Source organism: Microtus oregoni, unplaced genomic scaffold (genome assembly GCF_018167655.1).
Source record: "Microtus oregoni isolate MIOR12 unplaced genomic scaffold, Mior012 000002F_ref0000024, whole genome shotgun sequence".
In the NCBI taxonomy this organism is placed as follows: domain Eukaryota; kingdom Metazoa; phylum Chordata; class Mammalia; order Rodentia; family Cricetidae; genus Microtus; species Microtus oregoni.
In genome coordinates, this window is record NW_024543061.1 from 51371894 (window position 1) to 52525326 (window position 1153433).

Sequence of the window (1153433 nt, forward strand, 5' to 3'; positions counted from 1 at the left end):
CATTCTGGGAATACCTCTCAGAGAGCAAGTTAATTCCTGGGTTTTGTTGTAGCTTCTTCGTTAAGTTCTTCACTTGACACTGATGAGTCCTTACTTTTAGTAATTTAGGGACATGAAGATAAATGAAGAAGTTATTAAAATCCATCTGTAGAAACAGAATATGGGGCATATGAAGTAGTCCATGAAATAGTTCATGCAAAGAACAGACACGTACCTTTTCTGACTCAGTTGAGCTGCTGCTATTTGATTCTAGTTTATTGTTAGCAATGATTTCTAGAGTGTGCCATTCACCACACACCTAAAATAGCATGTGCTGATGGGAACTCATTTTAAATATTGTTATTTATTTTTGTGTGCATTGGTATTTTGCCTGTATGATGTTGTCAGATTCACTGGAACTGGAGTTACAAATGTGGACTAATTTTAATAAAAGTTTTGGAAATATTTCTCTTAATTGGAAAATAGCTTGAGTAAAGCAATGAACAAAAATGAGGGACAGTTAGGAACACTTGCTGCTTTTTACAAAGGTTCCCTAGTTTATCTCCAAGCATCCACTTGCCTTGCCTCACAACTGCATGCAACTCTAACACCGTCATCAGGGGATCCAATCACCTTGAGTATACACGCGCAAGCGCACGCGCGCACACACACACTCACATGTGCACGTGCACAACACACACACACACACACGAGAGAGAGAGAGAGAGAGAGAGAGAGAGAGAAGAGAGTAAGAGAGAGACTCTAATAAGAAAATAAATCTTTTTTAAAAATTAAACAAAACGAATATCTTGGGAAAGTGTCTTTATCAGCAGAAGTTATAGCTACTTCACTCATATTTTAGCGTTCTATAACCTCACAGTACAAAATAAAAAGTAAGTCATCCGTTGGGAGGTTGCTAAACTCCAGTAGTTATTAAGTATAAGTGCAGTTAATGAATAAATAGGATTTTCAAAGCACATTCGGTTTCACAATCATTTATAATGATAATAAAATAAAGATGTAATTCGTAGATGGTTGAAGTTCTGTTAATTTAAGATTTTATAGTTCTTGTCTTAGAGTATTGTTGCTTTCCTTAGAAATAGGTGGATGCCGCGTCTTACAAAAGCCCCTATGAATCATCACAGCCCTTTTTCCTGTCAGGATTCATATGTTTCTCAGAGATCACAGCCACTCACCACCCTTGGACTCTTAACACATTTGGGAAATATCTCTTTCCAGGAGATTTAAAATTGATCTCTGCCCCCAAATGGGATGACAGCAACAGATTAAAGAATAATTCACTCAAGTTCAGCTGATGACTAAAATGAGTTTGTGGGGTTTTTTATAGAAATATTCACAACCATGACAATTGCATTTCAGAGCTGATCACCTCTCTACTTCTAATGCTCTTACTTTGTGTGAGTGACTCAACAGAAGAACTCATATAAACCTTTTTCCAAAGTGCTGCCTCAGCATTCAAGCAGTGGAGAAGATTATAGGCTTATATAACATGAAGCAAAGATGGGTTTTTGGAAGACACTTTATGAATAGTCACAATTGCCCTTATCAAAAAGTCTTCTGACCTCAGTGATCACCATTCAGTCATGGGAAGGATGGCTGACACTACTGCAATGTGGAACATTGAACAGCTAAGTTATGGCAAGCTACAAGATGAGTTATACTGCTATGTCAAGGACAGATCTTACAATATGTTTTTGTTTTCTGTTCTTGGGAATAAATATCAATGCTCTAGAACAGAGACATTTGAGAAATAAAAATAGAAGAAAACTTGTTTACTCTGAAGGTCCATAGGAGATTGGACCATGGCTTGAAACTCACAGTAGATGAGGAAGATAAACATGGAAGCACCCATTATATCTGCAGAGCTAAAACATAGTGGTCAGGACCTATGACTTGTCTCTGGAAGGTTCAAAGATCTTTAGACAAAACATAGGTCCTGAAATAACTGTGTCATCCGGTTTGTGTAAGAATCTTGATTCTTAGTATGTCTTAACCATGTTGGAAAAAGGAATAGTACTGTCAAAACTAGAAAAGAAAATACACTGTATGTGGTTGTTTAGTGGGTCTCTTTGCACAACAATAAAGTTAATGGTAAGGATACTATGAGAGCCAGACACAAGATGGAGTTCTGATTGTGATAATATAGATTCTAAAGGTTTCAATGACACCTGACGTCACATAATTCTACAAACATTACAAGCAACACATCACTTTTCTTTTTTGTTTTTGGCGATGAAACCAGTTCTTATTAAAGTTATTATATACTAGCTGTGTCCTGACATTCTTCAGGGTGAAAATTCCAATCAAAGAAACCAAGCAATCACTGAGAACTAAATCTAGCACCCTGATCCTAAATCCAGAGCCAGTAAAAGAAACACCCTGGACCTGAGACTTGAGACGGTGAAAAAAAAAAAAACCACTTTATCCCTGAACTCAGAACCAAAAACATATGCCCTGTCCCTGAACCAGTGCCAAACACACTTTGTCCCTAGAATCAGAGTCAGTGAAAGGAATATGCCCTGACCCTAAGAATAGAGCCAAAAGGCTAAAAAGGACCAGTGTGTGTGGGGGAACAATAGCTTAGCTCTGAAATTATATTCACCTTTGACCCTTCAACAACTAAACTAACCAACTCCTGAGCAGGGAAAAGAAAGCAATCTTTGAGAAGAAAAACTTCTCCATGGGAAAGCTCCATCCCTAAGAAGTCTTATTTAAAGCCCTCTGCCTGTTCAGGGCTGTCCTTCACCACCTTGGCAGATACAATCACTCTCCTGGACTTTTCTTTCCCAAATAAATCTCTTTCTCAAAAGAGTCTTGGGTTAACATCATTTGCCAGTGCAGAATAGAAGAACCTTGCTGGCAAGTTCCTTAGAGGACTGAGATGGAAAGCCATGGTGAGATACTCCCTTAGGAGACCTGAGCAAGTTTGAGCAGAACAGAATAACGTTGCAGTAACATTCCTTTAGGGGGGCTAATCAAGGCTGAGCAGAAAAAGTAACAACTTTTCCACTGGAGCTTGAGGAGCTTGTTACATTTTTGCAAGGGTTTCCCCTTTAGCAGAGTGTCAGCAGAAGAAGTAACATCTTAAGCAGAAAAAGAAGTGGATAACTCTGCTAGGACCATCCCTTAAGGGAACAGACACTTGCATTCGTGCACATACCTACACATGAATTTTAAAAGGAAAAGTATTTCAAAGAATCCCTTATATTAAAATAATTGCAGAAATGTATTTGGAAATTCTCTCCTGACCCCAAGCCAAAATTGATGGAATGATTTTTTTTTTGTTAATAAACTCAAGTCAGCAACTCATGTGACAATTTTAAAAACCAAGCACTCCAACACAAAACAACCTACAAACATAAGACTTTAATCTTACACACTAAGGAATAATGGCTGGGAAATACTAAAGGCCTAGGTTTTCCATAATTAAGCTGTTATATTTCAATAAGGAGGGCAGGGGTCTCTATGCATATGATACAAAATGTGTAGCTTTATATAACCTCCCTTCTAAGCAAGGTGCAGGTGAAGCACATAGGCCTCGTGTGGCAGGACAGGATTCTCAGTTCGTAGGACCAAGTGATCTGTGCTCAGAATCAAAGCAGCAGTGAGGTCCCGTGATTCAGCTCGTGTAAGCAATTTCAGAAACACCTGGGGTTCATAATGTCTTTGATTTCAAAATATTTATTTTTATTGTTGCACTGTTAGAAGCCCCTCCATTGTCACTATTTTTTTCACAATCACACATTCAGTTACAAGAGTTTATAGATTGCACAACTTATTACAGTTTAAGTAGCTGTGATCTTTTTCTATTGTTGGCCAATACAAAAGGGATCCCATGTCTCTTGAATGCCTTTGGTTTTGTTTTGGTATTTATTTTTTGTATTATTGGGTTTTTTTTTTGTTTTTGTTATTTATGAGAAAGAGAGAGAAGGAAAGAACAAACATGAAGTTAGGAGGGTAGCAAAGTGGGTGTCTTTGTTAGGGATTTATTGCTGTGAGAACACCATGAGCGCAGCAACACTTACAAAGGGAAGTATTTAATTGAGGGTGGTTTACAGTTCAAAAGTTTAGTCTGTTATTATCATGGTGGAAAGCATGGCAGCACAGAGGCAGTCATGGTGCTGGAGAAGTAGCTTAGACTTCTGCATCAGCATATTCAGGCAGTAGAAAGAGAGAGTGACACTGAGCCTGGCTTGAGCTTCTGAAACTTCAACGCTCACACCCCAGTGACACACTTCCTCTAATAAGGATACAACTATGTCAAAAAGTCCATACCCCCTAGTAGTCCCACTCTCTCTGGGCATTCTAACCAGAAAATTCTGCTCCCTCGCTCCCATTGACTTGTAGCCATATCATAATGCAAAATGCATTTATTCCAACTTCTAAAGTCCTCATAGAGTTTCAGTACTGTTTAAAAGTACAAAATTCTTTATATATTTTGGAAATTAGCCCTCTGTCAGATGTGGGGCTGGTAAAGATTTTTTTCCCATTCTGTAGGCAGCTGTTTTGTCCTATTGATGGTATTCTTTGCTTTACAGAACTTTACAAATTTTTGAGGTCCCATTTATTATTGTCGATCTAAGTGCCTGCGCTATTGGTGTTCTGTTCAGGAAGTAAGTGTTCTACTGTGCAAACCCATTCATAATTATTTCCCACTTTCTTTTCTATCAGGTTCAGTGTATCTGGATTCATGTTAAGGTCTTTGATTTACTTGAACTTAAATTTTGTTCAGGGTGATATAGATATGAAGAAACTAGATATCAACAAATCAAATAATCCAAATTAAAATAGGGTACATATTTAAAGAAAGAAAAAAGAAGAATCTCAAATGGCTGAGAAGCAGTTAAGGAGGTGTTCAACATGCTCAACCGTCAGGGACATGCAAATCAAAAGGACTCTGACATTCCATCGTAAACCTGTCATAATGGCCAAGATCAAAAGCACAAGAAACATTTCATGATGGAGAGGATATGGAGCAAAAGGAACACTCCTCCATTGCTGGTGGGATTGCAAACTTGTATAGTCGCTTTAAAAGTGAGTGTGGCAATTTCTCAGAAAACTGGAAATCAATCTACCACCCTTGGACATATACTCTAAGGAAGATCAATCAAACAACAAGGACACTTGTACAACTGTGTTCATAGCAGCTTCATTTATAATCCTCAGAACCTGGAAACAAACTAGATGCCCCTCAAAAGACTGAATAAAGAAAGTCTGGTACATTTACATAATGGAGTATTACTCAACTGCTAAAAACAGTGATCCTAAATTTGAAGGCAAAGAATTAAACTAGAAAAAAAAATATTCTGGATTAGGTAACTGAGACCCAGAAAGATAAACATGCTGTGTACTCACTCATTAGTAGATATTAGCTCCAAAACAATAGAAAACTGTTCTACAATTGACAGACCCAGAGAGACTAGATAACAATGAGAATGCGTGGGAGGGCAGGTGGGATGGGAACATAAGGGATCAGGTTGCAGTAGTAGAGAAGGAGAATACTGAAAGAGACTACTGGAAAGAGGGATCATTTCGGAGTCAGGTAAAAACGCGGCACATGGGAATCTCCCAGGAATCTACAAGGGACCTGGCCATCTGTAACAAGATTGGTGCCTAGCATAATTGTCATATAAGAGGCTTCATCCACCAAGTGATAGAAACAAAAGAAGAACCACAATGAAACATTAGCCAGAGTTTGGGGAATCCCACAGAAGGAGAGAAAGGACTTTAAGAGCGAGAAGGGTCAAGGACACCACAAGAAAACTCACAGAATCAACTAGTTTGGGCTTATAGTGTTTCACATATGCTGAAAGTACAACCAGGGAGCCTTCATAGGTCTAATCTAGGCATCCTACATATATGTTACATTTGTGTAGCTTGACCCTCTTGTGGGGCTCAACAGTGATAGCAGGGTCTGTTTCCCACTCTTTTACTGGTGTTTGGGACCTTATTCCCCATAATGGGTTTCCTTGCCCACCCTTAATACATGAAGAAGTTTAGTAATTAGGGGCGGCGGGGCTGCATCCCCAGCACCACGGCAGCCTGGCTAGCTTATGCTCCGAAATAACAACACACAAAATGCATTCATTTAAACACTGCTTGGCCCTTTAGCTCTAGCCTTTACAGGCTAATTCTCACATCCCAATCAACCCATCTCTAATAATCTGTGAGCACCGGTCTTACCGGGAAAGGTTCAGCATGTCTAACCTGGCGGCTTGCTTCATCACATGCGTCTGCCCGGGAGAGCGGAGCATGGCATCTCTCTGAGGCGTCTGCTCCTGAGAAGAGAGCTGTGGAGTCTGAGCTCACTTCCTCTTCCTCCCAGCATTCTGTTCTGTTTACTACTCCCACCTATCTTCTAACCAATGAGGGCCAAGCAGTTTCCTTTTATTTAACCAATGACCTTCCTCCATCAAAGAAGTGCTTAGTCCTACTGTAACTTGATATGCCATGTTTTGCTGATATTCATAGGAGAGAGGTCCTTTTCTAAACAGAAACAGGGGAGGAGTGGTTTGGAGGTGTGAACAGAGGGATGGATTGGGAGAGGAGGAGGGAGAGAAAATGTGGCCAAGATGTATGATAAATGAGTAAATAAATAAACAAAAGATATAAAAGCTTATCATATCTACTATTTTTATAGTTAAAAGTTCAATTTGTCCTGTGTGCAAAATGTGTAGGGATAAAGGTAGTGAAGAACGTGTAGGCATGACCGGCAAATATCTGGTCCAACTCGAAATCAACACATGAGAGATTTCTTGTCTGACACTGCCTGAATGGCTTGGAACCAGAGGCTGGATAGCCCAGAGACATAGAATGGAACCAAACATGACTGGCAAAAAATATTCAATGTAATGGTTTCTAATGATATTCTGTCATACTTACAGATGAAACCCTAGCAAAATGATCATCAGAGAGACTTTATCCAGCAACTTATAAGACCAGTTGCAGAGATCCACAGAAAAACATTAGGTGGAGCTTAGGAAACCCCACAGAAAAGGGGGAGGAAGGATTATAAGAGCCAGAAGTGTCAAGAATACCACAAGAGCACGGCCTACAGAACCAACTAATCAGGGATCATAGGAACTCACAGAGACTAAAGTGACAGTCATGGAGATGGTATGGGTCCCACCTAGGTTTCCCTACATGTATGTCATGGTTTGTAGCTTTACATTCTTGTGGGACTCCTAAGAGTGTGAGCAGGGACTGTCTCTGAGTCTTTTGCCTGCTTTTGGTACCCTTTCCACCTGGTGAATTTCCCTGACCAACATTGATATGAGATATATACCTAGTCTTATTGTAACTTGTGCCTTGTTTGGTTTTATGTCTTTTGGAGTCCTGCTGTTTTCTGAAGGGAAACATAGAAGAAGTAGATTCAGGTGAGAGGGTGGGACTAGGAAGAGAAGAGGAAGGGAAAACTGGTCAGAATGTGAGAGAGAAGAAAAAACAAATTAGTTTTTAAAAGTCCAAAGTTCCAAGTTGCTACTGGGACTCATGGTAATATTTTAAATATAATTATCAATAAAATCAAAAAGCTGAAATTTAAAAACAGCATGTTTTTTTTTCTGCTACCACTGAATGAGAAAAACCTCTCTTAAAGGAGGCATGCCTCTGATTGCTTCTAGCAAACAAGCCCACCCAAGAAAATTCTGCTACCAAACCATGCTTAACTTTTGTGTCTAGGATTCCTTTTTAAGCTATCTCAGGATTTATGTGGATTTTGTCGACCATGTTGGAGTGCCAATTTGTTGTTGGAGGGTGCTTGTTTTGCTGCCACCCAAACTCCCAAAATAATCATAGAGAAACTATATTATTTAAATCACTGTTTGGCCCATTAGCTCAAGCTTCTTTTATTTTTTTTTATTTAAATTTATTTATTTATTAAGGATTTCTGCCTCGTCCCCACAACCGCTTCCCATTTCCCTCCCCCTCCCCCGATCAAGTCCCCCTCCCTCATCTGCTCGAAGAGCAATCAGGGTTCCCTGACCTGTGGGAAGCTCAAGGAATGCCCACCTCTATCCAGGTCTCGTAAGGTGAGCATCCAAACTGCCTAGGCTCCCACAAAGCCAGTACGTGCAGTAGGATCAAAAACCCACTGCAATTGTTCTTGAATTCTCAGTATTCCTCATTGTCCGCTATGTTCAGCTAGTCCGGATTTATCCCATGCTTTTTCAGACCCAGGCCAGCTGGCCCTGATGAGATCCCAATAGAAAATCCCCATTGTCTTAGTGTGTGGGTGCACCCCTCGTGGTCCTGAGTTCCTTGCTCGTGCTCCGTCTCCTTCTGCTCCTGATTTGGACCTTGAGATTTCTGTCCGGTGCTCCCATGTGGGTCTCTGTCTCTGTCTCCTTTCATCGCCTGATGAAGGTTAACATTCATGAGGATGCCTATGTGTTTGTCTTTGGATTCACCTTCTTATTTTGCTTCTCTAGGAACATGAATTATAAGCTCAATGTCCTTTATTTATGGCTAGAAACCAAATATGAGTGAGTACATCCCATGTTCCTCTTTTTGGGTCTGGCTTACCTCACTCAGGATAGTGTTTTCTATTTCAATCCATTTGTATGCAAAATTCAGGAAGTCCTTGTTTTTTACTGCTGAGTAATACTCTAATATGTATATATTCCATACTTTCTTCATTCATTCTTCCGTTGAAGGGCATCTAGGTTGTTTCCAGGTTCTGGCTATTACAAACAATGCTGCCATGAACATAGTTGAGCATATACTTTTGTTGTATGATAGGGCCTCTCTTGGGTATATTCCCAAGAGTGGTATTGCTGGATCCAGGGGTAGGTTGATCCCGAATTTCCTGAGAAACCGAAACACTGCTTTCCAGAGTGGTTGCACATGTTTGCATTCCCACCAGCAATGGGTGAGTGTACCCCTTTCTCCACAACCTCTCCAGCAAAGGCTATCATTGGTGTTTTTTATTTTAGCCATCCTGACAGGTGTAAGGTGGTATCTTAAGAAAAACATCTCCTCGCCATATAATAATCAAAACACAAAATATACAGGTTAAAGAAAGAATATTAAGAGCTGCAAAAGAAAAAGGGCAAGTAACTTATAAAGGTAAACCAATCAGATTTACACCTGACTTCTCGATGGAAACTATGAAAGCCAGAAGGTCCTGGATAGAGGTTCTGCAGAAGCTAAGAGACCATGGATGCAAACCCAAACTACTATACCCAGCCAAGCTATCGTTCATTATCAATGGAGAAAACAAGACATTCCAGGATAAGAACAAATTTAAACAATACGTAGCCACAAATCCAGCCCTACAGAAAGTAATAGAAGGAAAACCGCAACCCAAGGAATCCAACACAGCCAACACTGCCTACAATAACCCAGGCATCTAATGACCCTTCACGAGCACATCTCAAAGAAGGGAGACACACAATCTCTACTACCAAAAGCAATAAGAATAACCGGAGTAAACAACCACTGGTCATTAATATCACTTAATATTAATGGGCTCAATTCACCTATAAAAAGGCACAGGCTAAGAGATTGGATACGAAAACAGGATCCAACATTCTCTGTTTGCAAGAAACACATCTCAACCACAAAGACAGGCACCTACTCAGAGTAAAGGGTTGGGAAAAGGTGTTTCAAGCAAATGGTCCTAAGAAAAAAGCACGTGTGGCCATACTAATTTCTAACAAAACTGACTTCAAACTAAAATCAATCAGAAGAGACCGAGACAGTCACTTTATACCCATAACAGGAACAATTCATCAGGAGGACGTCTCAATCCTGAATATATACGCCGCCAATATAAAAGCACCTACTTATGTAAAAGAAATATTACTAGAACTCAAGGCAGACATCAAACCACACACACTAGTAGTAGGAGACTTCAACACACCTCTCTCTCCAAGGGACAGGTCAATCAGACAGAAACCTAATAGAGAATTAAGAGAATTATTGGAGGTAATGAAGCAAATGGACTTAACAGACATCTATAGAACATTCCACCCAAATAGGAAAGAATATACCTTCTTCTCTGCAGCTCATGGAACCTTCTCAAAAATTGACCACATACTCGGAAACAAAGGAAACCTCCACAGATACAAAAAAATATCAGTGTCCACCTGTGTCTTATCAGATCATCACGGATTAAAGTTAGAAGGCAACAACCACGCTGCCCCCAAAAAACCGACAAACTCATGGAAACTGAACAGTCAACTACTGAACCACACCTGGGTCAAGGAAGAAATCAAGAAAGAAATTAAAGTCTTCCTTGAATTTAATGAAAATAAAGGGACAACATACTCAAACCTATGGGACACAATGAAAGCAGTGCTAAGAGGAAAGTTCATAGCACTAAGTGCCCACTTAAAGAAAACGGAGAATGCATACATTGGGGACTTAAAAACACACCTGAAAGCCCTAGAAAAAAAAGAAGCAGACGCGCCCAGGAGAAGTAGAAGACTGGAAATAATCAAACTGAGGGCTGAAATCAACAAAATAGAAACACAGAAAACAGTCCAAAGAATCAATGAAACAAAAAGCTGGTTCTTGGAGAAAATCAACAAGATCGACAAACCCCTATCCAAACTAATTAAACGACAGAGAGAGAACACACAAATAAATAAGCTCAGAAATGAAAAGGGGGACATAACCACAGACACAGAGGAAATTCAGAGAATCATTAGATCTTACTACAAAAGCCTGTATGCCACAAAACTGGAAAATACAAAAGAAATGGACATTTTTTTTAAATAAGTATCATATACCAAAGCTAAACCAAGACCAGGTGAATGATCTAAATAGCTCTTGCTTCTTATTTGCTAACTCTTATGTCTTAATTTAACCCATCTCCATTAATCTGTGCATCACCACGAGGTCATAGCCTACCAGAAAAGTTTCAACATGTCTATCTCCAGCAGTGGGTTCATGGCTTCTCTCCTCACTCTCTACCTTCCTTCTCCCAGAATCCAGTTTGTTTTCCCTGCCTAGCTCTATTCTATCCTATCAGGCCAAGCCAGTTTATTTATTAATCAATGGCATTCACAGCATACAGAAGGGAATTCCACATCAATGTCATCTCATCACATCAACAGAAAAGTAAATAATATAATTAGACACCCAACTGTCTCAACAGATTTGAGAAAAGATCCCTGGTCTGTATGCTCATCTCTTTCTGGCTTCAAATAAACCCTGATGATCCATAGCCTGTTGGCCTCGATTCTAAGACAGGGTGTAAAAGTTGATACTGAGTATTTCAGTGTTGTCATCAGTGAACAATTGATGCAGTGGTTTCCTTCCTAATCACTTGGCTTCTCTGCTATATCAGTCTTTCAGGTCTCAGAAATATCTAACATTCATGCCTTTTCATACATCATCCATGCCTTGGTAGCACTTTCCTTTAACTTTGTCATGTCAGACTCAATAAGTTTGCCTTTCAATCCTGAGCATTTTGCCTGGAGACATACCATACTCTAGATCCCTCTCCCACTCTTGAGTTGGTACTGTCTCCTATTGACTCTACACAGCACTGCTTGCTCTGTTGTCAGCTGGAAATCTTTTACAGAAGGTAAACTGTTATAACAGTTCATCAGACAAACAACCGGTACAACATTCCTTGAAGGAATGCACACAGAGGTTTCCAGACAGCTTTGTTTCAAGAATCCAAGTGTTTAAAGATTATCTGTCAGTAGTTTTGAAATGATGAATAGAAAATGTGTGCTGCAGAACTCAAGTATAAAGTTCTCAAAAAGATGATTTCAATGCCTGAGTCATGGTCTACCATCAATATATACCTGTCCTATTCCTGTAATCATGAACCCAAAGATATTCCCTTCCTATCAGAATCTCGAATTGGCTAAGCATTAATTTGTACCTCATATCAAAGAGCTTTGGAAATGAATTTACATTCTGAGATGTTAGAGGGAACTTGAATTTTTTTAAATCTTTTCTTCCCCATGCCAGAGGGAGAAACTCTAAGCCATCATAGACATGAGCCTCATTCACCAAGGAAGCATGAGAACTGGTTGGCAGTTTCCTCAACCTTCACAGCTTCAATCAGATATTTTTATTATTGAAAATACTATTTTCTCATACAATATATCCTGGTTTTAGTTTCCCCTCCTTTCACTTCTGCTAGTTTTTCCCAACCTCCTTTCCCCTCCAGATCTGCTCTCTTTTTATCTCTCATTAGAAATGAAATGGCTTCTAAGAGATAACCAAGCATGACAAAATAAAATTTAATACAAAGCAAAAACTTCCACATTGAAGTAGGATAGAGCCACCCAATAGGAGGTAGATAAAAGAGTGAGAAATCTACTCTTTTGTTCTCATAATCAGTAGACCCATAAAAATACTAAAAGCTGTAATATTTATTGTTGTAGATCTACAGAGGCACTGTGATTGCTGTGTCAGTCAGTGGTCAGTCTCTGTGAGTATATAGGTACCTTGCTTATATGAGTCAGAGTGCCGTGTTCTCTTGGTGTGCTCCATCCACTCTGGCTCTTAAAGTCATTCCACCTCCTTTTCTGCAGGATTCACTGAGTCCTGAGAGAAGAGATTTGATGGAGATGTCCAATTTAGACTCCCTTTCTCTCTGTCACCATGTGGATCTCTGCATATGCTCTTGTCTTCTGCCAGAAGAAGCCTCTTTGAGGATGACTGAACAAGACAATGATCTATGAGTACAGCAGAATATCATTAGGAATCATTTCATTATTTTGTTGTTCTTGTTTGTTTTTGTTTTTCCTTGCATGTGTTTTGGTTGTTGTTGTTGTTTTATATTTTGCTTGTGTGATTGTTTGTTTTGACCAGTAGTATTTAGTTTTACCCTAGATCTTTGGGTTGTCTAGTCTCTGGTTCTTGCTTACTCAAGCAGTGTCACATATGGGTTTCTTCTCTAGGAGTGGACCTTAGCCAAATCAATCATTGACTGGCTAATTCTATACGTTCTGTGCCACTATTGCCTTAGTATATTTTGTAGGAATAAAAGACTGTAGGTCAAATGATTTATGACTAGTATGGGATCCACATTTCTCTTTCAGTAGCCTGTACTGTAACTTATATGGTATCATTGTTTATCTTACTAGAGAGAGGACCACTTAGCATGATGCATACCTTATGGTTCTGTGGGCATAAAGTATATGAAGATGACTTTCTTTTTCTATGGGTAAAAACAAGTCATCTGAATCTTGAAGACAATCAGGAACTAAGTTATTCTGAGTTCAATTCATTCTAATTTTATAAAGGGTAATGAGCTGCCCAGAAGTCATAATGATAAAGCAGGCATGTTTCTACAGGGGGGAAAGGAAAGAGAAGGAGGAAAGAAAGAAAGTTCCTGTAAATGATTGGCTCCTGAGGAAGCATTTTTAAAATAAACTTCTGGTACCACTAGAAGTCTTTTTAGAACTTCTTTTATATAAATGATCAATTCAAGGGACAGCCCATTTAAGGAGAGAATTTATTTCACCCTATATGGCTTTACTATTTCTGCAGTGCTAATGGAGCTAAAGTTTCTTATTTTTGTTTTGTTTTTATTTGGCTTCACATATTTTCTGTTTAAAAACTATATGTTCTCTTTTTTTACAAGTAAGCCAACAATTTATTATTTGTCTTCAATTTCATATTCCTTTTAAAGTAAAGTGAGAAATCACATAGATTGTAAAGCAATCAAAGGTTGGAATATTTATAGATTTTTGCATTTTTCTTTCCATTTTTTAATCTTTATTCCTCTATATAGTTCAAGAAGACTTTTTCACCAACTTCCCTTATGGTTATTATGAAAGCAATAAACAGTTTTCATAGAAACTGCTCTTTTTGTAAGCTCATAGTCCATTAAATTGTATAAATAATGAAAGAAGTAATAAAAAGTATACTTGCAAAAAAAGTAGATTTGGGAAGAGGCACAGATGATTCTTAGTGAGCATAGAGTTTCCTTAATGATGGGGAGAAATTACAAATAGTGGATCCTAATCAAGTAGCTTTGAGCAGTCCTTAGGCAATGAACATAACTTTCTGGCTTTGTGATAGAATTTGAGTTCTGAGTTAATTTGTACTGTTGATTAGATGGGGGCCATAGGGGAAAAAAATAAACATTTCATTGCATTTAAACATTTTTCTATGATTATTATCTATCATGCATATATTACATGCCCCTCTTTCATTTTCATCTAATTTAGAGTCGTTCAAAGACCTTCCAAGGTTTCCAGACCAAATGCTTCACTACTCATTAGCAATTCCAATTCAGGAAGGACTCCTCCCTAAGTACAATATGGTCCTAAAGAGATGATAATGAATGCTCACCTACAGTTCAATACATTTTTTCATGAGGAAAACAACTAAAAGTATACGGCTTCAACAATTAGAGATTATTTGGAGGTTCTAGCAGAGAAGCAGTTACTTATACACCCTTAACAGATGACTGGTCCTCCTCTATTTGGGGAAGATTGTCCTCTTAGACCCAGAGTGCAGCTTAGGGAGGGACGCCCACGGAGCAGTGATTGAGGAAGGGGACATCTGCCTAGTAAGCCAGTTTAGCCAAATCAACGTGGCAATTAGTGGGGTAACAGATAACTCAGCAAGATTGGCCTCAAATCAGGCTTTTACTATTAGAACCAACCTGTTCCACATATATATTAACTTCAACTTTCACTTCAAAATTTTATTGTGTAATTTGGATTGAAAACATAGAAAAACTGTGTGTCTTTGCCACTGATTGTTGATCTCAAGAAGTTTGAGAGTTACCCATTTCTTTTGTTATGGTCTTCAATCCTGTGTAATAAATAATATTAGTGGTAAATATTCCCTGGCTTCATTAAACTACTGATTTACAGGAATGTCTCTAAGATTTTGTGATAATCCACTGCAGGATTAAGTGCCAAAATGTTTTAAGTTGCTTTTCCTTTTGCCATTTAGAAGGTTTAGAACTACTCAGGCAATTCTAACAATGAGTTGAGATTTTATTTAAGATTCTACCATCTACCCTTCTACCTCTAGAAAGTTTTGATAACATTTGAAGCACTACTATTTCAATACTTTTATCAGAGACAGAAACAATATTTTCTTTGTACTGTCTGATGATCATAGCTAAGGTCATCATCAAAATTAGTCTTTGAGTAGACTCAGGGGTAAAGTTGCTTGTCACACAAGCCTGGTGACCCAAGTTTGATCCCCAGAGCCCACATGACGGTGGATGAAGAGAACCAAGTTCACAGTTGTCCTGTTTGCTGTCATGTAGGCATGTGTGCATGCACACACACACACACACACACACACACACACACACACACACACATCACATGAATTATCATCATCACTATATATTAATAAGAAGATTTTAAATATCTTCACATATGTTTTAAGACATGTGAATCTTCTGAAGATCTAAGAAAACATATAAACCTAACACAAGGTGTGGTGGAAATTACAGTAGGAAGGGGCATGAGGCAAAAGTGATACAAGGCGATAAACTGGAAATACCTAACAAGGCCTGTTCAATCAGTGCCTCTCCATCTTTGGAGATAAGGATAATCTAGACCTTTAGGTATTTGGAGGACTTTGTAACACAAGTGTCTTCTGACCTTCAGGATAATATTCCACAATTATTTCTGTACCATTTATCAAAGTCCATATATTTAGTTCATACTAAGACACCAGATTTGGGATTAATACATTCTAAGCCCTGGCACTCCCTTTCTGTTTGAAACTATCGCCAAGATATTTCCTGGCTGAGAAGTTGAAATAGAAGATGGTCCCATAACACAGTGTGGATCAACCTCGGTCTTGGGAATAGGTCAATTCACTTACAAAGTTTTGTTTTGCATCTGTAGATGGTTGGGTGGGTGAAAGTGTGCCTCTGCCAAAAGGAAGAGTATAAACAACTTGAGCAATGGTGCAATTAAGGGCTACTTCTATGGAGACACGAAAAGCCATACCCTAAGTGATGGAGCCAGCTGTTGACTTTGCTTTTGAGTCCTTGGTGCACTCAGAAAGGTCTGCAGCTGGTAAGCATGGAGGAGGTTCGGATGAGAGTGTGAAAACAGTTGGGAATGGGAAACAATTTTCCTGTTTTAGGACTGGATGCTCTGGTGATGGCTCTGTGGCAGATGCTTCAAATAGCAAATGTCCCCAATGCTCAGGTGTGGTTTATAATATTTTCTCATCATGTGTTATTTTATTATCATCTTCTTTCATCCTTTCTTTCTCTTCTTTTTCTCTTTCTCATTTTATCTATCAAGATCCCAAAAGATTGCGCAAGCTGGCCCTGATTTTAGAGTCTTCTTATCTCAATGTCTCAGTATGAGATCACAGACTCGCCATACATGCTTAGATGTTTCATTAAGGTTCTGAGCAGTTAGTTTTTACCTTCAGTGGAACCAAATGAGATGAGTGAAAGAATGATGCAAAAATAGAGGTTCTAATAGAACTGAGTTGACTGCTGTACAATTTTTACAGGTAGCTTATGGATCTTTAAATTTTTGAATACTTAACACAAACTCAACCCTCAAGATATGTCGGAGCTATCTCCAGGAATATACCTACCTTTTCTCCATCAATCATCCATTTCTACTAAAAATAGACAAAATAGAAATAATTCATCCGTAAGAGGAGTCTACCCTCAGCTAACTTGGATGTCACCTAATTATTCACATGTATATTAAGAACATTAATCTATCATAACCTCATTCTTTAGTTTGCTTACTAGAACTTGTTTTTGTTCGTTGAGAATTTCACACAGATTATGATGTTCATTCATTAAATACACCCTACTCCCTCACTTCAGTTCCATTCAAGCTTCCTATAACTTTCCCTCTCTATTTCATATATTCTTTCATAAAATGGGATGGGAAGGGTAGCCAGTTTTCTTATAGAATAGCTGTCCCTGCTCAAACCACATGAAGACAACACTAAGTGAACTCAGCAGGATCCTAAAAGATATTACTGGATATTTTCATGAGAATCTTCATTCTTGTCTTGACTTTTAAGAGATTTTTAAAGACTATGACACCAACCTAAGGATTTAAAATTAGGTTTTCCTGTACCAACAGGTTTGGGTGAATTCCTATTCCCTCAGTCTGAAGTGTATTCTAAGATTTGTAGGCAGGTTTGAAAGTGACTTACTCACCATAAAGTTAGCAAATGTGTAGATGAGTTAGCAGGCTAATCTAGGACATTTCATAGTTCCTAGGAACATCAACTTAATCTCAGTTTCATAAATGTGCCTGTCAATGCTTCTATTCACTCAATTATTAAATGTTAAGATAATCAATGTTTCTAGTTCTCTTTTTACAAGGAGAGAAGTATCTTGCTGAATTTACCAAAAAAGTACTAAATTTCCATGTAAACAGAAGTTTCTGAAAGCAAGAATGTAGAAGAATCAGGTAGTAAAAAAAATATTTCATTCCTGTTCCCAAACATACAACTTACAAAATAGTTGTAAGCTATAAATACCTTGAGTCAAAAGATTTCAAGGGCTTTTTGACTCTATGAGACAAACATTGAAGAATAAGCAAAGTTTTTGTTTTGTTTTATGTTTTTCTTAGAAGTTATATTAACTTTCATATTGTTGTGACCAAATATCTATCAAGGGGTAACTTGAGAAGGGAACACTTTTAAATATTATTTTATTTTTGATTATGTATTTGTGTAAATGTGTATAGGTATGTGAACATCCATGCAGGTGTACATAGAGACCAGAAGCAAGCATTAGACTCCCCTGGATCTAAAGTAAGGGGTAGCTATGAGTTGCCCTATGTGAGTGCTTGGGACAAGATCTAGGTCTTCTGTAAGGGCAGAACACACTTTTAAGTGTCTAACACTGAACTAGGAATATTTTAAAACAAAGATTCCTAGTTAACTCCCCAAGGGAGTGTTGGAAATGTTAACAGGTGATTGTATGTATGTATGTACGTATGTATAATGCATGTAGAAAAGAACCAGTGTGAAACACGACCCAATTGGCAGAGGTTTAAAATGATCCTAGTTGAAGATTTGATGAAAATCCCTGCATTCATGTAGTATAACATACTTACTAGGATTACTGAGCTTATGATGAGTTGTATGGACAATGAGAACAAAGGTCGATTTCTAGGAACTTATAGCTTCTGAAATGCATATAGCTAGCATATATCCTTAAACAATCACATGAAGGCTAATTATCACTGCTTAATTGATGCAACTTGCATATAAAATTATCTAAGTAGTTTAACATCTCTCCTACAAGGTGAAAGAACAAATTCTTTTGAGGTTTTCCTAGGGTCCTCTGGACACATTCAATGTGAGCTTGAAATTAGCACTTTAAAATTGATTTTAAATTTTTTTTAAAGATTTAAATCATTTGAATACCTGGTTAAATAGGATGACAACTTATTGTTAAACAATTGTCATCATCTAATCAATGTGAGAGTGAATTATTTTGATGGTAAGTATAAAAGTGCCATAATTGTAAAAACAAAACCCTTTTAGCTCTTTTACTATTCAGAAGATATGGCAACTTTCTTAAGTTATCAATAACTTGATAAAGACAACTTGAAGGGCAAGGTAAAATCTGTGGATAGAATTCAGGATCTTAGTTTCTTAAGTGAATTATTTAACAGGCAAATAAAAACGTATTTTAAAAGTACAACAAAACTGAATGTCTTAAGGGAGAAAGAAAATTAAGATCTAGTTTTGCATGGGTACACTATTGATCTTAGAGCTCATTTCAGATAAAATTAACCCATTTAAATTCAGCCCCCTAACAGTGTGGGATATGATCATTTCTCCATAAACCATCTACATCTTTGCATTCAGGATTTGTTCCCATTCTCATTTTGAAACAGCAAGCACCTTACTTCGCCTCTCTCTTCCCTCTCTTCTCTCTCCCTTTTTCTTCCTCTTCCTCTCTTTTTCCATCCTTTTGTCTTTTTCTTTCATTCTTGTTTATAGATAGATAGATAGATAGATAGATAGATAAACACAAAAGTCAACCAAGAAAAATACAACTATTCTTCACATCTTCTTATATGAAATGTTTGGAGGCAGGAGGATCAAGAGTTCAAGGGGAGCCTCTGCAATATCGTCAGATGAAGCCTGCCTGGTCTGTATCAACAACAGGAACAAAACAAGTATGGAAAGTAAAAGAAAACACCATAAAATAACCCACCAAACAAGAGCAAGAAAAACACATGAACTTGGATCCTTGCATGTGCTACATACATGCTATTTCTTAAGAAGCAGCGCTTTTATTTCATGTAGTATTTAGAGTTTTTAACCATTAGTCATTTTCTATAGAGAAAAATAGAAACCAGACAAGCATGAATTGTCTGTCACCAGCATTCTGTTGCAGACTAGCAAATTTTGTGCATATGTAAATCTCATGTTTTCCTACAGGCATATGCTTCCTCATAGTTTACTTTCTCACGTCTGTTAACAGCTCTACATATATTTAGCTTCCCTACATTGTGCAAAAGCAAGAAGGTAAATTGTCTACACTCAAACTTGGTGACTAATATTTTGGAAGTTCATGTTAGAAGTAACCCAGAAATCCAATTAATATCTAGTGTTTAATAATACATTACTTCTTATTGTTTCCTTCATTTTTATTTTATATGTATGCATGCATTGCGCATAGAAGTCAAAGTGGGGCCATTACATACTTAGGATTTAGAGTTACAAATTGTTGTGAACTGCCGTGTGAATGCTAGAATCAAGCTAGTGTTCTTTAGAAGATCAGCTATTGCTCTTAACCACTCAGCCATCTCTCCAACCCCAAAATAAGTTGCAAAGTCCATTCTAATGAATAGGTTCAGAAGCTGTATTGATGCTGATTTATTACAGCACCAGTTAAGCTATCCACTGCCCTTGCTTCTTTCTATTTTTAATGTTTTAATTTTACTAATAAATTTAAGAAAAATTACATATATATATATATATGGTACTCAGTATTGATAAACAGAATGTATTTTCTTTTAATTAAACTGATATTAATGAATACACTTACCACAGATATATCAAAGTCACATAAATTTTAAAATCATTTGCTGTACATTTTATATTTTTGAGATATTTAGTTAGATATTCAGTTATATGTTCTTATCTATTTAAATCTAGCCAACTTAAAAATGAATTTGATTGTACCATCCAGATATAGGAAATGTTCTGTATATATAACACACACAAACATAAAGGCAGATGTAGAGATCTTATATAACTTTAATCTAAATCCTAGCTGTGAGCTAAATATAAATAGGCAAAAATGATAGAGTTACTAGATAACATATTAATCCTCACTTCATCTTATATTTTGGCCCATAGGACAAATTTAAAACTAACTTCTCAACTGTGGGCATAACTTTTATTTTAGACTTTTAAAATTTATTCATGTGTTTGTCTTTGTGTATGTAGTCTACATATAAAGTTTAATTTAAAAATAATGTTGTGCATGTATGCGGTGCCAACATAGTCCAGAAGAGGGCGTGAGATCCCCTGAGCTGAATTTGCAGGAAGTTATGAACAGTAGAATGTCAGTCAGTGTTGGATACTGAACTCAAATTTTCAAGAACAGCAAGCATTGTAAATGGTTTAGATCACCAGCCCATATATAATAAATGGCCCATATTTATAATATATATATATATAATTATTTGCATATGTGTACTAAATTTTCCTAAGAATTTTTCTAAGCAAGAGTCCATGAAAGTATCATGTGTCACTAAAGGGTCTCCTTTCTCTCCTCTTTGTATTAGTAGAGGTGTCTCTTTGGACATTTGTACTTCAGAGAAAAGGTAGCATTTTTATCTCCAAGGAAAAAGTATATAGTTTGTCTATAAGGAGGAACTCCGTTACATATCTGCATATTACAGGAAATCTGAAATGATCATTCTTTTATTTTCTTTTCTGTGAGTATGCTATAGTATATTAAAAATTTTTTGAAGTTGAAAATACATCTGTAATATACTTTACATAGGAAGGTTTTTATCCAAAAGGGACAGATTGTAGTATCAAGAAATAAGTTATCTTACCTTGTGTGATACAATCTATGCCTTGCAAAATTTGAGAGAAAAGAATGCTGAGTTTGAGGCCTGCCTAGTAAATATAAAGAGAATGTATCTCTACTAAATAGTAGGATTTGCAAGAGGTATTCCAAGCTTCCTGATGTTCTCTGGATGTTGTCGATGGTACTTTCTGGCTTCAGTATTTACATGAGTCTGCATGAGGGCCTTTCTGAGAGCTTGTGTTCAGCTTGATCTTCACGTGTAGCTTGTAGGTAATTGTTTCTGATTTTCCTCATACCAGCTAAGAATCCTACAGTTTCATCTCTTTCTTCTTTGAATTTTATCTTGTCATAGATGCCAATAAAGTTTTCATTCAAGATGAAATCTCAAATACAAACAACAACATCAAAAGACCTCTTAAGTATAAAAGTTCAAATTTTAACAGGCATACATATTCTTTGGGGAAAGCCAGTCTAGAAACATAAGCTTTTAGAGCTTAGCCAGAGACACAAGCATCCTCAAAAGGGAGACAAGGAAAAAGCAACATCCTTATGACAAGGAGTCACTGCTTGATAGCAAAAGGACACATGCAGAACAGCAGGAATTGGCAGTAAGCAATAGAGCTGCAGTTGATGGGATATAACTCACATTTCTATACAGCCCTCAGAACATCTAAAAGTTTCCACCCAACATGGGCCCACACAGATGTGTACTGACACCCTGAATTCTCCAGGTGGCAGAAAGCAAACATATTAGAAAGGCAAGATAACAGGACACACAATTAGACAAATAGGAAAGCAATTGCTGTCACTTGGGGAGGCAGAATCAATAACTCATGAGTATTCAGAACCAGATTCAATGGAGACACAGTCCAACGAATTAATTCTAAAAACATTTCTTCCCTCCTCTATATCTAAACTTGTGGGGGGGGGAGTCTTTTATCAAACTCTTGAGTCAGAGTTTCTAGGGAGATCCAGGTGATTGAATTTAGTGAGGGGTTGCCTTTTTGCCTGGCTTTCTCCCAAGCCACATATAGCAGCTGAAGCTTCAGCATGAAATAACCCAGGCTCCCTCCTAGCAAGTGGATCCTGCTGTTATCACCAAACTTGCAGGAAGGTAAAGAACCACCTAGTCTGCTCTTTAATATTTTAACTGGGGACTGTAGCAAAGAAGAGTTAAGAGTAGAGCAGGAAAGTTAAGCAAATTATGTGATATGAGAGCCTTCTAAAGGCAGTGAAAACCCAGAGAATTTGACAGATTTGAGTTGGTTTTGTTTGTTGATTGTCTCGTGGTGGTGGTTTTTAATGAGTGTGTGTGTGTGTGTGTGTGTGTGTGTGTGTGTATGTTTGTACCTATATGTGTTCATGTCCATGTGTGGGTCTATAATTGTGGGCATGTATATGTGTGTCCATGTGTGTATGTGCACCTGGGAATAAGCCTTTAGAGATGAGGACAAGTGTCCTTCTCTCATTATCCATCTTATTATTAGAGAGGACTTCCTATTGAAGCAGAAGCTCTTAGTTCAGCAAGGCTAGCAGACCAACCAACCTGTAGTACTCAGTTATCTCTGCTACCAACTCTCATGACAGGGTTGACAAGCATGCCTGGCCATGCCAGGGTTCTACGGAGTTTTAGGAATTCAAACTGAGGTCTTTATGTTGTAGAGTAATTCTCTTACCCTCTGAGCCATCTCCCTAGCTCCTAAATCTGAGAACTTTCATAAAATTTTTAAAAGAAACCGAAAGTCATGAGAGTACAGTAGGACAAAAGGATAAAAAGCAAATTAAATAAGCTAAGGGAAACCTATCCAGAAACCACAGCAGAATGGTAGCTCATCAAGCTAGAGGAAGCAAGCCAGAAAATATGCTCTTCCATGAACTCTGCTTCAGTTCCTGCATCCAGCTTCCTGCCTTGCACTCCTGCCATTATCTCCTTCATGGGTGAACGTGGAGGTGTAAGACAAATCCAGGTCTCATTGAACTGCTTTTGCTCAGTGTTTTGTCACAGTAACAAAAAGCAAACTAAGACACTCCATGTATGAGAACAATCATTTTTAGGAAGATCTGAATAAGCCACTGTTTTCTAATAATCTGACAGTTGCAAAATGATATTGTCAACACCTAAAATGCCACCTGTGCTAAATAGGAGGATGGTTTGAGATGTTAAGATGTAAAAAGAATATCGAGTATTCTCTGTGATTACCTCAGAAATAGTCCGATATTGATGGTATCTAAGACCATGTGGTTATTTTATGAAGTTGAACTTAGGGTTTTTTTTTTGTTGTGTTTTATTGTTGTTGTTGTTGTTTTGTTTTTTGCTGTCAAATGCTTGAGAGAAAGAAGAAAGACTTATTTGAGCTTAGAATTTCAGAGATTCTAGGCAAAGTTTTCTTGAAGCTATTGTTTCTGAGCCTTTGGTGAAACAGAGCATCATAACAGAAAATCACTGGCCAAGAAAACCTGCTTGTTTCCAACAGCCAGCAAGCAGGAAGATACAAGAAGGGACCAGCAATTCAATAAACCCTTCAGAAACATACTCCTCTGACCTCATTCCTGCACCTTGTTCCTGCCTCCTTTGTCTAATACTTCTCCATATTTGCTATCAAACTTTAAACTCATCAATGAGTTAGGGTATCAATGAAAGAAGAGTACCCATGATCTATTCAGTTCTCCAAATGTACTGTTTGAATATTCTTGACTTAGAAACCAAGATTTCTTCATATTAGCCTCTGGGAAACTCTGCATATGGAAACCAGAACAAATTCAGTCCATATTAAAAAATAAAATATTATGAAACTGTACCTTGGATTGGTAGAGGAGGCCTTGCTCATCAAATATTAAAGCTGGGAAGAAAACACAGGTTGCTGAATTCAGCAAATCATGTAATGAATTGAGAAGAATTGCCTCTGGTGCTACTCAGGGGCAAGGAACCAAATTCATCTGGAGAATGCCTCTTTGCTTGATTTTCTTTCACCCAGTGTTTCTTCATGTTTCTTTTTGAATTTTAATCTTCATTGTTGGATTAAAAGAACACTTTAGAAGAATATTGTAAGGTATATACATTATATGTAAAAGATAGAAATAAGTTGCTAAGAGATTAGATACGATTCTTTTTTTTTCTTTTTTTTTTAATAATTTTTTTTATTAAGAAAAGAAGAAAAAAAACATAAACAAAAAACAAGTTTCCACCTCCTCCCAGCCTCCCATTTCCCTCCCCCTCCTCCCACCCTTCTCCCCCTCCTCCCACCCTTCTACCCCTCCCCCCACTCCTCTCCCCCTCCCTCTCCAGTCCACAGAGCAGTCCAGGTTCCCTGCCCTGTGGTAAGTCCTAGGTCCTCCCCCCTCCGTCCATATCTAGGAAGGTGAACATCCAAACTGGCTAGGCTTCCACAAAGCCAGCACATTAAGTAGGATCAAAACCCCGTGCCATTGTCCTTGGCGTCTCATCAGCCCTCATTGTTCGCCATGTTCAGAGAGTCCGGTTTTATCCCATGCTTTTTCGGTCACAGTCCAGCTGGCCTTGGTGAGCTCCCAGTAGATCAGCTCCACTGTCTCAGGGGGTGGGTGCACGCCTCGTGGTCCCGACTTCTTTGCTCATGTTCTCCCTCCTTCTGCTCCTCATTGGGACTTTGGGAGCTCAGTCCAGTGCTCCAGTGTGGGTCTCTGTCTCTGTCTCCATCCATCACCAGATGAAGGTTCTATGATGATATGCAAGATATTCGTCAGTATTGCACTCGGATAGGGTCATTTCAGGTTCCCAATCCTCAGCTACCCAAGGAACTAACTGGGAACCTCATGTTAGGCACTTGGGAGCCCCTCTAGGGTCAAATCTCTTGCTCACCCTAAAGTGGTTCCCTTAACTAAGAATTGTGGTTCCGTGCTCCCCTATCCACCTTTCCTTTATCCCAATTCTCCTGATTCCCCAAATCCCCCCTCCTTCCCTTCTACCTTTTCTCTCCTCATCTCCCCTTACCCCCATCCCACCCCACCCCCAAGATCCTAATTTTCTCCCCGGCAATTGGGTCTACTTCCCTTAGCCAAGAGGATAACTATATGTTTTTCCTTGGGTTCACCTTCTTACTTAGCTTCTTTAGGTTCACCTATTGTAGACTCCGTGGCCCTAATTTATGGCTAGAAACCAATTATGAGCGAGTACATCCCATGTTCATCTTTTTGGGTCTGGGACACCTCACTCAGGATAGTGTTTTCTATTTCCATCCATTTGCCTGCAAAATTCGAGAAGTCATTGTTTTTTACCGCAGCGTAGTACTCTAGCGTGTATATATTCCATACTTTCTTCATCCATTCTTCCATTGAAGGGCATCTAGGTTGTTTCCAGGTTCTGGCTATTACAAATAATACTGCTATGAACATAGTTGAACAAATGCTTTTGTCATATGATAGAGCATCTCTTGGGTATATTCCCAGGAGTGGTATTGCTGGGTCCAGGGGAAAGTTGATCCCGAATTTCCTGAGAAACCGAAACACTGACTTCCACAGTGGTTGCACAAGATGGCATTCCCACCAGCAATGGATGAGGGTACCCGTTCCTCCACAGCCTCTCCAGCAAAGGTTATCCTTGGTGTTTTTGACTTTAGCCATTCTGACAGGTGTAAGATGATATCTCAAAGTTGTTTTGATTTGCATTTCCCTGATTGCTAAGGAAGTTGAGTACGACTTTAAGTGTCTTTTGGCCATTTGAACTTCCTCTGCTGAGAATTCTCTGTTCAGTTCAGTGCCCCATTTTTTAATTGGGTTAATTAGCATTTTAAAGTCTAGTTTCTTGAGTTCTTTATATATTTTGGAGATCAGACCTTTGTCTGTTGTGGGGTTGGTGAAGATCTTCTACCAATCAGTAGGTTGCCTTTGTGTCTTATTGACTATGTCCTTTGCTTTACAGAAGCTTCTCAGTTTAAGTAGGTCCCATTTATTCAATGTTGCCCTTAATGTCTGTGCTTCTGGGGTTATACATAGGTAGCGATCTCCTGTGCCCAGCTCCTGTAGGGTACTTCCCACTTTCTCTTCTATCAGGTTCAGTGTGTTCGGGCTGATATTGAGGTCTTTAATCCATTTGGACTTGAGTTTTGTGCACGGTGATAGATAGGGGTCTATTTTCATTCTTCTACAAGATGACATCCAGTTGTGCCAGCACCATTTGTTGAAGATGCTTTCTTTCTTCCATTTTATACTTTTAGCTCCTTTATCGAAAATCAGGTGTTCATAGGTTTGTGGGATAAAATCCGGGTCTTCTATATGATTCCATTGGTCGACTTCTCTGTTTTTATGCCAGTACCACACTGTTTTCATTACTGTAGCTCTGTAATAGAGTTTGAAGTCAGGGATGGTAATGCCTCCAGAAGATCCTTTATTGTATAGGATTGTTTTGGCTATCCTGGGTTTTTTGTTTTTCCATATAAAGTTGATTATTGTCCTCTCCAGATCTGTGAAGAATTTTGATGGGATCTTGATGGGGATTGCATTGAATCTATAAATAGCCTTTGGTAGAATTGCCATTTTTACTATGTTGATCCTCCCAATCCAAGAGCAAGGGAGGTCCATCCATTTTTTGGTATCCTCTTCAATTTCTTTCTTCAATGCCTTAAAGTTCTTGTCAAATAGATCTTTCACTTCCTTGGTTAGATGTACCCCAAGATATTTTATGCTGTTTTTGGCTATTGTGAATGGTGAAGCTTCTCTGATTTCCCTCTCTGCTTCCATATCCTTTGTGTATAAGAGGGCGACTGATTTTTTGGAGTTGATCTTGAATCCTGCCACATTACTAAAGCTGTTTATCAGCTGTAGGAGTTCTTTGGTGGAGTTTTTGGGGTCGCTTATGTACACTATCATATCATCTGCAAATAACGAAAGTTTAACTTCTTCCTTTCCAATTCGAATCCCCTTGATTCCATTATGTTGTCTTATTGCTATTGCTAGAACTTCAAGCACTATATTGAAGAGGTATGGGGAGAGTGGACAGACTTGTCGTGTTCCTGAGTTAAGTGGGATGGCTTTGAGTTTCTCTCCGTTTAATTTGATGTTAGCTGTCGGCTTGCTGTATATAGCTTTTATTATATTTAGGTATAACCCTTGTATCCCTAATCTCTCCAAGACTTTTAACATAAATGGATGTTGAATTTTGTCAAATGCTTTTTCAGCATCTAATGAAATGATCATATGGTTTTTTTCTTTCAGTTTATTTATATGCTGGATTACATTGATAGATTTTCGTATGTTGAACCAGCCCTGCATGTCAGGAATGAAGCCTACTTGATCATAATGGATAATTTTTCGGATATGTTCTTGGATTCGATTTGCCAGTATTTTGTTGAGGATTTTTGCGTCGATATTCATGAGTGAGATTGGCCTGTAGTTCTCTTTCCTGGTTGAGTCTTTGAGTGGTTTTGGTATCAGAGTAATTGTGGCTTCATAAAAGGAGTTTGGTAATGACCCTTCTGTTTCTATCTTGTGGAATACATTAAGGAGTATAGGTATTAGATCTTCTTGGAAGAGCTGGTAGAATTCCGCATTGAAACCATCTGGTCCTGGGCTTTTTTTGGTAGGGAGGTTTTTGATAACCTCTTCTAATTCTTCGCGACTAACAGGTCTATTTAGATTGTTCACCAGGTCCTGATTTAACTTTGGTATATGATATTTATCTAAAAAAGTATCCATTTCCTTTACATTTTCCAATTTTGTGGCATATAGGCTTTTGTAGTAAGATCTAATGATTCTCTGAATTTCCTCTGTGTCTGTGGTTATGTCCCCCATTTCATTTCTGATCTTATTAATTTGCAAATTCTCTCTCTGCCGTTTGATTAGCTTGGATAGTGGTTTGTCAATCTTGTTGATTTTCTCCAGGAACCAGCTTTTTGTTTCATTGATTTTTTGTATTGTTTTCTGTGTTTCTATTTTGTTGATTTCAGCCCTCATTTTGATTATTTCCAGTCTTCTACTCCTCCTAGGTGAGTCTGCTTCTTTTTTTTCTAGAGCTTTCAGGTGGGCTGTTAAGTCTTCAATGTGAGCTTTCTCTGTTTTCTTTAAGTGGGCACTTAGTGCTATGAACTTTCCTCTTAGGACTGCTTTCATAGTGTCCCATAAGTTTGAGTATGTTGTTTCTTTATTTTCATTGAATTCCAGGAAGACTTTAATTTCTTTCTTTATTTCTTCCTTAATCCAGCTATGGTTCAATAGTTGACTGTTCAGTTTCCATGACTTTGTATGCTTTCTGGGGGTAGCATTATTGTTGAATTCTAACTTTAATCCATGGTGATCTGATAAGACACAGGTGGTTACTAATATTTTTTTGTAACTGTGGATGTTTGCTTTGTTACCGACTATGTGGTCGATTTTCGAGAAGGTTCCATGAGCTGCAGAGAAGAAGGTATATTCTTTCCTATTTGGATGGAATGTTCTATAGATGTCTGTTAAGTCCATTTGATTCATTACCTCCACTAATTCTCTTTTTTCTCTGTTAGGTTCCTGTCTGATTGACCTGTCCATTGGTGAGAGAGGAGTGTTGAAGTCTCCTACTATTAGTGTGTGCGGTTTGATGGCTGCCTTGAATTTTAGCAATGTTTCTTTTATGTACGTGGGTGCTTTTATATTAGGGGCATAGATGTTCAGGATTGAGACTTCATCCTGATGAACTGTTCCTGTTATGAGTATAAAATGCCCCTCTCCATCTCTTCTGATTGATTTAAGTTTAAAGTCTACTTTGTTAGAGATTAGTATGGCCACACCTGCCTGTTTCTTAGGTCCATTTGCTTGATAGGCCTTTTCCCAGCCCTTTACTCTGAGTAGGTGCCTGTCTTTGTGGTTGAGGTGTGTTTCTTGTAAACAGCAGAATGTTGGATCCTGTTTTCTTATCCAATCTCTTAGCCTGTGCCTTTTTATAGGTGAGTTGAGTCCATTGACATTAAGTGATATTAATGACCAGTGGTTGTTAACTCCGGTCATTTTTTTTTAGTCGTAGAGTTTGTGTGTTTCCCTTCTTTGTTTTGTGTTGGTGAAGGGTCTCTAGATGTCTGAGTTATTGTGGTCATTGTTGGACTCCTTGGTTAGTGATTTTCCTTCAATTACTTTCTGTAAGGCTGGATTTGTGGCTGCGTATTGTTTAAATTTGTTTTTATCCTGGAAAATTTTATTTTCTCCATTTATAGTGAATGAAAGCTTGGCTGGGTATAGTAATCTGGGCTTGCACCCATGGTCTCTCAGTTTCTGCAGTACATCTATCCAGGACCTTCTGGCTTTCATGGTTTCCATGGAGAAGTCAGGTGTAAGTCTGATAGGTTTACCTTTATAAGTAATTTGGCCTTTTTCCTTTGCAGCTCTTAATATTCTTTCCTTATTCTGTATGCTTTGTGTTTTGATAATTATATGGCGAGGGGATGTTTTTTTTTGATCCAGCCTATTCGGTGTTCTGTATGCTTCTTGCACCTTCATAGGAAAATCTTTCCTTAGGTTGGGAAAGTTTTCTTCTACAATTTTATTAAATAGATTTTCTGGACCATTGAGCTGCCCTTCTTCTCCTTCTTCTACTCCTATTATTCTTAGGTTTGGTCTTTTTATTGTGTCCCATATTTCCTGAATGTTTTGTGATGAGAGTTTGTTGGACTTGCTGTTTTCTTTGATCAGTGTGTTTATTTTCTCTATGGTATCTTCAGAATCCGAGAGTCTTTCTTCTATCTCTTGTATTCTGCTGGTTATGCTTGTTTCTGTAGTCTCTACTCGTTTACCTAGATTTTCCATGTCCAGATGGCCCTCTGTTTGTGTTTTCTTCTTTGCCTCCATTTCAGTTTTCAGGTCTTGAACTGTTTCCATTATCTGTTTGATTGTTTTTCCTTGGTTTTCTAGGGTATCATTCACTGATTTATTCAATTCTTCAAACTTTCTGTTATATTTCTCATCCATTTCTATAAGGGCGTTTTTTACATGCTGTTTAAGGGTGTCAATCACTTTCATGAAGTCAATCTTTTCTCCTTCCTCTTGATTAAGGGGTTCTTGTCCTCCCGTTGTGAGGTCGCTTGTTTCTGGTAGCTTCATGTTGCTTTTCAGCTTGTTGGGCGAATTCTTGCCTTGACGTCGGCCCATCTCTTCTTCCAAATGCTCCCTATGGATCTTCTTTTACCGGATTAGGTCTCCTTGCCTACCAAACGCTGTCTCTCCCCAATGTTGGCTCTCCCAATGCTGGGTCTCCCCAATGCTGGGTCTCCTGGCGCCGAAAGATCAGGCCTCCGTGCTGGTTGGGCAGCTCGCAGACAAAGCGCCTACCCCGCTTGGTGCAGGCAGGCCACAGAAACAAAGGAACTGCTGCCCGCCCGGGAGCCCCGGGTACTCGGACCCAGCGCCCAGATAGGCTGCGCTGGGCGATGCCACGCGCCAAAAGAGGGCAGTGGGGGCGAAGTGGGGAGGGCTCTGGATGGAAGCTGGGTGGGCCAGGAAGAAAGAGGCAGCAGAGAGCCCAAGCAGGACAGGGGGCCAAGAAACCCCCGAGCTCCCCGTCCCAGGCTGGCGCCGTGGGCCAGAAACTCACCCCAATGCTGGGTCTCCTGGTGCCGAAAGATCAGGCCTCCGTGCTGGTTGGGCAGCTCGCAGACAAAGCGCCTACCCCGCTTGGTGCAGGCAGGCCACAGAAACAAAGGAACTGCTGCCCCCCCGGGAGCCCCGAGTACTCGGACCCAGCGCCCAGATAGGCTGCGCTGGGCGATGCCACGCGCCAAAAGAGGGCAGTGGGGGCGAAGTGGGGAGGGCTCTGGACGGAAGCTGGGTGGGCCAGGAAGAAAGAGGCAGCACCCGGGGAGTAGAGGCCCTGCAGAGAGCCCAAGCAGGACAGGGGGCCAAGAGACCCCCGAGCTCCCCATCCCAGGCTAGCGCCGTGGGCCAGAAACTCACCCCAATGCTGGGTCTCCTGGCGCCGAAAGATCAGGCCTCCATGCTGGTTGGGCAGCTCGCAGACAAAGCGCCTACCCCGCTTGGTGCAGGCAGGCCACAGAAACAAAGGAACTGCTGCCCGCCCGGGAGCCCCAGGTACTCGGTAGATACGATTCTTTTGAAGTTATGACACTATAATGACAAATGCAGTTGGAATCAGAATCAGAGTTTCTTCAGTTTCCATCAGCTGGACTTCTAATTTCATATTTCTATTCTGTGAAATCTCCAGGAATCCAGATTCTAATGCCATAGCAGGGCATTAGACCTTTAACAATTAGGACAATAAAAGGGTCATGAAGAGAACCAAAATCATTCCCGACACTTCTCTATTGCATGGGTCTTTGTTAAAACCTTTCTCCAACCATCTGAGTTTACTGTGAAGTATGAAGGTAGTGATAAGTGCAACGTGGGAGGTTTTCTAAGGTTATTAATCTAGATACTCTCCAACAGCATTATACAACTTTGATTTGTTGTTATAGTCCTATGGACTGGAAGAATTTGTTTTAAGACTCTCTGATTTCAACCTACTGGGTTTTCCCAGTTTGGATGGTAATAATTACTCCATAGCATCCCAAATATCCACTGGAGGGCAATATTGACCCTGGTGGTGAACAACAAGTTTAGATGAAGTAGTTTCAGATCTAAAGTAAGAGATTTTTGCCGTGATATGTTGATTTTTATATTTTGACATGTTTCTTACATTTTAAGAAATACAAGGTGTTTTAGAAATTCTGAGAAAAATAATAGTAACTGATAGTTTTTTTTCTAGACACAAGAGATGTGTATGTGTATCTTTTCTGCAATGCATTCATAAGACCACAGAGAGAAGTTATCAAAGAGGTACGTTATACTGAACTAAAATATTCAACATTTTTGTTGACTTTCAAACCACAAAAGATGTAGCCAAATCATAGGTAGCCTGTTTCATTGCTTTGTAGTTTACCTTGGCTCTTCCACTTCTATCTCAGTCTGTATTCTGCAGCAGAAGGTGGAAATGCCATGGAGAATGGGTTGTTTGGCAGAGTTTGTTAGGGTATGCTATGTAGATTCTGTTTTGAACACTTTATTTTCCAACCCAAATCCTAAGAAGTGTACATGACCTTCACACACTGCAAATTAAAGTAAAGAGCTAATTGGGCTATCTGGTTATAATTGGTTGATTTTTACTTTATGCTGAGTAATCAACTGCCATTTATAAAAGAGCACAACTCCTCTTATACATAAGATTCTGGTTAGTGCATCAAACTCTGTGGCTGATGATGTCCTGAAACATAACTCCATTTATTCAATCCAATTATGTTTATGAGTCCTTTTGAAAATACCATTCTGTAGACATTAGCAAGGAAAATTCTATTGTATTTGGATGTTTTCCTTTTAAAAATGATTCAAAGCAGCTCCTATTGTGTGTGTCTTGCTTGTTTAGCAGTACTGAGAATTGAATCACAGAAGATGAAAAAGCCAAAGATCCTGAAGGACTCATTCTTATGGATTTTTTGAGACATATTCTGGTATACATAGGCTAACTTCTATGTAGTAGAAGATGATCTTGAACTTCTGATCCTTCAGCATCCACTTCCAAGATTCTAGAATTACATGCACACACTACCACCCTATTTTCCATGTTGCTATGTATCAAAACCAGGGATTGATACACCTGGTCAGGCAAAAAACCTACCACTTGAGGAACATCCCAGGCCCTCATAATTTATTTTTAAAAACTATGACTTATATGTCTATGAGCCCTCACAAGTAAGTGCCCTTGCAGATTGAGTTGAGAAGATGGTCTCTTCAAGCTGGACTTAGAGGCAATTGGGAGCTGCCTGACATAGGCAACAAAAACCAAACTTTGCTTTCTGTAAGAGCAGTGAGTAATAACTGCTGACCCATGACTGAAGTCTTCACTCATGGCCTCTCTAAACTCCTAGAGCTAACTTCCCTAGAAGTTTGTTTGTTTATCTTTATTATCCATCAACATTAGTCAGCAAAAATCATGTTTTGCTTGTTTGCATTGGAATTCTGCAATTTGTAGTTGAAGGTGTTCTACAGAATATAGACAATGTTTATCTTTTATGAAAACAGTCAGAGAAGTATGACATATGTAGATACTTTAAGAAGTCAGCAGTTAAAATACAGACTAGAAAGTCCTTGGAACTTCAAGCAGGAAAGACACACACATGAACAGAGAGTATATGTGTAATCATGCTCACTTTTTCTCAAGGACAAGAAAGGCATCAGAGAAAAATGACCAGAGTAGAGATAATATGAAATTATAGGAGAGAAGGAGAATACTCAAAATTAAGCCAAGGGCTTTGTCCTTCTACTTTTTACAGATCCTTATGATGGATTACATGATTCAACATAACCATGTAGAATCTATGTAATTTTTTTTCGGTAAATGTGTAGAAATCATTAGCCCAGAATGAATCAAACCAATTAAAAAAATGACTTAAAGACTAGTTAAGAGAAAAGTGATATGGTCAAGATTTCACACACTGTGTAAGAACTGAGACAGACACAGGATAAGGTTGATTGTATTTAGTGTTGGTTCATCAGTGATGTCACCTGCCCAAGTTCTTGTTCCCCCTAAAATGACTTAGAAGAACAAAGGATCTACATGCTTCTACTTAAGTTGGCTGTGTAAGTAACAAAAATAAGCAAAACCAGGCTAAGTGAAATGGCCCACCACCCAGCTTCCAAATAAAAAAAAAAAAACCAAATAAATGCATATGGAGGTTTATTCTTTTTTGTTTTTGTTTCTTAATTATTTTTCATATTTTTTTAAAAATTTTAATTTTCATTTTACATATTAATCCCACTTCCTCCTCCCTCACTTTCTTCTGTCTTCCTCCCTGTTCCCATTCACCATTCTCAGAGGTGTTAAGGCCTTCCTTGGGGAGTCAACAAGGATTGTCATACCAACTTGCCTTGTTATTGGATGTTCAACTCTTTATTAGATCATTCAGGTGTTTTAGAAAGGCAAAGTAACACAGTTTCACAGAGTTAAAGAACTGCCTCATAAAAGAATGCAACAACATTTTGCATTAATAAACAAATATCCTACAGCATAAATATAACAATCTGAAAATAATATTTCACAACAGTTCACTTGGCAAAGGCATCTCCTGCCTAACCTAATGTCCTGAGATCAAAACCCAGGAAATGCATGGTGAAAGGAAGTAGCCAACTCCCAAAATGTCTCCTGTGCCATCCATATACCAACAACACATAACCAAGCACACGAACACATACATACATGTGCGTGCACACACATACACAAAACATACATACACAAAACATACATACATACACACACACACACACTGAGACTGACAGAGAGAGAGAGAAAAAGACAGACAGAAATAGAATGAATAAATTAAATGTTAAAATAAAACACCTTTTATGACTGGTACATTCCTGAGCAGTTAGACCCCTGTCTACCTTCCAAGCCACTGGTTTCTGCATTGATTTTTTACCTCACATGTGGTTATCTGCCAAGGACGGAGTTCATTACCTCAAGTTCCCATCATCTGAGGCCCTGTATCCAGGTGAAAAGTTAAATATCTTCCTTAAATTACTCTATTAACTATTATAGGTACATATTTCAAGAAATATTTGCATCTAAGGAGACTTACTTAAGCACTATTTGTGGGCAGCATCTGCTGGTGGTTGCAGGGCAGCATGAACTGAGTAACCCACATCTTGGTAAGTGGTTAAGCGAGCTCCTCAAAGGAACAGAAGTCATGTAGTCAGGACCAAGTATTATTTTTTCTGTTTTCACTACTATTATCATTATATCTGATATGTCACCTTGAATGGAAATTGAAGTGCTTAGGTGATATAAATTGAGTGTTAATACAAAATATTAAAGAGCAAATATTCTTATGACCACCACTAAGTTGAAATGACATTCAAGAGGAATTCTGTATCCTTGTAAGAAATGGCTTGAATCTGAAATGTCTTTCACTGACTTTTCTTTTATATGCTTGGTCTCCAAGTTGTGACGATATTTCTAAAATTTTGACTTTTAATTTATTTTATATTTCCTTTATTATTAGTCTATTTAATTATGTTAATGTGTATGCCCCCAAAGATTAGAAGAAAGCATTGGGTCTTCTGGAACAGAGGTTACAGCCAGTTTTGAACCTCTTAATGTGAGTGATGGTAACTAAACTCCAGTCTTTTGCAAGAACAGAGAGTGTTCTTAACCACTGTGCAAACTTTCCAGTTCCAAATGTAATCTTTTATGCATGCTTAAATAGGTAATATAAATATAAATATATAATGATAACATATCCAGTCACCCAATTTTCATCCTCTTCGCCACTGTAATACATAATCTCCCCTCAGGTCTACTTCCCTTTTGAGTTCCAAATTATGCTAACTTGTGCATTTATTTTGTTGAGGAGATGGGTGCACATGTCACAGTACACAAGTGGAAGGCAGAGAACAACTTGCAGAAATCAGTTTTCTCCTTCTACCTCGTGGTTTCCCAGTGCTGAACTCAGGTCTTCAGAAATGTCAGCAAGCACCTTTGTCCATTGAGACATCCTCAATAGCCCTTATTGTGTTCTTATGTAGAGCTTTACAAGATGAGCCTTGACTTGCAGAAGTACTAGTCCACCAGAGGCAGGCCCTTGACAGCTGTTAGCTAGCCACACTTACAGTCAATCTGTGCATCCCAGCCCCCTTTAAGCAAACAAGTTGACAACAAGAGTTCCTGATTCTGCCACCACAAAGGCTCTTCTGATGCCAAGCCTTCTTGCCACAAATCACTAAAATCCCATGAAATCTCCAAATAGCCTGCCCTCTCCAAATTTTTTTCTGTCAGATTTTTTTTTTTTTTTTTTTTAGATTTTTTTTTTTTATTTTAATTTATTTATTTATTAAGAATTTCTGCCTCGTCCCCACAACCGCTTCCCATTTCCCTCCCCCTCCCCCGATCAAGTCGCCCCCCCCCCCTCATCTGCTCGAAGAGCAATCAGGGTTCCCTGACCTGTGGGAAGCCCAAGGACTGCCCTTTTGACATGCCAACAATAGAAACTGTTTTAGTGGAATTCTTTAAGGTTTCTGTGTTCATAAATTTTGTCCACTATTTGCAGACTATTCATTAAGCAAACATTAATTTTATTATTTCTTTATTTATTACTTCCTCTTAATACAGTAGTGTTAATATGATTATCCTCCCCAGACCACAGATGCTGTTTGGCAAATAAGTAACTAATCTAGCTTGAAATAGTGTATATTGTACTGAAATAGTGGAATAATAAAACCGTATTCTTTGTGTCCATATATCACAGTTCAGCCTCTTATTTTAACTGGTCTTCCTATAGCCCTAGTTGGCTTGGAACTCACTACTGAGACCAACCTGCCACTGTCACTGCTTCTACCATATTTCTCTACCAGGGAAGGGTTGCGATTAAAGGCATGGACTACCATATCCGTCCTTGATATAGTGACTAATGGCGAGGCCCTTTATTCCATCAATGTTTTGATTTAAACAATAAATGACATGAATGCCTTCACATTGCTTTCTACACACACACACACACACACACACACACACACACAGAGAGAGAGAGAGAGAGAGAGAGAGAGAGAGAGAGAGATTTAATTGATAAGTCATTTTAAACACATATATGTTCATAAAATTCTGTGTGATATTCTATGTGATTTTATCTTATGGTATTGGTGTGTGCCTGAGTGTATTGGTATGGACATATGTGCAGTGCCAATGGAGGTCAAAAGAGGGCATTGGTTCACCTAGAACTGGAATAACAGGGAGTTGTGAGCTCTCAGGTGAATATGAAGAACTGAACCCAGGTCTTGTGCAGGAGCAGTAAGTACTCTTAACCACTGATCCATCTACCCAGTCACAGGTATGGAATTTTACACATGCCTATTCTGTATAATCATCATACCAAATCATCCTCCTCACACCTTCATCCACCTGTAGTGGGCATTGCCTTTGGGTCTATACCTCTCTCAGTTTCTGTATAGTATGGCAAAGACACTTTTGGTACCTGGAATATTTTGCTTGATGTAATTTCCTACATAATCATTCTTTTCTTCTGCATCTTGCATTACTACATAACTCTTTATACCTAGGTAACACTTCCGTGGGTATGTATAATAATTAATGTGCTGGTGTGCTAAAAAAGTTCACCTAGGCTGACTCTTAGCAACTATGAAGAACACCATAATAAGCACAGCTGTCTGGGGCTTTGCATTATATGCTCTCTTCATTTCCTTTGGAAACACAGACAGGAATCAGACAGCCGCTTGATCATGTTGTAATTCTAGTTTCAGATCTCTGATGGAGCTGTGCATAGTTTTCCACAGTGGCCTTATGTTTTTATATCTCCACTGGTTGCATTATGAGGGCTTGTTGTTGTTCTTGTTGTTTATTCATTTATGCTGTCTAATCTGAGGATCTGTGTTTTTGTTTTGTCTGTTCAATTTTGCTTTGTGATTTATTTTTCTCCTTCAAAAATAACCAGTTTAACTACCATGAGATATCCATCATTTAGTTTTGATTTTTACTTCCCTCTTAAGTAGTGGTATTGAAGAGATTGTTTCATATACTTACTGGTCACTTGTATTGGTTCTTTTGAATTTTTCTTTGTAGGTAGACTTTTCTGTCCCACCAGCAAGTTTCCAAACAACCATACTGAGATTATTATTAATGATAAATGCTTGGCCAATAGCTCAGGCTTGTTACTAGCTATCTCTGACATTTTATGTTAACCCATATGTTTTATCTGTGCTCTGACATATGGCTCGGTACCTTTTCTCAGTATGGTAATTTCATCTCTTTCTTTCTGCATCTCCTTGCAGTGATTTGTTTCCATGGTCTTCACCTCAGCATTCTCTCTGCCCCCCAAATCCTGCCTAGGTATTGGCCAATCAATTCTTTATTAACAATAACAGGGATACATATTTACAGGTTACAAAAATATTATTCCACAGCATTTCCCCCTTTTGTCTAGTTAAAAAGAAAGATTTTAACTTTAACATAGTAAAATTACATACAACAAAAACAGGTATCAAATAAAAGTTACAGTTACAACATCCAGTCCATTTTTATTTGTCAAATTTAGACAAAATAATTTAATATTTATTTTATCTTTGTGACTATAAGGTTTTATACCTAATTTACCTTTTATCAGAACTAAAGAAAACTTTAAGTCTAATTATTTAGTCGTAAGCTCCTTCAAAGATCCCAGAAGAGTGTAATCTTGCTTATTGGAAAGGACATCTGGCTGCCTGAATAGATACCCAAAGTTCTTTTTCTTTTCTTTTTAATTATAAACTGGTTAGCCTATTAGCTCGCTTCCTATTGACTCTTATATCCTATATTAACCCATAATTCTTGCCTGTGTAAGCCACATGGCTTGATACCTTTTATCAGCAAGGCATTCTCATTTTGCTTCCTCTGCATTTGGGTTATGACTCCAGGGTGAATCTTTCCTCTTTGCAGATTTCTCCTGTTCTTGTTGCTCTGCCTGTACTTCTTGTCTGGCTACTGGCCAATCACCATTTTAATAAAGCAACATAAATAACAAATTTCTACAGGGTAACAAGATCATTGTCCTTCAGAAGAAACCATTTCTATAAAATTTACCCAGTTTATTTCCCATTCAGTCTTATGGTCCTGCATCTTTGTCTTCAATTATAATGATCTCTTCCTTATTATTTAAGGTATTTCTTAAATAGCAGTATTTCTATTACTATAAACCTGAGTCTCAACATTTTTATTCCTGTATTAATTCTGTCTTTGAATTTGCAGATTTTTTTTTATTTTCTTAAGATATCTATGGAAATTACAGAAAATTAATGTATAAAATGTGATGAATTTGGACATTATAATGCTCAGATGCTGCCATCACCACAATCACATACAGAATCAGCGTGTTTGACAGTGTCACTGCTCTCCCTCTGCAATATTTCCTTATGCACATTAGCTCTTTGGTTTTGGTTTGGTTTGTTTTTGTTTGATTGGTAAAGCAGTTAACATGAAGTGCAGTTAGAATGAAGTCTTCCCCCTGACAAATTTTTAAGTGCATAATTGTAGAAGGAGCTGTGGGCCGCTTACCACCTCCCAGCTCCCAGCCACAGGCTAGCTTTTGCCCCAAAATAACAACACACAAGTTGTATTCTTTTTTTGTGTGTGTGTATGTACACATTGGTTTTATTGTAACAAAGCAATTTGTACACTTCAACATTTAAAATGAGCATCTTTTTCTTCCAGTGAAACCAAAAAACTAAAATTAAAAAAAAATTAAAAATAAAGTTACAACAGAGAATGTGAACTCCAAATAAACTCCTATAGGCTCTGCTGATTCTCCCATTGAGTGTTAGGGCTCGAGTCATTGTTAGGAGAGAATTTTATTTTAAAAGTGTCATCTTAAACTGCAAGGACGTCTGTTAACATCAGAATTAAACATGCCAAAGGAGAAGCCATGTGGTCACAATGCCCACTTACCCCCCCCAGACACCTCAAACCTACCCTTGCTGACCTTCTAACCCCCCCTTTTTTCTTTTTTCTTTTTTTTATTAAACAAGAAAAAGTAGACAGATACATGTTGGTAAATGCTAACTGTCTGTATTCACATAGACAAAGTGTAATCTCTGAACCCAATACACAGAGAAAGGAAAAAAGCTAGAATTCTATGCACTACTACACAGGGGCCTAGCACCCCCCAGCCTCCAGCAGAGCCAAAGGGGCTGGAGGGCTTTTCTTTTTTCCCACAGAGCACGGTGGTGGTGGTGTTGAATCCACAGTTCAAGACAAGAAAAGATAAAAATGAATGTAGAACAGAGTAGTGGAGATTCTTTTCCCATTGTATTTTGCTCAAGACATTTCTCCAAAAATAAGTTGAGAACCACGGTATTGAGAAGCGAGACCTCAGAAACAAGGCGACTGAGCACAAGAGGGATTGAGGATGGGAGGGAAATGACTGCAACTTGCTCCCAGGTGCTGGAGAAATTTAAAAACTAAAAATAAAATAAAAAAGAGAGTTGGAATTCATCAGTCTTCTGTGCTAGTCATCCTTGCCTTCATCCTCCTCTCCTTCTTCCCCTTCATCATCATCTTCATCTTCTTCACCTTCATCTCCTTCTTCATCAATATCTTCCAAGCCTTCTTCTTCGTCATCATTATCATCATCATCTTCTGCCTCTCCCTCTTCATGGTCCATATCAGGAACCAAATAATACTGCAAGGGGTTTGGCCAAATGTCATCTTTGATGACTTCTCCTAACTAATCTGCACCTGCATCAGAGTGGTCAGTAAACCAGGTAAAGAAGCTCTCTGGCTCTTCATGTTGTCTCTTCCTGCTGGCCTTATTCTGTGTTTGACTCGAGCATTTTGTCAAATCCTTTCCAGATTTCCATTTGATTTCAGTGGACTTTGAGGATGGGTCACCACTCTCATTCAGATGAAATTCTTTGGAGAGAACTTTATTTTCGAAGTAGGGATTTTCATCAAAATAAAAATCTATTCTGTAACCTGATTTAATGTCTTCAAATTCTGTTACTTCAACTCTGGTTAAATAATGCAGAGCCTCTTTGTCTTCCTCCCCAAGCAGTGCAGACACTTGTGGATGGTTGACAAATGTGGTTACCCAAAAATGTGAAATTTTAGCGATCAATTCTGACCTCTTCTGAAAAAACAATTGGCGGAGTTTGTTATATTTTTGTTCTACTTTTAGTATTTCCTCACTTGCTAGTTCATTAAGTCTGTCTATTTCATTTTGTACTTCATCATTGTGTTCAATTTCTTTTTTTCTCCCTTCGGCAGGCCAGGAGAGGCAGACTTGTCCTCCAGTTTTGGGGAAGGAGCCAATTTGGGTTTCTTGGACTGAGGCAGAAGCGCAGATTGCTGTTTCAGGGCCATGACACGAGGGAAGTGGCTAGAGGCCAGAGGCCAGAGGCCAGATGCAGAGAGCAGGAAGAAACTCGCAGGAACTGACAAGTTGTATTCTTTTAAACATTGCCTGGTTCATTATATTTATCCTCTTCTTGGCTAACTTTCATATCTTGATGAACCCATTTCTAATAATCTGTGTAGCACCACAAAGTGGTGGCTTACAGGGAAAGATTCAGCATCTCTGACCTGGCGGCTGGCTCCATTGCGTCTGCCCCAGAAAGGAGAGGCATGGACATTGCCTCACTTCCCTCTTCCTCCCAACATTCTGTTCTGTCTACTCCACCCACCTAAGGGCTTGCCTATCAAATGGCCAAGGCAGTTTCTTTATTAACCAATGAAATCAACACAAAACAGGAGACCCTCCCACATCACATTATTCCTTTTGAACTCAAACCACTAGACTTTACAGTAGAGCTCTGCAACCAAAGTTCCTTTGTGTAGCATGATTAATAAAAACTCAAGAGTCAGAAATTGAGGTTCAACTTGAAGGTCAGAAAAGCAAAATGATTAGCCACTGGCTCTTAATGCTACCCCAGTCCTAAATGATGGTCCTGCCTCGAAGAACTATCTAGTCCTGTCTTATATTCCTCTCTAGTGCTGGGATTAATGGTGTGCACCACTACTGTCCGGTTTATATAGCAAACTAGCATGGCTACTGGGATTATGGTGTGTGTCACCATTGCCTTGTCTGTAAGGCTGACCAGTGGGGCTGTTTTACTCTCTGGTTTTCGGGCAAGCTTTACTTTTTAAAATACAAATGAAATATCACTACTTCTGTAATATTGAAGCAACCATCTTTGGCCTAAAGGCCTAGTATATTTGATAGACATTTCTGTGAAACAGGAATTTTGAAGGACTGTCCTTGTCTTGCAAAGTTCAGTTGTTTTCTTTTGTGCCTGCTTGACCAATTTGGATAGTACACTGTCACCAGTTGAGACAAGGATAGTTTTTAGCCCAGTGTCTAACTTTTGCCACAAGAATGTAAACTCCATGTGGAGTTTCTTTGATACTGATCATCTTTTTTGAAGTAGATTGGTGTTGCTAAGAACATTCATTTCTCATTTTTATAAAAAAAATTATATTATTAAAACATCTTAAATGTCATATTCGATAGATCTCTGAAGTGTTTGAAGACTGCCTGTCTATTTAAAATATACTCCTGTTTGATCTTGAAAATATACCTAACATGACTACAAGTTTGATGTTAATAGATGCTTAAATACTAATCTGAATTTCTTTATTATGCATTACATTTTTAAATGAACTTCATAAGCACAATACCCTAAACAATAGTAGAAACATACATGCAAAGTAACAAGATTAACTTCAATTTTGTACCAATAAACCAAAATCCATGCCAGTATAAAATATTTTGAGATTAAATGTTGTTTTTTGGATTAAAATAGATCCATTAACCTACCCCTGTATTTCATCATTTCTATATTGTTTCCCAGTTTTTTCTTCAGAAAGAGATCTTTGAATTTAACTCTTTTCTTGAGCTCTTTTTCTTACTATGACTAATAACAACTTTTAACAAACCCCCAAACCAATGACAAGCATCCGTGGTCCATTGAATAACCAAAACCTGCCAATACCCTTTCTCTTGCAAATGTGGGCATTGTTCTCAAGACTACTTACTGCTGTTTCTGGGCACTGATATCTTTGGGAGAACCCTGAGAAAATTGGGATAATTGTTTAGACTTGACTGGAGTAGTTTATGAGTTTGAACCATCTCAGCCAACAGTCTTGAAGCTGTTCTGAATGCAGAAGTCTGAAGAGACTTTTACAGAAAAGTTTTGAGATGCTTGATCACATGCCCCACCTATTTTTATTTTCATTCCCATTTTCTTGTTCCAAAAATGCATAAACTTTTAAAGGTAGCATACACATATACATTAATACAAGCATAGACTGTGTATTGTACACAAGTTAGCAAAGAGAATTTTTGTTTTATGTTTTAGCAGGTAAATATATATTTTTCAGTTTTACAGGTCTATTTCTTTATGTCTGTAGCCAGGATTTTTAGGGGATCTTCTCTGATCAAACCTGATCCATATCAACATGGAATTAATCCACAGCCTCTCATTTTCTGTGGAAATAGAAGCATAATCTTTTCCCCAAAGCAACCTATCACTTGACTTCCATTTTGAAGTCAAAACATTTATAAAATATGTAGATTGTTTTAATCCAGAAGTTTCCATAATCCAATGTGTCATTCTTTCATCAGCAATCAGAAAATTTAAAGACAAGACAGTAACATACAGATCCAAACTCCCATATATTTTCCATCTTTGTGCAGCTTTTTCCTTTACATTATTTTATTCTTTCTTTAAATACTTTATTTTATTATTTTAAACTTTTTTCTATGACTGTATGTACAATGCATACATTTCTCTTTTCTCGCCCAAGCCACTGTACCATTTTAAATATACTGTAACTTATTTACAGGTTTGTTCCATCTGGATCTGTCTTTACTGGATATCTGTAATCTTTCCTGACTTCATGAACAAAATTTGAACCCATTATGTGAATTACTGTGATAATGAGGCTCACTTTGGCAGAACTTGCTAGGAGATACATCTCTATACTGTGTTTGGCAAGAGAGACATGAGAGTAGAAATCTGCATTTGACTTTGTTTTGTGTGTTTAGAACCCTTTTGAAGTTTTCTCAGGTTTTACATGGATATGGGTGCCCCTTGATTGGTGCCATATGTAGACAGAATTTTTTGTTTCTCCAGCCAGTTCCCAAATAACCACAGTGAGAATTATTATTAATTATAAATGCTCAGTCAATAGCTCAGGCTTGTATAGCTAACTTTTATATTTTAAATTAACCTAAATTTTTTTAATCTATGCTCTGCTACAATGCTTGATACCTTTTTTCAGTATGGCAAGTTAACGTCTTTATCTCAACATTGCCTCACATTTGGCACTACCCTTCTTTCCAGTGTTTTCTCTGCACCAAAAATCCTGCCTAACTATTAAACAATCATTTCTTTATTACTAATGAGAGTAATACATATTGAGAGTTACAAAGAAATTATTTTGTAATATTTTTTATTTTTTTTTTATTTTATTTTATTTTTTTTTTACTTTTATCTGCATTTATTTCATATTGAATTTATTCCCGTGCCATAAGTTTTTGTTTCTTCAGTTTCTTCTGGGATATCTTTTTCTTCTGTGCAACCTCCTCTTCTGGCTTTGGAACAATCTGTTCCTTTTCAGTGAGGATCATTTCGATGTGGCAGGGGGAGCTCATGTATGGGTTAATCCGGCCATGAGCTCTGTAAGTTCGTCGGCGCATCTTAGGTGCTTTGTTCACCTGGATGTGCTCAATGACCAGAGAGTCCACATCTAAACCCTTCAGTTCAGCATTGCTCTCTGCATTTTTCAGCATGTGCAGCAAAAATTCTGCACTCTTTTTTGGCCACCGACCCTGTGTCCAGCCCCACTGTTTGGCCTGTAATATTTTTTTAATTCTGATATATGTGCTCATTTTAAAAAGTGTTACATTCTTTTGTATGTAGCTAGATTTCGAGTTCTTTAAACAGTTTGGATATTTAACTCCATATCAGATGAATTCCTTGATATATCAGAGTTCCTGGGTTGTACATAGTTACACTTTTCAAATTTTGTTTTGTATCTTAGATTTTTGGGATCCTCTCTAGAAAATCATTATATATATATATATATATATATATATATATATATATATATATATGAGAATCAGTTGATTGAAGAAGCATGGGTTTACATTGGGTACTCTATTCTGATGTGTTCAATGGTGTATCTGATTTGATACCAAGCACTGTGCTGGTTTTGTTGTTATATCTCTGTAGTATATCTTGGCATTAGTCATTATAGTGCCTCCAGCTTTGCTTTTTTGGATTCTGGTAAATTAATTGGACTGTGTTTTCTAGTTCTTTGAAAACAATCATTGATATTTTGATGACAACTGTATCATATAGATTCTGGGGTAGCAAAACCATTTTAACAATATTTTCCTATCTATGAACATGGAATATTTTCCATGTTAGAGGGTCTTTTTCATAATCTTTACTAATAGTCTTGTAATTTATATTTATGAGGTCTTTTACTTCTATAGTTCAGTTCATTCATACATATCAATCAATTCTAACAAGCACTTGGTAGTGTATTTAAATTTTGTTTGTACAGAATCATGCCATCTATGAATAAATAATTCAACTTCTTTCCCTGTTTGTGTGCCTTTCATTTCTTCTGATTGTCTAATTCGAGTATTATATTCAATAATTTTGGAGATAGTGGACACATTATTGTTCTGACTTTAGAGGAAATGCTTTCACTACCACCTCCATATATATATATATATATATATATATATATATATATATATATATACTGAACATTTTATATATTTAAACAAAATATATATTAAACATTTAAGTTTTGGAAAAAGAGTTGAAGTGTATAGAAAAACATAGAACACTGAAGCATTCTTACGTTTCCCGTATTCAGTTTTCTGTTGAAAGAATTTTCTGTCCCTCCTGATCCTGCAGTCATTCAGTCTCTAAGAAACACACTGAGGCCTACATTAATTATAAACTATTAGCTCAGGCTTCTTATTAACTCTTACATTTTAAATTAACTCATAATTCTTGTCTGTATTAGCCATGTGGCTTGGTACCTTTTATCAATGAGGCATTCTCATCTTGCTTCTTCTTCATCTGGGTGACAACTGCACACTGAGCCTTTCCTTTTCCCAGAATTCTTCTATTCTGGCCACCCTGCCTATACTTCCTGTGTGACTACTAGTCAATCAGCATTTTATTAAATCAATACAAGTGACAAATCTTTATAGGTACAAGGCCTTTGCCCCACAGCAGTTTTCCCTGTCACCATTATAAAATACAGCCAAATGAGTTGCCAATAAAAAAGTATATATTAAACATTTGAATAATATTTTTAAATTAATGTCCTTCTAATGAAGGAATCCACGTAGAAAGCCATGCTATATTTATTTATGCTGGATTCATAGGTTCTATTGAGCTATTTTATTAGACTTTCTTGTTTTTCAGAGACATGGACAACTTTGAAAAGTAGTGATCTGATATTTCATGGAATGTCCTTATATTGGGTTTCTCTTAGTTAAAATAAGGTTGGGTCTTTGGAAGGAAAACCACAGCAATGAAGTAATATTTTTGACAGAAGTGTCTCTATGTAGCTCAGGAGCATTTGTGCATGTCTGTATTGAGCCGGACAGGATCGCCATTACAAGATGGTGCCGACATCCTGTCTTGTTGCTTATTAACAACTCCATATTTGGCTATGCCTTTGAGAGCTGCATGTCCCCTGCTCCCCGCATGCACGGTGGATGAGGATCCTTGAGCCTATCCCGATGCGGTCTGGTGTCAGCTGTTGGTGTCAGCCAATCACAGGGCGACCCGTGTGCCAATTCCCTATTTAAGCTGCTGCCTAAGTGCCCCCTGGCCCCTTCGCTTCCTGCTGCCTCTCCCCTTCGCTCCCTGCCCCTTCGCTCCTTGTCCCTCGTTTTCCCACCCTCTCGTTCCCTGCTCCCCATCAATCAAGGGCACTCCAGTAAAGCATGATCTGAGTGGAATCCTGGTGTGGTAGTCATTCTTCGTCGCCTGTCGAGAAGTCCGCCACACATGTCAGAGGACAACTTTCAAGAATCTGTTTTCTATTTCCACTTTGTGTGTTCTGGGGAGTCAAACTCAGGTTGTCAGGATTCCCAGAAAGTGTTTTTACCTGCTGAGCCATCTTGACAGACAGAATAAATAAAATTCAGTAGAATTTTATATCTAAATTTTGATAAGGGCTATATTCAATGTGTATTTCAGGTTGTGTACTGTGTGCACATGCTCACATATAGTCATACACATGTATATTCAGGTGGATATGCATATGTCTATGTAGATTATATGTGGCAGCCAGAGTCTCTCATGGAACTTGGAGCTCACTGACTCAATTAAACTGGCTGCCCAGCATCAAGTATTCTTCAGGCTCAACACACTCAGTACTGGATTTACAGGTGCACACACCATTCTTGGATTTTTACAAGGATTTGGAAAATATGAACAGGTCCCCATGCCTCCACAACAGCTACTTTACTGAATAGACCTTGGTCCCAACCCTGTATCTGCTCATTTTGTTCAGATTCACCAAAGTTTGGAATATGATGTTATAATACAAAACCCCTCAGATATTTCTCTGTATTGATAGAGCTTTATAAGTCAGTTTTTTTTATCAATGATCTCTTAAAGGTGTCAGTTACAACATTAGTCACAGTAAAATTTATTAGAAAATACTGAATTTTACAAGAAGCAAAACAAATCTAAGTGTAAAAGTTCTTGAAGAAACATGATACAACTTCATACCTTTCCAGTGGTTATAAGAATCTTGACATGCAATTAGGACCAGAAAGTTATGCTAAGAATCAAAGGGAAAATATACTGTAAATGAGTGTGTGTGTGTGTGTGTGTGTGTGTGTGTGTGTTATTGTTGTTTTTTGTTTTTTTAAGTGAAAGGGCTGGAGAGGGTTCTTCTGAGTTTTGCTGTTCTGGCAGAAAAGATAATACAGTTCCCACCAACCACATTGGCAGCTCACATCCATGTACACCTCCATCACCAGGAGATCCACTTCCGGCCTTTGCGGGCATCCACAAGCATGTTCTCATACCCTCAGACACACATATCAACAACACAAAACAAAACTTTAAATAATGAGTTGACTCATTTATTAAGCTTTCATTTTCTAAATTTTTTAATTATGCTTTATTTTTTGAGGTACAATTTAATTATATAAAAATGCATTTAGGTTAAGTACATAGATTGATGGGTATGTAAGCTGGTAAATTAAACCTGAAACTTCACATACTAATACCACAGTCAAGATGTATAACATTTACATCACCATGAAAATGGTATATCACAAACCCCCTTTTTTTAGAGCCATAACCTCCATCCAGGTTGATCAGCTTTCCCTGTATGTTAATTTGCTACAGTATCGAATAGAAAATATTTGTGATACTTGCCGATGGCCTTCCATGTTGATTGGTGGCTTTTTCTTATTATTTTGAGCTATACATTTTTCCCACATGCCTTTCTTCCTCCCCTCTCTTCTTCCAACCTCTGCCTGCTACCCACACTCCCGATTTACTCAGGAGATCTTGATTTGATATGTTAGTGTCGTTGTTTTGCTGTTAACTCCTGATCTAATACTTCCCTCCTAGAAGGAAGAGGAATGCTTACCAGCTAAATGAAACTCACAACACTGGGGAGCTCATAAAATTGAGAAGACTCATAGGTCCCCTTCCCAGGTTTATAATCAGCTACTAAAAGGAGTATCCTCTTCTGTGATGTGATGGCCTGCCAGTTGTACAAGGAACTGCAGGGACACAGCTTTTGTGTGGAGTCACTTATGTCAAGATCGGCTATTATATCATATAGCTGCCTTTCAGTCACTCATGCCTCTGAAGATAACCCCAGTAAACATTGACTCATCAAGCTGAATATAAATGGAACTGTTCTTTGATTGCTGTTGCCCCCTTCATGTGGAAAGAATACAAACAGATTCTCCAGGGCTGAAGATGTGAACCATTAGAACAGTGGCTCCCTTTGCAAAGGACCAAAATTTATCTCTCAGAACTCACATGGTAACTCACAACTGCTTGTAAATTCAATCTTGAGAACATCCAATGCCTTCTTCTGACCTCTGAAGGAACACACATATGTATGCATGCATACATATGAACAGTATTTTATCTATCTATCTATCTATCTATCTATCTATCTATCTATCTATAACAATAAATCATGTTTAAAAAATAACAGATTATCCACGAAAATTTAACAGTAGAACCATTTGATCATTTTCATTTTTACATACTTCTTCCCAATTCCTCCCTGATCCATCTTCCCCTCCGTATCCTCTCCGTGTTGTGTCTTTTCTTTTTCATCTATCACATGCAATTTATATGTTCCATACATTTTTGGATGTGTGACCTTGTCCACTGGAGAGTGATGGTTGACTTAACTAGGGGCTATACTCTTTAAAGAAAACTGTTGCAACAATATCAATTAACAATAGCTCCTTAGGGGTGGAACTTTATTCCACTTCCGTACTCCATGTTGGGATTTGGCCTAGCTTAAACTGGAACAGATCTTGGGTGTGTTCCTACTTCTGTGCATTTATGTGCAGCTGCCTTGTTGCACCTAGGAGACATTATTTTTGTAGCCACCAAAAATGTCTGGTTCTTACATTCTTTCTGCCCCCTCTTCTGTGATGATTCCTGAGCCTAAGGAGTAGTGGGTATGGTATACACACCTCTTTTTATTGCTGAGCATTTTGTATTCTCTTATATTTTGCACATTGACTAATTGTAGGCATTTATTTGATTGTATGGCTAGATAAACCTATTTATACTATAGAATAGCATTGAGAGAATGCTATTGACAGATATCTATTGAATTGTATGGCAGGTGGATGAATATTTTTAAAATAAGGTGATAGAAATATCTACAGTGGTCATGCTATTTCATATTCTGTTGAGCAACATACAAAAGTTCTTGCAATACTGGCCAACACTTGCAGTGTTGAAGAGTTTTAATTTTAATAACTCTAAATGGTAGTAATATTTCACTGTAGCTTGAATTCAGTTATTCATGGTAAATAACAATATTTAGCATCTTCTGATATACCTGTTTTATGTGTATATCTTCTTTGGTAGGCCTATTTATTCTTATTCTCAATGTGTGTGGAATTATAATATGATTTTTATATAAGATCATCAGATTACATGTATTATTAATTTCTTCACATTGCTGTTCTTGTCTATTTCATGTTTTGAAAAGGCTTGTGAAAAATTGATGCTTCCCCATTAAATGTTTGATTATATCATCTGGATTTGGAATTTTCCTTCAGGGAAGTATTTTTAAAACATATTGTTTCATATATCTTATTTTAAACAGCTTTATTGAGATACATTTTAGTTATGAAAACCATCCATTTCAAGTGTACAATTTAATAATTTCTACTAACTTTACCAAGTTGTGCAGCCATTACTATAAATCAGTTTTAGAATGTTTCTGTACCTTTAATAAGATCTCTTGTGCCCTTTTCCAGTTAATTTCTACTCCTACCACCTGCCAGAGGCAACATTTTGAAAACTTATGGTCATAAAATAAACGTGAGAGACATAAATCTTCCTCAGAGTTTTCCTTTTCTCTTTGAGTCAGTTTTGGTAAAGTGGGACTTTCAGTAAATTTGAACATTTTCTTCTGTTACTCATTTTTGGATGTGAAATCATTCACATTATTTTTTAATGTCTAAGATCAAGACAAGGTCTCTCCGTTTATACTGAAAATCGCTGTACCACTCCCACCCATCTCTTGTTGCTCTCCATCTGTATAGTCACAGAGTCAATTGCACAGAACAGCTCCTGGCATTTCAGATTAAGTGTATTATGTCTTGTATTCTGCTTTATCATGTTCTTTATTCATTTTTTACCTCCCTGGAGTTTCACTCATTTTTTTTAAATCTTTCTATGTTTTAATGTACAGTTTTGATGATTGAATTTAAATTTTTTCCAATGTAAGTGTTTAGTTGTCTTTATCTCCCTCAGATCTGTTGGTCACATTTCACAAACAGAAAACATGTTTTGGTTTTCAGTATTATAAAATGTTTTCATCTTTTTGTTTGTTTGTTTTTTTGTATGGTTCATGTGTTTGGGGAGGGTTGTGTTGTTCTATTTCATTTTAAATATAGGTTCATTTTCGCTGCAACACTTTTTATTGATTTTATTTTAATTTCATTATTTTCAGAATTGGTTTCATCCTTTAAAACATATTAAAATATGTTTTAGAGAGTAATATGGTGGGAGGGGCTGGTCTATTTTTATTTGTGTTCTAAGAAAATTCTAGACCATTACCCTCACATTGTACACCTGCTGTGTATGGATTAAGGATACTGTATTTTCTCTTGTGTTTTTCATCTCTAGATATTCATTTGTTTTTTAAAGTATTGTTGATTATTTCACCATATGTATGTCTTTTTCAAGTTGTTGGACCTTTGATGACATTATTACAACATTTATGATAGAATCAAATGCATGGAATTCAGAGAACAACACGGATGACTCAACTTTCTCCCTCCACCAAGTGGTTCCAGGGGTGGAACCTAGGTACAGATGTTTGTGAGGCAAGTACATTAACCAGATGGGTAATCTCACTGCCCCGCAAAATGTTTAATGTTTTAAAATACGTTTTTTTTTAAATTTTTCCATTCAAAAAATTGCACTACTTCCCCTGCTCCCATTCCCCTCCCACTCCCCCACTCATCCTGCTCCCTCCCCCTTCCTTTTTAAGAGAAGACAGGGTACCCTGACTTGTGGGCAGTCCAAGGTCTTCACTCCTCCATCCAGGCCCAGGAAGGTGTACATCCAAATGGACTAGGGTCCCAAAAAGCCAGCACATGCAGTAGGAACAGGCCCTAGTGCTATTATCCATGGCTTCTCATTCTGCTGCCTTTGGCATCCACATTCAGAGATTCTGGTTTTCTCACATGCTTGTTCAGTCCTGGTCCACCTGGATTTGGTGAGCTCCCATTAGATCAGGCACGCTGTCTCAGTGGGTGGACCAACCCTCCTCAGGGTCCTGACTTCCTTGCTCTTCTTCTCCCTCCTTCTGCTCTTCAACTGGACCTTGGGAGCTCAGTCTGTTGCTCTGACGAGGGTCTCTGTCTCTATCTCCATCCATCGCTGGTCAAAGATTCTATTGTGATATTCGAGATAATCATCAGGGTGATAATGGGGCAAGGCCAGTTTAGACACCCTCTCCTCTGCTGCCCAAGGACCTAGCTGGGGACATCCCTGTAAAATTTGTTTTTTCAAAAATTATTTCTCTATTGCTGTATTTAAAACACAAAAAATTAATGGTATAAACCAACAATATTTTACCTCACTGTTCTTTATGCCAAGTGTAGTATAATCAGGTCCAGATTCCCTTCTTAGTATCACAAGGCTGCAGGTATCAGCTAGCAAGCTATTATCTGAAGGCTTTGGGGGAAATAATCCCCTTCCAGCCTTCTCTAGATTGTTAGTAGATGTTGGCTCCTTGAAACAGTAGGACTGATGTTCCTGCCACCTTTCTGGCCACTCTAAGGTCCTTGTATATGTCTCTTTCTGTTAAAAGGAAAGAGTCTCATTTGAGTGAAACTTCTGTCATACACAGTTTGCCTTTTCTTGAAAGAAAAAAAAAGGCTTTTATTTTGAGGAAATTTGTGGTTTCAGTAAACTCACTGGATAATATATCTTTGGGTTAATTGGTTAAATTTTCTTTAATTGCATCTTCAAAAGACTTTTCCCCATATAATTTCAGAAGTCATAGCAGAAACTTCAGTACTCCCTTTAACTTTCTATTTTATTGCACTTTTGGGCAAATTCCAAACTGACAATTCCAAAATCTGTTTTATTAACTAGGTATTTTCCTGCATTTTATAAGTGTTCTCATAAATATTTATGAGATCCTGAATGGCATCAATATATCATAGTGAAGGAGCTGCATTTGGTTGTCATCCACTAAGGGTCATTGAACTTGGGGCTAGTGGTGTAGATTTGACTACAGAGTGCTTTCTGAGATTCAAAAGCCCTGAGTTTTATCCCCAGCACTGTCAGAAACAAGGCATGGTAGATGACTGTAATGTCAGTACTTGGGAGATGGGAGACAGGGGTTTCAGAAGGTCAATAAGGCCATCTTCAGCTATGTAGAGAATTAAAGGACATTTTGGGTCACATAAGAAGTCAAAAAGAAAAAAAAATACAAGAACAAAAGCATCTTGTTGAACTTTTTTTCTTGACAGTAACGAAACTAGATCAACTTAGTCCTTCCTTGGTTGATTCTAAGAATTTTGATGGTTTTTAACCCTACTAATGGAGACAATTTTTCTGGGTTCACTTCTAGATGTTTTGAGAACTCAAGATCTGTTCTCTCTAGAGAGTCAGAATTTAATAGCTCCAAGACCTGCTTGAGCTGTGCAGCCATTTCCTAAAGTTGCCCTCCCACCCTGGGTTTCCAGCTCCTCAACCATTTTCACATAAAAGTGTTCAGCAGAAAATCAAATAAATTCCATGCAAACTTTGGCAAAGGAAGAGAGATGGAGAGAGTTGGGAAGAGAAAAATCTGGAATGACAGTGAAAGAGAACATGAGAGGGAGAAAGGGAGCATGGGAATGAGATAGTAAATGAGACCAAGAGAGAGCAAGAGAATTGTTGTCTCTCTCTCTCTCTCTCTCTCTCTCTCTCTCTCTCTCTCTCTCTGTGTGTGTGTGTGTGTGTGTGTGTGTGTGTAAGAGAGAGAGAGAGAGAGCGAGAGAGAGAGAGAGAGAGAGATTGACAGAAGGAAGGGAGAGAGGCTTCTTAGACTCACTGCAGGCTGATCTCTTGTCTTCTCAAATTAGTTAATATACCACATTTAGCATAGGTATAAAATGTGGCACCAGGCAGTAAGGCATGCCATTCACAGAACCCCTCTCACTTGTTCTTCTTCTGTGACAATCACAGTCCTCGGAAGCTCATTAGCAAATTTCTGAGAAGTGTCTTTTATTCTGATTTTCTAATTGGTAGAAAGGAGAGGGTAAGTCCATGGCCAATTAGTCTATCATGGCGGGAGCTGAGGTATTATGTCAAGTGTGATTGGATGAATTAAGGTTCAAGAAAGATTCTTGCTGGTTTCTCTCCTAGGAACTAGACTATACAAAGATAATTCCACATGCCCCTACCCCCTAGATGAAGATGGCCAATGACCACTGAGAAAAGGAAAATCAGATTTCTCCATAAATGAGCCACTTAGTAGGTTATTAAATGCTAAATGGTCTACCCTGGGCACTAGAGCACACAAGCAAGGCTAAATGGAGTCAATAGCCTATATATATATATATATATATGGTATGTATACACATATATGTATATGCTATCTATACCACACACATATATGCTATATATGCATGTATGTATTTGTATGCAATTAACTGGATATTCACACATACATATATAAATGTAACAATAATAATTAAAGAAGAGATGATGAATTTTGGAGAGGGACATGGAAGTCATTGCAAGAGGAGGAATATATATGGCAATAATAACAAGATCATAAATTTGGGATGGGAAGGAATGGAATGAGTTGGAATGGAGAGAGATAAGTGAAGGCAATATAGATGAAGTTCTGGTTTGTGGAATTCCAAAAATTATATAAAGTACATTTTTAATAAAAGGAATAAAATGGACTAGTACTCAGTTCTCTTGATTTACAAATATCATTTGGGGACAGAAGCTTTAGGGAATTGTCTGACTTGACTTAAGAATGAAATCATAGAAATACATAACTAATACTACTTCACTATGACTTTGGCATCGACTCTGCCTTCCAAGCTTCAACGCAGATAGGAAATGAAAGATCAGTGACACAGAGAAGAGAAGCAAAGTTCTAAAACTCATGCAAGACAAACTTCAACCTTAAAAATGGATATTAACCAATGTAGTGGACATTCTCCTTTAATCTAGCAAGAAATACTACATAGGGAAATGTCCAATGTTTTCTATATGCAAAAAGTAGGCCTATAATATCACATTAACTATTTTAAATGACCCAAAAACTAATTCAGGACAAGTTTTGAAACTGTGAAGAAAGGTATTATGTGGAATTTAAATGCTTTACTTTTTGATAATTTTATACTCGAGAACCATATTTGTATCATTTTAGCCCCCTTCACCCCTTCTTTTTCAATGCTCTCCTACTCATCTAAAGTTCATGACCCCTTTTTATATAATTATTGTTACATGTCAGAGACTTTGAGAATTGAAACAGGTGAAAACTAGTGTTTAGATGTCAAACCACATGAGAAATGATTTTGTGATGGAGGAGAATCCCATCTAGGCATGGTCTACAGGACCACCAACTCTGGAAACTGTTTCTCCTGTCTGTAACTTTACATTTGCTAAAGCAGGCATGGTGTTCCCCAATACCTGCACTGTAGTATGTAATTTCATATGATATATATGTATAATCTCATGATTGCATCTCAATCTTATGGGCACATATATTTGTGGATGGTCAGGAAAATGACTTCTCATTAACTATATAATTTGGGTATATAGAAAATATACTAGGATTTGCTTCATAACTAGATCTATTGTCCCACAAGGATTATTGAAATTTAAAGGCCTGCTTTGTTTCTTTTACTCAGATTAACAGTAATACAAGAAAACAACAATTTCTCCCCAGTCTAAGACAAACTACACAAAGTTAGATCATCTTTACCTCAGAGCAAATTCAAACTAGACTAAATGTTTTTGTAAACAGATCAGAAGTTAAAAACTTTACAGATATGCAAAAGGACAAAGTCACAGATGTCAGGTTATTAACACAAAGCAACCTAAAAAATGACAATTGCTTACATTCCAAGTCTGGCTGATAAAGGCTATGTCTCACAGCTTATTCCACTGATCACTGTGCCCCTGGCCTCAGTCTTACACCAGAATCCTTGAAAGCTTGTGCTTCCATGGTAAATGGCTCTGTTCTTATCATTTACTCAAGGAATGGGCTATGACCAATGGGATGTAGTTCTTGTAACTTTTTTCTTATTTTCTCAAGCCTCCTATAAAAAAAAAATGTATTTAAGCTAGGTGAAAAAGGAAGTGAAGAAGAACTGAAACAGAGAATTGGAGTTAACGAGAATTAGAGACAATTAGAACAAGGGAATTGAAACTGCAGTATAAAAAAAGAGAATGACCCTCAGAGTATGTGAGAAGTTACTACAGAAATCTTTTAATCTTCGTTCAGAAGTCTTCTCTGAGTTACCCTGGGTAGCGACTTTGAAGTTGGACTTTCAGAACACTAAAGTTGTGTGTGTGTGTGTGTGTGTGTGTGTGTAATTGTACAAGTACATATGTGTGTATATAGCCAGAAAGCCCATTTTTTATTGCTTGTATTTAGGGCTGACCACCTCGGGTTAGATAACATGTCAAGGGGCTCCTAAAACAGGGCTTTTGTAAAAATTCAGATAATATTAACTAAACCAATTCATAACAAAAAAGGGAAATACTCTTTTGGTTCATGACAGCTAAAATTTTACATATGAATTTCACGCTTCATGTAGGCAAATGTGGAGGTTTGAACTTTCAAGGCTTTGACAGTGGTTGGTTGAATCACATCATTAAACCATAACAGAATCTGGTGTGTATATAAGGAAGCCTGATAGGAACAAGCAGCTTGTTCAAAGGCCTTAGGTTCCAGGAGTACCTACCATCAAATAAAAACAGATAGGGAAGAGACATATCATTTATACCTTCCTTTCTTTCTTTCTTGAAAAGCTGTGTAGCCCTGGCTTGTCTGAAAATCACTAAATAGTCCAGACTGCCTTGGATACATCTACCTTATTCTGCTTCTAGGTTGCTGAGATTGAAGTAGAAAATCGCCATACATGTAATACAGGATTATTGGGATTTAAATGAGTGTATCATTTATATGATTCCTATAAGAGTTCTGCAAATACTCATTCCTATGGTCACCATTTTGTTGCTGTTGTTGTTAGTGGCTTTTGTTGTTGTTGTTGTTGTTATTTGCTTGTTTTTAAACAACGCCTCTCCATACACCTCTTGCTAGTTTTGAGCATTCTATGTAGAAAAGGCTAGCCTCAAACTTGCCATGCTTCATTTGGCTGTACCTCCAAACTATTGGGCATGCCATCATACCTGGGGCATAGTATCTGATAAAATCTATGTAAAACATAGAAATGCAACAGAAAGGTTGGAGATCACTCTGTCAATGAAGTGTGCCACAGAAGCAAAAAGACGTGAATTCTGATCCTAAGAACTCATGTAAAATCCTAGGCATTGCACTGAGGCACTTGAAATCTAGCCAGTGAAGGGCAGAACCAAGAGGATCCCTGGGATCCCTGGACCTCGCTGGCCAGTTAGTATAGCCAAATTGAAGTTCTCTGGGTTCACTGAGAGACTCTGTCTCAAAAAAAAAGAAAGAAAGAAAGAAAGAAAGAAAGAAAGAAAGAAAGAAAGAAAGAAAGTGAACAGTGTGAACAAAGGCACCTGGTGATGAAAACCTCTAGCCTCCACATACATATGTACACACACCGTGTATTTTACACACACACACACACACACACACACACACACACACACACACACACTTGATTTTGATAATTAAAAGCATGGCTATAGATAAATATGGAGCAGTTCTTCAAAAGAACAAGTCAATTCAATCACTGGTTTTCCAGGTTCAAGCAGAGTTCCAGCACAGGATTCAAGGAACATGAAGGCTTCTATTAGAATGCTCAAATGACTCATTACCCCTAAGCAAGCAGATCTCAAGCATTTAAGGGTAATATAATATGATTCTTTCAGTCCCTTCCCTCTCCTTCCCCTTCTTCTCCCTTCTACTCTTCTTCCTTTCCATTTTTCCTCTACTCTTCTCTATCCCCCTTCCACCCTTCCTTTCTAATTCTCTTACTACATTTTCTTTCTTCTCCTCTTTAGAATCTCTTCACCCACCTTTTTTTTTCTATCTTCTTCTTTGTCAGACAGGGCCTTTCTGTTTTACCCAGGCTGGAGTGTCCTGAATACCTAGGATCATAAGTATAGAAGACCATGCCTGGCATCGGGAGTGACTGTGACAATAACTGAACTTACAATATTTTAGAATTATTGATAGCCTTATATAAAAAACAACATCCTTTATTCCAGACACATATGTGCGTGCGCACACACACACATACACACACAACACGTGTACATACCCCTATTCTATTGCTATGCATCTATTCATGGATGAGCATAACACATTGCATTCTCCAGACAATTTAAAGACTTGTCACCTATCCTTAGTTCTCACTATGTTTTCATTTTATTTCTCCTGAAATGATCATTTGCTGCTTGCCATTATATTCTCAAGGTCAGTAGTCATATGGAGAGCTAACTTTCAGGCCACTGCTCTCTATTATCACCAAGTTATAGATTCAATAATTCATTCTTACAGAAATTTAATAAGCAGTATCTTCTTATACATTTAATTATCTGCTTATCTTTAAGCTCTAACTGTCTAAATTAACACCCTTGATACTGAGAGAGCCAACTCAAACTAGCTTTTTAAAAGAATGGGACAGCCAAAGGTGGTGAAGTGTGTCTGTAATTGCATTACTTAGAAGGCAAAAGGAGGAGAATCCGGAGTTTGATGTCATCGTCACCAACACAGCAAACTCAAGGCAACTCTGAGATTCATGAAGCCCTACATCCAAAACAAAATAAAATAAAACACCAAAAGAGATGGAAGTTAGTGAGTAGGGAGGTGGAAAACTCCGCAGTTAATGGAGCTGGAAGCATGGCTAGACTCAGCATCTCGGTTGGCCATGCTGGGGCTCTACTCTTTGCTCCATACCTAAATCCACTTCTTTCTATGGTTTCATTTAATTCTCTGACATCCTTTGTTCATCATGCTGAAGTGTCCACTCCTGGAAATCTCAGGTCTATATCTTCACATATAAATAGCTAAGACACCTTCCTATTTTGTGTTTCATTACATCAAAATCCAAGTTCTTCCCCTATCTCAACTTAAGAGTTTTACTCAGATAAGGGACTGAAAGAGATGCAAAGGAGTGGTTTACAATGTTGGAGAATGAATAGAAGTGATTTCCCACCCTCTTACAACTTAAGGGGACATGGAAAAGATTTGAGGGATAGGCTGGGGTATATATGCTTGCCAACTGGTTTGTATAGAAACTAATGCAAGAAAGAATTTTTGTCAGTAGCAGGGTTGGTGAAGATCTTCTCCCAGTCAGTGGGTTTTTGATCCTACTGCACGTACTGGCTTTGTGGGAGCCTAGGCAGTTTGGATGCTCACCTTACGAGACCTGGATAGAGGTGGGCAGTCCTTGGGCTTCCCACAGGTCAGGGAACCCTGATTGCTCTTCGAGCAGATGAGGGAGGGGGAATTGATCGGGGGAGGGGGAGGGAAATGGGAAGCGGTTGTGGGGACGAGGCAGAAATCCTTAATAAATAAATAAATTTAAAAAAAAAATAAAATAAAATAAAATATAAAAAAAAAAGTGCTTTAAGTATAAAAGTTTAGGCTCACCAAGATAGGATAGATAATAGAGAATTTCTCCAAAGTTGCCCAATATAAATGTACTAGACATTGTGAGTGTAATTTTACCTGATAATTGTTCTTATTGCTTATCGTTTTACTGTAATAAAGCTAAAACCTTTCTCTTAAAAAAAAAAAAAAAAAAAAAAAAAAAAGAATTTTTGCTTGGCAAGTAAAAAGTCATTTTGCTCTTTGATTCACATCAATGGAAGGGATACATGGTGTGGAAGGCCCTTCTGTCTAGTGTTGATTTTATTGGTTAATGAATAAAGAAAATTGGCTTGGCCTATAGCATGGGAAGAGGAAGGCAGAGTTAGGAGAAGCCATGGAACCACCTGATATAGACGCTGTGAGCTTTACCTGGTAAGCCACAGTCATGTGGCCATATACAGATTAATAGAAATGGGTAAAATTAATATAAGAGTTAGCTAATAAGAAGCTAGAGCTAATGAGCCAAGCAGTGATTTAATTGATACAATTTCTGTGTGATTATTTTGGGTCTAAGCTAGTCGGGCTGCTGGGAACCAACAAACGGCTTCTCCAACAGATACACTTTTAAAGGGCAACAAAATATAATAGGAAAGGGGAGGCTTACCCAAAGATTCACGTTTATATCTGATTTTCTCTAAATCCATCTCATGCTCTCATCCAAAAGGCAGGTGAAAAAATGTTCTCCCTCTTCAGTGAAAGCAGAAGTGAAACACATCACTGAGGTCTCCTTTAGTTCTGAAGTTAGATGCTGGTTTTGGTTTCAAAGCCTTTATACCCAGACTGATCTATAAGAGCTGAGAGATGTAACAGGTGAGATCCGTGAAATAAGCACCTTGGATAAGCGAGAGTGTGTGCTTGTGGAACATCTTAAGGTGAGAGAGAAAGCACAAAACTTGCATGGAGTGTAGATAAATCAAAAAGCAACCTAAAATAACCAAATAAATAAAACAATACCTATTCTCTATCCACTCTTTTGCATAGTCAATAAAAATGTTGATAATAGGATTGTAATATTTTAACTATACGTATCTTAAGGATTAAGTTGAGATCGTAGTCACTAGAGACATTTGGAAAATCAGAAGCTTGAGGTAATACTCATTCATAGAAAACATTCAACCTTAATGCAAATTTATTAAAATAATATGTATTAATATTGAAATGATTTTAATATATTTATTTATTTTTATTTTGTGAATCGGAGTGTTTTAGATTTATGTAGATATGTTCACCATGTGTCTGAATCTAAGGAAGTTCAGAGAAAGTAGCCTGGATTCATGGAACTGAGGCGACAGATGGTTGTGAGTCAGCACCTGGGTGGGTGCTTAGAACCTGACACAGACTCCCTGGAAGAGCAGGAAGTGCCTTTAATTTTGAGCCATGCCTTTGTGGACATTGCATGTACACAGTGCACATACATAGCCAATACTTAAATACACAGAATTTTTTTTTAATCTAAGAAAACGGAGCTGAGTTAGAAAACAAAATTTAACACCAAAAATTATAAATAATAATTAAACTCTTATATTTTGATGGGTGATTTTTGAGGCCATGAGTAAAGATGGGTGCTTAGACAGAATCAAGCCTGCAGACATGTTTTATAATGTATCATTTCAGAGGCCAAAACTATATTTTCCTCCTTTTGCTAAGCTTGTCTTTAGGATGGAATAACTATGTTATTCCATTTCTACCTGAACTATTTCTACAGTAATATATCAGTTTATAAACTCAAGGCATAAATAAAGCACCTAATATGAATGGTTGGATTCACCACTGCGGCTAAATAGAGGAAAATGAATGCGATGCTATGGATTCTAAATGTGTAGTGATTCTTTAGGCGCAGGATCATTTGTAGTTTCTCTGCTAACCGACTTCACTGTATTCTAGTGGCTAGCTACAGGAAGGACCTCAGTGTCTTGTCCCTCCTTCAGGCAGTCTATGGCAGTAGGCTCAGTGATTAGTGTGAGAATTAAAGGCCTTAACTCCAGAAGAACCAATCTAAATTTTCATGAAAGTTAATGAAGTGCCTTAAGTTTAGGTTAGGCTGTTTCAGACTTCCATTTTTATCTATTCAAGAATATTTCAAAGAAAAGAGAAAATTCCACATGTCTCTACCCTGAGATGAAGAGTTACAGGTGGTCAATGACCACCAAGAAAGGGAGAATCAGATTTCTCCAAAAATGAGCCCCTTAATAGGTTATCAAATACCAATGGTCAACCCTGGGCGGTAGAGTTCACAAGCAAGGCTAAATGAATATATATATATATATATATATATATATATATATATATATATATATATATATATGTGTGTGTGTGTGTGTGTGTATGTGTGTGTGTATTTGTATGCAATTAACTGGATATTCACATATATGTATATGAATATAACAATAAAAATTAAAGAAGAGATGATAAATTAGGGAGAAGGACATGAAAGGCTTTGGAAGAGGGAGGAATATATAATAATAACAAGATCATAAATTTGGGTAATAGATAATAAATTATGTTCCAGAAACCATGAATAGTGACTAAGAGCTGAGCAGTTTATGTGCCTGTATTTCTTCTCTCTTTTAGATTCTTGTCACTGGTAGGTAAAGGCAGAAGTGTAAAAGAACCAGTTTGATTCACTCAACACATGAGTGACTCTTAGACACAAACACCATTGAAAACATTGTCCTGAATGAAGTTATAATACCCCAGTTCATACCCTTAAGGATCTTACAGTTTGGCAGGGAAAATAAGACTCATGCACAAATAGCTGTACTACAAGGGATACTATGCTGCCTGCCAGATGTTTGGAGAGAATGAACAGAGAGAAGAGAGATGTCTTAGGGTTACTATGACTGTGAGGAAACACGATGATCAAAAGCAAGTTGGGAAAAAGCGGTTTGGCTTACAAAGTTGGCTCATGCTTCTACTTTATAGTCCATCACTGAAGGAAGTCAGTATTGAAATGGTGCAGGAAGCTGGAGGGAGGAACTGGTGCAGAGGACTTGGAGGGGTGCTGCTTACTAGCTTGTTCCATATGAATTGCTCAGCTTGCTTTCTAACAGAACCCAGGACCACATGATGGTGTAGTCCCGCCCACAATTGGCTTGGCCCTCCCATACCAATCGCTAATTAAGAAAATGTTTTACAGGTTTGCCCACAGCCCAATCTTTTAGGGGAAATTTCTTGGCTGAGGCTCTTTCCTCTTCAGTGACTTTGGCTAGTGTCGAGTTGATATAAATCTAACCAACAAGAGAACACCAAATGAGGCAATCTTTAACAAATGGCTAAAAGATGTTCATGGGGCTATCATGGGCTGTGAGAAGAGAATGGGAGAGAAGGACGTGGATGAATACCTGTGCAGACGAAAGCTGGTTATTACTTGTTATTCATCTCTCAGAGTACTGTTAGGTACCAACTTCCTAAAACAGGAATTTAAATTTTTTTTAAGAAAAGGCTTCTATCTCTGCCAAGGACAGTCCAAGCTACTGGTGTTTCGAATCAGGGATGCTTGTCCTTGTGCTCTCTACTATGCCTTTCATTTGTTCCATTGGCTTTTTTTTCCTTCCAATTTAGACGATAATATCTTAACAGAATACTTCTCCATCTTATCTCATTCAGTGGTTTGATCTAGAACATTACAGCCAAAGAGTAACTACAGACTGTTCTTTTATTTCAAACAATAGAAAGAAACTACCATGTAAATGGAAAGCAACAGAAGCAATCTTTCAAGAATGACTGGATCTGCAGCGCTCATGTACTTTAATGGAGTGCCTTTCTATTTGTCTGTCCCTCTATGTGTGTGTCTCTCTCTCTAATGTCTCTCTACTTTCCTTCTTATTCTTTTCCATTCATGTCATCACTGTCCATATTCATTTTGTCCATGTGTATCCCCATCTCTCTCTCTATAGTCCCTCCTTGCCCTTGTCATCATTGCTCATTATCTCTTAGCCTGGGATTCAAAAAAGTCCCTGTTCCATAGTGTATAGGACAGGGGCCATCCTCAAAAATACAGACCTGTAGCAAATAACAGTAGCCATCATGAAATAAAGTTATGTTGGGTATACATTTGTATATAGTAAGGCATCAAGCCTGAGAGTGACTGATTTGCAATTTCTGTGTAATTTGCATATGAATCATGCTATAGTTTTGTGGAAAATGACAGTAAAATATCTTGTACTTACAAAATCAGAAGAGCATAGTAGTTTTCGAGAAGAGACACGTGAATTCTGTTGAGCAGAGGTCCTAATTTTTTCTAATTCATAGAGATGTGTCTAGGTCCAATGATAGCCCCACTCCCACTCCCAACCTCAAGTCTCAATCCTGGCTGCTCCACCAGGATGAGTTCTGCAGGATTCTGGATGAGCTTTGTTGAACTTAGCACTATGGCAGAGGATCAGGTGAACTAATAAGACACACCTAGATTCAAAGAAGAAGGCTCAGTTCTCAAACTATATGCATTGAAAGAGAGGAATAAGTCGCAAAAGAAAGTGAGGGACTATCTCAGCTTAGGAGAGCAAGAATGCATACTTAGCAGAAGTGGCTGACCTAACCCATACAGTCTTCATTCACAGTAAATGTTACTGAAGGGGTTTGGAGTTCTCTGTGCTGGTTTCCTAAGCATAAAAAAATAGAGAATATTGGCCTAAAAAGAGCACAGTAGCCAAAGGGACATGGCCTATTTTAACAAAGGATTTCTGTTAACAGAAAACTTGGAAGGCATCCAACTCAATCTCATCATTTTCCAGATGGGAAAACTAAAACTCAGGCAGAAGGGCTGAAATGCCAAGGACACACAGGTAGTTGTTGGTGGAGGCAGTATAACAACATTGTATGGTATATCAAATGACAGTTTCCTCATCAACATCATAAAGCACAGTCTTGCTTTTGGGCTTTCTCTCCTCCCTCAAATCTGTATAATACAGCTTTTTAGACACTCCAGAGAAAGCATCACCAACAATAGAGTTAAGGTCCCAGAGAAATTTTAAATTTCCCTATAAGAAAGCTAATGCCACTTGTTGCTTTAAAGGGAGAAGTTTCAGCGGGGTAGCTTCCAGGAAGCAAGACAGTAAAACCTGCTTTAACATCCTGGCTTTGTTCCCCAAATTCCCAGCAGAGAAAGAGAAAGAAAAAGCATCCCTCATTTTTGAGGAGACTTCTGCAGCTCCCCTTTCTTCCTCCTACCCTCACCTCTTTCCTGCTCTTTCCTAAGGGGGAGAAAAAAACAACTGTCACCAGCCCAGAAGTATCTCTGGAAATAGGTAGGAGGGAGCCTTACACCTGTCAGCGCTAGAGAGGAAAGTGGTGGAGTTTTCAGAGTCTTGTTGCAAAGGAAAGACAAGACACTGACAGGATCTGAGGTTTATGTTGCAGACCTGCTGAGAAAAGGTGGTCCATTTCGCCAGCATTGGCACTTAGGAAGATCCAGGGTGCGATACCATCCCTTGGGCTTCCTCTGGGCTTCAGCTTTCCTCCAAGCTAGAGGGTTCCTGCCCCCGGAGAAGCTGATGGTTAAGTCATGAATCAGGCTACTGAATGTCCTGTATTTTTCTGAGCATAAGCTAGCACAAGAGGGCCAGTCACAGAGACTGGGGTCTCCCCTCCTCCTCCCGCCCTCTTTCACTGACTGCTCCACTTCTGGACTCCTTCTCTTTCCGCTAGAGCTGAGAGTCAAAGGCTCAAACTAAGGGGCTCCGGATCAGGATCAGTCAGTCCCGGTATCCCCACCTCATCCCAAGTGTATGTCTGCGGTTGCTAGAACATGGGCATGGGTGTTGGTGAACCAGAGGCTTCCATCCCAGAGTTGGGGACAAAAGCTTAGCTATCCTGAAATCCATAGATTCCCTAGGGATCACAAAACTCCCCTGGAGAGGCAACCTCCTTGCTCCCGAGCCACCCACCCATTCCTCCACCCCCCCCCCTTTACCTCAGCACGCAGCCCCTCCCTGCGTGATGATGCAAACCGGTGGGGAGGGCCGGCGCTGGGAAGGGTGGGGAGAGATGGATAGCAAGCAAGGGAGGGAGAGAGAGTGGGAGGAGGAGGAGGAGAGGGAGCCCAACGACCATTTAAAGCGATAGCAATCCCTGCCCTCTCCCCAGTGCTTGGCTGTTGGAGAGTGCGAGCCGCAAGCCAGGAGCGCAAGCTCGGCGCGAGAGCCAGCAGCCACAGCGCCAGGTGCCCAAGGCTGGCTGGCGCCCTGGGACCCCCCACCTTCTTCTGCTGCACCTCCTCCGGCTCCCCACCCTCTGTGCCTAGAGAAGTCCCCGGGCTTCCCCCAAAAGAGCTCACCTCGAGAAGCCCGGACCTGGGAGAGCCCACCAGCATTCCCTCCAGCGCCGCCGCCTCCACCGCAGCAGCATCCGGAGGAGCGGCATGGTCCAGCTGGGGAAGCTGCTCCGCGTCCTGACTTTGATGAAGTTCCCCTGCTGCGTGCTGGAGGTGCTCCTGTGCGTGCTGGCGGCGGCGGCGCGCGGCCAGGAGATGTACGCCCCGCACTCGATCCGGATCGAGGGGGATGTCACCCTTGGGGGGCTGTTCCCAGTGCATGCCAAGGGTCCCAGCGGAGTGCCCTGCGGTGATATCAAGAGGGAGAACGGGATCCACAGGCTGGAAGCTATGCTTTATGCCCTAGACCAAATCAACAGCGATCCCAACCTGCTGCCCAATGTAACGTTAGGCGCGCGGATCCTGGACACTTGTTCCAGGGACACTTATGCGCTCGAACAGTCGCTCACTTTCGTCCAGGCGCTCATCCAGAAGGACACCTCCGACGTGCGCTGCACCAACGGCGAGCCCCCGGTTTTCGTCAAGCCAGAGAAAGTAGTTGGAGTGATTGGGGCTTCGGGAAGCTCCGTCTCCATCATGGTAGCCAACATCTTGAGGCTTTTCCAGGTAGGGGGGCGCTCCCTTTGGGGAGGAGCATTCTGTGGCTCCCTGCGCTCTAACCTTAAAGGCTGGTTTGGACTTCGTGGGTTGCAGGGGTCAGGCCAGCACTCCGGCATTTCTTCCCTGGAGATCCTGCCGAATCCCTCCCACCCCACCCAAGGAGGTATCTTCCTTGTTTAGTTTACTCCTCTTTCATGTCTTCCCTTGTCCATGCTCCACTCCATCCGACCCGACGCCCCGGATTTATGGTCCCATTTACAAGAAGCAATCTTCGGATAAACAAGGTTTGCTTTAGAGTGAAATATGGTCGGAAACAGGCTTGTAAAAGTGTCTGGGCTCCTAGGAGAGCAGGTTAGGCACACGGAATATGAAAAATGAGAAGATGCTTTGAAAAAATGGCATTTCTCAACTCCCCTGCTTCCCATGCCCAAGCCACTTAGGAATCCTCGACTCCATGGAAATATTCACGAAGACCTCAAGAAGCCTCTTCTTCAACTAAGGGCTGGGGTTTACCCCCATGTTGATGTTAATTGCCCATCTCTTTGGGGATGAATTTCCGACCTGTAACCGGTCTCAATCAGAGGCATGGGGTACCCGCCCCACTGGGGAGACCCTGCCTGCTGACGTGATCCCCGCAGAGTTGGTTTCCTCCTGGCAAAATTTTGTACACCGCCTAAATTGCATTTGCAGTCCGGCCGGTGGCAGGAGATGGGTGATCAGCTAGCTTTCTGCTGCCACTTCAAACCTCAGCTGGGGATGAGCTCATGTTAACTGCGAAATAAAATCGCTTTCACAGACTGCTCCCTCTGCTCTAGTCCCCTCCCTCACTAATGCAGCCCTTCACCAGAATCCCAGGCTCTGAGCTTGGAGACTGAGCCTGCTTTGCTCAGGAACACCAGGGGTGTGCCAGGGGTAAGAGGGGGATGGTGTAGCTTTCTTGTCCTGGCCTCCCAAACCTGAGGAAGGCAGATCCAAGAGGATTGAGCAATGGGTCCAACCACCGCAGTGCTCTGGTCCCTGCAGCCTCTGTCCCTGTGTTTCCTCTGCTGCACTGAGTAGAAACGGATGGCTTTGAGGGTTAGCAATTGAGTTTGGGGAACTCTGTGACCAGGTCTTCCTTATGCTTGTTTCTTTCTGTTTCTTTGTTGGTGAACCTTTGTACCCTCTCCTCGTGGCCCCTTCTCAGTCTCTGTTTCCTTCACTCATTCCCAAGTTCTTACTTCAAGTCAGTCCTGGTATGACTTTCCTGATCCTGGGCTTGCTCCCTGTTTGGCGGTAGCCAAATCCCTTAGTTGTGCAAGATGATCCCTTGAGGATTGTGCTGTCCAAAGTCTAAACAGTGATTCCACTAAGGGTGGGAGTTTGATGAGGGGCCTGCTGATGACAGTCAGGCAAGCACAGAACCTGTCTTGTCCCCAGGAGTCCGAAGTTTGTGGTCAAGCAGCAGAGGGGCCCACCTGAAGCTAGTGAGGCCCCTCTGATCACTGGAGCATCCAGATACCTCCTGAGTGTGTCAGCATGGAGACTTCTTGCTGTGTGCACCTCCCTAAAGTGATCTGAAGGCAGACTTCACTCTAGATTGCTTGCATTCTGCAACAGCCCCAGGCTTTTGTCATGAAAACTCAAAAGAGTTTCCTTCACCTCTGAGTTTGAAGCTGAACACCTTGGGGACAGGGATGCTTGCAGCTGCAGAAAAGATCAAGAGATGAGCTGAGACAAAACCTTAGGATTTGTGCTGTGTGTGTGTGTGTGTGTGTGTGTGTGTGTGTGTGTAGGGGGTATCCTCCCAAGCCTTGGGGGGAGGGCTTCTCATTCTGGATTTAACATTTTACTATCATTTCTCTGCCTGCTTTTCTCCTCAATGGCATGGACATCATTCCAGTTGGGCCAGTGTGTCTGAAAAAGAGTGAAATATTCAAGTTAAGAAAGTCACTGCAGATGAAGCTAGGGATGCTGTACAAAGGACTCCAGGGGGAGCTGATTTCTCTTCAGTAGCATTTAAAACTGAGGCAACTTCCAAAGAAACAAATGGCTGGTGTTCTCCCCTCCTCCTTTCTCTGAGCTGGGGAGGGATGGAACTTAATGCCAGTGTGAGCAGTGTGGGTTGGTACTAAAACCATTCAGAGAATACACTGTCATTTTCCTCTAATTTGCAAATTGCAGCTATTCATGTTGGACTGTAGAGCTGAGGCAAAAGAGGCCCCGATTCTCACCTGCAGTTACTGAGACAAGGCTGGCAGTGACAGAGAGAGATGCTCCAACTTGTGGCTTGTACTGCAAGCTAGGCACAGCAGTTAGTGTGCACCCTATCTTTCTTCAGCCATTCCCCATGTTGAAGTAAGTGTGTGTGTGTGTGTGTGTGCATGTGTGTCTGTGTGTATCTGTGTGTGCCCATGCGTGCACACACACATATAAACATGTATCTTCATGTAGTTTTCTATCTCTATATTACACATAGATATCTTTTAGTGGCTTTTTTTTTTCATGTGGTTTGGAAACCTGTAAGTTCCACTAGTTTTCCAGTTTCTGCAGAATGATTGAAGAGAATAAAGGTAGCATAACGGTAGGCTCCTTCAAACAGAGGAAGAGGAAAAGATGAGGAGGTGAATCCCCTCTGGGACCACAGGGTTCTGTTCAATTAAAATTATCCTATATAAAATAAAATCCTTCCAATGATTGGATTCTGAGCTTTACAGTGATTTGAGTTTTTTTCTTTGCTCTGGTCCTTGTGTGTGGCTTTGGGGACCATAGCAAACTGATGGCTTGAGATATGAATTTATAGTGAGATGAGCCTGTAGCCTGGAGGAGGAGGTGCTTACAGACTAAATGAGGGGACATAGAGTGCTGGGGCGGGGGGGGGGGGGGGCAGGAGGAAGTAATGAGATAGAGATACAACAAATGCTGCTACTGCCTGCACCCAGGGTGGAAACTGTAAAATGCAGATCTGAGCAGGGATGACTACTCAGATGTAAATACTGCCTTTCACTGGGAATTCTCCTCTTACTGGTGTGCATGGCCAGAGATAGTCTCTCTCTCTCTCTATCTCTCTCTCTCTCTCTCTCTCTCTCTCTCTCTCTCTCTCTGTCTTTCTTCCTCCCCCTCCTGTATCTTTCCTGAATATGTTAGTAAATGACATGTCTGAGAGCAAGAATCAGCTCTAGTAGGTCTTTCAAATCCAGGAATTTGAGGCTAATGAAATTAGCTTGTGGCCAGGGCTCTGCCAAGTAGAATTAAATCACAGTAACTGCCCTGCCTTTTCAGCCCCAAAGAAACATTGGGGAGGAATTTCTGGAGATTTGTTTCTGAGCTTGGGCAGAATAATACTCTCTTAATGCTTAGAGAGATTAAACATAAATTATTACTGACGAGGAGTAACATATTTTTAAAAACTAATCACAGGATAGGGATGGCTTAAAGCGGGAAGGTTACATAATGTGGTGGCCGAAGGATGAATCTCCCCTGAGCAGTGTTTTATAGCCATAACTGAGAAACATTGCAGTGTTGAGAAAGATCATTGCTGATCAAGGATCCTCAGCTACTGACTTACATCCTGATTCTAACGAAATACTATTTTTTTTTTTTTTTTTTTTTTTTTGTGCAATGACATGATCTCGGCTGTGGGCCCAGCATTGCATGTCATTTGTTCTCTCCTCTCTCTCTCTCTCTCTCTCTCTCTCTCTCTCTCTCTCTCTCTCTCTCTCTCTGTGTGTGTGTGTGTGTAGTTTCTCCCACAAAAATAACTAGCTTGAGAAACTGTACCCTTACTGAGTGTAATAACACAAATCTAAGCCTAGGAACTTTGTACCATAAATGAGGTTTATTTGCAAGAGTGTCAAAGGTTTCCTTGCATTCATTAGAACTTGCATGTAACATTCAGACTTTAGGGCACTATTTTATACTTAGATTCCTACCTTCATTCTCTCTCTCAGATCAATTTATAGGGTGATGTTGTATTACTATAGGTGGTGGGGGCTTCTTTAAAAAAAAACAATTCTAATCTACTCTTTAAATCACGTAAGGATAGGTACCAGTGCCATTTGGAATCATCCCTGACACAGCCTCTGCCTCCACATTTACTGTGTTTTAGGAAATTTACCTAACAGATGGTGAGTGGGAAATTTTTAAAGGGGCATTTTTAAAAGAGCAGAGAGGGAAGAAATGAAGACGTCCACATGCTATATTTGAAGATACCTTCATGTATATTTTATGCCTAAACAATCCACTTCATTAAAATGTCTCTGGGCATTTTTCTCTGAACAAAATCGAAACAAAGGTGACATTTAGGTTAATTTCACAGAGAAGAAATTCCAAGTGTTCTGCTTTCAACATATGTACAGGATAAATATGATCTAAAAAGACATTAGGTGAATTACACTGTGTTTTCTAGTGCTACAAATGTCCTTCCTGGTACCTTAAATATGTCACTTAATTCTTCATCTTTGTTTTTTGAAATGTAGTTTCTAGGGGCTGAGAAGATGGCTCAGTGGGTACAGTGATGACTGTGCAAATATGTATACCTTAGTCTGGATTCACCAATCACAAGCCGGGCATCATGGTGTGTGTCAATGAACTCCAGGGTCAGTGGCCTGGATCCACCAAACACAAGCCAGGCATCTTGGTGTGTGTCAGTGAACACCAGGTCCAGTGAGATAACCTGTCTCAAAAAATTAGGTAGAGAGGTAATTAAAGGAGATACTTACCATCTACCGTTTGTCTCTACACACATGTGGTATATGCACACATTCTCACACATACATGAACATGTTCACATGCACACTCAAAAAAACATATCGACAGATATGCTCTAGTCTCTGGAAATGTCTAATCTTGTTTCGTTTGCATCAAACTGGCTTTTAGAAAACCCCCAATGAAATCATTTTTTTCCCAGTTCTACTTTGAACTTTTAGTGCCTTGGGAAAACTTTAAACTGCCACTTTTACAGTTTCCTCATTATTAGTCTAGTTCATTGGCCTTATCCAGAGCTTTTCTTATGTCCTTTCTCTTTGTTTGCTTTTTCCTTAAATCGGCTTACTGTACAGTGGGATATATCAAAGCTCTTCTTAGGGTAAAAGATCTTTTAGGTCAATTTTGCAAAGATCATAAGACATACAGCACTAGAAATATCCAGGATTATACAAGCAGTTAGCTCCTTGCCCAACATCCTATCCAATCTTGCCTTGCAATAACTCTAAAACTCTTTGTTGAGGAAGGTGTCAAATAGTGACACCTTCTTATGCCCCAGAGTTAAGTCACATGACTCAGGTTACATAAAGCACTAAGTTTAGTTGTGGGCATCTGGGGCTACACATATCAAGATTCTTCCAAAAAGGTTTCTGTCAGAAATAACGGGTACTATGCCATTGCTCCTTAGAAAGTAAAGACTGTGTCCCTCTTAGGGTCCTCCTTGTTACCTAGATTTTCTGGAGCTGTGGGTTTAGTCTGGTTTCCTTTGCTTTACATTCAGTACCCACATATAACTCAGTGCATACTCTGTTTGTCTTTTTGAGTCTAGGTTACCTCAGTCATCATAGAACCTTCATCCAGTAACTGATGGAACCAAATGCAGAGATCTACAGCCAAGCACCAGACTGAGCTCTGGAATCTTATTGAAGAGAGGGAGGAGGGAGGAGGAATTATATGAACAAGGAAGGTCAAGATCATGATGGGGAAATCTATAGAGACAGCTTAACCAAGTTCATGGGAACTCATAATTCTAGACCAACAGCTGCGGAGCCTGTATGGGACCAAACTAAGTCCTCTACATGCCGGAGACAGTTGTGTAGACCGGTCTATTTGATTGGCCCCTACCAGTGGGACCAGAATAAGCATGACCAGGACCTGGTGCATGAACTAACTTTCTGGAGCCTGTTCCCTAGAGTGGGATGCCTTGCTCAGGTTTGATACAGCAGGGACGGGCTTGGTCTTATCTGAACGTAATATGCCAGGCTTTATTGACTCCCCATGGGAGACCTTAGCCTTTGAGAGGAGTGGAGGGGGATAAGCTGGAGGGAAAAGAGGAGGTGGGAGGGAGAATTCTGGTTGGGATGCAAAATGAATAGTGAAATAAAAAAAGTTCCGGACAAGGGCATTGCGAGATGGAGTGCCCATTGGATGGGGTATCTACACACACACCAGGAGTTTTTCTAACACCGAGCCTCCAAAGTCAGCTGTATCTGAATCTAACTGAATTTCTGAATTTCTAGAATATGTAGAAAATGCCTTTTAAAAATGGGCTATCAACACATCTCAGCTAGTAAAAACCTTCCCCTTCAAGCCTGGTAACTTGAGTTTGAAAGCATGTAAAAGTGGAAAGAAAGAACAGCCTCCATAAAGTTGTTCTCTGTCCTCCACAAGGGCACTGTGGTACATAGATCCACATGCATCATGTACACACTCACACAGAGACAGACAGGCATTTTAAAAATAATTAGAAGAATGACAATTATTGTCCTTGAATTGAGTTTGATTTTTGCTACCTGTAGGGGAAGACAGCTATTTTCCTGTAGTGACTGGCATTCATTAAGCTAAAATTAGTGTGTGATGTTGCTTGTATGCCCATCTTTGAATTGTTCAAAAGCATTGTATTCTTCCTCACTCTTCCCAGCATGAGTGCTGGTTGCAGTTGGGACTAATGTTTGCAATTGCTTCTTCCCTGTCTCCATGCAGGTGAGAAAGAAGACAGATTCTTTGGATGCAAATGGTAACTGTAGGCCTCCTCTTGAGGAGCTGTGGAGCCACACTCGGTTCCTTTTATTAAAGCAAATCTTTTGTTGATCTCCCTAGGGCACAGAAGTATTTTCAATTTATAATGGAGTACAAAGCATATTAAACTACCAGGTCCCTGTGCAGTAAGCAACGAGGCTGACTCCACTCCTCAGCCTCTCTGACTTTAAATAGGTAATTAAGAGGAGTTTTGCAAACTCGTGTTCCCAGCATTAAAGTGCATGCATGATCAGTATTTAGCAGAACAATTGTGAAATTTAAAGTTAGATTAATTAATTATTGGGCCTTTGGTTGAACTGACATAACAGCATAGATGTTGCTGGGTTTTAAAAAAAATAAATCCTTCTAAAGAAAATATTTATCTGAGGAAAGTATCATTGCATGGTTCTTAAAAGTAGGAGATTTTCATGTCTAACCATTAGCTTAATCTCTATATTTACTATTAAATATTTCCTGAGTCAAGTTACTGTAACATAACTTCAAAAAATAATGTTTGTGACTTTACAATATTATGGGTTATGTATCACATTTTGTGAGAAATTTGAATTTACTTTCAATATTGGTAGTGATGGTAGTAATTGTTTGAGTTCTCAGTATGAGTCACTGTGCCATGTACTTCCAAGAATGTCATCTCATTTGGTTGTCACAGTAGTTCTGTATGCCCATATTGTTAGACTACTGTGCATTTGAAAAAAGGGATTCTTGCAGCCGAAAGTCACCTACCTCATATACAGGCAAAGTGTGTTCAGACTTAACATTTTTTCTGTTAAACCCTAGGTAATGAATCACTCTTACAGTGTTCAATTATTATGCAAATGCATAAAAGCCCAAAAATAAGTATGTACTTCTTTACCTTGAAATCATGATGGCTTAATAATATCAACATTGTCAATTTACCTGGATCTGTTTATAAATAATGGACACATTTATAGAGCAATATTGGGTAGACCCCTAGAAAGTTAACACACAACCTCTTGTCACCCAATCAAAGATATCTCTTCTCTAATATTCAACCAAGGACTAGGCATGTGGACATAAATACACAGTAAATGTCTCTTATTAAATAAATGAGAAAAGATGCTTCCTTTTCTTCCAATTCAGTGCCTATCATTATGGATTGTGACACCTTGTCCTAGACTTTATTTCATTCACTCCACTCTCTCAAGATTTCAAGTGAGGAAATCCATCATTCAGATACATGAGCAAAGTGAGGGGACTGTACTAATACAATCGCTGAAAGTCAGGTTGATGGAGCGCAGGAAGTACATTCTAATAAATGCAACACTAATGTTTGTGTGGGCCGTGGATGGAAGGGTAGGAATTTCCAGTTTAATGGATTGTTTTGCCTCTTGCTCAGAAAGTGCTGCAGCTTAATAGTTTTATAATTCGTCATTTGCAGAATTCTCCATCTCTGGTTGTTGTGCTTTCTTCATGGTGCAGCTGCTGCTGCTTGTTTTGGGTGCTGATAGAAGATGTCAGCTAAGTCATATAGAAAGGCTTAGCCCGTCAGCAATACTGCTTAGAGGAGGCTATTTCTGTTTGTTAAAATAGAGATCAAGCATTTTTATTGTGTTTTATACTGGACTTCTGTGAAGGCAACAGTTCAGGCAGACATCACAGGAAAGGTTCTCACTAGAAAGCTTTTCCTATCTCTGGCCGCTTGTACAAGAGTGGATACTCAAGTTGAGGAATTAGATATAAGTTTAAATGTATATATCCCACCCTTTTCCTCCTGATTTACTCAAACAAGAATTACTCTTACCATCAATGACTCTATCTTTCAAAGAAGCATAGTAAATATATTCCTGGGCCCCCAAGATGGCTTAGCAGATATATGAACTTGCCTCCATGGCTGATGACCCTAAAGATCCCTGTAATCCACAGGGCAAAAGGGTGGATTCATTCCAACAACTTGGTATCTTACATTTGCATAAATGCCGAGGCATGCAAACACCCCCGCACATACATGTGTCTATACATTATACATATAATAATAAATAATTTTAAACCAATAGCTATCTGATGATGTAATCATGAAAATTGCATGAAATGGGTATCTAAATGTACTGTGTTTAATATGCCTGGTGTGTTCAGTGAAATTTGTTATAGTAGTCCTGTAATTAAGTGTTACTTCTGCCAAATAATGATGATTGGTAAATTTGGTACAGAGTACCTATAATAACAATGACTTGTTTCAGTCTTTATTCTGTGTTTTACTGGAGTATCTCTATAACACCATTTATACTGTATTATGTATAGACACATATATGTGTATGTGTACACTTAAATATATATATACACATACATTCACATGCATACATACACACACATATAGAGAGATTTTAATAATTGATCGTGAGATACAATTCAATTCAATAAAACAATTTGGTACATTGATGAAAATTAATTATAAATTCTATGAAATTTTAAAATTTTTCTCTCCTTTCTCTCCATTTATTTCATACAGTTTTATCTTGAAGACAGTATCTCAATATGCTGTCCTAGATGACTTGAAGCTTACAATGAGCACCAGGCTGACCTTGAACTTTTTCAGCTGTCCTCTTGCCTCTACCCACAGAGTAGTGAAATTACAGGCATGTACACTCTCCTCCAAACAATTTCATTGTTTTAGGATTATAGAAGAGTTAATAGTGGCTATCATTCACGTTTAAGTTCAAATTCCATTGCAATAGTTAAGTGCTTTCAGATTTACTTCTGCTTTTTCTATCAGTAATTTTACTCCCAGATATTTACTAAGGCTCTACTGTGTGTACATCCCCAACTACTGGTCATTCCATTTAAAAAGTGTGAGGTCTCTCTCTTTGTCTATAAAATATCTCTCATAGAAACAGGTGAATGCTATAGCATATTAGCAATCCAGCAGTGTGCAAAAATAATGAAGAACAGGATAAATACTGCTTAATCAATACTGGGGTAGAGATATAAAGGAGGGTTCTAATTATAAATATGATATTCAGGATAGAATTAAAAGTTGATATTTGAGCAATGACTGGAAGTCAGACTTGAGCAAGCAGATATCTTTTAGAGGAACACAGCTGCCCAGAAGTTGGAATGACCATTGTCACAACTGCTAAGGCAGAAACATGGCACTGACATATTGAATTATGTCATGGGGCAGAAGAAACATAAGTCAGATTGGGGGGTCAAAGCTGTAATGAACAGATGTTAAAGGCCTTGACATTTGCATAGGAATTTTGTTTTCTCTGTAAACATAGGCAGGCAGTGGTGGGATTTTGAACAGAAGTGTGGAATGATCTGTTGTTGGCTTCATTAGGCTAACCATGTCTGTAGTGTTGAGGATGAGAGCTAAGAGCAGAGTCAAGAACAGGTAGGAAGAAGAAATAGGTGGCCTTGGGCTAGTAGTTTCACTCGGGATGCTACCACAAGAGGCTTCAAGAAGACTTGTGTTGAATTTTGAGATAAGATTTCCTAAAGAGTAAAAAGTTAGATATGAAGGCAAGAAAGGAGAAAAGGTTGAGCCCAAGATGTAGAACTCGAGCATCTAGAAAAGTGAGATTACCATGGAGCTGTAAACAGTGGATTAAGTAAAGCAGTATGAGGGATTCAGAATCAGCTTTGAAAAATAGAATATTTAAGGTGCTTGATCTCCAAGTGGAGATGTCTAATGCACAATTGGATATGTAAATCTGGGGTTTTGAAAAAGGATTGGGATTAGCGAAGCAACTGTCTAAACTGCAGTTACCCTATGTGCTCAGTGCTAGGACACTGTATGTTGTATGATCCCCAGGATATCAACAACGACAAAGGTACTATCACAGTGTGAATATTTAGAAGACACATTTTGCTTTTCCATCTCCCCTCCCCCGTATTAGTTGCTTTTCTCACTGTTGTGGTAAGATGCCTTAATAATGCAACTTAAAGGAGCAAGGATTTATTTCCTCTTACACTCCATTGTGGATTATAGTTCATTATGTCCTGATGACAACATCTGTCAGTGTTGTAGTTCAGTGATGATGAGATGAACACCCTTGTCCTGTTTGCTTACTTCTTTTCATTGGTTGAGAATCAAGCTTGGGAAATGGTGCCACCCTCCTTTAGAAATGGTATCAATATCTGTTACCTAATCAAGATAAACCCTCACAGGTATGCTCACAGGCTAAATGAATATCAGTAATCCCTTAGAGGTGTGCCTGGAGGCTTGACAATCAACACTATTATAGTCTCTGTTAATGTAATTATAATCATATTTTATAAGGCTTATTGTATTTGGGTTTCAGTCTAATTCATAAGTATTTTGTACTATAATATTTGTCATTATTATTTTATACCTCACCAAAGACAGTTGAAAAATTTCTGATGCACATGTTGAAGTTAAAAGAAAGTTACCTAAGCATTCAAAAGAATGCACTTGTAAAATATCCACATGAATACTTACTTTGTACAATTCTACAAGGAATTTCATGTCTTTGCATAAATTTAATTATTACATTCAATTTTATTTATGTTTTGGTGTAAGAGATGGACCCCAGGGCTTTGTGCATGGTAAGCACACACACTAACTACCCTTAAGCCATATCCACAGATTTCATTTAACAATCTAAAATTTTAGCTACTGATTTATTTTTATTTTATGTGTGTGAATGTTGGTCTGCATGTATGTATGTGTAACACATGTGTGGCTGATACACCTCCAGGCCAGAAGAGGGTGTTGCATCCAGTAGAACTGTAATTACAGAATGTTTGTAATGTTTGGATAGTGAGTGAACTCAGGTATTCTGCAATAGGAGTCGGTGTTCTTAAAGGAAAAGGCATCTCTCCAGTCCCCAAAATCACCTTTTAAATGGAAAATATAGTTCAGATAAATTTTATTTTATGTGTTTTAAACTTGCTTTAGATATTAGATACATGAAAGCTACCAAATGGCCTCTGGCTAAACCAAAATCATGTTTATTCATTCATTCACCTATCAGATTTTGCTGTGAGCATGCATTGTACTCAAAATGCATGACTGTGCTGTTGCTACACATCTATAATTTTATTTTAACACTATCATTATGTAAGGTATATTTCAATTGTAATTATAACACATTTCATATCAACACATCCATTTTTAGTGTTAGAGGAACAGCAGCATGTAGTGAATTTTATCAAAATACAGCATCTGAGGAACAGACAGAGGGTAATTGTATAATTCTCTATTCATTATAATTTAGTTGGATGGAGGTAGCATAATAGAATTAAGACAAAAAATTACAGCGACACATTGAAGCATTATGGTTCCCTCTCCCTCTCATGCCACCCTTTCACATTTGAGATTACCTATTTAACATATTTTATGCATAAATCCTGAAAAGGAATAGAAGACAAATGGCAGGATTCAGATAGAAAAGTTAATCTACAGAAATGTGATTTGGAGATTTTGTAGCTTAAACTGAAACCACTGTTTTCTAGAAGAGATAACTTTCAGTGCCAAGCCTGCTTTTCCACCAGCCTCCTCGGGGCACATGTTTACTACCTACCTTTTGCTTGCTGATTCTTGATAACTGATTAAGAAGTGTAACAGAAGATGGCATCACAAAGCAATTAATTTGTGTTGAAATGATCCCTATTCCCTCATCTGCCACTACTCAAGCCTTCTCTCCACACTTCCTTGAATTTGTTTGACACTGGAAGGCAGTAATGACTTTTGTTAATTGTGATTGTTATCTCAATGAGAAGCACTAGACCATGCAGTTAAGGTATAGGTGCTAGCTGGAGCTACTTTTGCATGTTTACAGCCCCAGCTCTATATAGCCTGAGATGGTAAGATGGTAAGTTCAGGGACAGCATGAACTACACAGTGGGACACTGTGTTAAAAGAGTTTAGTTGTTAAACATAGCTGATTTCGCTCTTTTGCTAATCATGTTAGCTTGGGTACTCACCTGAATATCTAGGACTCACTATCCCTACCATCTCTAGTAATATTAGTTCTATTCTTAGAAGATTTAAGTCTTATGTATGATTCATGTCAGACATTTAGTTCAATGCTCATAGCATATAATGTGTCATTGGTGGTGTTGGTATTACTCTGAAATTTTGGGGCCTTATTGAATTATCCTGTGCTCACCCTCACCATGTTTATGTACCAGGGTTGGGTTGACATTTTCTTTGATATATGTATTTTTAAGTATCACACTAACAGTAACAGGCTGCCACAGACACTGCTGTTTTTTGAAATAGTTCCTTGTTTGACAGGAGAATATGGGTGCAGAAGCAGAGCAGAATTCAAGACTTTCAAACATCCCACCTCTTCACCTAAAGAACTGAGTATAGTATCCAGGTCTCAGAATGAGAATAGAGCCAAGAGAGAATGTCTGATATTATTCTTTAGTCATTGAGCAGAAGCCAATGAGATAGTAGGGATGTGTTTTCATCATATTGACTATATAATCTTAGATGTTGTCACCTTTCTATGCCTGAGCCTATATCTAAAAGAAAATAATATTAGGATAAATTATATGCTGTTTCTATGAAGAAAAAAAGGCACAAATGGCTTGGCATAAGTAAAGACTCAGTAAATGTTCCGAATGCGACCACATCCACCGCTAGTATTTTCACTAAGTAGATGAATGCATCTAAAATCCTTCCCTTCTAAAGTTCCGCACAGTCATGGATAGTTAGCCTACCTTTCTAAAGCTGCATGAATTGAGAAATCCTTTAACCATGCCTCACTTGGAGCCAGGGCTTGTAGCCGTACCACCATTACTATCACCGTCACCTTCACCATCCTCACCTTCCTCTCATCATTCCCCTAGCCATACTCAGAGCTTCCTTTCTGTTAAAAAACAATCAAATCTATCTGCTTCATACCATTTTGTTCTCCCATTTGTGTTGGAGAAATCTCTGCTTTATATAGATAGAGACACTGAGGGATTGAGATAAGCAACATAAGTCACTGTAAGACAAACAGAACCAGGATGTTCCATCTCCTGCCTCTATGACCTCAAGAGGCTGTCACTCTTGTACTGCACCTGGTTAAGAAGTTAGTCTTTCAGCCACTCCTGTGGGGCTAGAGAAGATACTAGTCCCTGTATCTTTCTATTGGTTTTTGGATGCTAGCTTCAGTACCAGAGGTGAAGGGAACCACTTCTATGACTGAGAGGGGCCCAATCTCTTCATCCTATCCTCTATCAAGTAACGGTCATTCTGCTTCCTTCTTTGAAGTCCCTACATGTTCATTAGGCACTTAACCTTGATCTTTTAGGATGTTTAAATTCCAGGCACTGACTCATCTGCACTATTTAAAGTTAAATTTATCTGAGGTCAAGTGTGGGGTCTTCCTCATCCTAAGTTCTCTCATCTCTGGTGGCATCTGACTCCAGACGTTTCATCCTGCAGGGCTTCTGCAAACATTTATTTGGGTTTGGTTGAACTGTTCTCATCGAGGGCACAGGAAAAGTTTGATAGAAAGCACTTTTGCTGATTGGAAGCGTTCTAAATGAATTCATAGATTTAAAAAAAAAACAAAAAATAAAGCTGTTACTGGCTTCCTGATTCTAGAAACATTATTGTGTCCTTTTAGATCACACATAGGTTGAGCATACTTAACTGAAATAAATTATATCCGAACATGTTCTCAAACATGAAACTTTTAGTATGTATGTGTGCTTGTGCTTTTGCAATGTGTATGTGTGAGAGTATGTGTGTGAGTGTATGACTGTGAGCTTGCGTGTATCATGGGGCACCTGTATAAGTGTGAGGGCAAACTTGGGTACAGCTGGTTACTACTGCCTTTGTTGAAACAAGACCTCTTCTCTTTATTGTTTCCAGCCATACTAGGCTAGTTGGCCACCAAGTTTTTAGGGATTGTCGTGACTTACTTTCTTTCTTGACAAGGGAACACTGGGGTTGTAGATGTGTCCTACTGTGTTGGACTTTCACTTGAGTTCTGAAGGTTTGAATTCAGCTCCCCATGTCTGCACTGCAGGTCTTTTACTCCCTGAGGTATCTCTCGAACCTACGACCTGAAACTTTTTGAGTACCAATATATTGTCAGAAGTAGGAATTTCTATATGCCTTCATGTGTCCAGTCATAGTCAGATTGTTAGCACATTCAGAATACTTTGTGAAATCATCTTCAAGTTATTCATAAGGTACACATGAAACATAAGTGAATTCCATGTTTAGACTTGGGTCCCACTCAGCCAAATAATTTATTTTGTGTATGCAAACATTACAAAATATGAAAAACTAATTAAAAATATGAAAGGATTCATAAATGTTTCAGATGAGAGATTTTTATCCTGAATTCCTTCTTGCCTTGTGGAAGCCACCTAGTGATAAACACGAGTACTCTTTATCAATCCTAGGATCAGTCACCTTTGGCAGCTTAACTCATTGACTAAATCATTGACTAATCCATTTACAATGACATCATTTGATCATGGCAGAGGTAGAGTGTGTTTGGAAGGTGCATATTAAACAGGAAAATTGGTTTTCTGAAAAGGTTGCACAGTGAATTACAACTGTTCCAACTTCATTCACCTTCCCTCAGTTAGCATGCATTTATTTATTTGCTTTATATAACTTTTGATATATGTTTATTTTCTGTGCATGTCAATGTGTGATATATGGCATGCATATATATGTATATATGTGTCAGTACTCATGCCGCAATGTGTGTGGGAACATCACAGGACAAGTTTCAGAAGTCATTTCTCTTCTTCTAACATCTTGGTCCTGGGGCTCAAACTCAGGTTGTCAGCCTTGGTGGAAATTTCCTTTTCACCTGGACCATCTTGAAGGTCACACTCAGACACAGACACACACACATGCACACACACACACACATGTGATATGTATGCCATGAGCTGAAATCAGGGCCTCTGGAAGATCAGTGAACACAGTTAAACTATGAGACACCCCTCTGGCCCTAAATTTATTTATTTTTGATACATAACTTCAGTATGTATAATCCCAAATGTCTTGAACTTGTGGCAGTTTTCCTGCCTCTGCTTTCTGAAAGCTGGATCAGAGGGTGTATTATCATACTCGGCTCTCCCTTTGATTTTAATGGGCAAAAAAGGAGGGGGATCAATGAATGGAGAAAAATTGTTATCGCATGATGCAAGGAGATCTTCTGGGTTGGACTCAATGCCCTGGGCGTTTGCTGTTTCTCATGTCTGTCCCACGTTAATACCTGCTGCTGCCATAAGTACTTGCTAGTACAAGGTCTTTGACAGACTCCCGTGACTGGATTTTGTCACTTAATTCCCTGATATATAATGAAAACTGTGCTAGTGCAGAGTCTCAATCTGTACATGTGGGACTGAGTTTCATGCTAACATATGATGGAGGTGGACTTTGAACTTAGGTCTCTGTGATCAACAAATCAGAAGTTCTTCCTGAGTTAAAAATTGTATGGTTCGATGAGGGTAGATTAAATACCTAATATATGTTCTACAGGCCTTTTAATAATTTCGTCTTACTACAAGTGGTAAGAAGTGTAAAGAATTCCACTCTAATAAATATTATCGTCTTCGGGTATGAATAAGGCTTATTTTATAGGAGCATTTGATTCCTTCATGCTTTCATTAATTTAAAATGTGCAAAGGCTCTCTGATGAAATTGGTATAGTCATCAGTCTGATCACAGAAGATGGCCAGTTCAGGCCGTATTCATTACCATTAGGTCTTAGGAACCTATTCTTCATCCCGTATCACCTTAACCAGTCTTAATAAAATGGAAGGTGCTGGGAAGTAGAAAAAGAAAAGATCTGAGTAAATTGGGAGCATGCAGACCTTGGGAGAGGGTTGAAGGGGAAGGGAGAGGCAGGGAGAAGAGAAGACAAAAATGTAGAGCTTAATAAAAATCAATTAGAAAATGGAAGGTGCTTAGTCCTATGGCCAGTTGATATACCATGCTTTGTTGATAGCCGTGGAAGGCCTGTCCCTTCCTGAATAGAAAAGAGGAGGAGTGGATAAGGGGAATCTTGGGGAGGTTAGGGCAGGGAATGGGAGGAGAAGAGGGAAACAGCAGTTAGGCTGAAAATGAATAAATTAATAATATTTTTTTTTACAAAAAGAAATATGTGCATAGGCATTTTAGTACATTGGGACAGAGTGGTGTACTTCACTTCTCAACCTGATTCTCCCTCCACAGTTAGGTGTTCTTAGGCTAATTTACAGGCTATTTGGTGATCTTGATCCTGGGAGATTTGCTGGTCTCATACTGATCCCACTAAGATGCACACACAAGCACTGCATGCTATAGTTTTTCAGTAAACTTGGATCCTAGGACTTTTGATCAAATGAACATGATTTGAGTCTGAGAAGTAGTTGTATTCATGTATTCATTGTTCCTCTGTACAAAGACATCAAATATTATCAGTCTACATCTACCTGCCATTACCCACTACTTTTTTTTACTATTTATTTATTTATTTTACATACCAACCACATTTCCCCTTCCTCCTCTCCTCCTGTTCCCTTTACACCCCCTCTTTACTACTCCCTCCCATCCATTTCTCCTTCACTTTCATTCAAAAGTGCGTAGGCCTCCCATGGGAGTCTACAAATCATGGCATATCAAGTTGAGGCAGAACCAAGCTCCTCCCCCCTCGCAATGAGGTTGGGCTAGGCATTCCACCATAGGAATAGGTTCCAAAAAGCCAGCTCATGCATCAAGGACAGGTCGTGGACTCACTGCTAGGGGCCCCACAAAAGACCAAGCTACATAACTGTTATCCATATGCAGAGAGCCTAGGTCAGACCCATGTCAACTCCCTAGCTTGATCCCACTGCTAGGGGCCCCACAAAAGACCAAGCTACATAACTGTTATCCATATGCAGAAAGCCAAGGTCAGACCCATGTCAACTCCCTAGCTATCAGTCCAGAATCTATGAGTTCCTCTAAAATCAGGTCAGCTGTCTCTGTAGGTTTTCCTGTTGTGGTCTTAATCCCCCTTAGTCATATAATCCTGTCTTCTTCTCTTTAACTAAACTCCCAGACCTCAGGCCAGTGCTTGGCTGTGGATTTTTGCATCTGCTTTCATCAGTAACTGAATGAAGGTTCCATGATGACAATTAAGGGAGTCACCAATCTGATAACAGGGGAAGGCCAGTTCAGGCACCCTTTCCACTACTGTGAAGAGTCTTAGCTAGGATCATCCTTGTGGGTTCCTGGGAGTATTCATGGCACCAGGTTTCTCCCTAGCCCCATAATGCCCTCCTCTATGAAGATATGCCAACTACTGCCTCTTTCAACACAAGTGCCTCCCATCTCCACTGTGGCTAAGAACTTGTCAATGACCTGGTTGCCCAGTAACCCATAGTAATTCCCTTATTGGAAAAAGCAATGATTTTTTTTTAAATGTGCTTCTCAAAAACCCTACAAGGTGGACTTGACACTTCATTATTGAAATAGTGGAAAATTATAATTTTACAATTCATGGGGGGAAATCATAGGCAATAGGAAACCATAGGACAATTTCTTTCATCAAAAATAAGTTTCATGATATTAATGAAAGTACTATTTCCAGTTAAAACTATCTTCTCCTAGAAAATAGAAATGGACACATATATTTGTAGTAATAGTCAATTATATTAAATCCTGTAACTTAACTTTTTTTTTCAAGTTTATGGTTATATTTGAAGGATACATTTTTTTTCAATTTCTATATAGAATTACAGTTATTTAAGACCAACATTGTCTGTCCCAAGTGCCTTCAAGCAGTTTAATCTGTAATAGCCTCAGAAGGATATGATTACAAACTTACCCCCGTAAATACACTTGAAATTTTAATTATTTAAAATTATTTCATACTTATTTACATTAGCCAATTTTGAAAAGTAAATATTTAATTGTGTTTGTTTCTCTTTTTCTGACTGAAGATGGCAAACACTGACTGAGAAACAAGGCATTAAAATTAAAAATGCATTATTTGAAATGTTTAGAACTTGGTAAATGACAAAAATATTCATATTATTAAACTTCTGAAGCTGCTTTTTCATGAGTGGTGTTTCCCTCCCTGGAGTAATTCATCTTAAAGATCTGCTGAGGCTTTGGGAGGAGGTGTTATAGTGAGATGTTGCTATTCTGTGTCTGGAATTGTCCTCTGTACTAGAGATTCTGGATGTGAATATAAAAAGAAATGGTAATTCCAATCACAATGATAAATCCTCTTCCACAAGGGAGAAAACAGACCAGGAAATCACTTAATATGAATGTCAGAGATGGGGCTGGGAAGATAAGACAATTGCCATACAATCATGGGGCTGTGTGCTTAGATCAACAGATTCCTAGCACCCTCCCCTGTAAAGAGCTAGACAGTATAGTGCACATCTGTACTTCTGGTACTGTGAAAGAAGAGCCATGCAGTCCAGGGAGCTCAATGACCATCCAGACTAGCCTTATTGGAGAGCTCCCCCATTCAGTCAGAAATAATATTTCCAAACTAAAGTTTAAAATAGCCAAGGGAGCCATCTGAGACAGTGCTCTGCCCTCCACACACATGGGCATGCACATGTACACACTCACATAAACACACACACTCACAGCACAAACACATATGTACAAATAATTGGTTTTACTCTCAGAAATTCTTGGTCTTTAGTATAATAGAAAATCCCTTGGCAAACTTATCACATTCCACTCTCTCTTCTCCAGATATACAGATGTGATTATCTGGAGGAGATCTTCAGACTGTTATTTCAGTTTATACTTGCCCTCCAACTTTAGACTGAGTCCAGTGCATGTAAAATTCTTGTTAAGAACAAGTGTTGGGCTCTACCCTCAGAGGTGTGGGTCCAGTAGGTTTGAGTTTCTTAGCAGCGCATAGATGCCTTTGAACTAGTGACCACACTTTGAGAAAATGCAATTGACAATTTTTTCAGTGGAAGTTTAAGGGGGTTATGAATAAGTTGTTCACACAGAACCTCAGGGGAATAAAAGACCTTTATCCCAACCGCTTAAAAGTCACAATAACTGTTATAACTTATTATGCATTAAGATTATCACATTGTCTCCCATAGTACCCCACTTAATGTTATAAATATTTTAGGTAGTTATTCTTTACTGTACCCTTTACTGGATCCAGAGTTGATTTGCCTAAAACAACAAAGAAGTAAGAGATTAAGAATTCAAATATAGTATTCTGATAGCCAAGTCCATATTCAGTATTGCTTTCAATTGATAAATAATAATTGTCTTGCATTTATAGAGAAAATCATGTGGACAGTTAAAGTAGGGTAATTAGTGAACCTATGACCTCACTTACTTGATCCTTTGTGGAGATACTTTTGAGATTCAGTCTCTAAGTTATTCTGTTTTAGAGTCTTTCTCTATTCTTAACTGATTTGCTTTACTTACTATGTTTAACTATTCTCTATATAGACCCAGATCAAGTATTCTCCATGTGGGCTACAGACTGATAAATAAAGTTGGAAGGATAAATGCACATAAAATACTAGTAGTCTGAAAGTTTTATGGAAAGAATTTTTGCTTCTAGAGTAACAGGCCTCTTCTCCTACTCAATCTAAGCATTTCTGACTAAAGAGTAAAAAGAGGAATAGAAATGTGGGTTTCTGGTGGAGGAACCAGTGTTGCAATTTGGTGTCCATTTGTAGTGACTTTGCCTTAAATAGGAAGTTGAATACAAATGACTGTCATTAATTCCTTTTGTGATAAGTTTAGAGACAGTCCTCTTGTCTTAGCTCAGCTGCTGAGAGGACTGGATCCCTCTGTCCTATCTTCTTGCTCCTTAGTGTGGTTTGTTGTAATATAAGCAGCGGGGTTGCGTTCCTGGTACCCGGGCGCCTGCACGGCTAGTTTTACCCCTGAAATAATTACACAGAAACTGTATTCTTTTAAACATTGCCTGGCCCATTAATTTTAGCCTCTTAACCCATTTTTAATAATCTATGTAGCACCATGAGGTGCGCTTACCAAGAAAGATCTTAACCTGCATCTGTCTGGAGTGGGAGAACCATGGTGACTCCATGACTCAGCTTCTTTCTCCCAGCATTCTGTTCTGTTTACTCCACCCACCTAAGGGTTGGCCTATCAAATGGGCCTAGGCAGTTTCTTTATTAATTAACCAATGAAAGCAACAGATCAGAAGGAAATCACTCCCACATCAGTGGTTACTCTTTTACTGTTACCATAACTGGAAGACAACTTAGAATCACACCCGTTTCAGAAAGAAAAGAAAAAAAAAATTATAGAATAAAAAACAAATTGTAAGTTAAAGAGTTAGTTATCTGCCAGGCAGTGGTGGCACACACCTTTAATACCAGCACCTGGGAGGCAGAAACAGGTAGATCTCTGTGAGTTCAAGGCCAGCCTGGTCTACAAGAGCTAGTTCCAAGATAGGCTCTAAAGCTGCAGAGAAACCTTGTCTAGAAAAACCAAAAAAAAAAAGTCAGTTATCTGCTCAAAATGACCATCATACTTCAAGCTTTTAGCCCCACTATTCATAGTAAGGGTCTGGTTGTGTAAACCTTAGGAATGTGTGGGGGCTTTTAAACCCAAAGTGTGAGAGCAAGGGGTAAATTAGTTATATAAGACAGCTAGTGTGTCCTGTCTCCCAAGAATTACTCCCAGTTACAAAAGAAAATTCCACTGAACTGTTTTAATTCATATATTTAACTGTAAAGAATGATGAGAAAATCCTTATCTGTAAATAGTCTCTTAGGAAGGATACAATCATATAATTATACAACTCCCTAGGGAACCTCTTTCTTCTAAAATCTCTTAGAAAAATATTCAAGGTTAAGGGCAGTTTCATCTTAATTTAGCAACTTGTGGTTGCTTATCCCAGAATGACATCCTTTCTCTGCAGATGTTCTGTCATGATTAAGAAAGTTCTAGAAGTTACAATATTTTTAGTGTTCACAAGTAAACAATATGAACCTTTCAGAAATAAAATGCATTGCGAGTACAAAAACCACAAGACTGTTACATTTTCCCTTTCCACATTTTCTCAACTTCACTCTCTAGAATATCTTCTTGAACAAATCCGTTTGCTTTCATCTGTTTTTTTTTCTGCTTGATCTGTTTATTTGTAAGAATTCTTCAGTATTCTACCTTTCATTCTATTTTCTGGTTCTATGTACACTGTTTTATCTCTTATTTGAATTAATTTTTTAAACTGGGGAAATCCACTGTAGTCCCCTGCCTGCAACCCAGTACTCAGCAGAACTGTAACCCTAGTACTTAGGAGATTGACAGGTCCCAAAACTGAGTGGTTTTCACAATGAAATTCTTCCAAAATAAATAAAAAAAAGAGATCACACCTAAAAAGTAAGAACCACAATTTCTCTGGAAGTTTAAGAACTTTCCTGTGTGTGTGGGGGGGAAATAGAGAAAATAATCGTCCTAATATGCAAAGTAACCAATGACACGGTTCATTCATATATATATATATATATATATATATATATATATATATATATATATTCTATGAATGTAAGTGTCAGTGGTATGACACATTAGGAGCTTATTGCTTGTTTACTAGTATTTAGTGTGAACTTAGCTTCTCAGTTGTCTGCAAAATGACTGCAAAGTCTGCTGTCTTCAACATATGCATCTAAATTTGTCTCAGAAGTGAAAGGAGAGAAAGAATTCCAGGAACATGAATTGCTCGTATTATTTTCAGGGGAGGGGCAAAGAGTTACATGGTAACAATCTAATACAAATGGGGATGTGCTACTTGGTGCTAGAACTGTCACTATAATGTGGAGGGGATTCTAATGTATTCTACACATTTAGTGAACCCTGTTGCAGAAAGATATAAGCCCCATAGAGTAGAGCAATGTGTGTGTGTGTGTGTGTGTGTGTGTGTGTGTGTGTGTTCATAATAAGCACAGTATAACCTTACTCTTGCATGCTTCTATCTTATCAAAAAGCCACCGATCCAATTGCCTGTTATTCGAATCTTTCTTGGGTCACAGTGATTGCTATTTTCCTTCACTTGCCATGCACATACTTTACGGTCACTGGAATGAAAGTTTCAAGAAATTATCCAAAGTCTCTATCCATGTGGGGAAGGGTTCAGGCACTAATGTTTTTGCTCCAATTTTAATTTTAAATAATGAATTTATTGGAAATACACTTTTAAATAGTGCAAGAAAAGCACTAAATTTTTCTTTGTACCAATAGCTGGAACAAAGTTACTCAATTGGAAATAATTTCACCTACAATCTGATCCAGAGTATACAATAATTAGAGAAATAGAGAAATCTTTTTGCTCAAAATAATTATTTTTAAAATTATAAATGTAGTCTGGCAGTGGTGGCGCACACCTTTAATCTCAGCACTTGGGAGACAGAGGCAGGTGAATCTCTGTGAGTTTGAGGCCAGCCTGGTCTACAAGAGCTAGTTCCAAGATAGGCTCCAAAGCTACAGAGAAACTCTGTCTCAAAAAACCAAAATAAAGAAAGAGAGAAAGCAAGCAAGGAAGAAAATTATAAAAGTAACAAACTTTTGCTTGAAAGTCTAAAAGTTATGATTTTATAAAGAAAATAAATCAAAATAAAATTTCACTCTCAAAAATGACCATTTTATGTTTTCAGGTCTTTGACATACAGAAATCCAACAGAAACATATCATATCATTGTTAGATCAAACTAACAAAGAATTAGGTTAGGTAACTGTTGCCACTCAGTAATGCAGTAAGACACTTAGCAAAAACCCCAAATTCACTTAATAATTTAGTATTTTTCTGTTATTTGGGTGACCACCCTCCATATCCACTGCTCAGTAGCAGGCTTTCCTCTTTATTTGGCTCCCACATACAAAAATAGAGTTTTTCTTGTTTACTTATTCTTGGTCATCCTTTATTTTCTTCTTTTACAGTGAATATGCAGTAATAGAGTTACTTTATTCAGGTTTAGTAGGTATTGATTATGTACTCCAGAAAGGTGACTCAGCCTTAATTTGTTCAGTATCATCCATAGTAAGTAAATCACGCTCTTGCCAAAACCACCTTTTTTATTAATTTCATTCGTGTCATATCATTCTGATATGTAAAGCATGACACCTAAATCTTAATTATATTTCTTTGGCTAACAAGTATAAGGGTGGGATTGAACATGGTGTGACAAGCCTGTAATCAAAGCACTTTGAAGATGGAGGCAGAAGGATTCAAGATTTAGGGTATCTTTCTTTCCTTTATTGCAGTTCTGAGGTCTGTATAAAAACATTTTTAAAAGACTGAGTATATTTCCTATTATGTTTATATTTCTTTTTTATGAATTGATGACCTTTATTCATGTTCTACAATAGCTTACAACAACTTTTAATCTATTAACATATTTTAATGATAGTTGTCTGTGCTTTTCCATTTATCAATTATAATTTTATACTGTAGGATTATTTTTATACTTTACAACTCATTCAAAAGCATTAATGAGCATAGATATGAAGAGGATTATCAATAATTCTCATATTTTATAATCAATTTATTGCCTTTAAGGGAGCTTACAATAAATTCTCTTATTTTGTGATGCTCTAGAAAGAATCTATCATTTCTTAATAAATAAACTGAGTGTTTTTTTTTTAAAAAGAAGATGTAGTATGTGGTAGTTGAACTGAGGAAATTGAAGCTAGGGACATATTTCAATGGTCAGTGATGGAGAGTGTTTCTTTGTTTAGTATTTATTATCTGCATTCACACACACACACACAGACATACACACACACAGCACAACACTACACCACAGTGTATACGATTGTCTTATTTCTAAAGGTGAGAGTTTAGGCTGTACATAAAGTCTCAGATTAGAATAATTCAATATTAATACTAACAAAAACAGACTAAACTAACAGCATGAACCAAGGAGGAGGAGCAAAATGATCAAGGAGTACCAACTCTCTACTCCTATTTGAAGTCTGGATGTAACCAATCCTGTGTTGTCAGGTAGGGTGAGTTGCTTGATAGGCCCATGAAGTTGTTTGTGGGAGGTAAGCAGAGACTATTGTGTGTTTCACAGGAGCTTAGGTCACAGATGTGAGAATTAGAGCTCATCTGTGACCTTCAAAGCCAGTGTATGACAGAATGCCAATACAAATTGTATTGATGACGATATCCACACAGTGACATTTAGTCCTTTAAATTCCCCAACATGTTTCTTCAGTGTGCCATCCACTGGTAAATGGGCAAGGTCACTTGACAGATTTATTTGGCACAATGGATGAATCTGACACTCACATTTTGAAAAATTGAAATTGTATCCATTTGTCAAGAATACTGGCCACGAGTTCTGTTTCATCCCTCCAGGTAGAAAGAGATGATATTGCAGGTATCAAGATGTTATCCCTTGTGACCTCTGGAGGTGCCTCATCACCTAGCTAGCTCCTTGTCAACAACAATATTAAAGCTCATTTGCATGTTTAGTAGATTAAAGAACCTACCTATCCATTTTTAAACATTGTATTCATATAGGCACTCAAATTACTATGAAAAAGTCTACCATATATTATCTAATATATTCATTGTACAATATATAATATAGTCATTAATGTAATAAGTCAGTATTATATACAGTTAAGGCATGTCAAAAATGTGTGGGGTTTTTGTGGACTCCTAAAAGTGAGCTAGATATCCACTGTCAATTCCACCCCTAGGTGCCCGTGGAATTGATGACTTTCCTTTAACTAGTACACATAGCTCAGAACCAATCTGAAGATTTATTACCACACCCAGAAAGGGGAACAGCTCTGGATGCTGTCCTTAGTTCATGAAGAGACACCAAGACCACAGCAAATCTTACAAAGAAAACATTTAACTGATGTGGTGGCTTACAGTTTCAGAGGTTCAGTCTATTGTGATCACGAAAGGGAGCATCGTTAACATGCAGACAGAAGTGCTGCTGGAGCTGAGAATGCTACATCTTGCAGGCAACAGGAAGTTAACTGACAGTTACACCGAAGAAGGCTTGAGAAAAAGAGATCTCATAGCCCACACCCACAGTGACAAACTTCCTCCAACAAGGCCATATCTCCTAATAGTATCACTCCCTTTGAGGGTCATTTTCTTTCAAATCACCACAGATGCTCTCTGCAAATGCAGAATGTTTATTATTTTCACATTATAGAAGAAGTAGATGAGGGATAACAAACTCAATGAGGCCGGTTGTGGTGGCACACACCGGTAGAATTTGCGGAAGGAGGCAGAGGCAGGAGGATCACGAGTTCGAGGCCAGCCTGGGCTACACATTTGCCAGGCAGTGGTGGAGCATGCCTTTAATCCCAGCACTCGGGAGGCAGAGGCAGGCGGATCTCTGGGAGTTCGAGGCCAGCCTGATCTACAAGAGCTAGTTCTAGGACAGGCACCAAAGCTACAGAGAACTCTGTCTCGAAACCCTCCCCCCCCCCAAAAATAAAAAACAAACTCAATGAGATTTTAGGTCAGAAGCTAAGATTCTTTACCACCTGCTATGTTGATCTTATGGGGCATGAAGTCCTTGACAAGAAGAACATCTACCTCACACTTTCATAGAAGTAAATACCTCTCTCTCTCTCTTCTCTCTCTCTCTCTCTCTCTCTCTCTCTCTCACACACACACACACACACACACACACACACACACACACACTAAAAACTAGTGCTACTTGAAATTATTGTAGAGAACTCAAGTGCTTCATGAAAAATAAATACCCTTGATTTGTTTAGAGGTGTTTGGAAAACAGGAGTCCCTATTCAAATCAAGTTTGTAAATTCTGTCCTACTCTTAAATAAAAAGTACATGTGTTCTATTAAACAGCTAATATGAGCAATAGTTATAATGAAAACTGCTGATTTATTATTCTTAACATAAAAATGTTTTGTACTAATAACATAAAAACACAGTCAGTCATAGCATATTTGAAAGGGAGAAATTGTCAAGCTTTATTTAGGCATCATTGATAACTAATAATTGCATATATTTACAATAGGCAACATGGCTTGATATACATAATCAAATTACCATAACAACTAAATTACTTAGTATATCCACATATGATTGACATTGTGTGTGTTCATCTGAAAGTGTGTGTTTGTGTAGTGAGGACACTTATAATCTACTGTTGTAACAGATTTTAAGTAACCAATGAACATATGGCATGGTATTTTTTATTTTGGCATTATTATGGTTTTAAATTTAGTTAAATAATACTACGTTAGAACCTCATCTTTCCTTCCTCAAATCTGAAGGGATTTTAATTTATAGTTTATTCTTTATATTTCCTAGGTTATTTTTTCATTAAAGAAATATTGCTATTGTCTGATATGTGGAATGTATGTTGAAGCAACAGATGCTTAACTGAAATAATGATTATAACAGCAACATATTAACATTTATCCTCATTTTCCCTATGGATCCTTTAAGTATTCAGTGACAACAGTAATAATAATGATAAAGTCTCTTATGAACTCTTTGCAGTATGCCAAATACTTTACCCAAACTATCTCATTTAACAAGCACAACAATGACAGTCTGTTGATATTATCATCCCCTTCATTTTCCTTTGGAGAAAATGAAATAGCTCTTGCAAGACACAAACTCAGTTGTGAATCACTTTAAACATATGTTATAAACTATACCACATCTATAATTTTTCTTCTGAGCTTGTTTGCTATTCTTTTTAACTTCTGAGCATCTATTTGAAATTACTTGCTTGGGAAAGTTTTAAAGTGAGTCTTCTCATTATAAAAGTGGAGGATGTCACACATATCATAAGATAGTTGTCGACCTCACTGGTCTGTTTCATCTGTGTTTCTCTTAGGCTTTGAGTTAGAAATACATTAAATAAGGTGGCATGATTAGAGTTCCTTTTGTGTGGACAGTGTTAGGAGTTCTCTGTCCACCAGCATTGTCCTAGCATAGATCAACAATGGTGTACCTTTCCTCCTGGGTCAGTGGGGCAAACAGGGACATTACAATTTACTTTGGTATGACTATTTATTTTCAGACTTGCAGTTCTTCAGTCACTGCCTAGTTAAATTTCAACTTTGAAAATTTTCCTTTTCTCCCCCTAATAATTATGTCAGTTTCATGTGTCTTCCAAATAAGAATGTTCTTTATCAACTCAGTGACCCACCTAAGCAGCCAGATGTAACATATTCCTGTTCAGAGGCAAACAACAAGAATAATCCTAGAAACTCTAAAAGTAGAAAGAAGAAAAGAAAAACAACTGAAGTCAATTTTGTTTGCATTAAATCACTAATCTCCAGCCTGTTCATTCTGTTTTATACACCATGTCGTAAGCACCTCTTACATGTACACTACCACAACAGCGGAGATATCCCTCAGAAGCAAGTCAGAAGTCAGCTGAACTGTTTCAAAGGTATTCCTGAAACATGAAAACCTTTAGACAATGTCTTTCCTAATTGATGTTTTCCACCTCACTTTTCATGTGTCTGCTTTTTCTGTGTACAACAAGACTGTACTAAACCAAAAGGTTGATTGACAAAAGTGAAAGATGCCGGAATAAGGTGGAAAAAAAAGCATAATAATTTGCATTTTCAGTTTTCTGATGGTATTCGGGTAGACCTAGAATGATTCTTGAAGAGAAAGGTGTGCGTGGCTCAGGGGTTGTCCTCTTGTGTATTTCATCTGTTGGCGTTGTGAGATCAGTGATGATATGGTGATATTGGTGGTGATGTCTTTGATAATGATCAGTGAAACATGGATTTTTCCTGGATGAAAGGCACAGAATTACAATAATCATTTATCACTTCTAAAATCCCTTGAAATAGCAATAGTATTAATCCAGTTTTTTTACTCTTGAAAAATACTAAGTGATTTCCCTAACTCACAAATGGATGGTGCACAGCAAACACTAAACACTAGATCTGTATCAATTCTACTGCATGATGAATAACGATTTAATTGTAGGCAAAACAACAGAATATAAAACATGACATATTTTAACAGTGCAAAGAGTTATTGAAAAACAGTTGAGTGAGAATGAACTAAAATATCTTTCTAGTCAATGGAAACTCCAAGAGAAATAGCTTTGAAATATATTGTCCTCTTTTATTCTACTCTTGTGTCTTGATACTAAAAATGGTTACTATATAACTACTAACTAGTATCTAATCAGATCTTTAATTCATCTCTTGTGTACTGTTTTCTTTTACTGAGGAAGTTGCCTTTGTTATTTTCAAGAGATATAAACTGAATATGCAAATATATCCACCATACCCACCATATTTTATGTGTGTCCCCAGTTGTATAGGAGTTAAAAAAGCATGATAGAAAAAAAAAACACAAATTATTTCCCCTACGTAGGAACTCCATCAGCTTCTTTCCTGGTTTTGTATTGACTCTGTCACATTTGCTAACTTCCCATCCTGTGCATCTGAAATACAATAATTTCACGTGACAAAGAGTTGTCTGCCAGGCAGTTGTTTCTATTGTGTTATTTGAATAATAATAGTAATAGCAATTTCGGACCATTTAAAAACTCATTGGACTTTTAAATTCCAAATTCTGAAGAAGCTATATCATGTTTTCTATGCATGGGAAGAGAAGATAGACTTATATCACCTCCTATGATATCATATTTATATATCTCTTTCTTTGGGGCATATGCATAACCTCCATGAAAATACATGATGATCTTGAAGAAATGCCTACAAAGAAAATAAAAAAATATTTATACAAGAGTAAAACCAACACACACACTTACTCACTCACTTACAAACATACACATACACAAATGCACATATCTACCAATGTCCATATAAATGGTTGAATGATGCCTATCTATTATCTATCTATAATCTATCTATGAGACACATTTTCTCATGTTTTCCAAGCTGTTTTCAGCCTTAAATATATAGTAGAAGATTTACTTGAACTTCTGGTCCTCCTTTTCCTACCTCCTGAATGCTAGGATAACAGGCATCTTCCACTACACCCATTTGGTGCTGGTATCAAACCCAGAGCCTTGTACATGCTAGGCAATCAGTTTACCACATGAGCTTCACCACAGTTCTAAAGGTGCATATATTTTTGATAACAAGGAAATCTTTAAAATCTCAGTAACTGTAAGATCTATGGAAAAAAATTGTTTTAAATACAGATCCGACCCCTTGGTAACTACCAAAATTAGGGAAATTTTGCTAATAGGATTTGATGCTGGCCACTCTTTGTTTCTCTCTACATTTTTCTTACATTGACACATTGAGATTAAAGTCTAAAGTGGTGTCATATATTAAACAGTCTAGGAAATGGATATGACATTAGATCTGAATCTCTCAGGTAAATTTTGATGCAATGAAATTCACAGCACAAAAAAATAGTACCCTGCAATATTCTTGTTTCATCAAATATACTGTAATAGTGAAAGCTAATCTTATTTCCAGCTAATAAAAATAATTCCTCAGTGATATTATATTATGGTACAAAACAAATTTCTGTCATAAGCTCTGTGTAGCCAAGAAATATTGGAGAGCAAAAAACAGTGTAATAAACTTATCAATTGGGATTGAAGTTGTAAATTATACAGGCCCTCTTTTTACTGAATTTATAAAATAAATGGCCTCCCTTATTTTCCCCACTAAATTCATAATAGTGAGGTAATGTGTTTTGTATATTATTAAAATATTATATTAGTCTCCACATTTCTATCACAATCTATTCAGATAAAAATATAGAAAAACAATATTACATAAACAAGGTATACTGTGGACTATGATTTTCTGTTTGCCTGGCGGTGGTGGCACACGCCTTTAATCCCAGAACTTGGGAGGCAGAGGCAGGCAGATCTCTGTGAGTTCGAGACCAGCCTGGTCTACAAGGGCTAGTTCCAGGACAGGCTCCAAAACCACAAAGAAACCCTGTCTTGAAAAAACAAAAAAATGTTATAAATTCAGACTTATTTATGTGTGTATTGAGTAACTGCTATTAAGCTACTGTAGGAGACAATAGAAATACTGTATTGTTCAAGGAAAACTTCCTATCTTTGGGACCTGATTTATGTGTATATGTGAACACTAGGTTAAGAAAAGTCAAGCTTTCTATGAATCATTTTATATAATCATTATAAGTAGAATTATGAATCTCTACAAAGATATGGTGAACAGCATATCCCTAATTGGCTAGAATTTAAATCTTCTTTTTTTATGTACTAAATCATAAGACTCATTTTAGAGAGTCAGTAATATTCCACCATGACCAGTAAATAGATTTCCACTTATTAACTACATACTTAATATATGTTTTTATTCTGGATACTATGGCAGGTGTAGCTATGTATATGAACTCTGTGATTTAAAGGAATCAGTTTAGTTAGGAGGAAAGTGCATTAACACACACACACACACACACATATATACACACTCATATATATGAATGTATGTGTATATACCTATATATGCCTATAACCACGGCTTATACATACATACATACATACATACATACATAAAACAAGTTGTTTTCAATGCAGAAACTCAGTAGAGGCATCGAAGGAGGATGGCAGCTGTGGGGACTTCTAGTTTTGTTCTGACTTTAGATGAAATACACATTTCAATGAGTCATCTGGTCTGATCTTGAAAGGACAACATGGTAGAGGAAAATAGGTTGCCAGTCTGCAAATGATGATCATTGCAGTTGTAGGGATCATGTCTATTTTCATTTATAGGTTAGAGTAATGAAATTCTGAGATATTGTATTGGTTGTCAAAGACAATACAGCTAGAAAAAGATAAGTTTATATAGTTTTCATTGTGTCCCAAAGACCACAGAGTTAGGCCCTGGATAAAGAAGAAATTCCTTATAGTCAATTTCAATGGCTACATTAGTATATCCGATTCATCAGTGGGTTAAAGCCTGTTAAAAGAGTTATATAGCTAGTACAAGAATTTAGTTGCACACAGATAGTTATGTTTATCTAGTACTTTTAAGGTTACAGCTACTGTATGGAACTTGACATATTTCAATTATTGAAATAAGAATATTATTAATATCTTGATTCAAAATAAATATGATACCTAGGTGACATTGCGGTGCCACCATCTGATAGCATCCCTATATAGTTTACCATGCTATCCACAGTAATAATTTAGAAATGTTCAAAACCTATAATATATGAATCTATCAAGTGTATTTCATATTAGTGCAAATAATATTTTCAAACACTTAACTCGAACTTATAACAGGCAGACTAAGATTAGTTGGCCATTTTTTTCTTTAGCAGTTTGTTAAGTGACTGAGTTTGGAAACCATTCAGAACAATGTGGATTGAAGCTGAGCTGCCCATCTGGAATGAGATCCTATTTTCATGAGGGTATTGTCACCCCTGCTCTGTACATTTAGTTTACTGGGAAAGAAAAGAAATTTTCCTGGAAAGAAATTCAGCCATTTATCAGCTGGCTCTTTTTCAAGGTGTAATGGACTCAATCAAATATCTTCTCAGCATTATCTTCACACCGAAAATTACTGTAGGTTTTCCCTATTGCTTCTGAAAATGAGAACTGGGTCTAAGGTGAGGACTTGTCCTGTTTAGACTCCTGGATCTATTCTTTTAAAAATTATTATTGATTTTTTTAAAACTAAAATTGAAATGTTTGTACATGAGCACTGTAACTATATATCTCCCACCCCCTTCACCCCAACCTTCCCCATACCATCTCCCAAATTCCTGATCTCTTAATACTATCATTATGTGTAATAGATAATCTATGTGAGTGCTCATCCTGAAAAGGGAGAGATTCTGCCTCTCTCAGCAGCCATTGACCATATGCAGCATTATCCAGAAAAGGAACATGTGAAATTTTTCCTTTCCATGTTGGCCTTTTAACAGGTGTTATTATGTTGATCTTGTTCAGGTTCACTTCTGTGAATATGTTTTACGTGAAACTAAATGTGCAAACACTATATTTTCAAAATATACTACATTGAATTCTAACCAATAAACATAATGCAAGATGTGCAATCTGTAGGACTGGTACTAGAACCAAGTTCGTTAAACATCCTTGATACTGAATTAAACATCTAGTACTTAGGTAACGCTTAATATTTCTGCTAAATTGTGTGCAATATTATAAGTAAAGACTTACTTTCTATCATTACAGAAAACCAACACATCCATCCACACTCTCTTTATTTGCCTCTTGGAATCCAGGAACATGTTGTATTGTTTTCTACGTCCCTTTTTAGCATTAAGAAAGGGATGTTTACCAAGCATTTTGTCCATCCCAGTGTATCTCTTTTATCTGAGAATCTGAAAGAAAAAAATATTGGGCAACCAAGTTTTCTTAGTAGATTTTGACATTTTCTGCCAAATCTCACAACTTGAGTTCAATCTCTGTGCCCCATGGGGTCAAAGTAGAGAACTGACTCCTGCTACCTTTTTTTTTTTTTCACCTCTGTGCGTGTGCGCACGCACACAAGCACACACACTAAATACATGTTAAAATATTTTTAAAATGTAAGATTTTGGTCTTGTAGTCTTACAGCTATAAAGTCATACACTCTGAGACTGAAGGCAAGTGTCTGTTTTTTGTTTGGTTTTTGTTCTGTTTGTCTCATCATCAAGTTCAGGAACTCATGGTTATACATTATACAAACAAACTTCCCTCCTAAGCTCCTTTCAGTCACCATGGTGAGCTAGGGCAAGTTACTTCTAATTCCTTACAATTTTTATCCTCACCAACTCAACACATTCTTCAGAAATGAGAAAGTTTACAAGTATTCAGCAAGTACTATCTATTACCATCATCAACATTCTGAACACGCTGATTCACTCTAAATATACACATTCTAATAAATGTGTAATAATGCATTGTTAAACCAGCAGTCTATGGAAGTGTTAAAAAATTATTAGGTGGAGTATCAGCAAGAAGTCTCTGACACACTAAAATACATTTGAGTATGATAAACAAACTAAGAGCTGATGTCTAATTGTCATGGGAAAAGAGGGGAAGGGTATCATATTTGGAAAGGGGAGCCCTCACATCTGAACCTAGTCTTTGGCCAGACAGTGTAGATATCTGACAGCAACATACCTGGGAAAAAGGTAAAGGAGTTTACATCCCATCCAGTATTATTCCTCATCACTAATCTCCAGCCCTTGCTCTCCATTGGTGAACTCCAGCCTGAAGGCAAGATCTACCTTTCAAAGAAGATTCAGAAACTCAACAGCACAGAGCTGCCTGGAGATCAGCCAACAAAGGGCAAAGATGATAGACGTGAATGCACTTAACAACGGTATAACCATTAGAATCCCTCCTTTAAGACCAGTTTCAACATTTCACCCACTTTACCAAAATCAGGCTATGTGAGGAAAGTTCATTTGAAGGCACAGGGATAAGCAAAATAATAACAGATAGATAGCTTAATAATGTCTGGTGACACTGGATAGAAGATGATGGCCTACTGTTATCCTAGCAAGACATAGATAGACCAACGTTTTTGACAAATTTTGGCTCAGTCATTTGATTTCAGTTGAATTATTTGAACTTTCCACACTTCATTATCCCTATCTTAAAAATGTTGGAAACCGCAGTTTCTTTAACGGTTGCAAATGGAGATAAAACTAAGTTCAGTGGTGAGACTTAAAGTGACCACTGATAAGAATTACAGCCTCACCTCTTAAGCAGTTGACATGTGCCTTCTTTGCTGCTACTGCTTCATGTATCTTTCTTCATTTAACTTTATCTTCTTCTAGGAGCAGTGCCAATAAATGCCCTAGTTGCAAAGAAATTACCAAAGGGAAAATGCCACAACATCTGTCTGTAGAGAATCTGTCACCTTTGTAGCACACAGGATCCATGCAGTGATGTGGGATTCCCTTCCGTATGCTGTGAATACCATTGGTTAATAAAGACGCTGCTTTGGGACTATTGCAGCACAGAATAGGGCAAGGTAGGAATTCCAAGCAGATAGAGGAAGACAGATTAGGCAGACTCAGAGAGAAGCCAAGCAGGCACTGCAGAAGACAGACACTGGACAATACTTCACCAGTAGGCTACAACCATGTGATGATACACAAAATAATGGAAACGGGTTAATTTAAGATAAAATAGTTAGCCAGGAATATGTCTAAGGTGTTGACTAAGCAGTGTTGGAATTGATTTAGTTTCTGTGTAATTATTGGGGGTCTGGGCAGCTGAAAAATGAATGAGCGGCCTCCTGCATTCAGTGCAGTGTTTGGCATGCAGTTGTTTATGGTATTCTCTACTGTACAGGTTGGCAATAAAATCTTACTAAGATGGCAGTTATGGGTTGGGAAATTTGGGAATTGTACTAGGGTATACTAGGATTTGTGTGGTATCTTTTGACAGTCTCAGAGTCAAAAGCAATGCCAGAAAAGAGAAAAAAAAATTCTTTGAAACTTCTATGGAAAACCATTTGGGTATGATTTAGAATTGACAAATCCTGAGAACCCACAATACTCAAAAGTATTGATTATGAGTTGACAAATCAATTTTGCTGTGTTTGGGTTCCAGCAACAGAAAACCACTGACTTCAGAAATGGTAACATAGGGGTCTGGGTAGGTAACTTGATAGCTGAGGGCAGACTGCATTTATAGGTCCCAGTATTGATATTAGGTTACTCACAATTGCCTGGACCTCCAGCCCCAGTAGGATGCAAAGCCTTAAACCTCTATTTGCACCATGTACAGACCCATGTACAGACCCATGCACACAGTTAAAATTTAAATCTTTTTATGAAATGTTAATTTATTTTAGATAAACATACTAATTTCTAAAACTGAAGACAATGCAGGTACTTTTGAGCTTCAGTAACAAAAATTGTTAAAATATAATTACCAAGTTTTTATACATATAGTGGTGTGGTGTGTATGTGTGTGTTCATTTTCATGACTAAAGATGCATGGGTACATGTGAAAATCTAGAAATCCTAGTGTTTTGGTTTTCCCTTTCTACATTATCTGAGACAGGTTCTTTTGTGATCACTGCTGTGTATGACAGGTAGTTGGTACCTGAGGCAACAAACATTCTCCTCTCTATCTTCAATTTCTCTGTAGGAACATTGGGAACACATACTACTTGGTCTAGTTTAACAGTAGTTCTAGGGATTTGAACTCCTGTATTCACCCTTGTAGGGAAGCATTTTGCGCCTTGATCCATTTCTTCAGACTGGTGCTCACATTTTTAATCAGATTCCTTTTGGTGTGAATAGAATATCTGAAATCGAAAGGAACTTTTACCTTAGGCCAGGCAATTAAGAAAAGGTCTTTGTTAGATACAAACTTATTTTAAAGTCCTCAGGTCAATATGCTTTCAAAACCCAAGTTTTTGCCTGTCAAAACTAGGACTAAATGCATGACAAAATTTATTAAGCAATAAAGAATATTAAACTAACAGCTACTTTAAAAATCAAAAACTAGATCAAAAATGCAGTGATTATTTGGAAAGAGAATGTGTAAATAAAGAAAAGGAGGTCAGATAAGTCACTTTGGAGAGGAAGTTCCTCTTTGAGTAAACATTTAAATAACAGTAAACTGTGGACCCTAAGAAAAAGTTCATCATTTTACCAACAATTGAAGGATAAGATCATGGAGTGGTATAGATGTTCTCAAAACTGTCTTCCAGATAAATCAGAGCATTGTAAAGTGATGAATCTGAGTATTTGAATTGATTGGAAGCACAAAGGAAGCTGTTTTAAGATCACAGGTTTTAATTCAATCAACTGGTCAGGACTAGTTTTATGTTACATTAATTTATGCACATAGACAAAGCACAATACTATAAGTGGACAAAAGCATATTCACCGCTATTTTCAAGAGCAAAAAGAATTCCTTTGTTCTAAGTACGCAGGTTAATAATGAGGGTAGAGTAATTTAGGAAGACAGCATCATTGAAAAACTCATGCCGACATTTTTTTCTACCTGTAACAATTTTAATATGTGATGATATAAGAAAAGAAATAAGCTATTGATTTTTTCAAAGGTAATGTGTTGACCAAAAGAGAAGAGAACACTGGGGAGTTCTTTTACGGATATATTTGAATGTCATTTCAAAAAATAAACACATTTCCCATAACAATGCAAGGAGGTTAATGGAATAATGCAGGTGAAAGCTTTTTGGCTCAAAGGAGTTCCATCAGGGTAAGGTATTATTGTTTAACACACCACGACCCAGACCTATGATTGCCAGGGTGGTGGCTATTTTTACACAAGCCAGTGCAGCATTCACAGTGTTCCTGGCATAGAACCCAGCCACCAGCATTGTGTTTGTGCCTTCATGATGCCTGCTCTGCTCAAAATGATTAATCTCTGGTCTCCTGAATTAAAACCCTTTTTCCTTTTCTTCCCTTTTCTTCTTTACATAAACTAAAGTTTATGCTCAATATTAAACTTCCCTCTTAGATCTCTGGAATTAATAAATACAAATAATTATAAATACCTCCACGTGTTTTTGCTTACCCGTTAGACAAGGATGAATGAGGTAACTAACTATGAGCTAATAACAGATATCAATAATTGATCTATGAACTTGTTGGCTCTTACAGTCATACAGATTACTCAGTGCAGATAATAAGCTGGTAAAGTGCTCGCTGTAAAAGCAGGTGGACCTGAGTTTGATCCCGACAACTCACCTGAAAAAATCCAAACGTGATGGGTGTCTTTATAGTCCCAGTACTGGAAAGATAGAGATAGATGGAGGCCTGGAGCTCACTAAGAAGTTAAACTAGCCTATTGGGATCTTCATTACAGTGAGAAACCTCTCTAAAGAACAATGTACACAGATCCTGCAGAATGATATTTGAGGTTAATGTCCAGGCGCCATAGGGCAGGTGCACTTTCATTCCTCAGTGTATGAGAACTCACCCCCCCCCCACCACACACATGTTACATCGTATAACTTGTATTGACAAATCCATCTGAGAAGCAAAATAATTAATAGGTAGAATGCAGCTGTTTAAAAATAAGCTTTATTCCTATCATTTTAGAGACAATCAGATTTAAATAACAATGTGGGGGATTGCTTTTTTCTGTGTTTTCATTTGTGAGGTATGTGGTGGAATCTTTTTGAGATCATCGGTAATAGGCAAAAATAAATGGGCTTTTAACTTTATATTGATGAGCATTGTTGTTCTTAGTTTCTTCTGCCAGGATTTAATCTTCAATGCCCCATTTGTCTTTTCATTTAGAAATAATTTGTTTTTTCTCAGGATTGCATTCCCACTGCAGTTTCTAATACTTTGATTTGCCAAACTCTCTTAGATTATTGTGCTTTTTCTAATGTTTGTAATTTTCTACATGTTTGATAAGAACTTTTTGATCTCTTAATGTCGATTAATCAAATGCAGAATTTATAGTAATTTCCATGAGATTAAACTAGAAAGAGTAAATAATTTTTATATAAAAGGGCAAAGACTTTGTTACAAAATGAGTTGACATTCTTACAAACATTTGAACTGATTTATAAATCTCAATTAGATGGCATTTTCTTGACCTCCAGATTAATGTCAAACAAAAAATGTATGTCTAGTTCACAACAGTGCCTGCATTCCTACAATCCAGGGAATTATTTTTTAGTTTTTTGATAAAAATCTTGACATTTATAAATGCAATGTTTACTAATTCTTTGGGAAGTTTATATGACCTGTTTTATTGTAATTATCCTTCACTGTAATCTGTAACTCCTCCCAGATTCATCCCAACTTCCTATCCTTTCTCAATTTTATATCATTTATTTTTTAATAAACCAACAAGTTCAAGCTGAACTGTACATGTACTCTTGGGTGTAGGAGCATCCTCTGAATTTATAGGTCATCTATCAGGACCTACATCCTTAAAGAAATTTAATTCTTCTCCAAGATTGTAACAGCTGTCAGTAATTCCTCAATTAGGACTTAGTACTTGAGATTCCCTTCTTGCTCCATGCTAGAGTGTTGGCTGGCTTCATCCTGTGCAGGCCTTAGGAACAAAAGCATGGCTGCTGAGAATTTATGAGTGAGATTGGTGGCCTTGTCATGTCCGAGATGCTTTGCTCTTCCCTAACCTTTGGGTCTTAAAACTTTGCTGCCTCTTTAACAGTAGTCAGTGAGAGTCTAAGGGTTGTGGGAATGACGCACATACCAGAGTTGTGACTAAGCATAAGACACTGACTTTTCAAATTTTTAATTTTACTTTTATTTCTTTTGTGTGTTTCTGTGCGGGCTTGCATGTCCCACACTACATGTGTGTGCAGTTCTGGGAACAACTTGATGATGCTGGTTTTTCTCAGTTCACCTTGTGGGTCTCAATAATCACTCAGGTGGTTAGGCTTGGTGGCAATCACCTATACCCATGAAGTTATCTTGCTAGCTCAGAAACTATATTATTTTACTAAAAGCTATCCAATGATGGTGAAGAATTGTACATGAGTACAAAATGCAGAAAAATTAGGGTAAGCCTAAAGTCTTGGTTAAACAATTTAGAGAGGAATTTTGAACCCCCAAGCCCAAACATAGGATTTTGGTGTTTTCATCTAATGCGTTTCTACTAGCTAGAAATAATTTGAGATTTTGAATGTCTAAGTTACTTTATTTAAAGTTTAGAAGTAAAATCTTGGCCATTCTTACAAGTGTAAGAAGGAATCTCAGAGTTGTTTTGATTTGCATTTTTCTGATGACTAAGGATGTTGACTATTTTCTTAAGTGCCTTTCAACCGTTTTATATTCCTCTGTTGAGAGTTCTCTGATTAGATCAGTATTCCATTTTTTATTGGATTATTTGTTCTTTTGATGACCAATTTCTTGAGTTCTTTGCATATTTTGGAGATCAGACCTTTGTCTGATGTGGGGTTAGTGAAAATCTTTTCCCATTATGTAGGCTGTCATTTTGTCTTGTTGACTGTGTCCTTTGCTTTATAGAATCTTTTCAGTTTCAGGAGGTCCCATTTATTAATTGTTTCTTTTGCTGGAGAGGTTGTGGGGAAAAGGGAACATTTCTGCATTGCTAGTGGGAATGAAAGCTGATGTGGCCCCTTTGGATGTCAGTGGGACAATTTCTCAGAAAATTAGGAAACAACCTTCTTCAAGACCCAGTAATACCAATTTTAGGTATATATCTAAAGTATGCTCAATCATGCCACGAGGACATATGCTCAACTATGCTCATAGTAGCAGTGTTTATTATAGTCAGAACCTGGATACAACCTAAATGCCCCTCGACTGAAGAGTGGATAAGGAAAATGTGGTACATTTGCACAATGGAGTACAACACAGCAGAAAAAAAATAAAGACATCTTGAATTTTACAGGAAAATGGATGGAGCTAGGAAACATTATTTTGAGTGAGGCAACCCTGACACAGAAAGACAATTGTCATATGCTCTCTCTCATAAGTGGTTTTTAAACATGAAACAAAAATAACCAGCCCAAAAATCACTACTGCAAGGAACTTAGACAATATTTAGGATACTAAGTGAGACTTACATAGATCTAATCTACATGGGAAGTAGAAAAATACAAGACCTCCTAAGTAAATTGGGATAATGGGGACCTTGGGGGAGGATTGAAAGGAGGCGGGGAGCAGCAGGGAGGGGGCCAGAGAGAAAAATGTAGAGCTCAATAAAAATCAATTAAAAAAAAAGGAAAGAAAAAAAAGAAGTAAAATCTTACTCTTACATAAACTTGGCCATTCCATTAACTTGAGGTTTAACACTCTGGTGTCTAGCACATTAGCTACAAAATAAAGAGCCTCTCAGTTTCCCAGTAAGAAGTTAGACCTATGTCATGTTTAAAGGAACGTATTGTTGTCTACACTGATCTGGAGATTATCTACTGGTTTGGAGTATCACCCATGTGGGTTCTACCTGTTTGCTATTGACATTCAGCTTGATCTACTCAAGAACTGCCAGAAGATAGTATGATATACACTGTGTACTGGAGTTTATGGAACACACACACGCACACACACACACATGAAATCTAGAGATTTTAAATGTTGAGAGTTAAAACTGCTCTGAGCTATTGAATTAAAATGGACCATTATTTTTCTTGGTTGCATAACTAATATTTCTAAAAACAAAGGGTAGCTTAAAATTATATATTTAAAAGGGATGTGACTTTACAATGACGACAGCTTACTCTCACCAGCAACTTGACTTTTTATCTCTTGCAGGTGTAAAGTGTTGGAAATTTAGATGTTGAATCACTAATTCTAAAGTTCCTATCTTGAAAGCTGATTTTTATTTGCTTCTTTAGCAAATGTGGCAACTAGCAAAAGAATAAATGTAGTACTGCTCTTTTTTTCCTTCAATACATTTTTTTTTTTAGAATGGATATCAGTTAAACGTAAGCTAAAGACTACATACATGGAGTTGGGGTTGTAGCTTAGTTGGTAGAATGCTTGATTAATATGAAAGAATCCCTGGCTTGATCCTCCTTACTGCATAACAACTTTAATGGTGGGACATGCTTGTAATCCTAGTCTTTGAGAGTTAGAGGCAGGGAGATCACTATTTCAACATCATTATTACCTACATAAGGAGTTTAAGTTTAATGAAAGCCTTGTTAAGGGACTCTGTCTCAAAATGAGAGAAATGATGAAAATGTTTTATGAGCTTCTGATGTCTTTTTAAATCATAAAAAAACCCTAGAAAATGAAATCGAAGGATAAACGGAAAATTCTTTATCATTTCTGTCTCATGAAAGCTACCATACCATCCATCAATTTAAACATCATAATGAGAAGGTGATATATGGCTTAGTGATAAAGTATGTGCACCATAAAAATATATGCTATTAGATAAAAATTGTTCCAAAAACCCTCCACAGTGCATCAAAACACTAAAGGGTTATGCTAAAGAAAATGAGTAATAGTTTGATCTCAAATATAAAAAAATGGTAATTTGCAGCAAGAATAGTCCTGTGAAAATATGGTCTCAAATCAAATCAAAGGTGGGGAAGGGAGCAGAGAAAAAATGTATAGCTCAATAAAAATCAATAAAAAAGACCAGACACACACAAAAAAGAAAAACAAAGATTGATAGATACAAGAAAAAGAAAGAAAGAGAGAAAAAAGAAAGAAAGAAAGAGAGAGAGAGAGAGAAAGAAAGAGAGAGAGACAGAAAGAAAGAAAGAAAGAAAGAAAGAAAGAAAGAAAGAAAACTTGAAGAAATCACTGGGCCCGATCTCAAATTGTTCATATGAAGAATCTGAAATTTGTGAATGCTTGAATGATCTGTAATTACTTTTACATAATTCCAGAATGCTATTTCAGCTTAGTTTGACTATGATAAAGAGTGACATTACAGAAAGGATTAAGATTGAATAAGGACATTTTGGATTTAGGGAAATTTGTGGGGAGAAAGATAACTTATTTTTATCAATTTCTGGTTGACAAAACTTGATAAGACCATGTGTATCATTTTAAATACAATCATTCAATCAATTATTTGAAAATATTATGTTTTGTACAGTGTGTTTAATCGCATTTATCCCTTATTCCTTCCTTTAGCACCACTGGGATCCACTCTCCCTAATCTCCCTTCACTTCCACTTTCATGACCTTTATTTTATGTATAACCCACTGACTCTAGTTTGTGGTGCTCCTATACGGGTGGGGCAAGCCACTGGAGAATAGTTATACAACCAGGGACCACATAACTAAAGAAAGATGACTCTCTATCTCCACGGGCAGCATCAATGGACAATACCATCTCAGCTTGGGGTAGAGACAAATGAGCCTCACTTTTATGTTTGAATGTTGACTGACTTGATCTTGAGCAGACAACTGTAGCTTCTGTGAACTTTTGAGTTCAATGATTCAGTTATAACCAGAAGATTCTACTTTGTTCTGGTCCTCTTGGACTCTGGCTCTTACAATCTTTCTGCACACTTCTGGGATAGTCCCAGAGACTTGAGATGGGGTATGTGATTTAGATGTCCTTTTTTATGACTTAGCACTACACAGAAAATTCTTCTCTGCTCTCTGACCATTTGTGAGTCATTTTTAGTATTAATCTCCATCCAGTGAACAAAGAAGCTTCTCTGATGAGAACTGAGGAGTGCACTAATCTGTGTTTTTAAAAAAAATAGTATGTATTTATGTATCAGTTTGATACTGTGTTTAGCAAAATATCTCGTAGTGGGCTCACCTCGAGGTCTTATGTGCGCCCCAAACATGGGTCCATTACCAGATTTATAAATAAATATTGTATAAACATACCAGGCATGTTTCGTCCTATGAAGCAGGTCTCAAATACAATCAGAAAGTAGTTGGTTACCCCCATACTATCCACGCCACTGTAGTACCCAGGGACATATTTTGCCAGGACAGTTGTTACTGTGGCTGGCAAGGTTCATAGCTTGGTAGGACTATTTATGACTGTTCTCTCTCAGCATCCAAATAGTATCTTCCAGTACTTTGAAAGCTAGCCAGCACTAATAAATATTTCTGGTCAAGACTAGATTAATTTCTTCATGTTCTACAAGTCAAGTGTGTGGTGTTCTCAGCAGTAGACTAAGACTAGATATCTCTTCAAAGTAAATAAAATATAAGGCATTATCCAGAAAATTGCAAAATCGCCCTCACATTTAATTCTCTACAGGGCAAACATTTTGAGTTGCTTTGTCTTATATGGAACATTTTATTTATATCCTTACCAGCATATTTCTTCATTTATATATTTATTAAGTTTTATGATAGTAGCCATTCTAACTCTAATAACTTGAACTCCCACTTTGGATTTGCCTTGCATTTATTTCTCTGGTTGTAGTAATATCAAGCTTATATATGGCGAGAGAGAGAGAGAGCGAGCTGAAGAAATAGTTCAGTTGGTTGAATGCTTGTCATGCAAATATGAGGACCAGAATTATCTCATAGGAACCAGCCTAGTCTATAAGAGCTAGTTCCAGGAGAGGAACCAAAGCTACAGAGAAACCCTGTCTTGGGAAAAAAAAAAAAACTATACTTTAAGAAAAATCAGGCTGTGGTGGCAAACCTTTTGTCCATTTTGTTCTTTTGCCTATATGTAGGAACTCATTCTAATTTTATGAATTTAGGAAGAGATGGGAAATCCCTAGGGCTCACTGACCATTGAGCCTAGTACTACTATATGGACCAATGAGAGCTCCTGTCTCAAATAACAGAAGGTGATGAAGGAGAAGCTCTAAGGTTGCCATCTGGCCTCAGTGTGTGCCTGCATGCTGGCACATCTGCACATATACCAACATGCACACACATAGACACATAATCTCAGAACATTGAGTAGAAATTCTGGATTCTCTGGCCCTAACACTGATTCATAGGGCAATTTCCAAGGTGATAGTTCTTTTTTAAATTCAGCAAAGCTAAATGAGGCTTTGTTCCCAGAAGAACACTCAGCTTACGTGGGTCTCTCACAAGGTTGTCTTCACCTTTGGTAGAGAAGAACATTGAGAAGAACAAATGTAGCTAGATGACGTCCTTTTCTTTTTCATACTCTCAATGCCCTGCAGCCCACAGCTTTCACCTGTTTAATTCTCCAGCAGTGCTGAGAGGGAGCAGAGACGCAAATGTCCTTTCTCTCGTTTCACCAATGAGAAAACCAAGGTTCAAAGAGGTTAAATGGCTTAGCCAAGGTAATCCTTTGAGTTGATGCCAGCACCAGAATAGCACATCTGTCTGCTCATTCTCTCTCATGTGATTCACTGTCCAATGTTGTGGACTGATTGATAAAATGCATTGTTCTTCTCTCTGCCATAAGAGTCCTTTATCAGGACATGAAGACAGTGTCAGGACTGTCCAGATACAAAGAATGCTGTCTAAAGGAAGGAGTTCTTCTGTTGATTCTCTTCCATGAAATTTCACAGCCACAGTCAAATGAGAAACTTGAGACACCTATTGAGATCATATTTCCATTAGATCTAGCTAAAACTGTATTTTGCAGAAATTAGAGATAAATCTTGCGGTCTGAGAGCTCAGATGAGTGCCCCAGGAGTCAGAGATACATTGCTGCTTAGGTAAGTCAAAATGCCCTTTGCCAATTGTTTCTACCCCAGTTCTTAGGCAATTAGAATTCAGGATCAAAAGTATATATTATGATTCAGTACCATTCATCATTTGTCTTGCACATATTTGTGGGTAAAGAAAGTTTCCCAACTCATTAAATCCTCTCATAATTCTAGTCTTATGACCTTATGTGGCAGCCCAGCAGTTGGCTTACTAAGTATATTAAATTATTCTTCTTATGGACACAGGAGAACTTGACCTCCAACTTATCACACTTCCTTTCTTGAAATGGCAATGGGACTGAGAGACTAAAAAAACATTAGAGGCATCTAGCACCTATGCTTATTCAATGAGGTACATAATTTTAACTGCTGAGCTTGCATTTTGAGGCTAGGTTACTCCAGAAACAAAGCAAATAATCAAATTTTAAAATTCCATCAGTAATATTATCTCTGCTTTCTGTTTCTTAAGCACAGTATAAATAAAACCAACCATTTGACCATTGAATTAGTCTATGCCAATTACTCTTCATGAATAGCTCTAGTTTTTCTCTCTGAGGTTCTTTAGGACAAATCTGAGATCTTATTTACTCTGCCTTTCTAGTCAATAGTTTATGACTGATCCAGATTAAGGACTTAGAGATGGTAGACCAGTTTGGTGTAGAGATGGATTGTAAAGAGGTTTTCATTTTGTGTAATGAGGAAGGGCTATGGCAGGGATGTAAATGTCTGGTATATGTGCAACCACTCTTCCTTCTCCTGTTAATTGAAGCAGTTACTAATATGTCATGACACCACCCAGTCTGGGTGTGGGCATGACATCAAATATATTCCTCACAGTAGAAACCATCTATTACTTTCCATTTGAAGAAGAATATGAGAGATATAATATCACTTAGCATAAGATACCAGGAATAATACAGAATTTTATTGCTAGGAATGGAACCTAGGATTATACCATACAAGCATTCTGTTGTTGAGTGACATACCCTGCATAGAAATGCATATGAATACAATAGAAAAAGGAGCTTTTAGGAGACAGAAACAGAGACCCACATTGGAGCACAGGACTGAATTCTCAAGGTCCAAATCAGGATCAGAAGGAGAGAGAGCACGAGCAAGGAACTCAGGACCATGAGGGGTGCACCCACACACTGAGACAATGGGGATGTTCTACTGGGAACTCACCAAGACCAGCTGGCCTGGGTCTGGAAAAGCCTGGGATAAAACCGGACTCTCTGAACATAACAGACAATGAGGACTACTGAGAACTCAAGAACAATGGCACTGGGTTTCTGATCCTACTGCACGTACTGGCTTTGTGGGAGCCTAGGCAGTTTGGATGCTCAACTTACTAGACCTGGATGGAGGTGGGGGGTTCCTTGGACTTCCCACAGGACAGGGAACCCTGATTGCTTTTTGTGCTGATGGGGGGGACTTAATTAGGGGGGGGGAGGGAAATGGGAGGCGGTGGCTGGGAAGAGACAGAAATCTTTAATAAATAAATAAATTTAAAAAAAAAAGAAATCTATTTAGTACAGACTTCAGGAAGGAAATATATGTATAATTAAGTATGGAAATTTACTTAGTCAATTACTTTTCTACAAAAGTTTACTAATTTTGATTTTAACTCTGAAAGTGAGCCCACATAATTTATGAGACTTACAAACCACAAACCTTCTACTAATAAACTTAATTTCTATAGCATGAACTTTCAGAGGTTTGTCTGCTTAGTTGGATAATTCCAGCTTTCCTATTGAGCACTTGGAATGGAGAAAGAAATACAAAAAAAAAAAAAGGTATAAATGGTAGTTTTAGGCTGTTACAGCCTCAAGAAAGAAGGATATGAGGCTGTGGCGATAGTTGTCAGTACAGTGCTTGCCAAGTAACTGTGGAGACCTGAGTTTGAGCCTCAGAAAACCTGTGACAAAATCAGGCGTGGTAATGCCCATTGAAATCCCAGCACAGGGAGGCAGATACAGATGGGGCAGTGGGACACTGTGTAGCCAGTTTCACTATCCCGGTAAATTCTAGGCCAGTGAGAAACCCTGTCTCAAAAGACTAGTGAATGGCCCTCCTGAGGAATGATGCCCGAGGGACAGACACATGCACAGAAACACACACATATACACGCATGCACACAAAGTGTAAATGAGTCAGATATGTTGAACAAATGAACAACGAAAAGTAGAATAGGCTATCATTGAATATGGTCATCAGTATTCTATGACTATCACCTTGTCTCTTTAGCAATTAATTGCTCATGGTGATCAATAGGCATAAGAAATAATTTTCAAACTCAAGTGATATAAATCAGCAGATTCTTATTGCCCATGCCAGAAATCACTGTGGATCAGGAACTTCTTAGAAGATTATCATCAATTAGTGGTTAAGGAGTTCATGACTGTTCCTTCTTGGAATTCTTTTGGCTTAGACACATGAACTCAAAAATTATTACCCAACAGAATATGGTCAGTACTACATGTTATCCAAGCTAGGCTCTAGGAAGCAGATTTTCATCCTCTGGCCTCCATGCAGAAGCATGATCTCTAGCTTGTAAAGTGTAAAAGAGTCTGTAAAAAAGGTCATTCTTTGGATCTATGAAGAAGAAAGTATAATGTGTCTGCCTGATTTAGACATCACTACATTTGAGTAATCTCTAGCAAGATGTTTAAAGGATGGAGTTGAGAAAAGATTTAGGCATATGGATTTCTTTTTTTTAATTATTTATTTATTAAAGATTTCTGCCTCCTCCCCGCCATCGCCTCCCATTTCCCTCCCCCTCCCCCAATCAAGTTCCTCTGCCTTGTCAGCCGAAAGAGCAATCAGGGTTCCCTGCCCTGTGGGAAGTCCAAGGACCACCCACGTCAATCCAGGTCTAATAAGGTGAGCATCCAAACTGCCTAGGCTCCCAGGATAGTCAAAACAATCTTATACAGTAAAGGATTGTCTGGAGGCATTACCATCCCTGACTTCAAACTCTATTACAGAGTTACAGTATTGAAAAAAGCTTGGGATTAGCATAAAAACAGAGAAGTCGACCAATGGAATCGAATAGAAGACCCTGACTTTAACTGCTTTCTCTTTCAGAAATTGCCTCTTAAGATCTAATATTTGCGGCTGGGTGGTAGCGACACACATCTCTTCAGGAGTTAGAGGCAGGCAGATCTCTGTGAGTTTGAGGTCAGCCTGGTCTACAAGAGCTAGTTAAAGGACAGCTAGGGCTGTTATACAGAGAAAACCCTGTCTCCAAAAACAAATAAACAAACAAAAATCTTACATTTGCACTGCCACATTTAAGTACATTTTCTTTTCATATTTCTCAATCTACTTAACATTAAGACCATACTCATCATTATCTCAATCAAAACATACAATCAGAGCCACGTATGGCAGCTTACATCTGTGATCCCTGAACTTAGAAAACTGAGGAAGGTGAATTCCCATGAGTTCAAGATCAGGTTACATAACAGGTTCCAGGATAGCCATGCCTAGAGAGTGAGACTCTCTGTCTGATAAAATTAAACTGAACCCACATAAAACAAAACAAAACTAAGTCTACAAGTAGATATTCTTCAGCCTACTTCTGTATAGGATAAATTATGTGTTTGTTCATATTGGGAATTATTGATACAGTCCTTTGTTTAGTTATTACACAATATAAAAAGATAACCTATAGAGAGTCCTGGTTCGTTCACCCAATTGTCTTTAAGAGCCTTCACAGTTTTTATAATTTTCATAGTTTCTCTTATGTCTATTATGGGCTTTATAGACATATGTCCATGCATATATGTATTACAAAGGTTATTATGTCGTGAAACCACAGAAGTCAGACACAGAAGCAAGTCTTCTAGCTCATTGTTTCTATTTCTCATAAAATACAGTATTTGCTGCAGGAAGATGCCATGATAACTTATTCAAGTTATTTATTTTCAAAATCAGATGTAAAAAGATATTGGTTTTATGATATTAAAAAGTTATATTTGAACTTTTATTTTTTCCTACTAGCTTTCTTTTAATTTCTCTATTTTTAAGATTAAAAATGATTACTAATTTTATTTAGGATAGAACAAAAGTTTTCACAGTGGGGAAAACTGATACTCTAGAAGGAAGCTTATTGAAGATAGGAATATGAAGGCCATATTCATAGAACTATTTCAAATAGATTCCCTAACGTCGGCTACATTCCTGTTCATCAAATAAAAGCAAAGCAGACAATTAAAAGAAATTTACATATTGATAGAAGGGAGTTATTAAATAAAATTTTAGTTTCAAACCTAATTTTCTCCTTCTACATATGTTCTACAGAGCATACTAGCTTCTTCGCCATTCTAATTCATCATCTATTTAATTGTCTACTATCTTTCCCCTAATTAACATGGGTTAATACACAACTCATGTTTCCATGGCACATTAGTTGATATTCAGTTAGGGAAAAATGAAAGAGGAGTTCGTATTAAGATACATTCAAGTCATGTTGAATATAATAGAATTAATTTTTTTAAAAATTTAAGGCTTTAAGGGTTTGCAAAGAAGTATGCTATGCCTTGTTGGTTTCTTCATTAAGTAGGTTTTAGTTTGGATATATTTTCCTTCATTTGTAGAATATTTGACAGACTCATAGTTTTAGTCCTTTCAGAAAACTGGGCTCTCCTCAGTTGTGCTACTGAAGTCTTAGCACTAGAAGGGAAGCCCATGGATAAGCTCGACCAATTCTGAATACTGAGGTCTAACCTTTATCTCTACTACGGACTCATTTGTCTGTGAACAGATGCTCTACGAGCAGTGCATTCAATAAAAACCTCACAGACGTAGTTCAGATAGTAGAGTGCCTTGGATTCAGTCCCTAGCACTATGGAAAGTTAGTGTGGTAGCACATGCCTGGAATCCCAGCATATAGGAGATGGAGCGTACCTGGTCCAACCTTCAATGCCATCTTATATTTGAAATAGTCTTCTGTTGGGAGGTCTAAATCCAGACTTATAAAGCTGTAACTATTAAAATTTGTCTCTTGAATATAAAAATAATTGCTGAACTCAGGAAAACCTTACTGGAGTAAAAGAATAATTTTATTCAAGGACAGTTTGTTCCCAGAAAAAAAAAGTTCCTAAAATTAGCAATACTAAGATTAATTTAAGTAGATTTAAATAATAAAATATGTGTATGTTGAAATCAGTCATTTTCAAATAAATGAAACCAGTAATTTTTCTCATATATAATAGAATGTGAGCTAAATTATAATTTCATAGAGCTTTTACAATGAGAAAAATAATTACATAATATTCATGATAATTCTAAGAAAACTGGATTATGCAACAGAATCCTGTTCTTCCCTAATACTGAACAATACAATTATGACAAGCCATTATATCCATCTATCAACTTCTGTAAGTCATTTCAGTCATTTCATACTCAAATGCTTGAGCTAAATTCTGAAATATCCTTTACAGGTTCATGATTTTTTTATTCATTTTCCAGTTTTTAGTTCTGTTTTGAAGTGTGAGGGGCTTTGGAAAGTGGGACCCACCTGGTAGAACTAGGCCTCTTTTGGTCGGCTTTTGAAAGTTGTACCTGCCTTGGGTACCATCTATTGCATTTGCTTTCTGTCTGTTCCCACCATTTTCTTCCCACAGTGATGGGTAGCATCCTCAGAACCATGAGCCTATTCCATCAGATATGTGGTTCGCAGTATATGGTGTATCTTTTACATACTCCCATTTATCAAAACTTCTTGATATTTGGGATGTTTCTGATATGAGTTACATCGCATTCATGTGGTCCTATCTGTGTAGTTGAAGATTTTCTTATGCAACTGTTTGGTCTTTCATTTCTTGTATTGTAATGTGGTGTTTAAATCATGTATTCATTGATGAGAGATCAGCTCACAGGACAATGGATATTTTACCAGTTCTGAAGGGATGGGTGTTTTGAAGAAATTTTTCATGAGGTGATGGATAATTGATATTTGAATGACAAGAAAGCTTTTAAATGATAATCCATGTCAATGAACCCGATAAATGCCATGCATCTACTCTTTTTCCCTTCTACTGCTTGGTTAAGTAGTTCATTTTGTTTCATCTATATTTGGTATATCTGTGCATGGTTACTGTTGTTGTGATAAACACCATGACCCAAAGAAACCTTGGGGAATCATTTCATGTCATTTTCCAGGTTACAATCTGAATACGATTGCCTAGGCCCTCTGATACCAATTGTCAATTAATAAAATCCCCACAGACTGATATGATGGAGGAAATTCCTCAGCTGATGGTCACTCTTTCCAGATACATCAAATTGGCCACCAAGATTACCCATCATATCCTGGCATGAGGGACTACATGTATTTGTGTGTACGTGGAGGCAGGATTAGAGTCAGATATTTTTCCCCACCATCACCTACCTTGGATGTTGAGGTAGGGTCTCAGTTGATTCAAAACATCACCTATGAACTAGTTAAGCTAGCCAGTATGCCCTGACATTCCCCTGTCTCCACCTCTAAAATTATAAGGTACATATGGTCCACTATATTATTCTGGCATTTACACAAACACTGAGGATTTGAAGTCAGGCCTTTCTCTTTGGATAGCAAATGCTTCATCCCCTAAGCCACCTCACTAGTTATGAAGCCCATATTCGTTTCAGTTGGATTCCTGACTATTTGCAGGCTTCTTTATTTTTCCGTTCAGCTTTTGATTCATCCTTGACTTGTGAACTAGATTTCTACTCTATACCTGTGTTCTAGAGTATCCCCGATCTCCTCCCCAGAGTCCTTTCAAATGATTTGTAGATATAAATCCTACTTGGCTTATAAGGACTTTGAAAACTTCCCTTACTGAATTCACCAAGCCACTCAATCAATGAACTATTAATAGTCATGTCCATTACCTCAAAAAAGTTTCTGCTTTGTTCTGAATACAGTTGTTGATCATTAACAATTATAGTTGTATTGTTCTTGATAATACACTTTCCCTGTCTTTGACTGAGTGTTGAGATGATGTCAAAACATTCTCTCACAATGTAATTATTTGAATGTGTTGATATTTCTAAAACAATATTGGTTTATATAACTATAAATTATAATATTTCAAACTTCTACTCTTATATTCTTTTATGATTAATTGCTCCATAAATTTGAATTTGAGTTCTTAAAGAAGAAAGAAAACTTTTCCTACTTGTTTTTTCTATTTAGAACTGTTACAATCCTTTCTATGCTCAATATTATTTTTATTGTAGTAGCTATGTTTGTTAGGAATCCAGAAAAAAAGAAAAGTTTCTATGTTTTCCAAGACTGAAGCCTTTTTATACAGTTATATGCTATTTTTATTCAGAATAATGAGTATAAATTTTTGTGAGTATATGGATTTGTGTGTATGTATGTGGGTGTACTTGTGTGTATATGCTGTGTGTTGGTGAAATGCTGTGTTGTGACTAGGAATTTATGGGATACCTTTTATCAGCTTCTACTCTATTTCTACCTACATCACTTTCAAAATATTATGTATAAATACTGATTTTTGTAGAAGTGCAGTCATGGTTTTTCTACTCTAACAGTGATTATTTGTTTTAATGTTAGCCAGTGAACCAAAGTGCTATGGTTCTGAGTTGTTGCTCATAAATTATCTGAAAATATCTGTGAAATTTATGTGTATCAGTTGACATTTAATCACTTATCAAGGTAGTGTAAGTGAGCGAATGAGCTTACCGTAAAGGCATTTAATTTAAAATTTAAGTAATATACCAATGATAGGAAAAAATTAATTATCATAGCTAATGTGCATTATACTTCCATCTCATCCTTTACCAAAGTAGATGTAGATGATTCCAACAACATTTTGTTCTGCCTGAAGTTCAGCAAGTGAACTAACTCATCTAAATTTATCATTTTTTTCAACCAGTCTATAAGCTTTAGGCTTTATGTAAAAAGGTTCTAGGAGCAAATTTATAGTAGATTATTGACACTACACTATTGTTTATATCACAATCAACCAAAATCATTGATTCAGTCATACATTTATTTCTTGTCACAAAATACTTCACTGAACACTTCCTGGAGGCTCTCCATGTGCAGACACTAAAGATACAACTACAGATCAAAGTAGACACAGTCCGTCCATGTACATTTTGATAGTATTTTTTTTATATAAACAAGCTAGAAATTGAACTCATAGCTGTATGCTTGCTTTGACAAATATTTTACCATCAAAGTAGCCACATTTTGGAAAGTGTAGAAAATAAAGTTATTAAATGTTAAATAATCATATAAATGAATATAAAAGTGAAAGTTATTATTCTTATGTGACATTATGGGAGAATATATTAATTGTCACTAGAATGGTTTTCCTACACGCCATCTGAACTAGAGCTGGATAAATATGATGGCCAAGCAATAACAGTAATATAGGGAGTAATGGATACAGGGGAATTCCTAATGCTATTATATGTAGCATTATATTTTAGCTTACAAATACAGGACATAATTAAAACAGTATAATGTTAATTTGTTTCTTTTTAAATCCCCAGCCTATCACATGTCTTTTTCTTTTCTCAAAGAAATGTAAAACATGAAGTTATTACTTCAAAATTTGCCTGGTCCCTCGTCCTGGACAGGATACAATGCTACAAGTTGAAACTCTCAGAAAACAATCATTGTAAATAACTCTTAGGATAACCTGAAGTTCCTATGGAGATATCTTCTTGGTGCCAGTTACTAGCAAGGATTAAAGAACCTCCTAGTGATTGTAGGAAACCAATTTGTATCAGTCACTATGTTTATGACCTAGGCAAACTGTCCAGCCTTTCTTTGTTATTGTCCCTCAACTGTCAGTAAAGATTGCATTATTATCTACTTTATAAATTTGGTAAAATTTTCATTGTAATCTGGGATATTAGCTGCTTTTCTCACTTTTGTAGTCAAATACCTGACAAAAATCAACTTAAGGGAGGAGTTTTTATTTTTGACTTATTGGTTGAGGGAATACAATCCACCATGGCAGAAAACTGGTGGTTGCAAGAGGGTGACTCAGCTGGTTACACTGCCCACAAGCAAGGAAGCAGAGAGGTGAGAGAAAATGAGGTCAGACAACTCCACTCTCAGGAACCCTCTCCCTCTATCAAGGTGCCACCTCCCAAAGGGAATACAGCTTTCCATAATAGCACCCTGTTCTTGGGGACATCATGTTCAAACACATGAGCTTTTGGAGGACATTTCACATTCAAACTCAACATTGTGTCTTCATATAATAACAGACATTTTAGTTAAATGATATATTTGCTCAGAGTTACTAAATTAGACATTTTGTTATAAAATAAAGGTAATTAAATAATGGTGAGTGCTGAAAACAGATTTTTGTTCAAAGTAAATTGCAACTGATAAAACTTTTTATTAAAAAAGATCAGACATTGAAGGAGAGGAAAATGATACTGTGAAACTGATTAAAAACATGCTTGATAAAATGACACCTTGGAAAACTGGAAATCAATAAACTTTTGTTAATTACTAGGTTTTGGAAGGGAGAGGTGGGTGTTTGTAATAAATATAAATGAAAGATTTTAAAACAATATTTCCCTTGGAACAAGGAGGCAGACAAATGTTCATAATATTGTGTCTGGTTTAAGTATTTCTCAAATGTCCTTGAAAGTTCCCAAGGACAATCGTTCCTCAGGAAAGTATTTCTTCTGTGGGTAAATAATGTTCTTGACTGGAAATGAAATGCAGTAATGTATTACACTGCAATGAGATGATAGCAAGGCTAAAAGAAATTCAGGGAAAATGTCACATTGCAATCTTTAGCTAAAGTCTCTGTTTCTAAATTCCCATAACTTCTTAAGAGATGGCTTTCATATTCATTCAAAATAACCCAGAAAGGTGTTTGGATTGCTCTCTACTTCTCCATTACTGAGATTTATTTAAAATTATTATTGCAACAGGAATCTCTTACCTTAAATTTTGTATAGCTTAGCTACTCAATTGATAAGCTAAAGTTTCTTTTACCAGAAATGGTTCCTCTTAAGGAGTCTTAGAGTAATGATATTTAAGGTATTTACTAGCTTTTGAAGAGAGCTTTGTGTTTTCCAAACTTCTTTATATGCATTCCTGTGAGACAGCAACAGTAAGTTCTATTATAGGTACTTTAATAGGGGAATAAATGGAATCCAGAGTCAAGAGACTTAGGTTGAAAACTGACCACAAGCTTGAGGCCAGTCTGTACCACATAGTCTGTTCAAGGTCAACCAGGAATACATAGGGGGGACTTGTCAAAACAGTACCATCCACCATCACCAACAACAGCAACAACAGAAGAATCAGAAGTGGAAGCTGTAGAGAAAAAGTATTTGATCAAGGTCACTGTGCTAGTGAGGCATAGATTTCACCACAGACATGACTCTGTGTTCAGAAGGGAAACTAGCCAAGAAAACTTAAACTCTGGTTCATTTGTGCCTAAGAATTGTTGCCTACCACTTTGAAGCTACAATAGAAAATGAAGTAATTGATTTTCTAGTACCCCCTTCATGTCTTTTTTAGCTTCAAGGGAGCATTTTTAGGCTGTAGATATTCCACTTTGATAAAAACAACTGACTATAATGATGCTTTGCAGCATGAGATTTAGAATTTTAATTCAATCACTTACTGCTTATATAGTCTTATAAAAAGATACCTTTCAGAGCTTATATATTCTTCTATCAAGTGTCACCTTTAATACTGTCCAACATACTTATTGATGACAGATTTATTTATTTAAAAGTACTGTTTCAGTGCTTAATACCTGTCAGATATTGTCCTAAAAATTACTAAGTTTTCTAGATGGGCAGAAAGTATTTTCAACTGAATAAGAAATCACTGAGATAAAGCTTGAATTGACCCCAGAAGAAGATGTGAGTGTTCATTAGACATGTCTATGAATGTAAGAAAACAATTTATCAGAGTCAGTTTTCTTTTCCCTGCTCTATGGGTTCCAGGGATCAAATTCAGTTGTCAGACTTGGTGACAAATGAATTTACCCCCTGAGCAATCTTGCTGGTTTGGCTTCCATTGCCATTACCTGCTGAGTCATTTCCAAATCAAGAGGTATGTTTTAAATGTAATTAACAATATAATTCATTTTTATGGTCCCTACTCACACCCATTTATTCTGCCACTCTTTTTCTATCTGACTCTGGATATAGAAACATAATTTTATGTGGTCATTGTGTGATACAGTCCTCACCAATTCAACTGGTGTGAAATTCTGCCTTTTTAATCTAATGAACCTAAATGCTGGTTCCTTAGGAGTATGGGCATAAATGGGGAGATCTTAAAGAGAAGAGTAGTTTTATTTTTATATTACATTTTTATTATCTTTCAAAACATAGAAAAATAATGCTTTGTTATTTGTCATCCTACCTGTGGAGGCTCTAACCAACTATTTTACCCTCTAAATTCAGAAGAGAGAAAATGAAGAAATCGTCAAAATTTGTATTTCATATGTAAGATGAGAACCATTTAACATTTGATTTATATTTATGTTAATCATGAATTTTAGTACAGATACTATAGATAAAATATTTCCAGGTAGTTCAGAGTTATTGCATTCTACATAGTTTATTCTGTGATCTGACAGGACAATATAAGATGAGAAAAATATGTTTCTTTCATTTGAGATACCTAAATAGATGAGCTGTTAAATTCAGCAGTGAATATCTCTTTCTCCTTACTTTACCCAAATAATATGTTGGTTATTTAGAAAATAGGTGCTGTGTGGTTTATTTTTGTTGTTGTTGTTTTGTTTTGCTTTGCTTCTTTGGTTTTTGTTTTGTTTTGTTTTTAACGATGGGTAAATACCAGAATGGTGGCCTTTAATCTCAACATTAGGAGGTATTGGTAGGAGGACCAAGAGATCAGGGTCACACATAAAGTCCTATGTCTGACTAGACAATATGACACTCTTACTTTAGAAAAAATTAAAAAAAAATAGTGAAGTGTACCACAGAGCTAAAGTCAACTAGGGCCCAGTGGTTAGGAACACTTCTGTTTTCACATGAAGCCTGATGTAAGCTACTAGCATCCATGTGAGGCATCTCACAATCTCCTATAACTCCTATAAGGCATCGAACCCTCTCTTCTGGTCTCTATGATTACCCCACACATGTGTACACACACACACACACACACACACACACACACACACACACACACACGCGCGCGCGCGCGCACACACACACACACACATACACACAAATAAAATTCTTTTTAAAAGGTCAGACCAGGCTGTATTTTACCTCTTGACTCTGAAATGATTACTAAACTTTCTATCACTACTGAAAGAACAAAACAGATAAAGTGTAAGTCTTCTTCTCTCAGATGGATATTTGAGAGACGTGCGCTATAATTAGAAGCAAGGTAAAAATACATTTTTATCAAGCCATAAACCAATAAAAATAGATAGTTTTTCTCAAAATTCTATAGGGTACAAAGTTCTTTAGAGTATCTATTAAACAGTAGCTGGATTTCTCTCCTTCAGTCTCCCATGCATTGTTCACCTTGCTTTTGTTCACTAAAAACATGCTTAGTTCCCAAGTCCTGGGATGGAATCTGGTTTTCCCTTTGGAGATTTTGACTTGGTTTGTTTATGTCTCATGTGCTTTAGTCATGAGAGGATTGTGTATCTAAGAAATAATTTCTGTAACGTGACATGTGCCATTTCATTTTTCCTGAGTCGACAGAGACATTTTCTCAGAATCATTCAAGATCAATCATTTGATCATCATGACCTGGACCAGGAAGAAGATCATGATATAAAGATAGATGCTGGAAACTTTAGAGAAGTCCAAAGAGGCAGATAATTTAAAAGTATTTACAAAGGCCTCTATCACACTGGCTTAGAAGAATCTGCCCCTACATCACATGCAGTCTAATCTGTGTCCATTCTTTGGCTTATCTCTGCAATTTGCTTCTATCCTCCAGTGGGAACAAAAGCTGCGGAAAGAGGCAACTTGTTTGACTTGGGAGCATGCCCAGTGTGAAAAGTTTGCAGGCAGAATCAGAAAGAACAGCTGCAAGAGGAGAACTGGGAGGAGATGACAGCTAATGATTCAGAAAGCAATTTGCATTCAAAACCTGCTGCTGAAACAGGATGCAGTCATGCCTGGTTGATGGTTTACCATCGACTGCCAGGCTCGTTTAACACTCTGAGCCATTCAGTCATTACCTGGGTCTCAAGAGGCTGCCTAATCAACAGTTCCTCCTAACCTGAAGTAGCACAATCATCTCTTTGGAATTTCACAAAACTTTTGTCTGTGAAAATATGTGAAACTCTTTCATTCCAAGGCTGAGAACGCACCACCTTGAATAAACTGATGTAATAGCATAGTCCAAGTGGAAACCCACATCCAGATAATATTCCACGATAGCTGATGGTACCCCAGACACTATATCCTTTGTTTTACATGAAGTGCTTTATGTCGTAGCAGACCTTGAAGTGGCTATTAAAGTGTCCTGCTCAGGGATCTGCATATAAGAAATGACAGCTGAAGCTACCAAAGCATCTTTTATTAATCACAGCATGACCCTTTTTTCATCATATTTAAAATTCTATATAAAGTTCTCTGTGTCTCTTCTCTATCTCTTTATGAGGAGAGCATGAATTGGTCACCGACTGAGATCGAAATCATATGAGTTAGTTACTGGCTCACAGACTGAGACACATTTACTAATTTCTAGTGCAATAATTACACTAGGTGCTATTTCAGTCATTGACCAATAACATAGGTAGTTCTAGGATAAGAATGGACAGTGAATTCATTACTTTACTATGTTCATCATTAAAAGAGCATGAGCAAAAGCCACATAAGGAAGAAAGGATTTATTTTAATGTATAGTTATGGTGGAGAAAGGCACAGAATCAAGGCACAAAGCGGGGAGCAGTCTGATCATTATTTCCTCTGCACATAGAAAAGAAAGGAAGAGAACAGAAGGATGGAGAAGGTTTAAACCCTCAAATGTTGCCCCTACTTGCATATTTTGCTTCTGCAAGGCTACCCTAACAGTTCCACAACTCTACAAGCAGAGCCACCTATAAGAGACCAAGTGTAAATATTTTTACGTACTGGAGGCATTGCTCATTCAAGCCAAGACAGAAAATGGTGGAGTTAAATAATCACTATTTTCTCCCAAACTTGTGAAAACAAGAATGAAACTCTTTCTTAGATTTTTATTTTTCTCTCTCTTTCATAGATATTGAATGGGAAAGGTGATCTATACTTTTAACTTCTGTATTGTAATGCTTGTACCTGCTTGGCTTTCATTTTTGTTTTCCATCATTAAAGTCTAAGAAAGTGACTACAGTTCAAGGTAAAAATAAACAATTGGAAATAAGCCTGAGATATACTTACATTTCTTTTGCCTAAGAAAGATTCTTATGACTCCCAAGAAGGATTTTTACATCTAGTGGACATGAATAACTGGTCACGTGCTTTATTTGATTAATACAACTGAAAGTTCGATAGTTATCATATTCTACTGAAGCAATATATGTTTCTTTAAAACCTGACTGTGCTTGCAGAATTTGATTATTAATCAAATAGACTTCTGATTTTCATAAAGCAAACATATAGAAGACTTTATTGCAAACATACATTAACTCTTATTTTTTTTCTATAAGCAGTGGGCATTGTCACACACGGGGAGTATAAACATATTCTCCAGGAAATGACCTATTTTAGAAATTACAATCTGCAGTAGAAGCATTGAGCTTCATGAACAGACTAGGGAAAGAGTAACCTAAGAGAAAAATATATTCTAAATCGGTGTTGAAGAACACAGCTTAATATACAACAATTCATATGGAAAGAAGCTTGGATTATATCTGTCAGTTAATGTTCTCTCCAAAGGCAATAAAATCACTGTTGGAGGATAATGTGCTGACTGCCATTGTAATGTTCCAGGTCCAAACAGCAAGGTATTAGTTTTGCTTAAATGGATAAGAAGTGTTGAATAATTAAGTAAAGAGAGTGTAGGAAGCCTGCACTCTAGCCTTGTCCTGGCAAGACTATTGCACAAACATTTGTTAACTTTATTTCTTGCCAGTAAGGTCAGAGAATTTATTAGTTACTTTTCTCCTTCCAATTTAAGAAATAAAAAGCTTGCCAGGTTGTGGTGGCACACACCTTTAATCCCAGCACTTGGGCGGCAGAGGCAGGCAGGCAGATCTCAGTTTGAGGCCACCCTGGTCTCCAACACAAGTATCAGGCTATCCAGGACTGTTACACAGAGAAACCCTGTCTCAAACAACAACAATAACGAAAAGAACAACAACAACAACAAAAATAGATGAGAAGTTTGCTTTGATTCTGAATTTGGAGAGATATTGCCCATCATGTCAGGAAAGGCGTGGTAGAGGGTCATAAGGAAGCTGGTTGCAATGTGTTCACAGTCAGAAAGCAGAGATAAAGTAATACTGACTGGTACTTGGATCATTTTCTCTTTGTTTAAATATTTATTTAGCCCTTGGGATATCATCACATACTTTTGCGAAATGCCCTCATGGGTATATCCAGAAGTATAGCATTTAGGTGTTTGTAACTCACTCAAGTCAATACTGAAGATATATGATCACGAAAGAGACCATAGTTGTTTAGTAACACTTGTCCTCTATTTTTGTGGGTCTTAAAGCGTCTGAATTTTACTCTAGAAAGAAAAAAAAATTCTATTATTTTGAAAATGACCTTGGGAGTTGACAAACAGTAAACCAAAGTTTTCTATATATCTTTCATTCATTTTGTCTTTTTTGAGGATTGTTCAAAGAATCACTGCTTTCAGAATTTATCCTCAATGTTGGTTTTGTCATTTATTTCACCTTTCCTCCTATTATGGTTTTCTATTCCCCCCAGCACCTGGACTTGCAGAGGCAAAATGGGTGGAGAAACACAACCCCACTTATTTTAGACCCTTTGTTATGAGAGCCAGCTTGGTGACCTTTGCTCTATCTATGAATTATTTATTTCATTGCATGTGTTTCTCCCAGAATTCATAGCACTTCCCTTTGTTGTATTGTTTCTTCCCATTCATGGAACTGTAAATACAGCTGACTGAACCTTGCCAGTAGCCAAACCCATTGTGGCTTTTTTGTGAATTGCCACAGCTTGCAGTTCACAGACTTAATGATTTTCATTTATGGGTTGCTCTCTACCCAAAATGAAATGTCAGTGCTACTGGAAGATGAATGATACCAAAAATGTATCTACATTGGGTTAAGAAGACAGACAAGAGATCTTTTTTTTTCTTTCTGTTAATTTTCTCATTTGTGGCAATATATATTAACTTTATTTATTTTTTCTGAATCTTCCATAACATGGGAAAACTGGTGTTTATTGTAGTGCAATTAGAATAGAAATATAACATAAATTTTATACATCTGCTACCACTTTGGGGAAAAATGATAAAATTGACTTTTAACAATAAGGTTTGCTTTAAAATTGTCTGTTTGAAAATGTTGGCCACATAGAGTCCTATGTGAATTCTATGGAGGTGCCTCACGGATATGGATGCATAGTTCCAAGTATTTCATCAATGCAGAACAACTGAGAAGCCTTTTCATGCCTCCCAAAGACAGCATCTATGCTTTTTGTGCTGTTAAATTTGGCTAACCATTGGAATCTTCTGGAATTCTTTTTTTAAAAATCTTAAAGCTTGGTTAACAACTTATTTCCATTCAATAATAATTTCTCAGGAACTGGACCAAGAGCTTGGAATAGCTAAGGATTACAGGGGATTCCAATGTGGAGTAAAGACTAGAGCTATAGATGATGAGGAACTAGGCCGGAAGCATCACATGAGGGGATGCTCCTGCAAAGTAATGTTGCCTCTTCCGTGCAAACTGGGGAGAATGGAGACAATACGTATTTGCTTGTTTTCATTTTTGTTTTGATTTTGTTACATGGTGGCTAATCATACACGTGAAAAGAATTTTATGAGAGCAAAAGACACTAATTAAAGGTAATCATATGGTATTATATTTACATCTCCAACAATTGACTTCATACAAGAGGTTGAGTTAGGGACAGCTACAAAGTACTGAAAATTTCAGCACTTCCTCCTAAGGCATTGGAGGAATCATTATTTTTAGATTTATAGATTTTGGTTCTTATTGTACAACAAGGGACCCATATGTCAGTCACTTAATTTGTCTTAGAAATAGGAAAAGCAGCTTTTTTTTTGATGAAGTCAATCAAAACATAAGTAGAAAAGAGGTAAAGAAAAGAGAAGCAAACATACTCTGTAAAACTCAGTGTGGTAGCCAAGGACTGTGACCCTACCCCATGGGTGGTGGTGGTAGTAGAATCAACAGTTCAAAGCCATTGGTCTAAATGATAGACTCTACTTCCAAAACAAACAAAGAACAAGTTATTTATGTTACTTTTGGGGAAAGTAATAGTCTTATAATCACATTTGCATGTCCTCTTTCAGAACATGTTTCTTACAACATCCTGTGTGTTTCCTAGCTTAACTTTCACAAATTTACGTCCCATTAAGTAAATTCATTTCTACTGGAATTCTTTTCTGTCGGATGCCAGAAACTTCACACTGTCCCCCAGCAGGCAGTCACTGGCTAAATGAATCAAAGAACCAATCAATCATGCCTCCAAACTCCACACCCTTCTCAAACTAAATAACTGTTTTTTTTTTTTGTTTGTTTGTTTTTTTTTTTACTATAACTAAGCAGGCTGGACAGCCAAGTTATGTCGCAAAGGGAAATACGATCTTTGTTTCCCATGTAGAAGCATTTTTCTCTCCCCTCACAGAATGTACAAATTTACTGTAGAAAACCAGGTCATTACTAATCTTGTCTCGCTTTAACCTCTTCTAGTGACCTAGATGTTCTACTTGATATATGGATAGCTATAGCTACTATGAAGCACTTCCCTACAGCTGCCTCCTTAGAGAATTTTGCTCCCTGGACTTCCTTTGACGTGGTGCACTACAGTAATGACAGCTAGGAAAGTGTTTAGAACGTTGTCACATCCTGACACCTTCTCGGTGCACTTTCCTGTGGATCATGGATGATCACTCGATTTTGAGCCATATTCTTAACCTTTTTGTCCTTGCTCTTGTGTTCTAAAGTTGTTCCTAAACCGTGTACATATTAGTACCTAACACTCTGCTATGATGCACCCAAGATAAAAATGGCATAGTAATACTCATATATGTACATGGAAAAATATTTAGAAAAATGTTTAAACATAATGTGTGGTATAATATATGAGTATTTATTGAAAAATTAAGAACAATATAAATATAAAGAACAAAAAATTCAAAATTATTTATTCACCATGAGAAATTTATTTCCTATACTTTTAGATCCACTTATCTTTATTCCTTTCTTATTCATGTATAATTATTTATTTGTGGGACTATCAGAAAAGTTACAATATACCTGTGCCTAAATAAATATAAAGTATTTGAACATCATTTTTAAATCTTATTAAAACTGGGAGACGTTATTACCTGGCTATAATTTAAATTCTGTATCAATGTTCACAAATTTAGTTATAGGTAAAATACAGAATGCAGGTATTTAATTTCCTCAAGAACTGACTAACATGAAGGAAAAAGAATAGTTTGCAAGCTTTGCTTGAAACGTGGGTAACATGATGACCCCGACTCAGCCCTTGAATACCGAAAAGTTGAATGACAGATGTCTGTCTATACCAGGTGAGCATCCTCCCTCCAGAATGCCTGATCCATTTTTCCTATTTCTTACAGACATCAGGGAATAGATGTATATGGTTTATGGTCCATGCACACCATCATTTTAATTTCTATAGATTTATATGCAGTAAAGTTTCCAGACTCTTTTTATTGGTCCCTTTTAGATATAGGCCTTAATGTTGGTCTTATGTTTCTCTTAGTATGACAGGGCTGCAACACACAGTTTTATATGTCACATTCACTCAGACTTTAAAGGTTACTTGTGAGCAAACTCTAAACAGTGTGGAGAATTTCCAGGCCAAAGTATACTTGAATACTTTATTTTATTAGTATTTATTTTCTTATTATATTTATGTTTATAAGGATGTGTCTGTTTATGTGTGTATCTTGAGGAGGCCAGAATAGAGCTTTAGATACCCTGAAGCTTGAGCTACAGATAATTTTGAACAGCCATGATGGTTCAGGGAAAAAAGTTGGGTTATCTAAAAAAGTTACAAATGCTCTAGATTGCTGAGCCATCTTTCCAGCCAACTTAGAGATTTTAGTAACAAAACTTTTGTCTTTGAATGTTGACATTCAGGCCTCCAAAGACAGCCTGCATTCTCCACCTGACTGCATTAAACAATATCTGACCACTGTATACATGGAACTAAGTTTTAAAAATAAGATTATAGGTTTCATGGTGTATTTCTTAAATGCAGGCAATGAATATATACAAATATGTAGAATTTTAAGTAAAATATCTAGTAGTTCCTTACAGAAAAGTTTTAAGTATAGAAAAATGTATAAAAATATGTACTTTTAAAATAAATTCTATTATTTTTAGTTCTTAAGTTTTTCCACTTTTTATGTATGTATAATATGTAAGAATATATATGCATATTTGTTATCTATGTACGTACTATATAATGATATTCAAGTATACTATTAAAATATAACTTTTACCTATATTGCATTTTTACTTAAAATTGTAACATACCAATTTCCACATAGTCTAATAATCTCTATTTGGCTAATTTACAAGTTTATTAATATTCTGACACATAGGATTATTTCTGAAATAATTAGCCATTGGGGAGAAATTCAGTTGTTTCAGTTTTATTGACAGTTTTCTGATTAATACCATAGGAGATAGATTCCTTTGACCTTTTCCTGGTACATAGAACAGATTTCTAAATATGTTGTCATTACCAGTCCAATTTTTACCTCGCATGGGCAATTTAAAAGCAATCTAAATTCAGAGCTTTGTCTAATTATTACCCTAACAGTCATTTATGTGTTTACTCCTATGTCATACTCTAAAATAGATATTTTAAATTTCACATATTCATTTTCTATTATCTTTATTATTGCTTATTTTCAATGTTGTTTTCTATGGCCTAAGATCTGTCTAGCACTGATTTTTAGACTAATGTTGGTGCCAACTATTGGTATCTTCCTGTTGATTGAGCAATAAATCTAAACAGAAAGTGTTGGTTACTCCTGTGATGTCTGTGCCACTAATTCACCTCTGGACATGTATTGCCACACCAATCATTGCTGTAGTTCATAGGGTTCATATCAGATATTACTGATGTTTTTTTTTTCTCTTCCAATAGTCTGCATAGCATTTTTCAGCACTATGAAAATGTCCAGCATATTTTTTAAGTGTCTTTCTGTTTTCCATTCTTACCTGTTCCAAAATTTAGTACCAATTTAGGAATTAACTAAACCCTTGCAAAAAGTCCCTTGAATTTCCTTAAATGTAACTGCTCAGTATTTCTCCCATGACCAAGTACTGAAAATGTAGTTGTCATGATTCATTAACAATTAGATACAAGAGTGCCTACTTGCCCCAAGAAAGCTTACAAATTTCAGAATCCACAGGAACATTGAAAGATACCTGGGTAGTGAAGAAAGATAGTACTTCTGGCTGGTATGATAACTCACACCTCTCAACATGCATTGAGCATCCGCTCTTCTTTACTTCCATCATTAGACTTCCATGCTTTCTTTACCACTTCTCTCATCTTACCAGCTGCTCACCTTAAATATTTTTCAGAAATATATGCCGGAGAGAATTCTTAGAACACAAGTCCCCATCTCTGTTTAAGAAAGATCATTCAGGATCTGGAGAGCTGACCCAGTACTTAAACCACTGGCTAATCATCCAAAAGACACTGATTTGATTTCCAGCACCCACATGGTGGCTCACTAATACCCATAACAGCATTGCCAGGGGATATGATGATATCTTTGACCTCTGTGGGTACTTCACATGCACATGGTGCACATAATACATGCTAGACAACATCCCTGCACCTAAAATAAATAACTTTTAAAAATAAATAACAAATAGATCAATCTTTTACAAACTACAAAATGTAAAACAGTATGCAGAAAACAAATGATAACGGTGTGAGCAGAATTTGAGTATTTGTTCAGCAGTACCTTGTTTAGGAAAATTCAACACCAGATTTTGACTCACTACAGTTTTCTTTTCTTCCTTTCTCTTCAAGGAAAACAGACACTTTTTCCCCTCATGCCTAGGATTACAATGCAGTTTGTTGATGATTAAAAGCTAAAACTAAGAAGAGGGCATACACAGCATGTTTTTATACATGGAACATTTGACTGTCTATAGAATGATGTGGGCTTGTTTTTCATAGTATTTTTAAGATGAGGGCATCTATCAGAAAAATTGGTATTTGTTAGAAGCAAAGACATGAAGATGTATAGGGATAGTAGAGGTACTAATCCAATGCTGCTCAGAGAGTCTGAGGAACTTAGCACCTCAGACATGTACATGCAGTCAGTATCTCATGTCTTTTCACAGCTCTGTATTTTACACTTATCAACCCACCTACACCTTATACTGCATCATAGACAAATATGATGTCTGAAGTGATCCTCTTATTTTTCCACCCACATGTTGCTGTGGGAAGAAATACAGGCAAACAAAAAGCAGTGAACATGACCAAAAATAAAGAGTGAGGTAGAATCTTAACCCTATTATTCATCAGTCATATGAGTGGACCAAGTTCTTTAATGTATCTGAACTGTATTTGCTTTGTCTATAATAGAGAAATGGGGTCAGTCATTTCTGGGGAATGGTATACATTAGAAATGATATATGCAAAGACCCTGGCGGTGAACTAACAAAAATCAGATAGCACAGCAGGAGCTATTATCATCACCCATGAAGTACAATAAGCAATGTAGACAACCCTGAAATGAACAGGTACAAAATCTTATAGGAAAAAGTTAGAGCTAGCAAAGGTTGGACTGATTATGGTGTAGGCCATGGCAAGGTCTTACTATATTAATTTACATAGATAAAGATTCTCAGATGGAAGTACAGGCGACATGTTTCCAATATATGTCATTATAAGAACTGGGGCTTTGTTATTCTTTGATTCCTTAACTCTTTGATTTTTCAGTCTTAATAATGCATTAGAGTACTTCTGAGTTTAGCTCTCACTAAATTATAAATGTCACCATTTTATACCTAAGTATCAAATGAATTTTGTCCAGTGCTAATGGAAGAGAAAAAATAACCATTTTGAGCTTGTTCTGCCTGGGCAGCTGGAATCATTCTATCTACTACAGGATGATGTTGTCAGAGCCAATACCTAATCATTTTAAAGCATGATTATGTCATATATAGGTATTAATTTCCAGTCACTGTGTGCACTTAAGGTGTTTTTCATACATATATTTTTTTAGTGTTTTAACTAATAACACACACTTAACACTTTGTCAGTTTTCTAACCTTCAGGATTACTGTCAAGTGCAAACTTCCACCAATTACTGGTACCCTTACTCCCAAAATTGTTGTAATATCAACAATTCCAACCAAGCATCAATAATGAGCTGGACTTTACATGTATTTACACCATAAACCATTTTATCAATATTAGTTCTGTTTGCATTACCTCTTACCTCTCTCCACAGATGTAAATCCATCATTTATTTGCTATGACATATTGGATCCTTATATCAGTAAGGTCAAGGCAATATAATCCAGAGGGACCTTTTTGGTTAATTGGAAATGGCTACCAGAACCTGGAGTCAGACTTTCTTTATGGCTGACAACCTCTAAATAATTACACAGGAATTTATTATTAATAATGAAAGCTTTCTGTTTATCTTAGGCTTATTCCCTACTAGTTTTTAGAACTTAAATTAACCAGTTTTTGTTAATCTACATTCTACCATGTGGTTTTTCACTTTTCTTTCACTCTCTATGTCCAACTTCCTCAGTGTCTTGCTGGTGTCTCCTGACACAACCAATTCCAACTCTGAATTCCTCTTTATCTGGAGTCCTGCCTAAGCACTTGAGGTAGTTTGAATGTAATACCCAATAATCTCATAGGGATTGGCACTATTAGGAGATATGGCTTTGTTGGGATAGTTATGGCCTTGTTGGAGGAAGTGTGTTACTATTGGGTGGCCTTTGAAGTTTCCTATGCTCAAGATACCTCCCAGTGTCTCAGTCAAATTCCTGTTGCCTGCAAGATATAGTACTCTCAGCTACTATCTGCCTATATGCTGTCATGAACCCACCATGATAAAAATTGACTGAACCACTAAAACTGTTAATAGTCCATCCCAATTAAATGTTTTTCTTTTATAAGAATTTCTGTGGTTATGGAGTCTCTTTACAGCAATAAAAACTCTAAGACACCTCTGCTGCCTAATTATTAGCCATTCAGCATTTTTATTAAACCAGTCACAATAACATATCTTCACATAGTGTGCAATTATCAAACAACATTTTCCTCTAATGTCTAAATAAAAGGGAAAGGTTTTAATTCTAACATAGTAAAACTATATATAATTCAATCAATTATTAAGTAAGGGTTGTATTTGCAATGTCCAGTCCACTTGTATTTTCTTCGATCAATAACTTAAGCTTTTATGTCTCTTAACCTTACTTTTACTTTACATCTCTTTTGTGAGTTTCATTTTTGAATTTGGTAGCAAAGAAAACTGTAACATAGCTATCTAGTCTTCAACACCATCAAAGACCTAAGAAGGAAATAATATTACCTGAGTAAACAGGAAGTACAAAGCAACCAGCTTTCAAACCTATAGAAACGGACAGAGACATCTGGCAACCTGGGCAGTCACCTAGTGTTCCTCTGAAGTGTTGAGGGATCCATCTTCAAACTAAAGGTCTAGAATATATGACAGACTCTTCTGTGAAGCAGTAATTTTTGAAGTACTTTCCTACCTTGTCTTGGTAAAGTTCTTCAGTCACTTCCTTTGTGTCCTGTTTGTCCAATTTGGACAGCCTACAGTCACCAGTTGAGGCAAGAAAAGTTTCTTGCCCAGAGGCTCACTGAGCCATAATGAAAACAAACTTCATATGGAGGTTCTTTGATGCTCATCATCTTCTCTAAAGTAGATTAGTGCTGCCACAAGCAGACATATCTCATTGTCAAGAAAAGCTGTATGTTATTAAAATATCTTAAATGCCATATTTTGAAGTGTTTGGACACCACCTATCTATCTAAAATACATTTCTGTTTGACCTCGAAAGCACACCTAACATGACTACCACTTTGAATGTTATTGATGATGCTTCTTAATTATTTTAAGTAGTTTATAATAATAGCTTTCAAGGACTAGAACTTTACATTACATTTTAAATTAACTGCATAGATACAACAACTTAAGAGTAAAACATATATAAAGTACATTATAACAAAAGTAATCTTAAATTTGTATTAATTGTACAAAAATTCACACCAATGTAAAATTTGAGACTAGTAGTTGGTTTTTAGTTTAAAATAGTAGGTTCAATAATCTATCCTTTTTTCCTATCATTCCTATATCTCCCCTTTTTATTTTCAGAGAAAGATCTCTGAGTCTAACCTCCTTTCCTTAGATTTTCCTCTGACCATGACCAGTAATAATTTGCAACCAAAATCCCTAAATGATGACAAACATCCATAACACATAAAACAATAAAAACTCACCTATGCCACCTCTCAGGGATGTGGGTGTCATGTTCTTCAAATTTCTTCCTATTGTCTGGGAGCAATGGCATCTTTAGGGGACCTGGGATAATGGTAAAGTCCTGAAAGAGCTAGCCATTATTCAGTCTTAATGTGATAGGAAAGTGCAGAACTTATCTGAATTCCTGCCTGGAGTAGTTGGTGGGGCTACATCCTCTCAGCCAATCACTTTGAAGTTGTTCTAGATGTAGATTTTTGAGAAAACTGCAACAGAGTAATTCTGAGAGGCTGGATAACCTGGGCTATTTTTCTTCATTGGTAACTGGTTCTTCTGTTCTGAAAACATAAGACCATTAATACAAGTGTGGAATATGTGGTGTAAGCAAGTCAGGTAAAGATGTTTTGTTCTGTGAGCATGTAAAAGACAACTGTTAGCTTTAAAAGTCCATTTGGACAGCATAACTAACCTGTTAAATAAATTTCCACCACACCATAGGATTTCCTATAATAATAAATCATGAGGACTCTGTAATCAACAAGATTTATCACATCTCTTCCAGTCTTAGAGCTTCCCCCATGTCGAGGAATCAGCATACATGTCACCTGCCTTCTAGTTTTTCTTGGTTTCTTTCTTCATGTCTGCATCCAAGATTTCAGAACGTCTTCTGGAGGTCAGGTCTTATCTTTATTAACTTTGAAAGAATCTATAACTTTTTGTTCCCTGTGGAAACAATAACATAACCTCCCCTTAATACCACAAATTCTCTGATTTATATTCTAAAGTTAAGACATCCTTAGAATATATATATATATATATATATATATATATATATATATATATATATGGGTTTAATTCAGTTGTTTTTTTCAATAATATAATATCTCTCAGGTGCTGCCATTTTTTGTTAATTAGCATTTAAAATTTCAAAGTCAGCAAAGTACCCCACAGGATTCAGATGCCCTGCACAATGCCCATCTTTACATGGCTTATTCTTTTATATTATTTTACTCTTTCTTTAAAAGCTTTATTATTATATACTATTTTTATGACTGTCCATACCATTTTTTTTTCTTTAGCACCTAAGCACAGTTTTACACACACTTTACCTGTTTAGAGGTTTGCTCAGTCTGGATCTGGCTTTTTGTGCAACTGTACCATTTCTCTGACCATATGAGCCAAGTCTGAAATAACTAGACCACTTGCCTCACGGCCCAGCTTAGCACATGGTGCTCAGGACTGCCTCTGCCCCTCCTCAGTTCTGTGAGAACCTAGCTTCATGCCTGCTTCAGGTACTGGCCCTGGAACCACATTTACCTGCTCCAGCTCCGGAAATCTGCTGAGTTGCAGGCATTTCTGCCCCATAGATCATCCCCCCTTTTACTTGTTCTATGAAAACTGATCTGGGCCCTTTAAGGTTTTCTTTGTCAAATGCTATTATATCAAGCTTGATCAAGGGATGGCCATAGAGACACATTGCAGTAGCAGTATAAGGACAGGTTCTGCTTCTCTTTTCTGGAATGGGTGTGACTGATCCTGGTCTCCTCCTTAGTACTGAGCTCTGCAATGCAGTTAACTTTTAATTATCTCTTGGAAGCTTCTTCAGTTTCTTACCCAATGGTGATTATCACACTCCTAACAGGTTCATCTTTGATGCAGAGGTTCCGAGGGGATCTTCAGGGAGAAACTACCTAATGAATAGTTTTCTCTTGAATCTCAGAAGAAGAAATATTTCTAGAAAGTTCTACTAGTACCATGAAAATGATTTCCTCATCCAACAAGCAACAATTGTGCTGTCTCTAAACAGGCCTAGGTAGTTCAAACCAGGTATGGTTTTACCCCCTGGCTTGAAGAGTACTGACCATTAGAGATATTTTTACTTATCATTATTCATTTCATTGTGGTTATAGCTATTTGATACAATTAATAATCCATGTAATTTTTATGTTCCATGCCCAAAATATCTGAGCCAGAATCGTAATTTGTAAGTTTTCTAGTCTAATACTCGGGGACATATTATTGTTTTAGTTTTTTTAAAAAATAATGAACACCTCTCTTTTAATAGTATTCTTTCAGCTTATATCTTGTTTTAATATCTGCAAAGTAATAATAGTCCTAGGAGCTTATTCATTTATCCTTTCTATCCCTTATTCTTAGATATACTTCCTCATGTTTTTCAACAAACACATACTATCTTCAGATTGGTGAATATCCGCAATCATAAGCTTTTTCTTGCATCCATAGTGAGTTCTCTACAATTAACATGGTCATTTAGCACATTTTTGTCAGAGACAAAGGAAGCTCAGCACCATGTAAAGTGCTACCATAATATCAAGGTTATTTTGTGATTGTTATTGAGAGGTGTGATGAAATATCAGGAAAAGGAAAGGAAAATAATAGATAGAGCCAGGCATCTCTTTTTCCCTGTGAATGCTTCCTAGCAAGAATATTGAAAACTCTCCCCAGCACCACAAAAACTGACACCAATTTTAAGATGGAGCCATTAAATATCAATTATCCTAAACCACTTCTGGCTGCTTCTTTGATTAAATGTTTCTCCTGTGTTTTACCTTTGGGGAATCCACCTCATCAGAGGAATGGAGAATGGGAAAGATTAAACGATTCAGAGTCATTTGGTTGTTTTTGCAAAGAAGTACTTTGGGAAAGAAGGCAAAATGTTAACCTAAACATCATCTTACAAATTGAGTTTAACTGATTTTCCATGGTTACACACAAGTTCTCTTGTTGACTCAGATGGAAACCGTCACCTACTCTCCCAGTAGTAGTATTTTTTTTAGTTTGTGTGTGTGTGTGTGTGTGTGTGTGTGTGTGTGTGTGCATGCCTTTGTTTGGTATGTGTTGGAGTGAGTACATACTGTGTTGCAAATGTTAATGTAAGAAAATAACTTCTTCCAGCTTGACAAGGGTTCATGTAATCATATTCAGATCCCTCGGCTTGCATGATATGTGTGCGTTTTCATGCTGCACCCCACTCTACTGTGGTATTTCCCTGGCACAAGCTCATCTCAGGTATCGCCATCCTTAGATTTTGGTGTAAATAGAGCCCATCTCTCAGTTCCATTTGAACCAACCAGGTTGTGAGTTTGATTGGCAACCAGTGAAAATTCTCTGTCACCAGCATGGGCATGGAAGTTATTATGTCCATGCCTCAGAGCCTGCCTCTGGAAGTGCTCATCTTCTTCAAACAGTTGCTTCCAGTTTACTTTCTTTCTGAACACACTGGGGAAAACATCCCCATTCAGCTTTATCCTTGGAAGTATATCAGACCTGCTGTGTTAATCTGAGAATAAAGAGATGGAGCATGCATTATGCACTGTCCATCACAGGATAATCATAAAGCTATGCAGGCATGTGGTATCCTTGTTGTTGTTGTCATATCATTAACATCATCAACAAGCTGCTGTTACTTAGTGAGTGCTTGCTGTGCAGACAGTGTGCCTCTTGTTTGTTAATCTTTCCAAATACTTAGAAATCAAGTGCCCTATGAAAGTGATACTACAAGTCATTTTATAATAATAATAATAATAAATTTAATTGCTGTGTGCATGTGTGTGTATATTTGTTTGCCTGCCGCATCATATGTCAAAAACGTATGGACAAGACATGCCAAGTTTCAGGGGTTGGATTGCTACTTACACCATGTAGTTCCCCAGGAGACAACTAAGATTATAATGCATGACATCTCATTGGTCCCAGCATTCATGTTTTGTATAGAACTCCCTCGAGGGAGGGATTTTGGCTGTAATCATAGTTACCTATGTGTTCAGCCAGCATAAAACCTTAGGGACTGGACTCCAAAGTTAGCAGCCTAAGCATCATGCTACCCTCAATTATGTAAGAGCTCAAAAGAAAGTCTGGTGATATTGAAGACAAACTTCTTCTGCCTTCATTTCAATCTCTTTTGGCTTTTTGTTTAAGTGGAAAAACAATTGTAGGAAACTATTGTCAAGCTAAATGATTTTAGCTTCCCTTAGTAGACTCAGAAGTGGGCTTGCTTGTTTTTATTGTATGTGTTACAGTGCTGTGTAGTCTAGAAGAGTTATTACCAACCTCTGGCCTCTCGAATAAGTAAAATCCACACCTACGGGATCCTGCTATGGGCCTGTCCAAAAGTAACAAGTAGTAGAGGTTTTCCACATCATTTCTGTGTTCTCTGATATCTTGTCTCCCAGTAATCCTAGCATCTCTATTGGGACCGACAGTCTGGTAAAATGAGAGTGATGGGATGGTTTGACAAATATCTCCTGAGGATTCATGACAAGGAAAGGGCTTAATCAACAAGATGGGCTTGAAGGCGATTAAAAAATAATCAGACAGATGAAGAGAGACAGGCATTGTCACCATTGACAAAATCACTTCAATCACAAGTCAAGGAAGAATGGAAGGGAGTGAGGAGAGGGACATGCCAGCAGAAGATGAAGATCTCTCTGCCCAGCCTCCCAGATGTCTTAATTGGACTTCTGTTCTTTCCGGATGAACTGCTCCTGAGTAATTCTTTAATTTTTATTACATTCTCTTAGGTGGGGTGGGTAATGAAAGAAGGCATACATCATTGGTTTTGTGTGTAACTCAGAGGACAAATTTTAGGATTAAATCTTCCCCTTCTACCAGTTGGATTCCAAGGATGAAACTTAGATCATCAGCCTTGGTAGCAAGCACCCTGATTGACTGAGCTATCCCACCAATCCCCTAAATAATTCTTTAATATAAATAGTTTTTTCAGTCATTGCAAAATATTACAGAAAAGAAAGGGAGAAAGAAAGAGACTGGGTGGGGGGAGAAAAAGGTGGAGAAAGCATCTGATTGGTTCTCTGGAGTTCATATGACTAAGAGCAGGTAGCACACCATGAAACTGTCTCACAAAGAAGAAATATCATTTCTATCTCTCTCTCAAAACTGGAGATTTGTTAATGTCCAGTCATAGTATAGATTTTCTACTCGGGTCTATGCTATTTATTCGTTAGTAAGCAATGTAGCAAAAATTCCCCACAACTTAGGGTGTAACCCTTCTTCAATCTTTCTTTGGCTGTGTAGCTTGAATACTATGAGGATTTTGTGTATTTTAATAGTATTTTTGAGTAAGTTAAATGGGATTAGAAAAATCACAAGGCACCTCATGGGAATCAGTAAATACTAAATACAAGCTATTTTAGAGAAAAGACAAAATTGTAGTTTAGCTAAAATAAAACAACTACATTTAAAGAAGACACAGTCAGAAACACGCACTTATGCCCAACTATGCAATTTGTCTATCCTAATATTAATCAATAAATAGTTTTTAAAATAATATATTAATTTGACTTCACAGGATAACAAGTGTGCATGTGTATGTGTACACACATACACATAAAACTTGAGGAGGAAGTGGATCAGGTGAAGGAGAAGGAAGAGGAATGAGGATAAAAGAACAAGAAATAATGAAGTTGCAGGAAATAAGGAATATTTCCTCAGAGTTACGGTGACTGTTTCCTAGGTTCAGAGCAAGAGCTTCATGCCACAGTTAAAAGGAAAACATATCTCCTTGACCTTATCAGTCTTCAGATATTGCATGCTCCAGGAAATATGTAAGTTTTACAAAATTGAGATGTCTGAAATTAATTTCTATGTTGCGGTTCAAAGCCCCATGGTAGGCAGATAACGCGCAAGGCATCAGAGATCATTGCCCTCAGGGCTGCGTCACCAGATGAAATTGCACATCTCCCATCCCATCATCACCTGGTATTGGCTTTTTGTTTGTGTGGTCTAGGGAGAATCTAGTCTTACATTGAATATTATCTCATCAGCATCCTGAGGGCGTCTTCTAGTTTCTGTCCTCTTTCAATCTGACATACAGCATATAGATAGCTGTGAATATTAAAATATTGATGATTTAACAGGTCCCTATTGCTTGGTGTTTTCACTTCACAGAATGGATAGGAAACAATTTATGTCATCCAGTATATCTCCAGGGATAAACTGGAGACCTGAATGGAGCTTGGTGACAACTGCATTATATATCTTTAGAATAAACAGGTGAAATAAAACCAGCATGTAAAATATTTGCAGACATAAATACATGGCCCCTATAACATTTTAAATACTATCTTGAATTTTTATAAATATGTTCCTGCTTTTACCAACAAAGATTTCCCCCAACAGATCCTGTGTTGGCCTAATAACTCCAGTTCTAATCAATATGCATGATGTATATGCATGATGTCGCCTTCTAATTTTTGGATAATCGTATTCACTAACATTTCAGAATTTGTCAAGTTAATTTTTTTTGCCAAGGAATCTACACTTTCTCCTTTCACACATACACGTGGAGATGACATCTGATTTCACTTCAGATTTCTATTCCCTCAGTCAGGTCACATAACAGTGGTGCTTTGTACCCGAGACAGCATGAGCTATGTAATGCAACTTGAACCTCTTACACACACACACACACACACACACACACACACACACACACTATCTCTCCATAAAGTCAGAAAAAATGAGGCAGCCCCCTAGTTTCTCCACAGACTGCTGTTCTTGTACCTTGTCAGGATATCCCCTCCAGAATGTTCAACTGCAGTACACACCAGCAATTTCTGAAGCTGCCAGCTGTAAGGGGTGATGGCCGTGGACTTGAATGTTGGCTAAACTGTGGTGGGCTCACCGATGTGATTGCTTCTCATTTTGTTGCCCGTCTGTGACTCTCCATTGTCCACTGCCTTTCCTGGGTCATCTTACTGTGTGACCCTGAATGGGCTGCTTGTAACTGGATGCAAAGAGCTCCAGGAATCTGAACCACCCTTCCAGAATCCAGAAAGAGTGATAGGACCACTGTTCCTGAGCCACTTTACCCACCAGGTTCCCAACTGTGTCACTGAGCTGTCTGTTGGAACATTTTGCTTTAGGTTCTGCCTCTTATAGGTTCTGTGTCTGTGGATTCAACAACTTCTACATTGGGATATTTTTAAATAAAATTGCTTCTGTAATGAACAGGCACAGGCTGATTTTTTTCTAACATTATTTCCTAGCCAATAGAGTTCCCTATCTTACCCTGTTATTATCTAGCTAAATTTGTAATTTTTATAGAGGAGAGCATTGAGATTCTTAATTGAAAACAAATTTAATTTTTATTATGTGTATCTATCTATTTATTTATTTGTAGCGTGCATCTATGTGTCCATGTGAGCATCCACTGAACTACTTTAAAAAGCTCTAAAAACGAACTTATTATTTGTTTCTCTTTCATGCTCTTAGGCAGAAAGGGTATATGTTAAAAATAAAAAATAAAATCCAGTTTCTTCTGTGTTCGGTCTGAGAGGTTTGTGAAGGACAAAGAAAACAAAGCACAGCTTTTTTGCTAGATCCACAGCATATTTGATTGTTTTGATAATTATGATCTGATTTAGACACACACACATATGGAAATAAGAGCACAAGAAAGACAATCCAAAGAAAAATGGAAATCGTTGTAGGCCTGATGGGAAAATAATAGTGTCATTCTTTGTATAGTCCAGACTGAGTAGCTATTCATTATTCTTATTTCAGATCACACATTTCTCCACCACTGGCAGGGCATGAACTGCTGTGGGGACTGGTTTGATGTAGCACAGTGGATGAGATTAGTGAATATGTCTGTTTATTTATTTTGTAAGCTGTTTTTGTCTTTACATATGTTTACATGTCATCATCATAGGGTTGTATGAGTGTCATTGTGACCACACGGACAGAGTCTGGGGTGAAAACAACTCCACCCAGGGTTGTTATACATTTGACTCTTTACTTTTTTCAACAGGCAAAATGTCCTAGTGAAGGTGTAAATTTGAAAAGGCACAATCCATGTTTTATTGATATTTTCACTTGCTTTTTTTATTTGCATGAAACAGTGGAAAGTTTAGGTCACAAGTAATCATACTGTCTTACATACAACTTTGCCTGTTGCTAATTAACTCTCATTTTCTCTTTTCCAAGCATGGGTTTTACTTTTTCAAAATAGCAATATAATTACAATCACTAATAGTAATATTTTAAGGAGCAGAATATATATATATATATATATATGATTTTTAAAAACTTTGGGAATATAACAAACATAAAATTAGTTGCATGCTATTTAAATAAACAATGCAAATTTTGATTTATGGGTTAATCTACATAATCCCATTACCTTAATATCTAACACTCACTAAAATACCTTATTTTTCCATTAAAGGAGATTAATTCATGAGGTCTTTTTTCATACTTTCCTTGGTGTGTGTATGTATGCTGGTTATGCATGCAATGGTGTGTTTGTAAAGGTCGGGGTTGTCTGCTGAGCATCAGTTTCTCCCCTTCCATCATGCAGTACCCCACGATCATCTCAGATGGTTGGTAGTAAGTTCTTTACTCAAGAGCCATCCATGTGGCACTAGTGTAGAGTTATCTGAAAGGAAAAGCCTCACCTGAGGAATTACCTAGATCAGATTCGTCTGTGGGCATGCCTATGAAGGATTGTCTTGACTGCTATTTATAATGGTAAAGATCCAGCCCACTGTGAGCAGCATCATTCCTTAGGAAGTTAGGTCTGTGGATTTTACATAAGCTAGATAAGAGAACAAGTCAGCAATCAGATCTATTCCATGGTTCTTGCCTTAAGGTTCCTCCCTTGAGTCTCTGTACTGACTTTCCTCAATGATGGATTATTGCCTGACTGTGTAAGGAAAATAAATTCTTTTCTCCACTCTTGGTCACAGAGTTTTCTCACAGCAACAGAAATAAACCAAAGCGTATATATATATATATATATATATATATATATATATATACACACACACACACACACACACACACACACACACACACAAATGGTATGGGGTTTAAGAATTCTTTGCCTAGACCCAGGTCTCAAGCTTTTCAGCTCTGCCTTGCCTTAGATTATTCACAAAATGTACCATGGACTATGTTTTGTTCATTGATACACTGTATTAAATACAAAACATACAATTATTTTGTATATATAGAAATTTTGTTTTCCAACACTATTTGGGAAAGCCTTGTACTCTCCATTGGTCCTCTTGTTAAAAATCTATAGGCAGTGTATATGTCCATCAGTTTCAACTTTCCGCTTGGTGTGTGTATTACTTTAACTTTATGCCAGTTCCACCTTCTGTCAACTACTTGCTCTGTGTAATGAGTATGTCATCAGGTAACATAAATGCTCTAACTTTATTCTTTAAGGTATTTTTTTCAATTCTCAGTGTTTTGAATAGCTACATGAATTTTAAAACCAGCTGGTCAGTTTTGCCCCTGTTAATTGGTAATTTGGGATTACATTGAGTCTATTGATAAGAGTGAGGAAACTTGGCTTCTCAATGGTACTTAGCTTATTGACTCTTGAAAATGTCTCTTTCTAGTTGGGCATTTTCAGATTTTTTTCAGTGTTGATTATAGAATTTATTATACAGACCTTGCATATCTTTTGCCAATTTTACCACTAAATGTTTATTACCACTAAATAAATATTTCTATAGGAAATGATATTTTTGTGAACATATTTAAGATTTTTATTGTTTCTGGTAGGTAGAAATATCTTAACTCTGTATATTGATCTTATATTTCTTAACCCTTGTAAATGTGCTTTCTGTGTTGTAAATATTTTACTAGATTGTATTGGATTTTCTTTTTCTCTTTCTTTGCTTATTTGCTTAATTGTTAATTATTTATTCTCTTTGCTTAATAATGTTATATTGAATCCATAGTAGAATGTTGAAAAGGTATAGTCAAAGAGGACTTCATTGTCTTACTGATTTTAGGAGAGAATTCTCATCTTGCCATTATACTTTGCTTTGATTTTCATGTGTGAATGTTTGCAGCCTGTGTATATTTCCACATGCACGCAGTGCCTTCAGAGACTGACAGAAAGTGACAGATGCCCAGATAATGGAGTTAGGAAAGGTTATGGGCTGCCACGTTGGTGCAAAGAACCAAATCTGAGTCTCTACAAGAGCAGCAAGGGCTCTTAACTGATGAGGCCACCTCTCCAATCCCACAAGCTCTCATTGTTAGGTACAATGAGTCATCTGGTTTTTATAGTTGCTTTTTTGAGAGATTCAGGAAGTCCTCTTTCAATCCTATTTCCTCCATTATCAGGAATGGATGATGGCTTTCTTAACTGAAATTTTCTGCACTTGTGGAGATGATTGTACGATTTTTTTCTTGTTTAGATTGTTAATATGTTAAATTACATTGATTGCTTTTTGAATGGTAAATCAGCCTTACATTCTTAGGATAAATTAACTTGGTTCTGATCTAGGATCCTTTTTGTACATCTTTGAATTTAACTTCCTAAAATTTAATTAGAACTTCTTCATCTGTATTCATGAGAAATGTTGGATTATCAGTTTATTTTCTTAAAATGTTTTCCAAAAGAATTTTTATTCAAAGAATAAATTAGAGAAAAAAAACACTAAAAATAGTATCAGGGTAAGGTAGAATGAGGTGGAAGTATTCTCTCCTCTTAACTCGGGATGTTAGTTAGTGGGTAGGATCTGCCAGGGAACATGTATGAATTTGAATGTTTTTGCTATTCAAGCTTTTCCCTCATGAATCTGATTATTTTTAGTAGATACTGGTCTTTTCTGGTTTTGATCTAATATATTCCCTGGTAGCTTATCTTTAATGTATAACATCACTTTGTCAGTACTTCATTATTCTAGAAATGTCTATGCATTCAGTTATATTACCTCTTCTTTCCGACATTATTGGTGTTATCTTCTCCCCTTTCTGATCAATGTGTCTAGAAGGTTATTGATTTTATTGAGTTTTCAAAACACTATATTTTGCCTGATAGATTTTCAGAGCCATAGTTTTTAAAAAGATCTCTGCTATTTTCTACTTATTTAGCAATTTTCTAATTTACCCATAGCTTTCTCGTCTTAATTTAGTTTAGGTATAAATATTAAGAGCACTAAATTTTTACAAATATTTTCTAATATACACATTTTTGGTATAAATATACTTATTAAATCTTGTGTTAGTGCTATCTCAAAAATACCAATTATATTTTCAGTAGTATTTAATAAAAAAGTGATTTCTTGTTTCACAGATTAAGAATGTTCTAATTGGTTTATAAATATTAAGATTTTTCTCTTATTAATTTTTAATTTTCATAACCTTCTTTGCATCCTCTGGAGTCTATCAAGGCTTGTTTTAGGCTATATCTATAGCCTGTCTTTATAAATATTCCAGATAAACTTTCAGATAAGAAATATATGCATGTGTTTTTTATTACATGGTGGAGGATTCTATGAGGGTCTAGCTGGTTGGTAGCTTATGAATATCTACAGTATTCTCACTGACTTTCCTATCTTCTTTTTCCACATGGACAAATAGGATTATTATTTTTTTTAAAGCTGTTCACCCTACTATAAAATCATCTTTCTTACTCCTGGTGATATTGTACATTCTGAAGTCCACCTTTACCTGTTTATAGTGGAATCACTAAGCTTTTCCTTTTTATCAGTGATAATTGATACTGTCAATCTCTTAAAATCTTACTCAATCTGAACATTTTGTCTCCATTTTTTTTTTCTCTTGAGATTTATTCTGAGACACATGGATGCTTCCTAGAAACAGCTCCACTTTTTGGTTTAAGATTGGTTAGGAAGACCAGAGTCAATATGAAGGCCAATTATCTCCCACTACCGAGCAAGGCCCTCTGAGGTTTTTTTTCTAACACTAGAATGTGTGCTGTGCCAGGCTCATGTGTACTGGCTCAGTTACACTGAAACATTTTGCACTAGGTACTCTCTGCCTTTTGAGTTTCTTCCCAAATAGACATCATAAGAATTTTGCTAAATTCTTTTGGGATCCCTTCATGACTGATGTCAGTGCACAATTCTCTCCTTCCTAAGGTTGTATTCTATGAATTTTAGCACCCATAATCTTTCCTAACTCCTGGTGTCATGTGGATTCTTCTTTATTTAGCTTTCCTACTCTTGACCACAAACTTCTATCCATGCTATAAGCTGAGGCAATCTATTGTTCCCCATATCTCAAGATAAAGCTCACTTTCATTCACTAAGTCAGGATAGTATATTTCAAATATTTTTCTCTTATTTTCTCTGCCCTCCGTCCTTCTTACCCACGTCACTTCTTCCCTCCCTCTTTTTCTTCCTCCCTTTTTCCTTCTCCCCTTCTCTGTCCTCTCCTCTCTTTGTTTCTCTCTCCTAAGAGGGTAAATCCATCCCCTTATTTCCGTTTATCTAGACAGCTAGACTAGGGAATGCGTGGGCATGTAAAATTGAGTTAATGACACCATATGACTTTCCGTCTTCTACTGCTTTGTTATCACCATCCTTCTGGTTGAAATCACACTTTACATGTCCCCAGTGGGATTTCCTAACATAGTCGTGATGCAAAATTCCGACGACAATGGATAATTGACTGAGCAATGCAACATCTGTTCTTAATCAAAAAAGAAGATCCACAGTTCCACATGATGTCCATGAGGGTGATAGGCGCTGATAGGCGCTGACATAACATCAGTTCAAAAGTGATGGCTTACTGTGAAAGGGGTTCATTTCCTGTCTAGATAGCAATGGGACATGGTGTTGTTGATTTACTGAGGCCTGTAAGTCAGTCAGAGATGCTGCTTCTTTCATTTCCTGGCTTCTCTGTTATGTTAAAGCATTGAGTGAATTCTAATTCTTCTTCTCTTTCTCCTTCCTCCCCGTCCCTCTTCCCCCTCCCCCTCTCCCTCCTCCTCCTCTTCTTCTTCTTCTCTTTCTTCCTCTTCCTCTTCTTCTTCTTCTTCTTCTTCTTCTTCTTCTTCTTCTTCTTCTTCTTCATTGTTGTTTACTTGGTTGCTTTTAATCTGAAAGACAGAGGAACTGAATTGCGGAAATCACAACATTCCTAATTTCCTTAACCTGGAAGGGTAATTTATGATATCAGGTCAGCTTCCATTGGCTAGCTCTAGATGCAGGACATTTTGGAAAATGTAAATTTTGTAAACCATTCTCTAGCAGGAATTTTATGCAAATTCTTTCCTCAATTGCTCATATAACTTTTTAAAATTTATTATGCTTCATTTTCTGCCCTCTTTCTACTCTGACATTAAGTATTCATCTAAATGTTTCTTTTCCTCCCCTCTTGTTATCCTCTCTAGCCCCTTTCTTCTCTTCTTCCTTTTTAATATTTTTAATTATGTATATGTGTGTATGTATGTATATATGTACATAGGTGTCCAAGTGCCTGCAGAGCTAACGATGGCATCAGATCTCTTAGAGCAATTATAGGCACCTGTGAGCCACCAGTGTGGATGATGAACTCTGCAAGATTAATAAGTGCTTATTTTTGTTGTTTGAGAATTTCACACATGCGATTAATGTGTTTTGACCAAATCTGCCTCCCTATTCCTTCCCCTTTTGTTTCTTCCCATTCCCCTCACTCTGAGCCATCTCTCCAGCTTCTTCTTTTCCTCTTTGTTCTTTTTCTTCTTCTTTTCCTATAACCTTTTGTATAAAAAGCATAGCAAATAGATTTCTTATTACAGCTTGTACCCAACATTTTTTATTAAAACCATGTAATAAACTCCTTAGTGTATTTTAATAACCTTAAAATGGTGGCATCCAGACAAAATAAAAAACAAGAAAACATTTAATGTGTTTATAAGGCAGAGATGTTCATCTCCGTTTTCACCAGGGAAATAGGAACTGCTGGAATTCATTGGGATTTGCATTACTGCTCCCCTGATTGACAAAAAGACATTAACCACATAGGATGGCTATGAGGATTAAATGAGATAATATATATTAGGGGCCAGTCATGGTCCTGAGCATGTAATAAAAGCATGACAATTACTCATAGAATATTTTGTAACTTTTGATCCAAGGCTGGATGCTAATGAACCTTGTGAGATCATACTTATTTCATTTCCCTTTCTTCTACTTTATTTAATGTACATTACACACCCACAGTCTCTCTCCAGTCTCTCTCTCTCTCTCTCTCTCTCTCTCTCTCTCTCTCTCTCTCTCATACACACACACACACACACACACACACACACACACACACACACACACTCCGGACTGACCATTTGTATTGGAAAACCAATTGGTGCGATCTTAGTTACTTAGTTCTTTGGCTAGGGTCAAAGTCTTGTGAGCTTTTCTGCATCCATGTTAGCATGACTATTGGTATTGTTCTTATTCAGATCTTTTTTATATAACTATGTTGATTAGACTTTATGGGTATAGCCTCTCTGATATTTTTCGGAGACAAAAATCTTACACCAAACTCTCCATTCCTCTGGATCTTACAATCTTTCTGCCTCCTCCATAATGATCTCTAAGCCTTAAGTACAGTTGTATTGTAGATGTATAGGTTAAGAATGGGCTACACAACTCTGCATTTTGATTGCACAACAAACTTTTTCCAAGTCTTCACTGTGTGCAAGCTCTCTGATTCCCTATGGTAGTGGATTTCCTCCTCACCTAACCCACAATTGTCACCTGACACCACCTTAAGAATTCTAACATCCCATGAAAAGAGGCACTGCTATGAATCCTTGATTCTGAGCCTAGAGTTCAAAGAAATCCTAAACCCAGGTCTAGTTCAAGATCATCAATAAAGACAAATTTCATTATGAAATTTAGTAGCCCACTATTATATATTCCATTTCAAAAGTTTGAAAGGGATATAAGAGTAAACTCAGAAACAGATGATAGACCAAAAAAAATCAAAACAAAACAAAAAACTATGTCCCCAGCCATTCAAAAAGGAAAACAAATCCTGAAGGCTGAGATAGGAAATAGGTCTCACCTTTTGGATTAACTCACAAACACTAATTTTGCATGCAAATGGATGGAAATGGAAAACACTATCCTGAGTGAGGTAACCCAGACCAAAAAAGATGAATATGGTATGTACTCACTCATAAGTGGATTCTAGCCATTAATAAATGACATTGAGCCTATAATCCGTGATCCTAGAGAAGCTAAATAAGAAGGTGAACCCAAAGAAAAAACATATAATTATCCTCCTGGATGTTGGAAGGAGACAAGATTGCCAGGCAAAAATTGGGAACTTGGGGGTGGGGTGGGGTGGGGGTAAGGGGAGATAGGGAGAAAAAAGGGAGAAGGCGGGGATGGGGAGAGCTTGGGGAAATGGGACGGTTGGGATGGAGGAAGGGTGGATATGGGAGCAGTGAAGTATATATCTTAATTAAGGGAGCCATTTTAGGGTTGGCAAGAGACTTGACTCTAGAGGTGTACCCAGGTGTCCATGGAGATGTCCCCAGCTAGATCCTTGGGCAGCTGAGGAGATGGAGCCTGAAATGGCCCTATCCTATAGCCATCCATACTAATGAATATCTTGCATATCACCATAGAACCTTCATCTGGCAATGGATGAAGCTAGAGACAGAGACCCACATTGGAGCACTGGACTGAGATCCCAAGGTCCAAATGAGGAGCAGAAGGAGGGAGGATATGAGCAAGGAAGTCAGGACCACGAGGGGTGCGCCCACTCACTGAGATGGTGGGGCTGATCTAATGGGAGCTCACCAAAGCAAGCTGGACTGGGACTGATGGAGCATGTGATCAAACTGGACTCTCTGAATGTGGCTGACAAGGAAGGCTGACTGAGAAGCCAAGGACAATGGCCCTGGGTTTTGATCCTCCTGCATATACTGGCTTTGTGGGAGCCTAGTCTGTTTGGATGCTCACCTTCCTAGACCTGGATGGAGGGGGGAGGACCTTGGACTTCCCACAGGGCAGGGAACCCTGACTGGTCTTTGAACTGGAGAGGGATGGGGAGAGGGATAGAGGGAGGGGGACGGAAATGGGAGGAGGGGAGGAGGTGGAAAATTTTAAGTAAAAATAAAAAGAATGTAAAAAAATAAATAAAAAGAGAGAGAAACCCTGAGAACTCTCTATTACACCTCTATTCCACATTTTCTTATATCATATATGTGGGTGCCTTTCTCTCTCCTCTCTCATTGCTTCTGCCTTATATCTTTCAAGGAAAATATCCAAGCCTATCTCTTCTGTTCTATCCAGGTCACCTGAATCTTTCTCTCTGAACACCAGAAAATATACTCATTCCTTAACTCTAGCATTCCACTGCAAAATTCTTTTCATGTTCTTTTAGCATGCCTGGTTCTGGTAGCACAGAGTCAAGAGAAACATTTTGAAGAAAGATGATGATTCTTGAGTATAGACACAGATTATGTCTTAAATTTCATGATCATCATATAGTCTAAGTGAACGCAAATTCAATTTAAATGACATGCAATGAAGGTTTGTTGAGATTCTTCAGGGAATAACCTCAAGTTCACAACTCGCTGATTATTTAAAATTAGCCAGATAACTGTAATCTTTCACTTGCTCATTAGAATTTATTTTTCATAGCGTGACCACTCAGTGCCTTCAAAGAACTCTCTTTTAAGGTTATCCTTAGACCCTTGGGTGACATTTTGCTATAAACACTAAATACAATCTTAATCTTTTCCATAAATGATGATATTTGCATTTATTTTAGGAGCATTTTCAATTCGGTTATAATTAATCACTCTGATCTAGACATTGCTCCCAGGAATCAGAAGCTTCCATCTTCAATCAAGGTATCTAACCTACTAACCTGAAGAGGGCAGTGAGTTCAGAGTCCATCTCGACCAAAGGCATCAGAAGCCCAGAATGACTTGTGGCATTACTTTATTGCAGAAGGAATGCTCCTTGAGAGCTACATCCAGTATGCATCGAAATCTTTCTCTGCCATTGTTCTTGAGTTCTCAGCAGTCCTCATTGTCCACTATGTTCAGCGAGTCCGGTTTTATCCCAGGCTTTTTCAGACCCAGGCCAGCTGGCCTTGGTGAGTTCCCGATAGAACATCCCCATTGTCTCAGTGTGTGGGTGCACCCCTCGCGGTCCTGAGTTCCTTGCTCATGTTCTCTCTCCTTCTGCTCCTGATTTGGACCTTGAAATTTCTGTCCGGTGCTCCCATGTGGGTCTCTGTCTCTGTCTCCTTTCATCCCCTGATGAAGGTTAATATTCAGGAGGATGCCGGGACTTGATTGGGGGAGGGGGAGGGAAATGGGAGGCGGTGGCGGGGAAGAGACAGAAATCTTTAATAAATAAATACATTTAAAAAATAAATAAATTTTGATTATTAAAAAAATCTTTCTCTGCTCTTGAGTTTTCATGAATGGTAGAGAAATGTAATTTTTGTTCTTTTTTGTATCTAAGGCAGGATATAGGCATAGATTATTTTTTTTCCTGACTTCCTCCAATGATGGACCATGATCTGGACATGTAAGCCAAATAAACCCTTTCGGCATAGAATAATTTTTAAATTATAAAGCATCTCTGTACTCTGTATGTGCGTTCATGTGGGGGGTTGCTTGCCCTCGCATGTGTGCCAAATTAAAACATCACTAGAGGCCTACCTCATTCTAACATTCCTTAGTATAGTAAATAGACACATTTCCTAGCTCCACCATTAATCAATACTCAGCTGCCCTGTCCTTAAAGGAAGTGGCTTAACAAAGTGACAAATTCTCAGATGCTTCCTGGCTCAAGTGAGACATTCAGTATTTCAATAATTTATTTATTAGGCTAAAATTTAAGAAAACACAAAACCAAGAGGAAAAATACTCCCCATCTCTTCAGGGCTGACAGCTCAGAGGCAAAGAAGTATTTTGTAAAACGCGATTTTATTTACAATACAAAAGTAAAGCATGGGCTATCATGATGTAATGCAAATAAGGAGACATGAACTCACCTGGTTTAGAAGTTGGAATCAGGAAAAAATGTGAGGACATTTTAGCACAATGTTAACTAAACCTTATACATTATGCACAAATAGAGAGAAAAAATGGTTTTGTTTGGGATAATAGTCTTGTTCTGTAACCATTATCAAGTCCAGTAGGACTTCAAACCTTTCTGCTTCTGTAAATGACACAGACAACTTAAGGAAGAAAATCTTTAATTTGTTTCAGAAATCCAGAGGGAGAGAAAATCCATCATGGTGGGGAAGGCATGCCAACAGGCAAGCATAGAGGCAGGGGCAGGAAATTTAACGATCTGATTTCATTCACACAAAGGAACCAGAAAAAGAACAGGAATTGGGTCAAGGCTACCAAGCCTCAAAGCCCTTACAATGATGTACTTACTCCACAACCTCTCCAAACAGTACCATCAACTTGGACCAAATGTTCAAATATGTGAGCTGATAGAGACATTTCTCATTCAAACTACAACAGTTGGGGAAGTGCAACTATGCAAACATGAAGGACTGAGTTCAATCCCTACTTCATGTCCAAAAGAAAGTCTGGTGGAACAACTCATGACTGCAGTCTATGGGATGAAAAGACAGAGATAGGAAGATTCCTGAGGCTTTCTGGCAAGTGAATCTAACAAAAATGGAGACCATAATGTTCATTGAAATGTCTGACTTAAGAAATCAGGTAGGGGTTTGATCTGGAGTGATGGCTTTGTGGTCAAGAGCACTTGCTCACAGATGATTGGAGTTCAGTTTCACCCATCCATGTTATGCCTATCTTCAATTCTAGTGCTATAGGATCTTAAACCTTTCTCTGGTATTCATGAAGCCCCTGCATTCACATGTGCATACACATATACAAGCACATAGACACGCATATATATTCCCATTAATTATGTATGGGTGTTTTATGTGTTTATATGTATATGTGCCATGTGTGTGCCTGGTTTACTGACTTCCTAGAAATGTTGTTAAATTCCGTGGAACTTAAGTTACCTATGTTTGTGAGCCATTATGTTGGTTCTAGAAATCGAATTCATGTCCTCTGTAAGAGCATACTTTGCTAACAACTACCCAGTCATCTCTATATCCCACATTACAAGACACAAACAACAACAAAAATTCTTTAAAAAAAAATAATGTAGAGAGCAATTAAGAAAGACAGCCAGCATTGCTGCCTGCCATAAAAATCTATATACATGAAATAAAAATTAGTTAAACAAAAAAGCCTAGTGTCATAATCTAAACAGTAAGTTTATTATTACTTATGAAGTTTTCAAGTGACCCTATGCCATCCTTCATACTTCCTATATCTTACTTACCATATGTTAATTTGTATTTCATTGATATTTACAAAAACACTGTATTAGTACAGTTGTTGAGACAATCTATCCATATTTCTTGGCATCATGATCTTGAGGTCTATCTTGTGTCATGCTTCAATAGTTTGCTTACTTTTTGATGGATTGATTGATCACTTATTAATTGCTTAATAGTATTGTATACTGACGATATTTCCACCATTAGTTCACCTACTCATTTGTACATAGAAGTTTCTGTCCTGCCTAGTCTGTAGCATGGTCCTGCAGCCTGGTTCCACAGCAGCTCAGTCCCAAACAAACACACAGAGACACATTAATTTCAAACTGTTTGGCCTGATGTTCAGGCTTATGACTAACTACCTCTTACAACTTGAATTCACCTATAATTCTTATCTATGTTTAGCAATGTGGCTTGATACCTTTTCTCAGCTATTGCTCCTTTCTCAGTAGTAAAACAATTCAAAGACAACACAATAACATACAGTATCCAGAATCTGTGTATTTTTGATCTTTACATGGATTTTTCTATTGCTGTATTTCTTTTCTTTTTATTTTTAAATTTTTGGGTTTTTGAGGCAGGGTTTCTTTGTGCATTTATGGCTGTCCTGGAACTCACTCTGTAGGCCAGGCTGCCTTGAGCTCGCAGAGATCCACCTGCCTCTGCATCACAAGTACTGGGATTAAAGGTGTGCCCACCCCACTTAACTACTCTATTTCTTTTTTAAAGGACTTTCTCTTTTTTTTCCTTTTTCTCTCCCAAGCATATATATATATATATATATATATATATATATATATATATATATATTTAAACACACTGTAAACCATTTTCTCATCTGAATCTCTCTTTATATCTCTCTTTTTGTGACCACTTGAGTCTTTAATCTGCTAAGTGGTATGGCTACTATTAAAGCTCTGACATTGGAGCCTGGAACCACCCACTTGCTAAGGTTCCTGGGAGCCTAGATCAGGGCAGAAGTACTGGCAGGAGCCAGATTTATTGCCACAACTCTGTGGAGTTTCTAGATCCATGCCACCACCAAGAAACTTCATGCTGGTTGCTCATAAACACCATTTAAGTGTTTGATGTCAGAGCTTCTTAAAAGAGCTACAAGTTTTTTTGCGACTAACACTGAGAAACTGAGTCAGAAACCTCTCTTAAAGGATCCTCACCTTTGTTAGCCACCAGCAAACAGAGCCTACTGAAAAACAGACAGTTACCATGAAGCTGTGTTTGACTCTGTTCTTGTTTGTCTGGAATCGTTCCCCTCCCCCCAAGCTTTCTCAGGCTTTATGTGGAAAGTCTTGTCAAACGTTTGGACACCATTTGTACATGGAAGTTTCTGTCCTGTCCAGTCCTACAGGCTTGTCTTGCAAACACTCAGTCCCAAATAAAATCACAGAGATTCATATTAATTGTTAACTGCTTGGCCTATTTTTCACACTTATTGCTAATTATTTTATACAACTTAAATAGCCCATAATTTTTACCTATGTTTAGCCATGTGGCTTGGTACTTTTTCTCAGTGAGGCATTCTTATCTTGCTTTCTGTGCATCTGTCTGATGACTGACTCTCTGCTTTTCCTCTTCCAAGAATTCTAGTCTGGTTCCCCCACCTATACTTCCTGCCTGGCTACTGGCCAATCAGCATTTTATTAAGCCAGTATGAGTGACAAATCTTTACAGTGCACAAGAGCATTATCCCACAGCACGCATGGACATTGGTTCATTTTCCAACTTATCTATAACAAATAAAGCAGCCATGAACAAGTCTATATGGCTCTTGCACTATCATTTCCTGTGGACTAGAATTCTGAGGCCTTGATTTCCTTGCAGAACACATTTGGTCACTGAAAAGTAGTGATGACAGTGATCTGGGCCTCATAAAGTAGATGTCTGTCATATATTTGAGGAGTGCTGCTGAGTTCAACTGAATTCATGAAAGCTTTCCCAGTAACCAACATGGATGTCACCAATTTCATACTCCAAATTCCATGGCCTTGCTCATAAAAGAATCCCTCTGACTTTCATTCAAAATCTATCTTATACTCTTCACAGGTCTAGTAAATGTAGGAGTCAGGTTTCTTATATCAGAAAATATCAAAGGCATAAAGTCAGATGTTTGAAGAGAATTAATATAGTTGGGCAACAGCTCATGTCATAGTAAAATGTGTCCATAATTAAATACAGAGAACAAAAACTTGGACTGTCCGTAGTGCAGGACAAATGGGCACATGTGACTCTGAAGGTATCATTTCATTAAAGTTGAGGGAAATTTTTCAAATATTTTATTTCATTTGTGTGTGTGTCTGTGTGTGTGTGTGTGTGTTTGCCACAGTGCACATATACAGATCAGAAGACAATTTGGAGGAACAGTTCTCTCCTGCCAGAATTTGGGCTCAGGGGATTGAATTCATGCTGTCAAGCTTGGTGGCAAGTTCCTTTCCCTGTTGAGCCACTACACTAGCTACAAAACTGAAGGAAAGTTTGATAGCACTAATTACAATTCTGACCAGGTGATGCTGAAGATAAAAGACAGCTAGTTTAGGCTGTGTATTCTGCTTCAGAATCAATTCTAAACATTTATTAGGCATTATTTCTAGGCTTTATCTCATTTAATACACATAGATAGCTTATGGAGTGGCTAATGGCATGCTTGCTGGAGAAATGAACTGGCTTGGTCTTGTTTCAATAGCTCCTGCTAAAGACTACCCAGTCTCAGGAGCCAAAGAAATCTTTTTTTTTTTTTTTTTTCTTTTTTTTTTTTTTTTGGTTTTTCGAGACAGGGTTTCTCTGTGGCTTTGGAGCCTGTCCTGGAACTAGCTCTGTAGACCAGGCTGGTCTCGAACTCACAGAGATCCGCCTGCCTCTGCCTCCCGAGTGCTGGGATTAAAGGCGTGCGCCACCATCGCCCGGCTTGAGCCAAAGAAATCTTAAAGCATCTTTTTTAACTTGCGTAAGGAAATACTCCAGTTTGGAAAAAATCCTATCAAACACTATTTTCATTCAAGTTTGGCGTAAATAGGGATATAAAATACAGAGAATAGAATCAAAGGGAGAAATATTCATTCCCTGAGTATACACAATAGATAAAGTTATTTTTCTTTCCAATGACTACAATACTCTGTTCAATGAAACAGAGAGGCTATGAGATGAGTCTAGCAAACTGCTTCCTGTGAAATTAAAAGAGTGCATTGCTAACATAGACAATGTATTGTACCCTGTGGTTTCATTAAGGGGCCCAGTCATCATCTTTAATTACAAAGAACATATATCCCTCAAATGAGTCTGTAGACTTTTAAAATAGTAAATGCCAGAAGCATAAATAGTCCATCACCAGGACCATTTAGAATCTATTTATCTTTATAACTGCATGTTATATAGATCGTCAGCTCATGATCGCAGACCCCATCAGCACTCATGGCCCTTATGTGGTACTAAAAAGGTGCTGTCTTTGCTGGGAGATGAGTTTTCCTTCATGCTTGTGAATGATCTTCCACTGCAATCCTAAGCATACTCTTCTAGAAGCAGGTTATCCAGTGTCACACTAAGCAAACATCATTCCTGAGCTTCTCTTAAGGAATATTCTATGCTCAAAACGTACTCACATATTTTGAAATGAGCTACGTCATTCTTTTCCTCTATTTTCAAAGCTTCTTCATATATGTTGGCTTACAATATCCCTGAGATACTGACAATGGTTGTCTCAATCACTATGAAATCACTTCTGCATGCTGGAAGCCGTAAACTTGTATATATCCCACGCTTTCCAAGTATCTGAATCTGCATTTCCCTGCCCTCCCACTTTCATTTCTAATCCACTTGTCAACTTACCATAAACCTTAAAAGAAAAAACACATACTCCTTGTCTTATAAATACTAAATTTCCGTCACTTTAAGGTCTTTAAATACATAATTCATCCTTAGGATAAGAGAAGCTGTACTAATTATTAGCTGATAGATTTTGACATTACTTTTTAGGACTTCATTCTTCAGAAAAACATGATCTATCTATTAGGCTGTTTCCTGTCATCACAGATACATACTACATAATATTGTCTCTTTCCTCCTTCTTTTTATTCATAATGACCAAGTTTCTTCTGATGATTCATCTTCTTCAGTGTCTCCTGAGAAGCAGACAGAAAAATGCCTGCCTTTCCCACTCCGCTATTCAGAGGTCAGAGATTAGAGAGCCAAGCCTTTTGTACTGATCAGCACTCATAAGGCTGCAGAAAAACTATGTCTTTGGGTAGTGTAGGTGCCCATTATTTCTCATCCATTGTTTATCATTCTTTGATCTTTTCATTTGCAATCTTCTGTCTGTCACAATTTTGAACATGACTTTTCGTCATCTCAGAAATCACATGAGCCATCTGGTCTAAATCCCATTGTCTGCATCTGTTTTCTAAGCATATATAATGATCTTCCCGATTTCAATCATTCTTTGAACATACCCTAGAACTTGTCACATCTAAGAATGCAGTTTCCCAGCTCCCAATCTCATGCTTTCCCAACCATCCTCCACTTTTCCACACCACAGCAATCGCTCCTTTCTCATTGTGCTCCCTATCCGGTGTAATTACAAGTGTCCTTCTTGGACATCCCTGTTTGCATCTTCAAGTACAGTCTATTTTGTTTTCTCTATATCCCACTTAAACAAACTGCATCCTAACTCTTTCTCTCTAGGATTCCTGAGGCTAAGCAGCAGGATTTGTATTGAGAAAAGTTTACATGAGTGTTGAGTCAGCTAAGGCATTTCTTTCTTCATGGATATGCACAGTGCTGGAAGATGTTACTCCATGTCTTCTATCAATCAACCCTTCCCTCACACTTGAATAGCCATCCTGTCCTTCTTCCTCTCACCTCAGCAAATCTGCAGCCAAACCATCCATACCTGTACTACAGTCCATTAACTTTCCTCCCCTGAAAACTGTACTAAGGTAATCTCCTCTCTCCTGTGTGTGCAATGTGTAAGTCCTTACCAGAATAACCTTACTGTGAACGTACTGCACTAAGTCATCTCATCTAAGAAGCAAGCTAACCACAAAGTTCTGCAGTCAGGATTCTGTCTCACTTTTGCTTTGTAACAGAATGACTGGAAAACAAAAGTGTCCCAATTGTTTTCATCCCCAGTCTTTCCTTAATGCACTCCCTTAGAGCTTCAGTCTCCATGTCTTATATCTTATCACATTTGAATGTTACTTTGTATTTGACACTTTATACATGTTCTTAATGTCATTTGAATTCAACTTCCCTTAGTGTGTATTTCGCTGTATCAGCTAACTTTGTGTTTTTTCCTACTTAAACTTTTTGGAGCATAAAGCCTGCATAGTAATTTTCTCTGTGTCTGCATATCCTTGTAAAGCCCTGGTCTACAGTAGAAGCAGAACACATTTTCATTGAATAAGTGAATAAGAAAGTGAAAGGGGCTCTCCCATTGAGTAAGTATAGCTGTGAAAATGACAATTGCTTCTCAGTCTTTGGGTTAAGGTCAAGAGCAGTATCTGTTTTGTCAGTTTAATTTCTGGTGTGTCCTCCAATAAACTGAGGGACAAGTGGAACTAACAGAGGGGTTAAGAGGGAAAAGTTACAGTAAAGAGTTGGAGGGAGAGTAAACTCAAAATACAATATATACACAAAAAACCTTTTAGCCTTATACCTAACCACTAAAACTTCATCTCTATAAATATTTCATCTAAAAAGTTAGAGCATGGAAAAATGAAATCAGTGGGAAATGATATATTGGAATCAGTTAAAGTGATGACCAAAACTAATTCACACAAAATAAAAGGGAGAAATAGCTAGAAACTGCAAAGATGAAACCAGAGGAAGATCAATGTAATAAGAGTCTGCAACAGTTCACATGGACAAAGTGATATTGCAACAACATTGATAGCACGAATCCATTCCTTTTACAAAATTCAGTGTCCATGAAAAGGGTTAAATATGACAAGTCTCACCACCAGCAGTTTCACAAGGGTCCTACAAGAAACTGCAACAAAAGAGGGTTCAAAGCCAGTCATGAAGATACATGCTGATAATCTCTACAGTTGGGAGTCTGAGGAAGGAGACTGCCAGGAGTCCAAGACTAGCCTAGTAAGATATTTGTTTATACAATAAAGGTGGAACTCCAGAACTAATTATGCTGATTATTTATAACCACCAGCCCTCCTTCACCAGAACCTGCATTCCCAAAGCAAGGGAGAAGAGGATGACTATGTTTCATCAGGAAGTATAACGACCCAACTGGAAAAAAGCAAAGAGTATTTCATCCTTAAAAAAAAAAGTAAACATAAAAAAGTAGTGAATGCTGCAATCATACACTTGAAGTTTGAGCAGTTTTCTTGTCTCCAGCTATTATCAATCATGACGAAATTGTGAGGAAGTGTACTTCAAGGTTAAATGCAGGGGACACTGCTTTCCTCTCTGGAAACCTGCCAAACAACCAGTATGTGCTTCATTCCTCTGCAGCATAATTGCCGCTTTTATAAATAAGATTAAAAAGAGCCCATATCTTCTATGGGAGTACTTTTTTTCTGTGGGGCTGTTTTTCAGGTGGCCAGTGTTCTGCAAAGTGGGCATTGCTGCTGCTTCAGCACAAATGCAAACCCCTGCAATTTTGCCAGGAGAGAAGTAAATTATTTGCCAAAATGGAACGACATAGGGAACTCAGAAGTTGAAGGTGTCTCGAAACTTTTATTGGCTCACACTGCTGCTTCCTGGAGCTCACAGATTCCAAATACCTACTGTGCAATTAAAAACAGTATCTGTGTGTGAAAATTGTCAGAATCCAGATGTTCATGGAGCTGTTTCCTGGGTGGGTGTGTGAGGCCAAGAAGAATGTGTGTTTGCTAAGGATTTAAACCTACAAGAGAAGAAAAGCCATAATCCCAATACTAAATAACACCCATTCCCAAATGCATGCATACACACTTTATGATTTGAAGGGCTCGACAAAAGGCTCATATTGAATTTAATGTGAATTGTGAGGTATTAAAAAAGTGATGCCTTAATCGGGCTGTATCTAGAATATGCATTTGAAATACCTATCTTTTTGAAGTTAATCAACATTAAGCAGTGCCTGGAGGGATCTTGATCAAGTGAAACTGTAGCCTAGTGAGAGGAGGGAAGGAGAGAATGAAAGAGAGAGAGAAAGAGAGAGAGAGAAAGAGAGAGAGAGAGAGAGAGAGAGAGAGAGAAAGAGAGAGAGAGAGAGAACTGAGCTGGCCAAGTAGGAAACACCCTACAGAAGAAGAGGAATTGGTCAGTTTCTCTCCCCATGTGATTGTCTACACTTAACCAGGAACACCAGGATAGTCTCCACTGCCAAGGGACTTCCATTTGGGCAATGTTTAAACTTGTCTTGACTGAGCTTAGAATCACCTTCAAAATAGACCTTTCTCCACATCTTCATGAGAGCATTTCCAGGGAGGTTTAACTGGGAAAGCTAGAACCAACTGGAAAGTGGGTGGGGCCCTTCCATGGGTTAGAAGTCCAGGAAGTAAGGAAAAGTCAGCTAAGCAAAGGCATCCTTCGTTCTCTTCTTCCTGACCGTGGATGCAGTCTGTTCTGGCCACCTCATACCCCTGCTACCATCAGTCCCTGTCATGATGGAGTGTCATGCCATCCGACCTTTCTTAAATTGCTCTTGCCAGGTGTCTTGTCAAAGGAATAATAAAGGTAATAAATGCATTTGGTAGGGCTCCTATCACTGCTTCAAGAACTAGGACTCAGAAGTTTTGCTTCTTACTAAGAGCTCGTGATCTTTAGATACAGTTGAAGTAATAAGGGGCGGCGGCGGGGCTGCGTCCCCAACACCCCAGCCGCCTGCCCGGCTAGCTTATGCCCCGAAATAATTACACAGACACTGTATTCTTTTAAGCACTGCTTGGCCCTTTAGCTCTAGCACTTACAGGCTAATTCTCACATCCCGATCAACCCATCTCTAATAATCTGTGTGTAGCACCCCAAGGTGCGCTTACCAGGGAGATTCTAGCCTAGTCCATCCTGGGTTGGAGCTTCATCCCGGGAGCGGGGCATGGCGTCTCTCTCTGAGGCGTCTGCTCCCAAGAGAGCTGTGGAATCTCTGAGCTCACTTCCTCTTCCTCCCAGTATCCTGTTCTGTTTACTCCTCCCACCTATCCTCTAACCAATAAAATGGGCCAGGGCAGTTCCTTTATTAGCCAATGACCTTCCTCCATCATACAGTAACATAGAATGTGCTAACATACATTCACACACATTTTGAAATAACCAGGCACCTTGCAACCTAGGGGAGTTGTAGTTTGATAGGCAGCATTTTTCCCTTTCATATTTATAGTAATGGTATGATTTATGTGACTGCCATTATAGATGTGATTAAATAACCATAATATTAAGGTAACATTCTGTACTGATAAGAAAACAGCGATCCTTTTTTTTAAGGCTCCACTGTACATATCAGGTTTTGCTAAGAATAAGATATGTAATGCATTAGAGACCTTTTTTCTGTTTTAAAACATGTTTTTAACACCCCAATCTCTCATCTTAAAGTGGCTCATCTCATCAATTAAAACCTATGGTGGCGCACGCCTTTAATCCCAGCACTCGGGAGGCAGAGGCAGGCGGATCTCTGTGAGTTCGAGACCAGCCTGGTCTACAGAGCTAGTTCCAGGACAGGCTCCAAAGCCACAGAGAAACCCTGTCTCGAAAAACCAAAAAAAAACCAAAAAAAAAAAAAAAAAAAAAAAACTATGAAACCCCTCAGGTCATGTTTCCAGATTGCCTCTACTGATACTCCCACCCTCACTCCAGTTTCTGTATGCAATATTCAGCTCTATTAATCTTTAACAAATGTTTGCAGGGCCCCTTGAATCCCTCTCCACCTACAACTCAATGTTGACAGACTCAGTTTTATACAGGCTTATACATAAAGTCAGCCTTAGCAGCTGTGAGTTCATGAGTGCCTTGAGTCCCATGGCCAAATAATGGCCCTAAGACAATACTGCATGGCCACCTTTTCATTATCTGATCTCACCCCTTTCGATTCACTCTCTGAGCTTTGTAAGGGATATTATGGATGTCTTGTTTAGTGCTGATCACCCAACAGTGACTTGTCTTTAGCACTTTGATACAACAACAATCTCTAACTGCCATCTGTACAAAAAGGAACTTATTTGATCAAAGCTGAGGACAGCACTAGATTATGGGAGTAAATATACACATTCAGGAGGTATAGCATGAGTAATAAAATCCCAGAGACAGACATTGGGGTTCAACCTAAAGTTTGGAGAAGCAAAGCAGCCAACTACTAGAGAGCTTTTACCTTCAGGAAAGATTCAGGCTGAAATAGAGAGAGTTCCTGTCTCACCCCACCTTATATTCCTCTCCAGTGCTGGGATTAAAGGTGAGCACTACCACTTCCCAGTCTCTATAGCTAACTAGTGTGTCTGCTGGGATAAACGGTGTGTGCAACCACTGCCTAGCCTATATAGCTGACTAGTGTGGCTGCTTTGCACTGACCTTCAGGCAAGATTTATTTATCAAAACACAAATAATATACCACTATACTGAGGCAGTATGACCATGTGTCTATTCAACAAAACAGGAGTAATAGGTTTATACCTAGGGTTTACAGCATCCCCAGTCATTGACCACTAGCCAGGTCTATAATAACAGGCATTGCCTCCCTCTAACATGGACCCCAGACCCAACAAGAAATCAGTCAGCCACATAACTGTTGTCCAAGCATTTCCCAGTAAGTACCTCTTGATTGACAAGTTGGGATTTTCACATATAAGTTCCAAAGCTGGAGAAGTCACATATAAGTTCCAAAGCTGGAGAAGACATTGCAACTTTTTCCCAGCTGCTTACCAACCAGTTTCCTGTTCTCTGAAGGCTAGCCAACAGTGAGAAAGCTTACAGCTCAGTGTCAGCAAAAATGTTTTTTTTTTTTATTCTGTAACCAATGTGTATGACATCTTCAGAAAGAGAGTCTTATCATATAGTTCTGCTAGGCAATCAAGGTCAGCAACTATAACCTATATAGTTTCAGAGGCTCCTAGGGCCATCCTGACCAACACCTCCAAGTGTTCTACACCTTGAACTGGGATATTTGCTTAATAACCCATGGCTTCTGTGATCAGCTTTATTCACTCACGCATGGTACCTCTATTCAATCATTTTAAATTATGTTTTTAATTAGCTTATAAAATAATGTGTTCCCATGTGACTTCTTCATACAGCCTTAGTTTGAGTTAATCCTTCCAACACCCCATCTTCTCATCAAACATCCTCCCCAATTCCTGTTTAAACCCTAGTAGTCACTGGCTCTCTTTTATATCACAGCTATTTCACCATCCTTAAGGCCTCTTCTCTACCTTATTTTGTCTGTTTTTTGCTTCCAAATCTAAAAATGTAAAGTTATGAGCTGCACATATTTTTATTTTATCTTCCATTAATGCATAATTATTGTACACATTAATATGTGTAGCATATAATTTTATACATAAATACTATGTGTAGCAATCAAATCAAATCAAGATAACTAGTATTTCCAGTTATTTAAACACATTTCTTTATGTTTGGGACTTTCAAACTCTGTTCCTTTGTTTCTAAATAAAATTTTGAACAATTGTTCTAACCCATAGTTACCAATAGAGCGTATCCCTCCTCTCCAGCTCCACTCAGATAACAGTTCTCTAGTCCTTTTTAACTGCCCTCACTGATCCTCTTCTCTAAACTCTACTGACCAACTCTTAAAATCCTATTTCAGTTTTATCTGGAACCGTGTACATGAGGCAGAGATGCATCTAGGAGTGGTGAGATTCTGTACACCATTATAAGAAGATAAAGGGAATGGAAATTTGGAGAGATTCTGCCCATTTTTTCCATATTTCAGTAATTCAGTCAGATATCCAACTGATATTTGTTGTGTATCTCCTGTTTTATGGGAACATTGCTAACAACCAGAAGAAAATAATGGTCCTATTGTAATTACATAGACCCTCGTGTTTTATAGAGGAAATCATTATAGTCAGAGTGTGCATAGAGAAGTAAGCAAAAGTGTAAGGGGGCTTCTGCTTATGGCTCTGGTTTGTAGGGACTGCACCATGCTGAAGCAAAAGTTTGTTGGAAACTTGTCAGTTTAGCTGAAATCTAACGAGTAGGAGGAGAATTGGACTGGTAAACAGCTGAAAAAGATTGTTCTCAGCACTGTTAATATCCTGACCAAGTTTATCAGGTGGTAGGGTCCATGATCCTTGGCATTTGAGGGAAGCACACTGAAAGCCAGTTGTACAATAGCACAGAATCATACTGTTTCAGAATAGTCCTTGTGTTTGTCATGATCACTTCATTCATGGCTCTCTTTGTCTCTCTGTCTCTGTCTTCTCCACTCATTTTATTCTTAGAAATTTCAATTTAATTTCTTATTTGCACCTGACATCCCAGGTAAGAGTTATTTCTTTTCAAATTAAAATCTTTGATTACTCTTAATTTTCTCCCAATCAATTTTCACCTTTCAAAAATATTTATTTCTTTTCAATGTTTTCTCATTAATAATTAGCATTCTGCACTTGTCATCTGGACTGTGCTTCCATGCCTGGATCTCCTACCTATAGATGTAGTGATATTTCATTTGTATTTTAATAAATAAAACTTGCCTGACGTTCAGAGAGTAAAACACCCACACTGGTCAGCCTTACAGACCAGGCAGTGGTGACACACACCTTTAATCCCAGTAGCCACACTAGACCAGGTGGTAGTGGTGCCCATCTTTTTTTTTTTTTTTTTTTTTTTCGAGACAGGGTTTCTCCGTAGCTTTTGGTTCCTGTCCTGGAACTAGCTCTTGTAGACCAGGCTGGCCTCGAACTCACAGAGATCCGCCTGCCTCTGCCTCCCGAGTGCTGGGATTAAAGGCGTGCGCCACCACCGCCCGGCCATGGTGCCCATCTTTAATGCCAACCCTAAAGAGGAATATAAGAGGAGAGGAGACATCTCTCACACACAGTCTCATTCTGAGATTCCTGGAGGCTGAATCGTCATTTCAGAGTGAGCAGTGGCTGGCTGTTTTGCTTTTCTGATCTTCAGGTTGGTTGAATCCGAATATCTGTTTCTGAATTTTTATTAATGGTGCTACATATAGATGAGCAGGTACATTATTAGGGGAGACAAGCAACTTATCTCTATCTTCATAAAGAGAATTCATGATCAGATACATGACCACGCCAGTGAGATGTAGTCTTAATTATTACCAAGGCCACACCCTATGTATTCATTATGGAGATCTGAACAATATTTTTTTATGAGAAATACAAAATTACTTTCTAGGAATGTCTTACAGACATTACACATAAATATTATCAATGGCTGTGTTCAGGACCCTTTCAGATTCTCTCCCAAGTATGATAAATAACTTATGGTCACCCCACCAATGCTAGCTAGATGCAGGAAATTTTTTGGACTTGTGAAATAAGTTTTATGTGTTTTGAAGGCATGGTTTTAATCTCCTTTCTATCAGACCACATAATTAGAGTAGGCAGGAGGTAAAAGGCATTGTGACAATATAATCTTCCCTCACATTTGATTGTTCGCTTTTGCATATCAAAATCAAATCATGTTAAATAGGAAAACCAAGGTGTGAGTATGCAAGATTGGCCCAGAATATCTGAGGGAGTCCAAGAGGGGGGTTCTCTGGTGATCCAGCTAATAAAAAGGACTGTAATTCCACATTTGCCTTTTTTACAAAGAGAACAAAGGAAGATTTTACTAGCTGGTGAACCTTCAAAAATTCTTTACTAGTTCCAGTTCTTTCATGATTTTATAATCCTGTTTCCCTCTCTTCCAATGCAAAGACACTGTTTAAAAAATCTAAATCTGCAGCTGGGCACTGTGACTTAAGTTTACAGCCCTAGCACTGGGGAGTCTGAGTAAGGATGACCAACCACAAGATGGAATCTGTAGAAATAACCATTCTAGCTGAGGATAAAACAATATTTTATTTATTATAAGGGGAAAACTCACAAGACAGGAAATGAGAAAGCCAAGCAAAGCAATGTCCCATGGGAAAAGGTGTATAGAGGACACACATGGAAGTGCATACCATTTTACCCTAGATCCCTGTGAAGTCATGCCTTAACTAAGACCCACCTCTTAAAGATGGTTGGCTAACCAGGTTCCCCATTATCTCCCCCTTTTGTCTAAATAAGAGCCACTCAAACCCAATACAAAACTATATACAATAGGAACAGATATCAAGTATAAAATTATAAACAATATTAAGCAAAGAACACATGATAAATGTTTTTTTTCTTTTTTTAAATTTATTTATTTATTAAAGATTTCTGTCTCTTACCCGTCACTGCCTCCCATTTCCCTCCCCCTGCCCCAATCAAGCCCCCCTCCCTCGTCAGCCCAAAGAGCAATCAGAGTTCCTTGCCCTGTGGGAAGTCCAAGGAACCCCCACCTCCATCCTATTTATTTATTAAAGATTTCTGTCTCTTCCCCGCCATCGCCTCCCATTTCCCTCCCCCTCCCCCAATCAAGTCCCCCTCCCTCATCAGCCCAAAGAGCAATAAGGGTTCCCTGCCCTGTGGGAAGTCCAAGGACCACCCACCTCCATCCAGGTCTAGTAAGGTGAGCATCAAAACTGCCTAGGCTCCCACAAAGCCAGTACGTGCAGTGGGATCAAAAACCCATTGCCATTGATCTTGAGTTCTCAGTAGTCCTCATTGTCCGCTATGTTCAGCGAGTCCGGTTTTATCCCAGGCTTTTTCAGACTCAGGCCAGGTGGCCTTGGTGGGTTCCCGATAGAACACCCCCATTGTCTCAGTGTGTGGGTGCACCCCTCGCGGTCCTGAGTTCCTTGCTCGGGCTCTCTCTCCATCTGCTCCTGATTTGGACCTTGAGATTTCAGTCCTGTGCTCCAATGTGGGTCTCTGTCTCTGTCTCCTTTAATCGCCTGATGAAGGTTAATACTCAGGAGGATGCCTATATGTTTTTCTTTGGGTTCTCCTTATTTAGCTTCTCTAGGATCACTAATTATAGGCTCAATGTCCTTTGTTTATGGCTAGAAACCAAATATGATTGAGTACATCCCATGTTACTCTTTTTGGGTCTGGCTTTGCTGGAGTGGTTATGACAAATGTTTTAATAAACATTTTGTTTAAAGGAGTCTAAATTTTGCATTGGAAATAAGCTTGGCTAAATCATAAGAGGAAGGTAACTATGACTATTTAATCTTCAACCCCGTCAAAGGCTTGAGAAGGGAAATAAAATTACTTGAGCAGGCCAGAGGTGCAATTAAGCAGTTTCCAAAGCGAGCAATATATGACGGAGACAATTAGCTACCTGAGCCAGCACAGTGGCTGCCACCTGTAGAAATAACCAGGCTAGCTAAGGATAAAACAATTATATTTTATTTATTATAAGGGGAAAACTCACAAAACAGGAAACAAGAACTCAAAGCATAAAAATGTCCTATGGGAAAAGGCGCAGAGAGGGCACACATGGAGCTACATACCTTTTTACCCTGGATCCCAGTGGAGCCACACCTTAACAATGACCCACCTCTTAAGGATGGTTTTTCTAACGAGATTTTCCACCAGGAATCCAGACTGGACTACATTGATTCATAAATAAGATGTATATATATATATATATATATATCAAAATCCATATATTCATTCAACATAGATGATGAGATCTATGCAACACATAGAAAATTTTAGATTTTGCCATAACAAAAAGTCAGAGATGAAAGTGGGTTAAGGTAAGACGCTTAAAGTGAGATGTGGGAAACCAGAGCAGTCACTGATCAGAAATACTAGAGGTTTTCATTTCTGTACTTGTTAATAAATGAAGCAAATGGGAGTCAATATACGATGATAGAGTGTTGGAGGAGAGATTAGGAATTTGTAAATAATGTAACCATTGTCCAAGAGATTCAGACCATTTCATCAAACATACTGCCCCAAAAAGGGATAACATAAATACCTTACTAAACCAATGTGGGGATTCAAGTTAATTAAATGATTGCAGGCTTGAGAATGCATGGAGCCCAGTCAATGGATTACCTCGTTGGCTCTCGCCTAGTCCTAGTAATCGCCATAGGCATTGCTCTGTATTGCTAGGGTAAAAGCATCAAATAAGCCTTTCTTGATCTCCTTTAAGTAAGTGGATCTCTTGCCTAGTACAGATATCTTCTCTTACCACTCATAAGTCAGAAAGGGGAAATGTACCACACATTGTGTTAACATAGTCTCATCTTTCAAGGAAAGGATGTGATGTTTTAGTGGACTATTTTTTAATTTTATGTAACCAGAAAGGATGCACAGTATTATATGTTGAAATAAAATAAAAGTTTCATTCCAGGTATATTTGCAGTGTGGAACTTCAATGCATTGTTCTATAAAAGTCTGGGGCCAAGCAGACATGTTTGACATCTCCTGTCTGCTACTTCCTATAGTGGTTCTCAAACCTGAATGAACATTGGAACCCATGCCAGCATCCTATCCCAGATATTTGGGGTGGGGAATTGAGAAAGACAATAGGATTAGTGCAATGGTGTTTGTTAATAAGTAAAAGAGAAGATCTAAGCCTGCAGAGGTGATATTTTGATAAAGATATGAAATCTGACTATTAATTTAATATCTCTCTAGGACTCATTGAATTCATTTCCTAGGGTGCTGTTACAAAGCTCCACAGATCCATGACTTAGAACAATAGGAAATATATCCTCTTATATGCAGTTGTAGTAACTTGATCTTTGACAGCTCCAGAGAATATGCCTGTCTCATGTCTCTCGTAGCTTCTTTGTGTCTCTGAAATCCTGTACTTTTAGATGGCTACCTTTTCTCCTAATATTATCTACCTTACAGGCATATCTTGGCTGAAATTTCCTTCTTTATAAGAAAACCAATCATACTGGATTAGGATATAGCCTACTGAGCTCTTTTATTTTTTATTTTTTATTTAAATATCTTATTTCTTTCTAGGTTAAGTCTACATTTTGATATATGGAGTTGGTGAAGTAGAATTTCAAGTGTCTTTTACAATCTTTTTACACCTTTTTAAATTAATTATTTTTTCTTTAAAACTTTTTATGCGATAGATTACAACCATCTTCTTTTCCCTCTCCTACTTCTCTCAATTTTTCTTCACCTTCTTAACCTCCAATTTCATTGTTCATTCTCATACAGAGAAGAAAACATAATAACAGTGAGTGAAAATGAAAATAAACAAATTTAAACAAATTAGAAATACCAAAACAAAGCAAAAAGCAAATACACACACACAAACATGGAGTCAGTTTTGTACTGGCCAAATACTCCTAGGCATAAGGTTTGTCCAGAAGTGTTATTGATAACCGATTTGAGGAACACAGTTCAGTCTATAATAAAGTATATCACTATGAAAAAAAATACATCACTTTGGCATGTTATTTTTAAGAGTTTGTAAGGATGGAGACATATAGACTTTGATATATTTTCCTTCTCTTTTCCACTCAAGTAGACCCTAAAGTCTAAGGAAGGTTTGTTAACTTTCTTTGAAGTAGGCCACATGTATCCAGAGCTAAGGAACCTCATTCTTACCTCTGAGGTTGCAGAGATCACCTGAGTAAACATGCCGTGCCTCTGATGTATTAGCCTTACATCATATCATTTCTGCATCATAGTTCTGCATTGCCAGCAGCTGCTCATCAAATCTGCTGTTCCTAAAGAGGTGGAGGGGCAGGGCTAAACCAAGAAGCATGACTGAGGTGACTCATCCTATTCATCTATTAAAAAGCATGTGCTGTCACATAGGACAACCCAGGGTTGTCAAATTCTCTAATTTTTTTAAGGACACTTTCAATTCGTATTTGAAATTTATTCAAAATTAAGTGCTCAAACAAATTCCTACCTTTTTATCTCCAGGGTAGATGATGTCACTTTGTCGAATATGAATAACTTTTGAGTGTGTGTGTGTGTACATATACTTGTCTGTAGCCATAGGTAAACTTGTTAGCATAGCCCTGTATTTGCTTTTCTTTTGTTTCTAGCATGTGTACTATTTGAACCCAGGATAAGGAAGGATAGATGTATATATTAAATGCCATAAATATTTTCTACATCTTCCTAAGTAAAATAGGCCATACATATATATTGCTGTTCTGGCAGATATATTTTGCTACATTATCTATTTTAGTCTTCACATAGCAATAAGATATAGTTATCATTGTTTCCATTAGAGAAATGAAGACGCTACTGAGAGAGGTCAGTTCCACTTCCGAAGGACTTGCTTGGTGAATAATAAGAGGATGCAGTGTTGATCCCAAGCCTCCATGCCTCTCGGTCCCATGTTCTGCCCACAATGTTTCCTTTGATACTTAGGATATGTGCTAGAGCTTGGGAGAATCGGAAGCTGGGAGATATGTGCTCTTGTCATGCATGAGTAAATAGAGAATGCATGTGCCAGGATGAACTAACTGGATTAGTTCTTATGATGTGCACAGAAGTAATCCCAGCTGTATCATATGTCCCGGGGAACTTGGGAAATCCACTCATGCCAGCTTGAGACTTTGGATAATCATGAGTCATGGTTGTTTGCCTGAGGGGGTCCAAAGGACTTCCAGCCTCAAATCATATTGATTCTTTTATTTTCCTGGAACACAAGAGAGCTAGCAGAGATAGTGCAGTATTGGGTGTTAGTGATATTGTCACCTTTAGTTTCCTTCCTGCCACATCGAGAATGTGTAAAGCAGAAGTTCAGGTTTTCTGGTATAGAATTGGAACCAATCTTCTCCTGCCTTAGGTGTGAAGAAAAGTAAGCATTTCCTTCATATGCACTACACTCATTGCCCCTTGAACTAAAGTGAACTATTCCAAATGATACATTTTTTAAAATATGTACCTCTAGATACTTTGAGCCTGGGAGAAAGGGGAGGGGAATGGAGGAGGAAGGGAGAAAGATAGAGAAATGTATTTTAGGTTAAGCTTACTCCTAGACTCCTATGACTCGGGACATCTTCCAGCTCAGAGAAATAGCTTCCTTGATAAAGCTGGAGGTTTTCCCCTTTGATCTATATAGGTTGGAACTCATGCCTAGGATACTGTGGCATAATTAGGGGCTGTTAACCCATCAAACCAGCCCTCCCTAGGCCTCCCAGCTAAATCACTGTGTGCAAACTTGCTATTTTATGTTCAAGGCTAATTACTGTGTTTAAAGCAAATTAACATCAAAATAACAATAAAAGCCATTGCTAATAGATCCTGATAGGATATATACTTAAAAGCAAGCTACCTCACTAGTTTTAAGCAACAGTAAATGAAATGTCAATGACTGGATCACTTTTTCTATCACCATTACTATGTTTCTTATTACTTTGAAATAGATACTTGCTGCCTTGCAGAAAAGTTGTAAGCATGGTCTACACCTCTTAATGATGGGAGTAAGTTCTGAGGAGCATAGTTGGCCCATTCTTTCACTGCAGGAAAATCATAATGCTTTTATGCAAATAAAGATGTTTACAATGTCGCTTTATCGTTTTATAGAGCAGCCACTATGTCTTCAGTAATTGATCAAGCTGTCATTATGGTTAGATGACTAGGTCAAAGATATTTTCTTCCTGGGTTATTTGAGAGTAAGCTGCCTACCTCATCATAGTCACAAACTGTGGATCTTTTAGAGTGCAAACAAAGGAAGACATGCCTCCTGTAAAACCTCAGTATATCCACCAGACATAGCATGACACAGGGAACTGGTATCTCTCTAAACATCAGGCCTGATTCAAACTTCACCAAATTATCTCCATGGTGTTCTTTGCATTATAGGAATCCCATTTAGGGGTCTGTGTTGCTAACCAGTTGAGTTCAGAATACTAATATGATAGCTAATCTTGGCTGTCATCTCAACATACTTCATGAGAGGGACCATTGCTTCCATTATATTTGTATGTGGGCATGGCTGTGGAGACATCTTCTTGATTGCTAACTGTGGGAAGTGCCATCACTGGTCTGCTGCATGACAGCATGGGCTTTTCATTGCCAAGCCTTTTTCTGCATCCTTTCTACTTTATTATTTGAAATGGAATGTCTCACTGAGCCTAGAGTTCACTTATTATGCAGACTAATTGGCCAGCAAGCTGTAGGGCTTCTCCTGTGACCACCTCCTCTATAAGCATAAGCCACCATATCTGGCTTTTTGCATGGGTGCTGAGAATCCAATTTTGGAGTGTCTCTTTTATATAGCAATCACTTTACCAACTGAGCCATCTCAGCCCCTTACTGAGATTTGTATAATGTGTTATCTCATTTAATTCCCACACAAACCAACAGGGAGACATTACCATTGCTATTTCTGTTTTACAGTTGTGATAGCTGCATGTCTATCTGCAATCATTTCACGTAAGTATATAACAAGGTGATCTGAGGCATCAGTGAAATTTTCTGAGAGTTATGTTCATGGTATTAAGTGGTATTTCTCACTGCAAGGATGACAGAACATGAAATGCTATTCATTACCTTATAACGTACATGTGGTATTGCAGGGCAGGAAGGCACCCAAATTACAAGGCAGACCCCTGTGGTTTTTCTCTGAATTTGATTTTGAGCACATGGGCCTATCCTCAAACCTCTGCAACCCTGGGGTTTATAGTATTGAGAGGGTTCTGATTTTCCCCAGCTCAGAGACTTTTGTTAGAAAGCAGAATGTGGAAGTGAGAAAATACGTAATTCTTTCTTGCTGGACTTCCAAGAGATATACCATGAGTTGTGTGTGGAGCTGGTCCTTCCTGTCCCTTGCTTTCACCCAGTCTCATTCCTTCCAGTCCTCAAGTGTCATTTGATACTGGTTTCGATTCTCTTGAGAAGCAAAAGATGAAATAAAGCTTATTATACAAAACACTTACTGGGAACAAGCCTACAAAAGTATAATGAGGATACAGGACGGTAGTGTGACTTAGAGGTGACAGTCTTTGCCAGGATAATGGAGAAGTCTGAGACAAAGGAGTCACTGGGTAACAGAGAGAAACAACTCATCTTATCTAGCCACTGATCCCCAAAGCATCATGATCTCTACTCAAAAGCTGAAGGGATCCCTTCTACAGGTAAAGAAGAAGCCTTTAACAAACCATGTTTCTCACAGCTGGGCTACAAAATAAATACTTAAAGGGGAACCCCATAGGTGCATTAATAAGTATGTCACAGAGTAATAGGTGTAAAAATTATTCTGAAATTTAAATTAGAGTCAAATAATAATGGTTTCAGTTCTGGTATCTCTGTTTACTAATTGAGTATCTTGAAGTAATCTGAGTCTTAATTTCTTTCTCTGTGAAAATGGAATATAGTATATATCAGCTATAAGGAATAAAGGGAGGTAACCACAAGTCAGCACAAATACCACTGAAGGAGTATAGAAGTTTTATTGTTTTACCTTCATCATCATGATAATCATTGATCAATAATGGTCTTTCATTTAAATAATGCAGATCTCATTGACACAGTGAAGACATGGGTTGGAAAGAAAAGTAGTTAAACAGCCCATGAGGGTTACTGTGCAAGGAATGAGACAGAATGATCAACAGATACGGAAACTGGGGGGGGGGGGAATTGCCTAAAATGTTTAAGGACCAGCAAAGAGTTTTATGTGGTTAGAGTGAACAGAGACTTGTGAAAGGAGACAAACACAAGGATTACCAAGGTGCAGACCACGTAGAGCTTTAGTTGCTATGTTAAAGCCTTGTTTTATTGATAGAAGGTGCAGCCATTGTAGGTATATGTATAGGGTTGGACATGATCTGATTATCGTGTATATTAAGAACAAAATACAGGAAGGTGTAGATCTGTCAAAGAACCTAATTACACAGATATACAGTGATTCAGGAGGTACACACTGGTAGTTCCGACCAGGGCACATACTTTAAGTTTGAAATAAAATAACTGGATTCTATGATACATACACCTTAGGAGTGTTTTCTGAGGAAGAAGATGTGCATTATGAGATAAGAAACAGCTTCTTCAATTTGAGAGATTGGAAGGAGAGATGTTTACAGGGCAGGATAAGATGGTTTGCAGAGAAACATGCTTGTGGGTAGAAATATTGAGGGCTGGGTATGGGGAATTATTGTGGTCTTAACTGGAAGAAATACAATGGAATCTTTAATTCCTCATTCTAATTTATATATTGAGCACAAAGTATGTTAGAGGTTCCCCCGCTAACTCTCTATTTAGATGCTGTCAGTCTGAAGAAGGTATGGCATGGCTGGAGCATTTGTTGAGGCTATCCAGGAAATGTGTCTGGAGTGCACATAGATATGTGAGGATGGATCATAGGAATTCAGCATCAAGCTGCCCATAAAATGAAGTGGCATCAAGAAAGTCTTCTGAGAAAAAGAAAAGAGAATGGGATATCCTAGAATCGAGATAGAAGAGATGCTTTGAGACAGTTACTTTTCTGAGCTGGGAAGATGTCTTACCTTACAAATGAAGATCTGAGTTAGATTTCCAGATGTGCATAAAAGTTGTTCACACTTCTGTGTGTCTGTAATCTCAGCAACAGTTAGATAGCAGAGAGATAGAAGGATCCTGGAAGCTCATGATAAAGCTCTCCTAGCTGACAGTGGAGACTTTGTTGCAAAGAATAGATAGAGGTATTTGAGAACTTTAATCCAAGATTGTGTGCTAAACACATATGCATCATGTAACAGATGAAGAAGAGCCTGTTGGTAAGATGTGGGTGAGAATTATCTGTGTGGATAGATAAAATTTTGTGACCCATTTCAATTCTTCTAGATGGAGACAGAGGGAATAAGGTGATGGTGTTGGCAGGTGTAAATTTCATAGGCTGTGCTTTGGCAGCACATAGGATTTTTGATTATTAGTATATACTGATGCATTTGATTTAGTGGAGGTAGATGCCACAGGCAGGGGATAACAGTGACAGATTTTTAAGAGAATTACTGAACAAGCCCAAGCATGGGACCCTGTGCACAAATAGAACATGCATTAGGGACAAATGGTGTGGGACTTGAGGGTGTGTGGGTGCAATGTGAAAATGTGTGGAGTAGCTGATGGCTTTCTCTATGCTCAGAAAATGTTAATGAGCAGAGAACTGGGTGAAAGATAAAGAGTTTAAAACTAGTAAAACAAAAATAAATTATCTGATCCAAATCTATCAAAATCTCTTACATTATTCCCTGGAAGATCAAAAGCTGTGTGGTCATTTTCCTGTTACTGTAATACACACTTCCTAGGATAATTAACTGATAGAGAAGGCTTATTTTCCACCTTGCTTTCAGAGATTACATTGCATATTATATTGAGAGTGCTGATTTTGTGCGGCTGGCAAAGGAGCCATCAGGACAGACAGCATATAATAGGGAAAACCAGCTAACTTCCAAGTGGCTGGGATCATCACAGTGGGGTGGGGGGGATACCAGTGTTCCACCCTCCTTTTTGAGGGGACACTTTCAGGGACCAAGATATCTGAGGATCAAGTCACATGGATCTTTGGATGACTTTCTAGATGTTCTTTTCCAAAAGAAGGGTTTAATGAGAGATTGCTTCAAGAGTGGTTTAATAATAGCTTCACTTCTGTTCTTCTCATAGTCTCACAGCATGAGATTAGGGGAATCACTTCCACACTCAAGGTCTCTGTTTGCCTCTCCCTTGTGGGAATAAAACGAGGATTTATGGATTGGATCTGGGGTGTCCTCCCACAATTTCTTTTAAATCTCAGTCCCAAGCATGTAGGACGGCTTAGGAGGCTATGGCTGTCAGGGAGTGGCTCTATCTGGGGAAGCAGATCCATAGCAGTGTGATTTTGAATAGCACGGTCTAGCTTTCTGTGCTTTCTGGACTACCACATGAGGACTCTCTATGCCACACTACCTTCACCCTGCACGCCCATCACACCGTGAACCTATCTGACACCATGAACCACATAAGGCCTTCTTCCCATATGTTGTGTCTATTGGTTATTTTATCACAGCCATGGATGGCAACTAATGTAATGTTTATTTGTCCCAGACGCTCCTCATGACACTTCACAACCAAATGTGAAACAAATGTGAAAATGTGTATTACCACAAATTAGGTTTACATGTATATATAATGTTCTCTGGTATTTACCTTTATATTAACTTATTTATGGTAATGCATTTTATTTTCATTTTCCCAGTTCTATATATGTCATCTATTTAGTATTTGAGAGAGGAAGTCGGGGGAGTTAGTAGATAGAACAAACTGGCCTAGAACTCATAGCAATCATCCTGCTTCTTCCCCAGAGTATGAGGATTATAAGACTACACAATCACATCTTTTCTTTATAAACTTGATTTAAAGCTGACTTTGTGTGGATGTTAACCTAATCCTCAGAGCACTCAGAGTTTGAAAAGACACTCTCACATGTACCTCTCCATCTCTAATCATGAGGCTTTGAGGACTCTTCAGGAACACGGAGGGTAAAGTAACCTCCTCACAGCAGGCACATGGAGACCCTGTGATCAGAAACTAGCACAGAATCAGGTGTTTGTTTCGCTTTCAAAAGTGAACTACTGAGGGTGCTGAAATTTGGGAAGGGTGTCTGCAACTTGAGTTCTTATGCTTGTAGAAAATCAGAAGAATTGCAATGTGTGGTCTGGTGTCCCCTTGAGTTGTCTAGTTTGTTTTCCTTTTCTGTCCTTGCTCCCCTTCATTCCATTGTTCACTGGCTTTGTCCATCTGCTGTAACTTGAGCACTGTACCAACTGAAACATCACTCTGAACACCTTCCTGTTAGTCCATCCTTATTGTCCATGGAAAGAAGCACCAGGTATACCACAAGGTAAGGAAGAGAGGAATATTTAAATAAATCCCTTCATGGAAATTAAAATCCTCTCCAAAAATTTCACACCAATAAACAAGAACTTTGTCACCCAACTGAAAGATTTCAGAATAACCTGCCTAAGTGGGCAGTCAAACATCATAGTCTTCCCTCGACAGTCCTAGTTCCTATTGTTCAATTAAAATTATTAACCTTAACTCCCCTTTATTCTTCCCCAGCATTTCACATGTATTTTGCTCCCAAATAAAGATTAAACCTTTTATATTTTTGCTTGCTCTTTCCCTAATTCTGAAATTATCACTATAAGCACTGTTTCCTCTACTTAGCAGTAGGTTACAGGAAATAGTATTATTCTCAATGCCAATTCTCCAACTATGATTTCTTTTTTTAATTAACATTCTAATCTTCATATCCTGTTAGTATTCTGAAATGAAATCTATTTGTCCTAACACCACATCCTTAAGTAACATGTACTTTCTAGCACTATGTAAAATCATAGTAGTAACAGCAAGAGGTACTGCAGTCTTAGGCTATCAAGATCTGCTCACTTTAATTCAGGTTTTTCCCTTTGGTTGTTTTCAAAAGTCTACTTTGAAACCCTTTGAATGTTGTCGAGAGAAGCTGACCAGAGCCTGAGGCCATTATATGAAATAATTAGAATTCAGGGTCCCTAGACTACAGAGTTACTCCCCAGAATGGTTCCATCAATCTATTGAAGAAACATGATTCATACCTTCCTTCAGTTGTTGGTCATCCAGGAAGGAGTTATAGTGCAATTGCTGGCTAAATAGGAAGACACAGGAATTTAGAGGCAGCTGCTGGCACCAGCTTCTTTAGCATCATAGACTTGCAAGGAAGGCTGGAAGTGACTTTACCAGAAGCAATAGCTTAGCTACAGCTTACCCTCACTCAACGGTCTTGTACTGAGAGTGTGCTTTTATGTGTAATGGCTGATACTACACTTTTGTGTGAATTTTTTATCAGATAAATAATTGAAGTGGGTCCTGAAGTTATTCTGTTTTATAATACCTTATTGTGTTTCCTTCCACAAGTTCTCTGTGCCTAGAATCTCAAAAGAATAAAAAAATACAAAGTAGATTAGGCAGCGAGATGCTATTGTTTGGAGGGAAGCTACCACATTCTAACCATGGCATGAACAAGCAAGCCAAACAAGGAAGCAGAAATATGTTTTTAAATCAAACCACATTTTCCTCTATCAAATGCAAAAACAATGCAATATTTATTTAGTAGATTTTTCAAAAATGGATCAATGATTATCAAGTCAGAAAGAGGTGAATATAATACTAAATATATAAATGTTATCAAGTTCTAGCATACACTCAAATTTGGTGATTCAAGAGAATGATTTCTTACAAGTTTTTATGATTTTATTTTATGTGTTGGTTTTTTTTAAATCTGTTAAGTAAAAGACCATATACATGTAGTGCCTGTGGAGGTCAGAAGAAGGAATTAGGTCCTCTGGTATTGGGGTTATATTTAGTTTTGAACTACCATGTGGACACAGAATAGAACCAAGATCTTCTTTAAATGAAGCAAGTGCTCTTAACTGCTGAGCCATCTTTTTAACTCTCAAGATGCAGTTTTATTTCACTGTCTTATTTTGTTTCATATTATGAGTTCCATTAGTCCTATCTGAGAGTATTTTGGTCACTTCCAGAGTCATTGGGAGAATAAGAAACATTTTTAGAAAAATTTAAAAGGAAATTAAATCTCTATTTTAACTCAATATTAAGAACCATATCCGAATTTCTTTGACGGGGCCGAGATGGACAAACATAATGTTAAATGTCCAACCCCCAAGAAATGTCCATTATCTAACATTTACACTATGTGACAATACACTTAATTTTCACAGCAATGAAAGGAGTCATTCCAGATTAATTAAGGATCATCATGGGGTATACGAGTAGACTCTAAATTCAATGAGTCTTCTTTCAAGAAGACACTGACAGACATACACAGAGAAAAGAAGCTCATGAGAAGACTGAGGCAGAGATGAAACTGAAAAGGCTAAGGAATTTCTGCAGCCAGGCAAACGAGTGAAATTCCAGGAAACATCATTCAGAATCTTTGGAGGGTTTAAAGCATTGCCATTATTTTAGACCTGTAGTCTTGAGGACTAGAATAATATAATGAATGTATGAGCATATATGTGTGCGTGTGTGTATGCTCCAATGCCTACTACAGTAAGAAATTAATACAGTAGGATCACAGTGAGTTACTATTGTGGTCCTTCCTATTCATTTGACCCCAAAATTGCTTTTGGAACTGGTTGCGTACAGATCTTCATTCTTTTCTGGAATGCTTTTCTATCAACAGAGAAGTTATTTATTCAAATTAATTCTGGGTTAGACAAAATTATATTGTAAATTGAGAACCCATCTCTAACTTTCCTTTATGTGGAGAGAGGGTAACTTATCTACCTCGTTTCATTTCACAAATCCATAAGTAGAATGACAGGAAATTAAAAAGACCTCTTAGAACATTTTCCCTTATTGAAAATAACTGACAAGACTTTGTTAACAAGCAGAAGCATTAACCCTGAGTTCATGTGTCTGTTATTCATCCACTTGGCATTATTGTTCCAAGTTGGCAAGACAAGTTTAGAAGGCTCCAGACGGAAGACATATGAGCACCTCATCATTCCCCTATAATCCTTCTTACTTTAGTAAGAAACTCTTAGGAACATTCTCCTCTTTCAGCATCAGAACATCTGAAGAGTAGAGTGGATCAAATGCTTCCCATATACTCAACTGCATTGTTGAAAACGGTTTTCCATAGATTAGCAAAAGCATACACTAAATGTACCTAAGTAAAATCATTTAAAATTATGTACTATTTGATCTAAGAGTTTTGTAATAATTCCCTAGATCTCACATGAGGTAGTCTGGAAATGAATCTAAACAATAGTGAGGAAGCAATTTCTAGAACAACTTTTGATTTGGTAAGTTGGTACTACCCTATGACTCATCCAATATGAACTGGTAAACTATTAAACTTAGAAAATGATATATTAAGAGGGGATATTTTTATGCTCGGTGGATACTTTTAGAGACACTAAAGCTTGGCTTGCTTTGTAATTGAACCAAGCAAGTTGAAATGCATGGAAGAGTGAAAACAGAATTCTCACAAAACAATAAATAAGAATCGTGTAGCCCATGGAACAGAGTGTGAATAACGTTTAAAGAAGACCATGATGTATGGTGGAAACCAAATCACTTTTGAATGGTGTATTTTTGGTATTTATATTATAAATGTTTGAGTCATATATATATATATATGTGTGTGTGTGTGTGTGTCATATATATATATATACATATGTGTGTTCTTATAAAAATATGATGGGTTTCAGAATTCTAATATAGTCATACATATGACTTAAATTTAGACATGTTATAGAACTCACTACTTCTGAACTGTCTTTCATAAGAGTATTTTTCTATCCTGGGGGTAAATATAGCAAGACCTCAGCCCACTAACGATGAGTCCCAGGACCTCTGTGCTAAAAAATTTTCAGGAATTTGGTAGTCAGAAGGGGATCACTCTTCTTAATGTTTTTAGAAAGATAACCTTTAAAGGTCATAAAGGAATACCTAATTGTCATTCTAAATTAGACATCTGCTGTGCGTCTGACTATTAATTGTTGCAATTTTTATGCTTAAGATTAGCTAAAAATGTTATTTAGCATTAAACATAGTTTTGACAATTTAATGTAAATACAATATTTACATAATTTTTCTATGCCCCAGTATCCTCTTCCTCAAATTGTGTGTTATTATTTTTTTATTATTCACACATACATACACAGACACCATATGAATACAATGTGCTGCGATCATTTGGTATTGCCTGTGTGTGTCTAAGATTAATCTTTTTGCAATTGGCTAACCAACTAGAGGACTCATCCCTGGAGAAGACCAAGTCTTTTTCGTTTATCTATTAATGACATAAGAGTTTTTTGTTTCAGGGCGGAGCATTACTTCTATCTACATTGGCATACCAATTGGTAGTGCTATTTTTTATGTGAGATTTCCTGGGTGCATTTTCCCTGCTATAAATAGAAGACACTATGCTGAAGTAGATGTGCTTCCCTGTACCTCTGGTTCTTCAGATTGTTTTTTCTGCCCTTTCTTCCTAGATTATGCCTGAGACTTAGATATAAGGGCTGTATTCCGGATGCACCACTTGGTGTGGCTACTCAACAATCACTTGTTCTTTGTATTTTGACCAGATGTGGTTTTCCATCATTATCTTCATCTATGGCAAAAGAGCTTCACTTGTCTGCGGGTATAAAATTAAGCTCTTAGAATGCATTTAGAAATTCTACTGGCTTAGTGAAGTGACAGCAGCAGATGATCTTCTAGGGTCCATGACCTCTCCTGTCTTGGGTAGTAGTGAGGTTGACAGTATCATGCACCATTTCCTACTTACTAAGCTGACTTTACGTCCAATTAGAGAGCTTTTTGATACTGCCAGGATATAAATGTCACTGTTATCCATTGAGATATCGTGCCATTCTTGTCATTGTTGTTTGTAGGGAATACAGCTGGGTAGGTCTATCGATTGTTTCTCTCCCTTGGCAGTTTAAATAGTTCCTTGCAGCACTATGAGACCAGCTCCTTAAGGAGGGAGGATCCAGCTCAGTTTCAGCTCAATTCCACCTAGTGACCTGAAGATTTATTAAGATGAAAAGCTGTGGGAGACTAGCCTATTCAGATGCTCACCTTCCTAGACCTGGATGGAGGGGGAAGGACCTTGAACTTCCCACAGGGCAGGGAACCTTGACTGCTCTTCGGACTGGAGAGGGAGGGGGAGGGGAGTGGGAAGAGGGGGAGGGAAATGGGAGGTGGGGAGAAGGCGGAAATTTTTTCAATAAAAAATATATCAAAAAAATAAAAAGATGTAAAGCTCCTGTTTTGCCAGTCCATTCAAAGCTTTCAAGTTGACTTTGGGTATTCCCATCTTCTGGATGGGAAATGAATAAATGAATGAAGTTCCTCAACAAATTAAGCCTGATAACAGAACCCCATTTTTAACCAAAATCTTATTTATGGATTTAGCTGCATTATACACTTTCTAAACTTTACCCTCAGATGATCCTTGAGTAGTTTTCTGTTTATTCACTTTTAGTCTTCTATGTAACAGTGAATTTGATAGAGTTCTCAGGAGCCCTTCCTGTTTAACAACCATGATCTTTTTGCCAAGTAATCTGCCTATTGTAAGGAGAAAGGCACCCATCCAAATCATCATGGCCAAATTAAAGCAAGCAAATAAGGTTGTTAGTTGTTATTGTTGTTTTGTTTTGATTTTTGCTGCTGTTGTTTTGCATGTGTACATGGGCTTTCTTTCCTTAAGGCAAGGCTCAAGAATTCCGCATTGGATATAGGGATAATAAGGATTTTTGTAGTTCAAGAGTAGGAAGTTTTCAATTGGTAGGTTTGGCAGACAAATATGCTGGGTTACAGAAGCAGAGCATAAGCATAGCAAGTTGGTCATAACGTCCTCCTGAAACAAAGACATGATTGCAACGTGATCAGAATAACCTTTTCAAGCAAAGGCATGGAACAGACAGTGTAGAACCATTTGTAGTTAAGGCTGTAGGTGGGGAATAGTTCAATCCTTGAAAAACAGATTTAGTCATAAATGATGAATTAAGTTTATTTTTATTACAAGATAGTTTTCAGACATAAAATGGTGGCAGGCCGGTTCATCTCCTCTACCTGGTCTGAGTCATCTATGGGAAATTACTTGAAGACAGTACTTAAAAGTGTCTCTTTTACTTGTTATCTTCATTTGAATTTTAAGGTCTTTGGGGGGATTTTTAAGTACTGATATTTACTTGTAGTATTCCCCACAATTTACTGAAACATGTGTTGTTTTCCTTGGCATAATAACTTGTAGTTAGTAGTAGGTCCTTGTGATTGAGAAGGTTAAATGCATGGGGCTGATGAATACGGAAAGCTATTGCCTTCCTTACTGTTTTGCAAGTTTACATCAACCACATAAAAACAGACAGAGAACAAAAGAGTTGGGACTTTTCATTCATACAAGGCTTACTACTTCATCAATGCAATTAGTGTATCTTTAATTCATAATCCTTCAGGCTTATTTGTATCCCCCAACATACTGGAACGATAATCTCTTATATTAACAACCTTTAGGTATGATTGCATGATTTTCATTACATCAGTATTTACTGGACTAATGGGTAATTAATGATCCACAAGCCTAGAATAGTAATTATGACAAATTATACTATATAACTGCTAAAGAAATAAAGTATTGCCTTCTGTTTGTCCACCTCACAACAACTTTAAAAGTGTCTGTCATAATATGTCACATAGCTTTATATGACTTTTAGTGGTAATTGTAGTCACTTTGTGTGTTTGTATACTTTATTTGGAGGTAAATTGGCAGACTAACTTGTGGGTACATAAATATAACTGAATAATATGAGGGCAGTGTCTCAGAATATGAAGCACAGAAAAACCATTGTCTTAGACTGTTAATAGGTATTTCTGAAGAAAAGCAAAATCTCTTCACATTGGGACTGAGTCATGAGGTGACCAAATTAGACTGTTATTTAGAAGGATATGATTTGCCCAGTTGGTACCTGTATTTAGACATGTTGGAAAATCAGTCCACCTATCCCTTAGTCTTTTCTTCAGACAGAGCATAAAGACATGAGCTCTGCAATGAGCAAGGAATAAACTCCCAGCATTTATTTGCTCTTCACATTCTCAGTGTATGATTATCAGACCGTTTCTGCCAGCATCATTTTGCTAATAGGTGTGTCCAGTAAATCTCATGTTATTTTGGAAGAAATAGAGGAAGCTCAGTGGGAAGAAATGGCTTGCTTAAGAAGACATGAATGACATGAGTCAGAATCTGGGTATGAGTTTAGATTTTCTAATAAAAGGTCATTTTCCTTTCGATTGTTCCTTAGCTAATTGCATTCTGGTGAAACAGAGAATTCTAAGATTTGATGCAATATGAATAATGGTTGGGAAAGAGCATCAGATTCTGTGGAACTGGAATTAACGATGGTTTTGAGCCACCAACTGGGTATCCATTGCTCTTAACATTTGAATCATTTCTCTAGTCCAAAGAATTTTATTTCAACTGTCATTCTCTTTTTAGAGAATGGGATATTTTAATGGATATTTCTTTATTCTTCATTTTCATATTTACAGTTACAAGCATAGCCTTTGCATTTTCTACTTACTCTTAAATGCTAATTGAATGAAGGAGATAATAATGCATTTTCCAAAATGTTATCCTGATTCTTTCACACAGTATGATCTTAATGTTCAGTAATGGTTTTGCCTCTATTCTCTTTTGATCCTTTTCTCTTCTAGTTTCTTTCACATCAGTTTCTTTCCTTTGTCCTTTCTTTCTGTTTACCCTTTTTTTTTTCCTTTTCTTGCATTCATTCGGTCTTGCCAAAGGGTGTTTTTTGAGAGCTTATTGCATTCCGGGGACTACTGTGCATTCCAAGAGAAGTGATGAAAAATATAACTTTCTTCATGAGAACACGCGTGATAAATATACAGTAAATAACATAGTTGATAGTTTTGTAAAGGTGATAAAGTTTCAGAAAGCATCAATGTAGCACTAAACAAGGCAGTGTGAAAGAGTCCTGTTTCTATGTGAAGAGCATGTGGATTGAGATGCGCATGAGGAGACAAAGTAGTTTCTGGGTACAGAAAAGAGCAAGTATAAAAGTCTAGTCTGAAGTGATTTAGGGATGTTCAAGAAGGGCAGGAAAGCAAGATGGAGGGAATGAAGCCCAAGAACTAGTCCCACCTTGGTTGTACTAGTTTCTCAGAGGCTGTTATTTTCAAAGAATAATGCAACACAACAGAGAGGTTGACAAGAAACTGAAGAGATTATATTAGCCTATTTTTAAAAATCACAGATGTTTGTATATGTTGAGTAGAATATTGAGTCCTGAGAATTTTCGATATCATGGAGGTGGCTAGGGTTTGACCTGCGGAAACACAACTGTGATGTGGCAGGGCAGCAGAACGAAGTTAAACATGACTCTTTCATACTAGGACTGTTCTTATTTTCTGTTCTTTAATTGAAAATAGCTTTTTTAAATGCAATATAGTCTGAGGATGTTCTTCTATCCCCCAATTTTTCTGAGGTCCTCCCAATCTCCCTTCAATCCAAATTCATACCATTTCTGTCTCCCTATGGAAAACAGACAGGTATCTAAAAAATTAATGATAAAATAGGATTAAAAATAAACAAGCTCGAGGCAAAGCAAACAAACAAAAAGAAGAAAAGAGACAAAAAAAGCATGAGAAACACATATCGATGCAGAGATATATGTTCATACACACAGAATTCCATAAAACTACAAAACTGGAAGCCATGATACATACGCAAAGAACTTTACACAATGGTTATGACTCTCTACAAGGGGACTCGGAATCTGCCTTGCATCTTGAGAAGCTGAGTCTCTTCTTTTTCAGTTGCTCATAGCATAGACTTTCAGGATTTATTTGCTAGATCTTTGTCACAAACAGGTACTAGATATGCCTTTCAGTCACTTAAGCTATTGCCTTTTCCAAACCTCTGTGCTTATGTTTGTCCTGAGTTTCACAGTGACCTGTCTATATGTTTTCCTTATAAGTGCAAATACCATAGTTGTGGGAAATCAGCACTTTTTCACTATATCCCAGTAATATACATCACATGTTGTGAAAAATGCTTATCATTTGCTTTCCCATGTACCAAAATCTCATGGAATTTTATATCCCTTTGCTATTTCACTTGATATCAATGGAGATTAAGGTTGTAAACTTTTTCACTTGCTTATATCTCAAAGATCAATATCCATGCTGTGTTAAAATTTTCACTTGAAGTGTAAATTCGAAACTGTCTATATTTTATATATTTATCTTAAATCATAACCCTTCATTGACTTTTTGTTCTCTCAACACAAAAAAGCAGAATTATTCATAGGCCAGGAAAGCAAATGGTCCAAAGCCAGTATATCCCAAAGGACCAGGTGGATTCTTGAGATATTCATAGATATGAAAACACATCAAGCTCCCAATTTGCCTATCATTTTTTCTAATCATTTTATAGATGCAGTCAATTGTCTTTGGATGGAATTACTTAAATCCTTCCAAATGGATACATAGTTTGAAGCTTTCCAAAGTAGGAAGGTGGGGAGAATATCCTATGTTTTTCCAAGAAAGTTGAGAAGTCTTTTTAATACCCTGAATGTAAAGTAATATTCTACCAGGAGATTTCATCAGAAGGTATTCTTGTGTTCAAATAGGAGGCTGACAAATCGTCATTACAGAAGAAATTTTACTTTATTTCTACTCTTTGTTATTTTGACTAAGGATTTTTAAAATATATAGATGTATGAAATTTGAATTTTTAAGGCTCTGAATCTCTTGGAAATGAGCAATCTAGTCATTGTGATAGGTTAGGTTTTAGGCTACACAACAGGGGTGAGTACTAGCACTATAATCTTTACTCATATTTTTAACCACTACACTTTCAACTGCCATAGTTAAGGCAAAGAATCTGTTCTCATCCCAGACTTATTTTCTCACCTCAAATCCCAATTCCCCTTTACAAATTCCTGCTCCTGGTGATACAGCTTGTGAGTTACCATCATGAAAACACTTTAGACATCTGACTCTAGGCAAATGGTATTATAAGGAAAAAAAATGATGCATTCTAGGATGACTTCGCTAAATATAGATAAGAAAACAATCCAAACTTTAATTTTGAAAAAGAGTTGCATTACTCGAACAATGTAATGTAATCGATTAGAAGGATACAGTGTCTTCACTGATTACTCGCTGGGTACACAATAGCAAAATAACCTTGCCACCAAAGTGCTGAAATTTCTTTTGGATTCGTGAAGGGAGATAAAATTTCTAGTGAAGACAAGAGAGTGATCTCTCTTTATCCTACTGATGTAGGACTTTCAGGTATATTGCCTAAATTCTCAGAAATGAGGACAGCAGTGCTTCTTTTCATCTGTGTTATGGTTTTCTCTTTCTCTCTTACTGTCAGTAACACAGCATGATAGGGGCCTCTCTATTTCCTTTCTGAATTGCAGTTCGTCCTCTGTGCCTGCGGGGTTGTGTCTAAGGAGGCTGCTTACTTTTTGTACTGAATAGAAGTAGCCTGATGCTAGAAATAGCCTGCTTCCCCAACTACCTAGAAATTGCAATGAAAATGAAGACAGAAAATTCTACATCTGATTCTTTCCTCAAATCTCTGAAAAGTGCTGTTCTTTAGATATCTTCCTTCTCTCTTGCTTCACGAGTTCTATACTGAAAAAGAAAATAAGCTGGGCCGTGGTGGCACATGCCTTTAATCCCAGCACTCGGGAGTCAGAGGTGGATCTCTGTGAGTTCAAGGCCAGCCTGGTTTACAAGAGCTAGTTCCAGGACAGGCTCCTGGAACCCTGTCTTGGGAAACCACAAAAAAAAAAAAAAAAAAGAAAGAAAAGGAACTAAAATCGTTAGAGGTAGGCAAAGAAATGCTACTTCATAGACATTTGGAGGGGTGTTGGTAGAAAAGTTTTGTTGTATTGGGTTTGTTTACTTATTTGCTATTTGTTTTTTTATATATTCTATTTTTATTAATGTGTGTATGTGCCTGGTTTTGTGTGTGTATTGTTTGTGTGTGTATGTGTACATGTTTGCGTATGTGTGTGCACATGTATGGGTGTTTGCAATGGCCAGAAGAGGGCATGAGATCCCCTACACCTGGAGTTTCAGGTCGTTGTGAGCAGCCAGCATGTATCCTGGGAATGAACTGTGATTTTTTTTATTAAACCAAATATTATTAATCGCTAAGCCATCTCTCTCTAGTTCACTGTTTATTTTTCTTCTCCAGGCCTTCTAATCTTGGATTATGAGACTGCTGTTGGAAAATATATATAAACAAAACATGAAAGAAATTTTTGTTTATTTTTCCCTAGTGAAATTCCAGATATGCCAGCACTTAAATCTTGAAATATTATGTTTTTTCTCTTTTTCTAGATATATTAGTAAACATTTAGCTTTCATAATGGCCTTATTTAACGTGATAGTTCATAGGTGGATAACAATGAGGAAACATGGAGGTAAAGCAGAAGTTTTACTCCCACAAGGTAAAAACAGAAACAAGGTAATAAGAGAATACATACGTAATCACTATTTAGGGGGTGTGCTAATTTCCAAGATGAGACTTTGTCCAGAAAATTACTCTTAGCATCTTTCCTTTGGTCTGTTATTGTATTTTTGTCATGATTTAATGCTGTTTAGTTCACTGATACTCCTAAGTATTTATTGAATCTGTACATAATTCAAGTAGTACATTTACTTTCTGGAACCTCCAAAAATAAATATTCAGTCAGTGCTTGCTCACAGCCAAATAGAAGAGAGTACAAGTGCAGAATGTAACGCACAGTAGGACCCAGTCACAATTTCAAGAATAAATTGCCTTTGGGGAGTGCTAAGTGGATCATGTCACCCCTTCATTTCAGCAAGGTTGTCAGCAGGGGACAGAATCCAATTCTGATAGTTCCAGGATCCTTAATAAAGAAGCAACTCACTGAGAGAGGAGATGGTTTCAGGGCAACTCACTAGGGATTATGAAGGTGCAGAGAATAGCAACCATAGGAAGCTGTTAACCCACTAGCCCAAAAGGAGCCCGTTGAAGAAAATAGCACTGCTAAAGCTCAAGGAGGGATGGAGACATAGTAGAGTATCCTGCTAGGATACCTAGGGAGAAAACAAGTCAAACAATGATGGAAAAAAGGCCCAGAACATGAAGTGAGAAAGAAATACCCACGCCCACTCTCCCCACCTTCTGACCATCCCACTATGGTGCACCATTGACCAAACCAAACTTGAAGTCCACTGAGGTAGAAAGGCTGGATCGTGGGGTCACCGCAACTGTGCATATGGCCTTCTAGGACTTAGACCATGAAAAGCAAAGGATCAAAGAGTCTGAGGATGACAGAATAAACAGTGACTATTTTGATACAAAACGGAGCAGTCCACACACCAGTATTAGCCTTGGAACACAATATCAACGTTAATATCAGGATGGAAACTCTAGGCATTTGAAGAGACTGGGGAAAAGGGCAAAAGATGGAAAATGAAAGACACTTATTCAAATCAACTTGATGATACCAAATATGCCTCAGAAGTGATCTCAAATGATGGGGTACAAAAACTGAGTATATTCTTGCTTGGGTGGCTTTGGACTATGGTTAATAGTCAAATGACATTGACTTGGAAGCAGAAACATGTTGAAGCACCCTGATGCCAGAAGAAAGCATAGCCTGCAGACTTTGCAAAGAAAGTAGGGAAGAAAGAGTTTTCAGTAAATGAGATAAGTTTCTATGTTGATAAGAAAGCAGAAAGGCAAAACAGGATACAATGGTTCTAAAGCTAACGGGGTATAGCAGCAGATGGGACGTGAAAAGAAATATAAGAAGAAGGGCTGTTATCAGTGATATTTTTAATTAATTTGTGTTCTCTGTGTTAGAACAGGTATGCATTTGTCACATGATGCATATAGAGGCCCAGAGGACAACCACTCATTTTGTTTGCACAAGTGTTTCTTGCCTGCCACTGAGTACACCAGAGTAACTGGCCTGTGAGCTTCTGTGTCTCCACCTCCGTTCTTGTTGTTCTGAGATAAAAGACACATACAACCACATGCAGTTTTTGACATGGGTTCTGGGGTCTAAAACTCCTATTTTACACATTGAGCTAGCTCCTCCGCTTGTCATGTTTTCATGAAAAGGGTTGTCATGTCCATTGTTACCCAGCATGGAAAAGAAAGCATGCAATATGAGGGACTTAGACAGCAACTGCTGAGCTCATATTAATTGCTTGCTCTAGCTAGTAGGGGACACGACACTGGACCTTACTTCCAAGCCTGATAATGTGGACTTTCAGGAAGGACTCACTTTCCCAGTGATTGGAGAGGAGGGTTTAGAGTAAATTATGTTACTAAGAATAGAAAATAATAATGGATTTGTTATTAATAATAATGGCAATTTGGCAAATCACGACTCAGTAATGTGATTACATAAAGGGATCAATACAAGATGCAGGAAAGGTATATTTTGGGGTTGGAGAAGAAAGGGAGAAAATTCTGGTCCATTAGAGGGCAGGTAAAGAGGCATTTTCAAGCTGAAACATTTCTAAAAGGAAGCAGGGCTGAGAAAGACTACTGGGAGTGAATAATTACCAAATTACTTTTCCTGAGCTCTGACAGGGTAGGAGCAGTGTGAGACAGACACAGTGCTGCAACATGCCTGACCAACAAGCAAAGGTCTTTCCTGCCAGGTAGAGGAATCTCGGCTCTGTTACAGGGAGAGAGGGAACAAACCTCTTCCTTTTGAGTTCTCTGACTGTTTCTGTGATAATGAGAGCTGGCATGAGTTGTCTTTAATAAAATTTAATGACAATATACCAAGAGTCCACAGGAGGGAGACACAAGTTTCTAAAAGTGACCCAGTGAATAATTAAATTGCCAGAGTTCCTGATACTTAAAGCACAAAACTGCAGCTCTTAGTTTCCTTCAATTAGTATTTCTTCAGGATGAAAAATTTAAAAGACATGTTTTAAGAATACCAATGGAATATTTGTCCCAGGCAAGATGATTATTTTGCTATTGTGCTTTTTTTAAATATACTATATATAGCTTTTACTTTCGGATTCCTTGAGCACCAATAAATATAAAAATGGTTTCATTCGTTTTTTTTTTAGTAATTTTGATGAGTGTGCAATACTTTTCTATGAAGTTGTCTAAGGTCTATTTTCTCTGCCTCTCTTTCTCTAGGTTTATTTATCTTTACTTTTATAGGTATGAGTGTTCTGCTTGTGTGTGTGAATTATGTACTTGCCTGGTACCCCAGAAGGCCAGAAGAAGACATAGGATTTCCTAGAAATGGAGTTAGAGATCATTAAGAGCCATCATATGTACGTGTTGGAAATTGAGTTCAGATCCTCTACAAGTACACTGAATGAATGAATAACCATTCTAGCCTTTCTTCCCTGTTTTTTGTATGCTTCATGTAAGGGGTGGGTGCTGCCAGTGTGTGTGTGTGTGTGTGTGTGTGTGTGTGTGTGTTCATATGCTAGATGGCAATCTCAGATGTTGCTACTTAGGTAACACCCACTTTGTTATCTGAGATCTTTCCCTGCCATGAAAACTGCTAAGTAGCCTGGGATAGTTGAGTAATAAACCCCAATATCTGCCTGTCTCTACCTCAGTAGTGCTGTGGTTATAATCATGTTTACCATGTCCAACTTTCTTTACATGCGTCATGGATATCTTATTTAGATACTCCTGCTAACAGGGCAAGTGCTTGACTAACTGAACTGAGTCATCGCACTGGCCTATTTTGTTTGCTTTTATGAGGAAAAACATCTCATACTATAGCTCAGACCAGACTGGTACCCAGGTTGTAGTCTACACTGATCACTCACAAAGCTCTCCTGCCTCAACTTCCCAAATGCTGGCATGACAGGAATGAGTCACCATACCTGTAGGCAGACTTTTCTGTCCTGCTAGCCAGCTCCTAAATAAGCACAAAGAGATTTCTTTTTAATTATCAAAGTTCAACTGATAGTTTAGGCTTCTATTCTAAATAGCTTGTATCTTAATTAACCCATTTCTGTTCATTTACTTTCTGCCTCAAAGCTGTATTGCCTTTACTCTGTACTATCCGTGCTGCTCCCTCTGAGTCTTCTCCCAACTCTGCCTTTCTCCTTCCCAGCATTCTCTCTGCCCTAAATCCTGCCTAGCCATTGGCTGTTTAGCTTTTTATTAAGCAATCTAGTGACACATATTCCCAGTGTACAAAAGATTATTCCACAGCACAAAACTGACTGTTTTTCTGAACTCTTTCATAATGTTCTTCCAGATTTTTATAGCTGAGTTAAAGTGTGCTTTTTATTTCAATGCTGAAAACTAGATTTGTTTCAGAATGCAGCATTGCTGTTTCTTGTTCACTACAGACTACACACTTCTAAAATTCTGCATTTAAACAGGCACATGGTTTGCTTTCATAATGAGAACTAAGTAGGAAGGATTAACATAAAAATTTGTGTTCATCTCTCCGAGCTGTTTCCTGGCCTGTTGGCAAATCCCTTTTGTCAATCTGAGAGTGATAAGTCATTCATCCTAGATTCCTGGATGGCACAGGGAATATCATCTCTCAACCAGAATATGTTGAAAGATATGCATAATCAATACACATTGTAAGTATAAGCAAAGTTTTCCAGACTTCATGGGCTCTATATAATAATTTTATAACTCTTCTATAGAATTAGTTCTTCCATTACAAAAATCAGTCTTAGGTAGAAAGACAAAAAATGTACATGACTATGTTCCAATAAAACCTTATTTATAAAAGCAGGTGGTTTACATATACAACCTATGAACTATAGTTACATCTTCTGTAAACCCCTGATTTGCTGAAGATGTTCTAGCAGTATAACCTGGATTACACTGTATGATATTTCACATTGTAAAAGAGCCATATTTCCAAACTGAAGATGTGTAAAGATGATGTTTGTTTCTCTGTAAGAATCTCGGTTACAATAGCACAACATAAATATCAGTTTTGACTCAGAACTTCAATCAAACTGAGCCATACCAAGAATGAACAAAATAGGCTCACAATAGCTACTTGAGAGACTGAGGAGATGGTTCAGTTGGCGAACTATTTGCTGAACAAGCATAAAGACCTAAGTTTGACCCCCACAACCAACAATGAAAGATGGGTATCACAGCACTTGTTTATATCCCCAGCACTGAGGTAAGCAAATGATGCCTGAAGCATGCTGACTAGCCAACTCTACAGAACTCTATGCTAATGAGAAGAACTTGTCTCTAAAAACAAGATGGGTGGGTGCATCTGAGGAATAACACTTGGCATTGACATACCTCATACACATACACATGTGCATATATGTTCCTGCCCAAAGAGTCATACACATATAAATGATCATGCCAAAACTACTTGGGACAGTTACTTGAGTAAAAAATGGATCATATAGAAATTAAATGAATAACAATACAAAGGAAAGGAAAAGAATATCTACTCCTAGATATGGGGGAGGAGAAAGTTTATTGTAGATAAAAGGGAGACAGTAGGTAGAGGCAGAGACATCTAAGAGAGTCCAGAGTGGACATGACCAGATTGAGTTGGGTCATGTGAGGAAATGAGGGGAGAGAGAAGAGAGAGCGGAGAAAGGGGAAACAGGTGCAGCATCCAGAAAAGGATTGAGGAAAGCAGATCTAGAAGGGCATCCAGTCCCTGTGCTGGAGAGTTCAGGGTAGAGGGTGGGATATGCCAGCTATACCCACTAACAGGAGGGGATGGTGGGATGCTGGGAGCTCCTGGAGGCCAGGTCTGCTTTGATATGTTAAATAGGCACCTCAGTCTTTTGTCCTGAACTTGAACCTTAACAGAAATGTTCCTCAGTATTGAACACTCAGGAAAACAACAACAACAATAACAACAACAATCAAACAAACAGTATCAAACCTATAAGTAGTCCCTGAAAAGCTACAGTGAAGAATAACACCTGGATAAGAGGTTATATCTAAGCGGGGACAACGTGAAGATGATTCCTGACATTTTCTGTATCACTTGAATACTAACATAATATTTAATTATGTAATTATTTTTATAGAGGTTTAAAAAGAGACAAAAGTTAGACCAGAAATACTAGGAATTTTCTGTTCCTTATATTCGTTCATAACTGTGTAGATTTCCTAACTCTGTGACTGACTGTCTGCTTATTTCCAGTTCTTTATAGATATTCTACTTTGTCTAAAGAGTTAAACACACATACACACAATTATTTAGAGACTGAGAGTGAAACAATTTGAATATAACAAAATAATGCACAATGTAGACCTCAGAGTATCTTGTAAAGTGAGATTGGCCCATCAGTCAAAGGCAGATTTGTAGAGCATAGTCCATAGCTCTCCCGTTCATATATTGGAACTTTGTTGCCAAACACCTTTTCTTAAAATTTGCATCTTTTAGGATAAAACCTCACAATGTGTGTAAATGATGAGAAAATGTTCTTATTTCTGCTTTGCACTGCAACATGGAATGTCCAGTCAAATTCATTGAATTCCTGGGATTTTCTGTCACAAAAGCAGGGATCATCGCCCTTCCCTAAAGCCTTGCTTTCTTTCTTATCTCCCTCTGTCATTCATGTAGCTGATTTCCTGCTTCATGCAAATGAAAACCTGAGCCAAGCATTTCTGGGGGAACTGAGAAGCTCTTAGGCACCAGCATTAAATCCCTGGCATACAAATCCAGCAGCTCTCGGAAAAACCAGGGAATTAGCAAGAACATACCAGTAGTCCAATAAGAAAAAATATCCATCCTATTTCCTGACCTACGAGAAGACAGGATGCAGATGAAACTCTGAAGAATGGAAAGTTATTCGACCTGCAATGTAATATAAAGTGATTAAAAATCCACTTCTGATAGGGTAACAATTTTAGAATCCCTGTTTTTACTTGTCCTTTTCCCCCCATTCTGTATAGGGAAGTTAAAGTTTAATATGGATTATTAATGTGGTCTCCAAAACTATTTTGTCTTATTTCAATGCCTCTTTTCAGTTAATTTTAAGGCAAATTGTATTAATATTTTGGACAATTGTATTTTCTTGGTTGGTTGCCTTTACTGAGACTGTCTCTGCTGGTGATGATGATTTAAATACTGCTTAATAGAAACTCCAGCTAAATGCTTTTAAAGTGTATTTGAATGCAGCATTGATAGTTAAAGTAAAGGATATAAGGTTTTTGAATTAAACCTGAGACCATACTATATACTTCCAGAACTGAATTTATTAGATTCTTTTGCTATCTAACAATGGAAAGAACATTCTATGTTATAATTTTTAAAATTGTTCTCTTGTGCAAAAGTGTTTAGTTCCATTTTTTTTAAATCCACAAAAGAAACCCCAATAGTAATAATAATAGCAAGAGTTTGATTTTTTTTTACATTTTCTTATTTTCACTTAAAAATTTCCATCTCCACTCCTCCTCCCATTTCCTTCCCCCTCCCTTTCTCCCCACCCCCTCCAGGTCAAAGAGCAGTCAGGGTTCCCTGCCCTGTGGGAAGTCCAAGGTCCTCCCCCCTCCATCCAGGACTAGGCAGGTGAGCATCCAAACAGACTAGGCTCCCACAAAGCCAGTATATACAGTAGGATCAAAACCCAGTGCCATTGTCCTTGGTTTCTCAGTCAGACCTCCTTGTCCGCCATGTTCAGAAAGTCCGGTTTGATAACATGCTCCATCCGTCCCAGTCCAATTGCTTTGGTGAGCTCTCATTAGATCAGCCCCACCATCTCAGTGGGTGGGCACACCCCTCGTGGTCCTGACTTCCTTGCTCACATCCTCCCTCCTTCTGTTCCTCATTTGGACCTTGAGAGCTCAGTCCAGTGCACCAATATGGGTCTCTGTCTGTAGCTTCATCCATCTCCAGATGAAGGTTCTATGGTGATATGCAAGATATTCATCAGTATGGCTATAGGATAGGGCCATTTCAGGCTCCCTCTCCTCAGCTGCCCAAGGATCTAGCTGGAGACATTTCCATGGACACCTGGATACACCTCTAGAGTCAAGTCTCTTGCCAACCCTAAAATGGCTCCCTTAATTAAGATATATACTTCCCTGCTCCCATATCCACTCTTCCTCCATCCCAACCATCCCATTCTCCCAAGCTCTCCCCATCCCTGCTTCTCAAATTTTTTCTCCCCATCTCCCCTTACTCTCACCCCACCCCTACCCCCAAGTTTCCAATTTTTGCCTGGCAATATTGTCTTCTTCCAATATCCAGGAGGATAACTATATGTTTTTCTTTGGGTTCACCTTCTTATTTAGCTTCTCTAGGATCACGGATTATAGGCTCAATGTCATTTATTAATGGCTAGAATCCACTTGTGAGTAAGTACATACCATATTCATCTTTTTGGGTCTGGGTTACCTCACTCAGGATAGTGCTTTCTATTTCCATCCATTTGCATGCAAAATTCAAAATGTCATTGTTTTTTACCGCTGAGTAATGCTCTAATGCATATTCCATATTTTCTTTATCCATTCTTCCATTGAGGGGCATCTAGCTTGTTTCCAGGTCCTGGCTATTACAAATAATGCTGCTATGAATATAGTTGAACAAATACTTTTGTAGTATGATAGAGCATCTCTTGGGTATATTCCCAAGAGTGGTATTGCTGGAGTTTGATATTTTTAACTAAGAGACTTCTTTGAGTAGGGTCCATCAGAGCTAACTTAAATTTTTATTTGTCTATTTGCTTTGTGATGTGGGAGATTTAATAACCATGAACCTCAATTTCCTTATCTTTATAGTGGGGAGGCAAGAATCCAGCTCATATAGCTATTGTTTGTTTTAAATAGGATAGTAGGCAATTACTACTTAGTACTTGCTCTTCTCTTTCAAAACTGTTATTTTACTTCAATTTTATAAGTGACTTCTATTCCAGGGCTTAATGGAGTCCATTTTCTCTTCTGAAACATCTGAACATGGTCTCCATTGTCCTCTTGAGAGTCTATTCTTCTACATTCAAACCAGTATAGCCAATTGAGTACTGCTTACAGCCAGCATTCTAGAACTTCTCTAGACCAAGGTGAAGCTCTTCCATGTTCTCATCATAACTTAGCTTCCAAGGCTTATGAAACATGATCTGGTTTATCATAGACATGTTTCTTAGTTTCCTGCACCTGTTACCACTGCTCTGGCAAAAGCACCTGATATAAGTAACTAAAGGAAGATGGAGTGGCTTTGGGCTCACAGTTTGAAGATACCATCCATCATGTTAGGAAAGTCAGGAAAAGCACAAGGTAACTGATCATAGATGTCTGTAGTTACGAATCAGACATAAAAGCTGAATTTTGATGGTCACATCTCTTGACCATCACAATCAGTGATCTCTGACACTGACAGGGATTGTTCCAAAATGTGATAGCCAGTTTGGGTTGCCAACCTAACACCCTGAACTGTGGGAGCCTTGACTGAGCCACTTAGTTTGTCTGTGGGTATGACTTTGGGGCATTTCCTTGAGAGTTGATTCATGCAGGAGAGCTCAGTCCACTCTAGAAAGTACCATTCCTAGGTATTTTTGAGCTTTATAAAAAAAGGTAGCTGAACATGAGTCTGGAGGCAAAGCAGTAAGTAGCATTCGTCTGTGATTTCTGCTTCAAACCCCTCAACTTGACTTCTTTTGATAATAGATTTAACCTCTAGGATGAAGTAAACCATTTCCTACTCAAATTGCTTTTGATCATAGTGTTTACCCAAGCAACAGAGATCCAACTACAACAGACAGTTTACTCTAGTAGATAAGAATGAATGAAGAAAAACAGAAATGCTTCAGTGATATTGTTAACTATGAGGTCTTTTAGCAGATTCATGGTCTTTTTCTGAAAAGCATAATTAACCATCCAACATGACTCAAATGTTAAGGAGGAAAAAAATGGAAGTTTAAAATCAGGATAAACATTTTTAAAGGCTGCAGTTGTGTCTGCACAGGTGTGATACAGTTAGGAGAGGCAGCATCCAGGTTAACCTCACTTATATAGACAGCCTATGTAATTGTGAATTTATCTGTAGATCTGTTACTACCAACTCGAAAATATACCTATTTGTAAACTGGCAAATAGCTACTTCCCATCGATTAAGAACTGCCCGTTTTTCAGTGTTTTAAATATAATATGATTAAGTTTAAACTAAGTTGAAAAAAAATAGTAAGTTACACATGAATTGTGTTACTGGGGTGGTTTCACTTTTAAAAACTGAATTAAAGACTTTGAAATTAATTTAGTTTTGAACAGAATGTGTTCAGTGTAAGTTTTGTGTATTAATTTGCCTTTGCACTAACTCTTTGGAACAAAAAGAACAAACCAATTTCAACATTTTATTTTCCATATTTACAGCCAGCATCAAACTTTTCTCTGCAATAAACATGAATTATACACCACTTGCAGGTGGGAGTCCCATCTGTGCATGCATTTCTCTCCTGAAAACAATGGAAGTGCCCGTGGACTCCTCCTGCATCAATATTAAGTCCCCTCACCTCAGCTAATTATGTAGTAGAGATATTTAATTCATTTTCATCTTTAATTATATACTTATGATTAATGGTTGAAGCACTTCTAACCCATAGCCTCAAAATTCCATTTTAATTAGTGAGAAACATTCCAGACAATTTGAAAGACTCTTTATAGATATATTGTTTTACTTTAAAAAAAATTCAAAAGCAGTAAAAAGTCAATTCTTTTTGTAGATTGAATCATTAATAATTTGGAATGGAAGCTAATACCTTAAAGCTGCAGTGCTTAGAAAACCCAAGTTCAGACTCCAACAGGTTTGCCTCAGTTCTAATCTCACTTTGTGCTTTCCAGAGCTGTGACTGGAGAAATGTGTACAGACTTCATTATGTTCATATTCTTAATCCAAGGAACTAGATTAACCATGAATTCATTCTGATAATTAAATTAGAAATGGTTGCCTAGCAGATAGTGTTGCTCATTATAGCATGGTTTTTATATTATGCTCCATTTAACAGATTATATGAATTCAAAATTATTTATTATAATAAGAATCACTAATACATACTAATATATACATATACAATTTATGTACTTAAAATGATTTTTAATTCAGGAATGTAGAGATGGTGTGTTGGCTAAGAGCACTTGCTGCTCTTCTAGAGAAAAGGAGTTCAGTCCCCCAAAAGACACCACTGCTTGTCCTTCCAGCTCCAGGAGTTCCAATGTTTTTTTCTGATCTATGGGAGTACTTCCCACAGGTACACACACACACACACACACACACACACACACACACAAATAAATATTTTAAATATGTAAATGAAAGGATAGTATCATAAACCAGTTATACCCTGGGAACTTTGTCACTAGGCCTTGGGGGATATGGAACAGGGAAAGCCAATAATGAAGTTATTAGATTATAATGATTTGCAGTGAACACATGCAATACATGACTATGGTGTAGTAATTTAGAATCTGGTGCAATGGTGTTACAAAGATCATGCCAAACAAAACCTTTAGATGCTGATGATGGACAACAGACATCTGCTCTAAGATCGATAATGGAAACTGACTTCCCTGAACCTTTTTCTTGTTTACCATTATGCTTTGTTTTGGTTGTAGTCAGATTTTTTTTGGGGGGAGGGGCTGCTAGTTCACAAGTAATGACATGGAGACTTACTATTAATTATGAAAGCTTGACCTTAGGTTAGGCTTGTCCCACCAGCTCTTATAACTTAAATTTATCCACTTATTCAATCTACATTTGGTTGCATGGCTCATTACCTCATCTCTTCATTCTACCCATGCTACTTCCTCCACATCTGGTTAGTGATTCCGTCTTCTTCTTCCCAGGGATCTCTCCTGGCCCAGAAGTCCTGCACAGACCTCCTGCCTAGCTATTGATTGTTCAGCTTATTATTATAGCAATCACAGCAATACATTTTCACACACTGTACAAACATCCCACAACACTTGGTTGGTTTCTTTACAATCCTCTTGCTATGATAACATACTTAAGCAAAAGCAATTCCCCAAAAAAGAAGGACTGATTTTAGTTCACAATTCAAAGTATGGCCAAACATTGTAAGGAAATCAACACAAGAGCCTATGGATCACATTATTTTCTCAGTCAGAAGAGAGTAATGTAAACATGGTGGTCTTTTTCTTCCCAGAGATCTCTTTTTGCCCAGCAGTGTATCTCTAATACTTTCTGTCTGCATGAGCAAAACTGAAACTGCTATGCAACTGTGCTTAGCTCATGGCATGCTGGTGGCTCAAACCCCAAGGCAGTGGCCAGAGATGTGTCACTTGACCACAGCCCTTATGAAAGACTGCAGGACCAGGAAGCTGTGTTTGGCTCCTTTTTGTGTATGTTTGGAACCGTTTTTAAAGTTTTCTCAGGTCTTATGTGGAAATAAGTGCCCTGAAATTGGATGTCATTTGTAGGAAGTCTTTCTTTGTACCCCCAATTAGCTCCCAAATTAACAATGCTGGGACATAGTATTAATTATAAATGAGTGACCAATAGCTTAGTTTTGTTACTAACTAACTATTATAACTTCAATCAACCCATTTCTATTAATTTACATGGTGCCACATGGCTCATGACTTGTTACCTCCACATCCTACTTGTCGTGTTTTTCTCCTTATCTGACTGGTAATTCCGCCTGCTTCTCAATATTCTCTCTGCCACAAACGTCCTGCCTTGCTATTGCCATTTTAGCTCTATTAAACAAATCACAGTGATATATCTTCACACAATGTAAAGGAATGTGGCACAACATACATCACTGTAGCAGAGCTAAGGTAGAAACGTCAAAGACCTAGTCTTAAATTCTATCAAGAGCAGAGAGAATTGAATGCATAAATGCTTACTTGCTTGCTTGTGTGAAGCATTCTTTTACAGTTCAAGACCCCCATTTGCCTAGAAAATGGTGCCACCCACATTGAGCTGGCTTTTCTCACATGTTAACATGACCCTTATCCAACAGGCCCATGGAAACAGTTCAGTATAGACAACCCTTTATTAAGACTCTTGTAAATGAACTAAGTTGTGCCACATTGACAGTTAAAGACAACCATTGCATTGGATGTGAAAAATCAAGAATTATGAGTTATTTGACTATTTTAGAGACTGAGAACTATAAGAAAAATAAGTAATATATGCATATATTATTAAACTTAAATGAAACTATTTGGAAACATAGAAGTGACATTTAGTGAAACTGTCGCCATTATCATTTTTGTCTTTATAATTATAGTCTCTAAATATTAGGAAGATATGAAATATTAAATTAGGTAAAAGTTTAAAGTGTTTTAGTACATTTTGAGATACCTGTGATTTCTTTTAAAAACAAAAACACACTTTTAAATAACTTTCTTTGCTTGAAATAGTTACATGAAATTCTTGATCAAGACTTATCTTGACTATCTCTTCAAATTCTTGATACACATTTTCAACAAATACTTCATTTATGCAAGTAGATATTAAACTAATGAAAATCACTTTATAACCATTTAAAATTTGTATTGAATTATGTTAAAAAATTCTAATAGCTCTTTCTTTTCCTTGTGTTGTGATAATGTGAATGAATTTAAAATCCAATCCATCTTTTCTCCATCAAGTGTTTCAAAATAATGATGAAACTCTAAATTACAAAATAAAATTTATTGTTGGATTAGAAACCCCAATTTTGCTTCAAAATACCTTAGCAGAGAAAAACCTATAAAGCTCATATCAGACAATGAATAGATAGATCAGTGTATGAAGAGGTTAAAATTTTAGATTACTGTTGTTGTTTTATTTTTATGATTTTTATCTTTATTTTGTGTATATGAGTATTTTATCTGCATGTATGTATGTGTACCATGCTCATGCAGTGCCCATGGAGGTCAGAAGAGGACTTCAGAGCCCTTTGGAGCTGGAGCTACGAACAGTAAGTAGCTGCCATGTGGGTGCCGGAAACAAACCTGGCTCTCTGAAAACCCTTTTGGAATTGGGAGAAGGGAGAGGGAGAGAGATAGAGAGATAAAGTTGGGTGGATAGGGAGGTGGTAGACTCTGAAAGAAGTTGGAAGAGGGGTGAATATGAACAAAATACCTTGTATGAAATTCCCAAAGAATCAATAAAATCATTATAAAAATATATTAAAAAAATTTAGATTACTGGTTGTAATCAGTGTTTAAGTCCCTGATTGGTATCCCACTGCACAGCCCCTTTATTTGTGGAACTTAAGATTTGAAACAAACTTTGTAAGACACTTCATAGTAAACCATAGGTAGGTACCACTGGAAGGCCCATATTCATCAGCAGCCTCTTGAGATGCATGGGAACTCATTTGTTTCGGCCACATTAGTACACCTAGATAGAGCAAAAGACACTGGATATTGGTTATCATTTTTATGGCTGGGGAAGATCCTACTCTTACTTGATAATTCCTTTTCAGACCACCTTGTATGGAAGCCTGAGGCCTCTTTCTGCCCACATCTAGACATTATTATAATCAAGGAGGAATTGAACTCTTTCTCCTACCACTTTGTTGGATCCTGAGCTGTCATAAATCTGTAGCTCAGGCATATCCTGTAAAACAGGAAACTTCCTTTTGCTGTGTGACACAGTCATGGTGAAGTCATCACACAAAGCATTACTCAGGAGGTTTTACTCTTGGTCCACACAAACCTCCTTTGATGCCATATGCATGAAACCATAACAATCCAAATGTATGTCGTGTGGCACTTAATATCAAATAGTGTTAATAAATGTCTAGGTGGGTGCTTTATATATTTACTGTGTTGTACCTTTTACTATTATTTTAGAGTACACTCATAATTGCAAGAAAATAACATAAAACAGTAGCTGTGATACTACTCATGGACCTCATTTATTAAGTCTATGGGTTGCACAAAGATCCTATATGGCCATGACCCATACCATCTAGGTTTTCTATAAGTACGCCCTAGGATGTTCACACAATGATGGAATTGCCTGGTAAGACAGTAGTAAAAAAAAAAAAAAAAAAAAAAAAAAAAGACAGTAGTAAAACAAATGTTCATCCTCAGCTGAGGGGTAATTATTAATTTTGAGTGTGTCACAAAAATTTCACCCTGATATCTTTATCTTGTATGAATATTTTCAGACTTTAAAATGTCTGAAATATCTGTCTGTATATTATGCATGACTTATATTCAGTTGTGATGTGTGCCATTTGGTGAGGTTTCTGCATATATCTTAGGGTACATTTCAGGAGAATGTTTCATTCATTTTTCTTAGTTGTCATATTATGAAATATGAATGTGAAAGTTTCTTTGGCTTGTTTCTAGATATTACTGATCTGCTATGTTAAGAGTCTTAGGCCAAGTCAACATTCAGAATTTCTTCAGAAACTCCAGAATTTCTTCAGATATGAGAGAATCCAGAAACACTGAAAGTCATGTCAGCTTATTCACAGGCACTAGGTATTTCTATTTATTTCTGTATTTATAGGCAACCCCCAGGCGAACTTGCCGTCTTCACAGTGCATTTAGCATGGTGGGGTATCACTTTCCTCCTGGCTCCAATATAGTACTCTATGCAGAGCCTCTTTGCTGTTGAGCCAGGAAACATGGCCAGGGAAAAAGGAACTGAATTATGTAGCTACTCATGAAATGAAGAGTAAATCTCATTCAGGCCAAAAGAACAAGTTTGAAAAGATGCAGAATTCCTCTAAAGGGAGAAAAAGAATTTGTAATCAGAAAAAAATATGTGTGTGTTGTATTTGTATGAATGTATATATGCTAATATACATATTAATACACACAAACAAAACGCACAACTTTTATCCTCATGCCGAAATCCATTACATGTACTAATATGAATTTCAAATCACCAGGGTTTAGGATATATATTATATCTGAAAGAATTTTCTAGAATGTAATGGTCAGGGATGTTATGCTGTTCTCATTTTATTTTATATGCAAGTGTGCATGTGTATGTATGTGTGTGTGTCATTATATGCATATAGGAGCAGATCATGTGTGAAGAAATCTGTGGAGAAAAGAAAATGCTCAATCCTTCTGGAGCTGTACTTCTAGACAATTGTAATCTACCTGATATGGGTTCTAGGAGAAAAATTTATGTTCTCTGCAAGAAGCAAGTACTCTTAACTGATGAACCATATGTCTTCCTCTACTTTTATCATTTCTTAATAGAATACTTGATAGGAAGCTCTTCAACTCATTTATATCTACTGAACTCAGCAGAGGGCTTGAATTTTCCAGTCACAGCTAGAGCACAAGAAATTTTGAAAAGAACATGTGTCTATGAACAATTTTATCAAAATTACAGAGTGTTTCTCAGCGGGAATGCCCACAGGATCAATTACAGCTAAGATTTCTTGATGCATTAATATGCTTTCTTTTGTTATATCAAAAGATTGTTTACCTAATTCTGTTTCTCTTTTGTACACCTGACTTCAAGCAAGCATGAAAGAAAAGTTATTGTTTTATCACAGAAGTAGTAATCTTAGTGGTTCTCATGTCCTTTCTCCCCTTTATGTGGTTTTGTTGTTCAGTGTATAATTTTAGAATAGTAGCAGAAGTCATACTAAGTAATATTGGGAGAAGTCAGAAAATGTTTATTAACCTTTATTTTAGGAAAATAATTCCTGTAACCACTGCATATAATCATTTGTGTGCATTATTGATATGTAGAATATGTAAACATGTTTTACGTATGATGTGCATATATTTACCTATGCATATATGGTAAAATGGACATTCCATTTTTATATTTTTGTCTGTGAGCCTAGCCTTTAATTACTGAACCATCTATCTAACCCAGACATTCCATTTTTAAATCTGAAGTATTTATAATGAACTTAATACAATTTTTTTCTGAGTACCTACTATGGTTAGGCTCTGAAGAATAGTGAGGCTGGGTAATAAATGGCCTTTCTATGTAAGAGTTAAAATTAATGATGAGAAGATATGTTTAAGAGACTTCGGTGCAGAAATGTTAGGAAGCACAAAAACTGTATGAGAGACTACTTGAATGACTTAATGTAGCAATTATTTCTGGATAATGACACCCATGGATAGTCATTCCACACAGTTACACAGAAGTGTCTACATTCAAACCTGATGTTTCAAATGATCAGGGAAGGTATAGCTAAAGGAAATCTGAGTCAGCCAACCTGCTCTTGACTTTGACTGTGCCATTTAAGCCCTGCTCTATGTCCCTCAGTAAATTCCTCTGGGCCTTTGAACCCCAAGAATCAAAAGTGGATCAATGCAAACTCTAGGGTGATTGTCAAGAATAAATGGAAGAGTTTCTCTAGAAGAGTAATTGATTCTGTTTATCTGTAAAGTTTTCTAGAGTCCTACCCCTCTTTTCAACAGTTTTCACATTCCTCAAACAGAAATTATTTTTATCACCTTGAGTAATCTCAGTCATGCACATATCTGCATCACTACAAGCAATTGTCTCTTGGTATCTGAAGTAGTTCAAGTTGTCAAAGCAGAAACTTATCTTATGTTTGCTTTTCTTCCAGCATATATGCATTGTCTCATGCCTAAAATGGAAATTTGGAATTACTATTTCCTGTTTGAGTTTACACTGCCCAGGAAATCCTGGCCTGTGTTTTCCAATTACTATGAATTTGGGTAGCAGTACTGAGAGTTGTTAATGATCTGGTGCATCCCAAAGTATTTACATTCATCTAAAGGTTCTTTCTCAAGAAAGAAGACACTCAACATGTGACATACAACAGTTAAAAAGAGTTTCGAAGTAAAGTCAAATTTAAATGCTAGTGCAAGATTGAGTGGTTTTAATATAGAAATACCAGCCACCAATTGGTGTGCCGTTCAATTGTGTCTGAAAAACTATGAACACAGGCATGTTTCACACACTCATTATGATCATAGCATGAGTTGCTTAGCAAGACTTAGCATCTAATGAACAGATGCAAGATGGTACATAGTCATCTGCATCTATAGTTTCTAAAACTAAATTTATGATGACTAGATTTTTTTCATTTTCATGAGTTACCATTCTGGCCAAGAATTTCTTACAGATTTCATTGAGTTTTGAGTATCTACATCATAACCGAGCACATCAGAAGAATTTCTCTTCTTAACTATTTGTTACCTCTGTAAGATTGGCCTACTTGGATCGGTGTTGAAGATTCAATTTTCATCCTGTGTATTGGGCTCAGTCCTTAACGAAATCACTTGATATTCAAACCAAACATTTGTGACTGATGGGAAACTCTGATGGCAGCTCCCTCCATCCATCATGGGAGGCACTAGATCCTTACTGCACTACTTTGCTAAATGTGTTTACATTTAATTAAGACAAGTCTCCTCAACCAGGAGAAAGTTGTTGTGAAACTAGGTTGTTTGGAGATTTGCTGTCGTTTAGTACATGCACAGAGAAGGAAAGCAATTTAAAATACCATCTTGTGGAAGCAAAATGGTTTGCCAAAAGACAAACAAGAACACGCCACCTAATTCATGATGATTTCATATCTGCTTTTAATTACAAATTCATGGTTCCAATTTTCTATGAAGTGGTCTATTGGGTTCACCTCATTTTAGGGCTAGAAGTGGCCTTCAGAGCTGCAGTGAGACTCTTTTCCAGCTTCTGTCATGATAAAAAAAATGTCTTCCTATTCATCACAACTTCTTCATTTTTTCACCTTTCTGCCTTGGAATCAGAGCCATATTATTAGAAGTATGTTCCTTCTGCTTTGCATATTAATAATTCAAGTTTATCCCAAACACCTCACTGTTCTCAGACTCACTGCTCTCTATTGTCCCATCTGGAAAGAAGTGCAGGTGATAATATTGACTATTTCATAAATTAATGAGAGAATTAGATGAAATAAAGAATGACGAGATGCTTTCTACAAAATTGTATATCTTTACCATGAGGTCCTGCTGACTACTGCCAAGAAAATTTCAAAACTTTAATTCTTGCTGTCATGGAGACATTTGTATTTTAAGGAAGAAAATTAATTCTGTCTTATACATATGAGACAATTTCCTGACATTCTGTCCTCAGCTCTAAATCTGGTGCTCGCTCCCCTTTTATAACAGTATCTATACGATCACATCTTTTTTATTTTTATATAGCTTATACTGAATATGTATGCTAACTATTGAGTTATTTAAGAAAATTAACTATGATGCAGGGACTACAAAAGAGAAATGATGACCTTGGGTTTGTGAGAAGTTACTCCAGGTCACCCAGCTTGCAGGAGCAGAGCTCAGGTCTGCGTTGAGTTTCTTATGTCTTATTCTAAGTATGCCATCTGTTTCAGTTCTTAGAAAGGATTGCCGCATTTGGGATAAGGTCTGTAGAGTGATCTAAAGAAAGAGTTCTTAAATGAAAGAACTCCAGAAGACCTTTGGATTGGTTGGGGGAAATCCTAGGGATCCCTATATTTAAACAAATGAGTTGGAGTATTTGAATCACTTTAGAGATTCTTGCAGTGGAAATGTTAAGATTTCATAAATTACTTTAAGAGCATCGAGATCTTCTGGTCTCTATCAAGCACAGTGTGGCCATCTGTAACCCATTTTTATGTTGCAGAGGATATAATTTTGTGGCCCTTGCTAAGAAACAGTAAGGGAGACTTTATTAATGTCTATAGTATTAGATGTAGGGACCATAGCAATGGGATTTATGGTTTCAGTGGGAGACAAAGGTGTGGTCAATTTTTATTACAAGGAGAAATAGAAATGTAATAACAAAGGAACAGGCGTAGATCAACCTGTAGAAACTCACTAAAAGGAAGCACCATGCATGAGAGAAGAGAATCTAGTTCTAGATTCTAGAGGGCTCCAATTGAAGAGTGACCTGGGTGATCCAACATGACTAGGTCTGAGATGATGAGGCCTGATACCATGGCAAGGATTACCACATTTTGGTGAGGAGAGTTCTTGCTACATGATGTAGCAATCTTAGTGCTGATAGCCCCAAAGGAAGGACCTACTTTGGAGAAAGTTCACAGAAGCCCTAGTACGGTTTAGTAAGAGGTATTTGACACTTGCAAAATGTAGAGAGAGAGGGGTGGGGGTAGCAGCACCTTCTGAAATTCATCTTTCTTTGCAAGGAACATCCTAAGCAAACATGGATAACTTGAGATCGGGTCAATATCAAAAAATGAATACTCACTTTCATAAACATACCCCCACACACTAAAGCATATATATATATGTATATATGTATATACATATATATGTATATATATGTGTATATATATATGCCATTTTTTTCATTTTTTCCTTATGACATTAGGAAGTCAGGAAATGATAACAGAGACACAGTCATTAAGAGAAGAGTCACCCAATTCCTCATGCCCTATTGTCACTGAGATCTCACTCTGTACTGTGATGAGATCCCCAGTCTTTGTGCTTTTTCTTCTACCTGACAAAAGCATTAGGGACAGAGGATAAAGCTTTTAAGTACTGGGGAACTGTTATGTGAATTAGTTGAGCTGATCCATACATACACTTAGAATTTATATGACACAAACACATTTAATTTTCTAATAACAATGATGACAATAATAATAAATAACATTTAAAGTCTGAGTACATTTGAAAGTCTTTATATAAAAGAATATCCACAAAGAAAAGGAAATAACTAAAATGGGGAGTGGGCTGCATCTGTACAATGATTAGAAAATATTTTAGTTCTATCCCCAGAATCGATGTAAAAACATAATAAAATAAAAAAAAAATCCAGTAATGGTGCTGCTGAGTTACCTCAGCAAGCACAGGCACTTGCCACTAACTCCAAGAATCTGAGTTCTATCCCCAGGACCCACACATAAGTGGAGAAAATACTCCCACAAACTGTCTTCTGACTTCACAAGCAAGTTTCTTTCTTTCTTTCTTTCTTTCCTTCCTTCCTTCCTTCCTTCCCTCCCTCCCTCCCTCCCTCTCTCTCTCTCTCTTTCTTTCTTTCTTTCTTTCTTCTCTCTCCCCTCTCTCTACTCTCTCTTTCTTTCTCCCTTATCCCCCCCCCCCCCCCGCCAAACAAAACAAACACATAGAGGTAAAACAACAAAAGCCACACATGCTCAACACACTTATAATCCCAGGCCCTGGGACAGTAAATACTAGATGGTTCTCAAATTTATTTTCAGTCATGCTAGACGCTGTCATAGGAGAAATTGAAACAGAGTAGATAGATAGATAGATAGATAGATAGATAGATAGATGGATAGATAGATAGATAGAAGGATGGATAGATAGATCAATAGACAGATAGAAGAAACATGAAAAATGACACCCTAGATTTTCCCTGTCATCCACATGTGCATGCACACACAATATTCACCCATACACCTATTCATAAATATGAACACATGCCCACATACTCAAAAAAGAAAAGGAAATAACCTTTATTAGCATTAGTTAATAAATATACTTGATGATTTAGTGGCACACTTTATTTTTAAACCATTTATCAAATTGATCTGCTTATGTCCCACTAAATAAAGGTCTGAACTTTTAGGTGAGCATTTTGTGTCTTTGATGGAAGTGGACCACCAAAGGGTGCATTTCTTCTTTTATTTTTTTTTTTTCATTTTCTTCTTGTGATAATAGTATTTGTATGCATTTTTAAACCAAAGCTTAAAGCAGAGAATAGCCTGGGTAATTACCTTCTATTTTTCATTTACATAGCTATCACTCAATGCCAGTGGATTTAGCAGTATAGGATCTGCTTTATCTAAAATAGAATCCATTTAATAACACCAAGAACTTTTTCCTATAATCGACTAACAATTGAAAGCAAACCTAGGAACAGAGAAAGACAGAGCTACCTAAACCAAGAGCCCTGTGTGATAACGGGGGGGGGGGGGGGATTTCTGTCCTTGAGTCTTGAGGGATTAAAAAATCATTTTAAGATGTTAAGTGAATTTGTAATGGAAACAGTAGAGAAAGTATCATTTTAGAGCTGAGCTTCCACAAAAGGCCTAGAAAATGGCAAATCAGTCATTTGGGTGCAAGGGCTCATTTTTATTCTGTCCTTTGTCTTGCAAATGAAGGCTCTTAGGAGAAAGCTTTCCTCTAAACTAAAGCTGTGAATTAACCCGAGGGAAGAGGTTAAACTGTGGAATCAGAGCCTCTTGTCTCTGGCTTCTGTTTCTTGGGTTGCATTTCATTTCTTGTTGCCAGACTCCTCCAGAAGCTGGGTTTCTGGAGGTGTTGCAAAAGATTCTTTCCGCCAAAATCACCTGCACTGAGTAGTGTCAGAAAATAGTTTTATCAAGGACACTCAAGGAACATGGTCCTCTGAAACAAGCTTGTTTTAGATGAGGAGATTCATCAGTCAGTAAAGTGCTGCTCTTGCAAGTCTGAGTTCAAAACCCAGAACCTATATAAATATAGCCTGGTGTGGACATAGATACTAGTAATTCCAGATCTGTGATGCTCAACATGCTCCAAGATTAGATTATTTTTAGAATTTATGTTATTCATTCGTAATTAAATTTTTAATTATAAATTTTAATTAATTTTTTACAGGAATATTTGAAAATTTAGAAATTTTTCTTTATGGGGATGTTTGAGCTCGTGACTGAGTCAAATTAGTCAAATCTCCTAATTAAATAACAAGTGATAAGGACTGGCGAGGTGGCTCAGGTTCAAGAGTGCTTACTGCTCTCTCTCCCAAAAGACCCAGGTTCAGGTCCTAGAACCCATATCAAACAGATCACAACCCCCTGTAAGTCCAGTTCCAGCGGATCTGACATTCACTAGCCTTTCTATGCACCCACGCACATGTGGGGCACATGAACTGACACAAGCACGTATAAACACACACACACATATACATACATACATACATATATATACACATATATATGTTTATATATTAGAATTTCAACCACATAAAATGAAAACTTTTTAGTGAAACACCATATCCTCAGTGTTTCACTACATATTACCCCAAAATACATCACTTTGGCATGTTATTTGTAAGATTTTGTAAGGATGGAGACATATAGACTTTGTGATATTTTCCTTCTCTTTTCCACTCAAGTAGACCCTAAAGTCTAAGGAAGGTTTGTTAACTTTCTCTGAAGTAGGCCACTTGTATCCAGAGCTAAGGAACCTCATTCTTACCTCTGAGGTTGCAGAGATCACCTGAGTAAACATGCCGTGCCCCTGATGTATTAGCCTTACATCATATCATTTCTGCATTATAGTTCTGCATTGCCAGCAGCTGCTCATCAAATCTACTGTTCCCAAAGAGGTGGAAGGGCAGGGCTCAGCCTGAAGAGATGGCTAAGAGATTAGGAGTTCATACTCTCCTTATAGACAGCCTGAGTTCTTTTCCTAGTACCCATGTTAAAGAGATTCATGACAGTTACTCCAGAGGGGAGCCAGACCTCCAAGGCTACCTGCACACATTCACATAAACACACACACACTCTCTCTCACACACACACACGTGTATACACATACACACATACTTAAAAATAATAAAAAATAAATCTAAACGAAAGAGAAACAAAACAAAAATCTTAAAATTTTTCCATTTATGAATTTATTTCAATTGAGCATTAAATAAAACCAATACATACAGGTGATTTCTGTCTCAGGAATATTTTTCTTAATCTATTAGTATAGTCTTTCTTATCTCACTGATTTCATTTTAATTAATTTAATTTAAATTAAATTAATAATTTAATTGTTAAACAGCATTACTTTATTTGCATGTTTTTCCCAAATTTGGAAGCCCATGGTACTATCTGACATATTTGCCTCTCCCTTGAAATTTCAGTACATTGACAAGAGTTAAAACAGCTTAATGTATATTTGTTGGGCAATTTTGATTTTTGTTTACTTTCTTATGGGTAGTTGCTGCAAACATACATGTACAACCACCTATAATTTTATATTTCCTTGTGCATACATAAGGTGCATGTATGCATCTGATAGTGATGTTACATCAATCAATGCCATTGTACAAATCTCCTTTTTTACTGCAAAATTAAAAACGAAAAACAAACCATCATATATTGTTGTCTTGGGCTGTCCTGCTTGCAGTAAACTCGAAACGTATGTAAGCAATATTTGGCTCCTTGGGATTACATCAGCAAAATCAGCACATTTTTGAAGTATTTAACAATAGCTAAGGCTTCACTTTATTTACTTTGTGTTGTTTTCACTTATTTAACAGTTACTTACTAAACACTAATCTCTGTCTTTGACTGATTAGTGCATTCTTTAAGGGTAGTTATGTGCCATGTTTAATCATTGTATTGCCAATATCTCAAAGAATCACTCGAGAACTTGTAGATTCTCAGCAGATCCTGGATGGATAAGAGAGTGGAGAGGTAATCTGATACGTAAATAGATTAATATATGCTTTGCTAGGTACTAGACTTTCAGTCTATTAGAGCACACAGACAGGCAAATGATACATTGATTATTTTTGCATGTCAAACTACTTGCTTAAAACAAGGAACGTTTGTTACCCATTTTTTTTTTAGGTTTAGATTAAGATTAGCAGGGTCCCTCTAATGGAGAACACAGGAGATGGTACTGCAGATGCACTGTTTGGCTGTGCTGCTTTTCAGGCTTGGACACTACAAAAAAAAAAAAAAAATCCTCCCTTGGATGGTAGTTGACAGGAAGTCTCATTTCTCTACAACTGTTGGAAGGAGGACACATTCCCTGATGAGACATGTGACCGTCCAGAAGGCCACTTGAATGTCTCTCTAAGATGGTGGCTCACTTCTGAGAAGTGTGGGTCAAGGGAGAGGAAAGAGAGCAGAGTGTTTTCCATGATCTGGTCTCAAGAATCCTGCATTACTCTTCTGTCTCATGTACTCCATGGAGACCAATTGCTAACTTGCAGCCCAGACTCCATGGGAGGGCAAAGGTATTCCACTTTTGAAGGGGATGCTAAGAGATTTTTGGTAAAATTTCAAATCACTATAAGCAATTGTTACTACTGAGATCAACGTTCTCTCCAGCAACAGCATGGTGGAGATAAGCCCAAAGTAACATAACAGTAAACGGCACACTGCTACATAGCTATGGGAGTCAATGGAAGGTCCGAACATCTAGATTAAAATTCCAGTTAGACATATTACTAGCAAAACAGTGACCTTTGGTAAACTAGTTTTCCTTTCAGTTACACTCTGAACCTTGAAAACTAGAGTGTACTTCTCTCCATGAAGAAGGTAATGATAAAAATGTAACTGACATGAGGTGCCTACTATGGAGGGAATCCTCTAAGTGCTGCCCGTGAAGTGCTCATTCAAGTCCTCATGGCAGCTTGTTGGGGTTATTTTAGAGCCCCGGAAATGGAGAGCTGAGAATCTGAGCAACTGTTCCAAGGACACTCACTGGTAAGGTGGAACCCACTTGGGCAATTTCCATTTCCATGGCTGCTCTTGGCTTGCAACCTCTATTTACTAGTGTCTTTGATATCTGGAAAGCAGCAGCCTTCATATCACCTGGGAGCCTACAGGGAAGGCAGAATCCCATGTTTCATTCTGGACCAGATGAAGAGGAATATTGTATTATTTTGTCATTTATTAATGATGTGTGAGTGTGTATGTGTGGGAAATTGTGTGTGTGCAACAGGCTGTGTACATTAGAGGCTGAAGAAGGACTTGAGGGTCTTCCTTTATTACATTTTGCCAAATTACTCTAAGGTAGTTTCTCACTTAACTGAAGACAACATTTTGCTCTGGTCTGACTTGGGTAGTGAACTCTATGGATCCAACTGTTTCTACTCTCTAATTCTGGTAGAAGAAGTACCCATAACTTTTTTTTTTTTTGGTTTTTTTGAGACAGGGTTTCTCTGTGGCTTTGGAGCCTGTCCTGGAACTAGCTCTGTAGACCAGGCTGGTCTCGAACTCACAGAGATCCTCCTGCCTCTGCCTCCCGAGTGCTGGGATTAAAGGCGTGCGCCACCATCGCCCGGCTACCCATAACTTTTTACATGGTTGCTCTGAATTCAAATTTGTATCATCATTGGGGCAAAGGCAATGGTCTTACCCATTGAGTATCTCTCAATTCCAGAATATATACATTTTGGTAGGTGGCCCATGTAATTCACAAATACTTTAAAATTGGAGAATCACTTCTGAAAGGAAGTATGTTCTAGATGTTTCTAGTCATAAAGTAATTCTAAAGTCTGCACATATAATCACCAGATTATGGCTATATATGTAAAACAGAATTCTGACCTAGTTGTTACAGTGTTGGTGATTCTTTAACTTACGCCTTTAACCAATTAAGTACTATTCCAATTTTTAAAAGTAATACACTTGTATGTAAATGTGAATCTGATACCGGTGTGTTAGTACCTGTGTAGGCAAGAAGAAAGTGTCAGGACCCGTAGAGATGTTACAGGAGGTTGGTTATAGGCCTTACAACTTGGATGCTTGGAAGTGGACTTCAGTCCTGTGAAAAATTAGTAAGTGCTCTTAGCCTCAGAGTCATCTCGGTGTCACAGAGGGGATACTTTTTATTGAACTGGAAGTTATTGTTATGATACTTAGCTAGGGTGGACAACAAAGAAAGAGAAAGCGCTCTTTACATCCAGGAAGAGATAGATAATATCAGCAAGCTGTGAGCAAGGCAAAGATGTTGATTTTGGAAATCCTTGTTAACTGGTTGTGAATGAGTATGATTTTTTTTTCATACGCATACTTCCCATATGTGGTTATGAGTTGTGCTCACAATTTTCTACCTCTTGTAAATAATATTCACCTGCTACATTCCTATTTAATATTTCTTCCTGTCTCCCAGAGACATTGATTCCTTTCTGTGTAAAGTTCTACCATCAAATGTTTTTTAAAACGCTCAAATAATTTTAATCTGCTGTCATATTTGAGGACCACTGACTGGAAAGATTACTGTGAGCTATGATTTAGCCTTATACTTCTTGATTTCTTAGTTAACTTATTGAGCATAATGGAGATACAATGAATGATAAACTATCACACTTATCCATTGTCCTAATGGATTTACTGTTTAAGATACTGATTCTGCCGGGCTAAAATTCTGGAGGCAAAAGCCTTTAAACTCAGTACTCCAGAGGCAGAGGTCAATGGATTTCTGTGAGTTTGAGGCCAACGTGGTCTACAAAGGGAGTTCCAGGACAGCCATGGCTATTATAAAGAGAAAACTTGTCTTTGAAAAACAAAAGGGGGGCATACTAAAATACTATTATCAAAAGCCACATTTTACCTAAGGTTTAACGCTTATTTATTTATTATTATTTTGAGACAGGGTTTCCCAGTAGTTATGGAGCCAGTCCTGGCACTCACTCTGTAGACTAGGCTGGCTTTGAACTCTTAGAGATCTGCTTGCCTCTGCCTCCCTAGTGCTGGGATTTGAGGAGTGCACCACCACCACCCCATGAGGTCAATACTATTATACACTCTATGCACCTTATGGGATGAACAATATAAAATCTATACCCAACATTATAGCATCCTACAGAGTAGATTAATTATCCTGAAAATCATCTGTTCCCCACCTACTCATACCTTCCTCTCTCTCAAGTCCTGATTTTGACTTCTTTTATGGTTTTCATATTTTACCTTTCTCAGAATGTTACAGGTTTAGAATTACAGCATATAGCCTTTCAAATAATCTCTGTCTCTTAGAATAATAAGTGTTGGTGACAACTTTTCATATAATATAGTGTAGTAAGGTAATGATGTGCAGGATAAAGTTTTATAGGACCAAGGGGCCCTTTTGATGAAACATGCTGAGACATCTGTGTTATGTGTCACAGTTTGTAAAGTGATTCAGTGTATTCTTGAGGAAAATGTGTTCTGTACCATGGAAGCATCAGCCTCAGTATGGAATTCTAGGTCTAGCACAGCGGCAGGGCATTAGAGATAGAATTTTCACAGGACCTCCAGTGATTCATACGTATGTGAATGGAACCGAAACACAGCACTGACTGATTTACTGCTTTAAAACATTCATTTGGGATTCTCCGGTGATCATTATAAGATGGCACAGTAAGCATCTAAAAATAAAATCTGTATATTTTAAATAAAACATATAAAGTATAATGTAAAATTTCTTTAAAGTAAATACATTTCTGAAAAATAAAACATGACTTGGATGTTCAACCATATGCATCAAAGGAGAATATGTTGTTATAACACTGAATGTCATTATTCAACTATATATTACTCCCATTAATCCCATACCTGCTGACATCATGATTTTGTAGTCAGGAGTCTTAAAGTTCATAAAAGCTGCCTAAATAATTAACATACCCAACAATTTTTTTAAATTTATTTATTTATTAAAGATTTCTGTCTCTTCCCCGCCACCGCCTCCCATTTCCCTCCCCCTCCCACAATTAAGTCCCCCCCCCCTCAGCCCGCAAAAGCAATCAGGGTTCCCTGTCCTGTGGGAAGTCCAAGGAACCCCCACCTCCATCCAGGTTTAGTAAGTTGAGCATCCAAACTGCCTAGGCTCTCACAAAGCCAGTGCGTGCAGTAGGATCAGAAACTCATTGCCATTGTTCTTGAGTTCTCAGTAGTCCTCATTGTCCGCTATGTTCAGAGAGTCCGGTTAATACCCAACAATTTTTAAGAACTTCAAGTTAAAGAAATTTCATAAAGCTTTCAGTAACAACTTTGTCTCCTTCCCCCTCCTTTATTTTTCTCCTTGAAACCACTCCTCTTCTTTCTTCTCCTTCTTTTCCTCCTTTTGCTTTTATGTAGGGTCTCACTATGTAGCACAGGCTGATGAATTCTGGTGAATTATCTAATTGAGCCTAGTTAGGAAATCTGAGAGCAAACCCTGGGTACATTTCAATCGTGCAGTCTTTCCTATATGTTTCCTCTTTTCCGTGATTGGTAAATGTCTTAGTTACATCAGTTACTGTGATAAAATACCCTGACACAAACAATTTAAGAAAGACAGATTTACTTGGTGCACAGTTTAAAGGTACAGCCTGTTGCAGCTAGAAGGCAGGATAGCAAGAGCATGAAGCAGCCAGTCAGAAGGCAATTATAAACAAGACACAGAGATAAATGTTCAGGCTTAGCTGGCTTTTATTTTTATGTTCAGTCCTGGAGCCTAGCCATGGTATGATGCCACCTACAGTCATGGCAGGTCTTCCACTTCAATTAATCTGATCTAGATAATCCCTGGCAGGCATGCCCAGAGACTTGGCTGCTAGTGACTCTAAATCCCATCAAATTGACAAGATTAACTATCACAGTCAATATTCCTTGAACGTCTGCCATGTACCATAGATTCTTTTCCCCTATAGTCTTTGCAGTGCTTTTCATTCCGTATGCTAGTGTTGCTCAGTGTGTTACTACTCTAAGGAGCTTCTTCATGCAGAAATAAATAACACACTACATTATCTAGACTACCATACATGGCATGATATCCAAGAAAAACAGGAGAGGGCTGCGCATTTAAAACATACATTACAACAATGTATTTATTAGTTATTCCAACTCCAAGAGCTGCAGCCTTCCTACTTTTACTGTAGCAGGAGTGAGTAACTGATTAGTAACAGAAGGTAGGAGGTACCTTGAGAACAGTATTGTATTGCATTCAGAGGGCTACTGTTTTTTCTTCTTGACCGTGTCCTTTGCTTTACAGAAGTTTTTCAGTTTCAGGAGGTCCCATTTATTAACTATTGCTCTCAGTGTCTATGCTACTGGGGTTATATTTAGGAAGTGGTCTCCTGTGTCAGTGCGTTCAAGTGTACTTCCCACTTTCTTTTCTATGAGGTTTAGTGTTATTGGTTTTATGTTGAGGTCTTTGATCCATTTGGACTTGAGTTTTGTGCATGATGACAGATATGGGTATATTTGCATTCTTCTACATAATAATATCAAGTTATGCCAGCAACATTTGTTGAGCATGCTTTCGTTTTACCATTTTATATTTTTAGCTTCTTTGTCAAAACTCAGGTATTCATAGTTGTGTGTATTAATATCCAAGCCTTCAATTTTGATTCCATTGGTCCTCTTGTCTGCTTTTATGACAACAGTAGGCTGTTTTCAGTACTATAACTTTATAGTAGATTTTTCAAGTCAGAGATGGTGATACCACCAGAAGTTTCTTTATTATACAGGATTGCTTTGGCTATTCTTGCCTTTGGTTTGTTTGTTTCTTTTTCCTTATGGAGTTGAGTATTGTTCTTTCAAGATCTGTGAAGAATTTTGCTGGGCATTGTATTGAATTTGTACATAGCTTTTGGTAAGATTACCATTTTTACTATGTTTATTTTACCTACCCAAGAGCATAGGAGATCTTTCCATTTTCTGGCGTCTTCTTCAATTTCTTTCTTAAAGGCCTTAAAAAGATCTTCACCAACCTCATATGACAAGGAAGACCAATCTCCAAAGTGTATAAAAAAATGCAAGAAATTTGAAATCAAAAGAACAAATAATTCAATAAAAAATGGAATACTCAATAGACCTAAACAGCAAACTCTCAACAAATGAATCTCAAATGGCTGAAAGACACCTAAGGAAATGCTCAACATCCTTAGCCTTCAGAAAAATGCAAATCAAAACAATGAGATTCCATCTTACATCTGTCAGATTGTCCAAGATGAAAAACACTGATGACAGCTTATACTGGAGGGGATGTGGGTATAGGGAATGCTCCTCCATTTCTGGTGGGAGTGCAAACTTGTATAGCTGCTTTGGAAACAAATATGGTGATTTCTCAGAAAACCACCTACCTCAAGACCCAGCAATACTACTTTTGGATATATAACCAAAGGAAGCTCAATCATACAACAAATAAATGTGCTCAAATATGTTTATAGCAGCATTATTTGTAATAACCAGAACCTGGAAATAACCTAGATGCCCCCAAACCAAAGAATGGCTAAAAAAATGTGGTACATTTACACAATGGAGTACTACAAAACAGTAAAAAAAAAAAATGACATCCTGAAATTTGCAGGCAAATAAATGGATCTAGAAAAAAAAAACATTTTAGTGAGGTAATCCTGACCCAGATAGACAAATATAATATGTACTCACTCATAAGTGGCTTTTAGTCATAGAACAAGGAAAAACCAGCCTACAATCCAACACTCCAGAGAACATAGACAACAAAGTGGACCCTAAGAGAGACATAAATGGATCTAAATAGGAAAGAGAAAAAGACAAGGTCTCCTGAGTAAATTTGGAGTGTGGGGGTTATCAAAGAAGATAGCAGAGGAGAAAGGAGGAAGGGAGTGGAGAAGAAAAAATGTATGGCACAATAAAAATAATAAAAGTATCACATAAAAAGGAACAGTGTTTTCTTTTTAAATTTATTTATTTATTAAGGATTTCTGCCTTGTCCCCGCAACTGCTTCCCATTTCCCTCCCTCTCCCCCAATCAAGTCCCCCTTTCTCATCTGCTCGAAGAGCAATCAGGGTTCCCTGACCTGTGGGAAGCCCAAGGACTGCCCACCTCTATCCAGGTCTCGTAAGGTGAGCATCCAAACTGCCTAGGCTCCCACAAAGCCAGTACGTGCAGTAGGATCAAAAACCCACTGCGATTGTTCTTGAATTCTCAGTATTCCTCATTGTCCGCTATGTTCAGCACGAGCAAGGAACTCAGGACCACGAGGGGTGCACCCCCACACTAAGACAATGGGGATGTTCTATTGGGAACTCACCAAGGCCAGCTGGCCTAGGTCTGAAAAAGCATGGGATAAATCCGGACTAGCTGAACATAGCGGACAATGAGGTACAGTGTTTTAATTCTATTTTAAATGAGATTGAGGTTGAAATACTTGAACACAGACTATGAACACAATCATCTCTATATCTAGGCGGTTACAAATGTGACACGAAATCATTTGAGGGACTATTGCCTTTCATCTTTTTATAGGTACTTGAAACTAACCTGGAGCTCCGTAGTTGACAGGTAAGAAGCCATAAGACTTCAACAGTTCTTAGGATTGTTGCTAGTAGAACTGGTCCATGAATGCAAAAGTGCCTGGAGCCCTCAGAGGTCACCATATAACCATGGCAGCAGAAAAGGTTCTCCTTTTCCTTGTGCTTCTGTGGGTAGATGTCCTGGGTATCTCCTTGGTCAAGAAGATTCCTCTTGAAGACTGGATGTTAGTTTCCTAAGGCTGCTGTCACTCCGTCCTGTGACATGCTTATATACAACATTGCCCTTACAGTTGTAGATATTGGAAATACAAAATTGAGGAACCTGCAATGTCTATCTTTTTTGAAGGAGACTCGGTATCTTGTGGTGTTCCCGACTTAAAGCTGCATGACTTTGGTTTCTCTGGCTGTCATCATAGACCTTCTTTGCGTTTCCCCCCAATTTCCTTCTTGTTTAAGACCAGTCATGTTGGACTAGGGCTCATCCTAAAAACTGTATATCAACATAGTTTCTTTAACAAAGACCTTAATTCTAAATAAAATCACATTCATAGACCCGAGGCTTAGTAACTAAACTTATCTTTTGAAGGAGGCCATATGATCCATATCAGAGTGTTTATATGAAGTTTGGCAAAAAGTGACCAACTATAATCTGGTGGCCATTATGTCATTATTCCTGGGCAACAGTATCTGAATGAGCTAACAAAAGTCTCCACAGTAGTTAGCAGTGATAAAGGCCATCTTATAACTGCTAGACAATGTTATGGGACATCCTACCCATGAAGAAAGAAAGCAGGGAAGCATGCCCACTCCTTTATGAAATGGCACTTCAAGTGTCTGTGATAGCTTCTTCCCAGCATCTTTTTCAATTGTGGAGAAGTCATGCTTCCTCCTTATTTCTATCAAGGAGTGGCCCCTCTTCAAATCCTCTTTTTGTTTATTTACAGCAGATTTATTTAAGTCAAAGCCTGAATCTTTAGTAATGAAAAAAAATGAGTTTCCTCTCATCTAGGTCAGGGAAGGCTTAACGCTTAAATCTTCCTCAGTAGAGAGGGATCCATCCCTCTTCTCTGCTAAGTAGCAAAGCAAAGAAAATCAACTAGTCAGGCAAATCTAATACAGTGAATGTGTTTCCATGGCAAATAAAACTGATTATGTATACTGATCATATGAACTAGGTTTACGTCACAGAGAAAAGTTAATTTTTGACAAGGTATATGTCATGATAGTGATTATATAGATTTAATATAGTTCCTCTTGTTGTAGTGACTCCCAACAATAAAATTATTTTTGTTGCTACTTCATCACTACTTTTGCTGCTGTTGTGAATTATAATGTCTATACCTGATATGCAGAGTATTTGGTATGTGACCCCTGTGGTAGGGTCATTTGAGAACTGTTGGTATAGGTAGTAGAGAAGGACTAAGGCGCTCAATGATAAAAGATTTCTGGGCACAGTAGATTAACTGTTGGGACAGAACATCTAAATGAAAACCTCGGCATGGCTAAAGATTCAGAGGACAACAACCCATGACACTGTCCACAAACAGCAGTTTGTTATAACCATGGGACTCATTTAGAAAAAGCTATGAGTATATGAAAGGTTTATTGGTGACAGGATACAGGGTTACACTAATATCTTACCTTTTCCAAAATTTAGAGGCCTTTTGCATTATTGTTCAAAGCCAGCAATGATTGGTTCATTCTTCACATTCTGTCTGTCTGTCTCTATTTTACCTTACTTCTCCACTTAAAGAGGTATTTATGGTTACATTGGTCCCTTGTGGAGCATCAGAATAATGCCCCATCTCAAAGTGGCCACATTAGCAGTCATAATTCTACCTACGACCTTAATTCTCTCTTGTCAAATGAGTGACAAGTTCATATATTCTAAGAATTAGGTTGTGGACATACTTATACACACTATGAAAACAGTGAGAAGAGACTTGAGTTCAATACACCTCTGCTATTAGAAGAACTTGGGTGCTTTATTTTTGAATTTTACTTGGTGTCTGAGTAGACGACTGAAGATGTGCCTTGTTTATATATTGCTGCGAGCATGTCCTGAAAAGTATTTTCAACAAAGAACATCAAATATTTCCCAGAACTCTTCTCCATCACTTCTGTAAATCTGAGCCACCCAATCCATGAATCTCACACAGGACCATGTGCAAATGTTGTTTTTGAACAGACTCTGCTATCATCCTATGCCATACCTTCTTCTCTCATTCTCTCCCTAGGTATTTTCTATTAATGGTTTTCCTAAATGCATGATTTACTCAGCCTGTATTTTATTCTAGCATTGACTTCCTGTAGATTCAGAGATCCTTCCTTATCTAAAGATCAAGTCAGAGGAGCTTAGTTAATGATCATGACTGAGTTAATGGCATCTTCAATACTTTTATTTGAAAAGCAAACTCTAGTGTGCCAACCATTTAGTTACAGGTAGTAGGAGTCTCTAATATCAGAGTATAATGTGTTGATGTATTTATATCCTTCCTGGCTCATGACACCTACCTTGTATAGCCTTACATGGTTAAAAGAATGCAGCTAGGTGACTACCTGTGACTATTGATCATCCCAATACACCCCCGGAAAATGACTAAATAACAGTTTCTCAAAGTTGATCACCTACTTTACACTCTAAGAAGAAGAGGGTGGTGGGAGAAAGTGTGGATTATGACAGCACCCTGTCAGTCATTTGTCAAAGAACATGATGGCAGTTGATACAACTCAGTGATCTGGGGACTATGACTCATGCATCCTTTGTCTAATTCAAGCTGCATAGGTTTGCAGATGGGAGTTAAAGTCATTAACTCCTAGAATCACTGATAATTTGCCAGGCACCCTGTGTCCAGTGGGTATAGCAGTAACACTCTTTACTGTTAAGGATTTTTCCTGTGTAGTTGGAGGCCTGACACTCAGTAAAACATGGCCATGTCCTGGGTAACACATTTCTTTTGGGTGCCTGTCACTTATTCCTTCTTCTAAATACTTCTGGGAAAAAGATGATTTGTAGAGGCCACGATTTAAGGGCTATTATCTATCTAGCTATATTAGGACTTATTATAGCTAGAAACTTATCCCTCCACTATTTCAAACCCCTCATCTTTCAGGTTTTCTTAGAGGAATTGCATATTCATTTCAATATCTTCCCTCACTGAGACCTTTTTCCAGGTATTGATCATGCTTCAGCTGCAGGTCTGTGCTCTAACAAGCCACATGCCAGATTTGAACTCTCTATTAATGAACAGTCCTTAAGTCCAATTAAACAGATGTTCTTTTGCAGAAGTCAAAATGTAAGTGCCACTACTGCACCTTGTGGATACCTTGCCATTTTGGTGATTGTTGTGGTTATTAGGTACTGCAGCTGGGTAAGAAGACTATTAATCGCCTTTCTTTCTTGGCGGCTTGCATGTCACCTTCTAGCACTATGAAAGCTAATCCTCAGGGAGGTGGCCTCCAGGTCAGATATAATTGGATTTCTCCAAACCATGTGTCCAGAGTACTGGATGTCTTTAGCAACATTCATATTTTTGGAGGAAACCAGTAGCAAGAGAAATAAAATAGCCTGTGTTGCTTTGGATGTCTCTTGGGTTTCCTTCAACAACTCGGAGATTTTGTATGCCTGGTACTGATATTTTTATTAAGATCAAATATCATCTTCTTAAGTTACATTATATATATACATATATAATATATGTGTGCACACATACATAATATATGCATTTATATATATTATATACATATGTAATATATATACTGTATTTATAAGCACAAGAGGCAAATGTTCGTTCTTTCTTTCTTTCTTTCTTTCTTTCCATTTTACATGCCAACCCAAGTTCCTTCTCCCTCCATTTCTCCTGCACCACCACCTCTCCCTGACCTGTTCCACACCCTCATCCAATCTTCAGAGGGGGTAAGGCCTCCCATGGGGAGTCAACAAAGTCTGGCATACCAAGTTGAGGCAGGACAAAGACCCTCCCCCTGTTACGAGGCTAAGCAAGGCATCCCACCATAGGGAATGGGCTCATGGACCTGGGGTAAGCAAATTCGCACTGCCCCTTATCAGATCAAACCACATAACTGTCACCTACATTCAGAGGGTATAGTTTGGGCCTATGCAGGTCCCCCTGCTGTCAGTCGAGGGCACTACTTAAATAAAGTTATGCCACTGACTGGCGTGAAAAATAAAAAATCATTTTTAGTGTGTGTGTGTGTGTGTGTGTGTGTGTGTGTGTGTGTGATACGATGTATATATATATGTATACATTTACCTTTATAGGGGGTTCCAGGAATCTAAGTCAGGATGCTAGTCTTTTGTTTCAGGTGCTTTCTTCACTGAGACATCCCTCAGGACCCATGAAAGCTGTGAAGTTCATTACATTATAGTTATAACAATAAAAAATCCTCAAAATAATATATATAGTATAATAATAACTAAAAATATCTATATACACAGGTTGTTCTTCTGATGTATGAAGGGCAGTAGCCAGGACTTGGCTCACACTCACAGTAATCCGATCAGACAAATATTGGAAATCACTAGCTTTAGAAGATTGAATGTATTTGGTGTCCATGTATCTTAATGAAAATTAATGATAATGATTTGAGATTTAATGGATTCCTTACAGTCTTTTTGAAACTTAATAGAAAATGATATAGTATAATTTGAAATCAATTTAAATTATCCAAATGAATAATTAATATATCTGACATATAATTGCCTAGCATCTATTATTTAGAAGCAAATGGTTCAGAGTCAGGTATACCGAAGCTGTGTCTCTGGGAGTCTATTGCTAAATTACCTGCCTCTCTGTACTGTATGTATACCATTCTTGACACAAGAATGAAAAAACAGTAAAGCCATGGTCCTGTGTTGTCCTTACTGAAAGAAGAACTAGGAAATAATTCTAGTTAAAGGTTGTAAATAGAACCTCACGATTCTTTTATATAAATTTATGAGAGTTGTAGCGCCAAGTCATAGTAGATATGTCTACGAAATAGCCCTGCACCTAAGGCTCAGGAGACTTTTTGGAAGACAGGGTGGTAAGATTTTAACAAACAGGTATCAGGGAGTATACTGTGAGATTGCATCTCCTATAATAATAAGAAACTCAACCCATAAAGTTTCACCAACATGACTGCCTAAACATGAGCTAAGTAAGAACGACAAAAATGGAAATGCCAAAGAGAATGACGAATTCCAAGAAGCCTCAATTCTACACATAGAGCTATAAGCAATGATGGAATACTGGAGTGGGGGAAATAGTTTTCCTTAGTAGAGAGAGCACCAACTGGCTGTCTAAACCCAATAGTCAGTCCTGGAAACATACATCACAAATAGCATTATACAGACTGATCAACCTGACTTTATTTATTTAGGAATATAGATATTCATGTATATGCTTTTATGTAAGTAACAATTAGTAAAAAAAGGAGAAAAGGAGGTCATGGATTTGAAAGAGAGCAAAGAGAGTGTTTGGGTGTTTGTGTATGTTTTTTTTTTTTTTTGTGTGTGTGTGTGTGTGTGTGTGTGTGTAAAGGAGAGTTTGAAGAAAGGAGAGGGAAAGGGTAAATGATATAATTATAAAATTAAAAATAAAAGAAAAATTTCAAAAATCATTTATGTGTATTTTTGTTTCATACATATGTATGTTTATGGACCACATGAATGAAGTGTCTGTTGTGGCCAGCAGAAGGTGCCAGGTCCCTCAGAACTGGAGATCGAGGTGGTTGTCAGCTGTCATGGAGGTGTTGGGAATCAAATCTGGGGCTTCTAAAAGAATAGCCAGTGTTCTTAATTGCTCAGTTATTTCTCCGGGCCACTAATTTTTCTTTTAAATGTCCATAATTTTTTATGTTTTTGTTTTTTGAGAATTTAGTATATCTTGACAATGTATTTGTTTTCCCCTCCTCCAACTCTTTCCAGATCCTTCTTTCATTTAACAAAATTAAAAAAAAAAATCAACCCACAAAACAGCACACTACAAAACAAACAAACCGAAAACCAAAACAAAAAACAAAACTAAGGCAAAACAACCCAAACCATGGAGTCTTCTGGGTGTTGGCAACTGTTTCTGAACATGAATGTGGTTGATAGACCCAGTGCCACTTTACTGGAAAAACCTGATTTTCCCTCTCTCCGCAGGCTAGGGGTAGGACTTTGGGCCCAGGTCCCTTCCTCCATGCTGAGATTTTGTCTGGCTTGTACCTGTGCAGGTCTTGTGTGCATTATCACAGTCTCTTGGGATTTCATATGTGTATCAGCCCTGTTCTGTCTAGAAAAAGCTGTTCCCTTGAAACCATCTACCACGTCCAGTACTTATATATTTTTCCAGTTCTGGCTCATTATCCTTAAGATTAAAAAAAGTTGTGAAATAAATATACAACTGTCCTGTTTTCACAGATGCGAAAACTACAGGGTCTGGTAGCCACACGTGATTACATTGATTTCTTCTTGGCGTGACTATCCCCTCCTTTTTAATATATTTTCTTTGTTTGTCTAATTTTACAACCTTCCATCAACTTACCAGTTTCTCTCACACCTAGTAATGCTTATCAATGCTCTCTTATTTTCTGCCTATAATGCATTTCTTTTCCTTAACTTTATTTGGATATTCCCTGACTATTCTCACAGTGTTCATACTTAAAATCTATTGCAATTTTCATTCCAAATAGCTTTCCAATAATGTTCCCCTAAAGCCTTCAGCTTTCTAGGTCTTTTCCTTGATTAGCATTGCATTTGCTAATACTGGGTGTTCATTAAATTTTAATGTTCTAAGAGTAAGGTGTTACTATAATTTATAAGTAACAAAAATATATAATTACATGTGACTCAATTTTGTGTCCCTTAGGTAACTTATGTCCTGGCTCCATTTTGTTTAACTACTTTTTCTCTAGTGTGTAGCACAGAGCATAGCATAACTATTTATATTCTAAAGAAAAACAAATCAATCAAACACAGATGAGATTTAGTGACCTAGCCAAAGAAACTCAACTAAGAATTAAGTGTCTTCTAACCTGTGCCCTACCCATTAACCTACCATTGATCACAGAAATTCAGGGAAGTGGTAATCAATATTTCTGTGTCTCAGGGAAAGATCTGCAGATGAATGTTACATATGAAGTGCTTGGTTTCCTAAACTATGTAAAGGACATCTCACATAGATGTCAGCAGCAGTGGGCGTTAATTCTGCAAGTCAGTTTGTGGAACAATGTGCTCTTAAACTTAGAATAATGATTCTTCTGTAGAAAATATATGTTGGGCTTTTGCTGGAGAAGAGTATGTAAATCTATACTTCACCCGCCAATGCATAACTGATTAAGAAGCTTCGGGAAAATATGGTTTTCAGCCCAAACTGCCTGAAGTTGCTCTGAAATGTATGTTATGTGTTATTTGGCTAGACATGAGAACAGGAACAGGCTCCATATTGTGATATTTCAAGGTTATGTGAAGACAAAAGGGGGTAATAGATTAAAGGCATCAAAAGACATAGAATCTAATATACATTTAGCAGTATTAATTCTAATTTTTGCTCGTGAAAAAATGAAGGAAATTCTCCTTCCACCCACTGAAGGTTTGCAGCATCAAATGGATCAAGATCAGTAAGGAGGGTGGGAGACAGATTCATAGAAAGGAAGGAAGATTCCAGTATGGGACAAACCCCAGGAGACTGATTACCCAGTAGGTAAATGTTATTAGAACTTCCACTCCCCTGCTTCATTGGTGGTGTGGGGAGAATGGGCAATGGCGAAACTTAACACATGAGGAGTAACAGATTTTAAGGGAGGTCAATGTATTTACTGAATACACCAGAAACACACCAGATTATAAACTGAATAAGGTTGCTCTTAGTATATATTTGGATGGGAAATCATACAGTAACAGAAGACAAAGACTGTCTTCAGAACAAACAATGATGTGTTGTTGATTACCCGTGGAACTGAGATAGAGGACAGCGGTGTGAGGCAAGTCTGTCCAGGTGTGTTTATGGTCTTTTGTCTTTCCTGCTGTGATATGTGCTTCCTCAATAACAACTCAGGAAAGGGATGTGCTTAATTTCCTCCTACTTGGCAGGTTCAGACCTTAAGCAGATAATGGAATTTTGGAGAAAGTTTCTCACTGCCCTAGAAGGAGAAATAAACAAGGGTTAAAGGGATTTTGACTCTAGCTTGCTTTGAAGGCCTTTTAATTTTCCTTTGATCATGTTGCTCAGAAAATGAGGGGACAGTTTTAAGGAGTATCATCCCGTGAAGCCCAATTTAGAAGTTTGGGAGAAATTAGCAACAAACCCAGATTGAAAATATGCCCTTTCCTCCACGTCTAATGTCACCTATTTTACAACTAAGACTTAGAGCTGGGGAGATGGGTTCATCTGTAAAGTGTCTGCCTCACTGCATGAAGACCTGAGTTTGAAGTCCCAGCACCCAAAGTAGAAGTTGTCTATCTGAAACTCCAATGCAGATTTCCTCTAAAAGTAGCTTCATGTGAAATATTTCTGAGGTCACTCTTCAATCTGCATGTGTTCTCCTCATGTCACCCTCATGTTTGTATGTATTTCCTCACATTTTAAATTTCTTCCTATATGCATAAGAGGCCAATCATGATACTTTTCTCAGTGTCTGGAGTTTAGCACACCATACCTGGCAACCTAGGGCACCCTTCAACTTCAGGCTAAGCAGGCACGCAGACGCTCTCAAAGGTAAGTGATTTTAGAAGATGAAAGTGATGGCACAAAAACAAATTCTATTCAGCCATGACTTTATTATGTTTCTAAGATTTCAGCTTTCCAGAAATTGCTTTAAATCTTAGGTATAAAAGATCATTACCTGAAATAGCAATGAGCAATTGTCCATACTATCCATAAGAATCTGCACACACCCTTTATAGAGTTGGGAAGTTTCAGCTAACGTTCATCATGGATCTGATTATCCAAGCCTTGTTGTCTCTTGTGCACCACAGTCATACAATGAAGTAAAGGAAGTTGTCAAGGGTAGACCAAGGGAAAATTTGTCCTGTAGATGAAATTACACCAGGTTTCTCCCATGATCTCATTCCATCATTGAACATTAGTTTCCAAAGTAGTCTCATTATCCAAATTATGTGGGCACCCTAATTTTTTTATGAGCCCATCTCTTGAAGTCTAATAGTTTCTGGTGAAGAGTAGAAGCTTGTGTTTATCACAAGCTGCCCCAGGTGATTTTGAAAGTCTACCAACTTAGAAAATATTGCTTTTAAACTATTAAAGATTTTGACCTTCATTTGAATCACTACAGCAGAACCACCCCACATGTATTGTCTGGGCCTTCAAAATGATGAATTTCATTTTAGTTGTGAAATTATCAAAGAATAGAGGTGACTTGCTTCCCTGTGACAATATAGACATGGCAGACATGTAAAATATATTGAGGATTGGGGCCACTGGAGAAAAATCTGAGAACCACTTTTTCAGTGTCGTGGGCAACATGTCCAGTCAGTTGGCACTGGCAGACATAAAATGCAGCTCAATTTTGAGCAGCTGTTCCTGTTTGCCAATGTACAGAGTATGCATTGGACACTGAACATATGCCAGGCCTTGTTGTTAAAGTTATGGATGTGTCAATCATTCTGTTTTGTTTTACACAAGAAATGCTGGTAACTGTGTCACTATTTAACAAGTAAGAAAACAGGCTGAGAGAAATGATTTAACATGTATGAGGTCAGGGAGTATGGACAGAATGGACAGAATAGGTCTGGGACCTAAACCTAGACTTCCCTGACTCCAGATTTTTTTTTGTTTGTTTATGACCTGTAATTTAGCAGCTGCCATGCTATAACTTATAAATGCTATAATAAATATTCCTGAAAATAAGATAAGATAAGGCTGACCATGGTATCTTGGTCAGTGGTTTGGAGTAGGCTTGAAGAGAAGGGGAAATAACAACAGAAAAAAAGAACTATGTTAAAATGTAATTTCTACAGCTATATATATTTATGGGAAGGAGTGACATGGTGACTTTCTTGGGTGAGGATGTTTCTTGTGTGCCTTGACTGTGATATAAAAGATTTTTTTTCAGAGTGGATATTTTATTTTATTTTTTTTTACAGAAGCCAAAAAGATGAACATGGGATATAAAAGATTTTTGAAAGTAGGAAGAGATCTTAGGGGTCCTAATCCCCAGGAGATGATTATAGAATCCAGTGATCATAGACTCTCCACCTTTTACATTGAGATCATCATGAATATCAGCTGAGAGAGGGCAGACAGCCGAGTACCATTCAATTTTAACTAGGTGAAGAACTAATTGAATATAAAGTGGACATTTTATAACCAAGATCTATATACTTTAATTTCTCTGAGTGGATGGAAAGGGTTCCCAATTTAATAAGGAAATAGTACAAGTCTTCAATTTCTTTCTTAGTGCTCCACAATTTTGTGATGTTAATCACTACTCATCTGAATACTTGGGAAAGTTGGCATCACTTGCTATTACGCTAAATAGCAGTTACAGACTCAGCCCCAAAGTGTGAATTACATTCAGGCAAAGCATGAGCTCATCCATGTTTCAAATGGATCTGACCACAATCATTCCTGACATTTATATAAAGAAGAGCTCAGAACTAGATGACTGCTTATTCGAGGAATGGACTGCCTTGAGTCTCTGATTTTCCATTCACGCAGCCATCTCACACTGTGGCCCCTGAATAATGTTAATCGAGTTGCCATGGAAGCAGAGGTAATCAGGAGCCAACTATCTTTGAGGATTAAGGTGTGTATTAATATTTGTAGTATTGGTCAACTAAATACTTAGCTGCATCATTTGTCTCCAGTAAATAACTAGAAATATTTAAGAGGCAATATTAAATAATGTATAATATATTAAATATAAGTAGATAAATTTGTTTTCCCATGTGTATATGTGCATGTAGAAGCCTGTTATCAACCTCAGGAATCATTTTTCAGTCACCGCTTTATTTTTTGAGACAGTTTCTGTCACTGGTCTAGGGCTGGCTGATTTGATGAAGGTGGATAGCTAGAGAACCTTAGGAATCCTCCTAACCTTTGCCTCCCCAGCACTGGGGTTGTGGGTGTGTGCCATCATCTTGGCTTCCTCACCTGAGGTTTGGAGATCAAACTCAGGTATTCATTCTTGTGCAGCAAGCATGTATGTATCTTTCCCAGTGTAGCTACATGTGTTTCTATAAATTAATGAGCTTTAATAAGTGGCTGACTAAATGCTTATTGGAAGAAAAGGTGATGGAAGACTCAAGATGTTAGACTACACTGGCTAAGAACATAGCTGGGTAATCTACAAGAAATGTGTGTGTGCGTGTGTGTGTGTGTGTGTGTGTGTGTGTGTGTACAAATGAATTTGCTGTGGTTTCCTCATCAACACAGAAATCCTGCTTCTACCTACTGAAATTCTTAAATTTAATAAGCTTGTGTATTAAAGAATTTCAAATGGCGCCTGTAGCCTGATGCTTAGCCATGCTTAGTTGGCATCACCTGAAACTGTTCCTGTCTTAGAACTGAGATACTCTTTGTCGAAACTTGAAATAGCTCTCCACATCTTTTGAGAAAGTGAAAAGAACGTTAAACATACCACGTCTGGATGATAGAAGAAACTCAAATCAACCAAGAAGTTTCCCAGTACCTGTAAGAATAGGGAACATGCGTTTGGTACAAATATTTTTAATTTTTCCAGAAGTGGGACCTGTTACTGGAGCAACAGCCACATATCTGATTTTAATGTGTTTTAAAATAAAGGGGAGAGTCGTCATAGAAACCACAAAGGAGAGATTGTACTCAGAGTAGGCAGCGGATTTCCAAGTCTCTAGTTATTAAATAATAAACCAAGACCTCATAAGCATGGAAATGCATTCTAAGCATCAAGTACTCCAGTTCAGCTACACTAATTTAGATGAAGCCTAATTGCTTTCTATATTAAAGAGGTAGCCACTTTCCCTTCTGCTGGTGAATGAGAATAAATAGCATCACTTCAGTCAGTAAATTGGAATGCATAGTAATAAAAGTTTTCTCTGCTCTTATAGAAGCCCCCCTGGTGACTAATGATGGATTATCCATAGCAACGGCAGCATCTTAGCTCTATGCTCATGGGATGCTAGGACCTGAGTAAGTTAACAGAGGATATTCATTTTTTTATTGAATTGTACTTAGGAATGATCTTGGTTTGCCTGTTTTCCACTCTCTAGCTCTCTGAGCAAGAAAGCTCAGAGGTCTTCATTACTCACACAGCCTTATCGATAAGTCTTCTTAAGAATCTAGATGTTCCCTCTCCACTCCCCAACCCTTGCTTATCTGGGAAGCATCAGCAGCTTTCCCACCCCCCTTGATCTTTCCCTTGACAAAATTCTCCAACAGATTTTTACCAGTAGATGAGAGACAGGAAAAGTAGAACTCAATTTTGTAGCTGCTGCTGGAAAAAAAATAGCTACTAGGTCAAGGTTTGTAAATGGTTGGGGAGGAACTTTATAGGTTGAGATGCTTCCAAATTAGGTGTGTGGTCTTAGAATCTGACCTGTATCACCTATATGACACCATTACTGTAACTGCTTTTCATAGGATGGCATTGGCTACTGTTTTTCTTTCTAAGCATTTTTTTCTAATTTTTTCAAAAGTAAAAAGAAAAATTAATTGTTAAATTGTTTCACTGATTAAAAAAATGAGGCTTTGAAAATTTTAGAATTTATTCAAAAGACCTTGTACATGACTCACCGAAAGAGATTTATCTTAGTTCCTGGTGTGGGGCTGAAAGTCTGAGCTTAGACAGCCACAGGTGTTTGACATCTGGTAAGGGTCTATTCCCTGTATTGTGTCATGTGACTGGCATGGGACAAACATAAGCAATTGAAATAGAAAAGATAGATAGATTATGCACTGTCACTTAGTTTTCTGGTTTGAATTATTTATTTTGTGTGTCTGAGTGTGTGCTTGATTGTATGTATGAGGGACACATTCATGTAGGTGTCTGCAGAGGCCAGAAGAGGGTATAGTATCCCCAGTGAAACTAGTGTTTCAGATATTTCTGATACTCCTAATGTGGGGAGATGGAACCAAAACCTGGGTGCTTTGCAAGTGGTGCAAGTGCATTTAGTCTCTGAGCATGTCTTCTGTAGCCTAGCCTGCCTCTGTAGCACTGTACTCTAGTATCCAGTTAAACTCTTCGGTAATTAGTCTGCATCTCAGCGACATTAAAGGAGTAAGTAGTCACTTCATTAGTTCTGTAGTGACTTTCTTTTGTGCTCCACCTCTTCAAGATTCCACCAACTCAGTGACCTCACACTGCACAGCAGGCATCCAGCACACAATCTTTTGTAGGACCTATCACATTCAAACCATAGCAGCCCCCCAAAACCCTGTTGTTATTACTGATCCTAACACCTGTATTAACCTTTATGACAGTGGAGCTTCCAAAATGGATATCAGGAGAGGCCAATTATCTCATCTTCTCCTGGGAGCTGGAAATATATCCTCATAAATTCAGGCTGCAGCTGCAGCAACAGCTCGGTGATTGGACACCAGCACATATGAGCTCCTGGTCTACCTTCCAAAGCATCAAAGAGAAGTAAAACAAATGAAATTTCTGAGGCTGCATCCGGGACCCACTGAGTTAGGGAATCTCAGTGGTATGGCCCCGTGACTTGGAGCTCACTGCATTCTCCAGGTCTCTCTGATAGATCTTAAGTTCAAGGACCTCATGTTTCAGTGCCTCTGATTTTAAAATCACTGTCCTCTGAAAGGATGGAAGAGTGACTATACAAACCTAGTATCACATTCTGGATTTCTTTCAAAAAAAAACTGTGACAAGGGAGTTGTCAGAAAGAACTTTAACTAAACCTAAGACTTCTTTATTCCTGTCACATTGTAGCATGAGCCACACAACGCTAACCGTATAGGAAGGCAGATGACATGGAGGAAATTGGTTTGGTGTTAAATGAACATGTAAAGGTTCTTCTTTTTATGTTCTGTGACAGGTATTATATGGATTAAGAAATTCTATTTATGTCTTTATGTCTCTAATGAAGAGCACTGAAGTACAAAGCAGCCTTCTCATCCTGAGCATCTGTGACAGCCTATTCCCTGACGAGGGGCTACTGAGGTGCATTTGCTAAGAAGTCTGTAGTAGCAGTTTTTTGCTTGTGACAATGGCAGTACAGAAAGTACAAAATGTGTATGTAATGTTGAATATGGCCTGATAAGAGGAGATGGAAGACACAGACTTCTCAACTAGGAAGTGTCACTCACCCCAAAGCTGAAACTGAGTCCAGAAGAAATGTTATAGGTGCAGAAAAAGGATCTTTCAGAATCCTAGACAAAGCATAGTCCAGTCTGTTCTTCTGGCTCTGATCTTACTTGCTCATCTGTCTTTTGGAGCTCGGATGCCCCTGAAGGTATAGCTTGGCGACTTGTCATTTAATTCAACGTTTTGAAATGTTTATTAGTGGGAGTGAATAGTGAGTTCCTTAGAGACATCTACAATACTGGCATTATGTGCAGTGTCTATGTGTTCATGCAGGGTATGCCTACAAGTGTGCAGGTACACATGCAAATGCATGAACCTGTATAGAGGATGATGCTCCATGTGGAATATGTTGCACCATCACTCTTTATATCATGTTCAGAGACAAGGTGTCTCCTTGAATTGGGAGCTTGTTAATTGGCTGGATAGGGAGCTTCAGTGGTCCATCCTCCTCCATTCATCTCCCACCAGCACTGGATCCATCTGCCTCTGCTCATCTCCCACCAGCACTGAGGTTGCAGATGTACACTGCCTCACTGAGCTTTCACTTGGGTGCTTGGAATCAACTCAGATCTTTGTACTCGTGCAACAAACACTTTATCTACTTATTTGTCTCTATGGCCTTTAAGGTGATGATTTTCAGTGAATCACATAACGCAAGCATACAGCAAATATTCCATATAAGTATCTGCTGATGAATAAATAGCTGATGTTTCTCTCATTAGTTCAGAATTCTCCCCACCACTGGCCCATGTTGTTTTTACTAATTCAGTAACTTTCTAGAGCCACATTCCAAACATGCCAGTTTATCAAACTCACTTGGTTGAAGTTTGATTTATCATCAAATTTTTGCCTTAAAAATGCTCTAGTCTTAAACCTTTTAGACACACTCAAGGAGTTTTGAGTGACCAGTGAGCTTCAGTATTTCTTGTAGCAGAAAATATGATATTTCACAGTGGGTATGTTTCTTGATTCTGCCTATATAATCTTCACCTAGTTGCCTATCTCTTTTATCTAAGGACCCAAGAATTAATCTAGTTCATTGTTACTTAAAGGGAGATTTTTGTGGATTCCATAAGACTCATCGGGCTAGAAATGCTGACACATAAATCCCACTGGGACCCTGATCTTTAGAAGGAGACTTCAAACCAAGATCTCCCATGAGTTTCCCATCAGAAAGTATCAAACAACTTTATCCAGTGTGCACAGAAGCAAGCACACTAACACAAAGTGTGGATTTGCCCACACCATGCTCACAACAATAATAATCCCGCTATTCTCCTTGTCATTCTATGCTACTCTTTATCCCCAGCTTTTGTTCTTTCAATACCTTAGTTGACTTACTCTTAACTTTCAGAGCTCATAGTGCTTCATTGCTTATGGTGCAGAATTCAAATAATATTTTGTATGATTCTTTCTACTTTTGAATACTTTCACATGAAAATAGAAACAACATCTTATCTCACCTTGGGCAAGAGCAGAGATAACACACAGAAGAAACAACATGCTTCCATCCTCCTGACCACCCTGGCCATCATGAGAATGGATGAGGCCACTGATACTAAGGCACATTCCTTCTCTCTTTCTTCTTCCCTTCCTTCCTCCCTCATTCCCATTTCCTCATATTTCTCTATATATGGTGTGTGTGTGTGTGTGTGTGTGTGTGTGTGTGTGTGTATAAAATCTTACCATGTAACCTCATACTAGAATTTCATATAGTTCCTTTCAGATCAGCCTCAGTAGTAGCTGGAACTAGAGGCACATGCCTTCACCTGCCCATCTTCAGAATTCATTTTCATCACTCAGACATCTCCCTGTTGTCTTATTTGCTTTAGTTCATCATTCCAAGCACTCAAATACATTTTTGGAAAATGTGCTGTCATAATATTGTCAGAATGACTGACATCAATATCATCATAAAACACACGTTGCCAAGTTATAGTATCAGCAAGTCACAGATAAAAATATTGATTGAGATAGTTCAGAGAAGATTCTCATGAGACCTGAGTTCAGACTAGCACTGATTCACTAATCAATATTTTGCATCTACTCAGTTAACCAATCACGAACTTGCTAATGTATGGCCATTCAATTTGTATTTTCAGATAACTCCTTTGATCAGACAGCTGAAATATGTTTAGAAATTCTCCACATTTTGAATGCATATAAACATGGACAGAATAGAATGTAAATGGAAGTTCTCTTCTGGTAGGAAGACAAAGGTGATCTTTACTATGTAAATATTTCTGTCACTGGGATGTTCCTCATGACAGAATTTATATTTTAGTGAGAAAACACACTTAAAATTATTTCTCTAATTTTGCCATTCTATAATTCATCAGAAGTATGATTCTTTGAAATTAATGCAGGAAAAAGTTCACAGTGACTTTTTATTACCCAATATTGACTAATTCACTATGATCATATTTTCAATTTAAAGGGCTTACAACCTATCCCTTTAATCATCCACTTCAGAATTTTTGCTGCAGTGCATCTGTTTCTCTTTTTCAGATGTGGAAAATTATTGATATCATCTCCAATTTAATATAACTTTTTATGTTTTTCCTAGACTGAACACTTTCACATTCAAGTTCTCAAGGCAAACTTAATCTGGCTCAAGTACTTCCAGGACCCAATTTTCTCCCATCTCTTCATTCTATTCTCAATTATATCCACTTGTTGATTGATTTTGTTTAACCCATCAGAGGCTACAGATTGGTCTCGAAAATAATGTTTGTTGACAGACAGTCTTGAGGTGGAATCAACTGAGGAACTCTCTTCTTATCCTGTTAATGCTGAATGTCAAATAACGATCACAAAGGACCACTTGTCTTCTTCTTTTATTATAGAAGTTCATGTGTACACAGGTGACATTTCCTGAAGAGTGTGCTTACTAACTGTAAGTGTTGATAGGGGAGGAAGCAGTGTACTTTTGATTTGTTGTTGGCATTGTTCATGACCATGAAATATTTAAAGCCGATTTTCATAATTTGATATATATATATCAGTGCTGTTGACGCTTTCTTTGAAGAAGTGCAAAATCTGTATGGCATAGTACCAAAATGTCTATAGGCTAATCAGATGCTTCATAGGTAGTTGTCCATGGAAAGGACAATCTTAGAGTATCTCTTTCTGAATGCTATATATTTGCCTGTGTGAAAATCAGTCAAATTTATATAACCTGGCTCACACCTGTCATTGTAGCCCCCAAGAAGTTGAAGCCACAGGATTGACATAAGTTTGAGATCACCCTGGGATATATAGTGAATTCTAAGCCAGTCTGGGCTACACAATGAGGCTCAATCTCAGGATACAAAAACAGCAACAACACACACACATACAAACAAATTTCAAACAAACAAATAAAATGAATTTAACCAAAAAAGGCTTCCACCTCTAATGGAGGGAAATATGCATTCCTTTCATATGTAGAGACTCTTGGACAACTTGCCATATATTCACTCAGATTTTAGGGATTATTTTAAGATGGCTCTTACTGCTTTATACTTATTCTTACATATTGCTCTGAATTTCTAACATGAAATAATCGCTATTTTTTCACTGCTCTGAGAAAAGTCTTGACAGAAGCAACTTAAAGGATGAAAGATTTATTCCAGTTTACAGTTTCTGCAGCTAATAAAGCAGGGCAGAATTCCAGACTTCTCATATTTCAGTGGCTCAGACAACAGAAGATATGGTTCCAAATGAGAGCTAGGTGTAACTGTCAAGGTACATTCCCAGCCATTTACTTTTGGTAGCTAGATCACATAACACAGAGGTTCTCCACTCACCCAAACCATCACCGTCAGCAGCTAATAACAGCCAGTAGCTTCTCTACAAGTGATGCAAACTTCATAACCATGCTGGGATTTGGTCTGGCTTGAATCTTTAGATCTGTGCATACTGTCATGGTTACTATGAACGCATTTATACAGCTGGCTTCATGTGTTCATAGGACACTTTTTCCTTCTTCTTTCCACTGCTCTGCATTTTATACTCCCCTACACCTTGCTTCTTCAATTGTCTCTGAGTTTTGAGACAAAAAGAGAGAGAGAGAGAGAACAGCATGCATATTCTGTTTAGACTGAGTATTCCATGCTCTCTCACTTTCTGTGACTTAGCTGTCTTATAGTAGAGATAGAAGCTTCTATGATGCAGAGTGAGAGATTCATTAATCAGTAGTTAAAATGATAAGTCACTAGTAGTTGAATTAACACTATATCCATGTAGCACGAATAATAAAAAGCCAGAGAAAGAAACTGGGGTACAACTCAAAAACCAGAATAGCAAGTGATCTCAGTTACTGGAAAAGTTTTAACTCTACCAAGGCTGGATGACTGCAAATTAAGCAGATTAGGCCTCTTTCTCCTCCCATTTTATATCCCCCCTAGTGCTGGGATTAAAGGTTTGTGACTCCCTAGGACTGAATTAAAGGTGTGAGCCACCACTACTTGAAATTGTTGCTGCACTGATCTTGTATAGCCCAGGGTAGTCTTGGGCTCAGAGAGATCCATCTGGTTCTGTCTCCCAAATTCTGGGATTAAAGGTGTGTGTCACCATTGCCTGACCTCTAGTGTCTTTAGCTTTACCTCTGGTCTTCAGGCAAGATTTTTTTTTTATGAAAATACAAATAACGTACCACCACATATCCACATTAGTAGAATAATAGTATTGGGTTCTTTCCTGAAACTTGTGATGTGTTTAGTGTTAAGGTCTTGTCCTTGATAATGGTGCCAGTTATGGGGATGGAGAAGAGTGGAGGATGCACCAAGCAGAGAAAACTGACTGTGTTTCCAAGGTTCTATCACAGAGGGATAATACCCATCATTTATTAAAAAAATGGCCCATCACCACTTGAATTCATAGAAGGAGGGCATGGCGCAGTGGTTAAGAGCACTGTCTGCTCTTCCAAAGTTCCTGAGTTCAATTCTCAGCAACCACATGATGGCTCACAACCATTTGTAATGATATCTGATGCCCTCTTGAGGAAGAGACGTGGTCAGTCCTCATCAACTTAGACCAAGAAGCCCAGTATGAACAAGGTCAACAAAACTATCATATACGGGCTGCCCATGTGTATTTCAACATTGTCAGAGCATAAATTTCATTTTTTTCATTCATTACTCTAAGTAGAGACTATATTATCCTAAGGAGTCTTGAACTTCTTGTGTAAATATCAGACAACCATTTTAAGTATTTTTATACCAACTAGATTTGACATTTGAAAATACTGCTCTTGTAGCTTGTGTTGTAGTGAATGGAAACACTGATCAGAATAGGATGCTGTTGTACAGATCCTTGTTTGTGAATGACTCACTCTTCTACTGCATACGATATCTGCTACAGATGGGATGAGATAACTTCTTTCATATTTGTGGTACTTCCATGGACTCCACTCGAGTGACCTTCTGTGACTTAGAAAACATCTACTTTTAGTGAAAAATTAAGAACATAACTAATATGAGATATAAAATATAACTAAAGATAAGACAATTCCATTTAAATCTAAAGTAGTCCAACTTGGATCTCAAAATAAAAGCTTGATAGCATGGAAATAAAGGTTATCCAGCAGAGTCATTAGGGGATAAAGAACTTTATCTATCTATCTATCTATCTATCTATCTATCTATCTATTTATCTATCTATCTGCCAACCTGCTGCCTACTATATGCCTATCATTTCTCTATCTCTATCATCTATCTATTAATATAATCTATCTATCTATCTATCTATCTATCTATCTATCTATCTATCTGTCTGTCTGTCTGTGTATCTATCTAACCTGTGTGTCTTATTATTTTGTTAAGATGTGGTCCTACTATGTAGCTAAGACTTGCCTAGAACTAAAGATTGCTTTTGTTTGTGTGTTTGGGAGTGTTGGGCATGCCACAGTAAATGTGTGGCAATCAGAGGCCGACTTGCCGTGGTCAGTTTCCTTCTTCCATCTTGTAAGATCTGCAGTTGAATTCAGGTCCCTCAGGATTGGCAACTAGCAGTTTTACTCCATGAGGCATCTTTTGTCAGCCCTACAATCCTTTTCTTTTTCTTTTTTTTTTTCATTCTCTTAGAGTTTATAATCTTTTTCCAATGATTTTAAGAGCACATATATTTTCCGGTTATTTTAACAATTCTATTCTTTCCAGTTCCTTCTACTTCCTTATTTCAAATTCCACTCATACGATATATTTCTTCTGTCTCAGTTTGGTTCTTTTTTTTTTTAAATTTATTTATTTATTAAAGATTTCAGTCTCTTCCCCGCCAACGCCTACCATTTCCCTCCCCCGCCCTCAACTAAGTCCACCCCCTCAGCCCGAAAAGCAATCAGGGTTCCCTGTCCGGTGGGAAGTCCAAGGAACCCCCACCTCCATCCAGGTCTCGTAAGTTGAGCATCCAAACTACCTAGGCTCCCACAAAGCCAGTGCGTGCAGTAGGATCAGAAACCCATTGCCATTGTTCTTGAGTTCTCAGTAGTCCTCATTGTTCGCTATGTTCAGAGAGTCCGGTTTTATCCCAGGCTTTTCCAGACCCAGGCCAGCTGGCCTTGGTGAGTTCCCAGTAGAACATCCCCATTGTCTCAGTGTGTGGGTGCACCACTTGCGGTCCTGAGTTCCTTGCTCGTGCTCTCTCTCCTTCTGCTCCTGATTTGGACCTTGAGATTTATGTCCGGTGCTCCAATGTGGGTCTCTGTCTCTGTCTCCTTTCATTGCCTACTGAAGGTTAATATTAAGGAGGATGCCTATATGTTTTTCTTTGGGTTCTCCTTATTTAGCTTCTCTAGGATCACTAATTATAGGCTCAATGTCCTTGGTTTATGGCTAGAAACCAAATATGAGTGAGTACATCCCATGTTCCTCTTTTTGGGTCTGGCTTACCTCACTCAGGATAGTGTTTTCTATTTCCATCCATTTGCATGCAAAATTCAAGAAGCCCTTGTTTTTTACTGCTGAGTAGTACTCTAATATGTATATATTCCATACTTTCTTCATCCATTCTTCCATTGAAGAACATCTAGGTTGTTTCCAGGTTCTGGCTATCACAAAAAATGCTGCTATGAACATCGTAGAGCATATACTTTTGTTGTATGATAAGGCCTCTCGTGGGTATATTCCCAAGAGTGGTATTGCTGGGTCGAGGGGTAAGTTGATCCCGAATTTCCTGAGAAACAGCCACACTGCTTTCCAAAGTGGTTGCACAAGTTTGCATTCCCACCAGCAATGGATGAGTGTACCCCTCTCTCCACAACCTCTCCAACAAAGGCTATCATTGGTGTTTTTTATTTTAGCCATTCTGACAGGTGTAAGATGGTATCTTAAAGTTGTCTTGATTTGCATTTCCCTGATCGCTAATGAAGTTGAGCATGACCTTAAGTGTCTTTTGGCCATTTGAACTTCTTCTGTTGAGAATTCTCTGTTCAGCTCAATGCCCCATTTTATAATTGGGTTATGGATTAAAGACCTCAATATCAGTCCGAACACACTGAACCTGATAGAAGAGAAAGTGGGAAGTACTCTACAACACATGGGCACAGGAGACCACTTCCTACGTATAACCCCAGCAGCACAGACATTAAGGACCTCATTGAATAAATGGGACCTCCTGAGACCGAGAAGCTTCTGTAAAGCAAAGGACACTTTCGCTAAGACACAAAGACAACCCACTGACTGGGAGAAGATCTTCACCAACCCCGCAACTGACAAAGGTCTGATCTCCAAAATGTATAAAGATCTCAAGAAACTAGACCGTAAAAGCCTACAATCCTTTTCTTTTTTTTTCCATTTTTTTATTGAGAAAAGGAGAAAAAAAGAAAAACAAGTTTCCACCTCCTCCCAGCCTCCTATTTCCCTTCCCCTCCTCCCACCATTCTCCCCCTCCTCCCACCCTTCTCCCTCTCCGCCCACTCCTCTCCCTCTCCCTCTCCAGTCCAAAGAGCAGTCAGGGTTCCCTGCCCTGTGGTAAGTCCTAGGTCCTCCCCTCTCCGTCCATTTCTAGGAAGGTGAACATCCAAACTGGCTAGGCTCCCACAAAGCCAGCACATTACATAGGTTAAAAACCCCGTGCCATTGTCCTTGGCTTCTCATCAGCCCTCATTGTTTGCCATGCTCAGAGAGTCCAGTTTTATCCCATGCTTTTACAGTCACAGTCCAGCTGGCCTTGGTGAGCTCCCAATAGATCAGCTCCACTGTCTCAGTGGGTGGGTGCACCCCTCGTGGTCCGGACTTCTTTGCTCATGTTCTCCCTCCTTCTGCTCCTCATTGGGACCTTGGGAGCTCAGTCCAGTGCTCCAGTGTGGGTCTCTGTCTCTATCTCCATCCATCACCAGATGAAGGTTCTATGATGATATGCAAGATATTCGTCAGTATTGCTATGGGATAGGGTCATTTCAGGTTCCCTATCCTCAGCTGCCCAAGGAACTAACTGGGGACCTTGGCTTGGGCATCTGGGAGCCACTCTAGGTTCAAATCTCTTGCCAACTCTAAGGTGGCTCCCTTCACTAAGAATTGTGCTTCCGTGCTCCCCTATCCAACCTTCCTTTATCCCAATCCTCCTTTTTCCCCAAGTAGGCTTCATCCCAGGGATGCAGGGCTGGTTCAACATACGAAAATCTATCAATGTAATCCATCATATAAATAAACTGAAAGAAAAAAACCATATGATCATTTCATTAGATGCTGAAAAAGCATTTGACAAAATTCAACATCCCTTTATGATAAAAGTATTGGAGAGATTAGGGATACAAGGGTCATACCTAAATATAATAAAAGCTATATACAGCAAGCCGACAGCTAACATCAAATTAAATGGAGAGAAACTTAAAGCCATCCCACTAAACTCAGGAACACGACAAGGCTGTCCACTCTCGCCATACCTCTTCAATATAGTGCTTGAAGTTCTAGCAATAGCAATAAGACAACATAAGGGGATCAAGGGGATTCGAATTGGAAAGGAAGAAGTTAAACTACAATCCTTTTCTAATGTAAATTTAGGAGATGATAAATTCTAAAGCACCACTTGTCTTAGTTATTTACTATGTCACTGGAACAAAATGCCTGGCAAGAGAAATGTAAATGACAAATTGTTTATCCTAACTCTTGGCTTAAAAACTATAGAGTCCCTAATGGTGGGGAAATACTGACTTTAGGATAGGTTCCTACCTGTGACAGCAAGAGCATGGTTTGGCTAGTGATACAACATTGGGATAGTCAGGGAGCAGAAAAGTCTAGAGTAGGATTCGCCCTTAGTAGTCTTTGTCCAACATCTGGTTCCTGCAACATTCTATATCCATTCCTTCAAAGAGCACTTCCAGCTAGGAACCATGAGCCTGTTTAGGAAACTTAACATTTCTCATACTGGGAGACATATTAATTCATAACTTATGATATGTAGTGCTAAAACTTAAGAAGCAAGTTAAGCCATACCTGTGCACACAGAGGGGGAGCCTCAAAAGCCTGCTTTCACAGACCATTCTAGTTTTTGTATAAGGGTATGTATGAACATCACTGTGCAGTGTGCTGCTTAGTTAGTACTTGGGAATGTATGTACCAATAGTATCACAAAGGTCTCAGTGAAGTCAGATGACTCACCTTATAAATGCTTTATTCTTTTTATCAATACCGATTAGATACCAGAGGGAAGGTTTCAGTTGTCTTGAAATAGATTTCAAATGGTGTTCTAGCTCATTATATCTGCCCTCATTGTATAAATTCACTGCTGTATAGATAAAATTACCAAAACTTATTTTTTATCATTATTTTAATTCATTGATATATTTATTATAGTGTGTTTAAAATATACCTGCTTGCATAAACACTTTTCTTAGAGACTGGAAATCATTATTAATTCAAGGCTAAGTAATTGCAGAATAAAGGACTCTCTTTCTGTTTCCTACGAGGATTCTTTCTGAAAATTACTCCATTTCCTCCTAATTCTTGCCATCACCTTTTGACACTGACAGATCTGTGAAAATAGAGGTTGCTCTGACTTGTAGGGTAGATTGTGTTCAGTTTTTGTATAGCTGTTTTTTCCACATTGAAATATTTTCATGCTTGGAGGAGGAAGACTCAGAAGGGTCAGGAAACTAACCAGTGCTCAAGAAGCCCCTCGAGATGTGGAGGAAGAGCCACCTGGAAGATGGACGCGAGCCATAAGCTGCACTGTGAACCTGGGCACCCCGTGCCGATGCCATCTGCCCGCGGGTCTCTGAAGGGGGACCCCCACCCCCACTAATCGTTGCCAAATCTCACCGATTTGCCCTGGGATATTATAGAAAATTATTTGTATGATTGATGAAAAAAAAAAACACCTCGTGGCAAAAAAAAAAAAAAAAAAGAAGCCCAGAAAATGACCGGTCACAAACCCCTACCCCAGACTTATAAAAGCACTGAATAATTCCTGGAGAGTGAGGAAGATGTTTGGTGAAGTTGGTTGCAAACTGCTCAGAAAACTACCGGGATACAGCTTCATGAGTTGCCACCATGTTGGAGAGAGGGATTTGAGTGACTGACACAAGAGCTGCCTTGAGTCACCTTTTTGTTTTCTACAAGTAACACATCACTTACCTCCAGTCAGCAGCGCAATAAACTCATTGGCTCCCCAGGCTGGACATGGGATGAGTAAATAGCCTCTTTGGTCTGTCCTTGGTGCTCTATCTAGAGAGAAAAGAAACCATTCTTGTCTCCATGGGAAAAGTCACACAAGACCAGAGAAGAAAAAAATAAAAGCTCCCACTCAAATTTACAGAAGAGTATCATTCCTCACAGAATTTGGGGCACATTATTATGAGGAAGAATGGCAGTCTCCATGTTCCTTTGTTTATCTGTCACTTTCTTTGATATCATTTCTTTAGTCTGAAGAGACTCTAGAGAAGAACTCCTGTCACTCACAGGGCCTCAACAACTGTTTTTTTTTTCTTTTTATTTAATGGAAACTGTTGGAAAAGACATAATTAGTAAAAGTAAATCTGATCTCATCTAACTATCACTGTCTGATGGACCTAGGTAACCAAAGTACTTCTTCCTTTTCTCTACTTCAGTGTCTGTTAATGTAAAACATTTTGGTATTTATGTTTAGAAATATAATGAGGTTAACAATTTGAAATGTCTTTAACATTCTATGTTCTCATATTCTGTAGTAGTCCTTACTAATTTCAACCAGAGCAATAGTTTTAGATTATTTCTACATAGACAATGAAAACAGTAAGTGTGGTTGACCTTGGGGCTTCAAAGAATTGTCTCAACAGTTAAGAGCACTGATTGCTCTTGCAGAGCACTTAGGATTGGTTGTTAAGTACCCATATGGTGCACTACCATCAGTAACTCTAATTCCATTCACTCTAATACCTTCTTATCTCTGAGGACAATAAATATGTATATGTTGCAGATATCTGCCTACTGATAAACACACAAAAAATTAAAATCCAAGAAAACTATGATAAGAATGAATATGCCTAACTAGATGGTGAGGCCTTAACCCTACACAAAGAACTACAGGCAAATGAAGAAAGCTCTGAGACAGACGGGTGACCTTCCTCAGGAAAGAACACATCAGCAAGTTATCCAGTGCCAGTCAACCATGAGAACACATATACAGGTATGCAGGCAGCACTACATGTTCTGAACAGGTTCTATTCAGGAGAATATAGACATATGCATATAGGCATTGTAATAACAATGAGAAAAGAGGCTATGGATTTGAAGGAGACCAGAAGATATATATGCAAGTATTTGGAGGAGGAAATGGGAGAGACAAATATTATAATTGAATTATAATATCAAAAAATAAAAGAAAGTTAAAAAGAGAGGTTGACCTGCTAAAGTAGCATATAAAGTCTACACCAATAGGAAATCATATTTAATAATTTAGAAACAACATAAAAGAAATTTAATTAACTCATTTAGGTGTGAAATACATTCATATGAATCCTTTTATGAGGAGAGGATTGTTCCATCTTCACAGAGCCAGTGTTTTCTTCTGTAAATTTCACTGCAACAAAAATTGGAATCTTAACATTAATAATAATAAATCATATTAGGGAAAGTCACCTTAAGGCTATAGAATTTTTTACCTTGTATTTTATCTCAGATGTCAAATTTTGAATGATTCCAAATAACAGGGAAGTAATACTTGATACTTGAAGTATCAAATATGCTTATTATGATGGGTTATTCTTTGAGCTTGAGATATTCTTGATTTTTAATACTTCGTAGTATTAGTAGTAGTAGTAGTAGTAGTAGTAGTAGTAGTAGTAGTAGTAGTAGTAGTAGTAATTCTTATTAGAAGCTGTTTCTGGCAAGAAAAATTTGTCCATGCTTCTCAAGACTGAGTTTCATGCTAGTATTAAAATACTACCTTGTCATCCTTTATCCATTCCTCCCTTTAAGAATGTTCCAGACATGAACATTTCTTGTGTATTTTGTGTGAGGGAGTTCACGTGTCTACGCATGCCTGTAAGCTTCCAGTATTGCTCCTGAGATTCTGTAGACCTTGATCTTTGAGAAAGGGACTCAACGAGTAGTCTGGGTAGTCTGACCAGTGAGCCTCAGTGGTCTACTTAACTCCTAACACTGGAATTATGGGTGTTTACTAAGCTAAGCATTGGTATGTCATTTCTGGGGACCAAGCTCAGGTCTTCTTGCTAGTGCTTTAATGACTAAATCTAAAATGTAAGCATTTAAGAACAGTTATTTTATTTTTAATTATTTTAAAAATTTTTATTGGATAAGTATGTGTGTGTGTGTCTGTACAACTTGACTGAGTCTGTTTTCACCTTTCACCATAAGGGACCTGAAGTGAACTTTTACATGTCCTACTGCAAGAACCTTTTTGCTACTGAGTCATCTCACTGGTTCAAGAACAATTAAGTTTAAAGAATTGAATTTTCCTATTTTTATTTGTTTAGTTGGGCCATAATTTATATAAAAATTCACTAATTTAAGTATATAGCCATCATTTTGGAAAATCTGAGTCATTAATACAGCCAGAAAGTACAACTTTCCTGCCCTTCCTCAAATTGATTTGTCTTGTGCCCCTTTTTTTTTTGTCTTATACACACAAAATGACCACAGCCGATCAGCTTGCAGATATGGTTTTGACTTCTCTTCTTTCATGAACGAAGTCAAAGAGTGATTTTTAATAGCCCATTTGCTGGTTAGATATCCATCTAGGTTTCGGCACATTTTTTTTTTATTGATGATGCATTTTTTTATAATGTTGCTGTGTGTAGATCCATCATAATTTGTATAGTCCCTAACTGGCAGACATTTGGGTTCCTTCCAATTTGGGGATATTAAGAGTGAAACTGTTACAAACCATTTGTGAACAAGTCTTTCTGTTAACACATGTCTTACATCCTCTTGAGTGAACATAGCAGCATATTGTTAGATTTTATGATAAGAGTATATTTAACCTCATGAAAAGTCATTAAGATATTGTCCAAAGTAATTATATAGATGTATGTCAATAAGCATTGTTGTGTAAGAGTGCCTATTGGTACTAAAACCTCAATGACATTTGCTTTTTACCCTCCTTTTAATCTTCCTACTTGGTATTGATTAGTGGTTCATTTTAGTTTAAATTTGCATTTTGGCCAGGCATTGGTGGTGCACAACTTTAATCTTAGCACTTCGAAAGCAGAGACAGGCAAATTTCTGTGAGTTCGAGGTCAGCCTGGTCTACAAGAGCTAGTTCCAGGACAGCCAGGGCTATTATACAGAGAAACCCTGTCTCAAAAAAAAATCCAAATGATAATAATAATAAATAATAATTGCATATTGTTATAAGGATGGCAAGAATCATCTCATGCACTTAATACTCATATATCCTTCATAATCAAACATTCAGATTCCTCAATCAAATTTTAAAAATATGATTTAATAAAGGTACATTTGAAAAATATTGATAGTTCTGAAGAGATGGCTCAACAGGAGTATTTGATACTTTTACAGAGAACCGAGATTCAATTCCCAGCATTTACATGGATGCTCGAAATGTACTAACTTCAACTTCAGGGACATCAAAACCCTGTTCTGGCCTCTGCAGACACTGCAGCACATTGTGCACATAAAATACACAGGAACCTTAGAGTAAAGCATTGCTGAAGTTCATTTTATCCCTAGTTTTTCCTGTTGAGATGGTTTCCCTTTCTGTCCTAACTTGATATCCTCATGTGTTCCTCTCAATGTTTTGTAGTTGTAACTCTTACATCTACAATTTATGTTGAGCCAGCTCTCTCTCATGCTGCACAGAGAAGACCAGACTTAATTTAAGATGAATGGGATGGTAGGTTTTGTCTTGTTTGGGTTTGAGTTAGTTTGCTTTGGACAGGGCCTCACTATGTAGAAAGGAATGATTTTTAAGTCACAGCGATTGTCTGCCTCTGGCTTCTGAGTGGTGAAATTCAGGATGTGTGCCACTGTGCCCAGCTAATTTTCTTCTTGGTGGTGCGTGGTTGTTTCAGCGCCGTTTGTTGTCACACATTTTCTCAACAGTCAAAAGGCAGTGCAAGAAAAATGCTGAGGGTCAGTTATTTTTCCTGGAGTAGTTATTGCTTTTCCTTTTTATTCACGCTGGTACCCCAACCCATTGGACAGTGCTACCCACATTCAGGGTGGTCCTTCCCTCTTCTGTCAAACCTGTCTGGAAACACCCATACGGACATACCTCCTAGGGTATTTCAAATCCAGGAATTGACTGTCTCATGGCTTAAGTAAACTTCATTTTGAATAGTTTATATTAAGATCTTTTGCTTTCATTAATCTCCTTACAACCTTTAATTTTATCACCTATTTGTATCCCACTCATAGTTTTACTGTACATATTCCATTTGATTTTATCTTTTATCTTCTATCTCTGCCTACATTCTGTCATCCTGAATATATGGAGAATATTTGTGAGGACCTAGAGCCATAATTTCTGAGACTGATTCTTCTGCCCCCTTTATTTCTTAATTTTGGATTATGTAACTTGATTGTTTCTCTCTGCCACTCTTCTGAGTATTGAACATGTTGTGACTGGATGATCTGTAGTTTGCATTGTTGGTGAGTAGAATTATTGTACTCCTTGAGTTAACTGTAATATTATGTTCTGGTATTGACATCTGCATGTTAGATCATACCTGGTTGAGCTATTAGCCCAGGCCTGAAAGGCTTTCCTTCTGAGGTAGTATGTTCCTGATGGTGCTTACCCGTACCCTGTGCATCAGAGAACCAAAGCATCCTCAGTTCTGCTGTGAGCTTAAACATCGCTCATCTTCTTATGTCTTATGGCACTTACCACTACCTTGCTAGTTTTCTCAGACATAGTTTTAGGTTATAGCTAGGTCAAAGCTTCAAGTTGACTTCTTTGTGTTCCTCTCTCTCTCTCTCTCTCTCTCTCTCTCTCTCTCTCTCTCTCTCGTGTGTGTGTGTGTGTGTGTGTGTGTGTGTGTGTCTGTCTTTCTGTCTTCCCCTCCTTTATTCCTTAATGGGAGTGACTTCCCTTTTCTCTCTCTTTTAATACTGTGAATCTTGGCCTCTCTGAATTATAAACTCTGAATTTTTATCCCAGTTAAATTCTTGGGTTCTGTTTAGGTTCCTCTTCACTATACTATGTTCTGTAACGTGCCTTCAGTCAGTAGGGAAGCATAACTGTAAGACTCGCTGAATTTGTTTTTTATTATTTCACTGCAAATCAGATCTCTTACTCCTATAATGATACCAAAGGAAATGCTAAATTATTGAAGGAAGGAAAAACACAAATTTTCTTTGCTATCTCAAGCATGTAACTGAGACAAATTTCTGTAACACAAAACTGACTGAAAAAAGAACAGGCAGGAGTATCAGGTCATGTGTTAAGCATCATGTGCAAGAAAAACAACTCAATAAGGTGATTTGATGGTCTTTATTTCCATGCTTTATTGTAATAAATATGCTGCAGGGAAATTATGGAACAAGAGAAAAGGAATTTGTGACTTCAGAGATGGGAAAAGAATGTGACGGCAAAATTATTGTGGGGAAAGTCTGCTCACAAATCTATGTAAAATTTCCAGCTTTGAACTGGTGAGTAGACATTGTAAAGATAATTTAGAACAGGAAAGGAGACCTTTTGCTTTTGTGACTATCCTAATTTTAGGAAAAAAGAGATAAGAAATCCACATTTAATTCAATTTTGATTGTTTTCTTCTAGACACTCCTTTGTGCTTTGGATGAATTATTTTAATATCCTTCAAAAGAAATTGTATTTTATATTATTTATCTACTGTCTATCCACCCATCTATAAATCTGTATATCTATTTGTCTGTCTGTCTTTCTATCTATCTATCATCTATCATCTATACCCATCTCTAGACGAAATACAAATATGTTGTCTTTGGGTGAGGTTTTAGCTTATTATTAGGGCTCTATTTCAGGAACTTAGATACCTCTTTCCTCCTGAAATGGGGGAAGACTAATCTTTTTCATGATTAATTTTTTAGGCTTATTATATTATCAGTCCGTATATAGTCTTAAGATTTCAACATGCTACATGAAAAGAAGCAATGTCACATACCTTTTACATTGGGCTGTCTTATGAGTATAAGACTATGCCATCGAACCATTCCTTGTCCATCTCTTTCTTGGATATTGAAGTCAAGAACTAGAATATTTATCAGGGTGGGAGATAGAGCATGGCACTTAGGAGCACTTGTTCTTGTAGATAACCTAATAATAATTCCAAACACACACATTGGACAGATCATAGAGACCCACAGCTCAAGCTCCAAGGAGATCCAACACTTCCTCTGAGCTCAGAGGCCATCTGTGTACATGTGGTATGTACACACACTTACTTAAAAACACATATACATGAACATGCACATGTATACAGAAACATGTGCATTTAAATACATATAAATACATATGCGCAAAGCACATATACATACACGTATATACATACACACATAGGCACATACTCTTGTGTGTGTGCACACACATTAAGTAAACTGGAATACATGTGGTTTGCCTATGAACATAAGCACTCCCTCCAACAGCTGACTGGGAGAATCATTGGGGCTTGATAAATAGATTTATGGTGCTAGACTTGGAATAAATCACATCTAGTAAGTTAGCTGAGTTGCAGCTCAATGGTACATAAGAATCTATAGCTGCATATAAATGTGTTAAACTTTTTAAATCTACTCACCCCCTCATCTCTATGTATGCAGTATTCAACCAAAATTTCTGTATGAGTGTGGTAGTGTTAAACTTATCTAACATCCAAATTTGTATAAATTATTGCTTATATTTTCATACAGTAACATAATAAAGAGTGAAAACTGTCAAGTAGTTTCCTTTTGAAAATAATATATCATTTGCTTATACCAGTAACTTGCATTGAGCACCTATATTACATTACTATCAAAACTGAGTGCTTGGTATGCCATAAAACTCACTCATGTCCTTATTAGATATAAGGTCTTAGAAATGTGTTTCTTTTTCCCTAATTTAATTTCTAAATTATTTCTCAGTACAATTAAATGATCTAAATTGGACTTTCTCAGGACTTTTATTCATGCAGTGAAAATTAATAAAAATATGAAGAGGAATTCAATTAGGTTTATGTCAAGATTATTTGATGTGGAAAGCTGGGCTAGCCTACCATTGACATGATGTATCCTCAGAAAACTTGTTGGAATCAGTAGATTAGAAAGATTTCCAGTGAACAAATGAGGTGTTTGCTCTGAAAATAGGGCTTCTTAGGCAATTGAGGAGCTCTACAAAAAGGCTATCTAATTGCAATGCTTGTGAGAATTGCCTCAGAAATCTAGTCACCTGCATCTGTGTGCATATGTTTTATTTTGTGACAGAGCCCCCATCTCAAAGTGAGCTTGAGGATCATTGACAGGACTAGGATTATAGGTGCATGCCAGCATGCCCGACTTTTTGCGTGAGTGCACAAAATCTGAACTCAGGTTCTCATGCTTGCGGGACAAGCTTTTTCCATTTGAGCAATTTTTCCCAGCAAGTAGGAAGTGTCTTTAAGTTCTCTGACTTTCAATTATTCTTTGGTCAGTTTTTCTGCTCTGACTTAATTAAATATCACAGCGAAATTTTGATGGCTTCATTTGAATTGGAGTGAGTTAACCTTTGTATGCACAGTCTGTGTTATCTTTTGCTAATCTGTGTCTTTTATAGAAGTGCAGAAGTGGACATTTGGGCCTTTTGTAAAATGGCTGATCACTAAAACAATCGCTTGGGTTTATTTCTGTTGGGTTAAGGTTTGGTTTTGAGCAGCAGTTCTCTAAAGTGCTATAAACTAACTCTGGAAAATATCAAACCTTCAATCTGTAGATTTACTATAAGTCTTTCAAAATTGGTATTATTTGAATGAAGATGCAATGATTTCCTCTTATATGCTCTTTGCTTGCTTTGAACTGATTGGTATTCGATGCATAGGTGTGAAGAGTATTTTGTGTTGGTGTTCTAGGCAGACAACCTTAAGGTAAGATGCTTCAAGATTCTATGGCATTTTTAGATAGCTTGAGAAATTGTCATTTATTTAATTGGAGATTATCTTTACGTTTTTGTATTGTTCTACTCAGATAGTTTTTCAGAACCTGGAGAGTTGACTTGGTGGTTAAGAGCTCTGACTGTTCTTCCAGAGAACAATGGTTCTATTCCCAGTACTCATATGGCATCACACAACGTTCTGTAATTCCATTCCCAAGGGATCTGACACTTTCTTCTGACCTGACCACTATAAGCACCAAGTATGTGGGTTGTGCATAGACATAAATACAGGCAAAACACCAATACACATAAAGCATAAAAAAATACATTTTAAAAATGTTTTCAGTAGAACATAGTGAATTCACAGAAGAACATGTTGAAATTTTCTTTACATTTTATGAAGTTTTTTTCCCTTTAATGTGTATGTGTTTTGCCTTCATGTATATCCGTGTAACAACTCTTCTCAAGTACAGAGTTATTTATCCAACCTCTAGATTTATGTTTCTAAATATTATAAAACACAAACTTTCTTTCTATAACAGTGAAACATGTCCAAATAGACCTGCCTGTGTTGACCACTGCCTTTTCTAACTCACCCTCTCCTTTCTTTCTCAATGTATAATTCGGAAGGTTTTGCTAATTGGAAATGTTTCTACAACAACTCCACTCAGTGTGAAGTCAGAAAAATGATATCTGAGAAGATGAAAAGGTTTGCACACTATTGTTTACTTTGTTGATCAGAGCAAGTGCTAATTCCTCTACAGAAGATCCTACATATTGTAAACAGCAACTAAAATCTGCTCCATACAATTTCTTTTTTTATCTACAATGGTCTACTTGCTTAATGTCCCTCCCCAAATTGATGGGTTAAAATGCTAACACAATTCTTAAGGTAATGAAGGTATTGGGGGGAAATTTGTTGAACATAGTAGGCATAAGGGTGGTACCCTTTAGAATAGAATTCATATTCCTTTGAAACAGACCAGAGTTCATCTTTTCTTTTTTCTTTTTTTTATATGGTTCTGGGTGTCAAAATTTGGGTCTAATGGTCATATGGCAAGTGCTTTACTGATGAACTACACTCTTAGCACCAAGTTAACCATTCCTGTTTTGTGAGGACTCAGCAAAAAGGTGCCTACTATGAAGCTGGAAATTTGCCATTATCAGGCACCAAATATTCTGGTAATGTGACCTTGGATATCCCCATTTCCAGAGCTACAGCAGATGCATTTCTGTTGTTATAAACTATCCAGCCTTTTGGTATTTTGTTATTGTGGTCTAGATGGATTCGGATACCATAATTAGAAAAACATAGTGTGCTCATTTTCTCGAGGAAGCCCAGAACTGACTGCTCCTCTCCCACCACATATGTTTTGTCAGTGACTTAGAATTGTGGGAGTGTTGGGAGAGAATGTGAAATTCTATGCAGACATTTCCTCATAGACACCTTCCTCCTAGAATTTTCTTTTTGTCTTTTAGTAGTTTTATATACTGACCAGGGCTTTTGTTCTCACTTTCCAATTCTATCCTTCATTATATTCTCACATTTGATACAAAGAGTCCAGCATCTACCATGTCTCAAGCTCCCTTTGCTTTGGAGCAAAATATTGAAGATGACTTGTTGATATTGTATGACTGCATTTTTCTGAACTGGGACTATTTAACTAATATTTGCTGGTCTTTTAGAAGAAGAAAGGCTGCCATAACTAGGGTAAAATAATGACAAAGATGTTTCTTTTCTAATTGTCCATGTGTTCCATTCTGCCTTCATTCATTGAGTAGGAAATTGTGTCCTTAGGTATCACTTCTACAAAGTAAAAGGGATTGTTTGGAGAGCTATGCAAGAAGCACAAACATCTGTAATAAACTACAACAAAAGTTAAGAATTAGAGTAATTTTATATTAAACCACTCTGGGTGTTCATTTGATAGACTGGCCCAAATCATTTTTGGATTGATCATATCTAATAAAAATAATAAGCTTATTCCTCTTACCACATGGATGTGTTCCTGTGCCTATAAATGAATAATAATAGGCTTATGATGAAGTAACTAGGAACATTTTAAAAATAGGAAAAGATAATGGCAGTGCTTTAGAAGCATATGCCAGTATTTATATAATATATCGCTGCTCTTATCTCAAGCAATTTTTCCACCTCACAGGAGATTCCTCAATTCTTCTGATAGTGTCGATTGCAATACTGGGTGACTGATTTACATGACACATCACCCTTGGATCCATAAGCTTCTCCCCAAGTGCATGCAGTTTAATGCCATTTTAATTTTATTTAGAACTTACTGTCATGTTAGTACAGGCATTTTATGATGCTTTTAAATAAGCGTGTAAAGAATGGTAGGTGGTCAGACTCCTAAAAACACCCCATGTGTTAGGATTTTGGATGGAAGTACCAGCAAGGTGCTGCATAAAAGCACAGCACAATATTTAGGCATTCCTACTATATGGATTTCTGATTCTTGCATAATAACAAAGTAATTGATAGTTATAAATGTGACTAATATATATTATATATTAATAACTGATACCATGACTAATAGTAATGAAAATGAAACACAGCACTATTTGAGACTTTCCTATGTCACAGATATACAACCTTCAGACTTGATTGAGTCTTTATAAGAAACATATGGAGCAATATATTGTCACTGCTCTCACATGCTAAAAAGTAAAAGAGAGGAGCCTATGTTTTTAGGGCATGCTGGTCTTTAAACTTATGGTTTAAAGATTTGTCATATGTGGTTATGATTTTTAACATACCATTTTACCTCACAATTAAGACATGACAGTTGTGATAGAGAAGAAGGAACTATTGATACCTCACTTTCCTAAACTGAAATATCAGCAAAAAAATTTAAAACTTAAAATTAATGGGTAATGCAAAAAAATCACATACTAGATAATATATGATAATTCAGCTTACACATTCTTCAAGTTTAATTTGTGTGTACATGCGTGTATGTGTGTATACATGTGTGTATGTGTGTGTATGTGTGTATGTACGTATGTGTGTACATGTGTGTGTTTGTGTTTGTATGTATTATTCATGTGCTCAGAATTTAAATCAGAACTCTCTGTGTGTTAGTGTTAAACATGCTCACTATAACTGACTGGGTGCTTATTGTAGAGGGTTTTTTTTTTGGCATTGGCTTGTCAGTATGCTGTAAGACACTCTCTAGCAATAATGGCAAGAATCACTGATTCCCTCCCTCAAGTTGGCTTCTTGACCTTATGGATAAATGTAGGAGGAGGCCATTAGTTAGTTCCCAGCCATCTAGCCCTGAAATAATCACACAGAAACTATATTATTTAATCACTGCTTTGCCCATTATCTCTAGCTTCTTTTCTGGCTAACTCTTACATATTATTTTAACCCATCTCCATTAATCTGTGTATTGCCACATGGCTGTGGCTTACCGGCTAATGTTCTGGAGTCTATCTCCAGAGGGACTACATGGCTTCTCTCTAATTCCTCCTCCATTTTCCCAGCATTCTGTTTAGTTTTCCCCACCAAGCTCTGTTCCCCCATAGCTCTGCTATAGGCCCAAAGCAGTTCCTTTATTAACCAATGATATTCACAGCGTAAAGAAGGGAATCTCACATCAGATAAATAACTGATTCTCTTTAGTATTGTTTTTTTTTCGTTATGTTATGATGTCTGTAAAGTAAGGGCTACTGTATACATTTATAACTTTTACTTTCAGTTTTTGATGGTTTGATGAAGTGTCAACCGGAGATACTAACACATCTGTAGTGACGTACAGTCTGGAAATCATAAAATGTGAGCAAGGATTAACATACGAGAACATATCAACCATTCTGCATACTTAAATTTGGCCATCTACGGATTAGCTAGCAAAATAGACTTCATTATGGACTTCCAAAGGAAGGCAGATCATGGAGTTTAAATAACTTGTTTATGTTCCAAGGACATAAAGGGGACATTATGTCATTTAAAAAGACATTGATGATGATCGAACTATTGAACTTAGTTTAACCCTTCTGCAAATAAAGGAAGAAACCAAAATCCAATCTACAGGATGAGTTTCATTCTAAGAGGAAGTAAAATATATATATATGGTATATTTTTTCATTTATTTCATATATTTATATATATATATATATATATATATAGAGAGAGAGAGAGAGAGAGAGAGAGAAAGAGAGAGAGAGAGAGAGAGAGAGAGAGAGAGAGAGAGCAAAGATAAGGAACATAAGACACAAAACATGGTCCCTCTTATCAAATATCTACAGTTTTATTTGTGGACCCAGGAATTTTGACAAAATATCATCCAGGAAAAATATCCAAAGCAGTATAACTCAGAGTTATTGCTGACTTCTATAGTCTCTCTCTTCTCACACAAAAGCTATTAAAGTCTCAATTATGTAAAAAGAAGACAACCCATATAATAATTATTAATAAGCATCTATCATAAAAACTTCAACATTGTAGGTTTTTGGGACATTAATAATGAGTAAGTGATTGAATTTCACGAAGCATTACATAGCTATGTTTCTTCACAGTAAAATAATTCAATAAAAGGAACTATGTTACTAGACCATTGCATCGAATCTTCTAGTGGAAATGAACAGTGATGGCTCAGGAATGTTATGGAGAACCATTGGAGACACAAGATTCCTCTGCCGAGAATGAAGCTACCTGCATGATACCTCGACAGCATGACTTCTGTGTCATTTCTGGGAGACACCATCTCACCACAGATTCCCTGGTCCTGTGGCTCCTATGAGCTTTCCTCCCTCACTTTCCATCTTGATGGTCCCTGAACAGAGGAGTTGTAGTGTATATGTACCAGGTAGAACTAGGTTTCCCACAACTCACTGATCTTTGTATTATAACTGGTTATGGTTTTCTATAATGATCTTCATTTGATAAAGTATGAGGTATACCTTTATCTATGAGTATAAAGATAAAGTTTAGAATGGGTTAAGTAGTTATGCTGATCTAGTGAAACGGCTGTAGTAGATTCTCTTCTATGTCCTCACAATCCAGGGTTGTTGTCTAGGTTTCCAGCACCAGGAACGATTTCCCTTATTTAATAGGTCTTATTTCCAAATAGACATACTTTGCCACCAAGATATAAATGCCACAACTGTAATATTAAGGATATCCTGCTAAGTTTGTCATTGTTATAGTTAATAGGCATTAAGATGGCTAGAACTATTGGTTACTTCTTTCTGTTGGCAGCTTGCATAGTATTATCTGGCACTATGAAAGCTATGCCATTGGAAGGGGGCTTTCTGGTTAGAGTCAACTTGAATGTGCTGAGTCCTGTGTCTGAAGTGTGCAGTGTGTCAGCAATAAGAACTTGCATTCATCATTGTACAGGCAACCAAAGACAGCAGCAATAACTATATGGTTTGGGGAGTCAGCTGGGCTACCCTGCACAACAACCTTGAATGAGGTTTTCTTCTGACTAGTGCTGGCGTTTTCATAGACGCTTCTGCTAAAGTCAATCTCTATGTGGATCATGTGACCAAGCTGAGAGAAATTCATCTAAAGGAGAACTCATCACTAATTCTAGGGCACTAGACACAATTAAGATGTGGCTTATGAGGCTCTGCTGACTCGGAGATTACCTTAATTTTGTTTGACCCATCCAAATTTGTTCATGCTGACGTGTCTAGAACTGAACTCAGAAAATGCTGTTCCATGATAACTGTTCTTGTTGTATTGGTGACCACGTTCAGGTGAGCCTGAAGAGTGAGTAAGTAGATGTATCTTGCTCATTAGTGGCAGGACAGATGATATGAGTGAACAGCTCAAGTGGGAAAAAAGCTGCCACTCAAGATATACTAGATTTCTCAGATGCTGACAGGACCTAATTTATTTGTACAAGACTCATGATCTGTTCCTGAACTCAATAAAATCCTATTTACCTTTATAATCCTCTTTTTATTTGAAATACGTTGGGTGGGTTTATGTTTCTAGAAACAAAAAGGATCTTATCTAAAGCTCACGTGCAAAAATAAAGGTAGATGCCATGTAGGGGGGATTCTCTCTTCTGTCATTCCCGATGTCAGTTCCAGTTCCATTTGACTGCTGAGTAATGGGGGGAGGAGGGGTTTACAGTAAAAGGACAAAAAACAGTGCTCCCTGCCCCCATCTAGACTCTACTTTTTCAGAGTCTATGGCAAAGATTCGATATGGGTTAAATCAGCACAAGCTTCATAATAAATAATTCTAGAAATCTCTGGCTTAAAAGAGCAGAATTTTATTTCCGGTCAACATAGAACAATTCATTGTGGACTTGAAGAGTGGCAACCTCTGTTCCACACAGTCATCCCGGAAATCAAGCTCTTAGAGGAACCACCATTTGTAATGCATGACTCTCAATGTTAGCCAGTAGCCATTGGAAAGAGAAAGACAGAAGCAAGGCCACAAGGGTTACAACTGAGAAGATCATATAGTACTAATATCTGAAGTCTGCTGGCCAAAGTAACTGTAAGGATGTGCAAGATTGTAAATATCATTGTAACACAACAAAGGTATGTGTCCAGTGTGATGGAAAAGTCAAGTAAAAAACAAAAAGCCTGTATGTATCATGCTATCTCTCAACTTGCAGTACTGAATTACCCCAAAGTACACTCTCTGTTAAGCTGAAATATAATACATATAAACAGGTTCTGTGTATATTATCCTCTAATAAAACCATATTCAGCCTATACCCCAGCCAACTATTCAGCACAATTGCTGTCCTAAGATGTAGTTATTACAAAAAAATAGGTATTCGTTTCACATTACACATGATATATAAAGTCCCTACATCTGGTGATGCTGAAGCAAGGAGTTTCTACAACTAATCATCTCAGTCAAGGCATTTGTACAGAGTTTGACATTTTAAAAAGCACTTAGAGGTAACTACTGGTTAAAATAAATATGACATGTGTCACCTTCTCTGTCCCCAGTAGAACAGCTAAACAGAGGTTTAAAAAATAGCTGTATAGGAGTGCAGTCTACCCTGGTAGAACACACGCTTCCTCTGTGAGAATTACTTGTAAATAAGGCAATGATGGCAGTGTAATGTGGGAGTAACATTCATTCATGCCTTTTTTCTCAGTCCATTAAGGTCGTAGGCTATCAAGTAATAGCTAAACACAATGTACACTTACTTTACAGCTGATGATAGCAGGGTGGCTTTTTTTCTACTGTCCCAGATATTTGTGCTTGTATTGCCTATCACCTTCTCTAAGAACAAGTTTTCATCATAAACATTGTCTTGGTCATGCTCTGTGTAACGTTACTTAATGTGGCTTATTTTTTGTTGAAAATACATCTTTTCTGCTCAGCCAAAATAATATTAGGATTGTTTTCTCTAGTGAGTGAGACAAAGAGTAGCAGTTGTACGGATTTTAGATGTTTTGCCCTCAATCCTATTTTTCTCATAAACTTTATTATTTTTATTGATGTTGCAGAATTCATAGTTCTCAGCACTGCATATATTTCATTACAGCTGCTAGACCTCTCTTTTCAGATTCAAATGTCAAAAACCCAATCTAAACTATATCAGAGAAAATGAAAATATATTAAATCATACACCAAGAAGGCCCAGGGGTTTCACTGACTTCATGCATTGCTGTACCCACAACTGAAAAATAGGTTGTTTGGTAACAATCTTTTGCTTTATCATTTAGCTCTGTTTTTATCAATGAGCTTTAAATCAAATGTATAATATCTCTACAAGGTACATGAATGGTTATTATTATACTAAAACTTATTCTCATGGTGTTCTGATACACATTAGCCTGAAGTACCTGGTAGGAAGCAATGGCTCGATCAGAAAATTAATTATAAATCTATTTATAATTTTTTTTTTATTGAGAAAAGGAAAAAAAAAAGTTTCCGCCTCCTCCCAGCCTCCCATTTCCCTCCCCTCCTCCCACACTTCTCCCCCTCTCCCCACTCCTCCCACCCTCCCTCTCCAGTCCGAAGAGCAGTCAGGGTTCCCTGCCCTGTGGAAAGTCCAAGGTTCTCCCCCCTCCATCCATGTCTAGGAAGGTGAACATCCAAAGGGGCTAGGCTTCCACAAAGCCAGAACATGAAGTAGGATCAAAACCACGTGCCATTGTCCTTGGCTCCTCATCAGCCCTCATTGTTCGCCATGTTCAGAGAGTCCGGTTTTGTCCCATGCTTTTTCAGTCACAGTCCAGCTGGCCTTGGTGAGCTCCCAATAGATCAGCTCCACTGTCTCAGTGGGTGGGTGCACCCCTCGTGGTCCCGACTTCTTTGCTCATGTTCTCCCTCCTTCTGCTCCTCATTGGGACTTTGGGAGCTCAGTCCAGTGCTCCAGTGTGGGTCTCTGTCTCTATCTCCATCCATCACAGACGAAGGTTCTATGGTGATATGCAAGATATTCGTCAGTATTGCTCTAGGGTAGGGTCATTTCAGGTTCCCTATCCTCATCTGCCCAAGGAACTAACTGGGGACGTCGCCTTGGGCTCTTGGGAGCCACTCTGGGTTCAAGTCTCTTGCCAACCCTAAGGTGGCTCCTTTAACTAAGAATTGTGCTTCCGTGCTCCCCTATTCAACCTTCCTTTATCCCAATCATCCTGTTTCCCCAAGTTCCCCCCATCCCTTCTTCTCACATGTCTCTCATCATCTCCCCTTACCCCCATCCCACCCCACCCCCAAGATCCCAATTTTCTCCCTGGCAATTTTGTCAACTTCCCTTGGCCAAGAGGATAACTATATGTTTTTCCTTGGGTTCACCTTCTTATTTAGCTTCTTTAGGTTCACCAATTGTAGACTCCGTGACCCTTATTTATGACTAGAAACCAATTATGAGTGAGTACATCCCATTTTCATCTATTTGGGTCTGGGTTACCTCACTCAGTATAGTGTTTTCTATTTCCATCCATTTGCATGCAAAATTTGAGAAGTCATTGTTTTTTATTGCAGCATAGTACTCTAATGTGTAGATATTCCACACTTTCTTCATCCATTCTTCTATTGAAGGGCATCTAGGTTGTTTCCAGGTTCTGGCTATTACAAATAATACTGCTATGAACATAGTTGAACAAATGCTTTTGTCATATGATAGGGCATCTCTTGGGTATATTCCCAAGAGTGGTATTGCTGGGTCCAGGGGTAGGTTGATCCCGAATTTTCTGAGAAACCGAAACACTGATTTCCAAAGTGGTTGCACAAGATTGCATTCCAACCAGCAATTGATGAGGGTACCCCTTACTCCACATCTGCTCCAGCAAAGGCTATCATTGGTGTTTTTTATTTTAGCCATTCTGACAGGTGTAAGATGATATCTCAAAGTGGTTTTGATTTGCGTTTCCCTGATCACTAAGGAAGTTGAGCATGACCTTAAGTGTCTTTGGGCTATTTGAACTTCTTCTGTTGAGAATTCTCTGTTCAGTTCAGTGCCCCATTTTTTTTTTTTTTTTTTTTTTTTGATTTTTCGAGACAGGGTTTCTCTGTAGCTTTTGGTTCCTGTCCTGGAACTAGCTCTTGTAGACCAGGCTGGCCTCGTTTTTAATTGGGTTAACTAGCATTTTAAAGTCTAGTTTCTTGAGTTCTCTATATATTTTGGAGATCAGTCCCTTGTCTGTTGCGGGGTTGGTGAAGAGCTTCTCCCAGTCAGTAGGTTGCCTTTGTGTCTTAGTGACAGTGTCTTTTGCTTTACAGAAGCTTCTCAGTTTTAGTAGGTCCCATTTATTCAATGTTGCCCTTAATGTCTGTGCTGCTGAGGTTATACATAGGAAGTGATCTCCTGTGCCCATCTGTTGTAGGGTACTTCCCACTTTCTCTTCTATTAGGTTCAATGTGTTCAGACTGATATTGAGGTCTTTGATCCATTTGGACTTGAGTTTGGTGCATGGTGATAGATATGGGTCTATTTTCATTCTTCTACAAGTCGACATCCAGTTATGCCAGCACCATTTGTTGAAGATGCTTTCTTTCTTCCATTGTATACTTTTAGCTCCTTTATCGAAAATGAGGTGATCATAGGTTTATGGGTTAAAATTCGTGTCTTTTATATGATTCCATTGGTCGACTTCTCTGTGTTTATGCCAGTACCACACTGTTTTCATTACTGTAGCTCTGTAATAGAGTTGGAAGTCAGGTATAGTATTGCCTCCAGAAGATCCTTTATTGTATAGGATTGTTTTGGCTATCCTGGGTTTTTGTTTTGTTTTGTTTTGTTTTTCCACATAAAGTTGATTATTGTCCTCTCAAGATCTGTGAAGAATTTTGATGGGACCTTGATGGGGATTGCATTGAATCTATATATTGCCTTTGGTAGAATTGCCATTTTTACTATGTTGATCCTCTCAATACAAGAGCAAGGGAGGTCCTTCCATTTTCTGGTATCCTCTTCAATTTCTTTCTTCAATGCCCTAAAGTTCTTGTCAAATAGATCTTTCACTTCATTGGTTTGAGTTACCCCAAGATATTTTATGCTGTTTGTGGCTATCGTGAAAGGTGAAGCTTCTCTGATTTCCCTCTCTGCTGCCATATCCTTTGTGTATAGGAGGGCGACTGATTTTTTGGAGTTGATCTTGTATCCTGCCACATTATTAAAGGTGTTTATCAGCTATAAAATTTCTTTGGTGGAGTTTTTATGGTCGGTTATGTACACTATCATATCATCTGCAAATAATGAAAGTTTAACTTCTTCCTTTCCAATTCGAATCCCCTTGATCCCCTCATGTTGTCTTATTGCTATTGCTAGAACTTCAAGAACTATATTGAAGAGGTATTGGGAGAGTGACAGCCTTGTCGTGTTCCTGAGTTTAGTGGGATGGCTTTGAGTTTTGCTCCATTTAATTTGATGTTAGCTGTCAGCTTGCTGTATATAGCTTTTATTATATTTAGGTATGACCCTTGTATCCCTAATCTTTCCAATACTTTTATCAGAAGGGGTGTTGAATTTTGTCAAATGCTTTTCAGCATCTAATGAAATGATTATATGTTTTTTTCTTTCAGTTTATTTATATGATGGATTACATTGATAGACTTTCGTATATTGAACCAGCCCTGCATCTCTGGGATGAAGCCTACTTGATCACAATGGATTATTTTTCTAATGTGTTCTTGGATTCCGTTTGCCTATATTTTGTTGAGGAACTTTGTGTCAATGTTCATGAGTGAGATTGGCCTGTAATTCTCTTTCCTGGTTGAGTCTTTGTGTGGTTTTGGTATCAGAGTAACGGTAGCTTCATAAAAGGAATTTGGCAATGATTCTTCTGTTTCTATATTGTGTAATACATTAAGGAGTATAGTTATTAGGTCTTCTTGGAACTTCTGGTAGAATCCGCATTGAAACCATCTGGTCCTGGGCTTTTTTTGGTAGGGAGGTTTTTGAATACAGCTTCTAATTCTTCCTGACTAACAGGTCTATTTAGATTGTTCACCGGTTCCTGGTTTAACTTTGGTAAATCGTATTTATCTAAAAAATTGTCCATTTCTTTTACATTTTCCAGTTTTGTGGCATACAGGCTTTTGTAGTAAGATCTAATGATTCTATGAATTTCCTCTGTGTCTGTGGTTATGTCCCCCTTTTCATTTCTGATCTTATTAATGTGCATATTCACTCTCTGCCATTTGATTAGTTTGGATAGGGGTTTATCAATCTTGTTGATTTTCTCCAGGAACCAGGTTTTTGTTTCATTGATTCCTTGGATAGTTTTCTGTATTTCTATTTTGTCGATTTCAGCCCTCAATTTGATTATTTCCAGTCTTCTACTCTTCCTAGGTGAGTCTGCTTTTTTTTTTCTAGAGCTTTCAGGTGGGCTGTTTAGTCTCCAATATGTGCTTTCTCTGTTTTCTTTAAGTGGGCACTTAGTGCTATCAACTTTCCTCTTAGGACTGCTTTCATAGTGTCCCATAAGTTTGAGTATTTTGTTTCTTTATTTTCATTGAATTCAAGGAAGACTTTAATTTTTTTCTTTATTTCTTCCTTAATCCAGGTATGGTTCAGTAGTTGACTGTTCAGTTTCCATGAGTTTGTAGGCTTTCTGGGGGTAGCATTTTTGTTGAATTCTAACTTTAATCCATGGTGATCTGATAAGACACAGGTGGTTACTAATATGTTTTTGTAACTGTGGAAGTTTACTTTGTAACCAAGTATGTGTTCAATTTTCAAGAAGGTTCCATGAGCTGCAGAGAAGAAGGTATATTCTTTCCTATTTGGGTGGAATGATCTATAGATGTCTGTTAAGTACATTTGATTCATTACCTCCATTAATTCTCTTATTTCTCTGTTAGGTTTCTGTCTGATTGACCTGTCCATTGGTGAGAGAGGAGTGTTGAAGTCTCCTACTATTAGTGTGTGCGGTTTGATGACTGGCTTGAGTTTTAGCAATATTTCTTTTACATATATGGATGCTTTTATATTAGGGGCATAGATATTCAGGATTGAGGCTTCATCCTGATGAATTGTTCCTGTTATGAGTATAAAATGTCCCTGTCCATCTCTTCTGGTTGATTTAAGTTTGAAGTCAACTTTGTTAGAAATTAGTATGGCCACACCTGCTTTTTCTTAGGTCCATTTGCTTGATAAGCCTTTTCCCTGCCCTTTACTCTGAGTAGGTGCCTTTCTTTGTGATTGAGGTGTGTTTCTTGTAAACAGCAGAATGTTGGATCCTCTTTTCGTATCCAATCTCTTTGCCTGTGCCTTTTTATAGGTGAGTTGAGCCCATTGACATTAAGTGACATTAATGACCAGTGGTTGTTAACTCCGATGACTTTTTTAGTAGTAGACTTTGTGTGTTTCCCTTCTTTGAGTTGCGCTGGTGAAGGGTCTTGATATCTGAGTTATTGTGGTCATTGTTGGGCTGCTTGGTTAGTGATTTTCCTTCTATTACTTTCTGTAAGGCTGGATTTGTGGCTACATATTGTTTAAATTTGTTTTTATCCTGGAAAATTTTGATTTCTCCATTTATAGTGAATGAAAGCTTGGCTGGGTATAGCAGTCTGGGCTTGCATCCATGATATCTTACTTTTTGCAGTATATCTATCCAGTACCTTCTGGCTTTCATGTTTTCCATAGAGAAGTCAGGTGTAAGTCTGATAGGTTTACCTTTATAAGTAATTTGGCCTTTTTCCTTTGTAGTTCTTAATATTCTTTCTTTATTCTGTATGTTTTGTGTTTTGATTATTATATGGCGAGGGGATTTTTTTTTTCATCCTGCCTATTCAGTGTTCTGTATGCTTCTTGAACCTTCATAGGTACATCTTTCTTTAGGGTGGGAAAGTTTTCTTCTATAATTTTATTAAATATATTTTCTGGACCGTTGAGCTGCATTTCTTCTCCTTCTTCTACTCCAATTATTCTTAGGTTTGGTCTTTTTATTGTGTCCCATATTTCCTGAATATTTTGTGATGAGAGTTTGTTGGACTTGCTGTTTTCTTTGATCAGTGCGTTTATTTTCTCTATGTTATTTTCAGAATCTGAGTTTCTTTCTTCTATCTCTTGAATTCTGCTGGTTATGCTTGTTTCTGTAGTCTCTATTAGTTTACCTAGATTTTCCATGTACAGCCGGCCCTCTGTTTGTGTGTTTTCTTTGCCTCCATTTCAGTTTTCACGTCTTGAACTGTTTCCATTATCTGCTTGATTGTTTTTCCTTGGTTTCCTAGGGTATCATTCACTGACTTACTCAATTCTTCGTACTTTCTGTTATACTTTTCATCCGTTTCTATAAGGGCGTTTTTTTTTAACATTCTGTTTAAGGGCCTCTATCACTTTCATAAAATCAATTTTTTTCTACTTCTTCTTGATTAAGGTGTTCATGTCTTCCTGTTGTGAGGTCACTGGGTTCTGGTGGTTTCATGTTGTTTTTCAGATTGTTGGGTGAATTCTTGCATTGGCGCCTGCCCATCTCTTCCTCCAAATGTTCCCCTATGGATCTTCTTTTACAGGATTGGGTCTCCTTGCCCACTGATGTACCTTCCCAGTGATGTCACTCCCCAGTGATGGCTCTCCAGGTGCCTAGATCAGATCTCTGTGCTGCTTGGGTAGCTCGTAAGCAAAGGGCCTACCTTGCTTGCTGCAGGCAGGCTATTGAAATAAAGGAACTTCCACCCTCCCGGTTGCCTTCCAGATTCGGATTCAGTCCCAGCGACCGAACAGGCTGAGCTGGGAGATGTTATGTGGCCAAAGAGGGGTGGGAGGCAGACGGGGGGGGGGTTCTGGATGCAAGCTGAGTGGGATAGGAAGAGAGAGGAGGTATCGGGCAGAATAGCCCCTGTAGGATGAATCTATTTATAATTTAAAACAAGTATTAAGATTATAATTTAATTACATTTCTTCTTGCCTATTCTCCTTCCTAACCCTCCCATATAACAGTAATGTCTTTCCTTCAACTTCACTAATTTTTACTGCATGCATATATGTGTATGTATATATTACATGAAATTTGAAAATTATATATATGTATATATTATCTTTTAATATAACCATATAACCTGTTCAGTCCATATGATTATATGTGTGTGTGTCTGTTTGTGTTATGTGTGTGTGTGTGTGTGTTTTCAGGTTTACCATTTGGCATTAGATAAACAATTGCTATGTTCTTCCCTGGGGAAAGACACCACTTCTTCCATTTCTACCTTACCTCAATTGGTTTTAGTTCTTTGTGTAGAATTGAGGCCCTATGGGCTTTCTTCCACCCAGTTTGCATATTCATTAGTGTCATTCTTACTGAGCTCATGTTTGGGTGGTCATGTTGGTGAGATTTATGGGTGGAGCATTTGATACCAAAAGTGTTTGGAAGGTTTAGGCAATTTGATTGACATCTAGGGATAGTTGGAAAGAAGTACATGCTCACAGAGTGGGCATTCTTAGACTTCCCAAGGTTGCTTGAGAATTAAGTGGAAGGACTAGTTATGAGGACCAGTGAACGAGTCCCCTCAGTTTTAAGAGCAGACTGGTAAGTTGGAGCCGCAAACTTAAAATGAAAAGAACCTCTGCACTCCAGGTAAGGGAGAAGTAAGGAAATGAATCCTCCACCTTTTTCCTCCTCACACCACTCATCCTCTCCTTCATGCCTCCTCCTCCACTTTTGTTTGTTTGTTCTAATCTTCTATGGTCTCTTTTTACTAGTAGGTTTTCTCTCTGCTGTAATGAAAATAACCAACTAAGGCAACTTAATGGAGGAAATGATAATTTGGCTCATGACTTACACAAATACACTCAGTCCATCATTGGGAAATGTATGGAAGCAGGTATGGCTCAGAGTTCTGGCCACAGGAGCAAGCTCACATTTTAGCAGAACATGAAATATAGAGAAAGAAATGCTGATGCTCACTTAACCCTCTCCTTTTTTTCTTTCTACTCAGTCTAGGACCCCAGAACATGGAATGGAATGGTCATATTTAGAGTAGGTCTTACCCTCTTAATTAAACATCTCTATGTCAGTCGTCAACTATAAACCCCAATGTGTCCCTAGGTACTTATTAACTCAATTGATTTGGCACTTGGAATTTACTACCACACTTTCATACTCAAATCTGGCTGTGTATAAGAGCTAGCAGCTGGAACACTCCATATCTGGGGTCTTCACCTTGTACAGAGCAAGGTGAGAATAAAGCACAGAGGAGAGAAAGGAGAAATTCAAAGTTCCTATAAGTCCATTTCAGTAAATACGTTGATTTTCTCTAGGACTCTTCTGGAAGTTTTAGTGAAAGTTATTATTGACCATGCTTATATCATATGTGTATACCTGATAGACAGAAGCAGTCAGTTGTCCTAGTTGTCTGACTACCACTGTAGCCAAGAGGAAACAGATGAGGGAGAAATCATCAGTCAAGACTTTTCTTGATCCAAGACATTGAGGTGGTTTGAAGCCAACAGCATTTTGTAATCTGATTCTAAGATATGAAAATTCATTTGCTGGTGATTTAGTATAATATTTTGCACTTATGCTTTCCATAGGCACCAATAAAGAATTAACCCCCACAGAAAAAGAGGAAGACATACTCAAAATAAAATATTACATATTTACTACAGTGTTTTATCTAGGTCACCGGAGCCAAGTATTTGCTGAATATATGAAAGATGGAGGAAAAAAATACCTTTGACTCCTACCCCACAAACACATTCTGGAAGCTTAATTCTAGATCTAGAAAGAACAGGTGGTCAGTGCATGTTTCACAAAATTACCACAGAAAGCATATCTATGCTCTAAATTGTTTAGAATTTCCTCAGGTAGGTGATGAAAATGGAAAATAAGCTACCTGCAAGGGTGTGGTATCAAAACCCATCTTCCACTATCCAAATACCTTTTTGCAAGAGTTGGTTTGTGCTAGCTCCAAATAAAATTAAGTGTCGAAATAATATGCTGCTAGTAAATTTAATTTATTGGATGGTACTTGCAGCAGAAAATTGTGGCAGTGGCAACAGATGCTCTACCAAGAGTACAGACAACACGACACATTGTTTCTCATGGAGGATCATTGCCCTTGGTTTGATGAAAATTGTCAGCCATATGACAAGGGGCTGTTTTTGAAAAGTCACCCTGGGGATATACTGAACGCCAAGCTGATTTTACCCCTATTGTCCCTGTTCCTTCATTGGTTTCTATAAGAACTTCTACCTAAAATAAGTTGCTTATAATTTTTGTTTGTTTGTCTACTTTTACAGGAATGCAGGTTAGAACAATGGCATGTGGGAGAGCAGTGCATATGTAGAACTTGAACTATATATATATATATATATATATATATATATATATATATATGGACAGGCAGAGACATACACAGAAAGAATCCTGTAGCAGCTATCTCACAAATGGGGAACTGGCTCAACTTGACTCAATGGGATTTTATTTCTCATACTTTCCAAAACTCCAAAAGTTTTTCTATTTCAGATTTCTGGTAAGAAAGAGTGTTCACTGCCCATGAAATTGAAGGAGTCACATTATACTCTCTTAAGAAACAGGGGCCTTTTTCTGAAGTGAACAGGAATGAGTTGGCAGGCCTGACCTGAGACAATACTGCCTCCTGTTTGTTTTGAATTTCTGCATAAATTTTCTTGTAACTCATTTTATTTTGAAGTGGAATATTTCCATTATTAAATAGGGTTGAAAAGACTTAATGGGGATGGAATAATTAGCTTACATCTGTCACTGTTATAATCACTTTTGACCTTCCTATAAAAACATCCTTTAGCCTGAGGGCTGAGATACTTATGTTTGAACAGGACGGTTCCCATTACTATAAAGGAAAAAAAAAAACCCAGTAGCCTTTTGCTATGATTGATATGTTAGTTCCTTTGCTTGAAGCTTATATTTGTATCAAAAGGAGCACAGAATATGTTACCATGTCATGGTATCATACAAAATTAATATGTATATGCTTTGACAACCTACAAGTCACTGGTTGGATAGCCTGGATTTAATTTGTGTTCTTAGACAGTTCTTTATCCATTGTATCCCAGAGAAACCAAGAGGTTAGACACCGTTGGTCATGCAAGGATAGTGGGTAGCTAGTAAGGATGAAGGCTGATCTTCTTGAGTGGGTTAGGTCCCACAGAGTATACTATTTACCATGACAGTTATGCATAATCAAAAAGTGATCTTGGGGCCTCCTGGTGTCCTGCTTCTCTTTCAAACATGCACTACTTATTCATGCTCATTCTTCTACAATAAGGTCTCTGCCATGCTGTGGCTGCCAAATGATCTTACCAAAGGCCAAAGACACAGGGATGCCTGCTTGCATGCTTTTAGCCTTCAAAACTGTCACTCAAATACATTTGTTTTCATTCTCAAAAGAGTTCTACCTCATTGTTTTGTTTCGGAACACAGAATAGACTAAAGCACCATACTAGAGCTTGAAGAATCACTTCTGCCTTTTGCTCAATATTTTCAGAATATTTCTATACACGTGCCTACAGAATAGACTAACCTCTGCTGTTTCTTACACTTAGGGCAGAAAGAAGTATCTTACAAGAACTAGAGTATGAGAATCATTCAGTAAGGCTAAGTTCCTTGCATTGAGTTTGGTATGTAAAATAGTTTCTACCCGGTAGTCACACCAAATCAAATTATTGTTGACAGTTATTGTATTAGGTATTTTTTGTATCAGTCTATTAGTAAATTGGGTGTCTGTGATAAGCTAATTGACAAGGTTAGCATTGAATTATTATGGAAATGAATTTCATATCAACCTATTAAGACATTAGTAACCTTTTCATTAATATATAATATTTCCTATGTGTCTTTTATTTTCTTTTTTCTTTTAGTTTTTAGATTATAATATGATTACATCATTTCTCCCTTCTATCTATATAATGATAAATATTTAGAGCAGTAAGGTATTATGCCATTTTTAATAAAGTGGTTGTTATAGGTTTTCCTCCAAGATTCAAAACTACACTCCGCTAGTCCCAGGCAATGGACCAATATCTATTCTGTATTTCTTAATCTCAAATAACTTTCTACTAAAAACAGTTTGAGTAAAATATTAAATTCAGTTTCCACGTTACCATGACAACTGCAAAGAAGGGAAGAAATCACTCTTTTCATAGATGGATTCACATTATGTCTTAGTATTGGTCTCCTTGGTGGTTGTGGGTCACTCCAGGTGGCAGTAATAGGTTCAGTTCTACAGAGGTGAGTATTTGAGAGCCTACAGCATCTTAAGCAAGTAACGATGGTGCAGGTATACTAATCCTCCCTCTTATGTTCTGTTACTTATACAACACAGCAGAATAAGAAAGGACATTTTTCACAGGGTTAATTCTCAGAGTATCTTGAGTACTCAGATAATTTGGGTAAATGGTGACCACTGTGATGCTTAGTTTGCCGTTTATCCTCATGGTGCTCATTTCACTGCTGGGTTTGTCCTATCTAAAGTCCTTACTTCAAGTTACTAAAGTTGTCAAACTGTTTCTCAATTCTTTTTATCCATGAAAAGATACTGCGGGAAAGTTTCTCCATGCTTGACCCTCAGAGTTTTACATGCATGGTGTGGTTGTCACTGTTTCCTTGAGCCATCCTGTCATCAGAGCAAACAAATTTTCAGTCTTGATACTAAGCACTCCTTAAGATGCATGTTGTCTTGTCAGTTTTATAGATGATCTAAGAAAAGGACTTATTTTAAACAGAGAGAGTCAGGAGGAATCCCAAGAAAGTTTTAAAAGAAATTTGTTTATTTTTATTTTATGTGATTGGGTGTTTCACCTGCATTTATTTATATACCTACCTGTTACATACATGTATACACCACATGGGTGTAGGTGCCTGAGGAGGAAAAATAAAGTGTCTGATTCCCTGGAACTGAAGTTAATGATGCTTGAACAACCATATGCTTGCTAGGAACTGATCCCAAGTCCTGTGCAAGAACAGGAGTGCTCTTGACAACTAAGCAACTTCTCCAGCCCCCAGATCATCACATCAGAATTATATTTTCAGGTTATATTATGTGGATGACCAGTGTTATAAGTGTTTTTTTTCTGAATTATGTAGTGCCCAAATATTTAAATGCACTCAAAATGAGAAGAAAACACTTTGAATATCTCACTCCTTATATTTCAAAATAACTCAACTGTGTGTGACATCTGTTATCTTGTCAAAATGTGTGTTTGTTATTCAATGTCAAGATAGTTTCATAATAATGGCTCATAAAATCCATGTGATCTTTGAAGCTGAGAGAATCTGTCTAATTAATCCCCTTGTTTCTGAAAGGTATCTTAGGCACTTAGCATTGCAAGCATGTGGACAGTTTTCTTTTTATTCAAAGACAAACAACCATAATAATCTTTTCCTAATCACTGATTGTCAAAGTAGAGTTCAACAATAATTTGATTTCCATTTTAGAAAATTCAACATAGAACTAAGATACTGCCTGCCAAATAAAAATATTTAGGTAAAATGTTAGATTGAGTTTTTCTTTAACTTTGAAAACTGCTGTTGATAGATTCTGTCATACAATTCATTAGGTTAGTGTCCAGTTGGGACTATGTTTGGAGTTTACATTATTAAATATGATGTTGAACATAGCTAATTTATTTAGGACACAAGTAGTACTTTCAGTTAAGATGAAGATGAACCATACGTACATGATTTACCATACTGGATGAAAACTGGAGAACTACATGATGCATATTATCTTAGAATAGAATCGTGCACGTCTCCAAGGTAGATCAAAAGAAATGTTGTAACATCAACAAAGGGATTATTCATTAAATTATAAGATAAATGTAGGGTTTTCCAAAAAAAACATGGGAAATTCAGACCTCAACTAGAAAATTATTAGCAATAGATGTAGATACATAACATTTAATGTGTGTATATGTATGATAATATGGAACAGATAAAGATGTTTTTATTTTATTAGTAATTTTAAGACCAACAAAACCACAGAGCTTCTTTTTAAAAATTTTATTCTTATTTTTGAAATTGATTTTTCTCAAATAATATACACTGATTACAGTTTTCCCTACCTCTACTTCTCCCAGCTCCTCCTCAAAGACTCCTCTCATCCAGATCAACCTGCTTTCTGTGTCTTGTTAGAAAATAAACAGAATTCTAAGAGATAATAATATAATATAATAAGATTAAAATGAAAAATAAGACATCATAATCATACATAAACACAAATGGAAGAGTCCAAGGAAAGGCACAAGGAACAGATATATATATATATATATATATATATATATATATATATATACTGAAAGTCATAATCTTTACACAAAGGACATGTATATTAAAAGAACAGAAAATAAATAAAAAAAATAAAATAATAAGATTAAAATTAATAGTCCTGACATAATTTTATGAGATAAGGAACCCTTAAGAGTAGCTTGCTTTCATAGTGAGAGTCCCTCGGAGAAAATCAATTTTCATTTGTAAGTGGTTATCATTTGAAGATGGCTTCTGGCTTAGGGATGGGGGAGCCTCTCTATTTTTCCTTGCAGCTCTAGGTTGTCATATGGTGCAGATGCATGCAGGTCCTATTCAGGTTGCTACAATCTCAATGAGTTCATATATGAATTTATTCTATTGTTGTAGAGAGCCTGGTTTCTATAGTGTATTCCATCCCCCTGCTTCTATTTATTTATTTATTTATTTATTTATATATTTATTTATTTATTTAAGATTTCTGCCTCCTCCACTCCACCGCCACCCGTATCCCTCCCCCTCCTCCAATCAAGTCCCCCTCCCTCATCAGCCCTAAGAGCAGTCCGGGTTACCTGCCTTGTGGGAAGTCCAAGGACCTCCCACCTCCTTCCAGGTCTAGTAAGGTGAGCATCCAAACTTCCTAGACTCCTACAAAGCCAGTACGTGCAGTAGGATCAAAACCCAGTGTCCTTGTTCTTGACTTCTCAGCAATCCTCATTGTCCTCTATGTTCAGCAAGTCCGGTTTTATCCCATGCTTTTTCAGACCCAGTCCAGCTGGCCTTGTTGAGCTCCTAATAGAATATCCCCAATGTCTCAGTATGTGGGTGCACTCCTCGCGGTTCTGAGTTCCTTGATCGTGCTCTTTCTCCTTCTGTTCCTGATTTGGATCTTGGGATTTCAGTCTGGTGCTCCAATTTGGGTCTCTGTCTTTGTCTTGAAAGCAGACAACTTTCACACGATGAAAGTTAATCTCCAGGAGGATGACTATATGTCTTTCTTTGGGTTCACCTTCTTATTTAGCTTCTCTAGGATAATGAATTATAGGCTCAATGTCCTTTACTTATGGCTAGAAACCAAATATGAGTGAGTACATCCCATGTTCCTCTTTTTGGGTCTGGCTTACCTCACTCAGAATAGTGTTTTCTATTTCCATCCATTAGCATGCAAAATTCAAGAAGTCATTGTTTTTTACTGCTGAGTAATACTCTAATATGTATATATTCCATACTTTCTTCATTCATTCTTCCGTTGAAGGGCATCTAGGTTGTTTCCAGGTTCTGGCTACTACAAACAATGCTGCTATGAACATAGTTGAGCATATACTTTTGTTGTATGATAGGGCATCTTTTGGGTATATTCCCAAGAGTGGTATTGCTGGGTCCAGAGGTAGGTTGATCCCGAACTTCCTGAGAAACCGACACACTGCTTTCCAAAGTGGTTGCACAAGTTTGCATTCCCAGCAGCAATGGATGAGTGTACCCCTTACTCCACAACCTCTCCAGCAAAGACTATCATTGGTGTTTTTGATTTTAGCCATTCTGACAGGTGTAAGATGTTATTTTAAAGTTGTCTTTATTTGCATTTCCCTGATCGCTAAGGAGGTTGAGCATGACCTTAAGTGTCTTTTGGCCATTTGAACTTCTTCTGTTGAGAATTCTCTGTTCAGCTCAGTGCCCCATTTTATAATTGAGCTGATTAGTTTTTTACAGTCTAGTTTGTTGAGTTCTCTCTATATTTTGGAGATCAGACCTTTGTCAGTTGCGGGATTGGTGAAGATCTTCTCTTAGTCAGTGGGTTGCGTTTTTGTCTTAGTGACAGTGTCCTTTGCTTTACAGGAGCTTCTCAGTTTCAGGAGGTCCCATTTATTCAATGTTGCCCTTAATGTCTGTGCTGCTGGGGTTATACGTAGGAAGTGGTCTCCTGTGCCCATGTGTTGTAGAGTACTTCCCACTTTCTTTTCTATCTGGTTCAGTGTGTTCAGACTGATATTGAGCTTTTTAATCCATTTGGACTTGAGTTTTGTGCATGGTGATAGATACGGATCTATTTTCATTCTTCTACAGATTAACATCCAGTTATGCCAGCACACTTTGTTGAAGATGCTCCCTATTTTCCATTATATATTTTAGCTCCTTTATTGAAAATCAGGTGTTCATAGGTTTGAGGGTTAAAGTCAGGGTCTTCTATATGATTCCATTGGTCGACATCTCTGTTTTTATGCTAATACCAAGCTGTTTTCAGTACTGTAGCTCTGTAATAGAGTTTGAAGTCAGGGATGGTAATGTCTCCAGACAATCCTTTATTGTATAAGATTGCTTTAGCTATCCTGGTTTTTTTTGTTTTTCCATAAAAAGTTGATTATTGTGTTCTCCAAGACTGTGAAGAATTTTGATGGGGAATGCATTGAATCTATAGATTGCTTTTGGTAGAATTGCCATTTTTACTATGTTGATCCTCCCAATCCAAATGCAAGGGAGATCGTTCTATTTTCTGGTGTCCTCTTCAATTTCTTTCTTCAAAGACTTAAAGTTCTTGTCAAATAGATCTTTCACTTCCTTGGTTAGATTTACCCCAAGATATTTTATGCTGTTTGTGGCTATCGTGAAAGGTCAAGCTTCTCTGATTTCCCTCTCTGTTTCCTTGTCCTTAGTGTAAAGGAAGGCAACTGATTTTTTGGAGTTGTTCTTGTATCCTGCCACATTACTAAAGGTGTTTATCAGCTGTAGTAGTTCTTTGATGGAGTTTTAGGGGTCGCTTATGTATACTATCATATCATCTGCAAATAACGAGAGCTTAACTTCTTCCTTTCCAATACGAATCCCCTTGATCCCCTTATGTTGTCTTATTGCTATTGCTAGAACTTCAAGCACTATGGTGTGCCTCCTATTCCAGAGGGATCCGTGATCCCTGAGGGGGGATTTGTTAAAGACATCTCATCTGGTGCTGACTGTTCCAAGGTGACTCATTTTCTTCATACTGTCTGGCTATGATATCTATTTGTGCTCATCCACTTCAGGAGGAAGCTTCTCTGATGATAACTGAGCAAGTTATTGATCTATGAGTATAGCAGATTGTCATCAGGAGTCATTGTTTTATTGTGTTCTCTTAGTAGAATAGTATATTTCGGTTCTTGACGACACAAGTATGATTGGATTATGGTTCTGTCTCCTGTATGGGCCGTAAATCTAATCAGATATTAGTTGAGTAGTCCCACGAGCTTTGTACCACCACTGCACTTACATATCTTGCAGGAAGGAGACCACTGTGAATCAAAAGATTTGTAGCTTGTTTATTACACTTCTCCTTTGGTACTGTACAGAGTGCTTTTTGTACCAAAGACACTAGCCACTGGAGTTTAGTCAAGGGGACTCTATGAAATCTAGTTTGTCAGGTATTAAAATGTCAAAGGGCAGTTTGCTTTTTAGATCTATATTTGGATCTATTCTGTCTTTTGGAATATCTTATTCTGTCCTTTTATCGTGAGGTGATGTCTATCCTCGATGGCAACGTGTGTTTCTTGGATTCGGCAGATGAGTGGATCCTGTTTTTGAATCCCTTCTATGAGTCGGTGTCGTTTTATTGCATAACTGAGACCACAGATGTTGAAAGGTATCAATGTGTCATTTGTGTTGATTAAGGCTATTTCGTTGTGGTGATGTGTGTATGTGCAGTTCCCTTATTTTGAATTGATGGATTGGTTATTCCTTGTATTCAACTGGGTTTGGCTACTCTATTTAAGTTCTGCTTTTCCTTGTAGTGTCTTCTGTAGGTTGGATTTGTGCATAGATATTGCTTAATTTTTTTTAATCATAAAATTTCTTATTTTATCCATCTATTGTGATGAAAGTTTTGCAGAGTATAGTAGTCTAGGTTGGCATCTGTGGTCTCTTGGAATCTGTGTCATCTATCCAGGACCTACAAGTTTCTCTGTCCCCATTGGGAAGTCAGGTGTGATTCTACTATGTCTACCTTTACATATTACTTGGTCTTTTCCCCTAAGTGCTTTTAATATTCTTTCTTTTCTCTGTATGTTTAGTGCTTTGATTATTTTGTGTTGATGGGAATTCCTTTTCTGGTACAATCTATTAGGTGTTCTGTATGCTTCTTGTGCCTTGATAGGCATCACGTTCTTTTATTTATTTATTTATTTATTTATTTATTTATTTTTTCTTGGAAAAAAAATTTCTGCCTCCTCCCATCCTCTCATTTCCCTCCCCTTCCTCCCACTCCACTCCCCTTCCCCCCACTCCTTTCCTCCTCCCTCTCCAGACTGAAGACCAGTCAGGTGGAAAGTCCAAGGTCCTCCCCTTCCATCTAGGTCTAGGAAGGTGAGCATCCAAACTGGCTAGGCTCCCACAAAGCCAGAACATGAAGTAGGATCAAACCCCAGTGCCATTGTCTTTGGCTTCTCATCAGTCCTCATTGTTCAGAGATTCCGGTTTTATCCCATGCTTTTTCAGTTCCAGTCCAGCTGGCCTTGGTGAGCTCCCAATAGATCAGTCCCTCTGGCTCAGTGGGTGGGTGCACCCCTCACGGTACTGACTTCCTTGCTCCTGTTCTCCTTCCTTCTGCTCCTCATTGGGACCTTGGGAGCTTATTCCGGTGCTCCAATATGGGTCTCTGTCTCTATCTCCATCCATTGCCCGATGAAGGTTCTATGGTGATATGCAAGATATTCATCAGTGTGGTTATAGGATAGGGCCATTTCAGGTTCCTTATCCTCAGCTGCCCAAAGCACTAACTGGGGACATGCCCCTGGGCACCTGGGAGCCCCTCTAGATTCAGGTCTCTTGCCCACCCTAAGCTGAATCCCTTAATTAAGATATATGCTTCCCTGCTCCCATATCCATCCTTCCTTTATCCCAACCATCCCAATTCCCCAAGTTCCTCCCATCCTCCCCTTCTCACATTTCTCTCTCCATCTCCCCTTACCCCTATCCCACCCCACCCAAAAGATCCCAATTTTTGCTTGGCAGTCTTGTCTAATTCCCATATCCAGGAGGATAAACATATGTTTTTCTTTGGGTTCACCTTATTATTTAGTTTCTCTAGGATCACAAATTTTAGACTCAATGTCGTTTATTTATGGCTAGAAACCAATTATGAGTGAGAACATCCCATGTTCATTTTTTGGGTCTGGGACACCTCACTCAGGATAGTGTTTTTTATTTCCATCCATTTGCATGCAAAATTCGAGAAGTCATTGTTTTTTACTGCTGAGTAGTACTCTAATGTGTATATATTCCACACTTTCTTCATCCATTCTTCCATTGAAGGATATGTAGGTTGTTTCCAGGTTCTGGCAATAACAAATAATGCTGCTATGAACATAGTTGAACAAATGCTTTTGTCATATGATAGGGCATCTCTTGGGTATATTCCCAGGAGTGGTATTGCTGGGTCCACGGGTAGGTTGATCCCGAATTTCCTGAGAAACCGACACACTGCTTTCCAAAGTGGTTGCACAAGATTGCATTCCCACCAGCAATGGATGAGTATACCCCTTCCTCCACAGCCTCTCCAGCAAAGGCTATCATTGTTGTTTTTGATTTTAGCCATTCTGACAGGTGTAAGATGATATCTCAAAGTTGTTTTGATTTGCATTTCCCTGATTGCTAAGGAGGTTGAGCATGACTTTAAGTGTCTTTTGGCCATTTGAACTTCTTCTGTTGAGAATTCTCTGTTCAGTTAAGTGCCCCATTTTTAATTGGGTTAATTAGCATATTAAAGTCTAGTTTCATGAGTTCTTTATATATTTTGGAGATCAGACCTTTGTCTGTTGTGGGGTTGGTGAAGATCTTCTCCTATTCAGTGGGTTGCCTTTTTGTCTTAGTGACAGTGTCCTTTGCTTTACAGAAGCTTCTCAGTTTCAATAGGATCCATTTATTCAATGTTGCCCTTAATGTCTGTGCTGCTGGGGTTATACATAGGAAGCGTTCTCCTGTGCCCATATGTTTTAGGGTACTTCCCACTTTCTCTTCTATTAGGTAGAGTGTTTTCAGACTGATATTGAGGTCTTTGATCCATTTGGACTTGAGTTTTGTGCATGGTGATAGATTTTCATTCTTCTACAGGTTGACACGCAAGTTGTGCCAGCACCATTTGTTGAAGATGCTTTCTTTCTTCCATTGTATACTAAATGAGTTGTTCATAGGTTTGTGGGTTATAATCTGGGTTTTCTATACGATTCCATTGGTGACTTCTCTATTATTATGCCAGTACCACACTGTTTTCATTACTGTAGCTCTGTAATAGAGTTTGAAGTCAGGGATGATAATGCCTCCAGAAGTTCCTGTATTGTATAAGATTGTTTTGGCTATCCTGTTTTTTTTTGTTTTTCCATATAAAGTTGAATATTATCCTCTCAAGATCTGTGAAAAATTTTGATGCGACCTTGATGGGGATTGCATTGAATCTATAAATTGCCTTTGTTAGAATTGCCATTTTTACTATGTTGATCCTCCCAATCCAAGAGCAAAGGAGGTCCTTCCATTTTCTGGTATGCTCTTCAATTTCTTTCTTCAAAGACTTAAAATTCTTGTCAAATAGATCTTTCACTTCCTTGGTTAGATTTACCCCAAGATATTTTATGCTGTTTGTGGCTATCGTGAAAGGTCAAGCTTCTCTGATTTCCCTCTCTGCTTCCATATCCTTTGTGTATAGGAGGGCAACTGATTTTTTGGAGTTGATTTTGTATCCTGCCACATTACTAAAGCTGTTTATCAGCTGTAAAAGTTCTTTGGTGGAGTTTTAGGGGTCGCTTATGTACACTATCATATCATCTACAAATAATGAAAGTTTAACTTCTTCCTTTCCAATTCGAATCCCCTTGATCCCCTTATGTTGTCTTATTGCTATTGCTAGAACTTCAAGCACTATATTGAAGAGGTATGGAGAGAGTTGACAGCCTTGTCATGTTCCTAATTTTAGTGGGATGGCTTTGAGTTTTGCTCCGTTTAATTTGATGTTAGCTGTTGGCTTGCTGTATATAGCTTTTATTATGTTTGGTATGACCCTGGTATCCCTAATCTCTCCAATACTTTTGTCATAAGGGGTGTTGAATTTTGTCAAATGCTTTTTCAGCATCTAATGAAATGATCATATGTTTTTTTTTTCTTTCAGCTTATTTATATTATGGATTACATTGATAGGTTTTCGTATGTTGAACCAGCCCTGCATCTCTGGGATAAAGCCTACTTGATCACACTGGATAATTTTTCTAATGTGTTCTTGGATTCAGTTTGCCAGTATTTTATTGAGGATTTTTGTGTTGATGTTCATGAGTAAGATTGGCCTGTAATTCTCTTTCCTGGTTGAGTCTTTGTGTGGTTTTGGTATCAGAGTAATTGTAGCTTCATAAAAGCAATTTGGCAATGACTCTTCTGTTTCTATATTGTGAAATACATTAAGGAATATAGGTATTAGGTCTTCTTGGAAGTTCTGGTAGAATTCTGCATTGAAACAATCTGGTCCTTGGCATTTTTTGGTAGGGAGGTTTTGGATAACAGCTTCTAATTCTAATTCACGACTAACAGGTCTATTTAGATTGTTCACATGGTCCTGGTTTAACTTTGGTATATGGTATTTATCTAAAAAAAGTGTCCATTTCTTTTACATTTTCCAGTTTTGTGAAATACAGGCTTTTGTAGTAAGATCTAATGACTCTCTGAATTTCCTCTATGTCTGTGGTTATGCCCCCCTTTTCATTTCTGATCTTATTAATTTGCATATTCACTCTCTGCCATTTGATTAGTTTGGATAGGGGTTTATCAATCTTGTTGATTTTCTCCAGGAACCAGGTTTTTTTTTCAATAATTCTTTGGATTGTTTTCTGTGATTCTATTTTGTTGATTTCAGCCCTCAGTTTGATTATTTCCAGTCTTCTACTCCTCCTAGGTGAGTCTGCTTCTTTTTTGTTCTAGAGCTTTCAGGTGGGCTGTTAAGTCTCCAGTGTGTGATTTCTCTGTTTTCTTTAAGTGGCCACTTAGTGCTATGAACTTTCCTCTTAGGACTGCTTTCATAGTGTCCCAAAAGTTTGAGAATGTTGTTTCTTTATTTTCATTGAATTCAAGGAAGACTTTAATTTCTTTCTTTATTTCTTCCTTGATCCAGGTATGGTTCAGTAGTTGACTGTTTAGTTTCTATGTTTTTGTAGGCTTTCTGAGGGTAGCATTGTTGTTGATTTCTAAATTTAATCCATGGTGATCTGATAACACACAGGTGGTTACTAATTTTTTTTTTTTGTAACTCTGGAAGTTTGCTTTCCGAGTATGTGTTCAATTTTCAAGAAGGTTCCATGAGCTGCAGAGAAGAAAGTATATTCTTTCTTATTTGGGTGGAATTTTCTATAGATGTCTGTTAAGTCCATTTGATTCATTACCTCCATTAATTCTCTTATTTCTCTGTTAGGTTTCTGCTGATTGCCCTGTCCATTGGTGAGAGAGGAGTGTTGAAGTCTCCTAATATTAGTGTGTGTGGTTTGATGACTGGCTTGAGTTTTATCAATATTTCTTTTACATATGTGGGTGCTTTCATATTAGGGGCATAGGTATTCAGGATTGAGACTTCATCCTGATGAATTGTTCCTGATATGAGTATAAAATGTCCCTCTCCATCTCTTCTGGTTGATTTAAGTTTGAAGTCAACTTTGTTAGAAATTAGTATGGCCACACCTGCTTGTTTCTTAGGTCCATTTGTTTGATAAGCCTTTTGCCAGCCCTTTACTCTGAGTAGGTGCCTGTCTTTGTAGTTGAGGTGTGTTTCTTGTAAACAGCAGAATGTTGGATCCTGTTTTGTTATCCAATCTCTTAGCCTGTGCCTTTTTATAGGTGAGTTGAATACATTGATATTAAGTGATATTAATGACCAGTGGTTGTTAACTCCGGTCACTTTTTTGGTAGTAGAGTTTATGTGTTTCCCTTCTTCGCGTTGAGTTGGTGAAGGGTCTCTAGATGTCTGAGTTATTGTGGTCATTGTTGGTCTCCTTGGTTAGTGATTTTCCTTCTATTACTTTCTGTAAGGCTGGATTTGTGGCTACGTATTGTTTAAATTTGTTTTTATCCTGGAAAATTTTGTTTTCTCCATTCATAGTGAATGGGTTTAGTAGTCTGGGCTTGCATCCATGGTCTCTTTAGGTTAGTGAAATTTTCTTCTTTAATCTTATTGATTATTGATTTAATCTTATTGTGTGCCTTTGAACTGGATTTCTTTTCCTTCCTCTATTTCTTTTTAAACTAACTAAATAATTTATCTTACTTAGCAACCACAGTTTCCCTTCCCTCCTCTCCTCCTGTACCCTCCCCCATCTTCCTTTTACTCATCATCTGTTCCTGTTCCATCTACATTTAGAAGGGGTAAGGCCTCCCAAGCAGTCAACAAAACATGGCATATCATATTGAGGCAGTATCAAGCTTGAATCAAGACTGGACAAGGCATCCCACCATAGGGAACAGGAATAGTTTCCAAAGAGACAGGTCATGGATTGGAACAGGTCCCAGTCGGGCGGTGGTGGTGCACACCTTTAATCCCAGCACTCGGGAGGCAGAGGCGGGTGGATCTCTGTGAGTTTGAGGTCAGCCTGGTCTACAAGAGCTAGTTCCAGGACAGGAACCAAAAGCTATGGAGAAACCCTGTCTTGAAAATCAAAAAAAAAAAAAAAAAAAAAAAAGCAAAACAAATCAACAACAACAACAAAAAAAAAAAATACGTCCTGGACTCACTGCTAAGAATCCCACAAAGACCAAGTTACACAAGTCTCATGTACATGGAAAGGGCTTCATTTGGTCCCATCTTGACTCCCTAGCTCCAGAGTCTCTTAGGTCAGCTGTCTCTGTAGATTTCTCCATCATGATCTTGAAAGCCCTTGTGATGGGGGAGTGTCATATATCAATCTGTTGATTTCATTGGTTAAGCAATAAAGAAAATGCTAGGCCCATTTGATAGGCCCACCCTTAGGTGGGTGGAGTAAACAGAATGGAAGGCTGGGAGAAAGAAGCTGAGTCGGAGAGTCGCCATGATTCTTCCACTCCAGACAGACGTAGGCTAGAATCTCCCTTGTAAGCGCACCTCGTGGTGCTACATAGATTGATAGAAATGGGTTAAGAGGCTGAAACTAAGAGGCCAAGCGGTGTTTAAAGAATACAGTTTCTGTGTAATTATTTTGGTGCATAAGCTAAAGCTAGCCGTGCAGGCGGCGGGGGTGCCGGGGATGCAGCTCTGCTGCTCCAATTATTACAACACCATTGCTCATATAATCTCTCCTCCTTTTCTTCGAATGTACTTCCAGATCTCAGTCAGTGGGACTGTGGATATAAACAGCTGCTTTCATTGGTTAATGGATGAAGTTTATATCACCACAAATAGGGTATTCACCAATCTAATTACAGGCAAAGGTCAGTTCAGGCACCATTTCCACTATTGCTAGAAGTCTTATCTGGCATTATCCTTATGTATTACTGGGAGTTTCCCTGGTACCAGGTTTCTCCCTAACCCCATAATGGTCCCCTCTATAAAGATATCTCTTTCATCAGTCTCCCTCCCCATCCCTTCCCCAACTGGACCATCTTGCTCCCTTATGTTCACATCCCCCATTCATTCCCCTCCACCCCTTTGCTCACTGTTTAGACAGGATATCTCATCTATTTTCTCTTCCCAGGGAGATCCATGCATCCCCCTTAGGATCCTGCTTTTTACGTAGCTTCTCTGGGTCTAAGTACTGTAGCCTAATTATTTTTTCCTTTCATCTAATATCCACTTACGAGTGAGTACATACAGTTGTAAGGAGGCTGCTTGGTTGTTCTGGCTGTTCAGCAACTCAGACCCAAAATAATCACACAGAAAGTATGTTATTTAAACCACTGCATGGTCCATTATCTCTAGCTTCTTATTTGCTAACATGTACATATTAATTTAACCCATTTCTATTAATCTGTGTATTGCCACGAGGCTGTGGCTTACTGGGTAAAGCTCTAGCGTCTGTCTCCAGCAAGGCTTCATGGCTTCTCTCTCACCCTGCCTCCTTTCTCCCAAGATTTTTGTTTTTCCCGCCTAGCAATGTTCTGCCCTGCTGTGGGCAGTCCTTTATTAACCAATGGCATTCACAGCATACAGAGGGGAATCCCACATCACACATACTGTGTTTATCATTGTGGGTCTGGATTATGTCACTCAGGATTATTTCTAGTTCCATTTATTTGCCTACAAATTTCATGTTAATTTTTTCTTTGCGAGGATTATGCCATTGTGTTAATGTACCACATTTTTTTAAATACATTCTTCGGCTGAGGGGCACCTGAGTTGTTTCCAGGTTCTGGTTATTAGGAAAAATGCTGCTATGGACATAGTTGAACAAGTGTCCTTGTAGTCTGATTGTTCATCCTTTGGGTATGCACCCAAGAGTGGGTTTGTTGGGTCTTGAGGTAGATTGGTTCCCAACTTTCTGAGAAACCACCATCATGATTTCCAAAGTAGCTGTACAAATTTACACTCCCACCAGCAGCGGAGGAATTTTCTTCTTATTCCACATCCTCTCAAGTACAGGCTGTCATTAACATTTTTTATCTTAACCATTCTGACAGGTGTAAGATGGTATCTCAGGGTCATTTGATTTGCATTTTCCTTATGGCTAAGGATTTTGAATAATTATTTAATTGTATCTTGGCCATTCAAGATTCTTCTGTTGAGAATTCTCTTTTTAAATCTGTTACTTTTAAAACTTGGATTATTTGGTATTTTGATATCTAGTTTCTTGAGTTCTTTATATCTTTTGAATATCAGTCCTCTGTCTGATGTGGGGTTAGTGAAGATCTTTCCCCATTCTGTAGGCTGTTGTTTTGTCTTATTGACAGTATTCTTTGCCTTACAGAGGCTTTTCAGTTTTAGGCAGTCCCATTTATTAGTTGTTGATCTCAGAGTCTGTGCTGCTTGTGTTATATTCAGTACGTAGTCTCCTGTGCCAATGAGTTCAAGGCTACATCCTACTTTCTCTTCTACCAGAGTTTTTCTTATAGGTTTAGGGGTGTGCTACACATTCTGCATGCATTGTCTAACTCTGTTCACAAAATAATGCTGTTGAGTTGATTATGATTTTAACAGTTTAATCAAGGAAAATAAGGCTTTGTCATGCAAGCAATTACCTGAGATTACACCAATCCTGCTCTACAGTGTAGACTTTGACTGAGTGATCTCCATGAACCTGGATGTGGAGTTGACCTCATTTAGGGTGTATGCTGTAAAGCTTGGTGAGTGTGCCCATAAGAAATCACAATGAGATTTTTAAAAAGATTTATTTACTTTTATGTATATGAGGTTTTGTCTGTATGCATGCATGTGTACCGTGTGTGTTCCTGCTACCTTCAGAGGCTAGAAGAGGGCATTAGATCCCCTGAAACTGGAATTAAGATATGTATATGAGCTGGCATGTATGTGCTAAAAAGAAAACCTAGGTCTTCTGGTAGAGGAGTAAGTGCTCTAAAGCACCTATCTCTTAAACCAACAGAGTGGGCTTTTGTTTTTAAGGGTTGTGCTGTGTTAAATTGTTAAATACTACTCTCAAAGACCTTTTCTGATATTAGGGACTTTCTCATAATGTGGAACATGGATTTTCTGTCAGTCTGTGGATTTTTTTTTTTTTTGGTTGGGATAAACCTTTAAAACTTGGGCACACACCACAAAACTTCCATAAGACTTCAAAGGCACATGTACTTCTATTTGAGCTAATAACACAATGATATCTTGAGTGGTTTTCATTTACTGCTTGTAGAATTTTTTATGGTATGTCATTGTACTTTAGTGGCCATGGACAGATTGAAAAATTTAAAGCAAAGCCACAATTTTTCTTCTGCAGACACCTGAAAGCATACTGATGTCAAACCCACCCTGGTTTTGTTAACTTCTATTACTTTTGCAATGAGTTGAATGTCATACCCAAAGATATGGTTGCCAAGTTTGCAAGCAAGAACATACTAGCTAGCATCTCCTGCTGTGCTCTCAGTAATGGTAGATTTTCAATCAACACTAACTGAACATGCTACTGTAAAAATAAAAGCTCAGAGCTTCAAAACAACCCCTCTACCGCCTCTCACTCCACTGCACATTTAATTACCAGGAAAAGGACTGAACTGGAAATTTTTTCTTTTTCCATTCTTTTTCTCAAGAACAGTCTCTTTATGTACTTCACTTCCAGGAAGAAAGAGGCAAATGCAATAGAAATATCCAATGTCACAGGACTTATACATAAAAGGAATTTCAAAGAAGATCTTGGAATCTCCACAAAGTCAGATTTTTTTCTGTAGTAGCTCACAGTGAACATGGAATACTTGGACTGATGGTTCAAGATCTAAAAGGAAAGAGGAACTTTGTGGTTTAACACCCGGGACTTCCTACCAAGCGGAATACAGACAGCTAAGAACAACAGTAACAGCAGCCTTCATATCGAGTTGTTCCTTGCTTTCTCCAGATGAATTCTCCTTGGAATCCATTCCTTTCCTCACTGGCCTCAGTTAGCTCCCTACAATCAAGGTACTTCCTCTTCTTTGTTGTTTATGAGAGAAAGCTTCACTATGCACACCAGGCAGAACTTACACTTGTGGTGACCCTCTTGCACATGCTCAAACTTGTTTCTAAACATTTTGTACCATGTAGTTTTCAGAGAATGTCCTAAACAAGTATTTAGTAGAGTATTCTGATTCTGGTCCAAATGCCAAACTTTTGAACAGTGCTCTGTACCACAAGCTTACGCAGTAGATGGACTTTTCCGATGTTGCTTTCAAATTTTTATCTTTTATTTCTTTCTTTACATTTTGAAATCTTAATGAAAGTTATCTTTTCTAGTTTTAAAGGAAAATTGTGAGAAAATTATTTACTAAATTAGTATTTTGTAAAAAATCATTTCAGGCATATAAAGTATTTGATTTAGCTTGGGGAAAATGCAAATATGGCTTATTTACTTATTTGATAATTATTGGGAGCACATTGTTGGGACACATTTTTAGTACACATTGACATTTGAAAGCATTGAAAATTCCACTTTAAAAAGAACAATTTAATAGAAAGTACCAATAGAAGATTTCTTCTTTTCTATACCCAGTTAAACATCTTGAATATGCCATAGGCAAGTGAACCCCTTTATCAACAAAATTGTTGGGTCAAAAAACTAACATGGCTCATCAGAACTCACAGAGTCTGAAGAAAAAAACAGAGAACCTGCATGGGCCTAATTTAGGCCCTCTACATATATGTCAATGTTGTGTAGCTTGGTCTACTTGTGGGATTGCTAACTATGGGAGGAGGGGTTGCCCCTTATGCTTTGGCTAGATCTTGGGAACATAATCATTATATTGGATTACCTTGCCCAACTGTAACACAAGGGGATGTGCTTAGTCTTTACTGTAACTTGATATGGCATGCTTTATTGATTCCCAAGGAAAGCTTGTCCCTTCATGAACAGAAACAGAGGAATTGATTGAGTTAGGGCAGTGTTGGGGAAGCAGGAAAAGAATGGGAGGAGAAGAATGAGGGAAAATAGTGGTTTGAATGTAAAATAAATAAATTAATTTAATTTTAAAAATACCATACACATAAAATAAAATAAATAAATCTTTAAAAAAATTGTGGAGCAGAAGTTAGGTAATATAGCATGATGAAGTGAAAAAGAACTATTACTTTGGCCTAGCAGCTCTTAAACATTCATTTATTAGCACTGTCCATGTCCTTTAGACTTCAGATGATTGATGTGATGTAGCACAATAGCTAAGAGCAAAGAACAGTAAAAATTTTGGTAAGGACCAGGCATTGAACACTTTAGTCTTTTTAGGCCAAATTGGATGAATACAGCAGAGACAATAGGTAAAATGTCAGGATATTATGCACACTACGGACAGATAGCACCAAGATTTTTGTTGATGATAACAATTGAACCTACTATCTAGCATAATAGTGTTGTCTGATTAATTGAAATGATGGATCTATATGGAATTAAAGTGCCTCCTCATTTTTCCTATTTTAAATATGTGTATATGGTGTATAATATATGTGTCTGTGGATTTGTTTTGCTGTGACAGTTCATATGTTTTTGGCAGTGTGCATGTGTGTATATGTATGTTCACATGTTTTTACATGCCAGAGGACAACATGGGTGTCATACCTCAGGAAGACTGTTCACCTTACTTTGTGTGTGTTTACAAGTGAGCACATTCAAGAGTGTGGACATGCATATTCCCCTATAATGGCACACATATGTGGTATGTGCATATGGAAGCTAAAGTTGACACTGGTTATCTTCCTTAAACAACCTTCCCTTATATATTGACACAAAGGGTCACTTGAAGCAAATCTTGTGGTTTTGCTAGTTTAACCAGTGAAATTTCCCCCATAATTCCAGCTCTTCCCACTGAGAACTGGTGTTACAGGCATGTTGCCACACTGCCTGATATTTCATGAGTGATGGAGATCCAAAGCCAGGTCTTAACAGTTACAGAGCAAACACTTTATTCCCTTTGCCATCTTCACAGTCTTCATCTACATTATTTTGAGATGATGTCTACATTGGCCTGTAGCTTCTGAACTATGCTATGCTTAGTTTAGACAATAAACTCTGGCAATATGCCTATTACTGCCTCCACAGCTCAGAGATATGCCACAAAAACTGTTCTTCATTTTATTTTTTGTTATTTAGGTAGTAGGAGGTGCTTGTTTGTCCCGTCTGCCCGGCTAGATTAGCCCCAAAATCACCACACAAAAACTGTATTATTTAAATCAGTTCATGGCTCATTAGCTCTAGCTTCTTATTGGCTAACTATTATATTAATTTAACCCATCTCCATTAATTACCATGTGACAGTGCCTTACCAGCAAAGATTCTAACCGGCATCTCTGAGGTGGAGGATCCATTGCATCTCTCTGACTCTTTCTTTCTCCCAGCATTCAGTTCTGTCTTCCACGCCGACCTAAGTTCTGCCCTATCAACAGGCCAAGGCAGTTTCTTTATTCATTAACCAAGAAAAGCAACACATAGAGAGGACTCCCATATCAGATTTCTCTATATATTATATGTATCTCTATTTATAAATTTTATACTCAAGTTTATCTACAGAATACCATGTGTGGGGATGCTCCAGAACAGGGTAGCTGTTCCTAAAGAACTGGACTTATATGCTGCTGTGAGCCTCCTCATGTGGATGAGGGGAACTAAAGTGGCTACTCAGAAAGAGCAGCAACACTCTTACTCTTATCCAATGAGTCATCTTTCCCACTCCATGAGATTACACATAGATGTCTACCACCACATCCAGGCTTTTTAAGAAAATAAGTGTGCTGGGATCCAAACTTAAGTTCTAAGGCTTGCACAGTATGCATGCTACCCACTAAGCCATCTGCTGCCTTCCTGATTTTTATGTTCAGTAGATAGCTTGGGAGATTGAGCCCAGTTTCTCACACTTTCAAAGGCAAGCAATTGATCAACAGAGCCTTTTCTGCCTCCCAGTCATTTCTCTATTATTTTTTGCGCATCCATGTTCAGAATTAAATGGAAGTTAGGAAGGTATTATATAAAACTAGCTTTTAATAGTAAATAAGATGTCCTTATGGAGGTTAGGGGCGATAGCATCCTGGAGGAACCACAATCATTTAGTTTATAAGCCACTGTCATACTGTAATTAATTAATGAGAACATGGTTTATATGGTCAAATAGAAGAGAAACACGGATCACTTTCTGTTGATATTATTCTCATCTTGGAATGTGAAAAGTAGCCCTGTTGATTTGCTGTGATATGTAGAATTAGTAAATGTCATTAGAGTGAATGAATTTTGCTTTAGTTTTGAGTGAAAGTGGTCTAAAGTTGTGGTATCCTATTTAATTTTTTAAACACACCAATAGTACCAAATAATCAGAAGTTTAAATTGAGATAGATAATAAGTTCTAGTCATATGTTGCATAATCTGTAACATAACTAATGATGTTATTCATAACTTGCTTGATTGTGCTAAAGCAATGCCCTATGCCTTTCTGTTAGGAGAGCTAGCCACAGTTTGAGCATGTCTTTTCATAAGAAGTACTTGTACCTTAAGAATTCCATAGTGGAAGGTCACTGCTAACAAGGGTGTAAAGAAACATCATCTGAGAGAGTTACTTCACCTTCTGTGACTGTTTTGTCAGCTGTTAAGTGAGAATAATGTCTGCTCTTCAGCAGGTGCTGTGGGGACAGATGATAAAGGTCACCGTGCTCTTTGAAAGAATGATTCCTTACAAACTCTGCTACCTTATTTCAACCTTTGAGCAAGCAGCAATGACAATTAGAAGTAGAAGGGGAGACCTGCATAGGTGCCTATGGGATTCAAACAGTTCACATAATTCATATTTTCTCTTGAAAGCAACGATTGTTTGGAAAGTGTTTTCCAATCATACCTGGACAGTTTCCCATTATGATTGCAATTGCTTTAATCAGAGATGTATGAGAACACTGACGAAAACACTAGAAGTTGGTGAGTGTAGGGCTTACGTGGTCCAGAGACATTTCCCAACAACATAAAACTGCCTTGTTAACTGTCTTACAGGTTTTTTTTTTTTATTTTTGTCACTTCCAACTCATTCCACAAATTCCTTAAAATTATCTCTATGCACACATACAAAAGTACTCGAGATAATGTGAGCTCCAATTACTTCAGCATTTTTGAGGTTAGTGGGCATTTTGTGAGGTACTAATCTCACTAAGTTGCTCAAAACTTCTGACACAAGATTTTTTTCTTTTTTCCTTTTTATTTATTTATTTATTTATTTTTGCTTTTTTATTAAAGATTTTAATACACTCTTTTCTCATTTGACATAGCTATCCCCGTTCCCACTTCCACCCCTCTTCCCAGCCCACCCTTCTCCCTCACTCCCTATACACTCTTCAGAAAGGGTAAGACTGCCTATGGGAAGTCAACAAAGTCTGACACCTCATTTTAAAGCAAGACCAAGATCCTCCCCTTTATATCTAGGATGTGTAGATATCTTGCATCATTTTTTTATAGTAAAGCACAAATGTTCACTCTTTTAGGACTGTATTCACTTACTTCTCCACAGGTTGATCTAATAAAATGTGAATATCAACTCTGAGCTACATTTCTATGTCCTAGAATCTAGTGAGGAAGAACCTGGGCCAATTCTAGCCTTTTGCAATTACCTAGATTTTAATGGAGAGAACCGGACAAGAAGTGAACAAACGGACAAGTAGAACTAGGTGTTTGCAATCATAAAAGTGGATAAAATCCTGTGTTATAAGGTAGCATGAAGAGAGAACATATCATGTCAAAGTGACTGCAGGTGTAATCTTTACCTGAGACACATGAAGGAGGGACTGAATATAGATTCAATGAAGCATTTTTTTTTAGGTTATTTGGAGAAAATTTCTAAGTATAGATAGGTAACAAGCAAAATTGAAGGAGGGACTGAATATAGATTCAATGAAGCATTTTTTTAGGTTATTTGGAGAATATTTCTAAGTATAGATAGGTAACAGGCAAAATTGATGTTTTGGTCATTTAAGTAACATGAGGGGCTAGGCCGGCTTGCTTGTTGGGTTTCTGTCCTGCCCGGTACCCCCAGCTGTTTAGCCCCAAAGAAAATCACACATAGGTCTCCATAAATTATAAGCTGATTGACCCATTAGCTCTAGCTTCTCACTAGCTAACTCTCACATCTTGATTAACCCATTTTTCTGACCTATGTTAGCCATGTGGCTCAGTACTTTTTTTCAGTGGGGCAGATCACATCCTGATGCTTCAGTGATCTGGGCAGGAGAGGGAGTCATCAACTTCCTCCTTCCCAGTATTCTCCTGTTCTCATTATATCATTTCTACTTCCTATCTGGTTTTCCCACCTATACTTCCTACCTGGCCAGTCAGCATTTATTCATAATATGATTGACAGAATACAGACAATTCTCCTGCACCAATATAAACCATCGAAGAGACATGGGTTGCTCTCTGAATAAGATGGCAAAAGTGACTAGGGGAAATTTATATGGGGGAATAAAAGCATTTGACTTGGAATTCAAGCAAATCATTTTGGTTGTGTTCTGGGGAACAATGGTTCAAAAGCGCAAAGCAAAAGAAGTTCACAACTAGCCTAGGAAAGAATTAATGGTGACTTAACATGGGCCAGTGGTCCCTGGACTAGTCAGGTCAACATACCCTGGGTCTTCCTCTAGCTTTGTGTACTGGATATTGGTTATTGTAACAAGGCACAAAAATCCAACTCAGATTAAGTCTTCAGGGAAATGCTAGAATTCTACATTGTTCTACAGCAATAACTCCAAGACCGTCTCAAATTTCAGTGTACTAAAAAATGGCATCTTATTACTATGTATTAAAGACAGAGATAGTGCATTGGCAGAGAGTCATATGAGCCAAGTATGAACAAAGCATAGTTGTTAAATATCTTGGTATTGTTTAGTTATTATTGATAATTTAACAAGTTTAATCCAATTGGTGTGCACTGAGATTTCTGGGAGGAAACATTAGGACAGGAATCATTTGAATTCTAGGTGTGTGCATTTGCATGTGTTTTAAATAGAGTGGTCAGTTTAATTGGATACTGAAGTCTCATGTCTCCCTGTAATACATCTCCTTAAATTCTTGTATCTACAATGATATATTGCCCTCCTGGATTTCTGTACCACAAAATAAAATTAGGAGATGATCAGTAGAGAATAAGAAACTATCCAGGGCAGCATTTTTAAAATTAGCTCAAGAAGAAAAGTGAATCCCTTCCATTTTCCCAAGACAAATTCCTCCAGCCTGTCATATGCTGTGGATCATCTAATAGAATATCTTAAGTGACTAAGTATATTTTAATGAGCCTAGAAATGAAAATCATGCCCTTATTACTTGGAAAGGCAAAGATGTTACAAGCATCTCCTATCCTTAGATAGTACTTGGTATCCGATTTAATAGCTCACTAAGGTCCTGGGTTTCTTTAGAATAGCAGATATGGCTTTTTAATGGAAAAAGAACTAAAGACACTGAAGAGTTTGTCTCACATCAACACTGTCAAAATTGCCTCTGATTAGCTGCTTATATGTCACCTCTTTCATAAAATTCAGATACTCGTATCATATGCTATGCTGTTTATTTTCTCCTTTGTTTGAAATATACAAGTATTTCTATTTAAAGTTCCAAACTTAACTTACTTTCTCGACCAATAATATTCCACTCTCTATATAAAGGAAATAAGTAGTTTTATTTTAAATTAATACTTAATGAAGAGTAGATGTTTAATTTGTTCCTCAGCTTTGTAGTTGTTATGTTTAGAAGGTATGACAGTAGTGTTCAACATTTTTGAACACTTAAATGAAATTCATGCTAGAGAAGTGCACAGGTGATGGAGGAGGGTCATTTGTCTATTGGGCTCTTGGGGGTGGGGTGGGATGGGGTAAGGGGAGATGGGGAAAGAAAAGTTAGAAGGGAAGGAGGGGGGCCTTGGGGAAACAGGAGGATTGGGAAAAAGGAAGGTTGGACAGGGGAGCACGGAACCACAATTCTTAGTTAAGGGAGCCACTTTAGGGTTGGCAAGAGACCTGACCCTAGAGGGGCTCCCAGGTGCCCAAGCCGAGGTCCCCAGTTAGTTCCTTGGGCAGCTTAGGATAGGGAACCTGAAATGACCCTGTCCTAGAGCAATAATGACGAACATCTTGCATATCATCATAGAACCTTCATCTGGTGATGGAAGGAGATAGAGACAGAGACCCACACTGGAGCACTGGATTGAGCTCCCAAGGTCCCAATGAGGAGCAGAAGGAGGGAGAACATGAGCAAAGAAGTTGGGACCACGAGGGATGCACCCACGCACTGAGACAGTGGAGGGATCTATTGGGAGCTCACCAAGGCCAGCAGGACTGTGACTGAAAAAGCATGGGATAAAACTGGACTCTCTGAACATGGTGAACAATGAGGGCTGATGAGAAGCAAAGGACAATGGCACGGGGTTTTGATCCTGCTTAATGTGCTGGCTTTGTGGGAGCCTAGCCAGTTTGGATGTTCACCTTCCTAGATATGGACGGAGGGGGGAGGACCTAGGACTTACCACAGGGCAGAAAACCCTGACTGCTCTTTGGACTGGAGAGGGAGGGGGAAAGGAGTGGGGGGAGGGGGAGAAGGGTGGGAGGAGGGGGAGAAGGGTGGGAGGAGGGGGAGGGAAATGGGAGGCTGGGAGGAGGTGGAAACTTGTTTTTTTTTCTCCTTTTCTCAATAAAAAAATAATTAAAATATGAAAAAAAATAAAGTAAACTGCTTGGCCTGATAGGTCAGGAACATAGGTAGGTGGGGTAGACAGAACAGAATGCTGGGAAGAAGGCAATCAGTCAGATGCCTCAGGCAGAAGCCATGCCTCTCCTCTCTGAGATGGAAGCAGGTTAAGAATATTCCTGGTAAGCTACCACCTCGTGGTGCTACACACATTAATAGAAATGGGTTAATCAAGATGTGAGAGTTAGCCAGTAAGGGGCTAGAGCTAATGGGCCAAGCAGTGTTTAAAAGAATACAGATTCTGTGTAATTATTTTGGGTAAAGCTAGCCGGGTGGTGGGAAGTGGCCCGCCGCTCCTTCTACACACAGGTGAGTTACTCATAAAATCACTGTGATGTTTTAAGTTTATGGTTTTGTATAGATCTGCATTTGTAGCTGTGCTAGGGTGTATACTTTCCATATGCTGAAGGCTAGATTCTTCTGTAAGAGTTTCAAGCATACTAAACCCAGAAGAGTTGGAAAGTACAGTAAGTTAAATGTTAATTATTCTAAGTGTGTTGCAGAGTGATTAAAACCCTGCAGTTTTAAGGAAGCATTTTCCTCAGTCTAAGAATGAGTTAAGTAGCTGGCATATTAGGAGCTGAACTGAGTGTTTCTTTGACTATTAAGACCAAATATTTAACAGTAACTTAAAGAAAGGAGATTGATATTTTGTTTCAAGATTTGCCAGCATTTGGTTCATGTTCACTTCTGAGCCTACAGAAAATCTTGAGTATATATGTGGAGGAGGAATCACTATACCTCATGGTGAACAACAAGCAGAACAGATAGACTACAGGAAGGCACCCTAGGCAAGATATAAGCAACAAGGACATTCTTAATGACCTGCTTCACTTAAGTAGAATTATTTCCAAAGCTCCATCCCATCTTAGAAGTGTCATTGTATTATGAATCCATTCAGAGATTGACCTATGCATTAGTCCTGTTCTTAGGAATTAATCATGTTTTTTTTTAAACTTTATTTTATTTACTTAGTATACAGTATTCTTCCTGCATGTATGCCTGCAGGCCAGAAGAGGGCACCAGCTCTTATTACAGATGGTTGTGAGCAACCAAGTGTTTTCTGGGAATTGAACTCAGGACCTTTGGAAGAGCAGTCAGTGCTCTTAACCACTCTTAACCACTCTACTATCTCTCCAGCCCTGGGAATTAATTATGTTTTTAAGATACACTACGAGTGTCACACAGTACTCTGGTTTACTAATCCATGAAGCATTTCACAGTCCAGTTAAGTTAGCAATGAAAATTGACCATCACAGAGACCTATTTCATTTTACGAAATGAATCAAGATACTTCATTTAGACGTGAAAACTAATCAACTCATTAAACATGTATTTTAGTTGTCTGAATTCATAAGGGTCATTTAAATCCAATAGAAATGTCATCATACTTTTAATATAAAAATTTATGTATCAGATATGAGCAACAATATATGGTTGTGTAACTAATAAAGCATGTGGATAAAATCAAAATTATGGCAAATATTGAGCTTTTCCGAAGTAGTTTTGAGATAGAAATGAGTCAATGTCTCATTAGCATAAGTCTGATTTCAAGTTTAAATAGAAATACACCAAAGGTCCAAATCAGGAACAGAAGGAGAGAGAGCACTAGCAAGGAACTCAGGACCGCAAGGGGTGCACACACACACTGAGACAATGGGGATGTTCTATCGGGAACTCACCAAGACAAGCTGGAGTGGGTCTGAAAAAGCCTGGGATAAAACCGGACTCGCTGAAAATAGTGGACAATGAGGACTGCTGAGAAGTCAAGAACAATGGCACTGGGTTTTGATCCTACTGTACGCACTGGCTTTGTGGGAGCCTAGGCAGTTTGGATGTTCACCTTACTGGACCTGGATGGAGGTGGGAGGTCCTTGGACTTCCCACAGGGCAGGGAACCTGTTCTGCTCTTCATGCTGATGAGAGAGGGGAAGTTGATTGGGGGAGGGGGAGGGAAATGGGAGGCAGTGGCGGGGAAGAGACAGAAATCTTTAATAAATTAATTAAATAATTAAAAAGAAGAAATACACCCAAGTGTGATGGTGTCAGTGTTTTGTTTCTAATGTGTACTTGGTAACCTGTACTATGAGCTGTGAAGACAGACACATGCACTGGGTGGGTTTATGGAGGCTATATAACAAAAACAATATATTGGGGGTCAGAATGAATTTTTTAAAATGGAAGATTTTTCTTAGGTTTAGGAATTTACTTAGGAAAACACATGTGTTTTTTTCATCTATATGTATATGTAACAAAAATTGTTAAAGAAAAAGAGGCTGTCAATTTGAGAGGAGTCAGAGGTAATATGAGCCTAGGAGAGCTGGAAAAGAGGGATAGGAAGGAAGAAGGATACAATTACAATTTAATTAAAAATAATCCCCAATTACTTGATTGGTAGATGTAGTAGTTTGGATGAGAATGGCCCCACTAGACTCATGTGTGTGAATCCCTGGTCCCCAGGAGGTGGACTGTTTAGGGAGGATTACCAAGTGCGGCTTTCTGGAGGCAGTGTGTCAGTAGAGGAGGGCTGTAAGATCTGGAACCTGATAAGACCCACGGAAGGAACAGAAAGCCAGAGTTTTATCTTTATGCCCTCATGATTTTGTTCATAAAACAGAACATCAGAAGCACTGCCATGCATCCAAACTACTCTGTTTTCTAAATACTTGAGGAGGAGGATGAAAGAGGAGAAGGGATGTCACTCATTCTAAACTATCCAGAACAGGGATTCTTTGGATGAATCATCAAGATCTGTAGTGTTAGGTTTATTCAAGTAATTTTTTTTTTGTCTATAATGTACAAATGAGACCTTGCCTACATATTTGAAGATAGTGATAATAAAATGACTCTGTAAGTGCAAAATGGTTGTACTAACACTGGTGTGAAATGACTCTATCTGTTGTTTAGCAATGCCTAATGCATGTAAAAGCAAGAAGTATTTACTCAGGAAAACAGTGGAATAAATAAAGTAATTTTATTGCTACACAGGTATACAGCTTCCTCTAATCATAACTGTATCCTTGAGTGAAATTATAATAGTTCGCATCCTTTTTCTAAAGAGTAAAAAACAAAAACCCTAGTTATCAGCTAAACTGAATATAGAATATTTAGCAGTTATCCTGTGGATGAACCCTAAAAAGAATTTTCTTTGTCAGTGCCTCAGGCTTCAACACATTTTCTCCACTACTATGACACAGTATGTGTGGCTTCATTGATGGCGTGTGTGCTGAAATAGAAGTTTGCTAAATGTTTGGCAAATTTAGGAAAATACACGGAACTATTTGTCAGGGGCACTTGGCTCAAGCATAAACTTGAATTGGAAACTAAGAGAATCTTCAAGACATAGCATCTGCTGGAAAGACATTGAAATATGCTGAGATCTTAAGAATTTGACAATTAAATGGAATTTTAATATGACAGCAATGGTACATTCATTATTCCTGGTAATATGGTTCAGCATGCTAAGGCACTTGTTGCCAACCCTGATGACTTCAGCTTGATAACCTGTTTCTATCTGGTAGAAACAGAAAACCAATGTCCTCAAATTTTCCCCTTACCTCCACCTCTACACATGTGCCCTGGTATGCTCTTCTGCACCCGTGCCTGAATGAATATTCACACACACACACACACACACACACACACACACACACACACTAAATAGATTTCCTTCAGGGAAAATTTTAATTGTTTATTCTTTGTGCCTATAAAAATTCCACAAAGCCACAGAGTAGTCCATACGGTTGCTGACTGCATAGTTGCACCAGTAAAGCCAATAGGAACAGTCAAATCTCCTGGATCAGGTAACAACACCCATCGGCATACGCATCTTTTGGAGTCCAATATGTTAGGCATCGGAGACTGTTTCTTATGGTGACTGGTAGAACATAAGAAACAGGTTTGTAAAAGTAATTTAATTGACATTATAGATGGTGTATACTCACTGTTTGGCTAAAGGTGACATCCCAGGCAAGTATCCTTCAGTGCCCACACATAGCTATCCTTTTAAAAGTCAAGTCCCTTCAGTTACCAGTTTAGCTAGCTCAGGAGACAAAGGGTAACTTTTCACAACCAAATGAAGATTCTAGTTATGAAAATTGTTTGTGTACTTTCCATCACTTTTGGTTTACCCCTTCGGCTTACTAATGCCTTTGGTAAAAAGCCCATCTATGGGGAAATTCCAATTTCATTTGGTGGAGTGATTTTATTTCAACCAGGGAGCAAGCAGTTCTTCACAAAATCCAATTGTACCATGGATAGCATAAAATCTATGGGAGAGAAAATAAGATAAATAAATATTATAAATAAAACATCAAGTCATAAAATCAATGAAGAAGGTATAAAAGTATAGACTTACAGTATTATCCAGTTTTCATGCACTGGCTGCAGGGGATCTATAATGAATTCTTTTCTAGCTCTAGTTTCTTTGCCTTTATTTTCCAAACAGACAGTGAAGAGATTTTCTCTCTCATCTAATTGTGTTCATTCAACCTGAATGCTGACTGGGATCAGAGAGGCATCTGGAAGACTCTCTCTCTTCTCTCTTGCTCTCTGTCTATGTCTCTGTCTCTCTCTCTCTCTTCTTTACACACACACAAACACACACACACACACACACACACACGGATAAGCCCAGCCCATTAGGGGGCGTGTTCTCCTCAGGCTAATGTTTACTTATAAATCTAGTGAGTTTGAGCCCAGTACTCTCTCTGCTTCCCTGTTCTCCACGGGAACCGGTGGTTCTGTAAGTCTATTTCCTCATTAAAGCTGTATATATTATTACAATCTGTCTGAATTCATTTACGGCGACACACACACACACACACACACACACACATATCATACTATATATACAGTATATATGTATATATAGTGTGTGTATTACTTTTGCGCAACTCATGCACAAAATGTTAAAGTTGAAGACAGTGACTTGCTTGCTATAAGAATTGGGTGACATGTTCAAGAAAAGAGAACCATTATGGGTTGTCTTGAAAAGGTTATTCCTAGCTACATCTTTGAAGATCTTGCATTTGTGTTAGACAGATACCAGTGCTTTATGGCATTTGGGAAATGGGTGCTTTTCTGGGACTTTTATGAGTTTGCTCTGACTAAAGTGATGCTAGAACCAAGGCTAACCCCTCAAATGTTGAATTAAATCCAGGTTGTAAGGACTCTTCATTTTCTTCAAAAGGAATGTGATGAATAACATTTTTGAGTGATGAATTAAGCATGTGTTTTTCTGTAGTTTAAGTCTATTTTCCTGGATAGTGAGCAGCCATTCAGGAGAGAGTGAGTTGAAGAATAATGTAACTTCAGGATGGAGTTGTCTGTAAATCTTTACCTGCTAGGAAATTATGAAAAGATCCTGGGCATGCATGAGTGACCTTGAGAATCATACACTGGAGTGGATGCAAGAATAAGAATAAATTTCTAGAACATGATATTCATTCAAAAACAAGAACATTCCCAATATCAGTGCCATTAGAGACCTCCTAACCTCCCAAACTAAAGATTTTGACCAACACACTCGTGGCTGATAGCTCCTAAATCTTTAATATTGACAAACTTATCACATTGTACACATATAGAACAATTTCATTAATGTGGCATGAGGAGTTGGTGTTTTCTCCCCAAAGGCCAAGGAGAAAGGATATGATTTCATCAGCTTGCAGGCACAAAACCTTATTTCTTCCATTTCGATATTCTCCAAGAAGCTCAGACTAGAAGCCAATGATAAGTACTCAAATTAAAGAGAGAAGAAACTCTGGGAATTAGAAAATGATCCTTCCTCTCTGTGGGCTATTAAGGAAGGCAGTGTCAGCAATGAGACTTTGATATACTGAAGAATTTGAGATTAGGTTCTTAGAACGATGTCTTAAGCTATTTGGGGATCTGATCCTACACCACAGCCTTTTCAAATAATTGCTGAAGAAAATGGTGTGATGGCTCAGGAATAGAATAGATAAGAAACGGTGGCTGAATGTTGAACCTTTGATTTTATAGTGAGCGTATCTATGGTCTATTGCTCCAAGACTTTCAAGATATGCATTTCATCTGTAGTGGTCTGCTGGCCTCAAGGTATTCACTATGAGTATTTCCTGATTTAGAACATTACCTAAATTTGTAAAATTTAATATGCATAAAAATGTTAAAAGAGAGACAAAACAATTTTACACATCAATATTTGAAGAAATAATTTTTTAGGCCCACAATGGTATACCTCAAAAACTTAAGATACAGTGACATAACTGTTTAATTTTTAATTTGAAGACCTACTCTTGAGATTTTAAAATTCTCTGTGTTTCTCTGATGGTGTGAATTATTACAGAAGATACCAGAAGCATAAGACAGCATTTCCACTATTATATTTGTGATTTTAGTCAAACACATCATATAAAATGACTTTGTTACTGATTTCAAGTAACTCCTGGTGTGTTCATGCTAGTCCATTTGGAACACTCTTCTTTGCTGCAGGCATCACGAAATGACCTTTTTGGCAGCATCAGCTCCCTTTTGAATTTGTGTGCCTTTCCCAAGTGCCATTATCTCATTAAGTCATTTACGTACAGAAAGAGAAAGGGTGCACTAAACACCAAAGCCTCTCAATTTGTTTTTGATATACTCTGCCTTTTTCAACAAATGCATTCAGAGAAAAACCTATATAAATAACTTAATTCTGGCCAGCATTTAATGTTAGGGATGAGTGTTTTTAACAGGGCACATAGATGGAGTATAAAAGCTGAACAATTTTGAAGTTCTCAATGACAAGAAGCTGGTTTCCGACACTTTTAGCTTCCTATGAAGGAAAGGTGCAAGGACAAAGAGTGGAGACAAAGGAATGAGTTGATGAATGGGATCGAGATGCATGATGTAAAAGCCACAAATAATAATACTACTAATAAAGATTGTATGTTGCTTTATGATAGTGTAGGAAAACCTTTTCTGACACCTGTTTTCATTGTCAAATTCTTGTAGGTCACATGGCATTACTTTGCTGATTACTTTGACATCAATATTTTATGTGTAGAATAGACGGTGCATTGAGTGTTTATCCTGTAGATTTCCTTTAAGATGAAAGGTAAAAGATTGGATGGAATATGAAATCGAAATCAAGACACAAACCTAGGAATTAGCTTCATCACTGATTCATTAGCTACCTTTACGGCAAAACTTCCCAATAGGCACAGTGGCTTTTTTGATCTTATGTATGGCGTAGTCAATGTTCCACCTATAAAATTCATACCAGAAGTTTGAGTTACAAATTTTTAGCTTAATCCTGGACCCATTACTTAATACTTTTGTGATGTCAGGCAATTAAGCTTTCTATCCTTTTTTTCTTGTCTATAAAATGATTTATTGGAATGTTTAATGAGACAATCAATGTTAAATGATCAAACACTTGGTGTCAGCGAACTTTTCCAATTAGGGTTTCTTGTTTGTTTTTTGTTGCTGGTTTCAGTTGTAATAATCACTGAATGTGCGTCTTCAATGAAATGATGAGTCACTTGGGACCCTGAAGTAGTTTACAGGGCTCAGAAAATGGTTTACTCATCACAGCTCTTGTCATTTGTAATACATGACAAAAGTGACAGTATAAGAATCCTCAGAATGTTTGTGGTTAACTGGTAAAGAGGACCCTCTCCTCCTGTCTTTTAATACTTGGCATGTAATAAATAAGTGCCTCATTTATATCTGATTTTAAAGGTATACACAGAACATGGCCAGTCACTTTGTTCCAATTAGAGACCTCAGATATTCAAATAATTTAAATATTCAGGATCAATTTAGTAATCGAGTTTCCAGTTTCCTGTTCAGGATCAGTTGAGGGTCGGTTTTTTAATTGACTTTCCAAAGTCACATTCCCAAGCAACAGGAGAGAGAGAGTATTTATTACCGGTTTGATGGTGTGGAAATGTGTGTATACAGAAGTTTGTGTTGTTGTAGCCATGTGTGTATATGCAAGTTAGTGTATGTATGCACACACATATACAAGTATATTTACTGACAAACAAGGAATATTGCAACTTGGTAAAATCATTTTTAGTTATTAAGATTAAGATTTTGAAATGCAGAGAGCTTCATAATGAGTTTTAAGAAACCCATGTTGAACACCTGTCAAGCACATGGTGCTAGTTTGGTTATCATATTTAAAGTACCTTGAGTAGTAAAAACTAACCAGCTAGCACAGTATCAGCCCAATCATAATAGTTAGGACATTTACAGAATGAAGTCTTATGTATATTTTTTCTGGATACACACTAATTAGATGATTTAAATCAATACCCTTTTACCTTGTTATTAATTCCTTAAATGTTATTTATTTAATTATTTTCAAACTGATTTTGAATGGGTACTATGGAATTATTGAAGGAGTTAGAGTGAAGAGATATTAAATGATATCTGGGTAATAGGGTACTAATAGTAGGATGCTAGGGGTGCAGCAGGAAAGTACATAATTTTTTGCTCTCAAGGAGATAATAGTCTAGTAAAGAGACAACCAACCCCCAAAATACACACTTAAGGTAACATCAAGGAACAGGAATATATATCCTATTATAGAAATCCCCAACTGGCAAAAATGCAGAGACCAACTAACCACATTGTATCGACCCCTACTGATACAACTATAGTACACTTAAGTCTCAGGAAACATAACAAGCAGAAGTGGATAGACTATAAAAGTCAGGACATCTACTGCAAGGTAGTATTTCCACGTAAGATAGGTAAACTGCACCCATAAAATCTGAACAACATGGTACCTTAAACACCACCTTTATAAAGGCTGCACAAATAGACAAACCAATGTGTATGAGTAACTCTCATTTGATCCCACCACTAGATGAAGAGCTACAGGCAAGTAATGACTGCTGAGAGATGGAGGGCCAGACTTTCCAAGGCATGAGCCCCTGATAGCTCATTCAGTCCCATGTGGTCAGTTCTAAGTACATAGACATGCAAACAACACTACATGAATCCAGGAAATGCACTACTGTACTTTAATTGATCAAAACCAGAAATATAATCAATAATCTAACAGGGTGAACACATGTCTCTTGTCTGTTCTATGGGAGATACTCCTAACCCTCACCCCTAAATGGACCTCCACCTTGGCTATTGTTTGGCCCTAAATGCAATTAACGGGAGCAGTTAAATTACATAATATTTGTATACAATATAACTATAATCATTGTCTGTGGAGTTTGTATTTCGATTTTACTACCTCTGAGTGGTATAATTTGGAACAAAATAACTGAACATGCTGAGCTTCCATCTCCTAATTTACAAAAGGGAAATAGTTTTAAAAAATCCAGTAATTGTAATTTTGGAGAAAACAATCAATGCATTTCAGTCACTTAGCACAGTTTTAGAATGTAAGCATCATAAAATTATAAGATTTTTATTTTATCAAGGAGGCTTCATCAGCACAGTGGCGTCCTTAGTGAACAGGAGGCATTCATTAATTTTTGATGAGTAAGTGTTACAAAGTGGGACTTCCTCTGGATATCAGGAAGGCTTATTCTTTTTAATGCCATGAGTTTGCTCACCAACATCTACAGCCATTGCATTAGTCTGTGCCATGCCAAGTGTGTATTCTTGGTCTCCTATGGGGAAACCATAGGGGCTATGGGAAAATGTTTTGTTCTGTCGTGCGGATTCCTGGGAATGCCTAACCTAATAAACTCACAGAACAGATTTGCTGAAAGTAATCAGGTGAGTTCTCATTTTTAACACACTTTAGCAAATTAGCCATTCTTTCCTAAACTTCTCAAAAGTAGGTAACTGGCTTTAATCATCGAACAGCTGGAGAAAAAGGGAAGCAATGAGTCCCTAGATAACCCCATGAAGATTATTAAGTGACTTGACTTAATCTCTACACTCACTTACTTACGACTTACTGCTTTATTTTCAAAACATTTTCCCTTGGAAAGTCTCGAGAATAAAGATATCTTCATGTAGGGTGGCACGTATACAGGTGTAGGTGTGGGTATGGGTAATGGCATTTGAGTCTAGGTGTTTTCCAAGGCCAGAAGATAGTGTTGGATGTCCTGGAGATAAAGTTACAGACAGGTCTGAGTCACCATACTTAGGTGCTGGGAACTAAACTCAGATTCCCCAAGACAGCATCAAATACTCTTAACTGCTGTGCCATTTCTTCAGCACTCTCTGAGGAATGTCGTATTGGGCAACTCAAAAATGGGCTTTAATGCCTGCCACTTTGCCTTTTCTTGCATTACTTTCAACATTTATTTTGTAGAAATGGGCCAGTTGACACAGACATTAAACATGCTCGGGGGCCTCCCATTCTGGGGGAGGAGGTTTGTCCTCTGATTTCTTAAACATATGCTGATGTTCTCTACCTTACTAGAAATAGATATTTTAATATCTCATTACTATCTATATTTTCCTAATTGAATACATATGAGTTAAATATAAAATGTCACTATAAAGTAAGATTGACTAACTTTCTGGGCTGAGAAGATATGTCTTTCCTGCCATATATATCTGGGGGTGGGACACAACCAAAATCACTTGCCATTTCAGGCAAGATACTCTAATTTGACACATCAGCCATACTTCAATACTTCCCAGACCACTTGTACTCCTGATGAACTGACTCTGCTTAGAGGTTCCCATAATCCTACTAGGTTCAGTAATTCTGACTAATTCGCATAATTCAAGAACGTACTGTACTTGGACACTAGTGGCAGTAGTAAGGGAGCCAAAAAAAGCCCTTTCCTCCTCCTCCCCATTTAGACTGACAGTCAAGCAGAGCACTGCATGTGTGTGAAGATAGTGGATGCTCGGGAAAAGGGTAATACTGTTTCCAAAGTGGTGACAACACAGAATTGCAGAACACCAGATGGTAATGAGTTGTATCTCTCAGGTCCATTGCTTTTATGTTTCATCCTAGACTTAGTCTCAGGGGACCCAAAAGTAACCTCTATTGCATTTTCTTCTCCTGTAGAGGATAGTCTACAGGACTCTCCTCTGAATACTTGGAGACATTATGAAACTCATCCACTAATGAGTGCTAGTTTAGCTTACATTCTAAAATAGAAAAATATTAGTTTAGTATTCTAAAAGATTAAAGTTGTCACTGTAAGAAGAAGTCTGCCATTCATTTTATGAAGCTTAACTCTTGACCACAGTCCTCATCCCTCACATATCCTTGTTGGTTTGGTTTCTCCACTCTTGGCTGTACTGAAAACTCTGTGATGTTATCACCAGTTCCCAGAAGGAAGATGCTATGGCCAGATTTTGCATATTAAAATCCATCCTTTTTTTTTTTTTGCCTCATTTGCCAAATGTAACCACTCTCCTCATCTGGAGATTTTCTCTGAAGCTATTGCCCAACATAATCTGAATTTGTAGAAACCAACTGGGAGCCATCCCACCAAAGAGATGAGTGGTGACAAACCAGTGTTTCATGTCATCTCAGCTGCTGTTTACCGTATGGTGAACATTAAGATAGTGACGGGACATAAGTATGAATAAAGCCTGAATTATATAGTGTCTGTGTTCTTGGTAACTGTTCATTTCAGAACAGCACACCCAAAATGAAATCAGACATGTTTACGGAGTTCTTTTATTTCCAGTAACTACTGTTTTCTTGTGATTCAAATTTGTGTGTCATGAATAGTGGAATGAAGTGTCAAAACCTGAAATCCATGGCATTTTAGATCCCTGATGACTGAATTAACAATTTTGATTTTTTGCAGACAGGTATTTGTTAGGTTCCTTGCTTGTTAAATTCTTCTTAATTAATGTGGAAATACTAGCTCACCAGTCGTAACCCTAGCAGTCAGGAATTGGATGCAGGAGGATTATCACGCTTTCAAGAACTCCTTTGTATACTGAATTAGATTAACTCTATCTCAAACAAACAAACGTTCTTTTATTTAAATCTATATATATTAACTTGGAAATATGAGCAGGGCTAGCTTTAAAATCTGATTTATTTACTTGAAATGTCATAACATTCTTGTAAGTCCTTTTGTTCCTAGGGTCACTTTTTATCATGGAAGAATGAATGTTGCTGCTGCCTAGAAATGCCCATTATGATGGTGACTGCTAAACATTAACTTGGCAGAATCTAGAATCACTTGGGAAACAAGCCTCTAGAGGGCAATGCCTGTGGGGATTATTTTGATTGCATTAAATGAAGTGTGAAAATAATCTTGTCATTCAACAGGACTCTTCCCTAGACAGTGGATACTGGTCTGTGTATCAGAGAAAGCTCTTTAACTATAGGGGAAGGTAATGTGACCAGCTGCTTTAAGCACCTGCTGCCCTGCTGCCTTGACTTCCTTACCGTGATGGACTGTACCTAAAATATGAACCAGAATAAACCCTTTCTCCCTTAAGTTGCTTCCGTTAGGTTGCTTTATCACAGCAACAGAAAAGAAGGTAAGACATCCGTCAGTACAGAAATTTAAAATCAGCTTTGACTTTTTTTCCCACCTGAGGGTTAATTGAAAACGTTTTCTCAGCACGTATTTATACAGCTACGAAAACAGCCAGGGCAGGTCGCTGAAAGAACTTCAAGGTGAAAGTAGCTTTTCTTTTTATTTTGTTTTCATCTCTGGTACGATAAAAAACTATAATTATGGTTTGAATGGAGAAAGAAGCTGTTAGGGAATATTTTTATGTGTCATTTATTTAAAAAAAAAGACATCTAAGATTGGTACCAGCCATATGAAAGCATCCATTTGTTTGTTGAACAAGGGGGTGTCACAATCTGTTGTGGCTCCTCAGAGTGTTGAGTTATGCATAGCACACATTTCCTAATGCAAGAGAAGATGAAACCTGGTGTGCATATACATCAGATAAACAATGGCTTATTTCTTCCATTGACAAATGTGCACATGCATAGCTATATTTAAGTAACTGACACACATGATTCATGCTGGCCATGGATCTTTCCTTCTTCTAGAACTTGTCATGAACCTCCAGCATTACATTTCTACTCAACTTCAACTGCTTTAGGTTAATGTTCTTTTATTTCTGCCTTCCTTCCTTCCTTTCTTTTTTTTTTCCCCAACATTCACGGCTTTTCTTTTTTTTATCACCAAGTCATTTGTCTCATTTGTACTTCAACCTGTTTAATGATTACTGTTACCTTATAGTAGTAGCTCAGTGTTGTTATTTGAGTAGATGATGCCTCCAACATGTCTGGGGATCATACATCTTGAAACAGTGGAAATTTTAGGATGCGGAGCTTGTTTAAAGGTGGTAAGTCATTGACTACACAGGCCCTTGACAGAGTATCTTGCCTTGATCATTTTCATAATTTTCTGTTTCCTGGCTACCATAAGACAAGCAGTTACACATGCCCGCATACCATTCTGGATTGGTGTTCTGCTTCACCACAGCTAAAACAACAATGCCAGGTCCCCATGGACTAAAAACATGAACCAAAATGAATCTTCCATTGTGTGACTTATTACTGCCAGATATGGTATTATAAAAGAAAATTTCTGACATGCTTAGTAATTCAATGGATTGTTAAATCTAGACAGAATATTGGCCTGATAGACATTAAAATACTTAATTCCATAGATATCTGTAGCTGCATATGTATATATTTATGTATGCATAACCATATAGATATTGACATATATCTCTCTGTGTGAGAAATAAATTACTATGATCTGTTTTCAATATGAGGTATATTTAGAATTCATCATAGTTAAAGGTAAGTGGAGGTCTGAGTTCTGAGGCAGGTGGTCCCTTTATCCCCTGGATGGAAGCTGCCCCTGTTTTCTCAAAATTCTTGAAACTGGAAGATTTTGGAGTCTGCTAAGCAACTGAGACCACAATCAGAGGGTAGTCTCAAGCTCCAAATTTTTTATTCAATAAGGTTTAGAAACCTAAAACAATAAGATGGATAATAGTGGAAGGGGACAAGAACCCGCCTATGAAAGAAAAAGACAGGAACATTCAGAGATCAGAGGACTTTTTAAAAAACTGCTTTCTTGAGCCAAATTAGTATACTGACCATTAATGCTGGCCTGCCTTTCTGTAGAATTGTGTCTTACAAACTACTTTGTAACCTACCACTAGTCTCCTGAGCTTGCTGTTATTTTCAACATCTGTATAAATGTATACTAAAACATATCTATATATTCTTTACCTAAACTACAGAAGGTGATAGGCGCAAACTCACCTCTTCAGTCTTTAATATAGAGATAAAAATGCTGATGTAACACAGGGCTACAATTATTATTCATATTCCATGAACTTTAGGATTTTTGTATGCTTCTCCTCTCTTTGAAACGACTGTTAGAGTAGGAGCTTAAGGAAACAGAATGTGTTTTCTGGGCAGTATGCATGCTGTGTTGGAAAAGCTCTAGCTCACTGAGATGAGTTCAGCATACCCTGATACTGTGTTAACTGGCACCCCCACGGGGCTTAAACAGCTTTATGCTGCTTCTCAGGGGGGCCACTACCTTTTCCCTCCACGGAAGGCAAATTGTACAAAGGGAAGATGTTGTCATGAGGCAACAAAAACGAGGTAGTTTTTCATAGTCAGAAATACCGAGTGATAGATAGTACAAAACCATGTCAGAGGCTAACCTTGAGGAATGTAGTGTGGAGCGAGGAAAAAGACATAGGGCTTGAAACTAAATGAGAGCGAACATTCTAGAATTTTTGGAAATATGATTTTTCCAAATAAAGAAATACCCTTTTGGGGTGAAAATAGGTCTTAAATGAATAACTGTGTGAATTTTGAAGGCAGTTGACTCATCTAGCCAGAGGTCTATCAATTTACAGAAACTTCCTATCAACATAAAGCTTCTTTCTGTTTTCTCTGTCAATCATCCCTTGTAACAAGGCTAATCACCCAGTTTTCAATATACTAGATTCAACTCAGCTGCTCTTGACATGTTAACAAAGAAAGGATATTAGACACCTTTCTAATTGCTGCAATAAAATAGTTTACAAAAAGCCACTTACTGGAAGAAAAAAGGGTTGGTTTGGGCTAAAAGCACCAATGGATACCATCCATCATGTGAGGGAAGTCAGCAAGCAGGAGGCAACAGGTAACACTGCATCTATACTCAGGGAGCAGAGAGTGATGGATGGGTGGACTCTGCCTGATTTCTTCCTTTGGATTCACTTCAGAACACTAGCTCATGGAATGGTGCCACCCATAATTATAATGTGTCCTCACACTTCAATTTACCTAACCTCGAAAAGCCCTCACAGACACGCCTACACATTTGTTTCCATGGTGATTCTAAATCTTGTCAAGTTGGCAACCAAGATTAACTTTCACAGGGAGCGACATGTTATATCCTTTCGTTTCTGGGTTTTTCTGCTTACAATATATTTTTGAGACTCATCTCTATAGTTTCATGATTACCGGTTTGTTCTTTGCCATTGTTAAGTGACAGTATGTCTTATAATATATCCCAGTTTGTTTACACCCACTCCTCAACTGTTGGAAATGCATGAAATTTTCAATTTTTGTTCACTGTGAATACATATATTTTAAATATACTTTTACAAGTCTTTTTATAAACATGTTTTCTCTTCTTCCTCCTCTCCTCTTCTTTCTACCCTCCTCCTCCTCCTCTTCCTCTTCTTTCTCATTTACTGTTTCTTGCATCCCCTCCTCTTCCTGCTTCTCCATGTCTGCCCTCTCTCTCTGTGGTATATGCACCTGTGTATATACACCTATGTATACATATGCAGATGCTAGAGGAGAATATTGAGTGATTTTATATCAATCTGTAGAGTATTTATTCCCTTGAAATATTGTCTCTCCCCAAACCTGAAGCTATTCAATGAGATCCTGGCATTTCCTTGTCTCTGCCTTCTCTGCCTTCTCTGCCTTCTCTGCCTGTTGGATACTGGTATTATATGACACATATGCTTTTGCCTGCTTTTATGTCTGGTTACTTGAAATTCAAACTCAGATTCTTGGACTTGAATCCTTAAACAATGGACCATCTCCTCAAGCCCAGCATATATTGTGTTTTTCCTTTGCAATCACTTAGGCATCAAATTGCAGGGACTCAGGGCAACTTTATACTTAAGTCTATTAAAACCTTCTAAATTGTTACAAAAAATAGTCATATCATTCCCCAAAGAATTCCAGAGAGTTCTTTCTCATAGCTTCTTCAGTGTTTGATGTTGTCAGCCTTTTTAATTTGTATCTTATTCATGATTGAACATTTACATCTCATTTGAATTTAACTTGAAAGTTTGAAGATATCATATTAATATACTGCTCCCACTACTGTTAACATTCTATTTGCATGATGGACATATTTCCATTTTCTCTACATGTCTTCAAATTGTAGGGACACATCTTGTAGTTGAGATGAACTTGTGTCTTTGTATTGTTCTTAGTTCATTCGAGGTTACAGTAGGTTCCCATTTTCATAAAGAGGTCTGTCATTTTTATTAATATAGTCCATCAAAGCTTTTAATATTTTTACTACCTTTCTGTCATGTCTTCTATTATTTAATTAAGTATTCTTTAGATTGATTTCAAGTTTCTTGGCTAAAATGTTTTTAAGACTTTTATTTCATTATCCAATGTAAATTTATCGGTCTTTCTAAGGATAGTCATCTGCTTGTTAATTCATCACAGTTCAATCAGAGCTGATGTATTATTTAGATCATATGAGAATTGGAAAGAATACTTCATTTAGCTTATCTCTACCCTATCAAATATGTAATCAACTATTTTTATTCATATTATACATCTCATAATAAGTTGAGATTTTTCCACCCAGCATCCAGTTATATTTTTCTGTAATTAACAAAAAAACATGTTTTTCTTCTTCTTTTCTTTATCAATTTACTTTATGATTCTTTGAGCCAGAATAAAACTTACCTTAGTGTTTCATATAGGGAACTCTGTTGCCAGAAAACTATTCTGGCCTTAATTTTGTCTGATAATTTAGTAGTTCTGTACTTTTTGTATGCATTTGTACTGATTTCCCCCAATAACCTAGGTCTAAAACACTGGGGAAAGATTCATCCTCTATGAATTGGAACAATGTGACCCCATTACGGGATGATGGCCATTTGGTGGTAATGAGAAGTCTTTTTACTGCAATGCTATAAGGTTTTAAATATCAGCACAACATGAGCCTTTGCCTTTGCATTATTCCTCAAGTTCTCTCATTGTCTTGCTATGAACTATCTTGTCTATCTTGTGTGCTCTCTGTTATAATCATATGCTATAATCCTAACTTTTAGGAGTCTTTAGAGAACAATTATTCTTTAAAAAAAATTAATTCTTCATGAGAAGAGGTATCTAATAATTGTTCCCTCTCTTCTCCTTCCTTTTTCCACTGTGCCTTCCATGTAGGGACACAATGGGGAAGAGTCACACTGGGAAAGGGACACATTGGGAGGGGACACACTGTGGATGGGACACACTTGGGAAGGAACACACTGGGGAGGGGACACTGGAGAAGGAACACATTGGGAGGGGACACACTGGGGAGGGGGACACACTGGAGAAGGGACACACTGGAGAAGGGACACACTGTAGATAGTGCACATTGGGGAGGGGACACACTAGGGAAGGGACAAACTAGGAAGAGGACACACTGTGGAGGAGACACACTGGGGAGAGGACATACTGTGGAGGAGACACACTGGGGAGAAGACACACTGGGGAGGACACACACTGGGGAGGAGACACACTGGGGAAGGGACACACTGGGGCAGTAGCCTACTACAAAGAGGGAAGGAGATCCCTCCCTAGAAACTGAAAAAGACAAACAACTACAAAAATAACAACTCGCAGAGGAAACAAATCCACTACACACAGAAAAGAACAAAGCAAGAAAAATTCTACTTTCTAATGTTACAATATCAAAACGTCTATAAAATTTGAAGGAGTATAGTCCTGATATGATAGCAAACAGAGAGGAACTAGAACCCACATAGTTGTAGTCCCTGAATTTTCAGAAAGGTGCTAAGAACACACAATAGGGAAAGGACAGCCTTCAATGAAGGAAGTTGTTAAGATTAATTCTATACATGCAGAAAAATGAAACTAGACACCTCATCTCCCAACAGATAGGAAGATTAAAACATGAGGTACAAAATTAACAGAGAAAAGCCTAGGGGCAAATACATCAGAACTTTAAAGTGGGCATGCATTTTCAGCACATGATATCCAATACACAGGAAATAAGACAAATAAATAAATAATAAATCTGTATCAGTCTAAAGGGCTTCTGTGTAACAATGGAGATGGCAACAAATTAAAAGGACAACCTATAGGATGCTGTAAAATACTTGTTAACAGCTCAGCCCACAAACAGTTAACAATCCAGAGCAAACCAGGGACTCCAAAAACTCAGTTCGAAGTAGCAAACAATCAAAGAACAAACTGAAGCCAGCATTCATGTTAAAAGGGGGCAATGACTCAAAATAGACAAAGGCACAGACGTGGCCACCAGGGACACACAAAGATGATAAACATAATTAGTTATCAGAGAAATAAATACCTTCTAGTCTCTAACAACATTGGCTTAATTTGCATTGTTTTTCCAATATTCCAATTTGAATTCATGTGGGTATTTATTGTTACATTTCTTTATTATTCAAGTTGTTAAAAAGTTCCACATTAAAGATTATAAATATCAAGCACTTGGAAGACAGAGGCAAGCAGATATCTATGAGTTCTATGTGAGCCTGATCTACAAAGCGAGTTCCAGGACAGCCAGAGCTACACAGAGAAACCCTGTCTCAAACAAACAAACAAACAAAATAAAACAAATAAAAAATGAAGTTCTCAATAACTCTGTTTGAAAAATATATATTAGGTTTATATTACCCATCCAAAGGATTTCAAGTAAATCTACTTTTCTATTTACCCATTTGTCTAACTAATATTTACATAGTATAAATCTTTTAAGTGACTAAAATGTATCATTTTATATCTCTAACATAACTATAAATTGAAAATTTCTTTAAAAGTTAAATTGGAGGTCTAGCAACTGTAATGAGGCTTATTTTCTATTTTCTAGATATTTAATGTGCCAGTTCTGCTTTTGTATTGATCATAATTATATTCTAATTCTTTTTTTCATCAAATGCCTGGGTTTCCAAACTTCTTGGACATCACTATGTTAGGCAGCTACCAAAAAATGTGAATGATAATTTCTGAGAAAACAAAGCTGTGAATGAATGGAGTGCCTATGCACTAGGAAAAATGGGGCAGCAATCAGCGCATGAATAAGGACCACAGCTGAGCTGGAACAAATACGGAAGATCCAGCTGAGGTATGGCTACAATTGGACTGATTTGGCATTAGGTCCATTTTTGTAATGGCATTTGGACCCCATTTCACTTCTTCTGGTACCCCGCTTCCACCTGCATTTGTCATCCCTGTTGCAGACTCCTGACAAACTCTTCATAAGAGTAACTTGTCATAGTGATCTGAATGGAAGCAAGCAGATAATATGTCCTCTAGTCACAGTGGTTACAAGGGAACAGATTTTGTGTGTGACAACAGAGGTGAGGACAACCTACCTGATATTGTATATCCAAGATAATACCCAACAAATTAGAAGAGAAAATTAAGCATTTCTAGGATCAAATGGATTTGATTTTAAGTCAATATCAGGTGGGATACTAGTGATAGCTTGGTGACCACAGCAAGTCATTGTGAAGGAAACCGGTTAAAGAGTTAAACACACATGAGCTCCTTCAGTCTGTGCTGCAAGTTCTAAGACAAGATGACCAGATTTAAATCTCACAGGAAAGGGCAGGGTCCCAACACAGAACATTTGTTCTCTTCTGCACAGCCAGTCATTGCTGAGTCAGTGTGAGAACAGAGATGCTCTCAGGTGATGAGCAAACACAAGAGAACAAAGCAGGGCCACATGTTTCCATTTTACTCCTAGAGAACACAGTGAGTGTGTGTGTGTTTCCAGTTGAAGGCACTGAATGAATACTTATTTCACAGATTCTACAGACATGACTAAGCCACTTTTCTGAGTTAGGCCTGCCCCATCAATCCATCTTCTAATGGGGGCTTCTCAAGACAACCAACTTGAAATTGATCTTGTACTTTGTGATGAGTGATATTCCAAAAATGTGTTCCAAGTAGGGCGTTGACACCAGCGGAGTCCCATCCAGGTAAAACCAGCAATGGTCACAAGCAAACATTATGTGATAAGCTGCAATGTTCCAAAAGAACCTGTGGCTTATGACCCAAGCATGAGTTGCTTTGGAGCTCTGTTCCAGATTTGTTTTCAAGAGTCTACCCTTAGGCTGGTGAGATGGTTCAGTGGGTAATGGCATTTGCTTCCTAGCCTGAGGACCTGGATTTGATCCCTAGAACCTGTATGCTAAAAGGAAAGAGCTGAATCTTCCAAGTTGTTTCCTGACCAGACCTATCTATGTGCACATATAGACACAAATAAATATAGCAATTTTTATTATTAAAAAGGAAATTAACATTCATGTAATAAATCTCAGGGTAGAGCAGGCTAACTCTTGCAATTCTGTACAACTGGAAACTGAAGAGATAAAAAATATTTCTCACCCAGTGACAAATTGTCCATTAGCTATGATTATTCCAGTTTGGGGATACTCTTTTATATATGATTTCAGAAAACTGGAATAAAAGAAAAGGAAAGAGACAAGATCGGCATTCATGTGTCGATGAGATATTAGTAGGTGACAACAAGATAGGGTGATTGCAAGGTAATTTGAGTGTTTGCATGAAATGAAACAAGAGTATGTACGGGACAGTCACTCTCTATTTGGCATCTATGATAGCAAGCAGTAGTCGTACTTGCCTGACTCTTTATTAAGAGAAAGGGTACCTGCGCTATGACTGGAGTCAGATGAACTCTATTAGCAACTGCTGCTTCAGAGCGCTCATCATGCCCTGGAGTCTTCCCTTGTGCTCTAATTTTACATCAAAACCACAATGGAGAGGAACTGTGTTAGAGTCGGACTGACTGAAAAAGTCACGTGTTTAGGTGGTTGGGGACGAGATTGGAGTCTGGAAATACGTACCAGACGGCGTTTAGAAAATTATAAACCTCTGTCATTTGTATGGACTCTGATGACATGACTCTTGAGTCATTTCCTGTTGCTGAGGTAGAATTCCTGACACGGAATGATACATAGAAAAGTTTGTTTAGCTCATTTGGAAATGTATTGTATGGAACTGGTAGGTACTTGTATCTAATAAGGGCCCCGTGTGTGCTTGTAGCATGGTAAGAGAGTACAGGTAAGACAGAGAAATTTCCTTTTTATAACAAGTCACTCAGTTGGTGAGAACCTATTAATTCATGGACTCATTTATTTGGCCACAAATTGACTCCTGTAAGCCAGTCATAAAGACAAAGTCCTTACAAACCAGTTGCCACTTAAAAAAATCCCTTTTATCTGTACGTATCAGTACCCCATCATGGAAATTAACTTTTAACCTGAATTTTGGTGGATATGCTCAAGGCTTAGCAGAATCCTTTGCTGTTAGTAAGATGTGTAGCAACTTGGACACAACCCTTTCTAATACATTTTTTCTTTTGGTATCTTTTCCCCCTGAAATATCTGTTCACTTGCCATTCTATTTTTTTTCCCTATGACCGCTCTTCAAGGCCAAAAAGATTGGAACAGTCACTCCTCATCCATTGTATCAGCTCCTTTGATTTATTCCATGATACCCAAATAGAAGCTTCAAGACTCTGAAAGAAACTACTTGCAGCTAAGTAGCTTCTTGATTCATTCCTGATGATGAACACAATAAGGTTGATAAAACATGCACAAAAGCCTCATATGTAGAAGGCACAGCCAAAATCTTTTCCATAGAATGAGGTTCAGTCACCTTAGATACCTATTTTTAGATCAGTAAAGGTTTCAAAGGGTCCTTCAGGCTGTTAAGATTCTTTATGTTAAGATTCACACTGAGATTTTCTTGAAAGACACCATGCTCTTGGAAACACATTGATGCTTTTTCTTCCAGAATCATGTCCAGATTTTCTTGTTGACATTTAGAACTTTTTCTCAGAGACCAGTAAATTACAAAAGCCTAAGCATCCAGCAAACTTTGAATATGTTTATCACCATATATGAGCAGGACACGTGCTGGAATGAGAATCTATTCATCTTTGATCTTCTTGGCTTTGTCTTTTGCTGAGGTACAGTTTTGTGCAACTAGAATAAATCAGAACAAGAATTGGAATAAGAACTCAACACCACATTTAAGTTCAAAGAAAAGGACACATTGAAATTTGATTAGTCAGAAAAATCTCCAAAAACAGAAGGCAAAAAATTATTCTTTGTTTTAGCTTTGTTTAGCTTGTGATTTTTTAATCTTTTCACATAACCATTTATATGTTTTGCAAAGTTCAGTGACAAGCCTAAGAAATACATTGCACCCTTCTTCCACAATACAGAGTCACTTTCTCTAATGTAGAATTATGTTCTTTCTCAACTGTTTTTATACATGGCTAGTTGGCTAATTATTTTGTTCTGTGTGATGGAAGAGCTGCAGAGGGGATTTTCAGTGTCAGTAAACCACAGCCTAGGATACATCCAAAGATGGCCCTGTGCACACAGAACTCTTGAAATTTCATATGCTAATGACATTATATTGCTAAATCTAAATGATAGAAAGTGAACTACGAATCCTCTCACTAGTTAAAGGAAATTTTTTTCTGTAAGCTTGTTTTTGCTGTAGTTTTAAATTGCTTGCAGACGGTGCCAACTTAGAGACAGGCAGTATCATGGCAAGTAGTTTTAACAGTTTCCCTATTACTGCTCACTGCTATATGGAGATAATCAAGAGTGCCTTAGAAACACAACTTTTGCATCTAAAATTTTTTTTATCTTTTAATGATATTTGTCTTGCACTTCTAAATTAAATCTGTTTATCTTTCCTTGAATTGCAAGATCAAAAATTAAAGCTAAGCATTTCTGTCTGAAGATGTATTTCTGTGTCTAACTGTAAATAGAAATATTTTCAAAAATATTATGTGGGATATGAAGTTTCCCCCTTCAGAAAATAAATCTTATTATTTCTTTTAAGCACTGAAGCCATAAAACTTCATTCTATTGACTAGAAAGTTATTTAATAGGCAACTAATTTAACACACTGCCTAAATCTCCTACAGATTTTGATTACTGTAAAATTTTTTAACATACTATAATGCCAATATCAAACCATCTTACTTATTGTATATATTGATATATCATTCATTATAGGAATTTGCCACATAAAATACAATGCTGATTTATATAAGTAAATAAGAATTATGCCAAAAGTCTCATAAAATGTACTTAATAACATTATCTTACTAATCTTAGGTTAAATAATGCTCTTGCTAGAGAGACATTCTCATAGCAACAAACATTTTGATGTTAATTTCCATTCACAGAATATTAATAGATTCCCCTTTATAAATGCCATATACTTAGCAATGTCAGGAGAAATAAAGCATATGAAAATATTTAGTGAATAGAATTGAAGAGGAGAAGAAGCAGTTTAAAACCAAATCTACACAGGAAGTGTCCTCAAGTCAGCATAGGTGAGGGTATCTCTCCAATGGTGTATGATAGTGGGAGTCCCGGAAAGATTGTTCCTTGATATGAAGCCTGGGATTGCCACTGAAATGCAAACACGGAATCAGAAGAACCAGATAGTGGGGAACGTGGAGAGATTAAGGACAATGGGTTGTATTCAGAGGACTATTTCTTAAGTCAATCTAGAAACACAAGATGATGTTTTCCTTTAGAACAATCCAAGGCCTTTGGGTTGTCTTTTTAACAGAATTATAGAGGATGTGTGGTAACATACAGTTTTATCATGGCTACATAAGTATCTTCAATTTGGAGAAAGTATTCAACTATAAATTTATTTGCATACAACTCCTAGTTTGTCTTCCAAAGTGAGCATAACTATGTCACCAACTCTTGACCCAAGCTGTAGAAATAATTACCCATCGTTGAAGGGGCGTGGTCGACCAGTAGTCAGAATTAACCAGACCAGCTCAAAAACAAGAAATATAATTTTAATAATTGGGATAAAGGGAGACTCACAAGACAGGGGTCCATCGAGAATCGTGGGCAGCAGAAAAAGGGACAAAACAAGGGGCGGGAACCCAGTACCCAGGTGGTTTTTTTCTACTTCTCATGTAGATTAGATCTTTCTTAAAGTATCATTGAAATATTTCTTTAAATTAGTATGAAATAGACCAAGCAAAAATGATAACAGATTGTCATAGCTTCATTGCATTGCCTTTTATTTCTAACTGCAGACTTTAAATCTTCAGTAGTTTTACAGCAATATTGAGCAGAAAACAGAGGTTTAGATATTTGTCCCCACATACACAGTGTCTTTTATAACAGTGCCTCACACCAAAGTGTTACATTTTCACAGTGGATGATCCTGCATAGTTCAGTTACTCAAAGTCTATTTTACTATCCACTCTCAAAATTTTCCAGTCATTGAATTTGGGTAAATCTATTTGTGAAATATTAGATTATTATGTTATTGTTGTATTTGAGTGTATAGGAATAGTGACGTACACTATAATACTTTGTGTCAGAAATAATGAAACTAAATATCCCATGGCTGCTGTGGGACCATTCTGTATGCTGTGAATACCATTGGTTAATAAAGGAACTGCTTTGGGCCTATAGCAGAGCTATAGGGGAATAGAACTAGGTGGGGAAAGCTAAACTGAATGCTGGAAGAAAGGAGATGGAGTCAGAGAGAAACCTTGTAGCCCTGCCAGAGACAGATGCTGGAACTTTATCGGTAAACCATAGCTTCTTGGAGATACACAGAATACTAGAAATGGGTTAAATTAAGATATAAGAGTTAGTCTATAAGAAGTTAGAGCTAATGAGCTAAGCAGTGATTTAATTAATACAGTTTCTGTGTGTTTATTTCAGAGCTAAGCAGCCAGGAACTAACTAGCAGCCTCCTCCTACACATGACCACGTTCTTAACTACTAAGGTACCATTGGAATTATGGGCTCTCTTTTCACCATATGTTATTCTGTGAAAACACTTAAAGAGACAAACAGAAATTTGTGTATATGTACTCATTACACATTGAATATCCTGATAAATTATTTGCTAATATTATATTAAACCTGATATTGTTTTCTTTTGGAAGATTTTATTAGTGATTATATGTATACATGTACATCTATGTGAGATACACACACATATGTGTGTGTATGTATCTGTATACAAGAATGGTATGTTCTGCAGAAGCATAAGAGTGTGTTTGATTCCTTAGATATGACCAATGTAAGTGCAGACAATCAGACTTGTGTGCACTGTGTGTGCACTGTGCACACTTAATTGTTGATCTCTAGCACCTAATGCTAACAATTCTATAAATTAAATTGTCATAATTTTGTATTTCAAATCATGTCACAAACTCTCCGGTGACAGGGTTTCAAATACATGCCCCAACCTGAGCAACATATTGCCTCTTAGGTCAGAATATGGGTAGAAGCATATCTTTTTTTAATGTGAACCTCGTGTCAAATATAAATATCCAGTTTAATGAAAAGAACATGTTCTAGAACGTTTTCAGAAGTTCATTGACATCCTGTTTCAATTCTGTAGTATAGATGTGAATAAGAAACCCTAAGTAGAGCTGACTCTCTGCACTCTGACACTTTGATATCCTAATCACCAACAAGATTATCAAAGTGATGCTAGTCAATCTGGAAAATACTCTATGTCATCACATACTTCAAAGCTGCCTGGTAATGAAGATAAGTACACAATATATGACTAAAACCTCTGTTTTAACTGTGGTTTACATGTTTGCATCTAGTGATCCCTGCCAAAATTAGAAGCTGTGCTTTAAAACCCACAGGAATAAAGCCTAAAAATGTGTTTACTAAGAACTTGATGTTCACATTTAGGAAACATAGTCTCTGGGGCTGAGTGGGTTGATTATTGGCAGAGTATCTACAGAGTCTAAAAGCAGCTCCAGGTTTGATTCCAAGCAGAAATAGAGAGAAAGATAGAAAACAGAGGGATGGAGAATACAGGATACTCCCACAAAGATATTTCTCCTTCTTATCTCCAAGTTCACAAGCTGATCAAACTCATTAATGGAAGGAAGGACTGAATATAAACATAAAGAATCTATTGCTAAGGGCATCACTGCTTTACCTGCCTCTTTTGGAATTTACACAGGTCTACATTTTTGGCAATATTTAAACCATTCTGTTTGTCAAGCAGGGAATTTGTCAATTTTGGTTACAAAATTGTGAGTCTAATGGAAAAGTAATAATCAGACCTGAACCAAATTCTGCATCAGGGTCATGTTGTTTTTGGCTGTTTCATTCCAGTGTGATCCTTGTCATCATGTTCCCTTATTTTATTCTTATGGGACTCCTGTGTGCTATGTGGCCAGTAACTGTGTCTTATGATTTTCATATCTTTATAGGTAGTTTTATACTATGAGTAAGGGATTCACAAAAGTTGTATAAGTAATATGGAAAGAAATAGATTCCTAACAGCTGCATCAGCATTGGAAATGTCCTTAGTGATGAAGACCTGTTCTTTTCTCTCTGAGGTTCCTCTACTCAGATAAAGAGCTTCTGCCCTTGTGTCAGTAGTGAAATTACACATGAATGCTAGGGTATTTATAAGAGAATTTCATTTCCAAGATCTATGAACATGATCATGTCTGCATGGTAAGGGAATGACTAATTTTAAAAAGTTAATCTTTTTGGAGATAGATACAGACTCTAATAGTACCAGTGATTGAAACAATGTTACTCAGGGCCATCTGATGCCCACTTTGGTGACTAACGGAAAGAACCCAAATGAAAGCACAAACCATTTTATTCCATATTAATATGATGATTTCAAAAATGGAAGGTACATTCAAATATACTATGGATTGATAACTGTGTGTGAATCTGAGGAGTGATGTGAATATTCTCCTAGAACAGGTTAGCCCCCACTAAATAAATTGACATTTATAATAAACATGGTCTTTCAAAAGTCTCATCACTGACCCTGTGAGTACTTAGATTATTCCAAGAGTCTATAATGCAATTTTTTGAAAATAAATCTACCCTAAAAGTTGTTCTCCTAGATTCATGACCAGGAAATTCCAAGGATAAATGCCTCTTCATTCAATTAAGGAATTTTAAGGCAATTCCAGATAAATGTGGAATCACTATCAAAAGTAACTTCTTCCTTTTAAAACCAGAAGGTGTTTTCTTGGGTAATTATATGATGGACTACTTCTCTGTATAGGTTAGCAGATTTAATATGAGTTGGGAGCCAAGAATGACAAAAATACCTGAGATACAGCCAATGAGATTGGAAGCCATGACTGACAGACTGTTATGGACACCTGACTAGTATGTGACAATTGGATGTATCACAACCTGATTTGTGCAGATGAGAAAACTGAGACTCAGTGTGATGTTGTTGAAAATGGAAAAGCCTGCAGGTGTGGTTCTAGTAAATGACTATCTAATCCATACCCCTCACCTTCTATCTTTATTTATGTCCCTGTTTTTAAGGTGTACTGTCAGTTGTATTCTTAAGGAAGCAATATTGATATTTACATCCCTATTACAAAAAGACTATAGCTTTGAAAGTAAATAGGAAAGAAATTACTTGAACCAATGCCAAGGAAAAATAATTCTCTCAGTTATTGTATATTGTAAATTTTGATCATTGGAGATAACATCTAAGCCTTCTTTATTCAGAGGATTCTCTGTTTTATTTCTTAATTTGCAAAAAAAGGCAGTTTATTTTGCTGTAAAATAACTTCACCACCAAAATATAATGTTCCAACATTAATAACTTTATAATGTAATCAGTTACAATCTAAGTGATCTCTTACTGTCAAATTTTTGGTTGCTTTAGGAATATATCATGTTTTCTATCCATTGGGATTTAGTTAATTAATGTACAAAATAGAGGTTTTTTTTAACACAAATTGCATTTTACAAAAGCAAAACACAGCGTAGACTCAGGCAATTTAAGTGTTAGCTGCAGTAGTGAACTTCCTGGTGGAACTGGAAAGAAATGGAAGAACATGGGAACTGACCACTGCAAGGGAACCTCCTTAGTTCAGGAGTCACAGAGAACACTAAGCACTGTCCTTTCAGGGTTGAGGAAATAGCACATGGGAGCAGGGCAGAAAAAAAGAACCAAAGCACTCATCTTGCTGCTAAATTGGGCATGGCTAGTGGAGGTTCCACCAAAATGATACTCAAAGAGCACATGCAGATGAGACTACTTCCTCACTTCCTTTCCCTTTGATTTTATAGAAGTACCTGAAAATAGGAAATAACAATGGAGGTCTTACCTCTATAAACCCTTGGGCTCCATAACGCTCTCAAGACTTTGACCTTCTGTTCCTTTCTCTACAACTGTGTAATAACCCACTCATAACATTGACACTGTGGGGAATTCAAGAAAACCTTTCTTTTCAACAAGTGCATCAGCTGGACAGTGACTTTTGATTCCATTCTTGGGTGGGTTAAGCTGTCCCATAACCCTGTCATCCTCTGAGGTATTGGAAGACTTGAAATTGAGTCCAGCGCTTACCACCAAATACCCATAGTGGCACCTATTGCTCTTCCATCACCCCTGTGACAAAGACAAGACATTATAGTTCAGCTAAAATGTCTAGTTTAGAAATGAATATTTCATACTCCAACTGTGTGTGAAGCTGACCATATTCTTAGTGTATGCTTTAAGGATACCTTTGTTCAAGACTCTCTTAGTTAGTGGTAGAATGATTATTAAATTGTAGAGCAGATTTCTCAAATTTTCAGAGATCCATTCCTTGGATATAAATATTTTCCTTATATTCCTACACTAAACTAAAGCTCTAGAATTCTTTCCAAAATTGTTATATTTACTTTTTATCTAAAGACATAACAGATAATTTTAAATTCATCTTGAGTCATCTTAAGGTAGAGGGTGTTGTAAAAGTTATTTTGATTATAACAGACAAAACCGCATCATTGTTACTAAGGATTATAAAGTTTTAAAGAGAAAAACAGAGTAGGGTGTCTTAGGAGATGCCATAGTCACTCAGGTACTTGCCTTTCAAGCCTATGGGCCTGAGTTTGATCCTCAAAGTACAAATAAAAAAGCTAGATGGTTACATGCACTTGTAATTCTATTGCTGGGGAGGCAGACACACATCACCAACCAGCAAGGCCTACTCCAAGAACTCTAGGCCAGGAGAACTGTCTCAAGAAACAAGTTGGATGTTTACTGAAGAACAGTAACTAAGCTTTTCCTCTGGCTTTCTGTCCATGTGTATTCACATGAAGACACACCACATAAATACATTATATCTATCTATCTATCTATCTATCTATCTATCTATCTATCTATATGCATATATACACACAAAATTAAAAACAGCATGTGGAAAAGAAATTATTTTCTTTAAGCACAATTATCCAGAAAAATGTATAATGAATGCTATTATAATAATCAACAATTTGAGATTAGTAATGAATTTTAATCTAGTATATTTATTAGCTTCCTCCCAACAAAATATTGCATGAAAGAGAAGTTTGTTTTTGATATAACATAAATGGCATTATCTGTAATTAATTTGTGTGGTAGACTAATTTTATACTTCTAATTTCTGAAAAACTTGGAGGGATTTATTTTTAAAGCAGACTCCTCTTTCTAATAGGTGATAAAACTGCCTTCTCCATACATTTTCCACTGATAGTTTTTCCTTTTCATACCTCAAAACATAGAAAATAAAAATCTAAATGAATCTCTTTTCTTAAACTTGGGAGACTATGGATATCTCTTTCTCCTCAAGTCTCTTTAATTCATAGATCTTTCTAGTTGCAATTGCTTTACATATGTGAATATATGGTGTCTTACCTTGGCTTGACTAAAATCAATCAGTCTCTCTTTCTTTTACACAGATTTGAAGTCTAGCAACAGATTTCCAATGGTAATGTCATTTTTAAAAAACTCAGCTAGTGTCTTAGTTACAGTTTCTATTGCTGTGAAGAGACACCATGACCACAGAAACTCTTATAAAGTAAAAGATTTCATCAGATGGCTTACAGTTTCCTAGGTTTAGGCCATTATCATCATGGAGAAGCATCGTAGCATGCAGTCAGGCATGGTGCTGGAGAAAAAGCCAAGAGTGAAGAGGGAGATGTATCTCAGACCTCAGGCAAAAACGAAGTGAGGCAATGGGCATATCTTGAGCGTAAGAGACCTCAAGCCCACCCCAGAAGTGACAGGCTTCCTCCAAAAAAGACCCTACCTACTCCAACAAAGCCACAATTCTAATAGTGTCACTATGGGGGCCAATTACTTTCAAACTACTACAGCTACATTTCCTCTTTTAACTTTACTCTTTATACCTTTTAATCTGAGTTTAGAAATTGTGAGGCCAGTCCCATTATTCTGGCTTCCCAAAGCCATGCTTGCTTTTCTATAATATCCACATTGTCCTCGCATTTGTCCAGTATTGCTTTTGTGTGTCAAAGATACACATTTTCACTAGGTGAGGTTTGAGTCAGAATGGATTTTATTGCCCTTGAGCTTTTCTACGCAGATTCTTGAAAAGGAAATTACTTACTGATCTTGCTTTATTAAAGCATATGTTTGCTAGGTTTCTTTAAATGGCCTTTGTCTGGTGGGTGCAGTTCACATATTGAAATTTCCTATAAAGATTAGATGGGCAATCCATTTACCTTGAAAAGTTTGCTGTGCTAGTGATGGTTGTATATCAAACAAGAAAGTTCCTTAATGTGTATGCCACAGACAACACTGTCGGTAGATAGGTCAGATACAAAGTGAGCGTTTTTGAATGTGTTATTTTAATGTATTCTGAAATCTGATAATCAGAGACTGGGTATTTGCTGTACCTGTCACTCATGCCTCAGGAAATCCTGTGTATTAAAGGATTAGCCTAATTGTTTCTCTGAGCCCTCCTCTGCCCTGGTAAGAATCAGGAGTTAGGCGCCTCATCAAGGCTAAGTTTTCTTACTTTTTAAAGATTTACGTTTTAAAGTTTTGCAGGTACCACTGTTTTGCTTATATACATTTGTATATGCACCCCATGAATGCAATACTCTCAGAGGTAAGAAGAGGGCATCAGATGTCCCTGGACCTGGAGTTATAGGTGGTTTTTGAGCCACCCTGCTGATGCTGAAAATGGAACCTGGTCTTCTGCAAGAGTAGAAAGTTTTCTTGGCAATTGAACAACCAATCTAACCCCAATTTTCCTATTTTGTAAATAAACTCACTTTACCCTTATTCAAAATCAAATCAGTGACTCAGGAGGTGGCTGGAGAGCACATTTCAAGGTGACAGGTACTTCAGATTTTCATAGCTTATTTCCTCCTATAGTTAATCTGTGTTCACATGGCCTTTGCCATGCTTTGATTTAATAAAAATTTTCCTTGTATGATTTCTAAAGATAATAATCTTTCATTAACTTAGCATGATGATGACTTCTCTCCCCCATAGTCTCACAAATAAGTCTCAAGGGACAAATTGATAAAATAAACAAAAGGTTCCTGGTAATATTAAAAAGAGTCTGAATACCTAATAAATACTGAGTCTCAGAGAGAAGAAGTTACCATTAGTGGTATAAAAAGTTGTTTCACATAAGAATTGAAATGAGTGTGTTGAAAAGCCCAAAACAAAATGACAGCTGTTATGATAAAATACAGAATTTTGAGATTTTGTATAGAACTAAAATTCTTTATATGCAAAATATCAAGCCTCTAAATCCACAATTAAAACACTTACAGTTATGGAAAAATATAATTTGAATAATATTTTAAGGAGTCAGAACACTGAAAGACATAGTGTGCCCATTTTCTATGAAAATTATAGCAATATTAATTTTAGTGTTTCTTAGGAAATTAAACACTGCAATGTTAGAGGTAGTTAATAGCCTTAGGTAATACTTTCTATCTGAAAATTAATAGTGTTGTGAACATGATGAGATCTATATAATAATTAAATCATTGAACAACTTGAAACAAGATTATGCCAAGATTCTACTGCATGCATTTTCATATGTTCTAAAAATATATGTTCCACATTAAATATGCAACGATTTTGAACATGTGTGGACAAAAGACTATTTTGCATTTCTAAAATGCAACCAAAATCCAAAATCATAGCTCCTTGTCAAACTTATTAAATATGTGACTATACAACATTATGAATGTTCTCTATAGCTGTGGTTAATTTATTGCATGTCAGAATAAGGTTGCATGCATAAACTCCTGGAAAGCAGTATTTATTTACTGGAACAGTTCAAACTATGAAAACTAAGCACAGGGAAATCTTAAGCTGTCACCAAGCCCTGTCATAGTTCATATACTTTCTACCCTGCTGCCATTAGCATCCTGAATTACCCAAATAACAGCAGACCAATGATATGTCATTAGCATGACTTTGACCCAGTTCTTCTCTTCCAAACTCATATATTAAGCCCTTTATCCCTCATAGTGCCTCAAACCCTGCCAGGATTACCCATATATGAAAATGTAAATAAATATTGAATTGACATATAGGTGAAAGTGTCAATCGGCTACTGTTAATAGCAGTTTCTAGGACTTGGTTCAAGAACTCAGTTTCCTCGTAAACCTGATTACATGTAAAACTAGTGACTGACTGTGGCTGTCAACTGCCCCATTAGAAAACAGGACAATTTACCCTTGCTGGAATTCTATAATATGCTTTTGCTTTTTCATCTGTAGATTCATTTCAAAGAATTGCAGTTATGGCTCTATTTTGTCTGCCATATGGTATGGATAATGAATTATATATAAAAGCATCTGCAGAGTCCCTCTCAATTACCTCTTTTTCACCCAAACCCAGGCCAATGTATTTAATTACAAAAGTCACATCTGAATTCAGCTACTTAAAGATCCTTACGGTTAAGTATCAAATACACTCAGCTCTCCTATGGTTTCTCACCTAAAATCTAACTTGCTGAATTAGCTCATATTTAAAGAATGACTAAATTGCATCACTAAAATATGCAGACATCAGACATGAAGACCTTTGCAACAACGATAATGCAAAGACTAGCGTGAAAGATTATCTTATGGCTAACTTGATTGGATTTAAAGATCTATTTCTTGTGTACATGAATATTTGCCTACCTATTCTTTTTAAATATTTACTTGTTTTTTATTTATTTTATTGAGCTATAAATTTTTCTATGCTCTCCTCCCTTCCTTTCCCTTCCCTTTTACCTTTTCTATGGTTTTTATGCTCCCAATTTAATCAGAAGATCTTGTATTTTTCTACTTCCCATGTAGATCCATGTATGTCTCTCTTAGGGCCCTTATTATTGTCTAAGTTCTCTGGGATTGTGAATGGTAGGCTAGTTTTCTTTGCTTTATGTCTAAAAAGCCACCTTTGAGTAAGTACATATGATATTTGTCTTTCTGGATCTGTGTTACCTCACTCAAAATGATGTTTTCAAGCTCCATCCCTTTGCCTGCAAATTTCAAAATGTCATTTTTTTTCTGCTATGTAGTACTCCATTGTGTAAATGTACCACATTTTCCTTATCCATTTTTCAGTCAGGGGCATTTAGTTTGTTTCCAGGTTCTGGTTATGGCAAACAATGCTGCCATGAACATAGTTGAGCACATGTCCTTGTGGTATGATTGATTGGTATATACCCCAAAGTGCTTGCTATTGCTGTGTCTGGAGGCAGATTGTTTCCTAATTTTCTGAGAAATCACCATACTGATATCCAAAAGGGGTGTCACAGCTTTCATTCCCACCAGCAATGCAGGAGTTTTCCCTTTACCCCACAACATCTACAGAATAAGTTGCTATCAGTGTGTTTGATCTTGGACATTCTTATAAGTGTAAGATGGAATCTCAGAGTTGTTTTGATTTGCATTTTTCTGATGGCTAATGATGTTGAGCATTTCCTTAAGTGTCTTTCAACCAGTTTAGATTCCTTTGTTGAGAGTTCTCTGTTTAGGTCTCTACTCCATATTTATTGAATTATTTGTTCTTTTGATGATCAATTTCTCAAGTTCTTTGTATATTTTGGAGATCATTCCTCTGTCTGATGTGGCGTTAGTGAAGATCTTTTCCCATTCTATAGGCTACCGTTTTGTTTTGTTGATTGTGTCCTTTGCTTTATAGCTTTTAAGTTTCAGGAAGTCTCATTTACTGTTACTCTCAATGTCTGTGCTACTGAGGTTATATTTAGGAAGTGCTCTCCTGTGCCGATGTGTTCAAGTGCACTTCCCACTTTCTCTTCTTTGAGGTTCAGTGTGGTTGGCTTTATATTGAGGTCTTTGATTCATTTAGACTTGAGTTTTGTGCATGGTGAAAAATATGGATCTGTTTTCATTCTTCTACATGTTAATATCCAGCCATGTCTGCACCATTTGTTAAATATTCTTTCTTTTTTCCATTTTATATTTTTTGCTTCTTTGTCAAAAATCAGGTGTTCATAGGTGTGTTAATCAATATCCGGATCTTTGATTTGGTTCCAATGGTCCTCCTGTTTGTTTTTATGACAATACCATGCTGTTTTCAGTACTGAAGCTCTGTAGTAAAGTTTGAAGTCAGGAATTGTGATGCCTCCAGAAGTTCCTTTATTGTACAGGATTGTTTTTTGCTTACAGGTTTTTATAAGCACCTTGTGCATGCAGTGACTGTAGTGGTCAGAAGAGGACATTAGATCTGTTGGACGTTCTGTACAAGAACAACTAGTAGACTTACTCACTGAGCCATCTCTCCAGCTTCAACTTAATTGAGAACATATTTCACAGCGTATCTAGGAAGGTGTTTCCAGAAAATTTAACTGAGGAAAAAACAGTCCTTTATATGCATGACTTCATGCAGTGATTTAGGGTTCAGTGTTGAATACAAAGGAGAAAGAGAGCTGAACACCACAATTCATCTCTATCTGCTTCCTAACTCTAGATGCAGTGTAAACAACTGCCTTCTTCCCTCCCCTGCCATGATGGGTAAAGCACAGGTACTATGAGCTGAAAGAGACTCTTTTTTTCCTTAAGTGACGTTGTCTGGTATTCTGCCACAGTCCATAGAAAATTAATACAGTCAGTCTGGGACTTAAGTAAAATAAAAGATAGCAGCAATGCCTGAAGATCAAACCTAAGCTTAGAAAAAATTGGTTCACAAGTGGCATTAGGCACCCATAGCAGGAAAAGCACTGTTTAGTGTCCTGTTTTATGATGTCTCTGCACCTCTTCAGTTCTTCTATTGTGTTTATTATAGTTTGTCCATATCTTATTCCTTTGCCATGACTAAACAAAGAAAAATAATGATGAATACATGACCTAATATTTAAAGATTAATTACTTAAAATGTGATTAAAAGTATATATAATAAATGTGTAGATTTACAAAGCAAAGATTAAAAACAAATCATTAATTCTGAGGAATAAAATGACTAAACTTTTGAAAATGGATAATTAATAATGAATTGGTTGTGCACACATGAACTCACACAGGATTGCTCTTATTATTTCCATTCATATGAGCAGTAAGTGGAAGCAATCCAGTTATCAACGAGCAAATGTATAAGCAATTTATCATATATCATTAATGGAATAATACTCAACAACATAAAGAAATAACATGGATAAATCTTACTAATGTAATACTGAGGGAAGGAAGATATGGGGAGTTCATATTGCTCAGTTTTGTTTGCATGAAGCTATAAAGGCAATTATAATCTAGACTAATATAGACAGGTTCTGTTATTGGAGTGGCTGGGATGAAGGTGTACTGACCGATAAGTTCAATGAAAAGCCAGGCTGTAAAAAAGTCCTTTGTGTTGACTATAGTGGTATGTGTGATTGCTAGCATATAGTCAAAACACATGGAATATTATATACTTGAAGTATACATTAGGCTGCCATGAACTACAATTTAATTAACTTATTTTTTTAAAGATATAGTTTAGTTTCATTTTATGTGAATGAATATTTTGCATGCATGAACAGATGCCCAACATGTGTATGAAGAGTCCCCAGAAAACCAGAAAAGGGTGACAGAACCCCAGAAATTGGGGTTATAGGTGATTCTGTTTTGCTATTTGGGTGCTAGGCACCAAAACCAGATTTCTGGAAGAGCAACCAATGCTCTTAACTACTGAGCCATCACTTAAATTCTGCTTACTAATACTTTTTAATGAGGGTCTGGAGAAGGAATTCAGTAGTAGATTGTTTGTCTAGGATGCTTGTAGCCTTGAAATCAATCCTTAGGAACTCAAAAGAAAACATATTTTAAATCAGTGCATTACCTACATTTTATTTTTAATCATAACATTATTATTTTTATATTTGTGTGTGCATGTGCATGTGTGTGTGAGATAGATAGATAGATAGATAGATAGATAGATAGATAGATAGATAGATTGTGCACAAGCACCTCAGTACATATATGGAAACTAAGGACCACCTTTTGGAGTATATTTTCTCCTTCTGTCTTTACATGAATTGTGCAAATCGAACTCAGGTCTTCAGTATTTCACAATAGCCAATTTGCCCATTGGACCATCTATACGCTCCTTAGTTTTTTTTTTTTTTTGAATAAGATTATTTCTTCAAGTTTCAGAAACTAAGAATTTTTGGCATGTATATGCTTTGTGTTGAATTGTTTACTGGGAAAGCATACATAGCTGAGTTTTATCTTTGGAACCCACATAAAAATCATCCAGACTCACTAAAAGATCTTGTGAGCTCCCTAAATAGTTATCCAATATCACGTGGTTAGTTCGAAAATCATGCAAATACAACAACACTAAATTTACTTAGAAGGTTCTATCTATGCATATATAGTATATACTCAGATGTTAAGCTAATAATTCAGTGGTTGAGGATTCTGGCTACTCTTTTAGATGGTTGAGGTTTGATTCTTAGCACTCATATGACACTCTAAACTCCTGTCTCAGGAAGATTCAATGTCTGATTTTGGTCTTTTCTGGCCCTGAGTACATGTGTTACCCATGCAAACGTGTGTGTGTGTGTGTGTGTGTGTGTGTGTGTGATAATAAGAACTAGACAAAAAGAGGCCAGAGGGAGTATAAGGGGTGGGGACAAGGGAGAAGTTGTAGGGAGTAAAGGGAAAAAAAAACAATGTAATTATATTTTAATCTGAAAATAAATTAAAATTTTAAAAACAGGGTTGATAAAGATCGAGAAAAACAACCAAAAATGACTTTTTGACTCCAAATACATTTTCTGCCCAGAAAACACAAATAACACACACCCTAAACATTTTAAGCTATCTTTCATATATTGTTCACAGAAAGCATATTTTTGCAAGAAATGACAACATAATACACTATCAAATGCAGTTGCCTTACCTTTACAGTAATTGCCTAACTCTTATTCTACTGTGAAAGTCATTATTAGCAAAGGATATTTTGGTGCTAACATCATTCTAATTTGTGGAAAACAGAAAGAGAACATTTTCTGCATCTAGCACATATTATTTAGTAAACATCTATCAGGGAAGCTTCCTGCCTCTAGATAATGAATTTTTTCTAAAAGTTATAGTTAGCTTTCCAGTTCAGGATAAATCCGACAGGGAAGCTGCTAAAAAGCCCTTTGCAAACACTCCTGTTTGGGGAGGATATGTTTAATCCTGAATGTGAGCTTGAGGGCAGGCAGGAAGCCATGGAAAATTTTACTTGCCTAGAATTTTGGAATGTCCCATTTTCTGTTGGGATGCATTAGGAAATCCTGTACCTCAGTTCAGTGAAACTGGTCAGTTACTGTGAGTGGAATTATCTGAACTTGATAAAGGAACATTTTATAGATAGGCAGAAATGACTGCTCTGTTTTATACTTCCTTTCCCTAAATCTGTCTGTTTTATTTATTTATTTATTTAAGAATTCTGCCTCCTCCCCGCCATCGCCTCCCATTTCCCTCCACCTCCCCCGATCAAGTCCCCCTCCCTCCTCAGCCCAAAGAGCAATCAGGGTTCCCTGCCCTGTGGGAAGTCCAAGGACCACCTGCACCCACACACTGAGACAATGGGGATGTTTTAACGGGAACCCACCAAGGCCAGCTGGCCTGGGTCTGAAAAATCATGGGATAAAACCAGACTCGCTGAACATAGTGGACAATGAGGACTACTGAAAACTCAAGAACAATGGCAATGGGTTTTTCATCCTACTGCACGTACTGGCTTTGTGGGAGCCTAGGCAGTTTGGATGCTCACCATGCTCACCTCTGTCTGTTTTATTTGTTTGTTTATTTATTTATTTATTTATTTATTTATTTAAGATTTCTGTCTCTTCCCCTCCGCCGACTCCCATTTCCCTCCCCCTTCCCCAATCAAGTCCCCCTCCCTCGTCAGCCCAAAGAGCAATCAGGGTTCCCTGCCCTGTGTGTGTCTGTTTTTAAATTCACTTCAAGTCATCATCACCAGGACCTCTTCTGAGACTGGTGAGGATGGTATATTGGAATGTTAGGTGACTGCCGATTGACTGTTGTCTGTTGTGTATTCTCCTTAAGAAGGTGAGGGATGTACTGAATTAAATTGTCAGAGATCATCTCTATGACTATCAGTGTCCCACTTATATATACAATCAAGACTCCCCCTTTTTTTAATTTTTCCTATCTCCACTCAATGGTCCTCCTTTGTTGTCACTGCTACTTAGTCCAACTGGGACTTCTCTGCAACATCTGTCATTAGACTTGGTGGTCAACACCTCTTAACTCTCAGTGCTTCTAAAAGAACAGCATACTTTCCCTTGTGTTGACATTCAAACCCACAGAAAACACCCATCTCAACTCTAGTCTGTTGATAGCTAGCTTAGTTATCTCCTGAAGAGGATTCACCTGCTCTGCCTCCCACCTTGAGTTTTTAGTCCCCTTTATGCTCAGGTCTACTTTACATATAATCTGATCCTTTCTTAATGAATCACATCCTAGGATTTTATCTTTTCCAGATGTAAGTGATTATTTCACTTTTTCTATATACATACATGCATATGTGGTATGTATAGATGTGTGTGTACAACTGTGGAAAACAGAGCCTTGGAGTTAGAGTTACCTTGCAGTTTGTTGTGAGAAGCCCAATGTGGATTTTGGAATTTGGAACTGAACTCGAGTCCCCTGGCAGAAAAGGAAGCTCTCTAAACCACTGAGCTTTGTCTTAACCTTCTACCCCAGGCTTACCCTCCTTATCATTCTTTTTACCTATGTCTTGACCTGTTTCATTAACCAATTTCTTGTTTGGGCTTCTTTATGCTATCCTCATACCGGTAGTGCTTTGGTGTAATGGAGTCGACATCTATGATAAAGATGCCATAAATACAATTGTTTTTGTGGTTGTCCAATGCAAAAGACAGTGCTAAATGAGAAGTTGAGGCTTGGACCAATAGCCACAGTCTCTAATACTAACAGCACTTTTGTTGAGGAAGTATTCCAGTTTGAGGGAAATTAAAACTGGAGCCAAACATTCTTAGATCCAAGAGACAGAGCCAGCCCTTTCGAGAAAAGGACAACTACAGATAACACAGAATTTAAGGAATAAAGTCAAGGAATGAAGATTAGTGTGCTCTGAATCAAAATTGTGGGACTAGGAAGGCGGGTGGGTGAATCTACAAAGATCCTGCTGTGTCTAAGATCTTTAGCTCAGATCCCCAGCACCCAGCATTCAGATAAAAATTTCCACCTTTTGTTGCTCACATCCATAAGCCCAGTGCTAGGAACAGAGGCAGGAGAATACCTGGAGCTCTCTAACAAGGAGCCTGGCTGACTGCTGAGCTCTAGGATCAATGAAAAACTGTCTAAAAAAACACATGTACATGGGATTTATTTTGGTATTGTCACATCTTATGACAAAAATGTCTTCAAAATTTTGACAAAGTCCTTAAAATGTTTATTCCTTTTCAATATTTGGTATAGTTTTTCAATAAAACTGTATGGACATAGTAAACTTAATAAGGTGAAGAATGATAGTAGAAGCCACCCAATGTCTAACTTTGACCTTCACACACAGGTACACAGCTCTATACACGCATACACCTGCATGCACTACATACATATTCTCACATACAAATTTGAATCCTTGTTATCTCACAACACCTGTGATTAAGGCTCTCTAATAATTTATTAAGAGAAAATAAGTAAGTGTTTGTCAGGATAGATACAAGAAAATCTAGTCCTTTTTATTTTCCCATATTATAATGACTACACATTTCTTTAATTATGGAGAAGGCCTTAGCTACTTATTAATAGATTCACTTATATGTGAGCTCTTTACTCAAAAAATGACTAACATTTTGTGAAAAAAATGAAAAGAGATGGAAGAGTGAAATCATATTTTCAAACAATGAAATATATATGTAATATATTCTATATAAGGATATGTATGTGCATATATATGTATGTATATATGTATTGTATGTATATATATATATGTGTGTATATATACACTTATATTGTGCATTTAAATAAGTCAATCAGACTGAACTAATCTTGCCTTTTGTATCTAACACCCAAATATGCTAGTGTTAGTTTATTTTTTAGCTTTACTATTTTCTGTAATTTTTTGCTTCATTCTGCTTCTCTACTTGCTGTAGTCCATACATAGAATAAAGATGGCCCGAGGTGGAAAAAAATAATCTGAAATTTAAAAATAGCCTCTTGGGCAACAGATTTTTAGAGCTTTCCTCCAAAGGACTAAAGATAAGACGGCTATAATATGTTTTTGATCCACCCTGAGCTGAACTCTCCAGCCGGGCTGGCCTTTATAAATACTCCTATCACAAGCTGCCTATTTGCTTATTTTCTGCTTTTTGAACACTTATTCTCATTTAGCACTGAGAACCCTGTTGAGCTACATTCGATTTGCTGACATTGCTGCTTAGTAGGCCTTTGGAGGGATACGTGAAAAACAGCAAAACGGCTGTTTACGTATCATATCACTCCCTACCAGAATTAGAGGCTTGTTGGCCATGACGATATTTACAGGGCTCACATTTTCTGCTACTGTGGTCGCTGTCATCTTACCAATTGCATTCTTCTCAGGGCAGTGAACCAGCTAACTACAGCATCTCCTCAGTATCTATTTTGAGAGTGAATCATTTGTGATGGTAGAAAATGGGATTTATCTATAAAAATGGACAACTGAATTGTCACCTTCCCCTTGGGTGTTTTTCTAATTATAATTTGTTCTGTGCAGTGTCAGGAAATGAGAGAATAAAAAAAATCAGACTCTCTTGTGTTTCTCTGAAGCAAGCAGGTTCAGCACATCCTGGGAACATAGGAAAACTGGCCTAGGAATAGCTCAGAAATAGCAACCAGCCTCTTGTGAAGATGTGCCATTTGAACCCATGAGGTTGAGACTGCCTTTAGACTTTGAGTAATGATGAGTCCAGTGATTTCTATCTCCAAATAGGCTGGTTCTGGTACTTGCAGATTTGAAAGGATCTCTCTATGCTGTCCCTTACCATAACTACACAAAGTTCTTACTGTGAGTAGCCAAAGGGAATCAGTCACAGAACACTGAAACAGAGTAAGATGGAAATTAGGGACCACTGATCAAAGAGGAAACTTGGCATTTGTGGTCAGGTGACAAAGACTTCTGAGACATTTGACATGCCTAGACATTGTCATACCATCTTGTTTGTCAATGTGTTCTTTCACATATACTCTTTCACTGGCACTTAGACTAGGGAGGAAGGAGATAGACTGGCTTTGTTAGCATTAACATTATATGAAACTTTAAATTACCCATGATAGACACAGACACAAACATCCCAGGAAACTGTTTGGGATATCTTATTTTTTCTGACTGTCCTTTCTGTTTCTTTTCATCTATGCTTCTTTTTTATCTTTCTCCACTGTCAATATTTTCGTTTTCTACTGTCATTTATTATTCTCTATTTGTCACAATTCTTACTCATTGCTGCACACATACACATACTTTCATCACGACAAATAAACTAAGTTTGCTAAGAAATGGATTTGTTTAAAGACTAAACTTATTTGTCAATAAAGACAAATGTTTAGTGGTTTGGGGCATTGTGCTATTTGTAAAATCGGTGTGATGTGGGATTCCCCTCTGCATGCTGTGAATAAAGAAACTGCCTTGGCCTGTTGAGAGGGCAGAACGTAGGTATTCGGCTCTTCATACAACATCAGTGGTTTCCGGTTCTCTTCCAAGATCCATAGCTTACTGATCATTGACTAAGTTTCTGGGACAAGTCATAATGTCCCTGTTGTTGACTGGATTCTAAATCCAATTAAAGAGGTATTGGTTACTGACAAGGTATGTACGACACTACTTCATTGTTATTATGCATTATTGTTATTATGCCATGACGGTCATTGTTGTGGTTCATTGGCATCATAGCTAGATAGGACAGTTGCTGTTTTCCTCCATTGGACGCTTGCATGGAAACATCTAGTATCATAAAATCTAGTTCTTAGGTACAAGGCTCATCCTCTGGGTTCTCTAAAATGTGTAGATTTTTAGCACCCAGAGGGTTTGTCATGGGTTTTAGAACTAATGTCCTATCTTTCTTGTAGGCTTTGGGTAGCAAACCTGGAGTTCTGTGGATGCTAAAGTTTCTGGTATGGGCATGTGCTGGTGGAGGCTGCAAATTAGTCCACAGCCACTTAGCTCTAAAATAATCACACAGAAACTGCATTAATTAAATCACTGCTTGGCCCATTAGCTCAAACTTCTTATTGTCTAACTCTTACGTATTAATTTAACCTATTTCTATTAATCTGTGTATCCCCATGTGGCAGTGGCTTACTGGCTAAAGTTCTGCCTGGTCCAGTGGGGCTACATGGCTTCTCTCTGGCTCCACCTCCTTTCTCCCAGCATTCAATTTAGTCTACCCTACCTACCTAAGTTCTTCCCTATCAAGAGGCCACAACAGTTTCTTTATTCATCAGTGGTAATCACAGCATACAGAGGGAAATCCCACATCAGCCATAGGAAGTTGGGAGCCTTTCTTTGGTAACTGTTATCAGACTGTCTTCCTGGTGGCTCTAAGCATCAGGATTGCCTCAGCATTTGCCAGCAGCCAGTGTTGTATCTCCTGATCACACAGGCTTGGCAGATCTCTGGAAATCTTCCAGCAATGAGAGATTGCATTTTTTTCTCTTTTTGTCTCCTTACTGTCTTTTATCCTTCTTGAGTGCCATTTTCTCTGCTTACATCTAGACTCCTGTAAGCCCCCTTATTCTTGTCACTGCAACTCTGCTGCTCATCTTCCTCTTTTGCTGTAGCTATTGCTGCTGCTGTTCCTTTCTGTAGTGCTACCCACCAGCCCAGCAGCCTCTTCTGCAGCTGACTCTGTAGAACACTGCTCTGCCCCTTGCACAGCTTGTGAGGCTGTTCTGTTGCTCATCCTGCTTCGCTGTCTCTATTGCCACTGCCCTCCCACGGTCTCTGTTGCTCCTTTCTTCATGGTAAAAGATCAGAAAAGTACAAGCGAAGCCTTTTTATGGGGCCTAATGTTGTCATACTTGAAAAGGCAGCATAGGAGATGGTCTCTCAACTACTTCAGAAACTGAGCTGAACAGGCTGCTTATACAGCCATAGAAACGGTGTTTGCACCAATCACAGCAAGCCTCTTATGCAAACGAAAGTTTACATTTACAACTATAGAGATGTGTTTACTGGCATGGGTTAACTGATGTGTTTAGAGAGCCAACTGAGCCTAGACAGGATCTGGCTAATTCGTTTGGATCTACTTAACACCACTGCAGAGGAAAGTAATTGACAATGTGGATCTAACCCTAAAGGCTTTGCTACTTTGCCAATGCATGCTGACATATTCCTACAAATAAATTAATATTTCATCACACTGTTTTCTGTACTCATGTTATTTGTTAAATTCCAGGTAGCTGATTTCTGTAACAGTGTTATTTCCCTCAACTCATATGTGTATGTGTGTGAATTCTGTGTGTGAGTGTGTGTGTGTGTGTGTGTGTGTGTGTGTGTGTGTGTGTGTGCATATTTCCCATGTGTGGGCATAGACACATGTATTTATGTATATGTAGAGTCAAGGGTATTGAATGCCTAGAACTGGAGTTACAAGCACTTAAAAGTTGCCATATGGTGTAGGTGGATTTTTCATTGGGCCACAACCTCACAAAAAGGAGACTGATTATTAATTACAAAACTGAGCTTATAGCTTAGGCTTGTACCACTAACTCTTCTAACTTAAGTTAACCCATTTAATCTATTTGTTGCCATGTGGCTCATGGGCTTTACCTCTCCTCCTGCATGTTCTGAGTCCTCTTTGGCTGGCTGGTGACCTTTGCTTTTTTCTTTCCAGAGCCTCTCTGTCCTCAGAAGTCCCACCTGACCTCTTCCTGCCTAGCTAATGGCCATTCATCTTTTTACTAAGCCAATGCAGTGACACATTTGCATACAGTGTAAAGGAGTATTTCACAATAGTGTGAGATGAGAACTGAACCATGGTCCTCTGTAAGAGCAGCAAGTGCTCATAAACAATAATATTTCTCCAAACTTTGAATTATGGTGTTTTAATTGCTGATAAAGAAAAATAAGTGATCTAACTTTTCAATAAATAGAGGACTATTACGAGAGGAGGAATGAAGTTCAATAACTTCATTATGTTTCCTTTAAACTAAAGTTAGAAGTAAATGGTGTTTGCATTATTCATTTAGTTACTTACTGACCGGGTCTTGCAGTAGAGATAAAAATGGCCTATGTTCACCATACCCTCATTTCTGCCACCTGTGTGGTGGGTTTGTAGGTGTGGATCATGATAGCCAGCTCCATGGATGCATCTTAAACTTACTCAGTACAAAGCCTTTTATTTTATTTTTTTTAACTTTTTTTTATTGAGAAAAGAGAAAAAAAAAAAAACAAATTTCCTCCTCCTCCCAGCCTCCCATTTCCCTCTCCCTCCTCCCACCCTTCTCCCCCTCCCCCCACTCCTCTCCTCCTCCCTCTCCAGCCCAAAGAGCAGTCAGATTTCCCTGCCCTGTGGTAAGTCCTAGGTCCTCCCCCCTCCGTGCATTTCTAGGAAGGTGAACATCCAAACTGGCTAGGCTCCCACAAAGCCAGCACATTACGTAGGTTCAAAACCCCGTGCCATTGTCCTTGGATTCTGGAGAGATGGCTCAGCTGTTAAGAGCATTGCCTGCTCTTCCAAAGGTCCTGAGTTCAATTCCCAGCAACCACATGGTGGCTCACAACCATCTGTAATGAGGTCTGGTGCCCTCTTCTGGCCTTCAGGCATACATGCAGGAATATTGTATACATAATAAATAAATAATTTTAAAAAAAAACTTACAAAGCCTTTTAGAATTATTTTTGACACAAGGTCGAATTCTTTTGGTGACCTGTTACAGATACTAATAGAAAAGATCCTGGCAAGCCGGGTGGTGGTGGCACATGCCTTTAATCCCAGCACTCCAGAGGCAGAGGCAGGCGGATCTCTGTGAGTTCAAGGCCAGCCTGGTCTACAAGAGCTAGTTCCAAAATAGGAACCAAAAGCTACGGAGAAACCCGTCTCCCGTCTTGGAAATTCAAAAAAAAAAAAAAAAAAGTAAAGATCCTGGCACCATAAGGGTAATGTCACTATGCCCCTGGCTTTCATTCCTAGAATTTATTCATTGAAATAACAGCATTGTTCCGTATTCATGGCATTAGCATCATCTGTTTCTTGTTATACACTTGGAGCTCAATAAGAATAGACTGGTAGCTTTTTACTTCCATGCAGACATTTTGCTTATTGGTTTAGCCGCCCTCAAACATCAACTTTATCTGCTTGGCAGTTCCTAGCCTACAGCTGCATTCTTCCAGTACTTGCCCACCTTCTGGGACTCTACCAAAAGATGGCTGCTTTCTCCTTTTAAGTATTTTTTAATTTGTTTTCTTTATTTTAAAAATGTATTCCCGGGAAGTTATGTATACAATGAAATGTGATCCTGTCTACACATCCCATTTCTCCTTTCCATCTCCCCAAAATGTCCTTATCCAACATGTCTCATCCTAAAATTCATGTTCTCTTTGCTTTTCATTATTTTCATTGTTAGAACCCACTAAGCCCAGTCAGCATTGTCCACCTGTGCACAAGTGTGTTATCTTTTCCTTCCTGTTATTTCTCTATTTGATATTTTTAGTTCCCAAGAGATTAACAAAATGTCAAAACATTAGGCTTTTCAAAAATCTCTCTTTGCAACTATGTATGAATCAAGAGGCTATGTTGGAAAATGACACATAGGTCAAACACTGTGTGGGAGATGGACGGTGTCTGAGAATAAATAACAGCTCTATAGGGGTACAATTCTGTCTTTTCCACATCCCCAGTTTCATTGCCTATAATATCCATAGTCACTGGTGCATCAACCGACGTTTAGGACTTTGAATGACACTGATGGTAAAATGCCTGGATCAGGATGACAAAGTAGAAATGCAGAACATGATTACTTAAGAGCCAGTGTTGCCCTGCCAGCTATGAACTGTGACCTTATCTACTATGTGAGAGCAAATATACAGCTGATCTTTGTTCAACCAAACTAGTTCATAATCCTATTTCAATATTCCTAAAGAGCCATTAAAATGGGGCAAACTACTACAGAAACGGGATAATAGCTTGACAGAACATTCTGTGGTTTGGGGAGTTAAGTGTCAATGATATAAACCATGAGCATTAATTGTTTCTTGGAAACTCCACGATGTTGTGAGTTTAGATAAATTGTTTTTCCTCTCTAAGGATAATTTATCTCTACAAAGAAACATATCTGAATCAGTTAGCAGAAGGATCCCATCCTTGGTCCTTCCGAATGTCTTAATCTTTTAGCTTGCCCCTTGCAACATCAGGTCTAAAAGACAAGGTCAGAAAGAGGACAGAGCACCAAAATCTGGCCAAGACCTCCCTTTAATCAGAACCTGTGCATCATAAAGGAGGTTGCAGATCTTTTCCAAATTTTTTGCAAATACAGCTAGTCTCGTTGTGATGGAGAACATTCCCTGTCTCCCTCACACTCTAAGGGGAGCAGTCAAGCAGAAATGCAATTACATGTTTAAAAAAAGTAGCAATCACAGTCATTGGAAGATTATTTGGTGGCAGGAGATATGATAGCCAAAGTTGATACTGCAGGATCTGGGGAAAAAGTGTTGAAAGGGAGAAATTTGAGAGCAAATTAACATTTTCAAAAGAGAGAACATACTGGATTATTCTAGCTTAAAAATTTGCAATGGAGCTTTGTGCTCCTCTCTCTCTCTCTCTCTCTCTCTCTCTCTCTCTCTCTCTCTCTCTCTCTGTGATCTGTCTGTCTGTCTGTCTTTCTCTCCCTCCCTTTTTGTGATCTTCTGTCTCTTTCTGCCTGTCTCTTTCTCTCTTTCTGTTCTCTCTCCTACACACACACACACACACACACACACACACACACACACTCACACTATGATCTGAATTTTTTTGCTAATAGTGTGTGTTTCTTTGGCTAAGACTTTGCATAGCCAAAAGTGCTACCACTTGGACTTTATACCCTTTAAATGCTTATCTTTGCAGCTAGGAGCTAAGGAGTAAGACAACGAGAAAAAATAGCTGGACATATGCTAAACTTTGTTTTAATCACCAGTACCTGTGATCTGCAGATGACAAAGATCTTTTCATCAAAGTGATCGAATTCTCTGTTGCTAAGAGCAGTAGGGAGTGGCCTACTTTGGGCCTGTAAAGAGACAGTGAGAACCCTTTGCTGCAGACCTTGGTGGCACAATCAATGATTCCCTTTCTAATTGAATTCTTGCTGAATGATGTCTGTAGTTAGTGAAGGCATTTCTTAGGGAGTTATTACACCAGAGGTATTTGAGATCTAGTAGCTCTTGAGCTCGCTGTTTTTCCAGGAGTATAATAATGTATGTTAGATAGATTGTGTTTATTTATTAGGAAGAGTAGTTATCATAACATAAGAATCCAAATGAAATTAGATGAGAATTTTATTCTACTGTGTTGCCACATACTCTTTTCTGGATATTAATAAAATGGAATCATAGATTCCACTCTCAAGCCAGACAAGTTTGTCTAATTTTTTTTCAAGCGAATCCCAGGTCCTCATTACTCTACATAGGCATTTTCGTCTTTTTTCTTCACTGAGAGAGACATGTCATTTGCTCTGTGGCTGGAGGAAATCTGACTTCTATATCAAGATCAGCTTAAATAATAGCTGTCCCTTGTATCCTACATACTCTCAACCTTCATTCATTCATTATTCCAGTCTCAGTGATTCTTTCTATTCTGTAAAACTGTACTTCCTACTGAGAGGTTTCTGGACAGCAGCAACCATAATATTAACATAAACATTCTTGTGGGAAGAAGAAATTCAGTCAAATATTGCATTGAAAGCTATATTTCTCTCCACATACAGAATAACAGCAGCACATTCTCTCAAGGAGCTACTGATACATCTTTTAAGTCCTAGGAGCCCATGAGCTTGTCTAGACCTTACTACTGGTGAGCTGTAGTGTTCAAGATTTGCAAGCTAAAACAGAACAGGCCACTAAACTGATATGATATGATATGATATGATATGATATGATATGATGGGAACTAAATGACAAGGGGCTATACCCCATGAAGTCTTAAGACTTACCTCTTCTGCATTAAGAAATGCCCAATTGTTTGCCTATGTTATAATTATCACAAAGTAAAAATAAATGCAGCCAGAGAGTAATTTATTTTATAAGGGAGAAATTAATGAATAAGTAACTCTAACAAGTAAATCTTTTTGTCTGCTAATATATGGGTCAGTGCATACTACTCTTTCCCTTCTGGAATACCACTTGTTTTATTTGAAATGAACCAACTTTAACCTGGTTCTTCCTGACCCCAAACTGGCTTCTGAAACATTACAGTGTAAAGTTTCAAACCCGGGACCAAAAAAATGCTGGGGTACCTATTTAATATATCAAAGCTGGACCTGGCTGTCCTTTTCTCCCAGTATTCTTCAGCCCCTACTTGTTACAAGGTAAGGCTGGCATAACCCATCCTCTACCCTTAACTCACCAGCTCAAGGGCTGAACTCACCAGCTCAAAGGCTGGGCTGCCCTTCCCCCAGAGGCTCTTTTCTACAAAATCCAGGCATTGTGGTTATCAGGCCCACTTGTAGGTTTGGCCTCCTGGCTGGTGTGCACGGTTCCCCTTACTCCCTTAATCTGTCCCCTTCCCTATCCCTATATGACCCAGCTTATTCTGGTCATGTTCACTCTGAACTCTTCCAGATGTTGCTGCCTCTGGCAATGCTATCCATTTTATCTACAATAAACTTTTTTTTCCCCACCATACCTAGGAGTATTCCTTTCCTTTCCATTTATTTACTTTTTATTTATACAGAAAGGTTACATGGCAGCCATAATTGATCAAGATTTTTTTTCCTTGACACTAGATCAAACATAAGAAGCTGCTGAATGGTCCTCAGAAAATCATTTGGGCTTAATTCCATTCTCTTTAAAGTATCATCTCTTCCATTTAAAATATTCCCAGATAGGTACCTACATGGGACTAAGCATTTCAATGTGTTGTTGTGGTCCATTCCTCTGTGGGATCAGATGACAAGGGGAGTGAGCTGTGAGTACGAAGAGCTGATAGTTGGGAAGTAATCACAGTAGAAAGCAAAAAGTAAAGAGCAGTCTATAAAACATCAAAAATAACTTATTTTGCATTTATGCTTTGTGACTTTGGTGTCATAATTAAAATTGTGTCATTATCCTGGCAGGTGACCATCAAATGAGGTCATGCTGCTCACCATTCCTCTCATCTTCTACCCACAATGGAGTATTTTATATTTTCCTGTGATTGCCTCCCCAACCTCCTGGAGTATCGGGATCAAACTCAGGCATGGTATGCATAGCCTTAACCAGTGACCTGCCCCCTCAGTCTCTAGACACATTTCAGTTGTGGCAACTGGTGAACATGTTACTAGCATCTGGAAAATGCAGGACAGAGGATACCATACTTGACAGTTGGGAGTTCTTCTGTCTGCCACACGAGAGAGTAGAACTGAGATTGAGAAATGTTGATTGCTTGACATTGACATTGCTAGTGACAGTCTCAAAACTCAACTTTCAGTGTCTATTATACCAAATATCTTTTCAGGGGACTTTTGTCTTGAAGCCTGAATGGGATCTAAGGTTCAGTCATAGCTAATAAAATTAGAGAGCATAAAAATAAACCCTTTCTTTGAATGGTTTTCTTTCTTTGTATTATAGTTGGCTAAAGACAGTTCCTAGACTATTAGGAACATTCTTTTCAAAAATATAATGTTCTGCCTTTTCTTTCCATATCTCCAGAGTGCCCATGACATTGGTAGTGCCACACTGAGAGAGAAAGGACCTCAAGGGACTTATACTGAACAGTATATGAGTCATAGACACATTGTGTGGTATGTCTATAACATGCAGAAGTACTCATAAAGCCCATTTCATACCACAAAGACAGCCCCTACAGAAGTGGAACTACAGAGCTTATCTCAGCAAGTAACACAGTGGGATGTGTGAGTAGGGGATGTGTAATTTCCAGTTTGTAGCTTTTTATCCTGGGATGAATCTTGAGATCATATAGTTGACCTCTTTTCATGGGTGGGAATGTGGTTTTGGGTAGTATGTTTAGCTTGATGGCCCCATAACTGCTATTCCTTTTAAAATTTGTGTTCATCATCAATGTGTGTGTGTGTGCATGTGTGCACATGTGAGGGTGTCTGAAAGTCTGCCTGCCTACCTGCCTGCCTGCCAGTGCATATAGGCTACATGTATACAGTATCTTCAGGGGACAGAGAATAGTTTCAGGTTCTCTGAAGCCAGAGTTACACATGATTGTAAGGCACACAGCATGGGTGCCAGAAATATAACTTGAAAAAGTTCTACCTTCTGGAAACATAACTTCTGGAAAAGTTGGAAGCATCTGAACGATTAAGCTTTCTGTCTAGTTTCTGATCTGGATGCTATTTTACCTTTGGCCTTTGTGCCTCACATTCCCCAGCTCTGAGCTGCCACTTATGTTTGTTTCCCTTACTCTGGAAAACAATCCTGTTATACCTTTATCATTCACTATAGCCTTGTTCCAATTCTCCCCAGTCATTTCAGGAAGAACAAACATAATTTGCATTTGTTCAGGTATTATGATTTCACAGTCCCCCATTGTTCCCAAGGTCCAGGTTAGGCTGCATGGTTCTCCTGTTTTATAGGCTGACCTGAGTTACCTTTGTCAACAATAAAATTCTGAGTATTCTGAATATGGTAGAAACAGGATGTAGAAAGGTTGGGAGGTTGGAGGTGGTCTCCATTGCATTAGAGAGATATCAATAAAAGGAAATGGGTGTTGTGTAGGCAAAAAGTGAATTTGTTATTAATGTTTTAACTTAACAAAGTTGATGAAAAATCCATACATATGTAAATATATATGTATATATGTGAATATATATGTATTCATATCCCAGTGATCCATCTAAGGACATTGAAAAATCATAGAAGTAACAATTATCATATTTTCCACATGTTCTGTGGACAATGAAGCACAGCCCCTACTCCTGAAAAAACTTCTTGGGTCTCAAAAGAATAAATACCAGTTAAACAAATATTGGTGGCCATTAATGATTTATAGTTGAAGAAGTAAACATTGTGTGGGAAAGGAGTCAGAAGAACTGGCAAGGATCTCTTTCACAAGTGAAGTTGTGTAAAATTACAGAGTAAAAGCTTAGTGAAAAGTTGCAGTCATCTCTCAGTACTTGGGCATCCACACTGTTGAAACTCAGAACGGATGCCTAGCTCTCCTAATAGGAGAGGAGATGGTATCTGTGGAGGATATTATTATAAGTTGAAAGGAGTGATGCTTCAAGGAATAAGCCTGAAAGGATTATTCAACCATTTTCCCTTTTGGGCGGATCCATATCAATAAAGCTTAATAAGAAATAAGAGCAAAATTACTGCTGACTGTGAACTTAATAATGCCCCACTGGGAGTTCATTAATATCTCTACAGGTACACAGGAGCATTATCTTAATTGCACATGATACTTCCAAAAATTGCCTTTTACAACGTTTGTAGAAATTGCCCTCTGGAACAAGTATTCTTACATTTTGTATTGCCTTCCCTGACTATGTAGAGTCCGCAGGAACAAAGAGACTTTATTCAAATTCCCAGAAACTCGATGACTGACCTTGTTAAAGGTGCTGTCCATATTATGTTAAGAGGAAGGATAGACTGTCCAAGAGCAAACGTTGATGCGCAGAAATCACAATCCAAAACTGTCTCCCTCCCTTGTGTTTTGGATAAGTGAACCTGTATTTTTCTTGATATAAATGCTTTGGAATATGTTTTGTTGAGAATTACATTTGTCCTGGAGTAATGGCACCCATTTTGACTTTCCAAACCTGTGCAGTAATGTTGGCAGAAGCACATCTGGACACAGACTTGGGCTATCTTAACAGATGTTGACAATAAGCTATTGTCTGTAGGAGTATTTTTCCAAGCTGACATCAGTTTGCCTAGTTGTTGATTATGTAAAAATTAAGGGATAGAATTAGATTTTAAATGGCTCAGTCTTCCCCACATTTAGATAATGGAGCTATATCACACACTCATAATATTTGATTTTGTATATTTTATATATGAAAGTTATTTTCTCTAGATTTCTTAGTATCTTTGACTTTTTTTAGCTTTAGAGTAAATGGTAACAAGAAGTAAAGAAATTTAGCTAGAACTAAGACTGCAAGATCCAACATATCTTGCTTTCTGTCTATGTCTGAATACATTGTTTCTTAGGTGTTAAGGAAAAGTCAGGATAGGACCAACCTTTTTATAAAACAAACTCTAGACTGACACTAGACTGAGTGATGATGGGGGAGGCTGCAGGTACCATAATACATGCTCTTTAGGAATAAGACAAAGACCTAATAGGGAAATCAGAGGGAGGAGGCTGTGAGATGCCTCACTTCAACTCTTTATTCTTTAGAACATTAATATGCCAGCCTTGTTGTTTTATATTCTAATGAGAAGGAAAGAAATCCCAAGAAAAATCTCCAGGAGTAAGAAAGGGAGGGAAAAAGTATTGTTCGTAGTGCCTGTCACTGGCCTGTCCTCCATCGCCTGTCCTCCAGGAAGTAGCAACTCTTGGAGCTTTACAGCCCTCTGACCACAGGAACCATGTGCACGGAGTGTGTTCTCAGCATTATCCTATTCATTGATTTTCTGTCTAACTCATTCAAAAAGACCGATCCTGTTCCAATTCTTCCAGTGATGAAGGGGTGATACATAAAGACCTTGCACTCCATAAAGTTAAGTACACTGGAGGAAGAGGAAGAATAATAAAAAGACTGTAACAAGCTTAGTTGTTTAATTGGAATTGAGAAGCTCAATGCCACAAAATAGAACAGTTCCAGACAAAAGGAAAAAAATAGCCTTATATAAACCTTCCAGTAAACCATTATTTTTCAGAGCAAATAATAGACTTGGACAAAAATTTAGAGCACCTCCTAGTGGTGATGTGTGACACTAACTGTGGTTACTTTATCTCTTTATTATTATTATTCAATATCAAAATCATTCATATGCTCCAATTCCTTGTTTTGTGAGCTAAGAATACTGGTATTTATAAAGTGTTTCCTAACACTTGTGTGATGTGATTTATTTTAATGTTCAGTTTTAGGGTTAGAGCAATGGCTCATCATGTAAGTACCCAGCTTCTTTAAGAGAGAGCTTTGGTTCCCAGACACACATGCTGGCTGACAACTTTCCATGAATTCAGATCTGGAATTTCAGGGGATCTGATAGATACCCCCTGGGGGCATCGGGGACACATGTGTTACATGCATACACACGGTGAGGGGCAAAATATTTATACATTTAAAAGAAATAAAGCTAAAATAATTTTTAAATGCAACAATAAAAAATAAGTGTCTCAGAGTCATTTTGATTTGCCCTGATAGCTAAAGATGTTGAACATTTCCTTAAGCGTGTTTTGGCCATTTGAGATTCTTCTGTTAGAATTCTCTGTTTAGATTTGTACCCTATTTTCCAATTGGATTAGTTGATATTTTGATGTCTAATTTCTTGAGTTCTATATATTTTGGAGATCAGCCCTCTGTCTGATGTGTGGTTGAAAAAAAAAAGTCCAATTTAATTATTCTAAAAGTTGATTTCTGGTGGTTTTGTTTTTCCCTTAAATGGTATTTGTTGCACCATACATGGCTTTGAAAGATGAGAATGATGGAATTAACGAAAATACTAATTTGACATTTGCTCTTAAGCATAAGGTATGGATTTGAGCAATGTTGCCCCGGAAACATTTTCTTGCTGCATTTGTGATCTGTTTGTTTCAGTATTGTTTAGGAATCATCACAAATGTTTAGTTCAACATAAATTTCATATGTGATAATTTTGAAGCATGAGAAAAATTTGTTCTCAAAACTTAATTATGTGAAACTAGATTTTCATTTTATCATCAGTGTCAGGTAAGCTGCGTCCTAGAAGACATAATTAAAGTTATGACAGAATTTTATTTTATGGTTGTTTTTATGAAGACAGTTGAAAGACAGAGAGAGAGAGAGAATATGCATTGGTTTGGAGATCCCACCTTAGGGATAGAATTTAATCTTCCACTAAATGTGAAATGTTGTAATGGAAGAACAAGCCTAGAGGACCATGGGTGTGAGTGTGAACTGCACAAAGGTGGACAGTGGTTATTTGTGGAGGAAAAGGAAAAGCAGTGAGTCTATCTTTTACATTTTTAAAGTCTGTTCTGCTGACTAAGCTTTATAAACTAAGGAATTCTTTTATACTTAATTCTTTGGGAGTTTTATACAACATGACTTTATCATACTCACCCCTAACTCTCCTCAGGTCTACCCATTCCATTACTGGCCCAGTTTTGTTGTTGTTTTTTTGTTCTGTTTGTTTGTTTGATTTTGACCCTTCAAGACCAATTTGTGCTCCTCAAAATACTTAGATGTGTGGTCTTACAATGGAGCATGGATGACTTATCAGAAACTACACTCTTAAAGAAAACTATACTCTTCCTTTCTCAGTACCTAATTATACTCTTAGAGGAACTATATTCTTCCACTCTCATAACCTAATAGTTCTCAATAACTCTGCAGCTAGTGGTAAAACATAAAGCCCAACTCCCCTCTCCAAGATGAAATTTGGTTTGGCATAGGCATACACTGTGGTACTGTGAGTTCTAATACACACCTGTCTTTCTGTGTCCAAAATATAATATCTTCTTGGAGTTATCGACCTGTTCAGGTTTGTACATTCTTGCTGGCAATAATGACTGAGCGTAGGCAGGTTGCATACTTGCAGTTTATAAGGAATTCTTAAGAGTCCAGAATATCTTTGCTCCACTGTATAAGTGAAAATCTACTCAGTTATTTTTTCCAAGACTTTTCAGATTGTGTTTTATAATATAGTATGGATTAATATGAAGCAGTAAACAAGATGAGTCAGCTTCAAGCTTCATGTAAATTAAGAAGTAGTTCTAATCTCCAGAGAGAAAACCAAAACTCCTTGTAAAGTCTTGAAGCACATGTAAGACACATAGGCTCACGTGGAAACAAACTTATACCATCTTTCCTAAATCAGCTTATTACCAGTTTATCAGCCTGAGAATTAACATCTCCAGTAACCTGGTGATATCTCAGCAGAGAAGACTGAGCTTCTTTTAAAACAGAACTTGGGCATCATTTACATAAGCATAGTGAATTTAATAAACCATCTGAGGAGTTATCTTTACTCCCATATTGAGCACTCACAGCCCCGGGAACTGCCCTTCTGGATAACACCATAGGTCCTTGCATTCATGTTCAAATGCTCCCAAGCAGATAAATACCTATACAATTGACGGTTATTACAAATAATTCTGCAATGAGATAGTTGAGCAAATGTCCTTGTGGTATGAGTGTGCATCCTTTGTGTATATGCCCAAGAGTGATATCACCGGGGCTTGAGATAGATTGATTTTCAATTTTCTGATAAACCACCATACTGATTTCCAAAACAGCTGTAACAATTTGCAACTTACCAGCAATGGATGAGTGTCCCCCTTACTCCACATCCTCTCTAGCATAAACTGTTATTAATGTTTTTGATCTTAGTCATTCTGACAGGTGTAACATGGTATCTCAGAAATGTTTTGATTTGTATTTCCCTGATGGCTAAGGACACTGAGCAATCCCTTAAGTGCTTTTTGGCCATTTGCAAGTCTTCTGTTGAGAATTCTGTATTTAGATCTGTACTCTCTTTTTAAAATAGATTATTTGGTATATTGATGTCTAGTTTCTTGAGTTCTTTGTATATATTAGAGATCAGCCTAAAAAAAACCCACATATACAACTTACCAAAAGACAGAGAGAGAGAGAGAGAGAGAGAGAGAGAGAGAGAGAGAGAGAATATCCAAACAAACAGAATCAGAAATGAAAGGAGAGACACAACAAAAGACACTGAGAAAATCTAGGGAATTATCAGATCAAATTTCAAAAACCTATACTCCACAAAATTGGAATATCTAAAAAAAAACAAACAGATTTCTGGATAAGTATCTCATACTAAAATTAAATAAATACAAAGATAAATAATGTAAATAGACTTATAACCCCTAAGGAAATAGAAGCAGTCAGCCAAAGTCTCCAAACTTAAAAAGAGCCCAAGATATGGTTTCAGCAAAGAATTCTAGCAGAATTTCAAAGAAGAGCTAATACCAATTGACCACATTATTGATTTTAGATCCAGTCAATTTAGCAGCCAAAATTTAATGTACCAATGTCCTGTATTAATAGTATAAAGTAAGTGCTTCCATGAAACTTGGAAAAGCATAGTGGCAGAAACTGGGAAAGGTACCATTGAGTTTTGTTGAAAAAGTGATAAATTTATATATAAGGGAAAGACTGTAGGTTAGATGACTTAGAAATTCTTCTGATTTCTAGTTGAAAGTCTTTTTTTAATACATAAGGAACATATTTAGCTTTAGATAATGAGAAGAGGAATATCAATTTGCCCCATTCACTATGTCTTATATTTTCTAAGACTTTTAGGTGATGTACTTAATTAAGGAAGCAAAATAGGAGCAGAGATATTGTTCAGCAATTAGGAACACATACTGTCCTTTCAAAATATCTGAACTCAGCTTCTCAAAACCTGTGCAAGACAGCCCACAACCACCTGTAACTTCAGCTCCAGGGCATCCAATGCCCTCATCAGGACTTGTTGGATACCTGAATACTTGTATGCTCATATGCACATGGTCAAACATATTTATACGTAATCCAAAAAATGACTTAATGTAAAGTTAAACATTATTATAATATGACTTGTTTACTTGGAAATCCCAGGAAAATAAATCGAAACCTTCTCAAATTAATAATAGTTTTAACAAGGATCCAAGTTAAAAAATAAATAAGCAAAATTAATATATTTGTGCTTACAAGCAAGATAAATGAGAATATCAATTTTACCTCATACATAATTCAATAAAAATAAAATTATTTTGAAAGAAAGTTAATAAGCAATGTGCAAACCGTAGATCGAAACAATTATTTGACATTACTAGGAATAAATAATGGAAATGAGTGAATGAAATTTTTGCAATATATTTTTATTAATTCTTTGAGAAGTTCACATGAATATATAATGTTTTAAATCATATGCAGTATGGATTCTTCCTCCTAACTTCTCCCATTTCCAACCTCAATATCCCTATCCCACCTCAATTTTTTATTTTTTATATTATACCAACTCCAGTATTTGTTTTCAATTACTTATGACCATTTTACCATTTAACTAGAGCTTGATTGATCTACTTGGAGCATTAGTTTTAAAGAAAAGCTAATTTTCCTTCAATCAAAAGCTATCAATTATGAGTAGCTACTCAGCTACTCTCATAAGTCCCTCACTTTCTCATTTGGAATGTTGAATGGTTTGATCTTGGGCAGGTCCTGTATAGACAACCACTACTTTATGAGTTTATACAGAAGACATTGTTTCAGTTTGGTCTTCCCAGACCGTTGGAAATAATCTAATCTTTCCTGTCCCTCTTTCACAATGGTGTATAAGCCTTAGTAGGACAGGTATAATATTTGTAAGAAGGATCCTTTTATGTTTAAAAACTTGATGGATACTTATTATTTGCACACTGACCATTTATGAGTTTCTGCCTTAACTACCAATCCCTGCACAAAGAAACTTCTTTGATGATATCTGAAACCTGCAAAAATCTATGGGTAGAGATAAATGAATTTGGAGGGCACTTTGATATTATGCTTCTTATTAAAATAATGGTTCCTCCCTGGAACCTCTGAGCTCACCAATCATGGCTCGGTGGTCAGGTGTAAAACGCACAGGTTTTCACAGAAAGTAAATGTTTATCCCCATTAAAGTCTGTTTCACTATTACACCTATGGACACATCTAGCCATACCAGTCCTTATTGTAACTGACAGGTCATAGCTAGGTAAGATTGCTGATGATTTTTTCCCCCTCAGCAGCCTTACTAGTGCTATAATGTATCTGAAAGTTAGGCAGCACAGAAGAAGCTCCTGTTTCAGCACCAGCTTTTTTTCATGCCCTCTGATCAAAGCAAGTGGTACCTTCAGTACCAAGATCTTATCATTAAGTTCCTGTGGACCACTAAAGCACTGGTAATAGGTTGTATTGTTTAGAGGATTTCAGGGCATGTCTGACAAACAACTCAAGAGGGTGTCTTTGTTACTTTTCTATTGCCATAACCAAAACAAACAAATAAAAAAACTATGATAAAGGCAACTTATAGAAGCAAGTGTTTTTAATAGGGGCACCACAGTTTCAGAGGATGAATACATGACCAACATGAGAGTCAGCAAGGCAGGAGGCTAGCTAACATGGTACTGCTGCAGTAGCTGAGAGAGCTCATATCTGACCCACAAACAAGAGGCAGTGAAAAGCAGCTAACTAGGAATGACATGGGCTTTTGAAACCTCAAAGCTAACCCATCCCTAATGACACACCTTCTCCAACAATTCTACCCTCCTAATCCTTTCCAAAATATTTCACCATTCGCACAAGTGAAGATACAGCATTATACAATCTAAGTTCTAACCTAATATATGGCTATAATGCAATTCTCATCAAATCTTAATGGGTAATTTGGGCAAGTTTTTAGAACTTATTCTAAGTTATTCTGAAGTTTATATCAAAAATACACATATAGGATTGCTCATAATATTTGTTAAAGGTCAGTTAAAAAGAAGGCACATGTAAGAATTAATAGAGTTTTAACACACTCTGATCCCTTAAAGGGTAATATAGTTAAGCGCTGGCCCCAGATTTGAGAACTAACAACTTTACTTAGAAGTCACATTTCAAATATCAAAAGATTACCTCAGTATTTAATATATGTAGATAAGTGAGATGGCTCTGAATGACACCTGACTTTAGGGCCTACCGGCCTAAATTCAGTCTCTGGAACCCACAAGAGGTGGAAGACCAATTCCACATAGTTGTCTCCCGGACTCAAGAAATGTTCACTGGCATGTGTGGCTATCCCCACACCCCAACAGTAATGAATTAAAAAGAAAAATTTAGTGTACAGCAAGAATGAGCAGTCTTTAGGGAAGCAAAGCATGATCAGCAGTACAGTGGTTCCCAACCTTCCTAAGGCTGTGACTCTTTAGTACAGTTCCTCATGTTGTGCTAACCCCCAACCATAAAATTATCTTCGTTGTTACTTCAGAGCTGTAATTTTGCTACTGTTATGAAACATAATAGAAATAGCTGATATGTGCCCCTATAGAGGTCTCGAACCACAGGTTGAGAATCATTGCTTTAAGGGAAAGTGTTGGTACATCAAGGAAAGCATTTGAGTTGGTTTTCTATCTCATTGATCAACGTAAAATAATGCGAAGAGATTTCATTGAAAAACCATGAATATTCTGATACTTGGAATGTACAACCTTGAAATTTCTATGAAACCTGATGGATGGACACAATGACTCAATTAGTTCTGAGGATTTCTCTTTTAGTTTGAATGGTGTGAAGATTTAAAGATTTAGCAATGTGAGCTGAGACTAAATGTCTATGTTACAGAAAATTATGTGTACACACACATACACACAGGAAGAGGAGGGGGGAGGGATGGAGAGAGGGAGAGGTAGGTGAGGAAGGTGCATCGAAAGGAGGTGGAAATGAAATTCATGTTTTTGTCACACATGTGTGTATGCAAATGCAAAGGTACAAAAACGATTTAACAAAACATTATCAGAAAGCCAGAGATTAAAATTATCTTGTATTTTTAGTTTTCACTCTCCGCATTTTTCAATAATAATAATATATCATTAATTTTCTAAAACAAAGCAAAAACGTATTCCAAATTTTATTCCACACAGAGTAGGTTGCAGTTGCTTCTAATCCTATTTTATACACATCATTAACAGAATCGTTCTTCTGTGATAGGTGAATTTTTATCAGGATGAATAAATAATGCAATAAGAGACTTTTTTAGCTCTATGATTAAATATTATAATTATTCTCAAAACAATGACTACATAAACTTGAAAATCTGCTTGAAAGCAAGAAGCTAAGCACAAGACCTCCTTGTTGTGTAAATATGCAGCAACATGTATCACAGTTGTAGATATTCCTCCATTCTTTGATCTCTATTGCGAGAAGGATTATTTTTGTGTAATGCATTTTGATCTCAGAAGTTAAATCCATTTGATCTTTAATTCCTTATTCTAGGATCGTTATATGCCAGGTGTTGATGTAAGTAAAATATTGAAGAGGAGGTGTGCGTGGTCCTGAATAGAAATTTGGGTCTTAGACTGGGGACTCTTTTTTATGTATCCTGAAAGGGATAGACCTCAAATAGTAATCATTGTCTAAAGATAGATGATAGTGAAGAAAGGAATCTATTTTACGAAGATTTTTATACCTGTAATTGGTGCATAGTTTAGAAGGTGATTTTCTGTGGTATTATTCTATAATTCTGATGTTTCTCTCCAGCAATGTAACTGAAAATTTGAGTAGTAGTAGACTATATATTTATTACCCCACTTTCAGAGCTAGGGAGGATTTGGGAAGGGACAACATCTGTGCGTCATCACAAGGCTCCTTCATTTCATCAAGTGAAAATTAATGGCAATGTCTTGACATGCTTTGTCTTGTACCTTTTCATTTCTTGTAAGGAAAACTCTATCAAATTCCACTCCTCTCTCCACCATGTTTCTACCTGAAGCACTATCAATGAAGATTTTCTTTCTCTAATAGTTAAAGTCTCCAAACTATAAACACACACATAGCCCAAACTGCTAACGTATTTGTATGAACTTCACCAAGGTGTTTAAACAAATTGATTAAACAGTTGTCTCAGAATGAGTCATAAATTGACTTTCAGTGATGATATACTTAATGCTGTGAGCAGATACCCACTTCTTAGACTCTAATAATCCATCGGCTTTCCTGTTATGCATATTACTAAATATTTTAGTGAAATTAGCATAATTAAGAGTTCAGCTGTTTTCATAGTCCATTTTCAAGCTTGAGCGAGATTATTAATTTTAAAGCTCTGTACTGTGAGTTCATGGTTGAACTCTGTGGCTCAGGGCCTGCTCCTTCTATAAAACAAGCTAATAAAAATATAGTACCATGTAGCATAATCTAGTATATGATGATGTAGTACACTGAAGAATAATTCCTGGTGACCAAATGATGGATTCCCTATGAAACTCATAGCACATGTTGTGTATACGATAAAGAGTTCAGGATATAATAGATGCTATTTCTAACATAGTCATTATTGCAATAAATGTAAAACTGTTACCTTGCCTTAGTACACAGATGAGAAGGCTAACCTGTGCCATAGAGAATTTTGGAAATTATATTAATTACTTTTCTGTTCCTTTGATAGTATACTCTGATAAAAAGAAACTTTGGAAAATAAGGTTTAATTTGGGATTGGAGTTCTAGAGGGGAACAGAGTCCACCATGGTGGAAAAGCCAAGTGACCTGTCAGGCACTCATGCAGTCAGAAAAGGGAGAAAACAGGATGTGGGGCAAGGCTATAAGACTTCAAAGCACACCTCTGGTGATGGACTTCCTCCCCCAAGGATCAGTGTCCTAAAGGTCCCAGAACCTCCCCGACGAGTTGCATCAACTAGAGACCAAGTAGTGAAAATACATGAGTCTGTATGGGACATATCACACTCCCAAAACCATAAAAGTTAAATACGGAGAATGGATAATCTTAGTTAGCGTAATATACTCTCTTGTACTCTCATAATTATCCCCCAGGGTATGGACTACCCACTCTGCATTGCCATCACGATGAACAATGCACATTTCTGCCTTGTGGGAACAGTTGATGATGCAACAGATTCACTGCCTAGAAGTGCTAGCTAACAAGTGATTCCAGCTCTGATCCCAGCACTTGGTGATCTTTCATTTTACTCCCAGTGCCCCTCTATAGCCCTGCAATTGAGTTAGTTACTCAGGTAAAGACCTCAGCAGGAGACTAGGGATGCCTAGCATTGGTTTGTGCTTTAAGTTCAAGGCAGAGAGCTTTCTCATCAATGGTGGGGCCAACCAGAACTATGGGTTGGGGAGCAGGGCAAATCTGACCTTTCTCAGTCTGTATGAGGCTAATGTTGAACCTTAAAGGTGGGGTAAGAAGTGATCTTTATAGCAGTAATAGCCATGCTTCAAAAGAAGAAAATAACTTGGAAAAACAGAAATAGCTAATATTGAATAGAATTTTCTAAACTTAGAAAGTCAAAGTGAGTTTGTCTTTGGCATGTTTGTGGCAAAAAAGATGAGTTATTGGATCAGTTTAAGCAAAGATAAAAATTCTATTTAGATACCTGAGAAAATATAATAAAGGGAGAATTTTCATGTCAATATTTTCAGTTTATTATTCTTGCACATAATTACTTGTACTGCTAATTATAGATTACAATCTTCTAGAAATTAGAAGAGAGAACAAGTTGGTCACATTGGAAGAGGGGTAGAATACATTGTAGAGGTAACTACCACAGTGAACCCCCCTAATGCCAAGTCCCAAGCCATGTTTGTTATCAATAGTGACATTTTAACTTCCCTTAGGGTATTTCTTAGGGTATTTGAGATGGTGTGTGTGTGTGTGTACATGTTCATATGTTTATGTACTAGTCAGACATAAACACTACACTACACTATATATGTTACACATCCTCTCTTTGTAGGTTTTGATTTAACTTAAAATCAATTCATCAGAGTCACCAAGTAATTAAATATAAAATAGTTCCCAAAATTAATTCCACACCCTAAAAGAGAAGAGGAGAATTTGATATCTAATTCTGCCTGTGGTTCCCTAGTTTGGTGTTCATAGGTACAAGCACTATAAAACAATATAACAACTAAATAGATTCCTGTCATGTAAGAGGAACTGATATTGCACTAATGGGAAAATAAGCGAATCCCAAATCCTTGTGAGTTGCATACAACAGGAATGCCAGTTGCCTTCTAGCACTCCAAAAGAATGTGCGAAGCTTTGGAGATGACCTTCCAAGTGTGAGAACCTCTAGAGTAGGAGTTTTCAACCTTCCTAATACTTTGGTCTTTTAATATGGTTCCTTATGTTCTGCTGAATCCCAATCATAAAATTATTTCATTGATACTTCATAACTTTAATTTCATTACTGTTATAAATTGTAATGTAAATATCTGGTATGGAGGATATGTGATATGTGACATCCAAATGGGGTCTCAACCCACTATTTGAGAACCATTGTACCAGAGTGAAATGTTTGTACCAGGGAATGCCCTTACCTGGGCTGAGAGCACTACTAAGACATATTATTTAATGTTATTTGGGGAATGAATCACCACATAGAACTCACGTTGATATACTCTTACAAGTCCTCAAGACTCTGTGCTAATGTCTCATGATATTCATGAGGAACGATAGCCTCTGTTGACTACACTGGCTTCTAGATACAAGGCAGTTGGGCTGCTTTTGGTTTTGTACCTGTTACAATACTTAGTAGATGTATGAAGCCACTGATTTTAACTCTCCACGATGGTTACCATACTGATACTCTGCTATCCTCACTTCCTTTTCTTAAGGAGGGAATGCAGAACAGGAAGACACAAGAGAAAGTGCCCTTTACTTTTAAGAAGGGTCTGGGTGCCTCTAGGTGGTATGGACTTGTAAAATGATAACTGAGAAGAATACTCATCCAGCAGTACACTGTTCTAGTACAGTCTTCTGAGTGGCTTGTCCTAAGTGTGCATGAGTCTGTACACCCTGCTGGTGTGTTCTCACATGGTATTTTCTTGTCATTTCAGATCCCTCAGATTAGTTACGCGTCCACGGCTCCCGAGCTCAGTGACGATCGGCGCTATGACTTCTTCTCTCGAGTGGTCCCACCTGATTCCTTTCAAGCTCAGGCCATGGTTGACATTGTAAAGGCTTTGGGCTGGAATTATGTGTCTACTCTTGCATCTGAAGGAAGCTATGGAGAGAAAGGTGTGGAGTCCTTCACACAGATTTCCAAAGAGGCAGGTAGGACGTGATTGCATTGCCAAACTCACACTCTTCAATCATCTGTCTCTTGCAGTGTTTCTTGAGCTATTTTTAAGTAAATGGTACACATCATAATGACCATGCCCTTGATCTCATATCCCCTGAGTCATGCAATTGCGACTTTGAGGCTTTCAACTATACCATATTGTTATTGTTGAGGAGGTTTTCAAAGATGTGGAACTGCAGCGCCTTGATATCAACAGGCTATGTGATCAGAATGAACACTACAATGGGAACTTAGCTTCTGCCTAAGAGATATAGAGCTGACCTCCAATCTATTTATAGTTAGTTAGAAAATGTGACTGTCTGTGTCCATCCATGATTCAATTTCCACTTGGTCTCTCTCCTAAGTGGGGAGAACTGTTTAGAATTATATGAACACCTTCACAGGGCCACCCTGATTTTGTAAGAGTGTCTGGTGCTTCTGAATGACTTAGACGAAACAAGTAAAACTAACCAGGAGGTAGAATGTATTTAGGCAAGTAGAGCTTGAACTTGAGATTGTTTTCAGGAAGTCAATTCTATTTGGCACCACTTACTAAGAATAGGTTTGCTTAAATTTGTTAATTCAGCTCAAATTAAAGTCGAAGGGCTTTGGTGGTTTGCCAGCTGTCTTAATTTTATGTATATAATGAATTTGAGAATTTCTTTGTGTTTCTTTTTATGATATCCTTTTGATGGGGGTCTCTTTAACCTAGCCTATCCTTGAACTCACCATTTAGTTAACGATGAACTTTTGACCTTCCTATTTCTGTCTTCTAGGTGCTAGAATTTTAGTTACCCACACCCTGCCTGGTTCTATGAAGTTATGCTAAGGCAAAATAATCAGTTTTGTTTATGAGAATTTTATTCAATAATCAAATTGGTAACTGGCCAGTGTAGTTAGCCGGCAGTGAATGAGCAGAAGATCCATTTCAAGAGGAAATACTTCATTCATCTTGATGACAGTGACTTGAACAACACCCTTCACTATAGACATATTTAGTAAATGTGGCTGATAAACCTGCACATGACTGCAGAGAGAAGTTTCTTTGAGAATCTCTTATTTTCAACTCACAGCATAAACACTTGATGCAATTTTAAGTGTCACTGGCCGTCTGGGTCCTTCTTACTTTCTGCCTTCTGACTGAGATAGTCATAAATCACCAACAACAGTCATCTGAATTATCAGTTCTAGGTTCAAATGGATATGTAAACCCCCCTTGTTGTTTTGGATTTGCCTGGTGTTTCTGGTTGATCATCCTATGGCTCTGAACACATCTTTAGGACTCTCACTGGAGGACATGTGTCTCTCATTCAACAGCTGTAGCTGCTGTGGTCCTAATAGAAAATATCTACCATAATTCAGTTAGAAACCTTCTGCTCTGGCAGGAAATATTAACTCTGTCCTTGTGACAGGCTGTGATATGCAGAATTCATTAGGAGTAGATTTCTTGAGTCCTCAAAGAGATACTTAATCACTGTAATGGCTATTTTTATTCCTTTCTCTGTCTCTTCCAAACTTGCTTTGATCAAAATAAGGTTGACATAGAGAAATGTCTGAGATATCTTAATGGAAATAAGTAAGTTAGGCAAGGTCAAGAGAAATTGCATGTAAAACAGTAGCTCAGAAATAAAACCCATCCACCATCCTGAAATGTTTAATTACTAAAAATGATCCCAATTTTAACACTAAATTTTGTATTGGACACGCAAAAAAATGCTCATTATTCTCCCACAAAAAACTCAGTGTTTTCATGGGTCACTATTATGTTGAATATTCAGTAAAAAACGCTTTTCTTGCTTTGGGATCAAGATAAATGCTGATTATAGGACATTATAAGATACTGTGTTCTATAGAGAGGTCTCAGGGAGACAGTTATATGGTTGCAATTTCTGGTGTCATTGGTTGGAAGCATAAGATATGGTATTAGAGTTCCTTAATATAATGCAAAGAGGAATGACTTGTAATATTGTATGCATGTTCCAGACTATGCATTTAACTAGCAATATATTGAAGTGTTCAGCTCAAAAACAAGATCGTGTCAGGGACAGTCATTTCAAATAAAATATTTCAACCTGAGAAAATGCTCCTTGGGGATGATATTTAAAAAATAGCTACCTGCTGCAGCAGACAGAGAGGGAAACATGGGAGATTTGGTGACATGTCATGATTAGTTCTAAATATTGTAGTATTCAGAGCATTGTTATAAGCCATCTGTGCCATGTTGCAGGTGCAATTAATAACAGTAAGTTTGGTTTGTGCTTCATAAATACCCTTCTCTGATAAACAAGGAGAAAGAAGAGACAGGGAGAATTTACAGTTTACATGGTATGGACTGAGCTCATCCACTGTGACTTAGAGGAAAACATGAGGTTAAAAGTTCATTTAATTGCTGTGGGATTCCTTTGTTTCTTTGTATGTATATAAATTCACTTATGTGTAGTGTGCAAGCCTGAATGTAGAGTTCCAGATGTAAGCACACATGTGGAAATGTCTGTTCCACTTTCTTTGTGTGTGTGTGTGTGTGTGTGTGTGTGTGTGTGTGTGTGTGTGTAAGTTAACATCAAGCTCCTTCCTTGATCACTTTGTATTTATTCATCAAGGAAAGAGGAAAGATCTCTTGCTGAACCCAGAGCTTGGCAGTCCCTGAAAGTCTAGTTAGGCCACTAGCCTTGAAGATTTCTTTCCCTATCTTATAAATGCCGGGATTACATGAAACCACCGCACCTGCCCAGTTTTTACAAGAACCTGGGATGTTCACATTCCTCACATACAAGTGAAGTGTTATGTCATAGAAATAAGCAATCCACTTATATAGTGTCAGAATGACCTGGATTTGAGTGATGGACTCTCTTACTTCTGTACTGTAAACATCTGATACATGATTTACCACTCCAGTCCACAGATTCCACACAGAGGGAATGGGATTTGTGAAGGTTGCTTCATTGCAGTGGTATAATGAATTAGATGCTGTACTGGGGAGCAGTTAATACCCAGACACACCTGGATATTAGTGCACCACTCTAAGACCCTATAAATATTTCTTTAAACTTGAAAAATTTTAAAATGACTGAAATTGATAGTCCGCTTTCAGACATAATTACAAATTATTTTGGTAGTAGAGTTATTTTTCTCAGTTGGTTTTCACCATATAAGTAAGAAGAAGAGAAATGAGCTAGAATCTCTCTCTCTCTCTCTCTCTCTCTCTCTCTCTCTCTCTCACACACACACACACACACACACACACACACAATTGGATATATTTTATATGTATGGGTTTCATTCTCAAAGATTTAACTTCCATTGCTTTTAAGGAGTTTGATTCTGAGAATTACTATTCATGTATGTATATTGATTTTAGAATGCTTTCACCACAAAGCTTAAGAGATTCTTAAGCCTAAGGCAGAGACTACTTTAGGAGGGAAGCATGTCCCAAGTGCTCATAGCGACAAAACAGGGTTGAGCTCTTTGGTATCACTGCCAGATAAACACATGAAGATACTTTCATCAGAGGGGAAAATCCACACTTTAACTCGGTCCTTTAAACTATTTACTTATATGTGTATGGGGCTTTTGCCAGTGTGCATGTATGCACAACACACATGTCTGATTCCCTAGGAGGCTACAAGATGGTATCAGATCCCCTCAGACTAGAGCTACACACAATTATAAGTTGCTGTGTGGATGCTGGAAATCAAATATGGGTCCTTTGGAAGAGAGGACAGTGTTATCAAGCACAAACCCATTTTTCACTTGTCAACAGGGACTTTTTCACGTGGAAGACTAGGCATCTTTTCTTCTGGCAACAACCTTCCCCTCAGGCTTTGTTCTGGGAGACTTACCTGAGTGCAGACACTACATCATGCTGAGATTTTAAAGAAGACTTTAACAGGATTTTCTCCAATAATGTCATTCCTATCAAAGAGCCACATTTGCATAAGTGGCCCTGCAATGGATACTCATGCAACGCCAACCAAAGCTGTTTTTTCCCTAATTTTTCAGGGAACAAAATAATATTTGCTTCCATTATGAAAAAAAAAACTAAAACAAACGAACAAAAAACAATCCAGGCCATATAAAAATACTTAGCTTTGGTTAGAAAATAATTATTATAATACCAAATAAAGAAACAGTTTCCAGTGAATACTGTGACATATCAAAAGGGTAGTCCAAGCATTCTTTTAGGTTTCAAAAAGTAGACAAGTAGGTTAAAACTGTGTCATTAACAACATGTTAATGCTGGTGTGCTATATGAAAATAATATCATAAAGAAGATATATTTGAATTCTCCAAGAAACTAATTACATCAAACATTAACAGCTTTTTTTTATATATGGAAGGAAGGAATTTCTTGTGGCCTGACCACTAAAGCAAGAACTATAGGCAACCGCTGATTGCTGAAAGAGGATAATTACTTTTCCCGGGGAGGCACTTTCTAATTGTAATCCAGTACAAACTGTTCACCCCTGAAGTCTAAGTTACAAAACAGCAACACTAAGAAGATGCAGCCAGTCATGTTTCACATATCTATGCATTTATATATGTATATATATAACCATAATAATGAAAAAGAGGCAATGAATTTGAGAGGCAGTGATGGGAAAACAGGAGCTTCTACAGCAATCACTTTACATCAGAGCGTTCTCACTCTTACCCTCATCATGGAAATTTATAGCACTGCCTACCTGTTTCTGCCCTGGATGCAGCACTTGGTCTTATAACGTGCATTTCGGATCAACAAGGCCAAATCAAGTGTGTGCTCCTGTCATCTAGCTCAGGTCCTAGAATGCAGAAGTTATGCAACCAGTACTTATTAGGAAGAGACGGAAGGATTATACTTCTTCATCTTGCTTTTAGGGGAAAACAAAGGAATCACCAAGTTGCATTTTTTCTTCTATGTCCCCTAAATTTATACCTAAATCTCTTTGCTCTGGCTTGTTGTAGGCTATTTATTGACATTTCCATTAAAAACTAAATGTTATGGTGTAAAAATGTTACAAAAGTCATAATTGTGAAACTTTTAGTCTTAAATATTTAATATCTACATTTTATATTTTATTTAGACATAGTCTCCTATATAGCCCTGACTGGTCTTAAACATCTTATGATGATCGGGCCGTTCTCAAACTCATAGACTTTGTCTTCAGAGTGCTGGAATTAAAAGTTTGTACCACAATACCTATCCTAATATCTACATTTAATATAGAATCACTAAATACCTCACAAGGTAGGTAATTTGTGTTACTATTTAAAATACAGTTACTATTTAAAATATGGTACGCCTTTTGCATACACTATTGTAGAAAAGAAACAATAAAACAAATTAATTCTAGGTGGTAGGACTAAGATACAAAGATTCTTGCTTTTTTATGTGTGAAAAGGGAATTCGAACTTAGATCCTCAGACTTGTACAGTATACACTCTTGTACAACATACACCTGCTAAGCTACCTGCTCAGCTGTTGTATACAACAATGTATGTATTTGTCTCTTTAATAATATGCCATGTTCCAGTCTATGTGGTATGCTCATAGCAAATGACAGCAGAAGTTCTCAGAAGGGAGTTTCCCTGTGTATCATGATAAAGCTAACAACACCCAATATTCATGTTGCTAGCCTCACAGGAATATGCTCTGCTAATTGGGTATAACCACTGTAAATGAATCATGGAAACATCTAGCAAAAATAACAGGAAGCCCATTTTCTTGACACCAGCACTGACCACAAGAGCAGTATCCATTTCTACCAGTAGACATGGAATCCAGCATCAGTTGGCTGTAGTTATTCAACCTCTGAATTTTTATGTCCAACAGAGCCTATAGTAGCATTGAGGCATCCTGCTGAAGACTCTGATTCCAGCAGCCTGACTTCTCTCCCTGTCTAACCACACTTCCACACTATGATGTGGGTTCTCTAATCTCTCCAGTGGCTGAATGAATTGACCAACATCATTTAAATAATGTCTTTACTTAATTTAGGCATGTTCATATTTCTTTGTCTCCAACCTTCATTACTACAGGTAATAAGGGGTTGCCTCTCTTTTCGGTTTTTTAATATCCCATGTGTATACTGTCACAGAATTTTGCTTGTCTTTCTTCTTTCATATTTCCATAACTTTCCTCTCTTATTAGAGACAAGTTTATAGATGACAAGTCACATTGCATCTGACTTGCAATATTGTTTATTCAGAATAGTGCCCAGTACAAAATAGGATCTTTTACATTTCTATTTTATTATTTTTTATTTACTGGAGAGGGGGCAATTTTCAGCAGTCAGTTCTCTCCTTTCACCATGAGTTCCAGGGATTTAACTCAGGTAGCCAGGAACATGGCAAGCACTCTTACCCTCTGAGAAATATTTTGGGACCTAGACTATTTTTTAACATGTTATCAATATCCTTACGAACACAAGATTATAAATGATGCAATGAGATTATTTCTAATTCTGATTTTTTAAAGTGACAATTACTATGTTGTGGCGAAATGATTTCCTAAGAAGACAGTCCTGGAACAGGAAGCTACCCCAGATGTATTGTGATCTCACAGTATATATCTGAATACCTTCATTGTAGCAAACACTGCTTGTGAATTATATTCATGACAAAACGATTCTTGGCTTTCAAAGAAAATGTATAAAGAAGGAAAACAATTAACATAAACTGAGAGATGTTCCAACACAGGTGGCTAGGCAAAGGTAGATACTTATCTAACCCCAAAATTAAAGTAGAAATTGGACAGAAAATGCTGTCCAAAGGAAAGCAATGGAGGATAATCTAGGAAGAGGGAAGCTTGATTAAAAACCAGACAATACTGACAGTGATTGAAATGCTCATTGTTGTAAGAGAAAAACTGTGTCTTGAAAACATTAAGACTCCTGATGAATGCAATTCAAGATCTCTTACATGTACCATGTTTAACCATTTCTGAAAATGAGCAGATATTTGAGGCCTAAGCTTCAGGTTCTTGCCCTAACTCCATAAGTAAGCCACCTAACCAGCATAAAGCTCCTCTGAATTTTGAAGGCATCAGTATTTATTGAGAAAATTCATGTCTATTGGTTTAGAAAATCCTAGATATAAATCATTCTAATTGCTAAGGATGAGCTCCTCCAAATAGTCAGACTGTCACTGTTAGCACAGGGTCTAGAAATAGATGATGCCAGACTGCTACTGTGACATGAAAGAAACAGACAGTGGGCACACATATCTCACCAACCCCATCTCACACACTTCACAGCACCTGAAAGATATGTGGTGGTAGTGGGGGGTAGGGGACTGAAAAGATCTAAAGGTAACAGGAAGTCATCCTCTCCTGCCTGCTTGCCTCTGATGACCACCTGATGTGTGTACTGAGGAAGAAACGAATGTGAGATTTTTATATGGAGAGAAAAACACAGAGGGAAAGAAGTATCCTTGGTTTTAAATAGAGAAGTAGAGACTCAAATATGGAAAATTCTGTCGAGTGGCAGAATTTCTTGGTCAGTTGAGCAGGGAAGGAAGATCCCTGTCTAACTTTTTGAGAAAGTGATTACACTTTTGTTGTAACTTCAAAGCCAATAAATTTAGAAAAAAAAAGTGTTTCTTTGCTCTTTTCTTTCTGTCTAATGAGGCTGTGTGCAATCTTCAAGATCTTGAAGTCTCTACTCCCAATATTTACAAAAAAAAAAAATCATTGTGAGAAAGTCCCAGTTCTGAATTTCTGAAGGCTTGACAGAATAGATGCTAGCAAAAGATACATTTCAACAAGAAAAAAAAATCATATTGGAATACTAGTTTTCTTATATACTAGAGAGAAGCATGTAGAACAATTTGTACTGTTAACCAGATTTTCAACTAAAAGCTTTAGAGTTGTAAGAATTACTTAAATGTATAGTACCATTAGAGAAGTACAGGGCTAGCAAAATGTCCTCCCCTTTGGCTTGGATTTAAGAATCTCGTCGGGAAAGTGAGTTAGCTACAATAGCATTCACCAACATTAGTGTTAAGGGAGAGTAGAGCCTACTCAAGGAAGACAGACTTAACTTAGGTGCTCTGATGTTCAAAGTCTAGCACAGATTGTTATTTTGGTTTCTGCTTTCGGGAGCTTCCCAGAATGCTATTCAACTGCAGTGGACAAGTGAAATGGAGGAAGTCTGAACTCTACCTCACAGAAAATGCAGTAACCACTAAAGCAGACACAAGAAAACAGGCAGTGGAATTAGCCAACTGGCCAGTTCTATCATTTAGAGAGCCCAGTCCAAGAAGCATTGAATAACATTGCTTACCACCTATCTGTTTAGTGGCTTCATTGCCTTTATAATTTATTTTATATTTTGAACAACTTAATGCATGTAAATGAAGACTATTTAAGATTTACACAAAGCAATCTGTTTTCTTTTAATTTGGCCAATAGATCCTTGCTGTTAAATCTTTCAGGAGATTATGGGAAATTCTTCAAAGCCCCATGTGGGCTGTATTAGTACTCTCAAGCAAGTCCAATATAGTCAAGACAGCAACAATGACAGTAGCTGTCCTGAAGACACACCACATGGGCTTACTTGGAAAGATTTTGACCCCACACCCTATTGCTGTTTATTCTCATTTGTTACTCTTAGTTGAGTGAAGTAACAACTTTGTACTTCATTTTGATCACCATTAGATAGTACTTTACCATTACAATAATGACTTAGAGTTAGTATTAATTGAAGCACAATTTCCATGGATCCTCTTGAGACAGCATCACACTCTTTGTTCTATGGTATTAAGATCATGCCCTGACCATTAAAAATTCAGGTATACATCACAAGATAGCAATTTACATATGAGAAGAAATATTAATGTTAGATTCATCATAGAACTCTTATCTTGTGGTAGAAAGGGTATATGTTAGGCTCAAGTGCAAGAACAACATTATTAAAATGCTCTTTCCATGACATGTCAGTGGTCTTTTTAGATGTAACTAAGATATTCAAATCATGGCTAGGGTGGAGTTCAGTTCTTTCCCCCACAAAAAAAATATATATATTTTTTAAAGAGAAAACAAACTATCTTTTTAAATTTTATATGCCAATCCCAATTTCCACTCCCTCCCCCTCTTCCTTTCTCTAACTACTCCCCTCAACCACTCCTCAGACAGGATAAGGCACATTGCTTTAGGGAAGGTCCAAGGCCCTCCCTCCTATATCTAGACTGAGAAAAGTTTCCATCCAAAGAAAATTGGTTCCAAAAAACCCAATATAAACAGTAGGGATAAATTTTGGTGCTACTTCTGGTGGTCCGGCAGTCTACCTCAGCCATACAACTGTCACCTACATCTAGAGGGACTAGTTTGGACCTATGGTGTTACCTTCCCTGTCTGACTGATGTTGGTGACCTCCCATTAGCTCAGGTAAACTATTTCAGTGGGTGAAGCCATCATGCTTTTGACCTCTTTGCTCATATCCTCACCCCTCCTACTCTTCAACTGGACTTTGGGAGCTCAGCCCAGTGCTTTGCTGCGGGTCTCTGTCTCTGTTTCCATCAGTTGCTGGATGAAGTTTCTATGTTGATATTTAAGATACTCATCAGTCTGACACCAGGGCAAGGCCAGTCTGGGCACTCTCTCCTCTGTTGTAATACAGAGCAGAGCGGCGGGCTACGTTCCTGGCACCCAGCTACCTGCATGGCTTATGCCCCGAAATAATTACAAGGAAACTGTATTATTTTAAACATTGCCTGGCCCATTAGTTCCAGGCTCTTATTGGCTAGCTCTTACATATTGATCTACCCATTTTTAATAATCTGTGCGGCCCTTGAGGTGGCTTACCAGGGAAGATCTTAACCTGCGTCTGTCTGGAGTGGGAGAATCATGGTGACTCACTGATTCAGCTTCTTTCTCCCAGCATTCTGTTCTGTTTACTCCGCCTACCTAAAGGTTGTCCTATCAAATGGGCCTAGGCAGTTTCTTTATTAATAAGAAATCACTCCCACATCATTTCCCTTTTTCTGTTTAAACAAAAAAGAAAGGCTTTAACTTTAACATAGTAAAATTACATATAACAAAACAGTTATCAAGCAAGAATTACAGTTACAATATTTATATCTATTTTTTCTTTTATCATAACTAAAAAAACTATAACTATAACTAACCATTCTTTAACTCCATCAAAGACTCCAGAAGGATATAATATTATTTAAGCAAACAAGAAATCCAAAACTCTAGAAACGAGAGAGATATCTTGCTGCCTGGACAGTCATCCAAAGTTCCTCTGTACCATTGGGGCATCCATCTTTGGCCTTCAGGCCCATAGTATCCAGAGACATTTTCATGAAGCAGGAAAATTTAAAGACAGTTCAGTCACTTTCTGCTGTGTCCTGCAGAATGTCTCACAATTTTTTTTTATGAAGCAGGAACCCTGAAAGACCATCTCACCTTTAGGCAAGTTTAGCAGTCCTCTCTCTGCGGGTTTTTGTGTCCAGTTTATGCATCAGTCCAGGCAAGAGCAGTTTCTTGCCCAAATGGCTAACCAACTCCATAAGGAGCCTCTTCGATGCCCATCTTCCTTTTGAAGTAGATTGGTGCTTCCAGGAGCAGACATGTCTCATTGTCATGAAAAGCCCTAAGTTATTAAAATATTTTAAATGCCATATTCTGTAGTCTTTGAAAGATATGAAGAATGCCTAACTAACTGTAGTATATCTCTATATATCTAGAAAATCTAACTCACATGACTAAAAGCTTTACTATCATCAATGATTATCCATTAACAACCTATATTTACTAATTATACATTACATTTTAAAAATGAACTACACAATCACAATACCTCAATCAAGATCAGAAATACATATACATATAGCAAAATTGACCTTAAAATCCACACCAATGCAAATTATTCATACCTATATCATTTCCCCCTTTAAATGTAAAAGAACATTTATAAACAATATTTTGGGAACATGGGCACAGTTTTTTCTATCCAAACTGCTTCCTGCTGAATGGGGGCATTGTTAATTAGGTCTTTCATGGTATAACCTGTGTGCCAGTTTTATCTCAGGCGGCAGTTGAGTGAAATAATGTTTTGAGGGTGTTCACAGCAACTTTTCGGGAGGTGGTGGTCTATCATACCATATTGGGATAGAATCAATCCATAGGGTCTCATCCTCTGTGAAAACAAAAGAAGACCCTCTCCAAAACATCATATCCGTAGACCCAAATTTTGAAACCGTAATACCCTTATATCCATTTTGGTTTAGCTTGGCAGCCCATGTAATGAAATGTCTCTCTGTACTTAGCCTTTTCATAGTTAAAAATTTTAAAGAAAGCTGGGCGGTGGTGGCGCACGCCTTTAGTCCCAGCACTCGGGAGGCAGAGGCAGGCGGATCTCTGGGAGTTCCAGGCCAGCCTGGTCTACAAGAGCTAGTTCCAGGACAGGAACCAAAAGCTATGGAGAAACCCTGTCTCGAAAAATCAAAAAAAAAAAAAAAATTAAAGAAAACACAATGTACATAATCCAGACTCTCTGTGAATTTTCCATTTTTTTTTTTTTTTTTTTTTTTTTTTTTTTTTGGTTTTTTTCGAGACAGGGTTTCTCTGTGGTTTATTTTTCTTTATTTCTTTTAATCTATAACTATCTGTACTCTGTCTCTTTAAAGACTTTGCCCTTTTTAAAAAGGCATTAACTTTATTCTCTATATTCTTTTTCGTTTGTTTGTTTTGTTTTTTGATTTTTCGAGACAGGGTTTCTCTGTGGCTTTGGAGCCTGTCCTGGAACTAGCTCTGTAGACCAGGCTGGTCTCGAACTCACAGAGATCCGCCTGCCTCTGCCTCCCGAGTGCTGGGATTAAAGGCGTGCGCCATATTCTTTTTCTTCTCTCTCTCAAGGCTACGTACATTCATCCAACAATGTGATCCATTTATAGGTCTTCAATGTCTGAAATCTGTTTTATTGTGAATCTGTAATTTTTTTACTATCCAGGAGCATTTCTTAAAATATTAAGCAGTTCTTCACCATGTACAGGTAATATGGTACCGCCTGTGTCCTGCCCAGTCGAAACCTTAACTGTGCTATTATTTCAGTCATTATGGTAGTTCCTGCCTGAGGTCAGCACAGTTTAGCATGGAGCAGCTGCTCCTGCCTCAGAGCCATTTGGTGCCCCTGAGCCACACACAGTTCCAGGCACACAGCAGTCCACATTTGAGCCACACTCAGCAGTTTAATTCTGAGACTGAGCGTGCAGCACAGAAACTCTTTTTATCCAAGTTACAGCCAAATCTGACCAGCGGAGCACTGTGCAGTCTGAAAACACGTCTCTGTATGGCAGCAGGAATCCGCCATTCTCTTCTGCCTGCCTAAGCCTGATTCTGCCGGCTGCCCAGGTGTAGGCGGGGCGTGCTGAGCCATTTGGCATGGTCTCAAAGCACTCTCCTTCCGATCCCAAGTGGGAACAGAAACATCCAGTCCCATAAAATTGAAATTCCTTAAAGCCAGAGCTTGTACTGGCGGCACTGCCCCAGGAAGCCCTGCTTTAAAATGATAAATGATGCAGCTCTTTTTTTTTTTTTTTTTTTTTTTTTTTTTGTTGCTGCTGCCGAATCAGGACATCTCTCTATGGCATGCTACCAACAAACAGCAAAATTTTGTGCTAAACGCTATTGCTTAGGGTCTTACCTGGGGTCATCCTTGTGGATACCTGGGAAATTCTCTAGAGCCAGGTGTTTTGTTAGCCCCATAATGACTCCTTCAATCAAAATATCTTTCCTTGCTCTCATATCTGTCCTTTCACCATTTCCTTTTGGAAGCAGATACCAATGCCTAGTTCCATAAACAGATCCTGAATGATATTTCCCACAAGCTGATATATGATAATGGAACTTGTATACATTCCTCTCTCAACACTTTGGGATTGTCACAGTATATTTTGTCAGTAGTGTGTTTTCCTTGGGTGCTATATTCAGCATCTGTCAATGAATATTTCACATAGACCCTAAAATGGTGGCCAGCTATAGATGGTACAGTAAATTTACAAATGGGCCACTGCTCTGATGTCTCAATGTAATGTTTTACATTTTAATTTCAATATAATTATTTTTTTAATTAAAATTTACTGAAGATATCTTTCATTCAATGTTTTCTGATCATGGTTTCCCTTCCCACTTCCATCCAAATCCTTGGCACTGGGCATCTTCACATCCATCCATGCAACCCCACCTCTTTTTTATATATCTCTTTAGCAAACAAACAGGCAAAAAAAAACCCGAAAATTAAGAATAAAAAAAAATAAAATGGACAACCATCTATTTTTTGAAACTTCATACAATTGTATAATGTATCTAAATTATATCCATCCACAACTACTTATCTCCATCTTTCCCCAGCCCCCCAGTCGTCTTTGTTCCATCTCCCTTCCAAATTCATCTTCTCTTTTTATTTATATAAGTAGTTCACTAAATGCAGTTAGTGTTTTCCATATTCCTATGGGTGTATTGCCACCCATGCAGTGTAAGCAAACTCGTAACCTGAGGGCCGGGATTATTAGGGTTTCTGTCCCGCCCTGTACCCCACAGATGGCAAAACCCAAAGAAAATCACACAGAGATCTCTATAAGTTATGAAGCTGATTGGCCCATCAGCTCCGGCTTCTAATTAGTTTTTATGATTTATATTAACCCATTAATCTGATCTATGTTTGTCATGTAGCTCAGTACATTTTTCAGTGGGGCAGATCACATCCTGCTGCTTCGGTGGTCTGGGCAGGAGTGTGGGAGTAATCAACTTCCTCCTTCCCAGAATTCTTCTCTTCTCATTGCATCATTTCTACTTCCTGTCTGGTTTTCCCACCTATACTTCCTGCCTGGCCAATCAGCATTTATTTAAAGCATGATTGACAGAATACAAACAATTCTCCAGCACCACAAACCAATAGCTTCCAAGCCATAAAGAAGAGTGAATCTACCTCCCTTAGCAGTTGTTAATGGCAACAACTCCCCTGATGGGGGTGGAATCATAAGGGCTCCACTCATATCCATGCTGCAACTTTTCTTGTCTTTAGAAGTTTTTCTAAATTAAAAACAAAACTAGAAAAAACTATAGTAATATTATTAGAAAACATATATGGAAATATTAACAACCTGCTAGCTGAAAAATGGGAAAAATCCCACCTTGCTTTGTTGCCAACTCACCAAGGAGGATTATTTCAGCAAAGGCCCTCCTTATAGTTTTGGGGTTTTTATTTCATGAAGTAATAGCCACAGGGAATGGTGACAACTGAGTACTTAAATAATGATAGATGCAAGGGTTTGCCTAAAGAATTGAAATGTGTAAGCACCAAGGAAGGACAGTGTTGTTTCCAGGTATGGAAGTAAAATGAAGAATGGGAAGTGTGCAAGACAAGAAGGACAGTGTCTCACCATTTACACTGAAATTCCATGATTCCTAGTTCCTTCAAAGAAGCTTTTCTCTTTCTGCAAGTAGGGTTCCTTGGAGCCACAGTCCTGACCTCACACTTTCCTATTCCTCTATCGCTCCTGCCATACTGGAATTCTGACTAGCTTGTTTTGTCAGTAATAAGTTGCATTAAACTTATCAGTACAATAACCATGTCCTATTCATAAGGCTATTTATGACAACTCTCTTCTCCCATTCACCTGACCTTATATTCTTTCCTTCCTCTCTTTGTTGATATTCCCTGAGCCTTGGATGACAAAAAAAAATGGTATACAATGGAGCACACAATGTTATTTATATTCATTTCATTTTAAAAACTAGGAATCTGATATTATTTTATTTATCTTTTAAAAATTGAATATCACTGAACTAAGTGTTAATATTCTCACCCCAAAATTTGTGTGTGTGTGTGTGTTTGTGTATCTGTGTGGATGTAGGTTGAAAACAGTACCTAGTATAATACTAGGCAGTCACTATACCTCTAAGCTACACTTACTCTGTGTAAATATAATATTTCTATTTATAAATAAAATGTGTTGTTGAGAAGTTCAACAGAAGATACTGGTGGGAGGCTGTTATTGATGGTAAAATACTATAGTTAAATTGTATTATAAGATACGATCATGAAAGGAAGGGCCATTGGCATAGTGTAACTAGGAAATGAGGCACTGCAATACACATCTTTGCCAATTTTCTTTAGATTTCAGTATTTTCCAAACTGCACTCTTCATGTTGTTTAAAAATAATGTCCATTTCCACATACAGTGAAGGAAAGGTTTATATTGAGCTTATTTTCTCTGTACAAATTCACTCAACCTTAGGTTACTGCATTCGCATTAGATAAATGGCTGTGGGCGGCATCTGGATCAATAGCCGGGATGTCTCTACTGAACCATCTGAGGTCAAATTTGACTAGTTCTTGATTGGTGATTATTATTTGCTACTTGGCTGGTGTCCACTCCCTTAAAATAGAAAATACATTCCTATACCTATCATATGAAAACATAAAAATTTCTTTACAGCTCAGTGTGTACAAAGAAACAGTTTCAACCTTGAAGCTGGCCATCTAGGTGGAACATGCACTAGCCAGTTCAAAGGGAAATAACAATTATATTCCTTTCTATCATGACCTTATCAGGCCCTAGAAGGGCAGACAGTTACCATGCATTACTATAGTAGAAGTGTTAAGGTACTTCGATCCTTTTATTTAATTTACTATTATTTTGCATGTAAATGTATATCTGTGTACATTCCTGTGGTGTGTGTGTGTGTGTGTGTGTGTGTGTGTATGCATGTGTGTGTACATCAAAGGAAGGCATCTAGTGTCAGTGCTTGCCTTGCTTGCATTCCATCTTTTCTGAGACTGGTTCTCTGTGTTGTTCACAGCTGTGCATGCCAAGATAACTGATCTGAAGGCTTCTAAGATTTCTCCTGTTTTTGCTGCCCATATCCCTCTAACAGCCAAGATGATTATATCATGTAAACTGCTATTCTTGGATTTGCTTGGGTAATAGGAGTTCAAACTCACATCCTCATATTTACACATCAAGTAAATATTTACACATATTTACCCACTGAGCAATCTCTACAGTCCCACATGATACCTTCCTTCTATTTTTATTATTTTTGTTAAATATTTATTGATGATTTATGTCAATTGTTCAAAAATGTTTTAACATTATAAATAATGCAAACTATATCTATGAATTTCACATTCTTTACCAAAATGATCAATGTGTTACATAGAAAGAAATTCTTAGAAATATTATGTGTTTACTAAAGGAATTATGGAAAGACTTAATATCCAAAGTTGATGAGGTGGCTATAGGGTGCTTTAATGAAGCCAGGCTGTAACAGAAGAAGGGCTACATGGGGGACAAGTCACATCCAACTCCATCCATTCCTTCAATTCTACACTCTAACGTCAGCTACTCTACAGAAAGCATGCTGATGATGCTAGCCATCAATTTTGTGCTCCTTGGCCAATGGAGTTTGAGACAAGTGATTGACCATTTTATAAGGGAAGTTTTTGAACTAATGAGCAATATAAGATTAATCTTGGATCTTAATTAGTAAAGACAAATGATAGGATGGAAAGAATGAAGGTGTTTGACAAAATGTGATGGATATTTCTCTGTCACTCTGGTGTGTATTTGGAGCACAAAGGGTGATTAATGCTTTTGAAATGTTCGAGGTGATGAGAAAATTTAAAAAAATAGAAGTTTTTTCTCCTTTTCTTTTCCTTTAAAGAATGGTCGAGAAAAATTATGCAACTTACGTATTTATAGAAGATTACTCAAACCACAAACTTTGTAAGCAGACAGAAAATGTGGTTTTCTTTCCACCTTTACATCAATGACTACATTCATTAAGAGTCTGATTTCAATCAGATGATCTAATTAGCTCTACCATATCATGTGATTTCAGATATGAGAATGAAGTAATGAAAAAATACATTATTTTTTCTATTTTTTTGCTTTCTTATACTAGGATTTACCCAAATTGTCTTCTATGTCTACAAGTTCTTTGTACTGAGTGTTAAACAAACCTACTGAACATTTTTTTGTAGACACTCAGAAGAAAGGGGACTGGTAGAGAAAGAAAAATTGCAGAGGCACCTTGCATGCTAGAAAGGAATGAGAGTCTCCTCATGATGCTATCTGTGAAGGATAATTGTGTTAAGGATGAAAGGGAGAGGGTTTTTATCTGAACTGGCTTTGTATACCTTGTCATTAATTGTTCTGTTGGAAGAAACACTAAATGTGGAGAGTGGAGTGCTTAACACAATGCTTGCTTATCCATAATTTAAATCACCAAAAAGACTGGAAATATAGAATCGAGGCACAGCTACTCAGATAACAGTAAGTGGTCTATGACAGGCAGAGTTCTTAATCAAGTAGGCAAGCACAGAAGAGACTAAAGGCCTATCACTGAATTTAATGTTTCCTTTCTACCTTGCCATTATTTGAATCATTTAGTTTCTTGCTCTTGCCCTGGATTTTCCTTTAACAAGGCAGTGTCTAGGAACCAAATGTCACTACCCTCTGGGCTTTTACTCAAGCAGTGCCCTCTGCATGGGAACAAGCCCTTCCCAGCTCAGTGGCCTAAAAACTTCTTGCCTTCATGATGTTTCTCTAATTTGTTTCATCCCCTCCATCTCAGTGTTATGTTCTTCACACTGACCCATATTATCTAAAGCAAAATATGAATCTTATCATTGCAATGATAGAAAACTTATTAATTCTTCAGTGTAGTCAGAGATTAAAATCAGTGATGGTGGTAAAGCAAAGATTTTGTGTGTCTTTTTCAGTTCAAATACTTGCCAGGACTTATAAATCCAATGGCAATGTTTGTTACCAAATATGCATTTGTTCATAGAGTAAAAATTTTTATACCCAAATCCTTGAATTACTCGGTATGGTAGTATACACCTGCAATTTTAGCATGTGGGAGGTTGAGATATGAAAATATTAGGTTTTAGACCATTTGGGGCAGCTTAGTAAAATGCTATGCAGACTAAAAATGTCTGGTCATGTAGAGTCGTGGTAGAGTACTTGCTTAGTCCACACAAGGTCTTGTGTTCAACATCTTGGAGCATACATAATAAATTAATACATAAGTATTCCATGGATGTAATTGGCCTTTTTTCAAACCCTGCCATGAATCTCACTCTTTCACCAGGCTTTTTGATTCATCTCATGTTGTATTAGGATCCAGAGGCTATGGCATCTTACAGAAAGACACATTTTTCCTATGTTTTTAAAGCTGTTTTAGCTATAAAGTTATAATAGATTAGAATGTTTATATAATTTTAACCCAGGCAGTGGTGGCACATGCCTTTAATCCTAACACTTGGGAGGCAGAGGAAGTAAGGTCAATATGAGTTCGACGCCATCCTGGTCTACAAGAGCTAATTCTGTGACAGGCCCCAAAGCTACAGAGAAACACTGTCTCAAAAAATAGGAACGTAGTAGTAGTGATTTTCTTATTGTTGGTGTTTGTTAAAGTAAAACCTAATGTAATTATATTTTTAAAAATAAAGCTTAAATTAATTCTGCTCATAGAATAGAAAGTTTGTTTTATATTTTAATTTTCAATACACAAAGGAGATTTTCCTTTTAAATGTGAAGGTGAGAAAGATAAAGATTAAAATAGAAAGGCAACTGATAAGTACTTTGAACCATAAAATTAGGAGGAAGTTGGCTCTCTTGAGATGGGAGACCAAGAGGGAATATTTTTTACTTGATTCTAAGGGTTATATGTTAACCTCAGGAACCAAAAAACACCCACTAAGATCTGGTGAAATATATTTTCTCAGCAAGATGATCTGGCTCAACATCAATTAGCTTTTAGCTTTCGTACTGTTTAAGGTCTACAAATATAGAGCAGAGATGGCAAGGATGACTCTAACTTCATTTTCACTTTTTTTGCACTTTTTTTTTCTTTGATTTAATAAATGGTTGACTTTATTAAGAGAAGACAAGATAGGTATTTACCTCAAACTATCCATGAAAACAAAGCACACAGATTTACTCATATAATACTTTTGTCTAACAATTAGTTATAATACCAATGTTAACCTGATGTTCAGGTGTAAAATACAAAACACACACACACACACACACACACACACACACACACACACACAAAATCCCACAAGCTTGCAGGACTGAATTGATACAGATATCCAAGTAGTATTGAAGGAAGACTTAGGCACTGGACAGTCCCTTAGTGATGTGAAGGGAGCAATGATGACCAATGATGTCAGCCTCCCCAGACACATGAAAGTTTCCAATACCATATTTTTCCCACTCCTCAACAAGGTTTTAGACAGGCTGTATGATGATGTATTGAAATAGATTACACTCTGCAGTCTAATTCAGATGGGTGCATACATGCCCATCAGTACCAACAGAAGTCACTTTAAGAAGTAGATATAAAACAGATGCAATGGTCAGTATATAGTCATGCTGGCAGGGACAGTAACAACTGTAAAGGACATAATTCATGGAGCTAAACAGAATCTCAATATAATAATTTTCTTCTCTGAAAAAAGGGACCACTTCAAACCACATGCCTATCTAGACATTGTGTAAAACGATGAGGGATGCTGTATGAAAGTCTATCTTCATTTTCTTATTCTCCCCACTCCAAGTGAATGAGATTAGACTGGAAGGTAAAAATGATCAAGCTTCATTTTACTTTTTTTCTAACTCAGGAATTCATACAAGAAGATGGGCAAATATTTAAAGCTCATTAATCAGTTTCCCTACCATCTTTCTAATTCTTGCTTTCAAGACCAAGAATCAACAGACAACACATTGATTATTTTTTCCTATGGGTGAAAAGGGTAATTGGGAACCAGATGTAGCTAAGTTGCAATCAAAGCTCTAAGCATATTAAATATGTAAATCTTGGCATGTCTGAAATATATCCAGATGCTATAACTGAACTGGCAGTTGGACATAAAATATAGTGTAAGAAGCATCATCTATCTAGAATGGAGATCAGAATTTGAGGTTTGTCAGTATGTCAGTGCTATATAATTCTGGGCAATGGTATGCAATCACTTCAGTCTGGAGAATGCTCAGGGACATAGCCAACAAAAATATTTCAAATTACAGAACTATTGACATATACAGAAACATTAATTAAGAAGCGCCTAATGATAGAGTGTAGTTAAGAGGCCAATTGTTATTCCCACCACCCAGAACCAAAATAATCACCCAGAAACTGTATTAATTAAATCACTGCTTAGCCTTTCAGTTCTAGCTTCTTATTTGCTAATGCTTACATATTAATTTAACTCATCTCCGTTAATCTGTGAATCACCATGAGGTCATTCATCATTGATTCATCAAGGTTTCGGCATGTCTGTGTCCAGCAGCAGCTCCATGTCTTCACTATAACTTCTCCTTCTTCCTCCCAGCATTCAGTTTCATTTTATCACCTAACTAAGTTCAGCCCTGCTATAGGTCCAATAATAATAATATTGATTATTATTATCCAATAATCATATTCACAACATACAGAGGGGATCCCACATTAACTCATTCTGTTGACTGAGTTTTCTGTCCTTCCTGGTTTCTGCAGTTGTGTAATCCCAAAGAAATCACACATAGGTCTAGATTAATTATAAATTCATTGGCCTAGTATCTCAGGCTTCTTATTAACTCTTATAACTTATAGTAGTCTTCTCTGTGTTAGTTATGTGGCCTGGTACCTTTATCAGTGAGGTGGTCACATCTTGCTTGCTCTGTGTCTGGCTTCTTTTGCAGTTGTTTGAAGACTGAACTTCCCTCTTCCCAGAATTCTCATTGCCCCACCTCTACTTCTGGCCTGGTTGCCCCACCTATACTTCCTAGCTTGTTACTGGACAATCAGTGGCTTATTTAAAATCTAAGTGACAGGGTACAGAAAATTGTCCCACAGCAATAAAGTGTTTTTACAGCTCACATATTAAAAGCTAAAGATAAAACATTAGCAAGTATAAGGATGGATCATAGTGTTTTGTGGTCTGGAGGTCACCATTGGCCTTGAAAAAGACCCTTGAGTGAAAGGACATGGTTGAAGAGTAAATGGAATAAGTTTATAAAGAATGGGATGTAGAAAATTAAATGAATACACTAAGAGGCGGTTGTACCAGAAATGAGAAAAGTGGTGTCCTCAGAGTGGTATGTGTTAGCTGTCATGATTAAGTTGGGAATGTTTTTTCATATATTTAAAATATTGCATATAGTAATATGATCCCTTTATGTTATTTACCTTTTCCGCACACTACAAATTATTTTCTTTTGAAATTTTAAATTATGTGTATACCTGTATCCTTGTACACATAAGTGTAGTGCCCACAATGGCCAATACAGTGTATCAGATCTTCTGGAGTTGGTATTTGTGAGCCACCAGATGTGGATGGTGGGAATTTAACCTGGGTTCCTTGAAAGAGCAGTTTTTTGTCCATATCCTCTGAACCAGCCAGCCAGTCTTCCTTCCTTCATCTATTAATTCTTCTTATTCTTTTCTCCATTGTCTTTCCAATTCTCATATTTGTTCTTCTTCCAAATGACTGATACTCTGTACTATACTAAGAAAAGATGAATTATATAAGTATTTGAAAAGATAGAGATGAAGGAAATGAGTGTGTAGACTCCTCACAACTCTGAAGACCTGTGGAAGTTGGCAAGCAATATGAAGACATCTCAAGGTTGCATTTCTGAGAAGTCATGATCCACATTCTAAAACATCTATCCTATAGGACATCTCTGTTTTCTGTTCAGCACCATCATTCACTCTGGGTCTGTTTTTCATGTTCTAAATTTAATTGTTTTGTCAGGCCATCTCCTCTTTATTCTGCTTGTGTTGCCATTACAGCCAGGCAACCGTTATTGTCTACCAGCACCAAAAACTAAATAAATATGGAGAAATGCATCACAATTAACAAGAGTGATATAGCTGAGAAGAATCAGAAGGTTCCAGAAAGTTCTAGTAGAAGGTATTAAATCAAACATGCATTTAATCATTGTTAAGCTTGTGAAGGTTCAGCATAAGAAAGAGAAGCCAACATATGTTTTTATAAAAACAATGGAACATTTTTCAGCTTCGAAGACTGAAGTTACATTGTTTGCAGGAAATTGGTTTTGGTTGCTGATAATCATGGTAAGTGAATTAATCAGCCTAGGGAAGATCAATAGTGCATGCTTTCTCTCATTTGTGAGTCCTAAACTTTATAGATGTATAAGATTCGATTTGTGCATACAACATGAAAGTAGAAAGAAATGTCCCTGGGGCATGAAGAGGAAAGGAGAGGCTGAAAGTAGGGAGTGGATAGGCATAAGAATGAATATCCTCAAGTACAAATTTTCTTACAGAAGGCGTACTTCTGACTCCCTGGATGTCAAATAGCTGGTAGGAGATCAAAAATTAACCTATAATGCGTATGTAAAGAAATGTTTTTTTATCCTAGTTCTCATTTTTTTTTTTTTTTGGTTTTTCGAGACATGGTTTGGTGCTTTGGTGCACATCCTGGAACTAGCTCTTGTAGACAAGGCTGGCCTCGAACTCCCAGAGATCCGCCTGCCTCTGCCTCCCGAGTGCTGGGATTAAAGGCGTGCACCACCACCGCCCGGCTCATTTTCTTAATAGAGAACTATAAAAGAAATTTATTTTGAAATATATTTTAGTTGGATAAGAATGAGTTTAATTATTTTTAAAATTCTATGTATAGAGCCTGAAAAGTTGGCTTGGGGTTTAAGGGTATAAGCTACTCTATCAGAGGACCTAAGTTCAGACCCCAATATACACATTGGATGGTTCTCACAACTGCCTATAACTCCAGCTTCAGAGGAGCCACTGTCGTATTCTGGCCTCTGTGGATACACTCACACACACACACACACACACACACACACACACACACACACACCTAACAAAAACAAAAAATAAACCCTTAAAATAATTCTATGTTTTTGTTAATAATGATGTTCTCTAGAGAAACTGGTGGAGAAAACAGTCTTCTTGAAGCAGCAGAGTTTCTAAATAGATTAAATAGCTGCAGTGCACTATAGCCAGCAAGCATGTGTTCTCTACAACTTGTTAAATTACGAGGAATTCAGTACAGAGCTAACCTGACATTGGATGAGAAAATACTAGTTATTATAATTATCATTAGAAAACTTTACTTAAAAACATTTATCAATTTATTGGCATTTCTTACTAGTAAATTCTTTGTGGAACACTATTTAAATAATCAAATTTCGGCTGTACCATCTGGCTTTGAAATTTATATTCCAGTATGAATTTATTTGTTTTATTAATTAATTTTTATTATTATTGTTTTATCTGAGTATCGAAAAATTAACTTTCTTTAAAAAGTAATTTCAAATTCTCTCTCATGTGGAAATATTTCCTTACTTTAGTGTTCAGTGTCAGAGACCAAAACTAAACACACTAAACAAATTTTTTATTTAATCTTTCAAAATATGGCATATTGAATGTTCACTGATTTTTTTTTTTAAATTGTCATTGCCAATTTCATAATGAGAAAACCTGGGGTGGGGAAAGAATATTATGCAACTTTATAATTAGTGCAGTCTTCATATTTAGAGCAAAGAACTTGAGTATGTATTTCAGAACACGGAATTTCTTTTATGCAGATCTGACACATCTGAGCATTAGTGGTGGTGCAGGTGCCTGGAATTTGTAAGATTGACACCTGAACACTTTGACCTTAATCTCTTACTTATAACCTTTTCATAGTCTTGGGATGAAAGAATTACATAGCAAAGTTAGATAGAAGCTATTAATTAGAATTTTGGATAGTGGATCATGATCTATTTCATAAACCACAGAATTCCTTCTTTACGCGTAGTAGGCTAGTGAATAACTCAGGACTGAACGATAGATCTTTCTTGGTGTCATGCCACACTGGTTGAACGTATTTGTCCCCTTTCACTACCACCTGCATCTACATCAGGAGGTTGTTTGGGTCTCACATAAACTCACATCCATTCCAGGGTAGCTTGAAGTATCAGAGACAAACCTGGGACTCCAGCCCAGAAATGTGGACTCTCAGTCTGCTCTTCCCAACCTCTGGACTATGTTCACCCAAATCCCTGCAATATCTAAGCCAATTGCAGAGCAGCTGCTTATTAACAAACAGATGTCACTTGATGGCAGTGACATCCATCAGAGAAAATGATTCGGCTGGAATCAGTCCCTGGGCAGTACAGAAGTCATCACGATAACATATTGTCCCAGAATTTCTGTTTGCTGATTTATTAATAATAAAAGTCCATGTTGCCCTGGCACTTATCTGATTTTAGGAAATGAGTAAAATTTGAACTATTTGTGTCGGACTGAAATGTCTTGTAAATCAGGGTACCTTTGTACATTTCAGTTATTATGAAATGAGCAAAGCTCTGCCTAGATGAATAGGATGTAAGCTCATTGTATTGTGAATGAAAGGATAAGAGATAGAATGCTGTTTTAATATCACAGACAGCATGACTGCTTGTAGTTTAATACTCACATTAGTTTATAATGGAATGCTAAGAAACTGATTTTGTTTCCAGTCAATCAAATATTTTCTCATTGAGTTCTCTACACAAAACAATTCTAGCAAATCCTCTTTTTATTATCGCTACATAAGAAACAGTTTCTGATAAATTTAATTTGCTTTGCCCACACTAGCTAAAAATTTGATTTTGAAACTGATCTATCTCTCTGCTTTCTATGATAGGCTATTCTAATCATTAGCATATTGTAAAGGTGGACTGAACTTCTCCTAGTCATGTAACTCATATTAGTTTCCACACTTCCTTATTACTTATGTTGTGAGCAGTTAGTTATCATTTTGGTTTTTTTCTTTATTTATTGCCCTATATATTTTTCTCCAGTCCTCTGCCTTCTCTACCCTTCTCCCCTCTCCTGTGACCCCCACTCTCCCAATTTACTCAGGAGATTTTGTCTTTTTCTCCTTCCTATTTAGATCCATGTATGTCTCTCTTAGGGTTCTCTTTGTTGTCTCGGTTTTATGGATTGTAGGCTGGTTTTTATTTGCTTTATGTCCAAAAGCCACTTATGAGTGGGTACATATTATATTTGTCTTTCTGGGTCTGGGTTATCTCACTCAATATGCTCTTTACTAGATCTATCCATTTGACCACAAATTTCAAGATGTCATTATTTTATTGCTGAGGAGTACTCCATTGGGTAAATGTATCACATTTTCATTGGTCATTTCTCGGTTGAGGGACATCTAGGTTGTTTCCAAGATCTGGCTCTTACAAATAATGTTGCTATGAACATAGTTGAGATCATGTCCTTGTGGTATGGATGAGCTTCTTTTGGGCATATACCCAAAAGTGGTATTGCTGGGTCTGAGGACATACCTAAACAAAGAACTCCCAACAGATGAATATCAAATGGCTGAAAGACACCTAAGGAAATGCTCAACATTCTTAGCCATCAGAAAAATGCATATTAAAACATCTCTCAGATTCCTTCTTACACCTGTCAGAACAGACAAAATCAAAAACACTGATAACAGCTTATACTGGTGATGGGTAAGAAGAACATTCCTCCATTGCTGGTGGGTTAGAAGTCATTTTGTAAGAAATTAGTACAACTAGGTTCTTGGTCACTTTCCTATTGCTATAAAGAAACATCACAACCATGACAACTTAGAAAGACAGAATTTTTTGTCTCTTGCATACAGTTGCAAAATTAAGCCCATGACCATCATGATAGAGAACTTGGCAGCAGACAAGGAGACAGCAGAGAACGATAATTGCAAATGCCACAGATTTTTTGAAACCTTCTAATTATTCTCAAACCATCTTACCAACTGGTTACCAATCAGTCAAACTTATGAGTCTGTGGAGGCCTTTTCATTCAAACCCCCATACCAGGTTACAGAAAGCATTGATTTTATTTAGAGAAATTGATGTGAGTCAAAAAAAGGCAGAGATCAAAACTGATTAGGAGAAGAAATGAAACCAAATACATTGACATAGTAAAGCTGCTGTGATTAAATCTATTACTTTGTATGCTAACCCCGCCAAAAAAGTAAAGACAGGAATGAACTATCTTCAAACCAAAATTTCTAGAAGAGATTGTATATATGCTGGGATCTTGATTTGGGGGTTTTTAATCTCTAAAGCTCAAAAAATGGTACATGTGGTTTAAATCACCTTTAGTGGTGGGCCCTTGTAAATATTTCTAGTTACTTTAAAAAAAATATTGATTTTATGGAGCTATACATTTTTCTTTGCTCCCTTCACTTTTGCTCCCCTCCCCCTCAACCCTCTTCCATGGTCCCCATGCTCCCAATTTACTCAAGAGATCTTGTCTTTGTCTACTTCCCATGTAGATTAGATCCATGTATGTCTCTTAGGGTCCTCTTTGCTGTCTAGGTTCTCTAGTTACTTTTGAGAATTTAAGATTTACTTTGTTTCATAAAATAAAATGAGGCTGAGGGATGACTCAGCAATTAAGGACTAGGCTCACAACCAAATAATAAAATAAGATAGAAGCCCCAAATCCCAAGGTAATTTGATTTGTTTGAACTGGAATCACCATTGGGAATGGGAGATGGCTCCGTAGTTAAGAGCACTCTTTCACAAGACTTGGGTTCATTTCCCAGCACCCATATGGTGACTAACAATGGTTTATAACTCCAGTTCCAAGGATCTAATGCTCTCTTCTGGCCTTTAAGGACACCAGCCAATCACATGTTACACATGCATACAGGAAAGCAAACCATTCATATTCATGAAGATTTTGAAAAAGATAAATAAAATCTTTAAAGACCATACGGTTGAGTACTTGTTTTACATGATAGTCAGGATGGTTTTTCTAGACGTAGGGGCATGGTTGTTTTAGTTTGGCAGTCGAATAGATATCTATACCATTACCCCTTTGATATCCTTGTATTTATAGCCACTATTTTTTCTTATGAACACCTAGCATAGTGTTCAGTGTCTTATCAATATGGAGTTAAATTCTCACTTTTGTTTTGGTGTTTCTTATGTTATTTCTATGGTGAGATTGAATCACACCTCCTGTGAATTGAAATGTGTCCATCCAAAATCCAGTTGAAATGTTTCACCGCTGTGTGTTGGCAGAGGCTATTTGTTTGTTTCCCGGCTGACCAGACATGAAATAATTGCACAGAAACTGTATTAATTAAACCACTGCTTGGCCTATTAGCTTTAGCTTCTTATTGGCTAGCTGTTACATCTTAACTTCATCCATTTCTATTATTTTATATGTTACCCCAAGGTTCATGCTTTACCAATAGTGCTGCATGGATATCCCCAGTGGATGCATGGCATCTCTTTGACTCTGCCTACTTTCTCCTCCTCTATCAAGTTTGAATTTCTGCCTTGCCATATTCTACACTGCAATAGGCTCAAAGCAGCTTCTTTATTAACAACTGGTATTCACAACATACAGAGGGGACTCCCACATCACCTGTGCATTTAGTAGTTGAGACTTTGGCAAAAGAGTAGGTTTAGAGGACAACATGAGGGTGGAACCTTCATGATAGAATTGATTAGCATTTAGGAATAGATTAACATGAACTCTCTCTTTACTGTAGGAAAATAAGGCAGAAGAAGCCATCTGCCAAACATAAAGATAGCCCTCAACAAATCCTAAATATGCTGGCACCTCAATTTTAAATTTTCCAGTCTCCAGAATGGAGAGAAATATCATTTTCTGCTTAATACATAGAAGTTAGGTATAACAGCCCAAGTTAAGCAACAATATTGCCCGAGCATATTGTTTTAAATATGATCCAAAAAGCTCATGCAGTGAGTATGTAGTTATGCGTAAAGAAGAAGCTGAATTCAAACAAGAGGCTAAGGAGTACTCTCCATACTTAGGTCTTTCCTAAGTAGTGGCCAAACTCTTCATGGTGGGATTACTATACTGTGGGCACAGGCTTAGTTTATATACCTATATAAATTGCTTAGAGGCTACAAAACTGGTCAATAATGAGGACAGAAATGTAACAGTAGCCCATATATGTGTGTATATGTGTATATATGCTGTGTATGTGTTATTTAAATGTGTATATACTTGCATAGAATTTATAAATTCATCGTAAAGGCAGTGTCTAACTTGTACCCAGCATCTTTAGCCTATGTGTAGGACACATTCCACACACCAATTATCTGATTAGCCATCTGACTGGTCCAATGCTTGTAATTGCTCATTTTCTAGTTGCTGTGACAAAACATCCAGCCATAGCAGGAGGGGAGGGTTTATTTCAGTTAGAGGGTAAAGTCTATGAACGTGGAGATAGCATGGCATTGGGGCTCTGGGCAGCTGTGACTTCGCATCTGTAGTAAGGAAGTGAAAAGAGAGGAAGGCTGGTGCTCAGTTTATTTTCGTTTTCTTCAGTCTGGAAGCCCATTAAATAGTTTCCTCCCCATTAGAGTGAATCAATTGATTCAATCTGAAAAATATCTCACAGACCTTCTCTGGCTTATCTTTTAGATGAGTTTAGATTCTTTCATCCTGTCTTTATTAACTACAAAAATATCTTTACCTGAGGTTTAATTCAACCAAATCTCTCTGTCCAATGAGAATCTTTTCTGACTCCTTACCTCATTATGAGCAGGAAAGTAAAGCAATATCACAAGTTTCTCCTGACTTCTCTCCTCTGATACAGGGGATACTGTGTTTGCAAACCCTCTATACCTTTATTAATAATGGCTACTTATCCATTCACTGAGGACAATGGTCCCTACTACTTGCCATCCTAATCTCCATGCTGTGAGGAACTATGCGGTAAAGTTGTGCTCCCCAGGATCAGTTCAGGGGTCCAATCATAGAGTTGCCTTGTAGGAACGTTAATCAAATTAATTCTCTATCTATAAGATGAGGAGAAGAACGTGTGATGCTATGGAGGAGGGACATTAGAGAAGGTATGGAGAAGATCATTCCATGAAGTGAGACATATAGAGTAATGTCTGCACGTTAAAACTGGGATGGGATAGCCATGGTAAGTAATAAAGATAGCACGAAATCAACATGAAATTCTAAATTAGTTTTATCACATGTATTGCTTATAGAGAGGACAAAACTTCCATCCACTTCTGACATCACTTTGATAGATAACAGTTTCGAGTCAGTGGTCAGGATAGAAAAGTAGTCATATGAATATATTACTTTGCTAATAAGTAAGAAATTATGACAACCTTGTCTGATCACTGATATCCTAAATGAGTAAGACATAGTTGTTCCTCTAAGGCCATGAAAGTCTGATAGAGAGACAACCATTGTTAATATCAAATTTTAATAGGAACTTTAATCTACCTCAGAATCACCTAGAGAACCTGTTCAAACACAAGATTGTATTTCATTCACTAGACATGTGGTTCTGACAAAGAGCCTGACATTGTGCTCTGGATTTATTTCTTGGTGGAATCCTGAAGACCACACTGTGGGAATTACTACACAGACACCTGTGTGAGGGCACTACAGGCGTCACCGACGAGGCCACCTTCATTGTTCACAGAGAAATCAGAGGATCTTTTCCTGGGATGCTTCACCAAGCCCTGCTGTTAAAATGTCTTGATGACTATGTGACATTGAAGACTGAAGTATACAACAAGTGTCACTTGTTTAGAGTTACTGGGAACTGAAATACAGTGCAGCCTTTGCTGGAATTGTGCCCACATTGATGTGACTTCTAAAAATCACTATGGTTAGACTTTATATAGAACCTCCTTTATTAAGTTCTTGAGTTTTGAAGTAAATGGACATTGGAAGGAAACTGATTGGCAGGACATTTTCCATTCCCATGAAGTGGGAAGAAAGCTGGGGAAGTGTTTCAGATGGACTTTGAAACATCTTGATCCATAGTGTTTAGTAAGGAAGGGGTCACTTGTTAGTTCTTGACCACTTAGCCCCAAAATAATCACACAGAAACTGTATTAATTAAATCACTGGTTGGCCTATTAGCTCTAGCTTCTCATTGGTTAATTCTTACATCTTATTTTAACCCATTTATAATAATCTGTCTATCGCCACATAGCTGTGGCTGTTGTAGAAGGAATGGGTTGTGACCTGGCTAGCTTAACCAGTAAAGGATGAAGGTTAACTATCAGACTCGGAGAAGACTAAGGCAAAGGTTCAGATGTAAGAGGAAAGCTTTCAAAATGCCCATGTGGCTTCTTGTGACAATTCTCGTGTCACCTACTCACACTACTTTGTTTTTTCTTTAATTATTATTGTTATATGTGTAAAGACTTATAAATATATAAATACAAGCTATATATATATTATAAGATAAAGCACACACAGATATATATATTTTTTTAGAGCCGACCATCTGGTATGATGATAACCATTTAGAGGACTTTACCCTGACGAAGACTGGCTTTTCACTCTCTCAGCAGTCAATTGTCTATAGCTCTTCATTTAGAGGTGCGGTCCTCTGAGATTTCCTCTATCCGCATTGACATGCCAAATCTTGTTATTATGCTCAGGTCTTGTTTAGGCTATTATAGTGTTTTAATTTAATGGGTATAGCTTCCCTTTCCTATATAAAAGATTCAGTTGTTGTCCCTTATAATCTTTCTGCCCCACTCTGATATTTACATGTGACTGGTATTATAGCTGGGCTGGGAACCAAATGCTAATGACCTAATTTTAACATAACATAGTGACCTGTAATGACTCTGTTTTAAAATTAGGTCATATTCTAATGTTCAGGGTATTTAGTCTCCAGCTTATATTTATTTAGAGATACAATTTATTATATAGAACTGATTTCATAGAGCTATACATTTCTACTTTAGAATATATTATACTTATAACTTCTCTGTTATTTATTCAGATTTTCAATTATTTGTCCTCCTGGTGGGATTATACTTCTTAAGAAATCAAGGTCAGTTCTTTAGAAGCACTAGATATGCAGCCTGTATGGCAGGCTAAACTGCGAGCCACTGTGACAGGAGCTGATGAGAATTCTGATTTATAAAATAGGAACAACATTTCCTTACTAAACACCAGCAAGGAGGAAATGCCAAGTGCATCACATGCTGTTGGGACAGGGTTATGTGCAGTCAAGCAAGCTTCACCGTTTAAAACATTCTCTCCCCAGCTTCCCTGAGGAAAATAATGCATTAGCAATGGAATGAAAACAGCTTGCTGATTCCTGGTGCCCTAACTCCCCCTGTGAAGGAGCCAGCTTAAAGTACTTTTAAAGTAGAAGCTTCTGTATCTTGCAGTAGTTCTGTGAGGAAAAGATTTCCATGTTGGTATTTGAAACTGTCAGTGTGTTTAGTTTCTTCATACATTTGTTTTTCAGCAATAGGACATCCAAATAATATACTAGTAATAAGAGTTATTAAATACACAATGGATTTGCTTAAGGTACACAAGTAATGCCCTCTGGGATTTTAAATGGTAGGTCTCTGCTATTTCATTTTTCAATAACAGTCTAAGAGCTAAATGGGAGAGGGTTAGCAACATGATCCTCATCTCCTCTAGTTCTCAAAGGTTAGCTTTATTCCTTCTAAAGGAAAATTGCTGAACTAGATGATTCTTTAAAGCTCTTTATCTCTATCCTGACCTTATCATCTTACCTTTTTTTTTTATAGCAGGAGTAGTCTGTTCTCATGAGAAGTATTCAAACAATGATTGCATCTGGTGTGTTCACAGTCCCATGACTTGCATGAAAGTTGACAGGTAGTCTTCATACATTGCACAATAAAACAGTACATGTTTGTTCAAAATGGCATCACTGAGTACTATGTCAATGGCTATAAACTTCATTTTTGAGAGTTTATTATTGATTCTGAGTCTCATGTAGCCCAGACTAGCCTTGAACTTGCTGTCTTATCCAGATCGCCTTTCGTTCCTGATCTTCCTGCCTCTCCCTTCTGAGTAATAGAATTATTATATCTAGTTTATGGGTTGCAGTGAATTAAAACTTAGGCTTCATGTAGGTTAGGAAAGTACTTTATATAATTAAGCCTTTCTCCAAGTTCCTTAATTGAAATTTCTGTGTTTGTATTTTGATAAAACATATTAATTGTAGATGTTTGCTAAGAACACAATTAGTGTTTTGAGTTCTAATATAAAATTGATAGTTCTTTGAAGGAAGACATAGAGGAATAAATTATAACTATCATGCTTAAGGTACAAAATTGCTAAGAGAAGATAAAGATACCCAGAGCTAGGCTGTAATAATAGTAACAAACAACATGAAACACATACATAGGTACATGTGTATTCATATGAATAATAATGTTTATGTTATATTAAAATATTTGTATAGTCTCATGGGTTTAGATAAATGATACTTCTCCCTTTGTCCATCTGAGGACACTGAGGCTCAGGACATTATCTCGGGTTGTAGGACTAGGAAGTGATAGACCCAGTGTTTAAATGCTGGAATTTCGCTTTTCTTTAGATAATATCTAATCATTATGTCCTCTTAATGAATGATTACATCCTCTAAAAATGGAATAACATAGAAAATGGGAATCACCATCTCCTTTACCCTGATTTGCAGTCTTCTTGGATGGAACCATTTTTTCTACTTCTAATGGCAACATCTTGATTCAGATCAGGGTCATATTTCACCTGTACTAAAACATGTCGTGTTTCCTCCTGCTCTTCCCAGGCCATCTTCTATACCTATTGACCACCTTTTGTGATACTCATGACTATATAAAAGGAATTTCACTGACAAACTCACTCCTAATCATTCTTCAAAGTTTAGTCATGGGGAAGGAACAGTATTCACACCTGATAATGGCTACAGATTTGTTTGGGTTCAAAATAAAAAAGAAAGGAGAATCACAAAATAATTTTGGAAAATATATTGAATGAAGTATAATTAAAGAGATAAAAGCATTCTTTTAATCATATAAGTATTCTTTAAGGAAAATAATCTTGAAAATTGTTAGGAACAAGAATGAAACTACCATGATTTAGTAAGCAATACTTGACAATAATATAGCAAAAAGTTAGATGCTTCAGAATCTGAGGTACTTTTCAGCTTTGCTTTCTGATTGGTCAATCAGTCTTTAGGAAGTTTAGTTCAGTTTTATTTAGACTAAAGTTCAGTTTTATTTAGAACAATACTTGTATAACAAACAAATCCTCAAACCTTATAGCCCAATAAAATAAAATTTTATTTTAGTGTGATGTCTAATATTGGAATACTTGGTGAATCATATTTAGTCTTCCTAAAGGTCATAGTCCACAGTGCTGGGAAGCTTAGAAAGAAGTATGGATGAAGTTCTATTTGGTCTCAGAATCTCTTCTCTAATTTATGAATGTAAAACATGCCATGCCATGGCCTGCTGCTAGGTAGGAGTGCCTTAAAATACAAATGTTGGGTATGAGGCATCTTGCAGGAAACATTTACAATTTGGAAAGCATGAGTTTAGGCAACTGATTTTGCTTTATACACTAAAATAACATTTTTTTATCAAATAAATAAGACGATCACGGTTAATACATAGATTTGTAATGAAGAATTTAGAAAGTGTTCAAGGACAATATTAACAGTGCACTAATTTTAAAGGAAAAGAAAGAGTAAAACTCAAGCACCGTGGAAGGCAACGGAAAAGAGAAAGAGAGGAAGAAAGAAAGATAAAGAAAAGTATGTGTTGTGCTTGATTCTTAATTAATGTTTTCAATATTGCTTTTAGAGCATGTGTTGAAACTCTAGATTACTTAAATGGAAATGGTAACTTCCCTATATTCAGCTCCAGACAATTCCCAATGCATCTAGCAGCTGCTCCCATGCTCTTCCTTTATGCAAGTTCCATTATCGTGCATTCACATTATGTGAGGGATTGAGGTTGGCACAGCCATTCTAATTTGATCATCTCCACCAATTCTACATTCTGGGTTGTTCATTGTATTGTAGGACTAGCTGACATAATTGTTGTGTGTTGTATCTACAAATAAATAAAATGTAGGACTTTGCTGAAATTTCTATAAAGAAATTATTATATCTCTTCTTGATTGGGTGCTTTGCACACACTGCCTAGCAAACGTAACAACTCTAATGTTGCAAAAAAACCTCAAATCTACTTGAAATGAAATTTATATCCCTAAATAGTTTCAAAGTCACTTCAAATCAACAATGACAAAAACAAAGCATGAAGTGATGCTTCCTTTGTTGACTTATTCTGTATGGTACAGTATGGTACATGTGTGCATGCATGTGTGTGCTTTTTTGTAAATTCATACCTGTATATATGTACATGTGCATTTTGTTTGTATATGTGTGATTTCCTTTTTTTCCCCATTGGCATGACTGAGTTGATATATGTCACACAGAAATGTTAAGGAGCAGTAGATTTATGTTTTTGGATTTGGATGAGAAAATGAAGCCCAAACTTGAAAATTTATGCTATACTTTGGCAAACTTATCTTTAAAATACTTATAATGAAAAGTTTACAATTGTGACAATAGTTTGATCTGTTAAATACCTTTGCCCAAATTAAATAGTCTCTTTGAATGCAGAAGTGGCTCAGTGGCAGTGTTCTTATCTTTACCTGCTCAAGGCCCTGAGTTAGATCCCTACCAAAGGAAAAACAAAAAACAAAACAAAAAAAAATCAAAACCAACAAACAAAATAAAACTATTCTTCTATAGAATTTTTAAACATTTGATAATTTTGAGTTATATTTTTTTTTTGCTTTTTTGTTTGTGCATGTGTATGCCTGAACTTATGTAAGTTTGTGCATGTGAGCATTGTACCCATGAGGTCAGAAAGAGCCACTGAATCCTGTGAGCTAGAGTTGCGGGGAGTTGGGATCAGCCTGTTGTAGATGCTGAGGATGCAACTCCGGTTCTCTTCAATAGCAATTTACATTCTTTTCTGTTTTATTTTTTCATTCATCAACATATATATTATTATATATATATCTGTAATCCTTTCTTCTTTGCATGGGTCATTTCACGGGATACATAGGATTTTACTTCTATGCTTGTGCAGAGGGTTAAGACAGTAAATAGGGACTTCTCCCCTAATGTTCATTCACAGAACACAGTTTGACTCGCTGCATGCGAGCTTAAAAACAATTTAGGGTGACATGCCATTTGACTCTAGTTCCCAGAAATACGCTAGAGTGTGTTGGGATGGAAACAAAGAATAAAAGAGAATTAGTAAGATGTTACTAAAGAGAGGTCATTTACTCCACTGTTTAAAGTGAGGTGTGTGAGCAACTTGATACAAATGCGGCTCCTGGGTTATCTGTGCATTGTCAAGAAAGCCCAAGACAAGCAAATTTTCAGATAACTAAGGTCATCCTAGGCTTGTCTGCCTCAGAAGAATTGAAGAACTATAAAATACAGGGTCAAAGCTCCATATCAGTCTTTTCAACTGATAGTCTCTTTGGAATATAAATCCTCATAGTCACTAATGCTTGTATAAGTGTGGACCAGAAAATTTACTTAATCCTTCTCTGGGCTTGTTCACTTTCCTTGGTCTTTCACTTCTCAATATCCACAAGTCAAAGTCAAATTCTTTGAGTATTTAGAATTAATATTGAAAGATCATGAATATGTAAGCTAAACTTCCTGAATTCTGATCTAGCTGTATTTGGTTTTGGTATTTAGTGATGGGAAGGGCAGTGTTTTACGCACATGGGGTACCTTGTTGCTATATTATTCATACGTGCTTAAATGAATAAAGAAATTTATGAAAAGAAGGATGGGGAAGGAAGAAAGGTGAGACAGAGGGAAGAAATAATGTTTTTTTTTTGTTTTTGAATCTTGAATATCATGACATACTGCATTTTTAATACTAGTACTTACTAAACCACTTGTCTTAATGTATGCCCTTAGGACTCATGAGTGACACTTTCTTGTCATTACCTATAATTGGCTCTTACTTAATGAAGAGCTCAAGTTTGATTAAATCCCACAGAAGAGGAAAATACGTTAAGCAGATGTTTTCATTCAAGGGTAATGTTCTTGGTCCACTACAAAATACTCCTCTTACATCTTGCTCAAAGTACCCAAGTTGTGTTAGGTGTGAAAACAGTTTCATTTGATCATCTTATTCCTGATTTTGCTCTTTTTGTTGATTAATTAGCAAACTGGCAAATCACTCTTTAGTGGATTTAATAGTTTGATTAAAAATATATGTAAATGAATGTGGATGCCGCCCTTCTATCTGCTCTATCAAGGCTAAAGTCCTATCATGGCATCAGAAAGTCTAGACAGAACTCATATATTAACTGCAGTAGTTCTAATGGCAAAGCACGAGACACTTTACATTTTGTGAGATAACAATCAAGTGAAATATCTTACTTGGTCCTCAGTGGCTTCTTTCTCCAAGTCTCTTCATGACCCATTGCATTTTCATTTTGTTTGATATTACATTGCATTAGCAGATACCTCCACATTAAATTTTTTATTTGATATGATCCAATGCCGTAGGTCAAAAGACCAAACAATTCCTTCTATATTGAATATAATTCAGATCATAAAACCAAGTCTCCCTCTTTTGCTAAGCATATAGCAACACATAGCTCATTATCAAAGCTGTATGATTAGCACAGTGAACTTCTTAGCCTTTTCACATAGAACTGGAGTTAGAAGCAAAGTTTCAGGGTCCTGACTATGCTGAGTCAACCCTGGATTAATTAATATATTTTTTCTGTCTCAATATTTTACTTAAAGAGAAGAGTAGTTGTGAAAAGTAAAAAGATTATACCACATTCCCAAAGTGGTCACACTGGAAACTGTAAAATTTAGGGGTCTAGTGACATATATGGGATATTGTTGTAGGTCTTAGGTATAAATACAGGCAGAAATGGACTAAGGACCAATATGTATGCATAGGTCATCAAGTCTTCTTTTCAATAAAAAATCAATTCTTATTCTATAGAACTAGGAGACAGTTTATTTAAGGTCCAAATATAAGTGGTCATAATGGGTTCAGGATGCCTCAAATACAATGTTCCAATGTGCAAAGAGTTTAATGGATATGTTTTATAATTACTGAAGAAAGAAAGTCACAAATTAAGGCATTCCTAAAATGCCTTGGTGGAAACATTGGTTTACAAAAAAAGTACGGAATTGATTTTGGACATATATTATGATATTTCTTAGTTTGTGGATTTGTAGATATTAGTATTCTTTGACATTTATATATTACTAAATGATTCATACCATAGTCAAAAAGATGTTAAGTCAATCACAGGGATGGGTGAAAAATAGCTGCTAAGTCTCAAGTTCAGCAAATCTCCAGCTCTCTGTAATCATGAAGGTCTAATCTATCAAGCAGTTATTCAGAATTCTGAACATGAATGTAAGTGTTTTGTGGAAACTTTAACTCACTGTTCCTCCTCATGTTTGTTCATGTAGAAGGCAAGTAGAATATTATGTCACTAGGATGCTAGGAAAATTCATTCCTAGGATCTGATAAATACAAAGTTGAATATGCAGGAAAACAATCTTCAAGAGGAAGAAAATGTTCGCAGAGCCTTCAAGAAATTTATCCCCCAATTGTATCCACTTTATCAGTCATTTAATCTGAGAATAATTTTATTCTTCTCTCTGTATCTGACATAACATTTAAATATGAGATATAAGAGGAGCATTAAAACAAAAGCTAAAACAAACAACAATAAAGAATGATCTAAAGAAAAACATTCCCCAGATGAAGTGTCTTAATCAACCAAAACCACAGTTCTTAACCAGATTGAAAAAAATTCATCTTTGTTTTCACAGTTATTTCTACTTTGTGAAAGAAATGCTTGATATATGAACTGTTTGAAATAATTCATCATTGTCTATTGATTTCTGTAGCTCTTACCTCATGTGCAGTGACTAGTTTTAATTTTCAAAGTATTAGTATTCAATATATAATTTTTTACAAAATTTGTAGCTAATATTTTATTTGCACTGTTAATATATACCATCAGATTTCAATTTGATGAAATAAGTGGATAGTCACATTATGGAAGAAATCACATAGTGATATAGTAACATTCTGAAATTCTGTCTAGCAAATATGTCATTTCTGTATATGTCAAATATTTTACAAGGATAGAAGAAAGAGGCTAGAATTGTGAAAACCCAGGTTTCCATAGAGGGTTAACTTGTTTGTTTATTTGTTATTGTTGCTTTTGAGGAGGCATAGCTAAATCACATTTTGTATTTCATATTCAGAGAGATAAGTGGGACTGTAATATAAGACATTATTTAAAATTACCCATATTCATATTCTCTTCTTCAGCAGAATGTAAATATTATTTGGTATAATCCTTGTTAATCAAATTTTAGGACATTCAAAGACTAGTTTAATATGGCAACTTAAGCTCATGTGGTGTAACCACCATGAATGTTGTTGTCATATGGAACTGATTACTTTGTACAGTTTAGATAAAAATGTCAGTGAAGTCATAGTTATTGGAAAGTATGAAGATATCAATAAGTTCTGGGGTTTCCCAGAGCTGTGAGTTAGTTGTAGCTGAGCACTTTAATCTCAGTAACAATGTGGTAATATAGTTGGTTGACTCAGTCGTCTTCCATTTATAGTAGCTGGATAACGTTGTATTGTTTTGAACTCTGAATAGTGGATTTAAAACAAAATTACAAGCTCCAGTGAGATATCTCAGAGGCTAAAGCATATGCCACTCTACCAGATAACCCAACTTCATTTCCAAACACACTGATGGCCCATTAATGCCTTTAGCACCAGCTTTAGGGGATCCAACTCATCATTCTGGACACCTAGGACAACTTCATTCACATGTTTTCCTTCCTACAGATACACACCTATACAAATAATTAAAAATTAAATTAATATTACAAAAATCAATTATAAATAAAATAGTTGCCTTAACATGGAGTTCTTCTGAGTAATTTAAAATAAATATTTGTCTCTTTTTCATTGGGATTTATAATCTGAAATATATCATATAATGAGAGAATTATTTTATGATAATAGTAAAAAGTTCACATATTTAAAATATGAGGGATTAAGGTAGGAATGCTGGGAAAGTATACAGCTTTCAAAGAAATGTGATCAGTAAGAAGACAAAATAACATCAGCCCCATTTGTAGTGTCATTAAAACCAATATTATCATCATTTTTATAATTTAGGAAAATTTGCCAAAGAGGAATCCAAATACCTTAGACAGTATAAAACATTCCTAAATGTAAGATAGCTTAATAAATATAGAAGAGAGCTTCAATGTCATTAAAAGTGTTTCCTTACTTTGAGTGAACAACTGTGAATGATGTGGAAAATGAGTATCACTCAGCTTTTATGAGTCCAGGTTATGAATATGTCCTCTGAAGTCAGTACAAGTTTGTGATGAGACAAAGAAATCCAAACATTTCTCTCTCAAAATTTCACAGCACAGACAAAGATAAGAAGTAACTCACAGAGTCATTTCCAACTATATTGAAGCCAGTTTTGGATGTGGGTGTCTTTTCTATTAAACAAAATCACATAAATTCTCTTCATTTTCTTAACTCTTCATTACCAAAGAGCATACTGGGGAAATACTATTTGGTTCAGAAGTATTAGCTACCACTATAATGTCTTCTAATATGTGCAAGACTTACTTTTAGTAAATGGCTCATAAATTCTTTGTCTATTATTTTTTGTTTTTTTTTAAATTTATTTATTTATTAAGGATTTCTGCCTTGTCCCCGCAACCGCTTCCCATTTCCCTCCCCCTCCCCCGATCAAGTCCCCCTCCCTCATCTGCTCGAAGAGCAATCAGGGTTCCCTGACCTGTGGGAAGCCCAAGGGCTGCCCACCTCTATCCAGGTCTCATAAGGTGAGCATCCAAACTGCCTAGGCTCCCACAAAGCCAGTACGTGCAGTAGGATCAAAAACCCACTGAGATTGTTCTTGAATTCTCAGTATTCCTCATTGTCTGCTATGTTCAACTAGTCTGGATTTATCCCATGCTTTTTCAGACCTAGGCCAGCTGGCCTTGGTGAGTTCCCAATAGAACATCCCCATTGTCTTAGTGTGTGGGTGCACCCCTCGTGGTCCTGAGTTCCTTGCTCGTGCTCCGTCTCCTTCTGCTCCTGATTTGGACCTTGAGATTTCTGTCCGGTGCTCCCATGTGGGTCTCTGTCTCTGTCTCTTTGTCTATTTTTATACAATTCCCAGTAACCATCTATAAGTCTATAATGGATGTTTTCTAAAAGGGGTCAGTGTTAAATTAGTAATATTTAGGATTGCTTTTGGCTAAGGAAGCCAAAGGATCTTGTCTGTATTGACCCTTTTTAAAGAATTATTTGTCTGTCTACATATTTAAATAATGGGTACTCGTTTGGTTTATGAGTTGACTGACCTGTTTAAACCTCCACACAATCCTGTAACTTGCATTCATTTTTTTGTTTAGAAGATTTATTTATTATTTTTATGCATATATGTCTGAGCATATTTTTTAGAGTATATGGGTGTAAGTATCCTCTGAAGCCAGAAAAAGACATTGGATTCACAGGCATTGGAGTGACAAGCAGTCTTCCGCAGCCTAATGCAGGTGCTGAAACTCAACTCTGGTTCGCTGTAAGGTCAGCAAGTTCTCTTAAGTGCTGAGCCATCTCTCCAGCTTTCTACATAGGCTACCTTAGTAACTGGATAACTGTAATATACCTATTTCTAGGAAAGGAATATTTTCTGCGGATGCCATTGGTTATGCCATACTTAAGAGGGCAAATGCTAAGGAGTATGGATAACAAGAATGACTAACAAGACAGTACATTCAATTTAGCTCTAATTATGAAATTTTACATAGAGATAAGCTTTCTAGAAATTTTGGAGTTTGAATTTCCTTTCTGTATTTTCTCTGTCTATTAAAACATCAACAGTCTTAAAAAGTTCAGAATAGAAACTGCTTAAATTTCTAAACAGGGAATTAATTAGCCTAGGAACCCTATCTTTTTCAACTTTAAGTATTATCTGATAATGCTAAAACACATTTTGAAAACTGATAGTCATAAAGCTGGTCATGTAGAAATTGTTAAAGAATAAATAACTTTCCATGCTATTTCATTCAAACTTTGCCAGTAATAAGTCATTCTGGAGTCTAATAAGCCCCAAAATCCTTTCTAATACAAGCAATCATTCTTCACTAATTTCTGTTGGAATCATAGCAACTTGATGTCGAGTAGCTCCTTCAAAATCTGTAGGTTTTATAGATGGCCTGGTGTAGTAATAGGAGAGGCGGGGCTGCATCCCCAGCACCCAGGCCGCCCGCACGGCTAGCTTTACCCGAAATAATTACATGGACACTATTCTTTTAAACACTGATTGGCCCATTTCTATCTAGCCTCTTCTAGGATAATTCTCACATAATTATTTAGCCCATTTCTAATCATCTGTGTTGCACCCCAAGGTGCGCACACCGGGAAGATTCTAGCCTATGTCCATCCTGGGTCGGAGCTGAATCGCGTGTGTCTGCCCAGGAGTGGGGCATGGCATCTCTGTCTGAGGCATCTGCTCCCCAGAGGAGAGCTGTTGAGTCTGAGCTCACTTCCTCTTCCTCCCAGCATTCTGTTCTGTTTACTCCACCCACCTATGTTCTAAGCTATGAGCCCAAGCAGTGTGTTTATTACTTAGCCAATGAAATCAACAGATTGATATATGACACTCCCACATCAGCCTGGGACATGCCCTGATAGATGACAGCATATACTTCATCTTCTATTTTCATAGCAATAGAATTCATCATACACATTCATTTGGGACCTGTAGTGAGTGGCTGCAAAAGATTATAGGCTACCATAGCCATCAGTGGAAACCATGTGCCAATGTCTCCTAGAGATTACAACCCAGTTAATTCTACAGGGCACAGTATCCTCTGCAGGTGGCACTTACTCCGATTAAAGCTTTAACTTGAAGAGGTGAGTTCAAGACCATGATGTTCTTAATCCAGAGTTGAAAGTAATTTTTGACACATGCCAACTTAAGCCAAGGATGTACCAAGCACTTTTGTTAAGCAGTGATATAATTTACAGAAAATTGATAGCTATCTATTTCTCTTTAGAATCTAAACTATTGTAGCACTTGGGATGACTTTTGTATCTAAAATGCAGGGAATAAATTTTCCATTTGGTGTAGACATTCAGACATCATTCTGACACTGCCTAGTCATTTGTTAGTTTTATATATTACAATATGTTTTTTAAAAAAAATATCCTTTCTAGAAGTCTTCAGCTAATTATTGTTTCATCTGGTGCAATGTTTTGCTAGTGAATTCTTTTATCATATTTTTATATTCTTAGCCTTTATGTTTTCAACCACTGTTTTGTACACAATGTTCTTATATTTCATTACTTTTTTCTATTGAATTTTCTTTTTCAAAAACATTTAGAGCTGGGAGGGTCTCTTATTATTGCTCAGGCTTCTTTCAAATTGCCATAGTTCTCCTGCTTAATTTTTAAGATCTTAGAGGTACTTAAGATTTTAACTTTGAGTAGCAACCTGTGATCGTTTTTAGAACAATGTGTTCCACTCTGTTGAGTTTTGTGATTAACTGTGACTGTAACATCTCTAAGGTGCTTTCTCATTGCTACACTCTCACTGTCTACTTCTGTTCCATTACTATTATTAATATATAGTCAGAGAAGTTCTTACACTCATTTCCAACTCTTTCACAGATGCATATCATGAAGCTTATACTGCATCCATTTTTTTTTTGGTGCCATTCTTACTTGACTTTTACATGACAGGACGTATGATGGCTTCATTTATCAAGCTGTATTTCTTGATAAATTTATTTTTCAAAGTTATTTTAGTCTTTCAATTATACCACTGTTCCATTCTTGCAAAATTCACTTTGAAAAATCTTAAATGATATTTGTCTATTTATAGTAATCTGTTACTCCAAAACTCATTCTTCAACATTTACATATCTCGACACCATTTTGGGTCCTTCGCTTCCTGGTTATCTGGTAGAATTATAGATTCTCACATTATTAAAATTGAACTTTGTCTAAGAAAATATTACAGCTCAATTCTCTGTTGTTGGGGTAGAACATCACAACCAAAATGGGCTTGTGGTGGCAATGTATGCCTTTAATCCCAGACTTGGGAGACAGGGGCAGGTGAATCTCTGTGAGTTCAAGGCCAACCTGGACTACAGAGCAAGTTCCAGCACAGGTTCTAAAGGTAGAGAAAGAAAAACTAGACTTGTGGAAGGAAGGTTTATTTTATACTATAGGTTATAGGTCATCATCAAGGAAAGCCAAGGCAAAAACTCTAGGCAGGAACTGAAGTTGATATTTTGGAGGATTGCTGCTTATTGGCTTCCTCTAGCCTATTTTTAAGTCTTTCTTGTATTCCTCAGGCTAATGTGCACAATTATGGCATTACCCACAATGGATTATACCCTCCTGTGTCAATAAGTAATCAAAAAAAAAATGTTAAACCAACATCCCCACATTGGTGGACGCAATTTCTGAGCTAAGAGTCCATCTTCACTGGTGTGTCTAATTGACAACAAATATTAGTTATTCCAGCAAGCAGAACTCTGTATTTTCTAGTTTTACTACAGCATTCCTAAGATAGGAAATGTCTTTTCTCCTGGCTCTTAAAATCATATTTTCTAAATATTATTGAAATAATATTAAATCATGCAAAATTTGAAATTCTGTATTTTATCTTAATACATATAAGTGCATGAAAATAGAAATGACGTTGAATATTCTTTGTTGTTCAAGTTCGGGGATAAAGAATACTAAAAGCCAAAAGTGGTGAGGATTTGTCTTCTCATATCCACTCTGTGTATTGGATGCTGTTTCATATTCATTTGTCTTTGTTCTTACACACTTCAGGCATTGCCATTCATTGGTCTATGTAAGTAATAAAAACTATTTTTTTTCTCAGAATTTCCCGATAATGAAAAATATAACAATTTCAATTAAAGAGCATGATAATATATTTTAACCTTGAGGTAGCCTCTAGCCAATTGTTCCTTAATGTGCCAGTATCCCAGCAGTGTGTGACATCAACTGCCCTGCAATTAGCTACTTTGAAGAGTTGGCAAATTTTTCTCCATCTAGTATTTTTTGAACATTTTAGAATCTTCATTACTTGAACAGAAACCTTTTTGGTATAAGATTATTTTCTTTATTTCTCTGTTTTACATTTATTTAATTTTACCTTTTTTCACTGTTTCTAAAAGAAGAAAGGACTTGGGGAAACATTTAGCAAAACAATACACCTAGCAGTTTATTGCTCTTATTGTTGTGTTTGAAGATGTAAAGTTCTGAAATAGTATTCAGTCCTACAAAGTGATTTTGTATGATCAATTTCTCATAACAATTTTTTAAGTAAGAAAGATTAAATTTATATTCAAAAATCTTTTCTGAGGAATAAAAACACTCCATTAATTTTCCTAGTAATGGGGAGCATGTAATCATGTTGCTCTTTAGAGGTCCATACAGTTATGATTTCTACCAATCATGAACTCCACAGGGGAGACAGACCATTTTGTGACTCTATGGACAATTTAATGTAGTAGATCTTGTTGCGACTCTATGTCCATTAGACCTTAGATGCAGGGTAAAGGGAAGATGTTAGAAAGATGAACATAATGGCTTAGGTCTTTCCATGGGTTTTGGTAAAGTGTAAAATGCACGCTGCTGTGGTATGGCAAACACAGATAGGAAAGGTGGATGACAGATATAGTCTTGCCACTAAAATGAACTGCTAACCTCTTATGACCTGCAAAAGTCTCCATTGGAGACTACTGAGGGCTTTGATCCCAGGTCATGGGGATGGTATGAGAAGTCCTTTTGTATATGTTTGGCTTTTGTTGGTTAATAAAGAAGCTGATTTCAGCCAATCGCTTAACAGAATATAGCCAGGAGAGAGAGTAGTCAGAGTCAGTGAGAAGCCATGTAGCCCCTCTGGAGACAGACGCCGAATGCAACCTTGCCAATAAGCCACAGCCACGTGGTGATACACAGATTAATGGAGATGGGTTAGTTGAGGATGTAAGAACTATTCAATAAGAAGCTAGAGCTAACAGACAAAGCAGTGATTTAATTAACACAGTTTCTGAGTGGTTATTTTGAGACAGGGTCATTGTGAAACAAACCAGCAGTCTCTGCCAACATGGGGAAACTTTTGGAGAAAAGGCCTTGTAAATGGAGTAGTTACATCATTGTTAATACACCTTTGAAGAGAAGTGGTACCCAAGAAGCTCCTTGTTCTTTCTTTTGTCTTCTGGCTTTCATAAAATGAGACAGTACCTTCACCCCGTTCTTCGACCATGTGTACTTCCTAAGTATAGGCCCTAAAACAATACTGTCAACTAATATAGACTGAGTCCTTTCAAACTGTGAACCATAAATATTTCCTCTTTTTATGTCGGCATATCTCAAGTATTTGGTATAGCATCTGAAAGCTGCCCAATACAAGTCACATTAAACACGCTTAATATTGGCCCTGGTTTGTTCCAAGAGATTTTGTTTCTCTCATTCTTGACTATGTTTCATCACACATAAATACTTCCCATAATACCTTATATAGATTTGCAGGCACATGTCAGCATCATAGTTCCTGGCATCAAAGACTTCAAGTTGGGAAAGATTCATAATTAAGACATAAGTATTCTCTACTTGTGCATAAAATTCAAACATTTAACTTAATACTTAGGGCCATCTATTTAATGGAGATAAGAAAACAGTTGGTACATGGGAGACTTTTGTCAGAGTACATAGGTATGGCAAAAAGTAAGTGTTCAGTAAATGTTAATTTCTGCTTGAAAATATTTATAATGTGGGTCTAAGAGAGAATGTAACCTAAATTAAGTAACATCAAATTGTGTTTTCGGGTAATTATTCTTGTGACATGGGAGGGAAATCAAAGACAAAAGCAGGAACTCATGGGTAGGAGAGAGCAAGAAAAGAAGAAAGTAAAGAAAGTGAAGTATGTAGCATAGTTCTATCAGAGAAAAGGAAGCCTATGTACAGAAGAAGGAAGTGTTTGCTCTGAAAATGTAAAATTTGCCAAAGTGTTAGCTCTTTAGTTGGTCCCTGCTTGGATCTCTGTTTGTAATAGAGCTTCTTGGATAGAATATTTTAATTAAATTGGTTTAAAATTCCTTAAAATTGGATCAGTTTCTCCAGGTATGGTAGCATACCTGGTAGATAGCTATATTTATAATAATCATAGGAAGAACAGAGATAACAAAATCTTTTATTGAATAATTTTGATATTGAATATTGTTACACATTGCCATATAAACTTAAAAAATATTTTTATTTATTCCAAACATGTACAGAATACATTATGATTTTATGCATTCCTACATCTCCACTTCCAATTTCATGTCTGCTTTTTATATACATCTCACTGAGTTATATTAGTGATATATGAACATTCATTAATAAATAGGCAGCCTATTAAGAGTCACAATCCCAGTTGAAAATGGCTATCTTTCCTGCCACCACCATTAATTCCCAATAGCTCCTCAGTTGGTGGTGAGACTCCATGAGCCCCTCCCCCATATGTACATTCATATAACATTTTATTTTCTTGGTGGGATTTCCAGCTAATTATAGGTAAGGAAGCAGATACAGGAAGTCAAAAGGGTCTGGCAAGCATAAAAGTTCAGTAAGATCTGAAGCTGAGTTGTAAACGGTGTTCTCTGTGCATGCTGGTACCACTAGCTTAATTGCTATGCGGTGTCACATGAGGAACAAGAAGGAAGTTTATCTTTTACAGCGTGATCTTCACCTCTCCTGAAATAGATCTCTTTGCCTTCAGAGTGGGTTTGAAGGAACTGGAGCTGTTCCCTGGTGTCACTGCCAAGAGGAATTCAGAAGGAACATTGGTCTCTGACCTTAGTTGTAACACTTATCTGGTCAGAAGTCATGACCATAATCTGTTTACAGAGTCCAAAGAAGAACCTCAACTAATCTACAACCAAGCCAACAGTATCATTATAGCCTAGTTATTTTAATTTTCAAGTGGACCCTACTATAAAACCACTTAGGCATTTTAATTAGATTTTTAAGGCTATTTAGCAGATAGCCCCTTTAATAGCAGATTTTAAAATGCAATCTTATGTTCTACTTTTGAAGTAATTTTCCAAGGTGGTGGTCTTAGAATGTAAGTATATTCTGAGATCCTTTCAGAGTTGCTGGACTTGAGTCATCATGTGTCACCTGCTAAGTCAGGAACTCTAAATGGTCTTACAAACCTTTTTGAATGACCATCATCTACCCTGCCTGTCACCAGTTTCCTGGTACTTGTAAGTACACAAGGAAATGGGTATCAGATTTGTATGCCTAGATGCGGATGGCTCACTTCACAGCTGTCAAATCATGCCCAAGTGTATGTACTAAAAAGAAAATTTTAAAACCTTTCCTGAAAATCGATCCAACTGTATTTGTTAGGCTAATGTTAGTTCTGTCTGCTCTAACCCATTTTTGATCAGAAAAGTTAGGCCTTTCTACATTTAACCAAAAACACCTTCTGTGAACCAAAAAGGAAAGGTCTTTAAGTCTTCACAGAAGCACATGCGTTTCTACTTCTGTATGTCATAAAAGAAGTCTTTAGTAAGGGTATTGCTCAGCCAACCAACAATTTTCAAAACAAATTGTGTGTGTGTGTGTGAGTGTGTGTGTGTGTGTGTGTGAGAGAGAGAGAGAGAGAGAGAGAGAGAGAGAGAGAAGCACATGTGTTTCTACTTCTGTACGTCATAAAAGAAGTCTTTAGTAAGGGTATTGCTCAGTCAACTAACAATTTTCAAAACAAATTGTGTGTGTGTGTGAGAGAGATAGAGATAGAGATAGAGAGAGAGAGAGAGAGAGAGAGAGAGAGAGAGAGAGAGGAGAAAGAGTGAAGGAGAAAGATATCACACATGGAAATCAGGCAGCCGCTTCTGGGGTCCATATTCACCTATCACCTAATTGGAGACATTATTTCTGTTACTTTGTATGAGTAAGATTCCCAGAATTACAATGTCCCCACCTTCCATCTGGTAGAAGCACTGACATAACAAAGAGATACTTATTACCCTGTCTGGTTTTCCATGGATTTGGGTAGACTGAACTCAGATCCTCATGCTTGCAAAACAAGCACTTTGCCCTCTAACCCAACTCAGACCTGAGCAAAACCTTTTACTAAACTTATTTTTATTATTTTTTAAAATATGTAGGTGTGTGTATTTGTGTGTGTGTGTGTGTGTGTGTGTGTGTGTGTTGATTTGGTGGTATGTGCTTGTGAATGTAGTGACTGCAGACACCAAAAGAGGGCAGTGGGTCCCCTGGGAAAGCAGTTACAGGCAATTGTTAGCTACCTGGAGTGGATACTGGAAATCAATGTGGGGATGCTATAGAAGAGCAGCAAGTGCTCTTAACATTGAGTTGTCTCTTCATCCACACTGGGCTGAATCTTAAAACTTTAGTACCCCTTCAAAGTTTCCTATAACCAGGGATATTTTAAAGACTCCATGCAGCAGACTCCATATTCACCCACATTGCAAGTGTATTTTGCTTTTTGTTTTGTTTTTTTTGTGTGTACTACTCTGTACCAATAAAAGTCATCAAATCTGAACTTTAAGCAGATGCAGTTATTTTTTTCTTGTTTCCCTTTAAGACATTCAAGCACAGGCCACACTTTGAAGCTTTGCTTTTTCTAGAGTAGATTTAAAAATTGCCACACATGAATATTTCATTTTCCCTTGTGTAATAATCCAGGTAGTGCATCCTGTTTAAAGTTTAGTGCCAGGAAAAATTTGCCTGTACTGATTACCCTGGTGTCAATCTTATTTGTTTATTAAAACCAGGAAGCCCAGGCATAGTTATAGATAAAAATAAACATCTCCTCAGAGACTCAAAATTTTCTGGCTAACTAATTCCTTTTCATGTATCCAAGGGTGATATGAGTCTTTTTCTTCATTGGTCCAACTTTCAATCTGTTATATATCTTTACTGACTACTGTGTACTTCGGTGACTTCATTTGATACTGTGGTCGCCATCCTTAACTCAATTGACACAGGATCCCTTCTTCTGTATGACTTTCTACTTTTATTCCTCTATTGATTTTGCAATTCCAAACTTCAGGTTAATAATTGACATGATCTAAATTCTACGGAGTCATCAAGATGAAGCATTTATAAAATAAGTCCAGAAGAGAACACGTTAATGCATACACTCACACACATAAACACAAAAACACTCTTATTTCTCTGTATATAATAACAAGATGTACCTTTAAAACAAAGAAACAAAAAGTTTGGCATATGCAGAGTACTTTCGATATGAACACGGTACTTGCAACAATCCCCAGTCAGTACTGAAAGCATGCACCTTCCATGTTTCTTAAACCTTTACCTGTGATAACATTTAACTTATAAACCTCAATAGCAAGATAATAACAGTAAATAAATATCAAGTAGAATAATGGTTCCCTTGCCGTCAGGTTTGTCCTTTGGAGTCCATGGTAAATAAGGTGTATTCATATGTAAGTGTCAGAACAGCACCCTAGTCAATATGACAGCCAAGATGGCCACTAAATGACTGATTGTGCACGGCAATGAACTGGTTGCTTTGTTGGTGGCTATGGCCTGTTACCTTCAAATAGCAACGTCATGAGTTAATTTTGGCAAACTGAAGAAATAGTCAGACATGGTGGCTAAGCTTGACACAGCTAGTCACGTTGTGTCCACACTCATAGACAGAGAGGGTTGAGGGATAGTGTTAAGGCCTCTATTGTGGTTTGTTTACCTGTGGGCATGTGGTATATTCATATGTGTGCACATCTGTGTGTGAGTGAGCTTACCCATGCCTATGTGTGCACAAGCCAAAGGTTGACGTAAGGTATCTTCCTTCATCACTCTTTTTGTTATTTTTCAAAAATCGTTCTCTTATTGAACTTGAAACTCCCTGCTTTTGTTTCTTTGCTTGCTTGCCTTCATTTTCTAGCCAACTGTCTGGCTAGACAGATCCATCAGAATCTGTCTGACTCCAAATTTGCACTACAGTACTAAGGTTACAGAAGCGCTAGGAATCCTGGCCTACATATTGGTGCTGAAAATCCCAACTCAATCCTCATGCTTGAGCAGCCATCACTTTACTCATGGTGTCATCTCTTCTGCTCTCAGCATTTCACACATTCTGGGTGGGTATCCACCACAAGTAGTGGTGCTAACGACATTTACAATGGTTCCTCTAACTCCAGTTGATCTACGGCAGGAACTTCCTCCCAAACCTGCTCAGAAGTTTATTCTCATGATGTTTCTAAATTCCATCAGTTTTACCCATCCTTATCAACCATTCCTACAGATGTGTACAGTCTGGAAACCACAGGTAGAAGAGTCATTATGTCCTGGGTGGGATGAGTGTGATAATGTGGGAGTTCATTAGACTCCTCAGAATAATATATGATCTTGAGCATGTGGTGTATTTGGGAATTTTCCACTTTAGATTGCCATGATCAAAAATGGAAAACTAAATTTTGCATAAGGAATGACTAATGTTTGCTCAAATAGGCTTTTTATCTTTCCACTCTGATTCCCATTAGAACTTTGCATTGACATTAGCTGTTTGTCTTCCTGGAATTTGTAAGCTTATTTGAGAGCAGGTCTACAGTATATGCGTTGTGAGTGCCTTAATATGTAGGAATTAGTGAGGCCAGATACTGAAGGATATCAATAAGCACCAAGAATGAAACTAAAGAGTCCTTCTAGATTACAAAACAAAGATGATGCTAGAAAGGTTAAATTATTCATGAGGCTTTGCAGAGGAAGTAGGATGTGGAATGGACATGAGTTGACTTCTCTTGACCTTAGTGTTACACTTGGATAGAAGAACTCTACAGAACAGGGAAGAAGGATGTGGAATGGGTATGTGTAGACTTCTCCTGACCTTAGTGTTACGCTTGGGCAGAAAGACTGTACAGAACAGGAATGATGTGTGAGGTGAGAGTAAGAGATGGAGTACAGAAGAAGAGAACCATAAGTAGAGGGTATTTGTAACAGGCAAATTACAAAGTGCAGATCTGATGAGCTTTATGAGTATGTAAGTGATTGATGGTGGTGCATAATTCAAAGTCTCCTCTAACAATATTCTTGATCAAGAACTGACAAATTGTGGGTTGAGGAATTGGCCTGCTTTGTAAGAATGAAGATCTGATTTGGAAAGTCAGGTATGTGGGAGAGCATGCATCTGGAACTCCATTACTGATGGTTGGAGATAGGCAGATCCTGGGCTTTGTTGACAGTCATTTTAGCAGCAATAGTCAGTTCCATGTTCATTCAGAAATTCAGTCTCAATAAAAGGGTTGCTAGGCCTGTGAGATGGATCAGTGGTTAAAGGCGATGCCTCCTAACCTGATGGCCTGAGTTCAATCCCTAGGATCCACATGATGAAAGCAGATAATTAACTTCAGCAAGTTTGTCTCTGGCCTTTACACATGTGCTATGGCAGCTAATAACCCACTTAACCACGTGACAACAATCAAGTAAACAGAGCTGAGATAGAGGAAGGCATACAACATATACTTCTATCCTTGACTATTGTATGCTATTGTATACATATCCATACACATATAAAAACAGACACATATACATGCAATAAAATATACAATACTAGTCTGTTATAAATTACCACTCAGTATAGGCTTCAGGTAAAAACAACTCATAACTTATTTTTATAACATTTGAGAAAATATTCTATTTAAAAATTTTAAAGGCTTACTCAAATCAAGTGGAATGTATAAAAGAGATTTTTGTTTCTCAAAGCCCAAAATACACACTCACTAGCTATCCATTTCCAAAAACATCAGTTCTCCATCACTTCATGTGGAAGTGTTGGGGAATGATGGGGAAGGAAAGCAGAATAAAGACTTGTTTGAGTGTAGAGAGGGGCCACAGGGAACAAGGTGATTTCTTAGTTTTGGCAGCTAGCACAGACTTTCTTACTAAGGGGGTTCCAAGTGTTTTTCCTGGAGAAGTTTTCTCCCACCTGGCCATGAAAAGACCAGGCCTCCTCTCCTTCTGTGGCTCTGACACTCAGCAGTAGTAGCTCATCATTGCTGCACCCAGCAGTGACCCACCTGCTGCTTAACAGCCTTGACTTTGATGTGCTGCATATCACTCCACAGCTTACTGTTTGTACTTGATGGTCATTTGCTCTTATGTGGAAACAAGGGCATCAGAAAGATGTACTTCTTGGCTGAGTACTCCCTTCCCAGGAAGCAATTTTTAACCCAGTCATTTCTGCTCCAGAAAGCGTTGCCTTTGCCTCCTGACTCCAAAGAGAAGGGCTCAATGTCGCTTCCCACAGCACAAAATGGAAGCCATAATAAATAACTCCTGGAAGTGTATTTGTTTGCATGCATATTTATTAATATATAACTTTCCTTATACTACATATACCTACAAGAACACCTATATGCATTATAAGCATATAAACATATTCCAAAAACGATTTTGAACTTAAATGTATTAACCTTTTCTAGATGGTTGTTGGGCAACCTTACTTATATTGATTGTATCCCTTCTGCCTTCATATCTTCTTCCTTTCTTCCTTTTTTCCCCTTTCTTCTCTCTTCTTTTCTTTTCACTCTTGCCCCACCCTTTTGATCTTGAGACAGTTAATGTAGATTAGGCTGACTTGGAACTCATTATGTAGCCCGAGCTGATCTCAGACTTCCAGCATTCCTTCTGCCTCTGCTTCCTAAGTATTAGGACCACAAGTAAAATAAATTATACCTGGAATTGCTCTGTGTATGTGTGTCTGTCTGCCTGCCTGCCTGTCTTTTCATACATGTGTTCACTTGCATATGGAGGCAGAGTTTATACTCATGTCCTCTGCAATCAGTCTGCCTTTTTTTTTTGAGAGAGAGAGAGAGAGAGAGAGAGAGAGAGAGAGAGAGAGAGAGAGGAGAGACAGGGTCTCTTACTAAACCTGGAGTTCACTGATCACTTAGGCTATCTTGCCAGTAATCTCCAGGTTTCTGGTTGTTTCCACCCCTCTTAACTCCCAGAGCTAGAACTTTAGATGTCCCACTCTGCTTGTCTGTTGTATGAATTATGGGGATCTGAACTTAGATTCTCTTTCTCATAAGAAAGATAGTTTTGCAGCTGAGTCATTTCCTTCTGCCAGATCTCTATGTTTTCTCAATGATCTTGCTTAGAATGTCCACTTTTAGAATCAACAGTGACATTCATTTCATATTAGTAAGGCTTCTTATTCCTTGACAAACTTAAAGCCATTCAACATTTATTTTCAGCATGCCTTGTTTCTTCTGGTGCTGGGCCAAAAGGATATTGTTTTAGTCAAAAATAAAAAGATTCAGAAACAGATTTTGAAACAGATGTGCTTGATTTTAGATACAACTTCCTGGGTTTGTTTCCTATTTTTAAAGCTAGGGAGACTGTGAGGTCCCTTGTTTGACCCAGTTTGGAAATGAGTTCATATAGTTGTCTGTGCCTTCCACTGCACTTTCAAAACAACTTTATTCTGTTGTCTGTGGGAACTACAACTCAACTAACAAGCTTATTTGATTGTGCAAGTTCAACTTTCTGGTGTGGGACACAGCTCTAGGGACCATCATTTTCAGGATGGTTACCATTTTGTAACTCCCCTTTCTACTAGTCACTCAGGGCTATTTTTGATTGTCTGGGTTTTTCCCTATGGTCACCAATCAGAGAACAGACAGTATGGATGGAACCTCAATTAGCATATGGCACTCTGTTCAGAGATTCCCATGGGGACCTGTGCCATTGCCAATTCCACCTGCCAGGAACAAGGAAGTATCATACAGATGCTGTCTAAGGGGAAAAATTGGTTTCTTGTTATTCTGACACCATAATTTCACTAGTCAAAACTGGCTTGAACCCGACCTCATTTTTTGTAGAATAGCATCTTAGATTAGTCCCCTCTAGCCTGTATTCCATTGTAATATATATCCATGAGTCTCCCTTTATGTTTTCACGGTGTGTTTGCTAGCTGCATAGGATATATTTATCTTTGGAAACAGTTTGTGAAAAGATATTTGTAAGGTTTTGGTTTTTCGTTTCTTGACTTGATTTGTCATTTCTTTGTCATCTATGGGTTCATATTGAACTCAGCAAGTCAAACTTTAGAAATAAGTGCTATTAGCCACTGAGCCATCACACTAGCCAGATTCTGCAGGTTTCCACAGTGCTGGCTATGAACCAAACAAAAATCGCTAAAGATGAATTATACTTTAATTCCCAAGGATGTTTTCCTGGGTGATGGGACTATTTTGATTGTGATGGTATGTGTTAACATGCATGGGCACAGTCAGTATTTCCCTGTGACTGCCTTCTCATTTCCAGATCCTCCACTCTTCTCCAACCACAGGGAGTGGTGTGCCCCTCCCTTCTCCATCCTCAATTCTAATCCACATCTTACTCAGTCTTGTGATTATTTCTATTCCGAGAGAGTCAATGATCACTAAACACACAGTAGGACCATCATAACTATTTGGCAATTAATAAAACATCTTTTGTAGAAATTTCTTCAGTTCTGGTTCTGGCCATCTAAGGTCACTAGAAAACTTATCTTTGAATGTAATCATAATTTATCATGTTCTGTCACATCTGTATTCCAGGTCCATATTTTAAATTTTTTCTCATCTTCACAAACTTTTAGACTTCTCATGTACCATTGTAAAAAGCAGTACCCTACTTTGTGGCCCAGGTTAATCTTTATGTTTTTACAATTTTACTTTAAAGCTCATCTTATCTTTAAATTTGTGATCCTCCTGCCTCAGGTTCCTGAGTGCTGGAATCTGCTTTAGATGCCTGGAATTCTAAAATGACAATACTAATTTAATCACCTCGGTAGACTTGGGTGAAACTAGACATTTGTATAAGAGCCTAGGTGATTCTGGAAATGAGGAAGCTAAAGAAACCGTTATAGGACAGTAGTTCCCAAGTGTATTAGTGCAGCATTCAGTTAGAAAGTCTGGTAAGGAGAGTACTGGTGTCATAGAAGTAGCTTTCTCACCATGTCACCATAAATGTCACAGTAAATATATTCAAGGGGCACATGAAAGTCCTTTGGAAAGTATTTATGGAGTTCCACACTATCCCTTGGATGTCAGACCCAGTGTGGTTTTTTATGTATAGTAAATAATTATAAAAGGACTCAATGTGCCTCCTCTCCCATCCCTCAAATGCACTTGCTTCTTGAATTCAGTAAACACCTCCTAGGAGAAAGTTGACACCATGATTTACTGTCACCTAGAAAACTGCTGCTTTATAGATGATCTGCTGAAGCTCCCAGCTCTTAAATGTAGAAATACTAATATAAATATCCATAAAACATTGTACACATCCTTGCATTGCCTTCCTCCTTTCCCTGTGCCAGTGGCAGAGTTGCCCATTGCCTCTGAGGACTCTCATCTGCTTCTATTTTCTTGATCTGAGTGGGAGGTAACCCTGACGTCTGTCTCCTGCAATTCCAGTTCCTCCCTCTATACTGGCTTTTCCCACAGTTTGTGGGTGTGCTCCATCCACATCTGCTATTAAGTGCCTTTAACATGGACCATTTCTTTATCAATCACCCTTTCTGACTTCGCAACCACAATCTATGCTTGATAGTCTCAGATGACATATTGTGTCCCTCCCTCTTCACCTTGCAGAAATTAGTCCACTTTCAGTATCGCTCTGAGATGCCAGTGGTGAAATCTGCATTAGCTGCTTTTCTGTTGGTGTGATAAAATGCCATGACCAAGATAACTCACAGAAGGGTTTGCTCGGGCTTACAGCCCCAGAGGGTTAAGAGCCCATCATTACTATGCCAGAAAAACATGGTTGCTGGAACAGATGAGACCTCGTATATAGAACAACAGGCACGATGCAGAGACAGCAAACTGGGAATGGTGTGTGCCTTTGGAACCTTAAAGCTTTTTCCTTAAAGAACCATACTTCCTTATCCAAAAACTATGTTTTTCCACCTCTTCTAAGTTTGTAATTGCTTCTTGGATTCTTTCTCCCCCAACTTGTATTTCTAATGCTTTAATGTTCTGTTTCCTATGATTTAGTCCTGATATCAGACCAAACCCACATAGTTATTCTCTCAGGCAGTCAGTCTCCTGAGTAGTATGTTTTGCAGTTGTTTTTAACTCAGTTTTCTTCCAGAACAGTGGTCCTCAATACATCAGACGTTTCCACTCCCACCAGGGACATTTGGGAATATCTGGAAACATTTATAATTGTCATATGGAGCAGTGTTTATTGGTGTTTGGTGAGGATGGGCCAAGGAAGTTGGTAAATACCCTACATGCTGCATAGAACAGCTTCTTGCTGGAAATTCTTGGAAAATACCATCCTAGCAAAGGACTTCTCTGATTGTAATGTACAAAAGTATTGTAAACATCTTGTTAAAACGTGGAATGTTTCATTTGGAACAGGATGAAATTCAAAGTTGTGGTTCCTAGCAGGTACCCAGTTGAAGCCTGAACTGTGTTACTTGATCTTCATTTGCCGAACAAGGTCCTGGAGCAATGGCAATGCTGCTCAAACCTGGGCACACATCACAGTCTCCGACAAGGCTCAGAGAGCCGAAACTCCCATTGATTTCAGTTTTTCTGATCTAAGATGAGGCCTGGGAATTTGCATTTCCTGCAGATTCCCAGATGACACGAATGGTATTTAGTAGTCTGGAGATCAATGTATGAAAACGACAGGCCTGGATTGTTTGTTTTTATTTTCCAGTGTCCACAAAAACTGAGCTCAGAATTTTGTAAAGCTCTCTTGAATTTCACCACATTAATGGGTGGGAAGCCTAGCAATCTGTATTTGCATCCCTAATGAGGTGATTCATGTGTTAATAGCCTAGGATGATATTTATAAAATACTATCCAAGGGGAAAGTGTGATTAAAAACTAGATAGGGAAGAACAATGTGTTTTAGTTAACCACAGTCAGTTATATTGAAGCATAATTAATAAAATCTCAAGGACAAATATTGGATTCAACCTAAAGATCTGAGAAGCAAAGCAGCCAGCCACTGGCTCTTACTTCCACCTCTCTCCAAAATGGTGATCTTGCCTCCAGGAATCTGTGAATGAAATTGTGTATGAGAACTGTCTCTTCCTGTTTTATAGTTCTCTCAAGGGCTGGGATTAAATGTGTGTGTTACCACTGCCTGGTCTGTAAGACTGACCAGTGGGTTTGTTTTACTCTCCGATCTTCATGAAAGCTTTATTTATTAAAATACAAATGAAATACCACTATATTATATAGTTGATTATATTATCATTATATGCATCTAATTATTATCTTCCTATCATTCTGAATTTCATATAAGATGAAAATAGCAGAGGAAATATTTTATTCTGTTCAAAGGAAACAAAAGGTTAAAACTAGGATCAGATATATTGCTGTGAAGGGTGGTATTGTTTTTCCCTTGGTCAGTCACCCAGATCTTTCTGAATCTGTGTAATCACATTCTCTGTAGGGGATACAAGTTGAATGTTATTGCTGACTTAGAGACAAGACATTATAGTAACGGCCACTGCTTCAAATTCCTAAATTGTTGGGATAGAGCAAGCATTGTGTAAATATATTGCCAATGCAATTTTATGTAATACAGCAAAACATCCATTCTTTGAGAAGCAGACAGTATTTATACTCCTGCATGTATAGGGAACATTATGCCCACGAGCTCAATATATTTCCTTAAGATCATGAAGATAGTTAGCATCATGGCAAGAATTTGTAAGCTATCTGGCCAGTGCACATCTGATTTCTTAGAAATAGGAAGCAGGGATTTAAATGTGCCTTGATAGGCCTGCAGAGATGTCTTGGAGGATAAGAGTTCAAGATGCTCTTGCAGCTAACCCATGGTCAGATTCCAGCACAGATATTGGACAGCTCATAGGTGCCTAGAACCCCTGTTTCAGAGGCTCCTACACCCTCATCTAGTCTGCAAGGATACCTATGTAAACATAGGGCGCATAAACTCATGCACACATATATACATAGATATAAATAATATCTGAACTAAATTAGAAAAATACTTTGTGACTTTTTAGTTGATACTGTAGTTCAAATACAAAGTTATGATGCATATTTAAGAACTAAAGGAAATGTTATGGTAAAATTGGTTTTCTTGATAAGAGAGCCTATTAGACACTGCTTTTAATCTCTTATTAATTTTATAATGAGTTCTTTTTAAATCTGCAGAATTTTAAATGTTTTTGTTCCCTCTCAGAGGATGTGGGACTCTTGGTACTCTATACTCTCTAGTAGTATTTTCTGACTAGTTAAGAAAGTTGGCAGTTATGACTGAAATAAAGATAATTTTCAGGGTCTCTTGTTTCCTAAGATACATATACAGGATAATTTTTTCTCCTGTCTCCTGTCATCTTCTTTCACTAAATGCTGCATTTAGGGAAAATTTCACATAGATTTTGTTATTTCAATCTTCAGTTTCCTGTACCACAGAAAACACAACATAGTTTAAAGAAACATCTAATAGAGAAAGTTTATTTTGCTGCATTCCTTATTTTTACTTCATCAAAGATACAATTACCTCTTGAGATGAGTCCCTAAACCTTCTGAAGAGGTACAGGAAATTATCTTGTCACCTGTGTGTGAAGCTGAGCTTTGGAATTAATTGCCATTTTCATAATCTGGACTTGAGCCATGGTTGCTTGGAGGCCCATTGGCAACTTAAATGCTGACTCACACTGACGTCTTTCACAAGGTATTTGATTTTCTGTCTAAATTCTCCCTCACTCCTTCCCTTCTATTCTCTCTCTAGTCAGTCTTTCCTCTCTTCCCTCCCTTCCTTCTTTTTTTGATTGTTTCTATTTGTTGGGATCTAATTTCATTGTTTTACCTAGGATGATGCTAACTCCCATGCTCATTTGAAGGTAAACTTCAAATCAAATTACTAATATTCTTAATATGGTGGATATCTTATGATGTAACATGAAGGGGGTCCTGTTTGTTTGTGTTTCTGTCCTGCCCGGTATCCCCACAACTGTTTACCCCAAAGAAAATCACACATAGGTCTCCATAAAGTATAAGCTGATTGGCCCATTAGCTCTAGCCTCTCACTGGCTAACTCTCACATCTTAATTAACCCATTTTTCTGATCTACGTTAGCTATGTGGCTCAATACCTTTTTCAGTGGTTGCAGATCACATCCTGCTACTTCGGTGGTCTGGGCAGGAGTGGGAGGAATCAACTTCCTCCTTCTCAGAATTCTCCTGTTCTCATTACACCATTTCTACTTCCTGTCTGGTTTTCCTGCCTATATTTCCTGCCTGGCCAATCAGTGTTTATTTGAAACATGATTGACAGAATACAGACAATTCTCCCACACCATATGCTATGCTCAGTTTTAACTTTGATGCATAGCAAGTGCATACTCCCATATATTTACAGTCTTACTATCACCATGAGTTTAGGTTCTGGATGCTACATCTCTCCAAATCAAGCATGAAAGCCTTGCTGTATTAGGCAATACAATTCTGTGTTAAGAGCAAACTTTATGAGAGGGAAAAAAGTTTTTAATATCTAGAGGAATCTAAGATAATATTTACACGAGGAGACTATTCTGAAGTGCTTAAGGATTTTTTTTTTATTTTTTCCATTCAAAAATTTTCACTTCCTCCCCACTTACCCTACTTCCTCCCTCCCCCCTCCTTAAGATAGGGCAGGGTACCCTGCCCTGTGGGAAGTCCAAGGCCCACCTCCCTACATCCAGGTCTAAGAAGCTTTGCATCCAAATAGACTAGGGTCCCAAAAAGCCAGTACATGCAGTATAAACAAGTCCTAGTGCCTTTATCAATGGCTTCTCAGTCAGCCCCCATTGTCAGCCACATTCAGAGATTTCAGTTTGATCACAAGCTCATTCAGTCCCAGTCCAGCTTGATTTGGTGAGCTCCCATTAGAACAGGCACACTGTCTCAGTGGGTGAACCAACCCCTCATGGTCTACACTTCCTTGCTCATCTTCTCCCCCTTCTGCTCTTCAACTAGGCCATGGGAACTCAGTACATTGCTCTGATGAGGGTCTCTGTCTCTATCTCCATCCATAGCCAGACAAAGATTCTATGGTGATATTTGAGATATGGTATGTACTCATTCATTAGTGGACTCTAGCCATAAACAAAGGACATTAAACCTATAGTTTGCAAGCCTAGAGAAGCCAAGTAATAAGGTGAACCCAAAGAAAAACATATATAGATCCTCCTAGAAGTTGGAAGGAAACAAGATTGCAGGGCAAAATTTGGGAGCATGGTATTAGGGGTAGATTTGGGTTGGGAGAAGGGGAGAAAGGAAAGACTGGAGAGCCCTTGGGGGCATGGGAGGGTGGAGATGGAGGAAGAGTGGATATAGGAGCAGGGAAGAAGATAGCTACATTAAGGGAGCCATTTTAGAGTTGACAAGAGACTTGGTTCTTGAGGGGATCCCAGGTGTCCATGGGGATGTCCCCAGCTAGGTCCTTGGGCAGCAGAGGAGAGGATGCCTGAACTGGTCTTGCCTAACTATCACACTGATGTGCTTAAGGTTTTAAACAAAATAAAAGACATCTTAAATTTAATCAACTAAGAAACATATGGCTTCAGATTCTGAAGCAAGGTCAGGAATGGACAGAGGCCAGCCTGGTGGCCAGATATAGGACCCTGTGCCACTTGCTGTGACTTCACCATGTGACATCTTGATCCTTGGATAAGAAGACAATGATTGTGACAAGTATAGGCATGATCAAAGTTCACAATATATGTGATTCTTCTCTCCATGTCTCTTTATTAGGAGCAAAGTTATCTTTGCAAGCTATAGATAAATGTCTGATACTAGCTCATGTTCCATGAGAATTATTTAATGAACCCCTTCAGTCAAGAAAATTTTATGGAACTAGTAGGCTAATCCCAGCATGCCCCTGGTCATCTTTAGCAAAGGACAGAAAGATGCTCTTGTGCAATCAGGTCTGCAGATTAAGTCAACACTTGCCATGATATCAAAGCTATCTCACTGGACAGGATAGGAGTCATTCAGAAAACAGCAGAAACGGGTTATGGAGCTGAATTACAACTGCAGAGACCAAAAGAAGGGCTTGACAGAGTATTAGAATTCTTCTACATATTCTTTCTTGGATCAAGACTTTTTTCCCTCAGGACTGCCAGTCACAATATTGTTTCTTAACAGAATAGAAAAAACACTGGAGCCAGGGTTGCATTTGTTATAGAGAAAACCTTTTAAACATAAATATTTGTGATCATCAAAATTAAAAATACGTTTGTAAGAAAATATGTGAAATTTATGTTCTTGGTTAATGTGTTGTGGGTTTCTGAGCTGTTTTTATTTGTGGATAAGTAATTAAGTAAAAACCCAAAGTGCTTGATCTCAAAGAAGTAAATAATTAATAACCATCTCGCTTTATGGGTGATTTACTTGTGTATCATCTCAAAAATAAGTACAGATGGCAGATATAGATGGCAGACTATAGAAGAGTGACTGTTAAAACACATTGAAGGTGTGAAGACATAAATATTAGCATGTAGATGACTAATGACTTTAGCTTCTCTTGGTTCAGTTATAGTTCAAGATCACTGTTCCAAATGACAGCTCTAGAAGTTAACATCACATTATTATGAATTGCACACATCAGTCGTGGTTTTAAGAGTCTCACTAAATGTAACAATCCCAAATCAAAACAAAGACCTGGAGTGTCATGAATTGTGATTGGTGCCTTGGAACTGTCACATGCTTGTACAGTTCATGCCTTGAATTTATAACCTGGGAAAGATCTTTAGGTGGGATTGTACTTCAGCTTCCTAAATAACATATAATTCTAGCAGCAAGAGTCAAGCGGAAGTCAGTCTTCAACAGTATCCTTGGTTCAAACATTGATTCATTCAGAATCATTCTCAGAGTGTGGTGATTAAGCTGTGTCATTTGTATTTAATGAACTTACAAAACATTTCCTTTGGAAATTGTCCTCCAGTATTAAAAGTGACTAACTCTGAATAATCTTTCTGTGAGATGTCACCTCTTTGAAGTATTTCTCACCATTGAGAAATGTACCACTGCTTCAGCATTGTATCTGGCTCATATGAATATGTTGACACATTGTTTGGAAGAACAGAAGACAAATCCAGCACATGAATAAACACAAGGTTATCAAAGAATTTTCATTAGGATTTCAGAAAAGGAGTGTATATCAATACTCTTTTAAATTGAATGAAATTGAGGGAAAAATCACTTTGCATTGAGTCTTTAGTTTTTAAGTTTATTAAATAGGTATTAATGAGAATTTCCTGTGTGTCATTCGTTTACTTCAGAAAGTATCCTCAGGTACTTCAGTGTGTTAGAAAGTATTTTATTTTATTTTTTTGACCTTATTTGAGTTTCCTGGTTACAACTCCATCTTCAGTAAAGTCTTCAAGATGGAGAGGAGCTCCCAGCACAGTGCATGTTGGCATGCGTGGTGACAAAGGAGAAAGACGATGATAATTTATCTTCTGTCCCCATCTTTCCTTTCTTTATCCATAGCCTTGTACACAGATACTTCATTTGAAGTTGGATAGAGAAACCAAGAGGTAAGGAAACTTAAATATGCTAATTTTATCACCTGCATATTAATATTTAAGTTTCCTTACCTCTTGGTTTCTCTACCCAGCTTCTAATAAACTATTGGATGTAAAAGTGGAAATGTTTAGATGGAGGCGGGGAGGATGACTCAGTACTTAAGAGTGCTTGCTTTGAGAAAATTGGAATTCTATTTTCAGCACCCCTATTCAACATCTCACAGGCACTTGTAGCTCCAGTTTCAGGGGATTTGATACCATTTAGTAGCCTCCACGGTAGGCCATGCATAAGTGCACATACAAACAGACATGTATCTACATAACTAAAGTAAGCTATTGAACTGTTTAAAGAGAGATGAAATCGCTGCTCTGAGGTAAAGTAATAATGATCCCTAAACTGTGGTTTATCAGTTTCCAATTTAATGGCTCAGTAGTTAGGAACACTGCCTAGTCTTCTGAATGTCCTAAGTACAATCCTCAGCAACCACATGGTGGCTCACAAGCATATGTAATGAGATCTGGTGCTGTCTTGAGGGGCAGACCTGGTCAGTCATCCTGATCAACTTAGATCATGAAACATAATATGGACAAGTTCAACAGAACCTCCATATATAGGCTGCCTATGCATGCTTTAGCATTGCCAGGGCATCAATTTTGTAAAATTTTTAAAATTATAAATTAAATGAGTTTAAAGACTTGTATGATAAAACAATACACCTAGGATAGCTAAAGCAATTCTAAACAATAAAAAGAACTGCTAGAGGTATCACCATCCCTGATTTGAAGTTGTAATATAGAGCTATACTAATAAAACCCACATGCCATTGGCCTAAAAACATGTATGGTGATCAATAGGATTGAACAGAAGACCCAGACTTAAAGCTAAAAGCATATAGGCACTTAATTTTTGACAAAGAAACCAGAAATGCACTGGAAAAAAAGACAGCATTTTCAACAAATGGACCTATCAAACTGGATGTCTGTATGTAGAAGAATGCAAATAAATGTATATTTTTTGCCCTGTATAAAACTCAAGTTCAAATAGATCACAGATCTCAACCTGAAACCAGATACACTTAACCTGATATAAAAGAACATCGAAAATAGCCTTGAAGACAATGGCACAGGAGATGACTTTCTGAGTAGAACATTGTTAGTCAGCCACTGAGATCAAAATTAATAAATGGGACATCATGAAAATAAACTCTTCTGATAATAAAAGGACACTGACAATAGGACAAAGCAGCAGCCTACAAAAATGGGAAAATATTTTTACCAGCTCCACATCTGATAGAGCACTGGTATCCAAAGTATGTAAAGAACTCAAGAAACTAGGTATCAAAAAATCCAAATAATCCAATTTAAAAATGGGACACAGATCTAAACCGAGAATTCTCAATAGAGGAATCTTAAAGAGCTGAGAAACAGTCAAAGAAAATTTCAACATTCTTAGCTATTGGGGAAATACAAACCAAAACTACTTTGAGATTCTGTCTTACAATTGTCAGAATGGCCATATCAATAACACAAGTATCAGCTTATGGTGCCAAGGATGTAGAAGAAGGGAACATCCCTCCATTGCTTGTGGGAATACAAACGTGTACAGCAACTACAGAAATCAATGTAGTGGGTCCTCAGAGAGCCAGGAATTGATCTAACTCAAGATCCATTAGTATCATGCTTGGGCAAATATTCTAAGGATGTTCCACCCCACCACAAAAACACTCAGCCAAACAACTACTTCTATTGAAGCATAATTCATAATAGCCAGTCTAGATGTCCCTCAGTGGAAAAATGGATAAGAAAACTGTAGATTTATAGAATGGAATGCTACTCAGATTTAAAAAAAAATGACATTCTGAAATTTGCAAGCAAATTTATGGAACTAGAAAAAAATCATCCCGAGTTAACTCAGATCCAGGAAGACAAATACGATGTGTATTCACTTAAATGTGCATAGTAACTGTTAAGTAAATGTTAACCAAGCTACAATCCATAGACAGGGAGAGGTTAGGTAGAGGAGGGCTCTTGGGGTGGGGATGCATGGTTCTCCCTGGGAAGGGGAAGTAGAACAGATTTTATAGGTGGAATGTGAGGGATCAGTTTATGGAAGATGGGAAGGAGCAACGGAGTGTGGGAAGAGATTACTGGAATTGGGGAACATTTGGAAAATAATGTGGAAATCTAGAGCAATGAATGATTCCTGGAATCAATGAAGGTGATCCGAATGAGGACTCCTAGCAAGGAGGTATATGGAATCTCAATGGGCTGTCTCTAGTAGCCAAGCAAGGCATCTAGAAGAAGGACTGGGTTGCATCCTATTGAGTTGTTGGCCAATGGGGTAACATGAAAATTTCCGGATAACACAGAATGCTAAGACAAAGGGTCAGTCCCCACAAACTAACAGCAAGGCCCAACTGCTTAAGAAAATATCCACACAATGCACTGAATATAGTCTAGCTGATGTCTGCATGGAACCCTCACCCTACCTTCTAGAATCTTTGGTGTGGGAGAATACTCTACAGGCTGCTGGAAGAGGAACATGGATACCAACCCGACCACAAAACATTTTAACCAACAATCTATCCTGCCTGCAAAATATTCTAGGTCAATAGTGACACCAAACTTGTGGAAGTAATCAACCAATATCTGATTTGACATAGGCCCACTCCATGAGAAGGAAGCCATACCCAACACTGATTGGATAAGAAGTACCAGAGATGCCGGGCGGTGGTGGTGCACGCCTTTACAGCACTCGGGAGGCAGAGGCAGGCAGATCTCTGTGAGTTCGAGACCAGCCTGGTCTACAGAGCTAGTTCCAGGACAGGCTCCAAAGCCACAGAGAAACCCTGTCTAGAAAAAAACAAAACAAAACAAAAAAAAAAAAAAAAGAAGAAGAAGAAGTACCAGAGACCTAGGGTAAAACCAAACAGAATGGGCAAAAATGAATAAAATAATTCCCAATGATATTTTGCTGTTTATAGGCCACTGCTTTGTCTACTCATTGTCAGAGAGGCTTCTTCTAGCAGCTGATGGGAACAGATGCAGAGACCCACAGCCAGTGGGAGAGAGAGTAAAATTTGCTAGAGAGAGTATAATTTGGAGGTCTATATTAAATCCCTACCATCAGAACTCAGGGAATCCTGGGGAAGAGGAGACAGAAAGAGTTTGAGTCAGAAGGGACAAAGAGAGACCAGGAGAACACAGCCCTCTGAATCAATTAAACAAGGTGCATATGAGTTCACAAAGGCTAATACAGCAAGCACAGGCCCTATATGGGTCTACAATAGGCCCCCTGCATATATATTATACTTATTAGCGTAATTATTTTTATGGGACTTCTGACTATGAGACAGAGTATGTCTATGCTTGTTTTGGCTGCTCCTAAAATTATTTTCCTCCTGTTGGGTTTTTGTGTCCAACTTGGATATGAACGTTTTTACTTCATTGTATTTTATTTTGTCATGTTTGGTTATTATCTCTTAGAAGCCTGTCCTTTTCCAATGAGACAGAAAGGGAATGAAGCTAGAGGGGAGAAGAAATAGGGAATGGATGGGAGGAATGGAGGGAGGAGAAACTATAATCAGGATATTGTGTGAGGAAATAATCTACATTCAATAAAGAAAGAAAAAAAATGAAAACTTTTGCTGGGAAGGAAATCAAACTTACTCTACATAATAATTCTCAAATTTAATAATGTAAAGGTGCTGGCCTTACAACTTTAGCTTCCTTTGTTCTCTGGGACTCAAGATAGTGCCAACAATAGAGACAAGAAAAAATAACCCTGCTGTTCCTGGGGTGCAAGACAGAAGAGGCTATCTTTATATCTGATGAGCCTTTGTGAGGACAGCAACAGGAAAGATAGCATCTGAGAAAATTCAGAGGTGTTGGTAGCTTTCGGGACCCCTCGTGACAATGCAATTATCAATGTTTTAAAGCACAAGGTGATGAAAAACAAAAAAGGAAAGACAGCTCTCTTTTCTTTCCCATGCTCTCATAAACTCTTGCTGCTCAGAAGGAGGCTTTGAGGATGTTTCAGTTAAAGAGAAATTAGAAAAGATATTCATTTTAAAATAGGGACATGACACATATATGTTTAAAGAAGAGGACATGTTCGGTTTTATCTCATAATTAGTCATAAGATGCTTATATAGAAGACAAGAAATCATGCATGAGAAAATAAAATGAAATAAAAAGATAAACAATGCAAGGAAAACTTTTTACCTAGAGAGATTTTTAAATTATTATTATTATTGCTATTTATCATTACTATTATTACTATTACTACTATTATTTGCCTGGAATGAAAGACCTATGAGCTTTTGAGAGCCTGCTTCTAATAGCTGTAAGTATTACTGAAGTGATTCTTGACATTATATGAGTGTTAGAAACACATCAGATATTTAAAAATGTTCAGATGTCTGAGACTGATTTCTAGAATTTATAAATTAACTGATCTAGAGCAAGTCCTGTGTATTTGTACTTTTTCATGCTTTTCAAGTGATTTTTATGTATAGCCAACCACTCCTCTGAAACACAAAGATTTCATCAATGCCCTTTCTCTTGTCCTACCTTTCTGTCCGTAGTCTTGTTTTTCCTTTGCTGCTTCTTACACTATCTATTCCTATAGTCACTGTCTCAGCTGCAATAGAAAGCTTAATCAGCTGATAACCTCAAGACTTCATATGTATTTGGAGTTGATATTTAATATGATAAAGCTTAGATGAGTGGAGATCTCAAATTAAATTCCACCCAGCAGTGTCTTCCTAAATTAAGATGACGGGATTAAGTGGAGGATTTTTTTTTTCTCACTCACTTCAGCCATTATGAAAGACATGTATAAAGTTAAACTCTATAACAAAGATGTGATAGTCGAGCCTCATTGTCAGCTTGACAGGGTTTAGAATAAGCATAGAAACAAACAGCGGGGTTATCAATGAAGGGATGTCTAGGTTTGGTGATCAGAGGAAGGAAGAGCTACTCTAAATGTGGTTGCATCATCCTCGGGGCCAGAACCCGAGGCTGAATAAAATGGAGAAAGCGAATTAGCACCAGCATTCGTTATTCTTTTTTTTTTTCATTTTTTTATTGAGAAAAAAAAATTCCCGCCTCCTCCCAGCCTCCCACTCCTCCCCCCTCCCTCCACTCCTCTCCCCCTCCCCCCACTCCTCTCCTCCTTCCTCTCAAGTCTGAAGAGCAGTTAGGGTTCCCTGCCTGTGGAAAGTCCAAAGTCCTCCCCCATCCGTCCTGGTCAGGGAAGGTGAACATCCAAACTGGCTAGGCTCCCACAAAGCCAGAACATGTAGTAGGATCAAAACCCAGTGCCATTGTCCTTGGCTTCTCAGCAGCCCTCATTGTCCGCCATATTCAGAGAGTCCGGTTTTATCCCATGCTTTTTCAATCCCAGTCCAGCTGGCCTTGGTGAGCTCCCAATAGATCAGCTCCACTGTCTCAGTGGGTGGGTGCACCCCTCTTGGTCCTGACTTCCTTGCTCATCTTCTCCCTCCTTCTGTTCCTCATTGGGACTTTGGGACCTCAGTCCAGTGCTCCAGTGTGGGTCTCTGTCTCTATCTCCATCCATCGCCAGATGAAGGTTCTATGGTGATATGCAAAATATTCATCAGTATGGCTATAGGATAGGATCATTTCAGGTTCCCTATCTTCAGCTGCCCCAGGAACCTACTGGGGACCTCGCCTTGGGCACCTGGAAGCCCCTCTAGGTCCAAGTTATTCTGATCATGGATGAATGCACTGTAACCAGCTACACAAAGCTCCCACCACCGTTCTGTCCCATCATGATGGGCTGCATCTCCAAACTGTGAGAAGAAATACAGCTCTATCCTTAAATTGAATTTTTTAGGTATTTTGTCAAAGCAGCACAATACGTGACTTCATGGAAAGAACAGATGTGCAGGAGATATTTAAATGTTTGAAAATGCAAAGAGGCAAAGCTGTCTTTCTAAGTCATATGGGCTTTGCTCCATCTACTAAAAAGTGCATTGAAGATGACCCATGCTGTGTTTAATATGTATCAGGAGTTAGGGCTATGAAGAAGAACATAGTTATTCAAACTGGTATCTTTATAAAAGAAATGTCGGAAGCACAAAGGGGAAATGTTATTAAGTAGGTCATTGAGATTTGCTGGGCATTCTATATTTAGTACAGCTTCTTTAAAAGCAAGCATGGCAAGGTGAAATAAGAAGGCAGTTACAAAAAAAGGCATTGGTGTTCTTGATGCATCTATGAACATTACTAATAACGGAGGGTGGGGAAGAAGGTCTCAGCCCCTGTCTGACACATCTTCAGAAGGTTCATTCATGCATTTACGTACGCTTTTAAACTATTCTTTTGAATTGAAATTATTCTGAAACAGGGAAAAATACATCCAACTTCAGACATTTCTAAGTCAGCATAGTTCTTAGTAATTGCAGGTGATGAGAACACACAGGCTGTGAGCTCAGGACATTAAAACAGAGGCAGGATGGAATTCATTGGTCTTAATTATAGTTAGTTATAATGTGTGCTGATGGTTTGACCAATACCTAGTGGCACTTTGAGAGGTGCTGAGAATCATGAGGGTGCTTGTTTTCTTCCACAGATGGATTCACAACAGGATGGGTTAATAGGAAGCTGGGTCTTGTTGGAAGAAGTGGATCTTTGAGAATGGCCCTTAATGGGTGTGTCTGTTTCTTGACTGCTGTGAGGTGAACAGCTTTGTTCAGTATGGGTTCTGCCCTATGTGTTCTGTCATACCAGAGGCCTATAAGCAATGGAATCATATAGCCATGGTTTCATCTTTGAAACAGTGTCTCAAAGTTGAATGGAAATATGTCCAAACCAGTATTGCTCTTCTTCTTGGATATCATATGACCTCAACCAAATTGCTTGCCTTTCTACAGCTTTATATTTTCTCATCTATTGAAGAAATGTATCTGGAGGAATTTTCCTATATCCAGGGCTAGGACAGAAGGTAGAGGCATAAAAATAGAGACAAAAAGGAAGCTCACTCATTAACAATCCTTTTACCATAAATTCTGTCAGTGTGTTATTTTGGATTCTAGACACAAACAATTATTAGGGATGCATCTGATGCTTTAAAAATTAATTTATAAAACTGTGGAGCCACTAGGCACCTCCATGCTTTCTTTTATAAGATACAGGATGCTGGAATTAGAACAAAGTTTGTGAAACTCAACATGTATCTGGATGGAGTTTCTTTTGGAGGGTAAGACAGATAAAGTGAATTGAGGGCTAGAAGAAAATCTTTGAGTGTATGGTCTCCAAATTCAAGATCTTCATTCAGTTAGTTTGTCAGGGATGAGTAAAGGAAAACACTAGAAAATCAAGCTGCATTGCAATGAACAGTGGGTAAGAGAAGGAAGCCACAGAAGAAGATCCAGTATGGGTACAGTGTGCTCTGTTTGTGCAGAAGCTAATTTCCAGAGGTACAGACACTGATGGAAAGCTATGAACTGGTGTCGCAGTTCAGAAATCCAAAACCAGCTTAAGCTTGCACTGTAGCAGTTTAGCTAACAGGGAAGGCAGAAAGGGAGAAGTTGGGGAGGAGCTACGTATTGACCATGTAGCCACCTGGAAGACAAGCAGAGTAAGGGTTTAAAATTAAAGAGGACAGAGAACTGGAGGGATGTCTCCGTGTTTAAAAGCATACACTGCTCCTTTGGAAGACATGAGTTTAATTCCCAGTACCCATATCAGACACCTCACAGCTGCTTGTAACTACAACTCCAGGGAATTGAAATCTGACCCCCATGGGTACTGTACTCATGAACACAAATCAACATATATACATAATTAAAATAAAAACCTAGTCATCTTTTTAAAATATTAAAGAGAAATGTGGAGGAGCAGGAGGGGAAAGAGTAGGAAGTGGTCTTGGTATATCAAATGAGAAAAGATTATTTTAAAAATTTATTGATTAATAAAATTCTAATTACTTTTAACAAAAAAGATTAAAGTGGAGACTAAGTGCCATGGTACATATCTGCACATGTAGGTATTCAGAAGCTGAGGCAGGATGATCAATTGAATCTAAGAATCTGGGACCTGTGTAGACGCCATAACCACACTCCATCTCAAAATTAAAAAAAAAAATTAAGAAAAAATTATGAATAAGACAGAGGAGAAACATGAGCTGAGCTGTGTAGAAGCACCTAAAAGTCTATCTGGCAGGTATACATTTTAGATGGCAATGTTCGCATTTGTTTATTGCAGGAGGATAGAGGGGCATTGGTATGAAGGATGGCTGCAGAATCTACCATTTCAATTACCAAAGGAGAATAAATGTAGAAATGAAATGATGCAAATGAGATAAGTAGTCTAGTTTAATTAGTCTGGAATAATAAAAATGTTTGTGTGTGTGTATGTGTGTGTGTTTGTCTGCGTATGTTTGTGTGTGTGTATTTCTGTATAGAAGCCAGAGAACAACCTTGCATTACCCTCAGGAATGCTATGCACCTCTTCTGATTCCATCTCTCATTATCTAGAACTCTGTATTAGGCCATGTTGGTCTGCCTGAAAGCTCCAGAGATTCTCATGTCTTATTTTCCCTTATACTAAGAGTACAAATGCCCACTGGATTTTTGTTTGGGCACTGGGATTGAAGTCAGATCCTCATGCTTACATGTATGTTATAAGTATGAATGTGAATTAAGCTATCTTCCTAGCCCCAGAATGAGTATTTTAAACATGTCCAGAAATACTTTAAAACACTGCTTTTCCATCTACCCAGAAGCCTGGCCTTAGGCTATTAACACACCTTACCTTCAACTGTTGTCAAGTTCTTTTAATTGATGGTAGTCTGGGTGCTTAGTCAAAGAATCCTAGCTGAGGCACTTCACATAGAGCCTTTGCTGGCAGAGTATGTGTTTGAAAGAATGAGGGAGTTACTCAGTTCCAACGTAGTAGATGCCATGGTTCCATAGTCATTAGTGATGGACTCTCAAAGGCTTGCCTGACTGTTTTCTTAATAAAGTCTTGTGCTACCTAGACCACTCAAATAAGGTTGAAGTATCATTGAGACATTTGTTATTCTTAAAGCAGAGCCTCATATTATTTTTTTTATTGTGATAAACCCTATAAAGTAGAGAGATATGGAAGAATAAGACCAGGTGTTCCTGAAAGAATGTGTTTTAAGAATCCAGTCAAGAACAGAAATGCCACCAACAGCACAGATGGGGGTTTAATGGAAGTTTTCTGCTAATTTAAGTTCCTGCTCACTCACAAATAAAGGCGGTATTCAAAAACGTGGAATAAAATGAAATAGCTGAATATCTCAACCTCCAAGATGAACTTAAGGGTGGGAGTCACTATTTGAAGCCTTCCATGGCTTCTCCTTGAGGATCCCAGGCCTGTAATTGGACAAACAGAACAAAACAGTCATGGAGACAATTCTCCATGTGTGCGATTCAGCTTTAGGGGGGATTAGTCTTCTGTTTTGTGCTGCAAGGCACACATATGAAATTTCTTTCCACCAGTTTAAACTGATGGGGTCTTTGATGGAAGGCTAGCTTCATGAATAATTCACACTATGGGTGCTTCCCAGGATTATGAAAATCCCTTATTAGATGAGGCAGTTTCTATTCTGGGTGGTGCTGTATCATGGATGAAATATTATTTACTAGTTTGATTACCAAAAGGAAAGAAAGCTCTGCAAATAAATAATGAATCACCCAAATATTTATTGGGGAAACATTCTCGACATATTCAACTATTTCACCTAGGGTTGTTCAGCAGACAGTTCATTTTTGCATTTTGATTTGGTTATGTGTGGTTTAACCGAGTCTTCAAAATACAGAAAGACAAATTCTCTGTGACCTTTGATAATGTGCCACAAGGTATACAGTAATAGACATTCAGAATTCTCAAACAACTTGCAAAGTCTGTGTACACTGTTCTCAGGATTTCAAATCAGATTCTTTCCAATTAAGGATACCAAATATGTACCTGTAATAAGCACTCTGTATGGTTCTGATGCAGACCAGATGAGAACTAGAGGTAAAGGGAAGATTAGTTTGGTATTGGCTTATCCAGTGTTCCAGAGTAGGAATATCATTGTCTTAAAGACTCTAAGATCAAGACTGTACTCTGGGTCTTAACAGATACATAGCAAAGACACTATCAATTAGCTGTCTTTGGATAAGATGTATCTGGGAGATTGAAATTTTAAAAAGAATTCTCATATTCAAAAGTAGCTTTCTCTATTCTCAGAAAGAAAAAAAAAATCGGGACACCAAAGGAAAAATTCTTTCTTGTGGATGTCAACAGAAATAACTGTAAAAGGGAAGTATAAGAACTTCATTTCTCACTTCAGACATCTCATCGAATTTAATAGCACAGATTGTTAATAAGGAATGCAGAGGAGCCAGGTCATTCCTGACCCCTCTGCTCTATTTGACACCACTAATAGTGTCTATTATAATTAAAACCTGCCTACCTTTCACATCTCTTATTTCATATTCTGTGGTCTTTATAGCTTTGTGACCATTTGTGTGTGGGGATTGTATGTGTGGGGGCGTATGTGCTTCTGTGTGTTCTTTTCCAGTTGATTGGTACACTGTCCTCTAGCTCAGCAATTAAAGTTTTATGTTATATATATGTATGTGTGTATAGCACATATATACATAGAAGCCAGAAGAGGGTGTCATCCTTGGAACCGTCATAATGTAGATGCTGGGAACTAAGCTTGGATCCTTTACAAGAACAGCAAGTGCCCTGATCACTGAGCTATCTATCCAGTCTGCTCAGCATTTCAAACGTTAGATAAATTGTTACAGACCTCCTAGAACTAAATCCCCCCAGTCTTGCTTTGGCAAGGAACAAAACTCTAAAATCTCCGATGCATCTGTCAGGTTCACTCATTACATGTAGAATCCCCGACTCCTTCTATGCGAGGCATAGTTTTCCAAGCATCTTTCTGCTTCCATTGTTCTCCTGGGTCTTCATTAATGCTTTCTTTCTTGGCTACTAAAATTTAGACCCTCTTCTATATTCTGTGTTTCTTTTCTGATTAATGGTGCAGAAAGGGATATTTCTGGCTAGTGTCTCATAGTCATGCTGCCAATTTATATTCCTTTTCAGTTTCTCTTCTCCCTTCACTTCCCTCTCATGCCCTCCCCCTACTTCCTTCCCTCTCTCCCTCTACTCCTTTCATGATTTTTTAACTCCCTTTCTAGTCACTTTCACAGTCTTTCTCTAAGCATTCATTTCCTATTTATCTACTTGTCAATCTACTAAATATTTTAGTATTATGAGTTAGGCATTTTATTGTTTTGAATGACAGTTTTGAAAGGCAAAACCAAACTAGAAACAGTCCTGCATTTTCGGGCTTAAGAAATGAACATCAGTGGAGTGACCACAAAAAAAAAAAAAAAAAAAAGCAAAACCACATAATTACAGTTTTGGTAAACATTGAGGAAAATTCTCCCAGTTTACTTTGGAATGCTGATCTTTAGAGAGAAAGGATGAAGAAAAACGGTTCAGGGACAGTTGGTATCTAGGAAAAGACAAAAAAAAAAAAAAAAAAAAAACAATTTGCTAGTCCTGAGAGGATTGAAAGCAAACCATTCTAAGCTTTCAATTAAGGTTTTATTTACTGATATGTCTGTCACCAGTGATCACCTCCTGAGTAGTTATGTTGTGTCAGACAGTATAGCAAAAAGAGTTGACTCAATGGTAAACAACACTTCTTTTAATCCATGCTCACTGTGTGTCATTCTCTGGCATGTGCTATACTGAGAGTTTCCATTGCGCTAGTATGTAGGTACAGCCTGCACAGCCATGCATGCCTTTATCTGATATTCATTTGATGGAGAATTCATACGTTAACTTTCTCCAAGAAACACTTTGGCTTATCCAGTATACCTAATTTGATGACAGAAATACAAGTATTTTCTTCAGTGAAGCTGATCAATCTACAACATACGTTAATTCAACCTGTGCTTTTTGTGTAAACAACTACATCTCCGTACCCAGATAACTCTAAGTAGCTAAATGAAAACAACAAGGGCGGTAGAGGCTGTTTCTTTGCCTTAATTCTCACTCATTTCTAGACACTGACATTGAAGTCATAACTGAATCTCTCTGATTTTAGTTTTTGCCATATTTAAAACTGGAGAAAGGAGTAGGCTTGCCAAGTAATCAATAATGCTAACTACTGCTATGAACTGTGTCTGGTATATAGCATATGCCCAGTGAATAGTGGTTAGAGGTAAGAGGGCTGTTAGTGGCACTCTAGTATCTGTGACTGCTGCTGGAACATTGTGCCGCAATTATATAACTCGGTTCACAACCAATCACTCTGAGGCTTTTTAGATTTTTACTGCCGGGATTCAATTCCACTAAGTTTTCCCCCAATCAAGCACCAAGTCAAATGCTAGCTAGTTCTTCCCTCATAAGTTAGCACAGACTCCTTCAGATCAATGATGAGAGGGCTAGGAACAACATTGTTAGAGTTCATTAGAAGACAGCAAAGAAGGTATTATTCTAATCATCCAGGTAGGGGAATTGTATTTAGGAACCTTTTCTGCAAATTCCTCTAATGTTAAGGCATTGGTGATATTCATGCTGTTCTTCTTTTCCAGATTCTTAGAGAGTTCCCTCCCAACTATATCATTATCACATTGCAACTTCAGAAGTAGTAAGGCTGTGTGAAACCATACACTTCAATTCTTTAATATTTCAAAGAAGATAAAAAGTGAAACCTATCCATCGTCATATATATTGGTCATTCTACAAATACAGGTATAATTATTGATGTCAGATGCTGATACTGGTCCAGACTCTGAAAAACAAAAAGAATACTCAGAGCATGTTGTGGAGAAAAGTCTGAGAATGTGCACAAAGGAGTAGAGATTCCCAAAGTAGGAAAGAAGGGGTCATGTTTCTGTGCATTTACAACAGGGACCTTGAATGATCACATAGGTCACTCTGTATTGACCTGGTAGAATTGCTAAGATAACTTGAAGTATATACAGACAAATCACAGTAATTGAACTTCCCCTAGGAAAGAAACAAAGATCATAGGCAAAGATTAACTTGGAGGACAATTACGAACCAGAACCCACAGCAACAAGAGTAATGAAGACCTCGGTATAAAAGATGATCTGTGCTCTTCCACATTTATTCCCATAACTTCAAATAAGAATGGCCTAATTAAAAATGTGTCTTTCAGTAAAGACTGACAAAGAACCTTCTCCATATTACTGGATGCCACTTAATTCCCTTATTCTAAATATAAAGGACTGCTAAAAGGATATACATTCCCCTTAAATCCTTCATTCATTGTTAATGTTAGTGTTGAATGTCTTTGAGTTCATCAGAACTAATTAGCAAAGAAAGAGAGAAGAAAGACCAACATACTTGGGATGTATGGGGACAAGACTTCATAATAAAAGATCATCTACTTTGGACTTGGGAAGTTACTATTTAGGCATAAAATGGATGTCCAGGACACTAATATCTACCTACAGAAAATAAAAATAGAGTCATTCTAGTTAGTGATGAGCTGGACTGAAATTCTTTATGGCTCAGATTCAGCCTTCCACACATGCCAATTGAGTCTCTTGTTTACTATCCAGTAATAGTCTTGCTGTAGAAGATTTGGCAATAAATAAAACAATATCCTCCCTTTTCTGTCCTTGCCTCTTGGAAAGTGTTACTTTCTTTTACTCTTTTCTTCTCCCCTGTAGTGTGTGTCTCTAGGGGACAGGATTATGAATCTGTTTCTCTGTATCTGCAGGGCCTTTCTCAATCCCTGCCTCTGAATGTCCATGGAAGGAAAACAGTAACAGTTTGCTTTGCATTTCACTAGTCATACCTAATCATTTCATCCTTAGCCAGGTTTCATAGGTCTCATAAATGCTCCTGAGCTGGATCATAAAGGAAGGCCACCGGGTCTGAAAAACACATGCAAAAGAAAGCATGCCTGACTAGTTACTAGAAGAATCAATGCTGGGGTGGGCATAGACAGGCCAATGCCCTTATGTTTTTTCTAGGAATATTGTAGAGCTCATAACTATGGTTTCTTTATTCACTCTAGGATTATGATGAGATTGAGCCTCAGAAAGACTTAAGGGCTTAATTTACAAATGATAAAACCCAGTTTAACCTCTTTTAAGGTGACAGCACTAAATTTTCAAAGTATTATGAAATAAGGTGTTTATTTGGCAACTTTAAAAATTACCTACAAAACTATGTAAAAGGCTTAAAAATGCTAAAAATCTAACTATGTGTGTGTGTGTGTGTGTGTGTGTTTAAATTTTCTCCTAAAAATTGACTCTTAAAAACCTGATTTAGAAAATTTAGGACAAGTTGCAGTAATACAGCATTATTGGGGCTGCAATGTTTCTAAATACAGTGTGAAGAGTGGCTGTCTCCATATTCTAATTTAAGTTTTTGTCTTTATTCTGACATTTACTTCACGATATGGGGAGAATACTATAGCTTACCTGTGGCTGTGTTTGTTCATATGTCAGAACTGATATTGAAAATAATTGTCTTTGTTTCTCAACAGAATCACTCATGTGTATTACAAAGTAACTATGCACCAAATGACTTCTGAGGTCTCCTGACAAGACAGTTTCCTAGTGAGTAATAACTTTAAAAAAACAGACATTCTAGCTTCCTGTTAACAGTTTCTCACTTTTGGAAAATTGGACAAAACTCAAGTTTCTCATCAAGGGAATGCTTGATTTCTTTTGGGGATTCCCCATCCAGCTGTCTCTCTTTGGAAACGTCTTGCTGGCAAGGATAGCTCGTGCCAGAACATGGAGTAGGAATTGTCAAATATTCATCATTTAAGTAAGGAGATGTTATTCTCTTGGTCTCTATGGGAAGGCTTTGACATTTTTAGATTCTTTTTAACATAATGAGGCTAATTTATTTCCCAACTCTGGTCCTATTTTTACTTTTGAAAATGCCTTTGGAACTCATCTCCTTCTGCCATGCCTGTCTTTTTGCTAAGAATGTGAGGGACTGAACAGGTGGTTTCATGACTGCAGTTTCTGATTTTAGTGGTAGATAGGAAAGCTTAAAAATGTGAATATCCCATGGAAAAGACATCTTTACATGGTTACCATATGTGGGCATAGATACAGATCTAAAACCAACCAATGGCTGAGAAATTGAGAATTCTTCTTTTCCAAATTTGGGCCTCCTTATAGATTTTCCTGATTCCAATCAGTGAGTTATAAGCACGTGTTCATAGAAACAGTACTAAATGATCTCAGAAGACTGTGTGCATTTGTGTATGCCTACGTGCGTGCATGTGTGTATATGTGTGTCTCTGTGTGTGTAAGAGAGAGAGAGAGAGAGAGAGAGAGAGAGAGAGAGCAAGAGAAGTAACAGAAGTCATGAGTTTGAGGGGGAGTGGAGTAACATAGGAAGAGTTGAAGAAAGCAAAGAGCACTGTGGAAATGGTGTGAATACAGTATTTGTGTATAAATCTCTCAAAATATGTGAATAAAATAAGCCAAGTAGTACACGTGAAAACTGGATATTGGATATGTAATATTCTTTTGTCATAAAGTGAAGGATTCACAGAGGATTTGAGTTTGCCACACACCTTTTTCTGATCGCATTCTTAAACATGGAAGACACTGTTCCTAATACTTCCTTTTTTTGTGAATATCCCAAATAAGTTACTGTCTATTATTCCTTTTCTATTATTTCAAGCATTTCTAGTGCTCAGTTTTCTAGGATTTCCTATGCATATAAGGCCAGTTTAGAGTTTGAGATTTTCTTTGTGAATTCTTTTTTTTTTTTTTTTGGTGTTGCTGTTATTTTAAACCCAAGTGACTAGAAGCTTTATTTCTTGTTGGTACTGAATGTGTCTGTGTGAAATCTAGCTGTACTGGAACATAACAGAATAATTTGTATAACTGCAGCCATCTTTTATTTGTGTGAGGTGATCAGGATTTCCAGTGAATGACCTGTACTCTGGTAATTTGTTTAATCACATCAATTAGTTTTTGCATCCTAAGGAAACAGTTTCCTTTCCTGAGGTATATGAGTCTACCAATGAGAGTCATTCCTCAGATTAACTGTTAGAGAGACTGAGGATGGAGAAAAACAAAAGGACAAAACTGCTTTCCCTAAGGAAAGGGAACAAATCTCAAGTTGGAATGTGAGATTGAGATATCTATACTGAGAGAAAAGAGATGAGACAATGCAGAATTAGAAATGGCTTCTGGAGAATCTTTTGATACTATTCAGACAAATTATAATTTCATGGGCAGTGATGTGCTTACTAGAGTGTGTTCAGTCGAACCGAATTCCCAGTCAACAGGCAGGACACAATGTGGTTTGTCTCTCCAAGTGACTTCCTGCCTATTTCCTCCAACTTTGTCAACTGAAATCTGATTTCCACTCTGGTTCAGATTCTAAGTCCCCGACTTTCAAAAAATTAATTATTTTCAAATCTAAGTCTACAGAAAATAAATCACTAAGGCTGCTGTGCTCTAGATTTTACTAAATTTTTTTTACAAAATAAACTTATCCAAGAAGGGAATTTCCCACAGTCCTGAGTCTACATTTTCCTGCTTTCTATGCATACATGTGCTCATTACAAAGGAACACATGAGTGTTATGGAAGCTTTCAAATTTCATGAGAAAGTTCCATATAAGTTAAAATATTTAATAATTATGATTAATAATTATACCTTATATATGCTAAAATGCCAGTCTCATAGATATGAAAGGATGATAATAGGCTGGGTGCTGGTGACACACACCTTTAATCTCAGCACTACAGAGGCAGAGGCAGGAAAATCTCTGAGTTCAAGAATAGCCTGGTCTACAGAGCGAGTTCCAGCACAGTCAATGCTACTTACTACATAGAAACCCTGTCTCAAACAGACAAACAAACAAGCAAGATAACAGACTGTGAAATGGGACACAAAGATATATGTGTACACACACATACACACATACACACATAAAAGCAATCATGTATTTTATAACTCTGTTATTGTCCTTATGACTTGCTATAATACACCTATCTTCCATATCCTTATTATTCAACAGTTTTTGTTTCTTTTGATGAATTTACATGACTATGCTTAGATCAGATTTGGTAAATAACAAGATTTCACTCTGTTGTGTATTTGCAATAATTGGAATATGATTAATACTAACTAACAGTTCTAAAGCTAAATCTCCAGACTCCCACATGAATTCTTTAGTTTTACTTTCTAAAAGTTCTATTGTGTCAGGGGCCACTTGTTTGTCCTGATCGCCCAGAACTGAAATAACCATACAGAAACTATATTCATTAAATCACTTCTTGAACCATTAGCACTAACTTCTATTGGCTAACTCTTTCATCTTAATTTAATACATTTCCACTAATCTGTGTATCACCACGAGGTCATGGCCTACCAGCAAAGATTCATCACTTCTCGGTGGCAGATCCATGCCATTTCTCTGACCCTGCCCTTCTTTCTCCCAGCATTCAGTTCTGCCTCTTTGCCTATCTAAGATCTACCCTATCAAGAGGCCAAGGCAGTTTCTTTATTCATTAACCAAGAATAGCAACACACAGACAGAAGGACTTCCCACACCATTCTATTGAAATTAAAATATGTGCATGTTTAAAGATATATATAACATAGCTTTAATTTTCCATGATCAAATTCACTAGCTTGATGCTAAATAACCTAAGCAATACAAACTATCTTTGTGATATTAATTACATGTTTGCATATAACTTTGAGAATTTATTTTAATTTACATTTTGTTAATATTAGTGACCATATTTTATTAAATTCTGTTTTAAAACACAATTTTCCTTATCTCACTTCATACAAATACACACAAACATAAACACACAAACATGTCTTGTGAAGTATGATCAGGCAATAGATAAAATTTTACGGAAAAAGTAGATTATCCAGTAAAAATATATTCTTTCAGTACACTTTGATGTAGTGATTTATCAATGTTCCCAGAACCGTGCAAAATCTGAACATACTTTCAGATGTATACTGAGCATCTGAAATTGTTTCTTTCCTAAATGGTCCTCATACACTCTGCTTTGTTAAAGTTAATTTTAATACTTGCTCATAATTTTATAATAATATAACTTTATATGAGTAAGTTACATGGCAAACCTTGTTTTTTTATAACTACCTTTGATCTATGAATGTACATTTGTTACTTTGACCACTAAAAAATTAATGGTGTTTATGCTATTGATTAAGTTGTGTTTGATCATTAGTGGCATGAGTTATGTCTTGTTTTAATCATTAGGCATCTGTACAAGGTCACATTTGTTTTACTCCTTCCTTTTAAAGTCTTTAATCTTCCTGAGATTAATTATGCCATACAGTTTGAAGAGAACTATTTTTCTTCCCACTAGCTACTGAGTGACCTACATTAGTTATAAAATTTTTCTATATGTATATTTCCTATAGTATTCTGCATTTTCATTTTTATTTCTGTTGTAATCATTCATCCATATACCTACCTATTCATTTATTTATCAAACATTTTAACTGGGAAACCTTTCCCAGTTACGATATATGGAACTAATAAGATGGCAATGTCAAATAAATATACTTTCATTTCATGTATGTAGGGTTGCTAAGGTCTTTAAGTATCAAGCTTTTAAGTATTTATTCAGTGAATAGAAGAGTCATTGTCTTTGTATATGAATTGATGTGCACATAGATATGAGGAAATTATTATGACTAGCTATTTTTTTCTAAGTCTCCACAACTTTATATGGTAGTGAATTCCTTTGATAGCATCAATCAGGGTGCTGAGGTAGAAGGATTATAAACTTGAGGCTACCCTGTGATACACAGGGAGACCTTGACACAAAGCAAAACAAAACAAACCTTTCCCTTCCTGTTAGATCTCTTGAAATAATAGACTACAGAGAAGCTGTAGGAAGGCACTATTGGATCTCTATTGTAATGAGTGAAGGACATATTAAATGTTCATACTTGGTTTAATATAGCTACAGATGATTTCACTTAAGAATACTTACAGATGCTGTATGTCCACTTCTCATATTATTTTTTTCTTGCTCTGCTAGTGTCATCTAAGACAGTCGAGATGAACTTATAGCTTGTTAACCACAAACACACATAACAAAGGCATGTTTTCTGATGCCATTATCTATCTAAGGAAACCACTGGTCCAAAGAGAAATGGCAAATGTCATGATTGAGACAGGACCTAGAAAAAATAAGCCTGGAACAATGTCCAAGGCTTAAAGAAAAGAAGTTCTGAAAATAAATACTAATAAAACAAAACAAAACCTCTCACAATAGCAGGAGTAGTTTTAAAAAACACAGCAATCAACTTGAAGAGGGATGGGTGTCCAAAGCTGCAATAACTAGAAGGAAAGAAGTGAAGTTGTACTGGAGTGTAACCTGAAACAGATGAGAATGTATAATAATGTAAATACATAACTATAAAGAAAGAAAGAAATATGAGCGAATAGATGAATTTTCCATGAATAAAAGTTCTAAAAAGATTTATATAAATATTCTGGCATCCAAATCTTATATATAAATACATATGTACATGCCATAGCAATTGATGAGAAAAGAGACCATGAAATTGAAAGAGAGCAGGGAGGAATATATAAAATGGTCTTCAGGGATGAATGGGAATGGAGAAATATTATAATTTCAAAAATAAACAAAAGAAGATAAAAAAAGGTACCATACCATACGTAATTTTGTTCCTTGAAAGATAATATTTTATTGATTCTTTGAACAATTTGTATATTTATGCAACATATTTTGGTCATATCTATCCACAGCTCCCTCCCTCTAACTCCCCTGAGTGGCACACACACTTTGTTGTGGTCTCAATTTCACATCCACAATTTTGTTTTGTTTTGAACAACCCCTGACTCCAGTTACAGCTGCCATATAAACATGGGTATAGAGACATCCACTGGGGTATTGGCAAACTATCAGAGGCCTGTAAAAAAAAAATAATGAGAGTGATTTCCTTCAGAAGCACTGTCTGTCAATATCTCTTCCAATAATGATTGAGTTTGGGAATCCCTCTCTAATTAATGGTACAACTTTTACTGGCTTACTTTTGTGCAGTTAAATACAACAACTGAGTTGATCTATTAAACCACCAGGCTATGTCCCCAAATCAGCATATTACTACATTCCTACCCATTCACCAACTCTTACATCTTATTTCCCCTTCTATAGCAAAGCTAGTTGAATCTTGGTCGGATAAAGTTAATATGCCTGATTCATTCACAGTTACTTATAATCAGCTATAACCAACACCAAGTACAAATAGACACTCAGATTTTATGTGTGCTCTACAGCCGGTGTTTTTCCATCAGAGAGTGCAGTATAGATTAAGGTGACAACTGAAATGAAGCAGTAAGGTAACTGAACTCAAGTAAACAGTGGCAACTGGCATTCACAGTTCAGATTCTTGGTTTGTTCTAAAGAGAATGGCATTTACTCCAGAGATTGGATTGTTTTTCTAAAAACACACAATTATGCTAATCATCATATAACCATGAGACACACACTAATTTATGGTTGTCTGAGTTTGAACTCTTCTTGCTGTGAAGAGACACCATGACCACACTAACTCTTCTGAAGAAAGTGTTTAATTGAGGTATTGTGGGATACTTGTACACTGTGTGAATGCGTATTGCTGTGATTTGTGTAATAAAAAGCTGAACAGCAAGTAGTTAGGCAGGTGATAGAGGCAAGAATTCGCAGGAGAGAAAGGTAGAAGAGGAAAAAAATGCAAGTGGGGGAGAAACAAGGAGACACGGAAGAAGCAGAATGTGCAAGAGAGGTAACAGTCATGAGCTACACGGAAGAACGTAGGTTACTAAAATATGGGTAAGCTTAAGTTATAGAAGTTATTAGAGTGGGACAAGCCTAAACTAAAACCGACCTTTCATAATTAATAGTGTTTCTCCATATCATTATTTTGAAACTGACTGGCAGGACAAAGAAAGTGCATCACATATGGCGACAAATGTGAGTCCACACATATCCATGTAAAGCCTGAGAGAGATAAACCAACAAAAAGTTAAAAACAGGGACTCATTGGCAGCTTCCTGGCATGGCTTCCTAATGACCACTGTCTCTTGGTTCTTTTGGGTCTTGCAGTCTTTTGGGTAGGCGTGGCATACAGGGATATGGGTCTTTAAGAGGCTCTGATATGCAGCAGAAGTTTTGAGCAGCAAGCATGCTAGCTAAAAATGCTTGCCACATCTCAGACTCAGCAGTTTCCCAGAAAGAGGACACTTAGGCCTGGCTGGGATGGTTAGGCTTAGGTGCAGCTCCTGTGGCTGTGGACCCTAGAGGGTTGGAGCCAGCTGCCAGCATGCTATGTGCTAATGCACTAGCAGAGCTGCAAAACAATAAGTATCCTAAGAGTTTAATATTTGGCTCATGCCATCAGAGGAGGCTGAAGGCATGAAAAAAATAAAGCCCAGACCAAAACTAAAAACAAACAGACCTAAAAAGATGAACATGGGATGTACTCATTCATAATTGGTTTTTATCCTAAATAAAGGACATTGAGTCTATAATTTGTGATCCTAAAGAAGCTAAATAAGAAGGTGAACCCAAAGAAAAACATATAGTTAGCCTCCTGGCTATGGGAAGTAGACAAGATTGCTGGGCAAAAAATTGGGATCTTGGGGGTGGGGTGGGATGGGGGTAAGGGGAGATGGGGAGAGAAAAGTGAGAAGGGGAGGATGGGGGGAACTTGGGGAAATGGGATGGTTGGGATAAAGGAAGGGTGGATATGGGAGCAGGGAAGTATATATCTTAATTAAAGGAACCATCTTAGTTAGGGTTGGCAAGAGACTTGAACCTAGAGGGGCTCCCAGGTGTTCAGGGCGATGTCACCAGTTAGTTCCTTGGGCAGCTGAGGACAGGGAACCTGAAATGGCCCTATCCTATAGCAATACTGATGAATATCTTGCATATCACCATAGAACCTTCATCTGGTGATGTCTGGAGATAGAGACAGAGACCCACATTGGGGCACCAGAATGAGCTCCCAAGTTCCCAATGAGGTGCAGAAGGAGGGAGAACATGAGCAAGGACGTCAGGACCGCAAGGGGTGCACCCACCCACTGAGACAGTGGGGCTGATCTATTGGGAGCTCACCAAGGCCAGCTGGACTGTGACTGAAAAAGCATGGGATAAAACCGGACTCTCTGAACATGGCGGACAATGAGGGCTGATGAGAAGCCAAGGACAATGGCACTGGGTTTTGATCCTACTTCATGTTCTGGCTTTGTGGGAGCCTAGCCAGTTTGGATGCTCACCTTCCTAGACCTGGATGGAGTGGGGAGGACCTTGGACTTTCCACAGGGCCGGGAACCCTGACTGCTCTTCGGACTGGAGAGGGAGGGGAAGATGAGTGGGAGGAGGGGGAGGGAAATGGAAGCGGCAGAAATTTTTTTTCAATAAAAAAATAAATATAAAAAAAGGAAAAAAAGATTTCATGTTCCAAAATAAATAAATAAATAAATAAATAAATAAATAAATCAGAAAATGTTTAAATTGGGAGCCTAGTCTGTTTGTATGCTCACCTTCCAAGACCTGGAAGCACGGGGAGGACCTTGGACTTTCCACAGGACAGTGGAACCCTGACTGCTCTTTGGACTGGAGAGGGAGGGGGAAGGGGATGAGAGATGGATGGGGGAGGAAATGGAAATTATTAAGTAAAAATAAAAAAAAATAAAAAAAAACAAAAAGAATATGTTTAAATAGACTTATATATCTATAAGGAAAAGAGAGAGAGAGAGACAGAGACAGAGAGAGAGAGAACGGGTATAGTCAGAGTCAGTCATATAAAAATAGTTTAAAATAATAAAGTGAAGTCTTTAAAGAGAGAGTAAATTAATATAAAAGGAAGAAGCCACATAAAGATGGGACTTATACGCGGTGTCTGATTCCTGTATAGTGTTTTGTTGACTTTCAATTTTTTAAATGCTAATGCACAAAAACAAAGACTCTGTGCAAATATACTTGCTGTGACTGGTGTAATAAAATGCTGAACGTTCAATAGATAGAAAGAAAGAAGTTAGGCAGGACTTCTCAGGACAGAGAGGAGTCTGAGAACAAGAGAGGTAGATTCACCCACCAGAAATGGAGGAAACAGGATGGGCAGTATAGAGATGAGGTAATGTCATATGGCAGAACATATTTTAATATAAGTTTAAGTTATAAATAGGTAGTGAGACCAGCCTAAGTTGATGGCCAAGATTTCACAATTAAGAAGTCTCCATGCCTTTATTTGTGACATTGGAGTGGCTCCCTTACAATTTTAGAGGTTCTGTCCGTTATTGTGACAAGGAGCATGGTGTGCAGGAAGACATAGTACTGGAGAAATAGCTAAGTTCTACATCTTGCAGGTAACAGGAAGTCTACTGGAACTCACACTGAGTGAACCTTGAACAAAATGGACCATAAAGCCCACCCAAACAGTGGCAAACTTCGTGTACCTCTGAATAGTGCCAATCCCTTTTGGGGTCATTTTCTTACAAAATATCATATTCCACTCCCAGGCCCCTAAAGATGTATAGCCATATCATAAAGCAAAATATGTATTAAGTTCAACTTCAAAAGTTTCCATAGTACATCACAGTCTCAAAACTCAGTCTCAGCAATGTTTTAAAATATTTTATATTTTAGCTGGGCAGTGGTGGCGCATGCCTTTAATCCCAGCACTTGGGAGGCAGAGACAGGCAGATCTCTGTGAGTTCGAGACCAGCCTGGTCTACAAGAGCTAGTTCCAGGACAGGTTCCAAAACCACAGAGAAACCCTGTCTCGAAGAAAAACCAAAAAAAAAAAAAAAAAAAAAAAACCAGAAGAAATAAATTTATATTTTAAGTGAATTGACCATCAGTGTCTATCTCTGAGTGACGAAAGCAATTGTTTTTACACGGTGTTACATATTTTCTAATACATTGAGTAGATATAGGATTAGTTTCAAGAAGTAATGTATTTCCTGTTTTAAATAATTACAACTTGCTGATTCTCCATCAAATGATTCCAGGAGTGATTCAGGAATCTTTGAAATTCAAACCATGGTCTGCAAATTGGGTTCAAGCTCATGTGCTGATCCACTTCTAGTCACTGATTCTTTGACTTACTGTGACATTAATCAGATCTGCGGGGTACAACTTAGAACTTTTGTATCATTCCCTTTGAGATCTTCTTTCCAAATTCTGTTTTAAAAGAACATTCTCTGATTGAGTAGACCTTCCCTATATATCTACAATATAATGGGTCCTGAGATACAGAAGAACACAAATCTTAGAGCAAAAGATGTTTCCTTTTTAGTTAATAATTCATGAACTATTTTGCATTTTTCCTTTTTACTGAAAAAAGATATTTTAATTTATTAAATCATGATTACAGTATCCCCTCCCTCTACTTCTCTCAGTTTCTTCCCACTTCTCTTCCCTTATGGATCGCCTCCCTTTCCATCTCTCATTAGAAAACGAATGGCTTCAAAGGAATAACAATAAAATAAAATAAAATAAGATAAAACAAAAACTAACACTTTGGAATCAGACAAAACAAACAGAAGCCCAAGGAATGGCAAAAGAAACAGACAGAGATTTAGAGATCCACTTATTTGTGTACTTAGAAATCACAAAATATTTTCTTTTTAAAATTTGTCATTTAATTTAAAGTTTTAAGTTATCAGAAAATGTGTGTGATGTATGCAAAGTGTGTGCAGGCACACACACACACACACACACACACACACACCTGTTTTATCAATATGCAGTCAGAGGCCAATATCCAGTGTCTTTATTGCTCTCCACTTACCTTTTGAGACAGGTTCTCTCACCAAGCCTGGAGCTCACCTTTTCAACCAGACTAGCTGGTGCATAATAACCTGGGATTTGTGTTTCTTTTTCCTCTGTCCACTGAGCTAGTATGTATGCTATTGTATCTAATTTTTACAGGTGATCTGGGGAATTAAATTCAGATCAAACACTTTACTGACTGAACTATTCCCCAAGCATCCTGAATTTTATTCCTACATAACAAGTCTCTACTCATGCAACAACTGTAAAACACAGGTATTTATCATATCTTAATATAATAGCTTCGAACTCTACACCAAGATACACATTCAAGCCTCTTACAATAAGAAATCTCACACCACATTCACTTTTCTTTACTGTCGAAATCTTATTTTATGTCATATTAATTGTGTCTTACACTATGTTTAATCTGGGGGGGGTGTTACATTTTGGCATATGTAATTTCATCATGTAGGTTTTGATGGGAAAATTCAAGCTTTGTGGCTATTCAGGTTTTTGCAGATTTTCTTTCCTTGTGTCACTGAGGCTGTGGCTTCTTCCTGCCTTTGGACAAGAATACTAGACCCTAGACATAACCAGGATTCTCCATCATTGTTGGCTTTTTCAGGTTGAACAGAATTCTTGTTTCAGTAAACTCAGATGAAGTTCTCTGTATTAAAACATAAACCTAGCAATGACATTGGATGGGCCTTGCTATATCTGCCTTGAAGTAATTCACAAAATCGTTCTCCATAGGAAATGAAGGGCATCATGCAACTGTGGGACTCACCAAATAATCATCCAGTGTTTCCACCACTGTGGGTAACAAGAATTTCTACTTGAAGTTGTGTAAACCTCAAGAAGCTTTCTCCTCTCTTCTTCATTATGTTCCATTGGTTTCTGCCCATTTATCTTCTTTATGATTCTAAAAGCCACCATGCTGTGCTGTACTCCCTAGTCTGCTCTTAGGAGATTTGCATCACAATACAATTCTATTTTGAGGATTTTTATTATTTTATTGAAAACATTTGCTTCAAGATCAGTCTGTACAAAGCCTAAGAAGGGCATTGCTCTAATTTGGTCCCATAAATAAACTTCACTTACTATTAAGTGCATTTGAAAGTCAAAATGAAGGATGTTCTGATTTTGTTGACTTGCTAACTAAGCTATAACTAAAGTTTAGAAGAAAGCAGCTTTCAACTGAAATATCTGGCTATGAATTTATTTAAATTATTCAAATACTAATTAAAATACTTCTGGCACTATTCACTTACCTCAACTGTATTAGCCTTTCTTTAATGCCACATTAATTATGCTTTTTACTAGATGTTATTTCTTTTGTGTCACCTTTGGCAGAGTAATTTCATTGTGAATAGAAATTCATGGGAAATTACAAGGGGTTTGTGGTTCACATACTGAGAAAATGAAGAGTAATACATTAGTTCTAGAATAATTTGATATCTTTAACATTGTTTTTAGAATTATGCCAGATAGTAATGTTCCTCTCTGAAACAGACTCAACTCTGTTATCAAGGCAGTTTTCAAGTTCATTTATCATGTTATTCTCTAGATAGATAGGTTGAGTTCACAGAGAACAAGAATTTTGACTTATACTAATTTCCTTCAATATAATGTTGGGTAGAATTCCCTCTCCTTCCTGTAAGTTTTCATCTGAAAAATAAAAATAATACTATTCCATGTAGAAGCTGTTAATTTACTGTTATAAAGTAACAAATGCAAAATACCAGCATAGAAAAGATGTAAAACACTCAAAAACATGAGTTAGTTTTGTTTTTTGCTGCACGCATTTTAGAGACCACAAAGGGGCTGTATTAATTGCTGTTACCCAATGCATAGCATCAGAAGCAAATTATGAGTGGAATATTTGTTGCTGGTTACAGAACATAGGGCCACTGTGTTTGCAATAACAGGAATCTCTAACTGGAGGAATGGGAAGAAGGGAAGGAGAGAGAAGTGATGGGGAGGAAAATGGGCAGCATAATAATTTAGCTGATTCCGAAGTCTAGGAGTGATGCAAGCCTAAAATGTTGGGATGCTCTGAATGTTCTTCTCAAGAATAATCAGTCAAGGGAAGAAGGGAAGGGGAAAGGAGAACATGAGGGAAAGGGATGGCCAAGATGAGGGAAGAACAGAGAAGAGCCACGAAGCAAGAAATATCTTGATTGAGGAAGACATTATCAATAACTGATCAATAAACCTCGCACTAAGGCAATTTCCAGGAATCCACAAGAATTACAGGTAACACCCTAAGCAATGGTGGAGAGGGTGCCTGAATTGGCCTTCTCCTGTAATCAAATTGTCATCCTAGAAGCTTCATCAGAAATTGATGAAAACAGATGCAGAGATCCACAGCTAGCACTCTCCCAAGCTCCTAGAATCCAGTTGAAGAGAGGGAGAGGCAACAATATGAGCAAAGGGATCAAGACCATGATGGACATACCTATAGAAAGAGCTGACTTGAGCTAGTGGGAACACATTGACTCTGGAATGACAGGGGGAACCTGCATAGGCCCAAACTAGGCAGTGTTTTACCCTGTGAATGTGGATGACAGTTGTGTGGCTGAGGCATTCTGTAGGGGTACTGGCAGTGAGAACAGGATGTATCCCTACTGCTTGAACTGACTTTTTGGAGCCAATTCTCTTTGGAAGGATACCTTGCTCAGCTTAGATAAAGTTGAGAGTGCCTTGGTCCTGACTCAAAATGATTTTGCCAGATTTTGTTGACTCCCCATGGGAAGCTTTACCCTTTGGGAAGAGTGGGTAGGGGGTAGGGTGGGTGAAAAGTGGGGGAAGCAGGAGGAAGGCAGGGAGATGGAACTGGGATTTGAATGTAAAATGAGACAAAATTGTTTTAAAAATAAATAAAAACCTTAAAAAAGAGTAATCAATGGATTTCGATGGGACATACTCGAGACAAATGGTAATAGCAATTTTAATGGGAGAAAAGCTATAGAGAACTGTCTCTTTCTAGCTCGGCTCACACTACCCATAGTTACTGTTTTTGTTTTTGTTTTTTGTCCTGATAAGCAGATGTTTATAGCATTTTGTGTTTACAGACATTAAGGATCAGTAATCTCTCATCTTCCACTTGAACTCTTCTGTCGAAAGGAAATTAACTTCTCAAATTGATTTAATTAATTGCAAAATAAATAACATCCAATATCATTCTAGAAGAGAAACAAGCAAAACATCATAGACAAGAGTTGAAAAGAGTTAAAAATAAAATAGAATGGCATTGAGATGCTTAGTGTTCGGTAGCATTGATCTAGAAAGAAAACAAGGCCACGGAGAGCTAGGTTTCAAAGTCATCTGTTGTGCCTTGCTTGATGGTTTTTCTGGTTGTTATTTTGCTTTATTTTGTTTTTCTTTCCACTGCCACACACCTTCAAGAGAGGATCAACTCAAAAGAGAAAAGAGTTATTTTGATTCTCTGTTTCAGCCCAGGGCTGAACGCATTGTTTTCGGGACTGAGGGTAAGGTAGGGACATCACAGAAAAGGATGTGATACTAAGAAGAGATGGAATCTAAGAGAGGGCATCCTTGCAGTCTTTGGACAGCATCTACTTTCAAAGGCTGGCCACCGGTGACCTGTTTCTTCCCATTAGTTCCTCTCTCTTTCATATTGTTTTATTTTTAATTATGTTTGTGTGTATGTGCACATTAGAATCAAAGTTCTTTGAACTCTCATGATCTGGACTTTACAGCTCTCTTTACAGTGTTCAGTTCTGAGTGGGGATTCATTCTTTAGTAACCGAGAAGCATCTGATAGAAGGTTCATTCTTTTCTAGCACATGTCTAACATTCCTCTGAAGTCAACGAAAGCCATGCAGAAGTGAAGTAGAATCAGACATAGATTAGAAGCTAGATATGGGCAGTGGTTTAAAGAAGGCTTGAAAGGAGTTTATTTGTATGAGAATGGGTTTTCTCTGAGTGGCATTTGTGAAGTGACAATGATCTGGAAAGACTTAAAATCTGATGTGTTAGGCTTTTTTTTTTTTTTTTTTTTTTTTTTTTTTTTTTTTTTTTTTTTGCAGACAGCATTAAGCATGCCTCAAGGAAGAAATAATGGAGCGAACCAGGGTTGCAAATGTGGGAGTAATTTTGAGAAGCAGCTACTGCATTAAAAGCCTTTCAGTATATTTATGAATCTGGGGGAAGGGAGAGAATAGTGACATAGGCCGTTACCACCTCAATTGGGCTGAGACAAACAGCACACGCGAGTGCACACACACACACACACACACACACACACACACATCCATTCCCTTACTCAAAGAAATGATAAAAAGCTATCCATACAATATGCTTAGAGTTGAACCATGTGTATGTGTGTTTGTTGGTATGGAGATAAGAGACATATGTAGAAAGAGAGAATTCTGTTTTGCATAACTCTCAAAAAAAAGTTTATCTGTCATACATCCAATTCAGATATTTCTAGTAGTAAGCTCTGAACACTAAATTAGTCCTTTACTGAAATGGAATTTGAAATGAAGATTCCTAAATTGAGGGGCTTTATTGTTGTCCATTTGATGAGCATAAAAATTGTTTGAATAAGCAATACCCAGAATCAAACAACGTATTTAATTATGAGATCATGTATTTATCTTAGTTTGTTTTCTGTTTTCTGTTGCTTTAAGAGAAAACCCTGATGAGTGGTCATTTAAAAAGAAGAGAACTTTATGTAGGCTGTGCACCCCCCTGTATATATATATATATATATATATATATATATATATATATATATATACACACACACACATATACACACATATACACACACACACATGCATGCTGTGAAGCCCAAGGCAGAAGAGCAATGTATTATGTTGGAAGAGGAAATCAGGTTGTGCAGAGGAACAGATATATGGGATAGCACTATTTTAAAACCACCCCGCTGTCCTACTAAGATATCTAGTCCATACATACAGAATGTGAGGCAGAGGAGGAGGCCTTCTCCAGTTCACAATGAATGGCTATTTATTGTTTAGGACATTGAAATATTCAAAGTACTGTGTGGTGCTCCTAGAGAGTGCATTCATGACTCCACTCATGTGACACAACAGATGCCTTGACCACCAAATGATGGCTACAGGTCTGGCAAGAAAAGACAGTTCTTCTACCTTCGACTCTGCTTTAAAAAATGCCCTTTACACATCCATTTTAAGCACTTCATTCTGTGAATCCTGAGATGATCCCAAAGGAGAGGAACTTACTGACTATGGACAGGAATATGTAACTGATCCACTTTGCAATACAGATATTTTTATTTTATTTTCAAAATCACAAGAAGAGTCACATTAAAATAGTTCGTTGTGTTGAATAAATTTAAAGCTATTACCAAATTTGGTTTTGGACTACTCTCTGAAAGAATTTTTTTTTATCTTCAAAAACTGATTATGTATTCTTAAAATAGAGAGCAGAATATATATGTGTCCTAGTTTAGAACTCTGAGAAACTTTATAATTGAACTTACAACATTATATTTTGAAGAAAGAAAGGCCAATTTATTTAATCTGCTTATTTCAGCTTTCCAAGATAAGGTTTGCGAGAAGCCTAAAAGGCTCCTTGATCAGTGGCAAGTTCCACTGAGTGGGCATTTGGGTTAATTACGATCTTTTCAGTGATTAAATATCACTGACTAATTCTTTGGTAGACATTAAGAAGAAAAAAAATGATGTAATTGTATAGAAGTTTGAGAATATGGCTATAGAAAGGCCTTTGAGTAATATAGTTATGGTTATATAAAGATGGTATCTGATCGTATCAGCTATTATAACATCAAGGTTTCATGAGCTCCACATCTTGTTCAGTCTGTGCAGGGAAAAGAACAAAAATCTGTTGGAGCTATTTTGACAGACTGCAGGGCCCTTTTGTAATTATTCTCACTAGGAGCAATATTGCTAGGGGTGGTTTCGTTGAATGTTTATTTACGTAAAACAGGCTGGCGCCTGGTGAATGACTGGGGAACCCTGCTCTAGAGTCTGGCTTCCTTGTTCTTTATGACGTGTTCCTCATGTTGAAGCAGAAACCGGACCTTCTTAGATTGACACATTCATCTCTAGAGTTTTCTTTCTTCCTTCTGCCGGCTGATCTGACATGTCTCTCCCAACTGTCCTCAAGCTACCTCAGCTGTGTCTCTGAAGCATATTTTCAGGGGCTGGGTTCCAGGGAAGGGGAAGACATCTTCAGTTTGGGGAAATTCCAGCATAGTCTCAAAATACATTGCTTGTTTAACCAGTTTTTTTCATAACTGATGAGCGACTAGAAGCATGAGGGCTAAGGCTTCATGCTCCTGTTACCTTCATGGTTGTTCTCTTGAGACTTCAATGCATGCCATCACTTCTGTGCTTCTGGAATCAGAGCATCTTACACTACACCAAATAATCTGGCTGCACATTTTGGCCACGTTTTCAATTTCTTTCAGCTGCAATCATCCCACTGGATTTTAACCAAGCATTGCAAGAGTGAAGGCATCCTGTCATTTTATCATTTAATTCTCCATATCCTACTAGAGATAAAGCCCAACACTAGCAGATAGGCACTCTCCCCAGTGGATTCCCATCAAACATAAATTAATAATTGCAACAGCAACCTTTTAGCTTTTTCCTCCTCCTTCTCTCCCTCTCTTCTCCCCCTCTATCTTTATAATCTCTCTAACTCCTCCTCTCTCTCTTTCTTTCGTGTGTGTGTGTGTGTGTGTGTGTGTGTGTGTGTGTGTGTGTGCGCGCGCTCGTGTACGCACGCGCTGCTGGTTTAATTTCATTCTGGTTTTGCAAATCTCTGTACTGGGGACTTGAAACATAGGTGCTCAGACAGTGAGGCCTCTAGAAAGAAGGGGGATAATATCTGAAAACCGTTGTGCTGCTGAGGGACTAGATCCTAAGGAACATCATCTTTTCCACACCTCCTGGTTGTGTTGAGATGCAGCAGAAAAAAAAAAACCCATGAGTTTAGGGCAGAAGTCCTAAGAACCAAGGATGGAGAAGCTAAGTGAAAGAGGAAGGAATGTCAAGAATGCACAGTGCTACTGGACCTTCCACCTGGGAGTAGATGACCTTGAAAGCTCAAGTGGGTCAAGGCTTTCCTACACAGGACAGAAACTCTTTCAGTCCAGCTAATTATGGCCCTGTAGACAAGAAACGTCCTGGATGAACAGAGTTTGCATTATCTTAAACTATGTAGCTATATGAAATTTTATGTTCCTTTTCCTGTTTTAAAATCTAAATTCTTCTTGTTTTAAAATGTACCAAATAAGCAAGTCTGTTGGGAGTAATTCAGTCTACTAACTTACAGCTTGTGGCCTCTAAAATCGGTTTTATGTTTATGAGATGTTCAGAATTATTTACACAGGAAAGGATTTTATAACTAATAAGATGTGGATAAATATAGGTTTATATAGACAATCTGGCTGGTCAGAACTTTATGTCTCATTCATACCTCAATCTTTAACTAATTCACTAAGTCTCTCTCTCTCTCTCTCTCTCTCTCTCTCTCTCTCTCTCTCGTGTTTGTGTGTGTGTTGTATACCTATGGAAGTTGAGAACAACTTGTGGGAATTGCTTTTCTACATCTAACTTGTAAATTCTTGTGAGGCAGCTCACCAACTCTCTCTATTTCCCCCATCATTTTTATCCTTTTTTTTTTGTTTCTTTTTTTTTTTTTTTTTTGATTTTTCGAGACAGGGTTTCTCTGAGGCTTTGGAGCCTGTCCTGGAACTAGCTCTGTAGACCAGGCTTGTCTCTCACTCACAGAGATCCGCCTGCCTCTGCCTCCCAAGTGCTGGGATTAAAGGCGTGTGCCACCATGGCCCGGCCCCCCCATCATTTTTAAAGGAAGATTTCAGTTGCTCTCCTGATTATATGTTCATTTCTTCCCTCTCTCCCATGAAGGCCAGAGAGTTTGAACTCCAGTACCTGGCTTATAAATAAACAAACAGTATAGTATTGAATTAATTAAACATAGTTTCATTGGTCTAAAGTTTGCCTTAAAATTAATATCTTCTTGTTTGTAGCTAAGTTTGAGATTATTTAGCATACAATATATTACATGACTTTATTCTATACACAGTGCTTTATTTTCAACACAATAATGGTTATGCATAATGGTATCTATAGGAACTATTAAAAGAGGAATCATTATTTTCCATTGTCATTATCACCCCCACCACCACTATCAAAACCATCAACACCATGGTTGTCAGCATCAATGTTCCTCTTGCTCATCATAGTTAATTCTCATGTGGGTTCATATGCTGCTTAAGCATTTTGTACATCTGCATTTAATATTTACCATTTCCATGTCTTATTATCTCTAGAGGAATTTATCTTTAAAGCTTAAATTGGGGATTATTTTGTAGTATGTTATAACAAAGGATAACAATGTCGGGGTGGAAGTATAGCTTAGCTGGTTTAGCGCTAGTCTAGCATACACTAATCTTGAGTTCCATCCTCAGCACCACATGGACCAGGAGTAATGGTGCACCCCTGCATTCAGATGAAGGATGGAGGATTCAAACTTTACAAACATATTTAGCTATAACGTCGGTTGAGGCCAGACTGGAATACCTGAGGTCATGACTGTAAAGAAAGAAGTTTTATAAACATCGACCTTGGTTTAGATAGGCAAAATCCAACTGAAACAAAAGAGCAGTTTCTATGCATTACATAAATTCATTCCAAGTTTGTCAGTTACATCCCCATCCCGAATGGGATGAATACTCTGCTAATCACCAGACTATAAACCTTGCATGATCTAGAGAGTTGGAAAATAGGGAGGAGAGATTGACTGTGAATTTCAAAAATGGCTCCAATCTTCCCTCACCATGAAATGTGGCCACTGGTTGGGTACTCGAGGTTTGCAAACCAAGATATGTGAGCTTTCCAAACCGCTTTTGAGGGAATTACTTTAGGTTTCTATGCACAGGTGTACATGTTGGTTAATTTTTGAAAACTGCTGACCTGCAGAAAGTTTCACAGCAATTCAGGCATTCTGGGACCATATACACACCTGATTCTCCAATACCCCATAGTGAAATTCATGCATTTTATTCATGTGGGCTGTGCTGGCTTGAAGGAGAATGGCCCCCATAGGCTCACATGTTTGAATACTTGGTAGGCAATTGGTTGAGCAGTTAGGGAAGGATTCGGAGGAAAACCTTTGTTAGGAGGGATGGCATTGGAGATGAGCTTAGAGTTTTCAAAATCATGCATCATTCCCAGTTAGTCTTGTGCCTGTGGATCAAGATGTAGGGTCTCAGCTAACTCTCTAGTACCATGGCTCCCTGCCTTCTGCCACGCTTCAAGACAAGATAAAATGGTCATTGACTCTAACCCTCTCAAACTGTAATCCTGAAATTAAATGTTTTTTTTTTTTAAAGAAAAGTTTCCTAGGTCATTATGTCTTAACACAACAATTGAAAAATTACTAAGATATGGAGTTTTTTTTAATAGTTTTGATGAGCAGGATGGAAATATTTCTTTCTTAGCAAAGTGAAAAGTTTTGGTTCCTATAACTAATTCATTAATATGTACACACTCTTTTTTCCCCAAAATTTCTTGCCTGAATCCCTGCAGGTTGAATCATAGCACTTGGGTAAGAGTTAACAAAAATGTCAGGTTATATCATGGCTGCCTTACTGATAAACAGTCCAGAGATAGTGTGCATGCCATGTGTTTTACAGGGTGCAAAGGGCTCAGACTAAGGCGTCTGTAATGATTAGCTCTAATTATCATCTTAACACAACTTAGAATCATTTGAGAAGCTATAATTAGTGGGGGATTGTTTCGATCTAATTGACCTTGAATATGACTATGGGCAACTGTTTTGATTGCTTTAATTTATGTGAGAAGACCTTTCCAATGTGTGTGACACCATTCCTTTGCTTTGGGTCTTTGACTAAATCAATGTAGAGGGCACAATGAGCACAAGTAACCACATATATTTTCATTCTCTCTCTGTTCTTGTTTGTCTGTATCTCTTATAGCTTTATGTTTCTGCTTTGACTTCCTTGCAGCAATACACTATAACCTAGAATTATGACCTAATGTAACCCTTCATACCCCAAGTTTCTTTTCTGTGAGGATATTTTATCACATCAACAGAAGAGAAAGTAGAACATAATTTTGCTATGGGGTATGCACCTTAAATTTGATGACCATGGTTAAGTGTACTTTGGAAACAAACAAACAAAAAACTATTTCATCAGTATACAATATATTCATTATGGTTATTTTCATTATTAAAACAAAGAGCTTTGCTTGAGTTTATATAAGATCTATTATACTAAAACTAGTTCACAATGGAGTGTTGTTTCATTTCGCCTCAGCTCTCATTACAGATGAGAGATAATACCTGAATAGCTATTAGATCTCTGGACTACTTCAGCTGAGCAAGAACACTTGACGATTCCTGTTGAAAAGTTCACAGAGACCTAATTCCCTCTGAGTACTTAGGCTGGCATTGGGTATTGCCTATTTGAGCCTTGTGGGCCTGAATGAAATATGAATGCATCTAAAACAGCTCCTGGTAGAACTTGCTATGGAAACAATAGCAAAATTGATCTGTAGATTTAATGCAGTTCTTAAACTCCCTGTAGGACTTTCTTGGGTAAATGTTGCAAAGCTGATTCTGAAGTTTATATGAAAATATACATGACTTAGAAGAGCTAATAACCAAGTCTCGGAAACAATCAGCAGTATAGGATTTAGAAAGAGGGAGTTTAAGACTTACAAAGTTAGAATGATCCAGAGTGTCACATTGACATAAAAGTAGAAATATTGATAAGTTCAAAAGAATCAGTAACCAGAAATGGACCCATAAACACAAATACATTTTCTACAAAGGCATCAAGATAGTTTAATAAAAGCTCTTATCATGTTATACTGCTTGCAAAATTGCATGTTCTTATTTTGTAAAACAGAATTTTATCTTTGTATCCTGACATGTGATCGGAATCAAAACAATAAATTTTAAAAGAATTATGCTTTGGGGCAAATAGATGAAACTGTCATTTCAAACCCTTGATGTGAATGAAGTTCTTCAAGAACACAAGAACACTGTGTTCTGTGTAGTATTTTGTAGGATCAGGAAACTGATGCACAAAATAGAAAAATCATGTCCCTTGGAACACTGGCACATTTTATGATCTAGAATTTTGTAGGATTACTCTGTGATGATCAGACATTTATGACATTGCTCAGCCTCATATTTCTCAGAAGATGTTTTGGTCCTTTAACGATACATGTCTGTGGTAATATAAACAATGCTGTGGCTTTATTTCAGACACATTTCAAGTAAAGTCAGCTTCCACAAGATAAGGAGAAAAAATAGTTTTATTTCAGTGGCATTTTTGGACTGTCAATGATAATAAACTTGAACAATGTTTACATGGGTTGAGTTAATGACAGAATAGACATTTTAGCATTATGGATATGATTCTAGCTTCATATTAGTAGTAATACATGTGTCAAAGCTTATTGAACCTCATTAGAAAAATTATTTAGTTAATAACATGTAAAATATTCCTCAAATTAATGAAAAAGAAGAGGAAAAGTATTTATCTCTATGAGGCTTTTAATTTATGATTATATTCTGTTTATTTCTTTATAATTTATTTTTTTGGTGAGGCACGTGAGCCTTGAGGCACATGTGCACACCAGATGCCAGCTTGCAGGAGGCAGTTATTTGCTTCCACGATGTGGGTCATGGGAACTGAACTCAGGCTGCCAGCTTTGGGTTCAAGCTCCTTTACCAGAAGACTCATCTTTTCAGTTCAAATAATATACAACACAATAGAGTGTGGTTTAGTTCTGGTTCCATATTAAAAATATTAGCTTTAAATCATGATTCTTGTACTTTCTATAGAGGCCTTTGTCCAGGGTAAATCCCCAGTTTGTTGTTGTTTTTCCATAGGTGTAGTTACTGCTCCCTGAACCTACTGATACTTTAATTACCATCTGTGGCTCCAACCAGTCAACATGCTGCTGTTAGGTTACAACCATGAAGGTCTTTCCAGTTCTCTTGGCCCTGCCACTGCCATGAAATGTAGTTTTTAACTAAGTTACTATTGTTCTATTTACGAATAAATACTCAGCAGTTGGGATGAAAACCTTTTAGCTCAGAAAGCCAAGAAACAACCAGCTTATCTTTCCCTTTGGGTCAGAGACCTAGCAAGAGAGCTTCTCTACAGCCATTCCAAATCAAAATACCTCAAACACCCAGTCCCTCCCTATTCCTTACAAAGCACCTCTCTATCTCTCTTTCTGACTTCCTCCATACATTCTATGGGTAATTCCTGCCAACTTATTGCTAAGTCCTCCCCTGATCTTAGGTTGATTTTATCCAGTATCGGGGTTCACAAGTGTGATAGATACTCTACACCACTGTGTGCTTCCAATGCCCATTGATAAGCCCCTCTAGAAGAGACTGTAAATAGCCACTGTGGTTTCTGTTTCTCCCATTATCTTTGTCATGAGTTGTTAAATAAGGATTGGGTATTTACTAAACCAGGTGTACTGAGAATCTAGGCAAAAACAGGTAAATTATATTGTCAGCGATTTGGATATAGGTATTTATAGTGGTATCAAATCAAATACTTTCATTCTAATTGTGAAGTTCAGAAAACTCCATTCATTCTGAGTTGTTCCAGAGAGTGTCTCATGTTCAGTGCTAAGTATGATGTCACACTGGGCTTCAGCTGTGTTCACCTCATCTGCCTTCATTCATATCTCACGCTGTTCTCCTCTTGTGCCCAAAGTGTTAGGTGACTGTAGGACATTCTGAGGAACAGGACACTGGAATGACAGACCTCGTAGAAGTAAGAGCTGTGTGTGGCAACACAATCATGTCTTGTTTCTCACACCAGAAGACCATTTGCAAGTCTAGCTTTGTATTATGGGATTCACACATGGTCTGTGAAAATGGTCAAACTGAACTAAATGTTGCATTTGTATGTACCGGGGAGATGTCTGCCTATGTGTGTGTGTTCATGTTTATCCTCATGTGTGCATTATTTTGATTGAAGCTTCTATATTTTCTGGACATTGTAAAAGAGATTCTGTGATTCCACGCAAAAGATTAACCAACTCTTCACTTCTGGAATTATGTCTCATAATGCACTTCTTCCAAATAGTTCCCCATCTTTGAAAACTACTAAAAGACACTATATCATATGTGTAAATGTCTGTGAGCCAACTATAAATCTCTTTGCCTATTTTCTTGTGCTTTACTTAGCTTTCATAATTTCTTCTTTATTTTTTGTCTGTATGTAGTTAGGGGAAAAAGGTAATGGGAGATGTCAAAATACTATTTGGGGCAGGATAATTTCATGAGTTGGCACTTACCTTGTGACTGGAAATGGAGCAGAGATCATTTCGAAAAGCCTTTCTTCGACACCCTAAAGTATCAATCAAACACAGTGAATATGATTTTGTAACATAGAATCAAATTCTTATCATAAAAATGAAGCTGGGCGAGGAAGCACATAGGGCTTGACTGAAGAACAGACTTAATCACCAAATGAAAACTGTTGGCATAGATAAATCACCACATTAAAATGGAGTTGCTTCCTGAATTTTATTTTTTCAAATCTACGGAAATTAAAAAGGAATTTATCATTTGTAGTGTGACAATATAGATATAGTCACATATAATAGTAAAACTGGAAATAGTTCAAAATCTTGAGATCAATTATTCTCTGTCCCACTAATGGCTGAGTGGGTTTGTATACATCTCCCCAAAAAGTCACGGTGACTCTGTCTTTACCACCTCAAGGGCATTGCTCTTACTAACAAGAACATTAAGATGGAGAAATTGGAAGATAAGAGGGTGCTACTTCATATTTTAAAAGGCACAGCATGGCTAGATATTATCAGTATCCTTTGCTATATCTCTTGACATCAGTTGAGTCTCCAGGTATGGTTGGGAAGTATAGTCTTTACTCTTCATAATTTAATGTTTAGTTATATATTCTGCAAAAGAAGCAGTGAACAGATGTTGTTGGAATCACATATTTGGAGCAAGATATTGCTGAATAATGAAAGCTGTAACAAAAGCATAAATAAAAAAAAATAAAGTTAACTAAACATATGTGTGTACACCAAGAAAATACCAAAAACACAGAAGATTCTGCCTTGCTTGGGATTTATTTCTGAAGGATGACGCCATTTTTTATAACTCTCAATGACCATTATGGGTAAACAAAGATTTTCTTTTTCATTTCTCTGTAGGTTGGAAGCATATACATATTAGTTAAAAACTGTATGTTATGCATGTTAGTTTGATGTTTTTGTAAGACTCTTTACCGTGGAAGCAGGTGTATGTCTGACTCTTTTACATGCTCTTGAGATTCTTTCCTTCCTATTGGTTTGCATTGTCCAGCTTGATATGAGGGATTTTGTCTTGTCTTATTTTATTTTGTTTGGCTATTGCCCCTTGGAGGCCTGTTATTGTGCATCTGGAGGAGAGGGAGGTGGTAGCAGCTAGGAGGAGTGAGGGAGTAGAAACCGTGGTTGGGATATATTGTACGTGTGAAGAATCCATTTTCAATTAAAGAAGCTAGAAAGTTTTTATGATTATAGAGCAGAAAGAATGCATTAGTGAGTAGCATTCATATAAAAATATAAACATTTACATGTGTTTATTTTAAAATAAAGCTGTAATATTTCTAGTTTGTTTAAGAATGAATTGTGTAAGGCACGTAGTTATAAGTGCTAGAAACCAAAGAGAGTAGCTTAAAAAGATGGAGGGATGGTCAGGGTGACTAACACTTGCATCATGAGTGAGAGACAAGGGTTATCAGAGCTAGCTTCCCAGCGGATATGCAGAGAGAAATGCATGGAGCACTACTGTTGGTCACAGAGTGGTGATTGAAGTGTGAATAATTAGGAGGACATTCAATGCTTCCAATCAAAAAAAAAGCAAAAGCAAATGTAAAAAAGAAACACAGAGAACAGAAACAAACATGAAAACACAAGAGTGCTTTATTGACTGAGCAAAGTACATTAGACTACAAGTCAAGATAATTATTCTCTCAGATGACTGACTTTAAATTACTTATTACTTATTTTCAGATTTTCAGTATCACTGTGACATTATCTTTTTATAGCAATAGCACGAGAATATAATGAAAATCACATAAAAATACATGGAAAGATACTAAATGCCACTCCAATCCCATATGCTAGTTGTTTGAATCAGGGCTTCTACAATTATAATAAAGTAGATAGCAGATAATTGCATTCATGCCTTATATTGGGCCATTATAATCATTGCATTTTTATTGTGTAGTTGTTAGAGAAAGCTCTTAGGCCACTGAATGTCTGAGTCAAATGGTGACCTTAATAAAAAAAAATCATAGTATGCTTGCCATTGTCTGATTCATTTTGAATATATTCAATATACTTAGTGAATTCAGCTCCTATGCCTCACCCTGTGACCATTCATAGGGATACAATGCTTCCCCAATATTCCCTGTTCACCAGAATTTAATGTGTTTACATGGTTGCAACCATTAAAATATTATGTCTAACCTGCTTCAGAGAGCACATTATCAGTTATTACTATTCTACATGTGTTCCTTGAAGCACAGCACCAAAGTGATGAATCAACTCCATTTATCAGAGAACAAGGCCTTTTGTTTGAATTATTAGAAGTGATGTTTAGTTAGAGAATTAGGATATAGGAAATCTACTCTCTGCTTCTTCAATCTCTTCAACAAATAAATAAGTAAATAAAGAAATGCGTTTTGGACACCATTTCAGACTAGGTCGGCGAGCAAAAGGAAGAGGTTGACAGACATTTTGTTCAAGGTCTCTCAAGAACTATTTTCAAAATTCTTGCTTCATTTTCATTCTAAAATAGTTATTTGTTGAGTTAAAACTGAGGTATTGCATTACCCTTTGTGGAATGCTTGCTTGAATCAGAATTCCAAAACTTGATTTGGTCAGCATTTACACAATATAGCTACTGATGACTTATAGGTAGTCTTCAAACTGATGCAGGGGGCTAAGAAGTGACTTTGCAGTTCAGGGTGCTTACTGCTCTTGCAGAGGAACTTACTTAAGTTCCTAGCATCCACACCAAGTGGCACACAATCATGCAGTCACATAACTGAAACAAGCAAACAAAGACCTTATAAATGATGCAAGGAGAGTTAGAGTGGCTGGCTGAATGTGAAGAACAAGGCTCTGCATGTTATAAACACCTCCTAGGTGGTTGCATTGCCTTATTTCTACCTTAGAAGATTACCTATGATTGGAAGTATGAGGTTCAGTGACATGTTCCTCCTTATGGCACAGAGAGTCTATGTTAAGAGTAGGAACATCTCCATGGTTTTGTGACCTGTACAACAGCTAAAACATATCCGATTCTTGACAATCTGCTCTTCTGCTGCCACCTATAAAAATCGTGTTATACCAAAGATTGCCAATTTCATTTTGTGCTGGACTTCACAAATTGTATGCCAAATCTGAAGAAAATGAGTGTTTCTTGGATATTGTTGCAGAAAGGCAGGGAGCTTTAACTGCTACATATAATAAAATAGCATAAAATAGCTAAAACTACAAGTCACTCTTGCTAATGAGGTTCAGGATTCAGGCACTAGAATAGCCACTATCCTTCCTTCCCTCCTCTCTCACATCTTGTGTGTATGTGTGTAAAATCATACCTTGTCCTTTTTCTATTACTCTAGCAGAATACTTGAGACTGGGAAGTTTACAAAGAATAGAAGTTTATCTGGCTCGGTTATAGAAAGTACACAGACACGTTGGCAACATCTGTTCAATATCTGTTAAACACCTTCCTGCTATCTCACTCAAAAACAGCATCCTGTGCACTTGCAGACCAAGCATGCTATCCCAGGTCTCTTCTTTTAGTAAAGATACCAGTTCCATCTTGGGGACCGCAGCTTCAGGACCTCATCAAACCTCAATTACCTTCCCAATGTGTGGCCTCTTGTTACAATTAATATATTCTTTCCACAATTAAATTTCAAACACAGAAACTTTGGTGAGGACACATTCAAATGTAGTGGGAAAGACAGTAAATATTTTGGGTTGTGCTAACCATATGAGTTCCATCACCACTGAAACTCAAAAGTACATGCACCAACAAGGAAAAGAGTGACCATAGTTGTGATTCAGTTCAGCTTACTTAGTAGGCTACATTAGGCTCTGTAGTTGTCCCATCTTTGCTTCAGTTACACTTGCCAGATCACCCTTGATTTTGTTATTTATTCTCAGACTTTATATAAATGGCTTAACCTTTCTGTAATTCAGGATTTTTGTTTTTGATGTTCTTTTATATTTTTCTGCACTGCAAAAGAGAACTTTTCTCACAGAGTGGTTTTGAGTATTATCCAAGATAACGCTTCAAGGACACAATGCCACTTGGCGTATGCCTTTGAAAAGCTGCTTCTATTATTTGCCTGGTCATTTCTGCAAATGATTTGACTTTCAAAGCTGGTTGTGTACTGTAGATGATAAACTCATGCAAGATTATTTTATAAACCCTGGGCTAGATCAGTTTTGAGGGAAGAGTAAATAACCTGCTTAATACACCAAACAACTGACCTTTCCCCGCTTGCCTTTACAAACATTCCATAGTTAAGTAGTAATAGATTTGGTCTCCCCTGAAGACCTGTGTAGAGCATAATTCCTCAATAGAAGGGCAGAGAATTCCCTCTATTGTCATATTAGATTACTCATATTTTAATTTTAGTTTCTTATCTGTAAAATGAAGGCTGCACAGTGACATCGTACAAAACCCTTTTTGAATACGAGGGGCTGAGTGCTGTCCTGCCAACTGTTTACATTCTGTAGGAAGACTTAGTTTACACTCCATCTCTGTTCTCTTGACTTGTGATGCTCTCTTGAGTCTCAGAAACCTTCATGTGTTGAATCAACATGCTGCCTTAATCAGGCTGTATGACTGTGACAGAAAGCTGACAGATAACAAAGGCTTGCCCGGAGATGTTTCCTGTTTGATAATATGTTTTAGGAAAACTATTTATTTGCTTCTAAGTTTTTCAGATGAAAGCAAATCCCAAAATGCCCACAGAATACTCCTGCTTATTCATGGTGTGTAAGTCACATACAGGCTTATTAGATAGGTGACAGAGAGGAGCTAGCAGAAAGATATTGCTAGCAGTAATAGAATATTTTTTTCTGAAAGACAATATTCATGAGACGTGTTAGATTACCTACTATTATCTTGGGGATTGCCTGGATTCTACGGTGCATACCAACTGATAATAAAAGGCATGGGTTTTATTTTATTCTCCCTTAGGGGTATTCCTGTCAATCTAGTCCAGTGATATCCATAATTGTGGTTTATTTTTGGACAAAACCACACCAGCCATCTCATGAAGCTTCATACCACACCAGGTTACTCCTGCATTCAGCCCACCTTTCTCATAGAAATTCCAGCTCCAGGAATTTATCTGTTTTATTCATGACTTTATAGTTTCCCTTGATGGAAGGAAATGGGGTATTTTCTTATTGATCTTGGTATCTAAAATATGTCCCCATACATGAGGTAATGAATGAATAAGGAAGACAAAGACTTCCCTTTGTAGTTTTTTGCAAAAAAAAAAATTAAAAAGCAATGTAGCATGCTAATCTTATAATTAAATTTCAGGAAAAGTTGGATGTCGATCAGAATATCCTTGTGGTTTTGTGGTGGTATCCTCTGGCCAGTAAATTGAGGACATTTTATGGCAAAGAAACAACAACTGTTCCAGCTGTAAAACTGTGGACAACCCAGCAACACACAGTACCCATGTGCGCATACACACCAAGGAAAATTCAGGACAGTGCATAAGATACTATGCAATAGGACCTACTATTTCCCAGTGAAAATTCCAGTAAATGCAGATGTGAAAATGAGTATGGTATGGTGGTGCTTGTTGCGGATTTTATGGTAGAGATTGTTCTGTAAGAGAGATGCAATATGGTACATTTTCTTATTAGTAACTTCAGAGAATAGAAGATGGAGCATGAGCATCCTTGGGGATAACTGAGAAGTCTTGAGTCAGTAGCTGGCTTGCACAGGGTGGATGTGACAGGATGAAGAAGAGAAAGCTCCTTAAGCTGGAGAGAAACTGCTTCAGCAGGGACTCAGAAGTAGGAACATGTGGGTGCTTTGCTGGAATCTTTTCCCTCTGTCTATTCTCTAAAGTTCATACTACAGAATAAGGTAAGGAGACTCATAGTTCCCCTTAAAATTTCCCCTTTGGGGAATCCTAGCAAGGGAACCTTTCAAGTAAGAAGGGCAAATCAGGTGAGAGACTCTACAGCAATTGTGCTTTTGAGGGAGGACATGAGCTAAAAAGAGTATTCCTAGAATGCAAACTCTTTATTACTCTTTTGTCAATATAAATCAATTACATCACCCAGCAGCATCCATAAAGATATTCATATTCCATGGGGGTACATTTTCATTATTCATTTTAATAAAAAGCAAAGCAATATTTTCAGAAGCTGAGTTGATCTTTCTGAATATCCACTAAAACAAGCTTACCCCACACCCAATAACTTCAGGTGCTTAGTGCCCACAGGAATGAGCCTCTAGACACTGGTTCTCCTCAAACATGGCTTCCCTTTTCTGTCTCCCACAAATATAAAGACAAGAGTGGGTAGAAAGGCTCACATCTACTACATACAGTGATATGTTTAGATCCAGCTGATCATGGATAGTAACCTAGCAATAGCAAGTAAATATTATCTGTAATATATGACAAATATGAAGCATTATTAATAAAAAAACTCAAAGAGAGATATTGGGGTTCAGCCTGGAGGTCAGGAAAGCAAATAAATCAGCCATTGGCTGTTACCTCGACCTCAGTCCAAAGTGGCAATCTTGCCTCCAGGAATCTCAGAATGAGACTGTGTCTGAGAATTGCCCCTAAACCCCATTTTATAATCTTCTAGGGCCGGTATTAAAGGCATTCACCACCCTGTTTCTATGGCAACTAGTGTGGGTACTGGAAATAAAGGTGCAAGTCATGGTGGCTACTGGGATTAAAGATGTCTGTTACCATTACCTGCTCTGTAAGACTGGCCAGTGGGAATGTTTTACGATCAGATCTTCAGGCAGGCATTATTTATGAAATACAATTGAAATGTTACCACACTGGAAACAACTGCTGCAGTGTACTTGTGAGTATGGATCGGGTCATCAGAGTGCTGTTGCTGAGGGATGCTTGTGCGCAACAGGCCTTCAGCTTCTTGTCCACAGGTGTACAGTTCCCATCACTCTTCTATGAAGAGAATTAGCTTTGTGAGAGATTCTAATTCTGAATAGCTAACATTTGCAATTTTCTAATGTTTTTCCTCCTTGTTCTTTTTCTCTTTTGTTAGTGTTCTTTTTTGTTGTTTTTATTGAGTCATTCGTTTTTTCCACTCCTCTTTCTCTAATTGAGTGACTGGCCTTTAGAAAGTTCAGAGGAACATCTTTCTTTTCACTTAGAAGTTCAACAGGATGAATACTCCTCATTGTATATTATGCCAGGCATTTTTATCTTATCTTCTTATCTTTCTTCCAATCCTTTAAAATGAGCATCTGGCGATGGAGTGCTGACTGAGCTGTGAAGAGCACTTGTTACTCTTGGAGAGGACTAGAGTTTTGTTCCCAGTAGACAATGAATGAATGATTCACAGTCACCTCTAACTCAAGCTCCAGAGTGGATCCTACCCTGGAGCTCTGAGAGCTAAACACATACACGTATACACACACACACACACACACATACACATACACACACACACACACACACATGTACACACACACAGACAAGCACATGCACACAGTTTTTTAAAATAAATGGATATTTGTTTCATACACTATTTTAATTTTTCAGTTGAACCCACCCAGGTGGAGAAGAATAACATTTAGTCATTTACACTCTATGAGTGACATAGTTTAACTCACAATCCGAAAAGCATACAATGTAAACCCTGTAATACAATGTTTCCTTGGTAGCTTTCTTTTTCTTTGAAGTTTAATCCTTATATAAACAATACTTTATTCATTCTTTGAGAATTCCATATATTCACGCCCTGTATTTCAATGATAAGAAAACCCTGCACCCCCTATTTTATCTCCTCCAAAATCCTCACCCAACATCTCTTCCCTTTTTTCTTTATGTCCTTCTCTACTTAATAACCTATTGAGTCCTTTCAAGGCAACCCACATGAGCATAGATGTAGGGCTAGAAACAAATTTAAATTTAGGGTAAGAGGATCATGGCGTGCTGGTCAAGTTAAGAAATTAAGCTTTATGCTAAGCTTCCAAAGCCATCATCTTCTGAATAATTGGAAGGAAATCCACATTGCCAGTAGAATACATTATTGTCTCCCTGAAAATGAAGTGTCTGGAAGAAAACAGACAGATGCTAAGGGACACAAAGGAAGGGGGTGAGAATGTGGCCACCCAATCAAAGCATGGAAAACTCTGGATCCTTAAGACCTTGCTGCAACCACAACTGAAGCTCTTTATGGAGAAAAGTGTGTGCATCCTGTAGGATGTTCCAAGTGAACACACTGGCCTAGGCCTGCTGGTGGTCGGGAGCCAGATGGAGCGATTACAGAACAAATGAGCTGCTTGTGGCCACAGCCTCTCAGATACTCATTTTAAATCTCTTTGCAAAGTGGATTTTAAAACATACTGTTTGCTAGAGCATCTGGCCTCCAAGCCACACAGTAGATTATTGGCATTCTAAATCTTATTTTGGCTCTGTGAAGAATTTTGCAATTCTGGAGAATGTTAGCTTTTCATGTAGCAAATTTGAAGACAGTCACATCACAGGGAGGAGCAGCAGGTGTCATCTGATGGTTAGAATGGCATTGCTGTCTGTTGGTGGAGGTGTCATTGCACCATAGCAAGACCTCTCTGGACAACCACTGGTTTGCAAAAGTCACAGAATGTGAGCCCCACAAATGTGAATACCCCTAGAGATTCTTCATAGTCTATAAAGCTGGGACGACTATGAAGCTGGGGAGATGGCTCAGTCAGGAAAATGCTTGTTGTTGCAAGAAAGTGGACCTGAGTTTAAATCCTGGAATCTACATTTTAAAACCCAGAGCTTATGTAAGTAATTGGTCAGTTGGATAGTTGTGAAGTTTTCCTCAGAGATTAAATTTATATTCAGATTCACCATATGTAAGCATAATATAAGAGGTGATACCCACTGCAAGGTTCCTTAATTGATTCCAGCAATCTAGCTCTCTATGGATGTACTCCAAAGGGAAATCTGGTAGACTCAGACTTACGGTATGACTCAAGTTTATGTGAAAAAAAGTGTCTATGTGTGCAATTTAGTAGCCCAAAACAAGCAGGCAGAGTTTATGGTATAGCAGGCTCTTTCCTCAGTTTCCATAAATAGAATTCACAAACAACTATTCATTAGAAAGTGTTAGCATGTACCACTTGCCAGTGTGTATCAGTGGCAAAGAGAGGATTAATACATTTTTTTCTGTCTTTCCTAAAGGCAAACAGGTCTACTCTGTCACTTTTAGAGAGTGCTATAAATAAGGTTACTATTTCCCACTTCTAGAGACGTTCTATCCCAAGAAAGAAATGTGATGCTTAACTTAAAAGTTATACCTAAAATGTGAATAGAGGCACAAGATAGCACATTCTAGGAAAGAGAATCTGTGTTCTGTGCTGTGCACATTGCTTTCTGGCTGAGAATTGAGTGGGTAGGGCTTAGCAGGCCACGGGGACGTGATCTATGGTGTGTTTTGTCTTGTTAGATCTGCCCTTTACTGTATAATAGAAAGTGCACCCGATGGCCTTGCTATCTTCCGCTCTGGGCTATGTCAGCACCCTCCTTTTTATATCTTCCAAAGATGCTCCAGCTGAGAAGGAGCAAGCCCTTTGAAAGCATTATATCCTTAATCTACCTACCTGCCCAGAAAGTAAAGAGTTGCAGGAAGGGCGTCCAGTCATCAGATGCCCCTTTAGTCAAAGTTGGACTTGGAGTGATGTGCTAATCCTGACTCCAGGAGAGTTTATGAGTCTGCGTGCATTTCTATGATAAGAAATCGGTAAAATGGTTGATAAAAATAAGAGAAAGGGCTGGGAGGTGGCACAGTGGGGAAATTGCTTGGTAAATAAACCTGGGGAGTTAAAGTCTATCCTTAGCTCCCACTTTAAAGGCAGATTTGGTAGCTTGTCTTGGTAACTCCTGTGCTAAGATGTACACACAGGAAGATTCAGGGGCCTTGCTAGCCACACAGTGTAGTAGAAATGTTAGGCTTTAAGCTCCATGAGAAACTGTCTTTCAAAAGAGTGAAATGGAGGAGGGCGCGGTAAAGGCAAATGAATTTGAACCTCATCCATTCCAATGCCTGTTGTTATATGTATGTGCACACATACATATAACACACACAACAACATACTCCTCTGATATTCCTGAGCATGATCAGATGACCAAATGAATATATAAGATATATAGTATTGCAGTAAGATAAAGAACAAATAGGATCCCACACTCAAGGAAAAACACAATCCAAAAGAGAAAAGGAACCAGAACTATTAACACTCACTTTTTCTGACTAGAAGTAGAAAGATTGGGGAAAGTATTAGTTGGCAAAAGAAAGCCTTCTGTTTCAATACAACACACTGGACAATCACCTAAGTAGCTTCAAAAAGTTACAAGAGCTGAGAAATAAAACCAACTCAGGGAATGGTATGTTTGCTGATATAGGCAGAGGCTAATGGAAGTTGCTTTCTGCAATGCAGTCTAGGTGAGACGAGAGCTGATTGTTTGTATATAACCCAAGATATACCCACAAATTGTATGCTGAAAGCAAATATTTGTGAGTTATGAAAGCTTAAACACTGTTATTCTTCACCCCACACAGCCTTACCTAGGGAGAACTAAGTGCCTGCTCTGTTTATGTTAACTGAATGAAATGTATGAAATTGTGTTTTCAACTCAGCAGCAGCTTTCAGCTCATAATTTGGGATATACATTAAATATAACCTCCCCAAACAGATTTATTCTAGGGATAATTCACACAGAAGCTGGGCATTGGGTAACTTACAAAATCATGTTTTTAAAAATGCGAGCAATTCCTATTTTAAAATGGGCTCTTGGTTTTCTTCCAAGTATTATAAAATAAGTGTGATTCTAAATGTAACCGCAACTAACTAACTTTACATACACTGCACTGGAACTTTTACTTTGGTTTCAGGGGAGACACCCTTTGTTACACAAAGTGTCCTTTGTTTTCATTTGTAATGGCATTTGGTAATTGCTCATACAGAATGGTGATGCTTTCTGATATTTCTCTCTGATGACAGTGTTGTTTCAAAGAATTGGATCCTAACCAATACTGTGCATTTGGGATTTGTAATTAGCTGTCTTTCAGAAATAAGTTTTGACGGGCTTGGTGAGATGGCTCAATGGTTAAGAGATCTTACTGTCTTTGAAGAGGACCAGTGTCCATTACCCAGCATTCATGACAAGCAGCTCAAAACAACCTATAACTCCAGTTCTGATGTCTCTGACCTCTGTGGGTACTACACTCAATGCATATATTCATGCAGATAAAAATGCAAACACGTAATTAAACATAAAAATAAAACATTTAAAATATTTTTGAGTTAAAATTCAGCATAAGTTGGAATGTGTTTCCCTGTAAAATAGCTCAATCAATCAATCAATCAACCAATCAATTTTTGAGTATAGATTATTTGTTATACCCAACCCCAAAAGAAATTCATAGTAAAGTTAAATGGCCCCTAGTATTATTTAAGGAGGAGGAAACAGTCTGGTATTTGTGGTTTGGATAGAGCCTTTAGCAGGTGATCAGGGTTATATGAGCAAATCTCCATGATTGAATTGAATGTGTTTTTTTTTTACATTTCATTTCTTTTTATTGATTTTATTGAGCTCTACATTTTTCTTTGCTCCCCTCCCTTCTCTCCCCTCCCCTTCAACCCTTTCCCATGGTTCCCATGCTCCTAATTTACTCGGGAGATCTTGTCTTTTTCTACATCCCATGTGGATTAGTTCCATGCACATCTCTCTTAGAGTCATCATTATTGTCTAGGGTCTCTGGGATTGTGGTTTGTATTATAAGAACAGTGAAAGAGCTTGAAGGTATAGCTCCATAGTAGATTTCTTGGATAATGGGTGGTTAGTACTGTTTTGTCAGCTTGGCAGGAACTAGATTCTGAAGAGACAACCCCTTGGCATATTCGTGATTTACAACAGGTTAATTGAAGGAGGCAGAAGTACCCTAATCCAGGGACATTAGACTAGATTAGATGCAGAGGAGATGCTAGCTGAGAACAGCATTCGTTGCTCTGTGGTTGCAGTGTGATCAGTAAACTGCCTTAAGCTCCTCCAGGCATAACTTTATGTTCAGGATTGACTATCTCACTTCAAACTGTAAGCTGCACTGAATCTTTCTTCCCTAAAGTTGCTTTGTTTGTTATTTGAGAGCAAGGAATGGAACTAATAGGCCTAACATGTTTAAACAATTGCAACAAAAGAGGCAAAAGGGCGAGAGGGCACAACATAAACATGATTCTTCCTGGCACCCACTATGTGAAGATGGCTTCCACCACCTTGGGATTCTTCCAGGAGGAAGGCCATCATCAGATCCTTGACCTTGGACTTCTTGGATCTCTCACACAACATGAACTTTTTGTTTATGACTTATATAATTTTGGTGTTATGCTATTTTGCAACAGAAAATGTATAAGTCACACACAGAAGTGGTGGACGTTAGGGCAGGTGCTGGCTAGACCTTGGTGGGTGAGAACAAAAACTAAGGAAGCATGTACTGAGAAGCTCCAATCTGCTAACTGCCATCGAGGGAAAAGTTGTGAAGTTTCTCTAATGAAACCCAACTGATGTTCCCACAGGTCATCCTTGAAACTGGTTATTTTCTTTTTCCTGGAGTGACTTTGAAAATGACTTAGGAGTCAGGGGCTTAGAGTTATATTTATATGGTAGCTTACTTGTGTAGACCCTGGCAAAGGGAAGAAAATGGTTTCGACTCTTCTTCATAATCACAGTAGTGACTCTGTGTGCTGTGTCTCCATCTCACAATGACCCTTAGCACTAATTTAGAGTGAAGGTTGAGTTAAAACTTAAATTTCAAAAATAAAATCATAACTACCAAGCAGGTGTGAAATCAGCAAATTACAATTTTTCATTTAATTGTTAATGAGGTGCTGGGAAAATGCGTTTAATGGAGACTCCGAAGAGTCTATTTTAGTAGCTCAGGATATTATAAATTAACTTTCTATAAACATGAAATTGGCTTGCGGAGGGTGGCACAACTACTTTCCACAGGGCAAAATTGATTTTTGTGCCTTTAGACAAGAATCATTTTCCCTTGCTGTCATTCATCCAGAACTTGGAGAGTTTTGAAATACCCCAAAACTAATAAAAGGGAAGATTCAGGAAATCTGCAAGTGTGCTAACTCACAAAGTTTTCCAAGTAAATAAAATTTGCAATCTCAATCACTGCTCCATGTTGGACTTTGTAACTCCTTCTGTACCTGGATGATTATAAAATGGAAGAGTAAAACCTTGCACTCTGAAAAGGTTTAGACAATAAAGCTGGGTGTTGCCCTCCTTCACCATCAGCAAATACTGACCTTACCATAAATTCACTCTCTCTGATTTCTCAAACCAGATAGGATTCAGCTACTTCCTCTTGTAAACACCAAGAGCCATTTAGCAGAACCTGCCCCTCTCTCACAGCTTAATTGTTTTGGGTTTCCTTCCTGCATCTTATTACCATATAGCTCCCAAATGACTCTAAAATGCAACCCTGGCTGAGTGCTATTGCTCCAAAGCACTACACACATCTTGCCAACCCCTCATCTGATTCTGCAAGAGTTGCAAAAAAAGAAGCCTTTGGGGTGTCAGGCTGGTGACGTATATGCACAGAGAGCCTCCTTCTTCTATGTACACAGATTGAAGTTGACTTTTCTGCTGGCTCAGGCAGACAGGTCCGAGGAGCAAATCTGGTCTCCGGGCTGCCATTTGCCTACTCTTAATTTTGAAAACTATGGGCGATTATTTGTTTCTGCCCTTATCTACCTCAGTCTCTCTATCTCTTAGGTGTCTGAAGATCTCGCTACTGGGGTTTTCATCTTCATTGTGTTTAGTCGGAAAACCTTCCCACCTTTCTATCCTACTCCATCCTCCATTATATTCTATTTTTATGATTACTTCTAAAATATAGCCTACATTAGGATCACATGTATCCTTGAGAATGTATTCCCAAGACACACTCCAAAATTTCTGCCACTAATGTGGGAGGAGGATACAGAAATAACTTTTATTTTAAAAGTTGGACTGTTTGTATAGCCCAGGTTACAGAGGAACTTAATCTCTGCCTCCAAACGCCAGCATTCCATGATCCTTGCAACCATATCTGTTGATATGATCGACATTTCTAGGAAATCCTTTTGTGATTTTTACATTGCTGTCCCCGGGGAATTATACTTTGAGAGCTAGTGCTTTGTGGAAAGGCCTGCTTAGTCTTCTTAAGGATTTTCATAGCACCGTGCCACTCAGCTCTGGGCATGTTTCAAAATGATGCCTTTCCCATTTAATTTTTAGATGGTTTGAGCAAATAAAGAACCAGAGGCTAATGCATTGAAACTTCACTGAGGAAAGAGGATGTCTGTACTTAGCTCACCGCAGTATCATTAGCATGATGTATCAGGGATAGACATATTCGGATTTCTAGGTGAGATTTCTCACTTAACACTGTGTTAAAATGAAACTTTTTTCAGCACCTTTATATTATATTTGAAAAAAATTTCCAGTTGGTGCCTAGTCATCCTGGTATCTTCCTGGTGGTGCCTCATCTTGGATTAAGAAGGATGCTGTCAGGTTAGTGAGATGCTTCAATTGAGGAAAGGTGTTTGTTGCCAAGGCTGACACCTTGAGCTCAATCCAAAGGATACACATGGTAGAATGGAAGAAAGGACACCTGCAGATTTTCCTCTGACCTACACAGCCCCACAGCCACGCATCCCCACACCCAAAAGAGTATAATAAAAATGTGACGCTCTTATCCTGCTGCATATTCTTTTTTTTCCTCCATTTATTTTGAGAAAAGGAGAAAAAAATACAAGTTTCCACCTCCTCCCAGCCTCCCATTTCCCTCCCCCTCCTCCCACCCTTCTCCCCCTCCTCCCACCCTTCTCCCCCTCCCCCCACTCCTCTCCCCGTCCCTCTCCAGTCCAAAGAGCAGTCAGGGTTCCCTGAGGAACCTGCTGCATATTCTTAGCCCTCAAAGTAAGATTAGGACCATCAACATGGTGTTATGATGGTGAGAAAGAAAAAAAAAACACATTTTACTCTACATTAAACAAATCATAGCTTAATTTTTAATACAGTCCTTCGCTAATTTCTATGCATATTGAAGTCCCCATGTATTTCACCTCTATAGACCAAATATGTCTTCTGTCCTCCCCATCTCCCTGTTAACAAGAAGACAAACCAAAGTCCCTGGAAGAGCTGCTTCTGTGTTCTGTTTTCTTCAGGGCTTCTCAGATGAATGACTCTGGGAATCATGTTCACACATCTGAATTCTACTCTTGACAGCTGCTAACAGCTGAGAGGCCCCTTCTTCTCAGACCAATGTCTCTGTGTTAACAGGGTCTCACTCCTTCCCATCTGAAAGAGTTAAGGAAAGCATCACCTTAAACACCGTGACACATGCATGGAGAAGAAAGACCTACTTGGCCAGGCATCTTGATTCATACCCCTATTTTCTTGATAAGTCCATTTCTGTGCAGTTAGGGTACAGTTATCAATGTGTTCATGCACCCTGAATCTATTTCCCAGTCTTGGTGTCCTTGTAAGAGTGCTTTCCTTTCCCTGAGATTTTAGCCTCTCGCATTTACTTGCATAATCTTCATGCTGCAAACAATTATATATTGGGCATACATACCATCAGGTGGTGTTAGATCACACAGAGGGTGGAGGGGCTGAAAAGAGAGCTCCAGCTATTTAGCTTTTCAGAAATTTTTGACCAGTCCTGTGTGAGTCATTTCCATGATGCAACTGTTTGTGGCTCCTCCAGGTTCCTTGAAGGACCAGATTAAGATAGAATTATCTGAAGTTGGTTCCCTACCTGAGGTAAGCAGTAGTTTCCCATGTCTCCCAGGACAAGTTAGCACCTTCTTCTGCACATGACTGTTTCTTTTCCTGCCTCTGATTATATTCCTAGATTTTTTTTTTAATTTATCTCATGAAATACATCATGTAGACTCCTATCTGTTGCATGATTCAGGTCAAAGAATATGCATTCTTAGGGACTGCATCTAGGGTACCTAACACCCAATCCACTGTTGTAATGTGTTGTGACCTTCATTTGTTATTTTTCTTTTTGCCCCGAAGAAGAGCTTGAGCTTGTTATGACCTAGTATAGTAGAGGAGGCACAAGTTAGCACTGTTCAACAGCAATTATGGAAAATGATGGTTTGCAAATTACCACCACTCTGAGTTAGAGAAATCCTTCTCGCTTGACTAACAATCATTTCAATGGTTTACTATGGGAGCAATTTTTGATTCATAACTATACTGACTGAATCTCAGTTTGATGAATTTCCCAACTTTCTACCTACTTCTATTCATAAGCATGTGCTAGTTAAAAATATACCCCAGTTATGGGACAAGGACAGTTCAGGAACCCGCTTATTTGCTGCCCAAAGACCTATGCATATTCTTTGACCTGAATCATGCAACAGATAGGAGTCTACATGATGTATTTCATGAGATAAATTAAAAAAAAACATCTAGAAATATAATCAGAACTTTCACACTGTTTTTTCCCCTCTGTCTTAGTTAAACCTACATGGGAGTCACTCTTCTTGCCCCTCTGTATCATTATTTTCATGATGTATTTGAGTGTACAAACATGTTGATTTGGTACAATGTACTTTAAACTTTATTTTTATGTCATATCCTCATGTTTTCACACAACACCATTGCCTCTTATTCATTAGGTTTCATCAAAATTCTCATTTAGAACCATGAGTCTACATTCTGATGTTCAGAGTCTTTCGCTGTTTCTGGGCATACGAAGAAATGGCTCTTTTCTTGTACCTTAAAAGTTTTTTTTTTTTTTTTTGAGACAGGGTTTCCTGTAGCTTTGGTGCCTGTCCTGGAACTAGCTCTTGTAGACCAGGCTGGCCTCGAACTCCCAGAGATCCTCCTGCCTCTGCCTCCCGAGTGCTGGGATTAAAGGCGTGCGTCACCACCACCGGGCCCTTAAATGTTTTAATTGTGTTGGCTTTGTTACAATAGGATTCTTTCTATCAAAATATGAAAAAGAACGCTGAATAAGTTGAGCAAAACACAAAATAAGCAGGCCAGTATAGTATATTGCCTATGTTAAATTTTTCATAACAACCAACTAAGAGACACAGCTATAGGTCATATTTTTTATGTCTTGATGCCCTCATTTTGGGTTAGGGTTTTAGAAAAATTGATGATTTCCCCAAGATGTGAAGGATTTCAATCAAAATATTATGGCTGAGGATACTATTTGTCCTTAATTTACATGAAAAATATTAAATACCACATCCTTATATTAAATCAACAATGGAATAATTACTTTTTGGGAGGTTTGTTTACTTATCATAAGAAGAATATCTTGAAATGTGATAAAATGCTATAAAACTATAATTAAGAAATATTCAAAATGTAAGACTTCTGAAGTCAGAACTTATTAAATTTGAGTAATAAATTTTAGCTTCTATTTTAATCCTCCAGCTTAATTCTATTAATTTGAACTAAATATAAAATAAAATTGTAAAAATATATATGTCCTGAAATCTATGACCTACCTAGTTTTAACAAGTAAATGCACACATAAATGAAAATACATTTTAACATATTTTAATTTTCAAAATAATTTATAACTTCTGCAATTTCAATAAGAAAATGTCCATATAAATGAAATAATGTATGATTATTAATAACTATTTGCATAGCATCCTACATTTTAAGAAGTAATATAATTTATCATTTTTCTTTTCTTTTTACAATGCGTTTTAGAAACCATCTAATTTCTTGATTTTGATGCTGAGAAATAATAGTACCATCTGCAAAGTTTACACATAAGAAATATGCAATCAAATTGCCAAAAAAAAAGCGCAAAACAAATCTTTCTGTTTTAATTGATTTGTGATCTTTGTGTTCGGTCACATTCATGGCTATCCTCAGCCAAATGAAGCCAGATGCTGCCGGTTGGACACCTTTTTGCCTTATTCATATGTTAATCTTAAAAATGTTTATTTAGTGTCTATTTATACTAGTCCTTAGACATTGTTGGAGACATAAGCACACATATGATGACGTTATCGCTTCTTTCATTACCCTTACTTTGAACATCAAAGACATGAGCCAGTTTATGAATTATGAAGTTTTTGAGTACAAGGCTGAATCTAAAGACACACTTGAAAATCAGCAATGCCTCTGTGTTGCAGGGAATTCTAAGTGCTTCCCTGAATGAGTTTGACAAACTGAATAACTGGATCTCAAAAAGCAAGCAAGCAAACAAACAAACAAATAAACAAACAACATGACCTATAGAAAGGAAGCATCATTTGCCCATGTGGCAGACTGATGACTGTAAATTTCAGTGAAATCTTACACTTTGGCCTCAATAGAAATGCAGTAGCAGATCCAGTAGAGATGATTTCTGTAGTTTCTTTTTGACTATGAGAACATCCATTTCCAGTTCCGTATGAATATTAAGTAGACCCCAGGAAATGCTTTAATTTTCCAATGTAAATGAAAAATTGTGGTACAGATTTACTCACAACTGAGTTATCAGGGAGGTGTTGAGGCTTACCAAATACTACAATGATTTGGCAAAGAAAAAGAAAATCAATTCCCCAAAAACCTAAAATCTAATGAAACAGCGTTTATTTTCAATATTGTCAGACCCAGGTGCCTTTTCCCACACCATTAGTGCTTTCCATGACTGTCTGAGTGTGTATGTGTGTGTGTGTGTGTGTGTGACTGTGTGTGTGTCTGTGTGTGTGACAAAGGGGGGGGGAGAAAAGGAGAGAGAGAGCAGAGGGGAGAGAGGGAGAGAATGAGAAAGAAAGAGTGGGGAAATACCAGACAGTTTACAGTCATGGCATCTGAAGGAATTGGCATTCTGAAGCATCAGTTCAGCTCCAGTCCAGTTAAAGTCTTTCCTATGGGATATAACTATACCAAGCAAGTAATCATGTTGAGTTGCCTCTTGATCCTAAAAGCCAGAGCTGATGCCATTCTCTGTAAAACCCTAACTGAAGATGTAATTTGGATGAAAAGAGACACAACAAGTACCTACAAGTGTGCTGTGGCATTGTGTCAAGTCCACATTCTGGTCAGAAAAGACACATGTATGTTTTGTCAGGACACTAGTTAATGAATTTTAATGAGAAACAAATCAAAAGTCATCTTTTTAAATTTTCATTAAGTTTGTAAGAAATAGACTTTAACTCTATCCTTGTGAGTTAAGTTCAGTCTGTGTACACTAGAAAAGCTCAAAGGTGCCATGGGAAGCCAGTATCCCAAGACAAGATTGAAAGTCATTAGTCTCAGAAGACAGTCTAGCTAAATTCCAATATGAGTATCTACCATCATGGTTTCTGTGGATAGCTGCTGTACCCTGCTCCTTGGATGTGAGTTTCTTCATTTCACAAACAGAGTTTCCTACTTTGAAGGGAAGTGTTGAGAATTTGTCCCATGAATATTGTAGTAAGCCCTGGAACCAGGGCCCACATTCATATTGACTCACCTGCATATCAAGCAGGTGTATGATGACAAAAAATGTAGCAAGTATGAGCATTCTGTATTGCATATTTGCAAATCCAATACCTAATAATCTGCCTAGAGCCCTAAATATCACTAATCATATACAATGATTGATCAACAATCCAGAAGTACTTGGCTTGTAATGCAAGCTAAGAAAATTTTAACATAGATATTTAGAAGTATAAGAGTGGAGTTCTCGTTGTGTACAAATGATAATGTTTGAACAAAGTATTTAGGGGCTCAAGTTATCTGTCTATTGGAGCTAGTCCACAAGGTTTCAGAAATTAATGAAATGCCAATGGTGTCATATGTAATTTGTATCTCTTTCTACCCTAGATAGGTTTCTCTGTTGCTGTCATAAGTCACTGACCCAAACCAAGTTGAAGAAGAAATTATTTGTTTGATTTCCATGTCCAGGTCACACTCCATTACAGACAGGGTAGGAAATCTCAAGCAGAAAACAGTACGCAGGAACTGAGGCAGAGCTGGGCAGTGGTGGCACAAGCCAGAGGCAGGCAGATCTCTGAGTGTTTGAAATCAGCCTGGACTTCAGAACGAGTTACAGACCAGGCTCCAAAGCTACAGAGAAACCCTGTCTCATGGGGACAAAAAGAACTTCAGCAGATCACATGGAGAAATACTAGTTACAGGTTTACATCCCATGGCTCAGTTGGATTAGCTTGATTTCTTTGATTTCTTGCACAATCCAGGACCATCTGCCCAGGGGTGTCACAAAACACAGTGGCGTTCCCAGTCTCATGCGTGCTCACGGAGGCTGCTCTTTCATTCTCCACAGTCCAGTATGGAAATAATCATCCAGAAATCATATTATTTGCTATAATGTTTGGTCAATAGCTTAAGCATATTGCCAGCTAGCTCTTATATCCTAAACTAACCCATTTCCATTACTCTATGCATCACCATAAGGTCGTGGCCTATGGACAATGTTTTAGTGGCTCCAAAAGAGGCTTCTGTCTCCTGTGGTGGCCACATGGCTTCTCTCTGACTACACCTACTCTCTATATAAATCTTTTCCAGCCTGACCATATTCTGCTAAGCCATTGGCCCAAAGCAGCTTCTTTATTCATTAACCAATAAAAGCTACATATATACAAAAGGACTTCCCATACAACATGTGAATCACTAATCGAGAACAACCAACTTGTGTCACATTGATACAAAACAAAACATAACCTGCACCAAACTTTGTACAGGCCAAGTAGTTTAGAATAGGCTAGGTTTACGCTGTCCTGTGAGATAATGCAGGCTTATGAGAAAGCTTTTATCTCTGTGGCCAGAATTTCAGGTCAGGAGAATATAAACTTTGTTATGGATTTTAATTTGACAACTTTCAAATACCAAATTTTCTTTGAACAGAAAAATGAGAAGTGCCTATGATTTATTTTATATTCCTTTCTCATACATTTCCCCTTTCTTTCTTCCTTCTGTCCTTCCTATTTCTCTTTTTCTTTCTGCCTTTTTTCTTTCTTCTTTCTTTCTTTCTTTCTTTCTTCCTTTCATTCTGTCGGACTGTCTGTCTGTCTGTCTGTTTTCTGTCTTTCTCCCTTTCCTGGCTGAGGTAGAAAGGGATGGTTCTCTTTGGTACTCTCAAATATGCATGAACACTTTCCCCATTCTTGGCAGGTAACAGGTAATATAATTGATGAGGTTTTATTTTTCTCTGCACTTGGGCATTTGTAAAAGAATTCTGAAATGCTGGAAATAACATTGGCTTGGCTTTAAAATGGTGTCTGAAAAGAGAACACAGCAGAACTCTCCAGATTCTACCACTTAAATTTAGCATTGTAGTCTATGTAAAATGAATTTTTTTAACCAGTGACAAAATATGTGTTTTATAGAACATTTTGAGGAATATCTCGCAAGCTTCTTCTGTGCTTTATGCCTCTCCTGTCTCACTAAATGGTTTGTACCCACACTTCTCTGAGTGGGGGTCCTCAGGGAACTGGGACCTTTACACCTATACTTTTCTTTGAAAATATGTTTCTTTTATGTCTTGTGTTTGCCTTGTTTAGTTTTCAAAATGGACTTTCATATAGCTAGAATAGCTTCATTTGCGTTCACTATGTAGTGGAAAATAACAATGAACTCCTGATCTTCATGTATCAAACTTCCTAGTGCTGGTATTTACAGGAGGTACTCTCATAACCTGTTTATACAGAGCCAGAAATCAAGCCCTAATCTTCATGACTCCTAGACATCTACTGGAAGAAATGTACCCCCAGCCCTCGTTTGAAAATTTTCTCTGTAACAAACACTGAACAATTGGATGTTTCTTATAAATTTATTTTTATAATCATTCATTTGTAACGAAACATTGTCATTAGTTTACAGGATTGTCCTTACTAAAGTTTTTTTTTTTTCAACAGGGAACAGTTCTTTATGTATTCTTTAAAATTCGTTTTGCTGAAAATAACCATCAGCACTAATCACATTACCTGAGAATTCCCTGAGACCTCGCTGCAAGCAGCATGCCAGTTCCTATCCCAAACCTACTATGACAGAGTTCCTACTTTGGAAACATATTCAGCCATCCGTGAATACAGTACACATTTATAAAATGTTAAAGCATCGGGTTCACTTCTTTCCAGCATTCAGGAGATACTGCTGCAAGCCAAAACAAGGAATCAGAACATCATTTCTTAAATGGAAGTAGGTGGTACATGAGGATCGTGTTCCTATTTGAGGCTGTGTTATATCACTGTAAGCTTAGGAGCTTAAAACAATAAAGCACATCATCCTACTGCCCTAAATATGTCAAGGTGTTGTCTTATGGCCTTATATATCTTCAAGTACAGCTTGGTAAACGAGCATGTTTTCCCTGCTTTCTTTCCTAGATTTACAATGCCTTTCCCTAACTGTGAACCCATGGGGGTTTCTCAAACTCTTAGTAAAATCACATTGTGAAATATCAAGTCTGACAGTCGCTAATGGCCTTGTTGTAATGTATCTGACCAGAATACCTGATACTATAATATCTGACTATAATTTTAGACTATAAAAATAAAACATATAAAAATTCAGACTATAATTTCCTTAACATCTCTAAGAAGTTTGAAATGGTAAAATTTGAATTCACTCTATTCTATGTGAAGTTTAGTCAATTCATCATGGTGCAGGTCTCTCATGTTTAGCTCTGAGATTTTATTATTTATCCTTAAGTTAATGTAGGATTGTTTTGTATTCTGGAGCTGATTGGTTAGAATTCAATTGCTTTAGAAAACCCCACTCATCTTACTGTTCCTAATGGCATGGCTTTGGTTTAAATCACTCTCATTATTTTTTCTAAATGATAAATGGAGTGTAATGGTTGAAAATATGGATCCTAGAGTCATAAACTCTGACTGAAGATGCCAGTACCAATGACTACATATCCATGTGGCCAATAGAAAGTTGTTTATTTTCTTTAAACTTAGGGTTACAGTCCCGTGAAGAGAAAAGTAGTTTAAATATCATATTTTTAAAGTGAATTTAAATTAAATTAGATAGTGCACATAATTAAATTGTTGCAGAACTTTGATATCATAAGCCTTCAGCAAGATTTTTAATTGATTATTGTTGTTTACAGTATTTGAAACTGATTGGAGAGCCAGACCTATCTCTAATCCCAGCACTGAAGAAGTTAAGGCTCAAAGATTATAAATTTGAGGCTAGATTGAGCTCTATAGTAAGTTAGACACTACCCTAAGTCAGAAAGTGAGACCTTCTCTCAAAAACAATCAACAACAACAAACAGATAAATATTGAAAAAACAACCAACATGGTTGGAAGAGATGGCTATGAAGTTAAGTATAATTGCTACTCTTTGAAGAACCAGAGATCAGTTCTCAGCACCCATATCGGGTGACTTGTAAGCACCTATAACTCCAGTTTCAGGGCATCTAAAGGCCTCTTCTGGTCTCCATGGGCACCTGCACACACACACACACACACACACACACACACACACAAACGCACACACAGAGGCATTTGAATACACACACATATACACATACATCATACCTATACACAAACACACACACACAAAGGAACCTGCACACAGATCATATACAATAAACACCACACAAACACATAGGTACCTACATACATACACACTCACACCTCCACACCACACACACACATGCACAGGCACTTGCACACACACACATATACCATACGTACCACACACACACACACACACACACACACACACACACACACGAGGGAGGTCATTATTTTTTTTGAGAAAAAAAAAGAGGGATTCTGAAGACTGAAGAGATGATATTATGTGGCATAAATACTTTTACAGGAGTGTCATTTTAGAAAACAAGTTGGCCAATATAGCCAAAACAAAATCACTAACAGGTTCTTTAAATATTGGCAGGTGAATTTCACTGGCAGTGAAATGTTCCACAAAGAATTAGCAACATATGTAAAATATTTCAGCAGTTTCGTTTAGAGAAAATAAATTGGAGATACCGACCCAACACTTTATTTTGAAATTCTAAGAAGTTTAATGTAATATAAAAGCTGATTGAGCAATATATTAATCAAAACACTTTGGAAAATTATTACATCTAATTACAAGTGCTCTCTATACTTTTGTAAAGTGATAGTTCAAACACATGGGAACATCAGTGTCACTATCTTTCCAAAGATGGGAAAACATTATTGGGATCCTTAATGTGCCCCCAGTGCAATATAATAACTCAATTATAAAGTGATAGAAAAATGAGTGTTGAGGGGAAGTGAGAAAACACACTGATTTACCCAGGTTTAATTAGCTAGGTTGAAATCACAATACTCCTAATCACAGCTACATGTAGTTACGAGATGCTGATTACCAAACTGCTAAAGTGCTGAGCTTTGAAGATGATGTGCGCGGGACGCATAGCGTTGTGTATGTGTGCATGCAGATGTGCAGGTGAATTCTCCCTTAGAGCTGTTAAGTATGACAGAGAGCCGAGCAACCAGTCTAAATGGAACAATCAGTTTTAATTAATACAATATCGTCTATCATTTGAATTCAATGAAGGGATTTGGTTTGGAAAATTGTACATCATTAGGAAGTTTTGCTTTTATTTATGTGACTATCAGTACATGAGTGTACTGCCCCTAGATATCAGAAGGAGGCATTAATTCACAAGAGTTGGAGATACAGACAGTAGCAAGCCTCCTGATGTTAGTGCTGGGATCCAAACTCAAGTCATCTGCAGGAGCAGCAAGTGTTCTTAGCCATTAAGGCATTTCCAGCAAACCCTTTGATCTCCTTTCTGCTGTCTAGACTTGACCAACTCTCAGTAGAGCTCTGGATAGGCAATAAAGTCTGACTTTTCTCCCTCTAAAATTCCTTTTTATGTGGTACTCTCATAGCTTCCTGTTTCTTAGAAGGGACTCATATAACTCGTTGAATAATTCTGGCTTATCTGTTGGATTTTATGTATACACACACACACACACAGACAGACACACTCAGGATTCGCAAATGAGGAAAAAAAAATCCAGCATCTGTCTTTCTATATATCTCTAATTTAATATGATGATCCCCAACTCCATCCATATTCCTGCAAACGACACAATTTCATTTTGCTTTACAGAGAACTGAAACTCCGTAATAATGACTTGTGAACCTTCTATTTCACAATATTTTCCTAAAATTTCTAACATGCCATGTTGTTGTTTCTCTGCAAATGATATTTTCAAACTTTTACATGAAGCATATTTGTCAAAAAGTTCACATTGAACATCACAGTATATGTGTAATTTTTCTGTTGCTGAGATAAAATATCATATAGGGAAGAAAGGTTTTATCTTGACTTCTGATTGCAGAGCAATGGACACCATCACTGCAGGGAAGGCAAGCCATTAGCAGGAGCAGGAAGCTATCTGGTCACATTTTCATCGGCACATAGGAAGCACAGAGAACACACAGGAATTAGGGAGATAATGAATGCCATCAAAACCTACCACATGTCATGCACTTTCTTCACCAAGGCTATACTTTCTAAACGTAACATAATCTCCCAAATGGGGCCAGCAACTGAGACCAAGTACTCATATTTCTGAGCCTGTAAGGGACATTTATTATTCAAAATCATATACACTTTCTTACATTTTCCTTTTATGCAAAATTAGATAATGTGGTGTCTGCTACTAAACACTAAAATTAATATATTGCTTTGAAATACTTGACAAGACACAAATGTATTTTGCCCCATTACAAACACTGTATTGTCGTGGATGGCTTCAAATTAAAATGAAAGTTTAATTCCATAGGGGTTGAAAGCAAGCCTTATGTTTGATTTAAGCTTAAAAGTTATACTATTTGAACACACCTGAACTCCTATAATTGAACAAGCATCAGTCAAATGTCAGGCTTACAAACTAGTCTTCAGTTCAATTCCATGTCATTTATATGGAATTCTATGTCCTCTAGGTCTTTGGTCCTACAAGACAAGGTTCTTATCTACTTTTGCCTCCCCTCTTTTCCACTTACCGTGCTATTTACAGAAATTTTCTGCTTTCTATTTTTCTTGCAGTGGCAAACAAAGTCCACTTAGTTTCAGTTACGCTGTAGGTTTTGGAGCTGAGGCTATGGACAGGAGAAAAATGCATCAAATGAATGTGAATGATCATGTAGACTTTTTGTATATGAGTTACAATGCTGCCAAAATGTAGCAACATGGACATTTAAAGGTTTTTGGTGAGAAGTATAATGTACCTTTTTGTCTTAGGAGGAAATATTCCGGGACTAGGTCAGAAGGCTCATAATTGGTAAAGTCCCTGATTAGTGTAACCTAAACTAAAATCTATATTTGTTGGAAAAGATTATGTGCATTTTTCTTAGTATCTTGCAGTCAATGTTCCAATGAAGTAGGTAGTGGTTTTCTCTTTTCTGTCCAATTGGTTCCTGTAGTTTTAACTTCTAATATTCTCATGGAAGCAATTCTGTGACATCTATTCACCTTCCTTATCTCTCACCCTTTCATCCCTCTGATGCTAACTGCCAACTCTGTTCATTAGAAGCAATTAATTTATAGGTCTAGTGGCTTCAAAAGCATTGACTTCATTTTTATTCATGAACCATGGTCTCCTTTCCATTTACTTCTTTACTGGGCTTAGAGAACCTTTAAATATTCAATGACAAAGGAAAACAGAGAAAAACAGAATACCGCGCTGTCTCTCATTCTTTAGAAAAAAATGTATAATTGAAAATATATTGCCTTAACAACGGTCCATGCTTTGATTTAGTCACTTACATCTCTTTCTGGGTTTTGAGGATCTATTTGTATGTGTTCATCTTCTCCCTTCCTTTTACAATTGCTGTTAGCAATTGTTAAAGTTTGCATTGAGGTAATCAAGTTAAGGTTATTCCTCCTGACAATGCACACATATGTTTCATTTCTGCTATAAAAACCTGAGAAACATGAACATGTCATAAAATGACTATATTTGTAAGTTCTTTGTGGAAGAAAATAATTTAATGTAATTCAGTACAACCAGCACACTGTGTTGTTTTCTTTGGTTTTTATTTTTGAGATATTCTCTTACCACATAACTAAGGCTGGCCTTCAGGTTGCTATGTAACAGAGCATGCATGCTCATGCTGCCCTTGAATTCACAGACTTTCAGAGTCTGTTTCTGCAATTTTGAGACTCTAGAACTGCACTTTTATGGCAAGGCTGAACAATTCCCTTTTTGAATGGGAGACTTCTAAAGCTGTATTTTTGTCCTGATTCCTAGACACAGCGTGCTTTTGCATTACTGCAATGTGGTTGTGCTGCTTGAAGTTTGTGAATAATTCCTGTTAAAGTTTTTTTGTTGTTGGTAATTGTTGTTGTATTGTTTGTTTTTAATCAATATTGTTACTAAGCCAAAACCTTCTCTGCAAATGAGAAAGTTACTTCAGGAAACCTGTCAGTCTATCCAGTGAATCAATCCCTAAGCTGGATGAATCCTGTGTGGAAATTCTCCAGAGATAGCCAGAAGACAAATGAGATATCTCTAAGAGCCAATCTGTAAATCAAGAGATAGAGAAACCTGCTTGAAACTCTTTTCTTTTTTATTAAGTTTATATGCTTATTTCACATCTCCCACACTAGTTTCCCCTCTCTCTTCTCCTCCCATTTCTTTCCCCACATCCCCTCTTCTTCCTCCTATCCACTCCTCCTCTGTTTCTGTTCAGAAAGGGGCAGAACTTCTATGGGTGTCAACAAAGTCTGAAACATCAAGTTGAAGTAGAACTAAGCTTCCCACCTGTTGAAATAGGAGCAGTGGGGCTGCGTCCCCGGCACCCGGCCACCCACATGGCTAGCTTATGCCCCGAAATAATTACATGGAAACTGTATTCTTTTAAACACTGCCTGGCCCATTAGTTCCAGCCTCTTATTGGCTAACTCTTACATATCAATCTAACCCATTTCTAATATCCCTGTAACACCACGAGGTGTCTTACCGGGGAAGATCTTAACCTGCGATTGTGTCTGGTAGGAGAATCATGGCGACTCCTTGACTCAGCTTCTTTATCCCAGCATTCTGTTCTGTTTACTCCACCTACCTAATTTTATGTCCTATTAAAGGGCCAAGGCAGTCTCTTTATTTAACCAATGAAATTAACACAAGCCAGAAGACTCTCCCCCATCACCCACCCCTTGTATTAAGGCTGGACAAAGCAATTCAGTATGAGGAATAGGTTCCCCAAAACCTAGCTAAAACATTAGGAACAGCCCATACTCTTATCACTAGGAGTTCCACAAATAGACTAAACACTACAATTGTCACACATATTTAGAGGGCAAAGGTCAGTTTCATGTGGGCTCCTTGGCTGTTGGTTCAGACTTTGTGAGCACCTATAAGCTCATATTAGTTGTTTCTGTGGATTCCCTTGTGATGCCCTTGACCCTCCTGGCTCCTACAAACCTTCCATCCTCTCTTTTATATGATTCTTCTAGCTCAGCTCAATGTTTAGCTGTGGGTCTCAGTAGTTGTAGCAAAGAGTACCAAACTAGCCTGGAATGGAGTATAATAAACATTTATTTATTTGGGGATAAACTGACAGTAAGGGTAAGGATCCACAGTTCCTGCATGCACTGGGAACTGGAGCCAAATCTAGCAGGAACAAGGGGTCACACATTCTTTTCATCTACATTTATAGTACAGGAGACCATGCCCAAAATGGGTTGGTATCATAAAGCCTATTGGCTGAAGGAGTTCCCACAACACTTTCCCCTTTTGTCTAAATACAAGAGGTCTTAGCCTAATGCAAAATGACACAGAAAAGTAACAAATATCAAGTATTGTCCAGGGAAAAGAAGAAGCAAAAACATTCAGAAAAATTAGAATTACAACCAGCATAAACAACATCAGACAAGAAACATGTTAAATGTCTCAAGAGTTATTCTATTTTAAGGAATCTCAGTCTTATATTGAAAATGGCTTGGCTAAGTCATGAGAAGAAACTATGAGTATCTAGTCGTCAACTCCATCAAAGACCTGAGGAGGGAAATAATATTACCTGATTAAACAGGAAGTGGAATCAAGCAACTTTCAAACAGTACAAGAAATGACAGGGACCACTGGCTACATGGGCAATCACCTAAATTCTTTGGTGCCCAACATTCTCTCGGGAATAGATCAGTGCTTCTGGGAGCAATCATGTCTTGTGTCAACAGAATCCTAAGTTATTTAAATGTCATATTCTACAGTTCTTTGAAGTCTTTGAAGATTATCTGCCTATGCAAAATACAATCTCTAAGCATATAAAGAAACAGACTAGTCTAACTATAAGTATTACAAACATAAGTGACTATTGACCTGTAATTCTTAATACCTTCATAGCTTAAAGACAAAGGCTTCATATTAAAAAAAAATTAAACAATCTTTAAACAAATGTGCAGCAAATGAGGAGAAAGATCTCAACATGTTAACAATATATACGTGTGTGTGTATGTGTGTATATATCTTGATCAGAGGTAGAAATACATAGTTCAATATGAGAGATATATCTTAAAATTGCATCAATTTTTAAAATATCTTAAGCAGAGGTAGAAATATATATGAATACAGTATGACAACTGTATAACTTTGCATAGGTAAACAAATATTATAAACAGAAATCAGAGCATATTCAATATAACAAATATAATTTGAATTTGTATCAATATACAAAAATCTATACCAATATACAAAAATCTATATCAATATAAATTGTTTATAACTAATAGTTCACAAGTAGATACAATAATCTACCTATAATCCCTTCCTAGCCATTCCTATTTTATTCTTTTAAAATATATCCGTGAGCATATTTGATTTCCATCCCCAACCCTATACCACTGATAACCTACCCCTAAGAGATGTCATGGATGTGTCATGAGGTTTGGTTTCAAGTCGTTCTACATTTCATCAAGTTGACCACTAAAACTGCCCATCACATTAGGGAAGCATTTATGCAAAATTGTGATTTTGGATCCAAAGATGACGGGTATGATGCTAACTGGCTTCCTTTCTGGTTAGAGAAGCATAGACTGGCCGGGGCTTTAAATAATGCATGCTTACCTGGAGAAAAGAAGCACTCTCTCTAAGCTCTGTGACAGTGAGGAAGATGATACATTGCTAAAGCCATTGGAGGCAGGATTCATCTGTTTCCACTTCTTTGGTTTGAGACATTCACATTGATAAAGAGTGATATTCCTTTAACAATGATAAATGTTCAAATCCTGTGAAGATGGTTCTTTTTGATATGTGCAGTCTGTTAAATCTTAACTGTAGCAATAGTTGGCTGCAATGTGGATAGATCATCACAGAAACAATAAGTAGAAAAGAGAGTTGCAGCAAAAGATTCAGAAAAGATAGAATCCTTAAGAATCAGTTTCATTTATCTTGAACCAAATAGAGGTCACTAGTTCCATGACGATTATTCACATTGTCTTTTTAATTTTTATATTGAACAAATATACCTGTACTGCTAACACAACTGCATGTGAGTAGTACATTGCATATTTCTGTATAGGGTTATATCCAGGTGATCAGACATTTCATCAACCACATACAACTAACTTAAAGCTGTGAGTATAAATTGTTCCTCAATTACTACTGAAAAGATGAGGATGCTTCTATTTTCCTTCTATAAAGACATGCATAGGAAAACATTGGAGGGGTTAAAATAATATATCTAGCTCAGAATAAATATAGAAAAAAAATAGATTTTTCTGAAAGAGTTATCAGAAAGGTTACCTACTCAGAAGAGCTTGGTAGCCTAGAAGAACATACAGGAACTGTAACTCCTTTTGTTGTATTAATGAGCACAACTGTGCTAGCTAGAAAGAGAGGTTCAGAAGAAGAGGGCTATCTAACTAGAGTTTCCAAGTCAGTAGCTCTGGGCTGAAGGTGAAAATTTCTCAGTTTCTGAATAGGGAGGACTGAAAAAATCTGCTTCATTTCTAAAAGGAAGATGAGTGTCTGAACTTCTGCCCAGTGCTTGATATACATGGTAGTGTTTGAGTCAAAATACAGACGGGGTTGAGGAGTTAATTCAGTAGGTAGTGGAAGGAGTGTTTGGTATGTTTGCAATCCTGGCTTCAACACCCAAACCACAAAAAACAAACAAAACAAATTAAATTAAAACTGTGAAAATCCTTTGGAATCAATGGAAAGTTGGTACAGAAGTTGAACATAGGGAGAGAACCAATGAAAAATGGTCAGGATATCCCCATAACCTTGAGAAAGGTTAAGTGATAAGAGAATGGCATCTTGTCTACAGCTGAGCACCTATAACCCCTGACTATCTATACTTTCAATAGAAATAGAAATGTGTCTTTGGATTAACAGCATGAGAATAAGAATCTTTACAGAGAAAGGTTGGTAGCAGCACAGATTTATGGATATAAATCTATAGATATAATCTCAGATATTTAGAAGACAATTTGACAACAAGAGCATTTAGAAAATCAACATAAATAGGTTCTTTGGTTGGGCCTATAACAATACTACAGTGCTAGAATAAATATACATGCACATTACTGAAAATTCACAAATAAAAATTCTAACTTGAAATTAGAAATATAATAAAATTGTATACACACACAAGTGAGAACTGACTGAAAAGAAGCAGTAAATTGGAAATGTCAGCCAAGCCTGAACTTTATAAATTGAGCCCTTTCTAATTGTCCTGGGACACATAGACATCTTTCCATAGGAGCTTCCTTGGAAAGAAATGCCAAATGGTTTTGAATGGTGAGAATATTCCAGTCACAGGAAAGACCAGTGACTGTGAAAAATCAGCCAATTTCTCATTTCTTATTCAAGGAAAGGAACAGCTTGCCTTCCCAAGGCTTCCTGAATGGGAGCATATTCTTCATTAACCCACTCACGACCTGCCAGGATACCAGCTGTTCAGGAGAACGAGATGTTCTGTGCTGGAATTGCAGCTGTAAACTAGTGCATAGCAATTGTATAGGGCATCACTTTCTTGAAAGAAAATATTTAAAAAGGGGAGTTGCCCTGTTGGTACAAATTCCCGTGTAAGTCAAGGGGAAGTCTGTCTTTCATGTTGATTGTTACACACGCAGCAACACAGTGTATTGAAACTTAGCAGTTGTTTAGCAAATATGTTTTGAACAAATGCATGAATCAGTAGGTAAAATGTGGATGCAAAAACAGCAAGAGAAATGATTCAGAGTACAACAAACCGCAGGAGAAAGTTGTAAGTTCTTCTGAGATTAATGACTAAAAGGAAGTTGCCTGACCCGAGCATGGGTGGCAACTCAGGAAAGGTGTCACTTTGTTGGAGCACCCTACAAGATCTGTAGGCACCCCTGTTGCTCAGACTCTCCTTCCCCAACAGTTATCACTGCTTCAAATTTCTGCAAGTGTTTAGGAGGCCAAACAGTGACATAGAACTTCCTTAGCATCTTTGATGTTATCTTACTTTCCAATGTTCCTTGGCTTGAAGATATGGCCTTACCTGTAACTAACATGCAGAAATAGTGCTTTGAATGTGAAGTGTGGTTTTCCTGGCAGAGCATCAACTAGAAGACTCTCATAGATTTGTCATGTAAAACTTCATGTAGTTCAACCCTGATTATACAAGTTTAGTAGCACTAGTCCTTATTTGGTTTCAGAAGTATCAAACCTACCTTTCCATGTTGTGTGCAATGTTCTCTATGCTTTGGCGATGAGAATATTCTTGGCAAATTAAGTTGTTATTGTTTTACTCTTTTCTTCTCTCTTCAACCTAGGATGGGAAACTGCCATGTCAAAGATTATTCAGAGTTCACATCTCATAACAATTAGCAACACTGTCAGATCTCCCCAGAAATGAGTTTCAGTTGCTATTCTTAATTTCTTAATATTATTTCTAGTTTCTCCATGTCCTTTCCTCATGTTTTCTGCTACTACCTAATGATCTTATTCCCAAACCCATGAAGGAGACTTTGTTTTCATTTCTTATTGTCTTCATTGCATTACACGATTCCCAGCTGCCTCATTTTCTCTGTGATCTACTTGAAATTTTTCACAGTTAAGGATTTTCTGTCCCTTTATATTCAGATAAGAATTCACTGTCCTCAAAGGTCACATCTGACTTTATTTGGTAAGCATAAAAAACTGACTAGAAGACATTTTACACAAGAAGGTACTCCATCAGCTCCCATATGAGGAAATGGGGAGCACCTGACCTGTGTCTAAGCAATGACTTATCAAGGTCCCTGGTTCTCTTGCCTTTTTCTGACATGCAAGTCTAATGGGAGTTGGGTTAGCATTGTTGTTTTCATTTATGCCTTGTTGGTGTCAAGAGAATAGTAAGGGCTCCATGAACATAATGTAGACACAGGGAGGAAAAGGCCCTGACAGAGGTGCTCTCTCCAATCCTTTCCCACTTCAAAAAACAACCTCACCCTCTGAAGTGTTATATGTGGTCATTCTTATTCAAAATGAGAATAAGTTCCTCCTCTCCAAAGATGTAAACTATCAGTCTCAAATAAACTCTTTCATACAGTCTTTGATTGCTCTAACTAGATACCATTTCTACTTTTAACCCATTGTTGCAGGAATTTTCTGAGGAAACATGAAGAAATATTTTTTTTTATCCAGATATAACACTGATGCCAGACCAAATTAATGATTACACCCAAACTGAGCCAGTGAGCCAATGAGTTTATTGACTTACTTATGGAATTACTATAAGGGGTTGCCTAGAGAAGCATGAGTGCCTCAAATCAAACTCTATGCTAGCTGGGTGACAAGTCAGGAAAGGTGTATCTCGGTAGCTCCCTCTACCATTTGCAAGCAGATCACTTGATCTGAGAGCATCCTTTTTCTAGAAAATGGTACAGGTTATTTAAGTTCATTAGGAGGGCTCTAGTGAATCTTTTGTGTTTCATGATATTCTGAGATTTCTATCTTTTCTTCACGTTCAGAGTTGTATAATTCCCACCTACTTCCTGAGTCTCAAAAAACCTCCTTCTATTGACTGAATATTTAAATTCTGAGAAAATAGATATGCCATGACCTTATATTCAATTATCTTCCTCTCCATATGTGACATTCTATATATGAGAACAAGACAATATTTGGTCTTTTAGCATAAATCATTGAAAGATGAAAATCCTAATACTAGCCTGCAGTCTAAAGATGCATTTGACTTCAAAATACCTTCGCCTCATTGGAGAAAATGGTGGCTATTGAATATATTAGTAAATAAGAGGCATATGGAATGACAACTGATTTTGAAAATTATCATCCATCCTCTCACTTCAGATCAATGATGATCTTCATCTGCCTGGATCAGTATTCCCTGGTTAATCAGATGATCCTTTTACTAACATATTTTGTTTCTGTTGAAACGACATCATCTCAGTGTTTGCTAAGTTGAATTGGCATAGCTAAGTAGGACTCTTCCTTTCCTGAGCTGTTAGTTCAGACTTTGTGAGCACTGCAAATTGTTTCTGCTTTCAGAAAAAAAAAATAATCTATAATCAGTTAGAAGAGCAGTAGAGTTTATTGAAAGAAGTCTGGGCTCTGGCCCCTGATGTCTCTTGCTGTTACAAATTACTCCCTACCAGAGAAAGACAAAACCTACCAGCTTTCAGCTCCAAATGAAGAAAAGATTGATTTCCAAGAGTGCAACTTCCCTTATTATCTCAGTAGTTTGTCTCCTCAAGTCAGAAAAGATTGTCCTCTCAGTCAAGGCTGAGGTGGCAAGAATGGAGTTGCCCTGTCAGTGACATAACTACTTTTAAACTGTCTGCTTTTGAACTTTATTTTCATTTTATGTATATGAGTATATTTTAATGTGTATGTGTATCACATGTATGCAGTACCCATGGCAACTAAAGGGGGCAGCAGAGATCCTGAGGCTGGTGTTAGAGTTGTAGGCCATCATGTGAATGCTAGGATTTGAATCCAGGTCCTCAGGAAGAGCAGCCAGAGCTCTTAACTACTGAACCATCTCTCCAACCCCAGTGACATAATTTTTCATTTGCGTATTTTGCCCAGCTCTACTGTTTGTGGACACTCCTACCCACAGCCCTGGGAACTAACTGGGAAACTGTAAAATTCTTTGGTAAAAAGTTGGCTAGATAGAGGAAATACTTTTCAAATGCTACAGTCTCTGGGATAGAGATGTAGTTAAGCTACTAGCAATTGATGATCTTTAAATTTTTATTGTTCGTGAATTTTAGCATGCATGGGTGTTTCTCCGATATGCATGTCTGTGCACCATATGCATGCAATGTCCATGAAGGGCAGAAGAAGGGATCACAACCTCTGTAACTGGTGTTATAGACAATTATGCACTGATATTGAGCATGCTGGGAATTGAAACCAGGAACTTTGCAATATAAGCAAGTGCGTTTATTGGCTGTAACATTTCTGCTGGCCACATGTCATTCTTGTAGTAGATCCATGATAAATTTCCAGAAACCAAATAAGACTGTTTACAACCACCTGTAACTCCAGATCAAAGGGATCCGATTCCCTTCTTCTGGCCTCCATGGCACATGCATGCATGTCATACACATACAAACACTATGCCTAATAACATGTATATAAAATTTTCTAAAAAGGTAATTTTTTAAAGTTAGATTCTTAAGCTCTAGTTGCCAAATAACTAGTTTTTCGACTTTAGTTTGCATTTGTGCAGTAGTAACATCACATACAGTAGGCAAGAGCAGTCCTATTATGAAGACTTAGCTGAAAGAAACACCAAATGTGGAGCTGTAGGGAATTACATTCTGTAGGATATCAGTGTAGGGGTGAAAGTATGATCATACGTGATCATTTTGGAGAGGTAGTCTAGCTGATAAATGAACATCAAGAGTGTATGAGGTGGGACATTCCAGATCCTTTCTTTGTTTGTAGAAAACTCCCAGGACACAGATTTCTCCCTTCATGTTGCCAAATCTCTGACATAGCATATTTCATCTGAATGCTTGAGTTGAAGTCATCTATTCACAATCTAAGCGAAATTTTTAGCCTTTCCTATGGATCAGATGCAAATGAGGTGCTTTTCCTTCCAGCAGGCATAATGGATGCCTTCTGAGACAGATGAAAACAGCATGCTCACCTCTCTTCCTTCATGTTCCAATCTTCTTTCTTTGTTCAACTTTTAGCTTTATGTACTTGCTCATCTCCATTACCATGATAATAGAAGATTTTTCTGTTCTGTTAAGGTATTTGATCTGGCTCACCTGTGGGCAGTTTTCAGTTAAAAGGGGATGAGCTTCTCCATGCTGTAGTCATGAAACCCTACTTACCAATTGCCCCAGTGTATACTCCAGGAGCAGCAATTGAGAGTGTGGACTGCCCTTCTGCTAATCACATAGCCAAATGGAGTTTGCTCTCATTTGCTTAATCATTCAGCTGTAATTGAATCCTGATGGGGAGCCAGCTTTCTATCCAAAAGTTTCTGCTTCTCCTGCAAAGAGAGTGGTAAAGTAGCCATGACTTCTCCCCAGCAACCCCAGGACACTTTACAGATCATTTCATTCCCTACCTTTGCAAAATGCTTGCCAGACATGGAAGAATTACAGCATTGAGATACTATTGACCACTACCCAAAGACACCTTCCCCATTGTTCTTTCTCTGCACCATTGTGCACTTTATAACAATGTTGCAGGGTGCTTGTTGGTTCTCTGCTGCTCAGCTCAAAAACAATCACACAGAAAGTATATTAATTAAATCACTGCTTGGCCCATTCGCTCTAGCTTCTTATTGGCTAACTCTTACATATTAACTTAACCCATTTCTATTAATCTGTGCATCACCACGAGGTCATCGCCAACCAGCAAAGTTTCAGCATGTCCATCTCCGGCAGAGGCTCCATGGCTTCTCACTGACTCTACCTCCTTTCTTCCAGCATTCAGTTTAATTTTCCCAGCCTACCTAAGTTCTGTCCTAACAACAGGACAAGGCAGTTTCTTTTTTCACTAGTAGTATTCACATTATACAGAGGGAAATCCTACATCATAACAAAACATAATGATCCATTCTCTTCCCTCTCCCAAGGCCACCATCCTCTGAGCTTCCAGTTCCAAGGCCACCATACTCTGAGCATCCTTGTACTGGAATATCAGTATATAGTACCACTGCCACCTCCCATAGCTAGTTATAACTCGTATGGAGGTATACAAGTGATTATTTCTGAGCATCTATTTACATATTTCTTGGAGAGGCTTCACCCAGTGCTGCTTCCAGACCAGTAACATCAGTATCATCTTGGACCTGAATGCTGTGACACTGGCCATAAGGTTCCAATATAAGACATTTGGACAGAGGCATACATACAAGCAATAGAACCTGTTTCAAAATTCCGAAGCTGGGAATAGTTTATACCCACCTCCGCAAAGGAAGAGCATCAAAGATATTGAAGGAATATGTTACAGTTACTAAGGTAGTTAATATGCATTTTGGAGTAGATGTTTTTAGGTAAACATAAATGTTTCAAGCCAAATACAGAAGGAAGCTTCAGATTGAAAATTGCATTGCAACGAATCTTAATACCATTTCCCAAGCAATTCACAGCATTTCTAATAAAAACATTGCTATTCAGAGTTGGCATAGGTCATGGCCTTTCCACATGTCGTCAGGTTCTTTATACATTCATAATGTGGTGAGGCTCATTGTCACTGTTGGCAGGGATTCTTCTACATTGTGGGTTTAGGACTGTATGCATTAAGTTTAGTTACTATGGTATATTGTTCAGAAGGAGTAGATGCCTCTCTCACCCTATACTCACCATGTCATATTCCATACCACAGAGCTCTGCCCGTCACCATGCAGTTTTTTTTTTGGTATGGCTGTTTCAGTGAAATTCTCATTTTCTGATAACCCCTGTATCTGACCCTCCCTACTTCATCTTCAGTTTTGAATTTTTACATGTTATTCTATCTATAGAAAGACACCAAGTACAGCCTTTAGAGTTCATTATTTTACACATAGTGAAGTTTATATCAGGTTTATTCCTCTTGCATAAAGGAATGGTTCCCTATAGCTGGTTAAAAAGCATTCTGACCTGTATATTAGCCACAGCTATCCACTTACCTGTTAAATCTGACATATTTTCATTGGTAATGGTTACAAATAAAGTTATATATATATATATATATATATATATATATATATATATGTGTGTGTGTGTGTGTGTGTTTATATGTGTATATATGTTCATATGCATAAATATGTTTATATTTATATATATAATAATCCATATTTCTATTAAAATAAAATTTTAGTTCAATTCTGCAAAAGCACAGGGTGAGATCTGCTTCCTTAGGGGGTAAGTGTGCTAGCCCTGCAACACATCAAGCCACCTTCTGAAGGCTGCACCATTGCACAATGTATTGAACCAATAATGATGAGACATTTTTGCATTCTGAATGATTTCCAGCATTTGGTCTTGGTAGAAAGCTGTTGTTATTAAGCAGATCTGTTGACTGTGTGTTGGTATCTGTTCCTACTTCACCACTTCTCTCATGTCTGCTGTTACCTATCTCTTCAGGTTTCTAAGTGTGAATTTGGACCCTTTTGTCCCATCTCTTGTGTGTCTTAGTACATTGTTTACTTTAAGCATTATTCTATATAGAAGGCTATTATCAGATATATGACTTCATCCTAATCTCTAGCTTTTGTTGTGTTTTTCTCATTGATAGTCACAGAACAAATGTTCTAAATTTTCATAAAATGAAATTCATCAATTCCTTTTCCTTTGTTCATTCTGGATCTTTTTTTTCCTTTTTTTTTCTTTTTTAGGTCTAAAAACTGAAAAACTGACAAATAAACAGCAAGTTATACAGTACTCACTTATTTTTTTTAAGTTTTCTGACACAGGTTATATATGCTGGTCCAACTTCCATGCAGAGTAAATTATTATGAAGAATATTAGTTAATTGTTGACATTTGTTCTATAAATGCATAGCCAATATTTGCACCAATTGTAGAAGACTGACCTTTATTCTTTGTTAGCCATTTGCATCTTTGCTGATGGTTTGTTAATGTGATGTACACACACATAAAATGTTCCTCAGTCACATATCTATCATTTTATAATTTCTTCCCTCTCTTGATGTTGTAACTTCATGGTAAGTCATAAGATTGGGCATCATGAGTCTAATTTTGTTTTTGCTCTTAGAACTGTTTGCCTCTTCTATTTCTTTTACCTTTCTGTGTGATTGCAAAATGAGTTTTTGATTGACATTTCATTACACCTGTAGATGAAAATATAGAAGACTTACCCAAATTTGAAAGTCCGTTCTATTCTCCCTTCATAGTTTTTTTGGTACAGATTCTGAACACATTTCATGGTGTCAGTGCTATAATTTTGTTTTGTTAATGACTGTATTTATAACTTAGTAATAATGTGTTTCTTACTGAAGTACATGAATGATTGATTTTATATATGGAGTTTATACCTTTAATTTGCTTCAGCTATTTAAAAGTTTTGGTGAAGTTTAGCAGTTCTTTAGGGTCACACGTGTCCTATATATACTATCATATCATATACAAATAGACATCTTTACTGCTCCTTGCACATATTTTTTTCTTTGTCTTCTTTATTCTTTTTGTCAGGTCAAGGACTCCAATGCATTGTTGCAGAACAGAAAGCAACTTCTCCTGGTTGTGGTCTCTTGCTTTCCAGAACTTTCTGTAGGTGCCTGTCCTTAAGCTAATAAGCTAATATAGTCCTCTTCTAATTCTAGTGCATGGTTTTTGATCAAGAATATCTATTGAATTTTGTTATACACATTCTGTGCATGTCTTGCACAGGCTGCTTGAATTTTTTAAATTTAACAATTCTCAGATAATAAAATATATATTCATTCCTTGGAAGAAATCCACTCAATAGAGATACAAAATAGATCTTCCTTTCTTTCTTGAAATTCAATCATTGTCACTTATTAGATACCACTTAAGAATTCTTAAGTTGTTGTGTTATGTTAGTGTCGTAAGTGCTGTTTTTATTCTTTGAAAATACAATGCATGGAAACAGTGTATTTTCTCATTTCTCCTCCCCAGTTCCTGCCTCTCCCCAGCTTCCTGGTCATTTCCTCATCTCCACCCTCCTGGGTTATTAACATTTTAGTGTATATTCAAGAAATCAAACTGAAATATAGGATCTGAAAACCCCATTTAAAAAAAAAAAGAAAAGAAAACTTGATTACTGTGACTCTTTTCAGTTTTCCCTCTTCTTTTGGCAAGTTGAAGATCTCAACCAATTTCAAATATCAATCAACATACCTTATCTTACCTCATGTCCAATTAATTGATCTAGCAAAGAGGACTAACTAGTGTGATATTTATAAGCTTTCTTTATAAGTATTTTTTTTCAGACACTCAAATTTAAGGAAAATCAGAGTCTTCGTCTAGCACAATTTATATTAGTTGACCTGTTAGGGTTAATCAACCTCTTCAACAATTTGCAACCAATTCTAGCTCTTAAATTAAAGACAATTTTATAATTCATTTTATACCCCTGGTTGGTTGTAGAGACCATGAGGTGAATCAGTTACTTGAATGGATCCTGTCCCTGTCTATGCTTAATGAAGTAAATCAAGTTCAAATGTTTACCCCAGAGAGAAATCTAACCTAGCCTATCAGTTTATCTTGCTTCACGTTCTGTATTAATCTTGGCATTTGTCTTCAAATTTTAGCACAAACTTATTGAGACTTCAGCAAACAGTTGAATGGCAGAACTTAACTTGAAATCAAGTGAGTGATGATGGGGCAAAAGTAGAAGACCAAATAGCACTGTGTTCTCATTGAAACCTTGTGATATTTCCTGTTTTAAGGTGGAATCTGGTTGTAGTCATTCATACTGGCCAAGTCTTTTTTCCTTTTTATTTATCTTTTTTAAAAAGAAAACAAACTATCTTTTATTTTTATATATATTTGTAGAGAAAGAGAGCTGCTTGCTGGTTCCAAGCTGCCTGGCTAGCTTAGATTCAAAACAATCACACAGAAACTGTATTAAATCACTGCGTGGCCCATTAGCTTTTAACTGGATAACACTTACATATTAATTTAATACATTTCTAATAATCTGTGTATCACCATGTGGCAGTGGCTTACTGGCAAGATTTTGGCATGTATGATTCTGGTGGAAGTTCCATAGCTTCTCACTGACTCTGCCCTCCTTCTTTCTCCCAGCATACAGCATAGATGTTCCCACCTAATTCTGTCCTTCCCTGCCATAGGCTCAAAGAAGACTTTATTCATTATCCAATAAAAGCAATACATAGACAGAATTCCTCCTATACCATTTCCCCTTTTCTGTTTAAACAAAAAAAGCTTTAATTTTAACATAATAAAATTACATATGACCAGTTATCAAGCAAGAATTAGTTACAATTTTTATCATAACTAAGGAAAACTATATTTATTCTTCAACTCCATCACAAACTCTAGCAGGATATACTATTACCTAAGTAAACAGGAAGTACAATGTAAGCAACTTTCAAAATTCTGCAACTGACAGAGACATATCACTTCTGGGGCAATCACCCAAAGTTTTTCTGTACTATTGGGGCATCCATCTTTAGCCAACTGACACATAGTATCCAGCAAACTTTTTCATGAAGGAGGAATTTCAAAGACAGTTCCACCTATATTGGCAGTTTGTCACTCTCTTTTTTCTGTGTCCAGTAGAATGTCTAGCAAACTCTTCCATGAAGCAGGAACCCCAAGAGGTTGTCTTACCCTTCAGTCATTTCTCTGCAGGTCCCACATGTCCAGTTCATTAAGCAGTCCAAGCGAGAGCAGGTTTGTTTTTTTTTTTTCCCCAAATGGCCAATCAACTCTATAAGGGGCCTCATTGATGCCCATCTTCCTCTTGAAGTAATTGGTGCTGCTGGGAGTGGACATGTCCCATTGTCATGAAAAGTCCTAAGTTATTAAAACCTTTTTAATGCCATATTCTGTAGTCTTTGAAAGGTTTGAAAAATACCTAACTAACTGAAATATATCTCTATATATCTAGAAAACCTAAGTAATATGATTATTATAGATGATTATCTATTAACCTATATTTATTAATTATACATTACATTTTTAAATGAACTGCACAAACACAATACCTTAATCAAGAACAAAAATATATGTAGTTGGCATAATAACCAGGCTAGCTTAATATGAAACAGCAAATTTTAATGAAGGAATAGCTTACAACACCAGGGATCCAGTGATGAGCAGGAGATACAAAAAGAGAGAGCAGCTGGGCTCATGCTGCCAGATTTATATGTAAACATTAGCCCGAGGCAAACACGCACCCCATTGGGAGGAGTTTCCCCTACATCTCCCCTTTTTGTCTAAATAAGACAGAACTAAACCAAATACAACTATATACAATATAACAAATAAATATAACAATCAATATTGAGCAAGAAACATAAAACAAAAGTTTTGCTAAACATTCTATCTCAAGGAGTCTAAATAAGGTAGAGGGTAACTACAATTATCTAATCTGCAACTCCGTCAAAGATCTGAGAAGGGAATTAATATTACTTAACAAACGAGAGATATCCAAAATGTGCAACAAATGACAGAGACAACTGACTACCTGGGCAATCACCCAAAATCTCGTTTGCAAAGTTGAGTCAACCAACTTTGGCTAAGGCCTAACATAACTGACATACCACTATTAAAGGCAAGGAACTTTCTAAGAATTATCCTACCCTGTCTTGGCAAGATAAGACAATTCTGTTTCATCCACTTATGAACATTCTGTATCTTTGTTAGTAGTTGAGGTATGGGCTTTTCTTAACCCAAAGGCCAGTTTTGCCAAGAAGACAAGCTCCCAGTGGAGTGGCCTTGGTGCTCAATGTTCTCTCAGGAGTAGAGTGGTGTCGCCAGGAGTGATTGTGTCTCGTTGGCACAGAATTCTAGGTTAGATTAAAGGCCATTTTCTACAGCTCTTCGAAGAGGCTGAAGATTATACTACCTATACTAAATATAATCTCTATGTATCTAAAAGACCTGATTAATTCTCAATACCTATCTAACTTGACGACTAAGAGAATCAACAACTGTGCAATATATGAAGACAATGATCTTCAACTGTAAACAATGTCATTACATATCAAATGTAAACAATGTTATTATATAAATAATATCAAAGGTAGAAATGTACATTGTAATCTGGTAGATGTATCAATACAATATAGACAACGTTATAAGCATACTCTTATACAAAAATAGATGTAGGAACACTCACATTCAATATTCAATATATCAATATACAAGATACAGTACCAATACAATTTTCTAAAAACAGTAAATCACAAATACCAATCATCCCATCAAACCAGTTAATGCCCCCCCTTTTTTAATTACCCCCAATTCCATAAAATATCTCCCCATCCCGTCAACCCTAAACCAACCACTAAATGATGTCCCTAACCCTGAGGGCAAACTCTGTTGGGAGAGGGGACATTGTCCTCTAACATTCCTTCTAGCTGACATGGGGGCAACGTTCTTCTTAGGGGGTCCTGTGAAAGCAAATGATGGTAAAATTCCCAAATTAACCTTTGACCTAAGAAAATTGTAACTAGTCTCTGAGCATAAAGAAACATTTTCAAACAATATATGGGAATATGGGTATAGTTCTGTCCAAACATCTTTCTGCTGTTTACTGGGTGAAATAATTTTTTGAGGTTGTTCACAGTGACATCTCAGGGAAGGGGGGATCATGTTCTATGAAACCATATTAGCCTGGAAAGAATCCACAGGTTCTCATCCTCTGTGGAAACAAAAGAATACCCTCTTTTCCAAAGCAACATATCAACAGACACAAATTTTGAAGTCAAGACACCTTTATAATATACATGATGGATTAGTTTAGCAGCCCATACAATGAAATGTCTCTCTGTCCTTAGTTCCTTCACAGTCAAAATATTCAAAGACAAAATACATAATCTGTTCATATACATAATCCAGACTCTCTGTGTATATTCCATCTTTATGTGGCTTATTTATATTTTCTCTTTTGTTGTAATATTTATTTTGTTATCTTTATTCCTTTAACCGAGGACTGTCTGTATTCTGTCCATTTAAAGGCTTTTATTTTTTTAAACCATTTATTTCTCTTTTGTAACTCTCTACACTTTTTTCCCTTTATCTCTCAAGCCTACATACATTTATCCAATCCTGGGATTCATTTAGAGGTCTTTTATGTCTGAAACTGTCCTTATTGTCTTATCTCTAATTCTTTACTGTCTTGAAGAGCTTTTATAGTAGTAGGCAGCTTAGTTGCAGCTGCTCTGGATGCTGGATCTACCTCTTTCCACTTCCAAAATGGTAGAGGTACATTACTGCCAGCTCTGGTGCTGTCAGGTTAGAGTCATGCTCAGTACCTTAACACTGAGAATGAGCGTGCAGCACATAAACCCATTTTATCTTAGTAATAGCTAAATTTGCCATGCAGAGCATTGCACAGCTTGAAAATATCCCTGTGCATGGTGGCAGAAATTCACCATACTCTCCTGCTTGTGCATGCCTAGCAGTCCTGATCCAACCACCTGCCCAAGTGGAGGGGCTCTGAGCTGGTCTCAACTACTTTCCTCCTGACCCTGAGTAGGCACACAAACACCTGTGCCCACAAATGCTCCAAAGCTGGAGTTTTAGCTGGCAGCATGGTCCAGGAAGCAGACTTTTTAAACTTTTTTTTTGCTACCAGTGAATCAGGAAAACCTCCCTTAAGAGAGCTGCCGCACGCTGCCAGCTGAAGAAAACATGAGGCTAAGCTTTGTTTTTCTGTGTCTAGAGTTCCTTTTCAAGCTTTTTTAGGTTGTACATGGATTTAGTACACCACATTGGTGTGCCAAATGTAACGGGAGAGAGCTGCTTGTTGGTTCCCAGACTTCTGGCTAGCTTATACTCAAAATAATCACACAGAAACTGTATTAATTAAATCACTGCTTGGTCCATTAGCTCTAGCTTCTTATTGGCTAACACTTACAAATTAATTTAACCCATTTCTATTAATCTGTGTATCACCATGTGTCAGTGACTTACCAGCAAAGTTTTGGCATGTCTGACTCTGGCGGTGGCTCTATAGCTTCTTCCTTACTCCACCCTTCTTTCTCCTATCATACAGCCTAGGTTTCCCTGTCAAGTTCTGTTCTTCCCTGCCATAGGCTTCAAGCAGTTCTTTATTCATTAACCAATAAAAGCAATATATAGACAAAAGAACCTCCCACACTATATAACAATCCAAGTTTCCACTCCCTTCCCTCCTCCTATTTCTTCCACATACTCTCCCACACCACCCCCATCAATCCTCAGAGAGGCTAAGGAACATTGTTTTGGGCAAGGGCCAAGGCCCTCCCTACTATATCTAGCCTGAGCAAGGTAGTCATCCAAAAAGAATAGTTTTCCAAAAAGCCAGTACATGTAGTAGGGATAAATCCTGGTGCCACTATCAGTGGCCTTTCAGTCTGCCCCAGCCATGAAACTATCACCCACAATCAGAGGGACTAGTTTGGTCCTGTGCTTCTTCCTTCTCAGTCCAGCTGAAGTTTGTAAGGTCCCATTAGCTCAGGTAGACTGTTTAGTAGGTGTATCCATCATGATCTTGACCTCTTTGCTCATATTCTCATCCCCCCCACTCTTTAACTGGACTTTGGGAACTCAGTCCAATGCTCCAATGTAGGTCTTTGCCTCTGTTTCCATCAGTTGTTGAATGAAAATTCTATGATGATATTTAAGATATTCATCAATCTGACTACAGGGCAATTCAAGATACTCTATTGCTTAAGGTCTTAGCTGGGGTCATCCTCGTGGATTCCTGAAAATTTCTCTAGAGCCAGGTTTCTTGCTAAACCTATAATGGCTCCCTCAATCAAGATATCTCTTTCCTTGATCTCATCTCTGTCTTTCCTTAGTCTCAATTATCCCATTTCTTCAAATTGGCCAGATTTTTAGAGGCTGGATCAAGATATTCTGGTCACTGATAAAATATGAAATGTTTGCCTTCCCACTAGATCTGCTTTGCCTTGGAACATTGCTCTTATTCTCTCTCTCTCTCTCTCTCTCTCTCTCTCTCTTTCTCTTTCACTTTTTTGTGGCTCATGGTGATCAAGTTTTCATGTCATAGAACTAGTATTATAGCTAGCTTTTTCTTCTCAAGATTAGAATAACATGAGACCCCATTGTATTTTACTGATTGGCTCCATGGTACTTCCTGAGGTGGGAATTGAAGTTTAATGACACCTGAAATAGTGTCAATATTTCAGATTGACTGCTTAGGTTATATAACAGTCCAAATCAGTCTGCAACCTACTTAAAATGAGATTCTCTTCTTGAGCTTTTGAACATCTGCATGTTTTGTTTTTTGTTTGTTTGTTCTTCAACTGATTCTGGTAATATCATATGATACTAACCTTATGCAATGAGTTGAACCTTAACCTCCTTGCTCTTGAAACATTTTATGTAGATGGCTTTATATCTGGATTTAATAAAACCATTTGAGCCTATACTTTTTATGGTATTATTTCTAAAACATAAAATTGTAATTTATATGGAATCTCAAAGATGATTTGGGAGTATTCAGATAATCATTTTTTCTTTCAACTTTTTTTAATTTGTGTATCTTAAGGAAATATTCTATTTTCTTGATGTTTCCTTGATGAGTTTAAAAACATAAAAGTTCATCACATTCTTAAATAGGAGGTATATGTTATTTATAGTTTATCCCTCATATAGTCTGAGATATCTCTCCTTGGTCATTCTTGCTCAAGATTTGTAGATTTTTATTGATCATATGTATGATGATATTTTGACTCTATTTTCTCTGTTGTTTCTCTATTTCAAATCTATTGATTTTTGTTTTAATTTTTATCATATGTCTGCTTTCTTGGTATTTACTCACCCATTCTCTCTTTGGGAGTTGATTTTGTCTATATCAGTTCTTTCCTATTTTCTAGTATAAATATGTTTTCTATATAACTACCATTTCATCTATTATCCATTAATTGCAATGTACTATAGTTTTATTTTAAGTCTTCTCAAAGTATGTAATTTCTATTTGATACAGGGATAACTTCAACAAGTTTTTTTGTTAAAATTTTAAATATTTTGATTTTTCTATGACTTTTGCTATTAATTTCCACATTTTTAAGATATGAGAATATACTTTGTATAATTTCTGTGGACTTTTATTTCCATTTTTCTTAAGCCAAGATATGGTTTGTCTTAATGATCCTTCCAGTTGCACTTGAAAGGAATGTCTACTCCTGTTGCATGTATGATTTTAGGAATTTCAGCCAGGTTAATTATCCTAATTGCAGTGTTGTAGGGCATCTGTATATTGAAGAGTGACACAGATGTTTTCTGGAGGGCTGAAGTTGGGAAACTGCTTAGCATAATACTAATACTAACTGAGCATAAAGTTCAATGGAGTCTTAGTTTGGGATCAGAGCCTTCTGTATTTATGGAAGCCTATGTACATTCATGTTCTAAGTGTAAGAAAATCCACTTTGATGTTCCATGGTACATAATAGTAAGAGTGAGGTGTTTTACTCATTCACACTTAAATGTTCTACACCTGGGATGATTTTCATAACTTTTCTTCTTCTTTTCTCTTTTCTCACATGTCTGAAAGTGTGTCTTGTAAAATACTATTTTCAGGAGTGATGACTAAGCAAGAGTTGAAATAATATGAAATCCATCATATATTCAGTAAACTGTCCCCGGCTCTATTTCTCCTCCAGACATCCATTAAAATCAATTGGGATCCTGAAGACTTTGAGAAACATGGAGTCAAAAATCTATTTAATCCTCCTGTTCCCTAATACAAATCAGGAAACACTAGTTATTGTAATACATTACATGATTTCTGGGGATATAGCATGAAATATTTGAAACATATTTCCAGTGACCAACAATATGTGATCAACAAAGTTTTATTTGTGACAGCCAATGATCTTGTTGGTTCCTATGTCTCATTGTATTTCTTTGGAGCTGATCTTTAAAAGTTTAGAGGCATGTGTTGTCAGGGAAAAGAACCATCTGCGAATTCAAAGTTAAGAAAACTCCCAGGGATAAAGATGGAAACTTGTTGCTTCAGTGTCTGTAACTTTAACATAACACATAACATGCATTGCAAAGACTTCCACCCAATCATTTTATCTGCCCCCCTTTAACTACTTCCTCAGTATTAATGCAACTAGCTTTCCTGGAAAGTATTAGTTTTAGAAAGGCATTACAAAGACTGAGGCTCTGTTTGCTGCATGGTTTGGGGGAATAGTTCAAGAACAACCTTGATGTCTTATGCCTTCCTGGACCACAGGCATCACTTGGAAAGTACTACAGACTCAGTATCAGTCCCTTCCCCCATTATCTTTCTGTACTTTGTTACTTCCGTTGGGACTTTATTGACACTTTGCTTTCTTTTCTTGAACAGGTGGGCTCTGCATTGCCCAGTCCGTGAGAATCCCCCAAGAGCGCAAAGACAGGACCATTGACTTTGATAAAATTATCAAACAGCTCTTGGACACCCCCAACTCCAGGGCCGTCGTGATTTTTGCCAACGATGAGGATATAAAGTAAGGATGACTGGTGAACCTCGTTCCTATGCATGTTACAGCTTTAGGAGGCAGAGGGATGAGGATGCTGGCAAGGAGAGGAGAAATAAAAGTCAGACTAAAGGTGTAATTACAAGGTGGTAAATTCTTTCCTGCTTGCTGTCTCCACAGTTTGTCAGTTGTAGAAGCAGTCGCTCATTGCTCTCCTGTATTGAATTACTGGCAGAAAGTAAAAGTATTTAGCCTTTGAAAAGTTGTATTATGAAAAATAGATCTAAGTATTGCAGGCTTTTTTCTCAAGAGTGGTGTTTGTTAGTGTAAAAGACAAAGGGCTTATAGTTCTGCCTTCGTTGCTCAGAACTGAAACCCAGGGCACCAACTCTTAGATGTCCACATTCTCCATCCCTCTATTATTTATTTCTTTCTTCATTGATTTCCTGCACTCCAAACTTGTCATTTTAACTTTCTTTGTCACTGAGTTCCTTCACTTGCAGCCACAACACACCCTGTGAATCTCCTCCAGAATGCAAGTGCCCCCTGATTCCTTTTCTGAAAGCAGTAACCCAGTCCAGAATCTTTAATTTTGTCTTTTAAGAAATAAATAGTAACTTGTGCTTGATTGAAAAGGCTAAAACTTTTTCTAGTAGTGTCCAAGTAAAATGTCTTGCACCCTGTATGCTAACTAACAAGTTCTCCCTTGTGGGTAGCAGGTTTCCTGGCTTGCCAGTCTCTGATGTGTCATTCTAGAAATATTCTGTACCATGCTCCTGATCCATTTTTAAGTACCCTGTAGGTGTACTGTATGTGCCTCCTCTTTACCTAAGCTTACTTTAACATTTCATTACAGAGGACCTTGTTTATCAGTACTCATGGATCTCTGCAGTTTTTAATCTACACACATAATTTTATTTTACATATATACTACAGTTTATCTAGCTTCTCCCTCATATATTGACAATTACATTTTTCAACACAGAATTGCACAGTTTAAAAAAAAATAGTCCAGTAAACTTCCTGAATTGAAATGTGTGCTGAATTATAAGTATAAAATATACACTTACAATACATAATATACTATATGATATATACATATATCAGACTGATGTATCACATTCACTGTGCACATAGAATTTTATGTGTAATCTTTTGAAATTTAATCACAGATTCATTATTTTGCATGCTCTAAGTGTGTTTAGATTGTAATGTTTTCTAAAAAGATTCTAAAAAGATCTGCCCTTTCCTTTAAAAGGCCATCAATACAATCATCTGGAAATGTGCTATTTTATGCTTCCCTGGTGTGGAAAATTTATGTGTTAAATCTTTCCCTTTTATCTTACAATTCTTTGTCATTGAATTTGAAAGTATGTTATTTTTACTGGGTAAAACTGAATGGTTCAGCCCATGATAATTTCTTCCATAGCATCTCCCATTTTCAACATCCTTTCTTCCTTCTCCCTGCTCCACGTGTCCCAAAAAACAGCCCAGAATCTCTCCAGCATCCCTCTATGAAGGCCGTGACCACCAGTGAGGTTACATGACCATTACAAGGAAAAAAGAACCTAAGAATCACTCTCTGTTCTTGAAAAGGTTTCTTCCCCCAGTTCCCCTTTCCTTTGCCTCCAAGTTCTCCCATCAGTGAAATGAAAGTCTTCTGAAGCTGTCCTGTGAGACAGCTTCCTAGACTAAATCCCCTCTAAACACTCTATGCTGTACGCACTGCCAGCCAGAAGGCTGTTACTCTTCCCTCTTCCTTGATCTTTCCATTGTTTCTGGTATGTTTCAAGGAAGAATTCTCTGGCCAGAGTATGTCTGAAAAATTATTCTCATAACACTTTAATGTTTTAACATATGCCGGTGGCACTTTGCATTGTTGTTGTTCCTGAATGGTTCATATTAGTTGGCATTTTCCATTGTCTCTAGCCTTCCTTACACCAGATGACTTTTGAATGGTATTTTTATCTTTACTTCCAGTCTTGATAATAAGGGAATAGGTGGTGCTCAATAAATACCATTAAATGAATGATTGAAATTCTGAATCTGGAGTTCAGTGTTTAATGGTATATGAAAGTCTTATCTCCCTGGACTTTATGGTTGGTATTTTTGTTCATTTGCTTGTGCTCCCTCCCTCCCCCTTCCTCCCCATCTCCAGAGTTTTACTCGATAACCTACATTGACATCTTACTCATAATCCTCTTGCCTCATTCTCTGATTGCTGGGACTGCAGGTATGGGATTGAAATAGGATTAAATCTTGATTCAAGTTTTACCATTTTAGACCTCACATACACCACATATGTAGTTGTCGACCTAAATGCTTGATCCAGTTCTACCAGCATGTCTTTTGCTCGTGGCATTGTCTTACTGAATTCAGTCTTTGTCTTTATCTCTAGTTATTTTTCATGTATGCTACTCCCTGGGAAATGTTTTGGATGACCATGAAATGCATTGTTTCTGTCCTGTTTGTGTCACTTGGGGGTTGTCTTATTGAACTATGTGTTTTAGTTACTTGTGATGTTTTGTTTTTCTTATATTGGTTTTTGAGCTCCAACCTCCTCCCTCCCTGATGCTATTAACATCCTTGTCAAACATTTTATTAGCCTTTTATTGTCTGCTTCATGCATTTACTAATGTGTGATACATTAGTAATGTATATCTATGTTCAGTTTTTAAAATGATAGTTTTGTGGTTAAGATTATAACACTTTTGTTCTGCAGTGTGTGGCTTATATTTTGGGTGGAAACTGTACATAATCCCCTGATAAATTATTTTATAATGCAGCTACTTTCTATATTGAATGTGTATTGCAATTTATGTATTAGCATCTTGGTTTCTGAGCACAGAGATAAAACGTCTGGTGCATATGCTTCTTCTAGAATGTGATATTAAAGGCAGAACCATCTGAAGATTACAGAATCCCCATAATGTTGATACTTTTTCAAAACTGTACACTGGATATGGAAAATTTTGACATTTCCTGCAACATTAACTTCAAACACTCTGAGACCAGGAATAAGATGGCATTAATATCTCAATTTTGAAGGAAGCTAAATGCTGAATCAGTCATGGGTGTTGATAATTTGGATTTTAAGGAAGAACAAAATCTGTCTTCAAAATATAACTCTGCAGTTATAAAAGTAACATGTGTGCATTGTAAATCCCTTAGGAAATAAGAGAGTTTCTTCTTATTCTTTTATAAAAAGAATACTATAAATTTTACTCCACCCAACACTGCAGAAAAGTTAGATGTCAAAGCAAATGATTACAAGTAATAATTAAAATTATATTTTATAAAACCTATAACCTCTGTCTTCAGACTGTTTAGTATTTGAAAGCGGCTTGCATGTGCTCTCTGGCTTTCTCCTGCAGTATGGATGTTGCACAAACTCTGCATGGATCTTTGGTGACTCACATTAGAATTTAGTCATCATCTGAACACTGAATATGTGCTCATGTATTTATTTGTATCTTGTCTTACCCTGTTTTCTTGACTTCCCTTTAACTTTTCATCGCTGTCAGATGTCATCACCTCTCGAAATGTTTTATTAACCAATTATTATCTCCTTTCTGTGATTTAATATGAGTCTGTATTTGAACCGTATGTGTATGCTCACATACACATACAAATGCATGCATGTACATAAATTTATGTTGGCCAGTTTTTGTCAGATAGGAATTGGAAAATCACAGTTTTAAAAACTATTTCTTTTATGTTTTTAACTATAGCCTTTGGCATTCAAACAAGGTGCATTTTATTGACAGCCCCAGTATTTTCTTTCAGGAAAAATATATGTACACATATGTAATTATTTTTAACATTATTTATTGTGTGTATGCATATATACATTCATGAGATCAACGGACAACCTCTGTGGGAGTCAGTTGTCTTCTTACATTTTGTGGGCCTCAAGAATTGAATTCAGGTCCTCAGGTTTAATGCCAAGTACTTTTGTCCTTGAGCCGTCTCACCAGCCCTAAATATTTAATTACAAACCATGACAATACACTCTAATGCAAAATATCTTCTTCCTGCCCTATCCTCCATAATAGCTGGCTCTGTTCTCTTGGGCAGCTATTCCAACTCTTTAAACACTTCTGGTTTCATCTGCATAATAGACAGACAGGCAAGTTTAAAATTACTGATTTCCTGATCTGTCTACTCATTTACATCTGAAATGTTTTAAATTATATAAATCACATTGAAGGTCCCAACATCCTCATACAACATTTCTAGTGAATTAAAATTAGTGTTTACACTATTATGAGCATTCAAATGACGCTCTATAGAATTAAGCATGTTTTTTTTTCATTTGGTGCTATGACATATTTGTGGATGTTTTCCCTAAAGAAAGTATAATAACGTCTAGTTTTTTATTATTTAGTTAGCTTTAGTATTTTCCTATTATTGCTGGCATTACAGATACATCTCTTTTCTTCCAGGTTCATAAATCAATATTCTCAGTCTTAGATGCTTTTGGACACACTCTCCTGAGAACTCCATCATCCATTCCTAATCTGGAGCCAGCCACTATGTTGCTAACAACTCGCCCTCTTGTTTTCTCTCGCCTTCCCTGACCTTACCTTTTTCTTCCCAAAATATTTTTAGTCTGCTTTTTTCCTTCACATTGTTGGACCACATTCTTGAATAACTTCTTTGAAAGAATAATCTATAGGAATATATATTTCAGGGCTGGAGAGATGTCTCAGTGTTTAAGAGCACTTATTGCTCTTACAGAGGCCCTGGTGTATACATCACACAGTTCACAAATGCCAGTAACTGCAGCTCCAGGAGATCTGACACATTCTTCTGGCCTCTGAGGGCATCTGCAAGCATGTAGTACACTTAAACTCATAAAGGTATACACATCAGTAAAAATGAGTATATCATTTTTATTAAAAACTGCTTTGTGTATTTGATGCCCAAAACTTTTATTCTGACTCCACAATTAATAGTTGATTTGTTGACGTTATGTCTCAATAATTTTAAAACAATATTTTCCCAGAAATGATTTAGTAAATAGTGTTGATTACTTATGAGTTGGGGAATTATTGATTTGTATGGCATAGTACAGTCTAACTTACAGTGGAAAAAAGAGCAAGTACTTCTGAGCACATATGAAAATTCTTTTTGCACTGGGATTCATTGTGTGTTAAATATCATAATTCTGAATCAAAACATTTTCTCAGACTTTTGTTATAGTATTATTATTCTCATATTTTTCCCTTTGTCTCTTAAGAAATTAATCTGATTTTTTCTAAGTTCTTCTCAGTTTTATAAGATATTTTCATTATTTCCAAAGTTAGCACTTTTGTGACGTTTTGTTTCTCTATTTTTATAACAGTTTACATTTTTTAATTCACAAATTCAGCTTCTCAATTTATCAATTGATTGGTAAATAATTAATAAATTATAGAAACTATCTCTTGAAATGTCTTATTGGCAATAGTTTAAAGCCATTGTTTAAAATAATCTTATTTTTCTATACATTTGTTTAGGAAATGTTGACTATATGTAGTCTTATACTTATTTTAAAATTCTTATTTTTTTAGTATTTAGTCTTATTTTCTTAATTTTATTTTCTTAAAAGTGGCTACAATATTTTATTTTCAATATACATTTTCTTATCTATGTTCTTAATTTTGTCCATATCTTGCTATTGGCTATCTTCATACACCTTAACTAAGTGAATTTGTTATTTTGTACTTTCTCCTGTATTATCTTTCCATGTTAAATTTTGTCTTTTTCACTTGGGCCTTCTGTACCTTTGGGGTAGGCATTAGCTTACTGTAGATATAGGTTTATCAACCAATCCAAGTCACAGTAGGTATAGAATTGACTGTTGTATTAAGGGTTTCTTTACTGTTTTTGTGAAAGTGGTAGATTTTTTAAAAAAAGCAGATTATTTTTTTTTCTTTTGCCTTTTGTTTTTTAAGCAAATGTTATTCCCTTTACTAATTTTTTTTTCTTTTTTGTTTTTTTTTTTGAGACAGTTTTCTCTGTGTAATAGGCTTAGCTGTCCTGGAACTAGCTCTTGTAGACCAGACTAGCATCAAATCCACAAAGATCCACCTGTCTCTGCTTCCCAAATACTGGGATTAAAGGCGTGTACCACCATTGCCTGGCTATGTTATTCCCTTTAAATAGCCTCACCATTCAGTATGTAATACATTAGGTATATACTCATTCTCTCTTATTCCTTTCCTTGCTTCACACAGTAATTTCTCCTTGGCCTTTTGTTGCTTGGATAATCACACTATGATGGAACAATATCTTATTATTTTATTAGAAAATTCCCAGTTCATTTTTTGGTCGAGAAGAAAGAAAATGTGATCAGAGTTTTTATTGTCTCTTGTGTTGTCTTTAAAGACATTCTTATTGATTTATTGCTGAACCTATGTGATACCTGAAAATTGAAAATCCAGAGTGATGAGATATTGTGTCTGTGTGTGTGTATGTGTTTTATATGTGGGTATAGTTTTATGTGTATGTATGCAAGTATATATGTGTATTTATATTTGTGCACAAGTGCATGTGTCTCTCATTTTCACCTCTTTTCCAAATTTCAATATGAAACCTTTCTAATATCACTTTTTCCTTTTCTTACTTTTTCTCTTGTTGCCTTTGATATTTGCAAGCTATACTCATCTAAATATGGAAAATGAACTTTCATGTTGAAAGTAGAATTCTGTTTATTTTTATAAATGACTGCAGATTTATATTGACATAGTACTTTCTGGAAATGATATTTACCACTATCTCAACTCTCCACCTGAAGCCCAATGTCAAAAAAATGAAGTAAAACATGATTTTATTTGGCCATTATGGGAAAGGCATTTAGTATCTTTTTCTAAGTTGTTCTTTCACAATTTCTAATAATGTGAATATGTATCTTTAGCTTATTATATGTTTATCTCTCCTTTTACCTTTGATTTATAACATTTTCATTTGTTTTATTCAAAGGACTTTGACAAATTTATGAATTTCTTTACATATGCTGTATACAAATTCTTATCATAGTCCTTTGCTATTGCTTGCATATGTTCTGAGACTGGAGAGCTTCTTTTGCCTGAACTTAAGCATAAAGCGGTTCGTGTTCAGCTTTTACACCTATATGCTCTCTTGTGTTCACTTTCATAGGCAGATCCTTGCAGCAGCGAAAAGAGCTGACCAAGTGGGCCATTTTCTCTGGGTGGGGTCAGACAGCTGGGGATCCAAAATCAACCCACTGCATCAGCATGAAGATATTGCAGAAGGAGCCATCACCATCCAGCCTAAGAGAGCAACCGTGGAAGGTATGTCCTTTGTCAGCAGTGGAGTGTGTAAAAAGGGGGACTACATGCTGTTTGGTGACCCAAACTGAGGTCTTTGGGGAGTTTCATGTTTGTACAGGATTTATAACGTGTGTTTTCCAGAGTGGAGTGATGGGGTGCAAATGAAGCTGTACACCTGGTCTGTTCCCTTTGCTGACAACTCTCTTTTGTAGAGATTATATTATTTCATGGTAATGTTGCAATTAGCATAGATTCTTTTCTCACTCTGAAGAGCATTCTGAGAAGAGATCATCATCATTACTAAGAACTGAAACAATAACATATCCAAGTGTGTGTACAACAAGACTGCATTTTTAGGGAGAAGGTTTTCCCTTTGTAATTTATCCTTTGCTTTTTAGCACGACAATCATGAGGACATTTCCTGTTACCTCTTGTGATCTCTCCAGAGGCTGTGAGCATAGGAACATGACATTCTGCAGACACCAGTGTTGCCTCCTTGTCTCACTATTCCCTTGCTTTCCTACATTGCTGACACCTCCCTTTTCTCTTTTACCTTCTTTGATATTAAAAAATTCTTTTCGGGGTGACATTAGTAGGAAATGATATTACTTGTTGTTCCTGCACACCAACTGAATATATCAGTTACAATTAACTTTTTCTTTAATGTGCAAAGAAAGGGTCTGTCTAAATGGAAACACTATCTGAAGAAAAATTAACTCCTCTGCTGATAGCCTGCTTTTTGTTTCCTTTTTGGTGAATCATGTCTTTAAAGATTTCCTCAAGTATTATTTGCACATCACAATGTACCCCATCCTCTTACTCAACAAAATCAAATATTTGCACTTCTTTATATTTTCTCTCTGTTCCAATAAAATTAATTATTCTCTCCAGAAGGCTACAGGGTCTGGGTAGATTTTCTGAAACAAATCAGATTGTTCTTTTATCTGTCACAGGTCTTTTTCTGTTATCTTGAGGAGATAACAATCCCATGAGTCTGTGTTTCTTTGAGAAATTTTGAATTAATTTATTCCCTTCATACATGCCCAGAGCTGAATACATATCTAACAAAACAGGTCACTGAATTTACAGATGGACTGCTCTTGTAGGAGGTCGTTAGTTAGTTCCTGGCTGCTCAGCCCTGAAATAATCACACAGAAACCTTATTATTTTCAATGCTGTTTGGTCAATATCTTAAGCATATTTCTGGCTAACTCATATCTTAAATTAACCCATCTCAATTAATGTGTGTATCGCTACAAGGCTGTCGCTTACTTGGTAAAGTTCTAGCATCTGTATCCAGCGGGGCTACATGGCTTCTCGATGACTGTGCTCTCCCTTCTTTCTCCCAGAATTCAGTTTAGTTTTCCTTGCCTATCCAAGTTCTGCCCTGCTATAGGTCTAATGCAGTCCGTTATTAACAAATGGTATTCACAGAATACAAAGGGGGAATCCCACATCACCTCCCCTTTTCTGTTTAAATAAAAAGAAAAGTTTTTAAGTTTAACATAGTAAATTACATATAACAAAACAGCTATCAAACAAGAATTACAGTTACAATATTTATATCTACTTTATCTCTGTACATCTAGAAAATCTTTTATCAGAACTTTAGCATAGAACAATTACATATCTATTTTAACTTTTATCATATCTAAGGAAAATTGTCATTATAATTATCTGTTCTTCAACTACATCAAAGACTCCAGAAGGATATATTACCTAAGTAAGCAGGAAGTACACTGTAAGCAACTTCCAAATCTCTAGAAATGACAGAGATGTCTTGATTCCCTGGATAGTCACCCAAAGTTCTTCTATACCATTGGGGCAATTTTTTTGTATCTGTGGAGGTTTCCTTTGTTTCCGAGTATGTGGTCAATTTTGAGAAGGTTCCATGAGCTGCAGAGAAGAAGGTATATTCTTTCCTATTTGGGTGGAGTGTTCTATAGATGTCTGTTAAGTCCATTTGCTTCATTACCTCCAACAATTCTCTTAATTCTCTATTAGGTTTCTGTCTGATTGACCTGTCCATTGGTGAGAGAGGATTTCTTACATGAGATTGTGCAGTAAGTGATGCCTGAGAGCCAACTGAATGGACAGTGAGGAGTAAGAGATGTGAACTGAAGAGCAAAGGGGCAGATGTAGCAAAACAGTTGCCTAATGAATACTGAAGCAATTCTGTACTTGCAACTTCTTGAACTCATCGTATGCCGCTCAACATTTTGCTGTTTGCAAGACACTAGGAGGACTATCTGCTCCCTCAGAGTATAGTCATAATCACACTGTTTGGTTGACTAACTTCTATTGACCCTTAGGTATTTCCTTGAATATTAATTTGGCATGGAAGCTTGCTATACTCATTGCTTCACCTTTTCTGTAAGAAATACCTGAGATAGCATAGGGAGTGGGTTTGTTCCATTTTATGGGTTTGGAGGTTTTAATCAGGGCTTGATTATTCCATTTCTTCAAGATCTGGGATGAGAACACTGTGGTGAAAGGATGTGGCAAAAACCAATGCCAAAAAAATGAACAAAAGCACCTGCTGGTAGGCAAATGAAAGATAGGGGTTCCTGGTGTCCTAAAGTTTTCTTGTGGCACACTTACAGTGACCTTCAAGACTCCCAGTAGGCATTACTTATTAAAGGTTCTTTTGTTTATTTTTGTTACTTTCAAGAGTATCACCCCTGAGGACCAAAGATTTACTATCTAGACCTTTAGGGGTTTGGTTGTTTAAATGGAAATGCTTCCCCTGGAGCTCATATAAATACTTGTCCCCCAGTTGGTGGAAATGTTTAGTAAGTATTACCTTGTGGGAAACTGTTTGTCATTAGAAGTAGGTTTTGAGGTTTCAAAACCCCAGGCCTTTACCATTTGGCGCTCTGCCTTCTACCTGTGAATCAAGATGTAAGCTTTCAGCTACTGCTCCAACACCATACTTGCCTGCCTGCTGTCATGTTTCCCATCATGGTGGTCATGGACTCACCCTCTGACTGGAAGCCTTACAGAAACTCTTTTTTCTAAAAGTTTTCTTGGTCATGGTGTCTTAGGATGACAATAGGAAGGAGGCTAGAATGGGGGAACACTGAAGACACAAATGACAGCACGGTCTTTGGTTATTATTACACCTGATGAAGTCAGAGTTGTTTTGCTATGGTGGTTGGTCTTGACTGTCAACATGCATAGATTTGGAGTCACAATGAAAACACACCTCTGTATATGTCTATGAGGGATTTTTATAGGTTTATTTAAAGGGTGATGACTATAAGTAGCTCCATCTACCCTGTATCTGGGGTCCCAAAGCATATTTAAAAAAAAAGAAAGGGAGGAAGCTGAGCAACTGCAAGCATCTTCCTTTGCTTCTAACTGTGGATATTTTGTAACTATGGTTCTCCTAACTTGCCTTCCCTGCTATGATGAAATTCAGGCCTTCATATAGTGAGAAAACTTACATGTACACCATCTCTAGTACCTCTCAAGTTTACTCATCTCTGACTAATAGTATCTGATAGGTACCTTTGGACCTCTAGCATATAGATCTTTCCCTGGGAACTGTGGGGAATTAATAAAATTTTAAATTATTATCTGTCTTTGTGGAAGAGGAATCACAGGCCACATAAGGGGCTGGCATAAAGTATGGCTGAAAGGAAAGTTGGGGTTACTTCATAAAATGTCCTGTCTACAAAAGAGACTGTGTTAGATGTTAAAAGTGAAAGTGGCATCAGAGAATGAAGTCAGTTATCAACAGGGTGGGTTAGAACACTCACAATGTGATTATGTGGAACAGTAAATGGGGTGTGGGCTATGGGGTGAGAAGATGTAAGAGATTCGAGAGCCTTAGTTGGGGCCTCTCTTACTAATCACTAGATGTCACATAGATATGATGTCTATATTTCATGGCTACAAGCCATATGGGCATTATATTTTAGAAAATTACTAATTATTAATGATGTTCTTTAAATACTGGAAAGAAAATGTTATTTTGTATATATGGAGGGATATAAAAAATTATTATGTCAAACCAAAAACAGCCTTATGAACTTCTTAAATCAGAAAGGAAAATATCAACTAAAACTTTATAAGGGCTGGGGAGATTGCTCAGTGGATAAAACACTTGTAGAACCCCATAAAGCGTAGATATGTATGGCCACCTCCTGTAATCTCAGAATTTGGGAGGTGCTAGAGCAAGGCGCTGGAGATTCACTGAGAAGTCCTGATTCAATAATTAACAAAAGAGTATCTGACATCAGCTTCGGGACTCCACACATACTGTACATGTGTGTATACCCAACCACCAGTCCATAAGCATGCAGACCGCCCACACATACACATGCAAAAAAAAATTCCTCAAGACAATATAACAGAGAAAATGTTGCTAGATATGACATTCCAACATGAAGGAACAGTTGCAGTTTCTAAAAATCTCTGTGCCTCTCTCCAAATAAATGTGAAGATTTTCACTGTGCTGTGAGGAAAGCACCATATCTTCTATCTAGGGATACTTTCATTGTGCATTCTCACACACAAAAAAAGAGCTAAACTGCTTCATCTTCACAGCAGATGGAACAATAAAATTGAGAATATGCACTCAAAATGCCATTCCTAAGAAACTGTGTGGAAGGGGGTGAATTCAGCAACACTGCTGAACTTGACTACTGTCATGAAGGATCTAAACTCAAAAGACAAGTGGAACACATTTTAAAAAGACAAATAAGGATTTCACTCTCTAGCCTCTTACACATGTTTGTTTTGTCCCCGATACCAGCCCCATGCTTGGTAAATTCTCCATACCAGATTATATTGAGCAAAAAAATCTTGAAACCATTCATAGTATACCCCAGTATATTTGACTAAGATATAGGTGAAGTTGCGAAGAAGTGAATCAATCACCCACATGTTTACCTTTTTATTTAAATAATATTTCTTCATCATTTTACATACCAACTAGTTTCCCTTCCCTCCTCTCCTCTGGTCCCTACCTTTCCCATCTACTGCCATCCCTATCCACTCTTCCTCTATCTCCATTCATGAAGTACATATTTACCTTTTAGGATCATATTTTCAATGTGTTTTCCTAACATGTGAGCCTTTGGCCGCTGCTGCTGCTGCTGCTACTGATGATGAGGATGATGATGATGATGTGTGTGTGTGTGTGTGTGTGTGTGTGTGTGTGCTCGTGCGCACGCACGAGACGCACTCAACATGCATATATATATATATATATATATATATATATATATGGCATAGAATGTAGTAATAGGAGCATCGGGGCTGCATCCCCAGCACCCCAGCCGCCTGCCTAGCTTATGCCCGAAATAACAACACACAAACTGTATTCTTTTAAACACTGCTTGGCCCATTTCTATCTAGCCTCTTCTAGGCTAATTCTCACATATTAATTTAGCCCATTTCTAATCATCTGTGTTACACCCCAAGGTGCGCTTACCGGGAAGATTCTAGCCTAGGTCCATCCTGGGTTGGAGCTGAATCGAGTCTGCTGGGAGAGCGGAGCATGGTTTCTCTGTCTAAGGCGTCTTACCTCACTTCCTCTTCCTCCCAGCATTCTGTTCTGTTTACTCCACCCACCTATGTTCTAAGCTATGAGCCCAAGCAGTTTGTTTATTACTTAACCAATGAAATGAACAGATTGATAAATGACACTCCCACATCAATAGAACTCTATGAATGTCTTCTTCTTAAATCACTTCTTTACCTTATTCTTGAGAAAGTGTCTCTTGCTAAAGCTGGAGTTCTTAGTTTCAGCTGGGCTGATGATCCAGAGAACTCCAGGAAGTCTTGAGATTAGAGACAATGCATCTGTCACTTTTGACTTTCTCTTGGGTGTTGGAGATCTAACCTCAGGTCCTTGTGCTTGTATCGAGGTGCTTTACCCACCTCATGCAACCATCTCCCAAGCTATGTATAATGTATATATCAACATCAAAACTTCTTTTGTATCAACATGCCTTCCTCTGTGATATCAGCTTCTGATCCCCTCTTCTCCTTTTGTATTTATTCTTCATTTACTGAGAAGGAGGCCTTGGTGTTTTTTAGCTAAGGATACCATTTCTCTTCTTTTGAATTTAATGCTGGCAGAATCTGAGCCACAGAAGGATCAGCTACGGATGGGCAGCCTGCCCAGCATTCCTGACAAATTTCAATAGTATTTGGCAGTAGTCCTCTAGCTCTTGAGAAAAGTTATTTCTATAATTTTTGGTTTCTATGTGTTTTCAGAAGAGCCCAGGCACGTGTTCATTTTGCTTATATGTATGTTGTTCTATTAACTAAAATGTGCAGCCGTCCTCTCATGCCCCAATAGTCTTCCAAGGGAAGTACGTTCACACTGCCTTCAGCTCTTTACCTCCAAAATGCAAAATTGCCCTGTTGCTTGGAAGCAGGCTGGTCTGGGTATCCTCATATAATAGACAAAATGGGTCATGAATCAGTGTCCTTTTTGCTTCTAATATAGACAATAGCCCTGACAAGTGAGTGTTAGAAGGTCTCATTTCAAATTGACTTTTTTAGCCCCTACAAGTGTTGATACTACTTCCAATGAAATTTACACCTGAGATAGGTGAAGGAACAGACAATAAACAGACAGGCAAACAAATAAAAACCCAAGGAATTCACCCACTCTCTGGGCTCAACATAGAAATATCTGCCTTTTGGGAAAAAAAGGATCTCGTGATTTTTAATCAGGGTTAAATGGAATTTTGCTTTTCACAAAACCTTAAGTTAAAGCTATGACAATCTAAACAAAATAGACTTGACTCCTGATTCCAGTTTAGTTTTGATGACTTTGTCCATCTTTAATTGACTGGACCTTTGCTCAAAGAGAAGATATAAAAAGCATCAGCAACCACAAGTATTTTGACATAATCACAATCCAGAGTGCTTGTTTTCTTTTGCTTGGATTTCTTTGAGAATTTTATACAATGTGTTTTGACTGTATTCGCTTACCTTCTCCCTAACTCTTCCTGATCCACTTTACTTCCTTACTCACTGTATTTTGTGACATCCCGCCTCCCATGAAGTCTAATCAATTTGTGTGGACTTTCATTGGAGTATAATTAATCTACCAGGGGTTTCCACACTTGAAGAAAACTGACTCTCCTTCTCCTGAAAGCTATCAGTTGCCAACAACTGCTTGACTGCTGGTGGGTCGATGTACCTAACTCTCCTATCCTTGTTAGGGTTTGGTCTGCCCTGAGATCTCGTGCATGCTCATAACCACTAAGAGTACATACATGCAACTGTTCTTTTATATGCAGCAGACACTCTTTTCCCTTGTAATCATCCACCATCTCTGGCTCTTACACTCTTTTGTCCCTTATTCTGCAATGATCCCTGCTGTTTTTAAACAATGTGGTTATTGACCTATAACCTCATTTAATAGGAGAACAATGAAATTCTGCAAATTCATTGACATGGCCACTGTTTTTTTGTTAAAATCTTCTGTAAACACTAATGTTACAAGCGCAAAATGTATATAAACGAGGAACATAAATATTTAGATATGGCATGCAACAAACCAGATGCAGTCACACATCTAATATGATGACCATAGATGACAGAGAAGACTACAAATGAGAAAATATTTTAAATACAAATGAAGAAATATTTTAGCAGAAAAACTACTCCAATGTTACTCCTTAAAGATGAATATACTTAGTCCAGACTCTCTAAAGAAAGAGGACAAAGGGAATGAATACACATCATAAAGATTTATTAGTTCATATTAAATGATAATTTTGGATTGGTTCAGCAATGATTGTGTATACACTAGTGAGGCTGAGAATCCGATAGCAGCACAGTCCTGGAGGTTGAATACCTTAGTAGTTCCGGCCTTATGCAGAAACCCCAGAAGATTCCCGGAGAGCATCTAGTTTCCATTTTGCCTTTGAAAGCCTAAGAAACTGAACTCAGATGGCAGTTGAGGGTGGCAATAGCTTCAGGAACAACACAAAAGGGTAGATACATTCCAGTGAGGGACAAAGGTAGACTGAACAGAACAAAATCAACAAGTCTGCTTTGGACATCCTCTTATCTGGGTTGCAGTAGAGATGTATAACCTGCTGTGAGGGAGGGTCTTCAACCTCAGTTCATCCTTCCAGGAAATGCTCTTACAGACCCAGCATGCTCTCTCTAAGCTGATTCCAGATCCAGTCAAATCGACAAGAAAGATGAATATCACAAACTATCATGTAAGTTGAGGAATATGCTGCTTTACATGGAAAATTACACAGGTGTGCACAAGAAGCAGCAGCACTATTCTCTATAACATCAGGCTGATTTTAGATCTGGAGTCATACCAGTATGTACAGATGTTGCAAAAGCCTGAGAGCCTAAGAGAACTATGCAATTGCTTTAATTTACTAGCAGACATTTTATTTACTCATTATTTGAAATGTACATATTACAAATTATATATAGTATTAATATATGGGAAAGAAAGAGAATATTGTCTACTGTAGATATATAGGAGCACTTTATGTCAACAAAATAAGGAAAAGGAAAAAAAATCACAGGGATAGTGAAGTTCTAAGAACATAGGTAATACATTAGATGGAAAAAATGAGAATACTCATCTTGGTTTCATTCAAATAGAGTTTTAGTAGAAAAGTGACAAAATGTAAGTTTAAAATTAAGAGATTGGTTGGAGGACAATGAAGTTGAAATTTTAAAACTGATTCTAGTGCTGGGGAGGTTGAGGCAGAAGGACAGCTAATTTGAATTCAGACTGAGTTAAATAGTAAAATACAGTCTTTTTTTTTTTTTTTGTTTTTCGAGACAGGGTTTCTCTGTGGTTTTGGAGCCTGTCCTGGAACTAGCTCTTGTAGACCAGTCTTAATAAAAAACAGTAACAGTAACAAAAACTGAAGGTAAAAAGAAGAACTATTCAAACTTAATAAGGGTATCCTGGAAGCAAAAGCATCCCTGTATATTGAAATTCTTCAGTTTCATAGTCACCCATCAATTTTCCAGCTCAAGACATCGGTCATGTGATCTCTAGTGGATAAAGCAATGGATTTTAAGTAAATATTTCATCTGTTCTTCATGCATTCTGTCCAATGTATTTTGAACATATTTGCTCCCATCTCTTTGCCTCAACTCCTCATCCATCTTCTGCTTCTCCCTACTCTCCCAACTTTATGTCCTCTTTTTAAAAAGGAAGTTTAACAATCCATTGAATCCACTTTGTTCAGACCGTATAGTCATGCATGTGGGCCATCCTCTGTGGTATGAGAGACCTATCAGGACCCAAACCTTTAGAGAAAACTGACTCTTTCCCTGCAACGTCAACTGTCTAATGCTCATCATTTACTGTTAGGCCCAGGAACCATTTCCCACTTTTTTCTCAAATGTTGACTGTTTTGGCTTTATGCAGGCAAACACAGCTGCTGTGATGTCATGAGTTCAGTGTTCTTGATATATCCAGAAGACACTGCTTCACTCTGGTCCTCCCTGACTTCTTGGATCTTATGGTCTTTCTATTTCTCTTCTGCGATGGTCCCTGAACCTTGGGGAGAGTATGATATACATGTCCCTCTTGCAGTTGATCATCTTTGACACTTATGCTCTGTGCTTTGGTTATTGTGAGTGTCTTCCCCACCATGTATGTCACTAGAGAAACTTCTCTGTTGAGGTCTGGAAGTTTTACTAACCTAAGCATAGAGAGTTAAGAGCACAGTTTGAAACTACATCCAATTAGCTAAACAGCAGTAGCATCCTTTTGGAGAGTATTAGCTAGTTCATTGCCTGAAATAAAAAAAAAAAGATTGAAAGTATAGAATATAGCCCTTACTTTTGAAGCATTGGGTCTATCCAAGAGGTGAAAAACTTCCCTGTAAGCCATCAAGATGTTTGGGGATGCAGACCAGCAAGTAGATTGCTTTCCTATCACAATGAATGAGACATGGTGGCTCATACCTGAAATCCCAGAACATGAGAAATAGAGATAGTAGACTCAAGAGTTTAAGGACACCCTTGGCAACACAAAGACTTCAAAGAAAGCTTGAGCTACATGAGACCCTACCTCACATTTAAAGAATAAATAAATAAATAAATAAATACATAAGGATTGTTCTTTTGAGACAAGACTGAACAAAAAATGTGAATACTAAATTTTATCAAAACCAAATGCAAAAATAAAAGTAAAGGATATCTGAGAATTTTTTTTTGTTTTTTTTTGTTTTGTTTTTCAAAACAGGGTTTCTCTGTGGCTTTTGAGCCTGTCCTGGAACTAGCTCTGTAGACCAGGCTGGTCTCGAACTCACAGAGATCCGCCTGCCTCTGCCTCCCGAGTGCTGGGATTAAAGGCATGCGCCACCATCGCCCAGCTCTGAGAATTTAAAGAAGCATAAAATTCTCCAAGTGGATAGCAGGGAGAAAAGCCATTTGTAAACTTCAGGAGGTTAAAAGGCCTTCTTTAATGTTCTTTAACACAAATTGATTGCTTCTTAATCTCTCTTTATTTAGAAAAGGAAGGAAAAATCTTTATAAATTAAGAAATGGGTGTTTTTCAAGCTCACTGTGTTAACGATATTAGGTATGTTCTGTAGGTTAATTGGAATGTTGAAGTTAAAGTCACCCTTGCTGTGATTCTAAAGGCACTGTTCAGGAGTTTCAAAAGTCTGACTTTACTGTATTATTTGTTGCTTAGTACAGAACATGATTGTGCCTTGAGTCTATGCCTTAATTTCCCTTTCTCAAATTCTGGGACTACAGGCAAACACTGCTGTAACCCTGGCTCCCCAGTGAGCCTCTATAAGCTATGACATCATTCTATATCAGAGTCAGTATTTTCTGAGATATATGACTCAGCTTTCTCTTAAATGAATCAGCTTGTCTGTAATACAGCAAAAGAGGGCCAAAGATTGACTAACGACTTAAATGAATGTAGTTAGTGACACTTGCCTGAAGCTACTACTACATGTTACTTCAAAGTCAGGAGATTCATTAACTTATCATGGCTAAAACAAGCACTGACGCCATCCACACTAGATTCAATGTGGCACAGAGATGAACTTTGATTGAACACCCGATGCTTCAATTTTTAAATAATATTTTATCATGTGTGTGTGTGTGAGAGAGAGAGAGAGAGAAAGAGAAAGAGAGAGAGAGAGAGAGAGAGAGAGAGAGAGGGAGAGAGAGCGAGAGAGAGAGAGAGAGAGAGAGAGAGAGAGAGAGAGAGAGAGACTGTGACATGAATGTGATAGAGATGAGATATGGTGACTAGAGGACACTGAGTGGATTATTCTTTCCTTCGAATATGCAGGATCTGAGAATAGAACTCAAGTAATCAGACCATATGTTTTATTTCTTATTGGCTTTGGTTACTACTGATTTTTTAAAACTAGAGTTGTAATTTGAATAGACGTGGCTGTGTACATCTTAAATATGATAGCCTATAAATTTTATTATCTCTCTATATTAAGGTAGCTGTTGCATAAATTGAGATAATATAGTTGCATCACACCACATGAAAACCTTTACTCTTTCCCCTAGCACCAATCCTATTATCTTCAAGATCATGCTGCCTCCCTCACTGAACTTTCATACTATTATTTTTGTGTTTTTTTGTTTGTTTGTTTCTTGAGACAGGGTTACACTATGCATCTCAGACTAGCCTAGAATACACTACATGTATATTGCAGGTTGATCTTAGATTCAATGTGAACCTCCTATTTACCCTTTATGTGCTGAGATCACAAGCATATATCAGTGATCCATGCTATGTGGAATCATGTCTATATCTCATACTACCAGAATATTGCCTTTTGCTAAATGCCATAGAATCATTTTGTACGCAATCATGTATATCTTTGAAAAAAGAGTTTTATTTTTATCAGTATCATATTTAGGAAGTGAATGTTCATTCTTGTGTACTGGAGTGATTTAGTCCATTGAGCAATACTCTACAATACATCTATCCCTTGATAAATCATAATTTGTTAGCTTGTGAATAGTCTGCAAATATACTTCCTGATACATCTCATTTCAAGCCAAAAGATATTATCAATGCATACATATCTTGGTTATTTTTGTATTACTCTTGTGCAGGGCAGGGGAGGTTCTACTGGGTAAATTCACAATCTCCCACATATTCCAGTAAATGTCCGATTTGACAAACTGTAAACAAATGCTTTTCTCCATCTTCTTAGTAGAGGCCTCTGTGAGCTTTGAGTACAAACATAAAGGAAAATGGTAGGAACAGATGGAAGGCAATCAGAATTCCAGATTATGAATAAAGGTGGAGCTAAAGAAGACGAACAAGGGAAAAACCAAAAAAAAAAAAATCATGATCAGTATAAAATGTAGGAGTCCAGGGCTGGCATGCTGGCTCAACAGTTAAGAGCTCTCATTGTTCTTGAAGATAAGCCAGGTTCAGTTCCTAGCACTCCCATGGTGTCTCACAACAATCTGTAACTCTAGTTCAACCATGTCGAATGCCCTTTTCCAGCTCCATGGACATCAGGCTGACACATAGTAGGCATACAAACATGTATGCAAAAACTCAGGTAAAAAAAATTAAAATGCTCATAGAATTCTTATATTGGTAATACTAATAACCTTTATATCTAGATGAGGTCTCTGTTTACAGTTCTATCTATATACTTGAAAGTATCCTGTCTGTTATATATTCATAATGATATACATTCACTAAAAATCTCAGTTACTTGATGAGCCTAACAGCTTTTAAAATCATCCTGTGACCAATCCTCCCAAATAATTAATCACATAATTTTCCTCCTTAAGAAACAGATAATCCCTTAATTACTTATAATCTCTGTTGTTTTTCTCAGTTCTTATACAACAAATCGGAGCAAAACAAAATTCCCCATTATCTATTTCAAGGTATGATTTAACACTCTTGGGTTTCCAGTCGTTACACTTTTAAATCAAATACAATTTTGCCAAAAGCCCATCACGTTGACACTGACATTTGGAGAAATAATCTGCTCAAACTTTACTTTCAAAAATTGAATTGCAAATTTCTGTCTAGTTTGAAGTACTGAAACTGACAAGCAAGATAAAGTCATTCAAGTCCCATGAAGCACAGCATTCTTGGGACTGACATTGGGGTACATGGGATGTTCCCTAAGATGTTCTTATTCTGCACTGATTAATTAGGCATCAGCTTCATCACTATCGGTGCTGCTATCTTGTGCTGTGGCTCAGTTATATGCAGACCCCATAAAGCAGTGTTAACATGAATGACTTTAGCAAATTATTACATGACTTCAAGAAAAGTCCAAACATATTCAGAAATAGTCAATAGTAAAAGGACAGAATTCCTTAGAGTAGCTGTGTGAATGTTTCTTATAGGGAGTTAGTACAAGGTTTTCTTTCTTTCCTCACCAACAGAGGAATTAGAGAATCGCTGTTTCCAGAGGGGCAGTTAGCAGTGAGCTTCTCTTAGTCACATAAAAGGAATTGGATGGTGCATATCAGAAGCAGACTCTTTTTTGATCCAGTTCACAAGTTAAAAGAGTAAATGTTTGTGTTAGATTACTGGCTGAAATTTACATAAGTGCTATCTGTTGAGACCGAGATTTATCCCAGAATACCTGTTTCCTAATCTGTTTACATCACTACTGCCCACAGTCTACTTAGGGGATGGACAATTTAGTCTATAAAATTTATCTTATAAAAACATAAAGCCATATATCTTGGTGAGGTGACAGGATGTCAGTCCAGAGAGGTCCCAAAAGGCACCCTTTTCAGTGATCTCCATTTCTCATGGAGTCCTTCAGAAGCAAAAACACAGGTTTCCACATGTATTTTAAGAAGGAAAGGATCATGAGAACAAAACGAATAAATAGAGAAGAACATTTGAAGATGATCCATGAGTAATGCTCCCGTTGGAGTCCAGTTTCTGGCTGCACTTATGAAAATGGGTGGGAAAGGAGCCACTTCGGAGACTCAGTACCTAGAAAATCAGGAGGAGTGACCTTCAGTCAGTCAGGTGCAGGCTATGTGTAAAGCTGGGCTGTGAGTAATGTCTGAGCTAGAGAACAGACTGTGAGAGGAAAGGGGGGAATGCTGAGCCAAGGGATGCTATGCTTCTGCCTGAGTGGAGAGGCATCCCGGCTGCTTTTCTTTTATACTGAGGGGTTCATCTCCCAGCCTCCAAGCAACCAAATTCTCAAGAACACTGATAAATTATCAGGATCTTAAATCTTTGTGTCTTTCCTCCTGTATGGTACACTTTTCCAAACAAAGACATATGCAGAATTTAGCACTGATTGGCCAGTACATCTCATTAACATGTCATCAGGGAGCTATAAGTTGACTCATATAGGTTAAGAAATGCATAGTACAAGCCTGGTGACCTGATGACAAGTTTGAGCCCTAGAAGCCATGTAAAAGTAGAAGGAGAAGCCTGCCCATAAAAAGTGGCTGTCTAACCTTCACAAATTAGGGGCAGTGCTAATACATACTGGTCCCGATATGTGGAAACAAACTTCTTTTATAATGCTTTCTTCCTGATATTTTAGGAGACAAACCTACTTTACCAGATTAAATTATCTCTACTCCATGTATAGCGACATATTATAGTCTGCACCATAGAAGATATCCACTGGGATCAGTAGCTAGAATTTTAGCTTCAATTTGGTTGAATCTGCAGCTGCCCAATTTCATATGTATGAATAAGCCGATTTTGTAAGGACCAAGTTAGTAAAATAAAAACGTGTGTATGATGATGTCTTTGCTTCAGTCTTCAAAGGTAGCATTGTGGTATAGTTGGGCTATTTTTCCTCAAGTTTTTGTTTTCCGGGGTTGGGGATCTATGTGTTTAGTTTGTTTATTAATCTATCTTGTTAATAAACAAGCACTCATCTAAGGTCTTGAGTAAGAAACACCAGCAAGAGCCATACCTGAGTGTGCATTCTGTCACAGTAACTCATCACTCCCTGGAATATTGACTGCAAAACTAAAGTCAATTTTCCTGAGAAAACTGGCCACCTCCCCGAAGGAAGAAGGCTCCCCAATTCTTGGATAAGTGAAAATAAACTTCTGAAATGAATTCTGTGACTCCCACAGTAGCTAAAGGGGGTAGCATCTGGTGAACAATAGTAAATCCACGAGAAAAATATAGCATGAGTTTGAGAGGAAAACAAGAGCCTCTTGTCATACAGAGTCATAGGAGGAAGCTTATTAAGAAGTTCAGGGGTGGCACTGAATGAGGGCCACATTTCTGTCACCATTGAGCTAATGTCATTTTCAGATATGTCTCTAAGTACTGTGGTGTTCTTTTAAACCATAGATGGTAAGGGATTGTAGTGTTTTCTGTTTAACAGACTCAAATTTAAAGATATTTCTGAGCAATTTGTCTATGATCAAAGGCCATAATATTAATTATATTTCCAAGAGAAAAAAAGAATATTATGGAGTGAAAAACAGGGACTGGAGTTGTGATTGGGTGACAGAGAACTCTCTTTAATGCACAAAGTCTTGTGTTCAACCCTGGGGCCAAATATCAACCAAACCATCACTAGCAACTGGAAAGTTTAGATCTGATATTTGGAATTTTGGGGCTTACCTTTATTTGAGAGAAACAAGGCAAAGGGGTGGAATCTGGCAATGGGATCAGAGGGGATAGTTACAAGACGGGCAGATGGCAAGAGAAAGAAATGCAAAGCAGAAAAATTGCATTTCTTCTCTTAATATGTGAACTTCACACATCTTTGTTATCATGAGACTTGCTGTGATGCATGGAGACACCATGGGACACCTTTACTGGAATATTCCTTTAACCTTCCACAGAGCACTTGATAGACAATAAGGGTTTGCTTTATTTCCTTACAGTACAGGGGATGGAACCCTGTGCACTGTGCATGCTAGGCAAGTGCTCTGTCTCAAAGCTGCACCCCCAATGCTTGGAAGCAGTCTCTTGAGCTTTGTCCTGCTGGTCCCTCATGATCTCTAGAGACGGCAAACTTCTCTCTAGCCTAGGAGTCCTGCTTCTTAGTACACACTGAGATGGTTTTCTGCAAGAAGCTTTGCTCAAGTCATACTGGGTTAAACTGTGCTTGCAAGATGGGACTTGGAAGATATTGCTACTGAGTTTTCTTTAATGCTTATAAAAATAATCTGCTCTGCAGTTTTCAGTTTACTATTAATGATATGGATTTACACCATGCATAGTGTTTAGAAAAATGCATAGCACATAATCAGTACTTATTTTTCGATTTGAATGTTGCAGTCCCCGTCATTATCAAAACAGATTCCTCACTGTAACCACCCACCTACAGATCCAGGCACGCATAGTCCAATTCTTCCCACAGGTCCTGTTTTCCCTGTATGACTGTATATCCTTTCAAAAACTCTTTCTGCTGCTGTTCTCTTCTGTCTGCCTTTCTACAACATTACCACATGGACTTCAGTATCCTGCAGCGTCGGAACCACACTTTGGATATTTAGTATTGAAAATCTTTGCAGTTGTTTTGGTTTCTACAAAGAGGAACTCTATTTTCTTTTCAATTCTATATACATGCCATTACACACATGCTAAAGAAGTCACTTCAAGTTGTCAGAATTTGGATCTGTTTTACCAGAGGTTTTAAGAGCTCTACATGATGTCTCAGTCTCCATCTTCCCATCCCTCCCCACCTCTTTTTCTATCCTTCCTTCTCTTGCTAGCTCCCCATCTCTATCTTTCCAATTCTCCCTTCCTTCCTCGCTTCTTTCTCCCTCTTTCCATTCCTCCCTCTGCCTATCTCTCCCTCCCCCTATATCCACCTTTCCCTTCATCCCTCCCTCTTCCCTCTGTGTCTCTCCCCTAAACTAATAACTCTCCATTTTACATTTACTTTTCACCCTTTTCTCATTGTGCTTCTTTTGCCTGGAGTGCTTCTCCAAAGTATTTTCTATTTGGCCCATGACTCCCTGACCACTATAATTTCTCAAAAACATTTGTATCCTTCCTAGTGTAATTACTAATTCTATGGCAGTACCTCTTTATAAAATGTATATATATACACATATATAAAATGTATATATATATATATATATACATATTATATATATATATATATATATATATATAGAGAGAGAGAGAGAGAGAGGGCAGAGTACTCTAAATTGTTTACCTCACTTTGAGAATAATTCAATGACGTAGAATTTAAGATGAGTCTATTAGTAAAAAAGAATGCTACCTCGGAATTAACATGTGTTGATTTTTATACCTAAGTATTTGAATTATTATATCCTCAAAGTACAGAATTTTCTTTCTTCATTGCCTCCATATGGTATACTGCCACTGTGTTCCTAAGTCTTTCTCTATTGGAATGGCTGTTGGACCTCTTGATTTCTCCTATGAATTTTTGCATTTTAATATTCAGTAGTGCATATTTAAAATAAAAAAAAATTCTTCAGTCCTGATAGCTGATGCCACAACTATACATATTAAACAGAAATTTCATGATTCTTGAGGTCTTATTTTGACTCACAGTTCTGAATTACAATTCATACTAGCAAAGAAGTCACAGTGACGGGAGTTTAGGGAATTGGTCATGTAGCATTTGTAGTCAGGAGGAGAGAGTATTGGATCCATTCATTTAGTCCTCAGCTCACTTTTTCTACTTTTACATACTTCAGAATCCCCTGCCTAAGGAAAGGTGCTATGCTCACCTGATTAAGGTAGATCAACTTAATCCTTCACAGATATGCCACAGGCAAACCTGATCTAGATTATTCCTCACTGAGATTTCCTTCCCAAGAGATTCGACACCATAACAAGTTGGTGAGAAAGCAAGCTATTTCAGAGAGTAAGCCAGAAATTCCCAGTATATGTGACACATATTATCTTGTCTGCAACGCTTTAAAAAAATCAAATTTGACTTTTTATCAAATACATCAGCAACCTAGATATAAAACCAATGAGTAAACTTCCCTAATTGAAAAAGCAGTGCTTTACTGAGTATCTTCCTTGAACTGGGCACTTTTCTAACTAGCATGCAAGTCCAATTAAGAAACCTATGAAAATAAAATATAATTGCTATTTACTGCTCTTTTTAGCACATACTAAAATCACATAGTAAAAATAACTGACAGTGTTTTATCTAAACTCTATATGCCCCAAGTATCTGCCTATAAAAAGGCATATTCTACATTACTGATCTACCAAAAATGAGGTATTAGGGTAAATTTTTCTAATTCTGTCACAACTTCTGGGGCTGTATCAACTGATAACTAAGTTTTGACACTGGTATAAACTATGATAATGTGTTCTAGCTACAGAGTCTTTGAAGAATGATTTCATGTAGAAGAAGTAAAAAATTTGAAGGCTTCAAAACCATCCACACACACATAGTTATGTATATGTGTCTGTGCCTAGTGGTGGCCAATTGCCTTATATCTGGCTCCCATGAGAGGAGAGGAGAAACAGCATAGAATTTCAACACCTTGTCAGAGTGCATGTCCTATGAATAGATACAATGCCTTCACTGAACTTTGTCTGAGTCCCTAGCCACCCACATGCAAAGCATCCATCCCACATTTCTCCACTCCGCCTCTGTTTCTGTTCTGAAAGGGGCCAACCTCCCATGGGTGTCAGCAAAGTACTGCATATGCAGTTGCTGTAAGTCTACAGTTGCTGTAAGTCTACTTTACACAATTAGAATATTTGTTTTTTTTTTTTTTTTTTTTTTTTTTTTTTTTTTTCAGAGTATTAAAACCTATTTTTATTAAAAAAAATTTCAAAGCATTTATTTGAGATTTCTTTTTTTTTTTTTTTTTTTTTTTTTTTAAATTTATTTATTTATTAAGGATTTCTGCCTCGTCCCCACAACCGCTTCCCATTTCCCTCCCCCTCCCCCGATCAATTAGAATATTTGTAATGAAAAAAATTCACCCTTCTCAATGTGAAAGTCCATGAGTAATTCATCCTACTTTACAGTACATGTGTTACTCTATAGCTAATGAGGCCGACGAGCCCCACTCACTCTGCCACATCTGCTTTGATGTGCATTCTTTACAATTCTAGGAAGAGACTTTGCAGTTGAAGATGCAGGTGAGTATTCTTGGGGTGTGTGTAATGCGCCATTAATGCTTTATGGGGCCCTTAGTCTTTTTGCAGGTCTTCTTCCTTCCCTACATAAGTTAAAGCTCTGTGAGCCTGAGATTTGATAAAGAACACAAAATAAAAGCAGAACTCAAGCTCCCTCATTTTTATCACCTGCCCTGCATTAGGGATGTTACTTTGTGACATTGGTATTAATCATAGCCTGCTTTCTGCCATGAAAGACATCACCAAAGCATTTGAACCAAGGCTACAGAGTCACTGGAGGAACATTCCGGTGATAAATTTCTCCTTTCGACTTTGTTGCAGTGCTGCCACCTCCAGCAGGAAACAGACAGGTCCCCAATGTGCTCATTGAAGTAAGGCAACAAGATGGGACAGTGCCCCATCCCTCACTCACCAAGCAGAATCCCTTTACCCATGACTCAGTGGCAGCTCTCCACCCTCTCACATTAGACCTTGGAGAAGCTACTTAACCTATGGGAGGAATACTGCTCTGCCTCTCATTGAGAGATGCTGCCAGATTTACCCTGTCCACATGTGCCCCCCACCTGTGTGTACATGTGCCCACAACAACAGCAGCTGTTGTCTGTGCACGACTCTGATGAGATGACAGACTCAGAGTGTTTTGAGTAAAGCAGACAAAGTGATTAGACCGTCCTTTCTGAATTTCTGATACTTATCAATGAAGTGATTTTAAGAGTACATTAAAAAATTTAAATATAAGGCCTGATTCAGTGCAGATTGCCACAGCTGCTTTGAGTTGGTAATGTGATCAGAGACTGCATTTCATAGCATTTCTGCCTACACTTCACTAAAAATGCATAAAGTTGGGAAAGAGATACTTTGATGGAACAAAGAGAAACTTAGATGAGTGAAATAGAAGATAGATACATTTTAATGTATAGCTGCATAAAATTATTAGGAATAAATAAATAAAATATATGCCATATGTTACACACTTATAAAATATAAGCATATCTAGTATATTTCACTTGTCATTTCATAGATATTTAGAAGTATATATATACTTATCTATACTTACATGTATTATTTTAACATATACTTCTATCTTTATAAATATGTATATGTATGGATGTACAAACATTTTATAATGTATTATCTCTTGAAATATACTTATTTGAAGAATGTTTAAAAGGAATTATGTTAATTCTCTAGTTGTTGAGAAATAAATGAATTTGGAAAAAAATTTGAAGGTTAATATGAATGGCTAATATTGTTGACAACATTAACAGTACCATTTGATGACTTCAAATAATTTTGCATACATGGAGAGAGACAATTACATATCACTAATACTGTATTTTGTTCCTGCAACCTAATCCCAGAGTGTGAGAAGAGTGTCCACCGAGATAGAACACATCTTCTGAATCTCAATGTTTACATTAAAATACTTTTCACTGTCTTTTACCAAATGCATATCTAATTCCTGGCATTTTCAAAACATCAGTCTTATCCTTGTGTGAGGAAGATACATCAATGATGATGGATACTTTCAAGGACTGAATACTTTCTAACGAAAGAGCTTCTCATAAAAACCTTTAGTCTAGAGTACTTGCCCCCACCTGAAAGACAGCATGTATTTTTATCTTGATGAAACTGAGTTTCAAGCGGAGCTCTGTCCCACCTCCTTGACATTTAACTGTCATACCCTGACAATGGCCAGATGAGCATAATATTTCATGCTCCGGGACTCAGTGCCCATTCTCATGTGTGCACCTGGAAGCCAGATGGTTCTTCTACCTAGAATCTTCTATTGTTCTGTTTCCTGGCTTTATACAGATTTCCCTGGCACATCTGCAAAAACTGTCAGCCCTATCCCCTATAAAAGGGTCATTATGTATTATTTTCATCATGCTGATTTTCAACAGAATTTTCCTTCTATGAAACTTATCTTTCATATTTACTTGTAGAGTCCTTACAAACTCAAGGATCAAGGAGTTCATAGATAAATGTATATTCTTATTTTTTTTTAATTTTTTTTTTATTGAGAAAAGGAGAAAAAAAGTTTCCGCCTCCTCCCAGCCTCCCATTTTCCTCCCCCTCCTCCCACCCTTCTCCCCCTCCCCCCCATTCTTCTCCCCCTCCCTCTCCAGTCCAAAGAGCAGTCAGGGTTCCCTGCCCTGTGGAAAGTCCAAGGTCGTCCCCCCTCCGTCCATGTCTAGGAAGGTGAACATCCAAACTGGCTAGGCTCCCACAAAGCCAGAACATGAAGTAGGATCAAAACCCCGTGCCATTGTCCTTGGCTTCTCATCACCCCTCATTGTTCGCCATGTTCAGAGAGTCCGGTTTTATCCCATGCTTTTTCAGTCACAGTCCAGCTCACCAAGGCCAGCTGGACTGTATATTCTTATTTTACTAAGCTTTTTAAAATTAGCCTGCGATGTATTAGATATTTTGTAATTATTTTTAAATGAGTAAATACAAAGCTAGCATGGTGTCCCATGGTCAAGCTACAGGAGCATTAGGAAATAGAATGAACATGTTTATAGGTCAGTCAGATGATGGGAAGGGACTTAGAAGAATATTGACAGGCAGGATTAGAAAAAAGTGATTTTTTATTGACAAAAACAATTAATCAAATTATTAAAACTTTAAAATTTCAAATAGATTAGCAATATTCAGAAAGTGCAGCAGAAGCAGGGCCCCAAAGTGATATACCATCCTTTAGACTGACCTGTTAAGGGTAAAAATACCCAATTCTGAAAGTGGCATCTTTTGTTCTATGTGTTGTCAAAGAAAGAGTGCTTTGAGATAATAGTTCAGGATCACCAGCAAGAGCACAGCAGTTTAGAAGCTTGAGTTATCAGTGTGCTAGAGGATTTGGAGAAGATGATGCTGCAGTGTTCCATTCTTCGCATACAAAAGCATCTCACAATTGTATTATATTGTGTACAATTTCATTTCACTTTTCCATGATTCCCTTGTGAGTAAAAACAATAGTGGGGGCCTCAAATGGTTCTAAGAGCTCTAAATCCAATTTTTACAGAAAATTGAGGAATTAAACTAAAAAAAATTTTTTAAAGATGCCCTTGGATATTATAATTGACAAGTAGACTAGGCTGAAGCAATGCAATTGGGCATATCTGAAAAGACTGTTATAATTTTAATCTGATAGATGATGGTTCCTCAGACTAGTATAACGGTAGAGGCAATAGTGAAGGATTGCAGTCTTATTTTAAAGGTGTATTTGCCATTGTTTCTCTGAGAAATGTACCTCCATAGGCTCATGTATTTGAACCATTTGTTCCCTTTAGTTGGAACTGTTTGAGAAGATTATGAAATCTTTAGCAGGTGTAGCATTGCTGGAAGAAGGTTACCATTGGACATGAGCTTTGAGAGTTTATAGTCTCATTCCACTTCCAGTTTGCTGTCTCTGTTCCTTTAGTGAAATTGAGATGTGATATTTCAGAATACTGCTCCAACCACCTACTGTCATGCCTCCCCTGCAATTATGGGCTGTCATTCTGGAGCCATAAGCCCAAATAAACTCCTTTTTCTGAAGTGCCTTTTAGACTTGATTGTTTATCATAGCAACAAAACATAACTGATACAGTAGTTGGTTCATATTTTTCTATGCCTAGAGTAGATACCACAATTTTGTAGTGATAAGTAAAATAACAGTTCCTGAGGGATAATGCTCTTGTACCCTGGAGATTTGTCAGTTGTATTGGTCTCATAAAATGCTGACTGACCAGTAGTCAGTATAGGTGGGGCAAGCTGAATAGGAGAATTCTGGAAAGAGGAAAGGCTCAGTCTGCGGTTGCCAGCCAGACACAGAGGAAGCAAGATGAAAACCCTGCACAGAGAAAAGTTACCAAGCCACGCAGCTAAACATAGATTAGAATTATAGGTTAATCTAAGTTATAAGAGCTAGTTAATAAAAAACATGAGCTAATAGGCCAAACAGTTTATAATTAATATAAGCCTCTGTGTGTTTCTTTGTGACTGACTGGCTGAGGGAACAGGCAGGACAAAAACTTCCATCTACAAACAGTACTATGATGTCTGAAAATGTTTGATGGTTATATTGAGGGTTATCCAGGACCCTATTTGTAAATTAACTGTTTCTTTTATTTTCTTCCAATATTTGGAACTTACCTAATACCTTTCCAAACATTTTTAAATATGCTCATCCCTTTTCTGTAGAGAAAGGCGTTGGTAATATCATTTAGCTCATCTAGTATATAATGAAATGAATAGAATTACAACAATCTATCTTATTAACAATAATGGTTAAAATATGTCACTTTCTAATCTTGTATTGCCTCTTGGGACAGAAGGGCACAAGGTATGATCCTAGACAATTTATTTAAGATAGATGTGGATGGACACTTAAAAGAAATCCCACACTAGCTCAGAATTGAGAAATAGATGGTTATTTATTTAGGGGCAGACTCACACATCAGAATCCACTGTTTGAATAGAGATCAGAAAATAAATCCTGAAACCTGAACAGAGAGGCCAGAAAAGATGCCAGATGCATGCTCTACATCAGCATATGTAGTATAAGAGGCCATGCCCCAGTGGGCAGGTAACCACTAGCTGTAAGACTTCCTTCCTATGGCAGATAGACAATAAACTATCTTTACTATATCCACATAGCACAAGTAAACATTGAAACCAAGTACTCTTAACTATAGCTTATTATCCTCTAGATGGTAGAGTAATTGAAAATAGAATCTCAAGAGTCAAATCTTAAGAGATACTTTCCTTCCTTTTAGATATATTTGTCTCAGCTTATCTCCACATATGATAAGAAGCTATGCCAGGTGGTCAGGGAATAGGAACATAATTTTACAGATACATGACCAGCATTTTTATCACTGATGTTCTGTCTCGTGAATGCTTTGAGAAATATTCCTATTGCCTGGAATTACTACCATTCTCTGTGGCTGACATCTTGATTCTAGAACTCAATGCAGGTGGCTGTTTCCTGGAGAAATCTATAATTCAGGAATTTACTGGTATTGAAACAAACGCACTCTTTACACTTCATTGTATTATTCTAGAATTAACTCAGGATGAAAAATTAGGCATGCAGGATTTGAATGCTACATTTTCTATAATTCTACAGAGACTCCTCTGCAGGCTAGAAAAAAAAATCTGCTGCATGGGCTCAGTACTCTTCAGTTCATCTTTTTAACCTCTATCCCGTTGAGGTAATGCCTCTACACCCGGGGTTTACAATATAATGTTATAAAAGACACAGAAAACCTCAAGCCACAGTGAGTTGTATTGAGCAATAATCTAATAATACAAATTGGATTATAAGAGTCATATCCCAAATGTGAGCTAGGCAGAGACGTGGGCTACATATTTGGACTCTCTCTGAAGAAATCCTTTTAGTCTTTATGAATTGGCAAAGTGGCATTTGACAGCCTGCTTCGTTGGCATGTACACTTGTAAGAGATTGGAAGGCAGTCAAAAAGACAAAAGCACAAAATTCTAGGCAGTAGCAGGTGCCAAAGCCTTGGCTCCATTTCCAGCTGGCCACCTTCCCCCTTCTTAAGCAGACCTGCACCTCCACGTCTCTGCAAATTCATCTGTGTGATTAGTATAGCAGTTATCCATGGGGTTTGCACATACAGCTAAAATGGGCATCACATTGAAATGCAGTACCTTTTCGTGTTTTCCTGATCTTCATTACTCCTCTTCTTAAGAGTCCGTTAAGGATTTTGTCGATTCTCCTTCACTCGGGCTGTTAGCATAGGATTGGAGCATGTATCAGTCAAGGTACTGGGTAGACAGCATGCTTAGAGTAGGGCATGTTCTCTGTTTTGAGGGAAATAATTCCAGTCCAAAATAATCCCAGGTCTTCTTCACAAAATGGAGTGTCAGTTATCTCAGTAAGAATTGGGGAAATGAGCCGGGTGGTGGTGGCACATGCCTTTAATCTCAGCACTCGGGAGGCAGAGGCAGGCGGATCTCTGTGAGTTCAAGGCCAGCCTGGTCTACAAGAGCTAGTTCCAGGACAGGAACCAAAAAGCTACGGAAAAACCCTGTCTCAAAAATCAAAAAAAAAAAAAAAGAAGAATTGGGGAAATGAATTAAAGAAAATTGTTGACTACTTGCTGGATGTAGGAAATACAGACATACTGAACTGTTTACTCCTGAAGAAATATAAAGTCATATTTGTTCAGTTATCTCAGTTATCTTTGTGAATACATCTTACAAAATATGAAAGGACTCCAGTAACCTGTGCCTATTCATAGTAATGGGAACCCAGGGCTAGTTGTGACCCCAAAAAATCTTCATCATTACAAAGTTTAAAAATACCTTTCATAACACAAATTTAAAACATTCAATGCTAGTTTATATGATCATTTTTCATATAACTCTGTGTGTTGAATATATGATCATATGCTAAATTCACTAATGTAATTCATTATATTTATATTAAATAATAAAGTCTCTCTGCAAAACAATGTTGTCACATTAATTTGGGTGGTATTTTGCAGCAACCCAAGCCAGTCACTCCCTGAATATGTTATTTTTTAGATTAAAAAAAAGTAATTTTTTTCCATTATGTTTATTCCTGGTTAGAGGGACATAGGTTGTTGGCCTCCTCCATGATACTTTGATTAGTATAACAGTTAGTACATCAGCCTCATGTTTATAATAATCATGGATGCAGATTTCCCCCAGAGCAGCCACCATGATAGTGCTGGGAACTGAATCTTAGTCTTCTGAAAAAGCAGCAAGCTGCTAAGCCATCTTTCAAGGCCCAACACATATATTTTTAATTTCATGAAATTGCTGAAATCAGAACCCATCCTACTCAAGCTTGCCCTAAAAGTGTGTTTGCTGAAGCTCCTTCAACATTATCCACTGAACACAGCGGACAATGAGGAATACTGAGAGCTCAAGAACAATCGCAGTGGGGTTCTTGGTCCTACTGCACGTACTGGCTTTGTGGGAGCCTAGGCAGTTTGGATGCTCACCTTACTAGACCTGGATAGAGGTGGGCAGTCCTTGGGCTTCCCACAGGTCAGGGAACCCTGATTGCTCTTCGAGCAGATGAGGGAGGGGGACTTGATGGGGGAGGGGGAGGGAAATGGGAAGCGGGTGTGGGGAGGAGGCAGAAATCCTAAATAAATAAATAAATAAATAAATAAATAAATAAAAAATTTATCCATTGAATATTCTTAAATTTTATCTCCAGAATGCCCATCGAGGTATTTCTGAGATTGGGGCTAAGGTGGTTGGTTGTGTTTTTGAAAGTTTTTCTTCTGGGCCATGCCTCCCTTTTGAAATCTACTGCTGTGAAATTATCAGTACTATAGTAGAGTTCATGGACCCCTGAAACATAGCATCTGCTTAAATGTCATCTCTGCCGCCTGTGATGTCTGAGGCTTTGAACAAGACATTGGATTACTTCACTGGTACATAAAACCTTCTGTCCTCAAAATCTAGATTAGTAAATCTTGTTCATGGGCTCCTTGTAAGGTTTAAGTGAATTTTTATTTATTAAACATTTTTTAAAAGAGCTATAACTTAGAAAGCTCATCAGAAAGATGTTATATGATATTATTGATTCATCTTGGCTATTGGCCCAGTTCAGAATTCTGTAAATGGAAGTCTTCCAAAAGTTCAATGTATTGGATTTCAGTGTCTAGGTATGGTAATATACAGTAATGTCTTTGCCATGTGGCTCTGCCATGCAGCAGAACAATGTAAGGCAGAGGAAGTGATAGCAGTTTTAACCTTTTCTAGGAAGCTTTTGCTGCAGATATTGCAATAAGACTATAAGAATTGTGTTAGACATTTCTATTATAAAATTGGTGCACAAAAGGAACTGACTATTGCTTAGTTACTAAGGTTTGATTGGAGAAGCAAATCTCATCCCAAAAAAAAAAAGAAAGGTAGACAGCTGAACTGTCTACAGCACTACTCCTGAGAAATGATTCTTCTCCAAGGTACTAGAAAGTTCTGGAAATCAGTGTGTTAGCACCAGACTGGCTGACTTTTTTGACTGCTGTTCCTCCAGATAATTAGTAATCTCTGTTATCTGAACTATTTTTTGTTTATATTGTACCTTAATGAGTCCAAGTTTTTGCAATTGAGTGTCTTGTTCCTCCTCACCTGATAAGTACGCAGTAGAGAATCATGTGCTAGAACGTTGGTACTCCATGTGGGAAAAAGTCTATCTTCTTCTCTGATCCTAAAGCCAACACTCTTAACATCAATAAGGAGTCTTGACAACCAGTGTGATTATATGTATAAGCAAATACGTTTATCTGATTGCATTTGCTTCCTGTTATTATAACAAAAATCCTTGGCACAAGTTTATTGGACCAAATAATTTACCTAGGCTCATAGCTGTAATTCTTTTGGTTCTCTGTTAAGAGCATGGTTCAAAGAAAGTAGTCAGGGAAACAGAAAAAGGAATAAAAGCAGGGTTTTAAAGAGCTAGGACCCCGTACTTGTTCTACCATATAGTAGGTCTACCACCTCCTAATCCTATCATCCTGAGGACAGTGTTTACATATGTTCCTTTGGGGTATGCTTACCTAAGCCACAGCAGTTTTATGGTTGTTCAATATTAGTAAAAGCAGACAGTATATTTTAACAGAATCATGAAAAACTATAATATACAGAAGAAAACCTATGTGCCTAGAGAGATATATTTGATTTTTTTAGTGGTGGTGATGCTCACATTGAACCCAGGACCGTGGATATGCAATGTGAGCAGAAAAGCACTCTACCATTCTGCTACATCCCTAACCTTTGAATTTTCTATTACAGAAATACCAGTGTGTTGGGGCTGAAGAGAGTCAGATGTTGAGAATACCTGCTGCTCTTCTATAGAACCTGAGTTCAGTTAGTGCCCAGTATTCATATCCAGTGGTTCATAATTTGGGGTACCTCCAGTTCCAAGTGACCCAATGCCAATTTCTATGCCAGTGTCTTTACACATGTGCCAAACACACAAAGTCACACACTCATAAATGAAAATTTAATTGAAAGTAAAATAAATTTTGGTATTAACTTGACCTCAACCCATATCATGGAGTCACCTATAAAGTAATGGTAATAATTTCCATATGGACTTTGCTCTGTGTCTTAATATTATTCTGACTCTGTGAAGAGTGTAGTCTATTCTAGGCATATGTCTACCATCATGAGTACTTGAATGAATGTCAACTATTTGAACATAATATATGTATATATATATATATATATATATATATTATATATATATATATATATAGCTAGTCACAATATTGGTAGAGATTAATTCTGCTTGCATGATCTTTCTGGTTTCCAGCCCTGCTGCATTGATTGAATGCAGGTAGCTGAAAGAAGTTGTATTCATACAAAGCATCAAAAATGAATAATAATTTTAAACATAGAAACAAAATTTGAGGGGGATGGAGAGATGGCTCAGTGGTGAAGATCATTGCCTGCTCTTCCAAAGGTCCTGAGTTCAATTCCTGGAAACCACATGGTGGCTCACAACCATCTGTAATGAGATCTGGTGCCTTCTTCTGTACTGCAGACACACACACACAGACAGAATATTGTATACATAATAAATAAATAAATATTTAAAAAATTGACATAAAAGCCAGATATACTACAACTTAGCATTCTCAGAAGGACTTGAAGTCAACATGCCATTGATATTTTTGTATATTAATGTTTATTAAAGAACAGTTCCTAATAACTAAGATATAGGTCATCCTAGGCTTTCACTGAGATGGAAAGATTTTAAAATATATGTGAGTGTTTGTATGTAGTGACTATATTTATATCAAATATATATTTATATATATACACACAATTATATTATCATTATATATGCTTAATAACAAATTTATACTGCTACAAGGAAGAAAGAAATTCTGTCATTTGATGTTAATGGATACAACTAGAGGTTATCATACTAAACAACTTCAGTCAGACTATGAAAAAAATATTATATGAATCCTCTCATCTAGGGATCCTAGGTTTTATAGAAATATATAAAATCAAGGGCACACATATCATGAGAGTAGTGTGCAGTTGCCTAGGGTAGGAGAACAAAGAACAATAACAAGATGAAAAAAGGCAGAGAAGATACAGGAGAGAAACATGGTCAAAGCACACAAACACATGTACTTACAGGAAAATGTCTTATGGCAGGCATTTCAATGATTACATATTAATAATTATTTCTAAATATTGTCATATTGCTATAATGGCACAGCTGTGACTTTTAAGCAGAGAACACACCAGATAAGCAATATTATTACAAAAAAGAAATTATATATTAACAACCACCATTCCTTTCCCTTCCACAATCTTAGAACAAATTTTCAAAACTATGAAGAAAAAGCAGGACGCTAACAGCCTTTTATGAACCTGTCAGAGAGATGGTGAAGACTCACACTGCACTTCCTTTAGTTAGCCACTGGTGACCAGACAAGGGAAACAGTGCTTATAAAGTGAACTTATAGAGTCACCTGTGTGGCCAGCCAAGAGATTTCCGCATTGAATAGGCATCACATTCTGGCAACATGCTCATGTTTAGGGGAGTCTATATGGTGTCAGTTCCAGTAAGCACTCAGAAATTTGGTACCACAACTTGGGCTCCCAAATGCTGAATTTTGTGAATGTTAGGAGTTATCTGAGGATAGCCGAAGATGTGTATTCTGCCACAGAAAGGAGATAATATTGTCTGACTCTTATCCCATCTCCCTACCTCTTCCTCTTAAGCTAAGGACTGAAATTCTTTGCACCAGGGTCACTTCTTGGAGTTCACCTCTGAAGACTATTCTTGTAAAAACAATAACGGTACAGGGAGATGCTAAGAAAACTGTTATTCCTGAAATGTCTAGGTAGAAAGGCACAGTTGTTGTGGGGGAAAGAAAGAAGCTAGTTTTAATTTATTTTTCCAATGGAGGTAGGTAATAATAACTCATGTGTCCTTCAGTATTCCTATCTCTGTGTTGATTTTTAATTACTAATTTAATTAATTAAAGTTTTGCCTGCATACTGACAGATTGGGTATGGAGAGAAAACACTATTAAAATCATAGAGCACTCACCCTCCTAGAGAAAAATCTCCTTGAGGAACTGTGAGTGTTTTAAATGTCTCCAAATGTTCAGTCAATGATTCTTAAGACATCTGCATTCCTGGTACCAATGGAAGCCAGAAAAGAAGATTGGTTCTCCTAGAAGTGTTATGAGTTGCCATCTGGGTTCTGGGAAGCAAACCCACAGCCTCTGGAAAGCCAGACATTGCTCTTAACCCCTGAAAAGCCTTCTCTCCATTGCTGTGCATAATTAAGAAGCAGGAATAGCATCTACCACCAACTGTATTGTTAGTAAGTTCAGACCACAGGCTGTATTTCCTTCCTAGAAACATCTGTTCCAATTCTGTGAATTCACATCTTCATGATATGCATGCAGTGTTTTCGATTCTAATGATCTCTTGTAAGCTGAGAATGTAGATTAGATCTGATACCCAGGAAGACTCTGAGCATAGAATAGGTCTTGAACCTTCAAGACAGCTCTTGGACCTAGTTGAGTACTTTGGACAAGTTTATATAAAATGAGATCTCTTTGCTGCACTGTCTGAAAAGAAATTAGAAGCTGACAAAACACTCTGGAAAATTGACTATAGAGGAAAGACACTATTAAAAATCAACAGATATTAAAAATCAACAGAGCACCCACCTGGAGAAGATGCCCTTGAGGAACTTGGAGTGTTTTAAGTACACCCAAGTTTTCAATCAATCCAGGTCACTTAGTGAAATCAAGAAAATATCGCTGCAGTCCCAACAAGTGTCTTTAGAGAAAAGGATACTGTATGATTTAAATGGAGTGTGGTGGTTGTTGAACTATTATAATAAGTTTGGAAATGTTTCACACAAGCTTCTTAGGACCCTTACCGTTTAAGACTCCAGGTCTAGACTTCCACTACACTCTTTGTTTTCTTGTGCAATTGGATGCTTGGAGAATACTACGTACCTTAGCTGACTCCTACATGATATATTTAGTAAACTCTCTGGGGTCTCTTGGGATATTTTCAGGTGTTGCAGATTGGTTTCAGAGTCAGCTTGACTAGGGAAATATTCCACATGAATTAAATTTGGAAGAACTGTGTCTATCACATGGGTTGTATTCATTTTACCAGCCTAAATTTTGATTCAAGGCCACTACGCCAACCATATTGGTTTTAATTATTGTTGCTGCCATAATTAGAATACTGTAGTTTCCGAATGTCTCAGCAGCCCAATTATCTAAGGCTTCTTTATATCTACCAGACTCAAGGTAACCAGAAAAAAATAAGAAAATAGCTGCAGTGATTTTTCTCATTCATCCCATCTTCAGTTGTTCTGTATCCTACTGTATTCTCATCACAGATAAACCATGGTCAGTTCTGTTGGTCTCATCTCCAGCACACACAGTAGGTAATGTAGTTTTCACAGTGTGACTTAGACATTGCTTTCATGACTTCTTTCATTCCCTTCTCCTGAATGCTTGCTTGTAACCCTTGTAAGGCCAGAAATTGTACAGAGGCAATAATAATAATAGATCCTAACGAATTAAGAATCTTCTACAATGGTCACCCTGGTGGTGAATATTATGTATCATAATTAAGTTCTATGACGCTATTTAAAAACTTACTTTTAGGTAAACAAGATGGTGATCAGGTCTAAAGACACTACTGAGCCTGATGTCCTGAGTTTAATCCTAAAACCTACATGGTAGAAGAAGAGAACTGATTCCCACAAGTTTTCCTCTGACTTCCACATGAATGTTGTTGAAAGTTTGAACACACACACACACACACACACACACACAATCAATCAATCAATCAATGAGGGTTATGTATTAAAAGTCCTAGATATTAGTACATCTTAATGTAAGACGTTTTATCCAATACATCCATTTCTTTATGACTTACCCCAACAACTCTGGGATCCTCAGCTCCAACTCCTGACTAACCCATCCTTTCAGCTCATGTTTAGTCATTGGTTTTATTTCTTGCTCCTTATTCTAAAAACAACTAATATTTCTATAAAATCCCCATTCAAATCTCATTCCATATGAGAATATCCTTTATACATTTATTTTGGGAGATTCTAGATATACCAGAATTTATAAAATTAAACATATAGGGCCTATGGTATATACTTATAATCAGAAGGTCGTCTACACTGGATTCAGGGTCCTAGACTCTTTACCATATGACTTGCCTATCATGCAAAAGCAGCTCTGCCAGCATCGATGTTACCTGGGAACGTGGTAGATATGTTAAGGAACTTCATCCCAAGTATACTATTGAGAGATGATTGTAGTTCAGAATCTATGTACCCCTGACTAGTTGATTCTGATTCCCAGTACATTTGAGAATCATTTCCCTGCCCTGTAATAGCCCTCCTCATTCAGCCTGTGGAAATGAAAAGGGAATTCAGGCAAGATAAATATGTTTTCTAAAGACTCTCAGGAAAAGAAAAAAAAATAATCCCAACTTCTATCTGTTTCTCATTGATACCTTTAATTAAATCGACTTGTCCTCACATAAGTGTGTGTGGCTTATGGTCTCAGTGATCCATCCAGTGTTTATAAGACAACTTGAACCCTTTCTTTTAAGAAACTGTCTTCTATCAGATACTTTTATATTCTCCAGGTTCAGGATGTCGTCTGACAAGCTCATACAGTCCATTTTGTGCTTCTGTCACTTCATTCCTTGGACTGAACATTTTTATTGTTCTTTTTCTTGCTATAGTTTGATTTTCCTGTTCATGTTACTTGGTTGTAACTTGACATAAATTTCTTTCTCTATTCATTAAGGGACCAGCCATTGCAAACTTGGAGTTTCAGGTTGCTATAATATGTCAGCTTATTTTACATCAGCATAAAGTGGCCCAGAGGATGGATGTATCATGTGGAATTGAAAACCTAAAGGTGAGCCGAGCACAGAGGGAGAGTTCTCGTTTGGAATTCCTCTCCTGCACATATGTTCTGCACTGGTGATCCTTGTTGCTGAAGTCCTAAAGTTGTCCATGGAGAAGACAGCTTCTTTTTAACTCACAATGGTTAAGGGAATGAAAGAGAACAGCTCTGTTTTATTTAGCAAGTGTGGGGTGGTTAAGAGTGCTCTTGCTCTCACAGAGGATCTGAGCTTTATATCCAATACCCATATCCAGAGACATCTACTTGTATCTCCAGCACAGGGAATATGATGCTTTCTTTTGGCCTCTGTGGGCACTGTACTCTCATGAACACACACACACACACACACACACACACACACACACACACACAAAATAATTAAACAAAACTTTAAATCTAATTATTTTGTCTCTGGCACTACCTATTGAAAATACAGCATTTACTCACTCTGTGAATGAGGCTGTTTAGAACTGTTGATCCTTGTATGAGTTTCTCATTACAAGGTAAATGCTGCTTTGCATTGTTTTAAGGTTTCCCTGTATACTTTGTGTGTAAACTGTTTTCCCTAGAGTTATCGTGTCCTCGGTTATTTCTGAAATGATTTAAATAAGGTTAATTTTGAGTCTTCTTAATTATAGAATTTAGGTCATGCCACTAAGAGAAATGCATAGCCATGTGCTCTGTTCCTCTACCTGTATTCCTCTAGCTGTCTGCTTTCTTTTAAATAGGATTTGAAATACACCAAACTCATGTGAATTGAGATTGTTGTGGAATACAGACTTCCCCTTTAATGTTTTCTCTTTCACAAAACAAAGCCAGAGAGCCCCAGTTACTTAAACAGTAATGTGTGAATTAAATCATAAGAAATCTCATTTTGTTAAGAGGCATAATAGTATAAGACAAGATAGAGGCACGTGATAAAATTTGAGAGCCTTATAGCATCTGTATGAGCTCAGAATAATGTCCTATCTGAAGATTCATGGATTTATTTATTATTTTAGAAGTCGTTTCATTAGAATATGGTTTACAAAATAGTAGGTTTCATACATGTATAAATGTAATATTTTAGATTTATTTTATTTTGTGTGCACCAGTGTTTTATCTGCATGTGTATAGGTATTTCGTGTGCATGGTTGATGTTGCTGAAGGTCAGAAGAGGGCTTCATATTTCCTGGAACTTGAGTTATGGGTGGTTGTGAGATAAGATGAGAGTGTTGGGAACCAAATCACGATCTTCTGCAAAAGCAAGTGCTCTTCACCACTCCACTCATCATTTTTTTAAAATTTATTTATTTATTAAAGATTTCTGCCTCCTCCCCGCCACCACCTCCCGTTTCCCTACCCCTCCCCCGATCAACTCCCCCTCCCTCATCAGCTCGAAGAGCAATCAGGGTTCCCTGACCTGTGGGAAGTCCAAGGACCACCCACCTCCATCCAGTTCTAGTAAGGTGAGCATCCAAACTACCTAGGCTTCCCCAAAGCCAGTACGTTCAGTAGGATCAAAAACCCATTGCCATTGTTCTTGAGTTCTCAGTAGTCCTCATTGTCTGCTATGTTCAGCAAGTCCGGTTTTATCCCATGCTTTTTCAGACCCAGGCCAGCTGGCCTTAGTGGGTTCTTGAAAGAACATCCCCATTGTCTCAGTGTGTGGGTGCACCCCTCGTGGTCCTGAGTTCCTTGTTCGTGCTCTCTCTCCTTCTGTTCCTGATTTGGACCTTGAGATTTCAGTCCGGTGCTCCAATGTGGGTCTCTGACTCTGTCTCCTTTCATCGCCTGATGAAGGTTAATATTCAGTAGGATGCCTATATGTTGAACACACTGAACCTGATAGAAGAGAAAGTGGGAAGCACTCATCATTTTTATAATGAATTTTTATCCTATTCACCCACTTCTATTCTTTTTGGTGTTGTTGTTGCTTTGTGGAGCATAATTAGAGTTGCTCCTTAAGAGGAACCTTAGACAGTTTTATGTGCAGGATCATGAGCGATTTACCAATGGGTGTACCACTAAAGAAATGCCGTTTGCCATCTCTACAAGATTCAAGTTTATCTTTGTAGTTAGCATAAGGGCAACCAATCTCGGAATCTTAAGTGATTGCAAGGTTCTCCTTTAATAAAAGAAGCCAAACTTTAGAGCTCAATTTTTGAGCAAAAAATAGAGCTAAAGGAATTTCTTTATTTTTTATGAAAAGAGAATCTTACTGCATTTGGCATGATTAGAGAAAGGTGGTGTTTCTTCCAGTTGTCACTGGCTGACAGAATAAGCTCAACACATGATAATCATTCTATAGCCACTTCCCCAAACACAGGCTCTGGAATCTGAAGTTAATCAAGCATCTCATTCATGAAGAAAAAAAGAAAAAAGAAACCAAATCAATTCACTTAAATTCCCAAATCAACCCAAGTCATCACATGCATGTTCTTACAACCCTATTTTTTAAATTAAACCCACTTGAGCTAAACTATCAAAACACAAATGTCTACATAAATTGGATACCTTGTACATTTCTATACACATATACTTTATAAAATGTATGATTCAGACAACATACCCGTCTCCTTACACATCTATCATGTCTCTTTCAAATTAATTTCTTTCCTTTCCCCCTTTTTAAATGTACACTACATTTGTCTTTTATGGTCGTGTTACCTTGTAAAGAAAGCATACCAAAATGTTCTAGTGAAAACTAACTTTCTATGGATTGGTCAAACCAACTCCATCCTCACAACCTCTCTTTTAGTAAACTATTATTTCTTGTAGTTCCTATCTTCCTATGCCTGTCTAAGTTCAATTAATATTATCATTTCTTGTTCTATCCATGTTATTATAAAAAGACAGAAACTTTCTGATATTTAAAATGGGTAAAAAGTCTCTCTCTCTCTCTCTCTCTCTCTCTCTTTCTCTACCTCTCTCCCTCTCCTTTTCCCTCTCCCCCTCTCTGTCTCTGTCTCTTTCTCTCTCTTTCTGTGTGTGTGTGTGTGTGTGTGGTTTGCACACTATTTTCTTAATGTTTCCCTCTGTTATGGATGTTTATATTGTTTCCATTTCTTGGCTATTGTATATAACACCACCTTGAGCATAGGAGTTCAGATGCCTCGCCCCCACATTGATTTCCGTCCCTTTGGAAACATGTACAACAGTGTGATTATCAGATCAAACAGAAGTTTTTATTGATCTTTAACATATGTTTGTATTTGTACTCCTCCACGGCTGAGACATAGGGCTTGTTGACCAATCTTTTTCCATACCTCCCTACTTCTTATAAACTCGTTTCTTACTTTTACAACACTTGTTATTTTTAATATTTTGAGTGGTCTTTTTTGTTTACATGTTACATCTCAATATGATTATGATTAGCAGTTCCCTGGTGATTCATAAAATTTTTATGCTTGTAGGGTAAATTTGTGTATCATATTTTGAGAATTTTTTATTTATATATCTTATTTTTTATCTTTATTTTATTTTTAAAACAATCTTATCTTACATAACAATCCCAGTTCCCTCTCCCTTTAGTCTTCCCACTCTCTTTTTTCTTCCCATTCTACCACCCATCCGTTAAACAGAGAGGGTGAGGCCTCCCATGGGGAGTCAACAAAGTCTGTCATATCATTTAGGGCAAGACCAAAGTCTGGGGTCATGGACTAAAGGCTGGTTAGCTTTTGCTTTACATCTAATATCCACTTATGAGTGAGTATATTTTGTGTTTGTCGTTCTGGGTCTGTGTTACCACAGGCAGGATATTTTTCTAGTTCTATCCATTTGCATGCAAATTTCAAAATGTCATTGATTTTTATCACTGAGTGTAAATGTGCCACATTTTCTTTTTCCTTTTTTTTTTTTTTTTTTTTTTTTTTTTTTTTTTTGCTTTTGCTTTTTTGAGACATGGTTTCTCTGTGGTTTTGGAGCCTGTCCTGGAACTAGCTCTTGTAGACCAGGCTGGTCTCGAACTCACAGAGATCTGCCTGCCTCTGCCTCCCAAGTGCTGGGATTAAAGGCGTGCGCCACCATCCCCACATTTTCTTTATCCGATCTTTGATTGAGGGGCATCTAGGTTGTTTCCAGATTCTGGCTGTTATAAATAATGCTGCTATGGACATTGTTGAACAAATGTCTTTGTAGCATGATTGTTCATCTTTTGGGTATATGCCCAAGAGTGGTATTGCTGGATCTTAAGGTAGGTTTCCTCCCAATTTTCTGAGAAACCACCAGCAATGGAGGAGAGTTCCCCTTACTCCACATCTTCTCTAGGATAAGCTATCATCGGTGTTTTTTATCATAGCCATTCTGACTAGTTTAATATGGTATCTCAGAGTCATTTGCATTTGCATTTGCCTAATGGATAATAATGTTGAGTAGTTCCTTAACTGTTTTTCAGCCATTTGAGATTCTTCTCTTGAGAATTCTCTATTTAGATCTTTTCGCCATTCTTAATTGGATTATTTAGTATTTTGGTGTCTCGTTTCTTGAGTTCTTTATTTATTTTGGAGATCAGTACTCTGTCTGCTGTGAGTTTGGTGAAGATCTTTTCCTATTCTGTAGACTGCTATTATGTCTTATTGACTTTGTCCTTTAAGGCAGAACACCTTAATTACAAAACATTTCTAAATAATTCCTGTGTCCCCAACTCCACGATTTCATTTTTCTCCTCTTCTTCTAGGGACCTACTTGTCTCAGATATATGCTCACTATTGGCATTTTTCTTTGCCATATAATTCCAAAGCATTGGGATGGTACTTAAAAACCAAAACCTTTCCTTAAACTCTGAGTTGCTGGGATTATTTTAAATGCAAGTGAGATCTACCATTGCACTTTTTTGTCTTCCAAGTTGAAGACAAGAGAGCTGAGAAGCTTCTTTAATGAGGAATGCCCTCTTTACACAGAGTGAGGATATCCCAGCTTTTCATGTTCTAGTCCCTTAGGGATGTCTATGATGCTGACAGGGCCCTGTGTACGCTTCATACTCTGATAGTTTCTATGATAAGAAAATGTTATAATATGTTCATGTTCTTACCAATAATAGGAGTTGGAAAGGTTGATTGAGGACATTATGATTAATAAGTTTTATTTTGGCTTGTATAAAGAAAAATCACTGTGACACTAACAAATCAATGCTCATACTTAAAATGACAAATGTTAGTTACATGCCTTGTACCTATCAATGTATAAAATTATGGCATACATAGATCTACTCTGAGTAAATTGCGAGTATGGGGACCTTGAGAGAGGGTTGAAGGGGAGCAGAGAGGCAGGGAGGGGAGCAGAGAAAAATGTAGAGCTCAATAAAAATCAGTAAAAACAAACCCAGAGAAATTAATGTATGCCAACACATTATTTTAAAATAAAATTCTTTAAGATTTAAAAGAAATATGACCTTTAATATGCACTCACATCATGTTTTCCCACCTCCTTCTCCTCCACTCTTGCCTCCTTTGTTCCATCTTACCTCTATTCAGTCTACCACTCCATTTTTCTCTGGACCTGGAAACTGAAGACCATGTTAGTCATTTAGTGATGTAGATAAAGAGAACTCTAGGAAAAAAGGAAATCCAGGAAGTCTTGCAAAGTGACATGAAGAGAATGTTAAGATGTTTGATGTTTGTAGTGTCTAATAATTATAGTCTATGAATATTGCATAGTCTGTGATGACTATAGAAATCTAGTTAAGTATATATATAGCTCATAGTTAATGGATTTGTGTCATTAACTCAGAATGTTTAGTTATTTGGCTAATACAATCATTAACACATGCTTCGGGAATTCAATGGTTATATAGAACACTTCCCTAAGCACATCTCACAAAACACTATGAATAATCTTCTCTTGGGAAGTTTATTTTACTATATTTCTGAAAGATTTGTGGTACATTAAAAATTTTTTTTTAATTCTTCTCTCGCATATCATATCCCAACTAGTTTTCCTTCCCTGATCTCCCCCTAGTCTCTTCCACAGATGTTCCTTCCACTCAGAAAATAACAGGCCTTCCAGGGACATCAACCAAATACAGCAGGCATAAAAAGTTACAGTAAGACCAGTCACATAACATCATATCAAGACTGGATGAAGCAAAACAGTAGTAGAAAAAGGGTCCCAAAAGCATGAAAAATAGAGAGAGTACCCTCCGACTCCCACTGTTAGGAATCCCACAAGAATACCAAGCTACTCAGCCATAACATATATGCAGAGGACCTACATCAGACTCCTACAGGTTTCCTAATCTCTGTGAGTTCCCATAAAACCTAGGTGAATTGGTTTTGTGGGCCATGTTCTCTTAGTGTCCCTGACCCTTTTAGTTGCTTTGATCCTTTCTCCAACTCCTCAACAGGGCTCTCCAAGGTTTGTCTAATGTTTTGTTGTGGGACTCTGCATCTGCTCCCAGTGGTTGCTAGATGAAGTCTCTCTAGTCTCTTTGATGAGGACTCTGCTAGTCTAAGGTCAAAGGTTTTGTGACTATAGTATGAGGCAAGCGGGCTGCATCCAGCCACCTGGCTAGCGTAACCCTAAAATAACCACACAGAAATTTTATTAATTAATTTACTACTTGGCTCATAAGCTCTAGCCTCTTATTGCCTAACTCTCACATCTTGATTCAACCCATTTCTAATAATCTGTATGTCACCACAAGGTCATGGCTTACTGGGAAAGATTCAGCATGTCTGACCTGGTGGCTTCATGATGGCTCTCTCTGACTCTGCTTCCTTCCTCCCAGAATTCAGTTCTGTCCTCCCTGCCTACCTCAGTTCTGCCTTACCAAAAGGCCAAGGCAGTTTCTTTATTCAACCAATGAAAGCAACACAAATACAAATGCCTCCTACACCACGTAACTGTGTTGGTGTCTCAATTCCTCCATTTTAGGCCTTGCCTGGTTACAGAAGATGCAGGATAGTTTTATCTATCTTAACTATCTTTGGTGTGTGTGTGTGTGTGTGTGTGTGTGTGTGTGTGTGTGGTTGAGTATTGTTCCTTTAGAGTCTGTAAATATTTGTGTTATAATTTTGACATTTTTGTGATGTAATTTTGATATTTTATGTCTGTAGACATCTTTGGTAAGATGGTCATTTTAACTAGGTTAATCCTACCAATTCATAATCATGGGTGATCTTTCCATCTTCTAATATCAGCCTCAATTTCCTACCACAAACAGTTGAAGTTTTTATTATATAGGTCTTTCACTTGCTTGTTTAGAGTTACCCCAAGATATTACTTGTGAATATTGTGAGGGGTACAGTTTCCTGATTCATTTTTCAGTCTATTTGTCATTTTTATATAGGAGGGCTACTGATTTTTTTTTTTTTTTAGTTACTATTCTATCCAGTTACTTCGCTGAATGTATTTATCATCTGTAGCAGTTCCTGGGTAGAAATCTTAGAGTCATGTCACTGACAAGAAAAAAAGTGCCTCTGTTTTCGTGTATGTTTCTGGAAGTAAGTGTGTACCCAAGTTTGAAACAGGATTTATTAGTGACTAAATTGTTTTTGAATGAAACTAAAGATTTCAGAATACATCAGTAAACAAAGAATTGAATAATATCATCAGCTGACTTAGAAATAAAACTTGGATGTATTTTATGATTTAGTTATTCATTTGTTTCATTGCCTATTTTATGAAAAAATTAGATTGCTAAATTAGGAAAGGTCATAAAATATATAACTCCCCACTTTCCCAGATTGAAATATGGCATGGGTTGGACACCTCAAACTCTAAGGCATCAAGTAAAAAATAACATTTTGAATTATTGATAAATTAAAAGTCATGGAAATTATTTCCAAAGTTCACGTGAACATGGATTTGGGGCACAGATATGAAATAATATCTTTACACCATCCCAATCAATAGCTTTATACATAGATCTCAACTTGACTTTCTTGTCCCTCTGTGACCACTAATATTCTAGCTAGATAAATGGGCTTTATTGAATTATTTATCCACATAATGAATAAATGAATAAGGATATAACAATATTTCAGGATGGTTTTCTGAGATGATGAAATTTTATGTTTGATCCGAGTCATGATCACTTTATGGCTGTAAAGATATCACCTAGTGATGAGTAAATAAGAATTGAAATGTAGTCATGGAAATACAAGCAGGGTATGCAAGGTTGAAGTGAGCTGTAGTCTCCAGCTATTGCTCTTATTATTACTTTATCTCCTACTCCCCTCTCCCAGACTCTTCCTGCACCCCTCTCATGGGACCGTCTATTTTAAAGATCGTACATTGTCTTCATTCACGTTTAATGACTTTGCCTAATATGTTTACAAGTTATTCTAATACTGTGTTTATCCTCTGTATCTAGTGATTAATCTCACCGTCTATTTCTAAAATATCCTTTTGGATAATTTCAGCCATAATTTAGAAATCACATGTACTAGGGTAAAAATCTATCATTCAAACATTTTTTTTTTTTGGTCTGATTATTTGTAGTACTTTACTCTCTTTTGACTTACAAATACACGTGATATTTTAAATAGGAAATTCAAGATTACATGGAATAAATTTACACTCTAGGTATTAAGTTTTAATTTTTAACACTGTTTTATAATGTCTGACATGGACATAATTTGTTTTGATCAAGTTATCCCTCGTTACCTCCTGATTCATCCTTCTATGTCTGCTTTTATTTTCCCTGATTTTGTATGTTTTTTTTCCCCACTGAGTTCACTTAACTGCCAGTATATTGCTGGGTAAAGGACCATTTTCTAGAACATAGGAGCCACTCAGGGGCCATGTCTTTAAAGAAAAGTGACAGTCTTTATCCAGCCACCATCAACAGGCAACAGTTCTTCATCTAGGAGTGGAGCCATGTTACTGCCTCTCTCTTTTATGCTGAGGTTTTGACTGGCTTGATCTTGGACAAGACTTTCACACCAAGGTTCTTACACAGATTAGACAAGTGACCCAAGCCTGATCTATAATCCCTAACTTTACATTAATTCATAAAAAATAGTCTTAGAGGACAATGAGAAGACTTGGTGTGCAAAAGTATTTGGTGCACAAATCTGGTAGTATGACTTCAACCCTAAGAACCCATGAAAGGTGAAAGCAAATAATTGATTCCACAAAGTGGGAACTGTATTATTCTTTACATGGGGACCTGGAAGAATAAATGCTGAAACTGTAAAGCAAAAGAAGCCACGAGGATTGAATATTTTAAAAAGACCCGGAATTAGGTTTCTAATCCTAAACCTGTGTTCTAGTTGTGAAAGCTATTCTTGATGGTCAACTTGACTACATCTAGAATTAACTAAAACACAAGTGGCTGTATACAGCTTTGAGTAATTTTTATCTTAAATTATTCAAAATGGGAAGACCTACTTTTGATCTGGATCTTTGGAGGTGGAAAGATCTGTCTTTTTTTCTGGATAATACCTTCTGCAGTCAACCTATAGGATAGGAGAGAAAGATACTTGTAGTAGTAAGGCTGCTTGCTTGTTCCTGGCTGCCCAGACTCCCAAGATAACTGCATAGAAACTGTATTAATTAAATCACTTCTTGGCCTATTAGCTCTAAATTCTTATCAGATAGTTCTTACATATTAATTTAACTCATTTCTATTAATCTGTGCATTGCCACGAGGCTGTGGATTTCTGGGAAACGTTCCTGTGTCTGCCTCCAGCAGGGGTACATGGCTTCTCTCTAACTCTGCTTCCTTTTTCCCAGAATTTAGTTCAGTTTTCTCCACCTAGCTCTGTAGTAGGGAGGAGGGGCGGCAGGCCCCATCCTACTGCCTGGCTAGTTTAAACCCCTGAAATAACCACATGAAAATTTTATTAATTTAAACACTGCCTGGCCCATTATATCTAGCCTCTTATTGGCTAACTCTCACATTTAATAATCTTGATTCAACCCATTTCTAATAATCTGTATGTCACCACGAGGTCATGGCTTACCAGGAAAGATTCAGCATGTCTGACCTGGTGGCTTGCTCCATGGCGGCTATCCTTGCCTGCCCTCTTTCTCCCAGCATTCTCTTCTGTCTACTCTGCCCACCTAAGAGCTGCCCTATCAAAAGGTCAAGGCAGTTTTCTTTATTCAACCAATGAAAGGAACACATAGAAAGAAGATCCTCCTACACCACAGCTCTATTCTACCCTATCACAGGCTCGAGACAGTTTCCACATTAACCAATGACATTCAGAGCATACAGAGGAAATCCCACATAACCTCCCCTTTTCTGTCAAAATAAAAAAGAAGGTTTTAACTTTAACATAGGAAAATTACATATAACAAAAGAGGTATCAAGCAAGAATTATAGTTATAATACTTATATCTGTTTTATCTTTTATGATATCTAAGGAAAACTATAACTATTTATTCTTCAACTTCATCAAAGACTCCAGAAGGATATAATATTACCTAAGTAAACAGGAAGTACATTTTATTTTTTTTAGTTGTTTCAAAAATAATTTCCCATTTTCCTCCCCTCCTCGCACACATCGCCCCCTCCCCCCACTCCTCCTCCCTCCCGCCCTCTCCATTCTCCCTCCCTCTCGAGAATGTAGAGCAATCCAGATTCCCTGCCCTGCATGAAGTCCAAGGTACTCCCACTTCTATCCAGGATCAGGAAGGTGAGCATCCAAAGAGGCTAGGTTGCCATAAAACCAGTTCATGAATTAGGATCGAAACCTAGTGCCATTGTCCTTGGCTTCTCATCAGCCTTCATTATCTGCCACGTTCAGAAAATCCGGTTTCATCCCATGCTTATTCAGTCCCAGTCCCGCTGGCCTTGGTGAGCTCCCAATAAATCAGTTCCACTGTCACAGTGGGTGGGTACACCCCTCGTGGTCCTGACTTCGTTGCTCATGTTCTTCCTCCTTCTGCTCCTCATCTGGATCTTAAGAGCTCAGTCCGGTGCTCCAATTTGGGTCTCTGTCTCTATCTCGATCAATCGCCAGATGAAGGTTCTATGGTGATATGCAAGATATTCATCAGTATGGCTATCGGATAGGGTCATTTCAGGTTCCCTCTCCTCAGTTGCTCAAAGTACTATCTGGGGACATCTCTCTGAATACCTGCGAGCCCCTCTAGAGTCCAGTCTCTTGCCAACCCAAAGATGGCTCCCTTAATTAGGCTATGTATTTCTCTGCTCCCGTGCCCACCCATCCTTTATCCCAAACATCCCATTCCCCCAAGCTCCCCCCATTCTCCCCTTCTCACATTCCTCACCCCATTTCCTCTTAGCCCCATGCCACCTCATTCCCAAGTTCCCAGGTTTTGCCCTGTAATCTTATCTACTTTCCATATCCAGGCAGAAGACTATATGTTTTTCTTTGGGTTCACCTTCTTATTTAGCTTCTCTAGGATCACAAATTATATGCTCAATGTCCTTTATTTATGGCTAGAAAACAATTATGAGTGAGTACATCCCATGTTCATCTTTTTGGGACTGGGTTACCTCACTCAGGATAGTGTTTTCCATTTCCATCCATTTGCATGCAAAATTTGCTAAGTCACTGTTTTTTACTGCTGACTAGTACTATAATATGTATATATTCCACACTTTCTTCATCCGTTCTTTTATTGAAGGGCATCTAGGTTGTTTCCAGGTTCTGGCTATTACAAATAATGCTGCTATGAACATAGTTGAACAAATGATTTGTCATATGATAGGGCATCTCTTGGGTATATATTCCCAAGAGTGGTATTGCTGGGTCCAGGGGTAGGTTGATCCCAAATTCCCTGAGAAACCGCCACACTGATTTCCAAAGTGGTTGCACAAGTTTGCATTCCCACCAGCAATGGATGAGGGTACCCCTACTCCACATCCTCTCCAGCAAAGGCTATCATTGGTGTTTTTGATTTTAGCCATTCTGACATTCACTTCCTCTACCTTTTTGTTTGTAATCTCTAATTGTTTTTTTTTATTGTGCCAAAATTCTTTTTTTTAATTTATTTATTTATTAAAGATTTCTGTCTCTTCCCCGCCACCGCCTCCCATTTCCCTCCCCCTCCCCCAATTAAGTCCCCCCCCTCAGCGCAAAAAACAATTAGGGTTCCCTGTCCTGTGGAAAGTCCAAGGACCCCCCACCTCCATCCAGGTCTAGTAACTTGAGCATCCAAACTGCCTAGGTTCCCACAAAGCCAGTGCGTGCAATAGGATCAAAAACCCATTGCCATTGTTCTTGAGTTCTCAGTAGTCCTCATTGTTCGCTATGTTCAGAGAGTCCGGTTTTATCCCAGGCTTTTCCAGACCCAGGCCAGCTGGTCTTGGTGAGTTCCCAGTAGAACATCCCCATTGTCTCAGTGTGTGAGTGCACCCCTCGCGGTCCTGAGTTCCTTGCTCGTGCTCTCTCTCCTTCTGCTCCTGATTTGGACCTTGAGATTTCAGTCCTGTGCTCCAATGTGGGTTTCTGTCTCTGTCTCCTTTCATCACTTGCTGAAGGTTAATATTCAGGAGGATGCCTATATGTTTTTCTCTGTACTACTCAGCAGTAAGAAACAAGGACTTCTTGAATTTTGCATACAAATGGATGGAAATAGAAAACACTATCCTAAGTGAGGTAAGCCAGACCCAAAAAGAGGAACATGGGATGTACTCACTCATATTTGGTTTCTAGCCATAAACCAAGGACATTGAGCCTATAATTAGTGGTCCTAGAGAAGCTAAATAAGGAGAACCCAGAGAAACACATATAGGCATCCTCCTGAATGTAATCTCTAATTGTTTATGGCAGTTTTTCACCTCTTGTTTAAGGTCCTCTATTAATTTCATATAATTCACTTTTGAGTCAATTTCATCTAATTCTTCTGGAGTAAGGTTACAATTCTTATTGTTTCGGGATCCCTGGATTTTGGTGATGTCGTGTTGCCTTTCAGATTGTTGGAGGAATTCTTGCATTGGCGCCTTCCCATCTCTTCCTTCAAATGGAGCCATGAGAGGCCTTGTGTCTTGGTCCAGACTTTGCTGTAACTGACTCTCTGGGTGTATCTCCTCAGTGAATAAGCAGGAATCATTCCTGTCCAGATGAAACTTGTCAGAACAGAAACATGGACGCCTGGTAATCCAATGACCCATGGACAAAGGGGCGAACTTGGAGGGCAGGGCAGGGTCGAGTAGAAGACAGGAGACACTGCTGGTAAGCTGAAGGTGCCCGCGCTCCCTTCGGGGGTCTTGATGCCTGCCCGGTAGGCAGGCACTCACCTCTCTGGGTGGGTAGCGTTAGTGTAGGAGCAAAAAACTGTTCCTGACAAGGACCTTGCAGATCACACAGGCTTGGGGGCGGTGGGTCGTGTGTAAGAAAGACAGCCCTGCAGAAGGAGCTGGGGGTGGGGGGTTTGTGCTCTCTTCAGAGACAATCTGCCCCTGAAGTACATTGTAAGCAACTACTCAAACTCTAGAAATGATGGTGACATCTCACTGCCTGGACAGTCACCCAAAGTTCTTCTGTATCTTTGGAGCATCCATCTTAAGCCTACAGACCCATAATATCCCAGACTTTTCCATGAAGAAAAAAATTCCAAAGACAGTTCTGCCTATATTAGCAGTTTGTCAGTCACTTTCTTCTGTATCCTGCAGAATGTCTTTCAGTCTCTTTCATGAAGCAGAAATTCTGAAGAACCATCTCACCTTTAGGCAAGTTCAGAAGTCATTTCTCTGTGGGTCCTGCATATCCAGTTTATACAGCAAAGCATCAAGCAGTTCAGGCAAGAGCAGTTTTTTACCCAAATGGCTAACCAATGCCATAAGGAGCCCCTTCGGTACCCACCTTCCACTTAAAGCAGCCTGGTGCTGCCAGGATCAGATGTCATGAAAAGTCCTTAAAATATTTTAAATGCCATAATCTGTAGTCATTGAAAGGTGTGAAGAATGCCTATCCATATAAAATATATATCTGTCCATCTAGAAAAATCTAACTAATATGACTACAAGCTTGATTATAATAGATAATTATCTACTAACCTATATTTCTTAATTATATGTTACATTTTGAAATGAGTTCACAAACACAATACCTTAATTAATAGCAGAAATACATATACACCATATAACAAAATTGACCAAAAATCTGTATTAATAAATCAAGATCCCTATCAATGCAAATCTCTTAGCCTATCCCCCTTTAAATGTAGATAAATATTCATAAACAATATTTAGAAATTTGGGCATCATTTTCTCCAAAGTGCTTCTTGCTTTTTGTTGGGCAAAGTTATTTTTTGGCGGGAGGGTGTTCATAGCAACCTTTCAGGGGCTCTTGGTCCATTAAACCACATTAGTCTGGAATTAATCCATAGGCTCTCATCTTCTGTGGAAATGAAAGCAGAACCTCTTTTCCAAAGTAGCATATCCCTTAGACTCAAATTCTGAAGTCAAGATATCTTTGTGTTGGTTTAACATCACAGTCCATACAATAAAATGTCTGTCATTAAGTAGTTCTTTAACAATCAAAAATTTCAAAGAAAACACAATAATCTACATAATCCAGACTCTCTGTGTATATTTCATGTTTGTGTGGCTTATTTGTTTTCACTCTATTACTCTTTAATATTTATTTTATCTTTACTCCTTTAATCTATGAATGTCTGTACTCTGTCTCTTTAAAGACTGTGATTTATTTATTTTATAAACCATTTACTTATTTTTAACTCTCTATACTCTTTTTCTTTTTCTCCCAAGCCTACATACATTTTGTAAACACATTGTATCCCAATTAGAGATCTTTTATGTCTAAATATGTCCTATTGTATATCTGTAATACTTTTCTGTCCTAGAGAGCTTTTAAAATGGTAAGCAGCTTGGTTGCAGTGGTCCTGGGTGCTGGCCTCACCTCTCTCTCCTTTTCAAAATGGCAGAAGTACCATTACCACAAGCTTTGGGATTGCCCAGTCAGAGCCGTGCTCACAACTTTAACTCTGAGAAGAAGCGAGCAGCATATAAACCCTTTTTATCTGAGCAATAGCTAAATATGCCATGCAGGCCAATGAACATTCTGGAAATATCTCTGTGTATGGTAGCAGGAATCCACCATGCTCTTCTGCCTGTGCACACCTAGTACATCTGATTCCACTGCCTTACCAGGCAGGGAGCACTGAACAATGGGCATGGTCTTAGCTACTTTGCTCCCAACCCAAAGTGGTCACATAAGCACCCAGGTCCACAAACACCATTCAAGTGTTCGGCCTCCTGAAAGGGACAGAATTTGCATTGGCAGCGTGGCCCAGGAAGTCACCCTTTGAAACTCATGCATTTTGTCTTTTTGCTACTACCACTGAATCTGGAAGACCTCTCTTAAAGGAGCTGCAGTATGCTATCAGCTGAGAAAAAAAAAAGTGTGGCTAAACTTTGTCTTTTTTGTATGTCTAGAGTTCCTTTTCAAACTTTCTCAGGTTTTATGTGGATAAAGCTAGTACACATTGGAGAGCCTATTTATAGTGGGAAAGCCTCTTGTTTAGTCTCAGCCACCCATACTCCCAAAATAGCTACATAGAAACTGTATTTATTTGTTGTATTAGCTCTAACTTCTTATTGGTGGCTAGCTCTTACATATTAATTTAACCCATTTCTATTAATCTGTGTATCACCATGAGGCTGTGGTTTACCCGGTAAATTTCCACTGTCTGTCTCTGATGGAGCTACATTGCTTCTCTCTGACTCTGCCTCCTTTCTCCCAGCATTCAGTTCAGTTTTCCCCACCTAGCTCTATTCTACCCTATCATGTGCTCAAGACAGTTTGTTTATTAACCAATGGTATTCACAGCACACAGTGGGGAATCCCTCATCAGACACTTGCACTCTTTATCCTCTCTCTGTGTCTCTCTGTCTCTCTCCCTCCCTCCCTCCCTCCCTCCCTCCTTTTCTCTCTCCTAAGTCCTTTCTTCACTAGAAAGCCTACTTCTTCAGAATTCTGGCATATACTGAAGATCAGCCGAGACATCCAGCTTCATGGGCTGAGCAATTGCTGGACTCTTGGAACTTCTATTGTTGGACTAGCTGGACCACAGACTATAGACTCTTTTTCTATGTACACATAGATTTAGTCTGTAAGTACTGTTCCTCTAGAGAACCCTGGCCAACAAAATTGTTTTTACAAGTTTACTGTTAGTGAAGAAATATGTGTCAAAAATTCAAAATGATATCAAATGGTCATGATTGAAGATAATTATTTTTTGATCACTATGTCAGCAGAATATGAAAGTAATGCTGATATAGTACAACCATTTTAAAAACATTTATTTTTCCTCAGCAGGCAATTATTTAAAATTCAATATGTTCCATACTTGTCTACATTTCATCTACTTCTGTCCCCATTCTTCTTCACAATATTTGTGACATCTATCTCTACAGATGGACTGCCACTGTCTCACAGTCTCATTGGTAAATTAATGTCTTTTTCTGTTGTCTGTCAAAAGTATTCTTGTTTCCTCAAGATTTTGTGTGTAGTTGTGGAAGGACCAATTACTTCACACAAAAAATTGCATTGCTTGAATGTGAGGCAATATAAAATTATTTTATGTTTTATATTTCATTCCAATATGGAAATTGCCAATTATGGTAAATTTAACTCCAAAATTCATTGTGATATTAAATGATAGTCTGTATTAATCTTGGAGTAATTGCTGTTGTGTCACCACAATATCATAATTTTTAGGGGGTTATACAATCTTACCAGGAATTACATCTAGAAATGAAGAAGCAATATAGGAAGAGACACTATGAGCAGTTCATCAGTTAAGTATCTCCACAAAGGGTGCCATGTGTACAATATACCAAACGTTATTCAATTAAAAAAAAATCCTAGTTCGCTTTGGGAAACCCATAGGTTTAAGACTTAGCTCTGTTTCTGTGATGAACTTTTCATTTCTCCTTTAAGTTTGACCATCAGTTGTATGCCATAATAGCAATAAATAAAAGTGTTTTTATTCTGGATAAAATTATTAGGAGTATAATTTATCATTCTAAATACACATTACCCCTTTCTACAGAAATGGAACCTAATTATTTTTTAGAATAATTTCTACAAGTAACCTATAAGAAAGGATGATATTGACCAAGGTGATGGAGGAAGGTCATTGGCTAATAAAGGAACTGCCCTGGCCCATTTTATTGGTTAGAAGATAGGTGGGAGGAGTAAAAAGAACAGAATACTGGGAGGAAGAGGAAGTGAGGTCAGAGTCTCGACAGCTCTGCTCCTGGGAGCAGACGCCTGAGAGAGACGCCATGCCCCGCTCCCGGGATGAAGCTCCGACCCAGGATGGACTAGGCTAGAATCTCCCCGGTAAGCGCACCTTGGGGTGCTACACACAGATGATTAGAAATGGGCTAAATTAATATGTGAGAATTAGCCAAGAAGAGAATGGGCCAAGCAGTGTTTAAATGAATACAGTTTGTGTGTTGTTATTTCGGGGCATAAGCTAGCCGGGCAGGCGGCTGGGGTGTTGGGGACGCAGCCCCGCCGCCCTTATTACTACACCAAGGGAAGAGTAGAATTACACATTAGTCTACAGCAAAATCTATGGTTTTAAATATTTAGGTATCTTCTGTACTGCCATGTGATCATCACACATTTTCTTATCCTTCATTGTCTGTCAGAATACATTATGCATTTGACTCATTTGTTTGTGGTTTGTTCAGCTTAATTTTTATTCAGGATCCTAACACAATTTGTTTATTCTTGTGCACTGGAAGGAAGCTGTATGTCCCTCATTTTTTGCCTCTTTACTACTTAGTTTCTGTACAATACATGAGAACACTTAAGTGTAATTCACACAAAAGAGGTACTCCCATCCAATGTAAATGCACAGGATGACTGAGTCTGCCAACAATCAACAAGAATTACACAATTCTGCCTTATTACCAATATTTGAGCTCTTAGATTTTGATATTTTAAAACCATTCTCATAGGTTCAATGGTATCTTTCAAGGTCCTTTGCAATTCTTGTGCCTTATACCTCAATGTGGCCTTATAGTCTCTTCTGTAAATGTATTAGCTGCTCATTAATAATCAAAAGAGTTGCTTCTTTGCACAATATTGGAGAAGTCTCTTGTCTTTCAAATACTTTTTATCCTTAATAAAAATGCCACTCTATATTTTTTCAGGAATATATGTTAAAATGTTTACACATTTATTTTAGTCTTTATGTTTAAGCCTCTGTTTCAGTTTCACATCATATGAATTTTGCATTTAATTTCTCTTATTGATTTTCCAACTTTGCAATGCTTTTTTCCAATAAAGCTCTCACAGGTGTTTTTTGAATTACTTTATTTATGTACACATGCATATTCATATATTTGTATGTGTATTTGTGTAAGATAATCTATGTAGGGAAAGTGTATGTGTGTGTATGCTGTTTTGCTCTTGTATTTGTGGGTACACAGAGAAACCAAAAGAATTTGCTGGGCATTGTCTGTTGTTTCCTTATTGTTTTAAGGCAGATTTTTTTTTCTGTGAAAATGGTGTTCACCTTTATCAGGTAGCTTGGCATCCAGAAAGTCCCAGCTATCCTCATGCCTCTGCCTCCCTCTGTGTTGAAATTACAAGCATGTGTACCACCCCAGCTTTTACATAGGTACTGTGATCAGAAATCTGGTGTTCCTGCTTGCCACAATAAGCACTTATAATCACTGACACAACTCTCAGTGTTTCAATAGCGTATTCATCTCTCTTATGGACTTTAACCTCAATTTCTGTTCCCTCTAATGCACAAGCATGTTCAATTTTGGTTAACATATTTCTCAACATTTTTATTGTTATATATACCTCCTATAAACAATATCTGTCTGCATTCATAAAAATTCATTTGAAAATTTCTGTTTACTTACTATGAGTTTAATGATGATCTGCCAGTTGTGGTTATAGATACATTTGTATTTCTTTTTACTGCTTTTTTGCCTCACATGTTTTGTGGTTTTTAGTTGTCTTTGTATTTCTCTATACTGTTGACCTTTTAAAATTTGGTTATTTTTCTTTATTTAAATAAGATATTTTGTTTTTATTTCTATATTTGTGAATAAGTAGTCCTGTTTTGCTTCATTTAAAATTTACTTGCTGTGCTTTTTCTTTTAGGGAAGTCTGGATTTTTATATAGATGTAAGCCCTGTTCATGCAGCTCTGTATAGTTACACTTGATTTTTAAATGCCTGCCTTTATAAAGGACAGACAGTGCTTAATATTTGGATGTATTGAGTTTAGAACCTTAATGGCATGACCTTTCAGTTTGGTATATGGTGATGGCCTTGTCTAATGCTGCCCTTATTTTGTTCTGAATATTTTAACAATGCTCTCAGGCATACAGATATGTTTTGAAATCAGAGTCCCCACCTCTTGGTACTTTGTGAAACACTGTTGTGTGTTTTCTTCATCTGTCTAGCTCCTCATTTCATCTTTAAAATTCTTCCTTATAACCTGTTGTACCAGCTATCTGGTTCTTCTTCATTGTGCTCCCACCCTGTTGAATTTCTTTTCAGTGAATGCTCTAGCATAAGAACACATGTGGTTTATAACTATGTTTTATTGTGATATTTTAAATTCAAAGCATGGCATTATATCCATTCAAAAATTGTCAAGCATTTTCTCCTAGAATGAGAGCTAATAGTTCTCTCTAGTATCTTTTAATATTCTTCCCCAGGCTCTACTTCTCCATGTCCCCTAGCATAATTTTCATTTTCTTCCCTGTACATGTATTTGTGAGACATTACATAATTTTTCCTTATCCTGTTCTCCAGTTCACTCATGATGTCTTTGGCAGAGTATAATCTGATATTTAAAACTATTTTTGGTTCCTCCAGAAAAATGTAGCTTTCACTTTTTGCCATTTCAAGTACACATTTCCTGTAATCTCCTTTTGAACTCCATAGTATTTTGATAGCATAAAAATTATTATACCTATATTTTCATTTATCACTTTAATTACCTAAGTGTGGGATTTGACACCGGCAGAAAGAAAGGGTCTGTGGGATGCTCAGTCTCCAATGTGCATCTGCATCACATTACTTCCCTTAAGACCAGTGATAAATAAACATAAAATTTTTTAAGAGTTAGCTATCAAGGATGACGCAACTAAAACAGTATCTTTTGTACATGATATGACTGATGCCCTCAAAAATTTGTAGAAGCTATGGTTGTCTGCAAAATCTTTCAGGAGATCAAACCTATTAATATTAATCTCTGTCATGAACAGCATAGATATTCAGACTCCCACTTCTAGCTGAGGCACTATTGACAGCTGATGATTCTGTGGACAAGAATTTCTGCCATTTTGTATAGGCCATGCTTTTTCAGTGGGTTGTCCACAACCAAGAGTATGTGGGCAGCACAAATTAAACTTGATTGGGAAGAAGAAGAAGAAGAAGAAGAAGAAGAAGAAGAAGAAGAAGAAGAACTTGAGAGGGAGTAGAGAGGATTTAAAAGGTGTTGAAAAAGGACTGAATATCATCACAATATATTTTCTATATATATAAATACTCAAAGATTTAAATATTATACATTATGCACAATAGAGTATTGCTGAACCATTCAAAGCAATGATGTAATAAAATTTAAAGACAAATGAATGGAACTAGAAAAATACATCCTGAGTGAGGTAACCCAGACCCAGAAAAACAAACCTGGTATGTATTCACTCATAAGTGTGAATCATGATTAATAAAAGCTCAGGGACAAATGTTGGGGCTCAACCTGTAGACCAGAAAAGCAAAGCAGCCAGCCACTGACTCTTACCTTGACTTCAGATCCTGCCTCCCATTTTATATTCCACCCTAGGGCTGGGATTAAAGGTATGCACCACTGGGATTAAAGGAGTGCACCTCCACTGCCTGGTTTCTATGACAACTAGTGTGGTTACTGTGATTAAAGCCTGGTCTGTAATACTGGCAATTTTACTTTTGGTGGCTGCTTTACTTTTTAATTTTTAGGCAAGCTTTATTTATTAAAATACAAAGAAAATGCCGCTACAATTCAATTTGGAAAAAATAAACTATTTTGGAAACATAGTATATACCCACTAAGTGTGCCATGTCTATTCTACCAAAATTATCTATGTATCTAATGAGCCATAAATGTAATAACTAAATGCTCAAAGTTTCTTATTTTTTAACTAATTTTTTACAACTACATTTTCTCATTTTACATACCAATCCCAGTTCTAACTCCCCCCCTCCTCCTGCTTTCTCCACATTCCCCTGTATCCCATCCCCCATCCACTCTTCAGAGTGGGTAAGCCTTCCCATGGGGAGTCAATAAACTCTAGCACATTGCCTTGAGGCCGGAACAAGGCCCTGTACACCATCAATGAAGAAAACAAGATATTTCATGACAAAACCAAATAAAACATTACCAATTTGCAAACCTAGGCTTACAAAAAGTACCAGAAGGAAAACTCCAACCCAAAGTATCTTTATTTAAATCAGTGATTTGAAAATATATATCCCGCAGTCCTTCATGCTTCTGGAATTTAAAAAAAAAAAATGGTTCTACTCAATGATTTTTTCAGAATCATTATAAGTTTTCATAAAGAACATCTTTAAATAGTAATTATAAGATTTGGACAATAGTATTTTCTCATTGATTTCTAAAGCCAATTCTGTGTAGAAGTTGTGAAAAAGAGTCTTTAATTTGAAATAACTATAGCCCAAATTATATATTCAATTACTCCAAATCTTTCTCTGGCATGGACGGTTCTTTTTTTTTTTTTTTTGAAAAAAAATCCACCTCCTCCCTGCCTCCCATTTCCCTCCAACTCCTCTCTGCCTCCCCCCATTCCTTTCCCCCTTCTTCTCCAGTCCAAGTCTCTTCCTGTGGGAAGTCCAAGGTCTTCTCCCCTCCATCCAGGTCTAGGAAGGTGAGTACCCAAACAGGCTAGGTTCCCACAAAGCCAGTTCATGCAGTAGGATCAAAACCCAGTGCCATTGTCTTTGGCTTCTCATCAGCCCTCATTGTCCACCATGTTCAGAGAGTCCGGTTTTATCCCATGCTTTTTCAGTCACAGTCCAGCTGGCCTTGGTGAGTTCCCAATAGATCAGCTCCACTTGTCTCAGTGGGTGGGTGCACCCCCGGCAGTCCTGACTTCCTTACTCATGTTCTCCCTCCTTCTGCTCCTCATTTGGACCTTGGGAGCTCAGTCCAGTGCTCCAATATGGGTCTCTGCCTCTATCTCCATCCATCGCCAGATGAAGTTTCTATGGTGATATGTAAGATATTCATCGGTAAGGCTATAGGATAGGGCTATTTCAGGTTCCCTCTCCTCAACTGCCCAAGGAACTAACTGGGGACATCTACCTGGTTCTTATAATGATTTCAGGTAAATCATTTAAAGCATTATTTTTGGCTATATAGTGAATGAATAAAAGACTGAGGCAGATTTAATTCTGAATCATACCAACAATATCTGTATAACATATGAAATGATCTCATTCATATCATGTGAGAATTTCTTTTAAAGGTGTTATAATAAGAAATGGCAGGGGTTATTCAGATTTGCATACAATCAAAAATAATTTAATTAGTATTTTTTGTATACATTGTAATGTCTTATTATAGTATACCATTAAATGTTGGGCAGAAGAATACGGTACAAGGACACTAGAGCCTGCCATAGAGCAATGCACTGTGGTGGGAAAATCATTATTGTGAAGGAATATTAGAATATTAAGTTTGGATATTAGTGCATCATGATGTGTAGAGTGAGGCATTAGTGGTTAAACTATTAAATCTTATAATAGAACAGTGGGCCATTGCAATAGGATAGTGGAACAATGCAAAGGGAAAATAGGCCATTGTGATGGATGACTTGACAGCGGACCATTGTGATATGATAGACACCATTGTGATAGGACAGTAGACAATAATGAAGGGACAGGGTAATATTATAATGGTACAGTAGAGCATTGTGATGGGATAGTTGACCATTGGGATGAGAGAGTGAATAATTGTTGTATAACAGTGAATCAATGTGATGGGAAATGGATCACTGGTTTGGGACAGTAAACTACTGTTATGGGAAAGTAAATAACTGTAATGGCAGAGGACATCATTATGATGAGGAATAAGAGAGTGGAATGTTATTATGGCACAATAAACCATTGTGATAGGACACTGCATTATATGATGGGGCAGCGAACAACAGTGTTAAGAGAACATTAGATAATTATTAAGAGACAATATTGGAATAGGACAATGGACTATTTAACAAGACAGGGAATTATTGTTACGAAACAGTCAATGCCTGACATGGGATAGCGAACAACTCTGGTAAGTGAATCATTATGAATGGGAAGCAAACAGGTTGATAAAGGATCAGAAAGTGGAACATTTTGATTGGAGAAATATTTGTGATAGATGAATATATTGTTGCGAAGGGAAAGGAGACAAATGTGATTGAATAGTAAATCTTTGTGAAAGGAGACTGGGTCATTGTGAAAGTAGAGTGACCCACTATTAGAGGGAATTGGACAGTTGAACACAAGAAGGTCAGAGTAAAACTTTGTGATATGACAATGGATTATTGTTAAGGAACTATGGATATTAGTTAAAAGACTATTGTGATGGATAGTAGAACATTGTGATAGGATGCTGGACATTTTTGATAGGAAATAGAACACTTGTCAATTATAAGACAATGGAGCATTGTGATGGCAAAGGGAGTCATTGTGATGAAGCAGTGAACCAAGTGAAAGTGGCCACTTGTTATGAGAGAATATACCATTGAGACAGGACAGTGAAATGTTGGGGTGAACCAGTGAAACATAACGATAGGTTGAGGCAGTGGATTTTTGTGATCTAAGAGTTTGATCATTTTGAGGGAAGAGTAGATAATTATGAAAGAAAATAAAAATAGTTGATGACTATGAAATGACAGTGGATCATACAAAGTACTGGGCTAGTGAATCATGGTTATGACACAGTGGATCAACATTACAGAACAGAGAATCTTTGTGTACAACAGAGGACTAATGTGATGAATAATAAACTAGTGTGATGAGACAGTTGAACATGATGAGAGGAAACAGAGAAATATAACCATTGTGATGGGATTATGAAACATTGTTGTGTAACAACAGAACATGTGATAGGAAATAAGAGAGTTGAGCATTATTAAGGTAAAGTGAATCATTGCAATAGGATAGAGGAGCTTCATGATGGGGTAGTGAAGTATCATGAAGGGACAATGTATTATTATAATAGTGACCATTAGGTTGAGAAAGTGAACCACTGTGTCGTAAGAGTAGGCCAATATAAAAGGGCAACTGGATAATTACAGGAGTGGATAGAACAGTGGGCCACAGTGAAGTGAAAATGAAATATTTTGATGGCACAATGAATCATTGTTAGGTATCTGGGACCCTATAGTAATGAGACAGTAGAATATTGTGATAGAGGATAGATGATCATATTGATGGAAAAGTAAATTAAGGTGACAAAGCAGTGAAGAAATAAGTGATAGAAGAGTGTATAGTAGTTATAGATTCTAATAGTGATTGCAAAATGTCCCATTATGATAGGGACAATTACTATTATCAATAGATAGTGAAACATTGTGATATGAAAATGAATTATTCTGATGGAACTGATGGAACAGTGGATCTTTGTGCTTGAAATGTGAGTCATTATGATGGGAAAGTGATCATTGTGATGGAACTGTGAATTTTTATAATTTAAATACTATAAACCATTTTGATGAGGAAGTAGAACATTGTGATGGAATGGTAGACCATCTTGATAGGAGATAGGAGATTGATCTGTAATGCAAAAGAGCATTATGATAACAGTAAAACATTGTGGCAAGACAGTGGACTATTATGATAAGAGAGTGGATTATTGAGAAGGGAAAATGGACTCTGGTGATTAGACAGTGAATCACTGTGATGTGATGGTATACCATTGTAAAGAGAAAATGGATGATTATGAGAGTGAATAGGATAATGAATGACAATGAAGTAACAGAGTAACTTTGTGATTGGACAGCAAGTTGTTGTTAAGGGTTCATGGACCCTTGTGATGGAACAGTGGACCATTGTAATGGGGGATAGCACAGTATTCAATAATTATAGAACACTGGAGCACTATGAAGGAGCAGTGAAATATTGTAACGGAAGAATGGAACAATGTGAAAAGATAATTATCTAATTTCGGAGGGACTACAACACTGGACCATGGTGAAATGGTAGTAGAACATTTTGATAGGACATTGAATAATTATAATGAGACAATCACATAGATTCAATGATTTTTATGGAACAATAGGTTGTCGTGTGAGGGAACCTCACAGTGGGCCCCTGTGATGAAACAGAGAAAAAAGTGATGGGAGAGTAAATAATTGTTACGGGACAAGGGGTCATTACAATGGGACAGTATATCTTTGTGATGGGAATGTGAACCATTGTAATAGGATAGTGAATCATTGTGATTGGAAAGTAAATCATTGTGATGGGACAGTGGGTTATTGCTGTGTAAGAATGCATTATTGTAATAGAGAGTGAGCCATTGTGATTAGCCAGTGAATCATGCTAATGGAATAGTGAACCATTGTTACGGAAGAGTTGATCTTTGTAATGGGACAGTAAACCACTGTAATTTAACTGGGTCACTGTTATGTAAGAGTAGTACACTGTGAATGGACAGTCAGTTGTGAGGGGAATTGGGACCATGAACCACAAAGAAGTTACAGTAGAATATTACAATGGCGCAGTGGATTGTAATGGTCTGTGGACCATTGTGGTGGAACAATAGATTGTTGTGGTAGGAGATAAAACATTGCTCAGTTATTATGGAATAGTAGAGCACTGTCAAGAGAGAAAATAATTTTGATGGGAAAATAATTGTGATAAGGGACAGGACAATGAAGTATACTTATGGGAGAGTGGACTACTGTCATGGAGAAAGAACAGTAAGTAGCTAATTCTGATGGAACAATAGACCATTATTATGGGACAGTGAAATTTTGTGATAGGACAGCATGTTATTATGATGGGTGAGTGAATCATTCTAATGGGATAGTGGATTATTGTGAATGAATGGTGTACCAATAATGGAAGGGAATAGGACAGTGTACCATTGTAAAGTGATAGAATATAATTATGATTAGGGAGTTAATCATTGATTAGTGAATGTGGATTATTTTACAGAATACTGAGACATTTCAGTGGGACAATAGACCATGGTGATGGGACAGTGGACCATTGTGATAGAGAATAAGGTATTGTTTCATAATTATTAGACTGTGGAGCATTATTAAAGGAGAGCAATTCATTGAGACAGGACAGTGAATCATTATATGGGAGAACGGGTCATTATGATGGGAAGGTGGGCCATTGTGATGGTACAGTGGACCACACTGAAGTGGAATAAGATATTACACCATAGTGATGGGACATGGAAATACTGTATTGCAACTGTGAATAATTTTGATGGAACAGTGGACCATTGAGATAGATGGATCTTTGCAATAAAACAGTATGTAATTGTAATAACACAGTGAATACTTGTGATTTTACATTGGACTATTTTAATGTTAGAGTGGAATACTGTGATAGGTCCATGGATCATTGTTATAGGAAACTGGATAATTGTAATGGAACAATGGGTCATTTTTAAGGGATAATGGAAAGCTGTGGTGTGCGAGTGGATCATTTTGATGGAATAGTGGAACATTATGAAGGAAAGTGGACCTTTGTGATGGGAAAGTAGATCATTATGATCAGACAGAAGATCTTTTTAAGTAAATATATTTTTTAAACTATCTTTTCATAGGTGGAAGCTATTTGTTCATTTCTTGGATGGCCAGACCCAAAATATCACTTAGAAACTATAGTATTTATAATACTGTTTGACCAATAGCTTAAGCATAGTTTTACCTCCTTCTTATATTCTAAACTAACCCATCTCCATTAATTTGTGCATCACCATGAGGTCATGGCCTACTGGCAAAGTTCCAGCAGACTCCAGTGGGGGCTTATGTTTCCTATAGCAGCTACATGGCTTCTCCCTGACTCTGTCTACATACTCTCTCTCTTTCTCTATATATCTGTTTAGACTTCCTGCCTGACTTTTGGCCAGAAGCAGCTTTGTTCATTAACCAATAAAAGCAACACATATACAGAAGGACTTCCCACAGCATCTTTTCTCATTTTACATACCAATCCCACTTCCTACCCCTCCCCTTCTACTTCAACTTCCCCCCACCCCACCACCCATCTACTTCTCAGAGAGCGTAAGACTTCCCTTGGGAAGTCAACAAAGTCTAGCACATTTGAACCAGGATCAAGGCCCTCACCCCGATATCTAGGCTGAGCAAGGTATCCCTTCAAAAAGAATGTGTTCCAAAAAGTCAGAAAAAGCAGTAGGGATAAATTCTGGTCTCACTTTCAGTGGTCCCACAGTCTGCCCCAGCCATAAAACTGTCACCTACATTCAGATGGCCTAGTTTGGCCCTATGTTGGTTCCCCCTCTGTCAGGCTAACTAGACAGAGGATCTTGATGATGAAACAAAAAACACTATAAGAGGGGACAGGAAAGTGGACCAGTGTGAGGTGATTATAGAATATTGTTATCAGATAGTGAAATACTGTTAAGATATAGTAGATATTTTTTGGGAATAGTGGGATATTGTGATATGGGATAAGACAGTGGATCTTATAATGGACTATGAGCCATTGTGATGAGACAGTGAGTCACTGTTATAAGAAAAGTGAGCATTGTGATGGAATGGTGAACATTGGTCCATAGTGAAGGAACAGTGGATCAATGTGATAGCACTATTGAACATAGTGAGAGGGAATGAGAAAACAAATCACTAGGAAGTGTAGTTAATTATTGTGATAAGATTATTGTACACTGTAATGTGAGATTGCACCATTGTCATGAGACTGAAAAATTCTATGAAACAATGTCAGTGAATTGACAATGGATCACAATTACTTGACAATCTGAAATTACATTGAGACAATGGACAACTGATATGATACAATAGAGAATTGTGATGTAAAAGTGAACTATTTTGATGCAGAGGTGAACTACTTTGGGAGGGAATAGTACAGTTGACTACTATAAAAGTGGAGAATTATGATGGAACAGTAAATCTTTGTCTTATGTCCACAGAATTTTGTTTTTGAGACAGTTGGCTATTTTTATAGAGGATAGCACTGAAACATTGTGAAGAGTGGACTCTGAGATAGAATAATGAAACATTTTGATGGAAAATTTAATCATGGTGAGACAATAGTTCAGGTCATAAAATATCATAGTGAAATGGCAACAGAACATTATCATGAGACAGTGAATCACTTTGATATGACAGTAGACCATTGTGATAGTAGATAAGAAGGTGAAACATAATGATGATAAAATCATTATAACTGGATGGTGAAGCATTATTACAGAACAGTAAACATTTGCTAGATCAGTGGGGCATAGTGATGCAAGGGTGTAGCAGTATGACGGTACAGTGTGCCATTACAAAAGGAAATAGAAGATTATACCACAAAGACTGTGTCAGTAAACCACTGAAATTAAATATTGGAACATTTTGATGGGATGCTAGACCATTACAATGAGAAGTAGGACAATGAGTAATTGTTATGTTTCAGTGGAATATTGTGGTGTTCCAGCAGAGCATTATTATGTGATTATGAGTCACTGTAGAGGAACAGTACAACACTGTGATTGGCAATAGGACATTGGTCAATTTTTATAAAAGAATGGAGCATCATCATGAGACATCGGATCTCTATGACAGGAAAATAAACAATTGATATGGGAAAGTAAATTATTTAGATGGGCCATTTAACATTTTATAACAGATGAAAAGAAGAAAAATTGGGATGAGTTTGTGAATTTTTTTGATGGGATTTTGAACCATTCTGATGGCATACTGGATCACTATAAAGGGACAGTGGATGATTATGACTAGAAAGTGAACACTGTGGCAGGAAAATGGGTCACTGAAATCAGAATTGGATTAGTTTAATTGGACAATGGATCATTGTGATAAGGGATAGTGGAACATTGTTTGGAGACAATGGACAAATGTGGCTGGCAGGAGATGAGTATGGACTATAATTGAGAAGTGGAACATTGTGATGCGAAAGAGGACCATTGTTTTGGCTAGCAGATTATTTTATGAGACTGTGGACCATTGTGACAGGAGAATGAACATGTCAAAAGAACAGTAGATTAATTAGATGATAGAGTAGATCACTGAAGTGGGACTTCCAGCCATTGTGATGAAATAGTAATTGTTGAGATGAGAGAGCATATCATTTTGCTGGAACAGTGAATTGTTGTCATGGAAGACTGGACCTTTGTGATAGGATAGTAGATAATGGTGAGAGAGAAAAAGACAGAAAATAGTGGAGGAGTTCCTTCTGTTTATGTGTTGCTCTTATTGGTTAATGACTAAAGAAACTGCCTTTGCCTTTTGATAGAGCAGAACTTAGGTAGAAGGGGAAATGGAACTGAATGCTGGGAAGAAGAAGGGCAGAGTCAGAGAAGCCATGAATCCTCTGCCTGAGGCAGATGTCAGTTAGATTCTTGCCAGTCAGCCACTGTCATATGACAATACACAGATTAATGGAGATAGGTTAAACTAATATGTAAGAGTTAGCCAATAAGAAGTCAGAGCTAATGGCCAAGAAGTGTTTTAATTAATACAGGTTCTGTGTGGCTATTTTGGGTGTAAGCCAGCCAGGCAGCCGGGATGAACAAGGAGCTCCTTCTCACTACAACAAGAAAACACTACAATGTGATGGTGGAACTTTATGTTGGAACAGTTAACCATTGTGATTATATAGGTGAACATTATTATGGGACAGTGGACCACTGTGAAAGGAAATGGACATTGAATAATTATTAATGAAAAGTGGCACAATGGGATGTTACACTGAATCACTCTAATATGACCATGCATGTTTAGGATAGGACAATCCTATCCTCATCATTATAATATCATTATAAGTGAATAAGACTTTGGACTATTCTGATAAAACAGTGGATCACTGGAATGGTACAAAATATCATTGTGAGTGATCAGTAGATTGTTGAGAGAGAACAGTGGGATATTATAATAGGATATTGAATCTTTATAATGAGACAGTGGAAGATTCTGATGCATCAGTGGCATGTGATAGAACAGATGAACATTGTGAGAGAGAACGGGAGATTGGTTATTCATATGATGCCCATTTTGAAGGAGTGTACCATAGTGATTATATCATGGAACATTGTTTAGTAAGAATGAACCATTGTGATTGAACAGTATCCCATTGGGGTTAGGGCAATTACTGTCATGATAAATACGTGATCTTTGTGATGGAACAATGAGTCACTGTAATGGAAAAGTGAGTTTTGATGAAGATGAAGTAGATAATTGTGATAGAGGATAGTACAATGTAGTATTGTTCTGTGACAGTAGATAGTTGTGATAGGACAGTGGACCATTGTGATAGGATAATAGACTATTATGATAGTACAATTAATCATTGTTATAGAACAGTGAATCATTTTGATTGTATAGTGGAAAATTATGATGTGACAGTGGACAACAATGATGGGACAGCAGACCATTATGATGGGATCAGTTGTACTAGGATAGTAGAGAATTATTTGCAGACAATTGGTCATTATGATAGAAGATAATACTGTAATCCATAGGTAAGGGAAGGTGGAACCTTTCATAGGAAAGTGGATCATTGTGATGGGACAGTGGATAATGTTATGGGACAGTAGATAATTGTGAAAGAGAATAAATAGCACAGTGGACCAATGTAATGAGAAAAGGAAATGTAGTGATAGGAGAATGAGTCATTTTAAAAGGAGAGTGGATAATAAAGAAATAACAGTAAACCACTGTAATAGGATAGTAGAACCATGTGAGATGAGAATTGACCATTGTGATTAGACAGCAAACTGCAGTGATGTGAGAGTAGAGCATTTTTAAGGGAGAATGGACCATTATAAGGAGAATAAGAGAGTCGATCATAGGTCATGTGATTGTCAATCATTTTTAAGCATCTCTGGATCATTTTGATAGGTAGACCATTGTGATAGTTGATGAGACAATGGTCAATTATTATGGTACAGTATACCATTGTGATGGGAAAGTAAAGTATTGGAATAGGACAGAGAACTAATTGATAAAGGTAAGAGCCAAAGGAATGTTGTAATATGTGATAGACCATGGTTACTTGTTGTGGGAGAGCAGCCTATTGTAAAAGGGGAATGATCCATGGTAATGAAAAAATGAACTCTTACAATAAAACAATGAAACAAGTTAATAGGACCATGAATCATTGTGGTGGGATATTAATATTCTGAGGGTCCAGGTGACCGTTCAGATAAAAGAGTGGATCAGTGCATTGGGACAGTGGACCATTGTGACAGGACAATGGGACATTCTGATGGTAGAGAGTGTATTTTTGTGATAGGACAGGAGACCATTATTTTGGGAGTGAAACATTTGATAGGACTGTGAATCATTGTGATGCAAGAGTGGACCAATGTTATGAAAGAGAGGATTTTTCTGTTCAGACAGTGAACCAATTTAAGAGGGACTAGTACAGTGGACCACTGCAATGTAACAATGGAAAATTATGATGGAAACATGAATATTTGTCAGGTAATCATGGACCATTGTAATAGCAAAGTTAACCATTGTTACAAGGGATATGACTTTGTACCATTATGATGAAACAGAAGGTCTTTGACATGGTAGAATAAGGTATTATTGTGTTGTGAGAAAGTTAGTATTTTTGATGGGGCAGTAGACTCTTGTGATAGTGAATAAGACAGTAGACCATTATGATTGGGCAATGTATGACTGTGTGGATCATTGTAATCAGAAAGTGTATATCTGTGATAGGACAGTGAATCAGTGTATTGGGAATATGAAATATTGAAAAGGATAGTAGAAGATCATGATGTAACAGTGGGTCTTTGTAAAGTGAGAGTGATTCATTGTGATAGGAGAGTGAACCATTTTGAAGGGACTGTTCACCAATGAGATGGTGACTAAGACAGTTGTTCACTGTTACAGGGTTATTGGTCATTGCAAGGGAAAAGTAAATCATTATCATGTGACCTTGGACCATTGTCATGGGAAAATAGACCATTATCATTTGAATGAGGTTATCAATTTGATGAGACAAGGGATTATCATAATAAAACTGTAGACCATTATGAATGTACAGGATTCACTGTGGGTGAATAATGGACCATTGTGATGGCAGAGTATAACACTGTAGTGAGAGATAGGGCCATTATGATGTGATAGGAGATTATTGTGACTAGAACTTGAGTCATTGTGGCAGAAAATAGAACACTAACAGGATAATGAATCATTGTGATTAGACAGTGGACCTTTGTGAAGGAACAATGGATCATTTGATGGGACAGTGAACCACTGTTATTAGAGAATGAATCATTGATATGGACAATATCCCATCATGGTGATGGGATAGTGGACTATTTATTGTGATGTGACAGTGGACTGGATCACAGTGGTCCACTCTCTCATCAAAGTGGTCTTCTGTCCCACCACACTATTCTACTGTCTCTTTAAAATAGCCTATAGACATATCACTATGGATTTGGACCATTGTGATCAAACATTGGAACATCACTTCGATGAGAAAGAATCATTCTGATGAGACAGTGGGTCATTGTGATAGGGAATGAGATAGTAGACCCAATCAGACAAGAGTTAATTGTAATTGGAAAGTCTATTACTGTGATAGGCCAGTAGACCATTTTGTTGGGACTATGGCAATTGTTATTAGTGTAAGAATTTTGCTAAGATAATGAATTACAGTGATGATGGGAGAGTGAATCATTGTTATAGAAAGTTGAGCAGCTAGAAAGGCATATTGGCCATTCTGGTAGGACAATAGATCACAGTGGTTGAATACTGCATTGTTGTGATGGAATAGGACACTACTATGGTTTAACAGTAGACCATTATGATGGGACAATGGAACACTGTTTAGGGCAGTGGAACCTTGAATGATGAAGTGGACCACTGTTATTGGACATTGAATGCTGTGATGAAACTATGGATCCTTGTTTTGGGGCAATGGGTCATTATTATGGTAAGGTGAGCTTTTATGATGAGACAGTAGACAAGTGTTGAGTACTGCAGAGCATTTTTTCAGGGAATGATCTTCTGTGGAAGAGAAAATAAGAAAGTGGGCAGTGGTCATGGCACAGTGGATCATTATAGTGGATCACCTTATGATGGCTAGGTGAATCATTGTGATATTAAAGTGGATTATTTTTTGAGACAGTGGATCATTGTGAGAAGGAGTGGTACCATTAACCACAATGATGAGACAGAGGAATGTAGTGGTGTCATTGTAAATTATTACTATGGGACAGTGAAACATTTATATGGGGTCATTAGACCATTGTTATTAGATAATAAACACTGTGATAAGACTGTGAGTAATTATTTTGGAACAGTGAATCATTGTAATGGAAAGATGGACACTTGTAATGTGATAATAGACAAGTGTAAAAATACAGTGGGCCATCTTTTGGTGAGAATTGGTGGATGGGGCCTCTGAGAAGGGGCAGTGTAATATTGTTCTAGGATAGTGGAAAGTTTCATTGAGACTGAGGATCACTGTGATGGTGACAGGTTTTTGGGACTTTTGAGCATTGTGATGATATGACTGATTTTTATGATGGGATAGTGAATCATTGTGATGGGGCAGTGGATAATTGAGATAGAGGATAATAGGACCATTATTATGTGACAATGGAGCATTGTACTGAGACAGTAAATTATTTATCATTATTATTATTATTATTATTATTATTATTATTATTATTATTATTTAAAAAAATACCAATCCAACCAATCCAAATTCCCACTCCCTCTCCTCCTCCCACTTTCCTCCCACTCCCTCCACACACCCTTCCTCCACACCCTTCATATTAAGAGAGTGCAAGGCACCCTGCCCCATGGGAAGTCCAAGGCTCTCCCCACTACATCCAGGTTGAGCAAGGTATATATCAAAAAAAAAATAGAATCCCCAAAAGCCAGTACATGCAGTAGAGTCAAGTCCCAGTGGCATTGTCATTGGCCCCTCAGTCTGCCCCACCTATCAACCACATCCCATGCTCATTCATTCCCAGACCAGTTAGAGTTGGAGAGCTCCATTAGCTCAAGCACATTGTCTCAGTGGGCAAACCCCTTATGGTCTGGACTTCCATGATAATATTCTCCCTCCTCCCACTCTTCAACTGGACCTTTGGAGCTCAGTCTAGTGCTCCAATGTGGGTCTCTGTCTCTGTTTCCATCTGTTGTCATATGAAGGTTCTATGGTGATATTCAAAAGAATTATCAGTCTGACTATAGTACAAGGCCAGTACAGGCACTCTCACTATTGCTTAGGGTCTTAGCTGGCATCATCCTTGTGAATTCCTGGCAATTTTTCTAGAAAACTGAGAAAGATCACATTAGCAACTTAACAGGACACCTGAAAGCTCTAGAAAAAAAAAAACAAGCAGACTCATTCAGGAGGAGTAGAAGACTAAAAACAATCAAACTGAGGCTGAAATCAACAACATAAAAACCCAGAAAACAATACAAAGAATCAAGGAAACAAAAATCTGGTTCTTTGAGAAAATCAACAAGATTGACAAACCCTTATCCAAACTAATCAAAGGTGGAGAGAGAACATCCAAATTAACAAAATAAGAAATGAAAAGGAGGACATAACAACAGATACTGATGAAATTCAGAGAATCATTAGGTCTTACTACAAAAGTCTGTACTCCGCAAAATTGGAAAGTGTAAAAGAAATGGACAATTTTTAAAATAGATACCATATGCCAAAATTAAATTAAGACCTGGTGAGCAATTTAAATAGACCCTTAAGTCACAAGGAAATAGAAGCTGTATTAAAAAACCTCCCAACCAAAAAAAAACCCAGGGTCAAATGGTTTTAATGCAGAATTTTATCAGTACTTCCAAGACTAGCTAATACCTATACTCCTCACTGTGTTCCATATAATAGAAACAGAAGGGTCATTGCCAAATTCTTTTTATGAAGCTACAGTTACCCTGATAACAAAACTGCACAAAGACTCAACCAAGAAGAAGAAATACAAGCCAATCTCACACATGAACATCAATGCAAAAATTCTCAATAAAATACTGGCAAACCAAATCCAAGGAAACATCAAAAAATCATCCATTATGATCAAGTAGGCTTCATTCCAGAGATGCAGGACTGGCTGAACATACAAAAATCTATCAATGTAATCTATAATATAAATAAACTGAAAGAAAAAATCATATGATCATTTCATTAGATGCAAAAAAAAAAAACATTTGACACAATTCAACACTCTTTCAATTTAAAGGTATTGGAGAGATTAAGAATACAAGGATCATATCTAAATATAATAAAAGCAATATATAGAAAGCCAACAGCTATCATCAAATTAAATGGAGAGAAACTCAAAGAGAGTCCGCTAAGATCAGGAATAAGAAAGGCTGTCCACTCTGTTCATATTTCTTCAACATAGTGCTTGAAGTTCTAGCAATATAAATAATTCAACATAAGGCGATCAAGGGGATTCAAATTGAAAAGGAGGAAGTCAAATTTTCATTATTTGAAGTAAATCATTCTTGGAGAAGTGGGCCATTCTAATTGGACAGTGGATCATTGTGTTATCTTAGTGAACCTTTGTGATAGTGCTTGTCTTAGGTTTTTATTGCTCTGAAGAGATGCCAACTCTCAAAATGTGGCAACTCTCAAAAATGAAAACATTTGAATGAAGGAGCTCACTTCCAGTTTCATATGTTCAGTCTATTATCATCATGATAGGGAGCATGGTAGCTTTCAGGCTGATGTGGTACTGGAACCGAGAGTCCCACATCTTGACTCAAAGACAATAGGAAGTTGACTAACTGTCACACTGAGGGAAGCTTGAGTAAAAGAGTCCTCAGAGCTCACCCTCACAATGACAAAATTCCTCCAGTAAGACCACACCTCCTAATAGTGCCACTTTAAAAACATTTTCTTTCAAACCATCAGAGGACTGTAGAATATTTACATGAGAACATGGGTTATTCTTATGAGACATTGGACCATTGTGGAGGTATATGACAGAGGACCACTGTATGTGAGTGACCGTGGAATATTGTAATAAGACAGTGAGGCCACTGTGATATGAGAGAGAAACATTATATAAGACAGTGAATCATTGCTATTGGGCAGTTGAATATTTTGAAAAGAAAGTCGACAATTGTTATTGGAAAAATACAAGATTTTCATAAGGGATAGAATATTGGACCATTATAATTGAATAGTTGATTATTGTGTTGGGACCACTGAGATGAGACAGTGAATCAATGTGATAGTGAATAGCATGAGTGAACACTGTGATGCAGCAGAGAATCATTATTATGAGATAATTTTTGTGGTGGGACGGGTGACAATTTTTATGGGGCAGTTGACTATTGTGATGGATAGAAAACCATCTGTGATAACAAGTGGATCCCACTGATGGAATAATGTTGCCTTCTGACAGTACAGTCAAGCACTCCAAGAGTAGATGTAATCTTTGTGATGGTACAGGGGATAACTGTAATGTAACATTTGATGGTTATGATAGGACAGATAATTTATCTTTGTGATGGGAATTTGGAAGACTGAATCATAGGAGAGCAGATCACTGTAATTTGGTACAGTGGAACACTCAGGGAGTAAGTAGTATGGGCATGGTAATTGTACTCAGTCACTTATGATAAAACAGAAGATCATTTTGTTGGATATTTGAGTATTATGGTAGTATGGTAGATCATCGTGAGGTACACTGAGCCACTATGAATAAAGAATGGCTGATTGTAATGTGAGATATAATCATTGTGATTGTGTAGCTTCCCACTGGGAGGGAAAATTATAATATTGTCGTGAGACAATTGAGCACTGTGATGAAAGAGTGAAGTGTTGGGAGGGTATATGGATCATTCTGATGAAATAGTGGATTACTGGGACTGGATCTACATTCGCTGTGATAGAATTGGATAGTAGGTCATTTTGATGGGAGATATGGTTATTGTAATTGGCCAGTAAACTCATACATATTGTAGAATGATGGACTATTGTGACTTGTTACACCATCATTGTGTTGGATAATGGACTACTGTGATGGAATATTAGACTATTATGATAGCACAGGGGGCTCATTCTGTTTGGAGAGTGCACTTTCATGATGGGATAGTAGATAGTTGTGATAGAGTACATCATTGTGATAGAGCAGCAGACCATTGTTAAGGAAGAGTATGGGGCAGTAAAACATTGTGATTAAATGGTGAATTATTGTTAAGAGGCAGTAGAATATTGTGATGCAATATTGGACTGCTGTTATAGGATACTGGCAAATTTTAATAGGTGACTGAATTGTTTTAACAACAGATACAAGTATTGTGAAGGTACAGTGGATCACTGTAATGGGAGAAACCATCAGTGTAATAGGACAGTAGATAGTTATAATAGGATGGTGTGTCATTGTATTCTTACAGTGGGTCATAATAATGAAACAGTGAAACATTGTGATTGAATTGTGGATTTTTGTGATGAAAAACAGGTATATTGTGATATTAGAATGGATCATTTTGACCGGAACTACAACATTGTGATATAGTGAAACAGTGTGTTGGTACATAAAGCATTGAAATGGGAAAGAGAGACAATCGCTGCAAAAGCTTGATAGATTATTGTGATTGAGAAGCATTGGAATAGGAAAAGAGAACACTGTGGTGATACAGTGGGGGTACTGCAAGATCATTGTGATGGCCCAGTATCATATTATGATGACACATGAGTTATTTTGATAAAACAGAAAAAAATGTAATGAAAGAGTATAACATTGTGGAGGAATGGTAACTGGCATTGTTAAATGATGGTAGATCGTTGTGATATGTTGGTTTATCAATGTAGTGAAATACTGAAAATATTAATTATTATAATATAAACACTGTAAGTTTTCCCCTCTTTAGGCTCTTCTTAATTTTTTTTGTGGGTGTGTTAGTTTTCAATATAAATGTTTTCACTTTCTTGATTTGGTTCAAGTTATTTTGTGGCAATTGTGATGGGGATTGATTTTTTTTTTACTGGTGTATATGAATTTTCCTGGCCTTTGAATTTTGATTTTCTGTCACTTTGATGAAAGCATTCATAAGTTCCAAAATTTTTCTGGTAAAGTCTTAAGGTTTTATTTTTGTTTATTAATTTTGGGGGTTCTTGTTGTTGTTAATGTCATGATTTATACTATCTACAAATTCTAAAACATTGATAATCTTCCTTTACTATTTGAATTCTTCTATTCATATCTTTTGCCTTAGGGCTCTATAACAACCAGTACCTGATTGAAGAAGAGTGGTAAATGTTACCTTTTCTTGTTCCTGATTTCAGTGCTAATACTTTGAATTTTAAGACATTTAGTATAATGCTGGCTACAGGTCTGTTACATATAGTTTTATGTGTATATGTTCAGTTATGTTCCTTCTACTCTCAGTTTCTTTAGGATTTTTATCATGAAAGAATGTTGCATGTTGTCAAAACCTTTTTCAGCATCTATGAAAATCATGTAATCTCTCCCCTTAGGTCCACTTATATGTTACATTACATTTATAAATTTGTGTATGATAAACTACCTGTGCAATGGTAGAAACTAGCTAAATTGATCATGATGTGCTATGGGACAATGGTCTTTTGTCCTGTCACTTGTGATTTATTTATTTGTTTGTTTGTTTATTTATTTATTTATTTTGGATTTTCAAGACAGGGTTTCTCCATAGCTTTTGGTTCCTGTCCTGGAACTAGCTCTTGTAGACCAGGCTGGCCTCGAACTCACAGAGATCTGCCTGCCTCTACCTCCCGAGTGCTGGGATTAAAGGCATGCGCCACCACCGCCTGGCTCCACTTGTGTTATTTTTAATAAATGCTGATTGGCCAGTAGCCAGGCAGGAAGTATAGGTGGGGCGACCAGGCATGAAGTAGAGTTTGGTTGACAAGAACAGGAGAATTTGGGGAAAAAGAAAGACACAGTCTACAGTTGTCACCCAGACAGAGAGGAATTACGATGAGAATGCCTCACTGATGAAAGATACCAAGCCACGTGGCTAACACAGAAAAGAATAATGGCCTAATATAAGATGTAATAAAGAGTTAATAAGATGCCTGAGCTAATAGGCCAATAAGTTTATGATTAATGTAGATTTCTGTGTGTTTCTTCGGGACTGAATGGATGTGGGACTGGGCGAGACAGAAACCTCGGTCAATAATGGTGGATGATCTTTTTGATGTGACCCTCTACTTAATTAGTTTACAAGTGCTTTATTGAGAATTTTTGCATCCATATTCATGAGAAAGTTTGTCCTATAATTTCGTTTTCTTGTTTTTTCCTTTCTTGCTTTGGTATCTGTTAGTGGTGAACTTATAAAATGAATTTGGTAGTGCTGTTTAATTTCCTATTGTACAGAACTTTTTGAAAAGTATTGGCTTAATTCTATGGAGTTGTTAAAATTCACAACATGCCTGAACTCTTATACTAAGGAGATTCATTTTTAATTACAATTTCAATCTTACTGCTTTCTGTAGGAAACCACAAATTGTTTAATTTTATTGTTTTCATTTTCTTAGTATGTATATTTCTAAAAATTCTTCATTTTTCCACAGATTTTTGATATAATGGTATAGACATTTTATGGTTTACCATAATTTTCTGAATTGCATTAGTAATATGGCATGTATCTTAATTCTAATTTGATTGATTTTGGCATTTTCTTCATTTTTATTAGTTTTAAAATGTATATTAACATTGTTTATACTTTCAAATACTTAATTGTTTGTTTCATTGGTTCTTCATATTTTTTATTTCTATTTTGTTAATTTCAGCCCTAATCATATCTTTCACCCATTTACTGATTGTGGTTTTGGATTGTTCTTATTTTTCTAAGCTCTAAGATTTATCATTAAGTTATTTACTTGAGACTTTTTTGATTTCTAATGTAGGCACTTAAATCTATGACCTTTCATTTTAGGAGCACTTTCACTATTTCTCACGGGCTTTGGTATGCTGTATTTTCACTATCATTCAATTTCAGGAATTTCTTTTACTTCCTTAATGTCTTCAATGATCCATTCATTACTTAATATGTTTTGCAGTCTCAATAAGCTTTCTATATTTTATAGTTACCCTTATTGTTATATGGTTTTATTCCATCGTGATTGGATACACTACAAATAATTATTTCAGATTTTCTACATTACCTTAAAAATGAGTCCTAATGTATAATCCATTTTAGACATAATAGGCTTCTGTAAAGAATAATATGCTGTGAAGAATGTATATCTCAAAGTTTTTTGATGTAATGTTCTATGAACAATTGTGAAGTCCATTTGGTATACACTGTTACTTAATCCGATGTTTCTCTATTCATATATTAATTATGATAACATGTTCGCTGGTCACAGTGAAATACTGAAGCTATGGATTGTCCTAGTTAGCGTTTTTATTGCTGTGAAGTAATACTATGACCAAAAACAAGTTGGGGAGAAAAGGGTTTATTTCAAATCACAATCATACATGAAGGAAACTCAGGGAAGAAACTCAAGGCAGAAACCCCGAGCCAGAGCATTTAGCAGAAATCATGGAGAAATCTTTCTCCATGCACTGTGTTCAGTGTCTATATTTGTAGAATTGTAATGTCTTCTTGACATTGCAGAGCTTACTGCTTTTTCGAAGAACCTGAGATCAGTTCCCAGCATCCTCATAAGACAGCTCACCACTGCTTGTGACTCTAGCTCCATGGGAATCTGACTTTGTTGGCTCAATGAGCACAGCAGTCATCTGCATGACACACAGGTGGTGCACGTGCACACACACACACACACACACACACATTAAAAATAAAATGAAATATATCTTAAAATCATTAAATGTAATAATAACCCCAGAACCCCTCTAAATAATTTCAAGATATATTACAAACTACTTCTTTTAATTTTTACCTTAGTTTTAGAATAGTTTGTGCTATGGATTTATTTCTTTTTTCCCCTGTCTCCTACTTTTCATGTTCAAAAATAAAATTTTCCAATTAAACTTCTCAGATTAGTAAATTTGTTTTTTTTGTTTTTGTTTTTGTTCAAGTCTGAGATTTAAATAGATGATACTAAATTGTACACAAATTTGTCAATTAAGAGTTTTCTTAAAATTTAATTTTCTTGATTAATGTAGTAGGAGGAGCTGGCTGCATCCCACCACCTGGCTAGCTTAATCCCTGAAAGTTAATTTATTTAATTTTATGTGTATAAGAATTTTTTGTCTTTACTTGTGTATGCATTCCCATCAGGATCAGAAGAGCATGGTGGATGCCTTGGAAATGTAGGTATTGATGGTTTTAAACCTTCTTGGGATGTTAAGACTCTAAACCTTGGTCATTTTCAAAAACAGCCGGTGCTTATCACCACTGAGAAATCTCACCAAATTTAAGAATTAATAAAGAATTAATAATCTTTTAATAATTTTCTTAGCAACCACGAGTAAGAAATGTTGCTATGATGTCTCTCTAGAACCATATCTCATATGCACAAGCCACAGAGGCTTGGATGCTGTGTTTAGGTCACAAGATTTTTTTTTTTTTAAAAAAAAACGAACATGTCTCTAGAAAGATCCAACTCCTGAAGAACAACCAAAAACTCTCTGTTAAGTATGACCAGGGATCAAATGCTACCTCTCCTAATTTTCCTTCATAAACCCCCTTCCTGCATAAAATAAGTCTTGTATATCAATATTAGTACTAGCATTTCCGTATTTCAGTGTTGCAGAAACTAAAGCCAGAACTCTCATTTCTTCTTCTGCCTCTGAGTTGTGTGATTGCAGACATGAAATGACACACTGAATGTTGTAAAATTAATTTTGTCAGACTATCTGAAATTCAAAACTTGATGAAGTATGCTAAAATTTTTCAAGTCTTGAATTTACCATCAGAAGCCTAGTGTGATATGCTGTACATGCTGATAAGTTAGTCAAACACTGGTCTCCACAGGAAAAAACAGTTAAGCATTCAGAGAGTGTCTATTGCAGATCACTTGCCGAAGTACACATTCTAAATCTGTAGAACTTAAAATCAGTGTGGAATGAGTATTTAAAAAAAGACAGATGCACTGCAGTGAAAAAAAATGGAATTACAATACTGCATCTATGACACACTGTAGTGGGAACTTCTGCAAACTGACCTCAATTCTGATTACCATACTGTGGACATCCGCGGTGTGAAATTCTAAGAGCAACCATGCTTAAAGATTCCCATCTAGAAGATCCAAGAAGGAAAAAAGTTTGTCCTCTCAAGTAAGTCAAAACTTAATGACAGATTCAAACATGTGAATTAATAACTACAATAGTAATAAAATGTTTAGAACACAAGAGGAAATGATAAAAATAATATGATACACCTAATTAATAGTAACAGTTATTTATGTTTAAATAAACATAAATCTTTATTTAAAGCATATTTTATAGTAAGTCCTTTTTACCTCTACAACATTACTTACTTTTCCTTACTATGTAGTGATGATAGATCAGGTACACAATGTTATTGAGACAAAACTTAAGGGCTGCATTGGCCACATATTTGTTTCCATTACCAAACTACAAAGAGAAAAAAATGAAGGGGAAAAATGTATGTAGGTTCATGTTTTACCATAAATGGTGCTGTAGGTGACACAAGTATGGTAAAGAAGCTAACTGCATAGCTTCAAGAGTGTATGTTGGATATTGCTCACATCCCAGTGGAGTCAAAGACCAAGTATGTTCTTTAAAGAACCGCCTCTAGTGACCTAATTCTACCTGTTAGTCCTTATGTCCTTAAGTTTCAAACAAACCCACCAACTGAGGAGAATAAGATTTTTTAAAGTTTAACTTGAATCTGTGGTGGACATTTCTAACTCAAATGCAAAAAGAAAAAAAAAACCTCATGTTCATTGATTCTCTTCTCTTTGTCTGTCTTTCTGACTTTATTTGCCTCTACCTTCCTCCAAATGCACAACAGAAAATAATTCACCTGGGGTCTGAATGTAGGTTTGTTGGAATCAACTCATGGACTTGAACTCTTTCTTTGATACAGTGCTTTGAAAGAATACCCATAAGTAGAGAAGTCACAGGAGAGAGAGAGAAAGGTAGATAGGACCCTCAGCAGCATGGAAGGAAACTACTGCTTGCCTGTTAATGTCACTAGACAAAGAAGAATAGTTTTAGGCAGAAGAGAGTATTCATGTTGTAATTCGTTCATTCCATTTGTCAGCAAGCCCATCAAGGCAATATGTGTATATGAGTTTGCCCAAACTAGATATTGTTTATTCTAACCCTAACTCTAACCCTAACCAACATTGGGAAATTGAAGTGTCCACTCAGGAGAAAACTTTTTTGTTTATTTATTATGATTTTTGGAATTTGGTTTATTGAGACAGTGTTTCTTTGTGAAGCCTTCCCTGTCCTGGACCTATCTCTGTAGATCAGGTTGGTCTTAAACTCAGGGATCTGCCTGCGTCTGCCTCCTGAGTGTTCGGATTAAAAGCATGCGTTACTACTGCCCAGCTGCAAACTCTTATCTAGGAGAGAAACTGGTCTTTATAAAGAGTATTATGGAAAGTGACTTGCATGTATAAACTACTGCCCAAATTAATCTTAGGATCATGAGGACTTTGTGGCCTTTAGTTATATTGGCTTTGGTCATGATTTAGACTCTTCAGTGTTTCAAGACAAATCACCATTCTGGTATTACCAGGAGAATTAAGTATGTGGCTTCTCTCTGCCAGCAGCTGTTTTGAAATTTTATAGTTTTCTGTGGAACAAGTAAAAGATTGCTACTTGACTTCTTTGCAAATGACCCGGAGACTTTCCACATTTTATTAAAAATTGTGTTATACCTTACATTAGGAATTTTGACCTGCATTGAATGTGTAAAAAAAGAAAAAGTGGATCTGTTAAAGGAAGAAGAGGCAAAAAGAAAATCAAATGTCGGAAATCAAAGTACTTTTCATTAGAAATAAACAAACCTTGTGGCTGGAGACACAGCTAAGTTAAGATCCTTTACTGCTCTTTAAGAGGACTTTGTTCTTGATGTCCAACAATTCATGGTGGCTTACAAATTACTGTTACCCTTATTTCAGAGATTCCATTGCCTCTTTTGTCTGTGATAGACTTCTTAATGCATGTGATACACATACATACATTCAGGCACACATACATGAAAAAAAAAATAAAATTAGAATCCTGTCAGTGACAATGAAGATCAATTAGTTAATACTTCCTCTTTTCACTTAAAATTTATTTTCTTGGGAAAAATAAACTGTTACCTGATGTAGGACTCCCTTCTCTATGCTGTGAATATGTTTTATTACCATTGCTTAGTAAAGAAGCTGCTTTGACCTATGACAGGGCAGATTATAGGTAGTTTCTCCCTAAACTGAGTGTAGGGAGAAAAAAAAAGCAGAGTCAGAGAGATTTCATGTAGCTTCTGAAGGAGAAAGATGCTGGAAACTTACTGGTAGGCCAAAGCCTTGTGTGGATAGAAATGTGTTAAGTGAAGATGTAAGAACAAGTTAGAAATTCACCTAAGTTATCGAAGAAAAGGTGTTGTGATTAATACAGTTTCTGTGTGATTATTTGGGTATGGGTGGCTGGGAAATGAATGCACAGTCTCCTTTTATACTTACCTAATTTAGTAGTAAGCTAACATAATTCAAGTTAGAACATGGGATAATTTGCATTAGAAATAAAATTTCATTATAAAAATAACATATTTGAAATATGTCTGAAATTTAGAACTGTGACCCAGCCTTTGTACAACTCCACAAGCACTCCAGGCACCTTCCTCTGTTTTAAGGATACTCGGCATCAAAGGAAAGGTATAACTATCTGCTTAAAAATGTAGTTGTTTGTTCCACTGATTGCCACTGATACCCTATATTTTAAATCCTTTTTGCCTAGCATCTCTATCGGAAGCATAAGTGATCATTAATTTTTCAGAGCTGCTTAACTCAGCCTAAGTTTACTGATGATAATATTATGAATGATTTTGGCCTTGGCCAATCTCCTGTTTTATGTCTGTATACATGGTTGTGTTAAGAAATCAGATAATATGTATGCTTCCAATGAAGCTTTGATGCATTGCTTGGTTCTCATTCCACAGAACTTTGCCCTCAGGCTTCAGGGGCTAATCCACAATTTCTATTAAGCCACATCAATAAACAGAGCAGCAAGAACTCAGAACTTTTTACAGAAATCTAAAGTATCTTTTTTTTAAAGCTGTTCTCTATTTCATAACTCATTTTCCTTGATTTAAGGTGGAATTTAAGGTGGAAGCTAAAAACTCAAGCTTTTAGAGTCTGATGTGTCTGCAAATGTATTTGTAACAGGCAGGAAGGAATAAAGAGAAAGATAAAAAAACTGCAGCTGAGCCTGTCTCTAGGTTTGTGTTTTTAAAAACTCGGCTCTAAATTTTCACCTTCATTAGTTGTGGACTAGGGCATAGGTATTTGAGATGCTGAAGTAGTTGGGAATCGTGGTACATATTCCTAATCCTAACATTCAAAACAAATGTAGGAGGACAGACACAATTTCAAGGCCAACCATGAATACTTAGAGAGTTTTAGACTAGACAAAACTACATAATAAAATACCATCTCAAAAGCAGTGAGTATATAAATAAGAACATTAAATATTGCTGAATGACCTTTTAAATGAAAATCAAATATCTACCTCTGTTCTGTGGGATAGAGTTTCAGCCAGGCATATATGGTTATAGACCATTTGTGGATAGAGAAGGTGCATTTTAACATTTGATTTTAACATTGCTTAATAGAAATTGAAGTGACCATAATTGGCTAAAGCTTGCATGTTGAGGCATCACAGTAACTAAGGAAGAGCCTTCATCTCAGTGCCATGTTATCAAAGACAAGCGGCATGCAATGAAGAGCATCCAGCCTCTTCTGCAGTTATCCCTTGAACACTTGGCTTGTTACATGGTGTATAAATATCTGAACCTAAGAAAAATCTAAGCAAAAATAATTCCTTTTGTGTAACAAGAGTAAAAAGAGTAGAGTTGTATTCTTGGGGTCCAGCATATTTGAGCACTCAGAAATATATATATATATATATATATATATATATATATATATATATATATATATATATACTGTGTATATATATATATTATAACAGAGTACTTATATTAAATGTAAACATCAGTGTTTGAGATAATGAACTAAAAATGCTTGATTACTTCTGATCCTACTCATTTTGGGAAACTCCCAAACTCAGATATCATTGCCTTATGGGTATCATTTCTGTTTCTTTGTCTGGAAAATGGAGTGTTCCCATACCCTGTATAAATCATAATGCATCTTCCTATCACATCTCTCAGATCTACTTTTCTCTTGAAAGGTGGATTTGGTGTCATGGCTTGAATCCATATTTCTCAGAAAAACAGGAGAGACAGTGATGAACATCCCCAGGGATAAAACTTATTAAAAGTCACTGTTTAAGAACATGAGTACAAGTAGACTTAAGTACATTCAGGAAAGGGGGGATTTCTCTAGAAATTGTAAAGATGTTAGTGGTATAAAATATTCCTTTTCCTTTTCACAGCTCGTTATTTTTATGATGTTGTGATTATCTTACATAAACTGCCATTCTATCCATGTGATTGGAATGGGAAACTCTGAAATTTTCTGGTCTGGTAATTTTTCCATATTAACTAGAAGTACAGGACATGTGGGTTGGCCACAGCAGTACTGCCAATACCTAGTGGCATCTGAGTTTCCATCTGAGCTTTGTTTTAAGATGTATAAATGAGATCTCTTATTTCATGTCTTTGAATTTATCTTGTCTCTCTCTTAAAAGACCACTGAGATCAAGTGGCAGTATACTCATACACAGCACTCGAGGCAATGTCTAGTTAGCATCCCCAGAGTTCTCGTGTGGTAACAATGATGAGAATGCTGGTAGCCAAGCATGAATGGGGAATAAGGAAGAGGAAATGATGGCAGTTTTGTGGAAGAGGACAAAAGCTGATATTTGAAAAAAACATGGTAATGTTATGGAAGAATTAAAACCACATAGTGTTGAGAAAACATAAAATGACCTCAGATATTGGAGTCCCTGTCTTGCTTTCATGGTTTAAAGCAGCCTGATAATTTCTGCAAGAGTAAAACCAGGTCTTTTGATAAAAGTTCTTAAAGCTGAAAACTGAGGAGGCCAAATATAAATACTTACATAACTTGAAATTATGTAAGAAGATTTAAAAACACGGAGTACTAGTTGTACTAATAGAATTGAATGCCTCCCTTTGAAACTGTCAAAGTCATGAATGTTGCCATTTAGCTAACTAAATAGTGCTCATATTTCTTTACCGTATATGTCACTGATCCCTCCATTTGTCTGTGTAGGCTGCACTAGTCACTTTTAGCGATGGGTGAATAACCACCAGATTCATTTCCTAGAATGCTGTCACCTCTGCCTAGCTCCTACCCCACCATCTCAGTCCATGTAGCTGAGATACCTTTAATGTTCACCTCAATTTGTGGCAAAAGCACAGTTTTTAAAGACATAGCCTCATGGAGATGGGGCCGAGAAGTACTCCACAACCCTGGCAGAGTCACTGGACCTCTAGGAGTTTCTAGTGAAAGAATTCTTATTTAACCTTAAAACATGAGCAACTTTAGAAGCTGGCCATCATGCTTCTTCCACAGAGGTTGAAAAATCAAGGATAGAAAATTGGAACAGATCATGTTTTTTAATTTTATGTTTTGAAACCATCCTTTTTTATTTTACATACCAATCCCAGTTTCCTCTCCCTACTCCCTCCTACTCTGTCTACTTTCCCCACATTCCAACCCCTATCTACTCCTCAGAAAGGGTGAAGTCTCCCCTAGGGAATCAAGAAATTCTGTCACATCACATTGAGGCAGTACCAAGGCTCTCCCACTTTATCTAGGCTGAGCAAGTATCCCTACATGGAAAATGGACTACAGAAAGCCTGTTCATGCACTAGGGATAAATCCTGGTCCCACTGCCCATGGCCCCATAAATTGGCCAAATCACACAACTATCAAACACATCAGAAGGCCTAGTTCTAACCTATGCACATTCCCAAGCTGTCAGTCTGGAGTCAGTGAGCTCCCACTAGCTTGGGTCAGCTATTTTTGTAGGTTTCCCCATCATTGTCTTGACTCCTTTGCTCATATTATCCCTCCTCTCTCTCTCTTTTATTGGATTTTGGTAGCTCAACCCAGTGCTTCGCTCTGGATTTCTGTATCTGTTTCCATCTTTTACTGGCTGGAAGTTCTATGAAGGCAGTTAAGGTAGCCATCAATCTGATTGCAGGAGAAGGGCAGTTCTCCACTATTGCTTAGATTCTTAATTGCAGTCATCCTTGTGTAATCCTGGAAATTTCCCTGGTGCCGGGTTTCTAACTAAGCCCAGAATGGCTCCCTCTACCAAGATATCTCTTTTAAAAAAAATATATATATTTATTTATTTATTTATGTATACAATATTCTGTCTGTGTGTATGCCTGCAGGCCAGAAGAGGGCACCAGACCCCATTACAGATGGTTGTGAGCCACCATGTGGTTGCTGGGAATTGAACTCAGGACCTTTGGAAGAGCAGGCAATGCTCTTAACCTCTGAGCCATCTCTCCAGCCCCCAAGATATCTCTTTCCTCTCTTTCCTTGCTCTCCTTCTCTGTACTTTCCCGAAGTCATTCATCCAGATCCCTCATGTTTCCCCCACCTTTCTCTTCTCTCCACCTAATCTTCCATCCTTCCCCTTGCCCCTTGCTCTCAATTTACTTGGGAGATCTTGTCTATTTCCCCTTTCCACTGGAATCCATGTATGTCTTTCTTAGGTCCTCCTTGTCTCTTAGCTTATCTTGGATTATAGACTGTAGGTTTGTTATCCTTTGCATTACATCTAATATACACTTATGAGTGAGTACATACTTTGTCTCTCTTTGTCTACATTATTTTACTGAGGATTTTTTTTCTAGTTTCATTCATTTGCCTGCAAATTCAACCTGTTATGTTTTTTATGACTGAGTAGTACTCCACTGTATAAATGTACCATATTTTCTTTATCCATTCTTGAGGTGAGGGGCATCTAGATTGTTTTCAGGTTCTAGCTATTATGAATAATGTTGCTATTAACATAGATAAGTAAATATCATTCTGGTATGAGTGTGTATTCAGCAACACTGAACCTTAGAGAAGAGAAAGTGGGAAGTACACTTGAATGCATTGGCACAGGAAACCACTTCTTGAATATAACAATCAATAGCACAGACACTGAGATCAACTGTAGTAATGAGGATGATAGACTGTGGCCTGGTTCTCAGCTAGCTTTACCCTAAATAATTACGTGGAAACTCTATTCTTTTAAACTCTGCCTGCCCCCTTAGTTCTAGTGTCTTATTAGCTAACTCTCACATCTTGATTAACCCATTTCTAATAATGTGTATAGCACCACGAGGTGGTGGCTTACCGGGAAGAATCTTAACCTGCATCCATGTTGGAGAGGAGAGCTATAGTGTCTGCCTCACTTTCCTTCTTCCCAGCAGTCTGTTCTATCTACTCCACTCACATATGTTCTGACCTATCAGGCCAAGCAATTTTTTTACTAATTAACCAATGAAAGCAACAGATAGATAGAAGACCCACCTACACCAATCAACAATTAATAAATGGAACCTCCTGAATTTGAGAAACTTCTATAAGGCTACAGACAGGGCCAAAAAGACAAAACAGCACTCTACAGAATGGGAAAAGATCTTCACCAACCTCACAATCTGACAGAGGGGCTGATCTCCAAAATATATAAACAACTCAAGAAACTAGACATTATAATATAAAATAATCCAGTTTTGAAAATGGGGTACAGAGAATTCTCAACAGAGGCATCACAAATGATGGAAAGAAACTTAAAAATTATCAATATCCTTATTCATCAGGAAAATTTAAATCAAAACAACTCTGAGATACCATCTTACACCTGTCAGAATGGCTAAAATCAAAAACACTGATGAGAACTTATGCTGGCGAGGATGTGGAGTAAGGGGAACACTCCTCCATTGCTGCTGGAAATGAAACTTGTACAGCCACTTTAGGAAAGATCTTTTGTTTCATTTTGTGCCTTGATTTCTACTAGCAATAAAGCTGGATAACTTTATATATGATCCTATTAAATTAAAAAAAGAAGAGCTCTATTTGATTAAATCAAATTGAGATGGATTTCAATCCCATTAAAAGAAGTCCTTAAGGATTTTAGTAATGTCAGTAGTTAATGATTTCTGGATTCCTCTGCACCCGGATGTCTCTGCTGCTGAGAGAAGCTCTCTCTTTTTGCAATTTTTGGCAGAAAATGCTACACCAGTATTCACCCCATGCTTGAATCAGATTTGTAACAAAAGGGACATTGTACATTTCATAGAAATCTGGAGACATATATTTGGGTAATATTTTATTAATCAGTGGTAATTAAACACTGATATAACATATTTACTAATACTGTTAGTAACCAGTTATATGATTTCCGTTTACCTGACCAGATGAATATTGTTCAGTAGAAAAGGAAAAGGTTTTCCATTGCTGGCATTCCTGGGCTCTTGAGCACCCAATGCTTAGGGGGTAAACTGGAAATTTTGAGTCTCAAACCCTGAGAGTTTATGTACTGTTGCATCATTATTCAGATGCCAGAAACTTACATCTCAGGATGCTCAGGTTGGAAGCACACTTCTTTAGCTACCAATAGACCTGTGCTGTCATCTGAGTTTTCAACAGCAGTTAGTGGAAGCAGCATGCATTTCCTAGTCATGTTAAAACTTGGAAAAGGCCCAGAGTCTCAGAACTTTAGTACCATAATGACAAACATTGGTCTCAGACAATTGTCAAGAACAATGCCCAACCTCCCCTAGCTCCTTTAGCCCTTCTAATTTTTTCCAGTATTCACTCTTCTTCCTACATTACCTTTCTTTGATCCTATTATCCCACCCATCCTTCTATTTCATCTGTTTCCTCTCATGTACGCTGAAATTTTTTAGCTGTCCCCTGGCTATTATTGCCATTGTCCCCACTGACATGACTGCTCAAACTTACAATAGAGATTAAAAGTAGACAATAAAGAAATCATCTCACTGAGCATCATACTGCAACACCAAGACCTATCAAAGGTGAGGGTCTCCTAGCTGAGTTGAAAAGTGATTGACAAGTCTGCTCCAATAGACAAAGGTCTGGAAAGTTTTCTGCACTAATCACACCTACACAATAAGGTTAGCATTCATGCATGCAAACTACTGTGTTTGTATCATTCATTACACAGTCCTTCATGCAAATGAGGACTGCAATTAAACCAATCACAAGTCTTGCATTTGGCCATAAGGAGAAGAGTTTCACTCTAGCCTAGGTAAAAATGTCTGCTGGATCATATTGAATTCCCCAAGGATTATCTTATTTACAAGGCTGAAGTCTGGAGTGACCTGGATGAGAAGATGCCTTACACTGTCAAGACAGTGGTCCTCTGATGAGGACACAGCAGTGTCTTTAGAGTGAATGAATGCTAAGTGTACTCAACAGCCAAGCTGTAATGATGGCAGTGTATGAAGAGGCTCCTTAGTTGACAGCTTCTTAGTCAAGGCTACCAAGCATAAAGATATTGTCTGTCAAATAGCAACCTCCAGGCAATTTTAATCATTCCCAGCAATCATTGCCAGGGTATCAATGGTGAAGACTTAATGGCAGCTCAATGCAAAACTGGCAATTATAATCACACTTGGCAGTGATTAATAGTATTTAAAAGTGCTTGGTGTTGCGTTACTGTCCCTATACAGTATGGAGCATCTAAAATCTTCTCCATAATAGTCATTTTTATATTTAATGAATATGTATGCATTTTCAAGAAGTAGGAGGAACAGTCAGGGGCCATGTATACAGTAGATACTTTCAGCAATTTTCAATGTTTTGCTACATGTAACTGGCTTTTTTATATTTTAACATATTCACTTTATGGTTCTTGTAGCCCATTCCTTCTCCCAGTTTTGCCCAGTATACATTTAAAAAACAGAAAATTCTTCTATCTTGTTTAAATTATATTACAGTATCTGACAGAAATCTCTCTGGTCTTTATCAAATTTCTCTGGTAGCCAAAAATAAAATAAAATTAAAATGCACAAAGCATTTAGCTGTAATAAACCATATTGAACTAATATTTATACCATACACAGATATATTCTGAGCATTTGAAATGCAGAAACTTTGGAGGTAGAGATATTGTTTAGCAGTTAAAAACATGTCCTGGATTTGCAGAAGACTTCAGTTTGGTTTCTGGCAACTGCATCTGGCAACTCACAACTGCCTGTACCTCCAGCTCTAGTAGATACTATATCCATTCCAGGCACCTGCTCACATGTGTACATACATATTCATGCATATAATTAAAATGTTTTATTTTTAAATTATGTGAATATATATATGTATTTGTAAACATTCATGGGATTCCCCATGGAGGTCCAGAAGAACAGACCCTGAAGCTAGAGGTACTTTCAGTGTTGAGTGGCAATTGGATGCTGTGAACCTAACTCCTATCCTTTGCAAAAGCAACAAGTATTTTTAACTGCTGCACCATTTTTCTAGCCTCTAAATCAATTCTTTGATATTTTTATTAGTGGTTAACAGTGTAACCTACATGGGACATAAAATAAAGTGTTCTTAAAACATCATGCAATGATTTCAGTCTTTTTAAAGATCAGAGATTTTTAGGCATCTTCCTAAGAACTGTAAAATTCTACACCTTAAACTTACAGCACTGAGAGGAGAGCAACCTTTCTTTCTTAAACTTTTAGTAAAACTTTTCTGTACTTTCTTATATATCACAAAACAGCATGAGAATATTTATACATGAATTTTCAGTGTGAAATTGAACAAATGTTTTATACAGCTATGAATCATGCCAGAATGTTAATTTATAAGTGGTGGTACACTCTTACTTGAGATATGCTATTAAAGTAAACCTATTTAGGGAACATTTCTCATATGCTCCATTTGCATCTAGGAATATGATGATGTCCTGGGTCCTTATTGATCACCACTAATTCATGTATGAACTTTATTAGTTGTGTGTTTAGAGGCATAAGGATCATGATATACAGGGAGTTGAGGATCCTTTTTTTTTCATTGCTTGTTTCTTATGTACATCCTAGGGTTCTGCTGCTATCCTCCTATCTTTCAGAATGTCTGAATCTCCAAACCTCCCTGCCCTTTTTTGCTTTTTCCATTAACAGATTACACTGTAAAAAGGTAGAATGTTTCTATTAGATTTTTTTTCTCCTCTAGCTCTAACAGATGTGCAAATCCAACAACATCATCCACTTCACTAGAATAATCACATGGCAAAGGTTGGAGCTGTTTGAAATCGGGGATTTTTATATTCAATTCTGCAGCAGTAAATGCTTTTGCTATTTCAGGAGAAGTATAGATTTGTGCAGAAAATTCTAGAATTTTCCTTTCATGAATTTAGGAAATAACTTGAATGGCCTAGTTCAGATATAGTCTTAGCAGTTTTATCATTCCTTTGAAATATTTATGTTACTAAGGCTGTGATATTCATGTGAAATAAAGGGAGAGGGAATTTGTATTCAGCTTGTACCATTTTTAGAATATTCTGGGAGGGTGTTTTGTAATAGACAGACATCAACTAATGTTGTCATACTGTGTTTCCCACTGGAATTGAAGGAGTGCAACCTCATGGAAAGTCCCATTAACATCTTCCAACCCCTGCAGTGAGGAGCTGCAGGCTGCTTCCTTCCACCCAGCTCCCAGCCACCTGGCTATCTTATACTCCAAAATAACAACATACAAATTGTATTTATTTAAACACTGCCAGGCCCATTAGTTTCAGCCTCTTCTTGGCTAACTCTAACATCTTGACTAACCCATTTCTAATAATCTGTGTAGCACCACAAGGTGATGTCTTACCAGGAAGATTCTAGTGTATGTCCATCTTGGGCTGGAGCTTCATCGCTTCTGCCCTGGAGAGGAGCGGCATGGTGTCTGGCTCACTTCCTCCCACCATTCTGTTCTGTTTACTCCACCTACCTAATTTTCTGTCCTATCAAAGGGCCAAAGCAGTTTCTTTATTAACCAATGAAGACTCTCCCACATCAAACCCCTAGATTTTTCCTCTTGCTTCTGACAGTGTACCTATTCATAAACACTACTTTGTAAATTGATGAATCATTTAACTTCAATATAACATGCCAAGATATGGTGAATAGCTTATACGCAGAAAGTCTAACAAAGTGGAGAAATGTAATCTTGCTGTACCTGTTCAGTGTTGTACATATTCAGTTCTTTATGGTACCAAATTTGAAAAGATCCACAACAATATGTTTCTTGCACAGTTATAACTCACAAAGATTCAGCATAGAGGGAAAATATTTTCTGAACCTCATTGTACCTGCTTAATCAGATGAACTTCTTGTGTCCACATTATTTTTTCCAAGTATGGAGCACTAAGGGAAGTTGGTGCTTTTATACCATAAAACCCACATCTCAATGAAGAATTTCTATGAAGAAAGACTGTGTATTTTGAGGTCACAATACAATGGTGAATGAAACTAGTAGAAGAGGCATTTTATAAGAGAGGAATTCAGGTGTAAAAGCTAATGTCATCTCCATCCATATGGAGGGGGAGAAGGGTGGGAGGAGGGGAAGGGAAATGGGAGGCTGGGAAGAGGTGGAAACTTGTTTTTTGTTTATGTTTTTTTTCTTCTTTTCGCAATAAAAAAAAAAGCTAATGTCATTTGTCATATTTTCACTGTTAGTTTGGGCCTATGCAAGACCAAGACCCAATTTTATTTTTTCCCACCTACTTTTCTATACTTCATTTATCTACTTCCCTAGTTTTATTCTTTTATTTATGAGACTTTTTAATATTCATTTTCTAAATCTTAGGAATACTATACTCTACAATTTTTGTTTTGTAATTTCTGCATATAGAACTTGGTTTTCTCTGATCAGTTCATAAATCTAGGCTTTTCTTTTGATTATTCATTCATTCTTCCAGCAATTCATTAATTCCCTCTTTTAATTTTTACTTATAGATGCCAAAGTTCTACATCAAGTAAAGAAATGGGTGGCAGTTGTAAATGAAACCCATCAAAGCTTGTTTTAGGAGTTTATGGCTCATTAAGGAAGACAATGTTTAGTCACTGCCAATGTTTAGTCACCCTGAAGCATAAATATAAATAAAGATAATATCAACAAGGGAAAGAAAAAATAATAAAACAATTGGTTAACTAGTGAACTTGTATTATAGGTCTTTCTTTGGATTTTTAGGTCCCAAATAATGACACAAAGACTTATTATTAATTGTGAAAACTTGATCTTAGGTTAGGCTTGTTTCCAACTAGCTCTTATGACTTAAATTAATGCATTTATATGTTCTGCTGTGTATCTTGTTACCTCTCCTTCATACTGCACATCTGGTTTCCTTTGCATCTTGATGTCAAATTCCCTGTGTCAGATTCTTTCTCAGAGTATCTATCTCTGCCCAGAAGTCCTGCCTGTTGCGGGAGCAGCGGGCTGTGTTCCACCCGACTCCCAGCCGCCTGGCTAGCTTATGCCCCGAAATAACAACATACAAATTGTATTATTTTAAACAGTGCTTGGCCCATTAGCTCTAGCCCTTACTGGCTAATTCTCACACCTGAACTAGCCCATTTCTAATAATGTGTGTAGCACCCCAAGGTCCACTTACCAGGAAGATTCTAGCCTATGTCCATCCTAGGTAGGAGCTTCATCGCATCTGCCCGGGAGAGGGGAGCATGGCGTCTTACCTCACTTCCTCTTCCTCCCAGCATTCTGTTCTGTTTACTCCAACCACCTATGTTCTAACCTATCAGGGTCAAGCAGTTTCTTTATTTTTTAACCAATGAAACAACAGATAGAAAGATGACCCTCCTCCATCATTTCCCCTTTTTCTGTTTAAACCAAAAAGAAAGGCTTTAACTTTAACATAGTAAGATTATATATAACAAAACAGTTATCAAGCAAGAATTACAGTTACAATATTTATATCTATCTTATCTTTTATCATAACTAAGGAAAACTACAACTATGTATCCATTCTTTAACTCCATCAAAGACTCCAGAAGGATATAATATTATCTAAGCAAACAAGAAGTCCAAAACTCTAGAAATGACAGAGACATCTCGCTGCCTGGACAGTCATCCAAAGTTCTTTTGTACTGTTGGGGCATCCATCTTTAGCCTTCAGGCTCATAGTATCCAGCAGACATATCCATGAAGCAGGAAATTTTAAGAACAGTTTAGTCACTATCTGCTGTATCCTGCAGAATGTCTCGCATACTCTTTCATGAATCAGGAACCCTGAAAGACCATCTCACCTTTAGGCAAGTTCAGCAGTCCTCTCTCTGAGGGTTCTCTGTGTCCAGTTTATGTAACAGTCCAGGCAAGAGCAGGGTTTTTTTTGCCCAAAGCTACCCAGCTCCATAAGGAGCCTCTTCAATGCCCATCTTCTTCTTGAAGTAGATTGGTGCTGCCAGGAGCAGATGTATCTCATTGTCATGAAAAACCCTAAGTTATTAAAACATTAAATGTCATGTTCTGTAGTCTTTGAATGATATGAAGAATGTCTATCTAAAATATATCTATGCATATCTAGAAAATCTAACTAACATGACTACAAGCTTGACTATTATTGATGATTATCCATTAGCAACCTATATTTTCTAATTATACATTACATTTTTAAATGAACTACATAATCACAATACCTTAATCAAGATTAGAAATATGCATATACATATAACAAATTGACCTTTAGCCAGTAAGGGCTAGAGCTAATGGGCCAAGCAGTGTTTAAAAGAATACAATTTGTATGTTGTTATTTTGGGTATAAATCTAGCCGGGTGGTGGGATGCAGCCCAGCCATGCGGGCGGCCAGATATCATAAACGTAGCCCTGCCGCTCTTATTTCAACACCTGCCTATCATGTCCTGTCTAGCTACTAGACATTCAGCCCTTTAGTAAACCAATCAGAAGGTGCCTTGGGCAGGCAAGAAAGGATAGAGACACATATTCCGACACTATGATCAAATATCTAGCAACAAACTTGATCAACCTACCAAGTAGAAGGATAAAAACAAGTCAATAAAGTTGGGTTAACCTTCAGTCACATCAATACTGTGGCATGCATGCACATTCAAATTCCCTGTAAATAAATAAATTTTTCAAATTCATTGATAGGAACTGTAATTTTATTCTATGGTGTGGATTGAATACAGTGCTTGAGTGAGAGTGTTTTGTGAACTGGTTTGAAAATTGTGGAACTGAAGTAATTTAAAGTCTATTGTTTTGATCTTGAATGTCTTCCTCACAATAAAACAAGATTATGTTTAAAAATAAAGCAAAAAAAAAAAAACCAGCCTACAAATCACAATCCTAGAGAACCTAGAAACAATGAGGACCCTAAGAGAGACAAAAGTGGATCTAATCTACAAGGGGAGTAGAAAAAGAAAAGATCTCCTGAGTAAATTGGGAGCATGGGAACCATGGGAGAGGGTTGAAGGGGAAAGGGAGGGAGGGGAGCATAGAAAAATGTATAGCTCAATAAAATCAATTTAAAAAAAGACAAGATTAGCTAAAACATGTTAGACCTAGAGAGTACATGTGGAGTCTCTTGTTTCAGGATACATAGGCTTCCTGGACTGGAAAAATTAAACCTCCAAGTATTTTGTGTCATATAATTTTATTTAATTTTTTTCTAGGAATTTTACATTTTGGTGACAACAAAATCTAGCTTTTTTCAAAGTTTTTAAAAGTTAAAACACAATGTGAGACAGAAGAAAAACCAAGAGTCATTTTAAAGCAACATCTTATGAATTCCTCCAGAATGATTGTCATTTTTGGTCTCATTGCTCTACCTCCTTCCTTATTGTCTCTCCCCCTTATGGCCCTTTTACTGCTATAGTGTTTTTCTACTTAGAGATCTATAGTACTATTACTTATTGTAGTAGAAGAGTCAACTTCTCTGCCAAGTAGATGCTTTTTTGCCAAATTGTCTTAAATATTCTCAATGAGTTTCTTGTTTCTACAGGTCTATGCTAAATTTAAAATCAAGGTGAGCTTATTTCTGCCTTTCAAAGATCTTTGCTTCTTGTTGTTTTTATTTTTTTTCCCTGATGTGCCAAGAAAGCTCCTACTGTATGGATACAGGCTGCAGTGGTGTGTTTTTTTTTTTTCTGGCAACCCTCCTCCAATAGTCCGAATCCTATTGCAAGCAACAAAACCCAACTATGACTCATTAGGAAGAATATAAACTCCACAAGGCAGAAATTTTCCTATTTTGTTCACCAAAATTTGAGTTCATGCCAACAATGACTAGAATATGGAAAATACTCAATGGAAACTTGATAAATAAAAACAGAAAAAAAAATAAAAATAGGAGTGGAGCGATAAGGAAGTAACTCACTAGTATAGTCTGTGCCTCATATGCATGAGCCCTTGGGTTTTTTCTCTAGGAAAATACACACACATGTACACACACACACACACACACACACACACACAATAACTTACACAAACATTCACATATATACACATAATCACACATGTAGAAATTGAAAACTAAACTTAAGTATGTCAGTATGTTTGTGTGTGAGCAGGGGTGTAGACTACTACATAAGCCTAAAGTCACACTGGTTGAAATTTGGCTGGGTCTGTCTTCTTAGTTCTCTTGAAGAAACAGACTTAGGGGGTGATATGACTGTGAATCTCAGGGACAAACCTACATCAGACAGCATCACACAGCACTGGCTAGTTTCCATTTTCTTTAGTGAGTATTCTACCTTGATATCCTGGATGTCCATATCATCATTAATTATATGCTTTGACATCAAAAAAGTAAACCTGAGTGGGAATTTTAGTCACCCCAAGTGTGTAATTTTTTTAATTGTTGTTTTCAGTTCCATTTATATGTAGCTTTGGACACATATCTGAGTCAATCTGCCTTTGCCCTAACTTCAAACTTGTGATGATATTTATTATAGAAGATCAAATTCTTTTTTTTTTTAAAAAAAGAGTGTATCTTTCTGTTCCTAGATATGTGTGGAAATGGTTTAAGAAGTTTTACCCAGGTATACTTTAAAAGCTAGGTGCTGACAATGGACAGTAGGGGCCTTTTGCTTGCTTACCTTTTCATGGGATGCATAAGAATTCAGTGGAAAATGTGGTGCATGATGGATGAATGTATATTTTATAATCCTTGAAGTTGCTCTCACACTTTAACTTAAATCAAATGAAACTTTAAGTTGGCATTTCTGTCACAAATTGACAGAGCTCAAAAATATATAAAAGGTTTGAGAGTTCTCTTTCCTTGAGGAGGCCCTCATGGCTATCCTCCTGTATTCCCAACAAGGATCAAATCACAGCTCTGACATTCAGTTCACCTACAGAGATGTTATTTCAGCATTCGACCAGCTAGAATGTTGTTTGCTGTTGAAAGGGCAATCATTGTGGTACACAGCCAGTTTAGCTTTTACCTGGCTGCCGGTTTATTTTTGCAACAAAGTGTCTGGGTAGGTGGGATGAAGGTTGATGTAAACATGGAGATGTTTTATACTTATGTAGAAAATGAGTTTTGTGAGCTAGGTGTGTTAAAGACTATCAGTAAATGTGATCAAAGTAGATAAAAGACTAGGAAGATAACTCAGAGGTGTAATCTTGGCATGTGATTGTGAGATCTGAGCTTGGAACCCCAGCATCCATGTAAACATCAGAGATCCCTGGAGTGAATATTTGCTATGAGGACTGAAAATCTCTGAAACAAAGAGTCAAATTGAAAATTTCCTGCTTTAAATTGTTTCTGCTTGGCATTCCACCACACAAGAAAAGTAGCTGATGTAACATACCAATCAAATTTGGAAACCCACTTATTTGCCATCAAAATGCACTGCTGAAGCTTCCTCACCTCTGAAGAACAACTAAAAAACTCATTGAGAGATATTAGGGTTCAATCTGAAGACCCAAAAACCAAAACAGCCAGCCACTGGTTCTTTGATGTAGAATTCCCCTCTGATTGCAGTGAATACCATTGGTTAATATAGAACCGTCTTGGGCCTGCACAGGGCAGAATAGAGGTAGACAGGGTGAGGGGATCTAAACTGAATGCTGGGAGAAAGGAGACGGAGTCAAAGAAAAGCCATGGAGCCTCCACTGAGGACAGACGTGCCGAAACTTTGCTAATAGGCCACGACCTCATGGTAATGCACAGATTATTGGAGATGGGTTAAACTAAGATGTAAGAATTAGCCAAAAAGATACGAGCTAATGGGCCAATCAGTGATTTGAATAATATGGATTCTGTGTGATTATTTCGGGAGTCTGGGCAGCTAGGAAATGAACAAGCAGCCTCCTATAACAACTCTTACCTCAACCTCAGTCTGAAATGCTATCCTTCCTCTAGGAATCTCAGAATAAGACTATGTCTGAGAGTTGTTTCCTACCATTTAATATTCCTCTCTAGGGCTGGTATTAAAGTTGTGCACTACTAGGATTAAAGGCATAGACTTCTTGGTTTCTATGGCAACTAGTGTGGCTACTGGGATAAAGGTGTGTGATACCACTACCTGGTCTGTAAGACTGACCAGTGGGGTTGTTTTACTCTCTGATCTTCAGGTAAACTTTATTTATTAAAATGCTACTACATACCTCATGCAAAATCAGCTTAGTTGAAACCACTGAAGTAACTTGAAATATTCATAATATACATTTGTTTTATAATTTGTATATTAAACGGCTCTAGAAAAGCCTAAACACTTTGAATCTTGGTTTTCATTTGGTGATCACTTTGGAAGGTGATTGTGAGAATGCTAACTTCATCGGTAAGTTAATACATTGGTAATTTCATAGTTTAGATAAAACCTAGGATCAAGTTGGGGTAGTAGGTCAATGGGTCATGACTGTGAAGAGGAGATTCTGTTCCCAGTGGTTGCTAATGCCATTTTTCTTCCTCCTCCTCCCTCCTTCCTCTCCTCTTCCTCCTGGTCATCCTCATTTCTCTCATTCTCATTCTTTTCCTCATCTGCCTCGCCCTCTGCTTCCCTCTCTTTCTCTCTCCCTACCTCCCTTCTTGTGTTTATCTTTTGTTCTCTATGAAATGAACTGCTCCATTCTTCTATAAGCTGATGCATCTATGATGTTGTTTTTTTACCTCATGTTCACAGCAATGGATGCAACAAGCCTGAAACTGAAACCTTCAAAATTAGGAACTAAAATAATTCAAACCTCCTTCAAGTTGGTGTGTTTACATATGTTTTCAACCATAAAGAAAAAAAAACAGTCTACTAACAGAAAAAGAATGTACAGAAGTATCACAGTGGTCTTGCATCCAATATATATAATTTTTTTGTTTCTGTATATCACTTAAAAATATGGGAGGGTCTTGAGGAAGGAGAGGGGAGTGTGAGGTGATGTAATTTTATCATAATTATAAAAATAAAGAATATAATTCTGAAAGATATAAAGTAAAATAAGCTTACCTTACTGTTTTTAAATGAAAAGAAGAAACTGATAGCAAACCTTACGCATCGCCTTATAGGTCATAGTTTGGTGACCTCTGCTTTCAATTTAGATAAATTATGTCTTCTGTTCAAGACTTATAAATAATAATAGCAATATACTGAAAATCCTGAAAAGTTTATTGAATTCTATCTTTTGTATACTGCCAAGTAGAGAGGTTTTAGAGGAAAAGATTTAAGTTTTATGAATTAAATTATGCGTTAGTAGTGGAAAGTGGAAAATTTTAAATAATTGCTTTGTGAATATGATCAAATCTGCATATACATGCACTGAAAGACATAAGCAGAAAGATTCACAACATTTTTGTTTAAATCAAACACAGGCAGCAAGACATTTATTATTGGCAGAAACAATAATGACAGTGGTATATTCCTATCTTGTAAACTGTCAATATGGAAATTAATCACCTAGAATGTCATATACTCATAAGAATTACTCTTCATAATAAGACATAATATTGACCAAAATACATAAATCACAAAGTACATCCAGCTTTATTCTGTTTTCATTCATTAAAATATTGTATTTGCTTAGCAGTTAATTCCATTTCCTTAAATTACAAAGACATTCATAGAACAGATTATCACAAAATCCTAGATAATAAGCAAAGCCGATAGAATAGAAAGAAAATCTAGGGATAAATCTATTTCTCAGACTGGGTGTTGCTGGAATAGATGCTTGTTTTATACTCATTCAGTATCCAAGTGAGTAAATTGTTTGTCACTTTCTCTGTTTACATTAGGCTTCAGATCAGAATGATTTCACATGCATGCACATTTGATTCATTTTCTTCTCATTTGTTTCATATTGTTATGTGTCTCCTGTCACACTGTTTAGATCTCTTTCAAATTTTGATTTACATAGGAATTTGATAAGTTTATTAAGTAGGTCTTCATTCAACAAAATTTGAATTAAAATCTTGATAATTCCCATAGCAGTTAGGTCTCGGCTGACGATGGCTAGAGATCGTCTTGCAACAGAAGCTCTAAACCTAAATCACAATATAAAGACCACCTTTAGTAAAGGCTTCTGGATTAATGTGGGAATACTAGAGATGTCACTAGTAGCTGCAGTAATGAGTGTCTCTCTTTTTTAATTTGAGCTACGTGTGTGTGTGTGTGTGTGTGTGTGTATTTCCCACATTGTTTTATGTAATATGTATCATGATGCTACTGTGTTATGCCAGTGTTTTACAATGACTTTTATATTACAATATTAAATACTTTTGAAGAGTATTAATATTACGCCCATCTTCAAAAATAATTTGGCCATAGAAATTTTAGCTAACATTCCCCAAACTATTAAACTATAAAAATAGATAATACCTGAGTGTGACTCTAGCTGCATCTAGTTACAAAACCTGTGCTCTGGCCTCTAACCCTCATCACCTTTTTTGCTTTGCATTGACCCAATCTCCTGAACCTCCGGTGTTGGAGCAGCTGTAAACCTACCAAATGAATTGTGTGTTAAGGTTATATACATAAAACTCTGCCTGACTGTTTAAAAAGTCTTCTAAGCAACCATGTAAAGAACATCATCCCATGTAAATAGGAAAAAAATGAAATTAAAGATACATTATTGGATCATTGTTCCGTTTACAGAAAGACAAACTTCATATCACCTTGTTTCTGTAGCCAGGAGCTCTCTTAGCTTCTGTGACTATCAGGTCCATGGTCATCCTTATTGATTTTGTTCATAACCCATGCTATTAAGCAATAATGTCAGACTTTGAACTTTAAACTTTATTTAAGTAGAATAAACATAGATTTTGTATGGTTTTGGTTACTGCTTAGAATTGATGTGAGTTGTTATTGTAAGGGATGTATTCCACAGTAGTTCATTCATTATAATTGCTGGTGGATGCCAGGCTATGAATATACTGCAGTATGTCTGCCTTCTCTGTCATTCATGGAAGACACTGTTGCTGTCACTGTTATGGCTCTGCCAACAATGATACTATGGATATCATTGCTCATGCCTTGCTGTGCAGTAGTGTGTGCATGGGAGAGTATTTGTGAAAATATCACCTACTTATGTAATTATATCATGCACAGGAATTTTCTCAAGAAAAATACTGAGGATTTTTTTTTCTGTATTTCATCTTTTTTTATTCTCCATTCTTAAAGAAGGAAAAGCATCCTTCTGTCTGTGATTTTACAGCACCATTCTGACTCTTGCGATTTCCAGTGATTTCTGACTTCCTTCTAATAAGCATGATCATAGAGTGAAAGAAACTGTACTTGAATTTGAAGCCATTCAAAGTTATGATCCCCATTTTTACTCTATCCTTCGTGAACAGCAATTCAGTTCCCATTTTAAGATATTTTATTCTTCCTCCAATTGTAAGTATATGACTTTTCAAAGAAATATAGAGTCAATATAAGATTTTTACTACTGCATTTACTCTCTGTCTCCCATTTGAGTTCCATGTAGCAAATAAGATGGTGTTCTGATATTAAATTTACAATTTAAAAATGTTTTGAACTTATTATTGTCTTTTTCTGTGTCTAGTATACAGTTCTGTGACAGAGAGCAAGGCTTCTTATAGTTCCTCATAATTAGGTGCAAGAAATGAGCACCAAAACTTCATGGTTCCATTTGAACAGTGATTTTCATCCTTTGGAAGAATATTTTGAAGCAAAATTATGTCATAGTTGCCTCTGAGACTTAAGAAAGCCTGGATTTTGGTATAAATGGATAATTTATCAATAATTACCCTTTTAAATTCATCATAATTACATATCAAGTTTAATATATTCTCTATTTATAAGTTTAAATGAAATAAAGCTGTAATGATACAAACTAAAAATGTCAACCCAGGGGAGGTAAAATTCCTTTTTACCTACTTGGCATTTTATTAATTATCACTTAATTATGTTGATGCCCTTTTGCTATATATCTCAAGCTGTCCTTGTCCTCTGTAAACCTTCTGGGTCGGCCTCCCAAGGGCTAGGATTACACATGCATGGCACCTTAAAAGGTGTTTATTTTCACTTTGTTTTCTAAAAGTATTTACTAGCCCTGAAAAAGAACTATTAAATCCTCAGCAATTGTGTACTCACAAATCAGCAAATTTTCATCTCCTGCATTTTGAATTAAAATGTATTGGGGACATATTATTTTCCTTTGCTTCATATTTTTTATTATAATATTTTCATTGATTGCATGTATAAGTACTATGTTTATGTGCACTTCCCCCCTTTATTCTTCTTCTTCCACCTCATTCCTGCTTTGTTTTCCCTCTCAGCTTCATAACCATATATATAAATACAACCTCCTGAATTCATTTTGTGTTGCTTCTGTGCATATATGTTTAGGACTGACCACTTGTCATTCTATAAACAATCAGGAGGCTCATCTCTATGGAAGACTGACTTTCCTGTTCTCAACAGCCATTGATTACCTAGAGCTCTTCATCTAGGTATAGTCTTGTGAGATTTGTTCCATTCACATTGGCATGCCAACTGTTGTTGTCATTGGATACATTTTGTTTAGGCAGCCATATTGTTCAGATTTCATATATGTAGCTTCCTTGTCATGTCTAGGAGGCAGATCTCATAGCTATTATTTAATTAATTTTATATACCAGCCACAATTCCCCTCCCTCCTCTTATCATGCTCCCCACAACTTCTCCCCAACCCACCCCCATCCATTCCTCAGAAAGGGTACGACCTCACATGAGAAGTCAACAAAGCCAGGCATGTTAAGTTGAGGTAGGACCAAGCCTCTCCCTCCCTGCATCAAGGCTGAGCAAGTATTCCCACTATAGATATGCATGAGGGATAAATCCTGGTCCCCCTGCTGTGGGTCCCACAAATGGAACAAGCTACACAACTGTCACATGCAGAAGCCCTCTTTCAATTCCATAAAGGCTTCTCAGCTGTTGGTGTAGAGTCCATGAGCTCCCATGAACTCAGGTCAGCTGTCTCTGTGGATTTCCCTTGCCATTATCTTGACCACCCCTCTTGCTAATATAATCTCTACTCCATCACTTCAACTGAACTCCCAGAGCTTGGCCTTGTGCTTGGTTGTGGATCTCTGCATCTGCTTCCATCAGTTATTGGATGAAGGTTCAATGATGAGATACCATCTTATACCTGTCAGAATAGCTAAGACTAAAAACACTGATGACAGCCTATGTTGGAGAGAATGTGGAGTTGCTAGTGGGAGTGTTTACTTATACAATGACTTTGGAACTCAATATGGTGGTTTCTCAGAAAATTGGGAATCAGTCTACCTCAAGACCCAGCATTGCCACTTTTGGGCATATAACCAAAAGAGGCTTAACCATACCACAAGGACACATGCTCAACTATGTTCATAGCAGCATCTGGCTCTTAAAATCTTTCCATCCCATCCTCTATAATGCTTCCTGAGCTTTAGGTGTTGAGGTTGCATTATAGATGTGTATACTGGGACTGGATACCCAAGTGACACTCATTTCCTTCTTTACCAATTATGGCTTTCTGCAGTGGTTTCTGTCTACTGAGTAAAAAATATATCATTGATAGAAGATGAGAGCTATTGTGGAAATAATTTAAGTATTTAGAATTTCATTAGAAATTACACTATTTTAACAAAGAAGTGGTATAATAAGTACCTAAATAAGGTTTAGAATATGGGTGATAGTACTTATGAATATGGACACATACATTGTGTACACATACTTGTGTGCATATGTGTAGGGTGTGAGTGAGTGTGCGTGTGTGTGAAATGAGCTCATGTATGTGATCTCATTCATGAGAAATACACCATCATTGTAGGGAATATTTTCTATTGCCAATAGCCCCACTCTTCTTTCTTAGGATCAACTACGCTCTTTAATGGATCCTTCACTCGATTACACTATCTCTTGCTTATTGAATCTGATTATTTTCCCTTGTGATCACAAATAACCTCCATATATTAAATACAAGAACTTCCTTTAATGTAATAGTGTCCCCATTTCTCATGAGCTCTGGGATAAGGATCCTGCAACAGTGAAGGTAAGGAACAGAGTATCCCAGGAGGTTGTCTAAAGAATCTTCATACTACATGTCCATAGGTTTAGCTCCTTTACTTCCTGTATGTTCGTTACGTGTTTTCACAGTGAAAATATCATTTGTCTATGATCACCAAAAGTCTTCATTTCACTTGTAAACAATAAATAGAATATGGAGAGTTTAAAAAGTAAGCAATTAATAAAAGGTATAAAGAAAAAACTAAACCTCATTCCACGCCCCAAGAAAGTTGAGCCTAACAAAATTTTGGTGTCTCTTGTTCTGAACAACTTAATACTGATACACAGCTGCAGGAACCCTGTGTCTCACAATAAAAATATTTATATTAATTTTTAACCATGATTAGAGGAAAATTGTGAAGCAGACACCATTCATTTACCTATCACAAAGAATTGCCTTTTTTCTTTTTTTCCATTTTATTTTATTTATTTTTTTTTATTTATTGTTGAAAAGATTTCTGCCTCCTCCCCGCCTCCCATTTTCCTCCCCCTCTCCCCACACCTCTCCCCCTCCCCCATTCCACTCCTCTCCCTACTCCTCTCCCCCTCCCCCCACTCCATTCCCCCTCCCTCTCAAGTCTGAAGAGCAGTCCAGATTCCCTGCCCTGTGAGAAGTCCAAGGTCCTCCCCCCTCCATCCAGGTCCAAGAAAGTGAGCATCCAAACAGGGCATGCAAATGGATGGAAACAGAAAACACTATCCTGAGTGAGGTAACCCAGACTCAAAAAGATGAACATGGGATGTACTCACTCATAATTGGTTTCTAGCCATGAATTGCCTTTTTTTAAACAGTGGTTCTCTCAATTGACACCAATCAGTCTTGTCTCTCACAGACACGTAGTAATGTTTGTAAATTTTCTGATTGTCACACCTTGTGGTAGTACTACTGGCATAGTACAGGGATAATCTAGGCATGCTACCGACCACAGGCATCATGTGGTCACGGGATGAAAATTGCTGGGGTTGAGTCTCTAATTTAAAGAGACTAAAACTATTTAAAGAGACATAACCAATATTGAATTGACCCAAGTTACAAATACTCCTCACTTTATAGTTTAAGGTAAATTTGTACAAGTGAAAAGATTGAGTAAATATGTAACAATTACCTTTAATTATTTTCAAGGTTGCATTTTGATACTAATTACATGGTTAGAATTCTTAAACTGGTGGGTTTGACTCATAACAATTATTCTTAACTGTGTAAGATCTATTTTTTTATAGCTATGGCAGAATACCTGATAAGATCAACTTTGTGGATAAAAGACTTATTTTCAGATCATCGTGATAAACTGAAAGGCTATAGCATCTTGATCAGCAACTGCAGGAACAGAGTAATGTCTTGTTCACCTGGCAGTATGCAGAATTCAGAAAGAACAGACCAAAACCAGAATCAATTTCAATCTTTAAAAATTTCCCCAAATGACTAACTTCTGGCAGGTAGTCCTCAAAGACTCTGCAACATCCTCAAATAGCACCACCTGTGAAGACCAGGTATTAGAGCTCAGCAGCCTGAATTTCAGACAGCTCTGCAGAAAATTAGAAATCACTTAGGGCATATGACCCAGAATCTCCAGATCATTAGTATTTATTGAGTACCTGTTATACCCTGAAGATATTCTTAGAAGTTGTGACTGGGCAGCTCAGTCCACTGAAATAAAACTTTTAAAATATATCACTTTTTATTCTTTTGTCTTTTTTTTGAGACAGGTTTTCCCTGTATAAAAACCCTAGTTGTACTGTAGCTTGTTTTGTAGACCAGGTTTGCATTGAAATCACCACCACCTGGGTATAAACATCACATTTATCATGGAAGGGCATTGGTTTATTTTCTACAAAACCATAACTAGGAGGCATCCTCAAAAATTATACAGGAGTTGATTTAACTCATGGCATCTATGTGCTCCCATATACCAGAAACTGTCATATATATATATATATATATATATATATATATATATATATATATATAAATCTGAGATGGGAAATTTGTGTACAAAATGTGACAGACTGTACCTAGATTATTTTCTAAACGAGTCACGAGTCTTCTTATTGGATGGGGAATTGAAAACACAGGGATTATCCCCAAACTGGCTCTGTTGTTTAGGAGGAATATTGTAAAAGAAAAATGAAAGGGCATTTAACTTGAAATGCAGTTTTCAAGAAAGTTCTGTTAGTATTTAAACTTGGGACCCTGTGTGACTACTCAAGGTCACACTCCCTTGAAGTGAAACACAGATATCACTGTGTTATGGCGTTCTGTAATCTACTCTCCAATACACCACTTTACATGCATTCTTCTTGTTTCCTATGGCTGTGACAAAATACTGTAACAAAAACACTTAAGTCAAAAAGTGCTTATTATATCTGACAATTTCATGTTATAGTCCATCCTAGTGGGCAACTCCCAGCAGTAACATTTTGAGAGCTGATCGTATTCCATCTGTATTCAGAAGAAAGCAATAGATACATACATGCTGGTGCACAGCTTTCTTCTTCCATTTCATTTAGTTAGGGCCCAGCCAATAAAATAGTGGCACCCACATTCACCTCAAGTCATGCAATCAAGATATTAAACCACAATGATGACCATAGACTAATCTAATCTAGAATATTTCTCACCAAGATTTTCTTTGAGAGTGAGTTTGTATTGTGTCAAGTTGACAATTCAAAGATGAAGTATGGGAAGAGTGAGAATATGAGCAAAGAGGTCAAGACCAAGATGGGGTGCCCACTAAAACAGTTTACCTGAGCTAATGGGAGCTCACCAACTCCAGCCGGACAGGGAAGAAACCAGCATAGCACCAAAGTAGATCCTCTGAATGTGGGTGACAATTGTATGGCTGGGGCAAATTGCAGAGTCACTAGCAGTAGCACCAGTATTTATCCCTACTGCTTGTATTGACTTTTTGGAACTCATTCTCTTTGGAGGGATACCCTGCTCAGCCTAGATATATATAAGAAGGGCTTTGGAGCTCCCCAAAGCAATGTTTCTTAACCTCTCTGAGAATGGATGAGGGGTGTGGTGTGGAGGGACTGAGAGGAGAAGAGGAAGCAGAACTGGGATTGGTATGTAAAATGAAAATGATTGATTGTTTTCTGTTTCAAAAAAATTAAAATAAAAGTTATGCTTCACATTATTTCTCTTGCATTTAGTCCTCTGCCTCCCACTCTTAAATCCTACACTGACAAGCTCGGATATGAATGTTCACCATGGTTCCTACCATCAACACACTGTGTCCCCATTGAATATATTTCCCTTGAAGGTTTTATCTTTTCCCTTAGTGCCATAGACTTTTGTCTGGCTTGGGAAACTACAGCTTCAGACCTAAAGTATTTTCCATTGTGCTTCAACGATCACCTCAAGATCAGGGATTCAAAAATCACCCCATTTTCTATTTTTAATAATTCACTTTAGCACTTCTTGAATCAACATCTGGGTCCCTCAAATAATTGAACAGCCACATTTTAATGTTTCTTCCCCTTTCAAGCCCCCATTTTCACTCTGTTCCTGTCAATATTTCTGTGACTCAGCTTGCTTCACTTGCAGCATCATCAGCTGCTGCTGAGGTTGAAAGGGTGATCAGAACCAGGAGCTCCATCTTTATAGCCACAGGAATGGAATAAAATCTAATCCTTAGTCCTGGACCTGTGCTATATGTATCTCTTTTAACTTATCTATAATATATAGAAATATTATTAGCATCTACTTTGCAGCTATCAGAATGCATTATCACAGACAACGGAAGTGAGTGCTCTGACATTTTGAAAGCTCAGTGTGTGTTTCCATCTGCTGAGCCATCTTTCTTAACCTTGACCATATGATAAACGTAAGGGGAAATATGCTTTCTGATAGAATCATAATATACTGATCTATGACTAGGCATAACACTTTTATAATACGGGAAATGTCACACAAAACAATAAAAATTAGTTTTCTATAATCATGTCACTCAACAAATATGAAGTCCCCTCCCAGTGCTACAAGTGCACTTTCTCCCAGTACTCCTAGGATCATTCTTTCATAAGCTGTCATGTACTCATTCCCTAAATAGCAACAATAGTCATAACTAACTAATATGTTGCTGGTAAGAATTATAAAATACTGCATTTTATAATTTTATTACAGTGTACTCATTTAAAACACTTTCAGTAAACATTGGTCAGAATGGCCATTATTGTGGTTATTTGTATTTTCTTACCTACTCCCAAATAGTGAATGTGTCTCAGTGACAGGGAATATGTATCCTGCTTTCAGAATCTCTCTAACATAATTTTAATTAATCCCTGCTGTAATAAACTACTCTATCAAGCTATTTTCTGGCTATTTACAAGACATGCTTGAAATTTGTGTGACAAAGAAGCCACCTGTGCTGACTGAAAAGGAAATGTGTTTCCTCTGGATTATACCACTGGCCTGGGTAGTAGTCACAGGTACAGCCTGTGCCTGTGCCTGTCATTACACTTTTTTCTGGCATCTGTATGCTCCACAGAGGGAAAGGAAATTATCAGTAGTGCTGTAGACTGAACAATAATTCCCATAGTTTGTTTTGAGAAATGTGACATCTGAGGCAAGAACTTATTATTGAATATTACCATATTGTTTGAGCACCAAAGACATTCCATTGCTCGCTGAAGTACAGAGAGCAAAACAGGTCTCAAGAATTCCTACTTCTTCTGTGATGGAAATTTTAATTGGCTTGAACTTGTGAAAATCTTTTTCAGGAAAGCGGTGTTTGACTTTCTTAGCAATAGACTTTGAACACACTGATAATATCAAGTTTGAATTGTCCTCCATTGACCAGGCCTCAAATCCTATCAAGAAAACAATTCATTATTCCCATAAACACTCTTTCAGGCATTATACTAGTGGGCACATCTGCCTGATAGGTTAATATTGTATCATGCAGGATCCAGTAATGGGTAGACTGGAAGTGCCTTTTTTCCCCAGCTGCCTTGCAGCATGAAGAATACTATACAACAGAGGGAGAGTTTCTTGGTCAATTCAAGATTGACTTTTTTATGTTGTGCAACTGAAGTGTTTGATCTTCAGTAATAGAGTCTTATCATCTAGTTAGACTGGGCCACTAAGAGCAATGATAATAGCCTGTGTTGCTTTGGGTACCCCTGGAAACTCCTTGACCAAAATTTCTTATATTGAATAATCATATATTTATGATCAGTGCTACCAGGAGTGTTTGGCTTTTTTTCAAGTGTTCCTTTTTAGATATCCATGTGACAAGTCCTCCTTTAAAAATGTTATTGTTAGTTCTCCTCCCTCAACTTTTAGGCCTTGGGAGAATCTGTGATCAGAAAGAAAATGAAATATAATTTTGGATAAACTGCCTGGGTTGTTATAGATGTTTGATTATATAAGTTTAGACATTCAGCTTACAAAAAAGCTTCTGGCTGCTGAGACATTTTTAGAGCGGAGTACAAAATGAAGATGGTAACCAGGCAACATGGTTCTTGTACTGTTATTAAAAATAAAATGTGTAGTTTTACCATTTTTACCAGAATTTTTCTCTGGCCTTTGATGTGTTTTTTTTTCTTGGAAAGATAGGCATATCTTCTATGCTCAAATAATCAATAATTTTCTATTTATAATTTATTATCTTGTTGATTTATATTTGCTAGAAAATTTTCACAGATAAACTAATCATGATAATTTTATATGATTCTTAAAAATGTGTCTAAAGATTTAGCATAAAATTATATAAGTCTTCACACAAGCTATCACATACAAAAAAATCAATGCTTGGTCATTAAGATAAAATCTGCCTTGAACAAACATGTGTATTTTCCAAACAACAATATCTTACTGATTACAATTTTAGCAAAATTTTAATATAGTGAATAATATTTTAAAAACCTTATGTCAAAATACAACTACCATGACAAGCCTTTATCGTCCATGTGCATTACTTGATATCATAATCATGATATATAATACATATATGTGCAATAAGGATCATATGTTCGAATTAGAAGATTTTGTCTTCTGTATCTCTGGTAGACTTTTGCAGGTCTTCCAGGACTATGTATAAATCATGCTTGAGTGGCTAAAATTGTATAATCTTCTAGAGTATTGGATTGTTAAGTCTGCCTGTGTAGCTACACCACCTGGGAAGTAAAAGGCTCATGCATTTGAACCACCAGCAGGAGCTCAAATTTAGTTGATGTGGTTTAGAGCCAAAGCATAGGTGAATTCTTTTTACAAATGTCACGTATTATCCAAGGGCCTATGCAGGGACATGAACTGCTATTGTAGACAAAGACTTCCTGCACATACCTAGTGCTTATTTGTAGGTTGTTGAATGACTGTCCTCAGAGAGGCATCCACAGGTTTCAGATCTTGGTTAACATGTCTCTAAATATCTACAGGCCACTCTTTCTGTAAGGCTGATCTTGTTTCAGAGGTACTCTATGAGGCTACATACATAGTTGTTTATAACATTATCGAGCTCATTTTTTTTTTTGAGCGAAGCTCCAGTCTAGAAACTTATAGTCAGATTTTTCTTTCTGGATATTTAACAAAGAATAGCAGCCAGCAATGAAAGGGTGTTCAAGTTCCAGAGACAGAAGGGAGAAAAAACGGTAGATACCTGATTCATTTTTATTATTATTTTAAAGTGTGTGTGTATGTGTGTGTGCATGTATGCACATGTGTTAGAGGTATGGGCATGTACGCATGAGCACAAGAATCGGTAAAGGAAAGACTCCTCTTCTGACACTCATGGATTTGCATGTTTTAGGCAGTCATGCAACTCATTATGGATGTTGAGATTCTAGCATACAAGAGCAATATGTGTTCTTAACTACTGAACCATCTCCCCAGCTCCCAAATCTTCATTCTTTAAGACTGCCATTGATTATTTTATATAAAAGAAGCTTGATTTAGTCTTCTTGTCAATCTTGTTGTTGGCTGGAGTGTTAAAATGGGACATCCAATCTTGCAATTTTGTATAAGAAAGTTCAGCTTTGAGTTGCAAGTGTACCCCAGAAAACTCTGTCCTCGTCTCCTGCCAGGAATCCACTAATGGTCCAGCAAACACAATTATAAATTACTCTGAGCTCGGTTGAGCCCTATAAGGAATAAAAATCATCCTAAATTACAATAATCCAGAAATACTACTAATTAAAAAAGTGTTCCTTGTTTTCTAAAAGACAGTCATGATCACTGATAACACCTACATCATGAAGTTGGTGTACAAAATATACTAGTTGAAAATACCATAATCTTTGCCTTATGATTTTTGAAGAGTTGGTAACAGGCTAAAGTTCATGAGAACAGAATAGGGTGTGATTACAAAAAATATGCCCAATAAAAGCATTTATACTGAGACTCTAGAAATATTAAGTTATCTTGAGTGTATCACTATTAATTAAGTTTCATATTTGAGTATCACACTTGTAAATAGTAGGTTTATAACAACAGTTTCTAAGAAACATACATTCTTACCAAGAATAGCTCATCTATTCTTGTATTAAATTTAGTTTCCTAAAGACTTAAATTGCAAAGGAGGTAGAGACTATAGTGATAACACTGATTTTCAGGATTTATTATTCATCTCTGCTTCTGCTATGCTAGTGGAAAGAATTATATGAATATTCTTAATATGCACACTTCATATATAGTAATAAATTATTAATAGACTATATCTGTACAATGTTTGCATAGAAACCAAAATTATCTTGTCTAGAGGATGACCATTCTACAAAGGTTGAATATTTGTAGGCTATGATATGGAATTTACAGATAATATTATGAAAGTATACCCATACACAGCCCTACCTACCTTTCTCTTATATACATATGTGTGATTTCATCACATAAAGAATCAATAAATACACAGGTAAAGATTAAATAAATAAATTGTATTATTTGTGACAATATGAATTAGACATCATTGTGTTAGAGTAAGCAAACTAGTGATTTCAGTCATGCATGTATTATTCAAGACTTACATTTTTGCTAATTGAAACTAAAATGATGATCACCTCACCAGACACTAGGAATGGGGATAGTTTTTGGAAAAATGTTCATATCTTAACTCTCTCTGCCTCATCTATAAACATTTCCCATAATATTGTTTGTACTTTGTGGCATAATGTCCATCACAATAATTCTTGTTTGCTCAAAAATAATGTCTACTTGCCACCACTCTCATCAGAAGATATAGTCAAAGAATTTCAAGGTAGATCTGTATAGTTTCATCCCATGAGGTTGTCCAAAGCGATTTACAGTTCTTTAACTTAATTTACTTCAGTCAAACTTTACAGAAATGCAATTAGCAAGGCCTATCTTAGTTCAGTGCAGGCTAAGACCTCTAGGCCTGAAAGTCAAGAAATGGCTATGCAGGCAGGCATGGGTGGAACCAAGAAGGAAGGCATGGCAATAAAACTCTACATGGTACTCAAGTCAAATGTGCGGGACACCTCGACATACACCAGTTCCTACAACCATGTGACTGGTTAACAGTCATCCTTTTAAGACAGCTCCCAAATCACTGACTGTCATTCACAGTTGTCTACTTGGGGTTTTCTAATATATCTTGTTGACTGTTAGATGATTGTGAGAAAGGCTTTGTTTCCCTATAGATGGGAAAGACTACCTTATTCTCTAGTATGTTATATTCCCATAGCAACCTTGGTCTTTTTGTTCTGTTTTGGATGTGTGGTCTCATTTCTTCTGTACCAGATACTCTCCAATTTTATCATAGGGAATTTAGAATCACTTCACCATGGCATTTTCCATATGGTTAGTTCTCTTCTTCTTCCTATCTCTCCTCTCACCTGCAAGGAATCATGCACATTTTCTCTTTTTTTCTCAGAACATTATAACCTGATATAAGATTCCCCTCTATATGTTCTGAATGTGTTTTATTAGCATTGGTTAATAAATAAGCTTCTGTAGCCTATAACAGGGCAGAATGAAGCCAGACAAGAAATCTAAACAGATATATAGAGAACGTAGGCAGATTCAAATAGTAGCCATGTAGCTGCCAAAGGAGACAGGTGCCAGAAGCTTAGTAGGCCACAGCTTCATGCTGATACATAAATTAATAGAAATGAGTTAAAAACATAAGAGTTAGATAGATATATGCTTAAGCCATCAACCAAACTGTGTTGTAATTAATATAGTTTTATGTGATTATTTGGGTCTGGGTGATTGGAAAATGAATGAGTGGTCTCCACTTGTAATGGCCCTTGTATATTTTCCCATAAGACCTGTAAAGTAACTGATTTTGTGTTATTTGTTCGTGTAGCTATTTCATCTCTGGATTTCTACTCCAACTTCTGAAGAATTGTTATCTGAGTGTATAAATACATATGACTTTTCTGTGTTAATATATCTTAATGATCAGCATAAGCATACTGAAGGAAGAGAGATGCACCTTCTGATAGTATAATGCCCATATCCATTCTATAAATAGAAGATGCTAGATTGGACATTGATTTTTCCAGGGAATCTGAGTTTTATTGTCAACCCCACATGACAGTTCAGATCTTGTTTACTGTGATGAGCAGTGTGTTCTTTAAGCATTAGCAAAGGCTTTTTGAGCTGGAAACAGGATAGTAAGAAGAGCTAAAAGACCTTGCCCTTAGTGTATAAAGCTGGAATTTCTGATGCTGTTTTCCCCTTTGACTGTTGAGGATGTTTCGCTGACTGTAATATACTCCTGAGTTGAAAATCGAGTGTCATAGTTACAGATGTATTAGATGTTTCTGATGTATTAGATGGCATGTAAAGACTCCTTCTGCTCTGTGACCTGCTAACGACATCCTGATAGTATTTTTCATATCTGCATCTAGTAAGGCCTTCCTTGCCTTTCGGTTAGATTCCATCTCCTAATCATACTCCCCAAGAAGAATCATGCCTCTATTAAGATTCCAGGTGACACCTGAGGATCATCTCCTTATTTCAAAGAGAACTAGAACATTTTGTAATACCTGTTGATGCTTTGTTCCTACTCCCTCTTGTGTAGAATTAACTTCCAAAATGATGGCAGCTCTTCTGAACATGTACCAGTGGGACACTGTTTCAGACTATCCTAGAATGAAACTTAGCAAATGAAATTCTTCTGCTCAACCAAAGGAACAAGTTCACACTAAGAATTCCATCTGCTTTATGTAAAAGAATGATAATTTTCCTTTATCAAAACTTTGATTATGTTTCCTTTGAATCAAAACTGTGGGAGCTGGTGCCTTGGGTTATATTTTAAAACTCTGGCAAAGTTCTTAATTGTACTGATATATGTTCAGATCATTTTTCCTTCTGAAATTGAATACAGATGGGTAGAAATTTATTTCACACACAAGTGTGGGGAGGGAGATGAAGAATATAGGAACCTGGTTATTAGTTAAATTAATGTCTGATTCTCTCCCTAAGTTTCTGCTCCACCTGGGTCACTGGACATCTTATATGAAGTATCCTATTTCCCAAGAAAGATAGGTAGAATGTTCAGGTTTCTGAAACTGTAAAATAGACTATGGGTAGGGACTTAAATGGATAAGCAGAGGTGAGACTTTGCCCTACTTTGATATCAGAAATGCCTTATCTGTCAGTAAAAAGCACCACAAAGTACACCTTTCTGAAAGGGCTACCAATTGTGTTCTCAAGCACTGTTAATATCTAATTGCCAGAAGATGCTTTTCAAACCTTGAAGATATGACATTTGGTTAGTTTCCTTCTTTCTGAATGGAAATAAATAAAGGGAACTAAGAAGAATCCATTTATCTTCTCCCATGACCTGATAAAAGGTAGAAATATGTTGTCAGGTCCTGTAAGAAATCTGATTCAGACAAGCAAAAGCAAGTGCATCAAAAAGAGCCTCAGTGGATGATACCATTTTATCTATGCATCTGTCCTTTGTGTTTGTGTAAGAAGACCTGTTTTCTGAACCTGGATACCCCATCCCTGTCAGATCACAAAACCAGGTACTAAGTTGGTTGATTTCCCCATTATATTATCTTCTCACATACGAAATAGTTTATCTTCTGCTTTTAGAATTACCAGTTTTCCTGTGATACTAATTCTTTCATAACTGCGCATCTTCTAGGAAATAAAAGAGAAAGTGGCATAGTGTGTGGATAACAGCAAATTCCATAGGTCTTTTCTGAATCTTTGGTTTGTATGGAAACATCCAGAAGATGAAAGAGAAAATGAAAACCCAGTTTCCCCTTTTCTCCATTTCCCTGATCATCTGTCCAAGTGATTATGACACTCATCAAAACATAAGCCTGCTTTCTAGCATTGTGACATATGTAAATGAAATTAGGCACCCTACTATCAAATTCTTCTGAATTATTCATTTCTGACTTTGAAATAATAATTTCACTTTCTAAGCAGAGTAATACCCACTGCTTAGAGTTAATGTGACACCTTAAGAGTAAATGTATGTAAAATACTTTCTGCTTTTGTCACTGTAACCATTGACACAATTTTTATGGCACACAGAGAAGCTGGAAACTTTAAGTATGTGGCAGTAGTTTCCCCTTCTCCTATAATTCTTGGCCTTAAACTTCCTAAGTTTCTGGATTCTTCCTCCTGCCACTCACTGGTGGCACTGTGGAGAGGGACAAAAGGAGATAGTGTCATCTTCATTTCTGCAAATAGACAAAAGGAAGATCAGTAATGCAAAGTGTGGACTTCCTGTGCTTCCATGACATAGTGACATTAGTAGACCTGGCATTCAAGCCTAGTACAGGTGATAGTCTGAATCTGTTCTTTCATTTCTTTTGAATTTTGATCCTCTTGAGACCTCAAAGCTTCATTGTAGTGGTTGAAATTACCAATTCCAGAAGCAGAAGCTATAGAACTGTATAGTACTAGGACTCTTGAGTCTCTGTTAGTATGGGTTTGAAATGAATAGCGCCAAAGTGACTTACTTATTTACCTGTGTCCTCTCTGAAATCAATTTTATTTCCTCTTTGACTGGGAAGACAATTGTATGATGGGACAATAGCAAAAGAAGAAGGTCTTGATATGTTACTCACTCACCAGTAGCTGAAATAGCCAAGAATGTAGACTAGAGCTTAACAGTTGTCCTTGAGCATGTTACAATTTCTTATAAGCTTCTGTTTTCTCATGTACCAAGTGAGAATAATGATATTATCACACATCCAGGTCTATAGTAAGCACTGAAACCATAAGTTATTATGTGAAAAAGACAAAATTAGTATACTGTATTTACGAACAGGTTCAGGAAGGTACCCAGTTGGAGGGTACAACGCACTATGACACAGAAATCACAGAAGCAGATATTTGAGGAGGCAGCTGGGCATAGTGCATCCACAGAAACACAGAGCAATGAATGCGAGTATTGAGCTCGATTTTTTCTTTTTATTCTGTCAAGAACCTTTTTGACTGAGGTTTCTGTCCCATCCGGTCCCACAGCCATTCAGTCCCAAAGAAACACAAAGAGTCCTGCATTAATTATAAGCTGGTTGGCCCATTAGCTCAGGTTTCTTATTAAATCTTATAATTTACAGTAACCCATAATTCTTGTCTGTGTTAACCATGTGGCTTCGTACCTTTGTTCAGTGAGGCATTCTCCTCTTGCTTCCTCTGTGTCTGGGTGATGGCTGCAGACAGAGCCTTTCCTCCTCCCAGAATTCTCCTGTTCTGATCACCCTGCTTATACTTCCTGCCTGGCTACTGGCCAATCAGCATTTTATTAAACCAGTACAACTGATAAAACTTTACAGGGTATGACACCACTGTCTCACAGCAGAACCCCAGTCCATGAAATAATTCTTCCCACAGTTAAGATCTGTCCTCCTACCTCAGCTAATCTCCATTGCCCACAGACTTTTCAACTAGATGAGTCAAGACCCTTAAAATGACAGTTAATCATCAGAGTGGAAGACATTTGTCTCTGGCTTAGTTCACTAGAAATGTAAAGCCTTTCTCTCTCTCTCTCTCTCTCTCTCTCTCTCTCTCTCTCTCTCCCTCAATATATATATATATATATATATATATATATATATATTTCCTAAGTTTTTCAGTAAGCCTCACAACATAGTGCTTGTAGATTGTAGAATATACCTTTTTGTTATTGACTAAATTAGAAAACTTCCTTTAGCTCATACACACTGTATTGATCTTCATGCAACTATTATAATGATAGACATAAATAAATAAATCTAGTCTACAGCCTATCACTGGTCCCTTTTGTTTCTTTAATTTATTCTCAATATGGAAACAGTGATCTCTGTGAATTCTGACCTTCTCATTTAACTCTGTTTAGGGTTTGACGCTTACTTCACATCCCGCACACTTGAAAATAACCGGAGAAATGTATGGTTTGCTGAATACTGGGAAGAAAACTTTAACTGCAAGTTGACAATTAGTGGGTCCAAAAAAGAAGACACAGATCGCAAGTGCACAGGTAATTTCATTCCCATTGTCCTCCTCCTGTGACTTTACATGGTCAGCATTGAGATGTTTGCATTGCTGACAGAAGGAAGCCTGGCTGGAGACAAATTGAAAAAGTAAATTGAATTTTACCATATTTTTCAAAAAATAGATGAGGAGCATAACTCTTGCAGGTCAAGGGAAATAGAGACAAGAATGTATCCTTTTTTTACCTGTCCATATCATTGTAATTGGCATTCCCATTGATACATGGGACCTTGTTTCTTCAAATACTCCTGCAAATAAACATTTGTTCATGTTCTAGCCAGGAGAAAAAAGTCATTTTCACAAAAAAAAAGCCCCTAAGACATCTCAAAGCAGAAACAGTGGCAACTGTTATCATCTATAGTATATCTGATCAAGTTTACAGAATGCTTGAGTTTATAATAATGAACATTCTTAATGGTTTTCACTTAATGCATAAGTGAAAAAGTCATTTGCTATTTGATTTATGCTTAAAATATTCAATGCCTCTCATAGAAATCTTTTGTGAATTTCTTGCCAATAAAAATGTGTTTGTAAATAGATAAAGAGGGAAGAAGACTTAGTTCATTTAGTCATTTTCAGACATTTATTAAGTAACCTCCTTTCTGCTGAGCAGTATTCTAGGCAGTCTTAACCTCTGCTTATATGAGGCTTAGAATGTAGTACTGAAGTAGGTGAAGGGTCATTGACATTGCTCCAGTGAATTTGTTATATAAACTAGAAGGTGTGAGTTTGGATTACAGGGACTATAACAAAAGACTTTCAGTTGTGTTGAAGGCATAAGCTTTTTTTCCAGACACTTCCCTGAGAGAATAATGCTTGAATCAGCATCTGTAAATAGATTAGACAACAACCAATTGGTAAAGGAGAAAACTGGGTGAAAAGTCACTGATAATAAATAACATGACATAGTTCTGTAGCAAGAGGATTTTTGCAACTCTGAGGATACAATTAAATGCCCAAAATGGTTAATGAGCTACCTTTGAGGAGAATATATGTCGAGTGAGAATAAATGAGTAACTGTCAAAAGAAGAGTAAATACTCTTCTGTTCAATTGAATTTGTTATTGATTTGTGTTTAATTTCTTGTCTGATCTTTAACTTGTGCACTGAATAGCTGTGAAAGGTCAAGTGGAGCCTTCCTCCAATCTCTAGTCAAACTCAACATTTGGAGTAGTGATTTTCGGGTATCCCAGCACCCTACAGTGTGTACTCAATATGATCATGCATACTGAGGGCAAGGACAGAAGGAAAGCACAGGCACTAAAGTCCTTCCCATACATGTATGAGTACCAAAGTTCAATTGCCAGAACCCATATTATGGAAAAAACAAAGCTATGGTGACATGCACTTGAATCCCAGCCCTGGAGAGGCAGAGACAGTATCTTCAGGTTCATTGACCAGCCATCCTAACCTAACAGTTGAACCCCAGGCCTTTGAGAGGCTCTGTCTCAAAATATAAGGAGGACTGTGACTAAGGGGGAATAAAACCTAAGGTTGTCCTGTGGCCTTTACATGTACAAAAGCAAAGGAGCACACACAAACTCTCACAGACACTCACACACAGACACATGTACACACTATCTCTTTCTCATATATCATGTTGAAATCTCCTCAGATACGAGTCTTACTTAGTTCTTCTTTGCAATCTAACTCTGTATATTTTAATCACTTTAATGTTGTAGATTAACCTGTTCATTAAGTAACTATTAATTAGGTGGAATACATGGTACCTAGTACTTAAGATACCATGAAAGATTTGAAAATCCTTAAGAGCTCGCTTTATCACAAGGAGGTTTCTGTGAAAAAGAAGATATATGGTAAAGAGACAAGAATAAAAATATTGCTGAAAAATCAATAGGACACATATGTTTGAGGCATCATGGTTAACTAGAATGCCAGAGTAATCACATTCTCTGTTCAAAACACAATATTTAGCAGCACAGTGTTCTCAGAAACATGGTCTTTGTATAGCTGAAGAAAAGGTGAATAAAATTGATTCAATGTTGACTAGACCTAGGTGACACAGAGCTTTCAAGTGGAAACTGAAGAAATTAGTTTGACATCTGGATAATTTTTCTGTAAGACAGAGAACACTCAAGTGTACAACAGTATGCAGATGATGGATGACAGTTTCCAGAGTGTCACTGACATCCACTGTTCTGTAGAATGGCTGGAGGTGGACTGGATTGTCAAAATGGAACTTAGCCATGTTCCTGCCTGAGTTCAAGACTTGTCCTTTTGCATGCTCTAACCCTGAATTCTCTCTGGATAACCACATCGCAGAGCTGAGTACAGAGAATAATAGCATTATATATCCATCCATACACACACACACACACACACACACAAACACACACAGTGTATGTATGTATGTATGTATGTATGTATGTATGACAATATGCCCCAGAAATGGGAAATCTATTGTGTCTTTCCATAATATTCTTTGCAGAGTCACATTTATTAAATTAGAGATGATCTAAAATTATTCTCCTATTCTCTCTTCATACATTCTTTTTATTAGGCAATGATTTCTCTGGGGAAAACTGATTACGTACTATTTCTAAAATTATAATTATATATAAAATCGTAATTATGCACAAATTGAGTTTATTAGAATGGCTAACTCAATAGAGGCTAAGTAATCTAAGAGTGACCTCCTGCACCAGAATCTGGTAGCTGCTTAGCAGGGTACCTCAGCAGTCCCAGTCTAGGGATGTGGAAAGCCTGGAACCATCCAGGAGAGTTGTTAGTGTTCAGATTATGTGGAAGTTCAAACATGCTGGAATCTAAGGTCCATCAAGGATGGCAGCTGCAGCAGTAGCAGCAACAGTGGTGACAGCAGCAACAGCAGGAGCAGCAACAGCAGCATCAACAGCAGCAGCATCATAGAAGCCTTCACTCAAAAAGGAACAATAGCAGATAGCACTGCTTTTTCTTTTAGCCTCCTTCTATATGCTCAGCTCCTTGGAAGGTGCCAAAAATGTGATGGTGGGTCTCCCTCATTAGCAAATTCCTGGAAATCATCCTCAAAGACACATCAGAAGCATATGCCCTAGTAAATTCCAGAATCTACCTGTAATATTGACAATCAAGGTGAATCATCACACCTTTCTTTAAACTATCCATGATAGTAAGATAGTCCTTTGAATGATAGCAAATACTGTTACTATTAAGTTTATTCTTCAAGCTTATAGATATAAATATACAAGACATGCCTGGTGCCTTTAGTAGTTTGTGATTTTTTTTCTTCCCTACCCTTTTCTCTTCTAAGCCTGGCTGAGCTCTTATGCTGCTTTGGTAGTATTTACAAAACACTCTTTAAAATATCTTGACATTTAGATACACTTCAATTTTGGAAGTAGAAAGTGGTAGGAAAAGTTATGCTGATTGATAGTCTAGAAAAAAAAAACAGGTTAGGGGGAAGTCCTTAAAGCTGTGATAACAAACCAAATTTAATCAAGATGTGGAAGAGGCATTGGTGGGCTTTAGCATGTGGAAGATGGAATGAAAGCTGCCAAATGCTAAGTTTTAAGACAGTAAAAAGAATGAATGTGTCAGAAGGAAGCAGTCACATGAGGAACCATAGAGCTATCAGTGTTACACTGTAAACAGACAGCCTGAAGACTGTGGGTATTTCTGCAGGAGGACTGCGAAACCAAAACAAAAATTCAGCCTCCTTAATCCCTTCCTGTGACTGTGCTCTGATGACAAATTGACTCATCTAAAATTATGAAAGTGAACAAGCTTAAAATAGTATTCCTTTTACTTGTACTGTATAGCCTCTCAAGCCATAAGAAGTTATGTTTCTATATTAGTTCTCGGCAAACCAACATGGAATCTGTCATTTTGTGTACTTTAGTAATGAACAGTAAGACCCATAGTATATGAAGAAAACAGATTGCTTTCCTAATGCTGTATCAAAAGCTTCCAGGTCACATAAAAGTAGAAGGGCTACCAATATCCAGGTCTCGTAAGGTGAGCATTCAAACTGCCTAGGCTCCCACAAAGCCAGTACGTGCAGTAGGATCAAAAATCCACTGCAATTGTTCTTGAATTCTCAGTATTCCTCATTGTCCGCTATGTTCAGCTAGTCCGGATTTATCCCATGCTTTTTCAGACCTAGGCCAGCTGGCCTTGGTGAGATCCCAATAGCACATCCCCATTGTCTTAGTGTGTGGGTGCACCCCTCGTGGTCCTGAGTTCCTTGCTCGTGCTCCGTCTCCTTCTGCTCCTGATTTGGACCTTGAGATTTCTGTCCGGTGCTCCCGTGTGGGTCTCTGTCTCTGTCTCCTGGATATTGGTGGGCAGTCCTTGGGCTTCCCACAGGTCAGGGAACCCTGATTGCTCTTCGAGCAGATGAGGGGGGGGGGACTTGATCGGGGGAGGGGGAGGGAAATGGGAGGCGGTTGTGGGGACGAGGCAGAAATCCTTAATAAATAAATAAATTTAAAAAAAAAAGTAAAAAAAAAGTAGAAGGGCTTTGAAAGGAAAAATAATTATCATTTTTTTTAAGAAATAGAGAATAATCTTTGTCCCTGAAGAATTTGTAAGGATTCTGGGGTACAGACATTCTTAAAGCTAATATCCTGAGAAAATACCTAACCACCTGTTCCATAAATTACTTACATCCATTTGACATATCTGTATGACAAGCAATATTTATTCATTGCTCTTTATTTTTACAATATTCCAAAGCTCTTGTATACTCACTCATAATATTTCTAACTCCAAAATCTATCTTTCTCTGACCATTGCTTGAAATTATTTCCTTTGCTACAAGTCAAACATCGGTAGCAAGTGATTTTGTATATCAGTAGACATCCTGGAAGGGAATGTATGCTAAACAGCCTAAGTTTTCATAGATGACAGAGATCCCATATGATAGGACTCATTGTCATTTGTGATATTTCATACTAAGGGTACATCATTAAATGAAAACCGTATTAGAGTCAAATACTAGGAAATAGAATCTACTAGACAGTTTGACAAAAATCACATGTATTAATCAGTAGAAAAAGCTTATGGACTTTGTTTATTAGTTGTACATGTGGTTCCTGATTCTAATCCCACCAACTGAGCTTGTTCCCCTTGAATATGTTAGTACCGCTAACATAGAGATCTGGTCCAAGTCTGATCATGCTGAGGATGATGGTTCTTTGGGAATGCTAAGAAGAGAAGGAAAATAAAATGATGCACAAGGAAACAAGCAATGGCAATCTCCAATTGGAGAAATGGTTGTGCCCATACAGTTAATAGTTTTAGAATCAATGAGCTAGGGTCTGACATCAAGGCCTATCTATGAGTTTACCCATGAAAGCTTGGACAATATTGCTTAACTTTTCAAAGTCATTCTTCACGCATGAAATGAGGTAGTAAGCAAAGCTTCTGAAGCCGTGGTGGGGATTAAATTACATAGTTGAAGTGTTAAATTTGAAGTGACGTTAGCACACGGTCCTAATTCAGTAGGGCTAACAATTACTCACCATTCTGGCTGAATGCAATTGCCTGTGTAGAATTCACAGTTAACCTATTTATGTGAGTTCTGAAGAAGAGAAGGTCTAATGGAAAATAAAACCACCAATCTGAATAAACATAAAGATATAGACGGCAACATTTCATGGGGTGCACATTACATGATGCAGTAATGATGTGCGAAAGTATTTTCAGACAGGAATGTGGCCGTGCTAAGCTCTGAGGGAATAGAAGGCTCAATGACAAAGGAAATCCAACATCATAGTAGAGTGTGTATGCAGACACTGCCTGACACTGAACTATTCAGACTCCTTCTTTTCCTGATTTTTTCCCCTTTTAACCAAGAAATGGTATATTTTCAAGGTCTCCCTCAAATGTACCCTGCCTATTCAGTACAAGGTTCGGGAATCTGAATGTGTTTGCCTGTGGCAGCCATAAAATGGTATCCATCGCTGGTGCTGCGAGGAGTCGCTGGCAGTCGGGCCGCGTGGGCTCTCACGAGGCAGATCGCGGCTTCCGGCCGCGCAGGCCTGCTCAAGATGTCGTACATGCTCCCGCATCTGCACAATGGCTGGCAGGTAGACCAGGCCATCCTGTCGGAGGAGGACCACGTGGTCGTCATTCGTTTCGGACACGACTGGGACCCCACTTGCATGAAGATGGATGAGGTTCTGTACAGCATCGCCGAATAGAAATGGAAGATAGTGGGAGATCTTTCTCATCTTGTGTGAAGATATCCCAGCTGTTTTAAAGCAAACGGTATTGGTGTCGCTTGTGCTCCTGGCATCCTCTGTGGTTCTCGAGCCTGACAGGCCTATCTGCTGCCAATATGAACATCCGCCGTGCTCGGCCCGATGATCTGATGAACATGCAGCACTGCAACCTGCTGTGCCTGCCCGAGAACTACCAGATGAAGTACTACTTCTACCACGGCCTCTCTTGGCCCCAGCTCTCCTACATTGCTGAGGATGAGGATGGCAAGATCGTGGGTTATGTCCTGGCCAAGATGGAGGAGAACCCCGATGATGTCCCTCATGGACACATCACCTCACTGGCTGTGAAACGTTCCCACCGGTGCCTCGGCCTGGCCCAGAAGCTGATGGACCAGGCCTCACGGGCCATGATCGAGAACTTCAGCGCCAAGTATGTATCCCTGCATGTGAGGAAGAGCAACAGGGCGGCCCTGCACCTTTATTCCAACACCCTGAACTTCCAGGTTAGTGAAGTGGAGCCCAAGTACTATGCAGATGGAGAAGATGCGTACGCCATGAAGCGAGACCTCTCCCAGATGGCGGAGGAGCTGAGACGGCAGCTGGTGCTGAAGAAGGGCAGATACGTGGTTCTGGGTTCCAAGGAGAATCAGGGCAGCACACTTCCTGGTTCTGAAGAGGCCTGTCCGCAGAACCTGGCCGGAGATGACAGTGGCAGTGACAGCAAAGACAGCGCTGATGTTCAAGACAGCTTGCAAGACTTGGATTCCACCTCCTAGAGCCCGCTCGAGCATTGTAGGTTCTTGCATTTTAGCCACAGTTTTCTTGGGAACCCTGGCTCTGCTCTCCAGTATCTACTCTGGAGTCACCCACAGTGACCCAAATGGCTTCTCACTGTCAGCACTTAGCAGCAGCCTTCCACATAGCCTAATCATGAAGGCGCTCCAGGACACAGAAGCTGCTGTGCAGGAGCCAAGGAACTTTGAGGACTGCCATGGCAGCACCATCCTTGGCGTCTCCCATGCTGCCGGCTGCTGTATTCGGTCTGCAGTTGTCTTGTACTGATTGTGTGTATGCTGTAGGGTTTTGCCTAGAATGCCAAACAGGAAGTGGTGATAACTCAGGAAACTCCCCAGCTTTCAGCGTTTGCCATTATTTGGGTTTTCATTTTTGAATAAGTAGGACCATTGGTTGTCCTTATGCCCTCTGCCTCTGTCGGGTGGAAGTTACCTACTCTTGCCTTCTATGGAAACTGCCCATGCCCTGCCCTCCCTCTTTGAAGAAGACTGTTCCCTTTTGGTGGGAGGAGATAGGTGTTGGACTTCTGCACAAGCAGAATTTGTAGATCTTAAGTAAAGGACAAGCAGAAATAAAATTGTAATCTCTGACCCCCCCAATAAAAATATTAAAAAGGAAAAAAATGGTATCCATCTGTTTATTCTGGGGGCTCCTACAGAACATTTGTCTCACTAACATTACTGCTCTGACAGGTGCCATTTGTGTGCACTGATTCATCAGCGTTACCTTCTCACCAAAAGGAAGCAACTCAGCATTTAGGAATCCATCACCCTGTGAAAGGCCAATTTGACTGTCAGAGATTTGTTTTCCTTTGGATATAACAAAGGATAAATAAGAGGAAAGAACCTTCTCTCCACACCCTATAGCAACTTGTTTGCTTCGTTGCTTCTGTTTTCTAGTCTCACAGTAAAAAATTCAGTTTGACTAACTCTTTAATGTTTCAAGGAAACTTTTTGAAGTCATTTGACAAAACACAATAAAAACACATTTTTCTTCTCCCTGATATCTTCACTAGACACTTGATATAGATAAACTATGAGCTAGTCTTTAAGTTCATGTATTTTAGGATTGTATGTTAATGTGACTCTTTGATATATTTTAACCACTTGACTCATCTCTAAGCAATAGTTTGGTTGCAAGTCTATTTGTTGCTGTTACTTAAATCTTCTACCTATCTACCTTCTACTTCTGTGAAAACTGGAAACATGTTAGATTGTTTTGATTTTTGTATTTGTTTATTTACTTAATGGAAAATATTAAGAAGTAAATATCTTTGACCCTCACATAAATATTAAGACATAATTTTCTACTTGGTGTAGCATTTTACAGCAATTGCTTGGATGACTGCCTGTGTGGTTTTGACAGACAGGGTGGCAGTTGTCTTAGCATTCCATTAATATCAATTAAAGGGAACTTATCTAAATCTCTGTCCCTCTAAAGAACTTAAGATTCAAAGATTGAGGATGAATTCTGCTCCTCAGAGAGGTCAAATAGTAAGTGACTCACTTTCTCTCCTCATATCTCTCTCAAAGTTGTGTGGCTTTTTGTCTTTCCTTAAAAACCTTCTCCACCAGGCTCCTCCCTACCACTTCCTGTCAGCTAGTTGTTGATTCACCTTCCTGACTGAAGGTGAATTTTATTTAATCAAACACATATTTGCATCATTAAACAAATATTGCAGAGCATAAACAAAAGTAATACACCTTAAAATAATATTCTACAACAATCAATTAACCTCTGCTGTAGTAGCATATTACCAGCTGTACCCTTGGTCAGGCATTTCACGGATGGATCAGAGAGAAAAGGAGCTGACATAAATGCAGTCATTCATGAGATCTTACCAATTATCACTGAGCATCAGCGATGAGTCTCTATCAGTGATCATGGGTGCATGAAATACAACTTTGGATTCCTTTCCATACATTGCTTTCTCTTCTCATATCTTAATTTCAGTGCTCCATAGGAAAAAAATAGCCTCTCTTTGCATTCCTTCTTTCCGCTGGAGACTGGAGTCTTCCTATGACTTCTTTCTACCTACCAACCAGACTCTAGATCTTGCTTATCTGTTTGGTAGTAGAGTCATGATAACTGAATTACTGGTGTGTGCACTCAGTTCTAGATTTCAGATTCCATTTTACCAGGCCCCACTCTGGTTTTGAACACTTCAAAACCTTCATATGTCTATTTAGGAGAAGTTAAGGGCTCAGAACTTTTTCAGGGTAATATGCCAACTCTCATGTTCATGCATCTCCTCAGCCATTCATTTCTCACTGTCTTTGTAGAGGCTGGGGAAGACTCGAGTTGAGTATGCATGAATCTTTGTATTAAATTTACTTTCTGAAACCTTAATAGATTCAACTTTGAATATTAGATCTTAAACTGTATCACACTGGCTTTAAAAATGTCATTGTCTTTTGCTTATATATTTTTGCATCTCTACTTCTGTTGCGTTCTGTTATATCTAACCTTCTCAAAAGAGTTGAGCTGAGAATTCATAATATAAAAATAGAAAAAAATGGAAAAAAGATAAAAAATCTCATGGACAAATATAACTCAGTATTGTATTAAAATAAAAGAGTGTGAGACCAAAGTAGAATTGAGGTACAAAAGAAAGAGTAGAGTGGGCCATTATCTTCATTAAAAAAACAGTAGCACATCTCTGAACTTAAAGCATCACTTCCCCAGATGCTCAAGGTGGAGCTAGCTGTCTTTGGTTATATGCAAATAGATAGTTATAAATGGATTCTCAAAGAGTAAATAATTTCAGCTTTCTTCACCCAGTACCAAACAGCCTGAAAAGGGGTCATTGTAGAGTGTCATTTTGATTCATGTTGCTGCTTCCAAATTCCTTTGACCACATTTTACTTCAAAGCATCCAGAGGTACTGTATTTAATTCTGTGTAGAATCCAGCAGTGAATGGACTCTTTGCTAAAACTATAGGAGCAAAGGACCCTCCAAGCAAAACTGCTTTTGTTGGTGCTAGGAAACACAATTACTTGAAATGAATTATGCTTTTTTCATAAACTCTAGCATGCAATGTCTTTAAATACAGGAATTACAGCTTCTTCCATATATGGAAAGTCTGTCAGGCTGGGGTGTTAATGAAAAGGAATTCTTGATCTAGGGGATTAATGTCCATGAATCTCCAAGCAACAGTCTGTAAACAAAGCGCCTCTTATGAGCATCCTAAGAGTTATAAATTGGATACTTTGAGTCATTTTTGTAGTCATAAGAAAGGGCTATTGAATGACTTACCAAGTGTCATTAAGCTAGTTGGAATGGAATATAGCTTTTCTCAGGAAGAGTTTCTAATAATAGAGGTTGTCATCTACCCCCTTCCTGTCCTCAGGGAGAAATATGGACACTAAAAGCATTTTAGGATTTTACAGTCTATGCAACATCATATGCATTTTATAGAGAATAAAGCTGTGCTCACAAGGTAAATATAAATATCAACCAATATAAAACCCCAGATACAAACTTTTTAGAGCTACTTTTAACACTGTCAGCCTCTTTGCAGGAACAGGCAATCCATGGAGGCGATAAGATACTCAGAGGGCTTTGGATCTCCTGGTCCTGAGGTTACTTACAGAAGTTTTGGTGAGGTATTGCTTACAGGGTCATGACCATTGTGTTTCTCCTTACTTATCTGACCTTAGGGAAGAAGGAAAACTCTGAAGCTAGTCAATTTCAGAAACATCCTGAGAGTTGTATTAATTATTTGAGTCCTAAGAAATTTCCTGACAGACTTTCTCCCTCTTGGATGCAAATCTCAATTCAGAGAAATTGCTAAATAACACTAAACTCTGAGCTTAAAGAAACCAGGCACTAACATCTCCTGACTGTCCCCAGCTTCAATCATATCTTCAATCCCAAGTAACTATATGGTTTAAAGAGGCAAGTATTTAATTATTGTAAGAGACCTTACTTTCCAAGCTGTAAAGTAAATCTGCCTGGCATGAAAGATTTCACTACAATGGATAAGATAGGAAGAGGAAAAGAGAAAGAAATGAAGTGGTATTGTTACTTTACACATCTTCCTTTAACTCCAGTTTCTGAAAAGGGTTAGGTGCTAGAGACTTACTCAAAGTGTTAGCCTATCACTCAGTGACTAACAATCAAATGTGACCAAGGGGGAATAAATGACTGTCTCTGAAACACAGTTATCACCTCTCTGATAGAGATAGATTGCAATGCCATCAGTTCCAGCAGTGTGCTCCAGAACTGCCCACCCCTTGACACAGCCCTGAGGATTTGCTCTTCAATGTTGTCTAATTTCAATGCCACTCTGTGTGTTTTTTTTCTACTGAACAAACCTGGCTCTCTCATGGCGTGCTGAGGCTTTTGGTCATGGTTTGTCATTTCTAGGTAGATGCATGCCCAAAATCCTGTGGAAAACTTACAGTATTAGCAAGGACTGAAGCTCCAGGAAACTCACAGTAGCCTAAAGGAAGTTATAATGAAAAAAATATATACTTTTTTTAAAAATTGACAGCATGAATACCCCAAGCTGTTTTTTTAATTTGCTAAATAATTCAGGTTGTATTCACTTGCAATCATCTTCCTTCCCAAGAAATGCCATTACAGGTGTGGGCCACCAATCCAGTTCAATGTACCTTTTAATAGTTTTTCATGTAACCTTACATATCATAAATAGTCTACCTGCTGTCCTTATATATCATAAGCACTTTACCTATTGTTAGTTTATTGGATTTTTGGATAAAGTCCTATGCTTTGATTTTTCACGACTTGCAGACTTTCCACTTTGCTACTAGTTAGTGAGTTTTTATAAAACACATTGAAAAATTATTTAAGACCTCATCCCTCTTCTGTCCAGGGGACAGATTTCTTGTGTTCAGTTTTAGAACCTGAAATTAAATAAAGAATGAGGATTCTGAAGCCCAGACATCTCACTACAGGTTTGGTTCCTGCCTGATACCAGTCATGAAACATGAAACAAGTGGTTTTGCATTTCCATGATTATCTCCTCATTGGTAACACACTCTGATAATGTTAATTGTCTGACCAGATTTCACTTTCATTTGTGCTTTGAGGAGAAACCCTGAGTGAGTTACATTGTGTAAAGTGCTAAATGCAATGCCAAAAAGACAGGAGGCTTTGATAAGTGTTAGCAAAATGTACATTATCCATTTGTATCATTACCAATTCAAGGAGGATAAACAGCTTTTGGACAATTGAAATATATCACCACGTTTGCTTTCAGAAGCACTACACTAATCTACTTGGCTGCTGGCAAAGCAACTGAAATGTTACCTCTGTTTTGATTTGTGTTGCTTGGAAAACTTGCAAGATTGAATATTTTTTGCCTTATGCTTGGGTACTGATTTATCTTTTATGAGCTGCACTTTAGAGTCTTTACATTGTTTTAATATCCCTCGAGTCACTTGATCATCTCTAAAACTCAGAAGAGTTAGCAGAGCTGGCAATATTTACAGTCTACTAAAGAGAAAGAAAAGCAAAGTTCTTGCTGTTTCACTAAATGTCTTTCCCCCAAAGCTGTCCGCATCTGGCAAAGCCAGGATTTGAACCAAAATGTTGCTTTCAGGGAACTGGCATCTCCCTGGCTTGAAAGGGTCCTTATCTTATTTTTAAAACAAGGCATAAATAGTGCCCAACTTTTGCCTATAATAAATTAAGCCCTTAGGGGGATAAAATCCAAACATCTTCTAAGTTGCTTTCTTTCACTCATTTCAAGCTCTTAAAACAGGCTGTATAGTTTAACTATCTCCTTAAAAGATTTATTATGCATCAAAAATTTGGGTAGAATTTATAACTTGGAGGTAGTTTTGCTGCTATAATTATTATTGAGCTACTAAAGGCAATGTAGTTACAAATAAGCAATGTAATTTCTGAGCATCATTAAGACAGTAACCTGTCATATCATAGATGATAGTACTCCTTCTGGTAAAATGCATGCTAAGAAGTTTCACCTGGGAGATGAATCATAGGCAAAACTACTATATCCAATATAGTTGGCTAAGTGTACCTGAAAAAAAAAATGTCTAATATCAGCATTCACCAAAAGTACAAGTTAAGATGTGTGAAATTTTCCTGCATGTGGATAAAATTAAGAGGATCAATACTCCTAAATGTTGGAGAGGAAAAATAAAAACAACTGTCTTGTTTATGCATACTAGAATAAAAAAAATAAAGGCAGATGTATGACTGAACATGGGCATCAGTGAAGGAGAGACGAAAGCATAAGTTCATTGGCATTGGCTACTAACAAGAATATCTTGTGGAACATCTCAGAAATGAGACATCTCTGAATGCTATCTGTTAGGAAGACCACCACAGTGTAAGACATGGACCCTTCTGCGTCTCTTTATCTTGCAGGCAATGACATTAAATACCTGTGTAAACAAAGAAAGTTGGTGGTGTTGGAAAATTTACTAATGATTGAGTTTACCCACACATTATATTGCTACGTTCCTTAAGTAGAACAATAGAAAAATGTTCTGAGCCTTTAGAACCCCTGAAATTAGAATGACTCATTATACATATGTTAGGGCTAAGTGGGAAGTAATTTAAGTTTTGGATTATAATGGCATACCTAAGTTGTCAGAAATGTCATGGTGCATGTGTGTTTGTCTCTGTGTGTATGTGTCTATGAGTTTCTCTGTGTGTGTGTGTGTGTGTGTGTGTGTCAGAGAGAGAGAGAGAGAGAGAGAGAGAGAGAGAGAGAGAGAGAGAGTGCTGCAGAATCTTGACTTTAAGAAGAGCTAGGTAAAACATCATTTGTAGTTAACTACAAATGTAGTCAAAGTAGAGATAACTAGAACTTCTGGCCTTGATCAAAGTAGATTAATGAAAAAGACCTCACATGTCATGGGTAGAGACACTACTATATTTTCTCACTCTCTTCATTTGAAATCATAGTCACCTGAACTGAGCTTGCCGTCTCAGCCATCCATTATCCAGAAGATTGTAAGCATTTTTCTGTTAATTTGCATACGATATTTGTTCATCTCCTCTCCAGTTCCTCAAAGCATTCATTCATTCTCTCCTATTTCTCCAAGCACACACGGATGGCCTGTTTGCTAGATTATGAGTACTGGTTCTGACCCTGAGCTGGCACTCAAGACTCAGTCTTATCTCAGGGTACTTTAGTGGGATGTGTATGCACTTTTCTTTTTTCTTGGTGATGATAGCCATTAGAACTATTCACAGACCTAAAGTGGAACTGAATTACGGCTTTTGATTGTATTTGTTTTAAAGTAAGCTCTCATCAAACAGGTAGTAAACATGTTCTTTCTAACTTTGAATTTGCCTATGCCTTCTTTATGTATCTTTAGGGTAAAATATGTCTATGTGATGAAAACATTCTATAACACACTTACCTCACTTAGAGGAAGTGAGTATAGACTGAAATAGTCCAATGTTCTTGCCCATATATATAGAATCAACTGTATATGTATCCTCAATAAGAAACCTGGAAAGTAAAACCACTCATTACTCTTTATAAACTCCAATTGTAGAGGTAGAAACCATGCATTTCAAGAAGACTGTTGTTAGATTGCTGAGAGGCAGTAGAAACTGCAGTCTAGTTGCATCTCTGCCCCTTCTCTAGTTGGATGGCATACACATCCAAGTGTGCTTTAAATTTAAATACCTTCATCTCCTCTACTACCTGATCACCCACTCAGTCACTCTTTGCTCCCTTGTATTAATCTTCTTGTTTGTTCCCTGCTGCTCAGCCCCAAAATAACCACACAGAAAGTATATTAATTAAATCACTACTTGGCCCATTAGCTTTAGCTTCTAATTGGCTAACTCTTATATCTTAATTTAACACATGTCTAGTAATCTGTGTATCACCAAGAGGTTGTAGCTTACCGGGAAATGTTCCAGCAACTGTCCCAGTGGGGCTACGTGACTTCTCCCTAGCTCTGCCTCCTTTCTCCCAGCATTCAATTTAGTTTTCGCCACCTAGCTCTACTCTGACCTCACAGGCCAAGGAAGTTTCTTCATTCATCAGTGGTATTCACAGCATACAGAGGGGAATCTCACATCACTCCCTGGTCCTGTTCTCATTTTCTTCTCTCTCCTGCAGCTTTTCTTTCTCCTTTTACATCTCATTTTCTCCCTTCTCCTACTATTCTTTTTTCCTTCACAATCATTTTTATTTCAATTTACATGAAATCTTTCTATAAACCACAGATATAATCCTGGACTGAATCACAGTGCATGTATCCATTGGTTAATCTCAACAGCTGTCCTTATGTGTGCAATTTATTTTCAAATATATTAGTAACTCTTGTACTACCAAACTGCAGTGAGTAAAAAGCAAGATTATACACATGGTTTTGATTTTACATTACTTATTTGTTTATCTTTAAGATGAATATTCTCTTAATGATGTATAGTTCTTGAGACTGGAGAGATGGTTCAACATTTAAGAGCACTTGCTTCCAAAATCGTGAGGACTAGAGTTCAAATTTTATCACTGACGTAAAGAACCATTAAGCTTTCCTTGTAAATGCCTGTAACACCATATCCAAGAGAAGACAGAGGCATGGAACTTTTGTCGCTTCTGAACCCTGAGCTCATGAAGAAACACTGCATCAGCACAGGAACAGAGAGAGTAATAGGAGACTAATCACTCTATACATGTCTTCACACAGACTATTACACAGATGCACACAGCCATACACAAAGAACCAAAAACTGAGCCTTTCCTTGTCCCATCCTCACTTGCTTTTCTTTCCTTTCTTACTTCCTTTCCCCTAATAAATCTGCCTCCTCTTTTTTTCTGTTTCCTCTTCATTCTTTCTTTTCTGTCCCTTTACGTTTCTGTCCTTTCCTCTCTACTACAGATTCACCCCCTCTTCTTTCTTACTCTTTCTTTCTCAGATTGTTCACCTAGCTGTATTAGTTGTATGTTGCATTTACTGTTAGATAATACAAGAAAACTGTTCAAATAAATCAAACAGCATTTTAATTTTGTGTATTATGATTAGAAGAGAGAGTAATCCTATTTGGGAGAAAAGTTTTTCTAGATTTACAAAAAAGAAAACAAAGTAGCATTATTCTTTCTAGTAGTTGAAGTTATAGTTTTATATTCATATATATTTACATATAGATTATACATTTTATATATATATACATATACATACACACACATCCTATTTACAACACTATTTCCTGAATTAAAAAGCATGCTCCATGATTCTTCCAACAGGGTCTCACTACATAAAACAGGCTGATCTTGAACTCAAAGTCCCCCTGCATTCACCTTACTAGTGCTGAGATTATAAACACTCACTATTGTGCCACGCTCCTCTGAACACATTTTTACTTCATCTTAAATTTAGTGTTTCATAAGGAATTCTAGTATTTGTTTAAAAAAAAGACTCAAAGAACATAAAGAAGAAAACTGGGTTTAATATGACAGAAGCATCATCTCCATGAAGACTTTAAACTCAATCTTAACCTTAACAAATCACAAGAAACCTACACACATGCACGTTTGGTTCTGTTGAATAACAAAGTGTAAAGTGTATTTCATGTTAGTTTCACAGCAAACTTTGTAGTTATCTTTTCTAATCTGTTGCTCTTACCTTATCTCCAAAAGATTTTTTTTGGTCATGAAACCCTGTGTTTACTCTCTTAGAAGACCTTTGACTTCTTAGGGGTCTATGAATCTTTCTGTTGAAGCATATGTCTTTTCTAGCCCCCTCCCACCACATACTCATGAGTACTGTATCTAAGCCCTGATCATCAACCATGCTATGTTTATGTTTATTCAGTATATGTATTTTAATTTGGACACTATTGAAAATTGATAAATAAATTTCAAATTGAAACAATTGTAAGAAAGTAAAATGAAGCAGTCTTCAAGGGGGCATTCTGGGTGGGATCATGGCAGAAAGTGAGATGGTTTGATTTCCCAGCTTCTCTTGCTTGCTGGAGTTCTCTACTCGTCAGAAGCAGCCTGATCGCTGCTATGGCTATAGAACATTGCAATGATCTCTTTTCAGCTGACATCAAATTGTATTCATAAGAATTGGAGGATGAATTCATAGGACATCTCTCCTCTTTCCTCTTTTTTTGTTTTTCTTCTACTAGAAATTTGTGAGTTAGTCTTGGTGTTAAATTATATACCCACAAGAAAATCAGGGATGACACAATGCTGGTTTCCAAAATCATTCATTTCTTCCTACAGGAAACTCTATGACCATTCAAAAAAATCAGAAAATGAAAATGAAAATCATGGCTAGGGACTGATAATAGTTCAAACAGAAGAGTATTTGCCAAGCATTCGGGAAGCCCTAGGTTTGAGCATCCCACAAACCAGGTATGGTATACAATTGTAACCCAAACATGCAATAGATGAAGTCAAAGAGGTCAGAAACTCAAGGTCATCCTTAGCTACAGAGACACTTCAAGGATATCTTGTGCTAAAGACTAAGTCTCAAACCTACACTTATATATCATGGCTATTATGAAATTTGGAGATAAATTATGACTAAGAACTGAATTAGAACATGAAAGTGAATGGGAGGAAGCCCCCAGGTTGTTCTGTTCTCTATGTATTAAAGACCAATTCTTTCACTATACATGAAGCAAAATAACAGTAAGTCAGGTAACAGCCATCAACAGAGAAAATGACCATTCTTTCCTTAGAATCTTATGAGGGCCAAATGCCATGAATGGCTCTCTCCACACAGCCTAGGCATAGATAGTCAGCAACAAACTCGCATTGCTTGTGATGCAGTAACCCACTGTGAACCCATCAGTATTTCCCCACGTCTCTCATCCAAATTCTCTCACTCCTCCTCACCTACAAAGAGAGATATACCAATGCAGTCTACCTTTGGGGCTCAATTCTGACCTCCTCTCATTCCTTGTTTTATGTGTATATAATAGAAAGACCTTGAATTGATTTTTATCCTGCAATTCTCTATGTGTGGTCATCATAAAAGTTTTCACTGAAGTAAATGTTTGTAAAATTAAATCTTTTTGTCATTGATATTCCTCTTCAATAGACAAATGTGATCTCTTGCAGAAAAGAAGTATAAGTCAGCAACTACTTATTTATTTTTAAATTGTGCAAGCTCCTTATGAACCCTACAGGATTGCCACGGGATTGTCTTTGTTTTTTTTTTTAATTTTATAGAGATAAGAAAAAAAAAGTTTCCGCCTCCTCCCAGCCTCCCATTTCCCTCCCCATCCTCCCACCCTTCTCCCCTTCCCCCACTCCTCTTCCCCTCCCTCTCCAGTCCAAAGAGCAGTCAGGGTTCCCTGCCCTCTTGAAAGTCAAAGGTCCTCCCCACGCCGTCCATGTCTAGGAAGGTGAACATCCAAACAGGCTAGGCTCCCACAAAGCCAGAACATGAAATATGATCAAAACCCAGTGCCATTGTCCTTGGCTTCTCATCAGCCCTCATTGTTCACCATGTTCAGAGAGTCTGGTTTTATCCCATGCTTTTTCAGTCACAGTCCAGCTGGCCTTGGTGAGCTCCCACTAGATCAGCCCCACTGTCTCAGTGGGTAGGTATACCCCTCATGGTCCTGACTTCCTTGCTCATGTTCTCCCTCCTTCTGCTCCTCATTGGGACCTTGGGAGCTCAGTTCGGTGCTCCAGTGTGGGTCTCTGTCTCTATCTCCATCCATCACAAGATGAAGGTTCTATGGTGATATGCAAGATATTCGTCAGTATTGCCATAGGACAGGGTCATTTAAGGTTCCCTATCCTCAGCTGCCCAAGGAACTAACTGGGGACATCGCCTTGGGCTCCTGGGAGCCACTCTAGGTTCAAGTCTCTTGACAACCCTAAGGTGGCTCCCTTAACTAAGAATTGTGCTTCCCTGCTCCCTATCCAACCATCCTTTATCCCAGTCATCCTGTTTCCCCAAGTTCCCCCCATCCTCCCCTTCTCCCTTTTCTCTCCCCTTCTCCCCTTACCCCCATCCCACCCCACGCCCAAGATCCCAATTTTTTCCCAGGCAATTTTGTCTACTTCCTATAGCCAGGAGGATAACTATATGTTTTTCTTTGGGTTCACCTTCCTATTTAGCTTCTTTAGGATCACCAATTATAGACTCCGTGACCTTAATTTATGGCTAGAAACAATAATGAGTGAGTACACCCCATGTTCATCTATTTGGGTCTGGGTTACCTCACTCAGGATAGTGTTTTCTATTTCCATCCATTTGCATGCAAAATTCGAGAAGTCATTGTTTTTTACTGCAGTGTAGTTCTCTAATGTGTATATATTCCACACTTTCTTCATCCATTCTTTCATTGAAGGGCATCTAGGTTGTTTCCAGGTTCTGGCTATTAAAAATAATACTGCTATGAACATAGTTGAACAAATGCTTTTGTCATATGATAGGACATCTCTTGGGTATATATTCCCAAGAGTGGTATTGCTGGGTCCAGGGGTAGGTTGATCCCAAATTTCCTGAGAAACCCCCACACTGATTTCAAAGTGGTTGCACAAGTTTGCATTCCCACCAGCAATGGATGAGGGTACCCCTTTCTCCACAACCTCTCCATCAAAGGCTATCATTGGTGTTTTTGATTTTAGCCATTCTGACAGGTGTAAGATGATATATCTCAAAGTTGTTTTGATTTGCATTTCCCTGATTGCTAAGGAGGTTGAGCATGACCTTAAGTGTCTTTGGCCATTTGAAATTCTTCTGTTGAGAATTCTCTGTTCAGTTCAGTGCCCCATTTTTTAATTGGGTTAATTAGCATTTTAAAGTCTAGTTTCTTGAGTTCTCTATTTATTTTGGAGATCAGACCTTTGTCTGTTGCGGGGTTGGTGAAGATCTTCTCCCAGTCACTAGGTTGCCTTTTTGTCTTAGTGACAGTGTCCTTTGCTTTACAGAAGCTTCTCAATTTTAGACGGTCCCATTTATTCAATGTTGCCCTTAATCTCTTTGCTGCTGGGGTTATACATAGGAAGCAATCTCCTGTGCCCATCTGTTGTAGGGTACCTCCCACTTTCTCTTCTATCAGGTTCAGTGTGTTCGGGCTGATATTGAGGTCTTTAATCCATTTGGACTTGAGTTTTGTGCATGGTGATAGATATGGGTCTATTTTCATTCTTCTACAGGTTGACCTCCAGTTATGCCAGCACCATTGGTTGAAGATGCTTTCTTTCTTCCATTGTATACTTTTAGCTCCTTTATCGAAAATGAGCTGATCATAGGTTTGTGGGTTAAAATTCGGGTCTTCTATATGATTCCATTGGTTGACTTCTCTGTTTTTATGCCAGTACCACACTGTTTTCATTACTGTAGCTCTGTAATAGAGTTTGAAGTCAGGGATGGTAATGCCTCCAGAAAATACTTTATTGTATAGGATTGTTTTGGCTATCCTGGGTTTTTTGTTTTTCCATATAAAGTTGATTATTGTCCTCAAGATAAGTGAAGAATTTTGATGGGATCTTGATGGGGATTGCATTGAATCTATAAATTGCCTTTTGTAGAATTGCCATTTTTACTATGTTGATCCTCCCAATCCAAGAGCAAGGGAGGTCCTTCCATTTTCTGGTATACTCTTCAATTTCTTTCTAAAATGCCTTAAAGTTCTTATCAAATAGATCTTTCACTTCTTTGGTTAGAGTTACCCCAAGATATTTTATGCTGTTTGTGGCTATTGTGAAAAGTGATATTTCTCTGATTTCCCTCTCTGCTTTCATATCCTTTGTGTATAAGAGGGTGACTGATTTTTTGGAGTTGATCTTGTATCCTGCCACATTACTAAAGCTGTTTATCAGCTGTAAAAGTTCTTTGGTGGAGTTTTGGGGGGCGCTTATGTACACTATCATATCATCTGCAAATAATGAAAGTTTAAATTCTTCCTTTCCAATTCGAATCCCCTTGATCCTCTTATGTTGTCTTATTGCTATTGCTAGAACTTCAAGCACTATATTGAAGAGGTATGGCGAGAGTGGACAGCCTTGTCGTGTTCCTGAGTTTAGTGGGATGGCTTTGAGTTTCTCTCCATTTAATTTGATGTTAGCTGTCGGCTTGCAATAAATGGCTTTTATTATATTTAGGTATGACCCTTGTATCCCTAATCTCTCCAAGACTTTTATAATAAAGGGATTTTGAATTTTGTCAAATGCTTTTTCAGCATCTAATGAAATGATCATATGATTTTTTTCTTTCAGTTTATTTATATGATGGATTACATTGATAGATTTTTGTATCTTGAACCAGCCCTGCATCCCTGGGATGAAGCCTACTTGATCATAATGGATAATTTTTCTAATGTTGTTGGATTCGGTTTGCCAGTATTTTGTTGAGGATTTTTGCAGCGATGTTCATGAGTGAGATTGGCCTATAATTCTCATTCTTGGTTGAGTCTTTGTGTGGTTTTGGTATCAGAGTAACTGTAGCTCATAAAAGGAATTTTGTAATGACTCGTCTGTTTCTATATTGTGAAATACATTAAGGAGTATAGGTATTAGGTCTTCTTGGAAGTTCTGGTAGAATTCCGCATTGAAACCATCTGGTCCTGGGCTTTTTTTGGTAGGGAGGTTTTTGATAACAGCTTCTAATTCGTTGCGACTAACAGGTATATTTAGACTGTTCACCTGGTCCTGGTTTAACTTTCTTGTGTGGTATTTATCTAAAAAAGTGCCCATTTCATTTACATTTTTCAGTTTTGTGTTATACAGGCTTTTGTAGTAAGATCTAATGATTCTCTGAATTTCCTCTGTGGCTGTGGTTATGTCCCCCTTTTCATTTCTGATCTTATTAATTTGCATATTCTCTCTCTGCCGTTTGATTAGTTTGGATAGGGGTTTATCAATCTTGTTGATTGTCTCCAGGAACCAGCTTTTTGTTTCATTGATTCTTTGGATTGTTTTCTGTGTTTCTATTTTGTTGATTTCAGCCCTTAGTTTGATTATTTCCAGTCTTCTACTCCTCCTAGGTGAGTCTGCTTCTTTTTTTCTAGAGCTTTCAGTTGGACTGTTAAGTCTCCAATGTGTGCTTTCTCTGTTTTCTTTAAGTGGGCACTTAGTGCGATGAACTTTCCTCTTAGGACTGCTTTCATAGTGTCCCATAAGTGTGAGTATGTTGTTTCTTTATTTTCATTGAATTCAAGGAAGACTTTAATTTCTTTCTTTATTTCTTCTTTAATCCAGGTATGGTTCAGTAGTTGACTGTTCAGTTTCCATGAGTTTGTAGGCTTTCTTGGGGGTAGCATTGTTGTTGAATTCTAACTTTAATCCATGGTGATCTGATAAGACACATGTGGTTACTAATATTTTTTTTTGTAACGGTGGAAGTTTGCTTTTTTACCGACTATGTGGTCAATTTTCAAGAAGGTTCCATGAGCTGCAGAGAAGAAGGTATATTCTTTCCCATTTGGGTAGAATATTCTATAGATGTCTGTTAAGTCCATTTGATTCATTACCTCCATTAATTCTCTAATTTCTCTGTTAGGTTTCTGTCTGATTGAACTGTCCATTGGTGAGAGTGGAGCGTGTGCAGTTTGATGGCTGCCTTGAGTTTTAGTAATGTTTCTTTTACGTACGTGGGTGCTTTTATATTAGGGGCATAGATATTCAGAATTGAGACTTCATTCTGATGAATTGTTTTTGTTAAGAGTATAAAATGTCCCTCTCCATATCTTCTGATTGATTTAAGTTTGAAATCAACTTTGTTAGAAATTAGTATGGCCACACCTGCTTTTTTCTTAGGTCTGTTTGCTTGATAAGCCTTTTCCCAGTCCTTTACTCTGAGTAGGTGCCTGTCTTTGTGGTTGAGGTGTGTTTCTTGTAAACAGTAGAATGTTTGATCCTGTTTTCGTATCTTATATCTTAGCCTGTGCCTCTTTATTGGTGAGTTGAATCCATTCACATTAAGTGATATTAATGACCAGTGATTGTTAACTCCGGTCACTTTTTTAGTAGTAGAGTTTGTGTGTTTCGCTTCTTTGAGTTGCGCTGGTGAAGGGTCTCTAGATGTCTGAGTTATTGTGGTCATTGTTGGCCTCCTTGGTTAGTGATTTTCCTTCTATTACTTTCTGTAAGGCTGGATTTGTGGCTATGTATTGTTTAAATTTATTTTTATCCTGGAAAATTTTGTTTTCTCCATTTAGAGTGAACGAAAGCTTGGCTGGGTATAATAGTCTGGGCTTGCATCCATGGTCTCTTAGTTTTTGCAGTTCATCTATCCCGGACCTTCTGGCTTTCAAGGTTTCCATTGAGAAGTCAGGTGTAAGTCTGATAGGTTTACCTTTATAAGTAACTTGGTCTTTTTCCTTTGCGGCTCTTAATATTTTTTCTTTTTTCTGTATGCTTTGTGTTTTGATTATTATATGGCGAGGGGAATTTTTTTTTTGATCCACCCTATTCGGTGTTCTGTATGCTTCTTGAACCTTCATAGGTCCATCTTTCTTCAGGTTGGGAAAGTTTTCTTCTATAATTTTATTAAGTATATTTTCTGGACCGTTGAGCTGCACTTCTCCTTCTTCTACTCCAATTATTCTTAGGTTTGGTCTTTTTATTGTGTCCCATATTTCCTGAATGTTTTGTGATGAGAGTTTGTTGGACTTGCTGTTTTCTTTGATCAGTGCGTTTATTTTCTCTGTTATCTTCAGAATCTGAGATTCTTTCTTCTATCTCTTGTATTCTGCTGGTTATGCATTTTTCTGTAGTCTCTATCCGTTTACCTAGATTATCCATGTCCAGCCGGCCCTTTGTTTGTGTTTTCTTCTTTGCCTCCATTTCAGTTTTCAAGTCTTAAACTGTTTCCTTTATCTGTTTGATTGTTTTACCTTGGTTTCCTAGGGTATCATTCACTGATTTATTCAATTCTTCAAACTTTCTGTTATACTTCTCATCCATTTCTATAAGGGCATTTTTTACGTGCTGTTTAAGGGCATCAAATACTTTCATAAAGTCAATTTTTTCTACTTCTTCTTGATTAAGGTGTTCATGTCCTCCTGTTGTAAGGTCGCTGGGTTCTGGTGTTTTCATGTTGTTTTTCAGATTGTTGGTTGAATTCTTGCATTGGCGCCTGCCCCTCTGTTCCTCCAAATGCTTCCCTATGGATCTTCTTTTACTGGATCAGGTCTCCTTGCCTACTGATGTACCTTCCCAATGATGGCACTCCCCAGTGATGGCTCTCCTTGTGCTGAGATCAGGTCTCTATGCTGTTTGGGTAGCTCATAAACAAAGCCAAAGCGCCTACCTTGCTTGCTGCAGTCAGGCTATTGAAACAAAGGAGCTCCTGCCTGCTTGATTGCCCTCGGAATTCAGCCCCAGAGCCCATAAGAGGGAAGGGAGGCAGAAAGGGGGAGGGTTCTGGATGCAAGCTGGGTGGGAAAGGAAGAGAGAGGCAGTATGCTTGCCACAGGATTGTCTACTCTCTGTAATATCTCTAACTCTTCAGCATCCACCTTCCTGCCTTGTGTCCCTACCTTCCCCTTAGCTAGAATCTAACACTTTTGCTAGGACAAGAATATAGACTAACTCTATTTCTAAATGCCCTGCAACATTTTTCCTTAATTAGCATTATTTATTGTTTTCAGTAGATTCAAGAATTAGTATTTGGAATAATTATGTACCAGTGCCATAAAAGACTTGAATCTCAATAAATATGTAATTAGTTATGGTCAATATTCCTATATGTATATAACAGAAGGTTTAAAAGTGCTTCCAGGGCTGGGAAGTTGACAAAGTGGATAAAGGACTTGCTATGAAAGTAAGAGAGACTGAGATTGCATGTGCAGAACCCCCATAGAGCTTGACCTATATCTCATATTGGTGATCAACACTCTTAATGTCAGATGGAAAGGACTGTTGGTGGAAGTCCTGAATGATTTGGGGCTAGAGATCTTGGCAACACAACAATGAACATGAAACCATATTTCAAAATGTAGTAGGCAAGAACCAACACTCAAGATTGTTCGCTTAGGCACACATGTATGGTGCTTGCTATATACATAAGAACACAGAGAGAGAGGGAAAGAGAGAGAGAGAGAGAGAGAGAGAGAGAGAGAGAGAGAGAAGAGAGTGAGATAGGGGAAGAGAGAGATTTTTTAAATGTTTTGCCCAGATCAAAAAAAAAATTTAAAAAAAATTAAAAAAATAAAAACTTGGTTTCAGAGAGTTGTTTGCAGAGCAAATAACTTCAACTAACATTTGAAACTAAAATAAGACTCACAGTTGTTTATTCCCTCAGAAACATGTAGTGAGCTATCAAATTCATCAGTCATTGGTGACCACTGAGACTTTCTGGGACCTTTTGCTTAAAAGAGAAGGCCAATGTCTCTGTTTGGTTCCCAGGCCTATCTTCATCTCTTCCTGTTATGTTCTCATCTAAACAGCATGACCTATACTAATGATATGAGTTCCATTTTTCCCTATCTATTTGCATATTAATTTGAATATGCATCATCATGAAGGCCTATCATCTGAGAGAGGAATGCATTCAAGAGGACAAGCTAAGCAAGCCCTTCAAAGTCAAGGGTTCCACAGTAGAGTAATCATTAAACATTCTGATGGTGAAAAGCATGTGTCAATTATTCCCGAGTAAAGCAGCTAATTCTTATTCAACAGCAGAAAGTTAGGAGTGTGCATTTGATCAAAGTATAATATACGAATCTCTCAAAGAATTAATAAAATACTATTTTTAAAAACAGAGTGTTCACTTGAAAGTTAAATACTGGACTCTGGATAAAAGTAACAAGCAGAACATCAGGAGAGGAGGAAGGTTAGCTTCTTTGCATATTGCCACCCAGTAAATAATACTTCTAAATTCTCACTTTTTCTCAAACCAGGAGACTTCTTTGAAACATGATGGTGAGAGTGAAGTAAAGAACATGAGAGGTAGTGTATAAGACCAAGTCATTTAAGCATTAAGATTAAAAGAATGAAGTGTTAAAGGAGAATTAATTGGAAAGACTTTTTGTAATTCTGTTGCTAGCTATGTTGTTGTAGATATTTAACACTGCCTAGCAGCATGAGTTTTATATACTTAATGCTGGTCCTTTGGAGTGTTGTAAATTGATATGTGAATAAAAGCAGCAACTGAAGAAACCTAGAAATACTGGATACCAAGCTTTATTAGGTAGTTAAACCATTAGCACACTACATGGGACAAAAAGTAGTCTTGGATAATTCATATCTCTGATGTACCTTTGAATACTTGCCCTGTATTCTGTTGCCATGGATATAATGCATTATTTCTTCAGGACTGCAAAATGACTCAGGTAATTGCAATGATGGTGGAAGTCAGAGCACCTGTGGTATAACTGACTAATCTCTTCATCAAAGAAAATCAATGCTTCTTGAAATTTGTAAGCAAACTCTTTCATCCCATTGGTTACACTTACAGCCCATGCCTCTTCCTACCTTGGTCCCTGGGAAAACATTAGGTCACTTTGGGTGGGGGAAAAAAGAGAGAATACATGGACAAACTTCTGCTTTCCCTTCCTATGACAGACCAGACAGTCAAGAAAACAAACAAAACAACAAAAACAAACAAACAATAACAAAAACCATTATCTCCCAAATCAGGCTTAATGGGCTTAGTTACAGGAGACTGGGTAAAGGGTTATTTAAAAGTGCTTTATTGATCCAGCTGTATCCTTAGATTTCCCTGCATCCCCCTGCATGATTCTTAAACTGCTCAGCTGGTCAGCTAGTTGGAGAGTTCCTATTTATAACCTTGGGGGAGAACCTTGGGACTCCTTTACACTTTGTGAGCTTTCCTAAACTTGTGAGTTTTGTTTACTTTTGTGATTTTCCTTTACTTTCTGAGTCTTCAGTAGCCTCTCTCTGATGAGAGATGGAAATCACTACCTAACAGAAAGAAGGTCATAGGTTTTAACAGATTCGAATCATCTGTGAATGTTTCGAGGAAATTCAACATTCCTTACTCCCAGTGCTTGCCATCAAGATTGGAACATAATCAGATACCATGTCATAAAAGAGCCGGGAGTTAAAGTAAATACTTCATGAATAGCCAAGACTTCAAGGTTATCAACTATTTGTAGTTGCCTGTTGTGGCTTAAATCTGAAATGCACCCCCATTGGCTTACACTTTAAATTTGTAGTGTCCAGTTGATGGTGCTATTTTGGTATCATCCTGGAAACTTTGCAAGATGGGGCCTAGCTAGAGGATGTAAGTTACCATATACAGGTTCTTGGGAGTGTATTGACCCTGGTTGCTTCCTAACACTCTCTTCTTCTTCTTCATGCTGATGTGACTAGCTGTTGTCTGTCACAGGCATCATGGGCCATGATGTACTGTTTATGTACATGGGCCATATAGACTGAAGCCTCTGAAGCTGCCAGTCAGCATACCTCTTTTTCTCCCTTAAATTGTCTTCCTCAAGCTACTTTGTCACAGTGATAAAATCGATTGTTACAGTAGGGAAATAACACCTAACTGATATTTATGGTTGTTGGTAAATAAACTCCCCACATCTGGTTCCCTATAACAAGGCTACATTTTTCAAGTTCTGTTAGTCTGACAAATTTCGTTCTGAAGTCTTCCCTGAGCCTCTAATACGTTAATGTATCTGGTGACTCTCCCAGAAAGGCATAAAGTCTGAAGTGTTTCTCCAGCAATAAAATATTTCATTACCAAAAACAGTTCTAGTCTTTTCAAAAGTGTTCTTTCTGGGATAAATGCCCACATTAAAGCACGCTAGAACCTGTTCCCCTGTATTATTGGGCCGAAGTCATTTCATAGTGTGAGTTTATAGCAGTCATAATACCTCCAATATTGCCTTTTTGAGTACTATAAAAACAGGAAAAATTTTCAAAAGATCATGTTAGAAAATTAATATTAAAAACGAATAGGCTTATAAAATAAGTTAGATGGTACTGTTAGCACAGTAAACATGGCCTTACAGCATTCAAATGATGTTAAGATATAATTGCTGGACTCCCTTGAAAGTTCTTTTTACTTTGATTTCTGTTTAAAATTTTTGTAATAAAAAGTTGGAATCCAGTGAAATAGGTGAAATATTAATTTCATGTACATAGATAAAAGTCAATGAGACGCTACATGGAAAATGAAAGCAGTATATGAGGCAGCAAAACCAACTGAGACAGAACATAAGAACACTTAACCATTATCGGAGCAGAGCTAGAGTGGTAGCTCAGTAGTGAAAAGCACTGGCTGCTCTTCCAAAAGATCCAGGTTCAATTCCCACCACACACAAGGAAGCTCAGAAAAGTCTCACTTTTAGTAAAGTTTTCGTCCTAGGTAAATGTATTTTAAAACAACACAAATTGATGACATTTAGTCATTGGTTGCTTGAGCTGTGATATTTTTTCCTGAAATTAGGTCTTTGATAATAACATTTATTTCAGAAATTAAAAATTAAAAACAAATATCAGGTTCAGGGGCACAAACCTGATATGCCAGTGTTTGGGGACAGATTTTATAAGATTGCTCTAAGTTCAAGGCCATCCTGTTTGTAGCAAATTTCTACCAGTCAAAGGGCAGGGATTTTTTTTTAGCTTGCTATTTGAATATGTTATCAAGCCTTAATAACATGAACTTCACTGTTAGTATATGAAAATACTGGTTAAATAAACAGACTTTAAATTGTACATAAATACAATTACATGTGGAATTAGGGTATATATTCAAAAGACACTAAACCAGGTAAAAAAGTTGTGATGTGTTACAATATCCAGTGATAATATTAGGACAGCCAGAGAGACAAAAAGATTTTAATTGATTCTTCACATTGTTCTCCAGAATGGCTCTTCATATGAATCAATTGCTTACATCTGAAAGACCAAAATTATACAGATAGCACTCAGCATGGCAGCTCATGTCTGCCTTGCCAGCCCTTGGGAAGCAGAGGCAGAAGGATCACAGTTCCAGGCCTGCCCGGGTTGTGGAGTAGCACATTTCCTAAAACAATCATAATTAATTTGAATTTATTTATTTGCTTGATTGAACAGGTACTATAAAGAAAGGGGGATAAAATCTGATAATCTTAGAGTGAGAATATTTAAAAAAAACTCTACTATTTTTCAGTCTAAGGATGGTAGCATATGCCTTTAATTGCAGCACTCAGAAAGCAGAGAAAAAATAACTATTATTTTTACATTTACGAGTGCATGCCTCCACATATGTTTGAGCATTGCATGGGTGCCTGGTACCCATGGGGGTGAGAAGAAGGTATCAGATCCTGTGGCCCTGGAGTTACAGATGTTTGTGAGCCTCCATGAAAACTGAATCTGAGTCCTGTGCAAGAAGACCAACTCTTTCTAACCATCAAGGCATCTTTCCAGCCCAGAATGCCTTTTTAAGCATGATTTAGAGATCAAAAGTAATAAAAGAAAAAAATTAGAAAAAAATGGATGAATTTTTATCTGAAAAAAAGATATTTCAGAGAAAAATACAAAATAGGGGAAATATTTGCAATTTATTCATCTGTATAATTAGTAAAACTTTTAAAATAGAGGAGGAAATGAGGGGTTTTGTTTTTGTACAAATTGGCTAGATTGTGAACAATTGATATTCTTTCACATGAAAAGATGTTAGAATTTCCATATAAGGAAAATGCAAGTAATGGGCTAGGGAGGTTACTCCGTGGGTAAAGTGTTGCTATGCAAGACTGAAGACCTGAGTACAAATTTCCAGAATTCTTGTAAATATGTAAGCTACACACATCACTGTAACCTGAGTTCGTGGGGCAGAGACCAAAGATTCTCCATGGCTTGTTGGTTTCCAACATTGCTTCAAGTGAAAGACCCTGTGTTCAGGGAATAAGTTAGAAAGAGTAAGAGTCCAGACACCCTCCTCTGGTCTCTGTTTTGCAACTATCCAGATGTGTGTTTATATGACACAAAAAGACACAAAGAAAATAAAAATTGAAAGAGACAATTGGAAGCTTCCCTGTATCAGACAAAGTCACATTGAAATTTTGCAATATCTTCTGCTGGCATAGTGCTTAGGAAGCAGAAAGTTTCCTGTCTTGTGTCTAGTACAGCAAAATAGTGCAGTCCCCTAAGAGGGGAGTTTACTGGTACAGATCAACAATAGAGATGGATTTACCCTTGTTAAAGGTGTTGGTTTGAAAGAAAAAAGCCACCAAAGGGATTTGCACTATTAGGAGGTGTGATCTTGTTGGAGTAGGTGTGATTTTGTTGGATGAAGTGTGGAGGTAGGCTTTGAGGTCTCATAAATGCTCAAGATACACCCAGTGTCATCATACATTTCCTGTTGCCTAGAAGATGTAGCACCTCAGTTGCCTCTCCAGCAACATGTCTGCCTACACACAACCATGTTACACCATTCTGATGACAACTGAACCTCTGAAACTGTAAGCCACCACCTCAATTAAATGTTTTCCTTCTAAGAGTTGTGATTGTAGTGTCTCTTCATAATAATAGACACCCTAACTAAGACATTCAGACAATCCCATGTTTCAGAATCTATCCTGAAAAACAAAAGTTGGTAAAAAAAAAAAAAATAGCATGTGCACGCCCCACCCCCACACCACACCCTTCATTACACTATGTGTTGTATATAATTTGCTAGACATGTTGTTAGGATATTCTGAGGACATTAGACGCTTATTATACAATGGCTTAAATTAATTATTATTGCATTGCACTGTCATTAAGAATGAGGAATTTCCTTGAAAGGGAAATTAGAGATAATTGTCAAGATTAAGTAGAACTCTTTGATTCACCTTGAAAATAGCACTGGTTTTGTGATGATTTTATCTTAAAGTGAAACAAACCAAAAACTGTACTCTGCGTAGAATCTACAGCTCCAGTGGTAAGTGGTGAGCATGTTTCATCAACATGTGAATGAAGCTTCCTAATGTACTAAACTGTCTACCACAGGAGCTATCTATGTATATTCATCAAAGTAAAAATATAAATTTAGATACATATTCTAAATTTGGGATTTCTTTCATGGAGATTATAATTTGCATTATAATATTAAATGTTCTCTCTGGGCATAATGGTTCATATCTTTAATCCCAGCATTTAGGAGATTGGGAGGTAGTAGATTACCATGAGTTCAATTATACCCTGGCCTACATAGATAATTCTAGGATAACTGGGGATACAGAATGAGAATCTTAGGTTCAAAAATAGTACATACAGAAAAAACAACCACTCTGAGAAAATCTCTCAGTAATGAACCTAAAACTTAACATAGCATGTGTCATGAGTCCTGTGTGTGTTTTCAGAAAGAATGATAGAGGTTACGGAATTTATACTACTTCATTATGACACAAATGTGCCCTAAGAGACAAAGAGAAATGTTCCTGTCAAGAAAAATGTAATATGCAGATGCTTATTTTTCTTAGAAGGACAAGAGTCCTGATATCATGTACTTAATGAATTTATAATTTATCTATTTGGAGACCAGTGAATTGTCTCAGTGGGCAAAGGCATGTGCTTCACAGCCTAATGGCCTGAGTTTGATTTCTACATCCTACCAAGGAAAGATAGAATCAATTCTTCCAACTTGTACTGACCTCTTCACAAAAAGTATAAGCACACACACATACACATACTCATACACACACACACACACACACACACACATATTTGAGAATACACACATACGTACAAGTGAATATAATTTTAAACAATTAGAAATTATCTGTTTTATGATTTGTTCATCCTACTCCTTTTTAAGAAAGGATCTCATGTGCCCCAGGTTGGCCTTGATATCTTGAACTTCCTGCCTTCATATCCCAAGTCCTGGGACTACAGGAACCTGCCAATCATATCTAGCCTGAATAATAATATAAACACAGGTCCTTGAGCATCTGACAGACTTTCGGTGCTGGTTTTGCCATGGAGATAGAGAGGGTATAAATTGCCATGGAGTCCTATGTTTAGAGTCTTACAATACACTGCCCCTATGGATATAGTAGAAGATTGTAATGTTTAATTGGATTGACAAGCAAAATACAGTAACTTTGTACTTACGTCAAGGGAGAATTAAACTATTTTTCTATCAAAGGAAATCAAAGAATGCAAGCAAAACCAGATGGATTAACAATAGCCACATGTGTGGGAGAGATGGGATAAATTTCCTGTGCCTCTTTTTCTCTTAATAATGTCAGAAGCTACACATAAAGTCTCACAAACATGGTCACATTAACATGAGCTCAACAAGGACAAAACCAACAGACATGCCAAAGTGAACATGGGGCCTAAATCCTACACAAAGAACTACAGACAAGTGCTGAATGCTGAGCACAGGAGAAATAGTCTTCTCCAGGGAAATGCACAGCAATTAGCTATCTAATACCAAATGGTCAGCCCTGAAAATATTTACAGGTAACATTATATGACTGAGTATATTGTATCTAGGAATATTTGAATATAAATATATGCATGTAACAACAATTAATAAAAAAAGAAAGCCATGATTTGGAAAGAGAACAAGGAAGGTATATGGGAAAGCTTCGAAAGTGGCAAGAGATGGGGGAAATGACATAACTGTATTATAATCTCCAAAATAAATTTTAAAAAGAATACTCTAAAAGACCACAGAACACACACACACACACACACACACACACACACACACAATAAACAAACAAACAAACCTGGAGAAAAGATAGAGAAAGGTGAATATGGTAATAACACACATCATCTATGTTATCACATACTGAGCTGTCACACAAGGAGAATGAGGAGCTAGAATACACAACTCACAACATGAGGATGGGACTTAAATAAGCAGAACAAAGCTGAGTAGTGTGCACATGAACAGCATCTTTAACAGCCATGACTCGGCAGTTTGTGGCAAGCTAAAGAATGATCGTCTGCTCTGCACAGGAAAGAGGGTAATATCATATTCTGTGCTTAGTGGAGGACGGGTTCTGAGTGTGTTGTCAGCTCTGCCATTTACAGAGACAAACATGGAGAATGAATCATTTAATAAAGAGCTCTGGTCTCATATCCCGACGAAAGATTAAGACATGATAAATCCTAAATATTCATAGTATGTCCAAAATGCTTTGGATTGTCTGAGATAGAACTGGTAATACTGTGACATACAACACTTTTGTATGTGAGAAACAGTTGGGAGAGAGAAAATAAATTATAAAGATAATGAGGTCAGAGTTTTTGCTTTGAGTACACAATTCTCCAGTAATGAACATAGGGGACACAGGAACATAATAGGAATCCAGGTATGGGAAGGATAATAAGCTCAGGCTTGAAGGTCTGTGTGATCCCGTCTGCTATGTTCCCGTTGTCCCTTCCAGAGCAAACAAACTTTAAAGATTTTATTATAGACCCCTCACCTCCCTCCAAACTAAGATAGAGACTATGAAGTCCTTGGTGTGGTGGGAAAATGTTACTCCAGGTTCCATGCTGGCTCATGACAAAAGCCATCGTAGTGTTCCTTTGAAGTCCTGCTTCTGAGGTATACCGCATAAGACAAAACAGTCAATGCAATAGACTCTAAAGGAAAATTCCACAAATTAGAAAAATGGGACATCATGACCACAGGTGGCAATATGGATTGCACTGTTAGACTTCTCAAAGTCTTATTATCTTCATGCATGATCAAAAGCAGAAGGAAATGTGTACTCCCACTCAACACCGATCTGTCTGTGTTTCTTGTTTTAATGTGCAGGACAGGAGCGAATTGGAAAAGACTCCAATTATGAGCAGGAGGGAAAAGTTCAGTTTGTGATTGATGCTGTGTATGCCATGGCTCATGCCCTTCATCACATGAATAAGGATCTGTGTGCTGATTACCGGGGTGTATGTCCAGAGATGGAGCAAGCAGGGGGAAAGAAGCTGTTGAAGTATATCCGCAACGTTAACTTCAATGGTGAGTCTTGAAATGTCTGTACTGATGGGAATGCTGGGAAAATATCAACTCCTATTTTATACATTATAGAAGTTACATGATGGCTTTGTCGTTGACTCAAGTGAGATAAAAACCTTGCTAATTATATACTTTCAAGTGATCAAAAAAGCGTGGGAATGGATGAGGAAATGAAACAAAATAGAATCAGTGACTATATACTAGAGGACTATGGTATGTTCTTTTCTTGGAATGGTTTTCCATGAAGCCATTTTTTTTTCTTTAGTGAGTATAGGTGACAGAGAAGGGCAAGAAAGGAAGGGAAACAGGCAGGAAATTAATTGTCCCGAGATTATAAAGGGATGTTTCGAAGTTGGTATGCAAATTACACCTCATGTTATAAGCTTTTCCTTTAAATTTTAAAACCTCATTGGTACGCTAACTAAAACAGACTAGTAAACATAAATGGGAAAAGTGAGAAAACAGTGCAGTAGACATGACAGGCAATGATACTTTTCCTGTAGTCTGAATCAATTAAAGCACAATGTGCGATTGATAAAACATTTAACGTATCTTTTAACAAATAATTCTACCTATTTCATAAATTACCACTATAGCAACAACAAACATATGAAGAAGCAAAAAATGAGTAACTTGGGGAAAAAACACATGACTATTCAAGGGTAGAGACAAAGTCACCATATTTAGGCATTTCACATATCTAGTGTATTAATTAGGGTTTCTACTGCTGTAATAAAGCACCATGACCAAAATCAACTTGGAGAGAAAGGGTTTATTTAGATTATATTTCATAGAGCAGTCAATAATAGAGGAAGTGAGGGTAGGAACTCCAGGAAGGATCCTGGAAGTAGGAACTAAAGCAGAGACTATGCAAGAAATTGTTTATATCCCTTGGCTTTCCCAGCCTACTTTATTATAAAGCTCAGGAACACCAGCCCCTGGGTAGCACTACCCCCAGTGTGCAGAATCATCCCTATCAATCATTAGTCAAGACAATACCTTCTAGGATTGCCTAAAGGCAATGTGATGGAAGAATTTTCTCAGTAAAAGTTCCTTTTCGTAGGTAACTCTACCTTGTATCAAGTTGACAAAACAAACAAAATAAACCAGAAGAGCTAGTAAATTTGAATTTGGGGGTGTTCATAATTCTGATAGTATCTTTTGTGTGTAACATAACTGAGCATATATTAAATGTCTTGTCTATAAGGAGAAATAAGTCAGCACATTAAATCAATAGAAATTATTTATGATTAAAACTGCAGTTACCAATATGAATTCAAGTTTGTATGCAGATAGGTATCAAAATAGAAATGCTTGAAGATGTGTCTGTATGCCTCATGGTGCTTATATCTGTCTACCAAGAGGTCAAAGATGGCATCTCAGAATAAACATGAATACCTAGAACCAGGATCTTATTAGGAATATCATTTTCAGTCCAAAGGACCAGAATTCCTTGCAGAAATATATTATTTTTCTGATTTTCTTTCCTCGTTTTATGTAAATAAATAAATGTGCAAGGAGGAGAAAACATCTGGCTCCCAGTTTGCAACTACCAAAAGGCAGGGACCAATCTGTAATTCAAATCTCTTTCCAGTCTACTATGAAGAATTCAACCTTCCTTTTGCATAGTTAAGATTTTGACTTTTCTTTTTTTCTTTAAATATAAATGCACTTCTCCGGAGACTTTGGTAAAAAATTCCATTTATCACCAGGAGCTTTTTTTTAAGACCTGTTGAGTACAACTCAATAAATCTGACCTTCACATTGAAGAAAACATTGTTTTAGATACCAATAATAGAGTCTGGAAAGTATGACCACAGCTTCTCCAAATAGGTAACCTCTTGCTGCAAATGGGAGGGTAGTGGGAGCTAATTTATAAGTTTTTCCTCCTAGTTACCTTTTCCTGTACCACAAATACACACAGAGACCTGAAGGCAAATGCTTTCTAGTTGTCTGTGTGTTGACTAATTGGTCTAAGCAGAAATATTTCCTAATGTAAACTTAAACAATTTGGGAAATAAAACTCTGAAATAATGACTATATAATTAAATAAATCTAACCAGAAATATGTTTATAGCTAGAGTTACTGATTCCTAAGGAAAAAAATGAAAGTTCGGTGTATGTTGTAAAAGCACATCTCAAATATTTTTTTCTTTCCTCTCTAGAGAGGTGAGACCTGGGTTCACTTTATCTGAATCTGTTTATGACTTGTTTGAAAGGATGTTATGGAATAGCTAAAGTATAAATTGAAGTTGAATACTGAGTGGGCTTCTTGACATATTTGTACTACAAACAATAAACCTTACACTACCATACTGAAAGAAAAACAAGATACTAGATGATACCCTCACAAGTAAAGGCAAGCGGTCTGGCCACATTTAAAGCTGGGGTTTCCATGAGAGCCAGCATCGGGTTTATAGATATAGTTCCAATTGCTTGTATTGATGAGATTGATCAAGAAACTGCTACTGTCACTGGCTTGGCCAAAGTGTAGAATCCATGTTTTCATAGACACCCAGCTGTATGGTTTAGGATGGCCTGTTGAGCAAACAAAGTAACAGAACATGACTCAGTACAGAAATTTGGGCTCTGCATGGCATGAAAAGAAATAAGAGAAAACGTTTGGGGTAAATGCTTTGATGCAGAAATGGTTTTGTTATCTGGGCATCAGGATCCTCAGAGCATCTTTGTTCTGGATGAAAAACAGTTTCAGTCACACACACACACTGACATCACTACAGACTTCAGACCTGGCTACATTTTCTCTGTTGTCATCTGTTCACTGCTACCTGTTAGATCACAGATCCTCCAGTTTTTGTTCGCTCTCTCTTTCTCTTTCTCTCTCTCCCCACCTCCATCCATCCCTTTCTTTTCTTATATCCCACTGCAGTTCTAGCTCTAGACAGAGTTGATAAGAAAGCATGGTATAGGATAGGGTCATTTCAGGTTCCCTATCCTCAGCTGCCCAAGGAACTAACTGGGGACATTGCCCTGGGCACCTGGGAGCCACTCTAGGTTCAAGTCTCTTACCAACCCTAAGGTGGTTCCCTTAATTAAGTTATGTGATTCCCTGCTCCTCAATCCAACCTTGTTTTATCCCCAATCATCCCGTTTCCCCAAGTTCCCCCGATCCTCCCCTTCTCACTTTTTTCTCCCCTTCTCCCCTTACCCCCATCCCACCCCACCCCCAATATCCCAATTTTTTGCCCAGTAATTCTTGTCTATTTCCCATAGCAGGGATAATAACTATATGTTTTTCTTTGGGTTCACCTTCTTATTTAGCTTCTTTAGGATCACAAATTATAGACTCAGTGACCTTTATTTATGGCTAGAAACCAATTATGAGTGAGTACATCCCATGATCCTCTTTTTGGGTCTGGGTTACCTCACTCAGGATAGTGTTTTCTATTTCCATCCATTTGCATGCAAAATTCGAGAAGTCATTGCTTTTTATGGCAGAGTAGTACTCTAATGTGTATATATTCCACACTTTCTTTATCCATTCTTCCATTGAAGGACATCTAGGTTGTTTCCAGGTTCTGGCTATTACAAATAATGCTTCTATGAACATAGTTGAACAAATGCTTTTGTCATATGATAGGGCATCTCTTGGGTATATTCCCAAGAGTGGTATTGCTGGGTCCAGGGGTAGGTTGATCCCAAATTTCCCGAGAAACCGCCACACTGATTTCCAAAGTGGTTGCACAAGTTTGCATTCCCACCAGCAATGGAGAGGGAGGGAGAGAGGAGTGGGAGTAGGGGGAGAGGGGCAGGAGGAGGGAAAGGGAAATGGGAGGCTGGGAGGAGTCAGAAATTCTTTTTTCAATAAAAAAAAATTTAAAAAATTTATAACTAGACTTGTACTTTAGGGGTTTGAGAAAGTTGCCTTTTTTAGTCAATGTTTATTTTAGTAGAAAGGAAAGTCATATTCCTACATCTCCTAGTTTTTAGTTTAACTTGACATATCAGGGTTTTTAATTGTTTGTTTGTTTTCTTTACCATCCTATAACTCCAGAGGTCTCAAAAAAGAACTCTGTCTGGGAAAGGGTGGGCTTCGGGAGGGCTGCAGCAGATTTTCTCATTCTGAACACTGTTAGTAACTGTTTTGGTGATGCAGTGTAAGATGTTTAAAATGCCCATGGGTTTGGGTTGTTAGATGTCTGGAGCAGCTAGCTGCCTCTCATGAATCCTACCAATGTCCCAAAGAAACATGAATGTAGTCATTAATAATTGCCCTGGAAACAGGACCCCTCTCCTAGCTCCATGTCTGTCTGAAACCTAGATGAATAGATAATCTAAGAGAAAATGCTCTCTCTCTTTTTTTTTTTGATGCTAGATATATTTTTTTTTCACACTGAGAACCACCATATTGTATTATTTACTGGAAAAAATCTGCTTCTATTTGAGTGTGGTTGAGCTTTAACACACACCTTTAATCCAAAAGATTTCTGCATGAATATTATAAACAGGATTAAATACAGTCAACCCTAGGTGAAAAGGAGAAGCGAGCAACCAATTGATGGGAAGGAGGACAGAGGAACATTAAGTTTGTCCTTTTGTTTGAGATGATAAGAGAAAGGAGCATTTCAGCCACCGTGGCTGAGGAGAAAGGTCAGCTGGGTGCTTTTTAGGCTTTTCTGAGCTAGTAGACGTTCACACCAGCATCTGGTTCCGAAGTCTTTATTAGTAAAATCTAATGATTGTTATTTTGAGATTTTGTTAAAAATAACACGTATTTATTCATTTTTAAATTCTCTTTTAGAAGAAAGTGCAGAGTGCACTGATCTGTTATCAAAGATTTAGGATTTTTTTAATTGAACTTATTTTGAAACTTATTTAAAATTGAACTTATCTATGTATGAATAGGGCCCCCATATGATCCTGTAGAATAGCCAGTTTTGTGAACCAGTTCTGTGAACTAACTTATGTTTTAGCATGTTGAAGAATCAATTTAAATAAAACATATATAAATGAAAAAAAAAGAAAGCATGGTATGTGCTGTGCCTTGAAGCATCCACACACACACACCAATACCTCATAGATGTGGGCAAACTTTAGATAACCTTAACTCATAACTACTTTTATCTTTGCCTTTTTACTTTGTAACTCCTGGCAGGTAGGCTATGCTAAGCTAGATCACATGGTTTGGAGCCCCACAAAAATGAAATATTCTTTAAGAGAAATTCCATTTCTCCTATTGGAACAAAAGGCTCTTTCCCTTCAAGACCTTTTCCATATTCCCTGTGTTATGATGATCTGTCTCCTCACACTCCTAATATCCTATTATAAGACATACTCATAATTGCCTATAGCTATGGGCCTGTAACTTTCCCAAGAGAGTTCTGTGGGGGCTGGAAGCATGCTTCAGCAGCTAAGAGTCCTTTCTGTTCTTTCAGAGAACCCCAGTTATGTTTCCAACACAAGGGTTGAATGACTCTCAATTGCCTATAATTCCGGCTCCAGGGTCTCCACCAGAAACTGCATTCGCATACTCTCTGTCTCTCTCTCTCTCTCTCTCTCTCTCTCTCTCTCTCTCTCTCTCTCTCTGTCTCTCTCTCTGTCTCTCTCTCTCTCTGTCTCTCTCTCATCTTTCTATCCCTTCCTCTTCCTCCCTCCCTCCCTCCCTCCCTCCCTCCCTCCCTCCCTCCTTCTCTCTTGGTCTGTCTGTTTGTCAAACACACAGCTTAAAAATAAAATAAGATAAACTATATAATCCCATAGTTCTTGTAAAGGTTGTGAAGGGTAGTTCTGGGTCAGTCCTCCTTTCTGTGATGAAGCTACTCATCTTGACTGGTAGCCCTAGTTCTTTTACTTAGTGTTGCTGCACTGGCCCTCAGAGTTACAGCATCTCTGCAGGCAATCACCTCCTCTTTGACGTCTTTCTTCTTCTCTGGACTTTTGTTTTATTGTTTTCTGTTCTCAAAATCCTTTGGACATACTGCCAGTTTTCCCTTTTAATAAGTCCAGGGGTGGATCCCTTTAAAAGGAAGTGTAATAAGGGGAAAAAACCCTGGGAATAATAAGCCCATTTCATTAAAGAATGTATTCAGAAGGTCAAAGCTACACAATACACTATTAGAAATCATCATTTAGATAAAGTATTCATCTTTTCTGCTCTAATTTTTAACATGAACTTTAATAAGAATGGAAAAGGCATGGCAAGAATCATTTTCCCTCACAAGATTTTGAGAACGGAGAAAGATAAGGCCATGTGTCTTGTTCTGATGAAGACTGAGCAGATGAACATGAGATTATTTGGAGCTCTGGGCCTCAGACCTACTTTCCCTCTCCTCTCAAAAAGTGTGAAAGGTTCCAGCCACGCAATTTAATGAATAGAAAATGCAGTATTCAGAGCAAAGCACAACATGAGTCAGAGAATCCCTTGTGAGAGAAAAGACTGGGCATCTGGATAGCTATGTCTTGCTGCACAGTGACAGTATCCTGATTTCTTGCTAATGACATGCAACATCACATTTCATCTCTTGTTCGTACATACCTTGGATATTTGCTGAAAGCAGGACACCATTGTTGAAAATTCTCTGTCGCATCAGCTGTCATTTGTTGCTGCTGTTTATTTTTTCTTCTCATTATAGGAAACTTTATGTGGCATCAGTAAAAGAGAAAAGACTATGAATTAGAGAGAGAACATGTTGGTGTGCATGGAAGAAGCTAAAGGGAGGAAAGGGAAGGGGAAATGATATGATTATATTATAATTAATTATAATTTCAAAGAATAATTTTTAAAGAATTGTGGTGAAATGGGTTTTTTTATCATCTCTGACAATTATATCTTGAAAATGCATAGAAGAAGCAAACTGAAATGGTTTCTTTGCCCACAAATGATTTAACCATTGACTCAAATAGGTGGGATCAAAGCAGTGTTCACAGACTGCCAGTGCCCGCTCCCACTGAGGACTCTACACTGCTGCTTAGTAAATAGAAAATGTTTCTAGAAATGGGGAAATTTTCATTGGATCTCAGAAGAGCACCATGAGTCACTAAAAAGGTTCAGTTTGGTTAACCGGAATTCTGTGTTATTTCCAGTCTTGAGGTAATAGGGAAATAAGCTAACAAAATGAAAACTATTCAAAATTATTAAAGGACTGGAGAGATGGCTCAGCAGTTAAGTGTTTACTGCTCTCGCAGGGGAGCAAGTTCAGTTCTCAGCACCAACACTGGGTATCTCACAACTGCCTCAAACTTCAGCTCCTGGAAATCCAGTCCCCTCATTGGTTACCACATATACATGTACACATGTGTCATGTAGTCACACAAGCAGACACATACACAAATTTCATCTTAAGAAGCATTACTATGGGGTGACTGTTACTTAAGGGCATAGGCAAGAGTACATACAGTGTTAGGTTATTGCATTCAGTGCTCACTGTAACCCTATGGAAAGGTAGCGCTAGTGACAGTTGACTGGAATCAAATAATTTGCTAAAGTCGTAAAGATACTGAGACATCAACCTGTAATATAAATATCTCCTAAAGATTCAAAAACCAGTTACTAAGTATTATTTTGCTTTAATTATCTGAGTTATCTGATTGAATTATCTGGGTCACTGATAAGAGACCATTCCTACCTGAACTTAAGAGTTTCTTAACTGTGAGATGAGGAAGTCTGTTGTTCTGTGTCCTCCAGCCATATTTTCAATTCCTTCCTGATCATCCCACCACCTCTAAATATAACCACAAGGTAATGTCTTAAACAATACACACATGCCTTACTTTGGCTTTCTGTTCCTGTGATAATTAGCATGCCCATAATCCAAATTAGAGGAAGAAAAGATTTATTTCAGATTATAGGTCACAGAACATCAAAGAAGGACTCCAGAGCAAGGGCTCAAGACAGGAATCCAGAGGCAGGTACTCAAGCAGAGTCTATTACTTAGGAATACTACTTAACAGCTAGCCACACCTGTTTAGTGATGGTATCTCCTACATTAATTAGCCATCCAAAAATGGCTGTATGGCCTCTCTCTCTCTCTCTCTCTCTCTCTCTCTCTCTCACACACACACACACACACACACACACACACAGAGAGAGAGAGAGAGAGAGAGAGAGAGAGAGAGAGAGAGAGAGCGGTTTTTGCTTCTCTTGTCTGGAGATTGATGTAAGGACATTGAACCAACTCACACTATACAGGAGATTCTCACCATGTTATGGTTCTGAACTCTGCCACATCATAAAGACCATTACAGAACAGACATATTGGGACCATTATTTATTCCATCACAAGCTCTGATTTCCCTGTATGATAATTAGGCCTATCATAAAATCTATAATTGGTAACTATATGATGGTATGTACCTTAGATGTTCCTTTGTCCTAGGTATGGTAATGTATCATTCAGCTAGATGACACACTTCATAATGACTCTTATAACCCAATATGCAATCTCTCTTTTGGGATATGCGTTTGTTCTTGGTGTCATGTGCTCATTCATCCAACCAATTTCCTCCAGCACTCACAGCGTTCTTACTCACATTGAGCAATGGTTTCTTACTGAACCTGAAGTTAGGCTGGCAGCCAGAGAGCCCCAGTAACCTTCTGTTTCTGGCTCTAACAGTGCAGTTGTTAGAGACAGCAGACCATGACACACTTTTACAAGCTCACTTGCATACATGACACACTTTGACAAGTTCACTTGCATATGTGTACAAAGGTACAACCATGAAACATCTACGTATTGAGAAAATTAGTATTCCAGCTCTTATACTAGGGAAAGAGAAGTGCTGGGGATTTGAACTCATGTCCTCTAGCTTGCTCAGCAAATTCTCACCTGCTGAAATATCTCACCTCTTCATCCAAAGTGTACATTTTAAGAAGTCCTAAATAAATAAAGGCATGAAAGAGAAAGTAATATCCATGGAATGTCTTCCAAGAATACTACTAGGCATTTCCTACTTGCTCTCCATGAGTTAGAAATAATCAACCCAAGAAATATTTTAAATTCAATCAGTGCAGAAATGATCATTTAAATGAATTATTTTGCTTATTTGTAATGATATGTCAATTTTAGGAATTACTATTTTTGAATGTATTCTTTATTAACTACAATTTAGTATTAAGTGCAAACCAAAATAGCCATTGCCATCATGAACATTGCAATCACAGTTAGCAGCAGCATTGTGTTAAAACATATTTTTTCTCTGAAAATTAATTAATGAATCTTTTTTTTTCTTAGAAGGAGAAACTTTTAGAAAAAAATATTCAGAAAAATCAAGAATAGAGGCATTCAAAGGAAGAGACAAATTGTCTTCTGACACTATGTAACCATGGTGCAACAAGCTACAGAAATGGCCTGCCATGAGCCAAGGATGTTAGAAATAATCTTACTGGCAATACAGTTAGCTCCTAACTTCATCAGTCAAGAGATAGCAGGATTTCTTTCTTAATTCCGGTCTTTTCTTGTCTCTCAGGTAGTGCTGGCACCCCAGTGATGTTTAATAAAAATGGGGATGCCCCTGGGCGGTATGATATCTTCCAATACCAGACAACAAACACCACCAACCCTGGTTATCGACTCATTGGTCAGTGGACAGATGAACTTCAGCTCAACGTGAGTTCTGATTGTTTCTCTCTTTCCCTGGTTTGATAATAATTGGGATATTAATTTGGTCAAATAGATGTTTGCTTTCTGATTGTTTATGTACATATAAAGGGAGCTTGCAATTCATTCCAGACTTCATGAGGATACCTATCCATCCACTAATACTACAATAATGATGGTAATGATGACAAAAATTGTGTGCATTGGGTTTGGTTGAGGGGATGCATGCATGTGGAAGTCAGATGAAAACTTGAAGGAGTCAGCTTTTTCTGTCTACCATGCGAGTTTCTGAGATCAAGCTCAAGTCTTCAATAATGGTAGCAAAAGGCTTTACCTACTGAGCCATATTGAGGGCCTGTCATTGAGTTTTTATACTAGTCTTTAATTCTGTGACAACTTTCCTGGAATCTGACTCATATTCCTAATGAGTTTTCTGGTACCATTTTAAATACTTCTTTGTGAGAGAGACCATTACCTCTCTCTTCTTTCTTATTTGATAGTAATAAATTTTTTAATGATTTTGATGCCATTCTGTTTTAAACTTTTGTTTTCTAAATTATTACCCTATAGTAACATCTTTGGGTAGCCTCTTTTTCTTTCTTTAGAGTGTGATCTTAACTGAGCAGCTACTTTCTTGTCAATGTCCCTCTGAAAGACCAAGCACATTCTGTCTTACTCTATCTTCATGTCCTCTTTGGACCTTTACTGGGTTGACAGAGACATATGCAAACTTAAGGTTGGGTGGGCTGTAAGCAGAACAATCACTTTAATCAGTCTCTGACTCAAATATTGAATTTATCTAGAAATAGCTTTGAAGGTATCTACAGAATTATAGTTGGCTGAATACATGGGTGTCCTGGAGTCCAGTCATGTTAACACATAAAGTGGATCATCATAGTCATCATCCCAGATAGTCCATTCTGTATCTAATTAAAATGTGGAAATAATGTGTGTAGCCTTCTCCAGGCTGTACCTCAGGGGTTACTGTTGTAATTAATGAAATAGAGTCTGACATATGAATTGCATACAATTCTTATGAGGGATGAATTCAATGAGCTTGCTGAAGGACTCCCAGATTATACTCTAGTTGGTAATGGATGGATGAGAATTCTTATGTACATGGAAAAATCACACATGCTCAAAAATTAACTTTGGTCCTGAAGCATATACTGAGAAACACCAATAAACCAATTTAATTTCCTCTCCTAGGTATAATCATAATTTCTGAATAAGCCAAAATGCTACAAGTCTTGACTATATGTCCTTAATCTTGGATGACTACATTTATACCACAAGGAAACCAACAAAGAATAGTTAGGCAGGCCACATTGCTTTGATTCTGATTCTGGTTATTATTATTATTATCATTATTTAGGTTTCTGAGAGAAGAGTCTCACTATTGTAGTCCAGGCTGACCTCAGACTGTCTAGCCTCTGGTCTCAATTTCCCAAATGCTAGAGTCACAAAATTGAGTCTAGCTTTTCATCACTAAATCTTTGATTTACTTTCTGAGAGGCTTTTCCTTTTGCTTTCCAGTTCTGTTTTTAAATATAAGTTTAGCATGTCTTGGATTTGGCATGACTTCAGCTGCTTCCTTGGCTCCTGTCCTTAGCCATGCTTGGCACACAATAACTGGCTTCGTCATTCTTAGACACCAGATCACAGCCATTTGGATGGCAGTCCTCAAGGGAGAGAGAGCAGCCAAGTGTAAGTGAAGTGGGCACAGAGTAATGTATGGGCTGGATAAATGGCCAGCAGTGCTCTTGCCACTTCCTAAATATAACAACCTGTTTCTTTCTTTCTTTATAATTGCCATCTTAGACATCTCTTTATTAGGACCCATGTTCATGAATTTTGCAAATACAAACAGGCACTCAGCAAATACATCTAGTTTTGAAACATTTTATGGCTCTGTACACTTCGTTCTAAAATGTGGAGTGGTTCATTATTTGTCAGGGAGACAACTCTGTCATCAAGTCACCAGACAGAAAACAGAAGCTACCCTCTGAAAACCTGTTTTGTAGGCTTCCCTCTAAAAACTGCAGGATAGGATAACTGTTCAAGGTTCGTTTAGAATGACCAAGAGACATACTCGTATAGAATGACCATTCAGCAAGCTGTTATTGTTTTGTTTCTTAGATATCCTATGATAGGTAGCATGAGAAGCAGTAGGTAGATACTCAGAGAAAATTAACAAATGTAAAACAACATCTCATACAACTGACCACTTAGCACACAGCTATAAGGTACACAATTGAGCAAAGATGCATATGAAAATTACAATGTGCGGTTGAGAGATGACAGGAAACACAATAGTAGAAATGGGAAGGGAGTGATCCAAGGAATGCAAATTTACCAATGTGAAAATTAGGAATGGTGGGTGGCAGGTCAAAAGGCTTAGCCAGAGATAGTGAACCACTAGAGAATAAGGGAGAAAAGGTTATAAAAGTTGTGGGACTAACATGCAGTCATATTAATGTAGGTCCTTGCACACCATGGGAAACTGCTTTCTTTTATTTCACAGATAATTTAAAATCTACTTAAAATTAAGCAAAGGTGTGACTACATAGAAACAAAATAAAAAATAATGTAGTTTATTTTAAAATTTAAAAATAATGCTTAGTGAGTAATGTTGCCCCACAATCCCTAGCACCTACATAATAAATGGGTGTTTTCAGTGCTGCAAAAGCAGAGACAGGAGGATCTCCAGGACTCACTAGCTAGACAGCCTAGCGCATTTGGTGAACCCCAAGTTCTAGTGTGTTGTAAGGAGAATGCTTGTTCGTTTTCCTGCTGCACAGACTCCCGAAATAACTACACAGAAACTATGTTAATTCAATCACTGCTTGGCCTATTAGGTCTGACTTCTTATTGGTTAGAGTTTACATCTTAATTTAACCCATTTCCATTATTTTATATTTTACCTCGAGGGTCGTGGCCTACTGTCAAGGTTCCAGTGTGTCTGTCTCCAGTGGCAGCTCTAAGGCTTCTCGTGACTCTTGTCTCCTTTCTTCCAGCATGCAGTTTAGGTTTTCCTGCCTAGCTCTACTCTACCCTATCACAGGCCTAATGCAGTATCTTTATTAACCAATGGTATTCACAGCATACAGAGGGGAATCGCACATCACTAGTGAGATATACTGTCTCAAAGAACAAGTTAGACATCTGAAAAGATTCTAGAGTGTGACCTTTTGCCTACAGACACACACACACACACATACACACATACACGTTCTTCATTGCTAGACAGATAATGAATTGTAAGAGGAAAGACTGGAAGTAGAAAAATCAAGTAAGAGTCTTTTGCTGTTATCAGAGTAGAATAAAATAGGGGGGCCTACCTAATCACCCTCAAACTTCACTGTTCATCAGAGCCATCTGGAGGCTCATAAAATCTCAGAAGTAGGGCCCATAACCTGAGTTTGATTCATTAGGTCTGAAGCTTATGCAGAACCAAATGTTTGCCTTTCTAAGAAGTCCCCAGGGAGTGCTGATGATCATTTGAGATCCTTGTCTGAAAACTCTATTTGACCATGGAAATGAAGTTAAGTGACTGGTGGATGTGTCTTATTTGAAGGGCTTTGTGGCTTCTGGCAATACTTTAGATAAGATGGGATGCTAAAAGTGGGTAGGATGAAATCAAGAATTCCAATTATTTGGAATTCTTAAGTATGTGAGACTTCCTAAACCTGCAAGAGTAAGATAGGCATAGAGAAGGGTATAGAGGTATAACCACACAAAAAGTGTCCATTATCAGTCCATAAATGTCTTGAAAATCCATGTGAAAAGACATGGAGAACAAGAAGGAATCCCCCAGGCCTTAAATATCTCCTTGAAAATGATACCATTCTTTTCTACTAATCCATACAGGATATCCAATATGCGTAGAAATTTTGCTTGGAATTTTTTTGACTCTAGTATGAAAAGATCTCTGACATGACATTAAATAAGCATTTTTTATATCATTTTTTGACACTAATGGCAGTGTGGTAGGGTGAAAGAGTTTATCACTTAAATCTCACATGGATGTCTTATTTTCCTCTTGGGTTGTATTGGAAGGATAAGAATGGATGACTGAAGCACATACAAGGCCATTTTGACAGGAATTACAGATGGTAAATTCAAATGACAAGGTCACTGAGTTAAGTGGTCTGGATAGGAGGTCACTGTGTGGAAACCTTTCATTGTGAAAGGGAATTCAATCACTTGAAGCAGGTGGTTAAAAATAAAAACATAATTCTAGTCTTCACACTGGACTGCACCCTGCACACATGGAGGTTCAGAGCCACGGTCCAGGTGTCCCATCTGGTGACTGGTCTGGGTAACATTGTTTTGTCCATGTTGTCCATTTAGTTGTGCCTGTTGTGATTTTTTTTTTTGTAACTGCTAGAGCGGAATTTGAGCAAGCTTTGCTGTTGGTTCACTTTTTTCTTTTCAGTGGAACAAAACAAAGCATTTGAAGTAATGGTTCTACTTCTCATTTTCAAAGACTCAAGGGTGCTCTTTCAATCCCCAGCTACATCTTTTCTAACAAATGAAATTTTTAGGAGTGCTTCCTCTGAGGTCAGTAATTGCAAATTAGTTTCTGAGCCAATGTAGTTTTCAGTTTTCAGCATCCCAGTGCTGCAGACCAGGTTGCCCAGCTTTCCAGGATATGGTCTTCCTGCATGTTGGTGCCTAACGGCATGCCATCTATTACAGAGCATCTCAGGTGCCCTTCTGTCAAGCATTGTAGCCCCAAGAATCTATTCCCCTGTAGTTTAATAAAAGATGACTATGTGACATGTTGCTAGAATATTTCTGCATGGACAACAACAACAAAATTCTGCAGAGGGGAATTAGGAACAAAGAAATCATCTACTCAGCCCTTTGAAAATACCTATAGGAATAAACTTGATTCAGTTACTCATGTTTCTTTTGTACCATCAAGAGATTTCATGAAATAACTGCAGCGGAAAAACAGACACAGTTTCTGGGTCAGGCCATGACAACCCATGAGCATGCTAGAATAAGCAGGGGTGTGTCCCTGTGTTCTGAGAGCACAGACTACAATGAAGAATTTATAATATTCATGAGATATTTTATGACACATTGCTATTAGCTTAAGGAAATCTATCAAAATGTTTTATTCCATCAGTATCTGGAAGGGTCAGTAGTATTTTCCTCAAAAGAGATGAGGAAAAATGTGTTTGAGAAGGAATAATGCAGTTTTGTTTCAAAATTGAAGTAGATGTCAGAAAAAAAGAAATAAATGGAATGTGTGTGCTTAAACATTTCCTGTGCCTATATTTAAAGCACTGTATGGGCTATTTGTTATAGAAACAAAAGTGGTAGTTTTCTGCTTCGATACATTCACTTTAACAGGTATACGCATTCTGTAATGTTAACAGCGGGGAGGAGATAACAAAGGGACAATTGTCAATCCCACCCTGGAAACAAGTTCTTCCCTTTCTTAAAAGTGATGGTCTTTAAAAGTATGATCTTTAATTTATCTGAAATTAGTAGAAAATTCAGATGTATCCAAAATGTTAATCATGCAAATAGTAGAAATCCAAATAGCATAACATTAAAGTTTTCTTGTTTTTGCTTGGGAACTGGTACCCAGCTTGTGCCTTTAATCCGAGAACTTGGGTCTCTGAGTTCAAGTCCAACCTCCAGGACAGCCAGGCAACCAGGACTGTTACACAGAGAAACCCTGTCTCAAAAAACAAACAAACAAAAAGTTTTTTTATTTTTATTTTGTATATGCATCAGTGTGAGTACATGTACCACAGAAGGAAAAAAAGAGGGTCAGATTCCCTGGAACTAGAGACCGAGAACATACTGGAGTCAATACAGGGTGTTTTCAAAGAGCAATGCACTCCTAATGATTGAGCCATCTTTTCAGCTGCCTTAATGGGCAAATTACCAGAGGCTTGATTCTTTTTGATAGGAAGCCAAGGGAATTTTGCTGAGCCTTGTGTAAGTGACTCAAGTTCTCATCAGTTTACCTGTTTGTTGCTACAGCAGAATAACTTTGGGAGACCCTAAGGATTCTGGGGGGTTTCAGCTCTTTCTATATTTTCCATTGTATCGAATTTACAATAAATATTGGAATATTATAATCTCCAAGAATTTAACCCATTCATATTTTATGTGCATTAATATGCTCAGCATTGTGATGTTTTTTCAGTTAATGTATAAATCATGAAACATTAATATAGGATGTTTTTCAACACCCATGTCTCCTGCATTAGCCTCCATTTCTTTATAAATGGTTCCCAAATTCCAGGACAGCAGCAGATTCAATGTAAGTTAAATATTGTAGCCATTGTGATACTATGTCAAGGCTGCTCACAGATCACTGTTGCATGGCTACTGCCCTGTCTGGGTAGTCAACATGTTATGCCTATGTATAGCAAGTGAATGCACCCTCAAAAATTCAGGGAGCTTGTGCTTGAGACTACAGTGTATAATTTCCAGGGAAGAAAAGTCAAAACCCAGAAAGAGAAAATGGATCTTTGTCATACTGTTTGAGCCTAGGAAGCCCTTCGGTGAAATCTGTTTGAATGTCTTTTGGGGGCTTCTATTGTTATCACATTGGAAGAAGAAGTCAAGTAAGATAGGGTTCAACTACAATCTTATCCACCATTGTAATCAACCTAGAAACAATAATCAGTATGTGAAGGACACACCTGTAGCCCCAGTAGTTGTGGATGAGAGGCAGGATGCTCAAGAATTCAAGGACAGACAGAGCTGCACTGGCAGTCTCTGTGAAGTGATACAGCTAGGAGAGGTGCTTGCTTTCACCCTGGGGAGATAATGAGAGGGAGAACTGACGGCATGAGTTCCATCATTGGACCCTGCAGAGTGGGGAGAGAACCAGCTGCCAAGAGTTGTCCTCTGTCCTCCACAAGCCCTTCCACTAGCACAGGTCGCATGCGTTAATTATTTACTTAGTTTTGAAATGAATGGACTAGATGTAGCTCAATGGTAGAATGCTTAAGTGGTATGTTCAAGGCTCTGGGGTCCATCACCAATATTAAAGAAAAAAGAAGGAAAAATAGATCTGAGCATAGTTAGGCTGAGAATGGAAAGGAAAAAGAAAACTGAAGCTCACTTTATTGGACAGAAGTTTTCATGGCACTAACTAAAAATTAATCTTTAAAGTTTTAATTTTGTTAAATACTAAATCTTTCACATTGGCTATAATTTTTACTGTTGCAGACATTTAAAGACATAAGAATATTTGATTTCCAAAATTACTGTTTATTAAAACTAGGCATCTGAAATCAATACTTACTTCTACCTACATATAAGGCTACTAATCACTCAATTGTTTGGTAATTACAACAGTAAAATGCTTATTAAAAATCTAATCACCCTCAATTTACAATGTAATTGGTTAGTTTAGGGCAATAGCCATACTTATACCAATATTGGCAGAAAGAAAAATATGTTTATGGTCAAAATATAGTACTTCAGGGCTGGAGAGATAGCTGAGCAGTTAAGAGCATTTGCTCATTTTCAGAGGACCCACGTTCAGTTTCCAGTACTCAGGTCAGGTGACTCATAACTGCCTGTAACACCAGCTCCAGAGGGTCTATTGTCTTCTTCTGGTCTCCATAGCCACTGTACTCAGGTGTACACAGACATAGTTCTTTTCTTCCAACTTACAGTATTATTTCTAAGTACTTAGAACTGCAGTCATTAGAAGTGCTGTAAAACAGACTTTTCCTGGGTAGACACAATAACAGGTCTACGGAACCCAGAAAGGGACTCTAGGACAGAACCAAGTAAGGGTTGCTCCAATGACCAATTTGTCAAGAGTCTTCCAAGTTTTAGTTCTCCTGCACATGTGACATGTGGTGACCTTCTATTTAGCAACTGAGTTTCATGAGGCTCCTTTTTACTGATGAAGGCAATGTTTCAATTTGGAGGAATGCTGCAAATCAGAAGAGCATGCCAGACAACAGAAGGTAAACTTCTGGATGGTTATGAGTCTCAAGCCTACTGCTGGTAGCTTTAAATCAGAATTACAGTCACTGAATTAAGTACATGTAACATACTTGAGATGTAGTAAATATTCAGCATGCCTTAGCCACTGTACCAACAATGAAAATAATAATGCAGCAGTGATAGTTCTTCACATGAACTGTAATTCTTCAACAGGTTAACTTCTAGTGCTAAACTAATGATTTTTCTTATGACCCAACATTTACCTGAATACTTAGCATATAGATATATCTAATTCAATATTAAGTGAATGGGGAGATGAAAAACTATTGTTTTATACAAATAATGGAACATGTTAACTTTAATTTGGCATTCCAAAGACAAGATTAACCCAAAATTCAACTGGAGTCAGCCACTCTACATAACTCAGTTAAGTGATTTAAGAATTTGACTTACAGCTGAGAAGGTTGTGCACACCTTAATCCCAGCTCTTGGGAGGTAGAAGCAGATGGATCTGTGTTTAATTGGAGGCCAGTCTAGTCTACATAGAGAATTCCAGGCTAGACATGGCTACATAATGAGCCATGTCTCAAAGGAAAAGAAGGTTGCTTTACCACATAGGTTCCGTGTCTCTTCTAAGAGATCTGTAGTCTTCTTTGGGTCACAGAGATATGCTGGTTTGTTCATTAAATGATGTGAGAAAGAGAAGAAGCAAAAGAAGAAAATAATTGGTTGGGGGTTTACTCCCATTGATTTTTACTTCTGGAAACTTGCTGATGGTTGTTTGAGAACATGAGTTGGGATTATTGCTCTTGAAGCATCAGTTCAAGTGCAGAAGACATTGGGTGCTTCTGCTACCAGTAGAGCACACCAATAAGGAAAGGATGGAGTACCATTTTAACTCAGTTTTCCTTTCTCCTCTCTCATGCTGTTTAGAGGACAAATGAAGCTAGAAAGATTTTAGGAATACAGGAATCTGGTCTATAATCATGCATGTGTCCCGTTGTGAGCTCTCTGAACCTCCATGAAGAGGCATGCTCTGAACGGATGTCATTTAACTCGCCAGCAGAGTGGCAAGTCTGATCTGAAATAGTACAAAAACCATTTCCACATCCCAGGGTCAATTGCTCTGCATTTGTCAGCTAACCACATATGAGAACAAAATCTGAACAGAGCAGGCATGTTTAGACATTAACTACTTAGCATTCTGTTGAAAATCAAATGTATATATTCTTGGGTTCTCTGAAATATCACCTCTGGGGATAAGATGCCTTATTCCTACACAGTCAAAGCTGGCTAGGTCAAAATCACAACTTTTCACTTTACACAGATTTGAGTTCTCTTTTCACCTTGGACCCTATCTATCACTCCCTTTAGCCTATTACGCAGTTGGCTCTATTTACTTCCCCAGAACCCCATGACTCCCACAAGCATACAGTTTCATTCACACAAAGCAGACAGTAAGTACAAGCTGACTTCTTTCTTTAAACTTGGCTTCAGCACATGCTTCACTTTTTATTTATAGCTTCAGGAAACTGGTTTCCAGAAAATCAACAATAGAATTAATGGTCTAAAACACCCATAAGTGGGTAATAATACTTTTTGTAGAGGGTCAATAACTTCAGTATGTAAGAGAACGATACCTTCACAGAAGACAGTAGCTTTGTTTGTGAACATCTTTGTGCCTGTTACAAAATAAGTTGGAAATGAAAGAGACAGCTTTTTCCTTGGTTTGTCAGCATCTCCTCTTGTAATCAATGGTGTATGGCTGGGCACTTTCTGTGTGTGTCTAGAAGATTAATAGTATTTTTAATTATAAATATGGCTCCACAAACACTTGCCTTATAGAACCCTGAACCACCATAAATTCTTGTTTGCATGGTAGGCATTCAAGCAGATCACTTCATATTTATTAATATACTCAGGGCTCAGCAGGGAAATTGTTGCTTTCCATTAATATTTGCATTTTAGGCTCAGGCAGAGTATATATGGAAAAAGGAAATAAAATGGATGAATTTCAAGAGCTCAGCTATTCTATCAGGAGCTCATCCTAGTTATTGCCAATATAAACTGTGGAATGAAATAATATGAATTTATATACCCTCTCTCTGACTCCTTTGCCCCCAGAAATCTAGAACTTGTAGAACGATCTTATTATTTTTGTATTAAATACAAAGTATGTCCAAAGTGTTTACAAATATCTAGGAGATAAGTAAAAACAGAACGCCCCATCCAAGTCCCAGGCTTTATTTTTGGTTTTACCATTAAGTGCTTAAGGAAGCTGATGGATAACATCCTCTGTTAAAATGTCTGTCACTGTAGCCAAACACCTGAGCTAAGTGGCTTAGGAGATGAGGTTTACTTAGTACATAGTTTGGAGTTTTGAACCTGTCGTCCCCAGGGCTTCTCCTTTGGGGGAATGGGGCTGGAGTCCCAGTGTCTTTTTCAGGCCTTTCCATAATGACACAGAACTTCCTATCAGGACACACATTTTAATTCAGCTCATCACAAGTTAGTTAGCTGATGCTGCTTTAAACTTCTAGAGTCTGACACTGGGCAGATTATTTTAGAGATATTTAAGTACAGTATAAATTTGGAAAAAAAAGAAGTTTCCAGGTGGGAAGTATCTCAATTTCATTTACACAATAAAGTTTAAGACAAGATAACATCAAATTCTTTTGCAAAGTATGTATGACCTACACCATGATAATGAGTTTCTAAGAATCTAGGATCTGGTGTGGTCTCAGTAATATAGATATCATAGAGGTCACCAGGCTATAAAGTACATCTGACATTCCCCTAATTATGGCATCTTAATTAAGGTTTCTTTTGCTACAAGGGAACACTGTAACCAAAAGCAAGTTAGTAAGGAAAGGTTTGTTTGGTTTGCACTTCCATAACTCTGTAGTTTAGTCCAACATTGAAGGAAGCCAAGTCAATAGTTCAAGCAGGACAGGAAAATGGAGGGCAGGAGTTGATGCAGAGACCAGGGAAGGCTGATGCTTATTGGCTTGATTCTATGACTTTGCTCAGCCTGCTTTCTTTTAGGACCAGCCAAAGGATAGTATCACCCACCATGAGCTGGGCCCTTCCCCATCAATCACTAAATAAGAAAAACATTACATCTAGAAATATGGAATAATAAGAAGAAAATAAGCATTTTCTTAACATAGGTTATCTCTTTTCAGAGGACTCTAGTTTGTGTCAAGATGACATAATACTAGCTAGGACGGATGGCTTCTACTGACCAAGAAGCAATGCTCAAGACAAAGGTCTAGGAAGGAAGAATTTAGGATAAATATTATAGCCTGGATGATTCAGGTGTGGCATGGCCCTACAGCTAGCATAGATCACCAGGTTATTAACAACATCCATTCCCAGGCCCCTGTGTAAAAAAATATATCTACACAACCTCTCAGTTAAAGAAACAAGCGTGCATGCTTAACCTTCCTGGTTTCTCTAGCGCTTATCTGTGAGCAAAAGGACCCTGCACCTGCTGTATGACCCCATCCACTTATGTTTTTAAAATCAAATCAAATCATCTAACTACCTACCTAGGATGGCCACTTTGAAAATGAGTTAAGAATACCTCCCCATGCTTAGAATGCATATAAAAATTTTGTTTATATTTCTTATATTGGTTTCTGTGTCTACATTAAAAAACAAAAACAAATTAAGATATACAACCCTGATGGTTTAAGATACCACAAATTCTGGAGCTCAAAAGATGTCTCAGTGCTTAAGATCACTTGCTGCTTTTGCGGAGGACCTAGATTTTGTTTCCAGATTCCACATTGCAGTTCATATTGCTCATACCTCCATTTCCAATGGCTATGTCACCTTCTGAACTCTGTGGTACCTGGTAAGTTTGCATTGACACACATGAAGGCAAAACAATCTTACACATAAAATAAAAGTAAATCAACCTTAAAATGCCACACATTCATTACCCATAATTTCTAGAAGTCAATAACTGACCAACATTTCACCAGGCTAAAAGCCTTGTGTCACCAAGGTATCATTCCTTTCTTGAAACTCTTAGGAGAGAGGAGACTCCATCCAGATTCCTCAGTGGGATGAAATAATTCAATTCCTTTTACTCTTGGCTCTAATGTCCTTGAGTCTCTACTGGCAGCTATATCCATATTCTAAAAGCAGCATTAACACCTTTGAATATGACTTTTTATCTATCTCCAAAGTCAGCAAGGGCAAAGCAAGTTCTTGTAAACATCCTGGTCCTCTTGCTATACAGTCTGTCAGCACATTTCATGTTTGAAGAATGCATATTTAAAGTACGTGGGTGTGTGTCTTTGTGTCTGCGGGGTCGTCCATGTACAAACAGTGTTCCTGGATACCAGAAGAGGGGATTGGAACCCCAGAGACTGAATTATAGGTAGTTGTAAGCTCCCTGATATCAGCACTGGAAATGGAACTTGGATCATCTGCAAGAGCAGCACATTTGTAAACACTGAGCCATCTTGCCAACACCTATTGGCACATTTCTTTAATTCATCTACTGTCTCACACATTTTGAACGGTCTATGTGATTGAGCTTGGTGACCAAGATTTAATTTTAATGTCTGTAACTTCCTTTCATTTACAAAATCCCCCTTGTCATGTCATATGATATGTTTGAATATTTCAGAATTTAGAAAGTGGATGACTTTGTGGAAGACTATGAGACATGGGTTGTCTTGTCTCCAGTTCTTCCTTACTATATCCAAGAACTTTTCTTTCCTGAGTAGTTTAGCACATGCGTATTGGATTTCCATTATTCTTACAGAGTTGTTGCTGTGGGTAGGGATAAAAAATTATAAAATTTTCTGTGTACGTGAATGGTGTCAAGTTGAGATATTCTCTGTTCCCATTGTTGGGAAGTCTAGGAGAAGAAACACCAAGTGAAATAAAAAATAAATAAATAAAAATAAAAAAAAAACCAACCAAAAAACTGGATCCGCTTGATTTCAGGGTACATGTCCAGGAGTTTAGATTAGTATGACTAGAAGATAATGAGTAAAGTCACCACAGGAAGCTTAGTTGATCTCTTGGAGAGAATTTGTTCATTTCCATCTTTTTTTAGCCTTCCTATCCGGGACATAATCCAGCCTCCAAACTGAGTGAAACTCTTAGAGAAGTCCAATGTGAAGTTATAAAATATGATCAAAATAGAGATGGTACACTAATCTGTGGGTATAGAAATAAGAACTGATGTCACCATTTATTACTGTGACAATTTATCAGGGTAATGTCAGGTCCTCCATTAGGACGTATAACCTTAGGGATATGGCTCATGGGAGGTTACTCATGCTCCAATAGAGGATCACACACTCATGCACATGCATTCAACTGTGGTGGACTTGTTGAATTAATAAAGCTAATAAAGCACATAATGTTGGGAGGGAAGAGGTACAGCAAAGGGGAGAAATAGGAATGGATGGAAAGAGTACAGTTGAACAAAATTAATAGTGTGTAAGTATTAAATTCTCAAATAACAAAAAAATGAAAGCAACAGATTGATGTTTTTTCACTCTTCTTTAATGACAACTTCTCTGATCCCATGATCCCCTCTTGTGCACAGTGTGATAATCTTTTGGTTATACTAAATTATATTTCCTAATCCACTTCATCCCGGGTAATGTTCCTGATTGCCACTTAGATCCCAGATTTCTGAGTAATTTTCTTTTATTGCATTCAAATGAAATAAACAAATAAAAAATTTAAAAAGATGGCCAAGTCTTTAAAATACTAAACATAGCTAATGTGGAACCCTGAAATCCTTGTACACTAGGTAAGCAAGAATCTTCTCTGGCCTATAAAGAGCACCAAAGCTATAGAATATGCTTGGGAGTTTGAATGCTAACGATCCCTCCTTTTTGAAAGTCCCCCGCCTAATAGCCAGGTTAATAAAGGAGAGATGTTTTCATTGTTCAATGCTCAGTGCAGTAATACAAAATACCACCCTGGCAGAACCTCTCAGGAGAGGGAGGACAGAATCACTTGTTTTTCTGACTTAGGGTATGGATTAAGTATTATCCTCCAGTGCAGGTGTCTTGATCACAGACAGAGAAAGTATGTTACATTTTAGCTTTAGTTTGAGTTTATGAGCATAATAATTTTTTTAAATAAGTCTTTATAGAGGCAATTTTCTGAGTAGAATACTTTGTCTATTTCATTTCAGTAATTGTTAGTCCTTAAAAGATATTTACTCTTCAACAAATCAATGTTTTTCCTGAGAATGGAATAACTTAATCTTTATGGAGGTAGAGAGTCAAGGGATTACTAAAACAAAGGATCAAATTATTTGTACTTTTATCTTGCTGGGGAAAGTACATTGAAATCATCAAGTCACAGATAGTTTGAGTTTCTTTGACTGTTAGAAGAGGTTAGTTGTTCTGGTGAGGATGACTGTATCAGAATCTTCTAGTATAGTCTAAAAACATCTTGTGTTACAGAATAAAACTTAATAGAGATTTGTGGTAGCTACAGAAGGACTGTAGGTCTGTGTATTATTTACTTTTCATCTTATTGAAGGATTGATCCCAGAGTGGTAGCTCACACCTTTAATCCCAGCACTTGGGAGGCAAAGGCAGGTAGATATCTATGAGTTCAAGTCCAGCATGGTGTACAAAGCATGAGCCAGGACATTTAAGGCTCCTACACAGAGAAACCCTTTGTCTCATGTCTCAAGAGACATGTTCTATCATGGTGGGGAAGACATGGCTAGGTCCGTGGTGGCTGAATCCTGCGGCAGCTGCTACCTATAAAGAACTTACCAAGAAGCAGTAAAATCTTCAACCAGAATCAAAGGGAGACTATAGTTCTTAAGGGCACAGTAAGACCCCAGTTTTCAAAAGTTCCGTAAAACAGCACAACATCACCTTCAGCCGAGAACTAACTGTCCAAATGCACAAGCCTGTTGGGGGACATTTCACTTTAGAACCATGACAAGATATTGGGGACCATCACCACTTCTAACCAAATACATGGATAATGTCTTTATGTAAATGCAAATATCACAAGACTTAATAAAATTCCATTACCATTTCACTTTCAAAACCAAAATGGAGCAACTCCAGAAATAGGGATCTGTAATCTGTTCCTAATGTTCAAGTAAACTAGAACTGATGCTCTCAGAGCTTTCCTCTGTTTAAGTCACTGGATCAATGCTCCAAATATCGTCTGTAGTCTGAGTTTATTTTTCCAGGAACTCTTACTGGAAAATCCATCCTGACTCTATCCCTTCGAATAAAGACTTAAGTCTAATGCTTCTATGTATCTGGATGCCTGTAGTAATAGGGGCGGCAAGGCTGCGTCCCTGGCACCCCAGCCACCTGCTTGGCTTACTTATGCCCGAAATAACAACACACAAACTGTATTCCTTTAAACACTGCTTGGCCCATTCTCTTCTAGGCTAATTCTCACATATTAATTTAGCCCATTTCTAATCATCTGTGTGTAGCACCCCAAGGTGCGCTTACCAGGGAGATTCTAGCCTATGTCCATCCTGGGTCGGAGCTTCATCCCAGGAGCGGGGCATGGCATCTCTCTGAGGCGTCTGCCCCCGAGAGGAGAGCTGTCGAGACTGACCTCACTTCCTCTTCCTCCCAGCATTTTGTTCTGTTTACTCCACCCACAGGGCCAAGCAGTTTCTTTATTGCTTAACCAAAGAAATCAACAGATTGATATAGACACTCCCACATCAGATGCCTGTAAACAGCTTCTCAAAGGAGTGTGAGATGGAATCCCCCATCCATATACAGGACTTTCCTTGGAGCAAAATTGCTGCCATCTTCATAAATTCAGCTGTGTTGTTCATAAAAAAGCATCACAGCTGGGCTTGGAGACAGTTGATATTCCCTCAGAAGGAAGGATGGAGAGTGTCGTGGGACCCACACCCAAATGTACAGCCCCTATTCCCACCCAGTTGGATGCAATTCTGCCGTAACTGCATGTGGCTTCAGAGAGAAGCTAAAATTATCCAGAGTGGAAAGGATGAGGAAAGATGCATTTTTTCATGCAGTTATGGGGGCTCGTGATCTGTGCTGAGTCTCAAAGATCCTCTAGTATAAATACATTAAAGTCGCCTACATTCTTCTATAGGTAAACCAAATAAATCTATTTGTTCCCCTAGAAAGAACTCTGTCAGAATTGTATCTCAGTTTACCCTTGGGACCTTGCAGGAGGAGTTGATGCTGTTTAAATCTTCTTCAGGGAAGGAACTTTGGTAGCACCCACCCACCCACCCTCAAATCCAAACATCTGAATTTCAGTATCCCAGTTGTGCATATTCATAAATCTATTTTTCATTCATGGAGATGAATGATGGCAAACGATGATTTCAGAGCTCTACAGTAAATTTCCTATTGTTAAGTAGGGAAGTAGGCTAAGTGAGCTTTTTATGCTAAAGTTCATACATTTCCATTAGGCTGATTGTGCAACCCAAAGAGAAACCTCGGTCCTGTCTGTTCTGGTAAGTCATAAAGAGAGAGGTCTGAGGAGGAACTTGGGAGCATCTTCCAGATATATGCATTGTATTTTAAAAGCTCTGGCTTTCACAGTTGCCTGCCCAACCTCACGATCATTGTATATGGCTTGTTCATTTGCACTCTCCTATTTACACATGGTGAGCACTCAGGCACCCTCCACAGCCTTCCTAGAGAAGAGAGCAACAAACTAGCAAGGTCAGAACAAGGAAGCAGAGAGGATACAATGGGCAAGTTATAAAGTCTAAATTTCTCATTGATAGCAAATGTGTTCTTGATTGTGTAGTGATTCTGTGATGGAGCCTACGAGGTGACTGAATGTGACAGGAAGGTCTCTGTCCTAGCTGGGAATGTGATACCTTCCACTGGAAATCCTGTTATCCACATAAACTTGAACACATCAGTGCCTATGCATTAGAGCACCAAGTGACTTCTTGAAATGACCTGAATCATTTCGAATTAGTAAATAATCAGTTATGTGATTGCTGTGTGTATATCTGGGTAGTTAATTTTTTTCCATTAACAGTATAGACCACCTTGGCTGTAAATGCCAGTTGTCCAGGATTCAATCAACGGTACCCGATTATGGTGTTAGGAGTGTGACTGAAGGGGCAGGGCCAACAGTTCCTTCTCTCTCATCACTGTTATTGTTACACAAATGAGGACCATTGCCACTTGAGGCAGCAGTGATGAAAGGAGATTTGAGCAGGAGGCTAAACTGATTTTCTTTGTAGTCTTTACCTGACAGCTCTGTAGCTAAACGATTGACGATTTCACAGCCTCCTCACAGCTTTCAATGCCTAGCATCTTATTTGACTTTAGAGTGTCTAGGATTATTGTAATAACTGGAGTTGTCAAGACTCAGAAACTAGCATTGAAATACTGTCTTTTACTGACCTCTGCTTTGTATCTGAATTTGTTTTCTAAAATATCAGAAGCTACCATACTCAGTGGCATCAGTTTGCAAAAGAAAATTGTCATTGATCTAGTCAAATCTACTTTTACCATCCTATTTATTCTTTCTGAAATATAGAGAGAAACTTAGTAGAGTCGTGTCAACAGGTATGTGCTAACATTCATCTGCAGTGACCATAGGGCAACTGTTCAAATCTTTGGCTCTGTTATGCCCAAATCCGTGGGTCCCCACAAAAGCCAACAAAGGGAGATTGAGTCCCATATGTAAAAGCAAAGAAACCTCATTTTAATCAAGTTTGCAAACTCAGTCTCTCCTCATGTCCAACGTATTGGAATATTTGGAGTACCCCGAGCTCAATTAGAATTGTGTGGGGGTGAGGAGTCTGTGATGTTCAGGAACCCTGATTGGCTGACATTTGTCTAGGGGTGTCTTGGTGAAGTGCTGGCAGGTTTCTATTTACAGTGCTTGGAATGCCAGGCATTTCCTTCAAATGGTCTCCTCTTGGGTGGGGGTCAGCTAATTTGCCAGACATTGTCTCAGGATAAACTATTTAGACTCCAGACTCCATTTAAATTTATCAATGGCAGGAGTCCCAGGTATTAATGATTGGAAGTAAAGAAACTTCCTTTGGATGACCTGACCAGACTTTGCTTATCATGGCTGGCTCTCACAAGCTACAGAGTAGGACAAATTGTTTCAGTATGAACCCTGAAATTTGCTTCTTGTTGAATCTGTTTCTTGAATTACCCTTCACTGCCGCAGTCTACATATCTATACAATGAGACTAATAATGCTCCCCAACCCATCATCACCTAAATTGTACTCTGTAGACAGAAGTTTCTTTCCCACCTGGTCCTTTAGTCATTTAGTCTCCAAGAAACACACAGAGGTTTATATTAATTATAAACTGTTTGACCTATTAGCTCATGCTTATTATTATCTAGCTCTCATAATTATTATCTACCTTTCATAATTCTTATCTACGTTTAACCATGTATCTTGGTACCTTTTCTCATTAAGGCATTCTCATCTTGCTTTCTCTATGTCTGGCTGGTGACTGCATCATTGCCTTTTTCTTCCTTGAATTCTCTTTGTCTGTTTGCCCCGCTCATACCTCTTGCCTGGCTACTGGCCAGTCAGTGTTTTATTAAACTAAAATGAAAGATAAATCTTCACAGTATTATCTCACAGTAGTACTCAGGGCATTATTTGGTGTGACTATCCTGGGTGTTGTTGCTATTTGTCTTTGTGTATACTTATATATGCATGTGCAACCTACATGTCTGTGCATATGGACTTCTGTGTATGTGTGTGTGTCTGTATTGTGTGAGTGCGCATGTGTATGCATATATGTAAAGACCATATCACTGACTGTGTAACCTTCGAGTCCCACTTCCTTGCCCAAACCCACTTAGTCCATTGTGCCCCCCCAACGATCCCCTGAGGCATCAGTAGCCACCAGAGGCACAGGCACCACTTACACTGATTGGAGAAGAGCCCCTAGAGACACAAGCACCACCTGCACTGCTCATAAAAAGAGCCTCCCCCTCCCTGTGAGCAGCCCTCTTCAGCAACATCAGCAGACCCTATAGGCACAAATACCATACCGGTTTGAAAAATAGGCAAAGGCAAAACCCGCACCCCTTGGAATGACAAATTCCATAGGCACATGCATAACCCATACTAGTTTGAAGAACAGATCCCATAGGCACGAGTAAAGCCCACACCAGCCAGAACTAGACAATATTCCAGATCTAGGCATCTAAACCCCCACAAATTTCCACTGAGATAGTCCTACTTAAACTGACAGCCAATCACCAGAACCCTTGGCCATTCAGGCCAAAAGACAATAAAGGAAATGGACAATAAAGGCACCGAAGACCCATTCAACAAAGACATCACAAGAATCAACACCCCAAATCTGTATGGGTAGACAGCAGTGCAAGAATGCATTCAGCATCATAAAGAGCAACATGGCACCCCCAGAGCCTGACAGTTCCACAAGAGCAGGACTGAATATCCCAACGCAAACGAAGCAGAAGAAAATGACATTAAAAATAACTTTATGAAGCTGAAAGAGGCCCTTAAATAGGAAATGAAAATTTCCCTTAAGGAAATCGAAGAAAAGACAAACAAAAAATTGGATGATATATGTAGGGGCCAGAAGTCTACCTTCCTTGAGTTTGTTGTATTCACTGTGTTCACCATCTACCTTCTTTATTTTTGACGCAGAGTTTCTCTCTGAACCTGTTACTCTAGAATTCTCATTTAGCTGCCTGGAGAGGCCCTGGGATCTACTTGTCTCTGCCTCTCTTGTGCTGGGATTATAAACATGGATGGTTTTTCAAACATTCATTTTGGCCATCGAATTCAGGTCCTCATACTTGCCCAACAAGTACGTTACTGACCACACCTTCTCCTGAGAGTTGTTGGTAAGTGTTCTAAAACATAAATAGATCATGTAAGTCCCTGTAACATCCTACTGCATGGTGGGGGACACCAGTTCCCAGTTTTTGCCTTTTCCTCTTCCCTCACTACCTATTTCACTCTCCAGATCTGTTTTCTGTCTCACAGGCCTTCTCAAGTACACATCTGTGGCCTTTTCTTGGACTCTTCTGTATACATTTTTATACGTATGATCCATTCTATCCTACCGTGCACACTCACCCCAGAACACCTTCTTCTTAACCTCCCTCATCACAGGAACATCCCTTTGCTGTGTTGATATTGCTTTCTGAACCACTTCCAGCAAATTCTCCACAACACTGTACCTGTAAGGACATATCAGTGTTAGGCACTGTGTGTATACTTGAGAAGGAAGTTGTGTAGAGGGGAAAACTCAGATCCCTCCTCAGGAAACAATTTTTCTTCCAGAGAGGACACTGCAATTAGGATTGTAGATGACAGAATGCCACTATCTTATATTTAAAGGGTGCTCTCAAAGGGACAAAATGTCTGGCTGCCTTTACCACAACAATTCACTGAACCTCAGATTTCTGTGTTACCCTGGACAGTAGTAACAGGAGGCAGAAAGTGTTCTTCAGGCAGAGACTGAGAGGGCACCAAACAGTCTCTTGCCCTTCCCAATTCCGTGTATTCCTGAAATTTTCCCTTTCACTCTGATACCAGATGGCTTATGAAATGTATGTATACGTGGTGATTAATTACTTCCCAAAATTATTACTTTCAACAAAGCAGACATGGATATGTTGCTTGAAGGAATGGATTTTATTGTCTGTGTTAGAGAACTCCTTCAAGAAAGAACTCTCTGCCAGCTGGACGGCTTTAGAATGCTCCCATGTCTCATTTTCATTATTTCTTTCTGAAATACATGTCTGTGTTGTTTTGAATTTTTTGTTTGTTTGTTTCTCTTTTTTGAGGTGAGCAACATAAAGAAAAATATCTATTCTTTTCTAAGATTTAAGCCTTTTGAAACTTCATTTGAATATTTTATATCTTTTCTTCCAGCCAATTCCCATGAGATTCCTAATTTCCCTTCTCACTCCCACCAACCTAAGTCTTTCAATTAAAAGGTAAAAACCATATGGAAATGCTTGAGCATATGTTAGTTTCTACTGTAGTTTATAAAAGGGGTGCTGGGGACTAATGGTAAACAACACAGCTTTTGGCTTGGCTCCATCCACCTTCCCTTTCCCACATGTCAGAAAAGATGTCCCTGGTATTATAAAATACCACCATTCAGCCAGGCAGTGGTGGCACATGCCTGTAATCCCAGCACTCTGAAGGCAGAGGTAGGTGGATTTCTGTGAGTTTGAGACCAGCCTGGTCTACAAAGACAGTTCTAGAACAGCCAGAGCAGTTAAACAGAGAAACCTGTCTCAAAAAACCAAAAAACAAACAAACAAACAAACAAACAATCACTATCCATGAAGAAGCAAATGAGAGCTTGGCCCACCTTGCTTCTCTGTTGTGCTTCCACATTCCTCCTGGACATACACCTTTCTTCAGCTCACCTAATATTGTACTGACAGCATTTTGAGAGAACATGAAATTGTAATGTTAGTCTTTTCTGTGCCAACCAGAAGAAATTTGGGGGACCACTGACCTGTGAAAAGATCATATGTTTCTGCCCCTCTTAAGAAGATGTCTTCCCTGCTGAGCAGTTGGCTCTGCTCACTCACTCTGGAGCAGTGGGAAAGATGCTGACTGGGTAATTGTTCATAGCATTAAAGTTTTATGTTGGCTAATGTATCAAGCAGACGTGTTTTCAGCTGAGCAATGAATGGGAAGTTTTGAAAGAAGGAGGAGAGAATGAAGCATAGGGTCTAGCCAGTGAATGTCTTGGCCAGTGATCTTGTTTTTACCAACAGGATTTGGTTCTAAACATTAATTACTGTTAAGTTCAGGGAAAATTAATGGTAAGTCTTCAGCTCTAGCTGGATCAGAATCCTAAAAGTCACCTGTTGACCCTAGTCCATAGATGGATGAACCCTGGGCCGGCTAGAAATATTACAGGGAAAGCTATGCTGGATACAGGTTTCAGAAACACCATGATTATACATTAAAACGAAGTATTTTACTGTCTTAATAGTTAGGATGTCACTAATAGAGAAGATGGGTTATCTTAACTCGGCCTGACTTCGCCAGGCATTCAGGGACCTATATACCTTTAAAGGGACAGTGTGTTGGTTTTTTTGGGGGGGTCTGATTGTTTGTTTCTTCCCCCCGTTAACTCTTTAAAACCTTCCTCAATGCCCCTAAAATATGGCTATCATGAATATATGGTGCAGGTCAGAAGTCAACACAGAGCCTCCAGAAAACCTCTCTGGACATCAATGAATCTGTGTAGAAGGAGAAGATATCGACACTGCCCTTATCCACATTTCCCCCCAAAAGCATAATATGAGATCTGTATCAGGGAAATGGTACCAGAAAATCATAAGGAAGAAGACCAATGAAGCCAGAAAAGGAAGGAAGCTGCTACAGAGTATGGGGATGAATTTGTCAGGCTGGGCACTCAGAGATGTGTCCTGTGTCCTGCAGGAGACTCCGAGTGCTTATTTCAGCCTAAATATTGGGAAGGAAGCTAGTGGGACTGCCCTATAGCTCCACGCTTTGGGGTGCTGGGCCCTAAGTCCTGGTAAAAACCTCCATGGCACTTATGTCAACACTACCACTGCCACTAAACCCCATCAGGCAGTCATACTGCCATGTCAGCAGCTGTTGGGTGTCCCACAAGTGCTGAGGATATATATCAGGGAACAGCTGGAAAGGACAGAGGAGACATGAGTGGGTCACACATAATGCGCCAAGTCCTACAAATGCCTCCTTCCCAGAGAGTCTGCAATGCCTGTGCAGAAGAGTGTGTCCCATGTGTCACTCACAGGCCCTTCTGCAGCAATAATTGGCAATAATAAGTAATAATACTTTATGTTTCCACCACCCCCTTTAAATTTGTCAGCATGGCCCCTGCTGGCTTGTTTAGCCCTCATCGCTTACTCACTAGGTAGATGCTACCACTCATTTACTACATGGGGAACTCAGCCCCCAATGGTTTTCTTGGTGAAATCTTTCAGACAATACATTGGGGTGAAGAATGAGTCCAACTGGCTTTGTGGGAGCCTAGTCTGTTTGGATGCTCACCTTCCTAGACCTGGATGGAGAGGGGAGGATCTTGGACTTCCCATAGGGCAGGGAACCCTGACTGCTCTTAGGACTGGAGAGGGAGGGGGAGGGGGAGTGGAGGGAGAGGAAGGAAAATGGGAGGAGAGAAGGAAGTGGAAATTTTTAATAAATAAATAAATAAATAAGAATGAGTCGAATAGTCTAGCTCCGTATTCTGCATTCATAATAACCCCAAATAGTCCCTGGGAATATCCCTATGAGCAAAAGTTGAAAATATTTGCAAAAAGATTCTCATGCCTCCATAAAATTTAACTAACTCTCACCTTTATTTTTACTTTGCCACTCAAGTAATTTATGTGATGGCAGGAAGAGTCCTAACAAACAAACGACTTGGCATTTTTCTTCATTTAGACAATGTCCATCCATTTGCTGTGCACAATGGAGCCCCTGCCCATTCATTTGCTGTGCACAATGGAGCCCCTGCTAGTCAGTTGCAGATACTGTCATCAGTCAAGTGAGGTGACTGAAAGTCTCCCATGTGCAAGAGCTTTGTTCTCAGAGCTGCTGGGAGTCTCGAAGAGAGTGAGAGAGACAGCCTCATCCATCACGAGGTCTAACCAGGCAGTACAGATGCTCAGAATCAGCCACCTAAGTGGCAGAAATGAACACTAAGCAAGCATGTGTTTGCCAGGCCCTGCAAGGTAGCTGGGCTGGGTTCCTCCTCCTCCTGACTGCACATTTTTCTGATCCTAAATGATACAAAAGCAGATTTAGTTCGACATCTTAAGACAAAGAAAGGCATAGGAGGGTGAAAGTGGGAGTACGTATGAGTCCTATACCAACAAGTCTTACACAGCTAGATTGTAAAGCTGTTGCCTTTTTGTTTTCTGATGCTATAGTAAAATACCTTGGGAAAGAAAAGCTATTTAAGGGAGAAAGGGCTTAGTTGGCTGATGGCTCCAGGTTACATTCCATCACTATGGAAAAGTCACAGAGACATCACACCCATAGTCAAGAGCAGATATCATAGCAAGAATGTGTGTGTGGTATTGTTCAGCTTGCTCTCTCCTTTATCCAGTCCAGGACCCCAAGTCCTTCAAATAATGTTGCCCAGAGTTGGCCAGTCTTTCCACATCAGTTGACATAATAAAAATGGTGCCTCATAGACATTCTCAGAGGCCCTTCTTCACTACAAACCTGTCTATAGGCTATGCTGGTATATACATTTTGTCTGTAGAACTCCTTCTTCCTGTATGACTCTATCTTGTATCAAGTTGACAACAATCAAGGAGTACAGGCAAGAAAAATCCAGTTACCTCAGAAAAAATTACTCTAGTTTGGAAAATTGTCATAGTTTCATCATAACGGAGGAGCTATACAAAATATTTTGACTCTTTCAGGGCTGATCATAAGGCTAATGAGAGCGTGCAAAGGCCTTCTGTTTGTTTTTATGTCCTTATCAGAATAAGAACTTGGTTGCCACATTTCAGACTCTCTGCTCTACTGCAAACAGTTGTTGTCTACTCTTGAACCCATTTCTTTAGAAAGGTTCTGTGCTTCTTTCTAGAAGAAAGCAAGGTGTGGTAGGTACACTGCAGAGTTGATTAAAGTGTGTATCAAACAACAATTCTTCAGATACATAATGACAATGACAGAAAACACAGTCCAAAACAACACATCCATGAGGGCAATACTCATTTGCCCTGTGAGTGGTACTTCCAACATTGATGCTGTCTACGCTAAGTTAATGACTCCATGAAAGACGGAAATCATACCCCCTCATCGTAGAGCATCTGTCTCCATGAATATATATATATATATATATATATATATATATATATTAAAGCTTATTTAAATGAGGTCTCTAATAACAAGTATATTTCAGAGCACAGCCTAAGTTACATGTGAAGGAATCTATTTTCTGTTTTTCATTTGTTCAAATGGTGCTGGTTTTGAGCTAGTAAATGTTATCCATGACTTCCTTTCCCCCATCTCTCCCTTCACCACTGCTACCATCTGTCAAGCGGCTAGTGTAAATGGTATTCATAATCCCACAATATCCACAACAACTGGTATTGTGGATTTTGTTTTTCTATTTTACAAGTGCAGCTTGGAAAAGGAATTCATAGCATAGACTAGCACTTCTCAGCTCATAGGAATCAGATAAAGTCAAAACTTTGATCTCCTCACCCTAAAGTGTAAGGCTGTGAGAAACCACAGCCTCTATCTGTATGACTGTCCATAAGTAGCTCTGTGTCTTGCTATGTCGTTCTAATCATTTAGACAGATACTTTATGTGGGAAGCATAAGTGCTTGGGAGAAACATCCAGAAATATGTATGTATGTATGTATGTATGTATGTATGTGTGTGTGTATATATATATATATATATATTATTCCCTTAGTTCATTGTATTCCAATTAGTGTAGTTGTAGTGTTCTGTTATATATTATGAATACATGTTCTTCATATAGTCATTTATTTGAGTCACATAGGTACCGTGTACTTAAACTTTATTTTAAGATTTTTAGGGACCTGGAAAGATGGAAAAATGATTAAGAATGATTGTGAAGAAGATGCAGTTTTAGTAACTACCATCAACATAGCAGCTTATAACCATTTGTAACTTTAGTTCCAAAAGATCCAATGGACCACTTTAGCCCCCAGGGGCAATAGACACACATATGGTACAAATAAATATATACATAAAAGCATCCAAAATACTCATATGAAATGAGAATACATAAATCTTTAAATTTATCTCAGAGTTATAGAGATATAGAGGTATTAAGGGTGTAGCTCAATGTTAGAGCAAATGCTTTGAATTCAGGAGATCCTAGGTTCAAATACAACTCTTCAAAAATAATGAAAGTTTTACAGATAACTTGCAGGCTTCTTGGCTAAATATAAAGTGTAAACACGAGCACATTATGAATAAGATACAACTATTATGTAAAAAAGTGTTACATATTTTATTACATTTATAAAGACTTTATAATATTCATGAGTAAAACATTCTGATATCTACTCTAATCCCAAATTTCAGGTAACTATATAGTTATAACAAATTATCAACTGAAAAATAGGAAGTCAAGAATGTATAGCTAACAAATATTATTTTAAATCTAGTCTTTGAATATCATGTATAAATTTAGTCCCAGCATTTAGGTGACAGAGGCAGGTGGATCTCTGAGTTGGAGACCAACCTGGTCGACAGAGTGAGTTCTAGAACAGACAGAGCTTTTTTACAGAGAAACTCTGCCTCAAAAAAAACAAAATAAATAAATAGATAGGTAGATAGGTAGATAGTAGATTGATTGATAGATAGATAGATAGATGATAGATAGATAGATAGATAAAATATAATGAAAACCCATTATATCCATTTCTTTTTTTTAACAAGTTTCTTTTCAAATATTTTCAACATTGATAACATGATATTATATTCTACATTAATATCTTTAAAAGAAAATTAAAACACAGGAAGCTTAATATTTAGAACAAAGTATAGACCAGGGCACATACAACATAGCAACACAACAAATATTCAGTTCACTAATGGGACCTGGAAGCTTGTGTTTACACATCCCCTGGGGCATGCAGAAGGCAAAACAGCAATCAGGGTTCAGATCACATTTTTAGCATATCATATTGGCTAAATAGAAAGTGACCTACTATATAAACAGTTGGATTTCTCTAAGCCTGATATTCTAAAACTGAATTTAGTCTTTTAGAGCATATTTGTATTTATTGTTTTTGACTAAAACACACAATATCTGCTATAATGTAATACAGTTTATATGTTTCTTTTCTGTTGCATATGATAAAAATAGCATGACCAAGGCAACTTAAGGAAGAGTTTACTCGCACTTAGAGTTCCAGCGAGATAAGAGTCCATTCATCATTGAGAGGATATGGGGTAGTAATGAATGATGGAGGGCACAGCAGGAAGCTGAGCATTCATGTCTTCAAATACAAGCACAAAGCAGGCAGGGTAAACTTAAGGCTTTAAACCCAAGGCTGACCTCTGATGACATTCTTTTCTCAATATTACTGTACCTCTTCAGACTGCCCAAACAGTGTCGTCAAATGACTGAGAACTAAGTCTTCAAATAACAGACTCTGGGGTAGGCATTTCTCACTCAAACTGTCACGCACAGATTTGAAGAAATAATTTTGAAAGTGCTAATAAAGCTAATAAAGTAGTTGACATTGAGTATATGGTATATATGCATATACTAATCCTTCTTATTTTTCAAAAAAGGTCAATTTTCAAAGGGTTTTGAAAATCATAATACTACACATAGCTGTTACACAGGTGATAGCAATGAGTTATCTTCATGTGAGCTACATGAGGGAGGAATAGATTGTATTTCAGAAATGATATGTTTAATATCTTCTAGACCCACAGCTCTATTCCTTAGAGTTTAAGGAAAAGAGATAACCTAAAACAAAGAAAACATTTTAACTAATAATTCAAATCAATTAAACCATATATGTAGAATGGTATAACTAATTTTTGTGGCTGTTAAAATTCATTACCCCTGGAACTTGCTGGGCAAGTATTCCCTCAATGGGTTATACTCCCAGACCTTAAATGGTAAATAATTTTATTTTATTATTTTATCTTACTGTAATAGCGTATGTGCACATCTGATTCTGCGTGAGTATGTGAGGCCTAATAAGACAAAATGCATGTAGAGGTCAGAGGACAACTTTGAGCAGTCTATTTTCTCTTTCTATATTTATAGGGACTCTTGGGATAGACTTCAGGTTACTGGGCTTAAACTGTAAGGCCATTTACTTGTTGAATCATTTTGTAGGTCCTTAAATGTCTTATTTTTCATTTTTATTTTTATTCTTTTTTTTTTTTTAGATTTATTTATTTATTATGTATACAACATTCTGCCTCGATGTATGCCCACGTGCCAGAGGAGGGCGCCAGATCTCAGTACAGGTGGTTGTGAGCCACCATGTGGTTGCTGGGAATTGAACTCAGGACCTCTGGAAGAGCAGCCAGTGCTCTTAACCTCTGAGCCATCTCTCCAGCCCCCTTTATTTTTATTCTTTATAAATATACCATCCTGACCACAGTTTCTCCTACCTCCACCTATTCCCTTGTTACACTCCAGTGCTCCCATCACCCACTTCCCATCTTCTCTAGATCCACTTTTATTGCAGACCTTGGCAGTCCAGCTGCCAGAATCTGCTCCAGGGCACAGAAGATGAAGAGGAAGAGGAAAAGAAAAGACAGACCTCCCAGAAATATCAACTGAAAACAGCATAACAAATTACAATAAGATTAGGAACAGACCTTCATATCAAGGCTTGACAAGGGAACCCCAGTAGAAGGAAACAGTTCCCACATGCAGGCAATAAAGTCAGAGATACTCTTACTACAATTGTTAAGATTCCAACAAAAATCCCAAGCTAAAGTATCACAGTGTATGTGCAGACGATCAATCTCAGACCTTTTCAGTATCCATGATTGTCAATTCAGTCTCTGTGGGTCCCTAAGAGCCCTGTTTAGTTGATTCTATGGATTGTGTTCTTGTGATGTCTTTGACCTTTCAGGCTCCTGGAATCCTTGCTCCCACTCTTCCTCGGGGTCCCCCTTGCTGAGCCTTAGTGTTTGACTGTGGATTACTGCATTTATTCCTATCAGTTTCTGGACAATGTCTCTCTAAGGACAATTGAGCTATCCTTAAATGGTTTTAATGACTTCGATTATACTTAGATCAGAATGCAGAAAGACTGATGATCTAGTAATAAATTTGACTCATAATTACCTGTGTTGTTAGAACAGAGCCTGTCTACTATCCCTTTCAATATATTCTAAAATTTCAGAAATTTCTTAGTTTATACTAAGTGCTCAGCTCAGATATATTAAATGACCATCCAAATAATTAAGACTTACCTGGTACCTGAGTAAACAAACAAAAGAAAAAAAAAAGAACCACTGGTTTGGCTTTTGGAATTCTGGGTAGGTGAATTATTTTGCTTGCTTTTTATTCTCACCATTTTCAATTTATTGTTGGACAATGTCAAAGATAATGATGTGATAGACTATCTAAAAAAAGATGAACTTTGCTCTTTAGTATTTAGAAATCTTCTGCATTATAATTTGCAATAGGTATCTGTTGGTCCACTATAGCATTGGAGCGGGATCACAGGAAAAGTGGTATAAGAATTCCCTGCCTGTGATTGATAGTACGGGGAACTGGTCTCCTGTAACTACATTCCTGTGAGCAGAATCTATGAACCTGCTCCTAGGAGAAGTGATGAATATTAGGAATGTGGTTACATACCCTGTCCTTTACTGACAGTATTTGATCTTGAGCAAGTCTTCTTCTTTCTCAGTTGGTATATTTATTTGAAAAGTAAAGACGATAATAAAAACTAAGTGAAATACAGCATAGAAAGACCATGTGGTAACTAGAAACTCACAAATTCCTGATAACACGCATGTTTTCACAAAGATTTTTAGCACAATCTTCAGAGTTCTCTTGGGAAGAATGTGAGTACAAAACTTCATTAGTAAGGCCATAAGATGGTTTGTAGGATGTTGGATTAATCTGATTGCTTTTCGAATGCAGAACTATCCTTGCCTACCTATGCTGTAGAACAATGGTCTTATACTCTGTCACTTGTATTGTTTTAATAAAACACTGATTGACTAGTAGCTAGGCAGGAAGTATAGACAGGGCCACCAGGCAGGAAGTAGGGATGGGGTGAAGAGAAAAGGAGAATTCTGGGAAGAGGAAAGACTCGGTCTGCAGTTGTCACCCAGACACAGAGGAAGCAAAATGAGAATGCTTCACTGATAAAAGGTACCAAGCCACGTGGCGAACACAGACAAGAACTATAGATTAATTTAAGATGTAAAAATTAATTAACAAGAAAGCATGAGCTAATAGGCCAACCAGTTTATAATTAATGTAGGCCTCTGTGTGTTTCTTTGGGACTGAGTGTCTTGCCTCTATGCATGCATGTGCACCACAGTTGTAAATTGCCCATAGAGATCAGAAGAGAAGATCAAATTCTCTGGAACTGAACATGCAGATGGTTGTGAGCCACCATGTGTGTGCTGGGAATAAAACCCATGTCCACTGCTGAAGCTGTCAGTGCTATTAACCACTGAAGCATATCTCCAGCCTCCACCCTTTGTAGTTCATGGAGGTGCTCACTTCTTCATTTCCCTGTCTCTCCTGATTTAGATGCACCACACAATTTAAATGCATTTGATTGTTGTCATGGGGTGTGTGTGTGTGTGTGTGTGTGTGTGTGTGTGTGTGTGTGTATGTCGTATGTGTGGTACATAGGTGTTCATGCACAGGGGTCAGGGCAGACCACATACTTTGCTCTATCACTATCTACCTTTTGGACTGGAAACAGAGAGTCTTACTAAATTGGAAGCCCGATGCTGGAACTACAGTGATATGCAGCGATAGCTGTCAATTAACATGGATCCTGGGGATTGGAGCTCAAGTCCTCAAGAAGCAGAGCAAGCACTCTTGAGCATCAACCCTGCTCTCCAGACACATTTGCATCTGCTTTAATGATATTCTTTACTTTTTCCTAGACATTCTTCTTAGAACCTCAATTATTTAGTTATGTGGGTTTTATCACATGTGTTTTTTTTTTCTGTTTTCTTTCTGTCATCTGTCCTGATAACAGTAGCAGTGTCTGTTATTTCAACTACATTTAATTAGTCAGGTTTTTCTTATATATAAACCTATTTTCTATCTTAGTAAATATTATTTGCATATCTGGCAAATGTTCATATTTCTAATTTGCTAGAATAACACACTCATGCACATCTCTCTCTCATGCATACACTCACTCATTCTATTATAGCATTTTAGAAATAGTTCTGATTTAAAAAATCTACTTTATCATATATAAAAGCTAGTCAATTTCCATTTTTTAAAAAACGTGCTGTATTAAATATCTTTTCATGTGCCTTTTACATTGAGCCTAATTATGAAGCATAATTTGAAGTAAAGTGTTTGTTCAAAATGTATCATTCGATCATATTGATTGGAATCTACTGTGGCTATAGTACTTTTGATTCATATGCTTTGAATATCTGCATTAAAGATCATTGAAAGTCAGTGCTACAACCTCTTGTTCACTTATTTTATTTTCTCTAATCTTAAGTCTTCTGCTTATCTGAATGCTTCCTTTTTGGCTATGTAAAAAGATTCTAGACTTTTCCCTTGACTTATTTATTTGAAGGCATCTGTGTATTTTGGCAGTGTCTCAGTATTACAGTACATGAACCTACCTTAAAACACTCTACTCAATTCAATGTTTTTCTCTTTGAATGAAACATAGAAACCTCAATTCTGTTTAGAAACTTTTTCCTTTATTATTTTTATTGTTATTCATTATCTTAAGTAGCAAACAGTACAACAATTTTAGTGTCAATCCTAGTATTTGATTTAGGAAAATTACAAGGAAAATGTTAGGCTGAGTGGTTCATTCCTGTGAGGCAGTCTTATAGGACCTATAATTCTTCAAAATTGGTAATTATCATCTGTAAGCACCTGAAACCTGTAGTTGTCCTTCTGGATTTCATTATTTCAATGACAAATCTACCATAGGAAATACACTGTTTCTCTCTGGGAGTTTTCTTTTATTTTTTGTTGTTGCTGTTGTTGGTTTGCTTTGTTTCTTATTGTTGCTGTTGTTTTGTTTTATTTTCAAAAATTTAACTATCAAAAATTTAACTTTTATGCTCATTTTTTGTTTAGTCCTTTGTAGAGTTAGTTAATTTTTTTAAAGTATATAGTCTGTATCTTTCACCACGTTTGGAGATAATTCAACCATAATTTCTTCAAATACTCTTCAGCCTTATTTTCTCCCTCTTTTCCTTCTGGAAATCTATAATAACAGCACATCCATTGCTATCACCACACAGACAATTCTGTCCATTTTATCCAGACAACTTCCTACTTTTTGTTCAAATTAAGCAACGCTATTCATGATTCCTCAAGTTTATTCAACACACCCTCTGTTATTTTCAGTTGCCTTTTGAGACCACCCAGATTATTTACTTTTTTGCATCCAATTTACGACTTTTATTTCACATCAGTAAATACATCAATTAAATAAATAACTTTCTTGTTTTGAGGAATAATTGTTACACAACATCTACTTGCACCTTTTAGAAAAATACACAACCATTTGTATAATTATTATAAAGCATGCGAAGCTAGCTCTGACTACATGAAACTGTCTCAGAAAAAGAAACAGATTTTGATTTTTCTGAATGGGAGCAGCACTGTTTTTATCTGCATTCTGGGCCTCTAAATACCCATTTTCAAATTCTGTCGTAATGCTTGTATTCCAACTTCCCAGACCCCACGCGACTTTAACAGCAGCTCAGCTTCCCTTTTCTCCCCAAACCTTCTCTTTCCCCACCACTACCTCTCTCTCTCTCTTTTTTTTTTTATTTATTTTGATTTTCAAGACAGGGTTTCTCTGTAGCTTTTGGTTCCTGTCCTGGAACTAGCTCTTGTAGACCAGGCTGGCCTCGAACTCACCAGAGATCCGCCTGCCTCTGCCTCCTGAGTGCTGGGATTAAAGGCATGCGCCACCACCGCCTGGCTGCACCACTACCTCTTCCACCCTCTCTTTGGAATATATGCAGCTTATACTGTCTTCACATTAAATATTTTTAGTTTGAAATTGTCATGTACATTATGAACACATTTTAAAGTTAAAATTATGAACATAAAAATACATATACATTACTCAGAAATTACAGTGTGACCTCCAAGGTCATATGACCCCCCCTCATCTATAAAGTGTTTACTAATAATGTAAAATGGGCCTTACTTTTTTTGAGTTTTGGGGGACAGTACCCTACTTGGCGGCCCAGCCTGGATTTGATCTTGTGACAGTCCAACGTCTGAAATATGTTGAGTTACCCAAGTATAGCACTATAAACCCTAACATAATCACATTAAATAGCTTATTACTGAAAATAACAAAACTAATTTGGATGAAAAAAAGAATACAGACACGTAACCTAGAGACGTGAAGCGTACCAGGGCTTCCTGCTTCCATCTCTGACATGGCTTCCAGGCCGGCGATGTCCTTCTGAAACAGCCTTCTGGCTGCTCTGCAGCCTCTGCCGTCTGGCCACCTGTAGCACTCGTCACTTTCTTGAAATGAGTCTTTCCTTGACCTGCTTATGGTGGGAATCCTAGGTCCCGACTTGAGCTCTCTCCAGCTATCTGCATTACCAGCAAGTTCATCTGGCAGCCATCTCTTATTTTGATCTTTGTGGTTGTCATTCATCCAAACAGGCTGGCTGTACATTGGGTTTTTAAATGCATATGGATTGCTGGAAACCGCATATGGTCCTTTCCTGGGGGTGTTCCCATAGTTCCCGGGCGCTATCTTTTTTTTGGGAAGGCCTTTTTCCATTTTACTGCCGTGGCCTTTAGCATAATCATCCATTATTAAATAAGCTTGTTGGGGATGACCCCTTCTGAAATCATCATCATCAGTAATTCCACGGTCTTTAGTGCGCTTCACAAAGTAAGGTTTTGCTGTATCTCCCATGGTCTTTGACTTCAACTTTCTTACTTTGTACCCAATTGCTTAGCCCAGCCCCGGACAAGTCCGGTTTCGACACCAACCACAATCTTCCGCGGAATGACACTCCTTTTCCTTCCCCATTCGGCTGCCCCACCCCTGTGTGCCTCAGTTTCCACAAGCGGAGTCCCTAGACGATGGAGGCAGCGGCCCCGCACTACTGGCGACGAAGGCGCCCTGGGGACTGGGAAGCAGGAAGCGCCTGGCCATTGACAAGGTTCCGGGGGTCCCTTCGGGGCCAGGGCCGGAGCCCCGACACAAAGTGAAGACACCCACTCGAACCCAAGGGCTCCAGGCATGCAGCCGGGCCGAGGCGGCCCTAGAAGAATGGCGCCAACGTACCTCGGGGCCGGGCTCCTTGGGCCCTGGGGTAAGCCACGGGCCCAGCCCGGAGGCTAGTCCTGGAGGGACGCGACGAGATGGCGCCCCGGAGCACTCACCAAGCCCACCCAGATTATTTAAATTGTATTTTTATAAATTTAATTGTATCATTTCCATTTTCTTCTTTTTATAATTTGTTGTTTTCCTTTATAAGATTTTTTAAAAATATTTTTATTTTGTTTCAAGAGAACCCATATTTAATGACTGGATTATTTTAACAATGACTGCTTTAGACAATAGTGAGATGAATCCCAAATCTGATTCACAGTTGACATCATTGATTGCCTTTCATCAATCTTTCAGGTTTTTTTACTTAAGTGTTTTTATTGGCTGGTTGGTTACACTTGCTTGTTCAAGGAAAGTCCTAATTATGTGGCCCAGGCTGGTCTTGAACTCACTCTCTAGACTAAGATGGCCTTAAACTCATAGGGTTCTCCTGTCTCTGTCTCCTAGGTGTTGGAATGTTTACTTTGATTCCTGCTGTGGTGTATGAATGTTCACTCTATAAATGTTTTCTCAAATTCCAGTCCTACATTTAAGTAGAATAAGGTTGCTCTACTCAAGTATGGCAGTGTAGTGGTTTAAAAGAAAAATGTGACCCAAAGGCTAATGTGCTTCAACACTTTCTTACCAGTTGTTATTGGTATTTGGGAGAAGTTATAGAACTTTTTTTTTTTATTGAGAAAAGGAGAAAAAAAAAAAACAAGTTTCCACCTCCTCCCAGCCTCCCATTTCCCTCCCCCTTCTCCCCCCCTACGCCCCCTCCTCCCACCCTTCTCCCCCTCCCCCCACTCTTTTCCCCCTCCCTCTCCAGTCCAAAGAGCAGTCAGGGTTTTCTGCCCTGTGGTAAGACCTAGGACCTCCCACCTCTGTCCATATCTAGGAAGGTGAACATCCAAACTGGCTGGGCTCCCACAAAGCCATCACATTACGTAGGATCAAACCCCCGTGCCATTGTCCTTTGCATCTCATCAGCCCTCATAGTTCGCCATGTTCAGAGAGTCCAGTTTTATCCCATGCTTTTTCAGTCACAGTCCAGCTGGCCTTGGTGAGCTCTCAATAGATCAACTCCACTGTCTCAGTGGGTGGGTGCATCCCTTGTGGTCCCGACTTCTTTGCTCATGTTCTCCCTCCTTCTGCTCCTCATTGGGACTTTGGGAGCTCAGTCCAGTGCTCCAGTGTGGGTCTCTGTCTCTATCTCATCCATCACCAGATGAAGTTATAGAACTTTTAAGATGTGGGGCCTTGCTTTAGAAAATATGTCACTGAGAGCAAGTTTTGAGGATGCATGGCCCCAGTTAATTTCTAGTTCATTCTCTTTCTTCCTTTCTGCTTTCTATGAAAGAAAACATGATCAACCTGCTTACTTTTGCAGCTATCTGCTGTCGTGCATTTCTCACCATTGTGGACTCTACCACTATAACCATTAGCCAAAATTACCCTGTACTTCTTAAAGTTGCTTTTGGTCATGTGTTTCATCACAGCAACAGAAAACTGAGTAGTATAGTACTAGGAATCACATATCTTTTATTGAATGCCATTTTAATAGGAGCTAAACCTGAAGAGTGTTTGAAGAGTTTTCTTGCTTTTGTTGATCCATCTTGAGTGCTATTTGGTCCCTGGTAGGGATATCTGTTTTCCCATACCAGGCTCCCATGTGTCTTGGTGGAGGATTTCTTCTATTTGTTTTTCAATTTCATTTTTTTTCTAAGTGAAAAAGGAAGAAAATAGGAATGTCTTGGGAATCACAGACACAATGAGGGTCCTTGAGCCAGCATGATTGCCATTTGCTGGCCACAGTGTCTCTCTGAGGGGGCGAAGAGGCTCAGCTGTATGAACAAAGACATTTCCATAAAGAAGCTCTTATTACAGATGAATGTCTCATGGAAAGCTGGCATTTCATCTACCTCTGAATCTCCATGGTTAAGGGGATGCCACCCAGCAGACTATGCTGCAACAACTCTCAATTAAAAAAAAAAAACAAGTTTGAATCTTACATTTCATGCAATTTTCTTACATGCCCCTTTAAAGAAGAAAAGGAGACTTGGGAGTTTACTGTGTGTGGGGATAATAATTAGTTATCTAGTCTCTTAAACTAGATACCTTATGGTAAGCAATGTAAAGGTAGAATTGCTTGTTTGGACTCATGGTTTCAGGGTATGGCCATTTTGGTGGAGGAGGAATGGTAGCAGTAATAGATTGAATCATGGGGTGAAAAACCTAAGGCTACTTGCTCACATTTCTGTGGACTAGGGATCAGAACAAGAGAGTGGTTTCCTCAGCTAGTTTTATTTTTCTTGTTATATTCACTCTGAGACTTCATCTTAGTAAGAAAGCCCTACTCATGTCCCATATGACTAGTTCATTCTACCTAGAAAGGTCCTAACAGATTAGGTATACCTTATTAATGATGTAGGTGATTTTTAATGTAACCAGGTTGACAATAAAAATATACATAATAAAATGCATCACGCATTGTATCATTGGAACTGATAAAACCTTGGTTTAGTTGTCTAATAACATAGATTTGAACCAACCTTCAAATCCTGTGTTTTAAACCTGACTCTACCACTGATTAGCTATGGATTGGGCTAGTATTTAACTTCTCTTGGCCTCAGTTTCCTTGTGTTTATATTACACATAGAAATGCCCACATTGTATGGGAATTTTTAAGAATTAAAGAGAACATACACAAATTTATAAAATATGGTGTCGTTTTTAAAGACAATACTAATAGTAAATTGAGTTTTTGAACCTTTTTTCTTTATGAAATACCAATCCACTAAGACTTAATAAGGAAATATGTTTCATATATGACCTCTTATAATTGTTGGTCCTGAAATTTTGATGTGGTTCATCATTTAGATTCTTGTACCTATTCTCTTTCTTTTCATGCACATTATATACATTACTCAGAAACACATACATAAACATTCTTACCAGTAAACATTTTCTCTTTTTTAACATAGCTAATTACCTGTTCATTAAAAAAAAATGAATGTTTGAAATTGTTTTATTGAATTAAGTCTCTCATGGCAGTGGCTTGTGATGCCTTCCTTACCTTATATAAGTTGGGCAATATTTTAAAAGCCAATTGTGCCAAGAAGCTCACACTCAACTTGCATATCAGCATCATCCTTAGTCACAGCTATTCTTGAGAAGCAGTATCATTGTTCCTTATTATAGTCAATAAATAAATAGTTCTGTTTACTACTTAGTTATTGTGAGAATATGAGCTTTGAGGTCAGAATGCTTTGGTTCAATCCTGCCAGCTATTTCAAAGGTAGTTGACCTTAAGCTTACATTATGAGGACTTAATGATTCAATAAATGAAGTAAGTAGTTTTACTATGTGTGTGCATTTCAGCACACGCTCAAGTTCTGTATTTACAAAGGTGTGAATCTGGAAGCTATTTGAGAAAGAAACAATCTCAGTCATTTTCTAATTTTTCTAACTAGCAGTAGAAACCATTATTCTTCCAATAAATATGCAAGAGAAATCCCAGTAGATGAAATAATTGTTAATGATTGGCATAGACCCACACACCAGTAAAACCTGTAGAGCTAACCCTTTTTTCCCTCACCAGCTCTCTCCTTCCACTGGGGTGGCTGCCTTACCGTCTTGGCAGAATTGTTGCTATCTGTTTATTTATTGATGATGCTGAATCATGAACAAAGAGTGACAGAAACTGACAATAGACTTCATCTAATCACTGAGCAGCCTCTTCTCTCTGGGCCAGTTCTTGGCCAGACTCTGCCATGTTATTGCAGTCAAGTGATGGTTAGGCCTCAAAGGTATTGAAGACTTCAATGTTCCATGTCTGGTTCATTGGAAAAATCTCGAGTGCCCCAAGCATCAGTCACTTTCCATGGTAAGTAAGCCACTTTTCCAGATTGTGACCTCAAAAACACTGTACTTCTTACATGGTATGTGAGTTTTTTCAATGGTATTGTCCCCTCTCAATTCAGTGGAAACCACAAAGTTTTCTGTCCCAGACTCTTGAAAAGTCTGTAGCATTTTCTACCTCCAAAGACTCTTCCATTCTCAAGGAAAGCATCCTAGACATTGCTTTGTGGTACTCAATAAGTTTGTAGTCCTTTAAGGAAACAATCAAACCCAAGTGAAACAAATTTACTCATAATATATAATGATGGTAACAGTACTGGCCTCACCAAAAGCTAATGTGTTAAGAGAATAATCTCTAGTGAACACTGCTTTTAATAATGTTACCTATTAATTCTCATAAAATCCTTAGAAGTAGGTTTGTATTTTCACTCAAGGGATAGAGTAATAGACACCGAGTGTGGCTAATGATGCAGAGGATAAGGGTGAAGCTATATATTAAAGCTCACATGATGTCCAGTTCTGAGCTGAGAAGACTATGATCCAAGCATAGACCAGAATGCCACTTATAAAGCAAATCCCAGACTCCATTCTCTATGGCTTCTCTGCCCCACAGTGCCTACTCATCTCACATTCAAACATATGTTTTTCCTTATGAACCTTCTGAAAGCCTGTCTTGACAAACTAGTTTAAGGCGTCACATGTAATTCACTGAAGCTCCTATGAGTTCTTATTACTTTGATTCCTAGTCTCCATTCAAATGACCATAAATAAGATATTCTATTGCATCAAAAAAGAGTATTCATATCTCATCCATCATTGGATTGAGAAGGAACTCATTTCTCCTTGAAAATATATTGAAGGTGTCATTCCCTTTAACGGTGAGAAGAGGATAGAGTTGACATTTACCTCTCTTTGCTAAGCTTAAGAAGCTCTTGATGCCTTTATTTGGAATTCCAAATGCAGACATATGATTTTCTTCATCTGGGTCTTGAGTAAGATCTTGAGAAAGAATTGAAGCTGTGTTATCCAATCACCTACATGCCCCAAAGTTTCTCTATCCAGTTGCCTGAAATGAATATTTTATGCTACTGAATGATATTGATTAAGGCTTTTGTTGTATTTTATTTCTGTTTTCAACTTCATGTAAAATTTGAACCTAAACAGTTATTATCTAACAGATTCTTACTCCCATTTCCTATCCCCTTGAGTAAGCATTCTCTCTTTGTTTGCTGACTTGTGTTGGTCAATAGAATTGGTGTGAACAATGAACTTCTTAGTCAATAGACAGCAGGCTGGAGCAGAAATGTAGGTTTGTAGGTTTGCATGCCTTGTTTCACAATACAGACAAGGAAAATGAGAATTATGGAACAGATTTGGGCCAGGCTCTTGGCTTAGCATTCTGACCCACTTCTCTATTCATACACCACACACCAGAGGTATTAATGATTAACATCACTTATTCTGTCTGGCTTAACTCTCCTTATCATTGTGTTGACAGTCATTTCCCATAAGATTGTTATTAGAAAAATGTGTATTTCAGACAGGTTAGTGAAATATCTTAGTGAAAATATTTTAGTCCTACTTTTGTACTTTGCTCAAAAGCATGGCTTTTGATGAATTATTCTAACTCCCCTTCCAAGGGTTGTCTAGGAAACAGGATGGGGAAACCCATGCAACTTTTTTTTTCATAAAATTCATACATTCTGAAGAATTCTAAAATTCATTAATGAAAATCTTCTCAAATACATGCAGAGACCAGAAAAAAGCCATCCTTCTCATCCTTCCATGATTTCCCTCACCCAGATGCTCAGTGCTATGAGGACCAGTCTAGGTCATGTCTCTTTCTTAGATAGTAAGGACCTCATGAGTCCAAGGATATAGAGAAACAACCATTTCCAAGGGCTTATCTAATATAGGATATGTTACACATATCCATTCTTTTGACTTCCAAAAGAGGTGCAAACAGTTTCTGTTTCTGCTTTTTGTCACATCTCTGCTATTATTCTCTGTGTGTGCTTGTGTGTACATGTGTGGAATAATGTTTGCATGCAGTTAATCTTCTGTGATGAAAACATTTTTAATCTCCCGTGATAGAGTGGATGGCACTTGGTTGTATGTTGCAAGTATCCTCCCTATATGGTGCTAGTGTGGTATACTAAAGATTGGTCTTTGTTAGAAGGGGTTGTCATTATTTGTTAAAGTCTCTAAAGTCAATTGCTAATTATAAGATCTTGTAAATTTAGGTACTTAGCTGATGAATTCAATTGAACTGTCAGCTTTTTCAGACTAGCTGGGAAATACAAAGAGTCTCCAACCTAATTGCTTTAATTAATGAATGTAGAGATAAGGCGACACACAGAGAGGAATGCTGCAATCTCTCCTGTGTTAGTGCTACCCATGGGAGCGAAATAACAGCAATCAGTTCTTTAAGGATGAGCACTTGGAATATTAGCTGATGCACTGTAGGTTATGGACTACATGTCTGACATGTGGGAAAGTAGACTGGGATGAAAATATTCCAAACTTGGTGTGGGAGGTCCTTTTGTCTATGTGTTGCTTTTATTGGTTAATGAATAAACTGTCTTGGCCTGTTAATAGAGCAGAACGTAGGTAGGCTAGGGAGTGGGGGACTGGACTGAATGTTGGAAAAGGAAGCTGGCATCAGGGAGAAGCCATGGAGCCACTGCCAATGGAGACAGAAGTGCTAAAATTTGCTGGGAGGCCACAACCTTGTGGTGATGCACAGATTAATGGAGATGGGTTAAATAAAGATGTAAGAGTTAGCCAATAAAAAGCTAGAGCTAATGGGCTAAGCAGTGCTTTAGATAATATGGTTTCTGTGTGATTATTTTGGGGCTAAGCAGCTGAAAACAACCAAGCAGATCTCTCCTCAAACATAAAAGAAAGGCTTTTGAATTGTTTTGGTAGACAGGGTTCAAACATATGAAAGAAATTAATACATATTTTTAAAATGTATGTAATAATTAGTTCCATGAAATTTTTGTTCTGTGATATTATGAGGGTAGGGTTGGATTATGGAGACTTTATACTGATAGGTGGCTGAGAAGGCAATAAAAAGAGACCAGGCCCAATTAAGAAGTAAATTTCTTTCCTGAAAACTAACAAATTCATTCACACCCCTTTGCTATTTGTTCTTCTCTCCAGAATAGAATATTTGTTAGATAAATGGGTGAATGCACAGATGGATAAATGAATGGATAGATAGAAATAACGAGTTCCAATACTGAGGACTAACCACAAGGCCTCACACCTGCTTAGCAGCCTTCTAATTGCTGAAATTAACTAAAAGCTTTCTGTGTAGAATATCTTGCCCTATCTCTTAAAACAGGTTTCTCCTTCCCTTCATTTAAACCTAAACTATAGAATTATAGTTACTTCCCTCTGTCAAATCTAGATCACAATATCCAAAGAGAGCCACCAGTTTGCCAATACCTACCATCTTCCAATTGTCTTTAAAAATAAGATTTATTTTATTTTTACAATTCTGAGTACTTTGGCTGTGTTTATTTAAGTATATCACATACATACTTGGTGCCTGTAGAGGTCAGAAGATCTCACCTAGTTCCTGAGAATTGAAATCATGGGTGGTTGTAAGCTTCCATGCTGGTTCTGGAATCCAAACCCCAATCCTCTGCAAGAGGAATAAGTACTCCTAACTATGGTTGTTGTGTTTTGGGATTTTGATTTGTTTTTAAGTATTTGGCTCATCGGGGGTTGTACCACCCAGCTCCCAGATGAATACACATGAAGTCTTATTCTTGCTCATAAACACCCAACCTTAGCTTGGTATGTTTCTACTCAGTTTTTCTTAGTTTAAATTATCCTATCTTTCCTTTTCTTCTGGGCTTTTATCTTAATCTATTTCTGTATATCTTTCTTTATTTCTTACTCCATGGCTTGAAGTGTAGCAGGGTGGCTGGACCCTAATGTCCTTCTCCTTATCTTGTTCCTCAATCTTTTCTACCATTATAACGCCTCCTATTTGTTCTCTCTGCCTGCCAGACCCAGTATTTTTCTCTTGCCTAGGAATTGGCTGCTTAACTCTTTTTTAGACCAATAAGGTATTTTAAACATGCAGAGCAACACAGCTTTATGGAATTAAACAAATGCACCATGAAGGAATACAGCACACCTTTGAATCATGAAAAAAATAAGCAAATGTAACACATCTTTTTTTTTAAATTTATTTTATTGAGCCATCCATTTTTCTCTGCTTCTCTCCCTTCCCCTTCCCTCCACTTCAACCTATTCCCATGGTCCCCATGCTCCCATTTTACTCAAAAGATATGGCCTTTTTTTATTTCCCATGTAGATTAGACACATGTGTATGTCACTCATAGGGTCCTCATTTTTTTCTAGGTTCTCTGGGATTGTGAATAATAGGCTTATTTTCTTTGCTTTATGTCTAAAAGCCACTTATGAGTGAGTACATATTGTATTTGTCTTTCTGGGTCTGGGTTACCTCACTCAATATGATGTTTTCTAGATCCATCCATTTGCTTACAAATTTCAAGATATCATTTTTTTTTCTACTGTGTAGTACTTCATTGTGTAAATGTACCACATTTTCCTTACCCATTCTACAGTTGAGGGGCATTTAGGTTGTTTCCAGGTTCTGGCTATGGCAAACACTGCTGCTGTGAACATAGTTGAGCACATGTTCTTGTGGTATGATTGAACATTCTTTGGGTATACCCAAAAGTGGTATTGCTGGGTCTTGAGGAAGGTGGTTTCCTAATTTTCTGAGAAATCGCCATTCTGATAGCCAAAGCAGCTGTACCAATTTGCACTCCCACCAGCAATGCAAGAGTGTTCCCTTTACCTCACATCCTCTCCAACATAATTGTCATCAGTGTTTTTGATCTTGGTCATTCTTACGGGTGTAATATGGAATCTCAGAGTTGTTTCAATTTGCATTTCTCTGATGACTAAGGATGTTGAGCATTTCCTTAATTGTCTTTAAGCCACTTTAGATTCCTCTGTTGAGAGTACTCTGTTTAGGTCTGAACTCCATTTTTTTTTTAAATTGGATTATTTGTTCTTTTGATGACCAATTTCTTGAATTCTTTGTATATTTTAGAGATCAGCCCTCTGTCTGATGTGGGGCTGGTGAAGATCTTTTCCCATTCTGTAGGCTGTCATTTTGTCTTGTTGACCATGTCCTTTGCTTTCCAGAAGCTTTTCAGTTTCAGAAGGTCTCATTTATTAATTGTTTCTCTCAGTGTCTGTGCTACTGGGGTTACATTTAGGAAGTGGTCTCCTGTTCCAAAGTACTCAAATGTATTTCCCATTTTCTCTTCTATGAGGTTCAGTGTGGTTGGCTTTATGTTAAGATCTTTGATCCATTTGGACTTGAGTTTTGTGCATGGTGATAGACATGGATCTATTTTCATTCTTCTACATGTTGATATCCAGTTATGCCAGCACCATTTGTTAAATATGCTTTCTTTTTTCCATTTGATTTTTTTGCTTCCTTGTAAAAATCAGGTGTTTGAAAGTGTGTGGATAATATTTGGGTCTTCAATTCAGTTCCATTGGTCCTCCTGTCTCTTTTTATGCCGCTACTAGGCTGTTTTCAGTACTATAGATCTGTAGTAGAGTTTGAAGTCAGGGATTGTGATGTTGCCAGAAGTTCCTTTATTGTACAAGATTGTTTTGGCTATCCTTGGTTTTTTCCACATGATGGTGAGTACTCCTCTTTCAAGTTATATGAATAATTTTTTCTGGGATTTTGCTGGACATTGCATTGAATCTGTAAATTGCTTTTAGTAAGATTGCCATTTTTACTATGTTAATTCTACTTGCCCAAGAGAATTAGAGATTTTTTTTACATTTTCTGGTATCTTCTTCAATTTCTTTCTTCAAAGATTTAAAGTTCTTGTCATGCAGGTCTTCCACTTGTTTGGTCATAGTTACACCAAGATATTTTATGTTATTTGTGGCTATTGTGAAGAGTGATGTTTCTCTGATTTCTTTCTCAGCCCATTTATCATCTGTGTAAAGGAGGATTGCTGAGTTTTTTTTTTTTAGTTAATCTCATATCCTGTGACATTACTGAAAGTGTTTATTAGTTGTAGAAGTTCATTGGTAGAAATTTTGGAGTTGCTTATGTAAACTATCATATCATCAGCAAATAGTGAGAGTTTAACTTCTTCTTTTCCAATTTATATCCCTTTGATCTCCTTTTGTTGCCTTATTGCTTTACCTAGGATCTCAAGAACTATATTGAATAGATATGGAGAGAGTGGACAACCTTGTCTTGTTACTGATTTCAGTGGGATAGCTGGGAGTTTCTCTCTATTTAATTTTACATTGGCCATTGGCTTGCTGTATAATACCTTATTACGTTTGGGTATTTTTTTTGTATCTCTGCTCTCTCCAAGACCTTTATCATGAATGGATGTTGTATTTTGTCAAAAGCTTTTTCATTATCTAATGAGATGATGATGTGGTTTTTATTTGTCAATTTGGTTAATTGTGGATTACATTGACAGATTTTCATATGTTGAACCGTCCCTGCATCTCTGGGGTGAAGCCAACTTGATCATGGTGGATGATTTTTCTAATGTGTTTTTGGATTCTATTTGCCAGTTTTTTAATGAGTATTTTTGCATCAATGTTCATGAGTGAGATTGGTCTGTATTTCTCTTTCTTAGTAGTGTCTTTATGTTGTTTGGGTATCACAGTAATTGTAGCCTCATAAGAAGTGTTTGGCAAGCTTTCTTCTGTTTCTATTATGTGGAACAATTTGAGGAGTATTGTTATTAGTTCTTCTTTGAAAATATTGTCAAATTCTGAACTGAAATCATCTGGGATTTTTTTTGGTTGGCAGACTTTTGATGACTGTTTCCATTTCTTTAGCAGGTATAGGCCTATTTAATTTCCTTATCTGGTCTTGATTTAATTTTGGTAAGTGACATTTATCCCGAAAGTTGTCCATTTCTTTTATGTTTTCCAATATTGTGGAGCACAGGTTTTCTAAATATGATTTAATGATTTTCTGGTTTTCCTCCTGTGTCTGTTGTTATGTTTCCATTTTCATTTCTGAGTTTGTTAATTTGGATTATCTCTCTCTGCTTTTGGATAAAGGCTTGATTATTTTGATGATTTTTCATAAGAACCAACTCTTTGTCTCATTGATTCTTTGTGTTTTCTTTGTTTCTATTTTGTTGATTTCAGCTCTCAATTTATTTCCTGCCATCTAGTTCTTCTGGGTGAGTTTGCATCTTTTTGTTCTAAAGTTTATAAATGTTTTGTTAATTCACTAGTGTGAGATTTTTCCAGCTTCTTTGTGTAGGCATTTAGTGCTATGAACTTTCCTTTCAACACTGCTTTCACTGTGTTCTATAAATTTTGGTATGTTGTGTGTTCATTTTCATTGAACTTTAGAAAGTCTTTGATTTCTTCCTTTATTTCTTCCTTGACTCATTAATGATTCAGGTGAGCATTGTTTTATTTCCCTGTTTGTGGGCTTTCTGGAATTAGTATTGCTGCCAAGTTCTAATTTTAAGCCACGGTGATCTGATAAGACACATGGGGTTATTCCAATTGTTTTGTATTTGTTACCTAGTATGTGACCAATTTTTGAGAAGTTTCCATGATGTGCTGAGAAGAAGGTGTATTCTTTTATGTTTGAATGGAATGTTCTATATATGTCTGTTAAGTCCGTTTGAGACACAAACATCTGTTATTTTTCTTATTTCTCTGTTAATTTTTGTCTGACAGACCTGTTCAGTGGTGAGAGCGGAGTGTTGAAGTCTCCCACTATTAGTGTGTGTGTTTAATGTGTGATTTAAGTTTTAGAAGTGTTTCTTTTAAAATATGAAATGCTTCACAAATTTGTGTGTCATCCTTGTGCAGGGGACATGCTAATATTCACTGTATCATTCCAATTTAAGCATATGTGCTGCTGAAGTAACACATCTGAAAATAATATTCCATATTCTTAACCACTGTGCCTCTCTTCAGCCCCATACTTTGACCCTCTATGGTTATCTCTTACAAGATGTGAGCTCTTATGACCAGACACCTATCTTTGTCCATTGGTGAACCATACCCTTCCACAGGATGGTGGACATCTTAACGCTTTAGTTTGAATAAAATCTTTGTCAGGTACAAAGTACTATAAACAACAATTATGAGTCTGGTTAATGAGGGAAAATGAGTGGAATTATCTTTTTATAGGCTAAAACAAAACCCAGTTGAGAGCAAGGCAGGAAACAGTCCAAAGACCTTGACAGCAAACACCTCAATAATGGGCTCCTAGCAGCCAGTGTCTGGTCAAGATGCTGCACCTGAGACAAGTAAATGTTAAACATCTCTCTTTGGATATTTACAAAATTATTTTCATATAGAGAGGAATAAGCAGAAGAAAACAACTCATCTCCCGAAGGAGAAATCCCTCAACATTCTTTGTTTCTCGGGGAAACTGCTTCTAGAAAATCACTTCCTCTGGACCAAAGATTGGCCAGATTAAAGAGACTCTCGTGGCTCTGATAAGGTGTGTGAGCTAATTGAGGCCAATTAACTTAGCAGCAGATAAAGGCTGAGGCTAAATCCAACCCTGTTGCACAGCCCCATTTAAGAACTGGCTGAGTTGCAATGACTTTAGACCTAGAGAGAAGATCTGAGGTAATTAATTCCCAATGAGTTGCTGAGAAAACATAGACGCTGACTAGAGTGTTTGCATTGCAGGCATATTCATGTTTCAAATATTTTTAGCATTCATTCTCTTTGCAAAAATTCATACTGTTACCTATAGTGTTCAATTATATTTCAAACATAGTTGAATTCTCACTATTTCATAATCTAGGGGAAGAAATGTACTATTTCCCAGCAGCCTTTATTTCCATAATATTCATTTTCTTTCCTCTAATACCTAAACCCTGGTAGCTTTTCTCATGTATAAGATTGAAACAGAAGCAATGTTTTGAAAAGCTATTAAAAACTCCAATCAGGTCTTTGACATTTTCAATTTGAGTAGATTCCATTAATGGACCTGGTGAGGGCTGTCATTGAAGTGGCCCCTTTTTAAGCAGAGGAAGTTCGCTAACTTGGGGTGATAAGATATCCTAACAAATAGAAATCAGGGCTGGTGAGATGGCACCTGCCACCTAGCCTGATGATCTGATTCAGGTCCCAGAACCTATATGATGGAAGAACAGAACTTACAAAAGTTGTTTTTGGACCTCCCCAAAGACACATGTGCACCACATATATACCCATTCAAACTATATATTATTTATAATATATAAAATACATGTATTTTACATATGTATATGTAGTGGAAAATATTTTGTAAAAAGTAGAAAGCACTTTATAATCATATTAAAATAAAAATAGAGGTGAATATTAAAGTAACAGGGAGTGAACATAAAAGTTGAGATTCTGGAGTCAAGAAACATGTGTACATGTGTGTCGGGGTATATGTGTGTATGTATGTATGTATGTATGTATGTTTGTAGTCATGTTTTCTTAACTACTGCTTAATCAGTAGACAAGCATTCAAAACAAACTCCTGGAGCATATTTTACATTCCTGCCACAATATTTGCAAAAGAATTAGGGAATAATGGAAGAGAATATTCAGAATTTATAACATTTCTTGGGAAGACTTGAGTACTGATGTAATAAAACTCAGCTCAAAGTATTTTTCGTTGGCTCCCTGTGTATTTCCAGACTCGTGCTCTGAGTCCCACACTTGTGCCTGAGGTGAGCATATTAGGGAACTCTGTGTATAGAGGCGTGCCAGGACTAAATGAAGCAGAACTTCAAGAGTCTATGTCCATTCTGATTCGTGAAATCAAATCCATCCTCAGGTAAGCCCTGGATTTTGACCATAACTCTCCAGGGAATCAGAATGCTCATCCAAGTTAAGCAAGCCAGAAAATGACAGTCTTAAAGGTCAACCTAGGAGCAGTATTTCTTTAGTAGCACTTGAGAAAGCTTGGTGGAGAATGCAGTCCAAATCCATTTCTTCTGAGGACATGACAAGTGAAGCCAGGCTGATGTTCTTAGTTGGGAAGATTTTCTGTCGTATTAAGAAAGAGCTCTGAAGAAGTGTCCGTGAATTAAACTAAAGGAACACCAAAAAAGGTGATAGGAAATTGCCAGTGAGGACTTGTACAGTTAATACCCCAATTTTTCTTGCTTCATTCTGTATTTTTTTTTGAAAAAAGTAATAGCTAAAAGAGATATTTTATCATGTGGGATTCTATTCACTCCTAACACAAATAAGTTGAGTCATTTGTGATGCTTCCTTTTAGCTAACGGAAAAGGTAAATTTTAAAGGCCTTGAACCAAAGCTGTTTTCTTTTCGGCAGTGATAGAAGTTAAACCCAGGTTCTTTCTTCACACTAGACAAGAACTGTGCTGCTGGGTTCCATCCCTAACCTCTTTGCTTGATCTTCATTTTGAGATGGGGACTCACTCAGTTGTTCAGACTGAACTTAAGTCACTCTTTCACAAGACAGGCCCTTATGATCCAAGCAGATCAGATGCAAGAATGATCAGTGAAGAACTCTGTGGTGTTGGTGAACCTGATGGCAAATTTTCTTTAGATATAATAAAATCATTGCCCTTTAAAGTCTTTTTCCTTTCACGTCATGTAATAGAACTGGAGTCCAGTTCTGTGAGGCAAAATTGGTTAGCTGAACTATACAAAGCCCAGACATTTGGTCAGACCTGTCTTGTTTGGGGTAGTCAATATGCTGAGAAGAGCTTTGATCGTCCAAACAACTGAAGAAAAACAAAACAAAACAAAAACCAAAAAGGATGAGAATATGTCATAATATACAAATTACAAACAGGCACACACACACGCACACAGACACACACACACACACACACACACTTTAAAATCCCTTTCCCTGAATGTATATGCTTGTAGAGTTCTATGGCTGTGTTTGTACTGCCAAAGTATAGAGGGCTAATAACGTTGAGACTGTATCATGTAAAGTTCAACCATGCTTAACTTGTCTCACAAAAATAGGCTGGCATCAAGACCTCCGAGATTTAGAAATGAAAGTTGTAGCATGATTAATAAAAACACAGAAACAAAAATTGAGGTTCAACCTAAATGTGAGAAACCAAAACAGCCAGCCATTGGCTCTTACCTCTACTTCAATCCGAAAAGGCAATCCTGCCTCCAAGAATTTCAGAATGAGCCTGTGTGTGAGAGCTGTCTCCTCCCGTCTTATATTCCTCTCTAGTGCTGGGATTAAAGGCATGCACCAATACTGTCTGGTTTCTATGGCAAACTAGTGTGGCTACTGGGATTAAAGGTGTGTCACCACTGCCTAGTCTGTAAGACTGATCAGTGTGACTCTTTTACTCTCAGGCAAGCTTTATTTATTAAATGCAGATGAAATGTCACATTACAGAAAGTAATATTGGTAATCTATGTAGGAAAGAGGGAATTACTGTTTTAGCATGTTTCTTTTTGGAAGAGTCTCTGACTGATCCTCATCTCTGTTTGACTCACTAATTTACTTTGTTTTATTGTATATTTCTACATGTGTGTGTGTGTGTTTGTGTGTGTATGTGCCTCTGTGTATGTTTGTGTATGTGCCACTATGTGTGTGTGCCTGCATTATGTGTGTGCCTGTGTATGTTGATGTGTGTGTGAGCACACGTGTATGCTACAATGAGCATGTTAAGGTCACAAGACTGCTAGAGGATGTCAGTTCTCCACCATAATGGTTCCTGGGATTGAACACAGTCATCAGAATTGGCAAGCAGTCACCTTTACACACCAAGCCAACTCACTAACCGTGGCTTAGTTTTTATATTCTATAGAAAGAGATCCCAAGTGGCCTGGCTTAGGCCATTTTCTTTCCCGAACATTGACTATGAGATTCTAAGTGGAAAGAAACTTGATTAATGTCCCCATCACGTAGAAAGTTAGCAATAGGAACAGATGTCCCCTGGCCTGATTAGGGGGGCCAAAATAACATCAGAGTGGAGGACTCCCTTTTTTCCAAAATCAACAAAATCTGATTGCCACCTGGTCACATTCAGAGGCTTGCTGAACAGTGGTCTGCACACACTTGACACTGTGGCCTTGTGTCATTAAGATTGAGTGGATTCACTACCACTGATAGTGTTCACACTCATCAACAATGACACCTCTCATCTCCCCATAGCATTGAGACCACTGCAGTCATACCCAGACTGAGCCATCTCTAGCCATGGTGACAGGGCACCATAGATATTGCATGCACAGGTGTTATAAGGTTAGTTATGTTTTTTTTTTAAAGTGATCTGTTAAGGAAGCTAAACTGGAGAGTCCTTGGTGAGTTTGAAAATGTGTCTGTGACGGCCTAAAGAGATCAAGAGACTTAGAATAGGAAGCAAGGGACCCTTTTCATTACATTCAGAGGATGAATCTGACTTTCACTTCCAAGTGATACTGTCTGAAATTATACATATGAGTATAGGTGAGGGATGGGAAGTGACTGTTCATTGGCTACAGAAAGGTCCAGGTTGATAGTTTATGTAACAAAGAAATGGTAAAATCTAATGATCACTTAAGACATATGAGACAAATAAGAGAATGGCACATTTCTTACCAGGATGGGAGTTCATGTTTCTATGCAATATATGATTTCTGAAAAACCTATTCACAATGAGTGAAGAATGTGTCTGTGTGTGTGTGTGTGTGTGTGTGTGTGCACGTGCATGCCCACTAAAATGATTTTGATGATGATGATGGTGACCACGATGATAGTAGAATAACTGTTTTCCAATTTTCAGTCTTTGGGGAAAAGGATAATCATTTAGGAGTTGTTTGGTGGACTAGAGAGATGGCTCCGAGGTTAAAAGGATTTGCTATTCTTGCAGAGGAACCAGATTCATTTTTCAGCATTAACAATAATCTACTCAGAAATGCCTGTAGTTCCAGTTCCAGAGGTCAGAAGTTCTGATGTTTCCTTATGATTTCTGAAGCACCTGAACACATACATATGTACACACACACACACACACAGAGAGAGAGAGAGAGAGAGAGAGAGAGAGAGAGGGAGAGGGAAGGAGGGAGAGGAAGGAGGGAAAAGGAGGAAGCACACATACACAGAGGAAGAGCAAAATAAGAGAAAATGGGTAAAAGTCATTTGGGTGGAGTTTTGGGTATGTAGGGATCTCACTTATCTCTTTTTTTCTGGTTTTCTTTTCTTTTTTCAAGTTTGGGAGAAATCTTGTGATATTTGTGAGTTATCTTTTTCTAAGTCTAGAAAATGACATAAAGTTATTTATGAAAATCCTCAAATCTGTACTTAGAATAACCTTTTAACCAATCTGGGGCCTGTTGGGAAGGTACCCAAAAGCTGTTGGTTAAAAAAGCAGAAGTTCGACATGAGCCACACATTGGTGGGGAGGGCCGAAATGAGATGAGAGTGGTAGGCATGTGACGTGCGACATGGCCAGCGTGGACTCTGATGATGTCCTTCTCCTTCACAGATACTCAATGCCATCTTTAAAACACCTATCAATGTGGTCAGGACAGGAATGCTAATTGAGTGTTTTTAGCATAATAGAAAATCAATTTTAATTGTCCCAAATGGAACTATTGTTTACAGTTACAGATGGCTGCCAGACTGGACCTGGAAAAATAAATGAGTCTGGGGAGTAGGGAATTGCTTTCAATTCCTGGGAGTATTGCAAGGAAGGCTTTGGAGAATTCAGTCTAAGAAGGTTGTAAGGCAGAAAACTGATTGCCTATAAAGGTTTTAAAATGGTGTTTTCCTCTAGGACTGTGCTGTAACTGGTATCATCAATTTCCACCTTGTCAACCCCAATCCTAGTGTTTTCACAGGAGGGTGGGTTCCCAGAGTAGCTGTTGCCAGCAGGCTTTAAAATCATCAGCAACTCTGCCGCACTGGTTGTACCTGGCTCCTTACTGCATATTCTTTTTCTTCCTTGAACTTTTCTTGCAAATAAAACATTCCTGTTGTTATTTCACTCTTCCTATTTGTAGAGATTTGGATACTGGGTTTATGTTCAATTAACCTAAAATGTTCTCCTGGGCAATATTGCACTCAAGAAGAGCCAAGCCAAGCCCTTCACTACTGACTGTATGCCTTGAAAGAGTGACTTAATTCATTTCCTTAGCTGTAAGATAGGGGGCATCGACAGCTGTTAGCAAACAAGTTTGCTATTAATGAGTCCATTGAAACCAAACTTCTAGCAGAAACCCTGCTGTGGAGCTCACCTCAAAGATGTCAGTTTGTGATGCTCGCCTTTATTTTCTTCTTGCCTCCTTCAATAAATAGTTGAAACACATCATATACCAAAATGTGGAATTCTTCAAGCAAAACATGTCAGGGAGGAGCAAAGCTAAGAAATGGGAAGTACAGGCTCACCCTAGGTAATTACCAGTGTACATTGCCTCAAGATGGTTCTTATTAGGACTCTTTACACTCCTCAGATCCCAGGGAAACCAGAATCCAAATGTCTGCATCTTTCTCAGCTCCTAGTTCATTCTCACACAAATTCTGTTTTAAGAAGTTTAGACTAAGGAAAACGGTCAGTCCTGAATTGTTTAGTTGTTGATGGATAGATGTGGGCCCTGAAACCCCTATTTGGTGGTCAAGCAATGACCCATTTTGTGGTTCAAATACACTGGGTAGGGTATCAATTAGCCAGCTGCAGACACGCTCCTGTTATACAGAAATAGTCACTTTCAGATGATTTTTGATGCTTTTTGTCTGACTCTAGGATTTTCCTCTTAAAATTACAGGTTATCTCTTTTGAAAAAATTGATCCTAAATCCTATTGTATTGATCAAGCACAAGTACAATATTAAAGGAAGAAGGAGAAATGTAAAATATGTTGTATATTATTTTTTTCTAGAGCCAGACCATTAAACTGTAGGAAAGTTAGCATTTCCAGCTACTTAATTCTTGGTGTAATGTGTTTGGGGAGCAAAGAAATTATCATGACATTGTAAAATGTTCAGTTTTTCATTATTCTTGGATTTTATCCATTACATATCAGTAGCACCTCTCAGTTGTAATAATCAAAACTGTCACCAGACATTGTCACTTATTCCCTAGGAACATAAATTATCCCACTGGGCACCAATTCCTGTTCTTTGCTGTAATTTTAAGGTATTAAATGGAAAATAAAGTTAACGCTAGTTTTTCTATGGTAGTGATAAAATACTTAAAATAATTGAAAAAGAGAAAAAAATAGTTTGGGCCCATTATCTCATGGTCAGAGTCAGTCCATAGTCACTTGGCATCTTATCTGAGCCCATTGATGTCACAGTTCATCATAGTAAGATATGAACTTGGGGAGGCTATTTCATATGGTGGCCAGAAACGAAAGATGGAGGAAGGGACTGGGGTCTCAATATCCCATTGACCTAGCTTTCTTCCACTACATCCCATCTACTAGATGTGCCCCCCACACTTCCACAACCCTGCCTTTCCTAGTAGTGCCTCATATCCTGGGGGCTTTTAGAACAGACCCTAGGTTAAACCATTATAGAGCAACTAAGGAATCAAAAGTTTCCAGTGTTAGAGAGACTATCCCTTCAAAATCACTCAGTTTGACAAAGAAGAATCTCAAGGTACGGTGGAACTGGGCTAGCCTGTCATTCTGAGAATTCCCTGATTTTCATTTTCTTTTTTTTATGAATTTTTCAAGACAGGGTTTCTCTATAGCTTTGGAGCCTGTCCTGGAACTAAGGGACATGAAGGGCCTGCTCGTTGGGGTTTCTGTCTTGCCTGGTACCTCACAGCTGGCAAGTCCCAAAGAAATCACACAGAGATCTCCATAAATTATAAAACTGATTGGCCCATTAGCTCAGGCTACTTATTATCTCTTGTTGCTTATAGTAACCCATTGTTCTTATCTACGTTAGCCATGTGGCTCAGTACCTTTCTCAGTCGGGTAGATTATATCTTGCTTCTTCTATGATCTGGGCAGGACTGGGAGGAATGGGCTTCCTCCTTCCTAGCATTCTCCTGTTCTCATCGCCTGCCTCTGCTTCCTGTCTGGCTGACCCACCTATACTTCCTGCCTGGACAATCAACGTTTATTTAAAATATAATTGACAGAATACAGACAATTCTCTTGTAGCACAGGCTGGCCTCGAACTCACAGAAATCCACCTGCTTCTGCCTCCCAATGCAGGAATTAAAGGTGTGCATGACCACTGCCCAGCTTCCCTGATTTTCTTATGTATGAAGTTTAACTGAACCATATTGTATAGGTCTTACTGCATCAAACAGGGGGAAATGCCTTTCAGACAGTTGATGGGGAGCTTAGATGTTGAATTCATCTATTTCTAACAAGGAACGGGACTAATAAAAGTACCATCACCCAAGTGGCTATGAATAACACTTTTGATTTTTGGATCAGTTGTGAGAGGAGGGTCAGACGTTCATAGTCAGCATCTAGCGAGAACCAGGATTTACAACCTGAAGTGTTTGCAATGAATAAGTTTGCAATCACTGCAAGAAGTTAACCAGTGTTGTTCCTATAGAAGAAACTTCATTCCACATTCATGCCAGGAACAGTTATGAAGACCTTGCTAGTCCTCTCTCGCAAAGAGTGACATTATTTCTGCTCCCAGGCTCTCTCCAGCACACTTCATCTGGTTATATATTTATTTCAGATTGTTTGGCTATGACTGGCTTTCACATTTTTTCTTTTGGTGTTCTGGGCAGGAGTTTATGACTCAGGGAAAACTCAGCTAACAGTGAATACATAAATCACAAGTGTTCCAATAATTTTCTTATCAATTAAACTGAAGCTGAAGGGTTATGTCATTTTGAAACTTACTCCGTTTACTTTACATGTATAGGAGTTGGCTGGTCTTTGCTTTATACATGGTCTTTAGTTAATAAACTGAGGGTAATATGAATAAAATATAAATGTTATTTGCAGAAATAAATAGTTGAACTTACTGTAACAACAGCTATTGTTTTCCAGACAAATTCATGTTTTAAAGCTTGTATGAGCTGTGTATTGGAGTTTTCCAGAAACTATCTTTATAATGTTTTGACTAAGCCAGGTTTTACCTGAAGTGGTGGCCTCAAGCACAAAGGACCATCTTGCCAGAAGTGTTGGGCAAAATTCTTATAGTTGTTCATCGTTTCCTACATCGAGTCTCAAGACAGTATAGGCTGAGTGTGATTTGTTCTTCTAAAAGAACCTGCAGTACTTCACTAAACAGAATGGCCTTGATGGGACTTAGAAAACCCTGGCAATTCTAGCCAGGCTACAGGAAGTTCTACCAAGACTGACTTTAGAGGCAACTAGAAATGAAACCCTTCTGAGAGCCACCAGACAAAGTACATCAGAAAGTATTCAAGAATCAAGAGGGAGGGAGGTGCAGTTCACTTGGTCGAGTGCTTGTCTAGCATAAGCAAAGTGCTGGTTGAATCCGGAGCCCCTCATAGTCCGTAGCTATGGTGGTGTGAGCCTGTAACACCAGCATTTAAGAGGCAGAGGCAAGAGGATCAGAAGTTAAAGGTAATCCTCAGCTAGACAGTGAGTTTGAGGCCAGACTAGGCTACGTAAGACCTGGCATCAAGGGTAGGAATGTATCAGAGAAGCAGCTTTCTCATCTTCTGTGTGGCATGGCCAAAGTGCTTTCATCACCTCGCTTCATCCAGGGTGACAGACTTTGAACGGAGGATAATTAGGAGTTCTTTCTTCTCGCCCAGGGAAAAGATCAAAGGTCCTTCTTCATGACTTCACAACACTCTGTCAATCAGCCACTTACTCATGCATATTAAAATGCTGAGAGAAATAACTTCTCCACTGGTTGGCTTTTTAAGTCGTCAAAATTATACAGCTACGACTGCCAGCCCAACCTGTTTCCTGCAGCTTATGTTTTGGCTAAAAGCCAAACAGACTCTGAGAAGCCAGGTGAATTTAAATCATGGCTGCCTAAAGAGAAATTTGAAAATTGGTTATCAGGAAATTAGTTCATATCATACCTCTAAATATAGGTTGATAAAATAAGTCCTTGATTTTTCTTCATAAAATAATTAGTCATCTGATTAATGTAAAGGTTTAAATGACTATTTTTAACATTAGTCCTTCATGGAAAAATGTCTTAAAAGGCCTCATTCATAACGCTCACATAATAATTTTGAGCACTTTTCCACCCATTAACCCATTTAATTAAATTCTCACAAGAACCGTATTAAGGGAGAATGCTTAACCCACTTTTTCATTCAAGAACACTGAGCTGCAAAAGGTGGAAGGACTGACACAGATCAACACAATGGAAGAGCTAAAAACGAATGTAATGATCTCTTAGCTCAACCAGGACACTTCTAAGTGGAGCTTGAAAACTTCTGTTTCCACCGTGCCCTTCTGACTGTCTATGGCATCTGCATCTGCAACACAGGCTTTGTCTAGAACACTGGCTGTCACTTACTACTTCCTTAGCTTTCAGGTTCAATGCAGATAACAGATCCACTGATTTGCAATTTGCTGGGGGGAAAAATGGGAATGAAAATGTTTATGGGTAGGAGTTAGTGAGATGACTCAGTGGATAAAGCAAACAGAGATCTGAGTTCGAATTCCCAGAACCAAGATAAAAGATGATAATGTAACATAGGCTTCAATATTAGTGTTCTTAGAAGAAGACGGGACACATTCACAGAGGGTCTATGGAAGCGTAAAGGCCTGCTATACCCTGGGTCAATCAATGTGGAAAGATAACAAAACTTGAGTTTATCCTCTGACCACCATATGCTTGCACCACGGCATAAATGGACATGTATTCACACAGGAATGCATGCACATGCACACACATACACACACCATATACACAAAAAAATTAAATAATAAAATATAATTAATAATATAAAAAATGTCATGGATGTATCAACATGACCAATGGAGAGTCACTTCTTTGATCCAGGAATGAATGTACTGTTTGGTGTGTGAGGAATGTCAGGTACCAGAGATCCACCTGTCACCCCACCCCTGGTATTGGTTGTTTTTATCAGAAGACAAAACTGCTCTGAGACTCAGGGTGCAACAAAAGAAAAATTTGTGTCCATCAGGAAGGAAGGAAGGAGTTGGCAGAGATGACTCATCATCATGGTGCCAGATAGTGAGCTGCAAAGGTTAAACAGGGAAACCATGTGAAGTCAGGTTTGTTTACGTGATTGTAGTAAATTCTGGCACTTGGATAACAAAGTGCACCTCAGTGAGCCCATCTGTGTGCTTGTGATTTACTAAAGGCAAGGATGATCAAATCAAGAGAGACAGGTGGAAACACTAGTCCTAACAGCCAGCCTAGGAAGACCAGGTGACGCCCTTTTTATCATAGTCTGTTCACTGGAACAAATCTTAACCCAAACCCAAACCAAAGAGGAGATAATATGGATATCAACTCTGATAGGAAAGGAACATTCTTCACATTGGGAAAAGACTGTGGGAAAGGACAGTAGCTAAGACATAGCTGTTAGGCAGAGAAGAAAATAGGGAATTGTGATGCCATGGAAGATAGTGTGGGGGAGGGAGAAAGCTCTGTCTCTGAGATCTGATCACTTTTCTGCTGAGAAAGTAGGATGTTTAAGATTCCCCCAAGGGTGGAAGAACTTAATTATCCATTAAGACAAAACACATTTTCAAAAGGAGACTTTAAAAGACAGTGAGCAAACTGTGCTCACTTAGGGTTGGAATGGTGGACCCTGAGTTTTTAATATTCCCCTCTCCCCCTGAAATGTAATCAATACTTACCTGCAACCCACCTTGCAACTTTGTTCTCAGAAGAAAATTATTCAGTCTCTTTGTAAGCTCCATTTTGTAGCACTATTAAAAGAAGAATAGGGAGGTCCTCAGCCACCTTAAGGATTACGACTTGAGCTCCTTCAAAATCCTATATATACACAGTGTAAAGAAATCACGGAGAACAGTGAAGCCCGTATCTGTGGTGGAGTTGGCCCCAGTATCTACCTGGACTCCTCTCTTTCTCTAACCGCAGTGCTTAATGTAATGTTAAAAATAATGTCTTTTCCTAAGTGTCAATCCCCACATCATATTGACCCACCCTGGAAGTCTCTTCTTCATGGAAACCACAGAATGCCAGATTTTCATGAAAGGTGGTCCCTAAATGAAAGCAACTTTTCAGATTACTGCAGGAGTTGAAGAGGTGCACTTGTCCCATCTCAGTGACACCTTGATAATTTGTTTATTTGTATTTGATACCTATTCTCACTAAGGCATTCTCATCTTGCTTCCTCTGCATCTGGCTAGTGACTAAAAAGCCTCAGGCTAATGACATTTTTTCTCTTGTTTTTTGTTTTTGTTTTTCCTTTTATTGCTTTTGTAATCTTACTTTCACTCTTACTCCATGGCTGGCCGTGTGCTGGGCAACTGGCCCCTTCTTTTCTCTCTCTCTCCTTGGATCTCTCCTATTCTCTTTCTACTTATTCTCTCTGCCTGCCAGCCCCGCATATCCTTTCTCCTGCCTTGCTATTGTCCATTCACCTCCTTTTCAGACCAATCAGGTGTTTTAGATAGGCAACGAATCAAAGCCTAACAGAGTTAAACAAATGCAACAGAAAAGAATGCAACTCATCTTTGCATTATTGAAACAAATGTTTCAAAGCTTAAACAAATGTAATGCATCTTAAAATAAGATCCGACAACAGTAAGCACATGTCTTTATTCTTCTGCTCCATTTTCCAGTTCCTTCAGGAACCTCGGGTATCTATCACTTGTACTCTTATGTATAATTCTCCAATCTTCTGAGTCCATCTAGCTTCCTAGATGGACTATATCTTGCCTTCTTCCCCATGTCCAGAGGTCATTTTACTGCCTTTTTCCTGTACCTCTTTCTATACTCATGTATAGCCAATATTCAGACTCATGTATGATGCTGTACCATTTCTTGCTAGACTGAAAATCTCATTCCAAACATCCAGAGTTCTACTACACTTAGGACCTCTTCCCAAGACTTAAGAAACCTTATATTTATCTGATTTTATTGACAAAGACTCTAGAGTTCTACTGAGAGTTTATAGGTAAGTAGGAAAATCCTTTAAAAACTCATAGATATATGTTCCTTCTTTAAACGTGCAGGGAAATCCTGTACCTAGATATAATGACTTTTGATGCTTAGCACTTGGGTAAGGAAAGTCGGTAGGAGTAGGTAATAGCAGTGGGGACATTGCAATGGAATTTGTGCCCTTACAAAAGGCACTAGTCTGTTTCATGTCTACCTTTCTTCTAGTTGTTCCTCTGTGTGGTTGTTTGAATGAGAATACCTCCCATAGACTCATATTTGAATTCTTGGTTACCAGTTGGTAGAACTGTTTAGGAAAGATTAGGGTGTATGGTCTTGTTGGTAGAGGGGTGTCACTGAGGATGGACTTTGAGGTTTCAAAGGCCCATACCATTCTCAGCTATTCTCTCTCTCTCTCTCTCTCTCTCTCTCTCTCTCTCTCTCTCTCTCTCTCTGCTGGGTTCTTGCAGATCAGAACTAAGTACTCAGCTACTTGTCTAGTGTTATGCCTGCCTGCCTTCCTGCCTGCTGCTGTACTTTTAGACACGATGGTCATGGACTCAAACTTCTGAATCTGTAAGGAATACCCAAATTAGATGCTTTCTTTTATAAGTTACCTTGCTCGTAGTGTCTGTGTACAGCAATATAGTCCATCACTAAGACAGTCCATCTTCTCTCTTTCCTATATGCCACATAAGAAGATAGAGTAAGAAGGTAGTCTAGGCATCTACAAACAAGAAAGAAGGAGCTCATCTGAAACAAATAGCCAGCACCTTAATCTCTGATGTCTCAGTCTTCACAACTAGGAAGAGTAGAAAATTAATGTTAAAGTTAATCAATATATAAACATTTGTTATGGCCTTCTGTACTAATTATTACACCCATGCCCCATGTTTCATTTCATTTCATTTCCCTCTCCTCTTTCATGTTTTCTTTCCATGTTCCCCATAACTCCAAAGCAAGTTTTACACAATTAGTTTGGTACTCTAAGAATTTCAATTGCCACTTTATAGTGTGCATCTTTAAAGCAGGATGAGAGGGATGAGCAAATATGAAAGAATTATAAAAAGCATGTCTCCATGGCACTACAGAAGGAAAGGCCACCCTGAGATCTCAATGAGGGACTGTTTTATTATATCTAAAGATCCTGCATGTGAGGTTGGCACAATTGCTGTCACATTGTTAGATAAGTAATGGGAGACGTTTGGGTTGAAGTCCTTATGGGAAATGTAGTCTTGAGCAGAGATAAAGAATTTGAGAAAATAGAACCTTGAGGAAAATAATTCTAAAGTCCTAGTCTGTCTCTGCAAGATCCCCTCATCTTCCTTTTCATTCTCAGAGGTCAAACAGGCTTTGAGGGATGTGAATCAAGCTCAGAGAGGGTCCTAAATTAAATACATGATGTTCCCAGTTTCTGCTTAAGTGACTCTCAAGGATGTCTATGAGCCATGCTCAGTGTGGTTGGAGTTCTGTAGTATTGATAATGAACAAAATTGCTTAAGTAATAAAGAAACTGCTTGGCCCTCTGATGGGGTAGAATTTAGATAGGCGGAGTAAACAGAACAGAATGCTGGGAGAAAGAAGCTGAGTCAGTGAGTCGCCATGATTCTCCCACTCCAGACAGACGCAGGTTAAAATCTTCCCTGGTAAGCCACCTCGTAGGCTACACAGATTATTAGAAATGGGTTAGATCAATATGTAAGAGCTAGCCAATAAGAGGCTGGAACTAATGGGACAGGCAGTGTTTAAAAGAATACAGTTTCTGTGTAATTATTTCGGGTAAAGCTAGCCTGGTGGCCAGAATGCAGCCCCACTGCTTTTATTTCAACAAAAGCCCTTGCCACAGGAGCATGAAGACCAGAGTTCAGATCCCCAGAACTCACTTAAATGGTGAGATGGAATGACTTTCAGTCTGTAATCCCGTCTTGTGGGAGGTAGAAGCAAGGAATTCAAGGAACAAGCTGACTAGCTAGACTATGTGAATCAGTGATCTCTAGGTTCAAGTAAGAGACCTTGACTCAATATATAATGAAGAGAGTAAATTGAGAACTCACCTGTCATCATCTGCCGGCCTCTAGATGTGCTCACAAACTCCATATCCCCAGGTAAATATGCATAAACAAGTACATACATCCATACATATCAAAATATGCACATGAAGGAAATCTGAATGTCTGAGACTAGGTTAGGTTAAACTGAACTTCTAGGAGATTGCTTGAAAATTTCTTTTGCACTAAAATTTTGTCTTTCATTCTTGCTAGTCCATGTATCTCATAGACATTTCAGGAGACTTATTTCAGTATGTGTCTACTGGTAATCACAAGATAATTATTAGAATAACAAATAAATCTCCAGTGTGAAACCTAGTTACTAAACTCAATAATATTTTAGATTGGCATTTGCTGAAAAGATGTTTGAGATAGCATATGTGGCTCCATTTTCTGCTGCTCTCTTTCCTTTAATGTTTTATAATGGTCTTCTGTGTTGTTTTTATACTGATTTACTGATAATCTGATTAAAAAGAGGACCAAGCCTTCCCTACATAGCTCCAAAGGCCAATGTCTTATTGCAAGTCACATGGCTACTCTGTGTCCACTTACTGTGACCAAGGAATGTTACCATAGCAAGTTTGGTATAGGCTTGTGCTTCTGCCACCTGATGGGGTAGAGGGAGGCTGTGACTGACAGTTCATCTCAGGGATGGAAGGCCACAAACTATGCACATGATTAGTTATTTAGACAAGAGTTAATTCAATCTCAAACATGGTAAAAATCACATTGCATACATATTGCCAATTTTCCTTACTTCGTAGCTTGTTTGCATATTCCCCTTGGTATCCAGTAACTTCATTTCCACCCAACTGTCCATGTAATAATAGTCTTTAAAAACCTTTGCTTCTTATTCAAAATTGCCCCAGAATATTCCTGACTCTCCATCTACAGTGTCCAACCACATCTCACTATGTCTCTGTTGTCCAGCCTTGTTCTTAGGATGTTTTGGTCTGGTGCAGTAAGAAAAATTATAGCTATTATCAAAGCCCTGAGGTAGGGAACAGCTCAACTACTGTCTTAAAAATAGGAGGTCAGTACATGCTAAGTTCTTAAAGACCACATTTTCCTCAATTCATTTCTTGTCCATGGTCCCAAGGAGTAGGCTAGGCTCTCCTGCAAGTCTCATAAGAGGAGGTCTGGTGGTCTGGAATAACCCCAATCCTGAAGGAAGAGCAAACTTTCCTGATTTCCTGAGTGTTTGCTTAGTAATCGACTGTTATCTTCCACTCTGCCTTCTTGAAATCAATATCCAACCTAATGAAGTGAAAATGAAATCAATAGTTAATTCCCACAGGTAAAAGAGCCTTACATGGTATATGCTCATCTGCCAGTTCCCCCTACTTCCATGGAGTAACAAGAGTTGTGTTGTTTCCCCTCTCAGCCAAGGCTTATACCTGCAGTGATTTACTGTGTTCCTACTATGTGCTAGGTATTAGGTTGCATGTTTTTTGCATATCCACCCCCAAAAAGTTCTACCATGATTTATGGACTATTTGATGTGACAAACTGGATAGATGGCTCAATGGATAAGCACTGTCTGCTCTTCCAAAAGTCCTGAGTTCAACTCCCAGCAACTACATGGTTGCTCACAACCATCTGTAATGAGATCTGGTGCCATCTGAAGGAAGAGATCTGGTCATCCTCAACAGCTTAGACCATGAAACCCAATATGGACAAGTTCAACAGAACCATCATATACAGGCTGCCCAAACATGCTTCAGCATTACCAGGGCATAAATTTCATTTCACTTTTTATTCAGATGTAATAAAGTGCTACATTTAAATCTCACAGATTTTTTAAGATATATGTCTAAAAGTACAGATGAGAAAACTGAGGAACATAGAATTCAAAACTATTAGGGTTTTGTAGGATCCATATTTGAACTCAGGCCATCAGTCTTAGCATCAGGTGCTTTTACACACTCTGTCTTCTTGACAATGCTACAGCTTAGAATTTTTTTTACCAAAGTGCTTTAGCTCCTCCCATTTCAGAGTGAAAGATGACACACAAGAAGGACATTCATAAGGCAACATATAAGCAGTAAACAAATTCAAGTGCTTCATTTCACCTTTGGGAGTTTTAAAACTAGGTTATATTTTAATTTTCTCATTAGTCCCATTTATTAAGGACCTACACTGAGCAATGAATGGCACATAGTTCAACAGAGAACACAAAATCTAAGCCACAACCCTGTCCTTACTGAGCTGATAGTTTTATTTTTGGCAATGTAGCGAGTAGAAATAACCACAGCAGTGCAGTTGGTAACTTCATTAGAACACCCTGGCTGCAAGCCACAGTGCCTACTGCTGACTTGAGTGATGAGAAGGTGTTTCATCTTAGGAAGTGAAGACAATGAATATCATGGTTTGAGCGATAGCATGGAATGAACTTCTCAGTACCATTATATGCATATGGAGCCTTCTCCTCTGCCCTTGGATTGCTCTTGTCCCTAAACATGCTTTTGCTACTGTAGGCTACCTGTGAAAATATAGGCATTATATCCAGAAATGTTTGTGTCATAAAGGAACAGATGTTATTTTTTTCTTTCATGTTTATTTTTTAAGTAAATAAATCTTTCCTTAGATTTACAAGAATACTTGGTCAAAACTCTTTAATAGCAGTCCCACAAATCAACCCTGCCTTAAGAGAGCAGACAACCATAACTGACTTAAGGAACTCTTGAAGAGAGTTGAGACAATGGAGAAGAGGCGTCTATCTGATGAGTGAGAGTTCAGTGTGGTGAAATGGTGGTGAAGTGGAAAGTTGGGACAAACTCCTGATGGTCTAGAATCCAAGTGTTCTGTAGGAGTGAATCTAAGAGAGTCGAAGGGAATTCTAGAAACTGGCTATGACAGCCTTTGCTGATTGTGGGACTTAATACTAAGGAGATGTCCACAGAAAGCTCAAGGCCACAAAAATGGCCAATGGTTCCAATTTCTGGTCTCAGTAAGTCCAGGGACAAACCTGGTCCATTTGAGCAGGAAATCTTGATAGAGTTACTCTTTGACTTCTTCAGTTTCTTTGTCTACAGAGTTTTATTGGATACTCAAAATTTGGACCCGTCCCTCCCTGTGCCCAAGGAGACCAACAATAAATACCTCCTTACCATCTAAGAACATAGAAAATATCTATTGGGAACATTTTTCTCAATAAAGGTACTGCATAAAGTTGGTCAAACATCAGAGTCCAATGTTTTACATCTACCCCATGTTCTACTGGCTAAGCCTCCCGATATGGCCAAGTGGTACCATCAGATATTTGTGTCTAGTCCTCCAATAAATTGTGATCTCACTTCCAGGATCTAATCTAGCTGCATTAGGGAGTCTGTCTTAGCACAGGATGGAAGTACCTTTAAAAGTCCTGGGGATAGAAAGGGGTGCTATCACTAGTGAACTAATAGTTCACTGCTGAGTTTTAAGGAGATTATGCATAAGAAAGAAGGGCACAGTTTACTAAGCCTGGTCTGTAGCCTAGTGCTAGTATCAGAAGATTGCTGTGCCTCAGAGCACGTGTTCAGGAATCAAAAACTAAGAATTATTTCTCAAAGTCAGCCACCCCCAGCCCTGTGTGTGTAAGTGTGTGTGCATATGTGTATGTGTGTGTATATATACATATCCATGTGGATGTACACACACCTGTATGTTCAGATGCACCTGCACACATAGATGTGGAAGACACAGGGCAGCAGTAACAGTCATTTTTCAGAAGCCATCTACACAGGTTTCCTGCCTTCTTCCTCCATTTTTATCTTTCCCCTTTTGTTGTTTATGAGATCAAATCTCTTGTTGGTTCTTGAGGCTTAACAATAAACTATACTAAGTGAAGAGCAAGTCTCAGGAATCCACCTGCCTTTGTCCTCCCAGTGCCAAGACCACAAGAACAGGCTGCTTTTCCTACCTTTTATTTGGCTGCTAAGGATTGAACTTAGGCATGATGCTTGTACAACAAGTACGTTATCCACTGAGCCATCTCCCCAGCACCAAAGTCCCCTCCTCTTGGGGTCTCTGAGTCTGGATTTCTAAACCAGGGCTATATGATCAGCAAACTATGCAGAAAAAAAGCAGAATTTTTTACTGTTGTTGGCAATAAGGCTTCTTTCCATCATGGTCTAGTCTATGGGCTTTCTGGGACACAATTTGTATTTATTTTGCCAGATAGCAAAATCAGGTATTCCACCAGTGATTCCTATCTTTTTTTTGTTTGTTTGTTTTTTTTTGGAATTTTTTTTATTTAAATTTATTTATTTATTAAGGATTTCTGCCTCGTCCCCACAACCGCTTCCCATTTCCCTCCCCCTCCCCCGATAAAGTCCCCCTCCCTCATCTGCTCGAAGAGCAATCAGGGTTCCCTGACCTGTGGGAAGCCCAAGGACTGCCCACCTCTATCCAGGTCTCATAAGGTGAGCATCCAAACTGCCTAGGCTCCCACAAAGCCAGTACATGCAGTAGGATCAAAAACCCACTGCAATTGTTCTTGAATTCTCAGTATTCCTCATTGTCCGCTATGTTCAGCTAGTCCGGATTTATCCCATGCTTTTTCAGACCTAGGCCAGCTGGCCTTGGTGAGATCCCAATAGATCATCAACAGAAGAACTTCAAATGGCCAAAAGACACTTAAGGTCATGCTCAACTTCCTTAGCGATCAGGGAAATGCAAATCAAGACAACTTTAAGATACCACCTTACACCTGTCAGAATGGCTAAAATAAAAAACACCAATGATAGCCTTTGCTGGAGAGGTTGTGGAGAAAGGGGTACACTCACCCATTGCTGGTGGGAATGCAAACTTGTGCAACCACTCTGGAAAGCAGTGTTTCAGTTTCTCAGGAAATTCGGGATCAACCTACCCCTGGATCCAGCAATACCACTCTTGGGAATATACCCAAGAGAGGCCCTATCATACAACAAAAGTATATGCTCAACTATGTTCATGGCAGCATTGTTTGTAATAGCCAGAACCTGGAAACAACCTAGATGCCCTTCAACGGAAGAATGGATGAAGAAAGTATGGAATATATACATATTAGAGTATTACTCAGCAGTAAAAAACAAGTGATTCCTATCTTTAGACAAGTCTCTGATGACCTGTAGTAGCCAGGCAACAAGATAATCCCTATGATGCAGGCCTTCTGATACCTGACACTGGAACTCTTGAGTAGTATGTTCTCCCAGGATATGGAAGCTGGTCTTTGAGATAATAGAATGGAGAAATGATATATATCACTGATGAGGCTAGATATGAAAGGCAGTATAATCTCAGCTATAACATTTCCATTTCTAGCTTGGAAAAAACCATTTGCTACTCATGACGGTAAGTCCAGAAGCTCATATGGGTCATGCTGGCCCTTTGACCCCTGTCACATGAGCCGTTGACATTGAAGATCTACAAGGTCCCACTTAGACCCTGGGATCATTTTACATACCAGGATGTTGACACTGTCTCATAAGAGAACCTAGTAGAGAACTGTGTTAGCTTTATGTACAGGAGGACTTGGTCAGTAAAGAAGACCTGAGCTGATTCCTCAGAACCCATGTTAATCTTTTGCTGTTATTGTTTTGATATTTTAAAGAAGAGGCAGTGGCATGTATGTGTGATCCCAGTGCTGGGGAGGCTGATGATTCCTGTAACTTACTAGAAAGGCACACTGGTTTACTTAGGAATTCTAAGCAAGCAATCCTTTATAATAATAATATAATAATATAACCATTATTGTTTATTGATCAATATAACTAATTATTATATAATGATATAATATAAAGATTATCTTATAATTATATTGTATTATAACATATTATATAATTCATATATGATATATATTATTATATCCCATTATAAAATTAATATGATTATGGTAATAATTATAATAATAGCAATAATAAAGGTTGATAGCACCTGAAAAGCAACAGTCAGCAGTCAAGCTTGTCCTCTGGCCTCCACATGCAACAGTACGTACCTACACAGACACACAGACACACACACACAGACACACACACACACACACACACACACACACACACACACACATTTTAAAAAAGAAAAGTAAGTTAACTTAGATTTCCTTTGCTATAGCAAATACCTGAGATAAATAAACCTACAAGGAGTAAATATTTATCTGGGCTCATAGTTAAAGAGCCTCTCATCTATGATGAACTGGCCAGTTACTTAAGAATATAGTGGGTCTATTTTTAACAAGAAAACATTTTAAGGAATTGAAGTTTTTGTTTGTTTGTTTGTTTTTTATTGTGTAGCTTGTAATAAACAGCAGGGACTTCCAAATGTGCAAAATCCCAAAGCATCCAAATTTCAATATGGTGGCTTGCAGACCCTCATTCTGCATGCTATATTTACCAAGCACAGCTCAGAGTGCACAAACATTCCATGCAGCAAATTTGATATGTTCAAGTCCTCGGTGAAGGGCTGTTCTTATTACCACTGGAAGTCAGACTGTGGGAGGAGTTCAGGCACCTATCATTTCCACGTAAAAACGACATGAAGGTGCGCAGGATACATTCTTAAGACAGAAAACCTGCTACTTTTGACAGATTTTCAGAAAGCAAAAACCAAGAAGGATCAACCCTGTGATGGAGGCCAGTAAGGCCTACAACTTGAATATGGTGTAACCTAGCACATATTGTTTTTCTCAAGAAAGGTCTTGGATAATTTCATCTCAGGGATATGGCCCCTGGTATGATGTCTGAACCCTGGTGGATGCTCCCACATCTATGTGCATGCAGACAACAGTAACTGACCTCTTGGCTTATTTGAGAGAAGGGGTTGGAGGTAAGGCTGGGGGAAAAAGGATGGAGTGAGATGGGCCTGAAGATTGGATATAATCAAGGTATGTTGTCACATGTGTAAAGTTGTCAAAGAATATTTTTTTCATTTAAAGATGAAAGCTGTATTTGGAAGAAACATACCCAGCTACAAAATCTAAACTTCAAATGAATATCAGTTGTTCATCTTTTTCTTTTGAATGCTGTTCCCACGGCAAATACAGAGAGGTGTCTGTGTTGCTAATATTCTTTGGAATATAGGACTTTATCTGGGATGTACTTTAACTGTAATGGTCCCAAGGCATAGAGTATATGGCTGGAAAATCTCTAGCCTTTAAAATGTCCCATCATACAAAAGCACTCATTAACCATCCCGATAGCCTGAGTTCAATTCTTTGGCCCCATTGTAAAAGATCAACAGCAAGTTGCCCTCTTATCTTCAGTGGCACTTAAAAGGTTTCATGCAACACAACAGACACACACATGTGCACTTGCACATATGTATGCATGCACGCACACTACTAAGAAGTTCGATTTTAAATCTTTAAAATAAAATATTTTCATTTCACAGATGAAATTCAAGGTGTGACTTAAATCACATTCATAGTTGGTAAACTTCATTACTGTAGGAAATCAGGACAGGAACCCGGAGGCCGGAGCTGATGGAGAGGCCATGGAAGAGTGATGCTTACTGACCTGCTCCTCAAAGCTTGCTCAGTTTGTTTTCTTTAAGAATGCAGGACCACCAGCTCAGGGATGGCACCACCCACTGTGGACTGGGCCCTCCTGTATCAATTACTATTTAAGAAAGAGCCCTTTCTGTCCTACTACAGCCAGATCTTACTGAGAATTTTTTTCAGCCAAGTTGCCCTCCCATCAGTTGATTATAGCTCTGGTCAAGTTGACAGAAAACTAACTAGCACACTTGAGTTTTGGTGAATCAGAGGGCACAGTAACAGGGCTGTTTCTGAATTATTCTGTATTATGGATCTTCTTGGCTTTTGTCCTTTTTGAAACAAAATCAAATGAATAAACACTAGATAAAGCTGGTTACTAAGCAAGTCATCAGAACAGGGACTTGGCAGAGAGGGTGTGATTTTCTGCTTGACTGCAGTTAGTGAAATAAAATGTACATTTTGATTGCACTGTGCATTTCTGATTGTAAGGAAAGCTCTCTGAAGCCTCCACCCTCAAATTAACTGCCCTTTTGTCAAAGGATGCGAAATGTGGTTCCTCTTCGTGAACCTCCAAAATTAACTTTCAGATGATTGATTCTTGCAGATGAGATATGGGACTCCAAACACACAGCGCTGACTGCCTGTGGAGGTTAGCTATTGTGGGGCTGTCAGAAGAGAGCAGAGGGTACAATCCCTGGGCAAACCCTATAGCTTTCCAACAATCCTTCCCTTTTTCTGTATTCCCCTAATCTCTGGCAGGGCTTCCTGTAAAGCGCTGAATAAATCTCCCTAGAACAGGCAGACTGTGTTTGCAATTCTGTGAAGACCCAGCATCTACCATTCACCTTAGCATCCAGAAATGCTTTTCCATATCTTTCTGAGCTTCTGCCTGCTTCCTTTAAAATAGGCCTTTCATCAGGCAGATTGTCCTGTACTGGCAAGCTTACCAGAATGAAGAATGTTGGGGTAAAAGCTTAGATGCCAGCCAGGGTTCCTTTAGCTTTAAAAAGTTCCTTGGAATTGTAAATGACACTGTTGCTGAACTGAATTCCAAAGGTGTCCTGTCTTCCAGAGGCATTAAAGTATCTGTGTTAGGGGGGCATGCTGTTTTCTCTTTCTTTTCTCTCAGCAAAGCAATGATAACTAGCAAGTTGGAAATCATGGTTACTTCTGTTATATTTGATCCCCTTTAACAACCCTGTGAAACAGGTTTCCTTAGTTGAATCCCATTTTAAAGCAGAAGAAAGGTCTGTGATGCTCAGAAAGGCCAAGAAGTGTTGACAAGCATGTTGAGAACTTGGAGCAACGTGCAGTAGATGTGGAGAATGTCACCAAGAGAAGATGCAGTAGAACACAGGTTAGGGGCAGGGAGATGGATCAGAAGGGGAAAATGCTTGATGACAAGACTGATAACCTGAGTTTAATTCCTGGAACATGTATGGTGGAAAGAGTGTAAATTGTACTCTGTAAATTGTACTCTGACCTTTGTATAGATAATGGAGCATGAACATAAAACAAGCAAGCAAGCAAACAAAGAAACAAACAAATAAAGAACTCAGTTTCAAAAGGGGCTAGAAATGGATTACCAGAAGATAGACTAAGCAATTCTATTTATTCCCAGATGTCCAGATGTCTCTTTGTGAACACAGAAAGCCTTATATCCATGTACAAGTTGAATGTAAATGATCTTATCAATGTTATTAATAATTTCCAAAACTAGAAATAGCCTAACTGTAAAAAGTTGAGTAGATAAAGATTGTGCTATATTTGTGTGACAGGTTATTATTTGACAATAACAGATGGATGCAGTAATGATTCATGCTAGTGAAAGATTGAAACTTGGAAACATGAATGTGAATGAATGTGACTAGAAACAAGAACACTAATTACATATTAGTATCCATATGTGTTCAGAACATGTAAATACAGAGATACAAATGGTAGTGAAATTGTTGTCTGGATTAAGATAAAAGAAATATGAAGAGTGACTGCTAGTGAAAATGATGTTATCTTTGAGATGATGGAATATTCTGGAATTAGTGGAGAAGCCATATTCTAATTCCCTTATCACACCCCAGTGTGTAAATTCACTAATGGACCAAAGTGCTGACACTCAGCTTCACTGTTGCAGCACAGTGCTCACCATACACATAAGTGTTTATCAGATTGCATAAATAAGGGAATGTGTAAACCAAAGTATGCATGGTGGCTATCCTTTGACAGACACATCTTGACCACAAGATCAGTTAAACACAGAGGCTCAGAACAGAGCAAGTAATAGGAAGTGACTGAGTAATTCTACTACTTCCTGTGTGACATTTGGCAAGGAGAGTGACTCCATTGACTCCAAAGTCTGTTACTCTATGTATCGAGCCAAGCTGATCACAATGCTTACCAACTAGTCAAAAATGAGTAGATCGAATAGCGGGAGTGCAGGTTGGGACAGTGGCATCAAGGGGGAGAGACAATTTAGAAATTGACAGAAGGTACAGGTCTGAAATAGTGATGGCCAGGAAGTTCATCACACAGGATTCACCCTGTCTCCCCCACCCTCACACCTGAAAAACAGCAACATTTTAAGACTCATCTCTCCCTCCCTCCCTCTTTCTCTCCCCTCTGTGTGTGTGCATGTGTGTGTGCATACACACTCTGGGATTCCCTACACACTCATCTAATTGCTTTGGAAGCAAGCATGCCACCAGGCTTCAGGCCTTGGATCCTGTCCATCACAGATAATAGCTCAGATCCTTGATGAAAGAACACAGCAGTCTGAGAATTAGAAAAGATTCCCACTTCGAACTCAGTAATGGAAATTCTAGCAAGGGACTCTGAGGCAATATTCAGCAGAGCTTAAGAGGACAGTAGAATTCTATGGGTGCACCTTTAGAAAGCAGTAAATCAGCTAAAATCCTGTAGCCATGGTGAGCACTTGCCGCAAGGGACAGGAGACAAATGCAGGTCCGGGGACACTCTTGAGTTAGCTTTAAATGAAAGGCATGGATTCATCCCCAGGCTTATACTGACCCAGTAAAAGCTAAGCCTCTGCACAGACTGCTTGCAGAGAAAAGCTAGATTCCCCATCACACCAAGGCTTTTCACTATTAAAAAGCCACCTGTAGGAATCACACAACCGTATCAATAGCAGAAGCTCTGATGGATTTACAGCCAGAAGGAGTAAGTCTTTGCCTGGTGTGCTAATGGACAGGTGAGGGACAGAACATGCCTCCCCTGAAGCCTAAATCATGGAGAAATGCCTTTGGTTCCCTCGGATCTGCCCCACCCCCTTACAGGATGAAATCTCATGGAGTCTTACCCATTCAGTCACTTCCCTTCTCCCATTGAAGGTTCCAGTGCTCAGGCAATCCCTTATGACAAGATTCTCAGATAACATCAGTACCTGTGCCTGCTGAGGACACCCAGACAATCTAGTCTCACAGTCCCCTCTCTTTCATGTTCTAATGGTCATAATTTAATGTCCTTCTATATTAGACCATTCTTTCTCAACATTTTATTTCTTATGATTGTCCCTTAAGGAATAATTTTTGGCAGTTTCCCTATAACTGTTCCCCAATGTCTCTATGATTTTAATACCATAGATATTTTTATATTGTTTTTTTTTTTTTTACAATGTGGTCCTTTGGAGGGAAATAAAGCATTGCATGAGCTACATTTTTCCCCCTTTAAGACCACTTCTTGTCCCTTTGGGGGTAATAGCACCCCTGTTGAAAGCATATGTTTCACAGGAAGTTGATAGACTAGCAGCAAATATTCTTGTTTAGTATAGAATCCTTGGAATGCAGCACATAAGAAATATATAATAATGCTTAATGGATGGCCTGGAGAGTTAGATGGGTAAAGATGGCAGAATCATGGAAAGCTGGCTAATCTTACATCTGTTTACAGCAAGAGGGTGACTGGTACTTCTTTCTACTTGTGGAAAGCTTCCTAAAAATACCAGTACCAAATAATTCCACAAGAATAAATTTATCAAAGCAGTTTTGGGTATTAATTGTCATTACTGTCTCAGTAACTTGGCTGTTGGCATATGGAAGACTGATACCAATATACCTACTGCTGTGTTCCCACCTCTTCTGTCTGTATTCATTTAATGAAAATATTCAAGAAAGGAAGATGCAGACCTTGACTCATCCTGAGTGGAGCAGCTCCAAGAGTTTAGTGGTCTGTACAAAGTGTGGAACCTGTAATAACTGTGCTCACATGTACTCTGTGTCTCCTTGAAGTGTCTTTTGCTAGGCAGAGGGAAAAGCAGACTTGCCTGTAGCAGCTGGCTTAATTCTACTTTCTATCTGAAAGTCTTGAGAATGTAAATATTCTAATCTTGCACAAAGAGCACACCACCCTGTGAGTTTGTGTCTAAGAGCAAAGACATGTAAGCAGAATCTGTGATGCTAAAACACAGCAGGGCAAGAGAATAGACATTGGCAATGAGAATCAGAAGACTTGAAAGTTCTAGAAAATTCCAGAATCTTATCTAGATGCTGGTGAGGTAGTTGTGTGTGTTATGGTAAAAATAAAATGCTGCAGGTCCCCCAGTGACAGCAGTGTGCAGCAGGCATGAGACCATGGTGGGCCATGAAGGCAGCCGGGTCCCAGGCAGGGAGCCACAGGGTGAGTGAGAGACAGAGACTTGTCATGCAGATAAAGTGGCTATTTATTTAATGGGTTATGGAAGGGAAAGGGAAAGGGGTGAATGGAAGATGGAAGATGGGAGAAGAGCAGAGAAAGAGACAGAGAGAGAGGAGGGGGAGGAGGTGAAGGGGAAAAGTTGTGAGAATGGAGCAAGGCAAAAGCTGAGAGCTGGAAAGAAAAGACCTCAGACTGGAAACAGATGGAAAATCTGCCTGCCTCTGCAGTGGACTGGTGAGGGAATGAGTGGAGCTTGTCTCTTAAAAGGACAGGACAGAACATTACAGTGTGCCTCTCTTCATACACAGGCCATGATTTATAATTTTTGTATTTTTCTGGGTATGTGATGCAGTGCAATAAAATAAGGCCAGACTAATAAGTCCAAAGCCTGATATCTGAAATTCCTGAGGAGACAGGGGACTGTTATTCTCAGAGTTGCTGTTTAGTGAGTTATATTTATATTTATGTTCATTTATACTCATATGAACAATGATTGATATAAAAGAAACTGTGAATTTGTGAGAGAGTGGATGATAAGGGAATGTGTGGAGGCTATATGAGGGAGGAGAGAGAGGAGAGGGAAAGGAAAATGATGTAATTATATTTTAATTTAATGAGTAAAAGATAATAAAAAAAAGAAGATTTCCTTAAAATGGTTATACTAGGAAGAGGTCCAGGTGAAGAAACCCACTGAAATCAAGTCTAAATTGACATGAGGTTTATGGATTTCTTTTGTTTTGTTTTTATATTTTTTCTTTTATTGAAAATGGGTTTTCATATAATATGATTATAGTTTTCTCTCTCTCTACTCCCCCAGCTCCTACACACACACACACACACACACACACACACACACACACACACAGTTTGGATCTACCTCCTATCTGTCTTTCATTAGAAAACAAACAGGAATCTAAGGGCTAATAATAAATAAAATAAGATAAAGCAAACCAAATACATTGATATAGAACAAAATAAATAAACAGAAAGAAAAGGATATAGGGTAATTTGGGTTTCTTGTTGTTGTTTTGTTTGTTTTTAACTCATTCAGACTCCAAATAAATACATGAAGACTTATTCTTACTTATGTGCTGGTATTTTGTTTGTGCTCTAACAAAAGGAGCTTACCTGAAGATCAGAGGGCGAAGCTAGCCACTAGTTAATCACAGAGGCCAGGCAGTGGTGATACACACTTGGGATCTCATGCCTTAGACTCCATGATTTGAGATCTTATCCCTTTGATTCCAATACTTGGGAGGCACAGGCCTTTAATCTCAGCACTAAGGAGATGGAAACAGGAAGTGATATGGCTGGGTGGAGAGAAGGTGGGAGTAGACAGAATCTTGACCTATTTAGTCTGAGGATTTGGTAGAGGCAAGAAGTCTCTCTTGTGGCTGGCTCTCTTGTGGATTTATTTCTTTGATCTTCGAGCATTTACCCTGATATCTAACTCTGGGTTTTTATTATTAAAACCAATTAGAATTTGTGATACAAACTTATGAGTACCCAGTCTTAGCGTGTCTTTTTTCTAGCTTACTTTTCTAACTTAATTTATACAATTAGTCTTCAACTACTTTTGGCCTCTGTTACTTTTCTTTATTTTATAGATCTTTCTTTCCTTCAAAAAAGGAGGGTAGAAACATACATTCAGTAAAACAAAAATAACTCCAGATTTGTATCAACGTACCAAAATCCAAAGCAAAATTTCTGAGATTGAAAGTTGTCTTTTTATCCTATATGCCTACATTTCCCTAAATGATAACAAGCATCTATAACCCATCAAACTACCAAATCCACCCACATACCACCTCTTGGGAATGTGGGCATTGTTCTCTCTAGACTGCTAACTTTTGCCTGTAAATAATGTTATCTTTAAGGGTCCCTGAGAAATTTGAGATAATGGCCAAGTCCTGACAAGACAAGTTTTAACCTTTGTTGATATACACATCACCTATCAAGATTCAGCAGGTCTCCTGTTATCAAACATGATCGATATAATTCCTGAAGAAATCCACAGCCTCTTATTTCCTGTGGAATAGCATAATCTCTTCTCCAAAGCAATACATTTTTTGACTTCTATTTTAAAGTTCAGACATTCTTAAAATATCTAGGCTGGTTTATTTCAGCCATCTTCCTTTCAGCAGCTGTCATTTGCTTATCAGCAATTTAAAAAATTCAAGGTCAATGGGACATCATACAAGATCGAGGCTCCCTGTGTATTACCCCTCTGTATGTGGCTTATTCATATTTATTACTTTACTTTTTTTCTTTAAAGACTATTATTTTTAGACTTTTTTTCTATAACTCTCTACATTCTTTCTTAAGCCTATGTACATTTTTAAACACACTGTAACCTGTTTCAGGTTTTTGTTCCATCTGGATCTGTCTTTACTATGTATTTCTATCCTTTTCTGGCCACATGAATCTTTAAACTGCTAAGTGGCACAGCTATGGCTTTCACAGTGGCTTTGGCAACTGGCTCTGCCTAGTTCTCTTGTCCTTGAGAGCCAAGCCTGAAAATAAAGAACCCAGTCAAGGTTAGTGACCAGACTGCATTCAACCCCCAGCTCTCAGCTTTGGGTTGCCTGTGCCCTGCACTGTGGTAGGCTTTTTTTATTTAGTCCTAATTTTTTGTTCATACTTAAAGCTGCTCAAAGGCTCACTGTATGCAGAAACTCTTAAAAGAGCCCAGTCCTTTCTCCAAGCTTTCTCAGGCCCTGTGTGGATAGTCAAGCTTCAACTTTGTGTGACAAAATTAAGGATTTTATTTTGTTTTCTCTTTGGGGCCTAACACTCATCTCCCAAATACATACACAGAGACTTATTTTTACTTATGAGTGTCCAGCCTTAGCTTGACTTGTTTCTAGCCAGCTTTTCTAACTTAATTTATCCCATTTCTCTCTAACTATGATTGCTTCTGGACCCACTCATTTTTACACCCAGGAATCCCATAAAAACCCAAAACCAGAAGCCAAAATATACATGCAAAGTATCTGAGAGTACAAATGAATAAGCTAAAAAATAATTAAAATAGAAGGAAAGAAAAAGCCCTGATATCACATTATGAAACCTTGAACCTCCATATATGTCATTCTGTTCGTTTTCTGCTGGGCATGTGCCCTACCCATAAGATGAGTTTGTTTCCTCAATAAGACTCATTTGATGAAAACTGAATTTTAATTTGCAGGTGGTTATCAATTGGAGATAACTTCTCCATTAGTAATGGGAGCACTAATCTTTCTATTCTAAGACTCTATATAGTACAGATTCATGCAGACCCTGTTCATGCTGCTCAGTCTCTGTGAGTTTATATATGTGCCAGTCTCATTGTATTTAGAAGGACTTACTTGGTGTCCTCCATCACTTCTAACTCTCAAGCTCTTTCGGCCTCTTATTCTGTATGTGTCCTGAATCCTGAGTTCAGGGATTTGATGTAGATAACTTGATTTAGGTTTAGTGTACCAAGATCTCTCACTCTCTTCATATTGTCTAGTTGTGGAATCACTAATTTATTCCTATCCACTGCAAAAGGAAGCTTCTCTAATGATGGCTGAGCAAGGCACTGATCTATGAGTATAGGAGAATGTCCTTAGGAATCATTTTATTTCCAAATTTCTTTAGTAGGAGAGTAGTATTTGGTTTTATCCTAGATCCCTGGGCTATCTAGTAACATGTGCTTGGTTCAAGTGGCATTAGGTGTATGTTGCATACCGAGGAGTAGGCCTTAAGTCAAATCAGATATTTGGTTGGTTATTTCTATAAGTTTTAAGTCACTACTGAATAAGCATATCTTGCAAGCAGGACATCATTGTAGATCAAAGGATTTGTAGCTGGGTTGGTGTTTGTTTCTTCTTTGGTAGAATGCACACCACCTTCCTGTACCAAGAACATCAGCCAATAGATATGAAGGCTCTGGGTAGGTACCAGTTTGACTGCTCTATGTTTGATAAGTTATGAAGTGTTGTTTTCAGGAAAAAGTATTGCTATCAATTTGTGGAGAACAAACTATAACCTTGGCAACAACCTGGGTTTTTAGAGATTCCCATGGCATCCCTTTATCCAGCAATTCAATTAGATATAACACATTCCTGGTACTGAAAGATCCATTTGGTGACAAGGTGTGTGCAGCTTGGCCTCTGTCTCCTCTGTTATTTGCAATTTCATTTAGATCTCCTTCATATTTCTATATATTTTAGGAAGTTTCTACTATATCAGATTTCCATATTACCCCTCAAATGGCCCTTAATTTTAGCTATATCTCCCTGTATTCCCTACCTTGTCCTTCTTTTCACTCCTCCTTTCTGCTTGATCCTTCCTTCTGGTCCTCTTATCATCTATCTATAACTATTCTATCCTATTTCCCTATTCTAAGGAGATCTATCTATCCCCTGAGTCCCTTAATCTATACCTAACTTCTGTGGTTGTAGGGATTGTAGCTTGGTTGTTATAGACTTAATAGGATAGAACTAGAAAATTTATCCTAAATGAGGTATCCTAGACCCAGAAAGACAAATATGGTATATATTTGCTTATACATGAATGTTAGCTGCTAGGTCAATTATCAGCAAAGTGCAATCTGAAGTTTATGTTTTAAAAGGAAAGAAAGATTGGGCAGGGCAGCAGGGAATGTACATAACCACGGAGTCCTGATAAATATGTGGTCCTGTCTATCATGGTCTCAGCTCTGGTTCTGCAGGTGCTCCAAAGAAGTTTTCCGTCCTCTCAGTAAATTCAGGAATTTATCTGGTTCATAAATCATGGTTATTTCAGCTGGGCAGTGGTGGCATATGCCCTTAATCCCAACACTTGGGAGGCAGAGGCAGGCAGATCTCTGTGAGTTAGAGGCCAACCTGGTCTACAGGAGCTAGTTTCAGGACAGCTAGGACTGTAACACAGAGAAACCCTCTCTCAAAAAAGCGAAAGAAAAAACAAAGAAAAGAAAAAATATGGTCATAATCATTCCCATTGCATGGTGCATCCTCACCATCACAAGTAATTGCCCTCATCTATGTCCCAGGGGAAGCCTCTCTTGTGAGATTCTGCAGGTCTTGGAATACAAATTAACTAGAGGCATAGGATACTAACTATTTCTTTGTCTTAAGCCTTGAAGAGGAATAAGATTAGTTAGACATACATTGTTTGAGTTATAAACATATCTGTTTGCAGAAGGCAAAGTTGATGCAAGGTAGAGGTGTGTAAAATGATACCCAAAATGTCAGGCTTTCTCCTGCTTCCATCGTCCTCATGCTTGCCAGAAAAAAGTGTCGCCTGAATGCCTGTTTTGTTTATCACTTAGTTGAATGCTAGGCAAATTAATTATTACTCTTAATTAGTTCTTTTCATGGAAAACATATGAAAATTGCCCATCATAGTTAACTCATATGTAAACTGAATTTTAATTCAGAAACATTCCCAAATAATATCAGAGATTTCTCCTAGCCTTTCTCATTTTATCATAAAGTTTTCTCAACACATAGATAAGGAGAAAGAATGGAAGCATCCTACCTCTCTTGAACCCTCTTGCTATATTCTTGACCCAGCACTTGGCTAGTTTTGCTTTATGAGAGTCCATACCTCAAACCAGAGTTTAGGATTTTGACAATAGAAGACTTGACCATGACATAGTGGTAGTTACAATAGAAGGAAGTAAGAAGCAGAGCAATAGTCCTGGCCTCAGAAAACTGTCTCAGACCAATGATCCTAAAGAGAGCACTTTCTGCTGGACAACTCAGACCTTCAAATCCATTCTTCTCAGATATCCATGAACAAAAGAGCCTAGATAGGAAGGGAAATGATACCCTTTCAAGGCTGCTGTGTTCCCTGAGGACAGGGAAGCAAGTGAAATACAAAGCCTTCCTGAAACCAAGGACTTATGTGCAGATGTAAATGTTTCTCGAGGATTTCTGAATTTGTGGATTATCCCTGACCTTGAATTGGTAATATTTTTCTACTGAACAGATACTGAGGAGGAGAATGCAGTTATTTTTCTTTTCTTGCAGGCAGGCTGAGCTTTTGTGGGGTAATTTTCCTTTGAGGACTATGTATCCTTGATACAACAAGAACATTTGTTTTGGTTCCTGCTTTAATAAATTGTAGTTCTGCTTTAATGAACAAAACCAAATAATTTGTAATTGGCGCATTAATTATTTGCATGTAAATGCCTGTGTTCGAGTAACTTAATAAGCCATTGAAAAACATCCTCCTTCGCCATGTGCGTTACACTCTATTTAGTATACAACTCTTCTCAGGAACGGAGTCTGGGGGGTGGGGGGGTATTTGAAGCAGGGGGGTCCTCTCTGAGAATATAAATTAGACCTTTTATAACAAATCATGTCTCAGTAAAGAAAGGCGGTCATAATGAAATTTCACTTAAATGAAGTGTTAATGAGTGGACTTGTCTTGCATAGGCTTTCTTAGGAGTCCCTAATGAAGGTGGTAGAGCCTCTGCAAATACACCTGGACTGAGGTGAATTCGATGACTATGAAACTATTTGGTAAATTTCTCTGTACTTGAGAATGATCATGGCCACATTCAGGAAGTCTAGGTACCCAAGTTCTGCATCCTCTCATCAAAATCAGAAATATACATGGGCACCAAGTAACCATGTTTTTCAAAGAACCCAAATGATCTGACTCCAGTATGTAAAAAAGTTGTTTCAAAGATGAAACACTAGCCTAGGATATTATTCCTCTATTCATTTGATACCCTTGAATTCAAATAAAAGCAACCAAGCAGGTAGAAAAATAAAAAATACCATAATTTTCCTCCAACAATACACTATTGTAGGTCGTGCTTTTCCTTTGTCTTTTTCATTTTCATATTCAAAACCAATGATATAGTATGAATTTGTACAATACCATGTGATGTCTCAGTAATATATATATGTACACACACACAAACACACAAATATATTCCAATTAGGATAAGTGGGGAGGGTACTATAGCTCAATAGTAAATTGCCTACATAGCATGCACAAGACTGTGAACCATAGTCTAATGATCAGAAAACAAAGGCAACAAACAAAATCATGAAAATATAAAACAAAAACAAAAACTTTTTCATGCGTATGTACTAGTAACTTTACTGTTGCTGTGATTTAAAAATACCATGATGAAAGACAACTTATAGATAGAGGTATTTGTTCTGGCTGACAGTCCCAGAGGGAAAGAGTCCATAGTGGCAGGGGAGGCATGCAATAGGAAGCTGGATTTGCAAACTGAGAGATCACATTCTGCATGTACATACCAGATGTAGATTAAATTTAAAGAGAATGAGGTTATGAACTCTCAAATTCCACAGATGTACAAATTCAAGGCTTCTTCTTCTAAAGGTCCCATAACTCCCAAAACAGCACCACCGACTTGAGAACATGTGCTCAAATACCCTAGCCTACTCGGGACATTTTTCATTCAAGCTATGGCCTCGCCTAATTTTTCATTTTCGTGAAAACATTCAAGACCCTTCCTTCAAAGAATGACGGTTACAAAACAGAGAAATACAGAGAGAAATGAGGGCATCAGGGAAGCAGATGGGAGTGTGCCACAGTGAATGCTGCTATTTGGTACAACTAATTAAATACTCCTTCCACTTTAAAACCTATAGTACACTTTCCTAATCTAATCACCTCATGTGCAGAACAGTCAAGAAGTATTGGCTGCTGTCCAACTGCGACATAATACTCAGGAATCAGCCATTTCCCCACCCTCCTCTCTTCTGTTCTCTCCCCATCTTCTAGTAATTAATACTTTATTATAGGCTCTGTGGTATCAGCTGTTTTAGGTCCCAAATAGTGAAGGTAGGCCACCTATATTTTCCTCTAAACATCTTGAAAGAGCAAGGAGGGAGACATTTACATTAAATGTTACTGGAAATTTTGGGACTCCAACCAGAGTTATTGCATGTTCCCAAGACAACTAGGGTCCCTTCTTGGGATTCTTACTTATTATTTATCATTAATAAAAAGAATTTCAGAATAGACTCCAAGAGAAGCTCCAGGACAATTTCATTGGAGTTTAAAAGAAAAACACAGGCCAGGCAAGTTGTAAACCTTGGCAGCTTCTTAGGGGATGACAATTGATGAGAAGATAAACAACTTTGTCTTTTGAGTTAAGCCAGGCACTTAGTGAGGAGGCAAATCTTAAAGAAAGTGTAGGGATGACCAAAGTACCAGAGAAAGCTAGGTTCTGGGCAGCATCCAAAACGAAGAGAGAAAAGAAGAAAAAGAGAGAATTATGCTGTTTTGAATGAGGACACAGAAAAATAGACAGACCAAATAAAATTTCTTGTAAGCTTGTAGGAACTTTGCCAGGGGTGGAAATTTTGAGAAGAAAAAGTAAATCGTCCCATTAAAGAAATAATTATTCCAATTTTTTCTTGTATCTTTGCTGAAGGTTAAGGTGATCTCTTGGACAGGCTGTTGACCTATCCAACACCATTAACTCTGAAGAGAGGAAAGAGAAAAGACTGCCTGAACTTGATATGCCAGACTTCGTTGACTCCCAACGGGAGGACTTACGCTTTCTAAGGAGTGGATGGGGAGCTAGGAAACATGTGGGGGAGGGGAATGGGAAGAGAGGATGGGAAACTGTGGTTGATATGTAAAATAAATAAAAAATTTTAAAAAAAAGAGAGAGGAAGGAAACAATGCCATGCTTCTAACTGGATGTAGATTCTCTTCTCTACTATAACAAAAGCACAACCCAAAATTAGAGTAGTTAAATCAGCATGACAGTGGCCTTAACATTTACTGGCCACAGAGTTGGGAAACAGCAGGAGACATTTCAGGTCTTAAAGCTAACATTGATTTGATAGTAAAGGAACTGTTTGGCTAATTGGAGACCATTTTCTGCAGGGCTAGTGTAGAAAAGAAGATGATTTGGATTCTGGAAGTAAGTGTAGAAAAGGCAGAGTAGATATAAGGGATGGGTCGGAGGCTGACAAAACCTTGGACTCAACATAGTGAAAGCCAGCAAGGTACATTCCCCCAGTGAGTTAAATACTTCTGGGTAATTTTTTGAAATAGCTCTGACCAGAATCGTTCTCTGTATAGAAGAAAGCTGTGTTCTCTAGGGAGAACAGGAAGCAGGAGCCATTGTCACTGTATAGATGAAGAGCATCTTGTTTCTTCTTGCCATTTGGCCATTGGAATTGCCCTGTATTTCTTGGTGCTATAGAAATAACCCCCGGAAATCTTTTGATAGCAGTAAAATTTGAAAGCTCAGAACAAGGTTCAGATTGCTGCTCTCCTCAGTGCCCTCTTTCTGGAACCCTGAGCCTCACCGTGCTCTTTTGTGATGGGAACCAGTGTTTGAAGCTTTGTAAGGTTGCTGTGAACATTACACAAAGTGAAAAAGGAAAGCCCAGGTCACTGTGTCTGCATCTTCATAGGGCTGGGTGCAGCATGATGTCTATGATGAACCAGTTCCCCCAGGTAAGTTATTTAGGATTACTGTAGAATTAGTCTGTGGTACCCTGACTATTGTGAGGAAAGACATTGGCAGATGACAAACTGGAAGATTTTCCCTCAAGTTCTTTGGAAACCAAGTGGAAAGGAAAGTGTCCTTCAATATGTTATTCAAAGTAGGTCAAATGCTGAGACAGGAAATCTAACCAGAACCCACGCTCTACTTTCTAATGGCAAAATCAATTCTGTTTTCACCAGTGACAAGGATGTCAGAAGATTTTGCAATTGCCTAGTAATATACAAGACAATGGATCTCTCAGTCCCCAAAACTGATTTTTTTGGAGGAAAAATAATTATTGATCATGAATCTTGAGTTTTTGTGTCTTTAAATTTCATTTGTAGCTAGAAGGTGTAATGGTATTCTGAATAATAAAAAAGAACAGGCAATCATGAAATAATTGGTATTGTGCTAGTACCTATTAATTGTACTTTAAGAATACACTTTTAGGGAGATAGCTTAGTGGGTACTTGCTACAAGGACATGGTGACCTGGCTTCAATCCCCCCAACCCACAAACTCCATACATTTATTCTCTGCCTTGAGTACACATGCCCTGCCTTCCCCCCACATATATTATATATACAATAATGATAAACAAAATTAAATTTAAAAATACTCTAGTAGTTACTGTTTATACATCCAAGTAAGCACAGCTATAATATTTTCATGCCTTCCTTTATAAAAGAGAGTTCTTCTTTTATGAAAAAAAATGTAACTGAGGACTGGAGATATGTGTCAGGGTTTAAGAGTATGCAGTGTTCTTGCAAAAGACCTGAATTTGGTTCTCAAAACCCACATCAGGCAGCCTGCAGCCACCTGTAACTCTGCACCAGAGGAATTCAGTGCTTCTGGTCTCTCTGTGAGAACTCACATGGACATGTCCACACATATATGCACATAAATAAAAAATAAACTTAAGTATATATTCATCCCCTGTTCTATAAATTACATTTTATCCCTGTCTTGGTGGGAGATTTTGCTTATTTTTTACCATAAGCACACAGTTTAGTAAAAAAGTGTTCAACTTTATGACTAATGTCAATTTGTATAGGGAATCACTTAGCTGTTAGACATCTAGGATCCATCCATCTTTTTACTGCTGCACAGTGTAGACTTGAATGACTTTTAATAACATAACAAGGTAATAAAAATTTGCCCCATTATATTCCAACAATCTTGTCATACCTTCTGATTTCATGGACATGACAGGTGAAGGTGCTGTCTCTTGGATTTGAATGAACATTTCTTGCATTTTGAGTGGTATCAGCCATGTCTGTGGGTTGTCCCCATTTCAATTCTTTTCTGTCTTTTTGTTGGTAGTGGTTTTGTTTGCTTTCTTTATTTTACATGTATGTGTGACATAGAACTGTGTACATATTTAAGGTGGTTACTTGCAAATAGGTATGCATGTATGCATGTACACACACATGGGTACAGAGTCTGTATAGAGAGCAGAGGTCGAGTCAGGAATAGTCCTCAATTGCTCTTCTACATCATTCACAGAGGCAGTTTCTCAGTCAGACACAGAGGTCACTGATACAGCTAGGCTCACTAGCGAGCTTGCTCTTAGGAGCCTTTTTTTTTTATTGAAAAAAAATATTTTTGCCTCCTCCCAGCCTCCCATTTCCCTCCTCCTCCTCCTACTCTTTTCCCCCTCCCCCCACTATTCTCCCCCTCCCTCTCCAGTCCGAAGAGCAGTCAGGGTTCCCTGCTCTTAGGATCCTTTATCTCTACATTCTGAGGCTGGAATTACAGGTAGGCTGCCATCCTAAACAACATTTCCTTGGGTTTCGGTGAATTCAGTTTCTTCTGGTTTTCATGTTCGTGTGGCAATCACTTTAACCACTGAGCTATCTTCTCAAACCATTTGCTTATTTTTTCAAGGAATTGTCTATGCCAGTCTTTTGCATATTGTCTCAAGTAAAAACTGCATATGCCTTCTGTCACCTGAAAATACTATTTTCTGTTGGGGTCTTTAAATGCTAAGTGTTCAGATATCTAAGGTAATATGATTTGTGGTAAAAACAGGCAAGGAACACACATTATTAAAATATTTGTGTATTAAACACAATATTGCAGACCACCTTTTCAAGAAGAGGACATGAAGATCACTGAGGCTTGCTGGTTGCCATTCCATCTTCATGTTCAGTGAGAGACTCTGTCTCAAGGAAGTAAGGTGAAGAGGGATATAGCAGGGCACCAGATATAATCCTCTGGCATCTGAACACACATTCACAATTTAATGTAACTACATACACATGTATAAACAGCATACAGATACACAAACAGGTGAGCACATACAGACCCATATGCGTGCACAAATATCTGTTGTGACAGTTAAATGTAATACTATGTACGGTACATGTGACAATGACTATATCTGAAGCATTGTGATTTTCATTTACTGAGAGCTAGATTTCTCAGGTTGTCTGAAGACTGTTGTCTTGTTACCTGCGTGGGATTTAATAAGGGTATAAAGCAGAATGATCTCTATATCAGTTAGCTTCTGGGCCTGGTGTATTCTGAGACATTCTAGGTTCCTCTGTCTCTGACAAAGAAGTGAACCATAGCTGCTTCCATGGTATAAGGATAGAGATAGCATGTTAAGGAAATGAAAGAAGGGTGACAGCAGATCTGTGGGTGGAGGCACACAAATACTTTGGAAGTGGAGACTTCCCTATAAAAGAGCAAAGACTAACAATGGGGACCTGAGCCAGAGCAAGGACAACACATAACAGTTAAAATGGCCTTCTGAAAAAGAAATGGAGCCATGTGTTGCCTTTATAACCTTTACTTGAAAAAGAAACTTATATTGTGTATGGGGGACACGTGAAAGTCAGAGAACAACTTTTGAGAGTCTTTCCACCATGTGGGTCACAAGGTTCAAACTCAGGTCACTGGGCTTGGCAGGGAGCCCTTTACCTTTATTGATGCAGTTTGGACCCAATTACATATCATGGATTTCTCCTGCCATGCTCTATCTGTTAAATATAGTTCTATACAAGGAATGGATCAGAGTCAGAGGAACACCTGCTGTGATTTCAGTTCTCATGTCCCAGAACAAAGAACTGAACCAAGGATACTTGAATTGTGATAGAAATAGCAACAGTTCATTAAAGCATCCAAAGACATTCCCAATAACACAAGTGAACTGGTGAGTCAGGACAGGTAGAAAAATCAAAAGCCCTATGCCAGCTGAGTTCTGATCTTTCATAGATCATTACATAGCCACTGCCTACTCTGGGAGATGGCTCATATTTTTCTGGCATACTCTGATTGTTAAATGAAGTTAAGATGCGAAGAGGTTTTAAATTGTTCTAGCAAATGGATCCTATCTTAGATAAATCTTGATTTCTCTTTTTCCACCTCTATTGTCCTGACACAGCTCTTTTATAGTAATAATAATAATGATTTCATTATTATTTTTCAGTAATTACATCGGTGAATAGAAGACATTTTTATTATTTTCTTTCCCCATTTTATCATCCGACTCCTCTTGAATTCCCAGCACATCCTCTTCTCAACTTCATATCATCTTATATTTTATTTAAAACAAAAATTCACTGAATCTATGGTGCTAGCAATAAGCACATGGATGTGGGGTCATTCACTGAGGCACGGGCAATCTACCAAGGGTAACACCCCTTCAGAAAAATGACTCTCCCTCCCCTAGTCGTTTCCAATTACCAGTAGCTCCTAAGATAAGGTTTCTAAACAATTTCAAGTATACATGACTCATTAATATATAAATCTTTATCCAGAGATATGTTCATATGTTAATGAGGTGTAGGTCACTTTTGGATACTCTAAGAGTATCTCTGCACCCATCACAGTGACTGGTTTTTGTAGATTAACCTGAAGATTTTTCATCCCTGTTTGGCCACCTCTTTTATTTTAGAAGGTTTTGTGCAAAGTCTTCTGGAACCTTACTTTACACTCAACTCTTTAACCACATTGTTAACATGGTGCTTGGCAAATACTAGATTATCGGTCTATGCAACTTCTGAGAAAGTAGATGAAGTTCTCAGGATAGCTTCAGGAACTCAACTGGGGAAGGACAGATTTCCAGGGAGATGCCTGGTTCTCAGGTCTCAGTGTGACTAATTAGAAGAACCTACCTAAATCCCTGTCCAAAGTCACAATGGTAATATGCAAGTTAGCTCATTGCCAAATCTAACTGGCTGTAGAGAGCATGCTTGTCATTCAAACACTTGTGAAGCTGAACATTGTAGTAAAGCCACCTCTTCCTGGTGTTACTAGAAATTGGGGTAAATCCTGGCAGAGTACCACATATTATTGGGGTTCCCCACTTGGGATTCTAAGTCACATTAATAAAAGAATTTAAGAACAGACTTGAAAGGAAATATGGACATTTAATTATGCAATTATGTTTGAGCTTGAAAGAAAACCAAAAGCAAGCAAGCTAAAAATCTTGGCAGCTGCCTGGAGTGGGGAGATAGAAAAGAGAGTGAGGGAATGCTATGCTTTTGAGTTAGGCATGGAGATCAACCACGTGACAGGTGAGCAGTCACATGATGGAAAGGAGAATATTAGAGAAAGTAAAGTTGCCTTAGGAAAAAAATAAAAAGGAAAAAGGGGGAGTTATGCTTTTCTCATAAATTCAGAAAATTAGGCAGACTTACAGAGCTGCATGCATGCTACTGCTTTAAAATACAGGAGTTCTGGGAAGGAAAACTATTAATAAGATAATTGTTCTTTTTATCTCTTTAGCATGGCTTAAGGTGTATCTACCTTCCTGAGCTAAGGGGTGTCTCCACTGGAACAATTAATTACTATTTTTTTCTTTTTGAAGCCAAGTTGGGGTTTATTAAGTAGAATTTAGCACAGTTTTAAGCATGGGGTATTAATAGAAAGAGAGAGTTTAGGAAGAGAATAGACATACTGAGAGCATGGGTATGACTTCTCAAGGGAGCATTATGCTTTCATGTTCTAGCTGCTGATGTGGGATTTCCTTCTGTATGCTGTGATTATGTTTATTATCATCGGTTAATAAAGAAACTTTTTGGCCTATGGCAGGGGAGAATATAGTCAAGCTGGAAGAGATATAGAGAGAGAATAGGCGGGTCAGAGAGACACCAGGTAGCAGGCAAAGTAGAATGACACGGGAAAGTCTTAACGGTAGGTCATGGACTCATGGTGATGCATAGATTAATAAAAATTGGTTAATTTAAGATATAAGAGCTAACTAGGAATATGCTTGAGCCATTGGCCAAACAGAGTTATAATTAACAAAGTTTCTGTGTGATTATTTGGATCCGTGTGGCCGGAAACAAATGAGCAGTCTCCATTTACAAAATGGCACCCACTGTCTGGGGCATGGATCCACATAATACTTTGCTGTGGGACAATGGACTGTACCCTGTCACTTGAATTTTCAATAAACACTTATTGGCTAGTAGCAGGCAGGAAGTAGAAGTGGGCAACAAGAATTCTGGGAAGAGGGACATTTCAGTCTGTAGTCATCATCAAGACACAGAGGAAACAAGATGTGACTGCCTCGCCCAAAAAGGTACCAAGCCATGCAGCAACATAGACAAGAATTATTTGCAAATATAAGTTATAAGAGTTAATAAGAAGCCTGAGCTAATAGGCCAATCAATTTATAATTAATGTAGAACTCTGTATATTTCTTTGGGCCTTAATGACTGCAGGACCTGATGGGACAGAAACCTCTGTCAACAATACCTAAAAAAAACCTTACAAATAAAAGACAACGTCTTGACCCACATAAATGGAAGCCAGAGCCAGCTTCTTGGTAGTTGCATTTTTTTTTTCAGATAGGCCTGTTTGCTGGCAGTGAACAGAGGTGTAACTCCTTTAAGATAAGGCTTCCAGGCAGGGAGGGAACAGAGAAAACTGTAGAGCTCAATATAAATAAATAAATAAATAAACAAACAAACAAACAAATAAATGAAAGATAAGATAAGGCTTCCTGACTCAGCATTAGCAGCAAAAGCTGTGTGTCTTCTTTAAGAAATAGCGGCTTCCTGAAGTGGTGAAAATCTCCATTCTTGGTACATGGCCACCTGGGCTTGGCTTACAAATGAACTCTTTCTCCCTTTGAGGTGAAAATTGTATTTTTGCAGCAATATCCCCAAGGTCGCATTTTCACCAGTGTGCTGACATTAGGAAGGTGGGCATTAACGGTGAGTAAATGGGATGAGGAGACTTTTTAGGAGGCCTCAGATAAGTGCTTCATCTTCATCAACATGTGAGGGTGCACCCAAAAGGTATCATGGCGACTCAGGAACCAAGCCTGCACCACATACTCCCAGCATCTCAACCTTGGGATTCCTGGTGTTCTTCCTCCTGAGAGATCTATTACTATTATTAGCCGGCTACCCTGTGATGGCATTTGGTAATAGGAGTCAAATGAATTGAGACAGTAGCCAATCAATGCTAGTCATCTCACCTACTAGTTTTATGTTAAACACTTCAATTGAAAATAATTTTACTGACATTAGCAGTGCTTCTAGCTTTTAAAGGGGTGTCTCTGAAGAAGGAAGGTAGGAGAGTATAAGCTAGGGCTGCTGCACACACTAGAGAAAGAGAGCAGAGCCTTGTCTTCCTGTTCACTGCTTTACTGTCGTGAGTAATGATTTTGCTCTTTAATTTTACCCTTCTGCCTTGAGAACAAGTGCTGGGGAGTGAAAATATTTGCCAAGTTAAGATGCCTACTTTCAAAGTCAGATCTCAACTCCAAGAAGCCATAATAACTTTTTAATTTTTGACTAAGAGGGAAATTGCTTGCTAGCATTGAAAGGAGCCATTAGAGACCAGTTAGTTGAGCACTTCGTTTCACAAAAGGGAAGAGCAATAACAGCTATTTGCAAAATTTGAGGTCGAAAGAAAAACATGCTTCTTCTTTAATCGAAATCTTGGCCAGGCATCAAACGTGGGAGGCCTGAAAACCAAAAGGGAGGGGAAGGATTTATAAGCTACCTGGACATGGAAAACAAAAGGTCAGGCTGAAGTGCACAGTGAAATAGGAAGGACACATGACGAATGGAGCTAGGCAGAGTACTTCTTGTCCAACTGACTTAGATGTTTGATTCCTCTATGCCTCTCTTATGAGTGAGAACCATATTGGAGACTCCAGAGAATGGGTACTCTTGAGATGAAAGCAGCAGGACACACACTGAGGACGGCTGATAGAGGGCACTGGGTAGCACATCTGACTTCTCCCAGCTGCTCTGTGGTCACCTCCATGGAGTCACGGAGTCTTCACTCTAGTTCTCAGTCATGGGCACAATATTATATTAACCAGTTTCCAAAACGATATTAAAATACTGGGGAAAATTAACTTAAAGTCAAAAGGCTTACTTTCATGTTATGATTTTAGATGTTTTGGTCCCTGACTAAGTAGATACACTAAAATTTTGATGTGGGTGCTATGTCAGAGGTCAAATGGAAGAATAAAGTCATTTTTTTTTTATCATGAGTTAGGGAGCAAAAGAGAAAGAGGGAGGCCCAAAGGTCCTTTAGCTCTCAAGTCATGTTCTTGATGTCTTAAGGAGGCACACCTCCCTTTCCAGAAGGTCCCAAAACCTAATCATTCTGCCATCTCTCAAAAGCACCACTCTGGGAACAAACCTTTAACAAATGGGCTTTTAGAAGTTTTTCAGGATTCAAACTATAGCTTCTAATTATGCGCATCAACTCATTGTGTTTTGTTTCTCCAATTGCAATTTGTATTTTTATGTGTATTAAGCATTTAACACGGTTTTGCACAGTTGTAAGCTTGCTGAGAGCAGTGACTGAGTCTCTGTCTCCATGGGTAGGAGACAGTTGATAATAATGGCCAAATGTCAGGGTGCTGAGGAGCATGCATTGTGATGACTGGGGACATGAGGGCACAAAATAAATCTTCCCACAGAGATAGACCAGCTTTGCACATAGTTCACCCACACAAGAAGTTCTATTGTCTGGGTCAAGAATGATACCTACTCTTCCTAAGAGCAGTGTTCATATAATATTAGAATATAACAGTAAATTATTTTCTCAGGGGTAGGCTTATGCCCTGTTCTCTCTCTATTGCTGTCTCTGACTGTCTTTCTGTCTCTGTGTCTCTGTCTCTCCCCCCCCCCTCTCTCACACACACAGAGAGACAGACAGACAGACAGACAGACAGACTTTCACTAAATAACCAAAGCTTTGAATTTACAATCCTCTTGCTTTGGTATTGTGTAGGTTTTTGTGGGGAAAAAAAATGTAAAGAAACATTTATTCACCCAGGGTTGAATTGAGGCAGGAAAGCATAAAGAAGAACTAAACAATTTTTTTTACAAGTTTGGGGTGTATACGCACCCCTCTCCAAATGACACATGCAACATCCTATTTGCAACCAGGGACACCCACAAATACCAGGCTTCATACTTACATTTTTTGAAACTTGTAAGTAGTTTGTCCACACGAACAAACATCAGACACAGATTTTCGTTAGTTGTACTCCAATTATGTCTATGCTTTAAGGCTAGTGTGGGGAATCTGGCAAGGACTGGTTTTGGAAGCACGTACCATAAAGCGAACTTTGTCTCTCTAAGAAAAGTTTTAGGAACACTTCCTTGCTTAACATGTCGATGTATAACTGAGCATGCAAGTGCATCACAGGAGGAGACTTGTATAGTGAGCAAAAGTATGCATGATACAATCCTACCAATTAAAACAAAATCATCCACCTTATGTCCCTTAGCAACCAAATTACCACTTCCCTTGAACCCCATAAAAATAAGCCCCAAACGATAATTAGGACCCTTGATATTGTCACTCAGGTGACCTGCTGCAACTCTTGGCTCTTTTTGACCTCTAATTTCATTTTGTTTTAAATAAACTTACCTTGATACTTTGTAAATCTGTGTGATTGTTTATTTTAATCATTTGAATAAAATTCCAAAATCCTGGAAACATCTGATCCACTGGTAGCAGAGAGAAAAAAAGAAAACACTCACAGAATACAGAAAGGGTTCCATACAAGTCCAGCTTGAACTCATGAGTTTGCTAAGATTGACTTACAGGAGCACGAATGATTCAAAAGTAGCTTATACCACAAACAGACCTCATCCACAGAATGGGTGACGACCCACAAAAACCTGAACCATCGAAATGTCACAATGTTGGAGTCAATTTTCTACCTCTATATTCTCTAGCACCCTCTAGACCAGTGGTTCTCAGCTTGCGGCTCATAACCCCTTCAGGGGTCAAGTGATTCTTTCACAGCGATCTCATATTAGATATTCTGCATATTAAATATATGAGTCATAACATTAGCAAAATTACAAATATAAAGTAGCAATTAAAATAATTTATAGTTGGAGATCACTTCAGCATAAAAAAACTTTATTAAAGGGTTGCAGCACTGGGAAGGCTGAGAACCGCTTCTCTAGACCATATGCAACAAGAATGGGATCATATGTAGCAGGACGGAGACAGAGACGAGACTGAAACCTGAGGTAAGGGTCAGGTGGTCCTCCCTCTTCCATTAAGAGGGACTATAGACATCCTCACCATCATGAGCAGAGTCACAGGCATTGATATACTCATATATCCACTAATGTACAGTTTACTTAGTTCATGACCCATGTAGTCTGTGGACTAAAACAGACTCTTGACTTTTTGATGGCTGTGGCTATGCTTCACTAGTGTTATAGTACAGAATGGAATACTACTAGGCAGAGAAATGTCATTATCTCCTATATTAGGAATCAATCCAGTTGGATCCCATTTATACTAAAAGATATTTTTAATCCTTTGTGTCACGCTGTGGGACATGTTTTTTTTTTTTCTTATCAGGTTGTATGATGGAGGAAGGTCATTGGCTAATAAAGGAACTGCCCTGGCCCATTTTATTGGTTAGAGGTTAGGTAGGTGGGGTAAACAGAACAGAACGCTGGGAGGAAGAGGAAGTGAGCTCAGAGACTCCACAGCTCTGCTCTCCGGAGCAGATGCCTCAGCAGAGACGCCATGCCCCGCTCCCGGGCAGACACACGCCATGAAGCTCCGACCCAGGATGGACTAGGCTAGAATCTCCCGGTAAGCGCACCTTGGGGTGCCATACACAGATGATTAGAAATGGGTTAAATTAATATGTGAGAATTAGCCTAGAAGAGAATGGGCCAAGCAGTGATTAAAAGAATACAGTGTCTGTGTAATTATTTTGGGGCATAAGCTAGCCGAGCAGGCAGCTGGGGTGCTGGGAACGCAGCCCTGCCGCCCTTAACTACTACAGTTGTACTTCTATCCATGACACTTAAGAGTCACCAAATAATGTCACATATTGAAAAGTGGAGGAGTTTAGTGAACTTCTTAAGATCATACTAAGCAATGAAATATCAAAAGTTTCTAAATTCCTATAAGACAAAAGCTTGTAAATAGAAACTGGTCATTTGTTTCCCAGCCACACAGACCCAAATAATCACACAAAAACTATGTAAATTAAAACACTGTTTTGCCAACAGCTCAATCATATTTCTAACTAGCTCCTATATTTTAAATTAACCCATTTCTATTAATCTATGTATTTCCACAAAGCTGTGGCCTAGCAGCAAGATTTTCTGGTGTCTTTCTCATTCAGCAATTACATAGCATCTCTCTGACTCTGCCTACTCTCTCTATATATCTCTTCTGGCCTGGCTGGAGTATATTCTGCCTTGCCATAGGACAAAGAAGTTTTTTTTATTAACTAATGGTAATAAAATATATTCACAGCATACAGAGGTGAATCCCACATCATCTCCCCTTTTCTATCTAAATGAAAAGAAATATTTTTAACTTTAACACAGTAAAATTACATATAACAAAACAGGTATCAAGTAAGAATTATAGTTACAATATTTCTTTGTGGGTGTAAAGCTTCATATCTAATTTATCTTTTATTGTAAGTAAGGAAAACTATAACTATCTGTTTTCAACTCCTGAAAGACCCTAGAAGGATATAATGTTACCTAGGTAACCAATAAGTACATTGTAAGCAACCTCTAAACTGTAACATTGACAGAGACATCTAGCTGCCTGGAAAGTCACTCCAACTTCTTTTGTAACTATTGGGGCATCTATCTTCAGCCTACAGGCCCATAGTATCTGGCAGACTTTTCCATGAAGCAGAAAATTTAAAAGATGGTTTAGCTTATATTGGCAGTTTGTCAGTCTCTTTTCTCTGTGTCCTACAAAATGTCAGGCAGTTTCTTCCGTGAAGCAGAAACCCTGAAGCAACATCCCATGTTTTGGAAAGTTCAGCAGTCACTTTTCTATGGGTCCTGCATGTCCAGTTTATACAGCATACCATTAAGCAATTCAGGCACGAGCAGTTTTTGCCCAAATGGCAAGAAAACTCCATAAGGAGTCTCTTCAATGCCCATCTTCCTCTTGAAGTAACTGGTGCTGCCAGGAGCAGTCATGTGTCACTGCTGGGAAAAGTCTAAGTTCTTAAAACATTTTAAAATGCCATTTTCTGCAGATTTTGAAGTGTTGAAGTTTATCTATCTAACTGAAATATATCTCTGTATATCTAGAAAACCTAATTAACATGGTTAAAATTTGATTATTATAGATGACTATTAATCTGTATTTCTTATTTATACATTACATTTTTAAAATGAGCTACATAAATATTAATACCTTAAACAAAACTAGAAATATACACATAACAAAACTGACTTTAAATTTGTATCAATAAACCAAAATCCATACCAATGTATTCATTTCTATATCATATCACCCTTCTTATTTTTTAAAAAAGAAATTGACTGTGACCATTAAATATCTATAACTAAACCTTTTAAAATGAAAACATTTATAAACAATCATTTTGGAAATTGGGGTATATTTTTTTCCAAAGTACTTCCTGCTGTTTGTTGTGCAAAGTCTTTTTAGGATTCATGGAGCACTTTCCATATTAGCCTGGAAGAAATCCATAGATTCTCATCTTTTCCAAAGTAACATGTCCCTAGACTCAAATTTTGAAGCCAAGATACCTTTAATCTATATAGGTTGGTTTAGCTTAGCAGCCCTCAGAAACAAATGTCTCTCTGCAGTCAAAAATTTTAAATAAAATACAATAATATATACAATCTAGATTCTCTGTGTATTTTCCATGTTTACATAGCTTCTTTTACTCTATTACTTTTTAATATTTATTATCTTTACTCCTTTAATCTATATCTGTCTGTACTTTCATATTACTTAAAACCATGTACTTCTTTTTATAACTTTCTATACTTTTCCCCCTCTCTCTGCCAAGCCTACATACATTTTAAAACATACTGTGTCTTATTTAGCGATATATCGTTGTCTGAATCTATCTTGATTGCATATCTGTAATCACTTTCTGACCAGGAACTCCTTCTTTTTTTAAATGCTAAGCTGGCATGGCTAGGACCAACTCCATGGCCTTGCCTGTTGGTGCTACCCAAATAACATAATGAAGGTATGTTCACTTGCCTCTGCTAAGCATGTTTACAGCCTTAGCTCCAGAAATGCAGCAGATCTATGTCACCATTAAGCAGTTAGCAGCAAGCTGCTAACAAACTCCATTTAAATTCAGGACCTTCCCGGAAAGCCATGCTCCGGATTGGTACAGTTGGCTGAACTAAAAGAAATTCATAAATGAAGCCACTTTTCAGATATATTCGTGGAAACGTTAGGAAGGCAGACTAAGGTAAAGCTGGTCAATCTCTGCTAAAAGCCTCAGATGCTGTCCATTAGTATCCTGAGGCTTTGGATAAGGAGTTAGATGTCTGGTTGTATGCCACAAAGAATTTAATTGTCACAAAAATGTCATGCCAGGTACAGGAGAAGGGAATAGGTGGCGCTTGAATGGACTAAGAATGGCCAAAGATAATTTGTCTCTGGATTGGCAACATTCCACAGTATCCATAATCACTGAAGTTCTAATCAGCTACTCAGCCTTATAGAACGTGGAGCAGAAGGTGCAGCTCCTAGGAACTTCTGTTCACAGAGAGATATAAACATTCAGACCATTTACTTTATTTCTATCTTCCTCTATCAGAGGCACAAGAAGCATTTAACACTCAAACATTCATTGTCCTCATTGCTAAAGGCAACATGTATGGTAAAGTGTCCGGCCAGGGTAAGCTCTGACTTCCTGCTCCCTCTGATTATAAGTAGTCATCATATTGGGGTTTATCTAATGCATGCTTATTGGCCATCTGTCTTATGTCAGGCATCTCTCTGTAAGGTAAAGACTCAACCAGTGAAAAACCATCATCTCTGCCCCTATTGAGTTTATCATGAGGCAGTGGAAGCAAATACAGATGACACCCATGATAAATAATAAGTAGTGAATGCCCATATAAGGAAATTATCACAAATAGGAAGTGAAGACTGTCCTCCTTGCAGAAGTGGCCCTGGAACTGACAGGGCTAGGGTAAAGCTAGAGAATAAACAATCCATTGGGGGGATGGAAGGACATGGATATTGGCCAGTGTTGAAGGAAATTAAGGAGTGTACCTAATCAGACGAGCATGAGGACCTAAGTTCTGAGCCCAGAATGGATATAACAAAGCTAAACATGATGCCAAATACTTGTAATCCCAGTGCTTGGGGAGGTGACTATAGAAAAAAAAAACCCTATATTTCAGTGGCCATTAAGTGAAGTTACTTGGTGAGTTTCTAGTTCAGGAAGAGATCCTATCTCAAAAACAAAACTAGATGGAGAGGGATAGAAAATACAGAAAGTCAACCTCTGGTGTCCACATGCACATATACACGTGCACAAACAAATACACCCAAGATTATATACTACACTCTACACACACACACACACACACACACACACACCTTAAAAGAAAGGGAATGAAAGAAGAGCCTCTAGACCTATAACAGGGCTTTCTGCTATAGGACAAACCTGCAGGACAGGTGTGTAGGCCAGAATTGGGGTGGGGAGAGCAAAATGAAGATGGTAGTAATGATGATGATGAAGGTGAAGAAAACACAGTGGTGACGGTGAAAGTGATAGTGGCTATACTGTCCTTTTTCTGCTGTGACAAAATGGCACAGCCAACGGTAGCTTCTAAAGGGTTTATTTTTAATTATGCTTCCAGCAGGAGAGTCCCTCAAGGCAGGAAGGAGTGGCATGGTGACAGAAAAGGAAGGTGGCTAATCACATTTAATCCACACAGGGAGGATGGTAAAAGAGGAGGAGGAGATCAGAAAGTAGGTAGTGCTAGCATATTAACCCTTAGAACCTGCCCCAACCCATGATGTATTTCCTCTATCAAAGCTGAACCTCTTAAAAAGTTCCCAACCAGCTCAAACAGTGCCACGGACAGGAAACCAACTGTTCTCCAGTAACTATGAAACATGTAGCATGGGAACATTTCTCATTCAAACTTTCATAGTGATTATGGTAATACTAGAAGGGGTGATAACAATATCTTCGTTAGATAAACCATGCCCCATTATGATAATCAGGAAGTTTATTTATCTGACCTACATCCATACTCATTTCATCCTGTTTTCATGGACTCGGTAATAGAATTAGCAAGTCCACTTTTTGAATGAATCATAATGCCTAAATGTTATTGACATAGCCATGGCATTAAACTATTATCACTTCCAAGCTCTGGATTAAGGAACTAATTACAAGGCTTTAATAGTTAATTCCTACCTGCCAAGTCTTATGAATATCACAGAGCCATCTCTTAGGCTGAGTAATTTTTGAACTGTTGACATGGCAACTGTTTTGTAAAAGCAGTCTGGAAGGTTGCTGTCAATCTTAAGAGCAGTTCCCAAAAATCATGCTCAAATATGGTCATTGATACTGAGAAAACTCACTATTAAAAGCATGCCCAGTAAAGGGGTTGATTTTCTTGAGAAAAGATGTCAATTTACCCCAATAGAATTTCTGCTGCTGATTTTGTTTAATCAAATATAACAAAATAATTGAGCTCTGAACAAATGGCTTATTATAGAAATGTGCAGGTTGGCAAGGAAGATTGGAGCGTGCCTTTCAGTAATGCATATGTATTAGCATTTACTTTTTTCATTTAAATAGGCAATTACCAAGGGCCTGGTACTAAGGGCATATGCAGGATGTGTTATCCCTTGTACAGCTGCTTGGCTTCTCATGCAAGGGAAAGCAGGTATATTCAAGTGTGAACATTATGAGGATTGAAGTGGAGGAAAACATTACTTCCTGTTTATTATCTGCTATGTCTGGGAAAGGATACAAACCAAGTTATATTTTCTACATTTATTTATACATATATTATCTACTGTAGCTGTCTTTAACACCCTTGGAAGCCTTGTTTAAAAAAAATGTAACAGGGCCTGAGAGGTCACTCAGTAGATTAAGTACCTGTGGTGTAATCATAAGGACACGAGTCACCATGTATAAGCCAGACACGGTGAAATATACTTGTAGCCCCAACACTGGTGGGAGGAGTAGACAGGTGGATCCCTAGGTGCTTCTGGCCAACTACTATAACATAAACATTGAATTCTAGGCTCAATGAAATACCCTGCTTCAAAAAATAAGGTGAGTGGAGGTAGAGAAAGACTTCCAACATCTACCTGTGGCCTTCATGCTTGCACACACACATATGCACATATACACTTTACACACTCATACTGTGCATAATATACATGTGTACCTTTAAAAAGATATATAATGCAGCTCAACAATTCTCATCTCTGTGTGCACATGCAAATCATATGGAAAGTATTGCAAATTCTGATGGCCAGAAGCCCTCTAGACAGGACCTATGGATGAATAGTTCAGAATATTCCATCATGCCCCTCATATTGTTAAAATAAATGACTACTATAAGCCACCAGTCTTTGTCCAGAATTCTCCCTTCCCTCCTCTGCCAAGCTGAGTGAACATGAAGGAGTCCATTGTTAAACGAGATCTGTATAACTCAGTGTCTATATTTGCAAGCATTGTCACAGAAGCCTGCCAACAACTGGTTGACACACAGGAGAAGTTTACTGATTTGGGGCTCTGGAGAACAAATATTCAAGATTCAGAGGCATTTGGGAACTATGTCAGGGTTCACTTTGGAGCATGCAGATGATCAGTTCCTTGCTGTGTCTTCCCATGGCCTTTTCTTTGTGCAACTGCATCCTTTTGTCTACTTCTCATCTTATAGCCATTTGTCTTGTTGAAGTAGAACCACACATCACTTAACATCATGTATTCTGTGTGTTTTATACACTTGTGTGCACACATATACTGGTAGAGATAATCTTTCCATTCTTCTCACATATGTCACTGTGCAGAGGTCAATGTAAGGTGCCCTTAGCACCTGCTGTCCATCTTTTGAAAGATATGGTCTCCCATTGAGCCATTTTATTCATTCATTCATTCATTCATTTTTTGTTATTTTGGGTTTTTTTTCTTTGAGACAGGTTTTTCCCTGTGTAGACTTGGCTATCCAGGAACTCATTCTGTGAACCAGACTGGCCTCAAACTCATGGAGATCTGCCTGCCTCAACCTCCCAAGTGCTGGGATTAAAGACGTGTGCCACCACTGTGTTGTGGGATTTCCCTCTGTACCATTCACTAATAAAGAAACTGCTTTGGACCTGTAGCAGAACTTAGGAAGGCAAGGAAAGCTAGAACAAATGCTGGGAAAAAGAAGGATGGAGCCAGAGAGAAGCCATGTAGCCACCAGAGACAGATGCCAAGACATTTCCTGGTAAGCCACAATCATGTGGCGATACACAGATTAATGGAGATGGGTTAAATTATTATGTAAGGACTAGCCAATAAGAAGCTATAACTAATGGGCCAATTAGTGATTTTATTAATACAGTTTCTGTGTGATTATTTCGGGGTTGAACAGCCAAAAACATGCAAGTGGTCTCCCTACTACACATCGCCCAGCAAGTTCACCATTTTGGAAGATTTGTTGAACACTGAGCCCTCAGAATTGTTCCCTACTGTCTGTGTGACCCTTGATTCCAGAGTTATGAGTCATGAGTCATTGTGAAACAGGCCAGGTGAGGAACTTTGTGGAAACACTAGTCCAAGAGGGATTACTGCAAACACTGTGGTCTAAGAAGTACCACTCTAACATACTAAGCCTTGCAGGCCTTGTGGCCTTTGCAGAGGTCCTATCATTTCACATGCTATGTCAGTAACTTTCATATCACAGTTCACAAATTATGATTTCTGCCTCTCTTGTCTTCTACATAAAGCAATCTCTTTTATCATCATTTCTTTCATAATTAACCCTTGCTACAATTCCTATTTTATTAAAATGCTATATGGTAATACCTATTTTATCTGTAGTTTGCTTTATCTGGCTTAACTTCTCTGATAACAGCCTCACTAAGAATTTACTATAATTACTATATAAAAATTGCTAATATAGACTACCATACTAGGAGTTGAAAATGGAAGGGTCAGAAGTTTTAGTTTATTTTCAACTACATAACAAGTTTGAGACCATCTTAGACAACAAAAGAGCTTGTCTCAAGAGGAAGAAAAAAGAAAGCAAAAAGGAAAAGGAAATATAAAAACATAATACTTGTTTTGAACCGTTGAGAATAGGGAGTTTATACTAGTGTACCTGTATTAGAGTATGTTATAATTTTATAATTACTATTAGTTATATTTTAGATAATTTTAAAATTTGAGACACAGTCTCACTTTGTAAACCATGCTGGTCCTGAACTTACAGAGATCTGCCTTCCTCTCCCTTTTACGAGTTACAGAACCAAAGGTGTGTACCACCATTTCTGGCCTACAAATGTCAGGGTTGCCTACTGAGGGAATGATGCCACTCATGGTGGGGAAGTCTTCCTATCTCAATTAGTGTAATCGAGATGATACTCCCGACGGGCATGACCACAGGCTGAACTGATTTAGGGAATACTTTATTACGATGATTAAAATGAATCATCACCTTAATGTGTGTAAGAAAGTAAACAAAATATATGTGAATATATGGTTAGTGATGTCTGCAGTTATAGGTATTCCCTGAAGATAGTGGTGGGAACCTCTGTACTGCTGTTCCTTGGCTAACTGTCCTTATCTATGTCCCTATAGTTTAGGCTTTATGTATGACCTTGTTCACCAGCTGTATTGGATTGAATATTATGTGTCACATTCACTGGCTGATGATAGTTATATTCATAGAGTTATATTCATAATGAATACATTGCTTCACTTGATCTGTTGCATACTTACACCCAGTTCTTCAACACTTACATCCGTTTCTCTCTCCTTCCCTCCCCTCTTTTTTCCTTCCATCCTGTCTACCCTCCCTGCTTCATATATCTCACCAAAACTTCATATTTGCTATTCTTTTCATCTCTGTCCCTAAGCCCAATGCCTATGTCTTTTTTTTCTTCTTTAGGCTGTTTATTGGTGTCTTTTCTGACCTTACCTTGCAAAGGTATTGACACCATTCTCACAGATTATGCCCCACTATTGTAGAAAAGGAAACTCCAACAATAGAGGCATTATTTTTAATTATGTGTGTGTGTGTGTGTGTGTGTGTGTGTGTGTATTTAAGTATATGTACCTGTAAATTCAGGTGCCCTTAGAGTCTGTAAGAGGGCATTGAATCCCCTGGAGTTACATCCAGAAGACTGTGTGCTGACTAATGCAGGTGCTGGAAACTGAACTTAGAATATCTGCAAGAGCATCCTTGATCTTAACTTCTGAGTCATTTCTGCAGACCCCACACATATGTTAAGCTCAGTGAGACTTGTATGTAAATTTCTACTAATACATGAAGCTCTTATTAGAAAGCATGTTCCTCAGATCTGTATTCTGATTGTTTCATATAGTATAGCAAGAAGGAAATGCTTCTTGAAAGTCCTATGAATTATGAGACAGAAGAAATAGAAGATAATAGTAGAAAAATGATATAAAGACCTCTCATGTTACTCCAAAGTTATAACATGGAAGATCCTTCCAGGACATCACAAACCTCTTGTACCTGCTAAAGTATTTTTATAAGAGATATACATATGTGTTTATTTTATTTTCCAGCAAACCTAGACTAATAGTCTGAGTCAAATAAACACCTTGTTTTTTCATTTTCCAAACTTATCACAATATCTGAATGTACATGTAAGTGATTTAAAGATTACTCTTCCCTTAGTTTGGAGGAGTACCATGTTTTTAAGATAGACAATGCCCTTTCTAAAGTATTCCCAAGTTCAATACACAGGTAGAAATGGACATCGACAGCACAATTGCATGCACCTTAATGGCATTCTGAAAAACTTCACACAGTCTGGGACAAGATCTAGGCACAGTGAATAACTTCTTGCTTAACTGATAGTAAAGATTCCTAAACACCTCTCACGCAAATATATCATTTCTGTATCCTCTGGTATTTTGTACTGGGCCTGAAGTTCTAGCTATTTAAACTGTTCTCTGAGATACGCAATTAGAGAGCTCATTTTCCTATTCATTACTGGGTTACATATGCTTCAGAAATAATATTGTTTTACATATGGTCTCTTTGTCGGGGAGTATTATTCTTACTATAAGTCACTTTTTTGGTGTAGTTTCACAAGAGGGCACATCAGTCTAGCTAATCTGAGTGGGGGAGGGGAGGCAGTTCATGTGATCTGCAAATGCAGATATTTGGAAGTAACAAGCAAAATAAGCTGAAATGATAAACCATAGCTTATTCTATTAGAATGGGATGACAGGGAAGACACAGATAAATTCCTCACCTTAATCAATTACTGCTCCTTTAAAGTACTCTCATACTTACAGTTACGTTTACTCCATCTTACTGGTGAGGAAATTAGCCTCACGGACATTCACTGACTTCCCAATAATAATGGTGCAGCTAGTCCCAGGAGACAACACCTCTGTGTACAAAATCTGCAGATCTGAAGTGATTCAGTCATGGCCTTAGGTGAGCCATGTACTGCTATTGCAATGTCACTGGAGGGGAGGAAAACGCCACAGGATGTTGAGACAATCTGTGACAGATGGGAAAGCAATGGTTTCTTCTGTCCAAAATGAATATGAAAGCACCGGAGGGAAAGAAGGAAGAATGGCCCCACCATAACCTAAACTATCTCTAAGTTTTTAATAAACTAACATGCGCCAAAATTCCTTTGACATATCTGTATGGGGGAGGGGGGGATGGTTGTGGTCGTGGTGGTTGTGGTGGTATACGTGTGTGTGTTTGCATATGTCTATGGAAGTGCACATGATACAGAGGTCAACGTCAAGTGTCCTCCTATGTTGCTTTTCATCTTACCTTTTGAGATAAGGACACTTGAGGAGATTAGACTTCACTGAGAGTGACCACAGTTTTGACTAGCCTAACTTGCCAGAAAGCTCTAGGGACCTGCTCACCTCTGCCTTCCTAGTGCCGAAGTTGCAGCTTTCATGCCCAGTTTTATGTGTGTTCACAGGCATTGAATGAAAGTCCTCATGCTTTCAAGCACTTAACTGGCTGAACCATCTCCTCAACCTTTTGGAGTGGTTCTTTATTCTATATTCCTGAGATTTTGCTGAGAACTAGTATTCATCACAGTGCTATCGAATCATCTCAAATAGTCCCTAGAAAACAATGTTGATCCTATGTTGGTTATCCTCTAACTTCAGAAGAGGGAACCTAGAAGTTCAGAAGCTTAGAAACCTAGGAAGGAGAAGGAAACAAACCGAAAATACAAAACAGAAGGCCTTCTTGTCTCTGATGGGAGACTCTTACTGATTGACATTCTTCTCTCCTAACCTGGCAGAGAATCTGCCTCATCCCAGTTGAGTGTGTGAAAAGCAATTTGCAAGTTGTCTTCAGTATGAAAACATAAAGCAAATGCTTGAGCTGGTTAGAAAAGATTTAGTGTTGGAGATATGAGGACTGACTTCTATTGTTCTTGCTTGCATAGTTTGTCATATTTAAAGCAGGTCAGATTAAGAAGACAACACAAGAAAAAATATTCAAGGGTATAAAAAGGTATTTTTTTTCTCCTAAGGATTCATGTCTTTCTATATTAATCCTGATAATTCTTTCCTGAGATAGAATCTTCCCTAGGTTTCATATCACATTTTACCTTGTGTAGAGGATTAGAAATAAATAGATAATGGTGGTATTTTTAAAGGTATAAGTAGTAGAAGACAGAGTAATGGCATAGATAAAATGACTAGAGATTCCACCTGAGGGAAGAAGCCATTTCTGACCTGGCAGCATCAAGAAATTCTTGGACCTTTTGTGTAGTTACAGAGGAACTACGGGAAACACTTCTTATCAAAAAGAAGCCTCCACTCCAACCGTGGGGTGGAGGATGGTATGAAAGGCAAGCAGCTGGCTTGGGGTAAGGGGACTTGAATACTATGCATCTATAGAGAGGTAATCCCACAGTGTCTCTGGTGGACAGCTTGAAACCCTAAGATTTTAACTGGAAAGACTAGACTCCATACTTACCTTTTTCTGCTGCTGTTCCTGGGCACAGGATGAATATTACAGTACAAACACAGTCTTAGTTCTCACCAGTTCACATTGCAGTAGAAGGAGATAGAGCAAGACATAAATATCCAGAGAATTTATATTAGATAACCATTGCTGTGGCAATAAAAGATAAAGAATAAAAGCAGCAAAAAGCAAGCCTAAAGATCAGAGACAGAAGTTAAGGGGCATGAAACAGTGGTGAGTTTCCCAGACCAGTGTCAGAGAGTGCACAAAAGGAAAGGGCTGATGGACAATGTCAGGAGCTGTGTTTCAACAGTTGCTGTGAAGGGTAAGAAGGTGTGAAGGGGAGGCACGATGACATCCATTATCTTTAATAATTTTAAACAATGAGACGCAGTCACTGGGTATAAGATAATGTGCTCCCTTCATTCATTTTCTTGGTAAGCCTAGGAGATAACCTTGCAGTCTCCATTTCAGAGTTTCAAACTGTGATGTTCAGAAATATTCCCCTTGGTCACTATGCTAAGATTTGAATGCATCCTTCTCATCTTGTGTGTTATAAGGTTCTCTGGGTCCAGAAAATCATGTTGGAAGGTATTTAGAGAAAGCAAGAGAGTTACTAAGTGTTTAGACATGTACAGTATGAAGCTGCTTTTACCTGTAAAGCTGGTGCCATTTGACTGTAAGAAATGGATGTAAAGAAAGAGAATGGAATTAGGAACGTCGATTACATGGAATGATCTAATCACCACAAGATATTCTTTTTTTTTAAATTATTTTTTATTAAGAAAAGAAGAAAAAAAAAACATAAACAAAAAACAAGTTTCCACCTCCTCCCAGCCTCCCATTTCCCTCCCCCTCCTCCCACCCTTCTCCCCCTCCTCCCACTCTTCTCCCCCTCCTCCCACCCTTCTCCCCCTCCCCCCACTCCTCTCCCCCTCCCTCTCCAGTCCACAGAGCAGTCCGGGTTCCCTGCCCTGTGGTAAGTCCTAGGTCCTCCCCCCTCCGTCCATATCTAGGAAGGTGAACATCCAAACTGGCTAAGCTTCCACAAAGCCAGCACATTAAGTAGGATCAAAACCCCGTGCCATTGTCCTTGGCGTCTCATCAACCCTCATTGTTCGCCATGTTCAGAGAGTCCAGTTTTATCCCATGCTTTTTCAATCACAGTCCAGCTGGCCTTGGTGAGCTCCCAATAGATCAGCTCCACTGTCTCAGTGGGTGGGTGCACGCCTCGTGGTCCCGACTTCTTTGCTCATGTTCTCCCTCCTTCTGCTCCTCATTGGGACCTTGGGAGTTCAGTCCAGTGCTCATGTGTGGGTCTCTGTCTCTATCTCTATCCATCACCAGATGAAGGTTCTATGATGATATGCAAGATATTCGTCAGTATTGCTCTAGGATAGGGTCATTTCAGGTTCCCAATCCTCAGCTGCCCAAGGAACTAACTGGGAACCTCATCTTGGGCACTTGGGAGCCCCTCTAGGGTCAAATCTCTTGCCCACCCTAAAGTGGCTCCCTTAACTAAGAATTGTGGTTCCGTGCTCCACCTTTCCTTTATCCCAATTCTCCTGATTCCCCAAGTCCCCCCTCCTTCCCTTCTACCTTTTCTCTCCCCATCCCCCCTTAGCCCCATCCCACCCCACCCCCAAGATCCTAATTTTCTACCCGGCAATTTGGTCTACTTCCCTTAGCCAAGAGGATAACTATATGTTTTTCCTTGGGTTCCCCTTCTTACTTAGCTTCTTTAGGTTCACCTATTGTAGACTCCGTGGCCCTTATTTATGGCTAGAAACCAATTATGAGCGAGTACATCCCATGTTCATCTTTTTGGGTCTGGGACACCTCACTCAGGATAGTGTTTTCTATTTCCATCCATTTGCATGCAAAATTCGAGAAGTCATTGTATTTTACCGCAGCGTAGTACTCTAGCGTGTATATATTCCATACTTTCTTCATCCATTCTTCCATTGAAGGGCATCTAGGTTGTTTCCAGGTTCTGGCTATTACAAATAATACTGCTATGAACATAGTTGAACAAATGCTTTTGTCATATGATAGAGCATCTCTTGGGTATATTCCCAGGAGTGGTATTGCTGGGTCCAGGGGTAAGTTGATCCCGAATTTTCTGAGAAACCAAAACACTGACTTCCACAGTGGTTGCACAAGATTGCATTCCCACCAGCAATGGATGAGGGTACCCGTTCCTCCACAGCCTCTCCAGCAAAGGTTATCCTTGGTGTTTTTGACTTTAGCCATTCTGACAGGTGTAAGATGATATCTCAAAGTTGTTTTGATTTGCATTTCCCTGATTACTAAGGAAGTTGAGCATGACTTTAAGTGTCTTTTGGCCATTTGAACTTCCTCTGCTGAGAATTCTCTGTTCAGTTCAGTGCCCCATTTTTTTAATTGGGTTAATTAGCATTTTAAAGTCTAGTTTCTTGAGTTCTCTATATATTTTGGAGATCAGACCTTTGTCTGTTGTGGGGTTGGTGAAGATCTTCTCCCAGTCAGTAGGTTGCCTTTGTGTCTTAGTGACTATGTCCTTTGCTTTACAGAAGCTTCTCAGTTTAAGTAGGTCCCATTTTTTCAATGTTGCCCTTAATGTCTGTGCTTCTGGATTTATACATAGGAAGCGATCTCCTGTGCCCATCTCCTGTAGGGTACTTCCCACTTTCTCTTCTATCAGGTTCAGTGTGTTCGGGCTGATATTGAGGTCTTTAATCCATTTGGACTTGAGTTTTGTGCACAGTGATAGATAAGGGTCTATTTTCATTCTTCTACAGGATGACATCCAGTTGTGCCAGCACCATTTGTTGAAGATGCTTTCTTTCTTCCATTGTATCCTTTTAGCTCTTTTATCAAAAATGAGGTGTTCATAGGTTTGTGGGATAAAATCCGGGTCTTCTATACGATTCCATTGGTCAACTTCTCTGTTTTTATGCCAGTACCACACTGTTTTCATTACTGTAGCTCTGTAATAGAGTTTGAAGTCAGGGATGGTAATGCCTCCAGAAGATCCTTTATTGTATAGGATTGTTTTGGCTATCCTGGGTTTTTTGTTTTTCCATATAAAGTTGATTATTGTCCTCTCCAGATCTGTGAAGAATTTTGATGGGATCTTGATGGGGATTGCATTGAATCGATAAATTGCCTTTGGTAGAATTGCCATTTTTACTATGTTGATCCTCCCAATCCAAGAGCAAGGGAGGTCCATCCATTTTTTGGTATCCTCTTCAATTTCTTTCTTCAGTGCCTTAAAGTTCTTGTCAAATAGATCTTTCACTTCCTTGGTTAGATTTACCCCAAGATATTTTATGCTGTTTTTGGCTTTTGTGAATGGTGAAGCTTCTCTGATTTCCCTCTCTGCTTCCATATCCTTTGTGTATAAGAGGGCGACTGATTTTTTGGAGTTGATCTTGTATCCTGCCACATTACTAAAGCTGTTTATCAGCTGTAAAAGTTCTTTGGTGGAGTTTTGGGGGTCGCTTATGTACACTATCATATCATCTGCAAATAACGAAAGTTTAACTTCTTCCTTTCCAATTCGAATCCCCTTGATTCCATTATGTTGTCTTATTGCTATTGCTAGAACTTCAAGCACTATATTGAAGAGGTATGGCGAAAGTGGACAGCCTTGTCGTGTTCCTGAGTTAAGTGGGATGGCTTTGAGTTTCTCTCCGTTTAATTTGATGTTAGCTGTCGGCTTGCTGTATATAGCTTTTATTATCACAAGATATTCTTATATAAATTTATCGCTAAGTAATTACTGCTTTTGGGATGCCATGCTGTTTCCATATACATGTCATATTACTTAATTATCAAAACATTTAAGCTCAGGAAACTCAAACTCCATGTAGTCTAATTGCTTTTGGCCAGATTGTCTGGAGGTGAAGGGGCCAGTGTTTGGACTTAGAGAGTTATTTCCCAGCCCACACTCTTTCTATTTTGAGCCATAGCTAAATTTGCCGGTGGAGAAAGGGTAGTGAGGAGGTAGTCAGCTCTCCCTGAAAGTGAGTTCTCTCCTTGGCTGTGGTTTGCACATGGCTCATGTTCTTCCGACTCTACACTGTGCTAATTGTGTTCACCTCTCCTCTACCTAGCAATTGGGTGCTCCACATTTAATTCCTGTTCTTTCTACAAGAAAATGTCAAGGGCATTTCAACTGCAAATGTTCACTCTATAGATAGAGTGACACTGGATGCAGAGAAAACAGATGGGTCTTGCAAAAGCAATTGTGGATCTTTTGCTATCTTATGAAGTAGTTTTTATTCCCATCTTTTCTAACTGGTATATGAAAATGTGGGAAATATATGTATATATGAAATAAAATGCTGTTTTGATAGAGATAGTGTATGAAGTTTAAATCAAGTTACATTATTTTTTTCTTTAACATTTATCACTTTAATGTCATAAAGGTGTTTTGTTTGTTTTTTAAATGAGGATCAAAGAAAACAAAGAACTTGTTGAGAGTAGCCATGCCGAGACTTGAACTCATGTCCTTCTGACCTCACCATTTATGCTGTAACTTGTCTGTTTATCTGGATACAGCAGATCAAATAAGAAAGAGTGTGGGAAAGCACAGAGAAAGATGAAGAAGATAGGTAATACATTTTCACAGGTGCAGTATGGAATATTCTGACAGACCTGGTGATATTTAGATAGAAGATAATATTTTCTCCTAGCTTTTGGCAGATATATCATTTTTAGCTATCATCACTGTTTTGTACACAAGAGTCCATCAGAACTCTATAGTCACTGATCACCAGTGCCACACCTCACCACCTCCTACTCTCCCCAGCCTCTGGTTGCCACTGCTCTGCTCCAAACATCTAAGTTTGACTTCAGAAAACTTGCTGATGAAGGCAGTTATTTTATCCACTCATCCCTCCTAGATACTGAGATTCCAAAGTGAAAGGAGGTGGTAATCTCATGAAACTTACACATTAGTCCAAGAGATAATCAAGTGACAGGTTTTAATAAGGATAATTTCTGTTAAGTGCTATGAAGGATCTTTAAGGGTTTATAAAGGGGAGAATCTCATCAGATGGGTAATGACCACCGAACAGTAACTTTGTGAGCATAAGAGGTATAGGACTTTGTGTATCTGTATATAAGACAGTGTGGGCTGGAAGCTTGATAAGACTGAGATAAAGTCACAAAGACAAAGACACTTTATGGGTGTCCTGACAAATTATGCATGGCCATCTGGGAGTTTTAAGAGCCACGAAAAGGCCCTGAAGAGATTAAAAGCAGGATGCCCTGATTAGGGAACATTCGAATTGCTGTGCATGTGCAGGGATTAAAAAGTGGCCAGTGGGAATATGCAGGGAGGAAACACAAGACAGTTTTTGCCCAAAATATTATAAGGGTACAGATGAGAAAAACTGATTTTACTGTCAAAAAGTAGGGAAGCTTTCTATTGTTGTTGATGTTTATTTTGTTTCGTTGTTGTTTTTACCTATTGTACTAGATTAGTCTCTGGTAACTAAAACAGGGTCCAAAAACCAGTAATACAGTAAATCCTCAATATATATGTTAAATAGAGTAATAATAAAGAGCTGAAGCAGCCTGTTTAAGAGAAGGAGTGGATACATCACACAAAACATCCTTTGGGAATGGAATGACGCTTACTAGAAAGTAGGGTCTGAAGACCAGGATCAAACCTTGAGGAAGGAGGGAAATCATTAGACAAAACATTGGACAATATAAGTAAAAGTCATGCATATGCCTTAAAGTAAAGAACTTTAACATTCAGGGAGGAACTTCATTGAGATTATAAATAAAGCTGGGGAGATGGCTCTGCCATTAAATGCTAGGCTTACAACCAAAACTGTAAGAGTATAAATAATCAAATATATATAGAGGAAGGGACATATAGCTACTATATCAGTTGGGATTCTCTAAAGAAACAAACTATATATACATATTTATGTATATGTGATCATATGTATATACAAATGTATGCATAATATGTACATATATGTATTACATACACATTTATATGGAATTTGTTAGAGTGTCTTGCTGACTGTAGTTTCAGCAGTCCAACATTGACTATCTCATATGATAGACAGGTGAAGAATTCAGTAGCTCTTTGGTTCACAAGGCTGGATGTTTCAGCAGTCCCATCTGCTGCTGGTATCCCAAACAATCCTACAAGAGGCTTGGCTTTAGTCAACATTGGAATCCCAATGAAGGAGTTTCTACTAATGCCTAAGCAGCAGCTTTATAGTTATTATAATTGAACCTGTCAGCAAGAATGAGGGTAATCAGGTAAAAAGGTGTGACCCTTATTTAGAGTGGGTCTTCTCACCACAAAGGGTCCAAAAGGAATCCCTCACAGTCATGCCTACCTGCTTGAGTTTTAGCTAATTTTAGATGTGGTAAAGTTGAAAAGATTAGACCTCATAGCCACCATGGGAGGGAAGGCAGGAAGTGGGGTAGGAAGAGACTAGCAGAGCCTCTTCAGAGAAAATCCTCAGACCAGTCCCCTAAATAAAGGAGATGTGGAGCTCAAGTCCCAAAATATTCGCAGCTGTAGAGAATTGTGACTCCAATGTGTTACGGGTCACTTTTAAATGACCGGGTAAGCATTTCGGGTGACTATAAGGCATTGTAGCAAGGCCAAAGGTAGACTAAAAGAATTACTGTCAATCTATTTTTAATTTAACATTTTTTCTTATAGTTGCTGTTATTATTGTGGGCCTGTGTGTGCATGTATGTGTGCATACATGCGTATGTGACATGGTACATATGCCACTTTCAGGAGGTGGTTCTCTCCCTCTACCATGATGGTCCCGGAGATCAAACTCAGATCCTCAGGCTAAGCACATTTACCTGCTGAACTATCTTACTGGTTCAAGATGTAGTGCCTAAGCTCATTAAACACCATAGGTTTCTTTATAGTTGTGTAGCCCTTTATAAGGCTTAGCTCTGAGATCAGTTTGTTACCTGCATACTGAAATCCTCTCAACCCTGAGCTCACACACTTAGAGACCATGAAAGTCTGTTCTAGCCTTCATAAAGTTTTGAGCTCTTGCAGTGATTCCAAGGAATTCAGTCTACAAGCAGAGTTGGTATTGTGATTAAGCTTAGAGTTGTTAGTATTGCAAGGACTTTGTAGGGGGGAGAAGTTCTGAGTCTTTTTTTGTAGGATCTATTGCTTGTGAAGAGAAAATTCCTGACGATACAATGTACAAGCCTTGCTTCTTAGAGAACATTAAGAAAGGATGATTGCTGTAATTACAGGTTGTGAAGAAGTTGAATCTGCATTAATGAGTGTTTTTATTATAATGTAGAAGTCTTGAAATTCTCTCCTGGTCTCCTTAAGCTGCCAACTGTTTAAAAATGGGCCCAAGTTTTAAAACATATTGAGATACTTCAGAATCTGTGGAGGTTTGAATGAGAAATGTCACTCATAGTCTCCAGCATTTGAATACTTGGTTCCTAGTTTCTTGCACTGTTTGTGGGAAGTCTGTAGTTTGTAGTGCAGCCCTGATGGAGAAAGAATGTCTTTGAGAAAAGACTTTGGGCTTAAAATACTCTTGTATTTTATAAGGATGTGAGCTGTCAGCTTCTTGCACCAGCCAACATGTCAACTGATTGCTGTCATGCACCCCTGCCATTATGGACTCAACCCTCTGGGAATATAAGACCAAATAAACCCTTCCTTATGTATGTTGCCTTAGTCATGGTAGAGTATCATAGCAACAAAAAAGTAACTAATACAAAAGTCTTGTGGAATGCTTAGTTGCTCCCACCTTCTCCAGTTCTAATCAAAAGGTAAACTTGGCTCTTTCCTTGTGTAGTCACCTCTACATTCCTGTGCATTTATTTCTAGACAACCCCCTCTCCTATAAAATAGTCAGACCAAATGAATTTTAATGAACAAATGGCATTTCAATAACAAAGCCTTTTGTTAATTAGCTTATCCTATTAGAACTCTAAGTCAGAATAATATTGCAAGAAATTTTACAGTTATGATGTCAACCACCTTGGTGGATGGAGTGAGCTCTAGAAATAAATAAATAAAATTTCAACAGAAAGAGTGTCCTTAGCATGACAACATTTTCCTTTGGATAGAAAAATTTTTTTTAATCCTTTCTCTTTTTGATTTTGTTGTTTTTGGTTTGGCAGCACCTCATTTTGCTGTTAAAATTCAAATTCCTTAAGGAGTTACTCTTTCCTAAGAGTAGAACAGTTTTCTCCCAAGTACTTGCATCCTGTACGGAATGCAGAACTAATGGGAACAAGTAAATCAGAAGTAGTGGGCAAGCCTGCTTTTCCAAATCTAGTATTTTGTTGTCCATTTTTCTCAAAAGGCTCAGGAAGCAGACAAGCATTTTTAATGATGTGAGAATTTGCACTTCCATTTTATTCTGGAGTTCCCAGCTATTTGTGCAAACATTGATGTCCTTGTTGACTTGCCTATTATTGATGAAGGGTCAGCATATACCAAACCCCAAAGTCAGAAACATTGACTTCTTTGAATGTTGCTCTGTAGTTAGTAAACTGTCTTTGAAGAGTTTTTTATCACAAAAAAAAATATTTATCATTTCATGTTCAAAGTTGCAGACAAAAGCAAGGGTGGATTGGGGTGACCTAATTATGCCATCTACCGAATAGTCTTTTCCATCCGCCCAGCCTGATAAAACGCACCATCCTACCGCCTTTGAAAATTCTGAAGTCTGGAGTTCAAAAAACTGAGCTTAACTGTCCTTTTGGTTAAAAGATTTATCCGAAAAATTATCAGTGCCATAAACAGGCAGACAGCAACAGCGGCAGGAACACCGAGGAAAGACAAGGTTCAATGGCAGAGTGGGGGCTTCTCAGATGACGCAAGGAGAATCTGTGCCCTGTATCCAGAGTAGTCCATAGTACTTGGTGTTGCTGAATGCAATGTGGAGGTGAAAAGGGAAAAAAATGTAGAAAAACAATGTACATTGGTTCTGGGAAGTAAATTTCTACAGTTCTGGGAGCTGTTAAAACAGATGAGTTTTGCAAAACTTCATGGCCATGACTAAGATCCTTTGTATTGGATGGTAGATGCTCAGTATATGAGCTTCCTTCTTTACTTTCATCTTTTCACAGTTGCAAAGTGACCATGATGTTTCCAAACATCATGTGAGCACATGCCATTCAAGACCCGCATTATGGGTTCTTTCCTTACCAATTAATCCAGTCAGCATATAATCTGTGCACCACGGCTTGTGTTCATTACTGACACCAGAGGAGAAGTTCCATTTGTCTTGCCTAGAATAAAGATCTCAGCAGCTTTTCCTTGTGAGCCAGCTTCTGAGCAGATGAGCCCTCAAACAATCAAAACTTTTAGTGGACCAGGAGGGAAATTTATGCCCATATTTTCTAAGTAAGATTTCGTACATCCCTGTCTTTTATCCAATCTTCTCCTACCTAAAATTTGACTTCCCATCTAACTGAAACATGTCTTGTTACATAGTTCAGAGAAGACTGAAGCTACCCTACTACCACTTTGCAAACAAAAATGGCACCATACTTGATTTTTTTCGTATTTTTGCAATAGTTACCCATGGGCATTTGTAGTCATGATTTTTTTTTCTTAGAAAATCAGCAGCAGTATCTGTCTAGATGGCAGTGATAACAGCCAAACCATGTGCATCTCATTTCCTGGAAAACTAGGGCACTTGCTACCATCATAGGATAATATTTTCAATCATGTTATTTAGTAGCCTAGGGAGTAAATTTAGACTTTTGCTCATTTGGAGCAAGAGGTGACTCTGTTGCTTTAATATATATAATTAAACAGACTGGAAATTGACTTTAAATGAAAATTGAAAACAAATTAAGCAATCAGTCAATGTAATGCCTTTGGTTACAGCCCTTGTGTATATTTAGATACGGTGAGAAAAATAAAACAAAATTCCTGCATTTCTAGGCATTTTATTTTAATCCAAGTAGAAAACATGGTGTGGTGACAATGTTTAGAATCAGTGTAAACCATTGTATGTAATGGTCATTTGTTTTGATGTTCACACATGTCCTACACTAATGCTTCTTGGTCAAATTTAATGATACATGCTAATATTGGAGTCAGATAATCACAAATGTAGTACATTGGCCTTACTCATTAATCTTCTCTAGTGACCATGACAAGGCTTCTTTAACATCACACTGGATAGTATCTGTGTTAATAATAGCAAAATTTTTAAATGGGCCCACTTCTTAGAATCTGACACTTGTAAAGTTATTGCCTATCATTTTGTGTCTTATTATAATTTTTATTTCCTTAATTTTATGGCTTTGGGATGGCTGCCAATGACTTACTGCCTCAAAAAGATATTGTTTCAAATGAACTTATTATGGCTTACATTTAGTTAGATTTATTAGTGCTGACTAGGGTTTTGTGCTCAGGCAAATGAGTTCACATGGAAGTCCTCAGACCATTCTTGGGGCTCTGGTTCAAATTTAAAATCAACTGTTAAAATGTTATGATGTTTTACCCCTTAAGCCACACATGTTTGTTTGTAGAATTAGGTTTTGTAGTCAGATTTTTCTTTGGGCTTCCAGCTCACACATAACAACATGCAGACTTATTATTAATTATGATAACATGTTCCCTAGCTTAGGCTTGTCCTACTAGCTCTTATAACTTAATATAACCCATTATATTAAACTACTTCCTTCCACTTATTGTTACCTTTCTTCCATCCCACCCCTCCTGCTTCCTCTCCATTTCTCACTGGCAAATCTCACCTTTCTTCTTCCCAGAGTTCTCTTTCTGCCTGGAAGTCCTGCCTATACCTCCTGCCTAACTATTGGCCATTCTTTTTTTATTACAACTATCACATCAATATATCTTTGCATAGTGTACAAATATCCCAAAACAAGGTCTTTTAGTTCAGAGTGTAAATGTTGCTCAGATACAAACGGTGATGGGAGCCAGCTTCCTGCTTTGCACTGCATTGCACTTTAACAGCATCAAAATTCCAGTGACTGATAAAGGTTTATTTCCTTCCTTCTTTATCTCTCAAAAATAGATTTTAAAATGTTTTGAAGTTTCCAGTATCTTTCTCATCTCTCTTTGGTTCAATTATATTAAAATTCCAATTAGGTCAATATGAAAAATTCAATTAGAGAAAATCAGCCGTATCTCTTTGATGGGATTTATTTGTAAAATGATTAACTGACTGTTTATCTTTTAAAGCTTACTTCTACTGAAATTATGTAGTTAGTGCATAACTTACTCAGGCTCTGGTTATATGCAACAGAAGTACAAATCCTGTTGATATAACATGGATGGTATACCAGGGGTGAATGGCATAGTCTACGAAAATGCCTACAGCAGGCACTACTCTATCCAAGAGCTCAAACAGCTCCCTCTGTTCTGATCTTTCTCAGTCTGTTGGTCTCGTTCTCTAGCACACTCATTCCAGCAGTCAAAAGCACTGTCCAACAAAGACAATAATCTTTATTTCCTGTAATCGCAGATAATGAAGTGAAATTAAATTATCTGATAGGGACATGGGGATCTCATGGCTTGGAGTTTGAAATGTTATACTAGTTGACAGGGGTGGTCCCTAAACAGGCCTAAGCAGTATCACCTGGGATCTTGTCCAGCCCGTTTTAGACTCTATGGATGAGAAAAATCTGGGAATAGATTTCAGCAAGTCCCATAAAATTCCCTCCAAGTGACCCTTATCCATGTTCAAGCTAGAGAACAACTATATTGCACTGTCTGGTCAGGCCTGAATCATGTAAGCACCCTCAGCTTCTGTGTGTAAATTACACTCCTACAGGGTAGAAAAGGGACATGAGGAACCCATAGCAAGAAAGAAAGTAATAGGGATGCTGCCCATGAGGTAACGTGGCAGTGCCAGTGGCATTTAGCTCAGTAACAAAGTTCTCCTTACTGTGGAATGACGTTGTTTCCCAGAACACCACTGACGGTGTTGACTTCCCCAGAAAGCCAATATTTCAACAGAGCAAGCAGAGAGTCTGCTCTCTGTGTGTCCCACAGATTCGGCTTCAGTTTTGTCTTTAGAGAGACGGTTGGCAAACCTTTAAATGTTTCCAGACCACTCAGTCCTTCAATTTCCTTACCCAGTACTTCTTACATGCTGTGATGTGGTCTATGCAGCCTAGAATAACAAGGACTCTTGTTTTTCTCTGAGAAGAAACCAGGTGGAACAGTCTGTTCCAGCAGTTCTCAATGACCAGGCCATTATCTGAGGGACTTTGACAGGTTCTGTGAAATCCTGGGGGGAGGGGGAGGGAGTGGTCAGCACTGCAGTATTATCTAAAATTATTTTAAGCCTCAGTGTGTATGTGTGTGTGTGTAAAAACACCTATTTTGAAAGATAAGTGGTTTTCCATATTACTGTTGGTTTTGTGTGCCCCTATTCCCTATCTTCAGACTAATGTGCTTACCCTTCTGGGGGAGGCAGTTGAGCGCATGTCCATGTATTTCTGTTTAGCTACCCTAGAGAATTCCTTGTCCTGCTGATAGCTTCAGTAACACTGGTACTGTTTGTCATTAACGTGTGTGTGTGTGTGTGTGTGTGTGTGTGTGTGTGATTCTTATCTTTTGAATGACCTGCCTGCTTTCTCTCATTTCTTATGCTACATACAGATAGAGGACATGCAATGGGGCAAAGGAGTCCGGGAGATCCCGCCCTCTGTGTGCACATTGCCCTGCAAGCCTGGACAGAGGAAGAAGACACAGAAGGGAACCCCTTGTTGCTGGACCTGTGAGCCCTGTGATGGATACCAGTATCAGTTTGATGAGATGACATGTCAACATTGTCCCTATGACCAGAGGCCCAATGAAAATCGAACTGGCTGTCAGAACATCCCCATCATCAAACTGGAGTGGCACTCTCCCTGGGCTGTCATTCCTGTCTTCCTGGCAATGTTGGGGATCATTGCCACCATCTTTGTCATGGCCACTTTCATCCGATACAATGACACGCCCATTGTCAGGGCTTCTGGACGGGAACTCAGCTACGTGTTATTGACTGGCATCTTTCTCTGCTACATCATCACCTTCCTAATGATTGCCAAACCGGATGTGGCAGTATGTTCTTTCCGACGTGTCTTCTTGGGCTTGGGCATGTGCATTAGTTATGCAGCCCTTCTAACAAAAACCAACCGGATTTATCGCATATTTGAGCAGGGCAAGAAATCGGTGACAGCTCCCAGACTCATAAGCCCGACATCACAACTAGCAATCACTTCCAGTTTAATATCAGTGCAGCTTCTAGGTGTCTTCATTTGGTTTGGGGTTGACCCACCCAACATCATCATAGACTACGATGAGCATAAGACAATGAACCCAGAGCAAGCCAGGGGAGTTCTCAAATGTGACATCACAGACCTTCAAATCATTTGCTCCTTGGGATATAGCATTCTTCTCATGGTCACATGTACTGTGTATGCCATCAAGACTCGGGGTGTCCCAGAGAATTTTAATGAAGCCAAGCCCATTGGATTCACTATGTACACGACGTGTATTGTATGGCTTGCCTTCATCCCCATATTTTTTGGCACTGCACAGTCAGCTGAAAAGGTAAGTGAAAATGTACATCTCACAGTGTATTCCAGAAATGTCTGGTTCTGTACATATTGAAACCAAATTGATTGTGTTCTTCAAAGATATTTTGATATACAAAACAGAAGATTCAAAAATATAAAAATGTTGGACTAATAGGTTAATGGTCCAGGAGTCTAAAATTTTCATTATCTTTTGAACCTACTGAAAACCAATGACATATGACCTTTCCAAGTAAATATATTTGCATAAAATGGATATAATTAGTCATTATTCAGGTCAAGTTGACCTAATCTAACTAAATAAAACCGACCTGCTCACTCACTTACCACTCCTGTGTTTACATGAATGTTTCTTCAGGATAGAAGTCAGCCACAGTACCTGTGTCCCAGGTGGCTGTGAAGGCATGGTGCTCACTTACTCATTATTAGCATCACTAAAGATCAGCAGTTCTCAACCTGCTGGTCACAACCCCTTTGATTGTCAAACAACCCTCTCCTACGGATTGCTTAAAACCATAAGAAAACACAGATAATTACAGATTCATAACAATTGTGAAATTATAGTTATGAAGTTGCAACAAAAACAATTTTATGGTGTCTGGGCACCACAGCATGAGGAACTGTGTTAAAGTATCCCAGTATTTGCGAGGAAGGTTGAGAACCACTGCTATAGATGTTCTGTCCTTTTAATAGCTCATCTAGGCTGTTGCTGCAAATATAGTGCACAAGCTATACAGTGCATTAGAGTTACCCAGTTGCATACCCATCAAATATAACAAGATGGGCTGAAAGATAAGGGCAGCAATCATTCTGTATCATTATCCTGATAACTTATCTCTTAATCTCAGCAAACAATCATAATGAGATCTAGGGAGTTTTCTAAGAGGAACAGGAAAAAAGGGAGAAGAAAGAGAGAGAAAGAGATTGAGAAAGATCAGGCTGTCAGTGTTTGAAGTTGGTGCAAAATACAGTTAGTATTCATGCCCTTGCATGTACTGATAAATTTATGAATTTATAAATTAGACAACCCTCATATGTTGCTTTTAATGTGGTTAATATATATTTAGCTGTATGTGTTGTTTGCATACCAAGTAGGTAAACCTGAAGTATTGATCCTACACATGATGTATACACATTTGATTTTAGCACTCACCTTTCAGGCTACAGTTTTATATATACGCAAGTAACACAAGCCTAAAAGATTAATGTGATAATTCTTCAGTTGATGTGAGCATCTCTAATGAGGTAGTATGGCTGATGCTTGAAGAGACTGAATCTTTAGTAACTCATATAGGAGGAAGCCTTATTGGAAATTGAGTGGATATTGAACATCAGGGGTTATTGTGTCCCAATTTAAGTTGAATAAATATGTTGATACATTTATGTGTGTGTGTGTGTGTGTGTGTGTGTGTATGTGTAATATACATGTTCATGCCATCACGTGCTTGTGAAAGTCAGGAACAACTTGCAGGGGTTCTGTCTCTCCTACCAGATGGGTCTCAGAGACTGACCCTAAGTTACCAGTCCTTGCAGCAAGTGCCTGTACTTGATGATCCATCCTTTTGGCCCTTAAACAAAGCTATTAAATGTTTGTTTAAAGACTTAGAAAGAAAAATCAGTATTAAATTGGAATACATATAAAAACTTAAAAAAAAATCTGTACTGCCAGAAATTGGTTTAGTAATTCATTAAGACCTCCATTTTCTGTTTCTTATTTATAAAAGATTCATGGCATTTAGCTGGCTTTCCTGCTGAAAGTTATGTCAGGAACCTAAATTGTGTGATTCTAGAGCTATAAGCTTGCTTTTTTAAAAAAAAAAAAGTGGCTATTTCATGAATCCAAGCAGAATTCTCAAACTAAAGGCACTGATTGTAGACTATGGCTTTCATCATAAAATACATTAGAGGAAAGTCTTCTAAAATATATAGTCATTGAACATTGGCTGCTTCCAACAGTGTTTTTCAGATTCATAATGTATGTTTATTGTCTGTGAAACCAAGTTGAATTTCATTTTATTTCCTCCCTCTATTCCTGGGCCAAGGGAATAATAAAATATGAGTTAAGGTTCTGAAATGCAATAGAAATAAAAAAAATTGTAAATGTGTGCTGGTAGATTGGTAACTAGTATAATTTTTTGGAGGGGACAATGACTGTCATCAAATCATATGAAGATATTTATTTTCCTGTTAAAACAATGTCTTGTACAAAGGTTGAAGGCATTAAATATATCCTATACACTTACTTTGATGATATGAAAAGCAGGAATTACTGCCGTAGTATCAGAAGTGTGTCTTATTTTATCCTATCTTCCTCTTCTTGGAGATATAAAAAGTAAAAATGACTGCAGTAATGTTACAAGCACATACTGTTGTAATGTTGTTTTAGAGTGTTATTTCTGTGTTATTTGTGTTATTTTATTCTTCATCTTGGGCCATATCTACTTGTGACTATGGAGCTATTTCATGTAAGATCATATGCCTGGTCATTTACAAACCTGAAACTGACAGGAGGTTTGGGAAAATTCAAACATTGATTCTAGTTTCTGATGATGACATTTTGCTGGTAGAACCAGACCAATGGAAGAGAGTAAGCTGTCCTCATACATACAACATGATTTCTAATCCCTCAGTTTTATAAAATTTGTTTCTCTTTGTATACTCTTCATGGCTTACAATGTTTTACATGGTTCACTGGCATAATTAAAAGTGCTGAGCTGCCAACTAGGAACAGTGAAAATGCACACACCCAAATGACAGGCATATGGCTAGGGAAACATGAGTGATCAATTAAGAAAATTACTCTGTGTATATGCAACCATAGCATTTAAATTATGCAGAGGCAAGTTGCCAAATGAAACAAAGACATCACAGCAAAATGCATGTTTTTTTTATTGTTTGCTAAGTTAGAAAACTTACAACATCACAGACATTCCATTTTGTCCTGATTTAATAATTTAAGTACCCCAAGAAAAAGAATTCCATTGTCTCAGAAAAAAAAAAGAAAACTCAACAGTAAATTCTGTAATAACTATTTACTGTGTTGCAGAATTGAAATCCATTTTGATTCTGCTAAGGGTAGCTCTGTGAAATTTCTCAGTGGTTGATTTTATTAGTAGAACACAAAGACTAAATAAGGTTTTTATTTTTGATGTAAAATGTCATCCCAGTGAAATTTATTTTTGTTTCAAGGACTATGCAAAAGATCACTGTTACCTTGATTGGTCATTGCTACCCTATGACTTGCTAGAATTAAAGTCCTGAAATATGATCAGAGATGGTGGTGGTAAACTTTAGCTACACAAGAATAGATTCTAGGATTTGGAAATTATGCATAGGTGTGAGCATAAAGAGACCCCAAAATAATATAAATTGTAAAGTGATACCATGGTAGAGGCTAGCTAGTCTTTGTACTGTGGTATTGTTTTGTAATTAAATCTTGGCACCATCTGCTCCAAGACTAGATTGGTCTCTACAAAAAGTAGTGATTTAGTCAGTGGGTGTAATCTTGGCACCGTCTGCTCCAAGACGAGATTGGTCTCTACAAAAAGCAATGATTTAGTCAGTGGGTGTATTGTTAGAGGGAGTGGTCCACACAAAAGTCTGTGTTGCCAAAATTTACGGGACTCTATAACTGATCCATTTATTTCAAGTTTTATAATCACTCGTTATCTGAAGAAGTTTCTAGATAAGTTTATACTACATAGCCATAGCCAACCAATGAACTAATACATGTAGGGCAGGGTCTCACAGGATCAGGTCCCTTACTAACATTATAGCCCTGGTTTAAGAAAATGAATTGTGGTGTTTGAACAGTGAAAGAAATATGTGTTAGGGCTGCAAGCATCATGCTGAATCCCCTGAATTAAATGCTGTTTGTTTGTACATTGTTTCTTTCATGTGGGGAGTGACACAAGCTTTGTCAAGCTGTACAGTACATAATGAAGTCGAACTTTCCAGACAGGTAGGGGATCGGAGGCCTCAGAAGTCTGTGCACACTGTAGCCTTGTTTATCTAGGAATGTGATGAGAAGAGGGGGGATGGGTTGAAGTAACTGAGGGCCAAAGGCATTGTGGAAAGAGGGAGCTGTTTTCAAAGAAGGAAAGGCATGTTTCAGCATCAGGCACACATGTTTCTGCGAATATTAGAACAGAATCAGGGTGTGAAGCAAACCTTCATTGAGAAAATCTCTTTTTTTTTCTCATGGAGTATTATTCTACTGCGTGTTAGAACTAGGGCCATTGGTATCAAATATCTGAACCGGTACTGGAACCAGAAGTGGTAGTAAGGTCGAGTGATGGGAACATTTCCTAGGAAATTGGAATTTTGTCTTCTATATATTAGAGATAACTCAAAAAATATGATCACAAAGTGAAACCTGCCCACTACGGGGATCAGAAATGATATAACTTAAGATAATCCCACTCAGAAATCTCAGAGTTTGTCTGAAGAAGAAACACACAGCTATTGTCAACACCCCAAACTGACCGAATAGAACAGGAGTGTTTGGGGTTTTTTGGGGGTGGGTGTTCTTTTTTTCTTGTAGGTTTCTGTATTTGTTCTCTGTTGCTGTGACAAACACCGTAGCCAAAAGCAACTGTGAGCTGGAAAAGGCTGCTTTGTCTCATACCTCTGTTGTTGTCCATCACTGAGGCAAGCCAACCAGGAAGCAGAAGCTGAGACAGAAACCAGGGAAGAAAGCTACTTACTAGGTTGCTTCTCATGATTCTCAAGTTGCTTTCTTAAACAACCCACTGCCACCTGCCCCGTGATGGCACTCCCCACAGTGAATTGAGCCCAACCATAACAATCACTAATCAAGAAAATGACCTACAGACTTGCCTCCAGTCTGTTGGAGGCAGTTCCATGGCTGAGGTTCTTTTTCCTAGATGACTCTATTCATGGAAAGCTGACAAAAACTCACCAACAAAGTGGCCTTGGATATTTTGTTGTTATTTTCACTATGTTTTGTTTATCTTGAGAAAATGGGGATTTCAGTCTCCAGTCCGGGCTGTTCTGGAATTCACTGTGTAAACTATACTGGCCTTGAACTATCGACCCTGTTCTCCCTCTGCCTCCAGAGCGCCTGGGACTGTAGCCAGGAGTCACCACATCCAGACGAATTTTACAGCTTTAAAGAAATGCTGTGAAAGGCAGGGGGAATACTAGCGAAGGCAAGCACACGTTAACATTCGTTTAAAATATCTTTTCTCCTCCCACATCGGCTGTCCTACTATGCTCCTTATACTTAGAGCCACGGTAGAGAGTGAAGAAGACACATTCATGTATGTGTTTCAAAGCTGGGGCTTTAATGGGGGCTTTAAATAAGTTCTCAGTCATGCAAAAAAAATGCTACAAACATAATCACCCAAAATGCAAAACAGGTACACAGAGAGGGATATGCTACTTGCTTGCTCATCATGGCAAGTATGACAAGTGAAGTGAAATATACACACAATGAAACAGGACATAACAGGGTATTTGAAATGGCATTACAACATGAGAAATAGCAGATGATTTTCGCAGTCGGTGGCACAAAGGGAAAGGGGTCAATGCACTCACAGTTGCCTTAACTCTTGCATAAATGAGAGACTGTAATAATGAAAAATTAATCAACCTCATTTTGGAAGCACAGTTTGAAACAGTATGTACCCCCAACAAGTTACTCCGACATTAAACTTTTGGCAAGAATCAAATCTACTCAATGTCTTGGGCCGTGGAAGCTGACATTGCCATGAATACTTCTTCAGCTAAGGGATTCCCCAGTGGGTGTGTTAAACTACAAGGAACCATCCTCGTCATGCCTTCCCTCCTCTCCAGTTCTGTGGTGCCAGGATCCAAGGGCAGCAGTGCAGGGAAAGCAGAAGTGTCACATGCAAGGCGCTACAGATCTCCTCTTGAAGCTTTGTAGACTCACCAAAGTGTGTAAGCAGGGAACCATGGGTATTTGGGAATGAAAATGTCACATCTGCTCTCTGAAGATGAACAATGTTGAAAAGCAGATAGCAATAATAAGAACACTGTAAAATGATTACTGTAATAACGGGACAGATGATGGCACTTGGAGAAAGCCTGAAGGGACAGAAAAGATAGAGTGGATTGGAATCTACTTTGAACTTTTGAATAAAGAAGGAAAATGTGACTAGGTTGTTCCTTTCTTGTATTTTATACTGTGTTGTTTTCTTATTTAAACAGAGACATAGTTTTTTTTTCAGGTGTTAATCTTATTTTTTTTTTTTTATTCATTGGCTTTAGTTTTTTGAGACAAGGTTTCTCTGTGTTTCTCTGGCTGCCCTGGAATTCACTCTATATACCAAGCTGGCCTTCAATTCACAGATATACACCTGCCTCTGCCTCCTGAGTGCTAGGATTAAAGCCATGTAAGATCATCACCCAGATTAGTTATTAAATTTTGTTAACAACATTTCACTACTTAACCTCTATTCAACGAAGAACTGGATAAGGCGAGTCCAGTATACCACTCATGCCACAGAATGTTGGAGAAAACCTGACACAGGATTCTCTTGAGTGCCCTGCCACATGGAAAGGTTAGTCGGTGGAACAATGCTGCCCCTGATGGTATCTTCTTCAAGTGTACCAGGAAAGCAATGGGCTGAGCCTGCCTCATGGCTTTATTATTGAAGAGCAGAGATACTGTTTACACATAGTTAGTCTCCCTTATTTTGGGTGTTCTCAGTAGGTTTTCAGTTTTTTCCAAGCACGAAGAATCTGTGTCTTTTGCCTAGTGAATTAGTCATCAGGTGGCTGCCACTTGGGTCTTAAACCCTCTTAATACATTCCCTTCTTCTGGAACCATACACTTTGCAGTGGCCCAGCTTCTGGCCAGAGGCTTTAGTGACTTCATGCCAGCCCCACCCAACAGTTGACACTCTACAGTAGTCTGCCTTTCTTTGGCCTTAAAACATCAGCAAGGGAATTGGCTCAAGTTTTTATTGTTAGTATTCATGAGGGTATTAGAAATGGAAGGAGATAGAAACAGTTGACAGGGAAAAGGGAGAACAGCATTAAGAGCCATATTCCATGACTCCATGAGTGTTTCCTTCCTTGAGGATTTCAGATGTCTCTATAGTTAGTGTGTCATTAGTGACGTCACAATGATAGACGGTTGAATAATTTAAATAGTGAGTCCCACATGCTATCTTACCCCGCAGCTCACCAGTCCTAGCTTTCCACTCTGCTGTGCAACCTCTTAGTGATTTACCACAGGCAAGAGGCTGATATGTCTTCCGGAGAGGCCTGATTTATAGATGAGTCCCTTTATCACATCTAGGAGATCCTGGCTAAGAGATCCAAAGCCTAGATCAGTTTGTAATAATTGGTAATTGGGTTTTAGCATACAGGACCAGATATTTAGACTGGCTTAAACCATCTCAGTTTCTGTCAATGTGCTTGTGTTTCTCTGGTGTCCTTCCCAGCAACCTATTACAATGCCTAGGTTAGGACGTCACAGCCAAATGGCCTTTTGGAAGAGGCCAGGGTAGCTCTCAGGTACTGAACCAAATGAGATGCTTGATTCTAAACTGGCTATTATACCATCATTTCTTTGTCTAATGACCCCCCTCATACACATACACTTTCATGAGACATAGAAATAATAGGAATTTGTGTTTTGCAGATATTTAATTGAAAAACAAAGAACCAAGTGGAACTTTATAAATTTTTGGTAGTGAAATCAAAGTTAACTTTTCACTTTTCCTTTACAACATTACTTGGGACACAGGGCAAAAGATACATGTTTTATAAGTCCTTACTACTTATAGTTTCCTCTCTGAATTGAAGCTTTGCCTAAGTACAGCAGAATAAGGAGCAGCAGCAGAATTTTCAGATACCCCAATGGTGCAAACACAGTACAAAGAGTTCATACACAGCAGGCAGATGAGGAAGGGGGTTGCAAAGTCCATAGACAAATTGGTTTTCTCATCTTTTCATAGGTTTAAGGCTTTGTCCTGATTGCTAATCTCTGTGCAGTGTGTGTGGCTTCGATTAACATTTTCTTTTATTGTAATTCAGTTCCTCACTGCAGCTGGTAGGAAAAGAAAATCTACAAGAAGGAAGAGTGAAAACTTCAGCATCTGATGCCCCCAATGGAAGCAGTGGTATTGATCAGGGGTCCTCGTGGGTCTGAAATAGAAAACTGACCCTCTCGGTATTTGTGGGATCCCATTCAGCTTCATATCCTGGTTGGCTGTTTGGCTGATAATCAGCAGTAAATGTTTTCATCCAAAGCCTGAAAAGCACCTGGCTAGTAATGCCCCAAACAGCCGCTGTGAACAGTCTTTGTTCCCTATAACAACGCTATTTTTCTCTCCAGCCCCTGCCACTTTGCTGCTATGTGTTTCTTGAGACTATTTTTAAATAGCCACTTCTTTTCAGAATGGTTGCTCTTATTTAACAATCTTGTGTTTTTAAGTGCTGGTTCTGTTCCCCAAGACCCCAACAGCGGGTGATCACATCAGGCCCTTTTGAAAAGGCTTTCCAGTAGGTTCTGTTGATAGTATTACAGCCTCTCTGCCAGCACCATAATCAGACCTGCATGTAAACTCTGCCTTAGTACTTAGGTGGCTTCGGTTAGGGACCACAGATTGTATCCCAGACAGGCCTTCCGTTCTAGTGACTGCTGCTTTATATGAATGAGCTATATTGGGACTTAGCCATGTACATGCATGTTGATGTGGGCACATTGAGTGCCATTTTCCAAGACAGGATTTCTGCTAAGAGTAAAATCATGGCTGAGCCGTAGCACATGGCCTGAAAGACTGAAGTAGAGATAAAGCAGTTCTCCAACAGAAGTAATTTGCTGATTTTTCCTTAGATGGCCTATGGTTGTCTGTCCTTTGAGCCTTCATTTCCTACTCTGCTTTTTTCTTGCTGAGTTTTCTTCAGTCTTGTTAAGTTTGGGGGAAAGTGCACACAAGCAGTAGAGATACAGATAGAGATGCTTGGTTGAATGGTCCTCTAGAAGAGAGGTTAGTGCTCCAGCAAGCAATATATGATGGGTCTGAAGTAGAAGCCTTTTTCTCACCAAAGCAAGGCATCCCCTCTTAAAGGTCTTCAAGAGAAGGAGGGTTTTTGCATTGTGAGGGAACAGGCTTAGTTAATATGCTTTCGATGCTACGTTACTATAGTAGGGGAGCAGTGCATACATGACTTGGGCATCCTTAGCAGGAGTCACTCTCTATTTAGGGGAGGCGGGTTTGGCTCATGTGTACCCCATAGAACACGAGAGTAGTCTGGCTACTTCTCTGGACCATCGCCATGCTCACAGTCCTCTTTGCTTCGAGTTATTTACTTAGAGGACATGAGTTTTCCCACATTCTCTGTTATTTCTGCATCTGGGTAAACTATGGCTATTGCCTTTCTTCTCCCCTGTGCAAGACATGCCTTGAGTCAAGAATGTTCTCACTCATGCTTTGTCCCTCTTATCACTGAGATCTGTCTGTAGGTACATATCTAGGAGGCATTTGAGTTTTATACCACTCCAAGCTACAATCATCCTGCCCCCTTATATTCTGTTTTGTTCCATCTATTCATCAGTAACTGATGGCACTTCCTGTTTGTTGGCTTACAAAAAGACTCATATATGCTCAGTGCCTGTAAGTATTATGGAGGGTATAACCTGTGTTCCAAGCCAGACTCTGCCACCTGACCTCAATAAGATAAGTAAAAGAGTCAAATTAACAGCAAAATTCATAAAAATGAGATTTATTCAGTATGACCAAATCAAGAAAAGAAACAAGGAGATGTAGCAAACAATAAATTGACTTTTCCAAGACAATCATTGGGGTCCTGAAGTAAGATTAAAGTTTAAATAGACAGCTAATAACATGTGTGTCTAAGCAGACCCAGTCAAGATGTGGTCCTGGTCACCATTTCCCGATCATTGTCTGTGCTTCAACCTCTCCCTGTAAGGTGCTCTGACAACTTGCTAGAACTGTGTGAAATCGCTTTCTGGGAGATAAGTTTTCCATCTGGCTGGGGCCTAGTCTTTCTTCTAGCAGGAAATTCCTGGAGAAATCCCTCTCTCTTTGGAGTCCATTGTCTCAAGTGTTCTAGTGAGACTGAGAGACACCGTTTCTCTTTAAAACAGTGGTTCTTAACTCTCCTAATGCTTCACCCCTTAATACAGTTCCTCAGGCTGTGGTGACCCCAAATCCTAAAATTGTTTTGTTGCTACTTTATAATTGCAATTTTCCTCCTTTGAGGAATCATGATATAAATATCTGCTATTCAAGCTATCTGGTATGTGGTCCCCAAGAAGTCTGCTTCACAGAGACTGAGAACTGATGCTTAAGGACATCTTCCCTTCTGTTGGGCTTGTTACATGAGCACCATGAACACGAGACTTGGTCTGTCTGCTTCTCTGCTCTCCTAGGGATGCACACAGTCGCTAGTAGAGAACCCCCGGTCAGCACACCTGTGTGGATTCCCTGAACTTATTTTGGAACAGGATCCAATATGGTATAAAAGAGGAGAGACATACAGACGACTTTCTTTAAAAATTGCTGCCATGAAGCCACAGGATAGTAGACTTTGAGCAAGGAACGAGTGGTGCTGGGGATTTGAACCGAGAGCCTCATTCTTGTGCAGCAAACACTTTATCCACAGTCTTGTCTTCAGCCCTGATTTGCTGTTTAGGCACTTTGTAGTTTCACTTGTTCTTTCTTGAATCTCACACTTCAAGTCAGTTACATACCAGGTCATTTTTTTTTGGGTGCAGGAGATAGAACCCGGAATAAAAGCCCATTGTTTCACAAGTTCGGCATTTCATACAGTAGGGAGATAGTAGGCAGAAGCACGCTGCCCATTCTGAAAAAAAAAAAAAAACAGGCAAAGGAAAGGAGTACCTGGGAGAGATGATCCATGGACTCCTCTTGCAGCTGAGTGCAGTCAGGGAAGGAATGGGAGGAAGCAACCTTCAAGAAGTATGGCTGCAGAGGTAATAGAGAATGGGAAAGCGGATGGGGACAGCTGTGCTTGGCTTGGAGGGTAAAGGGAGTAAATTACAAAGCACTGAACTAGGGGTTACTCCTGCTGCGAATGGGGTCTGCTCTTAAAGAGAATGGGGGGGGGCTGTTCCTGCAGAAAATGGGGTCTTATGCTGCAGAGAATGAGGAACTGTTTCTGCAAAGAATGGGGGCCATTCCTGAAAAGAGTGGTGGGTTACTCCTGCAGAGAATGGAAGCTGTGCCTACAGAGAGTGAAGTCTGTTCCTGCAGAGGCTGCGGAGAAACTTCTGCAAAGCTTCAGACTCCATTCTCAGCAAGAAGGAAAGGGGGGTAGGCTGCAGAGTCTGATTTATGTTGTAGAACGACCCTTTCAACTGCTTATAAGGAGCAGACCCCATAGGGTAAGAGGAGGGTCAGAGAGGTCAGATAGAAGTTTTCTAGTCACCTGCGTATTTGATAGGGGTTCTGAAATTATTTCCTTGACACATCCCCAGAAGGAATGAATGAGCAGAGTGAAAGTGATTTATCCCCAAAATAAGGCATCTAGCCTTTCTAACTTTCATACCTTTGGAGAAGTTATTTTATCAAATCAATTATGTAGGCAAGGCTCACTACCATCCAGGAGGGAAGCCAATCTTATGAGCAATGTCCCAGGGCTACCAACTCTAATTCTTTGTTCCTTTCTTCTGAGAAGAAGTGGCTAATTCAAGCTTCCTGTCAGTTGCCCAGTGGCCATCTGAGATATCACCCAGTATGCCCACAAGCCTCTGGGCTGCTTCTTTCTCTTCTCTTCAGCAGATTTTAGAGTGTTCCTTGATATGCCCAGCTGACATGAATACTAACCAAAGTGGGGGCCCATGTTAGCCTTATGTAATTTCAAGGGCTGCTACCCACACAGAGTGTTGTCAAGCTAGTCTATGAAGTTGTGCAGTCTGCACAGCTGTACCGTGCAGATCTGCCACTAGGCTAGGCACTGGGAAGAGAAGTGATCAAGATGTGATATTTTTCAGCTTATCAGGCTAACCGGCTGCCTGATTACCCTTGCTGTGACTTTCTAATACACTCATTTGTTTATCAACATCCTTTATGTAAATACAAAAGTAGCCAAGCAACAGCAGTTTGCCTTGCCAAAAATGCAAAATGTCCCCACCTGTTTCAGGGAGCAGCCTCCAGCAGTCTGCATTCTATAAATCTATTAGATGTGTTCGAGATCAAAGCAGGTAACAGGGAAGCTGCAGCCATGACTGATTTGAGATTCTAGATGCATCCCAGAGCACCATCTGGGCCTCCTCAGAAGCATCTGCTGCCCTTCTCCATTCTCAGAGCTCTTTCAGGGAGAGTGAGGCCTGATATATGGTTGAGGAGGAACCAACAGATGGCCAGGTGCCTGAGCACTGGCAGGGTTAAAAGTGTCAAGTCACCGTCCTTATGGAATATAGGGTAGATTTACCTTTGCTCTCACGCATTTCTCTCTCTCTCTCTCTCTCTCTCTCTCTCTCTCTCTCTCTCTCTCCTCATTTTCTCATCTATGAACTTTGCTAGAAGCTAGTCTACCTCTTTCCATGCTGTCAATCAATATGTATTTACAAACTCATGTTTTGCCCTATCCAGGTCTTGAAGACAATAAAGAATATTACCAAGGTTAACATTTTCATGCAATTCAGGTCAGGGCGAGAACAAACAAATTATTCCAGATCATGATACCACATCCAGGTCCTGACTCTGAAGTGCCCTCAGCTCTTGGAGTATTTACTGAAAGAATTCACTGGAGAAACACAGAGCAGAGAGTTTACTAAGCACTTGCAGGTTTTTTTATTTTATTTTTAGAGTAAGAGGGTGAGACTCAATAGGAGTAAAACGGACCACTACAGAGTGTAACACTCTCAGAAGGGAAGCCTGGACAAGAGAGAAGGAGGCCAGTATTCCCACCGATACTTATGTAGGTGGGTTTGCCCATTTCTACAGTCCACAGAACTGACAGCTTCCAGAGAACTGACTGTAGGAAGTTGGGTTCTTGTCTGTGTGATGCATCGTCCCCTTAAGATCAACTCTGACACTAGGAGGGTGGAGTCTTCGTGCAGAGGCAGCAAAGGTCTGCTCACAACTGTGCAGAGGCAGCAATGGTCTGCCCACAACTCTGCAGAGGCAGCAATGGTCTGCCCACCACTGTCCCAGCTCTAGTGTCTCCTCTAGGATCAGGCACATTGTGACTCTTTGCCCAGGGGACAAGTTCCCCCTCTTTCAGATAAAGCTCTCTTCCAGATGCCAAGGCCTTCAGACTTTGATTCTCTAGCAGGAGGTTCCTGAGGTGGTTGTAATTTCTTGGGGTTCATAGTTTAAATAACCTGACAGTCAACGAGCAGGACATAGTGCTGGCAGAGGATCTCCATTCTTTCCATTCTGGATACAAGACAGTAGATATACATCTGCAATGAAAAAATGGGAAAGAAAATTTCCTATTCTTAAGACATTTATATTCTGGTGAAAGGCATAGGTATTAATAAAATTTTTTAAAAAAAGTAAAAAAAAAAAAAAGTCTGAACCAACCTGGCTTTCTCACTCCCTATCTCTATTCATTTAAAAGGAAGCATTTTATTAATTCTTTTAGAATTTTACAATGTGTTTTAATTGTCTTCATTCCATAATCATCCCCCTAACTCCTCTCAGACCCACCCCTACCTCCTAACCCTACCTTCCTCTCCTTAAAAAAATAAATAAATAACCCATCAAGTTCAGTTTGTGCTGCCTGCACATATTCCTGGGTTTGGCACTATGGTGGTGGGCCTATTCAGGGTCCTATCCTTAAAGAAAATAACTCTCTCCTTGAAAATTCATCAACTGTCCAGAGCTCCTCATTAATGAGTTGGAGTTAGAAGTGAGTTCCGCCTTGCACCTACTAAAATTTGGGGGATGAATTCCAATTTCTTAGGGTCCATTATTTCAAGAATCTGATGGTCAAAGGGAGGGGTAAGGCATATCTTTAGAATATCTCCATCCGTGCCAGCAGGGTTACATATTTGAGAAGATGGCAGGTCTGACAGTGCACCTAGAAAAAAGTTTGACTCTACATTTGCCATTGGGAAGACCGAGTTTTATGTGACATTTTCTGGAATGTCACTAGAATGTCTTAGGAAAGACAGTAGTAGCATGATTTCATCTTTATTCTTAAATTCATTTCTACTGTGGGAATAGATTCGATTCTAGTCTCTCAGTTTTTGTGCTCTTGAAGGGGAAGAATTCACGTGAGGCCAGTAGCAGAATGAGTAGCTAAAGTTTATCTGTCACAATAAAGAAAATGAAAATACGCCCTCTAGAGATAGAGAGAGTAGAACAAGGTGAATGGCTGTTACACAAAGTCTGCTTCTAAAATCTAATAGCTTGCCTACCCCTGAGATGATCCATGCATTCCCTTTTCTGGAATAGATAAAAGTTTCTCAGAGGTCGTCCTTAAAGTCAGACTGTTTCAATAGCATGTATTGCATTGCATGTAGGGATGTTTATGTACCCATAATTTTGACAAGGTCACTTGGGAAGATGGCAAGGATGCTTTGTGCATGCTGCTATGGGAGGGGCTCTGGGAGAACCTGGCAGGGAATACCAAGAGGGGATTTATAGTTTTGTCCAGAGCACTGTTTGCCCTCCTTTCTGGTTGGCTTGGTTATCTCACAGCATAACTGCAAGCCCTCTTATATATCTTGGCCACTGTTGATCATCCAACATTTTAACCCTAGAATTAATTTTAACCCTAACTAATGGAGGAAGATGAGTCAGAGTCCTATTACTGTAATGTGGGGAGAGATGATGGGCTAGAGGAATAATGGTAACCAAAAAATTCTCTTGTAGTTTTCTATTCCTTCTTTTGTCTCTTTCTCTGCCTCTATTTCTCTGTCCATCTCTGTCTCTGTCTCTCAGTCTGTCTCTGTTTCTGTCTGTGAGTGTGGGAGGGTGTCTTCCTTCTCTTTCCTTCATTTTTGTTCCTTCTCTTTCCTTCATTCCTTCCTTCATTTTTTTTCCTTTCCACCTTTCTTTCTTTCTTTCTTTCTTTCTCTTCCTTGCCTTCCTTCTCTCACCCATACTCTTGGTCTTTGCAAAGTTGCACATTTTAGGTAAGTGATCTAGCATCTGTCAGTGCCTAAAGCTAGAAAATTGGTCTTATTACAAACATGTAAAGAAAGACTTGTCAGAATTTGATGTTTGACTCTGTAAGAAAGGGGTTAAAAAAAAAAAAAAGCAAATGACTCCTTAGCTGTTGGTGTGTGTGACTGAGCGAGTGGCCTAAAGAAGGAAGAAATTCATGTGCAGAGAAGTAACTCTGAATGTGGTAAATTTAAATACCTGAGGAATATGCTAAAGCTGTCAGCTAGAAATAGGCTACACGGTACTGGATTGCTGGAGAGATGCATACAGTTGTCAGATTATAGATGATGTGTTAAACCTTGAGGCTAAATGAGAATCTTTTAGCTGTGACTGTAGATGGGAAAGTCAGAAAAATAAATACTCCAGTATTTATAACAATGAGGGGAAAAGACGAGGTCAGAGAGGAGACCCTGACAATATTAAAAAAGGAGAAGAAATAGACAAAAACAGATTGCCAGGCTCCCTGGGAAGAAAGGGGCTGGAGAAGAAGGACATGATCCCTTGTTTCTCATATGCAACTGAAAAGTGGAAGAAAGAATCCATCTGAGACACCAGAGTGCACAGTTGGATGGCAACTGGGGGCCTGGGGAGGGATTTGATGGGTTTGTTGGTTAAAGCTCTCAGAGTGGATGGAGGAGAGAATGGGAAGCAGGAGAGTAGCCACAATGAGCACGGGGGAGCTTTATAACACATTGTTTAGATTCTGTAAAAACCGGGCATAGCCTTTAAGAGCCATGTTATGAAGGGTGATCATCTCAAATGAAGAGGCCCTATGTTTACAAGGGTAATACAGTGATCTTGCCAAAAGAGGACTTAGATTCTGGAAGATGACTCGCATATTAGTGTAGTATGTCTTGTTCTTAAAAAATATCCCTGGGGTCCCCCGCCCCGCAGCAAACTCTGGCGGGTCCCAGCAGTGCCGGGCGCCGGCTCTAGGGTCCAGCACCCGAGAACAAGTGGCTACAGCTTCTCACCAGCAGGAGGGCAGGCATGCGGCGGGTCAGACATATAAACACAGAAAATAGCCATAAATGTTTATTAATAGGGGGGGGGAGAGAGAGAGAGAGAGAGAGAGAGAGAGAGAGAGAAGAAAGGAGAAAGAGGAGGAGAGAGGCAGAGTCCCATGTGTACACCGCGGGGGAGGAAACAGAAAGAGAGGGAATGGTGGGCGAGGTCAGAGGTTAAAAGGAGTAGGCGTGGCCAGGGCAGGGGCCAAAAGAATAACATTCCCACATCTTGCTTTTAATAAAAAGCAAATTAGACACTCCAGTTTGAAGGAATTGGGGCGGCGAATTCTCAAGACTGCTTCCGGCTGATTGTGGGCATCGTCTTTGGGGGGGGGGCAAGAGAAGGCTGGGTGCTGGGCACATCCTGGCATAGCTGGTCTCTTTGCTTTTGACCAATGTCTGTGGCATGGAAATGTCTGGTATCTCTTACCCTGTTTAAGGTATTGGCAGAACAAAGAACAAAGTTAAATTAAGGGGAAAAAAATTTTTAGGACCAGGGGATTGAGGGGGTATCTGACCTGTTTAAGATGGATTCTTTAATTTGGCTCCCTGGAACTCATGAGAACTCCTTGGATTTGTGAAAACAGAAGTTTTAGACACATAATGACTGTAGCATAAGAGATAAATTTGGTTTGAAATTTGTTTGGTGAGGTCACCTTGCAAAACCTCTCAGCTGTCAAACTGTCAGAGATCTTTGAGAAGGATAAGATTTTACTTGAGTTACTGATTAAAAAATGACAGAGAACTTACTTGGTTGGCACCCAGAGCTACTCTTTTTGGGTCCTCCATGGTCGCTGAAGGTTGCACTTGAACTTTGCTGTTTAGCGCAGGGCCTGCCAGGCTCCAGAATATCCTGTGGGCTAAGAAATCTGTAGGAAGACAGGCCTACCTTGACCTGAGCAGCTAGGCTGTACATTCCCGTGATTCCGTCCATGTCTAGAGGTCTTTACTTCAGATGAAAGGCAGGTTTGCCCAATGGTCAGCGCTCTGCAGTCGAAGCAAAATGCAGAAGGAAGTTGTTCTGTGCTTGTCTGTCTTCTGTCTTCTTTGGAGGGAGCAGAGAGCTGCTACTAGGAGCCAAGCTGTCTCTTTTTTATTGTTTTGAAAAGTTTTTAATAATTAAATACTTAAATATCACATTCCCCAGATCTCTGAGCAGTTGAGGGCTGTTTATCAGATAAAACTATAGTATAGAATTTGTTTGGAAAGTTGGGTCTGAGCTTGACCACACTGGCTCTCAACAGGTAAGATTTACGTTTGTAAAAAGGCAGATAGAGGGAAAAAGACTGCTTGTAATATAAGGTTAGTGGCAGAATTGACAATGGTAGAGAACAGCTTAAGAGTCTTAAAAGTACATAGCAGTTTAAAATATATGTATTATTATGTATAGAAAGAGTGAACAGGAATTGGGCAAGTGGACAACTCTGATGGGCCCTATCAGAGACATGCCATTGCTCAAAACACATGTAACAGAGTTAACAGGAGGATTTTAGTGAAAACCGGGTGAGAAGGCAGGGTAAAACTGGGAGTAAAACCAGGAGAGTGTGGTCACATGGTCTGGCCCTCAGCCAAGGTGGCAGAAAAAGTCACCTGACCCATCTGGCCTTCAGCCAAGATGGCGACCGCCACGTGTAGTCTGCTCTATTAGAGAGCCCGCCATGCCACAATAAAAGCCGCACAGGGAAGGGGCAAAAGGCTGGAACCGAAAAACGGCTGTGTAAGTGTAAGGCATTAAAGCATGAGGCCGGAGGGATAGGTCTGGATAGCTTGGCTCCCATGGTGAAGGCTATGCAAACACCCGTGGCACCTCAAGCTTACAAGAGAACGGCTCCCCATTAAGGCGAGATGCAGATGGCACGAACCTCCGGGCCCTATGGAAAGGCATCCGATTCCATGGGGGGGGGGGCTATAACCTAGCTGAATTGACTCACATGCAAGAGGGATCCAGCCTAGATCAGGCCGCACTGTAGCCGCATGCTGCACCGTAGCAGCAGTTACACCGAAAAGAAGGAAGAAAACGAATGAAAAAAGAAAAAGAGAAAGACTGGAGGCCCCGGGCCTCCAGGAACGGGTGGGCTGAGGGGCTGCCTAAGGCCAGTCATCTCAGGCACAGGCTTAGCACAGGAGACAAGCCAGATTGAATGCCAGCGAAGGGAACAACTGGGGCCCTGAAAGCCCACGGTTGGAGGTCCCCCCATCCCTAAAAACTGTGAAGGGTTGCCGGGAGCTCAACGGTCAATCCCTTGGGTTAAAAGAGATGGTTAAGCTGGCCGAGATGGGGACACTCACGATTAGTTGATTTGTTGTTTGGAGGAGCTGCATGGAACACGTGGTCGTACTCAGGTCCTGATTCTGCCCCAGGAGGGAGCTGAGTCCCGGACAGAGCCGAAAGCCGGAACTTTGGCCCCAGGTGGAAATCCGGGGCGGGCGAATCATCCGAGTCACGGCACCAATCTTGTTCTTAAAAAATATCCCTGGGGTCCCCCGCCCTGCAGCAAATTCTGGCGGGTTCCAGCAGTGCCGGGCGCCGGCTCTAGGGTCCAGCACCCGAGAACAAGCGGCTACAGCTTCTCACCAGCGGGAGGGCAGGCATGGGGCGGGTCAGACATATAAACACAGAAAATAGCCATAAATGTTTATTAAAAAAGGGGGAGAGAGAGAGAGAGAGAGAGAGAGAGAGAGAGAGAGAGAGAGAAGAAAGGAGAAAGAGGAGGAGAGAGGCAGAGTCCCGTGTGTACACCGCAGGGGAGGAAACAGAAAGAGAGGGAATGGTGGGCGAGGTCAGAGGTTAAAAGGAGTAGGCGTGGCCAGGGCAGGGGCCAAAAGAATAACAGTATGCCCACTGCTTGTACTTTAAGAACTGCTCCCTAGTGCCATGTTCAGAAGTAGGACTACAGGGAAGTAATAGGACCATGATGGCTTTGAACTTACTGGATTAATCCTTTGATGGCTTTATTTTTTGGCAATGGGATAGAAATTATAAAGTAGGACCTAACTGGAGGAAGTAGGTTTGTAGAGGTCCAACTGTGTTCTGTCTTCCCCCAACTCCCTTTTCTGTCTCTTTTCTCTCTGTCTCTCTGTCTCTCTTTCTATGTGTGTGTGTTTTCTGTTTTCTGGCAAGCAGCCTTCTCTGTCATTGGCTCCTGCTGTCTTAATCTTCCTCCTTTACACAGGTTTATCACAGTGAATCCAGCCTACTGTGACCTGAAACCTCCAAAATCACGAGCCAAAATATATCTTTCCTCTTTTACATTGATTTATTCAGGTCTTTAATCAGAGTAGCAGGCAGCTAGCAGACAGAAACCACTCTAAAGTACAAACCTCATTTCCGAGTGTTCAGGCCATAGAAAGGTAGACCACAGAGCAGATTGGTCTTGCAGTCCAAAGACTGCCAAATTCTACAGTGGTCTATTTCAAGGTCTCCTTTGACTGGACTGGTGTACAGTGACCATATGTAATCAATTCTTACTGATGTGGAAAAGAGTTCCCGGCTTCCATTTGTCAGCTGCCATGTAAGTGATGTTCATGGTTCAGGCTCCCTTTAGGTCTTGGGGTGGCTCATTTTTATGTTGTTTCCATAAGAGTGAGATTTGGAAAATCCATGGTTTTGGTCATAGAAGGCATCAGGTGTTAAAAAAAATATTCCATTTAACAAATAGATTCTGTGCAGATAAATGTTGCTGACAGGATATGAATGAATCAGTGCAGCCTAGGGTATGGTACGGCTGAAGATGCAAATTCCGGCATTCTAGGGACTGATGACAAGGTCAGTTTGATGCAGGCTAGGCTGACATTCTCTGCTTTCTGGTTAAGCTCCCTGGAGTTTACACAGCAGTGAGAGAATCACGGGAGAGGGGGTTCTAGTGAGCAGCAACTCCACCCTCGCAAGCACTCTCACCCCAGTCTGATCTTCAATAACACATGAAGGCCCAGCTTACAGATCCCACCCATGACCTTACATTTTTCTTGAGATTAACACAAACTATTTCCAGTTCCTAAAAAAGTATAATGATATAAGATCCCTTGAGTCATTTCAGCGTCTACCCATAAAATAGCATCTTGATGGTGGGGTTGAGCATGCAGAATCTTGAAACTGTCCTTTTAAGACATTAAGTAACAAGTTTTCCACTTCATACAATTATAAGATCTAGACCAAGATCAAAACCACTGATGACAACTTATGTTGGAGAAACCTTTACCGTGGGGTAAAGGAAACACTCCTGCATTGTTGGTAGGAATGTGAGCTGGTACAGTCCCTTTGGATGTCAGTATGGTGATTCTCAGAAAATTAGGAAACAACCTTCCTCAAGACCCAGTAATATGACTTTTGGGTATATATCCAAAGGATGTTCAATCATACCACAAGGACATGTGCTCAACTATGTTCAGAGCAGCTTTTCTTTTTTCATAGCCAGAACCTGTAAACAACCTAAATGCCCCTCAACTAAAGAATGGATAAGGAAAATTTGGTACATTTACACAATGGAGTACTACACAGCAGAAAAAAATAACAACATCTTGAATTTTGCAGGCAAATGGATGGAGCTAGAAAACATTATTTTGAGTGAGGTATCCCAGACCCAGAAAGACAGTTATCACATATATGCACTCATCAGTGGTTTTTAAACATGAAGCAAAGAAAGCCAGCCTACAAACCACAATTCCAGAGAACCTTGACAACAATGAGGACCCTATGAGAGACATACATAGATCTAATCTACATGGGAAGTAGAAAGTAGAAAAAGCCAAGATCACCTGAGTAAATTGGGAGCATGGAGACCTTGGGAGAGGGCTGAAGGGGAGGGGAGAGGCAGGGAGTGGAACAGAAAAAAATGTAGAGTTCAATAAAATTCAATAAAATATAAGATCTATGCTTAAGAAATATCTTAACTTTTTCTGGAGGTTCTAAAAATCCCATTCATGTTGTTGCATTTGATGAGGGCTAAACTTCAAAGTGGGATCTAAACAGACAGCTATTATTCCATACAGTAGAAGTTTTCTCTGCTGTGTGCCAAAGGCTTCCATGTCAATAGTAAGGTATCACTCATTTATTTAGGGGATTAAAAATGGAGCAGTGGGCTGGGGATATAGCTTAGTGGGTAGAGGGTTTGCTGTTCAAGCAAGGAACCTGACTTTTAAGAGAATCCCAGAGTCTTGCTCTTATGTAATTGTGGAATTAGTCAAGTTGACATTCAATATTAACATTTACATCTAGTGTGTTGAGGGGTGTGAGTGGCTTGTTCATCCTGGCCACCCGGCTAGTTTAGACCAGAAATAATCACACAGAAACTGTATTAATTAAATCATTGCTTGGCCCATTTAATCTAGCTTCTTATCAGCTAACTCTCACATATGAATTTAACCCATTTTTATTAACCTGTGCATCGCCATGTGGCAGTGGCTTACTGGCAAAGTTTTGGCATAACTGACTCTGGTGGCTCCATGGCATCTCTCTGACTCTGCATTCTTTCTCCCATCATTCAGTTTAGTTTTCCTTGCCTAGCTCTGTTCTTTTGCCCTCTCACAGGCCAAGACAGTTTCTTTATTCATTAACCAATAAAAGCAACACATAGACAGAAGGACCTCCCACACTATTAGTGACTTATCTCATGGTTTCCTTATGATCTTAGGAACAGTGCAATGCAATCAACCCACCAGATCATATAGCCTCATACTGGTACGTATCTACGGCTAACTGCAGTTGAAATACCCTATGAGCAGAAAGTCTTTTACCAAGAAGCATGTGTGAAATATACAATGCACAAGGTTTTCTGGAAGACTGACATTTTCCTTGATGCTCCTAAGCTCCTGAGAGATATTCCATCATGAAGAAAGAACTGATGTTTCCAGGACAGGAATCCATTTCCAGAGCTAAACTCCTCAAAAGGACGCAATGGCTCCATGATTTTTTTCATGCTTCTGATTATTTTTTTCAATGGATACTTAAAAATCAATTTATTTTTATTCTGGTGTGTACCAGGGGTATAGTATTTGTTAGGATGGAAAGGCAATTTTAATTTAGTGGGAAATGGATTTTCTTTATCACAGAGAAATGTTGAATAAATGAGAGGCACACCAAATAAAATTCTTATTCTCCATCCCAGGGGGTGAGGTGGGGAATGGGATTGGCAGAAGTACAAGTTTAAATTTTGGTAATTTGCTGTGAATGTCTCCATAGAGATCTTCTTTATCAGTAAAAGCTCTTGGTAAAGTAGTAGGAATGACCTAGTTACTCCTTTCCTGTTGAACTGGGCATTACAAAGCCCCAAATATAGTGAAACAGAGTCCAAAGACTAGGACTCCGGTGAAGCTTACCGTTGTACTTATGTGCCCCTGAGATATCTGTCTTTCTTCCTGAGCATTTGTTTCCTTTCTCATTCATAAAGTGGATCGTAGCAGTTCCTATAGTGTTTGCTTTGGCTTAAGACTTTAACAGTCTGTGCTGGCTAGGTTCTAAAGAGAGAACCTCAATTGAGAAAATGCCTCCATCAGACTGGCCCATGGGCAAGCCTGTGGGGCATTTTCTTGATTGATGATTGATGTAGGAGGGGCTAGCCCACTGTAGACAATGTTGCAAGGCATTTTCATGCACAGAAAATAAAATAAATAAATCTAGAATTTTTTTTTTGAGGGGGGATGTTGGTTTTTCAAAATAGGGTTTCTCTTTGTCACTGACTTTTCTGGAACACATTGGCCTCAAATTCAGAGATATTCCTGACTCGGCCTTCCAACTGTAGGATGAAAGGCTTGTACCACCATACCCAGCTTTAGAAAAAAGTTGTGTTTTTGTTTGTTTGTTTTTTTTTTAACTTTAAGAATTTCTCCATTACACTTGATATGAGAACATTTTATCTGACTGAACATACCAAGGCTCTTAGGAGACCTTAGGTACGGAATAAATATATGCCAAATGAGAAAAACACAAATGTCATAAAAAGTCAAAGAGAAAGTAGCATTTGATTCGGAGGTGTCATTCTTTGATATAGTTTATTTGTAGTGCCATTTCATTTCTATTTTAATAAATAAAGTTTGCCTGCCAATCAGAAAAACAAAAGAGCCACATTGGCCAGCCTTACAGACCTGGCAACAACAACATAAACCTTTAATCCCAGTAGCCACACTACCTTGCCATAGAAACCAGGCAGTAGTGGTGCACACCTTTAATCCCAGAACTAGAGAGGATTATAAAAAGGGAGGAGACAGCTCTCAGTCTCATTCTGAGGTTTCCTGGAGGCAGGATCGCCATTTTCAAACTGAGATTGAGGTTGCTTCACTTTTATGGTCTTCAGGTTGAATCCCAATTTATCTCTTTGAGTTATATTGATCGTGTGTTACCTATTTGGGTTCATCACTAGGAAACAGACACAGGAAACCTTGTGTAAGACTGTGACCTGCAGGAGACAAAGATTGACTCAAGGTGACTTCAAGACCATGACATCTATGCTGTGATGCATATGGAGCTAAGAGATGACCACCATTGTTCTCTGTGTTAGGGATCAGAGCCCTGTGAGCCACCCAGAACTCTGTGTCCTTTCTAAGAATTGTAGAGGTAGCCATATTGGCAAGTTCATAGCAGGCCACACACAGCTACATGGGCCATGGTTTCCTTGCTTTCTACAGAAACTATAAATACTCAGCCCCTACATCCAGAAGTATTGTCATTTTTTTTTAGACAGGATTTCCTTGTAGCTTTGGAGCCTGTCCTGGAACTAGTTTTTGTAAACTAGGCTGGCCTCGAACTCACAGAGATCTGCCTGCCTCTGCCTTTCCAGTGCTAGGATTAAAGGCGTGTGCTACCACCACATGGCCAGATGTACTGTCTTTCAGCCCATAAACCAAAATAGAGTACATGGTGCCTTTCCTTGGGATGATGGAGACTTTTGGGCCAGTGCTAGATGTTAAGGATGTTAAGCAGGTCAAACCCCTCAGTGTTCATCTCTGTAGTTCAGGAAATATCAATAACTTGCCAGCCTATAAAAAAAGAAGGGGAAAATTTTAGGCTGACTGGCAGCAAAATAACTCATATCTTTTTAGGAAGGGCCATTGGAGTACGTGTATTTGGCAAGGAAAAGAAGAAATAGCAAGTTAAACATCTACTTTGGGAAGGAAAGATAACATTGTAAGAAGCCCTGTTTTTGTTGTCTTCAAAGGAACATATTCAAGAGGAAAAATGGGTTAAGAGTTTCCCAATCACTCCTTCTGGTAATAATATCAGTGGTAATAAAAGCATAGTCCCTCACCTAACCTGACTCAGCTGACATCACGAATCAGGCTTTGCCTTTCAAAAAACAAAGCATATGGGATAAACCCTGAAAGTAAACGCCATTCTTATCTGTTTTGTCCTGTTTAATTCTTCATGCTAATGTATTATCTGTCATTCCAATTACCTTCAACAAAGGAGATGAAAAAAAGGCTACAAGTTAGGGTGTGTTTCTCTGTGCAATCACTTACAGCTTCATAAGTTACAACTGAACGGAGAGATGCTGTCTCACAGGGGCTCACTTCTCTCCAGCACAGTCCCCTGTGTCCCTGATTTGGGATAAGGGACCACTCCTGCAAAATTAGCCTTCTGTTGATTTCCTGAAAAATATAGGTCTTGGAATAGAAATCTCTCTGAAGATATGGTTGTAGTTAATTTGCCTGTTACTGTTCATAATAACGAAAGTCATTTCAGAAGAAATTACTTTTTATAACTTTGAATTCTCCAAGGTTGGCTGGTCGTCACTGTGGAATTCTTTGAAGCTTCAGAGTTCTCTGCTTTGATGTTTCATATATAAAAACCACTCCTCGTATCCTCACCACTGATATTGCTATAGGAGGCTTGTTGTGGATTAGGAGTAAGTTAATAACATTTGAAAAGTCAGTGGTTTATCTGTTAAACAAAATACCCCAAAATTAAGATACGAATTTCATGAATTCATCAGATTGGAGGAAGAGGATAACTAATTCTGGATATCTGATTTCCTACATATCTTTCAACAGACTCTACCCACAAAATAGATTCTGTCCTGTGCGACTCATCACTCAATATCACATTCCTGTTCACATGCACACCTTTCAATCAGATGTATTTGTTTTCAATGGATACGACAGAGCTTAGATATTTTTTCCTCCTAAAGACCTGAACACACACGATAAAACTCATTTAACAAAACCAAAATCAGTGCACCTGTCAAATCAACCAATAATCCACAAGCGGAAGGTTGTCTTTTGTGACCTGGGGTTGGTATAAAGATTATCACTTGTCTGTGTGATGTGTCAGGTACTAGAGCTCATGGTGATTATTGTTTATCAGTGTCTCCAGTTCCCAGATTCTATGACTTTGTGATGTATGTCACATCATACAGGGCCCTTGACAGATGACCGCCATGTAGCTTAGCAGACAAGCTCCTAGATTTTGATACTTCACAGAGAATAGAAACCACATCAACAAATTAAATTTCCAGAAAAGCAGGTTTGAGTTAACGTCCCCTATGTGTCTCTACAGCAGTACCTCTTTCAAATGTCCCAAGACATCTGTGCTAATGTAATCAATTATCTGTCCACAGCCTTTAGAGTATAAGGTCTAAAGTGCCAGGGTTGTATTTCACAGGCATCCATCAACAAGGGAGGTAGAATCTGAATTAATTTTGTATTATGAAACTTAAGTCTCTTTTGCAAGTTAGTTTTTAAAATAGTAATGGACACACCTCCATGATCCTCCATGATATTGCCACATAACACAATGATGGAGAGAACATAAAGTTGTCTCCGTGGTGAAAAAAAAAATGTATTTAAAGAAAACAATCCAAGGCACATACTTTTGATATATAGGTCATAGAAAAGTTGCAGTAACTTCACAGACACAGAATGAACTTTTGGCATTGGCTTGGGGCAGAAAAATGAACCTGATTTCATGAAAGTTCTTAGAAATTTTTATTTTTCTCTGTTTGTCTCTAGACAAGAATTATTAAACATTACTATGGTTAGGTATTGAAGTACGGTTAATAAAAACTCAGGGTCAGAAATTGGGATACAACCTGAAGATCCAAAAAGTAAAACAGGTAGCCACAGACATTTACTTTGACCTCACTCTGAAATGGCAATCCTGCCTCCCAGAATCTCAGAATAAGACTGTGCCCAAGAGCTGTATCCCCATTTTATATCCCTCTGAGATTAAAGGTGTACACCACTGGAATTAAAGGCATGCACCACCAGAATTCTATTGAAACTTGGGTGGTTACTGGGATTAAGGCTGTGTGTCATGGTGGCTGCTGGAATTAAAGGTGTGTGCTACTATAACCTGGTCTATAAGGCTGACCAGTGGGACTGTTTTACTCTCAGATCTTCAGGCAGTATTTATTTATTACAATACAATTGAAATGCCGCTAAAAGGTACAAATTACAGAACTATACAACAACGCAAGGCATTCAAAAGTCAGATTTGATAATTTAGAGGAAACTGTCTCAGTCAATAGGTCACTTTCCCAATGACATATTAGAAATTATTTTGCTTACTATCAATTTTTCAAACTGTCTGTCTGTCTGTTTCTATCTCTCGCTCTCTTTCTCTCTCTCCCTCTCTTTCTTATAAACTTCAAAATGATAGCTCGAGAACAGACTATTTGCAATCATATAGTGAGACTGGTCTCATCAGCACCAGCCTGGTTATTTACATATGCACATGCAGCAGGTGTTAATTCAATATGCAGAGCTGCTGGAGTTTGTTTTGCAGGACGTTTTCTCAAGAAGCGTCACACTAGAGTTTTAAAGGTTCTATGGTTTCCTGTGCTGATGTTGTTTTGAAAATCTAACAAATTTCTTCTATTTTCTGTAAATTGGACAGATTTCCGTTTTCACTATGTTCCCAAATTACTCCCTTATTCTTGGCTGCTAGGAAGTCATACTGCTCACCTGTAATGCTATGGCCCAATACAGCAAGCAGAAGAATGGGGATTTTATTTAATTTGATTTTTTTAATTTTTCAAAGACCCACAGAGTTTAACTTTCCCTCATGAAATGTGGGTTACTACAGCTAATTAAATCAACAGTATTTTAAAAACATGACACACAGGCAAGCTTTTGATTGTATTACCAACATTTTGTATTGCATTAAAGCAAACAATACAACAGACAGCACGTCCCTGTCAATGAATGTTCAAGCAATACTGTTCTATGAAAGATATGAGTCAAGCAGACATTCTGAATTGATGGTAAGAGGGTAGGTAAAGAGCTAAAGTTGGATGTCACTGGCAAATATTCTTTTCAGTTTCTACATCAGGTCCTACAAATATTCATGCACACCCAAGGGCTTAGGATAAGGAAAATGTCTTCCACATCAATTACAAAGTTAAGACATAATGCAGAAATATCTTTTATTTTTATGTAGTCCTGGGCAATTATTTTTTTAGTTATCATTTCATGAAGCTACCTGATTGGTACTTGGTTTTGTTTCTATTGTGATTTAGAGTTCTGGATTTAAACAAATCAGATTTAGACAATCTGAAGTTTGTCTAATCCTCCTGTCTAAACCTTTCTCCTTTCCCTCTGGTCTCTGGGAGAAGTGGCAACAAATGGCACATCCCTCATGGGAGAATCAGTTTCAATAATAATAATAAACAAATGGAATATGAGCACATGCATAGCTCTTCCAGAGGATCCCAGTTTAGTTCCCAGCAGCTCACAATTGCCACAATTGCAGCTCCAGGGAGTCCAACACCCCCTTCTGTCTTCCATAGACACTGCACTCATGTACACAAACCCACACTTAAATACACACATTAAAGATAAGAAAAGTGTTAAAAATAAAAACTTTAAAATATCTATTAGGCAACATATCCATAAGAATAATGATTAAAGCTATTTTTCAAAGGAAAGAACAGATGGTACATAAATTTATAAAATTGAGCAAACAAGTTTTATAGTATTGGAATGTAAAAACTACTGTTGGAATTTATTTTAAAAAAATTGGATCTATTGGTAGCCTATTCCAGAGTTATTTGACCATTTTTATTTAAGTTTTTTAAGTGTTTTTGATAAGCTATGTATATTACACTACAGGGTGTTGTAAGTCAAATACACCTTTCTCTGTAAAACTTGAACTCTGGATAAAGATGTGACTTTTGGCTTTGGATGTAGCTCAGAGGTAAAGTTACTTACCTAGCACATATGCACATACAGTTTTTATCCCAGGCACCACAAAATAAAGCTGTGACAAGGAGAAAAACATAAAGAGCAAAAAATTTAATATAAATGTAAATAGCAATTTTTATTATTGAGAAGGTTTTGTTTTTTAATGATATTAGGCAAAGTAGTCATAAAACATAGAGGCTTCTGTTAAGAACAGGTTATTCACTATCTTGAAAAGTGTACAGAAGAGAAAAAATATGACCCTTTCCACAGAAGCTGAAGGCATTGCTCAGTAAACAGCTCCACAGCCTATCAAAACTAAAGAAACTTTGCTAATATTGACATCTTCTAGAGACTTCCAGATTAGAACATAAATACAAGGCATGAGGTTTTACTTTCAAGGTGTGCTCATCATAATTGTCTCCTATGCACTGACATTTAACTTTAATAAAAGACTCTCGGGGGTCTTTGACATCACAACTACTTGGATACCCCCAGTTCAGATGTTATTAGGGTGCAATAACACACACATCATTACAGAAGCATTGCAAACAATGCACAATATGCTATCAATAGTTAAAATTCAGCAGTGAAACTTGTTTGTGGCCTTCAGTAGGTTTTAAAGTGCAGATAGGCAGAGAACACAATGTTATGCAGGATGATGCAGTCACACAATTATCTTATGTGGAACCATCACCAGAATCCCTGTTGGATATCCACATCCACGAAGGCACAATTCTCTTATACAAAATGCTTAATTCGGCATGTCTTTGGGTCTTTTGTCTAAAGGTTCCTATGGTACACAAAACTCTAATCAAAAAAAAAAAAATGTGTCTTTTCTTTCTTTCTGCAGGCACAATGCACTAACCTGTGGAGGGAAAGTCTGAGCTGCCATAGACCCATGGTGTGGGGATATATGAGCTTGGAAACTGCTAGATATGGTTTAGAAACCAATTCTGTTCTGTGAAACAGACTGAAAGCCATTGCATCAACAGGCTAAGCAAAGAGCTGTTGGGACTGTTGAGGACAATAAGTAAAATTGTCACTTGGAGAGGAGAAGCCCATACAACTAGAAATACAGCACACTTGTCAGGAACTCCCAGAGCTTAACTACAGGCAGCAATAGTGAGCATAAAATGAGGGAAACCACTTTCCAAACTTCTCTTGTGGGTGTAGAGAAATACTCAGGTGGCACCAGGAAAGGAGCAGGTTGCGAAGATGCTTCTGTCACTCACTTCTGGGTATCTACGCCAGATGCATCGCAGTTTTTTAACACTGAATCTGCCTGACCTGTTTCATGGCATTATGAGGATCACAACTCAACTGAGTTTTAACCTTGCTTTTTGTTTTGCTGTTTTCCTTTCGGGGAAGAAGGGTGGTCATTTAGCACTCATGATTGAGCCTGTGATTGGTGGAAGGCATTTTGCACTTGGGGAAAAAATAAATAAATCATGGCTAACTGCCTTGATTTAAAATTGCTTGGATTTGAAGTCTAAAACAGTGAAGGTTTGGAGTCCTCTCTTGTGGCAGTTATCCTGAGGAATCATTTGATTAATAATGTGCGAAGCCATTCAGGAAGAGCACTTGAAATGCACTTGACTAAAGAATGTACATAATGGAAATGCTCTACAAAACTATTTGGACCGCCAACAAGAGCTGCTAAGACAGGCCATTTCCAAGCATTTTGCAGAGACTATTGGCACCCTGGTCCATTCTGGCCATGGCGGCAGCATTATTACCTTCCAGATGAAGCAGCCAGATACAAAGTTTTATCTCTGTCCTGCTGTACTCATTCCCATATCTGTGAAGGAAAAATGTGGTTATGGCCATGAAATCACTATTTAGAATTTAATGACCTGTATATATGAAGGGAATTTTCAGTTCTCAATAGATAACTGCCCTGATAAAAGGAATCATAACCAAAATAAAAAAAAATCAATGTGAGCAATTGAAAAGATGGCAAGAAGTTGTAGACACATGCCTAGCTACAGAAAGCTGGTAGGGATTTTGGTTCTTATATTTATAATTCATGTCATTACATCTGGCCTGTTTCATTGATTCTGTTGAATCTCCAATTTATATTTCCTTAGCTCCAGATAATCTCCCAGGCCATATTTTCTCTGAGGTGAAAGATTTGTCTTTCCCCTGTAGGGTCACCATGTGTTGATGTGGAAGATTACAGCCCGCAGCTTACAGTTCCCTAAAACATTATGTCCCAGTTAATTCTCAACTTGACACAAGATGCAGTCATCACAGAAAAGAAAATCTCAACTGAAAAAAAAAAGCCTCCATCAAATTAACCTATAGGCAAAGCTGTGGGGCATTTCCTTGATTTAATGATTGATATGTGAGGACCCGTAGATGGCACCACCCCTAGGCATGTGGTCCTGGGTTATATAGGCTACAATGGCTGGCCAACAAGCTCCAAGGATATACCTATTCCCATATACTGTTTCTGTTAATGTGACAAGATATACTCAGGGGACAAGGGTTTATTTTAGTCCAGAATATCACATTTCAGTCCATCATCTTGAGGAAGTTAAGACTGAAGGCAATGGAAGCAGCTAGTCACATTCACAATCAATAGCAAAGAGAAATGAATACATACATGGTTCTAATGCTAATGCCAGCAAGTCAAAACTAAAACGTTTTCTTTTTACAAGAGTTGCAATGGTCAAGGTGTCTCTTCACAGCACACTTTCTCCAACAAGGCCACACACACACTTATACTAACAAAGCTGCACCTAAACCCTGTTTAAAAGCACTACTCCCTAAAGAGCAAGCATTAAAATTAATGAGCCTGTGGGAGCCATTCTTATGCAAACCTCACATCTCCCAAACATTTGGAGTATTTATGTGGACTAAACACATTACAATCATTTAAGAGCAGTATAGAATTAAAATCCAGAGGCCCTATTCAGAACCACCAAGTCAGACTTTGTTTATGACCAAGATCACTTGGTATTTCATACATGTTCATCACAGATAATGCTCATCTCTATCATGTAAGTAGAACTTCTGTATTCTCCTTATGTTAATTTATGTACTACAGTACAAAATAATACTAAAAATCAAAATATACCTACAGATACTGAAAAAACTGAGCAGACACCATAACAGGCTGTTCAGTCATCTCTGAGATCAAGTCTCAATTACAGGTTTCTGAGATTGAGCAAGCACTTTCTGAAAAAAGAGCCACAAACGAAGGACAATCAATCACCAATGTCTCTAAAAGCAAGGAGGACAGGCCTGATCCAGCCCCCACAGTCAGCAAGTACTCAGTTCTAAGCCAGTCTGAGATAATGACCAGATAAGGACAGAGTCTGGAAGTGTCCAGGCTTGCCTCCAAATAGAATACTGTAGCCCTGACCAATTCCTATCTGGCCCTAGCCAATTAGAATGTACTAATGTGAATGGCACTAGCTTAAGCCAATATCTGAGATGACATTACTTCCTAGGACCTTCCCTTCTGCCGTCCTTAAAAGAAGACTTTTTCCTGGTCTTTGTCATCTTGTCTTTGTATCCCATAGGATGGCAGGCCTCAGCATGCTAGAATAATAAACACTCTTGCTGATTGCATTCATAAATGGTGGGACCTCTCAGAACCCTAAAAGCTACATTAACAAACATCCACAATGCTGAGCAAAATGATAGGAAGTGCTATGCTCTGAAAGCCAAGAGCCCAGCATTTCAATTCTAAGCCTTTTTACTTTCATGGGTTTAGCTGGCCCCTTAGAGTCTCCAACTTGTCTTCAAAGCTTTGATAGAGGATTTTCCCCAATTCTTCTAAAAGTCTTCGATGATAATTCTGTACTCAGCATATTAATAGCACAGCCTACGTGGATGGGTTGATAACAACCGAGCAATTGGGGGGTCAGTGGTACATATCAAAGTTATAAAATTGGCTCATAAACTTGGGCTACTAGGCCCCCAGTCACATTTACTTAAAGCCTCTGTACTTCCTTTTGAAATGTGTAAGATAGGTGTGACAAGCATAGTTGTAACCTCATAAACTTTGCTAATGGAATTTCATAGAAATGGTGTCATGAAACTTTGAAACCCACTGGAAAGCAAGCACTGCACATACCAGCTCCTGATCTGTAACGTGCAGATGTCAGTGAACAGTTCCTGTCTTTGAGGAGGAACCACGGAAATCAGAATGTGTCTGGATATGGAATCACAGCCAAGTTCAAAAGGATCATGAAAATGCTAAGCTCTAACTCAGAGAGGAAATAGGATATATTTAACTAGGGGATGATAAAAAGGCTGAAGAGACATAATAGATGTCTTAAAATATACAATAGACTGCTGTGGGGTAGCACCTCAGAAGGAGTTCTTCAGGTGGCATCAAAGGGAAGACTTAGGATAAAAAGCAAAGGGATTGTTGATGGGTAACTAATAAAGACTTGGCAAATGGCCAGTGAGATCTGGTAATGTCTGGAAAGACTTAGACTTCGAAGAGAAAAGGTAATTTATTTGTATACTGAGGCAGGATCCTTAAGAAATTCTTGTGAAAGTACATCAGTTTGAATTCTTTTTTAGAAGTCCAGCTAGAATCCCTAAGAAATTCATTGCTTATCTTTAAGAAAGCAGGGACTCATTTCTTTCAAATATGTAAATTAACTTGAACCAATTTCTCTTTCAGAGCAAATTAATGAGCTTCTTTAATGAACAGATAATATGAATATATAATTGTCAGCCACATGGATGTGTAATTAGTGCTTCTCAGCCTTTTAAAAAGTATACTTATGTGATGTTAAAACCATAAAAGCAATCTCCCAATGTATCTACCCATCACAATTGACTGGGAAGCTCATTCAGGAGCCAAGTTGAATTCTGCTGCTCATTTTACTTAGAATAAACATAAACTTGGAGTTAATGACTATGGAATCTCGGGTTTTATCTAGACAGTAAATATGGATAGAAGGTAGAAATGTCCTGTTTATTTTATCAATGAAATTTGGGCTCCAGTAATATCCTCAAACTGCTAGATAGGATTTGTCTGTGTATTCAAAATCCCAACCACAATGTACAAATGTCGTGCATATTTCAACAATATTCATTATAGCTGACAAAACATTTGTGAAGGCCGCTAGAGTTCAGTCCAGATGGTGACTGGGCTGGAAATGAAATACACTGAAGATATAGTATCATTCATCCCTGACATTCAGGGAATGTTTAAACATAAGGAACCACTTCTCACAGGGCAATGGAGTAGAGGTAAAAAAATGTCTGTGCCATCCCAGAGTACAGGCAAGCTGGTTTTCCTCTAGATTAGGGTTCTTATACTTTGCTTCAACACAAAATGGTGGGTAGTTTTCACATTCAGAAAAACACATGACCCATGACTAAGAATGTCAGAGGGCTGGAAACTCTGAATCTTTTTGTAACTCTTTCCTGATAAGCATCAACTGATAACAAAAATTGCCTTGGAGGATAATGTTATTGGGTCTCTGACATCAATGTCTCATGTTTAGTATTTTAATTGATTTAAAACCTTAATCATCTAAGTCTTCGAATTACTAAGTTCTAGAAAATAATATTTTTTTTTGTTAGAAGCTTTAAAAAAAACCTTAGTAAAAAATCAACTACTTGTAGGAACTGTGGATGTATCTCAGCTGATAGAGTCCTGACATAGCATGAGCTAAGACTTGGGTTTAATTTCTAGTATTACCTAAAACTCAGACATATTTATAATCTCAGCAATCGTGGGTGGAGGCAGGAGGATCATAAGAAATTCTATGTCATCTTTGGCTACACAGTGGTTCCAAGGCTAGCTTAAGATACATGAAAACATATTCTAAGAAGAAAAAATATTATACATAGTTGGAGACCAGATCTAAGTGCACATGCTTATTATAAATCCAGCACTCTGATGGCTTAGACAGGATGATTGTCACAAGTGAAGGACAGCCTAGGCTACATAATGAGACACTATCTCGAAAGAACAAAACAAATAAGTTAGCTAGCTAGCTAGCTAGTTGGGTAGCTGTTAGATGACAGATAGGTAGATAGAAGATAGATATATGATAGATAGATAATAGATTGATAGATGATATATAGATAGATAGATAGATAGATAGATAGATGATAGATAGATAGGTAGATAGATGATAGATAGATAGATAGATAGATAGATAGATAGATAGACAGATAGACAGACAGACATATATAAGGCTGACCAGAGACTCACAGGTGTTTAATGGCTTTTCTGAAAGTTGACAAAAATTCCAACATGAGTAATAGTTTAAGGAGGCAGGAATGACTCAGAGGGTAAGAGTGCTCTGTGGAAACACCTGTGTAAAAGGCTTGTGCATGACCATGCAGGCATGCAACCCCAGTGCTACAAAAAAGTGACAAACAGATCCCAGGAGCTCACTGGCCAGTCACACCAGCCAAAATGGTGATCCTCTGTTTCAGAAAGTAACTCTACCTCAAAAAATAAGGTGGAAAGCATTAGCATGAGACACGCAATCTGTCTTCTGCATACCTGTACACAGGTTTACTCCAGCATATAGACACTGAGCAAAACATACAGAATACCATAATGAATTGAGAGAACTGCTTTAGGCATACAAAGATCATCATTTCTATACTAATATACTGATTCATTATGATACAGATATACAGATAAGAACTATAGTGTAATTAAATAGACATATCCTAAAATTAATCTGGAAGAAGAAAATGAATAATAAAAGTGACGCTCAAAATGGGGAGTTAGTGCTTGCCAGATCATATGGCAATGTACAGCAGAGGCAGCAGAATAAAAATGTGCTGGTAGTGTTGTACAGGTGAGTAAGTAACGCAATAGTACAGAAGAAAGGCAATTGGGACAGACTCATGAATATGGGAAATATGGCCAATGATTCAAGTCTCACATTAAATCATAAAGTGAAGATAATTTGCTCAATGTATCTTGTTGAAGGAGAAGCAGGCATTGATTTTGGAAGAAAGATGCTTTCAACCCCTACTTTACATAAGAAGAAAATGTAGGGTAAAAAAAAGAAGCTGCAATTAAAGAGGTAAAAACTGTACAGGGATTATAAATCTGAAAAGTATTGAAATCGTAAAAACTTTATAAGAAAGACAATAACCTAGGATCCATAAAACAGGATTGTCAAAGTGGATGGAAATACTGTCGGTAAACAAAAGAAACAGGACAAGGAATTCTTTCAAGTAAGGAAAACAAACTACACTGAGGTGGTGGGGGCTGTGGATGGAACTGAATCAAGCTCCTAGAAGGAACTGGCAGGGCTAAGAAAGCCTGGTGAACAAAACGACAGCGATGTAACAGGGATTTAATTTCATGTCAGAGATGGGGAAGGCTTTGGAGGGGATTTGGAGGCGTCTCTGAAAAATCATTCGAAATGTCAACTTTTATTAAAGAAGGATATGGGCTTCAGTGAATCAAAATCATTTCAACCAAGCCTTAATTACTCCTGGGTAATGCAGGATGTAGCCCCAGATGATACAATTAACAATTTTGGGTCTAGACTCCTGTACCCAGATGTAAACCAAGGCTCCAGACAACTCTATTAGACCCCTCTTTTGCCTTAGGATTCTTGGAGTCTGAGTGATGAGAAACAGCCATATCATAGAATTGCTGAAGACAGGAATACATTACCCTTAGCTCCAGAGCACACACTACAAGAGCTTAATATCTGTTGACTGATATAATTATTGCTTTCATTTCCTTCTTCTTCCTTAGAGCCAAGAATCCAAATTCATGTATACATGAAGAAGCCAGGGGGTGATTTTGAGCAAATCACTTTGTGTTTCTGTGCTGTTTCTTTATTGAAAAAATGCAAAAATAATGGAAGTCAGGGCTGACATGAGCATTCAGTGGATTCTGATTTGAAAGGCACTTTAACTTTGGACATTTGTGTTGCACATAGTAAATGCAGTTAAGTGTTTGTTCACTAAGAGAAAAAATACTGGGACTAGCCAGCCAAATCTATCTCGCAAGAGTAGCTGTGAGTTTAAATGACAAAAAGAACATTTAGGAAAATGGCCAGAGAATTGATATGAAAATATGGTTTTTCCCCTCAAGTTAATAGAGTCACTTTAATAAGAACACTCAAGTATTATGGACAGATAAAGGTGAAGTTAACCTGAGCCTTGATCAACATGCTTTCAAAATGTCTATTTCTGGACTTGGAGATTTAGTTCGGTGGTAGAGCACTTGTCTACCAAGTGCAAAGCCTTGAGTTCAGTCCTCAGTTATGGGAGAAAATATGTCTAGTTGTTGTTATTGTTCTTGTTGTTGTTTTTGGCGAAGGTGGTGGTGATAGTGGTGGTGGGGGTGGTGATGGAGTGTGTGCATGTGGCATTATCAAGTATTTTCTTCAATTGCTCTGTATTTTAGCTTTTGCAACAAGATTCTCACTAAAACTGGAGTTTGCCATTTCATCTAGACTTGCTGGCTAGCAAGCTTCCAGAATCCCCCTGCCTCTAACTCCCTTAATTTAGCCTAGAGTTACAGAAACTTTTGCACTAGACTGGTTTTCTTTAATGAGAATGTTAGGTTTCTGAATCCACATGGTTTCTCTGAGGTGAGTGTGGACAAAGCTATATAGCAAAACTCTATCCCATAAACTAAGGCAGCAGGGGGGACACCCCCATTGGTAAGTGCTTATTGAGAAACCATGTGGACATTTGTTCCCACACACCCAGCTTAAATGACTATTCTGTGTTTTAGAATCGTATGCACGTCAAACCAACTCTTTCTTGGGAGGTGCCAATTAACCATTCATACTTGGGAACATATTCCTTGAACGGCACGTATTGCAGTGACCTTGAATTACTACTAGCTGTTCCTGACAATGTTGGAAAGAAGCCACTGGGTATCTACCTCTCTTGACCTCAGACACTAAACTGATCTCAGCAAATGCCCACTTTCATCCACTGGGAAAATTCAAAGCTCCAGAGGGAGAGCTATTCTCTGAAAATGTTTATTCTCAGAGGACTAGAGATCCAAAACCAGATTTATTTTCAGAAAATGTGCATATCTCTTGCATGAGGGTGGTGTTTCCTCAACCACAGTGCTAGAGAGGACAATGAAACACAGAACAAGGACAGAACCAAAGGAAGCCTGGGATGCTCAGGAAATGAGATGTGCCTGGCTTATTTTAGTCGGCCCACTTCGCAAATATGTGTCACAGAATACTGTAATACTTAATGAAGGCAATTAAATGTAATTTGAAGACAAGTTTTTTCTCTTCAGTGGTGACATGGCCTATGCTAACAATTTAGGTTATCAACATAATGTGAAGACTAAATTGGCCCCAACTCATGAAATTGAGGAAGAGGAATATTACTCAAATGTCAGGTGTCAATCAAAGCCTAAATGGGACAGTGTAAGTGGGGCTCTGTCCCAGCCAGTGTGCACTCATAGGGTGGGAAAAAAGACCCAATTGTAGGTATATGTTAACCTTTTCATGGCAATATCTAGAGGGTGTCTGTCAGGAGACTGAGTCACACTAAACATGCAAGACCTACTTACTAAACAGAATGACTTCCCAGAGTTGAATTTGGAAGCATAATGTAATATTGAGAAGTGACTTCAAATAGAAAGAAGTTTTCATTTGTTTGTTTGCTTGTTTTGTGTTTTTTTTTTATTTTTCTGCAAATAATGTAATTCACTGTAGTGTTTTATCCAGTGGGCTCTGATAAACAGCAGTGAACATGGAGGTATCTGGAGATGTGATTTCAAGAAATGAAATCCTACCAAAGAAACATGGACCTAGAAATGTTTGCATTCATTATGAAGATCTTGCTCAGGTAGATGGAAAGAAACCAGATTTTTATAAGATAATCCCACTTGGGGATGTGTAATAGGCTTTCTTGTTGGGACCGCCATACAACAAATAACGACACAGATTTTTACTAATTATGAAAGCTTAGCCTTTAGCTTAGGTTTGTCCTACTAGCTCTTATAACTTTAGTTCATACTTTTATTAATCTGTGTCTATCATGTGGCATTTTCCTCCCTCCCATTCTGTGTATCTGACTTGTTTCAAGTATCAGTGGCTTTTACTAGATTCATTCATCTGACTTTCTCTCCCTTTGCCAGAAAATCCTGCCTATTCTCTAGCTCTTGGCCACTTAGCTCTCCATTAAACTAATCAGAAGGTGTCTTGGCAAGGAGATATCTTCATAATATAAACAAATATTCTACATTTCCTTCTTTTGTTAAAAAAATAAGGTTTAACTCTAACATAGTAAAACTACATACCACAGGAACAATTATCAGGTATTGTTTAAATAAAAAGTGAAAGTGTAAACACTAACATAGTGAAACTCATACAATAAGGACAATTATCAGGTAGCAGTTAACATTCACAATATCCAGTCCATTTGTATTTGGCAAATTCAGAGAAAGTACTGTATTATCTATTCTACCTTAGTGAGTCCAAAGTTTTATATCTAAACCATTTTTATGATAGCTCATATTATCATCTTAAAAATGTCTTTTTAGACCTAAAGCATATTTTAAAATGAACAACTTAAGCTTTTATGTTTCTCATCCCTATAAACTTTATATTTCTTGTGACTTTTATAAATTTGGTAACAAAGAAAATGATATAACTCTATAGTCTTCAATGCCCATCAGAGAAGGATATAACATTATATTACCTGAGTAAACAGGCAGTATAGAGCAAACAACTCCCAAAACTATAGAAATGGCAGAAATGCTGGCTGCCTGGATAATCACACAAGGTTCCTCTGTAACATTGGGGCATCCATCTTTAGCCTACAGGTCTAGAATATCTGACAGACTTTTCTGTGAAGTGGGACTTTTTGAAGAACTGTCCTATCTTGTTTTAACAAAGTCTGGTAGTCACCTTTCTTGTCCTGTTTGTCAAATTTGGACAGCATACTGCCAGCAGTTTAGGCAAGGGCAGTTTATTGCCCCATGGCTGACTTTGCCACAATGGAAAAAATCTCCATATGGAGGCTCTTTGATGTCCATCATCCTTTTCCTGAAATTATCAAGTATTGTCAGAAGCAGACTTAATTTTTTTTCATGAAAAGCCTTATGTTGCTAAAATATCTTAAATGCCATAGTCTATAAATCTCAGAAGTATTTGAAGACCATCTATATCTCTAAATATACCTTGGTTTGACCTTGAAAACATACTTAACATGACTACAAGTTTGGTTGTTATAGATGACTAATAACCTTCTTTTCCTAATTATTCTAATTAGTTAGTTTTCAAGGACTAGAACTTGACATTACATATTTTTCAGTGAACTGAATAGATACAATACCTTAAGAGTAGAAACATATATACAGTATAACAAAATAACCTTAAATTTGCATCAATTTGTGAAAATCTATGCCAAGGTAAAATATTTAATAATAGTAGGTTCTTTTCTTAGTTTAAAAGTAGATTTAATAATTTATCCTTTTATTTTGACATTTCTATATTTCCCCTTTTCTTTTCAGAATGAGATCCCTAAATCTAATCTCTTTTGTTTAACTTTCTCCCTGGCCATATCCAAAAGCTACTTGTAACTGGCCTCCCCCTAAACAATAATAAATATCCATAATCCATTGAAAGACCAAATCCATCTCACTCAATCTTTTGAAAATGTGAATGACAAGCTCTAGACTGTTTTCTATTGTCTGTGGGTGACAGTATCTCTAGGGTACCCTAAGAAAATTTGGACAATGGTCAAGTACTGGGAGAGCTAGCTGTACTATATTTTATTTAGTTTCTGTGCGATGTGAAAATGTAGAACTTTTATGAAGTCTTATATGAAGAACATAACTGAAGGCTGGAGTAGTCTGTTAGGCTGGACCACTCCAGCTAACAGCTTTGACTTTATTCTGGATGTAGAATTTTGAGTAAATTGACCAGAGAAATTCTGGGAGGCTGGAACATTGGGATTATTTGTCTTTATTGGTGTCTGATCCATTCTTTCTGAAAACACACAAAGATTATATATATATATATATATATATATATATATATATATGCATGAAAACAAGTATAAATTGTGCAGTATGCCCAATAGCTAAAGACAATTTTTTGTTCAATGTTTGAGTAGGTAAAAATCATCTGTCAACTTTCTAAGTCCATTTGGACTTTATAACAAAGCTATAATATAAATCTCTATTATGTCATATGAAAGGATGACATGTAATAATAAGTCATGATGACTCTTGTAACCTGAGGGCTGCCTTATTGGGGTTACTGCCCTGCCCGACACTCCACAGCCAGCAAGCCCCAAAGAAAATCACACAGAGATATCCATAAGATTATAAAATTGATTGGCCCATTAGCTCAGGCTACTTATTAGCTCTTGTAGCTTATATTAACCCATTGTTCTTATATATGCTAGCCACATGGCTCAGTAACTTTCTCAGCCAGGTAGATTACATCTTACTTCTCAGTGGTCTCGTCTGGGCAGCAATGGGGAATAAGCTTCCTCCTTCCTAGAATACGCCTGTTCTTCTCTCCCCACCTCTACTTCCTGTCTGGTTGACCCACCTATACTTCCTGCTTGGCCAATCAGCATTTATTCAAAATATGATTGACAGAATACAGACAATTCTCCTACACCAGACTCTGTAACCAACAAGATTTATAATGTCTCATCAGAGCTGCTCCTATGTTAAGGAATCAGTTTATATGTCACTCATAGTTTTTCTTGTTTTTTTTTTCCTTTTATGTCTGTAGCCAACATTTTTAGGAGGTCTCCCTTTGTCAAATATAATCTTCATTAATTTCAAAGGAATTCATATAGCTTTTTGTCTTCTCTGGAAACAAAAGCATAACATCTCTCCCAACACAACATATTTTCTGACTTTCATTTATAGTTAAGACATCCTTAAAATATATAGGCTGCTTTAATTTAGCAGTCATAGCACAATGTCTCTCAGAAACTGTTGTTTTCTATTCATTAGCATATTATGTGACTTTTAAAATATTACTTTACTCTCTCTTTAAAGACTTTAAAATATTTTAAACTATTTAATTTTTTCTATGACTACCTATACTCATTTTTACTATGTCTGTTTAAAGTTTTACTGTGTGCTTTCTCTGATCACATGAGCCAAGCCTTAAACCCACCATACAGCTCCACACATGGTGTTGGCTGGCTCAAGTCCCCAGGCAAGAGCTGGGAGCTGTTTCTCTGTACACTACAGCCTGCCTAGGAGACTTTGGTCCTAGGAAGCCATGTCTGACTCGATATTCGTGTGTTTATAACTTTTTAAGAGCATTTTTAGGTCCTATGTGAAAATAGGTGCCCCCATGTTGGACGTCATATATAGTACGCTTTCTCATTGTGATGGTCAGCCTGCAAATATTGACATAGAGTCTTATAAATTATGAAAGCTTAGCCGTTATCTTACACATGTTCCACTAGCTCTTATAATTTAAATTAACCCATATTTTAGTTAATCTGCATTTTACTTTGTGTTTTTTACTTCTCTCCAGTTCTGTGTGTTCAACTCACTCTGAGTATCAATGTAATCTTCCATGTGCCTAGATTCATCCCTCTGACTGCTTCTCTTCCTCTCCAGAAGGTCTGCCTATTTTCTTCTGTCTAGCTATTGGCCATTTAGCTCTTAATTAAACCAATCAGAATGTACCTTGACAAAGACACATCTTTACGGTGTAAAGAAATATTCCACAGCAGGGAGGAAATAGTCACATGGTCCAAAAATTAATACTTCTCAAAGTTTTAAGTATGATAAAAAGAAGTCCTATAACACTTGGAACTTCACAGCCCATGTTCACTGAATGAACATGGTCACTAAATTTACTCTAAGTTGTTCATAATGGTAGATCTGGCAACATATTTCAGTGTCCTAAAACTGTTCATATTAAAATTATTTGCCTTGTTCTAGAGGTAATTAATGAGTGATAGACTTTAATGTCCTGGCCATTATTTAATATTTCTTTAGTGAGGTCCTTATCCTTCCTCTGAGTACTGGAGAGGATTCATCATTGGGATGATAGTGATGTAGAAATGGCAAAATATGTAGTATACATTGATTATATATCAGGGCTGAAAAAATAAAAAGACCTCTATTTTGATTTCATGACTTATAGATATGAAAACAAACAAACAACAAAAACTCTACAAAAATGGCCAGTTAAAATTTAATTTTATATAAACTATGAAGAAATTTAACATTTGCACAATTTGGGGCAGATTTCTAACAAATAGACTACCATGTTTTATGAGAATTAAAATTTAGTAATGAGATACCCACTCTCTTACCTGGTCAATAAAGTGAAATATTATGTGCCAAATGTACTACAATTCAGTTTAAAGAAAGAGTGTCTTGTCTTAAGATTTTAGAAGGGGGGTGTAATTCAGTGATAGAGTGTTGACCTAGAATATATACAGCTCTAAACTTAATCCTCAGAAAAAAAGTAGCATTTCAAGCAAACAGTATGACTTAGAACCATGATTTACTTCACAAATAGAGCTTCAGGAACTGAGGACAATGCCAGCATTTTTAATATGTCCTCAATGTACCACATATGCTCTCTGGGCACTGTCTAGTCCAATATTCTATATGTGGTACACATGACTATACATATGTAGCTTTATTTTTAAAATGGCTTTTATATGGTGGCAGAAAAATGCTGTGTGCTACTTTTTTCTTTATTTTTATATCCAGTTATGGAGTACAGAAATTGCTTTAAAATGACCCAAATTGTAGCACCTCTCTGTTTGGGAGCACTAGACTCCATCTTCTTGCCTGTTAAGTGACAGCAGCTTGGTGCAGAATTTCAATGGTTTGCCTCTAGTTTCTTTCCTGATGGCAGAACAGATCCTGGTGGGGAAGTTATTGAAAATAATGTTCTCAGTCACTTATGGGGAAAAAAACTTTCTTTGAGAAAGGGGAGATGCGTTAAAATGGTAACAACATTGAATGGATTATATCAAACTGATTTTTATTTCTTTTTTATCTTCTCCATTTTAAAAACTGTAGGGGAAAAGGATGCTTTTGCCAGTTCACAGTGAAGCTGTATCTGCTTTTATAGACTGCAATATCTCACTAATTGAGCATAAATATGAGTAATACAGGAACATTGGAACTTGGCAAGAGTCAGTGCGCCTGTAACACCTCATGATGACATGCATCTAAAATGAAGAGACATGCATTATTTTCCAAAGTGACCAAATCCCAATTTAGCAATAACAGTAAATGTATGCCATGCAGAGCTGAGACTTGGATGAGCTAAAAAAGAGGACATCCTTGTTCCTGGAATTATGATAGAGCCAATGATTTCTATGGTTACCACTTTCTCTAATGGTGATAAGTTAGTAGCAATAATAATTGTATGACTCAAGTGCTTTAGTTAATTAAACACAAACTTGGACTTGGCCAAAAGAATTATGGGTGAAATTAGCAACTGTTGGAATGCACATGTACCATGTAAATTGTCTGACTCTTGTCTGCTGGTGGGGTGGGTGTAGGACAGAGCCAATGTTGGTGTGTTCCAGCTTATATCTTTCTTACCCAGGCCTTATTACAAGACAGTTCTTTGGCTAATTTTTGCAATGCATTCTCAAGTGAAAAGTGATCAGATTGATCAATATGGTTTTGTGTGACTGTTCAGACTGCAAAAGATTTAAAAAATGTGAAATTTCATATGGAGGAGAGTAGTGATTACAGCAATTACAGAAAGTGACAAAACCGCAGTCTTCTCTCACACACTGAGGTTTTGAATCTAAAATAGGAATAACTTAACTGTGGTAGCCAGCCAGGTTTAGTAACACTAAAGTCAAGATAGGCTTGTCACCAAGAATATCAGAGACCTGAGAGACTGAACTGAAGTCAGTGAGATGCGGTGATTGAACTCTGCACATGAGTCTGGACAGATGGTGTTATGACCCTGTCTATAGCAAACTTCATAGGCAAATGTCAGCATGCATGATCCTGTGGTAGTCACAGGTTTGGGCAGACCGCATGATCTACGTTTCTGATGAGGGAACTGTGTAGAAGGAGCTGTGGGCCTGCTCTTAGTCCTGCCTGGCTCCCACACGGCTAGCTTTACACCCAAAATAGGAACACACAAATTGTGTTCTTTTAAACACTGCCTGGCCCATTAGTTACAGCCTCTTAATGGCTAATTATCACATCATGATTAACACATTTCTAATTATTTGTGTAGGACCAAGTGGTGGTGGCTTACCAGTAAGGATTCTAGCCTACGTCCATCTTGGGCAGGAGCTTCATCACATCTGTCTCACTGCCTTCTTTCTCCCATGATGGAGGAAGGTCACCTGTCTATGTGTTACTTTTGTTGGTTAATATAGAAACTGCCTTGGCCCTTTGATAAGACAGAAAATTAGGTAGTCAGAGTAACAGAACAGAATGCTGGGAGAAAGAAGCAGGGTCAAAAAGATGCAATGGAGCCAGCGCCAGGTCAGACATGCTGAATCTTTACTAGTAAGCCACCACCCCGTGGTGCTACAAGATTATTAGAAATGGGTTAATCAAGATGTGAGAGTTAGCCAATAAGAGGATGAAACTAATGGGCCATGCAGTGTTTAAATGAATACAGTTTGTGTGTTGTTATTTCGGGGCATAAGCTAGCCAGGCAGCCGGGAGTCGGGCGGGATGAAAAGCAGGCCTGCTTACCACATCACTACAGAATTGGAGTTTGAAAAAAATATTTTACTAGGGATTTATCCCGAATCAACCACCTGGAGGCATTTCTGACCCAAGGACTGTAGACAAGAGCTTTATTGATGGCAGGACTATTCCATAAATGCTAATTTAATGTTTATCCTTTAGGAGGCACAGGGAAAAAACAGTTGAGATGAAGGTTAGCCAGGAATCCCCTTTCACAGTTGATGTCCCTTTTTCCCTTTCAAAATGCTCAGTTTGCCTTGCTCTGAATAAATTAGTTCAATATTCAAACATCCTCAAATATCCTCTAGAAGCATCCAGTATGGGAAAGAGACAGTAATGCATGAAATGGATTTTTTTTTTCTTTTCCAGGGTACTAAAGCTGGGTAAGAGAGGCTGCCAATCTTTATATAACACTGGAAACTGTAACACTGGGAAGAACCATGAGGGGCAGGGATAGGATGCCCTTGGGCATGGACAAATATTTAATTGACCTAGTTTTAAGCAGAGATAGAATGTCAGAAAGACTGAGTCAGCATTTAGTAAAAGAGGCACAGCCATGATGTGGTTATGAGAGTTGGTTAAGCACTTCCAGTAATGCTATTGTCTGTTGTGGTCTTTGATAATGGAAATTTAAGAACACATGAAAGTCAGTGAGAAGTTTGAAAAAGAATATACAGGGTGGGGGGAGTTGAACAAAGAAAACTGGAATCCAGAAGGGCATACCAAAGCAAGTGTCAGTGCTTACAATCTTTAACTTTGATATCATGTCAAAAAACTAACCATACCAAATATCTATCTGTGAATCAAGGGTCCTATATTGGGTTACAGTTTATGGCTTATCTTATCAAGTCTATGGTTTGTCCTATTAAGTTTCCTTCCACAGATATATGTATCAAAATTAAAGGTAAGGATTAGTGTGTTTCCCCAGCATAGATAAACTGGTGTGTTGAACTGAAGGGGTCAGGTATGTGGAGCTAAGGAAAGAGTGGGACTGTTTGTTCTCAGGAGTGATTACTCTTGCCAACATCATTCCACTGAAATGATGGAGAAAGGAGCCCAGCCTTATCATGGTCATAATTCTCTGCTACAAACAAATGAGCAAACAAGCAACAATAACAACACATTGCATTTGGTTACAATACTTTCTTAGAATGCTTTTTACCAGTTATAATAAATAGTATCAAAATGTAATGAATATGAATGGCCAAGAATTGCTATTCATCAAATGCATATACTGAAGGATTAAGGCCAGACTCTGTTACTCATGAGTTTGGCTTATGAGGTCAATAAATTCCATTAGCATATTAAACATCAAGTCTGATTCTGTCCTGAAACATCCCCTATATCCAGTTCTTGCCTTAAAAGAGTTTCTAGGCGTAGAATGACATGGGTGCTCACTTCGTGGGCATTGGCAAAGATTTAAATATTAAGAGCTTTTCTGACTGAGGTGGCACATAATACAAAAATTCAACAAGATGGTAGAAGTTTGACAGTGAAAGGGGGTGTCCAAATCATAGGCAAGAACACTTCTCAAAATTCCCAAATGGGCTGTATCCAGCAAGGGAAGAACCAGGGTGAGCCACTGTTCTGTATGAAAGACCACAGCAACACATTCTCAACTCACTACATAAAGGAACATCTACAGCTTAGTATATCAGTTTAGGGTAAGGATTTTGATTCAAGCCACTGAAATCCTTTAAACATTTTCTCTATAAAATAGATATATTTTCTACCTGATAATGTTATTTTAAGAAATAACCTGAAAGAAATCAGGACTCTTAACACTGATATTCAGATATGCAGAAGGTTTGCTGATCAGAGGTTCTGTGGTGAGAAAGAAAGGTCAGCTAGAGGAGCTGAGTAGGGCTGTTGTTATTGGGGTGGGTAGAAGAGGCATCTCAGAGAAGAAGGTATCCTAGCATGGGGGACATCCTGCGGGAATACTGAGAAGGCAATCCCTAACATACTAAGAAACCTTCAAAGTACTGACCATTTCTATTTTGCCTTGGAGGAGCTGTGTCATTTCACCTGATCACAAATACCCTACTGGTTATAATATGGGGGCTTCTGACACTTTCTTTAAACCCCTTTTATTGTATATGAATGAATAATTGAAATGTCCTAGAGCAGTCTGTGGGCACAATTGATTTAATCATTGACTCAGTTCTCACAGCTGATAAATCTGTGATTTCCGACTTGCTGTGGAGGATTCAAAAAATCAAAATGTGAAAGATGTGAGGGGCTAAATGTATATTAGTCATGGAAAGATTATTGCATATGAATTCAGTTGTGATCCTCTGACAATTGCACTTGTTTGTTTTCAAAGATAACACTTTGTCAGATAGTCTTAGATGAATTTGAGCAAGAAAGAGAGACAAGACTTTGCTGTTGTCAACAGTGGAAAATAAGAACACATTTTTCATGATGAAGTTCTTGGTATTGTTTTTGAATAAGATCAGCTTTGAGATGGTGCCTTAGGAATGTTGTTCAATGCATACAAAGTCATTTTAAAGAAATAATAACTACTACAGGAAGCGGGAATGGAAAGAGAGAAGGAACAGTGAAATTCTAATACAAAGGAAGCAATTGATACAAAGGTAAGGTATGAAAAAATGCATGATTGGAAAAATTGAAACTCAGAAGTGATTTACCAGGGGCAGTCCATATTTAGAGAAGAAGCGGCAAGAGCAGAAAAGAATTCTGCTATAATTTCTATTTAAGCTGTTTTTCTAGACTCCAACTTAGACATGGTGGAATATCCACAGAGAGGTTTGAGATAAAGATAACAATCAAGTGATTCAAAACTGCATCAAGAAAGTTTTGCTCAAGATGTCATCAATGGGAGAAAACAGAAGAGAGGGTGAGAAAAGACTTGAGGCTAAATGAGAACAAAGAGGGACCAAAATAAGGAAGACATCCAGGTTGTGCAATATTTCCATCTCCAAGAAAGAACTATATCCAGAGCTTCAGGAATTTTAGAGAGACCTTTACTAAGGAGAAGAGGAACTATGTGGAGATAAAAGTAAATCTAAGGGTTAGAATATATCTAAAAATGATTTAAAATATCTCAGGAGCTGATTTCGTGAGATGAACATCTCTCCATTCTGGGCACTGGCTCTTCCTCATAGCATCCTGCTGTGACAATATCACCCATTAACTGGTACTTGGTGAAAGATAGCCACTGTATTTACTAGGAAATAGGAGTTCTGTAAGTGGAGGAGGTGTCCTCTCCAGGACAAAATGTCTAGAAGGCAGCTAGAGCTCTCCCTTCCCTTCACACTAGAATATTGTGAGCTTTGAAATCATCAAGTAGACATACTTTACAAGAAAAAAAATGTGAGTTGTCTAGTGTAGAAATACCAAGCTTCTGAGTACTGATTTGTGAAAACTAAAGGTGCTTATCATCTCATAGCTTGAAGTTCGAAAGAAGAACTCATTACATTCTGGTAATTGCTTCCTGTGACCATCTTTAACATCTTCCTTCATATTCACACAGTGGTACCTCTGTATGTGTGTGTGTCCACCTGCTCCCTTACAAAGATACCAGTAATACTGGATTGAGGAGGGATCCTCCCTAATTGTCTCACTTATGAGTAGGGTCACAGTAGATGGAACTTTTAAAGATAAGTTTATTTTTAAAAGAAAAATTAATCCATATAAATTAGTTTATATATTTCTATGTTGTCTTAGGGTTTCTGTTGCTTTGAAGATACACCATGACTATGGCAACTATTATAAAAAAAATTACTTGGGCTATCTTACAGTTTCTGAGATTTAGTCCATTATTATCATGGTGGGACATAGTAGTATGCATGCAGATATGGTGCTGGAGAAGGAACTGAGAGTTCTGCATCTTGATCTATAGGCAGTAGAAGGAGTTGTGTGCTACAGTGGCAATATCCTGAGCATAGGAAATCTCAAAACCCACCCAAGCAATGACACACTTCCTCCAGCAAGGCCACACCGACTCCAACAAAACCTCTTATTGCCATTCCTTAAGGTAGTCATTTTCATTAAAACCCATACAGATGTCAATGTCTAACTTTAGCCCAAACCCAAAAGCCCTCTTGGAGCTCTGAAGTAATGACCACTGTTGCTTTTGGCCCTTAAGAACGTTGATGGTTGAGTGAGAAAATGGAGTGCTGGCCTGTAGCACCACCTCAACTATCACCATACTACAGAGCTTTGAATAAGTCTTTGACCCTTAACTTCTTCATCTATGTTTTTAAAAGCCATCCTTCTATGTGAGGGGACTGTGGCTTCACTTCAAAATCCATGGAGTTTTTTTTTTTTTTGTAATCACTGAGAATTTATAGACACAATCCACAAAGAAACAGTTAATTTAATTTTCCTTCTTATTGATCTGAACCTGGTTGAGATCAGGCTCAAGCGTTAGGTGGTGGAAGCAGCGCAGTCATGTTTGCTGCAGCGCAAATTAACACTCCAGCTCTCTGTGGATGAAGGACAAAGATCATGGCCCCTGTTCCCAGTGTTCTTGTTAGCTTACTAAAGTTAGATGTCTTGGGAGATAACGATTCTCTATTGTAAGAACAACATTTCATATTCATAAAGACAAGGAGAAAGTTCTCTCTGTAGGGACAGAAGGGTCAGTATGGGAGACACTGTCTCAGCATGAAAGCCAGACACCTTCGAACAGCTTAAACCGAGAGCTTCAGAAGCTCTTGAACATGCATTTCAACTATGGATTCCCAAATGTTTCCAGAAAACAACAGAAATGCATTTTCTCACAGATGTGGAGCCTACAAATTGTATATAAAGCTAGTCAGTGTCTTCTGTGGCCTCTGTACACCCATGGTCTTCCTCAGTGTGCACTGTATCCAAACCTCCTTTTCTTAGATGAAGGGGGAATCATATTGGATGGCAGAATCATGTATCATGAATTCTACTTTGAATTCACTGTCTTCTTATGCTTCATTGAAGCACAGTCACATCTTAGTGACACATTAGGGATTAGGACCTCAAGGACAATTTGTTGGATTTAGTTTAGCTCAGATAACTCCATCCTCTACATCTTTTGTAAATCTATGCACTTTGGATGTCTGTACTCATACCACACTTATTTGACTTTTGACTCCTAGAGCATCTTTTCCAAAATTCCTATGCAATGTAGTTTCTATACCACTTAAGGGAATTGTCCCTAAAATCTATCAACATACAGTTATCCTTCCTATCATTTAATGTAACAGAAATTTTGATTATATTGTAAATATTACCTCCTGATATAGCTTACTTTTTCCTGGAGACCTGCTATGTATATGGAAGCTCAGAGAGGACTGTAAAAGTCACCAGTGTATTTTAACCCTTGACAAGATGACCGCACTAAGAACTGCACTCTCAGCAGCAGACACTTGGCAGTAATAGCAAACTATGATAAAGGGAGTGGTAGGCTAGCAAGCCAGTTCCTCTATGGTATCGCCAACAACCTTGTTTGCCTTAACTTCTTCAGTTGTCAAATCTGTGCTGGTGGGCCAGAAGTCATTGTGACAATTTTCAATTCATTTATTCTACATTGCAATGAGATGAGCTGGGGGAGACAGAAGAATGGAAAGCTCCAACAACCCTAGCATCCTCCCAGGACCTGGGCTAAGCACCATGACATCACTGTGCCACAGTCTCTGCAGCTCCAGTAACCTGGCACAATATGTATTCATGGTGTGAAGCAGCCACATAACCGTGTGTTAGCATGCCTCCCCCAGATTACTAGCCCTGACTGAAGGTTGTAGTTCACTCTTATTCATGCTTTATCTCTATCTTGTTGAGAAAAGTGAGTATAGTGTGTATTTCCACCAACTCTGCTTCTAAACTTTGAGATCATCTATAAGAGGCGAGAAGATTTCACTCTGTTACAAACCTTAATTTATGTAGATTCTATTAAGGAAAGAGATCACATGACAACTAGACCAGAAAATGTATGGTGTTGTGTTTGAGTCAGCTGCTGTCATAATTTGAAATTTCAGCATTGTTTGTAGAGTTAAATGAGCAAAGCAGTTGTGTGTCAGTTAGTCCAGACAGATATAATAAATTTTCTCTGACTTGGTGGTTTCAACAGCAGATATTTTCTCACAGTTTTAAGACCCAGTTGCTTTCAGGGCCATGTAGATGACTTACAAAGAATAGCCTGTTCGCTCTGCCTTGAGAAAGAGGCAGAGACACGGAGATTAGGAGATTAGACCAGGGAGAGAAATTATGATGGGGACCCACCCTATCATTTCCTAACAGTTTTAATTATTTTTGGCAAGGTCTAGTTTTACAAAGTGCATTTAGAGTTTCAGGAGATGTATTTGGGGATACAGACACAGCTCAATCCACAAAAAGTTGGCATATAACTTGGGGTATTATATTAATCTCAGAATTTTATGGACTAGAACTTCTTATATTGGTTAAAATGATGTCCCAAAGGACAACACAATGCTAAAAAAGACTAACAAAATTCCCTGAAGACACAATGGTTAGTTTACATTGCAGCCTCCCACCCCCATCTCTTTGATTTGCCTAGGGCATTGTAAAAGATATTTGAAACTCAGGAAATTAGCACCTTCAATGTATTCTCAGAACAGATAGCTAATAAGTAGGGAAAATTAAAAACTTTCGTCTGGCTCACTTTCGTGTTTTGTAACACATACTGCTGTAGCTTTGGAGGAGGGTAATTTGAATTAATCATTGGGCTCTCAAAAGTTAGAAATGTGGTGGTGGTTAAAGAAAGTTGCATTGTTAAAATAATCTGACACATAAAATTTAGCCTGATTCTTTTTTTTTTTTTTTTGACAAGGATGATTTTCAACTTCAAGTTTAAATAATTTAAGGTAGGAAAGAGATTCAAGAAGGAAAGCTTTCATAGGAACACAAATGACAGGGTGAGAAAATGGGATTTTTTTTTCATCTGTTTTCAGAGCTCTCCTCAAATACATTATTCTCTGTGTTCTGTCAAGTTTGTACAAATTCACCTCTGAGTGTGATGGTACAGTCAACTGTTAGTGGCAGCCTACATCGCTGCTGAACTCATATACCACACTGCCAGGCCAGCTTGTCCTTCATCAGGCAGATAAAAGAAATGGAACTTTCCCACATCTTCTCTGGCTCTTTGCTGAAGGGAAATAACTTGGACCTCAGAAGAAGTTTGTTTGTCTGAGATGGTCATTACAAGTTGGGCCATCCAGACTTAAAGGAAAGCTGGTCACATGATCAGTGAGGATACCCCCATCTCACCAGAGGGGGAAAGAAGTGACAATTTCCCAAGTCTGTAGAAGGCTAGGGATTTGGACAGAAGCTCTTGACTCTTGAACTGTAGCTGACATTCGATATTACATGGCATCCAGCATATGTTGCATAGCTTTAATTTATGTTTGTACACTTGACAAAATCAGATAGCCAATCCATTAGGTAGAGAGGCAATTTTCTGTTTCAGAATGCCAAATAGAATCTCTCCTGCAAACCCATTGGATGATATAAAAAGGGGAAATATTGTGAATCTATCATTTCAGGCCCCTTTGAAGCTCTTGCGTTCCAGAGTAGACAGTTTTCCAAATAATGCTAACTGCTGGGTCAGAGACCATTTGTCTCATTAGCTTTGGGGACCAGAAATCAGGGGAAGCAAAGCCTCTTCCAGTAATAGACCAAGGTCACAGAATACCAGTGGGTAACAGCCTTTGTATATTGTTCTTTATGCTTTATAGGGAGCTTACTTAACTTCTAGGGGAAGCTTCTGTTTTGTGTAAATCCTCATCGTTTAGAAGGCAATGATTCTGACAGCAAAGCATTTAATACCTCTCATGGAAGTAGACTGCAATTAAGACCATTATGAGACTCAAGCCAAAGGTAGTTTAATAAGGACCATCCTGATGGAATAAGGCTTGGAGGAAAATCTGAGCCCTATGGAAATATCAGGGGCTTAACTAACTTTTTAATGTGCTTTTTTAATTAGGGTCCTTGGTAGACTTTGAGACTACAGTGTTGAACAAATTTGAACTGGGATGACCCTTCATCAAGTTCCAGTGTTTGCTCAACCTTGGCACTACTGACATTTCACATCAAGCAATTGTTGATTGGAGGAGGGTATGTAAGGAGAAGTGTCCTGTCACTTATAGACTGTTTAGCAGCATTCCTGGCCCCCATCCACCAGAAGCTACCAACTGTTGTAGGAACTGTGGGCCGCTTCCCACTGCTCAGCTCCCGGCCACTCTGTTGTAAGAGCTTTGGGGCTTCGTCTGGCCGCCCCAGCTCACCTGGCTAGCTTATGCCCCGAAATAATTATAAGAAACTGTATTCTTAGCTTAGCCCATTAGTTCCAGCCTCTTATTGGCTAGCTCTTAATATTGATCTAAGCCATTTCTAATAATCTGTTTAACACCACAAATTGGCTTACCAGGAAAGATCTTAACCTGCGTCTGTCTGAAGTGGGAGAATCATGGTGACTGCCTGACTCAGCTTCTTTCTCCCAGCATTCTGTTCTGTTTACTCCACCTACCTAATTTTCTGTCCTATCAAAGGCCAAGCAGTTTTCTTTATTAATTAACCAATGAAAAAAGATTAACCAATGAAATTAACAGAAAACAGAAGACTCTTCCCCCATCAACCAGCAAGTACTCTTTCTTACTTATGACAACCAAAAGTGTCTCTGGATTTTACCAAATGTCCCAAGAAATAGAGATACAGATAAAATGGGCTAAAATAACGAGGTAGAGAGAGAAAGAATACATGTATGTATGTAAGTCACAATGAAGATCATAAAGGAAACGAGTGTGGCACTGAGAGCATCAAACTATCTTAGTCCTTAAAGAGACTATCCTTAATAGGCTATAACCAAATGCATAAGTACTGCTTATAGAGCAAAAAACAGTGTGCTGGCCCTGCAGGAAGATGGGGTTCTATTTATTCCACTTGATAAAATGGATTTGTGCAAGATAATAGAGTAAGAGAAATAGTAGGCATGAACTTTTCAAAGGACAAGTTATGGACACAGTCTATAAGTTTCTCATGTATACATATATATCATGTTTTCTCTTTTAAGTATTTCTCCATCAACCCCTCACAAATTTTACTTTTCTCTCATTTTATCTTGTTTAATGCACTCAAAGATACAGAGATAGCAAGCATTGGGAGTGAAATTTGGAATATTTGTTCCAGATTCTCGTATAACCATTGGAAGATACCATGGGAGTGAGAAAAGCAACTGGGTCTTAGGATAACCCATGGTATAGTGGACACTGCAGTTTGTGTGTCAACAAGAAGAAGGCTCAAGAAGAGGGACTAATGACCCCAGAATGATGTAGCTTTGAACATGGAAGTCCTTTTGATTCTCCACTGCTCTATGAAACTTCTGAAAACCAAACTAAATGCACTTTTACTTGACTGTTATATGTGGTAACCCATGAGAGGATAGCAACACAAATCTCCAAAATGGCAGCTTATGGTTCCTCAGAAGGCACCCCCACTTCTTCCTTTTCTGTATTTACCTAGCGATTTAGTACAAGACCATTTCTTCTTAGTTATTATTACCTCTCTTTAGAAAGCTCATTTTCTTCAATTTAATTACATTCCAATCAATAGAGCTTTATTAATTTTTAACATTCTATTCTTTGACCTTGGGGCATATATGTAACAATAGACGTTGCCAATAGCTTGAGACAAAATATGCCAATTAATCTTGTATCTTGTGCTTTCTTTTGTCCGTAAAGGTGCTATTATTAATTGAGTATACTAAAGCATTCTAGATCTCATTTCCATGGAATAGAAATCACATTTGTAGTATCACTGACACTGTACTATTAATTAGCATGTGGGGTTCCACCCTAATGTATACTTTGTGCTTCTCTTCTTTCAATATAGAGTTAAAAAATACTTCATGAAGCAGTAGTTTCCAACTTAGAGCTGTGCAAATGCAGTCATCCCATTCCAACACTCCTCTCCTGTTCTTCACCACCAACTGTCACTTCTAAACTACATTGTTACTTATCATCTCATTCTTTCTTAGGTCAAGAAGGAGCCTGTTTCTTAAAGTACAGAAAAATCATTGATAAATACTTAAATCCTGTCAATTTTCAGTAAGATTTGGAATAGCTGAGTATCATTCTGACCACAAGAAACAATAGATAGCTCAAATTACAGAAGCATTGAAAGACGAACGTGATCAGACAGTCCTGGGGAAACCTATTATGACAATATGGTACATAAGTAAGGCAATCAACATGAGTGCAGAATACCAACATACAAAATGGCAGTCAAAGACACATGTAGCTTCATGGTTTTTTGGCAGGAAAACTAGGATCCCTATAAATTGTTCACATTATCACATGTGACTACCATCTGAGACTACATAGCTACAGAGAATTCCTTAGGAAAAAAAGCATCAGAAAATACACATATAAAACAAGGAACTGTCAATGACTAGACAGCCTTGGAAAATCCCAAATAGTGGACTACATGAATGAAACTAGATAAAAATCTGCCTTGTGAATAAAGGAACAGGGAATACCAGCCAGCAGAACTTGAGTGACATTAATGACTATGACTGTTTCATCAAGAACTTTGAGGCATAGAGCTACCACAACCGCCTAAGTCTTTAATAAAATGGCATTTTTAATTAACTTCTTGAGATGATACTGTCACTAGTATTTAAGATGAAATCCATTATTTCTCCACTGATGACTGCACAGAGTTCCAATGTCTTTTTCTGTAGCATCTTCAGATGATAAACACCGCTCCTTGATGGAATGGTTCTCACTGATCTGAGGGCCAAGATCTGCTGATTACCACCATCTGGAACCAACTCCATACCTGTGCAACTCTTTAAAAGTTAATTTACACTGCCATAAAAATTCTATCTAAGTTACAGCTTTGAAATAGCTCAAAATTATAAAATACAAGCACATTTAAAACAAGGGATTCTTTAAAATGGTTTTATGGCAAACCATATCAATAGGCTCTTTAAATCTCAATGGACATTTAAATTTTACATGTGTCAATTTACATTTAGCTACCAGGCTAAATGACCATTTATCCTTTAAGATCTAACTTGAACTTCAATTTCTTCATAGCATCTCTTCTTACTCTAGGTTCTTCTTCCCAACGCCAAGATAAGGGAAGCATACCAACAACTATTCTTGTGTTGCTTCCTTGCTGAACTTCAGCTATCATTTGTTTTCTTAACATGCAATAGAACCTGGGTCATTGTTCATTCTAAAATCTGTAAGTATAACTGGTTGTACACAGACATACAAATTCCAGGGGTCAAGTAATCAGTGCAGTTTTGATTCTCTACATTAAGCCAACTGCAAATGCAATGAAGCAGATTCTTAGACGTCCTCAGAGTTTTAACTTTACAAAAAGATTTAGCACACCTTTGACATTGATGACAAATGTCCACACACTTTAAAGAATCCCCTAACCATGGGTTCCCCTTTGACTATATCATTCTTCCAATTACAGCATGTTCCTGTAGTTGCAGAGAAATCCTAGGCTATTTCTGTTGACAGGATAAAGATAGTCAGCTAGGTGCTCAGCTCGCATATTAGCTGACTTGGAACCCCTGACAACACAACAAGCCCATTTCGTTTTCAGAGTTTGCATACTGGCTCACAAATATACAAGCACTCTATTTGCTAAAACCATGTTTTAAAAGAGAATGATTTCCAAAAATCCTTCCTTTAAAAATTAGAAATAGCTCCTAACTTTGTGCTCACGACATGGCAATATTCCAGATGAACAGAGTCACCCTAAGCTTGAATCTCTTTTCTACCCCAAAATACATCAAAAGAGTATTTAATAAACATACATAGGAGTGCGGAGGTAAAATGAAGATGAATCTTCCTCTAAATATGAAAACTGAAACTCGAAGAAACGTGTTATAGGTAAATCAATAATATCTTCTTTTACAAAAAAAATCAATCATAAGAGGTAAGCTATTTGTTTAAGGAACACATGGATGATTTTTAGTTATGTGGCTTCTTTTGAGAACATTTCTTCTAAGGTCCTGAATACTACCAATTATTAAGAAATTAGTCATTTACTCAGGAAGTCTCATCCATCTTTTTCCCCTTCCTTGGGCGATCCAAGGAAACCTTTCAGGGTCATTCTTGTTATCTAGCTTCTCGGGGGCTATGGGTTGTAGTCTGGTTATCCTTGCTTTGCATCTAGTATCCACATATAAGTGAGTACATGCTGTGTTTGTCTTTCTGGATTTGGGTTACCTCACTCAGGATGATTTTTTTTTCTTGTCCGTCAATTTACCTACAAATTTCATGATGCAATTTTTTTAACAGCGGAGTTATACACCCCACTTTGTAAATGTACCACATTTTCTTTATCAGTTCTTTGGTTGAGGGGTATCTAGGTTGTTAGGGCTTGGAGGTGAGTTGGTAGAAGTGGGGATGCAGGATGGGATTATGAGAAAACTACAACAGTTGAGTTGGTGGAGGAATGGAGGAGAGCAATGAAAGAGATATCTTGATAAAGGGAGCCATTGTGAGCTTGGAGAGAAACTTAGTGCTAGGGAAATTCCCAAGAATCCACAAGAATGACCCCAGCTAAGACTCCTAGCAATAGTAGAGAAAATGTCTGAACTGGACTCTTCCTTTAATCAGATTGGTGATTGTCATCATAGAACCTTCATCCAGTGACTAAGGGAAGCAGATGCAGAGATCCACAGCCAAGCAATAAGCCAATCTCTGAGAATCCAACTGGTTGGAGGGAGGAGGCATTGTATGAGAAATGGTGGTCATGATCATGATGAGAAAACCCACAGTGATAACTGTTCTGACCTCGTGGGAGCTAATGGACTCTGGACTGAAAGCTTTGGAGTCTGTCTGCATGGGACTGAACTAAACCCTCTGCATGTGGGTGACAGCTGTGTGACTTGGGACTTGGTCTGTTTGTGGGGCACCTAGCAGTCTCCCCTGAATCTATCCCTGATGCATGAGCTGGCTTTTTAAAGTCAATTCCCTATGGAAAAATGCCTTGTTCAGCCATGATGCTGGGGGAAAGGGCTTGGTCCTGCCTCAACTTGATGTCCCAGGCTCTATTGACTCCCCATAGGAGATATTGCCCTTTTGGAGAAGTGGATGGGGGTGGGGTGAGGGTAGTGGGGGTAGCAGAAAGACAGGAGGGACGGGGAACTGTGGTTGGTATGTCACACACAAAGGTCCTATCAAACCCCAAAGGAAACTAGTGGGAAAAGATCCTTCCTAACATGGCTTTTCAGGAATGTCTGACTACACAGGCAAAGGGCAGTACACCTTATAAAACATGACTTGGAGTCTTCTGACAGAGACACAGCTAACTGGGGATATTCTCCAGTAGGCCAACTCGTGTGATGACAAGGTTCGTCAACCTCGACAATCCGTTGTTGTCAACAGTTTCTCTGCCACTGGGGCATGTGAGTTTGAGAAGGGAGTGACAGCCCTGGCCCATGTAAGCCCAACAGTGCAACTCAACAGCCCAGAGTGACAGGCTGTGTTTCTGAGCAGCTTTTCCCATAGGCACCCCATGGGACCATGCTTCAGTCATGGGCATCAGTCACAGAACCAGATCTGACAATTCTTACATGGACCTTGTCAGACAGAGAAAGCTGTTGCATGTCCTCTGTGGAAATCACAGTGTTCAAGTACTGAAATTCCCCTTGAGCCAAGCTTGAAAAACCTCCTCTGCCATACATTCAAGAAAGCTGGCAATGAATATAAAAATCAAGAAAAGCAGAAATTCCTCTCAAAGAGTATTCTGTCAGGAATTGAGCAATTATTCTCTCCTTTCTCAATAACCTCCACGTAGTCTCATTCTCCCGGGGTAAAGGATTATCAAGTACCAAAATGACAAATTAATCCTCACAAAGATTAATATACTTATGAAAGGACCTAAAAACACATTTCATGATGAAGGAAGTGGAAACTCTACAAAATACAGGGACCGTGCCATTAGCAAACGGAGGAAGAACTTCTGATTTTATACAACAATGTGGAGTCTTTATTGCAATCGGATACCAGCTGATTTAGTCCTCACTCAAAACAGGTTTCTAAGGTAGATGGATATCATTATCATTTCGTTATTATAAGGAAAATCTTATACTGTCAAAGATTATCCAAGACCCAGCTTGAAGATAATGAGAGTGGCACAATATCATGGGCCTCCACATTCCTACTGGCACCTAGAACCCATGCTACTTACAGTGGAGCTTACTGCTAAGATCAATCCTGTTCTTACTGGGAAAACATCTATCTATCTAGTGTGAGATATCCCACTTTTTCTCATCCTGTCATTACTAAAGTCTTTGGTACTGTTTATGTAATTAAAATGCAAGACCATTTCCAAGTTAGCTCTATGAAGAAAGATATTATGCCTTGATTAAGTCTGAAAGCTGCGTCTTCCTCCGGGCATCACAGAAAAAGAGGCAGTATCGATGGGGCTATGATGTACTTCCAGAATGTATTTGATCTGTTGGTTCAATCAAAGGTTAGACGTCCAGAATAAACCAAGAGGGAAAGAGAGGTCAGAAGTAGGCAAGATTCCCCCATTACCCTCCTTTCTGAGCAGCTATTCTGATTCTTTTATTTTGATATCTAAGACTCTACACGTGAGCCTTTCTATCTGTTTCCTAACTCTTGACCAACCACATTTCAAACCTTGGACATCTCTGTCTTCTTTGCCTCTCACACACAGGCAAGGGAAAGGCACTTCTGAAGTAGTGTTTCTTTTTTTTTTTTATTTTTAATTTATTTATTTATTAAGGATTTCTGTCTCGTCCCCACAACCGCTTCCCATTTCCCTCCCCCTCCCCCGATCAAGTCCCCCCCCCCTCATCTGCTCAAAGAGCAATCAGGGTTCCCTGACCTGTGGGAAGCCCAAGGACTGCCCACCTCTATCCAGGTCTCGTAAGGTGAGCATTCAAACTGCCTAGGCTCCCACAAAGCCAGTACGTGCAGTAGGATCAAAAACCCACTGCAATTGTTCTTGAATTCTCAGTATTCCTCATTGTCCGCTATGTTCAGCTAGTCCGGATTTATCCCATGCTTTTTCAGACCTAGGCCAGCTGGCCTTGGTGAGATCCCAATAGAACATCCCCATTGTCTTAGTGTGTGGGTGCACCCCTCGTGGTCCTGAGTTCCTTGCTCGTGCTCCGTCTCCTTCTGCTCCTGATTTGGACCTTGAGATTTCTATCCGGTGCTCCCGTGTGGGTCTCTGTCTCTGTCTCCTTTCATCGCCTACCCCTGGATCCAGCAATACCACTCTTGGGAATATACCCAAGAGAGGCCCTATCATACAACAAAAGTATATGCTCAACTATGTTCATGGCAGCATTGTTTGTAATAGCCAGAACCTGGAAACAACCTAGATGCCCTTCAACGGAAGAATGGATGAAGAAAGTATGGAATATATACATATTAGAGTATTACTCAGCAGTAAAAAACAAGGACTTCTTGAATTTTGCATACAAATGGATGGAAATAGAAAACACTATCCTGAGTGAGGTAAGCCAGACCCAAAAAGAGGAACATGGGATGTACTCACTCATATTTGGTTTCTAGCCATAAATAAAGGACATTGAGCCTATAATTCATGTTCCTAGAGAAGCTAAATAAGGTGAATCCAAAGACAAACACATAGGCATCCTCAGGAATATTAACCTTCATCAGGCGATGAAATGAAGTAGTGTTTCTTGACTCCATTCCTTGACTCCCTGCTTCCCCTCTCACTCAATAGCTACAGCAACAGTTTTGCTTGTTTAGAAACTCCAACTGCCTCCGCATTCACTTGTGTCTATCTGGCTTTCTCCTAAGCTCATCTTGGGGACAAAAGTGAGCAAATAATCAATCCTATTCTTGAATCAAATACATATTAGCTAAAAATGGACACAATATACTTTATCTTGCTCAGGATTATATAATGGCTCACCACTGATAGGATGATTTAAATATCAACCCATGAACTATCTTTAATCTTTCCTATTATTGTGTTATGTGTATTTCTTTCCCTGTTGCTGTAAACTATAAGCTCCATAACCCTTCAGCAACAGCCCCTATAATTCAAAGTGATAATACCCATTAAGAACATGGAGGTTGAATTTTGAATATATAACTTTCATGCATCTGAAGATATAGATTTTCTTTTACCTATACCCCTTTCAGACAAATCTGACTCTTACCTAATCATAATGGATTATTTACACTTCCTCTTGAACACCAGGTAAACAATCACAAAGTAAAGACAGTTTTATAACTAAGTATAATTTGTTGCTTGGTTTTAGGGTCCATAATACCATTGCTAACTTATGCCTAGAGGTATATAGTTGTAAGCCTGACAAGGAACTCTAGCCTCCCTTCATCAATTTATGTACTACCATCAACAAATATCAGCATATAGGCAGAGTCTGCAACCAGTTCATTGTCTTGGTTTCTACAATTTACAACAAAGGTTTGATATTTATTATCAAAACATATTGCTTGGCTGAATGTGAGGTAAGAGCTAGTTGTACTATTAGGGCATCAGATTATTTCTGCTGAAAGAATCAGTGTGTTCTGAGCAATGTCACTTAGTTTAAACCATGCCTCCGGGAGTGGTATTTTGTGAATATGGATATTGGGGGCATAATGAATGGAAAAAGGCAGGGTACTGTCTTTCATACCTCATAACACTCCGTAAAGATCGACAGCAAAGTCCAAGTGACTCATGCAATGAAATTCTGCCTTCTGACATGACCAAGTGCCTGGGATAGACTTCCATGCCCTGCATTCTATGGATTTTATGACTATAATTTTTAAACTAAAATGTCAAAAATTCTACTTGTTCTTAAATAATAATACTCTGTGATTAAAGTGGAAGAATTCAAAATCTGAATGCCAGTCAAGCATATTCTTAGCAATACAATATGTTCAGTTTGCCCTTTGAGTTTGTCTATAAGAAACTCAAAGAGATTCTGACAAGTATATGCAGCATCGGTTAGAATCTGGTATTTTATACTTACTAAGTCTTATGAATATAAGCCAGTCTAGTATGGATGAAATCTGGGAAAAGTGCAAAAATATATTGATGAAGTTGTCATGTGTTTTCACGGAAGAGGTTTTATTACTTTGTTTCCAAGCTGTGAAGTTAGGCCAGTTCTATGAGTGCAGTGTTGAGACCCTTGAGTCTCAGGCAAATGAGGACAATGACGACTCTAAGTCTGTTTCTGACAGTTCATTTGCTCATTCACAAACCATTCATAGATCAGCCAGTCACCAACCAGAAGCTCAAGAGGAAAGCTTTAGAGCTGATTAGAATGACAGAAAATTTCCACTGAATCCCTCTATCACTGATTGTCAACGGTTTGGTCCAAACTAAATGGATTACTCTGTTTATCATTAACCAATTTACTCAGGAAAAAGCTATGCTTCTAAAAGTGACTACAAATTAAGGAACAAGTACAGTGTCTCCCTACCTACCCCCAACACTTTTTAAGACCATAATATTTTTTCTGTGGTCTAAACTTTCTGACTCTGAGGTATTATAGTAATCCATTCCGGGATAGGGTATGAGATTAATTATCTATTGGAACTAAAACAGGAACTATGGGAGGAAAATTTCAGAATATTTTACTAAAATTTGAAGCATGTTCTAGATTGAGCTCAAATAAAAAGGCAAAAAATAAAGAAGTAAAAGACAAGGCTATGGGATCGTTTTAAGTAATTATGACTGGCTATTATTTGAATTTGCTACGTGGAATGATCCTCTTAGGCCATGTTTCTCAACCTTGCCTGCACAGTGGAATAACATGGGAGAATGTTGAGGATGTTGGTGGCCATGTAGGACAGTTGGGTAATTATAGCAGCATATCTGGGGGAGAAAGAGAGAGTGGAGCACCACTGGTTAGCAAGAAGTCCTGCAGTGATTCCTATATGCATGTAATGGTGAAAGTGATTGCCCTCAACAGTAAAGAAAAGTAAAAACAAAAAATAAATAATGAGGAAGACAGATCCCAGTGATGCAACTGTATACGGACCTACATTACTCAATCAATATAACAAATAAGAACAAGGGAAAATCTTGGTAATACATATAAAATAATACCTTTCATACATAAACAATTTTTACAAATTTATAAAATATGTTTACCATTGCCCTTCTAAATATTTTTCCTAAATGCTGACATTCTGTCATTATGCTTACTTTGATATCAAAAGTTATTCAAAACCATCAGTATTTTCTGAAAAACTCAGTGTGGACGTATCTTGTAACGCCCTCTATTTTCAATTGTCTAGCTTTACTGTAATATAAAGCTATGTATAACATCAATCTACAAACCAAAACAACACCCATCTCAGCAGCTCACAACTGCCTGTAACTAGGGAATTGTCAATAATACTACTAACTCAAAGTTGTCTTTCTTTGAATGTACTTGAATGCACATAAATACAACTCTAATACAGTTGAATGTCGATATGTACCTAATAACCTGTGTTCTGAGGCCTTGTTAATGTTTAATAAGCACTATACTGCTAAGCTTTATATGCAGTTCATACTTTTGAGACAAAATCTTGCTAAATTGCCCAAGCTAGTCTGAAACTTGTTCTTTCTGCCCCAGCCCCTGAGCGGTTGCTATGACTTAGTGGTAGCTATGATATGGTGTACCACAATATCCAGGTATTAAGACCAATTTTTGGGAACAAGCCCAAGCAATAAAGTTTTCAACACTTTACTGAAGGTTCAAACTTGTATTAATGAGTTACTCTAAGGTGGAGACAGAGTAAAAGACATTGGTTCCCTTATGTTCATAAAGACAGACAAATATTTCAGCTATTCCCAATTTCAAATACAACATCTGGCTAAAAAATTGAGTGTTTTAGTAATTTTCACTTTCATGATATATTATCCAGACAATTAACTCCTTAATATGTGTTTGGAAAATAAGTGATTAAGCATAGTGAATCTTAATTCCTAAAGGTCACCATGAATGACACAGGATTAAAGTACCTTGTTAACTGGATGAGTTCTGCTTAAACTCTGAGTAAGACTGTGATTAAGAATGTAGGATAAGGGTTGGACAGGTAGTTGAGTGGTTAAAACCACCCATTGGTCAGACAGTGGACCGTGTTCAGATTCCAGAACACAAGTCAGGTGGCTCACAGTTCCCTTTAACTCTGGTTCCAGGGGATGCAGCACAGTCTTCTGGTCTCTATGAGCACAGTGCTCATGTCCACAAATGCAAACACACACACACACACTCACACACACACACACACACACAATTAATAATAGAAACAAAGTCATAAAAAAGAACATAAATAATGACATATGTTTGACTTGCACTTATTAACAGGAAATCTTAACTAACTGCTACCTACTTGTGTAGATCCTCAAAGCTAAGCATAAAACATATTACAAGGTAGTATTCAGTGAATGTCTGAAGAATGAATAAAGCCATATGGAGAAATGCAGAGAAAGCAAATATTCTCAAACCATTTTATTCATGGTGAATTAACGTAAATGCTCCTAATGTTGCATCTTACGGAGACATAAAACCCACTACTCCACGAGGTACCCAAACATTCAATGATTCAACCCCCAAAAGGCAGAATAATACTCAATAATGAAGAAAACGCCCACGAACCATGCTCTTTACATGTTATCAAAATCCAAGGATTTAATCCCATGACATCCTGAGCATTTAAAATGGATATCTCTCATACTCCAGAATGCATATCAAATCATTCTGCTTAGCAACCACTACCATAGAGATGGAGGTAGAAACAGCCTTGGGTCCAAGACTCTGGCCTCAATTTCTATGTATGACATTAGTGACTTTATCCTAAGCACTTTTCTTAGCTTTCCAGAAAACTGGTTATAAACTTTAGCGTACACAAACACCAAACAAGGAACAGAAGAATTAATCATGGGCAATAGGGCACTGAGGGATGCTGGAAAACTTATGAGCTCAGAGCCTACTTTAAAATGCTCAATCTGAGGTAGCTCTGAAAATCAATTGCCCAGAACCTAACATTATTTTTTAGAAGTTGAAAATTTAGTTTTACCTAAAAACTGGAAACTTTTAAATTATAGTAATTCATTTTTTATTTTTAAAACATGATGTGCATGTTACTCTATAGTTCAGAACCTGTCTACGGGCTACTAGAATATGGACTCTTATCTTAATGCTTCATTCTTTTTTTTTCCCCTATTTAACTGTCAAATGAGTCTAATCACATGCAGGATTTTATGCCAAGGGTCAGAAATAATGTAAATGAAAAGCACTTTACAAGTCACAATGCATCAAAGTAAGAGGTCATTAGTATCATCATCATCACTATAATCACTGCACCACAGCACTGAAGTGTGCTCCCCAATGAGGAAGAGAGAAGGAAAGATCATTTCTTTTTAAAATCCATGCACTCACTGACTCTGGAGGCCATTTGCACTTTCCCGTCTTTCTTCCAGCTGAGAAGTGAATGAATGATGAGACAAGGGGCCAGACTGCACCAGACTATGTGTAAATCAGCGATGCCCCTTGCCAGAGAGTTCTCAGCTAGAGTGACATATGCACGAGACTCGAAATACAAGCAGGATGCAACAACAACCACAAAAATGTAGATGGAGCTGGAGACACTCACACACTTGTCTCAATGACTACAGCCAGATTTTCTGATGATGTTATTTGCAGGGATAACTTTAGTAGCACACATCCACCCCCTCAGTTGCCCCCTGGTCACCATTTATTATGTACTGTGTCACAAAGAGAGGCATGTTTTTTTTTTCTTTATTCATTCTGTCAAGTAATCTAAATAATTCAACTTCCTTCCAGACAAGTTCCTAGAATGGTAAAAGATGCAAAAACTGAGAAAAAATTCCTTTTTCTGACATCTTCATTCCTTACCGTAGCATGGCGGTTAATATTTATTGCCAACTCAGCGGGAACTAAAATCACCTAAGAGACCAGCTCAGTACGTGCCTGTGAGGGGCTCTGTAAAGGTTGAGGTGTGCCTTCCCACATTTAGGTGTGTGCTCAATGACCGACTAACAAGGGGAAGGCTGTCATAGCACTAGCATGTATTTCTCTTTGCCTCCTCAGTATGGATGCAATGTCATCAGCTGCCTCACACTCCTGGCACCGTGTCTTCCCCACCGCGATGGACCTTACCCTTTAACCATGAGGCATAGCAAACTCTTTCTTCCTTAAATTGCTTTGTCAGGCATTTTGTCATAGAGTATAGAAAACTAATAAATGTGTCATCTCACATTGTAATATATGAAAGGGTAGTGTTGAGAATCCCAGCTTGTGGAGAAGGGATATGTGGATCACGCTCTTAATAATTAACCATGCTAATGTTCAATTGCTGGCGACTCAATTATTTGCATTTAATTTTTTCTTTAATTTAGTGTATGCTAATGTTTTGCATCCTTGTGTCTGTGTGTACCACATGTTTGCCTAGTATCCAATGGAGTTAGAGGAGAGCTTTGAATCTCCTAGAACTGGAATTACAGATGGTTGTGAACCATCATACAGTGCCAGGAATTAAACTTGGGTCCTTTGTAAGACCAGCAACTATTTTTAATCTCTGCAACATCTCGAGTCTAATTATTGGACTTTCACAATGAGTTTCATTAGGTTATGAGTATGAGTTAATTTTGTATAATTATAATGAAACATCTCAAGACTATGCTGCATGACAGCTGGAGTAGCAGAAGGTTCATATCTTATACTGCAAACTGGAAGCAGGGAGTGAAATGAGAGCAGTGTACGGCTTTTGAGGCTTCAAAGCTCACCCCAGAGACATACTATCTCTAGCCAGGCCATACCTCCTATGACTCTCTAAACATCAGCACCAAGTGGGAATTGTATGGAATGGAGAGTTAGTGAAGAAACTGCTGCCATGATCACTTTATGATAAGGTTAAGGTTTTTACTGTGGATATGAGAAAACAGAGAAAAAAGCAGATTGAACATGGGCAGCTGGAGAGAAAAGTGGAGACAGCCAATATACGGGATAGAGCATAGCACATAGCAAGAGAGAATAAGAGAGGGCAAATGGGAATACGATTTTATATGTGTGTGTATGTGTGTGTGTGTGCACACACACGTGTGCTCAGAGAGAGGGACAGCAAGAAATGATAGATACAGATAGATAGATGATATATAGATAGATAGATAGATAGATAGATAGATAGATAGATAGATAGATAGATAATAGATAGATACATACATACATACATACAAAAAACAGGCAGATAACAGTAAGAATAGCTGTATTATAATGATGAATAGCTACAGGGGCAGTGGGTTGGGGGATCCCATGAACTGGAGAGAGTTTAGAGGAGACGGTGTGAAAGGCTAGGATGCTAGTGAGGACTTTGAAACGTATAAACATGTACTAGCCATACATGAAGGAGCATGGAGGCCAGCACGGACCTTAATATGTTGATAGATTTCACAGGTGGCCACAAGTCCATTCAGCTAGAGAAAAGGAGATGACTCATCTAGGCAGATAGAAGACAGTTTCCTAAGTTCCTGAGGATTGATGGCTTCATATAGTCTCAGGTGAACTCATTTCTGGACATATGAACTGCTTTTTGGAGTTTGGAGGATTGGGGTTCTCTTTTGACCTGATGGAAACCCAGAATTTAAGCATCTGAATCTATTCTGCACATTTTCATTCAAACCACCACATTGGAAAGCTGTCTCGAGGACTTTGTACTCCATAGTCTAACTTCCTTTTCTTAATGTTTTAATAGGAACTTAAATTTACTTCTGTATCTTTTTCTTATTACATCTGAAGGGTGGCTTCCAATTTGTTCCTACTGGAACAAGCAACTGTGAACCAGCTAACTGTTGTTCTGGTTTCCTGCTTAGACACAGGAGGCAACATACAGCTACCTTTAGGAACGCAGCCTTATGTAGATGTCTTGTGCTAAATCCAAATTCAACCTAGAAATGGTGAATTAAAAAAGACCTAATACCATAGTTCTAATTTAATGTATGACCCATTTCTCCTAGGTGTGTCCTGTTCCATATATTATTCAACAGGAAGACTACTCAGACCCTGCCTCAAAATACATTAATATATTATATCCCATTATATCCCATTTCTTCCCAAACTAAGAACAGCAGTTGATCAGGGACCATGGAAAGCAAACCAAAAAAAAAAAAAAAGAAGTCCCCACTGCCAACCCCTGGAAAAAGAAAATTCAAATTCCTAAGCCTGTGTCCTCTATTATCCTAGATGTATGAAACCCAATAGACAAGCCAAGATAATCATGAGACATGAAATCTTTTTTTTTTTTTTTTTGAGACATGAAATCTTAACTTGGCTCCCAGGAAAGAGTGGAAGGAAGAAGGAAACAGCATGGTGCTGGGAGCCGCTGTCCCAGAGAATTGGAGACAAGCCCTTGTGGACCTGTTTATGACTGAGCTATCAGTCTTGGCATTTAGTCCCTGCAGGTGGTAATGTCCCTCAACCTGACTCCAATTTTGCTTTCTGTGTCCAAAAACTCCTGGTATTCAGAAGTACAGGAAGACAGACTTTATCACACCTAGTCCTCGTATAACATAAGTTATTTGATTGTGTCATGGTCTGGGGAGCATTGGGTGGCTGTTTTAAATCAGACCTTTCTTCCAAGCCTGCATAGAAACATTTAAGGATATAGTGGAATATTCCAGCTCTTTGTTTCTCTTCCCTTACTGATTTTGAACTTTATTCTTAATACAAAAATGTCTTGTGCCAAGTTCATACATTACAGCCATCATTAACTACTTCCTTCCTTTTTCTTTTTTTTTTTCTTTTTAAAATTGTTTTTATTGAGCTCTATATTTTTCTCTGCTCCCCTCCTTTCTCCACCCCTCCCCTTCTACTCACTCCCATGATCTTGTCTTTTTCTACTTCCCATGAAGATTAGATCCTTGTATGTGTCTCTTAGGGTCCTCTTCATTGTCAAGATTCTCTGGGATTGTGAATTATAGGCTGGTTTCTCTTTGCTGTATCACTAAAGCCACTTATGAGTAAGTACATATTATATTTGTCTTTCTGGGTCTGGGTTACCTCACTCAACATAATGTTTTGTAGATCCATCCATTTGTCCACAAATTTTATGATGTCATTTTTTCTGCTGTATAGTGCTTCATTATGTAAAAGTCCCACATCATCTTTATCCATTCTTTGGTCAAGGGGCATTTAGGTTATTTCTAGGTTCTAGCTATGTCAATTAACACTGCTATAAACATAGTTGAGCACATGTCCTTGTAGTATGATTGAGCATCCTATGTGTATACACCCAAAAGTGGTATTGCTGGGTCTTGAGATAGGTTGTTTCCTAATTTTCTGAGAAAGCCATACTGATTTCCAAAGTGGCTGTACCAGTTTGCACTCCTACCACCAATGGAGACGTGTCCCCTTTAACCCACATTCTCTCCAGCATAAACTGTCATTAGTGTTTTTGGCCTTGGCAATTTTTACAAGTGTAGGATGGAATCTCAGAGTTGTTTTGATTTGCATTTCTCTGGTGGTTAAGCATGTTGAGCATTTTCTTAAGTGTCTTTCAACCATTTTAGATTGCTCTGTTGAGAGTTCTCTGTTTAGGGCTATATGCAGCAAAACTTTCAATCACCATATGTGGACAAAACAAGATATTCCATGACCAAACCAGATTTAATGAATACTTGCTCACAAACCCAGTCCTACACAAAGTACTAGAAAGAAAACTCCAACCCAAGAAAGTCAGCTACATTCACAAAAGCACAGACAATAGATGATCTCATAGCAACAAATCCCAAAGAAGGGAAAAATGCACACAATACCTCACTAACAACAAAGCCAAAATAACAGGAACTAGCAATCAATAATAGTTGATATCCCTTAATATAAATGGACTCAACTTACCTATAAAAGACACAGGATAACAGACTGGATATGAAAACATAATCCATCTGTTGTGAATTAGGTTGGTACGATAAATAACCAGGCCAGCTCAAGAATAACAGTTTTATTTTAATGGTTAAAAAGGGGAAACTCAGGCTACAGGAGTGGGAGGTCTGACATCCTATCTGTCTGGCGGGCATAGCACAGAGAGAGCGAGTGCACCTGGGTCCTCCCAGTTTTTCTTCCTGGGGTCCAGCTCACCACACCTTAATTAGATGTGATTTGTTGACAGAGTTTTTCCATCATCTCTCCCTTTTGTCTAAACAAGATTGAAAGAAAATTTTATCTTTTTCAATTGTCCTTGTTTGGGTATACCACAGTCAACTTTTAAGCCATCACAATGCAGTTAGTTGTGTCAGATCCAATATCCTATCCTTTGATAAACTATATCAATGTCATATAGTACACATGACTCTAGAGACAAGCTTGTAAAGTTTTCTCTACAGCCTTTGCCAAGTTTTCTATGATCAATATAGCTCTTGATACATATCCATGTACTTCATGATATTTTCATGTGAGCATTTAATAGAATGGTCAGAGAAAACTTAGACATTTTTAGATATTTTTAGACTTAGATATTTGAAGCATATTTCTGAAGGTTTTTTCAAAAGTTTGAGTCAAGAAAAGGTTCTTTATCCTAGTGTGTGTGCCATGGAGGTGACCTCAGTCACAGACTAAAAGTTTTACCTATTTGTATCCTCTATGTATGTTAATATTCCTTTGACATTTGTTCCTGCAGATCCATAATTAGTATACAATGGGAGCTTCCTATATGGATATTTGGTAATGTTCTAGACAAGGCAAAGACAATAAGGCAGTACACACATAGAATTATCCTGGAACTCCTTCATCTTTTTTCTCTCAAGACCATGTCAAGGTTCACAGTCTCACCAAAGCTTTCTACTTAAAGAACTTTTTGCTGGCCCATCCTTAGTCTTTGGATGTATGAGGCTTTATATTTTCTATCTGTTTCTCAGAAAGTAGGCTTCTTTTAGTTAACCTTATCCACTGACACAGCACACCCAACAGGACCTCCTCTCTAAACTAACTCAACTGAGGGAGAAGGAATTATTGGAGAAACTATGAAATAGATGGTGTATTAGAAGAGAATAAGTAAGGAGCCCAGGGCTTCCCTGTGTAGAAGCTGTGTAACCAGACTAGGGAATCTAGAACTTGATGCAAATACAGTGAAAATATTATGCAGGCTTTTCAGCATAAGGTTTCATCATTTTATTTAAATCAAAAAGCATAATAGATACCGTCTCTAGACTGTAGAGTGAGCAAAGAGAGTGGAAATCTGCTAGAAAGCTTACACGTAGCAAACTATGATGGCAGTAGACAGAGATACTAAGGAGATAGACCTGAGAGATGTGAAATGGAAATCCACAAGTTTTCTATACACTAAGGTTGAAGAAAGGAAGAAAGTCAAAGGCTTGAGTAAATAAACTTGCTGTATTTTTTTCTTCAACACCTCCCCACCCTTCCCAGTCTCTCATGTAACCTGAACTAGAGTGAAATTTTCTGTGTAACTGAGGGAGGCCTTGAACTTGTGATTCTCTTGCCTCCACCTCCAGGTGTATACAGCAATGCTGGGTTTTTGTAATTCTAGGGACTGAATCTAGGGATTTGGGTATGGTCAGAAAGTATTATAGTAGCTAAAAGACACACACACACATAGCCTCTGATTCTACTTTTCAACTAGATTGGGCTTGAGGATAGTAGGAAATAAATAGGTTAAAATTATTCAAGTCCATTTGAAATTTCACTCACTTTCATGACTGTTATTACATATATTACTTATTATTTATTTAGTTCTATGAGATATTTCGGCTATAGAATTATTAGCCTACTAATATTCACAGTCACTTCATAAGAATAGCTTCATAACCAAGCTAGAAATAAAATGAGGGATAACATATTCCTGAACACTTCTATAGACATGTGTTGTCCTTCTCATCATTGACTGCATTTTAGGGACTCACAAAGGATAAAAAGAAAGAAAGTCTCACTTCTTTCTCATTGTGTAGCTTTATCTTCATGTCATTAGGAACATTTAGAGAGAGAAGTAAAAAATATTTAGGTGGGAAAGAGAAGACAGGAAGAGAATTTCTTAAAAGTCAAGACAAAGCTAGACTGAGAAAGGCACAAAGTTTTCAGAAGTGGTCAGTTACCAAAGAGCCTGGGGCAGAAAAGTCTACGTTTGTGTGGATATAAAACAGTCTCTAGATTCAGATCAACCATGCCTTTAAGAGAATGTGTTGTCCCTTATTCAAGCCATTCAAATGAAATGCTGTCTTCCAAGGTACCACAAAAGTAGATGTGTTAGAATATAGCAAAACACAGAGTTTGGCGTGTAGGTTATGGTGTTCCCTTAGAGAAATGAATTTAGTCAAGGAATGTTTTCTTTTCTTTAGGTCAAGTCAATATGGCTATAATTCAGTCAATGGGGCCAACAACTGTTGCTAATGGATCAAACCCAAGCAAGAATGTATGCTTTTAGACCCTAGGTCTCTTCCATTTGGCTCTATATCTGCAAGTTCACTCATTAGAAAATGTCTGTCTATAATGACATTAAGATTTCTTTTAATTAACTGTGTTTCATTAGACCAGAATATCAAAATAAACCATCTTACTGAAGTATTTCAAATACATGTCTTCAGTCTTCTTGTTGAATCACGCAAGCATGTACACACTGTAGAATCTATCTATCTATCTATCTATCTATCTATCTATCTATCTATCTATCTATCATCTATCTATCTATCTATCTCACACACACAAACACACACACACACACACACACACCTAGTTTTCATGAATGGGGGGTTGTGTTTTGTATCACCACATGTGTTTCAACTTAGTTTGTCTTTGGTGAACATTGACATTTAGGTAGAAAAACATTGACAAAATTGGACCACTTTTCTGGTTCCCCTAATGATCTTGGTATAATTTGACTTACATCATTTTCAACTCAAAGCTATTTTTGCTACTGGATTAAGAAATTGGGGGATAATAAAGTTTGTGTGTGTGTGTGTGTGTGTGTGTGTGGTAGAGTGGATGTTCCTGTAATTATGAGAGATGTTTGCAGCTAATGTGAATTCTCTAATAATTGTTAATTTCATAGTTGTGATCATAGATTGATATTTTTATAATTATAGTATACCATTATTGAGTCTTCAATGGAAATTTTGAGGACTTAATTATAGGGTGAGTTGTTTGCTTTTACATCTTTTCCTACATTATTTGGAGCTAAAGGCTCCCATCTAGATATCCACTTTGAAATAAAATGCACATTTCTCAAGGCGTTAGTACAGATATACTCACTAGGAATGAATTGTATCTATGACAAGCTACAGCTTTGTGGTGTGGAATAAAAATGTGACTTCTTTACTGAGCCAGTGACCTAGGCCAGAGCAGGTCTGAGGCAATGTTGTGGGCAGTCCTTCTGTCTATGTGTTGTTTATTGGTTAATGGATAAAGAAACTGGCTTGGCCTATAGCATGGGAGAAAGAAGGCAGAGTCAGAGAGAAGCCATGGAGCCACAAGAGATAGCCAACACTGGGAACTTTACCTGGTAAGCCACAGCCACGTGTCAATAAAGAGATTAATAGAAATGAGTTAAATTAATATGAGTTAGCCAATAAGAAGCTAGAGCTAAGGACCAAGTAATGATTTCATTAAGGCAGTTTCTGTGTGATTATTTTGGGTCTAAGCTAGCCAGGCAGCCGGGATCCCCCAAGTGGCCTTCTCCAATAAGGCAGTGAACTTCATAAGAGGGGGACTGATTCAGTGACCTAGACCAGAGTGGGCCTGACATGGCAAGCTCCAAAGCAGAAGGAGCAGATTCAAATCAGAGGCATTTGTGGAGGAAGGATTGAGCCAGTGACCTGGGCTGGAGCAGACCGGAGACAGAAAACTCCACAGGAACAGGTACAAGAGAGCAACTGCTGCATGAGTGGACCAGAGCCAGAGATTGCTGTGGGTCCAAGTATGAATATGGGACCTCTGAGGGAGTAGGCCTGAGCCAGGTCCTCTGTGGTCCAGACGCACTAAGTCTGGGACCTCTGAAAAAGAAGATTAGAGACCTTTACAGGACCTACCCCAAGCCAGAGACCTTCGCAGGAGCAGATCAAGACCAGGGAAATTTACAGAAACAGGTTTGAGCCGCCACCTAAATCAAAGCAGGACTGAGACAGGAAGGGAGCAGAGCAAACCCCAGGAGCACTGAGCGACCTCCAGGAACATAGAGTGACCAACGGGGTAACTGACTATACTGCGAGGAACAACCATCTGAACCTTGGATCCACTGGCACCTATAGATTAATCACCAGAGTAACAGACAGCCCCAATCACAACAATTAGAGGAAAAGATGAGTAGACAAGGTAAGAACACACGCAACACCACAAAGAGTAACATGACACCAGTAAAATCTAGAGACCCTACAACAGCCAGACTAGAACAACCAAACACAGATGAAGCAGAAGAAAGTGACCTAAAAAACAAGTTCAGGAGAATGTTTGAAACTTAAAGAGGAAATGAGAAATTCCCTCAAAGAAATGGAGGAAGAGAAACAAAAATTGGAAGGCATCAGCAAATCCCTTAAAGAAAACCAAAAAAAAAAAAGCAAACAAATATCTGAAAAAAAATATCCAAGACTTGAAAACTGAAATAGAGACAATAAAAAAAAAAAACATGAGCTGAGGGAATTAAAAAAACAGAAATCATGAGAAAACTATCAGGAACAACAAATGCAAGCATAAAGAGCAGAATACAGGAGGTAGAAGAGAGAATCTCAAGCACTGAAGATACAAAAGAGGATGTCAGTGTGGCAATTTCTGAGAAAATTAGGAAACAACCTTCCTCAAGACCCAGTAATACCATTTTTGGGTATATGTGCAAAAGATGTTCAACCATGACACAAGGACATGTGCTCAAATATGTTCATAGCAGAATTGTTTGTCATAGCCAGAACCTGGAAACAACCTAAATGGCCCTCGACTGAAGAATGAATAAGGAATATGTGGTACATTTACACAATGGAGTACTACACAGCAGAAAAAAATAATGCCATCTTGAATTTTGCAGGCAAATGGATGGAGCTAGAAAACTTCATTTTGAGTGATGTAAGCAGACCCAGAAAGACAATTATCACATGTACTCACTCATAAGTGGTTTTTAAATATAAAGCAAAGAAAACCATCTTGCAAATCTCAATCCCAGAGAATCTAGACAAGGAAGACTCTAAGAGAGACATACATTGATCTAATCTACATGGAAAGTAGAAAAAGACAAGACCACCTGTGTAAATTAGGAACAAGGGGACTTTGGGAAAAAGGTTGAAAGAGAAGGGAGAGGCAGAGAGGGGAGGAGAGGAAAATGTAGAGCTCAATAAAAATCAATTAAAAAAATGACTTCTCTCAACAATCCTTTTTAACCTTCTCTCAATTTGGTTATGATATCAGTATCAGGTATGTAACTGACCTGTTGTCAAGAGGTTAAATAGGATGCAGTGTAAGGCACACCCATCCTGGAGCCAGGTACTTCTGCCTCTGCTATGAATAAACTTTACTACCTCAGGTCAAGTGGTAATTTCTAAGAAATTCCTCCTGATAAAGACTTTTCAACTTGAAGATGGAAATGGACTGTTGATGCTACAGTACTAATTTAGTTTCTGATATGTAAATCATTACATAAAGTCTTTGCCTCTGAAATTTGGTATTCATTTCTATGGGTAAGAAGAAATTGCTTGCTAAGAATACAATGAGAACATTCGAAGTCCTTAATAATAATTTATTCAAAATTTGACACTAAACAATGTCAGAGGCCCCTTAAAACATAAGAGCAAAGGAACTCAAGAAAATCCATGAGGACCAACTGCTGATCCTACCCCCAGGCACTAGTAGTTTGTAATTTCTGTTCTTTAAAGGAAAGTGGAGATAGGGGGACAAAAAGGTATGACATCAGCTTGGTGATCATTCAACACACAAAGCTTAAATGGCACAATAAGTCTTTGCAAAGTTCAGCTACTCCTGAGAAATGACAGCATTCCTCTGTCAGGTATCAGAAAGATTTCACTTAGCATCTTGAGAAGAGAGTCATAGGTTTGCCCTTAAACCAGGGAGGGGGGGAAATAGAATAAAATAAAGCCCCAGCTTAACTATGGAGGAGGAAAGAGAGGTTGTCTTTGGGTCCTTTATAAAATAAAATATAAGTCATGCTGCATCTATTTAAAAATCCATCTTGCAGGCTTCTCCCTTCAATAGTCGTTTGTGCTGTCTATGAACGGCCTCTCTGTTATTGCAGAGATGTGAGGATGCAGTGGTTATTTATAGGCTCCTTAATACCTGTTTTGGCAGGACCCGAGGATGAGTTTCTAGAACTCCAGAACTGGCCAGACTCCTGATCTGTAAACAAGGAGGCTTCTGGCAGAGAGGGGAGGGTGGAGAGTGATTTACTTCTCATTAGACCTCTGTAGGAAAGAATCCTCAGATCTGGTTCTGTGAGGAGTGCTGTGCTCTGCTGTTTGCTTCCTCAAAGAACATTTTAACTCAATTCCAACACAGGGGCCAAAGACAGGATCACCTCCAAACTGCTGAGATAATGAATACCTGGGACCTTGGAGGTTTAAGACAATATAGTCCCATCCATCATTCTGTAGAACAAAGAGTAAAGCAGAGACAGGAATGTGGTCACAGGGCAGGAAGGATGAACTGAATGTGACACCAAGGTTCAATGGAAAGAGTATTACTTCATCGGGGACAATAGAGGAAGGGCAGACTGGAATCCCTCCCTTGCTTCAGTCAAGCATGCTTGCTTTATGCACGAGTCAACAGCTTCTCAGGCCCTGCAGGGTTGATCTACATGTCAAGTCTCATTTCATATCAAGTCCACTTTTCCCACATCACATTTTTTGTAATTGCACAAGATCTTAACTGGTCATTCTGACTAGCCATTTGGGATGAAAAGACCTAATATAATTTCCTTCAGAGCCATGAATTTAACGGATTGAAAGAAGGGCTAGGGTGAAATCTTCAGTCAATGATAAATGACATTCTCTGAAGATCAGGAGAGCATTTTTAGTTGGAAACATCACACAGTCCAGCACATTGATACATATTTGAGAATGAAGGGGGGAAACAGTAGTGAGTAAACTCCTGACAAGAAGAAACATGAAGGAGTTATTTATCTTGTATCATGGTTTGAGAAAATAGTTCATCATATCAGGGAAGGTTCTATGATGCTGGGAATATATGCTGCTTAGTGAATCACAACAGCCAGGATGCAGACAGAGACTAGACCCAAAATCAGGGCAGAATGTAAGCCCTAAGGTTCATCTCTTGGAGACTTACTTCCTCCAGCTAGGTCCCAGTTCCTAAAATATCCACAGCCTCCCCAAACAGTGCCTCTGTCTACCTACTGAGTGTTCAAACATGAGATCCTGGGCAGACATTTCACTTTCAAGCAGTAACACTTGTCCAAATTATAGTTTGCATTTTAAGGCTCACTGGCAGTGAAATGATTTCACAAAGAATGGAGCTCATAGAAGTCCGCTGGGTACTGTAGGTCCTATCAGTGAAAAGACTCAAGTCCATTTAACTTCATAGTCAACTATAAGATTATGGGAAAAGCCAAGTCCTCTGGAATTCGAGTTTCCACTGAGATCAGCTGTACTAATTATGCTGACGTAAGGGAGCTCTTCAACATATCAGGCATATTCTTGATCTGGGACCTCTGGCACACTATCTGGTTACCCACTAGGTTAACACTCCATATCCACACCCACCATTGTCTAGATTCCCCTATTCAATAGGCGCAAGCTCCACTAAATATTCAAAAACACTCCTGTTTGCTCTGATGTCTCCTTATTCATTTTTGAATGCCATAGCGTTTAGCACTGTAACACTTTATGTATTTACTAAGAGTACATACTTTTGAACTGTGTGTGAGGATGTGTGTATGTATGTGTGATATGCACATACACATAATGTAAGTGTAAATGCATGTACCCTGGCTCTGGTGTGGAGGTCAAAAGGCAATCTTGAGTGTTCATCTTTGCCTTTCACCTTATTTGAGAGAGGGTTTTATTTGTTCAGCACTGTGTATATCACGTTCACGACCCACAAGTTTCTGAGGCTTCTCCTGCCTCTACTTCTCATCTCATTATAGGACCCTATGGTTTAGCTATGTGTTGCTGTGTCTAGCCTTTTGTGGGTTCTGAGTACTTGAAGAAAAATCCTCATGCTTGGGCACAAACAAGTTACCCACTGATCATTTCCCCAACCTCATATTTATGTTTGATTTTACCTTATCTTCACACTTTATGATTTCTTGTTTTAAATGTGTCCCTGACAGACACTTAATAAATAAAAGCAAACCACATTGTTGTAGTTGTTTGTTTTTTTTTTTAATTTTTTAAGGAAGCTTCTCTGCTTATCTACAAAACAGAGATGCATGGGTACTGATAGGCTGAAGGCAAGTCCTCATGCTTTTGTGACAAACACTTTACCAATTGAGCCATCTCTGCAGTCCCCAAAGCTTCATCTTTTAGGGAAGTCATTTATCCATATATCTGACTTGGAGACCTAGATAAAAATATTTTGTTTATAAAATTGTACAGGGTCAAATGCATTTCTGAAACACTCAGATTAACAGTTCTGAGTGTACTTTCACTTCCTTAATGAAAGTTGACAGTCATGTCCACTCTTACCTCAAGCTATCCCAAAGTCCTGTGCCCAGCACCAGTGCAGCCCATGAAGTTGCCTCACAGTCAAAAGATGGAAATTGTTTAACATGCTCATTTTACAGGGCTGACTAATCTCATCAAACTGAAGATTTTGGTCCAGGAGCTAAAATTTCTGAGGCAGCAGGATGCCTAGTATGATCCGTGCTGAAAGTTAAGTGCATGGTGCAAATACATGGTTAAATTTAAAGAAAGATGGGACCAAATCAAGCATACCAGAGACTGGGGCTTTCACAGACTCTATGGTCCTCTTTATTCTGTGTTGTCAGGGTGGAATACTTTTTATGTAGTTATAGACAGAAACAGGTTAACTGACTCCTTAAAGGATGAAGCAATGGGGACAATTGGTCAAGAGTTTGTCACTAAAGCATGAGGGTCTTCATTCAGCCCATCAGTACCCAAGTATAATGGAAGACTAGTAGGGTTGTGTGTACTAGTGATCCTAACACTAGATGGAAACATACAGGAAGTTCCCTGGGACCAAACAGTTCCATCTAATCAGTGAGCAGCAGGTTTACTGAGAGAGATGCTGTCTCAAATAAAAAAATCATCATCATCATCATCATAAATAAAATGTAATAGTGACGAGAAACACACCCAATGTTGACCTTTGGTCCCCACATATGTACCCCACACACGCAGGCATGCACACACATCCAGAAAAAGTAAAAAAAACAAAAAAGAGGCTAAGGTCCTATGATCAAGGCTGCTTCTAGGTCTGTTGGCTTCAAACATGGCCCTGTCATTAAAGTATCATGAAAAAGATGACTTCTGTCTTCTTCATTATCTTCCAGAAAACTCAGAATTTGACTCTAAGGCTCAGGCTCAGCTTATGTCATTATTCCTTAACTTCCTCTTTGAAGCATGTCCAACTTCCACCAGATTCCTTGTTTCTGTCCTCTTTCTCTCAGCTCATATAATTTAATGGTTAAGTCTCTCAAAGCACCTTCAAAAGAGACCTTTGTGTAAGTACAGAGGATACATAAATAAGCTACAGGGTAATTGAGATTGTGAAAATGTCGTAGAGCTTGACCTTCACCATATCCCTTCTCACGGAGGACTTGCCTACTCAACACAGTGACAACAAGGTACAGTGCGCACAGCCTCATCTATCACTCCCACATCTGCTAGGTGACATCTTTAGCCCTTTGCTACCTCTGTAATTAAAGCATCAGGGACTCCAGTCTCTGTTTCTGCCTTGCTGTGTCTTTTCTTTATGAACAAATGGCCCCAGGAACTTCTTTAAAATTAATAAGGTATCCAATGGAGGGAGGCAGATGCTGTCTCTCTTTGATTACTAGCGCTGTGCGCTGTGCTGTTTCTGAAAGAAAGAAAAGTTCTATTTTCTTTTTTTTTGTGGGGGGGTGGTTTCGAGACAGGATTTCTCTGTGGTTTTTGGAGCCTGTCCTGGAACTAGCTCTTGTAGACCAGGCTGGTCTCGAACTCACAGATATCCGCCTGCCTCTGCTTCCCAAGTGCTGGGATTACAGGCGTGCGCCACCACTGCCCGGCTTTTTTTTTTTTTTTTTTGTAGTTCTATTTTCTTGTTTGTGTTTGTTTCCAATTCCTTGAAGAGGCTGAGACATGGGTTTAGAACTGAGAAGTCCTGAGCTTGAATCTCAGTTCTTCTGCTAAGCATAGCAATTTTATCTTCTAAATCTGCCCTCTCCCCTCTCTTTCTGTGTGTGTGTGTGTGTGTGTGTGTGTGTGTGTGTGTGTAGTGTTCCTTATTGGGGAAATTCATGTGTACACGTGTGTGTAGAAATCAGAGAAGGACCACAGATATCTTCCTCAATCATTCTCCATCTTGTTTTTGAGGCAGCTCCTACCCAGAGCTCACTGGTTCAGCTATGCTCACTAGTCAACAAATCCCAAAGGACCCTCCTGGCTCTGTCTCTCACTGCTAAGATTACACATGCACACTGTCATTCTTGGTTTTTACATTGGTTCTCACTCCTGGGTAAGGAGATGGGGGAGCAGGCAGAGAGAATGAAACAAAGAGGATACATTTGTATGTAGGGATACAAGTTCCTGTGTACATTCATTTGGAGGCTGCCTCAGAAGCTGTTCACTGAGCTTTTAGAGACAGAAATAGCAATAGAATCTCTCAGTGGAATATGGAACTTTCTTATTAAGCTGGGCTGAGCCCCAGGGCTGTTTGGTCTCTGCCTTCCCAGTCCTAGGATTACAAGTACTTATCATCAAACTTTTTGTTATAAGGATTGTGGTACTCACATTTGCTCAAGGGGCACCATACTAACTGAGCCAATTCCCTTGACCCATTCTGTGGGTTTTATCTCCAAAATGGAAGTCATTTCAGACAGATACCTTGGCAATGAAGTTAAAGTAAGGCAAAGACCCTTAACTGTGTTTCTCCCAAGAGAGTTTCCATTACCAATGATCAAGCAATGTCCAAACATATTAAATGAAAAAATCCAAAAACACGTTACATAAATTTTAAATTGCCTGTGTTCTTGACAGTATGATGAATTTTTGTGGCATCTCACTTAGTCTTCCTGGGATGTGTATTATTCCTTTGACCAGTTTTCACACCCATATAATACTTGTATATCAATCAATTCAAAGGTGTCTCATTGATCAGATTGCTGTGTTCTCATAGTAACCTTTACGCTCACTACTCAATAAGAGCTCCAAAGCATAAAAGCAATGATGCTTGGCATTTTATTACAACGCATGGGCGCAGCCATTCTGCTTTATTATTAGTTACTGCTGATAGTTTCTCACTAAGGCTGGCTTATAAATTAAATGTGATTATGTATGTATAAACACCATGAAAAAGAATAATGCCCATGACAGAGAGTTTGGTTCTGTGGTTTCTGGCATTCACCAGGTTGTGGGTATGGGAGGGATATATCTTAAGCATATTCTCTGTACATAGTTTAGAATTAATATACCATGCAAAGTGCTGGTTCATAAAGTCAGTGCTGACTCATGACCATATCACACTGATATGAAATTCAGTCCTAATAAGAAAAATAACCTTATACGTTTTCTCACATGTGTTTAGCAGTTTGGCTAGCCATGAGACTAAAACTTAATAATGGAAACTTAGCTGTTTATCTGGCCTTTCTCTGGCATTTTCTCTTACCTAGAAATGCCACATAACTGGAAGTTAGCAAAGGTATCCAAGGTCACTTCTAACCACTGTCTCACTTGCCCCTGTAGCTCTGTGAATTGATCCATTTGAATAAAAGAGAGTGGCTATATCCAAGCCTAGCCTAAGACTGATTGCAACCCTTCAGTCTTACAGACAAGCAAAACCAAATCAAAACAAAAAACCTCTTCTTGCCTCTCGATTTATTGGGAAGGCCTAAATCCCACCTGATCTCTAATCTGTAATGAGTCACTTCTGTTCATTGCTAAATTTTACTTTCCAAAACCTACATATATATTTCTCAGGCCCAGGTCTATATCATCCTTGGCATTGTAAATAGATTGTCTATAAAGCTGAAGGGTTGCAATCAGGCTTAGGGTATGTTTGGCTGTTGCCCCTCTTCTTTGGTCAATGGCATCAGTTCACAGGTTTGCAGAATGAATCCCTGGCCATGTTAAAGCATGCCACATCTCTAACACCTGAGAGTCTGGACCCTATGCAGAATGAATTTGTTATTCCCTTTCTTGTTTCTAATCCATTTAGGGCAGCATGAACAACAGTGTAAGAGCAAGGTGAAACATTTAAGGGGAAGAAGAGGATGTGCCTAGAAAATAATGCTTCCTTGGAGTCATCCACCACCTCTCACTCTTATACTTTCTCTATCTCCTCTTCCTCATAGACCCCTGGGCCAGGCGGGGAGTTAGAACTCAGTGCTTCAAAGACTCTTGCTTTCTGCATATTGTTTAGTTGTGGTCACCATGTTAATTACCATCTACTGTAAGAAGAAGCTTCTCTGATTGGGATTTAGCGATGCACTAATCTATGAGTCTAGCAAAATATTTTATTAGGTATCATTTTACTGCTATATTCCTTTAGCAGGAAAATAGTACTAGGATTTCTTCTAGGCCCATGACCTAGTTTTATTTTTAGACTCTTGGTCACTTGAACAGTGTTAGGTTTTGGTTCTCCCTCATGGAGTAGTCCTTAATACTATCCAAAAGTGACTGGTTACTCCACAGATTTTGTACCACTATTGCACCAGTTGCACATTCCTTGCAGGCAAATTTCTGTTGTAGCTTACAGAGCTCATAGCTTGGAGAGACTGATGATTACTTTCTCTTTAGTAGCATATATGCCTTCCAATACCATGAATGCTGGTCACTAGAGGTGAAACTTCTAGCTGAATGTCAACTGAATTTCTCCATGTTCAATGACTTAAGTATGCGGTATTTTCAACAATAGGGTCTTATTGTAAAGTTGAGAAGAGTAGCCAACAGCATTGGTAATAGTTTGGAATGTTCTTCTTAAGGAGCATAAGAATGTCTATAGAACTTATTCCTGGTAATGGAGATTGTATTGGGTAGCATATAGCACCTAGCTGGGATATTTTCTCCTGAATTACATGATAACTCCATTTAAACTCTCATATGTTTTAGGAAGTTTCTGTAGTATCAGTTCTCCATGTGACTTTTCGCAAGTCTTCAGCTTTAGTTATGCCTTTCTATAGTCTCTCTGCGGCCCTGATCTCCCCATTTAGTCCTCCTCTTCCAATTTTCTCTTTATTCCTTTACAGCGAGGTATTCCACCTCCCTGTCCTTGGAAGATTTCCCTCTTTCCTTCTCTGAAAAAATAAAATTTTTAAAACAAAATTTTGTACATTACTAAAAATACAAAATTTTAGTCTCACTTCCGACCATCAAAATAAAAATTAGACTAGATATGAATTTCCATTGTGTTTTAAGTGACTTGAATCACTTCTATGCATTCTAGACACAGGAACCTCATTGGTGGACCAAGAGATTTTGTGTTATAGATAAGGAAAGGCACATCAAGCACCCAGCACCTCATATATTTGATAGTCAGAAGTTCTGCTCCAGATTAAATTCAAGTGTGATTAAACTGTTCTTGGGATCGCTCTGTAGCTCAAATGCCAATAGCACCACACACTGACATTATGTTCAGTGGTTGCTCTCTCATTGACCATACAGTATTGCTATCCAGGTAATCACGTCCAGCCTGAGGTTCAACTCTAAATCCAAGCTAAAATGAATTATGACCCGCTTTTCTTTTGAATGGATGAGCAAAGAATTTGTGTATGGCTATGGTGATGGAATAAGTTCCATTAATATCAATTAAAAAGAGAGCTTGCTTGTACTGGGACACCTTTATTCTAATATTCAAATATTCTAGTATCTCTCTTTTGATGAGGACACGATGTGAATCCATTGTACTGACTGACCTTGAAGTGGCTTCTTGGTTTGAAACTTGGTTACTTTTAAACTTTCGGGATACCACTGGGAAAGGGAGATACCCAGTGGGTGGGAATCTAAGAATGAGACCTCTCCTATTATCAACTCAGTATAGGTTTTGTTACTATACCTGTTTGTTAGACACCAAGGACTTTGTAGTGAGAATAAGCTCACAAACGAACCTCCATTTTCCCAAAGCATCACATGACTTCTAATTTTAGAGACTTCTCACACTGAATAAAAAGTTTCTCCCTAGCTATTCTGGATACGCAGGAACAATTAAAAATGCATTTGCTATTATAATTTCTTACTTTGTGCATGTATGAGTGTGTGATTGGAGGTTCTGATCTCTGTTTTATGGCCTCTTGGTCATCATCAGATGACTTCCTCTGCCTTTGTTTGAGTCAAGGTCTCTCAATGAAAGTGGAACTCTCTGAGTCAGCTAAATTGACCAGTGAGCACTACGAATTCTTCTGTTTCTGCATCACTAATGATAAGATTACAAGCATGTGCTATCGTATCTGGGTACTTAAATGGGTTCTAGGGATTCTAATCAGAGTCTCATGGTTACATAGCAAGTGTTTTAGCTACTGAGCTCTCTATCCAGTCTCATTTACAAAATTTATTAATTAACTGTGCATAAGACAAGTCCACCATTAATATGCTATATGATCATGTAACCATATTTATGTTACAAAAAGAACCAGGACTTGCTAATCATCAGTATGAAGATGACAACCTTATTTTAATGTATTAAAAGACAGACTATATTTAAAGAGTCTCACCCGAGATTGATATGATATGATGTGGTATGATATAATATGCTATATAAGACACTATTTACTGAGACTCTAGTGCATGGATACTTATCTGTAGCTTAGATACTATTTTGATTTTGTACATAAGTTAAAACTATTGTGTTAGAATATATTCTGACTTTATAATTACATGCAATTAAATAAATATTTTCTAGAAAAGTGTGGTGCAGACAGAAAAAAAGAAAGTCATGTTTTATGAACCTGCTGGCAGGGAGGTTAAACACCAGCTCTGCGAACACTGACATTCATTTATGTCTGAGTCAAGGGACTACATGGCTCCATCTAAAAGTATAAATTACCGTCTACTTCAGGGGTGTCTCTTGAAACATGAAGTATTAGAGGGAGGGTGTAGAAGTGGTTCTGGAAAAACAAATGAGATAATTGGAACCTCTTGGTGGTATATTAAAAATATGATGATATCCCCCTATCCACCAAAAGATGACTGACAAACATGTCCCTAATTTTCCAGATACTGAGGTATGTTGTGAATTTACACTGACTTTTGCAACTTGGATACTCGAAACATAATATTTACATCAAATGAAATATGAAGACATTTGAAATCTACTGTGTTTTGTTATACAAAATAATATTAATCGGGTTAGGAATGCTGGAGAAATGGTAAGCTTTGCCTAGTAAAGTGGCAACTCTTCCTAGAACTCATCAGACATGAGTTCTAGAGTGGTATACGGGTCAAATCACTCCTGCAGTACAGTGACATTCAAGAGTTCCCACCTTCTGATATACCCTACTGTGCCAAATGAAAACAAAACAGAAGTGACAGAGCAATTGCAACTACAGGAAAATAAGAAAATATTCAAGAAATATTTATTATTTGGGGTCTTGTTATCATGATGCTAGATCCCCCTGTGTGAATGCAGAAGAAATGACATGATCCCATAGAAACCCGTTGATAAGCATGTGAACAGGATTCATCAGTGATGCTTGTGTTGCTGCTTACTCAGACCAATCCAAAGAAAAACAAAGTATTAAAGAAGCTAGGGCATGTTTTTTGGAAGAGGAGAAAGTTTTGTGTCATGTTTATGACCCTTGAGGTAGAGAGAAACTCTAATCAGAAAGGCTTTAAGGAGAGTAATGAGAAGCATAATAGAAACCAACCTTAGGATCAAAACCCCGTGCCATTGTCCTTGGCTTCTCATCAGCCCTCATTGTTTGCCATGTTCAGAGAGTCCAGTTTTATCCCATGCTTTTTCAGTCATAGTCCAGCTGGCCTTGGTGAGCTCCCAATAGATCAGCCCCACTGTCTCAGTGGGTGGGTGAACCCCTGGTGGTCCTGACTTCCTTGCTCATCTTCTCCCTCCTTCCGCTCCTCATTGGGACCTTGGGAGCTCAGTCCAGTGCTGGGTCTCTGTCTCTATCTCCATCCATCACCAGATGAAGGTTCTATGGTGATATGCAAGATATTCATCAGTATGGCTATAGGATCGGGCCATTTCCGGTTCCCTATCCTCAGCTGCCCAAGGAACTAACTGGGGACATCGCCTTGGGCTCCTGGGAGCCACTCTAGGTTCAAGTCTCCTGCCAACCCTAAGGTGGCTCCCTTAACTAAGAATTGTGCTTCCGTGCTCCCCTATCCAACCTTCCTTTATCCCAATCATCCTGTTTCCCCAAGTTCCCCCCATCCTCCCCTTCTCCCTTTTCTCTCCCCATCTCCCCTTACCCCATCCCACCCCACCCCCAAGATCCCAATTTTCTCCCCGGCAATTTTGTCTACTTCCCATAGCCAAGAGGATAACTATTTGTTTTTCCTTGGGTTCATCTTCTTATTTAGCTACTTCATGTTCTGGCTTTGTGGGAGCCTAGCCAGTTTGGATGTTCACCTTCTTAGACACAGATGGAGGGGGGAGGACCTTGTTCTTTCCACAGGGCAGGGAACCCTGACTGCTCTTTGGACTGGAGAGGGAGGGGGAGAGGAGTGGGGGGAGGGGGAGAAGGGTAGGAGGAGGGGGAGGGAAATGGGAGGCTGGGAGGAGGTGGAAACTTTTTTTTTCCTTTTCTCAATAAAAAAAAAAAAAGAAACCAATCTTAGGAATGTGAAAGGAGGAATTCTGGGGATGGACAGGAACAAGCAGAGAATATTGGCAAAAAGATAAGGAAGACGGAAGGGTAGGGAAAGAAGGTTAATCTAAACCCAAAATGTTATAAAACCCACATTTTATGAATAAATAAATAATATTCAATGATAAAAAAGACAGGAAGAAAATGTAAGAATCCTCTTGTGTTTTTCTTTTCTTTTGTCAGTCAACTAAAAACTTAGCAAATATTCACTGCTCTGCTATTGACCTTAAAGTAAGGAACTTGGCTTTCATAGTGAATTATGTCCTCTTTAGGGAAACTCTCCTTGCACTGTAATTGTGGCTGGGAGGGAAGACGAGTCATAAGCTAGTCAATTGTAGTGATGATATCAGAGAGAACAACTAATTCTGTCTGTGAAGCAGGTGAAGTTGGAATTTAGTATCCATGGGGTAGTCCAGACTCATCAGTGTAGGAGCCCTTGTCTCAGTACAAGAACTAGGCTGGAACTATAGGAAACACTCTTCAATTAAGTTAAGTTTGGAGAAATCGTTTTAGATTATGTCTGCTCTTATACTGATACACAACCTGTAAACCATGACCTAGCCTGGGTGAATTGTAGAAATGAACACAATGGTCTGTCTATATGATTCCCAACTTCATCTACATCCTAAAGCATTCCTCCCAGCTGAAGTGAGAGTAGTTTAAGTGAGTATATAGTTATATAAACACATACTAGAACTTAGGTGGTGGCTGGAAAGATGGATCAGTGGTTGAGACCACTCACTGTTCTTGCAGAGGACCTAAGTTTGTTACCCAGCACCTACATGGCAGTCAACAACCATCTGCAGCTCCAGTTCCAGGGGATCTGACATGCTTTATGACCTCCCTGAGTTACGAGGTACTCACACAGTACAATACATACAGAAAAACACTTATCCACATAAAAATAATAAATATATAATGCTTAGATGCGTGTATAAAGTGTTAAGACTTGGTGGGCTTCAAAATAAACCTTCTTAATTAAGCTGGATGCCCTTCCAATGAGATTAGAGAATCTAAGTGAGTTCCATGTAGGAAGAGAACATCACTCTGGGGTAGGGTATTTGACTAGCATGTGTGAGGTCCTGAAATTTATCCCCAGCATTAAAACAAAACAAAAACAAACACACAAAAAACTAAAACTAAAACAAAAAAATATGTCTACCAAAAGGAAAGAAATCTCCTAGCTAATCTTTAAATTATACTTATTGAGTGAGAAATATTCTAAAAAGTTGAGGAAGGAGATAGTTGTTTGAAACTTGACTGATATTATTTGGGGAAAAAAATGAAGATTAATTCCATAACATCACTCTTTGCCCACACAGAAGTTGTCAATAATACCTGTTCACTTCAACTCATCTTACCAACTTGGTCAGTGTGTGACATTTAATGAAAGCTAACTCTAACAAGAGTTCTTATCAGCAAGGTGTATGACACTAACCCACAGTCAATTTTCAGAGAGCCTGGGATGTTACATAGCAAGTCATGCGTGCCATCTGTGGAGAATGCTGCAAAGCTGCTTCTACAGGAAGGCTTTTTTTGTCAAGAAAAGAAGGCATAAATAGCAATAAACAACATAGTATTGTCTGTAGCATGGTCCACAAAACAGAAAATGTCAAATGAAATCATTCTGCAGTCCCTAGATTGTATTTCACCTGAATTCAATTTTAAGTCTGACCTCTTCCAACAATCCCCTATTCCTTCTGTGTTCACACCCATTTCTGCTTTCATAGGAATGATACACGGTGGGAAAAGCGCAAGCATGTTTTACAAGACTAACATTAACATTGACAGGAGCACAGTGTTGAAGGTATTTGCTAACACTGTTTTTCAAATAAGGTCTTGCTCTGTAGCCTCAAATTCCAAATGCTCCCACAACCCTCATGCTAGTTTAGGGATATGCAGCACTATTCCCAGCATTTCTTTACATGTTTCTCAAGTGAATTTTAACTTTTATGAAAACCCAGTCATTGAATGATAAATGCAATCTTGACTTCTTCAACCCAATAGCTAAATATTCTCATTTTTTGAAATGCTCACATTTTTGTCTCCATATCTTCAACACCTGCTCTCATTTAAACTGCAATTTGCTGATTTCTGGTCGCTTCTTGCATGGTCAAAAAATCGAATATTGTTGTTTCCTTACTATTTGAGGGACATCATTTTTCAGAAAAAAACATGATTGACTAAAATGAAAGGTGACGAACAGGAGGCAAGAAGAAGATGGAAGAAGAAGAAGCTAGATGGAAGCAAGCAGCCCAATGCCCACTTAAAGATACAATTTTGACTGTAATAAATTATTTTAAAATAATCACACAGGACTTCTCTCAGTGTATGTCTCTCCTACTCCTATCTCTCTCATCTCTGTCTGTCTCTGTCTCTGTCTGTCTGTCACCCTCTCTGTCTCTGTCTCTGTCTTTGTCTCTCTCTCACACACACACAGTGGGTGAGTAGAGAAAGAGAGAGAAAGAAAAAGAAAGCAAAATCACAGTACATATTAATTCTCCTCACAGAGTATATAAAACATGCTATCTGAAAGGAAAATGCTCAGCTATTGGAAGGCTTGTCTGCTCCAAAGTAGTGCATACCATTATGTAAGTGACCTGGCAGCTCTTGTTTGATGTTGATTGAAGGCCTGTGAAGCACATTGTATCATGGTTTATAAGCCAATAAAGTGGATTAATACCTAGTTGGTGCCATGGTAATCAGACCTCACAGAGTCCAGAACAGAGTGTGCATTGATAATACGATGGGAAGGACTGACAATCAGTTCATGAGGATCTCTCTTCCCATCTTGATCTCCCATCATAGGTGTCCTCAGTGGAACATGCATTGCTAATGTTACAATAATTGTGCTAGGTACCAGGGCTGTGTAACACACTTTCTGGTGGGACTAAAATAAAGGGAAGCAATTATATTTCCTTTCTAATAGAAAATAAAAAATAAATATATTTTAAAAGTAAAAATGTTAAAAGATCATTAAATAAAACATAGGCTTTAAATAGTGAAAAGTTTTGTCTCAATGTATCACCCCTAAATTAGTCTCAAAGTACAAGATAAACTATAACTTTACTGTTACCTTCTTAAGCAGATGATCAAATTTGGGCATTGTCAATCAGTAGATCAGCCTGCCACTGTGTCCCTCAAGACTTGGTGGACTTTGGTGCCTGTAGTACCACCCATAAAAAGCTGCTGACAAATACATTTTAACTAGGAGCCACTTAACAAATATAGAAGGTGATACACTGGCCATAATCCAGGATCTTCCAAAGAACAACACCTTAAAAGAGACATATTTGTGGAAAAAAACACAACATACCACTGAGAAAAAATAAAATTGACAGTTTCAGAGAACTCATAAGATTTGACAGTCTATAACAGAGTTGGGTACATTCTGCAAATGTATTATAGATTTTGTTTTTACAAGTCCTAAAAGAAAGGTACAGGCACATTCCAAGCAAGATAAATAAAACTTGTTCATAGAGATTGAAATATTAGTTACTCTGATTGCATAACAACATGTTTTATACAGCTATTGAATCCTTGACGAGGGTTTCATAAACATGTACAATTACTGTGAGTCAACTTTTAACTATCGTCTTAAAAAGTAGACTCAGGCAGCTGGAAAGGCTGTTAAGCACTTAGAGCGCCTGCTGTTCTTCCAGTAGAGCAGAGATTTGCTCTCAGCACCTGAGACTATCACAACCACCTATGACTCCAATGCCAGAACATCCTATGTAATTTTCTGTCCTCTGTGGGCACATACACACTCTTGACACACACACATACAATGAAAATAATTTTAAAATTTTACTTTTGATCTTCCATAAACTATTTTTCTTGATCATCAAAAAAAAGTTTGAAAACCAAAGGCTTGGAAATTGTTCTCAGTGATGAATCTAGAAATGCAATTAAATGTGATATGCAATCTTTATTCAATTGGAAACATGGGAAAAATCCTTAGAGGCAATTTTAGATCAAATAAAAGAAGTCATCTTTGAGTCCTGTCATAGTAGATACTGTGAAATTACTGTGGAATTTTTCAGCTGTGCTACTAATAACCATGGTTGCATAAAAAAGCACCCATTTCTCTAGGAAATGTATATGGAAGTAAAGTGAGTTAACCGCTGTGATGTGTAACATTCGAATAGTTTAGCACACAGAAAAACCAAAAGAGAGAACTACATCATGGCAGGGGATGGTCCTATGGTGATCTGTAGTATAGGGATGGAAGGAGATGCATACACCTCCTCTGTTTGTATAAACCTGAGTGCAACTTGGTAAAAGGTAGATTTTGAACCCACTGAGAACTATGAAGAGAAGTCTGTTCTCGTGGGCTAATGACTGAGGTAGGCTGCCTGTGCTCAGCATCTGCTCTCAGGGACTGTTGCTCATGCTAGGTTGGTCTTAGAGATAAGTACTGGGAAGGGAGTGATAAAATACATTTCGGGAGCTCCTATTTTGACTCAAACCCCAATATACATTAGGATTCTAAGTGATACTCTGAATTGAGTTGGGTTTGTGTAGAGGAGAAATGAGGGAGGTTGATTGGCAGCAAGTCCAGCATTCTCCTAGTGAGCAAAAAGGAAGGAAGTAATACTAGCAGTTAAGAAGGAGAAGCTGGGAAACAATGCAGGCTCACTGTAGCTCTAACACTCCACAGGGAGATCAGAAACTGCACTGCAGAGTTATCTCCTCCTGGTACAAGACCAAGGATGGATGCTGCAACCTGCCTCAGGCTAGGAAACCTTAAATAAGATGAGTATCTTCAGCAAAAGCAGCTCCCAAGGATGGCTGTTTGATGCAGTCTTACTAGCTTCTGCAGGAATCCTCTGCCCTCAGTCCTGGAAGTATCCAGTCTTTATTACCAAGCCCCTTGCTTCTACTATTGTCTCACATGTAGTATTAATAATTTTATACCAAGTAGTCATGCATAATTGTTTATAACACCTATTCAACAACTATCTTTTATTCTTAAATATAATATAAACATTCTTAGTATGCTAATTATTTCAAATTTTCTTCAAAACATAGCTTAACATTCCTTAGTTCATCACAACATGAAGTTTGGAAGTTACCAAAAAACAGAATAAATGTTAACTTGAGAAAACAAACAAGTATTGGAGGACAAAAGGCTAAGCCAAGATTGTCCACGGGCAAGTAAAAGTCCATGAATTGCCCTTTTCAAATTCTCACAACTACTGAGTTATAGAGCAGAATCTAGAATTCAAGTTTACAAGACCTATGGACAATGTCTTCATGACACTATTATGAGTGAATATATGAACAATCTCTTCATGTCTGTATCATGTGTGAATAATGAGTCTCAGCAAGAAGTACATTCTTGCTCATGATAAAAGGAAGTGAAGCTTGTTTCTAAACACCTCTTGTAGGCAAAGCTTGTGCAACTGCTCAACATTTGAAGACAAGGGTGGGATGGTTTGATATGAAATATCCTGTAGCTAGGACACCTAAATAAACAGTCACACACAGATTTTCCAATGGTCAGTGCTTTAGATTATGGAACATTTCTATCTTACATCATCTTAATCTTCTCCGGAAGGTAAGCGTTTCCTTCTCCTGCTCACCTTGTCCCTTCAGCTCCTTCACTGGTGTGTTTTTCAAAGCCTGAGACTATACCAAAGATTGCTGCTCTTATTACCATTGGGAAATAAACTTGTTTTATAATCCTTGTGGCTCATTTTCCCTAGAAGACATACTTGTCATCCTCATCTTTTGACAAATGGTCCTCCATGACCCAGATGCATTCTGTATGACTGCAAAGAATCAGACCTTGGTGCTCAGGAGATGACTCAGCTGTTAAGAACGCTCATTGTTCAGTTTTAGCACTCACATTAACCAGCTCACAGACACTTAAAATTTCAGTTTAGGGCATCCAGTGCTAATGGGCACACACAGACATGGGTCTGAATCTTGTATAGTTATACATACATTCAAATAAATAATAATTATAACAACAACAACAATAATAATAATAATAATATTAATAATGAGAATTTCTAGCCCCTTTCTAACACAGGGACAGGACTCCTTTTAACATCTCTTTATCCATTATTGCAGGGAATCAGTCTCTGCTTCCAAATTGCTAAATGTTGCATCTATTTGTTGCATTTTATATATGAGTTACATAGCTATTTGCTCATATACTTACTAGAAATATGAATTTATATATAGCACACACACTTTATACACATTGTAAAGGACAAGAATCTTCTGTCATCTCCTCAAGAAATACTTGGGAGTTGTTTGTTTTTCTCAGCACTAGCAGTTACAGCCTTGAAGAATGAAAAATTAAACAGATGTATAGCTGACTCTTTTGTTAAATCAGGTTTTTAGTTGAAAGTGGACATTGGTAGTAGGACGATCTTTGAATCAAGAGATGTCAACTTTCATCTTAGCTTTGCTTCTAAAAACTATCTATGGGCTAGAGAACGTCTGAAACAAATAGATTTGCAATTTACTATACCTAAAAGGCATTCAATTTAAGAACAAAACTACTACAAATATATTTCCACAATAGAAAGAAACATTTTCATTCACTGTAGTTCTTTTAACTGTCTCTTCCTTGCTAATGTTTTAAATTGAGATGTTTACAGAATTCTCCCAAAAATATTTCTTAAGGTTTCCTCACTGATAGCTCCACCCCTGGTATCATGAAGCTGAAATCATAGTAGAAAGTTAGAAGAGAGAAATGAATACATAAATACAATGGCAACTGCTGGTTGTATTGTGTCCTATGAATAAAAAGAATATGTTTCTTGGAGAGACAATGACAAGAAAAAAATAGTGGTAATGAGGTCATGGAAAGTCTTAGATAAAGTGACTGCATAGACTTTGAATCCCCTCAAAAGAAGTAGCATAAAAAAAGAAATAGCATAACAGCACTTATAAGTGACTTTTCCTAAAAAACATTGATCCTCACTTTTGTTCACAAGGAAACGAAAAGCCAGGTACAAGCTATCTAATGTTTCTAGTAATTGTCCTCAGCTTACAGTCATCTTGGCTTCGAGGGATATTAAGACTAATCTGTGTGACAAGGGACAGAAACTACAACCCAGGATGACTGAAGAACAGAACAGCCCTTCAATGACAGCAGGGGCCTGTAATGGGCAGGATATGACTCATTCAAGGGACTTGGAGAAAGGAAGAAAATACAGAAAGGAAACTAAGAGAATTCTCTAAAAATGCTTAAGGATTTTTTTCTTTATCTGACACATGATGGAAATTAAATAACTATTGCAGGAGAGGCATTATGGGCCTCAGTCCTGTGGTTTCTAAAATGAATGCGACTTGGAGAACGTTCTTCCTCGAAGATCCTTCAAGGGGTCTAGGAGGGGGCTGCAGAGGTGACACAGTGGGCAATAGTGCTTGATTCACAGTTCTGACAACCAGATTTTACTTTAGAGAATGTGTGGACAAACAGGGCATCCAGTTCAGGACTGTAACTCCAGTTCCAAGTTGAACTAAAACAAGAGGCTCATTCAGCCTGGTTGCCTCACTGAGTAGTTGAGAAAATACAAGTTCAAGTTCTGGGTTTCAGGAGAATTCCTACTTCAAATGGTAAAGGCTAAGAGCAATAGAAGAGAACACTGAACATGTTCTTCAGTCCTTTGTGAACATAGCACAAGTATTTGTACATATACTCTCACATACGTGTATGCAAATAAGTTAAAGTTTCTATTGCTATTATAAAATACCATGACCAAACACAGCTTGGGAAGGAAAGGCTTTACTTCATCTTACAGACTAGAGTCCATCACGAACGGAAGTCAGCCATAACTCAAATCATATACCTAGAGGCAGAGACTAAAACAGGGAGCATGGAAGAAGATTGCTTACTGGCTTATTTCTCATGGCTTGCTCAGTTTACTTTCTTAGACACCTCATAACATTTCCAGGGGTTGCACCACCCACAATGGGCTGGGCCTATCCACATCAATCATTAAGTAAGGAAACATCCCAAACTTCCTACAAATTTGCCTATAATCTTATATAGGCATTTTCACAGTTGAAGTTCCTGGCTTGTATCAAGTTGACAAATTAAAAAACCTGTAGCTACAAGCATTCTCCATTCTACTGGTTCCCCTAGACGGGTTTCTCTCCATCCATCTGGTCCCTCTCACTAGCTCCTGCAGCCGCTTATAAAATAACACTCTGAGGCTTAATATTAGTTATATACCCTTTGGCATACTAGCTCAGGCTTCTTATTAAGTAACTCTTAAATCTTAAATTAACCCATTTCTATTAATCTGTGTATTGACCACAAGGCTGTGGCCTACTAGTAAGGTTCTAGTGCCCTTCTCTTTCATCAACTACATGGCATCTCCCTGAATTCACCTACTTTTTCTGTATATCTCTATTCAGATCCCCCCACCTGACTTTACTCTGCTAAGTCATTGGCCAAAACAGCTTTATTCATTAATCAATAAAAGCAACACATATATAGAAGGACATCCCACATCACAAACCTAACCACTACAATGAATATTTAAATAAACAAACCTTTAAAATAAACAGGAGTCTAGGAAAGTAAAAGGAAGATTCAGGAGTTGACCAAAAATCACCCAGATCTCAGTCCTTCAGATTAAGTAGTAAGAAAACAGTGGCCTTTTAAGATTGTATGATTTGGGTAGCAGCATGGATCACGGATATTAACATGACCTCAGGTGACTGTGTAGATATCCAGTCTGTGTTGCCTCAGGGCCAGGTTGATGTCCTTAACCAGTACTGCTCCCAGAGACCATGCTGAGGTCCATGGCATGTGCTGATGCCAGAGGCCATGAGAGGTCCATGGCCTTTGCTGTCATCAGAAACCATGTGGAAGCACATGATCCGTGCTTCCTCTGACTGTAAAGGACAAGGAAGCTACTTTTGCAATGATATGACTGTAGACTCAGTTGAGGAGGGACATATAGAAGGCTTCTGTGATAATTCCTATCCCCCAAAAAAGTAACAGCTTAGGCAGAAAGTCAATGAAAAGAACTCTCAAAAATGTGATAAGGATGCTGAAGTATAACTCTACACAATTGATGGCTTCTGATAAGGGAACAAGTCTGGGGAAGAACTCAGTTTTCTTTCTTTCTTTCTTTCTTTCTTTCTCTCTTTCTTTCTTTCTCTATTTCTCTTTTTCTTTTTTCCAAGACAGGGTTTCTCTGTGTTGCTTTGGAACCATTCCTGAAACTAGTTTCTGTAGACCAGGCTGGTCTCAAACTCACAGAGATCTTCTTGCCTCTGCCTCCCGAATGCTGGGATTAAAGGCATGTGCCACCACTGCTTCGCCCAGACTCAGTTTTCTTTAAGGGGCTGATCATTAAGAGTTTTTTCTTGCTCCAGTGAGTATATAGGTAGCACAAATTGGATTTGGTTTATCTTTTCTCATACTTCTTTTTTCTGCAGGGGTGGGGATATAGAGGTCACAATGGTGGGGTCTGGTAGGACCGGGAAGTAAGTGTGTTCAGGGTACATCTTGTGAAATTCCTAAATAATCAATAAAAATATTATATTGGGAAAAACATCTGCATGATCTATCAATTCAAATAAAAGAAAAAGGAAAAAGAGTTTTGGGAAGGCAAGATCAAATCCATGAAGCCCTCACCCCTACTCTTTGGCTGCCCAGACCCTCTCTCTGTACCTTTGGGTGGCATGAGTGACTGGTCTCTGTCATATCTTAGAGAGGCCATACATCCATTTAGAGACACCTACTGCATGAATCTTTATTTGAAATTTCCCAGACAGCTTCTTTGGAGACTCAAACTACCCTATTACTGCAGACATGGATAGAAATGTGACACATTAGCACACACTGGCCTCTCAAAAGAGCAACTTAGAAAAGCTGGGTGAAAGTTGTTGATATCATTGATATTCTTGTACATGGAGCTGGAAGCCCTGACTACTTGTAATATCACACCTCCTACTCTAAATAGTCAGGGCTTCTAGCTCCATCTACAAAAATGTCACTTCTTTGGACAGCACCAGTATTCACAGGGCTTGGAGATGCTTATGCAATGTAGAAGTTGAAGAGAGGAGGAAGATGCCCCCAAAATGAAGGATACTACTAATGAGGTGGCAAAAGAAAACTGGAGTGACCAATGACTAAAACTTTGCAAGTTTAACTGAAAGCCATTGCCACTGGCTTTGAGGACAGGGAGATTAGAATACACTTTGTTTCTATGGGAATCTCACAGTGACTTCTTGCAGTGATTTTCCTGAGTTTAATTGTGTAAGCACTGTACATTTCCAGTTTTAAACACATGAAATATGCATGAGGAATGCTAAGGGAACTTGATCTTTAACCCTTCTAATGACTTCAGTATTTTCATCTGATGCTTGTTTTGTTTTATTTTCCTTAGAACTCTAATGATGGCACTGAATCTCAGCCAGTTTGGCCTCCTTTGCACTTATGAAAATGGAGCAGCTCCCTATGTCTTTAGAAAGTGAATATACTAAGCTCAGATTATGGTGTTTTCACAACCCAGTGGTTGCCTTACAGGGTAGCACAGGAAATCTTTGTATCACCCCCAAGGTATTTCCCAATGAGAAAGAAACCAGACTTTTTCATCATAAGGCAGAATGGGATGTAGCCTCCCGCATAAAAGGCTGTTAGGTTCCGTCTGGGTGAATGTGGCTGGATAGTGAAAGGGAACTGATGAAATCTGACAGAAGTGTGTCTCTCCAGGCCTATGGTGGGGGAAATGCTGTGCCCTTTGTATGTTAAATCACTGCCAGGCAGAGACCTAACATTTTTTGTGCTGTCAAGCCAGCTAGAGGGGTAAATAACCTTCTCGGTAGCACAACACAGCAGTATTGGATACATAAAAGAATGGCACTGCTATTTCACATTAGAAGTTGAACATTTTTTAAAATCAAAACCGAGAGTTAGGACTCTGATAAAAAAGAAAAATTCTGTGTACATGAGTGTATGCCTGGGAATATGCTGGAGTATATGTTTCTCTGTCTGTATATGTGTGTGCTGAAGTGTGTCACAAGCGTGCTTACAAGTATGTATGCATAAGGGTACACATGTGTATATCTACATATGTGTATATACATTTGTGTGTATGTGTGGATTTATGCATGTGTGCCTGTTTCTGTGTATTCAAATGTGTTTGTGTATATGTATGTGTGGGTTTATATATATATATGCATATGTATATGTAAATTGTTTGTGTGTATTTGAATGTATATGTATGTAAGTATGTGAATTGCTTGTATGCCTGCATATTTGATTATATATGAATGTGTCTTTATGTGTATCCATGAATTTGGGTATATGCGCATATGTGTGTTTGTGCTTTTCAGTATGTGTGTCTGTGTGCATATTCGCATATAAATTGGTTTTTGTGTATTTATGTTTGTTTTTGTTCTTGTGAATGAAGGCATGCGTGTATCTATATGAATATATGTATTGTATAATTTTCAGTAATATGTTTGCCTATTCATGTGTTCGTGTGCTTATATATGTGCATTCACGAGTAAAGATATGTATGTATATATGAGTATGTGAATACATCTGTGTACATTTCATTGGTCATTTATATAACTCTATTAAAATGAGTGTATGCTTATTTGTATGTTTGGGCATGGGTGTATGAGTACATATTTGTTCATACATGAACCTACCTGCATGCGTTCATGTGTTAACATGTACATATATGCTCACAGTGTGTATTATGTGCATTTGGTGCCTATGTGTGCACATGTGTACATGTGTATGTATGTGTTCATGTTTGTAAGTAAGTATATATGTTAGGGTGTATGCACATGTATATGTGTGTTTCTATGTATGTACATGCAGGCTGGACTTTTCCATGTATAGCACAGTCCGAAGTAGCTTTTCTACAAGTTGGTCTTGAGTCAGTCTTAGAAGAGAAGAATAGCCTGGCAAGAGCAACAAGAACGTTTCCCCAGGATATAGTCAACTGAATGAAGGGCATCTTTGGTTTTGCTTTGTGGGAGAAGAGCCAGCATCAGGTTTCATGTCAGGAGAGGAAAGATCAGGCACATACGTAATTCTAGCATGAGCAAAGTCATTGGTCTCCTGCTTCACAACTGATTTGCACCTGCATATTACATAGGTAAAGGAATTTTATATGGACTAAACATCATTTCTGCTGCTCCAAGATAACAAATGGGAAAAGTAAAACTAATGTGAAGCCAGGACTTGCCTGGTGATCAACCCAATGACCGTATGCTATCCTAGACTTCCTACAGCAGCTCTGCTTAAATATACTTTGAGCAAGGTAGAAAGTTAGCAAAGATTTAAAGGGGGAAATCTTGCAGGTTATAAGGCTATCTCTTCAATAAATGCCACTTACATTTCCCAGGACACCCACTGTGTGAACACTTTTCACGTGAATTCCTTCTTCTTCTCAACTGTTGAGAACAGTTTCTGTAGGACAGCAAAAGGAGACAGAGTTTACATCAGACCCTCTGCAGTACACCTGGGTTAAAACCTTTACTTTCTTGCTTGCTCAAGCTGAAGCAGCTTTACCGTAGACACCCTCAACAACTGAAAACAAAGAGCTATGGTCAGTTCTAACAGCAAACACCTTTTTTTCTTTACAGAAACATATTCCCGCACCTTTAATCCCAGCACTTGGGAGACAATGGCAGGTGGATCTCTGAGTTTGAAGCAAGCTTGATTTAGAGAGTGAGTTCCAGGACAGTGAAGGCTACACAAAGAAACGCTGTCTCCAAAACCAAAAAAAAAAAAAAAAAAAAAAAAAAAAGTCAAAAACGAAACAAACAAAAAAACCTTACACACTTTTTTTTTTTTAAAAGATCTTTTACACATTACATTCTAGAGCCTTCTATCACCAGGTGTTATTCGCACATAAGGAAGACCCTCAGTGTGTCAAACCTTGGGACTGACAAGAGAAGCTACCTGTGAGCTGTTTGTCCCCTTTCCGGTCATATGGCGTCTTTTGTTTCTGAATGTATAGCCACTTTAACTTGGCGTCAGGGGTACAAGTATTAAAGATTGAGAAAACCTGTTTTGACTGCTAAGAACTTTTATTTCAATTTAGCCCCATGAATATTTCAAATATCTGCCAGGTAATGGTACATCATCTTCACAGGGACAGCATCAAGGAGCATTTTCATTTCTATTACACAAGCTCTCAGCCGGGAGAAGCATTTAAAGCTCTTCCAGCCACCTGAAGACTCCTATAAAGCTCTTTCATCCCAATTCCCAGCCGACACCTGGGAACAGACAAAATTGACTATTTTGCAAAATAGTCAATGACAGATGAAATAGGGATTTGAGTAAACTTCCAAACAAACTAGAAGTAAATTTAATACAGTCCTCTCAAAACAAGCTGTTATTCACTGGATTCTTTCAAGCTGTATTAAGAAAGTATGAAAAAAGAACAGGCAGAAAGCAGGTCATTTGATCTACCAGACAATAAATTGGACTGTAATACTAATGTTCTTATCAAGGGCTCATTACCTGCTTGGCACTATTATATATCTTTTCCGTGGCCACATCATTTGAACCTAGCAACAGTCTTGTACACAGCAATCTCAATCTTCACACTAGTAATAAATGTACTGATATACACTCATAATGGAAAATATGGACTAGAGTTGAAGGGAACAACATCATCTGGATGCTGAAGAATTTTTTTTTTCATACTGAGTTATTGATTCAAATGCAGATACTTTCCATTAATCAGAATCGTTTTTAATGAATTCATACTCAGTGATGGGCATTTTGTTGATTATCTAGTCAGTCCTGCCTAAAAATGGCATATGTATTCTTAAAGAATTACCTTTGGTGGCAATAGTGTACCTTGTAAACCACAGGAAAAATGGAAAAATTGTATAACCACTGACATCATCAATCACACTCACACCCACCCACTCATGCTCCACACACAGATGCACATGAGACAGGGGGAGAGAGAGAGAGAGAGAGAGAGAGAGAGAGAGAGAGAGAGAGAGATGGATGGAGAATTAAAACAACAGTTATAGTGCATAGATAATGAATTTAGTTTAGAAAATGCCTAAATGTATAAACAATCCAACAAATGTGATGCTTTATCTCATTAAAAATAACTTAAACTTTTTCATGGAAATGGATGCCAGGATATGGGTATTTGTGAGTGACATTGAGGCTGTGGAAGACAGTAGCTGTGCATATCTGATTGTAGGCCCATATTTTTTTATAGTGTGGCAACCAGGCTCTGAAGCCATAGGCCCTCCTGTACGGTCACATAGACTTGCAGACAGCCTCAACAATAGCCAGGATGTGCTGCTCCTTCTCTTTTGTTATAAATGCAGATCACCTGGGGAGATGTGTTGGCTGAAGCTGATGACCTAATGGTCAGGATGTTTGGTGCTCCTTCCTTTGTAATTTGGAGGATATTTTATAGAGATGCTAATTCAGGCCTACATGACAGCTAGCATACAGGTAGATGCAGATGTGACAGAATGCCATTCACCTGGTTACCTATCCGACAGCCTAATGTATTTTCCTGCTCAACTTATGTGATGGTATATAAGCTGTTTGGAGAATAAACGTGAGAGATCGTCAGGAGAGAGAATTCTGAGATGCCCTTCCATGATGACTGTGTAAGTTGCGTCTGATTATTCCTCCCAACTCCGTTTCAGTCCAGATAGGGAAAATAAGTATCTGTGTTGGAGCAACACGGGCTCCAACATCTGATATCAGAAGCAGGCACCTGTGTGCTCCTTTTATGTAGTCCCCCTACAGCTTGGCTCAGCTAGGTGGGGCTTTGTAATAAGCTTTCTTGTTAAACTATCTTAGCCAATCAACCCACAAATCATGACACAGAGACTTAATATTAATTATAAAAGTTTGCCCTTAGCTTAGGATTTTTCCAATTATCTCTTATAACTTAAATTAGCCTCTTTTTGTTAATTTGCATTCAACCACGTGGTTTGGTTACCTCTCCTCTGTACTGTATGTCTAATTTGTTTCATGTCTTCTTCCCAGAGTTCTCCTCTCTCTTCCTCTCTGCCAACAAGTGTTAACAGATGTTTCTATCCTGCCCAGTCCTGCAGCTATTCAGTCACAAAGAAACACACAGAGGCCTACATTAATTATAAACTGGTTGGCCTATTAGCTCAGGCTTCTTATTAATTAACTCTTGCATCTCACATTAACCAAAAATTCTTGTCTGTGTTAGCCACATAGCTTGGTACCTGTTTATCAGTGAAGCATTCTCATCTTGCATCCTCTGCATCTGTGTGACAACTGTAGACTAAGCCTTTCCTCTTCCCAGAATTCTCCTATTCTGGATATCCTGCCTATACTTCTACTTCCTGCCTAGCTACTGGCTACTCAGTGTTTTATTAAACAAATACAAGTGGCAAATCTTTACAGGGTATAAGACCATTGCCCCATAGCATTTCTTCATTTTTTTCTTTTTCAAACAAGAACATTGAATACAATCTCTTTTGTTTAGATTTTTTCCTGACCATTACCCATAACAACTTATAACCAACACTCTAAACAAAAACAAACATCTATAATCTATTTTTTGGAATGTGGGTATAAGTTTCTAGGATACTTCCTGCTGATTGGGGGTATTGGTAATCTCATGGGTACCTAAAGAAAATTTAGGACTAATTAATTAATATCCTGTGAGACTTAATCATCTCAACCAGCAGTCTTGTGGCTGGATGTAGAACTCAGAGAAAACTCTATTCCTATCAGAGAATTTTCAGAGGGTCTTGATCCATCAAACCACATTAGTTTGGAATGAATCCACAGATTCTTATCCTCTGTGGAAACAAAAGAAAAACCTCTTTTCCAAAGCAACATATCCTTAGATCCAAATTTTAAAGTCAAAATACCTTTAAAATATATATGTTGGTTTAGCTTAGCAGCCCCTGGTATCAAATATCTCTGTAGTCAAAAAATTCAAAGAAAGCACAATAATATACTTAATCTATACTCTCTGTGTATATTCTATCTTTGTGTGGCCTATTTTCCTTTACTCCTTCAATCTCTGACTGTATTCTGTCTTTTTAAAGACTTTGCTTTATTTTATCAAAACTATTTTTTATAACTGTCTATACTCTTTTTCTTTTCTCTCCCAAGTCTACATACATATACCCAACACTATGACCCATTTAGAGGTCTTTTTCATCTAAATCTGTCTTTATTCCATATCTGTAATTATTTTTTGACCAGGAGAGCTTTTTAAAAAAAATTCTAAGTGGACATGGTTAGGACCAACTCTCTGGTCCTGCCTGTTGACGCCACTCAGTCCAATGTAGCAGAAGCATGTTTGCCACCTCTGAGAGCCATGCACACTGCCCCAGCTCCAGAGTCACAGAAGGTCTATGTTGCCATTAAGCAGCTAGCAGCATGTTGCTCACAAACCCCATTTAAGTGCTCTGCCTCCTTAAGGAGCCAGTGTTCCTGCTGGTTGCATGAACCAAGAAGCTCCTGTTTCTTAACTGCATGGCATTTTCTGCTAATGTTGCATCAAGAAGATGCTGCCAACAAACAAAGACTATCTAAAAAATAGTCTAAAAAATGTGACTACTAAGCAGCTGTACTTGGCTCTCATTTTTGTGGGTCTAGAAGTACTCTTTTTTTTAAGCTTTTTTTCAGGTCGTATGTGGATCCATGCCCCAGATGGTGAGCACCAATCTGTTGACAAAGGCTGCTCATTCGTTTCCAGCTACCTAAAATTGAAATAATCACAGAAACTCTATTTATTAAAACACTGCTTAGCATATTTCTAGCTACCTCCTATATCTTAAAGTAACCCATTTCTATTATACTGTATATGATCATGTGGCTGTGGCTTACTGGGTAAAGTTCCAGTGTCTGTCTCCTGTGGTGGCTACATGGAATTCCTGCCTTGCCCTATTCTGTGCTGCAATAGGCCCAAGGCAGCTTCTTTATTAATCAACGGTATTCACAGAATACAGAGGTATTCACAGAATACAGAGGGGAATCCTACATCACCTCCCCTTTTCTGTCTAAATAAAAAAGAAAGATTTTAACTTTAACATTGCAAGATTACAAACAACAAAACAGTTATAAAGCAAGAAGTATAGCTATAATATTTATATCTACTTTATCTTTCATAAGGAAAACTATGACTATAATGATCTATTCTTTATCTCCATCAAAGACGCCAGAAGTATATAATATTACCCAAGTTAACAGGAAATGCATTGTAAGCAACTTCCAAAACTCTAGAATTGACAGAGACATCTCACTGCCTGGACAGTCACCCAAAGTAATTCTGCAATGTTTCAGCATTCAACTTCAGCCTATAGGCCCATAGCATCTGGCAGACTTTTCCATGAAGCATGAAATTTGACGGTTCCGCCTATATTGGTAATTTTTCAGTCACTTTCTTCTGTATCCCGCAGAATGTCTGGAAGACTCTTTCATAAAGCAAGAACCCTGATGGACTGCCTCACTTTTAGGCAAATTCAACAGTCTTTGTCTATGTCCTGCATGTCCAGTTCATATAGCATAACAATCAAGCAGTCCAGGCAAGAGCAGTTTCTTGCCCAGTGGAACCCATAAGGAATCCCTTCGGTGCTCATCATCCTCTTGAAGTAGATGAGTATTGCCAGGAGTAGATGTGTCTCATTATCATGAAAAGTCTAAGTTCTTTAAAATATTTTAAATGACATATTGTATATGTCTTTGAAAGGTTTGAAAATTATCTATCTATCTGAAATATATCTCTGTACATCTGGAAAACCTAACTATCATGACTACAAGCTTGACTATTATAGATGATAATTCATTAACTTTATTTCTTAATTATACATTGTATTTTTAAATGAGCTTCACAAGCACAATACCTTAATCAAGAGCAGAAATATACATATTAAAAATTGACTTTAAATTTTTATTGATAAGCCAAGATCCATACCAATGCAAAGTATTCATCTCTATAGAACATCACCTTTTAAATGTAAATAAAATTTTATAAACAATATTTGGGAATTTGGGCATAGTTCTCCCAGACTGCTTACTGCTTTTTTGGGGGGGCAAAGAAATTTTAAGGGTTTATAGAGACCTTTCAGGGGGTCTTGTTCCATTGATTCCCCTCTGTGTTCTGTGAATACCACTGGCTAATAAAAAAGCTGCTTAGCAGGGCCTATTACAGATTTTGTTACATGTATATTCTGAATGCTCTGCTTCTGCTATGATCATCCAGTTCCTGATAGCAGAACGTGTGTCTGTCATGCTTGAAACCTAGCACCTGAACCAGAGCAGTCACACAGCGATGTCTCATTGAAATGGTTTTCTTGAAGTGGTATTGAAAAAGACGCCTCACAAACAGTGGACCTAAGAAACAGAACAGTGAATACACAGCACATAGTTAATAAGGTGATGGAGGAAGGTCATTGGTTAAAAAAATAAAGAAACTGCTTGGCTGGCCCTCGTAGGTTAAAACATAGGTGGGAGGAGTAAACAGAACAGAATGCTGGGAGGAAGAGGAAGTGAGCTCAGAGGCCATGCTCCCCTCTCCTGGGCAGATGCATGCGATGAAGTAAGCCGCCAAGTCAGACATGCTGAATCTTTCCCGGTAAGACTGGTGCTACACAGTTTATTAGAAATGAGTTGGTCGGGATATCAGAATTGGCCAGTAAGGGCTAGAGCTAATGGGCCAAGCAGTGTTTAAATGAATACAATTTGTGTGTTGTTATTTTGGGGCATAAGCTAGCAAGGCAGCCGGGGTGCTAGGGACACAGCTCCTCCGCTCCAATTACAACAATAAGGCGTCAACTAAGTCAGGGGTTTGATATCAGTGAATTGCCTCAAACCTTATTCTAATAGAGTGCGGTTAATGAAGACTCACATGTACAAATATACTGCAGTTTGTTTTGTAATTATTGTTGAAGACAATAGCAGTAATAATGAAACAACTTTGATGAATCTCTAAATCAGAAATTTTTCTCAATGGCTCTGGTCTTTCCTATTTCTCTAAGTCCTGTTTTCTCTAATCTCTTAATGTTTTTGAAGCATATTAAGAATATCATAATTCCCATAGCTGCAAGTCTGCTTAGCCTTGCAGTTATTCACAGCTTGCTTGGAAACATCTCGAGCTTGTCTTCAACCAAACTGACTCTAAAACTTTAACAAAGCAAATGGTAACTTTCTCATGAGATAGAACTGACTCTTGGAAATTGCAACTCTTGGAAATTTCCACCTAGTGGGAAAGAAGTTGTAAGATTCCAGAAGATACAGGATCTGAAGAGACCTGGAAAACTCAGAAAGTTATATGTTTTATAAGGGCCATTCCCAAGGCCTTTGCTGGGGAAGGGGATTCTCCCTTAGGTGGAAATGCAAGTGGGAGAGGAAGCTGGGCAGGGTCTGCAGTCATCACTCACACTTGAGTGAACTTTTCAGGGGTGGTTCTTGTAGGTAGTTTTAAAAAGCTTTCAAACTTACCAAGGTATACTTGGGTGAAATCATTTTTTTCTGAACTATCCTTAGTTCCTTATCTGAGTTGAACAGATGTTTTTTGTTGTTGTTTTTGTTGTTTGTTTGTTTTGTTTTGTTTTTCAGATTTTCCGGGGTGAGGAGGGGGGAGAAAACCTCAATAGCTCAGGAGTACAGGAAGTATTTTGTGTCAAGCAAACAGTATTTCGATTCTATGCCAATTTTCTTCTTTTCTTGGAGAAACGCAAAGCTTTGATTAAAATGGCATTTTAGCATGATCAGTGGGAGATACTGAGCTTCCGTTAAAGACAGGTTGAACATTGAAGTTTTGCAAATTCTTAACATACCAAAAACAGGAAGTCAACTAACAGTGCTATGCTAATCTCTGGAGCAGTGAAGACATCACATGATATGCCCTCACTTCTTACTGTACTGATAGAACTAAAAGGGAAGATACATGGAGTGCATCTAGCTGAGCTTTGTCTGACACTGAGTTAAGCCTAAATGTGTGCATTGTAATCACACATGTTTTCTGCTATCTTTCCATCTGCTTAAGCAGGAATAGCATGGACTCTTATACTCAAACCTAAACATCACATATACCCTTATGTTTAAAAATACCTGAAAGTGGCTAAAGAGAAAGTGTTTTCCAAAAATCCCTTTCACTGCAAATTAAAGTGGCAGGAAGTAAGGATTAGCAGCAGAGATTCCAGGGCCTCATTGTTTCCTGGGTGCCTGCTGAGTTCTTTGCTCCTCATTCATTATCTTTCTCCCCACCTGATGAGGTAGGAGTTGCTACTATCTTCATCTTAGAATTAGTAGAATAGAAAGATCAAGAGGATCCATAGAGCAGTGGGTGTTCTGTATGTCATGTATGAATCTTCAGAACAATTGCTGTAAACAGTTTGCACAGGCGTTGCCTTGCTCTCCATTTGTGAATGTGAGAAAAGCCACTTCCAACCCAGCAGCTGAAGCTGGGCTCTGGAAATTTATTTAGATAGATGATACATGCATTAATGTGGAATTTTTAAGGCAGAATCTCAGGCTAAAAGGAGAAGTCCTTCGAGAAGAGGTTGGGCTACTTGTACATGGGCACTTACTGTCTCTTGAAAAGGACGATCCATGGTTACTAACTCATTTATTTGCCTAAATTCATCATCTAGTCGTAAGAAAGTGGTATTAACTACTCAAGGTAGGAAAGGATGGTACATTAAACGATAAGCATCAAGTGAACTAAAGACTAACATGATATTAAAAGTGTTGCAAATTATGTTGCTAAAAGCAAGTACTAAATATTATATCAAAATGCTAGCTTGAGGCTTAAAAGCATACCTTCCATGCTACAGTGTCAACAACTTGGCTCATTTTGATCTCTGCAGACTCGTATATGTAGTAAGGGTATAGTCTGACCCTTCATATCTATGTACTGCCAAACTTTCTATTTAACCTTCTTATTTCTAGAGATGGAACCCAGGGCATTGAGCATACTAAGCAAGATGGAAAGATCTCATGGTATTTTGAACAGAAATACCAAATTTGGCCTAGGTTTGATGGAAATATTTATACTTTTAAAGAATGACTACATGACACCTGAAGTATAGCTAGAAAAGAGCTGCCAAGCAAGTTATCCTAGCCATCATATATCTATGTAGTACCCTACACTTGTCTATTAGGTACAGAATAATGCCTCTAGAAAGGATCTAAGTTCGCAGAACCTATAGTGGAGATGGGGACAGTCTAAAATAAAAGAAGTAAGAATATAGTTATAACTCAGTACTGATTTCTGTACAGGAAACTGTCCTTGGAAATGTATGAGTGAAGAGATGATGGGTGAGAACAGCCCAGGGAAAATGACTTAAGAAGCAAAGGAGAAACAGGCCAGGTAGAAGCAAACAAACTTACATACAAAGAAGTCATGAAAAGATTCGATGGTTGAATGAATGAAGTCTATGCAAGATTTGAAAGACAGTTTATAAGGATGAATCATCAGGAAGGTAGAACTCAGAGAGTTTGGGGAATGGTAGGAAATTCATCTGAAAAGGTATTCAGGTACATTCCATGTAGAATCATGTAGATTCCCAGTGGAGTCTAACAAGAAGGTAGGGATTGTGGACCACCACAGTTGGGTAGGACCTAAGGACTGCACTGAAACAAAAGGCAAGGGTCAACAGTTTCCCAGTCTAACCTAATACTTGGAACCCATAATATCATTCACTTAACAATTTACCAATGTGAACAGAGTTAAAAATCACTATATACTGGTGACTTAACTTTTATGTCTTACTTTTCTAGGAAACTAGATCACTAATCTATAAATTTGGAAAAGGTATATTGTGTTACAAAAAAACATATAAAAGGAGCACTTATGAATGGAAGTAATTTTCAAATAACATCTCAGAAACTCTGCAGAGGAAGTCATATAATTAACTTTTTGTTTGGGAGTTTAAAATAATAAGTAACTTTTACTCACAATTACAAATTATTGTGATTTACTATAATTCATGTTTTCGAATCTATCATTGTCACTAAGTGTAATTTAAATCTGATAAAAATTGTACTCTAAACATCAGGCTTGAATTTCTATGCATTAGATTTTACCCAAAGTTTAAGCTTAAGCTCTGAAATAGATATATAGGCAATTGTCTTCCTTTTTAGCAGAAGGTCATTGGAATTGCTGTTTTTCTCCTAGTCATCGTCTTAAGTATTCACGCTCCCTCTGTGGTCACTGTATTTGTAATAGTGTCTTGTGTGTTGTGTCTCCTAGCTCTACATACAAACTACCACGCTTACAATCTCCATGAACCTAAGTGCGTCAGTGGCGCTTGGGATGCTATACATGCCGAAAGTGTACATCATCATTTTCCACCCTGAACTCAACGTCCAGAAACGGAAGCGAAGTTTCAAGGCCGTAGTCACAGCAGCCACCATGTCATCAAGGCTGTCACACAAACCCAGTGACAGACCCAACGGTGAGGCAAAGACAGAACTCTGTGAAAATGTAGACCCAAACAGTAAGTAATTCTTTCTTCATCTCTCCATCCTACGTGAGAAAATTCTAGAAAATGTGATGTGTGTTGCTGCTCTCTGGAGTAAGCATGCCTTGTCAATGGTTTGCCCTGATGGATGGTAACTTTTCCTCATCTGGTTTTGATTTATTGCTGCTGCCATTTTCTTGGTAGAAAGCTTTTCAGAGTTCTGCCTCCTCTCCTCTTTCTCTTGTCTCTTTATCCTTTACTCCAGAAACATCCAGTGGGAATAAACATGCCTATCAGGGTTCCTCTATCAGAAGTGACTTCCTTTTAGGAGGACTACTTCCTGTTGGGAAAACAACTTCCTTTTAGAGAAGTAGCCATACCCAGTGAACTGCAGCCTTAAAAGCAAAGTTAAATTATTAAAGAACTTTAGAAGCATGCCTTCCTTCAACTAGGATGTGAATCTGGAGAAATTATTTCAAAGCAAGTCTTTTAGAATCGGAAGCATAAAACATTGGGTAAAACTATTAAACTTCCATTCAAGTATACAGGGCCTTAGACAACCATAGGCAGCACACACTTGGGCGCAGTATCCCCTAAGACACTGAAGAAGAAAGTCATTTTGTAAAGGACAAAAACTGAGAGCTGTGAGTCAGAAGTGTCAGACTCCATACGTTGTGTGTCTTATTCTTAATAGTCAGATGGTCTTCAGCGTTACCTGCGAAGGACCTATAACATGATGGGCATAGGACACCACATAAATAATACTGTATCAATTCAGATGTTAGCTGCATAAAATTCTCAATTACCATTTTTGCTAACAGTGTTGTAGTAAGTACAGATTTCAGATTAAAAACCCTAGTACTAGGGTTTGTATTTCAGGAATATTTTAATCAGTTCAGATACTGGCATTCATGGTAGCAATTTCTGTTTTCAAAATTAAAAAGATTTCAGATTTCCCATGAAGTCATTCAAAATACACTGTTTTTAAATTAGGAACTGCTCTACCATACTCATACTTGCAAGCAGAGACAGGAATTCAATAAGCCAGACAACTTAGTTTTAATGAATACTATACAAAAGACTCATGATCCTGTCACTTCTTCATTTATGAATGAATATACAAATACTGGGAAACACTTTCAACATAAGCAAGGGCTTCGTTCAAAATCTCAAGAGAAGAGATTATATGATGAGACTGGAGGAGGAAGAGATTGTCCCAAAAAGAAAGAAGAAACAGGATGAGTATGTAAGCTCTGCCATGCCACCAGAGCAATGGGCTAATGAGAGCTGGGAAGAGCACACCATGGTGCTCTGTCTGACCTTCAAGGTGAGATAAGAAGCACCTTGGAGTGGAAAAACACAGGGTTCAAATCCAAGACTCTCCACTCAGGACCATGTGACTGAGACTTTTCTAAAGCTCAATATCTTTTTGTATACTGTGGAAGTAATACTACCTATGTCACAAACATGTTATAAAATCTTTGTCTAGCAAATTTTACTTTTACTAATGCCAATGGATTCTATTCCTGAAGAGGCAAAGAAAGCATTTTTAAAAGTTCATTTCCAAGTGGTCAGGTAGATGTGATAGTGCAATTAAAGGTAGACTAAATGCTCTGAGATTAAATGCAATCATCAAAATTAATATTTCTATGATCATATGTATGCCTATATTTATAATTATATTCATACTGATCAAATTGTATAGCTCAACTTCTATAGCTATTTACAAAAGACTTTTATCAAATTTTCATTTCATAAAAACTTGACCCATTCTCTAGTCCAATAATAATTTTTAATCATATATGTATATCCATATATGCCTAAGCACACACATGTAACAAGATTTTTCCCCAAGTCAGTAAGCAGGATAATTGGAAGCCTTTTCCTTGTATTTTTATTTTAAAAATGAACAACTATGAATTTATGAACAGTAGACACTAATCCTATAATACTTAAGAATTAATATTTTTAACAATAGCTAATTTTTATGTTCATATCAATGCTTTTTGAGTGTTTCGTTAGTTTCTAAAATGCAAATATTAACATTATTACTAACACTACATCAGCCGCTTTTAAAATATGTATAGAAACTTTATATGGAAGAGCTTGCATTTATTCTGAATAGCAACTCAATAGAGAAGATAAATAAGGAGCTTCTGTGATATGGCCAAAGTCACGCACCTACTTAACATCCAAGGTTGAATTAACCCAGTTCATACTCCTAACCTGTGTTTGTTCCTCTTTGCTATTGTGTGTCCTGAAACTTGACAAGCTGGACAAATTCCCAATGCATAATGGTAATATCGTTTACATAATAATAATAATTAATACTAATACTATTATTGATGGTGGTGGTACTGGTGTTAGTACTGCTGGTGGTGTTGCTAGTGGTAATGGTGGCGGTGGTGTTTTGAAGGGAACTCTTTGCTGAAACATGTTGTGCTATTAATATATGTCTGCTTATATTATTGTCTACAGAGAGTATTAACCGATGTTTAGAGAAAGCTGTCCAGGTAGAGGCCTTATCATACTAACTCCAAAATTCAAATATTGTAGTATCAATTGGAATCATTGCAATAATCCCACTGGGAACTCATTGGATATCCATCTTTTTTTTTAAACTGTGTTGTTGTTCTGGTTTCAGTGGAGTCATAACAAATACTCCAGAAAAAAAAGTAGAAAAATGAAGGGCGTGGGGAATAGTACAATTAAACACAGTGTTTGCCTCTCAACCAATCTGAAAGATATTTGAAATTATTTTTTAACTCTTCTGGTATTGTGGATCCACTGCTCTAAAACAGCACAAAGAATATCCAGAAATTGGCTAAACCACAGGAGGAGTTTCACATAACTCCAAAAATTGAGGTATCTGAAGGTTCAGCTCTTCCAGAGCATTGAGACACCCCTGTTGCTTCCAAGTCATCCAACAGCACTGTCAGCAGGCAACAGTGTGTTCTGAAGCTGTGTTGTCTCATACAACCAACATAAATTCCAGTATCTCTCAAGCACCCGAAAGCACAGCTTTTCAAGTGAAAGAATGAATCTTGTTTTTATTTGACTTTGTTTCACATAAGTAGCCAGCCATAGCTGTAAGTACTACACTGAACGTCACAGATCTGGAAATTTGGTGTATTATTGCAAGTGTTTAATCTTGGGCTGTCCAGTCTGAGTCCATAGTGGAGACTATATCTGGCCTATTAACATTTCACTAGTAGAGAAAATCTAAGTCAATGAAAATAGACTAGAATGTTCTGATGCTGTGAAATGTTGCCAAAATATCATATTGTGTTGAAAACTAAGAATGTCTCAAATTCTTCTCCAAAATCTAAATTTTGGCAATGGAGAGACAGGACATAATTGCTCAATTTAAGATATCTGATAAAAGTTATAAACAATAAATTTACTCTCCAATGGAGAAGGGTTTTTTTTTTTATTTTTTAAGGTGGTGGAAGATATGTAAGAAGACAGGCCAGTTTATAGTGTGAACTTCAAAGTAATTAATGGACCAGAAATGCTCTTCAATTCATCTTTGCTGTGAACACTTAGTGTGAATGTATCCGAGTCCTTGGTGTTTTCATCTTGAACGGCTCCGCTCCATCACTGCAGCTTGCCATCTGGCGCATGACCGCTTCCACTCATCCTCCACACTGCACACGTCTACATGAAAATGAGCTTTTTTTTCCAGCCTTTAAAACTGCCCTCTGTACTGCATTACTTTTCAAGGATTGGAATTTTCCTCTCAAGTTGCTCTTTCAGTTAAAATTCTGTTAGCTTTAAAGAGAAACATCATTTTGTTGGGTAAAGAGACAAATTTGTCAAAGTGCTAATGCTTTCTGTTCACTGTGCATATATTCCATATTCCAGGCTCAGACTAGTGCTGCCAGGGCCTATGTTCAGATGAAAATAAGCGAGCCCAGAAGGCAATGGGATGAAGTGCCAAGATTTTAATTTATACAAAGGTGATTTCTGTCACAGGGATTCAGAAAAGCCAAAACTTATTTGGATACATTAGCTTTGTCCAAGATGCTGATCCCTAGAATTTCTTCAAATCCTGGTCTTAGCACCTGTCTCCTGAGTTTGGCATCTCTCCCTGTACTGTGAATGTTAACTTGCATATATGATCATGGCGAATGAATAAGAGGATGTGGTCATGCTTGGGCTGTGGCTTATGACTACTCTTATAGTCCCTTTTAAGCTGTATGGATAATATTAATTGGTGGACAGCATGACTTAATTCCCATGGGTGAATATGACCAGATATGTTCCTCATCTGGAATAGTCATACTCATCAGATTCTATGTGACTTACCCTCTTAGCTCATGCTTCCCTTGGGTAAGGATTGCGCTGCATAATGATGACAGGCTGTAAATTACACTGATTCCAAGACACCATCCATTTTCTAAGTTGATATCCCCCTGGCTGAGAAATAACTCAGGTCAAAATACCTAGGTGGATACTGGAAGGTCAGGAGAAACTAGTGATGGTAGGCAAGTAGGCAGCTAAGAGCACATCCTACTTATTGAATATGGGAATGTATAACTGATAAAAAGAGAAGGTAGACATTATCTACAACAGATGGGGTTATGCCTGTGAACACAGAATGTGGGGAAGAACATATGAGAAGAACAATAGTGTATATCTCAGGTATAAAATATAAAACAAGATAATTTCAACATAAATGTATTCTGATGTTACTTTTTTGTATTACTATTTGGCATTGACTATATGAAAAACCAGAAATATCCTGTGCTGGTCTTAAAAGAAGAAATCATATAAAATAGAAATATCAATAGAAGGAACTTTTTGATTAATAAAAGAAATTATAAGCTACTGGAAAATGGATGTGGGCAACAAATTGTAGACAAGCAATAATTCTAGAAAGTTCCGGAACACATTCCCATGCTATGCTGATTTGTTAATGTTTCTTGTTTTGTTTTGCTTCTTCATCTGTTTGGATTTCTAACATTCTCAACATGGCGCTATTCGTCTCCATTCTTCTGGACTAACCAAGCAAAGCTGGTCAGCAAGAATGAACTAGGCTGAGGTAAAAGGGATGACACGAGGAAGGAGAGAGCCAGATAGATCAGTAATTTGTGGTGTGGTTCTCTCAATTACACCAACTCAAACAAGTACAACCTAGCTGCCTTCAGTTCTATAGTGGAACCAGTACTCCCATGTTCTGAATTGTGGTGAACTGGTCTACTCAAGTCGATTATATCCACTGAAATAGTGGGTACAATGTCTGTGGGTCTCTATTACAGCCTCTTCTTCAACAACAATAAAAATAATTGATTATAATAAAAAAGAATATTGTCTGCATATTTATTTTATATATTCCTATATATTTACTTTTCCTGTAGACTGTATACCACCAGTAAGAAAGAGTGTACAAAAGTCGGTAACTTGGTACACTATCCCACCAACAGTATAGCTTTTGACTGCTTCCTGAAAGGTAAGAAAACAATCTCCTTTTCATTTATTTCTGTGTTATTGTCTACACTAAGAATGGAAATGTTTTCATGAACACCATGCATGAAAATATGGAATTTTATGTGTATGAAGAAATGAGTTTTGAAATGTGGTCCACTTGATGAACTCAATGACAGCTCCAGCTATATGCCTGGTATCTTTGATGGAGAATGTGGTTATGGCTGTGGCAACTAGTCAATCACTTTAGAAAATGGGTGCTGTTTATTCTGATACATAGTCTACTTTAAAATAATTGATGGTAAAATTATTTTTAAATGTGTATTTTCACATTCTTTCAGTGTGGGACACTGATATGGGAAAAAAGGGGTATTCTTTATCAGTCAAGCACAAATACCTACTTCACATATTAGTACTTTGTACATCAAAATAAATGTATACATTCCTGGGAACGTATCTACTCAAAAAGTATGGCAGGCTGGTCCTAACACTGTAAAACTAATTGTCTTGGTTTTTTTCTTTTTTTTCTGTCCTTCTTTCTTTCTTTCTTTTCTTTTTTCAACAAATAACTACAGGAAAGTTTTTATGGCTGGAATTGACAAAGTGTCAATCATGTTTCTTTCTCTGAGAAATCAACCTAAATTTAGTGCTCTCTGAAAGTAGGGAAGGGGTCAAAGAAAGATGGCAAAAGTCAAAGGGAAGTTTCAATATTAGTCAGATGGATTGCCAATTAATATTGTTTTTAAAACAATGGGTTCTGTGACCTGATCAATGGGTCATATGAATGAACTGTCTTGATGGCAGCGATTGACTCACTCGCTATTCATGCTCATATACTACTTTGCTAGCCCATTCGTGAATATATGCTGTAAAAGACTATTCTTAGAGATGCTACTATCCTTATCATTTCTGGATTTCAGTCTAAGCAACATGGAATCTCAGCTCTTGCTTTCAAACATCTGTATCTAGATGGCTTCAGCAACTACCAAACGGTAGGAAAACTAAACCGGGGATGACATGGAGAACAGCATTCCAAGGCCAGAGAAATGCTTCAACAGATACGATTGTGTAAGGTGTGAGGGGAGAAAAATGTAGAGCTCAATAAAAATCATTAAAAAAAATCGTGTAATTGTCCTGTAGAAAACTTGAGTTCACTTCTTAGCACCCAAATTGGAAGGCTCACAGCCACCAGCAAGTTCACTCCAGGAATCCAATGGCCTCCTCTGATCTCCATGGACATCAGCATTTGCATGCCCATGAACACACAAGCACACACACAAACACACACACACACGTACATCTTAAAAATAAAATAAAAAAAATTAAATGAGGTGGTAAATTTGAATAAAAGACTCCCTTCTGATTGCCTCTCACCACACTCTCTTGATTTTAAAAACAGCTGGAAGGCCTATTTCTAGAGGTCTATAAGAGTGAGATCTTGTTATGGAGACTAATATAGTGTTTAACAATGTGAACTAGCCTTTCTCTTTGTGTGTCTCTGTCATGAGACTTCTGTCAGATCACTGTCCAGACATATATAATATGTTTTTTTTGGGGGGAGGGAATTGAAATTCTGCATAGAAATAATATCTTGGTCTTCAGAAAAAAAATTCTACTTAGTACTCAAATACAGGCCACAATTACTTTCAAAAAGCAATTACATTTCCTGTTGATTTTAGAAGGATGTAACATCTCAGTCTTTAATTTCAGATGTATTGTTTCCATAGTTATTTCCTTTCCCCGGTGTCAACATGATGTGTCCTAGATTTTAAATAGGGCATCCTTCCCTACAGTGACTATGTAACTGTATCCCAGTGCGATTTCAAGTCTCCACAGTACCAATGCTTGTCAAAACACTGCGGCTCATCATTTAACAGTTCTTTTACAGAAGACTTCCTGAAAATAAATGAGAAAGATTTATCCCCAGAAAAAGAAAAAAGATAGACTAAATATCCATCTATTATTAAAAATTCTCTTTAGCTCCATTCTCAGCTGGAGCCTTTTGGTTTAAAGGAAGTAATGGGAAACTATGTAAAGTTGACCTTTCAGTTAAAGAGTATTGCTAGAGATCGGCATGTTGGCTCAGCAGATAAGGGAGCTTGCTGCCAAGCCCGACGACCTGAGTTACACCCTTGCATCTACATGGTGGGAGAGCAGACTCCCTGTGGTTGTTCTCTGGTACACACACACACAAACACACACACACACACACACACGCATTCATGCCATTGCGTCTACATGGTGGGAGAGCAGAGTCCTTGGGGTTGTTCTCAGACACACACACACACATGCACGTATATACACACACAAAGTCACACAAGTACACACATACGCACACACTCGCAATGTAATACAAATTTAAACATAAATGCTTCTAGGAAATAGAGCTTAGATACAAAAGAAACCTGTTTCCTGGGGTTATTTTACCTCACAGACTTTGTTGGGGAGATTCTGAGAGGGTGAGCAAAGAGGTCACGTCATAGAATAAGGAACATAAATTTGTTTCTCTTTTCCCTGTACCAATCATGGCCTATTGATTCACTCGTTACTGTGTTTTTCACCACCATTTTTTTATGGTCCTATGAATGCAGGTAATATCTGCACTTGATTTCCTTTCCTGATCAGTTTAAGGATAGCTTCTCCAAGGAGGGATGATTCCATGTTTGGTTTCTTTAAAAATAATTGGGAGTGGAAGACAACTCAAGTTATATGTTTTCAGAATAGGCATCAATCATTCCCCTTCACAATAGGAACTACCTATGTTTGGAGGCCCACTAGAGAAATGGCTCAGGGTTCCCATGTTTGAATCTATTTCTGTGTGACAGTACTCAAGGAGATGAAATAGTAAAGAGAAAAATATAGGTGTAACAGTGAATTTTATGCTAATTTACTTTTAAATCCACTTTAGCCACTGTGTCCCAACAAAGACACATCATATCTAGCAAGTGTGAAATTTCCTTGTAAGAGATGGAAGAAAACAAATGTAAAGTTAGACAGAACAAAGTGTAACCAGACTAGAAAATCTGTTTTCTACAAGGATTCTGTTTTAAATCTCTGACAGATGCCTAAGCCTTAAATCAGCAAAAGCATCACTGCTTCATCTTTTCATTTACATGTTTATAAATTTTATAACTGTACAAAGTGTTATCAGTCTAGCAACATTTCTTTTAACTTCTAATTAAGGAAAGAAGAAAGGGGGAAATGACTCAGACCAGGAACTAGGTTATTTTCGTAGAGTAGTGGTGTACCAGAGGACGGTGGTGCGATGATAAAACTTTAGGTTCAGTCCAGTCTTGCATATGTAGACATACAATAACTTTCTGTGCTTTTGCCTAGTTTTGTTCTTCTGAGCAAGTATTCAGATTTTAATACTACTGAGATCTCAACTTTTATGTTCTCCAAGTATAAAATTTTGATACCTAGCACCTAAATAAATTCCTGGTAGTGTGACAGTCCACCTGCAATCCCAGTTGTTGAAAGGGGAAACCAGGGGATCCCCAAAGGAAGCTGGCTAGTTAGACTAGCCAAATTGGCAAGGTTTAGGTACAGCAAGAAAGCCTGCCTCAATAAATAAAGAAAAGAACAATCAGGGACCACACTTGATACCAACCTCCGGCCTCAAAATATAGGTGCACACACGTACACACTCACCTATATACTTGTGTACCCGCTCACATGCAAACTCACAGACACCATGCATACATACAAATGCTCCAAACAAATCAATCTTAATAATATTTTGTTTCTTGTCATTAATATGATGCTGTTATTTAGCACTTGAAGTTTTTATAACTTCGTGTTGTAATAAGATTGGCAGGCTGGGCTGCGTCCCGTCACCCGGCTAGCTTTACCCGAAATAATTACATGGAAACTGTATTCTTTTAAACACTGCCTGGCCCATTAGTTCCAGCCTCTTATTGGCTAGCTCTTACATATTGACCTAACCCATGTCTAATAATCTGTGTAACCCACGAGGTGGCTTACCACGGAAGATCTTAACCTGCGTCTGTCTGGAGTGGGAGAATCATGGTGACTCTCTGATTCAGCTTCTTTCTCCCAGCATTCTGTTCTGTTTTCTCTGCCTACCTAAGGGTTGGCCTATCAAACGGGCCTAGACAGTTTCTTTATTTATAAGAAATCACTCCCACATAGTTTCCCCTTTTTCTGTTTAAACAAAAAAGAAAGGCTGTAACTTTAACATAGTAAAATTACATATAACAAAACAGTTATCAAGTAAGAATTACAGTTACAATATTTATATCTACTTTATCTTTTATCATAACTAAGGAAAACTATAACTATCTATCCATTCTTCAACTCCATCAAAGATTCCAGAAGGATATACTATTACCTAAGCACGTCATTCAGGCTTTACATCCTATTGAGGTTCTTCCTCGTTAGCATTCAGTGTAGTACCCTTGTTTGAACACGAGACCACTTCAATTTTAAATCTGCTTTGAAACACTCTCTAAATATAGACAGCAAAGAATATAAGGCTACCCAAACTTTGACACAGAATCACCTCTGAAATAAATGCAGCAATAAATCTCATCAGGACTGTTCTCTCAGCACATGCTCAGAAACCAATTAATACCTGCCACCCCAGCTCTCCAGCTCACATCCCACTTGAAGAATAGGATGAAAGCACACACAGCTGGTAGTTTTACTAGCACAGTAGAGTTATACACACCATGCCCTTAAGTCATGGAAACTGCATCACAAGGTACATTGAACCACTGCCTGGCTTGGTCTCATCAAGATTTATGAACCATGGGACTGCTGATAAGGGGGAACAGTCAAATGAATATCCAGAAGCTTTGCCCCTGTGCAAGCCTGGGGTGACATGATTGGGAGACAGAAATGGACAAGTCCCTCGGGGAACTCAGACATGATGGAGGATACTAAGGTAAGAAATTTTGATTTCAGATGATGGGGGCTCTTAGAAAAAGCAAATCAGTTGTTCAGCTATGTACGGAGAACACTATCTTCCATCCTGTTTGTAAGGTGGTCCAGGCAGTAATACAAGGAAAGACTTACAACAGGGATGACTACATATAAAGAATCTGACACATAAAAAAAAAAATGGGGGCATGTTTAGGAATGAGAAATGGTTCTGCAAAGCTGCTGTATCAGAGTTAAGGACACGATATCTTAGGGCATGGCATCCATGAAGTGGCCTGACTACATAGGGGATAACGTTTTCTTTATTTCTTTGCCTTTGTTATAGTAATTTTGTGTGTTCCAGGCTCTCAGCCTTACCTAGAGCCTGATAAGCATATAGTTAATAGTAAATGGGAATTATTAATGAAAAAAATGCTCAGTCTGTAACTCAGCAGGTGGTATTGCATCCTTCAGGACAAAGCCCTCCAGATCATAGGGGCTAAAGAGATGACTTTTATGCTGATGTCAGGTTTCAAAAGTGTGTTGTGGTTTTATATGAAAATCCTTGAACTTATATCAGCACTACACCTGCATTTAATCTCTTTTTTGGTGCACTTAGCCAACAAACAAGACCAGCAAAGATTATACCTATTTCTTTCCTCTGTGGACTACAAATTTCTACAACATTTATCATTTCAATCACACATGAACTTGACAATTTATGTTGGAAATGGGCTGGAGAAGGAGATACGGCTCAGTGGTTAGAAACAATTCCTGTACTGGCAGAGAACCCAGGTTCAATTCCCAGATCCCACATGACAGGTCACAACAACCTGTAACTTCAGTTCTAGAGGGTCCAATATCCTTGTTTAGCCACCGTGGGCTTTTGCATGCATACGGTCCACACAGACTCAATCAAGTTCAGACACACTAACTTAAAATAGTACTAGAGTCTACTTTGATGGATAGTTGGTAGCTCTCTGACCACCTGAGTGGGTTTTCTCAGACCCAGCTATTTAGGACAAGTTTTATCTTTTAGAACCCAATGTCACTTTAATTTAATATGAAAAATGTGTGTCCTTAACCCAGGTTAGTTCATCACTGAACATTCTCACACACCTATGAAAAGGTGTATTCTCACACAGCTATGAAAGAGCTTTATCTCCATACTCTTTGATGATTCTCTTCTAGTTTCTAACTACTACAGATGTACCTCAACTTTGCAGAGTCTATCTCTCTCTCTCCCTCCTGTCCCCTGCCCCATTGAAACTTGGACACATCTTAAATTAACTTCCTCTTGGAATCAAAGGTAATCATCATTTTTTTATGATCTGCATGAATATTCTCATAATTCATTTTGTCTTTTAAAGATGAAGATTGGTTTTGAATTCTTTTTTTTCTGTCTGTCCTTTCATAGAGTAACCTCCAAGGTCTCAACTTGTACAAGGAGGGTGTTAGAGAAATCTCCTATGGGTGTTCTTGCTTAGCTGAGCCAAAGCCTTAGAAGATTTTAATATGAATAGTTACTCCACATTGGTAAGTGTTTAGCATGACCTTGACTGCATTGTCTTTTTTTTTTCTAGCCAAGAATAAGAAAAACTAAACTTGGAATGTGACCCTTGTGGTGGTAGTTGGAGTGTCGCATATGTGGCTTGCCTTGTACATCTCTGTGACCATGGATAAGCTCCATTTTATTTAATACTCACTTTCCTAGAGAAACATGTTCCCTTAATGGGATACTATGGCAACAGCTTGGGATCCTGTATAGTAGAACCTTCCTATCTAAGGATGAGTCAAATGTGAAGGCATGCTAGTGGCATCCTTAATTATCTCTGATACCCTTCTCTCCTCCCTCACCTTCCCTTCTCTCCCCTTTCCTCTCTGTCTTCCTTCATTCCCTTTCTTTTCTCTCTTTTCATTTCTTTTCGTTGGATTTTATCCCCTTCCCTCCTTTTTTAGGTATTGTTATGTATTCTGTTTAATTATGTGTATATGTGTCTGAATGTGTATGTGTGTGTCCATACACATGGAAGATAGAGATGGCCAATGAGTATTTTCACTTGGGTTTTACCTTACTCTTTGAGATTGGAGGTCATATTGAAACTGGAGTGCATCAATTCAGCTAGGCTTGTTCTAAATCCCAGGGATCCTCCTGTTTTCATTCCTCTAACTCCAGGATTACAAGCCTGTGCCACTTCTTTCACATGAGTTCCAAGGAATGGATTTAGGTCTTTATGTTTATACAGGAAGTGATTTATCAACTGAGCCATCTCCCTAGACCCTGGTTTTCTATTTTGTCTGTCATAATCATCAGAACTGGGGGTGGGGGGTGGGGAAGAGACATATAGATTATCAGTGAAGGTAGCCAACCTTGTCTCTGGGTACAGCAGGCTCTTTTTTCAAGATGGGTCACTGTGGTCTTCTGTCTTGGTGAGGTCAAAAGAGAAAAAGCTTTCAGTGCAAGGTTGCTGCAGGATACACAGATGCGTGCTACCTGATATATGTGCCAGTCCATATGATTAACTGTAACAGGCAGTTTCAGGCCTGCTGGTAAGTCGAAGGACATTTTAAGAAGAAATTATAGTTCTGATAAATGTCCTGAATGACAGAATAATACCAGAACAGGTAGGGAAACCTTTCATCTTTGCTAGTGAAAATACATTTGGTCTCCTTGTATGTCAATATATAACAAAATTGGTTAACAAAACCAGAAATTTCCACTGATACTTTAAAATTGAGTATTATCACTTTTATATCCAATCAGAATTGTCCAGCAACAGAAGACTCATTCATCTTTATGTAAAAAACCTACAAAGTTATAAAATGATTAAATAATAGGAGCTAAAATGTTGGTTATGATTCATCCATTCTTACTACACACCTTACTGGAGTTTGCAAAGAATCTAATCAAGCTCTGAGACAGGCCTTCTTGTTTCTATTGACATACAAGAAACTGAAGTTCAGAACTGATTGATACCCTTCCCAGCAGGACACCAGTAACTCAGCGGCCGGACAGACATCAACTTTGGGATTGGAAGATAAAGCCTTTTCTGATGACTTTTCTGAAAAAAAAAATTACTCCTTTTTTTCTTTCTTTCTGTATCATTCATCTTATCATTTCTGTTCTTATTAGTTGATTTTAGAATGTTTGGGCTTTCCAGGACCTCACAACTAGAATCATCAACCAACAATGAGACCACAGAGGAAGGGCACTAGCTCTTTTCCTTCCTTCCCTCCCTCTGCCTTTCTTTTTCCTTCTCTTCCATCCCTTGCCTTTTCTTTCTTCCCTTCTCTTTCTTCTCATCCTTCTTTTCCTCTTCCGTTCTTTTATTCCAACCAATTTCTTATTTTCCTTCCCTTTCATTTCTTCCCCTTCTTTCCTATTCCCTCCCCTTCTTTCCTTGCACCCCCTTTCCCCTACTTTTCTTCTTTCTTTCCTGAAATGACAAGACCACATATTCCCCTTTAGTATGTCTGGTGGTCTGAACAATTAAGCACAGTAATTCCAGCTTAGAAGAAAACAAACTTGCAGGTCTTGGAGCATCTCACTCATTGGAGTCCACCAAGGAACATATAGTCAGGTCCACTGGTACTCTAGAGCTGGTCACAGCCAGCTTTATAGTTAAATTTTACAGTCCTCACATACTTTTGCTTAAGGTAAACTCCACCTAAGCTTCAAATGGTCACATCTGGCATGGGAACACAAGAAAAGTTCATTAAACTCAGAAATGGATTTCACTAGACTTAGTGAATAGTATTAGGGACTTCCTTTGAAGAGAAAAGTAAAATTCCTAAACACAACTTCAGCACCTGCTCCTCCTCCATGTGCAATAGCAAAGTCCAAAACTTACACATGCATGCACACACACACACACACACACACACACACACACACACTACAGCACAATACATGTATCCACTGGCTTTTGGTATAGCTGAAAGCTGGATTAAACTGGCCTCCACTTTCCCTCTAAGAATTTAATCCCTTTTCCTCTTTTGGTTTTATCTTTTGCTCATGTTTGCAAATTTCTTTTACATTTTAACTTCCCACAGTTTATTAAAATTCAGAATAGCCCTGAGCTGTTGTTTCTCCTTGGGTAACCTGCAGCTACAAATGACTACCTGCACTGACACACAGTCAAGCCAATGGCCAAGGCAAGTGTCTGCCTGCATCCTAAGTGGACCCAGACAGTCTTACTTTCCTGCTCACCAATTGATTTCACAAATGAAAGAGACTGTCACAGTTTATATGGGCTTGGGCAGGAGGAAATATATAACAGAGATTTATTGTTACCCATTAACATGCACCACAGAGAAAGCTAGTCTCTTGCAGTATACTTAGTTCCCAGTATATTATGGGATAGGTCATCAAGGATAGTAGCTTCAATAGGGATTCTTACCACGCGCTCATTTATATGAAAAAAATAGCAAACTAGTGTGTCTCATAGTATCATTTATGCTAGGCAGGCAATGTGGCACATCAGCAAAGGTCATCTCTCTGCACAACTTTGATCACTGTGATCACAACTTTGATCACAATACTTATTTTGTTATAGGGACTAAGTAATGATAAAGTACTTCAAGCATAATGTGTCCAGTCCAGTAGCATTGCAGTGTTAACTATTGGTTTACTATCCCTTTAAATTAACTGGAATGTTCTGTTTCTCTTCTAGGAAAGAATTTGGGAGACTACAGCTTTCATGGCTAACCCTTCATGGCTAATTTGTCTGCGTTCTCTTTCTGTAACATTCCAATAATTTGCAGAGTCAAGCAATCCTTCTGCAACTGATTTTTGTCTGGAAAAACCTGTGAGATTTTCAGATTGAAATATCAATAAATCTCTGACCTGTCTTCAACCTATTTAGTATTGATTCATTCTGGAGCAATGGTGCCTTAAAGCCAAAGCTTCAACGAGCTATCAAAGAGCTGTCTGGGAAATCACATTTAAACACACTCAGTTTTCATTACATTTCATAACACAGCCCATATTTCCTGACTTTAGGCACAAATTCACTCAGACTGCGACCATGGCAGTGATGTCTACATTAAATTAGCAATACCTGTTTGTACCTCTGCTATATTTAAGGAAATATCAAAGATCAATTGTAGAAACCCTAGTTAGGGCAGAAGACTGGCCATGAAGAAAGCCTCTGAAATAACTCCCAGTCAGATTAAAATCATTTGTTTCCTTAATCTTGTACGCATTGGAACATTGAAGGGTTTGAAGAAGTTGCTTTGTTGATTGTGTCTGCCCAGATAAAAAGAAACTTTGTCACCCCCTAATTCTTTGTTCTAATCAGTACATGCCATTCAACAGTGATGTGAAACCATTAAAAGCAACTGCCAAAGGCTCTTTAACACATTAAAAGAATACAGGACTGAAGAGTTTGGGGGTTATTACACAACGGGCATCTACCATATCTCTTAAGTCATTCTAGCTCTCTGGTGGCACCATGAGAAACTGTGTCAAGGCCCTTTCTCATGGTTCTCCAGACAGCTGCTGCTTCAGACAAAGTAGAAATGAAGCTGCTTTCTGGGGCTGTGACTGGGGAGGAAAAGCACCATTGTTTTAGGCCTCATCTCCATGACAACAGCCAGCAAGAAGCTACATCAGTATGTCTTTTTCTCTGCCCTAAGTGGGCTAAAGTGACTTCAGCAAGCAAAGTGAGCTGGCCAGACTTCAAGAGATCACTTTGAGACTCAAGAAAGGACTCACGTATCAAAGCCCTGATGTCCTCAAAGAGATTCCATATTTTACATTTTCACAGGGGCTTCATGCTCTGCCTCAGCAAACAGTGAAAATGATCAGGGCAGCCTGCAGTGACCAGAATTTTCACTGTATAAGCTTCTTCCTGAGAAGACCAATGTTCCGTCTAACTGTGGATGTCAGCATCAGTTCTGGTGATTGCTAATCCACATTCCCCATGCAACCTGAGCTAGCTGTAAGTGGGGCTCAACACAAACGTAGACGACATGATCATGATGTTAAAATGTTGGACACCCCTACTCTAGATAGTGATATGAACACATTACTTAGTCTTTGTATGCCAGTTTTCTCATCTTCTAAATGCGAAAGATATTACTAGGAATCCTAAGAGTTGTTTGTAAGATTAACTGAATCTATCATATTAAGTGTTGAATGCAGTATTGCACACTATATCAAATAATTTGCTATGAAATTCTTCTCCTTTTCTTTTTTCCTTTTTGTTTTTTATATTTTATTTATTTATTTATTTTTAATTTCTCACTTTTTTATATTTTTTGCACTTTATTTTTTTTAATTTATTTATTTATTAAAGATTTCTGCCTCCTCCCTGCCACCACCTCCCATTTCCCTCCCCCTCCCCCGACCAAGTCCCTCTCCCTCATCAGCACAAAGAGCAATCAGGGTTTCCTGCCCTGTGGGAAGTCCAAGGACCACCCACCTCCTTCCAGGTCTAGTAAGAGCCAAACTGCCTAGGCTCCCACAAAGCCAGTACATGCAGTAGGATCAAAAACCCATTGCCATTGTTCTTGAGTTCTCAGTAGTCCTCATTGTCCGCTATGTTCAGAGAGTCCAGTTTTATCCCATGTTTTTTCAGACCCGGGCCAGCTGGCCTTGGTGAGTTCCCAAAAGAACATCCCCATTGTCTCAGTGTGTGGGTGCACCCCTCGTGGTCCTGAGTTCCTTGCTCATGCTCTCTCTCCATCTGCTCCTGATTTGCTGGAATATATACATATTAGAGTACTACTCAGCAGTAAAAAACAATGACTTCTTGAATTTTGCATACAAATGGACAGAGATAGAAAACACTATCCTGAGTGAGGTAAGCCAGACCCAAAAAGAGGAACATGGGATGTACTCACTCATATTTGGTTTCTAGCCATAAATAAAGGGCATTGAGCCTATAATTCATGATCCTAGAGAAGCTAAATAAGAAGGGGAACCCAAAGAAAAACATATAGGCATCCTCCTGAATATTAACCTTCATCAGGCGATGAAAGGAGACAGAGACCCATATTTTATTTTATTTAAAAAGAAAACAAGCTATCTCTTTTCATTTTACATACCAATACCAGTTCCCACTCCCTCCCCTCCTCTAATTCCCTCCACCTGATACCTCCCACCTACCCCCCTTCACTCCTCAGTGAGGGTAAGGCACATTGCTTTGGGAAAGGTCCAAGACTGTCCCTACTAAATCTAGGCTGAGCAAGGTATCCATCCAAAAAGAATGGGTTCCCAAAAAGCCAGTAAAAGCAGTAGGAATAAATCCTGGTGCTACTGCCAGTGGCCCCACAGTCTGTTCCAGTCATACAACTGCCACCCACTTTCAGAAGGTCTAGTTTGGATTTATGCTGATTTCTTCCCTGTCCAGCTGATGTTGTTGAGCTCACATTAGCTCAGGTAGACTGTTTCAGTCTGTGTCCCCATCATGGTCTGGACCTCTTTGCTCATATTCTCATTCTTCTCACTCTTTAACTGGACTCTCAGAGTCTCTACCTCTGTTTCCATCAGTTGCTGAATAAAGATTCTATGGTGACATTTAAATTATTCATCAGTCTGGTTACAAAACAAGGCCAGTTTGGATACCCTCTCCTCTATTGCTTAGGCTCTTATCTGGGGTAAACCAAGACCCAGAAAAATAAACATGGTACGTACTCACTCATAAGGCTATACTACCTGCAAAGCAAAGGATATCGAGCCTATAGTCCATGATCATAGAGAAGCTAAGTAACAAGGAGAACTCTACGAAAAACATACATAGATCCACATAGAAAGGGAAAATAGATAAGATTGCCTGACAAAATTGGGAGTATGGAGGTGGGTTGAGAAGGAAGGACATAAGAAAAAGAGGAGTGGAGAAAGGGAGTGGGGATGAGAACTTAAGGGAAAGGGATAGTCGAGATGGAGGAAGGATAGAGAAGAGAGCTATGAAAGAGATATCTTAATTAAGGGAGCCATTATGAGGCTGGCAGGAAACCTGGCACTAGAGAAATTCCCAGGAATTTTTTTTAATTTTTTATTGAAAATAATTTCTTCTTTCATGCAGTAAATTCAGACCACAGTTTCCTCCTCTCTCTCTCTACTCCTCTCAGTTCCTCCCACCTCCCATCTCGCCTGGATCCACTCCCACTCCATCTCCCTTCAGAAAATAGCAGGTCTCAAAGAGACAGCAAGCAAACACAACACAAACTACAATAAGATGTGGCAAAAACCCTCAAGAGTTTTTAAGAGCTTTGTCCACACCAAAACTGGACAAACAGGAGAAAAAGTCTCAAGAGCAGGAAAATGTCAAATAATATCCACTCCCACTGTTAGGAGTTTGAGAAACTACCAAGTTAACAGTCCCAGTACATGCTCAGAGGACCTGGGGCAGGCCCCTGTGTGTTATGTGCTTACCACTTGAGTCTCTGTGAGCCCTTGGCAACCTACTTAGTTAATTTACTGGGCCCTATTCTCCTGGTATCCTTCATCCTCTCTAACTCCTATAATCTATCTGCACCCTCTCCCAAGGGATTCCCTGAGCTCCAAGGGGAAGAACCCAATGGAAATCTCCACTTTAGAATTTCTCTTTGCATAATGCCTGGCTGTGGATCTCTGCATGCACTCCCATCTGCAGCGTGAGGAAGCCTCTCTGATGACTACTGAGCAAGACACCAATCTATGAGTATAGCAGAATATCATTAGGAGTCATTTCATTGATTATTTTGACCAGTTGTCTTTAGTTCTACCCTAGTTCTCTGGTCTATTCTCTCTCTTGTTCCTGGACACACTAGCAGTATCAGGCTTGGGCTCTCTCTTGCAAAGGAGGCCTCAAGTTAAATCAGACATTGGTCGGCCACTCCAGCAAGTTCTGCACTACTATTGCCCCAGCACATCTTGCAGGCAGTACAGATTGTGTGTCAAAGATTTTGAGGCTGGGTTGGTGTCCATTGTTCTCTTTTGGTAGCCTACAGAGTACCTTACCACACCAAAGAGACTAGAATGTAGAGGAGAAGGCTCCAAGCAAGCAGAAACTTGATCTCTCTACACTCACTGAGATTTGTGACTATTGTTCTTGGCAAGGGAGTCCTGTTGTCAGTTTGCAGAGTACAAACATCTGTTCTAGTATTAGGCTTGGTTGTTTGGAGGATCTCCAAGGAACCCCCTTAATCGAATCAAACCAAGTACTGCCACTCTAGGTCTTGCTACAGAAGTTTTCTGCTTCAGGCTCCATACTGTCTCTTAGTAAGAGTCCTCACACTCATATATTTCAGGAAGTTTCCACTGCACTCGGTTTTCACACTGCCCCCCACAAAGTACGCCAAATTCCAGCCACCTCACCAGAATTCTATCTCTCTATCCTATCTCCTCCATGCCTGACTCCTCCCATTGTCATACCAACCTACCCAGTCCACCTGTAAAACCTGTCCTATTTTCCCTTTCTCAAGAGATCCCTGCATTGCTCCTAGAGCCCTCCTCTGTACCTAACTTCTCTGGATCCAAGGATTGTAGCTTGGTTATAATTTACTTAACAGCTAATACCAACTCATAAGTCATAAATGAATACATACCATATTTGTCTTTCTGGGTCCAGGTTACCTCACTTATGATAGTTTTTTTTTTCTAGCTCCATCCATTTGCCTGCAAAATGAAATCTTTTTCTTATGACCATCACCAACCGAGTCATAGCAGTCAGTTTACATAATAGCCATCAGTTATACATGCATGTTGAAATTTAAATTATTTAGCATGAAATGAAATTAAACATTTTATTCCTTACTCGAACTAACCATATTCGAGTGCTCATTAGACACACTCTAATGCTGTGGCATAGAACATACCATGGCCAAGAAAGAAAGAGAGAGCATGGGTCCATGATTAGACAAAAAAACTGCACTGTGTGAGAAATTCATTTACAAAGACAGAAAGAGATATATTTCAATTATAGATTTTAATGAAAATGCTCCATGAGCTTTCTCTGTGAGTGTTTGGGAACATATCTATTACAGCATCTAGTAATATGGGTTATAATATGTCATGTATTATAATCTAACAGCAGCAAAGAATATGCTGGTCAGAAGTTACTTTCTCTCATTTCAGAAGATTTCTCCAACTCCTTTCCCAAACTGATCACAATGCTCTGTAGTTACTGATCTTCTGTAGTTATAGGTCTTGTAATAGGAAGGCTAGGCTTTGCAAAGCCAGAGCCACACAAAGTAAAATATGGTCTTGACTGCCACTGCTTATTATCAGCAACACATTCAAGTTAGATATTCAAGGCTGAGAACAGGCATTCATCTCATTGTGAAGTGCTTATACGCCACTTCCGATGTGATTGGACATTTTGGGGGTTCTGATGTTGGCCGGAAGAGGCTATGATTTTTCTTTCCAAAGCCAATGACTATGTCTCAGTTGTTCTGTGCATGGATAAGCTTGGGCATCACTGTCTGGCATGTGCTTGGTTACTTGTTTCTTTGAATTTTCAGATAAAAACCACACACACACACACACACACACACACACAAGTCTTATCAATAAAACAGTATCAGTGGCATTAGGGAGATGGCTCAATGGGTAAAAACACTTGCTGAACATATATCTTTGTGTTATGATTGAGCATCCTTTGCCTATATACAAAACAGTGGTATTGATGAGTCTTGAGGTAGATTGATTCCTAATTTTCTGAGAAATCACCACACTGATTTCCAACGCAGTTGTACAGTTTACACTCCCCCCAACAATGGAGGAGTGTTCCCTTTACCCCACAGCCTCTCCAGCATAAGCTGTCATTCATGTCCATCAACTATGTTCATAGCAGCATTATTTGTAATAGCCAGAACCTGGAAACAACCTAGATACCCCTCAGTTGAAGAGTGGATAAAGAAAACGTGGCACGTTTACACAGTGGAGTACTACACAGTGGTAAAAAAAATAATGACATATTGAAATTTGCATGAAAATGAATGGATATAGAAAAAACATATTGATTGAGGTATTCTAGATACAGAAAGACAAATATAATTTGTACTCACACAGAAGTGGCTTCTACACATAAAGAAAAGAAATACTAACCTACAATTAACAACCACAGAGAACCTAGACAACAGAGAGGCCCCTAAGAGAGATGTATATGGATCCACATAGGAAGGAGAAAATGACAAGATGTCCTGAATAAATGGAGAGTGTGGGGGTAATGGGAGAGTGTAGGAATGTAGAAGGGGCAGGAGGAAAGGAGGGGAGTAGAGAAAAAAAAATATATATATATAGCTCAATTAAAAAAAAAACACTTGCCAAGCAAATTGCAGTTCTTGAGTTTGAATCCCCAAAACCCATGTAAAAGTCAGAAATAATCGAGCCTGAGCATCTGTAATCCCAGATCCCCTACAGAAAGATGGGAGATGGAGACAGGAGAATTCTTAAAAACTTGAGAGTGTTCACCATAGAAAACAACACAGATCCTATCTCAAAGAATATGGTAGGAAAGAATTAAAACCCAACTTGTCCTCTGACCTCCATACATGCATCTTGGCACTTGAAGAACTCTATTTATATACATGAAGATATGCATACATATATCTGCACACAATTCTACAAACCAAAATTTATATATCAGTATTCTGGAAGAAGAAAATAAAGAGCGAAGTCCATCATTTTTTTCATAACCACTTGCCCTCACGTTACATTCTATGCGCTTGTTTTCTTATTTCCTTGTTTATACATCATCATTTCATAAGGGTGTCATGCTGGAGAAGCTGTCATTATCCCCACATATAAAAATACAACTTAAGTTCACTGAGGTTAAGAAACTAGCCAGGAATTAGAGACACCAAGAGTTTCAAACTCATTCTCACCTCATTATACCCCAGCATATCCTCATTAAAGAACTGCAAGATCTTTGAACTGACAAGTTAATTCTAAGCCAAGGAGAGAATAGCAACAACACATCCTTCATTATCAAGGACTCAGTTTCAGAGTGTAGTCTGGAAACAGACTTTTCTTCTACACACAGATGAACACTGACAGTAGGTAGCCACTAGTGCCAACTTATCTATGGGAATTGGAAACAGCTCAAGCCAGGACGGAGACTAGAGATAGAAGACTACAGGAAGAGGATTGAATTATTAATCCTAGGTAGTATTCCATGCATTATTATTTTCTCAAGGTCAGAAAACTGATACAGCTACAGATGCAGATATCCTGAGGTAGGAGAGAAGAGTACGCCACCTACCCTAGCCTAGCTCTTATCCTTTCTCTTTCAGTGAAGCTAATTAATTGATTTCTCCTTTGTAGCATGACTGATAAAAAAACACACACACTTCACTTAAAAGTAGGTTTTATAATTTTAACAATGTGACCTTCGTGAGTCACATTCAAGAGATATTTCCTCTACTGGTCTTAGCAAAGGAGACATGGCACATGAGCCCCAGTTGAACCAGTATAATTCAGGCAGTGGTAGGGACTCTGGATATAAGACATTATGTCTCTAAGAGGTTTACCACCCAAAGAAGGACAAACACCTTTTTAACCAGATACCGAGATATGGTAAGTTATAAGAAAAGGGGGAAAGGAGAGTACCACACAAAGGATACGCTAATTATGATATAAAGATAGAAGCAACATAGGAGCGGCTGTTCCAGGCTGGGAGAGCATCTCAGTGATGTCAGAGCAGTCATATGTAGAAGTATGAGGTACATATGAAGTGCTTAACCTAAGCAGTATCCATTGTGCCAAGGACTTAACTTTAATTGACTCGTTTATCTATATAACCTTGAGAGATACCCTTGGCTCAGAAGGCGGGTAAGGAAAACAACGCACTGTTACTTTAATGAGCTTTCCAAAGTCCCATGGATGTTAAGCAGAACATTTTAGAGATAAACCCTGCCTGCTAGGCCCACAGGCCAGGTTGTAGAAGGTAGAAGTGTATCTCTAGGCAGGCTCATGTTTCAGTACAGTTGAACAAAAAATTTCTCAGCCTTGATGCTGCTGCCAGTTGCAACTTGGTCATCCTTTGCTAGGAACCATCCTGTGCATTGTAGGATGTTCAGCTGCATCACTGGCATCTGGCCCCTAGATGTCTCTATCTCTTTCACCTTGCAATTGTGGGCATTTAAGCACACAAGCATATGTGTATACACACATACACACACGCACACACACACACACACACATATACACAATCTCTAAAAGTTGCAATTTTTCTTGGCATTAATCAAATATTCATTCATTTATGAGACACATTGTTAACATATTTTGATGCTAGAAAGAGGCAGAAAGAGTATATTAAAATTTAACTGTGAATATGCTTCCCTTCTATTTTGAAGGCTTTGGGGGTTCATCCTGAACTGAAAGTGTGCCATTCAGAGTTTAATAAATCAAATACAGTGCAGAAAGATAAGTTACAGAAACAAGCAGGGTTACCTGAGAGCCGCTACATACACACACACACACACACACACACACACACACACACACACGAAAAATAAAATATAAAGTACATCTTCAGTAGGAATAACAACAACAACAAAAGAAATAAAATGTAAGCCAGCAGCTGTTCTGCCCTGCAGACCCCAGGAAGAAGTCACACACTACAAAGTTTTTATCTAAAAACCTTTCTGGAGCTAGAAACAAGTAAGCTCCCTACCCATCGATACCTAGACTCAAAAATAAAATAAATTGAGGGTGTGAGGTTTTAGGATGGTTTTCTTGTCAACAGGGGGATGTTCGATTCATCCCACGAGTAATCTTCAATAGACATTACTTTCCAATACTCAAAATATGATTTTAATTTTTTTTTATTTTTTTTATTATTGAGGAAAGGAAGAAGAAAAAAAAACAAGTTTCCACCTCCTCCCAGGCTCCCATTTCCCTCCCCCTCCTCCCACCCTTCTCCCCCTCCTCCCATCCTTCTCCCCCTCCTCCCACTCCTCTCCCCCTCCCTCTCCAGTCCAAAGAGCAGTCAGGGTTCCCTGCCCTGTGGTAAGTCCTAGGTCCTCCCCCCCTCTGTCCATATCTAGGAAGGTGAACATCCAAACTGGCTAGGCTCCCACAAAGCCAGCACATTGCATACGATCAAAACCCTGTGCCATTGTCCTTGGCTTCTCATCAGCCCTCATTGTTCGCCATGTTCAGAGAGTCCAGTTTTAACCCAAGCTTTTTCAGTCACAGTCCAGCTGGCCTTAGTGAGCTCCCAATAGATCAGCCCCACTGTCTCAGTGGGTGGGTGCACCCCTCGTGGTCCCGACTTCTTTGCTCACGTTCTCCCTTCTTCTGCTCCTCATTGGGACCTTGGGAGCTCAGTCCAGTGCTCCAGTGTGGGTCTCTGTCTCTATCTCCATCCATCACCAGATGAAGGTTCTATGATGATATGCAAGATATTTGTCAGTATTACTATAGGACAGGGTCATTTCCGGTTCCCTATCCTCAGCTGCCCAAGGAAATAACTGGGGAACTTGCTTGGGCTCCTGGGAGCCACTCTAGGTTCAAGTCTCTTGCCAACCCTAAGGTGGCTTCCTTAACTAAGAATTGTGCTTCCTTGCTCCCCTATCCTACCTTCCTTTATCCCAATCTTCCTTTTTCCCCAAGTTCCCCCCATCCTCCCCTTCTCCCTTTTCTCTCCCCATCTCCCCTTACCCCCATCCCACCCCACCCCCAAGATCCCAATTTTCTCCCCGGCAATTTTGTCTGCTTCCCATAGCCAAGAGGATAACTATATGTTTTTCCTTTGGTTCAACTTCTTACTTAGCTTCTTTAGGATCACCAATTGTAGACTCTGTGACCCTTATTTATGGCTAGAAACCAATTATGAGTGAGTACATCCCAAATTCATCTTTTTGGGTCTGGGTTACCTCACTCAGAATAGTGTTTTCTATTTCCATCCATTTGCATGCAAAATTCGAGAAGTCATTGTTTTTTACCGCAGTGTAGTACTCTAATGTGTAGATATTCCACACTTTCTTCATCCATTCTTCCATTGAGGGGCATCTAGGTTGTTTCCAGGTTCTGGCTATTACAAATAATACTGCTATGAACATGGTTGAATAAATGCTCTTGTCATATGATAGGGCATCTCTTGGGTATATTCCCAGGAGTGGTATTGCTGGGTCCAGGGGTAGGTTGATCCCGAATTTCCTGAGAAACCGAAACACTGATTTCCAAAGTGGTTGCACAAGATTGCATTCCCACCAGCAATGGATGAGGGTACCCCTTCCTCCACAGCCTCTCCAGCAAAGGCTATCATTGGAGTTTTTTATTTTAGCCATTCTGACAGGTGTAAGATGATATCTCAAAGTTGTTTTGATTTGCATTTCCCTGATCGCTAAGGAGGTTGAGCATGACCTTAAGTGTCTTTTGGCCATTTGAACTTCCTCTGCTGAGAATTCTCTGTTCAGTTCAGTGCCCCATTTTTTAATTGGGTTAATTAGCATTTTAAAGTCTAGTTTCCTGAGTTCTCTATATATTTTGGAGATCAGACCTTTGTCTGTTGCGGGGTTGGTGAAGATCTTCTCCCAGTCAGTAGGTTGCCTTTTTGTCTTGGTGACAGTGTCCTTTGCTTTACAGAAGCTTCTCAGTTTTAGTAGGTCCCATTTATTCAATGTTGCCCTTAATGTCTGTGCTGTTGGGGTTACACATAGGAAGCGATCTCCTGTGCCCATCTGTTGTAGGGTACTTCCCATTTTCTCTTCTATTAGGTTCAATGTGTTCTGACTGATATTGAGGTCTTTAATCCATTTAGACTTGAGTTTTGTGCATGGTGATAGATATGGGTCTATTTTCATTCTTCTACAGGTTGACATCCAGTTGTGCCAGCACCATTTGTTGAAGATGCTTTCTTTCTTCCATTGTATACTTTTGGCTCCTTTATCAAAAGTGAGGTGTTCATAGGTTTGTGGGTGAAAATTCGGGTCTTCTATACGATTCCATTGGTCGACTTCTCTGTTTTTATGCCAGTACCACACTGTTTTCATTACTGTATCTCTGTATTAGAGTTTGATGTCAGGGATGACAATGCCTGCAGACGATCCTTTATTTTATATGATTGTTTTGGCTATCCTAGGTTTTTTGTTTTTCCATATAAAATTGATTATTGTCCTCTCAAGATCTGTGAAGAATTTTGATGGGACCTTGATGGGGATTGCATTGAATCTATAAATTGCCTTTGGTAGAATTGCCATTTTTACTATGTTGATCCTCCCAATCCAAGAGCAAGGGAGGTCCTTCCATTTTCTGGTATACTCCTCAATTTCTTTCTTCAATGCCTTAAAGTTCTTGTCAAATAGATCTTTCTCTTCCTTGGTTAGAGTTACCCCAAGATATTTTATGCTGGTTGTGGCTATCGTGAAAGGTGAAGCTTCTCTGATTTCCCTCTCTGCTTCCATATCCTTTGTGTATAAGAGGGCGACTGATTTTTTGGAGTTGATCTTGTATCCTGCCACATTGCTAAAGGTGTTTATCAGCTGTAAAAGTTCTTTGGTGGAGTTTTGGGGGTCGCTTATGTACACTATCATATCATCTGCAAATAACAAAAGTTTCACTTCTTCCTTTCCAATTCGAATCCCCTTGATCCCCTTATGTTGTCTTATTGTTATTGCTAGAACTTCAAGCGCTACATTGAAGAGGTATGGCGAGAGTGGACAGCCTTGTCGTGTTCCTGAGTTTAGTGGGATGGCTTTGAGTTTCTCTCCATTTAATTTGATGTTAGCTGTCGGCTTGCTGTATATAGCTTTTATTATATTTAGGTATGACCCTTGTATCCCTAATCTCTCCAATACTTTTATCATAAAGGGATGTTGAATTCTGTCAAATGCTTTTTCAGCATCTAATGAAATGATCATATGATTTTTTTCTTTCAGTTTATTTATATGATGGATTACATTGATAGATTTTCGTATGTTGAACCAGCCCTGCATCCCTGGGATGAAGCCTACTTAATGATAATGGATAATATTTCTGATGTGTTCTTGGATTCGGTTTGCCAGTCTTTTGTTGAGGATTTTTGCATCGATGTTCATGATTGAGTTTGGTCTATAATTCTCTTTCTTGGTTGAGTCTTTGTGCAGTTTTGGTATCAGAGTAACTGTAGCTTCATAAAAGGAATTTGGCAATGCCTCTTCTGTTTCTATATTGTGAAATACATTAAGGAGTATAGGTATTAGCTCTTCTTGGAAGTTCTGGAAGAATTCCGCATTGGAACCACCTGGTCCTGGGCTTTTTTTGTTTTTTGTTTTTTTGTTTTTTTTTTATTGTAAAGAGTTTTATTTTTTTAATTTATTTATTTATTAAAGATTTCTGTTTCTTCCCCACCACTGCCTCCCATTTCCCTCCCCCTCCCCCAATTAAGTCCCCCCCCCCAGCCCGAAAAGCAATCAGGGTTCCCTGTCCTGTGGGAAGTCCAAGGAACCCCCACCTCCATCCAGGTCTAGTAAGTTGAGCATCCAAACTGCCTAGGATCCCACAAAGCCAGTACATGCAGTAGGATCAGAAACCCATTGCCATTGTTCTTGAGTTCTCAGTAGTCCTCATTGTCCGCTATGTTCAGAGAGTCCGGTTTTATCTCAGGCTTTTCCAGACCCAGGCCAACTGGTCTTGGTGATTTCCCAGTAGAATATCCCTATTGTCTCAGTGTGTGGGTGCACCCCTCGCGGTCCTGAGTTCCTTGCTCGTGCTCTCTCTCCTTCTGCTAATGGATAGAAATAGAAAACACTATCCTGAGTGAGGTAAGCCAGACCCAAAAAGAGGAACATGGGATGTCCTCACTCATATTTGGTTTCTAGCCATAAACCAAGGACATTGAGCCTATAATTAGTGATCCTAGAGAAGCTAAATAAGGAGAACCCAAAGAAAAACATATAGGCATCCTCTTGAATATTAACCTTCAGCAAGCGAGGAAAGGAGACAGAGACAGAGACCCACATTGGAGCACAGGACTGAAATCTCAAGGTCCAAATCTGGGCTTTTTTTGGTAGGGAGGTTTTTGATAACCTCTTCTAATTCTTCGTGACTAACAGGTCTATTTAGATTGTTCACCTGGTCCTGGTTTAACTTTGGTATATGGTATTTATGTAAAAAAGTGTCCATTTCCTTTACATTTTCCAGTTTTATGGCATATAGGCTTTTGTAGTAAGATCTAATGATTCTCTGAATTTCCTCTGTGTCTGTGGTTATGTCCCCCTTTTCATTTCTGATCTTATTAATTTGCAAATTCGCTCTCTGGCATTTGATTAGTTTGGATAGGGGTTTGTCAATCTTGTTGATTTTCTCCAGGAACCAGATTTTTGTTTCATTGATCCTTTATATTGTTTTCTGTGTTTCTATTTTGTTGATTTCAGCCCTCAGTTTGATTATTTCCAGTCTTCTACTCCTCCTAGGTGAGTCTGCTTCTTTTTTTTCTAGAGTTTTCAGGTGGGCTGTTAAGTCTCCAATGTGAGCTTTCTCTGTTTTCTTTAAGTGGGCACTTAGTGCTATGAACTTTCTTCTTAGGACTGCTTTCATAGTGTCCCATAAGTTTGAGTATGTTGTTTCTTTATTTTCATTGAATTCAAGGAAGACTTTTATTTTTTTCTTTATTTCTTCCTTAATCCAGGTATGGTTCAGTAGTTGACTGTTCAGTTTCCATGAATTTGTAGGCTTTCTGGGGGTAGCATTGTTGTTGAATTCTAACTTTAATCCATGGTGATCTGATAAGACACAGGTGGTTACTAATATTTTTGTGTAACTGTGGATGTTTGCTTTGTTACCGACTATGTGGTCGATTTTTGAGAAAGTTCCATGAGCTGCAGAGAAGAAGGTATATTCTTTCCTATTTGGGTGGAATGTTCTATAGATGTCTGTTAAGTCCATTTGATTCATTACCTCCATTAATTCTCTTATTTCTTTGTTAGGTTTCTGTCTGATTGACCTGTCCATTGGTGAGAGAGGAGTGTTGAAGTCTCCTACTATTAGTGTGTGGTTTGATGGCTGCCTTGAGTATTAGCAATGTTTCTTTAATGTACGTGGGTGCTTTTATATTAGGGTCATAGATATTCAGGATTGAGACTTCATCCTGATGAACTGTTCCTGTTATGAGTATAAAATGCCCCTCTCCATCTCTTCTGATTGATTTAAGTTTGAAGTCAACTTTGTTAGAGATTAGTATGGCCACACCTGCTTGTTTCTTAGGTCCATTTGCTTGATAAGCCTTTTCCCAGCCCTTTACTCTGAGTAGGTGCCTGTCTTTGTGGTTGAGATGTGTTTCTTGCAAACAGCAGAATGTTGGATCCTGTTTTTTTATCCAATCTCTTAGCTTGTGCCTTTTTATAGGTGAGTTGATTCCATTGACATTAAGTGATATTAATGACTAGTTGTTGTTAATTCCGGTCACTTTTTTAGTCGTAGAATTTGTGTATTTCCCTTCTTTGATTTGTGTTGGTGAAGGGTGTCTAGATGTCTGAGTTATTGTTGTCATTGTTGGACTCCTTGGTTAGTGATTTTCCTTCTATTACTTTCTGTAAGGCTGGATTTGTGGCTGCGTATTGTTTAAATTTCTTTTCATCCTGGAAAATTTTATTTTCACCATTTATAGTGAACGAAAGCTTGGCTGGGTATAGTAATCTGGGCTTGCATCCATGATCTCTCAGTTTCTGCAGTACATCTGTCCAGGACCTTCTGGCTTTCATGGTTTCCATGGAGAAGTCAGGTGTAAGTCTGATAGGTTTACCTTTATAAGTGATTTGGCCTTTTTCCTTTGCAGCTCTTAATATTCTTTCCTTATTCTGTATGCTTTGTGTTTTGATAATTATATGGCGAGGGGATTTTTTTTTTTTGATCCAGCCTATTCGGTGTTCTGTATGCTTCTTGAACCTTCATAGGAATATCTTTCTTTAGGTTGGGAAAGTTTTCTTCTATAATTTTATTAAATATATTTTCTGGACCATTGAGCTGTACTTCTTCTCCTTCTTCTACTCCTATTTTTCTTAGGTTTGGTCTTTTTATTGTGTCCCATATTTCCTGAATGTTTTGTGATGAGAGTTTTTTGGACTTGCTGTTTTCTTTGATCAGTGTGTTTATTTTCTCTTTGGTATCTTCAGAATCTGAGATTCTTTCTTCTAACTCTTATATTCTGTTGGTTATGCTTGTTTCTGTAGACTCTGTTTGTTTACTTAAATTTTCCATGTCCAGCCGGCCCTCTGTTTGTGTTTTCTTCTTTGCCTCCATTTCAGTTTTCAAGTCTTGAACTGTTTCCATTATCTGTTTGATTGTTTTTCCTTGGTTTTCTAGGGTATAATTCACTGATTTATTCAATTCTTCAAACTTTCTGTTATATTTCTCATCCATTTCTATAAGGGCGTTTTTTACATGCTGTTTAAGGGCATCAATCAGTTTCATGAAGTCAATCTTTTCTACTTCTTCTTGATTAAGGTGTTCATGTCCTCCCTTTGTGAGGTTGCTGGTTTCTGGTGGCTTCATGTTGCTTTTCAGCTTGTTGGGCGAATTCTTGCCTTGGCGTCTGCCCATTTCTTCTTCCAAATGCTCCCTTATGGATCTTCTTTTACTGGATCAGGTCTCCTTGCCTATCCAACACTGGCTCTCCCCAATGTTGGCTCTCCCCAACGCTGGCTCTCCTGGTGCCGAGAGATCAGTCCTCCATGCTGATGGGGCAGCTTGCAAACAAAGCGCCTACCCTGCTTGGTGCAGGCATGCCATAGAAGCAAAGGAACTCCCACCCGCTTGGGTGCCCCGAAGATTCGGACCCAGTGCCCAGACAGGCTGGGCTGGGTGATGTTATGTGCCGAAAGAGGGCGGTGGTGCTGAAGTGGGGAGGGTTCTGGATGGAAGCTGGGTGGGCTAGGAAGAAAGAGGCGGTATGCCGGGAGTAGAGGCCCTGCAGAGAGCCCAGGAAGGATATGGGGCCAAGGAACCTCTGAGCTCCCTGTCCCAGGCTGGCCTGATTTTAAAATTTTAACCTGTAAAGATTTTACAAGTAAAATTCATGTTGCTAAGAAATGGACATCAAGAGAGGATTTGACAATGAACAAACAATAAATCTTAACCTGTTCTGCAAAGCCCACCTGTCTCTTCTTTGACCACCTATTTTACTTAGCAGTAAGATATCACTGGAAGGATTAGGAAGTTTTTTTTTTTTTAGGTTCAGTTTACAAACTACCTTGAACATTTAGAATCAGGTTCAAGTCTACGTTTCTAGTTGACTTTATCACTTCAAAAATAGGTCTCTCTTAAATAGAATCCAACTCTCTGAGGAAAGCTAACTGAGCACAGAGGATGTAATCCTTTCCTCCTTGACCAGTCAGCCAGCCAAGAGAACATGACTTTAGATTGAGACATGGCCTTGCTCTGGGATGAATATCTCCCCAGCTTATCTGCCTATCCTATCAACAAGGGGATTGTGAATACACCTTTCCACTCTTTGTTATTTGGTAAACGTTCTTCAATTCCAGAAAGAAATGTCTCCACGACCATCTCACAGTGGCCTGGGTGACAGCTAAGTTATTGGAGGCAAGAGCTGAAGGAACTAGCCTCTAAACAAAAGCAGTCCTCCCTGGAGCATCAGCATGTTCTCTGTAATGGGCAACACCTACCAAAACAGTCTTTATTTATAAAGCAGATCTTCAAACAGAAAGAATCTGCATTCAGCTTTCATCTAAGGAGCTGGAATCTTAAACAGCTGGAGGATGTTTTTTTTCAGGTTTTACAGTTGTTCGTTGAAGAACACCAAGCTTTTACATTCTTCATAAATAGTAAATAGATTCAGTCATAAATTTCCTGTAATGTGTGCTTTGTTCTTTTCATTCGGAGGCAAGTTGCAATTTCTGATTAAACATGATAAATCATTACACATCAACCATTGTACAAGGATGACAGCCACCAAGAAATGTCATTTCTGCGCCGATAAAAAGCATTTCAAAGACATCAAATCCCACACATCTGCCATGTATTGTCAGCAAGAGAAGACACTGAGCAGTCTTGTGGCATTCTAAGGACAGCCTACAGCTGGATGGAAGTGAATAGGAAGGAAGAGACGGGATTAGATATCAGAACTCATCTCAGAGATGATTCCTGCTAAGAAATGGCAGAGGAAAAAAAGCCACTTTATTCTCCAGCTGGATCTGAACTAAACAGAAATCAAGTCAAATGCATGTGGAACAGAAATCTCTAGAAAGCCAATTATGCATAAAGCCGTATTTACTCTTTTCTCAAGAGGTCAAGAACATGAAATTATGCCAGGCTATAGTGGCATATACCTTTAATCCTATACTCTGGAGGTAAAATCAAAGGCAGAGGCAAAGGCATCCTAGTCTACATAGTAAGTTCCAGGCCAACCAGAGCAACTTTGTCTCAAAATAAACAAACCAAAAATATAATAAAATTGTTAATATTTGGGAACTATTGACATATGGTGCAGAGTTCCAACTTACAGTATCATGTGTTTTGAATTGGCCAATAATGGCAAATTTGGCGCAACCATGGAAAGGATATGCTACCTTGCATTTCTCAGAAAGTGTTTTGTCTTTTCCAGGGTTGTGGCTTCTCCTTGACTGTAGGAGGTTCATACCTGGAAGTTTAGATGACAGATACATGCATTCGCCTTTAGTTCACAGCATCATCCAGCCTCAATCAAAGTTAAAAGAGTAATAAATGTAGAAATAGGAACCTCTTCAAGATTTATTTTTCATTCCAAGAAAAATCATGGTGAACTCGGGGATTTCACACAGAACACACTGAACACTAGAATTATCTGAAAACCAAACAGCTGAATAGAATTCTGTATGATTCATGGATGGAAGGCCTGCCAATCATTCACAGTCTTTAATAAGATTTTTGTAGGCACTAATGAGAACTGTTATCCACTCCCTAACCAGTTCTTACATTATCACCATCTAACACAATCCTTGGCACAATATAAATGGATGACTTATTTTTAAATCAATACGTAAAATATAGGGGAGTTACCATAAGTGTATTTTTTTCACAAATATGAATTGGACCAAATGAATTCTGCAGAGAATAGAGTGGGTTTTTTTTTCTTTTCTTGTTCAACTTAAAGCCACAGTCTCTTGACAAAATGAGAAAATAAAGCCTCAGCAAAAATGCAAAGAGACTCGAGCTCAGTAAATCCTATGCTGTTCTGCTACTGAAATCCCAGGCCTTGGCCATCAATGAATAATTTAAGGTATTGCTTCTCAAATTTTAATGTTAGCACCAGCGTCCAAAGATCTTGTTAAAATGCACGCATGGTCTCACCTAGTTGCTGAGTCCCTGCATGTCTAACCAAATAGTGGGTGCTGCCTATAATGCATGTCCTTTGAAGGAAAGTTTGGACTCTGCCCAACATTTACATACATGCTGATGTGAAACCTAATCTGCACAGAAGTTGTGAGCCTGTTACATGTAAGCTCCTTAACTTTCAGAGTCATAGCAAAACCATGTTAGACACTGAGTTTGAGAAACCCTTATAATTCAATTGGCTTTTGTTATCTTAAGGTGTCTCTGTCACTTAACAGAGAACCTTCCTATATGGTAAGACATAATCCCACTTTAAGGTATCGTAAGTATGCTTGTTAAGTACAATGGCCTAAAACATCTATGGTAGCAAAAGTACAAATAAAATATGCAAACCCTGTGTGTGCTGACTTCTTTACTAATCTTAATTACAGAGTACAGACTTTCATCTAATTTGCAGCAGCAAGTTGGGTCTTGAATAATTAGGAGGAAATGCAACTTATCATCACTGGAAGAGACTCAGAGTACAAAAATCACTCTTGTTTTTCAAATGTCATGAGATTTCATATATATATATATATATATATATATATATATATATATATATATGTTACTGATAAAAAATTCCAGTACAAAACTAGCCTGACATAAGAATCTAGTGACAAACTGATCATGGAATAAAACAGTGTTTTGTCTGTGAGTCTCAGCACTTAACACTGTAAGTGTATACCATTTAGAATACACCAATGCCTGCAACTTAACGCTTAGGAGACAAGAAACTGACTAGGATGGTATACTGGTTGATTAAATATAGCTTCTGTCAGGCAGGGACCTGACCCATACTCTAATATAGAATCTCATGTATAAACCTAGATCAATATCTTTATCAATGCTTTGAAATTTACTAAATATATGGATTCTTGGATCCTGCTCTCAACTTCTTTCAAAAGATAGAAACTCCCCAATCTATATCTAAACAATTTTTCCAAAGGAGCTTGAGGCATTCTTCTAGAAGTAGGGTTTCTTAAAAATGAGGTGGACCCCACTTATGTAAGGGAGGTTGATATGTAAATGGTACACTGAGATTTTTTGGTCAATGTCCTCCAACTTGTCTGATTCTGCTATGTCTGATCATTAATGGGAGACCCTTCATTAAGGATTTGAGTGTATTTCTGCCATCCTCCAAAACATGATCTTCAACAATATGCCTGAACATCTGAAGTGACACAGAACCTAGTGTCACCAAGTGCAGTCTTCCCCATTTCAGATACTTAGTATACACAAGTTCTATCTCCAGTGTTGAACAAAGATGACTAATTCATAGTTGACAATGACTCATCCTCGGGTGATCACCTAAAGAAACTGAGGTTTTGCAATTTGCTGAAATAACATGACACAACTTTTTATTAGATTTATGACAAGTTTTGAGTCTCTAGGGTTCGTAAATAATTCACTTTCAGCAATGATGATATTTGGGTCTATCTACACTACCTTTCTGAAAAGGAAAGAATGTGAAACTTATAACTATGACTTCCAAGGTCAAACTGCATGCAAGAAAATAAATATTTGTATCTAAATTCATTATATATTATTTTCTAAAATTTTAATGAAATTTAGGCTTGTTTCTGTGAACAGATAATACAAACTCATATAAATGAAGTGGCTATTAAAAATGCCTGGTTAAGACTTTCCTGGTTATTTTTCTCTTCAAATTCTTGGTAAATTAAAAAAAAAACACAGCATTTTTAAATGATGAAAAGTTTAGTAAAGTTTCTTTGCAATGAAATAGAAATGTGTAAGATTTGAATTTGAATTAAAATCATATAATAACCTCTTTCTCATTAGAAAGTACAATATAACATTATCTTGGGAAAATGCAGATTGATTTTTGAAACACCACAAATGTTGGTCCTCTCAAGTGTATTAAATGATGATATTTTAACGTTTTGAATGCATATGTATATACAATTAGAGCAATTACCATGCAGGCAGCCATATTGTCACAAAAAGGATCCATTAGTCACAAAGGAGAACAAAGACCCCATCTATATGAGAATATATTTACAGTGTATATATGGCTCAACATAGAGTTGCCAAAATTCCCATTAAACTCTCTCACCCCTGTAAAGCAATCTTACCCTGCATCTAAAACCACCTGGGTGAACTCTGTCTGGCATACCATGGGACGGTGCAGCAGATGCTGCACACTGGAGTGACGACAGCTGGATTCATTCATTGTTCTTTCACCTACAGGAATCTTGAGACAAGTCCTCTGATTATACAGGCATGAGAGGAGCAACAATCACTCCCTCCTTCCACCCCAGGCAATTGTCCTAGAGGCTACCTATGACTATCAAAGATATCTCAGTAACTTATCTTAAGTAACTTAAGTAATCTTATCTTAAGTAACTGATGAAAAATCAAAAGAGGTGAATATCTTATTAATGTTTGCATAACTGTAGACCAGAATAGCAATACTGTGGCCAACCTGGATAATGTTGACACTTTTCTAAAAGACAGTTCCACCAGGGAAATGCCTGAATGCATGTAATGGTAGTTTCTAGTTGAAATGATAATGCTAATTTTTATCACAGAGTTGCATTTTGAGGGAGCTGCGGGCTGCTTTCTGCCACCCAGCTTCTGGCCACCTGGCTAGCTTATGCCCCAAAATAACAACACACAAACTGTATTCTTTTAAACACTGCTTGGCCCATTAGCTCTAGCCCTTACTGGCTAATTCTCATATCCCAATCAACCCATCTCTAATAATCTGTGTAGCACCAGTCTTACTGGGAAATATTCAGCATGTCTGACCTGGCGGCTTGCTTCATCGCGTCTGCCCTGGAGAGGAGTATGTGTCTGCCTCACTTCCTCTTCCTCCCAGCATTCTGTTCTGTTTACTCCACCCACCTGTGTTCTAACCTCTCAGGGCCAAGCAGTTTCTTTATTAATAAACCAATGGTCTTCCTACATCAGTTGCTGGTAAAGAGAGAGAGGAGAAAAGGCAGCAAAAAGTATTCCAGAAGTAAAGAAACTACTTGATGATGAATATCCAACTCATGAGAAATCCCAGTGACAGGAAGCACAGATCTTAATCTTTCTACTTGGATTGGTTTCTATAGCTCTAAAGAGTAAGCCAGAACTGCATTGACTGAATTCTGTTAACTATTTCCCTTATTCATCTGTACTGTGGAATAGCAGGAAGTGTCTCCAATACAAAAGACTTAAGTATTGTGAAATACTTAAAAAAAAATCTGTGAATATTATGTAATCTACTCCCTGCAAAAGTTCAAAAAGAGTGTGTGAGGTGAATATCAGGAAGTCACAATGCTTCGAAGCAACATTACCCCAAATCTAATACCTATTGCAATAAGGAGAATGGTTCCCCAAACCATCCCTTATTTTTATAGTTTATTTAGACTGTTCCAACAAGCCCAGTGGCAGCTTTTATACTCACAATGCAGCTCATTGCTGTGCAAGGATATATAGATTAAAATCAGCCAAGAGAAGTGAGGTTGATATTACCCAATTTGTACACCCAACATGGACACGTCTCACAATGGAATCTTCTCCTTATTCTGCATGGCAACATGCGCAGTGACTGTGACCAAGGAAGTTCACTGAGTCTTAGTGCTCAGAGCATTCAGTGGTGCCTGATTCCATCTGTTTGCCTGACTGTCTGGGTAACCATGGTACTGAGCTTAGTCTTCTGACTGGTTAGTATTGTGGGACCCAAGACCCAAGACCCAAGAATTATCCTAAGATACAGGATGGTCTATTATATATCATCAAACAATATTTTATTACACATTCTTCTTCTCTTGCTTGACAAAGGCAAACATCATTATGCAAGAGAAAGAGAACTCTTTGGGACAAAGTATCTAACAGATCAATGATTTCAACTATGGATGATTGATGTGACTAGCATTAGAAGCAAGGTTAACATAATATGATATTAAGCTAGTATTTTGGGTTAGCTTTTAGAAGGATTCCTTCCTACTTTCCTTCATTCCTTCCTTCTTTCCTTCCTTCCATTCTATCTTTCTTTTAATTTGAAACTCTATGTGTATCTCTGGCTTGCCTGGACTGAAACTCACTATGTTGATCAGGCTGGACTTGAATTCACAAAGATCTGTCTACCATTTCCTTTTTAGTGCTGAGATCCAAGGCTTGTATGACCATACTTGGTAATCCTCCTTTTATTGAGCATCTTAAATGAAAACCTTGCTCTAACATAGTTTTTGTATCTCTTAAATATAAAACAAAGAATTCTCTACTCTGTTTCCATGTCTCTTTAAAAAAGGTTACAATTCATAGCCTACTTGAGGAACAAAATGTTCTTTTGAAAAAATCCCCCCCATATCTCCCACAAAAAAAAAAAGAATAAAAGGAAGGCAGCCTACATTCCAACATACTAGCTTCTATTCAAGTTTGGAGAATTTGGAGTTCTTTGGTTTAGTCTTTCCTGACTACTGAGCCTGTTCGTGTGGCAAAGCCCCAGGTCTTCACTTCTATGTGTGAGGAAGACATGGAAGAGTTTGGAGACAGGCTGAGGATGGGCTCCCATTTGATATGACTACTGGATGTTTGACAATTGGTTGAAATTGGGTGTTTTCCATGGAGACTGATGCTTGGCTTAATATTTTATAATGGTGTGTGTGTGTGTGTGTGTGTGTGTGTGTGTGACACATACAGTTATTGAGGTCAACTTTTTTAAATTAAAATGAAAACGTTATTTTCAAAGCACCAGGAGACAGTGGAGCCTTCAAGGTTATATGAAATTTTGAAGATCACTTAAGACACATGCCTCCAAGGCATTTCAGAAAATTATTAAATATTTAAGCTATGAAAGTTGAGGTTTCTTTGTGTGTATGTGTCTGCATGTGTGTGAATGTGAATGTTCGAGTGTACACATGTACACATTCACATGTATATATATATATAGTGTGTGTGTGTGTGTGTGTGTGTGTGTACTCACACATATGTGCCTCAGTGTAGGTATGTAGGCCGGAGGACAACTTTGCGTGTTGTTTCTCAGAATCAATCCCATTTTTCATATGTGTTTTTGGATTTGGAACAGAATCTATCAATGAATTTGGAACGTACTGCATAGGTTAGGCTGGTCGAACAGGAAACCTCCACAGATCAGCCTGTCTCAGCCTTCCCAGTGCTGGAATTAGAGGCACACATCACAACACCAGGATTTTTTTATGTCATCTAGAAACTGGACTAAGTTCCTCATGTTAGCACAGTAAGAACTTTACCAACAAGCCACCTCTCCATTCAGTCCCAAGACCCCTTCTTCTTTCTTAATCACATGCCTGTGTTCCTTCCTAGTCAGAGCTCTGGCCATGAGCTCCTTTGGTGCTTGCTTGCAGTTTCCCTTCCCTCTGGCAGACTTGGTCTTTGTAATCCCATAACAGAACAGATTACAGGAAAGGGATCTATTCTCCTTATTTCCCATGCTCTATAGAGCAAGGGTTTCACTGACTTCAAGCTCAGAAAACTGAATCTTGAGATACCTATAAAACTGCAGTTCTTATGGCACAGGCATCTGGTTAATTTTACAAGGGTAAGTCTATCTACTGACAACTTATTTGCCATGTCATAGCTCTGATTTTGTTTTGAACTTTTCCTTTTTAATGATGAGAATATTTATCTAGGTTTGGTTTGGGGGGGTTGCTTTTTCTTAAAACTTATTTTATATTCAAATGCATACTCATGTGAATATACAAGCATGCCAATTTAATACTTTTATTACTAACGTGATACTATGGTGAAGAACAGTCATGCAGATAATTAGCAAATAGGGGAACAAATCTAAAGCCAGTAGAGTGTCTGGCTGCATGAGAAACAGAGCTCTCTGTGAGGCAGACAAGAAAAAGGACTCATTTTTTCCAGATGAAGTCAGTATAGACTTCCTGGGAGGGGTGACATTTTATCAGGACATCAGATGGAGAGAAGAAAGTTTCAAGGAAGGAAGATATGGGATGTTGTATGGAATAAAGGGGAAGAAGTCAGAGAACAAATATTTGGCTTCACAGTCCTACAGAAGCAAGTTGGTGAGAGAGTTTTGGAGAACTAAGTGCAATGTTTACATAGAAAGCCAAAAGAAGTAACTGGAAGAAAAGACATACATTTGGAAGAGAGAGTTTGAATAAGGGAGGTAGGATTATTCAGTATGAAGTCATAATAACCGAACGTCCTGTGGTCATATTATACATCCCCCAGCTTACTCAGCAATCCCATGTAGAACAAAGGAATTATTAAACAGTAGTAGAGGTTAGCTTGGAGGGTGTTATTTCCCATAAAATGACACATTATATATGATTTCTATAAAATATACAAACATACAAAATACAATTTAAATATATATTCATATGCATTTGTGGTCTGGCACAGAGTCATCCTTAAAGGACCACAGGAGTAAGAAGCTGTAGTTAGTGGAATCATCCCTATTTTCCTAGCACAACAACCGAACCTTTATCTGGTCTTTCTTTGAGGTTCAGACTAGGATTCATTGAGTTAGACCACCAAACAACTTAGCAATCTTCTGCTCTTGAAATATAGTTTCGACTCAAGAAAAAAAAAAATAGTAGACACTGGCTCAGAGTACTTTGCACAGAAGCATATATGGGAGAGGAATTCTCTTCATGACATCTGACATTCACTGAGGACTTTAAATATGTCTATCGGACTTTCATGACTTCTTGCATGTAAATCTACATATGACCCAAGTTCCTTCTTTTCTCATGACTTGTATGGCTTCTAGAACATGGATTGATGTGGTATTCCCCTCTGTATGCTGTGAATATCATTGGTTCATAAAGAATCTGCTTTGGACTTGTTGTAGTGCAGAATAGGGAAAGGCAGGAATTCCAAGCAGGTAAAGGAGGAGAGAGTAGGTGTAGTCGGGGAGATGCCATGTAGCCTCCGCAGGAGACAGAGACCAAATGTCAGACATAACTTTACCAGTAGGCAGCAACCACATGACAATACATAGATAAATAAAAATGAGTTAATTTAAGACTTAAGAGCTAGCTAGAAATATGCTTGAGTCATTGAACAAATTAATATAGTTTCAGTAATGCCCCTGTGATTTCAGTGCTAACCAACAGTTTAACATTATTAGTTTACCCTTATATGTATGAGTGCATTTTGTATACTATATAGAAGTACAATGCTATGAAATGATTCTCTTTCTGTATAAGGTATATTTTGTTGCTTTCTTTGTAACTTGGTTTTACATTAAATATCTACAACATTATCAAGACAAAGAAATGTACAGTGCTTCAGGTCTAAAACTATTTTCATGTATTATAAAAAGCACCTCTCATGTTTGAAGACCCCATAGGCCCCATTTTTTTGCTCCAGCAAAAGATTTTGCACAAAGCGCAAACCTGTCACTCCCAAAGCCAGTCATTGCTGGAGATTACCAGTCATTTTCATTACAGTAATTTCAGATTGCCTCCTTCTGCTGTGTCACACACATTCCTGGCATTCTGCCAGACAGTAAATCGGGACAGCAAGGAGTAAATCAGGACAGCAAGCAGAGCTCCAGAATCCCAGGGCAAGTTTGAGGCATAACTGACTTAAGCAGGCCAGGCAGCTTCTACCTACATAGCACCTAGGTGGACGAGAGGCAGGGTCTGTAGTCTCTAGAGGTGAGTCATGTGGACTGGAAGAGCTAGACCCTCCTCCTCACTTGGCTCTGCTTCCTCTTCCATTCTGTGATAAATGCGTTTCCTCAGACTCAACAGCACAGGCAACAATACTCCCCAAAGTCCTGCCTCTGCTTTCCATTCTGGCCAACTCAAGGTAATACATCAACAACCCATTTCTGATGAACTATGTTTCTCCCTCCTAGGGTAGCACTTATGATTTGTACCAAGAAGATTTGCCCTCCCTTGCCTGACTCAGTCCTCTCCTTGGAGTCATCATTTCAAAACTTTTCTCTCAACTGCCAATAATTGGGATGTTCCCTCTGTGTACTCCAGGGCCTGGTGCCTACCTGTCCCCACCCCATTTCAATATGTAGTATCACAAACGACCTGTAGATATGGAAGGCTGAAAAACCCTACACAAGGATGTCAGCCGGACTGCGTCCCATCTGAAACCACTGAGAAGGATCCCAATCTCCATACTTTGTTGACCCTCCCCCACCTCATAGCTCTCAAGCAATTCTTGGCTTTTACCTGCATCTTTCCATTCTTTGCTCCTCTCTCCCTCTGTGCCTGGGTCCACATTATTTCTTGTCTATAATAGCCAATAGCGTGGAAACACTCTAATCCATTCTGGTCTCACCTTGACTTGCTTGTGTCGACAAATGCCTTGTTTCTGAATAAAGCTATTATCATAAATCGGAAGAGGTAGGATTGTAGCTTATAATTTGGTGCAACAAAATGAATCCAGCATGTGCTCCCTGAAGGAACCAATGCAGTGTTAAGACTTGGAGAATTACAGATGAGATTTCTAGTTTTGCCTACATTTTCTGCTGTAGCCTTGATCCATTTCTCTGATCTCAAGTATAGCTTTTTCATGTATACTCTAGGAGAGGTCATTTCTAGCACATGAAATATATTAGTGTCAAATAAAAGTCTTACAATAATGTGTATTAAAGGCGCAAAAGCTTTTTAAAGTGCTAAATGTATATATCAAAATTGAAATCTGATCTCAGGGTGTGTCTGAGAGATTATCTAGGTTCTATTAATTATGGTAGAAAAACTCATCCTAAATTTGGGTGGTGTTATTCCATGGGCTAGGGTCCAAGACTGTATAAAAAGTAGAAAATGATTCGAGGAAGGAAAAATGAAGTGGAATCTAACCTTCAGCTACCATTAGCACAAAGGACTGTCTTTGGGTGCTATTTCCTTAGCAATGGTTTGAGTCTCCCTTAAGGCACTGGCTCACATACCACATGACCTATGGGAGAAGTTGGTATTTCATAATAAGATGAAGGACATTTCTGAAACCATCTTTAACTCTTAATCCTTCTCAGAGGTGATCTGAGGGAGTCTCTGCTGTCAGTCTTTCTGTTGCAATCAATCATATCTACCCACTCATTTCCATTAGTATCTTTCTGTTGAGCAGGCATTGCTAAGGTTATTTATTTAAAAAGGCAGGATGGAAAACAAAACACTCTATAGATCTGGTCTGTGCCACTCTGAAAGCTTGGAATTATCATTAATGCTTTACTAAACAAATTAAACTGTAGGAGAAGATATTTCCCCTACCTTTCCTAGCACACGTGCAAAGAAGAGAGAACTCAAAGCTTCTGTTTCTGTGTCTCTGGCCAACGAGTGAAACCAAATATGGGTTTATTCCACCTATCTACACTTTTCTGAGTTAAATAATTTCCAGGCAAAAAGTGATGGGAATACTCTGTGGTGTGTCAGTAAGGCTAAGAGTGATCCACAGAACTTGGCAGTAATGCAAACTTGGAAGATGTCCCCGACCCTGTTTTCAGTGTCTGTCTGAGGACTGGTAGCATCAATGTTGTCAGGGGCTTGTTAGAAACCTGTGACCTTGGGCTCTTTCTCAGATTGGCTGAGTGAGACCTGTAGCCTAACAAGCTCCCCAGGAGATTTACATGCAACATCTGTGGCCAGTGCTCTTTAGTAACAGTCTGCTAACCGAATGTGCCTCAAGATGACAGAATACTCAACTACCTGGTGGTACCAACCAATAACCCACCAACACAACACCCTCTTTGAAGACTATCCTCTAATGAAAAGTTGTTTGGAACATCACAGGCTGTGAGTGAATCCTTTGTGTCTAAGTCTGAAGACACCACTGCAGCCCACTGGGTCACTGATGGCAACAATTTTGAGGAGCTTCTGAACTGGATGGGAGCTCAGTTCCCACTTTCGGGGCTACACAGGTAGAAACTATCCAATCACTCTTTTACTCAGTGCAGAGGCAAAGAACAGCTCCATAGCTGGTGGCTTCCCTTCCCAGCCAGATTATGACTGAACTTAGGGAGTATTTTTGTTTGTTTGTTGCCAAATACATGACATTTGAGGATCCCCCAGGACCACAAACATAACTTTCAAATGGGCAGAGAATTGCCTGTTCCTTTCACCGTCTGCTTCTGTATGCTTAACAGAATGTGTAAGTCGTTTAATAGTAAATTTTACGATTTTAACTATTATGCCAATATGTGAGTCAGTTTTCAGCTGGTCATTTCTTTTCATGTTGTTATAGTGTTACATCCCTTCGCATCCAATTTCTTGTAACTGTTTCTGTTAATCAAATTGAACACTAATGATGGTCTCATCTCTAACATAATAGAATCCCTATTCCATGTGGTTGAAAAAGTAAGTTGGTCAAAGATTTGTTTAAGATAATGGAATAAGTGTCTGATGTTTCTCCTGCCACAAACCACACTATTCTTTCTTGATGACAATGTCTGTAGACCTTACAAATTGATATTTAAGTCCATATAATTAAGATTCTCTTATCCTGCCCATTGATTCTTGGTCCTTACTGGTCCCCAGTCTTACGGCAGATCCTGAACATGCTTTCTGCTTGGTCAGGTCTATAGTTTCTACTCTGTAAATTTTCTTACTGATTTTTTTTTTTGGTTATTTCAAGGCATGGTTTTTCTGTAACTTTAGGGCTTGTCCTGGAGCTAGCTGTTTTAGACCAGGCTGGCCTCGAACTCACAGAGATCTGCCTGCTTCTGCCTCCCAAGTGTGGAATTAAAAGCATGCACCACTAATGCCCGGCTTTTTCTTACTGATTTATATAGTGCTTTTTGTGTAAGTGAGAAATTTTAGATCTTTAAACAAGGCTCGTTGCAAGCAAAAGAAATAATACTTTTGTTAGGGTAGTGAGTAATTCAGATAAGGAAATAACAAAATATCTGACAATTATTTTAAATCTATGCTTTACACTAAGCTTTTAGCAAATGAGGCAAACCCCCACAACTGAATGATATCCTAACTCTACTCTTCACAGTATTATTTTGATACAGGTATCCTTACATCCCATAGACTGGCCTCCAACTTGTAGCTTCTTGCCTGAGGAACTGGAATTACAAACATCTGCTATGTCTCTCAGATTTTTTGAAATATTTGGAAGAATATATAAGACATCCAGTCCATTTACACACACACATACACACACATAGAACTTCAAGTACATCATTTGAAAAACAATGTCTCTGTATAGCAATGAATACTCCCACAGGTATTACAGTGTCACCATGGAAAGTCATAATTTACAAAAGTAATTAAGTGACAGACAATCAATATTGTCATATCCACTTCTGGGAGGTGTCTCACATCCTGACAAACCACATATCCAATATTATTGCTTGAATTTCCTAACAGTATCTCAATCATTTGCCTCAAAGGATTTTAAAAAGGAAAAATTGTAGTCTCTAAAGATACAAGCACTAAGTTGACAAAGACTCAGAATAATGATTAGTGTACCCCTATAATATCCTATATCCTTATCTTTCAGACTAATGGAGGCTATCCTGTATGCCCTTATTAAAATGTGGTAATGATTCTGAAAGACTTGAATACAATATGACCATCATGTGGGCCCCACATAGTACCCAACAGAAACAGAGATTTATGACTAATCAAAGCAACTTTGTCACCAACTGACATAAATAAACTGAGGTTGACCCATACAGAAGATTCATCCTATTAAAACTAGCACAGGCATCACTTAGTCATTCTCTCTGAGACAGTAGCAGACAGGCTCAGTTGTACCTTATTTTAGGCAGTGGTTCCTAGGCCAGTTTGTCTGGTGCATATGTTGAAAGAGTAAGAAGATTTTAAAAGAATCCAAAAGAACAATGGTGTGGGCCTTCTAGAAAGATGAAGGAATTTATCTTCCTAGCAATGCTTGAGAGTCCATTCCTTAGATCTGTGTTTCCAGAAGTATACCAAATCTTACTATTACTGAGATTTGATAGAACTAAGATAGGATCCTCAAAGAGGTCATACCCTATGACTAAATACTCAGCCATTATCTCCTGTTCACTAACATAAATACACAAGAAATGCTAAAAATCAGACAACCCTTCGAGTACCTGTTTCCATAGTGAGGATTCTCAAAGCATGATCTTTGAATGCTCAGGACCCAATGCTGTGGTCTTATAATGATGGAATATAGCACATGCCAAATCTTATAATAACAGGGATCAGTAAGACACTGGTCTTTTTTATTTTATTTTATTTTTTTATTTATTTTTTGTTTTTTCAAGACAGGGTTTCTCTGTGGCTTTGGAGCCTGTCCTGGAACTAGCTCTGTAGACCAGGCTGGTCTCGAACTCACAGAGATCTGCCTGCCTCTGCCTCCTGAGTGCTAGGATTAAAGGCATGCGCCACCACCACTCGGCTTTTTTTTATTTTTTTTTTATTGACACTGATCTTTTTTAAGACCACTTTGACTATAGATCTTGTAAGGCACCAAAGCTAAGATTATTTGACAAGGATTATGTGATAAAATTCCTGTTACATGGATAGTGCCTCTCTTGTACTTAACATACTTAATTCCTAGATTGCATTTCCTACTGTGTGTCTGACAGAAGAAACAAAATGGTGGGAAGAGAGAGCAACACATAAATATTTACCAGGATCTGGTATAATAATATTAGGAGCTGACTAAGTGTTTACTTAGCTCAAGTTTCAAGTTTTCATTAAGTATTTTGCTCAATTATGAGATCTCAGTAGGTATATTATACTGTTACTCTTAGTTAACACTTAGGTTAACTAAAATGAAGTTAACCAACCTGAATATGGTCACAGATAAAATGGCAGAGCAACAATCTGTCCTCAAGTATTACTTTCTCATCAGGTATATGTATGCCGCAGAGAGATAGACATGACCTGTGACTCATTGGCTGTACCCTCAGCAATCATTTGTCTAAAATTTCTTCTTCTCTCCTACTATGTGCTGCTTTCTTCACTCCTGTGTCCATCACATCTCCTTCTACATAATAGATATAAGAACCCAGCAGCCCTTTGCTGAGCCAGATTGTATCCCAATGTCATCCCCAACTTTTCCCTTCTAGTCCCTGACCAGCATCCTTCCTTTCAAGAATCTTATTACTTATCTTCAATGCAACGTTATATTAGATAACCAAGATCTAGCACAGAGGTCTGAAAGCAGGGGCTACAGAGAACACTTGGATCATGGTTGCCAAGTTCAGAGACACGTGGGGTGGGTATCTCCATGTTCAGTTGCATCCTGCTTATGATACTCAAGCTGTCTCTTTCTTACTGTGCCTTTGGAAATGCTGATTTGCCTGGCATTTATCCACACTCATTCCATAAGTATCTAAGGACTGGGATACACTGGCTGAACTAATTTCCATTTATCTCTTCCTACTGAGAAAAATAAGACATTTCAGAATATAGATTCATCTGTAAATTGAACATCATCCAATATTATTTCTAACAAAAGTGATACCAGCTTTTCGTACTCTATGTTTCAATATATTTAAAGCCCAGGGCATTTGTTAAGAAGCAGGAAAACATCTTCAGGCTTTTATGAAACAAAAAAATATGGGATGGACAGAACAGTTACTGTCAACATTTACTCATACGATGTCACAGGGGATGCTGACCCAGGATGAAATACTCAGTTCTACTCCAACCTGGACACTTAATGCATTTTATTTGAACATCATTGTCCCATTGGCCAAATGATATGATGGTTGATTTTATTTTCACAGTTGACTCTGTTACATAAATTGACATTTGGGCTGTATTTACAGGATATCAAAACAGCCATTTGAAAAATAAGAGGATTGGTTCAAACTGACTCCAATAATACTCCGATTATATGGCAAGTTAGGCAAGTTAGGAGTTGAAGGTTTATTGAATTTTCTAGTTGACTCCATGAGTCTTCCTAGGCAGCCTTTGTTTTAGTCTTTGTGCTTTGAATCCATAGTTTAAGAATTGTCCAATTTAATTTGGTTTTGTTCAAGTAGAAATTCTTAAATGAACTCAGGTTCACCTTTTGACTATGAGTGCTGATGGTTCAAAGACCGTATCCATAGGAGGAGCACCTACTAGGAACCTTTTTTTAAATTCTTTCCTTTTTTTAAATAAAAAGATTTGTCCTTCCTTTCACCCTTTAAAAATGGGTGAATTTCACTCATTTTCTTCTTGTACAAAGCTACATGAATTATTGATGGATCAATTTGAGTTTTCATTTAGAAAACACCAAAATATGGATAGAAAATATTTCAAAAAGTTAATCTTTAAAAAAATGATATTAGGATAGTTTTTCTTTGCTGACAAACAAAGCCACAAGATTGCAGTTTCAGAAAGATGGACCAAAAGATGACTGGGATGATGGTAAAAGGTCTAGGAGCTGCTGGCTCATTTTATTATACTTTATATACCAAAAAGGGTCACTGTACACCGTATGGTTTATAAATTGTGGCATACTTCAATCCATCATCTCAATGCTGGTCTTCAGAGAAGTGATGGATATAGTGTTCATATGTAGAAATGAAAATGGAAGCCTGTATTGAAACAACGGATGACCAAAGATAATTAAGGTACTATGCCATCAATAGCACCTATGTTTTTTTCTGGGTATCTCTTGGAAACCTGCAGCTAGCCAGAGGAAGTGCCAATAATTCATTAGAAGGGGGAGTCCAGTGTTGGACAGAAACCAGAGCTAAGAAAATACAGAACAGCAATATCTACCTAATGCTTAATGTGGACAAGATTCTGAGTTCCACGATTCAAAATCATTACTCTACTTTATCTGTTACCCTTCGCTCTGGTGCCAGAGGCTTGCTGAAGCTAATCAGCCCAAAGCACCTTATATGTCATTAACCCTCACTAACCTACTCCACTCTCCTTCATCCACACTATGAGATAAAGTGAAGACGCATGGCCAGCATTCCCTACCAGAGAAGAACTTGAGAGTGTTTTAGACATGATTGAATTACCGGACTCTAAGAGCTCTGCACCATGGAGTGCTTGACTTAGCCTTCATGGACCTGGTTTCCGCATCTAAAAATGGGACAAGAAAGTCATCTCAAATAGTTAGCAGACGTATCTGTCAATAATGTTTAATACCACTTGATAAAAATTCAACATTTCTAATATTACTTACACTCTCTTTAATCAACTGTTCCAATTACCTTAATCTTTATTTTTTTTTAAAAAAAAAGCCTATAAAGATTCACTAATCACTCCATACTTCAATCTTCTGTGCATTTTTCTCTCAATGAATGAAATAATCTTATGACTAGCTAATTGATCCTAAGTGACGAGGGTGAGCATAACATGGGGGAAGCCTGGGAAGAAGAAACTAAAAAAAAAAAAGAAATAGATAATAACTTTACAGGCCATAGGACAGGTCAGCCCTGAAAACAAAGTGCTAATAGACTTCAGACACCATGTAGAGAACACTGTTAATTAATTAAGACACCAGGGATTTAGAAATTGATACAGGCCGGGCGGTGGTGGCGCACGCCTTTAATCCCAGCACTCAGGAGGCAGAGGCAGGCGGATCTCTGGGAGTTCGAGGCCAGCCTGGTCTAGGAGAGCTAGTTCCGGGACAGGCACCAAAGCTACAGAGAAACCCTGTCCAGAAAAACCAAAAAAAAAAAAAGAAATTGATACAGCTTCACTGAAAGGAAATCAAAACCAGGGTGGAAATGACAGAAAAAATAAGAGCCTGAAGGTTTACCACACAGGACCAAGCTTGTTCAAAAAGGCAGCTTCACCAATGGCAATGGGCCAAGGCCATAGTCTGGACTACTTAGAAAGATGGTAAGTTGCAGACTGGTCTCTACATCTGCTCCAGGGAATAGCTCATGTGCAGAGATCAAGGACTGACTTATCACACAGGTCACTGTCTGGACTGTCTGGATAGTGTCGATCACAGCAGGCACATGTGCGCTTTCTGTCTCGCTTCTGGTGTGAATATGTTTGAGCACTCTAGCATTATTCTCGGACCTTGAAGTCAGAGCATTATATGACTTGTGCTGGGGACATGGCAATTAGATAGCAACCTAGTACTGTGTAGTTGTGATAAAAATGGTGTGAATTTTGTGATGGTGTAAAGTACAGTAGTTAACTAAAAACGTAGAAACTACTTGGATGGAATAGAAAGAAGTCTCTTTCTCTCTCTCTGTCTCTCTTTGTGTATTTCCATCTCTCTCCCTCCCTCCATCTTTCTGTCTCTTTCACTCTTTCTCTGGATATATATGTGTGTCTGTCTTCTCTCTGTGTGTCTCTGTTCCTCTGTATCTTTCTGTCTGACTCTTTCCATGTGCATTTCTGTGTATGTAAGTGTTTTCATATGTGGTGTGTGTGCGTGTAGGCTAGAGTTCAATGTTGAGTGCCTTTCTTCCTTATTTGCTCTCCAATTTATTTTTTATTTATTTTTTTGAAATGGGGTGTCACATTGAACCTAAATTTCACTACTTCAGCTAGACTATCAGGTTCCAAGAGCATCTTCTCTCTACCTTCCCTGAACTGGATGCTGTATTTAATTCATATCTTTCTAATATATGAGCTCTGCGGATCTGAACTCAGATCTTTGTACTAGTACATCAAGCACTCTGCCTAACAGGTCCATCTCTCCAGTTCCAAGTGCTATGCTCTTCAGCAACATGCAGAAGTTTTAGGTCAGTCATCACTAATGAGAATGTTCTATGTTGCTGTCTTTAAAATAATAGAAACTTCTGTCAGAATAAAATATTTAGCCAAATGCTACCATCTAGAGTGACTGACTACTCTTATTCTCTGAAGTGATATAAAAAAATTTTCTAAATATATACCTGTATTTTCTTTCTAAGAGCAGACTGATTAGCTCCTACAGCTCAGTCCTGAAAAGCTCCTACCCCAAGGCCTTCAGGATTCACTCAAGATGAAGTTCAGAATCTAGACTATTCTAGAACAGAATAGAAAAGCTGGCAATTTGATGTTGAAAATGATGTCCTCTAAGGGAAGACCATGCTATAAAACAGGGGCTACCAGCTAAAGTTCGGGTTAATTTTGGAATTATGAATTTCATCCCCTTGTAAACTGATTTGATTTGAATAGTGGAAATGATGAAGAGAAACCATGAAAGAAATTAAAGTGGTAGAGATGGTGATGGTATTGCTAACAGCAACTTATTGGGTGCTTACCCCTGTGCCGAAGAGTTCACATACATCCTCACATTGAATACTCCCAACATCACTGGCACGAATATACGGATAAACTCGTTTGGTAGACAATTGAAGTGCAAGAAAATGCAGGATTAACAGGTCTTTCCAATGACACAGGCCATAGAAAAATGTGGGATTACAATCCAGACATTTTGGCCTCAGTTCAACCACATCTTGTATCCATAACTATGCAGCACTGTGTCCTTTGGTCGAACATAAAGGGTGAAATACATCTACAGTTGTAGCCTTTTCTTTGAATGATAAGAACTGCTTGTGCCTACATTGCTTATTCACCATCTCTCAGCCCAAATGTACACTGTGTTGCTTTTTCAAGCATTGCAAATTCTCCTAGGGAGGAGGAGGTGCAACAGCAGACGAGGGTCTGTCAGGATTTGCTATCTGTGGTATCATTGTCTATAAGGTGTTGCTTGAAGGATTGAAATAGCCACGCTTGGTGCTTCTGAGTACTTTTCCGGGATTCATTGCTTCTTGCAATCAGTTGAGCATTCAAAGGATTTGGAGAGATGGAACTTCAGTTCAGAAGCAAAGGGAAGAGTGCTGATCAGGATAAAACTTAACAAGCCACAGAGATGGTCCTAAGCAGTGGAAAAATTATCCCTAGATGAGAATTCTCTTGGACCCAGGTGTGCTTCTTTCCTTTAATAGATTTCTCTCTCTTATTTTACCTAAAACAAAATCTTGAAAAAGTAATATCTGAAATAGCACAGGAAGCAGTTTACTTCACCCTTCTAAACTTCATATCTTTGAGAGTAAAAAAGAGAACTGATTTTAAGGAGAGGTTTCTCAGTAGCTAAGAACGCTTACTGTTCTTACAGAGTACCCAGGTTTGGTTCCCAGTACCCACATAGTGGCTAAACACTGTCCATAACTCCAGTTCCAGGGGATTCATTAAGTTGTTCTGACCTCTTCAGGTACCGGTCACACATATGGTGCACTTACACATGTGCAGACAAAGCAATTACACATATAAAAATTAATATATGTTTTTAAAGAGAGAGCCGATACTGCTGTCTATAGAGAGAGCCAATACTGGTGTCTACCTCAGAGGTGGATGGAAGGGTGAAAAGGACTGCACACTTACGGTTTTGTGCAGTATCTAGCACATTTTGTATACATAGCAAACACTATACAGAGAACAGAGTGTTTATTCTGTCTGATGTGTCATCCAGCATCCATGCTAAACTTCTTAACAGGATCCATACCCTCTCTTCCCCAATTCCCCAAAATCTAAGCCAGAAAGGTCTGATTTACTAGTGTTACAACATCAATTACTTTCATGAAGATTCACCCAGCACAGATTTTGGGTGACTTGTGTAAATTACACTCCCACCTTGGGATGTAATGGTTTGTTTGCAGTACTGGGTTGATAAGTCTCCTAAAAAATATAAAATTCTGAGTGATGACTGCTAAATCTGTTTGATAACCGGTCTGAGTCTGGAGGACCCTTGTGCATACACACACAGTGTGCGTGGTCAGTTTTAGTTACAGTGTTTTTAATAAAGCCAGACAAGTCATTGTCCCAGTCTTCACTTGGCTTTCTGAATGTGGACAACCACAGATCAATTTTTAACTGGAACACTGAGAAGTAGATAAACAGGAGACTACTCACTTCAATTAATTCAACTGACATTCTTTGTCATCAACCGGGAGATGGCTGATCTTTTAAAGCAAAATAGAGAAAATAAATATGCAAATTACTTCACACTTATAATCTCAAGCAGCTGAATGTGCAAATATTAGAACTACACCACAGTGATGTTTCTCTAAAATCAATGACTGCCGGTGCCAGTGCTCAACAAAGGTGATATGGGATGCCTGGAAAAGAAGTGGTATCAACTGATTATGTGCATGTGTCATCCTGTACCATACAAAACTGTCATCTTGCCATAATAGCAACTGCCAAGGCCGTACTCCCATCTCTGGAGCCAGTCTACTAGCAAAAGACTTTAAGATCAGTCTTCCACAGGGTGGAGTGGGATTACTGACAGCAGAGGTGCCAAGGAACAGAATACAGAGGCAATGATTGGATGGTGCCTTTCTGAGTGAATGACAAACTTGCTCTCATGTCTCTTTCTGTATCTTTAAGGATAGTTTCTGGCTGTGTTCAAAAGCCAAGTAATGTGTTAACTTTTGTTTCTAGGAGGTTTGGCAAGCTTCAGAAGGACCTTTTTCCATACAGGAAATATGTACAAATGTCACATGTCCACAACCATTCCTGTGTTCTCTCTCTCTCTCTCTCTCTCTCTCTCTCTCTCTCTCTCTCTATGTCACATGTCCACAACCATTCCTATGTTCTCTCTCTCTCTCTCTCTCTCTCTCTCTCTCTCTCTCTCTCTCTCTCTCTGTGTGTGTGTGTGTGTGTGTATGTGTGTGTGTGTTTCAGAGTCTAAATTCATACACAGAAAGGATTACTCATAGATTAAATAAAGCAAATGCTATAATTTCATCAGCCCTATCCTAGCCACTTTTCCTTTGTCTACTACTTTCATACTTTTAGAAACGCTAAGTTTAGTGTTGTAAACTTGTTATCAAATGAGAAAATTGAAGCATGAAGGAACCCACTGTCAGGATTGAAGGTCATTCATCTGAGCTGTCCTTATTGTGTTTCTATCCTCCATCTTTCCCAGAATTCTGTTTTTCACGGTGGTGATTAATGATCATTCTAAAGTGCTAATTCCCCTAGCTCTTTCACAAGAACTATCCCAATTTATGCCCATTCTTCTGAGTTACATAGAGAAGGCTGACTTGAGATGACAACTTTGTTTTTAAATTTTAAGCGAACATACAAAGCAATAGGTTTCATTATGACTTTTCATTCATATATAGTTTGTACTTACCCACCCTTGTTAAGCTGCCCCCATGCTGCTACTTCCTTCTTGTTGACCTTCCTCCTTCTCAATAATCTCCCCTTCTTCTTTCCAGTCAAAAGTTATGTTAGTGCTTTTTGTTGTCATGATAAAATACCATGACTAAATGCACCTTTGAGATAAAAGTTTGTTTGGGCATATGGTTCCAGAGGGAGTCCATAATGATGGTGAAAATGTGGCCAATGGCAGGTGGAGCAAAAAGCTAGCTGATCATAACTTCAAACACAGAGAAAGCAGAGTGCAAAATGGACACAAACTCCCAAAGCCCTCACTCAGTGATCTACTTACTCCAGAAAGGTTGCATCTGCTAAAGATTCTAAAACCTTTCGAATTAGCATCACCATACAACACCACCAACTGGTGAACAAGCACTTAAGTACTGGAGCCTATCAGAAAACATTTCTCATTCAAAACACTACAGATGTATTCACTGCCATCTCCTTTTTTTCTGATGCCTATTTCACACACACACACACACACACACACACAGAGAGAGAGAGAGAGAGAGAGAGAGAGAGAGAGAGAGAGAGAGAAAGAGAGAAAGAGAGAGAGACTGACTTTAAATCTAGGCTCTGTTTCAAAAGAAAATATGTAGCATTTGCATTTCTGAGCCTACTTTAAACTGCTTAACACTCTTTACCTGCTCTAAACATTACCCTGAAAATGTCGTTATTTCATTTTTCTTGATGCTTAAAATTCCATTTTTCATACTGACCACATTGATCACACTTTCTATCTCTTCATGTGATGGCAATCTTAGCTGGTTCACTTTCCTGGCATTGTGAATAGTGCAGTAACTACGAAGGGTGTGTCAGGATCTCTTAGATATATTGATTTTGAGCACTTTCAGCATATGACCAAGAATGGTATATCTGGGTCATATCATAGTTCTTTATTTAGGTTTTTAAGAAATCTCTAGGTGGAAGGTATTATGAGACAAATCTAGGATAAGTTCCCAGAAAATTTGTAATGGATAGATTTTACTGTGGATATGGAAGCCTGAGAGATTTTATTTTTAAACATCAAACTATTTGCACACTGAAAAAATAGAAAGAACAGCCTATAATTCACCACAAAGATTTAACACTTGTTAATATTTTACTGCATTTATTTCACCTGTTCCAAAAAGTTTTTGTCTGGAACCATTTTTTTTAATTTATTTATTTATTAAGGATTTCTGCCTCGTCCCCTCAACCGCTTCCCATTTCCCTCCCCCTCCCCCGATCAAGTCCCCCTCCCTCATCTGCTCGAAGAGCAATCAGGGTTCCCTGACCTGTGGGAAGCCCAAGGACTGCCCACCTCTATCCAGGTCTCGTAAGGTGAGCATTCAAACTGCCTAGGCTCCCACAAAGCCAGTACGTGCAGTAGGATCAAAAACCCACTGCAATTGTTCTGGAACCATTTTTAAAGATACCTATAGATAACATGATACTTAACATGAAAATATTTTATCTTGAAACAAAATATACTTTTTCGAACAGAAGCATAATCCTGTTATCACATCTAACCCAAACTACATTAATTTTCTATATCATTTAACATCTAATTCATGGGGTCTATTATAATTTCAGTATCAAGTATCCATCCTAAAAGACTGCTGTGTTACAGGCCTATTAGTGGCAATTAGTGGCACTTCTGTGAGGTGCTTGGCTCATGAGCTTTCTAATTCCATCAATTGGATGAGTTCATAGCTAAATAGGGTATTGGGAGAAGGGGCTTAATTGGAGGGAAGAAGGTCCTCAAAGTGTATGTCTTGAGCCTTGCATTTCCTTTACTTTTTTACTAACTATGAAACAGTCAGTAACTGTACTCCACAGCATACTCTGTACTTTCTCCTATCTTCGAACTGTGAACTAAAACCTCTGAAATGGTGAGCCTAAACTAATTCTCTCCATTAAGATATTTATATCAGGTATTTTGCCACAGTGAAAGAAATTAATACAGTATCATAGCTTAAAGTTTCCTTTATTCAATTGATAGACAACCCCTCTGGCTCATCAACTACTCTCTCCAGATCCATTGCCTTTAATTGAACAGTAACTCATTTCCAGGAGACCTCTGCTGAAATAGGGAGAATGCCACACTAGTGTTATGATCTCTAAAGAAATATGAAAAGTGGCTTAACCCATGTAAAAGAGCAAATAAGCAATCAAGACAGGTCCATTAGATACCAGCACAGAATATACAGCCTGGTAAATAAAGACTTTAAAGTAGAAATTTGACATTAGGACTGTCATATGCAGCATCGGTGGCTTAAAAATCATCTTAAAACTCCTTGAGTCTCTAATGTTCATCAAAGGGCTCTGTCAATAAGTCTCCTTGGAGTTTATAAACTGCTTCAAGGCAATGGGCTTACACATGCACATGAAAGAAGACTTAAGACATTTTAAAGAAAAGGCTGACTATGGGAAATGCAAGTCCATCATGTGCACAGAAGGTGTGTTGCTCTAACGGCCACTGAAGCACATTTAGAGAACCAAACACGCTCATATTAAGAATCACACTGTGAGTTTCCAGCCATTTTCAAAAGGCAATGTGAGCAGAGACACATTCCTATCAGTAAAGCCCAAGCCTTGGTGTTCTCAGTTCTACACCCAGTTCTTCATGCACGAAGTGCCCTCTGCACTCACAACTCATGAGATACCTTCTTTCCATTACAAATAAGATGCTCTCTGGACTTGGGCCCAGAATGATGATAGATTATCCATCCATTCTTTCTTAGAATACAGCGTATTTTTCCCACTTCCTTTATCTATTACTTTGTAGTTCTTAATGATCTCTTCTTGTGAAAAATGAACAACTTTTCTGCCCTTCCTTAGTGAGTAGCTAGAAGAAAGGCACACTACTCAGGAGGATTGAAAGTCATTCATACTCAGGGAAGATGATGGGGACAGACTGTTTCCTCCGTTCTCTGAATCTCACAAAAGAAGAGGCGTCTTAGCCCAGGGCACACAGGTGCAGACAAAGTGTTAAGGAATTTCAAACTTCAATATGCATTTCTTTCTCCTGGTTCTAAGCCAAGGGTTTGTCTAGTATCCTTCATCTGTGGACCTGTCTGTTACTATTCTCCCATTCCCTGTCTTTGCTCTGAGTACTAAGCAATATGAATACTCATGAAGCTACACAGTGAAAAGGTATCAGAATTATTTTTTATTGTTGAATATGTGACAGAAAAATAGTGTAAGGAGCTGACAAATGTGAATTTATAGAGCAGTTAGGGAAGAAATATCTAAGAAGGTAACACTCAAGTGAAGCCTGGGACTGTGGTTAAAACTCAGGCATAGAGAATCTGTACAGACTGCGATATGTCCCAGATCCCATCCTGAGCACTGCCAAAGGAAACAAATTTGAAGTCTGGTGAGAAACACCTTCAGGAATATCAGTATAAAAAACATTCTAGAACTCTTGCAAGTCACAGCCATAATATCTATACACTTACAGTTCTTGCCATCTCAGGCATATGGCACTGGTTTTTACAGAGAATTAACTTTATGTGAACTTCGAATAAAATTTAATAGTCTTTGGACCCTGAGTCTTTTTCTCATTTCCAGTTTTATGCTTCTTTATCTATGCTTATTTATTAATAAAATCCAAAGTCCTCACACTTACACATGTACACATGCAGAAGTCATCTGTAACTCAAGTTCCAGGGAATCTAATGCCCTCTTCTGACCTCTGCAGGTACGAGGGATACATATGGCCCACATACATACAAGCAAGTAAAATACTCATACAATAAAAATTGCTGAAATAATGTAAATATTGTCTAATAATTAGAATATTAAAGTATAGTAGTATTATGGAAACAGTTTAAAAAGTATAAGATAATGGAAATTCAAGTACCCTGATGGATGGTATAAAAATCTTTTTTATTGTTTATTATGAAAATTTAAAGTCTGTATACAATGGAATGAATAATGACTGCAAGTCCTTTGCACATAATTACTTGTCACTAATATCTGGTCCCATACAGTTTCCAATATGTATTTCTGTTGTTTGGATCTCAAACATCTTCCAAAGACCAAAGGAGTTAAAGGCTTGGTCCCCACTATTGGGGAAAATGAGTCACTAGTAGTATATCCTTAAATGGAGTTATCAGGATGCCAGCTACTTTTTATCTGTGTCTTCTTTCTGCTTTAGTGAACAGCTTCATCCCACCTGACACTGTATTCTTTCTTACCACAGTCCCAGGACCAACAGAGATTACTGACTGTGGATTGAAAGTCAAAGTTACCCTTCCCTCCTTGTGTTCCTTATCTATTTTGTTACAGAAATCTGAAGGCTGACTAACATCCCCCACGAGTTGTGCATAAGCAAGCTCAACCATGACCACAAATCATTGTCCCTAAATACTTCTGCGTGCATTTCAACTCTGTCTTACAATCTTTGGTACTATTTTATACTCAAAGCATTTACCATAGATACAACAGATCTATTTAATAAGGAGTTGACTCCATGTCTTCCATGAGGTAAGCAATGATCATGCATTTCAGTTAGTGTTTCTGTCTCTGTGGCCACCTTTAATCTTTAACCTTGTGAGGTTTGGATGATTTATAAAGTCGATATGTTTTTAGAATTTACCACTTTTCCTGTAACCCTTGACAATTTATTTCCCTCCATACATTTTCAAGTGATTTTCATCATGAAGAACTTAAAATTAAGTAATTAAGTAATTACTATTTTGCAATTGATTCCTTTTTATTTTATATGTGTATATATGTACTTGCATGAATATGTGAGTACTATGTGGGTTCTGTAGCCCACTGAAGCCAAAAGAGAGGGGTTGATGTTCTATAGCTGGGTGATAAGTAGTTGTGAGCTGCAGTGTGAGTGCTAGAAATTGAACCCCAGTTCTCTGAAAGAACAATAACTTTTCTTAACCACTGAGCTGTCTCTGCAGCACCCCCACATTATTGTTAACTACACATTTTAACTCTGTTTTCCATGTCGTTCTACAGAAAACTATTTTTGTATGAATTTAACATCCCTCATTAAAAGAATATATGAGACTTGATTTTATTCCCCTCAAAGGTTGAAGATTAAGATTTACATTATTATTTACATATCTTCACAAATGTTTTTATACATCTTTGCATTTCAATATTATTTTTTTTTCAGTTTCTTGAGACACGATTTCTCTGTGTAACAGCCCTGGCTAACCTGGGACTCACTTTGTAGTTAAGGTTGGCCTCACACTCTCTGAGATTGGCCTGCCTCTGCCTTTCAAGTGCTAGGATTAAAAGTGTGTAGCACCACTGCCTGGCTTATTTAACATTCTTAATGCACACAGTTTTCCAAATATATTTTGGTTTTTTTACTACCAACTCACAGATTTACTATTTTAGTTGAGACACAAGTTTTTCCTCTTCCTGGAATTCTTTACATTTAACTTCCAGCATCCGGCCTTCCAATTTGGGGGTTTGTGCCTATATTTGCTCTGTGAGCCAAGTAGCCCTTCAACTTTGCCAAATCTCTGCTCCTTTCTGAACCTTAATGTTGGGTAGCAGCTCAGTTTCTCTAGTCCCTTAAACTGCTTCTATCATAGTGTTTTTGATTATGTGACATAACATACTGAATTCTCATTGTGAGAAGACTCCAATTTTTCAATTCACCTATATGAAAGTAGATTTGGAGTGCTGAAATCAGTACTTTAGGAATTTATCTTTCACAGACACTAGTCGGCACTTAGTTCAGTATTAGGACGGCAACAGTATACATACATGCATGTATGCATACACACATACTAGATAGATAGATAGATAGATAGATAGATAGATAGATAGATAGATAGACAGATTCATACACAATATAGCCATAACTAACCTGGAACACACTGTGGAGACCAGGCTAATCCTAATCTCTACCTAGCAAGATCTTTTTGTCTCTGCCCCCTCCCAACTTTTAGAGTTAAAGCCATATGCTAACATAGTTGTCTTAGATTTATTTTTATTTTTAACTGTGTGTGTGTGTGTGTGTGTGTGTGTGGTGTGTATCTTAATTAGGATTTATATTTCTGTGAAGAGACACCATGATCATGGTAATTCTTATAAAGGAAAACATTTAATTGTGAGTGATTTACCTTACAGAGGTTTAGCCCATTATTATCATGGAGGGACATGGCAGTGTGCAGAAAGATATGGTGCTTGAAAAGGAACTGAAAATTCTACATCTTAATCTGCAGGTAACAGGAAAAGAACTATGACAACAGGTATAGCCTGAGCATAGAAGACATCAAAACCAACCTCCACAGTGACACACTTTCTCCAACAAGGCCACACCTACTCCAACAAGACATACCCCCGAATAGCGCCACTCCCTCTGGGGGTTATTTTCTTTCAAACTCATGTGTCCATAGGGGCCATACCCATTTAAACCACCATAGTGTGTGTGTGTGTGTGTGTGTGTGTGTGTGTATGTGTGTCTGTAGCCACTGGTGACAAGAACATTGAATCCTATGGAGCTGCAGTTAAAGAGTTGTGAGGCCTTCTACGTAGGGACTGGGAACTAAATAGGGGTCCTTTGTGAAAGTCGAGAATGCACATAACTGCTGAGCAATCTCTTATCCCTATAGTAAATGTTTATACTATGAACAGAAAATAAACTTACAAGTTTGTAGTTACTTAACCTTAATTTTCCTCTAAGATGAGGCTTAGTGTGTGCTAGCTGAGTGATAGTGTAAACTTTATGGAATATATATTATTATAAAAGAGAATCTGTTCCACCTACTACCTGTTCTTGAGTGTTTGTTTTTGAATGACATGTCTTCCTCAGTGGAGTGTATAAGCAAGGTCTGTGCCTGTACTCTATGATGCCTTGAGTGCCTAAAACTATGTTTGACACAAATTAGGTACTCATTCAATAGCCACTGAACTACAGTGAGGCAGGAGTTGCTCCTGGGTTGAGATGAATTTTCCCTGCCTTTGTGTCACTATTTCATAACAAAACTCTGGGTAAACGCTGGGTAAATATGTAGAGGAAATAATGGAGGAACTACGAGTCTCAAATGCCGAGAACCAGTGCTGAGCAGCAGATATCACGTGGCAGCACCAAGTACTTTTCTCTTGCTGTCTCACCCTTACATGGTTCCCTTATTTGTAACATCAGCCTTTAGTCAGGCTTTGGAGCACAACCTCAGTCTTTGATGTATTATTGCACTGTGTCCATTACACAATCCTGAACTTTCACATCTATAATATATTGAAATTGCAAAAAAAGCACAAAAGCTTTTCAATACCAAGGCAAAGTGCATAATAAAAAAAGAAACTGTTTCTTTGATGTAGTATTTTAGAGAATTTTTTCCCAAGTATATACATATATATTCTCAAAGTACCCAAGTTGTAACTTAGCCAAGTTTCCTGCTATTTAAAGCCAGAAACTATCTACTGGCTCAGGTGCATCTTCTAAAACGTTGCAAGCTTCAGCTTGATGCTTTACATCTTCAAGTACAAATTGAGCTTCTTTGCGGAAGCACGAAAATGTCAATTTACCCTTTTCAAGGTGGAATTGAAAATTGATTTCTCAGACTTAGTCAGGTTATTGTGACCCTGCTTGGATGCTCAGAGAGTATCAAAGAGTGTTTTGGTTTCAAAGTTACAAATGAGAGCCTTAGGAGAGGCTCAGCCACTAAGAACTTTTGATGCTCTGAACCAGGAGTCAGGTTTGGTTCCCAACACCCACATGGGCAGCTCATACAAAACTGCAGCTCCAGTTCTAGGGTATCTAATACCTTTTCCTTCCTTGAATGCATGTGGTGCACATACACACATGCAGGCAAACACTCACACATAAAATAAAATAAAATAAACAAATCTTTTAAAAAATATGTTACAAGGTTATCTTTGAATACAGTGAATACTGGAACAACAAAGAAAACAAATGGTTGCCCCCTCTATGATCTCTCTAGAGCTCACAGAGAAGGAAGACCCACAGACATGCATTGCACAATTCATATGCGTCAAAGAAAACACAACAGTTCTATTGTGAAGACGTGCATGAAAAATGGAGTTTAACTTTAGCTGTGCAAACTATGTGGAAGAGTTGGGAGGTGGATCCTGAGAGCACCCGGGAACTCTAACATGGTTTGGCCAATGCTCCAGCATATATGACAGTTGGCCAACCCCACGTGTAGTGGGACAGTCAACTTGAAACTAAACTAGAACCATGGCAGCATGGTGAATGACCTATGAAGGAAAAAAAAAAAGAGAGAAAGAGATAGAGAAGAATGGGCAAGTTCCTCACAGGAAACTCTGTTTGGAAATCACACCTTGTTCCCTTGTGACCAATGAGTAAAACTTCACATTGAAGGCTTCTGAGGACTCCTTCCATGAAGAAGCAAAACAAATAATCAACAGCAACAACAGAGGGATTTTGATATGCTTTGATTCCTAGTATCTGACATTTAGTAGGGCAACAAATGAGGATAATAAAAAGTGGTTCATCTGACCCACCCTCCCATCCATACTCAAATTCACCCTTCATTGACCACCTCCATGCACTTTCTCTTGCTTTGGGTTCAGATGATCCTTTTCACCAGGAAGCCATCCGGGTTCAAGGCAGCTCAACCTCATCAAGAAAATCAGCTATCCTTCACACACTGTCTCAAGCAGATGTCATAGCCATTTTCACTACTATTATTCAAGTCCCGTCAGAAGTGAGTCTGTTTCTTATCTGTGCCCCTCACAAAGAGGAAAGAAACACTTGGCGAATTTTCACTAATGGTTTCTTGATTACTGCTTCATCCCCTTGTTTCCCCATTATTCATTCTATTGTGGTCTGCAAGCATAGTGAGCTGATACCAGAAGTTGCTACTCCGTTATTGACTGCCCTCCAATGTGAGGCTGGTCTGTGACTCATGCAATTTTCCTGCCACATTTGACAGAAAAGCAAAACTACTTCCTGGTGATATAGGTCGACCCTTACCTGAATATACAACAAGAAGTGAACTGATAGCTTGCAGCTGTTTTGTATAGTCAGTATCTATGAGGACTGACATCCAACACTTCTCAAATAGCTATTTTCTTGGATAAATTGGGTAGACAGACAGAAACACAGATTTTGGAGATTTTGCAACTGGATTAGTGTTAATGGTGTTTGGAACTATAGCCTTAATTTCCTGATTGATTATATTCTCACCCTGCTAAGCTCTTACATCAAGAAGTTCAGCTAGAGCCAGCAAGATTGCTCAGTGAGTTAAAGCACATACTGCCAAGACTGAACAACTGAGTCTGAGACTTGGTAGAAGGAGTGGACATTTTCCACATGTTTTGCTCTAACGTCCACAAGTAGGCTGTGTCATCTATACATACAGTCACACAGATACAAACATATGCACAATCACAGACATAGATATACAGACATACATACAGACATACAGACATGCACATATGTACACAGACTCATACATACATGCAGATATACATACACACAGGGACAAACAGAGACTTACACACAGAGAGATGTACAAAGACACAGACAGATACACACATCACTAAGCAATACACAAAATAAAAATTTTAGAAGACAGAGGTCCAGCTAATCAACCTAAGAACAATTAGTGTACCTTCACAACTGGGTTGCCGTGACTATGACTGGCTCATCTTTCACTCATCATGTTCTGCATTCTTGCTCAGATTTTGCATCTTTTGATATGAATATTGTGCTAATATAATCAATTGAAAGAATTTAGGAGAAATCGATACACAGGACTCTGATTAGCTTTTCATCAGATCTGGAATGAGAATTATCAGTTGAAGGTGTCATCTATTTATCTTTATGACTTTAAACGATGTTTCTTTTATGAGTATCAAACATATATTGAAAAATGAAATATTGCTAATACCTAAAATAGAGCCTAACACAAGACATACTTGGTACATTCTTTTGTTGTCTAGCTAAGTAAAAAAATGAACTTTTACATAAAACGCAGAAATCTGTCTGCTGAGATAACAGCCCAGGGTGCCTAAGTTTCTTACCTTTTCCAATTCATAGCTGAAGTCAACAACTTTCACTCAGTCTGCTTTGCTATTTTATAGTATATGTGGGATTGATTATCATGTTAAAGTGCTGGAAAGCCCTGCACAGACCTGTGCATGCGTGTGGGAAACTGTCTCAGGTAAACCTAGAAAAGAAGTTGCTGAATCACAGGCCCACATACTCAGACTGTTATATAGCATTTCCAACGTGTTAGACTTCTGAGGCAGCTTAAAGAGAAGGGAGGCAGAAACGAGATCAGCCTGACTTCAGCAGTCAGACTGTGTAGGTCAGCTGGACAGGGCAGACACAGCAGACAAGGGGCATCTGCCAAGGGAATGAGGATACTTGGGGCTTATGTAGGAAGTTTGAGGAAAAGAAAATTAAGTACAACTGCTGGAGTAACAGGCAAGCCTACAGCTTCTCCCTTCTGGAGTTTGTTGTCCAGATGAGAAACTACAGTGCTCGCACTATAAGGATTGAGCTCATAGTGGGCTACTGAACTTGGCAACGGCAGTGATGGGGAAAGGGCTGGAGTCTTAATATAGGGCCTTGGTCATGGTCCTGCAGAGTTTCCTCAAGGTTTCTTATATACTACATTTTTTTTTTCTAAAAGATTGCGCTAATTTACAACCCTACCATTGTACGAAGAATTTCTTCTTTATTTATTCCCTCACCAATATTTGAAATTGATTCAATTTCTTTTGTCATTCTTTAAGAACAAATTGCTAATTGTTTGAACTTATATTACTGTAATGGTAAAGATTTTTTTTTTGCTTTTTGTATTTTTTTCATCCATATTTTTTTGCTCTTTGTATTTTTATCTAAAAATTAACTTATTGAAATTTTAATCTTTTTCCCAAAAATTAGATTGTCTCTGAATCATTTATTTGAATTATTAAAAATTAGGAGTTACCAGTCTGGGTTTTATTTTTTAGTCAAGTGCATAAGAAACATGTTTTTCTTGGCTTATACCTTAAAAGTATAAGCCAAAAATAAAATTTTTGTGAGGCAAAAGTTTGGACAGTGGGCAGTGAGATGGCTCAGGGGTAAAAGCTGCTTGCAGCCAAACCTGACCCAGTTCCATCCCTGAGTCCCACATGGTGCAACAAGAAAACCAACTCCCTCCAGCTGTCCTCTGACCTGCACAGGTATGCCCTGGCTCAGGCCTTCCTTCCCTCCTCACATAAATGAGTGTAATTAGAAAGCAAATCCTGGAGAAAATGATATTCAAATTAAAATGGAATTAGCCCACTAAGGTTAATGCCAAATTAAGAGTAAGTTTTAACAAAATAAGAATGATGTCAGATGTCTAATCTTTCTGAAGTTGAAAACGATCATTAACGAAGTGTTGTAGAAGTCAGTGTCCTAAATACTTTCTCAGGGAAAACATCAGCTCTCTGAAGCATCTGAATTTGAGAACAATCAATAACGATTTCTCTAAAATTTTTAATATGAACAATAAAATCTATTCCTGTTATTTCTAGGGCTGGGCAGATTGCTCAGCGGTTAAAAGCACTCACTGTTCAGTTCCCAGCACCTACATCATGTCTCATAACCATTCATAACTCCAGTTCCAGGGGAGTCTGACACCCTATGTGACCTCCTTAAAAAGCACCAGGAAGCTATATGATACATGCAGACAAAACACTCATACACATAAAATAAATAAATCACTTTTTAAAATTTCATTCTCTTCCCATTCTTAAGAACAAACAAACAACAAAAACAAAAACTCTAGCTTTGAAAGGAAAGAAATTTATAGCCTTTTCAAAATAAAAGCAGATCTCTTAAGCAACTTTTTTTCTGCACAACTATTTTGAGCTAGGCAATTCTCTTTCCTGGACCATAAACTACATTGCTATTCAAATAAATAGAATTATCAGCCTGCAGGCACTTCTTTTATTTACTCATGAGGCCAGGATGGTTTAAAAATAAACACTATAATACATTGGACTTTACTGTGATAAAGGACAGAAATTGCCATTCTAGGGGCTGCATAAACTTCATTATAACCTTGCTGCAACGCTCCAAAGCAATTCTGCAAAAAAAAAAAAAAGCATATATTGAGGCTTATCCTTTGTAGAGAAATTTGTAACCTAAAAATACATTTATATATTTTATTCCCCAGTGAGAGACTGGGATAATCCTGACATCCATGCTATCAACAGTTCACAGGATCTGAATTACTGTCCTCATTTTTAAAAAGTCTCTAAAAAGTTTAGCCTCATGGCAGAGGACTCATGTAAGTGATGGGACAGTATCAGAACCCAGGCAGGTGAGACCCAAGCAGCAGGTACTTTCCACCACTGTCCTGGAAGGCTGGTCCCTCTGAGCACTATGTCCCTCCCATCTACAACGGATAATACAAATTATATCTCTAGCTTTCTGAAAACGCAAGAAGATAATTCCCAAAAGGCTTTAGTGAGTTCTAATTTTCATTTGTTCCCGTGTTTTGTTGTTGTTGTTAACTCAGGGTCTCACCTAGCCTAGGCTGGCCTCGAACTTGCTGTGGAACTGAGAATAAACTTGAACTCCCGGGATGACGGGCCTGGAACACCATGCCTTGTTTAGACTGTGCTAAGGGTGGGGCACAACTGAGTAATATTCCTAGTCCTTATTTCCAATTTTGCTTTATTTTTATATGTGTTTATTTGTTTGTAAGTTTATGTGTGGGCCTGAGGCACATGTGTGGGAGTCACAGGAAAACTTGCCAGAGTCAGCCCTCTCCTTTCACCACGTGGGTTGCACTCACCTTGTGGGGAGGCTTTGTGGCAAGCATCTTTCCTACTGAATTATCTCACAGCTCAAAGTAACTAAAGTTTTTTTTTTTTTAAAAAAAAAAAAGCAGCTAGATTTTGTTTTTAACTTAATCCAAACCAGTGTTCACTACATCACAGAAACAATATTTTCTAAGCTATTATTTCAGTAAAAATTCTTTACTGACTGGTTTATATTGTAACCTATTTGAGGAAATTTAATTATTTCTTTTCCACTGGAAGAGTCTGCTTACACGGAATCCAGTCTTAATTAACCACACAATAGAGGTGTCTCTGGTATTTAGGTCAGCTCAGGCTTCTGGGGGTTTTGTTTGTTTTCGTTCCCTTTGGTCTGGAGGGTAATTAGCTCCTTGGCATTTGACAAGGCACACTGTCACAATGACTTCTCTGTGTCAACTGAGGTTGACTGGCTATGACATTGTAAATGAGGTTTGGAGTCAGGAAGCATCTTTAGAAAGATTCCCTCAGGGGGATGGGGTGGCTGGAGATGTGGTGCAACTGGTAGATTGCTGGCTCAGCAATGTTCCAAGTCCTGGATTCGAGTCTCAGCCTTACATTAAAGTATATGGTGGCACACACCTGTAATCTCAGCACATGGGAGGTTCAGCAAGATGATCAGAAGTTCAAGGTCATTCTTGGCCACGTGGAACGTTTAGGGGTAACCTGGAATGCAAAAGACCCTGTCTCAGACAACCAAATAAACAAACAAACTATAAAGGAAGTTCTTTTTCTTCCTTATACCCCAAACAAGAAAGTTGTTGAAGGCAATAGATGCTGTAAGAGCCATGTTCTTAGGGGACTTGGGATCGACTGAGGCTAAGTCCATTTGTTCATTAAACGGCAATGCATCATGATTAGAGTTTTCAAGGAACTCTCACTTTCATATAATTTTATTTTATTTTAATTTTATCTATTGAACACAATATACCTTAACAGAGAAATGAGCCTTCCAATCTGAAATTGTTTGGCAGGTACACTGAATTTCTCCATAAAGTGAGATTAAAATTCATAGGCTGTGAGAAGTACCTTGAAAAATGATGTTTGTATATGTTCTTAGAATATAGCAAATCCAAAGGCCAGTTACAAGCTCTTAGCACACTAACAATTTTGTGCCTCGAAATTTACACAAGGTCCTGCTTAAAGTTCTGGAGAAATTCTTGCTACTGTGCCGTGTTCCACAGTAGAATAATCTAAGTAGAATAAACAAATAAGCCACTGTCAATTGTACATGACAAAGATTCTGTGCCTAATGGAAACTGATGCAACGTGACTAAGATTGAATGAGCCAAGAACCCATTTACTTCATGGACATGATGTTATATAGAACTGAGAACCAGAACCTAAAGCAGGTATATAATGACATCTTAGAGTTTGTTTCCATCATGAGCACAGAGAAAAAAACGACCTTTCAGCTCGGTGTGTAGCCATGTGCCCGCCTTCAAAGAACCAATGGGTGTGTATTTACTCGATGCATAAGCAGAGGAAAGAGTTCCAGGTCACTGAATGAAACATAAGTTGTCATGCATCTGCGGAAACAAATGTAGAGTGTTAGTGTTTAGACATCTAGAGTTTCCAGGTGTGCTTTTAACATAAATGGAAATTGTCGTGAAGATGATTTATGTATTGCTGATGAGACTGGCAAAGAGGTGGCTAGTTGCTTGATACTGTGAGTGCTAACTTGTAGCTGGACTCTGCTCGCTGACCTAAATGAGTTCCAATGACCCAGGACAGCCCCCTCCCAGCAGTAATTTTCTTTATGACAAGACTCAGGAGATGACCACATGATGAAAATCTCTACTTCACCAGATGACCCTAGAAGCTTAGGGCTGGCTAATTAGAAAACACAGCAACCAAGGATAAATCTAGTGACCTTTCAGGTCCCAAAAGAGGGAGGTTGGAGGCATGTCAAAGAAATGAATCCAGGTAAGTTATATATCACTGGCAGGTCCATCTTAGTGGAGGAAAAAAAGCATAAAAACAAATGAGAAATGCCAAAGTATGTGTGTATTCCTCAACAATGTCTCATTCCATCTTGACTTGGTACCAGAAATCATCTGAGCTCTTTCTTTGAACACAAGGTTATCACCACAATTGACTTTCTGCCTTCTCTTTCCCTCCAGGCCCTGCTGCAAAAAAGAAGTATGTCAGTTATAATAACCTGGTTATCTAACCTGTTCCATCCCATGGAACCACGGAGGAGGAAGATCCTCAGTTATTCCGTCACCCAACTGGCATAGGACTCTTTTAGTCCTGCCCGCTACCCATCTCTGGAGGACCTTCTTCAGCTGGGAGACCAACGTTAGAGGATCCACACATCCTAAACAGCTGCTTAATGAGACACCTTTACTTTCTCTTGGCTTAAGAAGTCATTGGCATCAGCACTGCCATCTAGGCTACAATTCTGGACTCCCTCAGCAAAGGGAGACTTGAGACTCAAGTCCCACCTGGCTCTTTTGGATGACCCGCTGAGAGCCTCAGGACTGATTTTTGGGGCTGACTTGTCTTTCTACGTATGTACTTCCAGGATGCAAGGTTTTGAAATTTTCTGTACAGTTTGTGAGGACCTTTGCACTTTGCCACCCAATGTCGTACCTAGGTTCACTGTTTGTTTTTGAATGCCCTGTTTTCACAGAACCTTATCCTCTCAGATGGTGGAATCTTTGGGAAAAAAAAATAAAACAACTAATTTAAAGGAAAAAAATCTCGGCAGACATAAGAGAACACACAAACCCCACACACATCTGTAATTGACTGTATGGTTATGATTCTAGTACCATGGAAAATCATGTTATTTTTTTTTAAAGATACACACAAAAAGATATTTAAAGACCAAAAACTGTGCTGAGAAGATATGCCCCACCTATCTTTGGTACACGGTAGGTGATGTGATGTTAAAGAAAAGCATTGGCTAGATGGCATTGAGGTCTTGATCTTCAGAATGCATGCCAGTAATGTATTTTACAGTACATGTTTATAATTTATGTTTAATATTTGTATTTGTGTTCTCTTTTGTTATTTTACTTAGGGTATATGGATATTTTGCAATAATTTTAATGATTATTAAGCTATTTGATGGAAAGAATATGGATTTTTCATGTCTTGAGGTTTTGTTCATGCCCCCTATGACTGACCAATGTGATAAGGACTTTAAAAAAGAAGCATGTACGTTTTTTACTGTTTGTAATAAGTACTTTCGTTTATCTTGCTGCTTATGTGTCAATTTAGTGGAAAAAATATCCCTTGCTGAAAAAAAAAATTCCCTTTCCATTCTCTTCCAGTTCTGTGGTATTGTCTAAGAATGTATCAATAAAATACTTTGGTTAACTTTTCTATTTTCTGTCGTAAGTACTTTAGTTGCCCCTCCCACTTGTTTACAGTTTGTTTGAAACCCTGAGCTATAGAAGATTAGTGACAGCTCAAGTCCTAAGCTTCCAAGTGCATTGATTCTGAAGTGCCTAGCGAAACCTAGATGCTCTCCTGGAAAAGGGAGAGTCACAAAAGCCAAGCATTCTTTCTCTCTATATCTGAAACTCAAGCCATAAATATCCTTGTATATGTCAGGCAGTGGTGGTGCACACGTTTAAGCCCAGAACTTGGGAGGCAGAGGCAGGATGATCTCTGTGAGTTCGAGGCTGCCAGCCTGATATACAGAGTAAGTTTAGGGGCATCCAGGACTACCACACAGAGAAACCCTGCCTTTAAAAAACAAAACAAAAATTCTCATCTGTTAACTCAACAAGTTGTCTATCAAAAACAAATAACAAAGAAGAAAAGAAAAAGAAATATTTGCTTACAGATGCAGCCCTCTATAAAATTCATTAAAAAGATAAACATTTCTACAAAACCAAACTGAAAGGACATAGGGCATAGGAACAATAACTGAAACATGGACTTGCTTTTGCAAACAAATATGGTGGTGATGTTGATTGAAGCAAGATTAAGAGTCTGGATTCCATAGTCTCTAGAAGAAAATGAAAAGAAAGAAAACACTCTGAAGGAACCACTCACAGCGGTATGCATGCCAAAGAACATACCATGACCTCCTTGTGCAGAGTGACATTGGTACGTAGCACTCCCTGTAGGCTCCCAAATCCAAGGTGTATTCACATGCTCCCTGGCTAGGAAAGAGGGAGATAGCTCAGATAATAAAGTACTTGCTGTAGTGATGAGACTAGCAGGCCTGCTTTTCGTCTCACCTGGCTAACTTTACACTCAAAATAACAACACACAAATTGTATTCTTTTAAACACTGCCTGGCCCATTATATCTAGCCTCTTCTTGGCTAACTCTCATATTTTGATTAACCCATTTCTATTAATGTGTGTATCACCATGGGGTGGTGGCTTACCGGGAAAAATTCTAGCCTATATCCGTCTCGGGTCTAAGAATCATGACATCTGACTCACTTCCCTTCTTTCCAGCATTCCGTTTTGTCTCTTCTATTCACCTATGTTCTGACCTATCAGGCCAAGCAGTTTCTTTATTAATTAACCAATGAAAGAAACACATAGAAAAAGACCCAGCTACATCAACTTGCCACACAAGCATGAAGGCCCAAGCCTGATCCCCCAAAGCCATGTTAACAAAAAGTCAGACACAGTTGTGTGTACTTACCACTCCAGCAGTAGAAGGGTGGAAACTAACAGATCCCTCATGCTTCCGAGAAGCCAACCAAGCCTGATAAGTGACCTCCTGAACAACCCTGACTCAGAAAAACAGAAATAATACTCAAGTTGACCACAGACACATAGGGGGAGGGTCACATATACACACAAAACATTGGTTGGATGGATAGATTAGATGATAGATAGATAGATAGATAGATAGACGATAGATAGATAGATAGATAGATAGATAGACGATAGATAAATAGATAAAAATATTCTCTGGTGGATATAGTTTTCACTCATTTCTACAGTGCAAAATAAAACTGTCATATTATTTCTAACTTCAGTTTCTGTTGTGGTCTTCCTCTAGTCGATTGTAAACAATGCTTTTGCAGAGACTCCAAAATTTCATTTTAGTATCAGATTGTAGAAAATAAATTGCTTTTCCCAATTTCTTCTATTCCTTTAACACCCTCAAACTAATAGGCCATTGAAAAACTGCAAATCAAAGCAAAAATGCTTTTTTGGACAACCCATATTTTTTATCAAGTTGTGGCATCAAACCCTGTATAGAAGCTGGCTCCCCTTCCTGGTCAATGTCCTTGGATGGGTTATATAAACATTCCTGTGTCCTCAGCTATAAAGTGACCTGGATATAACCTACCTCATAGGATTATAAGAGTGAAAAGAGAAAATTCCTTCCATGAATATCAAAACTGCTTGGCAAATGACTACTCAAACGTGGAAGCTTTCAGGATCATGGCTTCTGTTGCCACTAGCACCAACATCGGGGTGGTTACATGTTGTTTTTAAAACAAATTTAATATTGCAGTGCCTTCGCCTTCCAGATAGGAAAACAGAATCTATAAAGTAACATGTAAACAGATCAGGCTGTGAGATGACCATGCTGTAGAATCACCTTCACTAAGATATTATACAAAAGCTTTTCACAATTCTTCAAATGTTCAACTAAGAGTGCAGAGGAGCCAGTAAATTCATATGATATTTAGAGTAGGGCAGGGCTCCTTCTGAAAACACCTGCTCTATTCATTCATCCTCACAGTACAACAGAGCTAATAATGATCAATAATAATGAAGAAGGGAGGGCTATAGCACAATATATAAGAAATTATTAAATATGTCACATAGTTTATATAGGCTATACATGTTATATACATTGAAATGTACATCTGCATGAATTTTCTCAGCCCGCAACTGCACTTCTAATATCTTGCATTACTTCTATCTCCCACTAAGAATCTGGGATTCGAGTCTGTCTGTGGCAATAGAACAAACAGTCTGATAGCATCAGAAAATACTGTCATGACTAGGTCTATCATTTGGATCTGGAGTGCCTCCCCCTCCACAAATGTTCCTTGAATGTTCAATGCTTGGCCCCAGATTAACACTTTTGGAAACTTGTAGAAACTATGAAAAGTGAGACCTAGAAAGAAATTTTCAGATCCCCAAACGGGTGCTGCCAATCACAGTCACCCCCAATATTACCCATTTCTCCCTGGTTATTTGTCAGTCATTGTCATATCTGCTCTTTACTGATACCATTTGAGAAGATGGTCTTTGACCCTGGGAATCTATTTAGTTGTTTTATTTTTCTTTATGGAACTTATGACGATTATCTGATTTTATAGATTTGCTTTGCTGCTTTTCTCTGCCTCCCTTTAGCATTCTGTTTCAGAAGGTCAGATAGTTTTAGTTTTGCTCGTGGTAATTTCCTAACCCTTAGACTAATGCTTGACAGGTAGTAGATTATTCTATAGATATTTGCATCTGAGCCAGAGGAAATCAAGCGGATAAATGAAGTCCAAGACTGAAGGAACATGGACAGAGATCTAGAAGATGCTATGCTGATAAGCTTAGTCAGCTTCATGAGGGGCATCATAACTGGACTCAAAGACTGCACAAGGCTCTGGTAATGATGAGGAAAGGAAGACAGATGCAAGAACATCCCCCTTGCTGCCTCAACAGCAAGGTGGAAAGCTAGTCCTGTGAGATGGCTATCTTTTGCTAAGAGGATGAATCCACCTTTTGAGTAAGTAAATTGGGAACTTAATACAAACAGGTAAATATCTGTAATCAGAATGCTTTCATTAGAAGAAAGGACTCACACCTGCAGTTCCACCCAGTAGTTGTGACACAGGAGGCAGGGCTATTGAGGGAGACCTTGACTCAAACAAACAAACAAACAAGAATGGATAAGGATACTAAGAAGAGAGGGAGGGGTTGGAGTAGGAATGCACTAGGCTCCTTATTAGAATTCTGGTGGATTAAAGCTCTGAGCTCTGCATCTTGCCAGTGTCAAAGGACAGAATTACAATTTCAAATCTTAATTGGCTTTCTTTTTAAGTCTCAGATTGGGCAACTCTTCATTCTGTAAGATGGATTATGTCTTCCGGTGAGTCAAGCAAATGATATTGGCTTCATAGACAGAAAAAGGCAACGAAAAGTAGATGGGTCATCTCAAAGTGACTTTCCTCATAAGAGGAAACAGGGAGGTTGAACAATGACCAAAACTAATTGGTCAATTTCAGCTGCCTTTTCCTGAGTCTGACTAAAGTCTGAACTTCGTTGTCATGCCAATGGAAAGTAGCCAGTTGGGCATAGTTGCCTTTTACCTCTCAGATCCTGATAAATAGCCTAGTCTTGGCTCAATGGCATTGAACTTCAGCAGGAGTGATTCCATTGTGATTTTCAGTCTGGTGTGTTAGAGGCTCAGTGCTAGAGTTCAATCCAAAACAGTGACATCCTGTAATTTTTATTTAACAGCAGCTATGAAATCTCAGGCAATCTATGTAGCCTGGGACCCTCTGACTCTTCATCTTTGTAATGGAGATAGGATATGCATGCAAATCTCTGTCATTCATCAGGGAGACACTATCAATTTGTTCCAGAACATTAGTTCATTCTCAGAGTGAGCCAACCAAGAATGAACACCATCATCAGAAGCAGCATTGGATGTGGTAAGCAGGGTCCAACACGGATAAGAATAATCACTCCATTGCTGTTACCACAGCAGACACAGCCTGAGGTATCCAGCAGCATTTTTGGCAGCCACTTTCTACAAACAAAAGCAATTAGACTCCAATGAAAATCCCAGAGCCCCTAAGCCAACTTCCTCTGCTGTTATTTTCCCTCTCATATATCCTCTATAATTTATTCTCTTGAAATTTTTGCTTTATTTTGTCGTCTGCTAAGTCCTAATACCTAAATATATTCTCCACCCTTCCAATTTCTGTCTTGATCGAAAAGATGCCTTGCTGACCCTCAGCCAAGGCACTGATATCATTCTGACTGAAGGAGATACAGCCCTGAAACATTCTACAGAGACCTGGTGTTTTGGTACCTTCATCAGCATCAAACAGATAACAGAGTTCTGGTCATTTCCTCATTTAGAATCAACAAAGCACTACAAGGATTATTAGTCTGAGTTACCATCACTCCTACATAACAATAATAAACATGTCAAAACACGGATATTTCTCATGCCTTGTAAAAATTTAGACACATGGGTTTCTGCCTTTGGAGGCCATGAACTTAGAGTGCATGTGTCACACGCCAGTGTGCATCTTTCCCTCTTAAAGAGTTAGAGAACAAATTAACAATGATGGTGGCAGCAGAGGACAAATTCTAACTTCCTTCCTTTCATGTATCCTAAGCTTTAGTGTCCCTAGGGGTGATCCAGATTGCTGAACACATAGATTTGGAGGTATCAGTGAGGACCCTGGATCTCTCACTATGAAAGAACTCCCAGGGAAGGATTATGGTCCAGGCCCTGAATGGGAATTCGTTTCTGATGCTTTCTGATTGCATATTAGATTTGCTAAAAGATTTTAAGATGCACCCATGACCAAACAATACTCCAGGGAACCTGTATCAGCATGGACTTGGTTAAACCTTTGTTTCCTCCTTCCTGATCTTTCTAGACCAACTCAAATAGATCAAGTACTGATAATCCTACCTGTTTCAAGGTCATTAGAATTCCTTAAAGGGTTTGTAAAAGCATAATGGTGGTTAATGCCTATAATTCCATCACTGGGGGTGTAGAGACAGAAAAATTATACCAAATTGAAGGTCAGTCTGTTCTACAAAGTGACCAGTGCATCCAGGTGTATAGGGAGACCCTGTCTCAAAAAAACTGAAACTGAGTCAAAGGAAACAAGAAGTAACCACAATGCTGTGCACCATCCTTGGAGTTTAATTTATTAGGTCTAGGGTGAGGTTCTCGAAGCACATTTCAAACAGTGTCGCGGACTCAAAACACTGCTGCTCTATGGTTCCTACTGTCATTTCTTACCTACCTACACTCTTTGTTGGAGGAGACTTCTCTTTCATTTCAGGGCTCCTCAGACTAAAATAATCTCACAGAAACTGTATCAATTACAACACTGTTCAACCATATTTTTAACTAGCTCTTACATCTTGAATTAACCCATTTCTATTAATCTGTGTATTGTCATGAAGCTGTAGCTTACCAGAAAGTTTCCAGGTCTTTCTCCTTCAGCAGTTACATGGCCTCTCTTTGATTCTGCCTACTCTCTAAATATCTCTACTCAGGTTTTCCTCCTGGCTTTGCTCTGCTAAGCCATTGATCAAATCAGGTTTATTCATCAACCAATAAAAGCAACACATATACATAAGGACATCCCACATCAAGTCTTTCTTCTAGTATCAGCTTCACACATAATAACATAACAGAGATAATCCAGGAAAAAACACAACACAAAGCCTTTTTTTTTTGTTGGTGTTAGTATTGTCTACACCCATTCTGGACTTTTCACATCCTGACTCTGTTTTGATGAGTTATTGGGGGAGGATGGCTTGGTTGTTGCCAGCTGCCCAGCACAGAAATAACCACACAGAAACTGTATTAATTAAATCACTGCTTGGCCCATTAGCTCTAGCTTCTTATTGTCAAACTCTTACATCTTAATTTAACCCATCTCCATTAGTCTGTGCATCACCACAAGGTTGTGGCCTCCCAGCAAAATTTCAGCATGTTTATCCCCAATGGCGGCGACTCCATGGCATTTCTTAACTATACCATTCTTTCTCCCAACATTCAGTCCAGTCTTCCCCACCTGCTTAAGTTCTGCCCTATCAACAGGCCAAGGCAAATAAATTCTTTATTCATTAATGGTAATCACAACACACAGAGGTGACTCCTATATCAGTGAGTCCCTGTCACTGCTCTGTAGCTGTGCTTGTGCCCACTGCCTTCTAGTGTTCAGGAAGTTAAGAGATTTGATGCATTAGATATGTAATCACATGTGTGTCTTTCGGGCACTTCTCTGTTTGCTCGCGTCCTTGTGGTCAAGGCTAGAGAGCTAGAATTCTCTCTAGAGAATCATCTTCTCTTACTATGGAGGGCATCATCTTCCTGCCTCTGTTCCCAGGCTTATCCCTATAGTTACCTATGCCTCTTTGAAATCTGCCATTCCCATATGCTCAACTTGAATGGCTAAATCCAGGTTGCTAAATACACCCTCCCTCAGGAGTACAGGGACCATTGGCTTTTTCTCTCCGAGATTATTTTTTCACTGGATCCACTTTTCTGGTCCAAATTAGGTTCAGGAAAATAATCCTTAGTTTTATTTTTTTTTGTTGGACAGATGTTAAATGAGATGATCCTAGGACTTTAATCCATATGTGTTTTGAGTACTTGGAGTATACTTGACACTATTCCAAATTCTTGGAGACTGGACAGTTAGAGTCCCTATCCCTAAAGATCCATATTTTACAGGAGAGGTTACACATGAGATGCTGCACTTTGTTCCAGAGATAACTCTCCAAGGAACACAATCTTATTTCATGCATTTCCCAGGCTCACCACCTTTCCTCTTTTCCCTAAAGACCCTGTCGTGGCATTTCAACTGTATTTTAATAAATAAAGACTGCCTGAAGATCTGAGAGTGAAACAGTCCGACTAGTCAGCCTTATAGACCAGGTTATGGTAACACACACTTTTAATCCCAGTGGTCACAATGACATGTACCTTTAATCCCAATAGCGCACTCCTTTAATCCCAGCCTTAGAGAGGAATATATGACTGGAAGGGGAGTAGAAGGGAGAGAGCTCTCAGACTCACAGTCGCCTTCTGAGATTTCAAGAAGCAGGAGCACCATTTCAGACTGAGGTCGAGGGAAGAGCCAGTAGCTAGCTGTTTTGCTTTATGGATCTTCAGGTGGAACCTCAATTTCTGACCCTGAGTTTTCTTTTCTTTTTTTTATTTAAATTTATTTATTTATTAAGGATTTCTGCCTCGTCCCCACAACCGCTTCCCATTTCCCTCCCCCTCCCCCGATCAAGTCCCCCTCCCTCATCTGCTCGAAGAGCAATCAGGGTTCCCTGACCTGTGGGAAGCCCAAGGACTGCCCACCTCTATCCAGGTCTCGTAAGGTGAGCATCCAAACTGCCTAGGCTCCCACAAAGCCAGTACGTGCAGTAGGATCAAAAACCCACTGCAATTGTTCTTGAATTCTCAGTATTCCTCATTGTCCGCTATGTTCAGCTAGTCCGGATTTATCCCATGCTTTTTCAGATCTAGGCCAGCTGGCCTTGGTGAGATCCCAATAGATCATCCCCATTGTCTTAGTGTGTGGGTGCACCCCTCGTGGTCCTGAGTTCCTTGCTCGTGCTCCGTCTCCTTCTGCTCCTGATTTGGACCTTGAGATTTCTATCCGGTGCTCCCATGTGGGTCTCTGTCTCTGTCTCCTTTTATCACCTGATGAAGGTTAATATTCAGGAGGATGCCTATATGTTTTTCTTTGGGTTCTCCTTATTTAGCTTCTCTAGGATCACTAATTATAGGCTCAATGTCCTTGGTTTATGGCTAGAAACCAAATATGAGTGAGTACATCCCATGTTCCTCTTTTTGGGTCTGGCTTACCTCACTCAGGATAGTGTTTTCTATTTCCATCCATTTGTATGCAAAATTCAAGAAGTCCTTGTTTTTTACTGCTGAGTAATACTCTAATATGTATATATTCCATACTTTCTTCATCCATTCATTTAATCATGCTTCAAGGCCCCCTTCATTTCTCCTTAGAAAACTTAGACATGCCCACATGTTGCTCATCTGTAGGCTCTAAGAGAGCATGAAAATTTGGGTGGGCACAGACCCAGCTGTCAACACACCTGGTTTTATTGCTGAGAGACGGCTTTGCCTCCAAACAGTACGAAACTATTCAGTCTGAAAAAAACCATGGAGATAGTGTTTTCCCAGGGATAAATCATTCTTTGAATCACATCACTGACTGGTGGCATCCACTGTTAGAGTAAGTAGCATATTCTTATTTATTTTAGCCTTCTCCTTTTATTAAAGAGGATTTCTGGGAGAGGCTGCATGTGGCTATGAACTGGACAGTTACAGAGTCCATATTAGCAATGTTGTCCTGTCAGAGGACATTGACTGCTAAGAGGAATGGCCAGGCAGAGACACTGGGTCTCTGATCTGAGTGGGCAGGCAGGGCTGATTTTTGGTTCCAGAGACATGTTGTGAATGGAGATGGAGGAGATCAATTAGAGAGGAGCCTGGCTCTATGTTGCCCTAACCATAAGTAGCATTTAAACGCAGAAACATTCTGTGTGTGTGTGGGGGGGGGGTTAATACATGAGCACAGTATGTGTGTGGATTGTTGTTATCTATACTATGAAGACTAGAGGGAAAGAAAAAGGAGAGGTAATTTCCTAATTGTCATAAGTTGATAAATGACAGATGTGGAATTTGAATCCCTAACCTACTCACTATGGATCCTGTACCTTTAATTGCTAAGTTATAATGCATAGAAAATAATTTACTTTGCTCCTGTTTTGGTAAGTTTTGCTATGGGGTTGAACACAGGGACACATATTATAATAATAAGTTATGGAAGACCATTCATTTCTACAAATACCATACTAACCATCATACAGGAAATAAATCCCTGACAAGAATAAAATATAATTTAAATATATATATATATATATATATATATATATATATATATATATACACACACACACACACACACACACACACACACACAGAAAGAACATAGTAATTACACTAAGGTAGACTGTTAAACAGTATTGAAAGTGACTCAGGCCAGGTGGTGGTGGCACACACCTTTCATCCCAGCACTCAGGAAGCAAAGGCCGATGGATCTCTGTGAGTTCGAGACCAGCCTAGTCTATAGAGTTTCAGGACAGGCTCAAAAGCTACACAGAAAAACCCTGTCTCAAAAAATAAAGAAGGAAAGAAAGAAAAGAAAAGAAAGAAAATACCTCAGAAGGAACAATGTACATAGAAAGGCTCACAGTCATTTTCAAAATTATCTCAACTGCATAAATGCACATATACATGCCAAGAAAGAACCTGGAAAAGAATACATGAGTTAAATAGTCCCAGTCCAGCTGGCATTGGTGAACTCCCATTGGATCAGCACACTGTCTCAGTGGGTGGATTAACCCCTCCCGGTCCTGATTTCCTTGCTCATATTCTCCCTTCTTCTGCTCTTCAGCTGGACCTTGAGAGCTCACTCCAGTGCTCCGATGTGGGTCTCTGTCTCTATCTCCATCTGTCGCTGGATGAAGATTTTATAGTGATATTCAAGATAGTCATCAGTCTGACTACAGGACAAGGACAGTTCAGGCACCCTCTTCTCCACTGCCCAGGGTCCTAGCTGGGGACCTCCCCATGGACAACTGGAAAACCCTCTAGAGCCAAGCCTCTTGCCAACCCCAGAACAGCTCCCTTAATTAAGATATCTTCTTCCCTGCTCCCATATCCATCCTTCCTCCATCTCAACCATCCCACTCCCTTCCCAAGCTCTGGGACTGAATGAGCATGGGATAAAACTGGACCCTCTGAATGTGGCTGACAATTGGGCCTGACTGAGAAGCCAATGATAATGGCAGTGGAATTTGTCTCTACTGCATGCACTGGCTTTTGGGGATCCTAGTCTATTTGGATGCTTAGGAAGGCTCACCTTCCTAAGCCTTGATGGATGGGGGAGGGCCTTGGACTTCCCACAGGGCAGGGTATGATGCCCTCTCTTAGGACTGAAGGGGGAAGGGAGGAGAGTGAGTGGGGAAGCAAAAGGGAAATGGGAAGAGGGGAGGAAGTAGAAATTGTGAATGGTATTATTTATAAACCAATAAAGAATAAATTAAAAAATAAAATTAGTTAAATAATCCTCCTTTATTTCATTCCCTTTGCTGTGTGGATACACTACACTGATACCCATGGGAAAGAAGTTTTTAAAGCACTCTGTGGAGAGAGCAGCACACATTGCTGATGTTGTGATGAGAAGCATTTCTGAGTACAAACTCTATAACAGCTAATCTAGATTTTGTGGTTACAGTGGAAAGGCCTGAGGGGTTCTACAAACTATTCAGGCACAGTTCCATTCCACACTAACTAAAGCAGAAATCCCAAGGAAGAAATAGGCAGAGATGTATCTCCTAAATTCCACAGAGCTTGTTCTTGAGACAAACATAGACATGAGTGGCCAAGCATTACATAAAACACTGGTTATTAGAAATTACAGCCTCCCCCACTAAGAATGGATTCAGTTCCTCGTATATCTTGAACACCTACTACCAGGCAGAAAAAGCAGCATGCCCAATGGACCAGGATGAAGCCCCAAAAGTGTAGTTGAGCATTATTTAGGGATTAGTGATGATGCATTTCTAATATTTTATATTTTATAAAATGCAAGCATATCAATATATCTAGCTTTAAATACATATGTGTGGATATATGTATGTATGCATCCTATCTGTCTGTCTTTCTGTCTCTCTATCACTCTATAGCAGATAGAGAAGTGTACATGTCATAAATAATTTAATTCTTTTGCAATCTGTGTTTTAAAGAACCTTCTAATGAGATAGTATTAGCATATAGAGCCTATCTGAAGGAATTAAGATTAAATCTTAACTAAATTGGATCATGAGAGCAGAACTTTTGTGAATGGAGATTATCATATGGTTAGGAAACACCAAAATACAATGAGACATAACGAGTCTGGTGCAGGAGAATTGTCTATATTCTGTCAACCATGTTTTAAATAAATGCTGATGGGCCAGGCAGAAAGTATAGGTGGGTTAATCAGACAGGAAGTAGAGGCGGGGCGATGAGAACAGGAGAATGCTGGAAAAGAGGAAGCCCATTCCTCTCAGTCCTGTGCAGACCACTGAAGAAGCAGGATGTAATCTGCCTGGCTAAGAAAGGTACCGAGCCATGTGGCTAACATAGATAAGAACAATGGGTTAATACAAGCTACAAGAGCTAATAAGTAGCCTGAGCTAATAGGCCAATCAGTTTTATAACTTATGGAGATCTCTGTGTGATTTTCTTTGGGACTTTCCAGCTGTGGGAGTACCGGGCAGGACAGAAACCCCAGCAAGCCAGCCCTCATGTTATACCAGTCTATACCTACAAGATAGCCCTCACTGATTTCTAATAAACATACATCCAGGTCTCAGATGTCCAACCTTCAAAACTCTGAGAAATACATTTGTTTTGTTTATAAATTAATCATAGCACTTTGTTATAGCACCCTGAACTTTTCTCTTTCTCTCCCACCCCACTCTGTGTATGTATTGATGTTGATGTGTATGCACATCTGAAAATAAAACCTTAATTCTACAATAATCCACAGGATACAAGGTGAACAAACTGGCATGGGTCATTCAGCTATCAACTTTCTTAAAATAAAAAATGCCTAGGATTTTAAGAAGACTTTATTTCTGATTCAGGTGAGCATCGAAAATAGATCCAGATCTATTGCCAACAAAAAACTCAAGTCTAAATGGATCAAAGACCTCAACATAAAAACAACCACAATAAAACTCATAACAGAGAAAGTGGGAAGTACACTTGAATGCATTGGCATGGGAGACTACTTCCTAAATATAACTCCAGTAACACAGATATTGAGAAAAACAATTAATAAATAGGACAGAGGAGATTCTATAAAGCAAAAGACATGGTCAACAGGACAAAATGGCAGCCTACAGAATGGGAAAAGAATTCACCAACTCCACATCAGACAGAGAGCTGATGTCCAAAATATACAAAGAAGTCAAGAAATTTGTCCTCAGCAGAACAAATAATCCAATAGAAAAGTAGGGTACAGACCTCAACAGATGAATTTAAAATAACTGAAAGACACTCAAGGAAATGTTCAACATCCTTAGCCATCAGAGAAATGCAAATCAAAACAACTTTGAGATTCCTTCTCTAAGATTCCACCTGTAAGAATGGCCAAGATGAAAAATACTGATGACAACTTATGTTGGAGAGGATATGGGGGAAAGGGAACACTTCTCAATTGTTGGTGGGAGTGCAAATTGGTATAGCTGCTTTGGAAATCAGTATGACAATTTCTTGGAAAATTAGGAAACAACTTACCTCAAGTCCCAGCAATGTCACTTTTGGGTATATACCCCAAGGATGCTCAATCATACCATAAGGACATGTGTTCAACTATGTTCATAGCGGCGTTATTAGTCATAGCTGGAACCTGAAAATAACGTAAATGCCCCCCAACCAAAAAAACAGATAAAGAAGATGCAGTACATTTACACAATGGAGTACCACACAGTGGAAAAAAATAATGGTATCTCGAAATTTTTGGACAAATGGATGGATCTAGAAAACATCATATAGAGTGATGTAATCCAGACCCAGAAAGAAAAATATAATATGTACTCACTCATAAGTGGCTTTTAGACATAAAGCAAAGAAAACTCAGCCTACAATTCACAATCCCAGAGAACCTAGACATAAAAGGGACCCTAAGAGAGACATACATGGATCTAATGTACATTGGAAGTAGAAAAACACAAGATCTCCTGGGTAAATTGGGAGCATGGGGATAATGGGAAAGATTAAAATAGAAAGAGAGAGGAAGGGAAGGGAGCAGAGAGAAAAATAAAACTCAATAAAGACAATAAAAAATAAAAAAGAAATGCCTAGGACATCTTTGGCTGTGCTTGTGAGAGCATTTCCAAGGAGGATTGATGGAGGGATGAAGACCCTTCCTCAATGATGATGGCCCCATCTCATAGGTCTGGGTCTAAGACTGAACAAAAATTGAAAAAAGGAAATAGTCAGTTTGGAGCTGGTATTCCATTTTCCCCATTTTCTGATGAGACATATTTTCAGGTAGTTAGCCGCCATTGACCAGAGTTGACCCCACCACTGGGCACTGCCTCATTGTGATGTGCTCTGTTCTCTGAACCCAAATCAACCTTTCTTCCCTACAGTTACTTTTTGTCCAGTGTATTTGTCATGATCACAAGAAAAATTACAAATACATAAGTCAACAGAAAAAAAAAAACAGATACTTCAGCAAAGAGAAAATCATATGGTAATGATCATGTGAAGAAACTGTGAAAACAATAAACATATTCACAACTTCAGAATCAGAAAAGAGTACATTGCAACCACAGACAGCATTGCCTCCCATCTCATTCAACTGGCGATAGTGGAACACATATCAGACAATGTTGACCTGAGCACTCATTTCTTTCCCCATTCCACAAACAATTTCCATTTCATGAACTTGAATATTTGAACAGAACCCCAAGGGAAACACTTTCCTAAGTATTAAAGTAATGATGCATTAAGAGTATCTGTGCTCCCACTGAGAAAAAAATAGAAATTTCCCAAGGTTCATTGATAAATAAACCTCTATGCAGTCAGTCAATGGAATATTATATAGCACAAAGTGAAGAAATAATTGGAATGAATTCTAATAACAATATAGGGTAAGAAAAACAAATTTTAAAGTATATAACATTCAAGACCACGGTATCTTTTTGGAAAGACATATATGATAAGGAAGATGTCCGTGGATAATTCTTGTGAATTATAGTGAATTTTGATATTGCTGTGGTTCTGTAGTGATGCCTCACTTTGTTGCTGAAATAGGACAAATAAATACATATATAGACCAGAAACGATAGTACTTAGTTTGGAAGAGGTTATGATTATCTCAATAGTCTTTGAAACTTTGAGCAAAATAACAACAGCTGATATTACATTTTCTTACTTGTTATGTATTATGCATCTACATTATATTGTCAATGTGCCTCTTCATGAACCACAGAGTATGTGATATCAGAGATAACAAACTTATTACATCCATTGTCTATCACCACAGTATTATTTAATGCATCCTGATAGAAGGGTAGGTCCAATCTGAATGGACAGAGGAAGAAACAGAAAAGCAACAGAGGTTAATTAAGCTAACTGTTTCACCCTCACAATAAGTGGTAAAATGAAAGGTGGATTCTGGGTCTTTCATGTCAAAAAGCATCTCACTTCATAGGCACCACAAAAGCACTCTAGGAGAGATGGAAGAGAGTGTGCACTTGCCAAAAAGGAACAGAGCTGTCAGGCAATCACAGGCAAGCCATGTGGATCCATTTTCCTATTCCATTTATTTCCAGTCTCATGCTCATGAAGCCTTTAAAAGTGAAAGCTACAGCCTCTCTAAATGAAGAAAGAATGCTATTGCCTTTTAAAACTCTCAGTCTCAGCTTAATGTTCACTTAGAAACAAAAATGCTTACATCCGGTGATGCCCAAGAGAGGAACACTAGGCACTTCAGCTACTGGGAGGATTTTAGAACCACAGTAGGAACCCACCATAGAGGAATAGATATCTATGAAACAACTATTTTAATGCAAAACAGTCTCCTCTACTGATCTCCAAAAAAGTGACTAACATCTTAATTTTGCCTGAGATTCTTATTTTTTAATCACTGAAGTGCATCTTCTAAGGAAATGGGCCAATCCTAGGCCAAATGAAACAGACAGACCCCCTAACCTTGAGCCATCCAAAGCTCTTACATGATTAAACAGTGAACTATAATAGCTCTAACTGAAGCACTTGGAATTCATATGTGAACAAGTTCATACCTATTTCATGGGAGGAAAATTGATGAATGAGATAGAACACAAATTCCTGTCAAAGAATCCTTAATACTCTTCTAATTTTCCCTTTTCCTCTAGAGATCCTAATTCCTTCTAAAATTTCTATTTCCACAGCAACAAAATGATATGGAAGGTACACTGAGATATATATTATTTTTGTAAACAAAAGCTTTTACTATAAGGCTTAACTTATAGAACTAAGATGTAATCCAGGCACTGGAGGCACATGCCTTTAATCCCAGCACTCGGGAGGCAGAGACAGGCAGATCTCTGTGAGTTTGAGGCCAGCCTGGGCTACAAGAGGCTCCAATGCTACAGAGAAACCCTGTCTCAAAAAACAAAACAAAACAAAACAAACAAACAAAAAAGAAATAAGATATAAATTGAGCAAGATAACAAAACAAAGGTGGAGAAAGTGTGGAGACATGGGAAGGTAAAGGGACGTTTCATGTCAGCATCTAGTTGAGGGCTTTAGCCAGCTGCCAGTCACAAATTCCAGAACAACTGACAACATTTTGCTTGTAGGCCATCACCCTTCCAAACTGTAAGCCTACAGCTATCTAACAACGTGACCAGAAACTTCATGTATGAAAAAGCCAAGCCCCCTTGAAGCAAAATTCTGTGGGTCCCAATTGTGCCTGACCAGATTTATTACTTCTGAGGCAACCAAAGAGAAAATCTACAGTGCCTAGTATGGAAAAGGAGACTAGACAGAACCAAAGAAAGTCTCTTCGAAACTTGTTGATTAATGGCATCCCAAAGCATGGGAAATATTACAGTCATAACTAGGCTACTTGATAGTGGTTCTTCTTAGAAATGCCCCAGCTACTCAAATAGTTTTGTTTTATTATTTCTCCAAATGCCTTTTCTTTCTATTGTTTTTATTTCCCTATCTCTCTTCCTCTCATGTTCACCACACACCCTTCCAATTCACAACTTTCTTTCTTTTAATCATTTTTACTTATGAATATAAATGAGAATAAATGTAAACTCAAACCTGCTGAGTCCATTCAGGGTTACCTGCATGTGTGTGTTTCTAAGGCTGACCACTCAGCAGTGAATATTCAATAAGGGGGTTCATCCATGGAGAATAATAATTGTTCAATGCAGCAGTTGGTAATTGCTTGTAGCTCTTCATCAATGATGTATATTATGTGAATCTCCGTGAGATAAGGTCTTTCAGAGAGAGGGAGCTGAGCAGGCCCAGGATTTGCATCCAGACTGAAGTCTAGAGGTTGGGGGAGATTCTGGCTGTGGCATTGGACCCAGGCCTCATCTAAGGATAGAAGTGGACCCTTTCTTTCTATTTTTCGAAAGATAAATATGTCTCTGCTTTATACTGGCTCAGTCTAAATTGAGTTCCCTAAAAAATTAACTGCTGTGGGCAGTTCTGGGCTGTGCTTCCTGCTTTTTTTTTTCCACTAATCTCAGGTTTAACCAAATCCTGGAATTATATTCACTTCATTTCTGTCTCTCTTTGAGCAGAGACTCAAATGCAATAAAGGCAAAAGATATGACAGAAATTCCAATAGCTTATGTCAAGACACATATTACACCTTCATCCAGATGATCAACAGCTGGATGGAGTGATTTAAATTCACAAGCCTGTTTCTCTGCATTTTATATAGACATCCAGATAGACATCCAGAGCATTTATACTTTGGAAAGAAGTTCATGTCCAAGAGGAGACATGTATATGGGTAGAGGAATCTCTGTACCACAAAGCATACATAGGCAAAACGTCACTGGCAACAAAACTGCAATGCTATTTTTACATTACTACATTAATGGTCTCTCATGATGGGTATTTGCAGAGTATAGTGGTTTGAATAAAAAGTTTCCCCCATGGGCTTATATATTTCAAAACTTGGGCCCCAGTGCTTTCTCTCTCTCTGTCTGTCTCTCTCTCTCTCTCTCTCTCTCTCTCTCTCTCTCTCTCTCTCTCCATTTCCTATGTATGGATGCACAAGTGATTAGTTGTCTTCCTGCTCTGGCCTTCATGTTGTGTCTTCCACACTATGACAGATTTTATACTTCTAGGACTATAAACTAAAATAAGCCCTTTCCTCCCGATGTTGCTTTTGGTCATGGTGTTTTAACATTGTAACACCAGGAAACTAATATGCAAGGGAAACAAAATCTGTGTAGAATACTTCAATTAATATGAAATACAAGAAAGAATACGTAGCAGTATAAGCCATTTATTCCTACTATCTGACCTCATATTTCTTGTCATTCAAGAATACTGCTTCTCAGATATTCCAAAACCTGACCTCCCTTGAAGGAGTCATGCATCTAATAATTGTGTTTCCAAAATTCATGTTCCAATTCTCACATACAGAGTCATAGTCTTGGAATGTGGGATCTTTTGAGAGATGAGGACATGAAGGCAGTATCTTTGTGAAATCAGTGTCCTTTTAAAGACATATAGGCCAGCCTTGTCACATCTTCCATCTGAGGACAGACAAAAGATGCATTCTCTGAACTAAGAAGCAGGTCCTCAGAAGGCATCAGATATATTGGAAACATGATCTTGGTCTCCCCAGATTTTAGAGCTGTGACAAGGTATATTTCTGATTATTTATGTACAGATATATAAAACCATATTTGTTACTTGGATCTGTGTCTGTTTCCAAACCTGATTAGGTAGAATTAGGGAAGAACCATCAAGCTCTTGTTTCTCAGTCTGTTCAACAAATACCAAACTTCAAGAATATTTCTAAGGAGGTAAAGAGTCACAGGGCTGAGGAGACTGTTCAGTCAATAGAGCACTTCATGAAGACCAGACTTTAGATCCACAGAACCCAAATAAAAGTTGGGCAAGCTTGGTGGCCATTGGCAAGGAATGGTGGTCATTGGCAATCTCAGAACTCAAGATGGAGACAGAGAAAATTCCTAAGACAAACTGGTTAGCTACTCTGGCTAGAACTATAAAGCTCTGGGCTCAATAAGAGAGTTTTCTTCAAATAACAAAGTGGTAAGTGATGAAGGAACACACGTGGGATCAACTTTGTGTCTCCACATGTATGTATTTACATACATATATGCAACTACATGTCTCCCACATGCACAAATATGGATACACAATGCACACGCTCATGTGTCACATACACGTACCACACAAATAGAGAAAGAAACAACCAATCACATCCTTCTTCCACTGAGAATTACTTTCATATGATTGGAAGCACAGGAACACTCACCTGCAATCCCAGAAAAAGACTGAGGCAGGAGAATTTCACATTTGAGACTCTCTTGGAATGAATACTATCTAATATATATATATATATATATATATATATATATATATATAGTTTCTATAGTACATGACATTAGACAATGGTGGTGAATGACTATGCTAAGATTTTAATTGTTTATTACATTATGCGTTTATACTTGTTTTAGAGTGCATGTGTACTTAAACATCTGCTGTATTTCCCCAGCAGCCTCATACAATTCATGTTTATCTTAGCTCTAGATTGCATCAATGATATGTCAAGTTCAAGTGATAGAGCATAGTATGATTTTTCACACACTGACAAAAATCATCTGATACATCTCTCAGAATGCATCTTCTGTGTGTGTAGTGGTGTGTGTGTGTGCGTCTTTGTGTGAACTTGCCTGTGTATGAGCATGTGGAGATCCTGTGCCTTACTTCTCTCACTGTTCACCTTTGTTTTATGACAGGGTCTCTGACTGAACCTAGAGCTAGCCACTTTGATCAAGCAGGCTGGATCACTGCCCTCTTGTGCTGGTGTTCCAGATGTGTACCATGCCTGGCTTTTTTGTGTACAGGGGTCAATCTGGTCACTGCTCCTCAAGTTTGCACAGTAGCACTCTACTGAGACATTGTCCATCACCTTCAGCCTTACTGCTAAGTGAAATGTGATGTTTTATGCCTGACATACAGAAGAATGTTAAGATCTTCAAATACTGGGATGGGTTTTAGTAGTTAGTGTGGACAAAGATAAGATCTAAAGGGGAGGTGACACAGATTTGGAGCTATGTCACAGAGTAAGACTACTCCAATGCATTATGAGATGCCTCGAGGAAGAACCTTTAATGTCAAGTATAAATATTCAACAAACTGTAATATACAATGCATTTTCTAATGAAAAACAAAAAACTCAATATAGGAAGTCATTTTTGTTATTAAGAAATCAGTGTGTATTAGGAATATTTGATATATGATATCAAATATTTTGATTAATTTATTTATATTTCACCCACCCCAATACACATACTCAATTTCACACACTCTTCATCTTCACGTTCATGAAATAGCTGTTGAACTTCCAGACATCAAACTAATATTCCAAGTTACAGTAAGAAAAAAGCTGCAGAAACCATCCTGTTGTCCATTATTCAAATGAGAAATTCTTTTCTCAATGTGATCAGTTCCTTTTGCTTCCAAGAAAGTCACTGTCTCCTTGTGAAATGTTGATCAGAAGTATGTGACTGGAATCATGTCTCTCCAAATGTACTGAGGGAAATGTCAAACAAGTTTACATGCTTCTAACAACTCTGTCATCAGGGAGCTGACAAATATGTAACAGCACCCCAAAACACTGGCATTAATATGACATAACTAGTGTGTCTCAAAAATTATTTAAATTTTAGAAACTGTAAACTATTTAAACTGAGGAAGAGAGAAAAAGGGAGAGGGAGAGTGAAAAGGAGAGGAAGAGGGAGAGAGAGAGAGAGAGAGAGAGAGAGAGAGAGGCTGAAGAAAAGAACCTTCTAGAGTTGTGGAGAATGCCGAGTGTGGTACTGGCAGGCTCTGTTCTAGTGCTATCATTGGAAGCCTACTTGAGCAGACATTCACTGGCCTCCAGACCCGCTTAACTAAACTTACCACTGGAAAACAGCAGGCTGGTGAGGACCATTCCAACATACTTTGCACAGGTCATTAGGCACTTTCAGAAGTCTATTCACTCTCTGAGTAGCAACCACCACATGCGCTTCACGCTGGATTGTATCTTAAAGGAAATTGCCTCTCCAGCCTCTACTGCTAGTGCACAAGGAATCACAATGACACAGGAGTTCCAGGCTGCACGTTCTATGCCAAAGTATCTTGGAGCAGATCTAAGATTTGGTCTCTCCCTGCTCCTCCCTGCTTCAATCCAATGTTTTAATTTTAGTAAGAAAGATCTTCATCTTTCTTACTAAAATTAAAACAGGATGAATTCCATCTGCAGCACAGGTGACACTCATCAGCCAAACAAAAACAAACTGTATTTGCATCTTCATCTAAACACATTATCCATCTTTGCATAGATCGAAGGCACATTTCCTTTACTGATGGGCGTTCTCTATACTCACGTGTTAATTGCCTTAGGAGATCGTCTGAGTTAAGATTTCTAATTGCTGTGAAGAGACGCCATGGCCACAGCAACTCTTATAAAAGAAAACATTTAATTGGGGTGGCTTGCTTACAATTTCAGAGGTTCAGTCCATTGTAATCGTGACTGGGAACGTGGCGGTGTGGAGGCAGCGGTAGTGCTAGAGTAGCTGAGAAACCTACATCTTGCAGGCAACAGGAAGTTGACTGATGGTCACACTGAGTGAAGCTCAAGAAAGAAAAAAAAAACCCTCAAAGCCTGCCCCAACAGGGATGAACTTCCTCAAACAAGGCCACACCTCCTAATAGTGGCACTCCCTTTGAGGGGTCATTTTCTTTCAAACCACCACATCCTCTTAGGATCCTTTATCAAAAGCCAGTTGGTCATCCCTGCAGAAATTCTCACTGTCATAAACACATGAAGGTATTAATATGTTTCTGTGTATCTATCACCAAGTCTGTGCTCAGGCTGATGTTCACACACTCTCCACTCTCCCTACTCCAATGTTGTGTGATCCATTCTGAAAGTCAGAGTACCACACAGTGTGACTTGAGTTGTATAATGATTGCAGAAATTAGTGTAAAGCAAGCAGGGTTAACCTCCTGTGTGCTAAATATTGCAGAAGACCTAGTTCACGTACTCCTTTTAAATTAGGGAATGCAGAACTGAAAAATGTTTTTCCCAAATGGAGATTTTGAATACAAATTATCCCCCAGGACTTCAAGTTGCACAGAAAAGACACAGACAGAGAAGTGCCATGAGTAATAAAAGAGTACAAGGACCAGTAAGGATGATTCAGTGGTTAAGAGCATGCCCTAGTATTCCAGATGACCAAGTCTGGTTCCTAGAATCCACAAGGACCTACCATGTGGATGCTGGAAATAAAACCTGGGTCCTCTGAAAGAACAACCAGTGCTATTAACTACTGAGCTCCAGTCTCACCACAAAATATTTTTAAAAATAATATCCAGCTAGAAAAGCATGGGAAAATATTGGAAAGTCAATTAGTAAAATGATTGACCTAAGTAACTCAATAACTTTTATGGATATAAATGTCCTAAATACACTAACTAATTAATAGTAACTAGTTATTTTTTTACAAATGAAAACAAATTCAATTACCAATATCCAAGAACTAGTCCTCAAGGGCAGAATACAGGTTGTATAAAAAAGGAGGCATTAGTGAACTGAATGGTGCCTCAAAGGTATCAAGCCCCAAACTTGTCATCTATAAGTATCACATTGTTTTAAATAAAGCTTTTGCAGTTGTATCCTTTAACAGGGAGACCTTCTTGGAATATCGAGGTGGGGACAAATTATTATTGCATGAATCCTCTGAAGAGAGTGGCTGATGGACAAGAACAGATGAGGAGGAGAAAGTGTGACCATGGAAACAAAAGACTGAAATGAGGCCTCTATAAGTCAAAGAAAGCTAGTAGCCATAAGGAGCTCAGAGACCAAGGCCAGGAATGGGGTCTCTCACCTCTTGCATCCTAGTTAATGCAGGAGAAAGAAGCAAGGTCCCAGTTCCAGTGGTGTCTCTGGAGAGCACAGCTGAGATTCTTGGCTACTTATTGGGCAGATGCTGGCAATCCAGAAGGCTCTTTAAGCGAAGGAAAAAGAATGGCCAGCATAAAAACTTTGGCTTGGTGTGGATGGAGTGGTTGCTTTTTCCATAGTTCTTTAGTGTCAGGAGTCATCTTTTGGGGTGACTTCTCCCATGATCCTAGCTGCAGCAGGTTTGTATGTTCAAGGGTAGAAGCATGAGGATTAGAAAGCATTAAGTAGAATGAACAGAGATAAGAAAGAATCACAGAAACGCAGGATAGTAATTGGAGGGCAAATCAGTGAGTACTGAATGCTGAATTCACCAGTGTTTATTTTCCATATACTTTAATTCCCCAATATAAATGGGAGAAGAAGGCGGAAGACTGATTTAACATGATACAAAGGACAGGCAGAACAGTTACTTGCCCCAATACTTGAGACTTCAAGTCATTACTGAGAAAAGCATTCTGTTGGTTAGGCAGTGAACCCACCCTAAACCAAGTACTCTGAAAGCAGCCCCTTCCTAACTCAAACCTTCTATTTCAAAATAAGGAGCAGAAGTGTGCTTGAAATCTATGACCTTTGGTTGGCATGGAATGGATCTACCTCCATGGATCAGCTTAATGTCGAAAACACCAAGTAACCACACCTTTGATCAGGGTATGTAGGCACAGTTGTTGTCAAACAACTTTGAGCAAACCCAAACTCTCTGACCTTCGGATAAGGTGGAATAAGCTCACATTTTTGGGTGCCACAGTAGCTTAAGAGGAGGGATCCATTTCTGTGCTTGGTCTAAAATCACACCTCCAATCTGGCAGGTAAATAAATTTGTAAGCACCTCCTCACTAAATCTCAATGAGAGAATTCTGTATCAAAGCTAAGCTTATATACCCTTAAAATGCCAATTTCTGCCCTCAGGCCACCTCTCTAGAACAGTTTTATGTTTACTCTAGGGACCCAACTACTAACTACAGGTATTCCTTGACTTATACTGGGAGCATGACCCACTAAATATGTGTCAAGTTAAAAACACCTCAAACTGAAAAGGCAGTTAATACATCTAATCCACTGAACAGCTTGAACAGCTCAGAATATTCTTTAGTATTGCAGTTGTCCTTTGAGATAGTTCGAAGGCTGACTGGGTGTTATGGTTTGTTGCTCTGACCATCAAAGTCAGAGAGCATTCAGCTCCACATTGCTAACCAAGAATAAACTTAAATTTACAGTACAGTTAAACAGTACAGTTTGTATAGAAGACATCATTTTTGTAACATTCTAAAAATTTAAAAACTATAATCTGAGTCATCTCTATTCAAGGCCCATCTGCATCTGGCTGCACATTGCTTACCGGAGCCTCCAGGCACCTTTCCATGTCTCTATGTTGAGTCACCTCATTGTTCTCCTAATCTATAGTATTCTCATTCTGTAGTGAGCCGGACAGGATCGCCATTACAAGATGGCGCCGATATCCTGTCTTGTTGGAAATAAACAACTCGATATTTGGCTATGGCTTTGAGAGCCATAGCCATCCCTGCTTCCCGCATGCACGGTGGATGAGGATCCTTGAGCCTATCCCGATGTGGTCTGGTGTCAGCTGTTGGTGGCAGCCAATTACAGGGCGACCCATGCGCCAATTCCCTATTTAAGCAGCTGCCTAAGTGCACCTGGTCCCTTCGCTTCCTGCTGCCTCTCCCCTTCGCTCCCTGCCCCTCAGATCCCAGTTCCTCATTTTCCCGCCCTCTCGTTCCCTGCTCCCCATCAATCAAGGGCACTCCAGTAAAAGTGTGTTCTGAGTAGAATCCTGATGTGGTGGTCATTCTTCCTCGCTGGTCGAGAAGTCCACCACATCATTCCTTCCCTGGGGACCTGTGTTACCAAAGAACTGAAGATGCTGCATTTTTACAATGGGAGGAGGGTGTTCTCATACAGAAATCTTGCTGTTTCTTCTCTATCACCTAGTTTACTATTCCTACCCTAGGGAGCTCTTGAGGGGATGATGCCAGCCCTCCTGGTAATTTCTGTGAATGTGGATCTTGTTCCAAATGATGAAACCAGGAGTAGTGTCTAAAATGTCATAGTAGAAGCAATATCTCAGATCATAAGAGATCGTAGTCACTGTGGTCTTGTTCCCATGCTCCACTTAGGAAGGAGGAAAGGAGTATAGACACATATATTGACAGTAAGCAGTCCCCAAAGTCTCACACAACACTGGATCCTTGCATTGAAAATTCAGAAACTACTTGGCTTATGTGCTAGAAAATGTCCACCACACAGAGACATTTTGTAGTATGTTGTTATGCTATACCCATAATGACAATGTGCAAACTATGTCCTGCTGTATATTATTGCAGGCACATGGAAATATTCAACAAATCCTTGCTGGTGAAAAAATACAGACTAGCATAACAGGACTCCCCTAAGTCTCTTAATATTCGAGGCCAAGCAATTGTGGCCACATGTTATAGCAAAAATTACAGAAAATTACATAAGAGAACCCATGACCATTTTGAAGACTTACCAGGATGCACCCAGAAAAAGAACCAGGAAGCACTTCTACTAGATTCCAGACAGGTGGTGACATAGGCAATGGGCAGCAAGCATGTCCCAGCCAGACTTGGGGACAACTAGTGCTTCTGAGGCTATGGATTTCATTCTTACAGGTTAATTTGCACCACAAGAGATTCTAAAAGGACAAACCTTCAGAAGCTCCTTGCCTGGGAAATGGTGACAGCCAGAATTTGCTAGGAACAAGATGACAAAAGGTGAGGCCTAGCTTCTCAAAAGAGACCCGACTACCTTGGTGGGACTACCTTGTTTGTCCACAGGCAGAGAGCAGACTTCTAAAAATATAGACTTCCTGCTTCCTCCCTCTTGATATGAGTCAAGTGAGTCTATATCCTCTGGTGGTATGGCTCGTCTCTTGGATCCACATTCTTCCCACAGCCCATGATCAGTCTGTCTCCATCACAGTGTTCCCAACCTTAAACAAGATCTGCTTTAAAAGTTTTAAAACTTTTCACTTAACAAAAAAAAAACTAGACATAATAATTCAGAAGTCATTGATCATAGCTAAGTCTGTGAATTGATTTCAGAAGACAGAGACTGTGATGACTACCTTGTCATTTTCAACTAGACACATACTAGAAACACCCAGTGCAAGTGTCTCAGTGAAGAATTGACAACCGTGGTTCGACTTGTAGGCAATTCTGTGGGAGATTGCCTCAATTACATTAAGAGAGGTGGGAAAGACCACCCTAATATGGATGAAATATTCCCTAGGCAAGTGGTCCCAATCTGAGTGGAGAAATATAACTAAATTAAAGCAGCAAGAGAATAATTATGCATTAATTTGTCTCTTTGATGATGACACTGGATGTGTGGTGATCAGCTGCTTCACACTCCCAACCCTTTGTATTCCCTACAATAACCAACTGTAACCTGGAACTATAAGTTAAAATAAACCTTCTCCCCATATTGATTTGCCCTTTGGCATAGTTCTGGTGTTTGTTTGTCTGATTTTTTGCATTTTGGATTTTTTTTTTCTGAGAGAGTTTTTATGTATATAGCTCTAGCTGATCTGGAACTCACTCTATAAGCCAGGTTTGTTCTTAAACTCACAGAGATATTCTTTTCTCTGCCTCCCAAGTACTGGGAATTAAGGTGTTCGACACCACACACAGTTTGCCAGAGTTTGTATGTAAAAAAACTTATCTTTTTTTATTATTTTTTTTCCACTCTTTTCCCTTCCTCCCATTGCCCCTTCTACCCCTCTTATCATGACCATGCTACCAATTTACTCAATAGATCTTGTATTTTTCTACTTCTCATGTACATTAGACCCATGTATGTCTCCTTAGGGTTTTATTTGTTATCTAGGATCTCTGTAGTTGTGAATTATAGGCTGATGTTTGTTTTTGTTTGTTTTATATTTAAAATCCACTTCTGCATGAGCAAATACTATATTTGTCTTTCTGGGTCTGGGTTACCTTACTTAATATGATGTTTTCTAGATCCATCCATTTGTCCACAAAATTCAAGAGGTCATTGTTTTTTCCGAACTATAGTACTTCATTCTGTAAATGTGCCACATCTTCATTATCCATTCTTCAGTCGAGGGGCCACCAATACCACTTTGGGTATATACCCAAAGAATGCTCAAATTATATCACAAGGATATGTGTTCAACTATGCTTATAGCAGCTTTAATTATTAACTTGAGGAGTATTGGTATTAGTTCTTCTTTGAAAATCTTGTAGAAATCTGTGCTGAAGCCATTTAGTCCTGGGCTATTTTTGGTTGGGAGACTTTTGATGACTGTATATATATATATATATATATATATATATATATATATATATATTGACAGTTATAGGTCCATTTAATTTGCTTTTCTGGTCTTGATTTAATTTTGGCAAGTGATATTTATCCAGAAAATTGTACATTTCCTTTAAGTTTTCCAATTTTGTGGAGTATAGGTTTTCAAAGTATGACCTGATGATTATCTGTATTTCCTTCATATCTGTTGTTATGTCCCCTTTTTATTTCTGATTTTATTAATTTGGATATTCCCTCTCTTCCTTTTGGTTAGTTTGGGTAAAGGTTTGTCTATTTTTGATTTCCCCCAAAAACCAGCTCTTTGTCTCATTGATTCTTTGTATTGTTTTCTTCATTTCTATTTTGTTGATTTCAGCTCTCAATTTGATTATTTCTGATGGCTAGTCCTCCTGGCTGAGTTTGTTTCTTATTGTTCCAGAGTTTCCGTGTGTTCTGTTAATTCACTAATGTGGGATTTTTCCATCTCCTTTGTATAGGCATTTAGTGCTATGACCTTCCCTTTAACCCTGATTTCATTGTGTACCATAAATTTGGGTATGTTTTGTGGTCATTTTCATTGAATTTTAGGAAACCTTTAATTTCTTCCTTTATATCTTCCTTGACCCATTGGTGATTCAGGTAAGCATTGTTTAATTTCCATGTGTTTGTGAGCTTTCTGAAATTAGTGTTGCTGTTGAGTTTTAATTTTAAGCCATGGTGATCTGATAAGATATAAGGGGTTATTTCAATTTCTTTTGAGGCTTGCTTTGTTACCTAGCATGTAGTCAACTTTTGAGAAGGTTCCATGAGGTCCTGAGAAGGAAGTATATTCTTTTTTGTTTGAATGGAATGTTTTATAGATGTATGTTATGTCCTTATGAGTCATCACATCTGTAAGTTTCCTTATTTCTTTGTTAATCTTCCATCTAACAGACCTGTCCAGTGGTGAGAGTTGGATGTTGAAGTCTCGCACTGTAAGTATGTGGGGTTTGCTGTGTGTTTTAAGTTTTAGTGGTGTTTTTTCCCCTCTGTATGCTGTGATTACCACTAATGAATAAAGAAAACTGGCTTAGCCTGATAGGGTAGATAGGCAGAGAAAACTAAACAGGATACTGGGAGAAAGGAGGCAGAGACAGGGAGAAACCATGGAGCTGCTGCCAGACATATACATGCTGAAACTTTGATGGTAGGCCACAAGCTTCCTCATGGGGATGCACAGATTAATGGAGATGGGGTGAATTAAGATTTAAGAGTTAGCAAATAAAAAGTTAGAGCTAATGGGCCAAGCAGTGATTTAAATAATATAGTATCTGTGTGATTATTTCAGGTCTGAGCTTCCAGGCAGCCGGGAAACAAGTGACCTCCTTACAATAAATTGGCACCAATGTGGCCCCTAAAATCTCCTTAAAACCTGAGAGGGCTTGGAAAGGAATTCTAGACACTAAAAAACAAAGTTTAGTTGCATTTTTTTTTTCCCAGAATGAGTTTTGCTTGATGGCAGCATGCTGCGGCTTCTTTAAGAGAGATTTTCCTGGGTCAGCAGTAGCAGAATTAAAACTGTGCTGTTTTGAAGTGCTGGCTTTCTAGGCCTTGTTGTCATTGAAACTGCTGGCTCTTTCAGGAGGCCGAGCATTTAAATGGGGTTTGTAAGCAGCATGTTACAAACTGCTTGACCCCCTGCGTACTTGCAACTGGGGCAACGTGCACAGCTTGCAGAGGTGGTAAATGGACTTCTACCATGTGACACGGTGTCGAGCAAGCAGGCAGGGTCATATATACCCTAGTAATGCCGCAGCTTAGATTCTTAAGTGCTTATTATTTTAAGACACTCATCTGGTCAGGAAATTACTATAGATACACAATAAGAACAAATTTAGATAAAAAAGACCTCTAAATGAGACACAGTATGTTTAAAAAAATATATGCAGGCTTGGGCGAGAGATGAAAAAGAGTATAGAGTTATAAAAGGAAGTAAATGGTTTATAAAAATAAAACAAAGTCTTTAAAGGGACAGAGTAAATTTGTAGAAAATGTAATAGGAATAAAGAAAAATTAAACATGTAAAGATAGAGGATACACAGAGTCAAGATAATATATACTATTGTGGTTTTTCTTGAATACTTTGACTGCAGAGAGACATTTGATTCTAGGGACTGCTAAATTAAACCAACACATATATTTTAAAGGTTTCTTCACTTCAAAATTTGAGTCTATGAATATGTTGCTTTGGAAAAGAGGTTCTTCTTTTGCTTCTAAAGAGGATAAGAACCTGTGGATTGCTTCCAGACTAATAGGGTTTGATACACCAAGATCCCCTGAAGGGTCATTGTGAACACCCCTCAGAAATACCTAGCCCAACAAAAAGCAGGAAGCAGTTTGGAGAGAATTACACCCATCTTCCTAAATATTGTTTATAGATGTTTCTTTATATTTAAGGGGGGATATGAGATAGAGATGAATGTTTTGCATTAATATGGATCTTGATTTATTGATATAAATTTAAGGTCAATTTTGTTATAATATATATATATATATATATATATATATATATGCTCTTATTAAGGTATTGTGATTGTGCAGCTCATTTAAAAATGTAATGTATATTTAAGAAATATAGGTAAATAGAGAGTCATCTATAATAGTCAAGCTTGTAGTCATGTTAGTTAGATTTTCTAGATCTACAGAGATATATTTTAGTTAGAAGGGTGTTCTTCAAATCTTTCAGAGACCTTCAGATTATGCATTTAAAATGTTTTAAGATCTTAAGACTTTTAATGACAGTGAGACACATCTGCTCCTAGCAACTTCAAGAGGAAGATGGGCATCAATGAGACTCCTTATGGACTTTGCTAGCTTTTGGGCAAGAAACTGCTCTTGCCTGGACTGCTCTGATGAACTGGACATGTAGGACCCACAGAGAAATGACTGCTGAACTTGCCTAAAGGTGAGACAATATTTCAGGATTCCTGAATCATGAAAAAGTCTCTGAGAAAGACTGCAGGACACAGAAGAAAGTGGCTGACAAACTGCCAATATAGCTGAAACTGCCTTTGAAATTTTCTGCGTCAGAGAAAAGTCTACTGGATATTATGGGCCTGTAGGCTGAAGATGGATTCTCCAATGTTACAGAAGAACTTTGGGTGACTGTCCAGGCAATGAGATGTCTCTGTCAATTATAGAGCTTTAGAAGTTGCTTACAGTGAACTTATTGTTTACTTAGGTAATATTATATCCTTCTGGAGTCTTTGATGGAGTTGAAGAATAGATATTTATAATTATAGTTTTCCTTAGTTATGATAAAATATAAAGTATATTTAATATTGTAACTATAATTCTTGCTTGCTACCTGTTTTGTTATATATAATTTTACTATGTTAAAGTTAAAACCTTCCTTTCTTTTTTATTTAAACAGAAAAGAGGAGGTGATGTGAGATTCCCCTGTTTGCTGTGAATACCATTAGTGAATAAAGAAACTGGCTTGGCCTGATAGGGTAGATAGGCAAGGAAAACTAAACTGATTGCTGGGAGGAAAAGGCAGACTCAGAGAGAAGCCATGTAGCCCCACCAGAGATAGATGCTAGAACTTTAGCCTGTAAGCCACAGCCACATGGTGATACACAGATTACTATAAATGGGTTAAATAAATATGTAAGAGTTAGCCAAAGAAGCTAGAGCGAATGGGGCAAGCAGTGGTTTAAATAATATGGTTTCTGTGTGATTATTTCGAGTCTGAGCTTCTGGGTAGCCAGGAAACAAACAAGTGGCCCCCTTACAATATTTTAAGCATTAGTGGTGTTTCTTTTACATATGAGGGTGACCCTGTGTTTGGGGCATAGATGTGGTGTAGGAGTTCCTTTTGTTTGTGTGTTGCTTTCATTGGATAATGAATAAAGAAACTTCCTTGGCCTAGTTGATAGGACAGACCTTAGGTAGGCAGAGTAGGCAGAACTGAATGCTGGGAAGAAGAGCAAAGTGGTAGAAGCCATGGATCTCCTGACTGATATGGGCACTGGTTAAAATCTTGCTGGTAAGCCACAGTCACATGGGGATACACAGATTAACAGAAATGGGTTAAATTAAGATCTAAGAATTAGCCAAGAAGTTAGAGTATTGAGATTTCCTCTTGATATTTTTTTGTTACCAACATAAAATATCCTTCTTTGTCTTTTTTGAGTGATTTTAGTTTGAAGTCTATTTTATTAGATATTATGATAACTACACCAACTTATTCCTCAGGTCCATTTAATTGGAAAATGTCCCATCCCTTTACTCCGAGGTGATGTCTGTCTTTGAGGATAAGGTATGTTTCTTAAATGAAGCAGAAGGATGGATTCTGTTTTCATATCCAATCTGTTAGTCTGTATCTTTTTATATGTGAGTTGAGTCCATTTATATTAAGGGATATTAATGAGCAGTAATTGCTATGTCCTGTAAATTTAGTTTTCCTTGTTGGTGATGTTATTGTGTGTGTTTTCCCCTTCTTTGAGATTTGCTGCTGTGAGATCATCTATTGTCTGTGTTTTTGTGAATGTAACTAACTTTCTTGGGTTGAAATTTTCTTTCTAGTATTTTGTGTAAGGCTGGCTTGGTGGCTAGGTATTGGTTAAATCTGGTTCTGTCATGGAATATCTTGTTTTATCCATCTATGGTGACTGAAAGTTTTGCTGGGTATAGTAAGCCTGGGCTGGCAATTATGGTGTCTTAATGTCTGCATAACACTTGACCGTACCCTCTGGCTTTCATTGTTTCCATTGAGAAGTCAGGTGTAATTTTGATAGGTCTGCTTTTTTATGTTACTTTGCTTTTTCCTTTGCAACTTCTAGTATTCCTTCATTATTTTGTATGTTTAATGTTTTTATTATTATATGGTAAGAGGATTGGGTTTTCTTTTTGGTTCAGTCTATTTGATGTTCTGTAAGCTTTTCAAATCTTTATATGAATATCTATCTTTAGGTTGGAAAAGTTTTCTTCTAGGATTTTGTTGAAAATATTTCTGAGTTTTTGAGTTGGACTTCTATCCCTATTATTCTTAGGTTTGGTCATTACATGGTGTCTCATATTTCCTGAATATTTTGTATTAAGCTTTTGTTAGACTTAATGTTTTATTTGATGAGTCTATTTCCTCTATCATCTCTTCAGTGCCTAAGATTTTCTTCCATCTCTTGTAGTCTGTTGTTTATGCTTGCATTTGTTATTCCTGATAATTTTCCAATATTTTAGTTTCCAGAATTCCCTCAGTTTGCGTTTTCTTTATTGTCTCTATTTTGGTTTTCAAGTCTTGAATCATTTCTTTGACCTGGTGATTGATTTTCTTGGTTTTCTTTAAGGGACTTGTTTGATTTTTTTAAATTTTGTTTGTCTTTTCCTCCATTTCTTTGAGAGAATTTTTCATTTCCTCTTTAAAGGCCTCAAACATTCTCTTAATACTATTTTTAGGTCACTTTCTTCTGCTTCATCTGTATTGCGGTGTTCAAGGCTTGCTGCTTTAGAGCTACTAGCTTTTGTAGTTGTCATGTTGCTCTTTGTGGTGTTGAGTGTGTTCTTACCTTTTTTTACCCATTTTTCCTCTGATTGGTATAGCTGGGGCAGTGACTCTGGTGATCACTCTTTCAGGTGCCAGTGGATCCAAGGCTCTATTACAAGGTTTTTCCCTTGTAATACAGTTATGGTTATAGACACCCTGAAGGTAACTCAGTGTTCCCAGTGGTCACTGGGAACTCTTTGAGATCACTCCTCAATCCTGGAGGTCTTCTGGGTTTGTTCCCACAATGGTTGCTTGCTTGTGCATGCTCCCATGGATGTCACTGGCTTGGGCCTGTTCTTGTAGAGGTCACTGGTTCAGGCCTGATCCCATGGAGATAGTTGGCTTAGGCCTGCTCCAAAGGAGGTTGCTGACTCAGGCCTTCTCCAGTAGAGGTGGCTCACATGGGTCTGGTCCTATGGAGGTTGTGGGTCTGGTCCTATGGAGGTTGCTCGTTCAGGGTTACTCCAGTGGAAATCACTGGCTTTGGCATGCTCCTGTGAAAGTCACTGGCCTGACCCTCATCCCAGAGAGGTTGCTGGCTCAGGGCTGCTCCCACAGAGGTTTCTGACTCAGACCTAGTCCCGCAGAAGTTGCTGGCTCAGGCCTGCTCCCTCAGAGGCCACTCCCTCATGCCTCCTCCTGTGGAGATTACTAGCTTAAGCCTGCTCCTGTGGAGATCTCTGATTATGGCCTAGTCCCATTTGCTGGTTTGGGTTTGGTTCAGTGGAAGTTACTCACTGGGGCCTACTCTAGTGGAGGTCACTGGCTCAGGCCTGCTTTGGCAGAGGTCAATGGTTTGGGCCTTTTCTGACAGAGGTTACTTACTCAGGCCTGGTCCCATAGAGCTGTCAGAGTATTTTTATCACAACAACAGAAATAAAACTAGAGTGGTGGCATTTTTTTATTTTCTCAATGAGCCAGCAGAAAGTCACATCCATCTCCAATCCTGGACATAGCACCAAGAACTTGCTTTACATGTAAAGAAAAAAATTACAATAATTCAATTTAAATGTCATCAAGTTTTGCTGCTTTATTCAAAAGTTGAGGTAATTTGTGAATTTGATTCCAGTACCTAATATTTTTATGATTTCTTCAAAACTCAAGCTATCTACACATTTTCTATCCATGCCCTCTCTGGTACCCTTTGTTCCAAAACATACAGATATAATCTTTCTAAGTGCTTATCTTAGCATGACTGTAGGATGAGCATATAATTTAGAGACAGTGTATTTACCTAGTATGAGTTAAGCACTGTGTTCCACCCCTAAAATTACAAAGTAAAGAAAGAGGAAAGGGAGGGGAGAGAGAGAAAGAGAGATTGAGAGAGAAATGAAAGAATAGAGGGAGAGATATACAGTGAGGAAAAAAGAAAAGAAGAGGGGGAAGAGAAGTATAAAGAGGTAGGATGAAGGGAGAGAAAGAAGATGAAAAGAAGCGAGAGGGAGAAGGGGAAAAGAGAAAGAAGTGTGGTGTGGGAGAATTGTCTGTATTCTGTCAATTATGATTTAAATAAACACTAATTGGCCAGTTGCCAGGCAGGAACTATAGGCAGGACAACCCTACAGGAAGTAGAGGCAGGGCAATAAGAACAGGAGAATTCTGGGAAGGAGAAAGCCCATTCCAGACACCTAAGAAGCAAGATGTGACGTGCCCTGCCAAGGGAGCCACCTTAGGGTTGGCAAGAGACTTGAACCTAGAGTGGCTCCCAGATACCTAAGCCGAGGTCCCCAGTTAGTTCCTTGGGCAGCTGAGGATGGGGAACCTGAAATGACCCTATCCTAGAGCAATACTGACGAATATCTTGCATATCATCATAGAACCTTCATCTGGTGATGGATGGAGACAGAGACAGAGACCCACACTGGAGCACTGGACTGAGCTCCCAAGGTCCCGATGAGGAGCAGAAGGAGGGAGAACATGAGCAAAGAAGTCGGGACCACGAGGGGAGCACCCACCCACTGAGACAATGGGGCTGATCTATTAGGAGCTCACCAAGGCCAGCTGGACTGTGACTGAAAAAGCATGGGATAAAACTGGACTCTCTGAGCATGGCGAACAATGAGGGCTGATGAGAACCCAAGGACAATGGCACGGGGTTTTGAACCTACGTAATGTGCTGGCTTTGTGGGAGCCTAGCCAGTTTGGATGTTCACCTTCCTAGAAATGCACGGAAGGGGGAGGACCTAGGACTTACCACAGGGCAGGGAAATCTGACTGCTCTTTGGGCTGGAGAGGGAGGGGGAGAGGAGTGGGGGGAGGGGGAGAAGGGTAGGAGGAGGGGGAGGGAAATGGGAGGCTGGGAGGAGGAGGAAATTTGTTTTTTTTTCTCTTTTCTCAATAAAAAAAAAAAGTTAAAAAAAAAGATACCAAGCCATGTGGCTAACACAGGTAAGAATAATGGGTTAATATAAGTTATAAGAGTTAATAAGAAGCCTGAGCTAATGAGCCAATCAGTTTATAACTTATGGAGACCTCTATGTGATTTTCTTTTGGGGATTAATGGTGGGAAGACAGAAACCAGCAGGACAGAAACCCCAACAAGCAGGCCCTCGTGTTACAAAAGTGAGGAAGGGAAGGGAAGAGAAGAGTGATTGAAGAATGTACAGAAAGAGAATAGGAGAGATGAAGTTTAGAAAAGGGAGGGATAGAGGAAGGATGAAGTGGAAGATGAGGGAAAGTCAGCAAGTTAGAGAGAGAGAGAGAGAGAGAGAGAATCGATAAAAAAGTACTAGAGATATTTTGCAGTAGTAAAGTGCTTGCATGACCCTGAGTTCCACGTCTAGCATCAAAAAATAAATAAATAAAAAGGAATCATCTAGTAGAAGGTATAGTTTATTTCAACATCAGCTTCCAGTGTGTGTCTGTTTAGGCTGGCTCTTGGGAGGCTCAGGGAACTCACTGTGCACTCAGGCCTTGGCCCTGACACTGATGACAACAGCGTACCAAGCTCCTGGCTTTCCTCCATGATTAGCAGAGAGCCTGTGTGCTTACATGGAGTAAATACACAGTTTCCAAATGGATGCTGCACAGCTGTCTGGCATAATGGCAAAGCTTCTCATTAGCTCTAGCCAGGATCTTTGCCTTGTGAGGACAACATAGGCATGGTACTTCCTGGCATGCCCCCCTTTTCCAGACCCAGGGGGGGTTTTGGACCTAGAACATTTTTTAGTATTATGAGATTGTTGGGTGTGCCTATGAGTGTTTTGGACACAGAGTATGAAGAGTTGATGGAAGTTGACAGATCATGAAAGGGAAGAGAAGAAGGAAAGGGGGCAGCGGGTTCTGGGTGGGATATTGTGAAACTTAGAAACAAAAGTGTGAAGGTTCTTGCTACAGGTGAGGAATAAGTAGAAAACAAAAGGGGAAGTCTAAGAAATAACAGCATGTACAGTGCCTTCCTTCATGATGGTTTCGTTTCAATTTTACAGAATGGTTCTTTGTCATTCCAGGTGGAGTTCCTCCTACCTGGCCTCCAACGAATTACAATATAGGTATTATCTTCTATGTTTGACTGTTTCGTGATAATTTATAAACCTAATTAAATCATTCAAATTAATTTGAAATGAATTCTTAGTGTTTGGACCCTGTTTCTTTGACAATTTCATTATCTTAAATGCAGTCCCATTTGCCCCCAGAATTTATAGAAGTCTCCCTTTTAGAGTGTCTGAATTTTGATTTCACACTGTGATGGAAACATGATATTCACATGTTTGTCTCCTTTCTTCATCTTATTTTTGTTTTTGTTGCTGAGACATGCTTGCCTAGAATTTTCTGTGCAATTGCAGGCATGACTGGAACTGAGGACCCTTGTGTGTCTGTTTTCTAAGTGGTGGAATTATAGGGGAGCATCATCATGCCAAGCTTATGGTTTTCTTTATTAGTTTACAGACAAAACTTCCAGAGAAGACAGGGTGAGTGAACTTGCAGTCCAGAGTGATAGTGAAGAGAAAATGTCATTTCCTTCCTGCCTTCTTTTTTAAGGACAAAGGCCTCATGTCCAAAAATGTTTATCCACTAATCAATATCCTTGCCTGGAACTCCTACTATCTAGAAAAATATTTTAGATTAGTATCACACACCCAAAATAATCTTCTTGGAGCAATAAGCCTTTCCCAGAGTCTTCTATAAACCAGAAACTCTATGTATATTACTTCATTTCCTCCTCTTCCCAGCTGTGCAGGCATTTGTTTCAAGGGGAAGCAAATTATAATCTATTAGGATTTGAACTCTATCTCCAACAAAAATTTAAAGTGTTATAGTACTAATTCAGAATGGGACAATTTTTGAACATAAGGTCATTTCAGAGTTAGTTACCAAGCATGAGATCATTCTGACATAAGGAATTTTATTCAGCTGTAAAAAAGGAAATTGTATTTTTCCTGGAAAGTAGTTTCAACTTGAGATCACTGTATGAAATCAAATAAGGAAATCCTAGAAAGCCACATATGGCAGGTTTTCTTTCATTTGTGGTTACCAGAATGTATTTAGATAATAAAACCATAAGTACATACAAACACACACACACACACACACACACACACACACACCCTCTATATGGAAGAAAAAAGTGGAAATAGAGTGTGAAATAATTCAGAGAAAGGAGAGGAAACATGAAGGAAATAGGAAGGAATTATGGCCCAAGCATAGCACATAGCATGATTTAGGGAAACTGCCTTTATGAAATGTATCATTATTCACAACAAGTACCCACAGAAAAATGAAGGGGAACATGGACACAGACACAGGAAGAAGATGAGCAGCTGATGAGGGCATCAGACTTGGGAGTGACACACATGCCAGCCAAAGAAACCACAGGTGATCTCCGGAGACTCTGGGTTGACTGAATGGTTGGAGCTATGTGTGTGTCTGTTGGGCGTGGGGTTATTCTCTTTTTCTCTTTCACAGGAGTACAGCCCTGTTGACTATTCTGAGTTTGGACTTCTGGTCCCTAGAATTACAAGATGATTCATTTCTTTAATTTAAGCAGCTCATGTTTTGGTACTGGGTAAGGGAATTCTGGCAAACTCGGGTAGAACTGTTTGGCCATCCCTGCCTTGGGCAACCTGTACCTGCTACCTCAAGCGTGATCATCCTCTAGTTTCCTTAGCTTAAAGAAGCACATGACGCTGTGTGTTACTGATGGGACTTCTCCAATATGGCGTAAACTGCAATGTCTGTCATCTTTCCAGATTCATTGCATTTGATTGAATGGGAATTTTATAAATAGCAACTTTTGCCAAAATTTTTACAGTTGAGGGCTGAGGAGAAAGCTTAGGTTGTGAGGTTCTTGCTGTGCAAGGATGAGAACCTGGATCTGAATCCTAAAACACACAGGGAAAAAATGAAGGATGTAGTGGTGCATGTATGTAACTTCAGTGCCAAGGAGGTAGAGGCAACAGGTCTCTGAAGCTCACTGGCCAGCCAGCCTAGCCTACTGGGAAAGTTCCAGGCCACTGAAAGAGCATGTTTCATGATAAAGCAAAGGTGACTGATTCCTAAGGAAACCCATCTGCACTTGTCCTCTGACCTCTGCATGCCTGTGAACCTGCAGGCATATGCAGTCACGTACTCTCAAGGAACATGCATGAACAAGTGCACACACGCATGCATGCACGCACACACACACACACACACACACACACACACACACACAACACAGTCTTTATTTCTTCCTGCTTATGGATTAATCAGCAAAGGAATTGGTTAAACATCATACCCAGGGATATGGCAAACTTGGTTGTAAAATTAGGTCTGATTGAATCCAAAGAGATTGTGAGATTTTCTTATAGAAACCGACAGAACTTGCTGTAGCATCTGAATGAATTCTGAGAAGCAGGAAACATGAGAAGAATATCATGTACACGTGACTGGTGAGTATAGTGTACATTTGGCAGTTGAGAACCAGGATCTGCCAGCATCGCCTGGCACTGTCCCTTGTTTCCCACGCTCTGTGGCCACCCCTGCAGTTGATGTTAACATCCATGCCTTTTTCACGTGCTTTTGTTTCATCTTTCTGATGTGCCCATGTTCCCTGCAAGCATCCAAAAGAGCCAAAGCTGCCCAGTTCCTGGGGCAGCCCAGCAGGCTTCTTTCTTTCAAAGCCCCTGGCAGTGCCCTAGGCAATATAAGAAGAGACAGCCACAAGGAAGGAAACCCATGACCCAGCCACACTCTCCTGATCTGAGTTCACCTTCCCTTCACATACAAATGCTGCTCTGGTGCCTGAGCCTCAGTGAGTGCCTACAACACCCAGGCTATGGTTGTTTGAGTTCTCTGGGGGATTGGGGCCCATGTCTCTAATTCTGATTGTAGTATATTTATTTTGGAGCAGGGATAGATGAAAAGACAAAACATAAGAAAAAAAGACTTTGCAACTTTAAATACTCAAGAGCTTTTTATCAGATCCATGCCTTATCTTTCACATGTTTTATCAGAAGGAAGGGCTGGCGCTCTCTCTCTCTCTCTCTCTCTCTCTCTCTCTCTCTCTCTCTCTCTCTTTCTCTCTCTCTCTCTCTCTCTCTCTCTCTCTCTCTCTCTCTCTCACACACACACACACACACACACACACACACACACACGCTCAGAAGCTTTGTCATTAACAAGCCTTGAGGTCTGTGTATGTAAAGTGATTCACTAGCAAGTGATAAAGGAGATCTAAGAATAGGCTCTTCTCTCTCTCTGGAGGCATCCTCATCCTCCCACTCCAGAGGACTGTATATAGAAAGGAGTAAATGCAGCAAAACAAACAAGAAATGGAAAAATATCATAGAAATCCCTCAGTCTAGATTCAGTTTTATGGACTTCTGGTTACTCCTCTGACAATCCCAGAATATTTAGTGAAGTTTTGTGTTTACACAGAGGTTTTATCCCTTCAGGTGCACACACTACAAGGGATGCACACAGATGTTTAAAAATGGAACACTTTAATCTCTCCCCTTTGTGAGATGATGACCAGTTAATTCAACCTCCGGGAGAGTTTGTAAAGGCTGCCTGCCTTGATCTGAGGGTATCCACAGATTGGAAAACAGCTATGCAATGTTGCTTTAGCACACCTCAAGCGGGTGAAGTGACGGTAGGCTGCTCCACAGAGATGGAATTCCATGAACATCTAATTAGCTGACAGAAAATGACTAAATTTGCAGTGAAAAAGTCAACAAATTTAAAAATGGTAACTTTACAAAAAAAAAAACCTTAAAAATTAGTTATTCGTGTTAAAAGTAAAAAGAAACATAAGAAACACAATGTTCTGCTTTTAAAGTTGCCTGGCAGGAGAGGTGGTTTAGAATTACAAGGAAAATACAATTTCCCTGACAGACCCAAGCATGTTTTCCTTTCTGACTCAACAGGAGGTTGCTGACTAGCATCTTCAGGCAAAATTTGCTCCCTTGTCTACTTTCGTTCCTCTTTCTTTATTCTCCTGCCCCCTGACACTTGTGTTTTCTTTATGAAGAATGCTCCAGGTCATATCCAAGAAGTTCCCTAAAGAAACCTAGCAGGTCTCAGCTTGCATGGTGTGAGTATCTCTCACTTCTAGCCAAGTTGTCCCCAGATCCATAGTTCCTCATGCATTGTGCAAACTGGAGCTGACATCCTGATACATGGAGACCACAAGAAACCTGATGTTTATGACAGTCCTTGCTAGAAGTAGACTGCAGGAAACGGGTCATTAAATACTAGAGCCATGGGGCCCAGTAGGGAAAGAAGGCAGGGGTGCATCTATGAACTTCAGATTGTCCTAACATAGGGAGAGTGTACAGGAGACACTTCAGTGGGGCCTCCAGAAGGCAAGTAAATAATTTAACAATCACATGAATTTTGGCAGAGCAGACCAAAGTGTGTCAAAAACCTAGGCACCCAAAGCCTACATCTAAAGAATCCAATTTCCCCTTTACATTTATAAGCTCAGAGAAGCAACTTCTGCCTGACTCAGTTTCCCCATCTACCACAGTTAGGACTTCCATGCTCCTATACAGAGGTCAGATGATTGAATGGTTTATTCCACAGTGGCTTGCTGTCCTCTGTCATTCACTATGGACTCATCCTGGGTTGTGTGATAGACCACTGAATTACTCTTTGATGGAAGTCCACCTTCTGTGTGAGGAAGGACAAAGACATCTTCATAGTCTGATAAAATCTGGGTTAATGGCAAAGGGGGAGGTGGAAGAGAAAGAGAGGTGGAATGATGAAGGACATTTTAGGACAGGTTTCAAGTGCTTAATGGATGAAGTGAGCCAGAGTCATATTAAATATCTGGCAAAGCCAGACAAGCCTGTCATCACTTCGGTCCCAGAACACGTACAGCCTAGGAGCGAAGACAATGATAACCATAGTGATGACAAAATGTAACAGGACGGAAGACACAGAACCACACACAAGAAGCAACTGGTCCTTTTTTGGATGCAATAGAATAAACAGAGAGGAAGTGACGATTTTTCCTAGAACAACACAGAGAGAGAAAGGGCAGGACAATTCTCTTCATTCCTGGGTATCCACTTGCAAATTTAATTAAGGTCACCAATAGATTATCGTAGGCTATCTGTGTGGGCTCAATTTATTTATTGGCTTAAGAGTTGTTCTCTCTGACCTGACTCCAGGAGATATGGGGGAAGGGAGGGCAGATTCAAAGTGTGAGAGAAATTTAGGCTGCCATTGCCAGCAAGGTTGCCTGAAAATCATGAGAAGGGACCAAGGAAGCTTCAAGACTGATAACCATTATGGACTCAGAGGCCTATGTTCTATGGCTGCTAACAATTGGACTTGCAAAAACTCAAATGATCTAAAAGAGATTAATTTTCAGAAACTTCTAAAAATGAAGGCTCTCTTTATAGACCTCAGTTTTGGCCTAACAGAACGTTCAGTGTAATACAATATAGTAAGGTTTGTGACTAAAGAAAAAAAATGTGACTTTGTTAAATGTAGTTTTGAGCACCAAATATAGTATTATAACAGCAGTATGAAATAGAACACGAATGATTTCAAAACTCTTTTATTCCAAGAAGAGAATAAATTCAGAGACACAAGAAAGTGTAGTGTAACTCTGTGAATATATCAATCCCCTGTACCACTTACTACCCCAAACTAAGCCTTTTCAGTGCTTTTAAATATACTGATCTATAAGCAAAAAATAAATGTGATCTCACCAATGTCAATGGCCTCTGCCTCCATCACATACACATGCTACACCATGTCCTTCAATTATTACCCAGCTACCCTGCAGACCATTTAGAAACGATCTTCTCTCTGAGATTCAAAACTAATATATATAAATTTACCATGTGCTCCACCTCCTGGATCTCTCAGAGCCCATCAAGGGTAGCATGTCACAAGCTATCATTAGCAGTCTGTATGCACACATGGGTGGCCTTCTCCTAGTAATCATGTTCCTGCTACAGATGGTTCCAAAATCTCCAGACTACAGCTGCAACATCATTCCTGGCATCTCTCTTAGTCCACACATGTAATTCTGGACTTGCTCTTCTATAGGAAGAGCCACCAAGAACTGCTTATAGTCTTCTTTGCTTTTCATCAGGAGAAAATCAAGAATCATATAGCACAGAGATTAATGAATAAACGAGAATCCATGAATTATTTTTGTAACTTTCTTTTACTCTAGAAAGTAGTAAAAAATGGCCTGAAGCATCTTATGAAGACTATGGATGTGAGAGTTATGCATTATCATCAACCTTCAAGTTTACCTTATTTATTTATTTGTTTGTTTGTTTGTTTGTTTGTTTTTGAGACAGGGTCTCTCTGTTTAGCTGTGTAGCCCTGGCTGTTCTAGAACTTGCTCTGTAGAACAAGCTGGTCTTGAACTCACAGAGATCCATGTGCCTCTGCCTCCCCAGTACTGGGATTAACGGCCTGCACCACTACTGACCAGCTAAATTCACCTCTTCAGATGCATTCCTGTGCCAGATCTTTGAGGACTCTGTAAGGGTGCCTTGACATATTGGGGGTTCTCTGAGAATCATGAGGACAGTAAGCTTTGATTTTACTGTCATTCATGCATATAATACCTTTTTAATTAAAACTAATGATACTCACAGTTGAGGAGCATGTGATAGAAAATGCCACTTTTAATCTTTCATCTTCTCTAAGGAGCCAGGCAGAAGTTAAGAAGTTATTCCTGTGCTGTTTAATACAGTCACCAAATTAAAATGAGTTGATTGAAAAAAATCTCCTTATTAAAAAAAAATACTCTCCATTTTACTAACTAGACTCAACTTTAAGCATCATCCAGATGCTGCTGATAATTTGATGGATCCTTTTAGACTCATAATTGCCGAATGCTCGGGTCTATGACAGCTCTGTAGAAAAAGGCTTGCAGGGATGTACATATTTGGTACCATAATAATTGAGAAAGGCACACTTCTTCCACAATTTTAACAACACTCTAAACTTTGCCATCATTTCTCACACTTTTTTTTTTTTTGGTATATGCTACCAAACTCCAGAAGTTCAACTTTGTAAGAAATGAACTATAGGAAGATATGCTGGTAGAAACAGTTCATGATAAAGATTGTGACCAGATAACCTGAAAGATGCCAGCTTAGCTGCAGTAACACCATTGTGCAAGGCTTTCACACAAACAAGTACAAGTTTAAGGTAAAGTCAGTACTTTTAGGCTGCCAAACAGGATATCTGTGGTCAGATATCAGGCCTAGGAGGGGAACGAAAAGTTCTGGGAAAAACTACATGTGCCTTAGATAGAGCCAAGTCAGCTATTATCAGATCTTCATGTCCCAGAGGAACTTGTCCTCAAGTAAACCCATCGCCTCAGTCAAACTGACCAATGAAATCCCTGTAACCATGCATCTGCTTCTGCCGCCCTTTTTCCTATAAAAAGACCCTTACCCAGCCTGTCAGCGCTCAAGTCTTCCAAATAGACTCTGACGCCCGCAGGTACCTGTGCACTTCTCAATAAAAAAAAAAACAAAAAACAAAAACAAAACAAAAAAAAAAAAAAAAAAAACTCTTGCCGTTGCAGCCAGTGGTCTCAGACTGTCCCTTGGGTTTAGGGGTCTCCTCCTGAGGGAAGGTCCTTTCTGAGGGTCTTTCAAACCAAAAAAACAGCTGGAGAATATTGGTTGTACTTCACTGGAAGCAGTTTAAAGAGGGCTTAAAGGAATTGTAGCAGGTGGGTGAATCAGCACCGGGTTCTCTTTCTCTTTCTGACAAGTTTACGTACACTCTGTTGTGTCAAAATGGTGTTTCAGTTAACAGTGAAAGATAAGCATGGGCAATTAGATAAACATTTCATAGAGATAACAATTTTCTATTGCCTGAAAATGTTGTCACCATCTTGGCATCAAATACACATTAGAATATTACCTAAGCAAATACACATTAGATATGTGCAGTGCACAATATCTGATGAAAGTGAATGGCCATATTACCAGTTTGTGCATTTCCTCTTGATGATGGTTTGGCGCTGAAATGTCCTCCACAGGCACATGTATATGTACAGTTGGTCCCCAGATGGTGGCACTGTAGGGCTCATATTTGGAGACATAGGGCAGGATGGGTGAGTCTAGAGTGTCTCATTGCAAACCTAATCTCTTCACTGCATAGGCAGCCACTGAGCTATGAGCAAACCTAATTATCCTATTAAGGAAAGGCTGCTCCTATCATTACATAACATAGTTGCTATGCCATCCACAGCAGGAAGCTTAGCTAATACAAATTATTCTCACCCTAAATTGCTTCTGTCATGTGTTCTGTCCCAGTGAAAAGAAAAGGAACTAATAGGTTATTTGCCATTTGTTAGGACACCTTCCTACATACCAAAAGCTTACTGTAAAACACTAGCCACATTACACCTGCAGCAACCTTCTATGTCTTCTATTTACCTCACTTTTTATTATTTATTTTTCATCTCAACCACAGTTTCTTCTCCCTCCTCTCTTCCAAGTCCCTCCCCGACCTTCCCTCTGGATCCCCTTTCCATCTGCTCCTTCTCTATTTATGTTCAGAAAAGGGCAGGTAATCCATGGATATCAATAAAAACATGGCATATCAAGTTGTAATAAGACTAAACACCTTGTCTTGTATTAAGGCTGGCCAAGGTAAGACAATTAGGAGGAACTGGGTGAGAAGAGCTAGTAAAGGAGTCAGAGACAGCCTTCTTCCCACTGTTAGGAGACCCACAAGAAGAACAAGCTACATAACAGTCACATATAAGCAGAGGGCCTAGGTCAGTCCCATGCAGTCTCACTGGCTGTCTGTTCAGCCTCTGTGAGCTCTTATGATCCCAGATTAGTTGATTTTGTGGCTTTTCATGTGATGTCCATTCCTCTGGCTCCTACAGTCCTTTCTCCTTCCCTTCAGCAGGATTCTCAGAACTCTGCCTAATGTTTAACTACGAGCCTCTGCATCTGTTTCTATCAGCTGCTGGACGAAGCTGAGTATAGCAGAACATCATTAGGCATCATTATACTAACATTTCCCTCCTCCAGTCATGTTTGGTTGTATCCGAGGACTCTGGGTCATCCAGCCTCTGGGTCTTGGCACTTCAGGAAGTGTCAAAAGTGGGCTTACTCTAGTGGCATGGGTTCGACCAGTCATTGGTTGGCCATTTCCACAATCTCTGTACCACCCTTACCCCAGCACATCTCATTGACAGGAAAGATTGTAGGTGGAAGATTATGTGGCTGAGTTGGTGACCCAATCCCTCCACTGAAAGTTTTTCCTGGTCACAGGAGATGAGCAGTTCAGGGTACATATCTTCAAATGCTAGGAGTCTTACCTGGGGTCACTCTGGTAGATTCATGGGAGTTTCCCTTGCACCCGGTTTCTACTTGACCCCCAAATGCCCCCCTTTTCCAGTTAATTCTTTTGTTACTCTCCCCTCCCACCCTACCTCAACCTGATCCCTCATGTCGCCATCCTGACCCACCCATAGCCCACCCACAAAATCTCTTCCATTTCTCATTCCCAGAGAGAACCAAGTGTTGCCTAGCCTCTCTAGGTTTGCACTTTATCTTCTATCAGGTTCAATGTAACTAGATTAATGTTGAGGTCTTTTATCCCCTTGGACTTGAGTTTTGTGTAGGGTAATTGACACGGGTCTATATGCATTCTTCTACATGTTGGCATCCAGTTATACAAACACCACTTGTTGAAGATATTTTCTTTTTTTCATTGTATAATTTGGTTTCTTTGTCTAAAATCAAGAATACATAGGTGTGTAGATTTATGTTTAGGTCTTTGATTCCATTCCATTGATCCACCTGTCTGTTTTTTTTATCAATACCAATTTTATTAGTATAACCCTGTAGTAGATCTTGAAATCTGGAATGATGATATCTCTGGAAGTTCTTTCATTGTACAGATCATTTTAGCTATCCTTGGGATTTTTGTTTGTTTGTTTGTTCCTCCATATGAAGTTGAGTATTCTTCTTCCAGGTCTGCAAAGAATTGTATTGGGATATTAAGAAGAATTGTATTGAATCTGTAGATTGCTTTCAGTAATACATCCATTTTTACTATGTTAATCCTACTAATCCATGATTATGGGAAATGTTTCCATCTTCTGATATCTTCTCCAAATTCTTTTTTTCAAAGATTTAAAGTTCTTGTCTTACAGTTCTTTCTAATTTGGGTTAGAATTAGCCTAAGATATTTTATATTGCCTGTGGCTATTGTTGAGGGTGTTGTTTCCCTGATTTCTTTCTCACTTCAGTTATTATTTGTACGCAGGAGAGTTACTGATTTTTTTAAATTAATCTTTTATCCAGTCACTTGATTGAAGGTGTTTGTCACCTGTAGGAGTTCCCTGGCAGAATTTTTGTGTTGCATATGTATACTAACACATCGTCTATGAATAAAGATATTTTAATTTTATTTTCTTCTTTTCCAATTTGTATCCCCTTGTTTTCCTTTAGTTGTCTTATTGCTCTAGCTAGAACTTTGAGTACAAATTGAATAGATAGATAGATAAAGAGTAAACAGCCTTGTCTTATTTCTGATTTTAGTGAATCACTTTGAGTTTCTCTCCATTTAATTTGTTGATGGCATTTACCTGATTTTTGCTAGTTTGTTTGTTTTTGATTTGGTTTGGGTCTTGTTTTTTTTCTTTCTTGCCATTCTTTAAGGGATTTGTTGGTTTCCTCCAATTTTTTTGCTTGTCTTTTCCTTGACTTCTTTAAGGGAGTTTTTCATCTTTTTAAAGACCTCTATCATCACCATAAAGTTGGTTTTCAGGTCATTTTCTTGTGCTTCCACTGTACTGGAATATACAGGGCTTATTGCAGTGGGATTTCTAAGCACTGGGAATAAAATATTGCCCTAGTTAATGTTGTACGGTCTCTTACACTCACATTTAGCTATCTGGATTTGGATCTAGGTGCTAATTCTGAGTTTGTGTTTGTTAGATAGGTATTTTCTTCCTTAATTTCTGATTTCCTTTTGGTCTTCAGGATGCCCTGGCCTATAAGTGAGTGTAGAGTCTTCACGCACTTTGGGGGCTAGGATTCTGATAACCTGGATGGTCTCTGGTACAGAAAGGGTTGCTGCCTAAGTTTGGGGCTGAAGTTCTAGCTGTATATGTCTGTGCATTCTGATCTGGCTGGGGGTCTTTCTGAGGTTCAGATGATGGCCTGGCTTTTGATGAGGTACAAGGCTGCTGCCTGGTTTTCAGGAAGCTGGCTTGATCTTTGGGGTTCAGGAAGTTGGTCTGGTCTCTGGATATCAGAATTCTGGACTGGCCTCTGCTGGGGTGGAAGGCTTCTGCCAGAGGTGTGGACACAGATGTGACAAAGTGTGGAAGAGCAGTTGGAGTTAAGCTGAACAAGCCCAGGTGGGGTGGAGTGGCTTCTAGGGGAAGAGGAGGCTTATGTCAGAGATACAGCCTTCTTGTGGTAGGCCGCTAGTTAGTTCCCAACTGCTCAGCCCCAAAACAACCACACAAAAACTATATTATTTGCAATACTGTTTGGCCAATAGCTTAAGTATATTTCTGGCTAACTCATACCTTAAATTAACCCATTTCTATTTATCTGTGTATAGCTATGTGGCTGTGGCTTACAGGGTAAAGTTCCATTGTGTCTGTTCTCAGCAGCAGCTACATGGCGTCTTCTAATTTTGCCTTCTTCCTCCCAGCATTCAATTTAGTTTTCCCTACCTACTTCTATTCTGTCATACTATAGGTCCAAAGTATATTAGTATTCTTTACTAATCAATGGCTAACAGAGCATACATAGGGGAATCCCACATCTCCTCCTCTTTTCTGTCTCAATGAAAAAGAAGGTTTAATTTTAACATAGTAAAATTACATATATAAGACAGGTATCAAGCAAGAATTACAGTTACAATATTTATATCTATTTTATCTTTTATCATAACTAAGGAAAACTATAACTATCTATTCTTCAGCTCCATCAAAGATCACAGAAGAATATAATATTACCTAAGTAAATAGGAAGTGTGTTATAAGTAACTTGCAAGACTCTAAAATCTACAGAGACATCTTGTTGTCTGGACAGTCACCCAAAGTTCTTCTGTATCGTTGGAGCATCCAATCTTCAGCCAACATACCACAGCAAACTATTCCATGAAGCAGGAAATTTCAGAGAGTTCTGCCTATATTGTCTGTTTGTCAGTCACTTTCTTCTGTGCCCTGCATAATGTCTGGCAGACTCTTTCATGAAGCAGGAACCCCAAAGGACTATCTTACCTTTAGGTAAGTTCAGCAGTCATTTCTCTGTGGGTCCTGCTTGCCCAGTTCATACAGCATAACATCAAGCAGTCCAAGCTAGAGGATTTTTTTTTTGCCCAAAGGCTAAGGAACTCCATAAGAAGCCATTTCAATGCCCATTATACTCTTGAAGTAGATTGGTGCTGCCAGAAGCAAATGTGTCTCATGTCATGAAAAATCCTAATTTCTTAAAACACTTTAAATGCCATATTCTGTTAGTCTTTGAATGGTTTGAAGAATAACTATCCATCTGAAATGTATCTCTTGTATATCAAAAAACTAACATGTCTACAAGCTTGACTATTATAGATGACTTTCTATTAACCTATAGTTCTTAATTATACATTACATTTTTAAATGAGCTACATAAACACAATACCTTAATCAAGAAAAGAAATATACACATAAAAATCTGACCTTAAATTTGTATCAATAAGCCAAGATCTATACCAATGCAAAGTATCCATTTCTATATCATATCCCCCTTTAAATGTAAACAAACATTTATAAACAATCATTTAGAGAAACTGGGCATAGTTCTCTCCAATCTGCTTCCTGATAGTTGTTGCGGAAAGATATTTGGGGGGGGGGGTGTTCATGGCAACCTTTTAGGAGCTCTTGGTCCATCAAACCACATTAGTCTGGAAGGAATCCATAGGTTTTCATCTTCTGTGGAAAAAAAAGAACCTCTTTTCCAAAGCAACATATCCTTAGACCCATACTTTGAAGTCAAGACATCTTTAAGATAGATATGTCGGTTTAGCTTAGCAGCTTGTACAATGAAATTTTTCTCTGTACATAGCCCCTTCACAGGCTATTTAATAACAGGAAATATAATAATATACATAATCCAGACTTTCTGTAAATTTTGCATCTTTACATGTCTTATTTTCCTTTATTTCTTTAATCTATTACTGTCTGTACTCTGTCTCTTTAAAGACTTTGTTTTTTAAAAAATCAATTTATTTCTTTTTATAATTCTCTATTCTCTTTTTCTCCTCTCTCACAAGCCTACACACATTTACCCAACACTGTGAACCATTTAGAGGTCTTTTTTTTTTATCTGAATCTCTCTTTATTGTGTAATCCTTTCCTGACCAGAAGCGGTTTTGTTTTGTTTTGTTTTTAAATACTAAACAGGCATGGCTAAAGCCAACACACAAGACCTTGCCTGGTGGCTCCACCTATTCCAACACGGAGAAAGCAGGCAGTGGAATCAGGTCTACTAGGCGTGCACAAGAAGGAGAGCATGGCGGATTCCTGCTGCCATACACAGAGATATTTCCAGGCCATGCAATGTGCTGCATGACAGATTTGGCTATTACTCAGATAAAAGGGGTTTATGTGTTGTACGGTGCTTCGCAGAGTTGAGGTGGTGAGTATGGCTCCCACTAAGTAGTCTCATTAAACGTGCTTTCTCCATGTTGGAATTGGAGGAGCCAACAGACAAGGTTTTGTGTGTTGGCCCTAGCCATGCCTGTTGTCATAAGGGTACTTAATACTTCAAAATATTTACTGATTGTATACAGTGGAGTAGTATACCAGAGAATTTTGAAGGAATGAGATAGAACTTGGTGCTAAGAAATCCTCAAGTAACCTCTTAAAACTGAGTTCTATAACTTCATATTCATCTTATTAGATTGAAATACCAAATGCAAGTTACATATGTTGCCAGTTGTATGGATGTGGTTTCTTCAAAACCTTTTGGTTCTACCATCCTCTATCTCAGAAAGCAAATCATGAAGATGAACAGAAAATAGTCTAAGAACACTGGACTGACTCCAAGCTTCCTCAGAGTTATATTATAGTTTCAATGATTCCCAGAAATTGATGTGTTAGAATTTTGACAGACATGAGCATTGGAAGAGGACTGAGTCAAAAGACTTTTGCCTTCCAAAAGTGCCTTCACCAATTCATAGGGTTCATTGATAGTAAACATTGCAGAGATGCCTTTGTTTTGAAAGCTCTTTGTGGTATATTCACTCTCTCACTGTGATGTCTTGTGTCATGGTGTGCTGTAGTGCACAGACAGCTCTTTCCGTGTCCATCTGTGGACTTTCTAGCCTCTGAAACATGAAATAAACAAACTTCTACCCCCAATAAATCATTCGGTCAATACTTTTCTCATTTTTAGCAACAGAAAATGTGTTAAAACAGTTGGTTTAGTGTTCCACTTCCTCCTAAATACATAAAATAATGCAGGTGGTGTTACAGGTAAAGAGCCAGGCCCGAGACACAAAGATGCATTACATTGAGTGTTTCTGAAGTTTCTGTCCTCTTCACAATGGGTCATCATTTGAGCATCTGGGGATCATCAATTCAAGTTCCTGATTTCCTTTCAACATTGTCTTTCTAATTACCCCATGTTTTCATGCTTTTCATGAAAACATCTGCTCCAGTTCTTCAGATTTTAGTCTTCTAGATAAACAACTGGCTAGTAGATCTCTTCTTCCACTGAGCACATTTTGTTTTCCTTGGAGGTAAACACCCAGAAAGCAATGTAGCCTAATCATTTATTTGTGTGGAGAAATGGGATGAAACACCAACAGTGTCTGGATAAGCAAAACAGAGGATAGTAAATACACCACTAAATATGTTACTTTTGGACTCTACTAAAGCATCCTCTCACAGGGAATTCTGGGAACCAGAACCATGCTTCCAACTTGTAGTAGGAGCTGCGGGCCTCTTCCCACAGCCCGGCTCCCAGCTGTGTGGCTAGCTTATGCCCTGAAATAACAACACGCAAACTGTATTCATTTAAACACTGCCTGGCCCATTTCTATTAATGTGTGTAGCACCGAGGTGCGCTTACCGGGCAGATTCTAGCCTACGTCCATCCTGGGTAGAAGCCTCATCACGTCGAGTCGGAGCTCTCTTCCTCTTCCTCCCAGCATTCTGTTCTGTTTATTCCACCCACCTATGTTCTAACCTATGAGGGCCAAGCAGTTTCTTTATTTTTTAACCAGTGACCTTCCTTCATCACCAACTTACCCCACCAGAGCTTCAAGGAAGCCTCATCACTAGTTTGTCTAAATGCAGCCCCAGCAGGTGCTGCTGTTCTAGCATTGGCCAGGAATTGGCTCATTCATTAGAAGGAGTCAACATTTGAAGAAGAAAATGGCAGCAGTCAATACTGATTCAGAACTCCTGCAATGGTAAGCTGTAGAAAATACGCAAAGCATACAATGAGCTTTTTTTGCCACCTTGAGCAGTCCTTCCTGGCATTCCCTTAGCTAATTTATAAAAGTAAAAATGTAACCCAACTAGACCAGTCCTACTACTACAGATAACTTCCAGGTCTATGATGCATACACTATCAAATACATACTGATGAATTGTTGTACCAACAGTATAGAAGCTGATGGTGATAAGATAAGATAACTATGAACAAGGAAACTCTAAGAGAGGCCCTTAAAGACTGATCTGTCGCCTCCTAAGACACAGCAATTTCAAATACCCTTCACAATACCCACTCGGGTAAGATAAACTAAATCACTATTTGATGTGTTGGTAGTTAGGCCTTTTGGACATTTTTGCTCTATGTGTATAGGATCAGAGGTTTGGGTTTTATAACAATAAAAAGTAGTAAAAAAAACCCAACAAGAATTCATATAGAAACCTATAAGATTGACCACTCAGAAATCCCAGCTAGGCTCTTTCTGACACCATCTCGGAGAGCTGGCTGAGATGTTGACTTCAACATCTCATCTGAAGGAGCCGCAGTCTTTTTGAACTTCCCTCAGGATGGAGGCCCCTCAGGCAGCCATATTACTTTAATGCCTTACTTCCCCATTAGAAAATGTTTAGCTCATATTTTATTGGGGTTTGTAGCTGTTGTCCAAAAGCAACATCTTCGGCATCAATCTGGAGTCTAAGCAGTGTGGTTGCATGTCCTTTGAGTAAAGAAGCAGTACCAGGAAACAGAAACTTCTGCTATTCCTCAGCCACACGAACTATTCAGTCAACGTAGCCACACCTCTTTTTAAGCATCCCAATGGGCCAGATATCCTCTGCAGATGACCAGCTTGTCTGTTCACAAATCCAACCTGAATCAAATGATCTTTGCAGGAGCACACTCTGATTTGTTTTGTACGGCAGCAGGAAAAAAAATGTCACAAATAAAGCCTCAGCTGAATTGCAACTAATTGCATTATGGATAAAAAGAAAGCTATAACATGCCAGTATCAGTGAACAGAGAGACAACAGCATCTACATGGTCCTGCATTTCAATCAGTCCTTTCAATGTCAACACGTAGGTGTAAGTAACACACAAAAGCATAAATCAAGATGAAAAGATTGGAACTTAACCCCCCCCCCACACACACACACAAAGGAACATGAGTTTCTTCTTTCTCTGTTTTCCTTTGTCGTAGGAAGTAATGAGTCACTCTAGGGAACAATTGGGATGGAACCCAGATTTGTCCTTGGCTCTCCACCAAGGAAACGGCTCACAGTAGAAACAACCTGGTGTACTGTCACCGCCAGCAGGGATGGAGCAATGACAAGAATTGCTGTGATACTTTCTACACATTATAATATCCCCCAAACTTTTCACAGTTCTGATTTCCTACTTATTTTCCTCCATAGGTGCCTAGCTGTCCCAAACAAAATCCAGTATCTAGAAAGATAAGGAAGACAGCAAGAAAACACAATGAATTTTATTAATATTTGCCTTCCAAAAGTATGTGTCTTCATCAGACATCGTTGACAGGACAAGAGGCAAAGCATATTGTTTACTCCTGGGTTGCTCAGGATGTGACAGCGAGTCAGGATGAGGAAAACTGTCACTGGAGACACAAAGTGAGTGTTGACACAGGGACTTCCATAGCAATACCAAAACCTACATCCCATTGATTCTATTCCCACAAGTTTGAAAGTGGGCAATAGAAACTCAACTTCGTAGAAGAAAAAGCAAATCATTAAGAAGGAAAATTCTTTCTAGAAAGGAAACATTAGTTCATTGTAGTAAACATTCTTGAAAGACATCTGTCTTACTTTGGGTTACTATGGCTGTGAAGAGGCACCATGACCATAGCAATTCTTATATGGAAAACATTTAATTGAGATAGTAGCTTACAGTTTCAGAGGTTCAGTCCATTATCATAACTGGGCCCTTGGCAGCTTGTAGGCAGACCTGGTACTGCAGGAACAGTTGAGAGTTCTACATCTTGCAGACAACAAGAAATGACTGAGACACTGGGTGGTATCAAAGCTCGCACCCAAAGTGACACACTTCCTCTTACAAGGCCATGCTATCTCCAACAAACCACACCTCCCAATAATGCTACTCTCTATGAGATTATGGGGGCCTTTTATATTCAAACTGCCACATTCCGTCTTCTGATCCACAGAAGCGTTACAATATCATAATAAAAACTCATCTAATTCAACTTTAAAAGTCCCCATTAGTCTATCACAGTCTCAACAATGTTTTAAAAAATTTCAAAATCTCTTCTGAGATTTATGAAGTCTCTAAACTGTAATCATCTCTAAAAAAAAATCAAAAAGTAGACCACATACTTCCAACACATAATGGCACAAAATATACATTACCATTCCAAAATGCAGAAAAGGGAGAATAGAGTGGAAATACTGGATCAAAGTAAGACGAAACACCAGGTGGGCAAACTCCAGACTCTGTACCTCCATATCTGATGTCAAAACACTCTTCAGATCTCCAACAACATTGAGCTTTACTGACTGCAACACACACACACACACACACACTTCTTTCTCTTGGGTTAGTTCCACTCCATGTTAGCAGCTCTCTGAGTCAGGTACCCCACAAATCTAGCTTCTCTAGCATAATCTAGCTCCAAGGCAATCTAGGCTGCAACTTCACAGCTTCATGTACTGGACTCTCTACTAGACCTTCATTTAGGAACACCCCTGACTAAGCCTGGCCTCAGCAGCTTTCTTTAGGTAAAGAGGAAAATTCCATAACTCGTTTCTCCTGTCCTTAACTCTAAAGCCAGAACTATGTGTCTGAAGCTGCCAAGTTCTGTTCCTTAATGAGGGTGGAATATAGCTCCCTTATTCAATCACACCTTTGCCAGCTTTCTGTTCTTTACTGCCTATGCTTGTCTGTCTTGAAACTTGCTCTTTAGACCAGACTGATCTCAAACTCAGATATCTGCCAGTCTCTGCCTTCCTAGTGCAGGGATTAAAAGTGTTCACTACACATACCTGGCTCTAAGCTTTTCTTCAGTTTCTTTTTACAAGTTAGAAATTTAGCTGCATGGGATCTTGCCCTGAGGTCACCATTTTCTTTATTTCATTTCTTAATTTGTTTGTCTCCTTGAATACAAGACTTAGCTCCATTCCACTTCTGGTATTCTTTTATTTCTCAAAATTTACATTTTGTAATTTATCCAGCTCAGCTTACCATTTTTCATTATAAATCCGATAAGCATGAACACCATACTAGGCTGCTTTGAGATTTCATCTATCAACAGAATTAATCCAAAACACTTCACTTTAGTCACAGGCAGAGTCTTTGGACAAGAGCAAAAGACAACCACTTTCTCCACCAAATTATCACAAGATGGCTGGAGTGAGGAGGCGACAAGCTACTTTCCCGCCCGGACCCCGGTAGCTTATGTCCCGAAATAACAACACACAAACTGTATTCTTTTAAACACTGCTTGGCCCATTAGCTCTAGCCTCTTACAGGCTAACTCTCACATCTTGATTAACCCATTTCTATTAATGCATGTAGCACCACAAGTTGGTGGCTTACCAGGAAAGATTCAGCATGTCTGACCTGGAGGCTGGCTCCATGGCTTCTGCCTCACTGCCTTCTCTCTCCCACAATTCTGTTATGTCTTCCCCACCTACCTAATTTTCTGCCCTATCAAAAGGCCAAGGCAGTCTCTTTATTAACAAAGGCAAATAACACATAGACAGAAGGCCCACCTACATCAGATGGCTCTCTAGGCCACATACTAGCATTCATCTTCTCTGAGCCCTCTTGACCCCCACAGTTTGTCAAATCACACTCAGCATCACTGTCTTCTATGTTCCTACTAGTATGGCTCATTAGGCAGCACTCAAAGCATCCCACCACTTTCTAAACACAAAGTAACAAAGTCCAAATTCCTCCAACCAAGAACACTGTCAGGCCTATCACAGAAATACCACAGTCTCCAGTACCAACTTCTCTCTTTGTAAGGGATTCTATTATTATGAAAAGACACTATGGCCACAGCAACTCTTATAGAGAAAACCATTAATTGGGATGGTGGCTTACAGTTTCACAGGTTCAGGCCATTATCATCATTGTGGGAAACGTGACAGTACTCATGCAGACCTGGTGCTGGAGCAACAGCTGAGAGCTCTACATCTTGTAGGCAACACTGTATGGTATCCTGAGTATAGGAACCTTAAAGCCCATCCCCACAGTGACACACTTCCTCCCACAAGGCCATACACACTTCAACAAAGCCACACCTCCTAATAGTGCTACTTCCTTTTTTGATTATGGGATCCATTACATTCAAACTACCATAAAGCCAAAGAAATAGTTATGTCTGGACTGATAAATCTCCCATGAGGAATGAGAAAAACGTTCTGAAAGGAAAGAGGCAGGATTGGAGGCAGCATGGTGGGGAGCTCTGAAATAGGAAGAAAACAGGGGTATGTTTTCAGAGAGATGTGGCAGTTCTTCTTCATTTTCAGTTTTCCTGCATTTGAAATTGATTAGGAATAGATGCTTTAGCATGTTTATAAGGATGTTCCCAGAAGGTTTAACTGAGCAGGGAAGATCTACCCTGAACATGTGGCATAATCCCACAGGCTGGGGTCCTGAACAGAAGATGGTGCGAGAGGAAAACATAAACATAGCAGACTCTCATCTCCTTCTACCTCCCAATTATTGATACAACTCAAGCACTTATCACATGATCTGCTTTCCACATCTTTCCAACCATTGATGGACTGTGCCCTGAAACTGTGAGTCATATAAATCCTGTCTCAGCAGGGTTGTGGTGGCACAAACCTTTAATACCAGCATTTGGGAGGTAGAGGATGGAATCTCTCTGAATTTGAGGCCAGCCTGGTCTACCAAGCAAGTTCCAGGACCTCCAAGACTGTTATGCAGAGAAAGCCTGTTTGGGGGGGGGGATTCTTCTTTTTGTTTTAAACTGTTTTGTTAAGGTCCCCCTTTAGACACACACACATAAGAGAGGAAGACAGGGAGGGGGGGGGAGAGACAGAGAGAGACAGAGTGACACACAGAGAGTTTGACTGTATGTGTGTGTGTGCAGCTGTGCATGCCTGTGTATGCAAATATTGATTATCTTTGATCTATCATTCTTTACCTTACTCCATTGAAACAAAGTCTGTCAATGAAGCTTGGGTCAGGCTTGCAACCTTCAAGTCCTAGCAACACCCTCCTCACATCCCCATCCTCTACAGGGCTGGAGTTAATGGTGTTCATCACCATCCCCAGATTCTCAAGCGGGTGCTGAGGGTTTGCACTCAGGTCCCAGTGTTTGTGTAGCAAGTACTTTTACCCACTGAGCTGTCTCCTCGGATTCTTTGTCCAGTATTATCTTAAAGTAACTAATACAAAGGGTTATCATGTGTGTACAGTCAAGAAATTATGAGAAGACAGAGGTAAGAAGCACATTCCAAGGACAAAGAAAATTTTCATGACATTGAACTGTACACAGCAGATGGGGAAATAAGCTGGAGTTAGACTGTGCATGGGCATATGTGTGTAGCTAAAAAATAGAGAGAGGGTTTTACATTCTTTGGTGAGGAATTGCTATCAGGAATATGACAAGATAAAGTGGGTCATCAGGGTACCCTGTTGCTTACACAGGACTAATGTGGTAGAATCAGCCAAAGGAGGAAGAAATTATCAACTGTCACTGGATGAAGGAACGATGGCCTCCTGAATTGGAAATTAACATCCACATGATGTTATCACTGAGCATCTGTTACATGCTGGGCTCTGGAGCAAGGGTAGTAATACTTCACTCCTGATGTTGTGATCTCAGAACCCCCTAAAGAGATGTTAGCACATCTAGATGGCAGAGGTTCAGTTTTTAAAATCCTCTCCTCCTAGGAAAAGAACGTGCTGCCAGAAATGAGGGAGATGCAAGATTAAGGAGATCAGAGGCTCAGTTTGCTATCTTAGCTCTGCAGGCATCGTTCCCAACAAGGTCTCCTTCTGATCATATGGCAATGACTGGGTGAAATCATACTTGCTTACCATTTGTGGAATGATCTGCAAAAATTAATGAACACTGAATTGTAAAGATAGTGTTACACTCCGAGAACTGTGGATTGGGACATTATGATGAAGACAGTTCCAGAGGTAAGGAATGAACAACATTAGGATTATTGGTTGTTGTGATACATGTGACCTCCAAACCCACTATCTCAAAATAGCAAATATAGGTTGAGTAGTCCATATTTGAATGTATAGGAACATAAATAATTCAGAATTGGGGGGCATTATTTGATTTTGAAGTATTTGCATATTCATGAGATATCCTGGGACTAGGACCAAGCCTAAACTCAAAATTTATTCTCTTCATAATATATCTCATGTAGCCTGAAGGTACTTGGCACAAAACTTTTAACAATTGTGTGCAGTAAATAAAAGTTTATGATGTGGGGAAATTTTAGAGTTTGAGTTATCAGGTCAGGCATAGTCAACCTAAGTTTTAAAGTATGGGTCCTATTCAGAAAGGAGTTGTTGTTTGACACCTTGCTTCACTACATCTGTGGTACCATGATGAGGGTGGTTGAATGCAAGGGCTCAGCTGGACTGTGCTCTCTTTCAAAGTATTGTTAAGGGATCTCTCCAGTGGTTTTTTTTTTCATATGAAATTTCAGAATTAACAATGTCTCAGCATGAAAACTGCAGTTTCTTAAGCCCCTCTTAAAATAACGTTAACCAAAGATTTCACAGAGGAGACGAGATTCAAGGTATGGTAGGAAAGACACATGGCAAAAAAGACATTCACTTTACCTGTACGAAGGAAATAAGATGGTAACAGCCATTTCAGAGATATTATTTCATATTATGGACAATGGCAAAGATATTGTTCTGGGACAGGACTGGGAGTAGCAAACTATTTCAATAAAATACACCATAAATATATTAGGCTCCATTGACCATATATAGCTAAACAACCCATGAAGCCAATAATGTAAAATTATTATGTTTAGCTCAAAAGCTAAACAAAGTCAGACTACAGACTCCCTTTGATTGATGAATTGTAGCTTGCTTTTCTAGAGGCTTTCATGGTTAAAGAACATTTGAATCTTTCTTTTGTGAGCTTTATGGAGCATGTTCGCATGTTAAAGGATGAAGATCCTAAGGAAATCTTAAAGAAGAAACTTTACAAAGTCATGTTAATTCTTTTCTGTCTAAAACCTATTTGAACCAGTAGATATGGTTCCAGAGCTTATAAAACTAGACCATGACCAAGTAGACTTAGAACCTCGTTAAAGATTTTGTGTAATTAAAAGATTTTAAAATTGATTTCTCTAAAATGTTAATTAGATGTAAGCAGTGAGTTTTTGTCAAGTATCTAAAAATATTTTGCCCTTCTTGGCAGGCTCAAGCTCCCTTTTAGAATGATATTTTAAGTGTATATGCATTTAAAAATGCCTGTTGTTCTGAATTAGAACAGAAAATTCCACTGTAGCAAATGCCCCAGATCTCAGAAGTTGAACATTTGAGAAGTCTTAGTTGTTTTTGTTAAATTAGTTGTTTTTTCCAGCCAAATCACAAATTCCTTCCCACCTCTCCTCCCAATCCTTCCCATGTAACCTTGGCTACACGGCCCCCCATCCACTCCTCTTTTCAGAAAAGGGCAGGTCTCTCATGTATATCAGTCAACCATGGCATATCAAGTTGCAGTGAGAATAGGCACCTTCTCTCCTGTTAAGGCATGGTGAGGCAGCCCAGTAGGAGGGAAGTCTTCCACACATACTTTAAAGTTGTGTAGCTTGGTCTTGTAAGACTCCTAAAAGTGGGAGCAGGGCCTGTCTTTGACTCTGTTACCTGCTTTGGGAAGAAATCTAAATGTTTAAATCAGGTTAAAAAATTAGCACAGCACTGTGAAAGGAGGATGGGTTTATTCTTGAGGCTTCAGATCATGAGCCAGCCGCTAAGTTTCTCCTACCTTCATAGGAGTTGGGCGTGAAGCTTCAGATTGTCAGGGAGCTGCTGCCAATCTATGTAGGTATTCTGAGACAGGATTGGGTAACTGGTAAGTCTAGATAGCCTAGGTTTGACCTATCTTGGCCTCGATTGTCTCATTTATAATGACCCTTTAATATGTGTTTTTGCCTAGATCAATCAGTAGGAAGTGTGCAATAGTTTAAATGAGAACTGTTCCCACATAGGCTTGTGTATTTGAATCCTTGATCCCCAGCTGGTGACAATGTTTGGAGAGGTAATGGAATCTTTGGAGGTATGGCCTTGATGGAAGGAGTACATCACTGGGGCAGTTTTTTTCAAGCCTAAATCCACTTCCAGTTCACTTTCTGCTCTTTGCCTGGAGTGGGAGATTTGGTCTCTCAGCTTCCACTTTGACTGTCGCACCACCCTTGCCACCAAGTACTCTCCCTCTTGAACCAGAGGCCATAATAAGCTTTCTTCCTTAAGTTGCCCCTGGTCATAGCATTTTCCCATAGCAATAGAAAAGTAGATGATAAAGATGAAAATGTGTTTAAGCACCCATTCTCTTACAGGGTAAAGAGTCAGCAAAAACAACTGTTATCATTAAAACTGATAACTACCAACCTACTACTATAAGAATATTAGTTTAAGATTGATTTTGTAATGTTATCTTTTTTTTTCAGGAATAAGACTGAGGATTGATGCCAGTACCATAAATATAACCATAATATTTCCCATATACCCAGTCTGGAATGCAGGCGATTTACTATACTCTGTATTATACTGGTAAGTTTTCATCTGATGGCTCTGAAAGTGAGGTTCCTCCCCATAAGCTTTAGACCCAAGGATATTTCTCTCAAGAGTCCTTTAACCTCTCCCGGCTGACCCCAGTGTCATAAGGAGAGAGAAGAGAGCAATCTGCTGAGAGCATTAATGTTCTATTTGCCATATACTTAATAAACTCACTCATTCAAAACTGACAGTACAGCTATAGCTCATTCTCTGGACCGTACAGAATGTGGACGTATAGTAGATCAACTAACCATCTAATAGCTCTATAGCATAGCTTCTGTCATTGCCCAGTGGAATACAGATATGGTAAGTAACCTGCATGAGATCAAATAGCAGCTAGCAGAAGAAATCTCAGGCTCATTCTGAAAGGCATTTTCCAAAGTACAAGGTTCTCATCCACTCTACTACCTACTGCTGAAGAATAAAGATGGAGATGAAACTGACTGAAAAGAGGGCACTGTTCGTCATCAGGAAACAACTGAATCCACCCCCAGTGTTCATTATTCTTCCTAGGATAAGGCACATCATGGATTCCCATGCCCGTGAATAGGCGTCAAATCATGACGGCTTTAGACAGGAGTACAGACAAGAGATTTTCTGAAATAAATGGCAGCCTACCTAGAATGAATTTATCTTTTATATGTGTCCACAACTTCCCAAGAGTTTTCAGAAGCCTACAACACAAAAAATACTTGGAACCAAAACAAAACCTGCTGTGATCCAGCTGAAACATAAGACATGCATGGTTTTATTATTTTGGCAGGTTTCATACATCTGGGGCATCTTATTTAAACTGTCCATACTGACATTTCTCAGCAACTCAATACACATAGAAGACTAATAGAACCTTCCTATTAGAGCATATTATAGATCCTCCGAGGGCACATTTAATATGAGCCTTAGGAAAATGGAATTAGGAGCTAAATCTGCAAGGGATGACTATATGAAATGTATTCATTGATTGAATAAATATTTACTGAATGTCTGTTATCAGCCAGACACTGCTGTCGGCAGAGGAGAATCATCAGTAAACAAGCCAGAGAAAGACTCTATCCTCAATGCATTTGCATTTCCAGGGAGAAAGCCAGGTGAAAACAAACCTCAGCAATGAGAAGGGAGGACTGCAGGCACATGGTGATGCAATGCAGTGTGAACTTTCTGAGTGGATATCTAGTAGTGTAGGACAAAGCATGCCAGAACAGAGGCTTAAACTAACAACCATGAGGCTGGAGAGTTGGTTCTGTGTTGAAGGGCACACACTGCTCTCACAGAGGACCAGAGTTTTGTTTTCAGCAGCCAGGTTAGGCGGCTCACAACTGCCTGTAATTCCAGCTTGAAAGGATCTAACACACTCTACTAGACTCCACTGGCATCCACATGCACATGGACATGGACATATAAATAAAAACAGAATAAATATTAAAAATAATGATTTTTTTTTAATGAACTGAATGACAAGCTGAGCAGTTCTGCAGACTCAGAATAGACCTGTGAAACCACGGCTAGGCCCACTCTGAGATTTTAGTTTGGTGAGAGAATGGCTGATATTGGAGGATGGCCTCAATTCATGACCAGAAAGTTGGATGACTACCATCCAAGATGATGAGATGACTGGATACATGCCATTCATCATCTCTCAAGCCAGGCCAGAATTGTTTACATGGGAGAATTCATGGATCCATGAGAACAGTAGAAACACACAAGGCTTCTTCTGGCCTATAGATAGTAAAGCCTTGGTTTACTTGCTTACAGTTGGATAAAGAAAGTCAACATAGCTAGCCCACAGTCAAGTGGAGAGGATGCAAGAAGTAACAAAGCTGTTAACTAAAGGCACAGGTACAGGAAAGAGGAGGGACATTGCAAAAAATTTATCATCCAATAAAGAGAGACCTTTTTGGAGAGAGATTCTTAAGCTGAGACTTGAATAGTGAGAAGAGAAAAATATGCCATATGTGGAAAGCCAAGTGATAGTATTTGATTGTACTTGTTCTTGATAATAAATTACATACACATGTGCACATGAGTACATGTGTATTTATCAGGAGTGTATATGCATATGCTTGTAATGCTTAACACACATGAATGGAGCAATCTGCTACCTGAGTAGGCCTGGCTGCTTACCTCTTTTTTCTACTTTTTCTTTTTTGAAATTGAAACAATCATCTCACAACCTAGTTTTCATGGGAACGACATTGTCAGCTTCATGGCTTCGTGTGTGTGTGTGTGTGTGTGTGTGTGTGTGTGTTTAATAAAGGGACTACATTATTAAAGTAATGTGGTCTAGGCTGTTCTCAAACTTACTATATAACTGAGGATGACCCTAAGTTTCATATTCTCCTGCCTCTACCACCCAAGTACCAAGGTTATAGGTCTATGCCACCATGCCCAGTAATTACCATTTTTAAAATATATATCTCTGAGCTTCTGAAATAGAAATAAGGTTCTGATACATCTAGCAGAGAGCATGACAGGAATCTGAAAATTACTTCTAACTCTTAGTCTAATACATTAAGAAAATATGTCTTCATTTTATTTATTTATTTATTAAAGATTTCTGTCTCTTCCCCGCCACTGCCTCCCATTTCCCTCCCCCTCCTCCAATTAAGACCCCCCCAGCCCGAAAAGCAATCGGGGTTCCCTGTCCTGTGGGAAGTCCAAGGAACCCCCACTTCCATCCAGGTCTAGTAAGTTGAGCATCCAAACTGCCTAGGCTCCCACAAACCAAGTGCGTGCAGTAGGATCAGAAACCCATTGCCATTGTTCTTGAGTTCTCAGTAGTCCTCATTGTCCGCTCTGTTCAGAGAGTCCGGTTTTATCCCAGGCTTTTCCAGACCCAGGCCAGCTGGTCTTGGTGAGTTCCCAGTAGAACATCCCCATTGTCTCAGTGTGTGGGTGCACCCCTCGCAGTCCTGAGTTCCTTGCTCGTGCTCTCTCTCCTTCTGCTCCTGATTTGGACCTTGAGATTTCAGTCCTGTGCTCCAATGTGGGTCTCTGTCTCTGTCTCCTTTCATCGCCTGATGAAGGTTAATATTCAGGAGGATGCCTATATGTTTTTCTTTGGGTTCTCCTTATTTAGCTTCTCTAGGATCACTAATTATAGGCTCAATGTCCTTGGTTTATGGCTAGAAACCAAATATGAGTGAGAACATCCCATGTTCCTCTTTTTGGGTCTGGCTTACCTCACTCAGGATAGTGTTTTCTATTTCCATCCATTTGCATGCAAAATTCAAGAAGTCCTTGTTTTTTATTGCTGAGTAGTACTCTAATATGTACATATTCCATACTTTCTTCATCCATTCTTCCATTGAAGGGCATCTAGGTTGTTTCCAGGTTCTGGCTATCACAAACAACGCTGCTATGAACATCGTAGAGCATATACTTTTGTTGTATGATAAGGCCTCTCTTGGGTATATTCCCAAGAGTGGTATTGCTGGGTCCAGAGGTAAGTTGATCCCGAATTTCCTGAGAAACTGCCATACTGCTTTCCAAAGTGCTTGCACAAGTTTGCATTCCCACCAGCAATGGATGAGTGTACCCCTTTCTCCACAGCCTCTCCAACAAAGGCTATCATTGGTGTTTTTTATTTTAGCCATTCTGACAGGTGTAAGATGGTATCTTAAAGTTGTCTTGATTTGAATTTCCCTGATCGCTAAGGAAGTTGAGCATGACCTTAAGTGTCTTTTGGCCATTTGAAGTTCTTCTGTTGAGAATTCTCTGTTCAGCTCAATGCCCCATTTTATAATTGGGTTGGTTAGCCTTTTACGGTCTAGTTTCCTGAGATCTTTATATATTTTGGAGATCAGACCTTTGTCAGTTGCAGGATTGGTGAAGATCTTCTCCCAGTTAGTGGGTTGCCTTTGTGTCTTAGCAACAGTGTCCTTTGCTTTACAGAAGCTTCTCAGTCTCAGGAGGTCCCATTTATTCAATGAGGTCCTTAATGTCTGTGCAGCTGGGGTTATACGTAAGAAGTGGTCTCCTGTGCCCATATGTTGTAGAGTACTTCCCACTTTCTCTTCTATCAGGTTCAGTGTGTTCGGACTGATATTGAGGTCTTTAATAAATTTGGACTTGAGTTTTGTGCATGGTGATAGATATGGATCTGTTTTCATTCTTCTACAGGTTGACATCCAGTTTTGCCAGCACAATTTGTTGAAGATGCTCTCTTTTTTCCATTGTATACTTTTAGCTCCTTTATCGAAAATCAGGTGTTCATAGGTTTGTGGGTTAATGTCAGGGTCTGCTATTCGATTCCATTGGTCGACTTCTCTGTTTTTATGCCAATACCAAGCTGTTTTCAATACTGTAGCTCTGTAGTAGAGTTTGAAGTCAGGGATGGTAATGCCTCCAGACGCTCCTTTGTTGTATAAGATTGTTTGGGCTATCCTGGGTTTTTTGTTTTTCCATATAAAGTTGATTATTGTCTTCTCCAGATCTGTGAAGAATTTTGATGGGATTTTGATGGGGATTGCGTTGAATCTATAGATTGCTTTTAAAATTTCTGCCTCCTCCCCGCCTCCCTTTTCCCTCCCCTCTCCCCCTCCCCCTCCCACTATCCTCCCCCTCCCTCTTCAGTCCGAAGAGCAGTCAGGGTTCCCTGCCCTGTGGGGAGTCCAAGGTCCTTCCCCCTCCATCCAGGTCTCAGAAGGTGTGCATCCAAACAGGCTAGGCTCCCACAAAGCCAGTTCATGTAGTAGGCTCAAAACCCAGTGCCATTGTCCTTGGCTTCTCAGTCAGCCCTCACTGTCTGCCATGTTCATTTTTTTTTTTTTTGGCCATTAAGACACCCTGAGCACTCCCAAAACAATTGATGTCTGTGTCTCTTTCATATCTCCAGTCTAGACTAGCTGGGTCTTTGTTCTAATGACAATCAAGTGAATTGAAGCTGGCTGATAAGGAAAATAAAAATTACTGCAGAGAATGGGAAATGAAAGCCTACATATAAAAAGGTGCAAATCCCTGGTTGCCCATTCATATAAGATATGGCTAACTCCATCTGATGTCTGGGGGGCCATAACCCAGGAGTATGAGTCAAGGCTGAAAGCGGTCTTCCCACGATTTCTCCTCACTGGTTCCACACTGGGACCACCTTTTTATAAAGGGTCACAGTTTTGTGACAGGCCACAAAGACTGACATTCACAGAGCTAAGGATCAAATTAGAAAATTTAAAAGCAACTTAAACTCCCTGCTTGAATGGGTTATTTGGAGTGATTAGCACCATGGGCAAGCATCTAGTTACTAAGGAGAGTCCAGACCTCGGGGCCCACATTCCTGCTTGGCAATCGATGCTTTCATTACCTTCCCACCAGTCAAGGCTCAGGTGCCACACACAAAAAAGTCAGCATTAATAAAATCCACTTAGCTGGCCGTATAATAATTTCATTAACTTAGCAATTGGCCTTACACATGATTTGCTTTTTAAAGTAAATATACCACTGCAGTGTGATTATCCCGTAGGGACCAGTTCTCATTATTCCATTTTAAAATGTCACTTTGCTTAAGAGAAGAAAAAAAATGTCACCATATTATAGTTCAGTACATTATTACAATAAGATATGATCCATGCAATTAGCCACATTCATCAGGGACACCACAAAGCGTACAAGGAACATACATTCCAGCAGTGACAGCCTTTCGCTGTAGTCACATCACCATGGTGTATTTGCGAGTGACTTGAGAATAGGTCTCTGAGTCTACTTTATCACTGGAAAAATGGCAGCAAGGATGCCCAGCAATAAGTTGTGCAGGGGTGAGGCTTTTTCCACTAAAGACCAATGTTAATGGTGGCTGTGCTCAAACATGGAGCTCAGCTAACTGTGGCTCTCTCAAGTTTTATTGGCCACGGTGGGACACTGACCACTGTTTACTGGGTCTTGACTTAGAGAATATGTGTTAAGCACTTAGCATAGTAGAGTCTAGTCCTGAGTGAAATATACATTCAATAAATGGTGCTTACTCCTGCTATGTGGCTGATAGAGATAAGGATAGGATAGCCATCGTTATCACCATCCACATCATCATAGCCAACAATCAGTGAGTGTGGAATGCTCTTCTACTTCTGATCCCAACCTGCAGTGACTTTTAGGCAAGTTGTTTCTTCCTCTGGATGTTGATAATATGGTTGGCATGAGCAAAGTACCCTCAGCATTACTATTTAAACCATCGTAAGTGCGTGTGCACATGTGTGTGTGTGCCCGCATGCGCACACGCGCGTAAATGATTCCTGAAGAAAGCTTAGTTTCTGCACAAGCATTAGGACCTGAGCTTCATCCCCAGAACTTATGTAAACAAGGAGTAAGGACACACTTACAATCTCAGCATTGGGGATGGGGGTCAGGAGGATCTCTCTGCTCACTGGCAGGGCAATCTTGACTATTTGACAAGTTCCAGACCAGCAGAAGACCCTGCCTCTGAAAGAGTCAATGAAAAAACATTGGCATCTTTTTCCACATGTTCCAGTTCAACTTCCAGACATGGGACATTCCCCACAGAGTAGCTCACAAATGTCTGTAGCTACAGTTCCAGGGATCCAATGCTCACTTCTGGTATTCTTAAGTACCAGGCACACAAGTGGTGCACACACACACACACACACACACACACACACACACACGAAGGCACAAACACCATACACGCAAAAGAACTTTTAAATTTTAATATAGTTGGCATTGACATCTTAGAACAAAAGATGAGGTTGTCTTATGACCTCCACATGCAGACACATACATGTCCACACGCACCCCCCAACACACACAATAGGCATACATACACACACAATAAATAAATAAGTCATTGTAAGAGACATTCAGCAAAATCTGTAGCATTTTCATTTTGTCTTTGTGTTTCCCTTCTTGCTAGAAACAGTGGCAAAGGATCTGAAGGATGAAGGACATGTTCTTCAGAGGGAAGACAAATGCCTTTCTCCTTGGAGAAAAAGCCCCTGCCAAAATATTTCCAGGAACAAATCCCCTCAGCCCCCTAAAGTTATTTGGTGTTTGACTGCAGCTGTCACATGGATAGACTCCAAGAAGCTGTAGAGTGTGAATTTCGGCATGGGCTTTCACATGGACATTAAACCTGGGGAAAGACAAAAGCATCATCTCTAGACGACCAAGCAAGCTATGCAGGAAGACAATTAAAAAGACAGTCCTCCCACACATACTCACAAGTTACAGACAGCTAGCATCTCTGGTATTATAATAAAAATGATTTTGATTATTTCAGAGCATAACTATTGTAATGATTTTAACTAAAGTATAGAAAAATGATGCCATTTATGAAATGTTGTGTCTCATGTGTCCCATGTCGCAGAAGCAGATGATCGTGGGAATTTTCTAGCTATGCAGACTATCAGATCCTTTACACAGAGCTACGGCATTAGGACATGGGGGAGATGTGTAGTGAATTGGGGCGTAACATGCTCTCCAGTGAATCTTGACATTTACTGAAGTTTGAGAGAGACTGGTTTACATGCCAGAAATCTGACTGGCTATGATCCATAAGCATTCAAGCAGATCTTTTTGACAGGGACTTTTCAGGGTTTGGGGTTTTGTTGTTGTTGTTGTTTTGTTTGTTTGTTTTTTTATCAGGCTTTCTCTCTTTCTTTGTGTACTTATAAGCAAAACTTCCTTTTTATAACACTTCTTCCTTCATTGAAAATGATCTTTCAAAATCTGCCAGTCAAAGCATCTGACTCTTATGGAACCTCATTTGTGGCACAGGGCACAGTCATTCATCTTCAAGGAACTTGGATTTTAGTAAAGAGACTCAAAGTTACAAGGTAGCTGTGGTAGGTTCATCTTAATACAGACATCTAAATGAGACTTGAGGGTGGCTCAAAACAGTCGGGATCCTAGAGCTCTTCATTCAACATTCCCCTCCTTCGTCAGAACTATATAGTACCCTAACACAATAAAGCTTGTGTTTGCGCTGGCTCAAAGTTGCAAGAGTGAGTTACTACTCCCTAAAAACACACAGCAATGGATAATAGTATCATAGTAGCATGGAAGTACCTGAACAATGATGGTTGTCTGTAAACTTTGCAACCAGGCCAACCTATAACCTCAACAGCCAAATATGGACGAAAACAAGCTTCAGCACTACACTGCCAGGGATGGAGGCCAGCAGTAATCTAAGCAGAATGGTGGGATGTAGGCCAGAGCAGACAACAGGAGACCCGAGTCCAGAAATAGAACTGTGGACATGGCTCCAGGTGGAGAGGCTTGCACAGCCTTCTGCTAGTCACTAAAAGGAGGAAGTAGTTTGACCAACTCTTATCACATAAAGAAACTAAGAAGTAAGTCTGATAAGACCATTTGTCCCAGGCTTATCAGTTAAGAAAGGAACTTGTTCACACAAGCATATTACTAGTAAGCTGGGAAGTTTCATGCTTGAAAATCATGGTTCTCACCATCTCTGACATGTTTTCCATATCATCCTCCTTTCCTAGTCTGAGCTCTCAGGACCTTTCCTTGGCTGGGCTTAACCCTTCAGCCTAGATCTATAGTGAATGAAAATCAAAATGTATTTCTGTAGTCTTCCCAAACTTGGAACTTCACAAGAAGCAAGAACAAAGACTAAAAAAGGGCATAGGGTAACTTCTGATCCAAATAGGAGAAAGACAAAAAAAAAATGCTAGAATAGATAGTAGGACCACACAGACAGGCTGTAGAATTTAACCATCACAGCTCTTATAAGACTGTAACAAAGATTCCAGTACCTGTGTGCAAGGATGGGCAGAACGATGTGGGTATCAGTGATAGAGTTATTTGCGAAGGTTGATGAAGACTCTTCAGGGCACATACTAATGTAAAAACAGACAATCTGGAGGAGAGCCAGCAAACTTTTTCTGCAGAGCCAGAGAGGAGCAGGGTAGAGCTAATCCAGTCTCTGTTTTATTTACTCATCTATTGCTGGAGTACATAGAAAGTCAAACTCAAGAAATATGACAATTGCCATTTACCAAACCAGAAAATAGAGTAAGTTGCTTCTAAGCCCCCAGACAACAATTGAGAGCAATGAGCAATAAGAGTTAGCAGAAACCCTGTAAACAAGCCCTTGACCTTGCCACCTCTCCTCATTGCCTGGTTGCCCTCATTTTTCTGTCTTGCACTAATGATAACCTCTGTCATATTGGCATCAGCATCTGATATTTAGCAATAAAAGCCTAATAACAAAGGATTGTCCTAACTGGGTGACTCAATCCTACTGCAGTTCATGGTTTCCTAGACCCCAGGTTTTTGAAACAGTGAGTTAGGTCATCTGGCATATCATTGAATGATGAAGTCACTAAAAAGATGGCACTAGTAAAAGGTCTTAGAACATGCAAAATAGTCAAAAAAAAATCAAGTCAAAATAAAGGATGGACTGAGCCTGGAGTGATCTAGTTGTTCTGGGGTGATTTCACTGCAGCCTTAGATCTGAACAACCAACACGTGTAGTTTAGACAATATATGCCATCCCACTGCGTAACTCCATCAAACTCGGCCTGAAACTTTGGCAAATTTGAGAGCACTGTATGTTTTGAATTATACTGATTTTACCATATATACATTTTCTGCTCTCGTGGAATGTATAGTGTCTTAATTGTGGAGAAAAAATGACTTTATATTTTCCTATTGCCATTCCTAAGCATGTGAGAGTCAAATCAGGCTATTTTTGGACTGTTTTGTGTCAGAATATTGGATTCAAATATTGCTCTCTGAATTGTTGAATTAAATTATATGAAAAATGGTTCAGTAAATTTTGGTTTGGGGTTATGACAGAATTTCCAATGATTTCTGAAACAGACTGAAACATATTTCAGCCATTTTATACTACATATTTAAACAAAGTAGCAATCTTGGCACTGGTAATTATAAAATCAAAATATTGACCAAGTCCAAAAAATGTTAAAGATGCCTTACAACCCAAAGTATACAGCGTTCATCTGGGATTTACTTATTTACATGTAAACAACCTTATCTATCTCAATAGTTAGCAAATTTGCTTTCATCGGCAATAAGTGATGAAATTACTTGTATACCAAAGAATTGCTTTAAAACAAATTCTTTTATGATTTATTATGGTAAATGTTTCATTTATTTACTTGCTTTTTATTCCTATGTGACTACAGACTTGAAAAAAAAAATCTCTCAGGCAAATGAAGTTACGAGTGAAAGCAGTTTAAGAAGCCTTGGCTTATATAAACACTGAACAGTGAGCAAAGACAGAGTACCTTCTGAGCTCTTCCTGCCCTTGGCTTTAGCCTTTGGATGTGCTCTGACCACCTTACACTGCTTCCTGCCTCTATCTGCTATGTGCAATGGGTCTGTCTGTTTTACCACCATCACCTCCAATTCAACCCCCGTCAAACCAAACACCCTACCTCGTGTCCACATCTACCTCCCTTGCTACTTTCCTCTTTTGTTGTCTCCCGATTATTCAGCCTTGTCCATTGGCTCTTGGGTCTCTCCATAGCTCTCTGCTTCTCAAACTGGTCCCATTGATTTTTCTTCTCTAACTACACTTAGAAGGAGCTCCCTTCCTTCCAGACTCACCGTTCTCTCTCTAATTCTGGTGTCATAACTGCTCATTATAATTATCCTGCTCTAACTGTCATTGAATCCAGTCTCCCCTCTTCTAATTATCCTCCCTTCATACTACTGGACACACCATCTTTAATAAGCCTCACCAATAGAATACTTGAAATACACCATGTCACATTTAGAACTATCTTTAAAAAAAAATGTCTTGGCATTTGGCTGTGGAATCAAGATCTCTGAAGTAGTTTCTCATTTTCCTCATCATCAGATCTTGGCTTTGTTGATCATTAAGCCCCAAATGTCTTCCTCACATCACCTATTCACACACACACACACACACATACACACACACACACACACACACACATACTCACTCACTTTCCAATAATGTTTATCATAAATAAACAACATAATTAAAAAACATTATGCATATAGTATGAATTTCTAGGCTGGAGAGATGGCTCGGTGGATAAGAGCATTTATTGCTCTTCAAGAAACCAGAGTTTGGTTCCTAGCACCATGTCAGGCAGCTCACAGTAACCTAGAACTATATCTCCTGTTGAGAACATTCTTCTTGCCAAGGTAGAGGCATGGGAATAGAAGAAATATAATATGAAGATGCATAGAAATATTAAGACAGAAAACATAGAAAGTATTGGAAGGGCATTCCAGTGACTGAAACCCTGAAATTTCACCCACATTTATTTTACCACAGCTTCTAGCCTCTATAAGCGTGCATGCATATATGCATATACATGTGCAGATGCGCACATACATATAATTAAAAGTAAAATATATCTTTGAAAACGACATCTAGTGTATCTATCCTGCAGACCATGCGAACTAACCACCATATCTACTGTGGTTGTGTTACTGAAGAAAGATAAGGTCCACTGTCTTTGCCCATTTTGTGAGCTTCATCTTTCATTATCACCAGCCTTGGAAAATATGAAATTGAAGTATGCTTTTACTGAATATGGTTTCCTGTAGTGCCACTCTCAACTCCAAAAAAAAAAAAAAGGCGAATTGAAACACCACCAGTACAAGCCCATGTGTGTGCCTTTCATTATTCAGTGAAGGCTAAGTGTCAAAATTGAGATCTTTCTCATGGATTATCACATTTTCTTTTAATTTCCCTAACCTCTTATGACACTGATATTTGAGTCTACGAACTGAAGCTCCTGAGAAGGAGCCACACCTACACTGGCCATTTTACAAAGGCCTATTAATGTATTCAAACTTAAGTGATTGAGGAGACTTTGAACTGTTTTGAGTCCAGAAACTAATTACATGGAATGTACACCGATCCCTAGTTTCCACCAACAGGAAAGCTAAGGATGGTATCAGACAGCATCTGAAACCCACACAGGGTTTTCCCCATTTTGCTGTAATATGTTTGTCTGATGTTTCCACCTTATTTTGTTAGTTTAGGATTTTTTCTTTGTTCTCTTTCTATAGAAACTAAATGACATTATTAGCAAGTTAGAATATGAAATTTGGGGGTATCCAAAATCTATGTTGCCAGAACATCGTCACCTATATTTGGCTCCCAAACAAACTATCTCTTATTCTGTTTGAGGTGAGAGTTGCGTGTTTTGTTATTGTTGTTGTTTTATATCCACCATCATAAATATCCAATTCCCTTGTTTACATAGTTTCATTTAAATTAGTGAGGTCTTTACTGTCTCTAAAACTTAAAAATCCACACATCCATCCCCCGTTTGCCTGCATTCTCGAGCCGCTACTCCTACCACTGCAGCGATTTCTACTGCCACCCTCCCTCATTCCTTCTTTACTCTAGCTCTCTGGTTCTGTTTCATACCATATTCAGTCTCATGTGAAAATTACACTTTAATCAAGTCACACTAGTTAAGCTGTGAGGTGATTTCATACCACCCTGCCCCAGGGACTGTCAATTTGTTATCAATAGTAGGGTGACTTTGAGGCATCAAAAGTGTGACACCCAACTCCACCCAGTCCATCACAAATGACTGCAAACCTCCAGGGAAGGCACTCAGTCAGGGGAACTTCTTTTTAAGCAGTTATTCATACCTCTCCATTTTCATATGTTCTATTATCCTGTCTATGTGATCCTGCCTCACTATTGATTGTCAAGGGCTGAGAGCTGGGGCTTGAGAATCACAAGAGGTCAACCCATTGCTCTTCTCAAAACTACTGCAGGAGGATGGGATGTTCCCCGCTGGAGGAAACAGGCTGGTCTAAGGATTCTGAGACCATTTTCAGCACCCAGCTTGCTAAAGGTCCAGCTACTTCCAGACTCCAGGATTTAATCCAAGTATACAATCTCATAGCACTCTTACAAAACAAACAAAAACATTCTGCACTTACCATGTTTGCCCAGTTCCTACCTATCCTGAATAACTGAACAAAGACGGTATCCCACATAACTACAAAGTGTGTCTGACATGTGACACATGTAAATGCTCAAAAGACAGTAGCTGCTATCTTGAAGTGATTACTTCGCAAAAGTTTGCACTGGTGTCAATTTACCAGTTTACCCACTTCAGATACTCCCAGTAGAAAAGCCATGGACAGTCATGCTCACTAAACAAGTCTCCTGTGTTCTTCTATTCTGCCTTCTTTTGCTTCTTCTTCTTTTTCTTCCCCCACATCTTGCTAGCAATTGTCCTATCAAACCTGAAAACATGTCTGACTTCAGGATTTTGCACCATCTGCTCCTAATTCTCTCGGTGCGTTGCAAAAGCTTCCTGTGCACATGCGCTTTACATGTTCTCTATTTCGTTATCAACGCATATGTATACATGTCTATTTAGCGCCACCACATGGAGGTGGGTCTTGTATCTTATCTGTTGCTTTTATTGATTAACTAGTAAAGAAAACTGCTTGGCCTAATAGGACAGAAAATTAGGTAGGTGGAGTAAACAGAACAGAATTCTGGGAGAAAGAAGCCAAGTCAGGCAGTCGCCATGATTCTCCCACTCCAGACAGACATAGGTTAAGATCTTCCCTGGTAAGCCACCTCATGGGCTACACACATTATTAGAAATGGGTTAGATCAATATGTAAGAGCTAGCCAATAAGAGGCTGGAACTAATGGGCCAGACAGTGTTTAAAAGAAAAAAAAAAAACAAAGCTAAGACTAAATAATACTATAGTGTAAGGAACATTTGTTGTAGTTTAGCCCACTCCACACTGATTAACCAATCATGTCCAATCGGGATGCCAAGTTCTCACCAACGGAATGAGACACAGATGCCTCTATAACCCAAGCCACCAATAAGGGACAGGCACCATCTTGGTCAGTGTTTGCTAACCCAGTTAGGTTTTGATATCTTACCCCTCTTTCTTTTTTCTGAAAGAAATTACTTTGCCTTTGCTTTAGTTATGTTTTCCTTGGTGCAGCACTGAAATTAAATTAGTCATTGTTTCTAACAATATCACTTCCCTTTTCCTAAAAAGTTATCATCCTCAATGTGTGTGGGGGGTAAGGAAGAGAGAGAGAGAGAGAGAGAGAGAGAGAGAGAGAGAGAGAAGAGAGAGAGAGAGAAAGAGAGAGAGAGAGAGGATAGATAGATAGATAGATAGATAGACAGACAGACAGATAGGAGTTCACGTGTGCCTCAGTGTGTGTATGTGCAGGGCAGGGAACACCTTCATGTTATCTGTTCTCTACCTTGAGTTCCAGAGACAGAGCTCAGGTTGCCAGGCTTGAGCAGCAAGTACAAATAACAGCTGAGACATCTCGCCAGCCCTGCTTTCTTTGTCTATAGATTACTTCTCAAGCTTGTTAAAATGCTCCACTGCAGTTTACATTCTCTACGGCATAAATTAAATTTCCCTGCCCTAGCCGGAACTCACACCCCTTCCTTTCTCTCTGCAGCTCCAGGGGCTGAAAGGAGAGAGAACTTCCAGCAGACCTTGCATCAGGCAGATTTTAGGCTCCTCTTGAGATGCAAATGGAAAGGTGGGGCCTGCACAAATTAAACTGTCAGCATTTCAGCAGAGCGGGCTTTAGTTTGGACTCCAACCTGTAAAGGAGGATGTCCGCTGCCTGTTTCCATAAACTCATAGATGATGCCTGGTGTTCAAAGGTTTTATGTAGATGGGAGAAAGAAGCAAATGACTTTAAGTCTATCTAAGGCACCTTTGGTTTTGCAACTCTTTACTAGACTGTAAATCAGCAGGAGGCACTAGGTCCCTGTCCTGGCAGCTGGCACATGGTGTCTGTAGTTTATCTTAACATTGAACAATCGCAGTCTGCTATTTGACCAAGTCCATGTGTTCTGGAGAAAGAGGGAATCTCAAGCCCTAGGATGTCCCTTAAATGAGGCTCTGAGACCTTGAAAGGTAGAATCAATGCTAAGTGTCAACTGAACAAATTGCATGGAGATTGGGGTGGGACTTTATTAGATGACCTGGCACTAGAGTGCCTCCACTGTAAGCATTCAGTCAATGAGGAATGAATGGGACTTAGAATTTGCCTTAGGATGGTGAATAGCATTTGTGTGTGTGTGTGTGTGTGTGTGTGTGTGTGCGCACGCGCGCGCGCACTCCTGCAGGACATCAACCATTTTTTTGCCTTTGTTTGGGAAAGTGTTTCTGTTCTGTAAGAATGAAAACCATTTTCTTCAATACCCGGAGACTCTCAAATTTGTCCTTACAGAACAAGGGTCTTATTTCTCACAGGGTGAAAACACGATTTTCTCAAATTTGAGTGGTAATCATTTATCACCTGGTCATCAAGTTAGAACACTGAATCTGAGCAGCAAACTCACAGTGTCTTAATCAGCAGGTTCAGGCCAACCTCTGAGAATTTACAGCACCATGTTCTCATACAATGCTAGTGGAATGCACAATGAGAGACCCTGATCTAATCTATTCCACAGCCTTCTCACCTGGTGTCAAGTTTAAACTAAGTCCCTTGAAGTCTATGTCTTGTTTAATAGGTCTTGTATAGGACAACTTTGTATAAAGACATTTCTCATTATAATTCATCTTTTCAACTTGTTTCTTTGGGGAAAACAGGCAAAGGGGCTGACAACATTGAATTTTCCCTTTCTTGAGGCCCCAAAGTCAGGAGAGCAATACCAAGCTATTGAGAGCACAACTAGGCCAACACAGCCCAGTGTAGGAAGTCCTTGTTTACTGTTGCCTGTTGTCTATTTGCTTTGGAGATAGGGTCTCACTATGTTAGCCAAACTGACTTTAAATTCTTGATCCTCCTACCTCTGCCTCCAGAGTACTAGGAATCACAGGAGTGTACCACAGCATCTGCCTGTGTCCCCCATCCTTTTCTTTTCTCTTTTTCTTAATTTCTCAGGAGGGGATGTGCTCTAGTGGGTGAATGTCTGGTTAGTATTTTATTGCCAACTTGACACAATCTGGGAAGAAAAAAAATGCTTTGATCAGACAAACTTGACTGTGATGCATTGTGTCTGTGACGCATTGTCTTCATTGCCAAATTATGTAGACGGGCCAAGCCAATTGTGATGGTACAATTTCTAGATAGGGAGACCTCAGTTGGGTGAGAGTATGAGCTGAATATGAACCAAACAGAAACCAGGAACCAGCATTCCACCAGGATTATGTATTGAGTTCCTAACCTATTCCCCCCCCCCCCCCCCCCCAGAGTAAACTGAAACAAACACCTTCTTCCTCTAAGTTTCTTTGGGTCAAGAGTTTTTATCACAGAGAACAAAGGAAATTAGAACAATACAGGAATGCTTCCTGAATTTTGCTTCTAGGAGCCCTGGAAAAGATCCTAAAGAGCCAAAGATCAAAGATCACCCCTAGGTGGTAACATAAGAGAAGTAATCACTTTGAAATCAATAACAAAGGCTTTCTTTTTCACCAAAGAGGGATGGAAGGACCTCCTCTTATCTAAGGAGATTTTTTTTTCTTTTTTTTTTACTCTATGGGAGAACTCAGATATCTAACTTGAAGGGGTATCATGGGTCAGATGAAACAGAAAGGAAGTGGAGCAGGTCTAGTTAAAAAAGGGCGTAGAATCTAAGGGTAAAAATTACAGATTTGTGGTTTAGATTAAAATATCTTTCAAAAGTTTACACATTTGAAAAACATACCCAAAATTGGTGGGAGGTGGGTCACTGTGGGATAGGTTTTGTGGTCATTGTCCAGTTCAGTGTCCAAAGACATTTACCCTGCTTCCTGATCCTTCAAGATGTGAACAAGTCAAGCAGTCAGCTCCCACCACCACAAAGAAAGGCACAATGCCTTGTTGTCCCAGTCATGCTAGACTAGAGTTTCTGAAACACCAAGGCTAACAGTATCTAGGAAGATGAGACACAGTCTAACACCCATCTATACTAACAGAAAACCTCACTGTATTCATTTCTGTTACCAGAACTCACTAAATATAATACATCTGACTTTCAGCAGAAAATTAAAAGATGTGCCAAAGGGCAAAGGAGAAACAGACCCTTAGGGGACAAAGAGAGCATTAATATTATACTCAGATGCAGCTCAGATGCGGAGATTAGGGAACTGAGAGTTTTTCCTGTCATGCTGAATAATATAGAGCATTTTGTAAGCGTTTTTTTTTCTGCATATGCTAATGTGGTCATGTCTTTTTTTATCTCAAAGTCTACTAATGTGGCATATTACCCCAACTAACCTTCAAAAGACAAACCAATATCAAATTTGTGGATTTTTTTATTATCCTAACTAATCTCTTTTTATATTGATGGACTTGGTTTGCTAGTTTAATCATGAATTCTCGTTATATATATATTCCCTTGGGACATGAATCAATAGTTTTGGTTCTTTGTTTGACATTCTGGGGACTGACCCCAGGGTCTCGCACATGCTAGGCAAGTACTCTGCCACTGAGCTGCACCCCAACCCTCAACCCTTTCTCTCCTGTCAGATGGGTGGCCATTTCTAATATTGTCATAAAAAACGAGTTGAGTGGTAGCCTTTCATTTTGTTTATTTATAAATTATTTAAGGAGAATGGTATTATTTCTTTCCCACCAGGGAAAACATCTGGACCTAGACTTTATCTATGAAAAGACTCCGTGTACACATAAATAGACTTTCTATCCACCCACCCTCAAGAAGTTCATGCTCATTTGTATCTTTTTAGGAATTTTAGTACTTTGTCTACATCAGTTGCTCACTGTCGTGCTTTCAGAACATTTCTTTGTTAGAAATATTGCACCCAGTTCTGGAACTAGTTTTCTGGTTTGCATCATCTGTTCCTTAAAAGACAAAACAACCAAAAATGCTTCATTATTTTATTTGTATAGGTGTTTGCTTGCATGTATTTCTGTGTATCATGTATGTACTTCACACCTGGGCAACCATCAGATTCCCAGGAACTGGAGTGGCAGATGGCTGTGATCCACCATGCAATTGCTGGGATTTAAGCCTGGATCCTCTGGAAGACCATCCAGTACTCTTAAATGCTGAACCCCCATTTTCTCTTCTCCCCTCAAAAAAGAAAGACACTGTAAAAGTTGAAGCCTTCTCTGTGAAATAAAAATTGTGATACTAAAGTAACCTAGTGGAGGCGAAATGTGGACAAACATACAGACACAAGAGATACTCAAGGTTCAGAGCAATAGGTAGTAACAAATTACCTGGGAAGAATCAGAGACATTTCCCAAGTTCAAACAGAATTTGTGCTCTGGACTGAGATACCATTCCATTCCCTTCTGAATATTATGAAAGGAAAGCTATTTAGAGACTAGATTAGTTCATTTCCACTTAAAATGCAAACCAACTGTCTGTCAGAGATGTAGATGGAGGTGTGGGCTGCTCCCACCGCCTGGCTCCTGCACGGCTAGCTTTACCCAAAATAATTACACAGAAACTGTACTCTTTTAAACACTGTCTGGCCTATTAGTTTCAGCCTCTTATTGGCTAACTCTCACATCTTGATTAACCCATTTCTAATAATCTGTGTAGCACCACAAGGTGGTGGCTTACCAGGAAGGATCTTAACCTGTATCCATCTTGGAGAGGAGAGCTATGGCGTGTGTCTCACTGCCTTCTTTCTCCCAGCATTCTGTTCTGTTTATTCCGCCTACCTAATTTTCTGTCCTATCAAAAGGCCAAGGCAGTTTCTTTATTAACCAATGAAAATAACACATAGACAGATTACCCACCTACATCACAGAGAGAGGTATCAGATAGACTTATTTCTACATAGAAGAAAAATAAATGCAGAAAAGCATGACAGTTGAGCTGTCCTGGAGGAAGAGACAGATGTATGAACCACATGCAGGTACCTGTAGTGATATTTCATTTGTATTTTAATAAATAAGGCTTGCCTGAAGTTCATTGCAAAACAGCCACACTAGTCAGCCATACAGGGCAGGCAGTGGTTTAATACATCTTTAATCCCAGTAGCCACAATAGTTAGCCATAGAGGCCAGGTGGTGCTGGTGCATGCCTTTAATCCCAGCACTAGAGAGGAATATAAGGAGGGATGAGACAGGAACTCATTCTCTTTCAGTCTAAAGATTTCAAAGAGGTAAGAACTTTCTAGTGGCTTGACTGCTTTAGCTTTTCTGATCTTCAGGTTGAACCCCATATTAGTCTCTGGGTTTTTATTATTCTTGCTATAGGTACCAGGCCCTTTGAGGGCACCAAGAAGCCTTTCTCTGTTTCCATGACTAACAGCTAAATTATAGAATTTCTCACTAAGCCTATACTGATTGATTTATGCCCTCCATAGAAGGCATAGAAGGTCCCATACACAATTCAAGGATACCTGGGACTAAGCCATGTTTAGAAGATTACCAGGGAGAATATGATGTTTTTTTGTTTTTTTGGTTTTTTTTATTGCGAAAAAAAGAAAAAAAACATAAACAAAAAACAAGTTCCACCTCCTCCCAGCCTCCCACATCCCTTCCCCTCCTCCCACAATTCTCCCCCTCCTCCCACCCTCCTCCCCCTCCTCCCACCCTTCTCCCCCTCCCCCCACTCCTCTCCCCCTCCCTCTCCAGTCCACAGAGCAGTCCTGGTTCTCCGCCCTGTGTCAAGTCCTAGGTCCTCCCCCCTCCGTCCATATCTAGGAAGGTGAACATCCAAACTGGCTAGGCTCCCATAAAGCCAGCACATTAAGTAGGATCAAAACTACCTGCCATTGTCCTTGGTGTCTCATAGGGTGGGCAAGAGACTTGACCCTAGAGGGGCTCCCTAGTGCCCAAGATGAGGTTCCCAGTTAGTTCCTTGGGCAGCTGAGGATTGGGAACCTGAAATGGCCCTATCCTAGAGCAATACTGACGAGTATCTTGCATATCATCATAGAATCTTCATCTGGTGATGGATGGAGATGGAGACAGAGACCCACACAGGAGCGCTGGACTGAGCTCCCAAGGTCCCAAGGAGGAGCAGAAGGAAGGAGAACATGAGCAAAGAATTCGGGACCATGAGGCGTGCATCCACCCACTAAGACAGTGGAGCTGATCTACGGGGAGCTCACCAAGGCCAGCTGGACGTGACCGAAAAAGCATGGGATAAAACCGGACTCTCTGAACATGGAGAATATGATGTTTTAACCTAGTCTTTGTTTTCTGAATGATTCATTCCTGAAAGAATTCCCTTCATTCTCACTTAGCCAGGGGGAGCGACTCTTGACTAAGTCAGTAAAATCAACCTTGTGGAAAGGCTAGAGAGCCTAAACCATACTCCCATACTGTAGCCTATAGCAGCCCAAGGAGTTCTTGACAGAGACCTCTTTCAAGGGAAACTGAGATTCTTGGCAATAAAGAATTTCAACAGAATTAAGAAGAGGTGCTGGGTAGGCAAGGCTTCTATTTCTATGGAATAAACTATTGGCAGTTGATGGCCAGTAAAGGAGAGAGAGTGCCATTCTTCTTTGGGGCTGTGGCTCTTGGTAGATTGCTGATGTAGAGGGCCACATACTCATACATATGTAGGTCATCACTGACTGAACTCAGTGAGTTATTAATAACAATTTTATTGAAAGGGCATGAAGTGATCCAACACGCAATGAAGTGATGAAACTCCTTCACCTGGAGAAAACCTAATGATGTGGTGGTAATGGCCCACTGACCTTCACCTGATGCCCCAGTTCCAGTCTGTGTGTCAAAGTACCAACAAGCAGAGGATTTCTGACTATCTCTGGGGCTTTGAATCAACTCAGTCCCTATGTTGACACAGTATGCTCAAACTGACATCCATCCGACCACCTCTTTTATTATTATTTTTTGGTTTATTTATTATCTGGACCTGATTCTTTCCTTGGCTGTTACAGCTTCCAAGGTCCCACCCCTCACTCCTGCAGCTCAACTGTGCACCTCTGCAGCAACATCAGGAACAGGAGGAGGAGCAGACAAAGGCACCTCCAGCAGAACTCCATCCAGGGCTCCCTATCTTATTCCCACAGAGAACTAGCTTCCCTGCTTCTGAGGCCTTGCTCAAGCTTACTCTACTGTTTTCTATCTAACATCCTGTGGCAATTCTATAACTCATGTATGCTCACACACACGTAAACACATCTGCTATGAAAAATAATATTAGTAATCAAGATCAGAAGAGTAACTTATGTTTGTCTCTACCAGCAATATCAAAGAACACAAGGACTATATGGCAAACAATGACCAATGAGACCCCATGCCTTGTGAATTTATTCAACAAAATGTGATGTCAAGGGAAAACACAAACATGTTTCTTACATGGTAAGATCAGCACCTACAACAAAGGCTTCACTCCCCTTCTCGCCCTGCATTCAAAGTATACTAAATTAAGATATACACTGAATCAATGAGTCATGCCTCCCACACTATGTGAAACAGATAGATCTACAGGTGCCTGAGGCTCGGAGACACATGCCTGCACATGTTTAGGGCAAGGTTATCATTTCGTCTGTCAGTAACAGCACCAGTCTGTTTCCTGCAGCTTTAATCACTATGATCCTCTCTCAACAGCAGAATGGAAGTGACCTTTAGACAGGTGCTGAGGACTTCATTATTTCTACCAGCTCCCAGGGTGTAGGTGTTAAGAGGTTGATTAGAGAAAAGCTACCCTGTTGCTGCTTCATTTATAAGATATAGTCTCTTGGGGTTGAGACTGGACTAGACAAAGAAGCAGGAGACAATTTTCCAATGTGACTTATAACCTGCCTTAAGGAAGTATTAATGTTAACTCAGTGTACTCCCAGGACAAGTGTTCAGAAGTGGGGGAAGGGGCAAGAGACACCTTAAAGTACTGTAGGTGATTTCTTCTTATCTATTTATCAATATCCCCAATATATCTAGGGTCAGCTACACATTCTACATATCTCTCACAGAATTATAATGAATATATATGAGGATGTGGGGTGATCTGGATGTAGAATGTCACCTCAAGGATCCACAAGGTTGATTTTACTGACTTAGTTAACTAGGTGTCTTAGTTAAGGTTTTATTGCTGTGAGGAAACACCATGACCATGGTAGCTCTTATAAAGGAAAATGTTTAAATGGAGCTGGCTTACAGTTTCAGAGGCTTAGTTCCTTATCACCATGGTAGGATATGGCAGCATGCAGTCAGGCATGGTGCTAGAGAAGGAGCTGAGTTCTACATCTTGATCAGTGTGCAATAGAAGAAGGCTGTGTCACATTCACAATGGGCATAGCTAAAGTATGTAAAACCTCAAAGCCTGCCTCTGTAGCAACATTTCCTCCAGCAAGGCTACACCTACTCCAACAAGGCCAAACTCCTAATAGTGTGTGGTGGCTCAAAAATTTGAGCCTATTTCCACCTTGACCAGAGGTCAAAGAGATTGAAACTTTCTCCTATTCCTTCAAGGTTATTGTCTGTTTCTACCTCAAAGGTCCCAGCTAGATTAGAGCAGAGAGTTCTGCTCTCTCAAGGTTATTGTCAAAAGAGCTTGTATTTCAAGAATAGAGAAGTAGATATGTTTCTACTCCAAACATAAGTATAAGGATCCAACACAGTTCCTACTCCCTTAAGGAGATAACAATGGATTCTACCCAGAAGTGGTTTATCCAAAGAATGTTTTGGTCTAAGATGTTAGTGTTACTTGTCTTGTTCTAGCAACAAAATATTTACCTAAGAATGCAGCCTGCAACTTTCAATTGGTATGTTCATTTCCTTGTATCATGTTAATTCAGCATTTTTGTTTTGTTTTCTTACTTCTACCTTTTGGGGACAGGAGTATTTTAAGCAGTTACAAATCAAACACGGGTGGTTTTCAGTATCCAGTGGAATTCCCTTCCAATAATATCCTATACTATCCACTGTTATCTGTTTTATTGTTTTTACTTGTGTCTTTCTCCTCTTTACTATTTTTCTGATTCCCAAGCCCTACCCTGGTAAGTGATATTTTTGTCAAAGCTAGTCTCTGAAATAGTGCCAATCCCTGTTGGGTGATCATTCAAATATATCAGTCTGTGGGGGCCATACCTACTCAAATACCACCGTTTGTAATGGGTTAAAAGAAAATGACCCCCATATTAGGAGGTGTGGCCTTATCAAAGGAAGTTTATCACTGTGGTAGTGAGTTTGGTGGTCTCTTTTTCTCAAGCTACCCTCAGTGTGACAATCAGTCAACTTTCTGTTGACTCTGAGTCAAGATGTAGGACTCTAAGCTCCAGTACCACATCTGCCTGCATGCTGCCATGCTGCTAGCATGATGATAATGGGCTAAACCTCTTAAACTGTAAGTGAGCTAGCCCAATTAAATGTTTTCTTTTAAAAGGTTATCGAGATCATACTGTCTCCTTGGAGCAATTTTAATCCCTAACTAAGGCACCCTTCTTCTCTCACAGATCATCTAAAACTCTCCTGAATCTGTAAGCTCAATCAAGGAAGATGACCTTCCTGAATAGAGGAGGACCAGACTTTAGCCAAGGGAATATAATTAGCTGACTCCCTTCTGAGAACCTCCAAACAAGATCTCAAGAATACATGTGAAATGTGTTTAAAAACTACAGTAGGTATTTATCCCACATAAGGTCCAGTATCTGTTGATTAAGAAGCTGTGATTAAGATGATTGTTGTAGGAAAAGAAAACTGCTGAGAATATCATATTGAAGATTAATTATTATAAAAAAATAATTTAACCTGAGAATCAAATCTAAGTTTAGTTCCCAGCATTTATATAGGGTAATATATGGTCTCCTGATGCTATAATTCAAGGGGTCTGGTATTTCTGGACATGTGGACATGGTAGGCATCTGTGCTCATAAGCACACACACACACACACACATAATTAAAATTAATAAATAAACCTAAAACAATCAAAGGTGATTTTGACTATCCTGGCTATACATTCTTCAAAAGACTACAGAACCTAAGCTTTAAGCAAAACCAGACTTCATTAAGTTTGTCCTGCTCCATGGGTAAGAAATTAGAAGTGATACTACAGCTACAGTGGGACATTCAGACTTCTGATAGTTTAAGTGTATCTACTTACTTAGCTCCAGACATAAAGTAATCAAAATCAGCACCAGAGTCAATGGACAGCAATAGTATACCAGTGGCACCATGATGTACCAAAGTGGGCTTTTCTAAGAGAAAGGAGAATTTAAGGGATCTCCGAACTGAGAAAATTTAAAGGAAAAATGTAAAATGAAAAAGGCTGGCAAATTTTTCTATCTGTCCATTCAATCCAAACCTGGAGACCAGAGAACTGAGAGGGAAGGATAACAATCTCAAAGAACACTAGAAGGCGAAGACACTGGCTGTGAAACAGTGCCTACCAGTACAACAGAGAAACAGTTGTGCAAATGCACAAGAAACCTTGATCATTTTCAGTCAACTACATCAAATTATTGCCCACAAGCAGATAAAAGGATAAATAAAAACACAATGAAAAATTGCTGTAGACATCAGAAAGCATTGTTGAGTAAGAAAAGCCAATTATACAATAGTGCATATAATTATATAGTATTATACCATTTATGAGAACTAAAATGAACTTCAGGCACTACCACAGGTTATGAAGTGAAGGCACAACAAAATCATTATCAGTGGTTAGTTCTGAGAGAGGTAAGAGGAAATTAGGATTGATTGGGCAATTAAAATTATTTTTAAGTATTTCTTTAATTTTTTGAGACTTTAATATAATTATATTTTATCTTCCTCTCTCTAAACACTCCCATATACCCCTTCCTGCTCCCTTTTAAATTCACAGCCATATTTTTCATTAATTGTCAACATGTAGTGAGCCGGACAGGATCGCCATTACAAGATGGCGCCGACATCCTGTCTTGTTGGAAATAAACAACTCCATATTTGGCTATGGCTTTGAGAGCTGCGCGTCCCCGCTTCCCGTATGCGCCTTGAGCCTATCCCGATGCGGTCTGGTGTCAGCTGCTGTTGGTGGCAGCCAATCACAGGGCGACCCATGTGCCAATTCAAGCGGCTGCCTAAGTCCCCCCCCCTCCCCGTCCCTTCCTGCTGCCTCTCCCCTTAGCTCCCTGCCCCTTTGCTCCCTGTCCCTCGTTTTCCCTCCCTCTCATTCCCTGCTCCCCATCAATCAAGGGCACTCCAGTAAAAGCGTGTTCTGAGTAGAATCCTGATGTGGTGGTCATTCTTCGTTGCCGGTCGAGAGGTCCGCCGCATCAACATATACTATTTCTGTCACTCTCGGTTTCTCTTGCTTGTCTGTAGTTCTCTGTGTAGGGTTGAGGCCTCCTGGTCTGTCCCCCGTGTGTTTTAGCTGCCTATTGTTCAGTTTATGATTAGGCATCCATGCTGGAAAAACTTTATGGGCGTAGTTTCTGACATCCCTGAGAGACACAATCTCACAGCAAATCCCTTGTTCCTCCAGTTCTTAAAATCTTCCTAGTCTCTCTTCTGCAATGAGCTCTGAGACTTAGGTATGGGAGTTACATTGTAGATGTATCCACTGAGATTGGCTCCACAACTTTGCATTTTGACCTGCTTTTTTTTTTATTTGTTTGTTGATTTCTTCGGAGGAGGGTTGCTTTGATATGTTTGTTTGTTTTGTTTGTAATGATCTCCATTTGTTGCATCGAAAAATATTTTTGATGTGATGTTAGGACTACACTTACCTGTCAGTAAATGACCAAATATTTAAATGATAGTTAGGGATTACACAGGTTTAGCACAAAAATAAAATAATAAAATATTTTCTGTAATAGTTTTTCATTTAGGAGTATGTATTTCATATATCACTTTCATATTTAAAATATAAAAAGAACTTTTATGCAGATATATGTATTTTTAAAAACTTGCAGTATGGGGCTGGAGAGAGATCTTAGGAGTTAAGGGTACTGGCTACTTTTACAGAGGATCCAGGTTCGATTCTCTGATCACCCACCTGGTGGCTCACAAGCAACATTACCTCCAGTTCCAGAGGATCTGATGTCTTCTTCTGGACTTCCCCCAGCACCAGGCATGCAATTTGTGCACAGACACACACACACACATACACACACACACACACACACACACACACACACACACGGAAAACACTTGTATGCATAAAAGATAAACTTAAATCAAAAGCCTGGTAGTGATAGTGTTAACTATAACCATAGATGGATTCCCAATAGAACTCTGAATGCCAACGTTCATTTGGTATTGTTCTGATTTCTTCCCATCAATTAAAGCTGTATTCTTTTCTTACTTCAAAAAATGAGATTAAATTAAAAAAGGGACCCACAAGCCTAGCCCAAGGTACAGGGAAGACAATTTGAATGGCACATCAAGGAAGGAGGCCTATCAAATGGGGTCAGAAGACAAATGGGTGTTTGGTACAAAAACCTTTAAAATCAAGGTTAAGTCAAAATTCTCATTGCCTTCCCTACTGGAAGCACTGTGATCAACCTGGCTCACGTGGATGCATCCACGGCTATTTTTCACCCCATGCTTGCAAGGGTATCTTATCTCTATCAACTCTGATTTGACAATAGTTTCCAGAGGTTTGAGATGCCAGACAGAAACTTAAAAGACACATTTGCGCCTCTCCAGAGGAGGTTACTATTTAAGGAGGATTTAGCCTCTCACGGCTTTTCAGAAGCACATTAAACACAGTCACCCTCATATTTCTCACCTTTCCTCCCCAGTGTGCTTTCCCCACAAAGGCACTTGAGGACAATGGTACTTTTCAATGGTAAGTGCGGCACATGTGCCCGTCAGTGGGAAAAGGCACTATTGTGTTTCTTTCATCTCCTCAGCCTCCGAGGTTCTGCTTTACAAAGTAGAAGGGAATTTTAAGTCCTGTGGAGAAAGAAACAAAACAAATACAAGTAAGATAGCTGGAAAAAAAAGAAAAGCCAGTGAGATTCCTTGGTGAAAACCCAGGATATTGCTGAGTTAGTGAGCACCAGGCGTTGGAATGCTAGGGGGCAGAGCCAGTTCGTTTTCAGCCTGTGAGTATGATATGATTTAATCCCATAGTTCACGATGGATGTCTAAAAGAAAGTGTTGTGTCAGGCTCATCAGACTCAGGGAGAAAACCTTCCAAGCTCTGAAAAGCAGAGGCTAACAAGGTTCGCATGGCCACTCCACAGGTTATGCAAGCAGCAGGCAAGTTCTGAGGAGAAGAAAGGAGGCTGAGCTGCTTAGAGGAAGGAGGTTCTCTTACCTGCAGCTGCCTGAAGGAGACTGTGACCTGCAGAGCTGCCTGAAAGAGGCTGTCAGACCTGTTGAGACAGCTGCAAGTCACACAGCAGGCTCCATGATTGCAGCTTCTGAGTCATCACTTAGGCTGTAGTGGGCTTTCCCTTAATGTAGTTGCCACTAAGTCACACTCCTATAAGTAAGTCTTCACCCATATTCCTATGGGGAACCCCAAATGGACTCGTAAATTTCCCAAGATGAACACAGATAGAATCATCACATTGCTCCATGATGCCCTGTTCAGAGATGAGTAGACATTTGCCTCTCTTCATCTCAGGATTGCTCTCACACCAAATAAGGACTACTTAATCAAAACTGTTCAGGGTAATGAAGGGGCCTGCCAAGAGGCACAAGGAGAATATGCTCAAAGTAGTACTTGTATGAAAATATGCCTATGAAAGCACTGAAATTTACGATGAACATATGTTAATGGAAGTTATTCACAACTCTTGAGAAGGCTCACTCTATACAGGAGATTGCTACCAAGGAACTCCTGACACAGGAGTTCCACCCAAGACCACACATGGTGGAGGGAGAGAATTAACTCCCCCAGCTGTCCTCTGACAGTGTCCCCAGCTGCACACACACACACACACACACACACACACACACACACACTAAATAGATGATGAAGAATTATTCACAAAATAGAGGATCTTAATGTTTAAATATAACCAAATCAAGAGAAAAGGGGCCATCAAAACAACTGTCTACCTGGCTTTCAGACCTAGGCCCCCTTTCTGATGACATACCTTTTCTAAGTATTTTCCAAAAATTTGTTCAAAGTGGCCAAAGAAAGCAGAGCAAGAAAAACAACCCAGAGAAAACAAGCTTAACTAATAGAATAGAAAAGGTAAGGGATTCCAGTCAGACAGCGAAGGACACAGCTACATGGGGAAGTAACCATTCACTGCCTGACGATGCATTAGACACTTCTTTCTGCATGTCTAGTGGTTATGCATGTGTGCCAGTGCATGTAGGTCCACAGCTAAGACCAGACGTCTTCAATGAGCACCTTTGAACTCACAGTTCAATCTGCCTACTTCTCCCAGCCTACAATTCTAATCATCTCATCAATGGAGGGAAGACCCTGTGGAGGGAAGACCATCTCAGCGCCCCCTGGAGACACATCCCAACACGCCTCTGTTCCTTTTGTTGAGACTTACCACCCAGGGTGGATCTGGCTGGTAAAGAAGAAAATTATACTGTTGTAGGAGGCAGGGTACAACTCATTTCCCAAACCTGAGTGAAATACATAGTGTTAGAGCACTAGAGGGCAAGTTAACATATACATCTTCTTTCCTTCCTTCCTTCCTTCCTTCCTTCCCTCCCTCCTTCCCTATCTCCCTCCCTTCCTCCCTTTCTTCCATTTTTTTTTCTTGAGAAAACACAACAGGAGAACAGGAAGCCCTTGAAAAATGCTATGTTTATCACATCTTCCTCATTCTGGTTAAATGTCATGCAGAGCTGGGCCTGACAAGTGGCAACTTAACACACCTTTTACCAAGTGTAATACCAAGTTTACATACCACATCACAGCACATAGACCACTGCTATCAAAACTGCAGAAGCATTTGTCCCTTGTGTGAGCTTTTTTATGACAGGGACTCGCATACTAGAGGCTTTATGGAAACAGTCTTTTCAGTCCTTCTCTGCCTAAAGTCTGGTAATGTTCACATTTTTTTCCAGGTTCAGCTGACTCTCCACTTCCTAGCCTTTCCTGTTTGACTTTTCTTGGCCCCCACTGCCACAGGCATTCTGTGGGTTGCTGTCAATCAGAGCATCATCAAGACATTCCTAGTATCTCCTAGTGATCTGGCATCTACCCATTCCATGCATATCTAGCCGGATCTCTGGTGTCATTTTCAATGCCCTGCACGAATGCAATCATTATTTCACAGCTTGGACTTAACAGGAGTCCACAGTAGTTAGGGGCAGCAGTCAGGTCACAAAAGCCACTGGCATAAACATTGGTTAGCATGGTTGCAATGGACTGGATGGTCTCTGAAATGGGAATTTCATCCCTAAGGATTCCTTTTCCTTGAACAAGGGATAGGAAACACAAATAACATTCACATGAATAGTTCCAAGTCAACTCAAATATGTTTCCCATAGAATTGTGGGAAAGCTGAAGTTTCACAGCATGTAGGAAATGTCTGGATCCATGATGGTCTCAGAAACACACTTCATACATTCTTTTTTTTTTTTTTTTTTTGGTTTTTCGAGACAGCGTTTCTCCCATACATTCTTAATATTATTAGAGTTCTGCTGATCTTCCAGATGGCTGTCAACTTTGAAGCTAAGAATTAAAAATACTCACTGAGGCTACAACATTCAGTCCCATTTCCAACCTTCTCTGACTTGCCTTAACCCTACTCCCAGGCCACATTCCCAGTGTCCAGGCTCCTCAAATGTGCCAGCTTCTTTGGAAACCTGATAAATGCTGTTTCTTTGATTGAGGTCACTGCTTTTTAGATCTTTTTGGACATCAGTTTCCATCTTTTTAAACTACTTGTTCCTTAGAGCAATCTTCTGTGACTACTCTGGAGTATCACCCGGTCTCTTCTGCCTTGTTTTAGCCCTTGCATCCCTCCGTCATCATACTAAAATTCTTCCATGGCTTCTGTAATTCACCTTATTATCTGTTTTGGTTTTGTTTCCTTCAGCTCTAGAAGATCCCCAAGGCCCATATTTATGTCTGATCATTGGTACCAGCATATACTCTGTCTTGCACATAATGTGCACTCATTACATATGTTTTATTCAGATGGATAGATAGATGAAAGAATATGAAATTAGAGGTAGATGCTAAAGTCCAAGGCCTGGAAAATGAAAGGGAATCTGGACAGGTAATGGGTCATTGGGATGCTCTTTTGATCTGCACACATGTTTGGAATTGAACACTCGTGAGTCTTCTGTCATGAGATACCCTCTGCTGTAGTTCATTTACAATACACATATACAACTGTATATATGTATAGTGTCTGTACACAATAACATACTCTCTTGGAGAAAAAAAAAACAGCACATGTGCTTTGTGCCTCAGAGATTCCAACAGACAGAACAACAGAGTTCTATGAACCAAGGAAACAGTGCCTTTTCTCCACCATAATGATGGCTTCTTGTGACCTCCATCCCTATAGGTAGCTTCTGTGGGGATTCGGGAAGATTCCTTGCTCTTGTCTTTGCTATGTGTCACCAGCTCTTGGCTCTTTAGCCTGAGGCAAACTTAGCTGTAACTTCTTGGGCTCCTCTTATAGTTTCAGCTCACAGCAGGCACCCTTCATTCCTAAGGCAGGGGATTTCAGGAGCTCTAGTTAAACACATGATAGGTTAGCAATGAAGCCCTGTGTTGTCAACATAGCTCTGAGTCTACTGGCTGCAACCAGTTGTGCTACTCTGAGATGTGGGTGAGGTTCCACATCGTGACCTTTGGTGAGCAGCATCCCATGAGAGCAGTCAAGAAATCTTGTAAAGCTACACATGGACAGCAGAGAATTCACATACAAATTCCGCTAATCTTCTTGGGCCTTCGATTTCTAGAAAGAAATCTAACTAATGGGCAAAGTGAGAACAAAATGAATGAGCTGGACTGAATGAAAAGAATGGATTGACTCACAATCTGAAGACGAATGTCCTGAGCCTTCTCTGCATGAAGTACACAGGTTTAAGCTCTGGAGTTCAAAGGTCTGAGAATCATATTTAAGTTCAAGGGTAGGGAGATGCTTAGGTCAAAAAGGCAGCTAATTTACTTTTACCTCTTTATAACTCTCTGATGGGGGAGGGTCATCTGTCTATGTGTTACTTTCATTGTTTAATAAAGAAACTGCCTTGGCCCTTTGATAGGACAGAAAATTAGGTAGGTGGAGTAAACAGAACAGAATGCTGGGAAGAAGGGAAGTGAGACAGTCGCCATGATTCTCCAACCTGAGACGGATGTAGGCTAGAATCCTTTCCGGTAAGGTGTTACACCATCTCGTGGTGCTACACAGATTATTAGAAATGGGTTAATCAAAATGTGAGAATTAGCCAGTAAGAGGCTAGAGCTAATGGGCCAAGTAGTATTTAAAAGAATATAGTTTCCGTGTAATTATTTTGAGTAAAGCTAGCTGTGTGGGAGCTGGGTGGGAACACAGCCCGCCGTTCCTCACTACAACTCTGTTTCCACTTAGTCTGGTGGCTAGGGGCTCATTAATGAATTAGGTGATGTCTACTCATGTTTCCTCATACTGGCAAGGGTAGCTTTCATGTTTGTTTGCTTGTTTATAATTTATTGTTGAAACAAAGCCTCAGTATGTAGCCTTGACTAGTCTGAAACTAATTATGTAGGCCAGTCTTACCTAGAAATCACAGAGAACTGCCTGCCTCTGCCTACCAAGTGCTGGGATTAAGAGGGTAGCTTTCCTTTTACTTAGCCTTATTGACTCAATTATCCAACTCTGAAATGCATCTACTGTCATGCTCACAATGTTTTTTCCAGCTATCTGGCTGTCTTTTAGTCTAATCTAGTGGATGCAGTAAGGAGATTATCACAGGTCTCATTAACATTCATCTGTGGGTAGGTTTAATAATACCCTCTCCATAGAATTGCATTCATGATCATTCAGCAAAGAAGCCCTCACCCTGGATCTCACAACCAAGACCTAAAATTGTCATTTTGTCAGTTTTTCAGGTTGTAATGCAGCAATCATTTGGGGCCACCTCTACAGATTCCACAAACCTCTTCAGACATGGGGATGGGCGGGAAGTGAAAAGCCACAAAAGTCTTGCTTTCCAGGTGACCCCACAAGTAGAAGTGCAGGTGACATCTTTAGAAATGGGCTTTGGAGAGCAGGAAATAGTAAGAACAATAGGTCAACTTTTTTATAAATGAATTCACTTATTGCTTACAACAATTTCATGAGGTTGAGGTTATCCCTTTTCCTCCCATGGAAATGAGAAGTGTAAAGAAATCTAGACATGTGATCGCAAAGTCCTAATTCTTAAACACTACCTAACTTTACCTCACTAACAACTGCATGCCCTGGGAATCATGATGGGCCTTCCTAACTCACCAGACTGAGATCACATGGGAGAAGATGCTACCAATGTATCTAGCCAGGTTCAAGTGATGGCCAGAAACATGTATTCCAAAGTGCTTCAGAAATTGGGCTGGTGAGATGGCTCAAACAGTTGAGAGATTGCAGTGCAAACCTGATAGCCCGCCCAAAATTCATTTAAAAGTAGAAAAATCCATTTCACAAAATTATCCTTCAATCTACACATGTGCATAGAGGTCTGTGTGTACTTATCCAACCCCACAACTCTCTCTCTCTCTCTCTCTCTCTCTCTCTCTCTCTCTCTCTCTCTGTGTGTACCTTCTTATAGTCCCTCTCTCTCTTTCCCTCCCTCTCTACACCCTCCCCCCTCTTTCTCTCACACACATTAATAATGAACAAAAGTGCTTCAGAAATCCACAAGTTGCTTACAAGTGGTGTTCAATGTGATAATATGAAAACATCCCAAAGCAAAACTAGATATCTTTAATGGAATTCTATATACTGTTCGGAGCATAGCTTATCCAGGTACCTGATTTTAGACCTTTGGAGCCCTTCAGCTATGTTATAACTCTAAGTTATAAATAATTGGTAATGATATAAAGTAAATAAGTAGACTTATCCAGTGAAGATAAAACTGACTTTGATTCTTATTACATGGAAAAAAAATCATAGTATCTCTTTGCACATTTCCTCTAACCCATCTGTATGCTCCACCAATTTGTCATTCTTAGACTTCTCCTGTGCAGCTGTCTTAATATTTGGGTGGTATGCTCATAAGTAAGTCTTTAACCCATGGGCACTTTATACAAGGGAGAGAGTAGTGACTTTAAGACCTAGTATGTGAAAGTCACACCTTCCTATCACTTAGAGTGAACATGCTTCTTTGGGGATTATTTATTCTTTCCACACATGAAGTACCCGAAACTCTGAAATCCCTTCACATTAAGTTCAGTTACCTTTATGTTAGTGGATGCAAATCAATATAGTGACACTGTGACATACTCTGGGGTGTGAGTGACTGGCACTGTGCAATAACATCCAGTCACTGCACTTCATGCTTTTAAAAAAGGCCAACTGCTGAGACTAAGACATTTCTGTGGGATTCTGGAAACATATCAAGTGCAAACACTCGCTGTCCTGCAAATTTGAACAAACAGACTGCGGTGCAACTGCCAAGACCAAAGCTGGAAATAGTTTCTCAGAGCTGGCATCTTAGTGAGTCTGGACTGACTAGCTGGAGAGGAAAATAATGAAATGAAGGAAACAAAGACTAAACTAAGCCCTGCACCCAGGATGGCCAGACGAGACACTGAAAACAAACTCTTTAATAAAGCCTAGTTGAAGACAGAAGAATAAGGGACATGAATAGACTGAGCCCCTGCTGTCAAGAAAGAGTTGATAAGCCCAGGGAGAAAAGGGCAAGATTCTCAAAAGATGTGCTACAAAAAAATCAACTTGACATTGAAAGGCACTGTGGTAATAACCTTTCTGAGCACAAGGGGACAAAAGGCCATGAAACGATGTACTCCGTTGAAAAGAAGAGAAAGAAATAACCCAAAGGGACTGTTGTGCCATGATCTTTCCCTCACGGGAAGCAGTCAGACCCAGTTTAGGAAGACGTTCAAAGAGGTAATGGATCATTTCTTTCATTCCTTTAAATACTGTACAAAAAATAAGCATATGATCAAATAGATAGACATCATGAATCTTTTGGTAAAATACATGATAAGGGCAAGGTAGTTAGTTAAAAGAGTAAGAGGAAATTATTTCATGTAATTATCCCTAGCTTTGGCTATATAGTGAGATCACTTGGGTACCATCAGAGATACCTGTCTCTGAATTTTATACCTAGGCATTCAAACCTAGTAGGCCTGCTGTATATTTAATAGTGTGTCTTTTTAAACCACCCCTATATAGGTTTATGCTGCACCTAACATGGAGAGCAAAGAATTAAAGCATGGTTACCAAACTCCAGCAATATCAGTATCCCATAAGGTCTTGTTCAAAAAAAGATTCTCAGAGTCTTTTGTTATTTATGATGGGACCTGAGAGTGGTCCTAATGCTGCTCCTGTTATTAACCCTTTTCAATTTCAAAATAGTGGATTGAAGAAATACTGCAGCCACAAACAGTATGTGATATTAACTACAAGCACACACACACACACACACACACCACAGACTCACACACACTTTGAGACAGGGTCTAACGTAGCCAAGCTTCGTCTTGATTCTCACTGCAGTTGAATGTGAACCTGAACTTGGGATCTTCCTATTTACATCTCCCAAGTACTAGGATTATAAGACTTAGACATCGCACCCAGGCACACATAGTGCTGGCTATCAAGCTCAGGGCTTCACACATGCTAGACAAGGACTCAATCTACTGAGCTGCCTCCTTACCTATCACATCTTAATTTTAAAAGAAACCACATTTGGTTTTTATTTTTTTTGGAAAATATAAAGAAAAGCTAAGAAATAGATATTAAAGGTTTTAAATTTTTTTTCAGAAATTTGAAAAAAAAAACACTATTTGGCCACAGAGAAGTCTGCCATCCTTACAGTATTTGAGTGTTGCAGTAGTAGATAACATGAGTTTCCCATATGTCCTAGTATTCTGTGGAACTCAGTTGGAGGAATAATACATTGTGATATAATTTAATCTTATTTGATTGGGAATATGCACCTCATATTCACCACACAGAACCAAATTACTTGTTTTATATTATCAAATTTACCTTTTTAATCACAAATACCTTCCATTAATAAACAATAAATATTAAGCCATGTTCTTGAATATTACCTACTAAAATCCCCTCAGCAGAAGAGGAATTCAGCTTTTAATGAAATGCATGAAATCATTGACAACAAAAGTCACAATTTATGTACAAAACAGATCTGCTCTTGTTACAGTAGACAGAAAATTCAATTGAGTGTTTCTTCGTGAAACCCAAAACTGCATATAAATTTTTTAATTTTGTATCATTAATGGGAGCATAAAGCTGTCTGAGCTTTCATAAATCCTGAAGGATGTCAGTAACCTGAGCTGTCACATCCTGCAAGCAATAGACCAAAAATCATCCTCCCTAATGCGGCCAAGGAAAAGTCATGCTTTGTTTTATTGCTTGAGGCCCCTCAAACCATCCAAGATTGATGCAGACTCTGCATATTTTGTCTATCTCTGTCAAGTTCCATAAATTCTTCTTTCAATTCCTATTCTTGTCCCTCCACCCCAGACTAACATATGAGCTTTTCTTGAAATTCTCTCCTCTCCATGGCTCCATCTCCAGTTGCCTCTCTATTCTTCAATCAATTCTTTCCCACTACTAGAATGAGTCTTCTAAAAGAGGGGTTACCAAACCACAGTTTATATGTTAAATCCAGCACTCTGCCTGCCTAGTACTTTTCAAAATTTCTAATTTGGGTACATCCATGTGATATCTATGTGTGTGTAAGTTTGTGTGTGTGTGCTTGAGAAGGGTTATATGCATATGTTTATGTATATATAGACGTGTTTGTGTGTGCAAATGAATATGTATATGTGTGGGTATGCTTGTAAATGTATTTGTGTGTGGATTTGGATATGTCTTTGGATGTGATGATATTTGTGTGAGTGCAAGTAGAGATGTTTGTGTGTGTTCATGTGAATATATCTGTGTACAAGTAGAGATGATTGTGTATGCATGACGAGATGCTGTGTATGTGTATGTGGCAATGTTTGTGTGTGTACAAATAGAGATGTCTGTGTTTATCTGTGGAGACAATAGTGTGTGTGTGTGCACATGTAAATGCATGTGTGCATGTGCAGATGTTTGTGTGCTTGTGCATATGGTAGAAAAAGGAAAACATCAGACGTCTTCTTCTAACATTTCCCACCATGGTTTTGAGGCAGGCTCTCTCACTGAACCTGGGAGACCACCAGTTTGGCAGGACCAGTTGTCCAATAAGCTCTAAGGCTTCTCCTGTCTCTGGCTCCCCAGTGTACACTGGTAGATTAAAGTTTTCACTTGAGTTCCATGGATTAAAATTTGGTTTTCATTTTTGCAGCAAGCACTTTATTGACTGAACCACCACCCCAGCCCTAATTATTATTTTTGAAATTATCCATTTACTCGCCGTCCAGTTCTGCTTTCAGGCTGGAAGGGTACCAGTAAGTGATAGTAACAGACAAGATGATCATAAAAACTCCCTAAATATTTACTATATGGTTCTCAGAGAAAACTTTTCTAATCTCTTGCATTTCAAAGTGTGACACATGGACCATAAACATCAACACTGCCTGAAAATTACCCTAGGCCTGATGAATCAGATTATGTGCTTTAAGGAAAACACTAGTAGGCTCACAGCCTGCCACATTAAGCAAGCACAAGCGACTGTCAAAAACTCATGTGATATTAAATCCCTCTGAGACTTAACAGATAGCAGTATGGCATGTGATCTGCATATGTGTCACTTCACTTAAGCCTTTATTGAGTCACAGAGATTCCTTACCCAGCAGTCATACCTCACTGGCAGCCATCCACAAGGCTCCAAACATCTGTTTAAGCCAGCAGCAAAGAATTTGCTCAAAAGCCCAATGGGTGACAATTTGGATTTCTCTGGATGTAATGGACTGTACAAGAACACACAGGTGCTTACAACATTTGAAATAGGACTTCTACCTTCAACGAACCCGAGTTAAAGATTGAGTGGGTGCAGTGAATGCTGTAGAGGAATGTCCTAAGTCAGAGTGACCAATGTGATCCCATTGCATCACTCCTTCACTGAGAATTCTTGGCACCTCACCGAGACAGAGGGTAATGTAACCAGCCACGAAGGTGTCTGAACATCTGCTGCAGAGAAACATCTCACTTGTAAGATGCCTGTCCCAAGAAGCTCATTACAGAATTTGCTCAAACTGCTTTTGTCTTTATCCTTTATTTAGCAACAACGTCTACAGTAGTGGAATACCTTTTCAGGGACTCCTCACTACCTGTGTTCTCTAGCAGCAAAGCTATGGAGAATGAGACAACTCGTACATTTAGTCATTAGGCAAGATGACCTATTCTACCCAAAGTGTGACAACCAAGTGGCTGAGGTCAGATTGTAACAGTGTCCTGGAGCCCAGAAGACCTGGCTATATTCATATCACCAGGATGTTACTACATGCTACTTTTCAAAAAGACAGAATTCTGACTTGACTTTTAAAAACAAATATAAAATGAAGACATGTTCAAGGTTTCACTTAATCCATTATTCATGCAGAGATTGGCAAGATATTCTAAATTCAAAAGAAAAGTCAAAGCAGAATCCTTCTACAGGGACTCAAGAAATGTTGAGATGAATTTAAAAATAGATGTGAGGAAGAGAGGAGACTAAAGAGATAATTCCATGGTTAAGAGCAGTGGCTACTCTTCCAAAGGACCTGGGAGAGTTCCTAGTATCCAAATGGTGGCTCACAGCCATAGGCAAATCTAGTTTCAGGAGATCCAACACCTCCTTCTGGCCTCTGTGGGTACTGCATGCCCATGGTGTACAGACATAATGCAGGCAAAATACACATACATTGAATAAAATGACAAAAAATAGACGTATGGTGGGTATAGGAGACTATCCTCCATTGAATTGAACTTATGTATACAGGTAATAATATGCTTACATCACTGTTATTTATTTACAAGATAGTCAGCTACAGTAGGCATGGCAGTTCCACAGGAAAGGCCTCAGAAACCAGGCAGCTACACATTTAAGTTTCTGTTACAGTCCATCACAGTTTCTTGAGGACTCCACATTGTTTTTCACTAGGCAGACATCAGGAAGTTCATCTGGGACACATTATTCCCAAGATGGGCCAACCCCTATGCTCTCCTTACTCAGCATAGAAATTCTTAAACTGGCAGTTACTCTCTTAGTAATGTGCATTTTTTTTCAGCAACTGACCACAGGCAAACTAGGGCTCTTAAAGGAAAATATTGACTGAAATGTAACATGTGCTATGCTTCAGACCCATAACCTCTGTTGGCACAAAATAAATATATACAGAATGGGGATGATACGGGGGGGGGGGGGCATGGACTAAGAGCCCAGTAAATTTTCAAAGAACGTTGTGAGTTGTCTGTGGACAAAAAGCAACTAGGAGCAGCTTCTCGCTAGAGTGCATCAAACATTTTTACCTATAAGCCCCTGGTGTCCCTGCTGACTGACATGATCGATAGTGAGAAAGAATAAGAAGACCTAGGTCAAAAGCATAACATAACACAACTGTCTGCAACGTCCCTGAGGGGATGGTGGCAGGCATCCCTGCCAAGGCCTCTTTATCTTCTCTAGCTCCATTGTCCAAATCCCAAAGTTCCTTCAAGGAAACAGTGCAATGTATGTGCGTAGCCTACATATGTCTTCCATATAGTTCACATCATCTCTAGATTACTTTGTATGCTTAACACAGCCTATGTATGATGGAGCTAGTACTTACATTGTTTAGAGAAAAATATTTTTAGAAGTTTTCACATAGCTAATACAGACAATTTTTCTCAGAATATATTGAGCCTAATATTGGTTAATTGTATAATAACTCATGGACAAGAAGGGCAACCCCAAAGTAGTCTCTAATTTCTCTAGTATTTTCCTTGAGCACAAGTCTGACTTTGACTCCTGGCTCTGGTAACAAGTCTCATCTCTATGTTCCCTGCTTCATATAGAACCCAAACTTCAACATTCAATACTGATTCCATTTCTTAGGTTAGAGTTCTCCACAAATAAAGTGAGTTCTCCTGATTCAACACACTAAGTCTGTTTGTATTGTCTATGTGTCTATAATTTCAGAGCTGACCACTTTGTGCTGGTGAGGTGAATTCTCCCTCTCAACAAGTCAGTTGTCTAGTGGTAGGAGCTCATGGTCATATGCATACTGATATTGTCATGGCTTCTGTCTTTTGTAGGCATCTATATTGTTGCTGTAGCATGGATGAAGCTTCTTCATCATTCCTAGGAGACAAAATCTCATAGCAGATTTCCTAGTCCCCTGGCTCTTAAAATTATTCTGAACCTCTTCTGTGATGTTCTTGAGTCTTAGGAACAGGAATTGTGTTGTGTGAGTGGCCATTGGGGGCTGGCTTTCTACACAGTCTCTTGACCTCTGCATGTGACCTATTGTGGCTTTCTCTGTTGGTCTCTGTTTTCTGTAATGAGGTGCTCCTTTGATGGACTTGAGAGCTGCACTTGTCTGTGACTACAAAGATCAGTTTTGTAATGAAGTTAGAAATTATGCCTCTCTAGTAAAGTGGTGGTAGCAGATTCTCTCCTAAGATGTGTGGGAGTCCACAGAAGTGGATCTGCTTCACCTTGAGTAAAGGTCACAGAGTTCAGATCTATTCTTGCTCGTTCAAGGTTATATGTTTGACCCAAGGTGTGGCTACTAACAGGGTGTTTTGACCTAGGGTATGGTTACTTGATGTTTTGGGTATTGAAAATGTAATTATGTTTATTACTCTTTATATCTTGGTAAGGCAGTGTTTTGCCTTCCCCCTCCTTTTTGAACTATGGTATAAAATGGCTATGAGAAATAAACATGAGGTGAATCGCAGTATTTTCTGGATGTTCTCCCAATTCTGTCTATTGTCTCTTATCTATTTCTTTCTCATTCCTCACTCTTCTCCAAAATTGGATGAATATGTTAGGCCAGACCTGACAAAGATCCATGACCTCACTAGCCCTGGGAAGTTTGGCTAGTATCAGGCATTATTTCCCTCCTATATTGTGGGCCTTAAGTCTAATCAGGTAGTTGTTGGTTACACCAGGATATGAGGGCCACTGTTGCACCTTTCATGATATCTTGCCATACTGGTCACTGTTAAAGTTCATTGACATCACAGGAAAAGACCATTGATAGCCTTCCTCCCTTTGCAGCCTACGTAGTACTTTCTCCTGTGTGAAGGCTGGACCAGAGGAAGCCTTTTAGGTCAGATCCATCTTTCATCTTCTGGGTCCTATGTCAAAAACGTGCAGTGTCTTTAGCAAAAAGGACTTACTGTTAACCTCTGAGAACAACTTAGGACAGCAGCAATAGCTTATTTGAACAGAAATTTCCTGTGACTGGCCCTGGGACCTTTGTCAGATAGTCTAGGGTTCCTGCTAGGGGTATTTTCAGTCCAAGTGGCATAACTTCATCTAACACACACACTTATCACACACTTATATGTATTTTATATGAATTTATGCAAATACAATACAATTCCTTGATGCTTTACCAAAATTCCTTGGTGTGGTTTGTTCCTTCTCTTTTCTTCCTTTTCTGCATTGGCCTTCTTCCACCCAGTTAAAACCCCATTCCTATTTTATTTTTATGTGTGTTTGCTTGTGTATGTTCACACATACCACACGCGTACAGATGCCACCGAGGCAATCAAAGGGCATCAGATCTCCAGAACTAGAGTTCCAGACAGCTGTGAGATGCTGTGTGCATAGTGGGAACTGCACAGTGCTTCTCTGTAAGAACAATGAGTGTCTCTGCAGCCCCCAGGCTCTGTGGTTTAGATGAGTTCTGGGACTCTAAACTCAGGTTCTTCAGCTTGTGAGATGTATTCTTTGCTAACTGAAGCATCTCCCGACCTCTACTTAAGGTTTATGTTACAATAAGAGAACACCGACTACAATGCCGCTTTCAGGTAGAAGTCACCCTCCCACTCTACAGATGAGGGAACGCATGTCAGGAACTTAGTAACTCACCTCACATCATTTAGCTACCAGGTTATATGGTCATGTTCCAGACTTAGGAACACAAAAAGGACTCAGCTCAATTTTCCCCCTGTTCTTCTTCATGATAGAGTTGACTGAGACACATTAGAAGAAGGAAAATGCTCCTCAGTTCCCAGGCCCACAACTTCCCATTCAGCACCCCACTGCTGTGGTTTCAAGTTCACCCTCGTTTGCTGCCGATAACCTCTACTTGCATAGGTATCACTGTAGCGAGAATCCACTAGAATATGGGGGAGGTTCAAAAGAATTTATTTAGATGTATAATAGGGATGAGCACTCACTGATACAGGGCATGTTAGACACTGACCTAGATGTTCTGCCCAAGGGGAAAAAGCACCAACAGCAAGCCACCTGCTCTGCTTCTACCGCCCAAGCTTATGTGAGAACAAGAGAGAGAGTGACCATCCCCCTCCTTCCTGATAAGACATCATATCGGCAGGTAAGAAGCTACATTCTAAGGCCGATACTCCAAATCTATTGGCAGAATCAATTCCCACAGCTTACCATGAAGAGGGTTAAGGTTCAATATCATGACTACTTTAATCTTATTTAAAACGAAAGCTTTTTTTCCCCCCTCTCTTACTGCCTCTGCTAAGAGACAGATAGAGCATTTTAGCCATGGCATCCAGTGATTTGGGGAATAAAAATGTGTATTTTACCCATTTGTTTATTCACAAAGCAATTGTTGTGTTTGATAGCAACAATAAAATCCTTTGAAAACATTCTGTGGGAGTTTTCTTGAAATACTAATAACTGGTGTTGTTTTCTCTCTGACCATGGCAATAAGCATAAACTGTCAATAATTCATTACAAGAGAAAGAGATCCAACAGCATTTTGCAGCCATTTTATAGAGGTGATTCCCTTTCATTAACATGGTATTTGCCCTAGAAACAGTAATAAGAAATATATTCGACCTCCACATAAGTAGTTAATTCCATTACAAGACTGCGTTATTGTAAAGCATCAGAAAGTCTGAGTCCCTTGTCATAGTTAAATGCATGTACAGTCTACCAATTAGTTTTTATTAGGCATTGATTCAATACAAAGTACCAAGTGAGGCAAAGAAGGCTGATTTTTCTAAATGCATGATGAGTGTCCTCTATCTGTCAGACTGAGTTATAGTCATGGGCTATGGAGAAATTCCTAAGTAAGCTGACTGTTTGTTCCTGTGCAGCCATGCCCTCAGAATGGAAACAATGCCATCCTGGAAGGAGATGAATTATAATTAAAGAAGTAAACAATTCACAAGTCTCAGGATGTCCCTGAACAGAACAAGAATTCCAAGGACTCTCCTTCCCCAGCATTATAAAAACAGTAAGGCTTGCTATGGAGAGAGGAGACTCTCATGTAGTCAGAGGCCTGTAAGTTATTATAGAGAACTCCCAGAATCCAAGTTTCATGAGCTGTCATTGCCCCCCAGATGGGAGTGGGATTTTCAGTAATGTAGCTGCTGTTGGGCCACCCACGCTCCTGAAAGTAACCCTCATCCACAACCCTGTTCGTCACCCCCAGTAAACTCATTGGTTTTCCCAGTGCCTTTGTCAGTTCCCCATTTGAGGTGAGTGGAACATTTGTTTGTAACTCCCAAGGAAAAGCCACACAACACTACCATTTGCCCCCAGATCACAGTAAGTTAAAATCTCCACAGTTTTTCAAGTCATGAGCATATCTTTCATGGCAATCTCCTTACAATGGGCTTCTCTCCATTTTAACAAGGTGACTTGGGGTATGTCCCCAGAGAAGTTAAGTTAGTGACTCAGGACAGAGATGGATTGATGGTTAGAGATTTATGTCATATGATATCAGCCATCCTCCGGGGAGAAGAAAATAGAGTTCAGTAGAAACGGAGTTCAATTTCATGGCTGATGATTTAATCCATTATTATGCCTGCATAATGAGCTCACAACAAAACCTGTGGATCTGGAATATGGAAGACCTTGCATGCATGGCCATGAACTGCTGAGACCATCAAAGTGACAGGAGGGTAGAGCACCTCTGTGGATACAGGGGCCAAGAGCCTACTGGGACCCTCACCTCCTCTCCTGACTACTGTCATTTACATCTTTGTCCTGCAGTAAAACAGAAAGTAAATGGCTTTTCAGAGTTTGTGTGTACTGATAGTGAAGGCTGAAGCCTAAGAGAGAGAGGACCCCCTCAAACCTGTAGTTGGCTGACAGTAAGTGAGAGTGTCCTGGGGCCCCAGGTTTATAGCTGCTATCTGAAGTAAGGGAAGTTTCTGAGGACTAGGCTTCACTTGAAGCCCAGCTGAGGGTCGTGTCAGAGTCGTCATAGAAGGAAGAAGATAATGAGAAGGGGAAGAGGAAATCATCATTGCAAGGGGGTTGAAGCAACAGCTTACTAGTGAAGAAAATGTACTGTTTCTTGCAGAGAACCCATATTTGGGTCTCAGCAAACATATCCTGTGTTTCTGTACTCCAGTTTCCAGGAGAACTGATATCCTATTCTAGCCTCCAGGCATTGAACTCATATTCATAGACCCCCCCCCCATATACACACAGAAACACCTAACCAAAAACATTTCTTAAAATAGTCATTGAAGACAAGAAAATGAATAGGTACTAGGTTTTTTGATCTGATTCTCGAGGCAAGGAATGTGATCATGAGGAATGAAGAGTTAATAAAGTATTAATTACACAGTAATGAGTATTGGAGAGATGGCTCAGTGGTTAAGAGCATAGGCTTTAATCCAGAGTACCCACACAGCTCACACCACCTATAACTCCATGTGATCTGACACTCCTTCCTTACTTGCTTGAATTTCTATGCACAAGTGATGCACAAACATATGAGCAGGCAAGATCCCCAAGCACATGAGATAAAAATAAAATCCTAATTTAAAAAAAAAAAAAGAGGTGATGTTGAAATACGAGCGGTGGGCTGTGTCCCGCCACCCGGCTAGCTTTACCCGAAATAATTACACGGAAACTGTATTCTTTTAAACACTGCCTGACCCATTAGTTTCAGTTTCTTATTGGCTAGCTTTTACATATTGATCTAACCCATTTCTATTAATCTGTGTAGCCCAAGAGCTGGCTTACCAGGAATGATCTTAACCTGCGTCTGTCTGGAGTGGGAGAATCATGGCAACTCCCTCACTCAGCTTCTTTCTCCCAGCATTCCGTTCTGTTTACTCCGCCTACCTAAGGGTTGGCCTATCAAATGGGTCTAGGCAGTTTCTTTATTAATAAGAAATCACTCCCACATCATTTCCCCTTTTTCTGTTTAAACAAAAAAGAAAGGCTTTAACTTTAACATAGTAAAATTACATATAGCAAAACAGTTATCAAGCAAGAATTACAGTTACAATATTTATATCTATTTTATCTTTTATCATAACTAAGGAAAACAATAACTATCTATTCATTCTTCAACTCCATCAAAGACTCCAGAAGGATATAATATTACCTAAGTAAACAAGAAATAAGAAAACTCTAGAAATGACAGAGACATCTCGCTGCCTAGACAGTCACCCAAAATTCTTTTGTACCGTTGGGGCATCCATCTTCAGCCTTCAGGCCCAAAGTATCCAGCAGACATTTCCATGAAGCAGGAAATTCCAAAGACGGTTCAGTCACTATCTGCTGTGTCCTGCAGAATGTCTCGCAGACTCTTTCATGAGTCATGAACCCCAAAAGACCGTCTCACCTTTAGGCAAGTTCAGCAGTCCTCTCTCTGCGGGTTCTCTGTGTCCATTTTATGCAACAGTCCAGGCAAGAGCAGTTTCTTGCCCAAATGGCTATCCAACTCCATAAGGATCCTCTTCGATGCCCATCTTCCTCTCGAAGTAGATTGGTGCCACCAGGAGCAGATATGTCTCATTGTCATGAAAAGTCCTAAGTTATTAAAACATTAAATGCCATATTCTGCAGTCTTTGAAAGATATGAAGAATGTCTATCTAACTGAAATGTATCTCTATATATCTAGAAAATCTAACTAACATGACTACAAGCTTGACTATTATTGATGATTAACCATTAACCTATATTTCTTAATTATACATTTTTTAATGAACTACACAATCACAATACCTTAATCAATATCAGAAATACATATACATATAACAAAATTGACTGTAAAATCCACACCAATGCAAATTACTCATACCTATATCATTTCCCCCTTTAAATGTAAAAGAACATTTACAAACAATATTTTGGGAACATGGGCGCAGTTTTTTCTCTCCAAACTGCTTCCTGCTGAATGGGGGCGCTGTTAATCAGATCGTTTAGGGTGTAACCTGTGTGTCAGGTTCATCTCAGTTGGCAGTTGAGTGAAGTAATTTTGTGAAGATGTTCACAGCAACTTTTCGGGAGGTCGTGGTCTATCATACCAAATTGGGATAGAAGAAATCCACAGGGTCTGGTCCTCTGTGAAAACAAAAGAAGACCCTTTCCAAAGTATCATATCCTTAGACCCAAATTTTGAAATCGTAATACCTTTATATCCATTCTGGTTTAGCTTGGCAGCCCATGTAATGAAATGTCTGTCTGTACTTAGCTCCTTTACAGTCAAAAATTTTAAAGAAAACACAATGTACATAATCCAGACTCTCTGTGAATTTTCCATTTTTACGTGGCTTATTTTTCTTTATTTCTTTTAATCTCTTAACTATCTGTACTCTGTCTCTTTAAAGACTTTACCCTTTTTTTAAGACATTTACTTTATTCTCTATATTTTTATTCTTCTCTCTCTCAAGCCTATGTACATTCATCCAACACTGTGATCCACTGAGGTCTGTTATGTCTGAATCTGTTTTATTGTGAATCTGTAATATTTTTACTATCCAGGAGCATTTCTTAAAATGTTAAGCACTTCTTAAAAACTTAAGTTGCACCATGTACAGGTAATACGGTACCACCTGTGTCCTGCCCAGTCTAAACCTTAACTGTGCTGTTATTATGGTAATTACGGTAGTTCCTGCCAACCAGCACAGTTCAGCAAGGAGCAGCCGCTCCTGCCTCAGAGCTGTGCACAGTTCCAGGCACACAGCAAGTCCTCATTGGAGCCGCACTCAGCAGTTTAATTTTGAGACTGAGCATGCAGCACAGAAACTCTTTTTATCCAAATTACAACCAAATCTGACATGCAGAGCACTGAGCAGTCTGAAAACACGTCTCTTCCACCATGCTCTTCAGCCTGCCTAAGCCTGATTCTGCCATCTGCCCAGGTGCAGGTGGGGAGCGCTGAGAGCACTCTCCTTCCGATCCCAAGCGGGAACACAAACATCCAGTCCCATAAAATCCATTGAAATGCTTTAAAGCCAGAGTTTGCACTGGCGGCACAGTCCCAAGAAGCCGCAGTTTAAAATGACGCAGCTTTTTTTTTTCTGCTGCTGTTGTCGAATCAGGAAATCTCTCTACAGCACGCCACCAACAAAGAGCAAAAATCTGTGTTAAAGTCTCTCTCCCTTATTTTTAAGCCTTCTCAGGTTGGGCGCCACTCTGTTGAAATACGAGCGGTGGGCTGTGTCCCGCCACCCGGCTAGCTTTACCCGAAATAATTACACGGAAACTGTATTCTTTTAAACACTGCCTGACCCATTAGTTTCAGTTTCTTATTGGCTAGCTTTTACATATTGATCTAACCCATTTCTATTAATCTGTGTAGCCCAAGAGCTGGCTTACCAGGAATGATCTTAACCTGCGTCTGTCTGGAGTGGGAGAATCATGGCGACTCCCTCACTCAGCTTCTTTCTCCCAGCATTCCGTTCTGTTTACTCCGCCTACCTAAGGGTTGGCCTATCAAATGGGTCTAGGCAGTTTCTTTATTAATAAGAAATCACTCCCACATCAAGGTGATGAGATCAGCAAAAAGTACTGTGAGGTAGGGAAAGTCTAGATTCAAAAGAGGGCAGTGATCCGTGAGATGGTTCATCTTGGTTTGTAGCTCAGCAGGATTTAGAGTCAGTACAGAAATGAACCTCTGCCCACGCATGTAAAGGACTTACAGATTAGGTTAACAGAGGTCAGAAGACCACCCTCAAATTGTGGGCAACATTATTCTGTGGACTGGTATCTTGGAGCTCAATTAAAAAAAAAATGAAAAGTGAGCTGAGCCCAAGCATTCATCACCGTCTGTTTCCTAACTGCAGATGCAATGTGACCAGCTGCCTCATGTTCCTGCTGCCACGCCCCCTGAAACTGAGACAAACAGACCCTTCCTTTCTTAAGTTGCTCCTTCCTTGCATTTTGGCACAACAAAGGAAATGTAACTAATATGGTGATTAAGGAGAACCTCCCCCTCTTATTGAACTACCAGAAAGAATGATAATCATAAAATGAGTAAATAAATAAGAGCCAGCCAAAATCAGAGTTAAAAAAAGAAAAAACAGGTCTATTCCAGAAAGAATGGTTATCAAATGGTCCACTCTCTTCTGCTTGAGTAGCATCTTTTTCTCCCAGGAAAATCATGGGCAGGAAGATTGATGGGTCTAAGTCAGGGCAAATATGATGTCATTAAGGAATGGCAGATGAGACAAGAGTATGAAGAACTTTCCAGAAACCATCCTCTCAATCATTCCAGTAATGCCCTCTAGGATTCTCACATGCTCAGGAATCAATGTGAGCAAAAGAGGATTTTGCTAAAATGCAGATTCCTTGCAGGAGGCCTGAGGTTTTTCATCTGTAGCAAGCAGGGGACACTAATTCTTCACCCCAGAAGGTGGTAAAGTGGGCTTCACTATTTTCTCACAAACCCCAGTACTGCAAGAAAAAGGGGATGTGAGCCATGGAGGCAAACTAAATATGCTGTTTTCAATTTAATGGTAGCAATATGTTAGGAAAATTAATGAGAATCTGTTCATAGTGTTACCTCAACCTCAAAATAAAACTATCTGTAAGAACTTGGGCCTGATGGCAATGGACTGTAACCTAAGCTTTACTGGAGGCTGAGGCACCAGGTTCACAGGCTCAAGGCTCGCTTAGTGTAGAATGGAGCGGTGGGCTGTGTTCCCGCCCAGCTCCCGCATGGCTAGCTTTATACCCGAAATAACAACACACAAATTGTATTCTTTTAAACACTGCCTGGCCCATTAGTTTCAGCCTCTTCTTGGCTAACTCTCACATCTTGATTAACCCATTTCTAATAATGTGTGTAGCACCAAGAGGTGTGGCTTACCAGGAAAGATCATAACCTGCATCCATCATGGAGAGGAAAGCTATGGCGACTGCCTGGCTAGGCTTCTTTCTCCCAGCATTCTGTTCTTTTTATTCCGCCTACCTAATTTTCTGTCCTATTAAAAGGGCCAAGGCAGTCTCTTTATTTAACCAATGAAATCAACAGATAGACAGATGACCCACCTACATCAGCTTAGGAAACTTAGTGAGAATCTATTTCAAAATACACATTAAAAAGACAAGGGCTGGAGAAATGGCTCAGCAGTTAAGAGTACTGACTACTCAGTGCTCCTGCAGAAGATCTGGGCTCTCTTTCCAGCACCCATATAATGGCTCATAACTCCTGTTCCAGTGGATCCTTTGCCTTCTTATGTCCTCTGCAGGCACTAGGCACACACATGCAGCATATGCATACATGCAGGTACTCACACATATAAATAAATCTTTGAAAGAGGGATTGAGGGTAGAGCTCACAGATATAGCACGTGCCTAGCATGTAAACAACACCCATCTGCACTGAATAATTGACAGCATAGTGAGCTTGATGCTTATGCATTTTTTTATTGGTTTGCTTATTCTGAGACAACCCATGTTGATCTTGAATTCATTATATCAACTATGATCATCTTGAAAATTGATATTCTTGCCTCTACCTCCAAAGTGGTGCATTATAAATGTGAGTTATGATCATTTCAACGTGATGGAAATCTAATCCATTGCTTCATGCACACCAGGCAGGTGTCCACATCTCCATTCCTTAACCCACCCTATGCTGACTGTGTACCAGGCTCTGTGGGAAGGCTGCACAGTGGGTAAGGCAACTGTTAATGTGTCTCTGGCTGGTTGTGACCGTAGAGCTAAGACCCTTTACACTCAGAAAAACCAAAGGCGTTGACTGTCTTTGCGGAAGCAATTCAATTTGCCGCTTGTTTTCTACCTTATAAGCAACCTTTAAAACTATGTGACAAGGCTACTGCTTTTCTTGTGTCTTTGGTAAATTGTTGATTAACCCACTTTTCCTCTGTCTAACTGAGAATCGCACTTGTTATTTAAGGAATGCTGGGATGGCACAGGGATCCACACAGAGCTCTCCTCTAAGCAAAGCAGCCTGGATATAGGAAATGGACTCTATTTTTCTCCTTAAGAGTGAATGCTTTGGGTTGTCAGCCTACGAGTCAGCAGGTGATCATTCAGATGCTGGGCTGCCCAGGTAATGCTATTAGCTTCTTTGATCCAAGTTCCACAAGCACATTAGGAGCCAATGAATGCTCTGCTATGTCCCAATTTACAGGCAAACTGATAAGACAGCCACCAGCTATGTGCTCACTCCAACCCTAAGAGCTGTGACTGCGGACTGGTACTGAGAAGCCCTTGCTTTGGGCACCTTCCACCATTGCTCTGTTTTCCTGAGGGCATTGAATTTTCTCCCTCAAATTTATTTTCCTAAGTCATGTTAAGCAATGATGCAATGAAGAAAGGTCTTGGAAAGGGAAGAGAAAAGAAACTCTGATAGTCACTAAAATATGGACTATGCAGATAGTCATAGTTTGAAGTGGACATATCTGCACATTAGGGATTATCCATCATCCCATCAAGAAAAATTAGGGCATATATGGGACAGGAAACAGAATTTTCATATATGCTTATTTCTTTGTTTATTGCTAAATTCTCCAGGGCAATTTGATTGGGTACCAAAAAAAAAATGTCTAAATGTCTCTGGGTTGGAAGATAGCTTAGTGTCAATCAAGAGCTTGCCACATAAGCATGCGCACCCAAGTTCAACTTTAAGCACTCACATCAAAAAGCAAAGCAAGTTTGCATGTACTTGTCATCCCAGCACTGGGGTCACAGACACAGGAGGATATCTGGGATGCACGGGCCAGATAACCTAGCCAAAGAAGTGAGTCCCAGGTTCCAGTGAGTAGACACTATTGCGTGCACACTAATCCCAAAACAAAATAAAGGACAGGAGCTTTTGAGAAAGCCACCTGACACTTACTTATGGCCTCTGCTCCTCTGTTGAAGATTCTACAAGACTGACCAATTCCAACTTTATGATTGTGGAGAGTTGAAATGTTGCAGGTCCAGAACCATATTACATTAATCTATCTTGATTCTCCTTACAAGCCATTCATTCCCTACCTCTGTGTCTGACTTGTCAACCTTCTGACTAAAACCACTGGAGATGTATTAGCTTGCTAGACTACTACATCCACCAGTCCGTAGCAGAATTTTCCCCTGATGTTTCTACCAGTATACCCTAAAAATGCTTTGGATTGTTATAGATAAAAGTTTCAGGAAACTACTTCTGCATTGAAAAAATTTTATTGGGGTTACCTGGATTGGGGTTCCTGGGTCATGGTTCCTCTTACTTTGCTCAAAAGTAATATACTCTGATTCCTATTGCCTTTGTGATAAGACATAAGTTTCATGTAGACAACTGGCTAAGAGTACAGTAAATTACAGGTCTTAAGTTAAAGGGATCCTTTAACCCAGGTTACCCAAGATTTAAGACATATGCTATGACTATAAAAATGGTTCATGGCGGGGCTGGAGAGATGGCTTAGTGGTTAAGAGCATTGCCTGCTCTTCCAAAGGTCCTGAGTTCAATTCCCAGCAACCACATGGTGGCTCACAACCATCTGTAAAGAGGTCTGGCGCCCTCTTCTGGCCTTCAGGCATACAGACAGAATATTGTATACATAATAAATACATAAATATTTAAAAAAATGGTTCATGGCATTTTAACATTTGCACCTGATCTGTCTCTATTCCACAAAAAGGAATTTTTTCTCTATCTAGACAATCTCCATGGACGATACTGTTAATTGTACTGAAATACTTGATTATCAGCTGTAGAGAGAGTTCAACCAGATTTCAGTACAAGGGTCTCTTTTCGCTTCTCATGTTCTCCTGGCTTTCTCTCACAGGATCACATCTAAGAAGTGCTGGGCAAGCCCTGAACCCTGATCAACCTGACTCCAGATTTTCCATGCTGCTAATGAATAGTGAATGATTCCTCATGTAAGCCAAAGCCTCATGCTGGTATTTCCAATTCTTTTTTCTTTTCATTTCAGTTAATTAGTTTAACTTTAAATTCATCTTGGAGCCAAGATACATTCCCAGTGGTAACACACTAGGGCAGAGACAATGAGGTTCTCTTTTGTGTCTGGTCTATAGTACCCTCTTCCTAGCCTATGGGGGCTCATGGTATTGATGTTCTTTCCACCAGCTTAGTTTGGAGAGCAGTGTTGATGCACTCCTTTAGTCTCAGTAGAACATTCTGTGAGTTCCTGTCCTAAAGAAAGGGAGGAAAGGAGGAAGAAAGGTAGAAAAGAAGGAAGGAAGGAAGGAAGGAAGGAAGGAAAGAAGGATGAGACTCATAAGAAATACTTAGGCCAAAGCAGAAAAGTTTCCCCTAGGCCCTCTCTCACACATTCTACATAGGCCCCAAGGATTAGTCCTCTCTTACCTATGATATTTCACTTAGCACAAAGAAGCCTTATCTTACAGCTTGCACTTCTTTCATCCCTCCTCCTCTTTCTCATCCTCTTCTTCCTCATGTTCCCCTGAGTCTGTTGAAGAATATGGTCCTCATCTACAAATCATCCCCTCCCAACAAATCTTATAAGATCAGACATGTTCAGGGTTATATGACCATAGATCACAAAAAAAGCTTTAGTAGTTCAAAGTCACCACTCCAGGTCGGGAGAAGGTGTCACATTTTGTCTGTAGTCCCCTGATGGGGGAGAGTCTTCTGTTTTGTGTTGATTTCATTGGTTAAATAAAGAAACTGCCTTGGCCCTTTAAAAGGACAGAAAATTAGGTAGGCAGAGGAGACAGAACAGAATGCTGGGAGAAAGAAGCTGAGTCAGTCAGTTGCCATGATTCTCCCACTCCAGACAGACGCAGGTTAAGAGCTTTCCTGGTAAACCATACCTTGTGGGGCTACACAGATTATTTATTAGAAATGGGTTAAAGCAAGATAAAAGAATTAGCCAATAAGAGGGTATAGATAACGGGCCAGGCAGTGTTTAAAAGAATACAGTTTCTGTGTAATTATTTTGGGTAAAGCTAGATGGGTGGAGGGAAGCGACCTGCTGCTTCTAACTACAGAGTGGCCCCAGTTGGGCTCCAAAAATGTTACGGCGTAAATTAACTGCAGACAGAATTTATAATAAAATATTCAGCTTTAATAAGGAGAGAACTTACAAAACTGAGGTTCCCAAGGAGAACAGGAAAACAGAAGGGAAGGCGGGGAGCACACCCACAATATTTATAAGTAAAAAATATCCTCAGGGGATCCCGTCCTTCAAGCAAAGTGATTGTCTGGGCTTCCTCTACAGTCCCCTCTGTAAATATCTGCTCACTGACTAAAGTAGGTACAGGGCAAAGATGACTGTTCTTCAGAAACTCAGGTTTGTTATGCCTCTTACTGACTGTTCCAAAGTAACCAAGGTGATGTTTATCAAAGACAATCTTGTGGTGATGGATGCCAACAGGAGGATCCAGGTTCCTGGGAGCTTTTTCTCCTAGTGCATAAGACAATGGCTATGGTACATATAATGCTGGCACTTCAGAATCTTCCTCGGTATTAATAAACACAGCATGAACTATAAAAAAACACAGTTAAAAATTACAAATATCGTCTTCATTGATATTACAACTTCTATTTGTAGAGAACAACAAAGATAGAAACATGCTGCTTGGACCAAGAGGAGGTTTTCTTTTTTCATTTTTCTCTTAAAGAATGCATGAATATGTAAGTTGTGAAGCAACATCTTTCTTAATCAATAATGTCAGTCAATGAACATCCTCATTCCCAGCATAGTTCATACACAAGACAACCATAATAGGACCAATATGGGTTATACTCCCACTTTGCCCCCTTACCATGGCTTATTGCTTAAAGCCAGAAGATCCCCAACAAAAGGAGAGATAGCAAAGACCCTAACCACCAAGGGTAACTATCCTTCTTAACAGAGGCTGAACTCTGATATTTACTTCTTTCATAAGTCTCTGGTAGGTTTTTAAGATTTGTGCTCCAACTCTTCAGACTCCCTTTTGCATGGAATATTCACCCTGACAGGTTTCCAAAGCTGTGAAATGTAAAGTGAAGAATGACAGTGGACCCAATGATTATAAATTAATTATGAATAAAGATGGTTCATTTTCTGTCCCATATGCTTACAGAGGACCTCAGTTCCCAACTATATCTTATGAGACTCAGCATACTTCATGTTCCTGTCAATCTCTCCATCTTAAAATGACAGAGTAGCAAGATATAATAAGAAGGGAAGAGAGATAATAACTAGTTACCCAGTACATTTCCTATGCAACTTGCTAAGCTGACCTTAGGTGAGTTTTAATTTGTACAGTGTTAGTAATGTATTGGTTTTAGGCACTATAGTTGTGTTGTGAAGAACAAGACTCCCAATGAGGCAGCTCAAGTGGATCCCTACCTGCCCTCTCTAGCTGCTTGACCATGGGCAAATGTGTAGTCAGCTCTGTGCTGGGATTTACATATTTCAACAGGTATGATGTCAATTCTCAAAGATTTATGTGAGGACTGGATAAGGCATTAATTTTTTTTGTTAAATTTACTATTCTGAAAATATACTATTGTTGATATCAACAGTGAGTGTGGGAAAATGCCCATACTGATTAAAGCATTCTAATTAGAGAAGCTAAATGAGGAATGCAAAATGTACATATTCAAACTGATGGGGAAAACAGAATCCATTTCCCAACTTCCTAAGACCGGCTGTTAAACAGCGAACTATCAGAACAGCTTGGAGAAGTCTAGGGTAGGTATGTACACCTGTCATCCTTCTAAATAAGCCTGGCCTGCAAAGTGAGTTCAAGCCCAGCCTGGGATACATAATGAGGCATTGGGTGAAAGGCAAATAAAATGTAATAGCCACTAAAACAAAACTGTTCTATATTCTAGCCCTCTGCTTCTCACCAGGAAGTATTCAGATTGTGTCCTGTATTGAACATCGTAAAGCACAAAAGGTGTTGACCACCATTCTCCAGGGCTGCGTTGTCCCATCATGAACACACAGTACATGTTAGGATTACTAATGCTGGAATAACTTGTCCCTGTCATGGTATGTGGTGCTGTGAGGGTCTTTTCTTTAGCACTTTCATCTCTATAAAACCAGCAGGCTCAATTACCCTAATCCAATAAAGACCCTATCACAGTGCTTGGCATGTAACTGCTTCATAATAAATGGAAACTATTTTCCATAGTAATTCCATGGTCAGAGGAGCATCTTATAAGAAGGTGTGCTCTTCCTTTTCCTATTCTTTCCAGTGAGTTACTTGATAAAGAGAGATATTATTATAATCACTAGTATAATTTTAGAACATAAGAACAATATTTTCACTTCCACCCTAGCCTCCACCAGAATTGTACCATCACTGTGGATTCTGCTCTTGAACTCAATACTTCCTTGGAGTCAATAGCAATTAAACTCATGGAGCAGAGAGAGGTGATGCTGCTTTAAGCATCTCCAATAAACTAACAAATACCTGCTGAGAATTCCTAACTGGTGGGTGTTATGGTACCCCATCCATTTCTCCCAGCACTAACAGGATGACAGGTTGTACCATAACTTGTGATGTCATGCTACCCTTTCCATATTTAAATGTTGTCACTTAACTCACTTGGCCTTCAGTATCTCCTCTAACATAAGCACAGTAAAAGATTAGAGGAGGGATGTCTTAGTTTGACACGTCTAGGAAATGATGGAAAAAAATCCCTGGGCAAACAACTATTAAATATTGAAAGTAGTCCTTTGGCTAAGGATCAAATAACCCACCAAAAATTCAGGGGAAATCTTCAAGGGCTAAACTGTGTAAATAAGAAGTCCTGCAAAGAAGTTATGTGCACAAAAACTGATTTGACCATTTATATTCAGCGATAAAGAGAGGTTCCAATGCTGCAGGTTCAGAGCCTAAGTATAGTTTATCTCGGGCTAGTTTTCTCTTTCTGAAAGGCCCTTCCTGGATTACCTCTATTCTGGAAGCAGCATCCTGTGATTAATAGATAAAACATTTTGGACTGTATTAATTTAACAGTTTCCACTGCCCCAAAAGCTAAGAGTGTCATCAGCTAGCATCTGAGGCCTGTATGAGAGATTCTTCCACCTTGCTGTAACAGCCTCTGATGGTTACATCAATATATTTTTTTAAAATATCTTGATTTATAAATCTTTTTTTTGTGTTACTACTAAATTCCATAAAACTGTTTCCATGTTAAGACATTATATTTAGGGAGATCTAAATATGTGTTCCTGAGATATGGTCACTCATATTTGCTCCAGAATTAACCTTGCTTTTTGGTCCTTTGAAGTAAAACTTTTTTGGGTTTTTTGTTGTTGTTGTTGTTGTTGTTGTTTTGTTTATTTTGTTTTTTGGAGATAACACTAACCCAGAACCTATGGATATCTGTGGTGACCAGCCAAATTACTGTAACTTTTATTTGACGGACAGTTGTAAGGGTGAAGGCTTTTATGTCTGAGGCCTGAAGACTTGTAGACTCAGGAGCACTATGACATTTTAAGCCCTAGCAAATATACAGCAGACAGGTCACACACTTGCAGGACATGGATGGGGGTGGGGAACAAAATTATGGCATCACAGACAGTAAAAGACCTCCTTATGCTTTCCCTGGAAGTTGATAATAAGTGGATGTTCCACCAATCAGAATGTTTTTTTTGATACTTCAAGTAATGCTGGGTGCTTTGCATGGAGAACTTTATTGGTTCTCATATTCTGTGATATTTTACAGACAAGAAAACTAAGACCCACAAAATCCAAGAACAAAGAATAAACAGATCAATTGTTTACAAACTGTGAGTTGTGACGTTTTTGGGGCTCAAACAATCCCTTCAAAGGGTCACCTAAGACCATTGAAAACACAAATATTTGCATTATGTTCAAAACAGTCACAAATTACAGTTATGAAGTAGCAACAAAAATAATTGTATGGTTCGGGGTCACCACAACATGAGGAACTGTGTTAAAGGGTCACAGCCTTAGGAAGGCTGAAAATCACTCATACAGAAGTGTAAATCCAGTGTTAAAACCATGGTTCTGATGTTAAATCTTATGCGATACTAACAAAAGAATATTAATCCACACTGCAGTTTTATCAGTAGGTTTGAATTTTTATTACTCCATTACTTTATGTGTGTACATGCATGTGCCATGGGGTAGACATAGTTCAAAGGACAAGCTGTGGGAGTTAGTTCTTTCCTTCCACCATGTGGGTCCTGGACATGACCTTCAAGTCATCAGATGTGGTAATGAAGCCACGTACAATGGTTTACACCTTTAATTCAAGCACATGGAAGTCAGGCAGAGCTCTGTGAGTCAGAGGCCAGTCTGTTCTAAAATGCAAGTCTGTTCTAAAAAGCTTTGTAACATTTTCTTTTTTCTTAGGGGAACTGGGAATTGATGTGAACTACAGCCTGAGAGCTCATTGACTAGATCAGTGCCAAGAGGAAGCAGTTGTTCTGACTACAAGGAGAAATTATAGCAGAGGAAAGAAGGTTGGTGTCACTTAGCCATCTGCCAACAAGAAGTGTGGTCTTCTTACAACCAGAGGATTGGCTTGTGGTTCTTTTCGCCAACACTCAGCATTAAGCACATTCATTTGCTCCTTAAACTTTCAAAATATCCCACAAGATAGTCACAAGACTGTATTTTAAAACTTTGATTTTTGATTTTCTGTTCTTAGTTTTTCAGTGTTTTAATTTAAATAGAATAATAGAACTACAACACTTCCCCGCTCCACTCTAGACCCTCTCAATTAACCTCCCTTGAACTTCTTTTACATCTCTTACCCTAAATTGTTAGCCTCCTTTTCATTGATTGTATTAGTTACATGTATATACATACATAAACATATATAGGACATATATATATATATTGTGTTACTGGTATATGTTTTTTACTGCATGCATTTTTGCTGTTTTTGTGTACATGGTTTCAAAGCTGATACCTTAGTGTTGCACAACCAATAAAGAGGCTAAATTCTTGATAATGTCATGTGTTGATGAGTATACAAAGAAAAGGGAAGTCACTCTGATTTTACAACACAGCCATTTCAGGAGCAAGCTCCCACTGCTGATACTATTTTGTTTTATATGAGAAACCTGGTCATTTTTTTATTTTTATTTTTATTTATTTATTTATTAAAGATTTCTGCCTCCTCCCTGCCACTGCCTCCCATTTCCCTCTTCCTCCCCCAATCAAGTCCTCCTCCCTTGTCAGCCCAAAGAGCAATCAGGGTTCCCTGCCCTGTGGGAAGTTCAAGGACCACCCACCTCCATCCAGGTCTAGTAAGGTGAGCATCCAAACTGCCTAGGCTCCCACAAAGCCAGTATGTGCAGTAGGATTAAAAACCCATTGCCATTGTTTTTGAGTTCTCAGTAGTCCTCATTGTCGCTATGTTCAGAGAGTCCGGTTTTATCTCTTGCTTTTTCAGACCCAGGCCAGCTGGCCTTGGTGAGTTCCCGATAGAACATCCCCATTGTCTCAGTGTATGGGTGCACCCCTCGCGGTCCTGGGTTCCTTGCTCGTGCTCTCTCTCCTTCTGCTCCTGATTTGGACCTTGAGATTTCAGTCCGGTGCTCCAATGTGGGTCTCTGTCTCTGTCTCCTTTCATCGCCTGATGAAGGTTAATTTTCAGGAGGATGCCTATATGTTTTTCTTTGGGTTCACCTTCTTATTTAGCTTCTCTAGGATCACGAATGAGGTTGTGGAGAAAGGGGTACACTCATCCATTGCTGGTGGGAATGCACACTTGTGCAACCACTTTGGAAAGCAGTGTGGCGGTTTCTCATGAAATTCGGGATCAACCTACCCCTGGACCCAGCAATACCACTCTTGGGAATATACCCAAGAGAGGCCCTATCATACAACAAAAGTATATGCTCAACTATGTTCATAGCAGCATTGTTTGTAATAGCCAAACCTGGAAACAACCTAGATGCCCTTCAATGGAAGAATGGATGAAGAAAGTATGGAATATATACATATTAGTGTACTACTCAGCAGTAAAAAACAATGACTTCTCAAATTTTGCATGCAAATGGACAGAAATAGAAAACACTATCCTGAGTGTGGTAAGCCAGACCCAAAAAGAGGAACATGGGATGTACTCACTCATATTTGCTTTCTAGCCATAGATAAAGGACATTGAGCCTATAATTCGTGATCCTAGAGAAGCTGCTGATACCATTATACCAATTGGTAAACACTGTTACACAGCTCTCTCAAATGCGTACAAGGAAACTTAAGCTTACAAATGTGTCAGTGTAGTTTTTATGTAATGTTGGAAACAGTTACAAGAAAAACTGAACTGATGTAACTACCCATGATCAGCAAAGAAAAATCTTACAGGTTCATTAATAAATTTTATCTTATCTACCAACCATTTAGTAAAGTGCCACCACCTGCGTAAAACAATCAGAGAAGATAACAACAAAATGAAACAAAACCTGCATGTGTCATTGGACCTTTCTTTATCTTTTAATTTTTAGATTTGAAGCCCAGGCTTCAAAGTCTCTGGGATGAACTTGACTTTCTCACCATTCCTCCAACCCAGTTCCCTGGTTCTAGCATTACAGACATGACCTGTTGTGCCTAGTTTATATGACACTGGGGATAGAGCCCAAGGTTCCATGCAAGCTAAGTTAGCTCTCTTCCTATTGGCCAGTTCCACTCACCCTTTTATTATATTTTTTAGTTATCCAAAATAATATTATATATTGTACCCAGCCTAACTCCAGCAAAAATATAGTCTTATGTAATAGAAAATATACACAAATTATGTAATTTTCAATACAGTTATAGGTCATAAACCTTTAATAGTTTCTATCTAGGGAAAGAAGTGGGAAGAAAAAAATGTAAATAATAAACGTAAGCTTTTTCAGCGAAGTTTTCTTTCTTAATGCAAAACTACACCAAGGGAAATATAACAAGATAGTTATGCAAAGGCTGGAGGGACGCCCCAGAGGATAAGAGCACTGACTGCTCTTACAAAGGATCAAAGTCTGATTGCCAGCACCAACATGGCAGCTCACAATTGTCAGTACCTCCAACTCTCAGGGATTCAACACTCTCTTCTGGCCTCTAAGTGCACCTGAATGTACATGTGCACAAATGTGCATACAGACAAAACACCCTTAAACATAAAAGTAAGTTATACAACTGTGTATGGTTAATAGTGTCTTTGTTGCATGCTTTTGTAAGTTATAGTCAATATTTTTCAAAGTAAAACCAAACTTTCTGGAACATGTTCTACTAAAAGAAACAACTTAATGTTTTCTGAACAAAATCAAATTAAAATTTATAAACAGAACTAAGTATCTCTTACTCTGGCATATTGATTTATTTTTGATTTGGCATATGTTTGATGTATCTTTCAATAATTAAAAAGATACATTGTCTCTGTTCCTATGGGCTTCTGGTATAAAGTGCTACTCATAGTGCCTTAGAAACTGTAAGAATATATTTGTCTCAGAGGCTTGGGTGTTCAAGATGCAGGTGGTGACAGATTATTGATTTCTTGTTCACAGTCTAACCAGCTAGAAGGGAGGCTATGTTACCAGGTCATCCTTGATAAGAGGGCTGTGCTGGCTAGTTTTATGTTAACTTGACACACACTAAAGTCATTTGAGAGGAGGGAGCTCCAAATGAAAACATGTTCCCATAAGGTTATACTATAAGCACGCTTATAGGGATATCTTTTTAAATTAGTGATTGATGCAGGAGAGCTGTAGACCTGGGTTCTATAAAAATGTATGTTGACCAAGCCAGTAAGCAGCATTTCTCCAAGGCCTCTGAATTAGCTCCTGGCACATGTCCTGCTTTTGTTCTTGCCCTCATTGCTTTTATTGATGAACTGCTCTATGGAATACTGAGTGAAGTAAACACTTCCCCCTTCAAACTGCCTCCTATAAATCACCTTCCAGAGGCAGCCCCTTCCCACTGTCCCACTGATGATCCGTACTCAGCATATGAATTGAGACTGATGGTGGAGAGATGCCTCTGTAACTAACTATGATCACTGTTGTTTATAATTTGAGACCACTTTTTCATTTCCCAGCCACCCAGACTCAAATAATCATACAAAAACTGTATTAATTACAACATTGTTTGACCAGTGGCTCAGACATATTCCTAGCTAGCTCTTATATCTTAAATTAACCCATTTCTATTAATCTGTGTATTGCCACAAGGCTGTGGCTTACTGGTAAGTTTCTGGCATCTTTCTCCTTTGGCAACTACATGGTGTCTGTCTGATTCTGCCTTCATTTTCTGCATTCAGTTTAATTTTCCCACCTATCTATATTCTTCCCTGCCATAGGCCAAAGGAGCTTTTTTTTTTAAATTAATCAATGGCAATAAAACATATTCACAGCATACAGAGGGTAATGCCACGTCAGCTCTTATATAGTATCAAGGATGAGGTCCCAGCACCCACAATGGGTTTCTCACAGGCCCCTTTAATGTCAGTTCCAGGGGATCTACAAGCCTGTTTTGGTCTCTGCAGGTGCTGTATACATGTAGTGCACATAAAACTAAGCAACGACAAACTTGTAAACAGAACATTAAAATAAATATTTTAAAAGATGAATTAAGACTGCAGCAGATTAAAAGACATGTGTTGTACTAGGAAATGGCAATATGTAAGAAATATGTAACTTAGAAGTAATGGCTTATGATAAATGTGACACTTCTAAAACACTGTAAGAAACTATTAATTTCAAGTATTATGAAAATTTTCCAATGTTACATTTTGTTTTCATTTTTTAAAGATTAATTTTAGTTTTTACACACACACACACACACACACACACACACACATATATAATTTTGTCTCTGCCTTAGCGTGCCCTTGTGCATATGGTTGCCTGGGAGGGCAGAAGAAGATGTTGGCTCCCCTGGAACTGAACTTACAATGGGTTATAAGCTTTCCAGAGCAGATGCTAGGTACTGAACATGGGTTCTCTGCAAGGACAGCAAATGCAAACCCAGTTCCACAATGTTACAATTTTTATTGATACAATAAATAATGTAACAACATAGCCTCTCCCTAGTATGACTATTATTATTCTTTTTTATGCCTGTGTATATTCTTGTGAGTATAGCGTATATGTATACAGCACATACAGATGTATAAGCATGCAAGGGTGGAGATTAGAAAAGGACATCTGGTGTCCTGTCCTATCACATTCCACCTTATTCTTCGTGACAGGGTCTCTCATTGAATTTGGAGCTAGGTGGGCAGCCTAGTGACCCAAACAAACTGTGTTGAGATTATAGGCATGCATACCCATGGCCAGGTTGCTTTCATTTTTCTCTTTAACATGGTTGCTGGGATTTGAACTCAGGTTTCTGTGCATGCACACTAAGTGTTCGTACCCACTGAGCCATCTCTCCAGCTCCACTTCCATCTTGCTACCTCACAGTTTGTAAACATCCATATAAATGCCCTGTACCTCATGCTGCACCAATAATCTTTTTTTTCAACCAATGCTATGATTTTGTTTGTAGTTTTGCATAGCTGATCACATTTTTATAACCTGTTGGCTCTGTGTCTTACTCTCACTGCGGCAATTCCTCATTTATTGGCTTTGAATGGAAGTTATAGCCCAAGATACTCATAGCTAGCTTTAAAAACAAAAGATCGATAACAGCTCAGCTGTCAGCATCATTGTTAAATCTGTCCCTTATCCATCAGCCTGCACTCCACAGCAGCAGGCTAGGCAATTATGATTCTTCATAGCTCTACAAACTTTCTTTGACATCAACATGATTATTTCCAAGGAAGCTATAACTTTAAGCAATTCCCAGAACCTCAAACTGCAGGAATCAGCACCTTGGATCCAAGATTTGAAGTGTCAGCAAATCATCCAAAAAAAAAAAAAAAAGGTATTTCCAGAACATTTGGCTTACAGGAAAAGAGAAAAGCCATTCAGTTCTCCAAATTTTTTTTTCTAAACCTCTGTGGGTTGTTGGACTCATCTGAAAAAGATTTTTTTAAAAAATTTCCTCAATAAATTTTTAGACATTTCACAGAAATGCAAGAAAAATAGCAAGTGTATCCTGTGAAAAAGAATGAGCAAATCACAAGAGTAAAAGAAGTGAAGAGAATGTTTAATTAGTTAGCAAGAATATGAGTTTAATAAAGTATTAAAGGGACTTGTTCCAGTGAAAAGAATGTTTCAGATGAATTAAAATATGCTGTAACTTTTTGGAAAGGCCTTCTAAGCTAAGCTAACATTCCTTTGATCTCAAGTTCAGTCATCATAATCTTTCTTTGATGTGATAATCCAATAACATTATATCTATCAATGGGTTTAAAACTCTCCACAGAGACATGAACCAAAGACTAGGGATGTAGCTCAGCTGATGAAGTGCTGGCCTATAATAAAGACTTAGATTCCATATTCGCACAAACCAGGCATGGCAGAAAGTGTGTAATCCCAGGAGATAGAAACAGGATATCAGAAGGCCAAGGTTATCTTTATTATATATTTCCAGTTTAGGCCAGTCTGGAATATATGAATTCCTGCATCTAAGTGAGAGGGGGGAAGCAGGGAAAAGGGGAAGAAGGGGGGAGAGAGAGAGAGAATGAGAGAAAGAAGAAAAGCCAATAAGGGAAAGTTAAAAAATGACTAAAGCATAGTGTGGCAGAGGAAGCCACCAATGCAAAAAAAGTAAAATAATAATAATAATAATAATAATAATAATAATAATAATAATAATTTGCCTTGCATCTCTGCCTCTAGTTTAGAAGATACCACTGTCCTCTGAAAACTGTAGAAATGCCAAGCATTTTAAAAGAAACTTGTGAAGGCATCATGTAGAGATGAACATAAACAGCAAGCAATGAGGTGTCAGGGCTGGAGGGAGAGAAGCATGAGAGAATCTTCATAGGGAAGACTCTTGCTTCAGAGAATCTGCTCATTCAAAATGTAGTTCTTTTTGATGGTTTTACACAGTGGTCTATAGTGGTCATCTATAAGCCAATACCCAAAATAGCAGATTCCCACAGGGACACAGTTAAATATAGCAGACATCAAAAGTGGATATAAAATATTAATTAAATCTGAAAATTGGGAAATCTCAGTGGGAATTGAGAGGCTACCAACAGCACATATATCTTAGTAAAAGCCTCAGACTTTCAGTTCATGTCTGAAGAGATACAGTAGAGCAGCAAGGGCTGGGGTTCTGGGTACAGCTCAGTGGTGGAGTGTCTGTTTGGCAAGCAGGTTTTATCTAGCACCACACACACACTCTCTCACACAAAGACATACACCACAGTAAAGACATCCTAAGGCTGAGCAGAAACACACTACTCTCTGAAATACTGAAACATTTCTAATCATCTCTACCACAAAGCATACTAAAGGGTTATGTCCTTAGCCCGAAGACTAGTTGCAAAATTAAATTTTACCTCAGAAAAAGACAGTAACAATGAGCATGATTTAGCAAAACAAAGAAAAACTTTGCATATGTTTCAGAAAGTAGAACTAACTATCAAAGATTCGATAACTATGATTCAAAGATTAAAGATGTAAGACATTCCAGGAAAGAGTTGCAATCTTTAAGAAGATCCAAATGTAAATCATTGAGTTGAAGGACATTGTCCATAATTCATGAAAGAAGGCTGAAGAAAAGTTGTACAACTTATGAAACTGGTGAGCAAAAGATATTAAGGTGAAAGATATTTATAAATATTAAAAATAATAAAATCACATAAGATTCAACAGAAAGGGATGGAATGATATTTTATGAGAGCTCACCACATCTATGCAGATAGAAAATGTGGCATAGTAATATTAGGAGATATATTGACAGTTCTTTTTTTTTCCCCTGAACAGAAGACAGACATTGATGCACACACACAAAATTACTACCAGAAGACAGAAAAACTGTAAAAGTCACAGGTTGGAGAGGATAATGACAGAATAGTGTCTTCTGGATAATCAGGGCTCCTGCACTCATGAACTCACAGCAACTGAGGTTGACTGAATAAGACCAGCACATGGTCAAGCCAGTCCAACATGTAGTAGGGTGGGTCTTACAATCCTCCACACCTACATGAGTTATAACAGTTGATGGCTATTGGTATAGGGAGAGTTCAAGTCAGCCATGATCCAGAGTTGGCCCCACATCCACATATAAATATATGTGAAGCTGTTCTGGAGCAGTTTCTTCCCAACTGAAACATTCTAGCTCCCAGAGAGGTACCTTAAGACAAAAGGCAAAAAATTCAAAGTAGCTTCAGGAAGATCCTGAAACTGACTGATTCACTAGGCCACTTTTTCCAAGAGTAAATAATAAAGACAGCTGGGGGTCACTCAGAAAAGGCAAGCTGCTAGGAAGACTTGTCACATAATAGGGTACATACTGTAGTTAGTGGTTTATTTCAAAAAATTTGAAAAAGGGTCATGAAGTTAGGAGACTGACAGGAAGGATAGATCCAGGAGTGGGAGTAAAATACTATCAAAGTATATGTGTGAAATTATCAAAGGCTAATTAAACCATCATAATACAATAAACAGACGTTTCAGTTAAAAAACAATTGTGAGAGCTACAGAGATGAGTCAGCCATTTAATTTACTTACATAAGCAGCAAGCATGAAGACAGAAGTTTGGATTCCCAGACTTTCATGTAAATGCCAGAAGGGCATGGTGGGCTACGTGTAACTACATTGCTAAGAAGGCAGAAACAGAACCCCTGAGCAAACTGGCTAGCTAGACTCTTTGTGAGCTCTGGGTTCAACTAAGTGGCCTCAAGTCAATAAAGTAGAGAACTCAAGGAGGCTCCAACATTAGCTGGGGCCCTCCAAATGTACTGACACACTTTCACATGTGCAATTATATACATGCAAACTGGCATACAAGCAAATGCACATGCCATATACACATAAAGATAAGAAAATATAAGAAAAGCATATTGCCAGGTCGAATAGAAATAATAAAATAATTAAGCTGACTGTTATACTTTTAAATTAAACACATCATATGGGGAAGGCTATGGAAAACTTAAAAAGTATGATAAGGTGCTAGACAAAGCAAATTACTCTGGGCCATACCCCTAAACTCATACATTGAAACTCAGCACCCACTCTGTGAAGCCTTTGACTTAGGTTACATTCAAGATATTCCCATTTTTCATACTTTGTGGAATTTTTATTTTCAGATTAGGAATGTTAAATAGATACTATGTAAATATTGCAAAATAAAAGCCAAATTAAAAAAATGTATAAACTGGATATAGTATTGTGCACTTGTCTTTTATCACAGCACTTGGGAGGTAGAGGCAGGTGGATCTTTATGAGTTCAAGGCCAACCTAGTCTACACAGAGAGTTCCGAGCTAGCTAGAACTAAACCACGAGACCTTTTTGATACAATGAAAATAGAAATAACCACATTCTCTCACAAATCTAAAATTCTAGTTTTAAGCACTCCAAAACCAGTATACATATATATTACATGAAAGTTACACATTAGAAGAATAATATATTACTTGAGTAAAGAAAGGATAATATGTAATATTGACAGATTTAATCCAGCAGCAATATCAGTCCATTTCTGTTTTAATGCAGTAATAATATAACATAAAATGTTGAATGCCTTCAGGATGACTTGCTAAAGAATGATTACTGATTGAAGGAGAAGACTATGCACAGCAGAAATTATATTTCTTGGCAGGAGTACCTAATAAATACAAGTATTAAGAAGCAGATAAGCACCACTGAGTCCAGAAGTAATCCCCTAAGGACATGACTTTTGTCATATTATTGAGTAAGGTTATGACAAAAGATTAGGCAAACTCAAAATGAGAAATATTCTAATACATAAAGTAGAAAATTTATTCTTCAGAAACAAGAGTCATGGGCTGGGGAGTTGAGTCAGTGGGTGAAGCTCTGGCCAGCAAGTATGTGGACCAAATTTGGGATATCCACATGGAAGCTATGCACCACAGTATCTAATCCAGTCTTCCTACAATGACATGGAAGGTGGACACAAGAAAATCCCCAGATGCTTACAAATCAGCTAACCTTGTATATGCAGCAACAAACAAGAGACTCTGTGGCAAACAAGGTAGAAAGTGAGGACCAATGTCTGAAGTTGTCCACCGACTTCTACAAACCCATGCCTTCAGTTACACATGTCACCACATACATACGTTATCTCCCACATACTATTCACACACAAAATAAAATAAAACATCACACACACACAAACAAACAAAATACAGAAATAATATAGAAACACTCCACTCTAGAAGAGACAAAGGAATCAAATGAATAATTTTAGATCTTGTGCTAGAAGTGAAGGGGTGTATCAAAGGACCTGATTGGCTTAATTGTAAAATTATCATCTTTCATCACATTAAAATATTCTATCAAATTCACTGAAGTTGATATTTACATTTGGATTGCAGAGGATAATACCCCAATGCTTAGGAAATTTAAGTGTTTAAAGGTGAATTCCACAGTATATAGGACACCCTTGCAGGTCAACAGAAGGAGATATTGTGTCATCTGGGCAAAAGGGAGGAGGTAGAAAGGGAGACAAGAAATGAAAGAGTCATGAACTACTGACTGAGTCACATAGGATAAAGGATTGGGAGGGATGGATCAGGGAAAGTGTACAACAGACATTCTTCACATTTGGTAAAATTACTCTAGAAGTTTGAATTTTTCCAGTTAAATGTAAAAATGTTTATTTCTGGATGATAGTTATGAATGTGTGAACATGCTTGGGCTATGAATATAACTTCTGGGAACAATTGCAGTTTACAAGGTTGCTTCAAATAGGGATCTATAAATGAATTACAGAAATACAAACCATGCTTTCAATACAAAAAAAAAAAAGGCTGTAGTAATAAGGGCGGCGGGGCTGCGTCCCTGGCACCCCAGCCGCCTGCCCCGCCGCTCCTATTGCTTCAAAAGGCTTTCATCAAATGAGTAGAAAAAACTTGAAAATGATGCAGCCTTCATATAGAAAATCAATCCAAAACAAACCACACAAAAACTCAGGACCGCAAGGGGTGCACCCACACACTGAGACAATGGGGATGTTCTATTGGGAACTCACCAAGGCCAGCTGGCCTGGGTCTGAAAAAACATGGGATAAAACCAGACTCGCTGAACATAGCGGACAATGAGGACTATTGAGAACGTAAGAACAATGGCAATGGGTTTTTAATCCTACTGCACGTACTGGCTTTGTGGGAGCCTGGGCAGTTTTGATGCTCACCTTACTAGACCTGGATGGAGGTGGGTGGTCCTTGGACTTCCCACAGGGCAGGGAACCCTGATTGCTCTTAGGGCTGACAGAGGGAGGGGGACTTGATCAAGGGAGGGGGAGGGAAATGGGAGGCGGTGGCGGGGAGGAGGCAGAAATCCTTAATAAATAAATAAAAAAAAATAGGAAAAAAAATCTTATAGCTCAATAAATGGAAGGATATGTTATATAGTTTTCTTGTATAAAAGGGTCAAGCCATAAATTCAACTCAGGTTGGGGTTTGTGTGTGTGTGTGTGTGTGTGTGTGTGTGTGAGAGAGAGAGAGAGAGAGAGAGAGAGAGAGAGAGAAAGATTGAAATTTTTTTGCTGCAATTGCAACACAACTGTAGAATAGTTGGGTTTACAGACACAAACTGCGAAAGATGATTCTATTATAAAGCCCAAAAAATGAAGAACTGTCAAAAATTTAAGAACATAGTTGGTGGATTTATGCTAATGACCAGACATGTATGACTCCAGTCACTAAGAGGCTGTGGAAGTGGAAATAGCAGAATACAGAATTGAATTCATAAGAAATCCTTTCATGGCAGAAGCAACATTGTTATATGCAGAAATGACAGAGTTATATAAGTGAAAATGTTCAAGGAATATTTTTATAAAAGTTTAAAAATATTATTAGCCTGCTGTTTTTTGCATATAAAAAGTAATTTAACATGAGCTCAAATTATTTTCTTTTGTTTTTTTTTGTTTGTTTGAAATAGGACTTTGAAAAAAACAAAACAAAACAAAACAAACAAAAAAAAAAGAAATAGGACTTTGAAGGCCAGACTGGCCTTCAACCTATTTTCATTTCTATTGATGATTTTTTTTCAAGAGAGGATCAATCATTTGTAACCCCAATAGGGTCATACGTTGTCCTCAAAATTGCTATGAAGCGAAGACCAAACTTGTGGTTATATCAGACACAGAAGTCAAGAGTCATAATAACAAAAGATAACATATTTTTATTAAACAAAAGAACTTAGTTTATTAAAAGTTCTGCCAAGAAAGTAAAAAAAAAATCAAAACAAGAAAAAGGAAAAGATACTTGTAATAGGTATGATTAACAAGTATCTCACATACAAACTAATTTATGGGTGATATGGGGCAGATCAAATCTCTTGTGATAAGGGACAAAGCATCTCACAACAGTAGATTTCCAAACAGCAAATTCACACCTGAAAATCTCAAGCTTATCAGGCACCAAAGAAATGAAAATGAAATGAAGGACATACCGCAGCACACCCAGCTAGACTGTATGAGAAGAGATCAACAAAGAAGTGGTGGGCAGCAAGTGGAGGCCATGCAATGCTGACAGGAGAGAATATGTGTAGACCCTGGAGAAGAGCAACCTTGAAACGTGTTCTAAAGGTGAACATGGGCATATTTGGTACATACCAAGAAGCTGAAGAAATACATGAGATCTCCAAATTCCATACATTAAGACATATACTAGGACTCAGAGATAGCTTAGCGGGTAAAGTGCTTGCTGTGTTGCACCTATGTAAAAGTCAGTTTCAGTGGTACACGTCTATGCCCCCTGATCTTCATAAGTCATTACAGGCAGATTCCAGGAGATCCCAGGGCTAGCTTGCCAGCTAGTCTATAAAGAAAAGCAGTATTCAGGCTCTGTGAGAGTTGGTGTCTCAAAATGTGAGATAGAGGAAGATGACTAATATCAACTTTTGACCTTCACACATGCATACACCAAGCGTACACAAAGATAGGGCAACAGCAACTATAAGGCATTTGCATTGTTTTTCTGATAAAATGCCCTAACCAAAGCAATTTAATGGGGGAAAGGATTCATTTTGTTTCAGATTTCTTGTCCATTGTGGTGGGGAAGACATGCCGGCAAGAGCATGAGGCAGCTGATCAGACACATTGCCCCCATCAAAGACAGATGATTGCTGCTGCTTAGATGACTTCTCCTTTTTATTCAGGCCAGGGCACCACTCATAGGATAATGCTGCCCACAGTTGAGGTGGGTCTTCGCATCTCAATAAACCTCGTCTAGATGATCACTCAGGGGCATACCCAGAGGCTTGGCTCCTTGAAGATTCTAGATCCTGTCAGGCTAGTCATAGTAAATATCACACAGCACTATTTGCTGCAACCAAAACCAAAGTGATCGTAGTATAAATTATGATACATTCATTTAAAAATGCACATATCAATAACATGAGTGAGATATAAGCAACAGGGTTGTTTATATCTCATATATGATGCTGGTAGAAGAATCCAGATGTAACAAATTGCATAATGGAGGGTTTAGATTCATTAAAATGCTAAGGCTAATCTATCATATTTGAAAGCAGTACACGGGTTATTCATAGAAAACAGACGGCCAGTTAAAAATGAGATGGTAAATGAAGAATTTGATTGTTGGGATATTCTCTTTATCAGATGGACATCTCATGAATATGTATTGTGTATTATAAGGCTTTAAGATGCATACTCATGAATCCTCTATATTTCTATTACAAAACTCTCTATCACCCACCAAGCATAGGAATGTGACCATGAATACTATAGACCAAGTTTCATTATACCAACAACCCTCAGATCTCCAGGGTATAAGAAAGCAAACACTTCTGTCTTGTTCATGGGTGTGGTGGTTGGAGGTTGTCTTCTGACTTGACATCATGTACAAAAGGGTTATGAAAGGCTTACAGAATGGCTCTTTCTTCCTACTCCAAATTGGCATACCACACTTCTTGACATGTGACTACAAATATTCTCCTTTCTGCTAGCCTCCCAGACTGGTTTCTCTTCACCTACCAGGTCCCCCTCACTAGCTCCTGCAGCCGCTTATGAAATAACCATTCCAAGGGTTAATATTAATTACATACACCTTGGCCTATTAGCTCAGGCTTCTTATTAACTAACTCTTACATCTTAAATTAACCCATTTCTATTATTTTATATTTTACCATGAGGCTCATGGTTTGTTACTTCTTGCTTCTTGGGTGGCTACATAACATCTCCCTGACTCTGTCTTCTTTCCTCCTCTACCTCTGCTTGGATTTCATGCATTAATTCTGCTCTGCCATAGGCCTAGACAGCTTCTTTATTAACCAATGGTAATAAAACATATTAATGGCATACAGAGGGGAATCCTATACCATGATCACCTTGTACTGACCATAACAGTTCCTAAGAACAAGCACTACATTAAGGGACTAAAACACAAAATAAATTGATTCCAGGAGCTATGGTTCATAAGAAGCCCCATCAACTTACATTGCTACATCAGAAGCTTCTTCTGCTGTCTTCAGGGCTTCCAGCTCAGGTACATCATGGCCCTTTATATTCATCAAACACAGTCTTCACTTCCTTTTCTTTGCCTTCTACTCCACCCCTTCTCTACATGGCTAAATGCTACTCAAGGCTCATTTAGACAAAGTTTCAATCATTCAAGTCATCACACTCAAATTTCTTGATCCTCCATGTGCCATCAATTGATCCATCACTGGAGACATAATCCACAAACAACGGGTGAACTCCACAATGTGCTTCCTCTCTTTTGCAATATGAAACTTGGACAAAGTGGTGTTTTATGCTCCCCATACTATTTACCTCTACTACTGTACACGTTAATAGCTATGGTATTTGTTTACAAGTGGTCATGACCACTGTACTATGGGCAATTTAATGTAAAGATGGCTCTTACTACATTGTTTCTCTAGTACACAGTAGATGTTCACTAACTTGTCACTGAATGCTGTATGCTTCAATTCACAATGACCTAGGGCAAAGCCTGTCACATATAAAGGGCACAGTAACTATTGTCACCTAATGCTATAACTTAGGCTTTCTATTGTATTAATTCCTTTCCTTTCTAAAGCATTATTATTTTAAGGCCAAGTTTTTTCCTTTAACTTGGCTCTAGGTCTAGCATGCATAGAAATCATAGACAGTACAGATACTTAATATGCATAAAGGAAGAGAAAAATTGAATTACTGGAGTCTAAATTGTAGCTGTTCAGATGTGGAAACAGTGAGCTGAGATACCTTCTATTATCTTTTCATTACCCTCACTCTCTTTCCTGTCCCTTAAAAGAGCTGCTAAGAAAAATTGCTCATGTGGGGATATTTGAAGTCAGTGATGTATCAAGTTTGGATGTGCTAACTCATAGGGGATTAAATTGATAGCAAGTGACCACTATAAATATTTATCTCCTGCCTCCTCTGAACGTAGGGAGTAATTTCTGCAGTCCAGTCCATCTTCTGGGTCCACCACTTCAGATGATAGGGGATTTTTCATCACTCCCTTACTACACAGTATGACTTTTCAAGGCATTTTGATAAAAATGAATGGGTAGTAAAATGCTTTGGGTGATGATACTTGCTGCTTACTCTTGGAAAGGTTACATTTTCATCACTTTTCTCTCAGTTTCTCCCGAGAATGACTGCGAATTCCCTTCCCTCCTCCTACTGATGTGAACATTCTATTTCTGTTGCCCTCTGCTTAGTTGCTGAAACTATCTCCAGACCAGTAGCTTTGCTGCTTTCTGACTTCAATTCATCTTGCAGAGCTTAGTTTTCAATAATTTCCTCGATCTCTCATTTTAAAGCCAAATTATCAATAATGACACAGGCACTAACACTAACAACACTCACTTCTACATATTCCACACTGTATGTGTCTACATACTTCACACTTTGTGCTTTTACATACCCCACACAATTCTTGTCCTCAACAGTCTTCCCAAGTGATATTATTCATGTGCTTGCTCTTAAGACTTCTCTCATTAATCTAATTTTGACTTTAGGAAATTCTTTGTGATCTGAGGTTACCTCCAGGAATCTTGAAAACTAGTGGAGCCTACAATCTCTGCTCATTTATAAACAACTGCATGCATGTGATTTTTTTTCTAGACATACGCAGACAGTTTGAGCCAAGCATGGGAAACAATTATATCCTTTGAGATGATTTACTAGTCACAAAAGGAAATTATTTCCACCATTCAGCAGAAGTGTTAGCAAAAGCTCAAGTCCACTGCTTTTCACACAATTTTAAAAATAAGAATAAGAGTTAACAACATCCTTGGCTCTTCTACCTCCAAGCTACTGTGTAAAAGATATTTCTGTGCATCGCCTCAGATAATCCTCAGGTTAGCCTTTGAGCGGCCTTACACAGGACAAACTAAGGGTAAGAGTGATGGGTCAGCAGTTAAGAGTACTCACTGTTTTTGAGGAAGACCTGGATTTGGTTCCCAGAAGTCAGATCAGGTGTATCACAGATGTCTATAATGAGTCCCAGAGGATCTGATGCTTTCTGCTGACTTCCACGGACCCCAGTATGCATATGATAAAAGCACATATATGCAAGAAAAACATTCACACACATAACATAAACAGATTAATTTTAAAGTACAAAATAATAACATTCTATATTTTATGTCACCTTTTTTTTTCTACTTCTGTTTATGAGGTCAAAATGTGGATAGTAATTGGGTATGGCAACCTGAAACTGTAATGCCGTCCATACGTGAACTGAGATAAGAGAATTGCAAGTTCTAGACCAGGCTTGGCCCCATAGTAAAGCCTTGTCTGTAGAGGGGAGGATAGAGAGGGGACGGGAGGATACAAGAGAGATGGAGGAAGAGAGAAGATTATAGTAGTAGAAGGGATGATTTCTTAATATTTTATCTTTCTACCCCCATTCTCACTCCTTTGTCCTCCCCACCCCTTTTTTCCCTTCCTCCTCCCTTCCCATTATTTAACAAAACACTATTTTTATTTTCAAATGAAGGACACTTAGCTGTCCTTATTAACACACTATGCATGTTCCCTCATTAGAAACACAGTAGACATATTGTGAGCATAGATGCTACTTTATATGACGTCATCCCAAGACAAGTAGAAGGGAAGGGAAAAGTTTTTGAAAATACAGATGCATGCAACCTAAGAGGCACTGGGAAATCATGAGATGCATTTCTCAGAATGTCTGAGGAGCAGACAGATGCTCTCCCACTTTGCTGAAGCACACGAGCTGCCCCTTGTTCTCCTTCAAAATCGTTGTCATGGGGAGCAGCAATGTCAAGGAATCTATCTGTCTATGGCAACCTCATCTTCTCACCCAGGACATATTAGTCTGTGCGGCATGATAACTTCTGTGCTGTCAAAAAATATGACATTCAGCTAACATTAAGGAAAATTGCTACTTTCAAAAACATAGATTCTCACCTCCCAGTTCATGAATATTTTTCAAAGGGTCTCTAATCTCAAGATATCAAATATAGAATTCTATGTAAGGGAATATGCAAATTTTCATTTGAGGGAAGACAGTATCTATGATTTTTAGTTGATTCTCCAAGGTGTCTGTGGTGAAAAAAGAGATCATAAACTACTGTTCTTAAAGAAAAAAGATTTTATAAATATAGAGAAACAGATCAATTAAATTTCTCACAAATCATCTTCAGTTTTTCTCTAATGCGCAATACACTTATACACACACAGGCAGAGAAAGCAGCACTCTCTTTTTCTGTCTTTTTAAAGATTTGGTTTTGGTTCTGTTTCTTTTAACACAGGGTCTTAATCTAGAACCCAGGATGGCCTCAAACCTACCAATAATCCTCCTGCCTCAGCCCGTTGCAAGGAGAATACCCACTTGTTTGTCCTGGCTGCCTGGCTAGCTTACACCCGAAATAATCCTACAGAAACTGTATTCATTTAAACACTGCTTGGCCTGTTATCTCTAGTTTCTTATTGGTTAATTCTTGAATCTTAATTTAACCCATTTCTATTAATTTGTATATCGCCATGTGGCAGTGACTTATGGTCAACGATTCTAACTGGCATCTGTCTCAGGCAGAGGATCCATGGCTTCTCCCTGACTCTGCTTTCTTCCTCTCTAAATTCAGTTCCATCTCTCCACCTACCGAAGTTCTGCCCTATCACCAGGCTCAAAGCAGTTTCTTTAGTAACCAATGAAAGCAACACAAAGACAGAAGGACCTTCTACAACATCAGCCTCCAAAATCAGTCTTAGAGATGTGAGCAGAGCCTTGCCAGATGAAAATAACTCTTTTCATTTACTCTTGTGATTAATCTTTTTTCTTTTTATTGATTTTTATTGAGCTCTACATATTTCTCTGTTCCCCTTCTTGCCTCGCCCCTCCTCCTCAACCTTCTCCCAAGGTCCCCATGCTCCCAATTTACTCAAGAGATCTTGTCTTTTTCTACTTCCCATGTAGATTAGATCTATGTATGTTTCCCTTATCATGAACTAAAATTCGATCACTTACCATACCGTATTAGAAATGGCAGCAAAAATCTACAGCCATGCCATTCTGGATGTGCCCCATCTTGTCCATTTTGGAAGCTAAGCAAGATCAGGCCTAACTAGCATCTAGATGGGAAAAAGTACTACAGAGGGCACATGTGATGATTGCACATTGTCATCCCACAAAATCATCCACACCCTGTGACAGAAAAAAAGAAAAGGTATTAATGAAAGCAGGAAACCAGATTCCCTGAGCACTTTATGATACTTGTAACAAAGCAAAGCAAAACCATGTATCTTCATCTTAATCTTTCTGCACCAGGCAGGATTACTTGTACCTCCATTTAACAGATGAGAAACCTGGGTCTGTAGTGAGAAATTCAACTTTTTCTCTCAGATATGGAGATCTTGATTTGCAGACAATGGTATTCCATTTAATTTGTGTCTGTGTGAAAACTTCTACTGTCTTTCAGTCGTGTATGAAAATGTTTGAATTTCTTTAAAAAGAGACAGAAGAGTGGGTCTGAAGGAATAACTCAGAAGTTGAGAGCACTTGCTGCATTTGCAGAGAAATTTCTTGGGTTCCCAGCACCTATATCAGGCTCCTCACAATCATCTGTAACTCTATCTCTGGCACCCTCTTCTGGCATCTGCACTCACATGTACATGTATACACTGATGTGGATGCATAGGTAAAAATAAAATAAAACTATTTTTAAAAGTCTTTAAAGAGATCAGATAAGAGAACTCAAGTTGTTTCTTTTAACTGACTAAATGACTGACCTGAAAGCGTCAATCTGAAGAACATAAGGAAAGGCTTGTAATTTACACTACCTCTCTCAAAGGATGAAAGCTAATTGAAATTTGAGGCAACAGCCATATAAAAATAAAACATTTCTATCATTTACAATTACACAGCCACATGATAAATGTAGACAAAGCACTCATAAATGTGAAAGTTCAAAACAAATCTTCAGAAGTCATACATATAGCTATTAACATAACTAAAATCAAACAAACAAAGGTAACAAAAAGAAAACTACAGGACAAAGAATATAGACAAGTTATGTCTTCACTGTCTCAGAGCTATGAAGGAACAGCGACCCCAGGGCACAGGTTGAATCAACAAAGTAAAGGAGACCCAGATGGAATCACAAGAGACAAATCCCACACTCTAAACCAATCTGTAAACAGATAAGAAAGGACACGTGTCTAGAACAATCTATTTAAAGACAACTGAATCACAAAGGAAAACTCCAGTAGCCCTTTGTCTGGTACGAAAATTGAGAAAATATCTAAACATTTCCTTTTTTTTTCTTCCATTCTGCCCTCCCTTCCTCCCCCATCTCTCTTTCTCTCTATCATCATGCCTTTCTCTCTCTCTACCTCTCCCCGACCCTCTCTCTGTCTCTTAGTTTCTCTCCCCCTCACCCATCTCTCTCTCTCTCTCTCTCTCTCTCTCTCTCTCTCTCTCTCTCACACACACACACACACACACACACACACACACACACACAGAGAGAGAGAGAGAGAGAGAGAGAGAGAGAGAGAGAGAGAGAAGCAAAGAAAACCAGTGGAACAGTAAACCCATGCTACATGCACTTTTCCAGAAAAAAAAAAAAGGATTATACAACGATTTTTGATGGTGTTGTCTTGGTTATAAGACCCATCTTGATGAAAACAATGATGCAAATTATATGCCAATCTATGTTGATGCTTATAAATTTATCTAAAATACTCTTAAATTTACAATAATAAAGAGAACAGTATAATATGCAGAAAGTAATATTCTGAAGCCAAGTGTGAGTTATCAAAGTGATACAAAGTTAAAGAATTAAATTAAAATCACTACTAATAAATTTAATGAATTAACATGTAAAAAGAAAAAAAATATAACTATTTTACTATAAAAAAATTGCTTCCACCCATCAATGCCTAAGGCAGGTTAGATGAGCTGATGCTGAGGTCATAAGAGCAGGAGAGCTGTTCCTGTCCTCCACAAGATGCAACACTTGTAAGAGCAGACCCTACACCTCACCTTTAGGGCTAACTCTACTGTGTGGGAGAACAGACACTGAGGACATGAAAACTGGAGAACTGTCCCTGCCACTTGGTTGTCACTGCAGGGGGTGTACTAGCCAGGAAAATGCAGGAGAGTTCACCCTGGTGGTGAGGACAAGGGAGAACTGTCAGACTGACTAACCTTACAACTACCTAGTCCCAGAACCACAGTTATGAATTGGCCCATCAGAACATCCATTCCATCTATGGTTTACTAGAGCACGTGAAGGGACTGGTCATGGAGACTCAAAGCATCAGGATCTCCATGGCGGCATAGGGCAACAACAGAATAAACAAGGGCCCAGCCTTGATAGTGTAGCAGAAACCAGAGGTCTCAACCAGACCAATGATTGTTGGCAATGACACTTGCAAGTAAAGACAGGGATAAGAGGTGTTACTGTGTGACTCATTGTGTCACATTGTGGCTTCCATGACAAGACTGTTTTTCTTCTTTTTTTTCCTCTTAAATTATATAGGAGGGGAGTTGTAAGGGCAGAGGATGGATATAAAAGGATGGGGAAATGAATGGGACTGAGGTACATGATATGAAAGACACAAAAATAAATAAAAAAGAAAGTTAAAAAGAAAAGAGAAAAATTCGGTAAACTTCAGAATCAATCTATGAATAAAAGGAAAAACAAATCAGAAAAGCTACCTAATTCTGAACTAAAAATAGAAATTTTAATCTACTTTAATGGCTGCAAAGTTTAAACTTAATTTATTGTCTGAAATCTAAGCTATTACTGTTATAAGATGTATCCCAATGAAGGAAAAATATGGTACTGATTACCCTATATTAATCACTCCATCCATAACTGCAAATAGAAAATGCATAAAGTTGAGAGTAAGCACTTAGCAGGATTTGTAGCAGCTTAGTGTTTCTATAACGTCTAAATGAAAGATTTTATAATATAGATCCTTAATTGATTAGAAACTAAATGTCAACAAAATGACCTGTCACTGTATTCTTAAATATTGGCCCAGAGAACAAACTTGGAACTTTAGGGCAACTATGAGTAATTGATGAAAAGGATGCTTCCTAGATAGATAAAAAGAGATGGAATATTGCAAATCGAAATGTGTTAAGCTGGCTGATGCTCATCTTTGAATAATCTGGTCATGTTGGAAAGGATTTAGAGGTCAGAGTGGACTGGCAGTGAACCACCATGATGTTTCTTGGCCAGGAGTGGACTTGTACCACCAAATTCTAATGACACTAACATATGAACATGGGGTCACTGACCCCTAAGCCCACTGTGAAAGACTGAGAGCCCAAGTATTCACTGTCCCCTGGACCTGTACCATCTGTCATGCAGCTCCAGGGAAATCACTGCATATTCATAGGTTTGGGCAGAATTAAAGCTGGAAGGGAAACTCTCAACCATGAAGCTTCACCCTGTCACATTTAGAGCAGAGTGACCAGTTCTGTGTGACTGAACAATTTACACCAGTGTCTTACAACTGGGTCCATGACCTGGTGAGGCTAGGACCTAGGGTTCCTAAGACCTAGGAGTCTTTGGTTTAGAGCATGATGGCATATGTGGTCAACTTAAGCATGAACTGTCACCCCCCACATGCTCAGATACTTTCTTTTTATCAGTTAACTCTTCTCTACTGAGGCAGCCACAAAAGCATAGGACCTGCTGCTAGGTCCCAGATCCCCCTATAAAATAATCTCAGAAATCACAGCAATGTAAGAATGGGAACAACCGTGTTTTAGCCATCATGAGAGAATGACAGTACATGACAGATGAGAATTTAGATTGAAGAGTAGGTACTAAATACAAGGATTTCTGAACCTTTGAATGATTGTTGTATGACAAAGTCTACTCAGCTCAGATAGGGAAACGGTGATATAGCAAAGTATGGATGTCACCAAAGTCCAACTTAGAGAACCAATGAGTTTTATTGGGGCTACTAATAGGAATGTGGGTGGGGGTTACTTAAGTAGCAGGAATGACCCAAAGACAGCTACATCACCAAAGTCTATCCTAGCCCTAGCATTGGGTCATGAAAGATAGCAACCTGGGATGCACTGTGTAGGCAGACGGCTACCTGACTGTTTGGAGAATTTCTAGTAGTTTGGTTGGTCTCTGCTTCTTTCTAGCAAGCTCAGCTTCTCTGAGAACCAGTTGATTCTGTTTCTATCATGTAGATTCTAGGGGTAGAACTAAGCTGCCAAGCTTGGCTGCAAGTGTCTTTACCCACTGAGCTGCCCTGCAGTTTTGTGTTCTGCATTCGGTGGTGTTCATTTTAATGTTTCTGAGAATACAACTTGAGTAGTAATACTCACTAACAGTATGAAAAATAAATGAAAAACAAACTTGTCATAAAAGCACAAACAAGCATAAACGAAAATGGGATTGTACTAACACACAGTTAAATTCACACAAGAATAAATGGCCAGAGATGGAAAGAATAACATGTTGGGCATAGAGATTCTCAACAAAGTCCTGCTTTAACTGTTAGTATTAGTTGGATGGTCTTGAATGTATCCCTTTCCATTTCTGTCATTATTTTTCTGATCAGGACTATGGAAAGGTCCCTACATCCCTGTTTTGTTATTTATCCAATGCTGTTTCTGAGTCCAACATTCTGACTTATCCTATGATTAATGAACCAATTAAAATCTGTAAGATTCAAGATTTAATATAAATCAAAAGCAAATGTTGATGGAATGACAGATCAGCTGTGACATTGTGGTCAAAGACACAACTTCAAAATTGCCTGAGCATTTGACAGCAGTTCTCAATTTTGTGTATAGTCTCTATGTGAGTACATGCATGTGTGTACTCTGTACACAGGTACTCATGAAGTCTAAAAGACTGTGTCAGAGCCCCTAGAGCTGAGGTTATAGTTGGTTGTGTCACCTGACATGGGTACTGGGAACTGAACTTGGGTCCTCTGGAAGAGCAGTACAAACTCTTAACCACTAAGCTACCATGCGAGCCCCAACATCCTCATTTGAGACAGCGAGTTACATTACCTTGTCAGGTTTATAACTCATTGTGTAAACTACTCTGGCTTTGAAGTTGAAATTATCCTTTGATCTCTGTGCTCCATAACTCATCTCATAGAATGGTTTTTCTCTTTGCCTGCATTTATTTTTGGCAGCCCTGGGTATTGAATCCAAAACTTGTTAATACTGTGCAGAGGATGTACCTCTGAGTATACTCTCCATCCCTGATAACATTCAGTGTCTACCTCATCTGAGCACAGAAAGCATAAAAGCAAGGCGTGGAAATGTTTGGGGAGGGGATCATTATTTAGCTCTGCATATAAGATCCCCTATAGTTAATTTCTACACCCTGAGCTGACAAGGCAGTCTAGTTAAAGAAAGGATCACTTCTGTCATCCATTAGCATGTACACAAACAAGCAAACACATGTTTAATGACTTTACAGGCTGCAGTTGAAGTCCTGGAAACACGGTAGATGACACTGCTGTAGGAGGTCGAATGAGAAGGGCTCTCACCCAATGAGACGAAACAACTCCCCGAATGGTCCCCCCATTTCCTACACAAGTTTATTAAGCTTTATCCATTCATGTACCACACCTATTAAGCAAAACTATTGACTCAATATGTTTCTCTAAATTGCCTTACTACTGTAATTTTCACAAATGGGTACTTTATAGCACTGCTGCGAGTGGAAAACCAACATCAATGGCCACAAATAGGTAACTAGAAAATCAAACTGAAAATGAGCCAAGTCTGCCAATTAGAGTTGAACTGTTTTTGCCTACTCTAGCATTAGGGATCAAAGCCCGATCTGCTGGATAAGAACTTGACAGAGTTCAATCACAGACTTGCCATGGAAGCAATTAGGAACACTGTAAGATAATTTAAGATAACACCACGGTGTACTTCAGTGTTTTGTATAACCAGTTCCACAGAAAGACTTAGTCATGGGCCAACGAGGATCCTCTTCAATGCCCATCTTCTTCTTGAAGTAGATTGGTGCTGCCAGGAGCAGAGTGTCTCAATGTCATGAAAAACCCTAAGTTATTAAAACATTAAATGTCATATTCTGTAGTCTTCGAAAGACATGAAGAATGCCTATCTAAAATATATCTATGTACATCTAGAAAATCTAACTAACATAACTACAAGCTTGACTATTATTAATGATTATCCATTAACAGCCTATATACATTACATTTTTAAATGAACTACACAATCACAATACCTTAATCAAGATCAGAAACACATATACATATAACAAAATTGACCTTAAATTTAAATCACTAAAGCAAAATCCATATCAATGTAAATTATTCATACCTATATCATATCCCCCCATAAATGTAAAAGAACATTTATAAACAATATTTGGGAACATGGGTGCAGTTATTTCTCTCCAAACTGCTTCCTGCAGTATGGGGGCGCTGTTAATCAGATATTTTAGGGTATAACCTGTGTGCTAGGTTCATCTCAGTCATCAATTGAGTGAAGTAATTTTTTGAGGGTGTTCACCGCAACCTTTCAGGAGGGCATGGTCCATTATACCATACTGGGACAGAAGCAATCCACAGGGTTTCATCCTTTGTGAAAACAAAAGAAAAATCTCTTTTCCAAAGTATCATATACTTAGATCCAAATTCTGAAGTCAAGGTATTTTCAAAATATCTATGTTGGATTAGTTCAGCAGCATTCATAAACAAATATCTTTTAGCATCTGTTGCTCTTTCCTCAGCATTCAAACAATTCAAAGAGAGCATAATAGCATACAGTATCAAGATTCTCTGTGTATTTTCCATCTTTGTGCGGATTTATTTAAACCTCTTTCATTCATTTTTACTTTTATTTTTTGAGTCAGGCTCTCTGTATATCTTTGTCCTAGAATAACTCTGTAGACCAGGCTGTCCTTGAACTCTCAGAGATCCATCTGTCTCTGCCTCCCAGGCATTGGGATTAAAGGCATGTGCTACCACATCTTGAAGTCACAGAGGTCAATCTCTCTCTGCCTCCCAAAGTGTTGGGATTAAAGGTGTGTACTACCAAACCCAACTATTCTCTTTCTTCCTTTTTTTACTTTTAAGAACTTTAACTTTTAGCCTGCATATATTTTTAACACACTGTAAATCATTTAGAGGTTTTCTTTGTTTTTGAATCTCTTTTTACTGTATTTCTCTCTCTTTTTCTGACCACATGAGCCTTTAAATTACTGAGCAATATGGGTAGGATTAAAGCTGAGGCTTTGCCGGCTAGATCCAGCCCATTCCTTAGCTTTCCAGCCTCATGGCAGAGGTACCGCTGTAGCCATTTTTATTGCCACAACTCTGTGGCGTTTCAAAGTCCCTGCCAGCAAGTAAGCCACAGCAGTGTGCTTAACCACATGGACTGCCTGCCTGAAAAAGTCAGAGTTTGCCCTGGCACGATGGCCCAGAAAGCTGGCATTTTACAATAGCACAGCTTTTTTTCCTGCTACGGCTGAAAACTGAAAAGCATGTGGTCAGCTTTTCATCAACACTGTTTAAATGTTTCATGGCAGGACCTCTTAAAAGAGTTGTGGGATTTTGCAGCTAAAGGTGAGTCAGGAAGCTTCTCTTAGATGAGAGAGCTTGCTTGCCTCTAGCAAGCAGAACAGACCTGAGAAATTGCTGCTAGCAAGAAAACATGCTTTACTCTATTCTTTCCCAAGCTTTCTCAGGCTTTCTGTGGATTCAGTTGTCTACACATTGGGCAGCCATTCTGTAGTGATAGGAGTGGCGGGCTGCATTCCCGCCACCCCAGCTCCCGGCTGCCTGGCTAGCTTATGCCCCGAAATAACAACACACAAACTGTATTCTTTTAAACACCGCTTGGCCCATTATATCTAGCCTCTTCTGGGCTAACTCTCATACCTGGACTAGTCCATTTCTAATAATGTGTGTAGCACCCCAAGGTGTGCTTACCAGGAAGATTCTAGCCTATGTCCATCCTGGGTTGGAGCTTCATCACGTCTGCCCCAGAGAGGAGAGCTATCGAGTCTGAGCTCACTTCCTCTTCCTCCCAGCATTCTGTTCTGTTTACTCCACCCATCAATGTTCTAACCTATGAGGGCCAAGCAGTTTCTTTATTTTTTAACCAATGACCTTCCTCCATCACACCCTTAGGTAACTTCCTTCTGAATGCTACATCCTATATAAAAGTAAAGGGAGAGAAAGCCAACTTCAGTCTTTAGCATCTCTTCTTTAAGGCATTTCTTAGCTTTCTAACTTTATAGATTTCAGGACTTGGGTCTGAGAGATACTGAATAGGTGAAGTCAGTAATCAGCAAGCTAACAACTTGAGTCAAGTCCCCAGGAGCCACTATAGTGGCAAATAATTGACTCTTCCAAGCTGTAAGTTGTCCTCTGATTTACTCTCTGAATAAATAAATAAATGAATAGAATTTAACATTATATATACACACACAGGTACACATACATAAGCAAACACACAAATATATATGACATATATGTAAAAGGATGTGGTTTGTTAGTAGATTTAAACAGCAATATTTACCAAATATCATAGTGTCCCAAAAGGCAAATGAACTCTTCCCTCTTGTATGTGTGTATGAGTGTGTCTATGTTCTCTGTGTGTGTCTGTGTGCTTGTGTATGTGTATGCGCATATGTATGCACATGTGTGTTTACTAGATATTAAACTAGGGGTTTCAATACTCCACCACCTGTCTACAACCCCAGCCACTACCCCTACACTTTACCAGGTGACATCATACACACACTTCATAGTTTCCTCATGCTGTCGTGTTTCTTACTCCATGGCAGCAGTGAGGCTTGATTTGTGTGTGTCTGTACGACCATTTCATTTGTTCTTGCAGGAATCCATTCTCTAGCATATCTTAGTGCTATCACATTTTATTCTTTTGTTAAAACACATGTGTACTTTGTGATTACGAAGGGAATTCTGCCTATTACATGAAATCCAGGGAAAATAAAAATATGGAAAATTTTTGCAATTATTTACAAACTCTTAATGTAACAAAAATCATGACTCTTGGTTTGCTGAATTCTTTCCTACACTTTCTAAAAATTGAGGTTTTTTCCTCTGACAATTTTTCTCATGTATACAATGTATTTTGATTACTCTCTCCTTCGACTCTCTCATCTCCCTCTCATACCCACTAATTCCTTTTCTACCAACAACCCCCTCCCCACCTGCCCCTTTTTCAGCTTCATGACTTTTACTCTTGTTGTGTGGCCATTTAGTTTAACCAGAGATACTTGTGTGACATTGGATCATAATTGTCCATTGGAGCTGGCAAGTCACCATACTTGTTGAGAGCTCAATGACTGTGTACTTCCCCAAGCAGGCATTCCACAGTCCTTCTATCTATTCTGGCTCTTAGAATATTTCTCTCCTCCTTCCACAATGTTCTTAGAGCCTTGCAGTAGGTGGTGTAAATGTTTTGTTTACAGCTAAACTCTCAATTATCACTTATTCTCAGCACCTTGTTCAGCCGTAAGCTGCCTTCATCAGAGCTCACTGGAAAGAGGGGGTAAAGAATATAGGTCATATGTAGAATATACGTCAATCCCACATTAATGTTTTATATTTACCCCCATAAAAACTACATTTTATAATACATATAATAGCATAGTTTTTTAATAACTTCATTTGCTCTTGTATTTGATTTAGATGAGGGATTTAATTTCTTTCGTATCTGGGAAAATGATTTTTGTTTGTTCATTCATTTCTTTTTCAGTTTCTGGACTGTGAATTGCTAGACTCTAGTCTTCCAAGGGAGGTAAACTCCAATTTGTCTGTAGAGTTTAATCCATAGAATGTGCCTGAGGGCCATAAGAGGAGGCTGGGCCCTGGTACTGGAAGAAATTCTTGGTACTAAGGATAAGGTTCCTCTCGGTGACCAAGTAAACATGACTGCACCCCTGACACCCTCCCCACCCTCAGTGGTCATTGCTGCTGAGTTAGGAACCAGAGTGAATTCTGGGCTGTGATTTTTCTGACACATTAGCAAGCACCAGAGAAAGATCCTGCCTTTCCTGGAAAGAGAGAACTGACAGCATAGTCTGACCTGAGGTCCCACCAGGCTTCTTTTGACAAAGCAGTTCTGGCAGATGTCTGAATGGAGTCATGCCACCAATTCCAACCAGGAAGGAGCTCCTACCTCCTACTTTCAGTTACATGGGCCTCCTTTGCAGAAACTGTCACAACTGCCCACAGTTCAACCCATGCCTCTGCTACAGTATCCAATAAGGCATTATTTCTCATGAGATTATCTACAGATTTTTCTTCGCTTTTACAGGAATGGTTTTCAGTAGCAGGCATCCAAGGACTCTGGGCATCTTCTCAGCAGGTCTTGAGTAGAGACACACATAGGTGAGAGCTATTCATGATGCTCAATAACAAGCTGAACTCCAGTGATGTTGGTTTAAATGGTTGCAATGATCTAAGCAGGACTGGGGGGAATTAAGCACTATGCTGGCTAGTCTTGACTGTCAACTAGATTGAGCTGAGAAGTACCTGGCATCATAAAGCAGGCTTCAGGCAATGTCTGTGAAGTATTTACAGAGATATTATATGAGGAAAAAGGTCAAATTGAATGGAGGATGCCCCATGCCAAAGGCTGAGTATACATAAAAATGTAGAAACAAGAAGGCCATCGATGCAGTCACAACTTCTTCCTGACTGTCCTAAGGTGAGCTGCTATGGCCCACTGCACACAACCCATAGTGCTCTGTCTCACTAGAGACCCTGAAACTAGAAAGTCAGAAAGTTGGATTGCCTAAAATCATAGCCCCTAATAAGTCTCTTTTCTTTAGGCAGTTGGTGTCAGGCATTCTGTTGCAGCAATGAAAATCTGACTTGCACAACTTCTGAATGCAAAAACTGGGAAGGATTGATCCTATGTTGGGAAAGGTTTACTCCAGCACCCTTGGATTATTCTCCAGGAGTACATGGTAGGGTGGGATTCTACCATTCGAGGCTTTGATATCACACACACACACACACACACACACACACACACACACACACTCCAGTATTCCTGTCCATACTCTCCCTTGGTTGCCTGATGAGCTTGATCTGGAGACAGCAAGTCTTAGATTCTTTATTTATAAAACAGGTGTTTGGGGGCATTTGCCTCACACAGAGCCTTCATGAAGATTACTGAACTAATTCCAACAGAGTCCAGTGCTTGAAGTTGGTATGATATAGGTATAGGCAGTATTGTGGCGACCATCTCCATTGCAGAGAAGACAGCCTCAGCCTTTGCGAGATTCACTAGCTTATTCCAGACACACTTCACGCCCTTGTCTGATCTTATGTCCACAAAAGAGCAAAGCAGTGTGCTGATTCCCTGCTCCACAGTAACCCAGCAGCCCACTTTTCCTACCCTTCCTGATGTTGTCCTTTGGAAGTTTTGGCTGTCATTCCCTGTTCCTCATTTCTCCATTTAAATCCTAGCCTTAAAGGACAAATTTATTCCATTTTCATGGTTGGTTCTTGTCTTCAACATGACATAACCTTGAGTCACTTGGGAAGTGAGAAGCTTGACTGAAGAATCATCTCCGTCAGACTGGCCTGTGACATTCATAATATGAATGAAGTGGGAATGACATGACCATGGAGGTCAGCACCATCCAAAGGCATGTAGACTGGTATAACAAAGTTAACTCAGCGTGAACAGGGGAGTGAGTTAGTAAGCAGCATTCATCCATCAGTCCTGCCTCTGTTCCAGTTTAGCTCCTGCCTTGGATTCCCTTAGTGGGAAGTATACCTTCATCCCAAAAGTTTCTTTTGGTTATGACGTTTATCACAGAAATAGAAAGCAAACTAGACCACACACCAAGTGGGTTCCTCAACTGTACTCTACCATGATAAGGCTATTGTTTCAATTTGTCAAAATTCTTTTTCTGCTTTGATTACTCAACACTGATCAAGTCATCTGCCTCTACATTTGCCACAATTTTGGTTGCTATGCTACCAACCTCCTGGCACAGGCAAGTGTTAGACAGATGAAGTTCTATTGAGCATCTCTCAAGGACAACTTTCCACCTCCCAATATGAAGCCTTCCCACCATCCTTCACAAATGAGCAAACAGGTCCATTTGTTCACAGGTTAGATAGCAGTGCAGTACTCATGTCTGCTGAGCCAGTGAAAGAAGCACACATTTTTATGAAATTTATAACTAATGAGCATATTCCCATTAAGACTTTTACTAAAGAATCTTTTTAAATTAAAGGAGTAAAAGCACCAGTAAGTAATCTTTTACTGGAAAGAAAATGTACTAGGGAGACCTCAGAGTTGTTTTAGTCAGTAAAATGCTTGCCATGAACAATAAGGTCCTGAGTTTGGGTCCCCAACATCTGTAGAAAAAGCCACGCATGGTGTGTGCCATTCTAATCCTATCACCAGGGAGGTGGAGACAGAGGATTGCTGGGGTTTTCTGACTATCCTATCTGGATGAATCATTAAGGTTCAAGGGCAGTGAGAGACAATTCCAAAACATAGAGTGGAGAGTGAGGATAAAACACACTGGATATTGGCTTCTGGATTTCAACTGCATCCAAATACATATGCATGTGTACCTGCACATGTGAGCATATAAACATGAATTTACCATATAAACACATTCACACACACATGCACGTGTGTGCACATGCGCGTACACACACAAACAAAGTGAAGTAATCTGGGTGTGTGGAAATCTGAATGCCTACTAAATTCCGGGATGGACATAAGAGAGACTATCTCTCTGCCCTCAGAAGTTAGGACCCAAATCCAGTTGGGATAATGATAATTTTTCTGGCTTTTTATAGCTCTGAACAAATTGAGATAACAGACCTCTAATAACCAGAAAGAACAAAGAGTTTCCACAAAGAGATGTTGTCCTTCTATGCCCTGCTGTCTATGGGTCTCTTCCCAGAATGCAGCAGCACTGGGTGGGTTAGCATTAGGCCCTGGCAAAATGAACAAATATTCCCTGTCCTGATGATTATATGTTTGATGAAGTAAGCAAGATTCGTCAGAAGAAAATGAATGCACAGCCTCAGTTATTTCTACCATGACACCTGTATCTTAAACTCAATAATGGCAGAGCCAAGTGTTCACCTAGCATCCTGGGAGGACTGGAGAATTGGCTCAGTGGTTAAAATCATTTGGCGCTTTTATGGGAACCAATGTTTGGTTCCTAGTACCCACATGGTCACAGTCTTCTATCACGCTAGTCTCAGAGGATTAAACACCCTCTTCTGACCTTCACAGGCATCAGGAATGCAGGTGGTGTACATACACACATGCAGACAAGACACCCATAAAACAAAAGCAAATGATTATTTAAAAGATAAAAAGGCAGCCTGGAGAATGTTGCCAACATCTCTGCTGAGAAGCAGATGTCTAGTCCCTGCTATCAGGGTGAACCTGCTATTGACACTGTGAAATACACAGCAAGAACAATGAAGTCCCAAGACTGTTCACAAACTACAGATCTCATTCCGAAGTTCTCACTTAAATAGGACAGTGAATAACCGAATTAAGACAATTTTCTTAGAGCACAAGTTAGTATTACTAAATTGAAAATTATTATCATTTACTTATTTTATTATATGATTTATTTTTAGATTGTCTACATTTTTTCCTTTATAGTAATAATGATGATGATGACAATATAGAATCACACTATGTAGCTAGCATGGCTTCTCTGGAACTCACTATGTAGATCAAGGTGACCTCAAATTCACAGAGATTCACCTGCCTCTGCCTCTTGAGTGTTTGGATTAAAAGCATGCACCACCACACACTGTAGTCAGAGGCTGCTCGTTCATTCCCGGCCACCAAGACCTAAAATAATCACACAGAAACTATGTTATTTGCAGTACTGTTTGGCCAATAGTTTAAGCATATTTCTAACTAGCTCTTATATTTTAAATTAACCCATTTCTATTATTTTATAATTTATCATGGGGCTCATGGTTTACTGGCAAGGTTCCGACAGTCTGTCATTTACTGCAGCCACGTGGCATCTCTGTGACTCCACCTTCTTTCTCCCAGCATTCAGTTTAGTTTTCCCTCCTAGCTCTATTTTGCCCTTTCATAGACTCAAGCAGCTTCTTTATTCCTTAACCAATAAAAGCAACACATATACAGAGGGCTTCCCAACCAACACACTAACTTTTTATTGTTATTTTCTTTGAGTGTATATGAACATGTATTTGCAATCACATGGAAATCAGTAAACAACATTCAGGATTTGATTCTCTCATTCCATCATATGATTTTCCAAAATCAAACTCAGGTCATCAGGCTTGTAGAAAGAACCTCTACCCACTGAGTCAGTCATAAAAAATAATAAAAATTCATAAATAAGTAATAAAAATAAATAAAATAATTTATTTTTGTTTCTCATCTAACAGTAGACTGGTATACAGATTGTCACTTGCACAGACTAGGGTTAGTAAGGCCATGGAAGTTCTCTTATGTGTTATTAATGTCAGCTACATGAACAACACTATGAAGGCATCTCATAGAGTCCAGTACAGTCACTGTTATCACAGAGACATCATATCAACTGATGTGCCAGGAAACATCACAGGCCAGATGGTACATACAATCCAGGAAAAACAGAGTGAATTATTGCCTTTTCCATGATTCAAAGAGTGTGTCTATAATACAATAAAATTAATAAAACATACATTTTCTGTAACTGGGCAACTGTGAAATTACACTAAAAATTAACTTAGGAACTTGTCTTATTATTTGGGGACAGTGGAACCTTGATTGTTTTGTTTAAAATTAGTATCAAATATATTTCACATCTATCAACATCAACAGCAATGGCACTGGAATGAAGACTCTAATGAGAAATGATGCCTTGACTTAAAACAGCCAGAGGGGGTCTACATAAAAATGAGATATCTATGATGAAGGAATCACTGCGGGTGGGAAGCACCACATCCGCTCCTCAGTCCAGCTCAGATAGACTGAAGAAATCAGTAACTTACTCAGTAGAGACTGCATGGCCATTCCCTTTGTTGAATGGCCTCTCTGGATTCTTCTCCTAAGTTGTTCTCTAGTTCCATCCATATAGTTTCACTGCTTCCTAAACAGCCTCCATTTTTCACAACTCTGTAGCTGGGAGAGCCTTTCTGGATCTCTGGAATGTCTCTCTTATCATGCAGGACTTAGGGATCAAATCCCACTTGGCATTTTGAAACTTAGCAACTTGGTTCAGATCGGTGTGGTCATGCTCTATTCACATCAGTCAAAACCACCTGGCATTTCAGGGTTGCTGGACAATCAACCATTAATAAAGGAGATACATATCCAAAGGACATCAACATCTAGGTGTCTGCTGGTGTTTGGAGAGTGTTAGTGTACTATCACAAGAGCTGAGTCTCAGTCTTTCAGGCTGACCATGAGTCAATGATGTCACATACATAGCATAGTTCCATCAGCCTCACTGTATGTACACCACTGCTGCTGTTAAATGTCAAAATCCTCCTCTGAAGCAGTAGATGGTAAATATAGAACAGTTTATCTTTGTTATTTGATATGCTAGTTAATTTTCACTATCTATGTGATGGACTTTAGAATTTCTGTGCCTTGGGATGTGTCTCCTAGGGGATGTGTCTTCCAAGTGATTCCAAATGTCATCAAACTTTCAATGAAGATTACCCATGCCTCTGACTTTGCTGGTGCTTCCAGACTTGTAGAACTGAAGAGGGGACAGCTACAGTGTATATGAGGACACTGTCCCATGAACTAAGGTCACAGACTAAATGAAAAGGAGGAAAATAAGCTGAACACCAGCATTCTCTACCTTGTGACTATATGCAATGTGAACAGCTGCCTCACACTCCTGCTGCCATCCCTTCCCTACCTGATGGACTGTATCCACCTAAACAATAAACAAAATCAAACTTCTCATTCCTTAAATCGCTTTTGACAGGTATTGTCTTAGCAATGAGACAACTACTACAGATGATAAAGCTAAAGACTAGATGGACAAACCAATTTTGAACACCATTTAACTACTTATTCTTATGTGATACTAATGTAGGCTTTGTGTGTGTGTGTGTGTGTGTGTGTGTGTGTGTGTGTTTGTGTATGTGTGTATTGCAGTGACCAGCCTCAGCAGAGAAGTGAGTCTTGAATCTGGGATGTCTGGAAGGTGAAATGAGTACACGAACACAGGATTCTGATGCAAGTTGACAGGCTATCAGCTGCAGAACAGGTTCTTCTTCTTCTTCTTCTTCTTCTTCTTCTTCTTCTTCCTCTTCCTCTTCCTCTTCCTCTTCCTCTACCTCCGTCTTTTATTGTCAATTTTACACAAGGAAAATGACTCCCTTTTTCTTGTCATAGGTTAATCATTACCTGGGCAAAGCAGTTCACAAGAAGTATAAAGATTCTTTTGTAGTAAAAGAAGAGGCGGGCTGCGTTCCCAGTGTCCAGCTCCCAACCAGATAGTTTACACCCTAAATAACAACACACAAATTGTATTCATTTAAACACTGCCTGGCCCATTATATCTAGTCTCTTCTTGGCTAACTCTCAATTCTTGCTTTAACCCATATCTAGTAATCTGTGTGTCACTACAAGGTCATGGCTTTCCGGGAAGATTCTAACCCACGTCCATCTCGGGCTGGAGCTTCATGGCATCTGCCTGACTCTGCTTCTTTCTCCCAGCATTCTGTTCAGTCTACTCCATCTATCTCATTTCTACCCTATCAAAAAGCCAAGGCAGTTTCTTTATTAACCAATGAAAGTAGCACACAGACAGATGACCCTCCTACATCATTCTTTGAAATCAGAACATCATTATTCAGTATGACATTTTCCCAGTTCCCAAGCCCTATGCCAGCCTCCATGTTCTTAATTCTTAGCCAAGTTAATCATAAAACAACTTCTGAGGCTTTCACCTCAGTGGCTATTTGCAGTTTACAGAGGCTTAGTTTAGTAGATTTTACTACATTGTTGTACCTTTTCCATTGTTGTTCCACAGAATTCCAATTTTGATTTATAAAATCATAGGCAGTCAGCCATAAAGCCTTAGGTTCCTCAGAAACTTTATTCATCATAACCAAGTTCTTTTCTGTTTCAGTATAATTCTTTTGCCAAGTTTTATAATCAGGTAAAAAACAGTTTCTGCATTTTTCTCAAATTTCCCCAATTCTTTCATCAGTCAGTTTTTCCCCATAACCTGTTTTATAAATTTAATGCCTGCCTGCTCTATCAAATCAGGAAGACTCATATTGTCATACAGCACGTCCATGTTTTCAGAAGTCACTGGTGTGGGAAGAGAAAAAGAACATGAAGAACAAGTACACTAGTAAAATTGCTATATCCAGAATCATCTGTAACATTGCCAAATGTGTATGCAGAAATACATAGAAGCAGTCCTCAGGGCTCTTAGATATTTTCTCCTTGGCCCTCAAGTAACACACTCATTTAATTGCCATTGGGTTGCCTGAAAGGAATTGCTTCTTGCATCTCCAGAACCACATGTGGAGGGGGGCTATACTTTGCCATCTCTGACAGTGTGTGTGTGTGTGTGTGTGTGTGTGTGTGTGTGTGTGTGTGTGCCATGTGTATGCAGGCATCAGTGAAATCCAGAATAGGGCATTGGGGTTCTAAGAGCAGAGGTATAGATGGTTGTGAACTGTTGTACATGAATGCTGTGAACTGAACTTGGAACCTCTGTAAGAACAATAACTACTCTTGGCAACTGTAAGAACAATAACTACTCTTGGCAGCTGAGTTCGTAATGACTGACCCAACTCTCCAGCCCTAGCTACACTTCTCTTAGGTAGGTATTTTCAATGAAGACATTGACCCAGCAGGCACTTCACTCAATAAAAATTAGCTGCTGTGACTACTATGGTTATCATGAGTATTGATTGTCATGGAGCCAATGAGGGAGAGAGACATTGCAGACTACAGCCAGTCTAACCCAGATATGCTTTAATCAGTTGTAATTGACTCATTATTCAAAATAGAACATTCAGTGAATAACGTCAAGTCAATGCTTCAATAAACCCCATGGTATTTTTAAGAGTTCTAAGCTGGGTTTGATATCCCACAAGAAGATAGCGAACAATACATAAATGTACACACCAGGACTATACTTGACTAGTTGAATCACATTTGGCAAGGTAGTTGAATCGCCGATGTGACAGTTTCTCATTAGGTGACACTCAAAATGTTCCTGGGAGGTCTGTGCACACTCTGTGAAAACAGTGGTTGGCATGGAGCTGACACATTGTGGGATTCTCAGTCAAGGCTCATTTCTTTCCCTCCCTGTTTCTTTCTTAGGAAATAAAGAGTGTCTAACAGGCCATGTGCTCTGTGAGCTTTCTGCACACCTCTGCTTTCCCTTATTTCTCTTTAATTCCTTATTTAAACTCAATTTGTTTCTCAGCACCAGGAGTGAGCATAGGATGCAAATATGTTCATGATTACTAATGACAAAGATCGCAATGTGGAAGACAGATGCTACCAATAACAAAGAATTGGAAAGGCCACAGGCTGAGCTAGTTTAGAGGGAAATCATGATAAATGTGATCTCTGACAGGAGAGTTCTAAACAATGATCCTCTGAGGCAGGTAAGTGGAAACACAGCCAGGCAGCTTAAGAGAAAAAAAGTGAGGGTGCAGATTGTGGGGGTGGCAATGCACACTTGTAATCCCAGCACTTGACAGGGTTAGGCAAGAGAACTGGTGTAGTTTGAAGCCAGACTAGACTACAAAGTAAGATCTAGTCTCTCAAAATTAAACAACAGAAAGAATTAAAAGTGAAAAGTAAATGAGAATAAAGATGTGTAAGGACTTTCAACAAGCAAGGCAGTGCCAGAGAGAGGAATAGGCGAGTGGGAATCTTTGTCTACTGCTAAGGCATTACAGTGCGGCTTCTGGGGTGTTCCCACTATAGACATTAAAGGTACAGAGGGAAATCTGGTTAGGGCAAAATAAGACATAGAGGTGAGACTAAGAGAGCATTGCCTCTGTGGTCTCCATTTTTAAGAATGTCTCTGCAGACCACTTCCTGAATGTAACTCCAATAGCACAGACACTGAGAGAAAAAGTTAACAAGTGGGACCTCCTGAAACTGAGAAACTTTTGTAAAGCAAAGGACATAGTCAACAAAACAAAACAGTAGCCTACAGAATGTGAGAAGATCTTTACCAACTCCATACTGGGCAGAGGACTTATCTCCAAAATATACAAAGAACTCAAGAAGCTTGACATCAAAAGAACAAATAATTTAATAAAAAATGGGATACAGACATAAACAGACATATCTTAACAGATGAATTGAAAATGGCTGAAAGACACTTGAGGAAATGCTCAACATCCTTAGCCATCAGAGAAATGCAAATCCAAGCAATTCTGAGATTCCATCTTACATCTGTCAGAATGGCCAAGATCAAAAACACTGATGAGAACTTATTCTGGAGAGGATATAAAGTAAGAGAAACACTCCCCCATTATTAGTGGGAGTGCAAACTTGTACAGCTGCTTTGAAAATCAGTATGGCAATTTCTCAGAAAATTAGGAAACAACCTTGCTCAACACCCAGCAATACTACTTTTGGGTATATACCCAAAGGATGCTCAATCATACCACAAGGACTTGTGCTCAACTCTGATCACAGCAGCATTATTCATAACAGTCAGAGCCTGGAAACAACCTAGATAATTCTCAACCAAAGAATGAATAAAGAAAATGTGGTACATTTACACAATGGAGTACTACACAGTAGAAAAAATAATGATATATTGAAATTTGCAGGCAAATGGATGGATCTAGAAAAAAACATATTGAGTGAGGTAATCCAAACTTAGAAAGACAAATATAATATGTACTCACTCATAAGTGGCTTTTAGATATAAAATAAAGAAAAACTAGCCTACAGTCCACAACACCTAAGAACCTAGACAACAAAGAGGACCCTAAGAGAGATATACATGGCTCTTCAAGAAAGGAGAAAAAGACAAGATCTCCTGAGTAAATTGGGGGCATAGAAGTCACAGGGGAGGACAAAGGGGAAGAGGGGAGAAAGGGAGGGACGCAGAGAAAAATGTATAGCTCACTCAAAACAACAAAAATAAAAGAGTAGACTTTGAGTAAGCAAACAAAGAAGAATGTCTCTACAAATACCCACCTGTGAGTCTAATTTTAAATGTATTCCAGGTATGTGGAGATGACTAAGTGGGTAAAAGTGCCTGCTTTAGAAGCTTAAGGGCCTGAGTTTGATTGCCCGGCAGCCATGCAATCCCAAAGCCAGGCATGGCTGTGTGTGCCTATAGTCCCAGCATTGGGGCTCAGAGATGGACAGACACTGAGAGCTTGATGGCCAGACAGCCAAGCAAAAAAGTCTAGCTTGTGCTCCAGTGAGAAATCATGCCTCGTAGCGGTCAGCTGGAGATCCATAAAGGAAAACATCCGACATGCTGCTCTGGCCTCTACAAGGGAATTCATAGTTCTCAGATGTTTAGGCAAGGGCTGGCAAGGCATTTCTGTTAGGGGCCGAATACTTTAGACTCTTCAGGCTATAAAGTTTCTGTTACAGAACCTCAGTTCTTTCCTTGTATCTTAGAAGTGAATATTTTAAACTACATAAGCGACTGATTTTTGTTATGGTGCAGTAAGAAAAGGAAGCTAACTGGATTTGACTCTGAGCTTCTCGTTCATAGCCCACTGATTTCAATGAACAGGAGAGTATTGAAATGAAACCCATGATGTCATGACTCTGTTCTGTTTGCCTCTATGCTCCTAAGAATCTAATAAGGTAGCTATGACAACTGGCTCTGTGCTTTTCAACTAGAGTTTAGTAACTCCAAATAGTCATTTAAACTGTAGTGTAAAGAACTGTCAAATAGCTTTGAATCAAAAGCTGATGCACAAATGGGATTCACTAGGCCTGAAGTTCAAGCAAGCAAACTAAAGACTAGTGCTAAGTGTGTGGTCATCTACAAGCTTCCCAGTATCCACCTTTAAGTGTATGGACACTGAACTCTCAGCTTGTAAGCATTCCAAGGTCAGTACAACAGTCCTTTACCAGATGGGGGCACAGAGTCCTTTGCTCTCTGGCTGTCAGATGAGTGGTCTACTGTACCTGAAAAATCATTATTCTGTTGTCCTTATATCCAGATTTTATTTACCTGAAAAGTACATGGGTCCCTACCATTGTGCCTTCTACCTGTTAGGCTCTGATCAGCAGCTAACAGAAGCTGAGAGTCTATGCCCTGAGTCTCATGGGATGCCGCTTCACTCTTCTGCCAAGCCCAGATGGTTAGAAAAAATGAGGGCTTCCAATCTGCATGGCTGGGCAAGATCTGGACAGTGGTAAGCTTTAGATATCATGACCTGGCACCTAAAATACTTATTTTCGTTAAGAAATAAAACCAGTTCTATGGCTCCTAAATTCTCTTCCTCTGGACACATCCCACTTCCCCTACATTCTGCTCTCAATTTTGTTTTCAACAAAGGTCTCCAAATGTTCATGGTACAAGAGAAAGCCTTAACCTTCTAAGAAAACCACTACTCCATACCAGCATCCGACCACTCAACCCAAACAAAGTCCCAAAATATCACCAGGATAAGGCTAAGTGCCCTTAGTTTCTTTTAGTTTAGGGTTTTCCACAATGAAAGAAGTTTCTTTGATGAAAGGTGGAAAAGCAGATCAATAGATGAAGATGAATACATACAAAGGCAGAATAGAGAGAATAGAAGAATAAGATGACCATGCCTCTTATCTATTCTCTGACTTTTTTCAGTCTTTTTGAAAATATCCATGCAAGGTCAACAAGAATGCTCAGAAAGTTAAGTTGCCTGCTGGCAAGCCTAATGGCATGAGTGTTATCCCTGGCACTCACATGGTGCAAGGAGAAAACTTGACTTCCAGAAATTGTCCTCTGGCCTCCACATGTGTGTTATGGCACACTCATACCCACATCCATGCTCACATACACACACACACACACACACACACACACACACACGTATGAGTGAATGCTAATCCTAACAGAAGCAGGTGTGGTGGTACATGCATGTCTCTAATCCTAGAAATTAGGATAGTAAGACAGGAAGCTCAAGAGCTCAAGGTCAATCTCATACATATTTTTTGGATTCTCTTATGTATCTGTGATACATAAGAAAGACCCTGTACCAAAATAATAAAAATAAACAAATAAGTAGATAAGCAAGACATTAGGCAAAGCAGCCTACTAGTAGCCCATCCCTACTTGATTCTGGAGGGGCATACTTTAAAAAGTCCCAGCGCTTTGCAAAGTCCAAAGTCCTCTTTTGGGGGGGGGTGCACTATTGAGATGAACCTATTAAGGTATCCAACAGAACCTTTATGTATTAGTTACTGTGACACAATACCAGATTAAAGCAATTGCAGGTAGGAAAGGTTATTTTGTCTCACAGTTAGAGGGAGCATGGTCTACTCTGGTAGTGACAGCCTAGAGGAGGGACATGAGGAGAAGAAAGTAGGAAGGAAGAAGGTAAGACAGAAAGTAAAAGGAAAGGAGGAAGAGAGGGAGGGAGGAAAGAGGGAGGTGCTGTAGGAAGTTTTACAGCCAGTGGTTTCCTGCCCACTGGGGCATGGCCTCTTATACTATATAAGCTCACATCTGACCTCTTTTCTGGCCCTTCTTTCTGGTTACTGGATTCAGTTTCTGTTCTCCATTCAAGCAGAGGATTCTGATTTGTGAGTTTATCCATAAATAAATAACCATCTATTTCTCAATTCTGAGCTAGTATGGGATTTGTTTTAAGTGTTTTTCCATAGGGAGGAACAGAGGGAGGGATAGAAGAAGGAAAGAGGAAGGAAAAGAGAGGGCTTAAAGGAGAGAAGGAAAAAGGGAAAGGGAAGGAAGGAAAGAGAGGGAAAGGGAGAAAGAATGAAGGAAGAAAAGTATGGAGGGACAAAGGAAGGAGGGAGGAGGAGATGGAGGAAAGGAAAGATTGTTATACAGTGAATTATCTGTAAGCACTGTGATATAAAGAAGTCAGTCATTTTTCACCCAGGGTGTGGGCCCTAAATGTATGGTTGATGTCAAAATCCCCACTTAGACCTCATTTCTTCACTTTCAGGGTCAGTGTATATTGGGTCCAGGTGCTTGACATGCCCAGCCTGGCCTATATCTATGAATCTATGAAAATATGACCCAGCTAAAACTAGAAAAGTTAAATTTTATTTTTAACAACATCATTATCACACAGGTAAGACTGTCCCATACAGGTATTAGTATCTGTGGCACAGGACAGTTCGAAAGCATTACTTCAATAGATGATCTCTAGTGACTGCAATTAATAACAGGCTGTCTTGCACAGGCAAGGAAACAATAGTGGTTGAGTGCTATGTCTTTCGTGTTCAGTATGATACTGTAGCTTTGAGGAGAGTGGACAGTCATTTCCCAGTACCTGAAATACTATCAGGGAGAGAAGTGGAGAGGAGAGGAGAGGAGAGGAGAGGAGAGGAGAGGAGAGGAGAGGAGAGGAGAGGAGAGGAGAGGACAGGGGAGGAGAGGACAGGGGAGGGGAGGGGAGGGGAGGGGAGGAGAGGGGAGGGGAGGGGGGAGGGGAGGGGAGGGGGGAGGGGAGGGGAGGGGAGGACAGGAGAGGAGAGGAGAGGGGAGGGGAGGGGAGGGGAGGGGAAGGGAGGGAAGAGGAGGGGAGGACAGGACAGGACAGGAGAGGAGAGAAAGGGGGACTATGTCACTTTCCTGCCTAGAATTTCTTACAAATTAGACTTAGCAGAGGAAGACACAAATGGGATCCTATTTCAATACTGACAGCTTCAAATTTAACTTGTGTTCCACACATTAATTATCTTTGAAAGCTTCTTACATCCATTGTTTAGACAACACATTATTCCATTCCTCAAGAATGGCCTGGTTTCTTTCTTTCTCAGTCATGTCAGTTTTTGTTTTGTTTTCCTATTAGTATGATTTAAACATAAATTAAGTCTACCTCAGGATTTCCAAGAAGAGCAATCAGAAAATTGATCAACACATCAACAATTAATACAGACTTCTCTCCTCAACTACAGCCTACCCAAAGTAAGAAATCAGGCACTGGCTTTGTGGCAGTGTACCAAAATGGATATCCACCATTGCTCAGGAAACAGGTGCAGAGACAGTGACGGTGGTCAGAATGATTCACTAACTGCAACTTGAGTGGGGCCAAAACAACAACTAAACATCTTGAATATCAGCATTTTCAGAATGGTTTCAGATGATATTAATACTTATATTTAAATAAGGAATTTCTAACTACTCATCATTAAAGACTTCAAGGAATCAGTTCAGTTCTCATTACAATTCTTTTTTCTTAGCGTTTTGAAAAATTACACTTTACCTATTATTTTATGCCATGTCCATGTATATGTGGGTTTATGTACATGTTTGTGCATGGGGGGCAATATATGCCATTGCGCATGTGTCAGTATCAGAGGACACCTTACAGAAATCAGTTTTCTCCTTCAAGGCGGTCAAACTCATGCTTGGCATAGGTGCCTTTACCTGCTGAGCAATCTCACAGGCTCATTACTCTTTACATTGGTCTCAGGACTTTGTAACCCGTCTGCTTCCAGTGCACGTGCACTCAGTAATCTCATGAGCTTGCTGGAAGCCACACTACTACAGGTTTCTTGAAGCAAAGGTTTATATATGCCATCCCAGTTATAGCACCTGTGGCCATGCCTGGAATCTACGAGATAATTTACAGATACAATGCACATGTTTTGTAACCGTCTAACAGAATAGATACAAATACCAGAAACTGTGTGTGCATGTGAGTCTATGTTTATATGTACATATATGTTTATGTGTGTATGTGGGTGTGAAAGCATATAAATATATGTGTGTATGCGTGTTCATGTCTGAATGGGAGTAAAAGACAATATTGCTCGGTGGCAACTGTAGGTAACATGCTCAACCGAGTACTACTTGTAGATTTACAATGGGCATGAAGATATGCACATATTTGCAATGGCTATGGTTATGAATTTTTGCCCCAGGGTAGCAAAAGATATTCTATTTTCTTTTTTCCACCCTTTTGCTCAGTGAGGGGAGAGCACATTCACAGTTTTAAATTAACTTAACTCTAGCTGGGCGGTGGTGGCGCACGCCTTTAATCCCAGCACTTGGGAGGCAGAGGCAGGCGGATCTCTGTAGGTTCGAGACCAGCCTGGTCTACAAGAGCTAGTTCCAGGACAGGCTCCAAAACCACAGAGAAACCCTGTCTCAAAAAAAAACCCAAAACAAGCAAACAAACAAAAATTAACTTAACCCTTCCACCATGAAAATGAGCACAGCCTTGTTGTTGATGTGACTGTCAGGCACAACCATGGAGGACAGTGAAAACACAGAGACTAAAAAGCACAAAGTTAGTGCTAGGTGAGGTAAATAGAACAAGAGAATGCTGTGTGAGGACTGTACTTAACATACTATGTAGAAGTTTGTTAAGAGGAGATCTTCGGTCCTCTCCCCATTACATATAAAGGTACACATGAAAGACGATAGATATGCTAATTTGCTTAACTATAGTAATTACATCAAGTATATATATACACACACATCAAGACATTGTGTCACATACCTTAAGTGTGTATAATAAAGCTATTAAAATTAATTTTATTACTTTACCTATTTTATAATAATATTACATTTTAATATAATATATATTCTAAATGATGAAAATTCAAACTAAATATAGAAACAAGCTAATTCCACAGAGTATGTGCTTATCAATAGTGACTCCTCAGAATATTACCTAAAAAAAGATCCTAAATCTTTCTATCAATACCACTGAGCAGAATATACACTTACGATGAACTTGGAACAAACAAGGGAATAATGATAAAATAGAGGGGTCTTTGAAGGAAGAAATATGGCATGTGGGGATGTACAAGAGAGCCAGAAATGGTGTACGGGAGGAAAGTGAGAGTCAGTGGTGCACACAGTCTACATGCAGCTCCTGTCTTTTTGAGAGCTCTCATCATGGCGTTTTACAACTTCTCAGTGAGGAGCACTTTGCAAATGCATTATTTACTGAAAGAATAAATAGTTTTGATTTCATAACAGTTGATATAGTTGACTCCATAGTGAATGGTCAGCCACTGAGGTCTAGTTCACTAGTTAGATTTTAAAAGATCCTGGGTTAAAGAATATTATCCAGCCGTGTACTGACAGGATTCAGTGGGCTCTGATTAAAATATGAGAATCTACATTCTTGTGTCTGTGGAGAAAATTATCCATGCCACTCATGAAAGGATGCCTTGACAAGCTCTTAAAGGCACAGGGCTCTTGCATGAAGAGCATGCTTCTCTATGGAGACTGAATGACTAGGGCTTCAAATGATTCTTTTAAATGTTCAGGACACTGAGAGTCCACTGAACGCCACGCAACTGATTCATTTTGGAAGTAGCTCAGGGAAAACTGGAAATGCTCACAACATACATAATTGATATTATATATAAATATATATAAATAAATATATATATATATACATATATATATAAAATATGTGTGTGTTTGTATGTATGTAAGTGTGCATGTACATGTATTCATATGTATATTTTGACACATTCCCTTCTATTTAGTGTATAAGAGAAGAACAGACCTGAAAACTTCATGAAGGCAGATGTTAAAATTGTCCACTGTCAGCAGAATCCATAAAATCAAACGGGTGTGAAAAATCAAAAAGACATCTCAGATTGCTGGGAATTTAATTTAAAATGTAGGTTGAAGATCTATGAGAGAAAGAAGGATGACCTTGCCCTCTCAGGTAAAATGTCTTGCTATTCATCTTTCTATCACGAAAACAGTTATGAAAACACTAGTTTTGTCATCTATGAAGAATTCAGGGAGCCGGGCGGTGGTGGCGGACGCCTTTAATCCCAGCACTTGGGAGGCAGAGGGAGGTGGATCTCTGTGAGTTCGAGGCCAGCCTGGTCTACAAGAGCTAGTTCCAGGACAGGAACCAAAAGCTACGGAGAAACCCTGTATCAAAAATAAAATAAAAAAAAAGAATTTAGGGAGAAGGGAATACCCTTTACTTTCCAATGAAAGTGTTGCTCCATCACCTGGCACCTGGCATTCTGGAACGTTGGAGGATTGAATAGTGCAAGGAAATGGCAGGACCCTTGCAATCTCGAGTCACATGATCTACTGCTATTCCTGAGCAACACTTCTGTGTTATTTTATATTTAATTGCAATAAAGACGATGATCAAAGTCAATTTAGGGAGCAAAGGACTTATTTGACGTACATATCCAGGGTGACAATCCATTAAAGAAAGGCTTGACAAGAACTCAAGACAGGAACTGGAACAGAAACCACTGAAAAACTTTGCTTTTACAAGATTGTTCCTCATGGCTTGCTCAGCCTGCTTTCTTATACCACCCATTACCACCTGCCCATGGATGGAGCTATTCACAGAGTGTTGGGCACTCCCACCCCAATTGTTAATCAAGCAAATGAAATGGCCCACAGACATGCCTACGGGTCAGTCTGATGGATGAAATTTCTCAAACGACACTCCTTCTTCCCGGATGATTCTAGTTTGTGTCAAGTTGACAAATCAACCAGCACACTGTCTTTATCACAGTAAGAACATCTGCATCGTCCATATCCATCACTATAGTTATTTATGTGCCAGGGATGCTGAAACAGGATGCAGTTGATGTATTTGCTTTAAGCAACAGAAATGTTCTTCAGGTTCTAAATGTTGAAAGCCCAACAATCAAAGTTGGCAGGATTGATTTCTTGTGAGGCTTCTCTTTCCATTTGGCCGATGTCTGCCTTCTCTAGTGTCTTTATGTTATACATTTTCCTGTGTGCACATGCTCCTGGTACCTTTTCCTGTTCTCATAAGGACACCAGTACTACTGGATAAGGACCCTACTCCTGTGCCCTTATTTAACCCTAGTTAGCTTCTTGCAAGTGTCACCACCGTAGAGGTCAGTTCACAGGAAACCAATCAGTTCAAAGGAAATTCAAACTGTGAACACTAATCAATGAAAAACTACTGACATCAAAAGACGATGCAAAGGTAAACTTTCTGCCATGCTGTTATAATTTATTATGGATTTCTAAATGTCTTTCCAGATGTAACCTAATAAAGAATACAACTTGGGTTTTGATCCATCAGAATTGATGCTGGAATCAGGTAGTGGAGGCTCCAGGGTGGTTGAAAGCCACAGGGATAGAAAGGAACCGTGCAAGAGAAGCTACTTGGGGACCTGTGGACACCAAAAAGAAATACTTTTGTTTTCTGAAACATGAAGTACTTCCTCAAGAGCAGGGGACTTCACACAAAGTCTTCAGAAGGAAAGAACTCTGTGCTTTCTTTGTCCATGTTCAAGGGGAAGTCCTTCCTCTATTCTTTTCTTTGTTCACTTTAAAAATCATTTAACTTTTAAAACACACAAATTCTTTTTTGTATGTTTTTGGTTTTTATTTTATTATTAAAAAAAATACCAATCCAAATTCCCACTCACTCCCCTCCCACTTCCTCCAAACACCCTCCTAGCCCATCTCCCTCCAATCCTAAGAGAGGGCAATGTACCCCACCCTATGGAAAGTCCAAGGCCCTCCCTACTATATCTACGTTGAGCAAGGTATACATCCAAAGAAAATAGGATCCCCAAAAGCCAGTACATGCAGTAGAGACAAATACCAGTAAAAGACACAAATTCTGATCCTGGAGAATGGAAGCCAGTCCTACATATATATATATATATATATATATATATATATATATATATATATATATATATAGTTTATTAGTGTATGTACATATGCATTTGACAGCAGAGTTCTCGGTCACATACTCTCATTTAAGAGAAGAAAACTACAAAAAAAATCCTTGAAAGAGAAAATGAATACAGCAGAGCTTACCTGGGTGGTAAGGGCACAGGAGAGCTGGTCCTGGTATCACTGACATAGGAGAACTGGCTCTGCCCCTCACCAGCCCTGGGAGAGTTGGCCTTGGTGGTGGTGGTGGCGGTGGCCTGAGGAAGCTGGCTGGATGACCAAGGCTGGGGAAGAGACGCCATGGTGAAGGCCTGGGCTTACCAACCCAGGTTCCCTCCGAGCCCACATCCAGGGCCATGAGATGGCACACCCAAATATCTAACCCATCTATTTGGAGCACGGGAAGTGACTGGTCCTGCAGAATCATAGCCACAGGATCTCCATGACTGGGAAAACAGCAGGATACCTGAGAGGAGTTTCGGTGAAGGTCCAGTGTTGATAGTAGAGCAGAAGCCAGAAGCGTTGAATCAGACCAATGCCTTAATGCAAAGAATATTCAAGTAAATCTGTTTTGTCGAAAGGATTTAATGTGTCACACACTGCGGCTCCTAGTGTCACTATGACAAATGAATAAGTTATGGAGAGGCAGGAAAGATGGAGGAATGAAGGCATTTTATTTTTTAATTTTTATTTCTAATTTTTAAAAATTTCTTTTGGGGGAGAGGCTATACAAGGGTGGAGGGTAGACATGGAAGGACTGGGCATGAATAAGTTTAGGGTGCATGATGTGAAATTCCCAAAGAATCAATAGAAAATTTTACAAATTGGGACAAAGAACATTGATAGCAATTATCAACATAGCCAGAAAGTTTCTTGGGAAATATGACTTTAAACTGTGTTTCCTTTTTTTTTCAGATTAAGGCTTGAATTAAAAAGATTTACCTTTCTCATGCTATCTTGAACAGCTAAAGACTATTCCTGAGTTGAGTAGCTCAGTTTTTTTTGACAAGGTGTGTACTACTTGTTGAAATAAGGGCGGCGGGGCTGGGTCCCCAGCACCCCAGCTGCCTGGCTAGCTTATGCCCGAAATAACAACACACAAACTGTATTCATTTAATCACTGCTTGGCCCATTTCTATCTAGCCTCTTCTAGGCTAATTCTCACATATTAATTTAGCCCATTTCTAATCATCTGTGTAGCGCCCCTATGTGCGCTTACCGGGAAGATTCTAGCCTATGTCCATCCTGGGTTGGAGCGTCTGCCTGGGAGCTGGGAGCATGGCGTCTCTCTGAGGCGTCTGCTCCCAAGAGGAGAGCTGTGGAGTCTGAGCTCACTTCCTCTTCCTCCCAGCGTTCTGTTCTGTTTACTCCTCCCACCTATCTTCTAACCAATGAGGGCCAAGCAGTTTCTTTTTATTTAACCAATGACCTTCCTCCATCAACTACTCAGAAGCATGTGCTTTTTGCGTTCTTTTTTTTTAACACATGCTAATTAATTCACTCTGTTTGTTGTCCCCATAGGCACCACCTGTGGGAAACTGCAGGCACAAAACTGGGAGACACTGAAGCCCAGACCCCGACACTTGTCAAGTCCAGGGCAGGCCCGACACTTGTCAAGTCCAGGGCAGGTTAACCAAAAGATTTTCTTTATAAATGAGATGACAGTTTTGCAAAAGTTGTTTAACCTTAGGTTTATATGGAGACTGGTAATAATGGATTCTCTGGAGACTTGTGGGAAGAGTGCATGAAATAACGATTCAAAGAGGGTAACAGATCGCTATTACGAGATTCATGTCTAGGTCATGGTTGAGATGAATTGTCCTGAGGAAAAAAGTGCGTTTGAAAGAAGAAAATAATAGAGTAATAGAGAATAGCTTGAAGAAGAAGGTGGTTGGCAAGAGGGCTTATTAATCAACCAAGAGTGAGGTGGACAGGAAAAGGTACGATTTAAAGAGGGGTAGTTCAAAGAAGGTTCCATTCTTTGAAGCTCCTGTGTGATCATTTGTTACTTGTGATTCCTGACTGTGCCATGAGCATTGTTGTCTTGTCCCCAAGACCAAACGGATTGATTGGGACATTCGTTTTAGCACACCACCTTTCCCTGTGCCTCCACATAGGGTGCCAGGCGTGACTCAGCCAATCATGTCAACAGCTATGTAGTGTCAGACTATTCGTCTCCTGGCTGCTACCCAGTTGTACCTCCTTCCTGACAGCTTTGAATTACCATGCATGCGAATAGCTATTAGGTTAAGTTTTTCTATTACAACAAAGTTTCGGAGTTAGTCAACCTATAAAGAGAAATGTTTAGTTTTGACTCATGGTTTCATCAGTTCCTATCAAGAGCAGGCAGGCAACAAGTACTGTTGTTAGAATTCCAGCGAGAATATCATATAGCAATGACAAAGAACATTTGACTAAATAAACCGTTTCTTTCATGACCTAGAAGGAAAAGAGAAAAGAAAAGAGAGGGAAAGGTACCCACCATTAAAAGTACAACAGCCCTCCCATGACCTAAAGCCTTCTGATAAGTGCCACCTCCTGAAGATCTCACCATCTCTAAATGGTACCAATCTGTTCTAAGCCTTTAACATAGAGGCCTTGGGGGCATCCAAGTTCCAGACTTTGGTACTACCCCATAGTAGTTTTAGTTTTCTTCTGAAAATGTAGTTTTTGTATAAATGTGTATGTATAGAGGACATGCATGTGTCACAATGTGCATGTTGAAGACAAAGGTTAAGTTTCAAGCACCAGTTCTTAACTTCTACCTTGTTGAGGGAGGGTCTCTCTTGTTCCTGTCACTGAAGTCGCATCTGTCTTGTATATGGTATATGGGGATCAAAGTCAAGTTACTAGATCCATTGTGCTTTCTTCCTATCCCTATCATAATTAAACTGAGTAAGTAATGTGGTATGTCTACTGGCTGAGAGTCAAATAGTGGGAATTAAAAAAAAAATGATCAGCAGTATCAGGGCAACAAGACATGGGGCCATAGTCTGTGACAGTGAGGGTAAAGTTGCTACTGACTTCACCTCATCTTCCCTGGTGTCATGACAGATTTGTCACTTGCCTGTGTCTTGGGTCAATAGGAATCCCCTGAGGTGAGACTTTGGATTTGTGAATTCCTACGCATTCTATGTGTATAGGAAATACTTGCTAAATCATTCAACTAGTGAAAACCAGTATCTGGTGATTTCAGGTGTTTTCTAAATATAGCATCATGAGTCTTCTTAGAAAATAAGAGAATAGGATTATGTCACTTTGCCCCTGTAACAGTGATGAAAATTATGAAAGAAATGAATGGACTCTGGCCAGCATGAGCATGGCAAGTGTGGTTCTGGCTGGCCTTGCCCTCTCCCTCATTCCCTCTGCCACACTAGAAACCATTAGAGGACATCTCTAATGCTAGCCATCAAGGTCTAGTCCCTTATTTGTCCAATTCCGCCTCCTGAAGCTGACTAACATTGTCCAACTACAAAAATATTGAAGCCCAACAATCAGAAACCTGCTTTCGACCATCTAATTTCATGCCCAATTAAAATTAATCACCTAATCCTAACAGAGTTTCCCATTTTACCTCTATCCAGAGGAAGTCCTTTTAGCCCCTCCCCCCCAGGGTGGGGGACAAATGCCCCAGATCCCTCTCCCTTGTTCTTCTCCCCTATTCTCCCTAGTCCTATATGTCCTGTCTTTGTCTCTTATTCCCTATCTCCAGGCCCTCTGGGAAAAACAAATCTCCTTGTGAGAACGTGGCCTTGCTGGTCCTGAGCCAATAGTGAGTCATGAAACACCTGCAAATGATTCATTGCAGAGGACAGTGACCAGTAAGAGACTCAGAAATGGACTCTAGCACGGGGTTAACAAGGAACTGTAACCTAAAGGACTTGTTGATAAAGTCTAGAGGACTAGACTTAGGCTCTCCAAAATCTACATAAAAACCTAGGCACTCATAGTGGCCACCTGTAATCTGAGTACTCAAGAGGCAGAGATCATAGTTGACTAGCTAGAATAGTCAACTCAGAAAGTTCCTAAATAGCATGGAGAGGAATTGAGGAAGACACCCAACATAATCTTCAGCTATGCACAAGTATATACACATATGTGCATCAATTCCCAACATACACATGTATCTGTATGAAAGCATAGGACACATACATACCTACACTTTCTGTTTTCATGTTGGAGATTAAATTACATGTTTGAGATTAAAAATATTCTGAAACGTAGATGGAAGTTGAGTTAAAATAGCTCCAAAAGTATCCACCATACCCTCGAAGAATATTATGAATATTTCCAATCAGGAAGGAAAAGAAATTAGGCTATGAATCTAAAAGAAGTATTAATAAACCTTTTCTTTCTTCCCCTCCTTACGCTGCTCTTCATCCTTCTACCTTCTTCCACCTCTGCCCCCTCCTCTTCTTCGTTTCTTTCTTCCTCTGCCTCCACTTCCTTCTCCTATCGTATTTTCGCACATACCTACACACAGAGAGGTAGGGAGTTCATGGTTACTTATTTCTGAAGTCTGTTTGAAAAGTGATACAATGTGACTTGTGTTCTCCAAATTATCAAATCTACCAAAACTGAACAAAGCCAATCGCTTATGTGTTACACAAAGATGAGCAAACACTCACAGAAGGAGAACATGAGATAATGCAATCAAGGCCATCTCCTTTCAAATTGCTGAAAGATATTGAAAAGGGTGCCCCCTCTTGCAGCAGACAAGCTTCTGAATCCACGACAGGGATTGTTAAGAAACCCACATTTGCAGACAATTCAGTGTGGCAGAACAAATGGGAAAGTAAACAGTATCTTTTATTCCAGCTCCCCAAGTCCTAGTTCACAGCTCTGTAATTCTTTTTTCATGACCTCCATTTTCCCATGTGGAAAATAAAATATGTGGCCTCATTGGGCTGCTTCCCATGGAGCACAGGTAAAATCTTTCTTATTCACCTCATTCCAGCTCTCCAAGGTAGATTAAATCTGCTGAAATATAGTCCAAGGGAACTTTCAGCTCCCATATGACTGAACCAGAGCTGCAAGAGGGACACAGGTTCACTCAAAACTCTTATTTCAATAGCCTCTCAGTCTGAGTCCTTCTGTGAGGTCAGGAGGCCAATCTCCAGACCTGGTCCAAGACGACAGTGAAGACTCTGTCAGTCCACCACCTATGTTTGAAGCCTCCAGGGAAACGGAACTCTCATGTGAGACACTGGAATGCATTGCAGGATTCTCAAATTGTGCTTTGTTCAACAACTCAATTCAGACTTAAAATCCCCAACACAGCTCACAAGAACACTGCTCCTTTGACTTTAGATTCCCTCTGTAGAAAATAATAAATGCTATTCATTGAGACTGGTGTCATGAGGGCCAGGATTTTAATTAAAAATGGTCTTTTCGGTAGATTTAGCATACAATTTCTCCCTGACCACAAACATAAATGCAAGCCATTGGTCCCAAATCAATCTGGCAGGATTCTCAAAAGTGTAGACAGTAAGGGGAACGCTTGCCAGAAAGGCAAAGTGGTAAGAAAAATGCTGTTAGCAACCTTCAATATGGGTTCAGATCTCCTGGCCTTCCGAAGTAAGAGGCCAACTGGGAACCGTGGACAGGCTCTGCTCTCTCCATGTACACAAATGGCTCTTCTCCGCTTCTAGTTTGAGAATGTTGTTTATGTCTCAGGCAGTCTTTGGGGAAAAGAAGTAGCAAATGGTGAGCTCGGTCTAAAAATAACAAGAAACAGTTGCTTCATTTTTTAAAACTAAATCAAAAAGAGAAAGAAGCCCAGGATAGCTGGACCTCCTCAAACGTTGTTGGCAAATAAACACGTGCCCCATGAACGCAGGACAGACTGACTCCCAGTAGCCTTCACATTCATGGAAATACATTTCATTATATCCTGTCCATATACCTTCTGTGACTACAGAGGAACTAACTACTATGAGAAGTCAAGGACATTTCTAGAATTTTAAAGATGGAGAAAGGCGAAGCATTAATGGGTAGAATGTTGTCCTTTTGTTGTTTTTGCTTTTTTTATTGTTTTTATTGAGCTAAATATTTTTTCTCCACTCCTTTTTCTTCCTCCCCCTCCCCTTATACCCTCTCCTATGATTTCAATGCTCCCAATTTACTCAGGAGATCTTGTCTTTTTTCTACTTCCCAAGAGATTAGATACATGTATGTCTCTCTTAGGGTCCTCTTTTTTGTCTAGGTTCTCTGGGATTGTGAATTATAGCCTGGTTTTTCTTTGCTTTATATCTAAAAGCCACTTATGTATGAGTACATATTGTATTTGTCTTTCTGAGTCTGGTTTACCTCACCCAATATGTTTTTTTTCTAGATCCATCCATTTGCCTGTAAATTTCAAGATACCATTTTTTCCACTGTGTAGTACTCCATTGTGTAAATATACCACATTGTCTTTATCTATTCTTCTGGGGAGGGACATTTAGGTTGTTTCCAGGTTCTGGCTATGACAAACAGTGCTGCTATGAACATGGTTGGGCACAAGTCCTTGTGGTATGATTGAGCATCCTTTGGATACAGACCCAAAAGTGGCATTGTTGGGTCTTGAGGTAGGTTGTTTCTTAAGTTACTGAGAAATCACCATACTGATTTCCAAACTGGCTGTACCAGCTTGCACTCTCATCAGGAATGGAGGACTGTTCCCTTTATCCCACATCCTCTCCAGCATAAGTTTTCATCAGTTTTTTTGATCTTGGCCATTCTGAGAGATATAAGATAGAATCTCAAAGTTGTTTTAATTTGCATTTCTCTGATATCTAAGGATATTGAGCATTTTCTTAAGCGTCTTTCAGTCATTTCAGATGCCCCTTTTGAGAGTTCTCTGTTTAGGTCTGTACCTCATTTTTTATTGGATTATTTGTTCTTTTGATGTCAAGTTTTTTGAGTTCTTTGTATATTTTGGATATCTGCCTTCTGTTCAATGTGGGGCTGATGAAGATCTTTTCCCATTTTGCAGCTTGCCATTTTTTCTTGTTGACTGTGTCCTTTGCTTGTAGAAGCTCCCCAGTTTTAGGAGGTCCCATTTATTAATTTTTTTATCACAGTGTCTATGCTACTGGGGTTATATTTCATAGGTGGTCTCCTGTGCCAATGTGTTTAAGAGTACTTCCCATGTTCTCTTAAATGAGGCTAAATATGGTTAGTTTTATGTTGAGATCTTGATCCATTTGGACTTGAGCTTTGTGGATGGCAATAGATATGAATCTATTATCATTTTTCTATATGTTGATATCCAGTTATGCCAGCATCATTTATTGAATATGCTTCCTTTATTCCATTTATATTTTTAGCTTCTTTGTTAAAAATTAAGTGTTTGTAGGTGTGTGGATTGATATCTGGGTTTTTGATTCAATTACATTGGTTCTCCTGTCTGCTCTTATGTCAATACCAGGCTGTTTTCAGTACTGTAGCTCTATAGTTGAGATTGAAGTCAGAGGTTTTGATGCCCTTAGAAGTTTCTTTATTGTACAGGATTGTTTTGGCTATCCTGGATTTTTTCCTCTTCCATATGAAGTTGAGTATTGTTCTTTTGAAGTCTGTGAAGAACTTTGCTGGGCATTGCATTGGATATATAGATTGATTTGATAAGATTGCCATTTTTACTATGTAAATTCTACCTATTCAAGAGCATCAGAGATCTTTACATTTTCTAATGTCTTCTTCACGTTGAAGAAATTGAAGAAGACACCAGAAAACAGAATGCTGTTCTTAACAACCTATGTTTACCTTCCTCTTGAGAGGCATGTCACCCACACTTGTTTCAATGGGATACCCCTTGTCATACTGTCCACAATCACTGTCTTTCCTCATTGGCCAACAGAACACACATGGGACCTCAGCTGGCTGACTTTATCTCTGTTCATATCCAACAGGATTTGTTCAAACTCTGCACAGCAGAACCAAGAACATTCTTTACTAGTTTAAAATGCAAATGTCTCAAGAAAGTATTGGGCAGATTAGGCTCATAATTTTTCTGTAACACACACCCAAACCTCCATTATCTGCTCTAGCCAAAGCTTATTTCTCACTTCATACTGGGTATTAGTGGAATGATAAGGTCAAGGGCCAGTGATTCAAATGGCATATAGTGTTTTTGAATTGATTGTTTTGAACAGATGTATGTACTTGATTAAAGTCTCTACTAGGGACTACGTACTATAAGAAAGTGAATAAAGAACTCCAAGGAACCATTAATGTCGTTACCCACCAGGGGAAAAGCTATGTATAAAATATAGTTTTAATGGAGGAGTCAGCCACAAAGGACTATACTCCTCTATTCCAGAAAATACACATTCTGAAATGTGATGATCAGGATGGGTTACTCTCTGATTACAGGAATTTAACTAATTGTTTGGCTCAAGATCAGTTAGCCAGTACATCCTTGGGATGGAAAATAAGTTCTGATATCCACGGGGCTCCTGACTGTTTGTAAAGAAATTTTCTCTTTACCAAAAAGCCAAATAAGATAAACTGACAGAGACTGAGGACAGCAGAGATATACAAGCCGTGGAGACAAATGGACATCTCCAAGTCTCAGAGGTTTCAAGTCATACTTCCAGTCCTCCAAACTTGTTTTGCAAATGTCCTTCTCATGTTCCAAGAGATATCTTCATAATCACACAACTTAAGCAATTTTCTCATTGTGGGTTTTAGAGCTGAGAGAGTTGAGGGCATTCTAAATACATGTTAGCTCCAGGAGAGAGGCTCAGTACTTGCCAGAATGTGAACTCTGTCCCTCACACAAGGTTGTTCATGAGCTCATCTCTTGGAAATCCGGCCTAGCCTATAACTACCCTGCCTTGAGCTCTTGGTCTTTCCCCAGACACCTTCTGTGGCTTCTCAGGATCAGTTCATTCCACATGATTTTTTTTATTGATTTTTATTGAGGTATACGTTTTTCTCTGCTCCCCTCCCTGCATCTCCCCTCCCCCTTCAACCTCCCCCAAGGTCCCCATGTTCTTAATTTACTCAGGAGATCTTGTCTTTTTCTACTTCCCATGTAGATTAGATCTATGTAAGTCAGCAGTAACATGGGAGGCCATCCTCATTTAACTTCTCTTCAACCCTGACACCTGGCTTTCAATTTAGTAAAATTCTATCAGGCTCTGGGAGCCGTCTCTGCACCTGGCACCTGCACATGCTCCGTTCTCTGCTCATTCCCATGCCCGCAGACTTGGCCTGGTTTTGACATGGATGCGATTACTTATGTGTGGACTTCACCAGATTGTGTTCATTGCACATGGCTAATACGGCTTCCTGGCAGAAACTCATAAGTATTTGTTGAATGAGTGGTTAACCAATGAATGCCTCAAAGTAAAAATTGACATAACTGGAACTAACTAGAAGTGAGTTTTTTCTAATTCACTAGAAGTAAATTTTCAAAATTTAGGAGTATTGAGACTTCATTTTTTTCTTCATTGTTTGTTTTTAATCAAGTTTCTGGCAAACAGATCCCATTGGAAAGATTCCGAAGCCATTAGGACTGGCACGCCAGAAAACAGGGAAAAGGCCAAATGTGCATTTAATGACATCACATGTTCAGAATATTCTGGACTATACTTTGGCTCCTCTCTTGGTCACATGTTGGTGACATAGATCTCAACTTGGTTCCTGGTCCTTCCTACTGCAAATTCTGTATACTGCCCAGTTCTCTGTGATAATGTTCCCTCAGAAACAGAGATTACTGGGGCTGAAGAGATGGCTCTTCCCATGCTTTTCATAGTTTCCATCGAGAAATCAGGTGTAAGTCTGATCGGTTTACCTTTATAAGTTACTTGCCCTTTTTCTTTTGCAGCTCTTAATATTCTTTCTTTAACCTGTATATTTTGTGTTTTGATTATTATATGGCGAGGAGATGTTTTTCTTTGATCCAATCTGTTTGGTGTTCTGTATGCTTCTTGAATATTTAAGTGAATATCTTTCTTTAAGTTGGGAAAGTTTTCTTCCATAATTTTGTTGAAAATATTTTCTGAGCCTTTGAGCTGTGACTCTTCTCCTTCTTCTATTCCTATTATTCCGGACTAGCTGAACATAGCGGACAATGAGGAATACTGAGAATTCAAGAACAATTGCAGTGGGTTTTTGATCCTACTGCACGTACTGGCTTTGTGGGAGCCTAGGCAGTTTGAATGCTCACCTTATGAGACCTGGATAGAGGTGGGCAGTCCTTGGGCTTCCCACAGGTCAGGGAACCCTGATTGCTCTTCGAGCAGATGAGGGAGGGGGACTTGATCGGGGGAGGGGGAGGGAAATGGGAAGCGGTTGTGGGGACGAGGCAGAAATCCTTAATAAATAAATAAATTTAAAAAAAAAAAAGAGATGGCTCTTGCTTAAGAGCACTCACTGGTCTTCAAGAAGACCCAAGTTTGATTCTAAGCACTGACATGATGGTTCTGGAAAGACTCTTACTTAAATCCTAGTAGATTCAATGTCCTCTCCAGAACCTGCAGGCATCAGGCATGTATATAGCACACATATATGCATGCAGACAAAATACCCATAAACAAAATTTCTAAAATTTTTTAAAATTGAAAAAAATGAAGAAATAGAGGTTATTATGTATAAGAACTCCCATTACCAAACTCAGCATTATAGGCTTTACCTCACTACAAGAGTTTAGCTGTCAGTCATCATAATAATCTGTCTTGAAATAAGAGGTGGTAAAATCAGTGTTTGAGCAGCTGTACCAACCCACATGCACACGCCACAAGTGAGTAGGAACTGTGTTAATGAGACGTTAGGTTCTATGTTTTTAAAAAAAATAAAGTACTCCAGAAACAGACTCACAACCAATGTACGTGTGTGTAAATAAATAGATATATAGATGTAGATTATATATAGTAACAAACCATAGAATAGTCGTAGGCCATGAAATTTAAATCCTATAATTTTAAGCAATAGAAATTATTAGGATATGTCATTGTGTGTTCATTAGCCATACATAGAAAGACAACCCAAAGCATTATCGCTTATATGTGGGAACTAAAACACGTTTATTTTTATAGAAGTAGAGGGTAGACTAGAAGTTGTGAGAGACTAGAAGGGTGACAAAGAGGTGAAGAAAGAAGGGGTTGGCTATTGTTTAAAATATTCAAGTGGGCAAGAGGTGTGGTGATAGTAGTTATGAAGTTACTATATACTTGGGGTTGGTGACATATGGAAGTTAGTGGACATTGAAAATAGAAATTCATATACATCAAGAAGTCTGCCTCCATCTACAGAAGAATCAAACAAGCCATTTTATCAAAAGTAAAATGTGAAAAACTGAGGGATAAAGAAAGAAGAGAAGGATTGAGGGAAGGCAAACAGTATGGAGCCTGACAGACATAAAATACATTATTTAGAATATATTTCTCAGGGAGAGATTGCCCCTCCCCCCAATTATTCACAGATCATGCTTCCTTGAATATTTAGTTTTGAAGAGAAGATTTCAAAATGGACATTAGTGAGGCAAGAAACAGATGGGGAGAGGAGTCCTGGAGGGGGCAAGATGGATGGATGGAGATTGTCAGCACTGGGCTTAGGAGCTGGGCAGCATCATTCACTTGCAGGCAGCCAGGCAAATGCATATTTATACATTCCCTGAGCATTCTCTATTATTTAAATTCACCTAATTTGGGGCTTCCTTTTACCTCTGAACATATGCTATTTATCTCTCGACCTTGAAGGCAGCCCTTTGTTTAGGAATTAAGGTCTAAACAGCAGTCTCTACATTGGTTCACAGGAAAAAAAAAAAAAACAGGCGGTTAGCTGCTTAATTTAGGCTTATGCTTCAGTGAATTTCAAATACCTCTCTCATGCTTCTGATGACTTCATTTCAGTGGGTCTTTTCTTTTGATTTTATATCTTTATATATCTTAATTGTCCCACTGTTAGACACTGGTTTAATGTTCACCTGAGATACTTAGGTACGCTTCGGAGGAGGATTCTGTCAAGGAAGTGACAGCTATTCAGCTATTAGGAAGTCAGTGTTGAAACTTCAGGAATACTACAGCAAGGCAGGTTGTATGGCATCTCTCTGGCACTTATGTGAGGATTTGCGTATGCAGTGAGCCCATTCCTATTCCTCCCAATTAGTTCACAGTGTTACATGGAGAATTACAGATAAAACATTTTAGAAATCATATAGACTAGGTTGTTAAGATTGCTCAATGAATAGAGATGCTTGCATCTAAGCCAGAGAAGCAAAGTCAGCATCCAAAGACACACTTGGAGGAAGGAGAGACCTGACTCTGGCAAGTAGTCCTCTGACCTCCACATGTGTTCCATGTTACATGCATTATACCACACACACATGCACATGCACACACGTGTGCATGTGTGCACACACACATACACCACATCACACATACACACAAATTAAAGCAAATTTTTAGAAAAGCCATCTGGACATACATGATCCTTCCTTTTTTTTTACATTATTGCCTTAAATAGAATCAAAGGGGGAAAAAGCCACTTAGTTATAGTCACACCACAGGCAGGTGACCTATTCTTTTCTGTATGTGTGAATACATCCAAGACAAACACTTATTTCCCCCACTGCACTATCCATGCAAAGTCTCTCCACAGTTGTGTACAGGAGAATGAGGCACCTGAAGACCCAACCTTGCCTTAGGTCCTGCAATGGTTAATCTTGATTGCCAACTTGATGGAATTTAGAATCACCATGGAAACAGGTCTGTGGGCATGTCTGTGCTAGATTATCTAGATTAGGCTAATGGAGGAGAGATGACACATCCTCAGTATGGGCACTGCCATTCCATGAATTGGGACCCTGGACTGAATGAAAAGGAGAAACGCCAAGCATTCATTGCTCTCTGCTTCATGACTATGCATTCAACATGACCAACCACGTCCCCCATGCCTTTCTTATCACATTACCCTTGAATTGTAAGGCAAAGTAAGCCCTTCCTTCCTTAAGGTGCTCTTGGCAGGTGGCTGTCATATCAAAAAAAAAAAAAAAAAGCTGACACACTTCCCTATATAAACCTTAACAACCTAGCATTAAGTGAATGAAAGAATATATATTTCTATGAAATTAAATGTTATTTAGATATCTTCAACTTTTATAGAAGCACATGAAGCCATTAACACTAGGGTGAGTGAGGCAGAGGATTGGTGAACAGTGAGATCCAACATGGAAGATTTTACTTGTTTTGATTTAGATATAGAGGGGTACACTAGAGCAATGGATCATGGGTAAATACAAAATGAGGTGCTAGCTTTGTTTCGGGTGGTAGATTCGTGAGTCTTGAGATTACACTGCTCAAAACAGACACTTCAATAAGGTGGGAGGTGTCCATAGACCCAATCACTCAGCAGCTTGAGGCAAGAGGATCATGTTAGCACAGGAGGTCAAGATTAGCCTAAACAACATAGTGAGACTCTCAGAACACCTTCCAATCAACCAACCTAACAAATGAATCAAATGCACAAAATAAATACAAGAAACATGGTCTGTGTGTGAACCAATCATTAACTATGACAATTCCACACAGCTAATGGTTGACTTTAATGCAGACATGTTCTCTCTTAAAGTTCCTTCATTTCACAAAATGAGAAACAGATTTGTTCCAAAGAAGAGAAACCCTTTTCCTTAGCCCTGACCCTTAATCTATGCCATTATCTGGAAATGACCATCTACTTCCAAAATCAAATAAAGGAAAAAGTAAAAAATGAAAACAATAGAAAACCCTGCTGTGAAAAGTCAAAGGCTGTCACACAGGGGTTGCTGAACTATCCATTGTATCTGTTAAACAAATTATAAACTATCCCAGGGCTTCCACAACTGCTCCACTCATATCTGCTTTCTGCCTAAGAAACATATATTTGGTACTGATCATATAGATACATGCAGAAGGCATAATATCTAATATCTATTTTTAACAAAGTATAAAGAAATATAAATAAGAATGATTATTTGTTAGACATATCATTACTATTCATTAAAGAGGAAAGAAAAATTGTCTATTAATGAGATAATTATTCTTAATTTTATATAAGTATAATTTAGTTTGATACTAGAGGCCAAAGAGCATTCCCAACCTTTCTTATAGTTGATTGGCATTTTGGTAGAGTCATTAAGACCACAGAACTTCCCATAAATAGTACATAAATGTTTAGGGTGGGGTTAGAAATTGTTGGAAATTCTGTCCTAATTAGAATTCAAAATTAATTTAACATTTTTTTAAAAATGAAACTCAAGTCAACAACTCAAATATCCATGTAAAAAGTAAAATATTCTAACATAATGCAATTTTAAGAAATACCCATGTACATGCTGAGGAAGTCAAAAGGAAGCTCTGTATGTGCAAAGGAAACATCACAATTCATAACACAGTCTGTAGTAGTGGGGGCGGCGGGGTTGCGTTCCCAGCACCCCGGCCGCCTGCTCGGCTAGCTTATGCCCCAAAATAATTACACAGACACTGTATTCTTTTAAGCACTGCTTGGCCCTTTAGCTCTAGCACTTACAGGCTAATTCTCACATCCCGATCAACCCATCTCTAATAATCTGTGAGAACCGGTCTTACCGGGAAGATTCTAGCCTAGTCCATCCTGGGTCGGAGCTTCATGCCGGGAGCGGGGCATGGTGTCTCTCTCTGAGGCGTCTGCTCCCGAGAGAGCAGAGCTGTGGAGTCTCTGAGCTCACTTCCTCTTCCTCCCAGTGTTCTGTTCTGTTTACTCCTCCCACCTATCCTCTAACCAATAAAATGGGCCAGGGCAGTGCCTTTATTAGCCAATGACCTTCCTCCATCATTTCCCCTTTTTCGGTTTAAACAAAAAAAAAAAAAGGCTTTAACATAGCAAAATTACATATAACAAAACAGTTATCAAGTAAAAGTTACAATAATCTTTATCATAACTAAGGAAAACTATAACTATAACTAACTATTCTTAACTCCATCAAAGACTCCAGAAAGATATAATATTACCTAAGTAAACAAGAACTAAGAAACTTCAAACTCTAGAAATGACAAAGACATCTCACTGCCTGGACAGTCACCCAAAGTTCTTTTGTACCGTTGGGGCATCCATCTTCAGCCTTCAGGCCCATGGTATCCAGCAGACATTTCCATAAAGCAGGAAATTTCAAAGACAGTTCAGTCACTATCTGTTGTGTCCTGCAGAATGTCTCGCAGACTCTTTCATGAATCAGGAACCCCGAAAGATCATCTCACCTTAGGCAAGTTCAGTAGTCCTCTCTCTGTGGGTTCTCTGTGTCCAGTTTATGCAATAGTTCAGGCAAGAGCAGTTTCTTGCCCAAATGGCTATCAAACTCCATAAGGTGCCTCTTCGATGCCCATCTTCCTCTTGAAGTACATTGGTGCTGCCAGGAGCAGAGTGTCTCATTGTCATGAAAAGTCCTCAGTTATTAAAACATTAAATGTCCTATTCTGTAATCTTTGAAAGACATGAAGAATGTCTATCTAAAATATATCTCTATATATCTAGAAAATCTAACTAACATGACTACAAGCTTTACTATTATCGATGATTAGCCATTAACAACCTATATTTCTTAATTATACAGTACATATTTAAATGAACTACACAATCACAATACCTTAATCAAAATCAGAAACACTTATACATATAACAAAATTGACCTTAAATCTCTATCAATAAAGCAAAATCTATACTAATGTAAATTATTCATATCTATATCATATCCCCCTTAAAATGTAAAAGAACGTTTATAAACCATATTTGGGAACATGGGTGCAGTTTTTTCTCTCCAAACTGCTTCCTGCTGAATGGGGGCGTCGTTAATTAGGTCTTTCATGGTATAACCTGTGTGCTAGTTTCATCTCAGTTGGCAGTTGAGCGAAGCCATTTTCTGAAGATATTCACTGCAACCCTTCAGGAGGGCGTGGTCCATCATACCAAATTGGAGTAGAAGAAATGAACAGCGTCTCATCCTCTGTGAAAACAAAATAAGAAACTCCTTTCCAAAGTATCATGTCCTTAGATCCAAATTTCAAATTTAAGGCATTTTCAAAGTATCTATGTTGGATTAGTTCAGCAGCATTTATAAACAAATATCTTTTAGCAGTTGTTGCTCCTTCCTCAGCATTTAAACAATTCAAAGAGAGCATAATAGCATACAGTATCAAAATTCTCTGTGTATTTTTCATCTTTGTGCAGCTTTGTTTTAACCTCTATTTTGTTTATTTTTTACTTTTAACTCTTTGCTTTTTGAGACAGGTTCTCTGTATCTTTGACCTGAAGTAACTCTGTAAACCAGGCTGTCTTTGAACTCTCAGAGATCCGCCTGTCTCTGCCTCCCAGGCATTCGGGATTAAAGGTGTATACTACTACACCTTGAACTCACAGAGATCTGTTTGTCTCTGCCTTCTAGGCACTGGGATTAAAGGCGTGTGCTACCACACACAACAACTCTCTTCCTTTTTTTTTGTTACTTTAAGAACTTTAAATTTTAGTCTGCATATATTTTTAACACACTTCAAACCATTTAGAAATTTTCTTTGTCTTTGAATCTCTCTTTACTGTACATCTCTCTTTTTCTGACCACACGAGTCTTTAAATTACTGAGCAATATGGGTAGGATTAAAGGCGTGGCTTTGCCAGCTAGATCCAGTCCATTCCTTAGCTTTCCAACCTCATGGCTGAGGTACTGGCTGTAGCCAGCAAGCGAGCTTCAGCAGCCTGTGCTTGCAAACCGCACAAAACGCCTGCGTAAAAGAGTCAGAGTTTGTCCTGGCAGGACAGCCCAGAAAGCCGGCATTTTTAAACGGTGCAGCTTTTTTCCTGCTACGGCTGAAAACCAAAAAGCATGCATTCAGCTTTTCGTCAACACCATTTAAGTGTTTCATGGCAGGACCTCTTAATGAGCTGCAGGCTTTGCAGCTAAAGCTGAGTCAGGAAGCTTCTCTTAGAAGAAAGTGCATGCTTGCCTCTAACAAGCAGAGCAGACCCGAGAACACAGCGAGTCTAGTTGCCATCAAACAAATCGTAGCACTTTACTCCAAATGCTCTATTTAAAAGCTCTGTCTCCTGCAGGAGCCAGACAGAGATCGCAATGGGGGCACAGCCCCAGGAAGTCGCGCTTTAAAATGACACAGCGTTTTTTCTGCTACTGTTGCCGAATCAGGAAATCTCTCTACAGCACTCCACCAACAAACAGCAAAAATCTGTGTTAAACTCTCTCTCCCTTATTTTTAAGCCTTCTCAGGTTTTTTTAAGTGGGTTTAGTTGTTCACACGTCTGGGCGCCATATGTATTAATAAGAGCGGCGGGGCTGCGTCCCCAGCACCCCGGCTGCCTGCTCGGCTAGCTTATGCCCCAAAATAATTACACAGACACTGTATTCTTTTAAGCACTGCTTGGCCCTTTAGCTCTAGCACTTACAGGCTAATTCTCACATCCCGATCAACCCATCTCTAATAATCTGTGAGAACCGGTCTTACCGGGAAGATTCTAGCCTAGTCCATCCTGGGTCGGAGCTTCATGCCGGGAGCGGGGCATGGTGTCTCTCTCTGAGGCGTCTGCTCCCGAGAGAGCAGAGCTGTGGAGTCTCTGAGCTCACTTCCTCTTCCTCCCAGCGTTCTGTTCTGTTTACTCCTCCCACCTATCCTCTAACCAATAAAATGGGCCAGGGCAGTGCCTTTATTAGCCAATGACCTTCCTCCACCAACAGTCTCTAACCTGACTCTTGGTGGTTCAGTCAGTGTTCCCTTGTGGTGTGATAGCATGTGTATTTAGAATAACACATGAGGCTTCAGTGAAGTAAAGCAACGTTGCAGCAGAAGTGGAAGCAAACAAAACTATCTGTGCCTGGACTCCCCAGAAATGATCACAACTGCAATAAACTCAAAGATGGGTGGTTAGAAATAAGGGAAGAAGATACCATAAGGCAATCCCACCCTAACCACAGCAGGGCACTGAAGAGAGCCAGAACAAGTCAGGGGTATACAGTAAGTCAAGTCCACAGTCCTACTGGGCTTTGAAAGACAGGCTTGTGGAATGGTTAGGAGCCACTGAGTCTGCCTGGCCTTTCCATCCTCTCAAGCATTATCAGCCTGCGGAAGGACATGTGCACAATGAAAGAAGTGCTTGTGTAGATGGAGGTTGGTGGTGATTGGTTTCTAAGAGGGAAGACCAAGAGTTTCTCATTGTTGAAGAAAAAGGTTTACAGTATGAAAAGAGACATAAAAAGGTTTAAGCTCATTGACATTAAACTTTAATTAGAGTTAAGTCAACTCACAGATTTTTATAGGTTTGATAGATGGAAGTGGGTTTAAATGTGGGTGTTCACATAGTTCTGTACACAAAGAAGGCTGGTCCAAGGCCATGATTGTGCCCAAGAGTAAGAAGTACACACCTTGTGGAGAGATCTCTGTGAAAATCACATTTCAATTAAAAGAAGCAGCATTTCCCAGAGAAATGGTTGACTTTAGGACTGACAGGGAGACAGACACAGATAATGAGATAATGCTTGACAATGTTCAAATGATAGAAGAAAGGGTCCAAGGAATGAAGGGAGCAGTCAAAGGCATGGGGACTAACTGAACAGTGGTACTCAGGGACCAAATCTGTGACACACTGAGTTTCAGCTTCAGGATGGCTATGGCTTATCTGAAAAGAAGATAGAAATCCACACCAAAAAAAAAAAAATAAGAAACAAACAAACCAAAACCCAAAACACTTCCAAATAAAGTGTCAACAAGTGGAGAAATAACTGCTCCCAACAGAAGAAATGATGCCAACCTTAGGGAAAACCTAGTGAGCAGCAGGCTATGTACTGACTGGATGTGTTCTCACCCTGAATCATCATAAAATGCTCGAGAGAAAAATCTCCTTAGTAAAGAAACCTTGAAAGTCTCACCTTCAGGGTCACAGAGAGTGTCATTAGGAATGGTCACAGTGAAGCTGTGTGCCATTGGCAGAGTCACACATTAAAAAATTCCTCTTATCTCTAAGATACTACCACCAAATACATATAGGCTAAATGAAATCAAGAAATAAAAATAAAAATCAGGCAAACTTAACCTCCCCACCTCCTAGACTCTTTTAAAAGTGTGTTCGTTTGTTTGTGTGCACATAAGGACAACTGCAGAGTCTGTGAGTGGGTGTCAGACACCCAAGGTCTAGAATTATTGGTAGTTTTGAATAGCATGTAGGATTTTAGTGACCCCAGTTCTTTCTCTGCAAGAGCAGTATGTGCCCTTAGCCACTGAGGCATCTCCACAGCATCCCCCCTCCCCTCCAGGCTCTGAAAATCATCAAAGAAAGACTGCAGAGACTATAGATTGAAGAAGACCTGTAGGATTTAGAAACTGTAGGTAACTTGACTGCTTGTGTGTTGGGTCCCTTGCCTGCAAAAGACATTATTGGAATATCTGCAATAATGAAATGAGATCTGTAGATGTGATGTTAGTGAAGTAGCCACATTGATTCCCTGCTGTGGCTGATTATCTATTTCTTGTCTATAAACAAGAAGAAGTGTTCAAGGACAATCTACAACACTCCATGATACACATTTAGTTTATTCTCAGATGGTTCTAAAGAGAAAGATTGGCTGTCAGCTCTCCATTTTTCTTTTATATTGGAATTCTTTTTTTAATTTATTTATGTATTAATTAAAAATTTCCACTTCCTCCCCTCCTCCCATTTCCTTACCACACAACCCTCTCCCCTCCCTCTTCAGTCCTAAGAGAAGTCAGGGTGCCATGCCCTGTGGGAAGTCCAAGGCCCTCCCCCCTCCATCCAGGTCTAGGAAGGTGTGCATCCAAACAGATTAGGATCCCCAAAAGCTAGTACATGCAGTAGAATCAAAACCCAGTGCCATTATCTTTGGCTTCTCAGTCAGCCCTCATTGTCAGCCATATTCAGAGAGTCCAGTTTGATCACATGCTCATTCACTCCCAGTCCAGCTGGCCTTGGTGAGCTCCCATTAGATCAGTCACACCATCTCCATGGGTGGATGCACCTCTCACGGTCCTGACTTCCTTGTTTATGTTCTCCCTCTGTTCTGTTCTTCATCTGGACCTTGGGAGATCAGTCCAGTGCTCCAATGTGGGTCTCTGTCTTTATCTCCATCCATCGCCAGATGAAGTTTCTATGGGGAGATGCTGGAGAGGATGTGGAGTAAGGGGAACACTCATCCATTGCTGGTGGGAATGCAAACTTGTGCAAGCACTTGGAAATCATTGTGGCAGTTTCTCAGGAAACTGGGAATTAACCTACCTCAGGATCCAGCAGTTCCACTCTTGGGAATAGACCCAAGAGATGCCCAATCATACTACAAAAGCATTTGTTTAACTATGTTCACAGCAGCGCTATTAGTAATAGCCAGAACCTAGGAAACAACCTAGGCACCTCTCAATGGAAGAATAGATAAAGAAGGTGTGGCATATATACACATTAGAGTTCTACTCAGCAGTAAAATACAATGACATCTTGAATTTTGCATGCAAATGGATGGAAATAGAAAACACTTTACTGAGTAAGATGACCCAGACCCAAAAAGAGGAATATGGTATGTACTCACTCGTAAGTGGTTTCTAGCCATAAACAAAGGGCATTGAACCTATAGTGTGTGATCCTAGAGGACCTAAATAATAAAGTAAACCTAAAGAAAAACATATATTTATCCTCCTGGATATTGGAAGTAGACAAGATCGTCAGGCAAAAGTTGGGAGCATGGGAGTAGGGGTAGGGAAAAAGAGGAGATGGGGAGAGAGAAGGGAGAAGGGGAGGATTGGGGGAGAGCTTGGGGGAATGGGATGGTTGAGAAGTAGGAAGGGTGAATATGGGAGCAGGGAAGAAGATATCTTAATTAAGGGAGCCATTTTAGGGTTGGCAAGAGACTTGACTCTAGAGGGGTTCCCAGGTATCCAAGGGGATGTCACCAACTAGGTCCTTGGGAGGCAGAGGAGATGGTGCCTGAACTGTCCTTCTCCTATAGCCACACTGATGAATATATTGGAATTCTTTAAAAAGAATAAAGAAAATACACAAATCCTGTCACTCTCACAGACGCAAACCACAAAGAACTTACAAAGAAACAGCAGTGCCATTGGAACACCGGCACAGATGGGTATTTAAGACCAAGGTGCTTATCATGTTGATGCTTGAAAGACTGAAGCGAATGAACAAGAAAGAGGCTGATACAGAATTCTCCTCACAAAATCCTCCCGTATTCTGAGCTGGAGTTACACTGAGAACACAGATTCTTGGTTAGTTTATTTTCATAACCTTAATCTTGTCGAAGTGGGAGTTATTCAGTGGAGAAGACAGTTACTAGTCTGTTTAAATGTGGAGTGAAAGTCTTTAAATTGCCTTGCATTTGTTTATAGAGAAGAAGGAAAGTATCCATGGCAACCCAAGGAAAGGGCAGATAAGCTCTGGTTATATGTGATCTGTTGAAGGATCTAGTCATCACAAATATCTCAGAAAAATACTCAGAGATGCCATGGTAATTTACAGTTGTGGTAATTCCTTTGGGAAGGACCTGAATGACATCTACTCCCTCCTCATACAGTCCCAGCAACAAACCAAAGTACATTTCTATCACATTTCGCCCTGGGAAGCCAGTGTGTTTGTTGAGCTGATGTATAGATCCTAAGTAAATGGTTACTGGAAAAAAAAAAAAAGGACATGAAAAGTCTCCATGACTACCTTTCTCTGAGACCACAAGGCTACATGCAATTGGGACAGAGTTGTACATAAACAGCTGAAAGGAGTACGGGATACTTAAGTGAGGGTCCAATGGCCCTTCCCTCCCCAACCCCCCTTTTTAGAAGAGAATGTCTACAGTCCATAGGCCTAATTTTGACACACTCTCTGAAAAAGATACAGCTGATCTCACAAAAATGGCATCCCTTTGACTCTGAGAACAGCACACTATAAGGTCAGTTAATTGGAAAGCATATGTCAGGAAGCTTGGAACAATGACAGTCAGACAGTCAGTTGGTATTGCTCCTGTTCGCTAAGTGTTGTTCCTTCTGGGGGTGTGTCTAGAAAGAATCCAGTAGCAACAGAGATGTTATTTCCTTCATTACCAATGTCTGGAAGAAAATCATATCTTTCACATTCGGGAAAGACTAACGTGGGAAAACAAGTCACCACACCACTCATGAACAATCAGGAAATTGATTTCTTCCAAAGGAAAAAAAAGACATACTTCATGGGTATGGAATGCTTATTTAAAACCAAACACAAACTATTCCTTAGTTTTTTTAATAATAAGAACTTGGAGAGCAAAGGCTTGGGGGGTGATGAGGGGATAGATTTTAGGTAGTTATACCCTCCTATGAACCTACAACCTGGCTATTGTCATGCTATATGGCAGATAACAGTTTACGTAAGTGATCCCCATGTAAGAACCCTTTTGAGGCAGTAGAGCCTCTAAGAGGTGTGATCTAGTGGGAGTTTTCAGGTCAGTGGGAGGGTGTCATTGAACAGGATAACAGATCGAGCACTTTTTTTTTTACACCTCTGCCACTTCCTATGACTAACAACGGAACATTTTTCTCCACCGTGTGCTCTGCCATGAAGTGCTGCCTAACCACAGGCCCCAAAGTCATGGAGCCAATTGACCATAGACTGAAACCTTTAAACCACTAAGACCAAGTAAAACTTTTCTCTTTCAAAGTCGATTGTCTCCGTTATGTTGCTGCAGTAACA

General features: G+C 38.4%; 3 protein-coding genes, 1 non-coding gene and 2 pseudogenes across 10 annotated transcripts; 3 read left to right on the forward strand and 3 right to left on the reverse strand.

Annotated features, from left to right (window-relative positions):
- Positions 1-39906: 39906 nt before the first annotated feature.
- On the reverse strand, positions 39907-40760 carry LOC121442784 (annotated as a pseudogene).
- A 3137-nt stretch (positions 40761-43897) lies between these two features.
- LOC121436160 (60S ribosomal protein L17-like) lies at positions 43898-44289 on the reverse strand. Its single transcript, XM_041635867.1, has one exon. It carries the CDS (start codon positions 44287-44289, stop codon positions 43915-43917), a length of 375 nt encoding a protein of 124 aa, XP_041491801.1. The 3' UTR covers positions 43898-43914.
- A 20610-nt stretch (positions 44290-64899) lies between these two features.
- On the forward strand, positions 64900-967822 carry Grm7 (glutamate metabotropic receptor 7). Of its 7 annotated transcripts, none has more exons than XM_041633580.1 (11): positions 64900-65811; positions 359152-359368; positions 508279-508420; positions 515534-515688; positions 628437-628577; positions 662154-662354; positions 671778-671917; positions 788252-789187; positions 898060-898306; positions 903631-903722; positions 966652-967822. In XM_041633580.1, exons 1-10 carry the CDS (start codon positions 65293-65295, stop codon positions 903699-903701), a joined length of 2769 nt encoding a protein of 922 aa, XP_041489514.1. In that variant the 5' UTR covers positions 64900-65292; the 3' UTR covers positions 903702-903722; positions 966652-967822. The 7 variants fall into 7 exon arrangements, with proteins under 7 accessions (XP_041489514.1, XP_041489525.1, XP_041489519.1 ...); XM_041633591.1 differs by lacking the exon at positions 966652-967822 and adding an exon at positions 904667-904749; XM_041633585.1 differs by lacking the exon at positions 966652-967822 and adding an exon at positions 904618-904709.
- On the forward strand, positions 634602-634793 carry LOC121434698 (annotated as a pseudogene).
- LOC121434688 (N-alpha-acetyltransferase 11-like) lies at positions 634790-635580 on the forward strand. The gene has a single exon (XM_041633607.1). The coding sequence runs from the start codon at positions 634892-634894 to the stop codon at positions 635549-635551; it is 660 nt and encodes a 219-aa protein (XP_041489541.1). The 5' UTR covers positions 634790-634891; the 3' UTR covers positions 635552-635580.
- LOC121443748 lies at positions 717500-717605 on the reverse strand. The gene has a single exon (XR_005973698.1). It is a non-coding gene; the product is annotated as a U6 spliceosomal RNA (small nuclear RNA).
- Positions 967823-1153433: the final 185611 nt, after the last annotated feature.

What these genes read in the sequence shown, in the direction of transcription:
- LOC121436160 (XM_041635867.1), bottom strand. Translation starts at nt 44,289, where the DNA reads ATGAGCACATATATCAGAATTAAAAAAATATTACAGGCCAAACAGTGG.
- Grm7 (XM_041633604.1), top strand. Translation starts at nt 65,293, where the DNA reads ATGGTCCAGCTGGGGAAGCTGCTCCGCGTCCTGACTTTGATGAAGTTC. An exon ending in TAAGAGAGCAACCGTGGAAG is followed by an intron (nt 515,689 to 628,436) that starts GTATGTCCTTTG and finishes AACTCTGTTTAG; the next exon opens with GGTTTGACGCTTACTTCACA. An exon ending in CCGCAACGTTAACTTCAATG is followed by an intron (nt 662,355 to 671,777) that starts GTGAGTCTTGAA and finishes CTTGTCTCTCAG; the next exon opens with GTAGTGCTGGCACCCCAGTG.
- LOC121434688 (XM_041633607.1), top strand. Translation starts at nt 634,892, where the DNA reads ATGAACATCCGCCGTGCTCGGCCCGATGATCTGATGAACATGCAGCAC.